The following is a 1153433-nucleotide window of genomic DNA, read 5'->3' on the forward strand; positions in this document are numbered from 1 at the left end:
ATGCCGTTTTTTTATTTAAAATTTGGCGTGGAGTTCCTCCTCAAGATTCATACCAAACACAGTGCCTGGTATTGGCGGGGATCCAAGTCGGATCCCCGCTCATTGAAGTTGGACGTGTCTTTGACTTCAAGTCACAGGGCAAAGTCAGATTCCAAAGTAGGATGAGTGTCGTGTCGCGCCAGTGTGAACCCGGCCAGAGGAAGAATTCCAGACAAAGGAATTGTTCTAATTCCAGGTGTGCTGAGGGGTACCCCTAAATCACAGCTCTCTTATCTGCAGTGGCCATAAAACCAGCAAAAGTGTAATGAAGAATAGTTATATTAAAGGAAAGAGCAGCAGTCCAGCCATGGGATACACCTCAGCAAAGGTATTAATTGTTTACACACCTAACCCATACATATTAATTCTTTTCCCACTGCCATCACTTTTCACAAATTCTAAATACTCAGAGGCAGAGAGCAATGTTAAAAATATGAAATATGAGTGAAACATTGATTAATATTTAATACCACTACCAAAATCACAGTACTTCCCTTTGATGATGCCTGCATCCATGTTCAGGTGCAGTTTTTATAATCTACACTCAGATGGTGGCTGAGAGATGTCGCCTGTGAAATTCTTGGATGTGTTCACAAATATCTGACACAGACCAGCCCCTACTGCAGCCTCTCACCTGACATCCTACACCAGCCTTTCTCAACATTTTTACCCCAGGGGAACCCTTAACATAGGTCTCAGGGAAACCCTTGTAGGATAAGTCCATCTGGGGAAAATTACCCTTACATTTGGGGTGGCCAGATTGACACCCTTGCAGTCATGCAACTGGCTCTGCCAAGTGGTGTTGGACCTAGAACTTTGTAGATAACATCAGATGGGAGGTCAGTTAGCTACAGCTCTAGGAACTCCAAGCCACCCCTGGAGGAACCTTAGGAAACTCTGGCTGAGATTGGCTGTCCTACACAGTTACAATATTGCAGTTGTATGACTGGAATAGAGTGGGCTGAGGAGATGGTTCCTCCTGTCTGCAGCTGATTGATGACATAATTCTCCAAGATTACTCATCTCAACATAGGCCTAGACACACAACTGGAGTTTAAGGGCTGCATGAAGTACTGTTTCTGTATATTGTGAGATGTCAGAAATGTATTTGTCCAAGCATGTTAAGTAACTGATATGCCCGCTTTAAAAATGGATCTGATGAATGGATTTGGTCTTCTGTTTAAATTAGCTTAAGGCTGGGTTCACACCTAAGTGAATTGGATGTGGGAATTCCCCTCATCCAATTCGCATAGCAGGAGAATGTGACCGGCTCTTTATGGAGCCGGTTCACATATCTCTGGGGAGGCTGCGGAGCGCACTGCACAGAAACGCTGTGTGCCCTTCGCCTTTCAGGACAGAGTTCCAGCAAAGATTCGTCCCTGATTTTTTCCTGAAACAGAGAACATGTTCCTGTGCGATCTACGGACGGTTTAGGTGTGAACTGAGCCTAAAGCTGCATTAAGAAAATAAAACAGGATACCATTGCTGTTATCCGTGAAGATGGGGGACTTGTGAACCCCTGAAACATGTTATTTTTTTACCTGATGACCTTTTGTTTTGAGATTAATTTATACTGAACTTATTAAAAAGTTGTGTTGTGTTTCATCATTTTCACTTTCCTTTGATTCACAGCTTTGGAATGAGCATGCAAGTACTGTAGTAAACGTCAGATCCCCTGTTCTGCAATGGGGTAGTGACTCAAGTATTGAAGCCTCTGGGTCAACATAGCAACCAAGGAGCTAGCATTTTTCAAAGTAATGTGTATATTTTCTCAGTATTTGTTTTCTTTTACATGGTTGCTGCAGACCCAACAAGCAGGAGATTTGCTCCAGGTCCAATACCATAAACATATACCTTTTAAAGGTCCCATTCAGCTGTTGACATCCTGGTGCACTGTTAATGCCTGTGTGTTAACATGCGCTGCATTAGGGCACCTCATTCAAATGATTAGACTGGCAGTGCACCAAAACGTCCAGAAAAGGTGAGGCACCATTTTTGGCAATGCAGTGCACCAAAACAAACATTAGTGCATTACGGTGTGTTTTAAAAATCACACAAACGCACTACACAACATAATGTGTGTTGTAACCAGGGACGTGCAGTCAGGGGGGGCACCTGCCATGAACATTAAAAAAATACAAACAAAAAAACGAGCTTCGAGGATCATATCTCCGCGACCTGGGGTCATAGAGACCCCAAATTTGGGGGGTATACAACCTAAGTGCTACCCCACCATAGGCTCCTACGACCTATGGTTCCAGAGATATGGGGCTCCTTGCACAGCCTGTCAGAAACTAAATACAGAGCAGCTACTTTAAATACATGCTGACACACTCTGTTTGCAGCAGACTGAGAGGCTGAGCTCACAGTGCCTCTCCTCACTTCTTGTCAGAGGCACTGAGCTCAATAAACAGCTTGGAGTCTTGGACCAATGGTAAAGTACCATTGGTCCCAGCTGTCCAATAAAAATGCTGCAGTGGAGGCACGCCTCTCACTGCAGTGTCATAGAAGGGGAATGTGTCCAAACGACAAATGCTCCCTTCCAGCCCAGCCCTCTTAAAGTGGAGTTCCAACCCAAAAAAAAATTAGTAATGCGTTTAAAAAAAATTTAAAAAAAACATTTGGAGAAATTTTTTTTTTTACTCACCTCTAAATGCCTGTTGCTAGGGGGTCCCTCGTAGTCTGCCTCCTTCAGTGCCTGGGCTCCTGACGTCACTTCCCTCAGTGCAGGAAAGGAGATCGCCTCTCTCCTCTCCCTCTTGTCAATCATCTGGGACACGTGACGTGTCCTAGATGATTGCAGGGCCAGTGACAGCGCGCGGCTCGCGCATGCGCAGTGGGTGCCCGGCTGTGGCGCCCACAGTTAGAATCCCGGCGCCGCTGAGCGGAGGGGGGGACGAGCGGGGCTTCGATCCCCCGCATGGCTGGACCCTGGGACAGGTAAGTGTCCAATTAAAAGTCAGCAGCTGCAGTATTAGCTGCTGACTTTTAATTTTTTTTTTTAAATGGGAACCCCGCTTTAAGTGCAGATTTTGAAAATATAGTAAATTACCTTAAAAACAATATATAATAATTATTTGTATATTACTTATCGTAATTAACCCCTTGCCACCCAGGCCAATTCTGACACTTTTCTCCTACATGTAAAAATCATCATGGAAAGAGGGAAAATGCCTGGAACTGCTCCAAACATACTCTATAGCACTATAGTGTCGTGGATTATCCTGGAACCCAATAATTGAACCAGTTAAAAGAAAAATTTAACAATTTATTCGAAAATAGACATTATTAAAAACAGTTGGTACAGAAGTACATACACTGTACTTCTGTACCAACGTTAGCCCGATTTTTTTGTATAATGTGAAAGATGATGTTACGCCGAGTAAATAGATACCTAACATGTCACACTTTAACCACTTACGGACCGCCTGCCGTCATTATACGGCCGCTCTTTGAAGTGGAATATCATTGTTATGGCAGAAGCTAGCTGCCATAACCCTGGTATCCACTTCTTCAACGGGCGGTCAGCTTTCACATAAAAGTGGACTCATCGGCGGATTCGCCTTGATATCACTTTTATTGGTGGAGGAAAAGGGCCCCCCCTTCCGCCGCGCTCCAGTGCCCTCCGCCACTTACTGGAGCTGCCGGCAGCGGTGGAGGCGATCGGGTCCTTTCCCCTGTTGGCATGCAGCTGACTGAGGGGAAGATGGCCCCACCCGGCTCCATAGCATTGCAGGGCGGAAGGGACGTCAAAATGTCCCTTCCGCCAATAGCTTTTAGCCCTGGTTCACGTTGGTACGATTTGACATGCGATTCGACAATATAAATAGACGGCAATTGCTGGCAATGGCACCTTTCTAATCGCAGCGCGCACCGATTTCGTGCTGCGATTTACATTGACATCTGTGCAGAAACCTGCACAGATGTCTCTGAAATTGCGGCCGAAATCAGGACTGACATACGGGAGTGAAATCGTGCGAGTTCAGCTGAACTCGCACGGCTTCATTCCCGCAGATCAGTGTGAACCTGTGCTTAAAGGAACATTTTTATTTTTTTTTTCAAACAACTTTTTTTTTTTTTTTTCTATCATTGCATTTTAGTGTAAATATAAGATATGAGGTCTTTTTGACCGCATATCTCATATTTAAGAGGTCCTGTCATGCTTTTTTTCTATTACATGGGATGATTCCATGTATTGCAACAACTGCCATTTTATTCTCTAGGGTGTTAGAAAAATATATATATATAATGTTTGGGGGTTCTAAGTAATTTTCTCGCAAAAAAAAAAATATTTTAACTTGTAAACAAGTTTGAAAAATAGGCCCGGTCCTTGTGGTTAGAATTGCCCACACTTGTGGAATGGCGCCAAACGTTAGTACTTATAAATCGCCATAGTAGACGCTTTCAATTTTTACAGGTTACATGTTTAGAGTTACAGAGGAGGTCTAGTGCTAGAATTATTGCTCTCGCTTCAACGATCGCAGCGTACGCAACCTGTGTGGATCTGGCTCTGATGCTAGCAAGTGCCTCACCAGCCACTGACCTCACCGCAAAAAATGCATGGCACTAAAATCCTCTCCCTGGAAGACAAGGTCGACGATTTGGAGAACCGTCTGCGCAGAAATAACCTGCGTCTGGTAGCCCTTAGACCCGGTCTCCTTCCTGGAAAGCTGGTTTACCCAGGAATTTGGGAAAGACTGTCTATCCCCTTGTTTTGTCCTGGAATGTGCTCATAGAGTGCCTGGCAGGCCACTTCCTGCAGGCAACCCTCCTCGCACTATGGTGATCCGTCTCCTCAATTATCGGGATAGGGACTCTATCCTGTGTGCTGCCCGCATAAAAGGGAGCAATACTGCATCCCTGTCTCTGTTTCCTGACTATTCTCCGGCGGTACGCGCCTCAAGAGCCAAGTACCAACACATCAAGCTGAAGCTGAGAGAGAAGACCATCCAATACTCCATGTTGTTTCCCGCCACATTGAGAGTCGTGCACCAGGGCCAGGTGCATTTTTTCCAAACCCCAGCAAATGCCCTTTCCTGGTTTGAGTCCCTGCACCAGCCGGGCCGCATGTCTGACCGGGCCCTGAGTTGGGCTGTTCCCCTGGAAAATGTGATCTTTTTCACCCCAGCCATTGGGCTCTTATCTGTGGCAGGTGATCTAAGTTACCTGTCTTCACAAGAGGACAAGAGGACAAGATCTTGGAATCTATGCTGCTCCATGTATGCATATTTAGTTGTCATCTGATCCTCTTTAAGTTTTGTTCGCTGACTTGCCTGTAATGGCCATGTTTCTAGTATGTATTAGCAGTTTGGGATCTAAGCCTGCCCCTGGTTTTTGGGGCACGGCAGGAGTTAAATATGTGTTACTGCCTGTTCTCATGTTGTCTCTGTGAATGTGGTGTGTAAGTGTGTGCCTGTTTTCTGTCCTGCCTTGTCCTCCTTCTGAGATTGCAGCCATGACGGGGCCTGTGATCTGTTGACTTTCAATATTTCACCATGTCTTTGGTCAAATGGATCTCCTGGAATGTCCGGGGTTTAACCGGTTCAATACCGGGCATTTTCACCCCCTACCTTCCCAGACCAATTTTTAGTTTTCAGCGCTGTTGCACTTTAAACGACAATTGCGCGGTCGTGCGATGTTGTACCCAAACAAAATTGATGCTCTTTTTTTTCCCCACAAATAGAGCTTTCTTTTGGTGGTATTTGATCACCTCTGTGGTTTTTATTTTTTGCGCTATAAACAAAAGAAGAGCGACAATTTTGAAAAAAACACAATATTTTTTACTTTTTGCTATAATAAATATCCCAATTTTTTTTAAAAAAAACAAATTTTTTTCCTCAGTTTCGGCCGATACGTATTCTTCTACATATTTTTGGTAAAAAAAATCACAATAAGCGTATATTGATTGGTTTGCGCAAAAGTTATAGCATCTATAAAATACGGGATAGATTTATGGCATTTTTAAAAAAAATGTATTTACTTATTTTTTTTACTAGTAATAGCGGCGATCGCGATTTTTTTTCGTGACTGCAACATTATGGCGGATACATCGGACACTTTTGACACATTTTTGGGACCATTCACATTTATACAGCGATCAATGCTATAAAATTGCATTGATTACTGTGTAACTGTGACAGGCAGTGAAGGGGTTAACCACTAGGGGGCGGGGAGGGGTTAAATGTGTTTCCTAGAGAATGCTTCTAACTGTAGGGGGAGGGGATGCACAAGGGGAGGAGACCGATCAGTGTTCCTCTGTTCTGGGAACACAGATCGCTCTCCTCTGAACTGACAGGACGTGGATCTGTGTAACGGGCAATCGTGGGTGCCCGGCGGACATTGCGGCCGCCAGGCACACGCACCGGGTCCCGAGCAACGCGACGGGCGCGCGCACGCGCCCCCTAGGCAGCCGGGAACCCGAGGCCATCATATAACGTCCACCCAGGATGGGAGATCCCATCTGTGGACATCATTTGACTATAGGCGGGTAGGGAAGTGATTAAATTCAAAATTTAAAAGGGCCTCTCTGTTTGAATGCCTCAAGGTTCATAAACCTCATATATTGTGCCTGCAGGAGACGTACCTCATGGGGTCAAAAGTGCTTGCTTTAAAGAAACACTGGGTTATGCACGGATATCATTCCACATTTTCTAACTATGCCAGGGGGGTGTCCATCCTCATAAGGAAGGGCCTCCCCTTCTCATGTGAGCAAGTGATTCTAGACCCTAATGGGCGGTATATTTTTCTTCGATGTATAATACACGCCACCCTGTTACTTTTGGTGGTGGTGTATGCTCCCCCCCCCCCGTCACGGCTGCACTCTTTACAGATCTGTGTTCAAAATTCTCTGATATGCCTTCACTAGCCACCCTTATTGTGGGGGATTTTAATTCTGTACTTGACCCTAACTTAGATAGATTGAAACCCGTCCAGTATGAATCTAAGCTGTTTTGTCAGTGGTGTACTTCCTTTGGATATATTGACCTCTGGCAACAACAGCACCCTTTGGTCAGGGAATACTCCTGCCAATCACGTATTGTACTCTTTCCAGGCTGGACTACGCCCTTGGGACTCCCGACCTGGCCTCATGTATCCAGACTGTTTATTACTTATCTCAGACGATTTCTGATCACTCCGCCCTGTGTATTGAAGTTCTACTCGGCCATAGGCCTTCTTTTCGGTTGTGGAGACTCAGTCCCCTCTGGGTTTCTACTCCCGAATTTGAGGAGCCGGTCCGGCAAGACATGTCCCACTATTGGGGGGACAACGCCGGATCAGCTTTCTTTGGCCCCACGTGGGATGCCTTTAAGGCGTCTCTACGGGGCTCATACATCTCTAACATTGCTAAACATAGGAGGTCCTCCCGAGCGGCTCTTCTGGCCTTGGAATCCCCTCTGGAGACAGCTAGGGCCCAATACTCTGCGCTCCCCAGCCCAGACTCTCATGGAGTCCTGGTGGGGGCGCACAGGGCCCTGGATCTTCATAGGGTGGATGCAACGCGGAATCAGCAGCGGTACTTGTCTGCTAGGCTACACGACATCGACAGGACTATACCACAGATTCAGTTCCCTGATGGCACTGTTACTTCAGACCCATTGACCATAAACCAGACGTTTAGGTCCTTCTATGAAAGCCTATACGCTGCCCCGAACCCCCCTGACGAGCTTGAGACACTAGGGTTCTTTGACTCCCTTCAGTTTCCTGTATTGGAAGATTCTCACATCTCCATATTAGACACACCTTTCACAATCGAAGAAATCACTGACGCTATCCGCTCTCTACCCTCCAATAAAACTCCTGGGTTGGACGGTTTGCCTGCTGAATGGTAAAAATACTATGCTCGTGAATTGGCACAGGAATTACAGTCTCTCTTTAATCGGGCAATGGAGGAGGGCAAATTTCCCTCCTCCATGAACGAAGCCCTCATTGTAGTACTACCCAAACCCGACAAGGACAAACTATTGTGTGGGTCATACCGTCCAATATCGCTACTAAACAGTGATGTTAAAGTGCTAGCAAAAGTTCTAGCTTTAAGACTGCAAAAGGTCATTCTCCACCTTGTCCACAGGGACCAGACTGAGTTCATGCCTGGGAAGAGTACATATGACAACATTCGTCGCCTTTATTTACATGTTCATAGGGCTGCCACTGACAAGAGGAGCGGGCTGGTGTTATCACTGGACGTGCTGAAAGTATTTGATACTGTCAGCTGGCCCTTTCTTTGGGAAACTACCTATCGTATGGGTTTCAGCACCAAATTTATTAAATGGGTCAGGTTGCTTTACACTAACTGATAAGAAAAAAAGAGAGCGCACCAGCCTAGTGCATTATCCCAAGGTAAATTTATTAATTAAAACCAAGATTAAAATCTACTCAGAAAGGTAGGAAGAAAAAATCGCACTATATACATGTAGCAATAACTCTCGGTGGAGCTGCTGGTTTAAGTGGGCTTGTTACCTTCACTCTCGACACCCCTGCTTCACCGGCACCGGGTCTAGGGTTCCGTTGAGTTTACCTTGAATTAAAGCACCAACACTTGAATACGTTTTCAATGCTTTATTGAACCAAGTAACAAAGGAAGTAGCAGGAAAGAGGCAGGAGGGAAGCTACAGGGAAGCTCAAATACCTTTCTTTAGGATTCTTGAGAACGTCCTTTAAAGTTGAATATTGTAATCGGATGCAATCCCCTTGTGGGACTCAATCTTTGCTTGCCTGGATAGGCCTCTATCACTTGCCTAGCAGCCAGTACGTAGCATGAACAAAAGTCTCTGCCACAGACTTGCTTGAAAAAATCCGTACAATCCTCTGCCACAGGATGTATTAAACTTTGCGGTGAATGTCAGACACAGTACTTGGACCTCTAAGCCAACCCGGCAGTACTATGCTGTAAAACTACTTTAGGATACGTCCTCCAACCGAGTCACCAGGCCCCTCTCCAGACCAGCACTCTGCATGATCCTTCCATGACGGGTCCTCCCCTGGGATCTTCTCGGTTGTACAGCTTCTTCACTCTGGATAGACAGCTCAGGACCATTCCTCGGCTGCTGTGGTAGGCCCCAGACATGCTTCTGGGCCCACCCACGCGCTGCAGCAGTGCGGGCCTCCGGAACGGAGGACCACGAGGTAGCACTACTACGAGGTAGTCTCTGGGACAGAGGAGCACCCATACGCTTCGACACGTTGCCTTTCCAACACTAGCCAATGGTAACAGCGACACCCACTGGCTCAGTGTGGAACCACACGCAACGTCAGCCAAGCTGGAACAGAGGCAAATCTAACTCCCCTAACGAGCAATTTACTAAATTTACCTATCAGTTGGTAGATCATAAATCTACCAGCGCTACATACTCCCCCCACTACAATAGACGTTGTTCCGAATCTCCCAACTCCTCCGCTGGCAGACATTTATTTACAGTCCCAGATACATTCCCCATCAGCTGCTTACCCGTTCCTGTCGCGGACTTTTCTGGATCTGGTTCGGGTAACCTCGGGGGTAGGCCTTGGCCACGGCCGCGGGAAGCCTTCACATATCCCACCTTCCTCTGTACAGGCACAACAGAGACAGGCATGGTGGACTCAGAATTCAAAGCAATGTCCACTGATGAGACGGCAACATCAGTGTCTCTCTCCGGAACATTCTCTGCAACAACAGGCAAAGTGACGGCCTGCCGCTCTCTCTCCGTAGTAATAGCAGCTTCTACTGTGGCGATACCTGTTGCCCAATCCATCCGCTAAGCACGGGGCGACATGGTAGGCTGCTCCACCACAAACAAGTACTCTCCACACTGCGGACATCGGCCAAATGGACGGAGATGTACGGCCAGTCCTTCACATTTATGGCAAATCATGCCAAGTCCCTCAATATCTCCTGAGGTATACAGAATAAACTTCCCCTGTGGCTTCAGATGAACACCGGTATCTGTAAGCAGGGTTCTGGTCAGCACAATATTCAACGCGGTGCTTGCAGGGAACATTCTCGGTCCCATAATTGACTGCATCGCTGATCTTCTCAGCATGATCACGAGGCCTCTCTTCTTCTCTGCCGCCAAACACATACACGCGTCCCACGCGGTATCAAGTAGGGTAGACTCCTCCCACTTGTTCTTCTGATCACGTAGCTCCCGGGCTTTTACTGGCGCCCGCCGCCTACGCATTCAGAAATAAAGTCCTGCAACTTTTAACCTCTTCTCTTCCTGAAAAAAATGGCAAAGTCCATGTCAGGAGACGCAGGTCGCCTCCGTCCGCCGGGCTTCGGGGCGCATGCGCGGTAGACTAGCGCTTCGGAGTACACCCGTTCGCGGCCCAATGGTGTGGCGCGCGCGGGTGCACGGCGGTCCCCGTGTGCGCGCTGTGGCCCGTTCAGGTGCCGGTAGCGTGTCACGCTGACGCGCTTGCCGGGGAGGCTACTTCTGACAGCTCCAGCGCCCAGTCGGGTTGCTGGTTTGTTGTCAGCTGTTTCCTGTCTCCCTGTACCGCTGAATCTCCTTGTTCCTGATAACCTGTGCTGAACCTCTGGCCTGTATTAAGGATTACTCTGCCTGCCCGATACCTTTTGACCTCTGCTTGGATTACGGACTTCCCTCTGCCTGATACCCTGGTTATGACCTCTGCTTGTACAACGGACTCTGCTCTGACTGATACCCCGGTTCTGACCTCTGCTAGTGTAACGGACTCTGCTCTGCCTGATACCCCGGTTCTGACCTCTGCTTGTGCAACGGACTCTGCTCTGCCTGATACCCCGGTTCTGACCTCTGCTTGTGTTAACGGACTCTGTTCTGCCTGACTACCCGGTTCTGACCTCTGCTTGCTTAACGGACTTCCTGTTCTTTAGTTCCCCGGTCCTGAACGGCACCCGCCGGTGTACCTCCAGTCAGCAACTAAACTTCCACCAGGCCTTCCTGGAATCCCTCAGTTACCGGAAGCCTGTGCCTCCGCGTGCCCCCTGCTCCCTGTATCATCTCCAGGGGCTTGGGTGCGCGTGGTCGTAAGGGCGAGCCGCTCTCTGCATCTTGGCCTCGGTGAGTATTAGTCATGACAGTACAAACCAGCCAGATGTCCGAGGCCGACAGAGCGCGCTCTCCCTTGGAGATCCTGTGTCAGCAGGTTTCCACTCTGGCTGACTCCATCCAGAAACTACAAGAGGGATATACTCAGATTGACAACCGCCTCCAACAGATTACAGGGCCACTTTCTCCTGCCGCCGCAGCTCCCAGTGGTGTATTTAGGTTTTGTGCTGCCCTAGGCCTGACTAAACGCATGCACCCCCCTAATTTAAATACGACCCACCCCATCCTGCCGAGGCCACACCCCTTCCTGTTTAAGACCCACCCTATCATCTGTAAACAACACCCTTCCTCTTTAGGCTCATTTGGCACCTTTCAGGGGGGAACGGGTACCTGTTTCTGACAGGTACCCTTCCCCACTTCTGGGAGACTGCGCTGTCCCCTCTGAAGTTTGCCCCCCCCTACTCCTTCCTCCACTGGGCCATTCAGAAAGTGCAACGCGCTTCGCACATGTGCAGTAGGGAACTGGTCGGTTTCCCTTACCATGAATGATAGTGGCAAAACCCGAGAGCCAATCCGAAAATCGGCTGAGGTGTCGACATCGCTGGATCCCTGGACAGGTAAGTGTTCTAATATTAAAAGTCAGCAGCTACAGTATTTTTAGCTGCTGAGTTTTAATGCTATCACGGGGGGTCTTACTGTGCCCATCAATTGCAGCCTCACTGTGCCCCATCAAACGCAGTCACTGTGCCCATCAAATGCAGCCACTGTGCCCCATCAAATGCAGCCACTGTGCCCCATCAAACGCAGCCACTGTGCCCATCAAACGCAGCCACTGTGCCATTAAACGTAGCCACTGTGCCATCAAACGCAGCCATTGTGCCCTCAAACGCAGCCACTGTGCCCCATCAAACGCAGCCACTGTGCCCCATCAAACGCAGCCACTGTGCCCCATTAAACGCAGCCACTGTGCCCATCAAACGCAGCCACTGTGCCATCAAACGTAGCCATTGTGCCATCAAACGCAGCCATTGTGCCCTCAAAAGCAGCCACTGTGCCATCAAACGCAGCCACTGTACCCATCAATTGCAGCCACTGTGCCCATCAAACGCAGCCATTGTGCCATCAAACGTAGCCATTGTGCCATCAAACACAGCCACTGTGCCATCAAACGTAGCCATTGTGCCATCAAACGCAGCCATTGTGCCCTCAAACGCAGCCACTGTGCCATCAAACGTAGCCATTGTGCCATCAAACGTAGCCATTGTGCCATCAAATGCAGCCATTGTGCCATCAAACGTAGCCATTGTGCCCATCAAATGAAGCCACCGTGCCCATCAAACGCAGCCACTGTGCCCATCAAATGAAGCCACCGTGCCCATCAAACGCAGCCATTGTGCCATCAAATGTAGCCATTGTGCCCTCAAATGCAGCCACTGTGCCCATCAAATGCAGCCACTGTGCCCATCAAATGCAGCCACTGTGCTATCAAATGCAGCCACTGTGCTATCAAATGCAGCCACTGTGCCCATCAAATGAAGCCACCGTGCCCATCAAACGCAGCCACTGTGTCCATCAAATGCAGCCACTGTGCCCATCAAATTCTGCCAGTGCCCATCAAATGCTGCCAGTGCCCATCAAATTCTGCCAGTGCCCATCAAATGCTGCCAGTGTCCATAACACTGATATACTTTATTAAAACACTGTACCTGCTGTCCTGGGGGTTTCCCTCGTGCTCCTCTCTCTCCTCCTGACGTCACAGCCCCAGGGCCGAGGAGAAGATGCAGTGCAGGGGAGGGTAGGCGGAGCTTAAGGCTCCACCTGTCACCTGTTGCTTATGGGGGGCGCGAGTGACACGCCGCCCCCCCGCATGAGATAAAGCCCCCCCACCCGTCTTGCTGATTCCCGGCTCCCGCTGCCGCCTCCCGCACACTTGCAGCCCACGGCGGCCGGCTTTCTGTAGCGGCGCCGTGGTGTATGGGCGTGCTTGTCAGAGAGTAGGGGGGCGTGAGATACACGCCCCCATCCTCTGCCAAGCACGCCCATACACAGTGGCGCCGCTACAGAAAGCCGGCCGCCGTGGGCTGCAAGTGTGCGGGAGGCGGGAGCCGGGAATCAGCAAGACGGGTGGGGGGGCTTTATCTCATGCGGGGGGGCGGCCCTTTTTGCCGCCCCCCGCAAAGTGCCGCCCTGGCAGCTCCCGCACCCAGCAGTGGAGGTCCGCTTCCCCAGGCTACCGCCAGTCCCACAGTCATCATGGCGCTTCCGGAACCCAGGGTTCCTACACCCGAACGGTTCTCAGGGGACTGTAAGAAATGTAGGGCCTTTAAAAACGCATGTTCTCTCTACTTTGCCCTCCAGCCCCGAACCTTCGCATCAGAAGTTGTCAAGGTGGGATTTGCGATCTCACTGCTGTCTGAGGAACCTCAAGCCTGGGCCCACGGCTTGATGGAACAGGGAAGTCCCGTGCTAAATACAATAGATACCTTCTTCGAAAGTATGTCCCAGCTCTATGACGACCCACAGCGTATGGCTACAGCCGAAGCCATCCTGCACCACCTGTCCCAAGGAAGGAGACCAATTGAGGACTACACTGTGGAATTCTGTAAATGGGCGGCTGACACAAACTGGAACGAGCCGGCCCTGCGCTACCAGTACCGTCAAGGCTTGTCCGAACTTCTCAAGGACGAGTTAGCCAGGATGGAAACTCCCGCTTCCTTGGAAGAATTAATTCAAGCAGCCACGAAACTGGACAGGCGCTTGCGTGAACGTCGCTCAGAGCGTTTCCAAGGCCCACACCCTGCGTGGACGCCGTCCAGACCCCTACCCGTGCAGTCACCATCTCCTACAGCAGCTGGTACTACGACACTTCCCGAGGCTGAACCTATGCAGCTTGGCCTGGTCCGAACTCCACTGACCTCAGAAGAGAGGCAACGCAGACGGCAGTCCAACTTGTGTCTCTATTGTGGGGGGGCCGGACACTTCTTGCGCAACTGCCCAATAAGGCCCAGTAAGTTCTTTCAGCCAAAATTGATGAATTGCCAAGACAACAATGCTCCAAGATCTTACGTGATGTTGTTTGTTTCTCTACAGCTACCGGAATGGGAGTCCCGCTTACCGGCCATCATTGATTCGGGTGCATGTAGTTGCTTCGTGGATGCTGCCTTGGCCCACAGCCTGCATATCCCCTTGCAAACCAAAGCTCAAGGTCTACGAATACATCTGGCTGATGGGTCTCTCCCTAGTTCAGGTCCTATCACCCAGGAGACCCAACCTATTCTAGTAACCACAGATTCCGGGCATCAAGAGTTCCTACGACTAGACCTCATTCACTCTCCCATTTTTCCAGTTATTCTAGGCCTGCCCTGGTTACAGGCTCACGATCCACAGATCAAATGGAATACTAAGGCGGTATCTTTCTCCTCTCCGTATTGTTTTCAACATTGCCTCCCCTCGGCTCCGAAAGTCTGTGCTACGATTACTGTTCCGTCAGATAAACTCCAACATGTTCCCCATGAATATCTTGAGTTCCAAGAAGTCTTCAACAAACAAATGGCTGACCGCCTACCACCTCATCGGCCTTACGACTGTCCGATCGACCTTCTGCCTGGATCGGAAGTCCAGTTTGGTCATATATTCCCTCTCTCGGAGACTGAGCTGGAGACTCTCAAACAATATATCAACGAGAACCTGAAAAAGGGTTTCATCCGTCCCTCGTCCTTACCTGCCGGAGCGGGTATATTCTTTGTTGGGAAAAAAGACGGCTCCCTTAGACCATGTGTGGATTACTGGCAGCTTAATAATATCACCATCAAGAACAGGTACCCACTGCCGCTCATTCCGGAGCTGTTCCAACGCTTCCGATCAGCCAAAGTCTTTTCCAAACTAGACCTCCGAGGTGCCTATAACCTTGTCAGAATCAGGGCCGGGGACGAATGGAAGACGGCTTTCAGGTCCAGGTTTGAACACTTCGAGTACTTGGTGATGCCATTCGGGCTCTGTAATGCTCCAGCCACTTTTCAAAACCTGGTGAATGATATATTCCGAGAATACCTGGACGATTTCTTTGTTGTCTATCTGGACGATATACTCATTTTCTCCTCCACAATTGAGCTACACAAGGGGCACGTTAAAAAGGTTCTTACCATACTGAAACAGCACAAGCTTTATTTGAAAGTGGAAAAATGTGAATTCGAAAAATCAGTTGTACAATTCTTGGGGTTCATCATATCAGCGAATGGGGTCGCAATGGATCCCCAAAAGATACAAGCTATCCAGGAGTGGCCAGCCCCATCTGATAAAAGAGGAGTCCAGCGGTTTATAGGGTTTGCCCAGGCCTACTTGGACCTCTAAGCCAACCTGGCAGTACTATGCTGTAAAACTACTTTAGGGTACGTCCTCCAACCGTGTCACCAGGCCCCTCTCCAGACCAGCACTCTGCGTGATCCTTCCATGACGGGTCCTCCCCTGGGATCTTCTCGGTTGCCCAGCTTCTTCACTCTGGATAAACAGCTCAGGACCATTCCTCGGCTGCTGTGGTAGGCCCCAGACATGCTTCTGGGCCCACCCACGTGCCACAGCGGTGCGGGCCTCCGGAACGGGGGACCACGAGGTAGCACTCTAACGCATACCTGTCGGCCAGGAGGGCCAGCAGGTGGCTGAAAACGAACCCCAAAACATGGCGTCTGTCCCATAAATACCCTCTCCCAGAATGCAACTCGGAGGACCACCTCCACCGAGTTGTCTCCGGGACAGAGGAGCACCCATACGCTTCGACACGTTGCCTTTCCAACACTAGCCAATGGTAACAGCGACACCCACCGGCTCAGTGTGGAACCACACGCAACATCAGCCAAGCTGGAACAGAGGCAAATCTAACTCCCCTAATGAGCAATTTACTAAATTTACCTATCAGTTGGTAGATCATAAATTACTACATAAAGTCACAAAGCGATTGGTCCACTGGTAGCAGTTTCCAGGTCCTAGACTCAAGCCAGGTGTAGGAGAACGGACTTTGCTCTGTACTGGAGAAGTTTTAGGTCTGGGAGAACCCAGGTGGCGGCCGTGGGATAAAGAACCTGGCTATGCCAAATGGGGAGCAAGGGCTGCCAGATAATGATGTTTGTCTTATGTAAGGAGAGATCCCTGAAGTGGCAGCCTGTCCATGATCTCTCCTTACAATTGTGAGTAGATTTTAATCTTGGTTTTAATTAATAAATTTACCTTAGGATAATGCACTAGGCTGGTGCACTCTCTTTTTTCTTATCATTTACTACTAGGATAATCCCATCCTGGAGAGCAGCAAGGCCGAAATCCATTGTCCTTTCTAAACCCTTGGGATCATCTAGCTTACACACCTGTGCGCAAGAGTATTTGCTTCTGTATTATTGGTTTACACTAACCCCAGAGCAAGGATCAATACCAATAAAGATGTTGTCAGGAAGATCCTGCCAGTAATCGGCGTCCCAGGCTCATTGGTGCGCATCCCTGTTGGCGCCAGGCGGGCTATTTAAACCTGCCTGTCACACTCAGTCCCCGCTGTCTGCTCTACAGCGTTCTGTGTGCCAAAACCTGATCTGATCTGTTTGTGACCATCCCAGCTATCTGCCTGCATCTGACCCCCAGCTTGCTTAGACCATTCTCCTGTTTGATCCCTGGTACCTTTGCTGTCTGCCTGATATCGATCACTGGCCTGTCTGACGATCCTTCTGCCTGATCCCTGATACCTGCCTACCTGCCTGCTGTTGCTCCTGGTTCCAGTCCAGCATTCCAGTTTCCAGCCTGCTACCTGCTGTTGTTCCTGGTTCCAGTCCAGCGTTCTAGTTTCCAGCCTGCTACCTGCTGTTCCTGGTTCCAGTCCAGCGTTCCAGCTTCCAGCCTGCTACCTGCTGTTGTTCCTGGTTCCAGTCCAGCGTTCCAGCTTCCAGCCTGCTACCTGCTGTTGTTCCTGGTTCCAGTCCAGCATTCCAGTTTCCAACCTGCTACCTGCTGTTGTTCCCGGTTCCAGTCCAGCTTCCCAGTCCCCAGCCTACTTACCTGCTGTTGTTCCTGGTTCCAGTCAGCGTTCCAGTCTCCAGCCTACTTGCCTGCTGCATTCCTGGTTCCAGTCCAGCACTCCAGTCTTCTGCCTGCTTACCTGCTGTTGTTCCTGGCTCCAGTCAGCATTCCAGTCTCCAGCCTTCTCTTCAGTTCCAGTTTCCTGGGTCCTAACTACTCCTGGACTTCTGGGCAGACTGTTAATCCTGCCAGGCACTCATACCACTCCTCACTCCTGTGCCCTCTGTCCCCATTCCAGAGGGCTGTGAGTGGGAGTCGTAGGGGAGGCCTCTCTTTGCACTTCGGGCTCAAACCTACCAGGTACGTGACAGATGTGTCGGAAATGTTTTCTTTGCAAAGGGTGACTAGGCAGGGCTGCCCACTTTCGCCACTTCTGTTCGCACTTGCCATTGAGCCTCTTGCTCTGGCGGTGCGTCAGACAGTGACAGTGGGGGGGCATCTGCTATGGTGAGCTGTCTGAGAGGATCTCCCTATATGCGGATGATGCTTTGATCTATTTGGACGGCTCAGAGCAGGCCTTTGTCTCTCTGATGGAGGTTGTGGAGGAGTTTGGGAGGGTCTCAGGACTGCGTGTTGGCTGGGAAAAGTCTGTTGCATTCCCTATAGGTCCCGAAAGGGACTATACCTACCTAGCCCAATCTAAATTGACCATACAGCATACATTTAAATATCTAGGAATATATATTAATAATAATCTATCGAGTTTCCAGACCCTCAATATCACCCCGATCATAACACATATGGAGACCAGGCTACGCTCCTGGGCTTCATTACCACTAAATTTATTTGGACACATGAATATTTTTAAAATGATATACTTACCCAAATTTCTCTATGTTTTCTGGGCTTCCCCAGTCTTTTTGTTTAAAAAACTTTTTAACAAAATTAACTCACTTGTCTCCTTCCTCTGGCAAGGATCGTGCCCAAGAATTGCTAGGGCCTCACTCCAGGCTGCAAAGCTGGATGGGGGGTTAGCCTGCCCTAATCTACGACACTATTTTATAGCATCACAGCTTGCCTATGTTTACGATTCGTTTCTGGAGGCCTCCTCATCCTGCTCCACCGCTCTATTGAATGCAGTGAATGGCACTGAGGCCTCACTCATTGATACATTACATAGATCCATACCTAAAAGCTGCTCCCGTGGCTCTCCGATAGAGGTTGGTTGGTTAGCCTGGCATGAGGGTAATAAGGGATCACAAAACCGGGAGGGGTGTCCCCCAAGGCTCCTATATGGCATAATCCAAATTTCCTAGAGCTCATGGGCCACCCAGACTCTAAGTGGTGGGCAAGACTGGGCATCACACAAGCCTCTCATATTTTTTAAATGATGCATTCATTTCGTTTGAAGGTCTGAAGGTGAGGTGTGGTGTGACGAACAAGTTTTATTTTAAATATCTTTTGTTACGCCATGCCATTAGGGCACAATTTTCTGGTCTGACCCTGGAGCTCACCGAATCACCTCTGGAGGCGCTAATGTCCTATCCGGACATTGAAAAACTGGTCACGACTGTATATTCTCGCCTGCAAGCTGCGGGGGTTAAACCCTTTCAGAATGCTCAACAGAAGTGGGTAAGGGAATTACCTGGGTTGTCAGAGGAGGGGTGGGGGAGGCCTCAGAGGTGTGCTTTCTTGACCTTATTGGATCAAATGACCAATATGTGCAGTTCAAATTCATACATCAGTTACACTATACTCCTTCCAGGCTGGCCCGTATGGGATATGAGTCCGCAGCTTCCTACATTAGGTGTGGCTTCACTGATATATGCATATGTTTTGGTCCTGCCCTGTTTTGTCCACCTTTTGGAGGGACTTATTCTCTTTTTTTGAAAACACCCTACATATACAGGTGCCCTGCACCCCGGAGGTTGCATTATTGGGTGTACTGAATGACTTTATACACAGGACTCATATTCGAACTCTTGTCCATATAGTACTGTTTTATGCTAGCAAGTTAATCTTGATGCAGTGGAAGACTGCAACCACTCCAAATGTCCAACTGTTGTACCGTATGATAAATAAGGCTATACCAATTTTTAAACTTATCTACAAGGGTAGGGCCTGTCCAAAAAAGTTTACTAAGATCTGGCAACCCTGGCTTGATATAGAGGATTCCTTTTGGAGAGATACTCCGCTTTCACAACAATAACCGGTTCTGGTCTCCCCTGGATGGTTTTCTGGTGTCTTTGGGAGGACCAGGGCCTTAAAGCTGGCTAGACCTCTGCATAATAAACTTGGATGCGTTGGGGAGGCGAGGCTGGACAAATTTTGCCTCTTTGTGTGAATGTGTGTTGTGTTGTGAGAGTGGCATGAATGTTGTGTGAACTGTTTTATCTCCACTGCATATAGCATTATATCTTACAGTAGCTGGGCCCTACGTGGTCCACACACATTAACCTGCCATACCTATTGAAAAAGTTAATTCCTCCGTTGAGGAATCGGGAATTATAATATCTAACAAATACTATTAGGCCCCTGTTGGGCTAATGTACATTCTTTTCTATTTTGTAAAAGAGATTTGTTTATGAATACATCTGTAATATATGTACCTGTAAACTATTTTATATCATATCAAATGCTGATGTAATTTTCAGTGAAAGGGAGCACAGGAGAGAGAGTACCAGGCAGCAGGCTGCAGAACATTAGTGAGGTATGTATTGAAGACTGTTTGCCAGGCTGCAGAGAGGCTGTGCTGAGAAGGAGGATGGTGCTGCAGTGCTGAGCCAGAGGACAACCTAGGGTCCAGACACAGGGGCATGCTTGAGAAGGGAAGGCCCAGGGAATTACAGGTTACCTCTCACCTGGCTCTCAGAGATGTGTGAGCAAAGTATATAGGGACAGTGGCCTATGTTGCTTTTGCCCTCTTTCAGCTGGTTGGGACAGTGTTTGTGAAACTGAATGCTGCCATCAAGACATCTGTGAAGCATCGATATGGTGAGAGGCCTTAGACCACAGTTATTGAACTTGTACTGTATATGCATTGAACTTGTTGCTATTACTGGAAATTTGCTACAAGAATAGATCCTTTACCTGTGGATTCAAGTACCCTTGCTTGCAGGGTGAGCCCTCCAACATGAGTTTAGGGGCTCCACTGCTGGCAGACTTGTTTTAATATTCCACTGGTCAGTTGCAAGGAAGCGATTGAACATTGTAGTTAGTCCGCATACAGACCTGTGTTATTCTATGTTTCAAGGGTATCTACCTCAGTTACGGCTATTATTGTTGTGATGAAGTGGTTCCCCTTTCACTTGTCTAATGCATTCTTGCAGGGCCATTTCACAGGCAGATAGGGGAACAACCTGTTTCCTACTATGCATGCACGAGTCACGCTGAGCCTTGAAAATGGTCCCGTAGTTTTCTGGGACCTGTGATGTGTCCCAGAAGACTACGGGGGAAGGAGGGGAGCTGACCTTCTGGCTCATTTCGCTGCGGCGATTAGAGCCGGAAGTGAAAGCGTGTACCTGTCAAAACCAGGTACCTGCCCCGCCCCAAAGGTGCCAAATGTGGCAGTGGAAGGGGGGGGTGCAAAGAAGCAGAGCTTCTCCTTATGGGTGGTGCTCTGCTTTCGCTTCAACATGTATTGTTCTTTGACACATTCATTCAGGCATAACATATAGTTATTTGTTGGAATACAGATAGAACTGTCTCTGATTACACTTCTGTGGTTCAATCCCAATCTTCAGGAACTATTTTTCTGGTATCCAAAGAAGTCAAGTATCTGCCCAGTATCTTCATATGAAGTTCAGTCGACAGCATGCCCTTCAATATGCCAAAAATGTTACTCAAGATGAAAGTAAGCCTAATGCCCCGTACACACGATCGGATTTTCCAACAACAAATGTTGGATGTGAGCTTGTTGGCTGAAAGTCCGACCGTGTGTATGCTCCATGGAACATTTGTTTTCGGACTTCCCGCCAACAAATGTTGGCTAGCAGGTTCTCAAATTTTCCGTTAACAAAACTTTGTTGTTGGAATTTCCGATCGTGTGTACACAAGTCCGACGCACAAAAGTTCACGCATGCTCGGAATCAACAGAAGGAGCCGCACTGAACTTCCTTTTTCTCGGCTCATCATACGTCTTACGTCACCACGTTCCCACGTTCGTAATTGTTGGCCAACATTTGTGTGACTGTGTGTATGCAAGACAAGTTGCAGCCAACAACCTTCAAACAAAATTCCACAGTTTTGTTGTCGGAAGGTCCGATAGTGTGTACGGGGCATAAGGCTTAAAGGATAAATTCACCTTTAAAAGAAATTAATAAATAGATGCCTATCTTTTTGCAGGTAAAAACAAATGTGCATTTATTATTTCTTTACCAGGAGCCTGCAAAGCATTGTACTTGTGATCAGCAGATCGTGGGCACAATGCAGGACTCTTGCAGACTGTCATTGTAAGCTGTCTGTTTGTACCTCGTACAGGCAGGCAGTTACACAATAACAGGAAGCTTCAATGAACTACCTAGAGTGCTCAACAGCGCCCTGTTAGTTCATTGAGAACTACAAGCTGAAATCCGCAAAGGGCAAAGGCTGTCAATACTCGTATTTCTCCCATTCACAGAACTCTGTAAATTAATGATGCGGTCATGTGGGCAGATTCCTACACGGCCACGTTTTTTTAAAATTGTGACAGCAAGTATGGGGAGAAGATCTCCCACTCACTGTCACAATGGGGGATCAGGGGGGTGCAGAGCTGCTGCTACAGAAACATGTTACACTCTGAATACAATATAACATGTTACAAAGGGTGAATTTATTCTTTAACTAAGGTACTATTCCAAAGGGAGAGGCAAAGTGTTACTAAAGGCAAAATGTTTCTTTTTAGTTTTGGAATAGAGAAAGATTAGAACACCGGGCAGTTTTTATTGCTGTCTGTGCCCCTGCTAGGGGTATTCACTTTTTGTAATAGTCTTGTTTGCCATTAACATTGAAAGTGAAAGTATAAGAAAATCCCAAATTTTGAGTTGACCATGGAACAGGAATAGAGGGGATATCTTCCAATGGAGATACTAGTTCTGGTGACCTTGGTGACACACCTGTATTCCCTCACTTTGGAGAAAATTACTTTCTGTTTTGGCTATGGGACAGAAATTGAAGGGAAATCTCCCCAGTGGGGCACAGATAGAAACAAAAACTGACAGGGGTTATAACCCTCCCTTACTTTAATAAATACAGTGTGGGCAGATGTTGATAGCTAAGCACGCTGTACCTTCTTAAATTTTCACAGGGCTCCCCTATGGGCATATACTGTATGTTCCATTTGTAGTGTATTGTTGAGCTAGAGTTTCCATTCAGCTGCCAAAGGCAAATTTGGAGATGTCTGATGCATTAGGATTGTGGGCCTATAATAATGCTCACAAAATTGCATCTTGTATATAGGGTTGTATATAGGGTTCATATGGAGGTTCTACACATCCTAAAATACTGGTGAGGGGATCCTAATAATTATTTTGAATACTCTAATGAGTGTGCTAACATCTGTGTCAAGCATTGTACTAACTTAGAACAATGACATAACAAATGGAGGAAATCAACCATGGTCTCTCATGCATCAAATACAAACAGGATCTTGTATTCATCATATAGAGATGTTTAGGCATAAAGTACGCTCTCATATTGCTTTACAGTTGTATTGGACTCAGCTCCTTTTCCCACTTGCCTAATTTTGCAGCTATAAGAACAAAGGTACCTTTTGAGCAACCTCTGGTAACAGTTTGAAATAAAGCCCTTTGTGGAGTCTATATAGGTAATATATATAGGTAAAAGGGCTAAGAGTGCCTAATCATTGTGCAGGGCTTTGGTTTCTCTAATTCCCACCCAATCTGAATTTTAAGCTGGTCCACTGAGATGTTACACTTGGTAATTACTAATTATACTTCTTTCAAAGTAGACTTCAAGTCTGAGTCAGTAGGGCTTGGGCCTGTAAGGGTGGCCATTTGTGACAGGGAGCCCCGCTGCTGATTACCTGGGTGTGTAGGAGTGTTCACCACTTCTTGGAGCTATTTGGTGTCCTGCAGATCATCTGACTCTTCCTGAGCTTCTCCTTCATCCAACACAGCCAGGGCCGGGACAAGAGGTGGGCAGCAGGAGTGGCTGCCCTGGGCGCAATGATTTATTGCAGGGATGTGGGTGCCTTGTGCCAGTTGCTTCTGCTACAAGGCTGACAGGAATAGTGACAGCAACATCACTGCTAACCCTAAGAGAAGAGAGGGGGCACGGTTTGGCATCTTTTCCCTGGGAGCTGGATGACCTTGTCCTGGCATTGAACACATCTGCCATATCTTTCCACTTTTCCAGTTGTCAGCTTTCGCATGGTCATGTGCCCAGAGTGACTACATCTTGCGTCACAGCTGTGGCCGCAGCCACAGTTTCCCCTAGTCCCTTACAAGTTAGGGTAGTAGAGCAAAAACAGACTACCATGTTCTAGGTGTTTGCTTGAAAGCATCTTGATCCAGGATAAACCCCTAGGGCAGGGGTCTCAAACTGGTGACCCTCCAGCTGTTGCAAAACTACAAGTCCCATGATGCATTGCAAGGCTGACAGTTACAAACATGACTCCCGCAGGCAGAGGCATGATGGGACTTGTAGTTTTGCAACAGTTGGAGGGCCGCCAATTTGAGACCCCTGCCCTAGGGAAAGGATCAAAAATAGGATATTGCACAAAAGCTTCACAATGTGCCTCCACCCACATGCCCTTCCTAGCCAAGAGATTTTTAACTATCCATCTCTTCAACATGCTGTGGTGACACAATTTAAATGTCTGCCTGTGACTATTAAATCTACTTCCCTAGAAAACATACTTGTGACATTTTTCCTTGTCAAAAGAAGTTTATTGAGTATACAATGTTATAAAGATACATAAAGTAAGTTTACAAGGATCTATAAAGTAAGCTCATTGTTTTACAGTAGGGTTTATATAGGTAAATATCATGAAATTTCAAATATTAAACATTGGGTTCACGTAAACCTAAATTAAAGATATATATCATTTCCTTAGTTACTTTTGTAGGTATTTAAATGATTTATACCTACTATACATATTGTTTACAAGTAGAGTGTATATAGGTCAAATAAATTCTGATAATGAGCTTTAATCGTAAGGTGGAGAAAAGGAAAGAGAAAGAAGAAAAAGGGTTGAAAGGTAGAGGTATGGTCCACAAGGTTGTCCCGCTCGTCAGTTTATTATTCTTTTTAGTTCTCTTTGAAGCCTTAGAATGGGTGTCTCTGTAAGTCATTTAATTTGTTACCATGGCAACAGGACAGAGTCATTGAAGTTTGACAGGAACTGATGTTTTATCCAAGGATGCCAAAGTTTTTCAAACTTTGGAATTTGATTTTGATCGATGGCTACCATCTTAGCATGGGACATTGTATTATTCATTCTGTGAATTGTTTCTGCTAGTACCAATGTAGGAGATTTCCATGCCTTGGCCACTGTTTGTTTTGCAGCCGTTATTAGTTGGATCATAAGTTTGAATTGAGAGAGTGTTAACCATTCCGGTTTTAGATTAAGTAAGGTTAAATATGGATCTGGTTGTATTATTTTTTTAAATATTTTAGATGCAATCACGAAGACTTCCTTCCAGAAGGTTTGGATTACTGGGCACGTCCACCACATGTGTAAATATGTGCCTATTTCTGGGCATCCTCGAAAACAAAGAGCTGAGGTATTAGGTGAATATTTTGCCACTCTAGCGGGTACAAGGTACCAGCGAGTTAGGACTTTATAATTTGTCTCCAGTGCTAAGATGTTGGGTGAAGATGACTTAGATGTGAGCCATATGTTAGACCAGTCCGTGTCTTCTAAAGTTCGTCCCAGGTCCTCCTCCCACCTCTGAACGTAAGAGGGTCTATTAAGATTTGCTACTCCATATAATTGATTATAAAGTGATGAAATTGCACCTTTAGCAAATGGATCTTTTGTACAGATTGATTCAAAAATGGATAATTGGGATAACGGTGTATCCCCCTTTAGGAATGGTGTATAGAAATTTTTGATTTGGAGATATCTAAATATCTCAGAGTTTGGTAGATCATATTTTTCTCTAAGCGATGGGAATGAAAGGAATGATTTAGATGCTATGAAATCATTTAGTGTCTGAATGCCTGATGTTGTCCAAGCTTTAAAAGAATTTGGGTAGATCCATGCCGGATAAAAGGCCGGAGAGGATTGTGTGGAGATTGTAACTGATATTTGGTTTTTAGTTTATCCCAGAGAGATAAGAAGTGTTTAGTTATGGGATTATGAATTTTAAAGCGGTCTTTAGGATCAAGCCATAATAAATTTGATATTAATAGAGGGTCATTTTCTGAAGCCTCTATAAATACCCATAATGGGATTTCCTGTTTTGCATGGTATTTGGACAGACTGGCCAAATGTGCTGCTCTGTAGTAGTTAGTAAAATTAGGGTATCCCAGGCCTCCTTTATTTTTGGGAAGATGTAGTGTGTGTATAGGTATACGTGGTTTAGAAGAGCCCCATATAAACGAAGTTGCTCTTTTTTGTACTATTCTCAAAAAATAGGAAGGAATTGGAATAGGGAGGACTCTGAATAGATAAAGCAATTTGGGTAGAATAGTCATTTTGATTGCATTAATCTTCCCTATCCAGGATAAAGGAAGTTGCGACCATTGTTTTATTAGATTTGTGATCTGTCTTAATAAAGGAGGATAATTGGTTGAGAATAAGTCAGAATGAGATGCTGTTAAATGAATTCCAAGATATGGGATTGATTTTTCTGCCCATGTGAATGGGAGTGCAGCCCTAGCCGGGATCAATTCCATGTTTGTGAGTGAAATATTAAGCACTAGGCATTTCTTAGGATTAATCATAAGGCCGGATAGGGCTGCAAATCCATCAAGAGCTGGTATTAAGTTAGGACCAGAGACCTGTGGTGATGATAGAAAAAGTAATATATCGTCTGCAAATATACATAATTTGTGTGTAATACCTCCTACTTCAATGCCAGTTATAGTTTGGTTTGTTCTGATGTATTGGGCCATGGGTTCGAGTATAAGGGCAAATAATAAGGGAGATAATGGGCAACCCTGTCGGGTACCTCTTTCGATATTTAAGGCTTCAGATTTGTATCCAGAATATTTTATATAGGCTTTGGGTTTATTATATAATGCTTTGATCCATGTTAAAAAGTGGGGTCCAAAACCCCATTTTTGTAATGAATATTGCATATATTGCCAGGATACTGTGTCAAATGCCCTCTTAATATCGAGAGATAGAAAACATAAAGGGATTTTCAGTTTTTTAGCAATATGTGCCAATAACACTGCCCTGCGTATATTATCGCCTGCCTGTCTATTTGGCATGAAGCCTACTTGATCTCTATGTATTAATTTTCCTATAATGCTATTGAGGCGTTTTGCTATTATTTTTGCTAATAATTTAATATCGAGGTTTAACAGAGAGATAGGCCGATAATTCACACAGGAAGTATCATCAGAAAGGGGTTTTGGGATCATACAAACAATTGCCATTAGTGTTTCTTGCCGAAAAGAATGTCCATCTAGAAGTTTGTTAAAAGTTTCAGTGAGAATGGGAGAGAGTATTTCTGAGAATGTTTTATAGTATAAAGCCGAGTAGCCATCTGGGCCTGGTCTTTTGTTAAGTTTTAGGTCTTTTATGGCGTTAGCAACTTCATCTATAGTTATAGGCTCATCCAAACTGCTTTTTTGTTTCTGAGATAACTCAGGTAAGGTTATTTTTGAGAAGAAGGATTCAGCCTCTGTAGGATTAAATTCATTGTTTGTCTTGTATAAAGTTGCGAGATGTGAGTGAAATTTATGGACTATTTTAACTGGATTACAAGTGTAAACATTTTTTGATAATTTCAAACGTATTGGTTTGAAAGATTTGTTAGTTGAATTTATTGCCCGAGCCAAATATGTACCTGGTTTGTTTGTATTCATGTAGAAATTGTGTTTGGAGCGTTTGAGGGATTTATCAACTGACTCAGTGAGAAATAGATCGTATTCCAATCTAGATTTTTCCAGATGAGATTTTGTACTCTGAGATGGATTATCTTGAAATGATATGTAGGCTGCATTAAAATTGAGTTCTAGTTTTTTTGCTAGATTTTTGCGTTCCCGTTTAAATAGTGCCATTTGTCTTTGTATTGTACCACGCAAGACAGGCTTATGAGCTTCCCACAGTGTTATTGGGGAGATGTCTGTTGTATTATTAATTGATATGTATTCCTTTAAAGCTTGTTCAATGGCCATCTGATGTAGTGGGTGTTTGAGCATTATGTCCGGTAAGTACCACGTTGGGTCATGCGCTTTTGGTATGGCTGAGGCTATAGTAGTGTATACTGCATTATGGTCAGACCACGGAATCGGAATTATATCTGATGCAATAATTTCTGGTATCATTCCTATTGTTAGAAAAATATGATCTATTCTGGTGAAGGTTTGATGAGGGTGCGAGAAATAAGTGAATTTCTTTTTCATTGGGTTACTTTCTCTCCATGAATCTACCAGATTGTATTTGGAAAGAAGTTGAGAAAAAGGTAATCTAGAGATTATTTTGGATGGTGTAAAAGGTGATTTATCTAGAAATGGGAGGAGGACCTGGTTCGAATCCCCACACATTATCACTGTTCCTATTTTGTGTGTATTAATCACTTGTAATATATGTGAGAGGAATGGTGTAGGTTGTTTGTTAGGAGCGTAGTAGGAAATCACCGTGATTGCTGTATCCATTATATAACCCATGAGTATCAGGTATCTACCTTCTGGGTCTTTAATTTCTGATGATAAGGTGAATGGTGTGGATCGGTGAAATGCAATTAGAGTTCCCCTTTGCTTGGTACAGGCAGAAGCCGTGTAAATTTGTTGATAAAAAGGAGAAATATATTTTGGAGTAGAATCTTTGGTGAAGTGTGTTTCTTGGAGGCATACTATGTGAGCCTTCTTGTTATGGAAAGTACAGAAGGCTTTGGTCCTTTTTTGAGGGACATTTATTCCCTGAACATTCAGGGAAAGTATATTCAGTGGTACCATGGCAATAGATCAAATAGTTTTGACTTACTTTTTGTTATGCAGAGCTGACTGCGCAGATCAACCTGTGTGGACTGAAGAGATGAATAGATAGAAAAGAAACCAGTGAATTCTGGAGTAAAGAGTAAACAAAAAACATATGAGATTAGATGATACATTGTATAAATTATTTTTTGCAAGTAATCACAATTTACCCGTGAAAGAGAATAAATATCTCTCTCAGGGGAATAAGTGCCTTCGTCACACTCCCACATAATATGGTTGGGAGAATGAGGAGGGCTAATGGGGGTACACGGATCTTCCGCTTACAGGAGAGAAGTGCTATGTCAAAAGACATCAAAATGATGTTTCATTAATTGGAGTGCAGAATATAGTTTTTGTTGAAATTATTTATTCCAGGGTGGTTGTATATGGTTAGTCTTGCCCTAGGCTAAATAATTCAGTTAGAAAGGTACTGTTAATAACTTTGGTATTGATGAAGATAGTTTGAATTATTTTGGGATTTTAACCCTTTTAGAGTAAACAATTACATATTTTATTCGTATGTAACTGTTTAGATATGTTAACTCATAAAATTGAGGTTGTATTGCTTCAGATTAGAATAAACAAAAACATAATCCTAGGAACTAGTTAGGTAATAATATATTTGTTTTAAGAATAGAAAGAAAAAGCTTCCATTACTTCTGGATTATTGAACATATTTGTCCTAAAAAGTAATAAATCTATTGTTATTACCTGATAATATATAACTGAACAAGAATTTCCTTATTTCACTTATATATTCTAAGGCTATATGAATCAGAAGTAATAAGAAATATAACTGGAATGTAACATGATCCCACACAGTGTGTGACTATCAGAATGCAGTTACATTCAGTTATAAATACAGGTTTTTTATAGAGAACCATCTCTTAGTATAATAAATGAAGAGATATCAGGAATTAGGATGTCAGTCCATTGAATCTTCTTGGTTCATGGATGATGTGGCATAACGGCCTCTTTTGTGAGAATGATGATTCCCATTTTGTTCTGAAATTTTCTGGGTGCTGCCTGAAGGTGAAGATGATGCCATTCTTCTGCGTGTGGGAGTGTTGCTGTTTGTGGGTTCTGTCAGATTTAATTTTAAAAGGGTTTGTTGTAGTTCATCTGCTGATCTGCTTCTGTAAATTGTACCTTAGTAGTTAAATCTGACCGAAAAGGGGAAGCCCCATTGATACATAATGTTGTGGCGTTGCAGTTCCATTAGTTGGGGTTTCATGGATCGTCTTTTAGTAATAGTAAGTTGGGATAGGTCAGCAAAAATTTGATAATTGTGTCCTTGAAAATTAAGTTCTTTTTTTTCTCTTGCAGCAATTAGTATTTGTTCTTTCGTTCTGTAATAATGAAATTTTGTGATTATATCACGTGGGGGTCCATCTTTCTTTTTGGCTTGAGGGCTCTGTGTACTCTGTCCAGTTCTAAACGTTCAATAGGGATATCTGGCTTTAGTTCTTGCAATAGAGCAGTAATAGTAGATTGCAGGTCTGTCACAGTTTCAGGAATTCCCCTTATGCGCAAGTTTGAACGTCTGGCTCTATTTTCGTAATCTTCGAGCTTAGTTTGAAGTATTAAATTCTCTTTTTTTAATTGTTCCAATTCTGTTATATTTTCTTGGGTTGTAATTTCAATTTCATCCATTTTTATTTCTAAGGCTGCGGTGCGGTTTCCCAGCTCTCTTATTTCTTTGGTTAGGCTTTTTGTTATTTGGTCTGAGGTTTGTTTTAAAGCCTTATGAAGCATCTTTTCAAATTGTAATAATATTACTGGGGATACTGAGGAGGCTTGTGGAGAAGTTTGTGAGAGGATTTATTCTGTATCTGACTCAAATGGAGAGTCTTGCTGTGACATTTTCTGTCTGTGAGGGCGCCCTGATGCTGTATCTTGTGAGGTGACTGGAGCTGCTTCAGCTGCAGTGAGTGCCTGTGAGCTCTTTGTGAGGTGATTTTTATTTCTGCCACGGTTTCCTCCCAGTACCATATTTCCTGCCCAAACTTTCACAGTTTGTTCCCTGGGGCAAAAAGGTTCAAATGGATACCTTTTGAGCCTGCAGGCTCCGCTTTGTCCTTCTCTTCTCTCCTCAGCGGTGTGGAGCTCTAACAATGCATGTCTGCTCCGCTAGGCTCCGCCTCCTGCCCCCGTCCTTGTGACATTTTTCAACCAACCTCCACACCCTTATTCTAACTGAGGGCTGGCAGCCTTTAAAAACTGCTCAGCAAAAGTGGTTTGGATTTATGCCATCTATAACCAAGCTCTGGAACGTTGTTGTAGATTTACTAAAACTGTTGCACACAGAATCTGGTGCAGTTGTGCATGGTAACCAATCAGCTTCCAACCTCAGCTTGTTCAATTAAGCTTTGGCAATAAAACATGGATTGGTTTCTATGCAGAAGTGCGCCTGATTTTGCACTCTCCAGCTTTAGTAAATCAACCCCATTGCACAATGTGTTCATGTCCTATGTCCCAGATGTCACTCATCTGAAGCCAATTTGTTCCACATGTATTGTCAAATATTGTTCTTGAAGATAACACCATTGCCCGCTAGTAGCAAAGGCAAAAAATTACCAAAAATAAAGATTCTACACAAAATGTAGAATCATCCACATATGGCGAAAAATGACTAAATAATAAAAAACATTATATTAAGAGGAGGTAAAGTCAATTTTCCAGTAAGACATAAAAAATATCAATCATTAATAAAAAGCATTTATGTCCCAATCTACGTTTTAGCCATAGGGAGAGTAAGTCTTTAGTTGATAGATCTATTTCATCTCTATTTCATCTCTATTCTAGAAACCAATCTTTTGAGGGCAATGCCTCTCCAATGGGGAACAAATGTATCCAAACCTAATAGAATGGTCCCCGTCTGGTCTTTTTTATGAGCAGCTACAAAGTTTCATAGTAGGTAAGGTTGAATAAAGACAATAGTCCATCCAGTTCAACCTGTGTAGGTGCACGTGTGTCAGTATGTATAATTATTTCCCATATCCCTGTATGTTGTGTTCTTTTTTTTTTTTTTTTTTATTAACATAAGTTGTATGTTGTGTTCTTTAAGATGCACATTGAAGAGTCTATTAAAAAATATCAATACTCAATACAGCCACCACCAATTGTGGAAGAAAGTTCCACATCCTTATTGCCCTGACAGTGAAAAATCCCCTGCACAGATAAAGGTTAAACCGTTTCTCCTCCAATCTCATTGTGTGGACCTGTGTCCTCATTTTTTTCCTATGCCGGGATCGCTATTGAGGTATTTGTAAATCGCTATCATATCTCCTCTTAAGCGTTGTTTCTCCAGCGAGAGTACATTTTGCGTTTGCAGTCATTCCTCATAAATGAGGTCCTCCAGTCCCCTTATTAGTTTTGTTGCCCTTCTTTGGACTCTCCCCAGTTCCAGCATATCCCTTCTGAGGACTGGTGACCAGAACTGGACAGAATACTCCAGATGTGGTCTAACCAGGGTTTTATAAAGTGGCAGGATTATCGTTCTATCTCTGGATTATATCCCTTTTTTATGCATGTTAATATTCTGCCGGCTTTGGTAGCTGCAGCTTGACATTGCATGCTATTGCTCAATCTGTCATCTACTAGGACCCCCAGGTCTTTCTCCATCCCTGATTCCCCCAGCGGTTCTCCCCCCGCTGGGGGAATCAGACATACAACCTCAACCAAAACCCAGCATTTTAAGGCACATTACAGATTGGTGTACTTAATCCACCTAACCCATGTGAGTACCCTGTACTGGGGCTTTTTTGTTTGTACAATAAAATTGTGTTAAATGGTAGCACACTATGGAGTCTGTTTCTACTGTTTATATATGAGGATACAGCATCAGTGAGCAGTTTGGATCCATACAGCTAACTTTAGAATCCCTGAGGTGATTCACATGCGTGTTTGACCAAACCGAATTGCGAAGTCACACGCTCTAAGGTGAGCGGCCACTGCCTGAGGGTGGGGAGCACCTGAGTGTGAACACCGCAACACGTTATTTTCACGTTTTTATGAAGTCACCATTATACCTTTAATAAGGACTATATACCGATTATGTTGGATTGATCTGCATTTGATTAGAATGTCACTGTTATATGCAATATAGCACTTTATGATTCACGTTTGTGGCACCATATATATAACTTTTATAAGTTTGTTTATTATTTTTATTTTGTCTGTGGAATGTGACAATTAACACAGAATTTATCATCACAGCAATCATAAAATTCTGTATGCAGTTTTGCAATATATTATCATTTTTGTCAGTTCATCACGAGTTTTTATTATTATTATTTTTCTCATTATTGCAAAGTTGGCACTTTAAAAGTATTTGTTGGAAATAATATTAGGAGATAGCGCAGCATAGTAATTTTCTATTTATATTGTCTTCACACGACTTTATGGGACGTGATTAGTGCTAGCAGCTGTCGATCATTATCACTCGTCCTTTATATTTTGTTTTCTATATATTTTTTCAGTTTTAAAACAGCTCGCAAGATACTCATAGTTTGTAACAAATAGAATATATTGAGAAAAAAATCCCCACATCTCCCTGATGATGAGATTTTGGGAAAGGAGGGGGGGGGGGGGGATTTTTAAGTGTCAAAAAATCATGGCATCTCCACATCACGCTATATATGTTATCTGCCATCACGGCATTATATTTACTTCTTTTGAAGCACTTTGATGGTGTATATATGTGGATGACCCCCCTTTCTCTACTTTGCTACTTTCTTTGTTTTTAGTGATCACTGATATGACTCAGGACACATATTCCTATGCTGGACACCTTTATGCCAGACATGTTGAATTGTTACTATAAACTCCATGATCATCTTATGAGTTATTAGACTTACCAATGTTGCAAACTGGAATCTCAGGAAGCCTCCCTACTTGGGCAAAACATGTTGATCCACACATTTCTCAGCACACATTGTTTTCACAGAACGGTCAAATTTTGTCAATATTGTCGTATTATACATCTATGATATCATATATGTTTTAAACTCTTGTATAAATAAAATGTGTGGCTTTTTACGTATATTGATATTTTTTGGCACTTAAAAATCCATTCCTAATATTGTTTAGATGTTCACCCAATCTGACATTCAGACCTGTGTTGTCCTGTGCACATATTGCAGACCACACAGGCACTGCAATAGGTACACAACATGGGTGATAGCACAGGGATAAAAGTCTTAATATCATAACTTCTAGAAGTCACAGAAGATATACAGAAAGTAATTTTATTATGTCCCACCTAGTTCACACTACAAACTGCACATTTTTTGCAAGGAAAAAACCCAACAAGATTATGAAAAAAGATTGGTCTGATAGGAGCATCAACCACAGTAGGGGCAACCATAGGCATCGCCAAGGGGTGGCTATCGAGGCTGGAGCCCCGAATCTGGAGCCCATAGCCCGAGTCTCTTGCCGCAGGGTCCGCGGTGGGCGGGCTTATTAGAGGTGGAGGAGAGAGATGAGCAGGCGGACGAGCAGAGATGACATCATCTCTCTCCACCCGCTCCACATCACCACTCTTCCGCCCTCACAGCCAGGTCACTTCAATGTGGGAGCGATGTGCGGCAGAGAGCAGAGAGATGACATCATCTCTAACTGCCCACCACACATCAGCGCTCTTCCGCCCTCACAGTGTGGGCCTCTTCAATGTCGGAGGTGCGGCTGGGAGCAGAGAGATTACATAATCTGTCACTGCCCGCCCCGCATCTCCACTCTCCTGGCCTCACTAAGTGGACCAGTGCTGCCAGCCTGCCACCAATGCAGCGACAATGCACATTTGGTGGCACTGGCTGGCATGGCAAGTGACAACCCACATCTAGTGGCAGGTGATGTGGCAAGTGACAATCTGCAAATGGTGGCAAGTGACAATCCACATCAGGTGGCAGATGACGTGGCAAGTGACAATCTGCAAATGGTGGCAAGTGATGTGGCAAGTGACAATCTGCAAATGGTGGCAGGTGACGTGACAAGTGACGTGGCAAGTGACAATCTGCAAATGGTGGCAAGTGACAATCTGCAAATGGTGGCAAGTGACGTGGCAAGTGACAATCTGCAAATGGTGGCAAGTGACAATCTGTAAATGGTGGCAAGTGACGTGGCAAGTGACAATCTGCAAATGGTGGCAGGTGACGTGGCAAGTGACAATCTGCGAATGGTGGCAAGTGACGTGGCAAGTGACAATCTGCAAATGGTGGCAGGTGAAGTGGCAAGTGACAATGTGCAAATGGTTGCAGGTGACGTGACAAGTGACATGGCAAGTGACAATCTGCAAATGGTGGCAGGTGACGTGGCAAGTGACAATCTGCAAATGGTGGCAGGTGACGTGGCAATCTGCGATGGTGGCAGGTGGTGGAAGGTGATTTGGCAAGTGACAATCCACATCTGGTGGCAGGCGGCATGGCACATGACAATCCACATCTAGTGGCAGGTGACGGTGGCAAGTTAAAAAGCTGCATCTGGTGACAGGCGACGGTGGCAAGTGACATGATGCATCTGGTGGCAGGAGATGTGGCAAGTGACATGCCCAGGGCTCACTGATTCTGCATTATGATGAGTTGAACCACTTCATTATATATTAGAATGTAACAATATTGTATCTTTTTCAGACTCTACCAATAGTCATTCTGGAGCCTTTTCTGAAATCACTACGTAGTGTTTTTATTAGATTTATCTGGGCAAAAAAGCATCCACGTCTATCCTACCAGCAGCTGGCTATGCCTAAAACCCAGGGAGGTATGGCTTTTCCAGACCCGATTCGATATTATCAGGCAGTGCACTTTGCTAGATTGGTGTAGAGATGGGGGACAGAAAGCCTGGGTAGCGATTGAACAATCTTGTACCCAGATTCCACTTCAATGTGTCCCATGGTTAAGATCACTTGGTACCCTACGACATCACCCCCTTATAGGGGGTGGCGCAACAAAGCCACCTCTTCTCTAAGACAGAATGGGAAATTACCCAGCTCTATTCAATATGGGGAAATCCGGCATTCCCCCCAGGCCATACAGACAGCTGTTTTAAACAAACTTTGAGACAAGGTAAATTCCGCCTAGGCGATTACCTTGAAGAATCCAGGCTGAAGACCAGGGCGGAAATACATTCGATGTTTAATCCGCCACTGGATCTGTGGCAGATGCAGCAACTTACCCGCTTTCTTAGCTCTCTTCTTCGAAGAGAATGGTCAGACCGTTCAAATACTTCTTTGGAAAATCTATGTTTGGTAGAAGCACCCTCTACCCAAGGGGGTATCCAAAATATACAAACTGCTAATACACTCGCCTGAGGGCTTTGTTCCAGGATTTCTCCAGAAATGGGAAAGAGATTTGGACATTATACTCTCTGAAGAGCATATATTCTTTACTTTTCTCACTACTCCTCCTCAACGGCCAGTAAGTATCAAGAGCTATGTTACAAAATCCTCACACAGTGGTACAGATCCCATCACTCTTACATAAAATCTATCTGGAAAGGATGAATACTTGCTGGCGTTGTGGAGAGGCAGAGGGTAATATGCTCCATATTTTTTGGTCCTGTCAGAAACTGGAGGAATTTTGGTCTAAAGTCCGAGATATCATAGGTCAGCTTACTGATCATGACCTGGGTTGTGATCCTGCCAGGTACCTTCTTCATCTCTCAGATCTTTCAAAGCATAAATATAGGAATTCAATGATCGTTCATCTTCTAAATGCAGCTAAGGCATGTGTTCCAGCCCTATGGAAGCAGGAATCACCTCCCTCTGTCTCGTTGTGGCTAAAAAAAATAGCCGACCTATATGCTGTGGAAAAAGGTATTGCAATTGCGCAAGGTAGAGAGGAGAAATTGAATAAAAAATGGACACGATGGTCCCTTTTCCAGAGAATATGGCTGTGCACTAGTAGAGGGGGAATAGGGGCTTTTGCGTTTTTGTGTTTTGTTTTTTTTTTTTATGTTGGTGGAGATCAGAGTCTGTACTTTTCATTAGAAATATATAAAATAAGAATGATGACTTTAAAGATTTTGCATACCTTCCTTAAAATAGAACCAAAAGTTTATATGTTTCTGTATAGATATATATATCTTTATGATGCGCATGCAATTGAATTATATTTGTTTGTATAAAATTGCTTAAAATAAAATACAGAATTAAAAAAAAAAAAAAAATGTAATAATAGAAACAATGCGCTTTTATCACCCTGACACCATATCAACCATGGTGCCATGATGATTGAAACACCAACACCAGCCTTTGCCCGCGAAAAATTGTGTACCACCGGCGTAAAAATCTGACTTGTAGCCAGTTTTATTTTAAAAGGTTGCATGAAAGTGACTGTAAACAAACAAAAGAGAAAAAAAATCTTTGCCATCCAGGCACTAACTAAACATTGCGGGTTCCTAACTCAGAGGTGCACTAATTGCACTAATACGGCTACAATCAAATCAAGTAACTCAGAGGTGATAGGCTTCTCCCAGTCACCCACAAAACAAAATGATTTCTTTCTCTCAAAGCAAACTTCACATAGGCAGCTTTCTCAAGTTCTGTCTTCCTGAGTCTCAGGCCAAGAGCAATCCTTTGCTCTAGTCCTGCTTAATTTATACCACCTGTTGGTGGACACAAGTGGACCGCAAAATCTGGTTCGGAACCAACCCTGCCAAGGTGGCTGGTAAAACCCGGACCGGATTCCACCTTAGTTCTCTGCAAATTAACGCATGCAAGGTGAAACATAGCGTCCATCAATCACCTCGCCTTTTATGATATCACATATCCCCCCTCTGCTCAAGCCCCTGTGGCTGAGCAACTGTCCCAACCAGACAATGAATATGGGAAAGGGCGTCTGCTTTATTCTGAAGTTTCCCAGCTCTATGCTCCACTGTAAACTTAAATGCTTGAAGAGCAAGGAACCACCTTGTCACACAACAACAATGGCATCGTTTTTCTCATGTCTGTTCAACTTTCTGCTCAGGTAGACCACTGGGTGCTTTTCAAAGTCTCTGATTTGGGACAGTACCACACCTAGTGAACTCCTTTGTGAACTCTGGGGTCACGAGCACAAGTTGTACACAAAGAGCTTGCTTCAACAAATGAAATGCCTTCTCTGCCTCAGGATTCCCATTAATCATGACCGACCCTTTACCCTTTGTCAGATCTGTCAGTGGGGCTGCAATGGTGGTAAAATTGGGTATAAAACACCTGTAGTATCTTGTGATCCCAAGAAATGCACCAACTTGCGTTTTATTTTCAGGTTGGGGCCACTTTTAAACCGCTTTATTTTTATTGATTTGAAGCTTGATCAGCCCTCAACCAATAACGTAGCCAAGGTATTTGGCCTCCTCCAAGCCTATGGCACATTTTCTGGGGTTGGCAGTGAGTCCTGCTTTCCTAAGGGAATCTACTACTGCTTGCACCCAGGGCAAATGAGATTCCCAATTTGGGCTGTGGATGACTACATCGTCCAAATAGGCGGCTGCATGTTGGACATGTGGTCCTAATGTCTTATCCATCATTCTCTGGAATGAGGCAGGAGCACCATGCAAACCAAAAGGCATCTGCTTATACTGGAAAGACCCCTTGGGGTAGAAAACTCTGTTTTCTCTTTTGCAGATTCTGTTAGAGGTATCTGCCAATAACCTTTAGTCAGATCTAAAGTAATTATGTACCGGGTACTTCCCAATCTATCAACAAGCTCGTCGACCCGAGGCATTGGGTATGCATCGAATTTGGACACGCTGTTCCACTTCCTGAAATCTTTACAAAACCTTATAGTTCCATCTAGTTTTGGGACCAACACTATGGGTCAACACTTGACCAGTCACTGTGGGACTTCTCTATTACATCCAACTCTAACATGTTCTTTTTTTAAATTTGCAACTGCTTCCCGCCTAGCTACGGGTATTCTATAGGGCTTTACATTTACGCAGACGCCTTGTTCCCTAATTATGTCATGCTGTATAACTGTGGTCAGTTCGGGCAGGTGAGAGAAAAAGACTCTATTTTCACTCACAAACTCTTTAAAGTCTTTCTGTTGGGCCACTGACAAGGTTTCAGTTATGGGTACTTCAGGTGTACCAGGGGACATATCCTTTTGGGGTGTTGGGACTGCCAGTAAAGTCTCTCTGTCCTTCCAAGGTTTCAAGAGATTAATGTGATATACTGTATTTGCTCTGGTTTCCTTTTTTCTGGCTGGTAAACTTTGTAGTTTACTTCCCCTACTCTTTCCATAATTTCAAAGGGACCTTGCCACTTTTCTAGGAATTTACTCTCAATCGTAGTGACTATTACCAGCACTCTTTCACCAGGGTTGAAGGTTCAGGTCTTGGCACCCCAATTATAAACCATTCTCTGGGCTTCCTGGGCTTGCTCCATATGTTCCCCTACAAGCGGCATGACAGCTGCAACTCTATCTTGCATCAGTGAGATATGCTTCCCTGGGCCATTTGATAACCTCCCATGGCTTCCAATACCACCTCTATGCCGACAGCACCCAGATCTATTTCTCCACTCCTCAACTCACCCCCTCAATCTCCTCACGGATCTCAAACTTACTGAATGACATATCGGTATGGATGTCACACCACTTTCTCAAACGCAATCCTTCTAAAACTGAGCATGTTATATTTCCTCCTTCCCGGTCCCCCCCCCCATGATTTTACCATTAAGATCAGCAGCACAACCATTGATCCCTCCACACATGCCAGGGTGCTGGGTGTAATCTTTGACTCTGACCTCTTCTTCAGCCCCCACATCTAATCACTGGCTAAATCCTGCCGCCTTAACCTCCGCAACATCTCCAGAATTCAACCCTTCCTGACTAATGACACCACAAAGCAACTTATTCACTCCTTGATTATTTCCCGCCTTGACTACTGCAACTCTCTACTTAATGGCCTACCCTTACGCAGGCTACCCCCCCCCCCCCCCCTTCAGTCTATTATGAATGCTGCTGCTAGACTAATACACCTCACTAACTGATCTGTGACTGCTGCTCCTCTCTGCCAATTCCTTCACTGGCTTCCCCTACCCCAATATAAAATTCAAAATGCTAACCACAACATACAAGGCCATCCACAACATTGCCCCCAGCTACATCACCAACCTCATCTGCAGATATCCCCCAAATCGTCCCATCTGCTCCTCCCAGGACCTCCTGCTCTCTAGATCCCTTGTTATCTCCCCCCATGCTCGCCTTTAGGACTTCTCTAGAGACTCTCCCATCCTCTGGAATTCCCTGCCCCGGTATGTCCGATCAGCCCCTAACCTGTCCACCTTTAGGAGATCCCTGAAAACTCACTTATTCAGGGAAGCCTATCCCACACCCACCTAACAACTGTCCCTGATGCACCCCCATCAATCATTCCCCGCATCTATTACCTTTTGTACCACCACCCCCTCTCTTTAAAATGTAAGCTCTACAAGCAGGGCCCTCCTGTCCCTTCTGTATTGAACTGTACTGTAATTGTGCTGCCCCCCCTCTACATTGTAAAGCACTGCGTAAACTGTTGGCGCTATATTAATCATGTATAATAATTGTAGCAATACCTCTCGGCCGAGCTGCTGGTTTAAGCAGGCTTGTTACCTTCACTCTCCTTCCCTCTGTTTCACTGGCACCGGGTCTAGGGTTCCGTTGAGTTTACCCCTGGACGATACAAGCACCAACACTTGAGTATGTTTTCAATGCTTTATTGAACAATTAACGAAGGAAGTAGCGGGAAAGAGGCAGAAGGGAAACTGCAGGGAAAGCTCAAATACCTTTCTGTAGGATTCTTGACAAATGTCCTTTAGAGTTAAATAATAATATAGAATGCGCTCCCCTCGTGGGGCACACTCTTTGCTCGCCTGGATAGGCCTCTCTCACTTGCCTAGCAGCCGGTACGTAGCACGAACAAAAGTCTCTGCCACAGACTTGCTTGGGATAAACCCGTACGATCCTCTGCTACAGGATGTATTGGTTTTGTGGTGAATGTCAGTCACAGTGCTTGAACCTTTAAGCCAAACCCGGCAACACTATGCTGTAAAGTTACTTTAGGATATGTCCTCCAACCGAGTCACCAGGCCCCTCTCCAGACCAGCGTTCCGCATGATCCTTCCATGATGGGTCCTCCCCTGGGATCTTCTCGGTTGTCCAGCTTCTTCACTCTGGATAGACAGCTCAGGACCATTCCTCGGCTGCTGTGGTAGGCCCCAGACATGCTTCTGGGCCCACCCATGCGCCGCAGCGATGCGGGCCTCCGGATTGGAGGACCACGAGGTAGCACTCTAACGCATACCTGTCGGCCAGGAGGTCCAGCAGGTGGCTGAAAAATGAACCCTAAAACATGGCGTCTGTCCCATAAATACCCTCTCCCAGAATCCAACCTCCACCGAGTTGTCTCCGGGACAAAAGAGCATCCATACGCTTTGACACGTTGCCTTTCCAACACTAGCCGATAGTAACGACACCCACCGGCCCAGTAGGGAAACACATGCAACGTCAGCCAAGCTGGAACAGAGGCAAATCTAACTTCCCCAACGAGCAATTTACTAAATTTACCTATCAGATGGTAGATCGCAAATCTACCAGTGCTACATACTCCCCCCACTACAGTAGACGTTGTCCCCAACGTCTGTCCAAAAACAATGACAGTAACTCCCAAGCCTGGGAGTAGGTATTTGAGCTTTTAGTAACTTGGATAGACAAAGAAGAAAGAAAGACAGTGGAAAGACATTATAAGACTTACATCTACAAAACATTATGTTCACGTCCGTAAACAAAACAATTCTATGACTGTACATAACTTCACTATCTATCTAGCTGAAAAGCCTCCCAGCTTGATAGGAGATCCAATAGTTCCTGAAAAGGAAAATATATTAAACATACACATATACTGTACAATATCAGGAGCAAAGCCTCATCTTTTTTTTTTTTTTTAAATGAGTTCCTTTTTACCTATATCAAAATAATCTTAAGGAGTCCATCCCTGTATAATAATTTCTTTGAAGGAAATCCGGCTAGCAAAAAGAAGTCCTTGGATTTGAAACACTGAACAGAATGTGCAGATCTTGACCACGAAGATCTCTTTATACTGACACTAACTAACTGTCTAACTTCAAAGTTCTTTTGTCCATAATCAACAATAAAACCGGTGATCTGGCAAGGTCAGTGTCTTTCCCGTTTTATCCACTGTGGTAATAAAATAGACAACGTCATCTTTTCCGGACCTGCAGATAACCACTTTGTCAGCATAGATGTGCCGACCGAAGTTCCAGTGCATAAAACATCCACTAAAACGTTCATCCATTTTAACAGAACATCCAGTCTTTCGGAAAGGCTTAGGCACAGACAAATAGTCCCAAACAGCTTCACTGTACCAAAGTTCCCGGTTAAGTTCAATCACTTGCATGTCCTGGGGAACATAAGGGAATTCCAAACCATACTCTGCAGCCACACGCTTGTTTAACATTCTCTGCAAACGTGCAAGTTTGGGCAAAGATCTGTCTTTCCCTATACCAGGAGGCACACAGGAATCCAATGATTTGCTCACCATAGACCCAGCCAGTGTCTAGTGAACTAGCAACTTTCGGTAAAGTCTCAGTAACAGTACTGTGCGGCTCCACACAGGGTGACGTCTTCCCAGAACTCAGAGCTGTCCATTCAGGGAAAGTCATAGCAGAGGCAACGTCTTCGCCTTGTGAACACAACAGTTCTTGCGACATAGTCTCAAACAAGTCATCATCACCGGAAAGATCCGACATGGATTCTATTTCCGAATCTCCCAACTCTTCTGCTGGCAGATACTTATTTACAGTCCCAGATACAATCCCCATCAGTGGCTTACCCGTTCCTGACGTGGACTTTGGTAGCTCCAGTTCAGGTAACCTCTGAGGTAGGCCTCGACCACGGCCGCTGGAAGCCTTCACATATCCCACCTTCCTCTGAACAGGCACAACAGGAGTAGGTGTAGTGAACGCAGAAATCACAGTAATGTCCCTTGATGAGACGGCAGCAGCAGTGTCTCTCTCCGGAACATTGTCAGTAACAACAGGCAAAGTGGTGGCCTGCCGTTCTCTCTCTGTAGTAGTAGCAGCTTCTACTGTGGCGATACCTGTTGCCCAATCCATCTGATAAGCACAGGGCGACGTGGTAGGTTGCTCCACCACAAACAAGTACTCTCCACATTGCGGACACCGGCCAAACGGACGAAGATGCACAGCCAGTTCTTCACATCGATGGCAGATCATGCCCAGTCCCTCAACATCTCCTGAGGTATACAAAACAAACCTCCCCTGCGGCTTCAAACGAACTCCAGTATACGTAAGCAGGGTTCCGGTCAGCACAGTATTCAACACGTTGTTTGCAGGGAACATTCTCGCTCCCATAATTGGCTGCATCGCCGGAAAAGACATAGCCACACTCTGATCTTCTCAGCACGATCACAAGGCTTCTTTTTTCCTCTGGCGCCAAACACATACACGCGTCCCACGCGGTATCAAGTAGGGTAAGCTCCTCCCACTTGTTCCTCTGATCACGTAGCTCCCGGGCTTTCACTGGCGCCCGCCGCCTACGCACTCAGAAATAAAGTCCTGCAGTTTTAACCCCTTCTCTTCCTGCAAAATTTTGACAAAGTCCAGCTCTCACCGTAAACTCCCGGTAAAACACTTCTCTGGGTTGCGAGAATTGACGGTCAACGAATCCCGGACGACGCCCCCACATGTAACAATAACTCTCAGTGGAGCTGCTGGTTTAAGCGGGCTTGTTACCTTCACTCTCCTTCCCTCTGTTTCACCGGCACCGGGTCTAGGCTTCCGTTGAGTTTACCTCCGGATGATACAAGTACCAACACTTGAGTACGTTTTCAATGCTTTATTGAACAATTAACGAAGGAAGTAGCAGGAAAGAGGCAGAAGGGAAACTGCAGGGAAAGCTCAAATACCTTTCTGTAGGATTCTTGACAAATGTCCTTTAGAGTTGAATAATACTATAGAATGCACTCCCCTCATGGGACACACTCTTTGCTTGCCTGGAGGCCTCTCTCACTTGCCTAGCAGCCAGTACGTAGCATGAACAAAAGTCTCTGCCACAGACTTGCTTGGGATAAACCCGTACGATCCTCTACCACAGGATGTATTGGTTTTGTGGTGAATGTCAGTCACAGTGCTTGAACCTTTAAGCCAAACTCGGCAACACTATGCTGCAAAGTTACTTTAGGATACGTCCTCCAACCTAGTCACCAGGCCCCTCTCCAGATCAGCGCTGCGCATGATCCTTCCATGACGGGTCCTCCCCTGGGATCTCCTCGGTTGTCCAGCTTCTTCACTCTGGATAGACAGCTCAGGACCATTCCTCGGCTGCTGTGGTAGGCCCCAGATATGCTTCTGGGCCCACCCATGCGCCACAGCGATGCGGGCCTCCGGAACGGAGGACCACGAGGTAGCAATCTAATGCATACCTGTTGGCCAGGAGGGCCAGCAGGTGGCTGTAAAACGAACCCTAACACATGGCGTCTGTCCCATAAATACCCTCTCCCAGAATCCCACTCGGAGGCCCACCTCCACCGAGTTGTCTCCGGGACAGAAGAGCATCCATACGCTTTGACACGTTGCCTTTCCAACACTAGCTGATAGTAACAACGACACCCACCAGCCCAGTATGGAAACACATGCAACGTCAGCCAAGCTGGAGCAGAGGCAAATCTAACTTCCCCAACGAGCAATTTACTAAATTTACCTATCAGATGGTAGATTGCAAATCTACCAGCGCTACATAATAATAATAGTAATATGCTCAATGACACTTCTATAGGGCGTGGTGTCTCCCTCCCATGTTTCCTTTGCGACACCCCTGATATGTCTACCATACAGTAGTTCAAAAGGGGAATACCCTGTAGATGCCTGAGGTAACTCGCGTACATGAAGTATGGCAGCAAAAAATTCAAATTTTTTCCATCTTTGTCCACCACCTTTTTTTAACATGTTTTTGAGCGTTTTGTTAAATCTCCCCACAAGACTATCAGTTTGGGGGTGGTAGACAGAGGTATGGAGATACGAGATTTTTAACAACTTACACAATTCTTTAGTGACTCTGGACATAAATGGTGTGCCTTGATCCGTTAATAACTATTTTGGAATACCCACACGACTAAATACCTTGACAAGCTCTTTGGCAATAGTCTTAGCTGAGGTATTACGCAAGGGCATAGTTGCCAACAGTCCCGATTTTCCCGGGACAATCCCGATTTTGGGACCCTCATCCCGATTGGAGGCTGTCCCGAATCGGAATTTCCATCAGGAAAATCGGGAATGTTGTTTTTTTAAATTTTTGGAGCAGCTGGAGCAGCTGGCTCCAGCAAAATGGCCGCCGGCGCCACCGCTCGATCTTCCCCCTAGTGTTCAGTGGAGAGAGGAAGGGGGCTCGATCTGTGCAGCCAATGAATCAGCTTCTTTAGCTGCACGGATTGGCTCCTCCCCTCTCCACTGAACACACGGCGCCGGTGTCTTGCCGAAAAGTTCCCCAGCTCAGCTATTTCCGCCGGCTTGTACTGCGCAAGCACTGCGCCTTGCGCAGTACAAGCCGGCGGAACACTGGCCGCTCCTGGATGTGTGGTGGGGGGCGTTATGGGAGGGGAGGGTCTGCACTGAGGGGGTTCTGCACTAATAGAGGGGGGCTGCACTGAGGGGGGTCTGCACTAATAGAGGGGGGGCTGCACTCAGGGGGGTCCGCACTAATAGAGGGGGGCTGCACTGAGGGGGGTCTGCACTAATAGAGGGGGGCTGCACTAATTGAGGGGGGTCTGCACTAATAGAGGGGGGTCTGCACTGAGGGGGGTCTGCACTAATAGAGGGGGTCTGCACTGAGGGGTGTCTGCACTAATAGAGGGGGGGCTGCACTGAGGGGGGTCTGCACTAATAGAGGGGGGGCTGCACTGAGGGGGGTCTGCACTAATAGAGGGGGGCTGCACTAATTGAGGGGGTCTGCACTAATAGAGGGGGGTCTGCAATGAGGGGGTCTGCACTGATGGAGGGGGATCTGCACTGATGGAGGGGGGTTTGCACTGAGGGGGTCTGCACTGATGGAGGGGGTCTGCACTGATGGAGGGGGGTCTGCACTGATGGAGGGGGTCTGCACTGAGGGGATCTGCACTGATGGAGGGGGTCTGCACTGAGGGGGTCTGCACTGATGGAGGGGGTCTGCACTGAGGGGGTCTGCACTGAGGGGGTCTGCACTGATGGAGGGGGTCTGCACTGATGGAGGGGGGTCTTCACTGAGGGGGTCTATACTGACTCTGCTGGGGGCACCTGATGCGAGGACAGACTCTGCTGGGGGCACCTGATGCAAGGAGGGACTCTGCCGGGGGCACCTGATACGAGGACAGACTCTGCTGGGGACACCTGATGCAAGGACGGACTCTGCTAGGGGCACCTGATGCAAGGACGGACTCTGCTAGGGGCACCTGATGCAAGGACAGACTCTGCTGGGGACACCTGATGCAAGGATGGACTCTGCTAGGGACATCTGATGCAAGGAAGGACTCTGCTGGTGGCAGGCGATGTGGCAGGTGACACGCTCAGGGATCCCACTGATTCGACATTATGGTGAGTTGAATGATTTAATTTTATATTACAATGTAATAATAGAAATAATGCACTTCAATCATCCTGACACCATAACAATCATGGTGTCGGGATGATTGAAGCGTTACCACCAGGTATTTGGAGTATCTTTATCTGCTGATTGTTAAACTTTCTAGAATACACCTATTTCTATTGTTGTGTAGGATCTGGGGCTGCTGTCCCGTCATTCCCCTCTCCCCCTTTCCCTCTCCCCCTTTCCCTCTCCCCCTTTCCCTCTCCCCCTTTCCTTCTCCCCCTTTCCCTCTCCATCCCTCATTCATCTCAAACTCTAACTACACCCTCTTGAGCCACACCCATTTAAGCCACGCCCACTATTTCACGTAAACCATGCCCATTTTTCACTGTGGTGCACTAATCATGCCACACTTGTATGCCGCACTGAGGGGGGTCTGCACTAATAGAGGGGGGTCTGCACTGAGGGGGGTCTGCACTAATAGAGGGGGGGCTGCACTGAGGGGGGTCTGCATTAATAGAGGGGGGCTGCACTGAGGGGGGTCTGCACTAATAGAGGGGGGCTGCACTAATTGAGGGGGTCTGCACTAATAGAGGGGGGTCTGCAATGAGGGGGTCTGCACTGATGGAGGGGGATCTGCACTGATGGAGGGGGGTCTGCACTGAGGGGGTCTGCACTGATGGAGGGGGTCTGCACTGATGGAGGGGGGTCTGCACTGATGGAGGGGGTCTGCACTGAAGGGATCTGCACTGATGGAGGGGGTCTGCACTGAGGGGGTCTGCACTGATGGAGGGGGTCTGCACTGAGGGGGTCTGCACTGATGGAGGGGGTCTGCACTGATGGAGGGGGGTCTTCACTGAGGGGGTCTATACTGACTCTGCTGGGGGCACCTGATGCGAGGACAGACTCTACTGGGGGCACCTGATGCAAGGAGGGACTCTGCCGGGGGCACCTGATACGAGGACAGACTCTGCTGGGGACACCTGATGCAAGGACGGACTCTGCTAGGGGCACCTGATGCAAGGACAGACTCTGCTGGGGACACCTGATGCAAGGACGGACTCTGCTAGGGACATCTGATGCAAGGAAGGACTCTGCTGGTGGCAGGCGATGTGGCAGGTGACACGCTCAGGCATCCCACTGATTCGGCATTATGGTGAGTTGAATGATTTAATTTTATATTACAATGTAATAATAGAAATAATGCGCTTCAATCATCCTGACACCATAACAATCATGGTGTCGGGATGATTGAAGCGTTACCACCAGGTATTTGGAGTATCTTTATCTGCTGATTGTTAAACTTTCTAGAATACACCTATTTCTATTGTTGTGTAGGATCTGGGGCTGCTGTCCCGTCATTCCCCTCTCCCCCTTTCCCTCTCCCCCTTTCCCTCTCCCCCTTTCCTTCTCCCCCTTTCCCTCTCCCCCTTTCCTTCTCCCCCTTTCCCTCTCCATCCCTCATTCATCTCAAACTCTAACTACACCCTCTTGAGCCACACCCATTTAAGCCACACCCACTATCTCACGTAAACCACGCCCATTTTCACTGTGGCTCACTAAGCATGCCGCACTTGTATTTTTGCTAAGCCACACCTACAAGTGAATGCCCCTCCCCCTAATTATTGTACGGCTCCGCCTACAGCCAAAAAAGCGTCCCACATATTTTTTTTGCAAATGTTGGCAACTATGCAAGGGCATGGCTTCAGGATACCATGTGGCATAAGTCCAGTATTACCAGTATGTGCTGATGGCCCTGGGAAACTTTACTACTGGTCCCACCAGATCCATGCTAATTCTTTCAAAAGGCACTCCAATTATTGGTAATGATACCAGCGGACTGTAAAAATAGGGCAATGGCGCAGAATACTAACACTCTGGGCATGACTCACAATATTCTTTGACATCTGAATGTAACCCAGGCCAAAAGAATCTCTGGGTTATTCTCTCCTTGGTTTTCTTTATACCCAGATGTCCACCCATTACATGACCATGGACTAAATCTAATACCATCTGGCGATAGGGTTTGGGAACCACTAGCTGCTCTACCTCCTCCTCCCCTTGCTTTACCACCTGAAACAGCAAGTTATTTTTAAGAGCCATGTAGGGAAAAGACACCCCTACATTAGGTTCAGCAGGTTCTCCATCCATCATTTTAATGTTTTCCCTGGCTCTATTCAGTGTTCTTAGTTGTTCCATACAAAAATCATCTTTCCTGACTTTCCTGAAGTCAGGCACCACATGTCAGAAATAATTTCTTGTTCATTATCCTCAAGCTGGGGGCAGGATTCCAGCTCCTCCTGCTCCCCAGCCATTACAGAAAAAGGATCTACCCCTTCCTTGGACACACCAACAGTTTCTCTTTCAATTTTGCACTCAAAAGGGTCTGGAGTAAGTTCTGTGTTTCATCAGCAGGGGGGTACTCTATCCTCCTGACTCTTTTTGTTTTCCCACAAACTCCAAAACTGTGGAAAATCTCTCCCCACTAGGGCTTCATGAAGCAGTGAGGGTACCACCCCCACTGAATGTGTCACCATGCCCCAAGGGGTATCAACTTCAACCACAGCGGTCTGGTAGTCACGTGTGTCACCATGTATGCAAATAACCCCAATAGTGCTAGGGTATAACTGTGCAGGATTTACACAATCACCTTTAACTAATGTCACAACGCTACCAGAATCTAGCAGAGCAATGGCTTTCCATCAACTGAAATCACACACATTTGTTTCTCCATGCGTCCCTGACATGATGCAGTACATGCAACCTGTGCAAAAAAAAGGCATGCGTTTTCTCAAATAAACATTATCACATTGCATTGGTTCATCATTTAGGGAACAGTTAGCAGCAATATGACATAACACATGGCAGCGATAACATTTTTTGTGTTCTGTACACAGTCCTCTAAACGGTCTCAGAGACCTTCCTGACCTATTTGGCCAGTCTCCAGGTCCTGAGACCATAGTCTCATTATCTGTAGCCACAGTTTTCCCCCAAGCCCTTGAACCCTGGAACAGTCTTATCGGATCCTCTGGGCAGTTTTTCACCCCTAGAAACATTGGGCTGGGGCACAGATGGGTTCAACAAGTCCTCAGCAGCCGTATATCTCTCCATCAGGTCCACTAGCTGGTTTGCAGACTTGGGGTCCCCATGGCTGACCCACTTCCTCAAAGTGGCAGGGAGCCTGTGCAAATAATGGTCCATGACCACACGCGCCATAATCATAGGGCCTGACAAAGTCTCTGGCTGCAGCCACTTCTTGGTCAGCTTTTTCTTCTGGACTTCTGTCCTATGTCACCACGGCGAGGTTCGTCATTTCCATGATCATATTGTGCCCTCCTCCTTCTCACTTTGCCTTCTGGGACCTGTGTGTGTCCCGGAAGACAACGGGACCATTCAGAAAGCCCCGCGCACTCGCACATGCGCAGTAAGAAACCGGCTGTGAAGACTGAAGGCTTCACTGCCAGTTTCCCTTACTGGCAATGCCGTTGCCTGCACCCAGAGCTGATTGACGGATCAACTTGGGGTGCCGACATCGCAGGCTCCCTGGACAGGTAAGTGTCCTTATATTAAAAGTCAGCAGCTACATTATTTGTAGCTGCTGACTTTTCATTTTTTTTTTCCCCAGGCTGGAACTCCGCTTTAAATATCTCATTCCCTTTAGCATGTTTTTTTCCTACTGATTTTTTTTTGTTTATTTCTAGATTTTTTTTTGTTTATTTCTATTTTTACAACCATTAACATTTAATTTAACTATGTACATTTTTAGTTTTTTGTTATTTTGTTCAATAATTGTTTTAGTGCCACATTAAAAATTGCGAAATTGAAAAACAAACAAACATTTATTTCATTTGTAAATAGATTTACAATGCTTTGTTCCATAATCATCATTTTAGGCCCATACATTAGTAGAATTTCATGAGAAATGTTTCATTTTAATGCCCAGGTTCACACTAGATGCAGTACAATTTGCGATTCTGCAGCAGTGCGATTTGAGACATTCATTCTGTATGGATCAGAACGCACCGCATCTGCACCAAAATCGCGCAGGACCTTTTTTTTGCCGCACCAGAATCGGATCGCAAGGGTGTTCACACCCATGTGATCCGAATCTGCAAATCGCACTGCATTTTGCCAGCCAATTTCAGGGTGATGTTAACCTAACATACACCTGCAGTGGTTTGCATGAATCGGGAAATTCCACTCACTCCAAAACATAAAACGCACTTTTGACCAATATTCCTCACATCAGCAAATATACTAAGGTGAATTTTCGTAAGAATGTTTGTACAAATGTTCATTTGAAAATCTTCTAGTGTATGGCCAGCTTAAGCAATCACTCTTAACAGTGAGATTCTAACCCAGTCATATACATTGGCATCTAGGAGCCCCCTCCACTTCTGAGTATCCATGCCTGTAGTGTGATAGCCCCTAGAGTACATGGAGCACATTAGACAATTTTTAAAACAGCATACCTTATGTGCATGAACATTATTCCTCAGTGATCAGTCCTCAGTGTATATACACATTATTTACACCACAATCCATTTACACTCTTCCTCTCCCCAGGAAAAGTTATAATTTGTATCATATGTGTCTAGCTAAAATATAGTCTGATAGGGCAGTAATGCATACCAGTGTGTTATAAATTACTAAAAGACCTAAAATGATTCAGCCTAAATTAACCCATGAACTGGCACACATTTGCTAGCTAGCATAATTATATAGGGGCGTACCAGCAGGGGGGTGGGGGTGGGGGGCTGGGTTCTGGGCTGGCTATTTATCTGTATCGGGCTGTGCCATCCTAGTCTGCCCAGGGCAGCCAGCTGTGCTTTCCCCCCCATAAGTCAGTGTGACACCCCGAGTGACAGAACACAGCAATACTGGACCGACTCCCATGGGGGCCAGGAGTCATTTACCCCCATAGGTGCCCTCTATAACTCCCATGGATGCTCTCTATGATTCCTATAGGCGATCTCTCTGACTCCCAGGGGTGCTCTGTATGATTCCTATAGGGGTGCTCTTTATGATTCCTATAGGTGATCTCCCCATAGGTGATCTCTCTGACTCCCATGGGTGATCTCTCTCACTCCCATGGGTGCTCTCTATGATTCCTCTAGGTAATCTCTCTGACTTCCATGGGTGCTCTCTATGAGTCCCATAGGTGCTCTTTATGACACCCAAAGGTGATCTCTTTGACTCCCATAGGTGATCTCTCACTGAGGTAGGGGGATTGGTGGCAGAAGGGTACAGCAGGAGTGCAGTTGTGGAGAGGGGGTACACAGTCAGGCCTGAATTTACTCCCTTTGCCGCCCCAAGGCCGGGTCCTTCAATGCCGCCCCCCCCACACACACACACACATACCACGTCCTTTATCGATGACTTCTACAATAGATCAATTAAAAACATATCTCCACACACGAGAACACTGAAAACAACTGGCTTTAATTGTACTTCAGGGTAAGCGCGCGGGGGGTAACAATTTTTCGCGGGCAATTTTTCAGGACAATGGCTGGTGTTAGTGCCTCAATCATCCCCGGCACCATGGTTGGTATGGTGTCAGGATGATTGAAGCACATTATTTCTATCATTACATTGTATAGTAAAATGAAATAGTTCAACTCACCATAATGCAGAATCATTGGGAGTCCTGAGAGTGTCACTTGCCACCATCGCTTGTCACTTGACACTATGCCTGCCACCAGATGGAGATGTCACTTGCCATGCTGCCATCACATGGGGATGTCACTTGCCACACTGCCTGGCTTCCACCAGATGGAGATGTCACTTGCCACGCTGCCTGCCACCAGATGGGGATGTCACTTGCCACGCTGCCTGCCACCAGATGGGGATGTCACTTGCCACGCTGCCACCAGATGGGGATGTCACTTGCCACGCTACCACCAGATGGAGATGTCACTTGCCACGCTGCCACCAGATGGAGATGTCACCTGCCACACTGCCTGGCTGCCACCAGATGGGGATGTCACTTGCCACGCTGCCACCAGATGGGGATGTCACTTGCCACGCTGCCACCAGATGGAGATGTCACTTGCCACGCTGCCACCAGATGGAGATGTCACTTGCCACTCTGCCTGCCACCAGATGGGGATGTCACTTGCCATGCTGCCACCAGATGGAGATGTCACTTGCCACACTGCCTGGCTGCCACCAGATGGGGATGTCACTTGCCACCCTGCCACCAGATGGGGATGTCACTTGCCACACTGCCACCAGATGGAGATGTCACTTGCCACGCTGCCACCAGATGAGGATGTCACTTGCCACGCTGCCACCAGATGGAGACGTCACTTGCCACACTGCCTGGCTGCCACCAGATGGGGATGTCACTTGCCACCCTGCCACCAGATGGGGATGTCACTTGCCACACTGCCACCAGATGGAGATGTCACTTGCCACGCTGCCACCAGATGAGGATGTCACTTGCCACGCTGCCACCAGATGGAGACGTCACTTGCCATGCTGCCACTAGATGGAGACGTCACTTGCCATGCTGCCACCAGATGGAGACGTCACTTGCCACGCTGCCACCAGATGGGGATGTCACTTGCCACACTGCTACCAGATGTTGATGTCACTTGCCACGCTGCCACCAGATGGAGACGTCACTTGCCACACTGCTACCAGATGTTGATGTCACTTGCCACGCTGCCACCAGATGTTGATGTCACTTGCCAAGCTGCCACCAGATGGAGACGTCACTTGCCACGCTGCCACCAGATGTTGATGTCACTTGCCACGCTGCCACCAGATGGGGATGTCACTTGCCATGCTGCCTGTCTGCCACCAGATGAAGGAGGGCGGAACAGCGGTGCTGGCAATGAGAGATGTCATCTCTCTCCCCCCGCCGCCGCACCGCTGACATTACTTCTTAATCTTTTTCAAAAATGGCGCCGGGCGGCGAAATCATGCTACTGCGCATGCGCCGCCCGGCCGAGCGCATACGAGTTTTCCCGAGCCCGGCCGCTTCAGAACTGCGCATGCGCAGTAGTGGGCGGCTCGCGGCCATCTTTTCTAAGGGCACCGGTGCCCTTAATCAACATTAACGAGCAGCCCGAAAGGGGGGGGCGGCCGCGAAGTCGCCGCAGGAGCGGCGCCGCCCCTGCACCACTGCCGCCCCGAGGCCTGGCCTCGGTGGCCTTATGTACACAGTAGTGACAAAGATGTATTGGGGGTGCAGAGGTACGCAGGGGGCGCAGTGGGGTGTTTTTATATTTTAAAGTTGAAAGGGGTGCCAGATATAGGATCCAGCCCGGGTGGCAAATGCTCTAGGTATGCCCCTGTAATTACATAAACAAACAATGCATGGAATCAAGTTTTAATAAGATATAATAGACATAGGGATTATGTATGATAAAGGCCCCTGCATGACTCATGGAGGCTGCCATTGCTGAACTAACCTTTTGATATAATGCTAATTCCCTGGCTGTAATGCTGAAGCTTTCTAAGTCACTGGCCTGGAACAAGTCTAAAGATATGTAATTCTGCCACTCATTTACAGTATGTTTGTTCTGGGTCTGTGATTACAATGTGCTTAAGTCCCAAACAGTCAGGCATCTAGCATTTTCTTCCAAAGGCCAGCAATGGCAGCCTCTGTTCCCACTTATGAAAGAAATGGCAGTTTGACTGACTGTGAGCGATTTAAAGATGTTTAACCAACTTCATCCTCCGGCTCAGCGGGGATCAACGGAGCAATCCCCGCTAAGCAAACAAAGTCCATACACGGACAGCCCGTGTGAAAGGGGCCAAGACAACAAAAAATGTATCCAATCAGTTTTTCACACAACTATATCCAAATATTATAAATCAATTGGTTCCTATGTGAATCCACACTTCATTGGCGGCACAGTGGTGTAGTGGATAGCACTCTCGCCTAGCAGTAAGAAGGGTCGCTGGTTCGAATCCCAACCACGACACTACCTGCCTGGAGTTTGCATGTTCTCCCTGTGCCTGCGTGGGTTTCCTCCCACACTCCAAAGACATGCTGGTAGGTTAATTTGATCCTGTCTAAATTGTCCCTAGTATGTATGAATGTGAGTTAGGGACCTTAGATTGTAAGCTCCCTGAGGGTAGGGACTGATGTGAATGTAAAATGTATATGTAAAGCGCTGCGTAAACTGACGGCGCTATATAAGTACCTGAAATAAATAAAATAAATAAAAACTACAGTTCAGACCTTGAAAATGCCTCTCTAACTCCAAATTAGTTTAATGCCATCAACCATAGTAGAGCAATATGTGACTTTGTTGGTATCATTTTACAACATGATTTTATATAAAATTCAAAGGTTTCTTTGTTTTTCATAAAATAGTGTCATACTTTAAAATACACAGATTAGTATAAATGTACTGTATTGATTTTGTAGCATAAATATATTATATATTCCCACATCTGTTTTCCTCCTATATTCAGAGATTTCTTCTCGATGCATTTCATAAAGTGGAAAATAAATATCTGACAAAAAAGTAAGGACATATGTTTAAAAAATGTCAACATTTATAATCATCTTTACAGCCTAACTGGAACTAATTAAAATGTATCCAATTGATTGTTTGAAAGATTATCCGACCAGAGTCCCATACATTTTTATATATAAATTAATTGTTGGCCCATGCTTACCTATGACTGATTTCTGTGTAATACCGACTAGATATAGTCTGCTTGTCATGCAGATCTATCTCAACATTAGATTTTTATGATGTAGAAACAAATAAGCATTTACACTTTTTTCTTTGTAAATATTCTGTGTCCTCTCAAAACGGATTTAGTACCACTTCCCTTCTTTACCTTTATTTTACAGAGTCAGTTGCTGTAGCTTCTCCCTGCTGTGGGCTACTGCATCTTACATGTCATCATTGCTTTGGGCTGCATTATTGCTTCTCTTCAGCTGGAAGACAAAGTCCAAAGACGATAATACTGTATCACTGTCAAGTTAAAGCAGTAATAAACCCCCCCGATACTGACGATGCTGCAGTTCAAAGGTACCCCTGTGCTCGTTCATCCAGAGTGGAGGCACTCTAACACAAGAGGAGTGTTATTCGCCAGATCGCCAGGTGAACACAGAGGGAAAAAAGCCTAAAAAAGAAAACAAATGCAGTCACCACATCTGATTGGTAAGCTGCAATATAATACATTTTTGGTTTTGGTATTAATATCGATTTGACCATTCCAGGAACACATTGCTAGTATTGGTAAAATGCACAACTTAGAAACATCCACACAGTGCTGTTTCTTGGCCTAGGCCGACAAGGCCCAGGCCTAGGGCGGCACTTTGAGGGGGGCGGCAAAAACCGCCCCCCCTCGACCCGTCTTTCCGAGCCTCGGCTCCCGCGGCCGCGTCCCGCACAAATACAGCGGCCGGCTTGCTATAGTGGGGCACGTGTAACTATTATGGGCAGTAAGTATATGCCGTGCTTGGCCGAGAGGGGGCGGGGGGGCGCAACCTGACTGGCGGAGGCGGAGCCTTATGCTCCGCCCACCCTCCTCCGTGCAGCGTTCTACTCTGCATCGTCTCCCAGGTCCGAGGCGGGGTCTATCGAAGAGGAGGCGGAGAATATCCTCACCTCCCTAATTATCACTGGAAGGATCGGGATGGCCCAGAATCGAGGAAGAGATCCAGAGATGGCTCATCCCACTGCAGGTAGGACAATGCTGAGCTCTCAGGATACTCCTCTGATTAGGTAAATGTATATCCATCCTCCCCCATACATAGAATGCTCTCCAAGTAGTCAGTGTTCCCCCTCCATGCAGTCATACATTAAACCCCACCCCCCTTCATGCAGTCATACATTACCACCCCCCTCCATGCAGTCATACATTACCCCCACCCCCTCCATGCAGTCATACATTACTCCCACCCCCCTCCATGCAGTCATACATTACCCCCACCCCCCTCCATGCAGTCATACATTAAACCCCACCCACCTTCCTGCAGTCATACATTAAACCCCACCCCCCTCCATGCAGTCATACATTACCCCCACCCCCCTCCATGCAGTCATACATTAAACCCCACCCACCTTCATGCAGTCATACATTAAACCCCACCCCCCTTCATGCAGTCATACATTACCACCCCCCTCCATGCAGTCATACATTACCACCCCCCTCCATGCAGTCATACATTACCACCCCCTCCATGCAGTCATACATTACCACCCCCCTCCATGCAGTCATACATTACCACCACCCCCCTCCATGCAGTCATACAGTACCACCCCCCCTCCATGCAGTCATACATTACCCCCACCCCCCTCCATGCAGTCATACATTAACACCCCCCTCCATGCAGTCATACATTACCACCCCCTCCATGCAGTCATACATTACCCCCACCCCCCTCCATGCAGTCATACACTACCCCCACCCCCCTCCATGCAGTCATACATTACCCCCACCCCCCTCCATGCAGTCATACATTACCCCCACCCCCCTCCATGCAGTCATACATTGCTCTCTGATTCCCCTCACTCCTTGTGGTCACAAATCCCCCACACAGCTCCTGACTGCAAAACTTTTGTAATGTGTGCGAAGCAGCCAATCACATATAAGTGCTTAATATGGAAATTAATATACAGATCTTGTTGCAATAAAGTGATTGGTGCTGAAAACTCAGTAAACAGTCCTCATTCAGTGAAAGTTCATGTATTGCAAAGTTTGCATTGATTATAGCATGCATGGAGCACTTTGCACATGCTGAAATCAATGCAAACTTTGTAGTACATGAACTTTCACTGAATGAGGACTGTTTACTGAGTTTGCATTCATTTCAGCATTTGCAAAGTTCTCAATGCATGCTGAAATCAATGCATACTCATTAAAGAGGAGGTCCAACCCCATGAAAAAATTAAAAGTCAGCAGCTACAAATACTGTAGTTGCTGACTTTTAATATTAGGACACTTATTGGTCCAGGGAGACTGTGATGCCGCCACCGTACATGTTAAGGGAAACCGGCAGTGAAACTACATAGTTGATTCCATACTGCACATGTGCAAAGAAAGCTGCCCTTTCTGAATGGCCTGGCGGCAGAGGAAGGAGGAGGAGGGCCGAACTTCCAAGGGATGGCACGGTCTCCTGGAAGTGGGAAAGGGTACCTGTCAAAAACAGGTACCCGGTCCCCCCCTCCCCCCTGAAAGGTGCCAAATGTGGCACCGGAGGGGGGAGGAAGCAGATAAGCAGAGCTTCCATGTTTGGGTGGAACTCCGCTTTATGATATATGCTACACTGATGGGCACTGATAGGCTGCACTGATGGCCACTGAGAAGCTGCACCATTGGGCTGGGCACCGATGAGGCAGTGCTGCACTGATGGGCACTGACAGCCACTAATGAGGCCACATTCTTAAGCTGCACTGATAAAAGGCACTGAAGGGGTATGGTTTACAGATGACAGGGCGGGTCTTAAACAGTAAGGGGTGTGGCCTTGACAGGAAGGGGTGTGTGATTTAAATTAGGGGGCGCCCGCATTTAGTCAGGCCTAGGGCAGCACAAAACCTAAATACACCACTGCATCCACATTTAACTTTTTAAAGAGTAATTACTGGAAACTAACAACAAGCATTAAAGTCTAGAAAACAATGAAGCTGTGTTGCAGTCTGAATTTCCATTCAATTTTTACATAATCCATTGCTACCATAATGCAAAGTCTTTACAAGGCTTCTGTGGAGATTTTCAACTTCTTCTGACATGATTCTGTGCAATGTCTTTCTTTGAGAACCAAGGAATACTGAGGTTTTATATTTTGTTATCAATGAAAATTGAAGATCATTCAGAACATAAGAATACTTTTAACCATAAGAACTTAGCAAGTGGGCAGCCACCTGCACAGATAGATGTCAGACTTCTCAGCAATAAGGATGAGCTCTGGCGTGTTCGCACAGCCCACGTGCAGAGCCCGCCAGGAAGTCAGTGCTGCGCTAATCAAAGGCAGTGAGACATTTCCCAATCTCTGCAGCTGTGCATCGGGACAATGTCTCACTGCCTGTGATTAGCGCAGCGCAGTGCCGACTTCCTGGCGGGCTGTGCATGTGAAGTGTGCGGACACCCCAGAGCTCATCCTTACTCAGCAAGTAGGCTGCATCTGTGAGTTCATGTTTGATTATTGTTTTCTTCCTTTATATTAATTTGTATGGATTACAACTGTTCAGATTCTCTCTGATAGGGAATACCAATGACTCAGAAATTACATTTTTGTGTGAAAAGGACACATTTTTAGGTAGAACTTTGGTTTTTACACAGTTTATATTTGGAATTGTTAAAGTTATTTTTAAGCCTGTGGAACTGCGGGTGAAAGGTGGTTTCCTTTTCAAATTTCTATAACAGAGGGGTTTTCTGCTGTTAAGGAAATGCTTCTTCTTCTTACTTGATTTCGATGTTTGTTCTTGACCTCTATTTTGGCATTAGTCCACTGTTTGCTCATTGTTGAAATGTTTCCTTTGGCAATCATCATGTTTTTTGTTTCTGTTCTGATCTTCCTAAATTAAAAAGCATAAGGTGTACTTCTTCTCAAGTCTTCTTATGAATGTAATGTTGTACACCTTAATCTGTAGAGAAGGGAATGATCTGTGATCAGCATTTCAGATTTTTTTTTCATTATATCAGATAATTATGGCATTTAGATGTGCTAAAATTTGTCACATTATTTGTGTTTATCAGGTCATGAAATATTTTGACGTTTTATTGGGTAGGCTACAAACACTGGTTTGCTTTCAAAGCTGAAAAATAAATAATATTATTATATAGTATTTATATAGCGCCAATAGTTTGTACAGCACTTTACAACATGAGGGCAGACAGTACAGTTACAAAACAATTCAATACAGGAGGAATCAGAGGGCCCTGCTCGTTAGACTTTACAATCAAGAGGGAGGGCCAAGTGATACAGGTAATAACTGTGGGGGATGATCTGATGGAGAAAATAAAAGTACAGTTGTTGGGTGAAGGCAGAATAGGCTTCTCTAAAGAGAAAAGTTTTCAGGGAGCATCTAAATGCAATCAGAGTAGGAGATAGTCGGACAGATTGGGGTAGGGAGTTCCATAGGATAGGAGAGGCTCGGGAAAAGTCCTGGAGGCGAGCATGAGAGAAGGTGACAAGGGAACTAGAGAGCAGGAGGTCTTGGGAGAAACAAAGGGAACAAGTAGGTTGGTATTTTGAGACTCGGTCAGTGATGTAGCTGGGGGCTGAGTTGTGGATGGCTTTGTAAGTTGTTGTTAGAATTTTTAATTTAATTTGTTGGGTGAGTGGAAGCCAATTAAGGGACTGGCAGAGAGGAGTAGCAGACACAGAGCGATTGGGCGATTGGAGGGGTGGATGAGCCTGGCATGAGGGGACGGGCTGATAGTAGTGCTATCAATCTTGACAGAGAAGTCAGGTTAAGAGGCATGTTGGGGGAGGAAAAATCATGAGCTCAGTTTTGGTTAGACTGAGTTTGAGGAAGTGGTGTGACATCCAATTTGTTAGAATGGGGGAGCAGGAGGTGGATAATCAGGACTTTCACTTTTAAGAGAAAGTCTGGTTTAAGCTGACTATACAAGAAGATTATCAAACAAATGTGCTGATTTTGGGCTTGATAAAACACAGTGGACCAACACCAACAGATGACATGGCTCCCCAAATCATCACTGACTGTGGAAACTTCACACTGGGCCTCATGCATTTTAGTTTCTGTGCCTCTCAACTCTTCCTCCAGACTCTGGGACCTTGATTTCCAAATGAAATGCAAATTTTTCATCAGTCGATGATGATTTGGGGAGCCATGTCACCTGCTGGTGTTGGTCCACTGTATTCTATTAAGTCCAAAGTCAGCGTAGCACTCTAGTAGGAAATTCTAGAGCACTTCATGCTTCCATCTGCTGACCAGCTTTATAGAGATGCTGATTTCATTTTCCAGCAGGACTTGGCACCTGCCCACACTGCCAAAAGTACCAAGACCTGGTTTAACTATCATGGTATCACTGTGCTTGATTGGCCAGCAAACTCATCTGACCTAAACCCCATAGAGAATCTGTGGGGTATTGTCAAGAGGAAGATGAGAGACATCAGATCCAACAATGCAGATGAGCCACTATCTAAGCAACCTGGGCTTCCATAAAACCTCAGCAGTGCCACAGGGTGATCGCCTCCATGCCATGCCTCATTGATACAGTAATTCATGCAAAAGGAGCCCTGACCAAGTATTGAGTGCATACTATAATGTACATGGACTTACATTTTTAGTAAGTCACCATTTCTGTATTAAAAATACTTTTTTTTAATTGGTCTTATGTAATATTCTAATTTTCTGAGATACAGAGATACAGAATTTGGGGTTATCACTATCTGTAAGCCATAATCCTCAAAATGAAAAGAAAGAAATGCTTGAAATATACCACTCTGTGTGTAACACATCTATATAAAATATATGAGTTTCACTCTTTGAATTGAATAACGGAAATAAATTAACTTTTTGATGATATTCTAATTTTATGAGATGCACCTGTGAATATTTATATATTTATATATATATATATATATATATATATATATATATATATATATACACGGTATGAGTATATCTCACATGTACTGTCTGCGTTTTCAGTTATATTGTAGTATACAGATAGCTGGAGAATGCCAATAGCCCGTTTCATGTTCAACTCACTATTTTCTGTGTCTGTTAATATCTGTGTGCACATTTGCCTGTGGTTATAGCTGTAGTCTTAGATTACCTACTAACCTCATTGTAGATAAGACTTGCTATGTGAACAAACTAAAATGTTGAACCTGACAATATCATGCACTATATTATGTTGTCTGAGCAACAATGACAAACATTTTCACTACTTTTGAATGAATTCGGAATCAGTAGTAGATTTTTTTTTGGACTATTACTTCAATATTCATACACATAAATGTATTACTTTATTGTAAAATAAATTATTTTTCTAATGTTTCTTATAATATATTGTTATGTGACATTTAATTGTTATTGTATGTTACTATTCATTAAAATGACATTGCAATATATACAGCATATATAATGTATATGTAGATATAATGTAACTTTTAATTTTTGAGGATATAAACATGTGAGCTGTAATTAACAACTTGTTTTTGAAGATGTATGCTCAAGGGGTTGTCATCCTTCTTCTTGATTTAATTGCTTTTGAAAATCGAATAACATGCTGGATTCTTCCATTGACATGTGGGCAAATTTCAGGGTGTCATTACAAGGTAGCTTCTAAAATGGTGGACTTCATAATCTGCTCAGGTTTAGCCCAGCCTTAGGGGAAATGTAAAATGTATTTGGTAGCCCCAGACTATTAACTTTCATTAGAAAATTACATTTAAAATATGGTTGCTATAGGCAAAACTGCCCGCTGGTATTCAAAGTTCATTTGATATTAAATTATAAACAAAAAATATTTAATCAGTACCTAAGACACACAATATAAACTTTACTATAGCACCCAACTGTCCCTTATTTTTAGGGACCTTCTTTTGAGCCCAAGCCCCTATGTCCCTCTTTCCTCCTTCATCGTCCCACTTTTTCACTGATTTATAAACTTTTATTACAAATGTACTATTTATCAAAAGCACTATATTGCAATAAACCTTTCCCCTACTCTAAAGTATTGAATTTGTTATTTTGACAAGGTGGCATAAAGGAAAAGAAGTTGTTAAATCTGTTTAACCAATAGTTTTTTGAAGAATAATTCTTTATGGTCCATGTAATTGGGAGCATATTAGGGGTGTGGCTTTTGCCTACACAATTTGTGGTACATTGTGTTCTATCTCAGATAGTTGAAAGGTATGCTTTACATAGCTGTGCATGCCCTGGATCCTGCAGAACAAACCTGCAGAGTAGACATTTGTCCTGCCAGGACTGTGTCCTACTTGCCATGAAGGATCAACCTCCTCCATCACAGCATCATTTGCACATCTGTGACAGCTTGCATATAAAAACTTATTAAAAATCCTCTCCTCTATTCAAAACTGTGTAAATCAGAACCTGGTACACCAAGGACTTTAGGACACAAGAAAAATTCAAAACAGCTTTTAACTACAGTACAATGAGCTATATAGTGTAGGATCATTAAAATGCCATGGCGGCATAACCAACCATGCAACAACCAAATCACATCTCTCAATGTTGTCCCCAGAGTTTTACTATAAAGAAAAAGGTTTAAAGGTGAATTCAATTACCATACATTTGCAACACCTGTGACTAGCTACTATTTTTGTTAACCTTTAAAGAGTTCCAGACACTCCTAAGTGTGTATCACCTTCGTGTGACAAATGGTACATGTGACAGATTCATGTACCTGTCAAAAAGATATACATGAATTTGCCACAATTATGCACTAGAATCTATATTAAATAAATCCTTCAATGCATTCTAAGGGTCAACATACATATTTCAAACTGGTTGTACAATCTGTAGACAGGTGGAGATAGGTAGGGTTCCTCTTAAGGGTTATTCCTCCTACTGGTGCTTTGTAGGAATCCCTATTTAAGGTGTATGTAGCTGGGGCTCTTGGCTTGTTCTAGCTGGAAGAGAGACAAAGAAGGTAGGTCTGCTGCAGGTCCCCCTTCAGGGAGGGGCTGGAGAAGGGATGCTGTAGAGGAAGTGGGCGAGAACCTTGGTGTGTCCCCTTGTTAACCTCACCAGATAAACTGACAACTATGGGAGCTTGTAGCCCTGGATTGAGTGAGGAAGGACAAATACCAACTGCTGAGAGCCAAAAGAGAAACTATGCCAATACTTTTTGACTGCTAGTCAGTATTTGGTATGTAACTATACCATTATATGGACTGTTCTGTTTCATTTTCTGAACAAGCAAGTAAAAAAAATGTTATTGTTACTACAAGCTTCCATGTGAATATTTTAGACAAGTGGACCGGGCATGTGAGTACTCCCAGTAAAGAGGGGGTTAACCACCTATGGGCCTGGAGGGTGGGGAAACTAGGCCTCAGGCCACCATCCATGCAAGGGATAGTATGGGTTTGGGATGAACAACCTGTGACATCCTGCAATCAGCACCTAGGGCTGATGCCTGGCTGCTTGTAGGATCAACATAAGGATGAGCCCTGACCCCACCTTACACTTAAAATTTTTAATATGATGACCTACCTAATCTATCCAATCAATTTGTATCCATTCAGACAGGCCTTTGCATTACATAGTAGTTGGCAGGTGTAAATATGATTGCTCAATCAGATTGCAATGTGTTAATGCAGCAGCTTTGCTGAACAAGATTAATCCTTCACCAATCTAAATAAGGGAATAAAAACAACAAGGGGAATACAAAAAAGTATCAGCACCACTTTTCTCGCAGTATGGCCAGAGGTCCTGCACCAGATTCAAAAAGCCCTACCATTAATTTTGGTAGCTTTATCAAAATGTGCAGCAGATTCAGGTAGTTCTTAATAGCACCACTTTTACGAAGTGGCGCTATGGCTGCACTATATGTAAAAATAAATATCTCCAATTCACAGATATGAAAAAAAACAAAAAAACGGAAGTAATTAGAACCAACTGTAAATTGGCATACAGAGACAAGGCAGAGTGCCTGTTTCTGTACACTGTGTAGCAGGTGGCCTGTTTGCCATCAATACCCCCTCCCCTACCAACATGTCACCGTTTGTTTAAAGTATAACCAACCCCCAATATGTTATATATTTAAGCTTACCAATCCTTAGATGTGTTTTTCTTTTTTAGGCTTTTTTACCTCTGTTTTCACCTAGGGATTGGCCAGCAACACACTTCCTGTTCTAGGATGGCACTCCATTGTACCTGTGGAAGAGCTATGTAGCCACCCTTGGACAGCAGAATTGTCAGCCTGGGGAGAGGGTAGTGTTAGATGGACTAGTAGATTTAGACAGATATTACATACTGTAAGTGATTAACAAATTAAAGGCTAACTCCTGCTAACACTTTTTAACAGTTACATATATTTTTTTTCTTAAGGGATAAAGGTTTTACATAAATTAATAATAGCTGACCATTGTAAGCACCCCTGTCAATGCTAAAGTAGAACTTTAGTCAGAAAATTAGGTCCTGATAGATTACTTCAATCTGGCCCCTTTTGCAGGTATAGCTATGTAAAACATTAAAAATAAGTGTCTATACTGTGTACAATCCAGTAATGCACTGTCTGCTCTGCATATACTCAGTGGATCTCTATTCTTGGTAGAGAGCAACTAGACGCCGATCTGCTGACAGCTTAAATATTTACTGTTGCTGAAGGGGGGAAGAGAAAGCAACAGGAATGACACAGACCTTGCCGAGGGAACACAGATTAGGGAGAGTAAAGAAAAGCAGGAGAGGTGACAGGACAAACTCTGTTGCCAGGAAGACACAAAAGAGTTAAACTTACAAGGTTAGTGTCTTATCTTATCTCTCTGTTATTCTCTCCTTTCTCCCTCATTGCAGCCTGTGAACTTCAGCACTGTAAAAGCTCATGCACACTGGATGTTTGGCCAACTCTCCTAGATGCCTTTCCTCCTGGCAGAAGTGTTTTGGCAGAAAAAACGCCTGTACATTTTGGCCATTGAAATAAATTAACACTCAAGTGCTAAACACGTTTATCGTTAACGCAAGTTTGGACGCGTTCCCACTCTAACTTCACCAAGACATAAAATCAAAGCTGGAAATGTACATATTTTAATTAAAGAAAATTACATATACAATAGTTTTTGAGACCAAGGAGAGGGGGAGAGTTTCCAATAGGGAAGTGGCTGTTCTGGGTTTCAACAAATTATCAGTCTCCAGCAAGAAGAAAAAGGAGCAATGCTGGAGACAGTTTACAGCACAAACTAATTTTGGTAGCATAGTTATTAATGTGGAATGTGTGTTATTTTGTTAAAAAAACATTAATTGTTATAAAACTGTGTAGCACCCTGGAGTTTAGGCAGGGTTGCTCCTCACAAATTTACTTGCCATGAATAATTATCCTGGTTGATTGCTAGAGATCTTTTGATTTCTCCCTAAGTTTGGCCTTGTTGCACTTTTCTCTTCTACCACTAGGTGGCCGGGTACTTGGTGGTACTAGATATGAAAAGTGCCCACCTGAGCCTTGGCTAAAGTTTGAAGTTGTTGCGGTGATCCACCCTGAAGAGCGACCTGTGATCTTTAGCAGATTGTTGCTCCTAAGTGAAAAAAAATCTTCTATGTCCCCGGCTGTCATGTGGACCGACTGAGGATGTCTTTGCAAAGGGACCTATATCCTGAAGTGTGGTCCTTTGCATTAAGGCCTGACTGCTTGTTGTCTGAAATGCAGTTGTGCCTCCTTGTCCCCGGAGTTGTCCCTGAGGAAGAAGGTAAACTGCTGGGAAATATAATTCACCCAGAGGGAAAACGATGGACTGTAAACTGTCTTGGACTCTAAGTGTTTAGTCAGTTAGATTAGGCCATAATAAAGGGGCCAAACCCCACCATGCCTGTGAATAATAGACTAAACCATACGTCTGGACTGTCGCTAGTATGGTCACCAGGTGGCACGAGTAGTGCTGACCTGAGTGAAGCATATTTATATTGTGTGCTAAGTGCAATTTGCTGATTAGTGGAGAGGAGGTGGCATTCTCCTTTGAGGATGGGGCTTGTTCTCCCAATATGAATAATGTAAATGTTTGTAAGGTATATTCACACTGCTATGCTGTCTTCGGTTGAGGACAATTGAAATCTGTTACTATAGGATAGGATGCATTTGCATTGCTGTTGATTCTCTCTTTCAGGTGTCTCTCTTTCAGGTGTTGCCGTGTCGGTGCATTTTCCTTGGCAAAGGAGAGACAGGTATCTAACCTGCCGTCAACACTAACCCATTTCTATATTATCACTGTATATATATTTTATATAGATAGTGAGGAATTAAGGCTGTTGCCTAGGCCTGTCTTTAAAATTGTATATAGATATTTTTGATACTTTATTGTCTTGTATGACCTATTATAACTTCTTTTATGTCTATTTTAATACCTATGTTTATTGCTTGTGGTACGCCACTTTATCCTGGTTGATTGTTAGAGATGTATTGATTTCTCCCTAAGTTTGGCTTCATTGCACTTTTCTCTTCTACCACTAGGTGGCCGGGTACTTGGTAGTACTAGATATGAGAAGGGCAACGCAAGGTCAGGTTATGGGTATATGGAGTATCTCAGCCAATTGGCAGGGTTTTTTTGAATCCCCTGGCCTGCTGGGAGGGCCTATATATTCAAGTGGAGTCAGGTGATCGGTGTTCTGTCACACCTGGACAGCTATCTTGGTGGACGTGTGTTGTATTGCCCAGGCTGCTAGGCCGGAGATTGGGCCTATCCCGGGCACGTCTGGCTGCTAGGCTGTCTGAGGGCCTATCCTAATTACCAGGGACCACAGTGAGTAACTGATGCAAGTACTGGAGCAGCATTCTCACCAACCAGGGACAGGAAAGAATCGGGAAACTTCAGTGGGTATCAAGCCAGGGACCCAGCCAGCGGAGGTGGCGCTTGCAGAGCAGCCTTGTGCGTCAAGCCAGGGACCGAGCAGGCCAGCAGGGGTGAAGCTTGAGAGGTATCTAAAGTGCCAAGCTAGGGACCCAGCAGAGAAGCAGGGGGGAAGCTTGAGGAAGATAACACCATAAAGATTGAAGGAGCTCAAGGGATTCAGTGACAGTGAATCAGCGGGTCTAGTGAGAGACCGGGAGCTCAGTGGGCTGAAGAACTACAAGGAGTGATTGTAGTGGAATAGAAAGGAACTGTTAAGCTTTGTGTTAGGAACTGTTACAAACTGTTGCCATAGGAGACAGCATTCCTGAACATGCAGATGTGGCGTCTTGCTGGATGCCTTTTCCTGCATGGCTGTCCTCCTATCGAAGTCTTGGAGTCTGCAAATTGAACTTGCAACTACTTATGGGTGTCCTGGCCCTAACCCTCTCTCCCCCAAAAGTTTGTTAAGAGAAATAAACCCTCTTTCAAACCCGCATTCAAGAAGTGTCTGGCACCCAATGACTTTAATCATCTTGCACCCACCATGCCTCACAACCCACTACACATGGAAGGATGTCAGCTATCTCTGGCCCTGGAGGTTCTCATTAGAACGAAGGAGGCCTGGGACCTTGCTACAACTGTTATAGGTAGAGTTACACTTTTAAATGGTTTCTCTTAACACTCTAACTGCACAGTTTGGTCTGCTAAAGGAAGTTGAAATATAAAAGATTTACTTTTCGATCACCAGGGAAAAATAAAGAAAAAAAGAAGCCTGAAAGAACAGAAGCCTGGTTGTTCGTTCTCTGAAGATGAGTGGAAATCTATTAATATGATAATACGCAAAGGTTCCGTGAATATGAAAGAGGAGGAGAATGAATTTAAGAAAAGAACTAGATGGCACCGTACACCAGCAGTGATGCACAGATTTTGTCCTGATGAAAGTATGTTACTTCACATTTGGTGGCACTGTCCTGCCCTGCAATCATACTGGAAAGAAGTGCACCTATCCCACCTGCAGTATCTTCATTGGTCTCAGGCTGCTCCCTTGACTTCACTCCTGCCCAATATTTATTGCCCATCTAAATAACAATACTTTAAATCATATGGTGAATGCTGCTATAATGTACATACCTGTTCACTGGAGAAAAACCCAAGTGGCTACAATAGTGGCGTGGTTTGCCCACATTAGAAAAATTGCTGAAATGAAAGAACTGTACATTACCCAAGATAGATTAACACCATACATTAAGACTTGGCCTGTTGGATACATATATACAGATCTTCATCTGAATATCCCACTTTCTGTGGAACATATTTGGGAACAAGGAATGGGCAAAACGTCACCAACTTGATTGCTTTAGTACTTAGGGTAGGGCGTTTTCTTTCTCCATAGTCCCTTGTTTCCCTCCCCTTCCCCCTTTTTTTCTTTCTTTTTCTCCCTTTCTTTTCCCTCCCCATTTTCTTCTTTTCTCTTTTTTCTTCAATTCCTTCTCTTAGCTTTTCTCTACCTTTGTATGTTCTGTTGCATCTCAATGCATGAATGAACCTCCTGTAGTATGTCCGCAGCCTCTGTCCCCCTCCTGCAGTATGTCCGCAGCCTCTGTCCCCCTCCTGCAGTATGTCCGCAGCCTCTGTCCCCCTCCTGCAGTATGTCCGCAGCCTCTGTCCCCCTCCTGCAGTATGTCCGCAGTCTTTGTCCACCTCTTGTAGTATGTCCGCAGTCTTTGTCCACCTCTTGTAGTATGTCCGCAACCTCTGTCCCCCTCCTGTAGTATGTCCGCAGCCTCTGTCCCCCTCCTGCAGTATGTCCGCAGCCTCTGTCCCCCTCCTGCAGTATGTCCGCAGCCTCTGTCCCCCTCCTGCAGTATGTCCGCAGCCTCTGTCCCCCTCCTGCAGTATGTCCGCAGCCTCTGTCCCCCTCCTGCAGTATGTCCGCAGCCTCTGTCCCCCTCCTGCAGTATGTCCGCAGTCTTTGTCCACCTCTTGTAGTATGTCCGCAGCCTCTGTCCCCCTCCTGTAGTATGTCCGCAGCCTCTGTCCCCCTCCTGTAGTATGTCCGCAGCCTCTGTCCCCCTCCTGTAGTATGTCCGCAGCCTCTGTCCCCCTCCTGTAGTATGTCCGCAGCCTCTGTCCCCCTCCTGTAGTATGTCCGCAGCCTCTGTCCCCCTCCTGTAGTATGTCCGCAGCCTCTGTCCCCCTCCTGTAGTATGTCCGCAGCCTCTGTCCCCCTCCTGTAGTATGTCCGCAGCCTCTGTCCCCCTCCTGTAGTATGTCGGCAGCCTCTGTCCCCCTCCTGTAGTATGTCCGCAGCCTCTGTCCCCCTCCTGTAGTATGTCGGCAGCCTCTGTCCCCCTCCTGCAGTATGTCCGCAGCCTCTGTCCCCCTCCTGTAGTATGTCCGCAGCCTCTGTCCCCCTCCTGTAGTATGTCGGCAGCCTCTGTCCCCCTCCTGTAGTATGTCCGCAGCCTCTGTCCCCCTCCTGTAGTATGTCGGCAGCCTCTGTCCCCCTCCTGCAGTATGTCCGCAGCCTCTGTCCCCCTCCTGTAGTATGTCCGCAGCCTCTGTCCCCCTCCTGCAGTATGTCCGCAGCCTCTGTCCCCCTCCTGTAGTATGTCCGCAGCCTCTGTCCCCCTCCTGTAGTATGTCCGCAGCCTCTGTCCCCCTCCTGCAGTATGTCCGCAGCCTCTGTCCCCCTCCTGTAGTATGTCCGCAGCCTCTGTCCCCCTCCTGCAGTATGTCCGCAGCCTCTGTCCCCCTCCTGTAGTATGTCCGCAGCCTCTGTCCCCCTCCTGCAGTATGTCCGCAGCCTCTGTCCCCCTCCTGCAGTATGTCCGCAGCCTCTGACCCCTCCTGCAGTATGTCCGCAGCCTCTGTCCCCCTCCTGCAGTATGTCCGCAGCCTCTGTCCCCCTCCTGCAGTATGTCCGCAGCCTCTATCCCCCTCCTGCAGTATGTCCGCAGCCTCTGTCCCCCTCCTGCAGTATGTCCGCAGCCTCTGTCCCCCTCCTGCAGTATGTCCGCAGTCTTTGTCCACCTCTTGTAGTATGTCCGCAACCTCTGTCCCCCTCCTGTAGTATGTCCGCAGCCTCTGTCCCCCTCCTGTAGTATGTCCGCAGCCTCTGTCCACCTCCTGTAGTATGTCCGCAGCCTCTGTCCACCTCTTGTAGTATGTCCGCAGCCTCTGTCCACCTCTTGTAGTATGTCCGCAGCCTCTGTCCACCTCCTGTAGTATGTCCGCAGCCTCTGTCCACCTCCTGTAGTATGTCCGCAGCCTCTGTCCACCTCCTGTAGTATGTCCGCAGCCTCTGTCCACCTCCTGTAGTATGTCCCCAGCCTCTGTCCACCTCCTGTAGTATGTCCACAGCCTCTGTCCACCTCCTGTAGTATGTCCGCAGCCTCTGTCCACCTCCTGTAGTATGTCCGCAGCCTCTGTCCACCTCCTGTAGTATGTCCGCAGCCTCTGTCCACCTCCTGTAGTATGTCCGCAAGCCTCTGTCCACCTCCTGTAGTATGTCCGCAGCCTCTGTCCACCTCCTGTAGTATGTCCGCAGCCTCTGTCCACCTCCTGTAGTATGTCCGCAGCCTCTGTCCACCTCCTGTAGTATGTCCGCAGCCTCTGTCCACCTCCTGTAGTATGTCTGCAGCCTCTGTCCCCCTCCTGTAGTATGTCCGCAGCCTCTGTCCTTCTCCTGTAGTATGTCCGCAGTCTCTGACCATCTCTTGTCTCTTATCATGTCTGCAGTCTTTGAGGGGATCCTAGAAAGGATTCAAGAGTGGGAGTGCTGCCAGGATGGAGGGTTACGGGAAGAGACAGACACGTGTGGACTGTGGAGAGGAGACTATAGAATAGCCACCAAGCTGGAGCCATCTGACTGAGCCCTGCTGGGTGCACCTGAGAGGAGGTCAGTGACAGTGCCGCCAGGCCAGTCTGGGGGGGGTCACTGATGTAAGGCGGGAGTGAATACAATAATGTAAGGAGGCACTGATATAAAGGTTTCCCCCCCTATATTAGTAATTCCCCCCCCTTACCTTAGTGTATTCACACTGCGGAAGGTGGTCTCTGGTCACCATCCTGCAGACTCTGATGTAAGGGAGAACTCTCTGCTGGCCGGGTTTAGTAACCTGACCTTCATGTAAATTGAGAAATATATTTTTTTGACTTTTGTTTAACTTAAACACATTGCTAATAGCACTAGCTATGTGTTTATAGTTCAAATATTAATATTTGCAATGTTTAGCACTAAAAACAGTAATTTTAGGTACTTTTTTTGCAGTGTCAGTAAAAAATGTGGATCTGCCAGTAAATTTGATGGGTTTTTCTTGCCAGTAAAAAATGGGCACTGTTTGTAAATGTTGACGTTCTGCCAGTAAATTTCACTTCGGGGGGTTGGCAACACTGGTTCACACACAGGAACTAGTTTCCTATCAGGTCCACTCTCTCCTTGTGATTGACAGCAGGTAGCAGGCTGACTCTATAGACAATAGTAGGCTTTCTATTGGCTGTGGACTCACCCACTGCCTTCTGTTAATCACAAGGGAAGTGGCTCCGATAGGGAACTAGTGTCTGTGAATACTCATCAGGTTCTTCCCACCTTGTTACAGAACTGCTCGGTGCTGCGTTGTCTGTGTGACAGCTGCAGGGTCAGGGAGGGAGCTCAGCTGCACTGATTGTACAATTTATTGTACATCTAACTATCACCTGTGTATTGCAAAGGTATGCTTGATTGGATTGTTTACGTAGGTCCTCATATTCAATATTTCTGTAAATCTAAAGGAAATTATGCCCCTAATATTTTTTTATTTGTGTTTAAAAGTAATTTCTTTTTCCTGTGTTTCTGCTTTTTTTTTTTTTTTTTTTTTAAATGTGGCGTGCAAAAACAAAACTGGAGAAACTTCTCAAAGCTGCCCTAAAATAAATAAAACTGCTGAAATCCAAAATCCACAAAAAAAACTTTTTTATATAAACACATAGCACAATAGTGTACCAATCCAAGAAAGCCACTAGATGGCAGCAATTACTATCTAATTGTTTAAAGGCAAATTTAGTACAGTTGACTGTATTAAGTAGACCTCTTATTTAAAAATATATATATGTATTAAAAAAAAAATAACTCCAATGTATCTATAAAAAAAAACAGCATAGCAATCACAAAGTAATTGCTGCAGTTCCTGTGAGATACAAATTTATGGCCCCTCCTCTTTTTAATGTGCATGAATTTGATGTAATTCATTCATAATAGGCACTTGCATATATTTCTATCCAAGGGAATATTGCTTGCCCTAATATAAATGTGCCCTAAGACATCTCAATCATTGCTTTGTTCCTCTGGTAGAAAAAAATTGCTAAATGACTACACCATTTAAAAAAAAAATCCCAGTGGCGAGAAATTGAGATTTGCAGGGTCCAGGAATCATACGCTATGCAACAGGTACAGTCCAAACCAGTGGATACCTTAATGCTGTACTCCAATCAAACATTTTTTTTTATATAGTGTGGAGGACATAGGTTTCATAGCTGAAATCTCTCTGTACATTCAATTCAAGTGACTATGATACAGATATCTTTCATACATCCTTTATATATCACTGTGGGATGCCGAAAAGGACTGGTGTCCTGGTGGATTTTTCACAGGAATATATAGAGCATTCCAGAGAGAGGAAGCAAGAGGATCAGCTGAACAGTACAATAGTACCTGAGATGTCACAAGGGCATAAGGTGAAGGGACATCCCTCTAATGGGGATATGACAATAAAAACCTGACAGAGGTTTAAACCTTTCCTCCCCACATTCAGAATACAAAACTTTTGGCTAGGGTTGTAGTTTAAGAGAACAGACAAGAAAAGGCAAACTACTTAACTTATTTAAAATGATTAATAATAACTGATCACTGGGTGCAAAGAAATAGTTTGGTTTTATTCCTTATCTCCCCATCATAATTCTTAGCTGCTTCTGACAGCTCAGTTTATGGGTTTATAGATTATAAAGTACATTTTATTACATTGATTTTATTTGTTCTCACTGTTTTAAACTACTCTGTGTTTTACAGTATCCTAGGCACTACTGCAATCAAGAATTAAACATTTAAGGCAATGCCATACACATAACATTTGAAATATATACAGTAACTTTTACTGACGGTTGTAATTGTAACCAATTATTAATATTATAATTATTATTGTTATTATTAATATTAATATTATTATTACAATTATAATTGATTTAGTGCCATCATCTTAATCCACAGACCACAATTCACACAGTTAATATACACTGCCAAGACAATATAGGAAATTATAAAAAATATAGATAACCTGTCAGTTTGGGCAAAACTAAATCCAGATTAAAAAAAGTTAATTCCTTATTTTTGTTGAGAAGAATGGGTGTAGATTGCACTGGACTGACTCTATCAGTCAGTGTTGTAGATTGGTAGAGTGTGGGCAGAGGGAAAGAAATTTTTTCCAGAGGTCCATGTCCAGTTTGGTAAAAGGTGGTGATGAGCCCTCTTATGGGCTTGGGCTGCTACCTTGGTGTATGACCTTACGGTCGGCTCCGCGTGTAATGTAGGAAATGAGAATAAAGGAGCGCCTGGTGATCAAAGAGGTAATTCAATTGTATTTTTTTTTTTTTTTAAGATTTTTACTGCGCACATAAATATTATTTATATAGTACATCAGACAGGGGTTACATCCAAACTTTAACAATAACGTTGTACATATCATTGTTCTCATTAGCTGAGCCAGTCAGGCCTCCACCCCTATCGTACACTGAAGTATCTGTGCTTTTCTTCTTTTTCTTTTTTGAAAACAAACATTAAACCAGAACATAAAAGCAGCCGGATAACTCAACTAACAAAAACCTCCCTCCCCAGGTAATGTCTGTTTTCGGTGTTGCTTTTGGTAGGATGCAAAAAAAATCAACTCTGTCCACACCAAAAAAATACTCACTATCTGCCCTCTGTCATCTTTTCAAAAAAAAGAGAGAAGTGGCCTCGAGCAATCTAATGGTCTATCACCTTTCCTCCTCCAGGCGTTTTTTCAGAGTCTACCCATCTAAACCATACCTTCCTAAATTTCTTGGGGAGGCCTCTCTAGCTTCATAGGTCATTTTATACACCAGCACATCCGCATTTATTATTTTTATCCACATCCCCAGCGTCAACAGTTTATTATGTATCCAGTGTCTGGCAATGTTTCCTCAATTAATTTGTATTTTATTTGAAGTTTTAGCACTGTCCTTCAGTTTTAGGACACTGGGTGGAACCATGTATGTAACTCCTCTATGCCACTATGACCAACTGTGCATCCAGAACCACAAGACAGTTATAAGCTAAAATTTAAGTCATTTTGCATTGACTCTGCAGTCTAATGCCCCGTACACACGGTCGGATTTTCCGATGGAAAATGTTCGATCGGAGCGTGTTGTCGGACATTCCGACCGTGTGTGGGCTCCATCGGACATTTTCCATCGGATTTTCCGACACACAAAGTTTGAGAGCAGGCTATAAAATTTTCCGACAACAAAATCCGATCGCGTCAATTCCGACCGTGTGTGGCCTGTTCCGACGCACAAAGTGCCACGCATGCTCAGAAGAAATTCCGAGACGGAACAGCTCGGTCTGGTAAACTTAGCGTTCGGAATGGATACAACACTTTCGTCACGGTGCAATGTTAAAAATGGTTTAATACAGCGCACTCTCTTCTTCTTTATAATGTGAGAAGAATGAAGTAGTTTTGCTGCTCATATTCACACAGACTTCTCACAAACTTCTTTCTTTATTATTTATCGGGATTCCCTTAATATATTTTGATTTGTCACATCTGACAAAAATATTTTTTTTTAAAATTTTTTTTTAAAGGCAGATTTTTTTTTTATTTTAGGTTTGTATTTTTTCCAAGGCTGATCTTTGTTTTATTTTATTTTTAGTTTTACTCCAGAATATTTTTGTGTGTGTTTTGTGTGTCAAGTTACCACAACACCATTATTATCTTGTATTATTTAATCTCAAGGAGATTGTTTGGTGTTGGTGTCCCTTGTTAATTTCACATTGTATTTTTGAAATGTACCTGAATCCTCACCAACAAACTGTCCTTTTTGAAGGAAAAAACACATAGGAGAGTATAATTGAAACCAAAAATCCTTTATTAAGGGCTCAGAACCAAACAAAGAGGGAGGCAACGCTGGATAAACATCAGAAATTAGCGAAGCCTGGGACCCCCAGGGCAGACGTCAATTCTTGAACATCAAAATTGGTGGCCTGAGGAGTCCATATGTAAGGGAGTGCAGTCTGGTCCAGAAGTCCCAGAGATCGGGAAAGCAGCAGATGACATCTGTGTCCCCAGGCTGTGGTACCACAAGAGGCTGCATCTTTTGCCAGACCAGACTGGATCCAGGGTCTTCACTTTCTGGTTTTCCTTCCATGCTTCCTTCCTGGCTGTGGCTCTGCTGTTGGAGATGTGGCAGGAGGAGGAGTAGGACCTGGAGGAGGAGGAGGACTAGTAGGACCTGGAGGAGGAGGAGGAGTAGTAGGACCTGGAGGAGGAGGAGGAGGTGTAGTAGGACCTGGAGGAGGAGGACCATGTGTGAGGTCACAAATGTGGGTCTCAGATGTTATTTGGGCCCTCAACCCCTTATTGAGAGCTTCCAACATTAATGACTCACACATGAGTTGTTGGCCCTCCTCCATCCGCTGCATTTTACAGGCAATGATGGCAGCAAAGTCCTCCTCCACGGTGTATGGTGCTCCCAGGGCCTCTGTAGCCTTCCAAAAGAGGCCTATGGCAGCCTCCTCTAGGGCACTCCTCTTCCTGCCACTTTCTCTTTGCAGGTGTAGGGGAGGGACCTGGGTATCAGGCAGCCTGCTCGGCCCAGCCACCTCCTGGCTGAGACTTCCCTGTGTATGAAAAAGGGACATGGTTGTAATGTTTAGCATCATCAATCACAATCATAAATTAGTACTCCAAACTAACATCTAGTTAACATCATTGATTGGACAAGCAGAAATATTTTGAAGAATGCTATACCTGGCTCAATCTGGGCTCCTCCAAATGTTGCTGCTTGGAAGGCCCAGGTTTGGCGTCAGAAGCCTCAGCTGGGGGGAAGGAAGCGTGGAAGGAAGACTGGAGAGTGCTGGCCTGGGTTTAGTCTGGCCTGCCAGAAAATGCAGCCTGTCATAGTACCACATCCTGGGGACATAGATGTCATCTGCTGCTCCGGATCTCTGCGAATCCTGGACTTTCTGGCGCTCCCTTAGATATGTGCTCCTCAGGCCACCAATTAGGATCTTCAAATATGTGATGTCTGCCGTGGGGATCACCTGCTTCACAATTTCCAACAATTGATCCAGCGCTGCCTTCCTCTTTGTTATGTTCCTATAATGTGTGTGGTTGATCTCCCACAGACACGGCAGCTCCCTGAACATGTCAATGAATATTGCCATGAAGTCAGTATCTTGAAAGATATCCATTTTCACTGCAAGACACAACACAAGACAAACCCTAATGTCAGCCAAAACTCTCCTAATCTTGTTACAAAATCGGCCTCAATCTAGAAGCAGTATATGCCCAAGTTTGTCTCTTACCTTCGTTCTTACGATCGGCGCCTCCGATGCTCCTTCCTCCGCTCACAGATCGTACGTAATACGCACGCATGTTACGCTTTATACACACTGCGCATGCGTGTAACTCCGCCCGCCCCTGACGTTCTTTCTAGTCTATTCCCCGCCCCTTTTCGTTCTGCGCAGTGGGGGAAGAGCACATGGCGAATACACAACAGGTGCGTGCTAATTACAGGAACGAGGAGGAGGAGGAGGAAAGCCCGGATCCGGACGCATCCCGATCCAGAAGGAGATTTAAGGCCTCAAATATGTCCTTTGGGGAGATGTTGGAGATGGTGGACATCCTGAAGAAGGCCGACTATGATGGGAAGTATGGGCCGAAAGGCCAAGATCATGGCGAAAGTGGTCAAAAGTCTGCACCGGCATTTTGGGGTACGACGATCGAAAGATCAGCTCAGGAAACGGTGGTCGGACCTCAAATTAAGAGAACACGAGCAGTACAGAAGGATCCGGAGAGTGCTGCAAAAAAGTAAGTAGTTGTGCTGTGTTCCTATTCTTTTTGTGTTTATTACGTTCGTGCTGCTCCATGTGCTTTTCTTACAAGTGTACATTTTAAAATGGCAACTTTCTGGTTCATGGGCACATTATTCGTTCATATCAAACATTTTTCTTTCGGCCTATAAAACACCATTTTTTTGGCCATATGCATTTTGGGCACATTTTTTACGCCCTACTTGTATGAAACTAATTTGGTTGTGTAGATGGCTTTGTTACTAGAATGAAATGCAAACTAGATTCTGTGTAAGGAGAGGACACTGAGCAGCGGTTTTCACATCTGGACACTGGAGCACTAGTGTGGGACACCAGAACACCATTTTTATTAAGGGGGGCGCACAGTTGCTCCAGTGTATACTATAGGGGTGTCTCCATCTGTGAAGCTTGTACCAAACAGGTAAAGTATTGCAGCTTGACAAAGGACACTGAAAATGCTACATTTTGGAACTCTGCCAAAATAGACAATTGTACCCCACTTCCAAGGAATGTTTCCTATTTATAGTTCTGCCATCAAATATCTGTGTGCTAAGTATATCATTTTTGTTTTACATAGGGGAGAAAAGACTCGGAGGACACCCCTCATCCGAAGAGACCATAGACCCCCCCCCCTCTTGGAAGAAGGGGAAATACCCCCAACCCAAAAAGTGCAGGAGGAAGAAGACGTGGAGGAACTAGTCACCACAACAGGTGAGTGTCTGCGACCACAGGCTCAGGTAAGAGATGGATGCCGGCATATTTTTGATACCTGTTTTTGTTTGGTTTCTCTCTTTTTAGGTGATCGTGATGTTGTGGATCCAGATCGTTTCACATCAGAAAGTGTCCAGATCCTGATCGGGGAGATCATGGGGTATAATTTACAACTGGAAGACCTCAAGAAAAACATCAATGATGTTATTCCAAAAAATCAAAACATCATTGATGTTTTGGGGCGAGTTTAAAACCCCTCCAAAACACTTTGTTTTTTTGTGTGCTACAATGTTAAAAATGTTTTAGCGATTTTTAGAAAAGCCAAATTTGGAGAATGCACACAGTGTGCCAACATGTGCTATCTGCCATCACGGGAGATCAATGGGCGCGTTTTGGGGGGTGCAACCCCTTCCTCAATAATAAAGTAGCTGAGAGGAAGGGGTTTCTCCCCCAAAACACGTCCCTTGATCCCCCCGTGATGGCAGCTAGCACATGTTAACATTGGTAAATTTGTGTGCATCTTCCAAATTTGGCTTTTCCTGGGGTGACTTCACCCCATCTGAACGCAATATCAAACACAGTTCCGAAATACTCATGTCTGATATTGCCTTCAAGTTCTACCAAATGTGAACTTTGTAAGTTCAAGATTTGTGTCTTTCTTGTTGGTTTTACACATGCCTGTTTTATCTTAAATGGACATTTATATTTTTTATAATGCCCCACCAAAAATTGTTATACAACAAACATGTTGGTTTGTTTTAAAAACCTTTTCTAAATGCACATGTGATTGTGCAGGGATTAAAAAGATTGTTAATCAAGAATGTGTGGATTATTGTCTCAACGCTACAACACTTTTGTGGTGATGTAATTGCTGTTTTCTGTGACAATGGGGGTTAGTTCCTAAGGGCAAATCCTCTTTGCACTACAAGTGCAGTTTCAGTGCAGTTTCAAGTGCACTTGTAGTGCAAAGTGTCTTTGCCTTTAGTAAATAACACCCAACAGTGCTTTGTATAAGGTTACACAATCACGCCATTTTCAGGACTCCTCACATTTCTGTCAGGGTCAGCTAAAACAAACACAAGCAGTAAATGTCAACAAAGATTTGCTTTTTTTCGTTTTATTTGCTAAAAGGCTTCACAAATTTGCTGGCATATTGATGGCCCCCCTACCCGCAAAGAACTCAAGGTATCTTAACCGGACATCACGGGCACTTAGGGAGGGCAAGCCAGGACGGCCACTTTCAAGCGCCGTCAGGGTTGTTTCATGTAGAATTCCTGCCTCAGGCCCAACTGAGCCAGCATAGTTGGCAGAATGTTGGCGTAAAAAGTTATGTAGAACACAGCACGCCAAGATTATATGATTAAGTTTATACTCCGCCATATGGATGGGTGTCAGAAATAGGAGGAACCGGCTGACCATGATTGCAAATGTGTTCTCCACCACTCTTCTGGCTCTGGCCAGCCGGTAATTAAAAACCCTCTGTTCCGGGGTGAGGGTCCTCATCAGGAATGGCCGCATAACATGGTTCCCCAGCGCAAATGCTTCATCCGCAATGATGATGAATGGGAGACCTTCCACATTCTCTTCTGGAGGTGGCAAGTCCAAGCTGCCATTCTGGAGATGCCTGTAAAACTCCGTCTGGGCGATGACTCCACCATCGGACATCCGGCCATTCTTCCCCACGTCCACATACAGGAAGTCGTAATTAGCCAACACCACCGCCAACATCACAATACTATTGAACCCCTTGTAATTATAATAGTATGACCCCGAGTTGGGTGGTGGGACGATGTGGACGTGTTTCCCATCAATTGCCCCTCCGCAGTTAGGAAAGTCCCACCGCTGGGCAAAGTGGGAGGCCACAGTCTGCCATTCCTGTGGCGTGGAAGGAAACCGTTGAGGAAAAAAAACAAAAATGAGTATTTTTGCACATAAGCATGGAAAGCAGATTAGACACAAACCTTCTTGGCCAACATCCAGATAACATTTAGTAAGGGGAATTTTACAACACCAAAGTATAAGGTACACCTATCATATCCCCCCCCCCCCCATGGGCCAATTCTAACATTATAGGGGGGGGGGAATCTTGGACAGGTAACCCTCTTCACTTCATTGAGAGATGAATGCCTAAATAATGGGTATTACTTGGAACAGCCCCTCCTTAGTTACACTATTGGCAGCCCACTGGACAGGTAAGGAGTGTCATAATACAAAGATATAAATACACACTGTACACATTTGAGCACATTTGGACATTCTGCTATTACCTATCAAGATAATAATAGGATACAAAAACTTTAAACAGTACCATTTGAAAGTATACAGGCAGGCCCTTGCACTACATGCTTTGGGGAATTCATCCATAAATCTGACCACAAAAGAGATGGGTATAGTGTGTATGGGTTTGGCAAAGTCAGCAGATAGATTATTGAGGATAGATAGAGAATTGGTATCAGCTGACTGGGGGGAGGGAGGGTTCCAAATGATTTGGGAACCCCCCCAAAAAAGCCTCTGGCACTCTGCCTGAATTCAAAGCACAAATCACATTTCTAAACATTTTAGGGGGTGTTTGGGGTAAACCACTACTATGGAGCTGATAAAATACATTGTTAAGTGACTACATGAGGTGAATATAGGCCAGGAGAACATGCTGGGGAGGTAAGTGAAGGTAAATATGTATGAAGGACAAAAAAAAAATAACATAAAAAGCCAGCATACATGAGGACAAAGGGGACATTCACAGCATATTACAATCATGGTAATTAGGGAATGAGGAAAGAAATACAATATATTAGCAAACATTCAATACAATAAAATGTGATATTAAAGGATAAATCTTACCTTCATATACTCCTTCTGCAGGACCTGGATGATGGCAGAACAGGTCTCTGGGATAATGATCCCCAGAGCCTGGGGGGAGATGCCTGTCGAGAACTTCAAGTCCTGCAGGCTTCTCCCTGTCGCCAAGTACCGCAGGGTAGCGACGAGCCTCTGCTCTGGAGTGATGGCTTGCCTCATGCAGGTATCCTGCCTGCTGATATAGGGGGTCAGCGAAGCCAACAAACAGTGAAATACGGGGTCCGTCATCCTGAGAAAGTTCCTGAAATCATCAGGATTATTTTCACGGATCTCACGGAGCAAAGGCATATGACAGAGCTGGTCACGCTGAAGCAACCAATTCTTGGTCCATGAACTCCTCCCCACCCTGTTCATGGACTAGACTTGTGTCAAGGTCAGGACCCCAACACCAAGCCCCCTCACAGCACGAACTCTACGAGGAGTATGTATACGCAACATGGCTAGAAAACGGACGGCTGCTCAGAACGAAGTAACAGAACGCACTGAAGAACAGCAAGGCCTGTGAAGAGCGACCTGAAAAACAGTAACGAACGAGCAAGAACACAATGACAAGTCACGCGTAGCTTGCTTGCACGCACTGAAGAGCAGATACAAACCCACAAGCACAAACCGAACCGCAAAAAACGATCTAAAGCCACGAGTCTGAAAAAGCGTGAATCGTCTCTCACCAAACTTTTACTTACACAAAATTAGCAAAAGGAGCCCAAAGGGTGCCGCGCTTGGTTCTGAACTGGCCTTTTCTAGTCTCGTCGTACGTGGTGTACGTGACCGTGTGGTTGGCGATCGGAAATTCCGACAACTTTGTGCGACCGTGTGTACGCAAAACAAGTTTGAGCCAACATCCGTCGGAAAAAATCCTAGGATTTTGTTGTCGGAATGTCCGATCAATGTCGGATCGTGTGTACGGGGCATTAGGCTGTATGTGTGTTCTGAACTATTGATTTTTAAATCCACAGTTGGCCACAAGGTCATAAAAGAATAAGTTTGCCTAGGTTTGTCCAATCTCCTAATATGAGATATTAGCATGGGGTCCAATAATAATGTGCCCATAGATAACTTCCCTAAAATAAGGTACAACCACACTCATACTATATAACAATATATATAAAAAAACAAAAACAAACTCCTGAGCCCAAAGCCCTGATTTATGTGGCACAGTAGCTAAGTGGTTAGCACTTCTGTCTGGCAGCACTAGGACTTGCCAGTCAGATCCCAACCATGGCACTACCTGTCTGGAGTTTGCATGTTCTCCCTGTGCCTGTGGGGGTTTACTTCCACACTCCAAGGACATGTTGGTAGGTTAATTGGCTCCTGTCTGGCCCTAGTATGATTATGTATGAATGTGAGTTAGGGACCTTAGATTGTAAGCTCCTTGAGGGCAGGGACTGATGTGAATGTACAATATATACTGTATGTAAAGCACTTCATAAATTGCTGGCGCTGTATAAATACCTGTAATAATATATAATACTCAATGCTAAGTTTTTCTCGTCGAACAATGTCCCCCTTGGCTCTTTATTGTCTTATTATCAACATATCAAGCAACTGCACAATGTATAGCATAAGTTCATTGTTTCAGCAGCTCTGTTTTTTTTTTATAATTTAAACTGACGCACTTCGCCGGAAAAAACACTTTTTCTAACAAGCTTGCTGTATTGTCTACTCCTGCAACCAGCAACATGTAACTCCCCAAGTGTGGGTCCAAAATCTGCCTATCTTGGTGAGTGTCCTTCTGTATTTAGAGCCTGTGGCCTAGTGGATGGCTAAATCCAACATGTGGTGGTGTTTTGACACACCAAGATAGCTGACTTTTGGATGCACACCCAGAGGTGTCCATATCATTGGTTGCTGAGAAAGACAATAGAGCAGCTTGTTGCATGTTATTGAAAACATGTACTCTTGCCCTTGTAAGTTGGAGGATATTAACTCTATATTTTCTGAAGAAGCGGTTTTATACAGAAATGTGTCAAAATTGAAGAATGAAATATAAGGCTCCTTTTTCAGATAAAATACAGACATACATGCATCCCTATGGGATAGTGGGTGTCAGCGGATGAACATCCGCTGACACCCGATATCATCCGTCCCCGCTATGGTTGAATTCTGCAGATGGAGGAAAATCCTATTTTTCTATCTGTCTGCAGAGCAGATCGGATGAACACGGACAGATGGTCCATGTTCATCCGATCCCCCCATGGGGGAGAGCGGAGATCTGACAGGGCGGTCCCTGCCCAGTGTGGAGGGATCCCCGCTGAGCAAGCGGATGTTCACGGAGCGGATCATCATGGATACGTCCCGTGTGAAAGGGGCCTTAAGGTGCTGAGCCAATGAAGTGATGCTGAATCTAATAAGATTGTCCATTGTTTATAGTTATGTTTGTGATGCCATTGAGCATTAAAGGGGACTTGGGCCCAGGAACCTGCTGTAAATTTTTATAAAGTGTAATATTTTTAACAATCACAGGACCACTAAATGTGTTTTTATGTTTTGCAGATGTTGTACTGCTATATTTGTTACCCATATTGAGGCCTTTAAAGCCTGTTTTGATTTATAGTGCGTTTTTACACGAGGACTAAATCTGTTTTTGATCTTTATTGGAAATTATGAAATGTAAAAATGAAAAAAATAAATAAAATACGATTGGTACAGTGTATTAAAGAAAAAAATGTAGTTATCCATTAAATAAAAGGGTAACTAAATTACACCACCTGTCAGGTTCCAAACTCAGCAGATTCACAATTAGCTGCCAAGCTGCCAAAATTCAGGCTACATGCACGCTAGTTTAAAAAAACGCTGCTCCTAGAGGGGTTTAGCATTTTGCCTGTAGAAGCAACTCATGTTATCCTATGTGTCCATGCACATTAAGTAATCTAGAGGTGTTTTTTTAAGCGTCTCTGCCTTTTGGCTAAGATCAAGTGTAGTATCTGTTCTTATCAGTGTTCTAGTGGGGGTGCTGTGTTATCATTTTGACCCAAACTGGGTTGGAATGGTGACTATGCAACCCTGCTAGATTGATGGGGGCCTGGAAGTTTAGTACTGGCAGGGATTGAAACCGGAGCTGGGAGCTGGGAGTAAATTCTTCCCGGGAAAGCTGGAAGGGCTTAGTACCTCCTGGTTTGAGCAACCTACCTTGTCTGGCCATGGGCTGGGAAGGCAGAGAGTCCAGAGTGTCTGTGCCCTCTGGTAGTGGTCACCCCAGAGGTGCTCTTAGTAACACTATGGGTGTGGGAAACCACTGTGTAAAAAAATAGCACATGGATGCAGATCCAAACACTTTTTCTGCACTGGGCCTTTAGGGTTGGGCCTTCTGGCTTAAGTCTGGGGCGATTTTTGCTTACCAGGCCTCAGAGCCCGGCCAGTGCACTATTTGGCTCGGCCACTTTATTATTTTTATTTATTTTTCTCCCACGCTTGTCACTTCTTCAATTTTGTGTGTGTTTTTTCTTAACTGGATGAAGGGTGTGAGTCCTTGGGCTTAAGCTGACGTGTAGGGGGGAGATGTGTGACCCTCAGGTTCCTTCCTCCCCTACTTCTGGGGGTCTTTCTTCAGGAGAGCTCCCTTGACCTAGTATTTGAGGATGGCTTCGGCTGTCCTAGGAGAATGGGTCTGCCAGGCCTTCTGGCTAGGCAGTCCATGTAAACCTGTGTCCCCATCAGGAGACTTGCACCCCAGGAGTCAGGGTAGAAGTCCTATTCCTTCGGGGGTGGACTAAAGCACTTTTGTGTGTGTTCACATGCACGTTTTTTGTACACTTAGGGATTTTTTAGTTATAGGTTTTTGCACCACCGTGGACAGAGAAAAAAAAAAAGAGTTTTTTTTTCTAAACTCAGTGTTTAGAGGCAGAAAAAAAACATTCTGTTTTGTGTTTTTGAGAGCGTTTTTCTGGCAGGAAAAAAACAATAAACGCTCCTAAATGCCAGTACAAAAACAGGGGGGTTTTTTCTGCCACGAGAACTGCCCTTTTTTAAGCTAGTGTTCATGGAGTGGTTGCCAACTTGCTACTGTATCTTCCAAGTGAGGGATGAAGTATCTGACTAGTATAACTCCATAGTCATGTTCTCCCTTGAGAGAGGAACAGAGGGGCAATATAGCATTTGTGCCCAGATGCATTGTTCCTTTTGGCCCTTCTGCAGAATGTGTTGCCAGCATGGCCCCCACACAAGTATGCGGTATGTCAATGAGCTCCATTGCTTGGCTATTTCTACATAAATTGTGGACCCTTTGTTGACATGGCTGATATGGAGCATCATCAGGATAATGAGAACACCCTGGAAACCCACTTGACAACAGGGGGGCAACAGCTGCCAGTTCAAGAGGGGTCCAGCAGGGCACGGAGGGGGGGGAGAGGGCAACCAGGGACTCACGGTAGCCTTGGAAATAGGAACTAACAGTGGAGACAGTGGTGATACCTTTACCCCTACCATGGTATTGGCTGACAATTCTGTTAGTATGGGCGGATCTGAGAATCTGTCACCTATGAGGAGGAGTACAGTCAATCCACAACCAGGAACATTGGATCCTTTAAACTTAGCTCAACCAAGTCCTTGTCATTCACGGACATAAGACTTTGAGTTAAGGGCAATATTGCTTCCACTCCCCACAAAACAAGATCTAGCATTATTACCAAACCGAGGACATTTGGAAGCTGTGTCACTACGTCTAGAAGGCGCTCTACGGAAAGAGATTTCAGAGGTGCGGGAACAGCTGGATATTGTGGAGACCAGGGTCTCTAACCTAGAATCCGCAGTAGACAACGTGAACATGCGTATGGATGAATGGGTATTATCGAACTCTGCACCACAGCAAAAGTTTACTTCAATTCTTCTACAGGTAGATGATTTGGAAAACCACAGCCGCAGGAATAATATCCGCTTCAGAGGTATTCCCGAAAATGTCGAAGATGCAGAATTGAGACCCACGATACAGTCTATCTGTAAAAAAATCTTGGGCAAACCTCCATTAGCTGAACTTATAATAGATAGCAGTGGCGGCCAGTGCTCAAAATTTTTGGAAGGGGCACAAACAAACTGAAAAATTCTGAAAAAAAAACATCAATTGCAGCCTCACTGTACCATTAAAGCAGCCACTGTGCCATCAAACTCAGCCACTGTGTCATCAATAGCAGCCACTGTGCCATCAAACGCAGCCACTGTGCTCATCAAACGCAGCCACTGTTCTCATCAAACGCAGCCACTGTGCCATCAAACGCAGCCACTGTGCCATCAAACGCAGCCACTGTGCCCATCAAACGCAGCCACTGTGCCCATCAAATGCAGCCACTGTGCCTACTGACACCATGATTGTCTCCTTAATAGCAGCCAGCATCTCTTTGAACAAGGGGGGAAGGGGGGCAAGTTATCAAAGATGGATACTTGCAGTGATTTGGGGGCTGGAAGAGGGTGCTGTATGTGCTAGGGGGCACTTTGGAAGGAGAGAGGATTTGTGCTGGGGAGTCTTATTTTATATTCAACCCCCCTTCTAGCACAAATCTTCTCTCCTCCCAAATTGCTCCCTAGCACATCATCCTCTTCCACCCCCCCTCCAAATCTCTGTGAGTATCTTTCTTTGACAACTTGCCCCTCTTCCCCTGCAAGTGTCATGTGGTATATTGCATTCAGACCTAACCTCATCTCAGCACGTCCTGTTGATGCTGTATCCATTCTCCTCCCCCTCCTGTCTGTGTATAGGAAGACACCCGAGCCGAGGAGGTGGCTTCAGTCTGTGTGTGTTAGTGTGAGACAGGAGGGGGGAGAAATGGGGGAGAGAGGGACAGATGCAGCTGTGCTGTGCCGAAGCTCGCCCTACTTGCGGCCGCTACATAAACCAGACCGGAAAACCTTTCCTGCTGTCTTGGGACCCCCTTACACTGGCTGTATCCATTCATAAACATGAACAAATGTCAAAGGGGAAAGTAAATAGGAAGCACAGTGACTCACGTTCAGCACATTGTCCTCTGCAGTCCCGGAGGGATGGATGGCTGTCACACACCAATCTCAGGTTTCCAAACTCAGCACGCCAATAAGCCTGATGGAAGAGGGTTGAAGGGAGCTCAGGTGCTCCAAGACAGGGTACACAGCCCAAGGAAAACACACTGGACAGCAGTGAGCCCGGAAACCAGAAGTGATTCCGCGCTGTGCCACAAAAAGCACCGCCCAGTGACCACCGTCCTCCTGTCCCCCACCAATTAAAAGATAGGAAAGGAGGACAGAGACCAGTGAGTGTAGAGTGGAGATTGTTTGGGACGCATTGCTTGCGCCCTGAACACTCCCTAAACATGGGCAAGTTGGCTTCCCAGCTTGCAATCAGCTGATTGCAAGCTGGAAAGCTTTCCATAGACTACCGTGTGGCCGGTGCCTGGTCACTCATAAAATGACCTTTTTTTTTGTGAATAGCTTGGGGGGGCGGCGCCCATGTGCCCCCTATGGACAGGCTGCCACTGATAGATAGAGTACATAGAGTCACTCCGTATAGGAGTCACCAGGGGTTGGGTCCACCAGATGTTCTTTGCCGTATCCATTTTTTCAACATAAAGGATGAGATTATGCATCGAGCATGGCAGATGGGCCAGATTGAACATGCAGGGGTATGGATAATGATCCTCTCGGATATATCAAGGAATACATGACGTATGAGAGGATGCTTGCGTCCACTCCTAGATCAGATTAAAGCCTCTGGGGCTTATATATTCTTGGGGGCACCCATTCCATCTGAGGGTCAAAAAAGACAACCAGTCCTTTCTACTTCACATTCAGGACCAGCTTCAAGACTTATTTTTATTTTTGGAGTGTGAACCAATACAAGTTCATAACTGGTTGGACCCTACTTGAGCATGCCTGAGATTGTGTTTTTTTTTTCTTTTCTCCAGGCTCTCTATTTCTCGGTTTAGTGTTTTTTTATGTCATTATGCTTGTATTGTTCTATAGTGTATATCTCAGTGGTTCATGCTGGTTTGGGCATTATATGGATGGGTTTGGAAATCTGTTAGGCCCCCAGTTTCAATTGCCATGCTTAGAGGTAATTTATTTAGCATTAATGCCCTCGGAGGAGGAAGCACTATAGTACTGGATATTTGTAGTGGTATCGGCAGCACAGCAGGCCATAGACACACCCCCAAATAGGCCTCTCCCAGTGCCTTTGGGCTAAGTTGGGAGAGTTGTGCTTTTTTTTTTTTCTCTTTTTCTTTCCCCACTCCCTGCTGCTTCCCCTCTGCATCCCCCCCCCCCCCCGACCCTATTCTAATTTCTTTAAGGGGGAACCATGGCACTGTTTCCTCTCGGGGTACAACCGACCACTCCGGTAAGGTTAACCTCCCTTAATGTAAAGGGCCTTAATGTCCCAGAAAAAAGGTCCAGATTATTGAGAGATTTGACAAAAATGCGGAGTCAGATTGTTTCCCCCCAGGAAACACACTTCCATGCCAGGAAAATTCCAAAATTGAGTAACAGAGCCTACCCAGTGGTATATCACAGTTCATCACCAATCTCTAAAGCTAAGGGAGTCAGTATTTTTCTAGCAAGGTCTGTTCCATGGTCACTAAGCACATACATCAGCGATGAGCAAGGTAGAATTTTGATTGTTAAGGGCATAATTGGAGCTACTCGAGTAACCTTGGTTAACGCATATTTTCCTAATTCGAATCAGCTGCTTTTTTTAAGGTCACTGGTTCCTCTGATTTTGGAGCATAGTGATGGTGTAGTGATTTTAGGAGGGGATTTTAATTTTGCATATGATCCACTCTTAGATGTTTCAAGGGGTGTATTTCATTTTTCATTCTCTTATTTAAAGCGATTAAAGGCAGAATTAAATATTTTTCAATTGGTAGATGTATGGCGCTTACAACACCCCAATGTCAGAGATTATACTTTTTTTTTTCCTCAGTTCATTCATCATATTCAAGAATCAATTACTTTTTCCTTCCACAAAAAAGATTTGGATAGATTTCGAGCAACTACGATTGATCCAATTTTGTTTGCCGATCATGGACCGGTTCATTTGGATATAGATCTTAACATAGTGGCTACAAGGACCCTGTCTTGGAGGCTTAACGACACATTGTTAAAGGACCCTACCACCATGACTGAGGTTCTTCAGGGCTTAGGAGAATATTTTAGCCAGAACGATCAACCTAATGCATCTCCAACAGTACTGTGGTAGGCGCATAAATGCTTTATAAGAGGAATTTTTCTTAATCATGGAGCCAGGATAACAAAAACTGAGGCGGTTGGAAACTGCAACCTTACTTTTAAGGATTAGTAAACTTGAGTCTATCCATAAAAAAACACTTGCTAAGCAGACACAGAAAGAATTACACTCTCCCTACGCCAGCAGTATAATCAAATCGCAAATTCAGAAGTGAGGGAGAAATTGAGCCAATATAAACAGTCTATCTATGACCATAGAAATAAACTGGGTGTTCTTTTAGCTAGGGTATTGAAAGGGTCACAAACTAAACCACATACCACTCAAATTACGGCCGAGTCCGGCACTAAGCTGTCAGACCCAGCGGCTATAGCCGAGGAATTTCAAAAATGTTATTGGAGGCTTTATATACTTCAAAACACTCAAACCCAGCAATGCCCCACTTGGACAGACTTGATTTCCTTTTTGACATCATCAGGTATGCCCCCACTTCTGTTGAGGTGATTGCAGGGATGGAATCCCCTATAACAAATAAAGAACTGGCCTCAGTGATAGAATCCTCTAAATCAGGGAAGGCCCCCGGCCCAGATGGGCTAAATCTTATGTACTATAGCACCCTCTACCTGAAGGTAGGTGCTAGACTAGGATTTTTCTATAGCTCAGGGTCCAAATGCAGGTAAATTTAGCCAGGCCTGTGCTTTAGGATGGGCCTGGTTGTCTTGATTTGGGACTGGGAGTGTTTGGTGTAGTTGGAGGTGTGGCCCCCTGTGCTCTGACTCAGAAGTGCCTCCCCTGCTTTCAGACAGATTGTTCTGGAAGCGAGGTTGGACCTGAGGTTTGAGTGGCAGGCAGCTCATGTGAGGAGCTCTGACCAATTACCCTTTGGTATTGGCAGGGGGCAGGCCTCCCATATAAGCTGAGGTCGCATACTGCCAGGGAGGAGTTCTGGAGAGCAGAAAAAAGACAGAATGGAGTATTGAGCTGCTGTTCCAGGCATCCCCATGTGGGGATGCGCCGTGCGCGGAGGAGGGATGGAGGAACTGCTAGGAGGGAGTCCTAGGTAAAGATCTTCATTTCTGAAGTGGTGTCAAGCTGCTGTGACCGGGGAACACAGGACTTGTACGCTGGAGAAGATCAGTCGGAAGAAGTAGCAGTAAAGCGGAGAGAGTAGATCAGCGTTCTGTGACAGGGGACACAGAACTATCCTTTTTTTGAAGAAAGTCAGTGTGAGAGAAACAGAAGAGGAGAAGCTATCATGAGTAGTGCAGAATGCTGTGGCTGGGGAACGCAGCACTGACAGTTATGAACTGGCTGCGAACAGTAGTCCGCCTATTAACATGTGTCAGGCCATCTGGAGGTGGTACCGTGTATCTCTGGTCTGGTAAGCGCATTGGTAATACCTTTCAGAAATAAAAAACACAAATCTGTTGCGCTAAATATATAAATAAATAGGGGAAAAAGCAGCTAACACAAAATTGCTGGGTACAATTGAAGAGATATAAAGAGAAGGTGCAGCGTTTAAAATATGCAAAGTTCATAATAGGAGAAAGTTCTTGAGCATAAATAAAGTGGAGCCAATCAGAGCCATCACCATCAAGGGGAAACAAAAGCTTCTATTGGAGATCCACCATGGAGGGAGCTTCAGAAGGGAATAGAAATACCATCACCACCACCCAAACAAACTGACCCTTGCCATCAGTCTATGGGTTAAACACATGTATTGTAATCAAGTAGTGAAGGCAATCTTCATAGAGTGAAAACCAGTCCTCCGTTTATACAGCACCAAAACATTTCTCTCCCTCTGGACCAGGCGAAAATACTAGGAGACCCTCTTTTCAACAGGATAAAATACCAGGTGCAATCCAGTGGGCGTATGCAATCTCGAGAGTTGTGCACATGTAGGGAGTATAGAAAGAACGTTCATTGCGCAAAATACATAACCAAGGGTGTTTATTGTAATCATGGGTAAAACAAACTCACATTCGATAGGAAATCCAACAGCAGTATGAAGCGACCAGCGCTTCTAACCATCAAGATGGCCGCCGTGTCTCTGTCCAACCACGTCCAGCGTCACCAGTCTCTGACGTCACCAAACGTTTCATTATCAACATGCGTCTTCAGGGGCATGGTTATGACGCAAACGGACATGTATTTATAGGAACGAAGGGACTGGACAGGCGGAAATTAGATGCGTTCCAAGATCCGGAAGTATGAACTTTTGAACCGGAACCAACACATCTCAAAAAGACTTTAATACTTAGAAACGAAAAAACCTTTTAATAAGAAAACAAGCAATGATAAAAATCAAATAGCGAGTTTCTTATGTATGAAAAACTAACTAGGACAAAAGTCATAATTAGAATTAGAAAAACGGGTGATCATTAGTTAAAATGTATAGACTGAGCAATGGTGGTGCAGGAGGTGGCGGCATCTTGTGGTTAGACTACAAACTACAGTCTAAAAATACAAATACAAAATTTAAAAAGTAAATAAAATGATATCATTAGGTAAAATATAATGAAGGAGAAAAAGGAGGAAAAAACTATCCACTATAATTCCCAAAATACAATACAAAAGAAACAAAAGGAACATCATTAAAATTAATAATGGAGAGAGAGAGGGGAGAAATGGAATGACAACGAGTAGGAAATCTAGCCATTACTACCTCTCTGACCATATTGCTTCCCCTCCAATGCCCTAAAAACTTGTCAATCCCCAAAAAAGTGGTGCCCTTTGGATTGCAATCATGTTTTAGAGCATAATGCTTGGACAAGCTATGCTTAGGGAACCCTCTTTTGATATTATCAACATGTTCCTTGAGCCTAATATGTAATTTGCGAATTGTACGCCCTATATATTGTAGCCCACAGGGGTCAATAATAACACTACATGTTTGATGGTACATGCAATAAAAGGTTTTATCGGGAAAGATTCTTGCGTGGAAGTGGATTGGAATCCCATGTATTGTAATAAGCAAATCTGCTTGGTCAATGCCAACGATAGGGGTATTGTCCTTACATTTGAAGCAAGTACTATTGATATACATTTTCTAGACCTTAGAATTAGAGTTTTTGAGGGCCAAATCATTACTTCTACCTTTTTCAAAGAAACAGACCGTAATGGTTATATAGACACCAAAAGTTGTCATTATAAGGCCTGGCTAGAGTCGGTACCCAGGAGCCAATTCCTGCGGTTGAGGCGTAACTGTACGAACTGTGAAGATTTCGCGTCTGAAGCCTCAATCCTCAGGAAGCGATTCCTTGATAAAGGATATGCTGTAGAAGTTTTAGACATGGCGTTTAACTTTGCAAAAGAAAAAAATAGGGATGATCTGCTGACTGTGAATACCAAAGTCCAAGATGATTCCTTTAAATTTTCTTTCATCACTGCTTATTCTAACCAATATTTTGACGTCCAGAAAATAATAAAAAGGCACTGGAAAGTATTGAAAGGTGATAGAATTTTGGGTCCAAAACTGCCTGACTTTCCCCGTATGGTGTATAGAGGAGCCCCCCATTACGGTTACAGGTAGCTCCCAATGTCATTGATCCACCCAAGCAGATTTCCTTTTTTCAAAACATGGGAGATTTTCTCCTTGCAGGAGATACCCGATCTGCAAGTTGAACACTAATAAACGTAGGAAGACAGATTCTTTCCAATCCACTTCCACGCAAGAATCTTTCCCGATAAAACCTTTTATTACATGTACCACCAAACATGTAGTGTACGTTATTATTTGCCCCTGTGGACTACAATATATAGGGCCTACAATTCACAAATTACATATTAGACTCAAGAAACATGTTGATAATATCAAAAGAGGGTTCCCTAAGCATAGCTTGTCCAAGTATTATGCTCTAAAACATGGTTGCAATCCAAAGGGCACCACTTTTTTGGGGATTGACAAGTTTTTAGGGCATTGGAGAGGAAGCAATATTTTCAGAGGGGTCTCTCAACTAGAGACTAAGGGGATTTATCAACCTAGGACCTATTTTCCATATGGAATGAACGTGGAATGGGATCTGAATGCCTTTATTAATAATGGCTAGATTTCCCACTCTTTATCATTCCATTTCTCCCCTCTCTCTCCATTATTAATTTTAATCATGTACCTTTTGTTTCTTTTGTATTGTATTTTGGGAATTATAGTGGATAGTTTTTTCCTCCTTTTTCTCGTTCATTATATTTTACCTAATGATATTGCTTTATTTACTTTTTAAATTTTGTGTTTGTATTTTTAGACTGTAGTTTGTAGTCTAACCACAAGATGCCGCCACCTCCTGCAACCACCATTGCTCAGTCTATACATTTTAACTAATGATCACCCATTTTTCTAATTCTAATTATGACTTTTGTCCTAGTTACTTTTTCATACATACAGGGCCGGATTAGCCACAAGGCCACCGAGGCCAGGCCTCGGGGCGGCAGTGGTCTAGGGGCGGCGCCGCTCCTGCAGCGACTTCGCGGCCGCCCCCCCTTTTGTGCTGCCGATTACAGTCTATTATGGGCACCAGTGCCCATAGAAAAGATGGCCATGAGCCAACCACGAAACTGCGCATGCGCCGTTCCGAAGCCGGCCGGGCTCGGGAAAGCTTGTAAGCGCTCGGCCGGGCGGCGCATGCGCAGTAGCGTGATTGCGCCACCCGGCGCCATTTTTGAAAGTAGTAGCAAGTAATGTCAGCGGTGCGGCGGCGGGGGAGAAAGATGACATCTCTCATTGCCCGCACCGCTGTTCCGCCCTCCTCCTTCTGGTGGCAGGCAGCATGGCAAGGGACATCCCAATCTGGTGGCAAGTGACATCCCCATCTGGTGGCAAGTGACATCCCCATCTGGTGGCAGGCAGCGTGGCAAGTGACATCCCCATCTGGTGGCAGTGTGACATTCCCATCTGGTGGCAGGCAGCGTGGCAAGTGACATCCCCATCTGGTGGCAGGCAGCGTGGCAAGTGACATCCCCATCTGGTGGCAGGCAGCGTGGCAAGTGACATCCCCATCTGGTGGCAGGCAGCGTGGCAAGTGACATCCCCATCTGGTGGCAGGCAGCGTGGCAAGTGACATCCCCATCTGGTGGCAGGCAGCGTAGCAAGTGACATCCCCATCTGGTGGCAGTGTGACAAGTGATAACCCCATCTGGTGGCAGGCATAGTGGCAAGTGACAAGAGATGGTGGCAAGTGACACGCTCAGGGCTCCCAATGATTCTGCATTATGGTGAGTTGAACTATTTCAGTTTATATTACAATGTAATGATAGAAATAATGTGTTTCAATCATCCTGACACCATAACAACCATGGTGCCGGGGATGATTGAAGCACTAACACCAGCCATTGCCTTGAAAATTTGCCTGCGAAAAATCCTTACCCCTCGCGCACTTACCCTGAAGTATTTTTAGTCTGTACAATTAAAGCCAGTTATTTTCAGTGTTCTCGTGTGTGGAGATATGTTTTTAATTGATCTATTGTAGAAGTCATCGATAAAGGACGTGGTGTGTGTATGTGTGTGTGTGTGTGTGGGTGGGGGGGGGCGGCATTGAAGGACCCGGCCTTGGGGCGGCAAAGGGAGTAAATCCGGGCCTGCATACATAAGAAACTCGCTATTTGATTTTTATCATTGCTTGTTTTCTTATTAAAAGTTTTTTTCGTTTCTAAGTATTAAAGTCTTTTTGAGATGTGTTGGTTCCAGTTCAAAAGTTCATACTTCCAGATCTTGGAACGCATCTAATTTCTGCCTGTCCAGTCCCTTCGTTCTTATAAATACACGTCCGTTTGCATCATAACCACGCCACTAAAGACGCATGTTGATGATGAAGCGTTGGGCGACGTCAGAGACTGGTGATGCTGGACGTGGTTGGACAGAGACACGGCGGCCATCTTGATGGTTAGAAGCGCTGGTCGCTTCATACTGCTGTTAGATTTCCTAACGAATGTGAGTTCGTTTTACCTATGATTACAATAAACACCCTTGGTTATGTATTTTGCACAATGTGCACATGTGCACAACTCTTGAGATTGTATATGCCCATTGGATTGCACCTGGTATTTTATCCTGTTGAAAAGAGGGTCTCCTAGGATTTTCGCATGGTCCAGAGGGAGAGAAATGTTTTGGTGCTGTATAAACGAAGGCCTGTTTTTCACTCAATAAAGATTGCCTTCACTACTTGATTACAATACATGTGTATAACCCATACACTGATGGTAAGGGTCAGTTTGTTTGGGTGGTGGTGATGGTATTTCTATTCCCTTCTGAAGTTCCCTCCATGGTGGATCTCGTCCAATAGAAGCTTTTGTTTCCCCTTGATGGTGATGGCTCTGATTGGCTCCACTTTATTTATGCTCAAGAACTTTCTCCTATTATGAACTTTGCATATTTTAAGCGCTGCACCTTCTCTTTATAATACCTTCCAGAAGACTGTGCGGCTGTCTGATTCATTGAGCCATCGGGGAGAGGCTGTGTAGGCCTCTTGCTCCTTGATTTGATGAGGCAATACCATTATGGTCTGCAAGGTGGAATCATTCAGAGTGATTCTTTCTTGTGATTTCCCAATGAAAGTGAAGAAATAGTATTTTTAAGTAGTTTTGCCATGAAGTATTTGTACAAGAAGAGAAGGAGTAACAGTCTGCAGAGAAGTTATCCAAAGGAAGGAGACCGGGGGTGCAAGGTGTGCATCAATTTGCAAGACCAAGGCCACTGAATAATGTCTTACAATGTGCTAAATGCTATGGGCATCTCATATCTTCCTTTATCCCACCCAAGTTGTATCCTACAATAAACGTAACAAAACTGCGCAAATGACGGTTCATTGTCTTAACTGATAGTCTGGCAGCAGGGTGATTGGTGAATTGCTATTAACCAAGTGGTGAACACACCGCTACAGTACTATAAAAATTTCCAGGATGTTCTCTCTCCTTATTTTCTATGTGCCTATAATTCCATTTCAGTTAATGGAAAGCTAACAGAGGATGCCTTGAGGGCCCACATTATTGTGATCCCCAAGCAGGATAAAGATCATACTCAATGTGGGAATTATCGGCCTATAGCACTTTTAAATAATGTTGTAAAATTATTCTCAAAAATCCTAGAAAATAGGTTACTGCCACATTTTCCTCATCTTATCCACCCAGACCAGGCAGGCTTTATTCCTCAGAGAGAGGCCAAGGATAATACTATAAGGGCGATAGATTTAATTCACATTGCGCACTCAGCGAGCCGACCCTTCCTGCTTTTATCAACAGACGCTGAAAAGGCATTCGACCGGGTGGATTGGCAATTTTTACGATCCACTCTTAGACATATTGGCCTGAGGGAACAAATGCAGTCTTGGATTCAGGCATTATACACTGGCCCTACTGCGGCCGTGTTGGTTAATGGGGCCCGATCAGAGTATTTTTCTTTGTCTAATGGGATGAGACAGGGCTGTCCCCTTTCTCCTTTAATGTTTTTGCTACCTTAGAACCCTTTCTCTGCAAAGTTAGATCAGACCCTTTGATCACTGGACTTCAGATCTCAAATATGGAGCATAAAATTGCCGCATATGCGGATGATCTCCTATTTTTTCTTACTAATCCGGAGGTTTCAATACCACGTCTACTCCAATGCATAGCTCAGTATGCGGGTCTTTCTAATTTCTCTATAAATGACACTAAATGTGAAGCTATGAGTATCCTCCTTTCTAAGGAGTGTATTGCTAACCTTCAAGGCGTCTACCGGTTCAAATGGGTTCAGTCATTTCTGAAATACCTGGGGGTTAAATTGACCCCGGATAAGGCCCTACTATATGGGACAAACTTTTGCCCATTATTATTGAAAATGCGATCACATTTTCAACTATGGCAGACCCTTGCCCTCACGTGGTTTGGGAGGTGCAATGCATTTAAGATGATACTGCTCCCTCAGATTTTATAATGCAAGCGATACCTATTAACTACCTCAAGCCTTTTTTTCTCTCATGTCGGACACTGTTAACTAAATTTCTCTGGAGCAGCAAAGTCGTTGGACTTCGCTACTCATTGTTGGTTTTGCCTAAATCATGGGTGGGTATTGGTCTGCCTGACTTGATCTCATACTACCGAGCCTTACACCTGTCTAGAGTGGTGTCATGGTGTACCCTATCGCAGACCAAACTGTGGGTGCAAGTTGAACAACATGCCTCATTGATTGCTTTGTTTGTACTCCCATGGGTTGCTAATAAATATTATCGGGGATTGAAGAGGCATCCTACAATCGGGGCTACCATCGCAGTTCTTACTAACATACTCTCATCAAAAGGCCTTTCTCCCTATCCATCCCCATTAACCCCAGTGATTCAGAATCCAGACTTTACGCCCGGGCTTGACGATAAACAGCTTCGGGGGTTGATAGAACTAGGTATATCTAGATGCATTCACTTTGTTACCCAGCAGGGCTGGATGTCTTTGCAAGATCTTTCTACTCTCTCAAAGCCTCCTCGAGCCCTTGGTCTGCTTTTCAACTGTCACATTATTTAAGGTCTATATCAGAAGCGGAATCATATGTTAGTCCCCTGACATCCTTTGAGCACCTATGTGCGGCGGGGGGAACATGTACCACACATGTTGGCTCCTCTGTATAAATTATTATAGATTATAGATTATTGAGCCTCCACAAGGTCAAATTCCTTTGTATATATGCCGCTGGGAAGAGAACTTTCAGATTTTTTTCACAAGACCGCAAATTAATAGGATTATTTAATTGGCTCACAAATCATCCATAGCTAGCCGCTTTCAAGAACAGGGATACAAGCTATTGGTCAGGTGGTATAGGGTTCCGGCCCTACTTTATAAACTTTATCTGCAAACCTCTAAGCTATGCTGGCGTTGCATTAAAGAGACAGGGACACTATTACATATTTTCTGGCTGTGACCTTTAATTACATCATTTTGGAAGGAAGTGAGGAACATGATTAAACAGCTGACATTAGTCGACCTTGGTTCGGACCCTCTGGGACACCTCTTGCATTTAAATGAGCTGCCCCTTCATCATTATAAAAAGACATTGATAGCGCAAATGCTGAATGCTGCCTGGGCATGTATTTCAGACTTGTGGAAGTCCACGATTATTCCTTCTTTGAAACATTGGTTCTCAAGGATAGAGGAAATTTGGACAATGGAATCTATGACAGCGTCTCTCTGCGGTAGAGAGGAGGAGTGTAGGGACACCTGGTGGCCATGGACGACTTTTCGTGTACATTCCAGTATGATGATTACATCTCTGTTTAGGTTGGGTGGGTCGGGTTGGAGGGGGGAGATTTTGGAGGGGGGGTAGGGTGTTGGAAGCTCTGAAGGGTTTGAGCCTGTGCTAGTTGGTTGGGGTTTTTTTTTTTTCCCCTCTTTTTTTTTGGTAGATTTTGTCCCCGGACCCCCAATGTTGGGGCCAGGAGAAAGGTTTTTTCTATCCTAAAGTAGATAAGTCAAGGTACATGTATTATAGGTTAACAATTGATATAAGTTTCACATATCAGATATATTTTGGAGGTTACTATTTGATTTGAAAATGAATTCTCATTAGGATGGTGTATTAATTCATAATCCGCATCAACCTCCTATTTTTAGTTTTTAGTTTATGAATTTAATATGTGCTATTGCTGGTTTATTTGTTATATCTGCTTAGCGATGTTGGTCTTGACTTTTTTTTTTTTTTTTTTAATTCTAAAATAGGCTTATTCCCTTTTCTGTTATTATGTATATGCTTGGTTATAATCGAAAAAATCTTTTGAATAAAGAATTATACTAAAAAAAAAAAATGTGGGGTCTCCCCAAACAAAGCATAGCAAACTATACATCTTAGGGGTCCACCAAACTTTCACTGGTTTTATTTTTCTACTACAGTTCTTTGCTCTTTTGTGATTTGATAAACTCCACTAAATGTTGGTTATAGGTTCCCATTCACACAACATACCAATAAATAATTAAAATATTAAATAAATAAATACATACAATCTTACCTTCCTAGTTGTTACTTTGTACCAGGTTTATATATACGATTCCAGAGGCAGCTTTTATTGTGCTTTAGAAAAGAAAATGCACAATAAAGAGACAGACTGAGGGACATTTTTTTTCAAACGTGCATTAAAATACAGTGTACCATCCAAGCCTTGAGATCTTGAGGTCTTTGAGGTTTTAAACCCATTGTTAGGACAAAAAGTGTGAACATCTAGTGTACAGCTGATAATGAGATCTGCCAGTGCAGTACAGACAGGGTTAAAGTATAACTAAAGGCAAAACTTTTTTTTTGGAGAGATATTAGAACCCATGTCAAATTTTTATTACTGCCTTTGTCCCTGTTGGGGAGATTCGCCTTCTCTATTTGTCCTGGTTGTACCAGAAGAGAAATAGAGGAGAAATCATTCTATGGGGACACTAGTTCTGATGATCCCTGTGACAACCAGGCATTCCCTCACTTTGGAGGATTTCCTCTCACTTCTTGTTTTGGCTATAGGACAATAAAAACTGCCAGAGGTTACAGTGTATTCCTCACTTACTTTATCCAAACTGAAAAAAATGTTGCCTTTAGTTCTACGTTAACTATGGTAAACATGGCTCCTACGTCCCCAATATAGAAGGGGGAAACTAGATATGTCTACCAAGTAAAAATGTAAGCAGCAATTTAAAAAATGTTTTGTAAAGTACGTTATGGGAAAACATAACAAATAGAAGGTTGATGTTCTCCCAGTTTGGCTGCAAAAATGATAACACACTTTAACAGGGAATAATTTAACTACAAGCTTTAAAAAGTTATAGAGTGAGGTGGCAGCATGTTAGGATACACATATAAGTACAGAATTCATTTCCTTAGCAATGTTAAGACTTTGAAGTTTATTTGCATGTACTGTGTTGTATAATAATAAGTGCCAGCCTAATGTTATATTATCTCTTATCACTGTCCAACACAGTATAACACCTTACTGCTATTTTGAAGGAACTGATTTATTGTTTCCTTATCTCTTCCATCAACATGTTTCCTATCATGTGGTGTCAGGGGATCGCCGATCCATTACTTGTCTCCCAAAACTTTCCATTTCTTGCACGGTGATCTAATGTTACAGTCTGTTCCCTTAAAAAGCAAAGGGTGTTTTTGAGGTTTTTGTTGCTACATGCAGCCCTCCTAAAGCTGAACTCCAAAAAGGTAAATACACAGATAAAATGCATTTAGAGGAGCTATTTTACCTGCAAAAGGATTTGTATTTCTGTCCATCCAGTTCTTTCATGCAGCACAGCCCTGTCTGGCAGGGCAGGAGACCTAATTTTTCTCTGTTGAAATGAAGCAAAACTTTGCAGTTACAAATACTGCCAGCATATGGTGGTGCATTTGTTTAGATAAATGGCTTTTATCCCTCTTTATTTCTTTTTAATAGACTTCTATTTATTTTCATATGTGACAGCAAACAAGAACAGGGTATCCTCAATCATCACAGAGGGGTTGATTTACTAAGAAAAATGGAAACTAATGGTCCCTCTGCATTTAGTGACGCCCAATTAAGATTTCAACTAGGCGAACATGTGAATAGAAAAGCGCGCTATTACCAGCAAACATGCTTTTGTAAATGTCAAATTGGCATATCCGCAAATTTGCAAGTGCGAATTTTCAGAACATGCTGCTGAGTACAATGCAAGCTTTCAGTAGGTGATACCATGTGTGGGATGTGAACCCATGGCCTGAGTCTTTCAAAGCAGGACTGCAGATCACAAGGCTACTGAGCTGAGCACAATCATATGTAGAAAATACATTTACTAATGTTTGATTCCTTTAATTCTATACAATAATGTTTTGCATTTGAGGCATTCCTTTTATGGAAACAACCATGCCCATGCTGATGTGGCATTGTCTAATAGGCATTTGTCTATTGCAGGGGGAAAAAGTTCTAGCGAAGAGGCAAACGCCATTAAAGTCTGTGGGACACAAACATTAAAAATCCAAAGTCCTCATTCTAAAGGCTTATATGCAAGTTGTTGTCATAAAAAGTGTATGGGGACCCGGGTACTGCCCTAGGGGACATGTATCAATGCAAAAAAAAGGTTTTAAAACAATCATTTTAGTGTTGCTTAAAGTGAAACAATAAAAATGAAATATTCCTTTAAATATCATGCCTGGTGGGGTCCCCTTAGTCTGCCGGTAAAGTGGCGCATCTGTGCAATGTCTGGAAGCTGCAGCAATAATGACATTTCTAAAGGAAAGAATGTTATTTAAACTTTCTCGCAACTGTAATATATTGCTGGCTCCCTGCAATATATATGAAAAAAAATGAAAAAAATGCCATAGGGTCACCCCCCCAGTCCATACCAGGACCTTTGGGTCTGGTATAGATTTTAAGGGGAACTCCACACCAAAATAATAAAAAAAAATTGGTGTGGGGTCCCCCCAAAATCAATACAAGACCCTTATCCTTTATGATGCCTGGCAGGTAAGGATGGGGGGGGTAACGAGCAAGTGCCCCCCCTTCCCACATGAACCGTACCAAGCCACATGCCCGGTGCTTTGGGGCAGAGGGGCTCTGCTCCCCCCACTCCAAAGCACCCTGTCCCCATGTTGATGGGGACAAGGGCCTCTTCCCAACAACCCTGGGCTGTGGTTGTCAGGGTCTGCGGGCGGGGGCTTATCGAAATCTGGAAGCCCCCTTTAACAAGGGTGCCCCAAGATCCTGGCCCACGCTATGTGGATGGGTATCGGGTACATCGTACCCCTACCTATTCACCAAAGTAGTGTCAAAATGTAAACACAACAAGAGACAGCCACCCGCAATGTACAGCCACCATCACGCCGCCTGAGGGACCCGAAAAATAGAAAAAATTAACAAAGCTCCACCTCCATGGGAGGCCCCCCCCCAGGCTGCTGTCTTTTCGCTTTGACAGCTGTTATATTGGCAAGGGCGGGGCCACCCCGTGACATAACCAAATGACCCACCCCCTTCTAATGTCACATAATGGCCATGACGGCGGAATGGGGCCGAGTCACACGGCTACTTCACTGGGTGACTGGGTGGCCCCGTCCTTACCAATATAACAGCTGTCAAAGCGAAGAAACAACTATTTTTCAGGTCCGTCGGGTGGAGTGAAGGACGGTGGATGTACATCATGGGACACTTTTTCTTCTTTTTTAATAAAATAATTGTCAAAAACTGTCTCTTGTTTTTTTACATTTTGATACTTTTTTGGTGAATGGGTAGGTTTAGGATGTACCTGATGCCCATTCACATGGGGGGCTGGTATCTGGGGGCCCCCTTGTTAAAGGGGGCTTCCAGATTCCAATACAATAACCCCCCGCCCGCAGACCCCAACAACCACAGCCCAGGGTTCTCGGGGAGAGGCCCTTGTTCCCATCAACATGGGGACAAGGTGCTTTGGTGTGGGGGGTGCACAATAGAACCACAAAAGAGGAAGAACATATAAACCTCTAGCCAGGTAGCAGCATATATGGGATTTGAACCATGGACCCCAGTACTGCTAAGCAGAAGTGCTAACCAGTTAGCCACTGTGCTGCCACATGGATGAAGGGTGCATCTCTGTGGTGTTAAACAGTCCTAAGTTCCAGGGGTGCAATAAGTTAATTAATGCAGATGTATTGTGGAAAGCCAGAGAACCATTGAACCTGTTTCTGTGATATGCCATCTGTTTTGAAAGCTGGGTATGGCTGATCACTGTCAGCATGCTGAACCGTCTCTAATTTTGCTTTTTGCTTTGTAAGAGGCTGCAATTAGTGCTGGTGGGGAAATCTTAAGGCTGATTATTGTCCTTGCAAAACATATGGCACGATTTGCAATGGTGATGGAACCCTCCTACACATAAATACTACATTTATGCAAGGACATGAGTCAGGAGTTATGCTTAACAACATAGGGAGAACTCCTCTACATGAAGTGGCATGTTTGGGATTTGAACCAACAACCCCAGCACTGCTAAGCAGAAGTGCTAACCCGTTAGCCACTGTTCTGCCATATGGATGGATACTTAAGTCCCAGGGGTGCAATAAGTTAATCAATGCAGATATACTGTGGAAGGCCAGAGAACCATTGAACAACCTGTTTCTGGCATATGCCATTTGTTTTGACGGCTGGGTATTGCTGATTACTGTCAGCATGCTGAACCATCTCTAATTTTGGGGCTTTTTGCTTGGCAACAGGCTGCAATTGGTGCTAGTGGGGAATTCTTAAGGCTGATTAATGTTCTTGCCCATGGAAAACATATGGCATGATTTGCAATGGTGGTGGAACCCTCCTACACATAAATACACAAATACGGCATTTCTTTGGACATACACTTAAAGGTGGTGGACTGACATTAGTCAGGAGTTATGCTTCTTGATTTATTCTGTGATATTTTATGGTTCTTGGTGTGTGAGTGTAGAATAGTGATGTTACCCTCTGAAATTTGGGAATTACATTTTGATTTCTGATGTTGGTACACATATCACATTTTTTGGGGGTAAAATTATGATCATGTGGATATACTAACCAACACAAAAAATTGTAACTCATTAAAAATTTGCATCAGCAAATGGTATTGTTTGTGAAGACACCTGTGGGAGTTTTGGATTAGATTTTTGTGAAAAATATATTTTATCAAAATATGAAAACATTACACATCACTAGCATTCTTTAAAAAAAATACGAAGAAGCAACATAAAACCCCAACAATGACAATTTATTTTAGAGAAATAAACAGTTCATCTCAAAATTACAATTTTTTTTTTGTGGAAGTAACAATTGTACATTTATAATCAATGGTTGAAACTTGCATTTGGCTATATAACGCACATTTTCACGTTTTGCGAATGCATGTTTATCAACTGCAAATTTGCGAATTTACTGTAGCGCTCGGAAAAAAATTAGTGGGCGTTAAATTGTGACTATTTTGCATGTCTGAGCATGCACACTTTTGCTGGTACATAGTTGTAGAAAGAAGGGGAATTTATCTCTTCTCAGACTTTCAATGATATTTCAGTTTATACATCAATTTTTTCAGCAGTTTAAACGTAGATTATCTATAAACATTATACAACATTTTTATGTACCATTTAGGCTATGATATCATGCTCTAAAAATTATTTCCATGTACAATTCCCGTGTTTCGATCACGACTACTGATTTAGGTCGTGAGACTTATAGTGAATTTGATTTTGTGACAATTTTTTCCCGAACACTATAGTGAATTCCTTTTCTGCATTATTTTGCCAGTTTTTTACCATTTGCGACTATTTGTGCATTTGCGAATTCGCGCTATAGTAAATAAACCCCAGAGTGTCTTAGGGCATCAACACAATTTGGTACACATTTGCATATATAATAAACAATTTAAAGTTGATCTAATGTTCAATACAAGTCAAAAAAGTTATCTCCTTTCCCACTTGCTCAAGAGGTAATTGGACTGAGTGCCCATGACACTTAAAATAAGCAGAGCATTCCCATCTCTATTAACATTTTACAGATAATAAATATAGGTTAAATATGGGATAGCAAACAAAAAAGTGAGGTGTTTCCCATAAATATGAACAATATTTTTGTTCAGTACCATGTTGGGATAACAGGAAGAAATAGGGGATGGAAGAAGGAGAAAAAGGAGTTAGAAAAGAAATAATGAGGAGGGGTTTGGTAAAAATGGAGTGGGGACGAAGAAGGGCATTGGGTCAGAAGCATGGTTAGATCTAGGGGGGGTGCTAGGGTGGGGTGATAGGGTGGGCTGCACCCTCCCAAAATGTAGTCATGCCCCCACTCCCCTCCTCTACACAGACAATATACCTGGTCCACTGGGCTCCCCATTCCTGTGTGGGACAAGATTGGGTGCTAGGGTGGGGTGATAGGGTGGGCTGCACCCTCCCAAAATTTAGTCATGCCCCCAGGCCCCTCCGCTACACAGACAATATACCTGGCCCACTGGGCTCCCCATTCCTGTGCGGGACAAGATTAGGCAACCTGGCGCAGTGAATTATCAAAATGCCGACTGGAGAAATGAGAACCTATAAGTTTGAGATGGGGAGCTATTTGTGCTAGGACAGGTAATTGGGTGAAGGGGGGGTGCAATGGGGCTAAGAGAGTAGGGAGGGGCAAAAGGGGGGATTTATGCTAAGAGGGATATTTGGGGGTGAGGATTTATTTTGGGAGGGAGGATGGGGGGAATTGGGTTAAGGGGGATTTCTGCTAGGAGGGGGGGTTGCTGGGAGGGAGGATTTGTGATAGGAGAGGATGGGGGGGTTATGCTAAGAGGGGGTATTTGTGCTGGGAGGGTGATTTGGAGGTGCGGATTTGTGCTAGGATAGGACATTTGAGGGCAAAGAGAATATATGCTAGGAGGGGTAATTTTTGAGCTAGAAGGGGGGAATTGGGGGGATTTGAGCTAGGAGGTGGGATTGGGGAGCAAAGATTTGCACTGAGAGAAGAGATTTCGACTTGGAGGAGGAAAATTTTTGCATTTGTGTTTTGGGAGAATTTTGTCTTGCAGAGGGAATTTATGCTTAAGGGGTGAGAGTGCTGATCAGTTTATCATTTTGCCTTGGACACTAGATGACCTTGTCCTGGCACTCCCTGCACTACACACCGGGTACTCAACAGATTTCCTCCCCACACAGCACATAGCTGAGACTGGATTCCTTCAGAGACACAGCCCCAATCTGCACAGTGTGTAGCTGGCTGATATGCCACAGTTCTGATCTGTGAAACTCCCAGATTAGAACAGCAGCCCAGCTAGCTGCAGTAGCCAGCTACAAACTGTTCAGATCGAGCCTGTGTCTGTAAGGGAATCCGATCTCAGTTACAGTATGTGCTCTGTGGGGAGGAGGTGATCTGCTCAGTGCCCAGGCTGTGTGCAGTAAAGGGATGGAAGGAGGAGCTCTGTTGAGTGCCCTGCAGTGATCTTATCCTGTTCTCTGCTGACCTCTGTCCTCTACCCTGCTAACCCCTTGTACCCTGCCCTGCTGACCCCTGTACACTGCCCCTTTTACCCCTGTCCTCTGCCTTACAACCCCTGTCTCATGCCCTGAAAACCTTTGTTCTCCACCCTGCTGACCCCAGTTCTGTGCCCTGTTGAACCCCGTCCTCTGCCGCACTGACCCCAATCCTCGCTCCCTACTGACTCTTGTACACCCCCCTGCTGAGCTCTTATCCTCAGCCCTACTAACCCCTGTACACTGCCCTAATAAACCCCTGTACACTGTCCTACAAACGAATGGTCTCTGAACACTACCCTGAAAAATGCTGACCCTATCCTCTGCCCTGCTGACCCCCTGTACACTGCCCCATTGACTCCTATACATTGCCTGGCTGACCTCGCATCCTCTGCCCCCTGACATTTTTTAATGCATCCCCACATCAGACAGACTAGATCCAGTCCTGGTCAGAAGGATAAAAGACATTGTCTAGTCTCGCAATGGGCACCAAATTATCACACTTCCACAGTGTATCAGTTGTGCAGGTTAGAGTTGAGTAGATTTATCCACTGTACCTGAGGCTAGAATTTCCAGGTATTCTGAGGTGGTTGTGAAAGCATTTCAGAAGAGAGGTTGAAGAGAGGTTGTCTATGATTTTAGTATTTTTTTATACAGGTAAACTATTACTGCAATTGAGGTTCTTCAGCTTGCTGGAATGCAGGACCTAGTAGTACCTAGGGTACTGATTAGAGAGTTTTTTGTATGTTTTTTTTTTTTTTTGGTATGGTATTTTCCCATTCCATTACATCACTTCCAAATTGTTATTATGTCATACAAGAATTTTCATAATTTTAGTAACCTCTTCATTTTCGAAATAGAGACATGCATGCATGCAAAAAAAAATAAAAAAGGACAATCATTTTGTCTGATATTCTCATTGTGTGTACCAGGCTTACATTACATCTAAGTGCAAGTAAAGCAACACTGTTTTTCCATGGTTGGCTGTTTTCTGAGACTTATTGCTGCTTGTTTTCAATCTAAAGCCCCATACACACAATAGGACTTTGTACATACTTTCCCTTCGATTTTTGTACAAAGGGCGTTGGCCAGAAGTTTGTCTTGCATACAGACGACAGGACTTTTCCAGCCAACTTTCACCAAATCACGTGGTTTTTCAGCTCTTTACCACCACCCTTTGGTCAACTTCTGTATTGTTGTCTGATATTGTGTCAACCTTGACACTTTTATTAGCGAGATTGACACCTTGCGGGGATCCGACTTGGATTCCCGCCAATGCCAGGCACTGTGTTTGGTATGAATCTTGAGGGGGACCTCCACGCCAAATTTTAAATAAAAAACCGGCATGGGTTCACCTCCAGTGGCATACCAGGCCCTTAGATCTGGGATGGATTTTAAGGGGAACCCCCTACGCCAAAAAAAACAGCGTGGGGGTCCCTTCAAAATCCTTACCAGATCCTTATCTGAGCACGCAGCCCGGCCGGTCAGGAAAGGGGGTGGGAATGAGCGAGTGCCCCCCCTCCTGAGCCGTACCAGGCAGCATGCCCTCAACATGGGGGGTGGGTGCTTTGGGGGAGGGGGCGCCCTACGGCCCTCCCACCCCAAAGCACCTTGTCCCCATGTTGATGAGGACAAGGGCCTGTTCCCGACAACCCTGGCCGTTGGTTGTCGGGGTCTGCAGGCAGAGGGCTTATCGGAATCTGGGAGCCCCCTTTAATAAGGGGGCCCCGGCCCCCCACCCTATGCGAATGAGTATGGGGTATATGGTACCCCTATACATTCACCTAGGAAAGAAGTGGCAAGAAAAAAAACACAATACACAGGTTTTTAAAGTAATTTATTAGGCAGTTCCGGGGGTCTTCTACCAACTTCGGGGGTCTTCTTGCAAATTCAGGGGTCTTTTTGCGACTCCGGGGGTCTTCTTCCGACTTCGGGGGTCTTCTTCTGACTCCGGGGGTCTCCGGCGTCTTCTCCCGGTGTCTGGCTCTTCTGCCGACTCCTCCGCTATCTTCTGCCGCTCTTTTGCTATCGGTGGCCGGACATCTGGATCGTCTTCTCCCCTCTTCTCTTCCAGAGATGTTGACACGACGCTCTCTCTGGCTGTAATGCTGTCTGTGCTCTCTGCTATGACTTATATAGGTGTTGACCCCGCCCCCCTATGACATCACTGTCCCGGGGCGCTCCCTCCCCCAAAACACCCACCCCCATGTTGAGGGCATGCGGCCTGGTACGGCTCGGGGGGGGGGCGCTCGCTCGTCCCCACCCTCCTTCCTGACCAGCCGGGCTGCATGCTCGGATAGGGGTCTGGAATTGATTTTGGGGGGGACCCCCATGCCGTTTTTTCGGCGTAGGAGGTTCCCCTTAATATCCATACCAGACCTAAGGGCCTGGTATGCCCCCAGAGGGGAATTCTCTCTCACGCTCGCCGCAATAGGAAAATGTGTTTTTCCTATTGCAGCCAGCGCGAGATGTACAGTACCCTGTCGCCGAGAACCAGTGCGATGGGTTCGCGCTGGAAACATTCTCGCGGCCGCGTACTGTAGTTTCTACAAAAGTCCGATGCTTTTGTTTACACAAGATCGGACTTTGCTCCATCGGACTTTTGTTGCCGGAAAGTTTGTCCGTTCGCACAGCCAACAAAAGTCCGATGGAAACAGAAAAAGTTTGTCCGATGGAGCGTACACACGGTCGGATGTTGCTCCAAAACAGCTCATTTGCATGTTTGTTGTCAAAAAGTCCGACCGTGTGTACGGGCCTTTAGGCTTTATGCACACTGGTTTGTTGTAAACACTGTTTCTCCTGACGGAGAAAATTTCATTAAAAATTCACCTAAGCTGCATTTTTTTCAAACCAGTTTAGGTGAGTTTAACAGCATTTGGTGTTTGGAAGTTTATTTCATTGATCAGAATTTTAATTTATTCTAGCCATTGAAATTAATAAATGCTGAAGTGCTAAATGCGCCTAGCGTTTAGGTGAATTTATGCATATTTGGGGCACATTTTGAGTTTTAAATGCCGGTAAACTCTTGTCCCGAACGCGGTTTATTTGCTTTCAGAGAAATGCCAGTAAACTTTTCTAAACGACTATGTGTATATGGACACATAGGATAACATAGAGGAGAGTTCAGGGGCTTCAGAAAAAAATGCCCAACTGTTCCTAGACATACATTTAACAGCGGCAGTGTACATGAGGCCTTAGGTTGGCATTTTGGCCCCTCACGGAGGTGGTAATTAGCAGTTTTCATTTTTTTATTGCACAAATGTAGTTTCCAATGTACTTGAAAAACTGTTTATGACTAATAGTTTATTGTAACTAGATAAAATATTTCTTGGATTGGGATTTGGATTAAGGATGGTCCCAAAACCGTTACATGTCTCACTGCTCATTCACACAGTAGGATGTATATCTGCCTGTCTGTGGCCATGCTAATAGGGGTCAGGGCAGGTACATTTATTTTTACAAACAAACATTTGCCTGTCAAACTAATAACTTTCTCTTTCTTCCAGACAGATGAGGAAACATAGCACTACAGGAAGAAGGGTTATTTATTACTATAGAAAAGTAACAAACTTTCCCTGTTATCGCCATGGTTGGTTAATCATGCTGACCACTTAATCATCAACCAGATTACATCCTGTTCTTCTCTAAAAGGCCCCAAACTGCTAGCTGCATCTGAAAGCTCCCAGAATGCACACTGCATGATTAAAAACAGGGATCATTTTTTGCATTAGCAAACTTTTCATTCTTCATTATAATCTCAATGACTGGCTAATCATGGTGAACACACAATTAGGAACCAAGTAGAATTCTTTCTGATCTCTTTTGCAGTACACAAGACTGCAATTCGCAGCATGTCTCCACAGCTGAACTTCCCTACTGGTGTGGTACTGGAATGCTCTCTTGTTATAGTAAACTTTCTGAAAAAATATTAACAGATTAAGAGAACCAGGAACTTAAAAATGGCTGACACATTTTCTTTTTCCTTTTCCTTTAGATCAGGGGTGTCCAGTCTTTTGACCTTCCTGGACCACATTAGAGGAATTGCCTTGGGCCACACATAAAATACACTAACAATAAGGATTGCTGATGAGCAGAAAAAAGACTGATGTAAATAATGTACCTAAGTAATAAAACTTCAGTTTTCTTTGTAATATTTTTTATTATTAGTAATAAAAGAGGGCAACATAAAGAGGGTAACATAAAACAAGTGTGATATTTGACAAAGTTTTTGATAAACTAGCGCATCAATATCTGGTCGGATGGATGTAGTAGCAATTCTCAATAAATTCTCAAGGTGCTCCTCAGATATTTTGGTTCTAATTTTATCCTTTGTGTGCTTCATCCTTGAAAATAGTTGCTCACAAATATAGGTGCTGTTGAAAACTGATGACATAAATAAGGTGTAATTGTGAAGAGTGGGATATTTTTCTTTGGGAAGATAACACTTATAAAAGTCTAGCAAAGGGACATTGTCATATTTTCTTCGGCCGCATGTGTTCACAAAGTGTAAACATATTTTTACGTTTAACGTTTTTAAGTAATTGTATAATTTTGTGTTGGGCCGCATTTATAGCTGTCTTGGGCTGCATGCAATATCCAATTATTTAAACCGTCTGTAGAGCTTAAAGGGTTAGTTCACTTTTGTAATAAAATATACCATGCGGTCAAGACTCCCTATAATTGTTTTTCCAATTCTTTATTTAGATAAGGCATACACTGATACAGAAACCTCAAGAATGATGTACACACAGTGGAGTACCTCCACAAACGAGACCACATAAACAAATATCACAATGTTGTAAATGAGTTTTTAAAACACTGTGCAGCTTACAAAATTGGTGCCTAGTTTAAACACCATAGTTGTAGGTCAGCTTTTCCCCCTGCAGCCTGGCTGATAAAACTATCATTTACACAATCTACCCCATCCTGCCTAGAATCTCTCTCTTTCAAGACATGTGCATGCACAGGGTGCCCCCCCCCATCACAGCAGCACTGATCTTAGCTACAGTAGCAGCACGGTAAACACTGCACATGTGCAGGTCTCAAAAGAGGGAGAGCTCACATTCATGTAATGCTTGGGGCACCCCTAACATATGGTGTGTTCAAGATCCTGGGCAGGACAAGGTGCATCACTTGCGATTATAGTTTTTTAGCTAGGCTGTGGGGAAGCCACCATTGACCTACAGGTATGGCATTTAAAAAGAACCAATTTTAAAAGCTGTGCAGTGTTTTTAAAACTACTTTGGCCCCTTGATTGCATGGTACATGTATTACAAAGGTGAACTAACCCTTTAGCAGCAAACGCCTACTGCCTGCACATCTGTGCCTTTATACTACAAAATACCCAAGAAGCCAATAATTCTAAAATTCCTTGGTGCACATTTATATAATGTTACATTAGTCTGTCTTTTGTTGTGATAAAATAAAAAACATTGAAGATATCAATTATTCCCATTGAGAGCAATCACATTTGAGTCCATAATGTTGTCTACATATACATTCACAGTAGACTAAATACCCTGCAAATTAAGCTTTTAGCCTAAAATTCTAAAGTGCATGTTTGCATTTACCTCCTGCACCCAGAGCAGAGTGGCAGTTCCACTAAATATCACAGATCACCAACATTAATAGTAAAAAAAACAAAATTATAAAAAAAATGCCATAAATATATCCCCTATTTTTTAGACGTGATAACTTTTGCACAAACCAATCAATATACGCTTATTGCGATTTTTTTTTTTACCAAAAATATGTAGCAGAATACATATTGGCCTAAACTTGTCGCTCTTTTTTTAGAGCGCAAAAAATAAAAACCACAGAGGTGATCAAATATCACCAAAAGAAAGCTCTATTTGTGGGAAAAAAAGGACATAAATTTTGTTTAGGTACAGTTTTGCACGACCGCGCAATTGTCAGTTAAAGCGACGCAGTGCCGTATCGCAAGAAATGGCCTGGTCATTAAGGGGGAACCTTCTGTTTTTTTTTAATACAGGAAATTGACTAATGTGGCTGGGTTAAAGGAGTTCTACATTAAGCTACAGAAACATTTTGTTTTTTGCAGAGCAACCAATTATTCATTTTGATATGGACATTGCATTACAAACACTGCTAATCTTTACAAAATAAAGACACAACTATTTTTGTTATAAAGCATTCTTGTTTTTTGTAGCTGACACCTTGCCATGTGTCTGAATTCTTTTAAATCCGTATCTTATTAATTTTTTTTTAGTGCCTTCATTTTCACTAATGACCCTGAAGTGTGTTAATAAGTTTGCTCATTTTATCTTGTTTTTATTTATCTTGGGTTTGGCTCTTAATTAAGAAGTGTGAATGCACAGCACTAAATTGTGATTAGTGCTAATCTGTGTTTGCTCAAAGAATTGAACCTGCTGTTACCATGTCTGAAGGAATGTCCATTCCTTGTGGAGGTGAGAATTGGTCCTATTAGGCCATGACAAGACATAGTATGGCAATCATTGGTAACATGATGTCTATGGGAGTGATGTGTGATGATGCTCAGGAGGAAAAAAATCGATCAAACCAATCCAGCTAATTTGCTGGATTGCTATTGACGCTGCCACTGATAAACCATTGTCAACTGTTTTCCCTCTCCATACACTAAAACTGTAAACTCTAAGTCAAGCTTATAATAATATATTAATGAAGCTGTTGATACTGTTGATGTATGTGGTGACACTACAGGAGTTGCCATCTTTATTCATTTGATCACTGTACACATTTTGGTTTATTATATACTTTTTGGTTAAAACTCACATCATTAATCATACACTGAGTAGCACATATGTTCACCCATTTTCATTTCTGAGTCAAGCTTGCAGACTTGTGCCCCACTCTGTCATAATTTGTGTCTTATGTAGAATAAGGTCTGCATATCCAACCACCCTCTTAAGTCTACGGCTAGTTTCTGTGCCACTTAAATACAATCTTACAATCCACATCTATTAACAATTGCGTCATCTGGCTAAGCACCCTATACAACAATAATGCCCCGTACACACGGTCGGATTTTCTGATGGAAAATGTCCGATCGGAGCGTGTTGTCGGAAATTCCGACCGTGTGTGGGCTCCATCGGACATTTTCCATCGGATTTTCCGACACACAAAGTTGGAGAGCAGGAGATAAAATTTTCCGACAACAAAATCCGTTGTCGGAAATTCCGATCGTGTGTACACAAATCCGACGGACAAAGTGCCACGCATGCTCAGAATAAATAAAGAGATGAAAGCTATTGGCCACTGCCCCGTTTATAGTCCCGACGTACGTGTTTTACGTCACCGCGTTCAGAACGATCGGATTTTCCGACAACTTTGTGTGACCGTGTGTATGCAAGACAAGTTTGAGCCAACATCCGTCGGAAAAAATCCATGGATTTTGTTGTCGGAATGTCCGAACAAAATCCGACCGTGTGTACGCCCTATAAGACTGAAGCACGCTATACCTATATAATAGGTGTAAACAAGGCCATGTTAAATATTTATGGATCCTCACATCTTTCTTCATTGTTAGGTTCTCCAGTTAAACTATCCATATAAAGTCCAATTATCAGCCAGACTGGGTGTAAAAGTGCCTAATCTGCCAATCTTTAATTAGAAAAAGCAGTATGATTCTGTTGCGCCTATTGGTGTCAGGTTTATTATTACAATGTAAATTCACAGTGATCACAGCCATTGTGAATATTTAGCGGCAACTTCCTACAAAGTCTATGGCATACTGATAAGGATAGCATTTTACTCCTGAGGCTGGGGGAGGTTATTATCCTTTATTGTTTTAATTATGACATTTATCACTTATTGTTTTAATAATGAGTGAGCCTCCTTACCCTCTTGTCTTGAATTGTATTGTAACTGTACACCTATATTTGTTTTGTAAAGGGCTACACAAACTCTTGGCACTATATAAACCCTGTATAATAATAATAATAATAATTTGAACCCCCCTTAATTTGAATTGTTTCGTTTTCTGAAAAAAGCTTTGTAAGATTTATTATTTGACCAATTTGCTTTACAACTCAGAAAAAAAAATATTTCCCTGACAGACTCCATGGCAGCCTATGTGTGGGTTAACCCCGCCTCCTCTCCATAAATTTGAGCTTACCGCTAGAAACTGCGTTCCTTTTTTGTCCTCCTCATTCGGACCTACAAACAGTGCTTTTACATTTATGGACATCCAATCGATCGAGGTTGATGCCAGGCATACCTTTAATGGTGATGAGATAGCCCAGGGCCCAGCCATGGGCGGGTGTGTGGCTCCAGGCCTCTGTGTCCGGTGGTGGGGACGGCCTCTCTATGCCCAGGCGCAGATCGGCTGGCAGGTCTGAAGACTTTCTTTTCCATGGCAGCTAGTTTTTGTTTGTTGTCTCCCCTTGTGTGCCTTCCCTCCCTTCCCCTGTCTCCTCTATGGCGTCTGGAACGCAGGTGCATTCTAGGACACGGCTCCCTCTTCCAGGTCTTGGCTCTGGCGCGCTTCTGCACATTCGCAATCCTTGGACAAAACCAAGGCTTGGTTTTGCGCATGCACGGTACGTCCCGGGTCTCGGCGGTCGCGCAGGTGAGCTAGACAGGGCAGTGATGTCAGTACGGCAGAGATATTTAAATCCCTGTAAGCTCCTGTCACATTGGGGATCACTGTGGGCACCAAGCGACAGCTCCTCCATGCACCAGGGTTCCCAGGTTAAGGTAAGCCGGCCTGGGGGTTATGGTGCAGGGTGAGGGGGGGCAGAGATGGCTCTTAAAGGGCAAGCTACATGTTATTTGCTCTCCTTCTCCCAGGACGTTCGCGTGTTCCTACAAAGCTGCGGGATCCTCACTTATTGTCCGCCAGGGTGCCATGGACAAGTCACCGCCTCCGTGCGGCCAGCCCTCACGCTCTAGGTACATGAAGTGTGGGAGGTGAGGGGATCAGGTTCACGTTGGATGGACGTATCCCCTAACGTGATATATTTTCTGCCCTTCTCCTTTTTAGCCCTTCCAGGTCAGATCATCACTTTATTGTCCAAGACAACAAGGACCTTGCCAGGCTGCAACGTCAACCTTCCTCATCTAGGTCCAGACATGACTCTCCATCTAGGAAACATCAACAGAGGAGATGTTCCCATTCCTCCTCCAGACACCACACCCAACGCCATGACAGCCACTCTGATTACAGAGTCTGCTGGGGATGTGAGACACGAGTCCCGGAGGGAAAATTACTGTGTGATCCGTGTTATGCCCGGGCGGTTGGGGAGAAAGAGACAGAAAACCAACAGATGGAGTCTCTTGTTAAGCATGTGGTGCAGAAATCCCTAAAGGAGTGGGGTAAAACCCGCACGCAGAGCCAGTCCACCACTCTATCTGGCTCCTTGGCCGACAAGGTCCAGGAGGATCCGGGCCCATTCCAGCAATGCCTTAAAATGCCTCCCCCGGCTCTTCAAACAGTTTTTGGAGGGAGATGAATTTGTTTGTGCCTTCGACACCCTGGTTTCTCCTCTAATTAAGGCGGTCAAAGAGGCCCTTAAGTGGGAAGATCCTTCTACTTCTCCGGCTAAGCAGAGGAAGTTCTTTAAACACCTGGGACAGGAATGTTCCATTTTTCCGCTCCTTTCTGAATTGAAGGATATCATTGATGAAGAGTGGAGCAAGGAAGATAAGAAGACTTCTATGTCAAGTAAAACTTCCAGATTATACCCCTTCAAGGCAGAGGAAGTGAAACATCTGGAAAATGCTCCCCTCGTAGACACCATGGGCGGATCCAGAGTCTTGTCTCGGGAGGGGCACTGCCAAAAAATCTGTTTATTTTTGTGGGCAATTTACCGGGGAAACGGCTGGTGTTGGCGCTTCAATCATTCCAGCACCATGGTTGTTACAGTGTTAGGATGATTGAAGCGCATTATTTTCTATAATTACATTGTAATATAAAATGAAATAGTTCAACTCACCATAATGCAGAATCAGTGGGAGCCCTGAGTGTGTCACTTGCCACGTCACCTGCCACAAGTTGCGGATTGTCACTTGCCACGTTGCCTGCCATACCTTGTGGATCGTCACTTGCCTGCCACCAGATGCAGATTGTCACTTGCCACGTCACCTGCCACACCTTGTGGATTATCACTTGCCTGCCACCAGATTGTCACTTGCCTGCCACCAGATGCAGATTGTCACTTGCCACGTCGCCTGCCACACCTTGCGGATTGCCACTTGCTACGTCACCTGCCACACCTTGTGAATTGTCACTTGCCACGTCACCTGCAGACAATTACATTCAAAGTGTGTGTGCTATTATTTCGGGGGGGCAGTTGCCCTGTTGCCCCCCCCCCTGGATCCGCCCCTGGTAGACACAGCACTGATGCGACTGGCTAAACACGTCACTCTTCCCTTACAGGGTGCTGTATCTTTCAAGGACAAGCTTGAGAGGAGAATAGACCAAGATCTCAAAAGAATTTACGGGTTAGCTGGAATAGCTTGCAAACCCACCTTGGCCCTCGCAGCAATGTCCAAGGCTATGGAAGCATGGACAGAGAATGTGGACTCTGTACTCAGAGGCATCTCAGAAGTACTGGCCAGGGGCTGGGCAGTTCAAGATTTGAAGCTGGCAACGGCCTTCCTGGGGGAGGCTTCAATCGGTCTGATCCGCCTCTATGCTATCCTCGGTCACGGCTAAACGGGCCTTGTGGTTGCGCTCTTGGCTTGCTGATCCAGCATCTAAGCAGGCCTGGTGTAGGATTCCCTTTAAAGGGCCCTCGTTGTTTGGTAACAGGCTGGATAGCGCTATAGCCGAGCCACGGGTGGGAAGTCGGATTTCCTACCCCAGGATAGGAGTCTGTTTGGTCAGAAGAAGCCCCAGCATAGAAGACGCAGTATTGAGCATTCAAGGGACGCACGCTCCTACAGGCCCGGCCGGGATTTCAGGAGAAATTGGAGCAGAGGTCAGACATCCTTCCAAAAATCTGCTAAGAGCCAGGCATCCAGTGGACGAGAACCAGCTAAGTCATTTTGAGATTGGGCTTGCCCAGGTGGGATCAGGTGGGGGCGCATCTGCTTCTCTTGCGGCACGTCTGGGTGGCCTCAATCTCGGATTACTGGACCGTCAAGATGATCTCAACAGGCCACACATGGTTCTTCGTCAGTACTTCTCCCCCCAGATTTATTTCCACCCTACTACCACGGTCAGAAGAAAAGAAGCAGGTGTTAATGTCCTACATGGATTCACTGATAGCACAGGGAGCCGTGGTGCCTGTTCCAAAAAACAAAGTTTCAAAGGGTATACTCCCCTCTCTTCCTTGTGCAGAAGAAAAATGGTTCATGGCGCCCTGTGATAGACCTAACTTACCTAAACAAGTTTATAATATCCGAAAGATTCAAAATGGAAACTATGGGGGTTATTTACGAAAGGCAAATCCACTTTGCACTGCAAGTGCACTTGGAAGTGCAGTTGCCCTAAATATAAGGAGTAGATCTGAAATGAGTGGAAGCTCTGCTGATTTAATCATCCAATCATGTGCAAGCTAAAATGCTAAAATTGGCTAATCTCAATCGATTTGAAAGATGCCTATTTTCATGTGCCTGTGGCAAAAGAAATCCACAAATACAAAAATGGACAACACCACAGTGGTCTCCTATGTGAAAAGGCAAGGGGGCACCTGGAGCACCATCCTGCACCAAGAAGTCAAGCCCATCATGTCCTGGGATCAGAAAAACCTGGCCAATATTTCAGCAGTTTTAGTCCCCGGAGTTCAGAACGTCCAAGCGGACTTCCTGTCTCGCACACAGTTGGACAACAACGAGTGGTCTCTTCGTGTGCAGACATTCGAATGGATTCTGTCTTTGGGAGTCAATCCCGAAGTGGACCTATTTGCATCCACCTGCAACTTTAAGATCAAGAAGTATTACACTCAGAGTGGATGCTCTGTCGGATCAGTGGAACTTCAAAAGGGCATACATCTTTCCCCCACTCCCGATCATCGTCAAGTTTCTTCAGAGACTCCAAATGGAAGCGGTCAAAGTGGTGGTGATAGCACCTTACTGGCCAAACAGGCCATGATTTCCCCTCCTGATCCAGCTCGCTTCTGGAACCCAGTGCCTCTCCCTCTCAGGCCGGACCCACTCTCTCAGGGGTAGTCCTGCACCCTTGTCCTGCGATATTGAGACTGATGGTCGGGTTCTTGAGAGAGAGAGGCTGGAATCTCTCGGGTGCGCTTCAAGGGTGATTTCCACCCTCATGAGCTTGAGAAAGGCAAGCACCAGTAAGGTTTATGGGTGAATATGGGCCAAGTTCGTAGGATTCTCATCTTCTACGGGCAGATCGTTCAGAGATCCAGGTGTTCAGGATATCCTGAGTTTCCACCAATCTGGCCTAGATCTGTCTCTATCCATCAGCTCCCTAAGGGTCCAAGTCTCAGCCTTGTCAGCCTGCTCTGGAACATCATGGGCCGTTCATCCTCTAATCCGGCAGTTCTTCCGTGGGGCAGCAAGACTCAGGCCCCAAAGAGGAACGAGATTCCCCAAATGGGATCTTCCCCTTGTTCTTGACTCACTGTCTGACTCCAATACCTTGGGGTCTGGTCCGCTTTCTGTCAAGGATCTTTCTGCAAAAGTTGCCTTCCTAGTTGCCATCACTATGGCCAAAAGGGTTTCTGAGATCGGGTCCTTGGGTCACGAAGAACCATTTCTGACTTTCTTCCTGGACCGGGTGGTCCTCATCCCTATGCTTGGCTAAAACCCAAAAGTCACTTCAGTGTTTCATGAAAACCGAGAAATTGTCTTACCTACATTTGGGGCCCAGGGGTAAACCGAATCCCATCCTCTGGATGTAGGCGAATTACTGAGGGAATACCTGCAAGTTACTTCCTCCTTTTGACGCTCCGACTACCTGTTTCTCTCGCACTCTGGCGGTAACAAAGCGAAGCGAGCTTCGACCAGAACGATTGCAGCCTGGATCATCCAGTCTATTCAGCAGGCTTATAGGGCTAAGGGCTTGGCTCCTCCAGAGGCGGCGACAGCTCACTCCACCAGGGGTATGGAGGCTTCGTGGGCAGCAGCTCAGCATGTGGCTACAGACATCATCTGCAAAGCGGCCTCATGGGCCTCCATTAATACCTTTATGTCACATTACTGTATAGAGCCTGCTTCTCTATCTTCTGTGAACTTTGGTTTAACAGTTCTGTCAGTTGATGGGTTAAATAAAAAAAAAATTATTTGATCAGCATACCCACCCGTGTGGACTGGCTAGTTATTTCCCACATGTAGGCTGCCATGGAGTCTGTCAGGAAAACTGAAAATTTATTATCAAATACTTACCATGTTGGACTCCATTGCAGACAGAGGTCCCACCCATTGGTCAAGAATTGGCTAATTACGGAATGCAGTCTATAGTGGTAAGCTCAAATTTATGGGACTGGGGTCCTATAGCATTGGAGAGGAGGCAGGGTTAAACCACACGTAGGCTGCTATGGAGTCCATCAGGAAAGGAAAATTACGGTATTTGATAATAAATTTTCATGTTTTTCTAGTTTTGTATGGGTTTGGGAAGAATAAATACACCCTTCAAGTTTTTTTATTGCTGTCTTTAGACCTTCTAAAAAAACCCTCTTGTGTGTCTCACTGATCTGGGACTAGCATGTTGATCCACATTAAAATCTCATGTATACTTGTTTCAGGTCAGCAGGGTTGATGTACTAAGGGCAAATAGGCTGTGAGGGAAGTTGCACTTTTCAAGAGAGTTTCCCCAGAGTTTAGTGACTGAAAGAAGTACAGTCAAAGCTCGTTTAGCTGTACTTCTGTGGTTCACAGGAGTGCGGTTAATTCTGTACTCCTGTGATCTGTGTTCAGCCAACAGTGGGCTGAAGCCCGCTGATGTCACAGAGCTAGTCCAGTCTGGGGAAAGATTGTGACTATATGGTCGGGAGGCACCTGATTCAGCCTCTCAGTGAGCCACCGAGAGCCTGAGCCAGCCGCTCCCATCCCCTCCACAGCTCAGCGCTCCTGTGAGCATGGGGGGGGGGGGGGCAGAGCAGAGAGACGGAGACTGACAGTCCCTAGATCTCTGCTCAAGGAGCACTGAGAACCCAGTGAATAGCCGTCTTTGATTGCTCGGTTCTCAGTCGGCAGGGGACAGATGCAGCATCAGACCAATGCTGCATTCATCTAGGTTAGTATCTTTAAAAAAAATAAAAATAAATTCCCAAACTTTTCTTTGAAGTGAAGTTTTGCTGACTTCTATCATCCAATCATGTGCAAGCAAAAATGACATTTTTTTTTCTTGCGCCGGGTTGTGTGATTGGGTATTCTTCACAAAGTGAAATGTCACCACATTCACTAAGTTCTGGGGAAAATTCACTTGCAAAGTGAATAGCCTATTTAAATTAAATCAACCCCAGTGGCTCAGAAGGGAATACTGACTCAGCATGATAGACAGTAACATGTTCAGAAGGAGATATCAGCACTGGGTTCCTAACTGCAGGTTCCTTAAAGTGGTTGTAAACCCTTACACACAACTTTTACCTACAGGTAAGCCTATAATAAGGCTTACCTGTAGGTACCGTGAATATCTCTTAAACTTACACCATTTAAGTGATATTCACTGTATCAGCATGTGCCGACATCATCGGCACATGCGCACTGAAGAAGCGGCCTGTTTGTGCCGTTTCTTCAGATGCTGTGCCGTTACCGGCTCCCACGTGCATGTGCTGTAGTGACTTCATCGCGGCTCTGGCCAATCACAGCGTCAGAGCCTGCGTACCCGGAAATTATTTCCGGGAGACATGTTGCCGGTCACAGCGGTGTGCCGGGACCACTGCGGGGGCTTCGATCTAAGGTAAGTATTTCATAATGGATGCATACTAGCTCATTATGCCTTTGTCTTGCAGGTTTTTTTTTCCTTGGGTTTACAACCACTTTAAAAGCCCAACCGCAGCCCATTTTTTTTTTTTATTGTAGTTTTCAATAGCTTTGGGAAGTGTAAATACTTCTGCTAAGATTTTAACTGTTGTGGAAAATCATCAGTTTTGGCTCTTTTATTAATCTATGTGTCCTGCAGAAAACTGCATAGTATAGAGAAGTATACTGTATACATATATACTGCTCTGTCCTTGGATATGGAAAACTGTTGACTGTCCTAAACTTATTTTACTTTTAAGAGTTTCCCTTTAATTATTTCAAAAGAAAGAACTGCATTTTTTATTGTTTTCTATATTATTTTGTTTATTCTAATTCACATATTTGAAGGTTTGAAAAAGACAGTACTGTATATATATATTTTTTGCTGCCTACTGAGTAATTCTATAATTGCATGACTAAGTTGCTATAAATAGAAGATATTCCTATAATTGTAACAATTAATTTGATATTATCTGCAAGGAATTGAAATATCACAAAAATGAAACATTTATGGAGAATGTTTTATTGTTGCATATTGTGAAGTGTGAAAGTGTGCTCCTAGAGTGCATTAGTACTTATTCTCAGGCTTAAGGCGTCATTAACACTAGCCTGTTTGTCACCAGTATGGAGTGCTAGCAAGAACAGATTAAGCTGTGCTATTTACATTAACACCTAGAGGATTGATCCTGACCTGCATTCCCATTTTATTATTTGCTTAGAGATCTGCATAGAGTGTGAATGTTTACCAAATCTGGCCGAAGCACTCTAATATACTTAATTTTTTTCATTGTGACTCTCAGCACTTTTCACACTATTACGTGACAAGTAGCAAAGTGTAAGCACAGAGACAGCAAATGCAACACTTGCAAAATGGTTTCCCATGAAAACTGACAGTTAGAAAGATGAGCAATTCACATGGCATGGTAGGACCAGTGGGAAAAATATGTACTTGGAATTAACTGAGGTTGTGAACCCATACTGACCTTATATGAATGTAAGTTCAGTTATAAGTACCATAAGATACAAAGGCAAACATTTAACGAAAGTATAGATAACATTGGTTAAGGTTTAATATTTGATATATTGCAAATGACACACAGCCAATTTTATCAGGAGCCTACAAATTTAAAATGCATAGACATTGCATCCCATTTGGCACAGCCAAGATTTAGCTATTACTAACACTAGTGTTGATTTTCAGTTCCTGTACTGGAAAATCAGCACAATGATACAATTAGAATTTTAGTCATATATTAAATGGTACCCTCCCCATTGGTAATAATTCCAGTCCTTTACTGTATCCCTACTACACCCAGGGAAGCAACACATGTGTAGTACTTTTGACATAGTAGCATCAGCCTTTAACCTTGTCTGTACTTGGTGCTTTTAAAACAGCATACAAAAAGGAAGATAACCTCTTTGATTTGTGAATCCATTTTGTTTACCTGGGTGGTTTTATAGCATTATTAGCATCAGTATGTTGTCTCTATAGTACCTCAGACATAGTATAAGATAGATTCACTTGAGCACTAAGGCCTGTACACCGTGAATTGGCTATTTGTTTATGCGGTTGGAAATGCCCAGTACAGCTCATACAAATCAATGGAGACCTATTAGATGTATGAACTCAGCCACGTCCTAATGTGACAGGTTTGCGGCTGAGCCAATTCACAATGCATGAGCCTCAGTACCCTTGTGTATGAGATCCTAAGTTAGTGGAATTAACTTTGGAAAAATAACAATTGCAAACAGGCAGACTCTTTATTGCAGAAGAAGTGTGCAATGTATCTTCTGCAATATAATACACTTGCCTGCCTGTTCACAACACCCTGTAGACTGAACACTGAGCTGTGCATGTGCAAAAGTTGAACAGGAAGACCTAGAGTTTACTAATAATTTCTTAGATCAATGCTCCATTTCCTCAGAAGTCAATGTATAGAATAGAATTATGTAGATTATTAATTATTGTTATATTTCTATAGTGCTCCATGTGGGCTCGCTTTTATCTGCTTACTGTTGGGACAGATGGTGAGGCAGCCATCCTGGGCATGCTCCATAGAATATTACATTAGGACCAATTTTAGACAGGAACCAATCAACCTACATGTCTTGGAGTGCAGAAGGAAAACCCATGGAAGCACAGGAAGAACATACAAACTCAATGGAGACAGTTTCCTGATCAGGACTTGAACTGAGGACCCCAATGCTGCAAGGCAGAAGTGCTAATCACTAAAGCCATCCACAGACAGTTCAAATCTCAGCCACTTTGGCAGGGACCGGCCGAGATTCGATCCATGTATGTGCAGGCTGAATTATCAATTTGGGTACAACCAGCCTGTCAGATTTTATGTGTGATTATTGCTAGCAGCTATTATAGCCAATAGCAGTAATTACTGTGTTCTCCTGGCAGGGATGGCTCCCCCACCCCCCTCGCTCCGCGGGAGGGAATCCCCCATCAACACGCATGGTTGCAGGAAAGAAAATCGCTCCATCTATGACAGGCTTTAATCACTGTGCTCAAAGTTTGTAGATAAAATTTGTGTCAGCATTCATATGTGTATTCTCCTTGTGTACGGATAAGGTAGCTGCCACCCCATCCAGCCATGCCTGTCCCTTACATGTAAGATTTAATGTGAGGGCCAGCTGTCAGTTGGATGGGTTGGTAGCTTTAGTATATGCACGCAACAGCAATACAACTTTATTTGGACCAATATGGGATGTGCTCCACTGCTTTCTTGTAGATACTTTAGCACTTTAGCATTGGAGGTATATTTATCCATCAGTATTTGCTGCATTTGGGTGTATTGAAGTGCAGCTTGCCATTCAAACAAATCAATAAAAAATGCAAACTGTGAATGGTACTTTAACCCTCTATTGAAACTTAAAATAGTGAGAAAAAATTGTGGCGCTCAACTAAAATCATATGTGATACATAAACTCACTCGCTAAGAATAATAAATGTGCCTCAGTTATTGTTAACTCCATATATCAAGTGAAAAAACAATATAACTTATAAACACAACAACTATTATACTACATATATCACCCTTGTGACAAGTGAAAAAAATTTATATATATTTTCTTTTTAAGTGTATCCACTTTGTGAAAAAGTCCATACAAAAAGAAAAAGAAAAAGAAAAAACGAGAGAAATCCAAAAATATATATATCAATAAGTGTAAAAATAAAGATAAAACATTTCCAATGGTGATTCAAGTAACATGCTCTTCTAATCATCCACCACACCTCTGTGCTCATGATTCCACTCCCCTCAGACACCGCACTTACCGATAAAATATGCCTCACACTCTCGTGCTTAGCGAAAACGTCTTAGACCCCACAGATAGGGTTAAACACAATCTCCAACCTCCAACCGTGTATGTAAGGGATCTCTCCACATGTAAATGATAAAAAGTGCTCCAACAGTGTAATAACGTAAAAACAATTTAATACATTCTTAGTGATCTTCCACCATTACACTCACATTAATAAAATCCAAGGCAAGCAAAATCCCATGATTAAGTCTGTGTGACGAAACATGTCGGGCGTGGCTATACGACAATTACCAATGTGTGACGCGATACGCTGTACCAGGAAACGAGGCTCAGGTCTGAGGAGAGGGTGAAACTCTGTTAACTACCGCACACCTTGGGTCCGCTGTGACCGTAACACATCGATATAGAACTGCATGGAAATTCTCTGCTGTGGAAGTTTACTGCTGTGACTTTTTTTGCTTGCCTTGGATTTTATTAATGTGAGTGTAATGGTGAAAGATCACTAAGAATGTAATAAATTGATTTTACGTTATTACACTATTGGAGCACTTTTTATCATTTACATGTGGAGAGATCCCTTACATACACGGTTGGAGGTTGGACATATGGTGTTAACAATAACTGAGGCACATTTATTATTCTTAGCGAGTGAGTTTATGTATCACATATGATTTTAGTTGAGTGCCACTATTTTTTCTCACTATTTTAAGTTTCAATAGAGCGTTAAAATACCATTCACATATTTTATTACATCAAGTGGCAGCTGTGCATATCAGGGTTAGTTTGTCCAGGAGCGCAGTGGTGGGACTTAAAGTGTGGCCGGTTTTGATCCTGGGGACCATAGGTATAGAAAAATTGCAAACTATAACAAACTTGTCAACTCACCACATGTTTGTGTGTTATGGTGGAAGCAAGCGCCTCCAACTATTAAATGGTTCTAGTAGTTTTCAGGACCATATAGCTTAAAACTGTTCAAATAAAATCTAAAAATATGAATACTTTATTTTAATATATCTACCATTTTTATTTTTGCATATGTCTATGCTACCACTTTTATTATAATTTTTCATTAATCAGTGGCCCCACTCTGAGAAATCTAGCCTGTCTGCGTAAGTAATCTCTAAACCTGTCTTATGTGTTGGAATCCTTAAAACACAGTCACATAGTTTTACTGAATCAACTGCAGGATGTTTTAAAGGGACATACCATCAGAAAAGTATCTCAAATACTTCATTATCCCAGATGTGTTCTTGGTGTGGTCAATATCAAATAATTATTTGCAGTGTTTAAGCACAAAGCCCTGTTTGAATCCATGAAGCTTATATGCAGCTGATGGTTTGCTTTTTGAGAATTTAAATAAAGGCAATGAAACAGATAACTTTTCATTGCTGGTCACTCAGCATTGGCAGCATCTAAAAATGACATAATTTCTTCTGTGTTTCAGCAACCTTACAATTTTACCTTATAGCTTCTCTCTGACATAAAAGTCTTCCACAGTGACCTCAAGGGGGTTTTCAGGTTTGGTAGATCTGTGAAGCACTTTGCCGGCAATGTCAAGTTTGAGGAATCCTCAAAGAAGTGTTAATTACAGCAGCATCAGTATATGAAGAGTCATTTAGTGGCCCATCAAAGTGTCCCTTCAAAGAGTTTTTCATAGCAAGGTTGCATTACTTAAGTCCTCTTTAGTAATTTGATACCAAGATTGACCCCCATCCTGCAGACTGTCTGCCCATTTAACATCACAGGGAATGCCAATAAGACAGTTATAAGACGCCACAGTAGTAGCATCTTATGCCAGACATATGTGCTAGAGTCACAGCCAGTTTACATTCAGATGCCATAATACAAACTGAAATTTCTGTCTAGAGAAAATACAAACGATATAATCACTAAATAAAATTTATCTAATGTAAAACATTTTTTTCTTTAGTTCTGTACATAATACAAACAAGTTATCATTATCAGTATACAGGATTTACAACAGCCTGCACAACACTTTACAATATGAAGGGAGATAATACAGTTAACCACTTCAGCTCCAGAAGGTTTTACCCCCTTCCTGACCAGAGCACTTTTTACAATTTGGCACTGCGCTGATTTAGCTGGTAATTGCGCGGTCATGCAATGATGTACCCAAACAAAAATTGCGTCCTTTTATCCCACAAATAGAGCTTTCTTTTAGTGGTATTTGATCACCTCTGCGGTTTTTATTTTTTGAGATATAAATGAAAAAATACTGAAAATTTTGAAAAAAAAAAGATATTTTCTACTTTTTGTTATTAAAAAAAAATACAATTAACTAAACTTTAGTCTTGCATTTAGGCCAAAATGTATTCAGCCACATGTCTCAGGTAAAAAAAAAATTCAATAAGCGTATATTTATTGGTTTGCGCAAAAGTTATAGCGTCTACAAACTAGGGTACATTCTCTGGAGTTTACGCAGCTTTTAGTTTATGACTGCCTCATTTCTTGAGGTGCTAAATGGCAGGGCAGTACAAGCCCCCCCCCAATGACCCCATTTTGGAAAGTAGACACCCCAAGGAATTTGCTGAGAGGCATGTTGAGCACATTTTTTTGTCAAGTGATTGAAAAATGACAAAAAAAAAAATGTACACAAAGTTGTCACTAAATGATATATTGCTCAAACATGCCATGGGCATATGTGAAATGACACCCCAAAATACATTCTGCTGCTTCTCCTGAGTATGGGGATACCTCATATGTGAGACTCTTTGGGAGCCTAGCCACGTACAGGACCCCAAAAATCAATTACCGCCTTCAGGCTTTCTAAGGGTGTAAATTTTTTATTTCACTCTTCACTACCTATCACAGTTTTGGAGGCCATGAAATGCCCAGCACAACCCCCCCCCCCCCAAATGACCCAATTTTGGAAAGTAGACACCCCAAGCTATTTGCTGAGAGGCATGTCGAGTCCATGGAATATTTTATATTTTGCCACAAGTTTCGGGAAAATGACAATAATTTTTTATTTATTTTTTGCAAAGTTGTCACTAAATGATATATTGCTCAAACATGCCATGGTCATATGTGAAATGACACCCCAAAATACATTCTGCTGCTTCTCCTGAGTACGGGGATACCACATGTGTGGGACTTTTTGGCAGTCTGGCCGTGTACAGGACCTCAAAAATCAATCACCGCCTTCAGGATTTCTAAGGGCGTAAATTCTTGATTTCACTCCTCCCCACCTATCAGTTTCCAAGTCCATGTAATGCCCAGACAGCACAAAACCCCCCAAATGACCCCATTTTGGAAAGTAGACACCCCAAGCTATTTGCTGAAAGGTCTGTTGAGTATTTTACAGAACTTGCTTTTTGTCACAAAGTTTTAAAAATGGAAAAAAGAAAAAAAAAATTTCCTTTTCTTTCTTCATTTTCAAAAACAAATGAGAGCTGCAAAATACTCACCATGCCCCTCAGAAAATACCTTGGGGTGTCTACTTTCCAAAATGGGGTCATTTGGTGGGGTTTTGTGCTATCTGGACATTTCATGGCCTCCGTAACTGGAATAGGTAATGAGAAGTGAAATCACCATTTTACACCCTTAGAAATCCTGAAGGCGGTGATTGGTTTTCGGGGTCCCGTACACGGCTAGGCTCTCAAAATGGTATGGTGCGTGCCTGGGTGTTAGCGCTACTGGCAATAATCTGATGCTGCCTGGGGCGACGCAAACCCTGACTGACGCTAAAACCTAACTGATATCACCCGCTGGGTGATCAGGGGGTTTTACCTTTATTTAGGCAATATACGGCGGGAACCTTGATGCTATAAAAAAATAACTAACTAACCAGCGTCACCCATAACACTAATACGATGATCAATAAAATGTAAGTTAAAAAAATAAAAAAGCTATGGATGTTTGAGTATGAGGCTTATACTTATATTCTACAAATTTATAATGAGGACAAGGAGGTGCAAGGTTGTGTACTTTTTCTCTGCTACTACATGTCCTCTTTAAAAAGGGTATTTTAACGTTTTACATAATAACTTTGTTCCTGAAGGTACAAGCACATAGACATCCCTAATTCCATTCACAGATCAAGTGCTTTATACAAATACTGTCTGGTCCACACATGGTCCCATACTGTATTTCAGTAGCCAGTAGCCATAGATTGCATGGTCTAAGCTTTATCTTTCATCTTTCTCTTAAGTCGGCCACAGATGGTTTTAAATCTCAGCCAGTTCAGCAGGGACCAGCCAAGATTCAGTACAACTATGGGCAGGCTGATTGTACCCAAGTCAATCCATCGATCACCTTGGGTACAACCATCATGCCGGAATTCTATCATGTGATTATTGTGTTTATTGTGTTCTCCTGGTAGGGACGGCTCCTTACACCCCCCCACCTGGAGGACACAATGGCTGCACAGGAGGGATTCCTCCATCAACACTGACTGTGTCGATGGGGGAATCAAGCAATTTTCTTCCCTGGCAGGCATATTCTAACCAGTAGACTATTTGACATTGAGCCATGCTATGCTGCGAAAAACAGTTTGGAGAATACAAGGTCCCACCCTTTCCACAAGGGCACTATACTACACCACACCATTTTGCCTATTTTTGAAGAATACATTAACAATGCACATTCTAAAAGTAATTTCTTATAATAAATAAAATGTAGATGCAAATTTTTAGCAAAAGTGTTACTATTATAAAGTAAGTATACATGTAATAATTAGAAAAGAAATGGCACTTTTTCATTTCGTGTTGAGGGTTTGTCTAAAAATTATCTAAAAAATGTTTGTATACCTTTTGAATATTTTGACTCATTTAATTTACCCTAGTCAAAATTTGTGCTCACAAAGAGAAGGAATGTGATGAAGAGAAAATCTGAAAATTTTGTCTCCATGTTCCTATGTATCTTTTTGCCCTTATGTCACTTGTCACTTTTCTGTCCCCTCTCCATTTATACACCAAAGCAATACATAAGTAAGCACTGAAACCACATAGGTCAGTACGTTGATGGTATTTTGATATTATGGGATTACCCTAAGAAATTTTTCATAAATTTGTGGGTTTGTTGAACAATGATTCAATTGAAAAATGACCCTGCCTTTAAATATTTGGAGAGCTTTAAAGATATATATACACACTATATTACCAAAAGTATTGGGACCCCTTTAACCGCACTTGAACTTTAATGGCATCCCAGTCTTTGCCCGTAGGGTTCAACATTGAGTTGGCCCACCCTTTGTAGCTATAACAGCTTCAACTCTTCTGAGACGGCTGTCCACAATGTTTAGGAGTGTGTCTATGGGAGTGTTTGACCATTCTTCCAGAAGTGCATTTGTGAGGTCAGGTACTGATGTGAACGAGAAGGGCTTGCAGTCTCCACTCTAATTCCTCCCAAAGGTGTTCTATTGGGTTGAGGTCAGGTCTCTGTGAAGGCCAGTCAAGTTCCTCCACCCCAAACTCGCTCATCCATGTCTTTATGGCCTCAACCCAATAGAACACCTTTGGGATGAATTAGAGCGGAGACTGTGAGCCAGACCTTCTCATCCAACATCAGTGCCTGACCTCACAAATGCACTTCTGGAAGGATGGTCAAACATTCCCATAGACATACTCCTAAACCTTGTGGACAGCCTACCCAGAAGAGTTGAAGCTGTTTTAGCTGCAAAGAATGGGCCAACTCCATATTGAACCCTACGGACTAAGACTGGGATGCCATTAAAGTTCATGTGTACTGTATGTAAAGGCAGGCGTCCCAATACTTTTGGTAAAATAGTGTATATTATAAATCTACCTCTACATAACATTATGACAGTCATCGCCCAGGTTCTCTTTGAATGGCATCTGAATTGGACAATTTATTAGGGGAAGACACAGCTACTCCAGAATGGAAGATTTTGAGAAAAACTATCCAATGAATACACTGAAAGTGGCTTATAATCAGGAAACATCCTCTAAAAGGGAGTTGTTGCTAAGCCATACCCCAGGCATGGAAGAAGATAAAAATAAATAGAGGTTGATGATTAGAACCTTTTACACTTGTCTACTGTGATCTATACCCTCTTTTGAAAATATCGGCTAATCTCAAGTCAGGACCTTCAACTAAATTAGGTACTTTCTGAACAGCCAAACCTAACATAAAAATGAACACATAATTTGGAATAACCAAAGAAAACCTTACAAACGTGGTTACCATCCACTGTATACAGAGATTACATAATTACAGACAGTGCAAGGCATGCCATGGTTACAGCAAAGAGATTCATCAAAGCACAATAATCCAGTACCGGTAAATAAAAACCTTTAAATAAGCGTTTAAATATCTGTTGAGAATCACTAATCTCCTCTGGCTGGTCATGAAAGTACATGGGCCGGTCACAAAACCCTGGCACTTACATTCTCTTACCCTATAGGACCACATTAAACAGAACGCGGGCCTTCTCTCACCTCACTGCCCTATCTTATCTTTTGTGCGAAATCCACTATTATACTCAGCTTATACCTCTCCAACCTCTTTCTGTAACTGGATCAGTCTAGATGGCATCATTTAGCAGGCCCTAACTGGATCCTCCCTTTTCCACCCCTATGTCAGTGTTCTCAACTACCATCATCAGAATTTTTTTTTTTACTTTCAAATTCAGCACTTATTTCTCTCCAACCCCCCCCGCCATCATCCCACTCATCTACAGTATAGACCAGCTTACCACATTTGAATATCTCTGCGAAAAAGACCCACGTGCTACTAAACAGATTTCCACTCTGTATCTCATGATGCTTTAAAAGCTCTTCCCTGTGAGTGATCCTTGTAGGAGATTGGGGACTTTCACCTGTGGTGCCTGATATGTCTCTACATGAATACCAAGCAGGATATCATTCTCCCATACAAACCCCATCACTTTTTCAACTGCAAAACCGAGGGGGTGGTATACCTTCTTATCTGTCAGTGTCAACAGTTTTATGTGGGCAAGACTAAGTTAAAATTTTGCTTACGAGCCTCTAGACATATCACATCTATGAAGAAAGCCAACCCTAACCTCCCTCTGGGAAGGCACGTTGCCAACAAGCATCATAGCATCTTCCCAGGGATTGAGTTCCTTATTCTATATAGAATCCATCCTAATCCCGGGGCGGGGATTGGAACAAGGCCCTTTTGCAGAGAGAAACTCGCTGGATTGTGGACCTTGCTGCCACCTCGCCCCCCCTGGGATTAAATGAACAACTTGGCTATAGACCATTTTTGGAGGGATTCTCCTTTGGAGGATGTGAGAAGGAGTAACTGCCTTTGCCATTTTTGTCACCTTAAACACTTGCTTTGTTTCTGTTAATTATATGCTGATTCTATCTTTGCATTTTGCTATGTTGTATGTACCTATTTGTCCCTTGACCTTTTGGGGTTTTCCTGCCGTGGTCGTGGCGGTGGGCCGTGTACATTTTCACATCTGTTGACCCTTTCTTGTCCCGCCCGGCAAAGGTGGGCCTCCCAGTATCTTTGATTCTGGTGGGGCCTTTATTTTGGCGCCCATGGGTGGTGTCCAATAGGCGGCTTGTCGGCCCTTCGGATGACACACCTGCATGGTCGCTTTCCTGCGTCGGTGGACTGTTGTTGCAAGACTCCCTTCGCAGGTTCACCTGCGGGGGGCGGCGTGCAGCATGGGTTCAGAGTCCTCTCCTAGACGCTGCTGGTATTGCCACCATTGGGGGATATATGAGATGACCTCATCTCTCCCAGTCCTACTGACTGGGCAATATTTATATATTTTTTGGTCCTTGTTTCCTAACTTGTCTTCTCCTATGAGTCCGCCCTTTAGTTCCCTCGATCGGCTGTCATGATGTCCCTCCGGGTCTGACGCTTGGTCTCCATATCCATGGGTGGGGCTTCTGGGGCTTTTTCTCTGCCTCCCTGCTGTGGGTAATGTTCGCGTAATGACGCCGCATACATAGCGGTGCCGCGTCACTACCATTCCTAGGGAGTCTGCACCTTTCCTCCTCCCCTGGGCGGTGACGTAATGATGCGACGATGCCGCACGTCGAGTGGCGCTGCGTCACACGCCGCCATCCCCCGGTGCCCTTTTAAAGCCATGCTGGATATGGGCGATCGTCACTGTTCCGGACAGCGGTGTAGTGGATGGGTGGATCATCGCAGCACTCTGATGGTACTCTATTGGAATAAGCCCCTGTTACCTTGTAAGTTTTTATCACTTGTTTCTAGCGAAACTCAGTGTATTTTAAGGATGTCACAATGAGGAATGGCTGCTGACACTTTATTGCTGCTGTCGGTTTATTACTTGCAGAGTGTTCCTATGCGATGTTAAGTAATTCAAGCATTCCACTGGGAGCGATTCCTTGATATATTGTACCGTATGCCCTGTTCCAGCCTGGACACCCTCCACCGGTCCCCTTCTCCCCTGGGTTCTTACTTTGTTGAAGTAGGACAATTTTCACTTACCTGGTTTAATCAATAGGCTTGAAGAATATATTATGGAAATTCATATTTGCTTGGCTACATATTATGTGTGTAGTTATATTACGTTTTCAGATACAATTCTGGTCTACAGCTGGAATATTATCCTTCTTGGTGACCTCTGCCTCTTTGGCGCCGGTTGGGTGGACTAGTGTGGACAAGGTGGGGCCAACCACACACCTCAGTTTCTTTTCTTGCATCCTGGGGTGATGTTTGTTTGACACGGCCGCCACTGTGGTCCTGGCAGTGAAACTTGAACTGTGATATGTCTGGGTATGTCTTTTCATTATGTGACTGCAATACCGAATGGTTCATTTGATATAGAGCAATTGTGTTATACATTTATGTAACAAACTATTGATATACTCTCTCTTAATTTTGATAGTGTGATTCCTCTCCACAAATTGCCCCTGACGAAGGGACGGCTTGTATAGTCCCGAAACGTGTAGGGCCATGTGGAAGACTTCATAAGCATCATGACCACTTCACACCGTTGTTTTTAGTGGTTCTATTGTTATACATTTTTCTAAATTATATGTCTGTATTTTTATTATTTTATATACCTTTTTTGTATCTAATAAAATTGCCTTTTTAATTACTTGGTTGCCTTTAAAGTCCCATCAACGCCGCTGGGGGTATTTTTATTCCTTGCACTTAGGGATGGTGGCAACTTCTATGATCAAAATGGATGGTCTGTCTTTCTTAGTAACTAAAAAAGACCTGTTAACAGACATGGAAACATTATGAGAACCCCAAAGTAATGAGATTTTGGGTCATTCAACAATTTGTCATTGAAACCCAGAAAAGGGGACCCAAAAAAACATTTTCTGAAGGAAGAAGTGAAATGGATTTCCATAAGGACAATAAACCCAAGAGGCTTACATGAAGGGGTTTTACATTTCCCATTAATAAAAAACGGATTGCAATATAATATCTGCTAACTGGTTATATAATTCCCTTGCTGTAAAAAGTACTCACTTTAATAATACCTTATATAGGGCTCAAAGCTAACCTAAATGAACCTTTAACCTTAAAATGGTTGTAAACCCCGCCTGGTCACTTTTACCTACAGGTAAGTCTATAATAAGGCTTACCTTTAGGTAAAATGAATGTCTCCTAAATGTGCACCGTTTAGGAGATGTTCATCCTAGATGCAGCCTGTTATGTCCCCGGCGCATGCGCTCTGAAGGTCCGGCATACCTTGCTGGAACTTCAGAGCTTCGTGCCGGAACCGAGGGTTTCCGTGTCTAGGAGTGACATCATCAGCCAATCACACAGCCGGAGCGCGCAAACCCAGAAAAAAAATGGGGGGAAGATGTCAGCACTCTCATGCATACTAGCACATTATACAATTGCCTTACAGGTGTTTTTTTTTTTTTTTTCTTCAACAGCCTTGGTTTACAACCGCTTTAAGGGCAGTTTAAAAAAAGAGCAAGAATACTTCTGGTGGTCTGTGTCCTCAAACGCCAACACTTTGCTGCTCTTTGGCAGCTGCAGATGTTTGGTTGTCCACTTTTCCTACCACACGGTGTGGTTCCTCTCTCAACCAGTGGTGGTGACAGGGTCACTTTAAATATTTACCCCCCTGAATATTTCCAACAGTGATATGTAAACCGTAAAATACGTTTTATAATTGATCCTTAGAATATAAACACAAATGTTAAGAATAATGGAGTCAGTCCCCTGTCTAGATATGGATGCTGAAATAAAAAATAGGATTTGGACAATAATGGGATCCAACTTTGAAAGAAGCACGTATTTCCTCCCTGAGAACCATACTGATCATTATCCAGATAAAATATATGAACTATTCTAGTTGTACAAAATTACCACAACAGACAACCTGCACCCACCGCAAAAATAAACACGTTCAAGAACAATCACACATTGTTGCAGTTTTATATTACAATAAATATATATATATATACGTTATATATATTTTTTACTTCCCATAAACATTAAAGTGTAACTAAAGGCAAAACTTTTTTTAGTTTTGGATAAAGTGGAAAGGGACAGTGCCCTCATTAGGTCTCACGCACACTTGTTTCTTGTAAACGCTGTGTATCCTGACAGGAGGAAATCAGCATTATAAACTCACCTAAGCTGCACTATTTCAAAACAGCTTTCATCTTTGCATCTATTAAATCTTCTGACCTTGGATAGTAAAAAATTTTTTTTCTGCCAGGAAATAACTTATACAGCCCACTTCCTGTTTCTTGTCTGGGAAAAAAGCCTTTGCTTATGACATGATCATGCACAGATCTCTCTCTCACTCTCGTGAGAGTTTGCCAGGAAGGGACGGGGGATGAGTCATAAGAGGGCCAATGAGAGCTGCAGAGCTGGAGGGGTGCCTCTGTGTGTCTGTGTAAATCCAGGAAGTGAACAGGCAGCAGCTTCAGCCGCCCACAGTTAAAATGATTGCAGCCAGACTCAGTGGAGGGAGATTTCTGCAGCATATTTGGCAAGTACAGAATCACAGTATATATAATATAAAAAAAAAATATGCAAAGTGGTTGGCGGGAAGCTTCAGAATGGCAAAGATGTTTTTATTACAAAGTATGTGAGCAGACTGCAGTTCCTCTTTAACCACTTAAGGACTGGAAGAATTTCCCCATAATGACCAGGCTATTTTTTGCGATACGGCACTGCGTTGCTTTAACTGACAGTTGCGCGGTCGTGCGACATTGTTCCCACACAAAATGTATGTCCTTTTTTCCCAAAAATAGAGCTTTCTTTTGGTGGTGTTTGAGCACATCCGCGGTTTTTATTTTTTGCTCTATAAACAAAAGAAAAGCGAAAATTTTGAAAAAAAAAACAATATTTTTTACTTTTTGCTATAATACTATTACTATTTTTTTTTAACTAGAAATGGTGGCGATCAGTGATTTTTAGCGGGACTGTGACATTGCGGCCACATTTTGACACTTTTTTGGGACCACTGACATTTATACAGCGATCAGAGCTTAAAATAGCCACTGATTACTGTATAACTATCACTGGCAGGGAAGGGGTTAACACTAGGGGGCGATCAGGGGGTTAAATGTGTGTCCTAGGGAGTGTTTCTAACTGTATGGGGATGTGACTCACTGGGGGAGGAGACAGATCGCTGTTCCTACTTAGTAGGTACACCTGTTAAACCACTGTATAGTCTTGGCCACCATGCTGCAGCTCAGTTTCAGGGTCTTGGCAATCTTCTTATAGCCTAGGTCATCTTTATGTAGAGCAACAATTCTTTTTTTCAGATCCTCAGAGAGTTCTTTGCCATGAGGTGCCATGTTGAACTTCCAGTGACCAGTATGAGAGAGTGAGAGTGATAACACCAAATTGAACACACCTGCTCCCCATTCACACCTGAGACCTTGTAACACTAACGAGTCACATGACACCGGGGAGGGAAAATGGCTAATTGGGCCCAATTTGGACATTTTCACTTAGGGGTGTACTCACTTTTGTTGCCAGCAGTTTAGACATTAATGGCTGTGTGTTTAGTTATTTTGAGGGGACAGCAAATTTACACTGTTATACAAGCTGTACACTCTCTACTTTACATTGTAGCAAAGTGTAATTTCTTCAGTGTTGTCACAAGAAAAGGTATAATAAAATATTTACAAAAATGTGAGGGGTGTACTCACTTTTGTGAGATACTGTATATCATCTATCTATCCAGTATATACATAGTGGGACGATTACATTTCCGGAATGATCTACGTAGCACTATGGTGGTGAATCACACAGCCATTTGTACTGTAGCGCGTTCTCACGTGTTCTTACGGCATTCGCCTGGGTCTCAGACCAGTTGACTCAGTCTTTATGGAGCAATAAGAAATAACACTTGTGTACGTTGCGCTGCTGGTAGAAAATGAATGACAGGAATCTGGAGCAGCGGATTTACATAAAATTTTGCATGAAAATTGGCAAAAGTGCAAGTGAAACTTTATCTCTGTTACAAAAGGCTTATGGTGAACACTCCATGAAGAAATCAAGTGTTTTGAATGGCATAGACAGGTAGATGAGCAGCGGGAAGATGTCCATGAGGACTGAATATGCGCGCATCCAAAAACTGCAAAGGACAGATGCAAATGTGGACTGAGTGCGAACCCTTGTACGCTCAGATTGAGGCTGGGTTCACATATGAGCACGCAGCGCTCACAGCAAGAGTCCGGTGGGTCCTCGTTCACCATTTCAGGTCCGATTTCAGTCCAAATGTTTTGCTGAATTCGGGCCTGAAACAAACCAAAAGACACACAGTGCAAATTGCACCGGAGCCACTCTGGAGATGTGTGAACCGACTCAATATAGAGCCGGTCACAATCCCCCTCTATTGCAAATCACTAGTGTGATTCCAGCCTGAAGATTGAGTGTGCGAAGGATGGCAGAAGGATTGGACATGAACGGGGAAACAATGTACAAGATTTGGGAAGGATTTGGGAATTACAGAAATTTGCGCAAAGATGGTGCCTCCAATCTTAAGGCTGGGTTCACACTATTACGAATTGGATGTCAGGAGATTGTGACCGGCTCTCAATGGCACCAGTTCACACATCTCCGGAGTGGCTCCGGTGTGAATTGCACAGGGGTCCTGTGTGTCTTCTGGTCCATTTCAGGTCCGAATTCAGCCAAAAATGCAGAATGAATTCGGACCTGAAACAGTGAACATGGATGCACCGGACCCCTGCTGTGAGCTGCTCCATGCGGCAGTGTGAATCCAGACTTACAGAAGATCAGTAAAATGTTGTCTTCAAATTTCATCCGATCGTTTGAAAAATGCAGAGGTGTTTATTTTTATTTTTTTAAACAGTCCATTCTGGGAATTAAATTGTCACACTATATAAACTATATACTGTGTATGTATATATATATATATATATATATATATATATATATATATATATATATATATATATATATATTTATATACACACACACACAAAGTGAGTACACCTCTCACATTTTTGTAAATATTTTATTATATCTTTTCATGTGACAACACTGAAGAAATGACACTTTGCTACAATGTAAAGTAGTGAGTGTACAGCTTGTATAACAGTGTAAATTTGTTGTCTCTTCAAAATAACTCAACACACAGCCATTAATGTCTAAACCGCTGGTAACAAAACTGAGTACACCCCTAAGTGAAAATGTCCAAATTGGGCCCAAAGTGTCAATATTTTGTGTGGCCACCATTATTTTCCAACACTGCCTTAACCCTCTTGGGCATGGAGTTCCCCGGAGCTTCACAGGTTGCCACTGGAGTCCTCTTCCACTCCTCCATGACGACATCACAGAGCTGGTGAATGTTAGAGACCTTGCGCTCCTCCACCTTCCATTTGAGGATGCCCCACAGATGCTCAATAGGGTTTAGGTCTGGAGACATGCTTGGCCCCTGGCCAGTCCATCACCTTTATCCTCAGCTTCTTTAGCAAAGCAGTGGTCATCTTAGAGGTGTGTTTGGGGTTGTTATGTTGGAATACTGCCCTGCGGCCCAGTCTCTGAAGGGGGGGATTATGCTCTGCTTCAGTGTGTCACAGTACAGTGACACAGTATGTTGGCATTCATGGTTCCCTCAATGAACTGTAGCTCCCCAGTACCAGAAGCACTCATGCATGTTTGACTGTAGGCAAGACACATTTGTCTTTGTACTCTTCACCTAGTTGCCGCCACACACGCTTGACACCATCTGAACCAAATAAGTTTATCTTGGTCTCATCGGACCACAGGACATGGTTCCAGTAATCCATGTCCTTTGTCTGTTTGTCTTCAAACTGTTTGTGGGCTTTCTTGTGCATCGTCTTTAGAAGAGGCTTCCTTCTGGGACGACAGCCATGCAGACCAACTTGATGTAGTGTGCAGCGTATGGTCTGAGCACTGACAGACTGACCCCCCACCCCTTCAACCTCTGCAGCAATGCTGGCAGCACTCATACGTCTATTTCCCAAAGACAACCTCTGGATATGACGCTGAGCATGTGCACTCAACTTCTTTGGTCGACCATGGTGAAGCCTGTTCTGAGTGGAACCTGTCCTGTTAAACCGCTGTATGGTCTTGGCCACCATGCTGCATCTCAGTTTCAGGGTCTTGGCAATCTTCTTATAGCCTAGGCCATCTTTATGTGGAGCAACAATTATTTTTTTCGAACCTCAGAGAGTTCTTTGCCATGAGGTGCCATGTTGAACTTCCAGTGACCAGTATGAGAGCGTGAGAGCCAAAACACCAAATTTAACATACCTGCTCCCCATTCACACCTGAGACCTTGTAACACTAACGAGTCACCGGGGAGGCAAAATGGCAAATTGGGCCCAATTTGGACATTTTCACTTAGGGGTGTACTCACTTTTGTTGCCAGCGGTTTAGACATTAATGGCTGTGTGTTGAGTTATTTTGAAGAGACAGCAAATTTACACTGTTATACAAGCTGTACACTCACTACTTTACATTGTAGCAAAGTGTAATTTCTTCAGTGTTGTCACATGAAAAGATATAATAAAATATTTACAAAAATGTGAGGGGTGTACTCACTTTTGTGAGATACTGTATATATTAGACATGTGCGATTAGTTACGTACGAATCGGAAATTCGTACGAATTTCCGGAAATTCGTACATTTGTACGAATCCGAAATACGAATTTTTAAGCATACGAATGCTGTACGAAATACGAAATTTCGTATACGAACGTCTGATCCAAATTCGGTTACAACAGAATCGGACAGAATGTTCGCTAACTACGAGTATTTGTTATGATGAAGTTAAAAACCCCAGGAAGTCAGCACAGCACAGGGATGGTGGGAGCCCCTCATAATGATAAATTCATCATAATTAACGAAAATTCGTAATTGTTACGAAAAATTAACGAACCTACAAGTTAAAAACACCAGGAAGTCAGCACAGCACAGGGATGGTGGGAGCCCCTCATAATGATAAATTCATCATAACGAACATTCGTAATTGTTATGGAAAATTAACGAACCTACAAGTTAAAAACCCCAGAAAGTCAGCACAGCACAGGGATGGTGGGAGCCCCTCATAATGATAAATTCATCATAACGAAAATTCGTAATTGTTACGAAAAATTAACGAACCTACAAGTTAAAAACCCCAGGAAGTCAGCACAGGGATGGTGGGAGCCCCTCATAATGATAAATTCATCATAATGAACATTTGTAATTGTTACAAAAAGTTTACGAATCTAACGAAAATTCGTATTTCGTACGAATCCGAATTGAATTTCGGACACGAATTATGAAATACGAACTAATTTTAATACAAAACGGAACGGAACGAAACAAATTTATTGACGGTGCCCATGTCTAGTATATATATATATATATATATAGTTATATAGTGTGACAATTTTATATATAAATATATACATATATATATATATATATATATATATATATATATATATATATATATGACACACACATATCCTAAATCTAATAAACATAAACACAATACTTAAATATAATATAATAACAGTTTGAAGTGCAGAGAAATAAAGTATGTAGACATAATATACAATGTCGATCCAATGTAGAAGAGATGCAATGAATTGAGATAGCAGAGAGTGCTGTAATTGTGATGTGATGAGTGTCAGATCTAGTGGAGGAGGAGGAGGAGGGGGCCAGCTCTCTCCCAGCCATCTGCCCCAGCACGTGTCCTGATCCCCCTGTGTGTACATTGACACCTGGCCATGTGTACTCTCTGGCTGCACTGACACCTCGGTGTCTCCCCCTGCTGTAGGGGGCGTGGCCTCTTAGGGAGGATAAAATGACAGGAGCTAGGACACTATACAGACACAGCATTGGAGGAGAAGGAATAGACAGGATCACAATGCAATCTCATCAGACAGGAGAGCAGAGGAGAGCCCAGCACACTTCTGATGCTGCCAGGTCTGTCATACATCCTAATGGTATACTATAAAGACTGCTGCCACTAACATAACTGAAATGCATGAACAGTTCAGCTACTTTGACTATTATTGTGTATAGAGCCATCAGTTTGATGTGTATGTATTTGTATGTGATAATGTTGTGTAGCCCATAACACCAATAGTTAGCATTCAGCTGTACTTAGATGTCATGGCACAATTAGCAAAAAATCAAACAAAAATTGCATTATTTATAATAGCTTCAGTTTTTTTTTTCTTTTTGTATTATTTTATTTAAAATCACAGGTAAGTACTGTTATGTACAATAGCTGTATGCTGTGTTCCCTTGTTAGGGTCAACATACACGTTAAGCTCACCATACACATTACAATCTGATTGTATAATGTCAGATCTACCAACACCTATGTAGTGCAAGGGTCTGCCTGATCATATATAAATAGACAAGATATTTTAGGTGGCTCTTGTTACATTTTAGTTTTAGTAGATGTAAAGCCCCTTTCACACGGGGCGGATCCGTTGGATGAACTCCTCTAGCTCAGTAGGAGATCGCTCAGTTGTTCCTCGCTGAGCAGGCAGATGACAGATCTGTCTCCACTCACTGTGCAGGGGCGGACCTGTCAGAGCCCCGCTGTTCTCTATGGGGAGATCGGATGAAAAGGACAGCCTGTCCGTTTTCATTCAGTTTTTTTCCATCCACACCGATGGACGGATGGCGAACGTATCGCCATATTTCTTTGAGTGGATCTTGTAGGATCAGATGGCAGGCAGGTGTCAGTGGACACATCCGCACGGATCCGCCTGAAAAACGGACAGGCAGATTCTAGTGGGCCGATTGTGTGAAAGGGGCCTAAAGCTAATTATAAAAGATTTTACCATCAAATTGTAACATTTTTAAATGTTAGAATATGAGTATACAGTCTTTGTACAATCAGCTTTAGATTTACTACACATATGTATTTTGAGGGGTTGCCTAATCTGTCCGATCAATTTGTATCCAATCAGGCAGGCCCTTGTACTACGCAGTTGTTGGTGGATCTAAAGGAGATCGCATAACCAGATTGTAGTGTGTGTGTGGCGAGCTTTATGTCTATGAGCTGTTATAGGAAATCGAATGTGTGATTTATAAAGGAGCTGCCCTTTCTAATCCCCTTTTGAAAATGTATGTTGCCTGGCTGTTTCTGGCCTCAGTACTTTCAAACCTGAAAATCAGACCAAAGTAAGGGTACCTATTCAGCATATTTGTTCTGAATTAGTGACTTGGAAAATACTGAAACATTTGGATCTACACCAAAGCCAGGGAAGTAGTATGTTCAGAAGGGAAAATCAGCAATGGCAACCTCTGTATTTCCCCTTAAAGCTGAACTTTACCCATAACAACATGATTAAAAAGAATGTTCTTTAGGAAGGAACATACATGCCTCCAGCACTATAAACTGCCTCCAGTACTATTCATGTTTCTTCTTGCTGGATGCTGCCATTTTGCTGAAGCCCAGAGCCCCTGAACAGCAGTAAATCATAAAGCGGAACTAAACTCATTGATTTATTAGTTTACATTTTACATTTCTGGAATACCAGGATTGTTAACTGTCACATTTGCTTGTGTCCTCAACCAAACTGTCACACTATCAAATGATTGGAGTTATACCTGATCACATGTGCAGCACTATGACAGTTACAGATCAAACAGAAGCAGCTTCCTTGTAAAAGATAGGAGGGTTTAATTCTGCATTAAGGCTGTCGGCCTTTACAAACTGGGCAGTGCATAAAAATACCTAAAAATGGGGAGCAACTGAGCATGTGCAGATCAGGGTGAGACAGTTATTAAACAGTATAGGCACTTATTTTTTTCATGCTTTACATAGCTAAACCTGCAAGTGGCCAGCCTGCAGTGATCTTGCAGGACTTCATTTTCTGACTAAAGTTCCACTTTAAGAGACCCTGTTGCCAGCCCAGTCACTTCAATGAAAAAGATTACATGTGCATTTAACATAATTTATGCATGTTATTTTCAGTGGATTCACTGTGTTCCCGCAACCGGGACTCAGTGTAAACAAGGAATTAAAGGTAAAACATGTTTTTATATATAAAAGAAAACATTATAAATACAAGTGATCACATACCCTCTTTTCTCAGCCGTATAAGGAATTTTAAGAAGTCCCTTTAACCACTTCCAGACCGCCCGCCGTCGTTATACGTCGGTACTTTGACGTTTAATACCGGGGTTATGGCAGCAGATAGCTGCCATAACCTTGGTATTTTCTTAAACGGCGGGTGGTCTGCTTTAAGCTAAAAGTGGTCTCTGCGGCGGATTCGCCGTGAGGTCACTTTTATTGGCAGTGGGAGAGATGCCCACCCCCCTTCTGCCACGCTCCGCACGATGGCTCCGGTAAGCGGCGGAGATGAACCGATCCTTTCCCCTCAGAGGCACTAAGTCGAGTGAGGGAATGATGGCCCCCACTTGACTCAATGACGTTGGATGACGGAAGCGACTTCAAACGTCACTTCCACAAAATGGCCTCAAAAGGGACATTTTTTTTTTAATTGCATTTAAGTGTAAATATGAGATCTGAGGTCTTTTTTGACCAGAGATCTCATATTTAAGAGGTCCTTTCATGCTTTTTTTCTATTACAAGGGATGTTTACATCCCTTGTAATAGGAATAAAAGTGATCCAAATTTTTTTTTTTTAAAGGGACGGTGTAGAAATAAAAAATAAAAAGTAAAATAAATAATAAGCTGTGCTCGTGCGCATAAGGGAACGCATACATAAGTTGCGATCGCATATGTGAGGTACCGCCATGATTGTTCGTGCGAGAGCAATAGTTCTAGCAAAAGACCTCCTCTGTACCTCAAAACTGGTAACCTGTAAAAATTTTTAAATGTCGCCTATGGAGATTTTTAAGTGTAAAAGTTTGTCGCCATTCCACGAGCGGGCGCAATTTTGAAGCATGACATGTTGGGTATCAATTTACTCGGCCTAACATTACCTTTCACAATATAAAGAAAAATGGGCTAACTTTACTGTTTTTTTTTTTTTTTTTCAAAAAAGTGTATTTTTTCCCAAAGAAAGTGCGTTTGTAAGACCGCTGCGCAAATATGGTGTGGCTTAAAGTATTGCAACGACCGCCATTTTATTCTCTAGGGCAGTGGTTCTCAAGCTTCTAGTGCCGTGGCCCCTTGATAAAATTTCCCAAGTTGTGGGGACCCCTAACAGTAAAATTTTTTATTTTCATAGCTTGGGTTGTCAACACCCAAGGCAAGACAAGTAATTTGCGCCACTAACCCGCAGACATTTAGCCCTCCCTGAGTCCTTTGCACTTGTACAGTATTAAAATCCCTTATGGTACATTTTAGGATGTACCACTTTCTTTTTGTTCTCCTTTCTTTCCCTTTTTATCTCTCTCTATCCTAATTTCTTGCCCCCCATCCCTCTCTTTAGCCGTCTTTCTTGTTCTTTCTCTTATTCTTTCTCTCCCTTTTTCTTTGTTCCTCTCCCTCTTTTCCTCTCTCTTTCATGTATTCTCTATTTTTATTCCTTCTCTTACTCCTTGGTGGAGGGGTGGGGGGAATGGAACATCTCAGGATTTGGTGACCCCTGGCAAATCATCATTCGACCCCTGAGGGGGTCCCGACCCCCAGGTTGAGAACCACTGCTCTAGGGTGTCTGAAAAAATATATATAATGTTTGGGGGTTCTAAGTAATTTTCTAGCAAAAGAAAATGATTTTAACTTGTAAACAACAAGTTTGAAAAATAGGCCCGGTCCTTAAGCGGTTAAGGAGTACTTAATCTGGGGTAAGTGCTTGTTGTCTTCTGTATGTGGTCACACTGAGTGCCCTTTGTGTATTTTCCAGGTGTTTGAGGATGTGGAGACCCTGGTATGAAACTCCAGTGACATCAATACCCGCACAGCAAACCTCTAACAATATACTGCAGGTAACTCCTCAAACAAATGTGGTGAACATGGTGCTCCTATGTATTATTGTATTAAAAAAGAGGTTTGTAATGGCAAAATCTCTGAGGCCTCCATACAGACCATATCATTATCGGTGCTATTATCTTTTGTTTTAGTTTATATAATTGCTTTTTTTTTGCTTCCAACACAGTTATACAGTCTTAAAGCGGAACTAGCTTCAGTGGCGTCACTAGGGTGGGTGTCACCTGGTGCGGTTAAACAGGGTGTCACACACACGCTCCCTCACCCCAGCAGACTCTCTTCTGTGTAGCTTGCCATAGTGCCCTGCCAGGGAAGCTAGTTTTAGGCCGATCTGTACGCTGTCACGGATGGGGGTGACACCAATGTGCTCAGATATTACTTGCTACTTAATGGTGTCCCCCTCTGCCAGGTGTCACCCGGGTGCGGTCCGCACCCCCAAAGCGATGCCACTGACTAAACATACCTTCGCTTCAATGGTCCCATCCCTCACTGGCCCTGGCATTCTCTGCCGTGTGCCAGTCTTCGATCATCTTCATTGGCTGGTGCAGGGTGATGCCACTCACGCACAGAGACTGGGCCAGTGGTGTAAATTAAGCTGCACATGCACAGCTCAGTTTAAATTCTCATGTCTCTTCTGCAATAGAGAGTGTGCCTGCTTTCTGTTTGTGACAGCAGAACTTTAGTTCCACTTTAAGCTGGCCATACACTGTGCAAATTTTAGAATGTTCTTGATAAAGTGGTTAAAATTAACTGTGCAGGTGTGTTAGCCCCCTCCCTGACAAAGTAACAATTTCCCATTGAAGTAAGAAAAAGTGAAATTAGCAGCAAAAGCATGAAAGAGGAAGTGCAGTCTGCTCATATACTTTGTAACAAAAACATCTTTGCCATTCTGAAGCTTCCTTCCAACCACTTTGCATATTATTTTATATATACTGCAGTGGCGGCTGATGCTCAAAATTTTTTGGGGGGGCAAACAAACTGAAAAATTCTAAAAAAAACCTCCATCGAATGCAGCCACTGTGCCCATCAATTGCCGCCACTGTACCATCAAACACAGCCACTGTGCCCATAAATTGCCGCCACTGTGTCATCAAACGCAGCCACTGTGCCCATCTAATGCAGCCTCACTGTGCCCGATCTAATGCTGCCTCACACGCAACTATATGTGCACAGGCATGTTTTTTCAAAATGTAAAATGTTATATGTTAAAAAAAAAAAAAATAATACACATGCACAAGTAAACTCATACAGCAAAGCAACCCTTACTGCTCATATTTAGCACTGCCTGTGTGTGACAGTCACTGCGTATAAAAATCTCCTTGATTACTGCTGTTTGCCCTTAAACCAAACATGGAACAAAACTAGTACAATGTGTGTAGCCAGTTTGAGCTATAATTAATCCCTTTCTCCAGAGCTCTTTATTTACATTGGTTTTTCTCACTGCTCTATCCTTCAACCACACAATCCCTTTTTATATACAGGAAACAGTGAAGCTGATCGGTCTCTGGTCCTACCTGCACACACTGTCCTCTGTATGATGTGTCAGACCGCTCCTCACTGCCCATCACACTTCAATAGGCAGCTCCTCTATCCCCCGACTAGGAGCTGTACACTCACTCTACTTCCTGGTCTGAGTCACGTGGTGTGCACAACCTCAATCCCAGCATGCTCTGCTCCTCTCCTGCCTCATCCTCACTTAAACAAAGCAGCTCCCACCTGTAGTATACTACGGGCGAAAGCTGATCAGTGCCTTGGATTGCGTCGCAAGGCGGGTTAATAGCCCGCAAATGAAGCGCCACATCTGCAATCTTGTGATTGCATTGACGTGGTGCTTCCCATAGTGCACTGTGTCCAGCGCCCAAACACAGTGCACTTAAAGAACACTTTTTTCTTTTTTTTTTTTTTTTAAGGAGACTTTAAAAAAAATATATATATTATTTTTTTTTTAGTCACTGTTGGGTGGGGGGGCGGCGCCCGCGCACCCCCTATGGACGAGCCGCCACTGATATACTGTTATTCTGTACTTGCCAAATAAGCTTCAGAAATCTCCCACCACTGAGTCTGGCTGCAACCATTTTAATTGTGGGCAGCTGAAGCTGCTGCCTGTTCACTTCCTGGATTTACACAGAGGCACACCTCCAGCTCTGCAGCTCTCATTGGCCTTCTTATGACTCATCCCCCCTCCCTTCCTGGGGAACTCTCATGAGAGAGACCTGTGCATGATGTCATAAGCCTAAGCTAACGACTAGACAAGAAACAGGAAGTGGGCTGTATAAGGTATTTACTAGAAAAAAAATGTTTTGCTATCCAAAGTTAAAACAACAAGGGCAGAGGATTTATTAGGCAGAAATATGAAAAAATGACTGAAGTTCCGCTTTAAGAACTGTCCTTGCTCCAGACATTTTCATCATCTCAGTACAACGCAATGCAACAAGGGATCCAAACTTCTTACATTACATCTCCCTTACTATGTGCAGATTTATCATTCTCACTTTTCATTGTAAGCAGTTAGCATTGTTTTTGTAATTAATAATATTACATTTACTATGTAATGGGTAACACCCTTTATTACCTTGTGATCTAAGAATTGTTATCTTATATTTTAGTCACACAGTTCAAATCAGGGAGCCATCACTGAAAAAGCGAAACTGCCAGCTTTTCAGCACCCTGTTAAGTAAGTACATGTATTTACTAGTGATAGTTGGTTCATCAAATTGGAACAACCTTATAACTGCTTTAGATGATAACACCAATACGTAACATATAAAGTATGGTCAGCTTTAAAGTGTTACTAAAGGCAAAACTATTTTTTTTCATTTTGGATAGAGTAAGGGAAAGTTAAAACCCTGTCAGGTTTTTTTTTTTATTATTTATTTATTTTTATTTATTGTTTACCATCTGTATCCCATCGGGGAGATTTCCTTTCACTTCCTGTACTACAGCCAACACTGAAAGTGAGAGGAAATCCCTCCAAATTGAGGGTATCCCAGTGTGTCACCAGGGTTGCCAGAACTCCCCATTGGAAGATTTTCCCCTCTGTAAGACCCCTTTCACACTGGGACGGTTTGCAGGCGCTATTGCGCTAAAAGTAGCGCCTGCAAACTGACCTGAAACAGCCACTGCTGTGACTCCATTCTGAAAGCCCCGAGGGCTTTCAGACTGGAGCAATGCGCTAGCAGGACGGGGAAAAAAGTCCTGCTAGCAGCATCTTTGGAGCGGAGAAGGAGCGGTGTGTATACCGCTCCTTCACCGCTCCTGCCCATTGAAATCAATGGGGCAGCGCGTCTATACCGCCGGCAAAGCGCCTCTGCAGAGTACCGCAGCTAAAACAACGGAAAATCGCCGCTAATAATAGCAGCACTTTACCGCCGATGCACCTCCTGCCTTAGTGTTTTGATGTCAACCCAAAATTTGGGATTTTCTTTTACTTTCACGTTTGATTATAATAGTAAACAAGACAAATAGGGTGAATTACAGACAGCAGTAAAAAACCTAATCTGTGTTGTAATCCCTCTCCACTCCATCCACAACTAAAAAAAAAAGTGTTTGCCTTTAGTTACACTTTAAATAATATTTAGTACTTCCTGGTAAGTGGTATGGCTAAGCACACAACTCTTTGTCCTAGCGCAGTGCAACACTTGTTGCCTGGTGAAACATTTTTAGAATCAAGCTTCATTAACTTTAATGGCATCCCAGTCTTGGTCCATAGGGTTCAATATTGAGTTGGCCCTCCCATAGACACACTCCTAAACCTTGTGGATAGCCTTCCCAGAAGAGTTGAAGCTGTTATAGCTGCAAAGGGTGGGCCAATTCAATATTGAACCCTATGGACTAAAACTGGGATGCCATTAAAGTTCATGTGCGTGTAATGGAAGGCGTCCCAATACTTTTGACAATCTAGTGTGTATGCAGATGTGGAGAGAGAGACGCATTTGTACTATTAAGAGGAGGTTTGTTTTTTGATTAGGTCTTGGAGCTGCATAGTGGAAAAAGCAGTGTGATAATATATCTGCAATCTGTTTGTTGTTGTAGTGGAGAGAGAAGGGGGTGCTGCAATCATGAGATAAACTTCCTATGATAAGTAAAGACACTTCATAGACTAGATTGGATTATGAAGAGCTTTATTGAACTGTTACGACTCTGGCAGTTTGGGAAATGCTGGCTTTTCTTTTTTTTTTGAGAGAGAAACAGATTTTGTAACACAGTATCATCATTTCGTTTCCCAACAATTGTTTAAAGCTAACCTCCAGGCACAAAAACGTTCATTTCAATATGTTTCTCAATAGCCACAAAGCACATATCCACTTGTGTGCATCAAACGCTTTTGCAAATCCAGATACTATCTTGTAAAAGTAGCAGTGACATCATCACTGTGCTGCACACCAGTGGTTCTCAACCCTGTCCTCAAGTACCCCTAACAGGCCATGTTTGCAGGTTTTCCTTTATCTTGCACATGTGCTTTAAATGAGAGTCAATGGCTTGGTATTTTGGACAGCTATTTTATCTAAGAGAAATTCCCAAAACATGACCTGTTGGGTGTACTTAAAGACTGAGGTCAAGAACCACTGCTGTACATGACCTGTTCGGAGAGGAGAGCTGTGGGAAAGACCCAGCAGGCTCTTCCCACTACAGGTTGCCTGCAACTACAGAGGGGGTGTAACGACATATTCGGCAACCCATCACAGTTTGCTACGGAAGTGACTTTCCATCGCCGCCATCTTGCTACCCCCCACACTCATCCACAGTAAGGATACACTTGAATCTTGATGTACTTTGTGTACTTCTTCCAGATCTATGCAGAAATCAAATGTGAATCTCTGTACAGGAGCTTCCTATAATAAAGACCAGTCAGAGCTGCGCTCTCTCCTTGTGCAGGGTGACTGGTCTTGTCTTTGCCCCTGTAACTACATATTCGGCGACCCATCACAGTTTGCTACGAAAGTGACGTTCCGTCGCCACCATCTTGCTACACCCCACACTCGTCCACAGTAAGGATACACTAAGAAGGGGAAAGTGGACATGTTGTTACACCCACCGGAGTTTTGCATTTTACACGTATTTATAACAGTAAAGTCAGTTTCTATAGTGAAATACAGGACTTACAACTCAGTCTGACTGCTTAGATGTTGACTTTTAAAAGCAGCAAATTTTCTGTCAGATTAGCAAACCTGTGAGATGAGCAGGGTTGCCGCTGCTTTTAAAATTCAAGATCTAAGTAGTCAGACGGAGTTGTAAGTACTGTATTTCACGATATAAGCTGACTTTTCTGTTATAAATACGTCTAAAATGCAAAACACTGGTGGGTGTAACAACATGTCCGCTTTCCCCCTTCTTAGTGTATCCTTACTGTGGACAAGTGTGGGGTGTAGCAAGATGGCAGCGACGGAACGTCACTTTCGTAGCAAACTGCGATGGGTCGCCGAATATGTCATTACAGGGGCAAAGACAAGACCAGTCACCCTGCACAAGGAGAGAGCGCAGCTCTGACTGGTCTTTATTATAGGAAGCTCCTGTACAGAGATTCACATTTGATTAATACATAGATCTGGAAGAAGTACACAAAGTGCAGCAAGATTCAAGTAGGAATACCCACCACAAATGTATTTAGACATTATTTGCTTATTCTGAAGTTAGCTTTAGGCCTCATTCACAGGGTGAAAATGTTTCAGTTGCTTTCCAAATGGAGAGGGTGAACAGGTACAAAGCAGTGACAGTCTACAGCTGTCCACTAATGTTTGGATGCAGGCACACAGCCAATCATACCCTTCTGGTTAGGGACAGATGATTGTCTCTGCGCAATTTACTTACGTTCAGGGACAAACATCTGTTGCTAACTGCAGGTAATTGGTGGCTGTGCAATTATGTTAGATGGCATTTTCATTATTTTGAACATGATGCCTACTAAAAGCTTATCTCTGATTGCATACTCTAGGATAGTGATGGCGAACCTTGGCACCCCAGAACTACATTTCCCATGATGCTCATGCACTCTGCAGTGTAGTTGAGCATCATGGGAAATGTAGTTCCAAAACATCTGGGGTGCCAAGGTTTGCCATCACTGTCCTAGGATAAGGCACATCACTTTGCATGGGATAGCACAAAGGAGCCATTAAACAATCTTAATAATACTAAGAAAAAAACAATACAATTGGTTAAATCTTTAGTGGAATATTTTATTGCCCATAGTGACTTTTAAGGGGTAACCTTAAATAAAATATTAAATGCTAAATATAGCCATCCTGGCTAAAACAAAAATATCAACCAGAAAATACAGGCACCTTGTCCATCCAGATATTATGGACGACTAAACCTCTACAAACACTGTAACAAGAGTTTAAAGTGGTTCTAAAGCCTTAGCATTATCCTATTCTATGTATTAGGGTAAAAAAAAACCCCTTCTGTGCTGCAAGATCCCCCCCAGCACTCCCCTTGTAATTACCCAAGCCCGATCCTGATCCAGCAATGTGCATGAGAGCAGCTAGTCTCTCTGCTGTCTCCCTCCTCATTGGGCAGATGATAGCAGCGGGAGCCATGTCATTCAGTTTCATTCAAATGCTGTGACAAGGGAGCAGGGCCGAGCCACCCGATCTGTGTCAATAGATGCAGACAGGGTGGCTCAGGAGCAAGCACGCATGAGTGCCCCCCATAGCAAGTGGCTTGTTATGGGGGCACTCTTCAAAGAGGAGCCAAGAAGGGGAGGGGGACCCCAAAGGAGAAGGATTGGGGCTGCTCTGTGCAAAACCATGGTCAGGTCCACAGGATATAGTGGGAGGCAGCAGATTTTTATAGGTGTTGAAAGTGTGGACTAAGAGCACCCTTCAATATAAACCAATGGCAGCCTTTTGCTATGGGATGAATCCTGCTGCAATCACCAATGGCAACCTGCAGAGCAAAGAAAGAGGGAGGAAAGTATGCCCCCTAGTGCTATCCCATGGAGTCCCGCTGAGCGCTAAGGACCCTTGCAATCTGTTGTAAGCCATGTCTCAAGGCAAACAGCAACATACAGCATACAGTAACCCATACAAACCAGCAAGGACACAAATTTCAACCAGGCTTTGTTAAAATCTGGTTGCTATGGATTACTGCACTTTGCACTAATTTGTTAATAAATGTGTTACAATATATATTTAATTGTGATGCCAATTCCATAATGTTCTTTCCCTTTTTCACCTACAGGCTATATAACATTGTTCCGTTTGTCTTACCTTTCAGGTTGTTCTGGCCCAAGTCAAAGTGTTACGATTTTCTGTACCAGGAGGCAGAGGAACTGCTGAAGAACTTCCCAGTTCAGGCTACTATCTCCTTGTATCAAGAATCAGACAGCAGCAGCGAAGATGAAGAATTAGTTGAGAATTAAACTCATTCAATGTATAATGTTGTAAGCTACAGTATATTGTAATCGGGGATGCAGTTCTCGTCCTTGCAGGCCATTATATTTCAAATCTCAGGGCAGATGTATGTCTATGCAATGTGGCGCTTTACTACAATGCACAACAATGCACATTACATGTGTCAACACTTTGTGTTGCCCTTCATTAAATTTTATGCCAATGCACTAATGCAACACATGGCAAAACACCATAGTGCATTATGGCAAAAATGTTGTGACCTGTTTGATAACTGGGATGTTTTGTGTGTCGGAAGCGCATTGATTTCAATGGACTGCCATAATGCTACACATAAGGAATGCTAATTAAAACACTCCACATGTGTTAATGGGCCCATAATGAAACCAGTACTTGAGCACAATGTAAATAGTTTTGAGAGCATATTAAAACCAAGATGATGCAGCATGTGTACAGATGATGGTGGATGTAGATTTAAAGGAGAACTCCAAGCATCAATCATAATTGAGCAGTGAACCACTATCCATAAACACTTGTAGTAGTGCTAAATCAGAAAGTCCACTCATTTTTCCCTAAATGCAAAATGTCAGGACAGAAATATGGTCAATGCCATTATGGACTTACTTTGAATGGTGCACACTTCAGGGTTGCCATATCTATCTTTACTTCATTGTCATGTGAATCACTGACCTAAAAAAGCATGTGAAAATGTTAAGACACCTGATGTGTGTATTCTTCCTCCGGGTCAGTGATGACTTGAGTAGTGAAGAAAGAATGAGCCCTTACTCTTAGTATTATAAAATGCACTGCATCTACAGTAGATTCCATTAAGTAACCATATCCACCTCTGCATGGGTTTGTATTATACGGTTGCATGATCTGTGCTATGCATTTTCTTTCCCATCTCTCTCTCTTTATGAGAGATAACGAGGGTGATTGGGAATACCGAAATTCACAAATCTGAGCAACTGGGATTTCCAGCTCTCTGGATTACTGCCACCAAGGGGATTTAAATTAGTGGGATGGTCTGTTATGTAACAGTTAGACCAACAAGAGAGACAGACGCCTGGGGCATGTAAACTCTGTTGCCTATTTCCTTTTCAAGGCCTAATTATCACTTTTGACAGTGTATGTTTTAAGCAGAGCTTGACAGCTAATGTCAAGTCAAGAGCTACAGCATATGCATACTTTTATTTCTATTTTCAAGTTACTCACTGATGGATGAATCTATAAAACAGATACTCTGACAGTTGCCATAATGCCTGGCCAAGGCCATCATTATTTGACTGCAACACTGCCCAAAAGCTGTCTCATTTTTGCATTGTTTTACTTTCCACTCATTAATTCAAGAGATTACTACTATAAAAGAAATCTGATTAAATACATCTCCATAAAATGCTTTGTAATATATATGCTTTGCTGTTCTTTACTGAAATAATAGCCTCCTATTTATTCTGTGTTATTGGAAAAATGATGGATGTTTATTTTAGTAAAAACCCTGGAAATGAGAAATATCTGATCCATGTATGTCACAAATGCTGTCATCCTGTATTACGATGGATCCATGTGTGCCAGCTATACCATCTAAGCACATATGCCTGAATTATAGACCTCCACTAATGTCTTAAAACAGACAGCGGTGGAAAAACAAACATACATTGATTGCATTATAATGTTCTATGTGGTGTTGGCATAGTCTTCTTCCACTGCAGGAACATAGTCTTTCCACTCTAGAACTATGCAGTCATGTGTAGATGCCAACACAATCTATGCAGTTGATATACAGCAAGCACTTTCTGCCTTGAATGTAAATGTATATACTTATTTATTTCATTTGTACTTTTTCTATGTTGTAAGATATTATTTATAATAAAATATTAAATGGTTACGTCTACTTGTTATCTTTAAGAAAAGTATAATAACGTAGGTAGTAAAAGAAAAGAGACAATGAAACTTGGAGAAAAACAGCTTTATACTTTCTTTATTTAATAATGTTCACCAAATGTTATCATTGATGACACACTCATCACTAACACTTCAAGAATATACTTTGATTGCCATTCAATATTAGCACTTGTGTGTATGTGTCAGTATGATTAGTGTAATGATATAACACTGATTTCTAATGAAAATACTCTTGCTTACATTGCATAGCCAGGTGCCTCTTGATGCCTGCAACCCAATTCGATTTTCCTGTAGAACAGTGGTCTCCAAACTGCGGCCTGGGGGTCGAAATGTGGCCTTTTGCCTGCCTAAATATGGCACTTGGTACTATTACTCCCAGTGACACCAACAAGGGAGCACTATTCTTCCTGCTGACACCAACAATGGGGCACTATTCCTCCCACTGCTACCAACGTTGGGGCACTATTCCTCCCACTAATACCAATGATGGGTTATTGTTTACTGCTAGGGTTACACCGATACTAGTATTGGTGCCAGTACCGAGCATTTGCATGAGTCCCTCTGGTCCCCCTCCATGCTACCCTGGTCCCCCCTGTCCCAGATCAGTCAGGATGGAGAGCGGAGGAAGGAGCCGGTAAATATGTAATTTACTGGCTCCTTCCTTTTCCAAATGAACAGAATCAGTGCTCACTGCCTCTGTCCATTCATAACTGTCACTGTGCATCATAAACTGTGTTTATGAAAAGAGAGGAGCTGCTGTCTCCTGTCCATTCATCCTCAGTGGAGTCTGCAGAGAATGGGACTGGGGAATCGTGTCCTCAGTCTCTTTCCCTGTCTCAAAGAGGAGATGTCAGGGGCCTGTTTAGACCCCTGATATCTCACCAAAGCCCCCCCTCCCCCCAACAGGGCTGATAAAAACAAAAATAAAAAAGAAAGAATTGTAATAAATATATAAAAGTTAAAATTGTAAAACAAATAAATAAATAAAAAGACACGGACACCGTTCACTCCCCCCCAAAAAAGGAAAGCATTGTAAAAAAATAATAATAAAAAAAAATTGTAAAAAATAATAGTGCTGCATATTAGTGCCACTGTCACATGATATTGAAAAAGTATCGGTAATCGGTATTGGCAAGTACTTGAAAAAAGTATCTGTCTTAAAAAAGTGGTATCGGTGCACCCCTATTTACTATCACTGAGAATTGTTATTCAAATATCAACTGGTAGTTTGGCCATAGGCTCTGGCTTGTCCTTTTTCAAATCCTACAGACATCTATTCAATAATTAGGTTGTCCCTTACATTGTTGAACCAACAATGAGGTGCAGGGTGCACTACAATAAGAAGAACCAAACTGTGGGTACCTGGAAGTTCCAGCTTAGCAGGCAGATTCATTATATTCTCTCTCTCTCTCTCTCTCTCTCTCTCTCTCTATATAATTTTTTTTTTTTTTGAAAACTATCTAATTTAATTTAATTTAATAGTTCTAGATAACTCTCGTAGTAATGCAATATTAAAGCATTTAGTACTAAAGGTCTGTAAGCTATTTTACATATATTGATATCATGGCTATTATAAAAGTGGTGCACATAAGTGCAGGACATGTGTAAGGATAAACAAATGCATACTATGGATTAATTGGGAAACATTTATCAATAAAGAATTGTGACATTATTTTAAACAAATAGGGAAATGTATCAACATCATTTAGTTTGATTTGTAATTGGTAAATACAGCTATATTAAATAAAGTATGATTCCCACCCTCCTCCTCCCAAAATGGTAATGTTCCTGTAATATCACAAAAGTAATATATGATATCATCAATTGATAGTGGATCAGGCAGGGCATGGGTAGTTGAATACATTTTAAAGATAGTATTATTGGCTATAAACATATTCATACAGGTGATAAATTATTTATCAATATATGTTTCATGAATATAATTACATTTATACATAACACGGGTACTAGGTAAATATATTGCAGCACTTCCTGAACATGGACAAACACTGGCCAAATTTTAATGCACAGTTGTGAAAAGATATAACATGAAGGGCAATGGGACAAATAGCAATGAAACCTTTTTGGGAGAAATCTTCCAAAATGGGAGACCGGCAGTAATAAGAGGTTAACAGAGGATATACTTCTTTCCACTCAATAGAAAAAAACTATTCTGTGAATCACACAGAATTTACACTGTGCAGAATTAGGATTATGGAGGGCAATGTTATAGCATAATCTTTAAATAAAGCGAAGGGATTCTTCAGGCAGAGGCAATTGTTCATAGGATTAGCTAAAGTAGTGCAAATGGCTTGATTACCCTGCCCTTTTTTCTTCCTAAATGTATTATTTATATTCCGACATACCATTGATTTCAGCCTATATAATTCTGTATGGAAATTACATTTTACTACTATAATATGATTATGTTTTCTAAGTATAAACTAAAATCTAAATGAATATACATTATCTAATAAAGCTATCTGCACTATACCTCATCCTAATTGTACATGGTTTAGGAAAGCTCCTCCATAACTTGGTAGGCCCCTCTGGCACGGCAGAAGTCTGAGTGGGCCTGGAGACCGAAAATTGAATTAATGGATTCTATTTTATGAAATATGGGCCAATCTAAAATTGTTTTTTTTTTTTCTTTATTTATGTGAAATGGGCATCAAGAAACTGACCTGAAAAAAACAAAAACATGTAACTGCATATTTTCATGGCTTAAACTCCAGTTGCACAACCTGTTGGGCAAGGCCCCAAATGGAGTTGCACAAGCACTGCTTTAGGACCATGCTATGACACCAGGGGAGGACTGGGCTGGGAGAGGGCAGGCTGGCATAGCCCCCCCCCCCCTCAGGCCAGTACTAATAAGATGCTAGATGTTGAATTGGTGGCCAATGGTGTGGAGAAGACATTGATCTGAGTGGTTTCCATATTTATTTATATTTCTGCGCACCAGAGGACTTCAGCTGCCATTTCAACTGTATTAGGCTTCTGGTGTTTCCTTGCACCTTTAAAGTAACATTAAAATGTTTCTAAAGCTTTTGGGGGGGGGGGGGGATTAAAATAACAAACATATCTATACTTACCTGCTCCGTGCAATGCTTTTGTACAGAGCAGCCCCGATCCTCCTCTTCTGGGGTCCCTCTCTGACTCTCCAAGCCCCTCCTCTTCACCAGGTGCCCCCACAGAAAGCCGCTTTCCATGGGGGCACTCATACGAGATAGCTCCTGAGCCACGCTGCTACGTCTATTGACACAGACAGCGGGACTCAGCCCTGCCCTCTGTTCCTGTGTCACAGGATTTGATTGACAGCAGCGGGAGCCACCTGCTGCTATTAATCTGTCCAATGAGGAGAGAGACAGCAGCTGGAGCCGCTGCGCTTGTGCACATTGCTGGATCGGACCGGGCTCAGGTAAAAAAACCTTAATGCATAGAATGGTGCAATAGTGGAAGAATGGTCAAACATTCCCTTATGCAGCGTACACACGAGCGAACGTTTCGACCGGACTGGTCTGACGGACCGAGTCCGGCGGACAATCCGACCGTTTGTGGGTTTCATCGGACCTTCAGCGGACTTTTCCAGTCAAAAATCTGACGGATTGTAGACTTGAAACATGCTTCAAATCTTTCCGACGGACTCGAGTCCAGTCGAAAAATCCGCTCATCTGTATGCTAGTCCGACGGACGAAAACCCACGCTAGGGCAGCTATTGGCTACTGGCTATCAACTTCCTTATTTTTGTCCGGTCGTACGTCATCACGTACGAATCCGTCAGACTTTGGTGTGATCGTATGTAGGCAAGTCCGTTCGTCCAAAAGTCCTTTGGAAGTCCGTCAAAAGTCCGACGAAAGTCCGCCGGAATGGCCGTCGGACTTTTGTTGCTGAAAAGTCCGCTCGTGGGTACGTGGCCTTAGACACATTGCTGAACCTTGTGGACAGCCTTCCCAGAAGAGTTGAAGCTGTTATAGCTGCAAAGGGTAGGCCAACTCAATATTGAACCGTACAGACTAATGCCCTGTACACACGATCGGACATTGATCGGACATTCCGACAACAAAATCCATCGGATTTTTTCCGACGGATGTTGGCTCAAACTTGTCTTGCATACACACGGTCACACAAAGTTGGTTGGAAATTCCGAACATCAAGAACGCGGTGACGTACAACACGTACGACGAGCCGAGAAAAATGAAATTCAATAGCCAGTGCGGCTCTTCTGCTTGATTCCGAGCATGCGTGGCACTTTGTGTCGGAATTGTCTACACACGATCGGAATTAACGCAAACGGATTTTGTTGTCGGAAAATTTTAGAGCCAGCTCTCAAACTTTGTGTGTCAGAAATTCCGATGGAAAAAGTCTGATGGAGCCTACACACGGTCGGAATTTCTGACAACAAGGTCCTATCACACATTTTCCATCGGAAAGTCTGATCGTGTGTACAGGGCATAAGACTGTTAAGGTAAAGGCAAGTGTCCCAATACTTTTGGTAATATAGTGTATGATGGTGGACATTATATAGCTACCTGCTCTTCTTGTAATCCTCTTAGTCACAGCACCTTACAGAGGTAAGTATTCCAGCACCAAGGTCTTTTGAAACTCTGAGATGACATGTTACCAAATGCAGCTTACAGAAACCTGTCCCTACCAGGGAAGGACCGCTTGGTTGCATTGGTCTTTGAGGCTTCTCAGACCTAACCAGCAACAGGATCTCTAAAGAAAGTACTTCCTGTAGTCATTGCTCTCTCTCTGACCAAATATAGCTGAATCTAACTCCTGAAAGAAGGCTAAGCTACACTACAGAGTGAGACCTTGGTTTGCCCAGTGATGGAGCAAAACCCTGGGAAAAGGTAAATGTTCTCTCTGCTCAAAAATGTAGCAGAAATGCTAAATTTATAAAGAAAGATTATTTATTTACAAAATGTTATAACAGAAACTTAGACTAAAATTCTTTTTTTTTTCAAATTTTTTTCAGATTTTTTCAGATTTTTCTGTTTATATATAAGAAAATACCAAACCCAGTGTTTATTAAATACCACCAAAAGAAAGCTCAATTAAAAAAAAAAAAAAAAAGAGATAAAAAATTAATTTGGGTATAGTGTTGCATGACTGCATAATTGTTATTCAAAGCGACTGAAAGTGTTTAGTATTGAAGTGGTTAAAGGAGCAGGGACACATTGGATGTCCAGCAAAAGCACAATGGCATATGCCTTGGTGTGTGCTGCCTATTGCATTAGGGTGTTCACCCCAGAGTACAAACACACATGTGTGTATATCAGCAGATCTGTGAACGGTGTCAGTAGAGCAGAGACTGGTGTCAGTAGGGCAGTGGACAGTGTCAGTAGTTTTTATTTTTATTATTTTTTATTATTTCTTTTACTATTTTTTTTTAGGAGCCCCGTTGGTGGGCTTAGGTAAAATATCAAGGGTCTAAACAGAGAGAAAGGGACTGAGGACAGAGCTTCCCCAGACTTTTTCTCTGCAGCCTCAGCTGTACTGGACAGTGAACAAATGGAAAATGCTCTTTGCTGAGTGGCTTTCTGTTCATTCACAAACATTCAGTTAAGAATGAACACAGGAGCGATTGGTACAGATCACTCACTGTGTTCATTCATTCATACATCCTGAAACATCCCCTGCAGCAGCCAGCGGAAGAGGAAAGACAGGGGACACCAGGAAGCAGGGGGAAGCTGCACCGCACAGGGTGATTAGGGTGTGCGTAGGTACACCCAGCACACACTGTGTGCATGCCTATGGGCAGATAAAAGCATCCAATGTGTCCCTATGCACAGTTCAGCCGATAAGCTGTGCAGATGAAGGCAACCACCCCAATCTATAACTAGCCTTTACAGTAAGGTGCACAGGTCAAATACAGAGGGTTTAGTTGCATGTATTTGTTGAAAAAGCAACTTGCCCCCCCCCCCTCCAAAATAAAAAAAATACAAATATGTAAAGGGGAGATGGGAGGGCTAGGATTATGTAATGTGTAATAGTGTAATAGGAGAGTGAAGGTTTGCTTTAAAGTATAATGTTAAGCATAACTGAAAAGTTGGCTACTAATTCATTTAGCCCCTAAGGAATGTCTACATCCTCTAAGTCAGTGATGGCGAACCTTGGCATGTTTTGGAACTACATTTCCCATGATGTTCAACTACACTGCAGGGTGCATGGGCATCGTGGGAAATGTAGTTCCAAAACATCTGGAGTGCCAAGGTTCGCCATCACTGCTTTAAGTTAAAAGCAGTTGTAAACCGTGGCTGTTTAAAAAAAAAAAACACCTGTAAGGCAATTGCATAATGTGCTAGTATATATTGCATTCTAGCACATTAAGAAATACCTTGGAACAAAGCCCTCCAGCACTGGGCTGTCATTGCTGAGAGGGCTGACATGTTCACCCGGTCTTCTGGGTTTGTACGCTCCGGCTATGCGATTGGCTGAAGCCGCGATGATGTTACTCCTGCCCATGCACGCGGGACCCCTCGCTTCCAGCAGGAAGCTCTGAAGGTCAGGCAAGGTATGTCAGACTTCAGAGGGCATGTGCTGGTGACGTAACTGGCTGCATCCAGAGTGAATATCTCCTAAATGGTGCACGTTTCAGAGATATTATTTTACCTACAGATAAGTCTTATTATAGGCACACAAATAGAGCTTTCTTTTGATGGTATTTAATCACTCCTGGGTTTTTTATTTTTTCCTAAAAAAAAAAAAAAAAAGACCAAAAATTTTGAAAACAAAAAAGTTTTTCTTAGTTTCTGTCAGTAAATTTTGTAATTAAGTAATTTTTCTCCTTCACTGATGGGCGCTGATGAGGCAGCACTGATGGGCACTGATGAGGTGGCACTTATGGGCACTGATTAGGTGGCACTGAAGAGGAGGCACGAATATGGCGCACTTATGGGCACTGATAGGTGGCACTGATATGTGGCACTGATGAGCACTGATAGGCGGCACTGATGGTTAGCACTGGTGGCCACTTGGCACAGATAGGCGGCACTGGTGGGCACAGATAGGCGGCATGGTGGGCACAGATAGGCGGCATGGATAGGCAGCACTGATGGACACTGATGGGTGGCATTGATGAGCAGCAGTGATGGGCATTGATGGGCAGCACTGATAGCCAGCACTGACTGGCATAATTAATGGCCACTGATTGCTGACACTTGTGGGCACTGATTGCTGGCACTCGTGGGGACAGATTGGTGGCAATTGTGGGCACTGATTGGCACTGATTGCTGGCAGTGGTAGGCACACAGTTCTGGCATTGGTGGCACCTAATTGTAATCAGGACACTGATGATCATTGCCCTGATTACATTCCTAGATGTTCCCCTGTGAGGAGATGCCGGTGATCGGCTCTCCTCTCCTCACACTCTGCAAGTGTGAGGCAAAGAGCACCGATTACTGGCATCTCCGTGTTTACATGTGACCAGCTGTGATTGGACACAGCCGATCGCATGGTTAAAGAGCCGTGGCCGTGGCTCTTTACACAGATCGGGGTCGTACCGTGTCCTAGCAGCACGGCGTGCCCACGGCCACCCAGACGTCTACCCTTTGACGTCCACCCAGAATGAGAGCTGCGCCGCTCAGCTGTCATTTGACGACCGGCGGGCGGGTGGGAAGAGGTTAAATGGTTTACCAATACTGCAATTGGAGGCGTTGTGTTTCTTTTCCTTTGATCCTCATATACACACCTACAGCCCAAGTAGGTTTTCTTTGAAAATAGAGGTCTTCTCTTGTATATGTATTATTGCATTCTCCACCTCCAGCGAACATATCTGAAAAAGGGGGGGGGGGGGGAGAGACTGTGGAATTAAATAGCTAAAAAAGACAAATAAATTGCTAAATATTTTTTTCTAAACAATAGTTTTTATTGAAATTAAGTCATTACAATAGATAAATATCAAAGATTAAACTGCAAAGGTTACGCAAAGGACAAAAATATCCAACCTTTACAACATATCTATATAATAAGCGAATGCATTTATATCCAGTCAACATGCTCAGGCTTATACAACCAGAACATTAATAGTACCTGTGTCACCCCAAATGGGATCAGACTGTAAACAGGTCTAATTAATTAGAAAACACAAATAAGTAAATACAGTCATTTATAAATGTTTAATGAAGATGAATTGTTTATTTTTTTAAGGAATGTAGTTAAAGTTTCAGATCATTTATTTCAATAGGATCTGTTCTTTTCATTTACTACCTTCACATATAGTTTAATAGTGCATTCATAGGCTAAGATCATACAGATGGCAATGGGGTAGTAAAAACAGGCAGGTGATCCTCGTTTTTACCTCCTATCTCCAAATCAACATGGCGGCCGCTCATGTCCTTTCTCATTTCTGCTGCTTCTGCCTTAATATAGCATGTGGCACTGCTCACCAAACATGCCCATTGAAGTTAATGGGTACATGCCACAATTGCAAGTCAAACACTTGCCACAAAGTTGTGGCACAGTATTTTAGTGTTACAATTAATCCCCCTTTGGATTAAAAAAAAAAAAAAAACAGGCATTCAGGAGGCAGCAGCATCACATCCAGAACACCTGCAAACTTTCAAGCAACCACCTCTGAAAAGTGATCATCTCAGGATTGCTTTTCAGGGGGGAGGCAGATTCTACAAGAAGAGTTGTATAGATTACTATATATCAGATCAAAAAGAAGAAAAAGAGAGATCAGGTATGATTTGGTTCAAAACACACAATCATACAGGTCCATGGCTGGTATGATATCTGTCTGTATACAGTGTCATACAGCATGACCTTAGGCTGACAAAAAATCCAATTGTGGCATGTTGCAGCAAAAGGAACAAAAGGGGCAGATGAAGACTGGAGCCCCCAGCACGTGTCTGACATTGGAGGTGTGCAGACTGACAGCCAGCCATGTGTACACTCAGCACACCATGTGACAGTTCTGTCACCTCTACATGTGTCACCTACTTGTGGATTCTACTGACATTCACAATGATCTATGCCAGGACTAATCTATGCCAGGACTAATCTATGCCAGGACTAATCTATGCCAGGACTGGTCTATACCAGGACTAATCTATGCCAGGACTAATCTATGCCAGGACTGATCTATGCCAGGACTAATCTATGCCAGGACTAATCTATGCCAGGACTGGTCTATACCAGGACTAATCTATGCCAGGACTGATCTAGGCCAGGACTGATCCCACCACTGGGGAACAAGGATCAGACCGATTTATAAATGCCCTATTCCATAATCTTCACATACTGCTGTGCTATCAGATATCTAAATAAAATAAAAAAAAAATGTTATATACTTGTTGTAAACAATGTATTACTGCATGCTAAAACATCTACTAGGTCCAGGACAACTTTAGATTCTCAAAGTTTTACAGTTGTACTTTACGATTTCCCCCCAGAACCCTTCTTATTTATTCCGATCAGCACTGTCTTTTAAATGTCATAAAGAAGATTTCTGATTAGTGATATAACATTAGATGTGGCTGTGTGCCCTCTTCTGGTCAAATGTGGGTATAGCAGCCTCTGAAATTATTCCCACAGTGGGGAATTTACTAAGCCTGGAGCAGACAGAATCTGGAGCAGCAGGACACAGTAACCAATCAGTTACTAGCTTCAGCTTGTTCAGTTAAAGTGGAACTTATCCACAATCTAAAAATACTAATTTTCAAGCTTTTTTTTTTTTTTTAGTGCAGACCAGGGGCAACCCGACCTGTTCATTAAGGGCGCACAGGCACCACGCCACCCCCTATATGGTTAATCTGTCCAGGAGTTCTGACGTAAAGATTTTAAACATGTTCCAAATCTAAAGTCCGTCAGATTTTCGACCGAAAAAGTCCGCTGCAGGTCCGATGAAGCCCACACGCGGTCGAATTGTCCGCCAGACTCGGTCGGTCGGACCAGTCCAGTTGAAAAGTCCGCTCGTGTGTACAGGGCATTAGCAATATTGGGTCAAACTCCTGGCTGTATGCCCACTCATGACATCCCAGCACTAGGCCTTAATATTTAAGCATAAAGGAATGTCCACACATGAAACCGAATTTCAGCACTTTACTGTAACTTCATATGCCTATGACATCTCACATCACATCAGTGGCAGCCTGTCCATTAAGGGCGCACGGGCGCCGCCGCCCCCCCATCCATGCGTCCGCCCCCCTGATCTACATAAAGGGCGCCGGACTATGGATTCCAATGGGGGGGGGGTGTTTCTTTTTTAGGCATGTGATTAGAGCCAGAGGCTCTAATTGGCTTAAAAAAGTGTGGGCTCGGGGAGCAGAGCACTGCGCTCCGAGCTTACCCAGTTGTGTGAGAATATCGAATGACCGGTAACGACCAGTCAGCAATCCTGAATAACCCTGTATGACTTACAGGGTTATTCAGGATTGCTGACCAGTTGTTACTTTGCTGAGCTCCCATTCAGGTGTGGATCTTTATTCAGCTTTCTGTATTTAATATCCGGCCTATCCATCTAGCAACATACCAGTGATCTTTATCTGACATTGCGACTCGGTGGACATATTGTATATTATATATACAGTATATATATAGAAGCTGGTTATCTGATCCATTACGTCTACACTGCCCCACTATCTCGTTTCTTTAACCCTCTGGTCTTTGGCTGCATCTGGGGTAACCCTTGCAGGGTCTGTTCAAGTTGGCCTCCCTGGCCACACTGGGTGTGGTGTCAGAGTATACTGGACCCTGGCCCACATGATGTTCTGTATGTTTTTAGTCTTTGCGACATGCACCTGTGATCTCCAATTTGGAAGATTACTCATATTGTTAAATCAGAACACCTCTGAGGAAGGAATCCCGAAATGCATTAAATGCCTGTACTTAGTTCTTTTACCACTCCTTGTTATGGCATGTCTGTATCCATCTAATTGTAATCATGGTCTGTGATATAGGTTTTTCTATATTCATGTATTAATAAAAAATTATATTTTTACTATCGCTTTTGGTTCTCCACATCAGTGTCGTTATAGACGCACCCTTTTAGGGTATTTCTCTTTTACATATTTTACCAGGGATGATGACACCTCATCCACTATAGCCATATTCCATGTCTACTAATCATGCATGCCAGGACAGTACCGCCTATCAGTGCCAATCAGCGCTGCCTATCAGTGCCAGTCATTGCTGCCAGTCATTGCTGCCTTTCAGAGCCAATAAGTGCTACTAATTAGTGCCCATCAACGCTGCCAATTAGTGCTGCCAATCAATGCAGCCTATTAGTGCCCATCAGTGCCAATTAGTGCTACCTATCAGTGCCCAACAGTGTGGCCTATCAGTGCTGCCAATCAGTGCCACCAATCAGTGCCTATCATTGCCCATCAGTTCTGCCTATCAGTGCTGCCAATTAGTGCCAATCAGTGCTAACACTCTGTGCTGCCTATCAGTGGACATCATTGATGCCTATCAGTGCCAATCAGTGCCACCTATCTGTGTCAATCGGAGGCAGCTATTAGTGCCCATCATTGATGCCAATCAGTGCCACCTATCGGTGCCAATCAGTGCCGCCAATCAATGTCCATCAGTGCTGTCTATCAGTGCCCATCAATGCTGCCTATCAGTGCTGCCTATCAGTGCCCATCAGTACTGCCTATCAGTGTCCATCAGTGCAGAGATGGGGATATTAACTCAGCAGCCAGGCACATTATCCATGAGGGGGGGGGGGGGTGCGGGCCTGGTGGGGCACAACTGAAATTCATTGATGTTTATTAATGCCACATGCCGATCTTTAGTATAATAGGTAATCACCACACTACTATTTACAATAAACTACTGGAGGTAAAATAAAAAAGTGTCAGTAAAAGGCTTGCTGCTAAGCACTGTTATGTGTTTCCACACCAGAAAAAAAAAGTGCAGCGCTAACTTACTAATCAATAACTTAACAATAATGGTGCAACCCCCTAAAGTATATAAATCTAAATAAATGTCAATATTACTACAATACCTGTCTCTGTGATATGTACTGTAGCTTCACATATAATACATATCAAACTGAAAACAAGACATAACAAATGAAACTTAGCAGGGATGGTGGAAACCCCTCAAAAGATAATTCCAATATAAACTAACTACAACTTTTTATTTGGGAGGTTTACTTCATTACAGCACTTTGGAATTTACATTTTTTAGATTGTTACACTTAATTTTATAAGTTTTAGTTGCTATTGTAATGTGAATTATTGCACTTGAAATCAATTTTCCACCGCCCTTGCTATGTCCATGTCTTTATGGACTTTGCTTTTTGCACTGGTGCGCAGTCATGTGGGAACAAGAAGGGGCCATCCCCAAACTGTTCCCACAAAGCTGAGAGTATGAAATTGTCCAAAATTCTCTCTCTTGGTGGACAGATTTAAGTGTGTTATTGTTAAGAATTACAGGCCTACAATATAAAACGACAAATTTCCATGCAAAATATTTGTACCGCTTTCAGCACCTAAAATCCGAAAAAATCATACCGCCAGGGAGGTTAAAAATGGTGCCACTGAGATACAGAGTCCTGTGTATCTCGGCGGCTCTCGGGTCCTCTCGGCAGCTCTCGGGTCCTTTCGCAGTCCTGAGCGGAGCGGAGAGTAGCCGAGTGTTTGGGTACAGCATCACACAACTGCACAATTGTCATTTAAATCGACGCAGTGCCATATCGCAAAAAAAATGATTGAAGTGCAATATTTCTATTATTACATTGTTATATAAAATAAAACAGTTCAACACACCATAAGCAGAATCATTTGGAGCCTGAGCGTGTCACTTGCCAACGTCACCTGACTATTCAGATGCGGATTGTCACTTGCCACACATTGCGGATTGTCACTTGCCACGTCACTTGTCAGTGGATGCAGGTTGTCACTTGCCACGTCACTTGTCAGCGGATGCAGGGTGTCACTTGTCAGCAGATGCAGGGTGTCACTTGCCACGTCACTTGTCAGTGGATGCAGGGTGTCACTTGCCACGTCACTTGTCAGTGGATGCAGGGTGTCACTTGCCACGTCACTTGTCAGCGGATGCAGGGTGTCACTTGTCAGCAGATGCAGGGTGTCACTTGCCACGTCACTTGTTAGTGGATGCAGGGTGTCACTTGCCACGTCACTTGTCAGTGGATGCAGGGTGTCACTTGCCACGTCACTTGTCAGCGGATGCAGGGTGTCACTTGTCAGCGGATGCAGGGTGTCACTTGCCACGACACTTGTCAGTGAATGCAGGGTGTCACTTGTCAGCCGATGCAGGGTGTCACTTGTCAGCCGATGCAGGGTGTCACTTGCCACGTCGCCTGCCACCGGGGGCCCCGTCAGGTAGGATGTACGGGGGCCCCATGATTTCTAACATTCAGGGGCACATTCAGGGGGGCGGTAAACTCCCGCCCGCTAGCAAGCCCGTTTTGCCGGCACTGCTGCTTATTTCACGGGGACTGATCTGGCTTGTGTACTCCCACTTCCTGACAACTTGTCAGCGGATGCAGGTTGTCACTTGCCACGTCACTTGTCAGCGGATGCAGGGTGTCACTTGTCAGCAGATGCAGGGTGTCACTTGCCACGTCACTTGTCAGTGGATGCAGGGTGTCACTTGTCAGCGGATGCAGGGTGTCACTTGCCACGTCACTTGTCAGCGGATGCAGGGTGTCACTTGTCAGCGGATGCAGGGTGTCACTTGTCAGCCGATGCAGGGTGTCACTTGCCACGTCGCCTGCCACCGGGGGCCCCGTCAGGTAGGATGTACGGGGGCCCCATGATTTCTAACATTCAGGGGCACATTCAGGGGGGCGGCAAACTCCCGCCCGCTAGCAAGCCCGTTTTGCCGGCACCGCTGCTTATTTCACGGGGACCGATCTGGCTTGTGTACTCCCACTTCCTGGTAGCGGTGGAACGCACAATAGGGCAGATGTGATGTAATCAGCCGGAAATGATGCAAGACATGGGAGGCAACGCGGCCATCATTTCCGGCTGATGACATCATGTCCGCCCTATCGTGCATTCCACCGCTACCAGGAAGTGGGAGTACACAAGCCTGATCGGTCCCGGTGAAATAAGCAGCGGTGCCGACAAAACGCGCTGGCTAGCGGGTGGTAGTTTGCCGCGATTCCCGGCCCAGCCCGCGGGGCCCCCTATTGGGCAGGGCCCATGGGCTTGAGCCCACTCAAGCCCTATGGTAAGTCAGGCCCTGTATATATATATATACAGGGCCTGACTTACTGTATACTGTATATAAATATATATAGATATATAGATATATACACACAAACACGTATGTGTGTTTGAGCTTTGGGGTGCACACCCTAATGCAATAGGCTGTGCACGCCTATGATTAAGATGAAAAACCTTCTGCAGCAGCCCTCCTAATACTTACCTGAGCCCCATCTTGATCCAGCGATGTTTCACAAGAGAATTGTCTGCTCGGGATTCTCCCTCCTCATTGGTTCCTGCTGCTGTAAATCATAGTTAGTGAGCCAATGAGGAGAGAGAGAGGGGGCGGCTCCATGTCTGAATGGACACAGGGAGCTGCGGTCTGGCTTGGGTGCCCCCATAGTAAGCTGCTTGCTGTGGGGGCACTCAACAGGAGGGAGGGACCAGGAGCACCAAAGAGGACCTGAGAAGAGGAGGATCAGGGCTGCTCTGTGCAAAACCACTGCACAGAGCAGGCAAGTATAACATGTTTGTTATTTTTTTTTAAAAACAAGACTTTAGTATGACTTTAATAAAGGGTGCCATGACTAAAAAAAGGTTGCAATATGGTGGCCTAAGACATATGCTCTTCTACACAGTCATGTGGAGATGCAGAAAACCAGCATTTCCTGTTCACTCCTAGACTACCACTGCACTACCCAGAAGTAATATCAGGAATGTCCTTGCGAGTCATGCCTCGTGGTACAGAAGCGAGCTGAGCAAACAGGGAATACTGGCTCCCTGCATTTCTACCACTAAGGTGTGTTGACCATATTCCCCCCTGAATTTTTTTGACTGCAGCCCCAAAGTAGACAAACTAGATCTGGCCTTGCGTGATGCTGAGTGCACATTGCAAATGTAACACATCAGTTCTTAATAAAAATTAAACATTTTAATAAATAGTAATATGCTATGAGCAGGTCTCCCTGGTATCTATGCAGTTGATAAAAGACATTTGAAAGAAAAAAAAAGGTTGAGGCACCATTTTACTGCAGTGTTGTGAACATCATCCAGCGAAGAGTGTTTGACCTTTTTAACAAGAGGTCCAGCAAATTTATTGAGTCTGTCTTTAAAATGTGAAGGATGCAGAGTTAAGTGGGAACACTAAAGAATTAACATTCTCACTAATAAAGAATACACTTGGTGAAGGTGGTGGAGATGGAATATTGATGTCGATGAGGCTAAATTTTACATTGATACTTTTTAGGAGAGAATGTGATATATTGTATACATGGTTACATGTGATTGCACATTTTGGGGAACTGTTAGCACTGTTTATTTGTGATATATTTATGTTATCTAGGTCCTATGGACTTTATATGCACATTTTTTAATTTGTTGAACACGCTGAAATAAGTGTGGTAAAGTGGAAAGTGAATTGGTTTAATTGGTAACTGGAAAAAGAAATATAGGTTTGAACAATTACTGCTTGCAATTTTGAGTTTCAAGAGGATGCTACATGTGAAAGGCATAATATCAACATGCGAAATGGACTTACTCTCAAGCCAGGCCTAGACAGGCAATAACGCATCATCACCTTGGCATTAAAGAGAGAGTCTAAAGAAAAAATCCTAAGTTTGAAACTGACAAGGCTGTCTCAGCCTCAGAGAAATCAGCAGCTCACATTAAGTTCAAATTGGTTGCTCGCTACTCTCTCCTGCCAAAATTAATAATGCTGGAGCTGCATTAATAGGAAGAAGATAAAAGGCCATTCTCAAACAACATCAATGCAAAGTAGAGGAGGGTCACCTGACTACAGCATGTCAAATGGCAAACCCACCAGTCCACAAGCCACAAATCACATTTAAGTAAAAATTTCACCAGTCTAAACCAGGTGAATATTTAGAAATTTAGGCTGGGTGAATATCTGGCAAATTGTAATTGAATCTACATTTTCTGAGGGATAAATGGGTAAATAGTATCATAAATTGGTTTTCCCATGAAAAACAGGCATCAAATTTTTTTGTTTAATTCTCACATTGGAGAATCTCATTTGATGCAAATTTATAACTGGTGAATCTTGTTGGAAAATAGGTGAAAATCACAGTGATACAGTGAATGTGGAAAATCCAAACTTTCTAAAAAAAATAGGTGAATATTGGGAAACACTCTAGACAAATTACTGATAAATTTGTAGCTGTGGGTGGCCTTCTCAATGTAAACGCGGAAGCGACGTCATGACGTCACTTCCCGTTTACTCGGCTGCCAATGGCGGCGAATTTAAAAAAATACACAGTATTCAGAATCGCCGTTTTTGGCAATCTGAATACTTTGAAGTGCAGAGGAGGGATCGGGGGTCTTTTAGACCCCCGATCCCTCCATAAAGAGTACCTGTCACCACCTATTACTGTCACAAGGGATGTTTATATTCCTTGTGACAGCAATAAAAGTAAAAAAAAAAAAAACATTTTTTAAACACAATTTATAAGTATAAAAATAAATAAAATAAATTAAAAAAAATTTTTTTTAAAGCACCCCCGTCCCCGCGAGCTCGCGTAGCGAAGAAAACGCATACGGAAGTCACGCCCGCATATGTAAACGGTGTTCAAATCACACATGTGCGGTATCGCCGCAATCGTCAGAGTGAGAGCAATAATTCTAGCCCTAGACCTTCTCTGTAACTCTAACCTGGTAACCGTAAAAAAATCTAAAGCGTCGCCTATGGAAATTCATAGCTACCATAGTTTGTCGCCATTCCACGAGTGTGTGCAATTATAAAGCATGACATGTTTGGTATCTATTTACTCGGCGTAAATAGACATCATCTTTCACATTATACAAAAAAATTGGGGTAACTTTACTGTTTGGATTTTTTAAAATTCATGGAAGTGTCCCTTTTCCAAAAATTTGCGCTTAAAACACAGATGCACAAATACCGTGTGATATAAAATATTGCAACATTCTCCATTTTATTCTCTAGATTCCTCTGCTAAAAAAATATATATAATGTTTGGTGGTTCTAAGTAATTTTCTAGCAAAAAATATGGATTTTAACTTGTAAACACCAAATTTCAAAAATAGGCTTAGTCATTAAAGGGATAATGACATCTATCTCCAGTGTATGGGTACTGCTATGGGAAGCAAAATGGCACCCCAATATGCAAACTTATTTATGGCTGACCTGGAGGACAATTTCCTGAACAGCATACAACAAAAGCCATACAGATATTATCGCTATATTGATATCTTCATGATATGGACTGAAGGTGAAGAAAATCTAAACCAATTCTTCTCATTGATCAACACTTTTCACCCATCTATTAAACTAAAAATGGATTATTCAAACACACGTCAACTTCCTGGACACTACAGTATACATCAGGTATGACAAGCTTCACACGTTGATGTACAGAAAACTGACCGATGCAGCTATCTTCACAGTTCCAGTTTTCACCCCCAACACACTAAACGGGCCATTATACACAGCCAGGCCATCAGATACCACAGAATTTGTTCAGACCCAGAAGACAGAGATAAACATCTCAGAACACTGGCAGACTCCTTCCATTAGAAAGGTTGCACTAATACAGCTACAATCACATCAAATAAGAAAGGTTACAAAGACAATCAACAACAGCATAAACACAGCCTTGAAAACACGAAGAGAAAATCTCCTCCAATACACAGAGAAAAAAACAATTAACCGAGTACCTCTAGTCACCACATACAACCCAGCACTTGAAGGGATCAAAAAGATAATCAAAGATTTACAACCCATTATAACAGAGGATGAAACTATGAAAGGAATATTCCAACAACCCCCATTATTGGCTTTCAGACAACCACCCAACCTCAGACAAAAACTAATCAGCAGGAAACTTCACTCTGATTATGAAGTCACAAATAATGGTAGCAAACCCTGCAATAAAAAACACTGCAAACTATGCAACCAGATCAACCTATCCAAAAGTATCACACACACAAATGGGACCTTCAATATCATGGGATCTTACAACTGTACCTCCAGTAATGTTGTGTACCTCATCCAATGCAAAAAGGTGCAGCAAAGGATCTTATGTTGGTGAAACAGGACAGAAGTTGCAAGCGAGGATGAATCTGCACAGACATACCATCAAAGAACATAAAGAAGACAGTTTATGCACACCTGTGGGACATCATTTCTCACAACCGGACCACACTATAGAAGACCTCAATGTTTTAGTTCTTAAAGGGAATTTCAGAACTATCCAGGAAAGGAAAACGTTTGAACTAAGAATGATACTTCTTTTTGACACAAAAAATAATGGCCTGAATTTAGATATTGGTTTCCTTACCCATTATACTAAAGTTTTATGACCCCCTCTGTGACTATCAACCCCCCCTCCATTCTATAGCTCTCCCTCTGTCTTATCTCACTAACTCTGCTGCTACCTTTATTACTATTGATTTGTATGTTTGGTTTTCTCTCTTTTTTTTCTCTCTCCTTTCCCTCAGAGATGTGTTTTTTTTTTTAACATTCTGCTTAAAAATTTGTGAATCAGTACTGCTTGGACCTTGAAGAAGGGCACACACCCCGAAAGCTTGTCCTGAAAAATTGTATGTTAGTGCAAATAAAAAAAGTATTACGGACAGTACTCAATTTTCTCTTATAAGTAACAACATTTTTTTTTTCACATTTTTTTTTTATATTTTTTGTAGAATGTTAATGTAATTTTTAATTTTAGGGTGGACCTCCGCTTTAAAGTGGAAGTAAACTCTCTGATCTTGGCCTCTGTTTTATCTGCAACTGCCATAAAGCTGCACGTGTGATCTGTTATGACACAAGCCATTGGATGGTTTGACAGTTTGGTTGAGGGCACAAGCAAATGTGACAGCTAGCATTTCCGCCATGTCTAGAATGTTAACTGTTTTTTTAAACTATCAAATTGATGGGTTTACTTCAGTTTTAATTGGAGATAAATCTCATATGACCCTGACATCCATCAGACTTGCCATCTGATGCTTTTCAAAGGACATGCCCTCTTGTTCAGAGCAAAGCCTTGCTTTGAACAAGAGGGCCTGTCCCCTTAAATTTCTATTTATTAGCTTTGCCCTCACTAAAGATTGCCCTGGAGGTCATTCAGCACAGCAGCATCTAATCATCCCCTGATGACATCTGCGGAGGCCTCAGAGGAACAAGAGCTCCCCTTAGCCACTCTTCCCTCTGCATAACGGTTGCCGAAACAGTGCCACCTATGCGGGGAGGCCAAACTGCACCTGCCTACGCACAGGTAAAGCAGGCTTGTCATGGACTTGTATTCAGCAAGGCAGCAAACACAATTTCAATGTAGGAGGGCTTTGTACAGTTCATAGCACAAAACAAACAAATCAAATTAATTTGTTGTTTTTGTAATCATTTTTTTCAGATTCGTTACAGTTTCTTACTGTTGTGATAAATTTTGATTCTTAAAGCGGAGTTCCACCCAGAAATGGAACTTCCGCTGATCCAGTTCCTTCCCTCTGGTGTCACATTTGGCACCTTTCAGAGGGGAGGGGGAGCAGATACCTGTCTAATCCAGGTATTTGTTCCCACTTCCAGCGAAAGAGCACTGCAGAATCCGTGAAGGACCCTCCTCCATCCCCCCTGCTGTCTTCTGGGAGACACACAGGTCCCAGAAGACAGCAGGGACCATTCAGAATGCGCAGCAAGACTCATGCATGCGCAGTAGGAAACAGACTGTGAAGCCGCAAGACTTCACTTCCTGATTTCCTTACAGAAGATGCCAGTGCCTCCACCCGGACCTGAGGGACTGGTCGGCTTTGGGTGAGAACTTCGCGGGTGCCCTGGACAGGTAAGTGTCCTTATTTTAAAAGTCAGTAGCTGCAGTATTTATAGCTGCTGACTTTTATTTATTTTTTTTTGCAGGCAGAACTCAGCTTTAACAAAACAAATAACACATGTCTTACCCTCATTCAGTCCTGCTGGAGAACTGAAGAAAGCTGGAGTTGGAGAAGTGTTGAAGAGGTTGGCTGTAACTAGCTAACAGCTCTGTGAGTGGACCCAGTGACCCTGAACATGTGTATCCAGTGAGCTGAAAATAGGCTAACTGCAATTAGCAGACCAAACCAAAGGAAAAAGGATAAACATTTTGTAACAAAATATTATAATGTCAAAAGAAAAGATGACAATGTAGTATATAGTGTACTAAAAATGTACAACATGGTTAAAAACTTATACTTAAACTAATAATATACAGGATTTATATATAGCAACAGTTTTCACAGCATTTTACAAAATTAAGGGAGACAGTACAATTGTCTAACTATAGTACAATGCAAGACAAGAGGATTAGGAGCAAAGAAACCGTTCTCTTATTTTATCAATGACATATCATAAATCACCATAGTGAATAAACAAATAAATCTTCATTTGAATTATAAAAAATACATAAAAATTGTGAAGTCCATGTATAGATCCTACATGTGAATAACGTCCCCAGTGAGTATAGGAAAGGTTTCTCTCCACCCGCATGCAGACACACAATGCACTCACCAGACTTAATCAAACCCTATTACAGGGAGTCAAATTACTAATATGGGAAAATCCAAGATGTTGTACATGAGGTCACAAGAATGGATCCAAACCGCTGCTGTCATCCATTTAATATTTATATGAACAAGCCTGCTTGGGTGCCCCCATTGCCAGCTGCTTGCTCTGAGCACTTGGTAGCAGGGAGGGACCAAGAGCACCGGCGAGGGACCCAAGAAGGAGGAGGATCAGGGCTGCTCTGTCTTAAACCATTGCACAGAGAAGGTGATTTTACATGTTTGCTATTTTTTTTAAAATGAAGAGAGCCTTTAATATTACTTTAACTCAGAAAAGTACCTTCTTTTGCTATCAGCCTCCTCCAAATCTGCAAATTCCAGTTTATTTGCTGCTGTGACCTGTCTCTCTGGTCGAAGGTGACTACATGTGTTCTTCATGGTCCTACTGTATATAGGAACATAGCCACCCTCTCTTGCTTGCTCCCGAGATGAACTGGGGATCATGGACAATGGGATTTGTTATGTGCACAGAGCAGTGCGCATGAATACAGCTAAAGCCTCGTACACTCGATTGGATTTTCCGATGGGAATTGTGTGAAGACAGGCTGTTAGCAGAAAATCCGACCGTTTGTATGCTCCATCGGAAAATTGTAGGATTTTCCGCGGACAAATGTTGGATGGCAGGCTTTAAAATTTTCTGTGGACAAATGTCTGTTGCGGGATTTTCCGAGCGTGTGTACACAAGTCCATAGGACAAAAGTCCAAAGTACAAACACGCATGCTCAGAAGCAAGGACGAGCCAGAATCGGTTGGTCTTGTAAACTAGCGTTCATAATGGAGAGTTCACATTCGTGACGCGGCAAATTATGAAGTGTCAAAATGCAGAGCACATTCTCTTCGTCTTTAATGGGATAATAATGAAGCTGCTTTGCTGGTGATACTGATGGAGTTATTGCAAATTAATTTTCAAAGGCTTTTTTTCTAGCGATATCAAGAATAATATTATAAGGCTTGTTATTTTATTTTTTGGTGCAAGTTAGTTTTTAAGATCAAAGATACAACTATGTTGGTGTCCCTTGTTAATTTTACATTGTATTTTTTAAAATGTAACTGCCTACTCCCAAACTATCATTTGAAGTAAAACATATAGCCAAGTATTATTCTACACATTTTTTTAATTGTGCATTAAAAAAAGAAAACAAATAAAATTAGACATGCTATCTGCCAATAGAACTTAACCAAAAAGTGCATTCTATGCATCTAAAAATATAGAAAATATACCAAATCAAATCATTTAACCAAAAAATAAAATAAAATCCTCATGCATGTGTCCTGCTTCTTAATATAGGGGGTCAACAATGCCAAGAGTTGGTGAAAGTAGGGGTCCGTCATCCAGAAATAGTTCCGAAAAACATCTTGATTATTCTCCTAGAGCTCCAGCAGCAAAGGCATATGACACAATTGGTCACGATTAATAAAGCAACCAATTTATGGTCCAAGAAATCCTCCTCCTCCTGTTCCTGGACTGGACTTGGGTCAAAGCAATAACTCCAAGGCCAATAATAACTAACACGTTATCTCCTCCGATTCCACAACATGGCTGGTTGACGAATGGCCGTTCAGAAACAAACTGAAAAGCATGAAATGAAAAGCGTGAAATTAAAAGCGTGAAATGAAAAGTGCGAATTAACACTCACCAAATTTCTACTAACACAAAATTAGCAGAAGGAGCCCAAAGGGTGGCGCTAAAGGGCTGAAAAATCACATAGTACGTCACTACGTACCGTGAACCATGAATCAGACCGAGACAGAAGTAAAGTTAAATCACACTTGTTTAATAATAATAATAATAATAATAATAATAATAATAATAATGTAAACAGAGTAAGCGTAGTCAAAACAAGCCAGAGTTCAGTAACCGGATCGGGTAGTCAGCCAAGCAAATGCCAGAGAGCCAGAGATAAACGTAGTAGTACAGCAAGCAGGATCAGGAGCCAAGAACGTTCCTCCGGACCGTACCCCTTCCAATGCACCAGGTACTGTATGCGCCCAGGGAACCTATGGGAGTCAAAAATGGATTGTACTTCATACTCCTCATGGTTCTCAACCTATATAGGGTGAGGACGTGGCACCGAGGTAGTAAAGCGATTGCAGACCAAAGGTTTCAATAAGGAGACATGAAACACATTTGAAATGAGCATACTAGGAGGAAGGTCCAAGGCGTAAGCCACTGGGTTAATCCTGCGAAGGATACAGAAGGGCCCAATAAAACGAGGTGCGAACTTCAATGAAGGAACACGAAGTTGGAGGTTGCGAAACGACAGCCAGACTCTGTCCCCAACCTGGTATGAAGGTGCAGGCAGGCGTCTGCGGGCAGCATGGAGTCTGTACCTATCGTTAGCATGTTGCAAAGCCTCCTGAACTTGTGCCCAAGTGGAACGAAGACCACGGAGATGCTCCTCTAATGCAGGAATACTCTGTGGAACAAACAAGTCAGACAACATGGAAGGTTGGAAGCCATAATTAGCCATAAACGGGTACAATCGGGAAGCAGAATTCAAGGCACTGTTGTGAGCAAACTCTGCCCACGGTAATAGGTCTGACCAGTTATGATGGTTCTGCGGCCCCATTAGACTGCGGGTAATACACAGAGGAGAAAGCAAGCTGAATTCCCAACTGTGCACAAAAGGCTCACCAGAACCGGGAGACAAACTGACTACCCCTGTCCGAGACAATCACCTTGGGTAGTCCATGTAAGCGAAAGATCTCCCGAGCAAAAATGGAAGCCAGTTCCTTAAAAGTGGGCAGCTTCTTAAGTGGAATACAATGACACAATGACACATCTTTGAGAACCGGTCAACTACCATAAGGATAACCATAAGGATAACAGCGTTGCCTTGTAACTCCACAATGAAATCCATAGACAGGTGGGTCCAGGCCTCTGTCCATTGGGTATGGGTTGTAGGAGGCCCACAGGAAGGTGTCGTGGAGTCTTATTCTGAGCACACACGGAACAGGCAGCTATGAAGGCAGTTACATCAGTCCATAGACTAGGCGACCAGAATTGTTGGGAAATGGCCCAAATGAGTTGATTCTTCCCACGGTGGCCAGCTGCCTTAGCAAAGTGGTAAATCTGGAGCACGGCAGTACGGAGACTCTCTGGGACAAAGCAGCGGTCACAAGGTTTCTCAGGAGGAGCCTGGACCTGAGTAGCAAGAATTTTGTCACCCAAAGGAGAAGTAAAACTGGTGCGAACTGTAGCCAGGATACGATCAGGAGGAATCACAAGAACCGGAACCGACTCCAACTTGGAAGTGGAAGAAAATTTTCGTGACAAGGCGTCAGCCCTTACATTCTTAGTACCGGGTAAGAATGAGACAATATAATTAAAACTCAACAAGAGCCCATCATGCTCTTCTGGGAGAGAGGCGCTTAGCCTCAGACAAGAATGTGAGACTCTTATGGTGAGTAAGAATGAGAACCGGCACAGTGGTACCTGTCTCCATTCTTTCAGGGCTAAAATGATCGCAAACAGCTCTCTGTCACCAATCTCGTAATTGCTCTCTGCTGGTGACAATTTCTTGGAAAAGTAGCTACACGGATGCATAGCGCTCTCAGAGTTAGGACGTTGAGACAGAAGGGCGCCACCTCCAGTCTCAGAAGCATCAACTTCTAGGATAAAAGGCAACGTATGATCAGCAAGTGCCAACACAGGAGCAGAAACAAAGGCAGCCTTGAGACTCTCAAAGGCCTTAATGGATTCCAGAGACCAACTCTGTGGGTTACCGTCCTTTCTGGTCATATCAGTCAGGGGCTTGACCAGAGATGAGAAGTTACGAATAAACGTCCGATAATAGTTGGCAAAGCCCAGGAAATGCTGCAGAAGACATAAACCCATGGGTCGGGGCCACTGTAGGACTGCCGAAAGTTTCTCTGGGTCCATCGAAAAACCAGCAGTGGAAAAGACATAGCCCAGGAATTTAACCTGTTCACGATGGAACTTGCACTTCTCCAGTTTACAATAGAGATTGTTTTCTATTAGTTTATGAAGCACACGACAGACATCTGTGTGGTGGCTCACCAGGGACTTGGAAAATATGAGGATATCATCGAGATAAACCACCACACATAACTGCAACAAATCTCTAATAAATTCCTAGAAAACTGCCGGGGAATTACAGAGGCCAAAAGGCATTATGAGGTACTCATAATGGCCAGTTCTGGTATTAAACGCAGTTTTCAACTCGTCGCCCTCCTTTATCCGCACAAGATTGTATGCCCCTCTTAAATCAAGCTTTGTGAAAACCGTTGCTCCCTTGTGGCGGTCAAATAACTCTGAAATCAACGGAATCGGGTAGGCATTCTTAATCGTGAAAAAATTGAGACCCCTATAATCAATACAAAGTCTCAGTTCACCGCTCTTCTTTTTCACAAAGAAGAAACCAGCACTAGCAGGAGACGAGGATTTGCGGATGAAAGCTTGAGAAAGTGCGTCTGCAACATACTCCTCCAGGACCGACAATGGGTAAACCCGGGCCATGAGGAGGTATGGCACCAGGTGGAAGGTCAATTGCAGAATCATAAGGCCGGTGTGGAGGCAAACTACCGGCTTGACCTTTGTCAAAGACATCGCTAAAATCGTGGTACTCCTCCGGCAGAGAGGAGAGTGAAGAGGTGCACAGGACCTTGGCTACCTTCTGGAAGCATGTCTCACTGCATTGTGGTGACCAGGAGAGAACCTCAACATGGAGCCAATCAAAAGAAGGGTTGTGCCTCTGTAACCAAGGATAACCAATAACCAGCAGAAACCTAGGTGAGGAAATAACTTGGAATTGGATTATCTCATGGTGAAGAGCCCCTATGGCCATGGACAACGGAAGCGTCTCATGAGTCACATGGGCAGGCTGTAGAGATCTCCCATCAAGAGCCTCAATGGCAAGTGGAGTGTCAGCTGCAGCAGAATCGGGTGCTGCGATACAAAGGCAGCATCAATGAACAGGCCTGCAGCCCCAGAGTCGATTAGAGCCTGTATCTCGATGGATGACTCAGCCCAAGAAAGGGTGACCAAAACCAGGGGCTTAACCTTCTGGATAACTGGGGACGAAACAATGCCACCTAAGGTCTGTCCATGACAGGACCTCAAGGTTCGGGCATTCCCTGGACGGGTAGGACAAGACTTCAAAAAGTGACCTGCCTGGCCACAATAAAGGCACAATCTCTCCCTCCTCCTAAAGGCTCTCTCATCCGCAGAGAGACGCGTGAAGCCCAAGTGCATGGGTTCATCTTCACTGACCGACTCGGTACCAGGAGGCATGGGAGGTGAGGGAGGCATGGGTGGGACTGCAAAGCTTGGAGGCAAACGTACAGGAGGCTTCCGCAAGCGCTCCTTAAAAGAGTGTCTTTCTCTGAGTCTGGAGTCAATGAGGATGGCAAACGTGATCAACCTCTCCAGCTGAGTGGGTATATCTCGGGCTGCTATATCATCCTTAATGGAATCCCAGTGACCATGAGAAAAAGCAGCCACGAGGGCCTCATTGTTTCAAGCAATAACAAGGAAAGGGGCGCCTCTGAATATGTATCACAAACAAATTTTATTAAAAACAACAATATCCACTCACATGAGGGCAGAGGAAGTTGCATTCAGGTCAGTTGGCTGAGCAGTGGAACTACATGTCGCAGCGGTTCTTGCAGGGGATATCAGGTCCAGAGGTGGGAAATAAGCTGGTGCAACCGGATGCAGACTATAGTAATCAGTCCAACATATATCCTGTATATTGTCCTGGCGATTTCCTGGACGTCAGGATAGGAGTTCCCAGTAAAAGGACAGAAGGCAGGTGGAGGGAGGACGCCACTGCAGGCGCTCACCGGTTTCAGTCAATACATTGACCTTTATCTTCAGCCAATTGTCAAACTCCTACCGTCCTAAATTAGAGATGGTTCACACTTGTTAGAACTACTCGCACCATACAAATGGGAACCTTCCTACCTCTGGTTATCCCTAGACGTTACGTCACTTTACACCTCCATTCCACACTCATTTGGTTTACTCGCGTTAGAATTTTTTCTCGCACAGGACCCCTTGATCAACCCTAGGCAAGCCGCATTCATCTTGGAGGCAACCAAGTTTTGCCTTACCCATAATTATTTTGATTTTAATGGTGACTTCTATTTACAAATTAAGGAAACAGCGATGGGAGCCAATTTCGCTCCATCGTACGCGAACTTGGCCATGGGATACTGGGAGAAGAACTTCATCACACATAACAATCCATACTGTGCCAACATCGTATTTTTTGGTCGCTATATTGATGACATAATCATTATTTGGGATGGCCCCATTGATCTGGTCCCCCGTTTTGTTGAACATTGCAACTCCAATCCATATAGCCTGTCCTTCACTCACGTCTATGATCATATCAACCTGACTTTTCTAGATTTAGATCTTGGTCATTCAGGCGATACGATTATCGCTAAAAACCATACTAAACCTACTTCCGGCAACTCCTACTTGCATTTCAGAAGTTGCCACTACCCCAAATGGATACGGAATATACCGAAAGGACAGTTTTGCCACTTACGATAGAATTGTACCCTAGACAGTGATTATGATACCTTGAGTATACAATTGAAAAAGAAATTTGCGGACAAAGATTATCCAGAAGACATAGTTAATGAAGCATCTAATTATTATGCCAAAGGCAAACCAGCTAAAAAAGAAACAGAGAAAACAGATCACTCCACCAGGTTCCTAACCACCTTTAATTTTCAGTACAAAAAAATGGAAAACATACTTAAAAAACATTGGACTATTCTACTACAGGATCCACTCCTCAAAAATTCCCTCCCACCTATACCAAGAATCACTTATCGAAAGGCCCCCAGTCTCAAAAATAAGATTGCCCTGAGCAAACTGCCTGTAGACATGCCTATTTCCAATTCTACCACTCTGATACCGCTGATCGGTATGTATCAGTGTAAAAAAGTTCGCTGTAAAACCTGTATGTTTGTCGAACACGGCAAAAAATCTTTCCAATCTAAGGGCAGAACCTTTACATTGGAACATTTCTACAACTGCTCATCCAACTTTGTTATATACTGCCTCACTTGCCCCTGTGGATTAATCTATGTTGGGCGAACCATCTGCCCATTGAGGCAGCGTTTCGGCCAGCACCGACGGCTCATTGAGGGTGGAAAGGACAAACATAGTGTCCCCCGGCATTTTGCCGAACACCACAACAAGTCTACTACGGGCCTATCAGTATGGGTTATAGAGCAAATCCCCAAACACATGTCAGAAGCTGAACGCTTCAAAAAGCTATGTGCCAGAGAGACATTTTGGATATATTCCCTCGATGTACTCTCTCCTGGCGGCTTAAATGAAGGGATAGAGATATCCACTGTCTTATAACCTATCCTCGTAACAATAAAAAGTAATCATGATGATTCCCACACAGCCTATCGATGAGCATATACACACACGCATGCAGCTGCTTTTAATTGATGTTGCTTGTCCACTAATAGATTCATATATTAATATAGGGGTACTATTTATTATGAATAACCCAGTTTTATATCCTCTGTTGATGTTTTTTCTTCCATACAGTTATACATGCTCATATAACCTTACCACTATTGTTTACCAGAGGTTTTATTTCTCTATTCTAATCTTGGGGGTGGTGGGCTCGTTTGCTCCTTTAGTAAGTATTGAATACTGTGTTTCCCCCCCCTCCCCCCCTTTTTCCCCCCTTCCCCTCCCCTCTTTCCCCCCCTCTTTCCCCTTTCCCCCCTCCCCTTCCCCCCCCCCTCTACCTTCCCAGTCTCCCTTATCCCTTCGCTCCTTTCCCCTATCCTTTTTTCCCTTCCCTTTCTCCCCCCCCCTCTTTCCCTTTCCCTTCCCCCATCCCCCGCCCAATCGATCTGACTGTGTGTGTATTTATGAATACACACACACACATAATTCCTGTATTGTTATACATTTTCTACTTGGCTGTGCCCACAGCCGTACCTGCCCACGCATGCGTTTGTACCCATGCGTGTGTAGATACACAACCTACATTTCTTTACAACTTTCTCTCCTTCCCCCTCTTTCATTACTATTTCCATGGTCTAGTTCCCTGAATTATTATTTATTTGCACATACTAAGGTCCACATATTGTTTATATATATTATATTTTATATCATATACAGCCTACTTGTACTAATCATTTAATGAATTCTCTAATTTTAATTTTTAATTAATTTTTAATTATCGCATTGATTTTTATTATTTACTTGGTTTTCATGCTCACTAATGTCTATTTGTATTGATTATATATTTTATATATATTTTTTCATCCATCTATCCTGTTTTACTATAATTATCCTCTCACTCTATTGGTGCTTGCTGTAATAATGGTCTGTCAATTATGTTGCTTTTAATTACGTTGCTGGAAGGTCCTGACTTTCCCTGGTGTCTAATGCTTCCCAATTTTTGTATTCCGCATGTCTCTTGGACTTCCTGGCCCCGCCCCCTGCCCGCCCCCTCCCCGGACTATTTAAATCTTGTAAGTCTTTCCCATCCCTTATGCTTGATAAAGGAATGCGGGCATTCTACCATCAATGGCAAGCTGATTTCAGAAATGCGTCGCATTATAGTGACGTCATCACCGGGTGCCACGCTCTGTTTGCTCTGCAAGCCTCACTGTGATCCTCCACACGGCCAGTCGTGTTACAGCTCAGAGGCTCTCCATACACAAGCGGTGAGCGCCTGCAGTGGCGTCCTCCCTCCACCTGCCTTCTGTCCTTTTACTGGGAACTCCTATCCTGACGTCCAGGAAATCGCCAGGACAATATACAGGATATATGTTGGACTGATTACTATAGTCTGCATCCGGTTGCACCAGCTTATTTCCCACCTCTGGACCTGATATCCCCTGCAAGAACCGCTGCGACATGTAGTTCCACTGCTCAGCCAACTGACCTGAATGCAACTTCCTCTGCCCTCATGTGAGTGGATATTGTTGTTTTTAATAAAATTTGTTTGTGATACATATTCAGAGGCGCCCCTTTCCTTGTTATTGTTTTAGCTTGCTGGATCCCACTTTTGGCTCCATTGGTGGCTGCCCTGACTGACCGTCATTTATACCTCCCATTATACATGCATGAAAATCTGCATTATACATGCATGAAAATCTGCATGCATCTTTCTCATTTTAAGTTTCTGGACTAATCGGTCTTTCTGAAGGTAATTGTGCTTTGCGCCTTTTTACTTGTTTTATCCTCATTGTTTCAAGCAACCTCTGCTGCAAAAGTACAAAATTCAATGGTGTAGTCGGCAACAGTTCTCGTACTCTGTTTGATGGACATGAGGCACTTGGCAGCAGAAGTGGAGTGTGCGGGAAAGTCAAATACCCTTTTTAAAGGAGCCCACAAAGTCAGGGTAACTCAAGACAACAGATTTTTGCGTCTCCCATAGAGGGTTAGCCCAGGCCAAGGCTCTCTCAGAAAGCAAAGATATCACAAAACCTACTTTGCTTCTGTCCGTGGGAAACGCCTGGGGCATCATCTCAAAGTAAATCTCAACCTGGTTGAGAAACCCTCTGCATTGAACTGGATCGCCCCCAAATCGCTGGGGAAGCAGAGCGGAACCAGACATACCTCTTATAGAGGTAATACTCGAGGCGGGTGCCTGCACAGAGACTGGCGCAGCAGCAGGGACGGCCTGCAACTCAGGTTGTACCGGAGCAGCCACAGTGGGAGTTTCCAGGTGAGCCGTGCGACTCAGGAGCGTTTGTAGCGCTATGGCAAACTGATCCAAGCGGTGATCTTGCTCATCCAATCTGGAAAAAATATTACCAACAAGTGTATTGACTGTATCTTCTGAATTCATGGCCTTCGCCTACTATCAGGAACCATGAATCAGACTGAGACAGAAGTATAGTTAAATCACACTTGTTTAATAATAATAATAATAAGGTAAACAGAGTAAGCGTAGTCAAAATAAGCCAGAGTTCAGTAACCGGATCGGGTAGTCAGAGAGCCAGAGATAAACGTAGTAGTACAGCAAGCATGATCAGGAGCCAGAAGAAACGTCAGCCGAGCAAGTCTTCAACAGGAACGCAGGAGAAAGTCTCTGTGATGTTGACAAAGGCAGAGATCAAATGAGCTGGACGACTTTAAGTAGGCTGGACTGACGAGCAGAACCAACAATAGCTGGGTAACTGTGGAGAGAGATGGGAGCTGGCAATTAGCCGAGAGCTGAGCGGCCAGCTCAGAGAAGGAAGGGCTGAGCCCGGTCCTGATAGTTTGTTGGCTGACAATTCCTTGCTGTTTGTATGCAAGACAAGTTCCTGGCCAACGCCCTTACAGAAAATCTGATCGTGTGTATGAGGCTTAAGTGCACTGCTCATTCCAAATAAACATACGTGAGAGGGAGAAGGAAAGGTTCAATAGCTCACTAATGATGTTACAAGGAGGCACAAAAACTAGTTTAGTTAAAATAATTTAATGAAAAATAGATTACAGGGCCCATAAGTAGATTATGTGTATGGATTAATATTGGAGAATAAGGATAAAGTTTAGTGTCAATTTTACTAATCTCAAAAATTATATTAATCACATTACATATTAATATTATTATTATACAAATTTATATAGTGCCAACTGTTTATGCTGTGCTTTACGAGATAAGGGTAGACAGTACAATTACAATACCATTTAATACAGAAAGAATAAGAAGGCCCTGCTCATTAAAGCTTGCAATCTAAGGGGGAGGGTAACGAGATACAAAAGGTAATAACTGTGGATTATGAGCTGATGGAGAAAATAAAGGTACAGTTGCTAGGCTTCTCTGAAGAGATGGGTTTTCAGGGATCATCTAGAAATGGACAGAATGGGAGATAGTCAGACACATTAATGTAGTGAGTTCCAGAGGATGGAAGAAGCTTTGGAGAAGTCCTGGAGGCGAGCATGGGAGGAGGTACCAAGGAAGTTTAGAGAGCAGGAGGTCTTGGGAGAAACAAAGTGAGTGATCAAGTTGGTATTTTGAGACACGGTTAGTGATGTAGCTGGAGGCAGAGTTGTGAATGGCTTTGTAAGTTGTTAGCATTTTGAATTTAATTTGTTGAGTGAACAGAAGCCATTGGAGGGATCAGCAGAGAGGGGTAACAGACACTGAACAGTTGGTAAGGTAGATGAGTCTGGCAGCAGCATTCATGATGGACTGAAGGGGGGATAGCCTATGTAAAGGTAATCCCATGAGGAGAGAGCTGCAGTAGTTGAGGCGAGAGATGACCTTGAAGTGAATTAGGAGCTTTGTGGTGTCATTGGTTAGGAAGAGGCGTATTTTGGAGATGTTGTCTAGGTTAAGGCGGACATTGAATGGAGTCCAGGATTACACCTAGAACCTTGGCATGCAGGTCAGGTTGATAATTGAGCCGATGATCTTGACAGAGAAGCCACCTTAGATATCTTATATTAAAGGTGAAACTCTATTTAAAGGATTTCTGTGCTTCCAAAACACATTAGCTCTCTAAAAGGAAAAAAAACTGTGTATTTCTAGGGAGCACTTACAATATTTTGTATTTACCTTAAATATATTTGTATGTAAATACTTACTCTTTTTGTAGTATATTCAAATATAGAGATTAAAAGATTAGCCACAAGAGGGAGCTGTATAGTAGACTCAGACTCATTCAACTTTCATGTACCTCTTTCATAAGAGCAATACAGGACTTGGTATTGCTGATCCCCGGCTGCAAATGCTAGTTGCCTGGCTGTGCCTTCATTCAGTACTTTTGAATCACAGACAGAGAATGAGTATACAGAAAATGAGTGTCAGAAAAAAGTCATAATTACATGGTTTTATCCTATATAATTTTCTCATAGAGTGTGTACAGTGTGTACATTCTTTCCAGAAATACATTTGTAAGTTTTACCTATAGGTAAGCCTTTAATAATAATAATAAGACACAGGTTGCAGGGCGAGCTATCCAGCTCTGATGATGGATGTGTCCCTTGGCCCCTACCGGCGGTGGATTCAGGATCTGCAGCTGCAGGGCCTCTCCCTGTGCAGCATTGCAGGTCCTCTACTATTTCTAATAATGCCTTAAACTCTGTCTTGAGGGATGCTTTTACTGTGAGTTTGGGACAGCTAGTGTGAGGGGGTCACTGGTGACATTGCATGCTGCCTCAGCCCCACAGGTAGTGGATTCAGGTCCACTGCATCCAGTGCTGTGGTAGGCCTCCCAGAGCTAGTAGCTAGTTTGTAGGCTTTGTTACAGCTCTTGGATTCGGCCCCTGTATCAGTGGCGCCTCCAGCGACCACAAATCCCACAATTTCATCCGCCAGTGCCACGATGGCTTAGTGAGCAGTGGTGTCACCCGGGGCCGCAGAGTCTACATCTACACAAGCGGACCCCAAGACTGGAGGTAAGTCCGGGGATTCAGTCCACTTGGTGGATTCCGCAAAATGTGAGGTTTATGTATGCTTTGAGGGCCCCTTGGGGGCATACCTCAAGCCAGAGTTGCGTGAAAAGATTTGGAAAGACAAGTACGTGGAATTATTTACATTACTCCCTCTGGAAAAGTTCAACCTGGATAGGTTGAAGCCTGAGGAGTCCAAGAAAGAGGATGAGGAGAAGCGGCGGTTTCGTTTGATTACGTGCACCACTGGCATTTGGTTGCAGGCCTTTGCAATCCTGACCAGTGTGATGGGGAGAAGCATCTGGAAAATGATTCGTCTATCTTCTGCTATCTGGACTCGATCAGCGAGGCTCACCGGTTTTATGGAGGAGTGGCATGGCTTCATTATGATGAACAATTTCGCCAACGTAAGGCCATTCGACCTTCGCTTTGCTGGGATCACAGACATAAGTTTGTGGATGCCTCTCCTGATTTTGGCGCGCTGGGTCCCCCTTTTTTCCGAGTGGGGCCGGAGGTCCAAGCACCCCTGGACAGACGGCCGGTAAGTGTCAGGGGTCTTGCTGGCAGTTCAATGAGGGTACGCGCTGTTTCAGTTCCGTGTGACGATACAAGCATGAGTGCTCGAGTTTTGGAGGCACACACGGCCTTTCCTGATGCTTCAAGCAGGGCAAGGGCCGTTCCAGGGATAATTCAGGTAAGAGGGATGATGCCGGTGATGGTGGAAAGGATGCGGCCTTTCCTAGGTAGGTATCTGGATTGAGTGGCTGCTCGGTTGTTGGGGGAGGGGTTTTCGGTGGGTTTTGCTATCCCATGCTCTCTTTCCTGTATTCCTTCTATGGCTGACAATTTGCGTTCCACTAGGGCTTATCCCGAGGTGGTTTCTGATAAACTGGCCAAAGAAGTAAAGTTGGGTCGCATGGCAGGGCCTTTCAGTCACCCCTTTTACTAATTTGGTGGTTTCCCCTCTGGGTTTGGTTCCCAAGAAGGAACCTGGGAAGTTCTGTCTTATTCATCACCTGTCTTTTCCCAAAGGTGGCTCGGTCAATGATGCGATCGATCCAGAGTCATGTGCGGTGTCTTACACCTCATTCGATGCAGGAGCTCTATTGGCTAAAACTTATATTGAAGCAGCTTTCCATTTATTTCCAGTGCATCCGCTGAGTTTTCATCTTCTGGGTTGCAGGTGGTTGTATTTGTTCTACGTTGACTGATAATTACCAATGGGTTGTTCTATCTCTTGTAGGTTTTTTTTTCAAAACGTTCAGCTCCTTTGTTGTATGGGAGGTATCGGGGTCAATTCGATCATCCATTATTTGGACAATTTTTTGTGTGTGGGCCCTTCCTCATCTAACTTAGGCGGCATTCTGCTGGCCACCATTCAGCTGAGCATTTCAGTATCCCATTGGCGGCGGATAAAACCGAAGGCCCAATTTCCACGATTAGTTTCTTAGGGATTGTAATAGATTCGGTGGCTATGGAATGTCGCTTGCCCGAGGACAAACTATTAGCTTTCCAGACCAAGATTGCTTTGCTGGTGGGAAAAACGGAAAGTCCAACTGCAACAGCTGCAGTCTCTCCTCAGCAAGCTCAGTTTGGCTTATTTGCATTCTGATGGGCAGGACTTTTAGTCACCGCTTGTCAGCGGCTACAGCTGGTGTTGCTTCCTAGCGGCACTTTATTACGCTAATTGGGGAGCATAGGGAGGACTTGAAGGTGTGCCATGCCTTCCTGGATGCCTTTACTGGTTGTTCCCTTTGGCAACGTAGCTTGCTCAGTAATTATGATATGGACCTCTATACTGATGCGGTGGGCTCCGTAGGCTATTGGTGAATTCCTTGGGGGGGAAGTGGAGCGTGGAGCGTTGGCTGGAGGCATGGAAGGAGGCAGGATTTTTGCGGAACCTGGTCCTGTTGGAACTTTTTCCAGTGATTGTTGCCATAGAAATTTGGGGGGATTGTTTCCGGAACACGAAAATTTGCTTGCACTACGACAATTTGGCAGTGGTACAAGTTTTGAACCGGCTGTCAGCCAATTCAATGCTGGTTGTCCGTTTATTACGGCATCTGGTGTTGCGCTGCCTACAGTTGAATGTATTTTATATACTGTGCAAATTACTGGAGCAATTAACACATTGGCCGATTCTTTGTCTCGTTTACACCTGGACAGAGTCCAAGAGTTGGCACCGGCTATGGAGCAACATGGAGTGCCTTGTCCGCGGGAGCTGTGGAGGGAGCCAAATTGCTAGGTAACTCCTTAAGTGCCGCTACATGGTTAGCATATTCCAAGGTATGGAAGGATCTTTTGGCTCGGGTTAGGCGTTGAGACGGTCAGTATGGAAAATCCAGCTGTGGGTCTCGGTCATCAACCGTAAATTGGCGGGTTTGGCGTTCCTGTTCAAAATATGGAGTGTACAGGATTTTACAAAGAATTTACTGGTTTGACAGGCCCTACAGGGCTATAGGAGGGGTTTCCGCAGTCGGTATGGTTGCTGTCTGGTTACTTTTCCCATGTTGCAGGATTTATGGGCTCAGACAGGCTCTGTGTGTCTCTGAGTATGAATCGCTTTTATTCCGGACGACTTTCGTCCTGACTTTTTTTCAGGGCTCTTTGAGATAGTGAGTTGGTCAGTCTGTCCAAAACGCCACAAGATGAGCTTTTGGCGAATGAGGTAAGTTTTTTCTGATTCCTCCATAGCTTTATTTATTCGGCGCTCCAAGACCAACCAGATGGGCTGAGGTTCGCACATTTGTCCAGTATTGGTTGTGAAGGCATTTGGGCGGGTCCACCTGCAGCATGAGGTCTCTTTTCTTATGCACCTCAATGGATCGGCCCTGTCGAAATTTCAGTTTGTATCTGTATTTCGGCATTGCCTGATAGCATTGGGTTTGGATGCTCAGAGTTAATCCTCTGACTCCTTCTGCATCAGGGAGGCTACTGAAGCTGCTCGGTGGAGGGTGGATGAGTCAATTTTGAAGCATATCGGCAGATGGGAATCCGATCGCTTTAAGATTTATGTGTGTCTTGACCTGGTTTAACATGTCCTGTATTTCCATGGTGGTGGTGGATTGACTTCTGCCATGTTTTCTTGTCATCTTTCTTTACAGGATCGGATACGTGCCTTGTGTGGATACTGGGGCACTCTTTTGTTTATTGGGGGGGCAAAGGGGGCTGAGGTTCAACCTAATGGTCGCCAGTTGGGTTTTCCAAGGGAGGTGGCCACTGTTAGGTGGATCGGTATGTTATTTTGTAGAGTCCTTCAGAAAGTACACCATTTTGCCTGGCCAGACAAGGTTCCCGACATACTAGTGCTGCATGTAGGGGGCAATGACCTGGGCGTCCAGTCCATGAGTCACCTGGATATAAAATTTAACTTCCTTAGGCTGCAAACGGCCTTCCCTAACCTGTTGGTGGTGTGGTCCAACATTATCGGCTGCTCTGCTTGTCGCTTTGCCAGGTCGACGGAGAAGTTAAATATAGCTCGGATAAAAGTTAACAAGGAGGCGAGTCGTTTTATTTCACGTAATGGGGGTTTTGTGGTACGACACTGTGAGCTGGAGGTAGATACTTGGCGCTACTTGCGGAGTGACGGGGTCCACTTGAATGCCATTGGTACCGATTTGTGGTCTTCGGGCATTCAGGATGGGGTGCAGAGAGCGTTGCGTGTGTGGAGAGGCCCACAGTTATAAGGCTTTTCTACTGTGTGTTGTGGCGGTTGGGATCTGTGGAGGCATTAACAATTTGGAGCTGTAATGTTTGTCTCCGAACCGGTGTTGCATGGCTGGGGATAGTAAAGTGAAATGGGTTTGTACCCGAGCCGGTGTTGCGCAGCTGGGGATAATTATAATGTTGATACCCAAGCTGAATGGGGTTATGGGATGCCTCCTAGGACGTACAACCTAGTTCTAGTGATACATTACGGGGACTGGTTTTTGATTGTTGATGTTTATAATGAGTGTTGAGAATTTTATATTTATGTGTTAATAAAATGGCCAAATAGGCACTTTTCTCCAGTTCAGTGTCAAGTGTCATTTGTGTATAACAAAGTTTGAGAATGTTTAGGATTGGTATGGGGAAGGTTATACGTCTGGGGTACCCTAGCCAATACATTTCAATAAATTCCAGGCAAATGTTACAATAATAGTTCACAAAGTCTAACTATACGTTTGTGGTTGAACTGTATTGTATTAGTTGAAATAATATTCTCCTTTATATCCACTTGGAGGAGCTGTTGTACCAGGGTTTTCACAGTTTCGCATTCATGTAGCTAGTAGTAAATGCTGTAAATGTTGTTTATTGCAGTCTCCTGGACAATTATGATTTAGGAATTGATTTCCAAATGCAACACAAACAAACTGTGTTGTAATAAAAACACAAGGTTGCGTGCCAACTCCCCCAACACACTTTACATAAAAGCTATATTTCCTTGTCTATTGAAAAACAACAGGACATTTTTTATTGATCTGAATTTCTTTTGTTGAAGTTTGTGTAATATATTATTTTCTCATGTCTAACTGCTAGAAAAATATTGGCAGGGAAAGATTTGCTTTATATAAAAATGTTTTAAAAAAAGTGATCTTTCAATCTTCCTGTAGCGCAAAACAAGTGGACCTTCACCCATTAAAAGAACATTTTCTCTTTTGTTTCCACCCCCCCCCCCCTTACATAATAGAAGAATATTTAATTATCTTCAGAAATGTTTAGTGCCTTTTTTTTTGTGCTGCAACCCAAAACTTTCTGTTTTTTTGCTTAAGCGCATCTGGACCGCCCACCACATATATACTAAGGCAGGGCAGCCCAGCTGTACGTGTTTTCATGCACAAAGCCTAGGGCACGCTTGCCGTCGGCGACCCGCTCCCACTGTGATTGGATACAGTGGGAGTCAGTCAACAGGTCCGGCAGCCACGATGGCTGCCTGCCACCCGTGATCATTCACAGGAGAGGCAGAACAGTGGTCTGCCTATGTAGATCTCTGTTTTCCTCCAGTGTCAGCATCCCCCCACAGTTAGAAATCACCCCCTAGGTACACACTTAACCCTTTGATCGCCCCTGATGTTAACCCCTTCCCTGCCATTGTCATTAGTACAGTGACAGTGCATTTTTTTTGCCGTTGATCACTGTATTGGTGTCACTGGTCCCCAAAAAGTGTCAGTTAGGTGTCTAATTTGTCCGCCGCAATGTCGCAGTCCTGCTAAAAATTGCTGATCGCCACCATTACTAGTAAAAACAATAAAAAAAATTAAAAGTCCATAAAAATATCTCATAATTTGCAGATACTATAACTATTGCGCAAACCAATCAATATATGCTTATTGGGATTTATTTTAACCAAAAATATGTAGCAGAATACATATTTGCCTAAATTGATGAAGGAATTTGATATTTTACATTTTTTTATTGGATGTTTTATAGCAGAAAGTAAAAAATATTGTTTTGTTTTTTTTTATTTGTCGGTCTTTTCTTGCTTATAGCGCAAAAAATAAAAACCACAGAGGTGAACAAATACCACCAAAAGAAAGCTCTATTTGTGGAAAAAAAGGGACAACAATTTTATTTGGGTACAGCGTCGCAAGACTCTGCAATTGTCAGTTAAAGCAAGGCAGTGCTGTATCGCAAAAAATGGCCTGGTCATAAAGGGGGTGCAACCTTCCAGGGCTGAAGTGGTTAAAGCAGAACTTTACCCATAACAACTTGATAAAAAATAATGTTCTGTAGGAAGGAACATACATTCAACATTAAAGAGTTTGTTAACTCGAAATTATTATTCACTGCCAGCCCCTCTATTATAGCACACTATGTAAATCTTTTATAAAAACGAGGATATTAAATACCTAATTAGGGCGAACTTCAGGCCGGTCACATGACTCGCGGCCTTATTACAGCTCAGATACATGAATACAGGAGGAGGGGCTGAGATCTCCCTCTGACGTCAGCCGGGGAGGTCACGTGGCTGATCAGCCCCTCCTGCAGAAGCCATGTCTCGGAGATGTGAAGTGGCCGCGAGTAACGTGGCCGGCCTGAAAATAGCACTGAAAATATAGTTACAATCCTCGTTTTTAGAAAAACGTACACATTGTGGTATGCCTGCCTAAAATAGAGGGCTGGCAGAGACCATTGTAAGTTTTTTATTTTTAACAATAGCGGTGGGGGGAGCGGAGACAGAGTCACAGAGCTGCCAAGCAGGGAGGAGGGGGTGAGGGGCAGAGAGGAGAGCTGAGAGCAGGGATGCGTATGACGGAGGGACGTACTCTGACCAGGGTGGTCAGGCTCAGCAGCCCTGATTATCGTGGTCAGTACAGAGAGGGGGAAAAAGAAGAATGGCTGCACATCCAAAGGGTTCAAACAACGTGCCTTTATTAAAAATCACCAGGGTACACCAAGGACACCAGCTATTTAGTCACGTAGACGCGTTTCACAAATCCAAACTGTGCTTAATGAGTGTTAATGATTAAGCACCAATTGGATGTGTGAAATGCGTCTATGTGACTAAATATCTGGTGTCCTTGGTGTACCATGGTGATTTTTAATAAAGGCATGTTGTTTGGAACCTTCAAATGTGCAGCCATTCTTTTTTTCCCAAGTATTTCACGGAGGCGGGCTGGGGCTAGCACTCCTACTTGGTTCCTTTCAGGTCATCATACTCACCTGGAACAACAGATTCCTTCTTCCTTAATACAGAGAGAGGGATACAGGAAGTGGCAGGTACAGACAGGTTTTTTACAGTTTAGAGAGGGGCAGATTACACAGCACAAGCACTGTGCTGTTTAATCTGCTTTAAGGGACCAGGATCTGAATTTTTTTTTGGGGGGGGTTAACAAACACTATAATAATTATGCTACCAAAATTAGTGTGTGCTGTAAACTGCCTGCAGCATTGTTCCTGTTTCTTCTTGCTGGAGGCCGCCATTTTGCTGAAGCCTGGAGCCCCTGAACAGCAGTAAATCATAACGTGAAACTAAACCCATCGATTTAACAGTTTAAAAATAGTTGGATTCTTGGAATGCCGGGATTGCTAACTGTCTCATTTACTTGCTTCTTCAACCAAACTGTCAAACTATCAAATGGCTAGTGTCATAACTGATCACATATGCAACACCATGGCAGCTGCAGATCAAACAGAAGCAGCTTCCTTGGTTGCAAAGGATAAGAGGGTTTAATTCTGATTTAAGGCTGTCAGCAGATTGGCCTGTAGAAACTCAGCAGTGCCTAAAAATGGAGAGCAACTGAGCATGTGCAGAGCAGGGTGAGAGGTGTGTATTACTGGGTTTTAAACAGTATAGACCAGTGTTACTCAACCTTTTTTTAGTCAAGGCACCCTGTGAAATAAAAAAATGGAACTACCACTATTTTATTCTCTAGGGTATTTGCTTTCAGAAAATATATATTATTTGAGGGTTTTGTGTAATCTTCAGACCTAAAAAATTTTTTTAAACATGTGTGCAGAAAATCTAACAGCGGCTCTGGTAGCGAAAGGTTAAAGGGGGGTAGCCTGTGTAGGGGGAATCCTGTAAATGTTGAGGAGATTAAGGGGGCAAGATTTAGCCAGTGATTGAACTTATGGGCTGAAGGAGAGGTCAGAGTCTAGGATTACACCCCGCACCCTGGCATGTCTAGAGGGACCAATGGTTGTGCTGTTGATGTCTATGGTAAAGTCATGGGGTGGTGGGGGGATATTATAAGTTTAGTTTTAAAAAAGATTGAGTTTGAGATAGTGGTGAGACATCCATACTGATGTGTCGCTCAAATTTGTGATACGTGAGGAGATCGAGGATGTGAGTTGGGGAGTGGAGAGATAGATCTGGGTGTCACTGGCGAAGAGGGCGTATTGGAAGCCATGGGAGGTTATCAACTGTCCCAGGAAGGAGGTGTAGAGAGAGAATAGAAGGGGCCCAAGGACGGAGCCTTGTAGTACCCCAACAGAAAGAGGAAGAGGAGAGGAGGAGATGGTGTTGAATGTGACACTGAAAGTGCGCTGAGATAGTTAAGAGGAGAACCAGGAAAGAGTAAAGTCGCAGAGGCCAAGGGAGTCAAGTTTATTGAGGAGAAGTGGGTGGTCAACTGTGTCAAAGGCAGTGGAAAGGTCTAAGAGTATGAGTATGGAGTAATGGCCGTTGGTTTTAGCAGTAAGTAGGTCATTAGTGAGTTTCAGTAGGGCAGTTTCAATGGAATGTTGTGGGCGAAAGCCAGACTGTAGGAGTTTAAGAAGGTTGTTGTCAATAAAGTAGCAACTAATGCGGTTGTGTACAAGGTGTTCAAAAAGGTTGGAGGCAAACAGGAGAAGGGAGATTGGTCTTAAGTTATTCACAGGTGAGGTCCAGTAAGGGTTTTTTAAGTATGGGGGTAACCAGTGCATGTTTGAATGGGGAGGGAAAGGTGCCAGAGAAGAGGGAGAGGTTAAGGATGTGTAAAAAGCTGTGTAAATTGTCAGTGCCATATACTGTATATACCTGTAATAAATAAATAGATAAACTGATAATATCGGTATACTGTATGCCCTCATGTGTAGGAGAATGACAATAAAGCTTGACTTGACTTGATACTGTAACAAGTGTAACCTTGGGATTTATAAAAAGGATAACAACATTGGATGCAAGAATAGTCGCTTGGCAAGCATTGGTATTGTAGATTATTTTCTACCATAATGTTTACAGCTTACTCATTTAGAAGGGGTCTGGGCTTCCTGTCCCGCCATTCCAGAGAATCAGAGTGCAAATCAGAGGGACTACTTGTAAAGTTGGAGCTGTAGTAGGGATTAAGAGTCACATTAGCTGATGCCTCCTCTGTAGTGCTGGCTTCTGTCCCATGCAGAGTGATACCAACTACACTCCACCTCGTATCCCAGCTAGTGGTCTCCAGAATGGTGCCAGCAGCAGGAAAGAAGAGGTCAGTGTGAAGCAATACACTGGACATAATGGTATAGGGCTGCTTTCACACTGAACCGTGACTCAACCACAGGGTTTTACCACTCCCCAGCTTTACGTGTGAACGAGCCCTAAGGGTGCCACTGCCAAATGCAACTAGGAGCTCATTCACAAGTGCAGCAGGTACTACTGCTTCTCTGAAAAGTGATCCTAGTGTATTTGACAGGTGGCGAGGAAGCGATGTGTTGCCTCCTCATCAACAGATTTAAACCCATGATTGCCACGCAATGCATGTGATTGCGATACGGTAGTACGGCAATTAAACATTTAAATCAGGTTTTAAGGGACAACACTGTGTTCGGTGATCTTCGGCTTCTCCCATGTTGTTCAGACAGATTTCCACCTCTTTAAGGTTGCCTACCCCTGCCATAGTTCAATACAGGTCATGAGTCACTCTGTTTAATTAATCTTCATAACCACTCATTGCCATCACCTGTTTATCATGACTACTGAATAACCCGATTTATATATAAATATAGCAATAAGCAATAACTATATATATATGTGCATGCCAATCCCCTAAGAGATGCTAACCATCGAGAGAATGAGCAGGGATAATAAGTACATCATCAGTCGTATTACGTTTTGAAGGCTATAACAGGCCTCCTATCCGTTCAACCATACAATAACACAGGCACAGGGTGAACATGCAAACACCAGGTAGGTAGTGCTATGGTTGTGATTTGATCTGATGTCACTAGTGCTGCCAGGTGGACGAGCTAACCACTGTAATATACAAAAATCACTTGTGGGAGAGCTATGCCCCAAAAGGCATGCAAACTTTTCCAACCAGAATAATAAAGAACAGTCTGTGAAAGATAAATTCAGAAACATTTTACATTTACATCTGCACATAAAGAAATTTACAACTGGGAAAATCACAAACTATGCAGATGGAACTGGATGTTTGCATAAAACTGAACCCAGGGGCCCCATTGGTGCAAATAAAGAGCACTTACCATTCTAGCACCAAGTTTGTACATTTAGAGAATCCATTGACAAATAAAACCTTTTTACATAACTTCATCCTCTACAAGTAGTATTGAAGGGAACCAGTTTAAACCAACCTGGGGGTAAAAAAAATTGGATTTTCCAATGTATGTACTGCATGTTTGGGTCCAAACCTCAATGTAATAAAGGTGAATTTTAATTAATCAAAAATATACTTTATATACTGTAATAATATATAGAAGTAATATGAATATGTAGTATAGTGCAATGTGTTACCTGATGTGAGAAGTACATTAGTCCACAACAGAAAGGAATGTGGAATGCTATGCAATGGGTAAAGTGTCTAATTCTTCACCTTGGCTTGTGAGTCTCCAGTCTCTCCCCCATTTGGTGGTGACAGACAGGTCATACTGGTCACATTATCACCTAAGGTGCCAGACAAGTAAGTGCTGTCACTAACATTGATATTTTGTTTTTTGTCCTACTATTTGTATGTCATAAACACTAAATAATTATGAAAAGATGTTTTAAATACTGTAGGGAGCAATGACCTTCACGGAACAAGAACAAAGTACTGATTGAGAAACTTCTTTTTGTAAGCTACCATATATGTGTTATTTTGCTTTTTACTAGGTAGGATTATTTAATGACATTGGGTTTTTTTTTTATAGTATATTCACAGCAGAGCAGCCCAAATTCTTTCATTACCTGACAAAACACTAACTAATAAAAATAATATATCACTGTTATTTAAATAAATCAGTCTCCCTTTTGTTGGCTCAGTAACAGGAGCTGCGTGTTTTTTCTCCCCGAGACTGGTACTGGGGGAGGGGGGTTGTCAGTCCACTGGGAAGGGGGAAACCCAAAAGCGCAGACAACAGTGCTGCCAGAGCGTTCACAGGGGGAAAAACAGTGGCAAAGCCTTCAATTCCTTGGGGGTGCGCTCTGACTGGAGCGGGAGCATGCTCTGAGAAGGAGCGGTGATTCAGAGGCCTGAGGACTGCCTGGTTTGGATACACCAGAGAGCCCACTGTGTGCTGAGGAGAGCCCAGGGAGCTGGGTCTCTACACTGGACATAGGAGCAGAGAGGGGTACCCCTGGGTACTACGCAACAGCCTCCTGTACTGCTAGACAGGTAGAGCTCGGTGTGGAGGGAGAGAAGCCTAATTAATTCAGGTTCTAGAAGAAACACACTATGGCGGTCCTGACCCCAGCCCTATCTCCAGCCTTCCATAACATTGTATGTGTATGGGCACACACTACTGACCTAGGGCCCACACACCTAGCCGGGTCACCACATCGTCCCTCGCCCTTCCACGGCCAGTCCTTTGGACAGATGCCATGTTACAATAAAGAAACTGTCCCTTAGGCTGATTAAAAGCTCCCCCTTCCAATTCCTTTTCCATGGGATACCATCCTCTATAAATGCATATAAAAAGAGTGTAATTCCTCTATTGTTGAATGCGGCAAAATACCTAATCCACAGATTTTGGAAACAAATAACATGTCCTACACTTTCTGACTGAAAAAGGGAGGTACTGTAGATGTCATAATGGAGGCAGAATGTTGGGTGCACATGGTTAGGAATCAGCAGGAGAAATTTTGAGATGTGTGGATGGGATGGTCATACTATTCTGCAGAGATACCAACGATTGAATATACCGGTACCTCTCCATAATATAGAGTAACCTCCCTACCTACTGTATCTTAAACCAGCTTGATGTTATGTTTTACCCCCACTTATTGCATCTTTTATTCCCCGGATGTTTTTTAGTTAGAAATGTTTCTGAGTAGTGGTAGAAGAGAGAGGCATAGAGGGTGTAAAAGAAAGATAATTTGTGGCTGTTTGGAGGAAATGGCTCTAATTTAATGATTTACACTGGGGGAACTCAGGCTGTTGTGCAGAGTGTATTTATAATTCTAGTATGTTATATTCATTATATGCTAAGTTACTCTGATGCCCCGTACACACGGTCGGATTTTGTGATAGGACCTTGTTGTCGGAAATTCTGACCGTGTGTAGGCTCCATCACACATTTTCCATCGGATTTTCCGACACACAAAATTTGAGAGCTTGCTATAAAATTTTCCGACAACAAAATCCGTTGTCGGAATTTCCGATCGTGTGTACACAAATCCGACACACAAAGTGCCACGCATGCTCAGAATAAATAAAGAGATGAAAGCTATTGGCTACTGCCCCGTTTATAGTCCCGACGTACGTGTTTTACGTCACCACGTTCAGAATGATCGGATTTTCCGACAACTTTGTGTGACTGTGTGTATGCAAGACAAGTTTGAGCCAACATCCGTCGGAAAAAATCCTAGGATTTTGTTGTCGGAATGTCCGATCAATGTCTGACCGTGTGTACGGGGCATGAGTGGTACAAACTAGGCTTCATTTATGTTTTTGTTTGTTTTTTATTGGATTCTTCACTTTATGATATGATATGGACTAATTTGTTATATTTGTTTATAATGTTTTTTGCAACAAAAATGAAAAAAGTACAGTATTTGATCAAAAAAATAAATAAATAAATGTTTCCATTTCCTTTTTATTTTTTGTATTCCTCTTTCTTTGTCCCCTTCTCTTTTCTCCTTAAAAGGCTTTTTGTGCCTTTTATACTATGCTGATAATTGTTATGAAGCATGATGTAGCATTTGCTGCACATTGTTTACTCTGTCAATGTCTATGTACCACGCTGTACGCTGTCTGGTTCTTATGTAAGACTGCAATTGTTTCCCTGATAATTTTCCTTTTGTTCTGTATGAAAATTCTAATAAAACTTGATTACCGTACATCTAAAAAAAAAAAAAAATCAGCTCAATGGGGTTACAATTAGGGATGAAGTTTGGATTTACCGATACCTTGGAATTCCGGCTTATACTGCAGGTTTGAAATTTGATGTCCTGCTGAATGTTTGTGCACAATCACCTGTGCAATTTATTAATGTGATAATATATTGCATCACTTTAGAGCAGTGGTTCTCAACTCCTGTCCTCAGGACTCACCAACAGGCCAGGTTTGCAAGATAACTGAAATACATCACAGGTGATATCATTTGCTGCTCAGTGATTGCAGTATTCTAGTCTGTATGTCCCCAAGGTAATACTTAAAATCTGCCCTGTTAGTGGGTCCTGAGGACAGGGGTTGAGAACCACTGCCTTAGAACCATGATCATGAGCCATGATATTTTAGAAGGGCCAATAGGAAGGCTTTTGGATAAACCAGCCCCCTCACTATAAAAGTGGGCTCAGGGCAGCCTTATTGTCAATAACTTTCTCCTGTAGGGAGACAATAGGGAGAGATGCCAACCTGTGTAAAATTAAGATTGCAAAAGTGCCCCATCCATGTTCACAGTTCTGGTCTCCTGTCACTAGGAAACTGTTTTTTTTATATATCCACTGGTACTGGTAAGCTGCAATACATTTAGGCTGACCATAGATTATGCAATTTTCTTTCCTTCAACCATGGGGTGAAGGAAATAAAATGGGTCAAAACTGGCTGTGCTGTTGGGGAAATCCCTCCCGCTGCGCTATTGTATTCTGACAGCAGCAGGTTTTCCCACTGTCAGAATACAATGATCACAGCTGGCAGCTGGAGACTGTAATCGATCAATATATCAACTACAGTACAACCAGCCTGCCCACAGATGGATTTAAGTTCAGCCAGTTTCTGCAGGCTTTAATTTTTGTTCTTGGTTTTCAATTAATTTAAATGTCCCAAATCAACACTGGACTTTTAAAACAAATTCATAATTGATTAATAACATAATTATATAATTATGTACAATATGTACAAGTATATTTTGAAGACTGCTGACTACATGCCTGTTACAACATGTCATGGCTACTTTATGTCAAAAAAAGACTCAAGCCGGCCATACACTGATAGTATTTTTCATTCAGCCTGACGATGGATAAATCTCCTGCTGTGGCTATTGTGTGTATACAATGCTGTGAAAAAGTATTTGCCCCCTTTCTGATTTTTAATATTTTTGCATATTTGTCACACTTAAATGACTCAGATCATCAAACAAATTTTATTATTACACAAAGATAACGCAAGTAAATAGAAAATGCAGTTTTTAAATGATGGTTTCATTTATTAAGGGAAAAAAGCTGTCCAAACCTGCCTGGCTTTATGTGAAAAAGTAACTGCCCCCTCAACCTAATAACTGGTTGTGCCACCCTTGGCAGTAACAACTGCAATCAAGCGTTTGCAATAACTGGCAATGAGTCTTTCACATTGCTGTGGAGCAATTTTGGTCCACTCTTCTTTGCAGAATTGTTTTAATTCAGCCACATTGGAGGCTTTTCCAGCATGAATGGCCTGTGTAAGGTCATGATAGAGCATCTCAATTGGATTTAAAGGGGTTGTAAAGGTAAAAGATTTTCACCTTAATGCATTGTATGCATTAAGGTGAAAAAACATCCGACAATACCGCCCCCCCCAGCCCCCCCGTTTTACTCACCTGACCCCTCGAAAGTCCCGCACTCGCTCCTGACATCCTCTTCAAAGCTCAGCCTGGCCACTGATTGGCTAGAATGGATGGATTGAAAGCAGCACAGCCATTGGCTCGTGCTGCTGTCAATCACATCCAATGACACGCCGTTCCGGGGGGCGGGGCCGAGTGATACAGTGAGCTGCTATAGCCGCCGGCTGTATCACAGGAGGGCACCCGCAAGCACTCAATACCATGCGAGGGAGCTTGCATGAAAGTGTTGAGTCCTTGCGGGGGGCAGCCGAGACAGCCGCCGAGGGACCCCAGAAAACCAGGTTTGGGGCCACTCTGTGCAAAACGAGCTGCACAGTGGAGGTAAGTATAACATGTTTGTTATTTTAAAAAAAATAGCTTTAGTGATTCTTTAAGTCCGGGCTTTGACTAGGCTAATCCAAAACCTAAATTTTGCTTTGTTTGAACCATTTGGAGGTGGAATTGCTGTTGTGTTTCGGATCAGTGTCCTGCTGCACACCCCAAGTGCACTTGAGCTTGAGGTCACGAACTGATAGCCGGATATTCTTCTTTAAGATTTTCTGGTAGAGCTCAGAATTCAAGGTTCCATCAATTATGGTAAGTCGTCCAGGTCCTGAAGCTGCAAGGCAGCCCCAGACCATCACGCTACCACCACCATGTCTGACTGATGATTTGAAATACTGTATTCGTTTTATGCCAGATGTAATGGGACGCACACCTTTCAAAAAGTTACATTTTTGTCTCATCAGTCCACAGAATATTTGCCTAAAAGTCTTGGGGATAATCAAGATGTTTTTTGGTAAATGTGAAATGAGCCTTTGTGTTCCTTTTGGTCAGCAGTGGCTTTGGCCTTGGAACTCTCCTATGGATGCCATTTTTGCCCAGTCTTTTTCTTATTGCTGAATCACTGATCTTACCTGAGGCAAGTGAGGCCTGGAGTTCTTTAGTTCTTTTTTTCTTTGTTCTGGGTTCTTTTATGACCTCCTGGATGAGTCGTTGTCATGCTCTTGGAGTAATTTTTGTAGGCTGGCCAATCCTGGGAAGGTTCACCACTGTTCCAAGTTATCTCCATTTGTGGATAATGGCTCTCCCCGTGGTTCACTGGAGTTCAAATGCCTTAAAAATGGCTTTGAAACCCTTCCTAGACCGATACATGTTTGTTTCTAATCTGTTCTTGAATTTTTTTGGATTGTGGCATGATGTGTGACTTTCTGTGATCTGTTAGTGTGCTTCACTTTGTCAGACAGCTTTTATTTATGTGATTTCTTGATTCAACATGTCTGGCAGTAATCAGGCTTGGGTGTGGCAAGTGAAATTTAACTCAGATTTCCAAAAAATTGGTGTTAATCACAGTTCATTCATGATTCAGCATGGAAGGGGGCAATTACTTTTTCACATAGGGCCAGGCAGGTTTGAACAGCTTTTTTCCCTTAATAAATGAAATAATAATTTAAAAACTACTTGGATTTACTCGGGTTACCTTTGTGTAATATTAAAATTTGTTTGATGATCTTAATCATTTAAGTGTGAGAAATATGCAAAAAAAAAAAAAAAAAAGAAAAAATTCAAGAAGAGGGCAAATACTTTTTCACAGCACTGTGTATATATATATATATACACACACACACACACACACACAGTATTTCACAAAAGTGAGTACACCCCTCACACTTTTGTAAATAGTTTATTATATCCTTTCCTGTGACAACACTGGTGAAATTACATTATTATACAATGTAAAGCAGTGAGTGCACAGCTTGTATAACAGTGTAAATTTGCTGTCCCCTCAAAATAACTCAACACACAGCCATTAATGTCTAAAACGCTGGCAACAAAAGTGAGACTAAGTGAAAATGTCCAAATTGGGCCCAATTAGCTCTTTTCCCTCCCCAGTGTCATGTGACTCATTAGGGTTACAAGGTTTCAGGTATGAATGGGGAGCAGGTGTGTTAAATTTGGTGTTATCGCTCTCACTCTCTCATACTGGTCACTGGAAGTTCAACGTGGCATCTCATGGCAAAGAACTCTCTGAGGATCTGAAAAAAAGAATTGTTGCTCTACGTAAAGATGACCTAGGCTATAAAAAGATTGCCAAGACCCTGAAACTGAGCTGCAGCATGGTGGTCAAGACCATACAACGGTTTAACAGGACAGGATCCACTCAGAACAGGCCTCACCATGGTCAACCAAACAAGTTCAGTGCACGTGCTGAGCGTCATATCCAGAGGTTGTCTTTGGGAAATAGACATATGAGTGCTGCCAGCATTGCTGCAGAGGATGAAGGGGAGGGGGTCAGCCTGTCAGTGCTCAGACCATACGTTGCACACTGCATCAAATTGGTCTGCATGGCTGTTGTCCCAGAAGGAAGCCTCTACTCTGAAGACAAGCAGACTAAGGACATGGATTACTGGAACCATGTTCTGTGGTCTGATGAGACCAAGATAAACTAATTTGGTTTAGATGGTGTCAGGCGTGTGTGGCGGCAACCAGATGAGGAGTACAAAGACAAGTTTGTCTTGCCTACAGTCAAGCATAGTGGTGGGAGTGTCATGGTCTGGGGCTGCATGAGTGCTGCCAGCACTGGGGAACTACAGTTCATTGAGGGAACCATGAATGCCAACATGTACTGTGACATACTGAAGCAGAGCATGATCCCCTCCCTTCGGAGACTGGGCCGCAGGGCAGTATTCCAACATTATAACGACCCCGAACACACCAACAAGATGACCACTGCCTTGCTAAAGAAGCTGAGGGTACAGGTGATGGACTGGTCAAGAATGTCTCCAGACCTAAACCCTATTGAGCATCTGTTGGGCATCCTCAAACGGAAGGTGGAGGAGCGCAAGGTCTCTAACATCCACCAGCTCTGTGATGTCATCATGAAGAAGTGGAAGAGGACTCCAGTGGCAACCTGTGAAGCTCTGGTGAACTCCATGCCCAAGAGTGTAAAGGCAGTGCTGGAAAATAATGGTGGCCACACAAAATATTGACACTTTGGGCCCAATTTGAACATTTTCACTTAGGGGTGTACTCACTTTTGTTGCCAGCTGCTTAGATATTAATGGCTGTGTGTTGAGTTATTTTGAGGGGACAGCAAATTTACACTGTTATACAAGCTGTACACTCACTACTTTACATTGTAGCTAAGTGTAATTTCTTCAGTGTTGTCACATGAAAAGATATAATAAAATATTTATAAAAATGTGAGGGGTATACTCACTTTTGTGAGATACTGTATATATATATATATATATATATATACACACACACACACACACACACACAGTATATACTGTATATTTATACAGGTTATTTATATTTTAGATTATATTCCAGTTTCATTCCTGTTAACTGGTAGGGGATCGGTTTGCAGGAGGTTTGGCAAACTCAGCAAAAATGCACTCAAAAATCAACAAAACTCTAACATACTGTAACTCTGAACCCCACTGAAGTCTTTGTGAGTCAAATCTTGTTTTTATTTCAAGATCAAACTGTAGGGGTGGGAAATTTCAATAGTACAACTGTTACCTACTAATTGTGGGGTATAGTGGTGGGGTAAATAACTAACAGTAAAAAATTGAAACAGGTAGTTATAAATTAACAGCCCCGTTCTCTTACATTCTCTAATTTAACGGTAAGTTCATTGAGTCCAATATATATATATATATATATATATATATATATATATATATACAGGCCAACATGTACTGAAAATGCATGCATTCAACATTTTTTGTGATTTCCTCTTGCATGTTGCACTGTCTGCAACTATGGTTTATTGATATGCAAACATTGCTTGCCTCACTATGTGTACAAAACAAACACAATAGAACTACTAATTACAAGCTCAGCCTTAATTGAACAGTGTGTACATGAGATACCAGTGAGCAATGCAGTTAGCACCTACTTGCCAATCATAAAACTGATCAGGAGCATAAATTGGGGCCTGCAACAGGAGGAGACACCCATCCTTATCAGACCTGCCCGTAATGTAAATAGCTCCAAATAATAATGTTGTAAAGGGAGGGGGCTAATGTCACTGAATAGAAAGGTCAAATGTTGCTAGGGGCAAGTGAATACCACTGAAAGAGTTTCATGGTAATCTGTCTGGCTTCACGAGGTTCAAGACTGTTCATTGACCCAGTCTGGTTTTTACACTGGTATTGTTTTTATTATCTCTCTAGAAATCTATTGTAATTGTCTTCAGTGAGTTACCTGGGAAGAAAGAAAGAAAGAAAGAAAGAAAGAAAGAAAGAAAGAAAGAAAGAAAGAAAGAAAGAAAGAAAGAAAGAAAGAAAGAAAGAAAGAAAGAAAGAAAGAAAGAAAGAAAGAAAGAAAGAAAGAAAGAAAGAAAGAAAGAAAGAAAGAAAGAAAGAAAGAAAGAAAGAAAGAAAGAAAGAACTCCTCCACTGTCAGAATACATTGATCAGTGCTGCAGCTGATTGGCTACCAGCAGTTTCATTATAGAGGAGTCGATCATTAGATAAACACCTCTTGAACAGAAATGGCCATAGATGGATTGAAATTCAGCCGGTCCCTGATGAAAGGCCAAATTTGAATCCACCTATGGCCAGCTGGAGTGATTACCACTTCTGCCTTGCGTAGAATCCCAACCAGGACACTACCTGCATGGAGTTTCCTCAATGTGCTCCTGCCCCCTTCCTTGCTCCAAAGATATGCTGGTAGGTTGACTGGCTCCTGCCTAAATTTGCCCTCCTATGTATACGTAAGCATGTGAGGTAGATTGTACACCTTTTGAGGATAGGGAATGATGTTACTGTACATAACGTAAAGTGCTGTATAGTGCCCAAGCTATATACTGTAAATGCCTGTACTAAGTAAAGGGGGAAAAAAGCTTGGGAGCGTATCTTTACTTTGGTGGCTAATGCCCATGTAACCAAACTCTCAATTATTTTGTAAGTGCAAACTATTCCTAATATGCTAGGATTTATTTTTTGGAAAAACTTAATATTTATGTTGAACCAGTGTTTGTGAAAACACTTAACTAGTTCACAAGCTGATGGCTGCGGTTGCACCCCGCTGGATAAAGAGCGGTGTAAGACCAAGGCATATCCATAAACTCAAAATAAATCACAAGCGACTTTGATTTCATCACTTCTGGTTTCAGATCCTCTATTTCCTGGCCAGTACAGCCAGGGGACACATCGAACTGAGCAGGTCTGTGCTCAGTTAGATGGTGTAAATGTCTTCAAAAAGAGCACCTGTCACCTTCCCAATACAATCATATGGGGGTTTATTAACCCCTTGTGATAGCAATCAAGTGAAAGTAATAAATAAAAAAAAAAAAAGAAAAATTATAACAAAATGTATTAAAAATATTTTTTTTCAATTGCGACAACCCCTGTTGCCCTGCACACATGCACAAACGCAAACGCAGGCTGACGGTGTGTATGTGTATATAAACCATGGTCACACCACACGTGTCATGTATCAGAGTGAAATAATTCTAGCACAAGAGCTCCTGGTAACACTAAACTGATGAGCTATAAAGGCTTTTAGGGCCTCATGCACACAGGACATTTATTTACTCTCCTAGAAGCCAGCAGCGTTTTTGCAGAATAAATGTCTAATGCTTGTAAAAATGTCTAAAACTTACAAATTTTTAGGAGCTTTTATAGGCATCAAGCTTTTGGGTGTTAATTCATTTCACTGGCCAGAATAAATGATTTATTCTGGTCATGGAAATTAAATAATGCTCAAGCACTAGCGTTTAAACCAGGGGCATATCATGAAATCAGTGGGCCCATGTGCAAGATAAAAAGTGGGCCCTAGGCAAAAAAAAGTGGCAAAATGTGGGCGTGTCTTAAATTGAGTTAAATATCGTGCGTGGCTTAAAGGGGGTGTGGATTAATAGAGTCTGAGGTGCCTTACATATGCAGAATGTGGTATTGTTAAATAGGGAATGTACAGTGCGGAATGTACGGCAGTGGGTAGTATGTGCAGGAGAAGGGTGTGGAGTGTACGGAGATGGGTAGTATGCACAGGAGATTAGTGCAGGGTGTATCGAGGTGGGTAGTATGTGTAGGAGAGGGGTGTGGAGTGTATAGAGGTGGGAAGTATATGCAGGAGAGTATTGGATGTATAATGGTAGGTATTATGTGCAGGAGAGGAGTGTGGGGTGTGGAGGTGGGTAGTATGTGCACGAGAGGAGTGCAGAGTGTATAGCGGTGAGTAGTATGTGCAGGAGAGGGGTGCAGCGTGTATGGAGGTGGGTAGTATGTGCAGGAGAGGAGTGCGGAGTGTATGGAAGTGGGTAGTATGTACAGGTGAGGAGTGTGGAGGTGGGTAGTATGCAGCAGAGGAGTGCAGAGTGTATGGCAGTAGGTAGTATGTGCAGGATAGGGGTGCAGCGTGTATGGAGGTGGGTAGTATGTGCAGGAGAGGAGTGCAGAGTGTATAGAAATGGGTAGTATGTACAGGTGAGGAGTGTGGAGGTGGGTAGTATGCAGCAGAGGAGTGCGGAGTGTATGGCAGTGGGTAATATGTGCAGGAGAGGGGTGCAGAGTGTATGGAGGTGGGTAGTATGTGCAGGAGAGGAGTGCAAAGTGTATGGTGGTGGGTAGTATGTGCAGGAGAGGGGTTCAGCATGTATGTAGGTGGGCAGTATGTAAAGGAGAGGAATGTGGAGTGTATGGAAGTGGGTAGTATGTGCACATGAGAAGTGCGAAGTGTGGAGGTGGGTAGTATGTGCAGGAGAGGGGTGCAGAGTGTATGGAGGTGGGTAGTATGTGCAGGAGAGGAGTGCAAAGTGTATGGCGGTGGGTAGTATGTGCAGGAGAGGGGTGCAGCGTATATGTAGGTGGGCAGTATGTACAGGAGAGGAATGTGGAGTGTGTGGAAGTGGGTAGTATGTGCAGGTGAGAAGTACAAAGTTTGGAGGTGGGTAGTATGTGCAGGAGAGGAGTGCGGAGTGTATGGTGGTGGGTAGTATGTGCAGGAGAGGGGTGCAGCGTGTATGGAGGTGGGTAGTTTGTGCAGGAGAGGAGTGCAGAGTGTATGGAAGTGAGTAGTATGTGCAGGTGAGAAGTATGGAGGTGGGTAGTATGTGCAGGAGAAGAGTGTGGAGTGTATGGCGGTGGGTATTATGTGCAGGAGAGGAGTGTGGAATGTATGGAAGTGGTTAGAACATGCAGGTGAGGAGTGCGGAGTGTACGGCGGTGGGTAGCATGTGCAGGATGGTGTCAGTAGGGCAGTGGATGCTGTCATTAGTTTTTTTTTTTTTAATGTATTTTTTTAATTATTTTTTTGCATTTTTCAAAATGCTTTTTGGGGACCAGTGGATGGTATCAATAGGGCAGTGGATGGTGTAAGTGGAGCAATTTTATTTTTTTAATTATTTTTTACAAATTTATTTTTGTATTATTTTTTGCACAATGATTGGGGGTGGGGGTAGTGGACAGTGTCATTAGGGAAGTGGACGGTGTCTATTATTTTTTACAATTTGTTTTGTTTTTTTTTTTTAAATCATTTTGGAAATATATTTTATATAGGTTATAGGGCAGTGGACGGTGTCAGTAGGGCAGTGGACAGTGTCAGTAGAGCAGTGGATGGTGTCAGTAGAGCAGTGGATGGTGTCAGTAGTATATATATATATATATATATATATATATATATATATATATATATATATATATATTCCAATTTAATTTGTGTTTCATTTTTTTCTCAGTGCTTTTTTTTGGGGTGGGGAAGGGGTTGGGGCAGTAGACAGTGTCGGTAGGGGGGGATGGTGTCAGTAGTTTATTTTATTTGTTTGTTTTTTTTATCACTATTTTACAATTAAATTTTATTTTATATACCCCTGACATCTCCCCTTTGAGACAGAGAAAGGGACTGAGGACACAGATTCCCCAGTCCCTTTCTCAGCATCCTCGGCATTGAAAATGAATGAACAGGAGACAGCAGCAGGACACAGTTTACTCTGCTCAGTTATCACAGGACACAGGAGTGATCGGTAGTGATCGTTCACTGTGTCCAATTCAGAAAAGGAAGGAGCCGGTAAATGACATATATACTGGCCCCTTCCTCCGCTCTCCTTCCTAACACATCCCCCACATCCGGCGGGAGAGGAGAGGAGGGAAGCTGGCTGCGGGGGGACAAGGGGGGGTGGATGAGAACACGGAGAGGGGCTGGAGGAGGAGGACACAGCGGCCAGAGGAGGAGTACATGGGGGCTGGAGGAGGACACGAAGGGCTGCCGAAGGAGGAGGACACAGGGGACAGTCCGGATGATGTGTGCAGTGAGGGAAAGTTGCTAGCACAGATCTTCCTGTATGACAGTCGCGAGAGGGAGAGGAGGAGAAACGGCTGTCAGCTGAAAAGTCACACAGGGAGATCTGTGCTTGCAACTTTTCCCCGCCACACCGATTATCCGCACTGTTACCTGGAGATCATCCATGGGTGCAGTGTGGGTCACAGTGCCCCCCCCCACACTCCCCCCCTCCTCCGCTCAGGACTCTGCTGCTCCTGGATGCAGTGGCAATGTTTTTTTTTCCTGCCTCTAAAAGCTCTTGCCACTAAACACTGCTAAAAGCCTATATGTGCATGGACCCATAGAATAACATAAAGAGACATTTTTAAGCTGGAAGAAAAAACAATTCTTGACGCTGCTAAAAGTGGCAGGAAAAACACCTTGTATACATGAGGAATAAAGCATCATCTATAGAGATTTTTTGGGTACCATAGGTTTTTGTGATATCACAGGCACATGCAATTTTAGGACTTCACGTGTTTAGTATCTATTTACTGAACACAACCTCATCTTTTATATGTTACCAAAAAAAGGCTATTATATTGTGCGTGTTTGCACTAAAATTAATTTTGTTATATTTTTTTCCCTGAAAATTTGCACTTAATAAACAGTTGCGTAACTATCACATGACATAAAAATTTGCAACTATCATCTTTTGATTCTACAGGGCCTCTGCTTTCAGAAAATATATAATGTTCTGGGGGTGTAGGGTCCACGCACAATGGCTTAAAAATCGTTGCTTCTACAGGAGTTTTGTGTTCTGCCTGTAGAAGCAGCTCAATGTTATTCTATGTGTCCATGCACATTAGGATGATTAGAGGCATATTTTAACCACTTCAGCCCTGGAAGGATTTGCCCCCTTAATGACCAGGCCATTTTTTCTGATATGGCACTGCTTTGCTTTTTACTGACAATTGCGCAGTCAAGTGACTCTGTACCCCAATAAAATTGACTTCCTCTTTTTACCCACAAATAGAGCTTTCTTTTGGTGGTATTTGATCACCTCTGTGTTTTTTTTTGTGTGCTATAAACAAAAAAAGACCAACAATTAAAAAAAAAAAAAATTTTTTTTTTTTTTTTTTTTTTTTACTTTCTACTATAATATATAGCCAATATATATACACATATATATAATTCTTCATCATTTTAGGCCAATATATATTCTTCTACATATTTTTGGTAAAAAAAAAATCGCAATAGGTGTATATTGATTGGTTTGCACAAAAGTTATCACTTTTACAAACTATGGGATAGATTTAGGTACTTTTATCTTTTTTTTATTTTTTTTACTGGTAATGGTGGTGACCTGGGTTTTTTAGTGGGACTGCGGACTGCGACATTGCGGCGGACAAATCTGATCCCAAATGACACTTTTTGGGGACCAGTGACATTATTACATTGATCAGTGCTATAAAAATGCACTGATCAATGTATAAATGACACTGGCAGGGAAGGGGTTAACACTAGGGGGCGATCAAGGGGTTAAGTGTGTTCCCTAGGTGTGTTCTAACTGTAGTGGGGCTGGGCTTACTGGAACATGACAGAGGCCAACAAAGCATCAGACTTTTGTCCGAAGGGCTTGTGCCAGGGTCTTGTCTTGCATACAAATGGTACACAATTGTCAGCAAACAAACACGAACGTACTGACATACTACGAGGAATTTCAGCTCTTGAGCGCCACCCTTTGGGCACCTTCTGCTAATGTTGTGTTTGGTGAGCATTGATTCTGAGCATGCGTGTTTGTACTTTGTACTTTTGTGTGACGGATTTGTGTACAGACAATAGGAAAATCTGACAACAGACCGTTGTCCGCCGAAAATTTACTAGCCTGCCATCCAACATTTGTTGGCGGAAAGTTGGACAACAATTGTCTGATGGAGCGTACTAATGGTCAGATTTTAGGCCAACAATCTGTCATCACACAATTCCCTGCCGAAAATCCGATCGTGTGTACGAGGCTTTATATTGAGATCTGAGAGTTTACACATCTTCTGATCTTGTTATATGATCATTACCCAGAACAGATACACATTGGTAAATAAATTAGGGACGTGGTGTTATAACATGGGGAGCTGATCAAGACTTCAAAGAGCTCTTTAAGGAGTCCATTCACACCAAATCTGAATAATCAGTAGAGATATGCAAGGCACTTGGTACTAATGTGTCCATAAGAAGAAAAAATAAATAGATTGGATGGGTTCTGGAGAGATTTGTTTTGGTTGTTGAATTATGATATTGGATACAGCTGACACTAATCCTATCTCAATAACCCAGGGCTTTCCATGTGTAATATAGCAGAGGAGTGAGCTCCCTGGACTTGTTCAGACCATGGATCAAGCAGGTCTTTGATAAGTAGGCGAGCTGTCAAATCTCTCCCTAAGCCATTTGTGAGCACATTCCATCCCCCCCATCAGATAACCATCCAGGCTTTCTGCTTATCTTGTCCAAACACCAAGGGGAGGTGAGAAAAGCAGAGACACGAGCCTGGAGCACAGCCTCCACTTTAGGTCCTTCTATAAAACTTTTCTCACCCTGCCAATGGAAAACGTGCCCAGCAGAAGCAGCAGCCAAGGCAGAGCCATCTATTGCCATATGTAGAGTCTGGCAGGAGCTCCAGTGGTGCTGTAAAACAAATAGACATCGCTCACTATCACTAAAGAGCACACATAATCTGTGATCTGTAAAAGCCATGTCATTAATTTATTCGTTGATTGATTGATTTTCTTTTTTTTTTTTTTTTTGCTACCCATATTTTTTCTTTTTGCAAACACATCAATTTAGAAAAATCGTGGAGAGCAAGGTTTATCATCATGCATTAGAGCAATTCCCTTAGAAATGGTTTATCTCCTACAGTCTATTAGGTATGGTTTTGCTCTGGAAGCCCCAAAAGTGACAGCTGTAAGCCTCTTGCCATCTTGTGCAATGTTGTTTATGCTGAGATAACTCCAGGTTTACATCCAGCTATAGATTATCATAGACAACCACATCAAAGTCCTGTAAGTGGTTGCAAATCCATTGATCACAGTCATGCTGCACTGCACACTAGAATGAAAAGTGGATACATCCACAGTGATACTTTGTATGATTGGAAACATTGTTTGGTAAATATTTAGAGAAACTGTTTTGCTACAATATGTCATTCACATACATTGCAAAGCCGATGAGTTCTTGCGATCTGTAGGGTTAGGATTCAGTATATAATGATGACTGCAGTGCATGCACATCAGTGAGCTGTCAATCACCTGTCATTGATACACATGGTTTATAGAGTAAGGTCAGTGGCTGGACAGGGAGAAGTGATGGTCATGTTGTACAGCTCATAGTCAGTCTGGGCTGCCCTGGGCATGGACCTGTGGAGGTGTCATTAACACATCCTTGTCATATCTCTCCCCAGACCATTTGGGAGCTTGCACGAGTCTACCTGCCAAGTGGTGATGGACAGCTCTCTTGCTCTAGGTTACCCAGGGGCACTTTATCGGTTAAGTAAACAATAGGGTGGGATAGGCCTGGTCTGGGATAGACTATAAAAAGGCTGCAGGGGACACAAAGGGCTTTGAGATGCCGAGAAACACTGTGACAGTAAGCTTCAGTATGGACCAGACATTGGCTAAGGACACTGAGGACCACAGCTTGTCTTCCATTCCTCTAGACTGCTACAGCTGCAAGTGTCTTAGAAGAAGAGAGAGAACTGTTCCAATTGGATGTATCCAAGCTTCAAGAAGACTAGAGGGTAGAAGGGCACTGAGGTAGGTATTATCCATAACAATATATGATCTAGAGATTGGCATTTAGGCAGCCTGCAATACCAAGAAGTCTGTTCTAAATATTGGGAGATACAAGAAAGAGCAAAGCCTGCTAAGTGCAGAAACCCATAGAAACAATTTAGGGTCATGTCCTACCGAGTAAAGCTGGCCATACACTATATAATCTGACCATACAATAATCTTTACAGCCATGAAAAAATTGTAAAATAAGGACAAACCACAATTTATTCAATCAGGCTCCATGCATGCTAGCATTTGTTTAAGCTCCTAAAATCTGTTATTAGCATTTTTGTTCTGCTCCTAGCTAAATAGTCTTATGCCGCGTACACACAAGCGGACTTTTCGACGGACTAGGTCCGACAGTCTTTCCGACGGACTGTGCAGCGTAGGTCTACCGGAGTTTCAAACGAATGGACTTGCCTACACACGATCACACCAAAGTCCGACAGATTCGTACGTGATGGCGTACGACCGGACTAAAATAAGGAAGTTGATAGCCAGTAGCCAATAGCTGCCCTAGCGTCGGTTTTTGTCCGTCGGACTAGCATACAGACAAGCGGATTTTTCGACCAGACTCGAGTCCGTCGGAAAGATTTGAAACATGTTTTATTTCTAGGTCCGTCGGACTTTTGGGGAAAAAAGTCCACTGGAGCCCACACACGATCGAATTGTCAGACGGACCAAATCTGCCGTAAAGTCCGCTCGTGTGTACGCGGCATAATCCTATATGTCCATGCATACTACTTTAGGCTATTAGCGTTTTTTGAGCTTCAGCGTCTAGAAGCAGGAAAAAAAAAAAAAAAAAAAAAAAAGGTTTTTGTAGTTTCTTGAAGCGTTCTTCCAGCTACTAATAGCATTTTTTTGAGCTTTTTTCCTATGGCTCATGCACACAGTACGTTTTTACAGCTGTTGTTACAGGCGTTTGATGTTTTTTTTTTTTAACTGCCTATAAAAGCCCCTCCATGTTAGTGTATGTGTCCATGCACACATAAACTATCAAGAGGCGTTTGGAGGCATAAACGTTTAGGGGCAGTAGAAAAAAATGACAGCCTGTGCTTCCAGGAGCAGTAAAAACAAAAATCGCCAAAAACCGTGTCTAAACGCATCAAGCCGTGTTTAGCTGCATTTGAAATTTGTATGCATTTTTACATTATAGGGAGCGTTTTTAATGACAAAAAGGCCAAAAACGATAATGCAGGAAACACGCAATAACGCTAAACGCTTGCTGTTTTTAGCACTGCTGTAGCTCTGGCGTTTTTAAAAAGTCCCGTGTGCATGAACCCTTATTGAAAACATGCTAATAAAATGCTCATACTCCTAAACGCTCTTAAACACTCCTAAACTCTCCTAAAAGGCTGCTTAAATGCTACTAAAAAAGAAGCTATTACCAGTGTTTTTTTAACTAGCGTTTTTTTCCAGCGTTTTTTTTTTTAGCTTACAAAAAACGCTGGAGTGCATGGAGCCTCAGTTTTAAATGAAGCAGGCTTTTCTACCACATAGATGATAGTAGATCTAAAGGAGGTTGTACAATCAGATTGTATAGTGTATAGCCAGCTTAAGGTTATTGTACATTTTACATCATTACATTTTTCACTAGCTTCCTGAAGCCCACAAGGGTCTCCTGTGTGTTGTAAACGTGTTTATTTATTTCAGGTACTTATACAGCGCTTTTAATTTACGCAGTGCTTCACACACACAGATTATATATATATATATATAATACATTCACATCAGTTCCTGCCCTCAAGGAGCTTCTTTATTGGTTACAGGTATTTATAAAACACAGACAATTTGTGCAGCATTTTACATACTGTAATTAATTAAGGAGCTTACAGTCTAAGCTGCTGATCTCACATTCATACATACACATACAAGGGAAATTTAGACAGGAACCAATTAATTAACAGCATGTCTTTGCAGTTTCAGTTCCTATAATAGTAATTTAAAGTCCTAGAAATCATTTTTACATTTAATGAAACATAAGAACAAGCTTTATGTTACAAGAGCTAATAAGAGGCTGCTAGCATAATTTTCTGCTTGAATGGTTTAATTAAAGTTTATAAAACATTAGTCAGAGTAAAAGAAGATAAGAGAGAAAAAAATATTCCACGTAAGCGTTACAAAAATAATTTTATAAAAGTAAAAAATTGTGGGAGATTTCTCATTACGAGTAGTGCAGATATATTATGTAACATATAAGACATAAATGGAAGCCTAATGAGTGAATGTATTTTAGCCTTCTGGAAATCATTAAGGCTAGGTTCACACTGCTGCAGTGCGAATTTAGCGCGATTTTGTTCCGATTGCGTTGCGAATTTGCATTGCGAATTCTATATGTGTTCTTGCGATTCTACTGCAAATTTTGCAGTCTATGGAGCTGAATTCGCATCGCACACGGATCAAACTCGGACAGGACCTTTTTTTCCCGCAAGTTATATTCGCAACGCATTGATGTGAACGACACTAATGTTAATCTATGTAATTTAAATGACTTGCGAATTTGAGCGATCGCAACGGCTCAAATTCGCAATAGAATTCGCAGCAGTGTGAACCTAGCCTTAAAAGGAACAAAATTAATTAATAGTGAGTTCCATGATCTGGCTATTGGAATTTTAAAGTTTTGGCTGCATAATTTAGGCGTACAGACAAGGAAGTGACTTATTTCTAAGAAATGGTTCAATATAAAGTATGTGAGGAATACGCATGGTCCCATGGAACTACAAGTCTCAGCATGCTCTTTTCTGTAGTTACTAGTGGCTGTTTACCCTTTGATCAGTCTCTTGGTTAGTCACATTGCAACATGGCTATTCATTAACATGTGTGCTATATCAGTGGTCATCAACCCTGTCCTCAGGACCCAACAGGCCAGGTTTTATGTATGACCCATGGGGAGATACAGACTAGAATACTGCAATCACTGAGCAGCAAATGATATCACCTGTGATGTATTTCAGTTATCTTGCAAACCTGGCCTGTTTAGTGGGCCCTGAGGGCAAGGTTGATGACCACTGTGCTATATGATTTACTAGACTTGCATTTCGATGAATTTTATTCTGTATTTACAGTATGTGCCAACTTGTTTGATAGGTGCTAACTTAAAAGAAACCTGTATGGATAGAAACAGTTAAACTGTCCTTGCAGATCTCATTCTGAGAAGATCAGTTGCCCGCCTTTCCTGCTCATCCTTTGGCTTCAGTACTTGCTGACCTGGAACATGTAGGTAGGCAGATCAGAATTGCTGGTTTTACATTGACTTTCTAATATGGATGTCATTTCCATGTCAGTGACGTGGAAAGTACTGAAACCAGGAACAGCAAGAAATGTATGTTCCAAAGACGCTCAGCAATGGCAGCCTCCATGTTTCATGCACTGCCATGGTATTTTTTTTTTTTTTTCCTTTGTCTACTGTAGTGTATAAAGGTACATGCAGAGGCTAGGCCAGTCATTTGCACATTAATTCCAGTATGTCACACAGTTTCTTTATGACGAAAACTTCAAATGCACATTAAAGCTTAAAGTAATACATTCGTGTAAGATGTATCTTTACTCATAACCACAGTAAATAAAAAAATCTTTGCTTTATATTTTCACAATCATTACACACTTTTTTTTTTTTTTTTTTTATTAAATTTGTTTCTAATTTTGGAATCATGGTGCTGTGTAGTCTTATAAGTTGACGTTTTACCATTATTATTTTAATTATCATTCCACATTTCACGTAAGCTCATCATTGTATATTGTTTAAATAAAAAAAAAAAAAAAAAAAAACGAAATCATTTGGAACGTCTATAGTTATAGGTTGGATTTGATGGACTTGTGTCTTTTTTTCAATCTCACCTACTATGTAACTATGTAAATGATCCACATAAGCATGATGTGTTGCTTATCACCAATGTGATTTTCCTCATTTCTGGAGTCTAATTAGTTGGCGTGTGTTATACACACATGTGCTTTTCTGACACTTATGTATATGAATGACATCTAGGGGTTGATTTACTAAAGGCAAATCCACTTTGCACTACACATGAACTTGGAAGTGCAGTTGCTGTAGATCTGAGGGGAAGATCTGAAATGAGGGGAAGCTCTGCTGATTTTATCATCCAATCATGTACAAGCTAAAATGCTGTTTTTTATTTTCCTTGCATGTCCCCCTCAGATCTACAGTGACTGCACTTGTAGTGCAAAGTGGATTGGCCTTTAGTAAATAACACCCCCCCCCCCCTGTAAACCTTTTGCATAATCAATTAGTTTCCTCTACCCCACCTTTAATAGCTCAGCACCAGTATACCAGTTTTTTGTTTTTTTTTTACTAGCAGTGAAAAACAGGTTTATATTTATCCCCCCACCCCCTTCCTCCTATATCCCCTAATCTTTAGATTCAACCCTCACCTCCCTGAATCCCAAAACTCAACTCAACCTCCCCCTTTAGCCTAACACAAGGTTAACCTTGTAACTTCCCTCAACAATTATACACAACACTTTTAGAAATTCATCTGTGAACAAAGGCTGACTCTATTAATCACTTTTATTTTTCAGATCACATTTGACATTCTGGAGACCTTGGATTCACAATAGCTCCAATAAGACCTTGGTAAGTTTTATCTCCTATGGTCTTTTAGATATCATATTATACAATGTATTCTTTTTCTTATACAGATCTTCAGTTATGAAACTTTATGTAACATTTTTCTGCGTGGGCAATTTAATGTAAACCGAGAATATATGCAATGAACAACACTCATGGTCCTTTCACATAATTTAAATAGGATTTCATTATTTTGTACAGTTCACGTGCATCCACTTTTAAAGGTACGCATTATGATTTAATAATAAAATGTCATACTCTAGTGCCAATTACAAGGATGTTTCCATCAAGCAACTGAATTCACTTTAATTCACTGAATTGAATTTTAATTTGTTGCTTCTTCATTGCTGGTGAGAGGACATGTTTTAAGTGACTTTTGAAACCACTCACCCTGCTTGAATAAAATGCATGTTGATAGCTTGCATTAAATGAAGAAATTTTTGGGTAGCCAATCTGCTCAGGCAAATTGAAATATACAAAACTGCTTTGCTTGGGACTTTTAAAACGAAGATAATAATACAATAGATTTAATAGTTGTTTTTTTATGTCTTCATGGCCTAACCTTTTAGGCTCACAACAATTATATCCTTTGTCATTCAATATCCTTTTTAAGTATCGGCCAATGAAAATGTCAAGCCTATGCAGATAAGGGATGCGTAAAATATATATTACATATGACATCTTACAAGAGATCAGAAATCATTTCAAGGTTTAGTGCACACATGTCTTTTCATTAGATATGGTACATGGTTTGGCCTTTTTCACACAAAGCTGAGGTGTCAATGGTATAAACAGCTCTCAAGTCACTGCTCTAATGCACAAAACAGCTTGTAGAGATAACATTTTCTCCTCTGAATTCTAGCCATATGTCTCCGGCCTGTGTGAAAATCCACAATCTGGACAGAAAGCTACAGAATACAACCACCCTGTGAGGTAAGCCTTGTTCCCAGCCAACGAAGACTTTAAGCTCTTATTAGTCATGGAACAGATGTTGAACCTGGTGTTTGGAGAGTAGTTGCAAAAAGTGCAATTGTTTTCATTTGTTGAGATTGTTTACAGGTAAACAATCCATGCCAATGCATAGTGCGTACAGTTTCAACCATTTAGCCTGGGTTCACACTATTGCGAACTCAGACATAGCATTGCTGTGCTGATCACATGCGATGTCTGTACAATGCAAATTCAGCCATACAGTTGTATGGCTGCATTCACATTGGATTCGCATGAAAAAGAAGCAGTAACCTTTATTTTTATTTTTTTTCCCACACTGGAATCGGATCACATGGGTGTTCACACCCATGCAATCTGATTCCTGTCCGAATTCACAGTTCGCACTGCGATCTGCGAACCCGTCTGGGGGTGTCATTAACTTTGTATTGATTTGACACCTACAGCGCAGTGTGAACTGCCTGCGAGGGAGATGTGATGTGGGAACCAGCACTGGAATTACGCTAGTTCTCGCTTTGCATTATTATTATTATACAGGGTTTATATAGCGCCAACAGTTTAGTGTAAACCCAGGCTTAAAGTATATTTCCACTTTTGCAGTCGAATTTGAGGAAACCTAGTGACATGTTCTCATTCACACAGCATACCAAAAAAAAAATTCTTACCTTTTTTAGATGTTTCTCATGAGAAGGCCTCATGGCTGACTTTATGAAACAATGTCAGAGTGAGTCTTTCCTAAGGACTGGCTGAGTCTCCTCTCATTAACTGTAAGAGGTCTTCTAATGGCCCGTACACACGAACATAAAATTGTACAAAAATGACCACTTTCCAAGTGATCACATGATAATATGATCGTTAGTACACAGCTTTCATACAAAATTATCTGCAGGGACAAACATGTAATACCAGACCGTACGATTTTTCTGAAAAATACAGAACAAATACAATACTACACATCACTTTCTACATTTTTATTCTGTCGTACGAGAATTTCAAACTTTAGTAACCTCTTCATTTTTGATATGGCGACTAGCATGCAAAAAAACGAAACATCATACATCCGACAATCTCATTGTGTGTACCAGGCTTTAGGCTTGCCATAGATTGTTAGTTTTTTTTTTTTTTTGATAACCCAGTGGGGAAAAATGTAAAAAAGATCCGTTCCCCCACCCACACAAGTGAGGTGGATAGAGGAATCCTCCCCGCCAGTGGCGGCCCATCCATTAGGGGCACCCGGGTGCCGCCCCCTTTCTCCTCGCCACCCCTATACGCATAATAGATAGATGCATGCATAGTATGCATCTATCCATGGCTGCCACGGCCACCCCCTATTCATGTGTCTCACCCCATTCAGGGCACCGGGTGCATGAATTACAATAGCCAGGTTTTTTTTTTTTTTTTTAAGCACCTGATTTGAAGCCTATTAGAGCCTCTGGCTCTAAATATGGTGGGCTTTGGTCGCAGAGGATGCATCCGGAGTCCACCAGGTGAGTCCACCCAGGTGTGTTACAACAGCGAATGAATATTCGCTGTTGAAACACTGATTCTCAATCCGGCCATTCAGAAGTGGGTGTGAGACCTGTTTTCCAATTGGCTGAAAAGAGAAGACTCTCGAGAGGCATGATGGGACTTGTAGTTTCGCAACAGCTGGAGGGCCACCAGTTTGAGACCCCTGCTGTACAGAGTCAGGTAGAGTGTCCCTGTACGCAGTGTACAAGAGCGGCATATTTGCCACTGCTACTCCCTCCCTGTCACTGGCTTTACAGTTGAAAGCCTTCTAGTAACCAGTGATGATGTGGGTGCAACCTGATAGAGAAGCTAGTTCCCCATTAGATCTGCGCTTTCTTTGTAATTGACAGCAAGCAGTGGGTGGATTTTTTTTAGCCAATAGCAGGCTGTATAACTGCCCACTGTCAAAAACAAGGGGAGTGGAACTGATGGGGAACTAGTGTCTGCCAATCTCCTTCAGGCTGCATCCCCCATCCCAATTGTGTATAGACACTTGGGCCTCAGTGCACCTCCACATGCAGTGCGTGCCCCAGATATGTGTCTACAACAGGTATATGAATCTGTGGTGTGGAAGCATGTCAAAGTAGTTTCTTAGACCCTCTTTATGAATTCCCCTGACAGTGTCCAAATTTAGCACACACATAAATAGAAGGAACGTTGCTCCTCCAACCAGCCCATGCAACATAGGAGTAAGGAGGGGTCTCAACCTACATGTCTCCACCAAACCACGCCCTCACACGTTTCCCGCTATAACTAAGCCCCAGTGAGTGAGGCAAAATGCATGAGAGGGTTTGTCAGAGACATGTAGGCTGAGGCCGCTCCTTACTTCTATGTTGCATGGGTTGGTTGGGAGAGCGGCATTCCTTCTATTTATGTGTGTGCTACTTTCTGGATAATTATATTGATATGCCCCCCCCCCTGTTCTCTGTGGATCCAGGAATGAGATTCTTCTGTAGTTTAGAGCAGTGTTTCTCGACTCCAGTCCTCAAGGCGCCCCAACAGGTCATGTTTTCAGCCTTCACCATTATTTTGCACAGGTGATGATTTGATCAGTTTCACTGCCTTAGTAATTACCATAGCTGTTTCATCTGAGGGGAATCCTGAAAACGTGACCTGTTGGGGCGCCTTGAGGACTGGAGTTGAGAAACACTAGAGCAGCTCTCCAAGTCTTCACCCAGGTCCAAATCTAGTTTACAACTGATAATGAAGCTCTACCTGTACAGTACAGACAGGGTTAATTATGTTAAACACAGCTCCCCAGACCTCTCACAAGCAGACACAAAAAAATCAGTTACCAATAGTAAGGATACTCTGTAAACATGACTACATTAAAAAAATACTTTTTTTTTTTATGATCGTATCTACATAACTTAACTAGATACTATATATGGTATTTCACCTTTACCTGACCTAGAGATATGTAAAATACCACTAAAAGAGTCAGTGCCCTGGGGGGAGACAAATCTGTCAGGAGCTTCACAATAACATGCCCCTCGATGGTGGTGTCAGTGCTGCTCACCTTTTTACAAATAGTGCAGCAGTCTTTATAGCACAAGGCTTACTACTTATTGAAGAGTTCTAGCTCTGATCAAGTAGGGGGCATGTCAAACGCCCCCTGCTTGAGACCACTGCTTCCACACAGGAAGCAAAGGTTCTTCTCTGAAACATGCCAGCCGGATATACGATGGCTGATTTCTGAAGGAAAAAAGTTGTAGGACATTGAACACATTTTGTTTTGATGACCTTGAAATGTATTAGATGGTGGTTTAAAAATCAGCTGGACTTTAAATTGACCTCAGTGCTATATTACATTTAATAAGCATAGCTTAAAAAAAAAAATATATATATATAAATGTATTCATTTCCCATTACCAAATGCTGCTTAGATTCCTTAAAAGATTTTCGCATGAAGTTGACAAAAGAACCAACACTGCCAGGAGTCCTCCTGGGTCCCCACAGTTCTCATCGGTTTTTCCTGCTGACCTCCATTCTTTGCAGGGTGCAGTAGTGATGTGGAGGTCAGTAGGAGGAGCGAGTGAGCTCTGTAAGGCTCGATTCACACCTATGCATGTTGCTTTTGAGCGTTTTTGGAGGTTTTTTTTTCATGCTTGCCGCGTTTTTGAGCCGCGTTTTTGCCGCGTTTTAGCGGCGTTTTTGCCGCGATTTGCGTTTTGCGTTTTTTTTTTTTTTTCATTTTTTTTTTACAGTCTTACAAAAAAATTACAAAAAAAAAAAAATAACGGCAAAAACGCACCAAAAACGCACCAAAAACGCATCAAAAACGCTGCAAAAAAGGTGCACTTGCGTTTTTGATGCTTGTCCATTGAAAACCATTACATGCAAAACGCTGCATTTTGCATGAGAAAAAGTCCCCGACCCTTTCCAAAAACGCGGAGATACAAAAAAGCATTGATGTGAACATGTTCCATAGGAATGTTAAAAAATTCCCGTGCATTTCTGCAAAATGCAAAATGCATCAAAAAACGCGCTAGTGTGAATGGGGCCTAATTGACCTAAAGGGGTTGATTTACTAAAATTGGAGCACTCAGAATCTGGTGCAGCTGTGTATGGTAGCCAATTAGCCTCTAACTGTAGCTTGTTCAATTAAGCTTTGGCAATCAAACCTGGAAGCTGATTGGTGTCTATGTAGAGCTGCACCAGATTTTGCACTCTCTCTAGTTTTAGTAAATCTCTCCCAAGGGATTGTTACTCCTGGACTTGTCCGTTTTTCGGCAGAATTCACAGAAAGATTTGGCAGCATGACAGCAGAAAAGGTATGCTTTGATTTGAAAAATGCAGTAGGGTTGCTTTTGTGTGCTTCCAAAAAGGACTCACGGGCAAGTACACAGCATTTGATCTTTCAAATGTAATATGAGCAATGCTTACCTGATTTGTGCTGTTCAGCTTAAAACCTGCTGTTGGTCCAACAGTGGCCAATTTAGCCAGAGGAGGGCTCAGCCCAGAGAGGTACCAGGCCCGCTGTCTGCTTTCAGTGCTGCTGAAGGAACTCACATCTACAATAAATATGGGGGTTTCACCTAATATGTGTTTTTTATTTGTACAGCTAGCTTTAATATTATTATAACTGTTTTGCAGGCTATTCTGGCCCAAGTCCAAACCACTTGACAATGTGTATTTGGAAGCTGCAGATTTATTGAGAAGGTTTCCAGTCCAAGCTACCCTATCATTTTACAATGACTCGGAATCAGACACAGACAACGAGGAGAACAACAATGAGGAAGAACATGACTCTGGATTTGAATCTGAATAACTGGATAACTGCCAATAGGACTTGACTACATAATAGCTGTGACACTTACAATGGGGCAGTTTTTGCCAGCTTGTACATGTTTTACATTTTATAATGGCAGAGAAAAAAAGCATAGTCCATAGTTACAGGATTGTAGCATGAATTAACAGAACACATACAAAATACAGCTTGAACCTTTTTACTTACAGGTGATACTTAATTTGCAGTCAGATGTTCACAGAAAAACATCTTACCCTGACAACATAATTAAGTGTACTTAATGCATATTAGATGGGAAATGAAAAATAAAGTGAATCCTTTTATAGCTGCAGATGTTAGAAAGAACTGACTTGTACAGTGTACAATACTATCATACACAAGCCTTAAGCCACACAAAGCTACATGCTGCATATGGAATAAGCTAGAAAAGCATATTCAAAGCAAAACATCCTTTCTTTTCTTTACTGATGTTCATGTTGTGGTAACCCATAACGACAAATCTGAAAAATTTTTTACAGATATGACTACAAATGGCAAAATGGGATTGGTTGCCATGGGTACCCACACTTGCCACATCGACTTTGTTTTTAATAGTAAAAAAAATGTACAGTTTATACTGTATAGTTAAAAAATACAATATCATGTATTTAGGTTATTTCATACGTGCATAGTGCTCCTGTATGACTCATAGGGCTCTTGCACATGGGTGGCTGTGCCTGTGCAAAGTAAACTCCAGTATACGCAGCCCCTGGGCTCAGGAAAGATGCCATCATTAATGTTGCATTGGCTCAGCTGCCCATGTGCAAAAGCCCCCTGTATATTATAGTAAAAGGGTTGCTTTATTTATCCATTACATACTAAGGCTGGGGTCACACTGGAACCCGCTGCAGATCGCACAGGAGCGATGTGCATCCCTGTTCCCCGTTTCAGGGACGAATCGGGGCCAAATCTATGCCTGAATTCGGCCCTGAAACGGAGCCAAACATGCACAGCATTTCTGTGCAGTGCGCTCCGCAGCCGCAACAGAGATATGTGAACCGACTCCATAGGGAGCCAGTCACATTCTCCTGCTATGCCAATTGAATGCGGGGAAACCCACATCTAATTTGCATAGGTGTGAACCCGGCCTTAATCCTTAGCAGTATACTGTGTTCATTACCTGCTTTATAACTAATACTTCTATGTCTGTAAGGAAATCTCATGCTTATAACATTTCAATATAAAATGTTATATAATTTAACTGTTTAGTAAAAAGGATGTTATCAGTCTTTTTCAATAAGGGAAAGAACCACTTGCAATATTGTATACAAGCAATCAGAATTGGTACTGCTGTTCCCTGAGTTTTGTTATCTAAAATCTGATTGTCTGCTGTGGAATGCTGCACTTCATACATTACCATTGCTCTTGACACTATTTCATAGAATAGGTCTTAAAACATGATTTCACAGTTCATATGTTAAATTCAGAAAATGTTTCAGCTTCATCAGTGATGATCAGTTTACTATGGTATAAATGAACAAATTACATTTTTAATATAAAATTGTATAATAGTCTACAAAGAGAAATATATTTATTTTATTACATTTTGCATGATATTTACTAATTAAAAATAATTAAATACATTTTTATTATTGTGTTTTTTTTAAGTGTTCTCATGGTTGCACCATTTATTATTATGGGAAAGTATTTACTGTTTATGAATTTCCCTAATTATGTTCTATTTCCCTGCTTAGAAATGTCAAAGGAGCATATGTATCAATAATTTGCTGAACGTGCTGAATATACTGGCATTAAATAGTAATACTCATTGGGGTTGATTTGCCAAAGACAAATAGGCTATTAACTTTGCAAGGAAAATTACACTATGCAAATGACTTTTCCGGGGCTTAGTGAATGTGGTAAAATTTCACTTTACAAAGAATACCCAATCATGTGAAGGAAAAAAAAAAAAAAAACTTTTTTTTTTAATTGCATAAATGAAGTCAGCAGAGCTTAACCTCATTCACTAATGTAGCACCATCTAGTGTGCTAGAAGAATAGTACAGTTTTTTTTTTTTTCAGTAGGTAAATTTTCAAGCTTGGCTGCCAGCCAAGCCTGGGGGTGTTTTGGTGATCTGGGCTGGGAGTGGCTTAGGGTAGAGCTGGGTGACTCACAGGTGGTGTCACTAGGACCTCCCACTTCTTTCCAGAATCTTCTAGTGCTTTCTAGAAAGAGGTGGAGAGGGGAGGTGAAGCCACCTGGGGTATTCTAAGAAGCCCTGACCAATCCCCAACTTGGATTGGCATGGTGCAGCTCTCCTTAAATACTCAAGGTCAGCCCAGCTGAGGAGGAATTGATCGTGTTGAAGATAGAGATGGAGTGTTAGGCTGTCAGGGCCTTTGAGGGAGCTCCACAGTTTGAGAGAGGGGGTGACCTTGGGCCTGGGCTCGGGTACAGACAGGACCCTCTAACAAACCACAGAGGTGTCCTGGCCAGAAGGCACAGGTGGAGAATGAGAAGACAGCGGAAGAACACTACCGGGCAAGTCTCCAGGAGTTCCACAGAGGCAGCCAAGAGGGCTGGTGAGTGTTCACACCGTCGAGAGAACTGGGAGACATGCCTGAGAGAACTGGGAGACATGCCTGAGAGGACTGAGATGCAGCAGTCTGGGATGGGTGCAGAGCCAGTCTAGAGGCTGGTGGTGGCTCGGGCAGTGAAAAGGGGCAGCTGCAGCCAGGAGGGCAGGCTGTGCCTGAAGAGGTGGTACTGGGAGCAGTAGCGACAGGGACAGCTAGCACTGGGAATTTCTATTTTGCTACACCACAGGGGCTTGTGGTCTGTGCCTGTAAAGGGCATCTGCTTTAAGCCTGGTTGAGCCAGTGTCAGGCCTACAGTGCTAGCTAGTCCAGGAATTGCAGCAAGTGATGTGCTGGAGGAGATTGTATATACTGTGGTGTATATAGTATTCCAAACTTTGACTGTTGATCACTTGGGCATAAGTTCCTATCCCCTATCCAAGTTAAATTCCCCTCAATAAAACATAAAAAACAAGGACTGCTTTCATGTCTCTGAACAAGTGGAGAGTGTGTGCCTGGCTGGGCATGGTGACAGATGAACCACTACATTCAGCAACTCCTATGGGAGTACTGCTACACAAAGGATTGGGGTAAGTTCCCTTGCAAAGTGCAACTTCCCTTGCAAAGCGAATAGCCTATTTACCTTTAGTAAATCAATCCATTCAATATTGAAGGATGATCAAAGTACAGTAGAATCTTTCTTAGCTGCATGCAAGCTTGGCAGTTGTGTTCCCAGAGTTCTCCACAGTGCTAAACCTGTGTGTGCGGGGTTGATTTACTAAAACTGGAGAGTACAAAATCTGGTGCAGCTGTGAATGTTAGCCAATCAGCTTTTATCTTTAGCTTGTTCAATAAAGCTTTGACAGAAAAAGCCTGGAAGCTGAGTAGTTTCTAAGCTGCACCAGATTTTACACTCTCCAGTTTTAGAAAACCAACCCCTATGGGTCAACCAATATAGAGTTTATTATTATTATACAGGATTTATATAGCACCAATAGTTTGCGCAGTGTTTTACAACAGTACATCAACAATGCCCATGCTGCATGGGAAACAGCTCTGCATACCATGAAAGCATGAGAAACTGTAGATCTGAAACCATGCCTAGTCCCAACATGCGCAAATAAAATCTGCTTAATTCTCTGCTTAACCGTAGGTTTATGGTATATGAGGTATGCATAGATAAATTGAAATCAACAGAAGAGGAACTTTAAAGGCTAAGTTCACCTTTTTTTCCTTCTTCTAAATTCCAGCTCCCCTATGTACCAGTAAAGCATTAATGTACTTATTTTGCAAAAATAAAACCGCTTTTCATTAATTCTACAGAGGTTTACCTCATGCTCTTCAAAACACACTGCTTGATTACTTCTGCCTTACTTTCTGGTCAAACTTTAGGTCATGACACAGGAAGGAGTTGACCAGCTGAGGGTAAATGAGGCAGGGTGTGTGTGTGCTAATGAGATCAGCTGGTCAACTCCTTCCTGTGTCATGACCTAAAGGCCCCTTTCACACATGCGGACCGTATGTCCGTATTTCATCCATCTGTTTTCGGATGAAATACGGACATACATGCATCCCTATGGGATAGCGGGTGTCAGCGAATGTACATCCGCTAACACCCGATGTCATCCGGCTCCGCTCTCGTCCGATTCTGCAGACGAAAGAAAATCCTATTTTTCTATCCGTCTGCAGAGCGGATCGGATGAACACGGACAGACGGTCCGTGTTCCTCCGATCCCCCATAGGGGAGAGCGGAGATCTGACAGGGCGGTCCCTGCACAGTGTGCGGGTCCCGCCCTGTCATCCGCCGGCTCAGCTGGGGAAAACGGAGCGATCCCCGCTGAGCAGCGGATGTTCACGGGTCGGATCAACACGGATCCGTCCCGTGTGAAAGGGGCCAAAGTCTGACCAGGAAGTAAGGTAGAAGTAATCAAGCAGGTAGAAGTAATAAACAGCTATGAAAAGAGTGAGGTTAGCCTCTGTGGAATTAACTGAAAGCCATTTTATCTTGGCAAAATAAGTACATTAATGCTATGTTGTTACACAGTGGAGATGGAATTTTGAAAAAAGGTGAACAAAGGGGACTGTAGCCTTTAATGCGTTTCTCACAAAGTGCTTCTTTATAAGGATCACGAACCACAAGCTTATAAATAAGCTCTTTGTGTAAAATGCTTCAAGGTTCCTCTTCTGTTGATGTCTGCTTATCTGTGCATACCTCATATACAATAAGCCTACACTCGAGAGAATGGCGTGCATTTATCATTTTGGATTTTTACTGTGTTTGTGGATTGCTACCTTCTTCTTGACAAATTTGTAAACATACCCCTTACCCAATTGCCGGTGAGTGCAGATATGTAAGGATTTAAATACACAAAAAACATAGTTACAAATAGTATATTACTCAAGATATACAGTATTCTACAAATATCCAGTAATCATTAGGAGGTACCATGCTCTCTTTTTTTTTTTTTTGTCTGTGCTAATGGCGGGGGAGGGGCAAGCACTCCTCTTTCCACGCTTCTCAACCTTATGCCTTAGAAGTTAAAACTTTTAAGAACCCATATGGATTTTTAGTTGCAGGTAGTCAATGAGAACAGGCAGTACTGGGCTATTGAAAAACCAACATGATCTGCAAACTCAATGTCATAAAAGCACCCTAGATCAAATGTTTATTTTAAAATAAATATGTATACAAGCAATAGAAAAAACATATTAATATATAATTAATATATAAGATTAGTTAATAAACCTGTAGACATTACAAATTATCAATAAGATAAAAGCCGGCAACTCGGAGTGCTCTTGCGAAAAAAAATCTTTATTGGCTACAAAAAACTGTCCTTAGGGCGTAACTCCACTTTTGTTGAGAAAAAACATCCCCCCTGGGTGATCTATGTACATTGCAAGGCTTATAAGAAACGTTGTTGCAGATTCATACCTTTTGCTATTCTGAAGAAATCCCTGTGTGTTTCTCTGTTCCTCTGTTCTGAGTAGGTCTAATGGGAGTGGTTTCAGAATTAACTGTCAGGTGTGGAGCTACTGGGCACTAATTAAGAAATCTGCTGGGCCTGCATCCCTGTAGACGTGTTCCTATTGAAAGTATCTCTCAAAAAATGACATTTTTGTTGCAAGGAATGCCTGAAATCTGACTTGTATCTTAGGCAGATGTCTGGGAATTTTGGTGAGCCAATCATACAAGCAGGAAATGATGTTTCTGGAGAATGGTCAGTACACACTCTGTGTACAGAACAACTCCAGGTAGCCACATTGTAATATATTCTCAGAAAATTACATTGGCTGCAGATTGAAAAGGAAAGGTAATTTTTAAAAACATTCAATTACAAAATGATTAGTGTTGCAATCATATGCACTATATTATTTTTTCTTTTTTTTTTTCCCATGAAAGTGGCATTACCCTTTAAACTAATATAGTTTTCTGTGAAGTTAATGCATGCCGTGTCCAGGATGATACAGCACGGAAAGTAACCATTTATTGTCTGCACAGTGGTACAACTGAACCATGTTCTGGAAAATGTCACTAAACGCCCTCAAGCTAGTGACATTTCATTCACATTGTAAAACCTTGTTCCTTTTCCTCATAATGTTACTCTGTCTGTAGACAGCTGTGCTACAACATACAGCACAGCACATAATTGAATAAACTGGTGTTCCTACAAAAAAAGATAGCAATGCTTGTTTAGTAATTGCACAGTGGCTTAAGGGATAGCAGGCCTGTGAGTTTTCTGCAGGAGGCTGTCATGGGTTCAACTCTGACCAGTTTATTTTGTAAAGAGATTCTACATTTCCTTGTGTTTGTCTGGGTTTAGCTTAGAGCACTCTCCTTTCCTTCTATAGTTCAAGCATGCTAGTAGATTAACCATCCAATAGTGACCTTGGCTCTGCGGGTTTGTTTCTTTGACTTAAACTGAATACATTGCATACAAATGGAAAGTGTTTAGGTTTGACCTCACATTATATGGTTTTGGTAAATCTAAAGGAAGAAAATTGTATAGTGTGTATTACTGTGTATGCAATCAGGCAAGCCCTTGCACTACATAGTTGAAGGTAAATCTAAAGGAAACGAAACAACTAAAGTTGTATAGTGTGTATCCAGCTTAAGTAGATACGTTTTCTACTATAGCAGAATAGTTCCATGTACTAGGTAATTTCCTACAGATTATGTTGGCTCTATGTGACTGAATAACTAAAATAATAGAAATCGCTCATTGTAAAGGTCAAAACTATAAGGCTTAAAGGGAGTCTGTCAGGACCGGAATATTGGAGATGTCGCTGATTGCTTGCATGGAAGGTGGAGATTTTTGCTGTTATCCTTGTTGTAAACCATTGATGCAAAAAAAGCATGTGAATACCTACACATACGTGCACATGCTTGTTCCTGGTCAGTGATTCTCCAACTACTGAAGTAAAAATGATGATGACAGCCATGGAGCATGCACCACCAAGTCATGTCAGCACTGGCAATTCCCATATATTCTGATGGGTTCTGTTTAATTATACGGCAAATTGCCATTTAAAATGTAGTTTGAAAATGTAATATGACTTCAGGAAAAACAACTTTGGATTGTTTACTGAACTGTGCTCTTTAAATGGCTTTATATGATAAGCCTGCTAACATTGTTTTAGTATACTGTAGCAGTTTTGCTTTAAAACATATAGGTAGCACAGAGAGAACCTGATTACTATATTTTTTTGTGAATTACCCTTGTCCTTTATTTAGACTTGTTTAAAGGACAACAGGGGACATCACACATCAGTCCCATGTCACAAGTCCCATAGGGAAGTAAAGAACATTAGTCTGCTGGTGTCAGGTCCATCTGTTGACATGTCAGTGCTTACATATACCTGCTAATGTCTTCAGCTTTCACTCCTGTACATGGGACTTGTCTGCTGTTAAGTGAGCGTGCCACAGCACAGCATTCTTCAATTCACACCTAGGTTAGGGGTGCCATGCAGGTCAACTACTTTAGCAGGGATTTTTTAAAGTGCTGTTTGCTTTTGAAGAAATCATTATTTTAAAGCAGGTGTAGAAGTAAAAACTACTGCCATGCTCTGTGATGTTTTACTGTCATCATGCTCAAATGGTCACTGGATGGTTTGAAAATAAGAAATATCACGTTTTATATGACTTGAACAGTAATATCAAAGCTCACGGAGTAGGGATGAGCTTTCTGTTCGGGTCGAACATGAGTTTGACTCGAACATTGGCTGTTTGCCCGTTCGTCGAAAACCGAACATTATGGACCGTTCATGCCGAAATCGAGCGGCATGTAATGACCCATAATGCACTGCGGGAGCGCAGTGCATTGCTGTATGATGATTGGCCAAAGCATGCACCATGACCTGCATGCTTTGGCCAATCCCAGCGCCCTCAGCTAAGAGAGCCATAATTGGCCAAAGGGTGCCTTTTGCCAATCATGGCTCAGGGGGACTAAGTCCACGCCCCACACTATATAAGGCTGCCTGCACGTTGGCCCCGTGTAGTGTGTTGTTGGCGTGGAAGGAGAGAGAGTGCCATTTAGATTGAGCAGGTAGGCAGGTTATTCAGTTAGCTGCAGTGTATATTTAATAATTTATTTAATTAATTTTAATTTATTTAATATTTAATAAATTATTTATTTAATATATACTGTATATACAGACAGTCTCGTGTGTGTGTATACATATATATCCACTGTATCCAGTTTAGCTATATCTGACTACAGTCCGTTTCTGGTGTACTGTTTCTAATATACTTCTGGCAGGCAGGTTATTCAGTTAGCTGCAGTGTCTTTAATATATATATATATATATATATATATATATATATATATATATATATATATATATATATATACAGACAGTCTTGTGTGTGTGTGTGTGTGTATATATATATATATATATATATATATATATATATATATATATATTTATCTCTATCTAGATAGATAGATAGATATATATAGATCTATCTATCTATCTATCTATCTATCTATCTATCTATCTATCTATCTATCTATCTATCTATCTATCCACTGCATACAGTTTAGCTATATCTCACTGCAGTCCGTTCCTGGTGTAATTTTTCTAATATACTTCTGGCAGGCAGGTTATTCAGTTAGCTGCAGTGTATTCTGGTGGTGTACACAATACAGTACACCCATAGTTGTTATTACACTTCTGTTGGTGTACACAGTACCGTGCACCCCTAGTGCACTTGCTTCTACTTTTCTGGTGGTGTACACAATACATACAGTGCACCTATAGTTGTTATTACACATCTGTTGGTGTACACAGTACCGTGCACCCCTAGTGCACTTGCTTCTACTTTTCTGGTGGTGTACACAGTACACGATACATACAGTGCACCCATAGTTGTTATTACACATCTGTTGGTGTACACAGTACCGTGAAACCCTAGTGCGGTTGCTACTACTTTTCTGGTGGTGTACACAGTACACAATAGATACAGTGCACCAATAGTTGTTATTAAACTTCTGTTGGTGTACACAGTATCGTGCACCCGTAGTGCAGTTTCTAGTGCTACTACTTTTCTGGTGGTGTACACAGTAAACAATAAAGTGTAGTGTGGTTTTGCTAAACAAAATTTACAGCATGTCCGGAAGGCCACCAAGGAGAGGCAGACGCTCACAGGCCACTAAAAGAGGGCAAGCAGGCTCTGTGTCTACAGTCGACAGTGCTGGTCATGGACACGGTGCATCCTCAGCATGTGGCCGTGGGGCACGCTTGTCCTTTTTTTCTGCAGCTGGCCATGTTATTGAGCCACAACATGCAGAATAGTTGGTGGAATGGATAACAAAGCCCTCCTTATACTCCTCATCCTCTGTCACCCAGGCTCAGAGTAGTTTGCCTGCCAATGCAGTTGCCAAAGCGGCCTATTCCATCGGCTCTATGTCAACAGTCACTCCTTCCCTAGCCCCACCATCATGCACCAACTATTCAACCACAGTGTCAGGTACATGCTGCAGGAGGATGCGTAGCGATTTGAAGGCTTCGATGATGGTACCCAGGTTGAGGAAGGGAGTAACATGAACCTAGAGAGAGGGGGTGCCCAAGAAGGTCAAGAAATTGGCAGTCATGTTCCCCGAGCTGCAGCATACTGCCAAGTTTTCTCCAGTGATGAGGAGGGAGGGGATGATGAGGTCATTGACTCTACTTGGGTACCTGATAGCAGAGAGGAGGAGGAGGAGGAGCAGGAAAAGGAGGCGGAGGCACAACGAGGCAGAACGAGGCAGAACGAGGCAGGATGCCCTCCAGGGGGCAGCTTAAGGGCAGCCACCCTATTGCATCACACACCGCAGAGCTAAGCAGGTGCAGGGCGCTGCTGACTCCCCACATATTTTGAAAAGTTCTTTGGTGTGGGCTTTTTTTGACACGTGTGCAGCAGATCGCACCATTGCTGTTTGCAACATAAGTCTAATGCCGCGTACACACGGTCGGACTTTCCGGCATACTTAGTCCGGCGGACCAGAGTGTGCCGGACAATCCGCCCGTGTGTAGGCGCCGGCGGACTTTTCCGGCGGACTTTTTCCCAAAAGCCCACCGGACCTAGATTTGAAGAAAGTTTTAAATCTTTCCGCCGGACTCAGTTTCGGGCGGAAAGTCCGCTCGTGTGTGTGCTGGTCCGACGGAAAGCCCGCTCGTGTGTATGCTGGTCGGACGGACCAGATACGACACGAGGGCAGGGTATTGCATCTCGCGCTCGCTGCAATAGGAAAAACACATTTTCCTATTGCGGCGAGCGAGGGGCATACCAGGCCCTTAGGTCTGGTATGGATTATAAAGGGAACCCCCTACGCCGAAAAAACGGCGTGGGGTCCCCCGTAAAATCCATACCAGACCCCGATCCGAGCACGCAGCCTGGCCGGTCAGGAAAGGGGGTGGGGACGAGCGAGAGCCCCCCCCCTCCTGAACCGTACCAGGCCGCATGCCCTCAACATGGGGGGTGGGTGCTTTGGGGGAGGGGGGCGCCCTGCGGGGCCCCCCACCCCAAAGCACTTTGTCCCCATGTTGATGAGGACAAGGGCCTCTTCCCGACAACCCTGGCCGTTGGTTGTCGGGGTCTGCGGGCGGGGGCTTATCGGAATCTGGGAGCCCCTTTAGTCCCGTCACACCTGAGTCACGTTCAAAATGAACGGACTTGTCCGTGTGTGGGCAAGTTCGTTCATTCTGAAAGTCCGCCGTAACTCCGGCGAAAGTCCGTCGGAAAGACGGGCGGACTTAGCCCGCCGGAAAGTCCGGTCGTGTGTGGGCAAGTCCGTCCGTTTTAAAGTCCGGCGCACCTGGCGGACAAAGTCTGTCGGAAAGTGTGCCGGACCAAGTAGGATAGAAAGTCCGACCGTGTGTACGCGGCATAAAGCGTATCACGCGTGGCCAAAACAGAAGCCGCTTGGACACCACATTCTTGATCAGACATATGATGACCTCCTATGCAGTCTGTTTGCAACAGCACTTAAGAGACCCACATCAAAGAACAAGGCGGACCTCTCCTTGTTCCTCATCAGCTGGGATCTCCAACCCCACTATACCTCCAGTCCTCTCAGAAACCTGCACTGAGAGGAATGAAGGTATAGAACTAGGTTTCCCAAGTACTTGCGGCCAGTTTGCTAGTGGTACATCATCATCGGATTTTAGCAGGCAAATTTCCCTACCCCAGTTGCTAAACCGTCTAAAGAAATTCGGTCCCAGCCATCCACATGCTCAGCGTCTGAATGCTAGCTTGGCCAGCTGGTAAACTCTGCCCCCTTTTGTGAATTTGTGGAATGTGTGGTACCTCAGTGGCAGTTTCCCAAATGCCATTTCTTTTCATGGAAGGCCATTCCGGCTCTCTACCAGCATGTGGAAGGCAATGTCTTGGCCTCGTTGGACAGGGTGGTCCGCAGTAAGGTGCATATTACTGCTGACTCATGGTCCAGCAGGCATGGACAGGGACGTTACCTTTCTTTCACGGCGCACTGGGTAACTGTGCTGGCAGCTGGGAAGGATGCAGGATAGGGTTCAGTATTGTTAAAGCTTGTTCCGCCACCATGCCTCCAAAATGCTAGTGGTGATTCTGCCACAGCTCTCTCCTCCACCCCCTCCTCTTCTTCTTCCTCTGCAGATTTCTCCTCTGAACAAGCAGTGCTCCGTAGGCATTCAAGGGGCTACGCAAGTACTCAGGCAAAAAGATGCCATGCGGTGGCAATGCTGCAGCCGCTGCACACGCAGCAGAGGGCCATCAATGACTACCTGTGTGAGTATGGCACCAGGACAGGGTCACGGGAGCTTGGCTTTTTTTCACCACGCCATTGGCTACTGATCAAGGATGCATGCACTGTCCTGTCACCATTTGAGGAGGCCACAAGGATGGTGAGCAGTGACAGTGCATGCATCAGTGATACTGTCCCTCTTGTCTTCCTGTTGGAGCAGACGCTTTGTGGAATAATGGACAGGGCACTTGAGGCAGAACAGCGGGAGGAAGAGGAGGACTTCTTTACCTCTCAAGGCCCCCTTTATCCAGATACTAGTATTCCTGCAGTCCCCAGAAACCCATGGAGTTGTATGTGGCTGGGAGGAGGTGGTTGAGGATCATGTGATCCTTAGTGACCCAGAGGGCTCAGGATCGAATGCCTCTGCAAAATTACACTGCATGGCCTCCCTGATCTTGCAAACCCTGCGAAAGGACCCTAGGATTCATGGTATCAAAGGGAGGGATAATTACTGGCTGGCAACCCTTCTTGATCCACGTTACAAGGGTAAGGTTGCAGAACTTATCCAGCCTTCGCAGAGGGAGCAGAGGATGAAACATCTTTGGGAGGCCTTGCAGAAATGTTTGTGCAATGCGTTTCCAGAGCCTGGGAGGTTACAATTTCCTGGTGCTGTACAACGTGTTGCTGAGGCTTCGTTCATTCACAGAAAGAGCGGTAGCGAAGGTGGCCGGCTGACCGATGCCTTCAGACAATTCTTCAGTCCTCAGCGCCCAGGTCAGATCAGTTCAAGCAACCATCACCAGCGTCTGAATTACATGGTGCAGGAATATCTAGGGGCAAGATCAGACTTGGAGACCTTTCCACCAGAACATCCACTGGGTTACTGGGTCTTGAGGATGGATCACTGGCCAGAGCTTGCACAGTATGCAATTGAGCTACTGGTCTGTCCTGCATCCAGCGTTCTTTCTGAACGCACATTCAGTGCTGCTGGAGGCTTTGTAACCGATCACAGAGTGCGCCTGTCCAGACTCTGTTGATCGGCTCACAGCTACCAAGCACCTGATGCTGATGCAACCGATTGATTTTTCTATGGATGTGGGATCCCTTGAAGTCTGCATATGCTGAGTGACTATCCTATTATGCTGAGTGACTATCCCATTCCTCCTCCATCTTCATGATGATAGCTTCTAGGAATATTTTCCGTTAGGGCATCACCACCACTGCCTAAGGCCCAATTTTTCTGCTCCTGTTTAACAAGGGCTTGTAATTACAATTTTTAATATAATATTTCACAGCAGGCCCTGTTCCAGCGCTCACCAAGAGTAACTGTGAGGGCTTACAGTGTTCTGGTACCACCAACACCTAAGGCCCAATTTTCTGCAGAATGTATAAGGCAGGCCGTATAGTATATACAGGCGGTCCCCTATGTTCAAACATCTGACTTACAAACGACTCCTACTTACGAACGACTCCTACTTACAAACGGAGGGAGACAACAGGAAGTGAGAGGAAATCTACTCATAGGAAGGGAAATTCTCTCCTGTAAGAGTTAATATGGGAAAAAGGTGTCTCCACTGATGCTTTATCACCAATCCTTATTTCCCTAATAACCCAAAATTTTCTAGCATTACATTACAGCCGCAAGCCGTTTTAAATGACTTTTATTCCTTTAGAAATGTCATTTTGGGCATGGACTGTTCTAAATACGGGAAAACTGTTGTTTCACTTTAAGCATTATTAAAATCACGGCCGTTTTTAAAACTTTTTTTTGCATTGATACATGTCCCCTGGGGCATGACCCAGGTCCCCAAACACTTTTTATGACAATAACTTGCATATTAGCCTGTAACCACTTACCAACCGCCGCATGTACATTTACGTCGGCAGAATGGCACGGCTGGGCAAATGGGCGTATAGGTACGTCCCTTTGAATTTGCCTTCGCGTGCGCGCCGCCGGTGGCGTGCGGGACCCTGTCGTGAGTAGGATTGAGGGTCCTGTGGACTCTATGTCCGTGGGGATACCCGCGATCCTCTCACAGAGAGGAAGAACGGGGAGATGCTAATGTAAACAAGCATCTCCCTGGTCTGCCTAGTGACACTGTCACTGATCATAGCTCCCTGTGATTGGGAGCTATGATCAGTGATGTGTCGCACGTAGCCACACCCCCAAACAGTTAGAATCACTCCCTAGGATACACTTAACCCCTTCCTAGCCAGCTAGTGGTTAACCCCTTCACTGCCAGTGTCAATTTTACAGTAATCAATGCAATTTTATAGCACTGATCGCTGTAAAAATGACAATGGTCCCAAAAGTGTGTCAAAATTGTCCGATGTGTCTGCCATAATGTTGCAGTCACGATAAAAATCGCATATCGCCGCCATTACTAGTAAAAAAAAATTATTAATAAAAAATGGCATAAAACTAACCCCTATTTTGTAGATGCTATAACAATTGCGCAAACCAATTAATAAACGCTTATTGCGTTTTTTTTTTTTTTTTTTACCAAAAATATGTAGAAGAACACGTATCGGCCTAAACTGAGGGAAAAAAATGTTTTTTTTTAATATCTTTTGGGGATATTTATTATAGCAAAAAGTAAAAAATAATGAGTTTTTTTCAAAATTGTCGCTCTATTTTTGTTTATAGTGCAAAAAATAAAAACCACAGAGGTGATCAAATACCACCAAAAGAAAGCTCTATTTGTGGGAAAAAAAGGACATCAACTTTGTTTGGGAGCCACGTCGCACGACCGCATAATTGTCATTTAAAGCGACGCAGTGCAGAACCGCAAAATGTGTTCTGGTCTTTGGCCAGCCAAATGGTACGGGGCTTAAGTGGTTAACCCCTTCCCGCCGAGCGTACACAGATGTGCGTACTCGGCTTTCGGGGATTATACCGGGATGATGCCCGCAGCTTCAGGCATCATCCCAGGTACTGTTTTTTAGAGCCGGCAATCGGCTATCCAGGGATAACAACCGATGTGGCTAAAAGCCGCTCGGCTGTTATACCGGAGGAGTGGGAGGGGACCTCCCCCCCTCCCGCCGCCTCCCACCACTCTTACCGGGCCTCCCGTTCCATCGGGAGGTCCGATGACCAAACTGCCACCTCTGGCGGCTAGGGACAGTCTGGAACGAAGCCGTAAGCGGCTTTGTTCTAGCCTCCTAATTTTAAACACGGAAGCGACGTCATGACGTCACTTCCCGTTTACTCAGCTGCCAATGGCGCCAGTTTTAAAAAAATGTACAGTATTTAGAATTGCCGAAAACAGCGATCTGAATACTTTGAAGTGCAAAGGAGGGATCGGGGGTCATAAAGAGTACCTGTCACCACCTATTACTGTCACAAGGGATGTTTACATTCCTTGTGAAAGCAATAAAAGTGATCAAATTTTTTTTTTTAAACACAATTTATTAATAGAAAAATAAATAAAATAAATAAGAAAAAACATTTTTTTTTAAAGCACCCCTGTCCCCGCGAGCTCACGCAGCAAAGAAAACGCATACGGAAGTCCCGCCCGCACATGTAAATGGTGTTCAAATCACACATATGAGGTATCGCCACGATCGTCAAAGCGAGAGCAATAATTCTAGCACTAGACCTCCTCTGTAACTCTAACCTGGTAACCGTAAAAAAAATTTAAATCGTCGCCTATGGAGATTTTTAGGTACCATAGTTTGTCGCCATTCCACGAGTGCGTGCAATTATAAAGCGTGACATGTTTGGTATCTATTTACTCGGCGTAACATCATCTTTCACATTATACAAAAAAATTGGGCTAACTTTACTGTTTGGTTTTTTAAAAATTCATGAAAGTGTCCCTTTTCCCAAAAAGTTGCGTTTAAAACACCGCTGCACAAATACCGTGTGATATAAATATTGCCTATTTATTCTCTAGATTCTCTGTTAAAAATATATATATATATAATGTTTGGGGGCTCTCAGTAATTTTCTAGCAAAAAATACGGATTTTAACTTGTAAACAACAAATGTCAAAAATAGGCTAAGTCATGAAAGGGTTAAAATTAGCACTCTTGATTTTTCACATTCGAGTCCCATAGACTTTAACGGCGTTCGCGTGTTCGCACAAATTTTTTGTCTGTTCGCATCTTCTGCCACGAACCGAACCGGGGGGTGTTCAGCTCATCCCTAATTATAAGAAATATTAATACTGATTTAGCAAACGCATTTGAATTGTGTATTTCGTGGGCAAATTTCGTGGGCAACACATGCTTGCTTGAAATGAACCACTTCAATACAGGGCATTTTCACCCCCTTACTGCCCAGACCAATTTTCAGCTTTCAGCGCTGTTACACTTTGAATGACAATTGCGCAGTCATGCAACACTGTACCCATAAGAAATTTTGATAATTTTTCCCCCCACAAATAGAGCTTTCTTTTGGTGGTATTTGATCACCTCTGCGGTTTTAATTTTTTGCGCTATAAACAAAAAAAGAGCAACAATTTTGAAAAAAACACAATATTTTTTAACTTTTGCTATAATAAATATCCTATTAAAAAAAAAATAAAAAAACACATTTTTTCCTCAGTTTAGGCTGATATGTATTCTTCTACATATTCTTGGTAAAAAAAAATTGCAATAAGCGTATATTGATTGGTTTGCGCAAAAGTTATAGCGTCTACAAAATAGGGGATAAATTTATGGCATTTTTATTGTTTTTTTGTTTTTTTACTAGTAATGGCGGCGATCTGCGATTTTTATCGTGACTGCGATATTGTGGCAGACACTTCGGACACTTTTGACACTATTTTGGGACCATTCACATTTATACAGCGATCAGTGCTATAAAAAATGCACTGATTACTGTGTAAATGTGACTGGCAGGGAAGGGGTTAACACTAGGGGGTGATTGAGGGGTTAATTATGTTTCCTAGGGAGTGATTCTAACTGTAGGGGGCAGGGACTCACAAGGGGAGGAGACCGATCGGTGTTCCTCTGTACTGGGAACACACCAATGGTCTCCTCTCCTCTAACCGGTTGTGGATCTGTGTGTTTACACATAAAGATCCACAGTCCTGCTGCGTTCACGGGCAATCGCCGATGCCCGGCGGACATCGCGGCCGCCTGGCACGTGCATCGGGTGCCTAGTGGCGTGGTGGGCATGTGCCCCCTAGAGGCTCAGGAAGAAAAGACGTCATATGACGGCGGCCCGTAGGGACAAAGGGTTCCTCCCGCCGTCATATGACTATACATGGTAGGGAAGTGGTTAAAGTAAAGTACTGTATACATGTTTTAGGCACAAATGCTCTAAGAATTAGACATGTGCAATCTGTTTCGTAACGAATCGAAATTCGAACAAATTTTGCATCTTGTGGACATTTGGATGCATCCGAATGTCCGAATAAAGAAATTTCAACTAATACGAAAGAAATTATAGCGGATATAACGGATGAATTCGACATGATTCGGTAATTCGTTAAAGATCTAATGAAACAAAAGGTCAATTCAAAGTAAATCTTACAGTCCAATCGGCTGATTAATTTTCTGCTGGAGGTTGGATTACTGGCAAAGTGCATTCCTGAGAGAGTGAGAAGGTGTTGTATTGTACTTGAGTAGAGGAGAAGAGATATTGTCATTGTGTGTGTTAATAGATTCAATAAACAAACAAACTTTCCAAACTACGAATCTGTCACGTACCTAATGGCGGAGCCAAGAATACAGGGAGCGGCCTCTCGTATGCCTCTGGCTCAGGAACCCCTGATAGAGGAAACAGGGACTCGAGCACAGAGGGCCACAAGTGCCTGGCAGGTGGCAGGTGTAGGGTCTGATCCGGACCTCTGACGTGGCTGAAGGAGCGCTAGCAGGTACACTGGAACAGCAGGCTGTGAGGAGGTGTTCTGTAGTTCGGCAGGAGCACTGGCACAGCAGACTGCAAGGAGATGCACTGGAACTTGGCAGGAACACTGGAACAGCTGGCTGCAAGGAGGAGCACTGTAGCTTAGCAGGAACTGTGGAACAGCAGACAGTAAGGAGGTGTTCTGTAGTTCAGCAGGAGTACTGGCAATGTCAGACAGGCAGGGTTAACACTGACGGGCAGAGCAGGTACCAGACAGAGGCAGGAGAATAGTCCGGGATGTTATTAGACAGGAACAGAGGATGGAAACCGTAATTTGCAAAGAACGGTGATTACTTCATGGCAGAATGAACAGAATTGTTGTAAGTAAATTCGGCAAGAGGTAGAAGCGGAGCCCAATCATCCTGGGAGAAAGAAGAAAAGCAGCGCAGATACTGCTCCAGCGTCTGATTTGTTCTTTCCGTCTGGCCATTTGTTTGGGGGTGATAGGCAGAGGAGAAAGAAAGGTCAATTTTCAGAGACCCACAAAGCACCCTCCAAAACTTGGAAGTAAATTGCACCCCCCGATCTGAAGTGATATTTGCAGGGATGCCATGAAGCCTCACCACTTCTTTGATGAATGTCCTCGCAGTCTCAGCAGCAGTGGGTGTGCCTCTCATTGGTAAAAAGTGAGCCATTTTGGATAATCTATCCACCACTACAAAGATTGTAGTGTAGCCTTCAGAAGGTGGCAGCTCGACAATAAAATCCATGGAGATCATCCTCCATGGCCTCTCCAGGACGGATAGTGGCTTCAACAGGCCCCAAGCCTTAGACTTGCTGCCCTTGTTCTGAATACAGGTGGCACATGCCTCCACATAGTCCTTGCAATCCTTCCGTAATTGTGGCCACCAGAATGTGCATGAAGAAGTTCAGAGGTCTTGTGCACACCGAAATGGCCGGCACACATGTGATCATGACAGGAGCTAAGGACTGCCGCTCCCATCTCCTGGGGTACGAAAATCCTGTCCTTATACCATAGAAGATCATCTCTGGCCTGTAGAGTTATATCAGGTGGAGAAGGGGCGTCCATGGAGGCTTGTTTGATTTGTGAAAGTAGATCTCCTTGGAGCAGAAGAAAGTTTCCTGAGGGCAGGATGGTGTCTGGAGATGAAGATGCTTCAGGTCGACAGAGCGTCAGGCTTGGTGTTCTTCGACCCGGGGCGATAGGATATGTGGAATGAAAATCTGGTAAAGAAAAGTGCCCACCTGGCCTGTCGTGGTCCTAACCTCTTGGCAGTCTTTAAGTATTCCAGATTCTTATGATCTGTATAAACAAGAATCGGATGAGCTGCTCTCTCTAGAAGATATCGCCATTCCTCAAGCGTGGCCTTGATTGCTAACAACTCTCGATCGCCAACATCATAGTTTCTCTCTGCTTCAGATAGTTTGCGAGAGGAAAAAGCGACTGGGTGCAGAAGAGCTCTAGGCCCCTGTCTCTGGGAAAGCACTGCCCCCAACCACTATCTCTGAGGCATCCACCTCCAAAATGTATGGTAAGATAGAATCAGGGTGCTTTAAGACTGAGGCTGAGACGAACAGATCTTTCAGCGTTGTGAAGGCCGCCTGAGCTTTGGTAGACCAATGGAATTTAAGGCCCTGCTTGGTTAACCTCGTAATGGGGGAAATAATGGTGGAAAACCCCTTAATGAACTTTCTGTAAAAATTTGCGAAACCCACAAAACGTTGAATTCCCTTCTTGTCGGTAGGAGCTGGCCAGTCCAGAATGGCAGAGACCTTCTGAGGGTCCATTTTAATGCCCTCTACGGAAATAATCAGGCCAAGGAACTGGATGCTCTCTTGTTCGAAGACACATTTTTCAGGTTTGGCATAAAGGCCGTGCAGCCGGAGTCGTGTTAAAACATTTCTGACATGTTCACGATGTTCAGCTAAGGAGGAAGAAAAAAATCAGGATGTCATCTAAGTAGATAATAACAAATAGGTCAAGATAGTCTCTGAAGATGCCATTCACAAAATTTTGGAATGTAGCAGGAGCGTTACAAAACCCGAAAGGCATGACTAAATATTCAAAATGCCCAAACCGAGTGCCGAAGGCAGTTTTCCATTCGTCTCCACTACGAATGTGGACAAGATTGTAGGCACCACGAAGATCCAGCTTGGAGAACACTACTGCAGACCCCAGTCTTTGAAAAAGTTCTGGCACTAAGGGCAAAGGATATCGGTTTTTAATCATAATCTTATTAGGTGCCCGATAATCTACACAAGGGCGTAGAGAGTGGTCTTTTTTCTCCACAAAGAAAATTCCTGCTCCTGCCGGGGATGTGGAGGGTCGGATGAACCCTTTTTCTAGGTTGTCGTCAATATAAGTCTTTAATGCTCCTAGTTCCAATTCTGATAAAGGAAAAATTCTCCCAAAAGAAATCTCTGCCCCCGGTGATGCTCTTCAGGAGTGATTGAAGGGCATAACAAGTCCAACTGCATCGGTTCCAGAGTGTCTGAGGCAGTGGTGGCCGGAGCTGGGGAGGCAGAGTGGGAAGAACTAGGCACACGGGGCAACATCCAGGCAGGACGAGAAGGGCCAGAGGATCGTTCCGTATGTCGTTCTCTCAGACGTCTGTCTATTTGGATGGACAGATCAATGAGGGCCTCTAGAGTCTCCCTAATGCCCACTCGGGCCAGTTCATCTTTTAAAGATTCCGAAAGGCCCATACAGAACTGGTATCGTAAGGCAGCATTATTCCAATTCATGTCGGAACTCCAGCGTCTAAATTCCGACATGTAGTCCTCCACAGGTCTGTGGCCTTGCTGCAAAGCGTGCAAAGCTACCTCCGCAGTAGCGGTTAGTTGTGGATCCTCATAGAGTACCGACATGGCCTGAAAGAAGGTGTTCAAGGTATCAAGTGAGGCATACTTCTTCTCCAGGAGACGATGAGCCCAGGACTGGGGTTCGCCTGACAACAGCGAAATAACCAACCCCACCTTGGTGGCTTCCAGGGAGAAAGTCCTCGGCTGAAGGGCAAAAAAGAGTTCACATGAATTACGTAATGTTCTGAATTTACTCCGGTTGCCTGAGAATCTTTCGGGCGTGGGGACCCTGGATTCTGGCGGCATCATCACCACTGAGGGCGCAGCAGAAGTCCCAGAAGCAGAAGGTGTGGACGCGGATAGGGCTTGGATATGACCTTCCAGTTGAGTATAGCCCTCTTGTAGGCTCTTTACTGCCTGACTAAGTCCAGCAAGGTGGCGGCAGAGCTCATCCATGGGAGAGGCTCCCTGCGTGGGCTCGGACATGGCTGTCCGGTACTGTCACGTACCTAATGGCGGAGCCAAGAATGCAGGGAGTGGCCTCTCGTATGCCTCTGGCTCAGGAACCCCTGATAGAGGAAACAGGGACTCAAGAGCACAGAGGACCACAAGTGCCTGGCAGGTGGCAGGTGTAGGGGCTGATCCAGACCTCTGACGTGGCTGAAGGAGAGCTAGCAGGTACACTGGAACAGCAGGCAGCGAGGAGGTGTTCTGTAGTTCGGCAGGAGCACTGACACAGCAGACTGCAAGGAGATGCACTGGAACTTGGCAGGAACACTGGAACAGCTGGCTGCAAGGAGGAGCACTGTAGCTTAGCAGGAACTGTGGAACAGCAGACAGTAAGGATGTGTTCTGTAGTTCAGCAGGAGTACTGGCAAGGTCAGACAGGCCGGGTCAACACTGGCGGGCAGAGCAGGTACCAGACAGAGGCAGGAGAATAGTCAGGATACAGATCGGGTCGGCAACAGGCAGGCAGCGAACAAACCGGAGGAAGTGGCAGGAGAGTAGTCAAGACAAGCCGGGGTCGGGGACTGGCAGCAAACAGGAGTAGTCAGGAGCAAGCCGAGTAGACAGGAATCAGGTAGGCAGGTAACAAGTAGCTTAGGGTCACAGGAAACGCTGTAAACCGGACAGCAAGAAGGCATGATGACAGACTCCTTTAAATAGGCCTCTTGGCGCCAAGTGCTGTCACTCTGCGCATCTGCGTGCACCCGTGCGCACCCGCACGTGCCCGCGCGCACCCGCGAATGGCTGCGTGCACCAGCACACAGTCCGTACGCGCCCGCTCGCACCGTCGTGCACACGCGTGCGCCCGTTCGCGCTAGCGCGCACCCGCTGACTCCACTGACAGGAATTCTGCGCACAGATCTTCCACAAGCAGCTGGATTACCAGAATGTCTTTCATGACAGAATCATTATCAAGCATCAATATACATACATAAATATCGAATTTCAACTATTACGAAAGAAATTATAGCGGATATAACAAATGAATTCGACATGATTCGAGATTCAGTAAAACAAATATCGACACTCTACAGAAATAACAAATTATCCGAAAATGAATTAACGTAACATAACGAATATAACAGAACAAAATTATGTATTTTACGAATGAAAATGAAACAAAACTAAACAAAATTTTCCATTGTGCAGAAGTCTACTAAGAATGCCTTCAGAAATATATATTTTAATTGTTTGTTTTTATCAGTTTACAAAATGCGAACAAAAGAAAAATCAATATTTGGTGTGACTACTCTTCAGCTTCTAACCAGCATCAATTCATGTACTTGCGCACTTTGTACACTTGCACAAAGTCAGGGATTTTGTAGGATTAGTCAGGTGTATGATTAACCCATTATACCAGGTAGGTGCTAATGATCATCAATTTCATACATAGGTTGAAACACAGTCATTTAGCAAAAAAACTAGAACTCAATTTTAATGCAGCCTACATATCATTTCAAGATAATCCATCTCAGAGTACAAAATCTCATCTGGAAAAATGTAGATTGGAATACGATCTATTTCTCACTGAGTCAGTTGATAAATCCCTCAAACGCTCCAAACACAATTTCTACATGAATACAAACAAACCAGGTACATATTTGGCTCGGGCATTAAATTCAACAAACAAATCTTTCAAACCAATACGTTTTGAAATTATCAAAAAATGTTTACACTTGTAATCCAGTTAAAATAGTCCATAAATTTCACTCACATCTCGCAACTTTATACAAGACAAACAATGAATTTAATCCTACAGAGGCTGAATCCTTCTTCTCAAAAATAACTTTACCTGAGTTATCTCAGAATCAAAAAAGCAGTTTGGATGAGCCTATAACTAGAGATGAAGTTGCTAACGCCATAAAAGACCTAAAACTTAACAAAAGACCAGGCCCAGACGGCTACTCGGCTTTATACTATAAAACATTCTCAGAAATACTCTCTCCCATTCTCACTGAAACTTTTAACAAACTTCTAGATGGACATTCTTTTCGGCAAGAAACACTAATGGCAATTGTTTGTATGATCCCAAAACCCTTTTCTGATGATACTTCCTGTGTGAATTATCGGCCTATCTCTCTGTTAAACCTTGATATTAAATTATTAGCAAAAATAATAGCAAAACGCCTCAATAGCATTATAGGAAAATTAATACATAGAGATCAAGTAGGCTTCATGCCAAATAGACAGGCAGGCGATAATATACGCAGGGCAGTGTTATTGGCACATATTGCTAAAAAACGGAAAATCCCTTTATGTTTTCTATCTCTCGATATTAAGAGGGCATTTGACACAGTATCCTGGCAATATATGTAATATTCATTACAAAAATGGGGTTTTGGACCCCACTTTTTAACATGGATCAAAGCATTATATAATAAACCCAAAGCCTATATAAAATATGCTGGATACAAATCTGAAGCCTTTAATATCGAAAGAGGTACCCGACAGGGTTGCCCATTATCTCCCTTATTATTTGCCCTTATACTCGAACCCATGGCCCAATACATCAGAACAAACCAAACTATAACTGGCATTGAAGTAGGAGGTATTACACACAAATTATGTATATTTGCAGACGATATATTACTTTTTCTATCATCACCACAGGTCTCTGGTCCTAACTTAATACCAGCTCTTGATGGATTTGCAGCCCTATCCGGCCTTATGATTAATCCTAAGAAATGCCTAGTGCTTAATATTTCACTCACAAACATGGAATTGATCCCGGCTAGGGCTGCACTCCCATTCACATGGGCAGAAAAATCAATCCCATATCTTGGAATTCATTTAACAGCATCTCATTCTGACTTATTCTCAACCAATTATCCTCCTGTATTAAGACAGATCACAAATCTAATAAAACAATGGTCGCAACTTCCTTTATCCTGGATAGGGAAGATTAATGCAATCAAAATGACTATTCTACCCAAATTGCTTTATCTATTCAGAGTCCTCCCTATTCCAATTCCTTCCTATTTTTTGAGAATAGTACAAAAAAGAGCAACTTCGTTTATATGGGGCTCTTCTAAACCACGTATACCTATACACACACTACATCTTCCCAAAAATAAAGGAGGCCTGGGATACCCTAATTTTACTAACTACTACAGAGCAGCACATTTGGCCAGTCTGTCCAAATACCATGCAAAACAGGAAATCCCAATATGGGTATTTATAGAGGCTTCAGAAAATGACCCTCTATTAATATCAAATTTATTATGGCTTGATCCTAAAGACCGCTTTAAAATTCATAATCCCATAACTAAACACTTCTTATCTCTCTGGGATAAACTAAAAACCAAATATCAGTTACAATCTCCACACAATCCTCTCCTCTCTTTTATCAGAAATCCGGCCTTTTCTCCGGCATGGATCTACCCAAACTCTTTTAAAGCTTGGACAACATCAGGCATTCAGACACTAAATGACTTCATAGCATCTAAATCATTCCTTTCATTCCCATCGCTTAGAGAAAAATATGATCTACCAAACTCTGAGATATTTAGATATCTCCAAATCAAAAAATTCTATACACCATTCCTAAAGGGGGATACACCATTATCCCAATTATCCATTTTTGAATCAATCTGTACAAAAGATCCATTTCCTAAAGGTACAATTTCATCAATTTATAATCAATTATATGGAGTAGCAAATCTTAATAGACCCTCTTACGTTCAGAGGTGGGAGGAGGACCTGGGACGAACTTTAGAAGACACGGACTGGTCTAACATATGGCTCACATCTAAGTCATCTTCACCCAACATCTTAGCACTGGAGACAAATTATAAAGTCCTAACTCGCTGGTACCTTGTACCCGCTAGAGTGGCAAAATATTCACCTAATACCTCAGCTCTTTGTTTTCGAGGATGCCCAGAAATAGGCACATATTTACACATATGGTGGACGTGCCCAGTAATCCAAACCTTCTGGAAGGAAGTCTTCGTGATTGCATCTAAAATATTTAAAAAAATAATACAACCAGATCCATATTTAACTTTACTTAATCTAAAACCGGAATGGTTAACACTCTCTCAATTCAAACTTATGATCCAACTAATAACGGCTGCAAAACAAACAGTGGCCAAGGCATGGAAATCTCCTACATTGGTACTAGCAGAAACAATTCACAGAATGAATAATACAATGTCCCATGCTAAGATGGTAGCCATCGATCAAAATCAAATTCCAAAATTTGAAAAACTTTGGCATCCTTGGATAAAACAACAGTTCCTGTCAAACTTCAATGACTCTGTCCTGTTGCCATGGTAACAGATTAAATGACTTACAGAGACACCCATTCTAAGGCTTCAAAGAGAACTAACAGATTAAATGACTTACAGAGACACCCATTCTAAGGCTTCAAAGAGAACTAAAAAGAATAATAAACTGACGAGCGGGACAACCTTGTGGACCATACCTCTACCTTTCAACCCTTTTTCTTCTTTCTCTTTCCTTTTCTCCACCTTACGATTAAAGCTCATTATCAGAATTTATTTGACCTATATACACTCTACTTGTAAACAATATGTATAGTAGGTATAAATCATTTAAATACCTACAAAAGTAACTAAGGAAATGATATATATATATATATATATATATATATATCTTTAATTTAGGTTTACGTGAACCCAATGTTTAATATTTGAAATTTCATGATATTTACCTATATAAAGCCTACTGTAAAACAATGAGCTTACTTTATAGATCCTTGTAAACTTACTTTATGTATCTTTATAACATTGTATACTCAAACTTCTTTTGACAAGGAAACACAGTCATTACCTTAAACAGAAACAGCTGTAAAGGAGCTGTCTGAGTACAGCCTTATGCATTAGGCCCCTTTCACACTTGTACAACTTGTCCCACGATTTGGGACTGCAAAGTAGCATGACAAGTCATTCCCCATGATTTCCAATGACAACTATTCATATTAGTATGACTTCAAGTCATTCCGACTTCAAAGTAGTCCCTGCACTATTTTGGTCCGACTTTGATGCCAGTTACACAGGGCATTCCCTGAAATTGAGGCAAAATCGCAGCCGCATCGCTCGACTTTGATGTCGCGGTATTGTGAAAGGGGCCTAAATCAAAAAAATCAGATGCAGAAAGGAGCATACTAACGGTAAGCATTTCGGATGACAGGCCGTCGAACGACAATTCCCTTCCGAAATTCCGAAATTCGCATTGTGTGTATGGGCCTTGAGAATACTCATTTACACAGGCCTCAATCTGAGAAGCCTCACTTACCCCCTCACCCCCCTTTAAGGCCAAGAAGAGGTCCTTTTGTTACTTCCAGTCTTTAAACCTCAAGACCAACTATAAGCTCAGGGCAAACACAAACTCTGGGCTCCAAAATCCCCCCCCCAAACCTGCAGAAAAGTCCTCTTAGGTATAAAGGGACAGTTCATTTTTCAAAGTGAGAGGCCATTTGAAGATCCAAGGTGTGCTGACATTATAAAATAAAAAAAGCCATTATATACTAACTCAAGCATTCACAATGGACTGCTGCAAGAAATTATTCATGCATATGAAGTGGCTGCAAAAAAGATGGCCAGGGATAAGCAACTGTCTGTCCTGAAATAGCAGTAAAAAAAGTCTGCAGAAGATTAGCAACTGTCATGGAGTTTCTTAAAAAATTGCAAACACAAGTTCCAGTGTATGATCCGTAGCTCTTGATATAAAAGATTGTTGAAAAAGGGGCAGGACCCTGAAACATGTATGCCTACCCACTGCTATCCCTTGCACAAGGTCTACACAGGACTGTACAGTGTGTGTGTGTGAGGATACACTGCAGCCGCAGCTTGAGGATCGGCTTCTCTGGTGATTTGTACCCCTGGCTTTCAGCCTCCCATCCAGATGTGTTGGTCATTGAAATCTTGGCCACCCCTGCTGTCCAGTGCTTTTTTGGCCATCATCTGCGGGCGTCCACATTCCATCTTTGCCTTGAACCTTTGCCTTGTCTCCTCGATGTGAGGTTAATTACATCCCACACTGGCTGTCAAGCGGCTTGCCTGCATGCATCCTGCTCCGGCTCACCACCACCCAGCCCGCTGTCTCCCCTGATCTGTGCTGTGCCAGGCTGTGGATTCCCCCTCATCCCCTCCAGTGTGGTCCAAGACATCCATGTAAGTTGTACATAATGATTAATAAATAAACGTTTAGAATTCATGGTCCAGCACCTTAGTCACTTGTTTGCAATGTGCTAACAATCTATTCTTTGAACTGTTAAATCTGATTGAGATGAGATAGTAAGTCCAGATCTTAAGATAAGTAGGTGCTTTTTATTCACTGCAGTGGAGATACATAACACACACCGATATTCAGCACTACCAGGCCGAACGAAGAAGGAAGTGTCTCTGACTTAAAAACATCAAGTTTAACAATATATACTTTATGAATATGCATAAGCACTAGGCGTGTTATAGGTGTGATTGTATAATTTAGTCCAATCAGCATTCATATCTTCTTAGTAGCAAGGGAACAGTTAAATGGGTGGTTACATCACATGACTCTCAAAAAAAGACATTTCAGCAATATTTGGTGGGTTCAGACTGGTTTTGATAAGGAAGTCATTTTTAGCAGCTTTCTGGGTTCTCATCAGTAGTTTGTGCTGTCACATATCTTGTAGTTTAGATTTCCAAAGAATTGAAACACAAGTGAAGGAGAAGGAAGGGAAAAAAAGATCATCTAAAAGAGAAAAAATAAAACAAGTGTATTACCAATTCTTAAAGTGATTATATATTTATATATATATATAATCTCTATTAGACCTCTAAAATTCTACTCAGAATAATAATACCAGTGCCCCTATTTATGGTTTCCTTTTTAAATCATGGCTAAATTGATAAGCTGTGAAGACTTTTAAAGTATCGCCTATGGACAATTTTGGGTACTGCAGTTTTTGTTGGTTTCAAAGGTGCGTGCAATTTTGAGACTTAACATATTCAGTATCTATGTACTTGATGCAACCCCATCTTTTATATTTTTTCAACTGAAAAATATAGTTTTGATAAACAGTAGTGCAGTTATTGTATGACAGAAAAAGTTGCAACTGCTACTATTTTATTCTACAGGTTCTCTTGGGTTTTATAACAGAGTGTGGCTTCAAGGAGGGGGCTGGGGGGTTATGTTTTATTTATTTACCCCTGTCTGTACAGTACTGGCATATATTCATTAGGAAACAGTTAAAAACTGGAGTTTAACACTGGCTGTCCTAATAAAGGGTTAATCTCAAGGCTTGGGTATTCTATTTATGTTATTGAACTTTATCTCAGTCTTTTCCCACTTGAAATTGTTCAGAATGGCTTGCTGTCTGTATAAACCTACTTCAAAGAAACAACTAGAAAGGTAGAAAAAATATGTCTGAACAAAATATGTTTAGATATTCTGTGTGAATGGGAACACATAAAAAACATATAGTTAGGGTTTACTGAATCTGACTGCAAAAATGGTACAACTCTTTAAAAAAACCTGACCTGGAGTATATTTAAAACTAAAACTTTTTGTGTTGTTGTTTTGGATAAAATCAGAAAGGGATTAAAGTCCCTATAAGTTTATTTTTTTATTTTCATCCATGTCCAGTTGATGTCTCATGTCCTTTTCTGACCCACAGACGTTAAAAGAGAAGTATGGGTTTTTCCCCATCATACTTATCTAGGTGGATTGGTCCGAAGCTGCATCTGTCCCCCGGAGTCTCTGCACTGAGAACCGAGCCAACGAACATCACCAATGGCTCGGTTCTCTTGGCTCCCCGAGTGGAGAGATGCTGCCTGCCAATCAGCAGCTCTTCTGCTCTGCTCCTCCTCGCTCACTGGAGTCCTGAGATGTGGAGGGGTGGGAAACGGCCATCTCAGCAAGCCCACTATCAGTCCAGGTAGCTGGTGGATCCAGACTTCCAGATTCGGGATGATGCGGTGACTGGACTGATCTGTGTGACATCAGCAGAGAGCATATTTCAGACCGCTCTCTGCTGAAAACGGGTCCCAGGAGTGCAAAACGGATTGCACTCCTGTGACCCATAGGAGAAGACCAGCCAAACAAGCTCAGGCTGGACTTCTCCTTTAAGGAAGAGGGAGGAGTGAGGGAAAATCTCCTCTATGACAGGAGATTTTCCTTCTATTTTCTGTTCTGGTCATCTCAAAATGTAGGATTTCCCCTCACTTTCAATCCTGGGGACAGTGGGCACCCAGACAAATAGCGTAGGGAACCTCCTCAGCAAGAAAAAAAAAAAAATTCTTCTGTGATTTAGCGGTCTTGTCCCAATTTTGATTTGCATTCTAGACCAGAAATACAGTGTATGTCTAGCCAAAACGTTTTGTTTAATTTTTGAACAGAGTAGGAAGAGGTTAAAACTTCCTGTAAGTTTTTCTTTTTTGTTCTCTGTGTACCATTGAAGAAATTGTCCTTAAAGTGGATGTAAACCGGATTCATAAAATTTGAGCTGGGCACATATAACTGCAGTGTTTTCTTATCTCTCTTCAAAGCCCTATGTCTCCTGGCTTTCTCCTGCTCTGTTCTTCTGTTATCAGCATGATAACTTCTGATAAGTTCTCCTACACTGATAAAACTATCCTGAATTGTGTGTCAGGGTTGGTGCTATAAATGGATTAGCAGAAAGCTGCTCTACTTACAGCACAGCTCTGAAAGTCTCCGCCTATCTGGAGGGGGGGGGGTGTGCCTTTCCTCCAATCAGCTGTCTCACTGGGTATATGTGAGGGTTTACATCCACTTTAACTTCCTGTTTTAGTTAGTGGAAATATCCCAAAGTGAGAGGAATTCTCATCTTAGAGAATTGTTCCCAGAGGAAGTGTTCAAGTTAGAAGACTTACCTTTACCTCTTGTTCTGGGAACAATGCTAAAATTGTGGCTATTCCCTTACTTTTATATTTCAGTGACAATGGTCACTAGCAGAAATAGAGGGATGAATCCCCCCAATAGGGACTTCAATACAAATAATAACAGAAGATCTCACTCTTCCCTCAATCAAAAAACTAAAACAAATGTTTTTTTTCCCTAGAGATACAGAATATGAATAGTAAGAGGTGTATAATCCTATCTGTTCAAAGCTAGTGAAAATATCTAAAAAACCAGCATCTTTCACATAAACCATCAATCAATATAATTACTATCACATTTGTAATAGTAATTATACTGACTGAAAGTTTATGTAAGAGGTGTGGGTGTTATAGACCAATAGTTTTATGGGCATTAGTAATTTGATGCACCTTACATTAGCAGTTTATTTAAACTGACGAGAAAAGTATGTTTCTAGATGTAGGCAAAGGTCTTGCTTAGTTAATTAAATTGAAGTTTGGAGATCTAGTGGCATGATTAAGCCCTGGTTCACATTAATCCGATTTGGCATGTGATTTGACATGTCAAATTGCAAGCCAAATTAGCGGCAATGGCAGCGTTCGAATCGGTGCGACGTCGCATTTGCGGCACCGCAACGAATCCCAAAAGTAGTTTCTGTTCTACGTTTGGTGATTTTGGGGTGCGATTTCCATTGACATCTGTGCAGAAACCCGCACAGATGTCTCTGAAATCACCCCTGAAGTCGGGACTGACATGTGGGAATGGAATCGTACGAGTTCAGCTGCACGCACACAATTTCATTCCCGCAGTCAGTGTGAACCTAGGCTGAATATATTTGAAATGCTGTAAGCCAGGAATATTTACATCTGTGAAATTACAAATTCTGTTAGAAGATAGCAGATGGTAGTTTTTCCAAAAGCAGGGCAATATCCACTATTTGAAAGCCCTGAAGTTGTTCATACCCAAAGGGAGCTGTGGGTTAGGCCATAAGTATATTAAAGTTAAATGGTTAGACTGCTGGAAAGCAGGGCTGTAAATGTAAAAGTTTAAAGTGATTGTAAAAGTTTTTTTTTTTTTTAAATAACAAAGAATAACAATAGAATTGCACAGAGCGGCCGCAAACCTCCTCTTCTCGGGTCCCCCATTGGCACTCTTGGACCCTCCTCTCTCTCCAGTGCCCCCCATGTGAAACTGCTTCCCATGGAGACACTCATGCGAGCTCATCCGAGCCCCGCTGCTGTGTCTATCGACACAGGCAGCGGAACTCGGCCCCACCCCCACTCCTTCATCACTGGCTTTGATTGACAGCACTAGGAGCCAATGGCTCCTGGTGCCCCAGCAAAGTAAGTGAGATCCAGAAGTGAGGCAAGGCAAGAGCTGCAGACGTGCATGGCGTTGGATTGAATGAGGGCTCAGGTAAGTAAAAGGGGAAGTGAGGGGGGATTCTGATGCCCAAACATTTTTTACCTTAATGCAAGGAATACAATAAGGTAAAAAAAGTTTCGGCTTTACAAACACTTTAACCAGTTCCAGACCGCCCACCGCACATATACTGCAGCAGGATAGCCCAGATACGCGAAGCAATGTACATTGTCCATGCTACCTGGGCTGGGGCACATGCCGCCGGTGACCCGTTCCCGCTGTGTCCCATCACAGCGGGCCCAGTAGCCGCAATCCAGCGGTCCAATCACCGTTCTGTCATTCTGGGGAATGACAGAACGGTAGTCTGCTGATGTAAACAAAGCAGACTGTCCTTCTATCAGACAGGAACAGAGAGATGTGTGCTTCCTGCTAATCAGGAACACAGATCTCTCTGTTCCTGCAGTGAGTCCATCCCCCACACAGTTAGTAAGCACACTGAGGGAACATTTAACCCCTGATGTTAACATTGCCCCTTATCTGCCAGTGTCATTTATACAGTGACAGTGCATTTTTTTTTAGCACTGATCACTGTATTGGTGTCACTGGTCCCCAAAAAATTTCACTTAGTGTCCAATTTGCCTGCCGCAATGTCGCAGTCCTGCTAAAAATCGATGATCGCTGCCATTACTAGTAAAAAAAAAAAAAGTCCCTAAATCTATCTCATAGATTGTAGACGCAATAACTTTTGCGCAAACCAATCAATATACTCTAATTGGGATTTTTTAACCAAAATTAAGTAGCAGAATATATATTGGCCTAAAGTGATGAAGAAATTCGATTTTTTAAAAAATTTTTTATTGGGTACGTTTTATAGCAGAAAGTAAAAAATATTGTTGGTTTTTTTTCAAAATTGTTGCTCTTTTTTGTTTATAGCACCTGAAAAGCACTTCGGAAGCGCCGCAACATGGGTGCTTTTAACCCCTTCTTCAGCCACTAGCAGGGGTTAAAGCGCCTCTAGAACAAGCGGTGCTTTACTGCTAATGGACCCGCTGCCCCAGTGTGAAAGCAGCATAACTGGGGCACAGACAGCAATCAAAACTGACAGATGTTCTAATCCATCTCCTCTCTATCCAAAACGAAAAAAAAAAAGTTTTGCCTTTAGTTATACTTTAAGGCTTATGTTTATAAAAAATATATATTGTTGCATTTATCTTTTATGAAATTCAACTTCATTGTTTCCAAAGGCACTTTCTAGGGAAATTGTCACAACTTTGGAATTTGCTCCCATCAGGGTCAGAGTTGTTAAATCAGGTTAGGGAGTCTTTAAAGTGTTTCTAAACCCAGTAATATGAAAATAGTTCATCTGCCCCTCCACAGTGTCCACAGCTTATAAATCTTCTTTTTACATATTGCCACTATATACCTTTTTGGATGATCTGTATATCACGGTCAGTGATAAACTGTACAGTTTCTCCAGTGCTGAGAGTTCAGGAAGGAGGAGATTTCCACTTCCGCCTGTATACACGCCCACATGTGTGATGCCAATATCATGTGACCTGGCTAGTTCAGCTCAACAAGGAAATACTCTCGACAGCATAAAAGACACAACTGAGCATGTGCAGGTTGGCTACCCTGCCCGTTTTAGCTGGCTTTCCCAAGATAGACCGTGCGGGAGGGAATGATCTGTGCATACAGGATAAAACAGCCTTTTTACACAATGCAGAGGATTAATACTTTAGTTCCACCATGAGTATAACAAGCATGCTATGCTGCATATACAAACAGATTTTACTGTTGTGGGTTTAGTAACACTTTAAACAAGACCGTTCAGATGAGATAGTAGATCCAAATCAAGAGAAGGGTGCAATTTTTATTACATACAGTGGAGAGACACAACACACAGATATCCAGCTCTGCTGAGCCAAATGAAGAAGGAAGTATCTCTGTCTTACAAACATTAAGTTAAACAATATATACTTATGAATATGCATAAGGTCTATGCGTGTTTTAGGCTATCATCTAGGTGTGACCAATCAGTATTCATATCTTCTTAATAGTAAGCAAACAGTTAAATGGGGGTATACTGTACATCATGTGACTGATAGAAACTAAAACTGGACACGGATGCCGCCATGACAGTTCTGGATAAAACTAGTTTGATAAAACAGTCCAATTTTGAGCCAACCTTTGGGTTCTTATCAGCAGTGTCATCACAGGCTTTCTTCAGCTTCACCTCTTAAGAAAGAAAAACACAAGGCATCTAAGAAACAAAGAAACAAACAAAGCAAGCATAGTATAAATTCTTAAAGTGATAGTCTCTCTCTATATATATCTTAACATTATTGAGCCTCTATGTAGGGAGGTCCCGGGCCCCCAGAGGCCTAATGGTGACCTCCAGAGTTAGGGACAGCCGACATCCTTCTGTGTAGAGTGGGTTACAGGGCATGGTGGGTGCAATGTAAGGTGGATTGATGGGCGACAGACACTTCTTGAATGCAAAGAGATTTATTGTCTCTTAAACAGAACTGTGGGAGAGAGGGTTGGGGCCAGGACACCCTTAAGTAGATGCAATGTTAATTGGCAGACTCTGAGACTTCTATAGGCAGACAGCCATGCAGGGAAAGGCATCCAGCTAGACACCACATCTGCATGAGTGAATATTTAAAATAAATTTCAGCACACAAGATATACACAGATCTGAATAGAAGGATTATTTTTACCTCTCCAACAGTGCCACCTATCTAAGAATTTATGAACTTTTCATCTTTAATCCTGCAATGCTGTCACTTTATTTTTAAAGGGCACTTTAAATTGAATTTTGATTGCACTATTTTATAATTCACGGTTGGCATTTGTCTGTGTATAATGTATTCATCTTTTTGATGGGTTGCACTTTATATTAATTATTTGGTTTTATAAGGATTTTCAAATTAAGATTTTTTATTCACCAGTATTTACTCACGATAATTCATTTATGGTATTCTAGCTTGTTTGCACTTTATGATTAGATTTTTTTGGTATTTTAGACACTTGCACGTTTTCACTTTAATACAGCACTATCACTTTACTGTCAAATAGTGGTAATAGACATATGTTCCAACACAGAGATCGTTGATCCTAATTACTACTATTACAGCCACCACTATATAAGAGTTTTTTGTCTTTATATTTCACATCACCATTACTAATATTGCGCGAAATTTATTTTAAATATTCATTCTATTAAGTGGTTGTGTGAGCACTTTTATTTTGCTGCAATATTTACGTTTGTTATTTTATTATTTTACACCATTCATTAATTTTTCCCACATTACCAGCGCAAAGGTAAATTTTTATAAAACATCTGCATGAGTAAGACCACTGTCTCCTATGGTAACAGTCTTGTAACAGTTTCTAACAAAGGTTGCGATGAACACCTTCACTCTTTCTACAATCTCCTATTGTACATCTTCACCCAACTGAGCTCCCAGTCTATCACTAAGATTTACTGATCCACTGCCACTAGATCCCCTGAGCTCTTCCAATTTCTCACTCAGTATCTTCCTCAAGCGTCACCCCTGCATCCCTGCTGGGTCCCTAGCTTGGCATTCAAAGATACTCCTCAAGCGTCACCCCACTGGCCTGCGTGGTCCCTGGCTTGGCACACAATAATTCTCTGCAAGCATCCCCTCCACTGGCTGGGTCCCTGGCTTGACACCTGCTGAAGTTTCCTGATTCTTCACCATCCCTGGTTGGTGTGAACACTGCTCTGGTACTTGCTTCAGCTACTCACAGTGATCCCCGGTAACAAGGTGGATGGTCCCTTAGTTGCGACAGCTTCCCCTCTACCTCTGACCACGACAGGTTCTCCAGGTGGCAGAACCATTACTTCTGGTTGGACTGCAAGCTGCAATCCCAAACCTTGCTCCTGGATAGGCCTTCAGACAGCCTAGCAGCCAGATGTCCCCAGGATAGGCCTCAGGTCTCTGGCGTAGCAGCCCGGGGCCATACGGGACACGTCCACCCAGACAGCTGTCCAGGTGGCACAGAACACCAATCACCTGACTCCACCCAAATAAATAGTTTCTCCCAGCAGGCCAAGGGACCCAAGAAAATCCCTGCCCATTGGCTAAAACACCCCATTCATTCCTAATCTGTCCTTGCAATGCCCTTGTCTTATCTAATGTCACCAGATACCCAGCCACCTAGCGACAGAAGAGAGAAGTGCAGCATTTCCAGAATTAGGACATAGTCAGTTGACTCCTAGCAATTGGCCAAGGCAACTATCACTTGGCAAATACATTTAATAGCAACCCTGCCTAAACATCAGGGTGCTGCATTTTTAATTCTACAACCAGAACTGATTGAGGTAGCTGGCCGTGATGGTAATGAAAGCCACAGAGTAGACACTGACACACTGGGATCACAAGGTCTGGAAACAGGCTGAGACCCACTGGAAGCAACTAAGAGTGCTGGGGATCACCAAGAGGCACAGGAAAATACTGGAAGTCAAGCTGCTAGCGTATGGACATACTGATCAAACGCTGAACAAAGCAGACACTAGCTCTGGCTGGCTTAAAGCCTGCGGCTGCACACAGAGGGAAATACCTGGAATAGGTGAGGGTGACAGGGATTCAGTGAATAAACTGTGAGCTCCTGGATGATTTTGTGAAATCTTGTAAGATCTCAGGGGGTAGGATTTTTTTTAGACATGATAAACCATGACAGATCTTGTACAGCACTTACCTGAGATCTGGCACTGATGTCATCAGTGGGCCAGCACAGAGAATCAAGTCAAGTCGGGCAGAGATAATGATTTTCAAAACAATGGCAATGTGGGATTCAAACCACTGGCAGTACAGGCCAGTGGGTATGCGGCAAGATATGAAAGAAAGAAGTGTGTTGCTATATGAAAGTCTACACTGTTTAAAGTGTTTTTTACCTCAGCATTTCATGTTCCTGATATGTGCCTGCTGTACCAGGTATCCTGTTGTCTTTGTATTGCTTCCTTTGTGTGAAATCCCTGGTGTTCCAGACAGTCACTCTGCTTTCCTATTTAAAACAGACCACACTAATGCCCTGTACACACGATAGGATTTTCCGATGGAAAATGTGTGATAGGACCTTGTTGTCGGAAATTCCGACCGTGTGTAGGCTCCATCACACATTTTCGGAGCTTGCTATAAAATTTTCCGACAACAAAATCCGTTGTCGGAAATTCCGATCGTGTGCACACAAATCCGACGCACAAAGTGCCACGCATGCTCAGAATAAATTAACAGACGAAAGCTATTGGCTACTGCCCCGTTTATAGTCCCGACGTACATGTTTTACGTCACCGCGTTCAGAACGATCGGATTTTCTGACAACTTTGTGTGACCGTGTGTATGCAAGACAAGTTTGAGCCAACATCCGTCAGTAAAAATCCTAGGATTTTGTTGTCGGAATGTCCGATCAATGTCTGACCGTGTGTACAGGGCATAAGCAGGAGAGCACACTGTGATCAGTCCTCTAGCTGTACTGGGAACTCAGCCTGCTCTCCTCTAATGATCAGACTTGTCCTAACACGTTTCCCCCTGCACAGCCATTCACTGGGAAGCTCAGTGTACTCTTGCTTCTCCTCCCCCCAGCTCTTATGCAGCTGAAGGCTGAGGGAAGGTGATCACTTATAAAAAGGGGAAAAAAGGTGTTTTATAATGTTTGTTTGTTTTTTTTTTTTATATCTACACACAAATGTTTTGCCTTTTGTTTCAATTTTAAACTGAATGGGTTATTTTACAAGGTGATCATTTACAATCACTTTAAATAGTATTGGTGGTTTATTAAGGGGATAGGTTCACTTTAAGTATGAGGTTATAAAAAAACAAAACAAACAACAAATAAACATCCATCCTCACCTGTTAGTCCCTGCTCTCCACTCTCTGCTCCTCCAGCGATCCCTGGAGCGCTGGGCTGGGAACAGAGTGGGTGCAGCTGGCTCTGGCTCTCAGCCACGCGCAGATTGGCAGAGCTAGGTGTCAATCAGACAGCCAGTTGGATCCTGACAATATTGTCAAGTGCCTGGAGCAACTCTGCCTCATCATCAGTTTCCCTGCATACATTTAAAAAGCGTTGGTGGTTTCTATAGGGGGAGAGCCAATTTAACCCCTTTACTACATGGTAACAAATATATGTGGCATCCAGGAAGTGGGCTTTAAACCTGGGCTCCGCATATATGTGTTCTTTTGTTTGTGCTGGGATCTTGCACACCTAACACTGAGACTGGGCTGTCGATGACAGCCCCTGGGTCTCTACTAACAATTGGGACCCAGGGGAACTGCATCACAGTCACATATACACTGCGATAGCCTTTAAATGTGGCTATCACAGTGGTTATTTAATCTGTAGCCCCACTCTGTGTTTTTCCTCTGTGAAGAGGAAAAACAACACACTTTCCCTCTAGGGAGGAGGAGAAGATCCCTTGTGTCTTTTCCTCCTCCCTAGAGGAAATGTCTGCAACAAATAAATACTGTCTGTTAGAAAAAAATAAATAAAGATGAACTAGTTCAGGGCTTGATCTAGTGCAATGAATATTAGGGCTCATTCACACCATACCTGCATGAAAACTGATGGGAATTTTGCACAGGTTTCACTTGCAGAGACATCAGTTTCACATCAGTTTACATCAGTTTTTATGCACGTTGACATCAGTTTTCATGTGCGTCAGTTATGTGCCTTGTTCACACTAATGTTGATGTCATGTCAGTTTTTTTCCCGTGCAGAAAACTGCATACACGTTGCAGAATCCTGCACAGAAAAAAATACACACATTGTGGGGTGAACAGGGCACATAGAGAACAATTGTTTTTGTTGTCCTCTTGCAGAATGCATGCAGAAAAACTGATGTCTCTGCACCAAGGAGTGAACGAGGCTCTGTACACACCTGAGCGATCCGAATCACGCGCGGAATTGCTGCGATTCTACCCGCAATTCAAAACGGTGATAAATTTGCGGAATGCTTATGTGATACCATTACTTCTTAATGGCATCCCAATCGCAGTGCCATTTTGCCACGATTGTTGCGCGATAAATAATAAGAAATTAATATAATAAAATAAGAAAAAAATTATCAGGGGATATCCATTTACTTTTCCCACCAAATGAAAGCCCACTTTGTCCTGAAAAAAAGGTATAATTCACCTGGATACACTAAGTAGTTGCAATGATATGTACAGATATATTAACACATGCCAAAGTTGCAAAATTGGGTCTGGGCATTAAGTTTTCTTTTTATGCTGGTCATTAAGGGGTTAAATATGGTGTTTTTTACAAAAAAAGTGTTTTTGGATGGATGTTTGGGATTAAACTTTATTGTATGTTTGGGGCTTTATTTTATTTTATTTATTTTTTTGTTAGGTTTTTTTTTTTTTTTTTTTACTTCACCACAACCGCTGCCCTTTGTTTGCAGAAGAGCTCTGCAGATCACTGAGGTGCTATCTAGTCCACCAAAGCACCACAGTGTACAAGGCACCACCAAAGAACCACAATTTACAATGCACCAAAGCACCACTTATTCCCCATATGCTCTTCCAATAGCTGTAAATAAAATTAGGGAATAATCCTCACATCATCAACATTGTGTCTGACTGGCCTACAGAGAGAGAGAGAGAGAGAGGTAGAAGTTACCATGCAGTTTTAAGGATGCGAGCAGGGCATTTTTTGCTATTGAACACTGTGCTACTTTAACTGGCAATTGCTTGATCATGCAACACTGTACCCAAATGACTTTTTTTTTTCACAAATAGAGCTCTATTTGATCATCACTGGGTTTTTGTTTTTTAGTATTTGAATGAAATAAGACTGACAATTTTGAAAAAAAAAAAAAAAAAAAAAGATATTTTCTTCTTTCTGTTATAAAACATATCCAAGAAAATCGAATTCATTCATAAATTTAGGCCAAATGTATTCTGCTTCATGTCTTTGATAAAAAAAAATTCCAATAAGTGTATAATAATTGGTTTGTGTGAAAGTTATAACGTCTACAAACAATGGTATATGTACTCAAATTTACGTAGCTATAGACTCTATACTAGTATTGGAGATTATCAGCAACTTATAGTGTGACTGTGATAGTGTGGCTATCTGGCTAGCTGACACTGGCTAGTAGGGACACTAACTAACTGACAATGATGTTGCTAATGACACTAATACAGTGATCAGTGATAATACTGTATACTGTACTAATGACAATAATGTGTAACAGGGGTGATCAGAAGGGCAAACAAGGGGGTAAATATGTGCCTAACAAGTGTACATGTGTTGCTTTTATTCGCAGGTTATGGCTGTCTTTTTTCCCTGAACTCAGAGTTAACTTCAGGGAGAAGAAACAGCCAGAAACAAATAGCCGATCAGCAGGTATACAGCCAAAAATATTGTCTGTAACGTGCTGACAAACTTATGCTGTGTCCAATCACAGCTCAGATCAGCAAGGGGTATGCACACGTGTACCCGAAAACCAGGCAGTAGAGCAATACCTGTCCATACATTACCGTGCCTGGCTGTGCCGCCCACTAGCAGTAAATGTACTGTTAGCGAGTGGCAAGTGGTTAGAGGATTTGTGTATTTATTATGTTACCCATTAAACTATGAAAGGGGGATTGGCGCTGTTCACCCTTCCAATAATGATGTCATATCTCACCACAAGGGAATGCCTGTGCAACAAATCTGGGTGAAAAAGTCAGTGAAAAAATTCTAAAAAATTTGCATCTAAATGTATGTGATCACATAAATATAAAATGTGCAAATCACCCCAAAAAATATATAAAGAAATAATGAAAATTACCATAAGTATGACTACAAACACCCATAGACATAAAAACTGCTCCTAATAGAAATAATAAATAAAAATACAAAATATATAAAGAGCACCCTAAAAGAAAACATTAAATTGTAAACAGTCCAAATGGTGTTATAAAAATGTGTATATATAAGATCTAAAATGTGGCTGTACAAAAAAGTGAAACAATGATAAAAAATAAAAAGATATAAAGTGATGGTTGTCCGTGCAAACAAAAAATTCCAAAGATATAATGCATATATCCAAAAATTATTAACCTATGTGTAAAAAAAATCCTTGTGCAAAAATTTGGAGTGCATCCAAGCGATTCCGGATAGGTCTGCTGTGGCTGGTGTAAACCGTTCTATATGGAACCCCCACTTGTGCCCTCATTCACCGGAGCGCCCAACCCCTGCAGGGGTAATGGGCATATAAATGTAAATCAGGTGGCCAGATCTCCAAACGATCGATGTCCCCCTTTACCGACTCCTTCCCACTTGTGTCACCGCTGTGTTCTTAATGGTATCCACTGGGAAATTTCATATGCATGGAGAAGAGAAGAGCCTCATAACGTAAATCCAAAGAGTTATCTTATTTAGCTAATCCAGCTTGCAATTAAAATGTTTATAAATAAAAACTAGCAACGTTATGCCGGCTGACTTTGGCTTGGAGTCAGCCGGCATAACGTTGCTAGTTTTTATCTATAAACATTTTAATTGTAAACTGGATTAGCTAAATAAAATAACTCTTTGGATTTACACTATGAGGCTCTTCTCTTCTCCATGCATATGAAATTTCCCGGTGGATACCGTTAAGAACACAGAGGTGACACAAGAGGGAAGGAGTTGGCAAAGGGTGACATTGATCGTTTGGAGATCTGCCCACCGGATTTACATTTACATGCCCATTACCCCTGCAGGGGTTGGGCGCTCCGGTGAGTGAGGGCACAAGTGGGGGTTCCATATAGGACGGTTTACACCAGCCACAGCAGACCTATCCGGAATCGCTTGGATGCACTCCATATTTTTGCACAAGGATTTTTTTTACACATAGGATAATAATTTTTGGATATATGCATTATACCTTTGGAATATTTTGTTTGCACGGACAAACATCACTTTATATCTTTTTATTTTTTATAATTGTTTCACTTTTTTGTACAGCCACATTTTAGATCTTATATATACACATTTTTATAACACCATTTGGACTGTTTACAATTTAATGTTTTCTTTTAGGGTGCTCTTTATATATTTTGTATTTTTATTTATTATTTCTATTAGGAGCAGTTTTTATGTCTATGGGTGTTTGTAGTCATACTTATGGTAATTTTCATTATTTCTTTATATATTTTTTGGGGTGATTTGCACATTTTATATTTATGTGATCACGTACATTTAGATGCAAATTTTTTAGAATTTTTTCACTGACTTTTTCACCCAGATTTGTTGCACAGGCATTCCCTTGTGGTGAGATATGACATCATTATTGGAAGGGTGAACAGCGCCAATCCCCCTTTCATAGTTTATAGCATTTGGACTTCACCTAGGTATTTTCCTTTCCTGGGGGGGCTGCAGTTCGTATTGGTACCTGTCCTGAGCGCGGAATATTTGTATATATGTTACCCATTAAGCCTTTCTAAAATGGCGTCTCCCCTGAGTAATCATTTTTGAAAATGTTCTTTCTTTGGTACATGTCCCCCATGCTCTTTCCTTGCCCATACCTTAACTTTTAGCTTAGAAAATATTCATTACTGAAAATGAACATTCGGCACTTATGGATTTCAAAGGGGTTCAGATTCCTGATCCAAACTTTGATAATGTTTGGTAAATATTTACCAAACCAAACCTGGATAAGTTAGGATTAAGCACTTGCCGACCAGCTGCCGCAGTCGTACTGCGGCAGAATGGCACGGCTGGGCGAAGTGACGTTATGTAATGTCGCTTCAACCCGTGGCCACTAGGGGTATGCGTGCACCCCCTGCTCGCTCACGGAGCTGATGCGAGTGCCTGGCGGTCACGATCACCGCCAGGTTCCCGCGATCGCTCGTGGCACACCGAGAACCCGGATCTGTGTGTGCAAACTCACAGTTTCCGGTTCTCTGAGGGAAGAAGAGACAGATCTGCTGTTCATACAGAATATGAACAACGATCTGTCATCTCCCCTACACAGTCCCCTCCCCCCTTCAGTTAGAACACACACTAGGGAACACAATTAACCCCTTGATCGCCCCCTAGTGTTAACCCCTTCCAGTGACATTTTTACAGTAATCAATGCATTTTTATAGCACTGATCGCTGCATAAATGGCAATGGTCCCAAAAATGTGTCAAAATTGTCCGTGTCCGCCATAATGACGCAGTCCTGATAAAAATCGCATATCGCCGCCATTACTAGTAAAAAAGAAAAATTATTAATAAAAATGCCATAAAACTATGCCCTATTTTGTAGACGCTATAACTTTTGCGCAAACCAATCAATATACGCTTATTGCAATTTTCTTTTACCAAAAATATGTAGAAGAATACATATCGGCCTAAACTGAGGAAATATGTGTTTTATTATATATTTTTGGGGGATATTTATTATAGAAAAAAGTAAAAAATATTGCATTTTTTTTCAAAATTGTCGCTCTTTTTTTGTTTATAGCGCAAAAAATAAAAACCGCAGAAGTGATCAAATACCACCAAAAGAAAGCTCTATTTGTGGGATTAAAAGAATGTCAATTTTGTTTGGGTGCAACGTGACATGACCGTGCAATTCTCAGTTAAAGCGACGCAGTGCCGAATCGCAAAAAGTGCTCTGGTCAGGAAGGGGGTAAAATCTTCCAGGGCTGAAGCAGTTACCTAGGCAGGATGTACCTTTAAATATCCCAGAATATGCAGGTGAGAAAAAGAATGATTTTCATGATGTTGTCACCTGTTGGGGAACAAACTTGTAGGCTGTAGAGGGGGGCCCAGGTGGTAGACACGGCACACATAATGGTTAAAATTGCAGGAGTTGTATAGTCAAAACCTTCCACCATACAATACATACAACAGTGGCTATACAGTGACTTAGAACTGGCAGCTACACTCACAGAAGTTATGCAGTACTTGCAGGGAACGATGCACAGAGACCGGTAGTACCTGGCGCAGAGGGCAGCTGAAAGGCAGATGCGGCAGTAGCAGAAATTTTCCCCTCTGAAGCACTGGCGACAAACCCTATCAGTGGTGGCCTGTCCATTAGGGGTGCACGGGTGCCACCCCCCCATCCATGTGTCCGGCCCCCTGATCTACATGCAGGGACGCTGGACCATAGATTCCAATGGGGGGTGTTTAAGCACGTGACTAGTGCCAGAGGCACCAATAGGCATCAAAAAAGGGTGGGTTCGGGGCGCAGAGCACTGCACTCTGAGCCCACCCAGTTGTGTGAGAATAGCAAATGAATATTCACTATTCTCACACTAATCCTTCTCCTGGCCAATAAGGAAGTGGGTCGCGAGACCCATCACCTGATTGGCTGAAAAGACAGGCAATCCTATTGGACGCCTAGTGCCTAGGGGGAGGAGAGAGGAGATGCATGGCGGAAGCTGCCATGATGAAGAAGAGGACACACAGGAGCTGCTGTCCGTCTTTTGCCGGAGCTGGTGCGCTGCCCGCCCGCAACCTATGGGGTAAGTGTTGATCACCGACCTAGAGTGGGCAGGCGGGGGGGGGGTGGGTGTTTGCCACCCCACCCCAAAAAAAAAAAACACCAGCCGCCACTGATCCCTATGCTGTCTCTCCTCCTCTGGAACCTCTTCCTATGCTAGGCACACTTTCCCTTACAAATGGGCTCCTGTACAGACTAATAAATAGTGATACTGAAATTATCTATACTATATAGTATTGCTTGGTAATACTTCTTCTTGTGCCACCTCAGTGCTCACAATGCTCTCACCTTAATACTATGACCCACATATATTGCAAGGTCATATAATGTGTTCTGTGTGACCAGCAGGGTCTCCTAGGTACTTGTAGTAGGTTCGCCAGGACCTCCTGTTCATTAGGGTGCCCACTTGCATGCTTAGACTCTCATCCAGAAAAATGGGTGTAGGCCCCATTAAGGCTGTCTGACATTCATGTGGTCATAGTAAAAACCTCCTGCGCTTAGTTGTGCTGCTATGGAGATATGACACTTTTCCGCTTGCCCAACTGGAAGGTATGGTGCCAGAGGTCTTGCTGCCCCCACAGGACTTTGGGCGTCTTTACAAATACTAGAAAAAACAGAAGCAGGGCGCACCGAACTAGTGGACTACCAAAATAACTATTTTATTTTGAAATATAAAAGGTATTATACTTACAAATGCATGACAAGTATAGGCATATAAAAGGATGCTGAGGAAACCACCTCCAGGTGGTAGTGGCATGGGAAGCCCTTGTAATGTCCAAAGGTTTACGTGTTTTGAGGATAGAGCCCTCTTCTTCAGAGCCAAAGAGTCGTTCATGTGGCCATGCCGTGTCACTCAGATAAACGTATGGAAAACCAAAAGGCACTCCTGTGGAAAGGTTGAAAAATAAAATATATCATCTTGTGAAGGGAGAGGAAGTGCAAGGGTGAAGGGTAAAGCCATGCCTACCCTGGTTGCGGCCCGCATGGGTCGTTCCCTCTGAGCTGCCCGCCATGGCTCCCGGTTGGAGATGCCTATGGATGGCTTGCGGCACCCACCTACTATACCACCAATACACATACCTGAGTACGTAAGCATGCACTAGGTGTGGGGTTCCTCTTACCCCACCCCTGCTCATGCCTTTCATTAATTCAATTTAATTTTGATATTTTACATACAACTCCTTTATTATAGATTTATCATGTGCTTTTCTCCTGACGAGTGGTTCAAAGGCCACTAAACGCGTAGAGCTACCAAATGCCGTGTTCCTATCAGATATACCCAGATCTTCAAGCTATTGTGTACTACTCTAACAGGTGCAAGAGGCTATTGGTCCTGCAGGTATCATTTTGATTATATTTTTATCCAAACATGCTTTGGTGAACCCTGGACTTTTATTGTGATTCTAATATTATTACCATGTGATTCTACTATGTGATACTAATGTTATTACCATGTTTTGCTATTACCATGTTTTGCAATTACCTTGCTTACCGTTGATACCAGCATTTTATGTAATTATAACTGTAACAATCAATAAAATTCCTATCTGTTCACCAATTTATTCCTTTGCTACCACGTGCGTCATGTAAAGTTCCAAATATCCCCCCTCCCCCTTTGCTCCCCTTCTTTGAACTCAGATAAACGTGCCAAGAGAGCAAAAACAGCCTCCAATAATGTAGTATTATTAAAACCGCACTCACATTAGTTTAAAATTACACGTCTTCTGCTTTGGTCCTCATTCCTAAAAGTATATGTAAGGCTAATCACTGATCTCATTGAATTTATTTTCAAGATGTTTAAATTTGCAGCTTTTATTAAAATATCTGGTGATCCTACCATAACTTCTCTTGTTTAGACACTTCCTGTTATAGATTCTTTCCTGTGCAGTCACTCTTTTACACGCTCTCCCACGAGTACAAGTGGTAATCCTGAAGTACATTGCACAGGCATGTTCCACTGTTGACATTATGAGGAAACTCACCCTGAAAAATTAAATGCAGCAGTTGTTGGAGTGCATGCATCTAGTTAGCGGGTTGGAAATAGCCAGTTAGATGCTGTCCCAGTTGGGAGGGCAAGAGTTAATACTTTTCCGGTTCTTTGGCTTTTGGCAGGTTTTTTTCTCTAAATCGGACCCACTGAACCTGTGTTATAAAAGAGGGACAAAGGTGCGGAACAGGGAGTCCCCTGAAAGGCTGCGAGCCCCCAAGTGGAGAGGTTCAAGGCCAGTAAGGAAAAGAGAAAGAGATTAGCATCCGAGAGAAGCAGAGGAATGTTGCTTACTTGGGGTTCGCCCCAAAGAAACCAGCTGCTGGAGTATGCCACAGTATGCCAGTGATGGACCCTGTTTCACATGGACTCTACCTTTGCAAGTATGCCGGGGCAGCACATAGCCACAGAGTTAGGGTTAGGGATTTAGGGGGAGAATAATGTCTCCGTATGTTGAATGCCTTTTACAATTTTTCAAGTAAAGTTTTGAAACCTTGTTCTCACCTGGTCTGAAGTTAATAAAGGGGTGTAATGCAAGTAACTGGCACCAGCCCAGGGCCTTGACTGCCATGAACATAAAAAAATTCGAGCTTTAAGGGTCGTAGCTCGGTGACCTGAGGGCCTAAGTCCTACCCCACCACTGGTAAATATGTGGGCCTCCTACGACCCATGGTTCCAGAGATATGGGGCTCCTTGTGCAGCCTGTTTGCAGAAGACTGAGAGGTTGAGCTCACAGTGTCCCTCACTTCTTGTCAGAGGCACTGAGCTCAGTGAACAGCTTGGAGTCTTGGACAAATGGTAAAGTACCATTGGTCCCAGCTGTCCAATAAAAATGCTGCAGTGGAGGCACTCCTCTCACTGCAGTGTCATAGAAGGGACAGGTGTGTCTAAAAGAGAAATCCTCCCTTCCAGCCCAGCCCTCCTAACTACAAGGAAAAATGTGTTTATAGGTATAAGATTTACCCACAATCCCATATTCTTCTCACACAGTTAAGAGGGAGAAGCTGATTCTGTTGAAAAGGTACTGTTATATTCAAGTTAAATCATATAGTTATATGCTGTATGTTATAATAACATAATCTTTTATTATTTATCCAGTTACTCTGAAATTACTGGTTGGAAGTTATAACTTCAAACCTCAGTAATTTGTCCGTTAAGCCATCTGCTTGAGTACAGATTTTGAAAATATAGTAAATTACCTTAAAAACAATATATAATAATTATTTGTATATTACTTACTTATGGTAATTAACCCCTTGCCACCCAGGCCAATTCTGACACTTCTCTCCTACATGTAAAAATCATAATTATTCTTTTTCTAGAGAATTACTTAGAACCCCCAAACATTATATATATATATATATATATATATATATATATATATATATATATATATTGTTTTAGCAGACACCCTAGGGAATAAAATGGTGGTTGCTGCAACTTTTTATGTCACACAGTATTTGCGCAGCAATTTTTTTAAACGCTTTTTTTTTGGAAAAAAATGTTTCATGAATAAAAAAATAAAAAAAAAAAAAAAAAAAAAAAAAAAAGGGGGGCGTGGTTTGCCTTGAGAGAAGATGGCTGCTTGACCCCTCGGCTCCCGCTCACCACAGCCTTTTCATCAGCTAATACTGGGGACTTTCGAACTTTTTCAACTACCCACTATGGGAACTTCCTCCCGCGGAAGCTCGCAGTCACGATCCCGCTCCCCGAGAGACCTTACCGGCCGCATGAACCACACTATACCGGAGATATTCCGCACCCAGAGGCCTACTACTCCTCTTCCCGCCTCAACTCCTTTTCAGGAAATGACAGGAATTCTCCTCACCCCAACCGTACCTCAAAACTCACAAACGGAGAATGACAGTACTTCTCTCCGTCAACCGAGTTTACGTGATCTCCAAGCTGTGGCAGCTGACATCAAGGATACTCTATTCTCGGCCATCTCAGACTTGCGCCACGAATTACAGGCTATCTCAGGGAGAATGCAGCGCGTCGAAGACGAGGTAGCACTACAAGGCTCAGCAACAAACGCAATTCACTATAAAGTGAACTCCCATACCATGCAACTTAGAGATCTTCAACGACATGTTGAAGATCTCGACAATCGGGGCCGCAGACATAACCTTAGAGTGAGAGGCCTACCCGAATCCGTGGACCAAGACCAACTCCTCCAAGTTGTCACAGGCCTCTTCAACCAACTCCTCGATAGGCCCCGTCACACTCTGGTGGCTATGGAACGTATACACAGAGCGCTCCGTCCCAGAGGCAGAGACGCAGACCCCCCACGAGATGTCATCTGCTTTGTAAACGACTATACGACCAAAGAAGAAATCCTCAAGAAAACACGAGAAAAATCGCAACTGGAATATGATGGGAGCCATATACACATCTATCAAGATCTTTCAGCGATTACGCTACGACACCGTAAAGACCTCCGGCCCCTACTAGAAGTTCTGCGGAACAATGGAATCCGCTACCGATGGAAGTTCCCATTCGGCCTCTCTGCCTCCCACCACGGCCGCTCTGCCTTACTGAGAGTTCCAGAAGACCTCGATGCATTCTGCCGCACCTTGGACATTCCGCTTGTGTCGGTCCCAAACTGGTATGAGGAATTCAATATTTTACCTCATACCCGTCACCCTCCAGCAGAAGAACCGATGGATGCTCACAACACCAGCTTCCGCAGACGCAGATCGCCCTCACCGACCAGACCCTATTCTTCAGGAGGGCCCCGTCACCCGCCTCCTAGCCCCATGACGGCTCCTCTGCCTCGCAGAGCTCGCCGTGATCGTTAACTTACTTCCAGGCCCTTGAAATACGCTGTCCTCACCAGACGTTCCCGCTGACAACCCCTACTCCACTTCTACCACCTTCTCCTTTCTACAGCTATCCGGACCTATATCGACTACCTCTCCTACACTCACCAACACTCTGTGGAGGAACAAATGCTCCACCTGAACGCTCTGCAGTATCGCCCGAGACCCGATCTTCCTGCCTGCAAGGATTTTTTCCCATATACGCATTGAATGCCTCAGCTGAAGCCTACAACAGAAAACAGAAAAATGACGCCTTAAACTTTCCCTCCTTGTCGCTTTCCCCCTTGACAGATCACCGGACCAGAACAACCACGGACTATGTGCTACAGACTCCGTTCCCTACTGCAACCCATTCAAGCCCCGCAGATTACATCTCCTGCTTTCTTTACAGGTACTCGTATGCACCGATGCTCTACTTCGGCACCGGGACCTACGAAATGTGCTCTACCGGACTTAACATATACGGATCCTCTGTACCATGTGAAATGTCTGATGGGTAACACGCTAATTGTTATAGTTTAATGTTAGATATTTTAAGCTTTAAGTGGTTACTACCTCCTGTTTCGGGAAGACATTGTTATGCTACACCACACACTGACACCGTATCAGAGACATATCTTATATGCAACCATTATCCCAACTTATTCTCCTTCACACTGCCTAACTCCTCAAGCCACAACCCATTCTCTGCAGCTTTGCTCTATGCTGCCACCTACTGACCTTAAGTCTAGAACGTCTATACGCCATCAAGCCTTATACCCCCATTAAACCTAATACATACACACAGACATGATCAATACTGACTATAGCATGCACATCCAACACTTACCACCACACTGAGTGCAACAAGATACAATATTTATTACTATAACTGTTATAGTCCGTTACTTACTTATGTGTTTACACATACATGACACCAGAGATTTGACCCCCCCCCTCGCTATGCTGCTAATACATAGGCTTGCCACATACACCTACAATCCTGACACTGGTACATAGTAAGCGCTGGTTCACACAGGGGCAACACGACTTACAGCGCGACTTAGCAAGGCGACTTCAGCGCGACCTCAGCGCAACTTCAGCGCGACTTCAGCGCGACTTGAGGCGACTTACAAGGCGACTTCAAGTCGCCTCCAAGACAGGCGACTTTCCAGTGGCCAATCAAACTACAATCCGCTCTGGGGGAGGGAGGGGTTTGCGTGAAAAAAACATCTTCTCTTCCTGTGAAGTCGCTTCACTATAGACCACGATCCGACTTGTAGGCGACTTCCATTGAAATCAATGGGTACAAGTCGCCTACAAGTCGCCTTGAAGTAGTACAGGGACCTTTTCTGAAGTCGGAGCGACTTCAGTAGCGTACATATAGACGGCTCTCATTCACTTACATGGACTTTCAGATGTCAAGCGACTTGGGGCGACTTGAGGTCTGACAAGTCGGATCCCAAGTCGCGGTAGTGTGAACCGGCACTAACACACACTGACAACACCTGAGATGATGATGATTTCTTGTGCAATCCCATTACCAACTTTACTCCTCTCAAACTGACGAAGTTTCTGAACTTCGGCTCTTTACTGCCACCTACTGGCTTTGAACACGTCTTCTCTACCTTCCTATACATTATGTACCTTCATTCACTTTCATATACCGAAATAAACTCAATTGACAGGACATTCATCATGCAATACAACACTTGTCACTACACTAAAATACACTGGGGGACTGCACTTACTACTGCACTCGTCAAACCCCGTCCATCCCTTACGAATCTACACACACAAACAATTTAAGGATTAAAACTGTTCTGAAATGTTGTCTTTACCTGGGTTGACTATACATGCCTATACTCACACACCACACAGGTTAAGTTATCTTTATTTTCAATTTATAAACACTCTATACAAACATAGATGTATTTAATATAGGGGATTGTCACCACATATGATATGTTACCCTGCTTACTCAGCCTTTGACTAGTCTACTATATGGACCAAATGTCTAGAAATAGATGTTTATATACTTGTGTAGCAATGTTTATTACGGTTACCCTTCTTTGGGCCTTTTCCCCCCTCACCGACACGACCCTACCCATAACCACCGTCCAAACGATCACTCCCCCCCACTCGATCTAAGGTATAACTAACCATTGATAATATTACTCGTCTAAATACCTCGCCAACATAAATTATCGACCACCCTATCGACTACGTGACCTCATTCCGCCAAGTTTCCCAACATATATACTACATACTTGTCTCCCCTGTTCCACCACATATATAAAATAAGGCTGTCGATGGGCTGGACCTCATTGGCAGACTTTCCCACCTACTGTAGACATCTCTCGATTGATAAACCAATCCCCACACAGTGGTTAAATGAATCTTATCCAGCACCTCCTATATACGAACCTACACACACCACTGACCTTATCCGGTTAGTAAATTATTGTGATCCTGGTCACTGAATTAAGTGATTAAGGTCACATTCAATACCGGTATTGTTAACCCTCCCTTATCCCTGTCCCCTGACCTGCCTTACCCACACACACATACCTCTCAACCCATCCTATTACCTCCTCCACCGCAGCAAGTACTATCCTCCTAAATACACTCACACACCTATACAATGACGAATCCGTCCAGCATCACCCATAACACCAAGCTCAAACTCATTTCACTAAACGCAAAAGGCCTCAACATGCCAGAGAAGCGCTCCAAACTACTCCTCACCATGTACCGCAATAAGGCTGATATTGTTTTCCTTCAAGAAACCCACTTTCGATCCGACTCTACGCCAAAACTACAAAATCACTGATATCCCACGGTATACCACGCTACCAACCCGTTACACAAAACAAAAGGAGTCTCAATTCTCATTGCTAAATCCTGCCCCATTCAAATCACGGACTCTTTAATAGATGAGGAAGGCAGATACCTCTTTCTCAAAGGATCCCTCCTCAATAGGAAGTTCACTTTAGCGAATATATACGCTCCCAACTGCGGTCAGGTACCTTTTTTTCGGAAAATTACGGATACACTCGCAACCTTCCAAGAAGGAACCCTCATCTTGGGAGGAGACTTCAATGTTCCACTTAACCCTATCCAAGACACATCTACCGACTCCTCCTCACTCCCGTATTCGGCCCTTAAGACAATTAAATCGTTACTCAATCAGCTATTACTACATGACTCCTGGCGCACCCTGAACCCAAACGTTAAAGACTTCACATTTTACTCCGCTCCCCACGACAGATATTCAAGGATTGATTACATCTTTCTAACACAAAAAGATTTATCTCTAATCCACCACGCTTCAATTGACCCCATGCTTATCTCCGATCATCACCCCACCTCTCTCACACTTAAAATCCCAAACACGACACCCCGCTCACAAACATGGAAACTGGACCCATCACTACTAAATGACCCTTCCATCATGGCTGAGGTCGAATCTAACCTCAAACATTTCTTTCAAGAGAATGTTTCGACGGACACGTCCCCACTTACCATCTGGGAAACACACAAATGTGTAATCAGAGGAATCTTAATCGCAGCGGCTGCTAAACGCAATCGAATACGCAGAAAACAATACTTAGACCTTATCAACAAAATCCATCGACTAGAAAATGCTCATAAACAAACCCAAGCCCTCTCCACTATGACAGAACTGATTCAAACTAGAAAAGATCTCCTTGACATATTAGACACCCAAATTCGACGCAAATATATCCTCTCCAAAAAAACGTTTTATGAATATGGCAACAAAGCCAGTAAAATGCTAGCTCGGGCCTTACAAGTGACAAAAGCTCACACAACGATTCACTCCATCACTGATCCAGCAGGAGGCAAATTTACCAAAACCCCAGACATTGCACAACAGTTTGTCCAATAATATAGTAAACTATATAACCTTCACCCATCTAACTCCTCCTCAGATAATAACAAACGAACAGAATTGATAGTCGATTTTTTGCAACAATATGGCCCCAATCCTATTTCGGCTTCCGCGGCCCAAGAGCTAGCCTCCCCCCTAACCAGAGAAGAAATAGACCTAGCTTTGAAACAACTAAAGTCAGGTAAAAGCCCCGGCCCCGATGGCTTGACAGTCGGCTACTATAAAACTTATGCAGAAATACTCACCCCCTTCTTCTTAAAAGCCTTTAACTCCTTCGCAACCCCTACGACGCCGCCTCGAGACCTTCTAACTGCCCATATAGCTGTAATCCCAAAACCAGACAAAGACCCATCCCTAGTTACCAATTACAGGCCCATCTCGCTCCTTAATGTGGACTTAAAATGGTATGCAAAGACTTTAGCGAACCGTATCCTACCACTATTGCCCCAACTTATTGATCTAGACCAGGTTGGCTTCGTTCCAGGAAGAGAGGCGAGAGATAACACTCTAAAAGCTCTTAATATCCACCATTGGCTTACGTCCAGCCGTTCTAGCGGATTTATGCTTTCCCTCGACGCGGAGAAGGCGTTTGACAGGGTGGCCTGGGACTATATGTCAGAAACCCTACGGATGATAGGTCTTCCACCAACGATGCTCAATTTCATATCAGCCCTTTACTCTAACCCTACTGCCAAGGTCCATGTAAACGGCCACCTGTCGGACGCCTTCTCCGTGTCGAATGGAACCCGTCAAGGATGCCCACTCTCCCCTTTAATTTTTATCTTATCCCTGGAACCCTTCCTGCGACGCCTGAGAGCCAATCAAGACATTAAGGGAATTACCATCAAAAGACGCACATACAAAGTAGCTGCCTTCGCGGACGACATACTCCTCTTTCTCACCGACCCCCTCACGACAATACCCAACCTCCTTAAAGACTTTAATAATTTTCATACCCTTTCTAACCTCCAAATAAACTACTCGAAATCGACAGCCATGAATATTACCCTCGCCCCTGAAATATGTCGACAATGCCAACTCAATTATCCGTTCTCGTGGAACGCTAGAGCAATCCAATAGCTAGGTATTCTCTTACCGACCTCCTTGAACAACTTATACACCCTAAACCATGCAGCAATTTTACAAAAAATACAACTAGACTTAAAAAAAATGGTCCACGGGACTTTTTTCCTGGTTCGGTAGAGCCGCAATAGTCAAAATGAATATTCTGCCCCGACTTTTATATATTTTGCAAACTATTCCCATTAAACTTCCGAAGACATTCTTCTTAACCTATCAAAAAGCCTGTACATCATTCGTATGGGCCAAACTACGCCCGAGACTAAGCTATCAGAGACTAACCGCCCCCAAACTTTTAGGGGGCATCGGTCTTCCCGATCTACGCAAGTACCAACAAGCGTGCCATCTTACAAGAATTATAGATTGGAACATACACTCTGCACATAAAGACTGGATCCACATAGAGCAATCATTCTCAGACCTCCCACTGTCTCATCTCCCCTGGATCACTAATTCCAATATCCCCCCTGGATCCAAACATCACCCATTAATTAATCCCACATTGGCTTCCTTCCACACAACCTGTAAACTCCACAAACTCTCTTCACCTAATGGCCCAATGACCCCATTACGGATGAACCCAGACTTTTTGCCAGGAATGCATCCCACTTTCTTAGCTGACCATTGGCCCCGCCCTACTATAAGAGCAGAGCATTTTTTCGATGGAAATCATTTCTTATCCCAGCCAGCGCTCGCGTCAAAAATGAACATGAATTCTTTCCCATTCTGGACATATGTCCAACTGAGACACTTTTTTAACAAACCTAAGTCCAGACCAGACTGGTCCAGACAGACCACCACATTTGAAAACCTATGCTCAAGTGGAGAACCACAAAAACACCTGATATCCCAGACATATGCACTCCTATTCACAACCCGCACACCAACGAAACACTGGACCACCAGACAATGGGAACAGGACCTCTCAATGAACCTTACTGACGCAGAATGGGAGAAAATATATACCTTGGCCCACAAAGGATCAATCAATGTGCAAGTACAGGAAAACGCCTTTAAATTACTATCAAGATGGTACAGACCACCACTGACGCTGCATCATATTGACCCGTCAATTACCCAAACATATTGGAGATGCAAAACTGAGATCGGATCGTTCTTACATGTCTGGTGGTCCTGCACAAAAATTAAACCCTTCTGGTCTGAAGTACACAAATTGATCAGCAAAATAACGACTTACACGTTAGACTTCAACCCTGCATCATTCCTGCTCCATCACTCCAAATTGCCACTGTCAACTTACCTCCGATCTCTGGCCATGCACATGGTGAACGCTGCTAAACTCTGTATCCCCCTCAAATGGCGCTCAACAAACCAACCATCCATCGCAGAATGGTTTACACGCATACAAAAAACGATGGTCATGGAAGACCTCATACATCAGGCCAAAGAAACACAACCTAAGTTAATCAAAACATGGACATGCTGGATACACTTCACTACCACTGATGAATACAAACAATATTTCACATAAAAGCAATACAACTGCTGTGACGAAGACTAAAACAACGTATACTTCCTTAACCTAGATAAACACTATCCCCCTCATTTTCCCTTCCATTGCTGATGAATCCAATGACCCCCAAACTCAAGTCGACACTCACAAAAGTTACACCATCTGCTAACAATACTCACAACAACCCACACACTAACACTCTCCCAACTCATCCCCAACAAATCCCTTTTGCAAACACCTACCTACAATCTATAATCACCCAAACCAAGCTTTAAAAACAAGATTTACCGAGTGAACCTCATAGCTAGATAATTCATACCCCTACCCCCACCCTCATCCACCCTATATCAACCAACATCCTCGATGAAACGTAAAGCTAGAGCTCTAGGACTCAATAACAAAATCTCTACTGTATAGACTCTTTAAAGCTTCGCAGAATATTTGCCTTAGCTATATGATCTAATATTACGGTTTATATATAATGACTCAACTTTCTCACCCATGAGATCAGCGGCTGCGTCCGCAAATGCATACTGTAATGTATTTAAATTACCCTTATGCGGTACTCTCCCTTTTCTGTATTATTCCATGTTACTTCTGTTTAAAAACCAATAAAAATATTTAACAAAAAAAAAAACACCAATTTTTTTGTAGAATGTGAAAGATGATGTTATGCCGAGTAAATAGATTGTGTAGATAATGGAGTAAATAGATTGTGCAGATCAGCCTTGATAAAACCCATGTGATTGGGTGAAACATGTCAGTAACAACACAACAGCAGTGACATTGTACACATCACGGATGACGCATCGCATCACGTCAGCACAAGCGCACTACACACCATGAGGACAGCGGGAGCCATCTTTATGTGAGGAATCAGGACGGCATGCCAAGACGGCTTTACAACACTATAGCACCACCAGTAGACCTATACTGTGATGCTCCCTGGACTTCCGTTTAGCAATCGAGAACTTTGGATGATTGGATCTGTGCAGTGCAAGACTCCCCTATAGACGGGCTCATACGAAGACACCTGGGACACCTGTCAGATATCAGAGACTCTTGCCTAAATGGTCGGGTGAGTGGACCATTGGTCCGCTCTACTGTTCCCAGTGATCTCTGTCATGTCCCTGGCAGCCCATCCCACCTACAGTTAGAACACACCCAGGGAACACAGTTAGCCCCTTGATCGCCCCCTAGTATTAACCCCTTCCCTGCCAGTGTAATTTTTACATTGTTCAGTGCATTTTTATGTCACTGATCAATGTAATAATGTCACTGGTCATTTGGGGTCAAATTTGTCCCCCGCAATGTCGCAGTCCCGCTAAAAATCGCTGATCATGACCATTACTAGTAAAAAAAAAAGTCCCATAAAAAAATTGAACTCATAGTTTGTAGATGCGATAACTTTTGCGCAAACCAATCAATATACGCCTATTGCAATTTTTTTTTTTTTTTTTACCAAAAATATGTAGAAGAATATATATTCGCCTAAACTGGTGAATAAATGTGTTTTTATATATATATTTTTGGATATATATTATAGCAGAAAGTAAAAAAAAAAAATGTTTTTTTTTTTCAAAATTGTTTGTTTACAGCACAAAAAATAAAAACCGCAGAGGTGATCAAATACCACCAAAAGAAAGCTCTATTTGTGTTTAAAAAGAACATCAATTTTGTTTGGGTATAGCGTAGCACGACTGCGCAATTGTCAGTTAAAGCGATGCAGTGCTGTATCGCAAAAAATGGCCTGGTCATTAAGGGGGCAAATCCTTCCGGTCCTTAAGTAGCTAGGAACGCTTATAAATAAACGAAAATGTGTATAAATTCAGGTTACAGCTTTTACACGAGTTTACAAGCGGTTACAAGAATTTGGTGTTTGAAATGCCAGTAAACTTCTGTCCTGAATGCAATTTTTTGTTTAAAAAAAAATGCCACGAAACTCAACTGCCTCTAAACTACTATAAAGTACTCAGTGTACATGTACAGATAAAATAACATAAAGGAGAGTTCAGGGGCTGTTGAATAAAAGCCCAACTGTTCCTAAATATCCATTTATCAGCTGCAGTGTACATGAGGCCTAAATGTGACCTTTAATAAATGAAGCATTGTGTCAAAGTGGAATTGCTATAGATTGTTATGGAATTATTTCTGATTGGGACTCTAAAACAAAGTTAAAGTGGATGTAAACCCGAAATTTTTTTTTTTTTTTTTTTTTTTTTTTATGATAATGTAGAGTATAAGATTTCCTATCATTTGAGCCCATTCTTGCCACACAGAGTTAATCCAACTCTGAGCAATCCCCTTTTATTGTTCAGTGAGACAATTCTTGACAAAAACTTTGTCAAATCCTCCCCCTTGCTGTGAGTGACAGGTGATTTACATATCTTGTGCATTAGCCTAAGAGACATGCAGTATTTTTAAATTCCCTCCCCCACTCCTTTCTTCAGCAGCTCTGCAAGGATTGGCTGTTCCACACCTCACCATGATTTGGCATGCTGAAGTCATGTGGTTACTTTCCTGTCTTTTCACTGGATGTTAGAGATCATAGCAGAAGTTCAGTGTAAGAAATACACAGGAGAAAATGCATATTGACAAGGGGAGTGTAGAGGTGGGCGGGGACTCTACTGACATCACGACTCCACCCACCGAGCTCCAGACAACAGACCCACCAACAGAATATGCAGTTTTTCGGGTCTCATAACAGACAGAGGGGAGACATTTGACAGGTAAAGATACATGCAGGAGCTATGAATATCCTTATAGATAACTCCTATTGCAGTAGTTTAGAAAGGATGACATTGGGTTTACATCCACTTTAATACTGCAGCTGCAGGAACAGATTCACAGAACTCAATCACTGTGTTTAAAATGTCCGTTCAGTGTCAAAATGTATTATTACATGTTATTTTATACATAGATAAGAAAAGGGTGGTATGAGATGTTATTAAAAACTAACAAATATAAATATGTTATTAAAAGCTAACAAATAGAAATATATTATTAAAAGCTAGTGAATAGAACAATTGCAAAAAAAAAAACATTGAGAAGGGAGGGGGGAATAGACAGCGTTTAGTAGGAGATGTGTCTGTGTGTTAGGTGAAGGTTACAGAACACATTTCAACAGCGAGAACAAAATAGAGTCTCTTTTGCTTAAATGAACAGTACAGTGAAAGTCCATGTCAATATATATAAAAAAGGCAAAGATAAAAAGATTTTCTTGAAGCAAGGTTAAAAATGATTACATTCTGCAACATATAACTAATACTTAAAATGTATTACAAAACCATTCTGATGGCACTGAAACTTTTTATTTAGAAAGCAACATTGTACCATTAGGTAACTAAATGTGTTATTATGTGAAGCAGGTCAATTGGAGAACAAGGTAAATGACTGATTGGCTTCTTTCATTTGAAAAGACATATTGAAAAAAAGGAGGAGAGGGTCAACATGACATTGCTATAATAAAGACTATCAGTAAAAAATATTCCATAGAACCTATTTCATTTCTACACCTTTATGCCCCGTACACACAAGCGGAAATTCCGCCAGCAAAAGTCCGATGAGAGCTTTTGGTCCGAAAATGCGACCGTGTGTATGCTCCATCGGACTTTTGCTGGCGGAATTCCAGCCAGCAAAAGATTGAGAGCATGTTCTCAATTTTTCGGTCGGAAAAAGTTCAGATTGGAAATTCCGATCGTCTGTACCAATTCCGATGCGCAAAATTCCTACGCATGCTCGGAAACAATTTGACGCATGCTCGGAAGCATTGAACTTCATTTTCGCAGCTCGTTGTAGTGTTGTACATCACTGCCTTCTTGACGGCCGAAAGTTCAGCAAACTTTTGTGTGACCGTGTGTATGCAAGCCAAGTTTCAGCGGAATTCTGTTGGAAAAAGCATCCAAGATTTTTCTGACGGAAATTCCACTCGTGTGTACGTGCCATTAGACCAAATTGGGCAAACTTGTAAGAGTCTTAAAGCAGATCTCCAGAATAACTTTTTGAGTGAAAGGATTAAAACTTCTCACTGGTTTTATTGCTGTCTTTAGCCTTACTTTCTATCCTGGTGACCCCTGTCATTGGGATAGGAGATGAAGGGAAAAACGTTACAGTTTTGGTGTCAAGTGTCAAAAGTTACAATTTCTCCTCACATTGTATCTCCAGGAGAGGAAGTGAGTGGAAAATTTCCCAACCAGGAACAGATTAAAATTAAAAAGTGAGAGAGGTTCTAACCTTCCGTCACTTGACTCAAAGCTAGAAAAATTATTGGATGGAATTCCACTTAAATTGGAAAGCTTCTAAAGTTTTAACAGCTCTTGGGCTTCCATAGGGTGAATAAGGAGGAGCTCCACTGGCATCTTTTTAAATAAACCATGAGAGAACTAAAGGGGCTGCAATTTCTGAGCAACTTTAGAAAGTGCATGGTCAACAATAGCTGTAGGTTTCCTTTAAAGCCTATCCAAATCCAAAAACAAAATTGTAATTTATTACAGATGAACATTTTTTAAATTGAATATTTTCTGAAAGCAGGGGTCCTGTAGAATAAAATAGAGGCCCTGTAGAATGGGAGGCTGCACCTTTTGGAGGCCTGTAGAAGTGATCAGTGGCTCTTAAACCACCTGAATCACCTTTACCTGAAATGTGAGTCAGCTGTAACCCCTTCATACCCCATCATACCAGGATGTTTTTTTTTTTTTTGAAAATCTTTTTATTGAGTATAAGACATACAAACAGAAAAACAACAGTAAACCCGCTACAGCATTGGGACTAGAGCCATGCAGGGGCCAGTGCCAGCCGGCAACTGGGCTGTTTCCATCATTAGTGACATACAGCTGTAGCACGTCTACAAGAAAAGAACAACAAACAACCTAGTGCTGTATTGGCTCCTGCTCAATTGAAATATCTAAGGATCAGATCATTCATTCGAGACCAAATGGACAATAATAGATATCAAATAAACCCATATCAGAGATTATAATACAAAAAAGTCACCCAAAGTATCAAAATCACATCCACCCGTAGAGTGGTATTATGTACATGCTCAATCAGTCTGCGGTGGCCGTGGAGGCCTCCGCCAGCCATTTAGCCCACACTCTACGGTATTTTTTGGGGCATCCTCTCTTTTGGTAGGTTTCCTTATAGAGTGGTAGTACTTTATTGACATGTGTTTTCCATAGCAATATTGACGGCGGAGCACGTTTTTTCCAGCAGAGACTGATCATTTTTCTGGCATAGCAAATCAGGAGTCCTATCAGAGTCCTCTCCGCTATCCTGGGGGCTAATTCTTCTACTAAGCCGAGAAGGCATATCTGCGGGGTTGGGGCTATATCTATTCCCACCACTTCTTTTATTACAGATATTACTTGTGACCAGTAGTTTTGAATTGCTGGGAAGGACCAGAAGATGTGTATAAAGTCGCCCGGATCCGATGTTTTTAAACGTACTTCAGACATTAGTTTATCTCCATAACATGGAGGATTCATAGGACTAGTAGTTTACACAAAAAAAATAGGGATGTTTATGTTTTCTTTTCAGCGACAAAGACATTTCATTTCTGGCAAGATCAACAGGTATTTTCTGTATGTGGTGCTTCTCCTGAAGGGGCCACTGGTGATGATGGGTCCTCTGATTTTGCTCTGCCACAACTCTCTAAACCACTCAGTCCCTATTGACACACTTGGTCCTATACTATAGAGGCGCTTGAATACTGCCCATAAAATGGCGAGCGCTTTTGCAGCACTTTTGAGGCATTAGCTGTGCGCTTTTTTGAAGATCACGTGACTCAAAAGAACCATTTGGAGGCGCTCTTGAAGTGCTTTTTGTGCGCTTTTGAGGCGCTTCCCATTCATTTCAATGGAGAGGGGTGCTTTTGAAGCGCTTTTTTTAACACTTCAGACATGCACCAAAGATGCTGCTTGTCTGCAGCATCTTTGGCGGTTTTTTAACTACCCCTCCAGAAAACCCGCCCCAGTGTGAAAGTATTAATTGATTTTAATGGAAATTATTTTTTGTGAGCTTTTCAGGTGCTTCTTTTAGCGTGAAAGCACCTGAAAAGCACCTCAGTGTGAAAGAGGTCTAAGGGTTAGCCGGCTACCACTCTAAGAATACACAGGAATGAGGGCACATACACAGCTTGAAAGTAAATCAATTAACTGTATTAAGGCAATTCAATGTAACACATTAAACCAGCAAACAGATCAACGCATAGACAAAAGTGCACTATAATAGCCAAATGAGCAATCAATCACTAGCTTGCACTTAAAGAAACTACAGCTGATAGAAAGTACGCAGCGCCTAGTAAGTAATACTGGCTTTCGTGGGGCCCTTCTTTAGGTGGTGCACTGTCCCTCTAAGAATGTTAGGGGATAACACAGGCTCTGGTGCTATGGAATGAGAGAAAGAGGAGAGGAGCTGGCTCTGGCCACATGTACTTGCTGAAAATGTTCTTAGGCTGAAAAATGAAAATGAATTACAGCCACCACATCTAAGGACCAGTAAACTGCAATGTATTACAATCTTGTCTTTAGGTTTTGATTGTTTTAAAATACCCTGTATGTGACTCTGACAAGTGATTTATTTTTACACTATCTAGTCCCCAATAATAAAACTTAAAATGACTGTAACTTCACAAATAAAGCTACTAGCAGATATAACATGCAGGCACCTAGATCAACATGCAGGCATTCTGATCAAGTGAATCTCTGATACTGGTAATTTTCAAGCTTGCTCTCTCCCTCCTATCTTGCACACATTGGTCAGTAAGGCAATTCATCATAGCTATGGGCTTTTAAAAATTTGGTAAAAGAGGGAGTAATGAATGATATGTAGCGCACTCCACATAGGAGTCGCTGGTGATCTCCCACCTTGCACAGCCAGGCACACCGAATTTCCACAGTTTACCAGAGTCAGAAAACAGTCCATTACTTTGTTTTTGTATTTTTATTGAGGGGATATACCTTGGATGGGAAGTAGGGGTATTATGGGATGCCCACTTGACTTTGAAAAATCTTCAGGGACAACTCCTAGTATATACAGTCCTATATGCAGCTCCTTTCCTTCCTCCAGCAGAACCACTAGTGGTGTCACTATGTCAAAAAAATCTGTAGCACTGCCCAATTACAGTCAGGGACTCGCAACCCCTATACTTGTGTGATGTAGAGTGCCACCATGGGACAGAAACCGCTGTCTCTGGAATTATCAATAAACATGACAACCAGGACCAGGTTGGCCTGGGAGCTCAGGAATTCGGCCTTAGCTAGTAGGAAATCTTTCCTTCTATTAATCTGGTAGATTCTCATGATGGAAGTCAACCTTTCTGGCTAGAAAGGAGTCCTTGACACTTTTTTGATACAGAGGACAGGGTCACCAGTGAAAGCTTGCTCAGAGTAATTCAGTAATCTCTTCCACACTGCACATTCTTGCTTACAGGGTAATCTAATTGAGATTGAGAGTCTGGCAGTTCTAAGAGAAACTGGGCAGATTCTACCTTGAATGGAACTTCACATTCTAACCCTATCAGCTGTGTACATTCCAGATGTGGGGAATTGATGAGCATATTTTCTCAATTGACAGCAGATAGACCCTCTTTCATGGAGTTCCTCCCCTCTGTCACCATCGTGATAGGGTTCAGTAATGTGGTCTATCACTATATCATGTAATTCACGTATATATATATAGTGTTTAAAAAAAAATTATAAAAAAAAAAATATATATATATATATATATATATATATATATATATATATATATATATATATATATATATAAAAGTTTTTTTACAACACTTTGTACAGCATATAAAAAAGGTGGATCAAATATTCATTTTACAGAGGACAAAGTGTGTTTAAGCAAGTGCTTATTCCCTAGTTTTTAGCAGATAATAACAATGATATACTGTACCATATGGAATATGAAAGACGCAGGATAAAAGGAAACAGTATCAAGAACATCAGTGTGAGAGAAGAACATTGTAGCTCGCTTACTTACAAGACAGGCCAGTCCTCCGCTTAATAAGTATACTAACATGTGCAAAACCTGCACTACTCTTTAGTCTGTCCTAGATTTCAGAGTACAGTGATACCTCGGTTCACAAACTTAATTTGTGAAACAATTCTGGTCGGGAACCAAATTGGTTGAGCAAATTTTCCCATGGGGTTCAATGTAAATCAGGTTAATCCGGTCTGAACTTTTTTATTTTTGTTTTTGAACCACAAAAATATGAAGCAAAGTACAGTACATTACAGTATGAAGAGAGAGAGCACACTAACCTTGCTTAAGACGACTTCTGGCATGGAGGAAGGCGGGTGGGAGGCAGTTATTGTTCGGAGGGAGAGTCCCCCTCCATAAGGACAGTGGGGAGATATCCTTCAGGGGTTTCCTCTCTTCTTTGTCTCCTAGCCGCAGGCTCAGTTTTGGTGAAAAATCTGTCCAATGTCACTTGTCTTTTCCTGCGCTGCATAACCCTCTGGAAATGAGAGACCACGTTATCGTTCATCAGATTTAACATTCTGTTCATTATGTTGGGGTGGTGCTTCTCAAATAAATCATGACACTCATTTCATTTTTCAATAATGGATTTTATGGAATCTCCGCTTAACCTCCTCCGTGTCTTCCTCTTCCTCAGTGGAATGCTCTTCAATAAGTGCCTTCTGCTGATCGCTGTGGAGTTCAGAAAGTTCTTCCATGGTCAGCTCCTCCTTATGTTCCTCAACAAGCGCCTCTATGTCTGCACCATCGATGCCCAGACCCAAACTGTTGCCCATGGACACAATCTCCTCCACTACTTCTGCATCAGACCCTTCAAAGTCACGTTCAGTGACACATTCTGGCCACAGTTACCTGCAGGCTGAGTTTATGGTTCGGTGAGTGACATCTTCCCAGGCTTTGTCAATGAAATTAATGCAGTGGAGAACATTGAAATGCTTCTTCCAGAATTCTTTCAGACTCAAGGACGTCTCTTCAGTGACATTAAAACACCTAGTGAAGAGCGCCTTTGTGTACAGCTTCTTGAAGTTGCAGATCACTTGCTTGTCCATGGGCTGCAGAGGTGTCATGTTGGGGGGGAGGAACTTTACCTTTATGAAGTCATACTCGGCGTCCATATTAACCACCAAGGCTGGAGGGTGTGCCGGGGCATTTTCCATCAGAAAAAGGCACCTGTCAGGCAGTTGGTTGTAAGAAAGATATTTTCTTACGGTGGGTGAGAACACCTCGTGCAGCCATTCCATGAACAATTGCCTTGTGACCCAAGCTTACGCATTGGCCCTCCAAAGACAGGCAGTCTGGTCTTGTTCACATTCTGTTCCCTGAATGCACGAGGGGTCTGGGAATGGTACACCAGTAGTGGCTTAATCTTCAGATCGGATCTTGCATTAGCACACAGCAAAAGGGTCAATCTGTTCTTCATGGGCTTGTGCCCCGGCAGTGCCTTCTCCTCCTGCACAATATAGGTTCTGTTCTGCATCTTTTTCCAGAAGAGCCCTGTTTGATCACAATTGAACACTTGTTGAACGATGTATCTTTCTGTCTTCATGAATTCCATAAATTCTTTCTTGTAGGCTTCTGCACTGGCCTTGTCAGAACTGGAAGCCTCACCATATCTTGTCAGACTGTGGATGCCATTTCTCTTGCAGAATTTTTCAAACCACCCTTTACTGGCTTTAAATTCTTCACATGCTGCATTTGTAGAGGGTTGTTTTTGCAGTGAATCACTGTGCAATTTCTTGGCTTTTTCACAGATCATAGCTTCACTAACGCTATCACCTGCCAGCTGTTTCTCTCAACCACACTGACAAAAGTTTTTCCACCTCTTCCAGCCCTTGCGTCCTCTGCTTGGTTAACATTGTTACTCCTTTTGCCACATCAGCTCCTTTGATGGCAGCTTTCTTCTTCAAAATAGAGGAGATTGTCGTCTTCGCCATCTTGCACTCCTAGGCCAGATCAGTCACGAGAATGCCACGCTCATGCTTTTCTACAATTTCCATCTTTAGCTCAATGGTTATTTTCTTCACAAGCTTATTCTTACAATTCATGCCTTGAACAGTCTTGTCACCTTCATTACCGCTCTGCACTTTTTTAGCACCATGCTTGCTCTGCACATTCTTGTCACCTGCATTACCGCTCTGCACATTCTTGTCACCTGTATTTCTGCTCTCCACATTCTTGTCACCTGCATTTCTGCTCTGCACATTCTTGTCACCTGCATTTCCGCTTTGCACATTCTTGTCACCTGCATTACTGCTCTACACTCTCTTTTCACCTGCATTACTGCTCTGCACTTTCTTTTCACCTTCATTACCGCTCTGCACTTTCCTCTTACCACCATGCTTGCTCTGAAGAGTCTTGTCACCTTCATTACTGCTCCACACTTTGTCACCTTCATTACCGCTCTGCACTTTATTGTCACTTTCATTACCACTCTGCACATTCTTGTCACCTGCATTACCGCTCTGCACATTCTTGTCACCTTCATTACCGATCTGTACTTTCTTCTTACCACCATGCTTGCTCTGAATTTTCTTTGGAGTCATACTGGATGTCCGATACAGTACAGTATGGGATTAAAGGCGGACAAAAAAGCTTCTCAACACTGTAAGTGTCTTTACAGTACACCTTCAGTGTCTCTTTCAGCGTCTCTATGTGACCGCAAACTCACCTACAAGAAGTCGCGACCACATGTCAAAGCAGGGAAGATGGCCGCGGCTCGTGTTTGTGAACAGAAGCTGAGTTCGCTTACCAAAGCAAATTTTTGGGAACTCTTCTGTTCGGGAACCGAGTTGTTCGTGAACAGAAGCATTCGTGAACTGAGGTATCACTGTACATGAAACAAAGTATACAGAAGCAAAAAAGATATGTGAAGAATAAAAAAGGGTATCAGCCTATCAACCCTCATGATCACAAACTACACTCAAAGAATGAGATGGATGTGTAACAATGGGCTCCAACTAAGGTGGATCTTCTTTGATGTGCCACAACTCCCATACCTTATTATGTTTATCTAAGGAGTCATGTAGATGTGCCATAGGTGTTTCCATCAGTTCAATGTCTTTAATTCTAGCATAAAGCACTAATATGGAGGTTCTCTTCTTTTCTAGTTAAGTGCAACTAGGCAACCCGCTGCTGTGAGGATATGCCTCAACAGTTTCTTGGAGGTTTTTGAGAAGGCTGGGGGAGACAAGCCTAAAAGAAATACTTTAGGAGCAAAGGGAATATTTAAGTCAAAAAGGAGTTGCAGCAAATGAGGTACCAACTTCCAATGCAGTTTAATACACAGACTATTGGGGTTCCGTGTACATTGATCGGGCGCAGGGTTTTACCCCCTGTCTGAGCTGCTCAGTTTCCTGCCAATCCGCCCTGAATCTAGTGTAGCACCCTCTACTTTAGGTAGGTGCTAGAAGTAGGATTTTTGTGAGTGCAGGTACATTTAATCAGGACTAGCTGTAAGCTAGGCCTGTTTGTTTTGATCTGTGTGGGCTGGGAGTGTCTCAGTGTAGGCTGGTGACTCACAGATAGCATCATCTTTCGTTACCTCCCTGGGCTGGCAGGGCCTGAAGAGAACTGAATGGGAACAGTAGTCCACCATAGGACAGCTAGCACTAAAAGACTTTCTTCCACTATTTGTTGCTACACTAAAGGGGCCCACGGTCCCTGCCTGCAAATGGCAGTTTCTAAGGCCTGACAGAGTCAGAGTTGGGCCTACCATGTGCTAGCAGAGCCAGGAACCAAGTATTGTACAGGAGACAGAGAAACAGTCTGCAAATAAGCGTTGTGCTGGAGGAGACTGGAGCTCTAGAAGTGTAAATAGAGGTTCCAACTGATCATATTATTGATTATGGGCATCCCATAATTCCCCTTAACCTATCCAAGTTCAAAATCCCTTAATAAAATACAAAACAAACATATAGACTGTTCATTGCCTCTAAGGTAAATGGGAGGTGATTGCCGGGCTGGGCAGAGGTGGCAGATGAGACCACAATATCTAGCAGCCCCTACGGGGATACCGCTATACTAGGTATTATTAAGCATTTGCACCTGTAGGTTAGTGTTCGAGTAACATGTCTGAAGCTGGACCTCCCTGTTCCTCTGGCGTTTGCTGCTCTTTCAGTACAATTGTATTCTGTGTGTTTGTTTGGTCTTGTTGCTGTTTGTAGTGTTTTCCCTCTTGCTGCACTCTTATATTACCTTTGTTTTTTGTCTGTGTATCCTTCATTTTCTGTTGCTGTGAGCAGCCTCCAAAGCATTGTTTCTTCATTTTGCCTCTTTCCCCTTATTCCTGCTTGCTGTGTCCATCTGTCTCTGCACTTTTGCCCAGCTTCCCCCACTCTCCTGTGTGTCACACTTGTTCCCTGTGTCCTCCCCCTAGTGTCTCTTCGTAGTTTGCTGCCGTAGCCTTTCCTTGGTAGCTTGTATCCAGTGTGTACCCTGAGTCTTTCCAGTGTGGGGGGCTGCCTAGAATGGCTCTGGTGAAGACCATTCAGCTCCTTAGAACCCGCGACACACCTCTGTTTGTGTGCAGTCCCACTGCTCCTGCATCTTCTAGGACTGGTACCCTCATATACTAGTAGAGGTAGAAAGATAGGGAGCGCCCAATATCCAATGGAATGCAAGTCGAAAGATGGATAAGTAGTCGTTTATTGAATGTAGCAACAAGTGAACAAGCCAACGCCTATCGGGAAGAAAGACTCCCCCTTCATCAGGGCTGGTGCTGTTTTTGATGGTGTATAGGGAAGGATCCCAAACAAGGGTGTCTGTGACACTAGGATCAGAATTAACTGTGTCTGCTGTGTTTGCAGTGGCAGTATAGAGCCGCAAGAGAACCCTTCCAATCTGCCCCCACCACCTCCCAAACATTGTCTCACAACCGTTTGAGTCAGTCCTGCATGATCTCCAACCCTACAAATGGACTGGTACCATGGCAAACCCGTTTAGTTGTTCCTACTGCCCCGTTAGACCTGGAGTTTTACAGTCCCCAAGTGTTCCAATCCTCAGATCGTGACACAGACATTGTCAGTATTTTGGAGATGCAGGAAAAAGAGAATCTCACTCTTTCCTGCATCTCCAAAAGCGGTCACTGACCATTGGATGTATAGAGTGGAGAAGCTTCAGTGTCAGATACCAGAAGTTAAATATTTTAATATTTTATATGAGTTTTCCTTATAAAGGGCACAGATTGAGCTTTTTGCAGACTTAAACCAAATGACCTGCCAGACTTCAAGAGTCAGTTGCTCTCCCAGAACTCTCTGCCACTTATGCCTCTAGGGGTACTTCCCCAGAGTTTGCAATTAAATTACATTCAATATTTTATAAATGTCTGGTTTTAAAGTGTTACTAAACCCACAACAGTAAAATCAGTGTGTATATGCAGAATAGCATGCTTGTTATACTCACTGTGGAACGTAAGGGGTTAATCCTCTGCATTGTGTAATCATGGGAAACATAGTCCCAAAAGATTGGTGGGGATTCTGCGGCCCCAGTGTATCCACAGACAGCAGGCAGGCTACAGTCCCCCAGCATGCATGCACTTAGGGAGGGGGGTGGGAGAGAGAACCTGGAACCCGGCAAAAAGCAGAGTGCTACAGAAGAGAAAAAGAGAAGGCTGTGCAGGGGGAGGCCAGAGAGGGAGCCACGTTGTACCCGCACCACCAGAGAGGGAGCCACGTTGTACCCGCACCACCAGAGAGGGAGCCACGCTGTAACTGCACCACCAGAGAGGGAGCCACACTGTAACCGCACCACCAGAAAGGGATCCACACTGTAACTGCACTACCAGAGAGAGAGCCACGTTGTACCCACACCACCAGAGAGGGAGAAAGACAGAGCCACTGCCAGGGAACAGACATGCTACACTACTAGAGTCCCCCCCGGGCAACCCAGAGAGGGCGAACATCCAGCCAGAGGGTTCACTGTTGCAGTTTCGCTGGGTCTGGTAAGAGGGCCTGTTGGCTATTATCCATTACTGTTCCTAGGGACTGAGCCATTAGGAAGTGCCTAACCTTCTATCCTCTAGGCCTTATTGACCACCACAACATCCATCTCTGTCCTCTTCCCCCTGGCGTCCCTCTGTCCTCTTCCCCCCGGCATCCCTTAGTCCTCTTCTCCCCGGCCTCCCTCTGTGTCCCCCTCCCCCCAGCGTCCCTCTGTCCTCTTCCCCTCGGTGTCCCTCTGTCCTTTTCCCATGGCGTCCTTCTGTCTTCCTCCCATCAAGATGACAGGGCGGGTTTTAAAAAGGAAGGGGTGGGGCCTTGACAGGAAGGGGTGGGTCATATTTAAATTAGGGGGTGCGCGAGTTTAGTCAGGCCTAGGGCAGCTAAATACACCACTGCACAAGAAAGTAGTCTAGGGGAATGTCATTATGAGTCATTGCTCGAACTTGAACAGAGGGAGAGGGTGCGGGGTTTGGGATACTCCAAATTTTGAAATTCAATAAAAGGACTCTGTCTTCTGTGCTACACTCTTCGGAGAAAGATTTTCTGCTAAACTTCAGAATACAGTTCCCTCCAAGAGACTTAGGGAAAGCCAGAGGTAGGGACCCCATAACTAATATGGCTCAGGTATCCCAATAGTACTCAGTCATCAGTATCTTACAGATACTCATGAGGCCAGGGAGCAGCTGTGCCTATTTAGCTTCCTTTAGATACCTTCTAGTGATGCTTTGAAGACTGGATCCATCAGGTGAAATCTTGGGGTGTTGCAGACAAATTTAGAAGTAGCCTCGCCCCCCCCAGCTCTGCCACAGCTGGGACCTTGAAGAACAGCAACTTGTCTCAGTATTATCTCCTCCCTTCCAGGCTTGTGGAATCCCCCTCAAGACTTGTGGAATCCCTTCAACAGGAAGACCCAGCTATTCTGGAGTTCACAATATCATCCTCACCACCTACTACCAACACCTACTGGGCCACCTTCCTAGGGATTGCGTGGAGCTAAATATTCAGGCTACCTATTTGACTCTCCCCACCTTATGTTGTGGGAAACATTTAAAAAGCAGGAGAGAGTAATCAAATCTGCAGTCTGTGAACTCCAGAATAGCCAAATGCAATTGAAGGCCAATGCACTGATTACACTGAGACCAAAAGAGAGAAAATAAATGTATCTACTACCTAGCAGCCTAGGAGAGTGCTACATATTGTTTAGAAAAACAATCAACAATTGTCAATCAAAAATTGAAAAACAAAAAGGTCCACTTCCAGGAAAAACAAGTTCAGACTTGTAATACATATGAGTACAGGTCATCTTATAAAGTCCAATGATTGTAAATCTGGATCAATTTCTAGTATGCAGGGTATTAAAAGGAAAATGAGGTAAAGTCAATTATCTGCCAGAAAAAGATATCTGAGATTTTTCCCAGATCTAAATAATATCTAGTATGGAAGCAGATATAATATCCAATGAGATAAACCCAAAATGGCCACTTCAAAGAACACTTAAAAAAATCAATTCAAGCAAGGTTGTGGACATTACCCTGACCAGTTTCCTAGTCCCGACTGCTGAAAAACATCCCCACAGCATGATGCTGCCACCACCATGTTTCACTGTGGATGGTGTTCTTTGGGTGATGTGATGTGTTGGATTTGCGCCACACATAACGTTTTCTTTGATGGCCAAAAAGTTCAATTTTAGTCTCATTAGACCAGAGCACCTTCCTCCATACATTTTGGGAGTCTCCCACATGCCTTTTTGCAAACTCAAAATGTGCCATTTTGTTTTTTGCTGAAAGTAATGGCTTTCTTCTGGCCACTCTGCCATAAAGCCAACTCTATGGCACGTACGGCTGATTGTCATCCTATGTACAGATACTCCAGTCTCTGCTGTGGAACTCTGCAGCTCCTCCAAGGTTACCTTAGGTCTCTGTGCTGCCTCTCTGATTAATGCCCTCCTTGCCTGGTCCATGAGTTTTGGTGTGCGGTCGTCTCTTGGCAGGTTTGCTGTTGTGCCAAGTTCTTTCCAATTGGTTATGATAGATTTGATGGTGCTCCTAGGGATCATCAAAGATTTGGATATTTTTTTATAACCTAACCCTGACTTGTACTTCTCATCAACATTGTCCCTTACTTGTTTGGAGAGTTCCTTGGTCTTCATGGCAGTGTTTGGTTAGTGGTGCCTCTTGCTTAGGTGTTGCAGCCTCTGGGGCCTTTCCAAAAGGTGTGTATATGTAATGACAGATCATGTGACACTTAGATTGCACACAGGTGGACATAATTTCACTAATTATGTGACTTCTGAAGGTAATTGGTTGCACCAAAGCTTTTTATGGGCTTCATAACAAAGGGGGTGAATACATAGGCACATGCCAATTATCTGTTTTTTATTTCTGAAAAATAGCTTTATGTATATATTTTTCTAATTTTACTTCACCAACTTAGACTATTGTGTTCTGATCCATCACATATAATTCAGATTAAGAAAACATTCAACTAAAGACTGTAATGTAGCAAAATAGGTAAAAAGCCAAGGGGGGGGGTGCATACTTTTGCAAAGCACTGTAAGTGATTGTCAGCGCTGCATATCAGTGCCACCTACCAGTGCCCATCAGTGCTGCCTATCAGTGCCGCATATTAGTGCCTCCTCATCAGTTCCACCTCATGAGTGCCACCTCATCAGCGCACATCAGTGAAATAGGAAAATTACTTATTTACAAAAGTTTATAACAGAATCTAAGAAAAACTTTTTTTTTTTCCAAAATGTTCTGTCTTTTTTAATTTGTTTAGAAAAAAAAAATAAAACTCAGTGGTGATTAAATACCACGAAAAGAAAACTCTACCTGTCTAAAAAAAAATGTTTGGGTACAGCATTGCATGACTGCGCAATTGTCATTCAAAGTGTGACAGCTCTGAAAGCGGAAAATTGGCCTGGACAGGAAAGGGGTGAAAATGCCTGGTATTGAAGTGGTTAAATATTTATAGACTGACAACAAACATTATCGGTAACTTGAAAATGTTTTTTTTTTGTTTTTTTTTTTTTACTTTAGTATCTCTTTCCTAAAGTAAAGAGCATTTTTATCAAGAACCAGAAACCATAGCAATCACTCAGTAGTCACTAGAAAGTAGACAGGAGGGAGGATACAACATTAGTGACCTTTGGACTGCTTTGCTAAATAAACCCCATAGTGACATTCTAAGTTCACCAAATATATGGGGAGAGTGCAGGAAACCATAGCAACCGCTCAGCAATTACTAGTAGGTAGACTGGAGGTGTATGGCAGGTCAATCACCTTTGTACTGCTTTGCTAAATCTTGCCACAGATATTAGAAGGAAATTGGACTGGACTGGCTTTTTTTGGATTGTGGCATACAGTGTAAGAATTATTTATTTACATGTGCAGGTTAAAGAAAATGATAGGGGTAGAAGACACCCCAGGGACCAATTGTCTGCAAGATGGAGAGGTAAACTACTAAATTATGCTAATTTGTACACATATGATGGTTATTGTCTAATCCTGTCAAAACTTGCCAGATTAACTAGGATTATACTAAGGTAAATATATTGCCCTTGTTGTGGCAGTGCAATGTGCCATTGCATTGAAGTATACGTAAGCCCTCACCTGGCAAAACAACCCATTCGGTTTAAAATAGAAATAAAAGTGGTTCTAAAGGTTTCTTACCTTCATGCATCTATGCATGAAGGTAAAAAACTTCTTCTATGCAGAAGCCCCCCAGCCCCCCCAACACTTACCTGAGCCCCATCGTGATCCAGCGATGTGAGACCCTCGCCTCTCCGGGGACTCTCCCTTCTCATTGGCTAAGCCATTGGCACACCCTGCTATCAATCAAGGTCAGTGAGTCAATGAAAAGAGAGAAGTGGCGGGGCGGCTCTGTGTATGAATGCAACAGAATGTCACCTGCGCACCAAGGATTTCCAGAACAGGTCCAAAGCTTTATTTTGAGATCACCTCATTACAACAGATTGCAATGTTTCAGAGCCAGGCAGGACCCCTTGATCAGGCATGTGACTGTGTGTGAATGGACACGCAGAGCAGCGGCTCAAAAGCAAGCCTGATTGGGTGCCTCTATTGCAAGCTGCTTGCTCTTCAGGCACTCAGCAGGAAGAATGGGCCAGTAGGACTGGTGGGGGATCCGAAAGAAGGAGGATCGAGGCTGCTCTGTGGAAATACCACTGCAAAGAGCAGGTAAGTGTAACATGTTTGTCAGTTAACAAAAAATATATTTGCCTTTAATATCACTTGAAAGGCAAAACATATGTATATATCATTATAAATACCTGTTTTCACTTTTTCTTATAAGTGATTTCATAATCTATGTTCTCAGCTGCATAAAGAGCTCAAAGAGCTAGGGGAAGAGAAACAGCAGTACACGGATCTTCCCAATAAATGGATGTGCACATGGGGGAGCGTGTCCGCAGTCTGATCATTGGAGGAGAGCAGGCTCAGTTTCCAACACAGCTAGAGAACTGAGCAAGCTGTGCTCTCATGCCTAGTGTGGTCAGTTTTTATGTAGGAAAGAAGAGGAACTGGTAGGAACACCGTGGATTTCACACAAAGGAAGCAATACAAAGACAACAGGATACTTCTTCATAAAGGAAAATAAATTGTTGAGTTTACATATTCTTTAGAACCAAATTATAATGAGCTAACATCCTCAAAATTTTACTTTTTTTGCAGACTGTCTCAGCCATGGAGTATTACCATGTAGTTTCTTTAAAATATGAGAGTTTTGGGTACCCAGGCTTCTACCATTCTTTTGAAAATTTCTGGAATGCAGAAAGGCAAGTATATAAAATGTATATATGCACGCATACAATTTTGGTTGGGGGTTGCTTTATCCCATAGTATATAGGTGGTTGCCTACTATTCAGAATGAAAAATTGCCCTAGCAGGGACGAGCAAGCGTTAAAGTGGTTGTAAACCCTCACATATACCCAGTGAAGTGAACAGTCTCAGATGATACACAGAGATGAAATAAATCTCCCAACATAAGTTTTACATGTATATCTGCTGTCTCTCCCTTTCTACATTCTTTGGAAAGTGCAGATCGTGTTAGAAACTTTGTTCTTGTTTCAGCAGTGAGTGTGGAATCTGGGCTAACACTGTGTCTGAGCTGATTGTTAAAAGACACACACCCCCACTCCTAGACAGAGGAAGGAAGGAAGGAACATGCAGAGCTGTACCGTGAATAGAAAAGCTCTCTGCTAATCTACCTCTAAGCTCCCTCCCCAACACAAATTTCCAGCTGCTGTTATCTCCTGTGTCTGAGAACTTCTCAGATGTGACAGCAGGGGGAGTAACAGAAAGACACGGCACTTAGTGCTTTGGAGAGAGATAAGTAAACACTACAGATATATGTGCCTAGGTCAAATTTCATTAATTTGAGTTTACAACCGCTTTAAGCTAGTAATGATGAACACATAGGGTGGCCCTAGAAAGTAGATGGCAGTCAAAGCATAGAATGCTCCCTGGCTGTTAAACATTCTTTTATTCTCTCTATCAGCAAAGAGACAGATGTACTGTCCTTACAAAGGTAGATTAGGCTCAGTGACTTGTTACAATCCTGGATGCAGGAAGCTTGATATGTAAAAAAAAAGGCCCATTGATGGTGCTAACCAAATTAACAATATTTGCATTTATATTGTCGAACAATGTGGAAGAATATAATGTTTACTAAAAACAATGATATATAACTTAACAATTCTCCTACAGAATAAATTGGTAAAACCATGTACCTGTCACTTGGTGCCATTTTTACAGTACAAGTTCCAAAATCTGTTCTAATTGTTTCATATGTCATTGGTGTTGTTACATGTATTACACTCATAGAATATATACAGTGTGTGTTTTATATTTATTTGGTGTTGCACAGTATTATATTGAATGCTCTGAAAGTATGGAAAGCATAGAAAGTATCTATCCACAATTCAACATTCTATTTTTTTGACTTTTTTATTTCTAATGACATGTTACAGGCAGATGGCAGAAAGAGGTTTTATGCTTAAAAGAACTGAAATGACAGGTTTTGTTGAAAATGTTATCAACTGTGCTATTAATGAAAGTTGGATGAACCTGACCCATAATAACAAGTTTCAAGTAGCTAAAATGTCTCAGCCGTACAAGACATTTGAGTAAAAATACAACATGTTGTTTTAAATGACTTTTTCTTCAATGTAGATATTTGGCCAGCTGAATTCATTTTTTTACAATTCCCCCTGAGGATAGAAAAGTATTGGTACAGTGCTCCCACTCACATTTACTAATGGGAAACTGAAGGAGGTAAATGTTACATTTTTTGGTTTCTGCACATCCCTATAGTTTTAATACTTAGAAAATGTGCGCTATATTTGAAATGAGTTTCTCCTTACGTTTTGCAGTTACACCTGAATGTTAAAAGATGTCCCAAAATACTATATAATATCAGTCCATACAAAATTTCATTAGCGTATACCCTGGTTTCCTTGCTATGAATATTTTATAATATTCCCGTTGGACGTAATGAAAACTTGTGCTAAGATTCTTTTAGAGTGATTGACTAGGAACAAGTTTGCAGATCAGGAGTTCAGACTTTATTCTGGATTAATTTGCTGAAAAAAAAAAAATACTATGTTACAGTCATACATTTAGCTTTTGGCAGCCTCTTCTCAACACAGGCTTACTTTAAAGCCTAAGTTTATAAAAATAAATAAATCATCAAAAGGGACCTTACATAGGATCAGTGTGATGTGTCCCTTGTGCTGCTCTCTCCTGGTTTAGTAAAAATCTTCATTCTCTGATACCCCCACCCCTATCACTGTAACCTTCCAGTGTGGTGGGGGTTAATAGAGTTGAGAGACCTCTCCTATGCACTCATCAAGAGTGCCCAACTATGCCTGCTCTTTCCACTCCTCTTCTCAAGTTATAAAAGCCATACTATCTCTTCTACGAATTAAAAACTATCTATGAATAGAGAGCAGATGGATGACTGAAAGTTTCCCGTTCTCCATTCATATTGTTTTTCATTCATAGAAGCGAATATTACATCAGCAGGGGTGGGTTGAAGGTGGAAGATTACCACTAAACCAGAAGACAATAGCACAAGGAGCACATCACACTGAAAGTAAGTAACATCCCTCCCGGTGACATCCTGGATGACAAAATGTGTTGGGTGGGGCATCAGACTGTATGTCAGGGAAGATCTGAACTGGCACCTGGCTCTACCCCTTCAGTGCTCACTGGAGCGTTGGGCTGTGAAGAGGGCAGGAGGGGCTGGCTTAGGCTCTCAGCGGATCACTGAGAGGCTGAGCCAGGTGCCAGTTCAGATCTTTCCAGAGCTTGCTGAGTGACATCAGCCAACAGCGGACCTTAGCCTGCTGTCGGCTAAAAATGGGTCACAGGAATTAACTGCACTCCTATGACCTACAGGAGACGTACAGCCAAAATAGGTTTGGCTATACTTTTCCTTTAAATATTTATTTTCCACAAAGGATTAAACACACTGTATATCAGGGGTGCCCAACTTTTTGAGGAGCGAGGGCCACTTTATCAACTTGGTAACCGGTCGCGGGCCACAATGAGCGTAAAGGGGGGGATGGTAGGTCTGTGTCCACTCTGCATATGTAGAGCAGACACGAATGCAACCCGTTCTACCCTAAGGGCCCTCCGATCTGCCCAGACAGAAGTGGACAGATCCCCTTCCGTTTTTTTTTTTTTTTTAAGGAGATTGGATTGCAGATAGGCAGGTATAAATGGACACGAGTCTGTTTACATCTGCCGCTCTATAGAGGTGAATTGAGAGTCCGTTTGAGTCCACCTGGAAAACAGACAGGCAGACCCGATCGGACCGATCATTTGAAAGGGGCCTAAGGCTGCTTTCACACTGATGCACAGCAGTTTACCTGCGCCTCAGCTGACCTCAAACTTCACTTCTTCCTCAGGATTCCTGCAGCTGGCTGGTACTTATAGCTGGTACTGCCGGTGGATACTGCTGACAGGTGCTGGTACTGCTGGCTGGTACTGCTGGCGGGTACTGCTGGCTGGTACTGGTACTGCTGGCTAGTACTGCTGGTGGGTACTGGTACTGCTGGCTGGTAATGGTACTGCTCGTGGGTACTGCTGACTGGTACTGCTGGCTGGTACTGGTACTGCTGGCGGGTACTGGTACTGCTGACTGGTACTGCTGGCAGGTACAGGTACTGCTGGCGGGTACTGGCACTGCTGGTTTATACTGCTGGCTGGTACTGATGACTGGTACGGATGGTGGGTACTGGTACTGCTGGTGGGTACTTCTGGCGGGTACTGGTACTGCTGGTTTATACTGCTGGCTGGTACTGCTGGCAGGTACTGGTACTGCTGGCGGGTACTGGCACTGCTGGTTTATACTGCTAGCTGGTACTGATGACTGGTATGGATGGTGGGCACTGTTACTGCTGGTGGGTACTTCTGGTGGGTACTGGTACTGATGACTGGTACTACCGGTACTGATATTGTTGGTACTGGTACTGCTGGTTGGTACTGGTACTGTTGGTACTGGTACTGCTGGTTGGTACTGGTACTGTTGGTACTGGTACTGCTGGTTGGTACTGGTACTGTTGGTTGGTACTGCTGGTTAGTACTGGTACTGCTGGCTGGTCCTGGTACTGATACTGTTGGCTGGTACTGATACTGGTGGCTGGTACTGGTGGCTGCTGTCCCAGATCGCAGGTTCCTGTGTCCCAACCCGCCATCCCCGAGCATAATTGTGACAGAAGCATGCAGCTGCAGTAGAGAACAGAGCCGATGCTTCTCGTCACAGGCAGAGTACATTTGGTATCACTCCGCCTGTGAAGGAGCCGGCGCTATACAGGAAGCATCGGCTCTGCTTCCTCTAGCGGCGGCTCCGTTCTTCGCACTAATTCTCGGAGATGGCGGGTCGAGAACCCGCGATCTGGGCTTGCCGACCCGCCATCTCAAAGCAAGACATGGCGGGCCACATTGGAGGGCGCCGCGGGCCACATGTATATATGAATAAAAAAAAAGTAAACTAAACTGAGCCCAGATCATTGTGGTTCTCTTTCTGCCTTGTAGTTAAAACTTAAAATTAAAGTTTGAGGTACACACATGGAGTACAATGTTCAGTTTCTCATACAGGCATTACTGTAGTGTACCAGTCAACCGACTTTCTGTTGGTGGCCTGGCAATCTAAAAACTCTTGATTGTGATGGTGGAGAGTTATTGCCAGCCACATCAGGTTCCTTCTGTCAGTGCTTGGAACCTTCCCCCAGTCACCAATCAGATTCAAACCTGACTTGAAAATTTGAATGTGACTAGTGATACAGAAGATACAGAGAGAAAATTTACAAAACAGAGGCTTTAACCACTTGCCAACCGCGCTATAGCCGAATGATGGCTGCAGCGCAGTCGAATAACCCTGGGAGGGTGTACTATGACGTCCTCCCAGAATCCCGCTCTCGCACGCACCTGGGAACATCCATGACCGCCGGGTCCAGAGTACCCGGCGCATCATGGATCACGGTAAACGGCCGCTGATAGCAGCCATTTACCATGTGATCGCTTGTAAACAAACCGGCGTCACGCCCGTCTCCCCTCGCACCATACCTGTTGGTACAGTGCGACGGGAGAGGGGAGAGATCAGTGGCAGCAGCGCTGTGGGCTGGATGCGTAGTGCCCACAGCGCTGATATGTGCCCATTCCAGCCATCCATACCCAGCCATCCATGCTCAGCATACCCATCCATACTCACTCACCCATCCATACTCAGCATACTCATCCATCCATCCATGCTCAGCCATCCATACTCAGCATACTCAGCCATCCATACTCAGCATACCCATCCATAATCAGCATACTCAGCCATTCATACTCAGCATACTCAGCCATCCATGCTCAGCATACCCATCCATCCTCATCCATCCTCAGCATACTCATCCATCCATCTTCATCCATACTCAGCATACTCATCCATCCATCCATGCTCACCCATCCATACTCATCCATCCATCCATACTCAGCATACTCATCCATCCATGCTCAGCCATCTATACTGAGCATACTCATCCACACTCAGCATACTTATCCATCCATCCATGCTCAGCCATCCATACTCAGCATACTCATCCATCCATCCATGCTCAGCCATCCATACTCAGCATACTCATCCATCCATGCTCAGCCATCCATACTCAGCATACTCATCCATCCATCCATGTTCAGCCATCCATACTCAGCATACTCATCCATCCATCCATCCTCAGCAATACTCATCCATCCATCCATGCTCAGCCATCCCATCCACCCCATCCATAATTAGCCATACCCATCCATACTCAGCCATACCCAGCCATACTCAGCCATACCCAATCGTACTCAGTTGTACTCAGCCATACTCAGCCGTACCCGGCCATCCCATCTATACCCAGCCATACCCATCCGTACTGAGCCGTACCCATCCGTACTCAGCTGTACCCGGCCATACTCAGTCGTACTCATTCATTCTCAGCCATCCCCATTCATGCTCATCCATACCACATCAGTTATCATGCATGCCACTACAGTGCCTCACAAAAGTGTAATAGGTAGTCAAATTAAATTTGAAACTTATGCCCCTAGAACACCCGACGGTGCTCCCTGCATGTTGGTCCTCTGTATATGGCCACACTATGGAAAAGTCTCACACATGTGGTATCACTGTACTTGGGAGGAGTAGGAGAATTTATTTTGGGGTGTAATTTTTGCTATGTACATGCTATGTGTTAGAAATATTGTGTAAATGGACAACGTTGTGTAAAAAAAAAAGCGTTTTTAATTTTCTTTACATATTTTCCAAAAACTTGTAGAAAAAAATGGCATGTTCAAAAGACTCATTATGCCTTATAGATTATACATTGGGTTGTTCTCTTTACAAAATGGGATCATTTTTGGGGCGTTTCCATTGTCCTGGTGCTCCAGGGCCTTCAAAAGTGTTAAGAGGTAGTCAAGAAATTATATGTATAATTTATGCTCCAAGAACGCCTGATGGCGCTCCCTGCATGTTGGGCCTCTGTATGTGGCCACAGTGTGTAAAAGTCTCACACATGTGGTATCGCCATACTCAGGAGGAGTAGTAGAATGTGTTTTGGGGTGTAATCTGTGCTATGCATATGCTGTATGTGAGAAATAACCTGCTAATATAACAATTTTGTGAAAAAAAAATCTTGATTTTGCAAAGAATCGTGGGAAAAAATTACAACTTCAAAATACTCACCATGCCTCTTACTAAATACCTTGGAATGTCTACTTTCCAAAAAGGGGTAATTTGAGGGGTATTTTTACTTTCCTGGCTTGTTAGGGTCTCAAGAATTGAAATAGGCTGTCAGTACATCAGGTGTGATCAATTTTCAGAGATTGGCACCATAGCTTGTGGACTCTATAACTTTCACAAAGACCAAATAATATACACCAATGTGGGTTATTTGTACCAAAGATATTTAGCGGTATAAATTTTGGCCAAAATATATGATATATGAAATATATGAAAGAAAAATTAGTAATTTGCAAAATTTTATAACAGAAACGAAGAAAAATGCATTTTTTTTACAGAATTTTCGGTCTTTTTTCTTTTATAGCGCAAAAAATAAAAAACCCAGTGGTGATTAAATACCACCAAAAGAAAGCTCTATTTGTGTGAAGAAAAGGACAAAAATGTCATATAGGTACAGTGTTGCATAACTGAGTAATTGTCATTCAAAATGTGAGCGCACTGAAAGCTGAAAATTGGTCTGGTTAGGAAGAGGGTTTAAGTGCCCAGTGGGTAAGTGGTTAAGAAGTACTTTCTTAGTGACCTTGTGGGGATCTATATGAGAACTGGTTGCAAGGAATTAAAAAAGGTAAAATGAGGAAACTTTCATGTTGGCTGACAGCCTTTTCAGCAGGGACCAGCTCAGATTAGATCCATCTATGGGTAGGCTGGTTGTACCCAAGTCAATGCATCAATTGACTTGTGTACAACCAGCCTGTCAGATTTTTTACATGTGATTACTGCCGGCGGCTATAGCGGCTAGCAGTAATCAATGTGTTCTGCCAACTGGGAAGACTTCCTGCTGGCAGAACACAATAGCGTTGCAGGTGATTTCACAATCTGTGGTAGAAGGAAAGAAAATTGCATAATCTATTGACTGCTTTAGGATCTGCGTCAGTTGGGTTTTAGGCTTTTGCCGATGGCATCATTTGAAAATCAGACTGAGATGCATCTGAAATAACACAGAATTCATCGACAGGCGCATATGACCCACTTAATGTATGGTTTGGCATTCCTATAGATTTCTATGGGAATGCAAATCCCAAATAAAGAAAATTAAAGCCCATCAACACAGGCCCCAGGTATCTCACTGTGTTAACTTGTGTGCATGTTATCAAGCCAAACTCACCAGGGTATGTAAACTTTTGATCAGGGTCGTTTGGGTAGTTTCTGTTGTGATTATGATTTAAAAAGAGTAAACACAGTTGACTGATAATAAATGGCTTCAGCCAAACACTAACCATTAGTGAAGGAAAAGTTTTTTTGTGTTATCATTCATATTCTCTGAAAAATGGTCAAGAAATCATAAATTCTGCCAGGGTATGTAAACTTATGAGCACAACTGTATATTGTGATTCTGTATATGCTGCAGAAATCTCCCTCCACTGAGTCTGGCTGCAACCATTTTAACTGTGGATCTTCCTGGCAAAACTCTCACGAGAGTGAGAAATCTGTGCATGATGTCATAAGCGTAGGCTTTTTATCAGACAAGAAACAGGAAGTGGGCTGTATAAGGTATTTACTGGCAGAAAAAAGTTTTATTATCCAAAGTTAAAAAAACAAGGGCAGAGGATTTAATAGATGGAAAGATGAAAAAAAATGACGGAGGTTCCACTTTAAATGTTTATTGAAATATTGCTATAAAGTACTGAGAAATGTACATCACTTATCTAGTTCCCTTATTTCCAGACTTTGTCCTTTAAATAGTATGCACTTTTTGAATATAATTAGCTCTCTGTGGATTGTTAATTTCGACAATAAAATTTGTGACAATACACAGTAATGCCATGTACACATAATCGGACATTCCGACAACAAAATCCATGTTTTTTTTCCGACGGATGTTGGCTCAAACTTGTCTTGCATACACGTGGTCACAAAAATCTTGTTGGAAATTCCGAATGTCAAGAACACGGTGACATACAACACGTACAACGAGCCGAGAAAAATGAAGTTCAATAGCCAGTGCGGCTCTTCTGCTTGATTCCGAGCATGCGTGAACTTTGTGCGTTGGAATTGTGTGCACACAATCGGAATTTACAACAACGGATTTTGTTGTCGGAAAATTTGAGATCCAGATCTCAAATTTTGTGTGATGGAAATGCAATGGAAAATGTCCGATGGAGTCTACACGGTGGGAATTTCTGACAACAAGCTCCCATCGAACATTTTCCGTCGGAAAATCCGACCGTGTGTACGGGGCATTTGTGTTTGACCATTGCATGTCTTTTTTCCTAAGGAAACCTTTGTCATATTTCACAAACAGAAGATATTGCTAGCATATGTTTTTTATTAAAATTTGGATTTTTGGTTGACTTGAGCAAAGGAATGTTTCTTTGTGGGAAAAGGCAGAGGGAACCTGTTCCAGATAGATAGATAGATAGATATCTTGTCAAAGGTATGCCAAGTCTGAGTCCATAGGGTTCAATACTGAGTTAGCCCACCCTTTACACCTACAACAGCTTCAACTCTTCTGAGAAGGCTGTCCACAAGGTTTAGGAGTGTTTGACCATTCTTCCAGATGAACATTTGTGAGGTCAGGCACTGATGTTTGACGAGAATGCCTGGCTCGCAGTCTCCGCTCTAATTCATCCTAAAGGTGTTCTATTGGGTTGATTTCAGGACTCTGTGCAGTACAGTCAAGTTCCTTCACCCCAAACTCGCTCATCCATGTCTTTATGGACTTTGCTGTGTGTTGCTTCAAAATTTATACCCCATGTAACTTTAGTGGTACTTCAAAGCATCTTCAAAGCCCCCATAGAAGTCTAAGGCAAAGCTCGCTTGAAGCCCCACTGAAGCCTTATCGAAGACCCACAAAGCCTCATCGAAGCCTCAACGAAGCCTCATCGAAGCCCCAAGCAAAAGCAGGAGTAAACAGGGCTGTAAGCTAACCATTTTATTTAGTGACAGGGGCTTTGACTGGTGTTCAGAGAGCTTTAACAAAGCCTGTCCGAAGGAAGTTTTTGAAGCAAGTGAACTAGCCTTAAGAGTGCTGCCTTCTGCATACAGTAAAACTGTAGTTTATGGACTCTGAGAACAATTTTATAATGTTACCAGGATTCTTTTGCTAAACATGAGAGAGAGAGACATTAAATTCTTTGTAATGGTAATATTAATAATGGATTTTTAATGAGAACTAAATGCTAAAATACTGAGAATTTGTAACAATATAATTATTAGTTGAGAATAAGTAGAAACAAATACCTGAGCTATAACTTACAGAAAATCTGCATATTGTCCATGCCCAAGGCAGGGGCATGCCCTGTTAGGGGCATGTATAACTTGCTGTTACCATTCTGTATTGTACTAGTTACTGACAAGTTCCCTTTAACACAAGCTGTGCCCCTCATCCCAGTAAAACTAGCACAATTGATCATAAGACAATATGATAACAGATAAAAGCATCCTGTGGATCCTGAGTTAATTATTTATCTCTGTAGCTATGACAGACATAGAATTAATGTCTCCGTCTATAAATTTCCTGATTGCTGCATACAAGACAATTAGCATACCTCTCTGTTACCTATTTTATATTCTGGTAATCTTGATGTTCAGCAGAAATTGCAGGGAGAAATTGACTAGTTTCTCCCTGAAAAGGTAAAGGTCTCTCTCATGTTTGTAATTTAAGGAACCATTAACTGAATGCGTCCTGGAAAGTGTGAGGTGTCCCAGGAGATTGCGGGCAGGGAGGGGGTTAACTTCTGCTATTCTGCTTAGGCAAGATAAGCAGAAGTGGGAGCGAATCCCTTTCCCCAGGGGCCCCAGGGCCACATAGGGCCCCATCAGGGCCGGTCAGATTTAGCTGGCAGTGCTGAGGTGGCATGGTAAACTGTACTGTCTGTAAATAGTAGCTTTAACTGTTGTTTTTTGTTATTAGTGGCATGGCGCACATGATCTGCTGCCTGCCATCTCCGACTTTAAGTTGTCATCATTGCCGGTCTGGGCAGCGGCTTCTCCATCCGGCACCCAGCTGGGAGTCTGTAGCTGGGAGCCAGTGCATTGTCACTGTGCTGTCTGTGCCTGTGCAGATCCCCTTAATTAATATCTCACCCACACAAATCCTGTAAATGAGATATTGAGAGACAGGATTTGGAGGGAACTGTGCAGTATGCTGAAGAGGCCGATGGTTTTACCCATCTGCCCCGCCCATACTACACTCCCTAATGTGCACACACACAGTACTCTGTTTTCTGTGTGTATGTGAAGGTGTGCAGGACAGGTGGCAAATTGGAGTACACACACACTACAGGCTGGAAAATTGGTGAGTGGCGTAAACACCACCTTCTCCTTGACAATTGCCAATGTCTCTCCCTCTGCTGCTCTGAGTCTCTCACTGAAAAAGACTGCCACTCCTCTAAAAAGCAATCTGCACACTGATTACTTTTCAGAGGCATTTCACAGGTGGGGAAGAGGCAGTATGTCACCAACTCGCCACCTGTTTTGCCCCCTAAATGCTGCATCAACCCCACCACAACCATGTGCATTGCATGCGGTTGTGAGGAAGTTGCAGCATGGACCCTTTTAATTGAATGGGTTGGGTTCGGCGAGCGGTAGGCCCCACCAAATGCAACTGGGGGTATAATTCTTGCTGCAGTCTGTACTGTGGCTTTACAATCCTCACCCACACATGTGAAAGACTCCTAATTAAAAAAAAATTGAAATTGGGGTAGGCTTGTAGGGGCCCTAGTGCATTGCTTTGCCCAGGGGCCCATGATGCTATTAAGATTTGCCCTGGTTTCGGGGATCGACTCCTGGCATGATCCCCACTAGCTCCTTCCTCTCTAGAAGCCCCTAAAAACTATGTCCACATACCTTTTATACTGCTTTACTAAACAGTTCTAATAATTCCACTCCCCAGATAGCAGCACAATAGCTTGTCTGGGAGAGAGAGCAGCCTCTAGGAGGCAGAGCTGCTGTACTTGTCTGGGATGGGAGTGGGAAGATTACTAGAGAGTCTGTCAGAGCTGGCTCAGCCCTTCCTTCTCTGAGCTGGATGCTCAGCTGTCGGCTAATTGTTAGCTCTCTTCTCTCTCTACAGTTAACCAGCTGTTGTGGATCTGCTCATCAGTCCCGCCTACTTAAAGACGTCCAGCTCACTTCTTTCCTGCCTTCGCCATGGTCACATCACAAGAAACCATCTCCTGTGTTCCTGTTTAAAGACTGCCTTGCTGACATCCCTTCTGGCTCCTTATCCTGCTTGCTGTTCCTTACTTGGATCCCTGACTTCTGGCCTGGCTGATTACCCGATCAGGTTACTGAACTCTGGCTTGGCTGACTACCTGATCTGGTTACTGGACTCTGGCTTTGCTTTGACTGCTTACTCTATGTACCTTTTTATTTTTATTAATAAACAAGTGTGATTTAATTGTACTTCTGTCTCAGTCTGATTCATGGTTTCTGACAGTAGGAGAAGGCCATGAATTCAGAAGATACAGTCAATCCACTTGTTGGTAATATTTTTTCCAGATTGGATGAGCAAGATAATGGCATGGATCAGTTTGCCATTGCGTTACAAACGCTCCTGAGTCGCACGGCTCACCTGGAATCCCCCACTGTGGCTGCTCCGGTACAACGTGAGTTGCAGGCCATCCCTGCTGCCACACCAGTCTCTGTGCAGGCACCAGCCCTGAGGTATGTCTGGTTCCGCCCTGCTTCCCCAGCGATTTGGGGGCGATCCAGTTCAATACAGAGGGTTTCTCAACCAAGTTGAAATATACTTTGAGATGCTGCCCCAGGCATTTCCCACGGACAGAAGCAAAGTAAGGTTCGTGATATCTTTGCTTTCTGAGAGAGCCTTGGCCTGGGCTAACCCTCTATGGGAGATGCAAAAACCTGTTGTCTTGAGTTACCCTGAGTTTGTGGCCTCCTTTAAAAGGGTATTTGATGTTCCTGCTCGCTCCGCTTCTGCTGCCAAGTACCTCAAACAGAGTACGAGAACTGTTGCCGACTACGCCATTGAGTTCCGTACTCTAGCAGCAGAGGTTGCTTGGAACAATGAGGCCCTCATGGCTGCTTTTTCTCATGGTCTCTTGGATTTCATCAAGGATGAGATAGCAGCCCGAGATATACCCACTGAGCTGGAGAGCTTGATTTAGTTTGCCATCCTCATTGACTCCAGACTCAGAGAAAGACTTTCTTTTAAGGAGCGCTTGCGGAAGCCTCCTGTATGTTTGCCTTCGAGGTTTGCAGTCCCACCCGTGCCTCCCTCACCTCCCATGCCTCCTGGTACCGAGTCAGCCAGTGAAGATGAACCCATGCACTTGGGCTTCACGCATCTCTCTGCGGATGAGAGAGCCTTTAGGAGGAGGGAGAGATTGTCCCTTTATTGTGGACAGGCAGGTCACCTTTTAAAGTCTTGTGCTACCCGTCCTGGGAACACCCGAACCTTGAGGTCCTGTCATGGACAGACCTTAGGTGGTGTTGTGTCATCCCCTGTTATCAAGAAGGATAAGCCTCTGGTTTTGGTCAACCTTTCTTGGGCTAAGTCGTCTATCGAGATACAGGCTCTAATCGACTCTGGGGCTGCAGGCCTGTTCATTGATACTGCCTTTGTATCAAAGCACTCGATTCCACTGCAGCTGTGTGACACTCCACTTGCCATTGAGGCTCTTGACGGGAGACCTCTACTGCCTGCCCATGTGACTCATGAGATGGTTCCGTTGTCCATGGCTGTAGGGGCTCTTCACCATGAGATAATCCAATTCCAAGTGATTTCCTCTCCTAAGTTTCCGCTGGTTATTGGTTATCCTTGGTTACAAAGGCATGACCCCTCTTTTGATTAGCTCCGTGCTGAGGTTCTTTCCTGGTCACCACAATACAGTGAAACATGCTTCCGGAAGGTAGCCAAGGTCCTGTGTACCTCTTCACTCTCCTCCCTGCCAGAGGAGTACTGTGATTTTAGCAATGTCTTTGACAAAGGTCAAGCCGGTAGTTTGTCTCCATATGATTGCGCAATTAACCTTCAACCTGGTGCCACTCCCCCTCGTGGGTTGGGTTTACCCTTTGTCGGTCTTAGAAGATAAAGCCATGGAGGAGTATGTTGCTGACGCACTTTCTCGAGGTTTCATCCGCAAATCCTTGTCTCCTGCTGGTGCTAGTTTCTTCTTTGTGAAGAAGAAGAGCGATGAACTGAGACCTTGCATTGATTATAGGGGTCTCAATCCAGATTAAGAATGCCTACCTGATCCCATTGATTACAGAGTTATTTGACCGCCTCAAGGGAGCAACGGTTTTCACTAAGCTTGATCTGAGAGGGGCTTACAATCTCGTAAGGATTAAGGAGGGCGACGAGTGGAAAATTGCGTTTAATACCAGAACAGGCCATTATAAGTACCTCGTAATGCCTTTTGGCCTTTGTAACGCCCCGGCAGTTCTCCAGGAATTTATTAATGATGTCCTCCGAGATTTGTTGCAGTTATGTGTGGTGGTTTATCGCGATGATATCCTCATATTTTCCAAGTCCCTGGAGAGCCACCACACAGATGTCTGTCGTGTGCTTCAGAAATTAAGATAGAACAATCTCTATTGTAAACTGGAGAAGTGTGAGTTCCATCGGGAACAGGTTAAATTCCTGGGCTTGTCATTTCCACTACTAGTTTTTCGATGGACCCAGAGAAACTTTTGGCAGTCCTACAGTGGCCTCGACCCTTGGGGTTATGTCCTCCGCAGCGTATCCTGGGTTTTGCCAACTATTACCAGAAGTTTATTCGTAACTTCTCGTCTCTGGTCAAGCCCCTGACCCATATGATCAGAAAGAACGGTAACCCACAGAGTTGGTCTCCGGAGCCCATTCAGGCCTTCGAAAGTCTCAAGGCTGCTTTTGTTTCTGCTCCTGTGTTAGCACATCCTGATCCTACGTTACCTTTTATCCTTGATGTTGATGCTTCTGAGACTGGTGTTGGCGCCCTTCTGTCTCAACGTCCTACCTTTGAGAGTGCTATGAATCCTTGTGGCTACTTTTTCAAGAAATTGTCACCTGCGCAGTGCAATTATGAGATTGGTGACAGAGCTGTTGGTGATCATTTTAGCCCTGAAAGAATGGAGACATCTCCCCAAAGGTACCACTGTGCCGATTCTCATTCTTACTGACCATAAGAATCTCACATTCATGTCTGAGGCTAAACGCCTCTCTCCTAGAAGGGCGCAATGGGCTCTTTTCTTGTCAAGTTTCAATTACATTGTCTCATTCTTACCGGGTACTAAGAATGTAAGGGCTGACGCCTTGTCACGACAATTTTCCTCCACTTCGAAGTTGGAGTCGGTTTAGGTTCCTATGATTCCTCCTGATCATATTCTGGCTACGGTTCGCACCAGTCTTACTTCTCCTTTGGGTGACAAAATTCTTGCTGCTCTGGTCGATGCTCCTCCTGAGAAACCTTGTGACCGCTGCTTTGTCCCAGAGTGTCTCCGTACTGCCGTGCTCCAGACTTATCATTCTCCCAAGGCAGCTGGCCACCCTGGGAAGAATCAACTCATTTGGGCCATTTCCCAACAATTCTGGTGGCCTAGTCTACGTGCTGATGTAACTGCCTTAGTAGCTGCCTGTTCCGTCTGTGCTCAAAGTAAGACTCCACGACACCTTCCAGTGGGCCTCCTACAACCCATAGCCAATGGAGAGAGGCCCTGGACTCACCTGTCTATGGATTTCATTGTGGAGTTGCCCAACTCCCAAGGCAACACAGTTATCCTTATGGTGGTTGACCGGTTCTCAAAGATGTGTCATTGTATTCCACTTAAAAAGTTGCCCACTTCTAAGGAACTGGCTTCCATTTTTGCTCTGGAGATCTTTTGCTTACACGGGCTACCCAAGGTGATTGTCTCGGACAGGGGTAGTCAGTTTGTGTCCCGGTTCTGGCGAGCCTTTTGTGCACAGCTGGGAATTCAGCTTGCTTTCTCCTCTGCGTATCACCCTCAGTCTAATGGGGCCACAGAACGAGCCAATCAGTCCTTGGAGCAATTCCTACGTTGCTATATTTCTGACCATCACAACAACTGATCAGACCTATTACCATAGGCAGAGTTTGCTCACAACAGTGCCTTGAATTCTGCTTCCTGATTGTCTCCTTTTATGGCGAATTATGGTTTCCAACCTTCCATGTTGCCTGACTCGTTTGTTCTGCAGAGTATTCCTGCGCTAGAGGAGCATCTCCGTGGTCTTTGTTCCACTTGGGCACAAGTCCAGGAGGCTTTGCGTCATGCTAATGATAGGTACAGACTCCATGCTGACCGCCGACGCCTGCCTGCGCCTTCCTACCAGATTGGGGCTGTCATCTCGCAACCTCCAACTTCGTGTTCCCTCACTGAAGTTCGCACCTTGGTTTATTGGGCCTTTCCGTATCCTTCGCAGGATTAACCCAGTGGCTTACGCGTTGGACATTCCTCCTAGTATGCACATCTCTAATGTGTTTCATGTCTCCTTATTGAAACTGTTGGTCTGCAACCCCTTTACCACCTCTGTGCCATGTCTTCACCCTATCCTCCATGAGGAGTATGAGGTACAATCCATTGTTGACTCCCGTAGGTTCCATGGGCGCATACAGTACCTGGTGCATTGGAAGGGGTACGGTCCGGAGGAACGCTCCTGGGTCTCATCCTCGGACGTACATGCCCCTGCCCTCCTCCGTGATTTCCATAGATGTTTTCCCCTCAAGCCCGGTGGTCCTCTGAGGGGGAGGGGTCATTGAGGAGGGGGTACTGTTAGGGCTGGTTCAGCCCTTCCTTCTCTGAGCTGACCGCTCAGCTGTTGGCTAATTGCCAGCTCTCTTCTCTCTCCACAGTTAACCAGCTGTTGTGGATCTGCTCGTTAGTCCCGCCGACTTAAAGACGTCTAGCTCACTTCTTTCCTGCCTTCGCCTTGGTCACATCACAAGAAACCATCTTCTGTGTTCCTGTTTAAAGACTGGCTTGCTGACATCCCTTCTGACTCCTTATCCTGCTTGCTGTTCCTTTACTTGGATCCCTGATTTCTGGCCTGGCTGATTACCCGATCTGGTTACTGAACTCTGGCTTGGCTGACTACCCGATCTGGTTACTGGACTCTGGCTATGCTTTGACTGCACTTACTCTATTTACCTTTTAATTTTTATTAATAAACAAGTGTGATTTAATTGTACTTCTGTCTCGGTCTGATTTATGGTTTCTGACAGAGTCTCTGAGAGAGACAAAGTTGTTAGTCAGTCTCCCTGATCATAGAGGGATGTTTCATTTGCTTCCGTTCTGTCGCCGCTGCCTGGAGACTTGGGACATGTCCTCCAGTGCTGAGCTGCGCCCTAATGACTCGCTGATCAGTCGGACAAAAACTTACAGCGAGGAGATGGACGGGAGAGTAGGGAAACCTGCTGCCAGGCGCCCTAGGCGACAGTGTACCCTAGGTGGCTCCCTAGTTTGCCTAGTGGTAGCGCTGGCCCTGAGACAGAGAGGCACTTTTTAACCTTCCAAAGGGGCATTAGCATACTTATCTCACAATTTTGGAGTACCAACAAGCAGTACAGCTGATCCAGTGTGTTACTTCCTTCCTGTGAGCATGTTCACAGTGTCAGACTGACATTACAGGACAAGGCTAGAGAGCACAGATTTGCTCAAAGCATTTAGCCAATTTCAATTCAGTCAAGTTGTGCAAAGGATTAGAACAAACTAATTTCAACAGAGCCTGTACAGTCCAAGGCTAGAGATCACTGATTTGCTTAAAGCAGTGTTTTTTAACCTTTTTTTGTTCAAGGCACCCTTTAAAATTATGCACAGTCTTAAGGTACCCCATTCTATAATGTGAAAAACCAAACTAAATAGTTTTATATAACACAGCAACATCAACACACATAGGGCACCCAAGGAGACTTCTTCTTCCAAAGCAAATACACCTTTTCACACTGGTACTGACTAGAATTCCAATGTTTCTCTTCTCTTCTCTTTCACTCAGCTAATGAGACCCTATAACTGATGGAGAGGGGCAAAGGAGGGACAAACAAGGATGTTGTACAAGTGCCCAATGTCCTACTTATCAACTGATGGCTCAATGGTTGTTAGGCAGCTGGCGGCTGGAGGTTGTAATGGTGCACAATGAAAACCTGTGGCTTTGTGTAACTAAAAGGCAGGCTTCATCAACTCACTGCTTGTATACAATTGTGGGCAATTTTTAGGCACCAATAAAAAGACCTGAAGGCTCCCCAAGATGCCTGGGCACCCTGGTTGAAAAAGGCTGGCTTAAAGCACTCAGCCGATCTCAATTCAGGCATGCCGTGCAGAGGATTACAGAAAACTAATATTATGACATATTTAAATATTTATACATGCTGTTTTTTAAAATACACCTAAAGAAAACTGAACTTTTAAAGTGGAACTGTATCTGAGCACCACAAACTGAAAACGTTATTTAAAGTGGAACTTTACTTAGAAAATTAGATCCTGCTAGATCACTTCAGGCTGGCCCCTTTTGCAGGTATTTAAAACATTAAAATAAATGCCTATATTGTATAAAATCCAGTAATACACTGTCTCACCCTGCTCTGCACATGCTCAGTTGCACTCCATTTTTAGGTATTTTTAGGCACTGCTGAGTTTGTAAAGGCCGATCTGCTGACAGCCTTAAAGTGGAATTAAGCCCTTTTATCCATTAAGGCTCATATACACTTGCTTTGGCTTCAACAAGGTTTCAACAAGGCTTCAGGCAGGCTTTGTTAAAGCTCCCTGAATGCTAGTCACTAAATAAAATGGTTAGATTACAGTCATGTTTACACCTTGCTTTTTCTTTGCTTCGGCTTCGCTTCGCTTCAAAAATTATACCCCATGTAGCTTCAGTGGTGCTTCAAAGCATCTTCAAAGACTCCATAGAAGTCTATGGCAAAGCTCGCTTGAAGCCCCACTGAAGCCCCACCAAAGCCTCATCAAAGTCACGCTGAAGCCCCACCAAAGCCTCATCGAAGCCCCACTGAAGCCTCACCGAAGCCTCACTGAAGCCCCATTGAAGCTCCAACAAAGCCCCACTGAATCTTCATCAAAGCACCAAGCAAAAGCAAGGTGTAAACAGGACTGTAAGCTAACCATTTTATTTGGTGACAGGAGCATTTACTGGCTTTCAGGGAGCCTTAACAAAGCGTGTTCAAAACCATGTTTTGGAGTAAGTGTAAACTAACCCTTAGAGCCAAGGAAGCTGCTTTTGTTTGATGTGCAACTGCCATTGTGCCATACATCTGATCAGTTATGATACCAGCCATTTGATGGTTTGACAGTTTGGTTGAGTACACAAGCAAATGTGACAGCAATCCCGGCATTCCAGGAATGTAACATTTTTTTTAAGTAATAAAATTGATGGGTTCAGTTCCACTTTATGATTAAGGGCAATTTCACACCGTCGTTTTAGCAGCACTTTTTGGCAGCTAGCGGGGCACTTTTAACCCCCGCTAGCGGCCGGAAGAGGGTTAAAAGTATTGCTTGAAATTGATTTCAATGGGCAGGGGCGCTTTAGGAGCAGTGTATACACTAAATTGTTGCAAAGATGCTGCTTGCAGAACTTTTTTTAACTTCCCGCAAAGCGCACCGTTCTAGTGTGAAAGCCTTCGGGCTTTCACACGAGTAACAGAAGAGGTGCTTTACAGGCACTATTTTTAGCACTGTAGCACCTGTAAAGCACCTCGGTGTGAAAGTGGCCTTATTGCTGGGACTCGGGGCTTCAGCAAATTGGCTCTGGCAAGAAGAAAAAGGAGCAATGCTGGAGACAATTTACAGCGCACACTAATTTTGGTAGCATAATTATTCATGTGGAATGTATGTTCCTTTGTTAAAGAACATTATTTTTTATCAAGTTATTATGGGTAAAGTCTCGCTTAATTCATTCTTTTTTTTTTTTTTTTTGCTCAGGCATGCAGGCAGGAGGGTGTGCTTAGCTGAGAAAACCCCTCCTCACCACCCCAGATAAAAGAAAAAAAAAATGCCCATGAAGACTCCAGTGTAACTTAATTTTGGCCATGTCCAGAAACTGAAAAGATGTCAAAGTTAAAAACAAGCTAGTATATTATATATACTTATGTAGCACTAACTCACGGTGGAGCTGCTGATTTAAAGCGGGCTGTTACCATCACCTTTGTTACCTCAATTTCACCAGAACCGGGTCTAGGATCCCGTTGAGTTTAATACCAGACAGTGTAGACACCAGACACTTGAGTATCTTTTCCAATGCTTTAATAAAGAGTAACTGAAGGAAGTAGCAGGAAAAAGGTAGCAGAAGAGTTGCAGGGAAGTTCAAATACCTTTTCTTGTAGAATCATGAATTGGAATCTTGTAGATGAAAACACTCTCCTTTTAGAGTTGACACTTTGCCTGCCCGGATAGGTTTCTCTCACTAACCTAGCAACCGGCATGTAGCACGAACAAAAGTCTCTGCCACAGACTTGAATGGTATAGAAACCCGTATGATCCTCTGCGATAGGATGTAATGGTTTACGATGGACAGCAAACACAGCACTAGAACCTTTAAGCCAACCCGGCAGTACTATGCGGTAGGTTAACTTTAGGATGCGTCCTCCAACGGAGTCACCAGGCCCCTCTCCAGACCAGCACTCTGCATGATCCTTCCACGACGGGTCCTCCCCTGGGATCTTCTCAGTTGTCCAGCTTCTTCCCGTAGGACAGGCAGCACAGGACCATTCCCTCGCCGCTGTGGTAGGCCCCAGACAGGCTTCTGGACCCACCCACACGCTGCAGCAACGTGGTCCTCCCGGTCAGAGGACCACGCGATAGTACTCCTAACGCATACCTGTCGGCCAGGAGGGCCAGCAGGTGGAGCGGAAAAACCCCTTAATCATGGCATCTGTCCCATAAATACCCTCTCCCAGAATGCAACTCGGGGGACCACCTCCACCGAGTTATCTCCGGGACAGAAGAGCACCCATACGCTTCAGCGCGTTGCCTTTCCAACACCGACCCATGGCGACAACGACACCCACAGGCACAGTGTGAAACTACATGCAACACAGCCAAACTGGAACAGAGGCTAAATCTGAGTTATGTATAAAACAGATAACCTACTAAATTTACCTATAATCGGTAGATGAAAATCTACCAGCGCTACACTTATTTACTTATCTATTCAGTAATGCTAGCAGCATAAGGGTTAAAAATAGTTGATTGAGAGAGTTTAGTTCTACTTTAAAGTGGTTGTAAACCCTTTACAACCCCTTAAGCTAGAGGTAAGCCTATAATAAAGCTTACCTGTAGCTACCCTGGATATCTCCTAAACCTGCACACGGTTTAAGAGATATCCCCTGTATCTGCATGTGCCGACATCGGCACATGCGCACTGAAGCAACGGCACATATGCATACTAGCTCATTATGCCTTTGTCTTGCAGGGTTTTTTTTTGTTTGTTTTGTTCGTGGGTTTACAACCACTGTAAGAAAAGGTGCAAGAAGGCCTTCTTGTTTCCACAACATCAAAAAGTAAATATTCAGATCTTACTTCCAAAATAATGGCCTGCCTGCACAGCACTGGAAAGTGTTTTGATCCAAAATTGACCTTGGCCCCTCTAATGTCCATAGAAATGAATGAAAAAAACATCTACCAGACAGTGTTTTAGGGGTTAGCTCTGTACAGTCTCAGAGATATATGTCTGCCTAAAAACAAAAAGGTAAAGAGTTTTTAATGACTTCGTAACAAGGCAAACATTTTTATTTTGTTCTATCTGTCTGGGGTGCAGGTTTAACAGTGTTGTAGCTAGCTGCACGTTTAGAAGGTATCTAGTTCCATTTAGACTATTAGGACCCATAAAAATTTTACTTTTGATTTGAACTCATGAGCAGTGTGTGCAGAATATTGTTACATTTTTTAATACTATCATGTATATCGCACCATACAATAATTGTAGATCACTGGTCATCTGATATAAATGACTATTTGTAGTAAATGTTAGTTTTAATTTTAGTGCAAATATCAGTTGATGAACTGTGAACACTTCCATCCTAAATCCAGGCCAGTCCTACTCATGTAGTATATGGATATGGTGTTTCAGGACATTCTCTGCATGTACTGTGTTGTAGGACAAAAGGAGAGTATATCAAAGCAGACCGTTGAAATCAGTGCTGTTACCATATCAAAGGATACCACTGGCAGCATCACATTATTATCCTGTCCACTGTCTGGAATTTGAAGAGTTCTGTCCAGAGAAATAATACATGTAAGATAAGAGTTCATTTATAAACGACTAGTAACCTAGACCAGAAGTCTCCAAACTTTCCAAACAAAGAGCCAGTTTTCTTAGGGGTTCCAGACTGTGGCCACCAGGAGTATAAAAAGTCCCAGCATCAGTTGGAGAGCTTCATCTTTGGTGTTGGTGAAAGGAATTATGCCCAATCATTGGTGTCTTTGGGAGGAATTGTGCCCCATCTTTGGTGTCATTGGCTGGAATTGTGCCCCATCTTTGGTGTCATTTGGAGTAATTGTGCCCTATCTTTGGTGTCATTTGGAGCAATTGTGCCCCATCTTTGGTGTCATTGGGTGGAATTGTGCCCCATCTTTGGTGTCATTGTGTGGAATTTTGCCCCATCTTTCTTTGGTGTCATTGTGAGGAATTGTGCCCCATCTTTGGTGTCGTTGGGTGGAATCGTGCCCCAACTTTGGTGTCTATGGGAGGAATTGTACCCCATCTTGGTGTCATTGGGAGGAATGGTCCCCCTATCATTGGTGTCAATGGGCCCCATTGTTGGTGTCATTGGGATAAACTGTGCCCCTTTGTTGGTGTCAGTAAATGAAATAGTGCCCCAAGGGCCGGATAAAATCAAGCAAAGGGCAGCATCCGGCCCCCGGACCGCAGTTTGGAGACCACTGATCTAGTCCATTGTTGCATGTAATGAAATATAGCAGGTAATGTAAAATGTAATTGTTTTAAATAGAAGAAACATTTGATAGTCTAGGTATTAAAACATACAATGGGTTACATTACTAACTGAATACAGACTGTTCCCTTAGCAAAGTTAATGTTTATAGAGCTTAGCAGCTGCTGGCAAACAAAATATTTTTAATAATTATTTTCTTCACACATTTACTCATAGAGTGTTAAGCCTCGTACAAACGGTACGAAAATCAGAAGGAGATTTTCGTTTGACAGGTTGTTTTCCGAAGTTCTTACCCTTAGTACGCTCCTTTCAACAATTGTTTTCCAATTTTCGGCCAACAAATGCTGGATGACAGGCTAGTAAATTTTTGTCAAACGATGGCTCCACATCAGATTTTCTGATGGTCAGTACACAAATCCATCACACAAAAGTCAAAAGTACAAACACGCATGATCGGAACCAAGGAACGAGCCGGAAGCATTTGGTCTTGTAAACTAGCGTTTGTAATGGAGAATTAACATTTGTGGCACGGCAAATTATGAAATGTTGAAATGCAGCTCACATTCTCTTCTTCTTTATTGGGATAATAATGAAACTGCTTTGCTGGTTATACTGATGGGGTTATGCCAAACGTATTTTAAAAGGCATTTGTTTTCTAGTGATATCAAGAATATTATTATTATGCTTGTTGTTTGATTTTTTGCGCAAGTTACCACAATACCATTATCCCTGAGTTTTTAAGATCAAATATATAACTATGTTGGTGTCCCTTGTTAATTTTACATTGTATTTTTTTTAATGTAACTACCTACTCCCAAACTGTCATTTGAAGTAAAACACATAGCCAAGTGTTATTCTACACAATTTTTTTACTGTGCAGAAAAAAAATAACACAAATTAAATTAGACATGCTATCTGCCATCCAAATACAAAGAACTTAACAAAAAAGTGCATTCCATGCATACAAAAATATAGAAAATATAACAAATAAAAACATTATTCCAAAAAAACTAAAGAATAGAGATTAGTAAGTGGGGAAAGGGGGGAAAATCCCCAGACCAGTGGGGTTGTTGGGGATCTTGTGGCTGGTATTGCCATTGACTGGCATGCTGCTGTGGTGGGTGGGGTGGCTGTGATGGGTGGGTTGACTGTGGAGGTGGGGCCACAAAATCTAACATGTGGGTGTTTTCAGAAATGTCGCCCCACACCCCCTTGTTGAGGAGCTACAGGATGAGTTCCTCACACCTGCCCCTTTGCTCACTGTCCATCTGCCTTAATTTATTGGCCGTCACACACCCAAATACTTCAGCCTCATCTGGGTCAGTACGGAGCACAGTAGTGGCCTTGCTGAGAAAGGAAGCTGTGGCCTCCTCCAGATTCCTGCTCTTCCAGCAGGGCGTTGGGGAGGGATCTGCGACTCCATCTGGCTACTGGCCACTGGCTCCTCCAGACCGACACTTTCCTGTGTATGAAAATCGCACATAATTAGAATCTTTTTTTTTTGGGTTTGGTCATTAAGTACACACAATTTTGATCTCCTCACTGTTGCAAATTGAATGTGGAGGAATAGAAAAGACTGTCATTCCGACCCCAGCATTTTTCATTCTTGTTCAAATCATTTTTGGTCCCTTCTGTCTATTGATATATAAAGCACTTTGTTAAGGCAGAAATATTTTCCCAATAACGTCTAGTTGACATCATTGTATTTTTGGATACAAATATGTTCAACAATGCTATACCTGGGTCAAGTTGGGCTCCTCCACATCTTCATCCTGTGCATCAGGAGGACCTGTGCGGACCTCAGGAGCTGTGGCCTCAGCAGACATTGAAGTGAGCGTAGACAGCGATGTCCTGGGTTCTGTCTGGTCAGTCAAAAAAAGGCATGCTGTGGTAATACCACAGCCTGGGGACATATAGATCATCCACTGCTGCTCCTGACCTCTCAGAGTCCATGACCATGTTCAGCTCCCTTTTAAATGTACTCCGAAGGTTGGCTATCTTTTGCTTGATGTACTTGATGTAGTCTGCCCTGAGGTACACAGGTTTGCACAACTCTACCAGTTTAATCAAAGCTGGCTTCCTCAGTACTTTATTTGAGTAGTCTCTACTCTTCACCCTTCAGAGACAGGGCAGCTCCTGGTACATGTCAATGAAATGGGGGAGAAATTCTGGCAAAGTGAACTCATCAGTCATGATGATATGATGCCTGCAAGACAGAACACAAGACAAACCATAATGTCTGGCTTAACCCATAAGCTGGTCCCAATATAGGCCTCAATCTAAGCAGTATAGGCCACTAACCCCCTATGCCCCAATTTCCAATTGTACCTTCGTTTTCTGCCTCCTTTTGTGAGTTGGCGATCGTTCATCCTCCACGTCAAGATCGTTCCTACGGCCATTCCATCTACCGTGCATTCTTGCTTTATACACACTGTGCATGCGTCAAACTCCGCATTCAGTGCGTCATGACGCTGGGGCGTGACCATCTCTCTTCTGCATTCGACAAACATTTGGGAGGGACAACATAGCGTATTCTTCGAATTGCAGCAAGCCCCACAGTGGTGGAGCTCATAGGAGGCACAAAGCAACCCCCATGAGCAAGGGTGAGATTGTGGAGTGCGCATCCTAGAGACGCACGATTATGACTGCAAGCTGCGCAATTACGAAAGACCCAACAGCCAAAAGGACAGCATTTTGGAGAAGGTCATCACCATTTTGCAGAGAGAATTTTCAGTGGACCGATCAAAAGACCAAATCCGAAAAAGATGGTCTGATCTAAAACACCGGGAACAAGACCAGATGGAGTACATACATCAGATCATAAAAAAAGTAAGCAATATTTGGATCTAAACAATATGTATATGTGTAAATTAGCTGTCTGTATATGTTCTTTCTCCAAGTAGCTCTAGTCTAGAGAATTCTATATAAGCTTTTCTAAAATCTTTGTATGACTTGGGATTCCAAAGATGAAGGTAACTATAAAGAATATATTTGAACATTCTTATTTGGTCATGTTTTTGGGCATTCATTTGTTTTTGTACTTAGTTTTTTTGTCTTTCAACAGGGAGACACAAAAAAGGATGCTCCAGCCAAGCCACCGCAAGGGACGAAGGGAGGTTACCTTCTCTCAGGTCCCAACAGGGGAGGCAACAAGGCCATCTTCCCCCCAAAAATGTAAGTGTCAACTTCAAACACACTCATTTAGCCACCGACAAAGGTGTTTCTGGGTGGGCCAAAGGCCATGGGCTTAGGGCAGTACTTAAGGGGTAAAGAACACTTTCTGGTTTCTGCCTGGCTCATCAGTGCCCATTAATGCAGCCTTGCCAGTGTAAACATGGGTAGAGGAGAGGCCCCGGGGCTCCCAGTCACAAAGAGTTATGCCTGCTAGGATGGTCATCATATATCCCATATCCCATAGGAGAAAAGAGGGGTGGGGGGGCAACTGCAGACTTTTTCAATGGTGGCACTTGTCAAGTGTTTGCCCTCTGGAAAATGCTATCACCTTCCCTTTTTTTATGCATTTTTCACAGAAAAACATCCAGAGTGCAGCATGGTGAAGTCCACTATTCAGGAGCAAACACTGATATCAGACCAAGTGCAAGGTTGGTCAACTAATGTAGCAAAATGGATACTAAAAACTGATGGGACTTGCGGTGGCTTAATGAATGGTGTATTCTTTCTTTTTAGAGGAAAGTGAGCGTGGTCTCCTGGACCCAGCACAGACATTGGCATTGTGGACGTCAAATCCCCCGATGCGAGTCACAGTGAGGGCCAAAGCAAAGCAGAAGAGGAAGAAAGTATTCAGGAGCCTCTTGTTTGCGCAAGTAAGTATTCTTGGAATCTTGCTTCAAATGTGTATACATGTCGATTGTTTAGATGTCCAAACCAAACACCCACTCCACATATTAGCAAAATATGTAGTGCCTTAACATTAGCATGGAGAAGGAAGAGGTGGAAGGAGCTGGCAGTGTTGCTAGGTACCCGAATTTGGGAGACCCAGGCACGAGGGCCAAGATTATAGAGCAGCTGCACTGTGTACATTCCTAGTAGTTTAGGTGTCTGAACGGCAAGCAGGTCGCAAGCAAAAATAGACTGGGTAGGTAAGTATTTCCTTAATTTGACTAGTAACTTGCCCATAACTCACTATGTAGGGCCTCCGCCACTTGACCATCGTTACCTTAATACTTTTTACTCTTCTTACTAGGTCATGATCTTCCACGATGTACTATTGCAGAATAAGTGCAGATATGTTGCCATGTTTGAAGGAAATGGAGCAAATCAAGGAGGCTGCCACTGCTTTACAGCGAAGAATCAAAGATTTTGGGGGCATGCTTGCCAAAATTCTAATTTCTTCTTGCCTGGTCTGAAGTTTATTGTTCCACTTGTTGGCTCCTGTTTGCCCTTACTAACTACCATGTTTTTATGACTTTAAAATGTAAAAGTTTAGGGACAGAACTCACAAACACACCTGTGCCAAATTCTATAAATCAAGAAAACATAACCTGGGTTTGCATCTTGAGGAGGAGAATTGGGAAACACTGCCCTAACTAATGTGAATCGTAATGTTTATCTGTTTTTTAGAATCTAAACCCCCAAAGTGCCCACAAATTGGGCCTTAACATTCTTATTTCCCCCATGATCCCATGCCTAAAATGTGTGTAGTTCCATACATCTATTTTTCTAAAGCCTCAAAACACACAGTGTGAACATGTGCTATCTACCATTACAGGGTATCAATGGACACGTTTTGGGGGTGCAACCCCTTCCTCATAACTAAAGTAGCTCTGAGGAAGGAGTTGTACCCCCGAAACGCATCCATTGATACCCCGTGATGGGAGTTAGCACATGCTGACATATTGTGTGTTTTGGGGCTTTATAAAAATAGATGTTTGTAACTACACATATTTTAACTACACATGGAATCATAGGGGACATTTAACTGTTAGGCCTCTACTTGTACGTGGCTTCAAATTTTGGCTTTTAGACTGGTGAGATCCCATCTGAGGAAGGCAACATCCACACAGTCGTGGGATATTAATGTCTTGGTTGCCCTTCACTTTACCAAACTCGAACTTTGTAAGTTACTGAGTTTTGGATGTGTATCTAATGGTTTAGAACATGCCTGTTTAGCCACAAAAAAGGAGTAATAATGCAAAACATACATGTTATATAACAAGATGTTGGTTTGTTTCAAAATCCTAAAATGCACATATGAATGTTTAGTAAAAAACATTTTACTCAAAGCACAATGTGTGGCTTATTATTTCATTGCTCAATATTAGTGTATTTCGTAAGTTGTTGTAGTTAGAGTGACAATGTGCTCTTAAACGTGGACAACTCCTGCAATTTTTAGGCCTCCAAAAAATTAAAGGAGTTGTAAAGGCATGAAGTTTTTGAACTTCATGCATTAGATCTATTAACAAAAACATTGTGTGTGTGTAGCAGACCCACAGCACACCATAATAGTTAGCTGAAGAAGATATCGTCACCTCATGTAGCAATTAAGGTAAATTTGCACTATTGGAGCAAGTGTCCAAAATAAAGCCCGTTTGGGAACATATTAGACATATAAGAAAACACACACAACAGTAGTTCAAATTAAATATGAGTTTTTGATCTCAAAAAAATATTAGAAATGATCAGCTACAATTTGCTACCAAGCCACTGCCCCTCTACCCACAAAATATTAAAGGTATTTCTGCCATAAATATCGGGCAATTTGTGAGGGCAATCCAGCACGGGCATTTTCAATAGCTGTCAGCACGCCCACAGACGGACGAGCTGCAGCCTCTTCAGCTGGGCCTGCCACTGCAGGGACTACGTCACTTGGCAGTGAGGCTAGGTGGCTGGTAGCATTCCTCCTTAAAAAAATTGTAGGATAAAGCAGCACAGGACCACATGGTTTACCTTGTAGAGTGCCAGTTTGATTGGAGTCAAAAACAGCCTGAAATGACTCAATAGGAGGCCAAAAGCATTTTCGACCACCCTTCTGGCACGAGAGAGGCTGTAATTGAAGATTCTCTGCTCTGGGGTGAGGTTCCTGATCATAGGAAACGGCTTCATCAGATGTTCCCCCCAGAGCAAAGGCCTCATCTGCCACGAAAACAAAATTGAGGCCCTCAACATTCTTCTCAGCAGGTGGCAAGTTTAAGGTACCATTCTGGAGCTGCTTGTAGAACTCTGTCTGCATAATCACTCCTCCGTCAGAGTTGCGGCCATTCTTCCCAACATCCAATTACAAGAACTCGTAGTTGGCAAAAACTACGGCTAGCATGACTATGCTGTGAAAGCCCTTATAGTTAAAATAATAGGAGCCAGAGTTGGCTGGTGGTACAATCCAGTCATGCTTGCCATCAATAGAACCCCCACAGTTGGGAAAATCCCACTACTGATGGAACTGGCCTGCAATGTCCTGCCATTGCTCTGGGATGGAAGGAAACTGTGGATTAAAAAAAGAAAAATAAATAACTACTTCTTGTCAGGAAGGACTTACCAGTACCCAAGATGACAGCCGAAGAAGGCGACCTGTTACCTCAGCCCCCATCAGAATGCCATTGGTGTACCTGCGTACGGCCGTGCGGGCATCAGCGCGCGCATGTGCGCATTGTCTGGAAGGGCAGGCCAGTACCAAAAATGGCAACCGAAGAAGATGGCCTGTCCCCATCAGAATACTGTTGCTGTGCCTGCGCACGCCCGTTTGTGCGTCAACGTGCGCATGTGCGCATGTGCGTGTGTGCGCGTCGGCACGCCCACGCACCCTGTGACAGCCTTTGGCACCCAACAGGCTATTTAAACTCAGCCAGTACCCAGACTCAGTGCTCTCTGCTGTACAGCATTCCCGCGTGTTCCGTTACCTTGTATTTGATACCCGTTCCTGTTACCAGACCCACCTTGCTTTTGACGTTCCTGCTTTCTGCCTGTACCTGACCCAGCTTGTTTGACTCCGCATCTGCCTGCTCCCTCTGCTACCTCGCTGCCAGCTCATCACCAATCCGGCCTGTATCCTGAATACGCTTCTGCCTTCACATCTGCTCCTGACGTGCCCACCAGTGTATGACTCGGCCTGCCTGTACCTGCCTTCTCTTCTACCTGGAGAGCCCTGCTGAACTGCCATCCCTCCTGCAGCTGCCTTGGCTCAACTATCTGTGATCCACCTGGCACTCATGCGACTCTGCACTCCTGCGCCTCCTGTCTGCTCTACCAGGGGGCCTTGAGTCAGAGGTTTAAGAGAGGCTGTCCTCTGCATATCAGGCTCTACCGTCAGGTACGTGACAGTAGCAGGCAGCCATGTCTGAGCATATGCGTGGACCCTCTCCCATGGAAGAACTTTAACAGCATCTGGCCTGCCTGACACAGGCTGTTAAGGACTTGCAAGAGGGCTATACACAGCTGGAAGGATGCTTACAGACTCTGTCTGACTCTACAGCCACCCAGGGACCGACACAAGCATCTTCCTCTTCACAAGGAACCTCTCCTGCTCCTGCAGTGGTCATGCTCCCACCCGAGCCCAGAGAACCAACCTCAGACAGATTCCTGGGTGAAAGTAGCAAGTTCAGAGCATTTCGAAACACATGCGAGCTCAATTTCGCTCTTCAGCTACGCACCATTTCTCTGGAGGCCACGAAGGTCAGCTTTGTTATCTCCTTACTGCAAGGTGAACCACAATCCTGGACTCACCGTCTCCTGGAGCAGAAGGCCGAATGCTTATCGGACTTAGCCTCAGTCTTCAGTGCCATGGCCCAGTTGTACGAAGATCCCCAACAAACGGCTTCTGCAGAGGCAGCTCTTCACTCACTTCAGGGTCGTAGAGCAGTGGAAGATTATGTTTTGGAATTCAGACGATGGGCCTTTGACACTTACTGGAACAACGCCGCTCTGCACTACCAATTCTGTATGGGCCTCTCCGACCCTCTCAAGGATGAGTTAGCTCGAGTAGGAGTGCCCTCTACTCTGGAAGCCCTGACTGACCTATCTATTCAAATTGACCGTTGTTTGAGAGAACGAAGGTTGGAGAGAATTGTGGGTCCATCTCGCCTGGTATGGATGCTCCCTCGGGTGCCCAGCTCTTTCAACTCTGCTCCCCCAGTACCTGCCATACCCGTTCCTGATGCTCCAGAACCTATGCAGCTCGGCCTACTTCGCCCTTCTCTCTCCGCTGAAGAACGACAGCGTCGTCACCAGCAGAACCTACTGTACTGTGGGGGATCAGGACATTACGTGAGGTCTTGCCCAGTTAGAACCCGTAAGTGCCTTTCAGCTACCTCTCCTTCTTCAACTCTGAATGTGCTCAACAACTCTGCTCATCTTACTCTTCCCATTTCATTACAGCTGCCAGGAGGGACAATTCAGACTTCCGCCATAATTAATTCCGGGGCCTGCAGCTCTTTCGTGGACTTGACCTTTGCTGCAAGACATAACATCCCGCTACAACCCAAAATGCAGAAGCTCTCTGTTCACCTGGCCGATGGGTCCATCATTAGTCCCATCCAGCAGTCACCCATGAAACCATTCTCCTGCTTGCCACCATTACCAAGGATCATCAGGAACTGCTACGATTGGATGCCGTCACTTCTTCTTTGTTCTCGGTCATCCTTGGCATGCCTTGGCTGAAGGCTCACAATTGACTGGGCCACAGAGGGAATTAAGTTTCTCTCTCCCTACTGTGTCCAGTACTGCTTAAAAACCCCCTGTGGCGTGCCCTCTCTGCTATGCCTTGATACAGACTCTGATACCTGTCAGTTCGTACCCACAGCTTATCATGGCTTCCTGGACATATTCAGCAAGAAAGGGCAGAGATTCTTCCTCCTCATCGGTCTTATGACTGTCCAAATGAACTCCTTCCCAGAGTCGAAGTCCCTTTCGAGAGAATCTTCCCACTATGCGAATGTGAACTTGTAGCCCTAAAAGACCACATCGATGATAATCTCAAGAAGGGGTTCATTCGCTCTTCCACATCCCCGGCCGGGGCAGGAATCTTCTTTGTAGAAAAGAAAGACCATTCATTACGGCCCTGTGTGGACTACCGTGCGCTCAATAAAGTTACGGTTAAGAACCGTTATCCTCTTCCACTAGTACCCAAACTTTTCCAGAGACTTGGCACTGTCACCGTATTCACAAAACTGGATCTTCAAGGCGCCTATAATTTGGTTCGCATTCGAGAAGGCAATGAAAGTAAGACTGCTTTCCGCACTTGATTTGGTCATTTTGAGTATCTCATAATGCCTTTTGGACTTTGCAATGCCCCCGCAACCTTCCAGCACTTCATTAATGATGTCTTCTGAGACTTCCTGGACTTGTTTGTTATTGTATAGCTTGATGACATACTAATCTTTTCTCCCTCTCTAGACAACCATCACAGACGTATCAAAAGTGTGCTAAGTCGCCTTCGACAACATGGACTCTACGCCAAACCCGAAAGGTGCGAGTTTGATCGCCAAAGCATCTAATTCCTGGGCCTGATCATATCCACAGAGGGTGTCAAGATGGATCCCCAAATGGTCACAGCTATCTTGGACTGGCCAGCTCCCAGAGACAAGAAGGGCATCCAACGCTTCATAGGTTTTGCAAATTTCTACCGAAAATTAATTCAGGGGTTCTCAGCAATCATCGCTCCCATCACACAACTTACCAAACGCAGAGAAGAACTATGACGTCGGGGATTGTGAACTTCTAGCGATCAAGGCTGCATTAGAAGAATGGAGATACCTCCTAGAGGGGGCTGCACACCCAATCCTAATCTACCAAAATCTAGAATACTTAAAAACCGCAAAGAGGTTGGGACCCCAGGTGGGCACTTTTTTTTTCTAGATTTAAGTTTCATTTGACATACAGGCCTGGATCTAAAAACATAAAACCAGATGCATTATCACGCATGTTCAGCAAGTCTCAAGAAATCTCCCCCCCCGGACACGATCCTGTCTTCTGGGAACTTCCTCCTTCTGCAAGATGACTCAGATCAAGCAAGCCTCAGTGGGGAGTTCCTCACCACCCGGGACCACCTTACTGGCAAGAGAGGGGCTACTCTGGTACAGGGATAAGATCTTTGTACCGGAGGGGCTGCGAACTTCCACCTTGGGACTGTGCCATGACCACATGGTTGCAGGGCATTTTGGCATTAGCAAGACCTCTGAACTAGTGCAGCGAACATTTTGGTGGCCTGGGGTGGAGAAAGGCTGTAGGAGGTACGTAGAGCCCTGCACTACTTGTATCCGCAATAAGAGCAGCAAGTCCAGGGATTTGGGGTTTGTTGAAACCGTTACCTGTCCCGAATAGACCTTGGAGAATGATCTTGATTGACTTTATTGTGGAACTACCCCCATCCGAGGACTACAGTACTATTTTTGTGACTGTTGACCGACTATCCAAAATAGCTCATTTCCTCCCTATGAAGGGTAGTCCCTCTTCACAAGAAACTGCACGGATCTTTATCAAGGAAGTTATAAGACTCCATGGGGTCCCGGCAAATATCGTCTTTGACAGAGGGGTCCAGTTCACCTCCAGATTCTGGAAATCTTTATGTGAATCTCTTGGAATTGAACTTTAATTTTCTTAAGCCTACCACCCGCAAACAAATGGACAAACAGAAAGGATCAATCAAACACTTGAACAATATCTACGCTGCTTCTCTTCTTTTTCACAAGATGACTGGGTGTCCCTACTTCCCCTGGCCGAGTTTTCTTACAATAATTCTGTTCATTCAGCCACAAAACAATCTCCTTTTTTTGCTTACTATGGTTTTCATCCCTCTTTCCTGTTCAACACAATTCTGGAATGTCCTGTACCCACTGTCCTTGAAACGATGGACTTATTCAACACTAACAATAAACTGTTACAGGAAACGATGGCCAAGACCCAGGCCTATAAAAAGGAGGTCTTCGACAAGAAGAATAGGAGGGAGTTGATCTTAAATCCAGGTGACCAAGTCTGCTTGGCTACAACGAGTCTGAAGTTAGCCTGTCCTTCGAGTAAACTAGGTCCCAAGTTTGTATAACCTTTCCCCCTAAAAAGGCGGATCAACAATGTTGTCTGCAAACTGGAACTAACGGACTCTTTCAGGATCTATCCTGTGTTCCATATAGCCTTACTGAAGCCTGCTATCCCTAATTCTTTTGCAGATCGAGATGTAGGTCCACCCGAACCCGTGGTTGTAGACGGCGAAGAAGAATTCGAGGTGGAGGCGATCTTGGATGCACGCCAACACGCGCAAGTGCGCACCCTGTGACAGCTACAGGGTGCACACATGTACCAGTACCCAGACTCTACAGCGTTCCCGTGGGTTCCGTTACCTTGTATTTGATACCCGTTCCTGTTACCAGATCCGGCTTGCCTCTGACGTTTCTGCTTTCTGCCTGTACCCGACTTGGCTTGTTTGACTCCGCATCTGCCTGCTCCCTCTGCTACCTCGCTGCCAGCTTATCACCGATCCAGCCTGTATCCTGACTACGCTTCTGCCTTCACATCTGCTCCTGATGTGCCCACCAGTGTATGACCCGGCCTGCCTGTACCTGCCTTCTCTTCTGCCTGGAGAGTCCTGCTAAACTGCCATACCTCCTGCAGCTGCCACGGCTCCACTATCTGCGATCCACCTGGCACTCGTGCGACTCTACATTCCTGCGCCTCCTGTCTGCTCTACCAGGGGGCCTCGAGTCAGAGGTGTAAGAGAGGCAGTCCACTGCATATCAGGCTCTACTGTCAGGTACGTGACACCTGACATCTGACTCCTCCCCCCCTCTGGTGGCCCATTAGACAAATTTTAGGGGGGTAATGGGTAGATGTTTTGGATGGGTAACCAGGTCTCCACTTCCATGAGAGCTTTTTCCATAAATAATCAGTGATACTTTGGCCAGCCCCTCCTTACTTACACTATTGGCAGCCCAGTGGACAGGTAAGAAGTGTCATAATCTAAAAAGCTGGATACACACTGTCCAAATTGGTTAAATCATAATGTCAAAATGTGCTGCAATCAATATAATAGGAGACAAAAACTTAAGAAGTTTCAATTTGTATTTAATCAGGCAGGCCCTTGTACTACATGGTTTGGGGGAATTTATACATAAATTTGAACACAAAAGAGGGATAGTGTGTATGGGTTTTTCCAAGCCAGCAGATAGAGTATTTAGATCTCTTGCACTATTGGGGGGGAGGGAGGGTTCCAAATAAGTTTAGGCCCCAAAAAATGGCCTCTTGCACTCTGCCTGAATTTGAGGACACCAATAGCATTTGTACACATTTTAGGGGTTCTTTAGGGTAAGCCAAAAAATGTAGCTGACAAAAAACATAGTCAAGTTACCAGGCTAGATGTGTATGGGCCAGGATAGCATGCTGGGGCGGTTATAGAAGGAAAATATGCATGTAGGCCAAAAAAGGAGGAGGAAAAGCTTACAGCATGCATGAGGACAAAGAGGACATTCACAGCATATTACAATATTGACAATTATGCAATCTATAAAATACATTAGCAAACATAAATACATAGAATGTGATCTTAAAGGTAAAAACTTACCCTAATATAGTCCTTCTGCAGGACTTGAATGATGACTGAGCAGGTCTCTGGAATAATGACTCCCAGAGCCTGGGGGGGGGGATCCCAGTAGTAAACTTGAGGTTCTGGAGTCTTCTCTCCGTCGCCAAGTACCGCAAGGTGGCTATGAGTCTTTGCTCTGGAGTGATGGAAAGCCTCACACATGTGTCCTGCTCCTTAATATAGGGGGTCACCAATGCCAAGAGGTAGTGAAAGCAGGGATCCGTCATCTGGAGATAATTCCGAAAGTCATCCAGATTATTCTCCTGGAGCTCCTGCAGCAATGGCATATGACATAAATGGTCATGATTAAGCAACCAATTTTTTGCCCAAGAACTCCTCCTGTTCCTGAACTGGACTTGGGTCAAAGCAATAACTCCTAGCCCAATAATCACACGTTCTCTCCTCCGATTAAGTAACATGGATGGTTGACGAATGGCCACTCAGAAACGAACTGAAAAGTGCGAATCAACACTCACCAAACTTCTACTAACACGAAATTAGCAGAAGGAGCCCAAAGGGTGGTGCTTGAGAAATGAACTTCCTCTTTATAGTCTCGTAGTACGTCACTACGTTCATGTTTGTCAAACGTCAGTTTGTGTACCGTTAGTATGCAAGACAAGATCCTGGCACACGCCCTTTTGACAAAAATCAGAAGCTCGGTCGGCCAACAATCGTACCGTGTGTACGAGGCTTTAGGACCCATTAATATCATCGCATTTCGTTAATAAACACACTTTTCCACACATTTTTTCATACATTACCTTGCACTATTATTATTATTAAAGCAGCCCATACATTGAGTGGGCTTTCAGTGCACTTCAATGCATTAAAAGAAAGAACACCTGTGCTATTTCTAGCCAATGCATTACACCTCAATACATGATGTATTTACCTGTATTATGCCTGTGGTGCACTTCAATGGAGGAACATTTTAACTTGGAATATATTCAGAATATATGATGGCACACTGCATCGGATGGCACAGTGGTGTAGTGGATGGCACTCTCACCTAGCAGTAAAAAGGGTCGCTGGTTCAAATCCCAACCATGACACTACATGCCTGGAGTTTGCATGTTCTCCCTGTGTCTGCGTGGGTTTCCTCCGGGTACTCCGTTTTCCTCCCACACTCCAAAGACATGCTGGTAGGTTAATTGGCTTCTGTCCAAGATTGGCCCTAGTATATGAATGTGAGTTGGGGACCTTGGATTGTGGGCTCCTTGAGGGTAGGGAGCGATGTGAGTGTGCGATGTATGTGTAAATTGACGGCGCTATATGGGTACTTTAAATAAATAATACAATAATAGATGAGCATCTTAATGAGACGCAGTGTACAGGGATAGGGACAATTGTAGACATGCACACTCACTCAGGTTGAACTGGATGGATGTAACTATATACTCATGTATTAACACACACTGTGATAATGTGCATTAAAATGGGGGGTACCTCAAGGCAATGATAAAAGATACCTTGTCAAAAAGTTCAGAAAGACACACATTAGAATCTGTTCACAGCCTCCATCCTATTCCTTGATGCTTGCATGAACTTCCTTTTAGGTACCACTCTCTCTAAATGTAATCACATGTGCCCTTACACATATTACTATGAACTACATGTCTCATTATTTGCCTCAACTGAAAAATACTTTGTTAAAATTAAACACAATTTAAAAAAAAAACTTTGTTAAATGTAAATCAAGATTGATTAGAGAAAAATATTTTTTTTGTTGGGGAAGTGACAGCTGCTGTCAATCATTTCCCTGGAAGGAGGAGCAAAGGCATATCTTCTGTGGCTCCCTGTTTGTATTTGTGCATGCAGTGTCCCCACATCAGCATGTAGTCCTGTTCACATAGAGCACATGTTACAATGGCTCTATAGGACCCTTCAAGAGATAGGAACCACTCTAAAACCAGAGAGTGACCAGCGATGAGAAAACTGGATAAAACTGGAGGAAAGGCAGGTTTACTGTGAGTTTCCATTATGGGTTCCCTGTTTATATTAGTGCAGACAATGTCCTCACATTGTGAACAATATTTAAATTCTCTGTTATAACGACAACCCCAAAACAGTGAAAGTAAATGGTGGCGCTAAAACTAATAACCTACTCACAAAAACTATACATACTGTATAGTGATAGTGAATCTCAAGTGAAGAGACAAATTTATATAATGTTGAAAAATATAATGTCACAATAATGACACTTAATAATGAATGAACCACTAATAGTGAGAAGCCTGCTCTAATAAATTCTTTATCACCCTGTGACAAGTGAACAAAAAAAAGGAATGATCAAAGGAATTCCTTTCAAAAATGAATACTCAAAATGTTTAAAAAACTATAAAAAAAAGTCCATAAAGATCACAAAGATCACAAAAATGTGTGTAATTTCTTCTCTGTTTCTTCTCTCTCATGATTAAGTCTACGTGACGAAACATGTCGGCGCGTGGTTGTACGGCAATCATCTATGTGTGACGTGATACGCTGTGACGTGATACGCTGCACCAGGAAGTGGGGGCTTGGGCCTGAGGAGCGGGTGAGATTGTTACAGACTACCGCACACCTTGGCTCCGCCGCGACAGCAACACAATGTTTATATACTGCATGGATTTGTCTTGCTGTGACAGTTTTTTCTGCTTGATGTGAATTTGAATAGTGTGAATGTAATAGTGGAAGAGTTTTTTGCATATCATTAAATTGTAATTACGATATCACACTATTGGAGCACCTTTTCATTATTTACGGAATGTGGAGAAATTATATACATGTGGAGAAACCCTGGATGCACACGGATGGAGTTCGGAATTTAATATTCACCCCCTTTGTGTGGGTTAAGGTGATTTCAGCCGAACACGAGAGTGTGAGGCAGAGGGAGCTGGTGAGTGCGTTTCTTAAGGGGAGTGGAGTCACTGGCACAGAGGTGTGGTGGAAGAATATAAAAGTAGGACTTTTTTTGTATATCACATCACAGAGAAGAAATTACACACATTTTTGTGATCTTTATGGACTTTTTTTTATAGTTTTATTATACATTTTGGTTGTTCACTTTTGAAAGGAATTCCTTTGATCGTTCCTTTTTTCTGTTCACTTGTCACAGGGTGATAAAGAATTTATTAGAGCACTAATAATTGTGTATAAAACCCAGCAGGCTTCTCACTATTAGTGGTTCACTCATTAAGTGTCATTATTGTGACATTACTTATCTAGTGTTTACTGCGCTACCTCCAACAATATAACACCAAGTACCACACTTTTCCTAAATGGGTCATATATGTGATATAAACAATACAAATCCGTATGTGCCCAATAATGGAAATACACAATTACATAATAATACCACTAAAAAGCTGTTACATATAGTCCATATAAAATTAATGTGCAAATGGAAACGTGAATCCCAGTGTGGGCTTTCCACTATACATGTGCCGTTTTCAGTACAGTACAGTTTTGGGTGAATCTGTTTCTTGACTGCAGCAACTAGTTTATATATGTGTCAAAAAGAAGAAACTGCGCTATATGAGACCAAATACATGGTATTATTTCACTACAGGTACTGCAATGTCCTAAATAGGAGGATTCAAATAACTGCCTCTTACCAGCTGCCCAGATCTCTTTTTTAAGGCCGTAGCTTCCAGGACGACTTCACCTTTGACGAAACGACGTAGGGAGGAGCGGCATGCTGACGCCACTAACACAACGTGCAGTCCCAGAAACTACGGCGTTCTTTCGAGAGAGCCGGCCGGCTTGGATGTTTACTAGATGCCATTCTTTTTCGTATTTTCTGTAAGTGCAATACTTTTTAACATTATTAAAGAAGTTTACAGTTTTACATTATGGTAATTTTCTCTTTTCATTGGATTAACTGCTGACTGAGAGCCATTCAGGAAAGACCAGAGAGGAGGAGAGTTGCCATGTAATCGTTTCACTGAGAGACTGTGGCTGGGTCATAAGCCTAAAAGCGGAATTGATCTCCTTAAAAAAGAGATTTGGGCAGCTGGTAAGAGGCAGTTATTTTCCAGGTGGAAGGACTTTCCTATCCTACGTCACTTTTTCCTATGGTGTTTTTCAGTTTGAAGTCACTATTACATATGAAGGAGAAACATTCCTATAATGTGACCATTGAGTGATCAGCAATAATACCAGCTCAGACATTTTTGGAGAACAACAACCTCTTTATGTACTTTCTTATGGTTTTATGATGTGATCATTTGCACAATATTTTATAGATCGATTACTGCAAAGTAAATTGATTTTTTCTAGGCATTTGAATCCTCCTATTTAGGACATTGCAGTAACTGTAGTGAAATAATACCATGTATTTGGTCTCATATAGTGCAGTTTCTTCTTTTTGACATTTTACTTATTGTGTGTATCTCACATTTCAAACTGCAGCAAGACCGCATTTGTTGTACCCTCTAGAACAGACAAGGACTTTAATCTTGCCTCTTCTAGAAGTACCATTCAGACAGCGCTGTATTTTTTATTTGATATAGTTTATATATGTTTTATAAGTTTCTTAATCATAAGTTTTTTTGCGCCGGTGTCACTTACACACTCACATTATTGTGACATTATATTTTTCAACATTATATAAATTTGATTCACTATCACTATATGTATAGTTTTTGTGAGTAGGTTATTAGTTTTAGCGCCACCATTTACTTTCACTGTTTTGGGGTTGTCGTTATAACAGAGAATTTAAATACTGTTCATATTCTTGCTCTGACTAAGTGGTTGCTTTAGGTAGTTAGATCTCGTCTTTCCAAGAGTGCAGTGCTGGTACCATAGGTGTGGGCGGGTTACCTATTTACCATCAGTTTTGAGTGTTCTCACATTAGCATGTAGTCCTATTCATGTAGAGTATGTATGTTACAATGGCTCCATAGGACTCTTCAAGAGATAAGAACCACCCTAAAACCAAAAAGTGTGACCAGCAATGAGAAGACTGAATACAACTGGAGGAAAGGTAAGGTTTAAAACATGAAGAAGAGGCACACTAAAAAATATTTACATCAGGAAGTGAAAGTGCTAACAAATTGAGGGTTTATTATCACTTTATTGTTTGTAAAAGGCATACTGAAGATGTTTGTTTGTGGGTTGCTGCTTTACACGTAATAAAGGTGTTAAATTTTGGATGGGAGGGAAGAAGTAAAATGTTCTTATGTTGTTAATCCCTGAAGAAGTCAGAAGGCAAAATCTAAGTTGGGTTTTTCAATGATAAGCCTGATATTTTAATATCTTATGAGTAGTATAAATATTTTATTGTGGGCATGTATTTTTGGTCTGCACTCCTCTGTTCCCCTATGCCAGGATTTTGACTATACTGTATATTCCATATGGTGATTATTTCTTCCATCTGGTAACTTCTGCAGTATGTTGCTCCTATGATACTTACCCGGGGCAGTTGTGGACAAGTAACTGTTTTTATTGTTTAGCTAGTTATGGAAAATTTTCTTGCTTTTTGTGTCCATGTTCAAAATCTCTCTCTAACTTCCTGTCCCAATGACATACTGTATCTTTATTCACTTATAAACTAACAAAAAAGTTTTGATTGGAATTACACTTTAAATAATATATGCCAACAGAGGAAATGTAGAACTTCAAACTAAAAGAAACAAAGTCTCATCTATTACACTTTTCATAAGGACAGATAACAGAAGTTTTACCATGGAGACCAGCAGCCTATAATTCTACTTCACTCATTCAATATGCAATTTGACATAGATGGATGGAGGGAGTTGATTTTATCCCGTATAAATGTTGATAATTGTTAGGTTAGCCCATGTTTCACTAAGTGTAGGCCATTTGAATGGACACTCTCTTAAAGGTACCTATTTAAAAGAAAGTTATAATCTTATACATATTGGACTCCAACCTGACCATGTATCATAACTTTAGTCCAAAATTAGTAAAAAAAAAAATTATGACAAAAAAACACTTACTATTTAGAGTCCCTGTATCAACAAAATCATACACATGTGGTATCATTCAAAATGAAGTCACTCCTTCTCAGAATGTCACCACTCTCAATGGTGGTGGGCACACACTTAGCATGCTTTGCACTGACTTTAAATGGCCTTATAGCAGGGCAGAGCAAACAACAAATTCTGATTTAGGAAATCAGTTCATCTTCAGAATTAATAATAATAATAATTTGTTTTTCACTGGCAACTATAGAACATTTTTGTATATGTTTCTGCAAAGTGTGCATTGCAAGGTAAGTGCAGTGGTACCATGCGGTGCCCAGCCCACCTGCTAGTAGATATGCACTGAAGTGCAGCGCAACACAATAATGTGCATCGCAGTGCACTGTGCTGCCAAAAATTGTGCGTGCACAATGTCTTGACGGCACAGTGCAATCCTGAATGATGCGCTGCACTGCAATTTGCATCTGTTGGAAGGTATGTTGGGATGCCAATCAGAATGGATGGCACTGTCTCACACCAGGGTTCTTAGCCTGATTGTGTGTAGGGTTGAGGTGATGACAGAATTTGTATCGACCAGGGTCTTACAGCAAAGTCACTGGAAGATTCCGGTCAGTGTTCATAACATCACTGATACACTGCTGAAGTTACGCGCCCAAATGCTGATAGGACAAGTGAACCCAACCAATCCAGTTTCACCCACTAATTTAGTGAGGGGAGCGGAGTTTGAGATCCCCATAGAGAAGTTCTACTTGTAGAACACTCCACTCTCACCCAAGTGGAAGGAGAGAGCCTAGACTCAGCTTCAGAGATGGTGGGAGATGTTTTTGAAAAGTAACTTTGATGTGTGGTGCGTAAAGAATGCCCAGAATTGCATTTGCCTTCAGGAAGACAAGTTGTTCAGAGAAAGGGCCCGACGGATTCCACTGAGCGACTTGGAAGACCAAAGTGAGCAACTAGCAGAGTTCAAGAGGATGGGCATCATCCAAGAGTTATGGAGCCCTTACGCCTCACCCATACTGGGGGTGCAGAAGAAGAATTGCGCCTTGAGGATGTGTATTGACTATCACACACTCAAAAAAAGTCTGTCCCTTAACAGTACACCTCCCCTTGGATAGAAGATGCCCTACAATGTCTGTTGGGGGTGAAGTGGTTTAGTGTTCTTTACCTCTAGAGCGTGTATTACTAGTTTTCCATGCATCCAGAAAACCTAGAAAAGACGGCTTTTATTTGTCTATTAGGGTTCTTTGAATTTGACAGAATGCCCAAGGCCTGTCGGAGGCTCCAGCTACCTTCAGAGCTCCTAGAGCAGGTCCTGAAAATGCTTAATGATGAGGGGTTGAAGTTGTCCCTAGAGAAATGCCAGTTATACCAAGCCTCTGTCATTTATCTTGGGCATATTGTCTAGGATGAGAAAGCTGTCACCTCCTAGCCAGGACCCACCGTGACTGAGCTCAAGTCATTCCTGGTGTTTCGTTTTTATTATCGGAGGTTCCTATAAAGCTTTGCCAAGATAGCCTGACCCCTCAATGAGCTACTGAAGAGTGAGGAAGGTGAAATGGACATACTAAAGCTCAACAAGCAAGTGAGAGGGCCTAGGACACCTCAATAATGAATCCAAGACCAGTAGAGTGACCAATGTAAGCAGGCCTTCCTGTAGTTGAAGAGAAAGGGGCCTAACTACTGTCCACATCCTGGCTTATGCAGACCCAACTAAGCAATGCAAGCTGCATGTCGATGCTAGACAGAATGGACTAGGCAGGGGGCTGTACCAGGACCAGGTGCATGATGGCCACTTGCGACCCGTTGCGGATGTGAGTAGAAGTCTTACACCCTCTGAGAAGAACTACCCTACTGACATGCTGGAATTCCTTGCCTTGAAATGGGCGGTGGTGGATAAACAGAGATTACCTGTATGGTGCAGACTGTGTGGTCAAAATATGACAATAGCCTGCTCACATACATACTCACCACAGCTAAGCTGGATGCCACCGGGCATAGGTGGTTGGTCGCCATATCGGGATTCCATTTCAGTCTGCAGTATCACCTGGGGTCGGGAACAGAGATATTGGCTGGAGAGAGCACAATAATCTGGCAAACAGGAAGTGCAGAGACATGGCTTAAATCAGGAAGTTCATGGGAGGAGCAAACAGTTCAAGGTTCAGCAGAAGTCAAGACACAATGGTTGTCCAATGGATTAGACAAGGTGCTGTCCAACATCTAAGCGAGAAGAGTCATTGCCAGACACAGCAGAGGTCCTAGGTTAAAGTCCAGGCCCCGACACCTCCTATTAAGGGTATGTAGACCACTTAAGATAGAACTTAAATATGTCATATGAGAAAGCCAAGACTACCTTGGATATCTGGAGTGCAGTGAAACAAAAGGAAATTTGACCTAAGAGTAAGCGTGTAGGACTTACCACCCAGTAATGGAGTGCTGCTAAGAAATCTAGGCAACTCCGAGAAGCATAAACTAGCTGATCTGAGGAAGTCCTAGCCTTATTGCAGCTGCCCAGATTGCCGTGACAACAGATTCAGAAAGAAGGAAGAATAGGTCCACTAAAAATTTGGCACTGTAATCACTTTTTTGCCACTAGCAGAAGCAGTTTATATGTCCCAACAATCAAGTTCACGTTGTACCCAAGCTGGCACCCAAAGATCATGCCCAGTGACCAGGTCTCAGTCTGTCACCAGACACAGATGAAATGGAAAACAGTGAGGAGGACATCTGCATAGGCTGACTGTGGCCACCTGCTCCATCAGAGACCTCCACCCCCCCCTTCCACTCAGAGATGCGGGCACTCTCAGGCCTGAGGCTCCCAAATTTATTCCACAGAGTCAACCTCAGAAAGAAAGAAGACCCTTCAACTTCCCTGAGTCTCATGGCATGTGTCACGTACCTGGTCGGGGGCCAAAGTGCTGAGAGGGCTTCACCTTCAGCTGAGTGCAGGGCACCCTTGGAGGTGGTGGCAGGGAGTGCTATGCCCAAAGAAGCAGGGGTTGCCAGCTGCGACAGGTTAAGTGATGAGATGTGTGCTGGATGGCGGCTGGACGAGCAGGATGCACTGCTGGGCAAGGGTCCCTCAGATGTTCCAGATGAGCCATGGCAGAAGGGAGAGCCAGGAGTAGGGTCAGGAACCAGGCCAGTAGTCATACACGGAATAACAGCCAGGGGTAAGGCAGCAAGCAAGGTCAGGAGTAAGCTGGGGTCATACACTGGTAATCAGGCAGCAGCAGAGTCCAGAAGAGCAAACCAGAGGTCATACATGGGTCAGCAGACAGAAGTGGAGTCAGTTGAACAAGCTGAGGGTCAAAGACAGGAATGGAGACAAGCCGGGTCGGTAACAGGAAATCCAATAATAACATCAACTCAGGAACATGTAGGGGAGCTGAAGATCATCCAGCAACCATGCTGGGCGCCGGACACATGGATTTCAATGGGTTTTTTTTGGAAGCACATAATTAGAGTCTGAGGCTCTAATTGGCTTCAAAAAAAGGGTGGGCTTGGGGTGCAGATATCATAATATTTGCTATTGTCTCCCTAAAAAGGAAGTGGGTCCTGAGAACCGATTGGCCAGGCTAATCGGGTCCCGGGACCAACTTCCTGTTCTGCTGGGAGGAGAAGCAACCCCTGTTTGGCCGGGAGGAGAAGCCCCAGCTCTTCCCTCGGCTGGAGCGAGGAGCAGCAACGCTACCCCTTGTCTTCAGAGACTCACTCCACTTTTATTAGTCTCTACAGTGGACACTCTGCTTGTTATACACCGTTTTGCATTTTTTTGCACAGGATTTTTGCACTTTTTCACAAGATAATTTACTATTGCTGTTTTTGCACATTATTTTGCCGACTTGCACAGTTCATCTAGTTTTGTATCGACTGCATACTTCTCATACCCATTCTAGTTAGATACTCATCACATCTAGTTTAGTGGTATCATCGTTTTACCTTTGCACTCTGCACTTTGTCATTATCACTTGTACTTACTATTTTATAGAAGCTTTTCTAAACTGTGGCTTTATATCTCTGTACTTTGATTATGTTGTGTGTTGACATTATCCACTCTTTTTACCTATATTTGTACTGCTACCTTTAGCAGTATATTTTCTCACTCTGTCAAGAACAGCGCGGCACCAACCCCTATCTTTATTTCATTGCTTTATGGCCTTGGTTTGACCCATATTCGGTGCCTGCAGCAGTTCAACCTTTAGCTCCTTTTTCACATGGTAGCGCAGGAATAATCACACACTTCAGTATTATCGGACACAGGTGTTCACAATACTAGCCAAGGATTGAGGATGGGAGCATTATATTACTGCTTATTAATAAGGGTAAAAATATATATAGGTAGATCTTTGTGCTGTTAATCAGTAGAGAATCTTCAAAGAAAATAAAAATAAATATAGAAAGTATTCGCACACATCAGATTGATCCAAAGCAAACAGATTTTTCCTGTAGATACCTGTTATAGCACTGGATCAGCTTACTGAATCAAGCTTATTGGATCAGCTCATAAGCAATGAGTTGGACATCCAAAAATCAAAAGCAGGCAGGGTTTTCTAAACATAGTGTCATAGAATGGAAATTGCAACCAGAGAGCTAAATGCTTAATCAACCTTGCAGTTAACTGTATGCAGAGCGATCCCCAGCGTGTGCAGCACGTCCATTCTGGTGTGAGTAGAAGAGGCTATGCTTAGGTAGGAGCTTGTACTTTTATTATGAGAAGGGGGACGCCGGTGTGTGCGCAGTGTCCCATGCTGCGCACGCTGTATCAATGGAGATACATGGTGTGGGCAGGGTTTGGCGCTAGTTTTGGCCCATGTGATGTATGACCATCATCTGTGGGCGGGTATGGAGGGCGGGCTTGGCAGCGTGCACAGTACTAGTTCTAAAAAGGAGGAGGGAGGGGTTTTCCCAACAAGCATACATTAATACTAATGAAAATGCTGAAGTGATAAACAAAAGCTGTCTCTTTATGAGCCCTATATAATCCTTTTTTTTTTTTTTTTTTTTTAGACTGTAAACTGATTTAATTGTACATCATATTTTAACATATCTGTAAAATTGATATAAATTTCCAGTACAATATGGGCACATCACTATTGTTTTTTCCTTCAACTTATTGGAACACGAAACTGAATATTTTTAGCATTACAAAGATTGGTTACAGCAGGACATGGGAGTTAATGTGTGTGCAAACCATGTACAACATACAAATAATGGATTGCTATTTTAGAAACTAACAGTATAAAACGCATATTTAATAAAAAGATTTTGCCATTTCTTTATAGCTATTATTACAGGTTTGTCTGAAAACATACCAATCCTATTGTAAATAAAGAGATGCAGTGTGTACAGAAACATTGCTATTATAATCCGCTAAAAAAAAAGCATTACATGGTGACTTAAAAAGGATTTTGGTGACAAGAATACATCTTCCACTCAAGCTTTGTTGAATTCTAGGCCTAAAGCATTCTGGGATTGAACAGCTCTTTATTCTTGTCCATGCATTATTGTCACTGCCACTCTGATCATCAGAGCACAGGGAGAGTTATTCCTGAAGATGGAGCAGAAATTTTCATTTATTACTTACCCTATCCTAGAATCTGGACAATTTCTCTCCACTTTCATGGCCCACCATATCCACCTATTTTACAAATAGGACTTATTTGTAATTATTATAGGACTTATAGGTCTTTTCAATTACCTGGGTATGATTTTCCACTCTGCCTCTAATTAAACTTGACTGTCATTTATGTCTACACTAACCTGTTCCAGGCCAACACCTGACTGGTTGCTATGAAGCATACAACTACCATTTTGTGCTCTAGTAAAGTGTATATATGTTTCAGTGACTTATAAATCATGCATTCATGCATTTGGGGCCTGGTAAATTGTTAACTGTTTTCAGATGTTGAACTAGAGTCAAAATTGTAAATATACCTTTGTGCTGATTACTCCCCATGCCCTGTCATGTCTAACATCTTACACCAGGACAAGTCACCCCAATAGGGGACACAAATTGCAAAAGAAATACTGCCACAGAGGACACTGCTGTCTGTCTCCACGGGTAGTGTTCCGGACTTGTTTTGTCTAACCCTAAAAAATAAAAAGGAAGTGAGGAGAAATCTCCCTAATTGCAGCCCTGGCAATAAAATGTAGGCAGAGCTTGTAACCCTTCTGCATTCTATTCACAAAAAAAGGAGGGAGCTGAGCTTTATTCAACATCAACTTGTGAAGTACAAAATGATAAGCAAGCCTGAGTGTTGCCATAAGGATTGTCCCAGTTAGACATTTCCCAGAAACAGAGGACTCTGTGATTTCATCCGAGAATAGGTTAGCAGCCTATGCACTACACTGTCAATGTTTTAAGGAGAGAGAACTGCACTGAAGAAAACTGGCTGTTTTATAGACACACAGAGTAAAAAAACACATTATAATTAGCTGAACAATCTAATATAAAGAGATATGCTAGTAAAACATGTTCCAATGGTGGGGATTTACCAAAACCGGTGCACACAGAAACCAGCGCAGCCATGCACAGCAACCAATCAGCCTCCAGGTTCCATTGTAAAAGCTTAATTGAAATTGACGTTAGAAGCCGATTGGTCACCACGCACAGCTGCACAAGACTCCGTGTGCACCAGCTTCAGCAAATCTCTGTGAATGTGTCCATTTAGAGGGATCTGACTATACACATCATTTTTCTACACGTCAAGACAAAAAGTGTAATGCCCCGTACACACGGTCGGATTTTCCGATGGAAAATGTCCGATCGGAGCGTGTTGTCGGAAATTCCGACCGTGTGTGGGCGCCATCGGACATTTTCCATCGGATTTTCCGACACACAAAGTTGGACAGCAGGAGATAAAATTTTCCGACAACAAAATCCGATCGCGTCAATTCCGACCGTGTGTGGCCTGTTCCGACGCACAAAGTGCCACGCATGCTCAGAAGAAATTCCGACACGGGACAGCTCGTTCTGGTAAACTTAGCGTTCGCAATGGATACAGCACTTTCGTCACGCTGCAATGTAAAAAATGGTTTAATACAGCGCACTCTCTTCTTCTTTATAATGTGACAAGAATTAAGTAGTTTTGCTGCTCATATTCACACACACTTCTCACAAACTTTTATTTGTGTTTTTTTAGTGGGATTCCCTGAATATATTGTTATTAGTTGTCACATCTGACAGTTTTATATTTTTTTTGGATTTTTTTTTGGTTTTTAAGCCTTTTTTTTTCTTTAATGTTTGTATTTTTTCCAAGGCTGATCTTTGTTCAATGTTATTTTTATTTTTACTCCAGAATATTTTTGTGTGTGTTTTGTGTGGCAAGTTACCCCAACACCATTGATATCTTTTATTATTTAATCTCCAGGAGATTTTTTGTTGTTGGTGTCCCTTGTTCATTTCACATTGTATATTAGAAATGTACCTGAATCCTCACAAACAAACCATCATTTTTGAAATAAAACACATAGGAGAGTATAATTCAAAACAAAAATCCTTTATTAAGGTATCAGAACCAAGCAAAGAGGAAGGCAACGCTGGATCAACATGAGAAATTAGTGAAGCCTGGGACCCCCACGGCAGACATCAATTCTTAAACCTCAAAATTGGTGGCCTGAGGAGTCCATATATAAGGGAGGGCAGTCTGATCCGGGATTCACAGAGACTTGGATAGCAGCAGATGACATCAGTGTCCCCAGGCTGTGGTACCACAAGAGGCTGCATCTTTTGGCCGACCAGACTGGATCCAGGGCAATCACTCTCTGGTCTTCCTTTCACACTTCCTTCCGGGCTGTGGCTGTGCAGTAGGAGATGTGGCAGGAGGAGGAGTAGGACCTGGAGGAGGAGGAGGAGTAGGACCTGGAGGAGGAGGAGGACTGGGAGGACCTGGAGGAGGACTGGGAGGACCTGGAGGAGGACTGGGAGGACCTGGAGGAGAGGGAGGAGGAGGAGGAGGACCATCCCAAAGCTGTGTGTGAGGTGTAAGTTGGCCCCTCATACCTTTCTCCAGAGCCTCTGATATGAGGGCCTGACACATGGCTTGTTGGCCCTCCTCCATCCTCTGCATTTTATAGGCAATGAATGCCGCAAGGTTCTCCTGCCTGGTGTGGGGTGCTCCCAGGACCTCTGTAGCCCTCCAAAAAAATCTGATAGCCGCCTCCTCTAGGCTACTCCTCCTGCTGCCACTTTCTGTTTTCAGGGTGGGTGGAGGGACCTGCAGATCAGCCACCTCCTGGCTGAGACTTCCCTGTGTATGAAAAAGGGACATGGTTTTAGTTTTGGCATCATCAATCACAATCATAAATTAGTACTCCCAACTAACATCTAGTTAACATCATTGATTGGACAACCAGCAATATTTAGAGGAATGCTATACCTGGCTCAATCTGGGCTCCTCCACATGTGGCCTGGAAGGCCCAGGTTGGGCATCAGAAGCCTCAGCCGGGGGGGAAGGAAGCGTGGAAGGAAGACTTGAGAGGGATGGCCTGGGTTCAGTCTGGCCTGCCAGAAAGTGCAGCCTGTCGTAGTACAACATCCTGGGGACATAGATGTCATCTGCTGCTCCAGATCTCTGTGAATCCAGGACTTTCTTGCGCTCCCTCAGATATGTGCTCCTCAGGCAACCAATTAAGATCTTTAAATAAGTGATGTCTGCCGTGGGGATCACCTGCTTCACAATTTCACACAATTGCTCCAGTGCTGCCTTCCTCTTTGCTTGGTTTTTGAAATGGGGGTGGGTAATCTCCCACAGACAGGGCAGCTCCCTTAGCATATCAATGAATAGTGACATGAAGTCAGTATCTCTCATTAAGATATCCATGTTCACTGCAAGACACAACACAAGACAAAGCCTAATGTCAGACCAAACTCTCCTAATCTTGGTACAATATAGGCCTCAATCTAGAAGCAGTATAGGCCCAAGTTTGTCTCTTACCTTCGTTCTTACGATCGGCGCGTCCAATGCTCCTTCCTCCGCTCACAGATCGTACGTAATACGCACGCGTGTTACGCTTTATACACACTGCGCATGTGTGTAACTCCGCCCGCCCCTGACGTTCTTTCTATTCTATTCCCCGCCCCTTTTCGTTCGGCGCAGTGGGGGAAGAGCATGATGGCGGAGTTACACCAGGTGCGTGATAATTCGAACAACGAGGAGGAGGAGAAAAGCCCGGATCCAGGCACGTCCCGATCCAGAAGGAGACATTTTAAGGCCACAAATATGTCGTTTGGGGAGATGTTGGAGATGGTCGACATCATGAAGAAGTCCGACTATGATGGAAAATATGGGCCTTACCCCAACCCCAACATCAGAAAGGCCAAAATCATTGGTAAAGTGGTCCGGAGTCTGGAGAGGAATTTCGGGGTACGAAGATCAAAAGATCAGCTCAGGAAGCGGTGGTCGGACCTGAAGTTGAGAGAGCCAGAGCAGTACCGAAAGATCCAGAGAGTGCTGCAAAAAAGTAAGTAGTTGTGCTGTGTTCATATTCTTTCTGTCTTTATTCCATTCGTTCTGCTCCATATGCTTTTAGTAATTGTAACGTTTAAAAGGGCAACTTTAATGTTCATGGGCCCATTATTCGTTCGTATCAAACATTTTTCTTTCGGCCTCTAGAACACCATTGTTTAGGCCATATGCATTTTCACACTTTTTTTTTGGGCCTACTTGGATGCCAAATATTTGTTTGTGTAGATGGGTTTGTTACTAGAATGAAATGCAAACTAGATTGTGTGTAAGGAGAGGACACTGAGCAGCTGTTTTCACATCTGGACACTGGAGCACTAGTGTGGGACCCCAGAACACCATTTTTATTAGGGGGGGCACACAGGTGCTCCAGTGTATACTATAGGGGGGGTTACATCTGTGAAGCTTGTACCAAACAGGTAAAGTATTGCAGCTTGACAAAGGGCAATAAAAAATATACATCTTGGAACTCGGCTAAAATAGACAATTGTACCCCACTTCCAAGCAATGTTTCCTATTTCTATAGTTCTGCCATCAAATATCTGTGTGCTAAGTATACCATTTTTGTTTTACATAGGGGAGAAAAGACTCGGAGGTCACTCCTCATCCCAGGAGACCAGAGCCCCCCCCCCTCTGGAAGAAGGGGAAATACCGCAAAACCAAGAAGAAGAGCAGGAGGAAGAAGAAGATGTGGTGGAGATTGGCACCACAACAGGTGAGTGTCTGCGACCACAGGCTCAAGTAAAAGAGATGGCTGGTGGCAGATTTTTGAGACCTGTTTTTTTTGTTCTTTATCTCTTTTTAGGTGATCGTGATGTGAGGGAGAGAGAACGTTTTACATCAGAAAGTGCCCAGATACTGATAGGGGAGATCATGGGATGTAATCTCCAATTGCAAAACATCCAGCAACAAATCACTGATGTTATTAAAAAAAATAATAACATCATTGATGTTTTGGGGCGAATTTAAACCCCACAAAATCACCTGTTTTATGTAATTTAAATTTTTACAATGTTTCGAAAAGCCAAATTTGGAGGATGCACACAGTGTGCCAACATGTGCTATCTGCCATCACGGGAGATCAATGGACGCGTTTTGGGGGTGCAACCCCTTCCTCAATTATAAAGTAGCGTTGAGGAAGGGCTTGCTCCCCCAAAACACGTCCCTTGATCCCCCCTGATGGCAGATAGCACATGTGGACATTCGTAAATTGGTGTGCATCTTCCAAATTTGGCTTTTCCAGGGGGTGAGTTCCCCCCATCTGAACGCTATATCAAACCCAGTTCCTAAATACTGATGTCTGATATAGCCTTCAGGTTTTACCTAATGTGAACTTTGTAAGTTCTAGTTTTTTGGCTTTCTTGTTGGTTTTACACAGGCCTGTTTTATCAGAAATGGATATTTTGATTTTTCATAATGCTAATGCAAACATTTTATACAACAAACATGTTGGTTTGTTTTAAAAACCTTGGGTAAATGCGCATGTGATTGTGCAGGTATAAAAAAGTGCTTTACTGCAGTTGCAAGTGCACTTGTAGTGAAAAGTGTTTTTGCATTTAGGAAGTACCAGCCAACACTGTTTTTTATAAGGTTACCCAATCACGACATTTTCTGCACTCAACACATTTCTGTCAGGGTCAGCTAAAACAAACACAAGCAGGAAATGTCCACCAAGAATAGCTTTTGGTTGTTTTTTATTTGAAAAAGGTGTCACAGATTGTCTGGCATATTGATAGCCCCCCTACCCGCAAAGAACTCCAGGTATCGTAACCGGACATCACGGGCATTCAGGGAGGGCAAGCCAGGACGGCCGCTTTCAAGTGCCGTCATTGTTGATGTATTTGGTATTCCGGCCTCAGGCCCAACTGAGCCAGCATAGTTGGCTGAATGTTTTCTTAAAAAATTATGGAGAACACAGCACGCCAGTTTAATATGGTTCAGTTTATACTCCGCCATATGGATGGGTGTCAGAAATAGTCGGAACCGGCTGGCCAGGATTCCAAATGTGTTCTCCACCACTCTTCGGGCTCTGGCCAGCCGGTAATTAAAAACCCTCTGTTCCGGGGTGAGGGTCCTCATCGGGAATGGCCGCATCAGGTGGTCCCCCAGCGCAAATGCTTCATCAGCAACGAACACAAATGGGAGACCTTCAACATTGTCCTCTGGAGGTGGCAAGTCCAAACTGCCATTCTGGAGACGCCTGTAGAACTCCGTCTGGGCGATGACTCCACCATCGGACATCCGGCCATTCTTCCCCACGTCCACATACAAGAACTCGTAGTTAGCCGACACCACCGCCAACATCACTATACTATTAAACCCCTTGTAATTATAATAGTACGACCCCGAGTTGGGTGGTGGGACGATGTGGACGTGTTTCCCATCAATTGCCCCTCCGCAGTTAGGAAAGTCCCACCGCTGGGCAAAGTGGGAGGCCACAGTCTGCCATTCCTGTGGCGTGGAAGGAAACTGTTGAGGAAAAAACAATAAACATTACTATTTTTTCACATAAACCTGGCAAGCAGATTAGACACAAACATTATGGGTCAGCCTCCAGATAGCATTTATTAAGGGGAATTTAACAACAACAAAGTATAAGGTACACCTATCATATTCCCTCTCCCCCCCTCTCATGGGCCATTTCTAACATTATAGGGGGGGGGGGGACTCTTGGACAGGTAACCCTCTTCACTTCATTGAGAGATGAATGCCTAAATACAGGGTATTACTTGGAACAGCCCCTCCTTAGTTACACTATTGGCAGACCACTGGACAGGTAAGAAGTGTCATAATACAAAGATATAAATACACACTGTACACATTTGAGCACATTTGGACATTCTGCTATTACCTATCAAGATCATAATAGGATACAAGAACTTTAAACAGTACCATTGGAAAGTATACAGGCAGGCCCTTGCACTACATGCTTTGGGGAATTCATCCATAAATCTGACCACTAAAGAGATGGGTATAGTGTGTATGGGTTTGGCAAAGTCAGCAGATAGATGATTGAGGATAGAGAATTGGGATCAGCTGACTTAGCAGTTGGGGGAGGGAGGGTTACCAAAAATTTGGGGACACCACAAAAAAAAGCCTCTGGCCCTCTGCCTGAATTTAAATCCAAAATAACATTTCCAAACATTTTAGGGGGTGTTTGGGGTAAAGCACTACTATGGAGCTGATAAAATACATTGTTAAGTGACTACATGAGGTGAATATAGGGCAGGGGACACCATGCTGGAGAGGTTATTGAAGGGCAAATATGTATGAAGGACATAAAATAATAATTACATAAAAATCCAGCATGCATGAGGACAAAGGGGGCATTCACAGCATAATACAATCATGGTAATTAGGGAATGAGGAAAGACATACAATATATTAGCAAACATTCAATACAATAAAATGTGATATAAAAGGATAAAAATCTTACCTTCATATACTCCTTCTGCAGAACCTGGATGATGGCAGAACAGGTCTCTGGGATAATGATACCCAGAGCCTGGGGGGAGATGCCTGTCGAGAACTTCAAGTCCTGCAGACTTCTCCCTGTGGCCAAATACCGCAAGGTAGCGACCAACCTCTGCTCCGGAGTGATGGCTTGCCTCATGCAGGTATCCTGCCTGCTGATATAGGGGGTCAGCGAAGCCAACAAACGGTGAAATACGGGGTCCGTCATCCTGAGAAAGTTCCTGAAATCATCAGGATTATTCTCACGGATCTCACGGAGCAAAGGCATATGACAGAACTGGTCACGCTGAAGCAACCAATTCTTGGTCCATGAACTCCTCCCCACCCTGTTCATGGACTGGACTTGTGTCAAGGTCAGGACCCCAACACCAAGGCCCCGCACAGCACGAACTCTACGAGGAGTACGCATACGAAACATGGCTAGAAAACGGTCGGCTGCTCAGAACGAAGTAACAGAACGCACTGAAGAACAGCAAGGCCTGTGAAGAGTGACCTGAAAACCAGTAACGAACGAACAAGAATACAGTGACTAAAGTCACGCGGAACTTGCTTGCACGCACTGAAGAGCAGATACAAACCCACAAGCACAAACTGAACGTCAGAAAACGATCTGAAAGCCACGAGTCTGAAAAAGCGCGAATCGTCTCTCACCAAACTTTTACTAACACGAGATTAGCAAAAGGAGCCCAAAGGGTGCTGCGCTTGGTTCTGAACCGGCCTTTTCTAGTCTCGTCGTACGTGCTTGACATCACCGCGTTCTTGGCGATCGGAAATTCCGACAACTTTGTGCGACCGTGTGTAGGCAAAACAAGTTTGAGCCAACATCCGTAGGAAAAAATCCGAGGATTTTGTTGTCGGAATGTCCGATCAATGTCCGACCGTGTGTACGGGGCATTAGACATATTTGTTTTTATTCAATGAACTAGGGCAAAAAAAATAACGGTGCTGATTTACAAAGATCAGTAATCTACTGCAGTTAATTCTAAGCCATCTCTTTACCTGACTGCAGTAACCTGAAATCTAACCGACTGTTCTGGATTACAGCACATTGTAAATCATCACTGCTTCCGGCACTGATTTACTGAAGTAACACAATTGTGGAGGACAAGGTCATGGTTCAATAGTCAGATGTCAAAATGTTTCTTTTCATATATTATAGGGTACCCAACTCAAGACATGTCCATGCTTCAGAAGAAAACGTGAAGGGGGAAAAAAGCCAAGAAAACATTCAGGATGAAGGACACGTGTTTAGTCACTGCTATTACAAAGCTTCAGTAGGATTTTCCTGTAATCTCCTGATGTGTCACCCCTGATATCTGTGTACAGTGACTTGCCATACATCCTCTTGTACTCCTGGTGGATATCCAGCAAATCTACTTCGCTACCAGATACCATGATACGAATCAGGGTTTTATCTTTTGTCCCAGCACCCTTCATTGCCTTTTAGAGTCGTTCTGCAAAGAATGCTGGTGTGTTTTTAAGGCATTTTACTACTGCAACCATTCCTCTCTCCAGATCCCCAGACATTTCACGGCAGATGCTCTTCTCCAGCTCTCGGTTGTACGCTCTCTGGTATTCATAACACACTGCATTCAGATGTGCTCTGCTGCGTGTACAAAGAATGGCGTTAAATTTGGACTCATCGGTTCCCAGACGTTTTTCTCCTGCAGCATACAGCTCCTGTACATCGCGTTGGACCAGGGACATGTCTACATTAGTGCTCTCATCTCTGTTGCCCTGACACAGGGAAACAAGTAGCTGCTCAAAGTGGCCAGAAGTATCACTCTTCAGTGCTTGCTCCAGGGTCTTCTTAAACTCTGTTTTGTATATACTGTTGATTTCATGTATCTGCTGATTTGTCCGAGATGCAAGAATTTCAATTAGACATTCCTCATCTGTACCAGCACCTTTTATTGCTTCATAAAGCTCATATGCATCATATAAAGCTGGTAGTTTCATCATAGCCAGAATTGTCTTTTCAAAGTTTCCAGAGAGCTCAGACTTCAAGTCCTTTATCAAATCCTTTCCATAGGCAGTTTTGAAGGACAAGCTGATCTGCTGCCTCTGTTTGCTTGACCGGCTTCCCAGACATTCAATGATGGCCTTCTCATCAGTTCCAAATCCTTTCATGGCCTTTCTGAGCACCTCTGAATCTCTGAGGGGATCAAAGTTTGGTGCATCGGTAATGGTACCCCTTCCAGCCTTAAGTGGGGGAATAGAAGGGCTCACTGATGGCAGAGATGGGTATTGTGGTACGGAGGGATTAACTGCTGTAGCCTGTGGATAACTTAGAGTTGGTTGCTGACCAGGGTATGTTGCTGGTGGCTGACCTGGGGCTGGTGATGGCTGTCCTGGGTATCCTGTATCAAATCCAGGCATCCCAGGCTGTGGTCCACCCCCTGGAGCAGGATACATGCCAAAGCCTGGTGCTTGAGGCTGCTGTGGTGCCCCATAGCCGCCACCAGGTGCAGGGGGATAACCGCCGCCTGGTGCAGGGGGGTAGCCGCCGCCGGGTGCAGGGGGGTAGCCGCCGCCGGGTGCAGGGGGGTAGCCGCCGCCGGGTGCAGAGGGGTAGCCGCCGCCGGGTGCAGGGGGGTAGCCGCCACCTGGAGCAGAAGGGTAGCCGCCGCCGGGTGCAGATGGGTAGCCTGCTTGTGGTGGGTTCATGCCTTCAAATCCAGTTGGTGGACCTGCCATATACTGCTGAGGGTTGTACTGCTGAGAGAAGCCCGACACATCCAGCCCAATGGGAGCAGGGTTACCGGGCACTCCCCAGGGGTTGTTTCCCGTAGGGATAGGGGGAAACCCGCCCATTGAAGGATAACCAGTATAACTCATGGCTTTAGAGATGGCGCCTCAACACCAAAAATTGAAGAGACCTTGTCACCAACGTATAAAAATGCAGATTAGTACATTGAAAAATCAAGTATTCATATGTCTACTTGTGTCCTTTGCCCTGGCTTGAACATTTTTATTATTTACTTGCAGGAATCCCCTTCAGGTCTAACAAGCCCGGAGCCACAGAACCTGTTAGACCTGAAAGGGACTCCTCCCTCGCTCTGCCGGGTGGTGCTGCCTCTGAGGTCTCATGAGCCCTATATAATCCTAAGATATTTTATACTTTTTTCTTTGCAGACATTTTTTAATAGTGTCATGATCTGTTCCAAACCAACCTGCACTTAACCACGCAAATCTCTTGGTTCTATATAGCCAAGTAGTGATCTTCACATTGCTCCACGGCATCTGTTGTGACTTCACGGCCGTACTGCATCAGTCGTCACACTCTTCGGAGGTGTACACATTATCAAGTTCATCTAATCGGTAGGTGATCTCCCAATCCTGGTCTCAACGATGCTCCTGCCTCTTGCCCTTTGTCAATGATGTACATACTGTGTTATGCCTTGTTTTTTTCCCCATTATTATTACTATTATTATTTTTCTGTTTTGCATTTTTAGAATATGCTATAGTAATTTTACCTCACCTTGAACTCCCCTGATGAAGGGACCCCACAAGTGTCCTGAAACGCGTCAGGCTGAATGTCTACAGTTACTACGCACTAACGATTTCGTTTTTGTATACTTGTTGTTTTTAACTTACTTTATTTCTGGTGATGTCTGCACCCGAATAATTTTATATTTTCTTCTACATATCAGTAAATAAATTATTATTAATATAACTTTTGTTTAGACCCCCTTTTCCTTGTTGCCTTCAAAGTCCTTAACTTTTATCTGGGGGATATTTGCTCCTTTACATATTGAATTTGGGATTGGCAACCTCCAGCCCCCTTTTTTGGTGGACCTTTATAGTTATCTATTCAATTCTACTTCCTTTTGAGTCTAAAAGAAACCAGTGGGTGTGGTTACTGAAAGCTAGTGACATCACTTCCAGGGAGGGACCCTGTTCCTGTGTAGCCAGTGGGCATATACACGATGGGAGGAGCTCATCATACGATGTGCAATGCATCCTTACTGATGACAGAACACTGGATGGGAACCTAATTCATGAGAAAATGAATAAATAGAAAGCCAGAAAGCCCCATCCACACAGGACCCGGGCGGGGGGGGGGGGGGGCAGTGCACATATACAGTATAGCTGTGCACGGGAGAGTGGAGCTGGACACGGGGGGGTTATCTGTCAGTGTAGCTGGAAGTGCTCTGGGGTCTCAGCTCACAGTCTACAATGATCATAGTACAGGCAATCACATGAAGGTTCAGTTTCCACTAGTGTGAAGTCACAGCCCATTGATTTCAATGGCACCTATCTATACGACTTTGAAAATCAGCAACTTTGAAAAGGTACCTGCACTACTTTGATGCGTCTTTGATCCAGAGAGTGTAAAGTTGTATGAAAGCTGAATTCAAAGTTGCATCAAAGTCACACTCCAAAGTCACACTCTAGGCTTAGGCTACGTTTCCACTAGTGCGACTCCAAAGCTGTGCAATTTAGAGTGCGACTTTGAGTGCAGCTTTAATCCAACTTTACACTCTGGATCAAAGTTGCATAGATGGGAACGTTTGCCGTTGAAATAAATGGGCTGTGACTTGTCATGCAACTTTGTGTCCAAAGTCGCATGACAAGTTGCACTAGTGGAAACGGAGCCTTAAACTCATTACTCACATGTAATGAGCAATAGAAATCAATCTGTATCCTTTCAAACTTTCAAAAATGTTCCTTTGTACCCCATTTCTTTCACACTTCTTCCCCAGCTCCATTCGCAGTTCACAGCAGCTGGGCGTGTGCCACACCATGCACACAGTGCCCATCACAGTGCCACACAATGCACACAGTGCCCATCACAGTGCCACACCATGCACACAGTGTCCATCACAGAGCCCACAGTGCTCATCACAGTACCATGCAGAAACAACCATGTGGTTGTACACTGTAGAAAATCTGCAGCATGTTGCATTGTAATCTATCTTACAGTTTCTAACAAACATGACATACTTCCAATTCTCTCTCTCTCTCTCTCTGACCACCTTTTCAGGAAATGAAAGACAGCTTAGCAAATCCAGATAAAGAGAGATAGCCTTGTCAGTGAAGAACAGGAAGAAGCTGATTGCCTTAGATAAAACTTTCTAAGCTAAACTATCAGCAAGCCAGAAAATGAATAATATCAAAGATAACGATATTTAACATACTATTAACCACTAGCCAACCAGCTCACGCAGATATACTGCAACAGGCTAGCTCTCCTGCGCGAATCTACGTACCTGTACGTCGGTCTGTGCAAGGAGGATATGGGGCACGGACAACCCGCAATTGTGGTGAGGAGAGGTAGAACGTGGAACTGTCTATGTAAACAAGGCGATTCCCCATTCTGCCTAGTGACATGACAGAGATCTACTGTTCTCAGTGATCGGGAACAGTGATCTCTGTCATGTTGCTGGCAGCCCATCCCCTTTACAGATAGAACACACCTAGGGAACACACTTAACCCCTTGATCGCCCCCAGTGTTAACCCCTTCCCTGCCAGTGTAAGTTTTACATCGATCAGTGCATTTTTATAGCACTGATCAATGTAATAATGTCACCGGTACCCAAAAAGTGTCATTTGGGGTCAGATTTATCCACCGCAATGTTTCAGTCCTGCTAAAAATCGCAGATCGCTGCCATTACCAGTAAAAAAAATTAAAAAATAAAATAAAAGCCCCAAAATCTATCCCATGGTTTGTAGACGCGATAACTTTTGCACAAACCAATCAGTATACGCTTATTGCAATTTTTTTACCAATAATATGTAGAATATATATCGGCCTAAACTCATGTATTAATTTGTTTATTTATATTTTTTGTTTGGATATGTATTATAACAGAAAGTAAAAAAAAAGGTGTTTTTTATTTTTAATTGTTGGTCTTTTTTTGTGTATAGCGCAAAAAGTACTAGTTACTTACCGGTAACAGTCTTTCTGGGAAATCTTCCAGGACGGCACACCTGAGAGATGAGAGGCTCCTCCCGACAGGAAACACAATCAATCAACAGCTGATTTAAGTCCACACCCTTCCCCTTGATCCTCAGTTTGTAGAGAAGTAACTCCTGAACCTGTTTCACAAGGGAAATCATTCCTCATAGGTACTCACCTTCTAGTGTTCTAAAATTATTCCTTCCTCCAACGGGTGGGAAGTAGGCCTGCCATCCTGGAAGATTTCCCAGAAAGACAGTTACCGGTAAGTAACTAGTACTTTTCTCAAGTCATCTTCCAGGACGGCACACCTGAGAGGATAATCAAGTAGCTCAGGCCTACCTTTAGGGTGGGACCACTGCAAGACCCTCTTGGCGAACCTCGGTTCTGCAGTGAGCTTTACCTTCACTCCATATGCTTGATGAAGGTATCTTAGCTGAATCATGCGGCTGATCTGCCGGTCTACTCCACCGGTGTCCCTGCCTTCTCTGCTTCGGATGCAGGATCTAGGTGGAGTGGGCTCTTAAAGATGGAATCAGAAAACATGTTAAACTTGTAGGTTATCAATGTTGCCTGTCACACATCTAACAACAATGGCCTATTCTGCCTATAGGTGCTGCTTAGAACCACTAAAAAGATTAATCGGAGAGCTGTGTTGTAAGACAAGGACACTACATTGATCAATAAGGGAGCCTGTCTTAACCCAACCCTGTCCAGGGAAATAAAACTGCCAAAAGGGGGGCCCTGACAGACAACCTTTTTTGTTCATTTTTATCTTTACGTCAGCAAAGACTGAAGGGAAACCTACTTAAGGGAAATAGATTAAAAAAAACTTAACCCCTGGGTTTAAGGCATGCCCAATCTATAGTTTTACTTATGCCTGAGAGCCTACTCAGGAGATTAACATCCGTAGCAGGAGGAGAACACTCATACTGCTACATCTAGTTTTGCTAGAAGGGCAAAATGAAGGCCATGCACCGAGCTGTAACCTATTTGGTCGGGTATACATCTTTATACTTCATCTTCAGGCCATAAAACTCCTCTGAACCGAACTTCCTAAGTTCTTATTACAGGGCGACTCGTTATCGCCTTCCTCCAGTGACCCATAACTCTACCGGGCTTCAACCCTAGGAAATGGCTCTGGCATCCCTGAAAGTAAGGGGTTGAGGCTTTCCGACATGTGACATTTGCAGCCAGAACTCCTGGCCCTTCCACGGAAGAGAAGGCTGAAATACAAAAGGTGATACATGTATTATTAATATCACAAATAAAAAGAAAAAATCATAGATTGTGGACATAGCACAATAGATTTAAACAGAAAGGACACAAACAGACAAAAATGTTGTGTATCTGAGTGTGACTAGCTAAACCAACATATCAAACATGGGAAGAGACCCAAATCTGAACCTCACAGTCTGGTTTTCTCAAGTGCGGCCAATATGTAAACATTAAGACACAAACACACCTTAAATGCTGCGCATTTCTGAAGTGCAGCTAGCTAGGTCATAACTAGTAAATACAAAAAGGACGGGAACCCCCTTTTACAATGGTGTTTTACTGATGTACAGCAAAACAAGGCCTTAAAGAGAAGACAGAAAGACCCAAACTTCTATGTTGCGTATTTATGACGAACCACCAAGTACAGTTATAAGACAATCCTTTCTGTTATGCAGTTCTGTAGTGCAGTTACATAGAACCAACACAGAAAGAACACAAGCAACCTACAGCATTGGGTTTTTCTGAAGTGCCATAAGGTAAGGCAATATAAAACAGAAAGCACCAACAAGCTTCAATGTTGAGTATTTCTGCTGTGCAGCAACATAAAAACAAAGAAACAACAGACAGCCTTTACAGCTGCGATCTTTCTGGTCTACTGCAAAATAAGGCAATAACTCCACAATGAGTATCCCTGCTGCGTAGCAAAACCTCAGCAGGAGGGACAGATAAGCTTAGGGTTCCCACACCCGTGCGACCCAACCTGCCACTTGGGACTGCAAGACGCCTGAGAAGTCATATACTATGGCTTCCAAAGGGTACCATTCGTGACTGTGCGACTCCAGGTCGCAGCGTCTCCAGCAGTCCCTGCTTACGGAACCACAGACCTCAAGATTACACAGGTCGCAGGAAAAGCAGTTTTCAGGTTGAACAAACAAGGGGTCCCCATGCTGTGGCTCCCTGGAGGAGTGCAGCCAACAACCCCCTACTGTGTATACCTAAGAAACAGCAAGGAAGGTCAATGAGAAACACCACTTACTGCTGTGCCTTTCTGATATACAGACAATAAGGCAGTAAATATAGGACATACAGGACACAAACAATGTTCAATCTTTGTGTATGTCTGATGTGTAGCATATACCAATACTGAGCAGAGATGCCATCACGCTCAATGTGTCTCCCTGCTGAGCAGCAAAAACAAAATCAGAAAAAGACAAACAACCTTCACTGTTGTGTCCTTTCTGATATGCAGCCAATAAGGCAGTAAATGTAAGACATAAAGGACAGACAACCTTCAATCTTGTATGTGTCTGATGTGCAACAACAATTTTGAATAGAGATAGCACATCCATATTCAAGTGATTTGGCATGCGACTCAACATGTCAAATCGCATGCCTAAAATCGGCAGCCATTGCCGTTAATAGCACTGTCTGAATCAGTACGGGCCACTTTGTGGTGCTGCACTGATTACCAATGGCAGTATGTGTACTACCCCAGGCACAGGTTCAATTTTGTATTTTCCAACAAAATCAGGACCATCCATCTTCACTGCTGCCTTTCTGATAAGCAACCAATAAGGCAGTAATACAGGACCCACAGACAGACCTCAGTCGTGTATATCTCTGATGTGCAACAATCTAACAATTCTGAATAGAGATAGCACATCCATCTTCAAGCGATTTGGCATGCGACTCAACATGTCAAATCGCATGCCTAAAATCGGCAGCCATTGCCGTTAATAGCACTGTCTGAATCAGCACGACGCCACTTTGTGGTGCTGTACCGATTACCAAAGACAGTATATGTACTACCCCTGGCCCAGGTTCAATTTGTACTTCTGTTATGGAGCCCGACAAATCAGGACCATCAATCTTTCCTGCTGCCTTTCTGATAAGCAACCAATAAGGCAGTAATACAGGACACAAAACCCCCACAGACAGACCTCAATCTTGTGTAGGTCTGATGTGCAGCAATATAACACTTATGAGCAGAGATGTCTTTACCAGACTCAATGATGTGCGTTTCTGCCGAGCGGCACAAAACCAGAAAGTACAGACCACCTTCCCTGTTGTATTTTTCTGATCTGTAGCCAAACAAAGCAGTACCTTTAGGACATAAAGGACACCCAACAAGCTTCAGTGCAGTGCATTTCTGATGTACAGCAATATACCCCTTATGAGCAGAGATGTCACAAATCTCAATGTGTATTTCTGCTGTGCCACCAAACACCCCAGCAAGGACAAACCTTCACTACTGAGGTCTACTGGTGAGCAGCCAAGGAGTCATGGTGTATCCCTTTATGAAATAACCAAAACAGGGGCAATTTATTTCATAGGCCTAGCCTGGGCTGTAGATACTAATCCTTCACCACCAGTGAAGGAACCAATCCTAAAATGGTTGGACACCTTACTATAGTAGCTGTTGTCCTACCTTACCTCCGTAGATTGAGCAAACGCTAGCCAGCTCATACACGGGTGGGGCTGATTAGTAACTAAAGTCTCAATGAGCCCAGCCCTAGAGACCAATTTAAGACCCCTAGAAAGGGTGGTTACCAATTTAGCCTGGAGGTAAATAGCCACCTGCAGGCCTTAAACAAGCAATCATATAGCCATCTAGCTCTCGCATATGTTTGCACAGAAAATCCTTATTCAAAGGATCTAGGAAAACGATTTATGGTAAATCGCTTTTAGATCTGTCACTGAGTGGACTGTAGCCCAAACCAACAAAAAGGTTTTTCTTACCCCCTGCATTAAAATATAACCACAATGTAAGAGTGGAGTGGGAGGTTGGAGCTTATGAAAAGTTACCCATAGCAAGCAACCCCCAAAAGGAGGATCTGTCACAAGGGAACCCCTACTGTGCCACACAGAAGCTTGGTCCCTGCCACATTGTTGAAGGTTAGGTCAGCTTTTAAGCATCTTGGAGCAACTTCAGATTCCTAGCAGCTGGGCTAATAGGGCCAGATAACCTAGTGCACCTGCTGAGCAAGGGAGCTTACTCCTGAATCCTTCAACCATTGCACCATTAATAATTTGTTCAGTGGTATACCTGGCCAGTAAGGAACTCTTTGTTCTACCAGGTCACCCCCTTTGCTATATTCACCCCTACTAATGTACCACAACCGGGTATGTAGGGAGAGGCTGGCAACCTACTATTGTGATAACCACAGTGTCTCTGCTATAAGAGGGAGCTGTGGCTGGTGGTTTTTAGCAGTAGCTTCTGGGCTGTTCTGTTATGCAGACCCCAGGCCCTGCACTGCACCACTCACTAAATATAGGTGGAAGGGGAAAAAAAATGCCTTACCTACCTCTTTCCCATCTGAGGTGGTTTAGGCACATTCGCTCCTCTGCACCACTTGTCCACCATACAGCATCATTGATGTAAGAGGGAGCTGTGGCTGGTGTTCTTAGCAAAAGCTTCTGGGCTATTTGAATCCAGACCCCAGGGGAGATGATCTCAAATGCCCAGAAACCATCTGGCTGGGATTGGGGATTTTTGACTCACCGTTGTCGTCTTCCCCCTTTTGCCACAGCCACCGGGCTTGCTTTTCCATCCTTATGGTCCACACGCAAGGAGGATAGCCGCCAAAGTGCCCCCCCCCTCCAACTGCTGTCCCTTTAGGGAGCTGCAAGGTTAGGCTGTGTCCTGCACTGTCCAGTCAGTATATACACATGGGGGGGGGGGGGGGCAATGCCATACGTTCCTCATTCCCATCTGAGGTGGTTTAGGCAGACAATTACCATAGTGAATTGGTGCCTCCTCGAAAGGAGGATGTGGGCGCCTGCTCCTGCTGACTCTCAGCCTTCCCTTCTGGGTAAGAATGCAGGTCGTTCAGGCGGTGCCCTCCCCAGCAGCCCACGCGAGCTATCAGGGGCCCAGAAGTCAGGGGATACGATCCCCCTGGAAAGAACCGACGGCCAGCACCCCCGTCTGAACGGACGCCCGGACAGGTAAGGGGGGAGACAGGATAAGGGCCCCTGAAGTTCTGGGTACACCACTGTACCCAGGGGCCTTCAGCTATCAGGGGGGCTTTCCCAGTTTTTGCTGCCCCCCCTGAAGAAAGGATAGGGGAACCCCCCGGGAAGGATAAATATATCCTGCCAGACCCAGAGGCTTCCCAGGCATTTGGTCCGGCTCCCAGGGGGAGACCACCAGCCCCAGGCTTCGGTCATTTGGAAAAAAAACAAACAGTTTCGCTGTGTAGGGAGAAACACAATCAAAAACTGAGGATCAAGGGGAAGGGTGTGGACTTAAATCAGCTGTTGATTGATTGTGTTTCCTGTCGGGAGGAGCCTCTCATCTCTCAGGTGTGCCGTCCTGGAAGATGACTTGAGAAAAATAAAAAACGCAGAGGTAATCAAATACCATCAAAAGAAAGCTCTATTTGTGGGAAAAAAAAGACGTCAATTTTGTTTGGATACAGCCTTGCACGACCGCGCCATTGTCAGTTAAAGCAACGCAGTGCTGTATCGCAAAAAATGGCCTGGTCATTAAGGGGGTAAATCCTTCCGGGGCTGAAGTGGTTAATGGAAAAATATAATTTTTGACTGGACTTCCACTTTAAGTTCTATGATTTAATTTCTTACAATTACTATAGTAACAAGTATTCAGTGTCTTGTGTAGCCTTTGCTTCAGGCTTTGGAAGTGAGTTTATATCAACCAATGAGGTAATTATTCTTTGTATTATAATTCCATTTTGCAGACTGCACTTTAACCACTGGCAATTCATATAGATAAAAAACATGATAATCTTGTCTTGCCGAATGTTCAAAAACAAGAATTCTTTCTATTTTATGAAAGGAAGCTATAAAATGCATGCAATAAAAGCAATGATGACAGCTTCTTTATTGAGGACACTAATGAAAAGGTTTGCTAAACCGTGTATGAGGTCAAAGAAATTCATTACATTACACCCATATTAAGGTTCATCTAAATGGGGAGAATGCTATGCTCTTTTCAATAGCAGAAATTATTTTTGCATTAAGTGGATTGTGACCAGCTGCATACACAATATAGCATGATTTATTTATTTATTTATTTATTTATTTCAGGTACTTATATACCTGAAATAAATCTCATCTCCAGTAGTTACAGAAAATTAGATGCACTGAATAGGAAGATAACTGGAGTTAACCAAAACGGAGAGTAATTGAAATAAACTCTAATCATTTGGTTACTTGAAAGTGAGAAACAATTGAAAACACAGATAGCAGATTGCTGTGGCTGAAAGCTGATGGAAAACTCCGAAACCGGCAATAAAATTGAAAGATGTATAACCAGCATTAGATATGGAGACACAGAAAGATGAACACAAATGGCTCACATTCCTTTTTAGCCTGCAGTGTCTTACTACAGCCTTGCAGTTCTCTTTCACTTCTCATAAATAGAGCATATCTTGGCCTTTGGCATTAAATAACTGGATGTCAATCTAGTGATTGAATGTGTAGAACACTTTCTGAATTGTAAAGAAAAAGGCATCAATGATTAAGACACACATCTCCTCTAATAATGGGCCCCATTCACAAAGCGGTATTTACCGCTTTAAGACCTGCTTAAGCATAAAATACGCTTCTAAATAGCTTCATGTGGTATTTTTTTTGAAATATGTGGTATTTCTGATGAAAACATGCAATAATTTATTGCATGCTGTTATATCCAGCGGACAGTACTTCTTTTCCGGTGCACACTTCTTTGTAGAAGGGAGCGATGGCGTAGAAGAGAAGCCAAACATCTTGGCTCTTGTAGAACAAATGGTAAACACTTTTTTCCCTTATTAACAGCCTCATTTGTCTTTACAGTTATGCAGTTTCATGCTTTGCTTGGGGCACACGGTTCTCCTTACTTTTGGAATACGCATGTAGGCACCCTTTCTATATGTTCATACCTGCTGTTGGCTTTACAGTTTTGTAGTGTTCTTTTCTGCTGGTTGCACACATGGCTCATGCTTCTTTGCACAAAAATGCCCTTTGTAAATTTTCAGCTTTTCTTGTGCATTTGTTTGGAATTGTTAAATATGCCCCCAAATGTTTGTCGTGCAGTTATTTGATATGGCCTGGAAAAGGCAAACTAGATCAGCGCAAACTACATTTAATCTTACCAATATACAGTATCTTATTTTTTTGCAGCTCCAGACATCCAACTTTGAGACAGAGTTTCCATCAACAGCGGAGGCAGATACTGTATGTACAAACTTATGTATTACATTTATTTTTTGTTCTTTTTACTGTGAACATACATTGCAACCATTCTACCATTTTAAAATGTTTTTATATTGTTATGAAAGGTGCTTAAAATCATTTATCTGCTCCTTGTAGGCATTTTATTTCCTTTTAAACAGGAACATAAGTCACCTGCTGCATCCTTAAAATATCCATGGTCAAATATAAGTATGTATCATACCTACATGTATGAATATGTTGTTACTAACATGATTCTATTGCATCCAATGGATGGCACTTTCTAAATTTAGCCAGGAGCAAGAGGGGAACAAGAAAGAATGTCCTGGAGGTAAGTCATTATAGTTTCCTACAAATCTTAAACCGTGTGACTTTAAAGTGGTTCTGAAGATAAAAGGGCTTTTCTTTTTTGCCTTAACCCTTTTATTGCCAGGCCCTGTGCTCCATTTTTACACTCGGGTGGCCAGGCCATTTTTGCAATTTTTCCATTGCTGTTTTATTTTTCCCTCACAGCTTTCAGAGTTTGTTAAAGACCCCCCCCCCCAAACAATACATTTTCTGAAAGCACATGACCAGTAGAATACAAATCAGGTGCTACAGATTTTTAGGGCACAATGATATTTGTGCAAATGTTTATCAAAACATTATTGTCCTTTAAAAATACACTAAAATCATTATTACCAGATAAAAACACAGTACATTTTACAAAATTCCCACTAAATATAAAAGTTTAACCTGTATTGAGTTAATAAATAACAAATATTTGTCATTTTTAAATTATGCCTTTTTGCAAAATTGTGAAAACTGAACATACGCAAAAATGTAAATAACCGCATTTCTCTAAAAATCTGTAGGTTTTCATTGTTCCCTTACAGCTTTCAGAGTTTGTTAAAGACCCCCCAAACCATATATTTTCTGAAAGCATAGGACCAGTAGATTAAAAAGAAGGTGTCATGAAGCTTGGAATACTGAAGTATTTCTCCTTTGATTCTATTACACAGTGGGGGGGATCTTCTGCCCTGTTTTCAGGCTAACAGCCTCCAGACGGCTCGATGGTCTGGAAGGAATGCATTGTTCGGTGTTTGACTGTTTATGAACTTTAATTACCCCCTGGGGCTTCTCTGTGTCATTACACATATCAGTCCTCCTATTCAAGCTATCAGATCAATCCCTGCTGACCCTGTTTCAAGTCCTCATTTGCATGACCAAGAGGACCTAATTGAGGACTAAAGTGTATTTACAATTGACCAATAGGAAAGTGGTTGTTGGGGGCTGGGCGTTCAAACTGCTGTGTATAAAAGTGTGTGTGTGCATCCAATAAAGGTGAGATTCCTGTTTGAACTTACATACAGCCTGCCTGGTGTTTGTTCTGAGCTATCACAACTGGATTCGAACGGCACATCGGAGCATCGGATGATCTGCAGTCTGATTCAATAGCCACAGAGGAGGGTCGGGAGAGTGGAACCGATCGAGCAGGGGCTCATTACATTGGTTGGCAGCGGTGGGATTTGCTCTCCAGTTACTGGGACACTCCAAACCACCACAGTGAATGATCAGCTATGCAGCCTGCAGGAGAGCCACGCTGAAAGACTTACTTGAGAGCCGTGGAGGGAACGGTGGGATTGTGCTTCCTTGCTGTGAACACATCCAAACCATCACCTGGATCCAAGGTCCGGATAGCAGGAGAGGTACAGATACGTTGTCATGGAAGAGGAATTCCAAAGGAGGTTGCGAGAGATGCGGATACAGCACAGAGGACCAGTATCGGTGCAGGTCCTTCTGGGATGGTATGATTCTGTCCGCCTACAACTCTGGAAGAAAGAGCTAGCCCTCGAGCAGCACCACCAGGGAAAAAGTCTCCCCTCCATCCATGTAAGGTACTGGTCGCACTATGAAGTACGAATACTGTTATTGGGGGAACAACCGAACCAGGAGTGGACAGCTGAGTTAAGCAGGCTGATCCGGGCAGACATGCGGTTGGACGAGAGCTACAGAGCCCTCCAGTGGTATGTAGCCCAAGTGTGCCCGTGGACAGCGGATGACAGCCCCACGGAAGGCTTTGACTACGATGGCCTGGGATTGTTGTACTGGAGGCTGTCCAGGAACCCTGACTTTGGGAGTGATCGGGAGTGGCGTTTGGAGGAAATAATGGATGTGGAGGTATTATGGCGGATGGAACAAGTGCTGACTGACCTTGATGTACCTGTTTCTGCATTGGATGATCTTGGATGGAGGAATGTGCCTGTCCAACAGAATGCCAGAGAATCGGCAGTGGAAAATCTGGAGATCGCTATCCCCAAAGCTGAAGTGCTGACATCAGGGCAGAGCTCTGCTAACCTCTGCCCAGCACTGATAGAATCTTCTGGGGTCCACGGACAGGAGATGGTGAACCTTTATCCCCAGACACCAGTTGCAGAGACAGGGGATTTGATAGACTTTTCTGCTGAGGAAGAACAACCTGGTGAGCCTCCAGCAGAAGAAGAGCTGTTATTAGGGCCAAACTTCACTGTGCTCTGCCCAGCACCAACAGCAGTATCTGTGGAGTCACAAGGAACTTCCCCAGCTGAAGCGCTGGCCACCAGACAGAGGTTCCAAGACCTCTGCCCCACATCTGCGGTGGTTCCGGAGGCTCAGGGTGAGAAGGAGGTGGTCACTTCCCAGCAGCAGATCAGGATACAGGGTAGAGGCGTAATTAAAACCTTCAGGGCCCCGGTGCAAGAAAGCATGATGGGCCCCCCTTCCATCCGAGCCCCGGGCTTCCAATTTTGGGAGAGTGTCCATGGACATCCTCCCAAAACCGTGCTTCCTGCATGACTCCTGGGACATGCATCCAGCGCAATCACATCTGCCCTTTACCATGTGATCAGCTGATCACATGTAAACAGACTTGCCGGTTATCCACAGCCCTTTCCTCACACGCTGTGTCTGTGTGAGGAAAGGACTGCCGTTAACTGTCAAGAATGTCAGTAAATTGTTTACACTGATAATCAGTGCCCCAATCATCAGTACCATCTATCAGTGCCCATCAGTGCTGCCTATCAGTGCCCATCACTTCCACCTACGAGTGTTACCTATCAGTGCTCATTAATGCCGCCTATTAGTGCCCATCAATTCTGCCTATCAGTACCACCTATCAGTGCTCATTAATGCCGCCTAACAGCGTCCATCCGTGCCACCTATCAGTGCTCTTCAATTCTGCCCATCAAAGCCCATCAATACTGCCTATCAGTATTCGTAAGTGCCCATCAGTACCACCTATCAATGCCACCTATCAGTGCACATTAGTGCCTCCTATCAGTGCTGCTTATCAGTGCTCATCAATGTGGCCTATCAGTGCTCATCAGTGCCTCCTATCAATGCTCATCAGTGCCTCCTATTAGTCAGTGCCCATCAGTGCCTCCTATCAGTGCCCATCAGTGCCTTCTATCAGTGCTCATCAGTGCCGTCTATCAGTGCTCATCAGTGCCTTCTATCAGTTCCCATCAGTGCCGTCTATCAGTGCTCATCAGTGCCCATCGGTGCCTTCTATTAGTGCTCATCAGTGCCGTCTATTAGTGCCTTCTATCAGTGCCCATCAGTGCCTTCTATCAGTGCTCATCAGTGCCTTCTATCAGTGCTCATCAGTGCCTTCTATCAGTGCTCATCAGTGCCATCTATCAGTGCTCATCAATGCCTCCTATCAGTGCTCATCAGTGCCTTCTATCAGTGCTCATCAGTGCCTTCTATTAGTGCTCATCAGTGCCTTCTATCAGTGCTCATCAGTGCCATCTATCAGTGCTCATCAATGCCTCCTCTCAGTGCTCATCAGTGCCTCCTATCAGTGCCCATAAATGCCTTCTATTAGTGCTCATCAGTGCCGTCTATTAGTGCTCATCAGTGCCTTCTATCAGTGCCCATCAGTGCCTTCTATCAGTGCTCATCAGTGCCTTCTATCAGTGCTCATCAGTGCCTTCTATTAGTGCTCATCAGTGCCTTCTATCAGTGCTCATCAGTGCCATCTATCAGTGCTCATCAGTGCCTTCTATCAGTGCTCATCAGTGCCGTCTATCAGTGCTCATCAGTGCTCATCAGTGCCTTCTATCAGTGCTCATCAGTGCCTTCTATCAGTGCCCATCAGTGCTCATCAGTGCCTCCTATCAGTGCCCATAAATGCCTCCTATCAGTGTCCATCAGTGCCTTCTATCAGTGTCCATCAGTGCCGTCTATCAGTGCTCATCAGTGCCTTCTATCAGTGCCCATCAGTGCTGTCTATCAGTGCTCATCAGTGCCTTCTATCAGTGCCCATCAGTGCCTTCTATCAGTGCTCATCAGTACCTTCTATCAGTGCTCATCAGTGCCTTCTATCAGTGCCCATCAGTGCCTTCTATCAGTGCTCATCAGTGCCGTCTATCAGTGCTCATCAGTGCCTTCCATAGGTGCTCATCAGTGCCTTCTATCGGTGCTCATCAGTGCCTTCCATCGGTGCTCATCAGTGCCTTCCATCGGTGCTCATCAGTGCCGTCTATCGGTGCTCATCAGTGCCGTCTATCGGTGCTCATCAGTGCCCTCCATCGGTGCTCATCAGTGCCTTCCATCGGTGCTCATCAGTGCCTTCCATCGGTGCTCATCAGTGCCGTCTATCAGTGCTCATCAGTGCCGTCTATCAGTGCTCATCAGTGCCTTCTATCAGTGTTCATCAGTGAATGCTATTAGATTCCATCAGTGCAGGACAGCACAGCTCTGAGAGGAGATCGTGTGTCATAGAACGATAGCACAACAGAGACACTGGCGGCATTAATGTTCTATTTGTCGGTCTTCTCTGGCACAGATGAGAGAGGACACACAGCTGATCTCACTGCTCCCCCTTCTCCCCTCTCCCTCTCCTGTGTGCTCCGTGGGCAGCCAAGTGTGAAGCTAAAGAGCTCACATTTCCCGCGGAGCACACAGGAGAGGGAGGGGGGGAGAAGGGGGAGCAGTGAGATCAGCTGTGTGTCCTCTCTCATCTGTGCCAGAGAGGACCGACAAATAGAACAATAATGCCACCAGTGTCTCTGTTGTGCTATTGTTCTATGACCAGGAGCGGAATGACAACTCATGGGGTCCCGGGCAATACGAGATTATGGGGCCCCCAGGCAATCAGAGATTATGGGGCCACATAGTATACACACACACACACAGTATACACATGCATGTATACACAGTATACACAGACATGTTTCTATTGGCTGTCCCTGGTCCATACTGTCTATTGGCTGTCCCTGGTCCATACTGTCCCTGCTTTAACTGAGGCTGGCAACCCTGATGGGGCCCCCTAGTGGCCCAGGGCCCTCGGGCAGTGCCCGAGTGGCTCAATGGTCAGTCCGCCCCTGTCTATGACACACGATCTCCGTTCAAAGCGTGTGTGAAGATCAACCCCGCTGGGCCCCCCCCCACAGTGGCGGAATGCCGGGCCCCGTCGCAACTGCGACTGTTGCGACCCCGGTAATTCCGCCACTGATACAGGGGGAGAAGGGAGAGGAGGTGTTTGTCGTCCCTCCCCAACAGTTGGCCAAGGTGGAGAAAGCGGTCTTTCCTCCCCAACAAAGATCCGTGCACCTGGGAAACAGTACCACAGACATATCGTCCCAACAGCCAGATGAGCGAATGGAAAAGGAGGCATCTGGCTCACCTCCCCAATGGCAGTTACACAGTTTGGGAGTGGAGGAAGCCAGCCTCCTGCCCCAACGGTTAGCCAGAGCGGAGGATGTGGAGTCCTGTCATGAAGATCCTGCCAGTAACCGGCGTCCCAGGCGCACGGGAATCCGGCCACGGGTCCCATTGCGCATGCGCGCGCGTTCACAGGTGCGGTCACGCACGGGCACGCGCGCGCGCACTCCCGCTGGTGTCAGGCGGGCTATTTAAACCTGCCTGTCACACTCCATCCCCGCTGTCTGCTCTACAGCGTTCTGTGAGTGTTACCTGATCTGATCTGTGTATCCTGTTATCTGACCCGGCTTCCTGTTTGACGATCCTGCTATCTGCCTGCATAACCCTCTTGGCTTGCCTGACCATCCCTCTGCATTACCCCTGGTACCTCTGCTGTCCGAACGTTACTGACCTCCGGCTTGTTGACCCTCCGCTGTGTTCATCAGCTTCCAGTCTGCCATTACCTGCTGTTGTTCCTGGTTCCAGTCCAGCGTTCCAGGCTATCTTCTGCAGTGTTCCAGTCCAGCGTTCCAGGCTATCTTCTGCTGTGTTCCAGCCCAGCGTTCCAGGCTATCTCCTGCTGTGTTCCAGTCCAGCTTCCAGTCTACCATTACCTGCTGTTGTTCCTGGTTCCAGTCCAGCGTTCCAGGCTATCTTCTGCTGTGTTCCAGTCCAGCTTCCAGTCTGCTATTACCTGCTGTTGTTCCTGGTTCCAGTCCAGCTGCCAGTCTGCTATTACCTGCTGTTGTTCCTGGTTCCGGTCCAGCTTCCAGTCTGCTATTACCTGCTGTTGTTCCTGGTTCCAGTCCACTTCCAGTCTGCTATTACCTGCTGTTGTTCCTGGTTCCAGTCCAGCTTCCAGTCTGCTATTACCTGCTGTTGTTCCTGGTTCTAGTCCAGCTTCCAGTCTGCTATTACCTGCTATTGTTCCTGATTCCAGTCCTGCATTCCAGTCTCTGTCCTCAGTTTACACCTCAGTCTACTGACTCCAGAGGGTGCCACCACTACTGGACTTCCAGCAACTGTTGATCCTGCCAGGCACCCATACCACTCTTCACTCCTGGCCCTCTGTCTCCATTCCAGGGGAACGGGAGTGGGAGCTGTAAGGGAGGTCTTTTCCTGCACTTCAGGCTCACAACCTACCAGGTACGTGACAGTAGCAGACAGCCATGTCTGAGCCTGAGCAGGGAACGTCTCCCATGGAGGAACTCTGTGCACACCTGGCAGGATTGACTGAAGCAGTCAAAAATCTGCAGCAAGGATACACCAGACTGGAGGAACAAGTGTTAACCCTGTCTAACCCCATTGGGGCCCAGGGAGCTTCCTCTGCTCCTGCTCCTTCAGTTGGGCCTTCCTCAACGGTGGTGATGCTTCCTCCGGAACCTAAGGTTCCCACACCTGAACGTTTCTTCGGAAATCGCCATAAGTTCAGAGCCTTCCGCAACTCCTGCGAACTATTTTTTGCTCTTCAGCCACGTACCTTTTCTCTGGAGGCTACAAAGGTGGGCTACGTAATTTCTCTACTCTCTGGTGACCCCCAAACCTGGGCCCATCGCCTCTTAGAGCGAAAGGCCATATCTCTGACCAACCTCCCCACTTTCTTTGACGCACTAGGCCAGTTATATGATGACCCCCAGCTATCTGTAACTGCAGAGGCTGCCCTACACACCCTTCAACAAGGTTGCAGAGCAGCAGAGGATTATGTGGCTGAATTCAGGAAGTGGAGTGCGGACACTAACTGGAACGATGCGGCTCTCCGTTATCAATTCCGGTTGGGACTTTCTGATCCTCTGAAGGATGAACTGGCCAGGGTGGGTACACCACAGACTTTAAATGCTTTAATTGATCTAGCTATCCAGATCGATCAACGCCTACGAGAGCGCAGGTTTGAGAAAGCTATGGGGTCTTCTCGTCCAACTTGGGTTACCCCTAGGGTTCCCCATCACCCATCATCAACACCACCTACCTCCACGCTTAACTTACCCGAGCCAATGCAATTAGGAGTCCTGCGGCCTTCACTCACCCCAGAGGAACGACAACGTCGTCGAGCAAATAACTTGTGCCTGTATTGTGGGGAACCCAGGCACTATGTCAGGAACTGTCCCCTTAAACTCCGTAAGTGTTTATCCCTATCTACTGACTATGTGACACCTCCAGTTAAAAATACCACTCGCCTTGCTCTTCCTCTTCTGCTACAGCTTTCAGGGAGGGATCTACAAATCACCGCCATTATTGACTCAGGAGCTTGCAGCTGTTTCATGGATTCTCGTTTTGCCATCCAACACCAAATACCTTTGTCACTTAAAGCCCATGGACTCTCTATCCATCTAGCTGATGGGACCGCTATCAAGTCTGGGCTTGTCACCCAAGAGACTATGCCAATACCCGTTTTCATTTCCAACGTCAATCAGGAACGCCTGGACATTATCGCTTCACCCTTGTTCCCCATAATACTCGGCATGCCATGGTTACAGGCCCATAATCCGGACATAAATTGGACCACAGGTGAGGTGACCTTTACCTCTCCTTACTGCCAACAGTTTTGCAGAACCCAGAACATCCAGGAAAACTCTACTCTGTTATGCCTAGATACAGATCCTAGTCTACTTCAATCCATTCCTTCCGCCTATCATGATTTCCTGGATGTATTTAGTAAACAGAGGGCAGAGGTGTTACCCCCTCACCAGGCCTATGACTGTCCCATTGAGTTACTTCCTGGTGCTGAAATTCCTTTTGGAAGAATATTTCCCCTGACTGAGGTGGAGCAAGGGGCATTGAAGGAATACATTGACGAAAACCTCAAAAAAGGTTTCATTCGTCCATCCACATCCCCCGCAGGTGCTGGCATCTTCTTCGTGCAGAAAAAAGATAAAACCCTCAGGCCGTGTGTGGATTACCGCGAACTAAACAAAATTACTGTGAAGAATCGGTACCCTCTCCCCTTAGTACCAGAGTTGTTTCAGAGACTGGGGACGGCTACCATATTCACCAAACTTGATCTCCGTGGGGCCTACAATTTAGTTCGTATTAGGGATGGAGACGAATGGAAGACCGCTTTTCGTACCCGTTATGGACATTTTTAGTACCTCGTGATGCCTTTCGGCCTGTGTAATGCCCCTGCTACATTTCAATACTTTATTAATGATGTGTTACGTGACTTTCTAGACCTGTTTGTCATCGTCTATTTAGACGACATATTGATTTTCTCTTGTTCCCTTGAATCCCATCGCAGGCACGTCAAAAGTGTATTGGGCCGACTTCGACAACACGGTCTATATGCAAAGGCTGAAAAATGTGAATTCGAACAGGAAAGTATTCCATTTTTAGGGTTAGTCATTTCGAGTAAGGGCATTAAGATGGACCCCCAGAAGGTCACGGCTGTTCTAGATTGGCCAGTCCCGACTGATAAGAAAGGAATCCAGCGATTCGTTGGATTCGCTAATTTTTACCGCAAATTTATTAAGGGGTTCTCAGCCATCATTGCACCCATCACACAGCTTACCAAACAGGGTACATGCTTCCATTGGTCGGCCGAGGCTCAAAAGGCTTTTGAGACTCTCAAGGGCCTTTTCACCTACGCCTCTGTACTTAAGCATCCAGATTCCTCTCTGCCATTTATTCTAGAAGTGGATGCATCTGAAATTGCTGTAGGAGCAGTGTTATCCCAAAGATAGGGAACCAAGGCCCTGCTGCATCCTGTGGCCTTCTTTTCTCGTAAATTATCCACGGCAGAGAGAAATTATGATGTAGGTGACAGAGAGTTGCTGGCAATCAAGTCAGCATTAGAGGAGTGGCGCTATCTGTTGGAGGGTGCCGCTCATCCAGTTTTAATCTTTACTGATCATAAGAACCTGGAGTATTTGAGGTCTGCAAAGAGGTTGAAACCACGTCAGGCCGGGTGGGCTCTCTTTTTCTCCAGGTTCTCCTTCCATGTCACTTACCATCCTGGCTCCAAGAATACCAAACCTGACGCCCTGTCTAGGATGTTTCACAAACCTCAAGAGATTTCCCCGCCAGACACCATTTTGTCTCCGGGGAACTTTCTTCTACTTCAGGGAGACCTGCTTTCCCAGATTAAGCAGGCCTCCGCGGAAATAGAATCTTCCATTAAGAAAGAGCTCCAGGTTAAGGATGGGTTATTGTGGCATGAAAGTAGGATCTTTGTACCTGAAACACTACGAGTTCCAGTACTAGAGCTTTGTCACGATCATGCGCTCGCTGGGCATTTCGGTGTGGCTAAGACCATTGATTTGGTTCAGCGCACCTTCTGGTGGCCTCAGCTGCGCAAAGATTGTAAAGCGTTTGTAGAGTCCTGTACCACCTGCCTTAGGAACAAAGGGCACAAAACAAAGGCATGGGGTCTACTCAAACCCTTGCCTGTCCCAGATAGACCCTGGAAAATGCTCTCTATAGATTTTATTGTAGAACTACCCCCGGCCGGGGGCTTCACTTCAATCTTTGTCATAGTGGACCGGTTGTCGAAGATGGCGCACTTTGTCCCAATGAAGGGTACCCCTTCTGCTACAGAAACAGCACAAGCATTCATTAAAGAGGTCGTCAGGCTCCATGGGGTACCAGTTAATATCGTTTCAGATCGAGGGGCACAATTTACCTCTCGATTCTGGAGGGCTTTGTGTAAAACCCTGGACATTGAACTCTCATTTTCATCGGCTTATCACCCCCAGACTAATGGGCAAACAGAAAGAACAAACCAGACCCTTGAACAATATTTGCGCTGTTTTTCTTCCTTTGCCCAAGATAATTGGATTGCTGTTTTACCATTGGCCGAATTCGCTTATAACAATTCTATTCATTCTGCTATCAAGCAAACTCCGTTTTTTGCAAATTATGGTTTCCACCCCTCATTTTTACCAAATTCTCTTCCAGAATGCACAGTACCCGCAGTCCAGGAGAAATTGGATTTCTTTACCTCTAACAACCAAGTTTTACAGGACACCATGACCAGAACCCAGGAATACAACAAAGCAACCTTCGATAAAAAGAGGCGAGGTGATCTCTTACTTGTACCTGGGGATCAGGTATGGTTGTCCACCATAAACCTCAGGATGGCCTGCCCTTCCAAGAAATTGGGTCCCAAATTTCTTGGACCATTCCCTGTTAAACGGAGAATTAATGAAGTTGCATATGAAGTTGAACTCCCGGATTCACTAAAGGTACATCCAGTTTTTCACGTGTCCTTGCTTAAACCATCTATTACCAACCCATTTCCAGGTCGAAGTACGGATCCTCCTGATCCAATCCTGGTAGATGGGGAAGAGGAATTCGAGGTGGAGGCTATCATGGACCACAGGAAAAGAGGTAGCCAAAATCAATTCTTAAGTGGAAGGGGTTTGGCCCAGAGGAGAATTCTTGGGAACCAGAGGATAATATTCATGCTGAAGACCTGTTATGAGCCTTTAAAACAGCTCATCCAGAGAAATTTTTTCAAAGGGGCATCCAGAGGCTGCCCCTTGGGGGGGGGGCAATGTCATGAAGATCCTGCCAGTAATCGGCGTCCCAGGCGCACGGGAATCCGGCCACGGGCCCCATTGCAGATGCGCGCGCGTTCACGGGTGCGGTCACGCACGGGCACGCGCGCGCACTCCCGCTGGTGTCAGGCGGGCTATTTAAACCTGCCTGTCACACTCCATCCCCGCTGTCTGCTCTACAGCGTTCTGTGAGTGTTACCTGATCTGATCTGTGTATCCTGTTATCTGACCCGGCTTCCTGTTTGACGATCCTGCTATCTGCCTGCATCAGACCCTCTTGGCTTGCCTGACCATCCCTCTGCATTACCCTTGGTACCTCTGCTGTCCGAACGTTACTGACCTCCGGCTTGTTGACCCTCCGCTGTGTTCATCAGCTTCCAGTCTGCCATTACCTGCTGTTGTTCCTGGTTCCAGTCCAGCGTTCCAGGCTATCTTCTGCAGTGTTCCAGCCCAGCGTTCCAGGCTATCTCCTGCTGTGTTCCAGTCCAGCTTCCAGTCTACCATTACCTGCTGTTGTTCCTGGTTCCAGCCCAGCGTTCCAGGCTATCTCCTGCTGTGTTCCAGTCCAGCTTCCAGTCTACCATTACCTGCTGTTGTTCCTGGTTCCAGTCCAGCGTTCCAGGCTATCTTCTGCTGTGTTCCAGTCCAGCTTCCAGTCTGCTATTACCTGCTGTTGTTCCTGGTTCCAGTCCAGCTGCCAGTCTGCTATTACCTGCTGTTGTTCCTGGTTCCAGTCCAGCTGCCAGTCTGCTATTACCTGCTGTTGTTCCTGGTTCCAGTCCAGCTGCCAGTCTGCTATTACCTGCTGTTGTTCCTGGTTCCAGTCCAGGTTCCAGTCTGCTATTACCTGCTGTTGTTCCTGGTTCCAGTCCAGCTTCCAGTCTGCTATTACCTGCTATTGTTCCTGATTCCAGTCCTGCATTCCAGTCTCTGTCCTCAGTTTACACCTCAGTCTACTGACTCCAGAGGGTGCCACCACTACTGGACTTCCAGCAACTGTTGATCCTGCCAGGCACCCATACCACTCTTCACTCCTGGCCCTCTGTCTCCATTCCAGGGGAACGGGAGTGGGAGCTGTAAGGGAGGTCTTTTCCTGCACTTCAGGCTCACAACCTACCAGGTACGTGACAAGTCCCCAGCAGAAGTGCTGGCAACAGGGCAGAGTGCTGCTGGCCTCTGCCCTCAACTAACAGGAGAGGGAGTTCCTGTGGTAGTGGATGGGACTTTGGTCTCCACTGACACAACCCCAGAAAATGGTGCAACACTGAGACAGGAGGATGTCAGCCATGCTTTGCAAGCACTGGGTGATTTTCATCTACTAAAAGTGGATGGGACTTCAGTCCCCACTTGTATACCCCAGGGATGCTGGGCTGTCGGCCCAGATCCCCAACAGCATGACGGAGTGAGCCCAGTCACCCTGTCTTCTCTCCAGCGGCTGAAAGGACTCCAGGGAGAAGGGCCAGTCCAGGCCTGTCCCCAGTGGCGGGCATGTTCTCTGAGAGAGGCAGAGGTTGGCTGGGTAAGTAATGCTCTGTATGGAACAATTTGTTTGGGGTACTGTGTGGGTACAGGCATTAGGGGACTGGAACTATGGACTAACTTCGGAGTAAATCCGTCTGGGGTCTCCTCTTTTGTTAGTCATTTACCGACAAGGGAGAAATGTGACAGACTGAGCCAGGACAGTGGCTTTTGGAGGGGACTGAATGCTAGCCTCTTGCTGACCGATCATGGGCCCTGGCATTTGGGGGAACAGTGCTCTTTGTGAGCTGTATGCTTGAGGACCCTTGAGGTGGTGTTACTTTGGATTCAGGTCCATATCCCCCCAAGAGACACAGACTCTGGGAAATTGTATTTGTCATATTACAGTGTGACCGATTCATACTGTTGGAACCTTAAGACTACTTTTCCAACATCCTCGAGTTGACCTGTTCGGGGTCCCACTGTGGCTGTTGGACTGTTTTCCAGGGGGGAGTATTGTCATGAAGCTTGGAATACTGAAGTATTTCTCCTTTGATTCTATTACACAGTGGGGGGATCTTCTGCCCTGTTTTAAGGCTAACCCCCTCCAGACGGCTCCATGGTCTGGAAGGAATGCATTGTTCTGTGTTTGACTGTTTATGTACTTTAATTACCCCCTGGGGCTTCTCTGTGTCATTACACATATTAGTCCTCCTATTCAAGCTATCGGATCAATCCCTGCTGACCCTGTTTCAAGTCCTCATTTGCATGGCCAAGAGGACCGAATTGAGGACTAAAGTGTACTTTACAATTGACCAATAGGAAAGTGGTTGTTGGGGGCGGGGCGTTCAAACTGCTGTGTATAAAAGTGTGTGTGTGTGTGTATCCAATAAAGGTGAGATTCCTGTTTGAACTTACATACAGCCTGCCTGGTGTTTGTTCTATCACAACTGGATTCGAACGGCACATAGCTGTAGTTCGATTCCCGGAGCATCAGATGATCTGCAATCTGATTCAATAGCCACAGAGGAGTGTCGGGAGAGTGGAACCGATCGAGCAGGGGCTCGTTACAGAAGGTGCTACTGATTTTTAAGGCATAGGCACAATATTTGCACAAATGTTTAACAAACAATATGTTTGCGAAAAATGTTCTAAAATCATTTTGGGAGATATAAAACACAGCAAATTTTACAAAATTCCTGCCAAATTCCCACTAATTATAAAAGCTTAACCTGTATTGAGTTTCTTTAAAAATCTGGAGGTTTTCCTTTTTCACTTATAGCTTTCAGAATTTGTAAAAGACCACCACAAACCATACATTTTCTGAAAGCACATGGCCAGTAGATTAAAAAGAAGGTGCTACTGATTTTTAAGGCACTGTGATATTTGCGCAAATGTTTATCAAAACAATATTTTCGCTAAAAATATACTAAAATCATTAATAGTGGATATATACATGGCAAAATGTACAAATTTCCTAGTAAATATAACAAATATTTGTACAACTGTAAATAAAAACAATTTACTCTAAGTCTCGATTCACACAGGGGCAACACGACTTCAGCGCGACTTTGCAAGGCGACTTCAACGCGGCTTCAACGTGACTTCAGCGCGACTTTAAGCAACTTACAACGCGACTTCAAGTCGCCTCCAGGACAGGCGACTTTGGCTGTGGCCAATCACAGAATAATCAGCTCTCTGGGAGGGAGGGGTTTGCCTGGGTAAACTAATTTCTTTTCCTGTAAAGTCGCTTCAGTATAGATGGAGATCCAACTTGGAGGCGACTTCCATTGAATTCTTTGGGTACAGGTCGCCTAGAAGTCGAATTGAAGTAGTACAGGAACCTTTTCTGAAGTCAGAACGACTTCAGTAGTGTAAATTAAGATGCTCTCATTGACTATAATGCAAATCTCAAAGTAAAGCGACTCGGGGCGACTTGAGGGCTTACAAGTCGGATCCCAAGTCGTTGTAGTGTAAACCGACCCTAAGAATCCAAGGGTTCCAATTTTTAACTTACAGCTTTAAGAATTTGAAAATACCCCTCAAACTAGACATTTTCTGAAAGCATATGACCTGTAGAAATAAAAAAAGTGCTACAGATTTTTTGGGCAATAATTGCGCAAATGTTCATCATATCACTGTTCTCACTAAAAATACGCTAAAATAATTAATAGTGCACATAAACACAACATAACTTACAAAATTCCTGCTAAATTACTACTAAAGCATTGTTCACATCTGGCATACTAAAGTGTACGTCCATGGAGGGCCATGTTTACCCGCACAGGGATGAACAGGTTCCGTGCATCCCCCTACAGGCTGTCCCAAATATGTCAATTGGGATGCAACGGCTGCACATGCTTAGCTGCTGAGCTGCTGTTCCCAATCTGACATCCAGGGCCGGCCCTACCATGGGTCCCGGTGGGACCATGAGTCCCAGGCAGCACTTTAAGAGGGGCGGCAACACGGGCGGAATTATGTCATACTTGTACTGCTGCAGGAATCCGAAGTCTGCTGGGGAGCGGAGAGGGGCGGAGCAGGGGTGAAGAAGCTCTCCGGGTCCGGAACAGCACAGGCAGGCAGGGGCAGGCTTCAATAGCAGAAGCACCTGCCAGCCACCGCCACTGCACCGCTGCTGTCTGACACTGAGTAGCCGCAGGGGTGTCGCTGGGGGGGTGCGGGCTGCACCCACCAGGGGGGGTGACACCCGTGGTTAGCGACACCGCTAACACCACCTGCTGCCCTACACTGATCGGCGCCTCTCTGGTCCTCAGCAGAGCAGACCGAAGCCGCCTCCCCCTCCTCTCTGTTTACATCCACACAGACGTCAGCCGGGGAGAAAGCTGCGGGTGGTCACGTGAGCGCTAATCGGTGCTCTAAAATTATGTATGAAACTGCATTTTTTAAAATAAATAACATGCACAGGGGCACATACTGTAATATAACAGTGGAGAGTGTAGGAAGTAAAACTATATTTTTTGCAGCAGGATGGAAGTGATCAGCTGACAGGCAGGCAGGGAGGAGAGACGGAGCAAGGAGACACAGCGGATGACAGAGGCACATAAACTGACCATGGTGTCAGGGCTCAGTAGCCATGATAAACCGTGGTCAGTTTACAGGGGGGGCAGGATCAGCCAGGTATTTTAGGTAATACAGGGGGACAAATTACACCGCACAAGCACTGTGCTGTATAACATGCTTTAACCCGTTAAGGTCCACCTATGCAGATATACTGTGGAAGGGCAGCCCTCCTGCGTAGGGAAGGGCAGCCCTCATGTACAGGTATGTGATTTCCTGCACAGGGTCTGGTACGTGCGTGCACGCCGCAGGCGACCCACTCCCACTGTGAATGGACACAGTAGGAACCAATCAGCGGGTCCAGCGGACGCAATGTCCGGGACCTACCGATCGTTCTTTGGAGAGGCAGAACGGCTTCCTATGTAAACAAAGCACACCTCCATTCTGTGAGAGGGGAAGATGGAGCTCTTGTGTTTCTGCTAAGCAGGAATATGGATCTCAGTCTTCCCCCAGTCAAAGCACCCCCCCCCCCCCCCACACACACACAGTTAGTAAGCACTCCCTAGGAGCACACTTAACTCTTTGATAGCCCCTGATGTTAACCCCTTCCCTGCCAGTGTCAGTACAGTGTATATTTTTAGCACTGATCACTGTATTAGTGTCACTGGTCCCTAAACAGTGTCAGATTTGTCCACCACAATATCGCAGTCTTGCTAAAAATCACTGATTGCTGCCAAAAAAAAAAAAATTTCCATAATTATATCCCCTATTTTGTAGACACTATAACTTTTGCTCAAACTAATCAATAGGCCCTTATTGCAATTTTTATTAACAGTATGTAGCAGAATACATATTGCCCAAAATTGATGAATAAATTAGATTTTTTTAATTGGGTATGTTTTATAGCATAAAGTAAAAAAAATATTGTTTTTTTTTTTTTTTAATTGTCACTCTTTTTTTGATATCACCAAAAAAAAGCTCTATTTGTGGGGCAAAAAAGGACACAAATTTTACTTGAATTTGTGGTTTGGATTTGAACGTAATGGTATGTCATATCATTTATGCTTATAGATAAGGTGCTGTAGCATGTAAATCTGATCTTCAGGTACATTTAATTTTAGTTTTAATTATCATGATATAAAATAATGGATGTGGCGGCCTTTTGGTGGGCATTATTTTTTTTGGGGGGGGGGGCAGCATTTCATTCTTGGATCCATTCTTGGATTCCGTGGGTGTGGGTACACGACCCTGAATGCAGACAGTGTGAGCTCAGGGACATGCATCCGCACCTACAAGGATTTAAAATTGGGAGCAATGGTTCTGTTTGTGCAGGTGCTACATCCCAAAAGACATCAATGGGACTGCTTGCACAGAGATGCATGGAACACCTGTGCATCCCTGTAAAGGTACGCTGTGTATGCCCTGTGTGAACAAGGCCTTAGGCCCCTTTTACACAAGCAGACTGATCGTGCCTGCCTGTCTGATTTTCCATCTAGCAGATCGGATCGGATGGTATCCGATGGAAATGGACAGGTGGTCTGTTTCCATCCGACCGCCCCATAGAGAACATCGAGCTGTGTCTGTGTCCACTCTGCATCAGCGGAGAGGACGTGGACCTGTCAACCGCCTGCTCAGCAGGGATCAGTAGACAGATCCCCCGCTGAGCAGGTGGATCTGCTTGACAAAGTCCACTTCATGTGAAAGGGGTCTTACCAGGGGCGTCGCCCCCCTGCAGGATGCCAAACTCATACAGGGCTCTAATTGGCTTGAAAATGGTTGGGCTCGGGGAATAGAGGATTGCACCCTGAACCCACCCACTTGTGACAATAGTGAATTAATATTCGCTATTGTCTTCCGGCTTTTCCTCCTGGTCAATCAGGATAGATCGGGTTGGCCGGGAAGAGAAGCTAAAGAAGCTGGGGTGGGGTGACTGCGGGGGGGGGGGGTCACCGTGAGTGCGGGCGGACCTGGGGCTTGCCACCCTCCAAAAAAAGTTTTGCATCAGCCGCGACTGGGACTTACTATGTTTTTGTTTTTAAAAAATGTTTTTTTACTTTTTACTTTTTTTGTGTTTTTTTTGGGGGGGGGGTCTTTGGTGAGATATTATAGGTCTAAGCAGACCCCCATGTCTTTTTTTTTTTTAAGACAGAGAAAGGAACTGAAGATAGTCCCTTTCTCCACAGCACTTTACTTGAATGAATAAGGAATCTGTATAGAGATTCCTCATTCATAAAATGACAGTCTGATACATAGTAATACTCGCGGTTTACTATGTATCAGCTGTCAGTGGACTTAGGAGCAATCGCTGCCATGTCCACTGTACTACAGGGACGGGGCTGGTAAGCACATGTTTGACAAGCCCCAACTTCACCCCCCATTCTCTGCATTAGGGTAAAAAACCTTTTAATAATAGTTTCCCTCCCCCAGCCCAACCAAATACTCACCTGAACCCAAGCTCTGTCAAGCGCTGTGCACCTCTGCAGCAACTCTTTTCCCCACTCCCAGCTCTCACGGGCTCGGCTGAGAGCAGCGAGAGCCATTGCTATCAATCAAAACCTCTGAGCAGAGAGAGGGGGTGGGGCAGAGCCAGGCTGTGTGTCTGAATAGACACAAACAGCCCATCGTGGAATCGAGCACACACGAGTGCCCCCATGGGAAGCAACTTCTAGGGGGGGAGCCAGAAGCACTGGCAGGGGGCCCGGAGAAGAGGAGGATCTGGGCTGCTCTGTGCAAACCCACTGCACAGAGCAGGTAAGTATGACAGGTTTGTTATTTAGGAGAAAAAAAAAATCAAGCTTTACAATCACTTTAAAGTGGAGTTCCACCCAAAAGTGGAACTTCCGCTTTAAGGGGAAGGAGGGGGGGGGGTGCAGGTACCCGATTTTGACATGTACCTGCTCCTACTTCCGTTCCGATTGCCTAAGGCATCCGTAAGCGGAATTTCTCCTTCCCGAAGTCTTCTGTGATATGACAGGTCCTAGAAGACTTCGGGACCAGTCACTGAGGGCAGCGCCACTCACGCATGCGCAGTGGGCACACAGCTGTGAAGTTATAAACTGTCACAACTGAGTGCCCATAGTGAAGATGCCGGCGTCACCGAGGGAGGACATGGGGAGAACACGGCAGGGGTGAGTGCATCGATGGATCATGGGACAGGTGAGTGTGTGTTTATTAAAAGTCAGCTAACTGTGTATACATACTAGAGTAGGCACACCAATATTTTCCTAAAAATCACCTACAGAGATTATTATAGAAAAATTAAAATAAAGATAAATAGTTCTGAATGATGTGAGTGTATCAGTGCATATACAGAGACTGAGTTAAAAACCTGATTTAAACTCAACCACCAAAGAACTGCATAGAATATATAAAGTTAATCACTGGACTATAATAAATTCACATTTTAGTAATCAAAAAGTATAACAAAAAATGGATATATGCAAATTGTGTAATGCATTAAAATGATACCAAACCCACATCATACACACCTAAAAACATGCATCCACCTCTCTCACCACATACTCAAAAAGCCCCTAACAAATATCATTGTATAATGATTTAGTAGACAATAATCAAATAATCCAAAGATTCAAAAAATAAAAATATCGGTGGAAAAATGGAAGTACAGAGGCAAAAAGTTCAATATTTTGTGAGGCAAAATGAAAGCAAGCCAATGGCCATTCAATGGTAATATCCTTGTGAAAGATGTTGGTAAGTATAAATACTCCGGGGGGCGTGGCCAAGAAAGGCATGTGAGAAGACGTGTGTCTCACAGTTCCTCCACAGCACAGTGAATTGATCCTCTCCCAGCAGTGATTTTAAGCTGAGAAACGGCTTTCCAGCTTGCTACCGATCGGGGCAACACTCCGGACCACCCGCCGGCCCTTTGTACCCGGGGAAAAACAAAGAAAAAAGAGGATTTCATGCAGTCGGAAATCCAAGATGGCGCCGCTGCGGCACAGGCACAGCGTACGCCGAGAGGAGCGGAGACTTCTAAGGGGGATCACAACAAAAAGCTGCAGAAGACACAGGGTAAGGAGCAACAACGGGACATGCTTTATTATGCCCAAAAACTGGGGGGCCCCCATGATCAGGAGGCTAGAGGAAGCCCTGCTCAGCACCGCATGATAGCACAGGGCTCAGCTATACAGGGCCCACAGTGCCATGAGGCAGGAGAGAAGGAGGGACATGGAGAGCAGAATCATGCAGCTATACACTCTCTTACACAGTTTACAGACACTGACGCTGAGGAAGCTGAGCAGCCAACACTGGCTGAGATTTTAAGAGCAGTGCATGTCTGCACAGCCTCTGTAAACACTCTCAAGGAGCAGTTTGGGGGATTGAGAGAAGATGTCTCCTTGCTGCGACAGGATTTGCAAAAAATCCGGGAACGTACAACCGCAGTTGAAAGCAGGGTGAGCAAGGTTGAAGATAAACTATCCCCAGTTGCTCGGGAGGCCCATGCAGCACATCAGCTCGCTAAGGATACTAACAATAGAGCAGATGACATCGAACACTGTCTGAGACGGAATAATGTCCGCATTGTTGGATTACCAGAGAAAACAGAGGGGAGAGACCCCACCACCTTTATTGAGGGATGGCTGCAAGAGATATTTGGAAAGGAGGCCTTTTCCCCGTTCTTTACTGTTGAGAGGGCTCATCGCACACCGGGTTGTCCGCCACAACTAGGCGCCCCCCCCAGACCAATCCTGGCCCGTCTCCTACACTACCGAGACAGGAAGGCGGTGCTGAGACAAGCCAGGGAGAAAGCTAATGTGCAGGTGAATGGAGTTCATGTATCCTTCTACCCGGACTTTTCTGCAGAGGTACAGCGACGCCGCGCCAAGTTCTCTGATGTGAAAAGGCGTTTAAGATCATTGCAGCTTCCCTATGCCATGCTGTACCCTGCTAAGCTGAGGGTTACTGCCAATCGTCAAAAAAAAACACTTTTTTGAATCTGCTCAGGATGCTGCTCTTTGGCTGGATCGCAATGAGCAGGCTCTACGTCACAGAGGTGGAGAGGAAGATGGAGATTAGTTTGGTCGTAGCTGCAGCAAGTCGCTATGTTGATCAATGGATATATTAGATGTGCCGGCTGGTTCTATTTGGAAGGCTCACATTATGTTCACTTTTTGCCCCCTTTTGTTACCCCCCCTTCCTTTCCTTTTTTTTTTTGTTGCCTTTTTATCTGCCAATTGTTCAGTTTTTTGGCATACAGTGCTAACGTCTGTTTTGATCCTGGCAGATAAACATTAGGACAGAAGGGGTAACATGCGCTTTGTTCTGCTGGGAGACGTAATATTACCATGTGAACTTTGAGCTATCTTGTAAAGCTGCAAGAAAAATGTGATTTTTTCACGAGAAATGTGGAAACAAAATGCTTGATCAGTTTTTGATCCATGTTGGATCATCGGGGCTTGTCCTGTTGACAGCCTGGACAAATGTTTGGTTTATATGTTTAACCCTTTACACCCACAGGCTTCGATTGAAGGACATTAGACTATGGACTTGGTACTCAGCTAATTATGACATGTTTGGTGCGCCTAAATTATGGCTTACAGTCAACATTTGGAGTGGCGGGGAAACCTGGCTGATATTAAATGGGCTCAATATCCCTATAGGGGAAGATTTCAATGTGGTATATTTAATGTATGGTTCGATTTCGCTATATTGTTTTATAGGCACCCTGCTCTTCCTGGATATCATGCTCCCTAATGGCTAGGGTCCACGTGGTGTCTTGGAACATCAGGGGGCTAGGTTCCCCGCTTAAACGCATGATGATCTCCACTTGCCTGAAAAAGTTTCACCCAGCCATATTGTGTTTCCAGGAGACACATTTGACTCCGGAAAACACAAAACTGCTTAAGGTATTCCTGGGTGGGGAAGATATATCACTCCACACACACCTCCTTTTCCAGGGGGGTGAGTGTGTTGGTACACAATGCCATAGATTTCCAGGAATTTGACACATGCATAGACTCAGAAGGGAGATATATTTTCTTGCACTGTCGCATAGGATCGCTACACTGTATTTTGGCATGTATATACATTCCTCCTCCCTTTTCGGCGGAGGTATTGCGGAAGCTGCTGACATATATGGTGAACAGGCCGGACTTGCCGTTATTGATTGTTGGAGATTTCAACTGCTGGTTGAGTCCCTCCATGGACAGGCACCCCAGTGTTAGGGGGTCTGCCTCGTTGAGGGAATCACCATTGCTTAGACTACTAAATGAGGTGGGCTGGGTGGATGTTTGGAGACACAGGAATCCTTCGGAGAAACAGTTTTCCTGTTTCTCCAAAACTCATGGGACGCTTTCCAGGATTGACCTAGCAATTTGTGATTCTGCCATGCTCCCATCCGTTTTGGAGGTGATATACAAACCACGCAGTGTGTCTGACCACTCCCATTTGGTGATTAGTTTGATAGTGGCTCCACTGTCAGGGTTGCCTAGGGCACCCTGGAAATTCAATGCCTTCTGGCTAAAGCTATTTACATCCCCGGTGGAGATGGAGAGGAGCATGCGAGAATTTCTGGCTGGGCAGGAGTTTCTGGACTCCCCTTTAATTCAATGGGAGGCGTTTAAAGTTCAACTGAGGGGTTTACTAATTACAGAAATCACTAAAGTTAAGAGAAACTCTTCAGAGCACAGAGAGGAACTTGAAAAGATGGTGCAGGATTTGGAGGAAAAATTTATTCAGGATCCCACTGACTCTGCCAGGGAGTCGTGGAAGTCGGATCAATCAGCTTATGAGCGACTTCTGTCGTCCACGGCAGAGAAGAAAATATTTTTTTCCAAGGCAGCTTTGAGGAAGGGGAAACCACGGGTCGTCTTTTAGCTAAAATAGCAAACTCACAACAACGGTCCCCAGTGATAGGGGCAATTAGAACAAAGGAGGGGAAGATAGTGAGTTCCCCTGATCTGATACTACAGGAACTGGCAGGATTTTATGAGAACCTGTATCTGCCTACTGGACAGTATACAGGGGAGGAGCTTATGGGATATCTACAGGGCATTAATTTCCTGCAGATCACCACTGAGAATAGGAAGGCCCTGGATGATCCACTTACAGTGGAGGAGTTGCAGCTGGCATTGAATACATTCCCAAACTGTAAAGCCCCCGGGTCGGATGGGCTACCTATGGAAATTTATAAGCAGTATGCTGAAGTACTCCTTCCTAAGCTCCTGACTGTGTTTAACACGGCCAGGGCTAACGGAACTCTACCCCCTTCCATTTCCACAGCCAAAATTGTTATGATATTAAAGCCTGGTAAGGACCCTGTCGACCCTGGATCATATAGACCCATTTCCCTGTTACAGAGTGATATTAAGATACTGGCGAAAGCTCTAACAATTAGACTAAATAAAGTCATTACATCGATAGTGCATCCAGACCAGGCAGGATTTATGCCAAATAAATCTACGGCAGTAAATCTCAGAAGACTTTATTTGAACATTCAGTCTCAGGCAGACAATAAGGGACAGAGGGCTTTGCTCTCATTGGATGCTATGAAGGCCTTCGATAGCATCAAATGGGAGTATTTATGGGGTATTCTTCAGAGGTTTGGATTCGGGGAGGCGTACATTTCCTGGGTCCGCTTGCTTTATTGTGGTCCCCAGGCAGCCATTAGAGTGTCGGGCAGAATGTCTCTGGCCTTCGGGCTAGGTAGGGGTACGAGACAGGGGTGCCCTTTGTCTCCCCTGCTTTTTGCGTTAGCCATTGAGCCCCTGGCCATTAAAATTAGAGACCACCCAGGTATTGATGGCTTTCGTTATGGGGACAGGCATGAGAAACTGATGCTCTATGCGGATGACACTATGATTTTGCTGGGAGATGTCGAAGACTCTCTTCGGGAAACCATGGCCACCATAACGGAATTTGGTACTTACTCGGGACTCCAGATTAACTGGACAAAATCCTCCTTAATGTTACTAGATGAAGGGGGCAAGCCACCCACTAACAACTCCATACCCCTGTCTACATCCTTTAGGTATCTGGGGGTTCAAGTGACACCGATGGTGAGAGAATACGGGAAATTGAATATATCCCCATTACTGCAGAAATTCCGAGACCGGATTAAGATATGGAACGCACTGTGTTTATCGATAGCGGGAAGGGTGAATCTGATCAAGATGATCCTTATGCCCCAGCTATTGTATTTACTTCACAATTCTCCAGTAGAGGTCCCCTTGAAAACATTCAGAATGGTAAACTCCCTCTTCCGTCTGTTAATTTGGAAGAATCGCTCTCCCAGAATCAAACTTGAGTACCTACAGCGTCCTAAAGATGAGGGGGGATTGGCCCTACCGAACCCATGGCTTTATTACTTAGCAGCCCAGCTTCAGCACCTAATAGGGATCATGGGTGGAGAGACAGATAGGTCGAGTATCGTTTGCAGTTCCTCTGAGATTGTGATGCTACATAGGGTAAAGCGAGATTCGGTGCCGTCGGCACTTGAGTCTCTAGCCTTTGGAAAACCAAATAAGGTATACCCGACCTACAATCTTATCCAGAATATCTGGAACAAAATTAGATACTTGCAGGGGGTGAGAGGATACACTGACTTTAGCCCGATATGGTCAAACGGGACTTACCCTGAAATAGCGCAGTTACAGCACGGAGCACTATGGAAGAAATATGGGGTTGTATATATTAGAGATATTTTTCAGAACGGTATTTTGCTATCTTTTGAGGCTCTGCAGGAAAGACACGGCTTGCCATCCAATATGAGGTTCTACTATATGCAACTAAAACATGCGGTGAAGGCTCAGAGCATTGCTTCCAAGTGGTCCTTTTCACCTACACCGCTATTTAACTTAGTCCTGAGAGCTACTAATACAAAAGGTTTTATCTCGCAATGCTATAATATGCTCCTGCAGGGCTTCATGAATAAACACCTCTTGAAAATGATGGAGAAGTGGGAGAGAGATGTGGGACAGATAGATGAGGACCAATGGGAGGAGATCTTACAAGCAGTGCCCACGAGTTCACGTAATGTATCGCAGAGGTTAACACAACTGTATCTTATTTTTAGAGTGTACTATACCCCACACAGACTGCACCAAATGGGTCTTAAAGACACCCCGACCTGCACTAGATGCAAAAGAGACCATGAAGATCTGATTCATCTTCTGTGGCGGTGTCCGAAGCTTCATCCCTATTGGGGTGGAGTGGTGGATACCATTAATAGGGTGTTCCAGATCTCTTTGCCTACCAACCCAAAACACTGTTTACTAAATGTGCTTGAAGTATTCGAATGGGAAGAAAGTGTTAGACTAGCAGTCACTTGGCTTCTATTGATAGCACATAAGATGATAATGGTACATTGGATATCAGAGGACCCTCCCACAGTCAAGGAGTGGATAGCGGCAGTGGGGAACATGATCAGAATGGAGAAAATGGTATACCAGCACAGGGGGTGCACCCGAAAGTTTGAGAAGATGTGGGGACCGTGGCTAGATGTACCGGGACTAGTCCCGGTGGACCTGGTGATGGAGAGATTATTGGGTATTAATGCTGACTAAATGTTTTTGAATATACTATTGATTAGACTGATGAGCCGCACTTTGAATATTGATTCTGCTATAATGTATTGAGAAATCCTAAACTATGCAATGCAACTGAGTACTGTTGAAGCCTGGACTTGTATAATTGTTTATGTTGAACAAAATAAAGTTGTTTTTGGATGTAAAAAAAAAAGTATAAATACTCCAAGGTGCCAGGTAAAGGAACAAATGGAGAGAGACATGGATCTCTGGTTGACTCATATTGTGAAACCTCCCATAATGGTAAGGGAGAGATGAAATTGCATGGTCCAAAGGAGGATGAGTGTTCACCAAAACAAAGTCAATGACTGTCTAGAGTAAATGCCTGTATGATTCCGAGATGGATTCTGTGAACATAATCTTCCTTGCACAACCCAGTGTACATTCAAATAAACCATTCCATTGGCTACCTTGGAAGAGTGTTCTCAAAGCATTTGGACAAGACCCATGGGTCACAGAGTCAATGCCTGTGCTTGTGAAAACATGCATGTAAGTTTTTACACTTATCCATCCAGTAGGTCATAGGAAAAAAGACCCATAGTTTACATGCAGGAGCATGCACTTCTTGAATGCATGTTACACCAACAGATCACCAATGGGGCAGGGAAAGAAGGTGGACGCCAGATACGCCTGACCGTTTTTTTCAGGCACAGGCCAACTGCTTCAGAGGCAAGATGGTGAGTGGCTTTGTCACCATGTGCTTAAATATTGTTTGAAAATGGCTGCCACGCCATGTTACGTTCACACGTGTGCATTGGCACACAAAAAAAGTGTGTGTTACATCAACACGCTCCGTCGCGATAACGCCCTCAAGCATGCACAAAAGCACGTGAAGTGATGGCGCTTCATTGGCCCAAATGCCGGTACTGCTTAGGCAACCGGTGGGCGAAAAATAAAATAAAGAATAGAGTGTCAGGGCTGGGCTTAGCCCTTCCTTCTCAAAGCTGGCTGCTCAGCTGTCAGCTAATTGCCAGCTCCTATCTCTCCACAGTGACTCACCTGTTGATGCTATCCTGCTCGTCAGTCCTGCCTACTAAAGCCGTCCAGTCCAGATGATCTCTGCCTTTTCCTTGGTCACATCTCTAGAGATGCTCTCCTGTGTTTCTGTTAAAGACTTGCTTGGCTGACATTCCTTCTGGCTCCAGATCCTGCTTGCTGTTCTACTACGCTCATCTCTGGCTCCCTGACGTTTTGGCTTGTCTGACTATCCATTCCGGTTCCTGAACTCTGGCTGTGTTCTGACTACGTTTACTCTGTTCACCTTTTTTATGATTATTAAACAAATGTGATTTAACTGTACTTCTGTCTCAGTCTGATTCATGGTTTCTGACATAGAGAGACATAAACACAAAAATAACAAAAATATAACATAATATAGATGTTTAGAAACTGTATCGCCATGTTTGACAAAGAGAAATTATATAAATCCATACATATGATAACATGCCTACCTAACAATACATATCCTAACAAATTTGCATCAAACATTCAAACCCATCCATTCAAAATTATATCCTACAGCAAATATGCCAGTGAGCATTCTATTGTATAACATAATATTTACAAAAAAGGGGAAAAGAGAAAAAAAAACAAACAACAAACCTATTTCAAAAAAGGTACAAAACTAAGACTATTGTTTAATCCTGGTGGTTTGGTGGCCTCCAATTCCCATATCCATTGGGTTTCATGTTGGAGGACCACCTGAGCAAAGTTGCTCCCTCTAGTGTCCCGGGGGACAAACTCAAGGACCCAACACCTCAAACATCAAGGGTCTCTTTTGTGTTCTAGGCAAACATGTCTAGCTATAGGGGCACGTAAATGATATGTGGATATATCAAATATATGATCTTGGAAACAGTTGCGGATAGTTCTAATGGTTTTTCCAATATAAAAAGAGTGACAGGAGCATAATATGACATATATAACTCCCATGGTATCACAATTGGCTCTCTGTCTGCATCTAAGGGTCCTAGCCATTGGCAATTCCAAAGTGTCACCCTCTATCATATATGGGCAGATTACACTATGTCCACATTTAGTCATACTCGCATTGGTAGAGTGACCCATTCGTTTCCATGAGATATCACTGTGCACCAGGAGGTCGTTTTGATTCATAAAATGTGAATTTATTATAGTCCAGTGAGTAATGTTATATATTTTTTGCAGTTCTTAGGTGGTGGAGTTTAAATCAGTTTTTTTAACTCAGTCTCTCCACGTATGTGCACCTTTGTAATTCCATTGTAGTTGAAGGATTCTTTCAAAACCTCTCACAGAAAAGATGGGATTGGTCAAACCAGCAAAGTTTATGGTAAACAATAAAAGGAATTTTGACATCTCAAATGTAAAGTGAAATCCTCAGCAATTTGAAAGTATATTTGTGTTTTTTTATAGTGCACCAAAGTCAATGTTGTCAGAGAAGAAACTAATCTTGGAATTAGCAGGTCACCCTCGAGCTCTGGTTCATCTGGAAGAAACAAAAGCAAGGTTAGTATCAATCTCTGAGAATGTTAAAGTCAAACAAGTAAACATGTTAGTAATGTCATGTTAGGCTCCACGTAAACTAGCTTAAAGGGGTTGTAAAGGTATACATTTTTTCACCTTAATGCATTCTATGCATTAAGGTGAAAAAACTTTTGAAAATACCGCCGCCCCCAGCCCCCCCGTTTTACTTACCTGACACCTCGAAACTCGGCCGCTCGCTCCTGACCTCCATTCAGCCGATCAGCCTGGTCGCTGATTGGCTATAGTGAATGGATTGAAAGCAGCGCAGCCATTGGCTCGCGCTGCTGTCAATCACAGCCAATGACGCGGCGCGCCGGGGGCGGGGCTTAGTGATACAGCGAGCGGCTATAGCCGCCGGCTGTATCACGGGAGCGCGCCCGAAATAACTAACCACCATGCGAGAGAGCTCGCATTAAGGTGGTTAGTTATTGCGGGGAGGAGCTGAGACAGCCGCCGAGGGACCCCAGAAGAGCAGGTTCGGGGCCACTCTGTGCAGAACGAGCTGCACAGTGAAGGTAAGTATAACATGTTTGTTATTTAAAAAAAAAATTACCTTTACAACCCCTTTAATAATTGGACAGGAGAGAAAGATTATTCTGATTGTGTGTACTGACATTAGAAAGCATGACTACATATGTCTAGATTTTCTGTCAAGTAAATGTCACTTCATCTTTTCCACTGTACATCTTATATGTCTAACTTGTTTGCTTGTTTGGTTATGTTTATTACTTCTAGACAAAAAACTGGTGGTGTCTCAACAGCTCAAATGTTGATGCCCTTCATCCACGAAGAGACTTTGACAAGACTGTCCAAAGGTTTCAATACCTTACTCAACAAGAAAGGTAAGTACATCGTGTTAGCAAACATTCAATATGTTAAAGCGGAGGTCCGCTCACAGCTGCAAAATTTAAAAGCCAGCAGCTGCACATACCGCAGCTGCTGACTTTTAATAATCGGACACTCACCTGTCCTGGAGTCCAGCGATGTCGGCACCGTAGCTGATGTTTCCATCAGCTGTCGGGTGCATGCCGCCTCCATTGCGAGTAAGGGGACCCAGCAGTGAAGCCTTATGGCAAGGGAGGCAATGTGGCAAGGGAGGGGGAAGGAGTTCAACGAGCGCAGAGTTCTACTTTTGGGTAGAACTCTGCTTTAACTATTCATGCTCAATGTATATTCGTGGCTCAACCTCTCCAGCTACCATCTGAAGTGAGGCCTTGCCAAGAAAGCCCAGGACAGCCAACAACTTGGTCATTGGTGGAATTGCATGACTACCCTATGTGTGGGGCTCCATAAAAGCTTGCAATTTCCCAAACACCACCATAATCAGCTCTTTGGACAGGTGAAATTTAGTCAGCGCTTCTGCTTCTGTAAAATAATCAAGCAAGGTGCGCTGTTTGAATGACTGTAGACACACTATAACCACTCTTCTCCTTCTCCTTGCCCCCCTTTGAATGGCTTGACATTCCAACAAATTAGCCTCAAAAACTCAATTTAGGGATGTAGGTGAGAGCAATGCTACATCCAGCTGCCAAATATCAGTGAAGACTCGCCAAATGCTCATTAGATTGTGTTTTTTAAACACTTCCATGCCCTGTCCATTGAGGTGTGGTAGCTCCTTAGCAAACTAAAGTCATCCATTCCTTAAATACCACATGCCTGGACCACTACTTATTTACCGCATGTATTTATTTCCATTTGTGAATTGATTTTAACGCCATTTTATGTGGTATTTACAGAGCTTTTTGGGATTTTGAGGTAAATACAGCATGAAGAGATAGTAAATTGACATTTTCAGCATCGCATATACTTGGGAAAAATGTGTCAGATGACCTAAATACCGCATGCAATCTGCTTTATTAAATTGAACCCAATGTTACCAATAACAATTCTTTGCCTATACAACCAATTTAACGGACCACTCAATTTTTATTGCACCTATACCTAGAAGGAACTTATCACTTTCCATGCAAAGTGACAGATTCTTCCAATAATATCCACATCCTACTACTGACACTCATCTTTGTCATACTTCCCCATCATGCCTTTTTGCCGTTGCAGCAATTAGAAATACCCAGTAATTCTGGGTATGGGGAATAGCTGATCTTTTCCCTTTCCAGACCTGAGCAGCCAAAAGTCAGACTCAAACACTGTCCCCAGACCTGCCAAGTCAAAATACAAAAATAATTAACCTAAAAGATGCGCAAAACCAACACATCTGTAGTGATCAATACAAAAAATATGTGTGTAAAAATAAAGTTAAAGCGGACCTTCAGTAATTTTTTCAACTTTCCATACATTAAATCTTCTGCCCTTGTTGTTTTAACTTTGGATAGTAAAACATTTTTTTTCTGCCAGTAAATACCTTATACAGCCCACTTCCTATTTCTTGTCTGGTAAAAAGCCTAGGCTTATGTCATCATGCACAGATCTCTCTCTCACTCTCGTGAGAGTTTGCCTGGAAGGGAGGGAGGATTAGTCAAAAGAGGGCCAATGAGAGCTGTAGAGCTGGAGGTGTGCCTGTAAATCCAGGAAGTGAACAGGCAGCAGCTTCAGCTTCCCACAGTTAAAATGGCTGCCACCAGACTTAGTGGTGGGAGATTTATGCAGCATATTTGGCAAGTACAGAATCACAGTATATATATATAATATGCAAAGTGGTTGGAGAGAAGCTTCAGAATGGCAAAGATGTTTTTATTATAAATTATGTGAGCAGACTGCAGTTCCTCTTTAAAGCGTAACTCCACTTTTCCACTTTTGTTGAGAAAAAAACTTTCCCCCTGGGTGATCTATGTACATTGCAAGGATTATAACAACCTTTGTTGCAGATTCCTACCTTTTGTTAAGAAATCCATGTGTGTTTGTCTGTGCCTCTGTGTTAAGTGGGTCTAATGGGAGTGGTGTCATAATTATCAGTCAGCTGTGGCAGCTGCAGGGCACTAATGAGGAAAGCTGCTGGGCCTGAATCCCTTTAGACATGTTCCTATTGGAAATATCTCACCAAAAACTTTGTTGCAGGGGATGCCTGAAATCTGACTTGTATCTTAGGCAGACTTCTGGGAAAATTGGTGAGCCAATCACACAAGCAGGAAATTATGTTTCTGGGGAGTAGTCAGTACACATTCTGTGTACAGAACAACTCCAGGTAGCCATATTGCTTTGCATTTATAGAAAATTACAGTGGCTGCAGATTGAAAAGGAAAAGTGATTTTTAATAACATTCAATTACAATATGACTTGTATCGCAATTCTACACGCTTTATTATTTTTTCTTTATTTGCCATTTTTTTTTTCCCCACGAAAGCGGAGTTACCCTTTCACCAATATTAAACCATAACAAACAATGCACATCAAATAAAAGGTGAAATAGCAGTCCCCTAACATATATCTCACCTATGCATAACAAAGAAGTAAAACTTTAAAGAAAAATATATAAAAGTCTAAATGCGAAACCTTGAAAATGATAAAAATCCACGTGTAAGAATCCCAAACCACCTTGTTGACAAGTGTGCCAGTTCCCCTACCAAACAGTACTGATCTCCAAATGATAAGAGTTCAACAGAGCATCCTCTCAGCATTATATAATTCTCCCACTGTTCATATTCACATTAATGGAACTCTAAGCAAAGCCTTTCCTTTGTATAATGGTACCGGGCAAAGATGTCCATTTTCCCCAATCCTATTTGCCCTATCCCTAGAATCCTTTCTTTTGAAAGTACGTCACAATCCCAATATCCAGGGTATATGGGTGGGAGACTATGAGCATAAGGCCCCTTTCACACTGGAGCGGTTTTCAGGCGGTATTGCGCTAAAAATACCACCTGAAAACCGCCCCTAAACAGCCTCCGCTGTTTGTTCAGTGTGAAAGCCCGAGGGCTTTCACACTGAAGCGGTGCGCAGGCAGGGCGGTGAAAAAAGTCCTGCAAACCGCTTTTTTGGAGCGGTGAAGGAGCGGTGTATTCACCGCTCCTGCCCATTGAAATCAATGGGACAGCGCGCTATACCGCTGTAATACCGCGGCTATAGCCGCGCTGTACGAGCGGATTTAACCCTTTTTCGGCCGCCAGCAGTGGTTAAAACCGAACCGCTAGCGGCCGAATACCGCTGCAAGAACGACGGTACAGCAGCGCTAAAAATAGCGCTGTTGTACCGCCGACGCCCCCACTGCCCCAGTGTGAAAGGGGCCTAAGTATTCCGTTTACATAGATGATATATTGTTTTATATACGATAACAGCAACCCATTACCACCTTACCCAACCTTATGTCAGCCTTTGATATTTTTGGGACAATTTATAATTTTCAGGTTATCTCTCTAAGTCTGAAATCCTCAACATCTTGTTGCCGCATACAGATGTCACCTGTTTGAAACCCTCTTTCCCTTACTACTGGCAAACTACTACTGACTTTCCCCCAATCCCACTAACTTGTTTTAAGAAAATTTTATACCCCTCCTAAACTCCATTAGGCAAGACCTGCATAAATAAAATCAGCTAGCTAACTCATGGTTGGGAAGGATCAGCGTTGTCAAAATGAACATTTTGCCCAGAGTGCTATTTTTTTTTTTTCAAATGATACCATATATATATATATATATATACCTCTGGGTCTCTTTTTTGGTGTTGACCTTATTGGTACTCAAATATGTTTGGCACCGCAAACATCCCTGTATCTCCCGTGCTGTTCTCACCAGACTAAAATCTGATTGAGGTTTAGCCCTCCCAGATTTAAAAAAATACTACCTAGCAATCAGTTTTAATAGAATATCTGCTTGGAAACATCATTATGATTCTAAGCTTTGGGTACAATTAGAATGAGACCTAAGTGGCTCAGATTTGTTCTCGCAACTTTGGATTCCTAAATGTTTTTGTCATCTTTCTGAGGGCATGTCTCCTCTGACACTGTCCTCCTTCATAAATTTGGGACTTTCTTCATAAAACCTATGGTTGGTCATATCATTTCCCTCCAATGCCTCTGACAGGCCACTCCTATTTTCCGCAGGGTGAATTGGATCCTCAATTTCGTACTTGGCTACCCCATTCACCCACTCTACTTCACTATATTACCTCTCAGTGAGGGTTGGCACCCTTGTGCTCTCTTCTCAAGTCTGCTTCTCCTTCATTTACAGTATGGATCAACGGAGATACATTCAACTGTCTCAGTTTATCAAAACCCTCCTGAAACCTCTGCATACTTTTGCTTATCTCACACCAGTGGAAAGTATATTACCTGTTATCCAGCCTCCACAGAAAACCATATCCCATTTTTACAGAGCTTTAATGACATTGGAATCCACTTCTTTTCCTAACTTTCTGCAGACCTGGGAACAAGATCTGCAACGCCCTCTATCAGACGACCGTGCTCCAACTGGCAGACACCTCATCCATCTCCTCAAAGATTGCAGAGGTTAATTACAGGATACTAACAAGTTGGCATCTTACACCTGCGCAACTTCATAACATTTTCCCGGACACATGTGAACTTTGTTGGAGAGGCTGTGGGGCTGGTACTACTCGTGCCTACATCTGGGGGCACTGCCCACTTAAGGACCCTTTTTGGTCCTTTATCCTACATTGGATTGAAGCAATACAAGGGTTTTCTATTCCTAATGACCCCTGGGTTGTATTGTTTCATTGTACAGGTGAACTAGTCGGCCGATATGGGTACTCTTTTACCCAGTGCCGGGACAAGGTCATTTGGTGCCCAGGGCGAAGATGGCAAACTGCGCCCCCCCCCCAAACACACACACACACACAATATTTTCGAGCCCGCAGCACAGCATTGGAGCTGATTATGGCAGTCAGTAATTGCTTAACCTGCTGTCCTCTAGCCTGCAGAGCCAGTATTAGGGCTAGAGGATAGCAGGTTAGGCAGTTCCTAATGGCTCAGTCCCTCGGATCAGTAAAGGATAATGGCCGACAGGCCCTCTTACCAGACCCAGGGAAACTGCCGCAGTGATCCTTCCAGATAGATGTTTGCTCACTCTGTGTTGCCCAGGGGCGACTCTGGTCAGTAGTGTAGCATGTCTGTACCCTGGTAGTGGCTCAGTGTGGCTCTCTCTGGTGGTTCTGGTTAGCAGCATGACTCTCTCTGGTGGTTCTGGTTAGCAGTGTGGCTCTGGTTAGCAGCGTGGCTCTCTGGTGGCGCTGGTTAGCAGCGTGACTCTCTCTGGTGGCGCTGGTTAGCAGCGTGGCTCTCTCTGGTGGTGCTGGTTGGCAGCGTGCCTCTCTCTGGTGGCGCTGGTTGGCAGCGTGCCTCTCTCTGGTGGTGCTGGTTGGCAGCGTGCCTCTCTCTGGTGGCGCTGGTTGGCAGCGTGGCTCTCTCTGGTGGCGCTGGTTGGCAGCGTGGCTCTCTCTGGTGGCGCTGGTTGGCAGCGTGGCTCTCTCTGGTGGCGCTGGTTGGCAGCGTGGCTCACTCTGGTTAGCAGCATGGCTCTCTGTTTGGCTTCCCTAGGTACACTCCTTTCTCTCTGTTTCTGTCTTTTGGAGCAGTTAAAGTATAGCACTCATTCCCCCAGCTTGTTTCTGGGTTCCGGGCTCTCTCTCTTTTTTTCCCCCAGCAGATTGCATGCTGGGAGCTGTAGTCTTTTCCCTGTGGAGAGCAATGGGTCGCTGTGATTGGCCCTGTGTTGTGGCCAATGGGATGGGGAAAAGAGCGGCAGGAAGCTGGGCAGCGAACCTAATGAGAGAGCTGCTATCTCTCCTCCCGTACTGCTGACAGGAGAAAGGGGGGGCGAGTGGGGGAAACATTCTGACATCCCGCAGCTCGCCTCTTCCCTGTCGCGCCGCCACAATCAGAGCTTCACTGATGGGGGGTGGAGGGAGGGGGGCTTGACAGCACCCACTAAAATTGCCAGCTTTCTTTATGGCGTCACCCAGGTGCGGTCGCCCCCACCCCCATCCCCATTGCAACGCCACGCCACGCCACTGCTCCTATCCCGCCTCCGGCCAGCCTTCCGCCCCCCCCCCCTTGTACCGGCCCTGCTTTTACCCCCCCCCATCTTTTAAACGCTGCAAAATCTCTCATTCCTTGTTATTGGAAACAGCCTACTATTCCCACAGTAAAACAATGGCTACATGTAGTTGACCACATATACCATATGGAAGATCTTACTTATGAACATCGAGACTTAGCATCTGCAGCGCATAAAATATGGGCCTGCTGGTTTGCCTTCACCTTTTCTTCTGCTTATGCTGATCTTATGACTCAACCCAATTGAATATGCTTAAATCATACCGTGTTTCCCCAAAAATAAGCCCAGGTCTTATATTAATTTTGGCAACCAAAAACACAATGTGCCGTCTTTTCTCCCCCTCTCCCTCTCTACCAGTCAGGGATCCCCAGTGTGAACATAGTAAACATGGTTGTGAAATGCTAGAATCCTCTCTATTACAGTAGTATATAATGTAAAAGGTGTGTGTTTCTGTAATCTAATTGTGTCAAATATATAATTTATGGATTTCCGCGCTTAGGTATAGGCTAGGCTGCTGCCTCCCCTAAGGGGTGCCACTAATGGAGCCCTAATAGTAATAGAACTTTTAATAAAGGGGTGAGCGGCGCTGCCCGTCACCTGAAGAGTGAACCTCCAGGGGTGAATCACACTTCTCAGGTAAAAGTGCAAGTGCTAGATTAAATCCCTTATGATTCACCCTGGAGGTTCACCCTTCAGGTGACGTGCAGCGCCACTCACCCCTTTATTAAAAATTCTATCAATTATGTCAAATACCTTCTTATAGCACCACTTGGCGCTTCCGTGACCCGCCTGAGCTGTCTTCCCCGCTCCAAGCACTGCAGAGGGAGGGGGACCCAAGATCCCCTGCTAACGGCTGAGAGAATAGGAGGAGAGCAGCGGGAGATCAGCTGAGTGCCGCTTGGCACTTCCATGGCCCACCTGAACTGTCTTCCCCGCTCCAAGCACTGCAGAGGAAGGGGGGGGCCTGAGATCCCCTGCTGACAGCTGGGAGGAGAGCAGCGGGAGATCAGCTGAGGATTCTAGCAGTTTACAATCACTTTAAACTAGGGCTTATTTTTGGGGTAGGGGTTATATTGCAGCACTCCCCGAATATCACAGTAGGTCTTATTTTCAGGGTAGGTCTTACTTTCGGTGAAACATGGTACTAGATGTTTACTGTCATTAAACCTAGGAGCAGGAGCTGTTCATACCCCCACCTTACACTGCTCCCCCATCCTTCCCCTCTGGCGCTCTCCCTTCCTCACCTCTCATTTTCTCTCTTACTCCCTCTGATTCTTTCTTCCCTCCATTTGGAGACTCTTTTACTACAAATAACTTACCCTATGTATAGCGACTGGATATTGGTTTGCACTATTGTCAGTATTGTTCTGACATCTGAAGTCACTTTATATGCTGTATATCTTGGAATTGTGCTTGTTGCATTGCAATATCTGCTGTTATGTTGTTTTAGTCTCTCTTCAATAAAAACTTACTGAACAAAAAAAGAGATCAACAACACAGAAATTATCCAATTGGGTTGCCACCACTTAGAGTACCACAGACTCCACTGCCTCCACGGTCCTTCACTGATTGTATTTTGTATTGTTTACTACAGAGATATTGTTTTTGTGCACCTTTTAGATTAGTTATTTTTGTAATCCTCTTGTGTCCAAAATATAGGTTGCTCCATTATCTTGTTTTGCATTAAGTACACAATTTTTACTGTGTTTATACTGTCATCCAATATTTTAGGGTAATCTGCTGGGAGCTTGACAAAATCTCTCAAGTTTGGGTGCCAAGCGCTGTAACACTGTTTGTGTTTCAGAATTATATATTGCAAATATACTGGCATGTGTAGGCAAAGTGATCTCCTGCCTGACAGTCACAACAAAATTACTATGCTTTGGTTTATGCCTTTCTCCTGTTTAGCCTTTGTCGCTATGTTCCTCTATCTGAAGAGACTGCAGAGAAAGCAATTGAAGAATCTGTGTTCTCAATTCCTGGCTCTGTCTCAAAGGTGATCTATCTGGGGTCTGTTTAGATAGACCCCTGATATCTAACCAAAGCCCCCCCCCCCAACAGCAGTATAAAAAAAAAAAATACAATTGTAAAAAATATATTTTTAAAAAATTGTAAAAAATAAGTTTTTGAACTTAAAAAAAAAAAAAAGAAAGACGAAATACAGCAACCTACACAACTAACTAGATATACAAATATATACAAACATGAAATGTGCAAGGCAGGGGGAAACTGGAGGAGCAGATGGGAGGAGGGAAAAGAGATTGAGTCGGAAACAACAAAGAGCAAAGCAATAGGGTACTGGATACAGGGTAAGAGCAGGATCAAGTATTAATGGCAAGCAGGAAGCAGCATAGCAAACAGAGTACAAGGTAGGAGCAGCCAAAACACTGATGCAAGGTGCCATAGCAGTGGAACGTAAAGAGTAACTCCACTTTAATGGGGGGAAATAATAGTAAATAAAGAAAAAATATAGCGTATACAATTGCGACACAAATCATTTTGTAATTGAATGTTATTAAAAATTACCTTTCCTTTTCAATCTGCAGCCACTGTAATTTTCTGAAAATGCAATGCAATATGGCTACCTGGAGGTGTGTCTACAGAACGCCCCACAGAAACATTGTTTCCCGCTTGTGTGATTGGCTTACTAATTTTACCAGAAGTCTGCACTAAGACACAAGTCAGATTTCAGGAACCCCCTGCAACAAAAATGTCATTTTTGGCGAGATACCAATAAGAAATCACATCTAAAGTGATGTAGGCCCAGCAGCTTTCCTCATTAGAGCTTTGCAGGTGCACAGCTGACTGATAATTATGAAACCACTCCCATTAGACTCACTTTCCCACATGGATACAGAGAAACACACAGGGCTTTCGTTCAGAACAATAATAGATAGGAATCTGAAACAAAAGTATGTTAAAATCCTTGCAATGTACATAGATCACCCGGTGGGGATTGTTTTTATCAACAAAAGTGGATTTAGGGCCCGTTCACACCACAGTCCAGTGCAAAACGCATGGAAAGTAGGTTTTATGGTTTCCAATGGCATAGTGCACCCCAGTGCGGTTAGTTCCAAAAAAAAAAAAAAGAAAAAAGTAGAACATGCTCCATTTTTCATGCACTGGACTGTACTGGAACGCAGTAAAATGCATCAAAAATGCACTGAAACATACTGGAATGCATCAAAACGCACTGGACCCTAGTATAGTGAAAAAAAAAAACAGAAAAAAAGAAGAAAGCACCTGGAATGCATCCAGAAAGGCATCAAAAATGCACAAAAAACATACCAGAACGCATCAAAAACGTGTAAAAAATGCGCATGCAGAAACGCATCCGTAACGGATCTGGAGTGCGTTTTTGTGGTGTGAACCAGCCCTAACTCTTTAAGTACCCTCTCAGCAGGTGAGGCCAGGTGGAGCTGATTGCTAGAACCTACTGACTGCTGGGAGACACCTGCTGGTGGACACTAAAACTGCAGTTTTCCGCCCACGGAAGCACAGTGTCACCAACAGGTGAACCAGGTCGTGACAGGTTTGTTTGTGCAGCTGGAACAGTCTGTAACTCTATAACCCTTTCATGACTAAGCCTATTTTTGAAATTTGTTGTTTACAAGTTAAAATCCGTATTTTTTGCTGTAAAATTACTTAGAGCCCCCAAACATTATATATATTTTTTAGCAGAGAATCTAGAGAATAAAATGGCGATTGTTGCAATATTTTATATCACACGGTATTTGTGCAATGGTGTTTTAAACACAGCTTTTTGGGAAAAGGGACACTTTCATGAACAAAACAAACAGTAAAGTTACCCCAATTTTTTTGCATAATGTGAAAGATGATGTTACGCTGAGTAAATGGATGCGAAACATGTCATGCTTTATAATTGGAAAAAATATATATAAAACACAAAGCGCTGTGATGCTAAATAGCTGATAATTACACATAAAACCAAGTGAGGCTGCTATCAAGAGAGTGTTTTCAGAGTCACTTAAAAAGAATAAATAATGATATTTGAAGCGCTTCACAATGTGCATGAAAATGAATATATAAGAATAAATATAAATAGTCAAATAAATCCAGCGGTGAGTAAAAATTCCTAAAAAATCCAGCAATCAAAATAGTGTAAAATTATAAAAAATTAGTGACACCAAATGTGTAAAAAAATTCACATAAAAAGTCCACATAAAAATAAATATATAGGGATGTATTCAGAAGGTTCAATTATACAGGTGTAGAATCCTGATTGGTATAGAGCTTTTGATCACTAGCAAAGCTGTTTAAAAACACTTGCTTAATTAAGGTGCTCATTGATAGTACCAATGTATTTTTTGCTTCTATTCACAACCAATGTGAGAATCATAAACAGGCAGATAAGAGAAAAAAAACAATCATTGTGCAATAGTTAGGATACCAAGGTACACAGGCAAACTTCAATCCACTCACGTGTGCCTTATAATGATAAGGCATATGCAGGTTTTACTATAGCAGTCAGCCGCCTTAGACAGGAGCAGATTCAGTGCAGTACACTGTGTGAAACTGGCCAAGGACGCTCTGTGCAGATCAGCAGTTTCACACAGTGTACTGCACTGAATCTGCTCCTGTCTAAGGCGGCTGACTGCTATAGTAAAATCTGCATATGCCTTATCATTATAAGGCACACGTGAGTGGATACCTTGGTATCCTAACTATTGCACAATGATTGGTTTTTTCTCTTATCTGCCTGTTTATGATTCTCACATTGTTTGTGAATAGAAGCAAAAAACACATTGGTACTATAAAGATCAATGAGCACCTAAATTAAGCAAGTGTTTTTAAACAGCTTTGCTAGTGATCAAAAGCTCTATACCAATCAGGATTCTACACCTGTATAATTGAACCTTCTGAATACATCCCTATATATTTATTTTTATGTGGACTTTTTATGTGATTTTTTTACACATTTGGTGTCACTAATTTTTTATAATTTTACACTATTTTTTAGGAATTTTTACTCACCGCTGGATTTATTTGACTATTTATATTTGTTCTTATATATTCATTTTCATGCACATTGTGAAGCGCTTCAAATATCATTATTTATGCTTTATAATTGCACGCACTCATGGAATGGCGACAAACTACGGTACCTAAAAATCTCCATAGGCAACGCGTGAAATTTTTTTTACGGTTACCAGGTTAGAGTTAGAGAGGAGGTATAGTGCTAGAATTATTGCTCTCGCTCTGACGATCGCGGCGATACCTCACATGTGTGATTTGAACACCGTTTACATATGCGGGTGCGACTTCGGTATGCGCTTCGGGGGCGCTTTAAAAAAAAAAATTCTTATTTATTTTATTTATTTTTATATTAATAAATTGTGTTTAAAAAAAAAATGTTTTGATCACTTTTATTGCTGTCACAAGGGATGTAAACATCCCTTGTGACAGTAATAGGTGGTGACAGGTACTCTTTATGGAGGGATCGGGGGTCTAAAAGACCCCCGATCCCTCCTTTGCACTTCAAAGTATTCAGATTGGCATTTTCAGCGATTCTGAATACTGTATATTTTTTTAAAACTGGCGTCATTGGCAGCTGAGTAAACGGGAAGTGACATCATGACGTCGCTTCCGTGTTTACTTTTAGGAGGCTGGAACGAAGCTGCACGCGGCTTCGTTCCAGACTGTCACTAGCCGCTGGAGGCAGCGGATTGGTCATCGGGCCTCCCAGTGGATCGGGAGGCCCAGTAAGAGCAGCGGGAGGCGGCGGGAGGGGGGGGGGGGTCCCCTCCCGCTCCTCCAGTATAACAGCCGAGCGGCTTTTAGCCTCATCGGTTGTTATACCAAGAAAGCCGATCGCCGGCTCTAAAAAACAGTACCAGGATGATGCCTGCAGCTGCGGGCATCATCCCGGTATAACCCCCGAAAGCCGAGTACGCACATCTGCGTATGCTTGGTGGGAAGGGGATAAGGATGCAGCAGTATAAACACAGCCACAGGTCCTAATTTAATAATTGTGCAGGTGTGGGTGAGTGGTTCCAAATACACACTGTCAGTTTTTGGAGGCCATACACCTGCACCAACACGCCTGTCAAATTAGAACCTGAAGCGGGGCTCGTACAGCTGCTGTGTCACCATAGCATAACAGGCTGCTTGCCTGCACACAGCAATATCCACATTAAAAAAAAAAAAAAGGATTCACATTGTACATACCACAGCACCCATGTGAATGAGCCCCAAGACCTCATTTACACACAGAGCTTTATTTATTAACACAATACAGTTTTGTCTTTTAGATTTAGCTGGAATTATTTAAGTTATGTTATGTTATGTTTGTGTCCGCTAATAATGATTTTAGTGTATTTTTTTGGAAAATATAATTGTTATATTTTGGGGGCAGGTCTGTCATGTAGGCTGTTTGGGGTCCCATGATTTCAAACAGTAGCCCTGCCAATAAGTGTAAATTGATTGGTTTGTGTGAAAGTTATAACGTCTACAAACTGTGGTATATATACTGGAATTCTTTTTTTTATTACTAAAAATGTGGTGATCAGCAACTTATACTGAGACTGAAACAATCTGACATTAACGGACACTGGATGGGAACTGACAAAGGCTGGCCATACATTATACAATTCTTGTACAATTTTCCTTTAGATTTACCTAAACCATATAATATGAAGGCAAACCTAAACACTTTCAACTTGTATGCAATCAGGCAGGCCCTTGCACTACATAGTTGAAGGTAAATCTAAAGGAAAAATTGTATAATGTATGGCCAGCTTAACTTACACTGACATCACTAGTGACACTAATACAGTGCCTTGAAAAAGTATTCATGCCCCTTGAAATTTTCTACATTTTGTCACTTTACAACCAAAAACGTAAATGTATTTTTTTGAAATGTAATGTGATAGACCAACATAAAGTAGTACATTATTGTGAAGTGAAACGAAAAATGATAAATGGTTTTCAAAAATATTTACAAATAAATATGTGAAAAGTGTGGCGTGCATTTGCATTCAGCCCCCCTGAGTCAATACTTTGTAGAACCACATTTCGCTGCAATTACAGCTGCAAGTCTTTTTGGGGATGTCTCTACCAGCTTTGCACATCTAGAGAGTGACATTTTTGTCCATTCTTCTTTGCAAAATAGCTCAAGCTCTGTCAGATTGGATGGAGAGCGTCTGTAAACAGCAATTTTCAAGTCTTGCCACAGATTCTCAATTGGATTTAGGCCTGTACTTTGACTGGGCCATTCTAACACATGAATATGCTTTGATCTAAACCATTTCATTCTGGCTGAATGTTTAGGGTCGTTGTCCTGCTGGAAGGTGAACCTTTGCCCCAGTCTTAAGTCTTTTGCAGACTCTAACAAGTTTTCTTTTAAGATTGCCCTGTATTTGGCTCCATCCGTCTTCCCATCAACTCTGACCAGCTTCCCTGTCCCTGCTGAAGAAAACCATCCCCACAACATGATGCTGTCACCACCATGTTTCACGGTGGGGATGGTGTGTTCGGGTAGATGTGCAGGGTTAGTTTTCCGCCACACATAGTGTTTTGTTTTTAGGCCAAAAATTTAAATTTTGGTCTCATCTGGCCAGAGCACCTTCTCCCACATGTTTGCTGTGTCCTCCACATGTCTTCTCACAAACTGCAAATGGGACTTCTTATGGCTTTCTTTCAACAATGGCTTACTTCTTGCCACTCTTCCATAAAGGCTATATTTGTGGAGTGCACGACTAATAGTTGTCCTGTGGACAGATTCTCCCACCTGAGCTGTGGATCTCTGCAGCTCCTCCATAATTACCATGGGTCTCTTGGCTGCTTTTCTGATTAATGCTCTGCTTGCCCAGGATGTCAGTTTAGGTGGACGGCCATGTCTTGGTAGGTTTGCAGTTGTGCCATACTCTTTCCATTTTCGTATAATGGATTGAACAGTGCTCTGGGAGATGTTCAAAGCTTGGGATATGTTTTTTTATATCCTAACCCTGCTTTAAACTTCTCCACAACTTTATCCCTGACCTGTCTGGTATGTTCCTTGGCCTAGAAAAAAATAGAATAGAAATGAAAGAATAGAAAAAAATTGAAAATTAACTTTAAAGGTGCCAAAACAATTAGTACAAAAAACATTTGATTTTATCATATTAAAATTGCATATAAAAACCTCAAGACAGTATCCACATGATCTTATACAATAATTATGCAGTATTTTCTCTCAACATGTTTCACCAGACTATGGCTTCTTCAGGAGATTGAAAGTTTAAACTGCATATGGAATCACTAAAGATTTTGAATCTTTTATGTTAGTGCATTACTTTTAATAAACCGACTACCATAAGGTGTTTTAACACTATTGGAGGCTCTGTCACAATTTCTATCCCCACATGTGGAGAGTGTCTTTACTAATCTGGATGGAGATTGGCGTGTATAAGCAGCTCTTCAATAACATCTAATAAGGTGATATTTGCCAGACACAAGAGTGAATGGCAACAGCATCTGGTAAGCTTTATTCTTAAGGGAGTAGAATTGGCACACATCACTTTGGTGAATCAACAAAATTTTGTTTCACTATTTTTCCAAAACTTTAAGTTGGACTGTATTACCATATTGATTTGCATATGTTGGAGCATATATTTATATATTTTTTGGATTTGCATATGTTGGAGCATATATTTATATATTTTTTGGATATGCCATATGGACACTTTTCATTATGTATGGGTGTTTTATGTTGATCATTTCACAATGTTAATATTTAGGAGATTTGTAGATTAATTTAGTGTGCTACTGTGGACTTATCTGTCTCTCTTTTTTTATATTGAAATTTGTTTCAACTCATTTGCATGCTTATTGGATATCAAGTAGCAGCACAAACAGGTGTTTCTTTCTTTGCGCACACACATACAGTATCACACAAAAGTGATTCACCCCTCACATTTTTGTAAATATTTTATTCTATCTTTTCATGTGACAACACTGAAGAAATGACACTTTGCTAAAAAAATGTAAAGTAGTGAGTGTACAGCTTGTATAACAGTGTAAATTTGCTGTCCCCTCAAAATAACTCAACACACAGCCATCAATGTCTAAACCGCTGGCAACAAAAGTGAGTACACCCCTAAGTGAAACAAACACACACATACAAAGACATGTACACACACATTACACATGTACAAACACATACACACGCATATGTATACACACACACACACACACACACACACACACACACACACACACACACATACATGCACACATTCAGACACATGTATACACACACACACATCTATGCAGCTCTTTAAAATGTTGCAGTACAGTAACTTCCTTTACAAAGCTGGGTACTGCACTGTAGAGGGAGGCAGAGAGCACAGCACACACTCCCCCTCCCTTTGCTTTCACTTTGTTGAGTGTTTTCCCAGTGCTGATGTACAGTTCAGCTGGGGATCGGGAGCTCATCTTACAGCTTTTCTCTACTAAGGATGAGCTCTGGCATGTTCGCACAGCCCACGTGCAGAGCCCGCCAGGAAGTCGGCCCTTGCGCTGCGCTAATCACAGGCAGTGAGACATTTCCCGATCTCTGCAGCCACACATCAGAAAAATGTCTCACTGCCTGTGATTAGCGCAGCGCAGTGCCGACTTCCTAGCGGGCTCTGCACGTGGAGTGTGCGAACACGCTGGAGCTCATCCTTATTCTCTACCAGCACCCCTGAGGACCTCCTCAGTTTGAGAAAGGATGCTCTAGTCAGTCTGTTACCTAGCAGAAGGCAGGAGAGAGGAGGATGGAGGAGCAGAGAGGAGCCCCGCCATCCTTGATTACCACACTGTGTGTTTCTAATAATACACACAGTGTAGGGAGGCACAACTCTAGTCCTTGGCAGTGGTCATGGCACCAGCTTAAATTGAAACATAGGCGAGGAATAAAAGCTGCATATAAAAGCTGATTAAATCAGCTGCTTAAAGGATAAGTTCACGTTTGAAATATGTTAATTGTTAAGGCCCTGTTTACACTGATGCGACAATCGCTCTGACTTTGGAGCACTTGTTGCATCAGAAGTCGGACCCCATTCTGTCATATGGAACCATTCTAATCAGTGTGACTTGCGTCCCTCCGACTTTGATATGACTTGAATGCAAGTCGCATGCAAGCCATGCTGAAGTCACACTGGGATCTGACTTTGAAGTCGCAGGCAGTGTGTACCCGGGCTAATGTCATGGCCCTTCAATACATGGTATCAAACTACTGCAGTGCACTGTGGTGCATTCATTTTTATTGGCTACCCAATGCATATAGCTAGTGCATCACATTGCTTGTGCAACTTGGTGTATCACAAAACGTAGATATGAACTTTTGTGTGGTGCAGTGCTTTGAGGCTCGGTTCACACTATCGTCCGTCGCATGCGGCTCACAGCAGGGGTCCAATGCGTCCCCTTTCACCATTTCAGGTCCGATTTCTGCACAAATTTTTGGCTGAATTCGGGCCTGAAACAGACCAAAGAAAGCACAAGGCCCCTGTGTAATTCACACTGGACCCGCAGCAGAGATATGTGAACCGGCTCCATATCTCCTGCTATGCAAACTGGATGTGGAAAACCCACATCCAATTTGCAATAGTGTGAACCCAGCCTAAAAAAAAAAAAAAAAAATGCTGCATGTGTGTTAAATCCTGTGTTGTAAAGTGTTGGTAGTGATATTTAATATAAATGGCATGTATTTTAAAATATGATGTGGTGAATGTAAGTTTGACCTTAAAGGAACTTGTTGCAAGGAAAATAAATGCTATTGCAAACCTCCCCTGATTAGCCATGGGCAAATCTGCCAAAGGTTCTGCAGATCTTGCTCAAAATTTAGCAAACTCAAACTTAAGCTGGCCATACACCTATAGATTATCTGCAGATTTTCTATGGTTAGATGGAAAAAGTGCAACAGATTTCTCCATGTTCGCTAAACTGTGTGGACTTTTTCCATCTAACCATAGAAAATCTGCAGATAATCTATAGGTGTATGGCCAGCTTTAGGGGTTAATTTACTAAACCTGGGGGTTGTAAAATATGGTGTAGCTCTGTTTAGAAACCAATCAGCTTTCAGTTTTTTTCATCAAAACTTAATTGAACAAGCTGAAGTTAGAAGCTGATTGACTACCCTGTACAGCTGCCTTAGATTTTGCATGCTCCAGTTTTAGTAATTCAACCCCTTAGTTGCAAATCTGATTCATCATGAGCCCTCATGTGACTTTTACACAACATTGAATCCGACATCCCTGTGCGACTTCATTGCAGCTTGCATACGACTTCTTTAACAGAAGTCAATGGAAGTCGGACCAAAAGTAGTGCAGAAACCTTTTTCTTGAGTCGAACCAATTAGAATGGTTCCATTGCAGTTATTGGGGCAGGACTTGTCATGTGACTTTGAACTTTCAAGTCGCATGATAAGTCATGGCAGTGTGAACCAGGGCTAAAGTCTATGTATCTAAGTATATGAGGGCAAACTTGTTGTTAAATTCTGCTCATTGTTAAAGCTAATAGGTAAAGTATTGTAAGAAAAGAAAAAAGACACAGGAAGCTGGGTACTGCTATAGGAGTCATGTATCAATACAAAAATACAGCAGGAATGGCTTTAACGGCAACCAAAAAAGCACAAAATAACCTGCTTTGGGAATACCTTGGCCTGGGTTCACACTATTGCGAACACAGACATTGCATGTGATTTGCACCGCACTTTGAATGACAATTGCGCAGTCATGCAACACTGTACCCAAACTACATTTTTATCATTTTTTTCACACAAATATAGCTTTCTTTTGGTGTTATTTAATCACCACTGGATTTTTTATATTTTGCTAGAGAAACAAAAAAAAAAAAAGACATAGTTTGTTATAAAATTTTGTAAACAGGTAATTTCCTTTATCATACATCACGGGACACAGGGCACCATAGTAATCACTATATGGGTATATAGGCACCTTCAGGTGATGGACACTGGTATACCCAAGAAGTTCACTCCCTATATAACCCCTCCTCCTACCAGGAGTACCTCAGTTTTTTTGCCAGTGTCTAAGGTGTTGGTCACGAGTGAAGATGTGCTCTGAGGAGCTCCAGGAGGGATCTGTGCTGGATTTAAACAACTTCCATAGACCGGATTCATCCAAGGTGCCACTGAGGCCAAGGTGGATGGTACCCGGGCCTTGTATACAAAGCACGAGGTTTTGCATGTAACGCCTCTCTTTGCAGGGCTGGACCCCGGGACCCAGGGCTTTGATCATGCTACATTACCTAAAGTTTTTCCTGGCGGGGTGTTAATAAAGGTCCAAGGGAGTGGTACCCCTATAAAAGGGCCCTGTCCTTGAAGGTTTGCTAACGCAGCCCGCCGTGATGGGTGAAGTTTGGATCTATCTGTTACAGCAGTATCCTGCAGCGAGGATAAGGCAAGGGAAGAAGCCTAGGAACTGTAAAAAGTTCACCTATGTTTGTTTCTTCCATGAGTAAAATGTTGTCATGCCTTAAAGTCTCCACTAGAGGAGTAAATGCACATACCTTAATACGTTGCTTCTCAGTCAGCTCAGTCCAGCTAAAAACAGCATGTGTGTGGTCTCAGCAGCCGGGGGGGGGGTTTAATCATGAACAAACAGCATGTTCTTCTCCCCCCTGGGGCAACTAATGGGGTTGGGAGGTACAACAGTGTTGGTACTCTCCTCCCCCCAGGGGGTGCGGTCAGGGCCGTTTGAAGGAATGTGGGGGCCCCAAGCAAAATGGACATGAGGTCCACCCAACCCCCCCCCCCCCCTCACGCATGCAAAGCCTACAGGAATCACAGCATAGCGATATTGTTTAAGTTCACCAACACTTTATATAATTAAAAAAGGTTTACAGTGCAAATATTGCTGTTGCATATAATGTGCATAAAATTTGAACATTTTCAACAATTGAACATTTGCAAAAAAACACCACTGTACCATTGATTCAAAAAACAAGCAATATGATGGAAATGGCATGGTAAAGAAAGAAGAAAATGGAAAGAAAGCTATGGTAATTGTTTTTATTATGGTCAGCAACCTACCATATTTTTATTACTAAATGGGTCTTGATGACTGCCTCCCCCCCTAATTCATTCCCCCCCCCTGTTCTTTTAACCCCCCTCCCTACCACGTACCATGCGGCAGGAGATTTAGTTTTCTGTTCCCGGCCGGCCAGACTGAAAGGAAGTGAGCACTCAGTGTGTGCACTTCCTGTCAGTCCGGCCGGGAACAGGAAACTGAATTTCCTGTACCGCGCGGACTGCAGGAGGAAGGAAGAGGAGCTCCTCCACACTACAGGCTGCAGCTTATAGGAAGCGGCGGCACGGCTGGGGCCCCAGGCCAGCTCGGGGCCCCAAGCAATTGCTTGTTTTGCCTGTCCTGTCGCGACGGGCCTGGGTGCGGTGGTGGCTTCCCGATATTGTATTTCCTTACAGCCTTTTTCATGCCAATAACGGAGCGGCTGAAATATCCCCCACATAAGCTTTATTCCCCACCAACCCTGTCCATACTTGTTTTTATTTTTTACAGAAGACAGAGCCTCCCCTCCTATGGGTCTGCACTGGCAGACCCGAATGCTGTCCGCACGCGGACCGCTGTTAATTTGAGACAGAGGGGAGGGGCGGGTTAGTGGCGAGGGGAAATGGCTTAAGCGCGACACTGTGTGTGGGACGTAGCGTCCACGTGGGGATATGAGCAGAGCTTGCACCTGAGACAGTTTAAATAGACACTTCTCATTAAACAGGAGATCTCTATCAGATCGATTACAACTGAAGAGATGGGAGTCTGACACACAGGACACAGGAGCGCTGGGGCATGTAAGGGATACATGCAGGCATTTCCAGTACAGGAAATACAATTTTACTCAGCACCAAGCTGAACTTTATAGCGGCATTGTATTGCTAGACTATTGCTCAGCAAATAGTGCATTTACTTAGTGCCTCTGCTTTTGTGCTTAGTACTATGACTTCCAAAAAAGACACCACAAAAAAGGTACTAAAAATCCCCCCCCCCAGGCGCTGGGAACTACAGTCGTGCCTCCACACTGTCATCCTCTCCGGAAATACCAGATATGGCAAGCCAGGGTGAGTCATTGGAACCAATTGGTGGTGTAGTTGCTTCTCACACCTCAGCCCCTGTATACGTGACTGAAGATGCATTTTCCTCTGCCCTGCAGGGCCTAGCCCTAGAAGGAAGATTAGCGGCTTTAATCGCATCCTCCATCAAAAAGGATAGGAAGCGTGCTAGATCCCCTTCCCCCATCGCAGACCCCCTACCAAGGGAACAGTGGGTACAGGATGAGGTCTTACCCTCAGGCGATCAGGAGGAAGGGCAAAATGATGACTCCACTTCGGAGGAGACAACAGTGGATGAACCTTTTTCAGTGTCGTAACCTGAGAAATTGCTGGTACAATCTCTTACGGAGATGGTTTGTTCCTCTTTCAAACCACCCCTAAATTCTGTTCCTTCTTTAGGTTCCTTAAAACCTTCACAGCCTTTTCATGCGTTTCCTGTCAATGCTTTATTAGAAAAACTTATTTATGCTGAATGGGATCACCCGCATAAGCATTTTCTCTCTCCAAAGAGATTCACAGCACTCTATCCCATGGAGGAGAATAAAAGTCTAACTTGTCCAGTAGACAATGCACAAATGCTTACGGATCCAACAGTTAAAAGGTTGGCATTCCTGTTAAAATCCTCTTTTTCCTTGGCAGGGGCCGTTACTCAGCCTGCAGTCACTGCAATAGGCATCTGTCAGTCCCTAAAGGACCGGTTTAGACAGGCCCTTAAGGAGGTCCTTGCACAACAAGCCCGGGAATTGGCCAAACTACCAAAAGCATTATGTTTTGCCATAGACGCCATGAAAAATTCTATTCACCAGGCGTCGCACCTTGCGCTTGTGCTAGTACACATGCGTAGGATCCTGTGGTTAAAAAATTGGTCAGCTGAAGCACCTTGCAAAAGGCTCCTGACTGGTTTTCCTTTTCATGGGGAGCGGCTATTTGGGGATGATTTGGACAAATACATCTAGATGATTTCTAGTGGGAAAAGTACTCTTTTGCCAATCAAAAGAAAGTATAAATGCCCTTTATTTAAGCGGACTCTTTCCCCTGCACCAGGGGCTTCCGCCTCTAGGCAGTGGTGACGGCCTCTGCTGCCAGACTCTAGATGAAAACCTCAGGGTCAGGCCCAGGCACAAAAGAAGGCCTGGGGCCGGAAACCTGCAAAGCAGAATTCTAAAGCCTCATTATGAAGGAGTGTCCCCCCTCGCCAGAGTGGGGGGTGACTTCTGCAATACTCAGAAGTCTAGCAAGAGGAAATTCAGGACAGATGGGTCATCTCCACAGTGTCTCTAGGGTATAAACTAGAATTTCCGGAGTTTCCACCGCCTCGTTTTTTGAGGTCAAACGTTCCCAAAGATCCAGGGGAAAGGCAATCTCTGTTTCGGGCACTAGACCGATTACTGGCTCAGGGGGTGATCATACAAATCCCCACAGAAGAGCAAGGTTTGGGGTTTTATACAAACCTCTTTATGGTACCAAAACTGAATGGAGATGTCAGACCCATTCTAGATCTAAAGAATCGAAATCAGTTTCTAAAGATCCGCTCCTTTCACATGGAGTCGATCAGGTCAGTGGTTTCTATCCTACAAGGAGAAGAACTTCTGGCATCTATTGACATCAGGAATGCATATCTGCATGTCCCTACATTTCCCGCTCACCAAAGGTTTCTGCGGTTCGAGGTAGAACAGCAGCATTTTCAGTTTGCCCTTTGGGCTAGCTACAGCACCCCAGGTGTTAACAAAAGTGCTAGCCCCATCTCTAGCCAGGTTAAGGACACAGGGCACAACAGTCTTGGCGTACCTAGACGATCTATTGCTAATAGACCAGTCGGTGGCTCGTTTGGAGCAAAGTGTACGCATTACAACCAGTTACCTGGAAAGTCTGGGTTGGATTCTCAACTTAGAGAAGTCTTCCTTAAAACCGCTAAAAAGGCTGGAGTATTTGGGCCTGATCATAGACACAGCCCAGAAAAAGGTGTTCTTGCCTTAGGAAAAAATCAGCTCCATAAGAGAGCTGGTGCGGATGGTCAGGTCGAAAGGAGATCCCTCCATTTGCCTTTGCATGAGGTTGTTAGGAAAGATGGTGGCTTCATTTGAAGCACTTCCATATGCCCAGTTCCATTTGAGACTGTTGCAAAACAGTATCCTGTCTGCTTGGAACAAAAGGATTCAAGCTTTAGACTTGCCAATGCGGCTGTCCCCAAGGGTGTCCCAAAGCCTCAGTTGGTGGTTACTAACCCAGAATCTGCTGAAAGTAAAATCCTTTAGACCAGTTACCTGGAAAGTGGTAATGGCAGATGCCAGCCTGTCAGGCTGGGGAGCAGTACTAGAGAAGACAACTGTCCAAGGACAGTGGTCAAGAACCGAAAGAGACTTGCCCATCAACATCCTAGAGATTCAGGCAGTGCGTCTGGCTCTGAAGGCCTGGACTTTCAGGTTATGAGATTGTCCTGTCAGGATCCAATCCGACAATGCCACAGCTGTGGCCTATATCAATCACCAAGGGGGCACCAAGAATCTTGCAGTGCAGACAGAGGTGAACCATATTCTAACTTGGGCAGAAAGGAATGTTCCGTGCCTGTCGGCAGTCTTCATTCAGGGAGTAGAGAATTTGCAGACGGACTACCTGAGTCACCAGCAGTTATTCCCAGGGGAATGGTCCCTTTACCCTGACATTTTTTGGGCTCTTTGCCAAAGATGGGGGACTCCGGGCGTAGATCTTCTGGCGTCCAGATTCAACATGAAGTTAGTCAACTTTGTGTCCAGGACAAGGGATCCACTCGCATGTGGATCAGATGCATTGGTGACCCCGTGGGATCAGTTCCCACTGATTTATGCATTCCCCCCTATTCAGTTGCTGCCACGACTTTTTTGCAGGATCAAGCTGGAAAGAAAGCTGGTAATTCTGGTAGCCCCAGCGTGGCCCAGAAGGTCCTGGTATGCAGAAATCGTAAAGATGGCAGTGGAGGATCCATGGTCCCTTCCAATATGGCCAGACATTCCATCTTACCTTACGAACGCTAAATTTAATGGCCTGGCTATTGAAACCCACATTCTTAAGAAATGTGGGCTTTCCGGGTCAGTTATCTCTACCTTGATTAATGCAAGGAAGCCAGCTTCCAGAACTATATATTATAGAGTCTGGAGGGCTTATGTTTCCTGGTGTGAATCCAAGGGTTGGCACCATCGGCGGTATATCATAAGCAGAATTCTTGCCTTTCTACAATTAGGGGTAGAGATGAAGTTGGGCTTGAGTACTATTAAGGGCCAAGTCTCAGCTTTATCGGTTTTATTTCAAAGACCGCTTGCTACACATTCTTTAGTCCAGGGTTTCATGCAAGGGGTGATGCAGATTAATCTGCCAGTTAAATCACCTTTGAGCCCTTGGGACTTGAACTCAGTTTTGTCAGTGTTACAAAAACAGACATTTGAACCGATACAGCATATTCCCTTAGTCCTTCTGACAAGGAAGTTGGTGTTCTTGGTTGCTATATCCTCAGCAAGGAGGGTTTCGGATTTGGATGCTCTTTCTTGTGTTGCGCCCTTGTCCAGGTTTTTTGCCAAAAGTGGTCTCAGGTTTCCACCTGAACCAAGATATTGTCCTGCCATCGTTTTTTCCAAAACCATGTTTCAGGGAAGAGAAGTCACTACATTGTCTTTAGTGAGAGCGGTCAAAGTCTATTTAACCACTTCAGCCCCGGAAGGTTTTACCCCCTTCCTGACCAGAGCACTTTTTACAATTCGGCACTGCGTCGCTTTAACTGCTAATTGCGCGGTCATGCAATGCTGTACCCAAACGAAATTTGCGTCCTTTTCTTCCCACAAATAGAGCTTTCTTTTGATGGTATTTGATCACCTCTGCCGTTTTTATTTTTTGCGCTATACACGGAAAAAGACCGAAAATTTTGAAAAAAAATGATATTTTCTACTTTTTGTTCTAAAAAAAATCCAATAAACTCAATTTTAGTCATACATTTAGGCCAAAATGTATTCGGCCACATGTCTTTGGTAGAAAAAATGTCAATAAGTGTATATTTATTGGTTTGCGCAAAAGTTATAGCGCCTACAAACTAGGGTACATTTTCTGGAATTTACACAGCCTTTAATTTATGACTGCCTATGTCGTTTCTTGAGGTGCTAAAATGGCAGGGCAGTACAAAACCCCCACAAATGACCCCATTTTGGAAAGTAGACACCCCAAGGAATTTGCTGAGAGGCATGTTGAGCCCATTGAATATTCATTTTTTTTGTCCCAAGTGATTGAATAATGACAAAAAAAAAAAAAAAATTACAAAAAGTTGTCACTAAATGATATATTGCTCACACAGGCCATGGGCATATGTGGAATTGCACCCCAAAATACATTTAGCTGCTTCTCCTGAGTATGGGGATACCACATGTGTGGGACTTTTTGGGAGCCTAGCCGCGTACGGGGCCCCCGAAAACCAATCACTGCCTTCAGGATTTCTAAGGGCGTACATTTTTGATTTTACTCCTCACTACCTATCACAGTTTTGAAGGCCATAAAATGCCCAGATGGCATAAACCCCCCCAAATGACCCCATTTTGGAAAGTAGACACCCCAAGCTATTTGCTTTGAGGCATGTTGAGTCCATGGAATGTTTTATATTTTGACACAAGTTGCAGGAAAGTGACAAATTTTTTTTTTTTTGCACAAAGTTGTCACTAAATGATATATTGCTCACACAGGCCATGGGCATATGTGGAATTGCACCCCAAAATACATTTAGCTGCTTCTCCTGAGTACGGGGATACCACATGTGTGGGACTTTTTGGGAGCCTAGCCGCGTACGGGGCCCCGAAAACCAATCACTGCCTTCAGGATTTCTAAGGGCGTACATTTTTGATTTTACTCCTCACTACCTATCACAGTTTCGGAGGCCATGGAATGCCCAGGTGGCACAAACCCCCCCCAAATGACCCCATTTTGGAAAGTAGACACCCCAAGCTATTTGCTGAGAGGCATGGTGAGTATTTTGCAGCTCTCATTTGTTTTTGAAAATAAAGAAAGACGAGAAAAAAAAATTGTATTTTTTCTTTTTTCAATTTTCAAAACTTTGTGACAAAAAGTGAGGTCTGCAAAATACTCACTATACCTCTCATCAAATAGCTTGGGGTGTCTACTTTCCAAAATGGGGTCATTTGGGGGGGTTTTTTGCCACCTGGGTATTCCATGGCCTCCGAAACTGTGATAGGCAGTGAAGAGTGAAATCAAAAATTTACGGCCTTAGAAAGCCTGAAGGCGGTGCTTGGTTTTCGGGGTCCCGTACGCGGCTAGGCTCCCAAAAAGTCTCAAACATGTGGTATCCCCGTACTCAGGAGAAGCAGCAGAATGTATTTTGGGGTGTAATTTCACATATTCCCATGGCATGTTTGAGCAATATATCATTTAGTGACAACTTTGCGCAAAAAAAAATAAAAAAAATAAAAAATTGTCTCTTTCCCGCAACTTGTGTCACAATATAAAATATTCCATGGACTCGACATGCCTCTCAGCAAATAGCTTGGGGTGTCTACTTTCCAAAATGGGGTCATTTGGGGGAGTTTTGAACTGTCCTGTCATTTTATGCACAACATCTAGAAGCTTATGTCACACATCACCCACTCTTCTAACCACTTGAAGACAAAGCCCTTTCTGACACTTTTTGATTACATAAAAAAATAATTTTTTTTTGCAAGAAAATTACTTTGAACCCCCAAACATTATATATTTTTTTAAAGCAAATGCCCTACAGATTAAAATGGTGGGTGTTTCATTTTTTTTTTTCACACAGTATTTGCGCAGCGATTTTTCAAACGCATTTTTTGGGGAAAAAACACACTTTTTAAATTTTAATGCACTAAAACACACTATATTGCCCAAATGTTTGATGAAATAAAAAAGATGATCTTAGGCCGAGTACATGGATACCAAACATGACATGCTTTAAAATTGCGCACAAACGTGCAGTGGCGACAAACTAAATACATTTTTAAAAGCCTTTAAAAGCCTTTACAGGTTACCACTTTAGATTTACAGAGGAGGTCTACTGCTAAAATTACTGCCCTCGATCTGACGTTCGCGGTGATACCTCACATGCATGGTGCAATTGCTGTTTACATTTGACGCCAGACTGACGCTTGCGTTCGCCTTAGCGCGAGAGCAGGGGGGACAGGGGTGCTTTTTTTTTTTTTTTTTTTCTTTATTATTATTATTATTTTTTTATCTTATTTTTAAACTGTTCCTTTCATTTTTTTTTTTTTAAATCATTTTTATTGTTATCTCAGGGAATGTAAATATCCCCTATCATAGCAATAGGTAGTGACAGGTACTCTTTTTTGCAAAAATTGGGGTCTATTAGACCCTAGATTTCTCCTCTGCCCTCAAAGCATCTGACCACACCAAGATCGGTGTGATAAAATGCTTTCCCAATTTCCCAATGGCGCTGTTTACATCCGGCGAAATCTAAGTCATAAAATGCTCGTAGCTTCCGGTTTCTTAGGCCATAGAGATGGTTGGAGCCACTCTGGTCTCTGATCAGCTCTGTGGTCAGCTGGCTGAATCAACGGCTGCATTCTCAGGTTCCCTGTCGAGACAGGAGAGCCAGAGAAAAACACGGAAGACGTTGGGGGGGGGGGGCATTCCCTCCCACTGCTTGTAAAAGCAGTCTAGAGGCTAATTAGCTGCTAGGATTGCTTTTACATGAAAGCCGCTGGCTGAAAAGAATGATACCAAGATGATACCTAAACCTGCAGGCATCATTCTGGTATAACCACTCAAAGTCGTGAATGGCGTACCTGAAGACAAAAAAATGGTTAACAATAAAGCACAGTAAATGGTAAGGTATAAAAAATTGCATATCTGAAAAGCAAACATGATAAAACATAATAACAATAAAACATTGCAGAATAGAATACAGTAAAAAAGAGCAGAACAATAGAGAGAGAATAGAGAGAGAGAGAACAATAAAACGACAACTATTTTTTTTTTATTTGATATTTTTGTATGTGTTTTTTTTTTTTTTACACTTTTTTTTGTAACTAACTTTTATAACTGTAACCGGTTCCAGGTTCGGGTCTCTCAAAATGCGATGGCATCTTGGGAGACCCTGTGAAAGTGTGCCTAGTCTGTGCAATGCTGTACCCTACGCTAATACTCAACTAGTGAATGGTAGCGTTCAAAACATTCACCAATGCAAAGACCAGGATTGTCAGGACAGGAGGGACAATAATAACGGGTGTCACGCCTATATCCGCGCTTGCTGCAGACACGACATCTTTTTTGGGGGGGTTCGTTGGGTAGGGGTACTCGGGAGGACATAAAGAAAATGCCTCTCATGCAGCCGACTGCATTTGGTTGGGGATGTGAATGGGGGAAGTACGGGCGCTGCAGAAGCGGTGGGTTCCCAATTAGGATTGGCGAATGCAGCAGGAAGGGCACTATGGGCACGACGGGCTTGTGTTTGTCTTTTTGGTGGCAGCGGGACACTACTTGTGCTTGCCACCTCACCAGCTTGAACTGCACTTATGGGACTCGCCACGTCACCAAGTGTTACTGCAGTGCTGATTTGACTACGACCGGGGTGTACTAGGCCGCTGGTGCTTGCCAGTTCACCAAAACACTACAAAAAAAACTGTTAGCGATCGCAGGGATCAGGCCTGACTCTGCGAACGCTGCAGTTATGCGTTTAGTGTTTTGTAAGTGTCAGTGATCGATCGATACTGCACTTGGGTGGGCTGGGCTGGGCCGGGCGGAGGGGCAAAACGCAGGTGCTAGCAGGTATCTGGGCTGATCCCGCTAACACTGCGTTTGTGGGAACCCTAAACTGCTGGGGACGCTAGTATAGATCTGATCGGATCAGATATTGATCCGATCAGATACTATACCACTAAGGGAGGTGTACGGTGCGTGCGTGGATGTTAGCGGTACTGGCGCTAACCTGACGCTGCCTGGGGCTGGTGCTTGCCAGTTCACCAAAACGCTACCAAAAAAACTGTTAGCGATCGCAGGGATCAGGCCTGACTCTGCGAACGCTGCAGTTATGCGTTTAGTGTTTTGTAAGTGACAGTGATCGATCGATACTGCACTTGGGTGGGCTGGGCCGGGCAGAGGGGAAAAACGCAGGTGCTAGTGGGTATCTGGGCTGATCCCGCTAACACTGCGTTTTTGGGAACCCTAAACTGCTGGGGACACTAGTATAGATCTGATCGGATCAGATATTGATCCGTACAGATACTATACCACTAAGGGCGGCGTATGCTGCGTGCGTGTTAGCGGTACTGGCGCTAATCTGACGCTGCCTGGGGCGACGCATATCACCGCTGGGCGATCAGGGGGCTAAACCTTTATTCGGTAATAAACGGCGGGTTCCCTGACACTATAAAAAATAAACGAACTAACCAGCGTCACCCGTAACGGTTATACGGTGATCAGTGGTGAAAGGGTTAACTAGGGGGCCATCAAGGGGTTAAAACATTTATTAGGTAGTATATGGGGGTCCCTGTCGCTATAAAACGCTGACGGCGAACCTAAATATTTAGGTCCCTAACTAGCGTCACCAGCGACACTAATACAGCGATCAGAAAAATGATCGCTTAGTGACACTGGTGACAGGGGGTGATCAAGGGGTTAAAACTTTATTAGGGGGGGTTAGGGGGGTATCCTAGACCTACAGGGGGGTAATACTAACTGCCCTAACACTGTAACTGTCACAAACTGACACCAATGCAGTAATCAGAAAAAAAAAAAAAAAAAAATACTGCTTGCTGTCAGTTTGTGACAGGGGGGGGGTGATTGGGGGGCGATCGGGGGGGGGGATCGGGGGTGTAAAGTATGCCTGGCATGTTCTACTGTGTGTGTGTGTGTGTTGTGCACTTACATGTCTTCTCTCCTCGGCGCTGGGACGGAAACTGCCAAAGCCGAGGAGAGATGACATCACATCCTCTGCCTGTGTGAAACTACACACAGGCAGGGGAGGATTCCGATTGGCTGGGAGCGATCGCGAGGGGGGGGGCCACGATCGGATGGTCTCCCCCTCGCCTCCCGACGCTCCCAGTCAAATGCCGACCGCCACTGGCACCGGGGGGGGGGGGGGGGTACGATCGGACCCCCCGCCCGCGGGAGGCAGATCACGTACAGGTACATGATTCTGCCTGCCCGTGCCATTCTGCCGCCGTATATGTGCGTTAGGCGGTCGGCAAGTGGTTAAAGATGACTGCTCAGATCCGGAAGACTGATGTCTTATTTATACTGCCAGAAGGTCCTAAGAAAGGGCAGGCAGCGTTGAAATCCACTGTGTCTAAGTGGATTCGGCCAGTTATAATTCAGACTTATGATTTAAGGGGTAAAATTCCACCTTTTCAAGTCAAAGCGCACTCTACCAGGGCGATTAGTGCTTCTTGGGCAGTGCGTCACCAGGCCTCCAAGGTAAGGTGACCAGATTTTTTAAATTAAATCTGGGGACATATTTTTTTTTTAACTAGTACTGGCGGCAATCAGCGACTCATAGCGGGACTGTGATATTACGGAGTACAAATCGGACACCAAGTGACACTTTGTGGGAACCAGTGACACTAATACAGTGATCAGTGCTAAAAATATGCACTGTCACTGTACTAATGACAATGGAAAGGGGATAACATCTAGGGCAATCAAAGGGTTAAATGTGTACCTAACAAGTGTTTTCTCACGGTGGGGGAGGTGCTTTTACTAAGGGAAGGCATAGGTCCCTGTACCTGCTTTGCAGGAACACAGGATCAAGGTCTTCCATACTGACAGAATGGCGAACTGCCTTGTTTACATAGGCAGACCACCGTTCTGCCTGTGTACATGATGACCACCGGTACCCAATGATCGTTGAGTCCGCCGGACCTGCTGATTGGCTCCAATACCCAGAAATGCAGGATCACGTATATACGTGATCCTGCGCAGCGCCACTGCCCTGTAGCAGTAAATCTGCTATGGGGCAGTTGGCAGTTGGCAGCTGGTTAAGATCATCAGCATTATGATAACTCACAGGTAGCAGGCACTCTATCATGGCTCTGGCTGGCTCTGTCACTGTGTATCACATAACATGGCTGCTGGGTGCTGATTTTGTTAACTTATGTCCAATAAGTGCCTGCTGCCTGTGAGCTCTGATACCATCCATTATGCCAGAGAGACAGACAAATTGCAATGTAGTCTATTCAGACACCCCCAAAGTACACCTGTGTTGAAGCCTTCAAGGCACTGGCAGCCCCACGATTGGATCCGCTTCCCCTCTGTTCCTGCTGCTGGACATTGACAGCTGAGCTCAACTGCCTCTTTCTGCCTATTGCTGCCGCCTGCCTCACAGCCTCTCAAGTCTTACTCTCTGGGCCCTGGCTACTAATGGGTGGGGAGCGGAGGAAGAACACTCTGCCGGGGGGGGGCAAGGATATAAGCAGTCAGGCAGCTGGCCGGGATTTGAGCTAAGGCAGAAGAACATGCAAGCGGAGCTGAATGGGCATGCGCCTGAAACTGAAAAAATAGTCCCTCCATTCTGACCAGCACATGATCATCAGAAAGGGGCACAAATAATGGAAAAAATAAGGAGCAACGGAGCGGGGGGGTGTAATTCAGATTTTTTTTTTTTAATTCTGTACTGACTGTCTTTGAAACTGCCCCAGCTCCTGTTAAATCCAATCCAGGGCCAAAACCAGGGACAGACTTGATCCGGGGACATCTGGTCACCCTACTCCATGGCTCAGATCTGTAAGGCTGCAACTTGGTCTTCAGTACATACATTCACCAAGTTTTATCAGGTGGATGTAAGAAGGCATGAGGATATCGCCTTTGGACGCAGTGTGCTGCAGGCAGCAGTATAGGTCCTCAAGTCTGGGGGTGACCTATGGGTTGTGTCTCCCTCCCCTCAAATAGCATTGCTATGGGACGTCCCACATAGTGATTACTATGGTGCTCTGTGTCCCGTGATATACGATAAAGAAAATAGGATTTTTATAACAGCTTACCTGTAAAATCCTTTTCTTGGAGTGCATCATGGGACACAGAGGTCCCGCCTCTCTTTTTGGGTTTTAAGTATAAGGTAAGCTGTTATAAAAATCCTATTTTTCTCTTTCACTGATGTGCTCTGATAAGGCTGCACTGATGGGTAATGATAGGCTGCACTGATAGGTGGCACTGATGAAGCTGCACTGATGAGGCAGCATTGGTGGGCACTGATGAGGCAGCACTGGTGGGCACTGATGAGGCAGCACTGATGAGGTGGCACTGATAGGTGACACTGATGGGCACTGATTAGCAGCACTGGCTGGCACAGATTGAGACCGATGTCCCTGTAACAGAAGCCAGTTACCGTCTTTCTTCTATTCTCCTCACACTGATCGTGAGGAGACAAAAAAGGTGATAACCGACTTCTGTTTACTTCCATGGTCAGCTGTCATTGGCTGACAGCTGATCACGTGTTAAAGGTCCCCTGTGATTCTCCCTTTCCCCTGTTCTGTGATTAGCCAAGTCTGAAGGACTCAACGATCGCAGAGCACGCTGGCCGTGCGCCGCATGATCTCTGGAGGACATCTGTTGACACCCTTCCGACAGTGGAAGCCCACGCTGTAGCCGTCTTTCGGCTATAGAGCGGACGGAAAGTGGTTAATTTTCAGTTTGAATAAAAAAAGTTTTTTCAGGTAGTTTTAGCAGTGACACATGATTTTTCATTAAATGGTATTACACTTGCTTTGACCAGCAGATCGAAATTGGCCTGTATTTTGCTGAGATGCAAAACTGTCCTGCCATGAAAATCTGGCCAGCAGCACGATACTTTTAATGAGGAAAAAAATTGGCTGAAATAAACTATAAAAAAAAAAAAGGAGTACAGACAGATGTTTTACAACATTTAAGAAGCCGCGGATGACAAAGCAGTGTAAAATTGACCAGCAGCAGGACACTATTAATGATCAAGGCTAGGCTTAAATTTATTAGAGACAAAGAACACAGGCTGAAGGCTTACTACAAGAATTAAAATACTGTAGAAGATACAGCAATGTAAACCTAACCAGCAGCAGGGCAGTTCTAATTAGGGTTAATAGGCCTAACCTGCGTATGCCTAACTTTTATTTTAGTTACGGATATATGGGGTGTAGTGAACGTCAGTAATTTGATTTGGTTTAGGTGCACAGGGTCCTTGCACCTGGCTTTTTTTTTTCTTTCAAATTATTCAGCGACATACTGCGAATAAAACACAGCCCCCAGAACAGATAGTCAGTAAGAAGTGAATGCTCTGCCTTGAGCAGCCCAAACATAAACAGGCCCTATTACTACAAGAAAATTAAAGAATTTACAAATGATATGAAAACCCCAAAGTACCACCCTTCCCTTAAAACAAAACCCAGCCTTTATTAAAAGGGAAGATTTGCAGCGAAAAGAAGTAGTTTAATTTAAACACCCTATAAACATAGAATAAAAAACAATATACACCCTCAAATAAATAAACAAGCTACCTTCCTCCTGAAATAAAAGGCCATTATATTAAAAGGTAAGCCTTGCATAAAAAAAAAAAAATAAAAGCATTTTATAGATGGGAAAGTAGTTAAAAATTATCGCTGACCTAAAATCACCACAAATAAAAATGAAAGACAAAAAAAGCCCACAGTAATAACAAGAAGTGTCCTACCTGATCCTAATCTCCACCTGTGCAGTTTGCCTGCTTTCTATACAACAGCTTCCAATTCACTGATACTATAGCTGCTTTCTGCCGACCCTTCTATAGTGAGGGAGGCTTACTTCCCCTTATTGTCTCTTCTGAGCCTGCATGCTAAAGTTAAAAACGCCATGCAGTGCATTATGGTTTTTGAAAAAAAAAAATCTTTCAGGTGGATAGCAATTTAAATTTTGCTTGGACTCCAAATCTCAGACCCCAAGGATTTGCCTCGAGCCTAGGGTAGTGGCAATCCCAAACATCACCCCTATTGATCACGTGACTTCCATACTTTTTAAGTCACTTACAGGGAACATTAATTCATGCATATGCTTGAAAGCAACTACTAATTATACACATTAGGGACTATGTTAGGTGCTACACAATAAAACATCATGTTTTGCTAAAAACAAGTACACATTTTATTTCATCATTAAAAATTGGACAATTGGTATTAAAATATCCCTATATAAGCTATACAAAAATAACAACCAAACACAATTTATAACTAGCTTTTAAAGTAAGGTGCACATAGAAGGGCCTTGTACAGCACAAACAAACATTTTTTTCCAGCACACCTATCAGCTAACCTGCAAAAAAAAAATCACTCTGTGTGAGAAAGCCCTTTCATGTGCACCTTCTTTAAGTTTAAGGCTGGGTTCACATCTAAGCCACATGCGGCTCATAGCAGGGGTCTGGTGCTTCTCTATTCACCGTTTCAGGTCCGATATTTTTGACTGCATTCAGACCTGAAATGGACCAAAAGATGCACAGGGCTCCTATGCAATTCGCACTGGAGCTGCTTCGGAGATGTGAGAGCAGGTCACAATCTCCTGCTATGTGAATTGGATCCCACATTCAATTCGCATAGTTGTGAACCCAGCCTAAAAGCTAGTTTAATTGGGGGGGTTAGCAACTTTTATATAACTTGCTGAAATTGGTGTGGGGACACATTGGATGCCTTCATCTGTCATTGTCCTTTGCTGAGTTTATAGTGCATCCATGAGCCCTTAAAGAGGAATAGGCTGCACCCTGGCACACCTGCACTTATATTATTACAGTATATACTTTAACATGAAGACTCCCATAGGCTAGAGTTAAGCTGGCAATACATTATTCTGTGTTTTTTTTTTTTTTAAAACACTGAACAGATTGCTCATACATTGATCCACACGTTTGAGGTCTGATTTCTATGCTATAAATTTCTCGGGGTAAAGGTTTAGATTAGTTAAAAAAAATTGATAGAACAGGATTTCACTACATAGTGCTATGCACAGCCACTAAAGGGTATATAATGAATCAAAATCTTGATGCGGGTGAGTGCTTAGGTGAGGATTCTTTTATTGTGATTAAAGGGTCTAAAAGGGGAATTTGTGGTGGTACATGACGTGGATACCTACAGGAATGGGGGCATCAGACAATTGTCTGATGATCTTACTTATTGAAAACTGAGAGGTAATCTCACTGCTGAGTTTAAAAAAGTAGTGACCACTTTGATTCACAAGGGTGTCAGTCTGGCCATTCTCTCCAAACAGGAGGGAGAAGTGCTCATTCCACAGGCACCAGTGAATTCTGTTCTTTATCATCTTCCTAAAACCCATGAGGGGTTAGATCATCTTAAAGGCAGGCCTATAGTGGTAGGCATTGGGTCCCTTAATAATGGAAAAGGGGGCACAATATGAGCCCACTTACTTGGGATTGTGGCCACCCCATTCTTTATTATTAAAAAAAAAAAAATAATTGCTATCCATTCACCTTAATAGCAATAATTAAGCGGTTACTGAAGCTTTAAATTTCGGGAACTGCAGGATTCAGGGGAACCGATGGAATGCAGAGGAGTGTGCTGGAAGCTGGGAAAGCCTATTTAAGGGGCTGCTGGGCTGGGAATTCCCCCTTTTCCTGCAAGGAACACTGGATTAAGAGCTTCCTCCCTCCCCAGTCGCGAGCACTATTATGTAGTTGGGTCACCCTGGATTTCTAGGGGGACGTTATATTGATATGTTAAAATGAGGTATTGCTGCTTGAGTTCTGAAAACTGAGCAGTTACAAAATTTTGGTTTCATTAAAGTAATGCTGTTTTATATGGTCAATAAATAAATGGTTGTTTTATTTTCATATGTTTTATGTGTCAAACCAATAAAGTGCCGCTGCCTATATTTGCCAAATTTTGCTGGGTCTTTATATTTACTTTATGTGGTTGTATCTGGACTAAGTGATGGTGTGAATGGGTGTGGTCTATAATCTCAAAGAATTAGTCTATGGGTTGACCACCAACTTCATATAATTTATTTGATCACTTGCAAAACTTTCTCTATTCAGTATGTGGGTAGGACAACTAGATGACTGCGGGATCTTCTCCATAATCATGCTTATAACATGGAGAAAATAATTCCACTAATATGGCAGGGCAGTTTTAATGATCTATATGGAGGGAATCCCTCAGGCTTACAGATAGAAGGCATAGAAAAAATTGTTGTCCTGAAAACAGGGGGAGATACCTTTAGACTAAGAGCCTCATGCACACTGCACACTGTACAATAAAATAATGTTATAAAAATGCCAGTAGCATTGCAGTGAGTTTTTCAAAGTTTAACATTTTTGCAATAGCAGTTTTTAGCAGTTTTTAGCATTTATTAGCATTTTTCCATGTTAGCGTTTTTTTTTTTTAAATGGATCAAAAGCGTTAAACACTGCTGAGCCGCGTTTTTACGCGTGTATCGGCATTTTTACAGCTGAAAAACTCTTCAGAACCCACTAGTTTTGTTTTGTTTTTTAAAGCCAAAAAAACGCCCCAGCCAAAAACTGCTGATAACAGCTTATGTGTGCATGGACACATAGGATAACATGATGGGGAATTTATTGACTGTAGCACCCTCTACCAATAGGTAGGTGCTAGTAAGGGTTATTTCTACACGGCCAGAAATGGGTGTCCTCATTCTCTACACGGTATTGAATGAGGATTCCTTGGAAGCAAATAGTCTGTGGGAGGACAGCAGAGGAGGAGAAACAGTCTGCATTAAGATGCAGTAGGAGATTTACATTTAGCCCAGGTTCACACTACAACGGGCTGCGTATCGCACAGGAGAGCTGTGTGTCCCTGTTCCCCGTTTCAGGGACGAATCAGGGCCGATTCTATGCCTGAATTCGGCCCTGAAACGGAGCCAAAGACGCACAGCGTTTTTGTGCAGTGCGCTCCGCAGCCGCCCCGGAGATATGTGAACTGGCTCCATAGGGAGCCAGTCACATTCTCCTGCTATGCAAATTAGATGCGCGGAAACGCACATTTAATTCGCATAGGTGTGAACCCGGGCTCAATGTTCATGCACATCCAATCTTCTGACTCTAACATTGTGCTTTTGTGCTTCAATTATAAATATGATGGCAATGATTAATGCTATGGGCATCCCATATTCCAATCCTTATCCAAGTTGTACCCCCCAATAAAACAGAAAAACAAAACCAGCAAAAGACTGTTCATTGTCTCTGGAAGTGATGTATGAAGTCTGGCAGTGGGGTGATTTGGCAGATTGTTACTAGCTGCAACACCATGGCTACATGACTGTAGAAAAAAAAAACATCTGAAGCCAAAAACAGCAGCTGTAAAAACATCCAGTGTGCATGAGGCCTAATGTAAGCAAGATTTTTTTTTTCTATATTCCACCTACAGACAAGGATTCCAGGAGGTTAAAATTATGAGTGGGATCTGACTCATTATGAATGAACACTTTTTTTAGAATAATTTAATTCAGAATTTCAGTATTATGGACTCTGAAAAAGCTTTAAAAAGGAGAATGTATAATCCAATGTTTAGGAATTCTGGATACGTTTTTAAATTTGTTGGTTAATATGTAATGTATGTGTAGGGGGGCAGGGTGGTGGTTGTATGTCATATCCTCCAGTTAACTCCTATGACAATGTACACCTTCTCTGTAATCTGCATTTAGGAGGGACACGCTGAGCTAATGTCCACATCCACCATTTTCTATGACTACTCCCCAGTAGCCGCGTGGGCCCTGCCGTGCACTCTGTGCGGGCTCCACATGTGCACTTTACTTAACTCTTGACGTTCTGTACCTCTATACAGGATGGGGAACCTCTGCAGTGTAATCTGCTCACGTTGCTATGGGAGACAGACTGCTGATGGAAGGAGTACCCAAAACATCCCACTCTCTGCTAGAGGCCATACTACCTATAACAGGTGCATGCTATCGACAGGCTGCTTGGTACACTTCTGTTACCCCAGGTAACCATTTGTGTTTTCATACTACTTCACTCCACACTGACGTCCTCATACCCCAATGTGTTAAGACCCACTCGGTGAACTATGTATGTGTCCGTTACTTATGATAGACATTTTTAGTAACTTCAATACTTTACTTAAGAAAGGTGCAAATCAGACATCTTACAGTCCAACAGATAAAGGCATTATTCATTCCTAAATCCCTAACTATAATTACAGGCTGAGTGATGCCCCTGCATACCTGCAAAGGTGTAGTCTGGCAGTTACAGTTCTTCAGAAGCACTCTTAAGCAAATGCAGATCCATCAGACCATATTCCAGTGCTGGTGTCTTTTGGGTGAACCTCAGGTTAAACTTCTCTATATGCTGGCAGTGGTGCATGACCTCCTGCTGCTCTGGGTCTCCTCCTCCGTCTTAATTCCCTACGGGTCCTGCAGCCGCACTAGTTTCCTTTCAGGGGAGCTCTCCCCCAATACCCCTCCTGGTGCTCTGCTAAGGAGAGAACTCTCTGTGCCAGAGCATAACCCAATTTATATCTCACAGGAATGGGCCGAACTCAGACAAGAACCTGCCAAAAAAACAAAGGAACCGGGAATGGCATTAACTCCTACCCTCCTGGCTCGGACAGCACTTAACTAACTGTTTCAACCTGCCCACATATGTAATTTCATCTTTTTATGTCCACATGACAATGTTTGTTTTTGTCTTAACAGGGTATTTGATAGGTAGAATTGTGCTACTTATGTTAAGAATTTATCTTAATATATTTGATAGTTTACATATTTTCTTTTTGGCTTTTAGAGAGAGAACTAGCCATATGTGATTGGTTTCACCTGGGCAGCGGCCTGTGTGTGTGTATCAAGTGGATGGATGTCTCAAGGGTGGCTTTAGAGGTTATGAGTAAGCGCTGAGCACAGCATGAAAGGCATCGGACGTGTCTCTCTCTCTCTTGCCCGCTGTGTGTTCACTTCTTTTATGGATTATTATACGAAATAAAGATGATTTTTTTAAGAAGATTGCATCAGTTCGGATTCTTCTCTCTTTATCTGATGCAGTTACGATCTGGACTGGCACTTTTTGTACGCTGGAAGCCAAGTTCTGTGGTGTGGGTCAACTTGGAGCAGCGTTTTTTATTTTTATTTTATTTTATTTATTTCAGGTACTTATATAGCGCCGTCAATTTACGCAGCGCTTTACATATACATTGTACATTCACATCGTTTTGTTTGTTTCACACATTCGAGTTGGATGGGGAAAGCCTCCCCGCTATGCTATTGTATTCTGAAAGCGGGGACTCTTGCACGAGCAAAATACACTGTTCATGAACACAAATTTGGAACAAATGGGAACATGCCATAGATGGATTGAAATTTAGTTCAACCAGCCGATTTTCAATCCATTGATGGTCAGCTTTAGGACTGCCTTGATGAGGCAGTGTGACTTCCACGTAACATTTGCAAATGTTGTGAAACTAAAACCTTTAACATAAAAAGTTGTAACAAACTGTACTGATAATACTGAGTCCTGTGGAGAGTAAACACTGATATAATGATTTTGCACAGTATGAAAAATAAATGTACAATGTCTATATGACCCTATTTACACAACCTTTGTATTTTCCAGATCTTTATGGCTTTTAAAGTACTGTTCTAATTTCCCTATATACACCCTTGCTTTGTACAGTTGTTGCACAATACCTTCGCTTGGAATGTATGGACATATGTTTATCAAATCCTAGCACTGCCTTCTTGGGCCAGCCCATGAGATCATATGACTGCTCTGTGAGACACAAAGGACATTGCTGGGTTTGACAATAAGGAACTGAAAAGCAGCTGTACAATGTACTAGGTTACAGCAAGCAAAGAGGTAGGGTGAAGGAGACATAGAAGGCAGTACAAGCTGATATTTAAGACAGTAGAAGTCATCGAAGAATCATGAACGTCATCCCCAGCTTCTCTTCAGAGACCTGGATCCTAATAGCCTTATTTTGGGTTCTCTTTTTAATGTGAGTATAATATATTCTGACATACACAATTAGTATGCTATAGATACAAAACGTATGATTTCGTTACATTACCCATGTACATATATGAGACTGCACACTTCCTATACAGATACAAGTATACCTAACAACGGCCTATGTATTTATTAACTTTCAGTAGACGTTGTGCAAATACATTTCTCATAATGATGTGATTTCCTAAATTAGGTAACCAGGTTCAGGAAATAAAAGAGACTTCTACACCTGTCTTGCAGGCTTCTATTGTATTTTATTAAATGAATGTAATGAAGTGAAAGAATTAAAGATGTTTTGCTATAAAACAGTATTTAAAAATGATATGGTGAAAACCTGGGCTATATCATAGACACAGGAGTTGTCTAAAAAATGCTGGATAAGTGATTGTGTTGATAATTATACACTACAGTATATCAACTTACTGACACATCTATACTTTGTTAGGCTGAAAGTAAATTATTGTGTCCTAGGTTACTTACAATATGCATTGGCTGTTATGAGCTGCATAGTTTCTGGAAGACAGAATCAAGAATAAACTACATTTTATTTCTGGATAAGGCTTCATGTACACGGGCCGTTGTTCAACCTCTCCTGAATGATTTAACTCGACAGCTAGAAACCCGCGTCTAATAATGGCCGTTTAGCCGCGTTTACTTGCCGCATTTAGCCGCATTTGCGTCTAGAAGCATTTGGAAAAAAATATATATATATTTTTTACAAAATAGCCAAAAACAAAAAACACCTGTAAACGAAACACGGCTAAAAGCAAGTTATCGCATTTAGCGTTTGAAATGCCTCTACACACAGCTTCTGAATGCATTTTTTTGGGGTTCCAAAAAAAGCCTCTAAACACAACTGCCTAGAAACGACAATAAACGACCCTGTGTACATGTACTGATAAGATAACATATAGGAGAGTTCCGGAGCAGTTGAAAAAAAATGCCCAACTACTCCTAAACGTCCGTTTACTAGCAGCAGTGTGCATAAGGCCTAAGGGTAGAGCTTATACCCCTTATATCTTCCTACATGCTTCAGTCTTGATTGCTAATTTAATTAAGGCATTTAGTAAGGTATTTGAATAGGAGGTGATTGGCAGTGCTTGTGCCAAGTGGCCAAAACATGACAGAAATGCCCCATCAGAATGGAGCAATATTGGGGAGACATATTTGGGGCAGTTCCATAAAGCATTTGAGATACTTTAAATTTCCAGCGGTGTAAAGATAGTCAGAAGCTTTGCGCTAAATTCACAAAACCTGTGCAAAATTTATATTTTTATTACCAATGTGTGCAAAAAATTCTTGCAGTTCTTACTTGCAACAATTTTACTGTCTGTCCCGATTGTTGTGACAAATTCATAAAGAATTCAGATTCTGTCAGTTTTATAGAGTGTGGGAAAAAAAAGAATTAGTGCAATAGATGTCGCAGCTTGTGACAGATTTGTGTACAGGTCCATAAAGTACAGTATATTAATCTGCCGCAGAGTTGTCTCAGAAAAATTATCTCTGCACACCATACTTAGATGGATCAAATCTCAGCAGGGACGGTCCAAGATTTGATCTATCTATGGGCAGGCTGGTTGTACCAAAGACATTCCATCAATCAACCTGGGCACAACTAGCCTGTTGAATTGTTTTCATGTGATCACTGGCAGCGGCTATAGCCATCAGCAGTAATCATTGTGTTCTGCCAACAGGGAAGACTCCCCACCAGCAGAACAAAATAGCGCTGTGGGGAGGGTTTCCCCATCAACACTGATTGTGTTGATGGGGGAATTGTGCGTGGTGGAAGGAAAGAAAATTGCATAATCTATAGGTTGCTTTACACATGCAATACATTTTACTCAACATAGGCGAGGTCTTATTTACTCCCACTTTCCTTTTTACTAATTAGGTGTATTTCTATATGTAAGCATTTCTTTATGAATTTGTCACAACAATGTGACAGACAGTAATATTTTGGCAACTGAGAACTACTTGAATATGTTGCACATGTCAGTGCTAACAATGAAAATGTTGCAGGGATTCATAAGTTGACACAAGGCGTGCAATTACATCCACACCTCCAGGAATGTGTTGCACATGTGTTATTGAATTGGCCTCTTTATGTTGGCATGCAAGAAATCCCCAGCACTAGTAATGAAGCTCTTTTACTACATCAAATAGCAAACAACCAACATGATAGTTCAAGAGCACACAGGGCCTCTATTATGTGAAAAAGACATTTCCGTTAAAAGGTATGCAGCCTAAACTAAGACTTTTATTTGAATATGGTATAGTAGTATAGTATAAACGCATATCTAAACCTAAAAGCAAAAATGTTTTGCAGCTCTTAGATGTGGTGACTACATTAGTTTTCATTTGTCAGTCTAAAACAGTTTTAGCACGTACAGAAATTACCTGTTGATCTTGCCTGAACAGCAGTGCCCTTGTCTCATTCTGTGAGCTGTAAAAGATTGCACAAACATCCTTATCCTGTAAAAAGTGTTAGGCCGGCCATACATGGTTCGAATCTCAAACCGGCCGAGATTCGAACCGGTAATGGGCAGGCTGAATGTGCCAAGTTGATAGATTCTCTTGAGATCATTGCCTGCAGCTGCTAGCAATAATTACTGTCTTCCCCTGGAGGGGACCCCCCCCCACCGGGACAAGACAATTGTCAACACTGTCTGTCGCAACACCACAGGTTGCAGGAAAGAAATTTGCACTGTGTATGGTCTCATTAAACCACCTTGTATTGGAATTAAGCAAAGGCAGATAGTTTTAGTCCAGCCGGTGTGAAATCCATAACACCTTTCAAAGATACAGTGGAGAAAAGAGTGTAGACATGCGGGGCAGGAAGTGTGTTATTTGCAGCATTACTTGGTAAAAAAAAAAGAAAGCCTTGAAAGAAGAAAATGAATGCAGCCACCACATCCAAGGATTAGTAAACTGCAAAAGATTACATCATTTTTTGGGGGTTTTATTTATGCTTCAACGTTAACTAAGCTATGCAAATCTATGCTACATTTTGATATTTCAAGAGAGTAGTACAAACTGACACTATGGATTCTAAATAATGTTTTTGTATTATTATATGTTGCATAATTTTCTATTTACTTGTAAGTTATATGTATAATTTATATTTTTTTACTATATTTCTTTTTTCTACTCAGTTATGGTGTATGGCCATATGGAATATTTAAGAAGTTAAAAGTTCCAGGTCCCTATCCAGTTCCATTTATTGGAACATTTCTTGGATATAGAAATGTAAGTATGTGATTTTATCAGAGACCCCAAATTCACAATCTTTATCTACCTGAGAGTCACATTTAGTCTTATGCTGTGTACACACGGGCGGTTTTTTTGACCGGACTGGTCCGACAGGACAAATCCGTCGGACAATCCGACCATGTGTGGGCTTCATCGGACCTGCAGTGGACTTTTTCGGGCAAAAATCAGACGGACTTTAGATTTGAAACATGTTTCAAATCTTTCCGACGGACTCAAGTCCGGTCGAAAAATCCGCTCGTCTGTTTGCTAGTCCAACGGACGAAAACCGATGCTAGGGCAGCTATTGGCTATTGGCTATCAAACTTCCTTATTTTAGTCCGGTTGTACGTCATCACGTACGAATCCATCAGACTTTGGTGTGATCGTGTGTAGGCAAGTCCGTTCATTCGGAAGTCCGTCAAAAGTCTGTTGGAAAGACTGTCGGACCTTTGATGCCGAAAAGTCAGCCCATGTGTACACGACATTAGAGTCACACTGATAGAGGGATTGAAATCATGCGAGTTCACCTGAACTCGCACAATTTCATACCCTCATGTCAGTCCGACTTCGGGAGTGATTTCAGAGACATCTGTGCGGGTTCCTGCACAGATGTTTATAGAAATCACACCTTGAAGTTGCCAAAAGTAGCACAGAAACTACTTTTGGGAATCAATTGACATGTCAAATCGCATGCCAAATCGCATCAATGTGAACCTAGGCTCACTGGTATAAAAACGTATGAAAAAATATCACTTGGCTGATGATATTTAATGATGTGCCTGTTTATGGTGCAATATTTTTTGGTGATAGACTATGCATATGGTAATAATGTATATAAAAAAACTTTGCCTGTTTTACAAAAATTATTTAGGAAAAAATTACCTGGTAATTACTATACATCCGTGCAGTGCTTCATGGATAAATTAAGGACCTTTTTAAAGTCCAACTTCATCCGAGCATTTTTTTTTTTTTTTGTTTTAGATAGAGCAAAGGAGGGTTATAACCTCTGTCTGGTTTTTATTGCCATTTGTGTCCCATTTAGGCAGATTTCTATTCTCTTTCTGTCAGAACAGGAAAAAGTAAATAAGGCCAAGAATAAAAACCTGTATGAAAAGGGGAGCAGGAGGCGGAGCCTAGCAGAGCAGACATGCATTGTTAGAGCTCCACACCGCTGAGGAGAGAAGAGAAGGACAAAGCGGAGCCTGCAGGCTCAAAAGGTATCCATTTGAACCTTTTTGCCCCAGGGAACAAACTGTGAAAGTTTGGGCAGGAAATATGGTACTGGGAGGAAACCGTGGCAGAAATAAAAATCACCTCACAAAGAGCTCACAGGCACTCACTGCAACTAAAGCAGCTCCAGTCACCTCACAAGATACAGCATCAGGGCGCCCTCACAGACAGAAAATGTCACAGCAAGACTCTCCATTTGAGTCAGATACAGAACAAATCCTCTCACAAACTTCTCCACAAGCCTCCTCAGCATCCCCAGTAATATTATTACAATTTGAAAAGATGCTTCTTAAGGCTTTAAAACAAACCTCAGACCAAATAACAAAAAGCCTAACCAAAGAAATAAGAGAGCTGGGAAACCGCACCGCAGCCTTAGAAATAAAAATGGATGAAATTGAAATTACAACCCAAGAAAATATAACAGAATTGGAACAATTAAAAAAAGAGAATTTAATACTTCAAACTAAGCTCGAAGATTACGAAAATAGAGCCAGACGTTCAAACTTGCGCATAAGGGGAATACCTGAAACTGTGACAGACCTGCAATCTACTATTACTGCTCTATTACAAGAACTAAAGCCAGATATCCCTATTGAACGTTTAGAACTGGACAGAGTACACAGAGCCCTCACAGCCAAAAAGAAAGATGGACCCCCACGTGATATAATCACAAAATGTCATTATTACAGAACGAAAGAACAAATACTAATTGCTGCAAGAGAAAAAAAGGAACTTAATTTTCAAGGACACAATTATCAAATTTTTGCTGACCTATCCCAACTTACTATTACTAAAAGACGATCCATGAAACCCCAACTAATGGAACTGCAACGCCACAACATTATGTATCAATGGGGCTTCCCCTTTTCAGTCAGATTTAACTACCAAGGTACAATTTACAGAAGCAGATCAGCAGATGAACTACAACAAACCCTTTTTAAAATTAAATCTGACAGAACCCACAAGCAGCAACTCTCCCACACGCAGAAGAATGGCGTCATCTTCACCTTCAGGCAGCACCCAGAAAATTTCAGAACAAAATGGGAATCATCATTCTCACAAAAGAGGCCGTTATGCCACATCATCCATGGACCAAGAAGATTCAATGGACTGACATCCTAATTCCTGATATCTCTTCATTTATTATACTAAGAGATGGTTCTCTATAAAAAACCTATATTTATAACTGAATGTAACTGCATTCTGATAGTCACACACTGTGTGGGATCATGTTACATTCCAGTTATATTTCTTATTACTTCTGATTCATATAGCCTTAGAATATATAAGTGAAATAAGGAAATTCTTGTTCAGTTATATATTATCAGGTAATAACAATAGATTTATTACTTTTTAGGAAAAATATGTTCAATAATCCAGAAGTAATGGAAGCTTTTTCTTTCTTTTCTTAAAACAAATATATTATTACCTAACTAGTTCCTAGAATTATGTTTTTGTTTATTCTAATCTGAAGCAGTACAACCTCAATTTTATGAGTTAACATATCTAAACAGTTACGTATGAATAAAATATGTAATTGTTTACTCTAAAAGGGTTAAAATCCCAAAATAATTCAAACTATCTTCATCAATACCAAAGTTATTAACAGTACCTTTCTAACTGAATTATTTAGCCTAGGGCAAGACTAACCATATACAACCACCCTGGAATAAATAATTTCAACAAAAACTATATTCTGCACTCCAATTAATGAAACATCATTTTGATGTCTTTTGACATAGCACTTCTCTCCTGTAAGCGGAAGATCCGTGTACCCCCATTAGCCCTCCTCATTCTCCCAACCATATTATGTGGGAGTGTGACGAAGGCACTTATTCCCCTGAAAGAGATATTTATTCTCTTTCACGGGTAAATTGTGATTACTTGCAAAAAATAATTTATTCAATGTATCATCTAATCTCATATGTTTTTTGTTTACTCTTTACTCCAGAATTCACTGGTTTCTTTTCTATCTATTCATCTCTTCAGTCCACACAGGTTGATCTGCGCAGTCAGCTCTGCATAACAAAAAGTAAGACAAAACTATTTGATCTATTGCCATGGCACCACTGAATATACTTTCCCTGAATGTTCAGGGAATAAATGTTCCTCAAAAAAGGACCAAAGCCTTCCGTACTTTCCATAACAAGAAGGCTCATATAGTATGCCTCCAAGAAACACACTTCACCAAAGATTCTACTCCAAAATATATTTCTTCTTTTTATCAACAAATTTACACGGCTTCTGCCTGTACCAAGCAAAGGGGAACTCTAATTGCATTTCACCGATCCACACCATTCACCTTATCATCAGAAATTAAAGACCCAGAAGGTAGATACCTGATACTCTTGGGTTATATAATGGATACAGCAATCACCGTGATTTCCTACTACGCTCCTAACAAACAACCTACACCATTCCTCTCACATATATTACAAGTGATTAATACACACAAAATAGGAACAGTGATAATGTGTGGGGATTCGAACCAGGTCCTCCTCCCATTTCTAGATAAATCACCTTTTACACCATCCAAAATAACCTCTAGATTACCTTTTTCTCAACTTCTTTCCAAATACAATCTGGTAGATTCATGGAGAGAAAGTAACCCAATGAAAAAGAAATTCACTTATTTCTCGCACCCTCATCAAACCTTCACCAGAATAGATCATATTTTTCTAACAATAGGAATGATACCAGAAATTATTGCATCAGATATAATTCCGATTCCGTGGTCTGACCATAATGCAGTATACACTACTATAGCCTCAGCCATAACAAAAGCGCATGACCCAACGTGGTACTTACCGGACATAATGCTCAAACTCCCACTACATCAGATGGCTATTGAACAAGCTTTAAAGGAATACATATCAATTAATAACACAACAGACATCTCCCCAATAACACTGTGGGAAGCTCATAAGCCTGTCTTGCGTGGTACAATACAAAGACAAATGGCACTATTTAAACGGGAATGCAAAAATCTAGCAAAAAAACTAGAACTCAATTTTAATGCAGCCTACATATCATTTCAAGATAATCCATCTCAGAGTACAAAATCTCATCTGGAAAAATCTACATTGGAATACGATCTATTTCTCACTGAGTCAGTTGATAAATCCCTCAAACGCTCCAAACACAATTTCTACATGAATACAAACAAACCAGGTACATATTTGGCTCGGGCATTAAATTCAACTAACAAATCTTTCAAACTAATACGTTTGAAATTATCAAAAAATGTTTACACTTGTAATCCAGTTAAAATAGTCCATAAATTTCACTCACATCTCGCAACTTTATACAAGACAAACAATGAATTTAATCCTACAGAAGCTGAATCCTTCTTCTCAAAAATAACCTTACCTGAGTTATCTCAGAATCAAAAAAGCAGTTTGGATGAGCCTATAACTATAGATGAAGTTGCTAACGCCATAAAAGACCTAAAACTTAACAAAAGACCAGGCCCAGACGGCTACTCGGCTTTATACTATAAAACATTCTCAGAAATACTCTCTCCCATTCTCACTGAAACTTTTAACAAACTTCTAGATGGACATTCTTTTCGGCAAGAAACACTAATGGCAATTGTTTGTATGATCCCAAAACCTCTTTCTGATGATACTTCCTGTGTGAATTATCGGCCTATCTCTCTGTTAAACCTCGATATTAAATTATTAGCAAAAATAATAGCAAAACGCCTCAATAGCATTATAGGAAAATTAATACATAGAGATCAAGCAGGCTTCATGCCAAATAGACAGGCAGGCGATAATATACGCAGGGCAGTGTTATTGGCACATATTGCTAAAAAACGGAAAATCCCTTTATGTTTTCTATCTCTCGATATTAAGAGGGCATTTGACACAGTATCCTGGCAATATTCATTACAAAAATGGGGTTTTGGACCCCACTTTTTAACATGGATCAAAGCATTATATAATAAACCCAAAGCCTATATAAAATATGCTGGATACAAATCTGAAGCCTTTAATATCGAAAGAGGTACCCGACAGGGTTGCCCATTATCTCCCTTATTATTTGCCCTTATACTCGAACCCATGGCCCAATACATCAGAACAAACCAAACTATAACTGGCATTGAAGTAGGAGGTATTACACACAAATTATGTATATTTGCAGACGATATATTACTTTTTCTATCATCACCACAGGTCTCTGGTCCTAACTTAATACCAGCTCTTGATGGGTTTGCAGCCCTATCCGGCCTTATGATTAATCCTAAGAAATGCCTAGTGCTTAATATTTCACTCACAAACATGGAATTGATCCCGGCTAGGGCTGCACTCCCATTCACATGGGCAGAAAAATCAATCCCATATCTTGGAATTCATTTAACAGCATCTCATTCTGACTTATTCTCAACCAATTATCCTCCAGTATTAAGACAGATCACAAATCTAATAAAAACAATGGTCGCAACTTCCTTTATCCTGGATAGGGAAGATTAATGCAATCAAAATGACTATTCTACCCAAATTGCTTTATCTATTCAGAGTCCTCCCTATTCCAATTCCTTCCTATTTTTTGAGAATAGTACAAAAAAGAGCAACTTCGTTTATATGGGGCTCTTCTAAACCACGTATACCTATACACACACTACATCTTCCCAAAAATAAAGGAGGCCTGGGATACCCTAATTTTACTAACTACTACAGAGCAGCACATTTGGCCAGTCTGTCCAAATACCATGCAAAACAGGAAATCCCATTATGGGTATTTATAGAGGCTTCAGAAAATGACCCTCTATTAATATCAAATTTATTATGGCTTGATCCTAAAGACAGCTTTAAAATTCATAATCCCATAACTAAACACTTCTTATCTCTCTGGGATAAACTAAAAACCAAATATCAGTTACAATCTCCACACAATCCTCTCCTTTCTTTTATCAGAAATCCGGCCTTTTATCCGGCATGGATCTACCCAAATTCTTTTAGAGCTTGGACAACATCAGGCATTCAGACACTAAATGACTTCATAGCATCTAAATCATTCCTTTCATTCCCATCGCTTAGAGAAAAATATGATCTACCAAACTCTGAGATATTTAGATATCTCCAAATCAAAAATTTCTATACACCATTCCTAAAGGGGGATACACCATTATCCCAATTATCCATTTTTGAATCAATCTGTACAAAAGATCCATTTGCTAAAGGTACAATTTCATCACTTTATAATCAATTATATGGAGTAGCAAATCTTAATAGACCCTCTTTTACGTTCAGAGGTGGGAGGAGGACCTGGGACGAACTTTAGAAGACACGGACTGGTCTAATATATGGCTCACATCTAAGTCATCTTCACCCAACATCTTAGCACTGGAGACAAATTATAAAGTCCTAACTCGCTGGTACCTTGTACCCGCTAGAGTGGCAAAATATTCACCTAATACCTCAACTCTTTGTTTTCGAGGATGCCCAGAAATAGGCACATATTTACACATATGGTGGACGTGCCCAGTAATCCAAACCTTCTGGAAGGAAGTCTTCGTGATTGCATCTAAAATATTTAAAAAAATAATACAACCAGATCCATATTTAACTTTACTTAATCTAAAACCGGAATGGTTAACACTCTCTCAGTTCAAACTTATGATCCAACTAATAACGGCTGCAAAACAAACAGTGGCGAAGGCATGGAAATCTCCTACATTGGTACTAGCAGAAACAATTCACAGAATGAATAATACAATGTCCCATGCTAAGATGGTAGCCATCGATCAAAATCAAATTCCAAAATTTGAAAAACTTTGGCATCCTTGGATAAAACAACAGTTCCTGTCAAATTTCAATGACTCTGTCCTGTTGCCATGGTAACAGATTAAATGACTTACAGAGACACCCATTCTAAGGCTTCAAAGAGAACTAAAAGGAATAATAAACTGACGAGCGGGACAACCTTGTGGACCATACCTCTACCTTTCAACCCTTTTTCTTCTTTCTCTTTCCTTTTCTCCACCTTACGATTAAAGCTCATTATCAGAATTTATTTGACCTATATACACTCTACTTGTAAACAATATGTATAGTAGGTATAAATCATTTAAATACCTACAAAAGTAACTAAGGAAATGATATATATCTTTAATTTAGGTTTACGTGAACCCAATGTTTAATATTTGAAATTTCATGATATTTACCTATATAAACCCTACTGTAAAACAATGAGCTTACTTTATAGATCCTTGTAAACTTACTTTATGTATCTTTATGTATCTTTATAACATTGTATACTCAATAAACTTCTTTTGACAAGGAAAAAACCTGTATGAATAGTATGCTTATATTGTATAAATCTGAACAATATGTAACAATGACATGACAGACCCAGTAAATCCTACCAGATACTTGTATTCATCAAATGATATGCAAGAAAAACACTACTCAACACATTCAAATGAATTCAAAAGTCCACAGATTGTGCAATGCACATATTGATGTCTTACAAATAATGCGTATGAACAGGTAAATGCAATGTCCATAATAATATGATCAATGTGATTCACAAGTCCGCTTCTGTACATAAAAATGCCCAACCACAGTCAGTTTGAGAAATGAAAACAACTGATGTTAATTTTATTGCACAATATATAGTAGAGAGCACCTAAATATACTGGCAAACAATTTCATTTCACCACATGACACCATCCTCAAATACCAGGCATGCATGTCAGACGTCACTATACTTCAGCAAACCAGAGTGTCGTCCAAGTGCCTGTACCTCTAAAACTCATGACCAAGAGTTCATCTTTGATGGGCCATAGTAGGAGGGAGAGAAAATGTGTCTCCAGGATCGGGCATTGCCAGAGCCTAGCAATAAAACTGACGCATTTCACAATAATGGTGTCAGAGGCACAAACAGTGGCTGTAATGAACTGTCAAAAGGGGCAGAGCGGGTAACACGTGACCAAGCCAATACTCACTTGGTATGTTCCAATAGGACTTGAAATCAAAATTCCATTGCATAATTTTCCAACCTTCTGTATATGTTCTATTGCATGATATTTATCTGTATGTGGCACAAAATTCTAAGTAAAACAACTTTTGTAAAACTACATGCTATAAAGTTTGGATAGCAGTATCAAGCATAAACTGTAGGTCTCCCTGGTTGGCCAATAGAGTCTTTCCTGATTGCCTAAAAGTTTTCACAATGTCACTGAAAAAAAGTTTGGATGTTAGGTGGCATATGATATTAATCATCTGCAAATATGGATGTTTATTTGTGTATGTTTCTGTGCTTATATGTTTTATTATTTTGCAGGGTGTGGCACAGTATGATGTGGAATGCTTTAAAAAATATGGAAAATTATGGGGGTGAGTTCAAAGCTCCAGAATATACATTTTGGTTTTCAATGATATTCAATTTCAATGATTTTGGTTTTCTAGTTGAGCTGAGCTACAGCAATATGGAGTTGAAGACATTGCTATTTATTCTTCTCTCCCTTTACTGAGATACTAATGTTCTACTGCTGGCCAGCAGGAGGCAAGCTAAAGCCCAAACAAGCCTATAGACTTCTATACAGAGTGCTCAGAATCCTGGAAGTTGTAGTTTTAGATGAGTCATATAATGGCTACACTATAATGGTTACAATATAAATTACAATAGGCACTGTGCAGTAGGAGTGGTGAAGGGATGATTTATGTTAAAACTGCCCCCAAAAGTTCTTCTTGGCACTGAGGGAGTTAAATATAGCACCTCTATCTGAATATTCATCTGGCAGCTGGAAACCCTACCAAACGGAGATTGGGAGTGAGGACACCCTGGGCAGCACGGCACTGTCCACATGACAGGACCTGCACTGCTGTCACAGGGAAACAGGAGACTGGAGCATCCACTCACCCTCTGTTTCTCATTACTGATCACCAGAGACTACCTTCTAAAACAAAAGATCACCGCAGAATTCTGTGAACTTGTATGAGGGCTAATCACCCACTGCTGATACTGTTAGAAGGAACTGAGCCACCCAGAGCAGGACACTAAGTGTACCTAATCCATACCGCACCCATACTGCACCCTCTACCGCACTTATTCCAAACCTAGACTGCACCTATATCAAGTCAATACTGCATTACAGTGAACCTTCAATGCATCTGAACCACATCTACCTTGCACCTGTGCCGAGATTATACCATACCTATACTGCATACAGGTTAACTGGGACTGTCATTAACTGCACTGATGCTCTTAAAGAGCCCAAAAAATAGCTGGCAGAAGAACATCTCAAAGGACCCCCCTCCTGTAATAATTAATCTGCACGTCCCTTTGTTCCCCTGCCCCTTCCGCTACCCTCCTCCTTTTCTTTTGGACAGTGCATACCCAGTTGGTCTAGAACTAGCATTGCCACCATAAATGCGCTCTGGCAGTAGAGTTCCAGCACTCAGATTAAACTCTACTACCGCTCATTACTGCACTTGAGTTGGCCTTGCTACGGTTTATGCTGATCTGGATGCCAAATGCCATCTAATACCTAGTCTTCGTCACTTTGTATGCTAAAGTGTATTGTTATTACAATATTCCATATTACGCTTGCCTAGTTACCAACCATATTGGGTGACAATATATTAAGTTTGCCTTTACTACATGGTTTGGTGTCTTCTTTGATATAGCACTACTACTAGGTACTAAATATTACCTTACCCGTGATTTCCTGTGATATTGTATGTTTAACCTGGTGTGTTAGATGGACTGTGGTGTATTTTTGAAAAGGTCAAGGCAAAGACAGAGGACCTATCCTAATCAGAGGCTTCTAATGGGTTTGTGCCATACCAGTATTTACTTTCAGCTTCCAAATTGTCACTAGACATGAGCAAAAGCCACAGAGGCAGTTGACTATAGAAAACCCTGGAAAACCCAAAACCTGGGACATTCCCTTAAGCAAATTTTCACCAATGGTCAAGAGTTCAGGCCCAGTTTTCAACTTCCCATGTCTCACTAATGATCAGTGATGCTGTCAAAACTAGTAACAGAACAGTGTGGAAGGGAGATCAGATGTCTTGACCACAGGAGTTAACTAAAACTTGTAAAATTAATTACCCTGTACTCTGGGGCTTCTGAGACACTCTGGGGTGCATATGTAGAACTTATAGACGCCTGCTATACGTGGCTGGTGACAGATTGCTTTCTTATTGAATATACAGACAAAAAATGTATGCAAATTTATTTTTTATCTGTAAATAATTTCTGTTGTATATTTTTTTGCAGATTGTATGATGGAAGACAGCCAGTTCTTGCAATTCTAGACCCTGTTTTAATAAAAGCCATTCTGGTAAAAGAGTGTTACACTAACTTCATAAACAGAAGGGTAAGTGTCCTTGTGGTAAATTATTCAACAATAATTTCTCTCCACCAGCAATAGTGCATCATCATGATACCTCATGGTTTCAGTCTGTGTAAAAATGGCATTACAGGCTGCACAGTTACAAAGGTGGCTTTATGCATTTACAACAGAACTACTGTATACTCACTTATATACTATACTCACTCACCAGTAATTCAATGCTCACAAGTTCCTTGTCAACGCTGACATCTTTTCGCCAGCCTCTTCTGGGTTCAGAATCTTTGGCCATCTTAATTGGCCAGGATGGGATGACGTAACCCCTGTTCATGTGCACAGGTGTTAATTAATTTTGGCAGATGCTAGAATTGTACACTAAGCGGCGTATGTATCACGTAATACAGATAAAGTATCCCAAAAGACTATGTTAAAAGTTTGGATACCATAAACAATAGTGAATTATTTACCTATTATTGAATTCATGAAAATGCCACACACAGAAATAACCACCAGCTGAATTTTCCAACAATTAGGGGGTATTTTTAAAAAGATTTGCAGAGCTATTCATCCTGTGCCACTGCATGAACACTTGTTCTGTGTGAAAGCGAGCAAAAATGTATGGTATTAGGCTATTTTCTCTCTAGGTCTAGTGTTTTTCATTCACACAGAATAGAGTAAATACAGTAAAACCTTGGTTTAAGAGTAACTTGGTTTGAGAGTGTTTTGCAAGCAAAACAACAACAAAAATTTTGACTTGATATACAAGTGATGTCTTGATATACAAGTAGCGTCATGTCACAACTGAGTATAAAAAAGAAGAGAGGCGCCTCTAAATGTAGCAATATGGCTACATTTAATGAAGGTAAAACATTTAGAAACTCACATGGTTGATGATTATGTAGCGCTGATTTTATTCAGGTCTTTACCGTTACCCCCTAAGCAGGAGTTAGAGTCTGTATAAGGCCTTACACCCACTAATGTATGCACCAGTCACTTTGTTATATTTCCAATGCTTTATTGCAAAACTTTTGAAGAAGTAGCAGTAAAGAGGTAGAAAGGGAGTTGCAGGAGAGTTCAAATACCTTTTGCAGATCACTGAGGAATTTAAGATCTTGCAGACAAACACACCTTCAGTCTAAAGATCTTTGCCCACCTGGATAGGTCTCTCTCACTGACCTAGCAGCCGGAATGGCGCACGGACGAAAAGTCTCTGCCACAGACTTTAAAAGAACAAATTGTTGTACAATTGAGTCACCAGGCTCTTCTTGAGATACCAGCCTCTTGCACGGTCCTCTCCAAGATGAGTCCTCCCCTGGATCTTTCAATTACTTGGCTTCTTCCCACAGGACAGACAGCACAGGACCACCTCTAAACCAACAGACCCCAGACGACCTCTGGGCCTACTTGTAGTAACGTAGCCTCGGGCCAGCATGGTCCCGAGACAGGAAAGAAGTTGTCACATACCTTAGGCCAGGAGGGCCACTAGGTAAAAGAGAAATAAAAATGGCGTCTGCCCTTAAGCACCCTTTCCCAGTATGCACAGCGGTGGACCACCTCCGCTTGGTTACTTCTGAGAAAGAAGAGCACTCAATACACTTCAGCCTGTTGCTCTTCCAACACTGGCCTGTGGTGACAACAACACCTACAGACAACAGTGTGGAACTACACGCAACACAGCCAATGCTGGAACAGAAGCTAATTTAGCCACAGATTAAATATGAACTATATACAGAACAGACAACCCCGTAAATTTAAATGCAAGCGCCTGATCAACAGGAGCAGGGTGCTACAATTAAAACAGGCACATCTAAGTATGTAGGCATCCAAGGGTAAAGCTGTCCACATAGACCATCCTAATCACCACCGTTGAAGTCATCCCTTCCACGCTCTGCTCCGCGAGCGGTTCAAGCCTCGCTTTTAGATCGCTCTACTGCAGGGTAGTCTTCCCGGTCATGATTGCAGAGTGACAGTGATGAGAGTCGGCAGGGATGGTCTATGTGGATAGCTTTACCCCAAATGCCTCTTTTAATCATCAACCATGTGAGTTGCTAAATGTTGTACCTTTTATTAAATGTAACCATATTGCTACACTTAGAGGCGCCTCTCTTATCTTTTATACTCTCTAGCTCCTGCTGGATTTAGCTTCTAATTCCCTTGTGGAGGCTTCCATTTGTGGATGGACATTTCATGGTTACACAACCTGGTCACATGCTATAATCTATTTATATGGGCTATAAACTGAAGGACTTATGAAAAAATGGTTCTGGGACGAATCATTTGAGTTTCCATTATTTTTTATGGGGAAATTCACTTTGATATACAAGTGCTTTGGATTACAAGCATGCTTCTGGAATTAATAATGCTCGCAATCCAAGGTTTTACTGTATATAAATCATCATCAGCTCCATCTAGTCATCATAATGCAATATTTTCCTGATTATCATCATTTATTATTATTAATACTTACTAAAATTATCTGCATCACATTTTACTCACGCTAAAAGATAGTTATGTAGTAAAATTCCAGCAGCTGTAAGGATCTTCTGGCACAACAGCTGAAACCAAACCTCCAAAGAGTGAAAGAAAAATAAGAAAAAAACTAGGGTCCCAGGGTTCTGTGCTGGGACCAATCCTATTTAATTTGTTCATAAATGATCTGGAGGATGGGATAAACAGTTCAATCTCCGTATTTGCAGACGATACTAAGCTAAGCAGGGCAATAACTTCTCCGCAGGATGTGGAAACCTTGCAAAAAGACCTGAACAAATTAATGGGGTGGGCGACTACATGGCAAATGAGGTTCAATGTAGAAAAATGTAAAATAATGCATTTGGGTGGCAAAAATATGAATGCAATCTATACACTTGGGGGAGAACCTCTGGGGGAATCTAGGATGGAAAAGGACCTGGGGGTCCTAGTAGATGATAGGCTCAGCAATGGCATGCAATGCCAAGCTGCTGCTAACAAAGCAAACAGAATATTGGCATGCATTAAAAAGGGGATCAACTCCAGAGATAAAACGATAATTCTCCCACTCTACAAGGCTCTGGTCCGGCCGCACCTGGAGAGTATGCTGTCCAGTTCTGGGCACCAGTCCTCAGGAAGGATGTACTGGAAATGGAGCGAGTACAAAGAAGGGCAACAAAGCTAATAAAGGGTCTGGAGGATCTTAGTTATGAGGAAAGGTTGCGAGCACTGAACTTATTCTCTCTGGAGAAGAGACGCTTGAGAGGGGATATGATTTCAATATACAAATACCGAACTGGTGACCCCACAATAGGGATAAAACTTTTTCGCAGAAGAGAGTTTAACAAGACTCGTGGCCACTCATTAAAATCAGAAGAAAAGAGGTTTAACCTTAAACTACATAGAGGGTTCTTTACTGTAAGAGCGGCAAGGATGTGGAATTCCCTTCCACAGGCGGTGGTCTCAGCGGGGAGCATTGATAGCTTCAAGAAACTATTAGATAAGCACCTGAATGACTGCAACATACAGGGATATATAATGTAATACATATAATCACACACATAGGTTGGACTTGATGGACTTGTGTCTTTTTTCAACCTCACCTACTATGTAACTATGTCTATGTAACTATATATACAGTATCTCACAAAAGTGATTACACCCCTCACATTTTTGTAAATATTTTATATAACTTTTCGTGTGACAACACTGAAGAAATGACACTTTGCTACAATGTAAAGTAGTGACTGTGCAGCTTGTATAACAGTGTAAATTTACTGTCCCCTCAAAATAACTCAACACGCAGCCAGTAATCCGCTGGCAAAAAAAGTGACTACATCACTAAGAGAAAATGTCCAAATTGGACCAAATTAGCCATTCTCCCTCCCCAGTGTCTTGTGACTCATTAGTCTTACAAGGTCTCGGGTGTGAATGGGGAGCAGGTGTGTTAAATTTGGTGCTATTGCTCTCACTCTCTTATACTGATCACTGGAAGTTCAACACAGCACATCATGGCAAAGAACTCTGAGGAGCTGAAAAAAAGAATTGTTGCTCTACATAAAGATGGCCTAGGCTATAAGAAGATTGCCAAGACCCTGAAACTGAGCTGCAGCATGGTGGCCAAGACCATACAGCTGTTTAAAAGGACAGGTTCCACTCAGAACAGACTTCACCATGGTCGACCAAAGAAGTTGAGTGCACATGCTCAGCGTCATATCCAGAGGTTGTCTTTGGGAATTAGATGTATGAGTGCGTCCAGCATTGCTGCAGAGGTTGAAGGGGTGGGGGGTCAGCCTATCAGTGCTCAGACCATTTGCTGCACACTGCATCAAATTGGTCTGCATGGCCAGAAGGAAGCCTCTTCTAAAGATGATGCACAAGAAAGCCCGGAAACAGTTTGCTGAGGACAAGTAGTCTAAGGACATGGATTACTGGAATCATGTCCTGTGGTCTGATGAGACCAAGATAAACTCATTTTGTTCAGATGTTGTCAAGCAGGTGAGGAGAACAAAGACAAGTGTGTCTTGCCTACAGTCAAGCATGGTGGTGGGACTGTCATGGTCTAGGGCTGCATGAGTGCTGCCGGCACTGGGGAGCTACAGTTCATTGAGGGAACCATGAATGCCAACATGTACTGTGACATACTGAAGCAGAGCATGATCCCCTCCCTTCCGAGACTGGGCCGCAGGGCAATATTCCAACATAACGACCCCAAACACACCTCCAAGATGACCACTGCCTTGTTAAAGAAGCTGAGGGTAAAGGTGATGGACTGGCCAAGCATGTCTCCAGACCTAAACCCTATTGAGCATCTGTGGGGCATCCTCAAAGGAAAGGTGGAGGAGCGCAAGGTCTCTAACATCCACCATCTCCGTAATGTTGTCATGGAGGGGTGGAAGAGGACTCCAGTGGCAACCTGTGAAGCTCTGGTGAACTCCATGCCCAAGAGGGTTAAGGCAGTGCTGGAAAACAATGGTGGCCACACAAAATATTGACGCTTTGGGCCCAATTTGGACATTTTCATTTAATTGCTGTGTGTTGAGTTATTTTGAGGGGGCAGCGAATTTATACAGTTATACAAGCTGTACACTCACTACATTATAACAAAGTGTCATTTCTTTAGTGTTGTTACATGAAAAGATATAATAAAATATTTATAAAAATGTCAGGGGTGTACTCACTTTTGTGAGATACTGTATATATCAGCAATAATTGTGTTATTATTGAACTCATTTGACCACTTCGTAAGGACAGGATGGTTAATGTCAGTGGATGAAAAATATATACAAAATATAGAAACCCAGATTTCTGGGAATTGCATTCTTTTTTTTTTTTTTTTCAAATCCTCAGTACATTATTGCCAGCAACATCATTGATAGACATGTTAACAAGAACTATACTATCACCTTTTTAGAAGGATTATGTGACCCTTAATTCTTAAGATGCAGTATACAGTTGCTGCTAATTTTCTTTCCTTCCTTCTCGTAGTATCTGACATTTAAAAAGGCACTCAGGTTGCAAAGGATTTCTGTGTAAACTATAATTCTTTTTTTCAATAAAAGTGAAGACAACAAAAATGTATTATGAAGATTTTTTTTTTTTCCCTCCCATACAGAGTTTTGGCCTTAATGGTCCCTTTGAATCAGCTCTAACAATTGCGGAGGATGACCAGTGGAAAAGGATTCGTACAGTGCTCTCACCTACATTTACCAGTGGAAAACTGAAGGAGGTAAATGTTATTACTCAGCTTCTGTGTATCTCTTGATTACTTCTTTTGTGGACTGCTATTTTAGGATTAGTGAACAAATGAGATCATTCTCTACATGATATTGCCTCTCTTTATATTTCTGCAAGAATACTTAGAAGTTGATTATTCTAAACTAAAATCTCTATTCTTTAGATGTTCAAGATAATGAAAGACTATTCTAACACACTGGTCAAGAATATACAAGTTTATGTTGCCAAAGATGAGCCATGTCTATTGAAGGAGTAAGTTTATTCAATGTAAATGAAAAAACATTAAAGTTGAACTCCCGCGAGCTATTGAGAAAAGTGTGTTGTATGGCATCACTCCACTAAAAGCACATACAGTATGCTTACAGCATACGTGCTGACAAGAGGAAAGCACAGAGTGAGCAGAGGGATGACCTCATCAGTATATTGTTGCTGCTTCATTGACCAATCAGCAGGTTGATTATGTGGTTTGACCTACTGTTTTTGACCAAACTGTACTGCTGCATTGGCAGTAAAGTATATGTATTTCAGTAATGCATGTAGTTGCTTGGAGCTCAGTTATTAACTGAAAAGCATGAAGTGCTCTAATATACACAGAAATTATGAAAGTCTCCATGGCTACAGTGTAAAAAAGTAACAAAAGCTTTGTTCATAATGTTGTTATTCCTCGGACAAATGAACTGTCCTATTTTCTGTGTCTGGAAGGAATTCTTAATGTTCTTGCTCAATGCAGGGGTCATAATCATCTAAAGTTCCTGTAAACATAGGAATAATATTTGAAAGCAGGGCTGCTTTTAGAAATCATGCGGTTAGAAATCATGTTAGAAATCAATACAGGCTACCTGACAGGGCCCCCACCCAGAAACATACACATACACATGCCATAGCAGTGATGCTATGCTTCGCAGCCATGGCAGAAATTATACCCCCATCCAATAAGACCATTCAAGTGAATAGCACTGCTCTGCAAGCATCCCGCAACCGCGTGCAAAGCACATCGTTGCAGCGTGCTAGTGTAGAGTTAAAGCAGGTGGTGCGGAAGCGATATGCCTCCTCACCGCCTGTCAAATGCTCTCTGAAGAGCGATCCAAATGCAGACTGTTCTTTAGAGAGCAAAGCATATGTGATATATCTTTTTTTTTTTTTTTTTTTTTTACATTTGTTTTATATAGTTGTATTGCCCTGTTGGAAGGACCTTGGTGAAATATCAGGAATCTAAACAGACCCCTAATGTCTCACTTTTGAGACTGAGAAAGGAATTGAGGGACAGTAGCACAGATGGATGAATAAGAAGAGCTTGGCTTCCTGTTCATGCACACACTGAAGCATAGTAAACTGTGTTTGTGATGAATGGACACAGAAGTGACTGGTACAGATCAGTCATTGTGTTAATTCAGGAAAGGAAGGGGCCAGTAAATAGAATGTTTAAGACCACCCCCCCCCCCCCTTGTGCCCCCAGCAGCTGGCTGGAGAGGACAGAAAAGAAGAGAAGGGAAGCCAGCAGCGCTGCGGGGGAGGGGGGCACAAAGGGGACCTGGAGAACACAGGGGTGGCAGTGATCATAGTGGGAGTGGGGGCTCACAGCCAGGGGGAGGGAGAGGAGAAAAAGCACTGCATGAGGACCACAAAGAACTACAGGGGGGCCACAAGAGGAGGCAATACAGCTAGCCCTCCTACCTGGCAGGTGCTCCAGCCCCCCTGTTGAACTGATTGGGCCAGGGCCCTACCTTGCCTTATTAGTGGCCCTATATGAAAGCCTGAAGCCTGCTGTCACTACAGCAGATGCAGGGGAATTACTGTATAAGCTAAGACTTTGTCTAATCGTATCACTCTAGTTGGGACTGAACCTCACATCCCCTTTCATATTAGTAAGGAATTAATTTACTAACATCTTTAGCACATCTGTCCGGGTTTTGTCTGTCAGTGTCCCCATTAGGGAGATTTACTCTTTCAATCTGTCCTGGTGACCATTATCACTGAGATTGAACGTAGAACAGGAAGACAGGGGAATCTTCCAATGGTGAAAATAGTTCTGGTAACAACCACAAATTCCCTCACTTTGGAGGGAATTCCTCTTGCATCCTGTTTTGGGAATAGACAGGAAGTGAAGGGATATCTCCCCAATGGGACACAGATGTCAAAAAAACTTATTGGGGTTATAACCCTCCCTGGCTCTATCCAAAATAAAAAACAAAAGTGTTTTGTCTTTAGTTTAAAAGAAAGCTGCCCCTGTATATTCAGGGTGTTCCAGGAACCAAGGTTTGCACATTACGTACATGATGAATTGAGCTCAAGCCAAGCAGTCAGAATGAGCCTGCATCCAACAATAAATCTCAAGAGATGCAGTAACAGCATTTAACATTTGCTTTAATATAACATTTGCATAAAACACTTGCCTTAAAAGGCTTTTAGGATTTTATTTTTTTTTTCCATAAAAAAATGGAATATGCGGGCTGACGACAATAGGCACATGTTGCATTTTTTAAAGTTTCCATAGTTACAGTCTAACTCCTCATATACCTTCATCCAAATCTATCAATCCACAGCAGTAGGCTGCCAATGAGGAGGAAGATGCTTTTTTGACGGGAAAAAAAGAGCGAGTAACATCTTGGAAATGTTTTAAAAATAAACACATTATGCACGTGTACAAATTCAGGCAATGGGAGCATGGTCAAAAGCATCCGCAAAGTAGCCCTGACGTATACTGTAAATCAGCCAGCAGTTGTGTGCTTGATCAATATTTGCTAAGCAAAACAGTGATGTTTAAATGATATATATACCAGGGATAGGCAGCCTTTGAGAGGTGGAGATCCACCTGAACAACATGAAAGAGATCAAAGATCAATGGGGTTCAGCACCATTTAATAAGAAAACAAAATAACCTGCAAGGCCTAATTAAATAGTACGGACAATTTAGAATAAATATAATAAAACAGATTTCACTGTAAAAATTCCAACTTAGCCTACCTTAAAGTAAACCCTCCATTTACCCAGTGAAATGAACTACCCCAGATGATACACAGGGATAAAATAAATCGCCATACATAATTTTTACTTGTATATCTGCTGTCTTCATCTTTATATACTGTTTAGAAAGTGTACATTGTGTTAGGAGATTTTCTCTTCCTGTTCAGTACTGCAGTGAAGCCTGGGCATACAGCCAAGACAGCTGATTGGAGGAAAGGCACACACCCCTTTTCCTCATAGGTAGAGACTTTCATCTATGTCCCTCTAATCTTTCAGGGCTCTGCTAATCTATTTATAGCATCCTCCCCAACACAAAACTCTGGCTGCTTTTATCATATGTGAGGGAGAACTTGTCAGGAGTTATCAGGCTGATAACAGGAGCGGAGCAGGAGACAGCTACAAGACTTAGTGCTTTGAAGAGAGATAACAAACACCTGCAGATATATTTGCCCAGCCTAAATTTCATAAATCGGGTTTACATCCACTTTAAAAGTGGATGGTGTCAGTCAGTAGGGCAGAGGTTGGTGTCAGTAGGGCAGTGGATGGTGTCAGTAGTTTTTATTTTTTTACAATTTCTTTAACAATTTTTTTAGAAGACCTGTTGGGGGGCTTTGTTAAAAGGGCAGCACACGAGGGTCTGGGAAGCAGAAAAAAAGAGGAACAAGGACAGGAGGGGCAGCAGGAGAGGCATTTACTGGAACCGATCCCCTGGATCTTCCTTCTGCAGCAGCTGTATGCTGGTGGGAGAGAGAGGAGGAGAAGCTGACTTTCAGCTGCTGAAGGAGGAAAATAAAGGGGATTGTTGGAAGACAGTTATTTTAAAATCTGAATTCCCATAAAGTGGCTGGGGATTCGGGCTTTAATGCCCCCCTACCCTGGCACCCTAAAGTGACTGTTTAAGCACCATGGGAGGGAAGAGGGGGGCAGAGGACATTTCTAGGGGTGAAAGAGGGGTCAGAGGTCACTGCTATGGGGGAAAGGGGGGGCAGAGGACACTACTGTGGGCGGGGGGGGAGATGTGAAGGGCAGTAGAGGACACTGCTATGGGGGGGGGGGGGGGGGGCAACTCAGTGTGCAACTGTATGTGACGTCAGATGGCGGCAGTTCCACCAGGTGTCATAGCCAGGTGGCCCTGCCCCTAACCTGTATAAGAATGGTCAAACAGTGGAGCCTGCAGTAGGCTGCCAGCCTTCATAGACGGTGGGAACGCTTTTGTTTTATTTTTCAGATGTGGCGGGAAGCGCGATTGACGATGGATTTACATCGGGGGACACTATTTTTTTATTTTTTAATAAAGGAATTGTCAAAAACTGTGTGTGTGTTTTTATTACTTATTGACACTTTCTGGTGAATGGGTAGGGGTACTATGTACCCCCTACTCTATCACATAAGGGAAGGCTGGGATCTGGGGGTCCCTTTATTAAAAGGGGGCTTCCAGATTCGATAGGCCCCCCTTCCCACAGACCCCCACAACCACCAGCCACGGTTGTGGGGATGAGGTCCTTATTCCCATCAACATGAGGACAAGATGCTTTGGGGTAGGGGGGAAGAGCACCCCCTGTCCCAAAGCACCCACCCCCCAATGTTTAGGGCATGTGGCCTGGTATGGTTCAGGAGGGGGGGGTGCTCGCCCCCCCCCCCTTTCCTGACCTACCAGGCTGCATACCCGGATAAGGGTCTGGTATGGATTTTGGGGGGACCCCACTCTATTTTTAAAAAAAATTGGCGTGGGGTTCCCCTTAAAATCCATACCAGGCCTGAAGGGACCCCATGCCATTTTTTTCTTTGTTTTTTTTCAATAGCTGGGTGATGGCAATTGCAAACGTGAGTCAATTTAAATGTGATTTGACTATTTTTTTTTTTTCTTTAGAAATGTCACTTTTGCTGCAGCATGTTCTGTATATGCTACAGATGCGCCACTTTACAGGCAGACTAAGAGGACCCCCCAGGCACTATATTTAAAGGAATTTTTCATTTTTTATTGTTGCACTTTAGGCATCATTAAAATCACTGCTCCTGAAAAAAAAAAAGTTTTGCATTGATACATTTCCCCAGGGCAATATCCAGACCCTGATACCCCTTTTATGGCCAATTGCTTACATATAATCTTTCAAAATGGACACTTTTGATTTTTCCTGTTCGGCTCCCATAGACTTCAATGGGGTTCTCCGTTCCGATTAGAACTTTTCCCCTGTTCGGGAGTTCTGCTGCAAACCAAACAGGGGGGTGTTCGGCCCATGTCTAGTAGGCTGAAAAGATTTCTAATTGGCTCTGTATAATCATGTGCAGTTTAAAGTACTTCTGAGTCACTTTCTTATTTTCCTTCTCTAGTGTTCTGGGAGCTTACAGCATGGATGTTGTCACCAGCAGTTCCTTCAGTGTACATGTTGATTCTCTGAACAAGCCTGATGACCCATTTGTTTCAAAGACCAAGCAACTTTTAAAGTTTGGATTGTTCAGCCCATTGCTGATCTTTCTAGGTAAAGTGATTTTTATTTACTATTTAAAGCCTATATTTATCCTATATATCCAGGTGGCTTGACATTTTCAGTTGACTATTCGTGTTGATGTGGAAGAACCACTGTGTAGGCAACTGATGTCTATATGAACAGTTCCTTTCTGCTTAAAAAAGCGGGCTGCCATATCCTAGGATACAGTTTGGACTGACATAACCCATTGTGAAATGCATCTGCCACATGAGCATAATCGCCACTATATTCATATATATATATATATATATATATATATATATATATATATATATTTTAATTAAATAAAAGATATGTGGCGCTATTCCATCAATCAGTAGTACCACTCGAAATATAAAATGTAATGGGCAGATCAAACCCCACCTTCTACAGTAAATGTCCGGAGAAAGTACCCAATAAATGTTACCATACACAAGTGGATAAAAAAATGGTGGAGATACAATTCTAAAGTATGGGAAAATTTAAAATCTATAAATATACTTTCAAATGCTTAATAAACAATACCGGTTTCCCCTCATTAGGTGAAAACAAAATATTTTTCAATGTGAATCTGTGAAAAAATAAAGCTGACTTCTCAAATAAGATACTCAGAACCAAGGTTCATGCAAAAGTGATGAATCAGTGCCTTACAGATAAATCAGTACCTCATAAATAATCACTGTAGATGAAATAAATAAATATATGAATATAAATGATGACTAATATGGTAAAGTGACCCTTAAACGTGAGCTTGCGTATATAAATATTAAAGTGACAAATAATGCAAAAAAATCATATGTTCAGCAAAAAATGTGCAATAATTGATAAATAGCCAGATGAAAATTTCAATCGTACCATAAAATAATAATAAATAAGTAATTAAGATAAATAAAAAATATTAATTAATTGTAATAGGGCAGCCAATCCCACCACAGAGATGCTGTCCCAAACGGTGACAATAGTGCAATGAAGTCCATATAAAGAGTGCAGTAGTGGTGGGTGTTTTCCACAGCAAAGTCTTTAAACACAGTGCAAAAACAATGTGCAGTGATTTTTTCTTTTTCTATGCACGTTTTAGTGCATCTCCCAAGTGTTTCCCCCAGCCTCTCACCTCCAGAAGCGGCCCCCAATGGGCCAAGTAGAGCGGGTGGATAGTAACTAGGAGAGGATGTGTTCCCTGCAGCGTGTCTTTAAGCATCAAATGAGTCTGTCTCTCATCCACAGCTCCCAGCGCTCTCAGCGGTCCCAGCAATTTAATCAAGAACAGAGGAGAGGTCTCATGGTGTAGTATTTAAAAACACATTTATTTGGAAAAAAACGTAGTAACTTACATTAAAATATGCAGCAAACGGTAGATGTAAGCAAAGCTTCCGGGTTCGGCCGTCCCCGAGAAGCGTCGGCACCTGACTCCTCCTACCCTGACGCGTTGCGTCACAGCACGTGCTGTGACACAACGCGTCAGGGTAGGAGGAGTCAGGTGCCGACGCTTCTCGGGGACGGCCGAACCCGGAAGCTTTGCTTACATCTACCGTTTGCTACATATTTTAATATAAGTTACTACGTTTTTTTCCAAATAAATGTGTTTTTAAATACTACACCATGAGACCTCTCCTCTGTTCTTGATTAAATTGCTGGGACCGCTGAGAGCGCTGGGAGCTGTGGATGAGAGACAGACTCATTTGATGCTTAAAGACACGCTGCAGGGAACACATCCTCTCCTAGTTACTATCCACCCGCTCTACTTGGCCCATTGGGGGCCGCTTCTGGAGGTGAGAGGCTGGGGGAAACACTTGGGAGATGCACTAAAACGTGCATAGAAAAAGAAAAAATCACTGCACATTGTTTTTGCACTGTGTTTAAAGACTTTGCTGTGGAAAACACCCACCACTACTGCACTCTTTATATGGACTTCATTGCACTATTGTCACCGTTTGGGACAGCATCTCTGTGGTGGGATTGGCTGCCCTATTACAATTAATTAATATTTTTTATTTATCTTAATTACTTATTTATTATTATTTTATGGTACGATTGAAATTTTCATCTGGCTATTTATCAATTATTGCACATTTTTTGCTGAACATATGATTTTTTTGCATTATTTGTCACTTTAATATTTATATACGCAAGCTCACGTTTAAGGGTCACTTTACCATATTAGTCATCATTTATATTCATATATTTATTTATTTCATCTACAGTGATTATTTATGAGGTACTGATTTATCTGTAAGGCACTGATTCATCACTTTTGCATGAACCTTGGTTCTGAGTATCTTATTTGAGAAGTCAGCTTTATTTTTTCACAGATTCACATTGAAAAATATTTTGTTTTCACCTAATGAGGGGAAACCGGTATTGTTTATTAAGCATTTGAAAGTATATTTATAGATTTTAAATTTTCCCATACTTTAGAATTGTATCTCCACCATTTTTTTATCCACTTGTGTATGGTAACATTTATTGGGTACTTTCTCCGGACATTTACTGTAGAAGGTGGGGTTTGATCTGCCCATTACATTTTATATTTCGAGTGGTACTACTGATTGATGGAATAGCGCCACATATCTTTTATTTAATTGAATTTTGGGGAACTGAGTGGACCTGTCTATGTTGGCGGCTCTCCATCGGGTGGTTTACCGTCAGTTTCAAGATTTTCTTGCCCACATTGTGGTTTTGCGCACTAGTTCTCATTTATCTATATATATTTTAATATATTTATGCTCATAAGTTTACATACCCTATGATTTAATGGCCATTTTTCAAACTTTTCTTTCACTCATGGTTAGTGTTTGGCTGAAGCTATTTATTATCAATCAACTATGTTTACTCTTTTTAAATCATAATGGCAACAGAAACTACCCAAATGACCCTGATCAAAAGTTTACATACCCCAGTTCTTAATACCGTGTATTGCCCCCTTTAACATCAATGACAGCTTGAAGTCTTTTGTGGTATTTGTGGATGAGGCTCTTTATCTTCTCAGATGGTAAAGCTGCCCATTTCTCTTGGCAGAAAGCCTCCAGTTCCTGTAAATTTTTGGGCTGTCTTGCATGAACTGCACGTTTGAGATCTCCTCAAAGTGGCTCAATGATGTTGAGGTCAGGAGACTGAGATGGCCACTCCAGAACCTCCACTTTAATCTGCTTGTAGCCAATGACAGGTCGACTTGGCCTTCTGTTTTGGATCATTGTCATGTTGGTGTCCAAGTACGTCCCATGCACAGCCTCCTGGCTGATGAATGCAAATGTTCCTCCAGTATTTTTTGATAACATACTGCATTCATCTAGTCATCAATTTGACCAAATTTCCTGTGCCTATGTAGCTCACACATCCCCAAAACATCAGCGATCCACCTCCGTGTTTCACAGTAGGAATGGTGTACCTTTCATCATAGGCCTTGTTGACTCCTCTCCAAATGTAGTGTTTATGGTTGTGGCCAAAAAGCTCAATTTTGGTCTCATCACTCCAGATGACTTTGTGCAGAAGGTTTGAGGCTTGTCTCTGTGCTGTTTGGCGTATTGTAAGCAGGATACTTTGTGACATTTGCCTAGTATTGGCTTTCTTCTGGTGACTCAACCATGCAGCCCATCTTTCTTCAAGTGCTTCCTTATTGTGCATCTTGAAACAGCCACACCACATGTTTTCAGAGAGTCCTGTATTTCCTTGTCAAAAGAAGTTTATTGAGTATACAATATTATAAAGATACATAAAGTAAGTTTACAAGGATCTATAAAGTAAGCTCATTGTTTTACAGTAGGGTTTATATAGGTAAATATCATGAAATTTCAAATATTAAACATTGGGTTCACGTAAACCTAAATTAAAGATATATATCATTTCCTTAGTTACTTTTGTAGGTATTTAAATGATTTATACCTACTATACATATTGTTTATAGGTAGAGTGTATATAGGTCAAATAAATTCTGATATTGAGCTTTAATCGTAAGGTGGAGAAAAGGAAAGAGAAAGAAGAAAAAGGGTAGAAAGGTAGAGGTATGGTCCACAAGGTTGTCCCGCTCGTCAGTTTATTATTCTTCTTAGTTCTCTTTGAAGCCTTAGAATGGGTGTCTCTGTAAGTCAATTAATCTGTTACCATGGCAACAGGACAGAGTCATTGAAGTTTGACAGGAACTGTTGTTTTATCCAAGGATGCCAAAGTTTTTCAAATTTTGGAATTTGATTTTGATCGATGGCTACCATCTTAGCATGGGACATTGTATTATTCATTCTGTGAATTGTTTCTGCTAGTACCAATGTAGGAGATTTCCATGCCTTGGCCACTGTTTGTTTTGCAGCCGTTATTAGTAGGATCATAAGTTTGAATTGAGAGAGTGTTAACCATTCCGGTTTTAGATTAAGTAAAGTTATATATGGATCTGGTTGTATTATTTTTTTAAATATTTTGGATGCAATCACGAAGACTTCCTTCCAGAAGGTTTGGATTACTGGGCACGTCCACCATATGTGTAAATGTGTGCCTATTTCTGGGCATCCTCAAAAACAAAGAGCTGAGGTATTAGGTGAATATTTTGCCACTCTAGCGGGTACAAGGTACCAACGAGTTAGGACTTTATAATTTGTCTCCAGTGCTAAGATGTAGGGTGAAGATGACTTAGATGTGAGCCATATGTTAGACCAGTCCGCGTCTTCTAAAGTTCGTCCCAGGTCCTCTTCCCACCTCTGAACGTAAGAGGGTCTATTAAGATTTGCTACTCCATAAAATTGATTATAAAGTGATGAGATTGTACCTTTAGCAAATGGATCTTTTGTACAGATTGATTCAAAAATGGATAATTGGGATAATGGTGTATCTCCCTTTAGGAATGGTGTATAGAAATTTTTGATTTGGAGATATCTAAATATCTCAGAGTTTGGTAGATCATATTTTTCTCTAAGCGATGGGAATGAAAGGAATGATTTAGATGCTATGAAGTCATTTAGTGTCTGAATGCCTGATGTTGTCCAAGCTTTAAAAGAATTTGGGTAGATCCATACCGGATAAAAGGCCGGATTTCTGATAAAAGAAAGGAGAGGATTGTGTGGAGATTGTAACTGATATTTGGTTTTTAGTTTATCCCAGAGAGATAAGAAGTGTTTAGTTATGGGATTATGAATTTTAAAGCGGTCTTTAGGATCAAGCCATAATAAGTTTGATATTAATAGAGGGTCATTTTCTGAAGCCTCTATAAATACCCATAATGGGATTACCTGTCTTGCATGGTATTTGGACAGACTGGCCAAATGTGCTGCTCTGTAGTAGTTAGTAAAATTAGGGTATCCCAGGCCTCCTTTATTTTTGGGAAGATGTAGTGTGTGTATAGGTATACGTGGTTTAGAAGAGCCCCATATAAACAAAGTTGCTCTTTTTTGTACTATTCTCCAAAAATAGGAAGGAATTGGAATAGGGAGGACTCTGAATAGATAAAGCAATTTGGGTAGAATAGTCATTTTGATTGCATTAATTTTCCCTATCCAGGATAAAGGAAGTTGCGACCATTGTTTTATTAGATTTGTGATCTGTCTTAATACAGGAGGATAAATGGTTGAGAATAAGTCAGAATGAGATGCTGTTAAATGAATTCCAAGATATGGGATTGATTTTTCTGCCCATGTGAATGGGAGTGCAGCCCTAGCCGGGATCAATTCCATGTTTGTGAGTGAAATATTAAGCACTAGGCATTTCTTAGGATTAATCATAAGGCCGGATAGGGCTGCAAATCCATCAAGAGCTGGTATTAAGTTAGGACCAGAGACCTGTGGTGATGATAGAAAAAGTAATATATTGTCTGCAAATATTCATAATTTGTGTGTAATACCTCCTACTTCAATGCCAGTTATAGTTTGGTTTGTTCTGATGTATTGGGCCATGGGTTCGAGTATAAGGGCAAATAATAAGGGAGATAATGGGCAACCCTGTCGGGTACCTCTTTCGATATTAAAGGCATCAGATTTGTATCCAGCATATTTTATATAGGCTTTGGGTTTATTATATAATGCTTTGATCCATGTTAAAAAGTGGGGTCCAAAACCCCATTTTTGTAATGAATATTGCATATATTGCCAGGATACGGTGTCAAATGCCCTCTTAATATCGAGAGATAGAAAACATAAAGGGATTTTCCGTTTTTTTAGCAATATGTGCCAATAACACTGCCCTGCGTATATTATCGCCTGCCTGTCTATTTGGCATGAAGCCTACTTGATCTCTATGTATTAATTTTCCTATAATGCTAATGAGGAGTTTTGCTATTATTTTTGCTAATAATTTAATATCAAGGTTTAACAGAGAGATAGGCCGATAATTCACACAGGAAGTATCATCAGAAAGGGGTTTTGGGATCATACAAACAATTGCCATTAGTGTTTCTTGCCGAAAAGAATGTCCATCTAGAAGTTTGTTAAAAGTTTCAGTGAGAATGGGAGAGAGTATTTCTGAGAATGTTTTATAGTATAAAGCCAAGTAGCCGTCTGGGCCTGGTCTTTTGTTAAGTTTTAGGTCTTTTATGGCGTTAGCAACTTCATCTATAGTTATAGGCTCATCCAAACTGCTTTTTTGATTCGGAGATAACTCAGGTAAGGTTATTTTTGAGAAGAAGGATTCAGTCTCTGTAGGATTAAATTCATTGTTTGTCTTGTATAAAGTTGCGAGATGTGAGTGAAATTTATGGACTATTTTAACTGGATTACAAGTATAAACATTTTTTGATAATTTCAATCGTATTGGTTTGAAAGATTTGTTAGTTGAATTTAATGCCCGAGCCAAATATGTACCTGGTTTGTTTGTATTCATGTAGAAATTGTGTTTGGAGCGTTTGAGGGATTTATCAACTGACTCAGTGAGAAATAGATCGTATTCCAATCTAGATTTTTCCAGATGAGATTTTGTACTCTGAGATGGATTATCTTGGAATGATATGTAGGCTGCATTAAAATTGAGTTCTAGTTGTTTTGCTAGATTTTTGCGTTCCCGTTTAAATAGTGCCATTTGTTTTTGTATTGTACCACGCAAGACAGGCTTATGAGCTTCCCACAGTGTTATTGGGGAGATGTCTGTTGTATTATTAATTGATATGTATTCCTTTAAAGCTTGTTCAATGGCCATCTGATGTAGTGGGTGTTTGAGCATTACGTCCGGTAAGTACCACGTTGGGTCATGCGCTTTTGGTATGGCTGAGGCTATAGTAGTGTATACTGCATTATGGTCAGACTACGGAATCGGAATTATATCTGATGCAATAATTTCTGGTATCATTCCTATTGTTAGAAAAATATGATCTATTCTGGTGAAGGTTTGATGAGGGTGCGAGAAATAAGTGAATTTCTTTTTCATTGGGTTACTTTCTCTCCACGAATCTACCAGATTGTATTTGGAAAGAAGTTGAGAAAAAGGTAATCTAGAGGTTATTTTGGATGGTGTAAAAGGTGATTTATCTAGAAATGGGAGGAGGACCTGGTTCGAATCCCCACACATTATTACTGTTCCTATTTTGTGTGTATTAATCACTTGTAATATATGTGAGAGGAATGGTGTAGGTTGTTTGTTAGGAGCGTAGTAGGAAATCACCGTGATTGCTGTATCCATTATATAACCCATGAGTATCAGGTATCTACCTTCTGGGTCTTTAATTTCTGATGATAAGGTGAATGGTGTGGATCGGTGAAATGCAATTAGAGTTCCCCTTTGCTTGGTACAGGCAGAAGCCGTGTAAATTTGTTGATAAAAAGGAGAAATATATTTTGGAGTAGAATCTTTGGTGAAGTGTGTTTCTTGGAGGCATACTATGTGAGCCTTCTTGTTATGGAAAGTACGGAAGGCTTTGGTCCTTTTTTGAGGGACATTTATTCCCTGAACATTCAGGGAAGGTATATTCAGTGGTGCCATGGCAACAGATCAAATAGTTTTGACTTACTTTTTGTTATGCAGAGCTGACTGCGCAGATCAACCTGTGTGGACTGAAGAGATGAAAAGATAGAAAAGAAACCAGTGAATTCTGGAGTAAAGAGTAAACAAAAAACATATGAGATTAGATGATACATTGTATAAATTATTTTTTGCAAGTAATCACAATTTACCCGTGAAAGAGAATAAATATCTCTCTCAGGGGAATAAGTGCCTTCGTCACACTCCCACATAATATGGTTGGGAGAATGAGGAGGGCTAATGGGGGTACACGGATCTTCCACTTACAGGAGAGAGGTGCTATGTCAAAAGACATCAAAATGATGTTTCATTAATTGGAGTGCAGAATATAGTTTTTGTTGAAATTATTTATTCTAGGGTGGTTGTATATGGTTAGTCTTGCCCTAGGCTAAATAATTCAGTTAGAAAGGTACTGTTAATAACTTTGGTATTGATGAAGATAGTTTGAATTATTTTGGGATTTTAACCCTTTTAGAGTAAACAATTACATATTTTATTCATATGTAACTGTTTAGATATGTTAACTCATAAAATTGAGGTTGTATTGCTTCAGATTATAATAAACAAAAACATAATTCTAGGAACTAGTTAGGTAATAATATATTTGTTTTAAGAAAAAAAAGAAAAAGTTTCCATTACTTCTGGATTATTGAACATATTTGTCCTAAAAAGTAATAAATCTATTGTTATTACCTGATAATATATAACTGAACAAGAATTTCCTTATTTCACTTATATATTCTAAGGCTATATGAATCAGAAGCAATAAGAAATATAACTGGAATGTAACATGATCCCACACAGTGTGTGACTATCAGAATGCAGTTACATTCAGTTATAAATACAGGTTTTTTATAGAGAACCATCTCTTAGTAAAATAAATGAAGAGATATCAGGAATTAGGATGTCAGTCCATTGAATCTTCTTGGTCCATGGATGATGTGGCATAATGGCCTCTTTTGTGAGAATGATGATTCCCATTTTGTTCTGGAATTTTCTGGGTGCTGCCTGAAGGTGAAGATGATGCCATTCTTCTGCGTGTGGGAGAGTTGCTGTTTGTGGGTTCTGTCAGATTTAATTTTAAAAGGGTTTGTTGTAGTTCATCTGCTGATCTGCTTCTGTAAATTGTACCTTGGTAGTTAAATCTGACTGAAAAGGGGAAGCCCCATTGATACATAATGTTGTGGCGTTGCAGTTCCATTAGTTGGGGTTTCATGGATCGTCTTTTAGTAATAGTAAGTTGGGATAGGTCAGCAAAAATTTGATAATTGTGTCCTTGAAAATTAAGTTCCTTTTTTTCTCTTGCAGCAATTAGTATTTGTTCTTTCGTTCTGTAATAATGAAATTTTGTGATTATATCACGTGGGGGTCCATCTTTCTTTTTGGCTGTGAGGGCTCTGTGTACTCTGTCCAGTTCTAAACGTTCAATAGGGATATCTGGCTTTAGTTCTTGTAATAGAGCAGTAATAGTAGATTGCAGGTCTGTCACAGTTTCAGGTATTCCCCTTATGCGCAAGTTTGAACGTCTGGCTCTATTTTCGTAATCTTCGAGCTTAGTTTGAAGTATTAAATTCTCTTCTTTTAATTTTTCCAATTCTGTTATATTTTCTTGGGTTGTAATTTCAATTTCATCCATTTTTATTTCTAAGGCTGCGGTGCGGTTTCCCAGCTCTCTTATTTCTTTGGTTAGGCTTTTTGTTATTTGGTCTGAGGTTTGTTTTAAAGCCTTATGAAGCATCTTTTCAAATTGTAATAATATTACTGGGGATGCTGAGGAGGCTTGTGGAGAAGTTTGTGAGAGGATTTGTTCTGTATCTGACTCAAATGGAGAGTCTTGCTGTGACATTTTCTGTCTGTGAGAGCGCCCTGATGCTGTATCTTGTGAGGTGACTGGAGCTGCTTCAGCTGCAGTGAGTGCCTGTGAGCTCTTTGTGAGGTGATTTTTATTTCTGCCACGGTTTCCTCCCAGTACCATATTTCCTGCCCAAACTTTCACAGTTTGTTCCCAGGGGCAAAAAGGTTCAAATGGATACCTTTTGAGCCTGCAGGCTCCACTTTGTCCTTCTCTTCTCTCCTCAGCGGTGTGGAGCTCTAACAATGAGAGAGTCCTGTATTTCACCTGAAGTTATTTTGTGGGTTTTTCTTTGCAAGCCAAACTATTTTCCTGGCAGTTGTGGCTGAAATTTTAGTTGGTCTACCTGACCGTGGTTTGGTTTCAACAGAACCCCTAATTTTCCACTTCTTGATTAGAGTTTGAACACTGCTGATTGACATTCTCAATTCCTTGGATATCTTTTTTTATCCCTTTCCTGTTTTATACAGTTCAACTATCTTTTCCCACAGATCCTTTGATAGTTCTTTTGCTTTCCCCATGACTCAGAATCCAGAAACGTCAGTACAGCACTGAATGAAAGATGCAAGGGTCTGTCAGGAGTCCAGAAACTCATTGACCTTTTATACACACACACTAATTACAAGCAAACAGATCACAAGTGAGGATGGTTACCTTTAATAGCCATTCAAACCCTTTTGTGTCAACTTGTGTGCGTATTATCAGGCCAAAATCACCAGAGTATGTAAACTTTTGATCAGGGTCATTTGGGTAGTTTCTGTTTTCAGTATGATTTAAAAAGAGTAAACACAGTTAACTGATAATAAATGGCTTCGGCCAAACACTAACCATGAGTGAAAGAAAAGTTTTTGTGTTATCATTCATATTCTCTGAAAAATGGCCAAGAAATCATAAATGTTGCCAGGGTATGTAAACTTTTGAGCACAACAGTGTATATGTATATATATATATATATATATATATATATATATATATATATATATATATATATATATATATATATATATATATATATATATATATATATATATATATATATACATACATACACACACACACACACACACACTGTATGTACAGTTAGGTCCATATATATTTAGACACAGGCACAATTTTCATACTTTTGGCCCTGTATGCCACCAGAATAAAATGTAAATGAAACAAACAATGCAAATGAATTTGAAGTACAGACTATCAGCTTTAATTCAAGGGGTTGAACATAAATATCAAGTAAAAATTTTAGGAACTGCAACCATTTTTATACACAGTCCCCCCATTTTCAGGGGCTCAAATGTAATTGGACAAATAAATATAATCATAAATAAAATGTTCATTTTTAATATTTTGTTGAGAATCCTTTACTGGCAATGACTGGCTGAAGTCTGGAACCCATGGACATTACCAAAGACTGGGTTTCCTCCTGTCTTCAGTTGTTGTTTGTTTGTGGGTCTTTCTGCCTTTAGTTTTGCATTCAACAAGTGAAATGCATGCTCAATTGGGTTGAGATCAGGTGATTGACTCGACCATTGCAGAATATTCCACTTCTTTTCCATCAAAAGCTCCTGGTTTGCAGTGTGTTTTGGATCATTGTCAATCTGTACTCCGAAGCACCGTCCAATCAACTTTGCTGCATTTGGCTGAATCTGAGCTGACAGTATATCAGTATATCTCTAAACACTGCAGAATTATAATATATATATTATATATATATATATATATATAATAATTTTTTCAGAGGGAATGTGGGGGAACGCAGTTCTGACACCTCCAGCACTGAATGTATGCAATGGCAAGGGGTGCTGTGGTGTGCTGGAGGGTCTACTGGTGCTGGCTGCTGGGGGATCTATTGTTGCTAGGAGGATCTATTGTTGCAGGGGGTTTATTGTTGCTGAGGAGATCTAGTGTTTCTGCTGGGTGATCTATTGTTGGAAGGGATCTACTGCTGAGGGAAGGATCTCTATTTGATGGGTTCTGGTGGACCTATTGATACCGGTTGCTGGGAGATCTATTGTTTCTGTGGGGTCTATTGTTGCTGGGGGGTATCTTGTTGTGGGGAATATATTGCTGCTGAGGACTATGTGGTATTGTTGTTGTGGAGGGTCTATTGTTGCTGGGGGAAATCTATTGTTTGGGTGGGGTGGGGGGTCTTTTATTGTTGGCTGCAGGGAATCTACTTTAGTGCTTACTTGTTATCATTAACAAATTCCATACAGATTTTTTTTATCACCACAAAATGATACCTGGTTCTGTATTCCCTAAAAGGGGCAATACTGGGATGTGGATAGAGAGTGGAACCAAGGAATGGTACTATATATTTATACATATACATATATATACACACACACATACACACACACACACACACACACACACACACACACACACGCACACTGTCAGACTTAGCCGTATCAGACTGACGAACCCGATATAGCAGAGGATGGGCTCCCGTATGTATCTGGTTCCCGGCCCCTGATAGAGCACACAGAAGGCACAGGAGCACAGAATGGTATGAGAGCCTGGCGGGTGGTTAGCAGGGATGAGGCCCAAAGTCCTGATGCAAGCTGGCAGGAGATGATAGGTAGGCTGTAGGTCAGCTACAGGTGCAGAGCAGGAGCAGGCAGATCCAAACACAAGCAAGGTTGGCAACAGGCAGTCAGCATGGTACAAAAGGAGCAGGCAGATACAAAGTCCAGGTCACAAGCAGGTTTGGCAGCAGGCGGTCGGCACGGTACAGAGGGGTCAGGCAGGTTCAAAGTCGGAGGCAGGCCAGGGGTCAGATGCAGGCGGATAGCAGAGCAGAGTCCAGTAAACAAGCCGGGTCACAGAGGGATCAAACAGTACACAAGAAACAGGAAGCACGGGAACAGGAAGCTGATGATCGGACAGCACCGAGCACAGCATCCCAGCAACCTAAATAGGGCAACCGGCGCCAAACACCGCGACCGCGCTGGCACGCCCAGGCGCGCACCCGCACGAGCCAGCGTGACGCGGCGCACTCCAGAGTGCCCAGCAAGTGTCCTGAACCGAGATCCTCTCTGACACACACACACTTATTTATTATTTATTTTACCTTTCACCTTTGGTGTTACATTTATCCTGAAGCCTCCCTTTCCCCAAGCCCCCCCATCACCAGTCTTATACTCAGCTGTCCCTGGTGAGATATTTCTGGCAAGTGCAGAACACTCTCTTTATTCAATGTATCATAAAAAATATATACAAAGTGCTGCACTACCAATATGTTAAAAAAAAAAATCTAGACATAATATATAACTGTGCGATGTGCAAACAAATAAAATGAATATGAATACAAAGTTTGTGAGTCCTGAGATGACTGAAATGAGAACAGTCACATGTCTCGGAAGCCTAGGCTGCCATTGTGGCTGGGTCTGCTGGTTTGAATATACTAAGCATCCATAGAAAGTGTGCAGATATCTCATTAATATCCACCTGCAGTTGCTATTGGAGACTCCTGGTTCATTGTTACAATGCTTGATTATCCCTTGCAATAAGGGCCCATCTGGAAGGTGAGCACATACCATTGTGTTTTTTTTGGTGGTGGTTTCCATGACCGTCTTTGTATTTCACCTTGAACATGGATCCTTTGGAATAATCATGGGTTTGATTTACTTTAGGTAGACTTTTCCTCACAGAATGTTCTCATTTCAATAATCACAGGACTCAAACTGTGCATTTAAATTTTTTTTTGCACATTACACAGTTATATATTAGGTTTATTTAGTTTAGTTTTTATTACTTATTGCTAGCTCAGCACTTTTTATATATATTTTTAAGCTTATTATATATACTTATGTGCTTGCATCTTGATTGTATTTTACTTCATCTATTCATCTTCATCTATCGCTAGTGAGTGCAGAACACTCTCTGTATTCAATACTATAGAGGGTTTGTATTTCACGAGCCAAAGATTGCAGACAACATGAGTGTTCAAGCCAGAAGAAGGCCAAGAATGTAGTCAAGGGGACCCTGTTTCCCACTGTTCCCCATTTCATACCTTCATCAGCTCTGGTGCTGTGCTGCTTTGTGCCTATGGAAATACCTTGTAAGTTTGCCTATCAGAAGTGACACAGACAAATCAATTATGGAGAAATTGTAAACATATGAAGGAACTTTTGATCAAATTGCTGCCAATGCATATTAAGCCAAAGGACATGCATCTGAATTGCAGTAGAACAATTACCTGGGAGGAGACGAAAGAGTCAGCATTGCAGGTTCGGACCAACCTGCAATGCTGTGCGTACATCTTCCCCACCCAACATACCTTGCCTAATAGCACACTCAACACTCTCTTCTTTTGAATTGGCTACTACTGAAGAGGTTACAAAACTTTTCTCAGATGCCCACCTAACCAATTGTCCCTTGGATCCTGTTCCCTCACAACTACTACGGTCACCCTCTTCTTCTATCCTATGCTCCCTCACTCACATCTTCAATCTCTCCCTCTCTAGTGGCACCTTCCCCTCCCCTCTAAAACATGCGCAGATCACTCCCATACTTAAAAAGCCCTCACTGGACCCTACCAACCTGAACAACTTAAGACCCATCTCATTGCTCCCATTCACCTCTAAACTTCTAGAACGCTTAGTCTACAAGTGTCTTAGCTCCTACCTCAGTGAAAATAACCATCTTGACCCCTTACAGTCTGGCTTCCGCTCGCAGCACTCCACGGAAACTGCCTTACTAAAACTCACTAACGATTTACTAACTACTAAAACCAACAGCCAGTACTCCATACTCCTACTACTTGACCTCTCTGCGGCCTTTGATACTGTTGACCACCCGCTCCTTCTCAATAAACTACATTTCCTTGGCCTCCGAGATTCTACTCTATCCTGGTTCTCTGCCTATTTATCACAGCGCTCCTTCAGTGTCACCTATAACTGTCTCCTCCTCTCTATTACCCCTCCTTAAACTAAATCTCTCTAAAACTGAGCTATTAATATCCCCCCCGCCCGTGCCCCCCTCCGTGACTTTTCCATCAAAATCAACAATGCAACCATCAGTCCCTTCCCTCACACCAGGGTATTAGGTATAATCCTAAACTCTGACTTGTCATTTCAGCCTCAAATCAAAAAGTTTGTAGAATTCACCTCTGTAACATCTCTATAATTCGGCTCTTTTTAACAAATGAAACCCCCAAGCTCCTTATTCTCTCCCTTGTTATATCTCGCCTTGAATATTGCAACTCCCTTCCCTGCCTCTCCATAGGCTATCCCCTCTTCAGTCTATCATGAATGTTGCTGCCAGACTTATACACCTTACCAACCACTCAGTGTCTGCCAACCCTCTCCTCCAATCCCTACACTGGCTCCCAATCACCCAGCAAATTAAATTCAAAATACTAACCACGACATACAAAGCCATTCACAACTCTGCCCCGAGCTACATCACCAATCTTGTCTCCAAATATCACCAAAATGGTCCTCTCTGCTCTTCTCAAGACCTCCTACTCTCAAGCTCTCTTGTCTCCTCCTCCCATGCTCATCTCCAGGATTTCTCCAAAGCCTTTCCCATCCTCTGGTACTTGATACCTCTACCTGTCCGGCTATCCCCTACTCTTGCTACCTTCAGGCGATCCCTGACAACTCATCTCTTCAGGAAAGCCTATCACGTCTCTAACTAATCTTTTACCACTTCCATCAGCTCATTCCCCACAGTTACAACCTTTTGTACCACCTGCTCCACCCTATTAGATTGTAAGCTCTTCTGAGCAGGGCCCTCTTAATCCTCTTGTATTTTATTGTATTATAACTCTATCATGTCTCTTTTATATCGCAAAGCGCTGCGTAAACTGTTGGCGCTATATAAATCCTGTATAATAATAATAATCCTGGGCAACAAGAGTGTGCTGCTAGTGGAAAGTATGGGACCCTGCCAGCATCCTCCCAAGACAGTGGCTAAAATGGTGTAGGTAAAACTTTTATATAATCATCCCAATGTCATGCGCTAGCTTCATAATAGAAGAAAAGAAGTTGAGTACCGCTATACCACTGATGTGGCCTGTGGCTCAGATTATGCTGAAATGCACTGTGCAACCCTTACCCCTAACCCTTAGGTTAATTATGAGGTGATTTGTTGTTCTTACAGGTTTTGCCAACTGCTGCTGTACTGTGATTTGATATGCAGGCCACAAGTTCATATCTACCATCAGGAATAGGGATGGTTAGGAAAACTCCCCAATTCAGTCAGATTTTCATGAACTGTTTGACTCCCTGCTTTGCGGTGTGTGGGTGCTTGGGCTTATGATGACACCTTGAAGTCACAGCACAACTTCAGGGTAGCAAACTTGATGACCCAAAATTTTAAGGACTGCTTTTGTGAATTGAACCACAGAAGGAAATCTCCAAACACAAGTTCCAGACTATCTAACCCCACAACATGTACCTAGACCATAGAATCATGAGAGGGGCAAAGTTGTGTATATTCTGGACCCACAGTGTTGCGCTAAAACTGAAAATTGTTTCTGCGTTACTACAGTTTAGCCAGTTTATGCTTGCAACAGAAAGATAGCCGCGTTTTATCTGGTGTAATGTATGACATGCTGCTTATTTTTATTTTGAACGTTGAGTCATGCTAATGCTCTGATGCTAATTGCTAGACATCTTTTTACTTTAGAAGATGAGCGGGTTAATGTTAATTTTGAGGCTATGTTATGGGTTCTATAAGGGGTTGTTGTCTATCTATATTAAGAAGTTCCCTAAGTAACCCACTTTCTCTTCTGTTTGGTGGGTTTTCCCCAGCTAAAGGAGAGAATGTGCATGTGGGAGGTTGAAGTGAAGATGATAAGACAAGGGCCTTACCATATTTCAACCTTCCTGAGGAGCTTGAATCTAATCTAATCTCAGGATACTATTGTAGCACTGCCCCCTTGGGGGTTGCTTGATAATGCATGTTCTCTTATGCCACCTTGACCCCGTGAACTCCCCAGTCCCTCTGACACTCTAGGTTAAGACATGTCATGTAAACCTTTAAATGACACACAGACACGAAGCGAATAGTTTCAACTCTCTCAGACTTTACTTCTTTGAGATGAGAGGTGAAGACTAGAATTATTTAGCCAAATCCTGGGTGGACCAAGACTAGGTTGAAATAACACTTGTAACAATAGCAATTAATAGTGACAGATGAATGCAACAATATACACAATCACCATAGGATATATAGATAAGCTGTCAATGGATGTAAGGAAAGTGTCCACTTTAAAGGAAAACCCCGGACTGACTTATAATACCTTTATCCTAATGAGAGATAGTATACTATAGTAATGTTAGTAACAACACTGTCCTAACAGCAAGGCCTTGCACTGTCTTCCCCGGCAACGTTGGAGCTCATAGAACAGAGATTCCTGGCTGCAGCAAAGGGATGATGAACAATGCAAGATAATAAATCCCAGTTGATAGCAATACTATTTGTAATCCAAGACAATGTTGCAGGTGTTCTGTGCTGAAGTGTAGTACTTGGCAAACAATGGAATCTGTATGCTAAATCCCCCTCACCAATCCTGATAGACCTCAGGGTCACCCGGTGGAACCAACAAACGATTCTTCCTCTTACAGGTGGACCGGGACAGGGACCCATCTGTGGACTCAGCGATCTGGTTACTCGATATTCAGTGCTGCTGCAGAGCGTCCTTCTGTCAGCAGCTGACGGCTGGACTCGCTGGGGCTGGAGCGGTGGACTATGGATCGCATGCTAGGCCGCAATCCTTTTACAGAGCAGCGGAGTGGTGCTCACTCACACAGTGAGATCCAGGAAGCAAGAGAGCATGGGCCTAGTCAGCAGATGGGCCTAGTCAGTCAGTGATGGAAATCCAGCACTAGGGGGACATAGAAGCAGAGCTAGAATAGTAACAGACTGTCTGCAAAGTCAGATAACCATAGTCTACTCCCGGCTACACTATGTTATCACTGGCCTTGATGATCATCCCAGGCATTTGTGTGTTCCTCCCAGATGGAGTTATAATAATAAGAATAAACGGCCCAAGACTGTCAGAAACCATGAACCAGACCGAGACAGAAGTACAGATAAATCACATTTGTTTATTAATAAAAATAAAAAGGTAAAAAGAGTAAGCGTAGTCAAAGCATAGCCAGAGTCCAGTAACCGGATCGGGTAGTCAGCCAAGCCAGAGTTCAGTAACCAGATCGGGTAATCATCCAGGCCAGAAGTCAGGGATCCAAGTAGAGGAACAGCAAACAGGATAAGTAGCCAGAAGGGATGTCAGCAAGCCAGTCTTTAAACAGGAACGCAGGAGATGGTTTCTTTGATGTGACCAAGGCGAAGGCAGGAAAGAAGTGAGCTGGACATCTTTAAGTAGGCTGACGAGCAGATCCACAACAGTTGGTTAACTGTGGAGAGAGAAGAGAGCTGGCAATTAGCCGACAGTTGAGCGGCCAGCTCAGAAAAGGAAGGGCTGAGCCAGCCCTGACAAAGCCCTAGTTCCAGTATCAAAGGGATGCTTAAAAGATGAAATTGAAGAAGTCTTTTTTTAATTAAAGAGAACCGTTACAGTATAACAGCTGAAACATTTTGTAAGAAAAACTTTGTGTGTGGACTCCTGTTACGCCACCTGCATTAGTAAAGATGGCCTTCCAGGGCTTATACAGATTAATTTTAAGGGTGTTGCCCCTTGCTACAGAGAGTTTGAGAATGCAGAGCGTGTCAGAATTAGCAAGCCAAAGAGAACTCAGGGTGTAGTGAATCGGATCTAGCTCCTTTTGCATTGGGAAACATTATTTCTACGCCATGAAGCCAAGAGAGAGATGAATGATTTGCCCACAGAAGCCACATGTGAAAAAAAGCTGAAGCCAATCAAAGCTCCCAGTTCTTAGGTGTAGCCAGAATCAACCTGCTGCAAGTGAATGGGCTGGCAACACACCAAAAATGGTGCATTCAGTATTTCTGGTAATGGAGCACAATGTAACATATTTATTTGTTTCTTTTCTATATCTGTTGTCTATCTATCATTTAAATATATATGCTGTGTGGCCCCCTTGGACATGTCAGAGGGCACACCTAAGGCTCTCTATATTTACCAGATTGACCACCACTGATATAGCTACCTCCTGTAATACATGTGAAGGGATCTGATGCCCTTTACTGTCTGTATATGTGAATACCTGTGCTCTTAATATAACATAGTTACTTATGTATTCACTTTTTGTCTCTGGGGGGCTGGGTTAAAAACCCTTGAAGAATGTGTAAATGTTGTAAAAAAAAAAAAAAAAAAAAAAAAAAAAAAAATTGTAAAAATTGTTTTGTTAAAGATTATATAAAAAAAAACCCTTGAAGGAGGTGGATAGAGAGATTGTTTTTGAGATCACATGTCCACATGAAGGAGATGCTGCTGTTTTTTTATCCAGACCAGAAGCAGAGACTATTAGGTAATTGTTATGTTTCTTTAACCGTACCTGCCTATAACTTCTTGATCTGAATCCTAGTGAAAGACAAGTCTCTGTCCTATTGTTATTATCTCACATGCACAGTGCCAGATAGCTTGGTCTGTGCTACTATATGTGTGTAGTGGTCACACCTTCCAGTATATTAGTGGGTGAACCAGTTTATTGCAATATAATTTATATACAGCTCCTGTTATTTTAGTTAACCCTGTTCCTTTTGGTCTGGGAGCTAGTTTTGGCTCAGAGCTTAAAAACCTGCATAGGCTAGAACTAGGGACTAAGAAGCAGAGTAGGTAGGTTGACCCTGAGTTCCAGCATCACACCACAGTTTTTGCTAGTGAGAAACTATGTTCCAGATCAGTTGGACAATGGCTGGAGGATCTCCCCATCACCACTGACTGTCTTTAGGTCTTCAACACCAAGACAGTTTGCTGCAATCATCTGTAGGTATCTCTATTAACTATATATACTAGGGTTTATGTGCACAATTTCAAATAGACTCCTGCTGGACCCTTTGTGGATAGTACCTGTTTTATACATTGGATGTATGCACTATTATTAACCTTTTTATTATATAAAGCTTTTATTCTTCCCATACTGGTGTGTATTTGTAGATTAATGGTAAATGTTATATGCTGGCTGTAGTAGTTCCTCTTCTCTCAATTACTTTGAAAAGATTACTGGTTAATTTTCCAGGAATGGAATCCCTCCTGCTCACAGAGGCCCTGTCCTGGTTGGAGACATTGCAAACTTTATTATTGTAGCGCTCACCCCTGGAGGGGCCTGCTGAGTATATGCCTAGGTCTGCCTTGCTAGTACTGAGGCTGCCTTCCACCAACACAGTTCTGTGCACACCAACAACACAGGTTCAGTCTTGGGTAGTAGTGGTCCAATTTCTTGATATGGGGGGGCCACAAGTGTAACCCCCCCCCCCCCTACATTATGTCAGTTTGAGAGAAATCAGACATACAACAGGATATGGTCAAAGAATATGGTCACGATACAAGAAATGGTCGAGGGAGTCAGGGTCAGAGCCTGTTACAAGAAATGGTCAGAGACTGTAGACATGTTACAAGAGATGGTCAGAGACTGCAGATGTGTTAAAAGAAATAGTCAGAAACTGCAGACATGTTACAAGAGATGGTCAAAGATTGAGGGCATCAAACAAGAGATGGTTGGAGACTGGTGACATGATACAAGAGGTGGTCAGAGACTGTGGGCATGACGCAGGAGGCTGTTAGAGCTTGTGAACATGACAGAGCAGTTGTTGGAGACTGGGAACATGCTTCAAGAGAGTCTGGAATGGAGGGATATTACACAAGGCTGTTAGAGATCATTGCTATAAAAAGGGCAATAGGGAAACACAGATTAGTGTCTGCAGGGACTTTGAGGGCCACAAAGGGTCACATACAACCCCCAGGCTGCAGGTTGGGTACCAAGGGTCTTGGGGATGTCTTTTCATGAATTTATTGCAGAACACCTGAACAGGAGGGGACTTAGGCGTTCAGGATACTCCAAAATTATATCAGCAATCAACAGGCGGACACACTTCTATCACCAATCCTTATAGCTGCACACGCACAAAAGTCCCACAGTAGGTCTTACTCACAATGTCCCAAGAGCTGACTGCCACCCAGCTTCCACATGACACTTTTCAGTGAGGGAGACAAAAGATTCTTCTCCAGACTGGAACTCCAGGACAGTGCCATCCAGAAAAGGCCTTTAGCAAATCTTCTTTAGGTCCTTAGCCCAGGAACTGCTGAGGCTGAAACCGCAAATCTTCTCGCACCTTCCTAGGCTCAGCAGCCGCAGGGGAACTGGAACCCTCCTAGCAGAGGTAAGGACAACACTCGGGAAAGGCCTCACAAATATTTATCACCTCCCTAGCCAACTGCAGGACACCACCTCCAGACATTGGCTGAGGTATGATAAATATTCATAACTGAGAGATTAACCCTCCTGCTTCTTCTAGAAACAGGCAGGGGCAACCACCCAGCTTAGGAAACCTTGACCAGACCAAAACAGATCCTTGCGCCACTGACTACAGTGAAGTCAAAAACTAAATTTAGCCTAACAGAGGCAGGGTGTTACATCGTCAAACCCACCCAGAGCCAGGTTCTGGTTCTTATTTACCTACAGGTTTAGTACACCAACCTGTTTGTGGAGGCCCATTTCTCATAACCCCCCAAAAGAGGGCGCTACCTGTAGTATATATAAAAATATTGTGAATAAAAAGCTTCACATGCTTAATTAAATGATACGTGTAATTGCTTTGTTCTAAGTTTGTTTACAGTGCTTTAAATAACATTTTGTAGCACCAATGATAACTGGCTAGATGTGTGTGAACCCTGCTCCAGGTCAGTCTCCCATCTTCACCTCCACTAACAGACAGACCAGGTGCTGGCCCCATCCATCACGGATTCCAATGAGCAAAAAAGAATTCAGGTTGGCCGCACGTTCTGTAAAATCATTTTTATTTCAGCAAGTCCATAAAAACATATCCAAAAACACAAATAGAGGGGAACAGCATCACCAGCTAACGTGTTTCACGCTCCCTTAGCGCTTAGTCATAGCTCACATACAAATGTCCACTACAGAGATATACTGTATATATACATATATGCAACAATTATTTGTGATTGGAACAATCTGTGTGAAACAATTGGTTTGCGGCTGCCAATAATTGGCAGATGACCGCCCCTGTTTAGGGATGCAAATCTAACATATATAACAGATATAAAATATCATAAGAATCATATGAAGAAATAAAGAAAAGACTGAATAGAAAATAAAAACAGAAGTCAATTTTTAGAAAAAGTTAGGAAAATTTTGAAAAAATTCTCTCAGAAACATCTCACACGATTGGCCACAAAGATTTTGAATCCCAGTTTTACGTTTGGTGACAATTTAAACCTTCAGGATCTGGGCTCTGACTCTAACATTGTCATTAGAAACTCAGACAAGGGTGGATCAGTGGTAGTGCTTGACTCCCATACATACAGAGATGAGGCTTTACGCCACTCGTCAGACAAAGATACCTATGTTAAACTCCCACCAATTCCTTCACTAAAAATTTTAAATCCCTAATGTGTAGAGCAGTTAGAGCAGGTATTTTTTCTCAAGAGGAAAGTGATACGTTTATTCCACTAGCTCCTAATATGCCAGTCTTTCATTACTTTCCCAAAGTACATAAAGGGTTAAATCCACTGGTCAGCAGACCAATTGTAGCAGGCATAGGCTCTTTAAATGAAAGGGTAAGTCAATGGGTTGATCACCAACTTCAGCCAATGGTGACCGAATTACCTGGCAATCTCAGATATACCGAACAATTGTCCGACTTGCACGGTTTTGAATGGCAGCAGGATTATACTGTATATGGATCACATGTGATGTGAACAGTTTATATTTCTCGATTCCACATGCTTTAGGTCTTCAGGCTGTCACTTTTTTCCTGCAGTGTTTAAGCAATTATTCATTGGTTCAACAAGAATTTATCCTTCAAACTCTGGATTATTTGTTAACACAAAACTTCTTCATTTTCGATGGGGATTGCTACCTCCAGAGGTGCCGGGCCTCTATGGGAGCCAAGTTCTCTCTGTCAACCTACATGTTGGTAGGAGAGGTCCTTCATCTTTGGTGTAGGCAATCCGGCATACTTTCGCTACATAGACGATCTCCTGTTTATTTGTTCCTCAAAGATTGGAAGTCTGGATGATTGGCTTGATTATCTGAACGATAATGAGTTAAATCTAAAATTCACAGATTCTAGCTCGATTTCTTCCCTGGATGTGAATTTGTCCAGTGAAGGGAATCAGATTATATCTGGACTTCATAAAAAGCCAACAGCTGAAGCCGATTCAGGACACCCTCTGCTCACCTTAAAAAGCATCCCCGTCGGCCGATATTTGAGACTCTGTAGAGTATGCAGTGATGATACCAATTTTGATAAAAAATCCAAATTGATGTGGGATTGCTTTGTGTGTAGAGGTTATTCTGAATCTGTTTTAGATTGACCACTTGCCGACCATCCGCCGCAGTTGTACTGCGGCAGAATGGCATGGCTGGGTGAAACGACATCATGTAACGCTGCTTCACCCTGTGGCCACTAGGCATTGCGTGCACGCCCCCTGCTCGTCCAAGGAGCCGATGCGAGTGCCCAGTGGTCGCGATCACCACCAGGCTCCCGCGATCGCTCGGGGCACACGGAGAACCGGGATCTGTGTGTAAACACACAGTTTCCAGTTCTATGAGGGAAGGACAGACAGATTGTCTATTCATACAGAGTATGAACAGCGATCTGTCATCTCCCTTGCACAGTTCCATCCCTCCTTCAGTTAGAACATAAACCAGGGAACACATTAACCCCTTGATTGCCCCCTAGTGGTTAACCCCTTCACTGCCAGTGACATTTTTACAGTAATTAATGCATTTTCATAGCACTGATCTCTGTAAAAATGCCAATGGTCCCAAAAATGTGTCAAAATTGTCTGACGTGTCCGCCATAATGTAGCAGTCCCGATAAAAATCGCAGATCGCCACCATTACTAGTAAAAAAAAAATTATTAAAAACGCCATAAATCTATTCCCTATTTTGTAGACGCTATAACTTTTGTGCAAACCAATCAATATACGCTTATTGCAATTTTTTTTACCAAAATATGTAGAAGAATACATACTGGCCTAAACTGAGTAAAAAAATTTGTTTTTTTATATATTTTTGGGGGATATTTTTTATAGCAAAAAGTAAAAAATATTGCATTTTTTTCAAAAATTGTCGCTCCTTTTGTTTATAACGCAAAAAATAAAAAACCGCAGAGGTGATCAAATACTGCCAAAAGAAAGCTCTATTTGTGGGAAAAAAAGGATGTCAGTTGTTTGGGTGCAACGTCGCACGACTGCGCAATTGTCAGTTAAAGCGCGCAATGCCGAATTGCAAAAAGTGCTCTGGGCAGGAAGGGGGTAAAATCTTCTGGGGCTGAAGCGGTTAAGCATTGCTAAGAAAACATCTCATGAGGAGCTGTTGAAAGATAAAAAGAAAAAGATTTCTAGATCTAATAATATCTCTGTGTTCTCCACTCTTTACAGCGCTGAGTTTAATAAAATCAAAAACATTAACGAAAAGTATCTGCCTATTTTGTATATAATTTTATACACAGGTGTTGGCTAAGGGCTTTAAGGTAGTCCCCCGCCACGTTAGGCATATATCTGTCTCTAAGTTTATTTGCCAGCAGGAAGAAAAATCTTTCACACTGGCTTCAGCTTAAAGGCACTTTTGCATGTGGCATTAGTGGTTGCCCCTGCTGTTCACACATTAAGAAGGGAGACTCTGTGCATTCTACTAATAACGACAGAAATTATGACATTACTTCCTTCATTAATTGTAACACTAGGTACTTGATATATGCAATTACGTGTATATAAAAGGCGCAGCGCTGGATATAAATAAACAGTGAAAATTATTTTGTTATGTGCAAATGAAGACTGTGCACATTAATCACTAAAATAATGTCCGTGAATATTTCTAATCAAAGTATAAATAAACATCCATAAAAACATGTGAAAAAGGCCGCTACAGATGTCTGGCTTCCACCGCTGTAAAACCCGTCACCAGAAGGATAAAAGGCTTACTGGACAGCCTTTAAAAAAAAGGCATGAATCAATCTCCACCTCGGATGCTATCCCTTCTATGGATGGATCCTGCTGTGAAGTGCTGGATGGTTGATCTCAGATCCGTCAGCCATGGAGGAGAGCCGATCCCAGCGGTGATGGATATCCAGAAAGGAAGAAAAAGATGCTCCGATAGTGTAGTAAAACTATTGGTTCCTTAACCCCTTGAGCTGCAGACTGTTTCTGTCCTTTGAATGGTGGAAATGAGTGCCAATGAATGTTCAGCAAATATGGTCAAACAATGTCCACACAGCTATCTGTCACCCAGCATCCATGGGTAGTTCCTCATTAAGGAAGACAAAAGATCTTTCTTCAGACCAGGACTCCAGGATGATGACCTCCAGCAAAAAATCCTTTTGGCAATCTTCTCCAGGCCTTTAGTCCAGCACCTCCTAAGGTCCAGCTATATGCAATTACGTGCAAACCTCTGCAAAATGCAGTATGTTGCCCGTACTACCTGCAGGTTGAGGGATCGCTTGCATGACCATCTTTATGACTTTACCAAGAAACATTCAACCAATGTAGCTAACCACTTCAATGATTGTCATTCAGGTGACCCCTCAGCTGTATCTAAACAGGGTGTAGAAAAGATCATAATTCCCAGGAGAGGTGGTGATAAGTTCAGACTTCTGTGTAAAAACTAAGGTTTCTGGATCTTCTGTCTGGGAACACTAAAAATGTAGGTCTCAACTATAAATGGGATGTGTCACATTTTTGTGAATGAATAAAGTGTATTCTATGTTTTTGCTACTGGTGACCCTGATAGACATTTTTTCAAATCTTTCCAAATTTTTTATAAAAATTGGGTTCTGATTTTATTTTGTATTCTGCTCTTTATATGATTCTTTTGATGTTTTATATCTGTTATATATGTTAGAGTTTCTGCATTTGCATCCCCATCCCTATACAGGGGCAGTCATCTGTCAATTTTTGGCAGCCACAAACCAACTGTTTCACAAAGATTGTTCAAATCGCAAGTAATTCTTGCATATATATGTATATATACAGTGCCTTGAAAACGTATTCATACCCCTTGAAATTTACCACATTTTGTCATGCTACAACCAAAAGCGTAAATGAATTTTATTGGTATTTTATGTGATAGACCAACACAAAAATGGCACATAAAATTGTGAAGTGGAAAGGAAATGATAAATGGTTTTTAACATTTTTTACAAATAAATATGTGAAACGTGCATCGTTTATTTTTTTTCAGCCCCCCTAAGTCAATACTTTGGAGAACCACCTTTCACTGCAATTACAGCTGCAAGTCTTTTTGGGGATGTCTTTACCAGCTTTGCACATCTAGAAAGTGACATTTTTGCCCATTCTTCTTTGCAAAATAGCTCAAGCTCTGTCAGATTGGATGGAGAGCATCTGTGAACAGCAACTTTTAAGTCTTGCCACAGATTCTCAGTTGGATTTAGGTCTGAACTTTGATTGGGTCATTCTAACACGTGAATATGCTTTGGTCTAAACCATTCCATTGTAGCTCTGGCTGTATGTTTAGGGTCGTTGTCCTACTGGAAGGTGAACCTCCACCCCAGTCTCAAGTCTTTTGCAGACTGTAACAAGTTTTTTCAAAGATTGCCCTGTATTTGGCTCCATCCATCTTCCCATCAACTGACCAGCTTCCCTGTCCTTGCTGAAGAAAAGCATCCCACAACATGATGCTGCCATCACCATGTTTCACAATGGGGATGGTGCGTTCAGGGTGATGTGCAGTGTTAGTAAGTAACTTAAACTTCTCCACAACTTTATCCCTGACCTGTCCGTTGTGTTCTTTGGCCTTCATTGATGCCATTTGTTCACTAAGGTTCCAAACAAACCTCTGAGAGCTTCACAGAACAGCCATATTTATACTGAGGTTAAATTACACACAGGTGGACGACTCTATTTACTAATTAGGTGACTTCTGAAGGCAATTAGTTCCATTAGATTTTAGTTAGGGGTATCAGAGTAAAGGGGGCTGAATACAAATGCATGCCACACTTTTCAGATATTTATTTGTAAAGAAATTTGAAAACCATTTATAATTTTCCTTCCACTTCAAAATTATGTGCCACTTTGTGTTGGTCTATCACATAAAATACATTTACATTTTGGTTGTAACATGACAATGTGGAAAATTTCAAGGGGTATGAATACTTTTTCAAGTCACTGTATCTCTGTAGGGGACATTTGTATGTGAGCTATGAGCTAAGGGAGCATGAACCGCGTTAGTGGTGATGTTGTTTCCATTTGTGTTTTTGGACATGCTTTTATGGACTTGCTGAAGTAAAGGCGATTTTACTAGATGTGCGGCCAACCGACATTCTGTTTTGCTCAATGATAATTGGATGTTAGAATGTATAGAAATCATTTACACTGCCTGAACTTCTACTTATAAAACATTATGAAGTATGTACATATTTCTTAAGAATATGTGAAGAGGAATCAAAGAATGTAATACCTGGATTCACTAGGTTTATCTTTGCTTTTGTAATAAATAATATAATAAATAATAATACAGTATAATAATAATAAAGTATCTCACAAAAGCGAGTATACCCCTCACATTTTTGTAAATATTTCATTTTATCTTTTCATGTGACAACACTGAAGAAATTACACTTTTAGCAATTACAACATTTGCTGTCCCTTCAAAATAACTCAACTCACAGCCATTAATGTCTAAACCACTGGCAACAAAAGTGAGTACACCCCTAAGTGAAAATGTCCAAATTGGGCCCAATTAGCCATTTTCCCTCCCCGGGTGTCATGTGACTCATTAGTGTTACAAAGTCTCAGGTATGAATGGGGAGCAGGTGTGGTAAGTTTGGGGTTATCGCTCTCACTCTCTCATATTGATCACTAGAAGTTCAACATGGCACCTCATGGCAAAGAACTCTGAGGATCTGAAAAAAAAAAGAATTGTTACTCTACATAAAGATGGCCTAGATTATAATAAGATTGCCAAGACCCTGAAACTGAGCTTCAGCATGGTGGCCAAGACCATACAGTGGTTTACAGGACAGGTTCCACTCAGAACAGGCCTTGCCATGGTCGAACAAAGAAGTTGAGTGTACATGCTCAGCGTCATATCCAGAGGTTGTCTTTGGGAAATTGACGTATGATTGCTGCCAGTATTGCTGCAGAGGTTGCTCAGACCATACGCCGCACACTGCATCAAATTGGTCTGCATGGCTGTCGTCCCAGAAGGAAGCCTCTTCTAAAGATGATGCACAAGAAAGCCCGCAAACAGTTTGCTGAAGACAAGCAGACTAAGGACATGAATTACTAGAACCATGTCCTGTGGTCTGATGAGACCAAGATAAACTTATTTGGTTCAGATGGTGTCAATCGTGTGTGGCGGCAACCAGGTGAGGAGTACAAAGACATGTGTCTTGCCTACGGTCACGCATGGTGGTGGGAGTGTCATAGCCTGGGGCTGCTTGAGTGCTGCCGGCACTGGGGAGCTACAGTTCATTGAGGGAACCATGAATGCCAACACGTACTGTGACATACGATAAGCAGAGCATGATCCCCTCCCTTCGAAGACTGGGCCGCAGGGCAGTATCCTAACATGATAACGACCCCAAACACACCTCCAAGACGACCACAGCCTTGCTAAAGAAGCTGAGGGTAAAGGTGATGGACTGGCCAAGCATATCTCCAGACCTAAACCCTATTGAGCATCTGTGGGGCATCCTCAAACGGAAGGTGGAGGAGCACAAGGTCTCCAACATTCACCAGATCTGTGATGTCATCATGGAGGAGTGGAAGAGGACTCCAGTGGCAACCTGTGAAGCTCTGGTGAACTCCATGCCCAAGAGGGTAAGGCAGTGCTGGAAAATAATTGTGGCCACACAAAATATTGACACTTTGGGCCCAATTTGGACATTTTCACTTAGGGGTGCTCTCACTTTTGTTGCCGGCGGTTTAGACATTATTGGCTGTGTGTTGAGTTATTTTGAGGGGACAGCAAATTTACACTCTTATACAAGCTGTACACTCACTACTTTACATTGTAGCAAAGTGTAATTTCTTCAGTGTTGTCACATGAAAAGATATAACAAAATATTTACAAAAATGTGAGGGGTGTACTCACTTTTGTGAGATACTGTATATATAATACTTTCAATGATGTGAATGTACAATACACATCAAGCGCTAAATAAATTGACAGTGCTATATAAGTACCTGTAATAATAATAAAAAAAAAATAAATCATCATCAAGCACTTTATACAAAAAATACACACCTGTATTATACTAAAAATATGTTGCATTAAAAAAAAAAAAAAAAAAAAAAAAAAAAAGTGATCTTGGAGTGACATTACTTTTTTGTTTTCAGTTATTTTCCCATTCCTTCGTCCTGTTTTGGAGGGGCTGAATGTCACCTTGTTTCCAAAAGAGTTTCTAACTTTCTACATGAATGCTGTTACTAGTTTCAAGGAAAAGCGTCAGAAAGGAGACCACTCAGTAAGTCCTCCCTATTAATAAATAATGTGTATACTAAGATGATCAGTGCAATAATATTGTGATAACAATATGACAATACACAAGCCATGTTTTTGAGAAGATTTTGAGTGCAATTACGGTATAGCCACAATAAAAAGAAAATAACATACATGATGTAGTCTGTCAATAACACAGCAGTATTACGTAAATGTATTACCTTTTGCTCCTGTCAGTAGAAATATAATTTTTCCTCTTCCTGTAACAGACCAAGCTGACCAGCAAAAATTGTCAGGTACAGTTACAGGGGGTCCCTGCCTCAGCTTTTACATTTTTTTCTCAGCATATTTGTTTCAGAGATTCAGAAGGTAATTGGACCAGCATGTCAGCCAGAGGGGAGGTCAGAAATGGCAGCTTATCTACTTCCCTCTTCGCAGGTTTCCCTGAAGGCCCCATTTACACCTTTGCATTTGAAAGCATGCTTGTTAGCATTCAGAGGTTTTTAATGTTTTTAATGTGTTAGTTCACATACAGTACATACAGCAGGTTGACATTCATTGACCAAAAAAAGGTCATGTCCATCAGTTTTAAAGGGTTTGGAGAGAAATGGCAACGAATGTCAATGCATAATGATGCACATCAAAAACACTCCGCAACATAAGTGCATAAGTATGAATCCAGTCTTCCAGATTTTTCTCTCTTCCGAAAGGTATATTTAGAAAACTAAATTCAGACACAGGAGCTACTCAGTATTTATATATGAATGCAGTGTTTTGCTTGATGCTTGCTTTTATGATGAGGGTGGAAGGTGGCATAAAAATACAGATCTGCCACTGTCTTAAATTTTATCAATGCGATGTATGTCATCACGTTTGTTTGTTATGTTTTAATCAACAGGGTCGTGTGGACTTCCTACAGCTTATGCTAGATTCCAAAACAGAAGACATCAGTGGTCTGGACAAAGAACAAAAAGGTAAGCTGACTTCCATCATTATGCTTTCTTTTAATTTACATTAACATTTACATGGTGCTTTAATCTCTTAAAGTGAACAGCGTGGGAGCCCTCGGTTCTGGCAAGAAGCTCTAAAGGTCTGGCAAGGTATACCGGACCTTTAGAACGCAGATGTCAGCTGCATGCAGGGTGAACATCTCCTAAACGTGCACCGTTTAGGAGATGTTAATTTTAAGACACACAGGGGGATCCTGACTAGGAGGTACTGGAGCAAGGAGAGGGCAGCAGGAGAACACTGCCGGGCAAATCTCCAGGGAGGAAGACAGCCAGGTAGGCTGGTGAGTGTTGCAGTCAGAGCACTGAGAGGCATGCCTGAAGGGACTAGGTTCAAGCAGTCTTGGATGGATGCAGAGTCAGTCTGGGAGGACTGTGGAGAAGTAGCCAGGAGGGCTAGTGAAAGGGGCAGCTTCAGCCAGGCGGGCTGGCGGTGCCTGAAGAGGTAGTACTGGGATGAGTAGCCACAGGAATAGGACAGCTAAGCACTAAGACCTCTTTTCTGCTAAACTACCAAAGGGGCCCGCGGTCCCTGCCTGCAAAGGGCACTTGCTCTGGATCTGACTGAATCTGTGTTGGATCATCTTTTCAGTGCTAGCTAGTCCTGGGAGATGTAGGTTTACAAGCAAGATTGTGCTAGAGGTAAAAGAGGAGAAATGTATATACAGTATACTTTGTGTATATAGTTGTGTCCCTAAAAGATTCTGTGTTGATCAAGTGTGCATCCCATAATAACACTATCCCCTATCCAAGTTCAACTCCCCTAATAAAATACAAAAACAAAGCTGCAAGGACTGATTCCTGACTCCAGGTGTGGAAAATTTGTGTGCCTGGCTGTGCAGGGTGGGAGGTACCCATATTCACCAGGGTCTCCTACGGGGTAGCACTACACATTTATTACTAAACATGTGTGTGTCTATTTTCCTGGTAGCAACCCACAATCAGGCAAAAAGGTAATATATATTGGTGTCCTTATGCTTGCAGTTATTTATATTCAACCAGGTGTGTGTGTCGGAGGGGCTGAGGTTGTTCTTGGAGTCAAGATTCAGTCCAGAGAATCCAAAAATTACCAAGCTGCTCCTATGGGGGTGGCGCTAAATACACTTTGCACAGTTTTTGAAGGAACTCCGCCGATCGGGTGTTCCAAATATTTTGGAGAACTAACCACATATCTTCTGCAGATTTAGGCTGCCTCAAATCCTTCTGTCTCTTCATGTAATGCCAGACAGACTCGATGTTGAAAACCGGGCTCTGTGGGAGTCATACCATCACTTACAAGACTCCTTGTTCTTTTTTACACTGAAGATAGTTCTTAATGACATTGGCTGTATTTTTGGGGTCGTTGTCCTGCTGCAGAACAAATTTGGGGCCAATCACATGCCTCCCTGATGATATGACATGATGGATTTCTCAGCATTGAAGACATCATTGACCCTAACAAAATTTTCAACTCCATTTGCAGAAATGCATTCCCAGACTTGCAAGGAACCTCCACCATGCTTCACTGTTGCCTGCAGTACTCATTGTACCACTATCCAACCCTTTGGCAAACAAACTGCTTCCTGCTACAGCCAAATATTTCAGATTTTGACTCAGCAGTCCAGAGCATCAACTGCTATTTTTCTGCACCCCATTTCCTAGGTTATAATGCATAGTGGAGTTGCTTAGCCTTGTTTCCACATTGGAGGTATGGCTTTTTGGCTGCAATCCTTCCATGAAGACCCTTCTGGCCAGACTTCTCTGGACAGTAGATGGGTGTACCTGGGTCCCATTGGTTTCCGACAGTTCTGTGCTACTGCTGGACATCTGCTGATGTTGAAGGGAAGTAATCATTATGTTTCTTTTATCTTCTTTATGTTTCCTTAGCCAACTACTGCGCCTATTGTTTTCCACGTTGCCTGTTTCTTTGTACTTCTTCAAAAGAGTTTGAACAGCACATCTTGAAACCCCGGTCTGCTTTGAAATCTTTGCCTGGGAGAGACTCTGCTGATGCAGTATAACTACCTTGTGTCTTGTTGCTGTGCTCAGTCTTACCATGATGTATGACCTTGTAACGAGCCCCTGCTCGCTCGATTCCACTCTCCCGACACTCCTCTGCGGCTATAGAATCAGATTGCAGATCGCAACATCTGATTGTTCGGTTATCCGATGCTCTGGGATTAGGACTACAGCTATGTGCCGTTCTAACCCAGTTGTGATAGCTCAGAACAAACACCAGGCAGGCTGTATGTAAGTTCAAACCGGAATCTCTTTTTTTTTAAAGAAATACAGGCTCTTTTATACAGTAAAAGAGGAGGTGTATACCCCCTGCTCATATTACTCTGAACATACACCTGTGACCAGAAACCTAACTAACATGGGCTAATTAACTAATCCCTTTAGACAGCCTAGATGACTCAGACATGACCTTTAGGCCAGACTGGACGTCTTGTAGCTCAGAAAACCCAATCAACATTATCACAAATCAACACCGAACTCTTGTTCACACAATAGCAGAATTAATTAACACAAACAATGGGGATCTAATGACTCCCATACTAGACTTATTTACAATACACATTCTACCAGGCAACAGACAGACAGGTGGCTGGAATTGACATCAGCATCTCCTAACAGTATTTGTCCCAGCATTATGAATCAGCCAGTATTTCTAATATGGCAAATCCAGGGTCCCCAGAGTCTGTGTGTCCTGAGGGACCAGGACCCAAATCCACAGTAATACCACCTCAAGGGTCCCCAGGCATACAGCTCACAAAGAGCACCATTCCTCCAAATGCCAGGGCCCACGATCGATCGGCAAGAGGCTAGCATTCAGTCCCCTCAAAGTCTCTCTCTCGGCTAGGTCTGTCACAGACCTGTTACATAGGGCACACCAGGCTGCACGTGGGGCCAAAGGCAACTGGGCTGCTCCTTGAGCCTGCACTGCTCACTCGGCCTCTCTGCGGCCGGCTGGCCACCAGCTAATTTCAGTCGGGGGCAGAAACTACAAGTCAGCTGACCTGTGATCATGAAGAGGGAGGAGCTGAAGGAGACACCGTACCAGAGTGAAAGTGAGTGCAGCTCCCAATGCACCTGGATAAGGTGCATGGGGTGGGGCAGCTGCATATAGAAGATTAAATCTCTGTAGTTTCCTCCTGCAGTCTCTTAAAGCCTGCTTCTCCTCCTCTCCCTCCCGCAGGCATTCAGAAGCTGCAGGAGGAAAATAGAGAGATTGATTCTTCTATATGCAGCAGCCCCCACCGCTCCTCCTATCCAGCTTCTCTTTCTGCTGCCCCCCCATTCTCAGCCTCCTGTGCTCTCAGGCCCCCGTGCTCTCAGGCCTCCCTATGCTCTCCAGCCCCCCCCTGTGCTCCTCCACCTCCCCGTGCTCTCCACACCCCCCTGTGCTCTCCAGCACCCCAGTGCTCTCCAGCTCCCCCGTGCTTTCCACCCCCCATGCTCTCCAAACCCCCTCTGTGCGCTCTAATCCCCTGTGCTTTCCAGCCACCCCGTTCTCTTTGCTCCCGTGTTATCCGCCCCCGTGCTCTCCACCCCCCATGCTCTCCAGCCTCCTGTGCTCTTCACCCCCCCATGCTCTCTGGCTCCCCTGTGCTCTCCGTCCCCCACTGTGCTCTCCAGCCCCTCCCCCAGTGTTGTTTCCCGCCTCCCCCCCACCTCTGTCAGGATGTCATGGGCTGTTCAGGCTAAAATGCCCGGGCCTTTTTTTTGTCCCAGTCTGGGCCTGGTAGCAGAGTTTGGCTGTTCCTCACCCAGTTTTAAGCCTCCTAAACAGCTGTTACTGTTTCAGTTAATGACTCTGTTTCAACCTACATATGAAATTGATGATCATTTGTACCTGCTTGGTATAATTGATCATTTATACATCAGACTCTAATCCTACAAAATCCCCGACTTTGTGCAAAGGTACAAAGTGTGCAGGTGTAAGAACTGATGCTGGTTTGAAGCCAAAGGGTAGTCACACCAAATATTGATTGGGAGACAAGGTTTAATGGGAGGTACACTTAATGTGGTTCTAAAGGTAGGTAATTTCCTTAATGCATTCCCTGCATTAGGGAGAAAAAATATCCCATTGGTTATAGTACGCCCTCACCTCCCTAAATACTTACCTGAGTCCTATATTGATCCAGCACTGTGCCTGAGTGCAGCATCACTGCTCTCTTACTCTCCTCACAGGACTCGTGAGAGCCATGGGCTCCTGTCAATCAAATCCTATGAGGATTTATGGGCAGTACAGTGGGGTAGTGGGTAGCACTCTCACCTAGCAGTAAAAAGGGTCGCTGGTTTGAATCCCAACCACGACACTACCTGCCTGGAGTTTGCATGTTCTCCCTGTGCCTGCTTGGGTTTCCTCCGGGTACTCCGGTTTCTTCCCACACTCCAAAGACATGCTGGAAGGTTAATTGGCTTCTTTCCAAAATTGGCCCTAGTATATAAATGTGAGTTGGGGACCTTGGATTGTGGGCTCCTTGAGGGTAGGGACTGATGTGATTGCGTGATGTATGTGTGGAGTGCTGGATAAAAACTGGGTACCTTAAATAAATAGTAATATAATAGAAGAGCATCTTAATGAGACACAATGTACAGGGATAGGGACAATTGTAGACACGCACCCACACTCACTCAGGTTGAACTGGATGGACTGGTGTATTTATTCAACCTAACTATGTAACTATGTAGGATGGAGCAGGAGGCGGGGCCAAGCCATGCTATGTGTGTCTATAGCTGCACACAGTCTGGCTCAGGAGCGAGCCTGCAAGTGTGCCCCCATAAGAAGTGGCTTCCTATGGTGGTGCACCCAAAAGTGGAGGAGCCAAGAGTGCCGACGGGGGGACCCAACAAATGGAGATTCAGGGCTGCTCTGTGCAATACTATTGCACAGACTAGGTAAGTATAACATGTTTATTATTTTAATTAAAAAAAATAAGCCTTACAATCACTTTAGTATCACTTTCCCAGATTAGACTAAAACTGGCTATAGATGGATAGTTATTTTTTATCACACAAATGAGATGGATGGAATAATTCCCCCTGCCAGGACATTGTATTGACAGAAGGACCTACCCACTGGCTTTTATGTTAAAGTGATCACAGCGGCCATAGAATTGCCCAATCACAGGGCTGACAGTGTCCGATTAGAACACATCCTAATATAAGTGCTGGTTGTTTTAACAAGTTGCTAACAGGCATTGAACCTGTTCCCACTTGTCCATTTTGAAGCCACAAATCACTTGAATTTGCTGTATGATATGCATGTCAGGTAGAAATCCCATTATTTCCTATGTGGTTGGTTCACATCTATGCACTGCCGTTTAGTGTGAAAAACCAAGGGAAACACTTTGGGTCCATTCTCACCTACGTGTGTTCATTACTAGTATAAATCTAGATTGCACGTAGCACTGAAGTATGCTGAAAGCCTGCTGAAGCCTGCTTGTTTGGCTGGTGTCATAACTGATCACATGTATAGCACCACGGCAGCTACAGATCAAAGACTAATGCCTCGTACACACGATCAGATAATCTGATAAAAATTGCTTTTGGATTGATTGCGCTATAGTCTGATCATTAGTACACAGATTTCGACAGCTGATCACAACAGTCTGTCGACAGTCTGTCCAACAATATCCAAAGGGACAAATATGAAAACTTTGCTCGGACGATAGCCCAGCAAATGACAATCGTTTAATCAGTACAGTATGCGTCCACTAAAAATCGATAGACAAGCAACGCGCATGATCGGAAATACGAGATGGAAGAGCAATACGAATGGAAATAGCCAAAAGGTGTGGCGGATACAGGGGTCACACGTATTTGACATCATTTTCGGTACGTAGCTAGGCAAACAGGAAGGTTTTCCAGAATCGCACGACAAAAATCATACATTTCGTAGAGCGCATTTTGCACTGTTGTAGTCGATATTAGTATTATGCAACGAAACGCGAACGATAAGTCGTACGATTATCTGATCATGTGTAGGAGGCATAAGATGGCCACTTTCTTGGCTGTAAAGGATAGAAAGGGTTACTTCTGTTTTAATGTGATAGACAAGACTAATTGTAAGATTTGTGTTTAACATCCCTGCACTGGAGCAGAAGGGTGTATTGAAGAGTTTAAGAAATCTGTTTAAAGCTTGCTGATGCTTTGCAAATGTTTTCTAAAACCCTGCAGTACACAATGCTCTTTTACAAGCCAAAGCCCATATGTACAAGGCTTCAAAACACATACAATAGGTAGTTACCATCTTACAAACCTATTCTGAAGCATGTAAGTTGCTGCAAAATTACAGCTCTGCTTGAAAATAAGAGGTCTTAAATCTTCTAAGGACACTCTAGAAGGATAAGAACATGTTAGGTCTGTATTGTTAATCTGTCACAGGTGTTATGCCCTGTACACATGACCGGTTTTGCCGTCGGAATAAACTCTGAAGGTTTTTACGATGGAGTTCCAATGGAATTCCGCTCAAGCTGTCTTGCAACACACGGTCACACCAAATTCCGACCGCCCAGAACGCTGTGACGTACGAAGGGACTAGAAAACGGAAGTTCAATAGCCAATAGCTTCCGTCTCGTACTTTCTTCAGAGCATGCGTCGTTTTTGGTGCGTCGGAACAGCATGCAGACGAGCGTTTTTTCCCGATAGTAATTTGTTCCGTCGGAAAAAAAATAGAACATGTTCTCTATCTATGTCCATCTGAATTTGACAGAAAAAGTCCGATGGGGCATACACACGGTCAGAATATACGATGAGAAGCTCCCATCGGACTCTTTCTGGCGGAAATTCCGCTCATGTGTACGCGGCATTACACTGACCCTAGAACCCAGAAAGCACCAAGATTTCACCAATCCAAGAAGTGTATACTAGACTTTGCTGTAGAATAAGCACGATTTAAAATATCATTACTAGAACTCATAACCCTTGAATCCATCTCTACAGCAATGACAGATTCGGAAATAATGGCCCAATCCATTGTTTTTATACTCGCTGGATATGAGACCACTAGTTTGACGCTGACCTATCTATTTCATAACCTCGCAACACACCCTGATGTACAGCTAAAACTGCAAGAGGAAGTTGACTCATATCTTCCTAACAAGGTAAGAATCTAGCTGGTGATAAGCAGCTTTAAATCTGTAATTCACGTATAACACATCACCATCTCGTGAACTTGGTGTTGAGTTATTCACTTGAAGGTCATCACAGAGGACAAGGGGGCACTCTTTACGTCTAGATGAAAAGAGAATTCTTCGTCAAATATGGAAAGGTTTCTTCAGAGTAAGAGCTGTGAAAATGAGGGGTAATTATATTTTTATAAAATTTTCATCTTTCCGCATTTTGTTTTTTGGTAACTTCCCAAGTAACCTTTGCAGCAGTAGATCGCGTATGGCTGTAATCTATTACATGCTGTTATCAGCAAGCAGTAAATCAAAATTGAAGTGAGCTAGCTGTAAACACTTAGGCCCCTTTCACACTGGGGCTGGAGGTGCGTCAGCGGTAAAGCGCCGCTATTATTAGCGGTGCTTTATCGTCGTTTTAGCGGCAATATTCGCCCGCTAGCAGGGACAGTTTTACGGATGAGAAAGGGTTAAACACCACCGCAAAGCGCCTCTGCCTGCGGTATTGCCGCGCTGCCCTATTGATTTCAGTGGGCAGGAGCGGTGTATACACCGCTCCTTCACCGCTGCGAAGATGCTGCTAGCAGGACTTTTTTTCCCGTCCTGCTAGCGCACCGCTCCAGTGTGAAAGCCTTCAGGCTTTCACACTGGAGACACAGCAGCGGCTGATTCAGGTCGGTTTGCAGGTGCTATTTTTAGCGCAATAGTGCCTGCAAACCGCCCCAGTGTGAAAGGGGTCTAAGGGGAGGTTGCATTTGTAGGCATGATATGACTGCTTGCCAGTACAGCTCTAAAAAGTATCAATCACATCAGGCAGCAATTTGCATCTAGAAGCAGGAATGGAGGAAGTGCTGCAATTGTGTCATATATCTGGCCTCCTGTAGACTGACTATTAATGCTGGAAACTGGAAATCTTGATGATGTCAGAAAGACATCATAGGCATTTCCCATGCAACCACAATGTAGAAGCATCAAAGGTACGGTCCTAAGAAGGGATTTCACAGTGTTACTGTGTTGGAATGACATTTCTGATTAAAATGTGGAATGGAAGCCTGTACTTGGAAAAAAAACTGTTATAATTGTCCATTTTAAAAAAGTGATTGGTCCAGAATATTCCCTATATAGTCACTAGCTAGCCAAAGGTATTTTATGGAGCCTGTAAGGAATAATATAGGAGCTGCTGTAGGGGTATAGAAGTCCTTTAACCACTTCAATACAGGGCACTTTCGCCCCTTCCTGCCCAGGACAATTTTCAGCTTTCAGCCCTGTCGCACTTTGAATGACAATTGCGCGGTCATGTAACACTGTACCCAAATTAAATGTATTTTTATACATTTTTATAATTTTCTTCCCACAAATAGTGGTGGTATTTGATCACCTCTGGGGTGCCTGATGGGCATTGATTGGGCACCGATTTGTGGCACTGACAGGTGACACTGATTGGTTACTGCTAGGCACTAATTGGCACTGTGGTGGGCTCTGATTGGCACTGTGGTGGGAAATGAGAGATTTTTTTGAGAGGGCACTGACTGGCAGCTGTTGGGCACTGATTGGCACATCTGATGGGGGCTGTGCTGATAATCAACAGGGAGAGCTGCTGATCGGCTCTCCCTGTCAGCGTGAACCGAGGAATGCCATTTACCGGCATTTCCTGGTTCCCACGATGATCAGCTGTGATTGGTCACAGCTGATCTAGTGGTAAGAAGCCTCTGGCAGAGGCTCCTTACCACAATCGGAGATGCGGCGTGTCAGATTGACACGCCGAAATAGCGATCGCCGTGATGCGCACCCCCGCCGGCATGTTATCCTGATGGACATCATATGGCGCTCAGTCGGGATAACAGAACCACTTCTCGGTTGTCAATCTGCTATAGGCCGGGCGGGAAGTAAATTTACTTTTGTGGGAAAAAAAAAAAATAATAAAATAATAATAATAATAATAATAATAATAATAATAATACATATACAATTGTGACTCAAGTCATATTGTAATTAAAATGTTATTAAAAAATACCTTTCCTTTTCAATCTGCAGCTCTGTAATTTTCTGTAAAATTCAATGCAATATGGCTACCTGGAGGTGTTCTGTACACAGACTGTAGCTTAAACCTGAAGAACATGCTTTGATAACAAAGCAAATGATGACATGGGTGTCTGAGTGTTTCAGATGTGCCTGTGGAGTAATAACTGCCACTGATATATCACTGTTCACTTGATTTAAACAGCAAAGTTTGGATTGTTTATTATGCAATCCAGCCTAAACTTATGTTATTTACAAACAATGGCGTCCCTGGGGGGGGGCAGAGGGGGCCCTGACCCCCCCAACATTATGCTGTGCCCCACCATGTGCGCCCCCCCCCCCCCCAAATAAAAAAAAAAATTTGTTTTTTTTTAACAAAAAGTCAATGTCTAAGAGGGAGAGAGTCCCCAGTCAGCTCCTGCGGGTGATTCCTCCCCCTCCCTCTGCTTGCTGACACTGCATAATGCGAGCGCTCACACAACCACGGCCGCCTGATCTGCTCCTTCCCCTGCATCCTCATTGGCAGGGAGAAGAGCGAGAGAAGGACTCCAGCAGGACTCTCAGTTACTGAAAAAACAGACTGATTTCTTCTGTCATTAGGACAGGAGAACCAGCCTGTAAATTTCAAGAGATGCCAGACCAGCACTGTCAATAGCAGGGGCAGGACAGCAAGAGGAGGCTGGGGAACTCCCACAGTGGCAGAACACCAGGGCCCGGAGGCAAGACAACCTTTGCAACCCTGATAGTTCTCCCACTGCTTTGGATCCTTATATTTTCTTGGTATGCTGGTGACATATATATCTTGTTTTCTGCCACCCTGGGGGACCCCAATACAGTAGGAAGGGAGCTCACTGCAGAACATGTGAAAGGGCCGTTGTGGGGTCGTAGTAAAGGGCCCCAGTATATATTTATATATCTATATCTATATATCGATATATATCGATATATATCTATATATGCATTTCATAGTTGCCCCCTACTTTTGTCCCTGTCCCCCCATGTGCCCCCCCTAAATATGAAAGCTGGAGACGCCACTGTTTACAAAGTGGGGAGGTACTCTTGAACATGGATCTGTGTGCAGTGATAGAGAGATTTGTGCTGGCTGAAGAGGGAGAGCTCAGTAGTGGGACTGTATCTTGGTTGGGCCAGGCTGTGCCTTGCCTAGAGTTCCCAAGGGTGTTACTGTATATCTCACTCTTCTGCCCCTAAGAATAATGGGATCTCTGGGGAGCCCCAGACAAAAGGAATTCAACGGTGGCATGCTGTCTGACCCAAGTCAAAAAAAAAAAAAAAAAAAGGAAGTGAAATTCCTATATCACACTGCTTTTGCTTACCTAGCTTTAAAAATGCCAAAAAAAAAAGCTGTCATCTTGATACTGGCATCATTAACTAAGAATAATTATGTAGGATGACAGCTCTGACTTTTTATACTTTGTTGTTGCCATGCCTGTTCAGCCACTCCGTAGTTATCGTAGCCAAAATCAGCATGAGGGTCTGGAGCCTGGACTTTTAAACCCAAGTTAGCTTTGGAAACATTTTTCCATTCTCACAGGTCCACTTTAAACAGCTTTCAGAGGTTTTAGAAAGATCTGATTTGCAGATAAACATAAAACGTAACTTTTAGTAGAATCAATCGCATATAGTCCACTAGACTTTTCCCCATGATTTTTTTTTCTTTGGTTATTTTTCTACTTATTCACTTTAGGTTTTTTGTCTGCCTTTGGATCAACACATCAGCAAATATAGAAAGGTTGCTGAAACTGAAAACTCATTTTACAGAACAAATATTTCACATTTCTCAGCTTGAATTGGAAGCATGTTATATTGATTTTTAATGTAAGCGTTAGCTAAATAAATCTCACCCAGTCCAGTAGAGGTTTCCTCCTAATTTTTTTCTTTGCTTATTTTTCTACTTTTTCACTTTTGTTTTTTTTTTTTTTTGTCTACCTCTGGATCAACACATCAGCAAATAAAGAAAGGTTACTGTAATGGAAAATTCATTTTACAAAACAAATTTCTCAGCTTGAATTTAAAGTATGATATATTGATTTATAATGTAAATAGCATAAATGTACTGCTGCCCATGTAATGTCACCTGTCACATGTGCTCCTGCTTAAGAGTACAAGCAGCCATGCCAACACACATTCTACAGGGATGGTTAACTGATGTCACTATCAGTAAGCCAATGCAAAGTGATGATTTGGGGCTGATGCTGGAGTGTGTGTATGTAGACAGGAAATGGCTAAAAAAGCTGGATAGGATCAGCAGCACTGAGATGCAAAAAATGAATAGGGCAGCGTGTTCATCCAAAAACCTCTGTTGAACAGATCTACCTTTGCAGCCACAATTAGCACGGATTTGATCTAGTACCCGCTAATATTAATCATTGGGAATCAATGTATGCCAGTTAACTGGCTCTAGTTGATCCCTTGCTGGTTATTTGAAAGCTTTTACACAGTCCATTTTATCATTCATCCTGAACCATTGTGTATGGGAATCAATAGGAGGGCGACCCTAGATGCTGTGGAAAAGGAATAGTCACTTTGGTGCAGTGTTGTTGTGAATCTGCTGGTCCTATTGGGACATTAGATGTATTTTCTGGTCGGTTTTGATCTAGTAAATGCCTCGCTGATCTGGTCATGCCTGAGTAGCACATGGCATGCCACTTATGAGAGGGCTCTATTTACTATAATCCCTTTGCTTGCAGTCAGTGGAAATAGGTCCTGAACAAGCAACAACGAAACGTTGACCTTGTTTGACTTGGCAGTATAGGGAATATATATTTTTATACCTGGGGTTATATAAATGAGAGCTCTTAATTCTCTTGTTTTAATGTACACTTTTATCAATTTTGGAATATTTAATAAACAATCTTTTTTTGTAAAATTATATAGTGTTCCTTCTGGTACCAGTAAAGTCTGCTCAAATGTCCAAAACAATTTTCTAACAGTTTATATTGAATGTGGTACCCCCCTTAGCTAGCTATCTCTGCAAAAAATGAATACAAAAAAGGTGAACAACAACATTTGACTGTACAAAAATAGCCATTGTTTATGATGCAGAGGGCCTTAGCAAACTAAATTACAGCATTTGGATATATAATAAAGTGTGATTTTTGTATTATTTGCTTGAGTGTACTTATTTAATGTCACCCTCTCAGGCCAGCCCCACTTATGATATTCTGATGAAAATGGAATATTTGGATATGGTGATTCAGGAAACTCTCCGAATGTACCCTCCTGGAGGAAGAGTGGAGAGGGTTTCAAAGAAAACTGTTGAAATCAATGGTGTCACCATACCACAAGGAATGGTCTGTATGATCCCAGCATATGTGTTGCATAATAACCCAGAATACTGGCCAGAGCCTGAAGAGTTTCGACCTGAAAGGTATAGTACAGAAGATACCGGCATACTGTTCATAAATTCCCATCCTTATTGGATCTTACTGACCCATTTCCCTGCTTCAAAATTAAAATTAAGATGTTTATTATCTTGAGGATAAAATCGTAATCGTTATAATAACGATTATACATCCAAGCCAAAAAGGCTACCTGAATATACACAGATCATATATGGCAAAAATACAAGTAGATGGGTGCTGGGCATTTCACTGATTTTGTGGATCTCCCTTTGGACCACACTCTACGGAGGTTACGTTTTAGTACCACATTTATGAAATATGTTAAACTTCTATACTGTGTAAATCACTGGCAAAGGTCATATTGAACAGTTAGACCTCCACCTATATACAGTATCTCACAAAAGTGAGTACACCCATCACATTTTTGTAAATATTTTATTATATCTTTTCATGTGACAACACTGAAGAAATTACACTTTGCTAAAATGTAAAGTAATGTGTACAGCTTGTAGAACAGTGTCAATTTGCTGTCCCCTCAAAATAACTCAACACACAGCCATTAATATCTAAACCGCTGACAACAAAAGTGAGTACACCCTGAAGTGAAAATGTCCAAATTGGTCCCAATTAGCCATTTTCCCTCTCCGGTGTCCTGTGACTTGTTAGTGTTACAAAGTCTCAGGTGTCAATGGGGAGCAGGTGTGCTAAATTTGATGTTATCGCTCTCACTCTTATACTGGTCACTGGAAGTTCAACATGGCACCTCATGACAAAGAACTCTCTGAGAATCTGAAAAAAAAAGAACTGTTGCTCTACAAAAAGATGGCCTAGGCTATAAGAAGATTGCCAAGACCCTGAAACTGAGTTGCAGCATAGTGGCCAAGACCATACAGCGGTTTAACTGGACAGGTTGCATTTAGAACAGGCCTTGCCATGGTTGACCATAGAAGCTGAGTGCACGTGCTCAGCGTCATATCCAGAGGTTGTCTTTGGGAAATAGACATACGATTGTTGCCAGCATTGCTGCAGAGATTGAAGGGGTGGGGGGGGGTCAGCCTGTCAGTGCTCAGACCATACATTGCACACTGCAAATTGGTCTGCTTGGCTGTCATCCCAGAAGGAAGCCTCTTCTAAAGATTTTGCACAAGAAAGCCCACAAACAGTTTGCTGAAGACAAGTAGACTAAGGACATGCTTTACTGGAACCACGTCCTGTGGTCTGATGAGACCAAGATAAACCTATTTGGTTCAGATGGTGTCAAGCATGTGTGGCGCCACAAGGTGAGGAGTACAAAGACAAATGTGTCTTGCCTACAGTCAAGCATTGTTGTGGGAGTGTCATGGTCTGGGGCTGCATGAGTGCTGCCGGCACTGGGGAGCTACAGTTCATTGAGGGAACCATGAATGCTAACATGTACTGTGACATACTGAAGCAGAGCATAATCCCCTCCCTTCGGAGACTGGGCCGCAGGGCAGTATTGCAACATGATAACAACCACAAACACACCTCCAAGATGACCACTGCCTTGCTAAAGAAGCTGAGGGTAAAGGTGATGGACTGGCCAAGCATGTCTCCAGACCTAAACCCTATTGAGCATCTGTGGGGTATCCTCAAACAGAAAGTGGAGAGCAAGGTCTCTAGCATCCACCAGTTCTGTGATGTCATCTTGGAGGAGTGGAAGAGGACTCCAGTGGCAACCTGTGACGCTCTGGTGAACTCCATGTCCAAGAGGGTTAAAGCAGTGTTGGAAAATGGTGGCCACACAAAATATTGACACTTTGGGCCCAATTTGGACATTTTCACTCAGGGGTGTATTCACTTTTGTTGCCAGCGGTTTAGACATTAATAGCTGTGTGTTGAGTTATTTTGAGGTAACAGCAAATCTACACTGTTATGCAAGCTGTACACTCACTAATTTACATTGTAGCAAAGTGTAATTTCTTCAGATTTGTCACATGAAAAGATATAATCAATTATTTACAAAATTGAGAGGTGTGTACTCACTTTTGTGAGATACTGTAGATGCAATTGCAGTTGTGTCAATTGATACTACTATTAATTGCAATTAAGCCCCTGACAGATACATTGAGGATTTCAACAATCAGGGCCTCTGCTTCAATAGCCTCTGGAAAACAATAGAATTAAATGCAACTGACAGAATTCAATACTTGAGAGATCCATAGAGGCTCTATTGACCCTTATCATTTCCTTCTGCGAACACTCCAGTTTGACCCTAAACTGGAAGATGTCAAGCTCCTGATATCAGTTCACAGTGACAACTTTTTAAATTATTATCTGATATGAACTGGCAATCAAAAAAGGTGGCTATCCGAAAACCTGCAATGTATTTTATTTACTGAAATAAGAATTTGTTGTTGCCCATATAAAGCCAATCAGATTTTTTTTTCAATTGTAGAAATATGATATGTATGCAAGTAGTTTATAACCTTATGCAAAAAAAAAAAAAAAGCTTTCTTAGAATAGATCTCAAACATAAATAGTAGTAATATAGTATAGTAAAAAATAAAGTACTTTAACATAGTAAAGTACCATTTCTCAAATACCTGATCTGATCCAACATTCCAAGCTTTACTTAAAATATAAGTCAAACACTCTGTTGGTATGGGCTATGTACCGGGGAGAGGTATATCCCTTTGTCTTGTTTTATGTACTTTTGATGTATAACTACTGTAATAGGGTTGTGTGCTTTATTCTTACAAAAGACCCCTTATACAACCTGAAAAAACACTACTACAACCCATAGTAAGTTATCATTAGGCAGTAATATTTTTTTTGCAGGTTTAGCAAGGAAAACAGAGAAAGTCATACTCCATACACTTTCATTCCCTTTGGAGATGGGCCACGAAACTGCATTGGAATGAGGTTTGCATTGCTAAGCATGAAAGTAGCAACAGCGTCCATCCTTCAGCACTTCACATGTCGACCCTGTGAAGACACGCTGGTGAGCTAAGTCTCTGCACTTTTTATAAAGATAGTATTATCCATCTCACTCTACATGTACAGTACATCTATTTGACAAAAGCGTTAATTTAGGTATTATCTTTTTTAGTTCTTAAAGTGGAATTCCAGCTAAAAGATTTTTTAGTTTTGGATAGAATTTGAGAAGTCTAGAACCCATGCCATTTATGTGATTCAATTGGGGCCGTTTCCTCCCCCATGCTTTGTAGGACCAGTTTTTTGTTGCTATCTGATCACAGTTGGGGACTCAGCAACAGGAACACCTGTTTATGAGCTTGTGGAAGGCTTATAACCTTTTTTTAGTTCTTTTACAGTTCGTGTCTCCATGTTGGAGATTCCTGCTCACGAACTAGAAATGAAAGTGAGGAAAAAATCTCCTCAACAGGGAGTCAGACAACAATAAACTGGGAAAAGGCTCTAACCTTTCTCTACTCAATCCAAAACAAGAAAAAAAAAAAAGTTTTGATTGGAGCCAGGCTTCATCATTGACAAAATCCTACATTCTGTTGAAATTTATCTATAGCCAAAATGTCTTTATTTTTGGATAGAATGGGTAAGTTTAGAACTCCGTTGGAGAGAATTCTTCACCTCCTGTCTGGTAAAAAGGATGTCCCCAGGACAGGAAGTGAGAGGGAACCTCTCTATCAGCAACACAGACAGATGTAAAAAGCTATTTTTACATATGGAAATGCTGGAACATTTGTCCGCTTTTTATTGTTTTCTGTTTCTCTGTTGCAGTTTTTCTTTACTTCATGTCTGGTAAAAGGTTGTCCCCAGAACAGAAAGTGAGGGGAATCTCTCTAACAGGGCCCTGGATAGCAGTAAAACCTGACAGGGTTTCTAACCTTTCCTTGTGTTGTCCAAAGCTAAAATAAAAAGTTTTGGGTATAAATACACTTTAATCTCGATGATGGTTGCTGATATACCTGAAAAGTAAATGTGTGAGACCCTAGATGACCTTTAACATGTGTTGTATTAGTATACTTCTTGGAGTTATAACGTATTGTAAAAGTGTTCCTTGGTGCTTTTTCTGATGGTGTCATTTATTTTTGGTATGGATGTATGTGACCATACCTAAAGTGTATCATAAGCCAATGCTCCAAAGACATGCTGGTAGAATAATTGGCCCCTGTCTAAATTGGTCCTAGTAAGCGTATGTATTAATGTGAGTTAGGGACCTTATGACTAGTACAGAAGATGAGAAAATTGGACAAATGATCGTCTGTTTTTTGAATGCTAGTTTCATATTGGACCCAAGGCGGATTACTAACGGTATGAAAATTATCGTAAGACAGAATATAACTTCCTGCATACATAGCAATGTGCCACTGTACAATTGGAAGTGATGTCATTACGTGTGTCCCTCTTCCAGCCATGCCTATAAAAATACACTTTACGAGCGGCAATGATTTTTCTTTGTCCACATGTTGATTTGTTCGTCTTAAACGTTCAGTGTGTCAAAATTGAGTTTTTTTTCCTGACGACACACTCAGTTCCACCATTCTGATAGATTCTTTATTAAAACAACAAAGTCCAAAGAGTATCATAATAACCAAATGTCATTCAGAAAACATGGTGTTTGAAGGCCCAATAATATGTATAATATAGTTTTTTCCTGTTTGTTTACATTTTTCTGTGAAAAAAAAAAAAAAACTTGTATTAATTGCCCTACATATTGTGTGCTAAAAGCTGTCCCTCTTTATTATTTTTTCAAAAAGTTGGGAGGTATGCATATGGATTCTATTTTACCTGCAAAATTGTTAGCATTTTTGTCTACTAGTCCTGAGATTTACACAACCCTGCCACATAGCACAACCAACCACATGACCTGAGATTTCTCTGCTCCCAATAAACAACATAGCTAGGTCACTCCCCTGGTCCCAGTCTATGATTGGACAGTGAGGGAGCAGCAACAGGCTTATGAGGTTGTCTATCTCCGAGTGTGTTCTTTGGTATCAAGTGTAGCATGTGAATGCAAGGGGGCTGATTGGCCCAAAGTATCTTTTTCTTTCACAGTCTTCCAGTATACTGAGATCAAGTCAAATGTATGTATTATATTAATTGCATTTAAAATATATTTGTTTTTTTTTCAATAAATACATAGCTGCTTTAATTGGTATATTTTGCATATCTTCCTTAATATTAGCTTTAAATTGGTTGTAAACCTTTGAAATGAAAGCACATTCTCATATAGTATGTACATGCCTCATTCCATAACATTTATTGTGGATCCTGTCTGCTCTCTCCTTCCTCTGCTTTCTGCATTCACTGAGTCACTTCTGAAACTTTACCTTACACAAGGCAATCCATTGTGATGCTACCCACCCCCGTCAGCTATGCGTGTTTCCCTGTGAGAATGTGCAGAGGGAGGTGTGTCCTTTCCCTCCACTCAAGTCTCAGATTATACTCAGCTCTGTGCTGTGCAGTATGTGACTTCAAATACCCTCCCCTTACCTCTTGGAAGCTGAGAAATACCACCTGTGTATTTTATACTTTAAGCAATGAATTTCTGATAGGGGCAATAGTATGAAAAAAGTGACTTACAACAGGCAGTCTGCCACCCCTTGACTGTTCTGAAGAAGGAGATACCTCACACACTAATTATTATTATTATAAGTCTACATTCACCATATGCATTTTTAAACACTGCAGTGCATGTTAGATGTGTTTTGCATGCACATTACATGTATTAACATTCATACTATGGAGGACAAATGATGCAACAAGCACTAAAATGTATACAATAAGAAAACATAGCTGAGGAGGAAGATACATCAAAATAATACATTAAGTTAGAAAATTGCAATTCATTTTACCCAAAAGCCTTTATTGTAGAATATAATTTGCTTTTCTGGCTTTGTTGGCTATGGTGCTTACAAGTTTGTTTCCTTTTTTTTTCCGTGTACAGATCCCAATGGAGTTCAGCACTCATGGTTTCATGCAGCCCAAGAAACCAATTATTTTGAAATTTGTATCTCGATCTTGAAAAAAGAACGCCCAAATAAAGAATTGGTCCTCTAGCTGTAGATTTCATATTGCTTTTCTTATGTTCTTAATAAAAACTATAAATAAAATGCAGCTAAACTGAAAAACATAGTATGTGATATATAATGTGCACAAACTTTATGAAATTACTTTTATGACACTTATTTTTCTGTCACTGCAGCTAGTTTTTCTCAAGTGTTTATCATTTCTAAGTTCTCATTTTGCAGTAGGAAGGAGTATGATAACCTGGAGCATGACTACACATTATTATGTGTAGAGAAGACCTTGCAATTTTTAGGAAAAAACAAACCCCCGTAGACAAACTATATTTCTTGCCAGCAAATGTTTGGTGAATGATGTGCATATCAAGCCGATTTCTAAATAGAGAGGTCTGCCTTCATTGTAACCACCTGGTGCAATCCAACTGTAATCAGAAAACAGCGGTGTATGCAACCCTAGATGTGAATAAAACTTTGAAAGTTTCTCAACAATAATAAAACTCCCATTACAAAGAATGCCTGGAATTTGACATTTATCTTTTATCTGACAAGCAATGAGCCAGTCGCACCAACAGTGAATAAGATTCCTATGGCATACAGAAGGCCTCCAGAATTGTCATAGTACAAGGAACAACATCTATATCTGCTAATTTAAACATATACACACACATAATATATATATATATATATATATATATATATATATATATATATATATATATATATATATATATATATATATATATATATATATATATATATATTTTAGCCAGACCAACATTTTAGGCTTTGGTATGTACCCATTTGGGTTGGGTTCACACTCATGCGAATTGGATGCAGATTTTTCCACATCCAATTTGCATGAAATTAGAGTGTACCCGACTTTCAATGGAGCGGGTTCACACACCTCTGGGGTGAGCACGGTCCGCATTGAAGAAGGGTCCTGTGCGTCTTTGGCTCCAAATCAGGTGCAAATTCAGGCAGAAATTCAGATCTGATTCGCACCTGAATTGGTGTACAGGGACACATCGGACCCCCTGCTGTGAGCCACAGCAAGTGTGAACCCAGCCTCACTCAACGCACTTTGCATACCAAACTGATTATCATAATTTTCTGTGCACATATGAGGCATTTCATAATTTGTTTTATGTATAATACTTTTTTAATATATTATAAGCAGATAAATGGATAAGATGCATAAAATGCAGTTGAAGTCCTGGTTCACACCTATGCATTTTTTAGCACGTTTTCAGTTTTGCAGAAACACAACTACAGTCCATTTAACATGGTTTTCTATGGATGTAGTTCACATCTGTGTGTTTTATGGAAAGGGCCAGGGAGTTTTTTTTCTGTTTTTTGGTTCCATAGACTTCAATGGATGAAAAGCATATACAGTAATACCTCGGATTGCAAGTAACGCGGTTAACAAACGTTTCGCAGTACGAGCTATTCTTTTTTTTAAATCCCTACTCGGTTTGTGAACGTTGTCTCGCAAGACAAGCATGATTCAAGCCTCTGCGGTGTGCAGTACTGCATTTGGCCAGAGGTGTGGGGGCGCCTGTGACATTCGGAGCCTCTGAGTGTTTCTGAGTGCATCCGAGAGGCTCCGAGCGGTTTCCGACATTGACTTCTATAGGGAAACTCGCTTTAATATACGAGTGCTTTGAATTACAAGCATTGTTCCGAAACAAATTATTCTTGTAATCGAAGGTTCCGCTGTATTGGAAAACGCAAAATGCATCTGCAATATGCAAACGGCAACCTGCATAGGTGTCAATCAGGCCTTAGGCTTGATTCACATCTATGCATGTTTTGAGAGTTTCTGCAGTGCTTTTTGCGGTGCTCCCCGCATTTTTGGACACGTGTTTTACCGCGATTTGTGACCGGTCTATGACGTCACACGGGGTGGGGCCTCCAGGTGATGTCATACAATGACCACGCCCCCATTGTTATCTAAGACATGCTTGACATCGGCGTGGACAGATCAGCTGGACGAAGCATCGCAGGAGGGTTGTCGGTGGGAGCGGGACTCAGCATCGGAGGAAGATCGGCGGTGGCAGGGGCAGGAGAACACCGGACAAAGAAGGAGAAGCTCATAAGAAGACAATGCGGGAGAGGATGGAGGCAGAGGAAGAAGTGGGGAAGAAAAAGATGATATTTTTAATAAAAGACTTGTCAAAAACTGTCTACTGTATTTTTTCACACTACACTACTTATTTTTTGGTGAATGGGTGGGGGTACCCCATACTCATTCACATAGGGGGGGGAGGCTGGGATCTTGGGGCCCCCTTGTTAAAGGGGGCTTCCAGATTCCGATAAGCCCCCCGCCCGCAGACCCCAACAACCATAGGGCAAGGATTGTCAGGAAGAGGCCATTGTCCCCATCAACATGGGGCAAGCTGCTTTGGGGTGGGGGGCGCGCAGAGCACCCCCTCAATGTTAAGGGCATGTGGCCTGGTATGGTTCAGGAGGGGGGGGGTGCTCGCTCGTCCCCTCCCTTTCCTGACCTGCCAGGCTGCATTCTTGGCTAAGGGTCTGGTATGGATTTTGGGGGGTCATCACAACAATATAAGAAAAAAAAATTTGGGTGGGGGGCCCCTCCAAATCCATACTAGGCCCAAGGCCCTGGTATGGACCCCACGCTGTTTTTTTTGACAAAGTGACAAATCTTTTTTTTACATTTAGCGGGGAAACCCGCTGACAGCTGATGACTCATCGGTTGTTAAGGACACGGCGGCTGGCTTCCCAGCCCCCTTCTTAGCAACCAATTATATACAGTGAATGTACATATAAAAAAAAAAAAAAACACAATTCCCAAAACGCAAATTGCGGCAAAATCACGTGAAAGTCACTGTAAAAACGCAGTACTTGTGTTTTGGATGCAGGTCCATTGAAGTCTATTACATGCAAAAAGTTCCTGACCCTTTCCAAAAACACAGACACAAAACTGCATTGATGTGAACATGCTTCATAGGAATCCATGTTAAAAAATGTCCCCGCATTTCTGCAAAATGCATCAAAAAACGTATTAGTGTGAATCAAGCCTAAGTGCATAACATTTTAAATAACATGATTTCATATATTTTCTACTGTTTACCCTAATGCATTGAGGCCACATATGTGTAGGTTTTCAAGCAGTGCTATGTGATTGATAAACAAGTATGTACATTGGCTGCAATTCACAAGTGATTAACTTTTTGTTTTCTACTTTAACATTATGACTTTGCTTGTCACTGGGCACGATGAATACTTGATCAGCCAAAAATGTATCAATCAGCATACAGTACAAGGCTGCACAGCACAACTGTGCAGTCCACCCCCTTAGAATAGAATAATCATACAAATTAAAAAATACTTTAACTATAAGCCCCGGTTCACACAGGGGCGGCACGACTTGCAGGTCGCCTCAACGACTTCCACGGCAACTTGCAAAATGACTTCTGTACAGAAGTCTATGCAAGTCGCCCCCCAAGTAGTACAGGAACCTTTTTATAAGTCGGAGCGACTTGCGTCGCTCCTGTTAGAACGGTTCCATTGTACAGAACGGGAGGCGACTTGTCAGGCGGCTAGGTTGCCTGACAAGTCGCCCCTGTGTGAACCGGCACTTAGGCCTCATGCACACTGGTCGTTTTTACAGCTGCTGTTTGGGCATCTAAACTCCCATGCATGTTATCCAATGTGTTTATGCACACATAGGCTTTTAGCAGAGTTTTGTGGCAGGAGAGTTTAGTGGCAGAAAAAAAAAAACAAAAAAAACAAAAAAAAACACACACTGCCACACGCATGCGTGTGTGTTTCAAGAATTTTATGGACAGTTATACGCCATAGATTTAAAAAACTCAAATAAGACGACCAGAAACAAAAGTGAGGAGAATAAAAGCTTCTTAAAGGCTCATTTACCCAAGATTGCGGAAAGTGACAAAGACATCCTAGATGCCCCCATAACAGAACAGGAACTTAAAAAAGCCCTCCAGGATACCCCAGTTGGGAAAAGCCCGGGACCAGACGGTCTAACCGTTATGTATTATAAAAAATTCCAAGAAACATTGATCCCGATCATGTGTTCATACATGAACGGGATAGGGGAAAGTTGGGAGATGAGGAAAGCAGCATTAGAAGCTAGTATCACCATCTGGAAGGAAGGGAAGGATAGCTCGTTATGTTCAAGCTATAGGCCCATCTCCCTTCTAAATGTAGACACGAAAATATTCGCGAAGATTTTAGCCGACAGGATGAAACTGATTTTTAACGGGATTATACACTCAGACCAGGTAGGGTTTGTGCCAGGGAGAGAAGGGAGAGACAACGGTATAAAGACGCTAATGGTGATTCAGAAAATAAAGGAAAGCGGAGCCCCAGGTCTACTCCTGTCGATTGATGCTGAAAAAGCTTTCGACAGGGTAGACTGGGGCTTTATGTGGGATACCCTGGAGGAAATTGGTATAGGTAACAAAATGCTCAGTTGGATTAAGGCCCTATACACACATCCCACAGCAAGAGTAAAGATTAACGGTACTCTTTCAGAGCAGTTTATAATGTATAACGGGACCAGACAGGGATGCCCACTTTCCCCATTGCTGTTTGTCTTGACTTTGGAACCCCTATTAGCGAGGATTAGGCGCAATCCCGATATTAGAGGGGTGAAAATAGGGGAAGAAGAGTATAAGGTTGCCACTTTTGCGGACGACATTTTACTCTATGTCACCCAACCAAGGTTAACTCTCCCGAATCTGTTAGAAACTATCAAGGTCTATGGAAGATTATCAAATTTTCGTGTCAACTCAACCAAGTCAGAAATTTTGGAAATAGTGGAAGAAAAAGAAGGGGAAAAGTCCTATCAACAAAATCTACCATTTAAATGGGGGATGAAAGAGCTTAACTATCTCGGAGTTAAAATCACCACGGCAATAGAATCATTACTCCAAGACAATTTTTTAACACTCCTAAACGAGATTAGGACCGACCTGAACCGAATTCCGCGCAACCAACTTTCATGGGGTGGTAGAATAAACCTTCTAAAAATGTCGATCCTCCCAAAAATCACATATAAAATAAAATGCTCCCAATAACAATCCCGCAGAGTTATCTCAATAAACTGCACACTGAGTTTCTAAAGTTTATATGGAGGGGGAAAAAACCCAGAATAAAGTATGCACAATTAGTCATCGATAAGAGGAATGGGGGGTGGGGGGCACCAGATATTAAAAAATATTACACCGCAATAGCCGTATCACGCATTTTAGATTGGGTAAAAAAATAATAAAGAAAAACAGTGGGTTAAAATCGAGAATATAATGAGTGAAGTTGAATTAGGTAAGATAGTATGGATCCCACCACAGCATAGAAAATTGAGCATGAAAGCACCAGAGATCACCAAACAGGCATTAAATATGTGGGACAAACTGCACGAAAGGGAGCACTGGGGGTACAATTCACCGTTCACTCCGCTTAAGGATACAGATTACTTTAAACCTGGGAGGGAAGACATGTTCGGAAGGTGGATATTGAAGGAGGATGTTCAACTAAAAGATATCATGAGACAGGGTGAGATGTGCACCTTCCAAGAATTGAAAGCTAAAAAAGATTTGTTTATCATAGATACGTGGAGGTACAGGCAGCTGAAACATTTCGTAGATTCACTCCCGCAGCCAATAAGGTCAATGAAAGAGTATCCAGGATCTATAAGACAAAATAGGAGAGGGAGAGAGCCCGACGTTCCTTAAGAAGTGTGAGGAAGAATTGGGTACCAGGATTACCGAAAGGGAGGCTGGGTTAATCCTGAAAAGGGTAACAAACACATCGGCCAGCCTTAAGTTTTCAGAGATGAACTTCAAAATCCTTGCAAGAACATATATCACCCCGGATAGAGCACACAGAATGCAGAGGCAGGTATCGCTGCTATGTTGGAGGGGATGTGGTGAGACAGGGACAATGGCGCATATTTGGTGGCAGTGCCCTGTGATCAAAGAATTCTGGGAGGGGATAAGGAGAATAGCCTCTGAGATCACTAGTATGGTGATCCCCGACGATCCCTGGGTGTGTTTGCACCATGGAAGTAAAATGCCTGGGGGGGGGGGGGGGGGGGGGAGTGGGGTGTGGTGTGGAGGGGTAGGGGATAAAAATGTCCAACGGGTCCGGGGATTGTGTGTCTTCAGAATTATTTTAGTAACCAATTGAAAACAATAAAATAAATAAAAAATACGCCACAATGATGTGAATATGTTAAGGGACGAGATTGAACTGTTAAGTTGAAACCGCTGCTCCCATATAATTATCTCGCTGATGTGGCAAAAAACACACTGCCAGTGCATTCTGAATCAGCAGTGTTTTGGCAGAAAAAACTCTGGCAGCTCCTAAACTCTGTTAAATGCTAGTGCCCAGCAGTTGTTTCTTTTTGTTTCTTTTTTCCTGAACGAAGGCCGCCAGCGTCCTTGACAACAAGTGAGGAGCTGGGAGGTAAGGAGCAGGCTGGCAAGCCAGCCACTGCATCCTTAATAAACAGATGAGTCATCAGCTGTAAATGTGGTTTCCACCGACAGTTGAATGTAAAAAAAAAAAAAAAAAAAAACACAACTGTCGGCATAAAAAAAAAAAAAAAAAAATTGTAAAAAACCCAGCATGCCCACCCTCAAAATCTATACTAGACCTTATGCAGCCTAGCAGGCCACATGCCCTCAACATGGGGGGGGGGGGGGGGGGGGAAGGGGCTTTGGGCCTCTTCCCCACAACCTTGGCCCAGTGCTTGTGGGGGTTCAGGGGGTGAATTATCGGAAACTGAATGCCCCCTTTGCCAAGGGCCCCCAGATCCTACTCCCGTGTTAATGAGTAGGGGGTACCCATACTTGTTCACCAAAAAAGTGTTGAAAAGTAAATAAAAATGCTTTAAAATACAGGGCCTTGAAAAAGTATTCACACCCCTTGAAATTTTCCACATTTTGTCATGTTACAACCAAAAACGTAAATATATTTTATTGGGATTTTATGTAGCACATAATTGTGAAGTGGAAGGAAAATGATAAATGGTTTTCAAACCATTACATTTGTGAAAAGTGTGGCGTGCATTTGTATTCAGCCCCCTTTACTCGGATTCTAAAATCTAGTGGAACCAATTGCCTTCAGAAGTCACCTAATTAGTAAATAGAGTCCACTTGTGTGTAATTTAATCTCAGTATAAATACAGCTGTTCTGTGCAGCCCTCAGAGGTTTGTTAGAGAGCCTTAATGAACAAACAGCATCATAAAGGTCAAAGAACACACCAGACAGGTCAGGGATGAAGTTGTGGAGAAGTTTAATGTGGGGTTATGTTATAAAAAAAATATCCCAAGCTTTGAACATCTCACGGAGCACAGTTCAATCCATCAGCCGAAAATGGAAAGAGTATGGCACAACTGCAAACCTACCAAGACATGGCCGTCCACCTAAACTGACAGGCCAGGCAAGGAGAGCATCAATCAAAGCAGCCAAGAGGCCCATGGTAACTTTGGAGGAGCTGCAGAGATCCACAGCTCAGGTGGGAGAATCTGTCTACAGGACAACTATTAGTCATGCACTCCAGTAATCTGGCCTTTATGGAAGAGTGGCAAGAAGAAAGCTATTGTTGAACGAAAGCCATAAGAAGTCCCATTTACAGTTTGGGAGAAGCCATGTGGGGGACACAGAAAACATGTGGAAGGCCCCTCAGCTAGCCCAGCTGAGTCCTCACGAACAGCAAGTACATGGCATGGCTGCTAGAAAGCAGCAAGCCCTCCAGGCTGGACTTCTCTCCAGGATAAGACAAGACTGCTCTGTGTCACATAGTATTTATACAGATCCTCAGCAGCCTTAGGGGCCATTTGCCCTGGGATTGGCTGTATAAATATTAATGCTGCTATTTGCATTGTTCCACATCTATGTTCAAGAGATGCACAGTTCTCCAAAAAACAATCAAACCTGCAGCAGCTGAAACAATGAACAGGCCTTACAATTCTTATGCAGCTGCACTAATTACAGTGAGCACAACAGAATTTACCAAACAACAGCAACTACACTGGATACAGTGAGCCACAGCTACAGTTACCTAATCCTAGCACCTATCTAGGTGGGTGCTACAAGTTTATTGGAATTTTTAATTCCTCCACAATAAAATGATCTTATGACAATGCATTAGGCCAGTGCTACCTCTCTTTTTGTGTTTGACTTATAATCCAGTGACTGATCTTCCTACACTATTTCTGGAACATTCTTTCAGAAACATTCAGCCACCAGGTTGAGAGATAAACAGCAGATTTACACACTAAATTTAGCCAGCCCACGGCAGGGGTGCCACATCAATGACATTAAGCCCCCGTTCACACCTATGCAAATTAGATGGGGCTTACACCGCATCCAATTTGCAGGACATTTTAAAATACATTCATTTGAATGTATCTGGTTCACATATGTGCGTTGCATTCGCACTGTGCATTGCACAAAAAACGTGTGCGTTTTCTGGGCATTGCGGTACGAATTACAAGCCCATTATCTTCTATGGAAACGCATCTGATTCGTAGATGCATTCCGTTCTGAACATGAATTCTCTCCTTCTCCTCACTACACCCCCCCCCCTCCCTGCTCACTGATCCGCAGAATAAACGCAGAGGAACCTCTGAACAACTGATTTTTATCTTCCCAGTGAAACCTGAGCTTCAGTTCCTTCCGCACGTGTGTGAACCCAGCCTAAAGCTTGATAAAAATATAAAGAACTGCATAGCTCCCTCCCAACTATCCCTAATTTCGAGGGACTGTCCCTGATTTGGAACAAAGTCCCTCTGTTCCTCATTTTGGTCTGATCTATATAGTTGTATATAAAATTCACTTTTTATCTTTCAAAGTGTGTTTCCTTTGTTGTGTTACTAAACCTTTCATCGAATTTCTAAATTGCTGCATTTGTAGATTTCAAAAGAGAGTATAAAGGAATAGATGTGGTAAAATAAAGTAGTGGGTTTAACCACTTGACCACTGGGCACTTAAACCCCCTTCCTAACCAGACCAATTTTCAGCTTTCGGTGCTCTCACAATTTGAATGACAATTACTCAGTCATACAACACTTTACCCATATGAAATTTTTATCCTTTTTTTCACACAAATAGAGCTTTCTTTTGGTGGTATTTAATCACCGTTGGGTTTTTTATTTTTTGCGCTATAAAAGAAAAAAGACTGAAAATTTGGTAAAAAAATGAATTTCTTTGTTTCTGTTATAAAATTTAGCAAATTAGTAATTTTTCTTCGTAAATTTTGGCCAAAATTTATACCGCTACATATCTTTGGTAAAAATAAGTACAACTTGGTGTATATTATTTGGTCTTTGTGAATGTTAGAGAGTCCAAAAGCTACGGTGCCAATATCTGAAAATTGATCACACCTGAATTACTGACGGCCTATCTCATTTCTTGAGACCCTAACATGCCAGAAAAGTACAAATACCCCTCAAATGACCCCTTTTTGGAAAGAAGACATTCCAAGGTATTTAGAAAGATGCATGGTGAGGTTTTTTGAAATTGTCATCTTTTCCCACAATTCTTTGCAAAATCAAGATTTTTTTTTTCTTTTCACAAAATTGTCATATTAGAAGGTTATTTCTCACACACAGCATATGCATACCACAAATTACACCCCAAAACACATTCTGCTATTACTCCCGAGTATGGCGATACCACATATGTGAGACTTTTACACAGCGTGGCCACATACAGAGGCCCAACATGCAGGGGAGCACCTCCAGGCGTTCTGGAGCGCCCAGGCCAATTCTGACATTTCTCTCCTACATGTAAAAATCATAATTTATTTGCTAGAAAATTACATAGAACCCCAAAACAATATATATATTTTTTTTAGCAAAGACCCTAGAGAATACAATGGCGGTTGTTGCAACTTTTTATCTCGCACGGTATTTGTGCAGCAATTTTTCGAACGCGTTTTTTTGGGGAAAGAAACAGTTTTGTGCTTTAAAAAAAAACAAAACAGTAAAGTTAGCCCAATGTTTTTGCATAATGTGAAAGATGAAGTTACGCCGAGTAAATAGATACCCAACATGTCACCCTTCAAAATTGCACACTCTCGTGGAATGGTGCCAAACGTCGCTACTTAAAAATCTCCATAGGTGACACTTTAAAATTTTTTCCTGGTTACATGTTTTGAGTTACAGAGGAGGTCTAGGGCCAAAATTATTGCTCTTGCTCTACCGATCGCAGCGATACCTCACATGTGTGGTTTGAACACCGTTTTCATATGTGGGCGGGACTTACGTATGTGTTCGCTTCTGCATGCGAGCACACGGACATGGGCGCTTTAAATTTTTTTTTTTTTTTTTTTATTGTTTATTTTACTTTATTTATTTTAGTTTGACACTTTTTCCCCCCCCAAAAATTTTTTGATCACTTTTATTTCTATTACAAGGAATGTAAACATCCTTGTAATAGGAATATGGCATGACAGGTCCTCTTTACAGTGAGATATGGGGTCAATAAGACCCCACATCTCACCTCTAGGCTGGGAAGCCTGAAATAATAATAAAAAAAAAACGATCTTGGCTTCGATCGTAGCGGTGAGTCGGTAGAAGCACCGGAGGGTGGCGGGAAGGGGGGGGCGTCCCCTCTCACCTCCCATAAGAATGATCAAGCAGTGGAACAGCAGCTATGATCATTCCTATGGTGTAGGAAATTGCTGGCTGAAAAAGCTGATATCTGAATGATGCCTGTAGCTGCACCCATCATTCAGATATACCCGCTCAAAGTCAGGGACGTCATATGACTGTGGGCGGGAACTGGTTAAAAATTGCGGAGTATTGCGGGCTATTGCAGAGTATTGCGGGGTATATTGCAGAGTATTGCGGGGTATATTGCAGAGTATTGCGGGGTATATTGCAGAGTATTGCGGGGTATATTGCAGAGTATTGCGGGGTATATTGCAGAGTAGTGCCCGCGTATATTGCAGAGTAGTGCCGGGTATAATGCAGAGTAGTGCCGGGTATTATGCAGAGTATTGCAGGGTTTTATGCAGAGTATTGCAGGGTTTTATGCAGAGTATTGCAGGGTATAGTGCAGAGTATTGCAGGGTGTTATGCAGAGTATTGCAGGGTGTTATGCAGAGTATTGCAGGGTGTTATGCAGAGTATTGCAGGGTGTTATGCAGAGTATTGCAGGGTGTTATGCAGAGTATTGCAGGGTGTTATGCAGAGTATTGCAGGGTGTTATGCAGAGTATTGCAGGGTATAGTGCAGAGTATTGCAGGGTATAGTGCAGAGTATTGCAGGGTATAGTGCAGAGTATTGCAGGGTATAGTGCAGAGTATTGCAGGGTGTTATGCAGAGTATTGCAGGGTATTATGCAGAGTATTGCGGGGTATTATGCAGAGTATTGCGGGGTATTATGCAGAGTATTGCGGGGTATTATGCAGAGTATTGCGGGGTATTATGCAGGGTGTTATGCAGAGTATTGCGGGGTATTATGCAGAGTATTGCAGGGTATTATGCAGAGTATTGCAGGGTATTATGCAGAGTATTGCAGGGTATTATGCAGAGTATTGCAGGGTGTTATGCAGAGTATTGCGGGGTATTATGCAGAGTATTGCAGGGTATTATGCAGAGTATTGCGGGGTATTATGCAGAGTATTGCAGGGTATTATGCAGAGTATTGCGGGGTATTATGCAGAGTATTGCAGGGTATTATGCAGAGTATTACGGGGTATTATGCAGAGTATTGCAGGGTGTTATGCAGAGTATTGCGGGGTATTATGCAGAGTATTGCGGGGTATTATGCAGAGTATTGCGGGGTATTATGCAGAGTATTGCAGGGTGTTATGCAGAGTATTGCAGGGTGTTATGCAGAGTATTGCAGGGTATTATGCAGAGTATTGCAGGGTATTATGCAGAGTATTGCGGGGTATTATGCAGAGTATTGCAGGGTGTTATGCAGAGTATTGCGGGGTATTATGCAGAGTATTGCAGGGTATTATGCAGAGTATTGCGGGGTATTATGCAGAGTATTGCGGGGTATTATGCAGAGTATTGCAGGGTGTTATGCAGAGTATTGCAGGGTGTTATGCAGAGTATTGCAGGGTGTTATGCAGAGTATTGTAGGGTATTATGCAGGGATGGCTGAGCATTGAGGGATGGATGGATGTGACAGCAATTGTCACTGAGCACCGCTGTGGGCACTACACATGCAGCCCACAGCGGTGCTGCCATCCGATCCCTCCCCCTCTCCCCTCGCACTGTACCGATCGGTACAGAGAAGGGAGGAAGGAACCGGCGTCATGAGATGACGCCGGTCTGTTGACATGTGATCGCTCCGTCATTTGACGGAGCGATCACATGGTAAACGGCCGCGATCAGCGGCCGTTTACCGTGATCCGTGATGCGCCGGGTCCTCCGGACCCGGCGGTCATGGAAGTTCTCGGGTGCGCGCCCCAGGGGGCGCGCGAGAGCAGTATTCTGGGAGGACGTCCATGGACGTCCACCCAGAACTAGCCGACCGCGCTGTTGCCGTCTTTCGGCTATGGCCCGGTCGGCAAGTGGTTAAAGTATAACTAAAGGCAAACATTTTTTTTTAGTTTTGGATAGAGGAGAGAGGGGTTAGAACCCCTGCCAGCTTTTATTGCTGTCTGTGCCCCAGTTAAGTAGAATCAATATAGGTTCAGCGTTTTATAGCGTCAGGGACCCCCATATACTACCTAATAAATGTTTTAACCCCTTGATTGCCCCCTAGTTAACCCTTTCACCACTGATCACCGTATAACCGTTACGGGTGACGCTGGTTAGTTTGTTTATTTTTTATAGCGTCAGGGCACCCGCCGTTTAATACCTAATAAAGGTTTAGCCCCCTGATTGCCCGGCGGTGATATGCATTGCCCCAGGCAGCGTCAGGTTAGCGCCAGTACCGCTAACATCCACGCACGCAGCATACACCTCCCATAGTGGTATAGTATCTGAACAGATCAATATCTGATCCGATCAGATCTATACTAGTGTCCCCAGCAGTTTAGGGTTCCCAAAAACGCAGGGTTAGCGGGATCAGCCCAGATACCTGCTAGCACCTGCGTTTTGCCCCTCCGCCCGGCCCGGCCCAGCCCACCCAAGTGCAGTATCGATCGATCACTGTCACTTACAAAACACTAAACACACATAACTGCAGCGTTCGCAGAGTCAGGCCTGATTCCTGCGATCGCTAACAGTTTTTTTGGTAGCGTTTTGGTGAACTGGCAAGCACCAGCGGCCTAGTACACCCTGGTCGTAGTCAAACCAGCACTGCAGTAACACTTGGTGACGTGGCAAGTCCCATAAGTGCAGTTCAAGCTGGTGAGGTGGCAAGCACAAGTAGTGTCCTGCTGCCACCAAGAAGAAGACAAACAGGCCCGTCGTGCCCATAATGCCCTTCCTGCTGCATTCGCCAATCCTAATTGGGAACCCACCACTTCTGCAGCGCCCGTACTTCCCCCATTCACATCCCCAACCAAATGCAGTCGGCTGCATGAGAGGCATTTTCTTTATGTCCTCCCGAGTACCCCTACCCAACGAACCCCCCAAAAAAGATGTCGTGTCTGCAGCAAGCGCGGATATAGGCGTGACACCCGCTATTATTGTCCCTCCTGTCCTGACAATCCTGGTCTTTGCATTGGTGAATGTTTTGAACACTACAATACACTAGTTGAGTATTAGCATAGGGTACAGCATTGCACAGACTAGGCACACTTTCACAGGGTCTCCCAAGATGCCATCGCATTTTGAGAGACCCGAACCTGGAACCGGTTACAGTTAGTTACAAAAAAAAGTGTAAAAAAAAAAAAAAATAATAATAAATATATATATATATATATATAATTAAAAAAACAGTTGTTGTTTTATTGTTCTCTCTCTGTATTCTCTGTCTATTGTTCTGCTCTTTTTACTGTATTCTATTCTGCAATGTTTTATTGTTATTATGTTTTATCATGTTTGCTTTTCAGGTATGCAATTTTTTACACTTTACCATTTACTATGTTTTATTGTTAACCATTTTTTTGTCTTCAGGTACATCATTCACGACTTTGAGTGGTTATATCAGAATGATGCCTGCAGGTTTAGGTATCATTCTTTTCAGCCAGCGGTCGGCTTTCATGTAAAAGCAATCCTAGCGGCTAATTAGCCTCTAGACTGCTTTTACAAGCAGTGGGAGGGAATGCCCCCCCACCGTCTTCCGTGTTTTCCTCTGGCTCTCCTGTCTCAACAGGGAACCTGAGAATGCAGCTGGTGATTCAGCCAGCTGACCATAGAGCTGATCAGAGACCAGAGTGGCTCCAAACATCTCTATGGCCTAAGAAAGCGGAAGCTACGAGCATTTCATGACTTAGATTTCGCCGGATGTAAACAGCGCCGTTAGGAAATTGGGAAAGCATTTTATCACACCAATCTTGGTGTGGCCAGATGCTTTGAGGGCAGAGGAGATATCTAGGGTCCAATTTTTTCAAAAAAAAAAAAAAAAGTGTACCTGTCACTACCTATTGCTATCATAGGGGATATTTACATTCCCTGAGATAATAAAAATGATTAAAAAAAAAAAAAAAAAAAAAGCACCCCTGCACCCCCCTGCTCTCGCGCTAAGGCGAACGCAAGCGTCGGTCTGGCGTCAAATGTAAACAGCAATTGCACCATGCATGTGAGGTATCACCGCGAAGGTCAGATCGAGGGCAGTAATTTTAGCAGTAGACCTCCTCTGTAAATCTAAAGTGGTAACCTGTAAAGGCTTTTAAAAATGTATTTATTTTGTTGCCACTGCACGTTTGTGCGCAATTTTAAAGCATGTCATGTTAGGTATCCATGTACTCGGCCTAAGATCATCTTTTTTATTTCATCAAACATTTGGGCAATATAGTGTGTTTTAGTGCATTAAAATTTTAAAAAAAGTGTGTTTTTTCCCCAAAAAATGCGTTTGAAAAATCGCTGCACAAATACTGTGTGGAAAAAAAAATGAAACACCCACCATTTTAAATCTGTAGGGCATTTGCTTTAAAAAAATTATATAATGTTTGGGGGTTCAAAGTAATTTTCTTGCAAAAAAAAAAATAATTTTCTCATGTAAACAAAAAGTGTCAGAAAGGGCTTTGTCTTCAAGTGGTTAGAAGAGTGGGTGATGTGTGACATAAGTTTCTAAATGTTGTGCATAAAATGCCAGGACAGTTCAAAACCCCCCCAAATGACCCCATTTTGGAAAGTAGACACCCCAAGCTATTTGCTGAGAGGCATGTCGAGTCCATGGAATATTTTATATTGTGACACAAGTTGCGGGAAAGAGACAAATCTTTTTTTTTTTTGCATAAAGTTGTCACTAAATGATATATTGCTCAAACATGCCATGGGAATATGTGAAATTACACCCCAAAATACATTCTGTTGCTTCTCCTGAGTACGGGGATACCACATGTGTGAGACTTTTTGGGAGCTTAGCCGCGTACGGGACCCCGAAAACCAAGCACCGCCTTCAGGCTTTCTAAGGGCGTAAATTTTTGATTTCACTCTTCACTGCCTATCAGTTTCGGGCCATGGAATGCCCAGGTGGCACAAACCCCCCCCCAAATGACCCTATTTTGGAAAGTAGACACCCCAAGCTATTTGCCTAGAGGTATAGTGAGTATTTTGCAGACCTCACTTTTAGTCACAAAGTTTTTTGTTTTTTTTTTTTTCCAATTTTCAAAAAAGTTTTTCTTGTCTTTCTTCATTTTCAAAAACAAATGAGAGCTGCAAAATACTCACCATGCCTCTCAGCAAATAGCTTGGGGTGTCCACTTTCCAAAATGGGGTCTTTTTGGGGGTGGGGGTTTGTGCCACCTGGGCATTCCATGGCCTCCGAAACTGTGATAGGCAGTGAAGAGTGAAATCAAAAATTTACACCCTTAGAAATCCTGAAGGCAGTGATTGGTTTTCGGGGCCCCGTACGTGGCTAGGCTCCCAAAAAGTCCCACACATGTGGTATCCCCGTACTCAGGAGAAGCAGCTGAATGTATTTTGGGGTACAATTCCACATATGACCATGGCCTGTGTGAGCAATATATCATTTAGTGACAACTTTTTGTAATTTTTTTTTTGTCATTATTCAATCACTTGGGACAAAAAAAAATAATATTCAATGGGCTCAACATGCCTCTCAGCAATTTCCTTGGGGTGTCGACTTTCAAAAATGGGGTCATTTTGGGGGGGGTTTTGTACTGCCCTGTCATTTTAGCACCTCAAGAAATGACATAGGCAGTCATGAACTAAAAGCTGTGTAAATTCCAGAAAATGTACCCTAGCTTGTAGACGCTATAACTTTTGCGCAAACCAATAAATATATGCTTATTGACATTTTTTTACCAAAGACATGTGGCCGAATACATTTTGGCCTAAATGTATGACTAAAATTGAGTTTATTGGATTTTTTTTATAACAAAAAGTAGAAAATATCATTTTTTCAAAATTTTCAGTCTTTTTCCGTTCATAGCGCAAAAAATAAAAAGACGCAGAGGTGATCAAATACCATCAAAAGAAAGCTCTATTTGTGGGAAGAAAAGGACGCAAATTTCGTTTGGGTACAGCATTGCATGACCGCGCAATTAGCAGTTAAAGCAACGCAGTGCCAAATTGTAAAAAGTGCTCTGGTCAGGAAGGGGGTAAATCCTTCCGGGGCTGAAGTGGTTAAGGGGGCGTGAGAGGGGGTGTGTCCTATGCCTACATAATTTTGGTAATAGGTTTACCTCGTTCCCATCTCAAAAAGTTGGGAGGAGAATTGCAATGCATTTTAACCTGTTGCCGCCCACGTGACACATATGTGCAGTGGCAAAAGAATGGGTTTTAATGCTAACACATGCAACACAGGGTGGCCAATGTTTCTGTGCTGAGAGTGTGCTCCCATAGTTACCAACATTGCAAAAAAAAAAAAAAAAAATTCGGGACACTTTTTTGCATGTAGGCGGAGCCAAGCTATAATTAGGGGCGTGGCATTCTTTTGCGCACCATGGTGAAAAATGGGTGTGATTTGAGCTGAATAGTGGGTGTGTCTTGGAAGGGGTGTGGTATGAGATATATGAGGGAGAGAAAGAGAGAACGAGAGAACGAGAGAAAGAGGGAAAGAGGGACAGCAGGCCCAGATCCTACACCATAATAGAAATATGTGTATTCCAGAAAGTTTAACAATCAGCAGATAAAGATACTCCAAACACCTGGTGTTAGCGCTTCAATCATCCCGGCACCAAGGTTGTTTTGGTGTCAGGATGATTGAAGTGCATTATTTATATTATTACATTGTAATACAGAATGAAATTATTCAACTCACCATAATGCACGATCAGTGGAAGCCCTGAGCGTGTCACCTGCCACTAGATGCCATCAGGTGTCCCCAGCAGAGTCCCTCCTTACATCAGGCATTCCCAGCGGAGTCCCCCCTTACATCAGGCAATTGCAGCTGACTCCTCCCTTACATCAGGCATAGCCAGCAGAGTCCCCCCTTACATCAGGCATTGCCAGCAGAGTCCCCCCTTACATCAGGCATTGCCAGCAGAGTCCCCCCTTACATCAGGCATTGCCAGCAGAGTCCCCCCTTACATCAGGCATTGCCAGCAGAGTCCCCCCTTACATCAGGCATTGCCAGCAGAGTCCCTCCTTACATCAGGCATTGCCAGCAGAGTCCTCCCTTACATCAGGCATTGCCAGCAGAGTCCCCCCTTACATCAGGCATTGCCAGCAGAGTCCCCCCTTACATCAGGCATTGCCAGCAGAGTCTCCCTTAACATCAGACATTGCCAGCAGAGTCCCCCCTTACATCAGACATTGCCATCGGAGTCCCCTCTTACATCAGGCATTGCCAGCAGAGTTCTCCCTTACACCAGGCATCCTCCAATGGAGCCCCCCTTTCCTTACATCAGGCATTCCCAGCAGTGGAGACTCTCTCCGCCGCCATTACTAAACAGAATGGGACAAAATAGCCGGGTGGTTGCCAATATCAATTGAGCTGTGGTGCCGCACACCGCCGCCCAATCCCACATCAGGTCACAGACAGACGACAGCGGGGCGGGAGGTGGGCGGTGCCACAGCTCAAATTCTATTGGGAAAATAAGAAATTCTTGGGAATGTCCCAGGAAAATCAGGACAGTTGGTAAGTATGTGCTCCCAGCACAGAGAGCAAGCTGTCAAAGACAGATTTTGGTTCCCACTAACAGCCAATCACAGTGTTCACATGATCACCGATCGTTCCCCTCCCCAGGTGTTTGGAACTTTCCCCCCTTGTCCCTTTAAAAATGAATACATTTGAATTACACAGGTTCTGTGGCTAATTAAGGTGGTAATTAAACATTTAGTACCTTATCTGCATTAAATTAGCCTTAGAACCTGTGTAATTCATATGTGTTCGGTTTTAAAAAGGATGGCAACTAGGGTTACCCACCTGTCTGGGATTCACTCGGACAGTTCGGGTTTTGAATCATGTGTCTGGGTTTAAGTCCACCAGAAACCTGGACACATTATTCAGACAGGAATTTGGCTCAGAACAGGGCATGACAGGAAGTTGAGGGGGCACTGTGTGCTGCATTACTATTCTCTTTGGAGTGCCCAAAGGTGTCCCAGGTCTGTTACAATCCTATAGTGCAGGGGTAGGCAACCTGGGGCCAGCTGTTGTGGAACTACATTTCCCATGAGGCATTGCAAGGCTAGCAGTTACAATTACTCCCAGAGGCATGATGGGATTTGTAGTTCTGCAACAGCTGGAAGGCCCAGGTTGCCTACCCCTGCTATAGTGTATACTGGAAAAAAAATTGCTGTGCTCCAGTAATGTTTGAGTTTGGCTTAAAGAAAAAGTGGCAGGAAAAGGTTAAAATCACATTACAGCACAATGCATGCTAAACTGCAAAGCAGCACGTGCATTATGCACACAATAACATACGCGCTGTCATGTGAATAGGCCCTTACAATGTATGACTGCTGTTTCACCTGGCAAACGGCTGCTAAATAAAATTCATACAAGCACAGTAACAGTAAATTCAAGAAAAATACCAGGTTGTGACTACGTAAAAAGAAAATCTAAATTTAAAATAACTAGATGTAACAAGCGTCACACTGTAACCTAGAGACCACACTTCACATCTATACATAAATAGGAAGTGAGCGCTGAAGACCAAAACGAGGCTTGAGACGCACATTACTCCGCCATCGTTCCCTTTAAATCGCCCCTGTGCCGCTGATAGTGCTAACACTGCTGGTAGTGAAGATGTCTTCTGATCAATTGCTAGCGGTATAAGGAGGCAGCCATGTTTTCGGAGAACAAAGTCAATAGACTTGAGTGGAGCTGCACTTAGGAAAATGGCTCCCTCGGTGGAGACATTAGAGAAGTAGCTGAGCTAGGCGGGGCGTGTGTCACTGGTCCGGATCTGGGACTGCAGCGCTGGGGAAGCCGGTGATTCGGAGTAGTTTATGGTTTATAGGGACTGACTAGTAGTTCTTAGGATTGACATCATGTCCCTGTAATGTCCCATGTGTGATAGTGCTGTGTATACGGACCTCTGCTCTAACCTGAGCCTTCCCTGATTGTTTTGTCATTGCATTTTATTGAGCAAGAATGCTGAACGTCCCTTCAACGTCATTCCCTGTCCCCAACTCCCAGCAAAGGGTGTCCGCAGGTGGCCGAAACAAGGTATGACTGGAAATAACTCTGTGCTCTTTATTACAGTGTATGGCTGATCTTTTTTCTGTACAGAAACACCACACAACATAAGCACAGTCGCCTGTAAATGTCATTTAAAAAAATCCCATGTTGTCACTACAAATAAGAAAGTCTAAGTATAAACATTTGATATATTTGGTACTATATCAAACAATAGCAGGCGCTTAGTTGTCATCATTTCCTATAGGCGCAATATTGCGCATTACCATTACTGTTTATAGAATAGACAGTCTGTCTTTCAGATTCTGGGCTCATGCACACAGCCATCTAGAGCCATACATTGCCTAGATCAATGGATTCTTTGCTGCGTGTATGGCTGATCATTTCTGATTAGCTGCGGTCGGGAAGCTTGTGCAAATCAACAACAGTCCATACAGAGGTACAGACACGGGGCTGTAGGCAGTCTTCATTGCACCTGTGAGCCGCTGACATTGTGCTTGTAATGTTAGGCTCCTGCAGGATTGCAGGAGCATATTCCACCCTAAGTATGCTGAAATGCTCTTCAAACTCTGGTAAAAACATAATAATAAACACACATTTTTTTTCCTGCAAAAAATATATGTATTATGCATTTTTTTTTGCCATAAAGATGTTCATCCGAAAAAATGTGATGGTGATTCAAAAAATATAAGTGAAAATAAACAACAAATTATAAGTGCAGTGTCTACACACATGAATCATCTAATTAGAATAATATATATCACCCTACATCACAGCAGTGTATAGTGGTATATAAAGGAATAAAGTCCATACATAATAAAACTCTAGCGATAACGCTGTGCAAACTGTGGCACTGATGAGATCCCGTAGTGATTGTTACATCTGGTGGGCAATCTTCCTGCATACAGATTTCATATAGAAATAGTAAGGTGGATGCGCTTACCAGAAGGGATGGACACTCTCACCGTACGGCGGGGTGTCATGAGGGCTTGTGGATCCAGTTGATCCTATGGGTGTTCACTGGAAACTCAGTGAGGCGTGCCAATGGACAGTACCGGAAATTGCATACACAGCGACTTCAGAGACAAGGTAGACTGTAGGTCATCGGATGGATGGATTCATCTCTCCCAATACGCCGGTGGCCGAAAAGGATGTAGTTCTCACCACGTCACAATGTCATCCACATAGGGAAAAAAAGGGAATCTCCACATGGTGCATGAACCGATAAAAGCAGGTTTATTTGAAATCATCAGCGGTACAGCAGACGTTTCACAAGCATCAGATAAAAAAGTTGAACAAGTGATCACAAGTTGAATAAAAATAGGATTGGAAATTAGCGTGGTAACAGAGTAACAGCAGTCAGCAACCCGACATGTTTCGGACGATTGTCCATCTACAGGGGCATATAGCTGGATATCTGAAACCACGCTGTACATATAGCCATAATAATACATCTAATAGTAGTCAGCTGTGTGACTCTTGTCTCATGGTCGCTACTCGGCCAATCAGAGACAGGCAACCGTGTCTACCATAACACAGACCATCTGTGTAAAGCACTCCCCAAGCTTCCTCTCAGCCAATCAAAGACCGGCATCAGGTACCTGTCATCTCACAGGACACATGACCACCGTGGGTCACGTGATACCTCTGACCAATCACCGATTCTCGGGCCGGATCATGTGACTTTCCCAGAAGGGATTCTGGTTAATGGAGGCTACAGGGATATAATCACCTAGTGCACTTAATGATGACGTCATCGCACGGCCACGGCTGCGCTCCAAACCTCTCTCTCAGTTCAACCAACCGAGAGAGAGGGGATAGGGCAGGAGGAGGACTAATTCCACCTGACTGTCTCCAATCTATGTCATTGCACAAGCTGAATCAGCGCTCCTCTCCTGGTTACTTCCTGTGTCACCAGAAGCACCAATGCACAGGGGACACCAATGACAATAAAAATAATACTAAAATTGCCATAAAAAATATTGAAAATATTAAAAATTGTAAGGCTGAGCACCGCAACCATTTGAATGGCTCTCTTTTACAGAAACATAGATTATATTAATTATGTAAATATGTCAACCTTACAGTACATTCATATATCAAAATAGCCCGTTGTTTCCAAATCACACCTCAACAGGAAACAACAAGTAATCCGTGGACATAATTAGCACTATTTCTAAAATGTCCCAGGTCTGTGGTTATAAAATGGAAAAGGAAAGGAAAAAATAAAAAATAAAAAACCTCGATATTAGATCTTATATACCATCTTATATACCAACCCACAAACTTCCATATTCATGAGACCCTATGGAGGACTTGTCGGACGGCCCCGGGGGTAAACACAACCCGGGATCATACGAACAAGAACTGTAAATACCACCGAAAAACCTCTGTAAGGACTTTAAGACTTATTGATAAATGCATTCACATCCCATTCAACGTTTAACCCATAAGGGGAATAGCTCTTTAACTGGAAGATCCAGAAGGTTTCCAGCTTAGACACTCCTCTCATGCGTGGGCCACCCCTCCAGTGTGGAACAAACCTGTCTATAATCTGAAATTTAGTACCTCTGGGGTCCCTATCGTGGAACTGAAGGAAATTGCGAGGTACGCTGTGGTTGGTACGCCCCAGTTTGATGGCAGTAATGTGTTCGTTAACCGTAGTACTGAATGTTCTAATTGTCCGTCCTACATATTGTTTATTACATGAACATGTAATAAGATACACTATGTAACGTGTGGCACACATCACAAAGTGTTTCAGATGGTAAATAGTTGAAGTCACTGTGGATTGGAATGTCTCAGATTTTTTTCTCAAGAGATTGTGCGCTCATACGTTGCACCTCTTGCAGGGATGGTAACCCTTCATTTCAGGAAAGAACGAAGGTTTGACAGGGGCCTCAATCACATTATGTGCAATACGGTTTCTTAGAGAGGGAGCTCCTCTAAACGTAACACTGGCTCTAGGGGGAAGGACCGGACCCAAAATGGGATCGTTTGTCAGAACATCCCAATGACGGTTCAAGATACGTTTTATACATTTATGCTGGATCGAGAATTGTGTAAAAAGTGACAATTTAAACTTGTCATCTGGAAGAAGTTTTGGCTTTTCCATGATGAGTGTCTCTCGATCAATAGACAATATTCTACTAATCTCCTGGTCAATCATAGATGGTTGGTAGCCCTTTTCAATAAAGCGTTCTTTTAAGAACTGAGCTTGTTTAGTAAAGTCAAGGGGATTAGTGCAGTTTCTGCGAATACGCAGTAGTTGACTGCGTGGGACCGAATCCAGCCATGGACCGTAATGGCAGCTATCTGTAGAGATATAGCCATTTCTGTCCGTAGGTTTGAAAAACGTGCTGGTGACGATCTGACGGTCTGCTATAGAAATCTCCAAGTCAAGAAAATGAATAGAGGTTGTGCTCAGTTCGTATGTGAGAACTATACCCCTATCATTGTTATTAAGTGTCGTCATGAAATCGTGGAGGGTTTCCTCGTCTCCTTTCCATAGGAAGAGGATGTCGTCTATATACCTGGCCCAAAGACAGACCTCTGGTCACCGTAATGGATAGACGACATCCTCCTCCCACAGAGCCATAAATAGGTTGGCGAGGCTGGGGGCAAATTTTGCCCCCATTGCCACGCCCTTCCTCTGCAAGAAAAATTGATTGTCATACCAAAAATAGTTCGATTGTGCGGCAAAACGAAGGAGGTCCATGACAAAAGATTGCTGTCTTGTTGGGATGTTCCTACTTATTGACAGGTAGTGCTTTACAGCAGCCCATCCCAGTGAGTGTGGAATGCAGGTGTACAGACTAGTAACGTCTGCCGTAACCAAGATGAGATCATCGTGGTAATCGATGGATTTGAGGCGACGAATAGTGTCACCCGTATCTTTGAGATATGACGGGACATTACGGACTAGAGGCTGGAGGAAGAAGTCTATATAGCGGCCAATCCTAGAGGTTATAGAATCTATGCCACTTATAATGGGTCTCCCTGGGGGCCTGGTTGCATTTTTGTGTATTTTCGGGAGGTAGTACATCACTGGTATCCGGGGGCCTACCGGAACCAGGAATTCCTTTTCCTTTTTGTTTAAAATACCCTGTCGAAACCCTGAATCTACTAAATCTGTTAAACGTTTTTTGACAAAAAGGATTACCATTTGGAAATGTGTCACATTTTGAGCGATGACAAAACATATACGGCCCTCACCCAAGATCCTACTAGAGTTTTCAAAAAACGTTTAACAGATTTAGTAGATTCAGGGTTTCGACAGGGTATTTTAAACAAAAAGGAAAAGGAATTCCTGGTTCCGGTAGGCCCCCGGATACCAGTGATGTACTACCTCCTGAAAATACACAAAAATGCAACCAGGCCCCCAGGGAGACCCATTATAAGTGGCATAGATTCTATAACCTCTAGGATTGGCCGCTATATAGACTTCTTCCTCCAGCCTCTAGTCCGTAACGTCCCGTCATATCTCAAAGATACGGGTGACACTATTCGTCGCCTCAAATCCATCGATTACCACGATGATCTCATCTTGGTTACGGCGGACGTTACTAGTCTGTACACCTGCATTCTACACTCACTGGGATGGGCTGCTGTAAAGCACTACCTGTCAATAAGTAGGAACATCCCAACAAGACAGCAATCTTTTGTCATGGACCTCCTTCGTTTTGCCACACAATCAAACTATTTTTGGTATGACAATCAATTTTTCTTGCAGAGGAAGGGCGTGGCAATGGGGGCAAAATTTGCCCCCAGCCTCGCCAACCTATTTATGGCTCTGTGGAAGGAGGATGTCGTCTATCCGTTACGGCGACCAGAGGTCTGTCTTTGGGCCAGGTATATAGATGACATCCTCTTCCTATGGAAAGGAGACGAGGAAACCCTCCACGATTTCATGACGACCCTTAATTACAATGATAGGGGTATAGTTCTCACATACGAACTGAGCACAACCTCTATTCATTTTCTTGACTTGGAGATTTCTATAGCAGACCGTCAGATCGTCATCAGCATGTTTTCAAACCTACGGACAGAAACGGCTATATCTCTACAGATAGCTGCCATTACGGTCCATGGCTGGATTCGGTCCCACGCAGTCATCTACTGCGTATTCGCAGAAACTGCACTAATCCCCTTGACTTTACTAAACAAGCTCAGTTCTTAAAAGAACGCTTTATTGAAAAGGGCTACCAACCATCTATGATTAACCAGGAGATTAGTAGAATATTGTCTGTTGATCGAGAGACACTCATGGAAAAACCAAAACTTCTTCTAGATGACAAGTTTAAATGGTCACTATTTACACAATTCTCGGTCCAGCATAAATGTATAAAACGTATCTTGAACCGTCATTGGGATGTTCTGACAAACGATCCCATTTTGGGCCCGGTCCTTCCCCCTAGAGCCAGTGTTACGTTTAGAGGAGCTCCCTCTCTAAGAAACCGTATTGCACATAATGTGATTGAGGCCCCTGTCAAACCTTCGTTCTTTCCTGAAACGAAGGGTTACCATCCCTGCAAGAGGTGCAACGTATGCGCGCACAATCTCTTGAGAAAAAAATCTGAGACATTCCAATCCACAGTGACTTCAACTATTTACCATCTGAAACACTTTGTGACGTGTGCCACACGTTACATAGTGTATCTTATTACATGTTCATGTAATAAACAATATGTAGGACGGACAATTAGAACATTCAGTACTACGGTTAACGAACACATTACTGCCATCAAACTGGGGCATACCAACCACAGTGTACCTCGCCATTTCCTTCAGTTCCACGATAGGGACCCCAGAGGTACTAAATTTCAGATTATAGACGGGTTTGTTCTACACTGGAGGGGTGGCCCACGCATGAGAGGAGTGTCTAAGCTGGAAACCTTCTGGATCTTCCAGTTAAAGAGCTATTCCCCTTATGGGTTAAACGTTGAATGGGATGTGAATGCATTTATCAATAAGTCTTAAAGTCCTTACAGAGGTTTTTCGGTGATATTTACAGTTCTTGTTCGTACGATCCCGGGTTGTGTTTACCCCCGGGGCCGTCCGACAAGTCCTCCATAGGGTCTCATGAATATGGAAGTTTGTGGGTTGGTATGTAAGATGGTATATAAGATCTAATATCAAGGTTTTTTTATTTTTATTTTTTATTTTTTATTTTTTCCTTTCCTTTTCCATTTTATAACCACAGACCTGGGACATTTTAGAAATAGTGATAATGAAATGTCCACGGATTACTTGTTGTTTCCTGTTGAGGTGTGATTTGGAAACAACGGGCTATTTTGATATATGAATGTACTGTAAGGTTGACATATTTACATAATTAATATAATCTATGTTTCTGTAAAAGAGAGCCATTCAAATGGTTGCGGTGCTCAGCCTTACAATTTTTAATATTTTCAATATTTTTTATGGCAATTTTAGTATTATTTTTATTGTCATTGGTGTCCCCTGTGCCTATTAGTAATCCATTTGGTGCTTCTGGTGACACAGGAAGTAACCAGGAGAGGAGCGCTGATTCAGCTTGTGCAATTACATAGATTGGAGACAGTCAGATGGAATTAGTCCTCCTCCTGCCCTATCCCCTCTCTCTCGGTTGGTTGAACTGAGAGAGAGGTTTGGAGCGCAGCCGTGGCCGTGCGATGACGTCATCATTAAGTGCACTAAATGATTATATCCCTGTAGCCTCCATTAACCAGAATCCCTTCTGGGAAAGTCACATGATCCGGCCCGAGAAGCGGTGATTGGTCGGAGGTGTCACGTGACCCACGGTGGTCATGTGTCCTGTGAGATGACAGGTACCTGATGCCGGTCTTTGGCTGAGAGGAAGCTTGGGGAGTGCTTTACACAGATGGTCTGTGTTATGGTAGACACGGTTGCCTGTCTCTGATTGGCCGAGTAGCGGCCATGAGACAAGAGTCACACAGCTGACTACTATTAGATGTATTATTATGGCTATATGTACAGCGTGGTTTCAGATATCCAGCTATATGCCCCTGTAGATGAACAATCGTCCGAAACATGTCGGGTTGCTGACTGCTGTTACTCTGTTACCACGCTAATTTCCAATCCTATTTTTATTCAACTTGTGATGACTTGTTCAACTTTTTTATCTGATGCTTGTGAAACGTCTGCTGTACCGCTGATGATTTCAAATAAACCTGCTTTTATCGGTTCATGCACCATGTGGAGACTCCCTTTTTTTCCCTATGTGGATGACATTGTGACGTGATGAGAACTACATCCTTTTCGGCCACCGGCGTATTGGGAGAGATGAATCCATCCATCCGATGACCTACAGTCTACCTTGTCTCTGAAGTCGCTGTGTATGCAATTTCCGGTACTGTCCATTGGCACGCCTCACCGAGTTTCCAATGAACACCCATAGGATCAACTGGATCCACAAGCCCTCATGACACCCCGCCGTACGGTGAGAGTGTCCATCCCTTCTGGTAAGCGCATCCACCTTACTATTTCTATATGAAATCTATATGCAGGAAGATTGCCCACCAGATGTAACAATCACTACGGGATCTCATCAGTGCCACAGTTTGCACAGCGTTATCGCTAGAGTTTTTTATGTATGGACTTTATTCCTTTATATACCACTATACACTGCTGTGATGTAGGGTGATATATATTATTCTAATTAGATGATTCATGTGTGTAGACACTGCACTTATAATTTGTTGTTTATTTTCACTTATATTTTTTGAATCACCATCACATTTTTTCGGATGAACATCCTTATTACCTATGGAAGGTGATATGTTTGATTATATGTTTGTATAGTCACTGAAAATGCATGTTTGATTATACGTTTGTTTAACCACAGAAAAACGCATGGTTAATGACACTTAGCGCTGCATTTATTTATTTATCACATTTTGTATACGGTTATCATACTGGTGATGCTGGCTGCTGATTTACACTTTTAAGAGAAAATTTTTTTTTAGTAGCGCAACAATACTTTTCTCTCTTCCATAAAGATGAACTTTAAATTGTCTTAGAATTCTAGTGGAGAGATTTATGTCTCTGCATACTGCCCTCCATATTCATATGAAATATTATTATTATTATTATTATACAGGATTTATATAGCACCAACAGTTTGCACAGCGCTTTACAATATAAAGGGAGACAATACAGCAACAATACAATACTTAAAGCCGTCCAGCTCACTTGATCTCTGCCTTCGCCTTTGTCAACATCACAGAGACTTTATCCTGCGTTCCTGTTGAAGACTTGCTCGGCTGACGTTCCTTCTGGCTCCTGATCCTGCTTGCTGTACTACTACGTTTATCTCTGGCTCTCTGACATTGGCTTGGCTGACTACCCGATCCGGTTACTGAACTCTGGCTTGTTTTGAAAACGCTTACTCTGTTTACCTTTTATTATTACCAAACAAGTGTGATTTAACTATATTTCTGTCTCGGTCTGATTCATGGTTCCTGATAGTAGGTGAAGGCCATGAATTCAGAAGATACAGTCAATCCACTTGTTGGTAATATTTTTTCCAGATTGGATGAGCAAGATCACCGCATGGATCAGTTTGCCATAGCTCTACAAACGCTCCTGAGTCGCACGGCTCACCTGGAAACTCCCACTGTGGCTGCTCCGGTACAACCTGAGTTGCACGCCGTCCCTGCTGCTGCTCTGTGCAGGCACCCGAGACTCTATAAGAGGTATGTCTCTATAAGAGGTATGTCTGCTTCCGCGCCACTTCCCCAGTGATTTGGGGGTGATCCAGTTCAATGCAGAGGGTTTTTCAACCAGGTTGAGATTTACTTTGAGATGCTGCCCCAGGCGTTTCCCACGGACAGAAGCAAAGTAGGTTTAGTGACATCTTTGCTTTCTGAGAGAGCCTTGGCCTGGGCAAACCCTCTATGGGAGACGCAAAAACCTGTTGTCTTGAGTTACCCTGAGTTTGTGGCCTCCTTTAAAAGGGTATTTGACATTCCCGCACGCTCCACTTCTGCTGCCAAGTGCCTCATGTCCATCAAACAAAGTACGAGAACTGTTGCCGACTACGCCATTGAATTCCGTACTCTGGCAGCAGAGGTTGCTTGGAACAATGAGGCCCTCGTGGCTGCTTTTTCTCATGGTCTCTTGGATTCCATCAAGCAAGAGACAGCAGCCCGAGATATACCCACTGAGCTGGAGAGGTTGATCACGTTTGCTATTCTCATTGACTCCAGACTCGGAGAAAGACTTTCTTTTAAGGAGCGCTTGCAGAAGCCTTCTGTACGTTTGCCTCCGAGCTTTGCAGTCTCACCTGTGCCTCCCTCACCTCCCGTGCCTCCCTCACCTCCCATGCCTCCTGGTAACGAGTCGGTCAGTGAAGATGAACCCATGCACTTGGACTTCAAGCATCTCTCTGCGGATGAGAGAGCCTTTAGGATAGGGTTGTCCCGATACCGATACTAGTATCGGTATCGGGACCGATACCGAGCATTTGCGCGAGTACTTGTACTCGCACAAATGCTCCCGATGCCTTAGCCGATACCTTGTACTGTGAGACGGGAACTCGGCGGGCGGTGTCAGCGGCTGAGTCAGCGGGCGGTGTCAGCGGCTGAGTCAGCGGGCGGAGTCAGCGGCAGTTTCAGCGGGCGGAGTCAGGGCGGAGTCAGGGGCGGAGTCAGCGGGCGGAGCAGAGAGCTGAGCGGAGAGCGAGTCCTCCGTGTAATCAAGCAGGCCAGGTAGTGCAGCGTGCAGGGCTCGGCGAACGGAGCAGTCACATTCAGTAATGGAAGTTCATGTGACGCTCCGTGTTGCCATTAAACTGTTGTCACTGGTCAGTGCTCACTGCTTAGAAATCCCGACGCCCATCTTGGTACACCCTGCCAGCAGCGGACATCTTGTTACACCCAGCCCATATAGTTCAGGCTGGGTGTAACAAGATGTCCGCTGCTGCTTTATTGAGGCCAAGTGCAAGGTGTACCAAGATGGGCGTCGCAGAGGCAGCATAGAAAAGAGTAAATGCTCTCATGCCCATTAGTGCCACTGCCAGCCATCAATCAGTGCTCATCAGTGCCCATCCAGCCAGTGCAACTGCCAGCCATCAGTGTGTGTGCCACTATCAGTGCTTGCCACATATCAGTGCCCATCAGTGCGTGCCACCTATCAGTGCGTATCACCTATCCGTGCTCATCAGTGCCACCTATTAGTGCTCAGTCAGCGCCATCTTTTAGTGCCAGCCATTAGTGCGTGCCACCTATTGGTGCCCATTAGTGTATGCCACATATCAGTGCCCATTAGTGTGTGCCACCTATCAGTGCGTTTCACCTATCAGTGCATGCCACCTATCAGTGCCCATCAGTCAGTGCCACCTTTCAGTGCCACTGCCCAGCTAACAGTGTGTGCCACCTATCAGTGCTCATCGGTGCTGCATATCAGTGCCACCTGTTAGTGCACTGCTCATCAGTGCCATCTATCGGTGCACCTCAGTCTGTGCCAGCCATCAGTGCGTGCCACGTATCGGTGCCCATTAGTGCGTTCTACCTATCAGTGCATGCCACCTATCAGTGCCACCTTTCAGTGCCACTGCCCAGCCAACAGTATGTCACCTATCAGTTCTGCATAATCAGTGCCACTGCCACCTATCAGTGCATGCCACCTATCAGTGCCACCTTTCAGTGCCACTGCCCAGCCAACAGTATGTCACCTATCAGTTCTGCATAATCAGTGCCACTGCCACCTATCAGTGCTCATCGGTGCTGCATAATCAGTGCCACCTATTAGTGCACTGCTCATCAGTGCCATGCCATCTATCAGTGCACCTCAGTCATTGACAGCCATCAGTGCATGCCACGTATCAGTGCCCATTAGTGCGTGCTACCTATCAGCGCACAGCCATCAGTGTGTGCCACTCATCAGTGCTCATCAGTGCTGCATAATCGGTGCCACCTATCAGTGCGTGTCACCTATCCGTGCTCATCGGTGCCACCTATTAGTGCTCAGTCAGCGCCATCTATTAGTGCCAGCCATTAGTGCGTGCCACCTATCAGTGCCCATTAGTGTGTGCCACATATCAGTGCCCATTAGTGTGTGCCACCTATCAGTGCATGCCACCTATCAGTGCCCATCAGTCAGTGTCACCTTTCAGTGCCACTGCCCAGCTAACAGTGTGTGCCACCTATCAGTGCTCATCGGTGCTGCATATCAGTGCCACCTATTAGTGCACTGCTCATCAGTGCACCTCAGTCTGTGCCAGCCATCAGTGCGTGCCACGTATCAGTGCCCATTAGTGCGTTCCACCTATCAGTGCATGCCACCTATCAGTGCCACCTTTCAGTGCCACTGCCCAGACAACAGTATGTGTCGCCTATCAGTGCTGCATAATCAGTGCCACCTATCAGTGCTGCATAATCAGTGCCACCTATTAGTGCACTGCTCATCAGTGCCATGCCATCTATCAGTGCACCTCAGTCATTGACAGCCATCAGTGCATGCCACATATCAGTGCCCATTAGTGCGTGCTACCTATCAGTGCCCAGCCATCAGTGTGTGCCACCCATCAGTGCTCATCAGTGCTGCATAATCAGTGCCACCTATCTGTGCTCATCACTCAGTGGTATCTATCAGTGCCAGACAGTCAGTGCCACCCATCAGTGCCCATCCATCAGTGCATGCCACCTATCAGTGCCCATAAGTAAGTGCCACCTATCAGTGCTGCTTAATCAGTTCCACCTATCAGTGGTCATCAGTGCTGCATATCAGTGCCAAGTAATCCTATCAGTGCCCAACAGTGCTGCATATTAGGGCTTCCCCATCAGTGCTGCCTCATCAGTGCAACCCAGACCTATCAGTGCTACATATTAGTGCCTCCTCATCAGTGCAGCCTATTAGTGCCACCTCAATGCCCCATCAGTGCAGCCTCATTAGCAGTAGCACACATCAGTGAAGGAGAAAAAGTACTTATTTACAACATTTTGTGACGGAAACAAAGAAAAGCTTCTTTTAAAAAAAAAAAAAAACAGCAGTGATTAAATAAAATAAATACCACCAAAAGAAGCTATATTTGTGTGAAAAAAATTATTTGAGTACAGTGTAGCTTGACTGCGTATTGCGCAATTGTCAAAGTGTGACAGCGCTGAATCCGCTGATAGCTGAAAATTGGCCTGGGCAGGAAGGGGGTGAGAGTGCATGATATAGAGCGAAGTAGTTAAACAATGGACACTTTGCGCTCAATTGTTTTTTGTTTTTTTTTTTTCACCCAAGGTCGAGCAAATTATCAGAGCCTTTCGGTGAACACTGCACAGAGACACCAGCAGAATGTCAGCTGTGTGGAAGTATTTTAAAATTAACGAGGACAACCCACGGATTGCAGACTGCAAACTTTGTTCTGCAAAATTATCTAGAGGTGGTACAAAAATCAGTTCTTACAATACCAGTAACCTGATAAAGCACTTGAAATTAAAACATAAAAGTGAGCATGGAGAATTTACCGCTATCGGTAGCAGCAGTAGCACTCAGCAGCCAACTCTGCAGCAAACTTTTGCCAGAAGAGAAAAGCTGTCAAGAGACAACCCCAGAGCTGTACAAATAACAGAGGCGCTCACCCAATTTATTATTCTGGATGATCAACCTCTTTCAATTGTTGAGAACATGGGTTTTCAGCGATTTCTTAATGTGTTGGAGCCGAAGTATGACATTCCCAGTCGCCATTACATAACAGACATCATCTTACCAAAGATCCACGACACGGTTAAAAAGCACATTAACATTATGTTGCAGAAGGACATAAAGGCAATTAGCTTCACCACCGACATCTGGAGCAGTAGTGTGAGTCCACTGTCTCTCATCAGCTTAACGGCGCAGTGGATAGATGGCGAATTCTGTTTGCATCAGGTCATGCTCCACGCTACAAAATTTGAAGGCTCCCACACCGGTCAAGCAATAGCAAACATACTTGAGGAAATGCTTCAGACTTGGGCGATTCCCAAAAGTTCTGTTCATGTTGTGGTCCGGGACAGTGCCAAAAACATGATAAAAGGTATGGAAGTTGCTGGACTTCCCAGTATTTCATGTGTGGCACATACACTGCAGCTAGCTGTCTCAGAGGGACTGTTATCACAGCGCAGCATTGCAGATGCTGTGGGAGTCGGGCGCAGAATAATTGGCCACTTCAAACATTCGAACCTGGCATACTCTCGGCTGCAGGACATCCAGATACAGCTTGGTCAGCCAGTAAGAAGACTCCAGCAAGACGTGCAGACTCGTTGGAACAGCACATTTTACATGCTGAAGTCTCTGATTGAGCAGAAACGGGCCCTTGGAGTGTATGTGTCTGAATATGAGCTCCCTGCCACCATTACTGCAAACCAGTGGAATCTGATGGAGAAGATGGTCAATATCTTGGCTCCCTTTGAAGAGATGACTCGCCAAGTGAGTTGTTCAGATGCATTTGCCTCTGATGTAATTCCTGCAGTAACAGTGCTACAGAAAGTTTTAGCAAAAGTGGATGAGGACCAAGGTATCAAAACAATGAAGAGCACTTTGCTTGCTGCTTTGCAGAAGCGCTTCTCTGATACTGAGCGAAACCCACTTTACTGTATCGCAACTTTACTCGATCCAAGGTAATGTTAATTTTTCTGCTATTAAATGTAATTGTTTTCTTAATTCACAGAAAGAATATGCTGCATTCATTCATTGTTGTTTATTTTTTTCTTCTAGGTATAAAGATCGTTTTTTCTGTAATTCTGACACTTCCAGGGAGGCAAAAGAAATGTTAGTACTGGAACTGCAAAACATTTTTGAAGAGACAATTGAATCTGAGCAGCATGAAGAACCAGCTTCCAAAAGGCCTCACCGTGACCAGCCAGGTACCAGTCTGGACAGTTTATTTGCAGAAATTGCTGGTGAAGGATCATCTACATCTGAGAGCAGTGCTCCAAAAGCTGCTACTATACAGCTGGAAGCTTACTTGGGAGAGATCACTGTACCTCGTTCAGAGAAACCCCTGAAGTACTGGGCAGTTCATAAAGTGAGATTTCCAACTCTGGCTAAAATGGCCCAAAAATATCTTTCTGCCCCATGCAGTAGTGTGAAAAGTGAAAGACTGTTCAGCTTAGCGTCTAATGTCCTTACTGATAGCAGAAACAGGCTTATGGCTGAACATGCAGAGATGCTTTTATTCCTCAAAAAAAATTTGCCACTAACTTTTAAGAAATAATTCTATTTGCTATATTGCCTGTAACTTTTGGTTGGTTGTGTGATTTTTTTACATTTGTTATTTTTGTTATTGTTATTAATATATTTTGATGTTGTAAAATATATTTTTTGTATTTATCGACATGTTCTGTGATAATTCTTTGAGTTTACTACTGTGTGACACAAGCAAATAAAACAGTTTTATTCTTTTGTGTCTTGAGTTACAGTTCTTCATAATTATAAAGAAGATATCATTACTTAGTCTGTGTTGTGGTTTGAAAACTGTCACATGACATTAAAAAAAAGTATCGGTAATCGGTATCGGCGAGTACTTGAAAAAAAGTATCGGTACTTGTACTCGGTCTTAAAAAAGTGGTATCGGGACAACCCTACTTTAGGAGGAGGGAGAGATTGTGTCTTTATTGTGGCCAGGCAGTTCACTTGTCCTTGTCTTGTCCTACCTGTCCAGGGAACGCCCGAACCTTGCGGTCCTGTCATGGACAGACCTTAGGTGGCGTTGTTTCATCCCCAGTTATCCAGAAGGATAAGCCCCTGGTTTCAGTCACCTTTCTTGGGCTGAGTTGTCCATCGAGATACAGGCTCTGATCGACTCTGGGGCTGCAGGCCTGTTCATTGATGCTGCCTTTGTATCGAAGCACTGGATTCCGCTGCAGCTGCGTGACACTCCACTTGCCATTGAGGCTCTTGACGGGAGACCTCTACAGCCTGCCCATGTGACTCATAAGACGTTTCCTTTGTCCATGGCCGTAAGGGCTCTTCACCATGAGATAATCCAATTCCAAGTGATTTCCTCACCTAGGTTTCTGCTGGTTATTGGTTATCCTTGGTTACAGAGGCACAACCCCTCTTTTGATTGGCTCCGTGCTGAGGTTCTCTCCTGGTCACCACAATGCAGTGAGATATGCTTCCAGAAGGTAGCCAAGGTCCTGTGCACCTCTTCACTCTCCTCCCTGCCGGAGGAGTACCGCGATTTTAGAGATGTCTTTGACAAAGGTCAAGCCGGTAGTTTGCCTCCACACTGGCCTTATGATTGTGAAATTGACCTTCAGCCTGGTGCCATACCCTCTCGTGGGCCGGGTTTACCCTTTGTCGGTCTTGGAGGATAAGGCCATGGAGGAGTATGTTGCAGACGCACTTTCTTGAGGTTTCATCCGCAAATCCTCGTCTCTTGCTGGTGCTGGTTTCTTCTTTGTGAAGAAGAGAGGTGAACTGAGACCTTGTATTGATTATAGGGGTCTCAATCGTTTCACGATTAAGAATGCCTACCCAATTCCGTTGATTACAGAGTTATTTGACCGCCTCGAGGGAGCAACGGTTTTCACAAAGCTTGATTTGAGAGGAGCATAAAATCTTGTGCGGATTAAGGAGGGCGACGCGTGGAAAACTGCGTTTAATACCAGAACAGGCCATTATGAGTACTTCGTAATGCCTTTTGGCCTTTGTAACGCCCCGGCAGTTTTCCAGGAATTTATTAATAATGTCCTCCGAGATTTGTTGCAGTTATATGTGGTGGCTTATCTTGATGATATCCTCATATTTTCCAAGTCCTTGGAGAACCACCACACAGATGTCTGTTGTGTGCTTCAGAAACTAAGAGAGAACAATCTCTATTGTAAACTGGAGAAGTGTGAGTTCCATCGTGAACAGGTTAAATTCCTGTAATGTCCACTGCTGGTTTTTCGATGGACCCAGAGAAATTTTTGGCAGTCCTACGGTGGCCCCGACCCGTGGGTTTACATCCTCTGCAGCGTTTCCTGGGCTTTGCCAACTATTATCGGAAGTTTATCCGTAACTTTTCGTCTCTGGTCAAGCCCCTGACTGATATCACCAGACAGGACGAAAGGACAGTAACCCATAGAGTTGGTCTGCGGAGTCCATTAAGGCCTATGAGAGTCTCAAGGCTGCCTTTGTTTCTGCTCCTGTGTTGGCACATCCTGATCCTACGTTGCCTTTTATCCTAGAAGTTGATGCTTCTGAGACTGGAGTTGGCGCCCTTCTGTCTTAACGTCCTAACTCTGAGAGCGCTATGCATCCGTGTGGCTACTTTTCCAAGAAATTGTCATCTGCATAGGGCAATTACGAGATTGGTGACAGAGAGCTGTTGGCGATCATTTTTAGCCCTGAAAGAGTGGAGACATCTCCTTGAAGGTACCACTGTGCTGGTTCTCATTCTTACTGACCATAAGAATCTCACATTCTTGTCTGAGGCTAAGCGCCTCTCTCCCAGAAGGGCGCGATGGGCTCTTTTCTTGTCGAGTTTTAATTATATTGTCTCATTCTTACCCGGTACTAAGAATGTAAGGGCCGATGCCTTGTCACGACAATTTTCCTCCACTTCCAAGTTGGAGTTGGTTCCGGTTCCTGTGATTCCTCCTGATCGTATTCTGGCTATGGATCGCACCAGTCTTACTTCTCCTTTGGGTGACAAAATTCTTGCTGCTCAGGTCCATGCTCCTCCTGTGAAACCTTGTGACCGCTGCTTTGTCCCAGAGTGTCTCCATACTGTCGTGCTCCAGACTTACCATTCTCCCAAGGCAGCTGGCCACCCTGGGAAGAATCAACTCGTTTGGGCCATTTCCCAACAATTCTGGTAGCCCAGTCTACTGGCTGATGTAACTGCCTTCGTAGCTGCCTGTTCCGTGTGTGCTCAGAGTAAGACTCCATGACACCTTCCAGTGGGCCTCCTACAATCCATACCCAATGGAGAGAGGCCCTGGACCCACCTGTCTATGGATTTTATTGTGGAGTTACCCAACTCCCAAGGCAACACTGTTATCCTTATGGTGGTTGACCGGTTCTCAAAGATGTGTCATTGTATTCCACTTAAGAAGTTGCCCACTTCTAAGGAACTGGCTTCCATTTTTGCTCGGGAGATCTTTCGCATACATGGGCTAACCAAGGTGATTGTTTCGGACAGGGGTAATCAGTTTGTCTACCGGTTCTGGCGAGCCTTTTGTGCACAGTTGGGAATTCAGCTTGCTTTCTACTCTGCATATCACCCGCAGTCTAATGGGGCCGCAGAACGAGCCAATCAGTCCTTGGAGCAATTCTTACGTTGCTATATTTCGACCATCAACTGGTCATACTTATTACCGTGGGCAGAGTTTGCTCACAACAGTGCCTTAAATTCTGCTTCCCGATTGTCCCCGTTTTATGGTAAATTATGGTTTCCTACCTTCCATATTGCCTGACTCGTTTGTTCCGCAGAGTATTCCTGCATTAGAGGAGCATCTCTGTGGTCTTCATTCCACTTGGACACAAGTTCAGGAGGCTTTGCAACATGCTAACGATAGGTACAGACTCCATGCTGACCGCAGACGCTTGCCTGCGCCTTCCTACCAGGTTGGGGACAGAGTCTGGCTGTCGTCTCGCAACATCCGACTTTGTGTTCCTTCTTTGAAGTTCACACCTCGGTTTATTGGGCCATTCCGTATCCTTTGCAGGATTAACCCTGTGGCTTACGCCTTGGACCTTTCTCCTAGTATGCGCATCTCAAATGTGTTTCATGTCTCCTTATTGAAACCTTTGGTTTGCAACTGCTTTACCACCTCGGTGCCACGTCCTCACGCTATACAGATTGAGAGCCATGAGGAGTATGAAGTACTTTCCATGGGTGCATACAGTACCTGGTGCATTGGAAGGGGTACGGTCTGGAGGAACGCTCTTGGGTCTCATCCTCGGACGTACATGCCCCTGTCCTCCTCAGTGATTTCCATAGACAATTTCCCCTCAAGCCCGGTGGTCCTCTGAGGGGGAGGGGTCGTTGAGGAGGGAGTATTGTCAGGGATGGGCTCAGCCCTTCCTTCTCTGGGCTGGCCACTCAGCTGTCGGCTAATTGCCAGCTCCCTTCTCTCTCCACAGTTACCAAGCTGTTGATTCTGCTCGTCAGTCCTGCCTACTTAAAGCCGTCCAGCTCACTTGATCTCTGCCTTCGCCTTTGTCAACATCACAGAGACTTTCTCCTCGTTCCTGTTGAAGACTTGCTCGGCTGACGTTCCTTCTGGCTCCTGATCCTGCTTGCTGTACTACTACGTTTCTCTGGCTCTCTCTGGCTCTCTGACATTGGCTTGGCTGACTACCCGATCCGGTTACTGAACTCTGCCTTGTTTTGACAACGCTTACTCTGTTTTACCTTTTTTATTATTATTAAAAAAGTGTGATTTAACTATACTTCTGTCTCGGTCTGATTCATGGTTCCTGATACCCTCCACCTCCCTCCCTGAAGCTTCTATCCAGCTCTCCCACCTCCCCTCCCGGTGGCTGCAGCCTCTGACAGATTGCTGTCAGCATGGAGAGTGGGGGCTGGTAAATATGTGTTTTACCAGCCCCCTTCCTTTCCTGAAAGAATACGGTCAGCGATCGCTACAGATCGCTGCTGTATTCTTTCATTACTGACATATAGTAACTATGTTTTACTATGTGTCAGTTTGTGAATGAAACTATGTAACTCTGTTTCATTTCATCAATGAATAGGAGTCTATACAGACTCCTATCCATTCATCTACAGTGCAGCTCGGGCTGCATAGAAAGGGACTGTCCTGAGTCCCGTTCTCTGTTTCAAAAAAAGAGACATTAGAGGTCTGTTTAGACTCCTGATGTCTCTCCAAACCCCCCCCCCCCCCCAAAAAAAAAAAAACCACGTTAAAAAAATATTAAAAATAAAAATGTACCTGTATACAAAAAATAGAGTAGATTTAGACATGCATCTAAATCTCCCTTGCCTCTGAAGCCTGATTCACGTTTGGATCACGTTCCAGTGGCTACTGACAGGCAGGGAGAAAGAATGCGATACCTCCTCACCGCCTGTTTTAATACAATTTTAGCAACAAATGCACCATAACCGCATGCATTGCACGAGGTTGCGGGGCATTTGTGGCACTTCCCCGTTTACTTGAATGTGTAGTGTTCGGCAGATGGCATCGCTACAAGTTGGGTCAACTTTGCCGTGGATGCAAAGCATGACAGCATCAGAACCTGTTTGGCAGGCAGCAAAAACACAGCTCAACCGCAATCCTAAACAAAGCCTAAGGCCTTGTTCACGCAGGGCATACTGCAGCAAGGCAGTGTTTGGCTGCAAAGGGATGCACAGTTGTACTGTGCATCCCTATGCAGGCAGTCCCATTGATGTCTATAGGGACACAGCGGCTGCTTGTGAATGCACCGGTATTCCATGCATTCCTGTGCAGGCATTCCCATCCTTCAATTGAGATGCAGTGGCTGCATCGACACAGCTATTGCTCCCAACTTGACATCCATGAGGTGTATGTCCCTGAACTCACACTGTCTGCGCTTGGGGCCATGCACCTAAACACACATGGATGTCAGATCTGTCTTAGCAGCTGCTGCGCCCCAATTGAAATTAATAGGACTGCCTGCACAGGTGCGTGTAAACATGTCCCACTGTGGGCGTATGCTTTAACACACCCCATTGAACGAGGCCTTAGTAGGAATTTAATTTAATTTTCTAAGTTACTGTATGTTGTGGTTTTGTGTGCAAATAAGGATTTTTGTGGGGGTTTTTTTTCTTTTTTTTGTGAAAATAGCGATTTGATAAACATTTGGGCAAATATTGTGGGGCCTACAAAAAATCAGTAACACCTTCTTTTTATTCTACTGGTCATATGCTTTCAGAAAATATATGGTTTGGGGGGGGGGGGGGTCTTTTACAAACTCTGAAAACTAGGTTTTTAGGGACATTTTTGCGCACATTTGATTTCTACAATTTCACAAAAAGGCTCAATTTAAAATTGACAAAAATGTGTTATTTATTAATTCAATACAGGTTAAGCTTTGATATTTAGTAGGAATTTATCAGAATTTTGTAAAATTTGCTGTGCTGGTATCTGCTAATAATGATTTTAGTGTATTTTTTGCGAAAATATCGTCTTGATAAACATTTGTGCAATTATCGCAAGGCCTTAAAAATTAGTAGCACCTTCTTTGTATTCTACTGGTCATGTGCTTTTAGAAAATCTATGCTTTAGGGCAGGGATATGCAATTAGCGGACCTCCAGCTGTTGCAGAACTACAAATCCCATGAGGCATAGCAAGACTCTGACAGCCACAAGCTTGACACCCAGAGGCAGATTCATGATGGGACTTGTAGTTTTGCAACAGCTGGAGGTCCGCTAATTGCAGATCCCTGCTTTAGGGGGTCTTTTACAAACACTTAAAGCCGTATGGAAGAAATAAAAAAGCAATGTAAAATTTGCAAAAATTAGTTTAAAAAAAGTGGAGCATAGGGCCTGGCAGCGATAGGGTTAATGTGTGTGTGTGTGTGTGTGTGTGTGTGTATGTATATGTATATGTGTATATATATATATATTCATTCTCTCTCTCTCTCTCTCTCTCTCTCTCTCTCTCTCTCTCTCTCTCTCTCTCTCTCTCTCACAATTCATATACAATGAATATAGTGCATGCAGATAATATACTATTAATGAATCTCGTGAATCAAAACAACATAATTACATCATAAAGTCCATTACAAATATCTGATAATCCAAACGTATAAATAAAGTGACAATGTGAAAAGTGCTGAAAAGGTTTCCACATCTTGCTGTGATGTGATCACCCTGCTTAGCTATAGTATAAGTGCTATAGTACACAAGTATATACTGCACTGATAATGAATCTTATGAATCAATGCAACATGATTAAATCATAAAGCCCATTTCAAACATAATCATAATTAAATCATGTCATGGTGATCCAAACGTCTTCACGTGTCCACACACTGTTGCTCCCCCCTATGTGAATTTGCTCACGTTAGAACGTGTGACCTCACAATTACATTCAGTCAAAACATGCATGTGAACCACCTCTGGGTTCTGTGAATGCTGTGAGAAAATGGGCTGCCCAATAGCGCTGTCTCCACATACATATGGGATATATAAAAGGCTGCATAGTGTGATAACGTTTTAAAGTTATAAGAGACAGCGCTATTGGGCAGCCCATTTTCCCACAGCATTCACAGAACCCAGAGGTGGTTCACATGCATGTTTTGACTGAACGTAATTGTGAGGTCACACGTTCTAAGGTGAGCGAGTTCACATGGGGGGCACCAGTGTGTGGACACGTGAAGACGTTTGGATCACCATGACAAGATTTAATTATGATTATGTTTGAAATGGACTTTATGATTTAATCATGTTGCATTGATTCATTAAATTCATTATCAGTGCAGTATATACTTGTTTACTATAGCACTTATACTATAGCTAAGCAGGGTGATCACATTACAGCAAGATGTGGAAACTTTACAAGAATGCCTAAATAAAATAATGGGGTGGGCAGCTACATGCCAAATGAGGTTTAATGTTGAAAAATGTAATGTAATGCATTTGGGTGCTAAAAACAGGAAAGCAAGGGGGAGAACCTCTGGGGGTCCTAGTAGATGACAGGTCCAGCAGGGGCATGCAATGCTAAGCCACTGCAAGCAAAGCCAGTAGAATATTAGCATGCATCAGAAAGGGTGTATATACTCCAGAGATAAAGCGATAATTTTGCCAAAGTGCTAATTTTAAAGGCTTATATGCAAGTTATTGTCATAAAAAGTGTTTGGGGACCTGGAACCTGCCCCAGGGGACATGTATCAATGCAAATTTTTTTTTTTAAAACGGCTGTTTTTTCGGGAGCAAGTGAAACAATAAAAATGAAATATTCCTTTTAAATATTGTGCCTGGGGGGTGTCTATAGTATGCCTGTAAAGTGGCGCATTTTTCCCGTGTTTAGAACAATACCACGACAAAATGACATTTCTAAATGAAAAATTGTCATTTAAAACTGATCATGGCTGTAATGAATTGTCGGGTCTCGGCAATATAGATAAAACTCATCGAAAAAAAGAGCATAGGACCCCCCCAGTCTATTACCAGGCCCTTTGGGTCTGGTATGAATATTAAGGGGAACCTCGAACCAAAATAAAAAAAAATTGTGTGAGGGTCCCCCTAAAATCCATACCAGACCCTTCCGGTCTGATATGGAAATTAAGGGGAACCCTGCGCCAAAATTAAAAAAAAATGGCGTAGGGGTGCCCCCCAAATCCATACCAGACCATTATCCGAGCACGCAACCTGGCAGGCCTCAGTAAAAGAGGGGGGACCCCCCTCCTGAACCCTCCCAGGCCACATGCCCTCAACATGGGGAGGGTGCTTTTGGGGTAGCCCCCCCAAAGCACCTTGTTCTCATATTGATGGGGACAAGGGCCTCATCCCCACAACCCTTGCCCGGTGGTTGTGGGGGTCTGCGGACGGGGGCTTATCGAAATCTGGAAGCCCCCTTTAACAAGGGGACCCCCAGATCCCAGCCTCCCCCCTGTGTAAATTGGTAACGGGGTACCCCTACCATTTCACAAAAAAAAATCAAAATGGTAAAAAAGACAAGAGACAGCTTGGGACAAGTCCTTTATTAAAAAAAATAAAAAAATAAAAATGTCCCACGGTGTAAGTTCACGCCGCCCGACGGATCACAAAAAAAAAAAAAGAAAGCTGCACCTGATCCGCATCCATGGGAGGCTCCCGCCGTCTGACGCGTCTTCGCTGTAACAGCTCTTATATAACTGAGGGCGGGGCCACCCGGTGACGTAACTGAGTGACCCCCTCTAACGCCACAGGGGCTTCCCTGTGGCGTTAGAGGGGGGCGGGGTCACCCGGTCTTTTGTCTTTTTTACCATTTTGACACTTCTTTGTGAAATGGTAGGGGTACATTTGTACCCCGTTACCAATTCACACAAGGGGGGAGGCCGGGATCTGGGGGTCCCCTTGTTAAAGGGGGCTTCCAGATTCCGATAAGCCCCCCTACCCGCAGACCCCCACAACCACCAGGCAAGGGTTGTGGGGACGAGGCCCTTGTCCCCATCAACATGGGGACAAGGTGCTTTGGGGGGTTACCCCAAAGCACCCTGCCATTGTTGAGAGCATGTGGCCTGGTAGGGTTCAGGAGGGGGGCCCCCCCCTCTTTTCCTGCGGCCTGCTAGGTTGCGTGCGTGGATAAGGGTCTGATATGGATTTTGGGGGGACCCCTACACCATTTTTTTCAAAATTTGGCGCAGGGTTCCCCTTAATTTCCATACCAGACCGGAAGAGCCTGGTATGGATTTTAGGGGGACCCCACCCATTTTTTTTTTTTTTTTAATTCTGATTCGGGGTTCCCCCTTAATATTCATACCAGACCCAAAGGGCCTGGTAATGGATTGGGGGGATCCCATGCTCTTTTTTTTCAATTATCTGTATCTATATTGCCGAGACCCGACAATTCATTACAGCCGCGAACAGTTTTAAATGACAGTTTTTCCTTTAGAAATCTCATTTTGCTGTGGTACTGTTCTAAACACGGGAAAAATGCGCCACTTTATAGGAATACTATAGACACCCCCCAGGCACAATATTTAACAGAATATTTTACTTTTTTTGTTTCACTTTAAGCATTAAAAGAAATCACTGCTCCCGAAAAAACGGCCGTTTTAAAAAAAAATAAAATTTGCATTGATACATGTCCCCTGGGACAGGACCCAGGTCCCCAAGCACTTTTTATGACAATAACTTGCATATAATGCCGCGTACACACGGTCGGACTTTCCGGCATACTTGGTCCGGCGGACCAGAGTGTGCCGGACAATCCGCCCGTGTGTAGGCACCGGCGGACTTTTCCGGCGGACTTTTTCCCAAAAGCCCGCCGGACCTAGATTTGAAGAAAGTTCTAAATCTTTCCGCCGGACTCAGTTTCGGGCGGAAAGTCCGCTCGTGTGTGTGCTGGTCCGACGGAAAGCCCGCTCGTGTGTAGGCTGGTCCGACGGACCAGATACAACACGAGGGCAGGGTATTGCATCTCACGCTCGCTGCAATAGGAAAAACACATTTTCCTATTGCGGCGAGCGCGGGGCATACCAGGCCCTTAGGTCTGGTATGGATTATAAAGGGGAACCCCGCTACGCCGAAAAAACGGCGTGGGGTCCCCCTAAAATCCATACCAGACCCCGATCCGAGCACGCAGCCTGGCCGGTCAGGAAAGGGGGTGGGGACGAGCGAGCGCCCCCCCCCCCTCCTGAACCGTACCAGGCCGCATGCCCTCAACATGGGGGGTGGGTGCTTTGGGGGAGGGGGGCGCCCTGCGCCCCCCCCCCCCAAAGCACCTTGTCCCCATGTTGATGAGGACAAGGGCCTCTTCCCGACAACCCTGGCCGTTGGTTGTCGGGGTCTGCGGGCGGGGGCTTATCGGAATCTGGGAGCCCCCTTTAATAAGGGGGCCCCCAGATCCCGGCCCCCCACCCTATGTAAATGAGTATGGGGTACATGGTACCCCTACCCATTTACCTAGGAAAAAAGTGTAAGTAATAAAACACACTACACAGGTTTTTAAAATATTTTATTAAACAGCTCCGGGGGGGGATCTTCCTCCGGCTTCGGGGGTCTTCTTCCGGCTTCGGGGGTCCCTCCGCTTCATCTTCTCCCGGCGTCCGGTTGGTTCTTCTCCGCTCTCCGGCCTCTTCTCCCGGTGTCGCAGGTCTTCGGCCGGCCCCTCCGCTCTCTTCATGTAGCTCTATTGCGAGCGGAGGTCCGGACTTCTGGGCTTCTTGGCTTCTTGGCTTCTCTTCTCTTCTCTTCCCCCAGATGTTGACACGACGCTCTCTCCGGCTGGACTGGTCTCTGAGGGCTGCGTTGTGACTTATATAGGCGGAGACCCCGCCCCCATATGATGTCACAGTCCCTGGGCATGCTGGGACTGTGACGTTTTAGGGGGCGTGGTCGACCACGCCCCCTAAAACGTCACAGTCCCAGCATGCCCAGGGACTGTGACATCATATGGGGGCGGGGTCTCCGCCTATATAAGTCACAACGCAGCCCTCAGAGACCAGTCCAGCCGGAGAGAGCGTCGTGTCAACATCTGGGGGAAGAGAAGAGAAGAGAAGCCAAGAAGCCAAGAAGCCCAGAAGTCCGGACCTCCGCTCGCAATAGAGCTACATGAAGAGAGCGGAGGGGCCGGCCGAAGACCTGCGACACCGGGAGAAGAGGCCGGAGAGCGGAGAAGAACCAACCGGACGCCGGGAGAAGATGAAGCGGAGGGACCCCCGAAGCCGGAAGAAGACCCCCGAAGCCGGAGGAAGATCCCCCCCCCGGAGCTGTTTAATAAAATATTTTAAAAACCTGTGTAGTGTGTTTTATTACTTACACTTTTTTCCTAGGTAAATGGGTAGGGGTACCATGTACCCCATACTCATTTACATAGGGTGGGGGGGCCGGGATCTGGGGGCCCCCTTATTAAAGGGGGCTCCCAGATTCCGATAAGCCCCCGCCCGCAGACCCCGACAACCAACGGCCAGGGTTGTCGGGAAGAGGCCCTTGTCCTCATCAACATGGGGACAAGGTGCTTTGGGGGGGGGGGGGGGGCGCAGGGCGCCCCCCTCCCCCAAAGCACCCACCCCCCATGTTGAGGGCATGCGGCCTGGTACGGTTCAGGAGGGGGGGGGCGCTCGCTCGTCCCCACCCCCTTTCCTGACCGGCCAGGCTGCGTGCTCGGATCGGGGTCTGGTATGGATTTTAGGGGGACCCCACGCCGTTTTTTCGGCGTAGCGGGGTTCCCCTTTATAATCCATACCAGACCTAAGGGCCTGGTATGCCCCGCGCTCGCCGCAATAGGAAGATTTGTTTTTCCTATTGCAGCGAGCGCGAGATGCAATACCATCCCCTCGTGTCGTATTTGGTCTGTCGGACCAGCCTACACACGAGCGGGCTTTCCGTCGGACCAGCACACACACGAGCGGACTTTCCGCCCGAAACTGAGTCCGACGGAAAGATTTCAAACATGTTTAAAATCTAGGTCCGGCGGGCTTTTGGGAAGAAGTCCGCCGGAAAAGTCCGCCGCCGCCCACACACGGGCGGATTGTCCGGCACACTCTGGTCCGCCGGACCAAGTATGCCGGAAAGTCCGACCGTGTGTACGCGGCATTAGCCTTTAAAATTAGCACTTTTGATTTTTCATGTTAGTGTCCCATAGACTTTAATGGTGTTTTCCGGCAGCTTTCAAATTTGCAGCGAACACCGCATATTGTTCGCTGTTCGGTGAACACCCAATGTTCCAGCTCATCCCTAGTAGCTGACGATGGAGAAGAGGTCCCTACTAAGTGCAGGTGTACCCATTCCCAAGTAGCTGAAGTGCTAGGAACGCATGACTTCTATGCAGCAGGGTGCCAGTAGTAGTGCTGCACTACCTTTTTGAAGGACTGGCAGGCACCAGTGGCCTAGTACATCCTGACACACCAGCACTGCAGTATCACGTGGTGACGTGGCGAGTCCCAGAGGTGCAGTACAAGCTGGTGAGGTGGCCAGCACTAGTAGCGTCTCTCAGCCACCAAGAATTTGAACACTGGCCCGTAGAGCCCATAGTGTCCTTCCAGAGGTGCTTGCAAATCCTGCTTGGCAGCCCACAGATTCAGCAGCACACATTACTCCCCCATTCAATGCACAACCTGGAATTCTGGTGGAAACAGCAAATTTAACAACTCCCCTTGATTTTTTTTTTTTTTTGAGCTGCTTTTCACGGAAGATTTGAAATCAATCGATTGTGAACCAATGCAATCTATACGCACAAGAATACATCACTGCCCACCCAAATGTAACTCTTGACAGACAATTGCGTGGAAACCTGTCACGGGTTCTGATTGTAAAATTGTTTTGCGCCTAACCCTCAACACGGGCATTACAAAAAAGAGTGAGTTGCGGTCATATTGGTTCACAGACCCGATTCACCCAATGCCCTTGTTCTCTGCTGCAGTGGCCAGGAAATGATATAAGATAATAATGTGTTTCATGCATTTTAGTGATAATACACTCTGTTGTCCTCAGGGTGACCCTGAATATGATCGGCTCTACAAAATTCAGTCCCTCATAAATTGCTTCTCATGCATTTCACTTGCCGCCTTGCATTCAAGCAATATCTCCCCAGCAAGCGTGCCAGATCTGGGGTCAAAATGTATAAGCTTTGTGAGAGGGCGACAGGCTATACATACAATTTAAGACTTGGTTCACACCTATGCGAATTGGATGCGGGTCTCCCCGCATCCAATTCACATGAGAGGAGATTGTGACCGGCTCTCTAAGGAGCCGGTTCACATATCTCCGCTGTGGCTGTTGTGCGTTTTTGGCTCCGTTTCAGGGCCGAATTCAGTCAAAAATTCGTCCCTGAAACAGAGAACAAGGATGCACTGAACCCTTGCTGCGAGCCGCATTCGTCGGAGTTGTGAACCCAGAGTTTGAGGGAAAGGACAATGAAGTAGAGTGTACCACCCCCACCCCCCCCTGTGTCTCCCTTGTTCCGGAAGGGGTACTATTTGTACGTGGATAACTTCTATACATTATACTATACATTTTTTAGACACTTATTCAATCTTGACATTGGCTGCTGTGGCACCATGCAACCTAATTGCCAGGGCTTCCCTCAAAGGCTCATTACACACCACTAGGGGTGAGGAGAGACACATGCAGCACAGAAGGCTTTTACTTTAATGCATAGAATGCATTAACCACTTGGAGCCGACTCCTCCTGGGGTTTATGATCATGTGACCACTGTGATTGGCTGTCACGTCGTCACATGATCGGAAAGCTCCCAATCGCAAGTAGCTTTCTGTTAGCTGCCGGTAACTGTCCCCAGAGTGTGCAGGGGGTGTGTTCTCAACACAGCTGTTTTTGCACTAATGCACGCAAATATGTGGCTTCTTGGCGCCTAGGCCCACCCGCCAAGAGGCCGCATACTTGCGTGTGGCCAGCACCAAGAGGTTAAGGTAAAAAGCCTTAAGGTTTTACAACCACTTTAGTGCAATATGTTTTCCGTTGCCCCAAACTCCTGTAGGCAGCAGTATAACCCGACTGACTGTTTCTGTGTCCTTCAATAGACTTCAAGAAAAAGATTTTATGGCAAGTAGAAAAATCTTATTTTTGTGGGCCAAACTTCTTTCCTGAAGAATCAAGGGAGCAGAATTGTGCTTCCAGTGTGCCCATTATTTATAGCCAACCGAATATTTTTGTAGGGCTTTTTGTATGCCTTCTTGTTCTTTAGGCTGGGTTTACACTATGTGCCGGGCACAGCAGGGGGTCCGGTGCATCCCCATTCACCATTTCAGGTCTGAATTTTTGGCTGAATTTGGGTTTTGAACGGAGCCAAAAACACACAGGACTCTCCTGCTGTGCGCTCTGCGGTCGCCCCGGAGATGTGTGAACCCACATCCAATTCACAATAGTGTGAACCCAGCCTGACTAGAAATGTTAGCCGTGAGATTGTTGCAGGTGTACAACTTTATACTGTGCAGCTTTTCTTTTGGGTCTGCAGTGCAAAGAAATTAGTTGTCCAAGTGTTCTTTTTGCTGGAAAATTGCTCATAGGGTGCTGAAAAATTTAAAGAATGTGAAACTTACGGATGGCCATTGTTCAGTAAGGCCCCTTTCACACGGGTGCTCCGTTCAGGTCCGCCTGTCAATTTTTCAGGTGGATCTGATCGGACGCTCCATGCACCTCTATGAAGCGGTGGATGTCAGCGGTGACATGTCTGCTGACATTCGCCGGTATCCGATCCCGTCTGTGAAATCCAGACGGATGGAAACCCTATATTCCATCTGTCTGGAAAATCGGATAGGATTTGATGAAAACAGACAGGCGGTCCGTTTTCATCCTATCTCCATAAAGGACAGCTGGGCTCTGACAAGTCTGTTTCCGCACAGTGAGCGGAGATGGACCTGTCATTCACCTGCTCAGCAGGGATCAGCGGATCGATCCCTGCTGAGCAAAGCGGAGTCCGTAAACGGGCAAGCCTGTGTGAAAAGGGTCTAAGAGGCTATGCACTGGAGGCTCAATTTAGCAAAAGTGCTTTTCAGGTGTAATTTAGAAAGGGGACATTTGAGCATTCACCTGTAAGTGTATCATTATACCTGCATAGCAACTCTGTGACTTCAGTTTTACAGCTTAGAAAAATGCAGTTGTTTTGTTCCTTTATTCTTTTTCATTTCGTCATTCATTACTAGCTCCTGATTTGGTGTTATACTGTACTTTTCCATTATCGGCACAGCTAGCTTCTTCTTTAACCCGTTTTATGCAATGTTTTATTGTGTAACTTTTCTTTTGTAACTTTTTGTTTAAAGCAACATAATAAATAATGCAAACAAAATGAAAGTATTTGTTTATGCTAGGAAATAATGTTCATGCTGATGTGATTTGTTGTTTGTCGTTTTTAATTCTTGGAAAAAATACTAATTGCTATGCCATGTTTATTCATGTGAAAACATTGAAAAGAGATCATGCCAACAAGCACTGCTCAATTGTTAGTGCTTGTTAGTGATCTAAATAAATAAGGGGATTAGAAGACAATGGCCCTCAAACTGTAGCCTGCTGATTGCTATAATCTGGCCAGTAATGAAAAGGCCCCACATGCAGAGCGTTCTCATTGCATGCAGGTGGGAGCCACTGAATGCAAAGTGCCAAGGTGTCAAGTGCTGGAACACAAGGTATTTCGACACCCAGCAATGTATTTTTGGCACTATCGGACTGAATGATCTATTTTTCTGAGGTAACCTGCATAAATGAAGGAATAATCCCTACGACTAAGCCCTATTGAGAGAAATGCGTTAGTGGAGCAGTCCTAGTGGAGACTGTCACCGCTATGCTTGTGGACGTGCTGCACAGTAAACACAAATATTAGTGAACCCCCCCCCCCCCCCGGGGTGCAGTGGCTTCCTTTTGCTGCATTAACTCTGACCATGCTTTTTTTTAGTATATTACAGACTTTTCATTGCCTAATCAGGAAAGGTGACTAAAAAAACAGAACTGCAGCAGTTGTAGATTCCAATCATGATTACTTTTGCCATGAATTAAGTGAAAAGGGTTTGATTTGTATACACTGGGCATACTGTATAATTGAGATCCTGTGGTTATAATTTCTGGTTAGTTTCACTTTAATAATACTTAGTTTTCAACAGTGATGCAGTTGTGAGCTTTCCTACGGATAGCCAAATAGTATAATTAGTAGTCATGGACTGTATAACTATTTTATTATTTATAAATTTAATATATTTTCAGACACCACTGAAGCCTGGAAGAAGTCTGATGGACTGGATTAGAGTCAAAAGTAGCAGCAAAGATTTAACAGGCCTCAGTGGAAGAATAATCGAGGTGACAGAAGAGGAACTTGCAAAACACAATAAAAAGGCTGATTGCTGGATATGTATTAGAGGTAAGTGGCTGCAGTGTAATTGCTTGTACAAGAAAATCTTAAAGCACATCAGTAAATGTTTCAGAGCTTTTAGCGTAATAGAGATGTTGATGGTGATAGACTCCAGTTACACTACATTATCTATGGTTTTAAAGATTACATTCAGATAAATTTGAAAAGTTGCTGTTGATCAGAAGCTTTCAGCAGCCAAAAGATTGGGAAAAAAAAAGATAGCAATAGGTAAGAGAATTTTAGAGTGGAGTATGAAAAATTACATTTAATGGAGCACTGGAAGTTACAGAACTTTATTCACTGGCTTCAACCCACCATTTCTTCGTTGTTAAAGTGTGTTGCCCTAATAATTCAGATTCTATGTGTTGGATTATTTACATGCTTTTTACTAAACTTAGCCTGTAATGTTTTAATTTGCACATAGTTGCTAAATACCTGGTGAGCATGCCAGTTCCCCTTGGTTCGTTTTTCAAACTGACCACACCAAGCATGAAAGCAGATCCATGTTTGTGTGGTCAGGTTGCGGCTGACACCCTCCCCGCTGAAATGTCAAAGTAATAGATACAAAAGCCGCACATCATGAAGCAGACCCATGTGTGTGAAGTGTGATGAATGGCAGCCTCAGCCCAGACTTCAGCCTGGCCACGCTTCCAATGTGTTTTAGCTCCACCCCTTGAAGCTTAATCATAGGTTTGAGTCCCCTCCCTGCTCACATGCCCCCTCCCGGCTTGAATGGCAGCAGTTATTTCCACTTACTTTAAATTCTTGAGCACCCTATGAGCATGACAAACCGCCCCTCTCTTTTATAGACCGCAGTCCTAATAGGATCATGTAAAAGCCAAAGGACAGAAAAGGCCAACAGAACAGCCCGTTAGTCTCACTGCACTCACCTTCAGAGTGATGTCTCACTGCACCTGATGGTCAGTAATGAGCCACAGAGTTCATCACAGACATACATTAATTGAACAATCCAAGCTAATAAGACAATGACCATGTATATAAAGGTCAATATGTACCGAAAAACTGAATAGGTTCCCATTGACAATCAAGCAATGGATAAGTTGATTGATAATAAACAATAATAAATATGATAACAAATTACTGATAGAGCAGGTAGCCCCGAAGTAGAAAACAGTCTAAAAGACTGTATAAACCGCAGAGGTGCTGCTTCCAAGCTGTGTAGGTTATCACTGCAAAACTGAAAAAAGAAAGAGAGAGAGGAGCACACACCCCCATAGTATAGTAAGTTAAAAAGGTTTTATCAAACCAATAAAATTACACTTACAAGGCAACTAGCAGGTGCTTGAGCATGAAAGGTTGTCTGGAACGCTGGACTAGGAGCAAGCAACCAGGGATCTCTGCCTTGGTCACAGGCTGGGGAGACGGTGGACCGTGATTGATTTAACACTGTCGGTACAGACGGATTGAACCGCCACTGGGGACTGGAACCAGGTAGATGTAACACTACTGACACGGAAGGAAAGTCCCACCGCTGGGGACTAAAGCCTGGAACAGAGAGCTGCCCGCCTATGCTGTTATGCACCACACTCAAACACCGGACATGTTTCAAAGCATAAATGTTTCTTTCTCAGCCAGCGTTGCGTGCTTAATTAGGAGTAAGAGGCAGACATCAAAATGTCAAATCTCTCTCTCTCTCATCATCTCAGCATAAATGCGTACACCCCTTTTGAAAAGTAAGATTTTAATCAACATCTCAATAAACACAAGAACAATTTTGACAAAACTGAGTTTTATAGAATATTTGTTTAGCTCCATTACATAAAAGTAAGGTTAATAATATAACTTAGATTACAAAATCTTCAGTTTTACTCAAATTAGTCGATGCAAAAATGAACATACCCCACAACAAAAACTATTACATGTAATATTTTGTATGACCTCCATGATTTGAAAGGACAGCACCAAGTCTTCTAGGAATGGAATGAACAAGTTGGTGACATATTGCAACATCTATCTTTTTCCATTCTTCACGAACAACCTCTTTTAAAGCCTGGATGCTGGATGGAGAGTGATGCTCAACTTGTCTCTTCAATATTCCCCATAGGTGTTCGCTTGGGTTCAGATTAGGACATACTTGGCCACTGAATCACTTTCACCCTGTTCTATTTCAGAAATGCAACATTGGCCTAGATGTGTGTTTTGGATCATTGTCATATTGGAAACGTGCACGACGACCAAGTGCGCGGAATGATGGTAGCATCTTCTCTTGCAATAGAGCAGTACATCTGTGAATTCATAATACCATCAATGAAATGCAGCTCCCTGACACCAGCAACATTCATGCTGCCCCACAGAAAGGCACTGCCACCACGTTTCACTGTAGGCACCATGCATTTTTCTTTGTACTCCTCACCTTTCGGACACCAAACAGTTTTGAGGCCATCAGTTCCAAAAACATTTATCTTGGTCTCATCACTCCAGAGTAGAGTCCCAGTAGTATTCTACTTTTTCAGCTGGGCCCTGGCAAATTCAAGGTGTTTTTTTTTTTTTTTTTTGTGCATGGGCTTTAGGAGAGGCTTCCTTCGTCAACGACACCCATGCATATCATTCTTATACAGTGTACGCTGTATTGTGTCACGGGAAACAATCATCCCGGTTTGGCTTTCTCCTTTAGCTTACTGCAGTGAACTTGCATGGTGATTTTCTTCTACCCTTTTCATTAGAGGATGCTCCTGACGAGGTGTTAACTTCTGTGGACGGCCTGGACATCTCTGGGAGATGGTTGTAGTTCCATGTTTGTTAAATTTTTGTATCGCTTTTACTACAGTATTCTGACTGATAAGTAAAGCTTTGCTAATCTTCTTGTAGACTCCATCTTGTGTAAAGAGAGTATTTTCTTTCTCAGGCCTTGTGACATATCTCTTCCATGTGGTACCATTGCTGACAGCATGAAATGAGAACGGGTTTTGTTTGTTAAGTAACTCCCTTTTTATAATCAACTGTCTGCTGGGCACCTGTTTAATGGATAATTGGACTCACCTGTAGTTGAATTCTTGTTAATTAGGATTTTGTTGTTTAAAATTTAGCTTTGCTCCTAAGACTTTCATTAGGGTGTATTCATTTTTTTCAACATGTTCTTGAATTTATTTGTTAGGAAAAATACTTTTGTGTGTGTAAAAAAAAAAAACTTGGTTGCAATCAATGGCCCACATTTGTGGGAGTATTTGGTAGTATAGTGTCCCATAGAAAATGTTGACTCTGAATTGAAAGTAAAGGTTATCTGACAAATCTGTTGGGGTGTACTCATTTATGCTGAGCACTGTGTTAGTATATGCCACAGTAGTCAAACCACAGATCCATCTAGCAGTGTAAATCAAGTGGGCGGTTTCGGACAAGCAATAGGCAAAACTTGCTAGGCTGATCAGCTCCCACTGGCAAATGAGATGCCTTCCTTCTTGATTTAAACTGCAAAATTGATCTGTGTTTTGACTCTCATGCCATTTAATGTATATCATTTTGATGTCAGTGCTTCTAAATGCCTGATGAAGCTTTCCATGAAACATGTTGAGTTTTGACTCCTCCATATTCAAGTTTATGTGAGAAGCTGAAGCAAACTATATATGATATTATGAAAACTAAAAAGAACAGTCAGCAGAGGCTTCTGTTACATGCTATGGGACATTTAGTTTGAGTGGTTTCATTAGTGTACAGTATTTTATTGTTTGATTTTTGGTGACATTTTCAAATATGTTGTGTTGCTGTTAGGTGGTACCGGGAAAGTCCCATGTATTTATTTTTTATTTTATTTTTTTGCAATATTTCCAGCAGCAGAAATCGGAAAGAGCTGCTGGCACTCGAGCTGGGAGTGGTCTTGTCAGCAGTCTGTTGCACATGGAGCGCTGGGCAGAGGGAGAAAGTTGCTCTGCTCTTATCGGTACACCGAGCTGCCCAGCTCTCCACATAGGAGAATTTGGACACTCTCACAAAAGAGGTCAGCCCTAGAGCTGGAATATTTATTGTCTCTGTGGAATGCAGGTTATGGGGTTGGTGGATGCTCCTTTCCTTGTCTGCTCTCTTGATATAGAAAGGGGAGTTAGGAACCACTAGGGCAGGGGTAGGCAACCTTAAAGGGGTGGAGATCTACCTGAGCAACATGGGGGAAGTCAAAGATCACCGGGCACAGTGTCTCCTCCTCACACCTGATTTAAACCTCTAATTGCAGCACTACTGTGTCGCAATCACGTGCATTGCATGGCAATCAAGGGTTTAAATCAGTTGGGAAAGAGGCAACATATTGCCTCCTCATTACCTGTCAAACACACTCAGATCGTTTTTCAGAGGAGCAGCAGTGCCTGCTGCACTTGTTAATGAGCCTTTAGTTGCATTTGGCAGTGGCACCATTTATGCTTGTTCACACGTACAGTTGGTGGGGGGGTGTTAAAACCCTGTGGTTGCGTCGCCCCAATCCCTACCCCCTTTAGCTGCGGAGGGTGTACACATGCCGCAGCATGATTTAAGCCCCCTGTTGCTTTTGGTGACAATTGCAAATGATTGTTGCGTTTGCTGTCAATCATGACCCATTCAAGCAAACGGGGCCACTCTGCAAGCACCCCACAACTGCACGCTTCTGCGGGGTCCAAGGGGTTAAAGCAGGCAGTGAGAAAGCAACACAACGCTGCCTCATTTAACCCCTTGTTTGCTGTACTGCACAAGTTGCAGGTTGGCCTCATTCACTTCACCATGACATGGTGTATACTGCGGCATGTGTACACCCCTGGCCACTGCAGCTAAAAGGGATGCGGTTGGGGCGGGAATGATAAAACACGTCTTAACTATGAGGTTTTACCACCTCCCCAAACTGCAAATGTAAATGAACCCTTACTGTTCTGAGCCCCCTATAAGGCTGCTTTCACACTGATGTGCTGCAGTTTACCTGCAGGTATGGTGCACTTTCAGAAGGTGCACCAAACCCACAGGAAAGCTGCTTGCCAAGTACAGCAAACCTGCAGGAAAGCTGCAGATAAACTGCACCCGTGGTGTGGGTAAACCATAGCACATCAGTGTGAAAGCAGCCCTGTACTATTATGTCCAGTGTATTGCTTCACACTGACCTGATGATCTCTTCTTTCTTAATCGAACATCACAGGACACAGTGCCATAGTAATTACTATGTGGTTATAGGCCACCTTCAGGTGATGGACACTGGCACACCCTAAACAGGAAGTTGCCTCCCTATATAACCCCTCCCACTACTGGGAGTACCTCAGTTTTTTCGCCAGTGTCTAAGGTGTTGGTTACGAGTAAAGATGTGCTGTGCTGAGCTGCACTGGAGCAATCCTTGCTGGGGCTAGCTATGCAGCCAGATCCATTCAAAGTGTCTTTTCAAGCCGAATTGAATGGTGCCCGGGCCTTGTGGCGGAAGAAACAAGGTTTAGCCCATAACGCTTCTCTTTTTAGAGCGCTGGACCCTGGGATCCAGTGCTTTGGTGTTTTCAGCCATAAAGTTTTTACTGGCGGGGTGCTTTATGGGTTCAGGAGTGTGGGTACCCGGTTCCTGAAGGTTTTGTAATGGAGCCCACTGTGAGGGGTAAAGATTGGGTCTGTTGGTTTTACCACAGAAATTCCTACGGCGAGAAAGGTAAGTGGCGGTTTCTAAGGAATTTTTAAATGTTCTTATGAAATGTCTCCTTTAAAAAAAGTAAATTGTCATGCCTAAGAGTCACCACTGGGGGCTGTATAGAGCATGTACCTTGTCATGCTTTCCTCAAAGATCACGTTGTGTCAGCAGAAGCAGCAGGCTTCTCTCCGGCAAGCAGCTCAGACCTCCAGTAAGATTGGGGGGGGATTTTTTTCCACTAAAAACCCCCCACCTGGACAAAGCTCTCCCTGGATAGGGGGAAGCCAAAACGATCGGCGATGCTGCTCTGTTTTTTTCACCGCCCCTGCACAGCGGCTTGTCACAGGTCTCCTCGTCATCCCCCTCACACACACGCCGATCCTGTCGGATCGGAGGCCGTCGCGTGGGAAAACCCTCTTTTGAAAACAGAGGGGCCGCGATATGACGGAAGGGGCGGGGCTTAGCGCAGCATTGGCGTGCAGCAACGTCCAGCGCGGGAGTATATTTAAAAGCTCCATTTTTGCTGGTTGCAGATGTTGGAGGGACACGAGCAAAAAGGGACATGTAAGAGGTTGGTGACACAGGCATTCCCTTGGCACATTTACTAAAAGCATCAGGCTGAGCGTTAATAGCAGCGGCAGTTGCTGGACTATTGCTTAAGCAGTGGATGCGATTTCTTCTGGTAGTACCTCTGCATTTGTGCATCGGGCTATAGTCAGAAGGGGGGTTGAAACACCCCCCAAAAAAGGGCTAAAAGGGTCTCCCTCAAGCTCTGGAAAGCCTACTCATCTCTGCAGTGGCATCCCCCCCTGAGAGGGGGTGGCTGGTCAGAGTGAGCATCGGGGCCATGAAATGCTTGCAACTGTTTTTAACACTGTAGCCCCTGTCTATATTACTAAAGAGGTCTTTTTCTTCAGCAATGATTGGATTGGAACCTGTCACATTTTGTCCCACATCCCAGTTTGGGCCAAAATGTGACAGGTTCCCTTCCATTACCCAGGACCCTCAAACTGAGGAACTGGGAGCGGAAGAAGATTAATTCCCTCAGGGGACCGTGGTTAGGCTGACTCCTCTTCTGAGGGGTCAGATGTGGGGGGGGGGGGGGTCAGCTTCACTATCTGTAAGATTGATGGTGCAATTTCTTACTGAATGGTCCGCTCCACATTTATGCTACCCTTAACTGAGTGTTTGGGTTCGCTAAAGCCTCCTCAAGCTGTGCTGCCTTTCCTGTCCATTCATTGCTGGAAAAGCTTTTTGTATCTGAGTGGGATCACCCAGATAAGCATTTTTTCCCTCCTAAAAAGTTTTTTCACACTATATCCTATGGAGGAAAAATTCACTACCAGCAACTGACGCTGCTCAATCCTCTGTGAATAAAAGTTTGACTTGTCCCGCAAACAATGCTCAAATGCTTAGGGATCCAACGGATGAAAAGTTGGAATTTTCTATTAAAAAAAAGCACTTTTTTCTCTGCCAGGTTGAGTGTTTCAGCCTGCGCTGACAGTAATTGGTCAATCCATGAGAGACCAATTAAACAGGTGCTCAAGGTTATCCTGTTCAGCAGACCCAGGATCTAGAAAGCTACTAGCAGCTTTATGTTTACAATAGTCGCTATTAGAGATTCTGTCCTTCAGGCCTAGCACCTTTCGCTAAGCGAGCTACTTCTCCAGTGCCATGGGCATCAGCCTCCAGGCAGTCACGATGGCCTCCGCCGTCAAGTTCAAGAGGTAATCCTCAGGGTCAACCCCAGGGACAAAAAGTCTTGGGGGAGGAAACCTACAAAATACTAAGGCCTCATTCCCACGAGGCGGATCCGCTCAGCTCTGTCCGCCAGCTCAGCAGGAGATCTCTCCATTGATCTCCGCTGAGCTGGCGGATGACCGGTCCGTCTCTGCTTACTGAGCGGGGAGGGGCCTGTCAGAGCGCCGCTGATTCCTATGGAGGGATCGGACGAAAACGGACAGCATGTCCGTTTTTCATCAGATCTCATCCGATCTGATCCACCAGGACGGATGTGAATGTATCTCCATATGTCTGATTTTAGCGAATCGGATGTCCGCAGACATGGTAACCGCTGACATCCGTCGCTCCATAGACCTGCATGGAGCATCCGTTCAGGTCCGCCAAAAAAACTGACAGGCGGACCTGAACGGTCCGTTCGTGTGAAAGGGGCCTTAAGCCGCCTTATGAGGAGGTGCCCACCCTCGCTTGAGTAGGGGGAATATTTCTGCAGTTCTCAAGGGTCTGGCAGGAAGAGCGTTGAGACAGATGGGAGACTTCCTCAATAGTTCCAGGGTACAAACTGGAGTTCCAAGAGTTCCCGTCTCCTCGTTTTTTAAGATCCAACGTTCCCAAGGATCCAGAGAAAAAGAAGTCTTTCTTTCAAGCATTGGACCATCTTTTGGCAAAGAAGTGATTATGGTGGTCCCCATGAAAGAGCAGGGGTTGGGGTTTTGTTCAAACTTTTTTCACAGTGTCAAAACCGAATCTAGATGTCAAACCCATTATGGATCTCAAAGATCTAAACCGGTTCCTGAATATCCGCTCTTTTTTCAAATGGAGTCAATCCAATCAGTTGTCTCCATCCTACATGGAGGAGAACTTCTGGCGTCAATTGACATCAAGGATGCATACCTCCATGTGCCTATTTCCCAGCTCACCAGTAATATTCACTTTTCAAGGTAGAAAATCTTCATTTTCAGTTTGTAGCTCTGCTTTTGGTCTAGCTACTGCACCTTAAGTGTTTACAAAGCTTCTGGCTCCTCCTCTAGCCAGATTAAGGGCCCAAGGTATAGCGATTATAGTTTACCTAGACGATCTGCTCTTGATAGACCAGTCTGTAGCCCGCTTAGACCAAAGTATGGTCACCATGTTCAACTACCTGGAATACCTAGGTTGGATTCTCAACCTAGAGAAATCTTCCTCAAAACCACGAAGGAGGCTAGAATACTTGAGTCTGATCGTAGATACACCCAGAAAAGGGTATTCTTGCCCCAGGCAAAGATCAGCGCCATAAAGGAAGTGATTCAGGTGGTCGAAAGCAAAGAAGAATCCTTCTATTCGGCTTTGTATGAAGTTGTTGGGAAAGATAGTGGCTTCATTCGAGCCCGTTCCTTATGCTCAGTATCGTTTGAGGCTGCTGTAAAACAGTATCCTATCGGCTTGGAACAAGAAGGTCCAAGCTTTAGATTTCCCAATGTGTCTGACTCCAAAGGTGCGCTGGAGCCTCAGTTTATGGTTAATAACCAAAAATCTGCAAAGGGGAAAATCCTTCCTACAGTTACCTGGGAAGTGGTAACAACATATGCCAACCTTTATTTAGGTTGGGGAACAGTCCTGGAACAGGCAACTGTCCAAGAGAAGTGGTCCAGATCAGAAATGACCTTGCCCATTAACATTCTAGAGATTCGGGTAGAGCACTTGGCCCTGAGGGCCTGAATGTTCAGTTTACGGAATTGTCCTGTCAGGATCCAATCCGACAATGCCACAGCAATGGCCTATATCAATCACCAAGTTGGCACAAGAAGTTGTGTGGCCCAGAGAGAGGTGACTCATATCCTATCTTGGGCAGAAAACAATGTACTTTGCCTATCAGCAGTCTTCATTCTAGGAAGGCGGACTACTTGATTCGCCAGCAGTTGTTCCCGGGAGAATGGTTCCTTCACCCCGATATCTTCCTGTCAATATGTCAAAGATGGGGGATCCCAGGTGTAGATCAGTTTGTGTCCAGCTTTAACAAAGAAATTGACAACTTTGTGTCAAGAACAAAGGGTCCGCTAGCATGTGGAACAGATGACTTGGTGTCCCCGTGGAATCAGATTTCACTGATTTATGCATTCCCTCCTATTCTGCCTGCGTCCACAACTTCTTAGCAGGATCAACCAGGGAGGGAAATTGGTGATTCTTGTGGCCCCCAGCGTGGCCCAGGAGATCTTGGTATGCAGAGATTATAAGGATGACGGTATGGGTCCCATGGACCCTACCACCACGTCCAGATCTTCTCTCGCAAGCTTCGGTATTCCATCCTACCTTACAAACGCTAAATTTAATGGGTTGGCTATTGAGACCCACATTCTGAAGAAACGTGGGCTGTCAAGTTCAGTGGTATCTACCTTGGTTAATGCAGGGAAGCCGGCCTCCAGAATCACATATTATAGAGTCTGGAAGGCATATGTCTCCTGGGATGAATCCAGGGGTTGGCACCCCAGGAAGTATGTCATAGGTAGAATCCTTGACTTTCTGCTGATGGGGTTAGAAATGAAGCTGGCCTTGAGTACTTTCAAAGGTCTTATCGACCACTTGCTTCGCATTCTTTGGTTCATGCCCCGGTTAGGTCACCCCTGAACCCTTGGGACTTGAATTCAGTTCTGTCGGCATTACAAAAACAGCCTTTTTGAGCCGATACAGCATATTCTCTTGGTCCTTTTGACAAGGAAACTAGTTTTTCTGGTAACCATATCTTCTGCAAGAACGGTATCAGAGTTGGCTGCTCTTTCTTGTAAAGAGCCATATTATTATTCACAAGGATGAGGTAGTATTGCGTCCCCATCCTGACTTTCTACTGAAGGTAGTGTCAGGTTTTTTATCTAAACCAGGATATTGTTCTACCTTCATTTTCCAGAACCCTGTTCTATGGAAGAAAAATCACTACATTCTCTTGATGTGGTGAGAGCAGTCAAGGTCTACTTAATAGATGACTGCTCAGATTTGTACGATTAAGAAAATAGGATTTTTATGACAGCTTACCTGTAAAATTATTTTCTTTGAAGTACATCACGGGACACAGAGGTCCCTCCCCTCTTTCTGGTATACACTTGTATTGCTTTGCTACAAAAACTGAGGTACTCCCGGTAGTGGGAGGGGTTATATAGGGAGGCAACTTCCTGTTTAGGGTCTGCCAGTGTCCATCACCTGAAGGTGGCCTATAACCACATAGTAATTACTATGGCTCTGTGTCCCGTGATGTACTTCAAAGAAAAGGATTTTACAGGTAAGTTGTTATAAAAATCCTATTTTCCTGCTGCTGGCACTACTTTGGGGACCGCTAGCCGGGATAAAAGGTGGAGTGCAGTTGGTATTACTACTCATGGGACAGGAGCCACAGAGGAGGCTTATGCAGCTCTTGCTCTCTACTACAGCTCCAACTTTACAAGTAGTCCCTCTGCATTACACTCTGGGATGGTGGTTCAGCAAGCCCAGACCGCGATCTACCGGTTGCTGACCCCCGCTGTAGGGGTTTTACACCAGGTTTCAGTGAACAATTTAAGGGGCACAAGGCTGCAAAAACAAAGGAAAATGACAGATCTCTGTTTGCACACAACATCCCTGCCCTTTAAAGCTTGAGTGGTACTGGTTCTTGGCTACTAGCTGATGAGCATTGCTTCAAATCTCCACCCAAGCCCTTGTTAGAGTGGAGAGAAGAAGCGAATGAACAGTCATATGGTCACTTACAGACAATATAAAAACCATATTTACAGTGCTCTTTCATGTTTTCAGCTAGAAGGCATATATTGGAAATATGTAAGTTTTTAAATTATGTGTACACTATGGTATGACTTCACAAATACTTTAAAAAGCAGGACTTTTCAATATAAAAATAAATAGTCTATTAAAAGAAAATAACAAAAGCAGTTTTTTGTGCAATACAGAGATTTCCCCTGCAGTACTTCTTTTTTTTTTTTCTGCCATTAGATGTCTTCAGTCTAAAGGCCCACATCATTTAACCGACTTCGTCTGAGCCCAGACTGACTTGGTTCCGCCAATCCTTGTGACTGAACAGTAAAGAAGAGCTCATCTCTCTGTCACTCTGCTTTCTCTTCCTATCAGCATTCTTCTTGTCAACTCATGAACTGATTGGCTCCTTGTGATGCTTCTTCCACTCGCACACCAGCTCTCCTAAACAGGAACTGCAGGAGGCTAATACCTGGTCAAATTAAAGTACTTGCATTGAAGTACAGTGCCTTGAAAAAGTATTCACCCACCCCCCCCTCCTCCTGGCATTTTTCGTGTTTTGTTGCCTCACAGCCTGGAATTAACATGGATTGTTTGAGGATTTGCATCATTTAATTAACAGAACATGCCCACAACTTTTTTTAAAGATTTTTTAAAATTATTTTGAAGCAAACAACAAATAGGACAAAATAACAGAAAAAGTCAATGTGCATAACTATTCACCCCCCTAAAGTCAATACTTTGTAGAACCACCTTTTGCGGCTATCACAGCTCCAAGTCCCTTTGGATAAGTCTCTATGAGCTTGCCACATCTTACCACTAGGATTTTTGCCCATTCCTCCTTGCAAAACTTCTCCAGCTCCTTCAAGTTGGATGGTTTGTGCGTATGAACAGCAATCTTTAAGTCTGACCACAGATTTTCGGTTGGATTGAGGTCTGGGGTTTGACTAGGTCATTCCAACACATTTGCATGTTTCCCCTTAAACCACTCAAGTGTTGCTTTAGTAGTATGTTTGGGGTCATTGTCCTGCTGGAAGGTGAACCTCCATCCTAGCCTCAAATCACACACAGAGTGGTACAGGTTTTACCCAAGCATATCCCTGTATTTAGCACCATCCATCTTTCCCTCAACTCTGACCAATTTCCAAGTCCGACTGCTGAAAAACATCCCCACAGCATGATGCTGCCATGTTTCATGTGGATGGTGTTCTTTGGGTGATGTGATGTGTTGGGTTTGTGCCAGACATATCATTTTCTTTGATGGGTAAAAAGTTCAATTTTAGTCTCATCAGACCAGAGCACCTTCCTCCATACATTTTGGGAGTCTTCCACATGCCTTTTTCGCAAACTCAAAACATGCCATTTTGTTTTTGCTGAAAGTAATGGCTTTCTTCTGGCCACTCTGCCATAAAGCCCAACTCTATGGAGTGTACGGCTTATTGTCGTCCTATGTACAGATACTCCAGTCTCTGCCGTGGAACTCTGCAGCTCCTCCAGGGTTACCTTCGGTCTCTGTGCTGCCTCACTGATTAATGCCCTCCTTGCTCGGTCCGTGAGTTTTTGTGTGCAGCCGTCTCTTGGCAGGTTTGCTGTTGTGCCATGTTCTTTCCATTTGGTTATGATAGATTTGATGGTGCTTCTAGGGATCATCAAAGATTTGGATATTTTTTTTATAGAAAATAGGAAAACGTGTGAGCGTCCACAGGGCTGCACAACCCAAAAGTTTTAACAACAAAAAATATTTATGTGGATAACTATGCTGTAAATGTAATTGGTAAACCATGTTTAACTTGGGGTTTTTATGCCACGAGTGATGTTTTATGTTGTTGTGTCGCCAACCAGAGCTTGTATTTTAAATCTATTGTATATTTGAATGTATTTATTTTTCTACCTAATAAAAGGTTTTACTTAATTATTTCTCTACAAATTCTTTGCTGCCTAAACAGACCACCGGGGGAAACTTTGCGTTTTTATATATTTTTTTTTATAACCTAACCCTGACTTGTACTTCTCATCAACATTGCCCCTTACTTGTTTAGAGAGTTCCTTGGTCTTCATGGCAGTGTTTGGTTAGTGGTGCCTCTTGGTTAGGTGTTGCAGCCTCTGGGGCCTTTCAAAAGGTGTGTATATGTAATGGCAGATCATGTGACACTTAGATTGCACACAGGTGGACATCATTTCACTAATTATGTGACTTCTGAAGATAATTAGTTGCACCAGAGCTGTTTATGGGTTTCATAACAAAGAGGGTGAATACATACGCACATGCCAATTATCAGTTTTTTATATCCCAGGAGTAAGGATGAGTTCCGGTGTGTTCGCATGCTGCACACGCCGAGCCCGCCGGGAAGTCGGTACGGCGCAGCGCTAATCACAGGCAGTGAGACATTTCCCGATCCCGAGCTGCACATCGGGAAATATCTCACTGCTTGTGATTAGAGCTGCTCTGTGCCGACTTCCTGGCAGGCTCGGCATGTGCAGCATACGAACACGCCGGAGCTCATCCTTACTCCTGGGATATATGACATCATTTTGGCCAAGGCCAGAAACCAGGAAGAATCAGAAGAAATGTAAAAAAAAAGTTTAAAACAAGTAAATATAATATACAGTACCTTCCTATCTATTTACTAAGGCTAGCATCATAATGTCTAAATAAAGTAAATGTTGAATATGAGGTTCTACGTACCCAGAAGGAAGACCAGGTGGAGATGAAAGCTCGGGCAGCGATGACAGTGTGCCATTGGAGGGCTTCGTTTGAAAGGTAAGTTTGTTATAGTGTGCTAATTTGTGGTGCATACTAGCACATTATGGCATAAACCTGTAGGGGGCCCAGATTTTTTTTATTTTTTTATTTTTGCCACCTTACTAAGTCTTTAATGTCTATGATTGGCTTACCCCCCCTCAACTAATGCATGTACCACTACTAAGGCTGCCATCCTTTTTTCCTTTGAATCTTCACAATATTGCTTACAGATGTCAGGTTCCTCCCTTTCGTGGCACTGCTCTGCAGAATATCACCCTTTCCCTGTTCTTCTGTATCCAAAAACCTATTATGCCTGTTCAGTGGTTGGCCTCACTGAATGTGGTCTAATCCCCTTCCTCCTCAAGTTGTGCACTATCCCAGATATGCAGATATTGTCCTCTCGAGATATTAAATGTTTGTCACTTGTATACCTCACCTACGTGAGGAATTTGACCTGCCTGCTAATTCTCTATTCTTTTACTACCAACTTCGCCATGCTATCAGGGCACAATTTGGCTTCCTCACTAACGCGATAGAGGTCACTCCCCTTGAAAAGCTATTACGCAGGTACCAGGTTGATTTCCCAATACTATTTTTCGCTAACTGCAGATTCTAAGGCCGGCCATAGACGGTTCGAATCTTGGCCTGTTCAGCAGGAACCAACCCGTGGTTGCAGAAGCAGGAAATAAATTTGCACTGTCTGTGGCCTGCCTAACTCCAAGTAACACATCGAAGTCTCTTTTTTTCCTAATTTATATACAGCTGTCACAGCCTGTCTGCAGAGAAACATTGGAAGGAGGAGCTTTTGGTCCTCTGCTGCTGGTAACATTTTCAGAAATACCCAGGATCCTGAGTAAAAATAAATCATGTCAATAATCTGTTTAAATAAAAAAAAAAATTATATATCTAAAAAAAAAAAAAATATATATATATATATATATATATATATATATATATATAATATTTTTTAAAATAAAATCTTTATTATTTTATGGCAATAACATGATATGGGTGGATTTCTGCCAGTCATGCCCCTTCAGCCTGTGTCTTAGAATAACAGGGAAGTGAAGCCTCCATCATTCAATATCCTTCCTCATTGTGTTTAGCTGGTTAGTGGGCATGGAGGAGGGAGGGAGTGGGCTGTCATATACCAGAGAGTATACACTAACATGTGTGACTCTGTAGTCACATGGGCTTACTCAGCCATACTCAGCTGTACCCAGCCATACTCAGCTGTACCCAGTCATACTCAGCAGTACTCAGCCATACTCAGCCGTACCCAGCCGTACCCAGCCATACCGAGCCGTACCCAGCCATACCGAGCCGTACCCAGGCATACCGAGCCGTACCCAGCCATGCTCAGCCATGCTCAGCCATGCTCAGCCATACTCGGCGACATTTAGCCGTACTCAGCCATACCGAGCTGTACCCAGCCGTGCTCAGCCATACCCAGCCTCTGTATATGGCCAGGCTGTGGAAGTCTCCCACATGTGGTATCGCCGTACTCAGGAGAAGTAGGAGAATCTATTTTGTGGTGTAATTTTTGGTATGAACATGCTATGTGTTAGAAATATTGTATAAATGGACAACTTTGTGTTAAAAAAAATGCGTTTTCATTTTCTTTACACATTTTCCAAAAATTTGTAGAAAAAAATGACATGTTCAAAAGACTCATTATGCCTCATAGATTATACGTTGGGGTGTTTACTTTCTAAAATGGGGTCATTTTTGGGGTGTTTCCATTGTCCTGGTGCTCCAGAGCCTTCAAAATTGTAAGAGGTAGTCAGGAAATTAAATGTTTAATTTATGCTCCCGAACGCCTGATGGCGCTCCCTGCATGTTGGGCCTCTGTATGTGGCCAGGCTGTGTAAAAATCTAACATATGGTATCGCCATACTTGGGAGGAATAGCAGAATGAATGTGTTTTGAGGTGTTATTTGTTGTATGCTTATGCTGTGTGTGTGAGAAATATGACAATTTTGTGGAAAAAAAAAAAAGAAAAAAAATATAGATTTTTGCAAAGAATTGTAGGAAAAAATGACAACTTCAGAAAACTCACCGTACCTTTGGAATGTCTACTTTCCAAAAAGGGGTCATTTGGGGAGTATTTTTACTTTCCTGGCATGTTAGGGTCTCAAGAAATGAGATAGGCCGTCAGTACTTCAGATGTGATCAATTTTCAGAGATTGGCACCATAGCTTGTAGACTCTTTAACTTTCACACAGACCAAATAATACCAATTTGGGTTATTTTTACCAAAGATATGTAGCAGTATAAATTTTGACCAAAATTTATGAAGAAAAATTACTAATTTGCAAACTTTTATAACAGAAACAAAGAAAAATGCATTTTTTTACAAAATGTGGGCAGAAAAGGACACAAATTTCATTTGGGTACAGTTTTGCAAGACTGAGTAATTGTCATTCAAAATATAAGAGCAAAAAAAGCTAAAAATTGGTCTGGTTAGGAAGGGGGTTTAAGTGCCCAGTGGGTAAGTGGTTAAAGCAGAGTTCCACTCATTTGCAAGTTTATTAAAAGTCAGCAGCTACAAAAAGTGTAGCTGCTGACTTTTAATAAACAGACACTTACCTGTCCCACGGTCCAGCGATGTGGTCTCCCGAAGCCTCGCTCCTCTCCCCCTCCTTTCTGCACCGCTGGCATTGCAAGTGTGTGCACCTGGTTGTGAGAGCTTGCAGCTTCACAGGGTGCACACTGCACATATGTGAGTTGTGCTCTCTTAGTGGCCAGGCAATCTTCTGGGACCTGTGACGTGACCTAGAAGATTGCAGAGAGGGAGGGGGAGAGGAGGAGGCGATGAGAACAGGAAGTGGGAGCTGGGTACCTCTCAAAACTAGGTACCCCCCCCAAAAAAAATTACATGACATATGTGGCATGTAAGGGGTGAGGAGTGCTTTAAGCAGAAGTTCCACTTTTGAGTGGACTCCGCTTTAAGTAATAAAAAGTGACAAGAATTTATGGCCTTCTTTGCATGACAGTCTTCGAAAATGACAACTTCTCAAAGTAGATGTGCTCTCACTTTCTTTCACCACTGCCACTCAGCTGTATCGTAATCTAATTTGGATGCTTTTTTAATCAGTCTCTCTGGGGCTTTCATCTGGTTTTTACATTGTTTACAAACAGAAAAAAAAAAGATTTGTAACACAAAAACAAATGGTACTTGCAAAAAATTAGAATGTTTCACCATTTTTTATACTATTTCAATACCTTTTTATAGTTGATAGTTTTGGCAAAACATAGATAAATAGAGACGTTAATTTATATAGATTGGTAAATGGATATTCTATACAGCACATAGTTTAGTTTGGGGGTTGGCAACTGGTTGATCGCAGTGCTCAGACTTGACAAGTGCCGTTGTCTCTCTCTCTGATTGGTTGAGCACTGCCAAGATTGGCTGGCAGGTGTTCACTTCCACTCGCCATAGTGCACAGGCACCAGAAAGAATCATTGTGTCTGATAATAGGGGTCAACAAAGGCTGGGCGAGGAAGACTGGGTCAGGTGCTGCTAGAAGTCAGGGTGAAAAGAAGTGCAAGTAAGGAGTTGTCCAGGGTTTCTGGGATGTTGGACTGCTTTGTGTATGTTTTATCAGTATTTTAGTGATCCCAAAATCTCTGCATTTATGTAAAGGTACCGTATTCCCTGAACCTGCCACTCTAAAAAGAAAAGGAAACGGCATTAACCCCACTGCGAAAGATAATTTGAACAATATGTGGGTATAATTTTCTTCTGAATAACAACAATATAATGGTGTCCATACAATTTATGACTGAAATGTATACAGTTTACTATACTCTACTCTGCATTCTGTTTTACTTACTCCTGACTCCTAGAATATGCATTACATACTGCTGAGCTATTGCACCCTGTGTTACACCTGATCTTTCTCTCTGCGTTACATACTACTGACCTCTGCACTCTGTGTTATACTCCTAAGCTCTGTGTTACTTACTCCACACCCATACAGCCTGCGTTACATACTTCCAACCTCCAAACTCTGCAGTACTTACTGCTACTGCAATGTCCTGACCAAAGTGTACACTCTTCATCCTGGGAAGCCGCCCGGCCAGAATCTCAGCCCAGCCAGGGGGGCTAGGATCTCAACCCATGTAGGAGGGCCAGGATGCCAGGATCTCTGCTCAGCCCGGCTGGCCAGGAGAGAGCTCAGCCCAGCTGGCCCATAGCTTAGCTCAATCAGCCAAGCCAGAACCCAGTTTAGCCAGGAAGCTAGCCACACCAGAACTTGGCCCAGGAATTTGCTCAGCCACGAAAGCCAGAATCTCAGCCCAGTTGGCTAACCAGGGCAGGATATTACTTGAGGAACCTCACTTGCTGGTTTTATATAGGACTGAACGAGAATCCTCTTTTTTTTCCAGGATCATTTAATATATAAATATATAAATATATATATATATATATTGTAGTATGGGTGTAACTTTAGTTATTGAATTACAAGAAACTTAGTAATAGTTTTAAGGTGATTACTATATATATATATATATATATTTCTATATATGTAAAATGTATGTTTCTGAGCTAACAGATGGTCATTCACAGAGGATCATTGTCTCGGAACCATTCTCTGTTTAGTCTGTTGTTAGTACCAGATTAAACCAGCTTTTCGCGCCTTATTTAGCCTTTATAAAGTCAGACAATAGAGCAGGGGAGCGAACTGCGCTGAGGACGTAAGAGGTCCCAGATCTTGAACAGGCTGTCGGCTTCCAGAACTATCTGAAAACTCAGAAGTTGAGAGGTTCCCTGGATTGAATGCTAAATTTATCCTGTATTGTAACATCTGTAATACATCTTTAATCAAAGCTAAGTAAATCTTTTTATTACATTCTTTGTTTTGTGTGTTTTAATCATTGCATTTACTGACCACATATCTAAAAGGGTAAATATATAAATGAATCTATGAATAAATGTAACACAGAATTTAACCCCTTGTTACATAATGGCGCTGTGAGCAGGATATTTAACCCTTTCAGTGCTGGTTTGAAGTGCAGTGATTAATCCTAGTAATACTGTTGTGAATTGTAATGTTTTTTGACAATTGGGAAACTGTATTATTAGTGTGCACTGTGATGGGAGGTTTGTTGCTAGCTTTGCTTTGGTGGCAGTTAGTGGCAGAAATGTTTAACTGGATAAAAGAAGCGAAGGGGGGAGACAGTCGAAAGAGCCCCATCTCGGAGTGGTCAGATTCTAGACGCTGGTCTACTCTGGCTCGTGAATTGATCAAGTATCAGGATGCATTTAAAGTGGAAGACCCCCGCCACTGTCTCCTGATTCTTGATTTGTTTCGATATTCAAAATCGAAACAGAAAGCTGCATCTATATTAGGATGGATATTTTTGCAGGCATTGAAACAAAAAGGGGGTAGATGGTCAAATGTTTCCACTCATTGTGTGCTTAGCGAGCCCCCGGCAAGCTTTTGATCTTTTGAGATATAGAACAGATGAGCTGATGACCGTGTTAGGTGGACGAGTGGCCCTTTCGCTGGTGCTCACATAATTGTTCTTTGAGGTTTGAAAACGATGAGCAGAAAACAGGTAGGAAAAGGAAAAATATGACCTGTATTGATGCTTAGATTGTGATTACTGCAGTAATATATGTGTTGAGTTTAAATGTTGAGCTCGTTTGTTGGTTGTTTAGCTAGCTATTGGTGAGGAAAAGTTGCTTGTATGGATGATATGTAAAATGCATTTGGCTACTGATGTTTAAGTGAGTTTTTGTATGTTTAACTGAAAAGATCAGTTAAACATACAGGAATGGCTGCAGCTTTCAGCCCCCCCCCCCCCCTCCCCGGACAATGGACAATAGTCCAGCATTTTGTGAAAAGAAGAGCTGCAGCTTTAGACTGTATTTGTGAGAGTCTGCCTGAATGAGACGATCCCTAAGAGAGGGGGACAGAGTTTGTTGCAGATATTCCCCCTCAAACCCCCCCCCCCCTGTAAAAAAGCTTATGCCTGTGATAAAACAGGACAGTGCTGAACATCTGAGAAATGTCAAATTATGTTGAAAAAATAATATCCTATTTAAAAATTGTTAGTTTTTAAAATCTAGGATTATTTGAAACAAAGAAAGTAAATGGCTGATTGATGTTAACACCCTTTTAAAATCCTGAATAGCAGTCATGATTATTATAATTTTATTGGTGAATGTAATAAAGTGTCATGTTCTAGGACACAACACTAATGTTTTTATTTAAGTTTTTCGTTAATACAGAAGGAACCAGATCTATTCCTAGAAGTTTCGTAGATCTGTATGGTATTGAACAAGAGGTTACAATAGAAACATCAATATGAGTTTGGTGATGAATAATGTTTGTGCACAAATGTAATGAACACCATATAATGTTCTTGTGAATTATTTCAACCATGGTTAATGACAACTTTGAATGGACGTCCTTTAATGAAAATCCACGTGGTGACAATTAATTAAGTAATATGAGCTCAATTAATAAGGGTAATAAAAGTGCACTCATGAATAACAGAAATAATGGCCATATGTTTTGTTGTTTGTGGAAAGTGTTGGTTAAATGTGTTTGTTGCTAAGTAGTTGTTACTTTCTAGGAAGGAACGGTAAAAATATCACACTAAATACCTTTTGTATTTTGTTTAGTTCCTAGACAATATTAAACAGCATCAACCCACCTGTCTGATATGGTTTGATGTCCAAGAACTAAAGATGAAGATTACAGTCAAACTAAATCATTAAGTGTTCTTGCATAGCAAGACCACTTACTGTTATCTCACATATATATTATTCTTATTATTATAGCCAAATTTACCACCCTAACTCCTCCCACAGTTTTTACACTACATAGACAAGTAATATACCGAAATGTGCGGATTGTTCCCGAATGGTGTGCTATTACTTTGTGGAACGTTTCGCCGAATGGTTCACGAAATATCGTCGTTTTTGCGGCGAAATTGGTCCCATAGGAATGAATGGGGAAACTAGAGTGGGAGATGACAAAAGCTGGAAAATCAGAACATGATTTCTAAACTGCCGCCACTCCCTCATTTTCAAGCCCACCTACACAAATCTTATATCAAAACGTTCAGCTATCCCTGCTGCCACTAAACATGTCCACGGCTAAGCCATAGTCCTGATAGTTTTCACAATATGACCATTTTTTGAAACTCACGCCGTCCATTGACATTCATTGAAACTACACTCTAGCCCCCTCCAAATTTGAAGGGCAATTTCTAAACTGCGACTGTGCCTTCATTTTTAATATTTCAGAGACATACTATACATCAAAATCTAGGTCTGGGTCTTGTGATTCTCACAATATAAAGATCTTCGCTGTAGGATGTATAGTTTTTAAAATACGGCCATTTGTTTAGAGGTCATTTCAGGAAATTTTAGCCATTAATCAGAGTGTACTGTTAGTGTTTGTTTTGTTGCCATGGTTACCAAAGCTTCTGTTATACACAGGGGGGAGGTGGCTGGAGCATCTCAGCTGATTACAGAGCCCGGGGGAGGGGACAGACACACCATGTACTGATTTATAATAGAGGAATATGATGGGGCAGTTTTGATGAAGCAGTATTTGGGAAGCATAAACAGGGCATGAGCGTTGCTAGGAAACAGTGGTTGTAAACACAAGATGCTGAGACACTCCAAATGCATGTGACTTCATCTGCTAGACTTGATAATGCTTGTAGACTCCTCCCACAGTTTTCACACTACAGAGACAAATAATATACCGAAACGAGCGGATTGTTCCCGATTGGTGTGTTATTACTTTGTGGAATGTTTTGCCGAATGGTCCACGAAATGACGTTTTTGCGGCGAAATTGGTCCCATAGGAATGAATGGCGAAATGTTCAAAACTAGAGTGGGAAGTGACAAAAGCTGACAACCCCATGATCAGCCAAAACATTATGACCACCCCATGATCAGCCAAAACATTATGACCGCCCCATGTAAAAAAAAAAAATATTGTTGAAAAAAAAAAGTAATTTTTGAAAAAAGTAAAAAAATAATTTTTGAAAAAAAAAAATCATTTTTGAAAAAAAAAAAAATATTTTTGAAAAAAAAAATATTTTTGAAAAAAAAAAAAATTATTTTTGAAAAAAAAAATATTTTTGAAAAAAAAATTACTTTTAAAAAAAAATTATTTTTGAAAAAAAATATATTTGAAAAAAAAAATATTTTTGAAAAAAAAATTATTTTTGAAAAAAAAATTACTTTAAAAAAAATAATAATTTCGAAAAAAAAATTATTTTTGAAATAAAAAAATTCATTTTTGAAAAAAAAAATTACCTTTGAAAAAAAAAATTACTTTTGAAAAAAAAAATCATTTTTGAAGAAAAAAAAAATCATTTTTGATTAAAAAAAATTCATTTTTGAAAAAAAAAATTACTTTTGAAAAAAATGTTCAGCTCTTTCAGCGAATGATGGAACTTTTTTACTACTATTTATACTTTTTAAAATATTAAGCTTTTTAACACTTTTCACAGTTACTCAAGCCACTCCACCCCACCCAGTTACTCCGCCCACTCCAGTTGTAGAGGCAAGAACACTTTCACAATTTCCCCAGAAATTGTACCTTTTCTAGTTTATGTTGTTTTTGTTGTTATTTTTATGCAATATGCAAATGTACTGAAAGTTTTCATTGGAACTGATTGTAAACCAGAGCAGCTAATACTCTCGATGCTGCATAATAGATTTATAAGGGTTTCCTCTGATTGAGTTGAATTTAAAATGATATAGAACAAATAATGTTTGAATATTGACAGCAAGATTGTTTTGATATCTGGAATGATATAATACTTGAAATGGTTTGAAGGGTGTAAGAATACCCAAACATTTACATATTGTTCTTTTCTGTGTATATGTAAGCTAAATTATGGCGGCATCTACTTCTGTATATTCTGCCATAATTATTTTGGTACCACTGTGGGAGTGTGCCTGGGGTTTTACATATAAAGTACATTTTTCTGCATGATTGACAGTTTAAATTTAAAAATATCATTTTGTTTTTCAAGGGAAAAAAAAGTACTTATGTCTACTTATAACTGTACATTTAGGTTAATATTATTGCACTGAACACAATTTTTAAGTCTATCAACATGAGGTGTTCTAGTGTTATATATATGGTCAGTTATATCTGACACTCAGTGATTCTTTGACCACCCTGTTCTATACACCTGGTTGAGTTTTCATAAAATTTTCTTGGTAAAGGAAAAAGAGTTATAAAATAGGTTCTTAGGTTTTGTTTTCCTCAATTCTCCTTGATTGCTTGGGGTGGGACTGGCATGTAGAATACAGTGACACATATGCATGGGCATATTATATGCACATATTGGGATCAGTGTAGACAAAAGAGCCAGTTAGCCTGCCAGAATGTCTTTAGAGTGTGGAAGGAGATCAAAGTGCATAGAGGAAACACACATGAAGTAGTTTAAAGTTGGGCCTATAATTTGAGACAGAGTAGTGTATAGTTCAGGTGGGGGATGAGTAATATACCTGTAATAATATTTCACCTTTAATGTAGAAAGCTGAGTTTTTCAGTGTTAAGACAGATCACTAATGATTATCGATTTGCCTGTTCAGAAATCTATAATGGGCTATATGGGCATTGTTGTTAATTAAGGAATGTTGGACTGACATATTTGGTAACACACCTGTCAGGATGTCAACTAGAAGCATATTGAAGAAAGGAGACAAACACTTTTGACAGCAGCAACGGTCTATAAAGTCTTTACCAATGATCAGCAGCTGAACTGTTGGTGCAAGTTCCACCTGTTCTGAGGGTCGAGTACCTGAACTGTTCCATCCGCTATCATGGTTAAGTACCTGAATCTGATGGTGAAGTACTTGAACTGTTTTATCTGCTCTGATTGTCATGTGCCTGAACTGTCTGTAGAAGTTCCAGCTACTATGTGGTTATGTGCCTGCACGTTTGTGACTTGTGAGCTGCAATAGTCCGAAGGATATGGACTTTGTATTCTACAGTTCTTTCAGTTCTACAGTGTTTCAAGTGTCATGCTGCAGCTGCGATCTGGTAACCGGATGTCTAAGACTCTGCTGTCCATCACCAGATATGGAGGACTTTGACAAGTATCTATGTGTTTAAACTCTTGGAAAGGGAACTTTGATGCTCATGCCTGTACTTTCAAAAGGAAGTTTGGTGTTATTCTGTTAGTCCAACATATAGTTGTTTTTATAAGCCTGGACATTTTTTATATTTTTCAGCCCTAACATAGCAGAATGAGATTTCTTGGACAGGTAAATCAGACAGAGAAAGTGGGTCAAGAGCTAGAAATTTAGATAAATAAGACGATAAATAAGACGAGGTGTGGAAGGATGTAAAACTGTTATACATTGATTTACATGTGGAAAATACCCAAGGGGTGGGATATATGGGACCATATTTAATACGAAGTCAGAAATGTTTATATTGGAGTACAAGCGAAAAGACTACCTTAACCACTTCAGCCCCGGAAGGATTTACCCCCTTCCTCACCAGAGCACTTTTTACAATTCGGCACTGCGTCGCTTTAACTGCTAATTGCGCGGTCATGCAATGCTCTACCCAAACGAAATTTGCGTCCTTTTCTTCCCACAAATAGAGCTTTCTTTTGATGGTATTTGATCACCTCTGCCGTTTTTATTTTTTGCGCTATAAACGGAAAAAGACTGAAAATTTTGAAAAAAAATGATATTTTCTACTTTTTGTTATAAAAAAAATCCAATAAACTAAATTTTAGTCATACATTTAGGCCAAAATGTATTCGGCCACATGTCTTTATTGACATTTTTTTTTTACCAAACGTATATTTATTGGTTTGCGCAAAAGTTATAGCGTCTACAAACTAGGGTACATTTTCTGGAATTTACACAGCTTTTAGTTTATGACTGCCTATGTCATTTCTTGAGGTGCTAAAATGGCAGGGCAGTACAAACCCCCCCCCCAAATGACCCCATTTTGGAAAGTAGACACCCCAAGGAAATTGCTGAGAGGCATGTTGAGCCCATTGAATATTTATTTTTTTTGTCCCAAGTGATTGAATAATGACAACAAAAAAAAAAAAATAAAAAATGTACAAAAAGTTGTCACTAAATGATATATTGCTCACATAGGCCATGGGCGTATGTGGAATTGCACCCCAAAATACATTCAGCTGCTTCTCCTGAGTACGGGGATACCACATGTGTGGCACTTTTTGGGAGCCTAGCCGCGTACGGGGCCCCGAAAACCAATCACCACCTTCAGGATTTCTAAGGGCACACATTTTTGATTTCACTCCTCACTACCTATCACAGTTTTGAAGGCCATAAAATGCCAATATGGCACAACCCCCCCCCCCAAATGACCCCATTTTGGAAAGTAGACACCCTAAGCTATTTGCTGAGAGGCATGGTGAGTATTTTGCAGCTCTCATTTGTTTTTGAAAATGAAGAAAGACCAGAAAAATTTTTTTTTTTTTTCTTTTTTCAATTTTCAAAACCTTGTGACAAAAAGTGAGGTCTGCAAAATACTCACTATACCTCTCAGCAAATAGCTTGGGGTGTCTACTTTCCAAAATTGGGTCATTTGGGGGGGGGTTTGTGCCATCTGGGCATTCCATGGCCTCCGAAACTGTGATAGGCAGTGAAGAGTGAAATCAAAAATTTACGGCCTTAGAAAGCCTGAAGGCGGTGCTTGGTTTTCGGGGTCCCGTGCGCGGCTAGGCTCCCAAAAAGTCCCACACATGTGGTATCCCCGTACTCAGGAGAAGCAACAGAATTTATTTTGGGGTGTAATTTCACAAATCCCCATGGCATGTTTGAGCAATATAACATTTAGTGACAACTTTGTGCAAAAAAAAAAAAAAAATTTGTCTCTTTCCCGCAACTTGTGTCACAATATAAAATATTCCATGGACTCGACATGACTCTCAGCAAATAGCTTGGGGTGTCTACTTTCCAAAATTTGGTCATTTGGGGGGGTTTGAACTGTCCTGGCATTTTATGCACAACATTTAGAAGCTTATGTCACACATCACCCACTCTTCTAACCACTTGAAGACAAAGCCCTTTCTGACACTTTTTGATTACATGAAAAAATTATTTTTTTTTGCAAGAAAATTACTTTGAACCCCCAAACATTATATATTATTTTAAAGCAAATGCCCTACAGATTAAAATGGTGGGTGTTTCATTTTTTTTTTTCACACAGTAATTGCGCAGCGATTTTTCAAACGCATTTTTTGTGGAAAAAACACACTTTTTTAAATTTTAATGCACTAAAACACACTATATTGCCCAAATGTTTGATGAAATAAAAAAGATGATCTTAGGCCGAGTACATGGATACCAAACATGACATGCTTTAAAATTGCGCACAAACGTGCAGTGGCAACAAAATTAATACATTTTTAAAAGCCTTTAAAAGCCTTTACAGGTTACCACTTTAGATTTACAGAGGAGGTCTACTGCTAAAATTACTGCCCTCGATCTGACGTTCGCGGTGATACCTCACATGCATAGTGCAATTGCTGTTTACATTTGACGCCAGACCGACGCTTGCGTTCGCCTTAGCGCGAGAGCAGGGTGGGACAGGGGTGCTTTTTTTTTTTTTTTTTTTTTTCTTTATTATTTTTTTGCTTTTTTATCTTATTTTTAAACTGTTCCTTTCATTTTTTTTTTTAAATCATTTTTATTGTTATCTCAGGGAATGTAAATATCCCCTATGATAGCAATAGGTAGTGACAGGTACTCTTTTTTGAAAAAATTGGGGTCTATTAGACCCTAGATCTCTCCTCTGCCCTCAAAGCATCTGACCACACCAAGATCGGTGTGATAAAATGCTCCCCCAATTTCCCAATGGCGCTGTTTACATCCGGCGAAATCTAAGTCATAAAATGCTTGTAGCTTCCGGTTTCTTAGGCCATAGAGATGTTTGGAGCCACTCTGGTCTCTGATCAGCTCTATGGTCAGCTGGCTGAATCACCGGCTGCATTCTCAGGTTCCCTGTTGAGACAGGAGAGCCAGAGAAAAAACACGGAAGACGGTGGGGGGCATTCCCTCCCACTGCTTGTAAAAGCAGTCTAGAGGCTAATTAGCCACTAGGATTGCTTTTACATGAAAGCCGACCGCTGGCTAAAAAGAATGATACCAAGATGATACCTAAACCTGCAGGCATCATTCTGGTATAACCACTCAAAGTCGTGAATGGCGTACCTGAAGACAAAAAAATGGTTAACAATAAAGCACAGTAAACGGTAAAGTATAAAAAATTGCATACCTGAAAAGCAAACATGATAAAACATAATAACAATAAAACATTGCAGAATAGAATACAGTAAAAAAAGAGCAGAACAATAGAGAGAGAATAGAGAGAGAGAGAACAATAAAATGACAACTTTTTTTTTTTATTTTTGTTTGTGTTTTTTTTTTTCACTTTTTTTTTGTAACTGTAACTTTTATAACGGTAACCGGTTCCAGGTTCGGGTCTCTCAAAATGCAATGGCATCTTGGGAGACCCTGTGAAAGTGTGCCTAGTCTGTGCAATGCTGTACCCTACGCTAATACTCAACTAGTGAATGGTAGCGTTCAAAACATTCACCAATGCAAAGACCAGGATTATCAGGACAGGAGGGACAATAATAGCGGGTGTCACGTCTATATCCGCGCTTGCTGCAGACACATCTTTTTTGGGGGGGTTCGTTGGGTAGGGGTACTCGGGAGGACATATAAATGCCTCTCATGCAGCCGACTGCATTTGGTTGGGGATGTGAATGGGGGAAGTACGGGCGCTGCAGAAGCGGTGGGTTCACAAATTAGGATTGGCGAATGCAGCAGGAAGGGCACTATGGGCACGACAGGCCTGTGTTTGTCTTTTTGGTGGCAGCGGGACACTACTTGTGCTTGCCACCTCACCAGCTTGAACTGCACTTATGGGACTCGCCACGTCACCAAGTGTTACTGCAGTGCTGGTTTGACTACGACCGGGGTGTACTAGGCCGCTGGCGCTTGCCAGTTCACCAAAACGCTACAAAAAAAAGTGACAGTGATCGATCGATACTGCACTTGGGTGGGCTGGGCTGGGCCGGGCGGAGGGGCAAAACGCAGGTGCTAGCAGGTATCTGGGCTGATCCTGCTAACACTGCGTTTGTGGGAGCCCTAAACTGCTGGGGACGCTAGTATAGATCTGATCGGATCAGATATTGATCAGATACTATACCACTAAGGGAGGCGTATGCTGCGTGTGTGGGTGTTAGCGGTACTGGCGCTAATCTGACGCTGCCTGGGGCTGGTGCTTGCCAGTTCACCAAAATGCTACCAAAAAAACTGTTAGCGATCGCAGGGATCAGGTCTGACTCTGCGAACGCTGCAGTTATGCATTTAGTGTTTTGTAAGTGACAGTGATCGATCGATACTGCACTTGGGTGGGCTGGGCTGGGCCGGGCGGAGGGGCAAAACGCAGGTGCTAGCAGGTATCTGGGCTGATCCCGCTAACACTGCGTTTTTGGGAACCCTAAACTGCTGGGGACGCTAGTATAGATCTGATCGGATCAGATATTGATGCGTTTAGATACTATACCACTAAGGGAGGTGTACGGTGCGTGCGTGGGTGTTCGCGGTACTGGCGCTAATCTGACGCTGCCTGGGGCGACGCATATCACCGCCGGGCGATCAGGGGGCTAAACCTTTATTCGGTAATAAACGGCGGGTGCCCTGACACTATATAAAATAAACAAACTAACCAGCGTCACCCGTAACAGTTATACGGTGATCAGTGGTGAAAGGGTTAACTAGGGGGCAATCAAGGGGTTAAAACATTTATTAGATAGTATATGGGGGTCCCTGTCGCTATAAAACGCTGACAGCGAACCTAAATATTTACGTTCCTAACTAGCGTCACCAGCGACACTAATACAGCGATCAGAAAAATGATCGCTTAGCGACACTGGCGACAGGGGGTGATCAAGGGGTTAAAACTTTATTAGGGGGGGTTAGGGGGGTACCCTAGACCTACAGGGGGCTAATACTAACTGTCCTACCACAGTAACTGTCACAAACTGACACTATGCAGTAATCAGGAAAAAAAAAAAAAAAACCTGCTTGGTGTCAGTTTGTGACAGGGGGGGGGTGATTGGGGGGGATCGGGGGGCGATCGGGGGTGTTTAGTGTGCCTGGCATGTTCTACTGTGTGTGTGTGTGTGTTGGTGCACTTACATGTCATCTCTCCTCGGCGCTGGAACGGAAACTGGCCAGCCGAGGAGAGATGACATCACATCCTCTGCCTCTGTGTACTATACAGAGGCAGGGGATGTTTCTCATTGGCTGGGAGCGATCGCGAGGGGGGGGGCCACGATCGGATGGTCTCCCCCTCGTCTCTCATCGCTTCCAACCAAACGCCGACCGCCGATGGCACCGGGGGGGTCCGATCGGACCCCCCGCCCGTGGGAAGGCAATCACGTACCAGGTACGTGATTTTGCCTGCCCGTGCCGCTCTGCTCACGTATATATGCGTGAGGCGGTCGGCAAGTGGTTAAGTAGAACATCTTGATATATCTATAAGTAATCCTGAGTATTATAAACTAAACTAAGAATCTTGTAAGTCAAGGGGTGGAATGTAATATGGGTGTAACTTTAGTTATTGAATTACAAGAAACTTAGTAATAGTTTTAAGGTGATTACTCTATATATATATATATATATATATATATATATATATATATGTGTAAAATGTATGTTTCTGAGCTAACAGATGGTCATTCACAGAGGATCATTGTCTCGGAACCATTCTCTGTTTAGTCTGTTGTTAGTACCAGATTAAACCAGCTTTTCGCGCCTTATTTAGCCTTTATAAAGTCAGACAATAGAGCAGGTGAGCGAACTGCGCTGAGGACGTAAGAGGTCCCAGATCTTGAACAGGCTGTCAGCTTCCAGAACTATCTGAAGCACGTTCCCTGCTGAGATGCTGGAGTTGGAAACACCTTCACCACGGGCGCTCCTCGTGGTTGTGAGCTGCTGGGACCCAAGAGATGGCTGCACATTGCATACTCAAGTACGAGAGTGGGCACTATCCCTCCTGGATGGCTACCACTACTATTCGCCGGTGAGCATTGCCGCTTTTGCCTTACTTGAACTGACAAATGACAAACAATCCAACTAGTAGTATTATTTATTCTATTATAGTACTGAAACTGAAATGATGATCTTTCTGTCTATAGCAGTCAAACAACATGTATTACTTACTTACTGCTTGGCCTTTGTTAACAACAAGCCAGCACTCTTGCCATGCAATACTAGTATTTAAAATGTCTGCACTGCAGTACATCTGACTTGTACCAAAAAGCTTTTTATAATTGAACTGATTAAATATGATTTGAAATGGAATGGATTGCAATTGCATGCTATTTTTATTTTTTTGAGCTATCCTGTAGTGTAAATTAATAAAATTCATCCACTTGTTGTCATTGAATTTGTCACTTTGTCAGTGTAGTATAAGTTATACTACACTGACATGACAGCAAGCGCATGATTTTTTTAAACATGACAGTGTGCAATAAATATATATATATTTATTAAATAATATTTAATAAATATATATTGCGTACTGTCATGTTTAAAAAATTCATGCGCTTGCTATCATGTCAGTGTAGTATAACTTATACTATGCTGACAAAGTGACAAATTCAATGACAACAAGCGGAGGAATTTTATAGTATAATACTACAGAATATCTCAAAAAAATAAAATAGCATGCAATTGCAATCCATTCCATTCAAAATTTATTTAATCAGTTCAATTATATAAAAATATTTTTGGTACAGGTCAGATGTACTGCAGTGCAGACATAACTACCTTGCATGGCAAGAGCTGCCCTGTTAAAAAAAAATAAAAATTGGTTAATCTTATTATTTTTTAAAGCTGCCTCCTGAGGTTTAGCTTTTAAATTGATTTTGTCCCCCCCCCCCCTTAGATTTCACTCCCACTATAGATCATTCTATGCTATTATTCTGCGCTACCAGCAAAGGTGGACCATGTCTGCACTGTGGAAATATTTTAAAGTTTCTGATAAAGACCCCAAATTTGCAATCTGTAGTCTTTGCTCAGGAGAAATTTCAAGAGGGGGTACACTGCCAAGACATTTTTCAACAACAGGTTTGATACACCACCTGAAAATACGTCATCCAGTGCAGCATTCAGAATACAAGAAAACAGTGCTACTTCCAAAGAGTGCCTCAGGGTAATACCATCTGTGGCCACAGTCTTTGAAAAGGTTAAAAAATTTGCAAGTGACAGTTGCAAAGCTCGTGCCATTACAGATAAAATTATGGAATTTATTGCATTAGACTACCAGCCATTCTCTGTTGTGGAGGACGTTGGATTCCATAGGCTCAAGCAACATATTGAGCCGCGTTACTACCAAGCAGATGCTACTTTGCACATACTTGTCTACCTGAATTGTTTTGCAGTGTTAGAAAACACGTTCATGAGCTCATGACTACAGACATCAAAGCAATCAGTTTTACTACTGACATTTGGAGTTCAGACGTCAGTCCAACGAGCATGCTTAGCCTGACAGCACAGTGGATAGATAACAAATTTCAATTGCAAAACACCCTACTTAACGCACGTGTGTTTGTTGGATCACATGCTGCAGCAGCAATATCTGATGCTTTAAAAACCATGCTTGACACTTGGCACACTGAGAAGTCTAAAGTGCATTTGATTGTCTGAGATAATGCACGGAACATGGCAAAGGCAATGGAGGACAGTGAACTTAAAAGCATACCGTGTATGGCGCACACACTGCAATTGGCTGTGAATGAAGGATTGCTGAGTCAGCGCACCATATCTGATATCATATCAAAAGGAAGAAAAATTGTGGGTCACTTTAAGCATTCTCCGCTTGCTTATTCCAGATTACAAGTGTGGTGGAGATTTTGAAACCCATATTTATATCTTCAAGAGAACTCTCTAATAAAAGGACTCTCTAATTAAATTACCATGCCCCATTGGCTATATATATATATATATGAGTGTGTATGTATATGTTTTTACAGGACTTTATATATTTTATGATATCAGGTTGAGCCCAGCTTAGATTTTAAAAATACTTTTTTTTTTCCTGGTTCTCAAAAGCTGTTGAATGTTTTAGGCGGGTGATAATTAAGTTACTCTTCAGACTTTGTGTCACCAGCTGGTTGGGGGTCTTTTGACATGCTAATTTTGGAACTGGTTATATTAAGATCAAAGAGGGCTAACTGTTTTAAGGCAGAAATAGGAGGCACCAGAGAGAGTCTAATGTTTAAACATGATGTTTAACTGGACTTGGAATTATAGCCAGTCAGAATTTGAGGCAACTCTGAACCAGTTAACATTTAGGAGGCTTCAGGGGTAGCCAATGAGGATTCAATGCCACTTCTGAACCAATTAGGTGATCCTGAGTTTTGATTGGTAGTAATGGGGTATTCTAAACACATAAAAACCAAAGCCTAGAGATGCTAGTTCTCTTTGGCTCACGGTCTAGATGAAACATGGTAACATAAGGGCTGTCTAGGTAATGTATCTGTATTATCTATATGTCTCTTCTCTTCTCTCTAACTTTTTTCTATCCTAGGTATTAACTTGATAGCATGTGTATGACCATTATAACAATATTTTGTATCATTGGTAACATCTTTGTTTTTAAGGTTGTATCATTTATGTTATAGTTGCTAACCTCGGATTAATACAAGTTTTCTTTGCTGTACAATAGTAATTTTAAATAAATTACATTGCTATCCTTTTCGCACAAGTATAATTTGTTCTTACTTTCATGGGTTGATTCATATAGATAAAAGGTTTTTAATCACTTACGTTATGCATCATTAAGCATATAAGTGAGGTAGGTAAACATAGCCTTAACACAAGCTTTGCAGATACAGTTTGGAATGCCACCGAAACGACTACAGTAAGATGTAGCCACTCGTTGGAACAGCACCTTCTATATGCTGCAAAGTCTTTTTGAACAAAAGCATGTTTTAGCTGCATACATTGCAGATTACAAGCTGCCGGCAACACTGAGTGCACATCAGTGGATGTTAGTTGAAAATAGTTTGTCTCTTCTATCTCCATTTGAACAGTTAACAAAAGAAATAAGCTCAGATAATGCTTCCATTGCTGAAGTTATTCCCTTGATTGCTGCACTGAAGCGTCTGCTAGGAAAAGAGATAGAAACAGACTATGGTGTAAAAACGGCTAAAACCACTCTACTGGAGGCCGTTACCAACCGGTTTCAAGACACTGAGTCCAACCTTCTGTACTGCATTGCAACAGTTCTAGATCCTCGATTTAAAGAGCATTATTTTAATGTGGCGAAAAAGCAGCGTGCATGAGAAATGATACAGGCACAAATGGAGGTGGTAGAAGAATCTGGTGAAGGAGTTTCGAGGTGTAGCACAGAGGAAAGTGAGAAGAAACGGTTGCATACAAGTGAAGAGGAACACACTCCCTCCATATCTGATATGTTTGAAGAGATTTTACATGAATGCACCCTGGTCCATAGCAGTGCCACAACAAGTGCAGCTACCCAACAGCTGGACATTTATTTAGCTGAACAGCCTATCGCCAGAAGTGACAATCCCCTTGAGTACTGGCGTATCAACAAACAACGTTTTCCCTTGCTTTCACAGATTGCACGCAGATATTTATCTGCCCCAAGCACCGGTACAGAGAGTGAGAGACTATTGAGTCTAGCATCTCATATTCTTGATGAGAAGAGAAACCATCTCTCCTGTGAGAAAGCTGAACAACTTTTGTTCTTAAAGCGAAATCTGCCACTTTTACTGAAATAGATTTATAAATCCATAGCATAGACCAATTATTCATTTACCATGTTGAACATAGTAAATTAATTGGTATTGAACTGTGCTATTTGACAATTGGAACATACAACATAGTATGACTGACTACCTAGTATGTTCTAATTGTCTAGTTGTGCCATTTGTTGGTTGTTTATTGTAGTTCTTCTACAGTTTTTTGCACTTCTTCAATTTAAGAGAGAACTCCAGCTTTTGAACTACTGTACACATACATAGTTTGTTGCTGTTGGGCCAAACTATGTCTCTCTGTAAGCTGTCAGCCCGCTGTTCATGTGCAAAACTGTATGTTTTGTATCAGTTCTGTTCTGTATCTGTGGCTGTCTACATACTACAGTACTATACACTATACCGCACTGTGTTCTGGGTATGAGCTGAGACTTCCAGAAACACAGAGAGACAGACATACAGACAGACTTGTCTACATTGCTTGCAGTGATTGGCAGAGCACCAGTGCTATAGACTAGTCTGTGTTCCAGGAAGTCTTGGCCCATACCTGGGGGCCGGTGTTCTGCCGAGAAAGTTCCGCTCGGCGGATAAGTTCCCCCCTCTACTGCGCATGCGCAGTAGGATCCGGCGGAAATAGCCAAAGCGGAACAGCTGAAAATCAGCTGTACACGGCGCCTGTAAGAGGGCCCCTCGCGGGCACGCTTCGCTCGCCACGCTTCGGGCACGGCCTCGCTTCGCTCGGCACTTTTAGATTCCCCCTCTAGGTCCACTTGGATGGTGGGGAAGGAACCAGGACCCAGGGCGCAGGCGCCGTGTACAGCTGATTGAAGTGTTTGAGCTTCGGCTATCTCCGGCGGCTGACATTAGTACGTACTGCGCAGGCGCTGCGCCTGCGCAGTACGGGGGGGGAACTTATCCGCCGAGGGATCTTTCTCGGCGAGACACCGGGACACTGTGCGGTCTACTGTATGACTATGTATGTAACTCGCAGCTACATACATATATACACTTTTATCGCACATCCAGTCGCTGACACCTTAGGGAGAGAACTTAGGAAAAAAAAAAAAATTACAAGTTGCAAATAATAATAAAATAAAAATGTTATTATGGCATTAGCATATGTTAAACTTATATTTACAGAAACTGTGAAACAGAATAACGGCCTTCTGCCATATTTCTGTTATGGTTAGTTGTTCTTTATAGTTATACATAGTTTGTTGTTGTTGGGCCAAACTATGTCCGTTATTGTCTCCCCTGCTGCATGTGCAAAACTGTATGTTCTGTATCTGTGGCTACAAACTACAGTACTATACACGCTATACCACACTGGGTTCTGGGTATGGGCGGAGACTTCCAGAAACAGACTGGTCTACATTGCTTGCTGTGATTAGCTGAGCACCGCTGCTGTAGACCAGACTGTAGACTAGTCTGTGTTCCGGGAAGTCTCCGCCCATACCCGGGGGACGGAACACAGTGCGGTCTACTGCATGACATTGGCTATGTATGCTGCATGACATACTGCATGACATTGGCTGCACCTTCACACCTCAGTAAATCCTACACCTTCAGATCTCATTTGAGTCACCATAAATGCACCCTTTTAAGGCCCGTACACACAATAAGAAAAAAAAATTCCGTACAGCGAACAATCGGTCGATTATCTGATCGTTAGTATAGTGCTTTCAACAGCCAATTCCGACTTTTCAGACGACAAAAACTGAAGGTGCATGCTATAAAATTTTTATCTTGCATGAACACAACGTCTGATTTTCGTTTATTAGTACAGTTTTTGTCCTAAAAAAAATCTTAAGAGCAAAACTATGCATGCTTGGAAACAAAAGAATACATTACAAAACAATTCAACACATTACATCACTTATGAAGTTGTTTTCTGCCGTATGAGAAGTTTTGTAAGTTGAGTACCCTCTTCACTTTTGATATGAGACTAGCATGCAACAAAAAACGGACAATTGTTCGTCTGATAATCTAATCATGTGTACCAGGATTTGCACCTCAGATCAGCCCCGATTCCTTCACCTTCATACCTCAGATCAAGCCCAGTTTCTGTACCTTTAAATCTCATATGAGCCCCAGTGCATGCACTTTCACACCCCAGATTAGGACCAATTTCTGCACCATCAGATTTCAAACGAACCTCAATGCATGAACCTTCACACCTAAGATGAGGCCCAATTTCTGTACCTTCACACTTCAGATCATCCCAATTCCTGCACCTTCACACCTCAGATCAGGCCCAGTTTCTGCACCTTCAGATCTCATATGTGCCCCAGTGCATGCACCTTCACACCTTAGATCAGGGACAATTTCTGCACCTCCACACCCTAGATTAGGCCCAATTGCTGCACCTTCAGATCTCAAATGAGCCCAATGATTGAACCTTTACATGTAAGATCAGGCCCAATTTTTGCACCTTCAGATCTCAAATGAGCCTCAATGATTGAACCTTCACACGTAAGATGAGGCCCAATTTTTGCAGCTTCAGATCTCGAATTTCGGCACTTTCACACTTTAGATCACGCCCAATTTCTACACCTTCACACCTCAGATTAGGCCCAATGCATGCACCTTCAGATCCCAGATCAGACCAATTTTTCTGCACCTTCAGATCTCATGTGAGCCCCAGTGCATGCACCGTCACACTTCAGATCAGGCCTAACTTCTTCACCTTCCCACCTCAGATCAAACCCAATTTCTGCACCTTCAGAACTTAGATCAGGCCCAATTTTTTCACCTTCAGATCTTAGATTAGACCCTATTTCTGCAGTTTCCCAATCATCCCCAATTTCTGCACCTTTGGGTCTCAAATGAGCCCCAAATTGTGCACCTTTAGACTTCAGATCAGCCCCAATGAATGCAGCTTCAGAACACAGATCAACCCCAATTCCTGTACTTTCAGATGCCAGATCAGCAGCAATCCATACAATTATGGAATTTGGGCACACAATTTTTTTAAATTTAAAGTTGAACTCAAGGAAAACCTTTATTGTAACTATTGGTAATTACTTTAGAACAGCTATTGTTAACTACTATTTTAGAATTTATATTGGAAACTACTGACTACATGTCCAGTGGGAGCAATACTGTATGTCTTCTTTTTTTGTAGCCTGCAAAATGTTTTTTTCAGAAATGCACAAGCGCAGCACAGCCCTATTAATAAGTACAAGAGGTGTGTATTGCTGCTGCTTAATTTAAAATGTATACCTAGCTAAAAGCTGGCTACTACAAAGAGGGAAGTTTTTTCTGTGGCATCCCTTCTATCTCCTTGCCCATTCACAAAAGGCCTTGTACTTTTTTTGACAGAATATGTGTTATGTGAATGAAGAAAGAGAGATCATGTTTCATCTCCATTCACAGAATGCTTTGTATTCACCCTGTACAAGGAGATAGGAGGGGGTGGGGATACCACTGCTGTAGCTGCTGCTTTTATCCCCGCAGCACCCGGAAATACAGCGCTCTCTGTAAGAGCCGGGTTAAAAAGAAACCATAATGTTCCCACTGGACATGTAGTTAGGAGCTCTATATTAATTTAGGACTTCTCACAAGATTTCACAGGAATGTGTGGGTTCCCCTGCAATTCTTGTGCATTCCCATGTGGTGTGTTTTGACAGTCCATTCATTTTAATGGGCTGCAAAATGCACCGGACCGGGCAAAAATGCACTGCACCAAAACCACATGGTACTGCAGTACATTGCAATTCAGTGCACGCAAACGCGTTGTATTTACAATCTGCTTTTGGGGTACCATTACCAATACATTGGCACCCACAGGCAGACTGCAAGGGAAGTGCATTTGAATGCAGTGCAGGAAGCGCACATGGGATGCCTCTTTCCCGCACTGCATTCTGGTGTAAACCGACCTTAGTTAATGTCTTTTAAAAGTAGTAGTTGCCAAACCATGTTCCTTCTATTGGAAACTACTACTTTAGAACAGGGTTTGGTATTTACAACTTTAGTAGTACTTTAAAATAGGGTTTGGTAACCATTACTTTGGACCTTCTGTTATTTCTAAAGTAGTAGTTCCCAATAGCTGTTCAAAGAGATAGTTGTGTCCCAAAATCATGAGGCGCTACCACCGGTCCTCTTTAATGCTGTTGCAGATGAATGGCCCTCAGGGTGTGAGCAGGCACACTTACAGGCTCAGGCTAAAAGAGTGCTGCAGTCCCATAATTACCTGTCCAAAGCCAGAGCACAACCACTGGCAGCCGGGGGTGTTGGACTCCACACTGCTTCAGGCTCAATTCGGGCTCAGAGTGAGGTTGGTGGAAGCTGAAGTGGGCGGGCAGTTACCACGGCCGGTGGGAACAATGCATGATGCTTTCCATGCAGGTGGGTGGGAGCTGAAGCAGGCAGGAGGTACTTTTTTGGCCATGACCATCTGCGCTGCCTTCTATGTAAGTGGGCAGGAGCTGGTAAGAAACATCCGCGCTGCTTTCTATGAATAAAGGCACAGCCACAGGCTGGCTTTGTTGTGAGTGATTGGGTATCCCAGGATACCCTACACATGCCATCATGAATGCAACTGCTTGCCTGCTGTGGCACACGTTCCAGGGGTTCCCGATCCCTGGTTTAACCTCATTAATCCTTACTTTTGTTTATTTTTCTATGCCTTAATATGTAACTTTTATGCCACAGTAAAAAAAAAACCTGTATTTTATTTGCTTAATGTTATTTTAATCAGGACAAATTATAACATAAAAATGTATACTTTTATCTACAATAATAGTTCACACCGATCATAGGTCTAAATAATTTTCATATAAGATTGATACACACTATATGTGTTGCCATACACTGGCTCATTGCATACCATTGGAAATCTCCTACCCTACCCTTATCTCAACTCAAAACAAGGATCAACAATATCCTCCTTATGGAAAAAATATTCCATACTCTAAATAACTCACAACACATATTCGAAAAAAAATGGAATCCTTGGTTCACTCATTCAAATAGTCTTACAAATATGGAATAACTTTTTATCTACCTCTACCTTTCTCAAATAAAATCTTATAGTGGTATTACCAGATCGCACAACCATTGTATGCAAAATTGCTATTCTATTTCTTCTGTACTGATGATTATTTATCGATGTTGAACCTTTGATAATCAACATTTTGTACTGTACCGTATTTCTACCTGTTTTATACCTAATAAAAAAGTTTGTAAACAATAATAGTAGTTTTTTTTTTTTTTTTTTTTTTTTAATTGACACTGATCAATGTGGAAAGAAAGTGTGTTTTAAAGTTATTGCAAAATCTTTATTTTTTAAATTTTTTTTAAATTTAAAATAACTGGTTTTGCACAGTGCAGCCCTGATCCTCTTCTTGTCCCCCTCCTGCTGAGTGCCCCCATAGCAAGCCGTTTGCTATGGGCGTACTTGTGTGTCCTCGCTCCTGAGCCCTGCTCTGTGTGTCCACGAGATACACAAGATGGGGATTGGCCCCGCCCACCATTCCTTCCTTACTGTCTGTGACAGATCGCTGGCTCAAGATCCGGTATGTACTAGAATGCAGTAAGGTACAAAACCTGCCCTTACAACCCCTTTAACCGTTTTGTTACGTTTTTTTTTTTTCCATTTATTGCTTTAAAAAAAAAATCATTTTTTCAAGGCAGTATCACCAAAAAAAAGCATTGTTTGTCCTAAAAAATGATATGTACTACTTTTTGTATCTGACGTAATGATATTTAAACCATGAAAGATCTTACCGTCCGTATCCTCAGAGATAAGTCTGCAGATCAAACTAAGAAATGGTATCACTGAAAGAATTTAAATGCTCATTCAAATATAAACAAATGTAATTGGGAGTCTAATGCCCCCCTTTACTAACACAAATTTTTATCTCTTCCTTTTACCCCTTCCTCTCTAGTGCGTAAACTTTTGTGGGTAATTACATATATATCTACTTATATCTATAGGCATGTGGTTTCCTATGTATTCTCAGGCTGGAGCCCTTCCCATCTCTCCACCCCCCTTCCTCCATCCCTGGGTTTTTTTATGGGTTTTTCCCTGTCTGATTTAAGGCTAATCTATGAGTGGTTACACTGAACACAATAAGCCAGCATTTACATCTGATTTCTAATTTATCGTATGCCTTTGAACTGTGTTTGATCAGTCTGAGTAACTCGGTAAGTTGCCCTGTGCTTTCTTTTATTTACTATTTGGAATCCTATGATATATTATTGTGATATATTATTGTGGTCAATTGTGACCATTGATTGTTTTTTTTTTTCTGTTGTAGTGAAACACTCCACCAAATAAGGAAAGTTTAAAAAAAATGTTCTGGCCTACAAGAGGTGTGCACCTCTGTGAGAGTGAAATGATTAAAACCGCTTTATGCATTTTTATAGTGATGAAACGGATATTTTGATTATTCCTATATGGCTATTAGAATGCACTATTACTAGAATTCAACACGTCCAAGCATTAGTATTAGCATGAGTATTAATTTTTTAATTACCAAAATGTGAATAATATTCAGTAGCCGTTATGGGACCAATGTATTTTTCTATGTATTATGTTATGAGCAGGCATCTATAGATCCTGTATTGAAATTGCAGTAAGCCGATCTGAACGATTGGAACAGAGCTGTTTTGAAACAAATTTATGACATTTTCATTCATTTGGTTCAGTAGGAGAAAAGCAAATGGAAAAGGGCCAGTAAAATCCATTTATGTAGAAAAGGTACAGAGAGACTTATTTTTATTAATTATGAAGCTCAATGTTAGAGTTTTTGTTACAACTACAGAGCCCTGGGCTCCTATGTTTTAGGCAGAGTGACAACAATTTCAGGGTCTGCCCTACCTGGACTTGGGCTTTAAAAACCGTCTGTGATATATTAGCACGTTGTTAAAATAAGATGGTTCATGCTATGTGCAATTTAAATATGATAACTCCTTATTATTTTGTTTAAAAAAATTTTATTGGAAAAAGTTTTATACAATAACATGAGATGTAACAGTTGTCACATTTCCCCTTTTTTGTCTCTTTTCTTATTTTATCTTATTTTATAATACTACAAATTTTTTATATATATATATATATATATATATATATATATATATATATATATATATATATATATATATATATATATATAAATTTGTGTATATATATATATATATATATATATATATATATAAATAAATATATACATTTTGTAGTATTATAAAATAAGATAAAATAAAATAAGAAAAGAGAAAAAAAAAAGAGGAAATGTGACCATATACAGTGCAAATTGAGTGAAAAAGAGATAAGTCACAATGCTTCAGAAAAAGGAGTTGTAATCTAATTACCATTTGAAAGTCTATAAGGTAACCAAGGATCCAATTTTAGATTGAATAAGTTCTTTATATTTAGTGTATACATTTTTTTCCCCTAATCATAATTTCATCAATTCTAGCAATTTGTGGAAAGTGAACTACAGTATAGCAGTTTTCCAGTGAAGGGCTATTGCCTAGTGTGTTGCTACACATATAGTATGTATGAGGTTTGTTAGAGATGAGGCTATATCTGGAATACCTCTAAATAATAGGCAGTTATTGTATGTTAGGTTTACTTCTTTATAAGAAATATGAATGATTCCGCGCAAAGGGAGTGAGTGCTGATAGAGAAAGAGTTAATGAAAAGAACTGCTGCCTCTACCGATTACTACCACTAGGTGGAGTACTTAGAATGACAAGAAAACAAAGTAGATGTGGCGGTGTTCTATTGTGCAACTATCCTTAATAAGCCAAAAACTACTAATGTGAACAAAATATCCAATTAAATAAATAAAATTGTGCACTGACACATGCATAAAGGTGTACCAACATATTGTACTACATGTCTTCAAATATGCGCAAATGAAAAAAGAAAGCCCAATTCCAAACTAAAACAAAAATGAAATACACATACAATATCCGTACAAGATATGCAATCCCAAGCAACAAATAAATGTGGGACTAAATTAGTGCCAATATTTCCATAAAGGTATAAAAAAACCACATTGATTGTTTTTGTGCTAGTGAAACCTAATTTAAATATATGCATATAAAATAAATAAAAGAAATAATTGATCCCAACAATAAATGTACAAAATAAAGTGCTTCTGTGCTGGTGAAACCAATTTTTGATAATTTCCACTTTTCAAAGGTGATCATAGCATGCGTGTCTTATCCGTGCTCCTATTGTGGCTGCACTCACCGGAATTCCCCCCCCCCCCCTCCTGGGGTGTGGAGCATTGACAGTATCTGCCACTGTGTAGCACTTTGGAGGCTGGATGTTCCCCCATATAATGGCAGGTTCCACTCTTGTCTCATATATCATAAAAGCATAGAGGAAAAATTCCAAATAGTGTAATATTGTTTCAACTAATTTATTGCTTCCAAAGCATAAGAAAGGTACTCACATTCAGTAAAAAACATTAAAGCATTTGTTGCTGACACAAAAAACAGCGATCGGAAGTGATGCAGGAGCGTGTGTTGACCCTGCCCTACACGTTTCCTCACTCTGACGTCATCTGATGGCCATTTTGGGTGTGGTAATGCAGACTGAAGCCTCCAGCTGTGCATCTTATTTCATTTAGCACAGCCATTTTGATATGATTTAAGCAGACTGCAACCCGTACTATGTATTATTTTCTCGCGGCCATATTTAGTAGAATCACAGACCGAAGTCTGGATGGCCTGACTATATGCTAATTGCATTCTATCACGGGATTCGTTCATTATAAAATTAATTAAAACATAATATAAATGGTTGGACTCTCTATACCACCACTAGTAAACGATCACGTTATTTAAAATACCCTACATATAAAAATACAAAATGTATTTAATTTAAAATAAAAATAAAAACATTCAAAAAAACGCTCTAAGAGGAGAGTAGAATTTAGGAAGAAAAAGATTATTGATATAGGGGGAACCCAAGATTGAAACTAATAGAATAATTTTTAAATTTTTTAAAAAATTTGAACTTGCCACAAGATAAAATAAAAATAAAGAAAAATAATAAAAATGAAAATGAAAATAAACATAAAATATAAAAATGAAAATAAAAATAAATAATAAAAATAAAATAAAATCAATAAGAAAAATGGAATTAAATACAATATAAGAGAGTTTATTACATGTAATAGTACACATGTAACCTATGTATTAGAGTGCCGCTGCCATAAACAATATGTGGGTAGGACCACCAGAGAACTATATGTAAGGATTCGGGAACATATAAATAACATTAAGAATAGTTTTAATAAACATAGCGTTCCCAGGCATTTCAGGGACCATCATAATAGGGATCCAACATGTATGACTTTCTATGGCATAGACAAAATTAAAGGCCATTGGAGAGGGGAAAATAAGAAAATCAAAATCTCCCAAAATGAAACGAAATGGATTTTCCAATTAGACACTCTCCAACCCACAGGAATGAATATTGATGTAGATCTTAATTGTTTTTTAACAAATTTCTAGAGGTATATTTCCCTACTTAGAAGAGAGGAAATTAAGTAGGGAATATAGCCAGAAAAGGCCTTGTACACCTATTCCCCCGAGACCATAACATCTATCTTGCCAGAATTTATATCTATTTTATTTTATTTTATATTTATTTTTATTATTTTTATTTATTTTTCTTTTCTTTAATTTATCTTGTGGCAAGTTCAAATTTTTAAAAATTTTTAAAAATTATTCTATTAGTTTCAATCTTGGGCTCCCTATATCAATAATCGTTTTCTTTCTAAATTCTACTCTCCTCTTATAGCGTTTTTTTGAATGTTTTTATTTTTATTTTAAATGAAATACATTTTGTATTTTTATATGTAGGGTATTTTAAATGTGGGGTATTTTAAATACAAATCATCTTACTGCGAATCGTTTAATAAATACATTAAAATGTAAATTTACATATATACATACATATACATAAATATTGTCATAGTCTGACCTATAGTGCAGCGTGATCGTTTTACTAGTGGCGGTATAGAGAGTCCAACCATTTATATTATGTTTTAATTCATTTTATAATGAACAAATCCCGTGATAGAATGCAATTGGCATATGGTCAGGCCTTCCAGACTTCGGTCTGTGATTCTACTAAATATGGCCGTAAGAAAATAATACATAGCACGGGTTGCAGTCTGCTTAAATCATATAAAAAATGGCTGCGCTAAATGAAATAAGATGCACAGCTGGAGGCTTCGGTCTGCATTACCGCACCCAAAATGGCCGTCGCTTTAAGCACATATACATTGTACAACTGCGGACTTCGGTCTGCAATACCTTACCCAAAATGGCCACCATCACTACTAATCATTTAGGTCACGATCCATTATAAAAAGGAGATGAGGCAGGTGTGTTGTACGTGCCAGATGACGTCGGTGACGAAACGCGTAGGGCGGGGTCAACACACGCAACAAATGCTTTAATGCTTTTCCCTGAATGCGAGTACCTTTCTTATGCTTTGGAAGCAATACATTAGTTGAAACAATATTACACTATTTGGAATCCTTTTTCCTCTATGCTTTTATGATATATGAGACAAGAGTGGAAACTGCCATTATATCAGGGAACATCCAGCCTCCAAAGTGCTACACAGTGGCAGATACTGTGAATGCTCCACACCCCAGGAGGGGGGGGGGAATTCCGGTGAGTGCAGCCACAATAGGAGCACGGATAAGACACGCATGCTATGATCACCTTTGAAAAGTGGAAATTATCAAAAATTTGGTTTCACCAGCACAGAAGCACTTTATTTTGTACATTTATTGTTGGAATCATTTATTTCTTTTATTTATTTTATATGCATATATTTAAATTAGGTTTAACTAGCACAAAAACAATCAATGTGGTTTTTTATACCTCCATGGAAATATTGGCACTAATTTAGTCCCACATTTATTTGTTGCTTGGGATTGCATATCTTGTATGGATATTGTATGTTTAATTTTTGTTTTAGTTTGGAATTGGGCTTTCTTTTTTCATTTGCGCATATTTGAGGACATCTAGTACAATATGTTGGTACACCTTTATGCATGTGTCAGTGCACAATTTTATTATTTAATTGGATATTTTGTTCACATTAGTAGTTTTTTGGCTTATTAAGGATAGTTGCACAATAGAACAGCGCCACATTTACTTCGTTTTCTTGTCATTCTAGGTTTACTTCTTTGCCTGCTAAAGTGTTAATTAGAGTAAAGATCTCATTCCATGTGGGAGCTAATTGTGTGCATTCCCAGAAGACATGCAAACATTTTCCAGGAAGGGAACAGCCTCTGAAACAAGATGGTGATACATTTGGGCAGGTCCACACGCACCCAAGGCTGCCATCATCTTCAGGAGGACAGATCCCCTAAATAAATCATATGACTGATGATGATCCTCGCGGGGTGGAGCTGGGTGATGTCAGTACTAGGAAAAAGTTTTTGTCTTATGCCTGAGCTGTACCAGACCAAGTTACAAGTTATTGTCTGAAGTGCACCAGCATATGCTATTCTGAACAATGCAAACTGCCTATAGAGTACAGTAAAAAACCTTCTCCAAAGAAACAGTTCGAAAGCTAATGTGGATTACACTGGATTCAAGTCTGAAGTAGCACAGTGGAAGGAAACCTTATCAGTTATAGATCATTACTTGTTTCTTGTGAGCCCAACAGGGGTTACCAAGGACCAGTGAGGATTTCCTGAAGGGAGAGTTGCACAGAGTGCAAGACGTGTTTGACCCCTAGCAGGGGTCTTGTAAGGAGGTGAACGAGCATTGCATGTGGTGGTGGGAGCACTATGCATATGGAGGTTGTTTGAAGCAAAGAAACGCTTCACCCCTCTCCGCATGTCAGCGGAAGAAATGATCACTTTATATATTAAGATTGGACTTTTGTTTGAACACTTATATTGCACACTAGTTTGGATTTGTTTTTATTTTTATTTTTGTGTGTTTGTATACCTATGCAGTGCTGTCTCATTTACACTTTATTTCCTGTTTTTCTGTGGGACCGCATAAGTGACAGCAGCAGCAATTTCAGGTTTAAATATTTCTCTGCATAATAGCACACAACTATCCTATTTTCAATTTGCCGTTTCACGTATTGTTGTAGATTTTTTACATTTACGAAGATTAGACCACATAGAGCCCTACTTGTAAACCCAGTTCAGCTTCCTATCTTAAAGTGGTTGTAGACCCTTACAGACCACTTTTTACTAGAGGTAAGCCTATAATAAGGCTTACCTGTAGCTACCCCGTATATCTCCTAAACCTGCACGGTTGAGAAGAATGGATAAGGAGGAAGAAAAGAGAAAGTAGTGAAGGTGATGAAATATGAAGGCATCAGAAAGTTACCTGGGGTAGAGTGGTTGTAGTCTGTTAGAGAGGTTGTGGGAGTTTTTGTATGTAGGTCTTCCAGGGTTCCCATACCATATTGTGCTTTTCTCTAGTGGACTGGAGAATACTGACCATTTTTTCTTGAACCATCACCCATGATATTTTTCTTTTAAATGCATTTAGGGACACTGTAGGCTGTTTCCATGCTCAGGCTATCGTGATTTTAGTGCCCAGGAAAATGAAGTGTATGAGTGTCCGGAGAGGCTTGGGACAACCTATTGGACTGCCGTTCAGTAGGGCAATCTCCGGGGTTTTTGGTACTGGTAATACCGGTCAGTTTACGCAATAAGGAAAATACCTTGTTCCATAGGCCCCGAATACGGGGACACTCCCACAATATGTGATATAGGGATCCAGTCAGCCCACAACCCCTAAAACATAGTGGGGAAGAGCCTGGAAAAATCCTAGCCACATGTAGGGGTACGTTATACCAACGCGTGAGTATTTTGGTGTTTGCCTCAGTAAGAGTGACATTGGTTATGCCCTTAAAGGCTTTCTGGAATTTGGAGAACCACGTGTTTGCATTCCAAGAGACCTTAAGATCTTGTTCCCACCCCATTGCATATGATGGTTTCTCGGTATTCTCCGTAAGTGAAGTGTAAATCTTAGATATTCCCCCCCTCTGAAACATGACTCCAGAGCACCATTGTTTGTATGCTATTATATGCAGAGGTTCAGGTTTTGAGGACCATAAAGATAAGATAAAGTGTCGGGTTTGATGTGGATGAAATCTTTCAGAGGATGGCATATCCAGGTTCCTACTGCAATAGCCCGCCGTAAGTGGGCCCATGTGGCAGAGGAAGTGACCAATACGGAATAATCCCTTGTTTGTCCATCACTGAAACGCCCTGATATCTTGGCCTGGGGGAAAGCTGGGGTTGTGGAAAATGTGCGCTAAGGGGTGAAGCTCAGATATTAGATTGGGAGATTTGTATAAGATGTCACATGAAGTGCGATAAGGCCGGAGCCATTATAGGGGGTCTGTGTTTATGGGGGTGCCAAGCTAGGTAGTCGAAAGTGTGTAATGGAATAGCTTGCCTCTCCTTGTCTACCCAATTTGGCCTATTACCCTGTGAGTATATGATCGAGAACTGGGATAATTGGGCTACTTGGTAGTACCTCCATATATCCGGCAGACCCAGCCCCCCTTGTGTGCGTCTTCTAAGGAGCACACTTTTGGGGCAACGATAACCCTTATTACCCCATATGAATCGTATTATCTGGGATTGAAATTTTTGCAAAGGCCTTAGGATCGGGATTGGTAGGGATCGGATAAAGTATAGGCTCCTAGGAAATAGGGTCATTTTTACTGCATTTATTTTGCCTAACCAGGACAGATTACCCCTTCCCCAACATGCTAGATCCTCCTTCAGCTTTCTGTACAAGGGGGGGGGGTAATTGGCATTATATTGCAGGTCCATACTATCTGTCAGTTTGATGCCCACATATGGGATTGAGGAAGGTTCCCAGGTAAATGTGAAGTGGTTTTTGAGATCCTCTACCGTAAATGTTGGGGTAGTGACATTCAGAGCTACTGATTTGGCCATGTTGACTCAATCCTGAAACCTTGCTAAATTCCTGAAGGAGTTTGAAAAGATGGGGGGAGGTAAGGAAGAGCAGCAGATCATCGGCAACCAAGGCGCATTTGTGTACATGGGGACGGCATTTAACCCCATGAATATCTGGGTGGTTTCTTATGGCTGTGGCTAGGGTCTCAATTGCTATGGCAAAGATGATGAGAGAAAGGGGGCATCCCTGTCTTGTGCCTCTATGTATCGAGAAAGGGATGGAATAGTGGCCCTGAAGTTTAACTTGGGCGCTCGGGTTGGTGTATAAATTCCTTAGTAATTGTATGAAGTTAGGACCCAACCCCCTTCTGCATAGCACTTCAAATAGATAAGGCCACTCTACGGTGTCAAACACTTTTTGAAGATCCCGTAATAGTAGGAATCCTTTCTGAGAGGGCCCCCCATCCCATTTTGATTTCAGCAGGGAGATGACGTCTACCGCTCTGCCGATCTGATTGGGACCTTGCCTCCCCAGGATGAAGCCTACCTGGTCCTTGTGAATGTAGCCCCAATAAAATCCGAAAGTATATTGGCCATGATTTTGGTTAATATTTTGACATCATTATTGATCAATGAAATGGGTCTATAGTTGCTCACTTCAGAGCTGTCTTTATCTGGCTTGGGGATGACGGACACGTAAGCCAGGTTGGTGGAGCTGTTCAGGGAAGAACTACCCCGCAGGGCGTTGTAGAAATGCGTCATCTGGGGAGATATCGTTGTTGCAAAGGTTTTGTAGTTACAGGTGGAAAATCCATCTGGGCCTGGGCCCTCTTGAGGTTTTTAATTACTCCTAAAACTTCTGTTTCAGTAATTGGTTCATCGAGCTGCTTGCTATGTTCCTGTTTCAATGTAGGGAGAGGGATTTCGTCTAGAAAGTCGGTGAGGATATGCGGCCTGGGTGACACCTTTGATTTGTATAAGCCTGCATAAAAATCTTGGAACGCTGTAAGCGTGCCTGTGGCATTGTGTACTTTGGGGTAGGAGAATGTTCTGGGTTTGGGTGTCAGTTTTCAAGCCAGACCAGGCCCTATCTTATCTTTGTGAAGATAAAAACATGCATTGGACCATCGAAGGCTTTTTTCTGCTTGGGTGGTTAGCGCTAAGTTCAGGGCGACTCTGCTGGTTTCCAACAGGGCTCTCAAATCAGTTGTGGGGTTTGTGTTTTGGAGAGTTTCTGAAATTCCTGTTTTAGTCTGTCTAGGTCAGCTCGTCTTTCCCTTTTGAATTTGGTGGAGATTTGGATTATATTGCCCCGTAGTACCGCTTTATGTGCGGCCCAGAGTGTTACAGAGGAGACGTCACCATTGTCGTTAACCCTAAAGTACTCTTTAATTTCTTTGTCCAGAATGATGGATTGGACCGGATCGCTCAGCAGTGATTCATTTAATCGCCAACGAAAAGTACCATCCGATTTCAAACGGAGTTCAAGGAATACTGCTGAGTGGTCAGACAATGGTGAGTCCCTGATGAATGCTCTAGTGGCCTGGGGAATAGAGGAGGCAGCTTCAAAAATGTGGTCAATCCTTGCAAAGGTTTGGTGGGGTGCTGAGTAGTGGGTGTAATACTTCATCGTGGGGTTAAGTTCTCTCCAAATGTCCAATGTGTAGGGTTTTGGCTATCTTTAAGCTCTGTTAGGGGGTCGGAGCAGTCTGGAGCGACCGTTTCTTGACATATCTAGCATTTGGTCTAAAGCTACGTTCGAATCACCCCCCATGACTATTGTACCTACTAAGTGTGGGGATAGGGTTTCTAGAGTGGAGGTAAAAAAACCTGGCCTGATTTTGATTTGGTGTATAATAGGAGATGAACGTGTATAGGGTCCCATTCACGGAGCTGGATAGTAGGATATACAGTTATACATCGACACAATTCTAATCTTTTTGGCTCTATACACCACCATAATGGATTTGAAATGAAACGAACAAGATGTGCTTTAACTGCAGACTTTCAGCTTTAATTTGAGGGTATTTACATCCAAATCAGATGAACGGTGTAAGAATTACAACAGTTTGTATATGTGCCTCCCACTTTTTAAGGGACCAAAAGTAATGGGACAGATTAACAATCATCCATCAAACTTTCACTTTTTAATGGTTGCAAATCCTTTGCAGTCAATTACAGCCTGAAGTCTGGAACGCATAGACATCACCAGACACTGGGTTTCATCTCTGGTGATGCTCTGCCAGGCCTCTACTGCAACTGTTTTCAGTTCCTGTTTGTTCTTGGGGCATTTTCCCTTCAGTTTTGTCTTCAAGTGAAATGCACGCTCAATCAGATTCAGGTCAGGTGATTGACTTGGCCATTGCATAACATTTCACTCCTCCTTGGTAGAGAAGGCGACAGCTTTAGACAGGAAGATACCCACCCCTTTAGTTTTGTCTTCGGCGTTCGCCAGAAAAAATTGCGGGAATCTAGTGTGGACAAACAAGGATTTATAAGACCGGGGGAAGTGAGTCTCCTGGAGTAGAAGTACCTCCGTCTGCTGGGAGGATGCATTTTGGAAATGTTTCCAATGCTTCAGAGGGGAGTTCAGGCCCTGTACATTAGGGGAAGCTATTCGAATGGATGGAACCTTCCCATCATGTGGTGTCATGGATCAGAGGGGGGGTAAAAGCATCACTGAGTGGAGACCTACCTTCCACCATGCAATTTCAGTCGGGAACCACTGTAGATCGCGTAAGGAGACTACCACTCTTCTGGAACACCAATTCATGGATCTTCTCTGATGCCTGGGAAAGTAAAAATAAGAGTAAGTGGGGAGGGGGATAGGAAAGAAAAGTGAGAGAAAGAAAATGAAGGTAAAGTGCCGTGGATGGAAGAGAAGACTGTCAAGAGGGGGGTGCGGGTATGGACCCCTCCGTCTGGACAGGGTTCTCCGGCGTTGAATAGTGAGAGGGGAGAGATCCACGAAAATTTGGACAGGATGAGCCTGAATGCATAGTTGCTCTGCTTTTCTGGCCAGGCACATGATCTCTTCCTTGACCCCATAGAAGTGTGGTTTGACCACCACATCTCTGGGCAGTCCATCCGATCAAGGGGGTTGAAGCGCTCTTTGAGCCCTATTCAGCTCCAAATGATGATCCTGGATGTTTGGGATAATTTCTTTGATAAAGGATTTGACTGCTTGGTGGGTATCCTTTTACTGCTTTCAGGAGTCCTCTAATGCGAAAATTATAACGCCTGGAGCGGGTCTCCAGGTCGTCAATTTTAGAGATGGCAGTGTCAAGTTGATCCTGCAAATCCTGGATGCGGGCCGTATTCTGGTTTGCTCTGGATATTGTTTGTTCCACTTTTTGTTCTGTGGCCTCTATACTAGAGCCTAGGTTCTGCAGGTCTGCTTGTATGGTGGAGGTAAATTGGGAAGCCGTTTGTGCCAGGCCCCTGGACAGCATCTTAGAGAAGGCATCAATCAGTGTTGTAATGTCCAGAAGACCTGCGGGTGACAGGGGGCTGAGCATGGCAGACATGGCAGGGCTATTTTCAGGAAGACCTGGGGTGGCTATGAGTTCATCCAGGATCCTTTCTAATAATGACTCTGTGGACGCTGGGGATAGAATGTTGGGGAATAGATTACTCCCTGTTATTGGCTCGCGACCCTGCAGAGGATCTGCCAATGCTCCTTACACTGTGGCTGCGTCCATCTCCCATCCCCTCTCCTCCTCCATATGTAATGGGCACCATTTTAGAAATCTCCTCAGCTGACAGGCCAAATCCGGGGTGACGGGAGACGTCCCTCTTCACCGTTTCTGAAGACCTGGAATTGTTCCCGGGCTGTTCCAGTGTCCGGGTCCTGTGTTGGGTAAGCCACGGGAGAGGTGCGGGTGCTCTGGCTAGCGATCGCTGTGTGGCCGGGGAAACCGGAGGGGGACGGAGTTCTGAGTCTAAGCATCCATCTCGGATGCCCTGCGCTTGCGCACTCCCTCTTGTATTAAATTAAAGTAAATATGATAATATATTGGTGATGTACTTTATATAATTGAGTAGCAGGTCATTTATGTATTTTATTTGTTACAGGGCTTGTATATAATGTCACTCCTTACATGGAATATCATCCAGGAGGTGAAGACGAGTTAATGAAGGCAGCAGGAGCAGATGGTACACAACTTTTTGATGAGGTACACAGATAACATATGTCTTTTACATTTAAATTGTATGTTATTGTTTTGATGTCAGTATTTGCATTGTTACCGTTCACAATTCAAAGTGACTATTTTTGTCAAAAAGAAAGAAAGCTGCCAGCAAGTATAAAATAACATAACCGCAGCAACTTTCATTCCCCTCCGCTAGAGCAGGATATTCAGAATAGAAAAAGCTCCAGCACTTGCTGGTAATGACCAAGCTTCCCCCACTCCTTTATTTCATACATATTCTTTTTGATAATAAGGCAGCCTGTTATTGTGATTGTCATAATGATGTTTACTGTATTTACTCATTTGTACTGAAAGTTCCCTTTCTTACAGATTTGATACAGCGTATGATATGAGATGTTTATGTTTAATAGGTTCATCGTTGGGTCAACTATGAATCCATGCTGAAAGAGTGCCTAATTGGGAGGATGGCTGTCAAACACGCTTCATTGTTGAAAGGTAATGATAGAATAGGTCACTCTTGAAAATATAAAGTCCCATATAGTGTAGTATTTTAAGATAAATGTTAGGCTTTATTCAGCTTTAACACATCATACAGGGTACTCACACAGTAGACAGTGAACAGTACAATGCATCCGGACGAGCGGCGAACTCGTACATTGCTAACAGTGGGCGGTGCCTGTCCCATAGGGACAGGCACCACCCACTGTTAGCAGTGTACGAGTTATGGGACAGGCACCGCCCACTGTTAGCAGTGTATGAGTTCGCCGCTCGTCCGGATGCATTGTACCGTTGACTGTCTACTGTGTGAGTACCCTGTATGATGTGTTAAAGCTGAATAAAGCCTAACATTTATCTTAAAATACTACACTATATGGGACTTTATCTCTTCATTTTACCATGATGTTTCCTACGGATCTGAGGTCTGATTAATTGGCAGCACATCACCTAGGACCCCCCTGCATAGGAGACACCAATAGCGTTTGCTGTTCTATGCTGTAACCTCAGTATAGTGAGGTAAGAGGCCATTGCCCACCACTTAAGGATTGCTGCATGGATATTAACCTGGTTTACACTTCACAGTCACCACTCTTCTGAAGTTATGCTACTGAAATCCATTTGTTATCTGCATGTCATGATTGTGTGACACCACTAAAGAGACATTGAAGTTGACTTTTGCTGCACTAAGGCACTTTTATCTGAACTGTATTATTGGAATTTTGAGCACCCCTGTTAATAGCTGGACACTTATTGCATGATGCACCATTTTTAAGATCACTTTGGCTATCCATTGTTACATTGTATGATTTGTCAATTTCTCTAAATAATTTTTTTTTGTTTTTATGGCATTGAGGTTTCTAGTCACATACTTAAGATACTTAGCACGGTTGATTATACTGTATTTATTTCTGGATATATATGCACAGCACTTTATATTGGTTTTAAATGTCTTAGAGGCAATCACTCGTTTTTTGGAGATTATATATATTTTTTTTGATACTATTACTTGATTACTGGATTGTATATTTTCAACACAATTTCACTGCTCAGTCATATTGTGTTACACATTGCAATACATATTTTTTGGGCTAGGTCCCAATTTTGTATTTAAAAATTTTTTTTTTTTTTTTTTTCTCATTTGGATTGTTTGCTTTGGCACTTACCACTTGCTTATTCACCTAGTGCTACATTTGCCATCAAGGGCTGAACCATCACCCCTTACTGTAGTGTAGGCAGGAGCTCATACCCAGCACACCCAGCTACTTTATTTGACCTCAGGATTAGCGCAGCACCAACCCCCACCATCTCTAATTGTCATGAATCTGCTACCTTTTGGAGGCAGGATCATCTCCCTCTTTCTAATGTTCTCACAGGCTGCCCCTCAAGTGACTCTAAATACCCGAGCTTACACCACTCCATCTAAAGTAGTAGTGATCAACTGGAAACTGAGGAAGTGTAATCCCCAATACCTCCAGAGGTTCTCACAATATCAGCGCATTTTCAGGCCTCAGCACAGCATATCGCAATGCACACTGAGGAAGTTGGAGTACAATAACAACAGCATTGGTGTCAAAGGACACAATAACCCCCCCCCCACTTTGATGTCAGTGGATGCAATAATAACCCCAACTTTGAAGTCAGTGGACTCAATAATAACCCCCAACAATGATGTCAGTGAACATGGAGGAGGTGGAATCCATATGGGTAGAGTTCCAAAGGGATTAATTTGAGGGGAAAATAATACTGGGAGTATGCTATAGGCCCCCTAACCTGAGGAAGGAGGGGGAGACTGATCTCTTATAACAATTTGGATTAGCAGCAAGGATGGGAAATGTTATTTTAATTATCCAGACATAGGCTGGGCAGAGGGCACCACGCATTCGTTTAAGGTTTGCCAGTTCCTACATGTCTTGCAGGACAATTTCATGGGTCAGATGGTAGACGCACCAACTAGAAACAAATTGTTACTAGATCTACCGATTACCAACAATACAGACCTGATCACGGATGTGTAAATACGGGGCAATTTAGGAAACCGCAATCACAGGTCATTGGCTTCAGTATAAATCACACAAATTGGAAACTTAAGAGGAATACAAAGACTCTGAATTTCAAAAGAGCCAACTTCCCTAAACTATGAACCTTGCTAGAAGATATAAATTGGGATAAAATCTTAGGAACACGGAGGAGAGATGTTTTTTTTTAAGAGCATATTAAATAAGGGCATTAACCAGTGCAGCCCATTGGGAAATAAGTTTAAAAAAAGCGAACAAAAGTCCTGGATGGCTTAACTCCAACGTAAAATGCATATAAAAGCAAAGGAGAAGGCCTTCAAAAAAATACAAGGCTGAGATATCATCATCAGCATTCAGACTTTACAAAGAATGCAACAAGAAATGTAAGGGTGCAATTAGGACGGCTAAGATAGTACACGAATGACACGGAGCAGAGCAAAAATAATCCCAAGAAATTCTTTAAGTATATAAACAGTAAAAAAGGGAGGACAAACCATATTGGCCCCATAAAGAATGAGGAAGGACATCTGATTACAAAGGATGGGGAGATGGTGAAGGTATTGAATTTATTCTTCTCAGTCTTCACGAGGGAATCGGGGGGGCTTCAGTAACCAAAACTGCAGTGTTTATCCTCGTGACATATCACAGGAAGCACCTCCATGGTTAACAGAGGACATAATTAAAATTAGACTTGGGAAACTTAACATTAATAAATCACCGGGATCAGATGGCTTGCATCCAAGGGTACTTTGGGAACTCAGTCAAGTAATTGCCAGACCATTGTTCCTAATTTTTACTGCCAGTCTACTGACTGGAATGGTACCAGCTGATTGGAGAAATGCTAATGTAGCATCAATATTTAAAAAGGGCCCAAAATACACCCCTGGGAATTACAGACTGGTTAGCCTAACGTCAATAGCATGCAATCTCTTGGAGGGGATGATAAGGGACTATATACAAGATTTTAGTAATGAAAACGGTATTATTAGCATTCATTAGCGTGGATTCATGAAGAATCGTTCTTGCCAAACCAATCTGTTAACCTTCTACGAGGAGGTGAGTTGCCATCTAGATAAAGGAAGGCCCGTAGACGTGGTCTATCTGGATTTTGCAAAAGCATTTGGCACAGTTCCCCATAAACGTTTACTATACAAAATAAGTTCCGTTGGCATGGGCCATAGGGTGCGCACATGGATTGAAAACTGGGTACAAGGACGAGCGCAGAGGGTGGTAATAAATGGGGAGTACTCAGAATGGTCAAGGTTGGGTAGTGGGGTTCCACAGGGTTCTGTGCTGGGACCAATCCTATTTAATTAGTTCATAAACGGCCTGGAAGATGGGGTAAACAGTTCAATCTCAGTATTTGCGGACGATTCTAAGCTAAGCAGGGCAATAACTTCTCTGCAGGATGTAGAAACCTTGCAAAAAGATCTGAACAAATTAATGGGGTGGGCAACTACATGGCAATGAGGTTTAATGTAGAAAAATGTAAGATGATGCTTTTGGGTGGCAAAAATATGAATTCAATCTACTCACTAGCGAGTGAACCTCTGGGGGAATCTAGGTTGGAAAAGGACCTGGGGGTCCTAGTAGATAATAGGATCAGCAATGGCATGCAATGCCAAGCTGCTGCTAACAAAGCAAACAGAATATTGGCATGCGTTAAAAAGGGGATTAACTCCAGAGACAAAGCAATAATTTTCCCATTCTAAAAGACTCTGGTCCGGCCACACCTGGAGTATGCTGCCCAGTTCTGGGCACCAGTCCTCAGGTAGGCTGTACTGGAAATGGAGCAAGTATAAAGAAGGGCAACAAAGCTAATAAAGGGTCTGGAGGATATTAGTTATGAAGAAAGGTTGCGAGCACTGAACTTATTCGTTCTGGACAAGAGACGCTTGAGAGGGGATATGATTTCAATTTACAGATACCATATTGGTGATCCCACAATAGAGATAAAACTTTTTTGCGGAATGGAGTTTAACAAGACACGTGGCCACTCATTAAAATTAGAAGAAAAGAGGTTTAACATTAAACTACAGAGAGGGTTCTCTACAGTAAGAGTAGCAAGGATATGGAATTCCCTTCCACAGGCGGTGGTCTCAGTGCGGGGCATTGATAATTTCAAAAAACTATTAGATAAGCACCTGAATGACTGCAACATACAGGGATATACAAGGTAATACTGACATATAATCACACACATAGGTTGGACTTGTGTCTTTTATTTCAACCTCACCTACTATGTAACTATGTAACAAGCATGGTCAGATATATTGCACTCAGCCTCAGTCAGCTTGCAACAACCCATTCCTTCTGGTAGACACCCACTTTCTCAAGTATCCGTCAGGAACCATGAATCAGACTGAGATAGAAGTGCAGTAAAAATCACGCTATTTAATAAAATGGTAAAATGGTGTAAACAGAGCAAACGTAATCAAAACATATCTAGAGTTCGGTAACCAGGATGGGTAGCCAGAACAAGCCAGAGAAACAGGAGTCCAGAGATCAGTGAAGTCGGGTGCATCAAACAGGATCAGGAACCAGAAGGGAAATCAGCCAAACAAGTCTTTCACAGGAAAACACAGCAGAGAGAGTCCAGATATGTTGACCAAGGAAAGGGCACAGAAGATCTGATCTACAGTGGGGACGGAAAGTATTCAGACCCCCTTAAATTTTTCACTCTTTGTTATATTGCAGCCATTTGCTAAAATCATTTAAGTTCATTTTTTTTCCTCATTAATGTACACAAAGCACCCCATATTGACAGAAAAACACAGAATTGTTGACATTTTTGCAGATTTATTAAAAAAGAAAAACTGAAATATCACATGGTCCTAAGTATTCAGACCCTTTGCTATGACACTCATATATTTAACTCAGGTGCTATCCATTTCTTCTGATCATCCTTGAGATGATTCTACTCCTTCATTTGAGTCCATCTGTGTTTGATTATACTGATTGAACTTGATTAGGAAAGCCACACACCTCTCTACATAAGATCTTACAGCTCACAGTGCATGTCAGAGTAAATGAGAATCATGAGGTCAAAGGAACTGCCTGAAGAGCTCAGAGACAGAATTGTGGCAAGGCACAGATCTGGCCAAGGTTACAAAAACATTTCTGCACTTGAGGTTCCTAAGAGCACAGTGGCCTCCATAATCCTTAAATGGAAGACGTTTGGGACAACCAGAACCCTTCCTAGAGCTGGCCTTCTGGTCAAACTGAGCTATCGGGGAGAGGAGCCTTGGTGAGAGAGGTAAAGAAGAACCCAAAGATCACTGTGGCTGAGCTCCAGAGATGCAGTCGGGAGATGGGAGAAAGTTGTAGAAAGTCAATCATCACTGCAGCCCTCCACCAGTCGGGGCTTTATGGCAGAGTGGCCCGGCGGAAGCCTCTCCTCAGTGCAAGACACATGAAAGCCCGCATGGAGTTTGCTAAAAAACACCTGAAGGACTCCAAGATGGTGAGAAATAAGATTCTCTGGTCTGATGAGACCAATATAGAACTTTTTGGCCTTAATTCTAAGCGGTATGTGTGGAGAAAACCAGGCACTGCTCATCACCTGTCCAATACAGTCCCAACAGTGAAGCAGGGTGGTGGCAGCATCATGCTGTGGGGGTGTTTTTCAGCTGCAGGGACAGGACGACTGGTTGCAATCAAGGGAAAGATGAATGCGGCCAAGTACAGGGATATCCTGGACGCAAACCTTCTCCGGGGTGCTCAGGATCTCAGACTGGGCTGAAGGTTTACCTTCCAACAAGACAATGACCCTAAGCACACAGCTAAAATAACGAAGGAATGGCTTCACAACAACTCAGTGACTGTTCTTGAATGGCCCAGCCAGAGCCCTGACTTAAACCCAATTGAGCATCTCTGGAGAGACCTAAAAATGGCTGTCCACCAACGTTTACCATCCAACCTGACCGAACTGGAGAGGATCTGCAAGGAGGAATGTTAGAGGATCCCCAAATCCAGGTGTGAAAAACTTGTTGCATCTTTCCCAAAAAGACTCATGGCTGTATTAGATCAAAAGGGTGCTTCTACTAAATACTGAGCAAAGGGTCTGAATACTTAGGACCATGTGATATTTCAGTTTTTCTTTTTAATAAATCTGCAAAAATGTCAACAATTCTGTGTTTTTCTGTCAAAATGGGGTGCTGTGTGTACATTAATGAGGAAAAAAATGAACTTAAGTGTTTTTAGCAAATGGCTGCAATATAACAAAGAGTGAAAAATTTATGGGGGTCTGAATACTTTTCGTCCCCACTGTATGCAGTTTAAATAGCTAGCAGAGCTAGCTGACGAGCAGGAAATGAAGACCAGGTGAGTGACTGTGAATTGAAGAGTGCTGACAATTAACCAACAGCTGAGCACAGAGGTCTGAAAAGGAAGGGCTGAGCCCAGCACTGACAGTACCCCCTCCTTAACGACTCCTCCCCCTCGGAGGACCACCAGGTTTGAGGGAAGAATGTCTATGGAAAACACGAAAGATGACCGGAGCATGTACATCCAAGGTTGAAACCCAAGAGCGTTCCTCCGGACCATACCCTTTCCAATGAACCAGGTACTGTATGCTCCCACGGAACCTATGGGAATCAATGATAGATGGTATCTCATACTCCTCATGGCTCTCAATCTGAACAGGGTGAGGACGTGGTACCGATGTGGTGAAGAGGTTGCATACCAAAGTTTTTAATAAGGAGACATGAAATACATTTGAAATACACATATTAGAAGGAAGGTCTAAAGCGTAAGCCACTGGGTTGATCCCACAGAGAATTTGGAAAGGCCCAATAAACCATGGTGCCAGTTTTAATAAGGCAACACGGAGTCGGAGGTTGCAGGATGACCCTGTCCCCAACTTGGTAGGAAGGTGCAGGTAGGCGTCTGCGGTCAGCATGGAGTCTGTACCTATCATGGGCACGTTTCAAGGACTCTTGGACCTGTACCCAAGTGGAACGAAGACCACAGAGATGCTCCTCCAATGCAGGAATGCTCTGAGGAACAAATGAGTCAGGCAACATGGATGGTTGGAAACCATAATTCGCCATGAATGGAGACAATCTGGAAGTGGTATTGACAGCAATATTGTGAGCAAACTCTGCCCAAGGTAAGAGGTCTGACCAGTTGTTATGGTGTTCAGAAATGTAGCAATGTAAAAACTGCTCCAAGGACTTGTTGGCTCGTTCTGCGGCCCCATTGGACTGCAGTTGATACGCAGAGAAGGAAAGCTGAATTTCCAGCTGTGAACAAAAGGCTCGCCAAAACCTGGACACAAACTGGCTACCCCTGTCCGAGATCATAACCTTGGGTAGCCCATGTAAGCGAAAGATCTCCCGAGCAAAGATGGAAGCCAGTTCTTTGAATGTGGGCAACTTCTTAAGAGGAATACAATGTGACATTTTCGAGAACCTGTCAACCAACGTAAGGATAACTCTGTTGCCCTGAGAGCTGGGTAACTCCAAAGTGAAATCCATAGACTGGTGGGTCCAAGACCTCTCTCCAATGGGCATTGGTTGTAGGAGGCCCACTGGAAAGTGTCATGGTGTCTTTCTCTGAGCACACACGGAACAAGCAGCTACAAAGGTGGCTACATCAGCATGTAGACTAGGCCACCAGAATTGTTGGGAAATAGCCCAAATAAGTTGATTCTTCCCCCCGGTGGCCAGCAGCCTCTGGAGAATGGTAAGTCTGGAGCTCAGCGGCAAGAATTATGTCACCCAAAGGTGAAGTGAGACTGGTACGAACTGTAGCCAGAATACGATCGGGAGGAATCACAGGAACAGGAACCGACTCCATCTTGGAAGGGGAGGAAAACTATTGCGACAATGCATCAGCCCTTACCTTGTTCGTACTGGGTAAAAATGAAACTTTGTAATTAAAGCTTGACAAGAAAAGAGCTCATCAAGCCCTTCTGGGAGAGAGGCGTTTAGCCTCAGACAAGAATGTGAGATTCTTATGGTCCGTAAGAATGAGAACCTGGCACAGTGGTACCTTCGAGGAGATGCCTCTATTCTTTAAGGGCTAAAATGATTGCTAACAACTCTGTCCCCAATCTTATAATTGCATTCCGCAGGAGACAATTTCTTGGAAAAGTAGCCGTAAGGATGCATAGCGCTCTCAGAGGTAGGACGTTGAGACAGCAGGACATCAACTCCAGTCCCAGAAGCATCAACCTCAAGGATGAAAGGTACCATAGGATCAGGATGTACCAACACGGGCAGAAAAAAAGGCAGCCTTGAGACTCTCAAAGGCATTAATGGAATCCGGACACCAATTCTGTGGGTTAACGTCCTTTCTGGTCATATCAGTCAGGGGTTTGACCAGAGACAAGAAGTTATGAATAAACTTCTGATAATAATTGGCAAAGCCAAGAAAACATTGCAATGGAAGTAAACCCATGGTTGGGGCCACTCTAGATATCCCAAAAGTTTCTCTGGGTCCATCGAAATGACATAACCCAGGAATTTAACCTGTTCATGATGAAACTCGCACTTCTCCAATTTACAATACAGGTTATTATCTCTCAGCCTCTAAAGCACACAACAGACATCTGTGTGGTGGCTCTCTAGGGAATTGGAAAATATGAGGATATCGTTGACATAAACCACCATACGTAGCTGCAACCAATCTCAGAGGACATCGTTGATAAATTTCTGGAAAACTGCCAGAGCGTTGCAAAGACCAAACGGCATTACAAGGTATTCATATTGGCCAGTTCTGGTATTAAATGCAATTTTCTATTCGTCGCCCTCCTTGATCCTCACGAGATTATATACCCCTCGCAAATCAAGCTTCGTGAAAAAAACGTTGCTCCCTTGAGTCGGTCAAATAACTCTGTAATCAATGGAATCGGATAAGCATTCTTAATCGTAAAGCGATTGGGACCCCTATAATCAATACAAGGTCTCAGCTCACCACTCTTCTTTTTCACAAAGAAGAAACCAGCACCAGCAGGAGACGAGGACTTATGGATGAATCCTTGAGACAGTGCGTCGGCAACAAACTCCTCCATGGCTTTGTCCTCCGACAGACAAAGGGTAAACCCGGCCACTCAGGGGTATGGCACCAGGTTGAAGGTCAATTGCGCAATCATTTGACCGGTGTGGAGGCAAACTACCGGCTTGACCTTTTGTCAAAGACTTCGCTAAATTTGCGATACTCCTCCAGCAGGGAGGAGAGTGAAGAGATGCACGAGACCTTAGCCACTTTCTGAAAACATGTCTTCCTGCACAAAGCCAATCAAAAGAGTGGTTGTGCCTCTGTAACCAAGGATAACCAATAACCAATGGAAAATGAGGTGAGGATATTACTTGGAATGGGATTATCTCATGGTGAAAAGCCCCATGACCATGGTCAATGGAGCAGTCTCATGAGTCACATAGGTAGGCTGTAGCAGTCTCCCATCAATTGCCTCAATGGCAAGTGGAGTGGCACGAAGCTGCAGCGGAATTGAGTCCTTAGACACAAAGGCAACATCAATGAACAGGCCTGCAGCCCCAGAGTCGATTAGAGACTGTATCTCGATGGACGGCTCAGACCAAGAAGGGGTCACTGGCAGAGGTGGGGGACTCGAGTCACATGACTTGACTCGAGTCAGACTCGAGTCACCTGTTTGAGGACTTGCGACTTGCTTTACAAAATTAAATAAATGACTCGACTTGACTTTGACTTGTCACTAATGACTTGCGACTTGACTTTGACTTGGGCTATTTGACTTGCAATGACTTGCAATGACTTGGCACCACCAGTTCTGTGTCTTGGCCCAGGCAAAAAACGCCGCACCCCCCCCCCCCCCCCACAATAGAAAGCTCCCCCCGAGTCCCGGCTTCGGGGTAGATCAGTATTTTGACTTAATTTGTGACTTGACCAAAATAAATGACTTGACTTGACTTGCTTGGCAGGGACTCGACTTGACTTGCTTGCTTTTCGCCACAGTAACTTGGGACTTGCTTATGACTTGAAGGTTAAGACTTGAGACTTGCTTATGACTTGCACATGTGTGACTTACTCCCATCACTGGTCACTGGAACCAGGGGCTTATCCTTCTGGATAACTGGGGATGAAACAATGCCACGTAAGGTCTGTCCCCTACAGGACCTTAGGTGCTAGCATTCTCCCGGAAGGGTAGGACAAGGTCTTAAGGAAGGTCTTTTTTTCGGAGTCTGGAGTCAATGAGAACGGCAAACGTGATCAACCTCTCCAGCTCAGTGGGTTTGTCTCGGGCTCTATCTCATCTTTGGTATACGAGAGACCATGAGAAAAAGCAGCCACAAGGGCCTCATTGTTCCAAGCAACCTCTGCTGCCAGAGTAAGGAATTCAATGGCGTAATCGGCAACAGTTCTTGTACTCTATTTGATGGACATGAGGCTCTTGGCAGCAGAAGTGGAGCATGCGGGAACGTCAAATACCCTTTTAAAGGAAGCCACAAACTCAGGGTAACTCGGGACGACAGGGTTTTGCTTCTCCCATAGAGGGTTTGCCCAGGCCAAGGCTCTCTCAGAAAGCAAAGAAATCACGAAGCCTACTTTGCTTCTATCCATGGGAAACACCTTTGGCAGCATCTCAAAGTATATCCCAACCTGGTTGAGAAACCCTCTGCATTGAACTGGATCACCCCGCCCTTATAGAGGTAATATTCGAGGTGGATGCCTGCACAGAGACTGGCGCATCAGCAGGGATGGCCTGCAACACAGGTTGCACGGGAACAGCCTCAGTGGGTGGATCCAGGTGAGCAGTGCGACTAAAGCAATGGCAAACTGATCCATACGGTGATCCTGCTCATCCAATCTGGAAAAAACATTACCAACAAGTGGATTGCCTGCATCTTCTGAATTCATGGCCTTTGCCTACTGACAGGAACCATGAATCAGATTGAGACAGAAGTGCAGTAAAAATCACACTATTTAATAAAATGGTAAAAACAGAGCACACATCAAAACATAGCCAGAGTTCGGTAACCAGGGCGGGTAGTCAGAACAAGCTAGAGAAACAGGAGTCCAGAGATCAGTGAAGCCGAGTGCAGCAAACGAGATCAGGAACCAGAAGGGAAGTCAGCCAAGCAAAATTCTTTCACAGGAAAACACGGCAGAGAGAGTCCAGATATGTTGACCAAGGCGAAGGCACAAAAGATCTGATCCATGCAGTTTAAATAGTTAGCAGAGCTAGCTGACGAGCAGGAAATGAAGACTAGGTGTGTCATTGTGAAACCGAAGAGAAGGAAGGCCTGAGCCCAGCCCTGACAGTATCTCCCTCTCCATCATCCCCATCAACCACAGTTACAGCCCAGTATACCATGCTACCAACTATGTGTCAGTACCCAGTTTCCACTTACTGCACCTACCCTGCCTTTAACCCATTGAAGATTACCTCTTCTCCACTGCCTTCGACAATCCTCCTTAGCAACTGCTCCCTCTTTTTCACCATCCCTCAGCTCTTCTCTTCTATCAGCTGCACCCCCTACTTACAGCCCTGCATTCAGTTAAAGAACTTTCGTGGCTAAACCCAAAAAGAATTAGAAGTTTGCTCCAGTCTGCCTCCACGTGAGCCGATCTGCTCCAGTCTGCCTCCACGCGAGCCGATCTGCTCCAGTCTGCCTCCACGCGAGCCGATCTGCTCCAGTCTGCCTCCACGCGAGCCGATCTGCTCCAGTCTGCCTCCACGCGAGCCGATCTGCTCCAGTCTGCCTCCATGCGAGCCGATCTGCTCCAGTCTGCCTCCACGCGAGGCAATCTGCTCCAGTCTGCCTCCATGCAAGCCAATGGGGTTAGGCCTGCTTCTGACAGCTCTGAACATGCTGCCCAGCCTGCTGATCTGGAGCGGTGTCCAGCCTGATGGTCCTTTGCCTGCTACCCAGCCTGATGTGCCTCTGCCCGCTGTCCAGCCTGATGTGCCTCTGCCGGCTGTCCAGCCTACTTTCCAGCCCGCCTCTGATGATCTTTTGACCAATGACCAGCTTTATTTTAATGATCCTCCACTTACCGCCCAGCCGGGTTATACTGACTTTGTACCTACTGCTCAGCTAGCTTTTATTGACTCTATGCCTACTGCCCAGCTGGATTGTCTTGCAGAGGGTAGGATTCCATCTGCCATTGGGTCTGACACTTCTGAGCCTTTGTGTACCTGGTATGGGTTACCTGTTTTGCCTAAGATTCTTTTTCCAGTTGCCTCGGTTGGGTCTCTTTTACAGTATGTTGCTCCGATGGCGTCAAAGCCTGGTGGTCTGGACATACCCTTCACAATTGGTAGCTACATTTGCCTTCACGACCTTGTAGTGGTGAGCTCCAGGGGAGTTGCAGAGTACCATTTGTGCCTTGTCACGCCCCGGATGTGATTGCCACAACTCCAGGTGCATTAGGGAACCCGTTTCGGGTAACCAGTGCCTTGGGGAAACCTAGACGACCGTTGATGTGTGGAACAAGTTCTGGAGACCAGGCAGGCTACACGATTGTAACCAGACATTCCGGTGTCAGAGTTCCAGTGTTCTCCCTAACTTTGTGAATGACCCATGGTACCCCAGCATTGGGATGTCTACTGTCTTGAGGGATCAGATGTCCTCTAAGAATCTGGCCAACAGGCTACCTAGCCAGTTGCCTAACCCCAGCGGTGGGGTACTTAGCCAGTCACCAGTCCCAGGCGGTGGGACTACCTAGCTTATTGTTAGATCCCTGCAGCAGGGCATCTTATTTGAAACCTGGCACTCCCTTTGGCTTACAAGACATTTTTTTTCCCCAGAATTATGCAGCAACTAAGTATCTGTTATAGACTCTTTCTGACGATTTCAGTGTACTGTCAGGAAAGGATTCAGTTGCTGGTGGCACTGTGGCTCCCAGATCTATAGGCTGCAGTTCCAGTTTCCACCAACAGGTGTCTCTCAGCAGTCAGAAGCTGACATCATCTACTGCAATGCTGATTGCAGGAAGTATATTTAAACCTTATGCATGCTGTTCCTCACTGCTTTGGTATTGTCTCCATGTGCCCCTGACTTGTGTTCCAGTGTTCCTGAATTCTGCATCTTGTTTCCTGTTCCTGTAGCCTGATCCCAACCCTGCAGCCTGATCTCTTCCTACCTGCTTACTCCGTGTCCTGGTACCCTGGACCTGTCCTGTATTGTTCCCAGCTCCCTCTGCTTGATCTCCCTTGTTTGACCCTGGCTCTGTTACGATTATGATCTGTTTATCCCATTTTCTGTATATATTTGATTTAGGCAGTCGTTTATTGTGTGTTCACTGTTTGGTTTGTTGGTTTGTGTTACACTGTTTGCTATAGTGGAGGTGTGTTTACTTTGTGTTATTCACTTATCTTTTAATAAATTATATTATTTTACACTTTACCTGTGCTTGGTAATTCTCTGTAACAGTCCACACATTTCTGGTCAAACCGATCCCTGACACCCTGCAAAGTCCCATTATTGAAAAAACAACGTGTTGAAGAGGTTACAATTTGCCATAGAGCACATTGACTGCCCTAAAGAGAAATGACGCAACATTTTGTGGTCTGATGAAAGCAAGATTGTTCTTTGTTCTTTTTGGGTTTAGTGGCTGCAGACAGTTTGTCAGTTGACCCCCAAACACTGAATTCAAGCTACGGTACACTGTGAAGACAGTGAAGCATGGTGGTGCAAGCATCATGATATAGGGATATTTCTCATATTATGGTGTTGAACCTATTTATCGCATACCAGGGATCATGGATCAGTTTCAATACATCAGATACCTTGAAGAGGTCATGTTGCCTTATGCCGAAGGGGAAATACCCTTTTAACCTTTTCGCTGCCAAGACCCGCGCTCCACTTTTAAATTTAGCTGGTCGGAACATTTTTGCAATTTTTCCATTGCTTTTTTTATTTTTCCCATACAGCTTGTAAAAGTATGTAAAAGACTCCCCAAACCGGACTTTGTCCGGCGGACGGGATTTCGTCAGACAATTCGATCGTGTGTGGGCTCCAGCGGACTTTGTTTTCTCAAAAGTTGGACGGGCTTAGATTTGAAACATGTTTCAAATCTATCCGACGGACTCGAGTCCGGTCAAAAAGTCCGCTCGTCTGTATGCTAGTTCGACGGACAAAAAGCCACGCTAGGGCAGCTATTGGCTACTGGCTATGAACTTCCTTGTTTTAGTCCGGTCGTACGTCATCACGTACGAATTCGACGGACTTTGGTGGATTGTGTGTAGGCAAATCCGTTCATTCAGAAAGTCCATCGTAAAGTCCGGCGAAAAGTCCGCCGGGCAAAGTCTGTCGTAAAGTCCGACCGTGTGTACGCGGCATTAGAATAAAAATAAGGTGTTGCTGATTTTTAGGGCACAATGATATTTGGGCAAATGTTTATCAAAATAAATTATTGGTAGATAAAAACAGCACCTTTTACAAAATTCCTATGAAATATAAAGGCTAACCTGTAATGAGTTAATAAATAACAAATATTTGTGAATTTTGCCTTTTTGCAAATTGATGAAAATCAAACATACACAAAAATATAAATATCCAATTTCTCTAAAAATATATAAACATATATATGACCTGTAGAATAAAATGAAGGTGCTACTGATTTTAAGGCCCTGCAATTTTTGCGCAGATTTTTATGAAAACAATATACTATATTTATTGGCGTATAACACACACTTTTTCACCCTGAAAATCGGGTGCAAATAGCATGTGCGTGTTATACGCTGATACTTAAATTTTAGCTGCCTCGGAGAGGACAGGGAGGGGGTGGGACGAGCGCCGTCAGATTACATACAGTGAGAATTTCCTGTTTACTTGACGGCCTCTGTAAGAGAAAGTCCCGTCGCCTGGGCCGCCATTGGACCACTGTTCTGTCTATCATGGGAGATTCTCACTGTATATAATCTGTATATAATTGATGGCACTTGTGAGGCTGCAGACAGGCATTGATCAGGCTGCCTTAATGGCAATGGTGAGGCTACAGATGGGCACCGATAAATACGGTATTCACAAAAAAATAGTCTAAAATCATTATTAGCAGATATAAACACAGCAAATTCTGCAAAATTCTTAGTAAATATAAAAGCTTAACCTGTATTGAGTTAATAAATAACAAATATTTGTAAATATTAATTTGCGCCTTTTTGAGAAATGGTGAAAATCGGATATAAGCTAAATTTTCTCTAAAAAATCTGGAGGTTTTGTCGTTCACTTACAGCTTTTAGAGTTTGTAAAAGACCCCTCAAACCATATATTTTTTGAACGGACATGGCCAGTAGAATAAAAAGAGGGTGCTACTAATTTTTAAGGCGCCGCGATATTTGCACAAATGTTTATCAAATTCATCTTTTCAATTAAAAATACACTAAAATCATTATTAGTAGATTCATACATGGTAAAATGTACAAAATTCCGGCTAAATTCCTACTACATATAAAACTTAAAACTGTTTTGAGTTAATGAATGACAAATATTTTTACAATTTAAATTTGCGCCCTCTTTTTGTGAAATGGTGAAAACTGAAGGTGCGCAAAACAGTGAATAAAAACAATTTGCTCCAAAAAGCTGGATGTTACCATTTTTCCTTACAGCTTTCAGAATTTGTAATAGACCCCTCAAACCATAGATTTTCTGAAAGCACATGACCAATAGAATAAAAAAAAAATTGCTACTTTTTTTAGGTCCCGCAATAGTTGTGCAAATGTACATCAAACTGCAATTTTATTAAAAATACACTAAAATCATTATTGGTGGCTACATACATGGCAACATTTACCAAATTCCTGCTAAATTCCTACTAAATAAAAAAGCTGAAACTTTATTGAGTTAATAAATAACAAATATTTTTTAAATATTAATGTGTGCTTTTTTTTTGTGAAAACGGAAGGTACGCCAAACTGTAAATACACTTTACTCTAAAAATCCAGAGGTTACGATGTTTCAGCTTTCAGAATTTGAAAAGACCCCAAAACCATACATACATCAATTCGCTATTTTCACTAAAAATACACTAAAATCATTATTAGTGCACACAAGCACACAAGCACAACATAACTTACAAAATTCCTGCTAAATTGCTGCTAAAGCATCATTCACATGTGGCATACTTAAGTGTATGCCCTTGGAGGGCTATGTTTACCTGCATAGCGATGCACAGAACATGTGTATCCCCATGCAGGCAATTCCATTTATGTCAATTGGGATGCAATGACTGCACGGGCATAGCCACTGCTCCCAATCTGACATCCGTGTGGGTGCACGACCCCGAACGCAGACAGTGTGAGCTCAGGGACATGCACCCAGCCCAACATGTAAAATTGGGAGCATCGGCTCTGTTTGCGCAGTTGCTACAACCGAAATGACATTTGTGGGACTGCCTGCACAGGGATGCACGGATCACCTGAGCATCCCTATACAGGTAAACACAGCCTTCCAGGGGTGTACGCTGTGTATGCCCTGTGTGAATAAGGCCTTAGGTTCCTTTTACATGAGCAGACCGACCGGGGTCCGCCTGTCCATTTTTCAGGTGGACCCGATCGGACCACCCATTCTCTATTGAGAGGCTGATCTAAATGGACATGTGTCCATTTATACCTGCCTTCATCTGATCCGGTCCACCAAAAACAGACAATTGGATTTGTTCCCCATCCATCTAGCAGATCAGATCGGATGAGAATCGGATGGAAACGGACAGGCGGCAGTAGGGTAAGGAGGGATGCCGCTCGGAGCAGGGATGGTCGGTAAGGCAGGGCCGTCGGGGGGGCAAGCGGAGTGGAGGGGGGGCATAGTTTGATCCCCTCTAAGCACCTGCAGCACCTGAAGCCAGCGGGAGGGGATCAGATTTGCTTGGGGGGAGGAAATCAGTGCTGGTGTTTAAATAAAAGGGAGTGGTGGGAGGTGGAGAGGCTGGCGACAGGGAATCGGTACCATGGAGGGTGAAGGGGGGGGGGGGTCACATTTGAGGTTAATAACTCTGATCAGCGGATTATAATCCGCTCTCTGTTTCCAGTAGCAGAGGAGAAGGTGCTCGTAGGAAGACAGCAGCTCCTAATGTATGCAGCAAATGCTGCTACTGTGTGCTATAATCCCAGTCACCAGACTGTTTGTTTTAACAAAGCTGGCCCTAATGAGGTATTTCAAGTGACAGGAAACCTGGAGTTTTTCTTGGCTCAGTGTAACATAATGATATACAGTATTGCATCTATAGTTATGATCGTATGCAATAAAAATATCCTAGTTATTAATCCAAAAAAATCTTGGTCTGAATTAACATAGCTTTTGAACTAAACATTCATGCAAGCTTGGGAGACGTTTGCTGTGCAGCAACATTTTAAGAGCCAGTTCACATAATATTTTGATTGTGTCTGCTTTGTATTCGTCATAATAGGGCATATTTAATAGTTGTAGCTTGAAAGCCACATAGAATAATAACCAAACAAGTAGTGCTTTCAATATTAATAAGGTTTGATGTTTTCAAGAGGCTTTTTAAAGAATCTAAGTGGGTGCACAATTTATGGTAATGACATGCGGATAAATGCATGGTTGAAGAAGGAAATATAAAATTAGGCAAATGTTCTGTTATTTTTAAATAAACAATGTTTTACATGGGTTACAGATCTGTACCAAAGAGTGAATGTTGATAGCATTTGCATTATTCAAATTTAGGCAGTTTTAGTGACCATTGTATACTTGTAAACATTACAGTTTTTGGTTTAGTTTCCAACATCAGTGTTTCTCATCAATAACAGTATTTAGCTTCAATGTGTGACCTTTTTTTTGTTGTTTTTTTGTTTTTGAAAAAAATAACAAACATGTCATACTTACCTGTTCTGTGCAGTGGTTTTTCACAGAGCAACACCGATTCTCTTTTTCTCTGGGTCCCCAGATGGTGCTCCTGGCTCCTCCTCCTTGACCAGTGCCCCTAGTAGGGTGTTTGCTATGGGGAGCACTGGTGTGTGTTCGCTCCCAAGCCCTACTCTATGCATCCATAAGACACATATAACCATGGATCAGCCCCGCCCCTCCAACTCTTTCCTCATTGGCTCACTGGCAGTGATTGATCCCACTGCTTTCCAAGCAAATGAGGAGAGGGAGTCCTGGGACAGCCAAGGCTCCTGTGCACATCGCTGGATTGAGATGGGGCTCAGGTAAGTATTGGGGGGGGGGGGGGGCTGCTGCACACACCTTCAGCCACTTTTAATGTATAGAATCAGAAAACTGCTTGGTGACGTTGTTGCCTGCCTATACAGTGGGGCAAAAAAGTATTTAGACAACCACCAATTGTGCAAGTTCTCCCACTTAAAAAGATGAGAGAGGCCTGTAATTGTCATCATAGGTATACCTCAACTATGAGAGACAAAATGTGAAAACAAATCCAGACAATCACATTGTCTGATTTTTTTAAATAATTTATTTGCAAATTATGGTGGAAAATAAGTATTTGGTCACCTACAAACAAGCAAGATTTCTGGCTCTCACAGACCTGTATCTTCTTCTTTAAGAGGCTCCTCTGTCCTCCACTCATTACCTGTATTAATGGCACCTGTTTGAACTTGTTATCAGTGTAAAAGACACCTGTGCACAACCTCAAACAGTCACACTCCAAACTCCACTATGGTGAAGAACAAAGAGCTGTCGAAGGACACCAGAAGCAAAATTGTAGACCTGCACCAGGCTGGGAAGACTGAATCTGCAATAAGCAAGCAGCTTGGTGTGAATAAATCAACTGTGGGAGCAATAATTAGAAAATGGAAGGCATACAAGACCACTGATAATCTCCCTCGATCTGGGGCTTCACGCAAGATCTCACCCCATAGGGTCAAAATGATGACAAGAACGGTGAGCAAAAATCCCAGAACCACACGGGGGAACCTAGTGAATGACCTGCAGAGAGCTGGGACCAACGTAACAAAGGCTACCATCAGTAACACACTACGCCGCCAGGGACTCAGATCCTGCAGTGCCAGACGTGTCCCCCTGCTTAAGCCAGTACATGTCCGGGTCCGTCTGAGGTTTGCTAGAGAGCATTTGGATGATCCAGAATAGGATTGGGAGAATGTCATATGGTCAGATGAAACCAAAGTAGAACTGTTTGTTAGAAACACAACTTGTGTTTGGAGGAGAGAGAATGCTGAGTTGCAACCAAAGAACACCATACCTACTGTGAAGAATGGGGGTGACAACATCATGCTTTGGGGTCGTTTCTCTGCAAAGGGAGCTGGATGACTGATCCGTGTACATGAAAGAATGAATGGGGCTATGTATCGTTAGATTTTGAGTGCAAACCTCCTCCCATCAGCAAGGGCATTGAAGATAAAATGTGGCTGGGTCTTTAAGCATGACAATGATCCCAAACACACCGCCCGGGCAACGAAGGAGTGGCTTCGTAAGAAGCATTTCAAGGTCCTGGAGTGGCCTAGCCAGTCTCCAGATCTCAACCCCATAGAAAACCTTTGGAGGGAGTTGAAAGTCTGTGTTGCCCAGCAACAGCCCCAAAACATCACTGCTCTAGAGGAGATCTGCATGGAGGAATGGGCCAACATACCAGAAACAGTGTGTGACAACCTTGTGAAGACTTACAGAAAACGTTTGACCTGTCATTGCCAACAAAGGATATATAAAAAAGTATTGAGATGAACTTTTGATATTGACAAAATACTTATTTTCCACCATAATTTGCAAATAAATTCTTTCAAAGATTTGTTTCCACATTTTATCTCTCATAGTTGAGGTACAGTTGCAATAAAAAGTATGTAAACCCTTTTGGAATGATATGGATTTCTGCACAAATTGGTCATAAAATGTGATCTGATCTTCATCTAAGTCACAACAATAGACAATCACAGTCAGCTTAAACTAATAACACACAAAGAATTAAATGTTACCATGTTTTTATTGAACACACCATGTATACATGTACAGTGCAGGTGGAAAAAGTATGTGAACCCTTGGATTTAATAACTGGTTGAACCTCCTTTGGCAGCAATAACTTCAACCAAATGTTTCCTGTAGTTGCAGATCAGTCGTGCGCAACGGTCAAGAGTAATTCTTGACCATTCCTCTTTAAAGAACTGTTTCAGTTGAGCAATATTCTTGGGGTGTCTGGTGTGAATCGCTTTCTTGAGGTCATGCCACAGCATCTCAATCGGGTTGCGGTCAGGACTCTGACTGGGCCACTCCAGAAGGCGTATTTTCTTCTGTTTAAGCCATTCTGTTGTTGATTTACTACTGTGCTTTGGGTCGTTGTCTTCTGTTAAGCTTCAGCTGGTGGACAGATGGCCTTAAGTTCTCCTGCAAAATGTCTTGATAAACTTGGGAATTAATTTTTCCTTCGATGATAGCAATCCGTCTAGGCCCTGACGCAGCAAAGCAGCCCCAAACCATGATGCCCCCACTACCATACTTCACAGTTGGGATGAGGTTTTGATGTTGATGTGCTGTGCCTCTTTTTCTGCACACATAGTGTTGTGTGTTTCTTCCAAACAACTCAACTGTGGTTTCATCTGTCCACAGAATATTTTGCCAGTACTGCTGTGGAACATCCAGGTGCTCTTGTGCAAACTGTAAACGTGCAGCAATGTTTTTTTTGGACAGCAGTGGCTTCCTCTGTGGTATCCTCCCATGAAATCCATTCTTGTTTAGTGTTTTACGTATCATAGATTTGCTAACAGGGATGTTGGCGTATGCCAGAGACTTTTGTAAGTGTTTAGCTGACACTCTAGGATTCTTCTTCACCTCATTGAGCAGTCTGCGCTGTGCTCTTGCAGTAATCTTTACAGGACGCCAAACTCCTAGGTAGAGTAGCAGCAGTGCTGAACTTTCTCCATTTATAGACAATTTGTCTTACCGTGGACTGATGAACAGCAAGGCTTTTTGGAGATACTTTTATAACCCTTTCCAGCTTTATGCAAGTCAACAATTCTTAATTGTAGGTCTTCTGAGAGCTTTTTTGTGCGAGGCATCATTCACATCAGGCAATGCTTCTTGTGAAAAGCAAACCCAGAACTGGTGTGTGTTTTTTATAGGGCAGGGCAGCTGTAACCAGCACCTCCAATCTCATCTCATTGATTGGACTCCAGTTGGCTGACACCTCACTCCAATTAGCTCTTGGAGATCTCATTAGTCTAGGGGTTCACATACTTTTTCCACATGCACTGTAAATGTTTACATGGTGCGTTGAATAAAAACATGGTAACATTTAATTCATTGTGTGTTATTAGTTTAAGCAGACTGTGATTGTCTATTGTGACTTAGATGAAGATCAGATCACATTTTATGACCAATTTGTGCAGAAATCCATATCATTCCAAAAGGGTTCACATGCTTTTTATTGCAACTGTATACCTATGATGGCAATTACAGCCCTTTCTCATCTTTTTAAGATGGAGAACTTGCACAATTGGTGGCTGACTAAATACTTTTTTGCCCCACTGTACTTCTTCCCTACTCATATCTATGCCACAAATCTCAGATTATGTGAGATGCTGTAAATGGAAGTAGCAATTTTTTAAAACTAAACCTGTTGGGTAGATTAGTCTGTTTAAAAAAAACAATCCTTAAAACTTGCAGGCATCTAATGATACTTGCAAGGACATCTGATAATCTGATTTTTGCATGCCCTCCTGGATCTGTGGGCATGCTACACAGAAGTAATTGATTTCTGAACAAGCTGTATTCTGCCATTCAGCTGGCCAATAAGAGAGCCTCAGTGACCAGTAGTTCTCATGGTGGGTTGTGAAGTCAGGCAAAAAATTGACAAGTTTTGTGTTTTGTACATCTAAAATCTAAGGCATCCCCTCTGGCTCACAGAAATCAGAGGATTAGTCTATTCACAATACATTGTAGTTGGATGGATGCAGCACAGATTGTGACCAAAGCTTACCTGCAGGGCAATGTAATTCCTGGGAGTCAGTGTATTATCTTACCAGTCACAGCTGAAAAGTGGTGACCATGTTCTCCTAATACAAATATCTTCCTGTTTACTGCATTGTATCACAGATGACATCCGTCGGTAGCAAGCAGTTCCATACTACTTTCCACTTTTCCACTGCAGGTGGGGGAAGAACAAACTGTTTTTTTTTGTTTGAAGAGAGCCAGTCCAACTGTTTTTTTTTCTCTAGTTTTAATAGAACTCTGTCAGGTTTTTAAAGGGTTAGTTCACCTTTTTAGAAAAAAGGAAAAGGCAACGGGAACCAGGGTGGGGTTGGGAAGGGTGTAGGTAGGGTGTTGGCTCACTTTTTCTTTTTTTTTTTCTGAAAATGTAAACTTAAACTTTTAAAAACTTTTAAAGCTTTTTTTTTTTTTTTTTTGGGGGGGGGGGGGGGGGGGGGGACAGGGTTCACTTACACTAAACTGATAGAAGGAAAATCTCAGTGTCACTGGCATGGTAGGGAATAGCTTCCAGTGGGCACACATGTTTCAGTGACCACTAAGGGGATTTCCTCTCACTTTGGATGGGCAGGTTTCCAATGACTTCCTGCTATGTCTCTGGGACAGGACGTAATGGGGAGACCTCCCCAATGTGCACACTTACAGCAGTAGGAGCATGACAGAGATTTTTCTCTTTCATTCTGTCCAAAACTAGAAAAAGTTTCTACTGGAGTTCTGCTTCAATTATATTGATGCCTTTTTGTATTTTCACAAGCTTTCCTCAGCTTACATATTTTTGACACTGCATACTGTTGTCTGTGGTTTATTGTTATTCATGGTCCCATTGTGGTGATTTCTCTTCTCTTCCTCTCCCTGTTTCTTTCCCTTTGTTTTAATTTAATTTAATTTTTATTTTATTTTTTTATCTTACTAATACAGCTGTTTTTGTTGATGTTGACTCACTGTACATATTGCTATTTGACTGCACAATTTCTGTACAATCAACATTAGATCTACCAAAACTATGTAAAATGAAGACCTACCTAAGCTATCCAATTTGGTAGGCCCGTGCACTACATAAATGTTGTTAGATCTGAAGGACGTTGTACAAATGGGTTACAACGGGCGTGGTAAACTTTTTCTGTCAGCAATGTTATCTCTGGTACAGCAAAAAGAGGGAAATATAACAGTGAATCTAACCCTTCTATACCCCGTCTGAAACTGAAAAAATGTTTTGACTGGTACTCCTCTTTGGTCATGTACAGTATAACACTTTAATCAGAAGTTTCACAACCGTCTCTATATTATTACTATGTTTTTAGAAGGTCATTGTTTTCTTTGTTAGAGTCTCAAATACCATTATTTTTCTTTTACAGCCTTAACTACATCAGACAACACAGTAGCACAAGAAGTAAATGGTCAGTTTGCCAATTGTTTACGTATGAATGTGTTGCTTGTTGATATTGTATTGTTCCCTCCTTGTTCATGGTGGTTGACAGGCAATTTATGCGTAAGTTCCTATTGGCTTCTTAGTTGGGTCTTGTAGAAATGTACCCATGGAGCAGCCACAAACACAGTAAAATGTTCCTCATGTTATTAGGGCTACATAGTACATTTTTCGAAGAATAAGACTTTATTTTTCACAGGATACACTGAGAGCACATGCACAGGTGAAACGTGAGCATTAATTAGTACATATAGGCCACATATGAGGACATAAATCAGAGGGCAGGTCTGCAAGATTTGTAACATGGTAACTGTATCACCTCCACATAACCAGCAATGGTCAGGGTATGTTGGCAGCATTTTGTGCAATCTAGTAGGACACCTATACCACCTGGACAAAATTTTATAGTTCCTCTTCTGGACATGAGTTGAGAGGCTTGATTTGAATGTGAAATAGAATGACTTTTCCCAATCCAAGGCAGCAAGTGAGCTGCCCAAGCTCTCTTCCAGTCTCTAATGAAAAATGGATAGTGAGGAAGCATGTGCTGAAGGAGTATACCATAGATTGTGGATTTTGTGCAAGGGCGAGCGGTTTGCTAAGACAGAGAGACTCAAAACCCAAGTTTGTAAGGTGTTTCTAAAAATGCTTGGGTTCCAAGCAATAGAGCCACCTACCTGGGTATGGGGATTATGGTGTGGTCATGTCACTCAGTGGTGAGAAGCCCTGAGGCTTCTAGTGCCTGTCTAGGGATACATAAAACAGTAAACCCATTTTAACTCCTTTAAATGTTTGCATGTAACAACAAATACATTGAGGTCCCTCCATAGAAATACCCCTACCCTGTCATTGCAATAATAAAATGCTGTACAGGGCACAAGCCTTTGAAAACCTAGCAAATTGACATGCCACTGCTTTTGTAATGTATCTTAAAGCCCAATTCCGAATCATAGTTTATTTATACTTCTCTTTAGTTAATCAACGGACACAGCGCTCCATTAATTCTAACTATAGGTTTATATCGCCTTCTGCAGGAGAAGGACTAGGCAGAACAAAAAAGCTTGGCTACGTCCATGGGCCGACCTCAGCTGGTATATAGCCCCCTCTCTGCTATAGGCATTCAGTTTGTTTCTCTCTAGTCAGGAGTAAAGACCTAGGCTCCCTGCTGGGATCTTTTGGTCCTAGCAATTTTTACTTTTTTTCTCCTTCCATGCATCTTTTTGATTTTTTTTTTTCCTGGAAGATCTACAATCAACTGCCGGGCTGGGCGGTGGGCTGGACAATCTAGATCCAGTGCCCCCCCCCCCAGTCCAGCCAGCGTGCGCTTGCAGACCGAAGCTACTTGCTAGGTCAGCTGCGATATAGCCTCCACGGACGGAGGTTGGCCCACAAGTTGATCATCTCGAAGGGTCGCATATGACCAGGCTTTGGTCTGAGTCGCAGCATCCCCCTGGCAGACAGCCCTCCACTTTGGTGGCGAGAGGATTCCCCCTCCCCTCCTTTGTGTGGGGTGGGGTGGACACGGGTACCCTCCAGGGATAGTTGGACATGCCTGCAGGTTCCCTTCTTCCATGCTAATTCCTCTGTTAAGTTGGGCTTTTTCCCCCCATCTCTGTGAATATTCCCTGGGGGGGGGGTTGTGGTGGTGAATGCACTGCCTTAGCAAGTGTGGGGTGCAGTACCTGGGGTCTGGTGGGAGTCCCAGTGCAGAGGGCACAGCGGAGACTCCTGTGTGGCTTCCCAGACAGTCTGCCAGCATTTAGCAGTGTTCGGCAGCCATTCTCCCTTGGTTTGGTCTTCGGCCGTTGGCCATGTTTGTGTGGTCCGTGATGTCACGGCAGCCATTTTCTCTTGATTTTGTATGGTCTACGGCTGACGGTCATTTTCCCTTGGTTCGATGAGATGCTGGAGATGGCGGGAGCCACGCGGCGTTGCCTGGGCTCCAGGCCCTCCTCTTCCTTCTCCCGGATATAGGGACTGCTTAGCACACATGGTGAGCTGCTGGGTCTGAACATGCGGTGCTCCTCTGGCTGATAGTGGTGAGTCCTTGGGGGTCTCTCTCTCTCTCTCTCTCTCTCTCTCTCTCTCTCTCTGCTAGTAAGTGATCTGAGTTTGGGGGGGTGTCCATAGCGGAGCCAAAAATTTTTTGTTGCTGTGGGTTCTCCTTTATCCTGTGGAGCCTTAGGGTCATATCTCCCCCCACTGAACCCCTCGGGGTGCCATGGCTCTTTAGAACTCCAGCTTCCCATACATGCGTTAATGGCGGTCCTACAGTCCTTGGTATCCCGGGTGGAAGTGGTGTGTAGGCAAAGGCCTAGCAGGAAGTGCTCTCCGCCTTCTCCTGGTCAGTTTGTCTCATCTGATTCTGTGTCTGGTCTCGCCATGGACGTGGCCCGTCCAGTGGGACTTGATATCATGCTCCCCGATCTGTCTAATCGGGAAAATGACTCTTCCGCGGTCGCAGCAGCAAATGAGAAAACGCTGGTGGCCTAATGTGATGTGGCTAATGTGGCCATGGACGGGGCTGTGCCTTTTGATACACACAACGCCTCATACAGCTAAGGTGTTTCCTTGTCTTTCCTATTTTGACAGATTTGTCTATAAGGAATGGGGGAAAACAAAGCAACCCTTTGTGGTCCCCAAATGTTTTGTAGTACATTACCCTTTTGAGGAATCACATTTTAAACGTGGACCAGCCCACCGGTGATGGAACCTCCTGTTTCCAGGTTGAATAAAGCATCCATGATCCCAGTAGAGGTCTTTTCATCCTTTAAAGACCCGGCCGATAGGAAAGTGGAGTCATTGGCACGCAGTATGTTTACTATGGCAGGTTGGGCATTGCGACCGGTCCTGGCCTTGGCCCTGGTGTTTCAGACGCTAACTGAATGGGCCAAACTTTTACGCCAGAGTCTGGGGAACGAGTAGGTGCTTATGTTGATCTGGCGGACCAGTTGGTCCAGGGGCTGCAGATCCTTTTGGGGGTATCAAAGAAGGGGTGCAGAGTTTGTCCGTCACCTTGTGTGGATATAATTCCTGCAAAAGTTCGGATGAAGTCTGAACTCAAAATACCCCCTATCCCCGTCCAGGAAATTGAATCACCTGGGTCTGACTCTGGACTTAATGTTGACCAGGACGGTCCTTCTGGTCAAACTTCAGGAACCACAGACCGTGATTCGCCGGCTGCTGTCACACAAACAGTCTTCTCTCCCGACTTGCAAACAGAATCTGGGCCTGGTGGTGTCCATCTTCAAGGCAGTTCCGTTTGTACAAGGCCGTACGTGGCTCCTTCAGCAGGTTCAGTTCAACAGGAAGATACCGAGGATCGGAGCGAGGTCACGGATTCCTCTGGTAGACGCCGCAGCTGTCCTAGTGCCAAGGTGGGGCCAATACCTTCCTTTTCTCAAGCTGCTTCTGCTGTTCCTGCGAAGGATCGAGGGCGAACGTCTTCCAGTCATTCTGGTGGCCCTAAATGTCCCTTGGGGCTACCTCAGAGACGACTAGTTGCCCTAAGGGCTGAGCTTCCATCCTGCTTTATAGTCGCTGGTTTTGATGGCTCGGCTTTTGAAAGCCAGGTGTTGAGGGATAGAGGTTTGTCTGGATCAGTGATCCCTACTATGTTGAAGGCGAAGAAGTCAACTTCTAGCAAGATATACCATCATACGTAGAAAGCATACATTTCTTGGTGTGAGTCGATTGGTGCTCATCTTCGCTCCTTTTCTGTGGCTCGGATCTTGGCCTTTCTTCAATGGGGTGTGGAGCAAAGGTGTCTGCCTTAGCAATCTTCTTTCAGCGACCCCTAGCCACGCACTCTTTAGTTTGTATTTTCATTCAGGGAGTTCGACATGTGGCTCCGCCTATATGGTCTCTTTTGCCACCGTGGGGTTTAAACTTGGTGCTCTTGGTTCTCCAGAAAATATTTGGGAGATTCCCTTGCCTACGTTGTCCCAGAAGGTGGCATTCTTGGTGGCTGTTACATCGGCCCGTAAGGTGATGGAGTTGGCGGCATTATCCTGTCATACTCCCTATTTGGTGGTCCACAGAGATAAAGTGGTCCTTCGTCGGGAAGGGTTAAAGTGTCGTGTCACACATAGTCCATCCTCCTCACAGTTAGAATCATTCCCTAGGACACGCTTAACCTCTACAGTGCCCCCTAGTGGTTAACCTCTTCACTGCCAGTCACATTTACACAGTAATCAATGCATTTTTAATCGGACTGATCGCTGTATAAATGTGAATGGTCCCAAAATAGCGCCAAAAGTGTCCGATCTGGCCGCCATAATGTTGCAGTCTTGATAAAAATCACTGATCGCCGCCATTACTAGTAAAAAAAAAATATTAATTAAAATGTCATATTTTGTAGACGATATAACTTTTACGCAAACCAATCAATAAACGCTTATTGCAATTTTTTAAAAATATGTAGAAGAATACGTATCAGGTTCAACTGAGGAAAAAAAAATTGTTTTTTTATAGATTTTTTGGGGATATTTATTATAGCAAAAAGTAAAAAAAAATCTGTTTTTTAAAAATTGTCGCTATTTTTTTTGTGTATAGCGCAAAAAATAAAAACAGCAGAGGTAATCAAATACCACCAAAAGAAAGCTCTATTTGTGGGGAAAAAAAAGGACGTCAATTTTGTTTGGGAGCCACGTTGCACGACTGTGCAATTGTCAGTTAGCGACTCAGTGCCGAATCAATACAAAAGGCATAGGTATGTCAAATGAGCTCAGAGCCTAAATAATTATGTACATGTAGACACAGAACACTATTCTGGAACAACTGTATCTTGGGAATCTAGCGAGGGGTAGCAGACCTTTTCGAACTTCAGTTTAAATATCTTAGAATATCAACAACATATCTTATCTTACAACAGAGAAGAAGGTCCAGCACTGTGAGCAAAGCATGGCTATTGTAGTTTAGAGTACTAGCAGTGTATACAGTATATTCCTTAAAAAAAAAGTACTTCTGCACACCACTTGATTCCCTGAATTCAGTTATGTTATGCCCTTTTAATCAACTATTCAAAGCACATGTCATACTGATTATTGGAGACACGCTATTTGAATTGTGGAAGTGTTAAACCAGGGGTCTCAAACTCAAATTGCCTGAGGGCCACATGACAAGTTTTCATATCCCATGGGGGGCCGCATGCAAACTTTTAAAACTTCAAAAGCAATGAACTATACCAGCAATAATATACTATACTATACCCAGCACTGGTGTCAGCAAACGCATTATACCCAGTACTGGTGTCCGTAAGCGCATTATTAACCCAGCATTGGTGTCAGCAAACGCATTATTAACTACCCAGCATTACCCCTCCCACACTGCACAAATAGCCACACACTGCACAAATAGCCCCACACTCCATAAAATACCCCCCACACTCCATAAAATACCCCCCACACTCCATAAAATACCCCCACACTACACAATTACCCCCCACACTGCACAATCACCCTCCACACTGCATAAAATACCCCCCACACTGCACAAATTTCTACCCCAGTCACCCCACTAAGGACTTTGCCTCAGTGTGATGGCTCACTCACCTCTCCTGGCAGTCAGGATCATCTGCCTCCCAAATCCTCTCCTCCTGGCTTCCATACAGGCCTAGTGACAGGGGACCCAGAGAACACAATCTCCCGCCCTGAGGTGGCAGCAGGACCCTGGTTTGGAGCTCTGGTCGATCGTCAATGCCTAGGTGGGCGGATCGATGAGCGGATCCTTCCTCCGCTCCATTCTCAGCTCTGTTCTCTCTCTGGGCTGCAGCAGCGTGCAGCGGAGAGGACAGAAGAGATGGAGAGGTAAAGCCGATGGCCGATATATGATGACGATTTTTGTGGCCGATATTTTAGGCCGATTTGAAAAAAAAAAAACCTCACCCACTCCACTCCTCCCTGCTTGCTCCTGTCACTCTACCAAACACTTGATGTCCTCAGTACAGATGGCACTGGTTGGCTTAGGCAGGTGGCACTGGCAGGTGGCACTGTCTGTCACTGGCAGGTGGCACTGGCAGGTGGCACGTTGCACTGTTTGGAGGGTGCACTGATTGGCACTGACAGATGGCACTGGCAGGTGGCACTGATTGGCAATGGCACTGGCAGGTGGCACTTATTGGCAGTGGCACTGGTTGGCACTGGAAGGTGGCACTGGCAGGCATTGGCAAGTGGCACTGGTTTGAAACTGGCAGGTGGCACTGGTTTGGAACTGGCAGGTGGCACTATTGGCACTGACAGGTGGCACTGATTGGCGTGGCACTGGCAGGTGGCACTGATTGGCGTGGCACTGGCAGGTGGCACTGATTGGCGTGGCACTGGCAGGTGGTGGCAGGTGGCACTGGCAAGCACTGGTTGGCACTGGCAGGTGGCACTGATTGGCGTGGCACTTGCAGGTGGCGGAAGGTGGCACTGGCAGGTGGCTTTGATTGGCAGGGGCACTGGTTGGCGGTGGCACTGGCAGGCACTGGTTGGTGGTGGCACTGATTGGCGGTGGCAGGTGGCACTGGCAGGTGGTACTGGTTGGAGGTGGCAGGTGGCAATGGCAGACTGGTTGGCACTGGCAGGTGGCACTGATTGGCAGTGGCACTGGCAGCTGGCACTGACAGATGGCACTGACAGATGGCACTGATTGGCACAGGCAGGTGCCACTGGCAGGTTTCACACTGAGCGGAGTGTAACAGTGTGTGAAACTGACAAGGAGCTGTCCACACTCAGCGCTTGATGCTTGTGTGAAGCTGACACGTAGCACAGAGGAGAGAGACAGAGGGATCTGTCAGAATTGAGGTTGATGTCGGGGTGGGCGGGACCCGGCCGAGGTGGGCGGGGCCAGCAGCTGTCAAACACCAGCCAATGATTGGGCTGCTTAAGAAAAGGGGCGGGCCACATACACGTAGCTGCCCGCCCAGATCCCATTGGCTGGTGTTTGATATTGGCCGGGTCCCGCCCACCCCCGACATCAACCTCAAATCTGACAGATCCCTCTGTCTCTCTCCTCCTGTTACGTGTCAGTTTCACACAAGCATCAAGCGCTGAGTGTGGAGAAGGAAGGAAGAGCAGCGGCCAGTGCTATATATCGACCTAATGGCCAAATATCGGTCGACCTCTAGTCCTTTATCAGCCCTGCCTGCGGGCCATTTTTAACCGGTCCGCGGGCCGCAAATGGCCCGCGGGCCGGTACTTTGAGACCCCTGTGTTAAACGGTAATCCATCTTAAAGTGGAGATTTGCAAATGTGGCTGGGTTTGAAGGTCCCAGGACATAGAGTAACTCTTTTAAAGAAACAAACATAAGCCTATTTGCCTTCTACCAAGCCGCTTACACACTTGTTTTTGAAAACCACTTCATTGGATTGTTTAAAGCATTTGTTACCCCAACATTTCATATTCCTGATATGTGCTTGCTGCACCATATACTTGTATGAGAAAGTATCCTGGCTGTTTTCTTTTTATTGCTTCCTTTGTGTGAAATCCCTGGCGTTCCTGCCAGTACCCCTGCTTTCCTATTTCAAACTGACCACACTAGGCATATAAGCATTCCCAGCGTGGTCAGTTCTCTAGCTTTGCTGGGAACTCGGCCTGCTTTCCTCCAATGATTGACTTGTCCTGATACGCCCCCCCCCTTGCACAGCCATTCACTGGGATGTTCAGTGTGCTGCTGCTTCTCTTCCCCCTAACTCCCATGCAGCTGAGATTAGAGGGAAGGTGATGACTTATAAAAAAGGTATTTTATGTTTTTGTTTTGTTTTTTCATATATCTATACACAAATGTTTTGTCTTTCATTTCTATTTTAAACTGAATGGGTTGTTTCACGAGGTGATCATTTACAATCACTTTAATCTTGATATTGCTTTGCTATGGACAATATTCTAAAAGCTTTTATTTTTGATGTTCAAAATTGTTTAGGTGCAGTGTCTCATTTGCAGCATGAAGATAAACTCTTTCATCCCAGGTTAGTCTGTTTTTCTGTGTGGGATAAAATAGTCAATGATGTTGTGCATGTTTCTTTGAAAATATGTAATGCATATCTAAACCCAAAAAACAACCCAGAAAGAACAAATACATATATCATTCAGCTACAGAGAAAACAGTAAAACTGTTCCCTATAATATAGGGAGACATTTATTAAATAGGTACGCTATGGGGGAGATTTACTAAAACCGGTGCCCACAGAATCTGGTGCCACACACGCTTGACACTATCTGAACCAAATCTGTTTATCTTGGTCTCATCAGACCACAGGACATGGTTCCAGTAATCCATGTCCTTAGTCTGCTTGTCTTCAGCAAACTGCGGGCTTTCTTGTGTATCATCTTTAAAAGAGGCTTCCTTCTGGGATGACAGCCATGCAGACCAATTTGATGCAGTGTGCGGCAGTAATGCTGGCAGTGCTCATACGTCTATTTCCAAAAGACAACCTCTGGATATGACGCTGAGCACGTGCACTCAACTTCTTTGGTCGACCATGGCGAGGCCTGTTCTGAGTGGAACCTGTCCTGTTAAACTGCTGTATGTTCTTGACCACAGTGCTGCAGCTCAGTTTCAGGGTCTTGGCAATCTTCTTATAGCCTAGGCCATCTTTATGTAGAACAATTCTTTTTTTCAGATCATCAGAGAGTTTTTTGCCATGAGGTGCCATGTTGAACTTCCAATGACCAGTATGAGAGAGTGAGAGCGATAACGCCAAATTTAACACACCTGCTCCCCATTCACACCTGAGACCTTGTAATACTTATGAATCACATGGCACCAGGGAGGAAAAATGTCTAATCGGGCCCAATGTGGACATTTTCACTTAGGGGTGTACTCACTTTTGTTGCCAGCAGTTAAGACATTAATGGCTGTGTGATGAGTTATTTTGAGGGGTCAGCAAATTTACACTGTTATACAAGCTGTACACTCACTGCTTTACATTGTAGCAAAGTGTAATTTCTTCAGTGTTGTCACATGAAAAGGTAGAATAAAATTTGTACAAAAATGTGAGGGGTGTACTAATTTTTGTGAGATACTGTACATATATTGTACAATGACATGGTTATGTTGTAAAGGAACAGTTACAAGTGTATTAGGTTCACGGCCCATGTTACATTCGATTATTTTCAAGACGTTTTATAATATTAAAAGGTTACAATATGCACTTTATATGAAAGTTATCCTCCTTCCAGCGATGACATGACCAATCAAAATCATTCTACATTCATAAAATGGGTGATATAGGAACAATTATGGAACTGGAATGGCAGCACAGATATGGACGTCATACAAAATTCACAGTACATATGAGCCAGGTGTGATATGGGAATGATTGTGTGTTCACCTGGTTTAATGCCAAAGGAAGTAGGAGTTTCCACAACTTGCACAATTTTTAGTAAGCGGGATGCAAGAAATGTCTCTACTCTGCCTCATCACCTTTAGGTGAACCTGCTTCTTCTCATACCCATACAGAGAGAACCCACTCTTTATTTAATCTCACCTAGGAATGGAGTGGACCACAGAGCATCAATTTAGGGGAGTTACTGAGGGTAAATATGACCCTGCTCAGAAGAAGGCCAGAATGCAAAGGTTGTAGAGTTTTGTGTATAATGGTTCAGCAGTAGCATGATTTACCTTGGCTCCCAGCTGGGCATCAGGCCTGAAATATTAAATGTGCTCTTCTGGTAGGGGCAGACACAGACGGACACGCGGACGGATTGATTGGTGTGGGTGCACTATGCATGCAGAGAGGAGGTCATGAGCCTTCGATACGATGAAGCTTCTGTCAGACTGGCTGCCATACACAAGGGCCGAATGTTGGCCGGTTTGTATTGAACCGGCCGATGCCGTTCGTCATTCAGACCGTGTGTACTAGAATTCTCTTTTCAGACCCACTCCTAAGCAGTTCTATAATGCTCATTGAAGACCCTACATGATCATGCTTACATCATAAGGCCCTATCTTTTAACAGCTTCTGAGCCACATTCAAATAAATACTATGTGGTGGTCAACCACCCCTTAAGTATGAAAAAATGCAGGCAGAACTCTTGAGCTGTAGTCTTGAATATTTTAAAGAAATACTATTAACAATTCTTGAGGAGTCATGCTTACATGATGTGTATATCGCTCTATACAGGCACGCAAATTAGTTGGTCAAAGGTAGCTAAAAACTTCATATATTTCGGATATAAATGCCTATTGTATGCTTATGCATTTTTAGATGCTGGATGATTAATTATTCTAACATTAACCCATACAGAAATATCCAGTTTAGGGTGGTATATAGATAGGAATGTTGATAGTATCCTATGAGGGGAAGACTATTAGAATAATTAAAGAATATGTCAACCCAACATTTCATATTCCTGATATGTGCTTGCTGTACCATGTACTTGTATGAAAAAGTATTCTGTTCTTTGTATTGCTTCCTTTGTGTGAAATACCTGTTGTTCCTGCCAGTCCCTCTGCTTTCCTATTACTGACCACACTAGGCAGGAGAGCACAGCCTGGTGAGTTTTCTAGTTGTGCTGGAACTCAGCCTGCTCTCCTCCACACTTTCCACACTGCCATTCGCTGGGAAGACCAATGTGCTGCTATTTCTCTGCGTCAGTTAGGGTCTGCGTTGTCCCAGGCAGCGTCAGGTTAGTGCTAACACCCACACACACACCATACACTTCCCTTAGTATTATAGTGTCTGAACGTATCGATATCTTTGATCTGATCAGAACTATATTAGCGTCCCCAATAGTTTAGGGTTCCCAAAAACGCAGCGTTAGCGGGATCAGCCCAGATACCTGCTAGCACCTGTGTTTAGCCCATCCGCCCAGCCCAGCCCACCCAAGTGCAGTATCAGTTGATCACTGTCACTTACAAAACACTAAACGCATATACATATAAACGCTAAACTCTGTCGTCCTCGGGGTTACCCTGAATACGATCGGCTCTACAAAATTCAGCCCCTCGTAAACCACTTCAACCAGCAGTTTGCAGCCTTGTTTACTCTCCATCAAGTTGTCTGCGTTGATGAATACCTGATTAAGTTTTCTTGCCGCTTGTCATTGAAACAGTATCTTCCCAGCAAGCGTGCCAGATATGGGGTCAAGATGTATAAGCTCTGTGACAGGGCCACAGGCTATACATGTAGTTTTATGGTTTACGAGGGAAGAGGTAGTTACGTAGAGCCGGAGAACTGCCCAGACTACATAGGGAGCGCTGGAGATTGTTTGGGACTTGGTGTCACCCTTTTTCGGAAAGGGGTACCACTTGTATGTGGACAATTACACAAGCGTGACACTTTTTAGTCACTTGTTTTATCATGGAATTAGCGCATGTGGCACCGTGCGATCTAATCACCGGGGCTTACCCCAGCAGCTTGTAGATTCCTGTCTTAGGCTGGGGGAGAGAACCTGCTTGAGATGTACTGTAATAATTTGCTCGCTGTGAAGTGGAGGGATAATAAGAATGTTTTCGTTCTGTCCTCCCGTCACGCAGACACAACGGTCCAAATTCAGACGGCGACTGGTGTTGTGGAGAAACCCCTCTGTGTCCACGAATATAACCTTAATATGGGAGGGGTGGACCTCAACGACCAGTTGTTGGAGCCGTACCTAATTGCTCATAAGACCAGACGCTGCTATAAAAAAGTGTCTGTATATTTATTCCAATTGGCTCTGCTGAATGCTTATATGCTATACAAAGCTTCAGGACAAACTGGATCCTTCCTTAAATTCCAAGAAGAGATCATTGCAGCCCTTCTGTTTCCAGACGGTGCTGTGGACCAACTTCCCAATCCAAATGCAGTGAGTCGGCTGCATGAGAGGCATTTTCCGTATGTCCTCCCAGGTACCCTTACCCAAAGAAATCCCCAAAGAAGATGTTGTGTCTGTAGAAAGCACGAATATAGGCTTGACACCCACTTTAATTGTTCCTCCTGTCCTGACCCACCTGGTCTTTGCATTGGTGAATGTTTTGAACGCTACCACACACTAGTGGAGTATTATCGTAGGGTACAGCATTGTACAGTCCTAGGGCACACTTAGGACTCGAAAGATGCGATGGCCATCATATTTTGAAAGACTCTAATCTGGAATGTTTACAGTTTACAGTTTATATATAGTACAAAAAAAAATTAAAAAGCCAAAAATAGGTGTGGTTTTATTTTTCTGCTCTATTGTTTGCTCTCTTTTATTCGCTCTCTATTGTCCGCTCTATTGTTCTCTCTATTGTTTTTTTTTAAATCGGAAAAGAATTTTATTTTGCTTTTCATAGTGCAAGATATATGTCATACAAGTTATTGTAAAAAAAAAAGCTTGTGGTACAATCAACAACAGTAAATGTGTTCACGACATCACACAATGATGTATATAAGAAAAATAGAAAATAAACTGAGTAAGAAGGAACCAACTCATAGCAAAGAAAAAAAAAAAAAAAAAATTTACAAATATTAATGGTCAGAACGGTCACTACATATCCCCAGTGCTCTGAGGACATGTAGTACCCAAACGGTCGTCTCGACCCACCAAAGTCATCAATATCACTTAGGGTTGTGCATTACATAAGGTTTTCCCGGCCTTATACATTTGGACTCCTATCCTTGTAGGAGTCTGTCTAATTAGTCGGTGTGGTGCCAACCTTGGGACATCCAGCCAAGCCTGCCGCATTGCACAAAATTTGCGTGGTGCGTTTCTGTGCTGATATGTTAGTTTTTCTCTATCAGTAATTTTGTTAACTTGTTCAACCCATTGTTGTCCTGTCGGAACCCTGGGGGTTATCCAAAACTGTGCAATCAATTTACGTGCAACATACAGCAGAGGAGGGACTGCTGTATAAGCTGATGGGGTTAGTGTCTCATCCAGGGCACCCAGTAGACATACTGTAGGGTTACGTGGAATAGTAATAGTATAAATCTGACCTATTACATTTAGGACTTCTTTCCAATAGCGGAAGAGTTTGGGGCATTTCCAGAACATAAGTATGAGGTCACCATGATCCCTCACACATTTGGGTCAGAGTGGTGTATCACTTGCTCCCCATTTATGGAGCCGCACAGGTGTCCTATATGCTCGGTGCAGCAGATATAGGTGAGACAGTTTTTGAGAAGCGGATACGGAGACCGGGGGGCGGAGGCGAGGCAAAGATTCCACGTCTCCCCATCCATGGCCCCCACATCCTCCTCCCATTAGCTAGATGGTAGACTAGAGCAGGGGTCTCCAAAGCTGATGACTCTGATGGGGACACAAATGTGTGGTGGGGGGCTGATAACTCTAATGGGGACACAAATATCTGGGGGGTCTGATGGCTCTGATGGGGAAACACATGCGGGGGGCTGGTGGCTCTTATGGGGACACTAGCATGTGAGGAGGGGGGCTGATGGGGACACAAATATGCAGGCGGGGGTGGGCTGTGATGGGGACACAAATGTGCAGGGAGACTCGGATGAATGATGGGGACACAAAAATGTGGGGGGGGGTATAATGGGGACACCAATTTGTGGGGATACCCTGATGAGTGATGGGGACACAGATGTATGGGGAGACTGATGGGGACACAGATGTATGGGGAGACTGATGGGGACACAGATGAATGGGGAGACTGATGGGGACACAGATGTAAAGCCTTATGCACGCTGGAAGTTTAGCCCTGCTGCATGATACTCCAGCGTTTAGGTGCCAGCAAAGAATACAGGAGCACCATCCAGTCCTTCTGTCATCAGTAAGTCAGATTCTGTTTTATTCTTCTACTGTGGATTTATTTATAAATTTTTCCGGCCCGCAAATATGTGTAAAATATAGAATGTGGCCCTCGAAGTAAAAAGTTTGGAGACCCCTGGACTAGAGGAATCCTGTAATGCATTTAGGATAATGTTCTAACATCTAGAGACCATACCCTTTTATACATCCTCCATTAGGATTCCCTGTATTAGTGTGTGGCCGGTCAATCTAAGTGGTAATCTCCTTGATTGCACCTGTAAGGCATGTCGCAGCTGCAGGTATTTGTAGAAGTTGGTGCGTGGTATGTCAAATTCTGCTTGTAATTCCAAAAAGGACTTGAGGTTAAGCCCATTTTACATTTGTGAGATGCATCATATCCATGCTCTTTCCCAATTCCCAAACCCCCTAAGTTTAAGTAGTTCTTTGTAATGCAGGTTTCGCCATAAGGGTGTGTGTATCAGGAAACCTCATATACCCAGCAGCTTCTTAATGTAGGGCCATAATGTCTTTAATAGGAGTATACTGGGGGCCCCAGGGTCTAAGTGCAGGTAACCCGCCTCTAAATAGGTTAGTGCAGTTGTGTTTTCGTCTGATGTGGTCAGAAGCTGGCGGATTGGATCCGATAAGTCCATTATTCCCCATCCCCCCAGCTGTTGTAATTGGGAAGCTAGGTAATAGGCTCTCGAATGTGGGACCGCCAGTCCCCCTTTGTCCTTGTTGTATTGTAGTATCGATAAGCTGATCCTGGCTGTCTTTTTCCGCCAGATCAATTCCCTGAAATTAGTCAATTCTGTTAAACCAACATCTGGAAATCCAAACCGGGGAGTTATTAAATATGTACAGTAGCTGGGGTGCCCATACCATTTTTATAAGATTACCTCCCCCCACCACAGATAAAGGTAGTTTACACCAAGCATTGCATTTGTCGCGGAATTTGGTGAGTATGGGGGTAAGATAGAGAGGTAGATATTGAGATATATCTGGGGAATCCTGGATGCCCAAATAGCGAAAGGAGGATACCACCTGTATCATTGCTGCACAGTCAGGTAAGGGGGCTGTTAAGGGGTCTATTGGCATTAGTACAGATTTATTCCAATTAATGGAGAAGCCTGACAGTGCTCCAAAGGCCTTTATAAGAGTCATGACTGCGTTCAGTGATTCCTGCATATCACCCAGATATAGTAGTGTGTAATCGGCGTACAGTGACACCACATCTGTGCCTGTGCCATGTTTGAATCCCACTATATTGTCGCCCCTCCGTATTCTCAATGCCAGAGGTTCCAGGGCCAGGGCAAACAGCAGGGGTGACAATGGGCACCCCTGTCTGGTGCCCCGAAACAGTGGGAAATTCTCAGACAGTTCCCCATTAACCCTGATCCTAGCCGATGGTTGGGCATATAGCAGCTGAACCCATTTGATGACATTAGCCCCTAGGCCTACATGATCCAACACTTTCCACAGGTAAGGCCACTCGACACTGTTGAAGGCCTTAGCTGCATTCAACGAGAAAATAGCTCAGTTTCCAGTGTTGTCTACAGGGAGCTGCAGGTTCAGGAAAAGTCTTCGAATATTTTGGGCCATGGATCTAGTGGGAATGAATCCTGACTGATCTCTATGCACTAACTTGTGTATCACCTGGGCTGATCTGGTTGCTAGTACTCAAGCCAGTAGTTTGACTGGCTTGAGTACGTAAAGTTTGACATGAGCAAGGTAATGGTTCTGTATGAGTCAGGTAGTGTAGCATCTTTGCTTGGTTTTAGAAGTACAATAATGCTTGCCTCATTCATGGAATTGGATAATACGCCTCCCTTTAGTGCCTCATTATAAACCTGTAACAGCGTGGGCAATATCACTCTCTATTGTAACTGTAATGTTTTATATTTACTATGTTTTATTGTATTTGCTTTGCAGGTATGGTATGTCTTACTGTTATACTGTAATGTTACTTTGTTTTATTGTTAACCATCATTTTCTTAGCAGGTATGCCATTCAGCTGCAGCATGGGTTTATTTATTCTGACAACAACAGCGTTTGCTCCCATGATACGCAAAGCCGTGACTCCAACGCTGTAGGAGGTGGTTTCCACCACCACAGTTAAAAAAAAGTGCATTAGCATGGGATACATTTAAGGCATTCTTGAGAGGTGTGCTTGTCTATAAGGTAAATGGGGTCAAGTCAAAAACTAGTGCCCTACAGGAGCAGGCTGCCCGGCTGGTCAGTCGCTTAGAAGCAGAATTTGTAGCGGATCCATCAGAGGTAGCTAGAGATGCTTGGCTAGCTGCACGGAAGCAATGGATAGGATCACTGAATCTGCAGCAGACCGGAAACGGTTCTTTAATAGGATGGCTTTCTACGAAGAGGGGGAACAGACGGAACAACTACTGGCAAATATTGTAAGGGCCTCCCAGACCTCCCCATCTATTGGCGCATTACGCCAGGATGGGGGGAGACTGGTGAACACCCCTGATCTTATAATGCAAACGCTGGTGTGGTTTTACTCAGATCTGTATAGATCCCAGGTGGACCACACAGCGGCCGATCTGCAGGAATATTTGCAAGGTATAGGGTTACCCAGTTTAACAGACGCACAGAAATTGCTCTTAGATGCCCCTGTCAGGATTGAGGAACTGCAGGAGGTGATTAGTCTGTTCCCCAACTATAAGGCCCCAGGGGACGATGGTCTTCCCATAGAACTCTTCAAACAATTTGGAAATAGTATCCTGCCGCAATTATTTAACCACTTCAGCCCCGGAAGGATTTACCCCCTTCCTGACCAGAGCACTTTTTACAATTTGGCACTGCGTGTATATTTATTGGTTTGCGCAAAAGTTATAGCGCCTACAAACTAGGGTACATTTTCTGGAATTTACACAGCCTTTAATTTATGACTGCCTATGTCCTTTCTTGAGGTGCTAAAATGGCAGGGCAGTTCAAAACCCCCCCAAATTACCCCATTTTGGAAAGTAGACACCCCAAGGAAATTGCTGAGAGGCATGTTGAGCCCATTGAATATTAATTTTTTTTGTCCCAAGTGATTGAATAATGACAAAAAAACAAAAAAAAACCAAATAGTTGTCACTAAATGATATATGGCTCACACAGGCCATGGGCATATGTGGAATTGCACCCAAAATACATTCAGCTGCTTCTCCTGAGTATGGGGATACCAAATGTGTGGGACTTTTTGGGAGCCTAGCCGCGTACGGGGCCCCGAAAACCAATCACCGCCTTCAGGATTTCTAAGGGCGTACATTTTTGATTTCACTCCTTACTACCTATCACAGTTTTGAAGGCCATAAAATGCCAAGATAGCACAAAACCCCCCCAAATGACCCCATTTTGGAAAGTAGACACCCCAAGCTATTTGCTGAGGGGCATGTTGAGTCCATGGAATATTTTATATTTTGACACAAGTTGTGGGAAAGTGACAATTTTTTTTTTTTTTTGCACATATCATTTAGTGACAACTTTGTGCAAAAAAAAAACATCTACTTTCCAAAATGGGGTCATTTGGGGGGTTTTTGAACTGTCCTGGCATTTTATGCACAACATTTAGAAGCTTATATCACACATCACCCACTCTTCTAACCACTTGAAGACAAAGCCCTTTCTGACACTTTTTGTTTACATGAAAAACACAGTATTTGCGCAGCGATTTTTCAAACGCATTTTTTTTGGAAAAAACACACTTTTTTAAATTTTAATGCACTAAAACACACTATATTACCCAAATGTTTGACGAAATAAAAAAGATGATCTTAGGCCGAGTACATGGATGCCAAACATGACATGCTTTAAAATTGCGCACAAACGTGCAGTGGCGACAAACTAAATACATTCTTAAAAGCCTTTACAGGTTACGACTTTAGATTTACAGAGGAGGTCTACTGCTAAAATTACTGCCCTCGATCTGACCTTCGTGGTGATACCTCACATGCATGGTGCAATTGCTGTTTACATTTGACGCCAGACGCTTGCGTTCGCCTTTGCGCGAGAGCAGGGGGGTACAGGGGTGCTTTTTTTTTCTTATTGTTTTGCGTTTTTACCTTATTTTTAAACTGTTATATATATATATATCCCCTATATTAGCAATAGGTAGTGACAGGTACTCTTTTTTGAAAAAATTGGGGTCTATTAGACCCTAGATCTCTCCCCTGCCCTCAAAGCATCTGACCACACCAAGATTGGTGTGATAAAATGCCTTCCCAATTTCCCAATGGCGCTGTTTACATCCGGTGAAATCGAAGTCATTAAATCATCGTAGTTTCTGGTTTCTTAGGCCATAGAGATGTTTAGAGCCACTCTGGTCTCTGATCAGCTCTATGGTCAGCTGGCTGAATCACCGGCTGCATTCTCAGGTTCCCTGTTGGGACAGGAGAGCCAGAGAAAAACATGGAAGACGGTGGGGGGGCATTCCCTCCCACTGCTTGTAAAAGCAGTGTAGAGGCTAATTAGCTGCTAGGATTGCTTTTACATGAAAGCCGACCGCTGGCTGAAAAGAATGATACCAAGATGATACCTAAACCTGCAGGCATCATTCTGATATAACCACTCAAAGTCCAGCAACATACCAGTACGTTGCTGGTCCTTGTTGGGCATATATTGTAATCTTTTTTTTTTTCATGCAGCCTGTGTGCTGAACGAAAAAAAAAAAAATTTGATCGGTGGGTATGCCCACCATTAGAATACCTCCCTTCATCCACCCACTTCTAATGATGGGCATACATGCACCATTTATATATGCCGAAGCATGGGGGCATCCTCCCGCAAAAGGTAGGAGCAAATCGCTCCTCTGTCCCTGCTGCCCCCATGCTTTGGCATATATCACCTGTAACTTTTGTAACTGTAACCAGTTCCAGGTTCGGGTCTCTCAAAATGTGATGGCATCTTGGGAGACCCTGTGAAAGTGTGCCTTGTCTGTGCACTGCTGTACCCTGTGGTAATACTCAACTAGTGTATGGTAGCGTTCAAAACATTCACCAATGCAAAGACCAGGATTGTCAGGACAGGAGGGACAATAATAGCAGGTGTCACGCCTATATCCGCGCTTGCTGCAGACACAACATCTTTTTTGGGGGGGTTCGTTGGGTAGGGGTACTCGGGAGGACATAAAGAAAATGCCTCTCATGCAGCCGACTGCATTTGGTTGGGGATGTGAATGGGGGAAGTGCGGGTGCTGCAGAAGTGGTGGGTTCCCAATTAGGATTGGCGAATGCAGTAGTAGGGCATTATGGGCACGACGGGCCTGTGTTTGTCTTCTTCTTGGTGGCAGCGGGACACTACTTGTGCTTGACACCTCACCAGCTTGAACTGCACTTATGGGACTCGCCACATCACCACGTGTTACTGCAGTGCTGGTTTGACTACGACTGGGGTGTACTAGGCCGCTGATGCTTGCCAGTTCACCAAAACGCTACCAAAAAAACTGTTGGCGATCGCAGGGATCAGGCATGACTCTGCGAACGCTGCAGTTATGCGTTTAGTGTTTTGTAGGTGACAGTGATCGATCGATACTGCACTTGGGTGGGCTGGGCTTGGCTGGGCAGAGGGGCAAAACGCAGGTGCTAGCAGGTATCTGGGCTGATCCCCCTAACACTGCGTTTTTGGGAACTTTAAACTGCTGGGGACGCTAGTATAGATCTGATCGAATCAGATATTGATCCATTCAGATACTATACCACTAAGGGAGGTGTATGGTGCGTGCGTGGGTGTTAGCGGTACTGGCACTAACCTGACGCTGCCTGGGGCTGGTGCTTGCCAGTTCACCAAAACGCTACCAAAAAAACTATTAGCGATCGCAGGGATCAGGCCTGACTCTGCGAACGCTGCAGTTGTGCGTTTAGTGTTTTGTAAGTGACAGTGATCGATCGATACTGCACTTGGGTGGGCTGGGCCGGGCCAGGCGGAGGGGCAAAACGCAGATGCTAGCATGTATCTGGGCTGATCCCGCTAACACTGCGTTTTTGGGAACCCTAAACTGCTGGGGACACTAGTATAGATCTGATCGGATCAGATATTGATCCGTTCAGATACTATATCACTAAGGGAGGTGTATGCTGCGTGCATGGGTGTTAGCGCTACCGGCGCTAACCTGACGCTACCTGGGGTGACGTAGACCCTATCTGACCCTAAAACTTAACTTATATCACCGCCGGGTGATCAGGGGGCTAAACCTTTATTCGGTAATAAACGGCAGGTGCCCTGACACTATAAAAAATAAACGAACTAACCAGCATCACCCGTAACAGTTATACAGTGATCACTGGTGAAAGGGTTAAATAGGGGGCAATCAAGGGGTTAAAACATTTATTAGGTAGTATATGGGGGTCCCTGTCGCTATAAAACACTGACGGCGAACCTATATATTTACCTCCCTAACTAGCGTCACCAGTGACACTAATACTGCGATCAGAAAAACGATCGCTTAGTGACACTGGCGACGGGGGGGATCAAGGGGTTAAAACTTTATATGGGGGGGTTAGGGGGGTACCCTAGACCTAAAGGGGGCTAACACTAACTGCCCTACCACACTAACTGTCACAAACTGACACCAATGCAGTAATCAGAAAAAAAAAAAAACTGCTTGGTGTCAGTGTGATGGGGAGGGGGGGTGATTAGGGGGCGATCGGGGGGTGTTGGGGGGTGTAATGTATGCCTGGCGTGTTCTACTGTGTGTGTGAGTTTTACACTCACTAGGATGTCTTCTCTCCTCGGCGCCGGAACGGAAAATACCGAGCCGAGGAGCGATGACATCACTTCCTCTGCCTCTGTTTACTATACAGAGGCAGAGGAAGAGTCTCATTGGCTGGGAGCGATCACGAGGGGGGGGGGGCCACGAATGGATGGCCTCCCCCTCACGCCTGATCGCTCCCGAAGAGAAGCCGACCGACTCGGGCACTGGGGGGAGGGTCCGATCGGGCCCCCCCGCCCGCGGGAGGCAGATCACGTACAGGTATGTGATTCTGCCTGCCCGTGCCATTCTGCCAACGTATATCGTCGTGAGGCGGACGGCAACTGGTTAAGGTATTTAATGCCGCCAGGGAAAACCAATGCTTACCAGAGTCTATGACTAGGGCTAATATTGTACTTATTCTCAAGCCTGGCAAGGACCCTTTAGATCCGGGGTCTTACAGACCTATATCCTTATTACAAAGCGATATTAAAATACTGGCCAAGGTCCTCGCAATCCGACTTAATGGAGTTATCTCTGACATCATCCATTCGGACCAGTCAGATTTTATACCCCAAAAATCTACTGCTATTAACATTAGAAGGCTTTTCCTTAATCTACAGACGAAATCAGACGGTGAGGGTGGCAGGGCACTGCTGTCACTGGATGCCCATAAAGCATTTGATAGCATAGAGGGGCAGTACCTTTTGGGCTGTCATGGGCAAATTTGGCTTTGGCGAAGGATTCTTTTCATGGGTTTGATTACTTTACTGTTCACCACAGGCAGTGATATGGGAGGCAGGGCATGTCTCCTTGCCATTTCAACTACACAGAGTTACCCAGCAGGGATGCCCACTATTCCCCCTCCTGTTCGCCATTGCCATTTGAGCCCATGGCAGCCCAAATTAGGGCTAGCCAGAAGATTAGGGGCTTCCAATACAAAGAAATCCATGAGATACTTATGCTATACGCAGACGACACCATGCTGTTTCTCGGGGACACAAATGAATCGCTTAAGGAAGCTATGTCTTTGATCAGGCGCTTCGAGAAATACTCGGGGCTTGTGATCAACTGGTCCAAGTCAAGTCTTCTCTCATGCTGCTGGACACAAATTAGGCCCAGACGGCGAGATGCCCACGGTCGGGAAGTGGGGGGTGGGGGGGTGGGGGGGTGCTGGTTACACCCAGCCTTAAATATCTGGGTGTGCTGGTCACACCTGAACCCAGGGATTTTGTTTCCCTGAACTTGTCCTCTCTCATTAATAGGATTCGAGATAGAGCCAAGATCTTGTCCTGCCTAAAAATGTCCCTTGTAGGACGGGTAATCCCTATTAAGATGGTGTTCATGCCACAACTCTTGTATATGCTTCGCAACACCCCTATGGTGATCCCCCTTAAGGTGTTTTGCATAATCAATACTATTTTTAGGGCCTTTATCTGGCTTAACAAACCCCTACGTATTAAACTTGAACAACTACAGAAGTCCAAGGAGAGGGGAGGCCTTGCGCTCCCTAACCCTTGGATTTACTACCTGGCTGCACAGCTACAGCACATTGCCCGCACCATGGTGGATGGGTGGAGACACGGGGGGAGTGTGTAGACTTTGACCCCATTAGAGCTCTTATGTGTCACGCTACTGGCACTACGGAGGTTGCTACAGGATTGGAGGCCCTGGCGTATGCTAAATACAACAAGAGATTCCCAACGTACGTGCTCATGCAAAAAATTTGGAATACAATTAGCCATTTGTAGGAGGTAGAAGGGATTTACTAGCTACAGCCCGATATGGTCCAATAGGCATTATGAAGAATTGCATAAGTTGGGGTGTCGCGGTTGGTGGAGGAACCATGGGGTCACACTCCTGAAGCATATTTTTGCAGATGGAAAGTTGTGGCCCTTTTCTGCATTGAGGGAGCAGTTCAGCCTCCCCAACTCGACGCTTTTTCATTATCTGCAGCTGCAACACGCAGTACGGGCGCAACCTGTTGGGGCTCCGTGGGTTCTTTCGCCGACACCTGTGTTCCACTATATGGCAGAGGTGACTTTGTTCAGGGGCTTCATATCTAGATGCTATGCCATGATCCTCCACACCCATCTGGAAGGTTTTCCCCAGGGGGCGGCGAGCAGGTGGGAACGTGATGTGGGCACCTTTGAGGAAGAGCAGTGGGAAGAGGCGCTACAGGCAGTACAGCTGTGCTCCCTCAGTGTAGCCCAGAGACTGTCTCAGTTGTATATTGTCCTCAGAGTTCATTATACACCAGCCAGACTATTTAAAATGGGAATGAGGACAGACCCGCATTGCCCTAGATGTGTAAGAGACCACGGTGACCTCATACATCTGCTGTGGCGCTGCCCCAAACTGCATCGGTTCTGGAAGGGGGTTGTGTCCATGATTAACAATGCGTTTCAGGTCGTAGTACCATTGGACCCAAAGCCTTGTCTGTTGGGGATTATGGATGACATCCCCACAGGAGATGACAAGAAGCAGGCTATTGCTAGAGCCTTGTTTCAGGCCCGTAAACTGATCCTTAGGCACTGGAAGGCGGCTGACCCTCCTGCGCTGAAGGAATGGTTGACACAGATGGGAGACACGCTCCGGCTGGAAAAGTACATATATCAACATGCCCAAATATATTTGATAAACTATGGTCGCCCTGGCTAGATACCCCCGGCATTTCGCAGGTTGTCCTAGTATTGGATAGGCTATTATTATAACTGTTGAGTAATCTGGAGGTGAGAGTAGGCATTGGGAGGAGTTGAGCTTGTTGAGCATTGGGAGGAGTTGAGGATGTTGAGCTTCTTGAGGTGTGGGAGGCAGACCTTATGTGTTGTGACAAGGTAATGGCGACGTTTGGGATAAAAGGTGTCCTGTATCCAACCCTAATAAATACTGAATGTCAGGTGCACGATTTATACTATAATACCTTTTATGCCATGATTCCATGTAGAATGCTAATGTATTCTGTAATGAATGTAAGGATCTTTGCTGGTCTCTATATGTAAACTGTACGTATTCTCTTTGTCTTGTTATAATAAAAACTTTATTTGAGAAAAAAAAAAAAGTGCATATATGCCGAAGCATGGGGGCATGGGTGGAGGAGCGATTTGCTCCTAACATTAGGGGCGGATTGCCCCCATGCTTCGGCATATATTTTTTAGGCACAGATTGCGTTTAAAAAAATCAAGTTGTTTTATTGAGTTGATGTTTTATCGTTACCATTGTTTGCTTTTCAGGTACGCCATTCAGCTGCAGCACTGATTTATTTATCTTGACAGCAACAGCGTTTGCTCTCACTTTACGAAAATATGATTTCACCACCACAGTTAAAAAAAAATGGTGCATGTATGTCCATCATTATAAGTGGGTGGATAAAGGGCGGGGTTCTAATGGTGGGCATACCCACTGATCAATCTCTTTTTTTTTCGTTCAGCCCACAGGCTGCATGAAAAAAAGAACATTACAATATATGCCCAACAAGGACCAGCAATGTACTGGTATGTTGCTGGACTTTGAGTGTTTATACCAGAATGATGCCTGCAGGTTTAGGTATCATCTTGGTATCATTCTTTTCAGCCAGTGGTCAGCTTTCATGTAAAAGCAATCCTAGCGGCTAATTGGCCTATAGACTGCTTTTACAAGCAGTGGGAGGATACATCCCCCTCCCCCCCCACCGTCTTCCATGGTTTTCTCAGGCTCTCCTGTCCCAACAGGGAACCCGAGAATGCAGCTGGTGGTTCCGCCAGCTGACCATAGAGCTGATCGGAGACCAGAATGGCTCCAATCATCTCTATGGCCTAAGGGAACGGGAAGCTACGAGCATTTCATGACTTAGGTTTCACCAGGATATAAACAGCGCCATTGGGAAAGTATTTTCTCACACAGATCTTGGTGTGGTCAGATACCCCAATTTTTTACAAAAAGAGTACCTGTCACTACCTATTGCTATAATAGGTGATATTTACATTCCCTGAGATAACAATAAAATTAGAAAAAAATAAAAAATGAAAAGAACAATTTAAAATTAAAAAAAAAAGCAAAATAATAAAACACGCGCAAAGGCGAACGCAAGCGTCGGTCAGGTGTCATATGTAAACAGCAATTGCACCATGCATGTGAGGTATCACCGCGAAGGTCAGATTAAAGACAGTAATTTTAGCGGCGACCTCCTCTGTAAATCTAAAGTGGTAATCTGTAAAGGATTTTAAAGGCTTTTAAAAATGTATGTAGTTTGTTGCCGCTGCACGTTGGTGCGCAATTTTTAAGTATGTCAAGTTTGGTATCCATGTACTCGGCATAAGATCATCTTTTTTTATTTCATCAACCATTTTGGCAATATAGTGTGTTTTAGTGCATTAAAATTAAAAAAGTGTTTTTTTTTTCCCAAAAAATTGTGTTTGAAAAATCGCTGCGCAAATACTGTGTGGAAAAAAAAATGCAACACCCACCATTTTAATCTGCACAGCCTTTGCTTTAAAAAAAATATATATAATGTTTGGGGGTTCAAAAGTAATTTTCTAGCAAAAAAAATAAATATTTTTTCATGTAAACAAAAAGTGTCAGAAAGGGCTTTGTCTTCAAGTGGTTAGAAGGATGGGTGATGTGTAACATAAGCTTCTAATGTTGTGCATAAAATGCTAGGACAGTTCAAACCCCCCCCCCACCCCCCACCCCCCAACTGACCCCTTTTTGGAAAGTAGACACTCCAAGCTATTTGCTGGTAGGCATATTGAGTCCATGGAATATTTTATATTTTGCCACAAGTTTCAGGAAAATTATAAACTTTTTTTTTGCACAAAGTTGTCACTAAATGATATATTGCTCAAACATGCTATGGGCATATGTGGAATTACAACCCAAAATACACTCTGCTGCTTCTCCTGAGTACGAGGATACCACATGTGTGAGTCTTTTTTATGGAGCCCAGCCGCGTACAGGACCCCAAAAACCAAGCACCGCCTTCAGGCTTTCTAAGGGCATAAAATGGTGATTTCACTTCCTCACTACCGATCACAGTTTCGAAGGCCATGAAATGTCAAGATAGCACAAACTCCCCCCCCCCCCCCCCCCCCAAATGACCCCATTTTGGAAAGTAGACACACCAAGGTATTAAGAGGCATGGTGATTATTTTGCAGCTCCCATTTGTTTTTGAAAATGAAGAAAGAAAGAATGTATTTATTTTTTCTTCAATTTTCAAAACTTTGTGACAAAAAGCGAGATCTGCAATATACTCAACATGCCTCTCAGCAAATAGCTTGGGGTATCTACATTCCAAAATGGGGTAATTTGGGGGGGTTTGTGCTATCTGGGCATTTCATGGCCTCAGAAACTGTGATAGGCAGTGAGGAGTGAAATCAAAAATGTACGCCCTTAGAAAGCCTGAAGGCGGTGATTGGTTTTCGGGGTCCTGTACGTGGTTAGACTGCCAAAAAGTCCCACACGTGGTAATTCCACATATACCCATGCCATGTTTGAACAATATATCATTTAATGACACCTTTTAAAAAAAAAAAAAAATTTAATTTTCCCGAAACAAGTGGCAAAATATAAAATATTCCGTGGACTCAACATGCCTCTCAGCAAATAGCTTGAAGTGTCTTCTTTCCAAAATGGGGTCATTTGGGGGGGCGTGGGGGGTTGTGCTGTTTTTCATGGCCTCCAAAACTGTGATAGGTAGTGAGGAGGTAAAATCACCATTTCTTATCGTACATCACGGACACAGAGCCATAGTACTTACTATGTGAGTTTAATAGGCCACCTTCAGGTGCTGGACACTGGCACGCCCTAAATTAAAAAGTGCCCTCCCTATATAACCCCTCCCACTGGTGGGATTACCTCAGTTTTTTCGCCAGTGTCTAAGGTGTTGAACACGAGTGAAGATGTGCTGTGCTGAGCTCCACTGGAGCAATCCTTGCTGGGGCTAGCCATGCTGACCGGATCCATTCAAAGTTTCTCTTTTGGCCGAATTGAATGGTACCCGTGCCTTGTATCCGAAGAAACAAGGTTTTGCCTGTGAATGCTTCTCTTTTAGAGAGCTGGACCCTGGGATCCAGTACTTTTTGGTAATGAGGCCATAAAGTTTTACTGGCAGGGTGCTGTTGCAGGCCCAGTATAGTGGGTTTCCTCTAGGATCCCCAGCTCCTGAAGGTTTATCGGAATCCACCGTGAACAGTGAAGATTGGATCTGTTGGTTTACCACAGAAAACCCTGTGGCGGGAAACGTAAGTGAGTTTTCTAAGAAATGTTCTCAATTTTCTTATGAATGTCTTTGAAATTGGAAATGTTGTCATGCCTATGTAGTCACCACTGGGGGCTGTATTGAGCACTTACATGACTCATGCTTCTCAGAAAGCCACGATGGAAGCAGAAAGTTCAGCCTCCTCCGCACGGCAGTGGGTCCTCTCCCCACCAGACGCCCCATGTGCAGTCTGTTTTTTCCCCCTCTTCTCGGGGGGAAAAAGTGCCATTAAAAAAAAAAAAAACGGCGTGAATGGACGCCGCTTGGCGGCTTTCAGCTCCCCGCTCGCCATGCCTGCCTCTGCCTGGGATCCTCCATAAGGTCAGCAGTGTAGTAGGAAAAGCGTGTTTTGAAAAAAAACTAGATGGGCCGTGGAGGGGGGGGGGGGCTTAGCAATGCGTAGGCATCCTCCAACGTCCAGCGCGGGAAGGGAGGCTTTTTAAAAAGTCACCATTGTGTCTGTTCGTGCTGCTGGAGGGACACAGGAGCAGAATTGGTTTTTAAAAAAGGCTTGGTGACACAGGCATTGCCTTTGACACATTTACAGCATCAGTCTGAGCATTAATAGCAGCAATTAAGCTGGACTATTGTTCATGCAGTTGATGCACTCCTTCTGGTAGTACCTCTGCTTTGTGCATCGGGCTATGAGCGGAAGGGGGGGTAAAAAACACCTCAAAAGGGGGCTCTAGGAAGACTACTACAGTCACACAGCAGCCTAGAAACATCTCAAAAAAGATGTCATCATCCCCTGAGATGATCTATCGTTGATCAGAGTGAGCCATCAGGAGGGGCAAGTGTTGTAGCTGCTCTTGACACTGCAGCCCCTATGTATATTACCCAGGAGGTTTTTTCTAAAACCATTTCATGCTTGGAGTAATAAATTGATGTTTTATTTGCATTCCAGACTGGGGCTAAGCATAGCAGATCCCCGTCCATTGCTCAGGACCCTCATTCTGAGGAGCAAGGAGCAAGAGAAGATGATTTGCCTTCTAAGGACCAGGAAGAGGCTAACGTCTCTGTGTCTGAGGAACCTGATACAGAAATATCAGGTCCGCAGGAAAGATTGTTGGTACAATCTCTCACTGGGTTGGTCTGCTCTACTTTTTCACTGCCAGCAGCGAAGTCAGTTGATGAGCCCACGTCTGGTTTGGGTTCACTAAAGCCTCCCCAATTTGATCATTCTTTTCCTATCCACTCGTGGCTAAGGAAGCTTATGTATTCTGAATGGGAGCATCCAGATAAACAATTTTTCCCTCCAAAAAAGTTTTCTATGCTTTATCCTATGGAGGAAGACTTTTATAAAAAAAAATGGGGAATTCCAGCAAATAAACGCTGTTGTATCCTCTGTGCATAAAAACCTGACTTGTCCAGTTGACAATGCTCAGATGTTAAAGAATCCAACAGATAAGAAGTTGGAATTCCTTTTTAAGAACTATATTTCACTCGCAGGTTCAGTCGTTCAACCTGCGCTGGCAGCGATCGGAGTATCTCAGTCCTTAATGGACCAGTTTACAGATGTGCTCAAAGTTATTCCTGATCAGCAGCCCCAGGATTTGGCCGGTATATCAGAAGCATTTTGTTTCACAGTAGACGCTATGAGAGATTCTATTCTCCAGGCCTCACGGCTTATGCTAGGGCTGGTACATGTGCGTACAATCCTATGGTTGAAAAATTGGTCAGCCGAAGTGCCATGCAAAAAGCTCTTGGCCAGTTTCAGTGAACAGTGAGTAAAGCCTCAATTAACTCATTGGTGAAAGCCAGATATCAGTACCATCATCCCGGTTAGACTTGAATGGATATAGGGGTGAAGGCGCGAAGGCAGTTGCTGCCACTTGCCTGTCCGCGCATGCACACCTAAAGGTTGGGGGTTGGGACTATCTCGGCACTTGTTAGTAACTCACAGTTGAGAGGAAATATATAAAAAGTATAAATTTTAATAATTACCATACAAATTTACAAAGTAATATGTACATACAATGCTAAAACAAATTGTATACACCACACTGAACACAATAACTGATGGGTGAACCCGTAGAGTTTCTTGTAGAGGGGGGTATATAAGATTGTTTCCTCAACCGGTTTCACGGTTAAAACCGCTTCTTCAGGAGGGATAGGTCTATAAAACAATTAATAGACTTTAATTTTAAATAAACATAGAGAAAATACAGCAAAAAATGTAATAATCAGCATAATACAAAAATAGTAACAAAATTGAAGACTGGCTCACCCGGGAGGGGAGGGAGAAGAAAGGAAAAAAAAGGGGGGAAAAAAGGGAGGGGTGCCAAAGAATCCCCCAGGACATCCAATGGTCTAAAGCATACAACCTTAGATCAGAGAAACAGCAAAGTGAACACTCACCAGGTCATTAACTACTCAGTAATAAATTTATGGGCTGCCTGTATCAAGATGTCATATGTAGCATTGGTAGAAGATTCAAGGGTGGTCCCGAAAGCAAGGAGTAAACAATCAATCAGGTTTGAGATTGTAGCAAGGCTGGACCAGGTATGATCAGTGGCCACCTAGCCTGTAATATGAAAAAGTACAGATAGGATCAAGCCTCTGGAGGTCATCAGCCAGGAGGGGTGGATAAGGGAAAGGGACAAGAAGGCACATGGAGGGGAACATAGCGAGGAAATATGACACGTCCCTGTAGCACTGACAGGGACATGAGAGCACCAGAAGAAGGAAGGCACATAAGGTAGTTGAAACAGGCACATCCCTGCAAGACTCGCAGGGACGTGCTATCACAAAAAAGAGAAAGAAGTGCAGGGGGTGATAAAGCTCATCCCTGCACCACTCACAGACAAACTGACACACGGGAGGAGAGAGTACAAGAAGAGGCAGTAGTAACAGAAATAAGTAAATTCCACACCCATCAGGCATACCGACCTTCAGACAGGATGGTCCAGTGAAGCAGCCCAGCATAGAAGCATCCATTCAGGCTCAGAAAGCGGTCCCGATGGGGGCCGCTATAAGAGCTCCCCAACCCGGAAGTCAGAACATGGCGCCGCAGGCAGCGTCTGACGTAACCGGGTCTGTTTAACCGCACTGCGCGGGTGCATGGGAGCCGTGCTACTGCGCAAGCGCGCTCTGATGTCAAAAGGATCAGTCAGATCCAAGACTAAACAGTGCAAGCAGGATAACCTGCCAGGGTAAACACATGTCCGCCGGGGGGAGAGAAGGCAAGGGATACCGCAACATACCAGAACCGCTGGTGAACGATTGTTCGGGGACGATCTGGATAAGTATAGCCAAAGAATTTCTAATGGGAAAAGTTCCCTTTTACCAGTTAAGAAAAAGTTTAAACATTTTACTTTTAAACATACTTCTTCAGTGCCAGGGGCAGCTGCCTCCAGGCTGTCTCGACGGCCTCCACCGTCAGATTCTAGAGGTAAACCTCTCGGTCAGTCCCAGGGCCAAAAGAGGTTCTGGGGGAGGAAGCCCACAAAACAAAATACTAAAGGCTCCTTGTGAGGGGACGCCCCGGCTCGCTCGGATGGGGGGAAAGCTTCTGCAGTTTTCAAGAGTCTGGCAGGAACATTGTCAAGACAGATGGGTGGCTTCCTCAATTTCTTTAGGTTACTAGAGTTCCGAGAGTTCCCATGTCCTCGTTTTCTCAGATCAAACGCTCCCAAAGATCCAATGAAAAATAAGTCTCTCTTTCTAGCTCTGGATCATCTCTTATCTCAAGGGGCGATATCGGAGGTCCCTTTGGAAGAGATTTTATTCAAACCTGTTCATAATTCCAAAACTAAACGGGGATGTCAGACCCATTTTAGGTCTCAAACATCTAAACTGGTTTTTAACCACTTGACCACTGGGCACTTAAACCCCCTTCCTAACCAGACCAATTTTCAGCTTTTGGTGCTCTCACATTTTGAATGACAATTACTCAGTCATGCAACACTGTATCTATATGAAATTTTTGTCCTTTTTTTCACACAAATGGAGCTTTCTTTTGGTGGTATTTAATCACCGCTGGGTTCTTTATTTTTTGCGCCGTAAAAGAAAAAAGACCGAAAAATCTGTAAAAAAATACATTTTTCTTCATTTCTGTTATAATATTTTGCAAATTAGTAATTTTTCTTCATATAATTTGTCCAAAATTTATACCGCTACATATCTTTGGTAAAATTAACCCAAATCGGTGGATATTATTTGTTCTTTGTGAAAGTTATAGAGTCCAAAAGCTATGGTGCGAATATCTGAAAATTGATCACACCTGAAGTACTGACGGCCTATCTCATTTCTTGAGACCCTAACATGCCAGAAAAGTACAAATACCCCCCAAATGACCCCTTTTTGGAAAGAAGACATTCCAAGGTATTTAGAAAGATGCATGGTGAGTTTTTTGAAGTTGTCATTTTTTCCCACAATTCTTTGCAAAATCAAGGTTTTTTTTTTACTTTTTTTTTTTCCCACAAAATTGTCATATTAGCAGGTTATTTCTCACACACCGCATATGCATAGCACAAATTACACCCCAAAACACATTTTGCTATTACTCCCGATTACGGCGATACCACATGTGTGAGACTTTTACACAGCGTGGCCACATACAGAGGCCCAACATGCAGGGGAGCACCTTCAGGCGTTCTGGAGCACCCAGGCCAATTCTGACATTTCTCTCCTACATGTAAAAATCATCATTTATTAGCTAGAAAATTACATAGAACCCCAAAACATTATATATGTTTTTTTAGCAAAGACCCTAGAGAATACAATGGTGGTCGTTGCAACTTTTTATCTCGCACGGTATTTGCGCAGCAATTTTTTAAACGCGTTTTTTTTTGGAAAGAAAACAGTTTTGTGCTTTACAAAAACCAAAACAGTAAAGTTAGCCTAATGTGAAAGATGAAGTTACGCCGAGTAAATAGATACCCAACATGTCACCTTTCAAAATTGCACGCGCTTGTGGAATGGCGCCAAACTTTGCTACTCAAAAATCCCCATAGGCGACGCTTTAAAATTTTTTACTGGTTACATGTTTTGAGTTGCAGAGGAGGTCTAGGGCCAAAATTATTGCTCTCGCTCTACCGATCGCAGCGATACCTCACATGTGTGGTTTGAACACCGTTTTCATATGTGCGCGGGACTTACGTATGCGTTCGCTTCTGCATGCGAGCACACAGGGACAGGGGCGCTTTAAAAATTTTTTTTTTTTTTTTATTGTTCATTTTACTTTATTTATTTTAGTTTGATGCTTTTTTCCAAAAAAAAAAAAAATTTTCACCACTTTTATTCCTATTACAAGGAATATAAACATCCTTGTAATAGGAATATGGCATGACAGGTCCTCTTTACAGTGAGACATGGGGTCAATAAGACCCCACATCTCACCTCTAGGCTGGGAAGCCTGAAATAAAAATAAAAAAAAAACGATCCTGGCTTCGATCGTAGCGGTGAGTCGGTAGAAGCGTGGGAGGGGGGGGACATCCCCTCTCGCCTCCCGTAAGAATGATCAAGCAGTGGAACAGCCGCTATGATCATTCCTATGGTGTAGGGAATCGCCGGCTGAAAAAGCTGATATCTGAATGATGCCTGTAGCTGCACCCATCATTCAGATATCCCCGCACAAAGTCAAGGACATTGTATGACGGCCGGCGGGCGGGAAGTGGTTAAAACGCTTTTTTTTTTTTTAACACAAAGTTGTCCATTTATACAATATTTCTACCACATAACATGTACATACCAAAAATGACACCCCAAAATAGATTCTCCTGCTCCTCCTGAGTACGGCGATACCACATGTGTGAGACTTCCACAGCCTGGCCACATACAGAGGGCGAGTACAGCTGAGCATGGCTCGGTATGGCGGGGGCATGGCAGAGTATGGCGGGGGCATGGCAGAGTATGGCGGGGGCATGGCAGAGTATGGCGGGGGCATAGCAGAGTATTGCACAGCATTGGAGAGTATTGTGGGGGTATTGCAGAGTATTGCACAGCATTGCAGAGTATTGTGGGGGTATTGCAGAGTATTGCACAGCATTGCAGAGTATTGCACAGCATTGCAGAGTATTGTGGGGGCATTGCAGAGTATTGTGGGGGCATTGCAGAGTATTGTGAGGGCATTGCAGAGTATTGCACAGCATTGCACAGTATTGCACAGCATTGCACAGCATTGCACAGTATTGTGGGGGTATTGCAGAGTATTGCACAGCATTGCAGAGTATTGTGGGGGTATTGCAGAGTATTGCACAGCATTGCAGAGTATTGTGGGGGTATTGCAGAGTATTGCACAGCATTGCAGAGTATTGTGGGGGTATTGCAGAGTATTGCACAGCATTGCAGAGTAGTGAGGGATGGCTGAGCATGGATGGATGGATGGCTGGATGTCTCTGTGCAGCGCTGTGGGCACTACATATCCAGCCCACAGCGCTGCAGACATCCATCCATCCCCCTCCCCGCTCACTGTGTACCGATCGGTACACAGGAGGGGAGGAGAGGAACCGGCGTCATCAGATGACGCCGGTCTGTTTACATGTGATCGCGCCGTCATTTGACGGCGCGATCACATGGTAAACGGCCGCGATCAGCGGCCATTTACCGGGATCCGTGATGCGCCGGGTCCTCTGGACCCGGCGGTCACGGATGTGTTCGGGTGCGAGCCCCAGGGGGCGCGCAAGAGGGGAATTCCGGGAGGACGTCATATGACGTCCTCCCAGAGTTATCCAACCGCCCTGCAGCCGTCATTCGGCTATGGGCCGGTTGGTAAGTGGTTAAACATCCATTCCTTTCGCAAGGAATCAATCCGATCTGTAGTCTCCTTCCTACAAGGGGGAGAACTTCTGTCGTCAATCGACTTATCTCCATGTGCTGATTTATCCCGCTCATCAGAAATTTCTACGCTTCGAGGTAGAAAATCGTCACTTTCAGTTTGTAGCTCTACCTTTTGGACTGGCTACTGCACCTCGAGTGTTTACAAAGATCCTGACTCCACTTTTAGCCAGGTTCCATAAAGGAACTGATCCAGGTGGTCAAAGCAAAGAAGAATCCTTCTATTCGTCTTTGCATGAAATTGTTGGGAAAGATGGTGGCTTCTTTCGAGGCCGTTCCTTATGCGCAGTTTCATTCGAGATGGCTACAAAACAGTATCCTGTCTACTTGGAACAAGAAGGTTCATGCTCTGGACTTTCCAATGCATTTATCTCCCAGTGTCCTTTCTACCAGTCACCTGGAAGGTGTTAACAACAGATGCCAGCCTTTTAGGCTGGGGAGCAGTCCTGGAAGAAGCATCTGTCCAGGGGAAATGGTCAATCTCAGAGCGGACCTTGCCCTTCAATATTTTAGAAACTTGGGCAGTACGCCTGGCCCTAGAGGCCTGGACGCTCAGACTACGGAATTATTCTGTCAGGATTCAATCTGACAATGCCACAGCAGTGGCCTACATCTATCGCCAAGGGGGCACGAGAAGTCGTGCGGTCCAGAGAGAGGTGAATCATATTCTTTCTTGGGCAGAAAGCAACAATCCTTGCCTATCAGCAGTTTTCATTCCAGGGATAGAGAATTGGCAGGCGGACTATTTGAGTTGCCAATTGTTTCCGGAAGAATGGTCCCTTCATCCCGACATCTTTCTGTCAATATGTCAAAAATGGGGAGTTCCGGACATGGATCAGTTTGCGTCCAGGTTTAACAACAAGATCGACAACTTTGTGTCAAGGACAAGGGATCTGATGGCATGCGGAAAAGATGCCTTGGTCTTTCCTTGGGATCAGTTCTCACTAAACTATGCGTTCCCTCCTGTTCTGCTGCTTCCATGGCTTCTTTGCAGGATCAAGCAAGAGGGGAAGGAGGTGATTCTTGTGGCCCAGGAGATCTTGGTTTGCCGAGATCATAAAAATGGCAGTAGGGGACCCTACCTTTGTGGCCAGACCTTCTCTCGCAAGGTCTGGTATTCCATCCTACCTTACAAACGCTAAATTTAATGGTTTGGCTATTGAGACCCACATTCTAAAGGACCGTGGGCTGTCAACTTCAGTAGTTTCTACTCTGGTTAATGCTAAGAAGCTGGCCTCCAGAATCATATACTATAGAGTCTGGAAGGCATATGTCTCCTGGTGCGAATCCAAGGGTTGGCACCCCAGAAAATATGTCATAGGTAGGATCCTTTAATTCTTACAAATGGGATTAGAGATGAAGCTGGCCTTGTGTACTATCAAAGGCCAGATGTCGGCCTTATTGGTGTTTTTTCAACGACCACTTGCTTCACATTCTCTGGTTCGTAACTTTATGCAGGGGGTTACACGGATTAATCCCCCAGTTAGATCCCCCTTGAACCCTTGGGACTTAAATCTAGTCCTATCATCTTTACAAATGCAGCCTTTTGAGCCTATTTGAGATATTCCCTTGGTCCTTTTGACAAGGAAAATAGTTTTCTTGGTTGCGATATCTTCTGCTAGAAGAGTATCAGAGTTGGCTGCTCTTTCTTGTAAAGAGCCATATTTGGTTCTGCATAAGGATAAGGTTGTATTACGACCTCATCCTAAATTCCTATCGAAAGTAGTGTCGGGTTTTCATTTAAACCAAGATATTGTTCTGCCTTCTTTTTTTCCAGAGCCTTGTTCTGTGAAGGAAAAATCACTACATTCTCTTGATGTGGTGAGGGCAGTCAAGGTCTATTTGAAAGTGACTGCTCAGATTCGTAAAACAGATGTTTTGTTTGTGTTGCCAGACGGTCCTAAAAGAGGACAGGCAGCGTCAAAATCTACTACCTCTAAATGGATTTGTCAAGTGATTGTTCAAGCTTATGGTTTAAAGAGGAAAATTCTGCCTTTTCATATTAAAGCGCACTCCACCAGGGCTGTTAGTGCTTCTTGGGCAGTGCATCACCAAGCCTCCTTGGCTCAGATCTGTAAGGCCACAACTTGGTCTTCAGTCCACACATTTACCAAATTCTATCAAGTAGATGTGAGAGGTCATGAGGATAGCGCCCTTGGGCGCAGTGTACTGCAGGCTGCAGTATGAGTTCTCTGGTCTCTTGGTGCCCTACTTTTGTTGTCTCCCTCCCTAGTAAGTACTATGGCTCTATGTTCCGTGATGTACAATAAGAAAATAGGATTTTTAAAACAGCTTACCTGTAAAATCCTTTTCTTTGAGGTACATCACGGGACACAGAAGTCCCTCCCTCCTTTGGTATACGCGTTTATTGCTTTGCTACAAAACTGAGGTACTCCCACCAGTGGGAGGGGTTATATAGGGAGGGCACTTTTTAATTTAGGGCGTGCCTGAAGGTGGCCTATTAAACCCACATAAGTACTATGGCTCTGTGTCCCGTGATGAATCTCAAAGAAAAGGATTTTACGCCCTTAGATATCCCGAAGGCGTTGCTTGGTTTTCGGGGTCCTGTACGTGGCTAGGCTCCCAAAAAGTTTTACACATGTGGTATCCCCATACTCAGGAGAAGCAGTAGAATATATTTTGGGGTGTAATTCCACATATAGCCATGGCATGTGTGGGCAATATATCATTTAGTGACAACTTTGTGTATTTTTTATTTATTTTTTGTAATTTTTCAATCACTTGTGACAAAAAAATTAAATATATAATGGACTTAACAATTTTCTTGAGGTGTCTACCTTTCAGATTGGGGTCATTTGGGGGGGGGGGTTCTACTGCCCTGCCATTTTAGCACCTCAAGAAATGAGATAGCCAGTCATAAACTAAAAGCTGCGTAAATTTTAGAAAATGTACCCTAGTTTGTAGACGCTATAACTTTTGCGCAAACCAATAAATATACGCTTTATTGACATATTTTCTACCAAAGACATGTGGCTGAATACGTTTTGGCCTAAATGTATGACTAAAATTGAGTTTATTGGATTTTTTTAATAACAAAAAGTAGAAAATATCTCTTTTTTTTTTCCAAATTTTCGGTCTTTTTCCGTTTATATTGAAAAAATAAAAATCGCAGAGGCAATCAAATACCATCAAAAGAAAGCTCTATTTGTGGGAAAAAAAAGGATGTAAATTTCATTTGGTTACAGCATTGCATGAATGTGCTATAGTAGGGCTTACCTGTAGGTACTGTAAATGCCTCCTAAACTTGCACCGTTTAGGAGATATTTACTGTATATGCTGCCGCCGATGTCATGGGCACATGCGCACTGAAGGAACGGCTCGCTCGTGCCTTGACCTCTTTAAAGATCTAATAGAGGCTAAGATGGCTGCTCCCTTAGCTGAAAATGATAGGAGGGCTTAGTTCTGCTTTTAACTTAATGATAATAGTCTAGATAATGATAAATGGCCTTTGCAAAAAATTCAGTTGTTAGAGAAGTATCTAATGTTTGTAGGAGAACTTTTAAAAATGAGCAATTCCAAAGGGAAAGAAAAACACTCAAAAGAAAAAACTTACAGAAAAAAAAGAAATGATTCAGCTTTCCAAATATTTCCCTCTTGGGTTTTGTTAAAAATGGTTTCAATGACTGAATTGTCTGTGCATGTCTGAGCATGCATGGTAGAATTTTTCAATACCCACATATTTTCTTGCATGAGCAAAGCACAAACGCACAGTTTTTAATATATGTTGTCTCTTCCCTTTTCTGTATGTGGATGATAGCACTGTAATTATTTTAATTTAAAAAAATCTATTCTAAGTACCTTTTTCCTAATCGATATCCAGCTGCCACATGACCCAGACCATTTCCAGCCTGTCTGCAGGAAACTATAAGCAGAAGGAGCTCTAATCCTCTCCTGCTGGTCACATGTTAAAAATAAAAAAAAACAGGAATACAGAGTAAAAATAAATAATATCAATAACATGGTTTAAATTGTCATACTAATTTATATTTGAAATCAAATATTTATTATTTTTTGGCAATAACATGGTGTTGGTGGATTTTTACCAATCACAGGCTGTGTCAAGCCCCCTCCAGCCTGTGTCTTAGAATAAGAGGGAGGTGACGCTTCTATCAATCTACTTGTCCATTCCATTGTGTATGGCTGGTTAGTGAGCATGGAGGAGGAGGGTGGGAGAGAGTGAGCTGTCATTTACCACTGTTTATCCGCCCATATGTGTGACTCTATAATCACATGGGCTGCTCAAATAAGATAGGAAGGAAATGCTCACCATAGAAACTCACTGAAAACTGAGAATGTGCAGAGTTGCCACTACAGCTGCAAAATCCCTAGCTGAATTGGAAACTTGGACAGAAGGTAAAGATAGAGAACAACAGGATCGACCAGGTTTTTGCAGAATACAGAAAACAAATCTCATAGAGACTGAGTGAGTATGAACAGCGTGTAATACACCATTTATTGAGAGTTCTTTGTGATGTGGCTTTAGTGACACTTTAACATAGGTAACATTTTTTTTTTCCATTTTGTATAGAGTAAGGGAGGTTTATAGCCCTTGTCAGTTTTTTTTTTTTTGCCATGTGTCCCATTGGGGAGATTTCCCTTCACTTCCTGTCCCATAGCTAAAACCGAAAGTGAGAGGAAATCAAGTCAAAGAAAACTAACCAACATAATACCAGACACTTTCACACCTTTGCTACCCAGGCTATTGCTAAGTTTTCAGTGCTGCCACATTTTGAAGGAGAATTACTAAGTCATTCAGCACTGTACCCAAATTATATTTTTATAATTTTTGAGACAGAGCTTTCTTTTTGTGGTATTACTTAATCACTTCAGCTCTTGAAGATTTACCCACCCCCCCTTCATGACCAGGCAATTTTTTGCGATACGGCACTGGGTTACTTTAACTGACAATTGCACGGTTCTGTGATTCTGTACCCAAATACAATTGATGTCCTTTTTTCCCCACAAATAGAGCTTTCTTTTGGAGGTATTTGATCACCTCTGCGTTTTTTATTTTTTGTGCTATAAACAAAAAAAGACTGACAATTTTGAAAATAATAACTATTTTTTACTTTCTGCAATACAATACAATAAAAAAATTAAAAAAAACAAATTTCTTCATCAATTTAGGCCAATATGTATTCTGCTACATATTTTTGGCTAAAAAAAATCCCCAATAAATGTATAATTGGTTTGCACAAAAATTATAGTATCTACAAACTATGGAATAGATTTATGGAATTTAAATTTTTTTTACTAGTAATGGCAGTGACAAATCTGACACTAAGTGACACTTTTTGGGGATCAGCGACACCAAAACAGTGATCAGTGCTAAAAAAAAAATACTGTCATTGTACTAATGACACTGGCAGGGAAGGGGTTAACATCTGGGGCGATCAAAGGGTTAAATGTGCTCCTAGGTAGTGCTTTCTAACTGTGAGAAGACAGAGATCTGTGTTTCTGCTTACCAAAAACACAGAATCTCTGTCTCCCCTACTAGCAGAATGGTGATCTTCCTTGTTTATATAGGCAGATCGCAGTTCTGCCTCTCTCGTGAACGATCGGCGGGTCCCAGCAGACACCGCGGGAGTGGCTCACCCGGGAAGTGCAAAATCACATAATTGCATGTGATTTTGCACAGGGAAAGCCGTCTTGACACTCTATATATACAGCATATGGTCGGCAAGCGGTTAATCACCACTGGGTTTTTTTCTTTTTTGCTCTATAAACTAAAAATGTTGGAAAAAAACCTAATATTTCTGTTTCTGTTATACAATTTTGCAAAAAAAAAAAAAATTATCTTTCTTCATACATTTAGGCCAAAATGTATTCTGCTACATTTCTTTGTTAAGAAAAACCCATATGAGTGTATATTATTTAGTCTATGTGAAAGTAAGAGACTCTACAAACTATGGTATATGTATTTAAAAATTGATCAGTTCTCATGTTACTGACTGCCTATATCATTTCTTGCCCTAAAATGCCAGGACAGCACAAATAACCCCAAATAACCCCTCTTTGGAAAGTAGCTCAATGTATAAGAGGCATGGTTACTTTTTTGAAGTTGTAAGTTTTTTTCACAATTTTTGGAAAATTAAGAAACTAAGTAAACTTTGTTTTTTTTCACAAAGTTGTCATTTTATGCCACACGTTTTTGGAAAATGCAGGAAAGAAAATGAATATGTATTTTTTTTTTTTTTTTACACAAAGTTGTCAAGTAATAAGATAGTTCCAACACCAACATTATAGGTATTCTAATGCCTCGTATACACGGTCAGATTTTCAGACAGAAAATGTTCGATGGGAGCTTGTTGTCGGAAATTCAGACCGTGTGCAGGCTCCATCGGACATTTTCCATCGGAATTTCCGTCACACAGAATTTGAGATCTGGATCTCAAATTTTACAACAAAATCCGTTGTCGTAAATTTAGATAGTGTGTACACAATTCGATGCACAAAGTTCCACGCATGCTTGGCATCAAGCAGAAGAGCTGCACTGGCTATTGAACTTAATTTTTCTCGGCTCGTTGTACGTACGTGTTTTTACGTCACCGCGTTCTCGACATTCGGAATTTCTGACAAGATTTGTGTGACCGTATGTATGCAAGACAAGTTTGAGCCAACATCCATCGGAAAAAATCCATGGATTTTGTTGTCAGAATGTCTGATCGTGTGTACGGGGCATTTAGGATTACACCCCAAAACACATTCTGCTACTGAGTATAGGGAATACCACAGGTGAGACTTTTTTACAGCCTAGCAACACAGTGGGACACAAAATCTAAGGAGCACCTTCAGGCTTTCTAAGGGCCTTAAGTCTAGGTTCACACCTATGTGCCTGCGTTTGATGCGTTTTTCTGGCACGTTTTTCAGCAAATTATCATTTTTAAACCAGCGTTTTTTTATGCGTTTCGCGTGCAGTTTTCATGCATTTTGCATTTTACCTTTTTTTCTCTCTTTAAACGCACTGTAAAACACACTGTATAAAGCTGATTGCTAAGGAGGGGGCCGGGAAGCTGGCTGACGAGTCCCTAACAACCGATGAGTCATCCAGCTGTCAGCAGGGTTCCCATTGAAAGCTGAATTAAAAAAAAATTGCTGGCAAAAAATTTTTCAAAGAAAATGGCGTGGGGTCCTCCCCCCCGTCCAGACCAGGCCCTTCAGGTCTAGTATGGATGCGGAGGGGACCCACCCCACGCCAAAATAAAAAAAATGGCGTGGGGTTCCCCCCAACATCCATACCAGACCCTTAGACCCCGAGCAAGTGCCCTCCCCCTCCTGAACCATACCAGGCAGCATGCTCTCAACATGGGGGGATGGGTGCTTTGGGGCACCCCCACACCAATGCAACTTGTCCCCATGTTGATGAGGACAAGGACCTCTTCCCGATAACCCTAGGCGGTGGTTGTCGGGGACTGCGGGCAGGGGGCTTATCAGAATCTGGAAGCCCCCTTCGATCAAGGGGATCCCTCAGATCCCAGCCCACCACCCTATGTGAATGGGTATCGGGTACATCTTACCCCTACCCATTCACCAAAAAGCAGAGAAGTAAAAAAAAAAAAGAGCCAGTTTTTGACAATTCCTTTATTAGTAAAATAGCTCGGAGCCGCCGTATCTCCCGGTGTCATCTCTCCCGGTGCCCTCATCTTCTTCCGCCACCATTTTCTCGCCAATCTGCTATCTCCCGGTGTCATCGTCTTCTTCCTCCTCACCGCCTTCTTCCTTCTCTCGTAGCCGTCTTCTTCTTCCTCTTCCTTGCCGCTCCCGGGTACCTCCTAAAAAAAAATTTAAAAAAAGAAGGTCTTGTCATGAAGCTGTCTTTCTCCGTTATGTTTCCCAATGTCCTGTGCCTCTTATAGAGGCATGGGGCATGGCCATCCAATCATGTCGCCCAGAAAGTCCGCCCCTTGTGACATGTGACGTCACAAGGGGCCGGCTCTCTGGGCGGTGTCATTGGATGGCCACGCCCCATTCCTGTATAAGAGGTACCGAACATCAGAGAAAGACAGCTTCACGACAAGACCAGCTTTTTAAAAAAAATTTTATAGGGTACCTGGGAGCGGCAAGGAAGAGGAAGAAGACGACGGCTACATGAGGAGGAAGAAGGCGGTGAGGAGGAAGAAGAAGACGATGACACTGGGAGATGGCAGATTGGGGAGTAAACAGTGGCGGAAGAAGACGAGGGCACCAGGAGAGAGGACACCGGAGAGAGGGCGGCTCTGAGCTGTTTTACTTATAAAGGAATTGTCAAAAACTGTTTTTTTTTTTTTTTCTACTTTTTTGGTGAATGGGTAGGGGTACGATGTACCCGATACCCATTCACATAGGGTGGGGGGCTGGGTTCTGGGGGTCCCCTTGTTAAAGGGGGCTTCCAGATTCTGATAAGCCCCCTGCCCACAGACCCCAACAACCACCGACTAGGGTTGCTGGGAAGAGGCCCTTGTCCTCATCAACATGGGGGCAAGGTGCTTTGGGGCAGGGGGGGCGCAGAGCCCCCCCTGCCCCAAAGCACCCATCCCACCCATGTTGAGGGCATACGGTCTGGTATGGTTCTGCTGGGCGGCATGCTCGGATAAGGGTCTAGTATGGATTTGGGGGGGGGGGCACACCTTTTTTTAAAATTTTGACAATTAAAAAAATTTTTTTTTACACTCAGCTTTCAGCGGGGAACCAGCTCGCAGCTGATGACTCATCGGTTGCTAAGGACGCTGTGGCCGGCTTCCCAGCCCCCTACTTAGCAACCAGCTATATACAGTGGTAAAATAAGAAACGCAAAACACATCAAAAATGCACCACTTGCATTTCTGGTGCAGCTCCATTGAAGTCTATTAGCAGCAAATCGTGGGGAAAAAAGTCCCTGACCCTTTCCAAAAACGCATAGTGAACTAGTACCATAGGAAACCATGATAAATTGACTGTAGTGCGTTGCAAACTGCAAAACGCACTAAAAAACGCATAGATAAATCAAGCATCTAATTTCCTGACTACCGGTCACATTTTTGAAGGCCCTGGAGCACCAGGTTAGTGGAAACGCCCATAAAATTACCGTGTTTTGGAAAGCAAACACCCAAGGTATTTTCTAAGAGGCATGGTTAGTCTTTTTGAAGACTTCATTTTTGCCACAAGTTTTTGGAAAATGTGGAATGAAAATGAAATATATATTTTTTTACACACAGTTGTCAATTTAATAATATATTTCTCACATACAGTATAGGCATACTTATTTTAGGGGTATTTATACTGTCTTGGCATTTTAAGCCTCAGGAAATTAGATGGGCAGTCAGTACATTAGGATTGATCAATTTTCAAATATGTATACCAGGGGTATTGAATTAGAATTCATGAAGGTCCGATCAGAAAAATGTTCTGCCAGCAGAGGTCCGAATTGCAAGTTTATGCGATGACTCAGGTCCTTCACATCACAGCCCCTTTTCTTATATCACAATTCCCTTCTTGTCACAGCCCAGTCCCCTGCCCCCTTCATGTTACAGCCCACAGTAGTGTCCTCTACCCTCCTTTACATTATCCCCTTCCCACAGCAGTGTTCTCTGTCCCCCCTTCCCATCACAGCCCCCCTGGCTCTACCCCCTTCACATCACAGCCCCCCAGAGCTGTCTCCTCATTCACATTGCAGCCCTTGAAGCTCTGCCACCCCCCATTCACATTACGCCCCTGCAGCTCTGCCCCCCATACACATACCTTCCCCTCACAGCTCTGTCCTCATAATTTACATTGCAGCTCTGCCCCCCCCCCTATTTCACATTACCGTCCCCCCACAGCTCTGTCCTCATAATTTACATTGCAACTCTGCCCCCCATTCACATTACTGCCCCCGCCCCCAATTTTACATTGCAGCTTCTGCAGCTCTGCCCCCCATTCACATTAAAGCCCCTGCAGCTCTGCCCCCATTCACATTACCATTCCTGAAGCTCTGCCTCCCCATTCCCATTACTGCTCCCCTAGCTCTGTCCCCCCAATTTACATTGCAGCCCCTGAAGCTCTGCCCCCCTGTTCACATTAACACCCCCCAGCTCTGTCCCCCCCCCCAATTTCACATTGCAGCCCCTGCAGCTCTGCCCCCCCCATTCACATTACTGTCCTCCCAATTTACATTGCAGCTCTGCCCCCCATTCACATTAAAGCCCCTGCAGCTCTGCCCCTCAATTTACGTTAATGCCCCCACCAGCTCTGTCCCCCTATTTACTTTGCAGCCTCTGCAGCTCCACCCCCCCATTCACATTACCACCCCCCCAGCTTTGTCCCCCTAATTTACTTTGCAGCCCCTGCAGCTCTGTCCACCCCCCCCCCCCCATATTCACATTACAGCCCCTGCAGCTCTGCCCCACCTTCACATTACAGCCCCTCCATTCACACTGCAGCCCTTGCAGCTCTGTTCCCTCCCCCATTCACATTACAGCCCCTGCAGCTCTGTCCCTTCACTCTCCTTTCTTTTGCCCAGAGCAGAGAGCGAGAGTAACCACAGCTCTGGATGGAGGGTAGCTGCTGGAGTTATCTTTTCAAGTTAACCACCAGGTAATTGGTTGCTGGGATTGCCCTGCATCCTAACAACCAATCACCAGCTGGTTAACTTCAAAAGTTAACTCCGGCAGCTTCTGCACCTGCCATCCATCCTATACAGCTGTGCCTCCCAGTGATCTAGCCTGCCTCTCCGCTATGCTGTGATACTCTCAGTGACAGTAGCTGAGCCAAAAAAAAGCTCCTAAATAGCGGGACCGTGGCGGGCTGCATGGGACAGTGACGTGGGCCAGACCTGGACTGCAGGGCACCATTTAGGGATGCCTGATGTATACCATAGTTTGTAGACTTTATATCTTCCACACAGACTAAATAATATACATTTGTTTGGGTTATTTTTACCAAAGAAATGTAGCAGAGTACATTTTGGCCTACAGTTATGAAGAAAGATTATTTATTTGCAAAAGTTTATAACAAAAACTTGGAAAAACTATTTTTTCAAAATATTTGGTGTTCTTTCTTTTACATAGCCAAAAAAAACGCAGTGGTGATTGAATACCACAAAAAGAAACAATTTTATTGGATGTATTTATTTATTTTTATTTTTTTTTACAAATGCCCATTTCTGACTAGTTTCCTTTTTAAGGTGGTGGTGTGGGGTGGGCTGGTGGGCCAGTTCTGGGATTGATGTAGTTAAAGGAAATCTATGACAGCATACACTTTGATTTTATAACATCAACATCGTAATGACAATATAAATAATAGTTATTGTTGACAATCCAATACAAGCTTACTTGAAAAATCTCCTTTCATGTTGTGAGTGCACAGGGTATAGTGAATACGTGCCACAAAATTCAAGAAGTTAAATGTGTGGGGATCTTCACAAAGTAAGCTTATAGATCTCAAGATCATTCCGATTAACAGGAATACGCTAAAATAATTGAAATACAATGTGGAAATGAATATATAATTTACAATTTGACCATAGATGCACTTTAGGCATTGTTTTTGATTTGGTTTCAGATGAGAAAATCCATCAGTATCATAGGCTTCTAGGATAATAATTGTTTCTGTTTTCTTCTTCTATGATCTGCCCATTATTCTTTGCTCTTAGTAAATGTTGTTTAAATTAGTAATACTGGTTTTTACTTGCCATGGTTGTTACATAATTGTTGCACTCAGTATACTTAGACAAAATCAAAGTAATTTTCTGGTTTAATAAAAAAGAAAAGCAGTTGTCTTTTGTAGTCTAGTTTAGTAAATGGAGGTGAAAGTGCACTAACACAGGGCTTGTATGCTCTCTTTCCTCCATAGTACCAGCTATTAGTGTAATTTAATGGATTGGAAAACCTCACTAACCGCAGAGAGCATTAGTGAACAACATGTAGTGTATTTCAAATAATCACGACACGACCGGTCACATGATCGGCCTGGGAGCCGCCATGAGATACAGTAAAGGAGGATTTTTTTTTAAATAAAACACAGAGACAGGGGGGCACTCTATTAAGTAACAAAATGGATAGTATTAAAATATATTGGATATTCTTGCAGCAGGAGGGGGATGGGGCAGCACTGTCACTAGATGACATGCAGATAGGGGAGGGGGGAGGGGAGGAGAATAGTTGAGACAGACACAGGAGAGCAGGCTGCGGATGGTGGAGGCACGTAAACGGACCACCCTGTCAGGGCTCAGCAGCTATGATTATCGTGGTCTGTTTGAATAGGGGAGGGGAGAAACTGGCGGGATCAGCCAGGTTTTTTAGGTGTTACAGGGGTCCAAATTACACAGCACAAGCACTGTACTGTATAAAATGCTTTACAGGAGCAGGATATATATATATATATATATATATATATATATATATATATATATATATATATATATATAAATTATTTATTTTTTTGGGGGGGGGTTAACAAACACTTTGATGCGGCTCAATTAAAGTTAAGTGGCAATGTGTGGGGATGAGCTGATGTTCGAGTGGAATGTAAGTTCGAGTCGAACATTGGGTGTTCGCCCCTTCGCCAAATTTAGAACATTATGGGGCGTTCGCAGGAAATTTGAGCGCCCGCAGAATGCCCCATAATGAACTGTGGAATTGTCAATGCACTGCGAGATCGCAGTGCATTGATGGCTGCTGATTGGCCAAAGCATGCACCTGACCAATCACAGTGCGTTCTGCTGTGAGAGCCATGATTGGCCAAAGGCAGGGTGCCTTTGGCCAATCATGGCTCAGGTGTTTAAGTCCATGCCCCACACTATGTAAGGCTGCTTACACAGTGGCCGTACATAGTGTAATGAATGAGAGCAGAAAAATTACATTTCTAAAGGAAAAAGTGTAATTTAAAACTGCTCACGGTTGTAATGTATTGTCGGATCCCGGCAATATACATAAAAATCATTAAGCGGATCCCTGGGCCAAAATTTAAAAAAAACGACGTGGGGGTCCTCCCTAAAATCCATACCAGGCCCTTCAGGTCTGGCATGGATATTAACCACTTCAATACCAGGCACTTACACCCCCTTCCTGCCCAAGCCAATTTTTTTGGCTTTCAGCGCTGTCGCCCTTTGAATGACAATTGCACGGTCATGCTACACTGTACACAAACACATTTTTTTATCATTTTGTTCCCACAAATAGAGCTTTCTTTTGGTGGTATTTGATCACTGCTGGGGTTTTTATTTCTTGCGCAACAAATATAAAAAGACCGAAAATTTTGAAAAAAAAAACTTTTTTCTTTGTTTCTGTTAGAAAATTTTGTAAATAAGTAAGTTTTCTACTTCAATGACGGGCACTGATGAGGCTGCACTGATGAGGCGGCACTGATAGGTGGCACTGATGGGCACTGAAAGGCTGCACTGATAGGTACTTATGGGTGGCACTGATAGGTAGCACGGATAGGCATTGATGGGTACTGATGGGTGGCACTGCTGGGCATCACTGATCTGGCAGGCATTCATAATGGGCACTGACTGGCACCATTTGCGGGCACTGATTGACATATGTTGATGGGGACAAGGGCCTCTTCCCCCACAAACCTTGCCTGGTGGTTGTGGGGGTCTGCGGGCGGGGGGCTTATCGGAATCTGGAAGCCCCCTTTAATAAGGGGGCCCCCAGATCCTGCCCCCCCATGTGAATGGGTATCGGGTACATTGTACCCCTACTCATTCAACAAAAAAATTGTCAAAAAAGTAAAAATGACAGGAGATATAGGCCCTTGCCTATATAACAGCTGTCAAAGCAAAAAGACGCCTCCCATGGAGGCAGAGTTTTTCCGTTTTTGTTTTTTTCTCTGGAACATCGGACGCTGTGATTAAAGATGAATGGACATCCCGGGACACTTTTTATTTTTTAATAAAGGACTTGTCCAAAACTGTCTCCTGTCATTTTTGCTTTTTTGACACTTTTTTGGCAAATGAATAGGGGTACAATGTACCCGATACCCATTCACATAGGAGGGGCTGGGATCTGGGGGCCCCCTTGTTAAAAAGGGCTTCCAGATTCCAATAAGCCCCCCCGCCTGCAGACCCCACAGCACCCCCCCATGTTGAAGGCATCTGGCCTGGTAAAGGAGGCCCTCAGGAGGGGGGGGGCAATCTCTTGTCCCCCCTTTTCCTGCGGCCTGCCAGGTTGCATGCTCGGATAAGGGTCTGTTATGGATTTTGGGGGAGACCCCCACGCCATTTTTTTTTTTTTTTTTAATTGGAGCGGGGTTCCCCCTCAAAATCCATACCAGACCTGAAGGGCCTGGTATAGATTTCGGGGGGGACCCCCACGCTATTTTTTTATCATTTTGGTGCGGGTTTCCCCTTAACCACTTTCGGACTGGCTCACAACCATATATGTCGGCACTTGAAATGGCTCAGGCCACTGGAAAACCTCACGACTGTGTGAAAACTGCTCCCACAAAGCTAATATGAAGTGGAAGTGTGAAGTGGATGGATGCTAGAGTGTTTTCTTCCTGCTGGTAAATTTGCTTTCTTGGAGGAGAGTTTACCCTATGCCAAACAAGCAGCTGAAATTTCACCATTCAATGGTCTATGCTGGTGGCATGTTTTTATAATACTCTTCCTCACACATGAGAGATGGAAGATTATGTGCCCACTAACAAGACGTGGACCACAAAGCAAAGAGGAATATCGTTGTTATGGCAGTAGCAAGCTGCCATAACCCCGGTATCCTCTTCTTCAGTGAGCGGTCCGGTTTCAGATAAAAGTGGTCTCTGTGGCGGATTCGCCACAAGATCACTTTTATCGAGGGCGGGAGAGGGCCCCCCCTCCTCCCGCTACTTTCCAGTACCCTCCGACGCTTACTGCAGCGGCGGAGGCAATCACGTCCTCTCCCCTGCTTGGCATAGATCTGAGTGAGGGGAAGATGGCCCCCCACCCGTCTCCATACCATTGCAGGGCGGAAGCAACGTCAAAATGTCACTTCAGCCCATAGCTTTTAAAGGAACATTTTTTTCAAACTGCATTTTTTTTATTGCATTTTAGTGTAAATATGAGGTCTGAGGTCTTTTTGACCCCAGATCTCAAATTTAAGAGGTCCTGTCATGCTTTTTCTTTATATTACAAGGGATGTTTACATTCCTTGTAATAGGCATAAAAGTGACCCGATTTTTTTTCTTTTAAAAGGACAGTGTCAAAATTAAAAAAAAGCAAAATAAATAAGGACATTTTTTTTTTTAATTGCCCCATCCCGCCGAGCTCGCATGCAGAAGCAAACGCATACGTGAGTAGCACCCACATATGAAAATGGTGTTCAAACCACACGTGAGGTATTGCCGCGATCAGTAGAGCAAGAGCAATAATTCTAGCCCTAGACCCTCCTCTGTAACTCAAAACTAGTAACTTGTAGAAATGTTTAAATGTCGCCTATGCAGATTTTTAAGGGTAAAAGTTTGTCGCCATTCCACCAGTGGGCGCAATTTTGAAGCGTGACATGATGGGTATCAATTTACTCGCTGTAACATTATCTTTCACAATTTAAAAAAAAAAATTGAGCTAACTTTACTGTTTTCTTATTTTTTTAATTCAAAAAAGTGTATTTTTTTTTTCAAAAAAAGTGCACTTGTGAGGTGCGCAAATACGGTGTGACCGAAAGTATTGCAACAACTTCCATTTTATTCTCTAGGGTGTTAGAAAAAAATATATATAATGTTTGGGGTTCCAAGTAATTTTCTAGCAAAAAAAATTATTTTAACTTGTAAACAACAAATCTCAAAAAGAGGCTTGATCCTTAAGTGGTTAATATCCATACCAGACCTGTTTTTTTTTTTTTCAATGATTTTTATGTATATTGCCGGGATCCGACAATACATTACAGCCGAGAGCGGTTTTAAATGACATTTTTACCTTTAGAAATGTAATTTTGCTGTGGTATTGTTATAAACATGGGAAAGCTGCACTACTTTACAGGCAGACTAAGGAGACCCCCCAGGCACGATTTTTAAAGGGATATTCCATTTTTATTGTTTCACTTTAAGCATTATTAAAATCACTGCTCCTGAAAAAACGCCCATTTTTAAAACTTTTTTTTTAGCATTGATACATGTCCCCAAACACTGTGTGATGTAAATAATTTACTGCATGCAGTTGCTCATCTACTAGAACTTACATCAATGAGGACCTACAACCATAAAGAAATAAAACTTAATTGCTTTAGACCCCTTTCACACTGAGGCTGTTTACAGGCATTTTAGCGCTAGAAATAGCCTCTAAATAGCGTCTGAAAACTGCCTACCATTCATTCCAGTGTGTCTTTTCACACTGGGGCGGTGCGCTTGCCGAACGTTAGGAAAAGTCCTGCAAGCAGCATCTTTTGGGGCGGTTTTGGAGCACTGTATAAAGTGCTCCCAAAACGCCCCTGCCCATTGAAATGAATGGGCAGCGCATTCAAGGCACCTGAAAAGCGCTTTGGAAGCACCGCAACAAGGGCATTCTTAACCTGTTCTTTGGTGTTAAAAGCGCCCTGCTAGTGGCCGAAAAGGGCAGCTTAAACAGCGCTAAAGGTGCTGCTAAAACGTGCGGCGCTTTAGCGCTAACACGCCTGCGGCGCCCCAGTGTGAAAGGGGTCTATGAGTTCTGAGAACTCAGTCTTTTAAAGTTTTCCTAAGTAAATTACAAATCCACTCAAAGCTGAAAATGGTAGCTATTTATTAGTAAATGTATACTAATGGAGCTTGTTAATTATGATTTTTTTTTTTAAAAGATAGTGTATAGCTGAAGTCAAGCCAAAAGAAACATCATGCTATAAACAGACACAGTGACTGTGTATTTCTCCTGAATAACACATGATTATTAACCACCTCAAGTCCGGCACTGTCACATTTTAATGACAATTACTCAAGCATGCAACACTGTAACCAAATTAAAAATTCAATTGTTAGGCTTTTTTGAGACAGAGCTTTGTTTTGGTGATATTTAATCACCGCTGGGTATTTTATTTTTTGCTATATACCGGTAATCAAAAAAGACCGAAAATGTTGAAAAAAAAGGTTTCTTTAGATTTTCTTGTAAAATTTAGCAAATAAAAAAATCTTTTATTTTTATATTTTTAGGCCAAAATTCTGCTACGTTTCTTTGGTAAAAATAACCCAAATTAGTGTACAGGAATTGGTCTGTGTGAAAGTTATAGTCTAAAAGCTATGCTATATATATTTGAAAAGTGATTATTCCTGATGTACTAACAGCTTATCTCATTTCTTGAGGCCTTAAAATGCCAAGACAATGCAAATACCCCCAAATGAGCCTTTTTTGGAAAGTTGAGAATCCAAGGTATTTCGTCAGGCATGGTGAATTATTTTAAGTTGTGATTAGTGGTCTCAATTATTTGGAAAAACAAAAATGTGCATACTTATAATTACACCCCAAAACACATTCTGCTCCCCCTCCTGAGTATGGGGATACCATATATGAGACTTTTTCACAGTATAGAGTAGTCCAAAATCCAAGGAGCAGGTGTTCTAAAGGCGCATAAATTACACATCTAATTTCCATACTACCTATCATTTTTTTCGAGGTCCTGGAACACCAGGACAATAGACACTGTAACTGGTGTGTCGGTGATTAGGGACGATGGGCTCCATTCACAAAGCTTGATTTTGCTGCATCCGAGTATGCTGTAAGATATCACACAGCATTTTTCAAAAAGTTTGCTAGTGAAAAGAACTCACCGCTCCAGGTGTAACTGATATGCCCACTATAACACACACCTGAGTGCTAGCCCCGGCTCGCCTCCATGATAAATCATCAAAATAAGAAACAGCTGCACCTCACGTGGGCTCCAAGTAAAGTTTATTGGAATATGAAGATATCCAAAATGACACCAGAGGACACCAGCAATTGTCAAGGTCGACATGTTTCACCCAACAGAAATGTGCTTAATCATTACAAAGACATGCCTAACTGATACATGTTATATAGATCAATCCCCTTTACAGGTGCTAGGGGAACGTCAATCAGAGGCAGATGACAACCTTGATCAATGATTAAATCAAAACATACAAGTATAAACACATAAAAACAAATATTCACCAAGTGAAACATTTAGAAGAAGAGACTCAATAGAAGAAAAGAAACACATCATAAAAAGTGAACACATGCAAGATGATAAATATCACATGCTTTCAACGAAAAAAGACATTGGGTAAACGCTGACAAACCAGAAATATGAGTTCATGATATATAACTACATATACACACTAAATGTTGCATGTGGAAACATATTGTACCATGTCACAACTCTGTATATGTATAAAGACGCCCCCCATGCCATAAATATCACATCTGCAGGTGGGCAGTAAAAGTTGGGGAAAATATACTAAACTCCCATCAACCCTATAGGGTGGTAAATATACCAGTTACCTATGTCCACCCTGGACATGTATGAAACCATATGTTTAAAAAAATCTCACATCTGCAGATGGGTGGTAAAAGTTGGGGAAAATATACTAAAATCCCATCAACATGTGAGAACATATTTAACCCACATCCATAAGTGGGCAATAAAAAAATGAGAAAACTATACTAGAGTCCCATCAACCCTATAGGGTGGTAAATATATCAGTTACCTGTACCCACCCTGGGCATGTATAAAGCCACATATGGCCAAAAAATGTCATATCCACAGATGTTCGTCCACAGATGTTCGTTGAAGTCCCATCAACCCTATAAAATGGTGAAAGTACCAGTTTCCCATACCCACCCATCACATGCAGGACAGGGATGTAGGACCAAAATAAGGGAGTGTGGTTGAAGAAATACTAATCCAGGGGACAAAGTGTTGGCAGTGGATATAAAAACGGAAAAATCAAAGCAGAGAAGGGGAGCAAAAAAGAACAGCCAGTCAGAGCTCTTTAGATGACGGAGGGACTCACGACTCACCTCCCTCTCAAGTTTGTTTGCAGTTGTTAGTATGCACTATGAACAAATGGGAAGCAATCAAACGGCTAAACAGCCGCTATGATGGCTTTTACTTTACAGAGGATCGCTGGCTGAAAAAAAAAGATATGTGAATGATGCCTGCAGCTGCAGACATCATTCAGATATCTCCACTCAAAGTCCAGGACGTCATATGACATCCTTGGGCAGGAAGTGGGTAAAATGATAAACCCTTACAGCGTTATCATCTGGTTGAGGTCTGGATAAGACGTAGATTGTAATGTTAAATGTCTGATGTAAGGACAGCTGCAGAATGTTCAGTAACAGATGAGACAATTTTTTTGTGAGGTTTGCATGAGAGATCACCACTCATCTGTGGGTATTCCTTCTAAAGACCTGGCCCTACCAATTACTGAAAAAGGAGATGCTGACAGTACTGATAATATTGACAACGAGGGGATGTGTAATACATTGCTCATCAATACTGTTAATCGTGAACAGGGTAATACGTTGTTGGTCTCTGGTAAGTTGGTTGCTGGAGTTAACCACAAAAGTGATGGTAAACCTGACAGACAGTTTGTGATGGCTGAGGCTAATAGATTTAATAAGAGGGGTGATTGCTTAAAGCTGAACTCCGACTTTCTTTTCACTAGAACTGAATGGAATCATCAGTACCAGCATAGATCATATCTCTGCACCATGTTGTCTGCAGATCCTCTGATATTGTGGGTTTAGTTGAGGCTTTGTACCATGTGGCACTCTGTATAGTCTGGATGTTGTAGACTGAGGGTCTTCCAGCCACTTGATGCTCAATCTCTAGCCTAGAACACTCCCCTCTGTAGTCTTTCAGACTCTGCAAATGATGTAACTTCCTTCATGATGGTGGGTGGGATGGCATACATCCTAATTAGCATTCAATTCCGCCCAGTCACACATACAGGAACAGTCCAAACCTCCCAAGTCCCTCACAGATCCGAGTATTATTCCAAAGGAAACGCCTTCATCCACAGCCTGTTCTGATAATTGTGCTGCTGCTGGACAGGTTTGAACGAATCACAATTAGAAGTCAATCCTGCTCAGTTAACCACTTGCCGACCGCTGAACGCCGATATACATCCTCAATTTGAGGACGGATATTGTTGTTATGGCAGCAGCTAGCTGCCATAACCCCAGTATCCTCGTGTTCGGCCAGCAGTCGGCAATGGCGGAGTCAATCCGGTCCTCTCACTGGCTGTGCATGGAGATGAGTGAGGGGAAGATGGCCCCCACCCGTCTCCATGAATGACACTGCAGGGCGGAAACGACGTCAAAACATCACTTCTGCACATATCTCTTAAAGGGCCATTTTTTAAAAATAATTTTTTGACAATTTTTTTTTTTATTGCATTTTAGTGTAAATATGAGATCTGAGGTCTTTTTGACTCCAGATCTCATATTTAAGAGATCCTGTCATGCTTTTTTTTCTATTACAAGGGATGTTTACATTCCTTGTAATAGGAATAAAAGTGACACAATTTTTTTTTTTTAAAAACCGTGTAAAAAAATAAAATAAAAGGTAAAATAAGAAAAAAAAAAATTTTTTAAACACCCCCTGTCCCGCCGAGCTCGCGTTCAGAAGCGAACGCATACACGAGTAGCGCCCACATATGAAAACAGTGTTCAAACCACACATGTGCGGTATCGTCGCAATTGGTAGAGCGAGAGCAATAATTCTAGCCCTAGACCTTCTCTGTAACTCAAAACATGCAACCTGTAGAATTTTTTAAATGTTGCCTATGGAGATCTATAAGGGTAAAAGTTTGTTGCCATTCCACGAGCGGGCGCAATTTTGAAGCGTGACATGTTGGGTATCAATTTACTCGGCGTAACATTACTTTCACAATCTAAAAAAAAATTATTTTTTAATTCAAAAAAGTGTATTTTTTCAAAAAAAGTGCAATTGTAAGACCGCTGTGCAAATACAGTGTGACAGAAAGTATTGCAATGACCTCGATTTTATTCTTTAGGGTGTTAGAACCCCCAAACATTATACATTTTTTTTCTAAGTAATTTTCTAGCAAAAAAACTGTTTTTAACTTGTAAACACATCTAAAAAAAAAGGCCTGGTCCTTAAGTGGTTAAGTATGCCAACCAGTGTGAACAGGGAGAGTCCCACCCCTCAGATCCCGCCCTCCCAGAGCCCTGATCTCTCTGTGATCTGATTCATTTACATATGATGGAAACGCCTTCATAACCTCCCATAACCCTTCCTCTGTAGTTTGCAGTAAGCCAGTATTCTTTGGCATGCTGCAAGACAGAAATGACACATTTAGGCCCCATGCACACGAGACGCAGGTGCAAACTCTGCTGAAAGCATGTTGAAACCGGCGTTTAAAAACGTCTGTTTTGCCACGTTTAGCGGCGTTTTACCGCGTTTGCGTCTAGAAGCGTTTAGTTAAGATAACATCAAGACCCTCCCCAAGCTCAAAAAACTATATTATTTTAGACCCCTTTCACACCAAGGCGTTTTTGCAGTGTTATAGCGCTAAAAATAACGCTATTAAAATGCTCATAAAACGCTCCCTATGCATCTCAATGGACCCTTTCACACTGAGGCGTTGCACTGGCAGTGAGAAAAGTCCTGCAAGCAGCATCTTTGGAGCAGCTTTTGGGCGTTGAAAAAAGCGCTTCAAAAACGCCCCTCTCTATTGAAATGAATTGAAAATGCTATAAAAACGCCTGAATATCGCCTATAATCCGCCCTGAGCTGTAGAAAAGTCACATGATCTCACAAAAAAGGTAAACATGCAAGCAGAAAAGAGAGCATCTACAACAACAGAACTGAAATTGTGGGAAGGTCAGAATGATTAAACAGACCATCAAAGTGCCAAAAAAAACAAAATTAAAGTGCCAAAAAAAGAATCAATCCCAGAAAAATGAAGATTTGAAGTAAAACAAGACACTGCTTGTTACTTTACAAGACACTGCTTGTTTTGCATGATCTCACAAAGGATAAACATGAAAGCAGAAAGATAGCATCAATAACACAATGCTTCAATAACTCTTGAAAAACGCTGTTAAAACGCCTGCAGCGGTGCGTTAATTTTACCGCTAGCGCCCCTAAAACGCGGTAAAAATGCGGTAATAATGCTAAGGCATTTTTGAAGCGCCTTGGTGTGAAAGGGGTCTAACTCTTTCAGCCATTTTGGGAGACCAGAGTGAGTAGCAGCAGTGTACTTGCATTTGGCATGTCACTTGCCACGTCACCTGCCACAAGTTGCGGATTGTCATTTGCCACGTCACCTGCCACAAGTTGTGGATTGTCCACTTGCCACGTCATCTGCCACAAGTTGTGGATTGTCCACTTGCCATGTCACCTGCCACATCACTTTCCACAGGTTGTGGATTGTCCACTTGCCACGTCACCTGCCACAAGTTGTGGATTGTCCACTTGCCACGTCACCTGCCATGTCACTTGCCAGGTCTCCTGCCACAAGTTGGATTGTCATTTGCCACGTCACCTGCCACACGTTGTGTATTGTCCACTTGCCACGTCACCTGCCACAAGTTGTGGATTATCCACTTGCCACGTCACCTGCCACAAGTTGTGGATTGTCCACTTGCCACACCATCTGCCACAAGTTGTGGATTGTCCACTAGTCACCTGCCATGTTACTTGCCACGTCATCTGCCACAAGTTGTGGATTGTCCACTTGCCACGTTACCTGCCACAAGTTGTGGATTGTCCACTTGCCACATCACCTGCCACAAGTTGGATTGTCATTTGCCACGTCACCTGCCACAAGTTGTGTATTATCCACTTGCCACGTCACCTGCCACAAGTTGTAGATTGTCCACTTGCCATGTAACCTGCCACGCCACTTGCCACGTCACCTGCCACAAGTTGGATTGTCATTTGCCATGTCACCTGCCACAAGTTGTGTATTGTCCACTTGCCACATCACCTGCCACAAGTTTTGATTGTCCACTTGCCCCGTCACCTGCCACAAGTTGCTTGTTCAAATCTAACAACATATGGGTCAAATTCCAATTATACTTCGGATAACAGCAATGCTAGTGGTGTATTGGATTGGATCAAGGGCTCATTAGGGTATATAAATGGTCTATGAATCATTGCAAGCAATTACAATTGTTTAAAATATTTTTTAATGGTTTTTCATTATTTGCCATCATTTTTGAGATTTTTAATGTAAAAAAAAAGGGCACCTTTAAAAACGCTTATAAACGCAAACGCAACTGAATGCGGTACCGGCGTATAGCTGCGTTTGGCGTCTGAAACGTGGAAAACTTTTGCGTCTGAACCCATTTTTTTGCTTCTGGAAAAATTAGGTTAAACGCAACTGCCTAAAAATGGCAAAAAACGAGACTGTGTACATGGACACATAGGATAACAATGAATGAGTTCAGGGGCAGTTGAAAAAAGTGTCTAACTGCCTGAACGCGCGTTTAACAGCGTCTCGTGTGCATGGGGCCTTACACCCGCTTTGCAGACTGAAGAGTGATCTGCAGTCGGACCCACCCACATCAACTCCCAGAACTGCTACAAGTGACTTCCATAGCCTGCCCTGAAACGACAGAGGCTGAAAGTATGATGGGACATGTAGTGTCTTGACTGGTAAAGGAAGGAAACAAGAAGTCACAGAACTTTGAAACTCAGCCAGGAGAAAGAGTGACATCAGACACACAAACCTGCTTTTTACAGCTAAATAAGGTATAAGATACAGATACAATGACACTGGGGTTGTGATTCATTTACATGCACAATGCGTCTGTTGTTTTGGGGGGGAGAAGCTGGAGTTCTGCTTTAACAGACACAGTGGGGATGAACATTGCAGTGGAAGCAGGCCTCCTATGAATTTAGGGGGGTGGTTTTGGAAAAGTTGAGAGTGAACATAGTGACACAGAGTGTAGTGTGAGTAGACCCCCTACAGCTTCAGGACGGTAGTTTTGGGAGAGGTGTCCTGAATCCCAGGGCACACCAGGAAAGTGAGAGTGTGGGCAGGAACCCAAAGCAAAAGAAAGTTAGAAGGGTTGTTAAAGTGATAAGTGGGTCCGCAATAATGCTTAAGAAGAGGCGCTTGTGGCAGCCGCACCCAGAAAAAGATTTGGGATTGTCGCAGTAAAGCCCACAGCAGAGTGACAGTGGGGGATAGAGAGAATCACCATCTGAGGTATAGAGTATATGCCCGTTAAAAAGAAATTGGTGTTTGGCAGCAGTGTGTCCATTGAAATAATGGCTGACACAGAGGGGCAACAGAGATGGGTATGTGCTTATGTGTTCCAACCCCTGGGTTGAAACAGGGAAGGGGAATATGTGACAGTGCTGCACCCCGTCACAGTGTCAATAGGGTTAATGTCACCTATGGTCCTTACTTATACAGGCAGCACAGTGGTGTAGTGGATAGCACTTTCACCTAGCAGTTAGAAGGGTTGCTGGTTCGAATCCCATCCACAACACTACCCGCCTGGAGTTTGCATGTTCTCCCTGTGCCTGCGTGGGTTTCCTCCCACACTCCAAAAACATGCTGGTAGGTTAATTGAATCCTGTCTAAAATTGTCCCTAGTATATGAATGTGAGTTAGGGACCTTAGATTGTAAGCTCCTTGAAGGTAGGTGCTGATGTGAATGTACAATGCATATGTAAAGTGCTGCGTAAATTGACGGCGCTATATAAGTACCTGAAATAAATAAAATAAATAAATAAAATATACAGGGTGCCACAGCAAAAGGACAATATCTGCCCGTACATTCTAATAGCAATGTGTTCTGCCCTAACTCCTATATACAGACAGAAGAGAGAGAGCACAGCCTGCACCTCCTCCCAGCTCTGTCCTGAGACAGGAATGCTATCCAATCAGGACTGTCTAGGGTTTGATTACTGCCCCTACCCACAATTTTTGCTTCCGGGACAAGAGAAGTGTGGGGAGGAGATAGGGGGCGGGTAATCTAACCCTGTAAAGTCCAATCTGACTGCGTTCTGTCTTAACTCCAGTATACAGAGAGGGGGAAAGAGCCGTGAGTAGGTGCGGGCTGTGCTCTCTCCCTCCTTTCTGTATACAGGAGTTAAAACAGAACACAGATTTGATTGTACAGGGTTTGAGTACCCTCCCCCACGCATCATGCCGGTACCTTTTGTTTTGCATGTTTCACATGCATGGATAAGACCATTGAAAATACGATGCGTGAGAACATGAAAAATTGCACGCACACTTGGATGCCCCTCCTGGTGTGAACCAGTGTTAATTTTGTTGACCTTTTCCTCATAATTTTCGTCAGTGACATGTTTCCAGTGACTAAAACTAAACGAAAACTACCCCATGTTTTTATCAATTGAGGAAAACTTTGACGAAAATCAATTCCCATTTTTGTCAACAAATGAAAACAGAAGGAAAATGTGAGGGAGGGACGTTTACCCACGTGAACTTCAGGTTTCCTCAGAGCTCAGCCTGTAAAAGCCCATGAGTGTTTCTCCTCCCAGCAAGCAAAGGTGGCGACCGTAGCATGCTTAGTGGTGTGACATGCTTAGCAGTGTAGAGCATTACAGGCCTCCACAGATGACCATCCAGAGCACTGTGTACATTACAGGTCCCTTCAGACCACCGGCCAGAGCACTCTGCAGCATTACAGGCCTCCTCAGACCACCTTCCAGAGCACTGTGCAGCATTTAGAGGTCTCCCGACCATCCACAACACTGTGTGCATTACAGGTCTCCACTTCTCAGGCATCCAGAGCACTGTGCAGTATTTACAGGCCTCCTTAGACCACCGTCCAGAGCACTGTGCATTACAGGTCTCCTCAGACCATCCAGAGCACTGTGCAACATTACAGGCCTCCTCAGACCACCATCCAGAGTGCAATGTGTGCATCACAGGGCTCCTCAGACCGTCCAGAGCACTGTGCAGCATTTACAGGCCTCCTCAGACCACTTTCCAGAGCACTGTGCATAATTTACAGGCCTCCTCAGACCACCGTCCAGAGCACTGTGTACATTACAGGCCTCTTCAGACTGTCCAGAGCACTGTGTGCCTTACAGGTCTCCGCATTGTACTGTGCAGCATTTTAGGCCTCTCCAGACCACCGTCCAGAGCACTGTGCATTGCAGGCCTCCTCAGACCACCATTCAGAGCACTGTGCATTATAAGCCTCCTCAGACCATCCAGAGCCCTCCTCACTGTGCATTACAGGCCTCCCCAGGCTGTCCAAAGCATTGTGTGCATTACAGGCCTTCTTAAACTGTCCAGAGCACTCACTGCACATTACAGGCCTTCCACGTGCCCTTTAATTCAACCCTACAGATACAGAAAACCTGCAATGATGGGCCAAGTCAAGCAAACTGTTTGCAGTACCTAAAAATACAAAATTAACTCTAAGGAACAACAGGCCACGGAGGAGGTCATAGCAAAATGGATTGTGCGCACCAGATTACCAGTCAGACTGATCTGCTGCTCTATGCTGTTCGGGGAGATCCTCTGTGGCATTTTGAAAGAAACCAAAAGACTGCTTTGATTTGGACGGTGCTTCTTCCACTTCCTGTGATTCTTCAATATTCTCCTCTTCCACATCATCGTCAGACAGATCCTCATCTTGTGTGTGGGGCAATGAGAATTTTCTTACAGCACGGGCATACTCTGCCATTTTAAGCTGTTCCTGAATATTGTCAGCCACATCAGCAAGGGTTTCACAGACAGTAGGGTTGACAAAACAAGCAGCTGCTGCAAGTAGCAAGAACATTTCATCATTTGAATCTAAAAATGAAGCAAAATGCTGATTCACATTCCCTTTCATCTTCTGTGCAATTGTGGCAAGGTCTTGGTAGCTAGTGTTCTGTTTAAAGTCCTCAAGGTGGCTGAGTAGATCAAAGAGGGCAGGGGCATGGCCATGGTGTCACTCTGGAGGGTTTTAGTATGTTCCACAAAAGGTAGGAGTAGGTCATGCAATGATGTGAGTGTTTGCCATTCACTAGGGAGCCAGCTGTCCCATCCCATGTTATTGCGATCTGGCAGACCGACTCTTTCAATTTGAGGAGTCTTGCGATCATGTTGAATGTACTTGACCACTGACTGGAGTGCGTGGCAGTCATTTAAAAGAGTAAGGCCAACCTGCTCCAATATCTTCTGTGTTGCAATGAAAGACTTGCGGAAGAGGTTCACTATTGATTTTGCTTTATTAAGGATTCTCTTAACACTTTCCTCCTTCTACACCATGTGGACTTCAAGTTGTAAGGTATGCAGTATGCACCACAAACGGGGTTCGGTCCATGTCGATCTGTTGGTTCCTAACAAGAGGAACATAGTCAAATAAGCATAAATAGAAAAGGTTACCGTTTCCATTCTATTTTAACCCTCAGCATCTTGTGGGAATACTTTACAGGAGAATACAAATAAAGTGGGAAAAACAAAGAGACATCAGTAGAGTAGAGCAGACAGCCCCAATATCAATCATCTTATATCCATATGATAATTGACTGTCATGTAAAAGAATAATAACAAATAAAAATAGCTATCCGGAGATCATCAATTTCGGACTCAGAGTCACTTTCTGTCATGGGGGACACTTCCTTACTAGAACTGAGTGGTTCTTCTGCAGTACTGCTGCTGTGGTTTGTTTAGATACTGCCGCCATACTTCTCCTATTGTCTGTTATCACTGTAAGGATGTTCCTCTTTGGTATGTCCTACTCTTACAAACATTTGTCCATACATGATTTAATTAACTGTGCAGTGTGTGGGAGGGCTACCTGTTCAAGGGCCAACAGTATGTGTTCAGGTTTATTTTGTTCAACACAAAAGAAGCATGAACCTATAGCAAGGGTTGAAGCTGTGAGTCCTTTTTTTTTTTTTTTTTTTCTTCTCACAAATCGGTGCAAATAGATACTCTCCGGGCAGCAGCCAGTCTCTTTTTGAATTTTTGATTTTCATCTTCATAAAGCACTGACCCCCAAAGGAGCTGCTGATATTTTTGATTTGGGCCTGTACTCTGCCTTGCCACCCCCAATGACTTGACTCAGCCCCTTGACACAACTGTGGTGCAGTGTTAGTATGGCGCTAATGATAGGGATAACCTCACAATGTACAATATGATAACAATATACCTTTGTTATTACCTGGGTATCCAATGTTCCACCTGTTGAAAAAGGAACAACACTCCACACAAGTTGTACTTAACCAAGAAACGTAAATTTTACTGGAATTAATATGAAAGTAGTATTACAATACTGGTACTGTCACACCAACTTAGCGTAACAGCCCAGTGAATATATACAATAAGTTGTACACATAAAATGGTATTAAATGATCTCAGGAAGTGCGTCTCCAAGTGGGACTAATGCCAGAATGGGAAATACCTTTATTCTGGGCACCTTCCCACTTCCAGTGCGCGCTTGTAACTACAAGAAGACAGTGTTATATAGCACAAGAACAATCCCTAGGGAGCTCCCCCTGCTTTAGAGTGTGAACTCTCTACTAATCACAACTAGAATGCAAGGCCTTGCAATGGAATAGGAAGTCCTCTCTCTGTCTTCTGCTAGCAATTATGAATTATAATTTGTAATCCAGCGGTTAAATACACCAAGATTAAATAAAGTAGACGATGAAGGTATATTCTTGTAGTGTAGTAACTCGTAACTGTCTCTGAAGCGATTAACTTTGTGTAACACAGTGCTAATGTTGCGGTGGAGGGTAGGCTTGAGGCCTATTTAAACTCAGTCTCTAGTTCCGTCTATTCTCCTGTGTGGGACTACAGGTCCCAGCACACTGTGTTACAGAATAAGGTGTGTAATAGTGCTTTAGGAAAGCTTTGGGCAACAGCCCTCTCACCCGACCAGGTCTGTGTAGCAGGACAGCTCCCTCCGGTGTACTGGGTCTTGCTTCTCTCCGGCCAGTGCCGTCACACCGCTCTGCAAGATAGACCAGAACTCTGATGTCTCCGACTGTCAGCCTGGATCCTACTCAGTTCTGTCCCAGTGTCTCACCAGCCTGCTGGTGCAAAGCAAAGTCGCTGGTCGTGTTGCTCCTGGTAGGTGTATGCCGCGTTCTGTGGAACACCTCCGCACAGGTCCTCACAGGCAGGCCATGCGTCCAAAGAGAGCCCTAAGATGGCCACGCAAAGCCTTTTTACAGCCTACCCAGCATGCAATTTCATACTGAGTCCTGCTGGGTAAATCACACAGCATGCTGGGTAGGTAGGTAGTTGTGGAAAGTAAATAAAAGTCACTTTCTGTCATATGCTCTGATGTTCTTCAAAGAGTAAAAATAAAGTAAAGTCCATTCACCAATTCGGCCACTAGATGGTGCCACATATTAAAATATAATACTGTTCATAGGTTAACATTGTACTACATTAACAGGTAAATATGCTGCCGCTACATTCATAATGTTTGTCAATCAGATTGTTTATTTTTTTTAGTTTTCTTTGGAACAGTTGGCTTCCTATCTACTGTCTCTATTATGCTAACAAAGTCCTCATCTTCAATGTTCATAATGAAGAGCTTTTGCAACAAGTAGTCATCACTAAAGATACCAGAATTTTTGGCTGGCAAAGAGTGACACATTTTATCACCGGTTAAAACCTTTTGCATTAGACCTGTTGGCTATGCCAGCTTCTCAAGCCTTTGCAGAGAGGGTATTCAGTGTCATAGGTGACCTCTCTAGAGGCCGGTGGAATAGAGCAAGGGTCATGTTGGCACATGCGGTGGAGTTCATGGACCAAGAATTGGTTGCTTCAGCGTGACCAGTTATGTCACATGCCTTTGCTCCGTGAGATCTGTGAGAATAATCCTGATGATTTCAGGAACTTTCTCCGGGTGACGGACCCCGTATTTCACTGTTTGTTGGCTTTGCTAACCTCTTATATTGGCAGGCAGGATACCTGCATGAGGCAAGCCATCACTCCGGAGCAGAGGCTTGTCGCCACCCTGCGATACTTGGCGACGGGGAGAAGCCTGCAGGACCTCAAGTTTTCGTCAGGCATCTCCCCCCAGGCTCTGGGGATTATTATCCCAGAGACCTGTTCTACCATCATTCAGGTCCTGCAGAAGGAGTATATTAAGGTAAGATTTATCCTTTAACATCACATTTTATTGTATTTAATGTTTGATAATATATTGTATTTCTTTCCTCATTCCCAAATTACCATGATTGTAATATGCTGTGAATGTCCCCTTTGTCCTCATGCATGCTGGATTTTTATGTAATTTTCCCCTCTTTCGTCTTTCAGGACAGCACACTTGAGAGACCTCGGCTCCTCCCCTCTTAGGAAACACCGCCTCCACCAGACTTAAGTCGCCCCTTCCCTTTAGCCCGTCAGTTTTGGTGTTTCCTCCAGAAGGGAGACATCGCTAGGAACCTGGGCCATATCAGCTGGTGAGGCTGAGGCCGGTACGATCGTTAGTAAGGAGAGACAGATCTCTCATTCACAGCAGTTCGGATGAGGAGTCTGGTTACCTGCTGTGGCATTGCGCTCCCTGTCCTCCCTTGGGGAATGCGAAGGCCTGGGAGTTCGTTTTTTCCGCTGCCTTGGGAAGGCGATATGAAGGTGTCCAGATTCCCCTCATCTTGAGAGTCAGCATGGAGCAAACGCTGAGTCGGATGACGGGAGACGCCATTTCCGACGGGAAGGGCACTTCCGTTCGACCGCGGTTTCCGGTTCCGGCCGCAGGACAGATAAACGAACGGCGCAAGGGCTGGTGCAGGCTCCATTAAAGCTGAAGTGTCAGACAGAGGAGCATTTTGAGGCAGACCACTCCACTGGCCAGAGGGATGTCAGAGACGGATGGTTCCCGTTCTGTGCCAGGTGACGCCAGCACCAGCCACACTAAGATAAGTGGAACCCTGGGGTGGTGTTCCCTTACCTTATTCCCACTTAGCTCCACGGGATAAACCCCCCTCTTAGTGGTCGGAGGGGAGGAGAGGCACGTCTGGGACCCTGGTGGTGGTTGGTCCTGGGGGGGTGCACTCCTGGTGTTGGCCACTTGGTTCTTTGTTTTTAAAGACTGTTGCTGAAGCCGACGCTTGTTTTGTCATTCAAGGACAAACCTGCAGAAAAAACCAAGCCCTTACATGTGTCCAAAAGAAAGTGCCCATCATGTAGAAGTACTTTGGGAGAGTCCTGGGGGAAGGTTTTGTGCAAGAAATGCATTGAAGACTTAGTTAAGGAACACTCTATGGAACAGAGCTCTGACCTGACAGCTTCTGTTAAAGAGCTTTCCAGCACTTTTCAATCTTTCAAAACATTGTTTGAAAATTTTCAGCCTATACAGCCCCCAGCAGGTCCTTTGCCAGCACAGCAAGATGTCGCACCTGGTCCTTCAGGTCCCTCAGTCAGTGAGGAGTTACCGGGGGTTTCCAGAGAGGCTTTAGAGGATGAATCGGAGGGTGCATCCTCACATTCCTCAAGCGAATCAGATGGAGAGAAGGTGGATGGCGAGTCCTCCAGAACCTCCCTAAATAAGCTCTCCTTGGAGGAGGTGGAGGAGCTCCTGGGAGCAATCCACACCACCCTAGGTATCCAGAAGGAGAGAAAAACTCTGTCTCTAAATGACCGAATGTACGTGGGTCTTGGAGAGCAGAAGAAAAGGGTCTTTCCGGTGCATGAGGTCCTAGTAGATACCATTAAAAGGGAATGGCGGGACCCAGAAAGGAAACCTTTCTTTTCCAGAGCATTAAAGCGCAGATTCCCTTTTTCAGAGGATGAAGCTGCTGTATGGAACAAGTCACCTAAACTGTATGCAGCCTTCTCTCAGGTATCCAGAAAAACAGACTTGGCGTTTGAAGATATGGGGGTGTTGACAGATCCCATTGACAAACGGATGGATTCTCTACTTAGAAAATCCTGGGATTCCTCTTTAGGCAACCTTAAGCCGGCCATGGCCGTCACAGTGGTGGCACGTGACATGGAGCACTAGCTAACACATATAAAAGCTCATATTGAAGCCGGAACCGCTAAGGAGACGATTCTCTCCTCCTTCCCAATGCTCTTGAAGGGAATTGCATACATTGCTGACGCCTCGGCGGAGTCAGTCCGCATGTCTGCTAGATCTTCTGCCTTGGCCAACTCAGCCAGGAGAGCCCTTTGGTTAAAGACCTGGCAGGGGGACAACGCTTCAAAAATAAAACTTTGCGGGGTCCCTTTCACTGGGGACTTGCTGTTCGGTCTGGATCCGGAGGCGGTTCTTGATCGAACAGCCGATAAAAAGAAGGCCTTCCCCTTGAAGAAAAAGTTGGGGGAACAGCCTAGAAAGAAGACTCACTCGCAAAGGAAGTTTAATTTTCCTCAGAAAAGAGTCTGGACCAACAAAGGCAGAGGGCGCGGGGGGGGGGCGATTTTTCGCCCTCCTGAACAGCCCCGAAAGCCCCAATGACAGGCTAACCCCACTGGGAGGAAGACCGGGGGCCTTCACAGTGGGAGTCAGTTACCTCCAATCGGTTTATTCTGGGGATCATAAGGAGCGGTTACAGACTAGAATTCCCAAGTCCCCGCCCACACAGGCGGCTAGTTACGGACTTGCCAAAGTGTGCGGAGAAGGCAGCGGCACTAATAGCCTCACTGGAGGATCTAGAGCGGCAGGATGTGATATCACGTGTCCCATCCGGAGAAATAGGCAGGGGTTGCTACTCCCACATGTTTGTGGTTCGGAAGCCTTCAGGGAAATTCAGGCTCATCCTGAACTTAAAGCCCCTGAACCTATCAATCTCCTACAAGAAGTTTCGGATGGATTCAATTTTCTCTGTAAAAACACTACTCCCTCCGAATTGCTACATGGCGTCCATAGATCTAAGAGACGCCTATCTGCACATTCCGATTGCAGAAGACAGTCAGAAGTTCCTCAGGCTGGCGGTAAGGTCCGGGGAGGAAGTAGTGCATCTTCAGTTCCAGGCCCTCCCCTTTGGGCTCTCCTCTTCGCCCCGGATATTCACCAAAGTTTTGGCGGAAGTTCTGGCGTTTATGCGCCTTCTGGGAATTTCGGTAGTCGCATACCTGGACGACCTGCTCCTTTTTGCTCCCTCCCCAGAGCAGCTGGTCCAGGATCTGCAAGTAGCGAGAGGTATACTGGAACATCTGGGATGGCTCTTAAACTTGTCCAGCCTGGTTCCATCCCAGAGGATTACATTCCTAGGTTACATCTTGGACTCAATCCAATGGAGAGTTTCTTCCCGAAGAGAAAATTGCCAAGATAGACAGAGCCTTGGCAGTTCTGCAGGACAATCACCAAATCACCATAAGAAGGGCCATGTCAGCCTTGGGATTGCTGACAGCTGCCCTCCCAGCAGTAAGGTGGGCAGGAGTGCACTTCCGCCCTTTACAGTGGTTCATTCTGAGAGTTTGGGACCACATTCAGAAGTCCTTGGACTCAGCAGTCTTCATTCCTGTACGAGTGAAGAGGTCCCTGTGGTGGTGGAGAAAGGCAGCAAACCTATCGCAGGGTCTGGAGTGGGTTCTGCCTGTGTCCGAAATTGTGACAACGGATGCAAGTGACACCGGGTGGGGCGCACACCTGGGGACGAGTCTGGCACAAGGTTCCTGGGGGGTCGAGGACGTAGTACAGTCCTCGAACTGGAGAGAACTAAGGGCCATTTTTCTGGCTCTCAGAGCCTTCCAACAGGATCTCCGGGGACATCATGTACAGATCCGTTCAGACAATTCCTCAGCGGTTGCGTATGTGAACCGACAGGGGGGCACCAGGAGCAGCTCCCTTTGGGGTCTGGCGGAGATAATTTTCAGTTAGGCTGAGGTCACGGTACTCTCACTATCGGCGGTTCACCTGAAAGGGGAGTTAAACCAGAGAGCAGATTTCCTCAGCCGGAGGAAGTTGAAGGAAGGCGATTGGGTCCTCAATCAGATCATTTACAAGATGATTATCGAAAAGTGGGGGGATCCTATGTGTGGACCTTTTCGCTTCAGGGGAGAACATGAAGGCCCCTCTATTTTTCTCCCTTAACCGCTGGGACGGGGCGATAGGGGTGGATGCTCTGTCTCAGAGCTGGCATTTTACCAAATGCTATGCCTTTCCCCCTCCGGTTCTGTTGCCTGCGGTCTTGAGAAAATTCCAGTTAGAGGACATGACCCTGATCCTGATAGCTCCACACTGGCCCAGGAGGCCATGGTTCTCGGTCCTAAGGAAACTGGCGGCAGAACCACCCTGGATTCTACCAGTCAGGGAGGATCTGCTCTATCAAGGCCCAGTCTGCTGCCCTCAGGTGGAGAGGTGGAATCTGGCTGCCTGGCTACTGAAGAGGACTTGCTGAGAAGTAAGGGGTTTTCCAAAGGACTGATAACTCTTCTGAATTCTAGAAAAGAGGAGACGCGCAGAATCTATTTGAAGGTCTGGAAGAAATTCAGTTCCTGGTGCGCAGAGAGCTCCTTTAATGTTCGCAGTCCAGTAGCAGTGCTAGAGTTCCTACAGAGTGGGGCAGATAAGGGATTGGCACTTAGTACCCTTAAGAGTCAGGTGTCGGCTTTAAGTGTATTCCTTGAACAACAGCTAGCAGTGAATCCCTGGATATCCAGGTTCTTTAGAGCTTTAAGAAGGCAGAGACCAGTCAGCTCTCGCCCTTTTCCAGTATGAGACTTATCCTTATTACTACAGGCCCTTACAGAGGGTCCTTTTGAACCTATTGAGTCTTGTACGGTGAAGTTTTTAACCCTCAAGACGGTTTTCTTAGTAGCCATCACTACTGCAAGGAGGGTTAGTGAGCTACAAGCCCTCTCTAGGAGGGCACCTTTCTTTCAAGTTTTTCCGGATAGGATTATTTTAAAACCGATCCGGCCTTTTTTCCAAAGGTGGTTTCGGAATTTCATAGAAGCCAGGAAATTTGTTTACCCACTTTTTGTTCAAAAACAAAAAGGGAACAGGAGCAAGTCTTCCACAAGTTAGATGTCAGAAGATGTGCATTAAGGTACCTGGAGGTTACGGAGCAGTTTAAGAGATCTGACTCCTTTTTTGTTTCTTTTTCAGGGGCAAGGATGGGTTCCAAAGCCTCTAGACACACTATAGCCAGATGGCTAAGAGTGGCTATTGGTCAGGCCTATATAGCAAAGGGGGTGGAAGTCCCGGAAGGTATTAGGGCTCATTCCACTAGGGCTATGGCTACGTCACAGGCAGAGAGGGCTGGTGCTACACCCGATCAGATCTGCAGAGCAGCAACGTGGTCAAGTTTTAAGACTTTCGTTAAGCACTACAGACTGAACCTATTGTCTGCCCAGAACCAGGCTTTTGGGCGAAAGGTTCTGCAGGCAGTAGTCCCACCCTAGGGTAAGTGCTCGCTTATCCTCTCAAGTGTGCTGTCCTGAAAGACGAAAGAGGGAAAATCGAAGTTACTTACCGGTAACGTTTTTTCCAGTAGTCTTTCAGGACAGCACCGGTACACACCCAGATATGGTCTTGCCACTAGGACGTGAGAGCATCAGGATTATAAATGTTGTTATGATGTATTCTTATGTCTCCCTAGACTGTCTGGAGGTTCTCGTGCAAAAACTGATGGGCTAAAGGGAAGGGGCGACTTAAAAGTCTGGTGGAGGCGGTGTTTCCTAAGAGGGGAGGAGCCAAGGTCTCAAGTGTGCTATCCTGAAAGACTCCTGGAAAAAACGTTACCGGTAAGTAACTTCGATTTTTTTTTTCTCCTTCATACATATTTGCCTTCACTTACCTCCCCAGCATGGTCTCCTGGCCCTATATTCACCTTATGTAGTCACTTAACAATGTATTTTATCAGTCCCATAGTAGTGCTTTACCCTAAAAACCCCCTAAAATGTTTTAAAATGTGATTTGTGCTTTAAATTCAGGCAGAGTGCCAGAGGCTTTTTTTGGGGGGTCCCCAAATCATTTGGAACCCTCCCTCCCCCCAACTGCTAAGTCAGCTGATACCAATTCTCTATCTATCCTCAATCATCTATCTGCTGACTTTGCCAAACCCATACACTCTATACCCATCTCTTTAGTGGTCAGATTTATGGATGAATTCCCCAAAGCATGTAGTGCAAGGGCCTGCCTGTATACTTTCAAATGGTACTGTTTAAAGTTTTTGTATACTATTATCTGGATAGGTAATAGTAGAATTTCCAAATGTGCTCAAATGTGTACAATGTGTATTTATATCTTTGTATTATGACACTTCTTAACTGTCCAGTGGGCTGCCAATAGTGTAACTAAGGAGGGTCTGGCCAAAGTAATACCCATTATTTAGGCATTCATCTCTCAATGAAGTGGAGAGGGTTACCTGTCCAAGAGCTCCCCCCCCTAAATTGTTAATGCCCCATGAGAGGGGGGGCGGAGGGGGAATCTGATAGGTATACCTTAGACTTTGGTCTTTAAAAACTCCTTCAAATAAATGTTATCTTGATGTTGGCCAAGAATGTTTGTGTCTAATCTGCTTTCCCTGTTTATGTGCAAAATTACTAATTTTGTTGTTGTTTGACTCCACAGTTTCCTTCCACGCCACAGGAATGGCAGACTGTGGCCTCCCACTTTGCCCAGCGGTGGGACTTTCCTAACTGCGGAGGGGCAATTGATGGGAAACACGTCCACATCGTCTCACCACCCAACTCGGGGTCATACTATTATAATTATAAGGGGTTCAGTAGTATTGTGATGTTGGCGGTGGTGTCGGCTACTTACGAGTTCCTGTATGTGGACGTGGGGAAGAATGGCCGGATATCCAATGGTGGAGTCATCGCCCAGATGGAGTTCTACAGAATGGCAGCTTGGACTTGCCACCTCCAGAAGACAATGTGGAAGGACCCCCATTCGTCTTCGTTGCGGATGAAGCACTTGCGCTGGGGGACCATCTTATGCGGCCATTCCCGATGAGGACCCTCACCCCGGACCAGAGGGTTTTTAATTACCAGCTGGCCAGAGCCATAAGAGTGGTGGAGAACACGTTTAGAATCATGGCCAGCCGGTTCCGCCTATATCTTATACCCATACACATGGCGGAGTACAAATTGAATCATAATATCCTGGCGTGCTGTGTTGTACACAACTTTTTACGGCAACATTCTGCCAACTATGCTGGCTCAGTTGGGCCTGAGGCCGGAATTCATAATGAACCAACCCTGACGGCACTTGAAATTGGCCGTCCTGGCTTGCCCCCCCTGAGTGCCCGTGATGTCCGGCTAAGATACCTTGAATACTTTGCGGGTAAGGGGGCCATCAATATGCCAGAAAATGTCTGAAACCTTTTTCAAATAAAAAAAAATAACTACTCAAATCTTTGGTGACATTTACTGCTTGTGTTTCTTTTAGCTAACCCTGACAGAAATGTGGTGAGTCCTGAAAATGGCGTGATTGTGTAACCTTACAAAGCACTGTTGGGTGTTATTTACTAAAGGCAAAGACACTTTGCACTACAAGTGCAGTTGAAACTGCACTTGTAGTGCAAAGTGGATTTGCCCTTAGGAACTAACACCCATTGTCACAGAAAACACCAATTAGAGCACCACAAAAGTGTTGTAGCGTTGAGACAATAATCCACACATTCTTGATTAACAATCTTTTTAATACCAGTACAATCACATGTGCATTTAGAAAAGGTTTTTAAAACAAACCAACATGCTTTTTTTATAACAATTTTTGGGGTCACATTAGAAAAAGTAGAGATGTCCATTTAAGATAAAACAGGCATGTTTAAAACCAACAAGAAAGACACAAATCTTGAACTTACAAAGTTCACATTTGGTAGAACTTGAAGGCAATATCAGACATGAGTATTTACAAACTGTGTTTGATATTGCGTTCAGATGGGGTGAAGTCACCCCAGGAAAAGCCAAATTTTGAAGATGCACACAAATTGCCGAATGTCAACATGTGCTAGCTGCCATCATGGGGGATCAAGGGACGTGTTTTGGGGGTGCAACCCCTTCCTCACAGCTACTTTATTATTGAGGAAGGGGTTGCACCCCCAAAACGCGTCCATTGATCTCCGGTGATGGCAGATAGTACATGTTGACACACTGTGTGCATCTTTTCGCAAATATGTCAAAAAGTGGTAAAAATTTTTAGCACACAAAAAACCCAAGGGATTTGAAGGGGTTTTAAACTCTCCATAAAACATCAACGATGTTCTTAATTTTTTGTTGAACATCATTGATGTTTTTAAGGATGTTTTCCAAGTCCCTATTATACCCATGATCTCCCCGATCAGGATCTGTGCACTTTCCGAGCTGAAATGCCCTGGATCCACAACATCACGATCATCTAAAAAAGATAGAAACAAAAACACACCATGTATTATAAATCTGCCGCCATCCATCTCTTACCTGAGCCTGTGGTCGCAGACACTCACCTGTTGTGCCAATTTCCACCACGTTTTCCTCCTCCTGCTCTGCTTGGCTTGGGTGGATTTCCCTTTCTTCCAGAGGTGGGGGTCTGTGGTCTCCTCGGATGAGGGGTGTCCTCCGAGTCTTTTCTCCCCTATGTAAAAATAAATAGGTATACTTAGCACACAGATATTTGATGGCAGAAATAGGAATATGAAACATTGCTTGGAAGTGGGGTACAAGTTCCAAGTTGTAGAATTTTTATTATCCTTTGTCGAGCTTCAATACTTTACCTGTTCTGTACAAGCTTCACAGATGGAGACACCCATATAGTATACACTGGAGCACCTGTGTGGAACCCCCTAATAAAAAGGGTGTTCTTGTGTCCCACATTAGTGCTCCAGAGTCCAGATGTGAAAACTGCTGAGTGTCCTCTCCTTACACAGAATCTAGTTAGCATTTCATTCTAGTTACAAACCCATCTACACAACCAAATTATTTTCAGGCAAGTAGGCCCTAAAAAATGTGGTCAAATGCATATGGCCAAAACAATGGTGTTTTCTAGACCAAACGAACAATGTTTTCTACGAACAAATAATGTGCCCATGAACATGAAAGTTGCCTTTTTAAACTGGATAACAGTTAATAAAAGCACATGGAGCAGCACGAACGTAATAAACATAAAGAATAGGAGCACAGCACAACTACATACTTTTTTGCAGCACTCTCCGGATCTTTCTGTACTGCTCGTGCTCTCTTAATTTGAGGTCCGACCACCGCTTCCTGAGCTGATCTTTCGTACCCCGAAATTCCGGTGCAGACTCTTGACCACTTTCGCCATGATCTTGGCCTTTCGGACATTGGGGTTGGGGTAAGGTCCATACTTCCCGTCATAGTCGGCCTTCTTCAGGATGTCGACCATCTCCAACATCTCCCCAAAGGACATATTTGAGGCCTTAAATTGTCTCCTTCTGGATCGTGACATTTCTGGCTCCGGGCTTTCCTCCTCCTCGTTGCTGTAATTAGCACACACCTGCTGTGTCTCCGCCATGTGCTCTTCCCCCACTGCGCCGAACGAGAAGGGGCGGGGAATAGAATAGAAAGAATGTCAGGGGTGGGCGGAGTTTCACGCATGCGCAGTGTGTATAAAGCGTAACACGCGTGCGTAGTACGTACGATCTGTGAGCGGAGGAAGGAGTATCGGAGGCGCCGATCGTGATAACGAAGGTAAGATCTAAACTTGGGCCTATATTGCTTCTAGATTGAGGCCTATATTGTAACAAGATTAGGAGAGTTTTGCCTGACATTAGGGTTTGTCTTGTGATGTGTCTTGCAGATAAAATGGATGGCTTCAATGACCACAACTTCCTCCCCCTGTTCATAGACAAATACAGGGAGCTGCCCTGTCTGTGGCAGGTGAAACATCCTCATTATAATCATAAACAAAAGAGTCAGGCAGCGCTGGAAAAACTGCTGGAGTTGGTGACGCCAGTGGTCCCCACAGCAACCATCCCTTATCTAAAAGCCAAAATTGGTGACGCCAGTGGTGCACTTATCTTAGGGAACGCAAGAAGGTCACGGATTCCCAGAGATCAGAAGCTGCAGCAGATAACATTTATGTCCCCAGGCTGTGGTACTATGAGAGACTGCGATTTCTGTCAGACCAGACTGGAGTCAGGGAATCCCTCTCAACTCTCCCTTCCACTCTTCCTTCCACCCCAGCTGAGGCTTCCAATGTCCAGCCTGGGACTTCCAGCCAGGAAGAAGTTGAGGAGCCCAGCTTGAGCCAGGTATAGCATTCTTCGACAGATTTCTGATCAATAAATAAATTATGTTAACTAGATGTTATTATTGATCACTAATTGCTAATTTAATAAAGTGTTTTACATATCAATAGACAGTAGTGGGCAAAAATAATTGGGACAAGAATGAAAAATGCTGGGCTCAGAATGATAGTCTTTTATATTTGTTAACTTGCAATTTGCAACAGTCATGAGATGAAAATTGTGTGTGATTGCTGAAGAAAAACTAAAACTATGTCCCTTTTTCATACACAGGAAGACCTCAGCCAGGACGAGGCTCTGGAATGTGGCACACAGGAGGAGGCTGTGGAATGTGGCAGCCAGGAGGAGGTGGGGGTTAGTGGCAGCCAGGAGGAGGCGGGGCTAAGTGGCAGCCAGGAGAAGCCTGGTACCAATCACAGGTCCATCCCCAGGTCCAACCCCTCCGCCTTCCAAACAAAAGACCCAGGAAGGGTAGTCACATGCAGGATTCCGCACTCAGGCTCCTTCTGAGTCCCTCAGAGCCACCCCCACTCCTGAAGAGGCCTTTGCCTGCATGGCTGCCACAAAACTGCAGGGCATGCAGGAGGGCCAATGCCAGCTGTGTGAGGACCTTCTTTATAAAGTCTTAACTAAGGGGGTCTTAACTCCTCCTGCCACAACTCCACCACCACAGCCACAGCGTGGAAGGAAGCGTGGAAGGAAGACCAGAGAGTGATGACCCTTGGTTCAGTCTGGTCTGACAGAAGATGCAGTCTCTTGTATGACCACAGCCTGGGGACATACATGTCATCTGCTGCTTTCAGGATCTCTGGGACTTCTGGACCAGACTGCACTCCCTTATATATGGACTCCTCAGGCCACCAATTTTGCAGTAAAATAATTGATGTGTGCCCTGGGGGCCAAAGGCTTCACCAATTTCTGCTGTTTCTCCAGCGTTGCCTCCCTCTTTGTTTGGTTATGAGCCCTTAATAAAGGATTTTTGGTTTCAATTAGACTCGCCTATGTGTGTTTTCCTTCAAAAAGGACAGTTTGTTTGTGAGGATTCAGGTACATTTCAAAATACAAAATGTGAAATTAACAAGAGACACCAAGAAATCTCCTAGAGATTAAATAATACAAGATAATAATGGTGTTGTGGTAACTTGACACACAAAACACACTCAAAAATATTCTGGATGTTAAATAACTAAAAAAAAAAAAAAAAAAAAAAAAAGGATCAGCCTTGAAAAAAATACAAACCTAAAAAAAATCACATCAGGCTTGAAAAAAACAAAAAAAAAACACAAAAAAAATGATATAGATTTTTGTCAGATGTGACAAATCATAATATATTGAGGGAATCACGATAAATAATAAAGAAATAAGTTTGTGAGAAGTCTGTGTGAATATCAGCAGCAAAACTACTTCGTTCTTCCTGCATTATAAAGAAGAAGAGGGTGCGCTGTATTAAACAATTTTAAACATTGCAGCATGACGAAAGTGCTCTATCCATTCCGAGCGCTAATTTTACCAGACCGAGCTGTTCCGTCTCGGAATTTCTTCTGAGCATGCGTGGCACTTTGTGCGTCGGAATTGTACACACGGTCGGAATTGACGTGATCGGATTTTGTTGTCGGAAAATTTTATAGCCCGCTCTCAAGCTTTGTGTGTCGGAAAATCCGATGGAAAAAGTCCGATGGAGCCCACACACGGTTGGAATTTCCGACAACACACTCTGATCGCACATTTTCCGTCGGAAAATCTGACCGTGTTTACGGGGCATTAGAGTGCATTGGGGTTATTCAGTTGCTGCACCTTCTACTGTGGTGTCCTTATTTGAGCTGCAGCAACTGATTAACCCCAATGTACTCTTACAGTTGGTGCGCATTTGTTTTTTTTGTCTTGTATTTTTTTCTTTGGGGTATATGTATACCATGTCAAAAGTATGTATTTTTAATTACTATGTTACACTAATGATGACCTTTTTAGATGGAGTTCAAAGTGCCCCGAGGAAGCAAATCAAGTCTGCAAAACACGTTGGAAATGATCACCAGAAATTTCCATCGATCAACTTCTACTATTTATTTACAACCATGTCTGGCTCTGTCCCCTAGATGTTCTTTTTTTCTTTGTTTTTGCTCCATAGATGCATATTGTTGCTATGAATACCGTCAACACCCGTGAATAGTATTTACTGCTGTTGACAGCACTTCCTAAGCCTATACGCAGGGCCGGATTTATAATTAGGCAGAGTAAGCACGTGCCTAAGCGCCCTCCATAGAGGGGTGCTGTGCAGGTGCCTTCTCTCTCTGCCTATTTGCTGAGGTGTTTGGTGCATTGACAGGACACCACACACCTCAGCGTAGGCCTTGTATAGGGCAGCCTTACGTCGGGGTCCTCCCCCTAGGGGAGTCTTAGTGTGATATTTACCTCTATTGTCAATGCTGAGAGAGAGAGGAGTTAAAAGTGGTGATTGTTATAATCCACACACTACTGACATTATAGACTGTGTACTTTTTCTTTGCACGGATGGGCACTTATAGGCGGCACTGATGGGCACTCATAGGTGGCATTGATGGGCACTCGTAGGTGACATTGATGGTTACTTATGGGTGGCACTGATAGTTGGCACAGATGGGCACGGATGGGCACTGATAGATGGGCACTGATGGGCACGGATGGGCACTGACAGGTGGCATGAATGGACACTGATGGGTGGCACTGATGGCATTGCTTATTTGCAGTGATGCCCCTAAGGGTTGCATTGCTGGGCATCACTGCAACATAATTGTGCCCATTTGTGGGCACTGATTGGCACAGATTTGGCACACTGGGCACATGTGGATGGCCATGGGGTACATACATGGCCATCCACATGTTGCCCCTTCCCTGGTGGTCCTAGTGGCGATCCCTGGTGGTCCAGTGTGGTGATCTGCGGGGGGGCTGTGCTGATAAACAATCAGCGCAGACCCCCCCTGCCAGGAGAGCCGCCGATCGGCTCTCCTCTACTTGCGTCTGTCAGATGCGAGTGAGGAAGAGCCGATCAACGGCTCTTCCTATTGACAGCGTGATCAGTCGTGATTGGACACGGCTGATCACGTGGTAAAGAGCCTCTGCCGGAGGCTTTTTACCAAGATCAGTGTAGCGGTGTGTCAGACTGACACACCGCTCCACCGATCGCCGCGATGCGCGCCCCCGGGGGCGCGCTGCGGCATGTTATCCTGCTGGACGTCATATGACGTCCAGTCAGGATAACAGAACCACTTCCCGGACGTCAATCCGCTATAGGGCGGGCGGGAAGTGGTTAAACCTTAATTCCATAAATAATAACAAGATATTAGATTTTTTTACACCAGGAGTATATACCGTAACTTTGGAAATTCTAGAGAAATGCTTAAATAATACATTACAGTTTAACTAAACCCACTCGATTTTTGTCAAACTAAAATATTTTAGTCGATTAAAATGTACTGGAGATTTTAATCCACTAAAATGTAAGATTTTAGTTGACTAAATATTACTAAAACTAAAACCATTCAGATGACTAAAATGGTATTTTAGTCAAAAGACTATGACTAAAACTAAATACAAATTTTGCACCACATTTAACACTGGCGTGAACGAGCCCCCAGACTGGTGTGCCCCACGATTGTGCCCAATTCTAAAGGGTGCCTTGACTGAGAAAAGGTTGAGAAACACTGTTCTAGACAATAGCTACCTAAATCTGTAACATTAATTGTTTGGCGATGGCCACAGCTCCAAGGGGATCTATTAATATATTCCAGTTTAAAATTATGAAATCACAGTGTCCTACATTTCCATAACATCAAATATGACCAGGTATCCAAACCTCTGATGTGTTTTTTTTTTTTTTATCCATATCCTATCCATAGAAAAATGTACTTTTAAATAATATGTATTTCCCAAAAGCATATTAACATTATATTAAAAATCAATTACTACTGACCATCAAAGTAGCAGGCTTGCAGGTGGCTAGTATTTGATTTAATTTACATGTACCTAGCAAGATCTTTTTTTCCTTGTGTATTTGGGATGTTGGTACAAACTGTTATTAAACAGGGGAGTTTCAAATACTTTGCTACTTTAAAAAAAATAGATCTAAAATTAAGCATTTTAACAGCATGAAAAATACATTTTCACCTGGGTAAATCTCTTTCAGCACAGTAAACCATTTGTCAATAATTCTCCTGAGCATTTTCTTTGTCATGTGATTTCTTTTTTTGTATTTTTTTGTTAATGCAGATATGAATGGTTCCAGACAGATTCTAACATTATCGTAGACATATACACCAAGCAAAAGGTAAGATTAAAGAAAAGGGTTAGTGAAGTGTTTTTTTTTGAGTGATTTGACTACATTTGGCAAGGATATATGTGTAATATGTTTTCAATGCTTTCATATTGTTCAGTCACATATGTGTCACGGACTCTTATGAACAAATGTAAGCTTTCTGAGCTGGAAAATGAATAAATGATAAAGGGAGCAATAACAACATGTATGTCATTTTGAGTGTAAAATAAATTCAACTTCAGTCAAACACTGTATTTCGAATTTGGAAAACTTGTCACACTTTTTTATGCAGTGCATATATTAGTTTTGAAATAGTAATATACTGCACTTTCTGCATACATACAGGAAGTAGACATATGCTCTACAAGGTTTGACCTTCTAGGTTAGGGAATTGTTAAAAAGAGGGTAACTAAAGTCAGGTATTCCAAGAGAGTTATGTCAAAGATCGAAGATATGAAGAAGAAAAAGCATTAAAGTTCATACGTTTAAAAAAGGCTAAAAACAATTACCTCTATCAGCCCATAGTGAGTTAGTTTAGGAATGGGATAAATTCAGCAGAGTAGCCCCTTATCTAGTAGTTGGCATTCTAATAAGATCATTGCAAGGGCATGCAGTACAGTCCTCAAAGAAATGTCTAGTTGAACCTAATGTAACATCAAAGGATACAAAGGCATCTCTTAGACCTGGTTAGTTCAGAATTTATTGGACAGCCATTTAACAAAGGTTCTATTCATAAGAAGTTGCCTAGGAAACTACTGCCCCCCCCCCACCATTTATGCCCAACTTGCCACTGATAAGCTGTCATGATGTGCAACTGGAATGATTGTCTTTGGACAGATGGGGCAAATGCTGTTTTTTTTTTTTTTTAATTTAATTTTTTTTTTTTTTTTTTTAGTAAACAATGGTATGTATGGCGAAAACACACTATTACACACCAACACCCAATCCAAGCTGTGATTTTCCAAACCTACAGCAAACTGTAATGCCCTGTACACACGGTCGGACATTGATCCGACATTCCAACAACAAAATCCATGGATTTTTTCCGACGGATGTTGGCTCAAACTTGTCTTGCATACACACTGTCAAAGTTGTCGGAAAATCTGAACGTTCTGAACACAGTGACGTAAAACAGATACGTTGGGATTATAAACGGGGCAGTAGCCAATAGCTTTCGTTTCTTAATTTATTCTGAGCATGCGTGGCACTTTGTGCGTCGGATTTGTGTACACACGATCGGAATTTCCGACAACGGATTTTGTTGTCAGAAATTTTTATAGCAAGCTCTCAAACTTTGTGTGTCGGAAATTCCGATGGAAAATGTGTGATGGAGCCTACACACGGTCGGAATTTCCGACAACAAGGTCCTATCACACATTTTCCATCGGAAAATCCTATCGTGTTTACAGGGCATAAGAGCATCGGTTTGTGATATAAATCTTTAAGGAGATCCTGTCATCAGACCACTTTACTTCTACCTCGGCAGAGGGAGCAGAGGTGCTGGTCCAGCACAGAGAGTACATATAAACTCTCAGAAGAGGAGAGGGCTATGATGTGAAAGTTGGGAAGAGCAAGTTCAAAGGCACATTGCAGGTGAATAATTTATAGAAAAGAAAACCACTGCAAGCAAGTATGTAAAATACTTGATTTTTCTTTGTTTTTACCTGCACTTATTTACCTTGGTGACAAGTCTTCTACAACCAGGAGTGTGTGCAAATCTAACAAGCCAACTGTCAGCAGTAGGGAAAAATAATTATATGATCCCCTGCAGATTTTTTAAGTTTGCCCACTTACAAAGAAATGAAGGGTCTATCATTTTTATCATAGGTGTATTTTAAATGATAGAGACAGAATATCAACCAAAAATCCAGAAAAAACACATGATTTAAATGTTATAAATTGAGTTGCAGTTCAGTGAGTAAGGTAAGTATTTGATCCCCAAGCAAAAAATGACTTGGTACTTGGTGGAGAAACCCTTGTTGGCAAGCACAGAGGTAAGACGTGATTGATTACCAGGTTTGCACACATCTCTGGAGGGATTTTGGTCCACTCTTCTTTATAGATCTTCTCTAAATCTTTAAGGTTTCTTGGCTGTCGCTTGGCAACTTGAAGTTTCAGCTCCCTCCATACATTTTCTATAGGATTAAGGTCTGCAAACTGGCTAGGCCACGCCATGACCTTAATGTGCTTCTTGAGACACTCCTTTGTTGCCTTGGCAGTATGTTTTGGGTCATTGTCATGCTGGAAGATCCATTCACGACCCATCTTTGGTGTTCTGGCTGAGAAGGTTCTCACCCAAGATTTTACAATGCATGGCCCCGTCCATTGGCTTCTCAATGTGGCAAAGTCGGCCTGTACCTTTAGCAGAGAAACAGCCCCAAAGTATAATGTTTCCACCTCTGTGCTTGACTCTAGGGATGATGTTCTTAGGGTCACAGTCAGCATTTTCTTTATCCAAACGAGTCGAGTTAATGCCAAAGAGCTCAATTTTGATCTCATCTGACTACAGCACTTTCTCCCAATCCTTCTTGAATCATTTAAATGTTCTTTGGAAAACTTCAGCTGGGCCTGTACATGTGCCTTCTTGAGAAGGGTGACCTTGCGGGCGCTGCAGGATTTTAATCCATGGCGGCGTATTGTGTTACCAGTGGTTTGTTTGGTGACTGGTCCCAACTGCCTTGAGATCATTCACAAGCTCTTCCTGTGTAGTTTTGGGCTGATCCCTTACTTTTCTTATGATCATCCTTGGCCCATGAGTAGAAATCTTGCATGGAGCTCCAGACCAAGGGCGATTGATGGTTATTTTGTATTTCTTACATTTGTGAATAATCGCGCCAACAGTTGTCTCTTTCTCACCAAGCTTCTCGCTGATGGTCTCGTAGCCCATTCCAGCCTTGTGCACGTCTACAATCTTGTCCTTGATGTCCTTTGACAGCTCTTTGACCTTGCTCGTGTTGTTGAGGTTTAAATGGAAGAAAGAGATTCCGTGGACAGGTGTCTTTTATACACATAAAGAGTTGTTGTTAGGAGCACCTTCTTAAATTGACAGGACTAATCTGTGTTCACATACTGTAGCCAGTCTGTTGGAGCCAGAATTATTGTTGGTTTGTAGGGGATCAAATACTTATTTTACTCACTGAACTGCAACTCAATATATAACATTTGTACTGTGTGTTTTTTTTTTCTGGATTTTTGGCTGATATTCTCTCCAGACCTTAATCCTATAGAAAATGTATGTAGGGAGCTGAAACTTTAAGTTGCCATGTGACAGCCAAGAAACTTTAAGGATTTAGAGAAGATCTGTAAAGAAGAGTGGACCAAAATCCCTCCTGAGATGTGTGCAAACCTGGTAATAAACTACAAGAAATGTCTTACCTGGCCAACAAGGGTTTCTCCACCAAGTACTAAGTCATGTTTTGCTTGGGGATTAAATACTTATTTTACTTAATGAACTGCAACATTTGTATCATGTGTGTTTTCTGGATTTTGGTTGATATTCTATCTCTATGATTTAAAATAACCTATAATAAAAATTATAGACCCTTCATTTCTTTGTAAGTGGGCAAATTTACAAAATCTGCAGGGGATCAAATAATTATTTTGGCCACTGTACATGTCACTGCGTACACTGGAGTGAGATATAATATAATCATTCTAGGCCCGTTATTCACAATTACCATATTTATCGGCGTATAACACGCACTTTTTTCCCCTTAAAATCAGGGGAAAATCGTGGGTGCGCGTTATACGCCGATCCCCTGCGATCCGGAGCTGACAGATTTTCAAAATCATCGACCGCGATTTGAAAATGGCGCCGCCGGCGCCGAAATACACAGTGCCGGTCCTCGGCTTTTCTCGGCCACTTTCGTCTTCACTCGAGCGCCGCCCGAACCTAGCCGAGCGTACTTGGCTAGGTTCGGATAGCTCCGCTCAGGACTACGAGTGGAGCCGAAAGTGAACGAAAGCCGCCGAGGACTGGCTCTGTGTATTTCGGCGCCGGCGGCACCATTTTCAAATCGCGGTCGGCAATTTTGAAAGACAGGGTGGCAGGGGTCCGGGATCACAGGATGCAAGTCTGCACTGGGGAAGGCTGCACTGGGGAAGGCTGCACTGACATGGCTGCACTGACATGACTGCACTGGGGAAGGCTGCACTGACATGGCTGCACTGGGGCAAGGCTGCAATGATGGGCATTTAAATGTAAGTTTTTTTCCTTCAACTTCCCTCCTAAAAGTTTTTTTTCCTTAAAATTCCCTCCTAAATTGGGGTGCATGTTATACGCCGGCGCGTGTTATACGCCGATAAATACGGTATCTCAAAACTGATGATTGATAGGGGCTTTTAAAGCATCACCTCTGGAAAATATAGGGTATTGAAACTTGTTGACATTTCACAAACGCATGCAGTTTTAACCTCTTGCCAACCAGCCGTAGCTTCGCCTTTTGGCCATTAGGGGCGTGCGCACCCGTGGCGTGTACACGGAGCTGATGTGAGTGCCCGGTGGGCGCCCGCGATCGCTCCTGACAGAGCGAGAACCAGGATCTGTGTGTGTAAACACACAGATCCCGTTTCTTTCAGGAGAGAGGATATAGATTGTGTGTTCATACGATGTATGAACACCGATCTCTCTCTCTCCTCATAAACAGTCCCATCCCCCCACAGTTAGAAACACACATAGGGAACACAGTTAACCCCTTGATCGCCCCCTAGTGTTAACCCCTTCCCTGCCAGTCACATTTATACATTAAACAGTGCATTTTTATAACACTGATTGCTGTGTAATTGTCAATGGTTTCAAAAATAGTCAAAAGTGTCCAATGTGTGCTCCATAATGTCCTAGTCCCGATAAAAATTGCAAATCGCCGCCATTACTAGTAAAAAAAAAAAAAAATAATAAAAATGCCATAAATCCCCTATTTGTAGACGCTATAACTTTTGCGCAAACCAATCAATATACGCTAATTGTGATTTTTTTTTTTTTTTTTTTACCAAAAATAGGCAGAAGAATACTTTTTCGATAAAAAATATGGGATATTTATTATAGCAAAAAGTAAAATTTTAAATATTGTGTTTTTTTTCAAATTGTCGCTCTTCTTTTGTTTATAGCACAAAAAATAAAAACCACAGAGGCGATCAAATACCACCAAAAGAAAGCTCTATTTGTGGGGAAAAAAAGACGTCAATTTTGTTTGGGTACAGCATCTCATGACTGCACAATTGTCAGTTAAAGCAACGCAGCACCAAATTGCAAAAAATGGCCCGGTCATTGAGCAGCCAAATCTTCCGGGGCTAAAGTGGTTAAGGTGTGATCTATTTACTCAGCTCAACCTCATCTTTTATATTTTACCAAAAAATTGGACAATTTATTGCATTTCTGTTCCCTAAAATTAACTTTATAAAATAGTGTATTTTTACTGAAATTATGCTTTTCCTAAACGGTTGTACTAATATCATGTGTCATAAAAAACTACCAAAATTTTATAGAGACGCACTGAAATTTTGGCAGCCAATACATAGGTGCTGATAATGGCGCAGAAAACGCACACGATTCTGTAGCGATCTTACTGTGCTTATGGCGTGTTTTTCAAAGGTCATATGACTCAAAAACTTAACACAGGTGCGCTATTGATGCGTTCTTGCTGCATTTTCAACACTTTTCAACAGGGAGGTGCGTTTTTGTTGTGGTTGACCAAATTGACCAAAAATGCAGCAAGCAAGATTTGTTTTTTTAATAAAACCTCATCTGGAATATGCAGTTTAAATTTGGGTACCAGTTCTCAAAAAAGAGATCGGAGAACTGGAGAATGTGCAGAGAAGGGCAACCAAACTGATAAGAGGTATTGAGGGGCTCAGCTATGGGGTAAGATTAGTGGAAACTGAATTTATTCTCTCTTGAGAAGAGGAGATTAAGGGGGAATATAATCAACATGTACAAATACATAAGGGGTCCATATAGTGAACAAAGGGGCACTCATTGCGTCTATGGGAAAAAAGATTTCATCCCCAAATACGGGAAGGTTTCTTCAAAATATGAGCTGTGAAAATGTGAAATAGACTCCCTCCAGAGTTGGTTCTTGTCAGCTCAGTAGATTGCTTTAAAAAGGCCTGAATTCTTTCCTAAATGTACAGTGCATCCGGAAAGTATTCACGGCGCTTCACCTTTTCCACGTTTCGTTATGTTACAGTTTTATTCCAAAATAGATTTAATTCATTATTTTCCTCACAATTCTGCAAATGGTACACCATAATGACAACGTAAAAGAAGTATTAAAAAATAAAAAAACGGGAAAAAAAAACACATATACATAAGTATTCACAGCCTTTGCTCAATACTTTGTTGAAGGAAAAAGAGGGGGGAAGGTTGGGACTTTGAATAAGGTGCGCATGATGCAGCCCAATCACACTCACAGAGGTGCAAACATATGTATGTTTATTAAGGACCAATGATCAACATGGCATAAAAACGCATTGCATACATTAAACATAAAAAATTGCATATAGACAATAAATCTGTGTATATACAACCATGGGACATGGGTAGGTACAATTATGCATCTTAACCCCCAAGCAAGATAAAAGTCATGTGAAGTAAAAAAACATCTGAAAATTGGTCAATGTGTGTTTGATGCATCAAAGGTAGGCCTGACGCTGCGTTTCATGGACTTCAATCCACTCTTCAGGAGCCAGATGCATCTAAATTCTATAAAATATTTATGAAAAGCAATATAGTTTCAGGGTCTAACAAGATCAGCAGAAAAGGGGGAAATTTGGGCATAATGGGCCATGCCAAAAGGGGTTACTCACATGATAGCCAAAACTGGAACCATGCGACAAAACAAAGCCAGGGGTGAGCCATGGAGCCTGGCCCGGGAGCTGAGAGGGGGACCTCAACGAGGAACACCGGACTGCACACACCAACACCCTGCAGTGGAGGGGACTTCTATAATGTAGGAAATATATAAAATGTATCTATGATGATACAAGTAACAAAAAACGAGATGATATAAGCTGCAGATATCACCAAGGTGATTGAAAAAAGCACCTGGAAGATTACCTTGAAAAATGCATGTGATGTTTGAAGCCACATAGATGGGAGAGGATCAGGGTTGCATAGGTTGTATCAGTACCATCTCTGAATACCATGAAGCAGGGAGTGAGATGCAGCCCCAGCATTGAACGTCAGCTCCCCCTCAGCGTCACGCAGGCACGACACAATGGAGCAAAACCTTGGCGAACGTCAGAGAAGCTCACCACATGTCAGCCCAGCTGATATACCGGACGTCTGTGTGTGCGACGCCCAACCAAGGAGGTCACATGCACAGTGCCGGGGGCGTGGCGCCAATGCAAGGTGGAAAGATCCGCCCAGCCACTCACCCCCAACCCTGTGGAGGGGAGATAGGAGGGCGGACACCAGCATGTATTGCAGCTACCGGGAGACAGGACATCTGCCCACCCACCGACAATGAGTCATACAGACCCAGTCTGGCCACAGAGGGGTGTAAAAAAATATATAAAGTAGTAAAAGATCAAAGTATGTGAACTGTCAGTGCAAAGAACGTTCCATATCAAGCATGCTGAATTATGGCCGGACCCGGTAGGAATCCGCCATAAGAGAGCGATGGGCTACAATCATGAGCACCTCCATCCCTAATCAATGCAAGCAATGGAGGGGGGAATATACTTTGTTGAAGCACCTTTGCCACCAATTACAGCCTCTAGTCTTTTTTTAGTATGATGCTACAAGCTTGGCATACCTATTTTTGGGCAGTTTCTCCCATTCTTCTTTGCAGGACCTCTCAAGCTCCATCGGGTTGGATGGGGAGCGTCAGTGCACAGCCATTTTCAGATCTCTCCAGAGATTTTCAGTCAGGTTCAAGTCTGTACTCAAGGACATTCACAGAGTAGTCCCGTAGCCACTCCTTTGTTATTTTGACTGTGTGCTTAGGATCATTGTCCTGTTGGAAGATGACCTTTCACCCCAGTCTGAGGTCCAGGGCTCTCTAGAGCAGGTTTTCATCAAGGAGATTTCTGTACATTGCTGCATTCATCTTTCCCTTGATCCTGACTAGTGTTCCTGTTCCTGAAAAACATCCCCACAATATGATGCTGCCACCACCATGCTTCACTCTAAGGATGATATTGGCTAGGTGATGAGCGGTGCCTGGTTTCCTCCAAACATGACACTTGCCATTCAGGCCAAAGAGTTCAATCGTTGTTTCATCAGACCAGAAAATTTTGTTTCTCATGGTCTGAGAGCGCTTCAGGTGCCTTTTGGCAAACTCCAGGGGGGCTGTCATGTGCCTTTTAAAGAGAAGTGGATTCCGTCTGGCCACGCTATCATACAGGCCTAATTGGTGGAGTGCTGCAGAGAGGGTTGTTCTTCTGGAAGGTTCTCCTCTCTCCACAGAGAAATGCTAGAGCTCTGTCAGAGTGACCATCGGGTTCTTTGTCACCTACCCGACTAAGGCCCTTCTCCCTCGATCGCACAGTTAGGCCAGGCAGCCCACTCTAGGAAGAGTCCTGGTGGTTCCAAACCTCTTCCATTTACGGATGATGGAGGCCACTGTGCTAATTGAGACATTTTAATGCTTCAGAAATGTATCTGTGCCTCAACACAATCCTGTCTCGGAGGTCTACAGGCAATTCCTTGGACTTCATGGCTTGATTTGTGCTCTGACATGCACTGGTAATTGTGGGACCTTATATAGACAGGTGTGTGCCTTTCCAAATTGTGTCCAATCAGCTGAGTTTACCACAGGTGGACTCCAATCAAGTTGTAGAAACATCTCAAGGATGATTAGTGGAAACAGGATACACCTGAGCTCAATTTTGAGTGTCATGGAAAAGGCTGTTGTCAGGTCACCTGAGGCCAGGTGACAGATGCACACCATAGGGATCAGGAATGCACCACAAAGGTAGTGGACCCTACGGTTGACTACCGTAGTCTAATGCCCCGTACACACGGTCGGATTTTCCGACGGAAAATGTGTGATAGGACCTTGTTGTCGGAAATTCCGACCGTGTGTAGGCTCCATCACACATTTTCCATCGGATTTTCCGACACACAAAGTTTGAGAGCAGGATATAAAATTTTCTGACAACAAAATCCGTTGTCGGAAATTCCAATCGTGTGTACAGAAATCCGACGGACAAAGTGCCACGCATGCTCAGAATAAATAAAGAGATGAAAGCTATTGGCCACTGCCCCGTTTATAGTCCCGACGTACGTGTTTTACGTCACCGCGTTCAGAATGATCGGATTTTCCGACAACTTTGTGTGACCGTGTGTATGCAAGTTTAAGCCAACATCCGTCGGAAAAAATCCTAGGATTTTGTTGTCGGAATGTCCGAACAAAGTCCGACCGTGTGTACGGGGCATAAGAGCCAGCAGGTGTTCACCAGAGCCTCTAGTGGTGAGGATGGACTGGGCTGCAACTGGCTCCAGGTCGCGACCCCCAGGGTCTCCCAGCTCATGCCCACAGTAGGCTACAGGAGGATAGAGATAGTAAGGGAATAAGCCAAAGGTCGGGGTGACTAGCAGACAAGGATAAACATAGAACATGCCAAAGGTCAGGGTCACAAGCAGACAGGGATAGTCGAGAACAAGCCAAGATTGGTAACTGAAATCACAGAAGAAGACACAGCAAGATGCACACGGAAGCTAAACACACAAAGTTGATCAGCAGGTTTGGCTTGCAGTGCACAGGTTAATATAGAGTTCTCTGATAGGGGCTGGGGTGAAACCATGCTAGAGGAGAGATATTATAAAAGCAGTCAGGTGAGAGTCGCTGGTCTCTAGAGGTGAACACATGGAGGAAAGGTAAGCTGACAAACACTACTGCATAACCATGACAGTACCCCCCTCCCTTACGAGGCCTCCCCATTCCCCGCCTGGGATAAGGTTTTGAGGGGAACTTCAGATGAAACTTCCTCAACAGACGAGGTGCAAAGACCTCAGAAGCTGTGATCCAAGACCTCTCTTCAGGACCAAACCCTTTCCAATGCACGAGGTACTGAGGAATGCCTCTACAGAGTTGGGAAACCAAGGCAGGGGAAAACTTATACTCCTGATTATCCTCAGAGACCGGCGCCGTGGTAGGGAGAGGACGAGAGAACTTATTGAGGACTAAAGGCTTCAGAAGGGCAACATGGAAGAAGTTAGCGATTTTGAGGCTTTTGGGAATCTGTAGTTTGAAACAAACCAGATTCAGTTTAGAAGTTATAGTATACGGACCAATGAATCTTGGGGCAAATTCGAGATAAGGAACCCGGAGTCTGATGTTCCTGATGGAAAGCCAGACTTTGTCTCCTGGCTGTAGAGAAAGTGGCTTATACCTGCGACAGTCAGCAAAACTCTTGAATTTGTTGGCAGCTTTCTGGAGGGAATCATGAACGTCAACCCACATGGAATTGAATGATTCCTGAACGGTAGCCAAAGCTGGGATGTCGGAAGAACAGGTCATAGGAGGAGGGAGCTGAGGATGTCTTCCATAAACAGTGACAAAGGGTGTTTTCTGAGAACTGACGTTGACGTGATTATTGTGGGAGAACTCTGCCCACGGAGTATTGATGCCCAATCATAGTGATGAGCCGAGACCAAGGTACGGAGAAAGACCTCCAACTCCTGATAACCCTCTCAGTCTGGCCATTGGATTGGGGATGATAAGAAGAGGTAAAATCCAAGGTAATGTTGAGGGGTTTGCAAAAGGCTCTCCAAAAGCAAGAAGTAAACTGAACACCCCTATCCGAAACGACATGGGAAGGGACACCATGGAGGTGGAAAATCTCTCGTACAAAAATGGAAACCAAGGCAGGGGCAAAAGGGAGACCAGGAAGACGAACAAAATGAGCCATCTTGGAGAACCGATCGATTACCACCCAAATGACCGTATTATTCTCCTGCAGTGGAAGATTGGTGATAAAAGCCATGGCAATGTGTCAGGTCACCTAGAGGCTGGGTGACAGATGCACAGCGTTGGGTTCAGGAGTGCACCACAAGGCAGTGGACCCTACGGATGACTGCTGCGGATGGGAGTCCGGGTGGTAAGGAAGGCAGGGCCGCTGGGACACCAACACAGATCCCACCAGGGTTAGAGCGTAGGATTCCCTGGGGCGCGGAGTCTAAGAGCCAGCAGGTGTTCACTAGAGCCTCTAGAGGTGAGGATGGACTGGGCTGCAACTGGCTCATGGTCGCGACCCCCAGGGTCCCCCAGCTCACACCCACAGTAGGCAACAGGAGGATAGGGATAGTAAAGGAATAAGCCAAGGTCAGGGCCCCAAGCAGACAAGGACAACAGAGTTCACGCCAAGGTTCAGGGTCACAGGCAAACAGGTATAGTCAGGGACACGCCAGAGGTCAGGGTCACGAGCAGACAGGAATAGTAGAGAACATGCCAAGGTCGGTAACTGAAACAAACGTAGAGCACACGGCAGGCAGGAACAGGAAGCCAAACACACAAAGGTTGATCAGCAGGGCTGGCCTGCAGTTCAGAGGTTAATATAGAGTTCTCTGATAGGAGCTGGGGTGGAAGCCGTGCTAGAGGAGAGTTAATAAAAACAGGCGAGAGTCAGCTGGTCTTTAGAGATGAACACATGGAAACAGGTAAGCAGATAGACAACACTATTGCATAACCATGACAGTACCCCCCCTCTTACAAGGCCTCCCCCTTCCCCGCTTGGATCCAGGTTTAGAGGGGAACTTCAAATGAAACTTCCTCAACAGACGAGGTGCAAAGACCTCAGAAGCCTTGACCCACGACCTCTCCTCAGGACCAAACCCCTTCCAATGCACGAGGTACTGGAGAATGCCTCTACAGAGTCGGGAATCCAAAATTTGGCTAACCTCGTACTCCTGATCCTCCTCAGAGACCAGCACTGTGGTAGAAAGAGGACGAGAGAACTTATTGAGGACTAAAGGCTTCAGAAGGGCAACATGGAAGGAGTTAGAGATTTTGAGGCTTTTGGGAATCTGGAGCTTGAAACAAACTGGATTCAGTTTGGAAGTTATGGTGTACGGACCAATGAATCTTGGGGCAAATTTGAGAGAAGGAACCCGGAGTTTGATGTTCCTGGTGGAGAGCCAGACTTTGTCTCCTGGCTGAAGAGAAGGCAGCTTACGCCTGCGACGGTCAGCAAAATTCTTGAATTTGTTGGCAGCTTTCTGGAGGGAATCATGAACGTCAGCCCACATGGAATTGAATGATTCCTGAACAGTAGCCAAGGCTGGAATGTCGGAAGAACAGGTCATAGGAAGAGGGAGTTGAAGATGTTTTCCATAAACAGTGATAAAGGGTGTTTTCTGAGAACTGACATTGACATGATTATTGTGGGAGAACTCTGCCCACGGGAGTAGTGATGCCCAATCATCGTGATGAGCCGAGACCAAGGTACGCAGAAAGACCTCCAACTCCTGATTAACCCTCTCAGTCTGGCCATTGGATTGGGGATGGTAAGAAGAGGTAAAAGCCAAGGTAATGTTGAGGGATTTACAAAAGGCTCTCCAAAAACGGGACGTAAACTGAACACCCCTGTCCGAAACGACATGGGAAGGAACACCATGAAGGCGGAAAATCTCCCGTACAAAAATGGGAACTAAGGCAGAGGCAGAAGGGAGACCAGGAAGAGAAACAAAATGAGCCATCTTGGAGAACCGATCGATTACCACCCAAATGGCTGTATTATTCTCCGATAGTGGAAGATCGGTGATAAAATCCATGGCGATATGGGATCAGGGCTCCTTAGGAATGGGCAAGGGCATGAGAAGACCAGCAGGGGCTTGTGTGGAAGATTTAGACTGAGCACAGACATGACAAGCCTTAACATAATCTTTAACATCCGAGCGGAGGTTAGGCCACCAGTAGAGACGACTGATGAGCAGGAAGGATCGGAGGAACCCAGCATGACCTGCCACCTTGGAATCATGTCCCCAACAAAAGATCTTAGCTCTTAGCTCCGTGGGAACAAAGGTCTTGCCAGGAGGAATTTTTGATTCCAGATTGGTAGAATGGGCAACAATGCATGAGGTTGGAATGATCGGCTCAGGATCAGGGGTGGACTCCTCGTCCAAAGTGTCAAATGACCTAGAATGCGCATCAGCCCGACCGTTGCAGGAACCAGGTTTGTACGTAATCGTGAATTTAAAACGATGAAAGAAAAGACTCCACCTGGCCTGTCTGGGGTTCAGACGTTTAGCATTCTGTAGGTATTGTAGATTCTTGTGATCAGTAAAGATCGTAATGGAGTGAGGGGAACCCTCCAAGAGATGACGCCACTCTTCCAACGCCAATTTAATTGCGAGAAGTTCCTGATCACCAATGCCATAATTTCTCTCTGCCTGAGAAAATTTTTTGGAGAAGAACGCACATGGTTGACGTCTCTTCTCAAAGAACTGAAGAAGCACAGCTCCCACCCCCATCGAAGAAGCGTTTACTTCAATAAAAAATGGGTCCTCAGGATTTGGTCTCCTCAAGAGAGGTCCAGAAACAAAGGCCTGTTTCAGATCGTGAAACGCAGAGACAGCCTCGGGAGGCCAGTCTTTGGCATTCGCACCCTTCTTGGTTAAAGCGATAATAGGCGCGGCAATGGAAGAGTAATTCCTTATGAACTGCCTATAATAATTTGTGAAGCCAAGAAAGCGCTGTGTGGCCTTAAGGCTAGCAGGAAGGGGCCAGTTGGCAATGGCCGAGACCTTTCCGGGATCCATGCGAAGACCCAAACTAGAAACAAAACATCCCAGAAACAGGACCTCAGGACATTCAAAGGAACACTTCTCCAGCTTGGCATAGAGATTATTCTCTCTAAGGCGCTGAAGTACGGTGTGGACATGGTTCCTGTGAGCAAGCAGATTTTCAAAATAGATGAGAATGTCATCCAGATAGATGACAACAAACTGGTATAGTAGATCTCTGAAGATTTCATTGACAAAGTTCTGGAACACAGCTGGAGCATTACACAAACTAAAAGGCATAACCAGGTATTCGTAATGCCCGTCCCTAGTGTTAAACGCAGTCTTCCATTCGTCACCTTCCCGTATTGTAATGAGCTTGTATGCACCTCTGAGATCCAACTTGGTGAAAATGGAAGCCCCATTCAACCTGTCAAATAGCTCAGATATTAGAGGTAAGGGGTATCAGTTTTTGATAGTCACTGCATTTAACCCTCAATAGTCGATGCAGGGTCTGAGGGTACCATCCTTTTTTTTTTTTTTTTCCAACTTTTTTATTAAGTTTTAACAAAGTACAAATATAGTTAATAAGCATTGTCATACAGCTATATATATTTTTGTAAGGTTCATTATACAGGAAAGTATGACAGAATAAAACTTATAAATTCGAGATGGGATTCAACAGTGAGATATCTGTGTGGGTTTAATGGATAAAGCTCCGAGTGCCTTCTGTCAGCCCCGAACACCCCAAATGGGTTCAAACTGTGTCCGGAGGAGAGAGACGGCACCCTCTATTTTTGCCTATTATCCAGCCTCATCCTTCTATGATATATAAGAGTAATGATTATAGTAATCACGGCTGGTCTGAGCTTAATTAGAATTTTGCATAGTAAAAGAAGTGACCGAAAGTTTACTTATGAAAAATATGTGTTTATTTAAGTTAGATATCTTGAGAATGATGTGGGATGAGGTAAGTGAGTAGAGAGTGGGGGAAAAAAAGAAAGAAAAAATAAAGAGGGGAAAAGGGGAAGATTGGAAGGGCCTAGATAAGTTAAGGGGGGGGAGGAGGGGAGGGCGGTGTGTTCGAGGTCTTCTCCGGCTTCCATCTTCATTTATGTTAGTGTATTTTGAGGACATGTTCGGGAGTTGTAGATTTCGAAAGAACCAATATGATGGATAATAAAAGACTATTTTGATAAAAGACTTAGTAAATTAAATCTAAGGCATAATGTTTCCGGTGTGTGAGCAATATTTATTATGTCGATGGGTTGTTGAGTTTACTATATTCAGATGATGATTGGTAGTGGAGCCAACAACTCCATTTTTTGGTGAATTTAGAAGGATTTTCTTGAGCAATATGAATTAGTTCTTCCATTTCTGATATTTTCCGGATTTTAGCAAACCATTCTCTTAATGTGGGTATATGTGGAGAGTTCCAGTATAAGGGGATGCATTGTTTCGCTGCATTTATCATGTGCATTGCAAGTGATTTGTGGTATGTTTTATGTGATAAAAGGGAGAGATGAAGCAGGAATTGGGCTGGGGAAAATTCCAGATCATAAGATGTGACTTGTGAAGTGATTCTATGTATCTCCCTCCAGTACGTTTGTAATATAGGGGCAAGACCACCAAATGTGCAGTAGGGTTCCCTCATTTGCATGACATCTCCAGCAATTTGCAGATGTCTCAGGGTAAATTTTGTGTAGCAGGGTGGGAGTACGGTACCACCGTGAGAAAATTTTGAAACCATTTTCTTGTGTAGTAATGTTTCTTGACCATTCATGTATGTTGAGGAATGATTGTTCCCATTGAATTGCTGAGGGTGAGATAGAGAGGTCTTTTTCCCATTTTTGACAAGCTATATTCTGGTTAGTCTGTATGTTTGTGAAAAGGAGATTGTGAGTTATAGAGATTAGGTGGGATTGGGCGCTTACTTGATTACACAGTATTTCAAAAGGGGTAAGTGGTCTCGAACAAGCAGATTGTTTGTCTTTTGATTGTAGGTAATGGGCAAGTAGAGTGTATGTCCAGGGAGAAATAGGCGATTTTCCTGTTTGGTCAGAGATTTGGGAGGCAGTAAGGATTTTCCCTTGCTGAAAGAATTGGTGTGCCTTTATGTTATCTTGTGGGAAGTTGTCGGAGAGGAAGCGATTATGCATTCCTGGAGGAAAGTCTGGATTGAGTTTCACAGGAGTTAGTGGGCTTGGCACAGAGGATATATTCACTTGGGCGTAAACTTTATGAAAGCACTTAAGAGTGGGTCCTATTAAAGGATGGGAAGATAGTGTCACGGGGATATGCTGTGTATTCATCCATGGCAGGGAGGCTAGAGATAGTGTTGTGAGGGATGCTTCCAAGGCAACCCAGTCTTTGTGACGTGAGTGAATGTTCCAATCTACTATTCTAGTAAGATGAGTTTAATAAAAAAAGGGAATGAAACTGCGCTGTAGACCAAATAAACAATAAATCGTTGAAAAGCTGCAATCCTGACAATAAACATCAATTGTGGGAAAACATAAAAAATAAAAAGAATTGCGCTAATACATGTGCAAGGTAACATAAACAAGTGTAGTAATAAGTGCAAAAGTGGAAAAATTAAATGTGAATAACAGTTAATACAAATCCACCATAATGTCCCAATGAAGTAAGAGCTCAATATAGTATGTAGAGAGCTCCAATTCGCCCAAAAAGTGCAAAAACCAAAAGTCCAAGTGATAATGCGATTAGTGACATCAGAGGAGGGTCCACCACCCGGGATAGAAGGGGTTGCTCCTTACCAAATGGCCATGACTCCCCACTACAGAGAGTCACAGCAAGCAGATAAGATCGTAACACAGAGGTTAGAGACTTCTATCAGCATCCACCAGGGGTCGCCTCACCGCCAGTCACTCCAGCAAAGCCAAGGGCAAAGGTACACCATAGAATGAAAAAGGGGGCCAGCCAATGAGCAGCAAAGATTAGGTGCTGCTCATTGGCTGGCCCCCTTTTTCATTCTATGGTGTACCTTTGCCATTGGCTTTGCTGGAGTGACTGGCGGTGAGGCGACCCCTGGTGGATGCTGATAGAAGTCTCTAACCTCTGTGTTACGATCTTATCTGCTTGCTGTGACTCTCTGTAGTGGGGAGTCATGGCCATTTGGTAAGGAGCAACCCCTTCTATCCCGGGTGGTGGACCCTCCTCTGATGTCACTAATCGCATTATCACTTGGACTTTTGGTTTTTGCACTTTTTGGGCGAATTGGAGCTCTCTACATACTATATTGAGCTCTTACTTCATTGGGACATTATGGTGGATTTGTATTAACTGTTATTCACATTTAATTTTTCCACTTTTGCACTTATTACTACACTTGTTTATGTTACCTTGCACATGTATTAGCGCAATTCTTTTTATTTTTTATAGTAAGATGAGTTGCATTGTAGTAGTTGAGAATATTCGGTAGACCTATGCCTCCTAGGTGTTTTGGTTTGGTGAGTTGTTTAAAGCTAATTCTGGGTTTACGTGGCCTCCATAGGAATCTGGAGCATGCTGATTGATATGTTTTGAAGAACGTTTGGGGAATTAAGATGGGGATTGTTTGAAGGATGTATAGCAATCTTTGTAAGGCATTCATCTTTAGTATCGCGGCTCTACCGAACCATGAGAAGGATGGGTTTAATCCAAAGTTTGAAGTCTGAAATCAACTTGTTCAAAATGGGTGTATAATTTTTTGTATAAAGATCCTTAAGTTTAGAGGGAAGTTGTATTCCTAAGTAGGTAATCGAATCCTGTCTCCAGTGAAAGGAAACATTTTTTTTGCATTGGTCTACTATCTGGTGCGATAGGGAGATGTTAAGTGCGAATGATTTTGCAAAATTTATTTTAAGGTTGGATATTAATTGAAATTGTTTATATTCTGAGAGTAGGACAGGTAAGGTAATCAGAGGTTGTGACAGGAACAGTAATATATCATCTGCAAAGGCAGCATACTTGTATTCCTTATTGGGTGTGTTTATACCATGGATATCTGGATTGAGTTTTAACTTTCGGAGGAAGGGTTCAAGGGTGAGAACAAAAAGAATAGGGGACAGGGGGCAGCCTTATCTCGTCCCGTTACGTATGTGGAAGGCATTCGACAGAGTGTTATTGACCCTCACTTTAGCTGTAGGGTTCGTGTACAGGGACAGAATCAAACCAGAGAAGTAAGGTCCAATACCTATGGCTTGTAAGACTGCTGCCATGTAGTCCCATGCCACTCTGTCGAATGCCTTCTCGGCATCTAGTGATAGAAAAAATCCTTTTTGATTGGTATGAGTGATTATGTGATGTAGGTTAATTGCTTTGATTGTGTTGTCTCTAGCTTCTCTACCTATGACAAAACCTGCTTGATCTGTGGACACAAGAGAGGGGAGGAGGGGAGTTAGTCTATTTGCCAATATTTTGGAGAATATTTTGATGTCTACATTCAGTAGCGAAATAGGTCTATAATTTCCTGTATGTGTGGGGTCCTTACCTTCTTTGGGGATGACCGAGATATGGGCTTCTAGCTTTTCTTTTGTAAGTGGATTAGTAGGAGATAGTGTATTAAATGCGTTAAGGAAGGGGCTTTTAAGTATATCTGCAAATGTCTTGTAGTAGACTGCTGAGATGCCATCTGGGCCTGGACTCTTGCCAGGTTTCAGTTGTTTGATTGCTTGTTCCCATTCTTCTGGGGTGATTGGGGATTCTAGAGATGTAGAGATTTCGTCCGAAATTTTATCTGGGGAGAATTGTTCTAAAAAAGCTTTAATTTCGTCATGTCTTTTGGACGGGTGAGTAGGCAGAGAGTTTGTAGTGTTTAGGGAGTATAACGAAGTGTAATAGCTCTCAAACTCTTTCGCTATTTCATGATTTTTTGTGATTGCTGAACCTATGGGCGAACATAGTCGATGTACAGTGTTATTGGCTCTTTTTGTGCGGAGGGCCTGAGCGAGAAGGCGGCTACATTTGTTTCCGAACTCATAAAAAAGTTCCTGAGACAGTGCAAATTTCTTCTTAAGTTTATGTCCTAGCTCTTCCTGTTTTTTTGTGCGCGTTTCTATTAAGTCTAGATGTGTTCTCTGGGCTAGGTCTTTTTTGTGAGAGGCTTCTAGTAGTTTAAGTTTGGAAAAAAGGTCGGACAGTACCCTTTTCCTTTCTTTTTTTATTGCCACTGCAATGGAAATCAGTTTACCTCGTATTACACATTTATGAGCGTCCCACTGTGTCAATTTGGTGGTGTCTGGGGTGTTGTTTTCTTTAAAGTAGTTGGTTAGGCATGTGCGAATTTCTGTTTCATTTATTTTGTCTGTTAGAATAGATGGATCTAATCTCCAAATGGGAGTATAGGTGGTCTTTTCTGGGAAAACAAGAGTGAGCGAAATGGGATGGTGGTCGGATAATGTCATTGATTCAATAGATGCAGCCTTTAGTGTTGGTAGGTCTTGTTGTGTGAGAAAGAAATAATCTATACGGGAGTACTTGTTATGGGGGATCGAAAAAAAGGTATAATCTTTTTCTTTAGGGTGTAGGGTACGCCAGGTGTCGTGAAGTAGTAGCTCTTGGAGGCACCGTCTAATTTGTTTGATCGCTCTGTAAGGCATGTGGGATGTGCCTGAGGAGGTGTCTATTAGAGGGTCGAGTGGAACATTAAAGTCTCCCCCTAATATCAGAATACCTACTTGGAAAGTAGAAAGGAGGTGGGTAATTTTGCGGAAGAACAGAACCTGGGCCGAATTAGGGCTATAAATATTCGCAAGCGTGATTGGTGTGTTCCTGAAGGTGCCCTTGAGAAAAATGTATCTGCTCTGTTCGTCAATTAGAGAATCTGTAATTTTGATTGGCACATTTTTGGACAGAAGTATGGAAACCCCTTTGGATTTCGAAATTGGAGAGGTGGCGTGAAAACTGTGGGGAAAGGAGTGATTAGAGAATTTTGGAGTTGCGTTAGTGCGGAAGTGGGTCTCCTGAAGGTATATTACGTCTGCCTTCATTGTCCTCATGGCCGTCAGTACTTGGGAGCGTTTCTCCGGAGTGTTAAGACCTTTTGCATTAAGGGACAGTAGTTTCAATGATATATCGGACGTTTTAGGCTTCAAGGACGTCATAGTGATGATAGCAGAGGAGCTAGGAAGTGTTGGGAGAACTTCTGGGAATGGGAAGCCGGAGAGGACCCACACAAAAAAAAAAAAGGGGGAACGAGAGGGTGTGTAGGGGGGTATGTAACCGGATGTGGAGGTGTACGTACACGTCCACTCAAAATATTAGAGGTGAGAACCGGTAAGTGTCAACGGTCACGACAGAGACCGCTGTATGGAGAAGTGGTAGGAGTAGTTCAACTAGTGGAACAAGGTGAACGTCTCCACGAGGTCAGTAAAAACGTAAGTTTAGTGCATCCTGTTGATGATCAGAGGGCCATCAAAGACGAGAAAAAAAAAATTCTTTCTCCTCCCTTCTGGTCCTCCGATTTGGTAGCAGATTATTGGTTTGTAATTGATTGGACATGAGGAAGAGTCCGAGGAAATTGCACAGGGGAAGATCTGTCTGGATTTTGTTTTAGTACAGTATGTATATTTGAAAGGTAGTATATGTAAATGTAAACCTAGACCTAATTGGTCATACACAGAGTACAGGCTAATTAGTCAGCTAACTGTGTAGTTAACACTTTAATACTTTAAGAAAGCCATCCTGGTTAATACACAACTCTTTAACTAGTAACTGTAAAGTGTATTTTAATATAGCAACTGGGTAAAACATGGAACCGTTACCATTATAAACATTGCAACTGTGGTGATACTAGGGTAGATAAAGCTGCAGAGAGGGACCCTTGGGTCATTGTTTGTATTGTCCGAGGGGGGCACGTAAATCTCTAGGCCCATTAGTTGAGGCAGTTTCCCCAAATATTGATTACACATGTGTGTATTATACCAAAGCTCTACTATAGGGAAGGTATGGTGTGAGAAATTGTCATTGCCTACTGTGGAGAGGCAGTCTTATGTAGATTTGAAATTTGAAATAAAGTGGAACCTTTACCTTTGCGTGGCCCTCTGGGGTTTCACCCTATTTGGACATCAGTGTAACAATTAGGTATTACAGGTGAAGTATTACCAACTATAATAGAAAAAAAGGAGTAAAACCAGCAGTAGTTAATGAAACTATAACAACCTTATATCTCTATCGTAATTTCAGCCTATAATGGGGAGGGAGGGGAAGGTGAGAGATGAGAGGGTGGGAGTGGGAAAAAGTGATTTGGGTAAGGGAAGAGGGAGGAAGAGGGGGAGAGGAGAGCATAAGGGTTGTAGCGATGCACGTGTACAGCTGGTTATAAGCGACAAAAAGAAGTTTAGCGTCTGTCTTCTGGTATCTGGTCCTCCAATCAACTTATCTGTATCAGTCTGGTATAAAGCTTGAAGGCCTGACTCCTTGCTGTACTTTGCTTGGGAAGAACGATTGTTTGTGTAATTTTGTATATTAAGTGTAATTGAAGAAATTTCGAACCACTGGTAATCACTTTCTGGTAGTGATATCAGTTTCCTAGTGTTCAGGGTATGACAACATTATGTCTGAACCAGAAAAATAGGGGGGTTATCCAATAGGCGGCAATACCATAAGGTCCAGCAGTTATTGGATGATCCCTTTGGTGGCCTGAATATAATGAAGTCAAGGAAAAGATTATTAATGCTGTGGAAGTTCTAGTTAGTGGTATACTGGTCGTTGTTTCCTCATGGGGGATATATGAGCGCAATGTTCCGTCATTTGGATGTTAAGAAAGAGGAAAATATACATGTTGCTTGTGTAAGAGCAGTAAGTTTCAGGTTAGTGAAGGGTATACTTGGTGTCATGCTTATGTTGTACTGCAGGTTTGGGCTCTAGTTATCTCCCTGATTAGGTAAGACGTGCCCTACGGTGGGCTGGTGAAGCGGTTGGGCTGCCATTACGGGGCGTTTCTCAGGATCTCGCATTTGTGCGCGAAGGAAAGTGGTGTGGACGGCGGCGACCCAAAGTGAAATTGCCTGCTTCATCTATTCCTTCCATGGATAAGGCTCTGTTGAGGGGAGGTAGGCGAAAGTCGCTGTACCAATCTGGAACATCTACAAATGGTATGTCCAGTTTGCTGAAGAAATGTTCTAGATCTTCTGGTACTCTGAGGTTTGCAGTGCGACCTTGATGAGTCGCAGATAAACAGAATGGGAACTTCCAGCGATAAAGAATGATCTGGCTCTTAATGCTTCCAGCAAAGGCTTTAGTTCCCTTCTGCGTTGGAGTGTGATATTAGAGAGATCTTGGTAGATTTTAATTTCTGTGCCCCGAAAGAGTATTTGGTTGCGACCTCTGGCTTTTCGAAGAATTTCTTCTTTCAGGGGAAACTCAGAGAGACAGCAGACTGTGTCTCTGGGGGGTCTGTGTCTCTGCCTCTCGGACGCAATGCTCTGTGGATGCGTTCGAATGAAATCAGGGTACCAGGGGGTTTTTCCTAGGAGATTGTTAAAAATGTCGGATACCATCCTTTTTAGCAAAGAAAAAGAACCCTGCTCCTGCAGGCGACGAGGATTTCCGGATGAAACCTCTCTCCAAATTATCGGTGACATACTCAGACATGGCCTGGGTCTCTGGAATGGACAGAGGGTAGGTACGACCCCTGGGTAGAGTTGCTCCAGGGACAAGGTCAATGGCACAGTCAAAAGATCTGTGGGGAGGAAGCACCTCAGCAGACTTCTTACAGAACACATCCCGGTAATCGCTGTATGCCGAGGGAAGATCAGACGATACGGATGTGGTAGCAATGGGAAGTCTCTCCTTGGGGACCACCTTGAGAAGACAGGACGAGAAACACGAAGGGCCCCAAGCCAGGATCTGCCCAGAGACCCAGTCCACATGTGGAGAGTGGAGCTGTAGCCAAGGAAGGCCTAATACAATGGGGGTAGAGGCCTTGGGTAGAATGAGGAAGGAAATCCACTCCTGGTGAAGTATCCCTACCAACATCCTAATAGGTAGCGTCTGGAAACTGATAGGACCCCCTGGGAGCACAGTGCCATCAATTGCCAAGACTACCAGTGGTGTAGCGAGCGGAGAAAGGGTAAGCTTCATAGAAGAAGCAGTTCTCCAATCCATAAAATTGCCGGCAGCCCCGGAGTCCAGATATGCTAGGACCAATTGAGGAGAAGGGCCTACATGGAGGAACACCGGAAGAAGAAGACGAGAAGGTGATGTTTCTGGGTCCAATACTCCACCTTCTAAATGTATTAGACCCGAGCGTTTCCCGGACGAAGCGAGCAGGAGTCACGAAAATGACCCTTGCCCCCACAATAAAGACACAAGCCCAGAGTTCTGTGTCTAGCACGTTCTTCGGGGTTTAGTCTGGTCCGACCCAGCTGCATAGGTTCCTCAGTAGGGGTGCGCATCTTCACTGGCCTCACGATTCGATTCGATTACGATTATCAAGTCGATTCGATTCGATTCCGCGATGCATCACGATGCATCACGATTACAGCGCAAGTCCGCAGGTGCTCATGGTTTTCATAAAAAAAAATTAAAGTAGTCAGGAGAACTCCATTTTTTTTATTCTATCTGTTCTTAAGAAAAAAAGAGACAGCAGAGGAGCTCCAGGCTCTCTTCCAAAATACTAAAGGAGATGGTCAGAGCCTGCGGACATGCTACAGGAGATGATCAGAGACTGCAGACATGCTACAGGAGATGATCAGAGACTGCAGACAGACATGCTACAGGAGATGATCAGAGACTGCAGACAGACATGCTACAGGAGATGATCAGAGACTGCAGACAGACATGCTACAGGAGATGATCAGAGACTGCAGACAGACATGCTACAGGAGATGATCAGAGACTGCAGACAGACATGCTACAGGAGATGATCAGAGACTGCAGACAGACATGCTACAGGAGATGATCAGAGACTGCGGACATGCTACAGGAGATGATCAGAGACTGCGGACATGCTACAGGAGATGATCAGACACTGCGGACATGCTACAGGAGATGATCAGAGACTGCGGACATGCTACAGGAGATGAACAGAGACTGTGGACATGCTACAGGAGATGATCAGAGACTGCGGACATGCTACAGGAGATGGTCACAGACTGCGGACATGCTACAGGAGATGGTCACAGACTGCGGACATGCTACAGGAGATGGTCACAGACTGCGGACATGCTACAGGAGATGGTCACAGACTGCGGACATGCTACAGGAGATGGTCACAGACTGCGGACATGCTACAGGAGATGGTCACAGACTGCGGACATGCTACAGGAGATGGTCACAGACTGCGGACATGCTACAGGAGATGGTCACAGACTGCGGACATGCTACAGGAGATGGTCACAGACTGCGGACATGGCACAGGAGATGGTCAGACACTGGGGACATGGCACAGGAGATGGTCAGACACTGGGGACATGGCACAGGAGATGGTCAGACACTGGGACATGGCACAGGAGATGGTCACAGACTGCGGACATGGCACAGGAGATGGTCACAGACTGCGGACATGGCACAGGAGATGGTCACAGACTGCGGACATGACACAGGAGATGGTCACAGACTGCGGACATGGCACAGGAGATGGTCAGACACTGGGGACATGGCACAGGAGATGGTCAGACACTGCGGACATGGCACAGGAGATGGTCACAGACTGCGGACATGGCACAGGAGATGGTCAGACACTGGGACATGGCACAGGAGATGGTCAGACACTGGGGACATGGCACAGGAGATGGTCAGACACTGGGGACATGGCACAGGAGATGGTCAGACACTGTGGACATGGCACAGGAGATGGTCACAGACTGCGGACATGGCACAGGAGATGGTCAGACACTGCGGACATGGCACAGGAGATGGTCACAGACTGCGGACATGGCACAGGAGATGGTCAGACACTGGGGACATGGCACAGGAGATGGTCAGACACTGCGGACATGGCACAGGAGATGGTCAGACACTGGGGACATGGCACAGGAGATGGTCAGACACTGGGGACATGGCACAGGAGATGGTCAGACACTGGGGACATGGCACAGGAGATGGTCAGACACTGGGGACATGGCACAGGAGATGGTCAGACACTGGGACATGGCACAGGAGATGGTCACAGACTGTGGACAATAATGCAGAGTTGTGGTGTGATGGTCGCATGCATCGATGCCGTATCGGGGACACCCGAATCGCGATGCATCGATGCTGCGATTAATTTCAGCAGCCCTATTCCTCAGCAGGCAGAGGATGCTCCACAGGGCGACAGGAGAAGAGTTCTGGCTGACTAGGACCTAGGGGGTGCTGGCGTCTTTTTTTCTAGGAACCTCTCCTGGAAACGAATGTCAATCTGATTGCACAAGGAAATTACATCGTCCAGACCGGCGGGGATGGCTCTTCCTGCTAATTTGTCCTTCACTCGGTCAGAGAGGCCATGTAAAAAGGTTGCGACCAGGGCCTCATTGTTCCAGCTCAATTCAGCTGTGAGGATACGGAACTGAAGCGCATATTGTCCCACTGAACAAGATTCTTGGTGAAGGCATAAAAGGGCACTAGCCGCTGAAGAAACCCGAGCTGGCTCCTCGAAGGTATTACGAAAGAGCTTCAAGAAGTCGGGCAGGCTGGAAACCACCGGGTCATTCTTCACCCACAGGGGGGCAGCCCAAGCTAAAGCTTCACCAGAGAGGAGGGAAATGATATAAGCTACCTTAGCCCGATCAGACAGAAAGTTTTGAGGCTGGAGCTCAAAATGAATGGTGCATTGGCTGAGGAAGCCCCTGCAGGCCTTGGAGTCCCCTGAGAAAAGGGACGGAGCTGGCAGTAAATATGAATGTGTGGCTGCGACTGGTGCGATAGGTGCAGCTGCTAATTGTACTTGAGGCTGCAGGTTCAGGTTTCCCAAGGAGGCCTGGAGCTGCTCGAAGCGGGAAGCCAGATCCTTAAGGAATAGCATCACCTGAGTCTGATTAGATTCCTGGGTCTCGAGTCTGCGACATATGCCCTGCAATGGATCGGCTGCAGGAAGCGGCACGTCAGCCGGGTCCATGGCTGATCAAACTGTCAGGTCACCTAGAGGCTGGGTGTCAGATGCACACCGTTGGGATCAGGAGTGCACCACAAGGCAGTGGACCCTACGGCTGACTGCTGCGGATGGGAGTCCGGGTGGTAAGGAAGGCAGGGCCGCTGGGACACCAACACAGATCCCACCAGGGTTAGAGCATAGGATTCCCTGGGGTGCGGATTCTAAGAGCCAGCAGGTGTTCACCAGAGCCTCTAGAGGTGAGGATGGACTGGGCTGCAACTGGCTCCAGGTCGCGACCCCCAGGGTCCCCCAGCTCACACCCACAGTAGGCAACAGGAGGATAGGGATAGTAAAGGAATAAGCCAAGGTCAGGGCCACAAGCAGACAAGGACAACAGAGTTCACGCCAAGGTTCAGGGTCACAGGCAAACAGGGATAGTCGGGGACACGCCAGAGGTCAGGGTCACGAGCAGACAGGAATAGTAGAGAACACGCCAAGGTCGGTAACTGAAACAAACGTAGAGCACACAGCAGGCAGGAACAGGAAGCCAAACACACAAAGGTTGATCAGCAGGGCTGGCCTGCAGTGCAGAAGTTAATATAGAGTTCTCTGATAGGAGCTGGGGTGGAGCCGTGCTAGAGGAGAGTTAATAAAAGCAGTCAGGTGAGAGTCAGCTGGTCTTTAGAGATGAACACATGGAAACAGGTAAGCAGATAGACAACACTATTGCATAACCATGACACAATGTGAGATCAGGATTTAGACTGAGCACAGACATGACAAGCCTTAACGTAATCCTTAACATCCGAATGGAGATTAGGCCACCAGTAGTGACGACCTATGAGCAGGAATGATCGAAGGGACCCAGCATGACCTGCCACCTTGGAATCATGTCCCCAACGAAGGATCTTAGCTCAGTGGGAACAAAGGTCTTGCCAGGAGGAATTTTTGATTCCAGGGTGGTAGAATGGGCAACAATGCATGAGGTTGGAATGATCGGCTCAGGATCAGGGGTAGACTCCTCGTCCAAAGTGTCAAATGACCTAGAGAGCGCATCAGCCCGACAGTTGCAGGAACTAGGTTTGTACGTAATCGTGAATTTAAAACGGGAAAAGAAGAGACCCCATCTGGCCTGTCTGGGATTCAGACGTTTAGCATTCTGTAGGTATTGTAGATTCTTGTGATCAGTAAAGATTGTTATGGAGTGAGGGGAACCCTCCAAGAGATGACGCCACTCCAATGCCAATTTAATTGCGAGAGGTTCCCGATCACCAATGGCATAATTTCTCTCTGCCTGAGAAAATTTTTGGAAAAGAACGCACATGGTTGACGTCCCTTCTCAAAGGATTGAAGCAGCACAGCTCCCACCCCCATCGAAGAAGCATCCACTTCAATAAAAAATGTGTCCCCAGGATTTGGTCTCCTCGAGAGGTCCAGAAACAAAGGCCTGTTTCAGGTCGTGAAACGCAGAGACAGCCTCGGGAGGCCAGTCTTTGGCATTCACACCCTTCTTGGTCAAAGCGATAATAGGCGCGGCAATGGAAGAGTAATTCTTTATGAACTGCCTACAATATGTGAAGCCAAGAAAGCACTGTGTGGCCTTAAGGCTAGCAGGAAGGGGCCAGTTGGTAATGGCTGAGACCTTTCCGGGATCCATACGAAGACCCAAACTTGAGACAAAACATCCCAGAAACAGGACCTCAGAACATTCAAAGGAACATTTCTCCAGCTTGGCATAGAGATTATTCTCTATAAGGCGCTGAAGTACAGTGCGGACATGATTTCTGTGAACAAGCAGATTTTCTGAGAATGTCATCCAGATAGATGACAACAAACTTGTACAGCAGATCCCTGAAGATTTAATTGACAAAGTTCTGAAACACAGCTGGAGCATTACACAAACCAAAAGGCATAACCAGGTATTCGTAATGCCTGTCTCTAGTGTTAAACGCATTCTTCCATTCGTCACCTTCCCGTATTCGAATGAGATTGTATGCACCTCTGAGATCCAACTTGGTGAAAATGGAAGCACCCTTCAACCTGTCGACTAGCTCAGATATTAGGGGTAAGGGGTATCGGTTTTTGATAGTCACTGCGTTTAAGCCTCGATAGTCGATGCAGGGTCTGAGGGTACCATCCTTTTTGCCAATGAAAAAGAACCCTGCTCCTGCAGGCGATGAGGATTTCCGGTGAAACCTCTCTCCAGATTTTCAGCGACATACTCAGACATGGCCTGGGTCTTTGGAATGGACAGAGGATAGGTACAACCCCTGGGCAGGGTTGCACCAGGGACAAGGTCAATAGCACAGTCAAAAAACCTGTCGGGAGGAAGCACCTCAGCAAACTTCTTACAGAACACATCTCGGTAAACGCTGTATGCAGCGGGAAGATCAGAAGATACGGAGGTGGTAGCAATCTCCTTGGGGGCCACCTTGAGAAGACAGAACGAGAAACACGAGGGGCCCCAAGCCAGGATCTGCCCAGAGACCCAGTCCACATGTAGAGAGTGGAGCTGTAGCCAAGGAAGGCCCAATACAATGGGGCTAGAGGCCTTGGGTAGAATGAGGAAGGAAATCCACTCCTGGTAGAGTATCCCTACCGACATCCTAATCGGTAGCGTCTGGAAGTGGATAGGACCCCCTGGGAGCACAGTACCATCAATTGCCAAAACTACCAGTGGTGTAGTGAGGGGAGAAAGGGTAAGCTTCATAGAAGAAGCAGTTCTCCAGTCCATAAAATTGCCGACAGCCCCGGATTCCAGAAATGCTAGGATCGATTGGGGAGAAGTGCCTACATGAAGGAAGACCAGAAGAAGATGACGAGAAGGTGATGTTTCTGTGTCCAATGCTCCACCTTCCCAATGTATTAGACATGAGCGTTTTCCGGACGAAGCGATCAGGAGTCACAAAAATGACCCTTGCCCCCCACAATAAAGACACAAGCCCAGAGTTCTGCGCCTAGCACGTTCTTCGGGGGTTAGTCTGGTCCAGCCCAGCTGCATAGGTTCCTCAGCAGGCAGAAGATGCTCCACAGGATGAAGGGGGAAGAGCTCAGACTAGCTAGGACCCAGGGAGTGCTTGTGTCTTCTTTATAGGGACCTCTCCTGAAAACTAATGTTGATCTGATTGCACAAGGAAATTACATCGTTCAGACCGGCGGGGATGGCTCTTCCTGCTAATTCGTCAGCCTTTCTGACCGAGTGAAAATGTAGAAAGGTTGCGACCAGGGCCTCATTGTTCCAGCTCAATTCAGCTGTGAGAATACGGAACTGAAGAGCATATTGTCCGACTGAACAAGATTCTTGACAAAGACATAAAAGGGCACTAGCCGCTGAAGAAACCCGAGCTGGCTCCTCAAAGATGTTACAAAAGAGCTTCAAGAAGTCGGACAGGCTGGAAACCACCAGATCATTCTTCTCCCACAAGGGAGCAGCCCAGGCTAAAGCTTCTCCGGAGAGGAGGGAAATGATATAGGCTACCTTAGCCCGATCAAACAGAAAGTTTTGAGGCTGGAGCTCGAAATGAATAGTGCATTGGCAGAGTAACCCCCTGCAGACCTTGGCGTCCCTAGAGAAACGGGGCGGAGCTGGCAGTTGTAATGAATGCATGGCTGCGACTGGTGCGATAGGTGCAGCTGCTGATTGTACTTGAGGTTGCTGGTTCGGGGTTCCCAAGGAGTCCTGAAGCTGCTCGAAACGGGAAGCCAGATCCTGAAGGAATCGCATCACCGGAGTCTGATTAGATTCCTGGGTCTTAAGTCTGCGGACTATCCCTGCAGTGGATCAACTGAAGGAAGGAAGCACTTTGTCAGCTGGGTCCATGGCTGATCAAACTGTCAGGAGTGCACCGCAAAGGTATGAGGACCCTGGGATCAGGAGTGCACCGCAAAGGTAGTGGACCCCACGGCTGACTGCTGCAGATGGGAGTCTGTGTGGTAAAGGAAGGCAGGCCCGCTGGAACACCAAGACGGATTCCACAGGGGCTAGAGCGTAAGATTCCCCAGGGCGCGGAGTCTAAGAACCAGCAGGTGTTCACCAGAGCCTCTAGTGGTGAGGATGGTCGCGACCCCAAGGGTCTCCCAGCTCACGCCCACAGTAGGCTACAGGAGGATAGGGATAGTAAGGGAATACGCCAAAGGTTGGGGCGACTACCAGACAAGGATAAACATAGAACATGCCAAAGGTCAGGGTAACAAGCAGACAGGGATAGTCGAGAACAAGCCAAGATCGGTAACTGGAATCAGACATAGAAGACACAACAAGATGCACAAACAGACGCTAAACACACAAAGTTGATCAGCAGGGTTGGCTTGCAGTGCACAGGTTAATATAGAGTTCTCTGATAGGGGCTGGGGTGGAGCCATGCTAGAGGAGAGATAATAAAAGCAGTCAGGTGAAAGTCCCTGGTCTCTAGAGGTGAAAACATGGAGGAAATGTAAGCTGACAGACAAACACTACTGCATAACCATGAAAGCTTTGAATACTTATGTACATGTGATTTTTTTAATTAAATAAATTTGTAAAGATTTTAAACAAACTTCTTTCACGTTGTCATTATGGGGTATTGTGTGTAAAATTTTGAGGAAAATAATAAATGTAATCAATTTTGGAAGAAGGCTGTAACATAACAAAATGAGGAAATGCTGTGAATACTTTCTGGATGCACTGCATATAATATAACTGGGTACTTACATTTATAGGTAAAGTTGATCCAGGGAAAATCCAACTGCCTTTTGGGGGATCGGGAAGGAATTTTTTCCACTCCTGTAGCAAATTGGATGATGCTTTGCTGCGGTTTTTCACCTTCCTCTGGATCAACTGTGGGTATAGAACTGTGTATATAGGATTGTATGATTTTTTTTTTTTCATATATATATATTGGTTGAACGTGTTGGACTTTTGTGTCTTTTTTTCAACCTGACTAACTGTGTAACTCCACAACGGAAGCACAATGGACTAGTGTGAAGACATATTTAAAGGGATGCATTTTTTTTTAGCTTTTCTTGTGCTAAAGGTGCTGATAATGGCTGACAATAAATTCATATTCATTTAAATTCATGATATTAATTTTAAAAAATCCCATTCGGTCCACCTCTGATATTTTATTTTCTAGGGTGTCTGCTTTCAGAAAATATAATGTTTTTTGGGGTTTCATATACATTTTCAGGTCTAAAATCATTTTTTTTTTAACGTTCAAAAATACAAAAATGTCTGTAGACTCCAAAGGGTTAAAGAACACAAACCTGATCTAAAACAAGTTAAACCACTGGGAGGTGGTGATTAGTAGATACAAAAAGTGTTTTAAAAGTATTGCCGATTAATGACTGCTGAAGTACCACTAGTTACCAAGATTAACTTTTTGTATTAGTGAAGATATGGAAATATAAAATGCAGTGCCTGGCTCTAGGAAAATACAGATGTCTTTATTATTATTATAAGTTAGATGAAGAATTGTATTTTAGAAGCATGCTCTAATTCAGAAAATTCCTTAAGGGGATTACAAAATGTTCAGGTAAACTGTTATTTGTATTGCTCACTAATGTGTATTTTTTGCTTGTTTGTGACCTCATTTTTTTTGTGCAAACCACTGCAGTGCAGTGGTGTGAAGTGACCTAGTAGTAAACAGGGTATAGGCTGGAGACCGCACTGTACTGATTTGATCAATCACTAGTGGTTGAGAGGCAGGTCCGTGGGGGATGAAAAGGGGATCACTTACAGTGGGTTGAACTCAATTGTGGGTGGTGACGATGAACTCCCCTTGGGGGCCTGGGCTACTAACTTTTTGGTACAACCATGTGGTAATTTCAGCAAGAAGTACTTGGGTAAGGAGGGAGGAGTTCCGGTGTCAGGAATAATTGAACTTTCAGTGTAGGGTTCAAAGAACGTTTATTGAAAGTGTAAACATCAAGCCAAACATATAAATTGAGCCAATGTACTTCGGTGGATTTGCCTCCTTTTTCAGGGCTGTTAGTGCGTACTTTTGGATTGTGGTGGGCTGCGTCTTATGGAGCGAATATTGACTAGCCCCGCCCCCCTGCCGTCGCCGTGTTGGTACAGGCAGAAGAGAGGCAGGAGTGCAGAGGACAGAAATTCCAAGCCCTGCGCCAGCTCCGGGTGATCTCCCGCTGGGCCTGTCACTCAGACAGAAGACAGAGCAGCTCAATCGGCCGAATGGAGTAGGGCCACTCGGGCTGCTCTGTCTTTTGTCAGGCGCTTGTGATGACGTCAGGTCAGGCTGCATCTATTGGACTGGTGAGGCTGCACCTATGGGACTGTTGAGCTCCCCCGGCAGTGTCATCTCCATTTGATGAGTAGCCGGAAACCGAAAGTGACGCAATGACGAATATTGATTCGCTAAAATCAAAAGTGGGAGGTTTCGGGGTATAGTGCTCTGCACCCCAAGGACAACCTGAAACAAGTCAATCAGAGCCTCAGCCTCAAATCACATGCTTTTCAAAAATAGAAGGACCTAATATAAACCCATTAGTCCAGTGCCCCACACAGTGTGAAGGACTGGTTTAAATGGTAAGTCTGCTTCTGTGTGCTATACTACCAGCTAACCGAGATGGTGAAGTCCCTTTTCTGGTCTGCAGTTATTACCTTTCAGCAATTTCCAAAGTCTGCCCATGTGGATGTTTTCTTGGCTCTCCATCTCCAACTTGTACCCCACAATATTTTGGACTGGCCACCACTGTGTAAGAGATCAATATATCAGCAACCCTCTTTGCTTTGGAAATCAAAGTAAAACTACCATTAGTTTATATCTAGAGATCTAAATAACTCTGCTTTTATTTTTATCATAATTCTTTTACAAGTTTTGAAAATGTTAGTTAAATTTGAACTGAATCTAATTGCAATGTGGAAATATTTGGGGAAAAATTACCCCCCCCCCCCACTTGGCAAATGATTACACATTTAAAGTAGTTCTAAGGGCAGAACATTTTTCACTAATGCATTGCCTGCATTAAGGTAAAAAATGTCCCAGGGGTAGTATTTCCCCCTCACCCCCCTCATACTTACCTGAGCCCTCTCTCGATCCAGAATTGTGCCTGACTACAGCAGCACTGGTCTCTCTCTCTCTCTCTCTCTCTCTCTCTCTCTCTCTCTCTTGGGGTCTCTCTCTCTCTCTATCTCTCTTGGTCTCTCTCTCTCGCTCTCTCTCTCTCTCTCTCCCTCCCCCACAGGACACAGAGGCAGCAGGCGCATCCATTGGTTCCTGTTGCTGTCAGTCAAATCCTGCGAGAAGGGAGCAGGAAGGTGGGGCCAAGCTGTGCATGTCTATGGACCCGCACAGCCCAGCTCGGGACTGAGCCTGTAGGTGAGCCCCCCTATCAAGCAGCTTGTTTGCTAGGGGTCTCTCACATATAAGAGGAAGAGCCTAGAGTGCCCGTGTGGGACCCCAAAAGAGGAGGTTTGGGGCTGCTGTGTGTAATATGTTTGCTCAGAGCAGGAAATATAAAATGTTTGTTATTTTAGAAGAAAAAAGCAAGAATTTATGAATGCTTTAATAACAGTGTTTAGTTTCAATGTTTGCAGTTAAAGGTGCTATATTTAAACTTTGAAGAAGCAGTTACTTTTCCACACCAGGGATTGTACATTTCACGAGGTTAGCTGTTTAAGATGTATTAGTGTCATTTTGTAATTATTTTGTTTGTTTTTTCTCACTCCAAATAGAATATGACATTGAATCTTGTCACTGTTGACTATGAAGAGAACATCTTCAGAGTGGAAATAACTGTCAGGGATTATTCCTATCTTCTTTTAATTGGTATGTTTTTGCTTACTCAACTAATGTGTGTTAATTTTTTCAAGCAAATAAAAAAGGATCCTTAGAGGGAACACAAAAAGGGAAAAAAATAACTTTCCACGAATTGCAGGGACTTAAAAAAGTCTCATTTCTTTTTTTATTACAGCAATTTGTCCCCCAAGAAACAAAGTACATGCAGTACTTTTCCCATCTTCCTACTTGCTGTGGAAGGTTAGCTACGTGATTAGACAGGATGCCCCTTGCTTAACCCCTCAGCTGTCAGACAACACAAATAGCAAGGAGATGGCTGCATTAAAGTGATATTAAAAGCTATACATATATATTTTTTTTTTGTTAAATAACAAACATGTTATACTTGCCTGCTCTGTGCAGTGGTTTTGGAAAGAGCAGGCCGGATATTTCTCCTCTCGGGTCCCCCTCCGGCTCTCCCAGCCCCTCCCTCTTGCCGAATATCCCCACAGCAAGCAGCTTGCTATAGGAACACCTGAGCAGGCTCGCTCCCATGCCACTGCTCTATCTGTCCATTCAGACACAGAGCTGTGGCTCGGCCCTGACCCCTCTTCCTCGTCATTGGCTCACTGACTTTAATTGACCGCAGCAGGAGCCAATGGCACCTACTGCTGTCTCGGCAAATGAGGAGGGATAGAACCAAAGCTCTTGTGCACATCGCTGGATCGAGGTGGGGCTCAGGTAAGTATGGGGGGGGGGGGGCTATGGGAAGCTGCTGTACACAGAAGATTTTTTACCTTAATGCATAGAATGCATTAAGGTAAAAAACCTTCTACCTGTAGAACCACTTTAATAGCGGTCGCTTATCTGCGCTACCAAGAGGAATGTGTGTCATTCAGCCTGTCAGAGATTGCTGCTTATTGTATTTGTGCCAGCACTCTGCAGGATATAGCTCAATGGACCAATGGGATGTCAATAAATGTCATGTGTTTAAAAGCAGAACAATGCCAAAATGTAGGCAAACATCAAGACACGTGTGAATATAAAAGCTGTACTATCATCTGTAGTGGACAATAGGCAAGGACGTGTGAAATATTTAAATGCTATTTGTTTTAGTCATAATGATTCCAAACTGTCTGCATACAGCAAGGCACACAGTATGAATTAAAACATGTAATAATAAGCATATGAAAAAAAAAACACAACCAAAATTAAATCATATCAGTGTCTTTAATGCACTTTAAAGCGGAGGTCCGCCCACCGCTGCAAAAATTAAAAGCCAGTAGCTGTACATACTGCAACTGCTGACTTTTAATAATCGGACACTTACCTGTCCTGGAGTTCAACGATGTTGGCACCGCAGCTGATGTTTCCATCAGCATTGCGAGTAAGGGAACTGGCAGTGTAGCCTTACGGCTTCACGCCGGGAACCCTACTGCGCATGAGCGAGGCTCCGCTCCTCTCTCCTACTGGCCCGATGGCTGGGGAATAGGAGGGAAGTGGAGGGAGCCCCAGCGATGATGCAAATACCCATGGCTGAGGCTCCCGGAAGTGGAGACAGAATACCTGTGAAAGACGGGTATCCTGTCCTCCCCCCCCCCCCCCAAAGGTACCAAATGTGGCACTGAGGGGGGAAGGAGTATGACGAGCGGAAGTTCCACCTTTGGGTGGATCTCCACTTTAAACAGACACAATGTCATTTAACTTTGGTAAAGGAGTAGCAAAAATAGCTCCAGGGTTACAAAAGGGTAAACACAAGAATTTATTAAAACGCTTGTTTTTTTTTTTCTTTTGGCTCCATCATAATATTTTTTTTAGTTTTTTTTACAGCCTCATATTACAATACAGAATAGGGATATCAAGACAATTCCCCTGTAAACATAATTGTATTTAACATCTTGCATTACAAACAAAGAAGAGGAAAAAACAAGAATATTCAGTCATTTTTCTGTGTTCTACATCAATATGTTGAAGATGGGAAGCATAAGACCATTCTTTTTTAAACCATTTTTATTATGTTCCTTACACGATTTGAACATTCCCTGTGCAAAACATAATGCCGTTCCTGCCATCAATTAGAGCTGAAAGAAAAAACATTATATTGTTCAACATTATTTTGTTTTTCGTCTTCAGTAATGTTAGTTAAACATGATTGTTTTTCCAGTCTTCAACATAAGAAATAGAAGAGAGAAACAACCTGAATAATCTGCAGGTTAACATTATTGTGGCAGCTGTCATAAAAATTGCAGGAAAGTGCAAAAAGCATAGAATCTTAATGAAAAAAACATTATAAAAATTTTTTTAAACAGTTTCTTCATTTTGGCCAAGACTTCAATGGAATTTTCCGAACATTGACAAATTGAGGTAGTGCAACCCATAATTGTCTGTAGGTCTGCACAGCAGCACTTTATCAAATCAGCTGACATACATGCCACTGTTGAATGTAAAATGTGTGCTGTGAAAGGGATATGCAGAAATTAATAGCTTAGATCAATTCATACATATAAAAAAAAAAAAAATTACCTTTTTTCCTAATAAAGGTGTCATACTTACCTGCTCTGTGCAGCGATTTTGCACAGAGCAACCCCGAACCCCCTGTTCATGAGGCCCTTGCAGGCCCTCCTGGAACACTCACTCCTGCCCGTTACCACCACAGCAAGCAGCTCAAGAGCACAGAATACTCTGAAAAACAGAGGCCCTAAAGAAACTGTCTGAATTTATGTAAAGTGGTTTGACCCAATCCTTCTCTGGAATATGTCAGAAAAAAATTGCCAACCTACGAACTGTGTTTAAAAGAGAATTGAACAAAATACGGGAATCACAAAAATCTGGTGTTGGAACTGTTGACATTTATGTACCGCGACTATAGTACTTTGGGAGCCTATGGTTCTTAACAGAACAGGTTAATGAAAGAGCATCACTATGCACTCTACCATCAACCTCTGAAGCCTCACAAGCTTCTGATGATTCCCTGTGCCTTGAACAGGATCTTGAAAGCACACATGAGGAAATATTTTCACAGGACAGCTGTGACACTGCTCAACACTGCTAATGATGACTTGGTTCCCACAACTCCATTGCCACCGGTGCCCCGAGGCAAGAAGAGGAGAAGTTTGGATCATGCCACCTCTGTTTCTTTCAACTGCTGCATCGCAAAGGAAGCCAGATGAGGCTGATGCATTTGGAATAGTGCTGTCCAATAAACTGAAGAAGATGCCAGTTGAGCAATGACCAATTGCAGAAATGTTGCTACTGGAAGTTGCACATAGAGGTGTCAATGGACAGCTGATACGAATAACCTATTTAACAGAACCACAAGTTTCACCATCAGGAACACCGTCTATGCATCCCTCTGTGCCCCAGCCATTACACTACCAGGGCACACATTGGCAGTATCCTCCAGCAGAAAGGGCATATTCACAATGGTCAGTTGATTTCATCTATACCCAATTATAGATCTTTGTTATTTTATTGCCCTTGCTGTCAGATTTTTCCATTTGGCAAAGGTTATGGTTTGATGAGCACAATTTCATGTTCAATTTGTTGCACTTTTGTTTTGCACTTTTTCCTATTGTTAAAAAAAGGACATTTGTGATAAAGATTGATGCATAATACATGTATATTATATATGTAATATATTTTTTGAATGTTTTCATAAGTTGTTTTAGCACAGTTGAATAAAGATTTTTTTAATGCACACATACACTTGTGCTTCTGTTATCATGTCTCCATGTTTTTTTAAAACTAGAATATTTTTGAGCCCCCCCCCCCCATTAATTTAAGGTCATGGCCATTTGGAACTCTGTCAAAGGACAACCTTTAGGTTTCTGTGACACAAGTGTGATTTAATGATTTTACACACTTTTGCAGCCATTGACATAAAATTTGATGCCAAGGTATGCTCAGATATTGGTCTGGAGGATTTTAATTACACAAATAATGGCCTGATGCTGTTTATACTTAAATGAGAAAGTAAGTTTGATGGCTTTGGCTAATCAAATAATACTTTGAGTCCTGTGAAAGATGTAGGTCAATAGCTTGCTGCTCCTTATACAGCTAAGCTTTTTTTTTTTTTTTTTTTTTTTTTTAACTGTCAAATATATAAAATTGTATTATAATATTTTACCATGGGATGCATGAAAGAAATGTATTTACAATAAAAATATTGGATTTCATTAATATCAGTTATTTCATGTTCTTTATTACAATATGTTGTCGCTGAGGTTCTGCATTCTGTTCACCATACACTGATGTTCATTATGCAGTAAAAAATAAAACATTTTAAACGATAAATGTTTACATTTTTATTGTGGTTCCGGGTCCTTAGTTTTTTTCCGTTATGTGCAGTACACTTTCAATAAATTTTTTCGTTCGATTACTATACTATTTGTGTGACTATCGTTCGTCCTGCACAGAAACTACAAACATTTTGTAGTTGTGTTCCTTCTGACAAAATTCGTATGATTGCCTGTAATTGGATGTTGGAAGCCGTGTACTAATGATGAGATTATCGTACAATCTTACCAAATGCGTTTTCTAAATATGATTTTCTGATCATGTGTATGGGGCTTAACTACTTGCCAACCACCCGCCGCAGATGTACTGCGGCAAGGTGGCTCGGGTATGCAAATCGCTGTACCGGTATGGCGATTCGTGCACTAGCATTCGTGGGTGCGCGAGTTCCAATTGACCAGCGGGGAAGCCAATTAACAGGTCCAGCGGACTGTATGTCCGCTGGCCGCCAGCGATCGTTCCCCGCAGAGACAGAACGGGGATCTGCCAAAGTAAGCAAGGCAGATCTCCTGTCTGTCAGGAGATGAAACTGAGATCTGTCTTCTTGCTAAGCAGGAAGACTGATCTGTGTGTTTCCCCAGTCACATTCCCCCATACAGTTGGTAATCACAAACAAGTAACCCCTTGATCGCCCCTGATGTTAACTCCTTCCCTGCCAGTGTCATTAGTACAATGTCTGTGCATATTTTTTAGCACTGATCACAATAATAATGTCACTGGTTCCCCAAAAAGTGTAAAAAATGTCAGGTGTCTGATCTGTCCGCTACAATGTTGCAGTCCCGCTAATACTTGTAAAAAAAAAAATAATAAAAATGCCATAAATCTATCCCCTATTTTGTAGACAGTATAACTTTTGCGCAAATCAATTAATATACGCTTATTGGTGTATTTTTTTACCCAAAAATATGTAGAAGAATACATATTGGCCTAAACTGATGATTACATTTGTTTTTTTTTATATATATATTTTTTTGGATATGTATTATAAGACAAAGTTGGCGGTCTTTTTTTGTTTATAGCACAAAAAAATAAAAAATAAAAACTGCAGAGGTTATCAAATACCACCAAAAGAAAGCTCTATTTGTGGGGAAAAAGCAACGTTGATTTTGTTCGGGTACAACGTCGCACGACTGCGCAATTGTCAGTTAAAGTAATGCAGTGCTGTCTCACAAAAAATGGCCTGGTTATTAAGGGGGTAAATCCTTCTGGGGCTGAAGTGGTTAAAGCGTAACTCCACTGATCTCCGTACATTGCAAGGATTTTAACAAACTTTGTTGCAAATTCCTACCTTTTGTTCTGAAGAAATCACTGTATGTTTGTCTGTGTCCATGTGGGAAAGTGAATTTAATAGGAGTGGTTTCATAATTCTCAACCAGCTGCTGCACCTGCAGGGCACTAATGAAGAAAGCTGCTGGGCCTGCATCCCTTTGGATGTGATCTCCTATTGGTAGTACCTCACCAAAAATTACATTTTATTGCAGGGAATGCCTGAAATCTGACTTATATCTTAGTGCAGACTTCTGGGAAAATCAGTGAGCCAATCACACAAGCAGGAAATTATGTTTCTGGGGGCGTTTTGTGCACATTCTGTGTATAGAACACCTCCAAGTAGCAATTTTGCATTGCATATTACCGAAAATTACAGCGTGGCAGATTGAAAAGGAAAGGTAATTTTTAATAACATTCAATCGCAATATGACTTGTGTCGCAATTGTATAAGCTATATTATTTTTTCTTTATTTGCTATTTTTTTCCCTTTAAGCTAGGGGAAATTTTTCTTGCAAAGTTGATAGCCTATTTGCCTTTAGCAAATTAACTCTTTTGTCTCTATTGATCAGATTCACCTTTCTATTTGTCCTTGTCACCTAGATATAAAGTAATGATAAGTAAGTAAGTAAGGATGAGAAGTGCAGAGATACCCCCCAAATGTGCACAAACTGCAAAAAAAAAAAAGACCCTGACAGGAGCTTGAAATTGTCTACTACTTTATCTTAAACAATGCATTTGGGCTTATGATATACTTTTAGTCCTGTTTACATTAACTTTATGGCACCAATAAATTAGATGTAAAAACATATGCTGGTTAGTGTATTGTTTAGGGATCATTTTTATGCCTTGTTATTAAAGTGATTGTGATTTTTTTTTTTCAATAACAAACATGTTATACTTGCCTGCTCTGTGCAATGGAATTGCAAAGATTGGCCCAGAACCTTCTCTTCTTGGGTCCCCGCTGATACTCTTGGCTCCTCCTCCCTTTCCAAGTTCCCCATAGCAAGCCACTTGCTATGGCGCACTCGTTCAGGCTTGATCCCAAGCCGAACTGCCTACGCCCATAGACACAGACAGCGAGACTGAGTCCCACCCCTGTGCCCTTGTCACAGGATTTGACTGAAAGCAGCAACTGACCTCAGCAATGTCAGAAAAGCCTGTGAGAGCAGGGAAAGCCGCTACAGATGGGCTGTCAGGGCTGGGCTCAGTCCTTCCTTCTCTGAGCTGGCCGCTCAGCTGTCGGCTAATTGCCAGCTCCCATCTCTCTCCACAGTTACCCAGCTGTTGTTGATTCTGCACGTCAGTCCTGCCTACTTAAAGTCATCCAGCTCACTTGATCTCTGCCTTCGCTTTTGTCAGCATCACAGAGACTTTCTCCTGTGTTCCTGTTGAAGACTTGCTCAGCTGACGTTCCTTCTGGCTCCTGAACCTGCTTGCTGTACTACTATGTTTATCTCTGGCTTTCTGACAATTGCTTGGCTGACTATCCAATCCGGTTACTGAACTCTGGCTTGTTTTGACTACGCTTACTCTGTTTACCTTATTATTATTATTAAACAAGTGTGATTTAACTATACTTCTGTCTCTGTCTGATTCATGGTTCCTGATATGTGCACAGCGCTAGATCGAGTAAGGAATCGGGTATAGGAGTGAGGGGCTATACTGCTACCTAAACATTTTTTTACCTTAATTCAGGGAATGCATATAGGTAAGTGCTTAGACTTTAGAACCACTTTAAGAAAATGCTAATACTGGCCTAATACTAGTTGTTTATGTGAGCCATATTACACTTGCAGTTGATTAAAGAACAGCTGGTGAAAAGGTAATTAAGCTCTGTTTTTATAAAATCCCCAGCCAATCTTTAATAGGAGTTTTGTAAGCCCGTTGACGTACATACATTGATGAATATTGAGCAATATTCACTAGAGCTGTGCATTTTATTTTGAATTGCTAATCTGATACACTTTGTATGGCTGTTCTTCTGCATTAAGTGTTTACCAGTACAGATCCCAATTCTATGCATATTTTTATAGTAGCATTTACTAGCTTTTTCAGAAGACAAAATTAGATCAGTATGTACTCCTCCTTTGTTCTGTCAAAGCAGAATGGTCTGCTTATATTGTTTGCAAATCTTTAATAGTAACACACATAATTGCCTTCATTGCATTCTGTCCTATGATCCCATGGGTGTGCTGAAGGGGAAAATTTCAGTTCAGATTGGCTGATACTTGCCTTCAGCAAGGTTCATGCACCTAGGGATTTGGTCACTTGACTGGCTTCTGTGTGATCCATAAGAAGATGTAACAAATCTTCATATTATTTTTCTCATTCAGTTGGGGAATGAGTGATGTAGCACAGATTTCCCAAGTAACTTACAGTAACATGTTCCACAACATAAGGATCCTTCATTTGCAGCTGTAATTTTGGCATCAAAAATTGATTTAGTTTTAGTCATAGTCTTTTGACTAAAATGCAGTTTTAGTTGTATTTTGGTCATCTGAATTGTTTTAGTCGTATGTGGAAGAGTACGGGAAAAGTTCCCAGAAAGTCAGTATAAAGTGACCCCAGGCAGTATGCTTACAAAAAGTATTACATTTATTGGACTCAAGAAATCATTAACAAAAACAAATAGATTTTAGCAAACCTCCACCTAACACTGCAATAACAACGTTGTTATTATTTAAACATTAAGCACAAACAAGCAGTGTTAATTTCGTCAACGAAAACTTTTTTGTCAAAATTTTCATCAGCGGCATTCTTGCAGCGGCGAAAATGAAACAAAAAGTACAGCACATTTTCGTCCACTAATGATAACTATGACGAAAATCAATTCCATTTACCATTTCCATTACCCTTGCGAACTAACGTCCAGTTTCCTTGGAGCTCTGCCTGTTTCCGCTCCAAGCAAGCAAGCGACTGTGCAGCCAGCATTATAGGCCTCCAGGTCCTCAGAAGACCGTCCAGGGCAGCACTGTGCATTACAGGCCTGCTGAGTCCTTCCGATGAGAGTCCAATTCCCGTGTCCGAACTCACGCGTCACCACCGTCCAGAGCAGAGAGCACCCACTATCAGTGTGACTGTGTACATTACAGTTATAGGCCTGAGACCTCCCCTCAGACCACCATCCGTCAGGGCAGTGAGCACTGTGTATGCATTACAGGCCTCCCCTGACAACTGACATCTAGGACACTGTGCCTTACAGGCCATCCCTCAGACCTGTCTGAGACCACCGTCCAGGGCACTGTGCAGCATTACAGGCCTCCTCAGACCACCGTCCAGAGCACTGTGCAGCATTACAGGCCTGCTCAGAGAACTGTCCAGAGCACTGTGCAGCATTACAGGCCACCTCAGAGCACCGTCCAGAGCACTCTGCAGCATTACAGGCCTCCTCAGAGCACCGTCCAGAGCACTCTGCAGCATTACAGGCTTCCTCAGACCTCATCCAGAGCACTGTGCAACATTACATTTTACAAAAATGTGCGTTTAAAAAAATGCTATGGAAATATTGTGTGACAAAAAAATTGGAAAACCCACCATTTTAGTCTCTAGGGTCTCTGCTTAAAAAAAATGATGATTTTTACATGTAGGAGAAAACTGTCAGAATTGGCCAGGTAGGAAAGTAGTTAAAAAAAACCTGAATAACATTGTCCCCAAACTAGAACTCTGGGACACTCAACTCCAACTTTAGACCATTTAGAAAATGTGTAATTTATCACTACTTTCTGGACCTGTTCATGTAACAAGTGTCCTATCCTCATACATACAGTTTCATCAACTTTAACAGACCTTATTTTATAGATTAAATGTTTGAAGTATGAAATGCTTTAGCAAAATCTAGATAAACTACATTCACTGTATTTTCACCATCCAATTTCTCACTCACTTCCTCATAAAATGATAACAGGTGGGTCTGACAAGAATGGTCTTTCATAAATCCATGCTAGTTGTAGCTTAGTACCATTTCAGTCAGTAATGTATCTTAGAAATAGTGGCTTAGCTTTAATTGAGATAAGTTCCCTGAGGGCTCACGGGTGTAAGCCATGTGGACCTGCTGATCTGTTCACATTAAGTTTCTCTAGTCTTTTTTGTACCCGGGTTTCTGTCTTCTACAGAGGTGCCTTCAATAAAATGTCATAAGCATTACTGTTAAGACTATCAAACCTGTCTTTTTCATCTGCAAAAACTGAAGAGAAAAAATATTTAATACATCTGCCTTTTCCCTGTCCATTTTTACCAACCCCTCATGTTCATCTATTATGGGGTCTATTTTTTCTTCCATAATCTTTTTACTATTGATTGTATTTAAAAACAATTTTGTATTTGTTTTACTTGCTGTAGATTTGTATTTCTTTTTTTGATTGCTCCCTTGCATTTTTTGGGGTTTTTTTTTTTTTGGGGGGGGGGGGTATGTTTGTTACTCAGTGACTTTGTTTATTTCATCCTTAAAACACTCCCACTTGCCTAGTTTGTTCTTGAAAATATATAGTCCCATTGAGTGTCATTCACTAAGAGTCACACTTTGAATTTAGCATTTTGAAATTTACAGTTTTTGTCATACCAGCATTCCTCTCTTTCCTATTACATATGGCAAATGTGATTACACCGTATCTGTCCCTGAGAAAGTCGTTTATACAAAACTCCTATGTGTAGGGGTGGGCTCCTAGTGCAATTACAACTGGATACAAAAGTGCTTTCAGACTCTCCAGTAATCTTGTGGGTCAATTGTGATGGTAAGCGGCTCTTCAGGGATTAAGCACTGGGTGTTTTTAATTTCCACTTTATCAGCACAGCGGTGGCAGGACATTTTTTATTGGAATTTGGGGTATTTAATCATGGAAATATAGAAGTTTTATGGACTATACTTTATTTACAGTGGATGTTTTGTAAAAAAACATCCATCTAGTATGATATTCATGCACTGGTTTAAGTAGGTGCTTCTTTGTTATTGATTTGACATTGCATGTACTGTACATTACAGTATTTGAGGTAGGTGCTGATTCATTATTCTTTTTGATTATTTTTAATAATTGGGTTTTGTGTTTTTTATGTTTATTATTTTGTATTTATTTGACCATAATCACTATTAACTAAGCTGTCTAAGTTGCATGTCTGTAACAAGCTCTGTGTTGAATTGATCCAACAGAGCATTTTTCTTCATTGAGGCTTCGTCAGGAAGTGGGGGGGACCAGTTAAAGAGGCAGAGAACAAATCATGATCTCATCTTTAAAGGTTGCAGGACACTTGGACACAGAACACATGTTTAATGAAGGGGCAGAGGGTGAATTTAGGGAGACTTGGGAAGGGGCTGCATGAAATGGGGCTTAAAGATCAGAGAAATATAGTAGGCTTGGGTTATGGAGAGAGAGAGACAGGAGATCATAAAATTATGAGACACTAACCGAGGAGAAATGGTGGGCTTTCTAATGATAAGTACATGACAAAGTGTCAGCTGCACTGGATCTTGGATGATTAGCAAGATGATAGAGACCAGAGAGTAGCTTGTGAGATTAGATTATAGTGAAGATGAGTGGAGTGAGAGATGCAGAAACTGATTACAGCATGGAGGCTCAACCTGTGGCCCTTCAGCTGTTGCAGAACTACAAGTCCCTTGAGGCATTGCAAGGCTGACCATTAAAAGCATGACTCCCAAAGGCAGAGGCACGATGGGTCTTGTAGTTCCGCAACAGTTTGAGGGCCACAGGTTGAGCACCTTTGGATTACAGATATGTAAGGGGGAAAGGGGTCAGTGGGAACAGGTAGTGACAAGGAGAGAGCAGAGAGAGGTGGGAGTCTATTATGAGCATAGGAGGGAAGAGCGTACTAGGCAAAAAGTATAGTGTGGGTGCAAAGTGTCATGTATGAAGTGCTGTTTGTCCCTCCTGTGGGCAAGATCAACATTTCATTCACTTTCTTAACTTATGTGAAATGGAGGTGGAACACTCTACACCAATCGGAGGATATGACATTAGTAGGAAGATGTAGGGCTTAGTATTACTGCACTCCAGCACATTCATTAAATGTTGGGTATGAAAAATATAGGAGAGAGAGAATGAGGCAGGCACAAAAGAGAGAGACACTGTTGAAATATAGGAGAAGGTGCAAAGTGGTCACATTACAGGAGTGCAGTGACCGTAAGGTTAGAGAGAAGGGGCAATGAAGTTTAGATTGAAGAAGGGGTACAAAACAAGTGAAATATTTTGAGGATGAGAGTTTGGAAAAATCATCCAGAAAAGTGTAGCCACGGAGTAGGGGAGAAGAAACACTTTTAAAGGGTACCAGGTGAAAAGGGGCCACAGTGGAGAAGATGACAGCCTTAAGTGGAATATAAGCCTGGTACACACTATTTATTTTTTTTCGTTCAACCCAGCAGGGCTGAACAAAAATAAACTGACAGCTAAGCGATGTTAATACATACAGCGATCTCCCCTGCTTTGCTATTGTGTTTTGACAGGTGCGACGCACCCCCCACGAGAATACTACGGTCAGCACTCTTAGCCATTGGCAGACCTTTTTCAGTCATGCCCCATCAGCCAGCTTCTGTCCAACCGGCTGCAGTACACACGGGCCGAATGTCGGCTAGTTGATAATGAACCGGCCAATGCTGCCCGACATTCGGCCCGTGTGTACTAGGCTTTAAGCTGGCCAGATACTGACAGATTTTTTGTATTTTGTTCATCCTGTAGGAATGAGAGAACTGAAATGGGCTCCTCCATCCACACTGTGCAGCACACAGACAGACAAATTGCTCCTGTTGGACTACTGTATTTTGACAGCTGACAGATGTCATATATGATTAACGTGTGTATGTGTCCCCATTTGGGAGGTATTCCCATTTGGGAAAGCATTTCAATGGACACAGAGACAACAGCAGAAACACTTTTTCATAAGAGTGGGGATGACCCTGCGACAGTGTTTTTGTTGCTGAATGTGGAACCGGATTATTTTACTTGATAACCTGCAAGACAATAAAAAATAACTGCTGCATTTACTAAAACTAAGTGATTTTTCATCTCTCGCTGTAAGAGAATTAAAAAAATTTAGCCAAATTAATTTGTATAAAATTTCATCTTATTGGTAAAAATAAGTATTGTGGAAGTTCATATAATAATGATTTGCTATAAATATTTTTTATGAACTCCTACTTTAATATTCCTGTGTATTGTTTATGCCAGTAGCTTTCATGCATGTAAACCATTATTTGTCTTTTTTTTTCTAGAATTGGAGAACACAATACAAGGTTTTCAAGGTAAGAATAAAAAATGTTTAGCCATAAAATTGAAAGGGTCATGTGTTCTTATAATTAAAAGTTTAATTTTTTGTGTGTTTTGAAGGAGTTCATTATTGTTTTCTTGCTTTGTGTGTGAACTTAATATGGGCATATACTGTACATACACTGTAATTCCTCTTAAAATACTCTTTCCTTTGTTGTTATTGCTAGAAAAATATACAATGTGGTGAAAGGTGTTGCTGAATGTTATATGCAAAAAAAACAGACATTAGTATGGACTAATACCAAATAAAAGTGTGTATAAGGGCGCTCTGAGTAACAAGCAGATATCAGTCTATGTAGAAATAGAAGATGGCCTTCATGTACTTCCAGCAGCACTTGAAGAGAGAAGCAAACTCTGGAAGTAAAAGGAAACGAAAGAAAGGCGCCTCTAAGTGCTGAAGTAAAACTTTATATTTCCCAAAATCGTCCTATCGCATGTTGATGATATCACTTCTGGTTTGCTGTCCACGCTGGTTGTTGGTCCCTTCCCGTTGACGCCACTTCCTGGATTCAGCTTCCATGCTGTCTCAGACAGCCTAGCTGTCTTCCCAGTATCTAGCCGAGTTGTGGCTTTCATCTACCGGCCACATCAGAATATATGCTACCATAGAATTACACTTCCGGATATCCCTGAATGCCAGACCACCTGCTATATTACTAATATGATGTGCTCCTACCCATCCACCCTTTTGTAAGTGTTTTTAACCCTTTTGGGAAATATAAAGTTTTACTTCTGCACTTAGAGGCACCTTTTTTCTTTTCAAATAAGGACTGATATACTGCTTTAAAAAAAATGACCTTGGATCCCTATATGTCTGGAACAGACATATGGGTAAAATTAATTTTTCACACTTACATGGTCCTTCAATAGGGCTACTTTCACACTGAGGTGTTTTACAGGTGTTTTTGTGCTAAAAATAAGGCCTGAAAAGCACCTGTAAACTGCCTCTTCTGCAGCCCCGGTGTGAACGCCCGAGTGCTTTCACACGGGGGCAGTGCGCTTGCAGGACGGGAAAAAAAGTCCTGCAAGCAGCACCTCTGGGGCGGTGGGGGAGCGGTGTATACACCGCTCCTAAACTGCCCCTGCCATTGAAATCAACAGGCACCGATCCCAACGCTTTTCGGGCTCTTTTAACCCTTTCCTCAGCCGCTAGCGGGGGTTAACAGCGCCACTATTACATTGGTAAGGCGCCGCTAAAATTAGCAGTGCTTTACCGCTAACGCCCCCCCCCCCGCCGCCCCAGTGTGAAAGCAGCCTAATGGTGGTCTGAAAGCAGCTTCATCTAAAGCTGTTCCTTCAAGTGCCACTTTTTTCTCCAAAAATAATCCATACATATCCATGACCTAAAGTAGAATTGCAGCCTAACACCAACTAGTCTTAAAAAAGTTCCCTTCCCTGTCCAGCTTCCTATGCTGCCTAACCCATGTAATAAAGATGCTTGTACCTATTTTTAATCTGCTTCGGTCCAGTTGCATGAGCCGCTGTGTTAGTCAGTGGTGGCTGCAGGGCGAGAAAGGAGTGTTTGGCAACGGCTGGGAATTCCGGGAGCCATAACGTCACTCATAGACTTCTATGTCACAGCTGATGTCGGTAGCAGGAGGGGGTAAGGAGCATTTTTAGGACTAGTAAGTGTTGGGCTGGAAATCTCCTTTAATGGCCCTGTAATCTAATTTTCATTAATTTGTTTCTTACTGTGTTTTCTGTTTCCTTGTAACATCATCCACAAGCTCCGTAACCTCTCCTTTTCCCTCTCACTTGAATTTGTTTGGAACGAGCAGTCAGTTGCAGTTATGTGTACTGCTGTATGCACAATACAATTCTCAGATCCTCGTCAACCCCGTGAGTGAGCTAGAGTGTGGCTGCATTCCTACATACAGTGGGACCATTGAGAACAAACGTAGCCACCCTCTAACAGGAGGTTGGATCACTGCTACAAAAAAGAGGAAACTGGCAGCAGTAGAAGGTCCTTTTTTTAAAAAAAATGTAAAGTGGTACTAAACACTGCTTAATTTACATTCACTCTTCTCGTTCTGTATGTGGATGATGGCAGTGTAATTACTTTAATGAAAAAACCATCCAAGTACCTTTTTTCTAATCAGTATACAGTTGTCACATGACCAAGCTCTTTCCCAGCCTGTCTACAGCAAAACCGTGGCATGAGGAGCTTCTTGTCCTCTTCTGCTGGTCACATGTTCAAATAAAATGAAATAAAAAAACAGCCTTTGGCATACAAAGTAAAAATAGTTAATATCAATAAACTGTTTTAAATTGCCATACTAATATATATTTGAAATCAAATCTTTAATATTTTTTTGGCAATGACATGGTATGGCTGGATTTCTGCCAGTCACGGGCTGTGCCACTCCCCTCAAGCCTGTGTCTTAGAATAATGGGGAGATGAAGCCTCTATCTATCAAGATGTAATATCCTGCCCCCCATTGTATTTAGCTGGTTAGTGGGCATGGAGGAGGAGGAGGGAGGGAGTGGCCTGTCATTTACCACTGTGTATACGCCCACATGTGTGACTCTAAAGTCATATGGGCTGCTCCGATGTGATAGGGAGGAAATGGTAGAAAACACACTGAAAGCTGAGCATGTGCACTAGCTGCCAACACTGTTCTAAAAAATCCCCAACTGCAGTGGGGATATGAACAGGAGGGGGAGAGCGAGAACAGCAGGATCAACCAAATTTTTGAAGAATACAGAAAGTTAATCCCATAGTGACTGAGGGCGTATGAACAGCATGTAATACACCATTTTTAATAGTTTTTTCAGGCAGGAATAATGATTTCCTCAGGGTGGTAAACTGGGCAGTTGCTCACAGTTCTCTGATGGTGTCACAGTCTTGCCCTTTGCTGTGGTTGCAAATCTATGTTACTCCTCTGAATACATTTTCTGAGATACTGAATTTTGGGTTTTCACTAGCTATAAGTCATAAACCTCAAAATTAAAAGAAAGAAATGCTTGAAATATATCACTCTGTGTATAATTAATCTACGAGTTTCACTTTTTGAATTGAATTACTGAAATAAATTAACTTTTTGATATCCTAATTTTTTGAGATGCACCTGTACATGGAGTTAGACTAAACATACACATTTTTAAATCACTTAAAATTAATGTATGGTCAATATCATATTGTTCTTATGCTAAATGTAATTAAATATCATTTGTCACTATACCATATTCCAGAAGTGAGCATAGGACAGAAAGGAAGGCACTAGTGATAATATATCCATAACATCTAATCCCGGAGTTAATGTGTTACCAAATCAAAAACTAAGCCTGAGAAATCATATGGAGAAATTTATATTCCCTGAGGTTTAGCACTTCACTATACTTACACATACAGTATCTCACATAAGTGAGTACACCCTTCTCATTTTTGGAAATATTTCATTAACCACTTGCTGACCGCCGCACGACTATATACGTCGGCAGAATGGCACGGGCAGGCAAAAGGACTTACAGGTACGTCCTTGCCTGCCCGCGGGTGGGGGGTCCGATCGGACCCCCCCCCCGGTGCCAGCGGCGGTCGGATCGAGGTCAGGGTCGATCGAAGGTGAGGGGGAGGCCACTCATTCGTGGCTCCCCCCTCGCGATCGCTCCTGGCCAATGATGTGCTTCCTCGGCTTCTGTGAATGTAAACAGAAGCCGAGGAAGTGATGTCATCTCTCCTCGAGACGGTCTTTTCGTCCGGCGCCGAGGAGAGAAGACATCCAAGTAAGTGCACCAACACTACAAATACAGTAGAACACGCAGGCACACTTGTCACCCCCCTGTCACCCCCCAGTCACCCCCCGATCACCCCCCTGTACCCCCACACATACTGACACCAATAGCAGGTTTTTTTTTTTTCTGATTATTGCATTGGTGTCAGTTTGTGTCAGTTAGAAGTGTTAGGGCAGTTAGGTTAGTCCCCTTTAGGTCTAGGGTACCCCCCTTAGGTCCAGGGTACCCCCCTAACCCCCCCTAATAAAGTTTTAACCCCGTGATCACCCCCCGTCGCCAGTGTCACTAAGCGATCGTTTTTCTGATCGCTGTATTAGTGACACAGGTGACGCTAGTTAGGGAGGTAAGTATATAGGTTCGCTGTCAGTGTTTTATAGCGACAGGGACCCCCATATACTACCTTCTAAAGGTTTTAACCCCTTGATTGCCCCCTAGTTAACCCTTTCACCAGTGATCACCATATAATTGTTACGGGTGACGCTGGTTAGTTGGTTTGTTTTTTGTAGTTTATTACAGTTTATTACAGTTTATTATAGTTTTAGGGCACCCGCCGTTTATTACCTTATAAAGGTTTAACCCCCTAATTGCCCGGCGGTGATATAAGTTAAGTTTTTAGGGTCAGATAAGGTCTGCGTCGCCCCAGGCAGCGTCAGGTTAGCGCCAGTACCGCTAACACCCACGCACGCAGCATACACCTCCCTTAGTGCTATAGTATCTGAGCGGATCGATATCTGATCCGATCAGATCTATACTCCCCAGCAGTTTAGGGTCCCCCAAAAAAACGCAGTGTTAGCGGGATCAGCCCAGATACCTGCTAGCACCTGCGTTTTGCTCCTCGGCCCAGCCCAGCCCACCCCACCCAAGTGCAGTATCGATCGATAACTGTCACAAAACACTAAGCACACATAACTGCAGCGTTCGCAGAGTCAGGCCTGATCCCTGCGATCGCTAACAGTTTTTTGGTAGCGTTTTGAATCAGTCGCTGACAGTCAGGAGCTTTTTTGCCTGTGAGTCTCACTAGTGTACCCCTAAATTTAGAGGCCAAAATGGCAAATCGAAGGTACACTAGTGAAGAGGCCTACACGTTTCTGAGCATGACATATAGTGAAGAGGAAGTCACTCATCTGTCAAGTTCAGGCTCAGAATACGAACCTGTAGAGGACAGCGGCTCCATGACAGATAGCTCTGACGACGGAGTTGTGGTCCCTGCTAGGGTCAGGCGTACCAGACCCCGAACTTCTTCTTCTGTCCTTGAAGTGCAAGAACCACAGGTCCCTCGTATGGAGCAGAGCAGTACTAGTGCCGCTACTCCTTCTGGTGAACTGGCAAGCACCAGCGGCCTAGTACACCCTGGTCGTACATCCAGCACTGCAGTATCACGTGGTGACGTGGCGAGTCCCATAAGTGCAGTTCAAGCTGGTGAGGTGGCAAGCACAAGTAGGGTCCCGCTGCCACCAAGAAGACAAAGACAGGCCCGTCGTGCCCATAGTGCCCTTCCTGCTGCATTGGCCAATCCGAATTGGGTACCCACCACTTCTGCAGCACCCGTATTGCCCCCATTCACTGGCCAACCCGGAATTCAGGTGGAAACAGTTGATTTTACGCCACTGGATTTTTATTCACTGTTTTTCACCGAAGATCTCTATAGATCTATTGTGGACCAAAGCAATTTGTACGCTGGTCAACACATCGCCACTATTCCCCAGTCCTCCCTTGCCAGAGATTGGAGACCAATTACGGTCTCCGAATTTAAGGTCTTTCTGGGCCTTTCCCTCCTCATGGGCATAACCAAAAAGAGTGAGTTGCGGTCATATTGGTCCACTGACCCAATTCACCATATGCCCGTGTTCTCTGCCTCCATGGCCAGGGCACGATACGAGCAGATTTTGCGGTTCATGCACTTCAACGACAATGAACTCTGTCGTCCTCGTGGAGACCCTGGATACGATCGGCTCTACAAAATTCGGCCCCTCGTAAACCACTTCAACCAACGTTTTGCAGACTTGTTTACCCCCCATCAAGTTGTCTGCGTTGATGAGTCCCTGATTAAATTTTCTGGCCGCTTGTCATTCAAACAGTACCTTCCCAGCAAGCGTGCCAGATACGGGATCAAGATGTATAAGCTCTGTGACAGGGCCACAGGCTATACATGTAGATTTATGGTTTACGAGGGCAAAGATAGTCACGTAGAGCCGATCAACTGCCCTGACTACATAGGAAGCGCTGGCAAGATAGTGTGGGACTTGGTGTCACCCTTATTCGGAAAGGGGTACCACTTGTACGTGGACAATTATTACACGAGCATGCCACTTTTTAGTCACCTTTTTGATCATCAAATTGGAGCATGTGGCACCGTGCGACCTAATCGCCGGGGCTTTCCTCAGCGGCTTGTAGATTCCCGTCTTAGGCTGGGGGAGAGAGCCTGCTTGCAGTGTAATAACTTGCTCGCTATGAAGTGGAGGGACAATAAGAATGTTTTCGTTCTTACCTCCCTTCATGCAGACACGACGACCCAAATTACTACGGCGACTGGTGTTGTGGAGAAACCCCTCTGTGTCCACGAATATAACCAAAATATGGGAGGGGTGGACCTCAACGACCAGTTGTTGGCGCCGTACCTAATTGCCCGTAAGGCCAGACGCTGGTACAAAAAAGTGTCTGTATACTTATTTCAATTGGCTTTGCTGAATGCTCATGTGCTATACAGAGCTTCAGGACGGACTGGATCCTTCCTTAAATTCCAGGAAGAGATCGTCAGAGCCCTTCTGTTTCCAGACGGTGCTCCACCTCACCTTCCCCAACCAAATGCAGTAGGCCGGCTGCATGAGAGGCATTTTCCTTATGCCATCCCGAGTACCCCTACCCAACGAGCCCCCCAAAGAAAATGTCGTGTCTGCAGCAAGCGCGGATTTAGGCGTGACACCCGGTATTATTGTCCCTCCTGTCCTGGCAATCCTGGTCTTTGCATTGGTGAATGTTTTGAACGCTACCATACACTAGTTGAGTTTTAGCGTAGGGTACAGCACTGCACAGACTAGGACACACTTTCACAGGGTCTCCCAAGATGCCATCGCATTTTGAGAGACCCAAACCTGGAACCGTTACAGTTTTAAAAGTTACAGTTATAAAAAAAAAAATGTAAAAAAAAATACACAAAAAAAATATAAATTAAAAAAACCAAAAATAGTTGTCGTTTTTATTGTTCTCTCTCTCTCTATTTTCTCTTTATTGTTCTTCTCTTTTTTACTGTATTCTATTCTGCAATGTTTTATTGTTATGTTTTATCATGTTTGCTTTTCAGGTATGTAATTTTTTTATAGTTTAATGTGTTTTAACCATTTTTTTGTTTTCAGGTACGCCATTCAGCTGCAGCGCGGATTTATTTATCTTGACAGCAACAGCGTTTGCTCCCACGATACATAAAGCCGTGACTCCAGCGCTGTCGGAGGTGATTTCACCACCACAGTTACATACTTCAGCATATATGCCGAAGCGTGGGGGCAGCAGTGGGTGGAGGAGCGATTTGCTCCTGCCTTTTGTGGGAGGATGCCCCCATGCTTCGGCATATATATATTTTAGGTAGGCACAGGTTGCGTTAAATGTTTTATTTTTTACTATGTTTTTTTTTTTTGTATTTGCTTTGCAGGTATGGTAAGTATTACTGTTATACTGTAATGTTACTTTGTTTTTTGTTAACCATCATTTGCTTAGCAGGTACGCCATTCAGTTGCAGCGCGGATTTATTTATCTTGACAGCAACAGCGTTTGCTCCCACGATACATAAAGCCGTGACTCCAGCGCTGTCGGAGGTGATTTCACCACCACAGTTACATACTTCAGCATATATGCCGAAGCGTGGGGGCAGCAGTGGGTGGAGGAGCGATTTGCTCCTGCCTTTTGCGGGAGGATGCCCCCATGCTTCGGCATATATAAAATGGTGCATGTATGCCCATCATTAGAAGTGGGTGGATGAAGGGAGGTATTCTAATGGTGGGCATACCCACCGATCAAGATCTTTTTTTCGTTCAGCCCACAGGCTGCATGAAAAAAAAGTTTACAATGTATGCCCAACAAGGACCAGCAATGTACTGGTATGTTGCTGGACTTTGAGTGGTTATACCAGAATGATGCCTGCAGGTTTAGGTATCATCTTGGTATCATTCTTTTCAGCCAGCGGTCGGCTTTCATGTAAAAGCAATCCTAGCGGCTAATTAGCCTCTAGACTGCTTTTACAAGCAGTGGGAGGGAATGCCCCCCCCACCGTCTTCCATGTTTTTCTCTGGCTCTCCTGTCCCAACAGGGAACCTGAGAATGCAGCCGGTGATTCAGCCAGCTGACCATAGAGCTGATCAGAGACCAGAATGGCTCCAAACATCTCTATGGCCTAAGAAACCGGAAGCTACGAGCATTTCATGACTTAGATTTCGCCGGATGTAAACAGCGCCATTGGGAAATTGGGAAAGCATTTTATCACACCGATCTTGGTGTGGTCAGATGCTTTGAGGGCAGAGGAGAGATCTAGGGTCTAATAGACCCCAATTTTTTCAAAAAAGAGTACCTGTCACTACCTATTGCTATCATAGGGGATATTTACATTCCCTGAGATAACAATAAAAATGATTAAAAAAAAAAAATGAAAGGAACAGTTTAAAAATAAGATAAAAAAGCAAAAAAATAATAAGGAAAAAAAAAAAAAAAAAAAAAAGCACCCCTGTCCCCCCCTGCTCTCGCACAAAGGCGAACGCAAGCGTCGGTCTGGCGTCAAATGTAAACAGCAATTGCACCATGCATGTGAGGTATCACCGCGAAGGTCAGATCGAGGGCAGTAATTTTAGCAGTAGACCTCCTCTGTAAATCTAAAGTGGTAACCTGTAAAGGCTTTTAAAGACTTTTAAAAATGTATTTAGTTTGTCGCCACTGCACGTTTGTGCGCAATTTTAAAGCATGTCATGTTTGGTATCCATGTACTCGGCCTAAGATCATCTTTTTTATTTCATCAAACATTTGGGCAATATAGTGTGTTTTAGTGCATTAAAATGTTAAAAAGTGTGTTTTTTCCCCAAAAAATGCGTTTGAAAAATCGCTGCGCAAATACTGTGTGAAAAAAAAAAATGAAACACCCACCATTTTAATCTGTAGGGCATTTGCTTTAAAAAAATATATAATGTTTGGGGGTTCAAAGTAATTTTCTTGCAAAAAAAAATAATTTTTTCATGTAAACAAAAAGTGTCAGAAAGGGCTTTGTCTTCAAGTGGTTAGAAGAGTGGGTGATGTGTGACATAAGCTTCTAAATGTTGTGCATAAAATGCCAGGACAGTTCAAAACCCCCCCAAATGACCCCATTTTGGAAAGTAGACACCCCAAGCTATTTGCTGAGAGGCATGTCGAGTCCATGGAATATTTTATATTGTGACACAAGTTGCGGGAAAAAGACAAATTTTTTTTTTTTTTTTTTGCACAAAGTTGTCACTAAATGATATATTGCTCAAACATGCCATGGGAATATGTGAAATTACACCCCAAAATACATTCTGTTGCTTCTCCTGAATACGGGGATACCCCATGTGTGAGACTTTTTGGGAGCCTAGCCGCGTACGGGACCCCGAAAACCAAGCACCGCCTTCAGGCTTTCTAAGGGCGTAAATTTTTGATTTCACTCTTCACTGCCTATCACAGTTTCGGAGGCCATGGAATGCCCAGATGGCATAAACCCCCCCCAAATGACCCCATTTTGGAAAATAGACACCCAAAGCTATTTGCTGAGAGGTATAGTGAGTATTTTGCAGACCTCACTTTTTGTCACAAACTTTTGAAAATTGAAAAAAGAAAAAAAAAATACGTTTTTCTTGTCTTTCTTCATTTTCAAAAACAAATGAGAGCTGCAAAATACTCGCCATGCCTCTCAGCAAATAGCTTGGGGTGTCTACTTTCCAAAATGGGGTCATTTTGGGGGGTTTTGTGCTATCTTGGCATTTTATGGCCTTCGAAACTGTGATGGGTAGTGAGGAGTGAAATCAAAAATTAACGCCCTTAGAAATCCTGAAGGCGGTGATTGGATTTCGGGGCCCCGTATGAAGCTAGGCTCCCAAAAAGTGCCACTCATGTGGTATCCCCATACTCAGGAGAAGCAGCAGAATGTATTTTGGGGTGTAATTCCACATATGCCCATGGCCTGTGTGAGCAATATATCATTTAGTGACAACTTTGTGCAAAAAAAAAAAATTGTCACTTTCCCGCAACTTGTGTCAAAATATAAAATATTCCATGGACTCAACATGCCTCTCAGCAAATAGCTTGGGGTGTCTACTTTCCAAAATGGGGTCATTTGGGGGGGGTTTGTGCCATCTTGGCATTTTATGGCCTTCAAAACTGTGATAGGTAGTGAGGAGTGAAATCAAAAATTTATGCCCTTAGAAATCCTGAAGGCGGTGCTTGGTTTTCGGGGCCCCGTACGCGGCTAGGCTCCCAAAAAGTCCCACACATGTGGTATCCCCATACTCAGGAGAAGCAGCTAAATGTATTTTGGGGTGCAATTCCATATATGCCCATGGCCTGTGTGAGCAATATATCATTTAGTGACAACTTTGTGCAAAAAAAAAAAAATTTGTCACATTCCCACAACTTGTGTCAAAAAATAAACTATTCCATGGACTCAACATGCCTCTCAGCAAATAGCTTGGGGTGTCTACTTTCCAAAATGGGGTCATTTGGGGGGGTTTTGTGCCATCTTGGCATTTTATGGCCTTCAAAACTGTGATAGGTAGTGAGGAGTGAAATCAAAAATTTATGCCCTTTGAAATCCTGAAGGCGGTGCTTGGTTTTCGGGGCCCCGTACGCGGCTAGGCTCCCAAAAAGTCCCACACATGTGGTATCCCCATACTCAGGAGAAGCAGCTGAATGTATTTTGGGGTGCAATTCCACATATGCCCATGGCTTGTGTGAGCAATATATCATTTAGTGACAACTTTTTGTAATTTTTTTTTTTTTTTATTTTTTTTATTTTTTTTTGTCATTATTCAATCACTTGGGACAAAAAAAATAAATATTCAATGAGTTCAACATGCCTCTTAGCAATTTCCTTGGGGTGTCTACTTTCCAAAATGGGGTCATTTGGGGGGGTTTTGTACTGCCCTGCCATTTTAGCACCTCATGAAATGACATAGGCAGTCATAAACTAAAAGCTGTGTAAATTCCAGAAAATGTACCCTAGTTTGTACACGCTATAACTTTTGCGCAAACCAATAAATATACGCTTATTGACATTTTTTTTACCAAAGACATGTGGCCGAATACATTTTGGCCTAAATGTATGACTAAAATTGAGTTTATTGGATTTTTTTTTATAACAAAAAGTAGAAAATATCATTTTTTTTCAAAATTTTCGGTCTTTTTCCGTATATAGCGCAAAAAATAAAAACAGCAGAGGTGATCAAATACCATCAAAAGAAAGCTCTATTTGTGGGAAGAAAAGGACGCAAATTTCGTTTGGTTACAGCATTGCATGACCGCGCAATTAGCAGTTAAAGCGACGCAGTGCCAAATTGTAAAAAGTGCTCTGGTCAGGAAGGGGGTAAATCCTTCCGGGGCTGAAGTGGTTAATGACAACACTGAAGAAATGACACTTTGCTACAATGTAAAGAAGTGAATGTACAGCTTGTATAACAGAGTAAATTTGTTGTCCCCTCAAAATAACTCAACACACAGCCATTAATGTCTAAACCTCTGGCATGATTTGCTACTACAGTGATCAGTGATACAGCTGTACACGAAGTACTTTACATTTTAGCAAAGTGTCATTTCTTCAGTGTTGTCACATGAAAAGATATCATGAAATATTTACAAAAACGTATCACTGGATGAATGCACGCAATTGCAATAGTTTTCTATGTGGCATGTTTACAATACACACTGAATTTCTGTGTTCTGGACATGTGCTCTAAAATGCAACATGTTTGCATTTTTTCACACATACATTGATGTAAACATGCATAAACAGAAAATATGCCTTTAAATTCACAGAAATTTAGGCAGAAAAATGTTCGTTAAAAAAAAGTAGGCAAATTGTTATAAAAACGTACAGTACAGTATATACTTACCTATATTGAGCTCGCTCCAGTCCAGTCACATGATCCTGTGTCAGCCAGCGGTGGCTGCAGGGAAATGGAGACAGCGCCCAGCAATGGCTATGAAAGCTAGGAATAATGACATCACCCGTGGGCTCCCAGGGTGCAGCAGTTGTTGGTGGTCCCTTCTCTTCCCTGCAGTTGCGGTGGCTGACACAGGGGAGCTGGATCACATGACCAGACCAAAGCGGGCTGAAAATAGGTAAGTATATACATCTATTTTTTACACAGGTTAGGTAGTGTAGGTGCTAAGAGGGGGAGGGAACATTTTTAACATTAAGTAGGCTTTCCACTTTAACCCCTTCATGCCGTGTATATGCAGCCTCACTTTCCTTTTTTTTTTTTTTTTTGACGTGGGGGGGACGGAAAGCATTCAGACCCCCTTAAATTTTTCACTCTTTGTTATATTGCAATCATTTGCTAAAATCATATAAGTTCATTTTTTTCCTCATTAATGTACATACAGCACCCCATATTGACAGAAAAACACAGAATTGTTGACACTTTTTCAGATTTATTAAAAAAGAAAAACTGAAATATTACATGGTCCTAAGTATTCAGACCCTTTGCTTTGACACTCATATATTTAACTCAGGTGCTGTCCATTTCCTCTGATCATCCTTGAGATGGTTCTACACCTTCATTTGAGTCCAGCTGTGTTTGATTATACTGATTGGACTTGTTTAGGAAAGCCACACACCTGTCTATATATAAGACCTGACAGCTAACAGTGCATGAAAGAGCAAATGAGAATCATGAGGTCAAAGGAACTGCCTGAAGAGCTCAGAGACAGAATTGTGGCAAGGCACGCATCTGGCCAAGGTTACAAAAACATTTCTGCTGCACTTAAGGTTCCTAAGAGCACAGTGGGCTCCATAATCCTTAAATGGAAGACGTTTGGGACGACCAGAACCCTTCCTAGAGCTGGCCGTCCGGCCAAACTGAGCTATCGGGGGAGAAGAGCCTTGGTGAGGGAGGTAAAGAAGAACCCAAAGATCACTATGGCTGAGCACCAGAGATGCAATCGGAAAATGGGAGAAAGTTGTAGAAAGTCAACCATCACTGCAGCCCTCCACCAGTCGGGGCTTTATGTCAGAGTGGCCCGACGGAAGCCTCTCCTTAGTGCAAGACACATGAAAGCCTGCATGGAGTTTGCTAAAAAAACACCTGAAGGACTCCAAGATGGTGAGAAATAAGATTCTCTGGTCTGATGAGACCAAGATAGAACTTTTTGGCCTTAATTCTAAGCGGTATGTGTGGAGAAAACTAGGCACTGCTCATCACCTGTCCAATACAGTCCCAACAGTGAAGCATGGTGGTGGCAGCATCATGCTGTGGGTGTGTTTTTCAGCTGCAGGGACAGGACACAGGTTGCAATCGAGGGAAAGATGAATGCGGCCAAGCACGGGGATATCCTGGACGAAAGCCTTCTCCAGAGTGCTCAGGACCTCAGACTGGGCTGAAGGTTTACCTTCCAACAAGACAATGACCCTAAACACACAGCTAAAATAACGAAGGAGTGGCTTCACAACAACTCCGTGACTGTTCTTGAATGGCCCAGCCAGAGCCCTGACTTAAACCCAATTGAGCATCTCTGGAGAGACCTAAAAATGGCTGTCCACCAACGTTTACCATCCAACCTGACAGAACTGGAGAGGATCTGCAAGGAGGAATGGCAGAGGATGCCCAAATCCAGGTGTGAAAAACTTGTTACATCTTTCCCATAAAGACTCATGGCTGTATTAGATCAAAAGGGTGCTTCTACCAAATACTGAGCAAAGGGTCTGAATACTTAGGACCATGTGATATTTCAGTTTTTCTTTTTTAATAAATCTGCAAAAATGTCAACAATTCTGTGTTTTTCTGTCAATATGGGGTGCTTTGTGTACATTAATGAGGAAAAAAATGAACTTAAATGATTTTAACAAATGGCTGCAATATAACAAAGAGTGAAAAATTTAAGGGGGTCTGAATACTTTCCGTCCCCACTGTATATGTGTTTCTCCCTTCGTGCGGGAGCGTGCCGCATGGCACACTCCCAGCACAGAGACCAGAGTCTCACCAAGAGCCCCAGGCCCCGTACCAACCATCAGGACCCAAGTCTCCTTATTCCGGGTCACCTGATCGCTGTATAGCCTCTGATTTGCTACTACAGTGATCAGTGATACAGCTGTACACTCACTACTTTACATTGTAGCAAAGTGGCATTTCTTCAGTGTTGTCACATGAAAAGATATAATCAAATATTTACAAAAATGTGAGGGGTGTACTCACTTTTGTGAGATACTGTATATATCCACACTCACTGTGTTTCTGCTGACTTTGACTCTTTCTCCACATAATAAAATTCTGCATCATGCAGACAAATGTATTGGATCAAAATCATCAGCGCTCGATCAGATGTTGCCATGTGCTGGACCACTGGATATGCCAACCATCCCTGCACTGTAGCAGTATACTGAGAAAGAGGCAGCAAACTCTGCATCAGTCTTGTATAACTGCAAGCCAAAGAAAGTGCAGCAGCTGAAACAGTTAACAATATGTTTATGCACTCAAATATAAAGAAAGAAGCAGCTGAAGTGACATGAGTTATTGTTAAATGACTGCAGCAATTATGGAGATTTCTCTATACTTAGACTTTTTGTATCCACCTTCATTATTAATCAGCTAACCTTTCAGCCTGTGCAACTTGGCATCCAGCTTTATCACACTGACAGATGCCCAGCTTCAATACAGTCACAGAACTTCCTTGATTTGCCAGTTTTTAATTAAATTCCATGAATCTATCTCCAGTCAACCACACAGGAAACTGGCTGTCAGAACACATCTCTCTGGTGCATTTCCACCCACTAAGGCAGGGGTGTCAAACTCAATTACATCACGGGTCGTATCAGCATTATGGTTTCCCTCAAAGGGCTGATGGTATCTATAAACGTATCTGCTCTTCATCATATTAATTGATTGCCTCTACATTTGATTATACCTGGTTTTGGTAATACCTTAAGGCTTAAAATTATTGTAAAGGTTCGTTTTTATTTATTTTTTTTTTAAATAACAAACATGTCATACTTACCTGCTCTGTGCAAGGGTTTTGTACAGAGCGGTCCCGATCCTCCTTTTCTGGGGTCCCGCAGAGGCCCCCCAAGCTCCTCCTCTTCGGCGAGTGCCCCCAAGGAGACCTGATTTCCATGGGGGCACGCTCCCGAATCTTGCTGATGTGTCCATTGACACAGACTGCAGGCCTCGGCCCCGCCCCTGGCTCATGTTTCACTGTATTTGATTGACAGCAGTGGGAGCCAATGGCACCTGCTGCTATCTATCTATCCAATGAGGACCCAAAACAGCGGCTGGAACTGCTGGGCTCGTGCTCGTCGCTGGAATGATTGTGTTCAGGTAAGAAAAAGGGGGACTCTGGGGGGCAACTGCAGCACAGAAGGTTTTTCACCTTAATGCACAGAAGCATTAAGGTGAAAAACCATAAGACCTTCACAACTCCTTTAACCGCTTCAGCCCTGGAAGATTTTACCCCCTTCCGGACCAGAGCACTTTTTGCGATTCCGCACTGCTTCGCTTTAACTGACAATTGCGCTGTCGTGCGACATTGTACCCAAATTTATGTCCTTTTTTTCCCACAAATAGAACTTTCTTTTGGTGGTATTTTTTCACCTCTGCGGTTTTTATTTTTTGCGCTATAAACAAAAAAAAGCGACAATTTTGAAAAAAACACAATATTTTTTACTTTTTGCTGTAATAAATATCCCCCAAAGTATATAAAAAAATGTTTTTTCCTCAATTTAGGCCGATATGTATTCTTCTACATATTTTTGGTAAAAAAAAAACGCAATAAGCGTACATTGATTGGTTTGCGCAAAAGTTATAGCGTCTACAAAATAGGAGATAGTTTTATGGCATTTTTATTATCTTTTTTTTTTTTTTTTACTAGTAATGGCGGTGATCTGCGATTTTTATCGGGACTGCAACATTATGGCGGACACGTCAGACAGTTTTTATACATTCTTGGGACCATTGGCATTTTTACAGCGATCAGTGCTATAAAAATGCATTGATTACTGTAAAAATGTCACTGGCAGTGAAGGGGTTAACCACTAGGGGTGATCAAGGGGTTAATGTGTTCCCTATTGTGTGTTCTAACTGAAGAGGGGAGGGGACTGTGTAGGGGAGATGACCATATGGTAAAAATGCACACATACCCAAATATATATATGCGCACACACACACTATATTACCAAAAGTATTGGGACGCCTGCTTTCACACGCACATGAACTTAATGGCGTCTTAGTCCGTAGCGTTCAATATTATGTTGGCCCAGCCTTTGCAGCTATAACAGCTCGAACGCTTCTGGGAAGGCTGTCCACAAGGTTTAGGAGTGTGTCTATGGGAATGTTTGGCCATTCTTCCAGAAGCGCATTTATGAGGTCAGGCACTGATGAGGATGAGAAGGTCTTTTTTTGCAGTTCCCGCTCTAATTCATCCCAAAGGTGTTATATCAGGTTGAGGTCAGGACTCTGTGCAGGCCAGTCAAGTTCCTCTATTGCAAACTTGCTTATCCATGTCTTTATGAACATTGCTTTGTGCACTGGCATGCAGTCATGTTGGAACAAGAAGGGGCCATCCCCAAACTGTTCCCACAAAGTTGGGAGCATGAAATTGTCCAAAATTTCTTGGTATGCTTCCTTCACTAGAACTAAGGGGACAAGCCTAACTCCTAAAAAAACCCACATTGTAATCCCCCCTCCACCAAATGGTTTGGACCAGTAAACAAAGCATGGTCCATAAAAACATGAATGAGTGTGTTTGAGGTGGAGGAACTTGACTGGTCGGCACAGAGTCCTGACCTCAACACGATAGAACACCTTTGGGATGAATTCGAGAGGAGACTGCGAGCCAGGCCTTCTCGTTCAAATCAATGCCTGACCTCACAAATGCGCTTCTGGAAGAATGGTCAAACATTCCCATAGACACACTCCTAAACCTTGTGGGCAGCCTTCCCAAAAGAGTTGAAGCTGTTATAGCTGCAAAGGGTGGGCCAACTGCGTAATGAACCCTATGGACTAAGACTATGGACTAAGACTGGGATGCCATTAAAGTTCATGTGCGTGTAAAGGCAGGCGTCCCAATACTTTTTTGGTATCAAGTGTAGATCCTTTCGGCACAAAGCTCAGGTGTTAGACTAATATACATCAATTCATATTGAATATAGTGCCCCCTGAACCTTATTCATCCCCTTGATGTATTTTAATCGTGTGTTTTTCCCTTCTTTCCTCAAATCTGTACATATTAAGCTCCTGAAGCTTCTCCTGATATATAGAATCCCTCAGGCCTTTCAACATTTTTGTTGCCGTCTTTTGACCCGTACTGTTTTTATCAAAATCTTTTTGTAAGTGAGGTCTCCAGAACTAAACACAGTATTCTAAATGAGGTCTAACTAAACATCTATAAAGGGGAATAATTACCTCCTTCCTCCTGCTGGTGACCCCTCTAGTGTTAACTCAAGATCTATATAAGGGAATCTGGAATTCCTTCCCCTTGCTGGTGAGCACTCTAGTTGTATATCCTAGAATTCTATTTGCTTTTCCTACTACCTGGCTACACTATTTGTTCATTTTTCATTGATCTGAAGTAAGTACTCCAAAATCGTTTTTTTCCTCTGTACTGCTGACCAACACTGTACCCCCAATATTGTATTCTACCAAGGGATTCTTGTTCCCCAGGTGCATCGTTTTTCATTTAGAAACTTTGAACTGCAGTTTACACTGTTTTGATACATTTTCCAGCAATGCCAAATCATGTTCCATTTTACCGACACTTTCAGGGATATCAATCCTATTGCACCCCATTGTGCTTCAGCAGAAAGACATACCTTACTCACCAACCCTTTAGCTATATCACTTACAAATAGATAAAATAGAATAGGACTAGTACAGAGCCCTGTGGTACACCACTAGTGACTGGTCTCTTCTCTGCTCTGTACCACACTCTGGTATCTATCCTTAAGCCAACTGCAAATTCACTGAACCACCCAAGGGTAGCTTGTACAAGTTTTTTTATTAGATCATTATGTGGAACTGTATCAGGCACTTTGCTGAAATAAAGATAGACTATGTCTACAGCACCACCCTGGTCCTAATTAGTCAAAAAATTTGGCCGGATTAGTCTGACATTGGGGTTGATTTACTAAAGGCAACTCGACTTTGCACTTTGCAGTTGCTCCAGAGCTTAGTAAATGAGGTAAAGCTTAACTCTGTGAAGAATACCCAATCATGTGCAAGGAAAATCAAAAGAAACAGCATTTTTGCTTGCGCATGATTGTATGATGGAAGTCAGCAAAGCTTCTGCTCATTTACAACTAAGCTCTGGAGCAACTGCTCTTGCAGAGTGCAACTGCACTTTACAAAGTGCACAGTATATTTGCCTTTAGTAAATCAACCTCCACATCTGCCCTCGGTAAAGCAATGCTGCTTTGGGTCCAGCAAGATGTGTGTTTCTAAGTGATCAATGATCCTTCTTTTTAGGAGTGATTCCATTAACTTGACCACAACAAGTTTCGGAAGTTTCCCTTTAGTGGTTAGAACTATCATCCTACACATACTGTTTGCAGCTCAAATCTCCATAGCTAAAGAATGGAACTCTGCAAATATACCTACACTGGAGACAGTAATTACTAGAGTAAATATGCAGTGCCATCTCAAAAAATTGATAGCCTACAAAGAACATAAGGCACATATACAGTGGAGAAAATAATTGATAGCCTACAAAGAACATAAGGCACATATACAGTGGAGAAAATAATTATTTGATCCCCTGCAGATTGTGTAAGTTTGCCCACTTACAAAGAAATGAAAGGTCTATAATATTTTATCATAAGTGTATTTTTTTAAATTTTTTTGAGGAAACTTTTATTGAGTTTTACATATTATTTTACAATAACATCATGAGTATTATCTGATGCAAATGCCAAATAGCACAAAATAATAACATGGGAAATTACATAATGGGATGAAGGGGATAGGATGGGATGGGGGAAAGGAGGGGGAGGGTAAAGGGAGAAGGGCCATTAAACCTGAGGTTAAGCATTTCCATACCAGGAGCTAGGAGTTAGCCCAGATGAAACACAGATGTGCACGAAAAGAATACAAGGCATAATCTAGTATCATGGGATACTAGTGTAATACAGCAAACAACACTATAACCTAATTGTCTTTTCATTGGTGGCAAATAAGCTAGTACCTCTAGTTTTGTGGGAGATTGGGGGAGCACAATGCAGGAGTGATGGCTAGAGCACTGTCAGAGTCTGGGAGGACTTTAGCAATGTAAAGGTCCCACTTGTTATGGAAGCGCAGGGTTGCATCCAGCTTGTCTTTACAAAACAATCGCAACAGATCTTTTTTCACATCTGCAAACTTCGGAGGGGATATGGAAGTCCATTGTTTGAGTGTGGCTCTTCTCGCCACCATAAAGCAGGTCTCAAGCCAGGCTTTGTTGCGTGATACAATTGACCAGTTTGCATTCAAGTGGCCTGGGCATAAGCCATCTAAGAAGCCAAAAAGTAAGACGAGAAGGTCTTTGCAAGGTTGGTAGCCTGTGTTCGTGGCAGCAAAGTTCTCCACTTGGTCCCAGAAACAGGAAATCTGTTGGCAGGGCCACAGTCTGTGGAACAATGAGGGTTTGTTTCATTTACATCAAGGGCACTGCTGTTGCCCTGTTTTTTGAGAGGATGATAGAAAAGGGATGTAGGCATGATGCATAATTTTAAATTGCTGCTCTCGCCAGAATTCGTTGGTGATGAAAGCACAGGTGGTGTTATAGCCAGCAAGGATATGATCCTCAGTCTCTGGTGAGCTGAGTTCCTTAGCCCAGGAGGCAGTTGAGCAGAGGTGCAGTGGCTTGGTAAGACGAGAGTTCAGGTGTTTGTAGATATCTGAGAGCTTTAGGCGGTTGTGGTGCAAAAGATTGTCTAAAAGTGAGATATGAAATCTACGTTCCCTGGAAGGGCAAACATTGACTATAAAGTTAACTGCTTGCTGAGCGTACAAATGGTGGTGCGCAGGCTGGTGATATTAACTCATGAGTTGTGGGAAAGGCAAGGCTTTACAAGAGGAGGGGTCAGAAAAGTGGACAAAGTGTGTCAGACCTTGGGTAGCCCAGAAGGCATGAGCTGCATGTTGCTGCGCCTGTGGAAACCTAGGATGCCTGTGGATAGGAAGGTGGCGGGAGGAGAAAGAAGAAAGCACCAATTTTTTTCTAGCATCCCTCCAGGCCACCAACGTATCTCGTATAAGCAGATTGTGCTTCACATTCGGGGGGAGGCGTGCAGCAAGGCGGATAGGCCAAACGTTTCTACTATTTGGGATTCAAGCTTCAATCTAACCCCACTTTTAAAAGGCAAGCTAAATTATAAATGTAATCCTGTGGGTATAATTGAGAAAAAGGCGCCACTACTCAAAATACCGCCACTGCGCCTCTGGATAGATACAGAGTATGTGGAAGCTGCCACTTAAAAGGATAAAATATAAAAGCTGAATTTTAACTACTAGTCAATCTAGGATAATGACACAAAGTCAAAATAGCGTCGCTAAAGGAGTATTAAATCCCCTAAAGTGACATGTGACTCACAATTTACAAATGAGAATATAACTGACATGTGCTAAATTATAATAAATGCTAAAGCACTAAATTGACAAATAGCACTAAACACCCTGTGACAAGTGAAGTGATATGATGTAGCTAGTGAAGCTACAAAAAAAAAAAAAATTTTTTTTCCAAAATATAAAAAATAAAGTCCATAAGATATTGAAGAGGATCTATAGTCGATGTGAAGATTTCTTAATCCATTCACCACACCAATGTGTCAGTGATTCCACTCCCCTAAAGAAAAGCACTCACCGAATTCCAATGCCTACATTCTCATGTTAGGCTAAAGTGCATTTAAACCACATGGATAGGGTTTTAGAGCAAGCATCCGAACTCCAGCCGTGTGTCTCATATAATCTCCACATGTGAATAAAAAAGTGTACCAATAGTGTAATACCGTAAACAAAGCTTTAACCACTTGCCGACCGCCTAACGCAGATATACGTCGGCAGAATGGCACGGGCAGGCAGAATCACGTACCCGTTCCGTGATCTGCCTCCCGCGGGCGGGGGGTCCGATCGGACCCCCCCCCGGTGCCAGCGGCGGTCGGCATTTCACTGGGAGCGTTGGGAGGCGAGGGGGAGACCATCCGATCGTGGCCCCCCCCTCGCGATCGCTCCCAGCCAATCGGAATCCTCCCCTGCCTGTGTGTAGTTTCACACAGGCAGAGGATGTGATGTCATCTCTCCTCGGCTCGGCAGTTTCCGTTCCAGCGCCGAGGAGAGAAGACATGTAAGTGCACCAAACACAAACACACTCAGTAGAACATGCCAGGCACATAAAACACCCCCGACCCCCCCCCCCCCCCCCCGATCCCCCCCAATCACCCCCCCCCCCCCCCCCCCGTCACAAACTGACACCAAGCAGTATTTTTTTTTTTTTTTTTTTCTGATTACTGATTGGTGTCAGTTTGTGACAGTTACAGTGTTAGGGCAGTGAGTGGTAGCCCCCTTTAGGTCTAGGGTACCCCCCTAACCCCCCCTAATAAAGTTTTAACCCCTTGATCACCCCCTGTCACCAGTGTCACTAAGCGATCATTTTTCTGATCGCTGTATTAGTGTCGCTGGTGACGCTAGTTAGGGAGGTAAATATTTAGGTTTGCCGTCAGCGTTTTATAGCGTCAGGGACCCCCATATACTATCTAATAAATGTTTTAACCCCTTGATTGCCCCCTAGTTAACCCTTTCACCACTGATCACCGTATAACCGTTACGGGTGACGCTGGTTAGTTCGTTTATTTTTTATAGTGTCAGGGCACCCGCCGTTTATTACCGAATAAAGGTTTAGCCCCCTGATCGCCCGGCGGTGATATGCGTCGCCCCAGGCAGCGTCAGATTAGCGCCAGTACCGCTAACACCCACGCACGCAGCATACGCCTCCCTTAGTGGTATAGTATCTGTACGGATCAATATCTGATCCGATCAGATCTATACTAGCGTCCCCAGCAGTTTAGGGTTCCCAAAAACGCAGTGTTAGCAGGATCAGCCCAGATACCTGCTAGCACCTGCGTTTTGCCCCTCCGCCCAGCCCACCCAAGTGCAGTATCGATCGATCACTGTCACTTACAAAACACTAAACGCATAACTGCAGCGTTCGCAGAGTCAGGCCTGATCCCTGCGATCGCTAACAGTTTTTTTGGTAGCGTTTTGGTGAACTGGCAAGCACCAGCCCCAGGCAGCGTCAGGTTAGCGCCAGTACCGCTAACACCCACGCACGCACTGTACACCTCCCTTAGTGGTATAGTATCTGAACGCATCAATATCTGATCCGATCAGATCTATACTAGCGTCCCCAGCAGTTTAGGGTTCCCACAAACGCAGTGTTAGCGGGATCAGCCCAGATACCTGCTAGCACCTGCGTTTTGCCCCTCTGCCCAGCCCACCCAAGTGCAGTATCGATCGATCACTGTCACTTACAAAACACTAAACACATAACTGCAGCGTTCGCAGAGTCAGGCCTGATCCCTGCGATCGCTAACAGTTTTTTTTGTAGCGTTTTGGTGAACTGGCAAGCACCAGCGGCCTAGTACACCCCGGTCGTAGTCAAACCAGCACTGCAGTAACACTTGGTGACGTGGCGAGTCCCATAAATGCAGTTCAAGCTGGTGAGGTGGCAAGCACAAGTAGTGTCCCGCTGCCACCAAAAAGACAAACACAGGCCCGTCGTGCCCATAATGCCCTTCCTGCTGCATTCGCCAATCCTAATTGGGAACCCACCACTTCTGCAGCACCCGTACTTCCCCCATTCACATCCCCAACCAAATGCAGTTGGCTGCATGAGAGGCATTTTCTTTATGTCCTCCCGAGTACCCCTACCCAACGAACCCCCCCAAAAAAGATGTTGTGTCTGCAGCAAGCGCGAATATAGGCGTGACACCCGCTATTATTGTCCCTCCTGTCCTGACAATCCTGGTCTTTGCATTGGTGAATGTTTTGAACGCTACCATTCACTAGTTGAGTATTAGCGTAGGGTACAGCATTGCACAGACTAGGCACCATTTCACAGGGTCTCCCAAGATGCCATCGCATTTTGAGAGACCCGAACCTGGAACCGGTTACAGTTATAAAAGTTAGTTACAAAAAAAGTGTAAAAAAAAAAAAAACACAAACAAAAATATAAAATAAAAAAAAATAGTTGTCGTTTTATTGTTCTCTCTCTCTCTATTCTCTCTATTGTTCTGCTCTTTTTTACTGTATTCTATTCTTCAATGTTTTATTGTAATTATGTTTTATCATGTTTGCTTTTCAGGTATGCAATTTTTTATACTTTACCGTTTACTGTGCTTTATTGTTAACCATTTTTTTGTCTTCAGGTACGCCATTCACGACTTTGAGTGGTTATACCAGAATGATGCCTGCAGGTTTAGGTATCATCTTGGTATCATTCTTTTCAGCCAGCGGTCGGCTTTCATGTAAAAGCAATCCTAGCAGCTAATTAGCCTCTAGACTGCTTTTACAAGCAGTGGGAGGGAATGCCCCCCCCCCAACGTCTTCCGTGTTTTTCTCTGGCTCCCGTGTCTCAACAGGGAACCTGAAAATGCAGCCGGTGATTCAGCCAGCTGACCATAGAGCTGATCAGAGACCAGAGTGGCTCCAAACATCTCTATGGCCTAAGAAACCGGAAGCTACGAGCATTTTATGACTTAGATTTCACCGGATGTAAACAGTGCCATTGGGAAATTGGGAAAGCATTTTATCACACCGATCTTGGTGTGGTCAGATGCTTTGAGGGCAGAGGAGAAATCTAGGGTCTAATAGACCCCAATTTTTTCAAAAAAGAGTACCTGTCACTACCTATTGCTATGATAGGGGATATTTACATTCCCTGGGATAACAATAAAAATGATTTAAAAAAAAAAAAAATGAAAGGAACAGTTTAAAAATAAGATAAAAAAAATAATAATAATAAAGAAAAAAAAAAAAAAAGCACCCTTGTCCCCCCTGCTATCGCGCTAAGGCGAACGCAAGCGTCGGTCTGGCGTCAAATGTAAACAGCAATTGCACCATGCATGTGAGGTATCACCGCGAATGTCAGATCAAGGGCAGTAATTTTAGCAGTAGACCTCCTCTGTAAATCTAAAGTGGTAACCTGTAAAGGCTTTTAAAGGCTTTTAAAAATGTATTTAGTTTGTCGCCACTGCACATTTGTGCGCAATTTTAAAGCATGTCATGTTTGGTATCCATGTACTCGGCCTAAGATCATCTTTTTTATTTCATCAAACATTTGGGCAATATAGTGTGTTTTAGTGCATTAAAATTTAAAAAAGTGTGTTTTTTCCCCAAAAAATGCATTTGAAAAGTCGCTGCGCAAATACTGTGTGAAAAAAAAAATGAAACACCCACCATTTTAATCTGTAGGGCATTTGCTTTAAAAAAATATATAATGTTTGGGGGTTCAAAGTAATTTTCTTGCAAAAAAAAAATTATTTTTTTATGTAATCAAAAAGTGTCAGAAAGGGCTTTGTCTTCAAGTGGTTAGAAGAGTGGGTGATGTGTGACATAAGCTTCTAAATGTTGTGCATAAAATGCCAAGACAGTTCAAAAACCCCCAAATGACCCCATTTTGGAAAGTAGACACCCCAAGCTATTTGCTGAGAGGCATGTCGAGTCCATGGAATATTTTATATTGTGACACAAGTTGCGGGAAAGAGACAATTTTTTATTTTTTTTATTTTTTTTTGCGCAAAGTTGTCACTAAATGATATATTGCTCAAACATGCCATGGGAATATGTGAAATTACACCCCAAAATACATTCTGCTGCTTCACCTGAGTACGGGGATACCACATGTGTGAGACTTTTTGGGAGCCTAGCTGCGTACGGGACCCCGAAAACCAAGCACCGCCTTCAGGCTTTCTAAGGCTGTAAATTTTTGATTTCACTCTTCACTGCCTATCACAGTTTCGGAGGCCATGGAATGCCCAGGTGGCAAAACCCTCCCCCAAATGACCCCATTTTGGAAAGTAGACACCCCAAGCTATTTGATGAGAGGTATAGTGAGTATTTTGCAGACCTCACTTTTTGTCACAAAGTTTTGAAAATTGAAAAAAGAAAAAAAAAAATTTTTTTTCTCGTCTTTCTTTATTTTCAAAAACAAATGAGAGCTGCAAAATACTCACCATGCCTCTCAGCAAATAGCTTGGGGTGTCTACTTTCCAAAATGGGGTCATTTGGGGGGGGTTTGTGCCACCAGGGTATTCCATGGCCTCCGAAACTGTGATAGGCAGTGAAGAGAGAAATCAAAAATTTACACCCTTAGAAATCCTGAAGGCGGTGAGTGGTTTTCGGGGCCCCGTACGCGGCTAGGCTCCCAAAAAGTCCCACACATGTGGTATCCCCGTACTCAGGAGAAGTAGCTAAATGTATTTTGGGGTGCAATTCCACATATGCCCATGGCCTGTGTGAGCAATATATCATTTAGTGACAACTTTGTGCAAAAAAAAAAAAAAAATTTGTCACTTTCCCGCAACTTGTGTCAAAATATAAAACATTCCATGGACTCAACATGCCTCAAAGCAAATAGCTTGGGGTGTCTACTTTCCAAAATGGGGTAATTTGGGGGGGTTTTATGCCATCTGGGCATTTTATGGCCTTCAAAACTGTGATAGGTAGTGAGGAGTAAAATCAAAAATGTACGCCCTTAGAAATCCTGAAGGCAGTGATTGGTTTTCGGGGCCCCGTACGCGGCTAGGCTCCCAAAAAGTCCCACACATGTGGTATCCCCATACTCAGGAGAAGCAGTTAAATGTATTTTGGGGTGCAATTCCACATATGCCCATGACCTGTGTGAGCAATATATCATTTAGTGACAACTTTTTGTAATTTTTTTTTTTTTTGTCATTATTCAATCACTTGGGACAAAAAAAATGAATATTCAATGGGCTCAATATGCCTCTCAGCAATTTCCTTGGGGTGTCTACTTTCCAAAATGGGGTCATTTGTGGGGGTTTTGTACTGCCCTGCCATTTTAGCACCTCAAGAAATGACATAGGCAGTCATAAATTAAAGGCTGTGTAAATTCCAGAAAATGTACCCTAGTTTGTAGGCGCTATAACTTTTGCGCAAACCAATAAATATACACTTATTGACATTTTTTTTACCAAAGACATGTGGCCGAATACATTTTGGCCTAAATGTATGACTAAAATTGAGTTTATTGGATTTTTTTTAGAACAAAAAGTAGAAAATATCATTTTTTTTCAAAATTTTCGGTCTTTTTCCATGTATAGCGCAAAAAATAAAAACGGCAGAGGTGATCAAATACCATCAAAAGAAAGCTCTGTTTGTGGGAAGAAAAGGACGCAAATTTCGTTTGGGTACATCATTGCATGACCGCGCAATTAGCAGTTAAAGCGACGCAGTGCCGAATTGTAAAAAGTGCTCTGGTCAGGAAGGGGGTAAAACCTTCCGGGGCTGAAGTGGTTAATGAAAACACTAAACAGCTTTCAAGATTTAAACTCACATGGTACAAGTTAAAAGACAGCAAAAGTGACTAAGGTAAGCCTTTCAAAGCCTCCAGAGCAGCGGATAAAACTGCCACGGCAGACCCAAGGTGTGCAGGCATAAGGTTGAATCTCACCCCTCCCTTGGTCCTGGATCTAAACCTGCTCGTCAACTTGCTGGTGTCACTAGCTACATCATATCACTTCACTTGTCACAGGGTGTTTAGTGCTATTTGTCAATTTAGTGCTTTAGCATTTATTATATTTTAGCACATGTCAGTTATATTCTCATTTGTAAATTGTGAGCCACATGTCACTTTAGGAGATTTAATACTCCTTGCGCACAAACATTTAGCGCCACTATTTTGACTTTGTGTCATTATCCCAGATTGACCAGTAGTTAAAATTCAGCTTTTATAAGCTAAATTATACACCCTGGTATTTGGCAGATTTACCCCTCCCCCCCTTCGTGTTTAGGTAGGAATCATTTCTGGAGTGATATGAGGGGATGTGGACCATGCCATATAAAGACCGTAAGGGCTTTGTGGAGTTTTTGGAGTTGTTTGTGTCTTCATAACTTTGGTATGGTTTGGAGGGGATAAAGAAGTTTAGGGAAACTAACCATTTTGAAAAGGTGACACCGCCCAAAGAATGTGAGGGGATGTTCAGCCCAGGTTTCCAGTTTACCTGTTCTCCTATCAACTTCGAAATGACTGCGGTGTAGTAAAGGTGGTATAGGGAGGAAGAGAGTTTACCTATTTTGATCCCTAAGTAGGTAATATGTGACTTGGCTATAAGGAAAACCTATGTGGTCATCCATGGAGTTGAGAAGCATGATGAAGTGGTAGGATTTCACTCCTGGAGAAGTTTATCCTTAACCCTATACAGACCCGAAAGCGAGAAAAAATTTCTTGGATGTGGAGCATATTTGACTTAGGGTCAGAGGTAAAAATGAAGATATCATCAGTGAATAATGCTGTGTGCAGTTCATGATTGCCCACCGTGACCTCATGTAGACGGGCATGAAACAAGAGATATCGGGACAGGGGTTCTAAGACTAGGTTAAAAAGGAGGGGGACAGGGGGCACCCTTAACTAGTGCCTTTGTGTAACTGGATTTTGGTAGAGATGCGACCCGCAGCAATCACAAACGCTGATGGGGCCGAGTAGATAGTAGAGCTTAAATGAAGAAAGGGGCCAGAGAATCTGAAACTCTGAAGGACCAACTGCAACCATTGAAAGCTAACATTGTAAAATGCTTTCTCTGCATTAAGCGTGATAATAGCTACATCGCTGGAGGTGTTGGTCCTTGCGTGTTCCAAAACTGCGAGTACTTTGCAGATATTAGCTGTGACGGAGCACCCTTTTATGAAGCCCATCTGTGCTGGGTGAATCAGAGTTGGCAATATTAAAGCTAGCCTATTGGCAATAATTTTGGAAAGTATTTTGAAGTCGATGTTTAGTAGCGAGATCAGGTGGTATGATCCCGGTTCTCTGGGGTCTTTCCCTTTTTTTCTGGATTAACTTGATATGAGCCTGATAGCCCCAAGGGGAGGTATTGTCCTCCCTCTAGGATTGATTGATATACAGAAACTAGCAACAGGGAGACAGCACCAGAGGCCAATTTGTAGAGTTCTGACGTATACCTGTCGGGGCCCGGAGCCTTGCCATTGGCCAAAGTCGCAATGGCTGATAGAACCTCAACGAGGGTGACTGGAGCATTCAGTTGGTTTAAGAGTACCTGATCTACCTTTGGGAGAGTGACTTGCCCCAAAAAGTATTTTGCAACAGTGTCTTCTATGGGGTCATGGGGTCGTGGCCGTATAGATTAGCGTAGAAGCACTCAAGATGACGTTAATGTCCTTGGGGACTGAAGTGAGTTTCCCCTGGGTATCTTTCAAGGCTTGCATGTGGGTAGGGTTATAGGGTCGCTTGCACAGAGGTTCCAACAATTTTTCTTCCTTTTTTCAAAATTTGTGATATTGGAGATCTGACAATGATTTTTGAATCCTTTCCTGAGCATCAGCCCATAGGTCTAAGCGGGCTTTAGCCTCCCTCCAAACCCTTCTGTGGTCGGGGGAGTTATGTTGTGCTAGCTGTATTTGCGCCGAGCGAAGAGCTGCGCTCCCGTCACTGAATTGTTTGGTTATGTTCTTTTTGTAGCCTACGGATAACACAAGGATCCTACCACGTAACACTGCTTTTCCTGCCTCCCAGAAGAGATTAGGATTGTCTCTGTGGCCAGAATTGGTGGCTACGTAGTCCGACCAAGTGTTTTTTACAATTTTGGGAAGGTCCTGATTGTTGGCTAAGTATGTCGGGAAGCGCCACGTTCTGACTAAGTTCTGTGGGGTGAAGTCTGTTAGATCAAACAAGACTGGGGCATGGTCAGAGATTGCTGTCGTGGATGCGGGGATCAGTGGTGTGTTGTAAAAGTGTGGAATTCCAAAGTAAATAGTCAATTCTTGATGAAGTGTGGTGTGGGGGGGAGAAGAATGAATGGTCATTAACATCAGAGTGGGCTAACCTCCAAATATCAACCAGTTGTAGGCTGTCCACAAAGTGCGACAGCGGAGTGTCTACTGTGGAGGAAAGAGAACCCTGAGGGGTTCCGTCTCGGGACTTATCCTCCAAGGGATGCATTACTGAATTAATACCGCCCCTGATTAGGAGGGGTTGATGGAGGAAGGGGGCTAAATGGGAGGAAAGCTGCTGAAAATTGTTTAGAGGGGGAGTTTGGAGCATAAATATTAGTGTAAGTCAATTCCCATGATGAAAGCTTCAGTCTAGCTGTCACTATACGGTATTCCCCTTGATTGCTGCCGAGCCATGAACTTTCCCTACCCACAGTTTACTCATACAAGGGAAACAGGGGAAGTCTGCCTCAGCTAAGTGTGTTTCCTGCAATAGTGCTATGTCCGTTTTAAGGCGTTTTAGGTGTCGCAGTATCGCCATGGGGGGAACGAAGCCCCTTAATATTCCAAGAAATAATTCTAATGTTCGTTTAACATTGTAGGGAGGTGTTGGATGCAGAGTGGGATAGATACAATTTAGTTGAAAAGGACGGTGTCGCTGAGGTGCAAGCTAGTGTTCTAGCATATACGAAGTAATGTTTACCTCTTAAGAGATAGGGTTTAGAAAAACAACTATCCCAACAGGGGTAAAGGGAGTGTAACACAAAATAACATAAACATACCAAACAGAGTTTTGACTTCTCCTTCTTTCATATGTGTATCACCACTGAGGGTACAGCGTTACCGAAGAAGAGCGTGGTGTTTGCCTGCCTAAATGATGTAAACCTGATGCAATATTATTTAGCAAATTATTGTGAGCAGACAGTTGGGAGCAGGCTAGGCAAGTAGGCGATCCCACAAAATACTATATAACCAAACACAATGAGGAGAGGGGGCATAACTTGCGGCATGGGGTGTATGATATGGATTCGTTAATAATGGGTAGTCCATCTATAGCTCAGCGGTGCCTGTTCCGACTTGGCTCATCCGCGTAGCAGGGTCTCTTCGAGGGGTCCTTCCTCGGGCTGCGTTGATCCCTATGGCCAAGTTGGCAAGGTGAGATTGCGTGAGAACGTGGTTCTACTGGCAGATACGGGTAGTTCTGTAGGTAGTGGGTGCCTTCATCCGGATGTGAAAAAGATTTTGGCTCACCAGACGGATCTGTGAAGCGAAGTATTGCAGGATAGGCCAGTGTAAATTTCACCCCCTTCTGAAAGAGCCGCACTAATAGGTTGAAAAGCTTTTCTTCGCTGTGACACCACTTGAATGTGAGTGGGAGTAGTTCGCGAACATGAAGAGTTTATGCCCATCCACTTGGAGAGCTTTGGAGTTGCGGAAGGACCGCAGGAGGGCCACTCTGTCCGAGTAGTTGAAATATCAGACTATAACAGGCTGAGGGGAGCGTCTATCATTCAAGGGTGATCCCAGGCGATGAGCCCTTTCTACCAGGCATGGAGACGTGAGCCCTAGGGCAACCAGGATGCGCAAAGAACAAATTTTGTGTAGAACGCCAGAAGTGAAAGACTCTGGGAAGCCTATTATCCTCAAATTGTTTTGGTGGAAGCGATTTTCAAGGTCGTCCTAATTTTCAAGAATGTATTGCTGAGTTTTTGCATCTTGCTGAATTCTCGCCTGGGAAGTCGGTACCTCATCATCAATGTCAGATTATGGATGTTCAAGTTTTGACAGACTTTTAGCGTGATCCCCAAGTTCCTTTCTCAGTTGAGAAATGCCTGCTGCCATTGCTCTATCTACTGCAGCCATGATAGGGGAGAGCAGAGCAGCCACAGCCTAAGCATTCTTATTGTATTGTTCCTCAGGGAGTGAAAGACCTGTGGCTGCATGTGGAGGGGGTCTCGCCTCTGCACCGCTTGATTCCATGCTGTCACTGTCCGCCATATTAATTGCGAGCATAGCTGGGTCTGAGCGGGAGGCAGCCCGGATGGTGGAGTCACCGTGGACTAGATATTGGTCCATCTGCTGGTACTGGAGGTGGTAGAGGGAGAGTGGTGAGGCAAGGAAGCGCCTGCATGGCTGCAGGGAACGGCTTTGTATGCCGATCGTTCCAGAGCCGATAAGACTCACTCCTAACACACGAGGCGCCGGAACCAAAAGTGATGGGTGTATTTTTAATGCCAGAGACAGAATATGAACCAAAAATCCAGAAAAAACACATGATACAAATGTTATAAATTGAGTTGCAGTTCAGTGAGTAAAATAAGTATTTGATCCCCTACTAACTAATAATTCTTATCTCTTATAGACTGGCTACAGTATGTTCTCATGTGGTACACAGATTAGTCCTGTCAGTGTAAGAAGGTGCGCCTAACAACAAGTCATTATGTGTATAAAAGACACCTGTTCACAGAATCTTTCTTCTATTCAAACCCGCCATCATGGACAAGACTAAAGAGCTGTCAAAGGACACCAGGGACAAGATTGTAGACCTGCACAAGGCTGGAATGGGCTACAAGACTATCAGCAAGAAGCTTAGTGAGAAGGAGACAACCGTTGGAGCGATTATTCGCAAATGGAAGAAATACAAAATAACCATCAATAACCCTTAGTCTGGAGCGCCATGCAAGATTTCACCTTATGGGGTAAAGATGATCATGAGAAAAGTGAGGGATCAGCCCAGAACTACATGGGAGGAGCTTGTGAATGATCTCAAGGCAGTTGGGACCACAGTCACCAAACAAATCATTGCTAACACAATACACTGCCATTGATTGAAGTCCTGCAATGCCCGCAAGGTCCCCCTCCTCAAGAAGGCACATGTACAGGCTCATTTGAAGTTTGCCAATGAACATCTAAATAATTCAGAGAAGGCTTGGGAGAAAGTGCTGTAGTCATATGAGACCAAAATTGAGCTATTTGGCATTAACTCGACTTGCCGTGTTTGGAGGAAGAAAAATGCTGACTATATGACCCTAAGAACACCATCACTACAGTCAAGCATGGAGGTGGAAACATTATGCTTTGGTGCTGTTTTTCTGCTAAAGGTGCAGTCCGACTTTGCCGCATTGAGGGGCCAATAGATAGGGCCATGTATTGTAAAAACTTGGCTGAGAACCTTCTTCCAGCATAACAATGACCCAAAACATACCGCCAAGGCAACAAAGGAGTAGCACGAGAAGAAGCACATTAAGGTCATGGAGTGGCCTAGCCTGTCTCCAGACCTTAATCCTATAGAAAATCTATGGAGGGAGCTGATACTTCGAGTTGCCAAGTGACAGCCAAGAAATCTTAAGGATTTATAGAAGATCTGTAAAGAAGAGTAGACCCAAATCCCTCCTGAGATGTTTACAAACCTGGTAACCAGCTACAAGAAACTTCTTACTGCTGTGCCTGCCAACAAGGGTTTCGCCACCAAGTACTAAGTCATGTTTTGGGAAACAAATACTTATTTTACTCACTGAACAGCAACTCAATTTATAACATTTGTATCGTGTTTTTTCTGGATTTTTTGGTTGATATTCTGTCTTTATCATTTTAAAATAAAACTATGATAAAAATTACAGACTCTTCATTTCTTTGTAAGTGGGCCGACTTACAAAATATGCAGGAGATCAAGTAGGGGGATCAAATATTTATTTTCCCCACTGTATATCATAAAAAGTGGGACTCATGTAGAAACTATCCTAAGGCCTCGCCGCATGTATAGTTCAAGCCCTGTATTACTGTATTTCTGTCACATATTTCTAGATGGAGAGGGGATGCAATATATGCAATTTCATATATAGGGCAGGAGCCTGATCAGTTTGAACCCATTCAGGGTGACAGGCTCTCCTCCCTAATAGGGGGTCCTATATAACTACTCTATCGACAATTTAACCACTTGCCGACCACTGTACGTTGATATACGTCAGCACAATGGCAGCAGTGGGAAAATGGCCGTACTTGTACGTCCCCTATAAGAGCTGGGGATAGCCCTTTAAGAGCCCGGTATAGCAGGCGCGCACACCCTGGAGGCACCCGCCGTGTACAGCGTTGACCGTGGCCGCGGGACCGGCTGTCCTGGCGATTGTGTCACGGAGCCTCAGAACAGGGAAGTGGCTTGTGGTTCTGGCTTGTGTCATGACAGAGATCACCGCTCCCTGTCATGTGACTTGAAGCCCATCCCCCCCACAGTTAGAATCACTCCCTAGGACACACTTAACCCCTTCATCGCCCCCTAGTGGTTAACCCCTTCACTGCCAGTGTCATTTACAGAGTAATCAGTGCAATTTTTTAGCACTGATCGCTGTATAAATGACAGTGGTCCCAAAATAGTGTCAAAATTGTCAGATGTATCCACCATAATGTCACAGTCCCTATAAAAATCGCAGATCGCCGTCACTTATAAAAAAAAAAAAATTTAAATAAAAATGGCATAAAACTATGCCCTAGTTTGTAGACGCTACAACTTTTGCGCAAACCAATCAATATACGCTTATTGCGATTTTTTTTTTTTTTTTTTACCAAAAATATGTAGAAGAATACATATCAGCCTAAACTGAGGAAAAAAATCGTTTTATTATACATTTTTGGGGGATATTTATTATAGCAAAAAGTAAAAAAATTATGCGTTTTTTTCAAAATTGTCGCTTGTTTTTAGTGAAAAAATAAAAACCGCAGAAGTGATCAAATACCACCAAAAGAAAGCTCTATTTGTGGGAAAAAAAGGAAATCAACTTTGTTTGGGTGCAACGTCGCACAACCTCGCAATTGGCAAATCGCAAAAAGTGCTCTGGTCAGAAAGGGGGTAAAATCTTCTGGGGCTGAAGCGGTTAATGTGTTTTCTTTTCTTAATTTTCCTAGTATTAGACATGAACTTGAAATGCTTATAGTGTGCATTTGCCTAATTGTATGTAAACCAAGTCTTTGTTCTGTATGAGACTGTTTTTTTCCATTTCACAATAAAAATTGTTAAAAAAAAAAAAAACTTGACCGCAGCAGATGTTAAACTCACTGGCCTGTAATTGCCAGCTGCTACCTTGTTACCCGTGTATAGGTGCAATATTAGTTGTCCACCAGACATTGGGAACCTCTCCTGTTACAAGAGATTGACAGATCTTATTAATCAATGGTCCAACAACTTTACCTCGAAGTTCTCTAAGACGGTAGCATAGGGGTGAATACCTTTAGGACCCATTGCCTTTAACCGAGCCAGTTCCTATGCTACCTCTGTCTCCAGAAATCTGAAAATGAACCGTCATCACCAAAACTAATATGATGCTCCACCTTGTTATTGTTAGTACAATTTATTTCTGACAAGACTGAATAAAAGTAGTTGTTTAAATGGTTTGCTACACCCAGGTCTACCTCAAGATAAGTGTTGTGTTTAGTTTTCATTTCAGTGATCTCATTATATTGTTTCCTTTTATCACTGAAGTACCTAAAAAAAGGCGCTGTCTCCTTTCTTAATAGATTTTCTCCTCTTTCTGTGCTTTGGCAGCACTGATAATGTGTTAGGTCTATTCCTTGTGTTGAGTATCTCTTATTAAGCTGACGGGGAGTGTAGTTTTATCTCAAAGATGTCATGAGGTAAACATGGAAGCTGCCATAACTGATCCCTCTTTCCACAATGCAAGTTGCTTGGTTGTCTTGCTGGCTCTATAATATTAACTTTTTAGGTCACCCATTTATAGGGATAGCAGCAACAGTACTATATTGTCCATTGTAAATAGTTTATTTTCCTGTAGATTGATGAACACACACCTTTAGAAACTATTTAGTGGCGTTTTCCAGCATTGTGAATCTTTACAGTTCTTGCAACATTCATTGAAATGTGTTTGAAGCTTGATCTATATATGTACTTTTTAGTGTATATGAAAGGGCACCTTTATAGCTTTCTAGATGTCATTATTCTAGGGGTTCACTTATATTTTTGTCAGTTACTGTATTTGTTTAGTTGTGACAGGACAGTGCAGTGGTGTGTGTGTGTGTTTGTGTTTTATGTTTTATTTAAGGACTCTTGCCCACGGGCGACTGGATAAATGCTGGCTGCTTTCCCCTGCTGGGGTATCCTAGGTTCAGAGTACAGCCTCCCATTGAACATAAATTACTTTGCACTGCTGAACATGGGTATATGTTGGTGCTATAGTAAACACATGTATAAAGTACAGGCATATCCAAAAAATGTAAAACATTCTATTTTTTTTGGATATGCCCCTACGTTACATTTGTGTTTAAGATAGCACTGCATTATACCCAAGTGCACCAGCCCACATTCATGTCTATGGGAGGCTGTACCCTGCAACTGGGCTTCCCTGTCAGGCGGAAAAGGCACTGGCATTTACATTGAACAGGCTCCACTACCCATGTGCAAGTGTGCGACTATAACTGTTTTTTTTTCCATCAACCCCATGCAAGCATGCAGAACAGCCAAAGCCACAAAATGAATTGTTAAGTTCTACTTGACATAAAGATGAGCAGTCTTTATTTTCAAAGGAAAATGTACCATGCACTAGTTTTCCCTCTTCTGTATATGACTATAACTCACCCTTTATAGCAGTAACCATTTTTGATAATAGTAATGTGCTTTATATATAGTTCATGCTTCAGGGAAGACTGGAAAAGTAGAATTGGTTCTGCAGAAGAAGGATTGCACTGTCTGGAAGAGCTTGGGGAAGTCATTAGAGGGAAACAACTCCTTTGTTAAATGCTCTCAAAGAGGTCAGTATGGAGCAGAATTGACAATGCTATATGTGAAGGGATTAACCTCAGGTTGGTTTCTAAATGACTGCTGGGTTCTCTTCTCTATGAAGTATTTTGCTGCCAATTTTGAGCACATCGATTTTATAAAAAATCTTCCAGTTTCAGTGTCTGATCAATATTAATTTCAAATGTAACCTTTAAACTACGAAATGCTTGCACGTTGGTATTAATGGTGTATATAATAAAATGATCTACAGTAAGGAGAACCTTGACCCTTTTATAAAGTCAATAAATGCAGCTACATCTTTTTCTGTTGAAGGTTTGTTTGCATGGGGAATAAAGAATTTCCTCAAGTGTTAAATAATGTTATACGATATATAATATTATGTTATTATATAATGTGTTATATATTAATATGGCCAGAAACCAAATATAGATCATAGAATTCTTCAGTCAAATTAATATGGTTAAGGCTGTTTACTATTTTAAGCATATTTAAACCCAAAAACAAAAATTGTAAATGTTGCAGCTTATTAGTCCTCAGATAATTTGACTGCATTAGTTTGTTTTGTTTTTTTTGTTTTTTTTTTTATACCTGGTAAGCCTGTGAATACCACAATTCCTGCCCTTGGCAGACTCACTCCACTGTATCTCTGGAGGGAGACCTGTCACCAAGGCTGCATATTGAACACAAATGCCTTTGTTTCTCTCTATTGCATGGGGGTGAAGAAATCTGCAGTTTGCAGAAGGAAGTTAAGTTTTTTTGTGCTTTCAGTCCAGCTCACAGAAAATGACTAAAGCTGGCCATACATTATACAATTTTCTTATTCAGTTTCTATTAGATTTACATTCAACTATGTAGTGCAAGGGCCCGCCTGATTGCATACACATTGAAAGTGTTTAGGTTTGACTTTATATGATATGGTTTTAGTAAATCTAAAGGAAAAATGTACAAGGGAATTGATTAATGTATGGCCAGCCTTACATTGCATTTCTAGACCAACAGGTGTTTTCTGTGCTTGCTGCCAAAGTTCTTGGCCTGAAAATAAAAGTAATGCAGCCCCCGCATCTTAGGCTGCCATATATTAATTCATTAATTTTTTGTACTTTAATTTATATACCCTTTAAGAATGTAACATGTTTCAGCATTTGAAGCCTCTCCTCCGCCACCATCCCACCCACTCTCCCCGCACCTGTTTTCACAATTTGAAAACCGCGCGGCCCTGTGGGGCTCTGCCCATGAATGCCTACAGGTATCCTCAGCCATTGCAGCTGACAGCTTGTAGTTCTGAATGAACTACGAGGACACTGGGGCGCTCTCTCTTCCTGCTCTCAGGTAGCTGCTTGCTCATATGAGGTAAGGTCTACAGGAAAGTCTACAGGAGCCTAAGATTGCACCCGCGAATCGCAGGTGCAATCAGCGGACCATGGGTGCAATAATCTGCAGGCTCCTTAGAAAAAAAAATAATATGCATATTTTTTACCTCCAATAAAATGTGCATTTATTGTTTTTTTCAAAAGGTGAACTTATCCTTTAAATTTACATTATAGACACCATGTTGGCATAGGGCTTAACTACAGAAAATAGCTGACAGCTATAAAACTATACATAACTTAAAGCTATTTATAGCGACACTCTGATTCATCTGTGTGTGTGTCACAGATACACTTTAAATTGGGAATATTGCTTGTCTTCTGTTGTCATTATAATTTCTGAACCTAATTATTAACACATAAATGTCTTTTAACTTTGACTTACTCTAGTGAATTATTTATATATTTGACGACATGTTTTTCATTAGCTTTACAACTATGTGGCATTCATGCATTTTTCAAATTTATTTCCTCTAGGCCATTATTATAGGAAATGCAGACTATCTTCAAAAATGGACGTCAGTCATAATACCAGACTATTTTGCTTTGCTCTTGCTCAGGACTGTCATGTTGGCATTCCTGTGGGATACCATATTTATCTCAATTTAACTATTTCAGGTAATGTAAAGTGCATTGTATGTCTGTACAAAATACCACATATATGGGGAGTACATCCTAAATTGACGGTAACATTCAAATAATTCAAAAGGATGTTTGCATTAAAGCTGATCTCCAAGAAACTTAAAAATCATCTTGCAATGGGTCTGCGTCCACACCGTACAGGTTAACTGCTTAGCTATGTGTAGGGGACTTGGTAAACTACTTTTACTTACCCGATCTTCCAAGACCATTCAAGGTAAAGCTGACAGGAACACTTGTGTGAATCCCAGCATCCGAACAGCTGGGAGGATGTACCGCCTGGCGTGGAGATGAATAAGCCATATGGTGTCTTGGGAACTCATCATGTGCAAGCCCTCCGATGACATCACCTTGGGGGTGACATCACCAGTTGGGACGTGTTTTGAAGAATCCTCTTCTTCATCAGCTAACCTGCAGGGCTACCTGCTCGAAACTTAAGCCTCATTGCCGAAAGCAGGGGGCACATCAAGAGCTGTTTTGGTACCGGGCGCTGGGGGACCAAAGAAATGAAAACAAAAATGTTAAAAAAAAATACCAATAGAAATAAATAAAAAATAAATAGCAATCAATTCATATGGCTCCCAAAAAGGTGTACCCCCCAGGAACAAAGCAGTTTGTATAAGTCAATGTACACACGGAGTAGTGAAGGAGCACAGGGGCATGTTTACAAACACATGATAAAGGAAACCGTATTAAAAAAAGTAAACTATATATATTGAACCGTTCCAAAACAAAAATAAAGGGAAAGAAAAGAAAACTACAATAAAAGCGGTATTCAAACAATAAATAGAAAAAAAAGGAAATAATTGTTACATAGTTACAGAGTAGGTTGTGGTCATTCAGGTGCTTATCTAATCGTTTTTTGAAACTATCTAGGGCTGAAACAACTAATCGATTAATCAACAACTAATCGATTATGAAATTAATCAATTACTATTTTCGTAACCGATTAATCGGCCAGTAACATAATGGGGTTAAGAAAAACTAAAATGAGCCCTTTATAGTACAAAAAGAGCAAATAATCGCTACTGTAAATATTACTTTCACAGTTCTACAGTAAAAAAATGAACCCCGTACAGTAGTGATTATCTGCTTTTTTTTGTACTATAAAGGGCTAATTTTTTTTTTTTTTTTTTTTAACCCCATTATGTTACTAAACGTCTTAGACCTGGTTGCACTACAGTTCATTTACATGGTTTCCTATGGGACACATTCACATCTATGTTTTTTTAGCCACTGCGTATTTAGAAAGGGTCAGGGACTTTTTTAACGCAAAACTGTGCTTTTTTGGTTCAATATACTTAATTGGAGAAGCTGCAGAAAAGCATGTAATGCGTTTTTGCAGAAATTTGTGTTTTTTAATCTGCCCGACAACAGGTTACACAAATTGGATGCACAAAGTGCCACGCATGCTCAGAATAAAGAGATGAAAGCTATTGGCTACTGCCCCGTTTAGAGTCCCGACATACGTGTTTTACGTCATCGCGTTCAGAACGATCGGATTTTCCGACAACTTTGTGTGACCGTGTGTATGCAAGACAAGTTTGAGCCAACATCCGTCGGAAAAAATCCTAGGATTTTGTTGTCGGAATGTCCGATCAATGTCCGACCATGTGTACGGGGCATAATTCTAATTCTGTCCTCTGTTAGCATGAGGGTGCTTCCTGTGACATGTCATGAGGATAAGCACTGTAGTTTTGGTTACTAAAGCCCCACGATTCCCTCAGGAAAACTGAGGAGAAGAATAAATTCAATACCTTCGCCATCTCCCCATCCTTTGTAACCAGATATCTTTCCTGATTTTTTATGGGGCCAATATGGTCTGTCCTCCCTTTTTTACTGTTTACATACTTAAAGAATTCCTTTCGTGTTCTGTCTTAGCCACCCTAATTGCACCCTTACATTTCTTGTTGCATTCTTTATAAAGTCTGAATGCTGATGATGATCCCACAACCTTGTATTTTTTGAAGGCCTTCTCCTTTGCTTTTAAATGCATTTTTACATTGGAGTTAAGCCATCCAGGACTTTTGTTCGCGCTTTTAAATTTATTACCCAATGGGATGCAGCTGGCTAATGCCCTTAATTTAAGCTTTGTTCCTAAGATTTTATCCCAATTTATGCCTTCTAGCAAGGTTCGTAGTTTAGGGAAGTTGGCTAAAATTGGAAATTGGATACAGAGAAATATAAAATAAATAAAACACCAGTGAAAAAACATCCTTCAAAGTATGAAATCAAAAGATTATACTATGTAATTATATAGTTATATATTCAGTGTCCAAAAGCCAAAAAGGACAAACCAACACATTTAAGAGGTATGTTCATGTTCACCAATAAGAAAATGGCAAAGAATCAAAATATATATAAATGTTTAAATGCAAACTTGGTTATATGGAAGAGTAAAATAAAGATATTAAAACAAACAACGAAAGTATAATGAATTCTCTGGCCCATAGGTTTAAGGATGGTGGGGGTCATAAATATATAAAAATGCAGAAAAGAAAAGTAATAAAATAAAATTCACAGTACAGGGGCCCTGGATGTTTGTATGACAGTGGGGCCCTGTTTTATGCTGGTAGCCACGAGGGGACTGAAAGGCTCCTCAAGAGATGAGCCTCAATGAAGCCAATATAGACACATTAGACAATGTAAAAACCCTAGTAAGATTAGTGGCCATGACAAAAAACAAAAACAGGGCTATTCCACCAACTGAATGAAACCGACAGTAACAAAAATCCAGTCTCCTGGCAAGGAAAGAGTTGAAGGATTAGAAACTAGCCTAAAGGATGGTTGAAATATCTAGTTCCTCATTTAAACCCCCCAGGGACAGTACATTGAGCTTAAAAATCCCAAATAGCTTTTTGAAAATCTCATCTTCTGGGAGATGTTGAGGAGTTGACTCAGTAGCAAAATCATTATAATTCCTGGGGTCCTTGTCATGGTACCAACTGAAGAGTCTGGAAACACTATATTTTGGGGGACTACTTACAATATTTCTTCTATGTTCCCCGAAACATGCCCTCGGAGTCTTGACTGTCCTATGTACAGGTAATACAGCAGATAACAAAAGAAGATCAGGTCAGGGACTCATTGCTGGTAAAGGTTTGAGCTGAAGTGTCCTCAAAGAGTGATTGGCTGAGTGTGATGAAAGAACAGGTGAAGCAATCAAGTTCCCAGCATTCAAAGATACCCTTAAGTGATAAAAAATGTGGGTTTACTATTACTGGTGACCAGTTTGGAAAAGCTACGTTTACTCTGCAATTATATTTATGTTCTTGGCCTTCCTGTAGCCTATTTTGGGTCAGTCGGAAATATTTGTGGCCAGAAGAGGGTCACATTGACGGCTACTCCAATATCTCTCCAGTATCATAAGAACTGAACGGAACTTAGTGTTAAACCTTGTGGAGAAGAGTGGACCTTAGGAAGCCACCAAGTCACTTTTTACTGGCAAGTATAGTTGGTGGATTGAAATACTGTTCACAGTATTTCTCAAAGGCCTTGTTGATGGATTCTATGCTATACCCTTTATGGGAAGACCTGGCCTAAAGAACAATAATCCTCCAACTCAACAGAATTGGCTATATGGTATATTTCATGTCCAGGCCGGATGATGACAACTTTTTTTTTATCTTTTGAACATGCAAATTACCGGCCGTGGGTTTGAAATGTGTACAAATTTTCCCTGAGTTGTCCTAAAATAGATCAACATCCAGGAAGGTGAACATTTCTTTGTTGATGACAAATGTGAAGGAAATACCATAAGAATTGGAATTGCAGTTAGTGATGAAATCATGAATAAGGGCTCCAGATCGTGATAACATCTTCAATATAACGCCTGTATAGGACTATATGTAGTGAGAAAGGGTTGTTGTTGGCCCAGATACAAAGGTCTTCTCAATAACCCAGGTAAATGTTAGCGCATCTGGGGGCAAAGCTTGCTACAGTCTCACTGCAAGGGAGGGTTTTGGGACTTTCTGGAGTTGGGCTCTAAATTATTTAATACAGATTTGTGTGCATAGCACTAGCTTAAAGTGATTGTAAAGTCTTTTTTTTTTTTTTTTTTGTTATAAATAGCAAACATGTTATACTTACCTGCCCTTTGCAATGGTTTTGCACAGAGTAGCCCAGATCCTTCTCTTCTCGGGTCCCTCTTTGGTGCTCATGGCCCCTCCCTCCTGATGAGTGCCCCCCGCAGCAAGCAGCCTCCTTTCTCTCCTCATTGGCTGACTGACTTTGATTGACAGCAGCGGGAGCCAGTTGCGCTGCACTGCTGTCTCAGCCAATGAGGAGGGGAGTCCTGGGCAGCCGAGACACTCCTGCAACATCGCTGGATCTAGAGGGACCTCAGGTAAGTATTAGAGGGGCTTAGGGGGCTGCTGCACACAGAAGTCTTGCATAGATTACATTAAGATAAAAAACCTTCTGCCTTTACAATCACTTTAACTAATAAAACACTGGCAATTTTAACCACTTGACCACTGTGCACTTAAACCCCCTTCTTAACCAGACAAATTTTCAGCTTTTTGTGCTCTCACACTTTGAATGACAATTACTCAGTCATGCAACACTGTACCCATTTGAAATGTTTGTCCTTTTTTCACACAAATAGAGCTTTCTTTTGGTGGTATTTAATCACCGCTGGGTTTTTTCTTTTTTGCGCTATAAATCAAAAAAGACTGAAAATTCGGTAAAAAAAAAAATCTTTGTTTCTGTTAAAATTTATTGGCGAGTATTGGCAGAGTACTGGCAGAGTATGGGCACTGAGCAGCGCTGTGGGCTGGATCTGTAGTGCCCACAGCGCTGCAAACAATCTCTCCCTCTCTCCTCTCATACTGTACCGATCGGTACAGAAAGGGGAGGGAGGAACCAGTTTGTTTACAAGTGATGCTCAGTCATCTGACGGAGCGATCACGTTGTAAACGGCCGCTATCAGAGGCCATTTACTGTGATCCGTGATGCGCTGGGTTCCCCGGACCCATAGGTCATGGATGTTCCCGGGTGCGCGCCATTCTGTGAGGACGTCCCATGGACATCCACCCCGAATAAGCCGTCCGCGCTGTAGCCATCTTTCAGCTATGGCCCGGTCAGCATGTGGTTAATATGCTTTAGCAGAAATTAAAACTTGGTAAAGTAGGTGTGTTAAGACATTTTTTTTTTTTTTTTTTTTTTTTTGCCAGTAGATATTTTTTTTCCTTAAATATTCTTTATTAGCATTTCTTAAAATTTACATACCTTCCAACAGACATGTAATGACAACACCAGATTCATATAAACAAAATTCTCTGGGGAGAGGACAACATACCCCACATCCGTATATACCATACTACCATACCAACAGGCCTGCTCTATCCCCGAAATTAACAATAAGTGCCCATTATTTAATCAATATCTATTTTAACCTACCCCTTCTTCCTAACCCCCCCCCCCCCTCCTACCCCATCCAGGATCCCTCATTCTTTCAGTTTTTCCTTGCAACCAATGTTTATCAACCAGGGGTTCCACATCTTTTCAAATTTTTAAGTTAAGACATTTTATATAGTAGATATGCAGTTCTGTGAAAAATCTGACTGTCTGCATCCACAATACTCACTATAGAGTAAGGCAATGTCTCCTTCCCCAAAAGTATTTAAATAACAGGATTAGCAATATCATTTTCATGTGTTTTACTGTATGTTTCTACTTACCACCAGCTAAGGAAAACCTAAATCCTAGGAGTTCCTCTTTTGTCCCATATCTCCTGCATGTTTCTCCGTCAAAATACAGTTTTGGTATTTCCTATAACATTGGTGCCAAGCAGTCTTGCCAGTCAAGCACTCAGAAGTTTGGTATGCAGACCTAGTGGTAGTGCTCTGTGTTATAGTAGATGGTGCCTCTTCGCTAAGAATAGTGTCTTGAGGCAAAATATACAGTATATTTACACCCAGTGCAGTGATTATCAGCATTACATGTACCAGTGTCCTGATAGCAGTCTGTGCATTGACAGTACCCGGACTGCAGCCGGTACATGTGACTGGGCCCTGATCACTGTCAGTACAGTAACAGTGCCCTATACCCCAGAATTACATGTGCCAGTGCTTTAATCGTCAGCATTACATGTACCAATGCCTTGATCACCGGCTGCACATGTACAAGTTTAGGGATCACCAGCATTACATGTACCAGTTCCCTGATCACCAGCAGCACATGTACCAATACCCTGATTGCCAGACGCACATGTGTCAGTGCCCTGATTGCTAGCAAAATATCTGCCAGTGCCCTGATCAGCAACAGAACATGCATCAGTGCCTTGATCACCAGCATTACATTTACCAGTGTTCTGATCACCAGCAGAAAGTGTATCAGTTCCGTGATCTCCAGCAGCACATGTACCCATCCCGTGATCATCTAGCACATGGACCAGTGCGCTAAACACAGGCATCACATGTACCAGTTCCTTAATCACCAGCAGCACATGCACCAGTGCCCTGATTATCATTAGCATTACATGTACCAGTGCCCTGATTGACAACAGCACATACACCAGTGCTATGATTGATAGTAGCACATATACCAGTGTCATGATCACCAGCACTATAAGTACCAGTTCCCTGATTGCCAGAAGCACATGTGTCTTTACCCTGATTGCTAGAAGAGATGTTACAGTGCCATGATTGCCAGCAGCAAATGTACCAGTGCCCTGGTTGCCAGTAGCGCATGTACCACTGCCATGATCACCAGCATTACATATACCAGTGCTCTGATCACCAGTGGCACATTGACTAGTGCTATGATTGTCAGCAGCAAATGTAACAGTGCCCTGATTGCCAGCAGCACATATACCAAAAATAAGAACAATCCGCGCAAAACAAATATATAAGGATAAATGCAAGCTGAACACTAAGGATAATCACCAAGCCCATACATCAAACTAAAAACAAATTAAGTGCAGCGCAAATGATATTGTTGAAAAAGTCCATAAGTTAAAAAAACAGAAATCCCCTGTGGTAAGATAATCCCTCTTGGTGGAACAGCGATCCTATCCACTCACACACATGTAGAATGCTTACCAGATGGGATGGACTTCTTAAATTACAGGAGGTCATACGAGCATAGACTCCATATAAATTAGATGGACACAACACGGATACTCTTGAATGCGGCAATATGACAGGTGGACTTTTTGTTGCTGTTCTGAACAAAACCCTGTCGTTATGTCCTGATTCCTGGCAGGCAATGAACCAAACCTAGCCCTGCCAAGAATCAGGACATAACATATTCAAGAGGTATCTGCCGGGAATTATTGAGGACAACCAGAGTATCCGTGTTGTGTCCATCTAATTTATATGGAGTCTATGCTCGTATGACCTCCTGTAATTTAGGAGTTCCATCCCATCTGGTAAGCATTCTACGTGTGTGTGAGTGGATAGAATCGCTGTTCCACCAAGAGGGATTATCTTACCACAGGGGATTTCTGTTTTTTTAACTTATGGACTTTTTCAACAATATCATTTGCGCTGCACTTAATTTGTTTTTAGTTTGCCAGCAGCACATGTCAGTGGCCTTATCACCAGCAGCACATATTCCAGTGTCACCAGGCTTCAATGTTATCTAGAACCAGTGACCTGATTGTCAGCCAGCACCTATACCAATTGGCCAGCTTCAGTTTCCTGATCTCCAGTCAGCTCCATTACCAGTGGCATTAAATACCGGTGTTAGCCAGCACCAGTGTCCAGATTGCCAGCCACAGCAGTACTAGTGTCATTAGGTTCCATTGTTAACGAAAAACAGTGTCCTGATTGCCAGTCAGCACCAGTAATAGTGAAATCTAGTACAAGCATCGGCCATTACCAGGGTCCTTATCACTGCCAGCCAACATCAGTGCCAGTGTCAGCCAGAACCTGTGTCTGCATCACCAGTCCGCACTAGTGCCAGTTGAATTAGTTGCATAATTAATGCCCATTGAAAGCCTCAAAGTGCTCCTTTGATTTTGGGCCACTCTATCCAGCTACACTGAAAAAATCTTACACATGTGGTATCTCCATACTCAGGAGGAGTAGCAGAATGTGTTTTGGGGTGAAATTCTAAGTATGCATATGCTGTGAGTGAGACATATTTGATTAATTGACAACTCTGTATAAAAAAAAATAATAATAATTCTCTTTTTCTTTCTTTATTTTACAAAAACTTGTGGCAAAAAATTGACAACTTCAAAAGGCAAAACAGGCCACCTAAAATACACTGGGATGTCTGCTTTTGAAAATGTGGTCATTTTGTGGGTTTTTCAATTGTCGTCGCACATTAGGGCCTTTGAAATTGTAATGGGCAGTTAGGAAAATAGATGCATAAATTAGGACCCTTGAAAGCCTAAAGGTGCTTGAAGGAGCCTGGTTTTGGGCTAGGCTGTGAATGTTTCACATGTGGTATCCCCACAGATACCACTGGCAAAATGAGTTTTGAGGCATAATTGTAAGTATGCCCGTGTTGTGCATGAGAAATACCTTATTAAAATGACAACCTTATCAATGACAAATGAAATATAATTCACATTTTTTTTCCCTTTCATTTTAGGTCCCCAGAATTGCTATAGGCAGAGCTTAAGGGTTGATAAATGTAAAATATATAAACATATATATATATATATATGAGATTGCCAGTAGCGCACGGCTTATGTTTATGAAGAGAGACTATTTAAAATATTTGTAATGTTTTATAGCAAAAAGTAAGGAAAGCAAGTGTTTTATGTTTCTAAATTTTCAGTCTGAGTAATTGTCAGTCAAAGTTTCATAGTGCTAAAAACTAAAATGTGCCTGGTTAGGAAGCTGGTTTCAAATGATTCAAATGAAAACATTAAAAAAAAATCAATTTTTTTTTTTTTTTATATAACCTAAAGTACAGTGTAAAAAATGACAGACTGTGGCGTAACATATAGCACTGTGCCCAGGATAAGTCAGTTCGTAATTTGTCATGTCCAGCCGAAGTATTGATTGCAGCTATCCAAACTGTATTATATATGCCATGTGGAGTGATTTGGAGTAAAGTACAGAGCAGCATACAGAGTTTGCTACTCTGGAGTATGTAACATAACACCAGATTGGAAAGGTCAGGAGTTTGTAACATAATGTACATACATAGCTTGACAGTCTTAAGTGTACTAAATAGTGTAATGTAGTGCACATAGGGTTGTGGTTGGGAATATGTAATGCACAACTTACAAAGTAGACTGGTCTGAAGTATGTATTGTATGGCACAATGCATAAGTGGAGCAGTCAGATATATGTGACGTACATTACAGTGTGATGCTATACAGAGTTTTGTGGTCCAGAGTGTATAATGTGTATTAATCTTGGCAGGATGGAGTATGTAACATACAGCAAAGATATACTGGGAACATTTTTACAAATATTTAATGGAGGGGTAGTACCAGTATGAGCTGAAATTGAGCACATTGCCTCCCTCCTAATAGTGATTCTTACACGGTCATTCTTACATGGTCATTATAACAGGTAGCATTTGCTTGGGATTGTGCAGACAGAGGCATGGTGGGTTTCAAAAGAACTGTTGCTTGCTCAGTCAGATATGTCTCGAAATCGTCACTATTTGGTGCATCCAGTGCTATGTCGAAAATAGCCAAAACCATTGGTGAACATAGGTGCTGGGAATAATAGGGACTGAAACATTGCCAATACTGCTAAATAGTGGCTTTTACTTTAAATCTAGTGCACACAGTTTTTTTTCCTTCACTATGTAACTTTTCTGCTTAATTTTATCCAGCTTCTGTACCAACGTTTCCTATTTTCCCAACTTCCGCTAAATTAATATGTATCCAGGGTGATGAATACCCTATACGTGATCTCAAACCTCTCTTGATAGGATACAGAGGAATAAACTATAGCTGCACACAAATCTCATGGAAAATAATACTTTTTCTAACAGCCGGAATCGCACACTCTACGTCAAAGTACATGCACTTCAGTGGCTCAATTTATATTCTAAAAGATTTACCCAAGGGCCCTTAACATGCTTTTTACTATTCTTGTTTCTGAATAATAGAACTATTTTATGAATGCAGAGCTCATTAAACTTGGATAAATCACAAATGTTGCAGTGTCTGACATTTATCTTGCCTGAAATGCCTGGTAATACTACTTTTAGTAATGTAATCCATAAAGTGGAATCTAAATTAACAATCTTTTTATACTGGAGAATTTCATGCCTGGCATGATTCTAAAAGAGAGCTATAAAGGAAAGGGTAGGGTTCTAACAGATAAGTGGACCATGCATTTTTTATGGCATTCTGCTATAAGTAAAATCATTTTTAGCACTGTTTATTGTAGTTTAACAGTACAATTCTGTTATCTAGTCTTAGGTCTAACTGTAGCACTCGATGGTATGATCTAGTAAATAACTAATATTGGACTTATATTACAATTTAGAAGGTACATACATTGTATATCCAGGTTTTAGAGCAGCATATGCTCCCATCCAGGCAACACCTTTTTTCGGGAAAGCCTTGCATATTTCAGTAGGACATTGCTAAACAGCATGCTGCATCTATGACAACAGCATGGCTTTGGAGTAGAAGAGTCCAGGTGCTTAACCAGTTACCAACCGGCCCATAGCCGAATGACGGCTGCAGGGCGGTTTGATAACTCTGGGTGGACGTACTATGACGTCCTCCCAGAATTCCCCTCTCGCGCGCCCCCTGGGGCGCACACCCGAACACATCCGTGACCGCCGGGTCCCCATCACGGATCCCGGTAAATGGCCGCTGATCGCGGCCGTTTACCATGTGTTCGAGCCGTCAAATGACGGCGCGATCACATGTAAACAGACCGGCGTCATCTGATGACGCCGGTTCCTCTCCTCCCCTCCTGTGTACCGATCGGTACACAGTGAGCGGGGAGGGGGATGGATGGATGTCTGCAGCGCTGTGGGCTGGATGTGTAGTGCCCACAGCGCTGCACAGAGACATCCATCCATCCATGCTCAGCCATCCCTCACTACTAATGCTGTGCAATACTCTGCAATACCCCCACAATACTCTGCAATACCCCCACAATACTCTGCAATGCTGTGCAATACTCTGCAATACCCCCACAATACTCTGCAATGCTGTGAAATACTCTGCAATACCCCCACAATACTCTGCAATACCCCACAATACTCTGCAATACCCCCACAATACTCTGCAATGCTGTGCAATACTCTGCAATGCCCCCACAATACTCTGCAATGCTGTGCAATACTCTGCAATACCCCCACAATACTCTGCAATGCTGTGCAATACTCTGCAATGCCCCCACAATACTCTGCAATGCCCCCACAATACTCTGCAATGCTGTGCAATACTCTGCAATGCTGTGCAATACTCTGCAATGCCCCCACAATACTCTGCAATGCTGTGCAATACTCTGCAATGCTGTGCAATACTCTGCAATGCCCCCACAATACTCTGCAATGCTGTGCAATACTCTGCAATACCCCCACAATACTCTGCAATGCTGTGCAATACTCTGCAATGCCCCCACAATACTCTGCAATGCCCCCACAATACTCTGCAATGCTGTGCAATACTCTGCAATACCCCCACAATACTCTGCAATGCTGTGCAATACTCTGCAATGCCCCCACAATACTCTGCAATGCCCCCACAATACTCTGCAATGCTGTGCAATACTCTGCAATGCCCCCACAATACTCTGCAATGCTGTGCAATACTCTGCAATGCTGTGCAATGCTCTGCAATGCTGTGCAATACTCTGCAATGCTGTGCAATACTCTGCAATGCTGTGCAATACTCTGCAATACCCCCACAATACTCTGCAATGCCCCCACAATACTCTGCAATGCTGTGCAATACTCTGCAATGCCCCCACAATACTCTGCAATGCTGTGCAATACTCTGCAATGCTGTGCAATACTCTGCAATGCCCCCACAATACTCTGCAATGCTGTGCAATACTCTGCAATGCCCCCGCCATACTCTGCCATGCCCCCGCCATACTCTGCCATGCCCCCGCCATACTCTGCCATGCCCCCGCCATACCCCGCCATACTCCGCAATACCCCGCCATACTCCGCAATACCCCGCCATACTCCGCCATACTCCGCCATACTCCGCCATACCCCGCCATACTCCGCCATACCCCGCCATACTCCGCCATACTCCGCCATACTCCGCAATACCCCGCCATGCTGAGCCATGCTCAGCTGTACTCGCCCTCTGTATGTGGCCAGGCTGTGGAAGTCTCACACATGTGGTATCGCCGTACTCAGGAGGAGCAGGAGAATCTATTTTGGGGTGTCATTTTTGGCATGTACATGTTATGTGGTAGAAATATTGTATAAATGGACAACTTTGTGTTAAAAAAAAAAAAAAAGCGTTTTAACCACTTCCCGCCCGCCGGCCGTCATACAACGTCCTTGACTTTGTGCGGAGATATCTGAATGATGGTTGCCGCTACAGGCATCATTCAGATATCAGCTTTTTCAGCCGGCGATTCCCTACACCATGAGAATGATCATAGCAGCTGTTCCACTGCTTGATCGTTCTTACGGGAGGCGAGAGGGGACGTCCCCCCTTCCCGCCGCCTTGCGGTGCTTCTACCGACTCACCACTACGATCGAAGCCAGGATCTTTTTTTTTTAATTTCAGGCTTCCCAGCCTAGAGGTGAGATGTGGGGTCTTATTGACCCCATATCTCACTGTAAAGAGGACCTGTCATGCCATATTCCTATTACAAGGATGTTTATATTCCTTGTAATAGGAATAAAAGTGGTCAAAATTTTTTTTTTTTGGAAAAAAGCATCAAACTAAAATAAATAAAGTAAAATGAACAATAAAAAAAAAAAAAAAATTTTTAAAGCGCCCCTGTCCCTGTGTGCTCGCATGCAGAAGCGAACGCATATGTAAGTCCCGCCCACATATGAAAACGGTGTTCAAACCACACATGTGAGGTATCGCTGCGATCGGTAGAGCGAGAGCAATAATTTTGGCCCTAGACCTCCTCTGTAACTCAAAACATGTAACCAGTAAAAAATTTTAAAGCGTCGCCTATGGGGATTTTTGAGTAGCAAAGTTTGGCGCCATTCCACAAGCGCGTGCAATTTTGAAGGGTGACATGTTGGGTATCTATTTACTCGGCGTAACTTCATCTTTCACATTATGCAAAAACATTGGGCTAACTTTACTGTTTTGGTTTTTGTAAAGCACAAAACAGTTTTTTTTCCAAAAAAAAAATTGCTGCGCAAATACCGTGCGAGATAAAAAGTTGCAACGACCGCCATTGTATTCTCTAGGGTCTTTGCTAAAAAAACATATATAATGTTTTGGGGTTCTAAGTAATTTTCTAGCTAATAAATGATGATTATTACATGTAGGAGAGAAATGTCAGAATTGGCCTGGGTGCTCCAGAACGCCTGAAGGTGCTCCCCTGCATGTTGGGCCTCTATGTGGCCACGCTGTGTAAAAGTCTCACACATGTGGTATCACCATACTCGGGAGTAATAGCAGAATGTGTTTTGTGGTGTAATTTGTGGTATGCATATGCGGTCTGTGAGAAATACCCTGCTAATATGACAATTTTGTGGAAAAAAAAAAAAAGTAAAAAAAAAACCTTGATTTTGCAAAGAATTGTGGGAAAAAATGACAACTTCAAAAAACTCACCATGCATCTTTCTAAATACCTTGGAATGTCTTCTTTCCAAAAAGGGGTCATTTGGGGGGTATTTGTACTTTTCTGGCATGTTAGGGTCTCAAGAAATGAGATAGGCCGTCAGTACTTCAGGTGTGATAAATTTTCAGATATTCGCACCATAGCTTTTGGACTTTATAACTTTCAAAAAGACCAAATAATATCCACCGATTTGGGTTATTTTTACCAAAGATATGTAGCGGTATAAATTTTGGCCAAAATATATGAAGAAAAATTACTAATTTGCAAAATATTATAACAGAAATGAAGAAAAATGTATTTTTTTACAGATTTTTCGGTCTTTTTTCTTTTACGGCGCAAAAAATAAAGAACCCAGCAGTGATTAAATACCACCAAAAGAAAGCTCTATTTGTGTGAAAAAAAGGACAAAAATTTCATAAAGATACAGTGTTGCATGACTGAGTAATTGTCATTCAAAATGTGAGAGCACCAAAAGCTGAAAATTGGTCTGGTTAGGAAGGGGGTTTAAGTGCCCAGTTGTCAAGTGGTTAACTAGCGTGTCTGCGGTCCAAACTTTTCACCAATTAAAAAGATTTAGCACATCTTAAAATGAAAAAGAAGACCTAGGACTGTTGAGCAGTTAGAATCCTATATCAGACAACTATGTGTCAACATTCCTCTCCCAAAACTCCAGCAACTGGTCTCCTTAGTTCCCAGATGTTTTGTTAAAAGAAGACAGGATACTATACTATTGTAAACCTGTCTTTATTGATACACGTTGCTGCCATAAAATCCAAAATTACCTTATTTTTTTCTTAAAAATGGTACATTTTCTCAGTTTAAACGTTTCATATGTTTTCTATATTCTATTGTGAATAAAATATGGTATGGGTTTATGAGATTTGCAAATCCTCGCATTCTGTTCTTATGTAGATTTTACATAACATGTAAACATGTGTAACATGTAAATGTCCTAACTTTTTTGGAATTGGGGTTGTAGTAGGTACATTTTTATTTGGCATAGAAATAAAGATTGTGAGAAATATTCATAATAGGGTAACTATATTCAGGTGCGCTACTAATGTCACAAACAAACGGACTGAGGGAACTCCCTCAACCTGGATGTGTATGTGAATTATATCTTAGAGCAACAATAGGAAATAACAAAAAAATTGTAACAACACAAATGTTGGGTATTGCACCTTCCAGTGAGGTAATACGTGAATGATTACAATGTAGCAAAAAAGTCCACTGAAGGAATAGATAGTTGAAGGAAGACAAAAAGTCCTGCAACATAAATATATGTGTATGCTTCCTGGGTAAATTAATACTTTCTCTGTGAACCAGACACTTGTGATAGAATGAGAAAAGGTGGCCGCTTACCAGATCCGTGGGACCCCTATCACGGGGGTCTTATGGGCTCATAGAGTATCCAGGAACAGCTGATAAGATTCTCTTAGTCATCCATCCACCCGAGATCCTCCACTGGCATCAACGTAGCAGTGTAAAGAAATCCCATACACTGGAGCAGCTGATCAGATGGAACAGCTGATTGGATCACACAGACTCACTCCTTCACAGGCGCTGTTTAGTTCTATGCAGCCGGACTGTCTTCAATGGTGACTTTTGCTGTATGTGAATTAAAAAAACAGGAGAAACTCCATAGTGTAATAGGTAAAAACTTCTTTAATAAAACAAAGACATGGCCGGCATCCAAAATGTTAGCAGAAAATCAAAAAATACGGAAAGTTTTAGCGACACTGCTGCATTCAGGCTAGTCAGCTGCTATGTGGTGACATCAGGTTTCTTGGCTCCTCCTACGCTGCATTTCTCCGTAAGAGGCATCGACTGGGAAAGGAGGCTGAAACCAGACATCACACACCACACCTTTTTAAGTATCTCAGCAGGCAGGATGACACCGGAAAGAAGATTGGGATAATTACCCAATCAGTCCACAGTGTGATCAAATCCATTAAGGGTCTGTAAGTGTTAATATGCTGTGCCAGATATATATAATGAAAGCAGTCACACTACCACAATAACACTTGCCGGAAAAAAACTGAGTAATCAAAAAGTTATATATAAAAACATATTAAAATGTATACATAGAAGTTAAAAGAACTTGGTATTACTCCAAATCTTGTAAATTTCATAAAATAACAGCAACCTCAATTATTGTGTTATGTAAGATCATAACTACACAAAATGACATTTGGAACCAAAACAGATATATATATATATATATATATATATATATATATATATATATATATATAGTAATAATAAATGGATGCCACCAGTTAATACACATAATGGAATAGATTTGATATTAATCAAAGCATTTATGCTGGGACATCGCATGTCATTCATTCATCTCCTCCTGAAAGGAGGAGGGGAATCTCGTTGCAGACAAGGTGAGACATCCGATATCAGACAAACCAAAGAGAGTAGATATCATTAAACGTGTGTACTAACTTTATAGAGCCTCAAACGGGATACATGTGAATGTATAAAAAGGAAAGATTTGTTTGTAGACAAGGTAAGACATCCGATATCGGACACACCGGAGAGAGTAAGTATCATTAACTTTGTTACACTAACTTTATGAAGCCTCAAAGGAATGCATGTGCATGCATGAAAGGGGATTTTTTTTTTTTTTATTCAACAGAGGAAAAAACTCCTCTGTTAAATAAACAGAGGAATCTATCTAGCAGAGGAGCAAGCTATTGGACGGAGGAAAAGGGAAGGGGCTAATAGACTAAAGGGGAACTCTTCATCCTAATAATATGTCTTAATTACAGAGATGGGAGGGATGGTTTTAGCTGTTGTCTATATAGTAATTTATATCCTATTTTATGTTCAGGCCCCAAGAGCTATAAGACATCCTGACAGTATGTTTTATTTACAGAGATAGAGGGATGGCTTTAACTGTTATCTATATAGCAATTTATATCCCATTCTATGTTCAGGCCCCAAGGGCTATAAGATTGCATATCGAATATCCAGCGGGTTTTGCGACGTGAAATATGGCGTTTTAAATTACTACCCCTCCAATGGGGAGTGAATTTTTCAATGGCCATAACTTTCAATACTGATGTATCACGATTATGAAACTGTCGGAAATGCCACGAGACGCTATGTCCAATGAAACCCCTCCGTATGTTCGACAAATGCTCGTCAATACGAATTTTGAGCGCCCGGGTGGTCCTACCAATGTATTGAAACCCGCATGGACAACTAAGAAGGTATATTACCCCTACCGTCCCACATGTAATAAAATCTTTTACAGAGTAAATCCTAGAAGTAACAAAGGAAGAGAAGGTGGACCTTCTGACGGTTTGGGATGACCTACATACCGCACATTTTTTACAAGGAAAAAAACCTTTTAAGTTGCCAAACATCTGTACCTTAAGGGGTGGATCAATGACACTAGGTGCCAAAAGATCTTTCAGGTTTTGGTTCCTTCTGTATAAAACATTTGGCCGATCTGGAAGTACAGTTCCTAACACTTTGTCGCACTTCAGAGTCTGCCAGTGCTTACGAATGATTTTGTTCACCCACCAAATATTCATAATAATATAATATACCTAAAGCTGAGAGTTAAGCTTCTTATATTTTGCCTTCCTTGGTTCTTCCCTCCATCCTCATCAACACACTAGTGACATTATTAAATAAACCCCCCTTGTTTTCATTAAATGCCTAAAGCCAGCCATAGATGGAATGATTTTCTATTCTGCACCCACAGGTTGCAGGAAAGAAAATAAGTTCATTGTGTTGATGGGGGAATTCCTCCCACCGAGCGATTGTGTTCTCCCAGTAGGGAGACATGGAGAGCTGTCCCACCTGGGAGAACACACAGTGATTATTGCTAGCAGCTTTAGCCGCTGACAATAATTGCATGAAAAATCTGACATGCTGGTTGTACCCAAGTTGATCAATCAGCCTGCCCATACATGGTTCCAATCTCGAGCGGTCCCTACTGGACCAGCCCAGATTCTAATTGTCTATGGCCGACTTTACTTTAGACCGTGTGATGTCATCGCTGGGCCCTGTGATTTTCTATGCAAAGCGGGCAGATCATGGCTGGTATGAGGGGCTGGCACAGTGCTGTACATAGTTTCCTGAAAACATTACAGCACCCTACTTCAGTTTTCCTCTCAGCCTAAGTCCTGATGCAAGCAGTGGGCAGGCACTTAGGAGGAATCATGCAAATATCAAAATGCCTTGATGGGTAGATGTCAGTCTGGAGGAATGGGTGTTCCCAGGAAGGCTGTATTTGAATTCAGACTGCTCTGGGTTATGGTGACACGTGATGCTGAATCTTCATGATAAAAAGAACTGAAATCCAGAGAATTAAAGGGGTGGACCAGGGACCGTCAGGCTGGCGAGGAAAGGCTTGATGATGCTTGATTTCTTCCAGCCAGGAAATGAGGCAAGCTGTATCTGACCTTTCTGCAGCTTATAATACATATTGTGAGAGGCTCACAGTGTGCAGTGAAAGCAGAGTACAGGAGAGGCGCCTGAACAACTGTGCAAGATTGAAGGGAAGGTTGAAGTCAGATTGAAGACCCGCAGAGGCCCAGGCTCCTCTTTGTTTTAGTAGAACCTATGCACATTTTAGATACTATTCCCCTGATCAGCTGGATACATTTTTCTTGCTGAGCTCTTAGAATTTTTCTCCAAAATAGGCAAGTGCTGGACATGTCCTTCAGCTGCCTCCTTTCCTTACTCTGTCACAATATACATACTGTACATACTCCAGCAATTTCAGTGTCAATGTCTCTGGAAAGAATTTTGACATCTCTGGCTGACTTTTGTCATGGCAGGGTTGCTTTATTGCATTTGCATAAACTAAATGCATAAGTGAATTCTGAATCACCTACTTACATTGTGTTAAACAAATATATCCCTTTGTTTTAGGTGTGGAAGTGGTAAAACCTTATACGCCAGTTTCCCAGACGTTAGTGTCAGATCCACAACAAACATCTGGCAATATTGAAAAGTACATCTATATAATCATCAAAATCTACCCAAATGGAAGCTTTACACCTCTGCTTGACAACTTGGAAATAGGTAAGAGTAACATGCTTTATCAGGGCTTTATATTATTATTATAGGTGCAGGAACTTACCTTCCCTGGCGAACTTCCCGCCCCTACTTTCTTCGGGGGAGAGAAGTAAAGCAGCGCCAAATAATGGAAATAGTTAAGGCTTAGAACTGCGTATCGCACAAGATGCATTTTTCAGGAATGTCTAACACAAAGTACGGGATTCAGGAGTGTATAACACATAGGGCTCAGGAGTGTGTATAGTGCAGTTGTGAGAAGTGCATATCACACAGGGTGCAGAAAAAAAAATCAGATGGAACTTACATTCAATGCGAAAAGTCCCTTGTGCTCAGGAATATGCAACCTATAGCCCTGTGTCCAGAGTGCAGTGGTCAGGAATATGTAACACAGAGACCAGCACACAGAGTGCAGTGGTAAAGCACATGTAATATGCAGTCCAGCATACAGAATGCAGGGCTCAGGAGTATGTAACCCAAAACCCATTGTACAGAGTACAGCATTCAGGAGACCATCCAGAAGCCTTTAACCCTTTCGCTGCCATGCACTGTGCTTTTAAACTTAGCTGGCCAGGCCATTTTTGCAATTTTTGCATTGCTTTTTTATTTTTCCCCTACAGCTTTCAGAGTTTGTTAAAGACTCCCCCCCTCAACCATATATTCACTGAAAGTACATGACCAATAGAATACAAATAAGGTGCTACTGATTTTTAGGGCACAATCATATTTGCGCAAATGTTTATCAAAACAATATTTTCGCAAAAAATACACTAAAATCATTATTAGCAGATAAAAACACAGCACATTTTACAAAGTTCCTACTAAATATAAAAGCTAACCTGTATTAGGTTAATAAATAACCACTATTTGTAAATTTTAGATTGCGCCTTTTTGCGAAATGGTGAAAATCGAACATACACAAAAATTTTAAAAAACTCAGAATGGTCAGGGGTGGGTAGTGGGGTCACTCAGGGTTCTGTGCTGGGACCAATCCTATTTAATTTGTTCATAAACGACCTCGAGGATGGGATAAACAGTTCAATCTCTGTATTTGCGGATGATACTGAGCTACGCAGGGCAATAACTTCTCCGCAGGATGTGGAGACCTTGCAAAAAGATCTGAACAAATTAATGGGGTGGGTGACTACATGGCAAATGAGGTTCAATGTAGAAAAATGTAAAATAATGCATTTGACTGGCAAAAATATGAATGCAATCTATACACTGGGGGGAGAACCTCTGGGGGAATCTAGGATGGAAAAGGACCTGGGGGTCCTAGTAGATGATAGGTTTAGCAATGGCATGCAATGCCAAGCTGCTGCTAACAAAGCAAACAGAATATTGGCATGCATTAAAAAGGGAATCAACTCCACAGATAAAACGATAATTCTCCCGCTCTACAAGACTCTGGTCCGGCCGCACCTAGAGTATACTGTCCAGTTCTGGGCACCAGTCCTCAGGAAGAATGTACTTGAAATAAAGCGAGTATAAAGAAGGGCAACAAAGCTAATAAAGGGTCTGGAGGATATTAGTTATGAGGAAAGCACTGAACTTATTCTCCCTGGAGAAGAGATGCTTGAGAGGGGGGCATTCATAGTGTGAAGAAACTATTAGGTAAGCACCTGAACGACCGCAACATACAAGGATATACAATGTAATACTGACATATAATCGCACACATAGGTTAGACTTGAAGGACTCGTGTCTTTTTTCAACCTCACCTACTATGTAACTATGTAACTATCCAAATTTCTCAAAAAAATTGGAGATTTTCATTTTTCCCTCACAGCTTTCAGAGTTTGTTAAAGACCCCCAAACCATATATTTTCTGAAAGCACATGACCTGTAGAATAAAAAGAAGGTGCTACTGATTTTAACACCATGCAATATTTGCGCAAATGTTTATCAAAACAATATATTTGCTAAAAATTTTCTAAAATCATTCTTAGCAGTTATAAACACAGCAAATTTTACAAAATTCCTGCCAAATTCCTACTAAATATAAAAACTTAACCTGTATTGAGTCAAAAACTAAAAAAAATTTGTAACTTTTAAATTACGCCTTTTTGCAAAATGGTGAAAATTTAACGTACGCAAAAATGTAAATAACCACATTTCTCTACAAATCTGAAGATTTTCATTGTTCCCTTACAGCTTTCAGAGTTTGTTAAAGACCCCCCAAACCATATATTTCCTGAAAGCATAAGACCAGTAGAATAAAAGGAGTAAATAAAAAAGGTGCTACTGATTTTTTAAGGCCCCGCGATATTTGCGCAAATGTTTACCAAAGCAATACTTTCTCTAAAAATACACTAAAATCATTATTAGTAGATACAAACACAGCAAATTTTACAACATTTCTTCTAAATTCCTACTAGATACAAAAATTTGACATGTATTGAGTTAATAAATAACAAATATTTGTAAATTTTAAATTTTAACTTTTTGCGAAATGGTGAAAACTGAACGTACACAAAACTATAAATTTCATTTTTCACTTTCAGCTTTTAGAATTTTTAAAAGACCCCCCAAACTATACATTTTCTAAAAGCATAAGACAAGTAGAATAAATGGAAGGTCTTACTGATTTTTAAGGCCCTGCGATATTTGTGCACATGTTTACCAAAACAATATTTTTACTAAAAATGCACTAATATCATTATTAGCAGATATAAACACAGCAAATTTTACAAAATTCCTGCAAAGTTCCTTCTAAATATAAAAGCTAAATCTGTATTGAGTTATTAAATAACAAATAATTGTACATTTTAAATTGCACCTTTTTGTGAAATGGTGAAAACTGAAGATACACAAAACTGTAAATAAAAACAATTTACTCTAAAAATCCGGAGGTTACGATTTTTTACTTACAACTTTCAGAATTTGAAAAGACCCCTCAAACAATACATTTTCTGAAAGCACATGACCTGTAGAATAAAAAAGTGCTACAGATTTTTTGGACTCTGCAATAATTACACAAATGTTGGTTGTATCGCTATTTTCACTAAAAATACACGAAAATCATTAATAGTGCACATAAACACAACATAGCTTACAAAATTCCTGCTAAATTACTACTAAAGCATCGTTTACATACTAAAGTGTACACCTATGGAGGTCCATGTTTATCCACACAGGGATGCACAGGTGTTCCGTGCATCCCCATACAGGCAGTCCATTGTCAATTGGGATGTGACAGCTGCACAGACATAGCTGCTGTTCCCAATCTGACATCCCTGTGGGTGTGATCCATGACCCCGAACGCAGACAGTGTGAGCTCAGGGACATGCACGCGGACCTACATGGATATCATATTGGGAGCAACGGCTCTGTTTGTGCAGTTGCTACATCCCAAATTACATCAATGGGACTTTCTGCAGAGGGATGCATGGAACACCTGCATCCCTGTAAAGGTAAATACAGCCTTGCAGGGATGTACGGTGTGTATGCCCTGTGTGAACAAGACCTTAGGCCCCTTTCTCACGAGCAGACTGATCGGGTCTGCCTGTCCGTGTACTGGAACACACATGTCCTTATTTAAGGTTAAGAAAAAAGAGGGGAAAAAATGCACTGGACTACATCAAAAACGCATCAAAAATGCGCATGCAGAAAAGCATCTGGAATGCATTTGGACTGCATTTCTATGGTGTGCACTGGCCCTCAGTCTTTTTGGGTATGAGTCTGTCAGCATGGCAAACTTGACTTGCCAATATGTGCCCACTCTTCCTTGCAAAAACACTTCAAACCTGTCAGATTGCAAGGGCATCTCCTGTGCACAGCCCTCTTCAGATCACCCCACAGATTTTCAATCAGATTCAGGTCTGGGCTCTGGCCGGGCCATTCCAAAACTTTAATCTTCTTATGGTGAATCCATTCCTTTGTTGATTTGGATGTATGCTTTTGGTCGTTGTCATGCTGAAAGATGAAGTTCCTCTTCGTGATCAGCTTTCTAGCAGAAGCCTGAAGATTTTGTGCCAATATTGACTGGTATTTGGAAATGCTCATAATTTCCTCTACCTTGACTAAGGCCCCTGTTCCAGCTGAAGAAAAACAGCTCCAAAGCATGATGCTGCCACCACCATGCTTCACTCTGGGTATGGTGTTCTTTTGGTGATGTACAGTGTTGTTTTGCGCCAAACGTTTGCCCCTCTACCCCATAGGCCAGACATATGAAGAATATGGTAGATTGTTTTCACACGTACCACACAGTCAGTATTTGCCAGATATTCCTGCAACTCTTTTAATGTTGCTGTAGGCCTCTTGGCATCCTCCCTGACCAGTTTTCTTCTCGTCTTTTCATCAATTATGGAGGGATGCCCTGTTCTTGGTAATGTCACAGTTGTGCCATATTTTCTCCACTTGATGATGACGTCTTCACTGTGTTCCATGGTATATCTAATGCCTTGAAAAATCTTTTGTACCCTTCTCCTGACTGATACCTTTAAACAATGAGAGCCCTCTGATGCTTTGGAAGCTCTCTGCTAGTTCCTTTCCAATAAAGATTGCAACTGGTTCCAGTGAGTACTATAGGTGGTCACTACCACTTCTCTCTCTGGGGCCCTATTACCTGGTTGATTCTCCCTGTGCTGTTCCTTGTTTTTATTTAGGATATTCTCATATGTTTTGCTAGTACTCGTGTCTTACTTTTCTTCAAAATAGAGTCAGAGTAACCCCGAGCCCTTAACCTACTTCTAAGTTCCTTGCTTTCCTGGTAAAAGTCCTGCACATTGGAACAATTCCTATTGACCAATAGGAATGCCCTTATTAAAGAGCCACGGGTGATTGCTGGTGGCGTGGAGGAGCGTGTTCCCCGCAGTAGGCTTGCAGAAATTCTGTATTTCCACTATATTTCCTACCTTGCAAAAGCTGCAACCATTAGCAAGTGACCTCAACACTCTAACACAAGTAATAATAATAAAAATGGTGCGCTAAATCAAAAAGCTATGCAGCAAAAATAGACAAATATGCATGAATGCCTATCCCTAATTTAAAAAAAAACACAAAACAAAAATTGCAGTAATATGCGATAATATGCACTGATTAAAGAAGCTAAACAGCAAAAATAAACATAATTGTAAATGGACAGTATATAAGACATACATATGATATTATAGATAGTCATATACTAAAACAGCGCTATGTTGAACATAAAACAGAAGTGTGGCCAACTACACACATAAAAAGTCCATTAGACTAGTGCAATATCACGCCCTCTGTCGAAGTCAGGATATGACGAAACGCGTCAGGGCGTGGCTTACACGACGCAGGAAGTGACGCTTGCGCTCCATCGAGGTCGGACCCGGAACGAGGAAGTCATCACCGCTTTGTTTATTGCGGAGACCGGTTCCAAACGGCCACGGTGCGGTGCATGGTGATATTAATTTAATCTGCTATGTTTTTATTATAATCTGGTACGTTGCTAGCATTGGGGAAGTGTTTATGTTATGGGTGCTTTTCATTAATAAAACGGAATTACGCTATATATGCCTTATCTCGTTTTTTGAATGGTTTGGAGCCCCTGCATCTCCCTATTGCCCAGAGAAGTGCTGTATTGAGGTGGTCCAGAATATCTCTTAATTGGATGCTTTGATTTTTTAAAGCTCTGGTGAGTTTGACCCCCGAAGGGGAGTGTGTTCACATATGGTGGAGTTGGAATGATCGGTGGAAGGTGCACGCTGTGACATGCTCTAGGATCTACTTGAACACTCTCTGAATCACAACTGATATTGCACTAGTCTAATGGACTTTTTATGTGTGTAGTTGGCCACACTTCTGTTTTAGGTTCAACATAGCGCTGTTTTAGTATATGACTATCTATAATATCATATGTATGTCTTATATACTGTCCATTTACATCTATTTGCTTTTTTAAACAGCTGCTTTTCTTTTTCTCCTTACCCTTGGTTTTTATATTTTTATTTCAGAGGGTCTGGTAGATAGCCTTTGTATGTCCTTTTATCTACTGAAGGATCTGGATGAATGTGGTTAGAGGTTCTGTGGCGCTGAGTGGTGTACTATAGGCCGAATTTTACACTGTTCTGTTATAGCAAAAATAAACAAATATGCATAAATGACTTACCCTAATTTAAAAAAAAAGGAAAAATACAGTAATATGCGATAATATGTGAAATGGAGATAAAGTGCTTGCATCAAAAGCAGATATTAATCTGATTTTACATAAAAAATAATAAAATCAGTCACCAATAATAAAGTAATTGTGCATCAAAAAGCGATGAGATGTGAAGATCACATGCTCAAAAAACAGTTCTTGAAAGTTGTGAACACCATCCAGGTATCTACCAGGAGTGTGCCCTAGCAGCTCACCTTAACCACTTACAGACCGTAAGATTTTCCCCCTTAATGACCAGGCCATTTTTTGCGATACGGCACTGCATCTCTTTAACTGACAATTGCCGGTCGTGCGACACTGTACCCAAACAAAATTGACGTTCTTTTTTTCCCACAATTAGAGCTTTCTTTTGGTGGTATTTGATCACCTCTGCGGTTTTTATTTTTTGCGCTATAGACAACAAAAGAGTGACAATTTTGAAATAAAAAACAATTTGTTAACTTTTTGCTATAATAAATATCCAAAAGAAGTGTAAAAAAAAAAAAAATCTTCATCAGTTTAGGCCGATATATATTCTTCTACACCTACGGCAACTTGTGGGAACGTGCCAACCTGCTGCCGTATAACGGCGGCTGGTTGGCAAGTGGTTAAACAAAGACCACAACAGGTCTAGTGGCGCTTTGGTATACATATCCTTATCAGCAGTTCATGTTCCACTCTCCTCTCCTGCATCGAAATCCACAGCTGGTCTGGCAAGGCTTTAATATATGGATCCTTTAAGAGCAGCCACATTCCACACTCCTCTCCTTATAGCAAAAACAAAGGGATAAATATCCACTATGCTGTATTGGATCTCCTCCTCTCCTCCATTCATAGGCCATACAAGACAAAAAAGAGCTTCATAGTATAGTAATTTCACAAAAGAAATTGTTTTATTAAAACATAATACCTTACATCTAGGTTAAAATCAAGCAGTATCAATAAAATCCCTACTTCCTGGTCTCAGCCGTGACCGAAAATGATGTTACCGACTCCTCCAAAGCTGCAATTTTTGTTTTGTGTTTTTTTTTTAAATTAGGGATAGGCATTCGTGCATATTTGTCTATTTTTGCTGTATAGCTTCTTGAATTAGCGCACCATTTTTATTATTATTTTTATTTTAAGATAATTCCAAAAATTCCACCAAAAATTAGTTGTGTTGACAAGACAAGGGGAGCCCAAGTTCGAGCCACTGGGCTACCGCATAGATGAAGCTACACACCCTGTCAATGTGAAACACGTCGACGTCACTTTCATTCGGACGTCACGCCACGGCGTCATCCCCCATGGAGGCTTGCGGGCCCGCACGCTAAGGAGCTGAATACGGTCGGCAGGCGAAGGTGACCACAACGGAGGACTATTGGATGCGAACCTGTGGTTTCACATCAGTCAGCCAGCACAGTGCACTTTCCAGTAACAGCACGCCAACGCCACAAAGATCAGGTTAGAGTAGAACAGAGTGTATGACCTGTATGGCCTCCGGAGTATCTGATGGTGTCTACCCATGACCCGGAAGTGGTAATGTACTTTGGTGTCCCCACTTTCTGTTTACCATCTATATTACAATCTACACTACCTGCTGCTGTTGTTGATTACTGATGGAAATATCACTCATGATCACTGATGGAATATTGTCTTCTTACCAGTATACACGATAACGTTATATGCATCAATAGACTTGGCCAACGTCAATATTGATAATACTGGACTGATTTTTCCAACTCATTCAGCACTGCTATAGACCATACATGGGACCACTTCCCCAGTACAATCCACAGGTTTTTCTAGTGCTCCAACCCCTTATCCCCTTCCTGCCTCTTCTCTTCCACATGTGGCTCGAGCCCCACGAGGGGGATTGATGTCAGCTCTAACAGCCACATACAGCAATTAGCTGGAGAATCCCACTGATGGTTGGCTGTGCAGACATCAATTTCCCTGGCGTCCGCACGCTGTTGTTTGTACAGTTTTGTTATATGTTGTTTTGTCCCCCAGCCTATGGTTGCATTGACTGACCTACATAGGCCAGTCGGCAACTTGCAATTAGGGCATTTTAGCGTTAAGGCTAATGCCCCGTACACACGGTCGGACATTGATCGGACATTCCGACAACAAAATCCTAGGATTTTTTCCGACGGATGTTGGCTCAAAATTGTCTTGCATACACACGGTCACACAAAGTTGTTGGAAAATCCGATCATTCTGAACGCGGTGACTTAAAACACGCACGTCGGGACTATAAACGGGGCAGTAGCCAATAGCTTTCATCTCTTTATTTATTCTGAGCATGCGTGGCACTTTGTGCGTCGGATTTGTGTACACATGATCGGAAATTCCGACAACGGATTTTGTTGTCGGAAAATTTTATAGCCTGCTCTCAAACTTTGTGTGTTGGAAAATCCGATGGAAAATGTGTGATGGAGCCTACACACAGTCGGAATTTCCAACAACAAGGTCCTATCATACATTTTCCGTCGGAAAATCCGACCACGTGTAGGGGGCATAACTCTTTTATCAATGTGTTTTGAATTTTGTACCACTCCAATAAATTATTGACTGATTAATTAATTCCACATGTTTTGCTCTTCAGTAAGCCCCATTCTTTTCTTGGTTTCCCCCCCCCCCCCCCCGTTTGGGACATTTAGTCTTGTTACAGTTTTTCTAGGGGCTGAAGAACATCCACTTATTTATTGGTACACAATTCATACACACAACAATCAAGCCTCTTTTCTCTAGGAATTTTTAACGCATGTATTCCCGCCTCAAACGGGATGGACGTGTAAAGAGGCTCTACGTCCACACCAACCAAAACACAGTTTTCAGGGAACATATATCCAACAATTTCCAAAGTAAGCCTCCTGTATCCAAGACAAATGAGGGGAGTTCTGTTACCAAATTCTTAATCCATTTTCCTCATATTTACCTACACGCTCATGTGGACTTCCTACCTCCAAAAACTATAGGTCTTCTGGGTGGTTTATGGGTGTTTGTGGTTTATGGGGAAAGGGGAGGGAGGATTTGTGGATGCTACAGACACTAATGTGTAATGTTTTTATATTTTCTATATGAATATTAAAATTACAGTAGTCACGTGAAGGTGTCTCTTCCAATGTTTTGGTCTATTTAATGTTCATGTTACATATTTGAGAACGCCGTTATTTTTTCACTTGTAGTTCCTCTTAAAGACACTTTTTTTTTTCTCTTTTGACAGTGGTCAAGGACATGCTACGAAAGCCTAACTTTTCTTAACAAGAAATGCTAAGAAAAGTTATGAGTATAAGTTTATGAATAAAAAAGAATAATAATAATAAGAAGAATAAGAATAATAATTTTACTTTGTAGGTATTTAGCTGAAATGGTTGAGTGCTGGAAGGTTTAAATAATTAACCACAAGTATTTTTATTATATGCAATTTATGCTTGTTCAAATGGCCACTTCACCACTGAAAGTTGGGCAAAGATGGGTAGAATTTCAGCTAAAAATTCTTAGAAAAAGAATCTTCTAAGAAAGTTTGCTAATTTTTCTAATTAGTGGATCAAATCGACATTCATTTGCGACCAAAGTGACGACAAATTTTGGAGCAGGATAAAAAGTTTTTCTTGGATTAACAAATTTTTAACAATTTTTTTTTTAACAGTGCTTGTGGTATTTGTTCGGTAAAATCCATTCATTCCAAAAGCAAATGATAAAAGCAAACAAAAACGACTTTCAAATGTTCTGAGAATTTTCATTTGTAATTCTATCCATTCATGGCCAGCTTAAAGTTTAAAAAAAAATGGTGCCAGGGAAAAAAAAAGCTTGATCCAGCTTTTTTTTGCATTGAAAACACAGTTAAGATAAAGTGGAGTCGACATGGACAAAACTCTGCATGATGGCAACAAATTCAAAAGATTGTGATTTTCTTTTCTAAACTTTTCTAAACCCAAACACTTAGATACCTTGCAACTTTTTGAGATGAGAACAAAGCACTTTTTTTACCAATATTCCTTTATATTGGCTTTTGAAATTTACGCACGCAGGACTTTTGAATTTGGATGAAGGGTTAAGCACTGTGAAACACTTTTTGAAAGATAAATAGTGCATTTTATCTACAACTATATAGATCAGACCAAAATGAGGGAAAAATGAGGAGGAAAGAGGGACAGATGGACTTTCTTCAAAATCAGGGACAGTCCCTCAAAATCAGGGACAGTTGGGAGCTATGCACGTAAACCAAATACAATGGGGATGGAAAGTATTCAGACCCTCTTAATTTTTTCACTCTTTGTTATATTGCAGCAATTTGCTAAAATCATTTAAGTTCATTTTTTTTCCTCATTAATGTACACACAGCACCCCATATTGACAGAAAAACAGAATTGTTGAAATTTTTGCAGATTTATTAAAAAAAAAAATGAAATATCACATGGTCCTAAGTATTTAGACCCTTTGCTGTGACACTCATATATTTAACTCAGGTGCTGTCCATTTCTTCTGATCATCCTTGAGATGGTTCTACACCTTCATTTGAGTCTAGCTGTGTTTGATTATACTGATTGGACTTGATTAAGAAAGCCACACAGCTCACAGTGCATGTCAGAGCAAATGAGAATCATGAGGTCAAAGGAACTGCCTGAAGGGCTCAGAGACAGAATTGTGGCAAGGCACATATTTGGCCAAGGTTACAAAAAATTTCTGCTGCACTTAAGGTTCCTAAGAGCACAGTGGCCTCCATAACCCTTAAATGGAAGACGTTTGGGATGACCAGAACCCTTCCTAGAGCTGGCTGTCCGGCCAAACTGAGCTATCAGGGGAAGAAGAGCCTTGGTGAGAAAGGTAAAGAAGAACCCAAAGATCACTGTGGCTGAGCTCCAGAGATGCAGTTGGGAGATGGGAGAAAGTTGTAGAAAGTCAACCATCACTGCAGCCCTCCAACAGTCGGGGCTCTATGGCAGAGTGGCCCGACGGAAGCCTCTCCTCAGTGCAAGACACATGAAAGCCTGCATGGAGTTTGCTAAAAAACACCTGAAGGACTCCAAGATGGTGAGAAATAAGATTCTTTGGTTTGATGAGACCAAGATTGAACTTTTTGCCTTAATTCTAAGCAGGATGTGTGGAGAAAACCAGGCACTGCTCATTACCTGTCCAATACAGTCCCAACAGTGAAGCATGGTGGTGGCAGCATCATGCTGTGGGGGTGTTTTTCAGCTGCAGGGACAGGACGACTGGTTGCAATCGAGGGAAAGATGAATGCAGCCAAGTACAGGGATATCCTGGACGAAAACCTTCTCCAGAGTGCCCAGGACCTCAGACTGGGCCGAAGGTTTACCTTCCAACAAGACAATGACCCTAAGCACACAGCTAAAATAACGAAGGAGTGGCTTCACAACAACTCCGTGACTGTTCTTGAATGGCCCAGCCAGAGCCCTGACTTAAACCCAATTGAGCATCTCTGGAGTCCACCAACGTTTACCATCCAACCTGACAGAACTGGAGAGGATCTGCAAGGAGGATTGGCAGAGGATCCCCAAATCCAGGTGTGAAAAACTTGTTGCATCTTTCCCATAAAGACTCATGGCTATATTAGATCAAAAGGGTGCTTCTACTAAATATTGAGCAAAGGGTCTGAATACTTAGGACAATGTGATATTTCACTTTTTCTTTTTTAATAAATCTGCAAAAATGTCAACAATTCTGTGTTTTTCTGTCAATATGGGGTGCTGTGTGTACATTGATGAGGAAAAAAATGAACTTAAATGATTTTAGAGTGAAAAATTTAAGGGGGTCTGAATGCTTTCCGTCCCCACTGTATGTTTAAGATGTTTCTACAGAGTTGATATGTTTAGTACTCTTTTGTATAGGTCGCTTTCCGTCCCCACTGTATGTTTAAGATGTTTCTACAGAGTTGATATGTTTAGTACTCTTTTGTATAGGTCGAATGTTTACAGCATATATCCATATATCCACAGGCCATTCATTTTTCAGGGTAACGTTTTCATTTTTCAAGCATAACTATGTAACCCTTACATAGTTACATAGGTTGAAAACTAAACTCTATCTAGTTCAACCAATAAAGAAAAAACTAATTAAATAAATAAATCAAAACCCGCATAAATATAACTTTAAACCTGTAATTGATCCAGAGGAAGGCAAACAATAACCTTGTAATTTTATTTAGACAGGGCAAAATCTTTTCTGATCCCTTAAGGCTATTCCCTGGATCAACAATCTATGGTGTTATTACTTATAAATAATAATAGCCAGTTATTTTCTGTGCACTTAGAAATACATCCAGCATTTTTTAAGCAGTCTACAGAGCTGTCTAGAAATACCTCCCAAAGAAGTCTTTTCCACATTTGCACAGCTCTTGCTGTGAACAAGCCTTCTCGTTTTCAGAAGTTGAACCTATTTTCCTCCAGACGCAATGCATCCCCCCTTGTCTTTTGAAAATACCCTAAAGTTAAACACCTTTGCACCAAGTTTAATATATGGACAATTTATGTATTTATACAAGGTGGTCAAAGCCTCTTAAATGCCTCTTCTCAATGAAGTTGAGTTACTCAGTTTAGTTGTGGCATGATTGCCCATTCCTGCAAGGTTCTGAGTTCAGCTACAAGCCATAGTAACTGCAATAAAACTGTGAGGTTCAGCTGCAACTGCAGCATGCACATAATCTGCAGGAAGTTTATACGAGTAAATAGGATGTGCACAGAGTAGTGGAAAAACATGATCAAAGTAAGGGGAAAACTCTAACTGCAATCCAGTTTTGTTTACAATACTCTAAAAATGTGTATTCTTTTGTAGGGGTTTTTGCTTTAATATTTAGAAAGAGATTTTGCTTGCTTACTGGAGTTTGTGATGCAAATGTCATTCAGAGCATTAGATGTATTTGTGGGGAACTTTTAAAATTTTTGGTTTATTTAGTGGCTCTTTTGTTTTTTTTACATAAACGGTCTGAACAGGGTCAGCAGAGACCAAAACCATTCAAAACCGTAAACTAATTTTTACTTTGCACAAGACACATGTAATATTATTTTCAGTTACAGAAGGTAAATTTTTAAAGAAGCCCAGAACTATACATTATTGAATATCTGAATGTCCTTTTTATTGGCGCAGGTGACAACATCTTAATGAGCAACCCACGAGGATGTTTTAAGACTTCCCAAGTTGATGAAGTTGAGGATATTTTTCTTCTGGTAGCTGGCACTGGTTTCACACCAACTGTAAAATTACTGAATCATGTTTTAAATAGCTCCAACACACTCAGGTATTTTTTTTTCAATCTCACAAGGTATACATTTTATACATACAGTATATACAAGCATTTTTAATAGATTTTTGCAGTTTAAGGTTTTAGTTTAACAAATCTATGGTGTATTTGGGATGCTTTTGGGCTATATAAATGTACATAAATAACCTTGCATATGCTGCTAATATGCACAAATCCCTAACATTTCAGTTTAGAAGAGTAGTGAGACAAATTTTTTTTCACATTTTTACCAGGGACCTCTTGATATATGCAGTTTTTTTTTTACATCTGACATCTGGAACCAACAATCGCTGCTTGGATTATGCATTCTGTTTGAAAAAAAAATTAAATAAATCATACATGAAAGGAAAGCAGGAGAAGCCAAAACCATATGTATACTCTGTGCTGCCGGCCAGCGGTCTTGAGCCACCTGTTCAATTACCTAATTGACGTTCTAGCCTTATTAGTATCACACTAACAAGTTTAGGTACCAGAGAGGTGGATGGAGACAGTTCATCCACTCTGTGTTAGTACATCTATGGGGGGAGGGGGGAGAGAATTGTAAGCACACAGTATACCAGTCCACCAACAAAATCACACAAATGTTTGAAGACAGAAAAAAATGAGGACCCAACTGGACTGTTCACTAATAGGCAGGGCAGCAGTTTGATGCCTTGATTATACAAGCAAAGAGTTACTGACAGAGGTCAGAGTGATATGTAGGCAGCTGTGTATTGCCATTAGCAGACCTGTAAATCTAGGCCAGGGGTCTCCAAACTTTTTAAACAATGGGCCAGTTTACTGTCATTCAGACTTCAGGGGGTCGGAGTGGCCAGTGGGAGTATAAAATGCCCCAGTGTCAGTGGGAGTAAACAAATTACATACTGCCTGTAGTCAGTAAAAGGAAGAATAGTGCCCCATCATTGGTATTAGTGGGGGGAAATGGTGCCTTATCTTTGGTGTCAGTGTAAGAAAAAATATCCCATTGTTGGCGAGAGGAATGGTTGCCCCACTGTTGGTGTCAGTGGAAGGAATGGTGCCTCCTTGTAGGTGTCTAGTTTCTAGTCTAGTCTAGTCTTTTCTTGTCTAGTTTCAATTACATTGTCTCATTCTTAGCCAGTACTAGGGTAAGGGTTGACGCTTTGTCACGACAATTTCCCTCCACTTCCAAGATGGAGTCACTTCCGGTTCCTGTGATTCCTCCTAATCGTATTCTGGCTACAATTCGCACCAGTCTCACTTCTCCTTTGGGTGACAAAATTCTTGCTGCTCAGGTCCATACTCCTCCTGAGAAACCTTGTGACCGCTGCTTTGTCCCAGAGAGTCTCCATACTGCCGTGCTTCAGACTTACCATTCTCCCAAGGCTGCTGACCACCCTGGGAAAAATCAACTCTTTTGGGCCATTTCCCAATTCTGGTGGTGTCATGAACAGGTGTGACCAGAACCGTGTGATCTGTGACTGTAAGGTACCTGGTAGTTGAGCCTGACTGGTGGAAGGAGACCTCTCTTAAGCGCTGGTTCAGGAGCCACTGGAAGTGGGAACAGTGGTCTCTTGAGCACAGTGGGTAGGAGGGCCTGATGCGGTTCCAGCAGAAGCAGATGATGATCTGGAAGAATGCCCCTCAGGGATGGCTGAGCTGCGGATGCAGATAGGCAGATGTAGGCCGGTAGGCAGGCAGGTAGCTGAGAAGGCAGCGGCAGGATGCTTGACAAGCAGGCTGGGAGCAGCGTCACAGGACACAGGCAAAAGCAAAGTCAGACAGTCCGTTCAGCAGGAGATCAGGCAGGTATGAACAAAGGGATGATCCAGGAATAGTCAGGCAGGCAGGAGTTCGGCAACAGGTAATCAGATAAACAAGGTCAGACAAGCCGGGTCGGATTGGAGACTGGAGAATGGTCAGACGTAGCCGGGTCACTAGCAAATACAAATCAGGCGGAGAACAGGAACTCAGGTACAGAGCTGCAGACAAACAGCACCTGACAGAAGCACCTGTCACCCTTTTAAAGGGCCCTTGGTGCCAAAACAGCGCTAGCGCGAACGGGCGCGCGCACGGGCACACTCGCGAACGCGCGTACGGGCACACGCGGGATCGCTCCGGCGCCCCCTGGTGGGGAATTAAGCAGAATTGTCCTGGAAGAGCTTCTTGTGCACCTGCGTGCACGCATATTTGCCCGACGGCCACTGATATGCCCCTGACATTGCCCCCTCCCAACGGGCAGCCTCCGGATGCCCAGAATACCCTTCTTTTCAGGATGAGCAGAGAAGTAAGCATGGATCAAACGTCTGGCATGAATATTACAGTCAGGTTCCCACAAATTATTTTCAGGACCATACCCCTTCCATTTAATCAAAAACTGTACTTGCCCAGATCTCTTTCTGCAATCAAGGATGGCCTCCACTTCATATTCCTCGTTGCCGTCCACCAGAACCGGTTCAGGGACCCTGGTGCCCCTGTCAGGAAAAGGATCATCTACAGCAGGTTTCAAGAGTGACACGTGAAACACAGGGTGGATCTTGAGTGAATCAGGTAAACACAATTCATAGGACACCTCATTAATCTTTCTTTTCACAGGGAAAGGCCCAATGAATTTAGGAGCAAGCTTCTTAGTAGGACAGGTTAATCTAATATTATCAGTAGACAGCCATACCTTGTCATCAAGCTGAAGGTTTAGGTCTCCTCTTCTTTTCTGATCAAAAAACCTTTTGTTGTCCGCTTGTGCCTTGGATATCGCTTCCCGTAAGATTTGGTTATTATGACTAAGGAACTGCACTGTGTCCTGGACCGCTGGAACTGGGGATTCTGAAAGAAAATCTGGTAAAAAAGATGCATGAAAACCATAGTTGGAAAAGAAAGGGGATTGACCGGTAGCAGAGTGGCTGGCATTGTTATAAGCGAATTCCGCTAGGGGCAGCAGAGATACCCAATCATCCTGCACAAAAGATGTAAAACACCTTATGTACTGCTCCAGTGTCTGATTTGTCCTTTCAGTTTGCCCATTTGTTTGGGGATGGTATGCTGAGGACAGGGCTAGTTCAATTTTCAGGATCTCACAAAGCGCTCTCCAAAAATGTGATGTAAACTGCACCCCCCTATCGGACACTATATTTGCAGGGATTCCATGTAGCCTGACAATCTCCTTAATGAACACACGGGCCGTCTCCACAGCAGAGGGTGTTCCCTTTAGGGGCACAAAGTGGGCCATTTTGGACAGCCGGTCGACAACCACAAGGATCGCCGAACATCCTTCAGAGCAAGGCAGTTCTACTATAAAGTCCATTGCTATCATCCTCCAGGGCCTATCTGGTATAGGCAATGGTCTCAGTAATCCCCAAGCTCTGTTCCTGGGAGTCTTATTCTGGATGCAGACAGAACATGAGTTGACATATTTCTTGCAGAATTCCTTTAGGTTAGGCCACCAAAAGGTGCGTTGCACCAGCTCAAGGGTCTTACGTACCCCAAAATGTCCTGCAAGTGGGTGGTCATGCAGAAGTGTCAGCACCTTGACTCGGGCGCTCTCCGGTACGAAAATTTGACTTCCTCTCCACAAAAGTCCATCACGAGGTGTTAAAGAGGATCCTTGAAGACTTGAAGGTTCTGGAGATGCTTCTCTGATCATGGACAGAAGATCTGTTTGAAGAAGAAGGAAGCTATTTGCCGGCAAGATAGTGTCAGGTACAGAAAAGTCTTTAGGGTTATCAAACATGCGCGACAGCGCGTCCGGTTTTACGTTTTTGGATCCGGGCCGGTAGGTAATGTGGAAACAGAACCGTGTGAAAAATAGAGCCCAACGGGCCTGTCTGGGTTTTAACCTCTTGGCAGATCTTAGATACTCAAGATTCTTGTGGTCTGTATAAATCAGTACTGGATGAACTGCGCCTTCTAGCAAGTACCTCCATTCCTCCAAAGCTGTCTTGATAGCGAGTAGCTCTCGATCCCCCACATCATAGTTCCGCTCAGCCGGTGAAAGTTTCCTAGAAAAGAATCCTACGGGGTGCATCAGGTCCTTGTTGCCTTGTCGTTGGGAAATAACAGCACCCACGGCTACTTCGGATGCATCAACCTCCAGGATAAAAGGTAAGGATGGATCCGGATGGCTAAGGATCGGAGCTGATGTAAAACGTTTCTTTAATTCTTCAAAGGCCCTCTGGGCTTCTGGGTTCCAATGGAAGCGAGAGTTCTGCTTGGTTAGCTGTGTGATGGGGGAGATGATAGCAGAAAACCCCCTAATGAACTTCCTATAAAAGTTCGCGAACCCAATGAGTCCATGGGTGCTGACCACTCTAACACAGCAGATACCTTCTGAGGATCCATTTTGATGCCAGTTGGGGAGATCACTAACCCCAGGAACTGAATCTCCTTCTGTTCGAATTCGCACTTCTCCGCCTTAGCATATAGTCTGTGCAAACGGAGTCGGGTCAAGACTTTACGGACATGTTCCCTATGTTGCTCAAGTGAACTGGAGAAGATTAGAATGTCATCCAGATAGACAATTAAAAAGATGTCCAGGAAATCTCTAAACACATCATTGACCAGATGCTGGAACGTGGCGGGAGCATTGCATAGACCAAAGGGCATGACGAAATATTCATAGTGTCCGAAACGGGTCCTGAAAGCCGTTTTCCACTCGTCCCCGGCCCGAATGCGGACCAGATTGTAGGCCCCTCTCAGATCCAGCTTGGTAAAGATAGTAGCAGACCTCAGCTTCTGGAACAGTTCAGGTATCAGTGGCAGCGGGTAACGGTTTTTGACTGTAATGTTGTTTAACTCCCGATAGTCCACACAGGGGCGAAGAGACTGATCCTTCTTAGAAACAAAAAATATTCCGGCACCAGCTGGTGAAGTGGAAGGTCGGATGAAGCTTTTTTCGAGGTTTTCATTTATGTAAACCTTAAGTGCCTCTTGCTCCTTTTCGGACAGCGGAAAAATGCGTCCAAAAGGAATCTCAGCCCCAGGAAACAGCTCAATTGGGCAATCATAGGGACGATGGGGAGGCAGGGTGTCTGCCCCCTTCTTGCTGAACACATCCGCAAATTCCCGATAGACTTCTGGTACATCTTGGAGCAGGTCTGGATCAATGTCCATACAAAGTAAGGTAGCAGCAGGTTTAGAGGATTCTGGTAGACAATGTCTTTGGCAATAGGGTGACTGGAACTTGATCTCGCCCATGACCCAGTTAACAAGAGGGTTGTGGGCCTGGAGCCAGGGCATGCCCAAAATGATTGGAAATAGTGGAGATGAAATAACATCCAGGGTTAGGATCTCTTGATGCTGGGATGAGCAGGTGGCAGACAGAGGAAGGGTTTCTTGAGAGACCTGTCCAGATCTTATGTGGGACCCATCGGCCAAGAAAACTGAGAGTCTGTGTGTCTTGTTCTTTAAAGGCAGATTCTGTTGGGTGGCAAAAGCAGAGTCCACAAAGCAGCTACATGCCCCAGAATCAACAATGGCGTTGACCTGGATTGTTCTTCCCTGGAGCTGTAATGAGAGAGGGAGGACAAGTTGAGTTGTATTGGCGGTTAAAGCGGATAAACTGGTCGGAGTAGAAGAAAAGCACTTACGAGTCTTTACTGGACAGTTGTTCACATAGTGGCCCGTCCCACCACAGTAGAGACAGAGGTTTAACTGGCGCCTGCGCGCCCGTTCCTCTGGGGTCAGGGTAGCACGCATAAGTCCCAGTTGCATAGGTTCGGGAGCCTCGGTTGTTTGGGTGACTGGGCTCGGGTAAGCAGAAGGTAGGTATCGGGAGGCAGGAACCGGAGCTATTGCAGTCATCCACATAGGGCGTGTTTGTTGGGAAGAGCGTTCAGACCGGCGCTCACGAAGGCGTCGGTCAATCTGGATGGTAATGGCGATGAGTTCCTCAAGGGTTTCAGGCATCCCTACCCGAGCAAGCTCATCCTTCAGACCTTCAGATAGCTCCATGCGGAACTGGTGACGTAAGGCTGCGTTGTTCCATTGAGTGTCCGCGCTCCAGCGTCGAAAGTCTGTTACATAGTCCTCGGCCGGCCTACGGCCTTGCTGGAGCGCGAACAAAGCTGCCTCAGCGGTAGCAGTCCGTTGAGGGTCCTCATAAAGCTGGGCCATGGCTTCAAAGAAGGCAGGCAAGGACTGGACCTGTGTAGCGTTGGTTTCAAGCAGGCGGTGGGCCCAAGGTCTGGGGTTCCCCCTGAAGAAGGGATATAACAAATCCCACCTTGGTAACCTCCAAGGAAAAAGTCCGTGGCTGTAGAGCAAAATAGAGTTGGCAAGCGCTGCGGAAGGCCAAAAATGTTGTTCGATCACCAGAAAACTTTTCGGGGGTAGGCACTCTTGGCTCAGGTGGGAGCATAACCACAGCGGGCGGTGCAGCAGCCTGTACTGGAGCGGCTGCAGAAGTAGGGGCCACACTACTGGGTCCACTGAGGTTCAATACTTGACCCTCCAGTCTGTTGTAACTGTCTTGTAAGGTCTGCACTGCCTGGGTAAGTGCTGCTAGGTGCGTACAGATCTCCTTGATGGGAGAGGTCTCTCCTGCAGGCTCAGTCATGGCTGTTTGTACTGTAAGGTACCTGGTAGTTGAGCCTGACTGGTGGAAGGAGACCTCTCTTAAGCGCTGGTTCAGGAGCCACTGGAAGTGGGAACAGTGGTCTCTTGAGCACAGTGGGTAGGAGGGCCTGATGCGGTTCCAGCAGAAGCAGATGATGATCTGGAAGGATGCCCCTCAGGGATGGCTGAGCTGCGGATGCAGATAGGCAGATGTAGGCCGGTAGGCAGGCAGGTAGCTGAGAAGGCAGCGGCAGGATGCTTGACAAGCAGGCTGGGAGCAGCGTCACAGGACACAGGCAAAAGCAAAGTCAGACAGTCCGTTCAGCAGGAGATCAGGCAGGTATGAACAAAGGGATGATCCAGGAATAGTCAGGCAGGCAGGAGTTCGGCAACAGGTAATCAGATAAACAAGGTCAGACAAGCCAGGTCGGATTGGAGACTGGAGAATGGTCAGACGTAGCCGGGTCACTAGCAAATACAAATCAGGCGGAGAACAGGAACTCAGGTACAGAGCTGCAGACAAACAGCACCTGACAGAAGCACCTGTCACCCTTTTAAAGGGCCCTTGGTGCCAAAACAGCGCTAGCGCGAACGGGCGCGCGCGCGCACTCACGAACGTGCGAACGGGCACACACGGGAGCGCTCCGGCGCCCCCTGGTGGGGAATTAAGCAGAATTGTCCTGGAAGAGCTTCTTGTGGCACCTGCGTGCACGCATATTTGCCCGACGGCCACTGATATGCCCCTGACAGTGACAGAGGACACCAAAACGTATATAAGTGAAAATATAATAAGTTATTAAAGTAAGTGAATAATATAGTACAACCACCTCCAATATGACACAGTGCAATAACCAACCAACAGACAGAGACCCACAAATAACAACAGACAGATAAGTACAATAAATTACAAATACCAGGATCATAAACAATAGCCAGGCCAGGGTCATACACAGCAGATCAGCAGATGAACGGGATGTTCTGGAGACATAAACATAAGCCAGGCCAAGGTCATACACAGGAAGATCAGCAGATGGGGTCAGGAACACAGAACAGGGAGAGGATGGATGGACCAGACTGCAGGCAGGGATGCAAGGTAACAGGTGGGACAGGATAGGGATCGGGACAGGGAGACAGGATCAGATACACGGGTCACAGGTTCAGGGCACAGGAACAGGTTCAGAATCGGGATCAGGATGAGATCACAAGCTAGCAGGTCAGGGCACAAGGAAGAAACCAAGGCAAACGTGATTGCTTGCCAGGTATTTATAGGCCTGTGATTGGCCTCAAGTGACACCTGATTGTAGGAGGTACTGTCTGCTCCATACTGCCAGGATCCATCCGCTGGTGGACGCCAGTACTGCGGCCCAAAGATGATATAACATCAGCAGGGAAAAGCTCTCCTGACAGTTCCAAACTGCCAGGAGACACCTGCTGGTGGACCTCAGTACTGCATGCCAAATGACATATTACCAGCGGATGGAACTTTTCCTGACAGGTGGCCTAGTCTACGTGCTGATGTAACAGCCTTCATAGCTGCCTGTTCCGTGTGTGCTCAGAGTAAGACTTCACGACACCTTCCAGTGGGCCTCCTACAACCCATACCCAATGGAGAGAGGCCCTGGACCCACCTGTCTATGGATTTCATTGTGGAGTTACCCAACTCCCAGGGCAACACAGTTATCCTTATGGTGGTTGACCGGTTTCTCGAAAATGTCCCATTGTATTCCACTTAAGAAGTGACCCACTTCTAAGGAACTGGCTTCCATTTTTGCTTGGGAGATCTTTTGCTTACATAGGCTACCCAAGGTGATTGTCTCGGACAGGGGTAGCCAGTTTGTGCCCCGGTTCTGGCGAGCCTTTTGTGCACAGTTGGGAATTTAGCTTGCTTTCTCCTCTGCGTATCACCCGCAGTCTAATGGGGCCGCAGAACGAGCCAATCAGTCCTTGGAGCAATTCCTACGTTGCTATATTTCTGACCATCATAACAACTGGTCAGACCTCTTCCCGTGGGCGGAGTTTGCTCACAATGGTGCCTTGAATTATGCTTCCCAGTTGTCCCCGTTTATGGCGAACTATGGTTTCCAACCTACCATGTTGCCTGACTCATTTGTTCCACAGAATATTCCTGCGTTAGAGGAGCATCTCCGTGGTCTTTGTTCCACTTGGGCACAAGTCTAGGAGGCTTTGCGACATGCTAATGATAGGTACAGACTCCATGCTGACCGCAGACGCCTGCCTGTGCCTTCCTACCAGGTTGGGGACAGGGTCTGGCTGTCATCTTGCAACTTCCGACTCCGTGTTCCTTCTCTGAAGTTCGCACCTCGGTTTATTGGGCCTTTCCGTATTCTTTGCAGGATTAACCCAGTGGCTTGCGTATTAGACTTTCCTTCTAATATGCGTATTTCAAATGTATGTCTCCTTATTAAAACCTTTGGTCTGCAACCGCTTTACCACCTCGGTGCCTCGTTCTCACCCTGTACAGATTGAGAACCATGAGGAGTATGAAGTACAGTGCATTGTTGACTCCCGTAGGTTCCGTGGGTGCCTATATTACCTGGTGCATTGGAAAGGGTACGGTCCGGAGGAACGTTCTTGGGTCTCATCCTCAGACGTACATACCCCTGTCCTCCTCTGTGATTTCCATAGATGTTTTCCCCTCAAGCCTGGTTGTCCTCCGAGGGGGAGGGGGTCATTGAGGAGGGGGTACTGTCAGGACTGGGCTCAGCCCTTCCTTATCAAAGCTGGCCTCTAAGCTGTCTGCTAATTGCCAGCTCCTATCTCTCCACAGGGACTCACCTATTGACTCACCTATTGATGATATCCTGTTCATCAGTCCTTCTTACTTAAGCCTTCCAGTCCAGATGATCTCTGCCTTCACCCTGGTCACATGTCTAGAGACGCTCTCCTGTGTTCCTGGTAAAGACTTGCTTGGCTGACATTCCTTCTGGCTCTAGATCCTGCTTGCTGTTCTACTACGCTCATCTCTGGCTCCCTGATGTTTTGGCTTGTCTGACTATTCGTTCCGGTTCCTGAACTCTGGCTATGTTTTTACTACGTTTACTCTATTTACCTTTTTTTATTATTATGAAACTAGTGTGATTTAACTGTCTGTCTGATTCATGGTTTCTGACAACACCCTAATCACCCTGTGCTGCATAAATTTCCCTTGCTGCTTGGCTGCAGAGAAAGAAACTGGTGAATCTCTGTCCTCAGTCCCTTTCTCTGTCTCAAAAGTGAGATATCAGGGGTCTGTTTAGACCCCTGATATATCACCAAAGCCCCCAATGGGGCTCCTAAAAAATTGTAAAATTAAAAATAATAAATTATTGTAAAAAAAAAAAAAAAATTGCAAAAAAGTAGTAAAGAAAAAAAAGAATAAAAATAAACTATAAACACCAGCCTCTACCCTACTAACACGTCCACTACTCTACTAACGCCAACCTCTGCCCTACTGACACCACCCTCTGCCCTACTGACACCGTCCACTGCTCTATTGACACCAGCATCTGCCCTACTGGCACAGTCCACTGCTCTACTGAAGAAATTATACTTTGCTGCAACGTAAAGTAGTGAGTGTACAGCTTGTATAACAGTGTAAATTTGCTGTCCCCTCAAAATAACTCAACATGTCTAAACCGCTGACAATAAAAGTGAGTACACCCCTAAGTGAAAATGTCCAAATTGTCAATATTTTGAGTGGCCACCATTATTTTCCATCACTGCCTTAACCCTCTTGGGCTTGGAGTTCATCAGAGCTTCACAAGTTGCCACTGGAGTCCTCTTCCACTCCTCCATCAGACCACAGGACATGGTTCCAGTAATCCATGTCCTTAGTCTGCTTGTCTTTAGCAAACTGTTTGTGGGCTTTCTTGTGCATCATCTTTAGAAGAGGCTTCCTTCTGGGACGACAGCCATGCAGACTAATTTAATGCAGTGTGCAGTGTTCTGAATGGGACCTGTCCTGTTAAACCGCTATATGGTCTTGGCCACCTTCGGCTTAGTTTCAGGGTCTTGGCAATCTTCTTATAGCCCAGGCCATCTTTATGTAGAGCAACAATTCTTTTTCTTTTTTAGATCCTCAGAGAGTTCTTTGCCATGAGGTGCCATGTTAAACTTCCAGTGACCAGTATGAGAGAGCGAGAGCGATAACACCAAATTTATCACACCTGCTCCCCATAAACACATGAGACCTTGTAACATTAATGAGTCACATGACACCGGAGAGGGAAAATGGCTAATTGAGCCCAATTTGGACATTTTCACTTTGGGGTGTGCTCACTTTTGTTTCCAGCAGTTTAGATATTAATGGCTGTGTGTTGAGTTATTTTGAGGTGACAGCAAATTTACACTGTTATACAAGCTGTACACTCACTACTTTACATTGTAGCACTGGCTTCCACTCACCCAAAGAATAAAATTCAAAGTACTAACAGTCATTTACAAAGCCATCCATAACTCTGCCCCCAGCTACATCATTAACCTAGTCCCAAAATACCAACCAAGCCGCTCTCTTTGGTCATCCCAAGACCTCTTGCTCTCTAGCTCCCTTGTCAACTCCTCCCATGCTCGCTTCCAGGATTTCTCCAGAGCTTCTCCCATCCTTTGGAACTCCCTACCCCAATCTGTCTGACTGTCCCCTAATCTATCCATCGTTAGGCAATCCCTGAAAACCCTTCTCTTCAAAGGAGCCTATCCTGCTTCTAACACTGTTTTACTTCCTCCATCAGCTCATCCCACCACAGCTATTACCTTTTGTATCAATTGACCCTTCCTTTTTAGATTGTAAGCTCTAACGAGCAAGGCCCTCTGATTCCTCTTGTACCAAATTGTAATGTAACTTTAATGTCTGCCCTCATGTTGTAAAGCGCTGTGCAAACTGTTGGCGCTATATAAAACCTGTATAATAATAATTGTAGCAAAGTGTCATTTCTTCAGTGTTGTTACATGAAAAGCTATAATAAAATATTTTCAAAAATGTGAGGGGTGTACTCACTTTTTTTAGATACTGTGTGTGTGTGTGTGTGCGTGTGTGTGTGTGTGTGTGTATATATACAGTATCTCAAAAAAGTGAGTACACCCCTCACATTTTTGTAAATATTTTATTATATCTTTTCATGTGACAACACTGAAGAAATTACACTTTGCTACAATGTAAAGTAGTGAGTGTACAGCTTGTATAACAGTGTAAATTTGTTGTCCCCTCAAGATAACTCAACACACAGTCATTAATGTCTAAACCGCTGGGAACAAAAGTGAGTACACCCCTAAATTGTCTCACGTCAGCGCTTGTTTAAATATGTGACCATCTTGACTAGGAATGAGTCTATACCCCCTGAAGATCTATGGGTCTCATTGAGGAGGTTTGGTGAAACATTGTGTCCCCTAAAAAAGATTGTGGATAATAGAGGAATCTGAACGGATGGGTGGTCAGTGTCAATGAGGTTGAGTGTGCGTGGGAATGTGGTCCAGCATTTGCCCTCCTCTGCCTTTATTGGTAGAGATAGGATTACCGTCTTTACCCTGGTCAACCTAAGCTGTGCCATAAATGTGGAGTCAAGGGACATTTCTTCTTCTAAATGTCCAGAACAGAAGTGTTCTTTGTGTCAGGAACTGGGGCATCTGGCGAGGGACTGTAACATCATTAAATGTAACCTATGTGATAAGGTTGGTCACCCTTATAGCCGGTGCCCTGAGGCTTTGCACAATAAGCCAGTTAGTGGAGGAAGTTTTCCGTCTGGATGGAGAAGTGTCTGGGTTGGCGGAGGTTGTACCAGGGGATCCTAGTGTCTCTGTCCCATCAGAATCTGTGTCTGTGATGCCGGCTGTGGTATCAGTGTCCCCCCAGTCTTTGGTTCCCCAGTCAGTGTCAGAAAGTGTGGTTGTCAAGTCTGTGTCTGCACCTATTGTTTCTCCTAGTGTTGTGAAGGCAGCGGAGGGTGCTGGACCAGAGTGTATGGTGGTGCCAACCCCTCCTCGGCATAGCAGAAGTGCGGCTGGAGTGAGGGATGGATTGGATGATGGTGGAGGGGGAGGTGGGAAGGGCATGAGAGTGGCTGGTGCAGAATGCAAGGTGAATGATGTGGAAGTCGGTGTGTATGATTTGGAAGTTGGGGTGAATGATGTGGGGGAGGGGGTAAGGTTTGGGGTTTGTAGTTGTCATTAAAATATGTTTCCCAAAGTGTCAATATTTTGTGTGGCCACCATTATTTTCCAGCACTGCCTTAACCCTCTTGGGCATGGAGTTCACCAGAGCTTCACAGGTTGCCACTGGAGTCCTCTTCCACTCCTTCATGATGATATCACTGAGCTAGTGGATATTAGTGACCTTGTGCTCCTTCACCTTACGTTTGAGGATGCCCCACAAATGCTCAATAGGGTTTAGGTCTGGAGACATGCTTGGCCAGTCTATCACCTTTACCCCCAGCTTCTTTAGCAAGGCAGTGGTCATCTTGGAGGTGTGTTTGGGGTCCTTATAATGTTGGATTACTGCCCTGCGGCCCAGTCACCAAAGGGAGAGGATCATGCTCTGCTTCAGTATGTCACAGTACATGCTGCCATTCATGGTTCCCTCAATCAACTGTAGCTCCCCAGTGCCAGCAGCACTCATGCAGCCCCAGACCGTGACATCCCACCACCATGCTTGACTGTAGACAAGCCACACTTGTCTTTGTGCTCCTCACCTGGTTGCCGCCACACACGCTTGACACCATCTGAACCAAATAAGCTTATCTTGGTCTCATCAGACCACAGGACATGGTTCCAGTAATGTCCTTAGTCTGCTTGTTTTCAGCAGGCTTCCTTCTGGGACGACAGCCATGCAGACCAATTTGATGCAGTGTGTGGTGTATGGTCTGAGCACTGACAGGCTGAACCCCCAACCCCTTCAACCTCTGCAGCAATGCTGGCAGCACTCATACGTCTATTTCCCAAAGACAACCTCTGGATATGACGCTGAGCATGTGCACTCAACTTCTTTGGTCAACCATGGTGAGGCCTGTTCTTAGTGAAACCTGTCCTGTTAAACCGCTGTATGGGCTTGGCCACTGTGCTGCAGCTCAGTTTCAGGGTCTTGCCAATCTTCTTATAGCCTAGGTCATCTTTATGTTGAGCAACAATTCTTTTTTTCCGAGCCTCAGAGAGTTCTTTGCCATGAGGTGCCATGTTGAACTTCCAGTGACCAGTATGAGAGCGTGAGAGCGATAACACCAAATTTAACACATCTGCTCCCCATTCACACCTAAGACCTTGTAACACTAACGAGTCACATGAAACCGGGGAGGGAAAATGGCTAATTGGGCCCAGTTTGGACATTTTCACTTAGGGGTGTACTCACTTTTGTTGCCAGTGGTTTAGACATTAATGGCTGTGTGTTGAGTTATTTTGAGGGGACAGCAAATTTACAATGTTATACAAGCTGTACATTCACTACTTGACATTGTAGCAAAGTGTCATTTCTTCAGTGTTGTCACATGAAAAGATATAATAAAATATTTACAAAAATGTGAGGGGTGTACTCACTTTAGTGAGATACTGTATATATCTACACACACACAGTATCTAAAAAAAGTGAGTACACCCCTCACATTTTTGAAAATATTTTATTATAGCTTTTCATGTGACAACACTGTTGTGAGACTCTGTTTATATATATATATATATCTATATCTATCTATATAGATAAATAGATATATATATATCTATATATCTATATATAGATAGATATCTATATATATAGATATCTATCTATATATCTATATATATATAGATATAGATCTATATCTGTCTATATCTATATATACATATACATTGTGTTTGAGCTTTGGGTGCACACACACCCTAATGCAATAGGCTGCGCACACCTATGATCTTTGTGATGAAAGGCATGGATCTGTCATCTGCACCTCTCTCCTGTACTAGCATATCGAAATGCACAGAGTATCGTTGCTGTGATCCAACAAGTGATCTGGTCATATTAAAGTACCTTCATGCAGCCCTAGCTTTGTCCTGAAGAACCCTGTGACACCTAAAAACTGTGGCACAATAATATGAAAATCCTATGCATATCTTATTATCAACAGGAAAGTCGGCACCTTGCTCCAAACACCTTCCTTACACACCCAGGTGTCAAATTCTAGTTGAAGTCTAGATTTACATATTATAGTAACACCCACTTTAGGGTCACTGGGAGGCTTTCGAAAATTATTGAACTCCATGCAGGTTGTTGAAGGTGCCTGCTCTGCTATTACATGTGACTGACATTATATTAAAGCTCAATTGAAGTCTTACATCTTATAGTCCTGATTCCCCTGCCACCTGTATGATTTACCAGTTTGTGTCAGTAATGCTGGCTTAGCTGAGTAACTGCCAGATGTATTGCAGAGAAAGGAAGGAGGTGTCAGACCTGAGAGCTGATTACTGAAAGCACCCAAGTTACCTATAACCCTGGTACATTTTGAACTGCACAGTCATACTTAGACCCCATACACAACTGGTGCAACAGAAATAAGGGGATACACTAATAAATTGGAGGTGATTAGTACACTAATGCAGGGGTCAGCAACCTGTAGATCGTGATCTACCAGTAGATTGCGGCCAGGTGACTGGTAGATTGTGTTCTGGTTTTGCCTACCTGCCATCCCAGAGCATCAAACAGAGTGCAATGCAGAGGGACTACTTGTAAAGTTGGAGCTATAGTAGGGAGCAAGAGCCGCATAAGCCAATGCCTCCTCTGCCTCCTCTGTAGTGCTGCTTTCTGTCCCATGCGGAGTGATACCAACTGCACTCCAACTCTTATCCGGGGGGGGGGGGGGTACAAATCTATGACTCAACCATAGGGTTTTACCATCCCCCAACTTTACGTGTGAACGAGCCCTAAGAGTGCCCCTATGGAATGCAACTAAGGACTCATTCACAAGTGCATCAGGCATGGATTCCCGTCTGAAAAGTGATTCCAGTGTGTTTGACAGGCGGTGAGGGGGTCAATATGTTGCCTCCTCACCACCTGATTTAATGTCACAATTTCTTTATTGTATCCGCACTACCTGATTTAAACCCATGATTGCCTTGCAATGCACATTAAATCAAGTGTGAGAAGGCGACACTGTGCCTGGTGATCTTTGACTTCTCCCATTTTGTTCAGGTAGATCTCCACCTCTTTAAGGTTGCCTACCTCTGCACTAGTGTATCTGCCTATTCTGACAATAGTCTATCTGACTGTGTATGTGTTTCCAATACTTCATCTAGACTTTAATGTTTATACCAGTGCAGGGACACTTTAAAGATTGAAATGTCCCAAAGCAAAAGGTGTATGTATAGCTTCTTGCTATTTTGTTTGCTATAAGCTTTAATATTCTTTACTGCTCTAGACATGGTAAAAGTGACATTACCTATCTTAAAGGGGTTGTAAACCTTTGTGGTTTTTCACCTCAATGCATCCTATGCATTGAGGTGAAAAACCTCTTGCAGTGCAGCGGCCCCCCAGTGACCCCGTTTTACTTACCTGAACACTCTTTTTCTCGCGCCGGGCACGAGCACACCAACTCTAGACGGTGTCTCGTGTCCTGATTGGCTAGATTGATAGCAGCGCAGCCACTGGCTCCCACTGCTGTAAATCAAATCCAATTACACGGACGCCTGGAGGTGGGGCCGAGTCCAGCATTCGTGTCTATGGACGCAAATGCTGGACTCGGGAGCACGCCTGCAAGGTAACCCCCTCGGGGATGCGATTCTCCGAGGGGGTTATCTGATGTGGGGAGGAGCCACGAGAGCCGCCCGGGGGACCCCAGAAGAGCAGGTTCGGGGCCGCTCTGTGCAAAACGCGCTGCACATTGGAGGTAAGTATGATATGTTTGTATAATGTGGCAATCCGCGCTACCCCAATAAGTGCAAAAAGAAAGGTGAAATACAATAAATACAAATACATATATCGTAATCCTGTTTATTGATTCAAACCCGTTGCACACAGACAGACTAAAAACCCCCCTTCAATAAAATACGTACATCAAATAAAACGAATAGTGAGCAATCAATCAAACAGGCAGGTAATGTCAGTATGTGCACTTCACCCAAAAATCGTCAGCGCCGCTACACAGGAAAGGCACGATACTTCCTGGTTGTGTAGATGACTCAGGTGGCTCCACCTGAGTCATCTACACAACCAGGAAGTATCGTGCCTTTCCTGTGTAGCGGCGCTGACGATTTTTGGGTGAAGTGCACATACTGACATTACCTGCCTGTTTGATTGATTGCTCACTATTCGTTTTATTTGATGTACGTATTTTATTGAAGGGGGGTTTTTAGTCTGTCTGTGTGCAACGGGTTTGAATCAATAAACAGGATTACGCTATGTGCACCTTTCTTTCTGTTTTTTTGATTCATTATGAGCCCTGCAAACCTGTGACCCTATCTAGAGTGATGATGGCAACCCACTATCTCTAAAGAGTGTTGACTCTGAAGGCTTTATTACTCCCCTTATCTGGTGAGTTTAACCCCCTAGGGGGAGAGTGTGTGTCACCTGGGTGGATCTTACAGTGATCGGTGGAGGATTGAGGTTTATTCAAGATCACCTGTTGATTATCTGAATCGCACCCTGAACTTTTCATCACTTCCCTTTATAAGGGTTTTCTTTTAGAGGACTTTTTTCTGATTTAAGACTGTCCATATATGTGTTGTTGGCCACAAGTTTTTATTGCTCAACACTAGCGCTGTCTAGTGGGATAACTTAGTCCATATGTCGATTATTTTATAACTTAGTCCATATGTTGATTATTTTATAACACTGTGTGTATATATATATGTGTTTTCTTTGATTTGAGACAGCTGCTGCCCATGAGATTGTCTCTCTGCCTAGACAGACACAGGGGAGTTCGATCTGTTTTATGTTTAAATGTTATTTGCCTATTGGTGTGTATTTATGAATATGCATTTTTGAATATTGATTTATTCCTTTTTTAATATTAATATATCTATATCTTGGGTCTGTTTGGGAATCTGGCGCTGAGCGGTGTTTGCAGGCCTGGTGAAACACTTTTATATACAAATACATATATATGTAATGGTGCTGCAATGTAAAGGAAAAACGGAATACTCAGTTTTATCATTGGAATAAGATAGGTAATAGATGCGCAACCCACAAGAAAAAAACTAATGTGTACATAGGACACACAAGGGAAAAGGAATAAGTGCACCCTAATGCTCTAATTGAGACAAGTGAATAAATGGAATATTGTGAATGTCCGGATGAGTCTTAAATAGCCTCTATCCGCATACACATATTAGCATAAAAATGTGCTAAAACAAATAAGTGCTGAAACAAATATGGGAACTACAGTGTTAGCAAAAAGACAAAAAAAGGTCCATAGTGCATTTGGTACAGTTCATATGGAAAGGGATTATTCCGATAAGGAGCCCCAATGTATCCTTTTCAGCATATGGTCCCACCAGATGGTTAGGGATTGAAAGAAAGGGGAGGCCAGGTGGCCGCTTACCGGAACTGTAGGACCCCTATTACAGAGGTCTAATAGGCACAAACAGAAGTGAGCGGTCAGTCACAGGCGTGAAATTCAAAGGTCCATCCAGATCCTCTCATCCACCTGTATGCCAGACTTCAATAAATTCCACAGGACCCACGTTCCGTAAATGGAAAAGGAGGGCTTCCAAGGGATAAATCAAGGGAACAAAAAGGAGGGCTTCATGGTGCTGTATATTTTAAAAGTATTGGTTTATTGTAGCACTGCATACAAACATAGGTAAAGAGCAGGCACTTCAGCGCAAAAAGAAAAAACAGCCGCGGCTCACGCCAGCCGGCTGATGCGCGGTGACGTCAAATCCTCTAGCTCCACCCGACGCTGCGTTTCACTGTATTGAGCATCGACAGGGAGAGGAGGCTAGGATGAGACGTCACTCAGCTAGACGCATATATACCTAGGCAGGAGCATGACACCAGAAATGGATTAGGAAGATAAAACCCCAATCGGTCTCCAGTGTATGTAGCAGAAAAACAAATGACATCAAAGCCATCAAAGGGGAAAATGTTCCCGTAAATATCTAGCACCATGGGAATGGGTACCATAACCCATCCCCATATAAACACTGAAAAATAAGTGAACATTAGGAGGAAAAAGTATATCAGCACTAATCTGGGAGAGCAAGTAGAGTCAGGGAGAGGAAATATATATATACCAGCATCAACAACCTCCTTAGCTGTTTGTGCCTATTAGACCTCTGTAATAGGGGTCCTACAGTTCAGGTAAGCGGCCACCTGGCCTCCCCTTTCTTTCATTCCCTGACCATCTGGTGGGACCATATGCTGAAAAGGATACATTGGGGCTCTTCATCGGAATAATCCCTTTCCATATGAACTGTAACAAATGCATTATGGACCTTTTTTTGTGTTTTTGCTAACACTGTAGTTCCCCTATTTGTTTCAGCACGTTTTTGTCTATGCTAATATGTGTATGCGGATAGAGGCTATTTAAAACTCATCCGGACATTCACAATATTCCATTTATTCACTTGTCACAATTAGAGCATTAGGCTGCACTTATTCTTTTTCCCTTGTGTGTCCTATGTACACATTAGTTTTTTTCTTGTGGGTTGTGCATCTATTACCTAAGTATGATATGTTTGTCATTTAAAAAAAAACGAACCCTTACAATCACTTTAAGTTATTCAATTCTGCTTAAAGGGAATCTGTAATTAGAGGTTTATGCAGGCTACAATTTATGAACTCTTTTTTTGGGAATGTCCGTTCCTTGTCTGTCCTGTTGATGCTTTGGCTCCAATGCAGTCTACATACAGAGCAAGTATAGAAATCAGGAGGTTTGCTGATTTTCTGTCACTAATTTAAAGCATGCTTGTTCTGGGTTTTTGATTTAGGGCAGTTAAAGCTGAACTCCAGCTTTTTTTCACTAGAACTGAATAGAATGATGAATCCCAGCATAGATCATACCACTTTACCATGTTGCTCAGTTGTCTGCAGATCCCCTAAAATTCTGGCTTTAGTTTTTGCTTTGTATCATGTGACACTCTGTATATCCTGCTGACAGACTCTGTCCCTTCCGCATCCACTTCCTGCAGCAGGTAGAGCCTAAAACACTCCCCTTTGTAGTCTTTCAGACTGCAAATGATGTAACTTCCTTCACAGCTGTGATGGTGGGTGAGATTAACCACTTGCCGACCGCTGCACGCGGCACAATGGCAGCGGTGGGCAACTGTGTGTACCTGTACGTCCCCTTTAATTGGCGGGGCTAGTGAGCGTGCCCGCAGGACCCGCAGACTCAATGTCCGTCGGTCTCCCGGCGATTGTATCACAGAGCCGCAGACCAGAGAGATGCCTATGTAAACAAGGCATTTCGCCGTTCTGCCTTGTGACATGACAGAGATCACTGCTCCCTGTCATTGGGAGCAGTGATCGCTGTCGTGTGAGTGGAAGCCAACCCCCCCCCACAGTTAGAATCACTCCCTAGGACACACTTAAACCCTTGATCGTCCCCTAGTGTTTAACTCCTTCCCTGCCAGTGTCATTTACACAATAATCAGTGCATTTTTTTATAGCACTAATCGCTGTATAAATGACAATGGTCCCAAAATAGTGTCAGAAGTGTCCGATGTGTCCGCCATAATGTCGCAGTCACGATAAAAAAATCGCAGATCGCCGCCATTACTAAAAAAAAAAATAATAATAAAAATGCCATAAAACTATCCCCTATTTTGTAGATGCTATAACTTTTGCGCAAATCAATCAATAAACGCTTATTGCGATTTTATTTTTTTATTTTTTTTTTAACAAAAATATGTAGGAGAATACATATCGGCCTAAACTGAGGAAAAAAATGTTTTTTTATATATTTTTGGGGGATATTTATTATAGCAAAAAGTAAAAAATATTGCTTTTTTTTCAAAATTGTCGCTCTTTTTTTGTTTATAGAGCAAAAAATAAAAACCGCAGAGGTGATCAAATACCACCAAAAGAAAGCTCTATTTATGGGAAAAATAGGACGTCAATTTTGTTTGGGTGCAACGTCGCACGACCGCGCAATTGTCAGTTAAAGCGACGCAAAAAGTGCTGTGGTCAGGAAGGGGGTAAAATCTTCCAGGGCTGTAGTGGTTAAATACATTCTAGTTAGCATTCAATAATGCCCAGTCACACCTACAGGAAGAGTTCAAACCTCCCAAGTCCCGCCTCACAGTTTTTTTCCTGGAATCATATAAAGATGCACGGTGGAATGGAATAATTTAATTAAAGTGCAAGTACTGGAAATGGTCACAGTTGAATAAGGACTTTTTGCATATTTTTACAGCACTTTTCATTTTTTGATATGTATATGTATTAAGTTTTCACTGATAGAACACTGGTAATATTAATTGGATTTTTTCACAGCATTTTTGTGGAATCTTTTTGGTGCACCTTTTTTATCCGATTTTTTTTTTTTTCCGATTTATTTTTTGCATTTTTTTGTGTGTTTTTTGGAATTGCACAATAGTGATTATCACATTATTTTATCTTTGAATGTATATGCACTAAGTTCATCACTGATATAACACTGGTATTAACAAATTTTCAGCAGCATTTTTGTGGAATTTTTTGTGTGTGTTTTTTTTTTTTTTTTATGCAACTTTTTTTGGTGCGTTTTTTTGTTTCTGGTATTGCACAATAGTGATTATTACAGTGCGTGTAATCTTTATTATCTAGCACATGTTCATTTTAGGATGTATGTAGTTTAATTAGCGCCTACTTTACATTTTTTGCTTGCTCTGTAGGCTAGCTGTGCTGCTGCTGGGCAGGATTGAATGGATCACAATTAGAATTCAATCAGTTAAATATGCCAACCAGCACGCATTAATTTACATATGAAGGAAACGCCTTCATAATAACCTCCCATAGCCCTTGCTTTGTAGTCTTGCAGTAAGCCATTATTCTTTGGCATGCTGCAAGATAGGAACGACACAGGAGGAGGTATGACACATTTATACCTTTCTCTACCCACATGAAGGTCCAGAAACACCCCCAGTAACACTAGGACCCACCCACATCAACTCCCAGAACTGCTACAAGTGACTGCCATAGCCTGTCCTGAAGCTACAGAGGCTCAAAGGATAATGGGACATACAGCCAGTTCCATAAATATTGGGACATCAACACAATTCTAATCTTTTTGGCTCTATACACCACCACAATGGATTTGAAATGAAACAAACAAGATGTGCTTTAACTGCAGACTTTCATCTTTAATTTGAGGGTATTTACATCTAAATCAGGTGAACGGTGTAGGAATTACAACAGTTTGTATATGTGCCTCCCACTTTTTAAGGGACCAAAAGTAATGGGACAATTGGCTGCTCAGCTGTTCCATGGCCAGGTGTGTGTTATTCTCTCATTATCCCGTTTACAAGGAGCAGATAAAAGGTCCAGAGTTCATTTCAAGTGTGCTATTCACATTTGAAATCTGTTGCTGTCAACTCTCAATATGAGATCCAAAGAGCTGTCACTATCAGTGAAGCAAGCCATCTCAAATTAAAGATGAAAGTTTGCAGTTAAAGCACATCTTGTTCATTTCATTTCAAATCCATTGTGGTGGTGAATATAGCCAAAAAGATTAGAATTGTGTCGATGTCCCAATATTTATGGACCTGACTGTATAGTATCAGGACTGAAAAAGGAAGGAAACAGGAAGTCAGAGAACTTTGAAATTCAGCCAGGAAGAGGAGTGACATCACAGACACAGAAACCTGCTGTATACTGCTAAAGGGGAAGGTTACACACAAATTGACAGTTTGGCTGGTATTCATTTACAGTCACAATGCATCAGAGCCATTTCATATAACTATAAAGCAGTAATTACATGAAGTAATAGGTTAGACAGCATGTTCCATAATATCAAGATTTACAATCCTTGGGCTATGAAGATAGAAGTGTGAGTGACATTTCTTTCTGGTTAGTGTGTTTGTGCAGCCCTCAGTTCAATATTAAATTTTTTACTTGCTATATTCTGCTTTTTTGTGTCTTGGGTACCACTTACTTCAAATTACTATAATCCTACCTGATGTTATGTGAATGCAGTGCCCATTTGTAATCATCAAGTATGCTGAGAGCTGCAACTTGTGTTAAAGAAATAAATCAAATATGCATTTGCTTAAAGTCAACCTTTTTCTCTACAAAGCAAAGCATCAGGTTTGCTTTCTTGCTAGCACTTAGCTTCTTCTACTTATTTTTCTTGTTTTGCTACTGCCCTTCCTTTTGTATTTTTGTGGTCCCTACATCCTAACATAATATACACTGGATATAAAATGTCCACACACCCCTGTTAAAATGTCAGGTTTCTGTGATGTAAAAAAATGAGACAAAGAAATAATTTCAGAACTTTTTCCACTTTTAATGTGACCTATAAACTGTACAACTCAATTGAAAAACAAACTGAAATCTTTTAGGTGGGGAAGTAAAAATAAGAACCTAAAATAATGTTGTTACATAAGTGTGCACACCCTTAAACTAATACTTTGTTGAAGCACCTTTTGATTTTATTACACCACTCAGTCTTTTTGGGTATGAGTCTATAGGCATGGCACATCTTGACAATATTTGCCCACTCTTATTTGCAAAAACACTCCAAATCTGTCAGATTGTGAGGGCATCTCCTGTGCAAAGCCCTCTTCAGATTACCCCACAGATTTTCGGATTCAGGTCCTACACTTCAGTTTTCTCTACATTAATTTTAAAGTTTTATATTTCCCTATACCTTTTCAACTCTGCGAAGATAATTGGGAGCATCTGTAATGGGTTGGATACATATAACATAATGTCATCCGCGAAAGCGGATACCTTGTGATCTTTTCCATCTATCACTAAGCCCTCATTTTCCACGTTTGCCCGAATGGTTGCTAACAGGGGTTCTAATGATAATACAAAAAGTTAAGGGGACAGTGGGCAGCCCTGCCGTGTCCCGTTGAAAAGTGCAAAGGGCTCTGATAGAGTCCCGTTTACTCGTAATTGAGGTGTTGGGTTAGAATATAATGCCTCTACCCACTTATACATGCACGGGCCTAAGCCAACATAACGCAATGTCGAAAGCATATACTCCCAATGCAGTCTATCGAAAGCCTTTTCGGCATCAACTGATAGAAAAAGTACTGGTTTCTTTCATTTTTTGGCTCCATTCATTAAAAGTATAGTTCTGATTAGATTGTCCCTCACTTCCCTCCCTGGGATAAAGCCTGCTTGATCATTCTGTAACAAAGAAGGCATGGAAGGCTTCAGCCTCTTAGCCAATATCCTTGCATAAATTTTAATATCTTCTTTAATTAAAGAGATTGGCCTAAAGCTGGAGCACACTGTTGGATCTTTCCCCTCTTTTACCAAAAGTGATATGTAAGCCTCTAATGCCTCCTTACGCATCTCCAAGTTACCTCCAATAGAGTTCATATATGTCTGGAAATATTGGGTTAGGATTTCTATGAACTTTTTAAAATATAAAGAAGTAAATCCATCTGGGCCTGGGCTTTAACACATCCCTGTTCTTTTAATTGCCTGTTGTTTTTCTTCTATGGTAACTTCCCTATCTAATTTGCTAGCATCCTCCTCTGGTATAACTGGAAGTTTTGCCTTTTGTAGATATTGTTCTTTTATTTCGTCTAAACTGGGTGTCGTCGAAATTCTGGACATTGTTTACTTTATTTAATACTTAATATTCCTGAAATATTTTAATTATATCACTCGTAGAGTACTTAAACTCCTCTTTCTTATCCTTAATTTTTGTTATATAATTTACATTGCTTATGGGTTTAATTGTCCCTGCCAATAGTTTCTCCGGTCTATTTCCCGCTTCATAATATCTTTTAGCTGTTATATTAAAGGTCAGTTTAGTTTCCTGCTCCATTAGATCCTTAAAAGCCTCTCTTTTTTCTATCAGTTTAGCCAGTACTAGGACCGCCATAGATCCTTTATGTAGCTGTTCCAGGTCCTGAATTTCCCTGTAGCTCCATCTGCTATTACCTGCCTCTCATAAATACTTTAGGTTTCCCAGAGGGTGGTTGGGGCAATATTTTCTATGTCATTTTCCTTAAAAAACTATTTCAGATCACTTTCTAAGTCTGGTACTACTTTAGGGTTGTATAACAGGGACTCACCCAGACTCCAAGACTTCTGCCTGGTCGGTAAGTCCTTTAAATCCAGGACAACTATAACCAGGGCATGATCTGAGCGCGTTATCGGTTTTATTTCTGATTTTAACAATCCCTCTAAAAGCTGATGGTCCAGAAAAACCTAATCAATTCTCGAGTATGATGAGTGTGCTAAAAAATATTATGTAAAATCTCTACCCCTAGGGTGTAGAATTCTCCATGCCTCTACTAACTGTTGTTTGTGTAATTTCTGTGTAATTGACCTAAGGTAGGCATGTCTAAAGTCCGGCCCGCATTCCAGTTTCATATAGCCCCCCTGGTAATTTTGGATATATATATCTCTTTTGTGGCCCCCCAGGGCCATAAAAGATATTTAACGTATTTATTGGCGCTGCCTCGGAAGGGACAGGGAGGGGGCTGGACGTGTGGCGTCAGATTAAATACAGGAGAATCTCCTGTTTACTCAGCGCTGTCTATAATAGGAAGTCCTGTCTCTTGGGCTGGCATTGGATGACTGTTCTGTCTATGATAGGAGGTGGGATTTTGTATTAAAGAGGCTGCTGAGTAAAAAGGAGATTCTCATGTATGTAATCTGTCCGCGCTCGTCCCGCCCCCCTCCCTGTTCCCTCCGAGGCTGCAAATGGGCATGGATCAGGCTGCACTGATGGAAATGGTAAGGCTGTATTCATGGTAATGGTAAGGCTGCATTAATGGCAATATTAAAACTGCATTCATGGCAATAGTAAGGCTGCATTCATGGCAGTGGTGAGGCTGCATTCATGGCAATGGTGAGGCTGCATTCATGGCAATGATGAGCTTGCATTCATGGCACTTGTGAGGCTGCATTTTTGGCACTTGTGAGGCTGCATTCATGGCAATGGTGAGGCTGCATTGATTGCAGTGGTAAGGCCGCATTGTTTGCAATGGTGAGGCCGCATTCATGACAATGGTGAGGCTGCATTCATGGCAATGGTAAGGCTGCAGATGGGCACTGATTAGACTCCATTGATGGGCACCGACCCTTATTTTGCTTCACAGTTCTTTATTTAAAATTCAAGTTTTTTTCCTGAAACTTCCCTCTTAAAGCGAAGGTGCTTGTTATTCTCTGATAAATACGGGATATCCAAATAACACGCCCAAGCTCATCCTTAGTACTGAGCGGCGCTCGGTGATTCGTTGTGGGCCACAAATGATATTTATATATCCATATAATACGCCCGAGCTTATGTCTTCAACACACACAGCCACAAAGGCAAGAGAATTCTTGTTGGGCAGTGTATTAGTGCTTGGACGAACACACTTAGACTGAATTTTAATGGTTCAAAGAATGTCAGGCAAAATGGTCAGCCCTCACGCATGTTCACTTCATCAAATCTGGCCCTCTTTGAAAAAGTTTGGACACCCCTGCCCTAAGTTTTCTACCCTCTGACCATAAAGAGAGAGGCTGGGTAGCTAAGGCTGGGTCAAAAACAAAATTGAGATCACCCGCTATTATTTATTTCCCCTCCCTAAAGGCTTCTCATTTATTCATAACCTTCTTCAAAAAAACGTGGGGTGGGCAATATACATTCACCAATGTGCAGCTGATATTAAATTAAGAACCTTTAATAAACAAAAATTGTCCTTCGGGATCCGATTCTATTGCTTTCAGCATAAATGATGTATTTCTGTCAAACCCTATCGCTATTCCTTTAGATCTCTTATTAGGAGAAAATCAGTGGAACCATTTTGGGAAGATTTTCGAGCCCAGATTAATTTTTCATGACCATTTCAGATGAGTTTCTTGTAAGAATACTATGGGGTTGATTTACTAAAACTGGAGAGTGCAAAATCTGGTGCAGCTGTGCATGGTGGCCAATCAGCTTCTAACTTCAGCTTGTTCAATTAGGCTTTGACAATGAAACCTGGAAGCTGATTGGTTTCTGTGAAGAGCTGCACCAGATTTTGCACTCTCCAGTTTTAGTAAATTAAACCCTATGTTGGCAGAGAATGCTCCTAATTCCCGGAAAATCCGATGTCTCTTATTCAGGCTATTTAAACCTCTGACATTATAGGTATTTATATTCAAAGGGGCCATAATCTAAAAAAAGGGGCCATATGCATAAAAGTAGACAAAGGGTTCTGTCCCAACTCCAGGAATACTACACTTTTTTTTTTAAAGATATATTTATTGCAGTTTTTTTAACTTACAAACATACAAAGACAAAACAAAAAGGACCTAATAAGGTCCAACATAAAGAACCAAGATACAGAATGCTCTTGTGTCAGGAGAGAATAATAATTGGTTAATACATCCATTAGGTATTATACTAGAAAGCAAGTTAGATCATTCACAGTGTCAAACTCCATAAACAGGCATTTCGACCATAGTCAGTCGAAGTGTAAAAGAGTGTAGTTATGGTACAGGGCAAGCTGCCCCAGGCTTACTCTGATTACGGCAGTATAGGGGATAGGGTCAGGGGGCTAGCCAGCCATCTGCCCCAGATTTTATTAAATGCTTTTGGTCGTTTGCATATGTCAAAAGTGAGTTTATAAAGCGGAAGAACTTCATTAACCAGTTTTAACCACAGTCCCCTGGTTGGGGTTGCCGCTCCCCTCCAGGTCAGTAAAATGGATTTCTTGGCATAGTAATATAGGATACGAAGTAGTTGTTTGACCCGGGAAGGGACAGGCAAATCACCAAAGACACCCAGAGGGCAGTTCTTGGGGTGGACTATGTTGGGAAGTCCCAACGCTGAGGAGAGAAAAGAGCCTATGTTCCGCCAGAAGTCCTGTATTATGGGGCAAGTCCAAAAACAGTGAAGGAAGTCTGCCATTTGACCACATCCCCGAAAGCACTCAGCAGAGGATAATATGCCCATTTTGTGCATTTTAGCCGGTGTGAGGTGCGATTGGTGAAAAATCTTCATTTGAATCACTCTATCCCTAGAGGATATAACAGAAGCCTTAAAAGTATCACTGAATTCTGACCAGTCATCTTCCATGATGGTGATATCTAAGGATTCCCACTTCCGTTGTGCTAGTTTAAATCTAGGGTTAGAGTCTGTCACCAGAGCTGCATAGTAGGTATAAATAAGTTTCGTCTGGTCTGGGGATCTTAGGATTTTTTCCAGGTCAGGAGTTTTAAGCGGATTGTCCAGGGAACCGAACTGTGCTCGCACAGCATGCCTAAGTTGGTAGTAAAAGAACAAATAAGTACACGGTAAGTTAAAATCTAATCTCATCTGTGAGAAGGATTTAAATCCTTGAGGGGTGTATATGTGACATAGATATTTAATGCCCTTGGAAATCCATCTTTGAGGGTCAGGTAAGAAGTTTAGTTCCAGAAGCGACGGGTAAACTAGCGTATCATCTGCATAGAGTGAAATTCGTTCCTCTGTGTCATTGATGGGTAGACCGCGGATTATTGAGGAGTTACGGATCCGGACAGCCAGAGGCTCCATAGCCAACGAGGGGCGATAAAGGGCAGCCTTGTCTGGTATCCCTAGTGATCCGGAAGGTCTCAGTAATCTGTGAATTAATATGAATGCGGGCGAGCGGCATAGCATTGAGGAGCCGTATCCAGGTTATCAGCCTAGGGCCAAGACCATACAGCTGTAAGACCCGAAACAGATACGTCCATTCCACACTGTCAAAGGCCTTACAGGTGTCTAGGGATACAACAACTCGGGTGGGTGGACAGTCAGGCGAATACATCAGGTCATCAGGTTGTGGAAAAGTCTACGGATGTTCATCCTGGTCGATCGGTCTGGTATGAAGCCGCCTTGGTTGCTCCCTACCAACTCAGCAATCACCTTATTTAGACGGTTGGCCAGGACTTTAGCCAAAATTTTTACATCCACATTAATAAGAGATATCGGTCGATAGGAGTCACATTTTAGTGGATCCTTTCGAGGTATTAAAACAATGAGTGCTTCTCTCATTGAGGGGGGAAGCACACTTTCCTTCAGGGCCTCATTTTATGTTTTAAGTAAAATAGGACTAAGGAGGTATTGAAATTGTGTTGATACTTTCGGGAGTATCCGGAAAGCTCCGGGGCCTCTTAGCACGTCCGCGGCAGATGCAACTGTCACTTTTGGTTTCGGATCTCCAGGCTATTTCCGGGCTATTTTGGACTGCTTCGGGCGGATTGCTCCAGCTTTCCGACTGCTCTGCTCCTCTCCACCCTCTGGGACTGCTGGTCACCTCACCCCAACTGCTCCTCCTGGACCTCTGCTGCTCCTCCAACTCTCCTCAGACGCCGTGCATCATAGACACAGATGCAGTACACGTGAGTGCAGCCAAATACCGGAACTATAGCTTCATACAGGAGTTTTAAAGCTCCTGGTGTACTCGCTCAGGGGAACACATGGAACTTACAGCTACTCGCTGCTACTCAGTGTTGTTGCTCCTCCCTCCCTGTGTGTAGACTAAAAAATTATTTTGAGCAATTTGTTGCAAGAATGTAGCAATCTTTGAAAGTATGTTACAGTGGATATAAAAAGTGTATAGACTTTTTATATCCACTGTAACATACTTTCAAAAATTGCTAGATTCTTGCAACACATTGCTTGTTTCTTGAACTATAGTTCAAGAAAGATTGATGTTTCTTGAACTATAGTGAGTCTTGTTAACAGGACAAATGTCCAAGGGTAGACAGGAGAAACAAATAAAACAAGAAATAATTTCATTTTCCAAATGTTTTTTTTTTTTTTGCAAAATCTTTTTATTAAGTTTTATATTGTCATACAAAAAGTACCCACACAGGGGCCAAACATTGCTCACGCAGGGGCATATCCTCTGATGTGGCTATAGACCGCACCAGGGCACATCGTTCAACATAAAAAAATGTACTTAACTATACCCCAGTGGGGGGGAGGTTTAATTCAGGAAAATCCATGCTCTGCATTGAACTGACAGGATATTTAAATGAGAGATATTGGGTCAATTTGCTAACATATTATAACCATAATGTCAATTTAGGAATTGGTTACTGTATCAGTTGCCGTGGTATTATCATCTAACCAACAGGTCCATACCTTTTCAAATTTTTGGGGACAACCCCTGCCCGAGTAGGTGGCTTTATAGAGGGGCAGACTGGCATTCACTAGGCTCTTCCAAAATCTAACAGAGGGGGGAGATGACTGTTTCCAGGTCATCGTGATGGCTTTACGTGCATAGTATAGTAACAGAGATATCAGTATTTTCCTAGCTCTGAGTATTGGCATTTGGTCCACTAGTCCCAGTAGACAATGTTTAGGATCATACGGGATACTAATCTTAGTGATCCTAGTGATCACTTGGAGTACTTCTTTCCAATAATGTACAATTGCTGGGCAAGCCCAGAAAATGTGAAAGAAGTCCCCCAGCTGGTAGGAGCAGCGCCAGCACGCCAGAGAATACGCCAGTGACATCTGGTGCAGCCTGTGGGGCGTGTAATGAACTCTGTGTACGATTTTGTATTGGACCAGTTTGTCCCTGGCTGAGACCAGAGGGGAGAATGGAAAATCCCAAATCTCCCTCCAGTCATCTTCATCCATCTCCGGTATGTCCCCCACCCATTTTCTACGGAGGGAGGACAGCTCGGGAACGGCAGCGACAAGCAGGGACCCATAGATCTGAGACATGGGTTTCTCGAGATCCTTCACCTGAAGGGTGGATTCGAGTTCTGAATATTCCAATACAATCGGTTGGACTAAGAACTGACACCTATAAGCTGAAGGACCTGGAGGACCTGGCCCCCTCATCCACCGTAAAGAGCTGAGACTTGTGCCAATTCACTTTCAGTCCCGTGAAGGCGCAGAAGGCATCCATGACCCCAAGTGCACCCCTCAGAGAGTCACCAGCGTCATTTAAAAAAAGGAGTAAATCATCAGCGTAAAGAGACACTCTCTCCTCCAGCCAAACCACCCTAAGCCCACGGACCTCGGCCGAGCTCCTGAGGGCCTCAGCTATTGGTTCCATAGCCAGAGGAAACAGAGCCAGGGAGAGAGGGCATACCTGTCTGGTGCCTCTCTGCAGGGAGGAACGGAGGAGACAGGGAGCCGTTCATTTTGATGCATGCCAGAGGACCGGTGTACAATGTACGAATCCAGTCAATAAATTTCAGGGGGAAACCCATTCTTCTCAACACCTCCCACAGATACACCCACTCCACCGTGTCAAATGCCTTTTCCATATCAAGTGTGGCAATGGTCCTAGTGCCCTGATTAGTATGGGGGGCGTGAATATTAGAAAAAAGTCTGCGTATGTTAATATCTGTGGATCTACCCGGCATGAAGCCCGTTTGGTCAGAGTCAATCAGGGATTTTATTACCTTGTTAAGTCTAGCAGCCAGTAATTTGGTTAGTATTTTTAGGTCACAGTTTAGGAGTGCTATCGGACTGTAGGAGGCGCATAACTTAGGGTCTTTATTAGGCTTTGGAATGAGAACAATATGGGCTTCCCTCATAGTGGATGGTAAGGAGCCCTGTTGGAGGCAGGCCTGAAACATCTGAGCTAGCTTGGGGGCGAGCTGTTCTATGTGAGCTCTATAATATTCTATGGACAGTCCATCCGGCCCGGGGGTCTTCCCTGCTGGGAAAGACCTGATGGCCACCGTGACCTCTTCAGATGTAATCTGAGAAACAAGAAATTGTCTCTCTGCATCAGAGAGCCATCCCAGTGCTAGCTTGTCTTACATGGAGAGCATTGGTGCAGTATCTAAGTCATCAGGAAGTGAGGAAACATATAGAGAGGTATAAAACTGAGTGAATGCCGATAGGATATCTTCCTAGGAGGTGACTAATACACCCTCTGCCGTGAGGATTTCAAGTATAACTGCTAAGGGCCTTTCTTGCTGTGCTAGCATCGTCAGGAGTTTGCTGTTTTTATCCCCATGCTCGAAATATGCCTGTCTGCTATTTTGTATACCAACTCTGGTGATGTCTGAGACATGGAGATGTAGTTCTCGTCTAAGCGATGAAAGGTGCTCGAAGTTAGGGACCGTAGCCAAGGCCGAATAATGAGTCAAGGCCTCCTCAACTTTATGTTGTAGGTCAGAGACCCTGTCCCCAAGTTCTGCCCTAACCGCCACCACAGCAGAGATATATCGACCCCTGCTGTGAGCTTTGGAAGCATCCCACACCATCTCCAAGGAGGCTGACCCCACATTATCCACCCAGTAGTCCTGCAAAGAGGGAGAAACCTTGTCATGGACTGCTTCATTGTTAATCCAATGGGGTTGTACCCTCCATAGGGCTTTGTTCTTTGACCTGGTGGTCCTAATGGTCAGTTGAAGGGGGTGATGATCAGATAGGCCAGAGGGAAGGTAACTAGCCTCCTGGATATTAGCCAGGAGGGCATCATTGGCAAAGCCAAATCTATTCGGGAGGATATTTTTAAATGTGGATGAGAAGCAGGAGTAAATTCTATCCTGGGGTGAAGCCACCTCCACGCTTCCTGGAACTCAGTTGTCTGAGCCCACGTACTCAGGTCAGAGTTAAAAGCAGATTGTGGGGAGGGCCTATCTATTTCCCGAGACAGCGTGGCATTAAAATCTCCCATGATGAGAACGGATGGCGGGCAATGCAGAGCCAGCGTTTCATATAATGTGTACAGAATGTGCACCTGGCTCGGGGGAGGCAAATAGACATTCACAATGACACACTTCTTGTTGTAAACGCTCAGCACCACCATAACGAATTTCCTCTGGGGATCCAAATGAACCTCATGGACCACACATGGAATTCTTTTGCTGATCAATATAGAGTACGAGGAGTAGGTCGCATGAAGGGCTCTTTGTACCCATGGCTTTTTCAGAGCGAACACCTTACTGCCAATTAAATGCTTCTCCTGCAACAGCACTATATGAGGGTTATGCAGTTTTAAACATTGAAATAGTAATGAACGTTTGTATTCGGAGTTAAGCCCCCTGACGTTCCAGGACAGGATGGTCATCGACTCCGCATCTGAGGGGGTTATCATGGAACATCAGGGTGAAATAAATGCAGGATAATCTTGTCAGGTAAGTGTAGGTAAATAGACCCAAATTTGGCACTTATATTCAATAACACCAGAGCAGCATAGTACATATTCATTTCTTTAGAGTAGTGAAACCCCGCCCCCCAAAACATATAACACCCTACCCAAACATCGTATAAACCAGGTTCAAAAACCAAAACTGTATACCAGAGACCCATACAAACAGATGTAGTGTTTTTACCCTTAACTGGAAACACCATAGAATCTTTGGGTCACTGGGACCCCTAGAAGTTGGGCCACGGGGCCGGAGGTGGATATAATCTCTCCCAATGCAGTCCGGTTCGACTCAGGGAGAATGATCCTTCATATAGAAAGGGAAACAGGGGTAAGCAAGGACACTTCTGTTCAAAGGTGGGGTGATTCAGTGTCTGTCATTGGAGCTCCTCAGGCAGGAGTGATCGGCAGGCAATCCAGTAACAGAAGATATAAACGTTCAACATGGATAAAATGGAGCGTGTTAGGGGGAAAGGGGACTGAGGTCAGAGAGTAGCTAGTGCTGGGATTCATCAGGAGTTAGTCCTTTTAAAAAGGAGAGGGACACTTAGCCACTCCCTGCTGACTGCGATCGGTCGTCGCTCCCCACAATCATGTGTGATTAGCGGATGTCCAGCCACTCCACTGCAGCCTCTGGAGTGTCAAAGAAACGAGTGTTATCGCCATCAGTAATCCATAGCCTGCTGGGATACAACAGGCCAAATCGAATCCCTTTTTCTCTGAGCCGGCGTCTCACATCAGTAAAGGTGGAGTGTAGCAGGGAGAGCAGGTCTGGGAATAGAAAGTGGGTAATGCTGGGAGTCACCAGGAGACAGTCTTGTTGAAGGGGAAGGTGATACTTAGCTATTCCCTGCTAGGTGTATTCGACCATGGTTCCTCGGTCGTATGTAGTTAGTAGGTGTCCAACCACGCCGCCGCAGCCTCGGGGGTGTCAAAGAAACAAGTGTTATCCTCATCAGTGATCCGGAGCCTGCTGGGATACAAAAGGCCAAAGTGTATTCCCTTTTCCCTGGGTTGGCGAAGTGTATTCCCTTTTCCCGGAGTCGGCTTCTCACATCAGTAAAGGACTTGCAGCACTGCTGTACTTCCTGAGAGAAATCCGGGAAAAAAGCCGTCTGGTATTTTCTTATTTAATTTCAGGCATGGCGCGTGCCGCCGCCAGGATACGATCCCTATCGCGGTCGTTTAACAGCCGCAGCAGGAAGGGGCACGGAGGGGCTCCAGGTCTCGGAGGGAGCGGTGGGACCCTGTGGGCTCTCTCCACTATGAAGGTGGGCAGCACGTCACCCAGGTTGAAAAGAGTGGACAGTAGCTGTTCAGTAATCTCAGCGGATCAAGGGCCCTCAGCTCACTCAGGAAGTCCAAGTATGCGGATGCTGTTCCGCCCGAGGCAGTTCTCAGTATCTATTGCACGCTCCTGGAGTGCTTTCACTTGGAGCTGCAGGGCCCTCATCTCCCTGGAGTCCGACCAGACCGTATCCTCCACTGTGGAGACCCTGTCCTCCACCTCCGCGATGCGGGACCTGAATTTATCCATATCCTGGCAGATGAGGCCTACATCCACCGTCAGGAAGTCTATCTTCGCTGTCGGTTTCCTTTCAGGATGTAATGGCTGCCAGGATCTCCGCTCCCGTGGGGCCCACCGCCACCCCCGACTCCACGGCCGTCTGCGCACCGGCCGCCATCCCAGCTGTGGACCGTCGCGCAGACGAGGCAGCCGCCGGCGGGGGGGTACGAGGAGCCTTTGGACCCGACTTGGAGTAACGAGTCCTAGGGTGGCCCATCCGAGGTTCACCCTGAGATTGAGGCGGGTCTTGGGGAGCCTGTGGGCAAAGAACTTGGGTCGGGGGAGCAGGATGGAGGCTGGGACAGTACTGATGTGCTGGCATAGGGCCAAGTTCCTCTGTTGGTGGTCAGCAGGCAGGCGCTGGGTCTCAGGGAGCAGGATGGAAGGTGCGGTAGTGATGAGCTACCTGCACAGTGTCAAAGCCCTCAGCGGGACACAGCTCTTGTGAGGATGAAGGCACAGGGAGGACAGTGCTGTATTTCTGGGGCACAGATGATGGCACAGGGATGGCAGTGCTGTATTGCTGGGGAACAGATGACGGCTCAGGGATGGCAGTGCTATATTGCTGGGGCACAGATGATGGCACAGGTATAGCAGTGTTGTAGTGCTGGGGCACAGATGATGACAAAGGGATGGCAGTGCTGTATTGCTGGGGCACAGAGAAGTCAATGCTGTATTGCTGGGGCACAGATGATGGCACAGGGGAGACAGTACAGTATTGCTGGGGCATGGTACCTGAGCGTGGAGGATGTGTCTGTCGTAGTAGGCCGTAAGATGGCGGCGGATCTCTGAGGTATAATGTTGGCCATGGCCCGATGGAGACACAATCGGCCACAATTTCCGCTGGGGCTGGTGAGGATGATGTCCGGTGATTGTTAGGGAGAGTTTGGAGGCACTCCAGGTTGTATTGTGTGCAGGATGGCGACGGATTGGATCAGCAGGCCGCGGGCGCCCGGAATCAGCCTGTATGGATTCTCAGGTGGCCGTTCAGGCCCCCCACACAGTCCAGCTATCTCCCAGGGACAACCTCCAGCTATGTGTGCTAATCAGCCGCATCTCACCCCGCGGATCGCGGCACTCTAGCCCGGGGATGGCGGAGGCTCCGTAGGCCTCAAGATGGCGGCAGATCTCTGAGGTATAATGTCAGCCACGGCCCAATGGAGAAACAGTTGGCCACAATTTCCGCTGGGGCTGGTGAGGATGATGTCCGGTAACTGTTAGGGAGCGTTTGGAGGCTCTCCAGGTTGTATTTCATGCAGGATCGCGACGGATTGGATCAGGATCGGCGGAGCTCCAGAGCAACACGTCTTTCTCCCACTACATCCGGACACAACCCCCCTCATTTTCCAAATTTTAGGGTTTAGTGTTGCCCCCATATGTCACGACATAAATAGATGAGATAGATAAATTAAGGTTTAATATCTTTTAAGAAATACATTTGTTTCGGAAATACATTTTTAAATAATTTAATTTGTCTATCTTCAAAACAACAGAATTATTCAAAGAGAACGGTTAATTATCACGAACAAGAACCATTGTGCTCATCACCTTGATGTCAATTACATGTCGAGTTTAAACAACATAATTCTCACACAGCATGACATTAGCCAAGTACTGAAGTGTCTTAAGAAACCATAAAAAATCCTAATGATAGCTGTTGTAAATAAAACATGACCTTGGATAACTTTTGAATTATTAAATTAAAGTAAGTTTTCATAATACAATTTACTCTCATTAAAGGACATTAGTGAGCTATAACTATATATGTTCATTTATCTTCAAACCGCAAAGCCAGGTATTGTTTCACATTATAATCTTCAGATGTAAGGTGCCTAAAGCTGGCCATAGAGTGCGATTTTCTTTCTTGCAAGAAAATTGTTCGATTCCCCCACCATACAGTCAGTGTTATTGGAGGAATCCCTCCTGCGGAGCCATTGTGTACTCCCGGAGTGGGGTAGAGGTCACAGGAAGCCGCCCCCGCCAAGAGAACACAGTGTTTATTGCTAGGGGGTGTAACAGCTGTTGGCAGTAATCGCATGTAAAATCCAACAAGCTGTTTGTACCCAAGTTGATCGATCAACTTGGGTACCACCAGCCTTGCCCATACATGATTCGAATGTCGGCTGGTTCCTGCTGAAGTGACCGAGATTTGAATCTTCTATGGTGCTTTACTTGTACCAAAGCAGACTTCTTTTCCTTGAAAGCTCCATGTATATAGCTTGGAGCAAAGCTAGAACAAAACAAAGTGCACTGTGGACACCCTTTCATCAATAAAAGAAGATCAGTTGTACTTGCAACATTGAAATTTGATCAAAGCATGTGCACCCAAAGTACCCCTCGCAGTGCTAGACCCCAACACTCTGCAGAGCCCTCTGCCTTTCACTGTGTCCCACAGGCCCTAGCACACCTCCAAGCCCCTATTTTTGCTCACACTGACACCATTAGGACAGTTTTTTCTTCCACTGATGCTAGAGCAAGGGTACATTTTCCTCTTACTGACTACTGGCACTAGAGCATTTTTTGCTACACAGTTCCCTGAGACTGGGCATTGTTTACCCCCTAATGACCATTGAATTCAGGGCATTTTTCCTCCTGCTGACATCGGCACAGTTTTTTCATCTATTAACCACTGACAGAAATTATTTTCTTTCCTACTGACCTTTGATTTTCTTCTTATCTCTCAGAACATTCTTAAAAAATATGAACCGGTTCTCTACACCATGCTGCCCATAGTTTGGACCAAAACACACAGGCTGCTGTTTTCTGTGTTGCATAGAGCAGATTGCTGCTCTACGTATATTATATTTTGTATGTTTCAAGGCCAGTAAGGTCGGATTCACATCTATGCATTTTTAGTGCTTTTTGCAGATTTGCACTACAGAACGTGTTCCATAGGAAACCATGTTAAATGGACTGTAGTGCAAATCTGCAAAATGCAAAAAGCACTAAAAATGCATAGGTGTGAATCCAGCCTAACAGAAGCAACTGTTCTGTATAGGAGGCAATCCTAGCAGCAGGGTGGTGTTGTGTTATTATGGTACTGATTGTGGCTCAGTGGATTTGTTTCTGCTTATGTTAGTGTGGAACTGACTGTCTCTGTGGACCTTTCTGCATTTGTCAGTACAGTAATAATTCTTTCTCTGTGGACATGTTTCTAAATCTTTCACTTCAGTACTTACAGTGGCAAAAAAAAGTATGTGAACCCTATGGGATTAACTGTTTTTCTATAGTGATTTGCCATAAACTACAGTGCCTTGAAAAAGTATTCGTAACCCTTGAAATTTTCCACATTTTGTCATGTTACAACCAAAAACATAAATGTATTTTATTTGGGATTTTATGTGACAGACCAACACAAAATGGCACATAATTGGGAAGTGGAAGGAAAATTAATAAATAGTTTTCAAATATTTTTACAAATAAATATCTGAAAAGTGTGGCGTGCATTTGTATTCCCTTTACTCTGATACCCCTAACTAAAATCTAGCGGAACCAGTTGCCTTCAAAAGTCACCTAATTAGTTAATAGAGTTCACCTGTGTATAATTTAATCTCAGTATAAATACAGCTGTTCTGTGAATCCCTCAGAGGTTTGTTAGAGCACCTTAGTGGACAAACAGCATCATGAAAGCCAGGGAACACACCAGACAGGTCAGGTTGTGGAGAAGTTTAAAGCAGGGTTAGGTTATAAAAAAATATTCCAAGCTTTGAACATCTCACGGAGCACTGTTCAATCCATCATCCGAAAATGGAACGAGTATGGCACAGCTGCAAATCTACCAAGACATGACTGTGCACCTAAACTGACAGGCCGGGCAAGGTGAGCTCTAATCAGAGAAGCAGCCAAGAGGCCCATGGTAACTCTGGAGGAGCTGCAGAGATCCACAGATCAGGTGTGAGAATCTCTCCACATGATGACTATTAGTCGTGCACTCCACAAATCTGACCTTTATGGAAGAGTGGCAAGAAGAAAGCCATTAAAAGTCCCGTTTGCAGTTTGTAAGAAGCCATGTAGGGGACACAGCAAACATGTGGAAGAAGATGCTCTGGTTAGATGAGACCAAAATTGAACTTTTTGGCCTAAAAGCAAAATGTGTGGCAGAAAACTAACACAGCACCTCACCCTGAACACACCATCCCAACCATGACACTTGGTGGCAGCATCATGTTGTGGGGATGTTTTTCTTCAGCAGGGACAGGGAAGCTGGTCAGAGTTGATGGGAATATGAATGGAGACAAATACAGGGCAATCTTAGAAAAAAACCTGTTAGTCTACAAAAGACTTGAGACTGGGGTGGAGGTTCACCTTCCAGCAGGACAACCACCCTAAACATATAGCCAGAGTTACAATGGAATGGTTTAGATCAAAGCATATTCATGTTTTATGGAACAATAATGTGTGGCGCTATAGAAAATTATGAAAATCTACATTGGTGGATATAGAGTCACAATGGTAAGGATGATACACAAAGTGACAAAGGTGTGTGAAAAAACCTATATAAGATGTGTAACCACAAAAAATAAAAATTCATATATCCAAGAATTATAAACCAGGTTAGTGACCACAAAAAGTGTGAGTGAGTCCCACTAAATGTGACATCAAAATAAGAGTGCAAAAAATATGTAAAAAGGAGAAGGTAAAAAATATATAATCAACCAGAACACAGTGAGTGGTCTAGAGAATCACATTAGCATGGTAATGCAAACATAGATGAAAAGACAATGTTACATGTCTATCATATCAAACTAATATAATGCGAAAAAGATAAAAACTAGGAAATGCTTGACATGTGGGTATAATGTTGTGAGTTTGAAAGTCCATATGTAAAGTGGAGATTCATGAGGATGCAGATGTATCGTTGATGCTCCAAAATTTCATAAATGCTTCTCACAGCGAAGTCAGAGGCATACCAACATGCAAAACCAGGTCTTCTCCAAACATAAATTCAAGCAAAGAAAAATGCAATGCCCTTACCAGAGATGGTGGACTCACAGGCCTTTGGAGGTGAGTCAGATAAGCTTGTACCATCAAACGGTAAGGTTAGAGTCTGGTTTCCTATCCAGGGACAGGCTTGAATCTTCCACCGAGTTCCAATCAATCAGAGGAAATCCTCATAATGTGGAAAGGAAAGAAAGAAAGGCCTCCATATGGTGTAAATCCGATAAGCATGGAAAATGTATTGATATAAAAATATTTCCAACATGTAATAAAAAAATGGGCGGTAAAAATTTGGTTCAATTGAACTAAAACAGCCCAGTAAAAGGTAGCTAGGGTAGCAAAATGAATCTGACGCGTTTCATCCTCTAAGACTTCTGCTGGGGTATGGCGGTACCCCAGCAGAAGTCTTAGAGGACGAAACGCGTTGGGTTCATTTTGCTACCCTAGCTACCTTTTTACTGCGCTGTTTTAGTTCAACTGAACCAAATTTTTTATTACATGTTGGAAATATTTTTATATCAATAAATTTCCCATGCTTATTGGATTTACACCATGTGGAGGCTTTTCTTTCTTTGTTTCTTTCCTTGCCACATTATGAGGATTGCCGCTGATTGATTGGAACTCAGTGGAAGATTCAAGCCTGTCCCTGGATAGGAAACCAGACTAGCAGGAAGTTCGGGTTTATTTCATCTCCTCCAGGGACGAACGAGTTGTGAGGCTTTCCTTTCCCACCAAGCATATTTCCTTGATTGGAACCGGATCTAGCCTTTACCGTTTGACGGTACAAGCTTATCTGACTCACCGCCAAAGGCCTGTGAGTCCACCATCCCTGGTAAGGACATTGCATTTTTCTTTGCTTGAATTTATGTTTGGAGAAGACCTGGTTTTGCATGTTGGTATGCCTCTGACTTCGCTGTGAGAAGCATTTATGAAATTTTGAAGCATCAACAGCGATACATCTGCATCCTCATGAATCTCCACTTTACATATGGACTTTCAATCTCACAACATTATACCCACATGTCAAGCATTTCCTAGTGTTTATCTTTTTCGCATTATATTAGTTTGATATGATAGACATGTAACATTGTCTTTTCATCTATGTTTGCATTACCATGCTAATGTGATTCTCGAGACCACTCACTGTGTTCTGGTTGATTGTATATTTTTTACCTTCTCCTTTTTACATATTTTTTGCACTCTTATTTTGATGTCACATTTAGTGGGACTCACTCACACTTTTTGTGGTCACTAACCTGGTTTATAATTCTCGGATATATGAATTTTTATTTTTTGTGGTTACACATCTTATATATATTTTCAGTATTTTCTATAGTGCCACACATTATTGTTCCATTTATATTTCACAATTAGTCTGATTGTTGTGTTGGCTGCTTTTTTATTTAGAGCTGGCACGGGAGTTTTCTCATCTATTTATATTCATGTTTTAGAATGGCCCATTCAAAGTCCAGACCTAAATCCAGTTGAGAATCTCTGGCAAGACTTGAAAATTGCTGTTCACAGACGCTCTCCATACAATCTGACAGAGCTTGAGCTATTTTGCAAAGAAGAATGAGCAAATATGTCACTCTCTAGATGTACAAAGCTGGTAGAGACATACCCAAAAAGACTTGCAGCTGTAATTGCAGCGAAGGGTGGTTCTACAAAGTATTGATTTAGGGGGGCTGAATACACATACATGCCACACTTTTTAGATATTTATTTTTAAAAAGTTTGAGAACCATTTATCATTTTCCTTGTACTGCACAATTATGTGCCACTTTGTGTTGGTCTATCACATAAAAATCCCAATAAAGTACATTTACATTTTTGGTTGTAACATGACAAAATGTGGAAAATGTCAAGGGGTGTGAATACTTTTTCAAGGCACTGTATGATCTGATCCTCATCTAAGTCACATTAGGCAAACACAATGTGCTTAAGCTGATAAAACAAACAATTCTAATTTCTTCTGTCTTTATTGAACAACACACCCATTAGACATTAACAGTGTTGGAGGAAAAAGTAAGTGAACCTAACTAATTACTACAATGAAAGCTAATTGGAGTCAGTAGTTTGCACACCTGGAGTCCTATTATTGAAATGAGTTTGAAGGTGTGGTTTACTGCTACTTTGAAAAAAAGATACTTAAACATTTTGAAATTGCAGTTCATAGGCAACAGATGATGTGAACCATGCCTCTCAAAAAAGAGCTCTCTGAAGATTTTCAATCAAGAGTAGTTGATCTGCACAAGGCTGGAAAGGGATGCAAACTAATCTGTTTAGGTATCCATCAGTAAACAATAAAAATAAAGTGTGGCGCAAAAGGTGATGTTATTAAAGGAATAACAGTGATATCTAAAAGAGGGAAGGTACAAGGCCCTGAAGTGTGTACCAAAATGAACTAGTGATGATTATATAGAGTGTGTAAAGAGATAGTGAGGTCTCTTCATAAAACACCATAAACACAAATAAGCAAAAATACAAATAAAAAATTGGATGGACAAATGTGTAAACACATACAAACAGTGAAAGACGTATCTGTGTCCAATGTATCAGTTTCGGATGGGATGGTCCATTCAAAAAAATCTCAAATATCAATCACAATAGGTAAATAAAAGAAAATTGCAACCATGTGATGTGCAATAACCCAGAGTTGACCTGTTCCTCAGAAAGAGACCAGAGTATCAAACCATGGGTCTATTAGAATAATGAGTATGTGCTAATACTTAAAGTCCATCACTATGCAATGGGGTGATCTTAGATAACTCCGTGACAGCCTGGGTGCAAACGGTCCTCATATATAATAAATGGCAACTGTTGGAAGTGTCCTTGCATATAGATGGATTCTTCTTATGGTATGGTTGTATTAACCCAAAAATAAATATAGATTGCCCTTACCAGACCAGCTGGACTCACAGGCCCTTGGCGGTGAGTCAAACGAGCTTGCACCGTCAAGCAGTGTAGTACAGCGAACCGTATGGTGATCTTGGGCAGGGTCTCATCAGATGTCACCGGATGGCGTGTCCCTGGAAAGGCTAGACTGGAATCAGATGTCATCAGTTTTCAGCCTCGGTCATCGGTTGGAAAGATAACTTCCTCAGCGACCATCCATATGAGTAAGCAAATAAAAGAAAAAACTTCCACATAGTGTAAATCCTTTTTTCTAAAACGTTATAACGTTTATTGGTATCAAGGGAGGTATTTTCCAAAAAATACAAATATGGGCAGTAAAAACTCGGCTCAAAAAGCACAAAGATATTAAAAGTTTAGCGCAGTAGGTGATGGTGGGGGTAAAAACACAAGATTCTGATGCGTTTTGTCCTCAAAGACTTCTGCTGGGGTATGAATTTACCCCCCATCCACTGCGCTATATATACTACAAATGGTAATCAAATACAATAGCTAATTAGCGGTGATGTACAGGGTGACTTCCGGGTTTGACGGCGTCACCGATGACCCGCGGTCATGTGATGTTCTGAAAGCCAATCCTATCCCACCTGGCTGGTCAAGAGCCAACCCTCGCTTCTGTCCTCCAATCAACATTGATGTGTCCTTCCTACTATCACAATGATCACATAACGATCACATGATCTGTTCCATGTGGAGTGACGCAAGGCTGCTCAAAGCTTGCGTATCACGGGAGATAGGAAGTAGGGGCTTGCCAAGCCGAGACCTGAAACGCAAACATCGCGGCGGTCGGGGATGGAGGAGTTATTTTAAGTCTGAATCTGTGTGGCCCGGTCAAAATAACGGAAGTCGGATCGCCAAATAATTACATACTAATTTAAAATGGCATGTAACAGAGACGATTCACAATTAATATACCCACAAGGATGGTATACACAGATGGATATTCTATGTGACATTCATATATGTATTGGTTACTATGCAGAGCTACACCAAATTTTGTGTGCACTAGTTTTGGTAAATCTCCCCCACAGTGTGCATAGGGCAGTGTACATGACTGCAGCTACAGTAACATGCACGGCTCATTCTAAACAAATGGAATGGGGAAAAGAGAAGTTCAGGAGATCACTGAGGACATAACATGGAGGCAGAAAAACACAGTAAGAAACAATTTCATGAAAAATAAATTAGAGGGCCATTCGGTAGTGCTTCTGTAGGGATTGTTTTTGGAAAATAACGATATCATTTAGTGTCACTTTAATGCTGATCTTAAGGCAAGTATCTAAATGTACAGTAAAAAAAAAAAAAGTGTGTACCTGCCAGATTATTTATTATTATTATTATACAGGATTTATATAGCGCCAACAGTTTACGCAGCGCTTTACAACATTAGGGCAGACAGTACAAGTACAATACAAGTCAATACAGGAGGAATCAGAGGGCCCTGCTCATTAGAGCTTACAATCTAGGAGGGAGGGTCAAGTTATACAAAAGGGTAATAGCTGTGGGGGATGAGCTAATGGAGAAAATAGCGCAGTTGTTAGATGGGGGCAGGATAGGCTTCTCTGAAGAGGAAAGTTTTCAGGGATCACCTAAAGGTGGATAAATTTGGAGACAGTGTGACAGATTGGAGAAGGGAATTCCAGAGGATAGGCGAGACTCGGGAGAAGTCCTGGAGGCAGATATGGGAGGTGGTGATGAGGGAGCTAGAGAGCAGGAGGTCTTGGGAGGAACGGAGACGGCGATTAGGTTGGTATTTTGAGACTAGGTTAGTGATGTAGCTGGGGGCAGAGTTGTGGATGGCTTTGTAACTTATTGTTAGTATTTTGAATTTAATTTGTTGGGTGAGTGGCAGCCAATGGAGGGATTGGCAGAGAGGAGTAGCAGACACTGAGCGGTTTGTAAGGTGGATGAGTCTGGCAGCAGCATTCATGATGGACTGAAGGGGGGATAGTCTATTTAAAGGTAAGCCAATGAGAAAGGAGTTGCAGTAGTCGAGGCGAGAGATAACCAGGGAGTGAATCGGGAGCTTTGTGGTTTCATTGGTTAGAAAGGGACGTAGTTTATAGATGTTGCGGAGGTTGAGGCAGCAAGCTTTGGAAAGTGATTGGATGTGGGGCCGAAAGGAGAGTTCAGAATCCAGGATAACACCTAGTACCCTGACATGTGGGGACGGGTGGATGGTTATGCCGTTGCTCTTGACAGACAAGTCAGGGGAAGAGGCACGTGGGGGAGGAAATATTATAAGCTCGGCTTTGGACAAGTTGAGTTTGAGGAAGTGGTGTGACATCCATACAGATATGTCGTTAGTTAGTGATGCGTGAGGAGACTAATCGGGTGAGTTGAGGGGTGGAGAGATAGATTTGTGTGTCATCAGCGTAGAAATGATATTGAAAGCCGTGAGAGGCTATCAGCTGACCCAGGGAAGATGTGTAGATTGAAAATAAGAGAGGTCCAAGAACAGAACCTTGGGGGACCCCAACGGAGAAGGGAAGAGGAGTATTTATTTTTTTCCTGCAGCCAGTTGTGGTTGCATCCATTAGACAAACTATCCAGGTCTGGAACCTCATCACTACAGCAGTACCGTACACACACTAAGCTTTTTTGATTGGGCAGTGAAGGAGAAGCATCACACTGCCAGTGCAAGTTGGCATTTTCTGGTGGCAGCCCAAGTGTTTCTGTCAGCACAGGTTTCCATTAGAGAACATACATAGTAAATACAACATTTTATAACCTGTTTGATGTTGATCCTTATTGCCTAAATAAAAGGATGAAAATTAATCTTTCACATTATTTCTCAAGGCTTTGACATACTCCATTACTTTTACTATATTGATCAAAATAAATGCACCTAATTGTAATCAAACTGAAGGGCATAACCAACAGTGCTTGTGGTTTTTAACTTTGTGATTTTTTACCAGCAGAAAAGTAAAACTGATATTCTTCAATAAAACAGAAGATGATATTCTGTGGAGAGAACAGTTAGAGAAGTTGTCTTCAACTGACAGAAGGTAGGCAATGTCTTCTTTTGTTTCCAGACCAGAAGAAGGGCACAGGTGCCATATTGCCACTCACAGACCCATCTTAAATGTTGTGGGACAAGTGGATTGCTACCTCTAATATTTCTTCATATGTAGGTCCAATAACACCGTTCTATGACAATCCTTCTTTTCCCATTGGCATACATAGATCAACAATTGGTCCCTGGAGCAAAGCTTCTCATCCCCAATCGGCATCAGTATTTTCTTTTGGCCATTCTCCATCTGGTCCTTTTAAAAATAATACTATTTCTAATTTACCAGGACTACGGTCCTGGTTTTTGAATCAACAACTCACCAGTCTCTCCCAAACAGATGCAGGTTGCTTTCTCAGCCTTACCCTGTTTGAAAAACGATTGTTATGGGACCCCCCCCCCCCCCCCCCCACAGAGAAATACATTTATTTTCTTTCATAAACGTTCTGTTTCAAGTACAGCTCAGGAAAAAAAATTCAAAATTCTCACTCATTAGTATAGATGCCCATATACCCTTCATTGTGTCAATCCAATCCGTCCGAAGATACATTATCTTACCAAAAGTATTGGGACACCAGCCTTTACACACATATGAACTTTAATGACATCCCAGTCTTAGCCCGTAGGGTTCAATATGGAGTTGGCGCACCCTTTGCAGCTATAACAACTTCAACTCTTCTGGAAAGGCTGTACACAGGGTTTTGGAGTGTGCCTATGGGAATGTTTGACCATTTTTCCAGGAGTGCATTTGTGAGGTCAGGCACTGATGTTGGACGAGAAGGCCTGACTCACAGTCTCCGCTCTAATTCACCCCAAGGGTGTTCTATCGGGTTGAGGTCAGGACTCTGTGCAAGCCAGTCAAGTTCCTTCACCCCACCCCAGACTCGCTTATCTGTGTCTTTATGGACCTTGCTTTATGTACTGATCCAAATCATTTGGTGGGGGGGGATTATGGTGTGTGGGGTTGTTTTTCAGGGGTTGGGCTTTGCCCGTTAGTTCCAGTGAAGGGAACTCTTAAGGCGTCAGTATACCAAGACAATTTCATGCTCCCAACTTTGTGGGAACAGTTTAGGGATGACCCCTTTCTGTTCCAACATGAGTCCTGACCTCAACCTGATAAAACACCTTTGGGATGAATTGGAGTGGAGACTGAGAGCCAGGCCTTCTCGTCCACATCAGTGCCTGACCTCACAAAGGCATATTTCTAGGTAAATATATTTTGAAAGGAGCTATTGACATTACATTTTTACCATGTGTCGGTAACAACCCATGCAATCCATACATACAAAGAAACGTTCGTTTTGTTTTTTTTTTGTTTTTTTTTTTTTAATAATAAACTTGCCATACTTACCTGCTCTGTGCAAGGTTTTTTCACAGATTAGCTCTGATCCTCCTCTTCTGGGGTGCCCCGGGGGCCCTCCTGGCTCCTCCTCTTCATCGTGTGCGCTCACAAGTCCCGCTGCTGCATTCATTCACACAGACAGCAGGGCCCGGCGTCGCCCCCGGCTCCCATGTCACTGGATTTTATTAACCCAATGGCTCCCGCTGCCATCAATCTATCCAATGAGGACCCCGAGACAGTGGCTGGAGCCTCTGGGCTCGTGCTTGTCGCTGGAACGATCAGGTTTAGGTAAGGATAAAGGGGGGGTCTGGGGTGTAGCTGAAGCAGAGAAGGTTTTTCACCTTAATGCATAGAATGCATTAAGGTGAAAAACCATGAGACGTTACAACCCCTTTAAGTTATGTTTAACAAAATGGAATGACACAGGGAAAAAGTATTGAACACATAAAGAAAGGTAGATGCAAAAAGGCATGGAAAGCCAAGACACCAGCTGAAATCTATCAGTAATTAAAAAGCAATCCTGCCACTTGTCAGTGCAAATTATTAGCAGCTGGTTCAGTCTCAACTAATGGCCTATAAAAAGGTGTCTCATTACCAAGGTGTCACACAAGAAACATCTCATGATGGGTAAAAGCAAAGAGAGCTCTCAAGACCTTTGCCACCTTATTGTTGCAAAACATACTGATGGCATTGGTTACAGAAGGATTTCTAAACTTCTGAATGTATCAGTGAGCACTGTTGGGGCCATAATCCAGAAGTGTAAAGAACATCATATTACCATAAACTGGCCACGACCAGGTGCTGCTCACAAGATTTCTGACAGAGGAGTAAAAGAATCATCAGAAGAGTCACCCAAGAGCCAAGGACCACTTGTGTAGAGCTTCAGAAAGACCTGGAATTAGCAGGTACAATTGTTTCAAAGAAAACCAATAAGTAATGCACTCAACCACCATGGCCTGTATGCATGCTCAGCAAGCAAGTCTTCATTGCTGAAGAAAAATCATGCTGAAGCTTGTTTGAAGTTTGCTGCACAACATTTAGACAAGCCTGTGAAATAGTGGGAGAGTATAGTCTGGTCAGATGAGACCAACATTGAACTCTTTGGATGCCATAGTATACACCATGTTTTGGAGATCAAATGGCACTACACATCACTCCAAAAACACCATACCAACTGTGAAATTTGGAGGTGGGAACATCATGGTGTCGGGCTGTTTTTCAGTATACGTCACTGGCAAACTTCATGTCATTGAAGGAAGGAAGGATGAATGGAAAAAAGACATTCTTGATGAAAATTCTGCTGCCATCGGCCAGAATGATGAAGATGAAAGGAGGGTGGACATTTCAGCAAGACAATGATCCCAAACACAAAGCCAAGGAAACTCTCAATTGGTTTCAAAGAAAAAAAAAAGCTGCTACAATGGTACAGCCAATCACCTGATTTGAATCCAATAGAAAATCTATGGAAAGAACTAAAGATCAGAGTTCATAGAAGAGGCCCACGAAAACTTCAAGATTTGAAGACTGTGTGGATGACTGGCCAAAATCACACCTGAGCAATGCGTTCGACTAGTTTCTCTATACAGGAGGCGTCTTAAAGATGTCATTACCAACAAAGGATTTTGTACGAAGTATTAAATACTTTTCAGTTAGCGTGTGTTATTCCATTTTATTACATACTTAATTTTTAAACTTATTTGTTTTGATTTATTTGTATGTATGGGTTGTTACCGACATGTGGTGAAAATTTCATGTCAATAGCACCTTTAGAAATATATTTACCTAGAAAAATGGTGACATGTTCAATACTTATTTTACCCGCTGTATATATATATGTGTGTGTGTGTGTGTGTGTACTATTGATCTATATTTGCTTTTGGTACTATAGATGGAAGATTCAATCATGGCAAAAGGTCTTAGATATGTTTTATTATAAATTTTGTTTGGGAAAGGCAATACAATCAAATTGAAACAAAAATTTTCTTGCAGCTCCAACCAAAAACAAATGGCTCAGAATCCCCCAAATAATTACTTTTCTTTAGTAGAAGAGTCTCTCAGAATCCCTGTTGCTCCTGCCTCATCTACACGTCTGACTATTAGCCATGGCAAAAGGGTATGTTCTCTGTGACACAGGCTATGATTGGCTGTTTTGACAATGGTAGTCAATCAGATCCTTTGCCTCACACAGATCCAGTCCTTCACTGCTCAGTTTGGTCCTGTCTTTATTGCTCTCCCCCTTCCTCCACTTTCCCCAATACATCTACTGATAGAACAGAGCCTTGAGGGCACTCTGCACATGCTCAGTTTGGTGTGTATTGCCGGAGAGATTTTTTTTTGGGAGGGTGCGTTTGATCAGCACTGTCCAGACAAGAGGGTCAGGGGTCCTGCAGTCTCATAGGACAGTCAGAGAAGAATGAAAACTCCTCCAGCAAGCTTTAACCAAACACTTATAGAATTCATGGGACTGCTATATACTGCTGATGGAAAAAGGTTATTTAGCAGTTTATAGTTACTAAAACAATTGCATTTCCAAGTTCTGTGTACTGTGGGAGACCAGATATAGTGAATGCAGGGCCCTGGGTTTAGTAACACTTTAGCGGTTTTAGCCCAATGGGCAACTGAAATAAGCTAGCTGACAACACTGATATTAATTATGAGGCAGTAGCTTAGAATTGTCAGCCTACAACAGGAAGTGTTGTTACTGGCAGAATCGCCAACTAACAAAGTCTGCATTAGATTCACAAAAAATCATTTGCTGAAAGCGGAGTTCCACTCAGTTTTGTGTTTATTAAAAGTCAGCAGCTACAGAAAGTGTAGCTGCTACTTTTAATAAACACGCACTCACCTGTCCCACAATCCAGCGATGCAGCCACCCGAACCCTCAGTTCTCTCCAGCACTGGCATTACAAGTGTGGGCACCCGACTGTGACAGCTTGCGACTTCACAGCTGGGTGCGCACTGCGCATGTGCGAGTCACGCTGCACCTTGTCAGTGGCCGAGTAATGTTCTGGGACTTGTGACATGTCCCAGACGATTGCAGGGAGGGAGGGGGAGAGGAGAATATCCGCTCGATTTGCCTAGGCGGCCCGAGCAGAAGTGGGAGCTGGGTACCTGTCAAAAAATAGGTACCCGCTCCCCCCAAAAAAGTTACATGCCAAATGTGGCATGTCAAGGGGTTAGGAGTCCTTAACCACTTGCCGACCAGCTGACGCAAATATACTGCAGCAGGTTGGCTCTCCTGCACGAACCGATGTACCTGTACGTCGATCCGTGCAATGAGGATAGCGTGTGCCGCGGGAGCGTGCCCCTGGGACCCACGGCCTTGATGCCCCCCAGCGACCCTGCGATCATGGTGAGGAGAGGCAGAACGGGGAACTGTCTATGTAAACAAGGCAATTCCCCGTTTTGCCAGATGACATGACAGAGATCTAGTGTTCCCAGTGATCAGGAACAGCTGTCTCTGTCATGTTCCAGTAAGCCCACCCCCCCTACAGTTAGAACACACCTAGGGAACACATTTAACCCCTTGATCACCCCCTAGTGTTAACCCTTCCCTCCCAGTGTCATTTTTACATTGATCAGTGCATTTTTATAGCACTGATCAATGTAATAATGTCACTGGTCTTTAAAAAGTGTCTTTTGGGGTCAGATTTGTCCGCCGCAATGTTGCAGTCCTGCTAAAAATTGGAGATAGCTGCCATTACCAGTAAAAACAATAAAAAAATAAAAGTCCCTAAATTTATTCCGTAGTTTGTAGACGCTATAACTTTTACGCAAACCAATCAGTATATGCCTATTTATCAAAAATATGTAAAAGAATATATATCGGCCTAAACTGAAGAATACATTTTTTTTTCCTTTTTTTTTTTTTTTTTTTGGATATGTATTATAGCAGAAAGTAAAAAAAAATTGTTGTTTTTTTTTAAATTGTTGGTATTTTTTGTTTATAGCGTAAAAATTAAAAACCGCAGAGGTGATCAAATACCACCAAAAGGAAGCTCTATTTGTCGGTAAAAAAATACATAATTTTTATTTAGGAACAGTTTCGCACGACCGCGCAATTGTCAGTTAAAACAACGCAGTGCCATATCGCAAAAAATGGCCTGGTCATTAAGGGGGCAAATCCTTCTGGGGTTAAAGAGGAAATTCCACTTTTGGGTGGAATTCCACTTTAAAGAAACTGTATACAGTGAAGCATGATGCCAAACATACTGAAAATAGATTTTTTTTTTTTCACATACTCTAATGCCGCGTACACATGGGCGGACTATTCGACCGGACTGGTCCGACGGACTTATGAACAAATGGACTTGCCTAAACACGATCGTACCAAAGTCCGACGGATTCGTACGTAATGACGTACGACTGGACTAAAATAAGGAAGTTGATAGCCAGTAGCCAATAGCTGCCCTAGCGTGGGTTTTCGTTCGTTGGACTAGCATACAGACGAGTGGATTTTTTAACCAGACTCGAGTCCGTCGGAAAGATTTGAAGCATGTTTCGACCGCGCAATTGTCAGTTAAAACAACGCAGTGCCATATCGCAAAAAATGGCCTGGTCATTAAGGGGGCAAATCCTTCTGGGGTTAAAGAGGAAATTCCACTTTTGGGTGGAATTCCACTTTAAAGAAACTGTATACAGTGAAGCATGATGCCAAACATACTGAAAATAGATTTTTTTTTTTTCACATACTCTAATGCCGCGTACACATGGGCGGACTATTCGACCGGACTGGTCCGACGGACTTATGAACAAATGGACTTGCCTAAACACGATCGTACCAAAGTCCGACGGATTCGTACGTAATGACGTACGACTGGACTAAAATAAGGAAGTTGATAGCCAGTAGCCAATAGCTGCCCTAGCGTGGGTTTTCGTTCGTTGGACTAGCATACAGACGAGTGGATTTTTTAACCAGACTCGAGTCCGTCGGAAAGATTTGAAGCATGTTTCAAATCTAGATTCCATCGGATTTTAGACTAGAAAAGTCTGCTGAAGGTCCGATGAAGTCCACACACGATCGGATTGCCCTCCAGACTCGGTCCGTCGGACCAGTCCGGTCGAAAATTCCGCTCGTGTGTACAGGGCATAATTGAAAGTTGTGGTTTCAGGAATAGTATGTTAAGTCATTCTCTTTGTGTGCATGATGAAACCTGTTTTGTTCACTTTGGTCTTTTTCACAGGTTTGAAATACAGTTTGTGCTCTCAGAACCAAGTGATTCATGGACTGGCTGTAAAGGGCAAATATCAACTTCACTACTTTCAGAGTCTATTCAAAGAAGTAAAGAAGATTCCACAATTCTTATTTGCATTTGTGGTCCAAATGGATTTGTTGAACAAGCAGATAGGTAAGCTTGGGGATAGTTTTTTGTAATTGAACAATTTTGCTTCTTGGATAAGTTGCTACCTGGTCAAATATAATATTAATGATACAGTTGCTGAATATTGTATGTTACACAGGGCTCTGTCCTTCCTCTCATCCACCTACATGTATGTAAGCTTGTTTAAGGCTGATTTCAGACTGATGCAGCATGGTGTGACCGCACTGCATGGAGTTGTTTTGCATTTTTACAAATGATACTGTATAGATGAATTGTATCGAGTTTATCACTACCAATAAAATTTTGTACTCTCTTTTGAATCAAGCGGTTTAGACATTCTGCTGCAAGAGTAGCTACTTTTTTGAATCCCAGTAGCAATACTTGGTTTCTTTCTTTATATGGCAGCACAGTTTACCTGCAAGTTTGGTGCTGGTTAGCTGTGCTCTCCCATAGAGTTTTATTAGATCCTACAGTTTTGGAGCGCTTTCTGAAAGTGCACCAAAGGTGCAGCATGCAGGAGTTTTGGTGCGCTTTCAGAAAGAGCACCAAAACTGCAGGATCTTAAGAAACTCCATGGGACAGCTCAGCTAACCCACACCAAACCCGCAGGTATACTGCGCTGCTCCCACAGTGCGGTCAAACCGCAACGCATATGTCTGAAAGCAGCCTTACATTGCTTATATCAATCTATGAAATGAAGTAACCAAACAATTCATCTTTTACTGATATGACTACATAAACTGATTGGCCGTTGTAGCTTATTGTTATTGCAATTTGCACTGCATCACTACTCTTTCTGGTGCTTTACAGGTCTGAAGATATTACGTTTTTCTCTTTAAATATAAATTGTAAAATGCCCAGCTCCACTTCCAAGCCCTCTTATGTACTAATAAATGTGCTTGCATAGTTTTAATGCGCTTGCTGTTTTTTTTTTTTTAATCTATCACCTCCACTGTGTCCCCTTTTTGCTCTGCATATTATAAAATAAATTAAAATATCAATTAAGAGAAAGTGAAACGTGCTCTTCACAAAAGGACCTTCACACAGACCCTGCCACTGGCATCCCAGAGAGACCCAGAAACAATTGTGGGTCTTTCAGCCTTTTGCCATTGAAGGCTCCGTTCACACCTTCCTGCAGGAATGCGCAAACACCTGTTGCATGTTGATGTGCTGCAGTGCCATTGATTCTTAAGGGTACGCCAACACATTTGCATAATGAATGGTAATATACTACTTAATGTACACACTTTCAAAAATAAGTACGTGCATCTTTTTGGTGAATTTTAGTACACTAGGAAGCCCATTCAAATGAATTGGGCTGCCCTAATGCAGCTCACATTAAAGGTGAAGTAGGGTCAAAGAACTTGTGGCCATACTCTTCATGTGGGTCACTTGGTACTGTACTCCTGTGACCCAGATTCAGCCAACAGTGGACTGATGTCACAGAGCCAGTCCAGGCTCTGCAGGGATCCTGACAATAATGTTGGGATCTGCCCAGATGCCTGACTGGCAGCTGGCTCAGTCCTCCAGTGGCAGGCTGTGAGTCTGAGCCAGCCGCTTCCACTCCCTCCACAGTCCAGCGCTCCAGTGAGTGCTGAAGGGGCACAGCAGAGAGCCAGCGACTGACAGTCTCTGCTCTTTGAAGACCTAGAACTGAGCAATCAGTGATCATGTGATCGCTTAGCTCTCGGTCTTGGAGCAAGTGGGAGACAGCTGCAGCCATCTAGGATAGTATGCATGTTTTTTTTTTTTTTTTTTTTTCATATCCTGCACTTCTCTTTTAACACGAGAAGTAATGCATATTACTTACAAGCTTTGTGTTAATGCACAGCGAGATTTTGAACTTGGCCTTTTTTTTTTTCATATGTGAAATATCAGTTTTTGCCACTGACCGTTTAAGATAACTTGATGAACCAGGGAGGTTGCCGATTTGCTGATATGCTATATTTTAAATCATTGTATTCTTTGTAAAAAATGTGCCTTTATTTCAAACAGATATCACATTTAAGTATTTTTTCATTTGTGCTTGTTTTGTGAAGATTGAATGTCATAATTAAGGTAGATTCAGCTGTTTGCATGGACGACTTACAGATTTTCCTATTTACATTGTTGCAGGTCTTTGGAAGATCTTGGTTTTTCCAAGAAGGACATTTTTGTTTTCAGAGAATAAGCATTCATACAGTAGTGACTGGTGACTCACTCAAAACCTATGCATTCAATCACTATGCATACCAATATTCGCTGGCTGAAGAACATATAACTATCTATCCCTATCTGTGTACATAAGTTCAGCTCTCAAAATAATGGTTCTGCTCTCTTTTAATAAATTAACAAGAATATGTTGAATAGTTTGGCAATGTATTTGATGTATGCGTGCTGATAGCTGTCTCATAGGGTTTTTTTTTTTTTTTTTTACCTGTCATTCGTTATTACAATACTATATATAATCTGTAGCACACCGTTCCAAGTTTCTGCCATCAGCAGAACGCAGCAACAAATATGCAAATGAATTTTATCAGCTCATAAAGTCAAGGTTTCATAATGCGAAGACTCTTCTCTTATAAATTCATTGTTATGTCATATACTGTCAAACTGTTGTAGGATTGTGTCTAAGGCTACTTGTAGACATCACACAACACTTAAATATTAAATCAACTTAACTGCTTCAGCCCCGGAAGAATGTATCCCTTTCCTGACCAGAGCACTTTTTGCGATTCGGCACTGCGTCGCTTTAACTGACAATTGCGCAGTCATGTGACGTGCCTCCCAAACAAAATTGACGTCCTTTTTTTCCCACAAATAGAGCTTTCTTTTGGTGGTATTTGATCACCTCTGCGGTTTTTACTTTTTGCGCTATAAACAAAAAATAGCGACAATTTTGAAAAAAACGCATTATTTTTTACTTTTTGCTATAATAAATATCCCCAAAAAATAATTTAAAAAAACTTTTTTTTTTCCTCAGTTTAGGCCGATACGCATTCTTCTACATATTTTTGGTAAAAAAAAATTGCAATAAGCGATTATTGATTGGTTTGCTCAAAAGTTATAGTGTTTACAAAATAGGGGATAGTTTTATGGCATTTTTATTAATAATTTATTTTTTACTAGTAATGGCAGCGATCAGCGATTTTTATTGTGACTGCGACATTATGGCGGACACATCGGACATTTTTGACACATTTTTGGGACCATTGTCATTCATACAGCAATCAGTGCTATAAAAATGCACTGATTCCTGTGTAAATGACACTGGCAGTGAAGGGGTTAACCACTAGGGGGCGGGGAGGGGTTAAGTCAGTACTAGGGAGTGTTTTCTAACTGTAGGGGGGATGGGCTAGCTGTGACACATCACTGATCTCTGCTCCTGATGACAGGGAGCAGAGATCAGTGAGCCTGTCACTAGGCCGAATAGGTATATGCTTGTTTACATCAGCATCTCCCTGTTTGTCCTCCCCACGGCGATCGTGTCCATGGGACCCGCGACCCGACTCAAGGAGCTCCCGGCCGGCGCGCATGCAATGGCACAGCGGGGAATTCAAATGGGACTTACAGGTACGCCCATTTTCCCAGCCATGCCATTCTGCCGACGTACATTGGGGTCCACCGGTCGGGAAGTGGTTAAAGTTAAAATTGTGGCTGATTTCTCAGTCCTTCAGAACTTGACAGGAAATATTGTTACATAAACGCTGACTGTCTCTATAGCAAGAGCTAAAGTGATTGTAAAGAATCGTGTAGAGATTGTGTGTCAGCGCTAGGTTGGTCAATGTATGGCAGTGTGCAATATGTGTAGATATACAGACACAAAACAATAAGTATAGGTAAATGCAGCACTCTAAATAATGAAATAATTTCATATATCTCAAATAAGCGTTGAATTAAAGTGAATATTGCCAATCGATACTATAGACAAAACTGGCGTGACATGGTATTACACCGCATAGATGGTGCCCAAAAAATAATTCTTTAAAGCATAAACAAATAGTAAAGTTCATATGAAAACGACGATAATCGACTATGTGGGAACCTCCACCTTGGTGTTTATGCCTCCACCAAACATAGAGAGTGTGAACTCAACAGAACCAATTGCTGTCTAACATATAGTGCAGGAAAACTCGTTCTTTACTCTCTGATCCTTCTTCACAACGGGTGCATGCAGCATTCGCTGGATATAAAGGTTCGTCCAGTATTGTACATGGACATCAATTGGAAAACTCACTTGCATCCACCTTAACAGTGAATCACCAATGCCAAAGAGAGAAAGGCTTATAGTGTAGTATTTATTTTCAACAAAAGCTGCTAAAGTTAAAAAGCTATGACATATACTGCTGAGTCACACCACCATCTGATGCCGCCAGATTACAAGAAGAATGGGGGCTGGACCTAAAGCATATCACAGTGATAACATCCGCATATGTATGTTAAGAAAAAAGCTGTTAGTAGCTAACTTACATCCGGTGCCACCACCCTGAAAACAGAATGGCGGCTGAACCTCAGGCGTGTAAGATAAAGCTTGATCATACATCTGTCTTTATCTTACATACCTAAGGTCAAGCCACCATTCTGTTTTCAGGGTGGTGGCACCGTATGTAAGTTAGCTATAACAGCTTTTATTTTGAACATACATATGTGGATGTTATTACTGTGATATGCTTGAGGTCCAGCCACCATTCTTCTTGTAAAATCGCGCACTCTTGTGTAATGTCGACAAACTATGGTACTTAAAAATCTCCATAGGCGACGCTTTAAATGCCTTTACAGGTTACCTGTTTAGAGTTACAGAGGAGGTGTAGTGCTAGAATTATTGCTATGGCGACTCCAGATCTACATTAAGGCTAAGCTGGCACCACCAAGGCTGCAAAACGGTTATGAGGCTTTAGTTCCGCTTTAAGAGTGATGCCTTAAATTATAACTTGCTTTCAGAAAAAGTAGAATTATGCTTTTTACCTACCCCCCCCCCCCCCCCCCCAAAATCTAGGTTTAACCATCCTTCCTCACCCGACATTTATTACATTACTTGTAGCTAGTAGCTAAAGAGTGTTCCCTATTTGCTCCGGACTGCTTTCAATATGAGTTAGAGTAAAATGAGATTTTTTTTCTACATTGATAATGGGTATGCTGCTTTGTGTAACTTTGCAACTATCAAGGGTTTAGGCGACCCTTGTAGCAAGGCAGACTGACTTGCAATAGTGCCTGTGATCATTTAAGGAAAAGTAGGAGAAATCCTATGGGTGGCCATGAGAATGATGGGCAAGGACATATGTGATCTTCCTCAAACAACTTGCTCCAGTACTGGGATTACCATAATCACTATTTGACAGTGACAGCAGATTACTTTTGGTTCTGCTTGCTACAAGATTTTGCATAGTTTTTTGGGCAGCACAGTGGTTAGCACTTTTGCCTTGAGTCACTGCAATCCCAGTCAGTCTGGACACTCTCTGCATGGAGTTTGCATGTTCCTGTGCTTGCATGGGCTTTCTCAGGGTAGTCCAGTTTCTTCTCAATCTCCAAACACAAGCTGTAGGTTATTTGGCCCTAGTATGTGTGTGTGTATGTATATTAGAAAGTAACCTTAGATTGTACACTCCTTGAGGACTAATGTGAATGTACAATATGTAAATTGCTGCATACATTGTCAGTGCTATAAAAATGCTTTTAATAAACAAAACGAATATATAAAAGTCCAGCAGTTTCTCTGTTTGGGGAAAAAAAGCACATTCAAAAACTTTCTGTTTTGAATTTTTGAATTTGCCCATCACATTAGTTCATGCTAGAATTTTGAACTCATTCAGCATCATTATAAAGCTGTGTTTTGCCAGCAGGTTTTAGGGAGGGTAATATTTTTACTTGCATTAGTATAAATGATTATAGCTAAACATTTTTGTTTAATTTACTGTATTTTGTTGCTATGACTTCCAGCTGTGGAAACTCTAGAACTAGAAAAAAAATTGATAAGCTTTATAAACTTAATGAACTTGTACTGATTTATTATGAAGCTGTGTTTGTTTGCCTATGGGTGTAGAGGGAGGGGATTTTTTTTTTTTTTTGCATTAGTATATATTATCATATATCATAATAGTGTAAATGTTTATAGCTGAATTTGCTGAATGCAATAAACTTTTGTATATTTCATTGATGAGTGAATTTGAATTTGTTGAATCTATCTATCTATCTATCTATCTATCTATCTATCTATCTATCTATCTATCTATCTATCTATCTATCTATCTATCTATCTATCTATCTATCTATCTATCTATCTATCTATCTGTTTGTCTGTCTGTCTGGCTATCTAGCTATCTATCTAGCTATCTAGCTATCTATCCATGCACATAACTGCAAATTTATGATGTAAGAAACAGAGTTCAGGAAGTTGTGTGTCCAGAATGGCCCAGCAATATTGACGTGTACCTCCCAGCTCACACACTGTATTAATAGTGCACCCACTCTGACTATCCAGCACCAGGTCTAGCATTGTGTCAGGCCCATATATTGGCAGCTCCGGACCTCTTGTCTGTCGTGGGATGTCCCCTAAGTTTCTTCTGGACTGTTCTGGCGGTGGTCTTTTCATTCTCTGGGGTATCAATTGTGCTTACTGTGTTTTGAAGATGGAAGCTATCACAGGATGATGTGGGTTTAGCAGTGAGAGTTAATCAGTTATGCCAATTTCACAGCCCAACAATAAAAATCTTTTTCTTCGTGCCTTGCTTTTTAGACCGGTTCTTTCGGTTATTTGGGGCACTGATTCAGAAAATTGAATTGGCTGGACTGCAACAGTTCTAGTTTCTTAGAAATGGTTGAATTTATATTTTTCCTTAGTCCATTTTTGAAAAGATCTTGCTGATCAACTTGTTCTTCTGTTACCTAGTTTGTGTTTTTGCTTACAAGTTAGCAGATATAGTTAGAATCATAGATGTGCGCAGCCTGTTGCATTACCCCAAAGCAAAACACACATATGAGTGCCGCGTTCTGGTGTATGCTGCATATAAAGTACAGAGTTTAGATGTGTGCTGTGAGAGTGCAGAGAGCAGGTGTGTGCTACCTATAGAGTGCAGAGTTCAGGTGTGTGTGCTGCGCATAGAGAGCAGAGTTCCTATAGAGTGCAGAGTTCAGATGTGTGCTGCCTATAGAGTGCAGAGTTCAGGTGTGCGCTGCACATAGAGAGCAGGGTTCCTATAGAGTGCAGAGTTCAGGTGTGTGCTGCACATAGAGAGCAGGGTTCCTATAGAGTGCAGAGTTCAGGTGTGCGCTGCACATAGAGAGCAGGGTTCCTATAGAGTGCAGAGTTCAGGTGTGCGCTGCACATAGAGATCAGGGTTCCTATAGAGTGCAGAGTTCAGATGTGCGCTGCCTATAGAGTGCAGAGTTCAGGTGTGTGCTGCTCATAGAGAGCAGAGTTTCTATAGAGTGCAGAGTTCAGGTGTGTGCTGCCTATAGAGTGCAGGGTTCAGGTGTGTGCTGCGCATAGAGAGCAGAGTTCAGGTAAGAGAGGGAGGAGGGGGGAGACAGATGGGGAGGGGGGGGCAGGTGGGGGAGAAGGGGGGGAAGATGGGGAAAGACAGATAGGGAGAAGGAGGGGGGAGACAGATGGGGGTAAGGGGAGCGATGGGGGAGACAGATTGGGGAGAAGGGGGGGCAGATTGGGGAGAAGGGGGGGACAGGATGGGACAGAAGGGGGGGACAGATGGGACAGAAGGGGGGGACAGATGGGGGATTAGTGGGGGAGACATATGGAGAAGGGGGGACAGATAGCGGAGGAGGGGGGGACAGATGGGGGAGTAGGGGGGACAGATGGGGGATTAGTGGGGGAGACATGTGGAGAAGGGGGGACAGATGGGGAGAAGGGGGGGACAGATGGGGGAGGAGGGGGGACAGATGGGGAATTAGTGGGGGAGACATGTGGAGAAGGGGGGACAGATAGGGGAGGGGGGGAGACAGATGGGACAGAAGCGGGGAACAGATGGTGGAAAAGGGGAGGACAGATGGGGGATTAGTGGGGGAGACATGTGGAGAAGGGGGAACAGATGGGGGGAGGAGGGAGACAGATGGGGGAGGGGGGAGACAGATAGGGGAGGAGGGAGACAGATGGGGGAGGGGGGAGACAGATGGGGAGAAGGGGGCGATGTGGAGAGTTCAGTGAAATACTCACTCATCATAGGCTGGTCGCTGCAGGCCCAGGTATCATTCATGCAGCCACGATCTAGCTGAAGCTGCTGTAGTTCCAATCTCCCACCCACACATCCCTTTCTCAGGCACACAACACTGGCTGCACACAGGGGATTGCAATGTGGGTGGGGCAGACAAAGAGATAGGAGCAGAAGGAGGCGGAGCAGATTGAACCCTCTCTTCTCCTACGTTCATGGAGCGGAGGGGTGGCGGCAGGGGGAGTGTGTTGGCTGAAAGCTGGGCATTGTGAGTGATAGCTGCTGTAGTTCTAGCTTCTGCTGATATCAACAATGTGAAACCCTGCATGGATCCATGAGAGAGGGGGATTTCCTGGGGGTGCAACTGAAATCTGGGGGTGCCTAACCCACCCCAGCACCCCCCTAGATCTGGCCATGTTGCATAGGAGAGTTCAGGCTGCAGGGAGGACACAGGCTTCACAAGGTGCTGCTGCCTTGCTAGCGTTGCTGTGCACAACCCAAGCCCAGTCTTCTGCTATCGCTGGCATGGGACAGGGAACATGAAGGGTTCAGTGCAGGCAGCCGCCGGGAGAGGAGCGCTGTCATTTGTTGATACAGAAACCTCGCTTCTGTGTGTTCAGTGGACAGGAGAACGCGGCAAGTGCAGGGCAGTACCTGAGGTAGTTCCGGCTGAAAAAAAAAGCCCGACGCCACCACACAGAGTGATATGCGTGCATATCGATTAGTGTGTGCCTGGGCACACCCGCCACCCCCCGTGGGCACGCCTATGGTTAGAGTGTTTATGTACATCCAGCTGTAATTTTACATTGGAAACATTGGATTCTAAAGCGTAAATTTCATTTTTGCAGATCGAGCACCATAAAGATTATGGCTACTTTACAACGATTTTGCCTGATTCACCCTGATGTATTTTGCCATATTTATATCCTGATTTTTGGCAGGCGACCAAAACAAAGAGTGGTATATGGCATTTGTGTTGTATTTCAAAAGCTAGAGCTGATAGGGAAAAATTGGTACTTTTTTTTTTAGAATCAGCAGATCAAATATACCCAGGAAAAGGTCTAACATTTAAGGCACCAAACTGTGTGTTGGCGTGTGTACAGTTTATGCTATAGAAGAGGACAGGCTTCCCATAGGCATCAGTGAAAAAAGGACAGGGTCAGTGTGTGACTTTGAGGTACAGCTGCAAACGTAACCACTTAAGGACCGAGCCTCTTTTTTAGATTTGTTGTTTACAAGTTAAAAACAGTTTGTTTTTTTTTGCTAGAAAATTACTTAGAACCCCCAAACATTATACATTTTTTTTCTAACACCCTAGAGAATAAAAATCTCCATAGGCGACGTTTAAAAAAATTCTACAGGTTGCATGTTTTGAGTTATAGAGGAGGTCTAGGGCTAAAATTATTGCTCTCAGTCTACCGATCGTGGCGATACTTCACATGTGTGGTTTGAACACCGTTTTCATATGCGGGCACTACTCACATATGCGTTCGCTTCTGCACACAAGCTCGGCGGGACGAGCGCGTTTAAAAAAAAAAATATTTTTTTCTTATTTGTTTTACCTTTTATTTTTTATTCTTACACTGTTGACAGGACCTCTTAAATATGAGATCTGGGGTCAAAAAGACCTCAGATCTCATATTTACACTAAAATGCAATAAAAAAAAAAAAAAAAAAATTAAATTAAAAAAAAAACGTCCCTTTAAGAGCTATGGGCGGAAGTGACGTTTTGACGTTGCTTCCGTCTTGCAATTGTATGGAGACAGGTGGGTGCCATCTTATCCTCACTCGTCTCCATACCCAGCAAGTAAGAGCATCCAATCGCCTCCGCCGCTACCGGTAAGCGGCGGAGGGCACCAGAGCGTGGCGGGAGGGGGCGATAAAAGTGATCTCGTGGCGAATTTGCTGCAGAGACCACTATTATCGGAAAGCAGACCGCCTGCGTGAAGAAGAGGATACTGGGATTATGGCAGCTAGCTGCTGCCATAACAACGATATTCCACTTCAAAGTCAGGACGTATATTGGCATGCGGCGGTCCAGAAGTGGTTAATGGGTTACAAACTCATTACAAACTGCCTGTATACAGCATCATAGGTCCCAAAAGATTGCCCGACCATCAAGGAGGCACAGCGTGTACTCGGCTGTGAAGCTGTAAGCTGTAACAGCCGGGTGCCCACAGTTGTAATGCCGGCGCCAGGAGATGAGACTTAGAGAATTAAGGGTTTTGTGGCCACATCGCTGGATCCTGGGACAGGTGAGTGTATGTTTATTAAAAGTCAGCAGCTACACTTTTTGTAGATGCTGACTTTTAATAAATACAAAAAAGACTGGAATTCTGCTTTAAATTAACCACTTCAGCCCCGGAAGATTTGGCTGCTCAATGAGTAGAGCACTTTTTACAATTTGGCACTGTGCTGCTTTAACTGGTAATTGCGCGGTCATGCAATGCTGTACCCAAAAAAATTTGCTTCCTTTTTTTCCCACAAATAGAGCTTTCTTTTGATGGTATTTGATTGCCTCTGCGATTTTTATTTTTTGCGATCTAAATAGAAAAAGACCCAAAATTTGGAAAAAAAAATGATATTTTCTACTTTTTGTTATAAAAAAAAAAATCCAATAAACTCCAATTTTAGTCATACATTTAGGCCAAAATGTATTCAGCCACATGTCTTTGGTAAAAAAAAAAAATGTCAATAAGCGTATATTTATTTGCGCAAAAGTTATAGCGTCTACAAATACAAACTAGGGTACATTTTCTGGAATTTATGCAGCTTTTAGTTTGACTTTAGCACCTCATTTCTTGAGGTGTTAAAATGGCAGGGCAGTACAAACCTCCCCAAATGACCCCATTTTGGAAAGTAGACACCCCAAGGAAATTGCTGTGAGGCATGTTGAGCCCATTGAATATTTTATTTTTTTGTCACAAGTGATTGAAAAATGACAAAAAAAAAAATTACACTAAGTTGTCACTAAATGATATATTGCTCAAACATGCCATGGGCATTTGTGAATTTACACCCCACAATACATTCTGCTGCTTCTCCTGAATACAGGGATACCACATGTGTGAGACTTTTTGGGAGCCTAGCTGTGTACAGGACTCCTCACTACCTATCACAGTTTCGAAGGCCATAAAATATCAAGATAGCACAACCCCCCCCCCATGACCCCATTTTGGAAAGAAGACACTCCAAGCTATTTGATGAGAGGCATGTTGAGTCCATGGAATATTTTATATTTTGGCACAGGTTTCGGGAAAATTATTTATTTTTTTTACACAAAGTTGACACTAAATTATATATTGTTCAAACATAGCATGGCTATATGTGGAATTACACCCCAAAATTATTACATTATGCTGCTTCTCCTGGGTATGGGGATACCACATGTGTGGGACTTTTTGGGAGCCTAGTCGTGTACAGGACCCCGAAAACCAATCACTGCCTTCAGGCTTTCTAAGGGCGTTCGGAGGCCATGAAATGCCCAGATAGCACAACCCCCCCCGCAAATAACCCCATTTTGGAAAGTAGACACCCAGTAGACCATCAGCTATTTGCTGAGAGGCATGTTTAGCATTTTGCAAATCTAGCTTTTTGTCACAAAGTTTTGAAAAGCAAATGAGACCTGCAAAATACTCACCATGCCTCTTAGCAAATACCTTGGGGTGTCTACTTTCCAAAATGGGGTCATTTGGGGGGGTTTTGTGCTATGTGGACATTTCCCGGCCTCCGTAACTGTGATAGGCAGTGAGGAGTAAAATCACCATTTTACGCCTTTAGTAAGCCTGAAGGCGGTGCTTGGTTTTTGGGGTCCTGTACGTGGCTAGGCTCCAAAAAAGTCTCACACATATGGTATCCCCATACTCAGGAGAAGCAGCAGAGTGTATTTTGGGGTGTAATTCCACATATAACCATGCCATGTTTGAACAATATATCATTTAGTGACAACTTTGTGTAAAAAATAAATTGTAATTTTCCCGAAAACTTGTGGCAAATTATAAAATATTCCATGGACACAACATGCCTCTCAACAAATGGCTTGAAGTGTCCTACTTTCCAAAATGGTGTCATTTGGGGGGGGGGGGGGTTGTGCTATCTTGGCATTTCATGGCCTCCGAAACAGTGAGGAGTGAAATCACCATTTTACACCCTTAGAAAGCCTGAAGGCAGTGCTTGGTTTTTGGGGTCCTGTACACGGCTAGGCTCCCAAAAAATCTCACACGTGTGGTATCCCCATACTCGGGAGAAGCAGAAGAATGTATTTTGGGGTGTCATTTCACATATGCTTATGGCATGTTTGAGCAATATATCATTTAGTGGCAACTAAAAAAAAAAATTGTAATTTTCCCGCAACTTGTGGTAAAATATAAAATATTCCATGGACTCAACATGCCTATCAGCAAATAGCTTAGGGTGTCTACTTTCCAAAAATGGGTCATTTGGGGGGTTTTGAACTGTCCTGGCATTTTATGCACAACATTAAAAGCTTATGTCACACATCACCCATTCTTCTAACCACTTGAAAACAAAGCCCTTTCTGACACTTTTTGTTTACATGCAAAAAATATTGTTTTTTTGCTAGAAAATTACTTTGAACCCCCAAACATTATATTTCTTTTAAAGCAAAGGCCCCACAGATTAAAATGGTGGGTGTTGTAATTTTTTTTTCACACTGTATTCGTACAGTGATTTTTCAAACGCAATTTTTTGGGAAAAAAAAACTCTTTTTTCATTTGTTTATTTTAATGCACTAAAACACACTATATTGCCCAAATGTTTGATGAACTAAAAAAGATGATCTTATGCCGAGTATATGGATACCAAACCCAAAATGCTTTAAAATTGCACACAAACATGCAGCGGCAACAAACTACATACATTTTTAAAATCCTTTACAGTTTACCACTTTAGATTTACAGAGGAGGTCTACTGCTAAACTTACTGCCCTCGATCTGGCCTTTGCGGTGATACCTCACATGCAGGATTTCTTTTACATGAAAGCCGACCGCTGGCTGAAAAGAATGATACCAAGATGATACCTAAACCTTCAGGCATCATTCTGGTATAACCACTCAAAGTCCAGCAACATACCAGTAAGTTGCTGGTCCTTGTTGGGCATATATTGTAATTTTCTTTTTTTCATGCAGCCTGTGGGCTGCACGAAAAAAAGAAATTGATCGGTGGCTATGCCCACCATTAGAATACTGCCCTTCGGGCACGATGCTTCATATTTGGTGGGCGTACCCCCGCATACGGAGCTACTGGAACAAATTTCTACACCTTCTACGAAAGGTCAATGGGATTGATGTCCCACAAGATCCCACATACATCTTACTAAACCGCAGAGTGCACAACACGCCTAAGTCCACATTTTTTTTTATGTGTTTGGGAGCCAAGATCACATTAGCGAAAGCCTGGAAAACTCCCACAGTGTCCATTATGGCCGCCAAACGAAAAATTTTATTGATCATGTCACAGGAACAAACAGTGGCGAAACTGCAGGACATGGTACAGCAATTTGAAGGGATCTGGGAACCATGGGCCACATATATCTGGATCCCACTTTAACCGGGCCACCTACTGATGTGAAGGACGGTCCAGCGAGACCACACTCCTTTACCCTACACCCCACCCCCTTCTCTCCCCTCCCCACTCATTTCTTTCTTTCTATTCTGTCACTTCTTTGTTTTCCACTCTCTATCATCAGATACTGGATTTTCAGGATGTAAACCATTCCGTTGGCTCCACACAGATCGTCCTCAGATGTATGGTAAATAACCCAGCACAGAGGACAGCCAATCATGTTTGGTCATCCACTCAAGAAAAAGGTTCTGTTTGCTCCATCCCGGGGGATGCGATGCCTGGGGAGCTTCCTGGCGGGAGTGTCCTCCGGGGGGAGCAGATGGGTGATAGGCGGGTGTTCCTACCGGGAGCGGTCCTGGAGCTATCTCACTCCACAGTGTGTACCCATTGGGGTGGGGTGATAATCTTGGGGACTTGCTTAGGGAGGCATCCCTGTCAAAATTCCTCTCAAGCTGACCATTATCTGCAGTAGAACACTTGAGTGACCTGTCAATCTTAGCAGCAGACGCAGGGGGACAGACTGCCTCGCCCCCCCCCTTCTGGTGACTCATAGACACCCGAAGGAGCCCACTTTACTTTGCTTAACACGTACTGGCATTATAATGTCTGTTTTTGGGAACCATTATACCCTGAGATTTACTGTTCTCCCTAGTTTGGATTTTATTATCTCTAGATTTTTTCTCCCTTTCTTGCTAGTTATAGCTTCTCAGTTACAAAATGGGAGGGTTCCTAATTAGAAATACAGTATTATATCTGTAGATTTACCAGTGCCTTAATGTTATATTACCCCTGTAAGAGATGATTCATTATTTGAATGTATTTTCCTCTTTTGGCTGTCTTGGTCAACAAGGAGTCTTTTTATGTCTGGAATGTCATTGTTACTACTGCATTGCAAAAACTTCAATAAAAATATTGAACGAGAATACCGCCCTTCATCCACTCACTTCTAATGATTGGCATACATGCACCATCTGTTTTTTTTAACTGTGGTGGTGAAATCACCTCCTACAGCGATGGAGTCACTGATTTACGTATCTTGGGAGCAAACGCTGTTGCTGTCAGAATGAATAAATTAGTGCTGCAGCTGAATGCGTACCTGAAAAGCAAACAATGGTAACAATAACACTTTAACTCAATAAAACAACTTGATTTTTAACACAATCTGTGCCTAAAAAATATATGCCGAAGCACTGTCGGCAATCCATCCTTAATGTTAGGAGCAAATCGCTCCTCCACCCCTGCCCCCATGCTTTGGCATAATGCTCTTTTTTTTAACTGTGGTAGTGAAATCACCTCATACAGCGCTGGAGTCACGACTCTTTTGGCTGTCTTGGTCAACGAGGAGTCTTTTTATGTCTGGAATGTCATTGTTACTACTGCTTTGCAATAACTTCAATAAAAATATTGAACGAGAATTCCACCCTTCATCCAATCACTTCTAATGATTGGCATACATGCACCATTTGTTTTTTTAACTGTGGTGATGAAATCACCTCCTACAGCGCTGGAGTCACGACTCTTTTGGCTGTCTTGGTCAACGAGGAGTCTTTTTAGGTCTGGAATGTCATTGTTACTACTGCTTTGCAAAAACTTCAATAAAAATATTGAACAAGAATACCGCCCTTCATCCAATCACTTCTAATGATTGGCATACATGCACCATTTGTTTTTTTAACTGTGGTGGTGAAATCACCTCCTACAGCGTCGCTGGAGTCGCTGATTAACGTATCGTGGGAGCAAACGCTGTTGCTGTCAGAATAAATAAACCCGTGCTGAAGCTGAATGGCATACCTGCTAAGAAAATGATGGTTAACAATAAAACAAAGTAACATTACCGTATAACAGTAATACATACCATACCTGCAAAGCAAATTCAGTAAAACAGTAAAAATAAAACATTACCGTTCTAAAATACAGTAACAATAGAGAGAGAACAATAGATATAGAACAAGAGAGTAAGAAAAATGAGTGTGGCCTCTATAGTGGGCTACTAAAAGTAGGACAAGAGAGAGCAAACAATATAGCAAACATAAGAGAGAGAAAAATATAGAGAGAAGAAAAATAAAACCACAACTATTTTTGGCTTTTTTATTTTTTGTGGGTTTATTTTGCACTTTTATAAAAAGAACTGTAAACCGTAAACGTTCCAGATTAGGGTCTCTCAAAATGTGATGGCCATCTCCTCTTTCGAGACCCTGTATAAGTGTGCCCTAGCACTGTGTAGTGCTGTACCCTACGCTAATACTCAACTAATCTGTGGTAGTGTTTGAAACAGTCACCGATGCAAAGACCAGGTTGGTCAGGACAGGAGGACAGTAAAAGCGGGTGTCACGCCTAAATCTGTGTTTTCTGCAGACACGACATCTTCTTTGTGGATTTCTTGGGGTAGGGGTACCAGGGAGGACATACGGAAAATTCCTCTCATGCAGCCGGCTCACTGCATTTGCGTTGGGAAGGTGGGCCACAGCACTGTCTAGAAACAGAAGGGCTGTGATGATCTCTTCCTGGAATTTAAGGAAGGATCCAGTTCATTCTGAGGCTGCTTTGTATAACAGATAAGCATTCAGCAGATCCAATTGGAATAAGTATACAGAGACATTTGTACCAGCGTCTGACCTTATGGGCAATTAGGTACGGTGCCAACAACTGGTCATTGTGGTCCACCCCTCCCATGTTAAAGTTGCATGGACAGAGAGGGGTTTCTCCACAACACCAGTCGATGTAGGAATTTGGTCGTATCTGCGTGAAGGGAGAACAGTATGTAAACTTTCCGTGTATCCCTCCACTTCACTGCTAACAAATTATTACATTTCAAGCAGGCTCTCTCCCCCCGTCTAAGTTTGGATTCTACAAGCCGTGGGGGGAAGCCCCAGTGATTAGATCACACAGTGCCACATGCACCAATTCCACAATCAAAAAGGTGACTCAAAAGTGGCACGCTTGTGTAATAATTGTCCACGTACAAGTGGTACCCCTTTCCAAATAAGGGTGACACCAAGTCCCACACAATCTTACCAGCATTCCCTATGTAGTCTGGGCAGTTCTTGGCTCCACGTGACTATCTCTTCCCTCGTAAACCATAAAACAATATTTTTGCCCTGTCACACAGCTCTTGACCCCGTATCTGGCACGCTTGATGGGAAGATATTGTTTGATAGACAAGCGGCCAAAAAACGTAATCAGCGACTCATCAACGCAGACAACTTGATCGGGACTAAACATGGCTGCAAACTGTTGGTTGAAGTGGTTTACGAGGGGCCGAATTTTGGGGAGCCGATTGTATTCGGGGTCACCCCGAGGACAACAGAGTTCATTGTCATTGAAATGCATGAACCGAAAGATCTGCTCGTATCGTGTTCTGGTCATGGAGGCAGAGAACACGGGCATATGGTGAATTGGGTCAGTGGACCAATATGACCACAACTCACTTTTTTTAACTATGCCTATGAGGAGGGATAGGCCCAGGAAGGTCTTACATTCGGAGACCGTAATAGGTCTCCAATCTCTGGCAAGGGCCAACTGGGGATTAGCGGTGATGAATTGACCAGCATACAAATTGCTTTGGTCCACAACAAATCTATAGAGATTTTCTGTGAAAAACAGCGAATAAAAATCAAGTGATGTAAAATCAACTGTTTCCACCTGAATCCCGGGTTGGCCAGTGAATGGGGGAAGTACGGGTACTGCAGAAGTGGTGGGCTCCCAATTTGGATTGGCAAATGCAGCAGGAAGGGCACTATGGGCTCGACAGGCCTATGTTTGTCTTCTTGGTGACTGCGGGACTCGTGCTAACCACCTCGCCAGCTTAAACTGCACTTATGGGACTCACCACGTCACCAAGTGTTACTGCAGTGCTGGATGTACGACCAGGATGTACTAGGCCACTGGTGCTTGCCAGTTCACCAGAAGGATTAGCGGCACTAATACTGGCTCTCTGCTCCATGCGAGAGCCCTGCGGTTCTTGCACCTCAACAACAGCAGAAGAACGGGGTCGGGTAAGCCTGACCTTGGCAGGGACCACTACTCCGTCGTCAGAGCTATCTGTCAGGGTGCCACTGCTGTCTATTGGTTCATATTCTGAGCCAGAATCGGACAGATGGGTGACTTCCTCTTCACTCTCATCTGTCAGGCTCAGAAACGTGTACGCCTCTTCACTAGTGTACCTTTGATTGGACATTTTGGCCTATAAATTTACTGGTACAACTAGTGCGACTCAGGAAAAAACCTGACTATTAGCGACTGCTTCAAACCCTACCAACAAAAACTGTTAGCATTCGCTGGGATCAGGCCTAACTCTGCACATGCTGTAGTTATGTGTTTAGTGTTTTGTACGTGACAGCGATCGATTGATACTGCACTTGGGTGGGCTAAACGGAGGCGCTAAACGGAGGCGCTAGCAGGTATCTGGGCTGATCCCGCTAACACTGCGTTTTTGGGAACTCTAAACTATTGGGGGCGCTAATATAGTTCTGCTCAGATCAAATATATCGATCCATTCAGAAACTATACTACTAAGGGAGGTGTATGGTGCGTGCGTGGGTGTTAGTGCTACTGGCACTAATCTGACGCTGCCTGGGGCAACACAAACCCTAACTGATGCTAAAACCTGGGTGATCAGAGGGTTAAACCTTTTATTAGGTAATATATGGCGGGTGCCCTGACGCTATAAAAAGATAACTAACCAGCGTTACCCGTGACACTAATGCGGTGATCACAGGTGATGGGGTAATCAAGGGGTTAAACCTTTTATTAGGGGGGTCCCTAGACCTATCTGGGCCTACTACTAAGTACCCTAACAGTGATTATTGTCACAAATGACACCAGTACAGTGATCAAAGAAAAATATGAATACTGCACTGGGTGACACTGTGACGGGAAGTGAAGGGGTTACCTGGGGGGGGCGATCAGGAGTGACAAGTGTAACTATGTGTACTGGGCCAGTGTAGTGTTGGTGCAACTTACTCTGAGATGTCTTCTCTCCTCTCTATGGAATGCATAGCGGAGATGACATCACTTCTCCTGCCTTTGTTTACACTTACGCAGGCAGGGAAAAGATTTCATTTGCCAGAACTGATCACCAGTTCCGGGCCAGAAATCAGGCTCTGAAGAAGAAGGGACACCTTCGAAACGCGTCAGCCAGCAGCGGTTCGTACGTCCTCTCTCTAGGACCCGAAAAATGCTATCCATGAACCAACTGCCACATGATTGCTATAAGCGTGACTGTCTTTCTACCTTTGTGAGTAGTTTTTTTAATCATGTCTTTTAATAAACATACTAAAGGATAATGCACTAGGCTGGTGCGCCCTCTTTCTTTCTTTTTGTTTGACTACTAGGATATCCCCATCCTGGAGGGCAGCAAGGCCGAAATCCATTGTCCATTCTGAATTTTTGAGTCTAACACACCTGGGCACAAGAGTATTTGCTTTTGTTGTATTGTACAGAAAACATTGGCCTGGGCCTGGAGACTGATCGGTTCTAAAGCGAATCCGGTCGTCGTGGCAGCCTAGGGGGCGCATGCCCGACATACGGTAACGTCGCTTTGCCCAGCCGAGCCAACTTGCCGCACTACAACTGCGGCAGCTGGTCCGGAACTAGTTAAACATGCCATTCCATTGTTTAATTGTGTAGAAAAATAATCACAAACATGCCTCAAAACTATTTTCATTTAACGTTCCAACCTTCCAACACATAAAAAAAGAAAGAAAACTGTGTAGCCAATTGTAACTGTTTTTACAGAGCATTAGTCCGCTGGTGACTAAAAAGCGAGCACTGACCAAATTTAATTGTGAGGTGAGGCATAGAGGTGAGAGCACACCCAGAAGTGGAACAGGAGTGGGGTGTCATCACTTTCTGTAGTAGTAGAGCACTTTTAAGGATTGCACAGTAGGAGTGGTGATCGCATATACAATGATTTAAAGTGGACTATTTTTTCTTTTTTTTTTTTCATTTTTATTTTCTTTTTGTTTGAAGATATACCATGTAACAAGGATTGTATGGTTTCATATATGCTCACTTGTCACTTTATTTTATGAATACCGACTTTGGGATTGGTGTACGTTTATGAATGATAAGAAGTTGATAATATTTTATATTTTTATTTTCATTTCCTTATCATTTTGCACATACAGATTTATTTTGTAAGCACTGGTATAGTGTGCACTTGATGATTTAAGTGCATTATAGAGTGATACACAGTAATTGTTTAGAAGTTTTTAGGTTGGTTTAGAAGCGCAGCACATTGATTGAATAGTATATTTCAGTGCGCTGGTGCACGTTTACCGCAGTATATTGTGTGTTACTGCCATGCCTGGCACATGTGCTCAATTTGGTGGTGCAGCGTTTCTTAAGCAGGTACCCAGAGTTGGAAGATTTGCTAAAGCAGGCCAGAAGAGTCTGTAGCCATTTCAGGCTCTCACACATAGCCAGTGCTTGGTTGGCTGAAATTCATCGGCAATTCCACATGCCCGTAAACCCCCTGTGACATGCCCACAAGGTGGAATTCGACTTTGGCAATGCTGCAGCGGCTGCACATACAGCAGAGGGCCGTCATATAAAAATTTAAAATAAAGTGCATGTGCAAATGAATCAATGTGCAATATTTGATAATGTGCACCAATATACAAATTAGGCTGGGTTCACACAGTTTCAAATTGGATGCGGGTTTTCCTGTATCCAATTCGCATGACAGGGTACTGTGACCGACTCTCAATGGAGCCGATTCACACATCTCCGGAGCAGCTGCGGAGTGCACTGGAAAAGGGTCCTGTGTGTCTTTGGCTCCATTTCAGGTGTGAATTCAGACAAATATTCGGGCATGATTCGCACCTGAAGCAGTGAATAGGAATGCACCAGACCCCCTGCTGTGTGCCACGGCTGCAGCTAGCGTGAACCTAGCCTCAATCATTAAAGTCCATCATAGATCGTATCTGTTCAAGAAAAGGCTGTATGGATTACACAGTGATAATGTGCTCAGTGCTTATGGAAAAAAATCCCACTTCAAAGTTTTCCAGTGCTCAAATGTGCTCCTTACATTGAAAGAGTGGCCTCTTACCAGATGACGTGGATCTCAAATTACAGAGATTGAACGAGCACACGCTCCATCTCCATAGTAGGCTGTTTAAATAATAAGGTACTCCTGTTGTGGCAGTATCAATGGTGGATTGGACACAACCGCCCCTTGGATTCAATGAGCCGCTTGACAATGCAGGGGCTGCCCCTGGCTTTTGCTGGAAAGAGCTGCAGCTCCTTTGTTTTCTATGGAGTGTGTCCTGCCCACTTTGTGCAGAGGCTGCAGTGGAGGGAGCAGGCAGAGGACAGGGAAGCTGAGGATTAGGATGGTACTGGGGACAGAGGAAGGCGCAGCATGCTCTGCACTTGCTGGAGAGACATGAGCTGTCTTCCTTCTGCTCTATGGGAAGTGCAGAGCATGCTGCTCCTTCCTCTGTCCCCAGCACCATCCTAATCCTCATATTATTGTTCCGGTTCGAAAGCAGTTCTACTAAGGAGAGACTACTCTCAATTTGACCTTTTTTTGTGGAAAATTTTGCTTCGATCTGCACTGTTGATCAATGTATTCTGACAGTGGAGGAGTCCCTGCTGTCAGAAAAAAAATAGCACAGTGGGGAGGATTCCCTCATCCACCTTGAATGTGTGGATGGGAGAACCAGATTTTTTTTTCTTTTTTGATCGGCCAGCTGGCTGATCAAAAGAAAACAAGAATCCAACTATGGCCAGCTTTACACCTACCTGTGACTTTGACCTACTTGCACACAAAATAAAAAACTACAACTATAGCAAGGTCTGTTTTAAATGGTTTGACATAGCGTGCTAATTAGAAGGAATGGTTTCTAAAATCCTTGTAATTTGCTCTAAAATGACAAAGAATGGAAGACAAGGTGACTAAGGAGGGAGCAGACAATAGTTTAATAGCTAGTGTATTATGCCACCTGCTCTCTAAAAGCCTGGCATCAGTAGTGTACAAAAAAAAATTGACAGTGCCACAAATGGGTTCTGACAATAAACAATTTGCATATTTTTGCCAGCTTGAGTGCATAACATTTGTGAAACGAAATCTTTTAATAGGATTAAAAATGATACAGCATACATATGTTACAACATATAGCATACAAACTGTTGGCGCTATATAAATCCTGTATAATAACAATAATAACATGCTGTTGATTTCAGAAAATCTTCAACTAGAACACATACACATATAAATCTGTATATAGAGTGAGAGCATAAAAGCAAGAAACGGAATGTTTCTGGGTGCATTTGGGGCCATGCACCTAAACCCACACAGATGTCACATTGGGATTAGCCTCCGTCTCTGTGCAGCCGCTGCGTACCATTTAACTGCAATGGGACTGCCTGCACAGGGATGGACGGAACACCTGTGCATCCCCAGGTGGGTAGACATGACGTACGAATTCATTTGTCCCATGAGAACAAGACTTAAAAGCAGTATTTAGATGCATTTGCATTCATTTAGCCATCTTTATGGTACATTCACACCTGCAAATGCACCCAGCACAGAATACATACGGGAACCTAAGGGGGGGTCCCACTGATTAGCTGCAAGATGCCGACCTATTGAAAGTGATGGAAGGTTGCCAGCTCCTGCAGCTAATCATGGCCACTCAAATGTAATTGCTCATGCAGCAATCGCATGCGAGTGCTCATACCTGGACGCTGGCAGCTTCCCTTTGCTGTCAATGAGGCTGCCTCTCGCAGCTAATCTCAATGAACCCCCGCGGGGGTGTTGCATGTAAACAGTGTCAGGTGGGTTCGCAGGTGTGAATGCACACTTAGCTTTTCTAATCAGATGATGCCCCAGGTAAGTGACGCACCCGACCATCCACATGATGTAAAAGAAAACATGGTTCATCAGACCATGCCACCTTCTTCCATTGCTCTGTTCTCCAGTTCTGATGCTCACATTGCCATTGTAGGCACTTTTGGGTGTGGACAGGAGTCAGCATGGGCACCTTGACTGGTCTATGGCTACGCAGCCCCATACACAACAAATTGCAATGCCCATTGTTCTGCTTTCAGCACATGAATTTCAGGGACATGTTCACTTTCTGCCTAATACACTATATTACCAAAAGTATTGGGACACCTGCCTTTACACGCACATGAACTTTAATGGCATCCCAGTCTTAGTCGGTAGGGTTTAATATTGAGTTGTCCACAAAGTTTAGGAGTGTGCCTATGGGAATGTTTGACCATTCTTCCAGAATCGCATTTGTGAGGTCAGGCACTGATGTGGACATGAAGGCCTGGCTCACAGTCTCCACTCTAATTCATCCCAAGGTGTTCGGGTTGAGGTCAGGCCAGTCAAATTCCTCCAAACCAAACTCGCTCATCCATTCTGGAAAGATGGTCAAACGTACGTAGACACACTCTTAAACCTTGTGGACAGCCTTCCCAGAAGAGTTGAAGCTGTTATATCTGCACAGGGTGGGAAAACTCAATATTGAACCTTATGAACTAAGACTGGGATGCCATTAAAGTTCATGTATGTGTAAAGGCAAGTGTCCCAATACTTTTGGTGAAATAATGTATATTCCACCCATTGTAACAAAATAAACAATGTAATTCACATTACCCCTCAGTGATCATAAAGTTATGGCTGATCTAACATGGCTGATTTAATCTAACAAGGAGAGTCGGAGGCTTGCACAATGGTCACAGCAGACTCAGGAACACAAGCAGCAATAAAAAGTCATCATGGGATAAGAAAGACAAGTGGTTGCATTCTCCAACATGTTATGGAATAACTTTTCTATTACTTTTTTTTTAATTTGTTAGTAAAAAGCATCTGTCACATATAAAAAGAGTGTTTACAATATTAACGAGCAGGTTGAAGCAATGTTCTTATAAAGTGTTTAAACTTATGCTAAGACATGGATACCTTTTAATCAAATCTTCAAACACTATAGCATAGACATGCATAAAGAGCTGTGATTTTTGGAAACTTCTATGGGTCTGAACACTGCAGATACATTTTTTAAGTCCCTTCTTCGGGAGGGCAGATAACGCGCTTCACACGTAATGTGCTTACTCATAATGAGTATGCACGTTCCATGTAAAATGCATTAACTGCCTTCTGTCGTGTGGTATGGAGCTGTGATGTTTGTATGTTTTATGCTTTGAAGACTTCAATAAATATTGTCTTATCCACCTCACCGTTGGAATGTTTTCAGCTTCCGTGTTTACTGCTGGATTTCCACGATCACGGATTGGGCCAGCACTTGTTGATATATGGAAGGGTGGTTTGCCCATGTACTCATCTGGACCAGTGATCACTTTTAAAGGAAAACAGAGCCTGGCTGGATAATGTTAGAGGAGGGTTGGAAGGAGATAGATTTTGATTGTAATGCAGTGTACACACAGTCGGACTTTTTTATCGGACTGGTCCGATGGACTGAGTGTCAGTGTTTAATGGGCACAGTGGCAGTGTTTGGCACAGTGGCTGCAATTGATGACACAGTGGCAGCATTTGAGGGCACAGTGGCAGCATTTGATAGCATAGTGGCAGAATTTGATTGGCACAGTGGCTGCAATTGATGATTTTTTTTTCAAAATTTTTTTTGCGCCCCCCAAAAAAATTTTGAGCACCAGCCACCACTGGGTTTAATACCACAAAAAACAGGCTTCTTTGATTAGTGTACTTCAGCATTTCTAACACTTTTTTTTTCTTGCTGATGGGTGGATTTTTTCAGGTTTGTTTTTAAAGTTGAACATAAATAGATTAGATATAAGGAAGTTGAAGTTGGCACATCTAAAAGTTCCATAACTTTTTTTTGTCTGGTTTCTTCCTTGCATTAACTTTCTCTTGCTTTCTGACTGTTGGATTGAAGACTTATTGCATAGAAGAATTATGTTCAATGTGCTGCTAAGATGCAAGCTGCTGTATCACGCGACAAATGAAAAACATAACATATCATGCTGTTTGTAAATGTTGAGACTTTGGGCAAAATATGTAGGCGAGTCTAATATGTTTGATTTATGTGGGTTAAGCGCTACCACAGAGTACAAACCTTATATGTTCGTTGAGCACAATTAGATGATTAAACTGGAGCACTATGGTTGCCATGGTCGGCCATTCTAGAAATGTACTGTGCATGGTGACAAGAGAATAGCAGTCTTTAATAAATATTAATGCTTAATTAATTCTTGTAATACACATTCAGAAATAGAAGCAGTAAAAATATCTGTGAGTTGGCATAAAACAGCAGTAAATATCAATGGTGAATATACTTTACCATTTAACCACTTAACCAAGCCTCTTTTTGACACTTGTTATTTACAAGTTAAAATCCATTTTTTTTTTTGCTAGAAATTTACTTAGAACCCCCAAATATTATATATTTTTTTCAGACACCCTAGAGAATAAAATGGCGGTCGTTGCAATACTTTGTCACACCGTATTTGCGCAGTGGTCTTACAAGCGCAATTTTTTTGGAAAAAAATACACTTTTTTGACTTAAAAAATAAGACAACAGTAAAGTTAGACCTTTACTGTTAATAACTGTATCATAAACTAGAACATATATGATATATATGAAATATATATATACAGTTGCAATAAAAAGTATGTGAACCCTTTTGGAATGATATGGATTTCTGCACAAATTAGTCATAAAATGTGATCTGTGTTGGCAAATGTAGATTGTCTAGGGATATTTTTAGACCCTCGATAAGTCTGCATAAGGTGTACCTTACAATCCCCACAGGCCTGTGAGATTAGTCCATTGAGACAATGATAAAAAACTGCAAAAGTCTCGCCGAGCAAATCTAATCTTTATTCTTTGGTGTGAATATTTAAAGGGGGCTTTCAGAAACTACTACCCCCATTACCGTGTCATACAAATTATCCAATCAAATACAGAAACATTTTATGACAAAAGTGAAACTAATTATTTTGAAGAAATCACGTGCTTTACAAGAAACGAAACACAAAAGATAACAGGGATGTGAGAAACGAAACTAGATTACATTACATTCCTAGTAATATGTGAAATAGAGTACAGGGAAAAACACAAAATGGAAACTAAATTATAAAATGGATGTGGTTAAGCTAAATATCCCTTCAATCCCCTCTTAGATCATATAAGATGATCCCTACATTCTATCTAGTGTTCTAGTACTTCTTTGGGATTGTGGCATAGATTGCCTGATGATTCTTCATGTATGTCATGAAGGATAGAACCTTATCATCAGGAGATTGAATGCGTGCAATTATGCAAATACAACACTTAAAGCAGAGGTAAAGAATCAGAGCAAGGATAAATACCATAACAATGACAAGGACAATGTCTTTTAACCATGAAAATATACCTCCAAGCCTAAATCCTGCATTGTCAAATGGACTCCATGTTTTAGCAATGTCCCTAGCTTCCTGCTGGAGCTGGCCTACTTCTTTTTGGTGTTGTGCAATAATATCATAGTAATCAGGCACCTTAGCACTTGTGTTAGAGATCCAAGTACAGCATTCATAGTCCTCAGTTATTTCACATAAACCTGTGAGAGCTGCACTCATGCTTTCTATAGCTAACTCATGTAGTTCTAGCTGTTTTCTAATTGCTCTAGTTTCTATGTTTAACATAGCAATGTCATCTGAATTCCTCTCCATTATCTCATCCAATATACTTGAATAATTGTTCAACCTTTTCATCATGTCTATACCCCATCCTGTCCAAGAAAGAAACCATGCCCAGGCAATATCATGTTTATAGAACAATTCCCTTTTGTTGCGGTGTTTGAGGGGGTATCTGGGGTGTATACTGGCCTCTAGGTTGGCACAGGGAGATGTTAAATATTGACCTACTACAAATGGAGGGGTTAGTCTGTGTCTCATTCCCTAAATTAAAACACCAATCAGGGGAATGACTTTTACCTGCTATTGGAAAGGTAACAGTGTTTTTTATGTACAGAGTGGATATGTTAGTTAAGAAGACAGGAGGAGTCCCGTTGAGGAAGGAGGAGATATTTAAAGGTACAGCCAAAAGGGAATTCGGGCAGTACTAGGATGTAATTTGCTACATATCCAACATTCTTCATACCCTGATTTTTTGAGCATAAGCATACTTAAATTTTAGCAAAAGCATCTTATCAGTAAAACTATCTCCAATCTCTCTCTTTGTTCTAGCTTGTGTCATTGTAATGTTCTCTTGTGTGTTTGTGTTCCCACAGATACTTTTAATTGCACCCAAATCTTCAGGGTGGTAGATACAGTTAGTGATGATCCAGGTGGGCAGGAAAACTATCAGAGAGATCAGGATCAGGAGGCAAAATGCCTTGCCAGAAGTCTGTGGTGAAATAAGCGAGGTCATCTTTTCTGGCCGGACCTGCTTTTCCAGGAACTCCTCCTTCATCTGCTTGGACTTCTGCTTGAGGGCCTCCTTTATCCAAGGTCTCCTTCCTGCTCCTGAGGCTTTGGCAACCTTTTTTACACGGCTGGCATGGATCCAAGACTGGCAGTTTTCCACTAGGATGGCTGTTCTGGTCACTGTAACCACTGTGGTAGGAGGTCCAAAGGGATACTCTTGCTTCTTATTTCTGTTCAGCTGTTGGACCACCACAGTGTCTCCCACCTTGAAGGGGTGAGGAGCTTCCTGTGAAGAAAAAGGAGAGGTGCGAGCAACATTTCTTTCGACTGTATCCAATGTTTCAACCAGTTTTCTTACATATTCTTCCTGTATTAAGTCTAAATCTCCTTTTTCTACCATTAAAGGTGCTCTGGCCCATGGGGTGGGGAAAGGTCTACCCAGCAAAACTTCAACAGGCGAATACCCTGTTGTTTTGAAAGGGGTCATTCTTATTTCTGCCAGGACTGCTGGAAGGACCTTTTTCCAGTTGGCAAAGGTTCCTCCTGTGGCCTTTCTTATCTTGTCTTTTATTGTTCTGTTCATTCTTTCTACTATCCCTGAGCTTTGAGGGTGGTAGGGAATGTGGAACTTCCATTCTATCTTGAGAGTTTTTACCAAGTCCTGGCAGACCCTGGCCATGAAAACTGGACCATTGTCTGAGTTTATTTGAAGTGGTCATCCCCATCGAGGAATGATTTCCTGAGTGAGGATCCTCACTACTGTCTGTGCATCTTCTTTTGTGGTCACAAAAAATTCGACCCATCTTGAGAATATAAAAATCTCTACTCAGAAGATCAGCCGGGACCTGTATACCTGCGTGGCCTATTCTGTGGTACTGTGAGATGAAGAGTGATGCACTTGCCGCTGGTATATATGGTTTCCCCTCTTTGCAGAGAAGTCCAGTTTTTGGATCTTTCTGCACACCCTTTTTATCCCAGTTCCCTAACTCATAATTTGATGCATAATCCTGGAGATCTGCAAGTGACTGTTCAAGTGGGATAGGTCAGGTATCAGCATAGCCATTTGGATGTCTGTTGTCTGTGAGATGGCAGCTTGTTTAGCAGCAAGGTCAGCCAGAGCATTTCCCCTGGCTATCTCTGTCTATTGGCCTGTATGTGCTCTGCAATGTACTATAGCCAGTGTTTTAGGTAGCTGGATAGCTTTTAGCAGTAACGTTACCAAAGAAGAATGTGAAATGTTCTTTCCATCTCCTGCCACGCCTACTTCATATCACACCGAAGTTGTGTACCACGCCGTACCCATACTTCGAGTCAGTGTAAATGTTTACATCCTGACCTTCAAAGAGCTGGCATGCTCTAGTGAGTGCAATTCAGTAGCCTGTGCTGATTGATATGGGATAGGCCCAGCCTCAAGTATAACATCTGAAAGCTGCACAACTGCATACCTTGCATGGTATGTGTGATCATTTGGCCTAGAGCAAGAACCATCCACAAAAACGTTCTGTGTGTCTGATAGTGCTGTGGAAGATAAATCAGACCTGGGTGATGTGTCTTGGTGAATGAGGTTAATGCAGTCATGTTGTGGCATGACCTCATCCTGTTCTCCTTTTAACCACTTGCCGACCGCCTAACGTAGATATACGTCGGCAGAATGGCACGGGCAGGCAGAGTCACGTACCTGTACGTGATCTGCCTCCCGCGGGCGGGGGGTCCGATCGGACCCCCCCCCCGGTGCCAGTGGCGGTCGGCATTTGACTGGGAGCATTGGGAGGCGAGGGGGAGACCATCCGATCGTGGCCCCCCCCCTCGCGATCGCTCCCAGCCAATCGGAATCCTCCCCTGCCTGTGTGTAGTTTCACACAGGCAGAGGATGTGATGTCATCTCTCCTCGGCTTGGCAGTTTCCGTTCCAGCGCCGAGGAGAGAAGACATGTAAGTGCACAACACTACACACAACACAGTAGAACATGCCAGGCATACTTTACACCCCCGATCCCCCCCCGATCGCCCCCCGATCCCCCCCAATCACCCCCCCCTGTCACAAACTGACACCAAGCAGTATTTTTTTTTTTTTTTCTGATTACTGCATGGTGTCAGTTTGTGACAGTTACAGTGTTAGGGCAGTGAGTGGTAGCCCCCTTTAGGTCTAGGGTACCCCCCTAACCCCCCCTAATAAAGTTTTAACCCCTTGATCACCCCCTGTCACCAGTGTCACTAAGCGATCATTTTTCTGATCGCTGTATTAGTGTCGCTGGTGACGCTAGTTAGGGAGGTAAATATTTAGGTTCGCCGTCAGCGTTTTATAGCGTCAGGAACCCCCATATACTATCTAATAAATGTTTTAACCCCTTGATTGCCCCCTAGTTAACCCTTTCACCACTGATCACCGTATAAGTGTTACGGGTGACGCTGGTTAGTTCGTTTATTTTTTATAGTGTCAGGGCACCCGCCGTTTATTACCGAATAAAGGTTTAGCCCCCTGATCGCCCGGCGGTGATATGCGTCGCCCCAGGCAGCGTCAGATTAGCGCCAGTACCGCTAACACCCACGCACGCAGCATACACCTCCCTTAGTGGTATAGTATCTGTACGGATCAATATCTGATCCGATCAGATCTATACTAGCGTCCCCAGCAGTTTAGGGTTCCCAAAAACGCAGTGTTAGCGGGATCAGCCCAGATACCCGCTAGCACCTGCGTTTTTCCCCTCCGCCCGGCCCAGCCCAGCCCACCCAAGTGCAGTATCGATCGATCACTGTCACTTACAAAACACTAAACAAATAACTGCAGCGTTCGCAGAGTCAGGCCTGATCCCTGCGATCGCTAACAGTTTTCTTGGTAGCCTTTTGGTGAACTGGCAAGCACCAGCCCCAGGCAGCGTCAGGTTAGCGCCAGTACCGCTAACACCCAAGCACGCACCGTACACCTCCCTTAGTGGTATAGTATCTGAACGGATCAATATCTGATCCGATCAGATCTATACTAGCGTCCCCAGCAGTTTAGGGTTCCCAAACACGCAGTGTTAGCGGGATCAGCCCAGATACCTGCTAGCACCTGCGTTTTGCCCCTCCGCCCGGCCCAGTCCAGCCCACCCAAGTGCAGTATCGATCGATCACTGTCACTTACAAAACACTAAACAAATAACTGCAGCGTTCGCAGAGTCAGGCCTGATCCCTGCGATCGCTAACAGTTTTCTTGGTAGCGTTTTGGTGAACTGGCAAGCACCAGCCCCAGGCAGCGTCAGGTTAGCGCCAGTACCGCTAACACCCACGCACCGTACACCTCCCTTAGTGGTATAGTATCTGAACGGATCAATATCTGATCCGATCAGATCTATACTAGCGTCCCCAGCAGTTTAGGGTTCCCACAAACGCAGTGTTAGCGGGATCAGCCCAGATACCTGCTAGCACCTGCGTTTTGCCCCTCCACCCGACCCAGCCCAGCCCACCCAAGTGCAGTATCGATCGATCACTGTCACTTACAAAACACTAAACAAATAACTGCAGCGTTCGCAGAGTCAGGCCTGATCCCTGCGATCGCTAACAGTTTTCTTGGTAGCGTTTTGGTGAACTGGCAAGCACCAGCCCCAGGCAGCGTCAGGTTAGCGCCAGTACCGCTAACACCCAAGCACGCACCATACACCTCCCTTAGTGGTATAGTATCTGAACGGATCAATATCTGATCCGATCAGATCTATACTAGCGTCCCCAGCAGTTTAGGGTTCCCAAACACGCAGTGTTAGCGGGATCAGCCCAGATACCTGCTAGCACCTGTGTTTTGCCCCTCCGCCCGGCCCAGTCCAGCCCACCCAAGTGCAGTATCGATCGATCACTGTCACTTACAAAACACTAAACAAATAACTGCAGCGTTCGCAGAGTCAGGCCTGATCCCTGCGATCGCTAACAGTTTTCTTGGTAGCGTTTTGGTGAACTGGCAAGCACCAGCCCCAGGCAGCGTCAGGTTAGCGCCAGTACCGCTAACACCCACGCACCGTACACCTCCCTTAGTGGTATAGTATCTGAACGGATCAATATCTGATCCGATCAGATCTATACTAGCGTCCCCAGCAGTTTAGGGTTCCCACAAACGCAGTGTTAGCGGGATCAGCCCAGATACCTGCTAGCACCTGCGTTTTGCCCCTCCACCCGACCCAGCCCAGCCCACCCAAGTGCAGTATCGATCGATCACTGACACTTACAAAACACTAAACGCATAACTGCAGCGTTCGCAGAGTCAGGCCTGATCCCTGCGATCGCTAACAGTTTTTTTGTAGCGTTTTGGTGAACTGGCAAGCACCAGCGGCCTAGTACACCCCGGTCGTAGTCAAACCCGCACTGCAGTAACACTTGGTGACGTGGCGAGTCCCATAAGTGCAGTTCAAGCTGGTGAGGTGGCAAGCACAAGTAGTGTCCCGCTGCCACCAAAAAGACAAACACAGGCCCGTCGTGCCCATAATGCCCTTCCTGCTGCATTCGCCAATCCTAATTGGGAACCCACCACTTCTGCAGCGCCCGTACTTCCCCCATTCACATCCCCAACCAAATGCAGTCGGCTGCATGAGAGGCATTTTTATGTCCTCCCGAGTACCCCTACCCAACGAACCCCCCCAAAAAAGATGTCGTGTCTGCAGCAAGCGCGGATATAGGCGTGACACCCGCTATTATTGTCTCTCCTGTCCTGACAATCCAGGTCTTTGCATTGGTGAATGTTTTGAACGCTACCATTCACTAGTTGAGTATTAGCGTAGGGTACAGCATTGCACAGACTAGGCACACTTTCACAGGGTCTCCCAAGATGCCATCGCATTTTGAGAGACCTGAACCTGGAACCGGTTACAGTTATAAAAGTTAGTTACAAAAAAAAGTGTAAAAAAAAAAAAACACAAACGAAAATATAAAATAAAAAATAATAGTTGTCGTTTTATTGTTCTTTCTCTCTCTATTCTCTCTCTATTGTTCTGCTCTTTTTTACTGTATTCTATTCTGCAATGTTTTATTGTTATTATGTTTTATCATGTTTGCTTTTCAGGTATGCAATTTTTTATACTTTACCGTTTACTGTGCTTTATTGTTAACCATTTTTTTGTCTTCAGGTACGCCATTCACGACTTTGAGTGGTTATACCAGAATGATGCCTGCAGGTTTAGGTATCATCTTGGTATCATTCTTTTCAGCCAGCGGTCGGCTTTCATGTAAAAGCAATCCTAGCGGCTAATTAGCCTCTAGACTGCTTTTACAAGCAGTGGGAGGGAATGCCCCCCCCCAACGTCTTCCGTGTTTTTCTCTGGCTCTCCTGTCTCAACAGGGAACCTGAGAATGCAGCCGGTGATTCAGCCAGCTGACCATAGAGCTGATCAGAGACCAGAGTGGCTCCAATAATCTCTATGGCCTAAGAAACCGGAAGCTACGAGCATTTTATGACTTAGATTTCGCCGGATGTAAACAGCGCCATTGGGAAATTGGGAAAGCATTTTATCACACCGATCTTGGTGTGGTCAGATGCTTTGAGGGCAGAGGAGAAATCTAGGGTCTAATAGACCCCAATTTTTTCAAAAAAGAGTACCTGTCACTACCTATTGCTATGATAGGGGATATTTACATTCCCTAATATAATAAAAATGATTTAAAAAAAAAAAAAAAATGAAAGGAACAGTTTTAAAATAAGATAAAAAAAATAATAATAATAAAGAAAAAAAAAAAAAAAAAAAAGCACCCTTGTCCCCCCTGCTCTCGCGCTAAGGCGAACGCAAGCGTCGGTCTGGCGTCAAATGTAAACAGCAATTGCACCATGCATGTGAGGTATCACTGCGAACGTCAGATCGAGGGCAGTAATTTTAGCAGTAGACCTCCTCTGTAAATCTAAAGTGGTAACCTGTAAAGGCTTTTAAAGGCTTTTAAAAATGTATTCAGTTTGTCGCCACTGCACGTTTGTGCGCAATTTTAAAGCATGTCATGTTTGGTATCCATGTACTCGGCCTAAGATCATCTTTTTTATTTCATCAAACATTTGGGCAATATAGTGTGTTTTAGTGCATTAAAATTTAAAAAAGTGTGGTTTTTTCCCCAAAAAATGCGTTTGAAAAATCGCTGCGCAAATACTGTGTGAAAAAAAAAATGAAACACCCACCATTTTAATCTGTAGGGCATTTGCTTTAAAAATATATAATGTTTGGGGGTTCAAAGTAATTTTCTTGCAAAAAAAAAATTATTTTTTTATGTAATCAAAAAGTGTCAGAAAGGGCTTTGTCTTCAAGTGGTTAGAAGAGTGGGTGATGTGTGACATAAGCTTCTAAATGTTGTGCATAAAATGCCAGGACAGTTAAAAACCCCCCCAAATGACCCCATTTTGGAAAGTAGACACCCCAAGCTATTTGCTGAGAGGCATGTCGAGTCCATGGAATATTTTATATTGTGACACAAGTTGCGGGAAAGAGACAATTTTTTATTTTTTTTATTTTTTTTTGCGCAAAGTTGTCACTAAATGATATATTGCTCAAACATGCCATGGGAATATGTGAAATTACACCCAAAAATGCATTCTGTTGCTTCTCCTGAGTACGGGGATACCACATGTGTGAGACTTTTTGGGAGCCTAGCCGCGTACGGGACCCCAAAAACCAAGCACCGCCTTCAGGCTTTCTAAGGCCGTAAATTTTTGATTTCACTCTTCACTGCCTATCACAGTTTCGGAGGCCATGGAATGCCCAGGTGGCAAAAAACCCCCCCAAATGACCTCATTTTGGAAAGTAGACACCCCAAGCTATTTGATGAGAGGTGTAGTGAGTATTTTGCAGACCTCACATTTTGTCACAAAGTTTTAAAAATTGAAAAAAGAAAAAAAAAATGTTTTTTCTCGTCTTTCTTTATTTTCAAAAACAAATGAGAGCTGCAAAATACTCACCATGCCTCTCAGCAAATAGCTTGGGGTGTCTACTTTCCAAAATGGGGTCATTTGGGGGGGGTTTGTGCCACCTGGGCATTCCATGGCCTCCGAAACTGTGATAGGCAGTGAAGAGTGAAATCAAAAATTTACACCCTTAGAAATCCTGAAGGCAGTGATTGGTTTTCGGGGCCCCGTACGCGGCTAGGCTCCCAAAAAGTCCCACACATGTGGTATCCCCGTACTCAGGAGAAGTAGCTAAATGTATTTTGGGGTGCAATTCCACATATGCCCATGGCCTGTGTGAGCAATATATCATTTAGTGACAACTTTGTGCAAAAAAAAAAAAAAAATTTGTCACTTTCCCGCAACTTGTGTCAAAATATAAAACATTCCATGGACTCAACATGCCTCAAAGCAAATAGCTTGGGGTGTCTACTTTCCAAAATGGGGTCATTTGGGGGGGTTTTATGCCATCTGGGCATTTTATGGCCTTCAAAACTGTGATAGGTAGTGAGGAGTAAAATCAAAAATGTACGCCCTTAGAAATCCTGAAGGCAGTGATTGGTTTTCGGGGCCCCGTACGCGGCTAGGCTCCCAAAAAGTCCCACACATGTGGTATCCCCATACTCAGGAGAAGCAGCTAAATGTATTTTGGGGTGCAATTCCACATATGCCCATGGCCTGTGTGAGCAATATATCATTTAGTGACAACTTTTTGTAATTTTTTTTTTTTTTTGTCATTATTCAATCACTTGGGACAAAAAAAATGAATATTCAATGGGCTCAACATGCCTCTCAGCAATTTCCTTGGGGTGTCTACTTTCCAAAATGGGGTCATTTGTGGGGGTTTTGTACTGCCCTGCCATTTTAGCACCTCAAGAAACGACATAGGCAGTCATAAATTAAAGGCTGTGTAAATTCCAGAAAATGTACCCTAGTTTGTAGGCGCTATAACTTTTGCGCAAACCAATAAATATACACTTATTGACATTTTTTTTACCAAAGACATGTGGCCGAATACATTTTGGCCTAAATGTATGACTAAAATTGAGTTTAATGGATTTTTTTTAGAACAAAAAGTAGAAAATATCATTTTTTTTCAAAATTTTCGGTCTTTTTCCGTGTATAGCGCAAAAAATAAAAACGGCAGAGGTGATCAAATACCATCAAAAGAAAGCTCTATTTGTGGGAAGAAAAGGACACAAATTTCGTTTGGGTACAGCATTGCATGACCGCGCAATTAGCAGTTAAAGCGACGCAGTGCCGAATTGTAAAAAGTGCTCTGGTCAGGAAGGGGGTAAAACCTTCCGGGGCTGAAGTGGTTAATCCTAAAAGGGCGTTTAAAATTGGTGCTGGGCCTGCAGTGGGAGAAGCATATTTGATGTGCAATTTTGGATTGGACAGCAAAATCACCTCATATCCGCTCAACCTCTGAGCAGACATGTGGTGTGTATGTACATTTTTCAACAGGATTGACACATTGTGGGTGGTGTGAAGTGTGGTGTCGTGTCCCAGAGTGAAAGAAGTGGCCATCTCAACCACCATTACACAGAATGCTAGGGGTCTGAGACATGTGGGCATGCCTTGAACTTGCACCGGGACCATCTTTGAGAGAAAAAAAACTGCAGGGCGCAGTCTCCCACCATGTTCCTGGGCCAGTACTCCCGCCATGGTTCTGCAATTTTCCCTGGCAAACAAGTTATACATTTTGCCATATTTCAGGGAGGCCGAGGCTCGGGCTGGTAACCATTGCACATTTCAACATGGCAAAAACATTTAACATTTCATCAGACCATTTTACAGTATCAGACATTTCAGAGAGGGTTGCTTGTATATTGTCATAGAAAGAACAGTCAGGTATTCATTGGCGGCAGCAACCAATCATTCCAAGAAAGGTAAGCATGTCTTTCTTGGAAAGTAGGCGGAGAAAACCCACAAGAGCGACAGCTCTTTTTTTTTTTTGACTGACTTTCCTAACTCCTGGAGACAGCACAAACCCTAGGTACTCAACCTCCTGTTTACACCATTGTAACTTTTTCTTAGACACTTTGTGACCACATACATGTAACCATTTCAATAAGGATAGGCTATCAGCTCAGCAGTCCTCCTCTGAAGAACTACAAATCAAAAGATCATTAACATACTGCAACAGAACCATGAGGGGCAGTCCAAGGCCTGAGGGTGGCTTGGAGTACTATAGAATAGACCACAGGTGAGTCTATATAACTCTGCGGCATTCTACACCAGATAAACTGATGACTGTGTTGGTCAATCGACACAGTAAAAACAAAGAGTGGCCGTGTCTCCTCGTCTACAGGGACGGAGAAAAAGATAATTCTTTAACCACTTGCTTACTGGGCACTTAAACCCCCCTCCTGCCCAGACCAATTTTGAGCTTTCAGCGCTGTTGCACTTTGAATGACAATTGCGCGGTCATACAACACTGTACCCAAATGAAATTTTTATCATTTTTTTCCCACAAATAGAGCTTTCTTTTGGTGGTATTTAATCACAGCTGGGATTTTTATTTTTTGCTAAACAAACAAAAAAAGATGGAAATTTTTGAAAAAAAAAAAAAATCATGTTTAATAGTTTGTTATAAAATTTTGCAAACAGGTAATTTTTCTCCTTCATTGATATGCGCTGATGAGGCGGCACTGGTGGGCACTGATAGGCTGCAGTGATGGGCACGGATAGGCACAGATAAGGCGGCACTGATAGGCACAGTTAAGGCGGCACTGATAGGCACAGTTAAGGCGGCACTGATAGGCACAGTTAAGGCGGCACTGATGGGGACAGATAAGGCGGTACTGATGGGGACAGATAAGGCGGTACTGATGGGGACAGATAAGGCGGTACTGATGGGGACAGATAAGGCGGTACTGATGGGCACAGATAAGGCGGCACTGATGGCCACGGATGGGCGGCACGGATGGGTGGCACGGATGGGTGGCACGGATGGGTGGCACGGATAGGTGGCACGGATGGGCACTGATAGGTACCACTGATGGGGGGCACTGATGGGTGGCACTGATGGGGGCACTGATGGGTGGCACTGATGGGGGCACTGATGGGTGGCACTGATTGGCACTTATGGGCACTGGTAGGTGACACTGATGGGCACTGATAGTTTGCACTGATGTGGGTGCTGATGGGTGGCACTGATGTGGGTGCTGATGGGTGTTACTGATGGGTGGCACTGATGGGTGGCACTGTGGGCACTGATGGGTGGCACTGTGGGCACTGATGGGTGGCACTGTGGGCACTGATGGGTGGCGCTGATTGATGGCACTGTGGGCACTGATGGGTGACTCTGGTGGGCACTTGTAGGCAGCACTGCTGCCTATTGCTTTGTGTTGTAAGAGCGCCGTGATCGGGACTGATGTCCCGATCACGGCCACCGGTGATCAGGTTTTTTTTTTCCTCCTCACGCTGTCAGCGCGAGGAGGAAAAATAGCCGATTACCGGCTCTGTTTACATCACATGATCAGCTGTCATTGGCTGACAGCTGATCATGTGGTAAGGGGTCGGGACCAACCCCTTACTCTGATCTGTGATCAGGCGAGTCTCATAGACTCGCTGATCACCGAGCGCGCCGCGCGCGCCCTGCAGGGGGCGCGCAGGCCGCTCGTGCACGGGACGACGTCAATAGACGCCGTCCCGGCAATTTAGATCCGCGCTGTTGCCGTCATTTGGCAATGGCCCGGATCTGAAGCGGTTAAATCAATCACAGCAAAATACTCTGCATCGTATGGTATGGCGGTAAGTATTGATGGCACATCAGGCACTATTGGGGCAATCGGTACCACTAGGCTATTGATGGCCCTTAGGTCTTGTACAAACCTATAGTCACCATTTGCTTTCTTTACAAGGTTAATGGGAGTATTGTAGGGCGAGACAATTTCCCTTAAGATTCCTTTCTTTAAGAAATCCTCTTTTTCTTTGTATGTAACTCCCTCTCTATCCTTGCCCCCTCCCTCTTTGTATAAAAGTTTCCCCTTTTGATTTCCTGAGAAATCATTTTGATAATGTGTCTGCACTGGTGTTTGTTTAGGAATGTCAAAATATCCTGCAGCATCCTTCTCTGTCAGCTTCTTATATTTGCTGTCTTACTGTAAGTGCATGTTTAAGGCCAAGGTTGCTGAGATACGTCTGTATTAAGAGACTGTGCATGTTATAATGAACAAATCCTGCCTCTTGTGTCCAAACGTCTATAAATCTTTTTTCCAGAATTCTAACACAGATTCTGCTAACTTTTGCTTGCAAGCTGTTAAAAAAAAAAAATTTGTTGCTGTGTGTCTTTATGTGATGAGGTCCTTATCTGGTTCTGGAATGTAAGGGGAAGGAGGCGGGGCACACAGTACAAGCATAGAGAAGGTTGATTTAACCCTTAAATTTACCATCCTATGACTCTGCTAAACCCATCGTGGACAATGTTTGGGCTAGGATGCTATAGTGAGCCTCGGTCCAGCCGGGGGTTCTCCACAGCATGCATTTTTATTTTCATCTTTATTTTTCTTTCTAAACATTCTAAATTCTTGTAGATACTAAGTCTCTGTATGTTATTACTTTTCCTATGTTTATAACCAAACAATTTTTATTTACATTTCAAATTTTTGGCAGAGTGCCAACAGGTTCAAACAGTGCCTTCAATTGCGGTAGCACTAATGCCGCAAACAATTTCCCACTATCTATTACAGTCAGTGAGATATTAGCACTTAACCCCGTTGGCAAAAAGCCAAATGTCCAAATTTTGCACCTGACTTCACCTTCACAAAAAATGTCAGTAGCAAAAAGAATTATTCAAATAGCATGTTTTAATTAAAAGTTAGCCTCACCAATTTATGTATTACCTTAATAAAGTGTTATTAACGCTCTACCCATATTTTAATTGGTAAAAACGTCCCTAATGTCACAATACATCAAAGACCTGGGACAGACTTGATAAGTCTCCCCTGCTCTTCGAGTAAGTGACATTACTCCCTTCACTGTCAACCCTTCTTAAAACACAAATTTGTTATGTAAATTAAACCTTCATACAATCAGGACACTTTTGAGACATTTGTTAGTACATAAGAAGAAATTAACCTGGATACTCACCGATCCAGGGTTCCTTATAAACTCTAAAATTCTTATTCAACTCTATGCAGATAAATCAGCAGAAACTAAACACCAATAAACCTTAAAACAATAATTCCGGTATAAGACTTAGTTCTGTCAGACCACCCAATATTTTAGTTCTCTTTTTAGTTCTTTCTCTAAAATGACACTGAACGTCTGATTACTGCAAGGAAAAGAAAATATTTTTACTCACTGAAACAATGCCAGAATCATTCTGCCGATTACAATACGATACAGGTTATATCCTAAACTTTAGAGTCAAAGCATTCATATATAAATCATTAAAAAATAAACAGTGCAGTGGAAAAGGTGTCATCTTACCTTACGACACCCGACAAATTCCACACAGACAAACATTACACAGATTACAAATCATCTTATGACAGCTAGCTACGCAACAGAAAGATAAAGCAAAGAGATCAGGTTTTGTCCGGGACACCTTATCAGACTTTTTCCTATAATTACAGTACTGTATACCTTTCCCGAATGTTTTTTTTTCTACTGTTTACCCAAAACAGTCCGCTGCAGTCTTATTCAATGGACTTCTCCTTAAAGTCCTTAAAACCCACCCAGGGTTTTTTATTGCTTCTCAGAGCAATTTCATGCCCACCCAGGGCTTATCTTACTGTTTCTCAGAACAGTTTCTTGAAGCCCACCCAGGGCTTATCTATCGAGGTCTAAAAAACGAATTACAGGTCCCTTAAAAGGAATCGATCTCTAAATAAATCACGGCAAGAGAAAAATAAATATAAATCAAGATCACCGGACGTATTATGATCAATTCCGGACGAGCCGCCAAAACTGTTGGCAAATGTAGATTGTCTAGGGATATTTTTAGACCCTCAATAAGTCTGCATAAGGTGTACCTTACAATCCCCACAGGCCTGTGAGATTAGCCCATTGAGACAATGATAAAAAACTGCAAAAGTCTCGCCGAGCAAATCTAATCTTTATTCTTTGGTGTGAATATTTAAAGGGGGCTTTCAGAAACTACCACCCCTTTACCATGTCATACAAATTATCCAATCAAATACAGAAACATTTTATGACAAAGGTGAATCTAATTATTTTTAAGAAATCACGTGCTTTACAAGAAACGAAACACAAAAGATAACAGGGATGTGAGAAACGAAACTAGATTACATTACACTCCTAGTAATATGTGAAATAGAGTACAGGGAAAAACACAAAATGGAAACTAAATTATAAAATGGATAAAATAAGCTATCCCTTCAATCTGATCTTCATCTAAGTCACAACAATAGACAATCACAGTCTGCTTAAACTAATAACACACAAAGAATTAAATGTTACCATGTTTTTATTGAACACACCATGTAAACATTCACAGTGCAGGTGGAACAAGTATGCAAACCCTTGGATTTAATAACTGGTTGAACCTCCTTTGGCAGCAATAACTTCAACCAAACGTTTCCTGTAATTGCAGATCAGACGTGCACAACAGTCAGGAGTAATTCTTGACCATTCCTCTTTACAGAACTGTTTCAGTTCAGCAATATTCTTGGGATGTCTGGTGTGAATCGCTTTCTTGAGGTCATGCCACAGCATCTCAATCGGGTTGAGGTCAGGACTCTGACTGGGCCACTCCAGAAGGCGTATTTTCTTCTGTTTAAGCCATTCTGTTGTTGATTTACTTCTATGCTTTGGGTCGTTGTCCTGATACAACACCCATCTTCTGTTGAGCTTCAGCTGGTGGACAGATGGCCTTAAGTTCTCCTGCAAAATGTCTTGATAAACTTGGGAATTCATTTTTCCTGCGATGATAACAATCTGTCCAGGCCCTGACGCAGCAAAGCAGCCCCAAACCATGATGCCCCCACCACCATACTTCACAGTTGGGATAAGGTCTTGATGTCGGTGTGCTGTGCCTCTTTTTCTCCACACATAGTGTTGTGTGTTTCTTCCAAACAACTCAACTTTGGTTTCATCTGTTCACAGAATATTTTGTCAGTACAGCTGTGGAACATCCAGGTGCTCTTGTGCAAACTGTAAACGTGCGGCAATGTTTTTTTTTGGACAGCAGTGGCTTCCTCTGTGGTATCCTCCCATGAAATCCATTCTTGTTTAGTGTTTTACGTATCGTAGATTCACTAACAGGGATGTTAGCATATGCCAGAGACCTTTGTAAGTCTTTAGCTGACACTCTAGGATTCTTCTTCACCTCATTGAGCAGTCTGTGCTGTGCTCTTGCAGTTATCTTTACAGGACGCCCACTCCTAGGGAGAGTAGCAGCAGTGCTGAACTTCCTCCATTTATAAACAATTTGTCTTACCATGGACTGATGAACAGCAAGGCTTTTGGAGATACTTTTATAACCCTTTCCAGCTTTATGCAAGTCAACAATTCTTAATTGTAGGTCTTCTGAGAGCTCTTTTGTGCGAGGCATCATTCACATCAGGGAATGCTTCTTGTGAAAGCAAACCCAGAACTGGTGTGTGTTTTTTATGGGGCAGGGCAGCTGAAACCAACACCTCCAATCTCATCTCATTGATTGGACTCCAGTTCGCTGACACCTCACTCCAATTAGATCTTGGCGATCTCATTAGTCTAAGGGTTCACATACTTTTCCATCTGCACTGTGAATGTTTACATGGTGTGTTCAATAAAAACATGGTAACATTTAATTCTTTGTGTGTTTATTAGTTTAAGCAGACTGTGATCGTCTATTGTTGTGACTTAGATGAAGATCAGATCACATTTTATGACCAATTTGTGCAGAAATCCATATCATTCCAAAAGGGTTCACGTACTTTTTATTGCAACTGTGTATAATATATATATATATATATATATATATATATATATATATATATATATATACAGTATGTAAAAATAATCCATGCAAAAAACATCCAATAAACCAATCTGCTCAATGCTTTGATTGGGGACCCCTGACGAAGTTGGGCTGGCAACATAATGCGTAGGGTGAAGATTTGAGATATCACAATGCACATGGCAGAAATTGCTATTGGACAGCATCTACATGCACACCCTGAGACACAAGAATACTTAAAACTGCAAATGAGGTTTAACTACTTCAGCTCCGGGAGGTTTACCCCCATTCATGACCAGGCCATTTTTTGCGATACGGCTCTGCGTTACTTTAACTGACAGTTGCGCGGTCGTGCAAAGTTGTACCAAAATAAAATTGCTGTAATTTCTTTCCCACAAATGGAGCTTCCTTTTGATGGTTTTTGATCACCTCTGCAGTTTTAATTTTTTGCGCTATAGACAAAAAAACCACAGACAATTAATATTATATATATATATATTTTTTTACTTTCTGCTATAAAACACACCCAATAAAAATAAAGTTAAGATCTAATTTCTCCATCAATATAGACCAATATGTATTCTGCTACATATTTTTGGTTAAAACAAAATCCCAATAAGCGTATATTGATTGGTTTGCGCAGAAGTTATTGCGTCTGCAAACTATGGGATGTTTTTATGGAATTTTTATTTATTTAATTTTTTTACTAGTAATGGCTGTGATCAGTGTCTTATAGCGGGACTGCAACATTGCAGCGGATGAATCAGACACTAAGTGACACTTTTTGGGGTCCAGTGACACCAATGCAGTGATCAGCGCTAAAAAATATGCATTGTCACTGTACTGACACTGGCAGTGAAGGGGTTAACATCAGGGGCGATCAAAGGGTTAAATGTATCCCTAGGGATTGCTTTCTAACGGAGTGGGGGGTGCTTATACTGTAGGAAGACAGAGATCTGTGTTCCTGCTTAGCGGAAACACAGGATCTCTGTCTTACCTTGTCACAGAACGGCGATCTGCCTTGTTTACATAGGCAGACCGCCGTTCTGCCTCTGTCGGGAATGATTGGCGGGTTAAAAATGTAAGTATTTTATTATAGAGCATTTTAAATAAACATCTGATACAGTGAGCACTATGAGTTTTCTGCTTGTTTTGAGTGGATGCACTAGCTTGGAAGGACGACTGCCTGAGGGAAAGATCGATCAGTACTCTCCTGGAAAGAAGTTAATAATTTTTTTCAATTTTTTTTTAATTGTTTTTATTGAAATTTTCATATTACAACATGTTGTGCAGGTAGTATAAAAAATATAAAAGTATAAAAACATACATTTAGCAATATACGACAACGTAGGTAGGTATGTATTCTCCAAATGCACAGATAGGTAAGTAAATAACAAACTTAGAGTTGTCTATAAAACCAGTAAATTGAGCAAGTTACATTTACTCTTAAGGTAGGAGACCAATGGTTAAGAGGAACTCTGTATCAGAAGCTGACAATCACAGACTATCAATAGCTGAGTGTGTTTTAGAGATTACATATGAGAGGTAAAATGAAAATAACCTTTTGTTTTTTTTGTGACATTAAACATGGGGTGGGATATAAACAAGGTAAAAGGAAGATGGATTTTGGTCTGACCATTGCAGAAGCGACTAGAAGTAGGAGAGGATAAGTGAAAATATCATCAAGAAATGTAGGTTAGTTTGAACCAGTTTTTCCAGATTTTCCAGTGGTTATCAAATTGTTTGCTGGTGCCACATCTGTTTGCCAATAATGATTCATATACATAATGGGTTTGGGTGATCTTAAGTACTTCTGAGGCGTTCAGAGCTATATTGGATTTCCAATGTTTCGCAAATGAGTGTTCTTAGTGTGCTGGCAACCAGAAGAATATGTGTAGTACCACACGTAAGTCGGGGGGGGGGAAGTGTTCAATTCCTATGTTTAGTACCGCCAACTTTGGGGGTGTCAAAATTCCCTGTAATGTCTGAGAGCGAAATATGCTATTCCAAAAGCTAGTTAAGTGTTTGCAGGTCCAGAACATATGGAGGAGGTTGCCTACTGCGCTGCAATTCCTCCAGCATAGTGGGGAGATGGCTTGGGAGAATTTAGATGTTCTATAGGGTGTAAGGTACCATCGAAGGGCTATTTTTTGCGATAGTTCCCAATGGCTAATACATTTAGAGGCTTTGTAGATAGACTTAAGTGCGTATTGCCATTGCGAAGTCGTGATAGTTGTGTCAAGATCAGAATCCCACTTTAGATAAGGGAGAGACTTAGAAAAGTTCAGTTTTTGTTGGAAGAAATTATAGAGGAGGGATATGCCCTTGATAGGTATGAGGGTTTTTAGTGTAGAATCGCCATATCTGTTCTGTGAGGTATACGTGGTGTGTTTTGATAGCTTTTAGGAAATGGGAAACTTGGTTGTATTCGTAGCAATCAACAAAAATTACATTGAATTGTGTTTGTAATGTGGAAAACAGTTTAATAGTGTTGTCATGGTATACATCAGCAATCAGATTTATGCCTTTGTTATGCCAATCAGAGGTTGTGAGATTTGGAATGACATGGGCGAGGGTATTGAGAGGTATGGGGATGTCTATTTTGCTAGGGGTTGGAATTGGCAGTTTGCGAAGGTCTCTCCAGGCTAGCAAGGAGGCTTGTATGGAAGGAGGACATTTTTGTATAGAAAGTGGCTGCCAGGCACCAAGGAACAAAAGGGATGGTAAGTCTTTGGTCGGGCTTAGGGCCTGTTCGATGCTGCTCCACAGGATCTCAGGGGTGGGGTTGAGCCAGTTCTTGAGCTGGTTGAGGATAGAGGCTCTAAAATAGTCTCGGATATCTACCAACCCCATGCCTCCTGCCAGTCTGTGTTTGACCAAGAGAGCTTTTGAGCAGCATGGACGCTTAGAATTCCAGTTAAATTGTGTGAGTAGGGAATTTAGAGATCTAAGATGGTTATTTGGCAGTGGGACAGGAAGTGTGCGGAAAATATATAATATCTGAGCTAGTAAAAGCATTTTGAATGAGCTAAGCGGCCAGACCAGGACAATTCTATTTTGGCTAATCTTTTAATTTCTTTAGTTAATCTGTCTATTAAGGGTATGTAGTTAGCATCTGCTAATTTCTGGACATCTGCTGTAATTTGTAGGCCTAGATATGATATATTAGACTTGCTCCATGTGTAGGGGAATTCCATTTGTAGCTGAGACCTGAGAGGGGGTAGTATGTCTAATTTTAGGATGACTGATTTTGTGAAGTTCACTTTATAGATCTGGATGAATGCATTTAGGATCGCATGGGCATGAGGTAGAGACGTTTTTGGTGAGGTTAGGAACAGAATAATATTATCTGCAAACAGGTTGATGTGGGATTTATTTTGAATAGAGCAGGGCTTTTTTTCTGCCGGAACTCGGCGGAACGCCGTTTCGGCACCTATGACAGGCAGCCCTCTCTGCTCTGACCTGTCATAACACACACACTAGCGCTGCGCACACAGGACTGCTGCCTTCTAGATCTTTGGGTCCCAGGACAGCAACATACAGCTGCCTGCGTTGATTCAGGAGGCAGCTTCTATCCCCGCCTCTTCTCACATTGTAGCACGGAGCAGAGGAGCTCTGAAACTCCGCCCCAGCTACAGTTCTGACAGCTCCTTGATTGTCTAAAAAAAAAGCCCGTGCATAACACATGGACTGGAGCACTGATTGGCAGTGGAAGAGGTGAGGGAGTTCTAAATGAAAAACGGGGGTGGGGAGAGCCCCCCCAGAGACTGAGCTCACAGAGAGAGGATAACTGTGAAAGAAGGGGGGGTGGGGGCATGGCCTGGCAAGCTTTGGAGTAGGACGTGGGTAGAGCAGCCTCCCTGCACTAACACTCCTGAAAGAGATCCTGCGCTGAACCCAGAGGAAGGAAAGCTTCCACAATTATTCCCCTGCATACCAGGGTTACAGAGAACATGTCCCCGCCAAAGAGGGCAACTGGAACGATCGACAAACTGGCACAATACCGCCACCAGGACAAGGATCTGCAGTCTGAAGATGGCGCCAACACGTGCTCAGACTCTGACCCCCATGCGTCTGATACGGCCAAAGTTCTGGATGCCATAGCGGCGCTACAGGGCACTTTAACAGCCAAAATTGACGAGGTGAAAATTGACATCTCCCTGCTGAGACAAGATCTCTTGAAGGTGAAGGATAGAGTCACGGAGACGGAGAATCGGATAGGAACTGCGGAAGATATCCTGCATCCACTGAGGAATGCTGCAGAGGACATGCAACGACAGATCTAGCAGTTACACTCACACCAAGACGACTTGGAAAATCGTCTACGGAGATGCAACCTTCAGTTTATAGGTCTCCCGGAGAAAGAGGAAGGTACTGACCCGGCAACATATTTGGAAAATCTCCTTATCAAAAGTTTCGGAAGGGAGGCGTTCTCCGTGATGTTTGCGGTGAAGAGGGCTCACCGCATCCCAGCGAGACCCCCGCCACCTGGAGCGCCTCCTCGTTCCTTTATTGCAAAATTCTTGAATTTCCGTGACAGGGATAAAGTTCTGCGCCTAACCAGGGAAAAAGGAAACATCCAGTTGGGAAATAGTCAGATCGCGGTGTTCCTGGATTTTTCTAATGAAGTGCAGAGGAAAAGATCACAATTTCAAGAAATAAAACGCCGCCTGAGAGCACAGCACCTCAAGTATGCAATGCTATTCCCAGCTAGATTGCGGGTGGAAGAGGACGACCGTGCACAGTTCTTTGAGGACCCTGCTGCGGCCGCGGCGTGGCTGGATCAGAGGGGTCGACCAGCATAGATAGTTGAGCTTCCAATACCCGTGAGTATACTTTTCTTTTGTTTGGAGTGCAGTCATTTATTTCTCTACAAGACATCAGAGGAAATGATTCCCCCATAGCGCAAAGTTGTTTGTTATAACCTCCTACTATTGAGAAGGTTGCACTGGGGTGAACTATTAACTGGTTACATGCCCTAGTGATGTCTTGTAGGCTGGACATTGGTTAATTGCTCCCCTACTTCCGGAACGTGGACACCGTTACAAAGCATGCTTATTATGCACAGGTTAGCAGGTATGCTACGTGCCGCATACTTAGCCTGTTTTCTGCAACCTGGCAGAGCATTACGCACATCTAGCGATAATACACGGAATGTGGAGTATCTCACACAGCAGCATACAGTTTCGGAACCTGGATGCATCCTGACACAGCTATATGCGAGAACTGCAGGGAGCTCACATGGAGGGAGCTTTGTGATTGCACCTCCCTCTCACACACCCTACCTCACAATTGACAGTGAACTGTTTGCCCCCTAATTAATGGTAATTCAACATGTGTCAGAATCAGTATATATTACAAGACTTGTGCCTCCAGCTAGTTTGATTTGCTGGACGATAAATTCCATGTTGAAAGTTCGGGATCACATGCTCACACCAAGTTGGGGAGGTGTGCTGCTGGGTGGGAAGGGTTATGTTCAATGTTATGGGCAAAGTTATGGGAAATATAGTATAATTTTTTATTTCGTGTGCACAGGAATACAAATCACATAAAAAAACGGGGAGAAATACAATATGCAGTAACAGAATTGTAGCATTTGTACGGTGTTTATTAACCTGGTCTTACCCTGTTGGTTCGACCGCGTAGAAATGATTCCAGAAGACACATGACTACTGTTAAATTTTTAATATGGAATGTGAGGGGCTTGCGGGACAAAGTTAAACGAACCGCTGCCCTTGCATTCCTTAAATCACAAAAAGCTGGCATTATAGCATTGGTAGAAACCCACATTACAGGTCATTTACAAGCAGCTTTAAAAAGGCTGTGGGTAGGCTGGCTATATCATAGCACGCACACAAATCAGTCCAGGGGCGTTTTGATAATTATTGCCAAAAACGTCCCCTTCGAGTTGGTAGAGTTGGAGTCGGACCAACAGGGAAGGTTTCTGTTTATTAATGCTCTGATAGGAGGTAGTCTGCTTTTGGTGCTGGCAGTTATGTTCCTCCCCCATTCACATCTGAGGTAGTCATGAAGGGACTGGCATATATGGCCAGGTACCCAGCGTTCCTGGCAGTGTGGATGGGGGATTTCAACATGACCATGAACCCGGCACTAGATAGACCAATACTGGATGGTGCCCCCAGTGTATTATCACAACACACTAGACTAAGCCGTATACTTACGAAGTTTGCCCTGACAGATGTCTGGAGGTGGCACAACCCGTGTACAAGAGCATATACATGTCATTCTGCTAGTCACTATACAATGTCACGAATTGACTTTGTGTTTGTGTCAAATACCATGCTACCCAAAGTTACAGGTTCAGGAATCACCCCTAGAGCCTTATCGGATCACTCTCCATGCTGGATAACGGTCTGTTTATTGAACTCAGCCCCCCTGCTGTATGGAGACTTAATCCATTTTGGCTTATGGTTATACCAGACCTGGAAGGGATTACTAAAGAACTGCAATATATATTAAATGATACGTGCATTCCAGACACAGCTGGCATGGAGTGGGATACATTCAAAAACCAGGCCCGCAGGTTACTGTCGTCTAAAATAAATAGATTTAAACAGTCAGCTAAACTCATACTACAGTTAACAACTGACAAATTGCAGGAGCTTGAAGCTGCATACACTTCAGATCCCAACTATGAAAACCTCCAAAAAGTAAAACTGCAAAATAGATTAGTCACCCAGTTACATATAGAGAAAGCCAGACAACAAGTGTTCTTTTGAAAGAAGGGGGGGGTGATTGTGCAGTGAGGAGGGGGGTGGAAATTTGTCCACAGAGGAGAACTGGGAAGGGAGCTTTGTACAGAGGTAAGAGCTGCAGAGGGCAGAAGGCAGGTTGTGTAAAATGAGAGCTGTGGAGGGTGGAGGTGGTTGTGTAGTGGTGAGAGCTGTAGGGGAAGCTGGGGGTGCAGAGGTGAAACATGAGAGGTGGCAAAGATGGGAGCTATGGATTGGGGTGAGCTTTAGATGGGGGTGCAGAAGGGGAGCCGAGATAATATGGATGGAGGTGCAGAGGTGAGTTGTGGACTGGGGGTATAATCTGTAGTTAGAGGGGTGCAGACGTGAGACGTGTGATGGGGGGCCCAAAGGTGAGTTGTAAATAGGGGTGCAGAGTGGAGCTGTGGACAGGGAAAGAAGAGGTGAGCTGTGGATGAGGGTTGCAGAGGTTAGGTGTGTATGGGGGACACAGAGGTAAGTAAAGAGATAAGCAGAAGTGAGAATTTGATGGTTACTTTTGGGGGGATACTTGAGGGGAAAGACCAGGGGAATTTGCCAGGTGAACAGTAAGACCCCTTTCACACTGGGGCTGTCAGAGAACCATTACAAACGCTCGTTTCCGTGCGCCAGCCAGACGTGCGGCACGAACGTTTGAACCCCGGACCAGGCACGCACGTTAGTACTCTCATACGAACAAGTGCACGTCGGTGTGGGCACGTCCGTACGCCAACGAATCACAGCACAGGGCGCCCTATTTAAAGGATCAGCATACTAGTATCAGTGCTGGATTGTCTCAGCTAGTTCCTGTATCCTTGATTGCTGTTTGATTGAACCTTGATCCTGAAACCTTGGCCTTCCTGACTACTCTTTTGGATTATCCCTGCAACTCTGCTTATTTCTACTTCCTGTACCGAACCTGGCTTGAACTTCTGACCACGGCTCTGTCTTCCGATCTTGTACCTCCCTGCCAGCCCATTGCCAACCTCCTCTAGCCCCTGACTACGAACCTGCCTATCGATTCTGTACCTTCCTGCCAGCACGTTGCCGACTCCTGCTTGTTCCCGACCTTGCAAGTTCTCTTGTTGAACTTTCCTGAACTAATCCAGAATCAACATCTCACCAGCACCTCTAAGGCTCCGGTGTTCCTGATCCTGCCAACAGGCACCTGCACCCTTCCGTTGCCCTAGCAGCCCTGTCTCCACCTCCAGGGGTGTTAGGACCGGAACCGTGCAAGAGGCCACCCTCGTCATTTCAGACTCCACAGTAAGGTACGTGACAGGGGCGGTATGGGCGTTAGTGGTAAAGCGCTAAAACTAACAGGGCTTTACCGCTGTTATAGCGGCACTTTGGCGCCATTAGCGGGGAGCTTTTAACCCCCAGAAGGGGTTAAAAAGGGGTTAAAAGCGCCCGCTTAGCGCTGCTGTCAAAACGCTTTTAAGGCGCTTTGAAAGCGGTGCCCATTCATTTCAATGGCAGTGGCAGTGGTGGAGCAGTGTATGCACCGCTCCCGCACCACCCCAAAGATGCTACATGGTGATGAGTAGAGAGCTAGGATGGCAAAAAGGATGGATCCTGTGAAGCCAAATTTTTGGAGGGTGTGGGTCATATAGCCCCAGTGTATCCTGTCGAATGTCTTCTCCGCATCCAAAGAAAGGAGCAGAGAAGGCAACCGACAGGCCCTGGCATATTGTATAAGGTTGATGACTCTCCTAGTCACATCAGATGCTTGTCTTCCTGGGGTAAACCCATTTGATCAGGTTTTATGAGTAGGTAGTATGGGTAAGAGTCTATGGACCAAAATTTTATCATATAACTTGACATTGGTATTGAGTATTTATATGGGTATAAAATTTGAAGGGGTGGTAGGATCTTTATCAGGTTTAGGAATAGTAACCACATAGGCCTTAAGCATCTCAGGGGGAAATGAGGCGGAGGACATTGCATCAGTATAGACTGTCTGTAGAGTTGGGGATAAAATATTTTGGAAAATTTTGTAATAGTTAATGTAATGTAATAGTTGTTTTTACAGTAGTGTTTTTATCGCTTTTAAGATCTCAGGCTCCATAATGGGGGCATTAAGAGACATCTGTGAGAAAGAAGGGAGATTGATACTCGCAAGGAAAGATTGTATGCGTTCTTCTGTGGGTTGGGGGGTACTGGGATCTTTTTCAAGATTGTACAAAGTGGAGTAATACTCGGCGAACGAGTTGCTATCTCCTTTGGATTGACTAGTTTTATTTTATCCACAGGGTGAAGTAAGTGTGGAAATTTAGTTCTATTCCTGTGTGTTTTGAGTCTTTGAGCAAGCAATTTGCCTGCTCGATTGCCTGAGGAATAGTGTGATAATTTGAGGGAATTAATATGTTTGTCATATTGCTCAATGAGCAGGAGCCTGAGATCAGAGCAAAGAAGAGAGAGGTTGTTTGCTGTGCTGTCATCAGCAGTTTGTTTGTTTAGGGATTCTAGAGTCGTAATTTCAGCCAGGAGCCTGTCTAATTTTTGCGTCCTCCGCCTTTTCTCCCGCAAACAAAGTTGTATAATAATCCCCCTAATGAAAGCTTTATGTGCACACCATAACGTAGCTGAATTAGATGCAGATTGTGTGAAAGAAGTTGGTTGTTTAAAGTGGTTGTAAACCTCAGACATAAAATATGAACAGAGCATATCCTTCTATAGTGTGCACTTGTCTCAATTAAGAACACATAAGTGTAATTTCTGTCTGCTGCTTTGTTCCTCTCCTATCAGCATGAATCACTTCTGACAAGTTTTCATGAAAAAAAGGTGACAGGGGAGGTGTCTCTAGCTGATTGACAGACTCAGCTATGTGTGAAGGGGGGTGTGTTCCATCCCTCCAATCAGCTCTTACAGCTCGCCTCACTGAGCTCTGCAGATGGTAACTACAGCTTTCTGGCCCTTTTTTCTGCCAGCTTAGACAAGCGTTATTTCATCTTTGTGTATCACCTGAGGCCAGTCACTTCACTGGGTATATGTAAAGGTTTACAACCACTTTAATCACTTTGAGAGAAAGCAATATCTGGACCTATATAACATCAAGTGAGAGCACAACTGGTGTTTGATTTACAAAGGGATTCGAGCAAGGTGGAGAAAATTGGTGGAAGGAAAACTACTGTACAGTTTAGGGAGAGGTGATATACAGGAGTGATTGCATGGAAGAAAACATATATATACTGTACTGTATATGTACTGTTTATACAGTATATGATACACCATTGAGCAGATTGGCTCACATGGACTGTGGACACTATTTTTTACAATAGGTAATTTTTATATCTTCTAAACTAATAAACTCCTCCAACATGTCAGTGATCATGCTGTTAACACCTCTGCCCCCATCCGCTGTTACTTAGCAACTTGATATTTCCTTTCAGTGGATTGACTGCCTAGGTACATGCATGACTCTTACCCTTGAACTCCCAGAATGAAAATGTCATCTCTCTGTATGAGTAATGGCCAGCTGTCTATGTTTTAAACATGTTTTTTATGTTTTTGCTAGGGAAGGGGGACACATGAACCTATCACTTTGGCACCTCTGTGCCAGCTATCCCTTACAGGGGCCCAACCTTGTCCGGTTGTTCTTTTCTTTTCCCTAAAGAGGAGCTCTACCCAATGCCTCCATTGATGTTCCTCTCTATGCCCCACTGACACTCTGCTGTGGACTTTTTCCTGTGTTTGTCTAGGCAGTGTCTGCAGGGGGCACACACAAAGGCGAGCAGCCATCATCCATGGGAACCTCACAAGACACTGCAGTCCATATTTCCATCGCACAGGTTCCTGGAATAAGCTCTAAAGGTATTGGGTGCTGTAGCAACAGCCAGCAGGCTACTGGAACAAATGCAAAATGTAAAAATTCACCAGCACACCAAGGATCATCAATTTCATCCATACGGTTTATATTCAAAGAATGATCACATCACAAGACGGTGTAGTGCAACATTTCGGAGACACGCAGGACCCCTTTGTCAGGCATGTGATGAGGCATATCTACATACCTCACATGATACTGCCACCCCTGTTGTCACACTCTGCAGGCAGCGGTCCTAACATCAGACATTTACCATAGTAACTTATTTTTAGATTGGCAACTCCAATCTCTTTAACCATTTCAGTGTCTTCTGGTACTTCAATACCTCTTTTTCAGCTGCGGACAGGGTTTCAGCTATTCTCTCATCCATTCTTGGCCCTTGTAACTCAGGGGGTCTGTCTACTGCAATATGGGTGCCTTTGACTACATGCTGATTAGCAGCACCTTAAACTTCAATAGCAGAAATGCTTGCCATCTTATTGCAGAGAAGTATCCAATATATTCAACTTCTCTAACAGTTCTCAGAAGTGCCTTCCACACACCAAATCATCAGGAAGCAACCAGGCATAGAAATGGGAAACAATTTTCAACATTACTGATAAACATTGCATCAAACAATTCCAATGTAAGGCATCTTTCTCCTGTACAGCCTGTAATACCCTGCTCCAATTAGCGGTAGTCTGCGGTACCAGCTCTTCTGGCCGATACTGATGGTATATGCTGGCTGTACATTCCAGAGTTCAATTTTTTTCCTGTAACATCTCAGTCATAAAGAGGACCCCCGGATTCGCAATCAAGATCTTCCAGTTACCAAGGATATAGAGAGTTTGGTTACATGTCTTAAAGGACCCTCCTCTCAGCTTGAGGCAGCCGACACAACCACCTAGTGCTCTCCTAGAGTGTTGCCAGGTTTGTGAATCACTATCAACCTCTGTGGTTCAGTACCAATGAGCTACATCAGATCTTTACCAGAGACACTGACAGTTTGATACTCCACATCAATAACTCTTTTATGGGTCATGGTCCTGGACAAAATCTCTGCTGTGTGCTTGCCCTTATTTGGTCCTTCCATCTTGGGAGGGATACTCTCTGCAGCAGCTAGTGCACCCTTGACTACAGGCTGTTCTCTAGACCCTCTTTCTGGCACAGCAGAGATAGTGTCCACCCCATGGTTAAATACAGAAGTCTTGCTTATTATTGCTAACAGGTTTTTTTTCCCAACTGTCCCAGTCTATTTTATCAGAGGTACTACACAGTGCCGCTTTACCTGCCCAAGGAAACACAGGATGTGAGACAGCCATTGAAAAAGTCAAACCCGAGGAAGCGCATCAGAAAGTGATGATCACAGCCGATCACATATAAACGCGGAAGTGCCTTTTTTCTGCTCTCTTTGCTTCACACACTGTCAGTATCAGCAAGGAGAGTCAATCAGCGGCATCTCCTCCCAGCAGAGTGTGTAGAGGTAATCAGGGCACCGATCATCAGTGCCCTGATTATCAATGTAGCCCCAGCAAAGATTGCCACCAATCAGTGCCCAGCAGTGATGCCAGTCAGTGCATCCTATCAGTGCCCCCTATCCGTGCCACCTATCAGCCCACCAGTGCTGCCTATCAGTGCAGCATATTAGTTCCGCCTTATCAGTGCCCATCTGTGCAGCCTCATCAGTGCACATCAGTAAAGGAGAAGAATTAGTTATTTACAAAATTTACTGACAGAAACCGCAATCACTCCTGACAGAGCCAGAATAGAGATGTGTGTGTGTGTGTAAACACACACATCCCCGTTCTGGCCAGGGAGAGGAGACAGTTTGTGTGTTCCTAGTATATAGGAACAACGATCGGTTTCCTCCTCCAATGACTGCCATCCCCCCTACAGTCAGAACACACTAAGTGAACACATTTAACCTCTTCATCACCCCCTAATGTTAACCCTTTCCTTGCCAATGACATTTATACAGTAATCAGTGCCAATTTTTAGTTCTGATCGCTGTATAAATGTCAATGGTTCCAGAAAAGTGTCAAAAGTGTCTGATCTGTCTGCTGCAATGTCGCAGTCCTGATAAAAATAGCAGATCGCCGCCATTACTAGTAAAAAAAAAAAAGATAAAAATGGCATAAATCTATCCCCTATTTTGTAGATGCTATAACTTTTGCGCAAACCAATCACTATACGCTTATTGCGATTTTTTTTTTTTTTAACCAACAATATGTAGAAGACTATATATCGGCCTAAACTGAGGAAGAAATTTTTTTTTTTTAATTTTGAGATATTTATTATAGCAAAAAGTAAAAAATATTGTGTTTTTTTTTTTTTTTTTTTTTTAAATTGTCTGTCTTTTTTTGTTTATAGTGCAAACAATAAAACCCGCAGAGGTGATCAAATACCACCAAAAGAAAGCTCTATTTGTGGGGAAAATAGGACACAAATTTTGTTTGGTTTGGTATTTAACCTTGAAATACTACATAAACATTTCAGTTTTAGAACTGATGCAGAGAACGGCTTGTCTTTCAGGAAATTTGACTTTTTACTAAAGCTGGAGCAGCTCTGCATAGAAACCAATCAGCTTCCAGGCTTTTTTTTTTGTCAAAGCTCAATTAAACAAGCTGAAGTTAGAAGCTGATTGGCTACCATGCACAGCTGCCCAAAATTTTACACTCTCTAGATTTATTAAATCAACCCCACGGTTTGTATTTATTGAAAAGCTTTATTGCAGGGGTGTCAAACCTTTTGACCTTCCTGGGCAACATTGGAAGAAGAGGAATTGTCTTGAGCCACACATAAAATACACAAACAATAAGGATAGCTGATGAGCAGAAAATATCGGGCAGTTCACAAGTTAATGATCACTGATCTAGATGATGCACCTATCTGAATAATAAAACCTCATCTTTTTTTTTAAAATTTGTTTATTATAAAAGTAAAAAAGGGCAACACAAAACAAGTGCGATATTTGACACTGTTTTTGATAAACGAATGCATCAATATCTGGTTGGATGGATAAAGTAGCAATTCTTAATGAATTTTCAAGGTGCTCATCAGATATTTTTGTTCTAGTTGTGTCCTTTGTGTGCTTCATCTTTGAAAATAATTGCTCACAAAGATACAGTGGGGACGGAAAGTATTCAGACCCCCTTACATTTTTCACTCTGTTATATTGCAGCCATTTGCTAAAAATCATTTAAGTTCCTTTTTTTCCTCATTAATGTACACACAGCACCCCATATTGACAGAAAAACACAGAATTGTTGACATTTTTGCAGATTTATTAAAAAAGAAAAACTGAAATATCACATGGTATTCAGACCCTTTGCTGTGACACTCATATATTTAACTCAGGTGCTGTCCATTTCTTCTGATCATCCCTGAGATGGTTCTACACCTTCAGTTGAGTCCAGCTGTGTTTGATTATACTGATTGGACTTGATTAGGAAAGCCACACACCTGTCTATATAAAACCTTACAGCTCACAGTGCATGTCAGAGCAAATGAGAATCATGAGGTCAAAGGAACTGCCTGAAAAGCTCAGAGACAGAATTGTGGCAAGGCACAGATCTGGCCAAGGTTACAAAAAATTTCTGCTGCACTTAAGGTTCCTAAGACCACAGTGGCCTCCATAATCCTTAAATGGAAGACGTTTAGGACGACCATAACCCTTCCTAGAGCTGGCCATCCGGCCAAACTGAGCTATCAGGGGAGAAGAGCCTTGGTGAGAGAGGTAAAAAAGAACCCAAAGATCACTGTGGCTGAGCTCCAGAGATGCAGTCGGGAGATGGGAGAAAGTTGTAGAAAGTCAACCATCACTGCAGCCCTCCACCAGTCGGGGCTTTATTACAGAGTGGCCCGACGGAAGCCTCTCCTCAGTGCAAGACACATGAAAGCCTGCATGGAGTTTGCTAAAAAACACCTGAAGGACTCCAAGATGGTGAGAAATAAGATCCTCTGGTCTGATGAGACCAAAATAGAACTTTTTCGAAGGAGTGGCTTCACAACAACTCCGTGACTGTTCTTGAATGGCCCAGCCAGAGCCCTGACTTAAACCCAATTGAGCATCTCTGGAGAGACCTAAAAATGGCTGTCCACGAACGTTTACCATCCAACCTGACAGAACTGGAGAGGATCTGCAAGGAGGAATGGCAGAGGATCCCCAAATCCAGGTGTGAAAAACTTGTTGCATCTTTCCCAAAAAGACTCATGGCTGTATTAGATCAAAAGGGTGCTTCTACTAAATACTGAGCAAGGGGTCTGAATACTTAGGACCATGTGGATATTTCAGTTTTTCTTTTTTAATAAATCTGCAAAAAGTCAACAATTCTGTGTTTTTCTGTCAATATGGGGTGCTTTGTGTAAATAATTGAGAAAAAAATTAACTTAAATGATTTTAGCAAATGGCTGCAATATAACAAAAAGTGAAAAATTTAAGGGTGTCTGAATACTTTCCGTCCCCACTGTATGTGCTGTCAAAAACTGATGACATGAGTAAGGTGTGATTGGGGGATATTTTTCTTTGGGAAGATAACATTTCTAAAAGTCCAGTAAGGAGACACTAGACACGGTCAAATTTTTGTTTAGCCACATGTGTTCGCTAAGTGTAAATGCATTTTTACAAAAAATCACAAAAATCTGCACTTTTATGTAAGCGTATGATTTTGTGTTGGGCCACATTCATAGCTGTCTTGTGGCGCAGGTTGGACACCCCTGCTTTTCTGGAAAGCATCATTGGGCTTTTTTATGTGACCATCCATGTTTATATTTAGTTTCATGCTTGGATTTAAATTATATTTAGTCAAAAGTTTTCTTATTATCACTTTTTATTTTATTCTTTGGTTAATACTGCTGCAGAAGTGGTTTTACTTTATCTTTCTGTACATTGATTGTGCGTTTATTGAAAAATAAAACGTATTGCTATTTATTGAAACAGTGATAGTGTGCGTGTCAAACTAGGCCAAAAGTCCTGATATTTCTACAGATTGCTTCTTTTTTTTTTTTATTTTTTTTTTTAGAATCTAAAGAAACAAAAAAAACACAAGAAAGACCCATTCATTCTTCTTGCTATTAAAAAGCTAGTACAGTACATCAGGAAAAAAATCTCAAAAGCAGAACAAGAAACCTTGGAAGGTATTCAGAATGGCTAACCTGAAAAACCTTTAAAGCAGCACACAGATATAAGTGGCAATATAACAAGTGTTTGGCGCAAAGATTAAAAGCGATAATCCACATAAATGACAATATTAGGCATATAAATGATGAACTGGAACAAGGGGTAAAAAAAGATAATAATAGTCCATGATGGTGTGCATAAAGTCGATGATGAGGTATAAAGCCCACATTCACGGCAGCCTTCCAGTGGGAGTGGAAACCATATTCCCAAAAAGCACTGTAAGAAACAAAGAAACGAGGTGCCTCTTGGTGCAGACTTAAAAACAATTTTAATAAAAAGAGCAGCAACAGGGATTGCAATCACATTTTTGTTGAGTTAAAAAGGCATATGAGAGTCCCAGATGTAACTGGAGGGATCCGTGAGGTCGATCATTCCTGCCATGGATGTGTAATCAGACTGGTCTTTCAGATGCACTGTGTCCACCGGCCGGCAACGATGGAGGAGTACCAGAATGAGGCTTGAAGGGCAAACAGCAATCCAGGCGAGGGGCGATGACGTCACACACTTGCAACACGTTTCCTTAGTCAGCAAGCCCTGAATGGCATGACGGCTGCACTCCTTTGTCAAGCTAGTTACTATGGGATTAGTGAAGAGAAGGAAGTGAGGGGAGTGGTCATGGGAAGAATCTGTATGGAGTAGGGGGGAGTGGTCATGAGAGGAAGCTGTATGGAGTAGTGTCAGCAATGAAGGACGTGTGAGCAGAACCGGAAGGGGGACAAAGTGAAAGTACGGAAAAAAGCAGAGGGGACATGATTGAGATGGAGACATAAATGAATGTGTAATACTGGAGATGAGAATGTAATTAAGATTAAGAGGTGAACTGTAAATATAGACGGACTATAAATAGAGGCATGAATTACTGAAGGGAAATTAACAATATATGGCATGACAAATTAAAAATAAAAATAAGAATTAAAAATGTAAGAATTAAAAATGTAGAATGTGAAGTAAAACAAACCCGATCTGTGTCATGGTATGTAGTATAGTCTGGAGAAAGACTATAGTGACTGTAGTGACTATCCCTCTAAAATGATGTAAAATATTGGATATGAGAGAACAGTCTTTTGAAAAGGGGGGGAAGAAAGAAAGGGGAGGGGGGAAGGGAAACAAAAAATGGGGGGGGGGGGTGAGAAGAAATGATGAGGGGAAAGGAAAGAAAAAAGAGAAAAGACATGTGTAGGGATGAGCCGAACACCCCCCTGTTCAGTTCGCACCAGAATATGTGAACAGGCAAAAAATTTGTTCGAACACGCAAACACCGTTAAAGTCTAAGGGACACGAACATGAATAATCAAAAGTGCTAATTTTAAAGGCTTATATGCAAGTTATTGTCATAAAAAGTGTTTGGAGACCTGGGTCCTGCCCCAGGAGACATGGATCAATGCAAAAAAAAGCAACCAAAAAAAAAAAAAAAAATGACGTGGGGGGTCCCCCTAGATTCCATACCAGGCCCTTCAGGTCTGGTATGGATATTAAGGGGAACCCTGGCCAAAATTTTTTTAAAAATGGCGTGGGGTCCCCCTCAAAATCTATAGCAGACCCTTCAGGTCTGGTATGGATTTTAAGGGGAACCCTGCGCCAAAATTAAAAAAATAACGGCGTGGGGTCCCCCCAAAAATCCATGCCAGACCCTTATCCGAGCACGCAACCTGGCAGGCCGCAGGAAAAGAGGGGGGGCGAGAGAGCGCCCCCCCTCCTGAACCGTACCAGGCCACATGCCCTCAACATTGGGAGGGTGCTTTGGGGTAGCCCCCCAAAACACCTTGTCCCCATGTTGATGAGGACAAGGGCCTCATCCCCACAACCCTGGCCGGTGGTTGTGGGGGTCTGCGGGCGGGGGGCTTATCGGAATCTGGAAGCCCCCTTTAACAAGGGGACCCCCAGATCCCGGCCCTCCCCCCTGTGTGAAATGGTAAGGGGTACCCCTACCATTTCACTAAAAAACTGTCAAAAATGTTAAAAATGACAAGAGACAGTTTTTGACAATTCCTTTATTTTTTAGTGAAATGGTAGGGGTACCCCTTACCATTTCACACAGGGGGGAGGGCCGGGATCTGGGGGTCCCCTTGTTAAAGGGGGCTTCCAGATTCCGATAAGCCCCCCCGCCCGCAGACCCCCACAACCACCGGCCAGGGTTGTGGGGATTAGGCCCTTGTCCTCATCAACATGGGAACAAGGTGTTTTGGGGGGGCTACCCCAAAGCACCCTCCCAATGTTGAGGGCATGTGGCCTGGTACGGTTCAGGAGGGGATGCGCTCTCTCGTCCCCCCCCTCTTTTCCTGCGGCCTACCAGGTTGCGTGCTCGGATAAGGGTCTGGTATGGATTTTTGGGGGGACCCAACGCCTTTTTTTATTTTGTTGCAGGGTTCCCCTTAAAATCCATACCAGACCTGAAGGGTCTGGTATAGATTATGAGGGGGCCCCCCTTTTTTTTTCTTTCATTTTGGCTGGGGTTCCCCCTAATATCCATACCAGACCTGAAGGGCCGGCAATGCATTAATAGCCGCAAGTAGTTTTAAATGACTTTTTTTCCTTTGAAATGTCATTTTGCTGTCAGACTGTTCTAAACACGAGAAACATGCGCCCCTTTACAGGCATACTATAGACACCCCCCCAGGTACGAAATTTAAAGGGATATTACACTTTTATTGTTTCACTTTAAGCATTATTAAAATCACTGCTCCTGAAAAAACTGCAGTTTTTAAAACTTTTTTTTTGCATTGATCCATGTCCCCTGGAGCAGGACCCAGGTCCCCAAACACTTTTTATGACAATACCATGAATATAAGCCTTTAAAATTAGCACTTTTGATTTCTCCCATAGACTTTTAAAGGGTGTTCTGCGGTATTCGAATTTGCCGCGAACACCCCAAATTGTTCGCTGTTCGGCGAACTTACGAACAGCCGATGTTCGAGTCGAACATGAGTTCGACTCGAACTCGAAGCTTATCCCTAGACATGTGTACACACTCCATGTGCAAACTGATATAACATAATAAACTGATGATATGATCATGGAAAAAACACACACATAAGCATGTATATGCGCGGGCATCACAGGATGGCAGATGTTTCAATGCACTCATTGATCCCTCCAAGTGAGAGGACGTCCAGGCGATAGATCCAAGGTCTCCCTTGCGCACAATTTCTTGAACCTTTCGGCAGGCAGGAGAGACCTAGGGATTTGTTCTATAACCCAAACAAATAACCCCAGAGTGGAACCCTTGTGAGCTGTGGCAAAATGTCTGGGCACACTGTGGGGTCTGTACCACCCTCAATGTACCTCCTATGCTCCCCAAAATGCTGTCTGAGGGGCCGAATGGTGCGGCCAATGTATATGAGGCCACAGGGGCAGGTCAGACCATATACCACATGATCCGATGAACAATTGAAAAAATCTTTCAGAAAATAAGTGTGGCCTTTGGTGGAGAAAGATTTTTGGCTGCGCTGTACAAAATGGCACGTTTTGTAAAGTTTCTTGCGGCATTGGTACATCCCTACCAGAGGAATGAGCGGAGTGATGGGCGGGAAGGTAGGGGTGGTTTTCAATATGCTAGGAGCAATTTTATTTTTCAGGTTTGGAGCCCTGCGGTAAGTGACACGTGGGTGTGTGGGGAGGATAGATTTGAGGTGAGGGTCCTGCTGGAGAATTTCCCAATGTTTCAGCAGGATCCTCTCCATCTTTTTATGTTGAGAATGAAAAGTCGTGATGAATCGAATGGGACAGTCTTTAGAGGGAGGATTAGGGCGTGAGGGTTTCTCATGGAGATATAGTTCATAAGCTTTTTCCACTATATCTGTGTTGTAATATGTTCACCGATTTAACATATCAAGGGGACAGCTGAAGACCCTTTGATGTGTTAATCTTATGCAAGTCTACCTAGAGGTATGGCCTGTTAACCTAATTGAACATTTCAAAGGGTACATTGTTTAAAGGACCATAGAAGAAGTATTTATTGATGGTAATTAGATTTGAGGGGGTGACAATAAGATCAAAGAATATTTTGTGTTGACCTAGCAGAAACTCCCTCCTAGTGTACTAGTATTTCAGAGAGGACATTCAAGCTGGCATTCAGTCAGTCTTGTCTGTGTATGACTATGAAGGCGCAAATCTAGAGAAAATGGGACTCTGAATTATATTTACTCTGTCGGATTTTTTGTCATCTGTGGACTTTGGACTTTGTTCTGTGTTGGAAGTCAATAAAGTGCATCTCTCTGGAAGAATTGGGTTGCTGTGGAAGAGTACTTACATCATCATTATAATAACTACTAATTAATTACCCACTCTATACATCTTATCACTACAATCTGCAGGGTATTCCTTCTCAGAAAATTTGTTTTTGAGGTGTATACTGGATTCGATATAGTCGACATCCCTAGTGCAATTCTGTCTGAGTTGGCAAAATTGACCTTTGGGAATGTTTTTGATCCATGGTGGGTAATGACAGCTTTTGTAATGGAGATATGAGTTGCCACTGGTGGGCTTAGTGTAGTTTTTGGCATATATGACATGGTCTTCATGTTGAAGTTCCAGATCCAGAAAGGCTAAGGAGATCTGATCACTTTCATGTGTAAAAGATAATCCATAGGTGTTTTTATTGCAATGTGCAATGAACGGATGGATGAGATCTGAAGGACCATCCCAAATGATGATAATGTCATCAATATATCAGCCAAAAAAAATGATGTTGGCGGAAAAAGGATTATTTTGGTAAATGTACTGATTTTCCCAGAACCCCATGGCTAGGTTCGCGTACAAGGGGGCAAAATTGGCCCCCATCGCCGTGCCTTGTAGCTGTAAATAGAAGTCTCCATTGAATGTGAAATAGTTAGGCGTTAAGCAGAACTCGGTGGCTTCTATTATGAAGGTGGCCTGGCAGGGGTTAATGAGTGGCTCTGTGGAAAGGAAATGTTCGAGAGCCATAATGCCAAAATTGTGGGAGAAGATGTGTCCCATCCCGGATATAGGACTGGAGTTGAAGGACAATCGGTTGTAGATAACGATCTACATATTGGCTGAAACCTGAGTTAATACTGTCCATAGAGGCCACAATTGGCCTACCGGGGTTTTTTTTTATGTATTTTGGGTAAATGATCAAAGTACAGGATGGAATAAAAGGGTTTGTGAAAAAAGGAACTCTCAATTTTAGAAATGACATTGTCAGATAGAGCAGTCGAGATCAAAAGGTCTGCTTTTATGACAAAGTCATTAGTGGGGTCTTTTGGAAGTTTTGTGTAGGTGGCCTGGTCAGACAGCAGTCGTTCTGCCTCCGCGATATAATCTACTTTATTTTGAAGGATGATGCCACCTCCTTTGTCCGCAGGCTTGATTATGAGTTCCTCTGCATTGGTAAATTGCTGGAGGGCTCTGATTTCCAGTGGTGTAAGGTTATGGGGTTTGGAAGTGGACGTGGTGTTGCAGAGTTTGGTCATATCCGAGAAGACCACTCTGTAAAAACTTTCTATGTAGGGACCTTTAGACTGTGTGGGAAAAAATATGGATTTAAGCCAGAATGAATGATGGGTGGGGATGTAATTAGATGTTGTGAGAGATCATCTTCAGTATGGGGTATGTCGAGGTCATCACAGTCGTAGATTTCAGAAACATTATCTGATTCATCCAACATTGACACAGGTGAAGTGGTGGCAGTGGGTAGGATGAGAGTCTGCTGTTTTTCTCTATCCTTTTGGATGCTGAAATGCCTCTTGAGGGTCAGATTTCCAATGTAACCATTCAGATCTTTGAAGAGCAGAAAGGGATTGGGTCTATTGGTAGGAGCAAAATTTAAACCACGACTAAGGAGTGCTATGTGCAGGGGACAAAGTGTGATTGGACAGATTGAAGATTTTTATTGTTTTTTTGAGTTCTGTATGTGATAATGATCGTCTAGTTTGTCCCCCTCTGCGGCCTCTTCTGTGAGTTTTCTTTTTCGTGATATGGTGACCGGAGGAGGACTAGGCACTAAAAAAGTTGCCGGAATATAGTGAAATGTGGAAGTATGAGCAGCAGAAGTGTGTAGTTCCGTTGTTATAGGGACTGGAGTGGGTGGATCAGTATGGTTATTGGTAGGACCTGTAGATGAAGGTTCAGGGTCAAGAGAAGGTATGACTTTGTGAGGAGCGGGTGGATATAAAGGATCTGAGATGATCCTGGGGGGATGGGCCGGTGTGGTTGAGTTGGATGGGGACGTGGATGTGGGGTTGAGCCTATTATAGATATGAGTTAGGGAAGTGATTAGTTCTCTACTTTTGTTTTGATACTTATTTGAATGTTGGCTATTGTGTCTCGAATTATAGGAGTGATGAGTGGCAGAAGGGAATGGGCGGTGGACAGGAAGAGGGGGATGGGTCTTGTGTGGTCTGGGAGAAATGTTACGCCCTTGAGGTTTTTTGAGTTGTATACTCTTGAGAGGTAAGGGGCGAGGGACAAGGGGAAGAGATGGCAAACTCATGAAAGGTAAAGGATAATTGACAGAAGAGGGAAGTGTAGGGGGTGCTGGCTGATATGGAAGATGAGTGGATGGTATGTCAGCAGGATAGGACCGGGTTTTCTTGTTCCATGTGAAAATTCTGTCAAGGTTGTAATCATCTAGGTCTCTTTTAAATTTTCCCATTTTCATACTAACAAGAGTATCCTCATCCTTTTTGGTATTGTTTTGGAGTATTTGGAACCATGTGTGTGGAATAGTAGTGGCTGAGCTTTTTATGTCATTGATAATGGAATGTATTTGGTTGTGTAATTTGTCAAACCTGTGTTTTCTGTGGGTGTGAGCAGAACCCTTCCGGTTCTGCTCACACGTCCTTCATTGCTGACACTACTCCATACAGATTCCTCTCATGACCACTCCCCCCCTACCCCATACAGCTTCTTCCCATGACCACTCCCCTCACTTCCTCTCATATATTCTCTTCACTAATCCCATAGTAACTAGCTTGACAAAGGAGTGCAGCCGTCATGTCATTCACAGCTTGCTGACTCAGGAAACGTGTTGCATGTGTGTGACATCATCACCCCCTCGCCTGGATTGCTGTTTGCCCTCCAAGCCTCAATCGGGTACTCCTCCATCGTTGCCGGCTGGTGGACACAGTGCATCTGAAAGACCTGTCTGATTACACATCCATGGCAGGGATGATCGACCTCACGGACCCCTCCAGTTACATCTGGGACTCTCATATGCCTTTTTAACTCAACAAAAATGTGAGTGCAATCCCCGTTGCTGCTCTTTTCATTAAAATTGTTTTTAAGTCTGCACCCAGAGGCGCCTCCTTTCTTTGTTTCTTATAGAAATAAGTGGCACCCTAGTTTAGTTCCAAGAACTTGAATCAAAGGTTACTTGAGGAGGAATAGCAAACAAAAGAGTCTAATCGGTTGCATTGTTGTAGGAAAGATAGGTAGTAAAATATTGGAAAAAGAACAAGCTTATTTACATGAGCATACCCTTGGACAAATGAAGCAAACAATCCCTTAACTTTAATACCAGACTTCAATGATCGATATATTGATACTTTTAGTGCATAGAAACCCTTCAGATTGATAAGAGCTGGAAAATAGAGTCCTTTGACAAATAATTTCATGGTATTTCAGCATTCACTTGCATGTCTTCTGTCCTGGGCTTGTCAGCAAAGTATTCTGCTGATGTGAATTTCTTTCCTTGGATTAGAACTGTAACAACCTGACAGGTTCCTAGCCACATGCCGACCAGCCGCCGCAGTTGTACTGCGGCAGAATGGCACGGCTGGGCGAAACGACGTTATGTAACATCGATTCGCCCTGTGGCCACTAGGGGGCCACTAGGGGACACAGTTTCCGGTTCTCTGAGGGGAGAAGTGACAGATCGTCTGTTCATACAGAGTATGAACAGCGATCTGTTAGCTTGACTGCACAGCCCCCATCCCCCTTCAGTTAGAACACAAACTAGGACAAACATTAACCCCTTTACTGCCCCCTAGTGTTAACCCCTTCACTGCCAGTGACATTTTTACAGTAATCAATGCATTTTTAATCGCACTGATCGCTGTATTGATGCCAATGGTCCCAAAAATGTGTCAAAATTGTCCGACATGTCCGCCATAATGTAGCAGTCGTGATAAAAAACGCTGATCACCGCCATTACTAGTAAAAAAAAATTATTAATAAAAATGCCATAAAACTATCCCCTATTTTGTGGACGCTATAACTTTTGCGTAAACCAATCAATATACGCTTATTGTGATTTTTTTTTACCAAAACATGTAGAAGAATACGTATTGGCGTAAATATATTTTTGGGGATATTTATTATAGCAAAAAGTAAAAAATAATGCGTTTTTTTTCAAAATTGTCGCTCTTTTTTTGTTTATAGCGCAAGAAAAAAAACGCAGAGGTGATCAAATACCACCAAAAGAAAGCTCTATTTGTGGGGGAAAAAAGGACGTCGATTTTGTTTGGGAGCCACGTCGCACAACCGCGCAATTGTCAGGTAAAGCAATGCAGTGCCGATTCCCAAAAAGTGCTCTGGTCTTTGGCCAGCCAAATGGTCCGGGGCTGAAGTGGCTAGAGGAGAGAAAGAAGTAAATGGTATCATTGATTGGTAAATATATAATCATATTTGAACAATAGTTCCTTGACATTTGTCTAGGTACATTACAGATGATTAGTGTTGATCACTGCATCACCCACTATTCTGTAAACAAATTATCAGCCAGACATACCTGAAGGGAAATTTTGTGATTACATTGGCACCAAATGTGACAAAAGTCTACTTACCAACCTACTATCCTTAAAGCATATGTAAACTCTCGACTTGTAAAAAAAACACATTGAGTTTAACCGCTTGCAGACCGCCCACCGTAGATATATTGCGGCAGGGTGGCCGCTCTGCACTGGATCATGTACCTAGTACGTGATCCGCGCACCAGGGTAGAGAGCGCTCTCTACCCCGGCTGTGCTGCTATTGGCTGCAGCACCAACCAATCAGCGGCTGCCAGCCATAACATCAGTTAGGATGAACATCAGCAGAGACCTTTTTTTTACAGAATGGAAATGGAAAAAGACCATCTGCCTGCAGTTGCACTTTAAATACAATAACAGCACCCTAATATCATTCCTTTCAATTTGAAAAGGGGGCTTTGTTTAGGTAGTTTTAGCTATGATGCCTTTTTTAATATTTTTTATTAGTCAGTAATATGCCTGAAGTGACTGGTAGAAGTAGAGGCTACAACAGATCTAAAAGCTATAGACCACATTTGCTCTAACTCTTTAAAAATTGCCTGTGAAAAAAATAATTTCAGCCAGCAACAATTAGAAAATATGCCCAGTGAAAAAAAAAATGCAGCCTGTTATCACTATAGTGAAAGTGAACGGAATCAAGCTGTAAAGGGACATCTAAACTTTTAGAACAACCGTCTGAGCTCCTACTTCAATGAAAACAACCTTCTTGACCCCTTACAGTCTGGCTTTCTCTCGCAGCACTCCACAGAAGCTGCCCTACTAAAACTCACTAATGATTTACTAACTGCTAAAACCAATGGCCATTACTCCGTACTCTTACTACTGGACCTCTCTGCGGCCTTCGATACTGTTGACCACCCGCTCCTTCTTAATAAACTCTGTTTCCTTGGCCTCCAAGATTCTGCTCCATCCTGGTTCACCTGCTATCTATCACAGCGCTCCTTCAGTGTTACCTACAACTCTGTCTCCTCCTCTGCATTTCCTCTTTCTGTGGGGGTCCCCCAAGGGTCTGTTCTTGGACCCCTTCTCTTCTCTATCTACACCTCTTCCCTTGGTCACTCGATAACCTCCCATGGCTTCCAATACCATCTCTATACCGACAACACCCTCCATGACTTTTCCATCAAGGTTGATTTTGCAACCATCAATCCCTCCCCTCATGCCAGGGTACTAGGTGTAATCCTAGACTCTGACCTGTCTTTTCATCCCCAAATCCAATCATTGTCAAAAGCTTGTAGACTTCACCTCTGTAACATCTCTAAAATGTTCCCCTTTTTTAACAAGTGAAACCACCAAGCTACTCATTCACTCCCTCGTTATCTCTTGCCTTGACTATTGCAACTCCCTTCTCATAGGCCTACCTCTGCATATGCTATCCCTTCTTCAGTCTTCATGAATGCTGCTGCCAGACTCATCTACATTACCAACCACTCAGTGTCTGCTACCCCTCTCTGTTAATCCATACACTCGCTTCCAATTACCCAGCAAATTAATTTCAAAATACTAACAACAACATACAAAGCCATTCACAACTCTACCCTGAGCTACATCACCAATCTTGTCTCCAAATATCACCCAAACTGTCCTCTCCACTCAAGACTTCCTGCTCTCAAGCTCCCTTGTCTTCTCCTCCCATGCTCATCTCCAGGACTTCTTCAGAGCCGCTCCCATCCTCTGCACTCTCTACCTCAATCTGTCTGGCTATCTCCTACTCTGGCTGCCTTTAGGCGATCCCTAAAAACTCATCTTTTCAGGGAAGCCCATTACACCTCCAACTAATCTTTTATCACTTTCATCAGCTCATTCCCTACAGTTACAACCTTCTCTGCCACTTGCCCCACCTTATTAGATTGTAAGCTCTTATGAGCAGAGCCTTCTTATATTTTTCTTGTATTTTATTGTATTTTAACGGTACTGTCTCCCTTTTATATTGTAAAGCGCTGTGTAACCTGTTGGCGCTATATAACAGCATTACACAGCATTTTTCTACCTACATGAGATTCAGTAAAGTTGCATTCACACCCGCCACTGCCGCTGCTCAGAGGAGAGGAGGACACAGTCCGCTGCATAGTAAGGGGGCGGGGGGTGCATCAGTGCCACGCCACCCGGGGGGGGTAGTGCTGGTTGTTTTCCGCCCCCACAGAAGAATAGCCCACCAGCCACCGCTGATCTGCTGTCTCCAGCTTGCTATATTCTTTAGAAAGTGCAGAGATTATTTCTTCATGTTCAGCAGTGGGTATGAAGTCTTGGCATACACTGTGTGACAGCAGATTGGAGGAAAGGCACGCACCCCCTCCCCCCCCCCCCCGCCCCCTCCACAGACTAAGGAAGGAAGGAATGTGCAGAGCTGCGCTGTGATTAGACCAGCTCTCTGTTATCTATTTATAGCACCCACCCCGACACAAATTTCAGTCTGGTTTTAGCTCAGTTGTCTGAGAACTTGTCAGAAGTTATCATGCTGATAACAGAAGAATGGAGCAGGAGAAAGACACAGGACTTAGGGCTTTCGAGAGAGATAAGAAAATGCTACAGATATATGTGCTTAGGTCAAATTTCATGAATCAGGTTTACATCCACTTTAAACAAAAAAGCAAGCATTTATCATATTGACGCTTAACGACATGTGTTGGTAAAACCGTACATATCATTACAACTACTTTGTGCATCCAGGTGGATTATACCTTTTTTTTTTTTTTTTTTTTTTAGAAGAAGAAGAAGAAATTTGCTGGGTGTCCAGTGTTCTCCTGTCCATTTTAAGGGGGCTAGGGCGGCCTCCTGGCTCACCTGTCTCACACCTATCCATTCAATGCATGTGCTTCCACTGTGGAGACACTTATAAATTTTGTAGTGTTAGGACTGCAAGTAATACAGGGTGCCTTGACGAGGCCTTGCAGCTTTCACATGCGTTTGCAAATGTGTGCTAACTAAACCCCTGCTTTTAACATACGGTTAGACAGGTAAATTTGGTTGGTCAGCAGACTGGTTGGTGAGTTGAGCTATGGAATTGTCTTTTTCTTGTATGTATATGCCCTCCATGTGCTCCTTACTGTGAAGGCCAGTTATGGGTGTGGGCGGTGGCCATTATTTTGTTACTGTTAGTATATGTGGGTCGGGGACACTGGACACCTTTGCTGCCATTGTGCTCTTGCTGGGTGTCCAGTGTTCTCCTGTCCCTTTTAAGGGGGCTAGGGCGGGCTCCTGGCTCACCTGTCTCACACCTATCCATTCAATGCATGTGCTTCCACTGTGGAGACACTTATAAATTTTGTAGTGTTAGGACTGCAAGTAATACAGGGTGCCTTGACGAGGCCTTGCAGCTTTCACATGCGTTTGCAAATTTGTGCTAACTAAACCCCTGCTTTTAACATACGGTTAGACAGGTAAATTTGGTTGGTCAACAGACTGGTTGGTGAGTTGAGCTATGGAATTGTCTTTTTCTTGTATGTATATGCCCTCCATGTGCTCCTTACTGTGAAGGCCAGTTATGGGTGTGGGCGGTGGCCATTATTTTGTTACTGTTAGTATATGTGGGTCGGGGACACTGGACACCTTTGCTGCCATTGTGCTCTTGCTGGGTGTCCAGTGTTCTCCAGTCCCTTTTAAGGGGGCTAGGGCGGCCTCCTGGCTCACCTGTCTCACACCTATCCATTCAATGCATGTGCTTCCACTGTGGAGACACTTATAAATTTTGTAGTGTTAGGACTGCAAGTAATACAGGGTGCCTTGACGAGGCCTTGCAGCTTTCACATGCGTTTGCAAATGTGTGCTAACTAAACCCCTGCTTTTAACATACGGTTAGACAGGTAAATTTGGTTGGTCAGCAGACTGGTTGGTGAGTTGAGCTATGGAATTATCTTTTTCTTGTATGTATATGCCCTCCATGTGCTCCTTACTGTGAAGGCCAGTTATGGGTGTGGGCGGTGGCCATTATTTTGTTATTGAAGAAGAAGAAATTGGCCTTTAATTTGGTGATAAATGGTAATGGATATCTCCTAATTTTCTTTTTATTATCAAAGGAAAACTGGCACAAAATAGTAAAAAGAAATCATTTTTTTAAATTTAGCTGTATATGTCTTGCTACTACCATAACCTACCACCAAAGTACAACCCAAAATAAATTCTCCTGCTCCTGACCATCACAGTGATACCAAATATGTGTATGTTAGTTGTATGTACATATAGTACAGCCCAGAAACAAGGCTAATACACTGTGCACTACAAGTGCACTTGGAAGTGCAATCGCTGTTTATCTGAGGGGGGCATGCAAGGAAAATAAAAAACAGCATTTTTGCTTGCACATGATTGGATGATAAAATAAGCAGAGCTTCCCCTCATTTCAGATCTTCCCCTCAAATCTACAGCGACTGCACTTCCAAGTGCACTTGTAGTGCAGAATGGATTTGCCTTTAGTAAATCAACCACACTGACCCTGATACTAATTTAAAAAAAAAATCCTGTTCAAAAAATATTGACCCTGACATTGACCTTTGACCCCGACCTTTACCTAAACACTAACCCCGGCATTGACATAGATTAAACCTAGATTAAATCTAGGTATTTTTAAATTTATATATATATATATATATATACAGTGGGGCAAAAAAGTATTTAGTCAGCCACCAATTGTGCAAGTTCTCCCACTTAGAAAGATGAGAGAGGCCTGTAATTGTCATCCATAGGTATACCTCAACTATGAGAGACAAAATGTGGACACAAATCCTGACAATCACATTGTCTGATTTTGAAAGAATTTATTTGCAAATTATGGTAGAATATAAGTATTTTGTCAATACCAAAAGTCCATCTCAATACTTTGTTATATATCCTTTGTTGGCAATGACAGAGGTCAAATGTTTTCTGTAATGCCCTGTACACACGATTGGACATTGATCAGACATTCCGACAACAAAATCCATGGATTTTTTCCGACGGATGTTGGCTCAAACTTGTCTTGCATACACACGGTCACACAAAGTTGTCGGAAAATCCGATCGTTCTGAACACGGTGACGTAAAACACGTACGTCGGGACTATATACGGGGCAGTAGCCAATAGCTTTCGTCTCTTAATTTATTCTGAGCATGCGTGGCACTTTGTGCATCGGATTTGTTCACACATGATCGGAATTGAACCAATCGGATTTTGTTGTCGGAAAATTTTATAGCCTGCCCTCAAATTTTGTGTGTCGGAAAGAAATTTCGACGGAAAAAGTCCGATGGAGCCCACACACGATCGGAATTTCCGACAGCACAATACGATCTTACTTTTTCCGTCGGAAAATCTGACCATGTGTACAGGGCATTAGTCTTTACAAGGTTGTCACACACTGTTGCTGGTATGTTGGCCCATTCCTCCATGCAGATCTCCTCTAGAGCAGTGATGTTTTGGGGCTGTTGCTGGGCAACATTGACTTTCAACCCCCTCCAAAGGTTTTCTATGGGGTTGAGATCTGGAGACTGGCTAGGCCACTCCAGGACCTTGAAATGCTTCTTCTGAAGCCACTCCTTCGTTGCCCGGGAGGTGTGTTTGGAACCATTGTCATGCTGAAAGACCCAGCCACGTTTCATCTTCAATGCCCTTGCTGATGGGAGGTGGTTTGCACTCAAAATCTCACGATACATGGCACCATTCATTGTTTCATGTACACGGATCAGTCCTCCTATTCCCTTTGCAGAGAAACAGCCCTAAAGCATGATGTTGCCACCCCCATGCTTCACAGTAGGTATGGTGTTCTTTGGTTGCAACTCAGCATTCTCTCTCCTCCAAACACGATGAGTTCTATTTCTACCAAACAGTTCTACTTTGGTTTCATCTGACCATATGACATTCTCCCAATCCTCTTCTGGATCATCCAAATGCTCTCTAGCAAACCTCAAACAGGCCCGGACATGTACTGCCTTAAACAGGGGGACGTGTCTGGCACTGCAGGATCTGAGTCCCTGGCGGCGTAGTGTGTTACTGATGGTAGCCTTTGTTACATTGGTCCCAGCTCTCTGCAGGTCATTCACTAGGTCCCCCCGTGTGGGTCTGGGATTTTTACTCACCGTTCTTGTGATCATTTTGACCCCACGGGGTGAGATCTTGCGTGGAGCCCCAGATTGAGGGAGATTATCAGTGGTCTTGTATGTCTTCCATTTTCTAATTATTGCTCCCACAGTTGATTTCTTCACACCAAGCTGCTTGCCTATTGCAGATTCAGTCTTCCCAGCCTGGTGCAGGTCTACAATTTTGTTTCTGTGTCCTTCGACAGCTCTTTGGTCTTCACCATAGTGGAGTTTGGAGTGTGACTGTTTGAGGTTGTGGACAGGTGTCTTTTATACTGATAACAAGTTCAAACAGGTGCCATTAATACAGGTAAGGAGTGGAGGACAGAGGAGCCTCTTAAAGAAGAAGATACAGGTCTGTGAGAGCCAGAATTCTTGCTTGTTTGTAGGTGACCAAATACTTATGTTCCACCATAATTTGCAAATAAATTCTTTCAAAAATCAGACAATGTGATTGTCTGGATTTGTTTCCACATTTTGTCTCTTATAGTTGAGGTATACCTATGATGACAATTACAGGCCTCTCTCATTTTTTTAAGTGCGAGAACTTGCACAATTGCTGGCTAGGGATGAGCCGAACACCCCCCGGTTCGGTTCGCACCAGAACCTGCGAACGGACCGAAAGTTCGCACGAACGTTAGAACCCCATTGACGTCTATGGGACTCGAACGTTCGAAATCAAAAGTGCTCATTTTAAAGGCTAATTTGCATGGTATTGTCCTAAAAAGGGTTTGGGGACCCGGGTCCTACCCCAGGGGACATGTATCAATGCAAAAAAAACTTTTAAAAACGGCCGTTTTTTCGGGAGCAGTGATTTTAATGATGCTTAAAGTAAAAAAAAAAAAGTGAAATATTCCTTTAAATATCGTACCTGAGGGGTGTCTATAGTATGCCTGTAAAGTGACGCGTGTTTCCCGTGTTTAGAACAGTCCCTGCACCAAATGTCATTTTTAAAGGAAAAAATCTCATTTAAAACTGCTTGCGGGTTTAATGTAATGTCGGGTCCTGGCAATATGGATGAAAATCAGTGAGACAAACGGCATGGGTACCCCCCAGTCCATTACCAGGCCCTTTGGGTCTTGTATGGATATTAAGGGGAACCCCGCACCCAAATTAAAATAAGGAAAGGTGTGGGGCCACCAGGCCCTATATACTCTGAACAGCAGTATACAGGCTGTAGGTTTGTTGTTAAGTAGAATCTCTTTGTAACTTTGATAGGGTACATTTTTAACGTATTTAGCTCCAGCCAAAAAATCTTTTTTAAGCTTTTTGGAAAACATAGGGAAGGGTTATCACCCCTGTGACATTTGTTTTGCTGTCTTTCCTCCTCTTCAGAAAATTTCACCTCACTTTTTGTCCCAATGGATTGGAAAGCATCAGTGGAAAGGAGAAATGTTTTTCCCATATTAACTCTTACAGGAGAGAATTTCCCTTCCTAGGGGTAGATTTATTCTCACTTCCTGTTGTCTCCTTCCGTTTGCAAGTAGGAGTCGTTTGTAAGTTAGTTGTTTGAAAGTAGGGTCCTGCCCTATATACTCAGCAGAAATTTGGGCCTTAGGTGTTGCTGTGGCCACAACACTGTAAGCCCTGACAGGGCTCTGCTGTGAAATATTAGATCAAGAATTGTAATTACATGCCCCTGTTGAACAGGAGCTGAAAAATTAGGCCTTAGGCACTGGTGCTGGTGCCACAACACTGCAACCCCTCACAGACACTCTAGTTGGAATGCAGGAACGAGCCCTGCTGCAAAGTATTGCATCAAAAATTGTAATTACACGCCCCTGTTAAACAAGGGCTGAAAAATTGGGCCTTAGGCACTGGTGCTGGTGCCACAACACTGCAACCCCTCACAGACACTCTAGTTGGAATGCAGGAACGAGCCCTGCTGCAAAGTATTACATGAAAAATCGTAATTACACGCCCCTGTTAAACAGGGGCTGAAAAATTGTGCCTTAGGCACTGGTGGTGGCACCCAGAACCAAAAATGTTCTTACAAGCTATCAGCGTGATGATTGAGGAGGAAGAGGATAATTACTCAGGGATAGTCACTCAGCATCAGCATAGGCAGTCTTTGAAGGGATCTGAGATTTCAAAAAAAATTATTCGGTTACATCAGCATCAGGTGCTTGGTAGCTGGTGGTGATCCAAGACTCATTCATTTTTATGAAGGTCAGTCGATCGACTAAGTCAGTGGACAGACGCACCCTGTGATCGGTTACCACGCCTCCAGCAGCACTGAATGTGCGTTCCGAAAGAACGCTGGATGCCGGACAGGCCAGTAGCTCAATTGCATACTGTGCAAGCTCTGGCCAGTGATCCATCCTCAAGACCCAGTAACCCAGAGGATTTTCGGTGGGAAAGGTGTCCAAGTCTGGTATTCCTGCACCATGTAAAACAGACGCTGGCGATGGTTGCTGGAACCGATCATACCTTGGGGCTGCGGACCAAAAAATTGTCTGAATGCATCGGTCAGACGGCCACCTTCTCCACCGCTCCTTCTTTGACTGACCGAAGCCTCAGCAACACGTTGTCCAGAAACAGGAGTTTGTAACCTCCCAGTCTCTGGGAACGCGTTGCACAGACCTTTCTGCAAGGCCTCCCGAAGATGTTTCATCCTCTGCTCCCTCTGCGATGGCAAGATAAGGTCCGCAACCTTACCCTTGTAACGTGGATCAAGGAGGGTTGCCAGCCAGTATTGGTCCTTCTCCTTGATACCACGAATACGAGGATCCTTACGCAGGCTTTGCAGGATCAGGGAGGCCATGCAGCGTAGGTTTGCTGAGGCATTCGGTCCGGAGTCCTCTGGGTCACTAAGGACGACATGGTCCGCAGCCACCTCCTCCCAGCCACGTACAAGTCCATGTGTTTCTTGGGACTGATCCCTTAAAGACTGCTGCTGATGCTGAGTGCCAGGCTCCACCTTCATACTGACACAATCTTCCTCCTCCTCCTCCTCCTCTTCCTCCTCGTCCTCTTCCTGTGTGATCGGCGGGCACGCAGGAACACTGTCTGGATAAAGGGGGCCTTGAGAGCTAAGGAAGTCCTCCTCTTCCTGCCTCTGTTCTGCCTCAAGTGCCCTGTCCATTATTCCACGCAGCGTGTGCTCCAACAGGTGGACAAGGGGGACAGTGTCACTGATGCATGCACTGTCACTGCTCACCATCCTCGTGGCCTCCTCAAATGGTGACAGGACAGTGCATGCATCCCTGATCATGGCCCACTGGCGTGGGGAAAAAAAACCAAGCTCCCCTGACCCTGTCCTGGTGCCATAGTCGCACAGGTACTCATTGATGGCCCTCTGCTGCGTGTGCAGCCGCTGCAGCATGGCCAACGTTGAGTTCCACCTGGTAGGCATGTCACAGATTAGGCGGTTCTTGGGCAGGTTAAACTCCTTTTGGAGGTCCGTCAGCTGAGCACTGGCATTATATGACCGGCGGAAATGCACACAGACTTTCCTGGCCTGCCTCAGGACATCCTGTAAGCCCGGGTACCTGCCCAAGAACCGCTGCACCACCAAGTTAAGGACGTGAGCCAAACAGGGCACATGGGTCATTTGTCCCTGTCGGAGGGCAGAGAGGAGGTTGGTGCCATTGTCGCAAACCACCATTCCTGCCTTAAGTTGGCGTGGCGTCAACCACCTCTGAACCTGCCCCTGCAGAGCTGACAGAACCTCTGCCCCAGTGTGGCTCCTGTCCCCCAAGCACACCAGCTCAAGCACCGCATGGCATCTTTTGGCCAGCGTACTTGCGTAGCCCCTTGAACGACTACGGAGCACCGCTGGTTCCGAGGAAGAGGCCATGGAGGAAGAAGAAGAGGAGGGGGTGGAGGAGAGAGGTGTGTCACAATCATTAGCATTTTGGAGGCGTGGTGGCGGAACAACCTCCAACACTACTGCACCTTGTCCTGCATCCTTCCCAGCTGCCAGCAGAGTCACCCAATGCGCCGTGAAACTTAGGTAACATCCCTGTCCATGCCTGCTGGACCATGAGTCAGCGGTAATATGCACCTTACCGCTGACCGCCCTGTCCAGCGAGGCATGGACATTGCCTTCCACATGCTGGTAGAGAGCCGGAATCGCCTTCCGTTAGAAAAAGTGGCGTTTGGGTACCTGCCACTGAGGAACCGCACATTCCACAAACTCACGGAAGGGGGCAGAGTCTACCAACTGAAAAGGCAGCAGTTGAAGTGCTAGCAATTTTGCCAAGCTAGCATTCAACCGTTGGGCATGTGGATGGCTGGGAGCAAACTTCTTTCGGCGGTGCAGCAGCTGGGGCAGGGAAATTTGCCTGGTACAATCTGACGTCGGTGTACCAAAATCAGATTGCCCACAAGTACGTGGCTGTGACACACCTAATTCTACACCTTCATTCCTCTCAGTGCAGGTCTCAGAGAGGACTGAAGGTCTAGTGGGGTTGGAAATCTCAGCTGATGAGGAGCAAGCAGAGGTTCTCTTTGTTCTTTGGTGTGGGTCTTTTAGATACGCTTGCCAACGAACTGCATGGCAGGTCAACATATGTCTGGTCAAGCATGTGGTACCCAAGCGGGAGATGTTTTGGCCACGCGAGATACGCTTGAGACATATGTTGCAAATAGCAGCGGTGCGATCTGATGCACTCGTCTCAAAAAAGGCCCACACCAAAGAACTTTTTGAATAACGTGCAGAGACTGCAGCGCCCTGCACATGTGGAGCTTTGGGGTGTGATGCAGTCAATGTGCTGCCCTTAGGCTGGCCCCTGGAGGGCATCCTGCCTCGTTGGTGATGTGCCGCCTCCTCCTCCTCTCTCCTATCAGGCACCCACGTTGAGTCAGTGACCTCATCATCCCCTCCCTCCTCATCACTGGAGCAAACCTGGCAGTATGCTGCAGCAGGGGGAGCATGACTGCCAGATTGCTGTCCTTCTTGGGCACCCCCTCTGTCCGTGCTCGTGTTACTGCCTTCATCGAGCTCAGTATCATCATCAGAGCCTTCCAAACGCTGGGCATCCTCCTGGAGCATGTACCCAACACTGTGGTCAAACAGTTCGAGGGACTCCTCAGGAGGACATGGTGGGGCTAGGGAAGGAGTCATGATGACATTGAGCCGAGGGAAGAGGCCGCTGCTTTGCCAGACAAAGTACCCTGGGCATGGGTGAGAGAGGATGAGGAGGATGAGGACGGCTTGGTCATCCACTCGACCAAGTCTTCCGCATGTTGCGGCTCAACATGGCCAGCTGCCGAAAAAAAGGCCAAGCGTGTCCCATGGCCACGTGCTGATGAGGATGCACCGTCTCCACGACCAGCACTAGACACAGAGCCTGCTTGCCCTCTCTTATTGGCTTGTGACTGTCTGCCTCTCCTTCTTGGCCTTCCAGACATACTAATGGCCTGTAGCTGCACTAAGCTGGGATATATATAAATATATATATATATATATATATATATATATATATATATATATATGTACTGATACTGCAGCTAGCAAAATCAACTGCCTGCCTGTAGTATGAGAACACCACCAACCTTCTACAGGTAGCTTTAGCTGAACACTGTGAGGTGGACGCACCCCACTAACTTGTAGGTTTAGCAGAACACTGTGAGCAGGACTCACTGCACTAACTGTAAATAGTCTAGCTGCCTGACTGTGGTACTAATAGGATCAAAAGAACACCAGCAATTTTCTTCAGGTAGCTGTATTTACTGTAACAAGACAAGCCTGCCTGTCAGTAAGAAGATAACAGAAACAGATCTAGCTGAACACTGTGAGCAGGACGCACCCCACTAGCTTGTAGGTTTAGCTGAACACTGTGAGGTGGACGCACCCCACTAACTTGTAGGTTTAGCTGAACACTGTGAGCAGGACGCACCCCACTAACTTGTAGGTTTAGCAGAACACTGTGAGCAGGACGCACTGCACTAACTGTAAATAGTTTAGCTGTCTGACTGTGGTACTAATAGGATCAAAAGAACATCAGTAATTTTCTTTAAAATACTGTAACAAGACAAGCCTGCCTGTCAGTAAGAAGATAACAGGAACGGATCTAGCTGAACACTGTGAGCAGGACGCACCCCACTAGCTTGTAGGTTTAGCTGAACACTGTGAGGTGGACGCACCCCACTAACTTGTAGGTTTAGCTGAACACTGTGAGCAGGACGCACCCCACTAACTTGTAGGTTTAGCAGAACACTGTGAGCAGGACGCACTGCACTAACTGTAAATAGTCTAGCTGCCTGACTGTGGTACTAATAGGATCAAAAGAACACCAGCAATTTTCTTCAGGTAGCTGTATTTACTGTAACAAGACAAGCCTGCCTGTCAGTAAGAAGATAACAGAAACGGATCTAGCTGAACACTGTGAGCAGGACGCACCCCACTAGTTTGTAGGTTTAGCTGAACACTGTGAGGTGGACGCACCCCACTAACTTGTAGGTTTAGCTGAACACTGTGAGCAGGACGCACCCCACTAACTTGTAGGTTTAGCAGAACACTGTGAGCAGGACGCACTGCACTAACTGTAAATAGTCTAGCTGCCTGACTGTGGTACTAATAGGATCAAAAGAACACCAGCAATTTTCTTCAGGTAGCTGTATTTACTGTAACAAGACAAGCCTGCCTGTCAGTAAGAAGATAACAGAAACGGATCTAGCTGAACACTGTGAGCAGGACGCACCCCACTAGCTTGTAGGTTTAGCTGAACACTGTGAGGTGGACGCACCCCACTAACTTGTAGGTTTAGCTGAACACTGTGAGCAGGACGCACCCCACTTACTTGTAGGTTTAGCAGAACACTGTGGGCAGGACGCACTGCACTAACTGTAAATAGTCTAGCTGCCTGACTGTGGTACTAATAGGATCAAAAGAACACCAGTAATTTTCTTTAAAATACTGTAACAAGACAAGCCTGCCTGTCAGTAAGAAGATAACAGGAACGGATCTAGCTGAACACTGTGAGCAGGACGCACTGCACTAAATGTAAATAGTCTAGCTGCCTGACTGTGGTACTAATAGGATCAAAAGAACACCAGTAATTTTCTTCAAAATACTGTAACAAGACAAGCCTGCCTGTCAGTAGGAATATAACAGGAACGGATCTAGCTGAACACTGTGAGCAGGACGCACTGCACTAAATGTAAATAGTCTAGAAGATAACAGGAACGGATCTAGCTAAACTGAATACAGTGTATATATATATATATATGCAACACCTGGGATGCATATATATACACAATACACTTTAAGTGCAGCTAACTGACTGACTGTCCTACCTAATCTAGCTAACTCAAATGAAATGACACTGTCTCTCTCTCTCTCTAAGCACACCGGAACACACTGCACAGGGCCGCCGTGCAGGCGGCCTTATATAGTGTGGGGCGTGTACTAAATCCCCTGAGCCATAATTGGCCAAAGCCTCCTTGGCTTTGGCCAATTATGGCTCTCTGTTAAGGCGGCGCTGTGATTGGCCAAGCATACGGGTCATAGTGCATGCTTGGCCAATCATCAGCAAGCAATGCACTGCGATGCCGCAGTGAATTATGGGCCATGACGCGCCACACGAATTTGGCGCGAACGGCCCATATCGTTCGCAATTCGGCGAACGATCGAACAGCCGATGTTCGAGTCGAACATGGGTTCGACTCGAACACGAAGCTCATCCCTATTGCTGGCTGACTCAATACTTTTTTGCCCCACTGTGTATATATATATATATATATATATATATATATATATATATATATATATATATATATATATAAGACACGGGGGCAGGCTTCAGAGTGACTAATCACTGTGATAGCCAATCCAAGGCTATTACAGCCATCGGGTGACCTGGAATCGGATGTTCAGGATCCCAGCACAAAGGAAGGTACGCAAATATGTGGCTCCAAGGGAGAAATCCCAGTGCGGTGGGGTCTGCATATTTGTGTATGTCAGCGCCAAGGGGTTAATCTTTTTCACCTGGAGATCCAGCCAGTAAGTCTGTTGTTTTTCAAAAGAACAAGCTCACATGCACAGGTGGCAGTTACAGGGATGAGACAAACCATTTGCCACTGACGGGTGCTTACAATGCTCATCTTTTATTTATTTATGTAAAACCTTTATTACAAAAGGAAAAAAACTGTAACTGCTTATAAAATATTAGCCGGAGTGTGGCTTCAATTTGTTAATGTATCTAAATCTGCTAATACATCAAACACTCCCCACCCCCCCAAACTGACAACTGGGCAGCACAGTGGCTAAGTCATTACCACTTCCACCTAGCAGCACTTGGGTTGTCAGTTTTAATCCCAACCATGGCACTACCTGCCTGGAGTTTGCATGTTCTCCCTATGCCTTTGTGGGTTTCCAATACAACAAAACAAACACTCTTGCGCATAAATGTTTAAGCCCGACAGTTCAAAGTACAGGATGGACGGTAGTTTTCAGCCTTGCTGCCCTCAAGGATAGGGATATCCTAGCGATCAAACAAAAAACAAAAGAGAGAGGGCGCACCGGCCTTGTGCATTATCCTTAAACAAGTTTATTTAAAAGAACACGTAAAAACTACTACTCACAAGGGTAGATGTAAATCACGCTTTAAATGGTAGTGGCGATGTATCCACTAGTGGCAGTCTCCAGATCCTATGGAGAAGACGTGCAGACCACTGCTTGTTGACACGTTTCGAAGGTAGCACCTTCTTCAGAGCCTTGGCACTACCTGCCTGGAGTTTGCATGTTCTCCCTGTGCCTTTGTGGGTTTCCCCCGGTACTCCGGTTTCCTCCCACACTAGTAGGGTAAGTGGCTCCTGTCTAAATTAGCCCTAGTATGTATATGTATGAATGTGAGTTAGGGACCTTAGATTGTAAGCTTCTTGAGGGCAGGGACTGATGTGACTGTACAATAAAGACTCTCTGGCCACTTTATGAGTTACACCTTGCTAGTACCAGGTTGGACCCCCTTTTGCTTTCAGAACTGCCTTAATTTTTTGTGGCATAGATTCAACAAGATGTTGGAAACATTCCTCAGAGATGTTGGTCCATATTGACATGATAGCATCACACAGTTGCTGCAGATTTGTCAGCTGCACATCCATGATGCAAATCACGTCCCAAAGGTGCTCTATTGGATTGAGATCTGGTGAGTGTGGAGGCCATTGGATTACAGTGAACTCATTGTCATGTTCAAGAAATCAGTGGTGAGATGATTTGAGCTTTGTGACATGGTGCATTATCCTGCTGGAAGTAGCCATCAGAAGTTGGGTACATTGTAATCATAAAGGGATGGACATGATCAGTAACAATACTCAGGTAGGCCGTGGCATTTAAACGATGCTCAATCGGTACTAAGGGGCCTAAAGTGTACCAAGGAAATATCCCCCACACCAATACACCACCACCACGAGCCTGAACCATTGAGACAAGACAGGATGGAGCCATGCTTTCATGTTGTTTACGCTAAATTCTGACCCAACCATCTGAATGTCGCTGAAATCGAGACTCATCAGACCAGGCAACGTTTTTCCAATATTGTCCAATTCCATCTGTTGTGCATTGAGAGATGGTATTCTGCATACCTTGGTTGTAATGAGTGTTTATTTGAGTTACTGTTGCCTTTCTATCATCTCAAACTAGTCTACCCATTCTCCTCTGACCTCTGACAACAACAAGGCATTTTAATCCACACAACTGCAGCTCACTGGATATTTTCTCTTTTTCTGACCATTCTCTGTAAACCCTAGAGATGGTTGTGCATAAAAATCCCAGTAGATCAGCAGTTTTTGAAATATTTAGACCTGCCTGTCTGGGCTGCCTAAATCTATTTGTTTTATTTTGTCAGTCTAGTCTTGTTTTTCTGTCCTGCCCTCCTTCACCTTCATCTTATCTTGCAGCAATCTTCTAGATATTTATACCTGTGATTTTGTGTAAGGGATCGCTGGAGCATGCAGTCACTTACCTTGTGGTTACTCTGCCTGTCCGCCTTCTGTTTCCATTGATTTATATTAATTTGCTTTGCCTTTCTCAAGGTCATCAATTAGTTGAGAATGATTTATTTATCACCTTTCAACAGAAGAATAGTAAGAGGAGTTTCTGTTTTTTTATTATAATATGCTAACAAACTAAAACTAAAATGTAGCCTTTTTATTTTAAAAAATATATTTTTAATAGCAACCTCAGGCCCTTATCGTTAAACCTTCTGGAGAGCGCTTCAACTGCACCATTACTTGCAGTCTTTGCCAAATCCTCAAGGTTTCAGTCGCAACCTAACAGCTTTTGAAGAGTACTGTTCCAATGAAGGAACCTTACCCCAGGTTCTCTCCAAAACCTACAATTTACTGATTACCCCTTCCGAACAGCCAGAGTTATCTTGTCTGAAACTTATGGAAACAGACCTACACTTTCACAATCCGACCGCGCCAAAACATTATTACGTTTTACCTAAAACCGATCTGCACAAAGATTCAGGAAACAAATTTCTAAATTTTGATAAAGTGGTAATGTACTCCTTACTGTGATGGAGATATTGAATTCCATATTTATATCAATGAGATCCAAGCGAACCATTGCAAGGACTCCAATTAAACTGCCGTGCCCCATAGGATGTATGTATATATGTGTGTAGGTATGCGGGCATGTGTATATGTATATATATGGATGTATATATACGTATGTATATATGTGTAGATATATATATATATATATATATATATATATATATATATATATGTATATATATATATGTTTTGGTATATGTTTTAATATCATGATAGGACACAGCTAATGTAGTTCTTCCAGTACACTGGTGAGAACCAGGGAAGGTCCCCAGGTGTTAATTAAATCCACTCACCGGGGGGCCATTAACATGCTAATGTCGGGACTGTTTGGGCTGGGAGATTAAAGGAGATTGTTCATTAATTCATAGACTGAGAGGCACCAAAAGTTTTACTGTTCCAGCAATGCTAGCATTATATTTAACTTGACTTGAAATTACAGCCAATCAGAATTTGAGGCAACTGTATATCAATGAGCTAGTAGGCTTCAAATGTAGCCAACCAGACTTTGAGGCAACTCTGAACCAATGAATGTGTGGCATCAGTTGATTGGTGGAGAATGTATATAAAAGAGGGAAAGAGCCAGTTTTTGGGTCTCTGTGTCCAGCCCCGGACCATCGAGGGGACATGCTGTCCGCGTAATATATACTTGTATCTCTCTTTCTGTTTCTTTCTAATTTTTTTTGTATCCTAGAAGTTGTCTTATGATATTGTATATCCTGTGTATGTCCATTGTAACCATTTCTGAGTTCGGCCTAGATTATCTTTGCAGCCTAAAGCAACACTGTACTTGTGACATCACTTGAGATATATGATAAATTCTAATTATTCTAACTTTCTTTTCTGTGTAAATAAATGTAATGGCTTATCTTTTTGCCCTGTTATCGTTCATTTTCATTCTTATATAGACAAAGGTTTAATCACTTATATTTGTATCGTTAATTGTTTAAGTGAGGTATAAACATTTCCAAAACATACAGTGGGGACGGAAAGTATTCAGACCCCCTTGAATTTTTCACTCTTTGTTATATTACAGCCATTTGCTAAAATCATTTAAGTTTTTTTCCTCATTAATGTACACAAAGCACCCCATATTGACAGAAAAACACAGAATTGTTGACATTTTTGCAGATTTATTAAAAAAGAAAACTGAAATATCACATGGTCCTAAGTATTCAGACCCTTTGCTCAGTATTTAGTAGAAGCACCCTTTCTAATACAACCATGAGTCTTTTTGGGAAAGATGCAACAAGCTTTTCACACCTGGATTTGGGGATCCTCTGCCATTCGTCCTTGTAGATCCTCTGCAGTTCTGTCAGGTTGGATGGTAAACGTTGGTGGACAGCCATTTTTAGGTCTCTCCAGAGATACTCAATTGGGTTTAAGTCAGGGCTCTGGCTGGGCCTATCAAGAACAGTCACAGAGTTGTTGTGAAGCCACTCCTTCGTTTTTTCAGCTGTGTGCTTAGGGTCATTGTCTTGTTGGAAGGTAAACCTACGGCCCAGTCTGAGGTCCTGAGCACTCTGGAGAAGGTTTTCGTCCAGGATATCCTTGTACTTGGCCGCATTCATCTTTCCCTCAATTGCAACCAGTCGCCCTGTCCCTGCAGCTGAAAAACACCCCCACAGCATGATGCTGCCACCACCATGCTTCACCGTTGGGACTGTATTGGACAGGTGATGAGCAGTGCCTGGTTTTCTCCACACATACCGCTTAGAATTAAGGCCAAAAAGTTCTATCTTGGTCTCATCACACCAGAGAATCTTATTTCTCACCATCTTGGAGTCCTTCAGGTGTTTTTTAGCAAACTCCATGCGGGCTTTCATGTGTCTTGCACTGAGGAGAGGCTTCCGTCGGGCCACTCTGCCATAAAGCCCCGACTGGTGGAGGGCTGCAGTGATGGTTGACTCTCTACAACTTTCTCCCATGTCCCGACTGCATCTCTGGAGCTCAGCCACAGTGATCTTTGGGTTCTTCTTTACCTCTCTCACCAAGGCTCTTCTCCCCCAATAGCTCAATTTGGCCGGATGGCCAGCTCTAGGAAGGGTTCTGGTCGTCCCAAACGTCTTCCATTTAAGGATTATGGAGGCCACTGTGCTCTTAGGAACCTTAAGTGTAGAAGAATTTTTTTGTAACCTTGGCCTGTGCATTGCCACAATTCTGTCTCTGAGCTCTTCAGGCAGTTCCTTTGACCTCATGATTCTCATTTTCTCTGACATGCACTGTGAGCTGTAAGGTCTTATATAGACAGGTGTGTGGCTTTCCTAATCAAGTCCAATCAGTATAATCAAACACAGCTGGACTCAAATGAAGGTGTAGAACCATCTCAAGGATGATCAGAAGAAATGGACAGCACCTGAGTTAAATATATGAGTGTTACAGCAAAGGGTCTGAATACTTAGGACCATGTGAAATTTCAGTTTTTCTTTTTTAATAAATCTGCAAAAATGTCAACAATTCTGTGTTTTTCTGTCAATATGGGGTGCTGTGTGTACATTAATGAGGAAAAAAAATGAACTTAAATGATTTTAGCAAATGGCTACAATATAACAAAGAGTGAAAATTTTAAGGGGGTCTGAATACTTTCCGTCCCCACTGTATGGTGCCCTGTGTGAGGAAGCTTCAGGTTTGAGTGATTTGTGGTTTTGCGGGTGGAGGACAAGTCTAAAGAAAAAACGGTAAGCCTTGTTTGTATGTCTGTCCCCTATATGAACACCCAAACTAGCAAGCTTCTTTGAACATTGTTTATATATATATATATATATATATATATATATATAACCTTTTGTCTGTACTAATACTTTGATGAGACTGATATGAACAGTATAAGTGAAATAAAATTGTACTGAGAGTGTATGAGAAGACATCCTGCTCCGTTGGGCCAAAACTGCAGGAGGGTGTCAGCGTGAATGATAAGGGGCTCTGATTGGACGCTTGAAGGCAGTGGAAAGAATTAGGATCTGGGCCTTACTGCCAACAAGCGCTTCTGGTTGACCCTTGCATGAGTCTGCATGGGTCAAGACGCTTCCCAATCTTTGAGACTGAATTGCACCTGTGGGCCTAGGACACACTGAATGATCTTTGATGTATGTATCTATCTTTCTGTGTAAACTACTAACTGGGGATCGTAAGCTTTGTAATTAGATCTGTAATGTTGTAACTCCTACAAATCATATTGCAATTAGGTGTGCATGAGTTAACTGCCTCCTGTACTACAAGCACGCATAGGGTCCTGATTATCTAAGTTTGTGCTAATCATTAGTAATAGCCTTTCGTTAAGCATTTCTTTTAGAGTACTTTAGAAAAGTCCACAGGGGGGATTAAACTATTATTTAGTTTGGGAAATCTCCAGGCTAATTTTTTGAAGGACTATAGCCAGGACAGGGAAAATATTGTTCTGGCAAGTAGTGAAAAAAAAGCAGCAACATTGACAGGGGCGGGACCTGTCACCCCAATTCTTGGCCAGAGAGTAGCTACCTCTGAAGTAAAGGCAACCTGTAAAAAGGTTGGGGAATCAGTTCAAGGTCCGGAGTCCGTAAAGGATGGGTAATTGAATTGCTTCAAAGAGGGGGTCTGAATGGTGTAAACCCTATCAAATGACCCCAAGGGAAGAGATGATAGATAAATATGGACCTTGGGTTGTAAAATATATTCAAGATTGGGATTGCTGGACTGGGAAAAAGTATTCTAAAAGAGGTACTTTTAAGCCAAAAGCTTGGGAAGATTTGTACCGTGCTCACCACAGAAAGATGACACGGCCATATGAAAAAGATACTTTATTTATATGGATGCTGGAGTCCGCAAATAAAACAGAGGAAATGAATGTTATTACTATGGGATTTAAGGAGAAATCATTCCAAACAATGCTTGAACGTAGGGACAAGCGAAAACCATCACAACCCCCAACAAGTGGTGACAGTGATTTTCAGGGAGACAAGGAGCAGTTGTCAGGACTTGGGCCTTATGCAGTTGCCCAGTCCTTGTCAGCTGAGTGCTCATGGGCTGACATGAATTGTGACCTTTCAGTGATGGACAAAAAGGGAGAGCCACAACACAAGTCTGATACCTCAGTAAAATGTGGATTACAGGGGAATTGGGAGCTACAGAAAGAAGAAGGCAGAGTAGCAGGACATGGAGACGAAATGACCATGCTGGCATTAAGGGAGGAAGGTCTCCAGGCAGAAGGGACACTTTCTGTCCCGCTGACGGCAGAGGATGTGAAATTAAATTTCACTGAAAGAAGCTGTAGTAAGCGCACGGGAAAACCGCTGTAATCTTTGCGGCCAGGTGGTTAGTGAAACAGTAGGAACATTTGAAAGTGCAAAACACATCCCTAAAAGAAGTGCAAGAAATAACCAAAGGTAACATCAGTACTTTAGAAGCTTCTATGTCAAATTCTGAGGCTATCCACCAGCAATTAGTACTAGAAAACAAAAGATTACAGGAGGACGTTCATCAGTTGGGAAAAAGACTGAAGGATGCAGAAGGTGGAGTGAAACCATTATCTGTTAGCTGCCAGGAGCCGTTGGCTCAGTTTTCAGATAGAGAAGATAACAGGGTAACTGATTTGGGTAGGTCTGAATTCAGAGGAACGTCCTCCACACCTAAGGTATGTACCAAGAATAAATCCCTGGAATGTAAGAGCTCTTTAAAAATTGCCCTATATTTTGTAAGCCGCAGGTAAAAACTGCTAATCCAGAAAAGGCCATCCCATATTCTCAGTCGTCTAAAACAAAGCCTTTTGTTAAGAGATGGTGTACCACTTTAACTAAGATAAAATGTCACTTATGTGGTTTATTTGGCCACATCGCGAGATTCTGTCTATCCAGTTCCAATCAAAAAGTCGGTAAACATAATCCATATAGGACCACAAGACATGATTTGGAGTGTACTCTGCACGCTTCGCCACATGGCCTAGGTGTAGGAAGTATGGACCACCTGGGTCAGGGGTCCCATTCCAAACTCCTAAGAAGGCGTCTATACATGCTGAGAAGGGGCTAACAAAATGGGATGGATCTCTGAAAGAATTTCAACCTTACCAAACAGATGTTATGGGTTTAAGAAGAAGTGCAGGTTATTATAGAAAACATGCTGATTTGTCTTGAGGTCAGCTTTGACCTAGCTAATTGTTCGAGTGTGTGTGTGGAATATGGAATATATGTTGTATTGTCTAACTTTGAGGTCTGTTGTCTCAGCTGCTGTGACAGCCCACCCAAATGACCCCCCTTCTTTCTCACCAGGTCAGCGAAAGTGTAAAACGAACTGTATTGACATGCAAATGACCTGAGCCAAGATAATTATATGTACTAGTGAATTGAAAGATACATTTACTAAAATGGGTTTGTTTTCCAGGAAAACAGTACTGGAGAGGTTCTTTGTGGTGAGGTATTATGATCTGTTGATAAATGGTACTGATAAAAGGTTTTTTTCCACCATGGTGAATACATTTTTTGGGGGAATTATTGGTATACCATAAAACAAAAATCCATGTGGTTAATATGTATTAAGTAATACATATTAATGATAAGTTGAGCTCAACAATTTTTTTGGTATTAAAACAAAAAAAAAAGTGCACTGTTTATGTAATGTAATGTAATGTATATTTGGGTGTCATATGCTAATGTCTTGTTACAAGTATATAACCATTGATTCGTTGTTTCTAGGCGAAAAATTGAATGTTTATTACTAAATTTTATTGGTGTTTTATCCCTCAGATTCGATAATTGGGTTTCATGGCTTTCAGAACAAAGAATATCACAGCCTCCATAGACAATTTTTCATTTTTCCTGGTTTCAGCACCATTATCTAGTTGATGCTTCTATTTGTCAGCACCTTTGGTTGTGTTTTTGACTACCTAAGTGTGTGTTGTATGTTCTGATCCAATTCTAGAAAATCAGTGGCTATGCTGACTTTTGTGTATATTTGTTTAAGACTGCTTAACCCCCCCCTGCGGTTATTGTAATTAGTTACACACCCAGCCAGTGCTTTCTTTTCAAGAGTGGCTCGTTGTCTTAGGCTAAGGTATGTTAATGTCCCTAGCAATCTGTGTGTCCCCAAGTGTATTTGAAACCTGCTTACTGCCCAGTGACACTGGTTTTAAGTGGCTATGTGTTACCAATTGTCTAATGTGTCTGTGGCGTATCTGTCACTAATATCTGTGTGTTTCAAAACAGAGCGGTCGGCTCATGTACCCGCTACTGTTCAGTGATCCCGGCGCCTCAGTGCTGCAAGGTATTTTCCTTTGTGTTTGGTTGCAGCAGTTCCTCGAGCTGGATACACATTATGCAATTTTTGTTTTCCAATTTCCTTTAGATTTACCTGCAGAGTTTTGGGTAAGTCTGGAGAGTTGTGCAAGAAGATTGTATGGGGAGTTCCCAGCTCTTGGCTGTTCCAAGGGCCCTCACTTCCGATATAAAGTTGAAAGACATGTATTGACGTAACGGAAGTAATATGGTGCAGGTACCCAGGGGACGGGCACTTATACATAATAAGGTGTTGGTTCGCCAGACTAGAGGGGGCCAGGTGCCCTTGGCATGGATATAGCAGGAACACCGGATTGTACTCCGATCACCCCTGAAGAAAGGTTTTATAGCAAACCTGGCATCCCCTTACACAAACTGAAACTTCCGTTGGGATTCGGGGAGGAGTTAAAAGTTGGGTAGTTTGGGTCACAGAATTTAGATAGTGCTAACAGTCTGTGCAGGGCGTGAATAGAAGGGCCCTGCTCAAGGGGTTTATGATCTAAGAAGAGGGGGGTGGCACAAAAATAATAGCGGCTGGGAATATGGAGCTGGCTAAGGTAACATTTTAGGTAGGCTTCCCGGAATAAAAGTTTTTTAGGGATCACCTAGGTGTGAAAGGAGCCTTAGGGCCACAGCTTTAGTAAACTGCACCCTGTTGCTGTCCTGATGTGGGTAATTATTAAGAGACCGATGTAGAGAAGTTGCGTATTTAAGAGAGGACCCTAGAACTGTATTTTTCTTGTTTTTTGTAGTTCTAGGGATAAGCCTCTTCAATTTTTAGTAATAAAATGCAGTCAGGTTTACCTAAATTCTAAAAGTTTTAATAATTTCTTATTTTTTTTTTTATTTTTTTATGTTCTCCCTTTTGGTGTTAATATCTGTGTACCTGACCTGCAAAAATACTGCAAATTACTACTATGGGAGAGGAGGTTTTTTTTTAAAAAAAGGAACTACATTTGTTTTTGTGTTTTTTTTATTATTTTTTTCAACCAATGTATTCGTTTTTTTGATACAGATTCAAGGCTCTTTAACATTCTTGGTTGGAGCAGCGTTCAATCTGTAGTTTTTTCGTTTTTTGTTCTTTTTTCATTATTATTCCCACTATTTTTCCTGTTCATTTTCATTACTCACCTCTCTTCCGTTCCTTTTTCTTCTTTAATATTATGCTATCTAAGTTTTCCTTTGGTTTCTATCATCTATCTTCTCAAGATAATGTAACTAAGACATCAGTCATATAATTTTTGTTTAAAAAAGACTTTGCCTGCCCACAAATACCATATTTTAACTAAAGTATCCCTGGACATCCAGTTTTTATGTCTTAATGTAATTCTACCTCCCCTAGTCTACCTACTGCTTTAATCTGAGCCCCGTAAGCAGGTGTGGTAAACCCAGGGACCTGGCAATAACAGGCAGTGTTGACTATCCCTACCATCAAGTGCCATGGATGATACTGGCTGTTGCTCAGACTCTGCCCCTGTGGGGATCCCACTCTACTCGTCCACATTACACCCCTTATAAGTATTTAGTCTTAATGGCCAACACTCTGCTCCTGTCCTGCATTCCTCCAATATCTGTACATGGACATTCTTCTTTTTTTTGTATTCATGCACGACTGTCTGGAGGCCTGCCCGACCACCACCTGAAGAAGCAACGACAACCAAGTTATTTCTTGAGACAAATGTGTCACGAATAAGACTTTCCTGAAATTTCCTTCACCATGCTGAAAAGTGCTGTCTCGCGGTCCGACCCAATCGGTGCAACCCTTACACGGTCTTACCAAGTTACAGTACTAGATATGCCAGAATCCCGCCATCAATGTTGGAGTTCCGCTCTTCCAAGGCAGAGGGGGAAGGCAGAAACATTGCAGTACAGACACTCATGGTTTAGATGTGAAGTCTCAAAGGCACCAGGATTTCTTTGCTGTCTTAAGCCTACCTTGAGGAGTTCCGGCGTGTTCAAGAAAGGAAGAGGCTGCAGTGGTGGTGGGGAAGGGTCGGGGCTTCTGGGCTCTTGTGGGTGGGTGCAAGATCATTGAAGGAGGACATAAGTTCAACAATGAACTTCAGGGGGGAATGTGATGGAGATATTGAATTCCATATTTATATCAATGAGATCCAAGCAAACCATTGCAAGGACTCCAATTAAACTGCCGTGCCCCATAGGATGTATGTATATATATGTGTAGGTATGCGGGCATGTGTATATGTATATATATGGATGTATATATGTGTATATATATATATATATATATATATATATATTTTATATATATGTATGTATATATGTGTATCTATGTGTAGGTATATATATATATATATATAGGTATATGTTTTAATATCATGATAGGACACAGCTAATGTAGTTCTTCCAGTACACTGGTGGGAACCAGGGAAGGTCCCCAGGTGTTGAATCCACTCACCAGGGGGCCATTAACATGCTAATGTCGGGACTGTTTGGGCTGGGAGATCAAAGGAGATTGTTCATTAATTCATAGACTGAGAGGCACCGAAAGTTTTACTGTTCCAGCAATGCTAGCATGATATTTAACTTGACTTGAAATTACAGCCAATCAGAATTTGAGGCAACTGTAAACCAATGAGCTAGTAGGCTTCAAATGTAGCCAACCAGACTTTGAGGCAACTCTGAACCAATGAATGTGTGGCATCAGTTGATTGGTGAAGAATGTATATAAAAGAGGGAAAGAGCCAGTTTTTTGGTCTTTGTGTCCAGCCCCAGACCATCGAGGGGACATGCTGTCCGCGTAATGTATACTTGTATCTCTCTTTCTGTTTCTTTCTAATTTTTTTGTATCCTAGAAGTTGTCTTATGATATTGTATATCCTGTGTATGTCAATTGTAACCATTTCTGAGTTCGGCCTAGATTATCTTTGCAGCCTAAAGCAACACTGTACTTGTGACATCACTTGAGATATATGATAAATTCTAATTATTCTAACTTTCTTTTCTGTGTAAATAAATGTAATGGTTTATCTTTTTGCCCTGTTATCGTTCGTTTTTATTCTTATATAGACAAAGGTTTAATGACTTATATTTGTATTGTTAATTGTTTAAGTGAGGTATAAACATTTCCAAAACATTACTTACTACATAAATTCTACCCCACAACTATGGATCAATGTTGGAGATGTCAGGAGGGAAGGGGAACGTTGCTCCATATATTTTGGTCCTGCCCCAAACTCCATCACTTCTGGACGGCAGTCTGGAGGATTACTCAGGAGTTCACCGATCACAAGATTCCTGATGATCCAGCTTTTTTCTTATTACATGTTTTGAAAATTCCAGAGAACAGTTATAAAATATCAACTGTACATAGCCTGTTGAATGCCGCCAAAGCCTGTATCCCCTTGAACTGGAAAAATCGGCTACCCCACACGGAATATACTCAAAAAGCTGGAGATTATGGAATATGTTTGACCTCTCTGATGAAGGGAAAGCACTTTTTGGTCCTTAATTCGTCTGATAAGATGACTCTTCCTGAAATCCTGTTCCCGGTGGAACCTTTGCACCACCTTAGATCTTTACCTGCTTTTCCCCCTTGCCCCCCCTTTTATTTTTCCTTTCCCCTTCTTCTCTCCCTTCTCTTTCTAGCTTCTCTACGTTCTCTTTTACTCTAGTTCTACTACTAAATAAAAATAACTGGGAGTAGGTGGCTCCATACCTTTCTTAATAAAGCTTACCTACTAATCTTTAATTTGAGTTTTAAACAAGAACCAAAGGATGAAACCTTAAAGCATATACAAACATCAAAACAAACATTAACACAAGGGCGGGAATCCGACTGTATTAGAAGACTTCTGGAAATAGAGTTACCGACTCAGTCCATCACACTGGTTACATCTGTTGACTGCTGCTCTGAGCCACCTACTGGACAGAGGGATCATCTTCCATACTGATCTGAAATACAGGCATAGACGTCTCATGGATTTGTGTTTACACCACAAGCCTTGTTGACTCATTGAGCGTATGCCATTTGAGTTCCTTCACTCCCGTAAGCCTTCACACAACCGGTGGTGGTTGTATTGTTGTTTTCTTCACCCAACATTGACATCAGAAGGAACACGTTTTCTTTCCTTCGATCTAGTGCATTTTTTTTATCACTAATCCTTTATCCTTTATGGACCTTTTAACTCATGATACAATAATTTCCATAAAGACATTATATGGACTTATACAGTGCCTTGCAAAAGTATTCACACCCCCCCCCTTGGCTTTTTACCTATTTTTTTACAGTACAGCCTTTAGTTCAATGTTTTTTTTTTAATCTGAATTATATGTGGTGGATCAGAACACAATAGTCTAAGTAGGTGAAAACAAATTAGAAAAATATATACATAAAACTATTTTTCAGAAATAAAAAAATGATAATTGGCATGTGCGTATGTATTCACCCCCTTTGTTATGAAGCCCATAAAAAGCTCTGGTGCAACCAATTACCTTCAGAAGTCACATAATTAGTGAAATGATGTCCACCTGTGTGCAATCTAAGTGTCACATGATCTGTCATTACATATACACACCTTTTTGAAAGGCCCCAGAGGCTGCAACACCTAAGCAAGAGGCACCACTAACCAAACACTGTCATGAAGACCAAGGAACTGTCCAAACAAGTAAGGGACAATGTTGTTAAGAAGTACAAGTCAGGGTTAGGTTATAAAAAAATATCCAAATCTTTGATGATCCCTAGGAGCACCATCAAATCTATCATAACCAAATGGAAAGAACATGGCACAACAGCAAACCTGCCAAGGGACTGTCGCACACCAAAACTCATGGACCAGGCAAGGAGGGCATTAATCAGAGAGGCAGCACAGAGACCTAAGGTAACCCTGGAGGAGCTGCAGAGTTCCACAGCAGAGACTGGAGTATCTGTACATAAGACAACAACAAGCTGTACGCTCCATAGAGTTGGGCTTTATGGCAGAGTGGCCAGAAGACAGCCATTACTTTCAGCAAAAAACAAAATGGCACGTTTTGAGTTTGCGAAAAGGTATGTGGGAGACTTCCAAAATGAATGGAGGAAGGTGCTCTGGTCTGATGAGACTAAAATTTAACTTTTTGGCCATCAAAGAAAACGATATATCTGGCGCAAACCCAACACAACACATCGCCCAAAGAACATAATTCCCACAGTGAAACATGGCGGTGGCAGCATCATGCTGTGGGAAGGTTTTTTAGCAGGGAAACTAGTCAGAGTTGAGGGAAAGATGGATGGTGTTAAATACAGTGATATTCTTGAGCAAAACCTGTACCACTCTGAGTGTGATTTGAGGCTAGGATGGAGGTTCATCTTCCAGCAGGACAATGACCCCAAACACACTGCTAAAGCAACACTTGAGTGGTTTAAGGGTAAACATGTAAATGTGTTGGAATGGCCCAGTCAAAGCCCACACCTCAATCCAATAGAAAAGTTGGTCAAACTTAAAGATTGCTGTTCACAAGCGCAAACCAATTGACTTGAAGGAGCTGGAGCAGTTTTGTAAGGAGGAATGGGCGAAACATCCCAGTGGTAAAATGTGACAAGCTCATAGAGACTTATCCAAAGCGACTTGGACCTGTGATAGCCGCAAAAGGTGGCTCTACAAAGTATTGACTTTAGGGGGGTGAATAGTTATGCACATTGACTTTTTCTGTTATTTTGTCCTATTTGTTGTTTGCTTCACAAAAAAAAAAAAAAAGTTGTGGGCATGTTCTGTAAATTAAATGATGCAAATCCTTAAACAATCCATGTTAATTCCAGGTTGTGAGGCAACAAAACACGAAAAATGCCAAGGGAGGGTGAATACTTTTGCAAGGCACTGTATAGTATTTAAGTTTTGTGGTCATTCACATCATCTTACACTGTTTATTTGCCACATCAATTTTATTATTATTTTGATTTGAATTTTTTGGTTATTCACATCATTATATATTGTCCTTTATTTATACACATGATTTTGTAGCAGTACAAAATCCTTAAGTGCTGCACATATTTTTATTTTCAGTTTTGATTTGCATTTGTTTAGTGCTGTGCTTACTGCTACCTGATAGATTATTGAGTGTTAGCGCGATATACATAATCCTTCTATTCCTAAACTTTAAGCAAAAGGGAAATGCTTTGCAATGATTCCTTGACATGTATGTTTATCCTTATTAGCAGTTAGTCCAAAAGCATGAGATTTCAATGGTCCTAGTTTGAAACCCACACTTGGTCTGACATATTCATTATTGTTGCTGCTATTAAGATGTTAACAATGAACATCAACTAGGTCTATTGTCTACTATCCATATAACCAGGTAAATCAAAAAGGGACTGTCAGCTGAAAAAAGCATTCTATCTGCCATTCCTACTTCAGCTAAACTAGAATTTGTGCCCTTGGTGCAAAAATAAATATCAATAGTGCTAATCATTAATCAATAATCAGGACCCCTGCACTCACAATATTTCACATAGCAATATCTATCATAAAAAGAAAAAGAAAAAATGTTGAGCTGCCCTAAATGTGTTCATGTCCTCATATAGATTATATTAATAAACAATGCTTCATAAAGTGCACAAGTGCTTAAACAAATGCTAAATACAAACAGTAAATCTACAAAAAGATGCATTCATCTAGTTAATATCAGTGAAGATGAAATTCATAAAGTCCGTGCTATCAAGCATAAACCAAAAAGTGCAAAATCCAAAAGGAAGGGAATAATTAAAAGTCACACATATAATTATTTGAAAGTGGTGCTCAACACGTGCACATTCTTATTTCTTTGTGCTGCAGGTGATCACCAATCAGTGCTCCACTCCAGGATGAGAAAAGAGAGCTTCTTACCAGATAATAAGACTGTTTAAGGGTCTAATCTTGCTTTAGTGAGCTCACCCCTTTAAAACCGCTTATAGAATATTGGTTTGGAAATGATCTCCGGGTCTCTCCACCAAATATTACTCATACAGGAGGGGATGGTATAAAGCAGGGGTCCCCAACCACCGGGCTGTGGCCTCTCTGCAGCCAGGCTGCGAGTGCGGTGGGCCGGCAGGCAGCATGAGGAAGCCGGTGGGCGGGAGGGCAACATAACAGAGCCGGCGAGCCTGCAACATGACAGATCCAGCAGGTGGGAGAGCAACATGACAGAGCCAGCTAACCGGTGAGCATGCAGCATGACAGAGTCAGCATGAGAGAGACGGCGGGCGGGCGAGAGAGCAGAGAGATGACATTATAACTCACCGCCCGTCCTGCATCACCGCTGTTCCACCCTCGCTGTGCAGCTGCGGGCAGCAGAGAGGATCACATCATCTCTCACTGCCCGCCCTCCCTCTGGGACCCAGTCAATGCACATGTGCTACATCTGCTGGCAGGTGATGTGAAAGGTGACAAGCTGCATCTGGTGGCAGGTGACGTAGCAAGTGACAAGCTGCATCTGGTGGCACGTGACGTGGCAAGTGCTAAATGTGGCTGGATCAGATAATGACTTATATCGGACTAATATGGGAATTTTAAGGCTGCTGGAAAACAGCCTTGTGTAATAATATCCAGGCCATAACAAGCACATCTAAACATTGCAATCTTCTCACAGATACCATTCACGGTGATGAAAATTATTTACAAGCTCCTTCCCCTATACAAAAATGAAATACCCAATTGAGTGCATTGATACAAAATTGAATTCTGTTGTGGTAGAGTAGCCTCCACAATGCAGCAAATGTGAAAATAGTCAGATTTCTCCTTTTTCTTGATGAACATTTGATGAGTTGCATTTTCATTAAGTATGACAAATATCAGAGCATTGTTTTTGTTATCATTATATTTAGAAGCAAATGATTAACAACAATAATCAATGATAATCTGTAGAATGCAGATCTTGACATTGCTGCAAAAGCTGCTGTTGCCAGAAGCCAGCTCTACGAGAAGCAGTCGGTTTGTGAAAAATATACTGTTAAAGGTAAAAAAAAGCAATAATCAACAAATCATCTGCCTGTGAATTGAAACAAAAATCACTTTTATTGATGGGAATATCAGACCACCCTGAGATTTTCTTTATTTCTTGGGAATGTATAGTAGGTGTTGTACTCTCTAATCAAAGCGTAACCCTGTTGCTAGAAATCTTTTTTTTTTTTAAACTCCATGGCTATTTTTAGCAAATTATAGGGTGAACTTCATAGGGGTTTTTAATAACATTTGTTGTAAAAAGAATATGATTAAGATGTATGTATACTTACAACACAGCAGATACAGTGTCTCACAAAAGTGAGTACACCCCTCACATTTTTATAAACATTTTATTATATCTTTTCATGTGACAACAATGAAAAAATGATACTTTGTTACAATGTAATGTAGTAAGTGTACAGCTTGTATAACAGTGTAAATTTGCTGTCCCATCAAAATAACTCAACACACAGCTATTAATGTCTAAACCGCTGGCAACAAGTACAAGTGAGTACACCCCTAACTTTACATTGTAGCAAAGTGTCATTTCTTCAGTTTTGTTACATGAAAAGATATAATAAAATATTTACAAAAATGTGAGGGGTGTACTCACTTTTGTGACATACTGTATATTGCTTTTGCCATATTTTTCACAAGTCTACTGTTGTCCCTATGTTTAATGTCTGCAATATAACAATTTTCTGGGCTATTTAATAGAAAGAGCATGCTGTTTTTTTTTTTTTTACTGAGAGTTTCTGATTTCAATATAACAAGGATAATCATATTAGGTGTGTGTCACGGGAGAGTCTGCCTAGCACTAAGCTTAGCAAAAAGTAATTCTAAATTCTCTCTCTCTCATCACCTCCTCCCATGCTCACCTCCATGACTTCTTCAAAGCCTCTTCCATCTTCTCGAACCCCTTACCCCAACCTGCTCAACCCCCCTCCTCTCTACATACCTATAGGTGATCCCTAAAACCTCATCTCCTCAGAAAGGCCTATCCTGTCTCTAATAAACTAGGGTTTACTTTCTCCATCAGCCCCCCCCCCCCCCACACTCACAGTTATTATCTTTTGTGTCACTTGAGTCTTCCTTTGGATTGTAAGCTCTAACGAGTAAGGCCCTCTGATTCCCCTTGTATTGAATCATATTGTAACTGTACCTTAAGCTCTTGCCGACCGTCTGCCGTCAAATGATGGCGGCAGAATGGCTCCCCTGCGCGAATCACCGTAGCTGTACGGCGGCCACTTTAAGGCGTATAGGGAGCGCGCGAACGTCACCACGTCACTGAGGACTGCGATCGTTCCTGACAGAGCTAGAACAGAGATGTGTGTGTAAACACAAACATCCCTGTTCTGGCCAGGGAGAGGAGACAGATTGTGTGTTCCTAGTATATAGGAACAACGATTTGTCTCCTCCTCCAATGAGTCCAATCCCTCTACAGTTACAACACACTGAGGGAACACATTTAACCCCTTGATCGCCCTCTAGTGTTAACCCCTTCCCTGCCAATGACATTTATCCACTAATCCGTCGCTATTTTTAGCTCTGATCGCTACATAAATGTCAATGATCCCAAAAATGTGTCCGAGCTGTCCGCCGCAATGTCGCAGTCCCGATAGAAATCGCAGATCGCCACCATTACTAGTAAAAAATTATTTTTAAAAAATTATAAAAATGCAATAAATCTATCCCCTATTTTGTTGACACTAAAACTTTTGCGCAAACCAATCACTATACGCTTGTCACAATTTTTTTTTTTACCAAAAATATGTAGAAGAATATATATCGGCCTAAACTGAGGAAGAAATGTGTTTCTTTTTTAAATTTTGGGGTGTTTATTATAACAAAAAGTAAAAAATATTGTGTTTTTTTTTAATAGTCCGTCTTTTTTTGTTTAAAGCGCAAAAAATAAAAACCGCAGAGGTGATCAAATAACACCAAAAGAAAGCTCTATTTGTGGGGGAAATAAGGACATAAATTTTGTTTGAGTACAGCGTTACATGACCGCGCAATTGTCAGTTAAAGTGACGCAGTGCTGTATCACAAAAAATCGCCCAGTCAGGAAGGAAATTCTTCTGGGGCTGAAGTGGTTAATTTTGTAAGGTGCTGTGCAAACTGTTAGCACTACATAAATCCTGTATAATAATATATTTAACTACATAAGCATTTCAGCTTTAGAACTGATGCAGAGAACAGCTTGTCTTTCAGGAAATATGACTTTTATTGTGCTGAATTGGGCTTGTAGAAGCACTGATTCATGTTCCCTGTGTTTTTAACCTATATAACAATGAAATGCATTGGGATTGATTTACTAAAGCTGGAGAGTGCAAAATCTGGTGCAGCGCTGCCCCAAATGTTACACTCTCTAGGTTTATTAAATCAACCCCATGGTTTGTTTTTATTTAGGATACATTCTACCTATTGAAAAGCTTTATTGCAGGGGTGTCAAACCTTTTAACCTTCCTGGGCAACATTGGAAGAAGAGGAATTGTCTTGGGCCACACATAAAATACACAAACAATAAGGATAGCTGATGAGCAGAAAATATCAGGCAGTTCACAAGTTAATGATCGCTGATCTAGATGATGTACCTATCTCAATAATAAAACCTCATCTTTTTTTTTTTGTAATTTGTTTATTATAAAAGTAAATAAGGGCAACATAAAACGAGTACGATATTTGACACTGTTTTTGATAAACGAATGCATCAATATTTGGCTGGATGGATATAGTAGCAATTCTTAATGAATTTTCAAGGTGCTCATCAGATATTTTGGTTCTAATTGTGTCCTTCGTGTGCTTCATCCTTGAAAATAGTTGCTCACAAATATAGGTGCTGTTGAAAACTGATGACATAAGTAAGGCGTGATTGTGAAGAGTAGAACATTTTACTTTGGGAAGATAACATTTCTAAAAATCCAGTAAGGAGACACTAGACACGGTCAAATTTTTATTCAGCCACATGTGTTCGCTAAGTGCAGTGGCATCACTAGGGTTGGTGTCACCTGGTGCGGTAATACATGGTGTCACCCCCCACCCCCCGGCACTAAGCAGGCTAGTGGGTCGGTGTGGTTCTCCCCCCTTAACCTACCACAATAGATGGAGCTGGGATGTGATTGGGGGGATGGATGGACCCGGAATTGGATCGGGGGGATGGATGGAGCAGGGATGGGATCAGGGGGGTGGATGACATGGGGATGGGGTCAGGGGGGATGGATGGAGCAGGTATGGGATCAGGAGGGGTGTATGGAGCCAGGATGGGATTGAGGAGATGGATGGAGCCGGGATGGGATCAGGATCAGGAGGGATGGCTGGAGCGGGTATGGGATCAGGGGCTGGGTGGAGCTGGGAAGGGTTGGGGGGAATGAATAGAGCCAGGATGTGATCGGGGGAATGGATAGAGCGGGGATGGGATCGGGGAATAGATGGAGCCGGGATGGGATTGGGGATGGGATCAGGGGGGATGGATGGAGCAGGTATGGGATCAGGGGGATGGATGAAGCCGGAATGGGATCGGGGGGATGGATGGAGACAGGATGGGATCGGGGGGGTGGATGAAGCCAGGTTGGGATCAGGGGGGATGGATGGAGCTGGAATGGGATCGGGGGATGGATGGAGCCGGGATGGGATCAGGGGTGATGGATGAGCGGGTATGGGATCGGGGGATGGATGGAGCTGGGATGGGATCAGGATCACGGGGAAGGATGCGCGGGTGTGGGATCAGGGGGATGGATGGAGCCAGAATGGGATCGGGGGTATGAATGGAGCCAGGATTGGATCCGTATCAGAGGGAATGGATTTGCGGGTATGGGATCGGTGGGTGGGTAGGTGGGTGGGTGGAGCTGGATGGGATCAGGGGGTGGGTGGAGCCAGAATGGGATTGGGGGGGTGGATGGATCCGAGATGGGATCTTTGATTTGTGGGGGTGAAAGGATATGTGCTAGGGGGTGCTTTGGGAGGGGAGAGGAATTGTGCTGGGGGAGGGGGGTCAAACTTCAAATCTGCCCTCTCCTACTTCTAGTACAAGTCCTCTCCAGCACCCCCTAGCACCTGTTCTCTAATCCCCCTAAAATCACTCCTGGCATCATAATTGTTACCTGCCAATGCCCCCAACCATTATGTCACCCTCCTCTGCAACACTCCTGTTGCATACCTCAGGGCAGGTGCTGTAGCGTGGATGGTGTCCCTCCACATCCTCAGGTCTTCCTCCCTGCCTGTGTACACATCAGAGCCATCTCAGCCAAGGAGGAAGCTGCAGTGAGTGCGGCCGTGACTGTGTCGTGTGGGGGTGTGTGTGGGGACTGTCAGATCCCGGGCACCCAGTCTATCTCTGCCTCACTCCCCCCTCCCCCACTCTCCCCGCAGATTGCATAGAGGAGCAGAGGAGAGGAGATCCTGGAAGGGAAGGAGGGAGCCGTGGCGCCCCTCTCAGTGCGGTGCTGGTGCCAGTCTGAGCCAGGTGTCACCCTCTGCACCTCCATAGCAACGCCACTTGGAAAAAATTCCAAAAATCTGCACTTTTAACCTCCCTGGCGGTATGATTATTTCGGATTTTAGGTGCTGAAAGCGGTACCATTATTTTTGCATGGAAATGTGGCGTTTTATATTGTAGGCCTGTAATTCTTAGGAATAACTCACTGAAATCTGTCCAAACAAGAGTCTAGTAGACATCCTGGGTATGATAAAGTATGAAACATAAAATCATAAATTATAATATAATAAATAACTATAAATAATAACAGATAATAATATAATAGTAATAATACTTTTTATTCAATACATTTTAGTAAATAATATAAATCAAAAACACTGACATTTTTTTGGCCAAACGAGTGCAATATTAGTAGTCATATTGCTTTAGTAAACATCTCGGGTATGGAAAATTTTAAAACAGTTTACAGCACAAAGTCCGACGTCACAGTCAGCACAGGAGAACCGGGTTTATTTTCTGATTTTCCTTCCTGTTTCGTCACGTTTAGAGCAGCAAACCACACACATCCTTGTGGGTGCTGCCTTCTTTTCCATTGGTGGAATGTGGTCCATAAAGTGTCGACCTGTCAGGCGTTCCGGGTTCACAACGCCAGCAGCACGACGTCCAGATCTATTTACAGTGGTTGGTGTTTGGTGCTTGAGAAATATAAGTTCGGCAACTTTCTAAACGAAGTCTGCATGAATCACAGGCCTGTCACTCTTTTTTTTTTAGAAGAATGAAAGCATTCCACAGGCACTGTTCAAGAAGATGCCTGAAGATTTTTTTAAAATTTTTTTTTGTTGCTTTCTCATAGCAGGATAAAAAGTCATGGCCTGGTCAGCTCTGTCAACACCTCCCATGGTGTTGTTGTAGTCCATTACGACTTGAGGTTTCATTACGTCTTTTCTTTTTTTTTTTTCAAATATATATTTTATTAGTTTTCAATAGAAAAGAGAGGGGCAGAGCCCACAACATACCACAGTGGTATATAACAAAAGGGGGTCGCAGCCTCCCGACATTGCATTATAGTAGTACATGTAATACATCAAGGCATGTAGCATTATCATATCTTTAAATATATATATGGGTATCTTTGTTTCTCTGAGTTAGAGTCCCAGTATGATATGAGAGTATAAATACCCTAGTCAGGAGGCAGCCACCAGAGAAGACAAAAAAGAGATAGGCGAGAAAGTAATAGATGGGGGGGGGGGGAGAAGTAAGAAGAAGAAACAGGAGGGGGGGGGGTAAGAAAAAGGGGGGGTATTAGGCGTTCAGATACGTGAATCCCTGTGTACGATGATTACTGTAGGTTGTTGATCAGTATGAAATGGTAAGGTTTTAGTTCCATATCTTCCATTTTATTTATGTCTTCTACTTTTCTCAACCACATTGCTGTGGTTGGTGGGGATTGCTGTTTCCACAACATGGGAATACAGGATTTGGCTGCATTTGTTAAGTGTCTCAGTAGAGATTTCCTATAGGTTTTAATTGGTACGGAAGAAATGTGGAGTAGAAAAAAGGCCATTACGTCTTTTCCACCTTTTGTATGTACCATGAGAGTAGAGGTGTTGTGAATGGTACTCATTAGGCACACATATTTTTTATCGCGCCATCTTAGTGCCATCATTTTGCCAGGCAACTATTTCTCCTGCCTTGAGCTTTTTATTGCCAAAGGTTGGCGGCATGTCACGCCGGTTAGCTCTAACAGTCCCGTATGCATCCGTCTTGTGTTGTAGAAGGAACTCTTATAGGGCGTACACACGGTCGGACTTTGTTCGGACATTCCGACAACAAAATCCTAGGATTTTTTCCGACGGATGTTGGCTCAAACTTGTTTTGCCTACACACGGTCGCACAAAGTTGTCGGAATTTCCGATCGCCAACCACGCGGTCACGTACACCACGTACGACGAGACTAGAAAAGGCCGGTTCAGAACCAAGCGCGGTACCCTTTGGGCTCCTTTTGCTAATCTCGTGTTAGTAAAAGTTTGGTGAGAGACGATTCGCGCTTTTTCAGACTCGTGGCTTTCAGATCATTTTCTGCCCTTCAGTTTGTGCTTGTGGGTTTGTATCTGCTCTTCAGTGCGTGCAGTCAGTTCGTATCTGAGTTTTCTGTGTGATCTTGCCTGCTCGTTGCTGTTTTTTCAGGTCGCTCTTCACAGGACTTGCTGTTCTTCAGTGCGTTCTGTTACTTCGTTCTGAGCAGCCGACCGTTTTCTAGCCATGTTTCGTATGCGTACTCCTCGTAGAGTTCGTGCTGTGCGGGGGCTTGGTGTTGGGGTCCTGACCTTGACACAAGTCCAGTCCATGAACAGGGTGGGGAGGAGTTCATGGACCAAGAATTGGTTGCTTCAGCGTGACCAGTTCTCTCATATGCCTTTGCTCCGTGAGATCCGTGAGAATAATCCTGATGATTTCAGGAACTTTCTCTGGATGACGGACCCCGTGTTTCACCGTTTGTTGGCTTCGCTGACCCCCTATATGAGCAGGCAGGATACCTGCATGAGGCAAGCCATCACTCCGGAGCAGAGGTTGGTCGCTACCTTGCGGTATTTGGCCACAGGGAGAAGTCTGCAGGACTTGAAGTTCTCGACAGGCATCTCCCCCCAGGCTCTGGGTATCATCATCCCAGAGACCTGTTCTGCCATCATACAGGTCCTGCAGAAGGAGTATATGAAGGTAAGATTTTTATCCTTTAATATCACATTTTATTGTATTGAATGTTTGATAATATATTGTATTTCTTTCCTCATTCCCTAATTACCATGATTGTAATATGCTGTGAATGTCCCCTTTGTCCTCATGCATGCTGGATTTTTATGTAATTATTATTTTAGGTCCTTCATACATATTTGCCCTTCAATAACCTCCCCAGCATGGTGTCTCCTGCCCTATATTCACCTCATGTAGTCACTTAACAATGTATTTTATCAGCTCCATAGTAGTGCTTTACCCCAAACACCCCCTAAAATGTTTGGAAATGTTATTTTTGATTTAAATTCAGGCAGAGTGCCAGAGGCTTTTTTTGTGGTGTCCCCAAATAATTTTTAGTAACCCTCCCTCCCCCAACTGCTAAGTCAGCTGATCCCAATTCTCTATCAATCCTCAATCATCTATCTGCTGACTTTGCCAAACCCATACACACTATACCCATCTCTTTACTGGTCAGATGTATGGATGAATTCCACAAAGCATGTAGTGCAAGGGCCTGCCTGTATACTTCCCAATGGTAATGTTTAAAGTTTTTGTATCCTATTATTATCTTGATAGGTAATAGCAGAATGTCCAAATGTCCTCAAATGTGTACAATGTGTATTTATATCTTTGTATTCTGACACTTCTTACCTGTCCAGTGGTCTGCCAATAGTGTAACTAAGGAGGGGCTGTTCCAAGTAATACCCATTATTTAGGCATTCATCTCTCAATGAAGTGAAGAAGGTTACCTGTCCAAGATTTCCACACACCCCATAATGTTAGAAATGGCCCATGAGAGGGGGGGGGGGGATATGATAGGTGTACCTTATACTTTGGCCTTGTTAAATTCCCCTTAATAAATGCTATCTGGAGGTTGCCCCATAATGTTTGTGTCTAATCTGCTTGCCATGTTTCAGAGTAAAAATAGTAATGTTTATTGTTTTTTCCTCAACAGTTTCCTTCCACGCCACAGGAATGGCAGACTGTGGCCTCCCACTTTGCCGAGCGGTGGGACTTTCATAACTGCGGAGGGGCAATTGATGGGAAACACGTCCATATCGTCCCACCACCCAACTCGGGGTCGTACTATTATAATTACAAGGGGTTTAATAGTATAGTGATGTTGGCGGTGGTGTCGGCTAATTACGACTTCTTGTATGTGGACGTGGGGAAGAATGGCCGGATGTCCGATGGTGGAGTCATCGCCCAGACGGAGTTCTACAGGCATCTCCAGAATGGCAGCTTGGACTTGCCAGCTCCAGAGGACAATGTGGAAGGACTCCCATTTGTGTTCGTTGCTGATGAAGCATTTGCGCTGGGGGACCACCTGATGTGGCCATTCCCGATGAGGACCCTCACCCCGGAACAGAGGGTTTTTAATTACCGGCTGGCCAGAGCCCGAAGAGTGGTGGAGAACACATTTGGAATCCTGGCCAGCCGGTTCCGCCTATTTCTGACACCTATCCATATGGCGGAGTATAAACTGAACCATATAATACTTGCGTGCTGTGTTCTCCATAATTTTTTACGGAAACATTCGGCCAACTATGCTGGCTCAGTTGGGCCTGTGGCCGGAATCCTACATCAAACCACACTGACGGCGCTTGAAAGTGGCCGTCCTGGCTTGCCCTCCCTGAGTGCCCGTGATGTCCGGTTACGCTACCTGGAGTTCTTTGCGGGTAGGGGGGCTATCAATATGCCAGACAATATGTGAAGCCTTTTTCAAATTAAAAAAAAAAAAAGAAAATCTTTGTGGACATCTACTGCTTGTGTTTGTTTTAGCTGACCCTGACCCTGACAGAAATGTTTTGAGTTGAGAAAATGTCGTGATTCGGTAACCTTATACAAAGCACTGTTGGCTGTTATTTCCTAAATGCAAAAACACATTTCTCTACAAGTGCACTTGCAACTGCACTGAAACTGCACTTGTAGTGCAAAGAGGATTTTCCCTTAAGAAATAACCCCCACTTTTGCATCAAACAGCTATTACATCACCCCAAAAGTGTTGTAGTGTTGAGACAATAATCCACACATTCTTGAGTAAGCCACTTTTTAATACCTGCACAATCACATGTGCATTTACCAAAGGTTTTTAAAACAAACCAACATGTTTGTTGTATAACAATTTTTGCAGTAGCATTAGCAAAATTCGAAATGTCCATTTCAGATAAAACAGGCCTGTGTAAAACCAACAAGAAAGCCAAAAAACTTGAACTTACAAAGTTCACATTAGGTAAAACCTGAAGGCTATATCAGACATCAGTATTTAGGAACTGGGTTTGATATAGCGTTCAGATGGGGGGAAATCACCCCTGGAAAAGCCAAATTTGGAAGATGCACACAAATTTCCCAATGTCAACATGTGCTATCTGCCATCAGGGGGGATCAAGGGACGTGTTTTGGGGGAGCAAGCCCTTCCTCAACGCGACTTTATAATTGAGCAAGGGGTTGCACCCCCAAAACGCGTCCATTAATCTCCCGTGATGGCAGATAGCACATGTTGGCACACTGTGTGCATCCTCCAAATTTGGCTTTTCAAAACATTGCCAAAAAATATAAAAGATTGGACCACAATACAAAAAGTGATTTTGTGGGGTTTAAATTCGCCCCAAAACATCAATGATGTTATTATTTTTTTAATAACATCATGGATTTTTTGCTGGATGTTTTGCAGTTCGGCATTACACCCCATGATCTCCCCGATCAGGATCTGGGCACTTTCAGAAGTAAAGCGTTTGGGATCCACAACCTCACGATCACCTAAAAAGAGATAAATTAATAAAAAAAAGGTCTCAAAAATCTGCCAGCATCCATCTCTTACCTGAGCCTGTGGTCGCAGACACTCACCTGTTGTGGTGCCAATCTCCACCACATCTTCTTCTTCCTCCTGCTCAGCTTCGTTTGGGGGTATTTCCCCTTCTTCCATAGGTGGGGGGTCTCTGGTCTCCTTGGATGAGAGGTGTCCTCCGAGTCTTTTCTCCCCTATGTAAAACAAAAATGGTATAATTAGCACACAGATATTTGATGGCAGAACTAGAAATAGTATATGGAAAAATGCAGCGCATGTACAAGTAAATATATGTGTTTATTATGGTGAAACAGTGCTAAAATAATTAGCCAGAGGTGAGTTTAAACAAAAACGTCCATAAATGGATGTGAATGTCCAACTGCACAGGAGGTGTGGGTACTCCAAGGGGTGGTGGTAATCTGATGGTTGTCAGAAGTCACCTTGCATCTTAAAACGACTTCCCAGCAGGATGAGCCAATCAGAAGAAATGCAAAAAAGACTCTTACCAAATCCCGTGGATTCCCGTGTCAGCGACAGGGAATAGCATGCGCAGTTAGTCACCAATGACATGGAATGGAAGGTCTAGAATCGCCAATCCTTTGGGTTGTGGTCTGTATAGATCTCCGAAGGCAACCGGATGGGTCCTCACACCGAACAGTCAAAGCGTGGATCGGGAGTTTCCAAAAGGACACCAAAGGGACGGTTGGAGGTACTGGGCCTCATGCAGTAAATGTGAAAACAAAAAGGATATGCCTCCACATGGTGCAGATAAAAAAGGGTGTTTTTATTGAGAAAACAACCATAAACAAATAAAACCGTGATCACGATGCATAAAAACAAATGGGCAACAAGGAGAGTGGTATATGAACCCAGTGGTTCATATACCATTGATGCCATGGTCGCTCTGCAGTTTCCAGACAGAAAGTACAGTAAAACTGCAGGCAGGGGCACTGGACAAAGCACTGGGGGGCAATCTGAGGTCAATTTTATTTTATTTTATTTAGTAATGTAATCCAATAGGATTACAATGTGTCAGTGTGTTTGTGTTTTATACTTTTTGAATTTGCCGCCGGTTCCACCCCCTGCGTCGCTACGCTCGCAGGGAACGGAAGCCAGGGCACAAAGTGCATCGGGCGGAAGATCCGGCCGCCGAACACAGCAGGAGAACATCACGGGATCCCGGAGACAAGGTGAGTCACGTCTTCCAGGATCCAGTGATGCGATCCCGAGTCTGGCTCGGAGTTACCGCTTCTGGTACTAAAATCTCACCCCCAGCCAGACTCGGGAATACCGCCAGGGTGGTTAAGTAAGCGTATGATTTTGTGTTGGGCCACATTCATAGCTGTCTTGTGGCGCAGGTTGGACACCCCTGCTTTTCTGGAAAGCATCATTGGGCTTTTTTTGTGACCATCCATGTTTATATTTAAATTCATGCTTGGATTTAAATTATAGTTAATCAAAAGTTTTCTTGTTACACTTTTTATTTTATTCTTTGGTTAATATTGCTGCAGAAATGGTTTTACTTTATCTTTCTGTACATTGGTTGAGCTCATTGAAAAATAAAACATATTGCTATTTATTGAAACGGTAATAGTGTACATGTCAAACTAGGCCAAAATTCCTGATATTTCTACAGATTGCTTCTTTTTTTTTAGAATCTAAAGAAACAAAAAAAACACAAGAAAGACCCATTCATTCTTCTTGCTATTAAAAAGCTAGTACAGTACATCAGGAAAAAATCTCAAAAGCAGAACAAGAAACCTTGGAAGGTATTCAGAATGGCTAATCTGAAAAACCCTTAAAGCAGCACACAGAGATAAGTGGCACCCTAGTTTAGTTCCAAGAACTTGAATCAAAGGTTACTTGATGAGGAATAGCAAACAAAAGTGTCTAATCGGTTTCATTGTTGTAGGAAAGATAGGCAGTAAAATATTGGAAAAAGAACAAGCTTATTTACGTCAGCAAACCCTTGGGCAAATAAAGCAAACAATCCCTTAACTTTAATACCAGACTTCAATGATCAATGTATTGATACTTTTAGTACATGGAAACCCTTCAGATTGACAAGAGCTATAGAAAATACAGAATCCTTCGACAAATAATTTCATGGTATTTTAGCATTCACTTGCATGTTTTCTGTCCTGGGCTTGTCAGCAAAGTAGTCTGCTGATGTGAATTTCTTTCCTTGGACTAGAACTTTAACAACCTGACAGGTCCCTAGATGAGAGAAAGAAGTAAGTAAATGGTATCATTGATTGGTAAATATATAATCATATTTGAACAATACTTCCTTGACATTTGTCTAGGTAAATTACAGATGATTAGTGTTGATCACTGCATCACCCACTATTCTGTAAACAAATTATCAGCCAGACATACCTGAAGGGAAATTTTGTGATTACATTGGCACCAAATGTACCAAAAGCCTACTTACCAACCTACTATCCTTAAAGCATATGTAAACCCTCTCCTTGTGAAAAAAAAACATTCAGGTTAACCGCTTGCGGACCGCCCACCGTAGATAATATATTGTGGGGGCAGGGCGGCCGCACTGTGCTGGATTATGTACTTAGTACGTGATCCACGCATCAGGGTAGAGAACGCTCTCTACCCCAGCTGTGCTGCAATTGGCTGCAGCACCAACCAATCAGCGGCTGGGCTGCCAGACGTAACATCAGTTAGGATAAACATCAGTAGAGACCTTTTTTTTACAGAACAGAAATGGAAAAAGACTATCTGCCTGCAGTTGCACTTTAACCACTTAAGCGCTGGACCATTTGGCTGCCCAAAGACCAGAGCACTTTTTGCGATTCGGCACTGCGTCACTGACAACGTGGCTCCCAAACAAAATTGACGTCATTTTATCCCTACAAATAGAGCTTTCTTTTGGTGGTATTTGATCACCTCTGCGGTTTTTATTTTTTGCGCTATAAACAAAAAATAGCGACAATTTTGAAATAAACGCATTATTTTTTACTTTTTGCTATAATAAATATCCCCAAAAATATATAAAAAAAAAAATTATTCCTCAGTTTAGGCCGATACGTATTCTTCTACATATTTTTGGTAAAAAAAATCGCAATAAGCGTTTATTGATTGGTTTAGCAAAAGTTATAGTGTCTACAAAATAGGGGATAGTTTTATGGCATTTTTATTAATATTTTTTTTTTTTTACTAGTAATGGCAGTGATCAGCGATTTTTATCGTGACTGCAACATTATAGCGGACAGATCGGACACTTTTGGCTCGGTTTTGGGACCATTCACATTTATACAGCGATCAGTGCAATTAAAAATACATCGATTACTGTGTAAATGTTACTGGCAGTGAAGGGGTTAACCACTAGGGGGCAGTGAAGGGGTTAAGTGTGTCCTAGGGAGTGATTCTAACTGTGGGGGGCACGGCTATGTGTGACATGACACTGATCACCGCTCCCGATTACAGGGAGCTGTGATCAGTGTCCTGTCACTAGGCAGAATGGGGAAATGCTTGTTTACATCAGTATTTCCCCGTTCTTCCTCTCCGTAAGATGATCGCGGGTATCTTCGCAGACATCGGTTCCGTGGGACCCGCAATCACACTCGCGGAGGTTGCAGTGGGCGCACGCCTGCAAACCGCTTCTTAAAGGGCAACGTACAGGTACGTTAACCTGCCTGTACGTGCCCTTCTACCAACGTATATCGGCGTGAGCCAGTGGGCAAGCGGTTAAATACAATAACAGCACCCTAATCTGATTTCTTTCAACTTGAAAAGGGGGCTTTTTTAAGTAGTTTCAGCTATGATGCCTTTTTTTTTTTTTCAGTCAGTAATATGCCTGAAGTGACTGGCAGAAGTAAAGGCTACAACAGATCTAAAAGCATTTAGACCACATTTGCTCTTACTCTTTAACCTGCTCAGATCCGGGCCATTGCCAAATGACGGCAACAGCGCGGATCTGAAAAACCGGGACGACGTCCATTGACGTTGTCCCCTTTCCTCATTCCCAGCGCGCTCTCGTGAGCGCGCCTCGGGGAAAATCTGTGTTGGCCGTGTCCCTTGGACACAGCCAATCACAGATCGCTGTAAACGGCCAATCACAGCGGCTGTTTACAGCGCGATCGCCGCCTCCAATGAGAGATGATCTAAAAGGTAAACAATTGAGATCATCTCTCATTGCCGGCTCTCTCTCTCCTCACACAGAGACAGCGTGTGAGGAGAGAGAGATTCTGTGAGTAGTAAAACAGCAAAGTGTGCCCAAAAAGTGCCCAACAGTGCCCACAGTGACACCAATATAGTGCCATCTGTGCCCACCTGTGCACATCAGTGCCCACTTGTGCCATCAGTGCACCATCAGTGCCCATCTGTGCCTATCTGTGCCCGTCTGTGCCCATCAGTGCCCATCAGTGCCCGTCTGTGCCCATCAGTGCCCGTCTGTGCAGTGCGCATCTGTGCAATCAGTGCGCATCTGTGCAATCAGTGCGCATCTGTGCCAACTCATCAGTGCCCGTCTGTGCCATCTCCTCAGTGCCCATCTGTGCCATCTCCTCAGTGCCCATCTGTGCCACCTCATCAGTGCCCATCTGTACCAATCAGTGCCCATCTGTCGCTTCAGTGCACATCTGTGCTGCCTTATCAGTGCCCATCTGTGCTGCCTTATCAGTGCCCATCTGTGCTGCTTCATCAGTGCCCATCTGTGCCGCTTCATCAGTGCCCATCTGTGCCACCTCACCTGTGCCACATCAGTGCATATCTGTGCCCACCTGTGCCGCCTCATTAGTGTAAATCTGTGCACATCTGTGCTGCTTCCTCAGTGCTCATCTGCTGCCTCAGTGCCCATTTGTGCCGCCTCATCAGTGCCCATCAGTGCCCATCTGTGCCGCCTCATCAGTGCCTATCTGTGCGATCAGTGCCCACCTGTGCCGCCTCATCAGGGCACATCTGTGCTATCAATTAGTGCCACCTCATCAGTGCAGGCTTAGCACACAGCTGTGCAATCTCATAAACCACCAGCAGCCATGTCCAAAAAAAGCTTTTCCGCCGAGGAGGCATACCAAATTCTTTCTACGGCCGACGAGAGCAACGCGGAGCTCTCTTTTTCAGATTCCCTCTCCAATTCGGATTCTGACGTAAATTACGAGCCAGTCCTCAGTAGTGAAACACTTACAGACTTGGAGGAAGAAACTCGGCCCGTCAAACGAAGGCGTTCTAGTGAGGAGGCAGTGGCATCCGCCAGCACCGCAGTGGCATCCGCCAGCACCGCAGTGGCATCCGCCAGCATCACAGTGGCATCCACTAGCACTGCAGTGCCATCCACTAGCACCGCAGTGCCTCGGCAAGAAAGGCCAAGTACCAGTGGGGTGTCACCCCAGCCCCAAAGGGTTAGGTCCCATGCCAGCCTTCCCTTTGCACTTCAGAACCCCTTGTGGCTTCCTCCCAATTCAGGAGAAGCTAGCGTTCCCCCTTTCACGGCCCAGCCAGGAGTCCAGGTGGATACAGGGAATTTCACCCCAATTAATTTTGTTTATTTAATTTTTACGGAGGACATGTTGGCGTCAATTGTGGCCCAGTCCAACCTGTATGCACAGCAATTTATTTTGCAAAATCCCACATCATATTATGCCCGTCCCTATGAGTGGAGAGACCTGACAGTGGAGGAGTTCAAGGTTTTTTTGGGCCTCACATTGAATATGGGGCTCACTCAAAAAAACGAATTCCGTTCCTATTGGTCAACCCACCCCCTCCACCACATGCCGCTCTTCTCCGCGGTAATGCCCAGAACCAGGTATCTGATGATAATGAGGTTCCTACATTTCAGCGACAATACCCAGTGCCCTCCCCGAACTGATCCAGATTTTGACAGGCTTTACAAAATTCGCCCAATATTAAATTATTTTTCCGAAGTATTCCCCCAGCTGTTCACCCCGGACCAACAAATATGTGTAGATGAGTCCCTTGTGAAATTTAGCGGCAGGCTTAAAATTAAGCAATATATCCCCAGCAAAAGGGCCCGCTATGGGGTGAAGGTGTACAAACTATGTGACCGAGCCACAGGGTACACATATTCCTTCAGGGTGTACGAAGGGAAGGACACCCAGCTGCAGCCTCCTAATTGCCCGGACTACTTGGGAACCAGCGGGAAAGTTGTTTGGGACCTCATATACCCCCTACTCGACAAAGGATACCACCTGTATGTAGATAACTTCTACACTTCTCTGCCCCTGTTCCACAACCTTCATCGGAAGAAGACGCCAGCATGTGGCACCGTGAAAAAAAATCGGAAGGGCTTTCCTCAAAGTCTTGTTAATAAGAAGTTGAGAAAAGGAGAAACGGCATGTCTGCGTAACAAAGAGATTCTGGCAGTGAAGTGGAGGGACAGAAGGGATGTGTATATGTTGTCTTCCATCCACAACAACACCTATGTGGAAATCCCCAGAAGGAATGGCCCCATCCAGAAACCCACATGCATCCATCAATACAATTTGTTTATGGGGGGAGTCGACTTTAACGATCAAATGTTGGAACCATATCTTGCCTCAAGAAGGACATACCACTGGTACAAAAAAGTAGCGATTTATTTTTTTCAATTGGCCATATACAACTCCTATATCATTTACTGCAAATCCACCCAAAACCCCCAACGCTTCCTTGGCTACCTGGAGGAAATTTACACTGCCCTTATATTCCCGAACGGCCCACCAGTAAACATCCGATCAGATGTTGTTAGTCGACTCTCCGAGCGCCACTTTCCAGATAAACTCCCTCCCAGACCAACAGGCCAAAGACGCCAAAAAAGATGTAAGGTGTGTACCAGAGCAGGAGTCAGAAGAGACACATCTTATTATTGTGCAGAATGTCCTTCCGAACCAGGCCTCTGTATAGGTGAATGCTTCCGCCGTTACCATACTTCACTAAATTATTAGTGAAGTATGGTAACCGTAATCCTCAGTTCCTGCCTTCACACCCCTTATGCCACTGCCTGCTCTGTAACTGACCCTGGCTTGTTATTTGACCACGCTTCTGCCTGCCGATTTTGTACATACCGCTGCCTCATCTGGAACTGACCCTGGACTGTTTTTTCGACCATGCTTCTGCCTAACGATTCTGTACATACCTCTGCCTGATATGGAACTGACCCTGGACTGTTATTCGACCATGCTTCTGCCTAACGATTCTGTACATACCTTTGCCTGATCTGGAACTGACCTTGGACTGTTTGACCATGCCTCTTGCCTGCCTCTTGGACTGATCTTGTACCCTGCAACTGGACTAGTGGGATTCAACACAGGGGTCTCACATATGTGAGGGGCTCCAGAATAGTTTTTCTGGATGAAGAAAACAATTTTCTTTGTTTTCTCATTCCTAGATTAGGGTCTGGAGACTCGGAGGCTTCAAAAAGATTTGGGTGGGAGAAGCCTCTACCCCTGTCCCCATTCTGTCCTGAACGAGGCCCTACTTCTGCCTGCTGCCTGTAAGAGTTACTGCTGTCATTCCTCTGTTTGTCGCACTGACCACAGCACGTGGACCTTGTTCCTGCCTACTACCAAGACCAATATTTTGGCACTGCTGACAATCTCTGCCTGCACTGACCCTGCACTGCACTGACCTATGGACAGTATCCCTGCCTGCTGCCTGTACTGACTATGGACAGTATTTCTGCCTGCTGCCTGCTGCCTGAAAAATTGTGTTCGCTGTTGCTGCCCAAGTCCCTGCCTGCTGCCTGGACCAGTGCTATCCTCCTGGGGACAACTATACTACTAAAACCACAGGTAATCTTTTGTTTCTCTTTGCTCAGCATAATGTATTTTGGGGTGTAATTCTTGGTATATGCATGCTATGTGTCCCTGGAACACCTGATGGTGTTCCTTGCATGTTGGATCTCTGTATGTGGCCAGGCTGTGTAAAGGTCTCACACATGTGGTATTGCCATACTCAGAAGGAGTGCCACAGTGTATTTTGGGGTGTCATTTTTGCTATGTAAATGCTATGTGTTGGAAATATCCTATAAACGGACAACTTTGTGTAAAAAAAAAACTTCTGGAAAAAAATGAACCATTCAAAAGACTCATTATGCCTCATAGATTATATGTTGGGGTGTTAGCTTTCCAAAATGGGGTCATTTTGTGGGCGTTTCCATTGTCCTGGTGCTCCAGGGCCTTCAAAAGTGTAATAGGTGGGTGAGAAATGAGATGTGTAATTTATGCTCCTAGAACACCTGAAGGTGCTACTTCAATGTTAGGCCTCTGTATGTGGTCAGGCTGTGTAAAAGTCTCACACATGTGGTATCGTTTTACTCAGGAGGAGTAGCAGAATGTATTTCGGGGTGTTATTTTTGCTATGTAAATGCTATGTGTTGGAAATATCTTATAAACGGACAACTTTGTGTAAAAAAAAATGCGTTTTCATTTTTTTCCACATTTTCCAAAAACTTCTGGAAAAAAATGAACCGTTCAAAAGACTCATTATGCCTCATAGATTATACGTTGGGGTGTTAGCTTTCCAAAATGGGGTCATTTTGTGGGCGTTTACATTGTCCTGGTGCTCCAGGACCTTCAAAAGTGTAATAGGTGGGTGAGAATCGAGATGTGTAATTTATGCTCCTAGAACACCTGAAGGTGCTACTTCAATGTTAGGCCTCTGTATGTGGTCAGGCTGTGTAAAAGTCTCACACATGTGGTATCGTTTTACTCAGGAGGATTAGCAGAATGTATTTCGGGGTGTTATTTTTGCTATGTAAATGCTATGTGTTGGAAATATCCTATAAACGGACAACTTTGTGTAAAAAAAAAACTTCTGGAAAAAAATGAACCATTCAAAAGACTCATTATGCCTCATAGATTATATGTTGGGGTGTTAGCTTTCCAAAATGGGGTCATTTTGTGGGCGTTTCCATTGTCCTGGTGCTCCAGGGCCTTCAAAAGTGTAATAGGTGGGTGAGAAATGAGATGTGTAATTTATGCTCCTAGAACACCTGAAGGTGCTACTTCAATGTTAGGCCTCTGTATGTGGTCAGGCTGTGTAAAAGTCTCACACATGTGGTATCGTTTTACTCAGGAGGAGTAGCAGAATGTATTTCGGGGTGTTATTTTTGCTATGTAAATGCTATGTGTTGGAAATATCTTATAAACGGACAACTTTGTGTAAAAAAAAATGCGTTTTCATTTTTTTCCACATTTTCCAAAAACTTCTGGAAAAAAATGAACCGTTCAAAAGACTCATTATGCCTCATAGATTATACGTTGGGGTGTTAGCTTTCCAAAATGGGGTCATTTTGTGGGCGTTTACATTGTCCTGGTGCTCCAGGACCTTCAAAAGTGTAATAGGTGGGTGAGAATCGAGATGTGTAATTTATGCTCCTAGAACACCTGAAGGTGCTACTTCAATGTTAGGCCTCTGTATGTGGTCATGCTGTGTAAAAGTCTCACACATGTGGTATCGTTTTACTCAGGAGGAGTAGCAGAATGTATTTCGGGGTGTTATTTTTGCTATGTAAATGCTATGTGTTGGAAATATCTTATAAACGGACAACTTTGTGTAAAAAAAAATGCGTTTTCATATTTTTCCACATTTTCCAAAAACTTCTGGAAAAAAATGAACCGTTCAAAAGGCTCATTATGCCTCATAGATTATACGTTGGGGTGTTAGCTTTCCAAAATGGGGTCATTTTGTGGGCGTTTCCATTGTCCTGGTGCTCTAGGGCCTTCAAAATGTAATAGGTAGTCAACAAGTTAGATGGGTAATTTATGCTCCTTGAACACCTGATGATGCTCCCTGCATGTTGGGCCTCTGTATGTGGCCAGTTAGTGAAAAAGCCCCACACATGTGGTATTGTAATACTCAGGAGGAGTAGCCGAATGTATTTTGTGGTGTCATTTGTGGTATGCACATTCCATGTGAGAGAAATAAGCTATTACAATGACAATTTTCTGAAAAGAAATATAAAAAATAAAAAAAAACCTTAATTTGCAAAGAATTGTGGGAAAAAATGACAACTTCAAATAACTCACCATGCCTCTTACTAAATACCCTGGAATGTCTACTTTCCAAAAAGGGGTCATTTGGGGGGCATTTGTACTTTCCTGGCTTGTTATGGTCTCAAGAAAGGAGATGGGCCTCAGTACATCAGGTGTGATCAGATGTGATCATTTTTTTATGATTTGTACCATAGCTTGTAGACTCTATAAATTTCACACAGACCACATAATATCCACTAATTTGGGTTATTTTTACCAAAGATATGTAGCAGTATAAATTGTGGCCAACATTTATGAATAAAAATTGCTAATTTGCAAAATTTTATCACAGAAACGAAGAAAAAAGCATTTTTTTTCAAAATTTTCGGTCTTTTTTCATTTATAGCGCAAAAATTAAAAAACCCAGAGGTGATCAAATACCACCAAATGAAAGCTCTATTTGTATGAAAAAAAAGGACAAAAAAATTGTTTGGGTACAGTGTTGCATGACTGAGTAATTGTCATTCAAAGTGTGAGAGCACTGAAAGCTGAAAATTGGTCTGGGCAGGAGGGGGGTTTAAGTGCCCAGTAAGCAAGTAGTTAAAAATTGCCTGTGAAAAAATAATTTCAGCTAGCAACAATTAGAAAATATGCCCAATGAAAAAAACATATGCAGCCCATTATCACTATAGTGAAAGTGAATAGGATCAAGCTGTAAAGGGGCATCTAAACTTTTAGAATAACCGTCTGAGCTCCTACTTCATTGAAAACAATTTTCTTGACCCCTTATAGTCTGGCTTTCGCTCGCAGGGGGTCCCCCAAGGGTCTGTTCTTGGACCCCTTCTCTTCTCTATCTACACCTCTTCCCTTGGTCACTTGATAGCCTCCCATGGCTTCCTATACCATCTCTATGCCGACGACACCCTCCATGACTTTTCCATCAAGGTCAATATTGCAACTATCAATCCTTCCCCTCTTATGCCAGGGTACTATGTGTAATCCTAGACTCTGACCTGTCCTTTCAGCCCCAAATCCAATCATTGTCAAAAGCTTGTCGACTTCACCTCTGTAACATCTCTAAAATTGGCCCCTTTTTAACAAGTGAAACCACCAAACTACTCATTTACTCCCTTTTTATCTCTCACCTTGACTATTGCAACTCCCTTCTCATAGGCCTACCTCTCCATAGGCTATCCCTTCTTCAGTCTATCATGAATGCTGCTGTCGACTCATCTACCTTACCAACCACTCGGGGTTGGCTACCCCTCTCTGCCAATCTATACACTCGCTTACAATTACCCAGCGAATTAATTTCAAAATACTAACAACAACATACAAAGCCATTCACAACTCTGCCCTGAGCTACATCACCAAACTTGTCTCCAAATATGACCCAAACTGTCCTCTCCACTCAAGACTTCCTGCTCTCAAGCTCCCTTGTCTCCTCCTCCCATGCTTGTTTCCAGGACTTTTTCAGAGCCTCTCCCATTCTCTGTAACTCTCTACCTCAATCTGTCTGGCTATCTCCTACTCTGGATGCCTTTAGGCGATCCCTGAAAACGTATCTTTTCAGGGAAGCCTATTACACCTCCAACTAATCTTTTATCACTTTCATCAGCTCATACCCCAGTTACAACCTTCTGTACCACTTGCCCCACCTTATTAGATTGTAAGCTCTTATGAGCAGGGCCCTCTTAATTCTCTTGTATTTTATTGTATTTTAACTGTACTGTCTCCCTTTTATATTGTAAAGCACTGTGTAACCTGTTGGCATTACACAGCATTTTCCTACCTTCATGAGATTCAGTAAGGCTGCATTCACACGCGCCGCTGCTCTGGGAAACAGGAGAAGAGGAGGACACGGTCCGCAGCATATTGAGGTATGGGGGGGTGCATCAGTGCTGCACCGCCCGGGGGGGTAGTGCTGGTTGTTTGCCGCCCCCACAGAAGAATAGCCCACCAGCTGCCACTAATCTGCTGTCTCCAGCTTGCTATATTCTTTAGAAAGTGCAGAGATTTTTTCTTCCTGTTCAGCAGTGGGTGTGAAGTCTTGGCATACACTGTGTGACAGATGATTGGAGGAAAGGCACACCCCCCCTCCACATAGGCAGAGGAAGGAAGGAATGTGCAGAGCTGTGCTGTGAATAGACCAGCTCTCTGCTATTGATAGCACCCACCCGACACAAATTGCAGTCTGGCTTTAGTTCGGTTGTCGGAGAACTTGTCAGAAGTTATTATGCTGATAACAGGAGAACGGAGCAAGAGAAAGACACTGGACTTAGAGCTTTTGAGAGAGATAAGAAAATGCTACAGATATATGTGCTTAGGTCAAATTTCATGAATCAGGTTTACATCCACTTTAAACCAAAAAGCAAACACTTATTATATTGAAGCTTAACGATTCTTAGATGCGGTGATTGCACTAGTATTATTTTTTAAGCTTTCTTTAACCCCTTCGTTCCTATGGGTAAAACAAATCTTAATACCTAATCCCAATTTTGCAACTCTGACATGTGTTAGTAAAACCGTACTTATCATCACAACTACTTTGTGCATCCAGGTAGATGATACCTTTTTTTTTTTTTAGGAGAAATTGGGCTTTAATTTGGTGATAAATGGTGATAGATTCCTGATGATCCAGCTTTTTTCTTAAAATGTTTTCATTAAATGTTTAGAAAATTCCAGAGAACAGCTATAAAAAATCAATTGTACGTCGCCTGTTGAATTCCGCCAAAGCCTGTATCCCCTTGAACTGGAAAAATCCGCTACCCCCCACTATCGGTTGTTGGCTCTATAGAGTGCAGGAGATCAACAAGATGGAAGACTTGATACTTACGGCACAACATAAACACAGATTCTCAAAAAGCTGGAGATTATGGAATATGTTTGTCCTCTCTGATGGGAAGGGAAGGGAAAGCACTTTTTGGTACTTAATTCATGTTAATGACTCTTCCTGAAATCCTGTTCCTGGCTAAACCTTGGCACCACCTTAGATCTTTACCCACTTTTGCCCCTTGCCCTCCCTTTTTATTTTTCCTTTCCCCTTTTTCTCTAGCTCCTCTTTCTAGCTTCTCTACTTTCTCTTTCACTCTAGTTCTACTACTAAATAAAAATAACTGGGGGTAGGTGGCACCTTTGTTAATAAAGCTTACCTACTAATCTTTAAGTTGAGTTTTAAACAAGAATCAAAGGATGAAACCTTAAAGCATATACAAACATAAAAACAAACATTACCACAAGAGCGGAAATCCGACTGTATTAGAAGACTCCTGGAAATAGAGTTACCGACTCAGTCCATTAGGTTGGTTACATCTGTTGACTGCTGCTCTGAGCCACCTACTGGACAGAGGGATCATCTTCCATTCTGATCTGAAATACAGGTGTAGAGGTCTCATGGATTGATGTTTACACCACAAGTCTTGTTGACTCATTGAGCATATGCCCATTTGAGTCCCTTCACTCCCGTAAGCCTTCACGCAACCGGTGGTGGTTGTATTGTTATTTACTTAACCCAACATTGACGTCAGGAGGAACACATTTTCTTTCCTTTGATCTAGTGCATTTCTTTTATCACTATTCCTATACAGACTTTTTAACTCATGATACAATAATTTCCATAAAGACATTATATGGACTTATATAGTGTTTAAGTTTTGTGGTCATTCACATCATCTCACACTGTTTTTTTGCTGCATCAGTTCTATTATTATTTTAATTTTATGGTTATTCACATCATTATATGTTGTCCTTTATTTATACACACAATTTTGTAGCAGTGCAAGATCCTTAAGCACTGCACATATTTTTATTTTCAGTTTTGATTTGCATTTGTTTAGTGCTGTGCTGGCTGCTACCTGATAGATTATTGAGTGTTAGCGCGATATACATAATCCTTCTATTCCTAATCTTTAAGCAAAAGGGAAATGCTTTGCGATGATACCTTGACATGTATGTTTATCCCTTTTCAACATTGAATTCTGTAGTTGGATGTTCTGTATGCCTTATCTGTTTATGGTGTGACTCATATACTAATAATGTGATGTCTTGGATCTGCCTTTTCATGGTTTTCAATAAATAAAATATTTGCAAAAAAAAAAAATATATATATATATATATATATATATATATATATATATATATATATATATATATGTTTATGGTTGGAGCCCTATGTCCGATATGGACATAGATAACATTTATAGTTAATATAAGACTTACCATCGAAATAGACCTGGAAGTGTGGACTTACCATATGAAATGGACCTGAAAGGGTGCCTTAGTCTAATGGCCGGTATACCAAAATAAGGGGGCATACCCTGGTTTAAGAAATGATTATTCTGTAAAGAGAAATGAATAGTTGAGAAATGCTGTGAAATGGGGATGGGAGGGTGGGTATCGCGCACAGGAAACCGACAAGCACCACAGGTGAGCGGGCTGCTTAAATACCCCCCGGGCTCCTCCCATAAATTCAGGCCACCATACTGGCCTTCCTACTTATGGTTGGAGCCCTATGTCCGATATGGACATAGATAACATTTATAGTTAATATAAGACTTACCATCGAAATAGACCTGGAAGTGTGGACTTACCATATGAAATGGACCTGAAACTGTGCCTTGGTCTAATGGCCGGTATGCCAAAATAAGGGGGCAAAAACATTCAGGTAGGGGTATAATATTTTATTGGTTTTCAGTTATTCATTGAGCCAATTTGGAAAACGCCTGTGCCATCTCTACTTGAGGATTGGGGATATACCGGGCGAAGCAGGCTGATTTCCACCTGCCTAGTCTTTTGATGACATGGTCTGGGACCCCATGGCGGGATGCTGCGGAGGCTGCTCCGATACGAAAGGAGTGTCCGGAATACTGACTGGGGTTAAGGTGAAGATTGCGGAGAAGTATCCTAATGTGTTTCACAAACTGACAGGCACTTAAGGGTTTAACTGGGAATGGTAGAAGGGGACTGGTGTCTGGTTGTTCAGGTAGGAGTGACAGGAGACGGTTAAGTACGGTGACTGGACACCAGCTGTTATTGGTTTTGTAGAGGTGAATGTCCACTCCAGAGGCTGTTTGCTGGGTTTTAGAAACCTCGAGGTGAAGGATGAAATGGTCTTGGTAGCGAAGCAAGTGCCGTCTGCATAGTACTTGATCTGTGGGGTTGTTACAGGTGAACTCGCCAGGTCGCAAGAACCCGTAGTAAGCCAAATATATGGCTGCTTGTAGGACCGTGCTGGGGAACAGACCGAATGGAGAAGTAGCCAGAATAGTCGACATATCCCTGAAGATGGGCCCCGTAATGGGTAAGCGCTTGATACTGATCACTGGTTGTTGTTTCTGAATGCCCCTTAGGATGGCTCGTATAGCGTGCGATGAGAACAGTGAAGATTTTGTGGGGTCTTCAAGAGTCAAGAAATGTTGTATGCCGGCTAGGTATAGCCGAATGGTATTGTAAGATAAGGCCAGCTGAGTGTGGCAGTATGAAGTGAAGGCCAGTACCTGTTTGACATCTATTGATCCTTTACAGCAGGATGTGAGGAATTTATTGAACGCCCTCCAAGCTGTCTGGTAGGCTTTGAGTGTGTTGTGAGAGAGTGAGTGATTGATGAGCTGCGTTGCTCCTTGTAAATGTTGAGCTAGTCCAGGGTCAGCTGTGACCAGACAGGGATAGGGGTCGACACTGGATCGGCTCCGGGAACCTGTTTGAAAAAGGAGGTGTAGTTAAAACGTGACAGTGCGTCAGCAGCTAAATTGTATCTGCCTGGAATAAATGCACAGGGTATGTTAAACTGAAGCTGTAACGACAGTTGTACCAACCTGCGCAGGAAGGACATGACTGCTAGGGACTTGGACCTGCCTTTGTTGATGATGTCTGCCGTGGACTGATTGTCGGTGGTGAAGACCACGGTCTGCCCTGTCCAATGGTGACCCCAGAGTTGTACAGCTGCCACTATGGGATAGAGTTCGAAGAGGGAAGATGTTCGGATAAAGCCGGGTATCAACATTATCTGTTGAGGCCAGGGTCCTGAAAACCATTGGTGGCCAAAAATTGCAGCGAAACCTGTGGAAGCTGCAGCGTCTGTCACCACCTGGGGTGAATGGGCCGAAACCATGGGTATAAATAGGGATATGCCGTTCCAGGCGGACATGAATTCCTCCCACATAGATAGGTCCGCTATAGCTGCAGAGTCTAGATTTAGGATCTGATCGGGGTCTTGTGTTTCTGACAGGAATCTCAGCAGACGTGACACAAAGGTGCGGCCTTGTGGAATAATTCGCATGGCGAAATTAAGCATTCCCAGGAGAGATTGCAACTGCTTTTTGGTACACCCCTTGGTGTGGGTGAATTTGTGAAGAACCGCCCTAATGCGCGTTAGTTTGTCGAGGGGAGACTGGCTTGCATAGTGCGGGAGTCTAAGTTGACCCCGAGAAAGGTGATGTTGTGTGCTGGGCCGTCGACTTTGTGCTCGGCGATGGGAACATTGAGATTTCCGAATACCACTCTGAGTTTGTCGAGGTCTCCTGGGGGCTTGCTGGGAGGTTCTATTAGTAGGAAGTCGTCTAGGTAATGGATGACTTCTTGGCACTGAGCCTTGTGTAACAGTATCCAAGCGAGGGACTGAGCGAATGTGTCGAAGAGCCAAGGACTACTCTTTGAACCAAATGTCAGTTTTGTGGCAAAATAATATGCCTCCTTCCACTTGATGCCATGCCAGCACCAAAGGGATGGGTGGATAGGCAGGAGCTTGAAGGCATCTGAGATGTCGGCTTTGGAAAGCCAGGCACCTGTACCTGCTTTGATGACTGCTTGTATTGCCATGTCCACGGAGGAATATTTTAGGGAGAATTCTTCGGAGGGGATCAGGGAATTGAGACTGGGAATGTGGGAAGAATGAGGCGCAGACAGGTCGTACACCAAACGTAATTTATTTGTGAATTTGCCCTTGACAAGCCCAATAGGGCTGACTCTCCAAGTGCTGAAAGGGGACTGAGTGAAGGGGCCTATAACGTACTCTCGGTCTACTTCTGCTTGTAAGAGCCGATCTATGGCTTGTTCGTCAATGGCTGCTGAACGAAGATTCCCACATTCGTAAGTACTGTGGGGTAGTGAAATGAGGCCGGTGTGAAAGCCTACTGTGAACCCCTGGATAAGGTAGGTGGCCAGGGAGGGAGTGGGATGTGAGGTGAGGTAGAGTCCTAGCCATATGACATTGATCCGGCTTAGTCATGCCCTCTTCTGTTGTTTGACTTCGCACAAGTTTCTTGGGTGCGCTCTTTGGCATAAGGTGCAGATGTGGAGTAGGCGGCACTGACTGAAGTTGCAGGACCCGTAATTGTAATTATTGCAGATGGCTGCCCCTCCCACGGTTCGGACTGGGCGTCCGAATTTGTCCACCTGAGGCGTTTGTTCAGGGACCGACTGACCCTGAAGTGCACCGGAGGTAGAGGGAAATTCGAAGGGACGTCTGACTGACGCATTGGCGCATCAGGTGGCAGTGTGGGTGGAGGACTGGCAAATCGCACACAGGGGTGAGCGTAAGCTGGCAAAATGGCGGCAGAACAGCTCTGTGTCCATGAGACTCCAATTTGTTGTCGTTTGGAACTGTGTGAGTCTGGCTGCCGCCTTTGCGGAAAAGGAACGGTGGTAGTCGTAAAAAGAAAATCCTCCATACTTGTATCCCAGGTCTACTACCGTATGGAGGTACAAGTCCAGCTCTTCCCTTCTGCTGGGGGCGGCTGAGCATAGGACGTCTCTCATCATGCCAAAGGCCAAGGTGAACTCTGGGACAGATAACTTCCGGTTCAGTCTGGGGTCTTTGGCTTTAAGGACCACCGATATGTCACCCCAGTTGTAGGCCTTATTTTCTGCCAGATCGTGCACGGAAATAAGGAGAGAGGCCAGGTTGATGTCCCTGCCGTCCAAAATGTCCTTCCTGATGCTGGTTGGAACCAAATTGGAGGGGTAGACAATGGGGCTCCAGCCTGTGGTACCTGCAGGAAGGGGTGTTAAGGTTTGGGTTGCGGTTGGGTCGGGGGTAGCCGCGGCCGGTCGAGCCTCCAGGAGTGCCACCCTGGTTTGTACGTCTGTGACCGAGGTAGACAAGGAAGACACCATCGTGTGCAGTTGTGAGATGGCTGAAGATATCGACTGGAGGGATGCCTGTTGGGTACTGGGTGCTGGTGGGGGGAAGAGGAGCTTGAACAACTCGCCTTTCCTCGCTGTGGCGGGGAAGGGCACGCCTCTGCGTCTTAGCTCTACCGTCAGTTTGGGGATGGTCCATCCCCTGAGGGACTGCACGCTGCCGCTCTCTGAGACCGGGGAAGGTGACAGAGGGGCCGTGAAGTCTTCGCTGCCGGCCTGAGACATGGTTGATCTGGTGAGGATATCCTGTCTTTGAGTTCGTATTTTTTGGTTGACTGTAACCTATTGAGGGTGACATGAATTTCAAGTTTTGGTTTGATTTCCTGAGTCACACTTACCCAACTTATTTTCTCCCATTTTTTTTTTTTTTTTTTTTACCTGGGGGGATATCGTCCAACCTGGAGCAGGGTGGACCTACTGAACTTTGACTGACCTGGAGGAAAATGAAAGGTGATAATTCGTGAAGGTTTTGCTGACTAACTTGAAGCAATGACTTGTATGGTGCTTGCAATCTTGTGACAATGAAATGATTTGAAATGTTTGCATTGATTATAAAATGAGTGAACTTTCTTGTCGAGATAAGAGGTCCGGCTCGGTCGTGCCGTGACTGAGCCGACAGTGAACCGGGCTCTGGAGCATGTACTGAAATGAGGCAACTGAAAAACATTGGTGCACACCGAGACGAATCGGTGCATGTTTGATGCATCTGGATTCGAATCAGAGCGCAGTATGAAACGAAATGAGAGAAATGTTTTACCTTAACCGAGGCTCGAATTGGTTGTGCCGCATTTTGCGACTGGCAATGAACCGAGCTCTGGTATAGGTATGGATACGGCCGAAACAACTGAGGCATTCCGTGATGAATCGGTGCATCTCGGATGCGACTGGTTTCGAAACGGTGATGTCCTGTGGGAGTGAAATGGTAGCGATTCCCATTACAGAGATGCGGATCGGTCGCCCGATATCTGCGACTAGCTACGATCCAGACTCTGGAGCATGTTTCAGAAATGAGGCCGAGCCCTGGGGCACGCCGTAACGAATCGGTGCATGGAAGATGCGACTGGATTCAAAGCGGAGCGCGGTAAGTGCAGGTGTAACATTTTGTTGCCATGACAGAGGCGCAAATCGGTCGTGCCGCTATAGTGACTGACTGCGAATCGGACTCTGGAGCATGTACTGAAATGTGGCAAATACCTGGGGCACGCCGAGACGAATCGGTGCATTTCCATGCGACTGAATTCGTATCGGAGCGTGGTCCGTGGCAAATGAAATGATAACCATGACAGAGGTACGAATCGATGAGTCGAAAGCGACTGAAAATGACGTGACTCTGGAGCATGTACTGAAATGAGGCCGTAACTACTGGGGCACACCGGAGCGAATCGGTGCATCTTTAGGTGCGACTGGATTCGAATCGGAGCGCGGTATGTGACTGAAATGAGAAATGATTCGAAATGGTTTGAAATGTTAGAAATGTATTTAGAAATGTTCAGAAATGAGAAATGATTGGTATCGAACTGACGTGATTCGATAAGATTTGCGAACCGCTATGGCTGTCTACTGACACATGTTTAACAACTTAGACATGCCTGAAATGAAGCGACGCCTGCGTCGCGGTGGTTTCTCAGATAACACGAAATGGTAACATAACGATAATACGAGTGATATACATTGCGGTTACGTTCGTGAAATTTGCGAGTGATTTGTAAGTTTGCTATCACGGTTTAGTGACATGATATCTATAATGCGTGGAAACAAAAGTCTGACGGGACCCTACCTGCGACAGCCAAGCCAGACGCGTAGTACGAAACTACGAATCGGTAAACACGGGCTTCGAAACTCTCGAGCACGGAAATTGCGAATGCGGGAACTTTGCACGATAAGAACTTGCGGACGCTGGTATTCGAATAGTCGGCCTAGTGACGTATATCGCGCACAGGAAACCGACAAGCACCACGGGTGAGCAGGCTGCTTAAATACACCCCGGGCTCCTCCCATAAATTCAGGCCACCATACTGGCCTTCCTACATATATATATATATTTATGGTTGGAGCCCTATGTCCGATATGGACGTAGATAATCATTTATAGTTAACATAAGACTTACCATCGGAAATAGACCTGGAAGTGTGGACTTACCATATGAAATGGACCTGAAAGTGTGCTTTGGTCTAATGGCCAGTATGCCAAAATAAGGGGGCATACCCTAGTTTAAGAAATGATTATTCTATAAAGAGAAATGAATAGTTGAGAAATGCTCTGAAATGGGGATGGGAGGGTGGGTATCGTGCACAGGAAACCGACAAGCACCACAGGTGAGCGGGCTGCTTAAATACCCCCCCCCGGGCTCCTCCCATAAATTCAGGCCACCATACTGGCCTTCCTACTTATGGTTGGAGCCCTATGTCCGATATGGACGTAGATAATCATTTATAGTTAACAAAAGACTTACCATCGGAAATAGACCTGGAAGTGTGGACTTACCATATGAAATGGACCTGAAAGTGTGCCTTGGTCTAATGGCCGGTATGCCAAAATAAGGGGGCAAAAACATTCAGGTAGGGGTATAATATTTTATTGGTTTTCAGTTATTCATTGAGCCAATTTGGAAAATGCCTGTGCCATCTCTACTTGGTGAATGGGGATATACCGGGCGAAGCAGGCTGACTTCCACCTGCCTAGTCTTTTAATGACGTGGTCTGGGACCCCGTGGCGGGATGCTGCGGAGGCTGCACCGATGTGAAAGGAGTGTCCGGAGTACTGACTAGGGTTAAGGAGAAGATTGCGGAGAAGTATCCTTATGTGTTTCACAAACTGACAGGCACTTAAGGGTTTAACTGGGAATGCTAGAAGAGGACTGGTGTCCGACTGTTCAGGCAGGAGTGATAGAAGACGGTTGAGTACTGTGACTGGACACCAGCTGTTATTGGTTTTGTAAAGGTGAATGTCCACTCCAGAGCCTGTTTGCTGGGTTTTAGAAACCTCGAGGTGAAGGACGAAATGGTCTTGGTAGCGAATCAAGTGCCGTCTGCGTAGTACTTGGTCTGCGGGGTTGTTACAGGTGAACTCGCCAGGTCGCAAGAACCCGTAGTAGGCCAAATTTATGGCTGCTTGTAGGACCGTACTGGGGAGAAGACCGAATGGAGAAGTAGCCAGAATGGTCGACATATCCCTGAAGATGGGCCCCGTAATGGGTAAGCGTTTGGTGCTGATCACTGATTGGTGTTTCTGAATACCACATAGGATGGCTCGTATAGCGTGTGATGAGAACAGTGAAGACTTTGCGGGGTCTTGAAGAATCAAGAAATGTTGTATGCCGGCTAGGTATAGCCGAATGGTATTATAAGATAAGGCCAGCTGAGTGTGGCAGTATGAAATGAAGGCCAGTACCTGTTTGACATCTGTTGGTCCTTTGCAACAGGATGTCAAGAATTTATTGAATGCCTTCCAAGCTGTCTGGTAGGCTTTGAGTGTGTTATGGGAGAGTGAGTGATTGATGAGCTGCGTTGCTCCTTGTAAATGTTGAACTAGTCCAGGGTCAGCTGTGACCAGACAGGGATAGGGGCCGACACTGGATCGGCTCCGGGAACCTGTTTGAAAAAGGAGGTGTAATTTAAACGTGACAGTGCATCAGCAGCTAAATTGTATTTGCCTGGAATAAATGAACAGTGGATGTTAAACTGATGTTGTAAAGACAGTTGTACCAATCTGCGCAGGAAGGACATGACTGCTAGGGACTTGGACCTGCCTTTGTTGACAATGTCTGCTGTGGCCTGATTGTCGGTGGTGAAGACCACGGTTTGCCCTGTCCAATGGTGACCCCAGAGATGTGCGGCTGCCACTATAGGATAGAGCTCGAAGAGGGAAGATGTTTGGGTAAAGCCAGGTATCAACAGTATCTGTTGAGGCCAGGGTCCCGAAAACCCGAAAATTGCCGAGAAGCCTGTAGAAGCTGCAGCGTCTGTCACCACCTGGGGTGAAAGGGCCGAAACCATGGGTATAAATAGGGATATGCCATTCCAGGCGGACAGGAATTCCTCCCACATAGATAGGTCCGCTATTGCTGCGGAGTCTAGATTTAGGATCTGATCGGGGTCTTGTGTTTCTGACAGGAATCTCAGCAGACGTGACACGAAGGTGCGGCCTTGTGGAATAATTTGCATGGCGAAATTAAGCATTCCCAGTAGAGATTGCAACTGCTTTTTGGTACACCCCCTAGTGTGGGTGAATTTGTGAAGGACCGCCCTAATGCGGGTTAGTTTGTCGAGGGGGAGACTGCCCTGCATGGTGCAGGTGTCTAAATTGACCCCGAGAAAGGTGATGTTGTGTGCCGGGCCGTCGACTTTGTGCTCGGCGATGGGAACATTGAGATTTCCGAATAGAACTCTGAGTTTGTCGAGGTCTCCTGGGGGCCTGCTGGGTGGTTCTATTAGTAGGAAGTCGTCTAGGTAATGGATGACTTCTTGGCACTGAGCCTTGTGTAAGAGTATCCAAGCGAGGGACTGAGCGAATGTGTCGAAGAGCCAAGGGCTACTCTTCGAACCCGAACGTGAGTTTTGTGGCAAAGTAGTATGCCTCCTTCCACTTGATGCCATGCCAGCACCAAAGGGATGGGTGGATAGGTAGGAGCTTGAAGGCATCCGAGATGTCGGCTTTGGAGAGCCAGGCGCCTGTACCTGCTTTGATGATTGCTTGGATTGCCATGTCCACGGAGGAATATTTTAGGGAGAATTCTAGTGACAACGAAATGATTTGAAATGTTTGCCTTGATTATGAAATGAGTGAAATTTCTTGCCATGACAGAGGTCCGGCTCGGTTGTGCCGTGACTGCGACCGACCGCGAACTGGGCTCTGGAGCATGTACTGAAATGAGGCAACCAAAAAACATTGGTGCACACTGGGACAAATTGGTGCATGTTTGATGCATCTGGATTTGAATCGTAGCGCAGTATGAAACCACGAAATGACAGAAATGTTTTTTACCTTGACTGAGGCTTGAATTGGTTGTGCCGCATTTGCGACTGGCAACGAACCGAGCTCTGGTATAGGTATGGATACGGCCGAAACAACTGGGGCATTCCGTGACGAATCGGTGCATCTCGGATGCGACTGGTTTCGAAACAGTGATGCAATATGTGGGAGTGAAATGAATTCCCATGACAGAGATGCGGATCGGTCGCCCGATGTCTGCGACTAGCTACGATCCAAACTCTGGAGCATGTTCAGAAATGAGGCCGAGCCCTGGGGCACGCCGTAACGAATCGGTGCATCGAAGATGCGACTGGATTCGAACTGGAGGGCGGTAAGTGCAGGTGTAACAGTTTGTTGCCATGACAGAGGCGCGAATCGATCATGCCGCTGTTGCGGCTGACTGCGAATCGAACTCTGGAGCATGTACTGAAATGTGGCCAATACCTGGGGCACGCCGAGACGAATCGGTGCATTTCCATGCGACTGAATTCGTATCGGAACGTGATACGTGGCAGTGAAATGATAACCATGACAGAGGTACGAATCGGTGAGTCGTGACGAGCGACTGACAATGAACGTGACTCTGGAGCATGTACTGAAATGAGGCCGTAACTACTGGGGCACACCGGAGCGAATCAGTGCATCTCTAGATGCGACTGGATTCGAATCGGAGAGCGGTACGTGACTGAAATGAATGAAATGATTCGAAATGGTTTGAAATGTTAGAAATGTTTAGAAATGTTCTGAAATGAGAAATGACTTGGTATCGAACTGACGTCGATAAGAAATTGCGAATTGCGAATCACAACGGTTGTCTACTGACGCATGGTAACAATTTAGACATGCCTGAAATGAAGCGACGTCTACGTCGCAGTGGTTTTTCAAATAACGAGAAATGGTAGCATAACGATGGTGCGAGTGGTATGCATTGCGGTTACGTTGTGAAATTTGCAAGTGATTCGTAAGTTTGATATCACGGTTTAGTGACATTATATCTAACAATGCGTGAAAGCAAAAGTCCGACGGGACCCTACCTGTGACAGCCGAGCAGACGCGTACGAACTACGAATCGGTAACATGGACTTCGAAACTCTCGAGCACGGAAATTGCGAATGCGGGAACTTGCGAGACAAGAACTTGCGGACGCTGGTATTCGAATTGTCGGCCTAGTGACGTATATCGCGCACAGGAAACCGACAAACACCACAGGTGAGCGAGCTGCTTAAATACCCCCCGGGCTGCTCCCATAAATTCAGGCCACCATACTGGCCTTCCTACATATTAGCAGTTAGTCCAAAAGCATGAGATTTCACTGGTCCTAGTTTGAAACCCAGACTTGGTCTGACATATTCATTATTGCTGCTGTTCTTAAGATGTTAACAATGAAGATTAGTTAGGTCTATTGTCTACTATCCATATAGCCAGTAAAACAGTAAATCTACAAAAAGATGCATTCATCCAGGTAATATCAGTGAAGATGAAATTGATAAAGTCCGTGCTATCAAGCATAAACAAAAAAGTGCAAAATCCAAAAGGAAGGGAATAATTAAAAGTCCCACATATAATTATTTGAAAGTGGTGCTCAACACGGGCACATTCTTATTTCTTAGTGCTGCAGGTGATCACCAATCAGTGCTCTACTCCGAGATGAGAAAAGAGAGCTTCTTACCAGATAATAAGACTGTTTAAGGGTCTAATCTTGCTTTAGTGAGCTCACCCCTTTAAAACCGCTTATAGAATATTGGTTTGGAAATGATCTCCGGGTCTCTCCACCAAATATTACTAATACAGGAGGGGATGGTATAAAGCAGGGGTCCCCAACCACCGGGCTGTGGCCTCTCTGCAGCCAGGCTGCGAGTGCGGTGGGCCGGCAGGCAACATGAGGAAGCCGGTGGGTGGGAGGGCAACATGACAGAGCCGGCGAGCCTGCAACATGACAGATCCAGCAGGTGGGAGAGCAACATGACAGAGCCAGCTAACCGGTGAGCATGCAACATGACAGAGTCAGCATGAGAGAGACGGCGGGCAGGCGAGAGAGCAGAGAGATTATTACTCATTATAACTCACCGTCCATCCTGCATCACCGCTGTTCCACCCTTGCTGTGCAGCTGCGGGCAGCAGAGAGGATTACATCACCTCTTACTGCCCGCCCTCTCTCTGGGACCCAGTCAATGCACGTGTGCTGCATCTGGTGGCAGGTGATGTGACAGGTGACAAGCTGCATCTGGTGGCAGGTGACGTGGCAAGTGACAAGCTTCATCTGGTGGCAGGTGAAATGGCAAGTGACAAGCTGCATATGGTGTCAGGTGACGTGGCAAGTGACAAGCTGTATCTGGTAGTAGGCGACGGTGGCAAGTGACACACTCGGGGCTCCCACTGATCCTGAATTATGGAGAGTTGAACTATTTAATTTTATACTACAATGTAACAATATAAATAATGTGCTTCAATCATCCTGACACCATATCATACCATAGTGTCGTGATGATTGAAGCGCCAACATCAGCCGTTGGCCCGACAAATTGCCAGTGAAAACCCGCATCACACCGCCAGGCCTTGGAATATTTTTCTTCCATGCAGCCGGTCCCCGGTGCCCAATAGGTTGGGGTCCGCTGGTATAAAGAGAAGAAGAGCTCATTGTGCAATGTCCTCCATTACCAACAGTTTATTAAAAGACTACTTACAAGTCTGAAGAACAAACAGGCATTCATTACAGATACTTGTCCAGTGCCCCGCCGGGCATGCTGACGTCACCGCTATTTCCTCCACCCAACAGACGGACGGATGAATGTATCTTTTTATATGCAGTATCTCACAAAAGTGTGTCAAGTGTGTGTGGCGGCAACCAGGTGAGGAGTACAAAGACAAGTGTGTCTTGCCTACAGTCTAGGTGCATAAATGTCTCAGTCCTGCTCTTTCTAATGGCCCGTACACATGAACAGAAAATCATATGAATTTGAAGAGATCGTATAATAATCTGATCATTAGTACACAGCTTTTGAGAGCCGATCACGTCAGTTCATCTGATATTATCCAATGGGACAAGCATGAAAAATTTTCTCCTACGATACCAGATCGTACGATTTTCGTTGAATCAGTACATTTGTCGTTTGAAAATACATTACGAATACACTACAACACATTACATTGCTTACAAATTTTTATTCTGTCATGTAAGAATTTTCGTAACTTTAGTAAACTCTTCATTTTCGATGTGAGAGTAGCATGCAAAAAAAAAACAAAAACAGACGATCATTTGTCTGATAATCTCATCGTGTGTACTAGGCATAAGACATTGTAAAGATTTTTCTTCACTCAACAGCTGTTGGCAGATTGTCTTTACTATGATGGTCTTTTCATGGCTGTTTACTGGACATCACAAAATGCTTGCTCAATTCAAACTTCTTAAAACCCACTGAATATGGGAGTTTCTAGGACCTACAGAGGTTGCCAAGAGTAGAAAAAGCCCATGTCAACATGTACTGTAGAATGTGACATCTAGGAGCAGAAGAGGTTTGCAGAAAGATGTTGTGCCAAAATTTTTCACTAGTATAGAAAAGTCCCCGTATTCCTCTTCCATAAAAACAAAAGATATGACACCACAGGATAGTAGCAAGTACATGGGGTAGACGCATTTCACACAGTTACATTGTGCGTATTCATTAACCTGACACGTTCCACTGACCTTCCTTAACTAGGACCTCCCCCTGTGCGAAGCACAGGTGTGGATGATGACAGCGAAACTATTTATATGTCTCAGCTTGTATGTTTAAAAACAATGGAATCACATCAATAGACCAAAAGTGACAACATGTCAGGGTAATGGAACATGTCAGGGTAATGAATACGTACAATATAAGGGCCCTTTCACACTGGAGCGGTTTGCAGGTGCTATAGCGCCTGCAAACCGACCCGAAAGTGCCGCTGCTGTCTCTTCAGTGTGAAAGCCCTCGGGGCTTTCACACTGGAGCGGTGCGCTAGCAGGATGGGAAAAAAAGTCCTGCTAGCAGCATCTTCGGAGCAGTGAAGGAGCGGAGTGTATACCGCTCCTTCACCGTTCCTGCCCATTGAAATCAATGGGACAGCGCGGCTATACCGCCGGCAAAGCGCCTCTGCAGAGGCGCTTTGCGGTGGTTTTTAACCCTTTCTCGGCCACCAGCGGGGGGTAAAACCACCCTGCTAGAGGCCGAATACCAACGGTAAAGCACCGCTTACAATATCGGCGCTTTACCGCCGACGCCGCCACCGCCGCAGTGTGAAAGGGCCCTAACTGTGTGAAACGCATCTACTCGATGTACTTGCTACCATCCTGTGGTGTCATATCTTTTGTTTTTATGGAAGAGGAATAAAGGGATTTTTGTTACTCCAGTGTGCAGCCACCTATTTCTTCCTAAAGGAATGCAGACCATGCCAATTTACCTCATTAGACCCCTGCAGGTGCAGCAACTTGATCATTATGAAACCACTCATATCAGATGCACTTTCCACACGGACACAGACAAACACACAGAGATTTCTTCAGAATAACAAAAGGTAGGAATCTGCAACAAAGTTTGTTAAAATCCTTGTAATGTACATAGATCGCCCAGAGGGGAATGTTTTTTTTTCTCTCTTTAAGGATAAGATGCAAATTCTCTCAAAAATTTCTATCAAAAATTGCGGGTGAATTAATCGGAGCAAATTTCAGCCCAGTAAATGAGGGGGCCTGTGGGGGGATGATTATCAGAATCTGGAAGCATCCTTTAAGTAAGGGGCCCATCAATCAATCAAGGGGCCCAATAAATTACGCTGCCCAGCAATGTAAATCCAAGTCAATCACAATAAAGAATGCCTGCCAACCCACCCAAAAAAAACTGCAGGAAATCATCGTGAATAACATTTCCTCAGATCGTAGTTGAATGTAAACAAAGGGCGGGGGATCCCGGTTGTCGCCATTTACAGAGTCTAGTATGGATTTTGGTGGAACACTATACTTTTTTTTTTATTTGCACCATAAAATCCAATGATGCTTTGAAAAAACTGGGTGGAATTCCCTCTAAAGCCCCATACACACTATCAGATTTTCTGAAGATTTTTGTCTTCAGATTTACCAAAACCATATAACATGAGGTCAAACCTTAAGAGTTTCAATTTGTATGCAATCAGGCAGGCCCTTGCACTACATGGTTTTGGTAAATCTGAAGACAAAAATCAGCAGAAAATCTGATAGTGTGTATGGGGCTTTAGAATACATACCAGACCCTTATCCTTTATTTTAGGAAGCATTCCATACAAAAAACAGCATGGAGCACACAAACCTATCCCCACTCCACCTCTCAAAGGGTATGGTATAGATTTTAAGGGAGTATTCTACACCAAAAAAAACAAAAAAAGCATGAGGCCCCCTGAGCTCCATGCCAGACCCGTATTCAAGCATGCAGCCTGACTGGTAGAATAGGGGAATGGGTGCCACATGTACTTAACATGGGGAGGGTACCTTGCTAGAGAGAAAACAGAAAAAAAGGAGGGCGCACCGACCTAGTGCATTACCGATATAAAAGTTTTATTAAAAGTATATAAAAGCAATGGTACTACTCACAAACGAGCGTAAAAATAAGGCTTTTCTTAACAGTCAAAACTGCATCCCTTGGCACCTGCAGACAGGACCTGATGTAGAAGATGGCACCCCAAACAGCTCAACAGCTGATGCGTTTTAGGGGTGTACCCTTTTCTTCAGAGCCTAGGCGGTCTGTCAGGTCCTGTCTGCAGGTGCCAAGGGATGCACTAGGTCGGTGCACCCTCCGTTTTTTCTGTTTTCTATTTAGTTGTACAAATACCCATTGTTCTGAGGAGAGCTACAAGATTATAGACTTTGCTTTATATCAAGAATGGATCACACCATCCGTGTCTAGCAAAACACTGGAGCGCAGGAGATTATTGTTTGGAGGGTACCTTTCTAGTCACCTTGTCCCGATGTTGATGAGAAAAAGGTCCCAGTGTTGATGAAGACTTATTTACCCTTACTAATTCATTATGTACCCCTTACTCATTCACATCTCAGGGGCTGGATATTCACAGAACCCCCCACACATTCACCAGGTCAGGGTTGTGCGGATAAGGTGCTTTGCCAAGGTAGGGTCCTCTCTGGCAAGGAACGCCTCCTACTCACTGCTCCCCTTTCCTGGCCAGCTAGAGTGTATTCTTATATATAAGGGTCTGGATTTAGCTGGGAACCCAATGTTTTCTTTTGCATGGGGTACCACATTAAAATTTTTGTCACAACCAATGATCGAACTGCTGCAAGCATCCTAGCAACCAATGAAATCATTGGTTGCTAGGACACAGGGGCCTGGCCCACACAGCATCCTCAGTTACTAGGATGCAGGCAGCACAGTGGGTAGTGCTTATTTAGTGGAGATAGTAACACAAATTCTCGACTAAAGTGAACTCCATCCCTAACCTTTACCCCTAATCGTCACCTGTAATTTAAATTTTATACACCCATGTGAATTTTATGAGCCATATCTCAATATGTTCTTTATCTTTACCAGTGTTTTACTTTTGGGCATTATTTAACGTATGTGTGTTTCACCCATATAACTGTGTCTTTAGCCCCCTTTCTCCTGAGTTCCTTCTCCTTTGTTTAACTGTTGAAGATTGTTATCTTTCTAAGGATATGTATTAAACTTGCATTTCATAGTAATTTCTATCTATGGTTTCTGGGATATACAGTGTATGTATTTTAATATACATGATCTCTTTTCAAGGCAGAGGGATCTGGAGCTTGATTGGGGAGCCAAATAAGAGCAGAGTTGTTGCTTAGTGGCTGCATAATGGTGAGGAGAGGGGTTTTGTGACTCCATAAAATGACTGATAAAGATGTGGGGCTTGGTAACTGCATGGAGGACTCAATAAGAAGTGGGGGTATAGTGGCTGCATGCAGGGCTCAATAAGAAGTGAGGTATGATGGCTGCATGGTGGGCTCAATATGAAGTGGGGTCTAGTGGCTGCATGGAGGGCTCAATAAGAAGTGGGGTCTAGTGGCAGCATGGAGGGCTCAATAAGAAGTAGGATCTAGTGCCTGCATGGAGGGCTCAATAAGAAGTGAGGTATGATGGCTGCATGGAGGGCTCAATAAGAAGTGGGGTCTAGTGGCTGCATGAAGGCCTCAATAAGAAGTGGGATCTAGTGGCTGCATGAAGGCCTCAATAAGAAGTGGGATCTAGTGGCTGTATGAAGGCATCAATAAGAAGTGGGATCTAATGGCTCCATGAAGGCATCAATAAGAAGTGGGATCTAATGGCTGCATGAAGGCCTCAATAAGAAGTGGGATCTAGTGGCTGCATGGAGGGCTCAATAAGAAGTGGGGTCTAGAGGCTGCATGGAGGGCTCAATAGGAAGTGGGGTCTAGTGGATGCATGGAGGGCTCAAAAAGAAGTGGGATCTACTAGTGACTGTATGGAGGGCTCAATAAGAAGTGGGATCTAGTGCCTGCATGGAGGGCTCAATAAGAAGGGGGGTCTTGTAACTGCAAAAGGGACATAGATATGGAGGCCTCAGCTTATTTTAACAATTAAAACAGCACAATTGCTGTTAATTTGCTGTAAAAGGTAGGCTTAGGATGGACCCTACATCATGTAAAGAACCTGGGCTCACCCATGATTCCTCATAAAAGACATTAAACGGTCTGGAGTGGCTGGTTCCTGGGTGGCCGACCCCCAGGTGCGGTCCCCAAATATGCCACTATGGATTAACCCTTCTCTACCTCAATTCTACTAAATCCCAGATCCGGTCATATGGGCGTCCCAGGGTATCCGATATTTACATCACATTTGCGAAAATGGTGCATTACTGACATTTGACCAACTTAAATCCAGATTTGACTTACCCAATGTTTATTTCTTACGGTTTCTGCAGCTCCGTCACGCCTACAGAGCACAGTTAGTTCGGGGGCTCTCCCCTGACCCTTTACCAATCAAACATGGAATCGCTTCACCGTCAGGAGACATTCACTAAACCATTATCCACAATTTACAGGGCTCTGCAACCTACTGTGCATCATGGCTTGGAGACGCTACTTGACTTCTGGGCGTTGGAGCTGCTGGAATTGGATGGGGAGGACTGGGACGATATCTGGGACTCTCCCTTTGGACACCTGGCCTCTTCCAGAGATCCAGTTCAAAATACTACATAAGTATTACTATACTCCCTACAGGCTACACAAAATATACCCGGACTGCACGTCGCAGTGTTGGCACTGTCGGGCTGATTCTGCAGGTTTCCTACACATGATTTGGTCTTGCTCTAGTATACAAAATTACTGGTCACTAATTACAACTTTCATCCCTAACTGACCACAGTTCCTATACCTCAAAATCTGGAGATCTGCCTGCTTGGCCTAGTGGATGCTCTGGCCCCTTCCAGGGCAGTTCGTACACTACTAGGATTGCTTCTCTTCTATGCCAGGAAACTTGTCATACTTAAGTGGAGAGCTCCCACATCTGCCCTTACCCTGAATGCATGGAAATCTCTAGTCAACCTTGCAGTGCCATGTCCTTACATTCAGCTGTCACTTCAACAGGTGTGGGACCTGACTTCACCATCAACTGGACTTGGTGTTTCAAATTGGTGACTTAGTGCATCACCAGCTGTACCTGTTTTTGCCAGATATCAGAGCTACCAAGTTCCTGCTCACGATGTATACACCTTGGCACTTTTGCCTTTTCCTTTCCCCTGCAGTCCCTGTCTTAACCTCCAGGGGAACTGTGCCACCCTTCTTATATCAGGCTCTGCATACAGGTAATGCGACAAACAATCTACATACTACACTTTTCTGGGCAATTGTTAATATATACAACATTTTCTAAATATAACCATGATGCTTAATATTAATAGTTTGCTCTGACATGATGATCTATACATTCTCTCTTGTAAATGTATTTTCCATTATCATTTAACAACTTTTTCTAAGAATATAATAGGAACAATAAGAATTATTAATATCAATACCAAGAATTAAGTGTAAAATTAAATGATTATTATTATTAAATTAAAATTAAGCTACTTGTCAAAGGGGGTGTTATGGCACACTTGACTTCAGTTTTATTATCCTGGTGTGTTATCTTTCCATTTTAACCACTTCAGCCCCGGAAGGATTTGCCCCCTTCCAGACCAGGCTATTTTTTGCAATAAGGCACTGCGTCGCTTTAAATGAAAATTGCGCGGTCGTGCAAAACTGTACCCAAACAAAATGTATTTTCTTTTTTCCCCACAAATAGAGCTTTCATTTGGTGGTATTTGATCACCTCTGTGGTTTTTATTTTTTGCACTATAAACAAAAAAGTGTGACAATTTTGAAAAAAACACAATAGGGGTTATTTACGAAAGGCAAATCCACCTTGCATTACAGGTGCACTTGGAAGTGCAGTTGCTCTAAATCTAAGGGGTAAATCTGAAATGAGGGGAAGCTCTGCTGATTTTATCATCCAATCATGTGCAAGCTAAAATGCTGTTTTTTATTTTCCTTGCATGTCCCCCTCGGATCTACAGCGACTTTACTTCCAAGTGCACTTTCAGTGCAAAGTGGATTTTCCTTTAGTAAATAACCCCCAATATTTGGTACTTTTTGCTATAACAAATATCTCGCCAAAAAAAAAAAAAAAACTAATTTCTTCATCAGTTTAGGCTGATATGTATTTTTCTACATATTTTTGGGAAAAAATCGCAATAAGCGTATATTGATTGGTTTGCGGAAAAGTTATAGCGTCTACAAAATAGGGGATAGATTTATGGCATTTTTATTATTATTTTTTTTTATACTAGTAATGGCGATGATCTGCGATATTTATCGGGACTGCGACATTGCGGCGGACAGATCGGACACTTTTGACACTTTTTTGGGACCATTAGCATTTATACAGCAATCCGAGCTAAAAATAGCCACTGATTATTGTATAAATCTTGGGAGGAGCCTGCGACGGTGACGTCATCACGTTTTTTTCGGGTGGGCTAACGTACGAACATAGGAAGTGAAGGTTTGCAGACGGAGACACCGGGACCACGATTTATGATATATCTCACCGCTCCTTACTTACTACAACATTGTAAGTGTGTTTTTATTCTCAATAAACCTATTCTTTTTGTACATACTACACTATGGATTTCTTTTGTTTTATATTTCCGAGAATCATCCGATGGTAGTTGCTGCACTGCGCTTTGGGTTGTAGGGAGACCGATTTCCCTGTGCTGGGTGAGACTGCCGTAATAGCAGTCATCGCCATCCGGTAAGCTTATTTTATTACTCACCTTGGGTGTGAAGAGACACAGAAGATAACCCTTCGTTTTCCAGCACTTTCATGGATGATTGCTTTCCTTTGTTTACTTTATGGACTTTTACTTTCTGGGATTATCTTATCCCCTGCTATAATTTAATTTTAAAGTGTAATTTTTCATTACCATTCACCAATTGATTATTCACAAGTACATGGTTCATATATATGTGGCTTATGGCTTATGTATACCATTTATTACATATTGTTATTTTTATGAGACTATGGGGGTTATTTACGAAAGACAAATCCACTTTGCACTACAAGTGCACTGCAAGTGCACTTGAAAATTCACTTGGAAGTGCAGTCGCTGTAGATCCGAGGGGGACATGCAAGGACAATAAAAAAACAGCATTTTAGCTTGCACGTGATTGGATGATAAAATCATCAGAGCTTCCCCCCATTTCAGATCTTCCTCTCAGGATTACAGCGACTACACTTCCCAGTGCACTTTCAAGTGAACTTGCAGTGCACTTGTAGTGCAAAGTGGATTTGCCTTTTGTAAATAACCCCCTATGCCTTATGCCGCGTACACACGAGCGGACTTTACGGCAGACTTGGTCTGGCGTACTGGATTTCGTCGGACAATTCGATCGTGTGTGGGCTCCAGCGGACTTTGCTCAAAAGTTGGACGGACTTAGATTTGAAACATGTTTTAAATCTATCCGACGGACTCTTTTTTCTAGCGGACAAACCGATCGTCTGTGTGCTAGTCCGACGAACTCAAACTGACGCATGCTCTGAAGCAATTAGAAGACGGAAGCGCTCGGTCTGGTAAAACTAGCCTTCGTATTGAAGCTAGCACATTCCTCTTCTGTGATCTTTTAATACAGCGCTTTTTTTTTTTATTTATAATGCGAGAGGAATGAAGTTGTTTTTCTGCTTTATATTCACACAGAGTTCTCACAAACTACTTTCTTCATGATTTATCCTCATGCCATGACTAAAATGATATATTTAAAAATCCAGATCTCCATAAATAAAGTATTAAATTAGATTTTGGACTCATATTTTTTTTTTGGATTGATTTCCACACTATCTATTTTACAAAGTGTGCTAAATTATACAAACTTTTTTTTTTAATTTTATTTTTGTAGTTTCAAGTTACCACAATAACCTTAATATTTTGTGTTGTTTTAATTAACCTTAATGAGGTTGGTGTCCCTTGTTAATTAGACATAGGGGGGTTTATTTTCCAAAGGCAAATTCATTTTTCACTACAAGTGCAAATTGTACTTGGAATTGCACAGAAAGAGCATTTTGAAGTGCCTTCGCTGTGGATCCGAGGGGCACATGCAAGGAACCACAAAAACAAAAAAAACTTTTTCTTGCACATGATTGTATGATAAAATCAGCAGAGCTTCCCCATCATTTCAGCTCTTCCCCTCAGATTTACAGCGACTGCACTTCCAACAAGTGCACTTGCTGTGCAATTACTAAAGTGCACTTTTCATTAGTATTTAGCACTTGATTTTAGAAATGATTTAGCCTTTTGGCAAAAACACACATAGGGGTTGATTTACTAAAGGGAAAAAGACTGTGCACTTTGCAAAGTGCAGTTGCCCTCTGCAAGAGCAGTTGCTCCAGAGCTTAGGAAATGAGCAGAAGCTCTGCTGACTTCCATCATCCAATCATGTGCAAGCAAAAATGCTGTTTTTTGAATTTTCCTTGCACAGGATTGGGTACTCTTTGCAAAGTCAAGCCTTACCTCATTTCCTAAGCTCTGGAGCAATTGCACTTGCAGAGGGCAACTGCCCTTTGCAAAGTGCACAGTCTATTTGCTTTTATTAAATCAACCCCATAGTCTTTTTGACCTGTACCTGCCTACTCCCAAACAAAATGTCGTTTTGGAATCAAAACACATATAGTCAATAATGTAAGGTAACAAAAAAATCGATTTATTTTGGTTAACCAAAAATTAGGAAGGCAACACTGGAGACACTTTTAGAATCTGTAAAGCCTTTCGTCCCCCAGGACACACATCAAGTTTTAGGACAAGAAAATTGATATCTTGCGACTAGGGAGCACAGGGAGCACAGTCAGACCAGACAGAAACCAGGCAATCACTTTCGAGTCTTCGTGGAGCCTTCCCTGCACGCTTCTCTGCAGCTTTCCTCGGAGGCTGGGCCTCTGGTGGTGTACTTGAGGCAGGAGGAGGAGAAGGAGGAGGAGGAGAAGGAGGAGGAGGAGGAGGAGGAGGAGGAGTGGCTTCATCTGCCAGATACGTTGTAGCAGTAAGCTCCCCTCTCAAGCCCTTCTGATAGGCCTGAAAAATCAAACCCTCATAGAGGAGGCGTTGCCCCTTTTCCAATTCCAGCAATCTGGTGGCCATATATGTCCCATACGCCTCCTCTGCATTGGGTGGTGTACTCAGGATTTGGCTTGCTTCACGTATGAGGGCTAGGGATTCCTCCTCCGTTTGGGTCATTCTCCTGGGCCTTTTGGTGAGAATGTGGAGGGGAGGCACCTGACACTCCGTGCGGCTTCTACTCGGCCCAGCCACAGCCTGCTCCTCTCTCCTACTGGGCAAGGCCTCCTCCTCTCTCCCACTGGGCAAGGCCTCCTCCTCTCTCCCACTGGTCAAGGCCTCCTCCTGGCTGAGGTCATCCTGTGTCAAAAAAAGGGACATAGTTGTAATTTTGGGTTACGCAATCACACACAATTTTCAGCTCATGACTTGCAAATATAATTCTCAACAAATAGTAAAGGCTATCTATTTGACACCACCATTATTACAGCTGATCAACAATATCTGAAGTACATAGGCATGCGCACAGGGTGTGCCAGGTGTGCCTGGGCACACCCTAATCGCCTTGTGTGGTGCATATTCCCCCCTGTTTAGACCACTGATATTTCATCCCCCAAAAAAATGTTATAAAAGAAAATTATTTTTTGAAAAATAAACTAAACAAAATGACACTGTCCACTGCCCTACTGACACCATCAGTACATATACACATGCATATGTATTTGAGCTTTGGGGTGCACACCCTAATGCAAGAGGCTGCGCACACCTATGCAGAAGTATATTTTTGGCCACTACTGTCTAGTGATATGTCTACATATTAATATTTGTGATGAAGTCATTTTTTATGAAGCACTTAAAAATTTGACACGTTAACATCATTACTAACATTTACACAATCACAAATTCCACAAAAAAGGATACCTGGCTGAAGCTGGGCGCATCCACTTCATCAGGGATGAAAAGGCCCAGTTCTTCCTGGGACTCCTCAGCTGGGGTGGAGGTGGATGGAAGGCTGGAGGAAAGAGTGGGGGGAAGGCTGGAGGAAAGGGTGGGGGGAAGGGTTGAAAGTGATTGCCTGGCTTCTGTCTGGTCATCCAGGAATCGCATTTTGTGGTAGTACCACAACTTGGGTACATAAACTTGGTCGGCTGCTGCTCCAGATCTGAGCGACTCCTGGATTTTATTGTGTTCCCGCTTATACATGTTTCGCAAGATACCAATTTTCTTGTCCACAAACTTGAGGTCTGCCTGGGGGACTCGAGTCTTCACAAATTCTAAAAGTGTGCCCAGTGTTGCCTTCCTTACAGCTCGATTGAAATATAGTGGGTGTTTGACCTCCCACAGGTTTTTGTTTTCCTGATATAAGTCGATAAATCTCGACAAAAAATCTGCCTCTTTAAAGGGATTCATTGTTGCTGAAAGACAAGACACAAGATCAAAACTGTAATGTCAGTCAGAACTCCCAGGATTATTTTGTGAAGAATCTAGGGGACACATATACACACACCCCCATGCTTAATCTTACCTTCGTTTCTGACGCTCGCTACTTCCGCACGGACATACGTAGGCCATCGTAATAGCTTTATATACACTGCGCATGTGTCATGCTCCGCCTGCGTCGCCCGCCCCTGATGTTCTTTAGTATGATTTGTCCCCGCCCCTTCACGCTTCGTTGCGCACTGGGAGTAGATAGAGAAAGATGGCGGAGAGAATCAGTGGAAGTAGCGCGGAGGAAAGCCCGGAGCCACAACCATCCACATCCCGGAGGAGATATAAGGCCACCAACATGGCTTTTGAAGAGATGGTGGAGATGGTGTCCATATTGAGAAGGGAGGACTACGATGGCAAAAAAGGACCGTACACACGCCCGAATATGCGGAAAGACAAAATAGTGTCCTTAGTTGTCACCGCTCTAGAAGCTAAATTTGGCACAAAACGGTCTAAAGAACAATTGAGGAAGCGGTGGTCTGACATCAAAAGTCGGGAGCCAGAACAATATTGGCGAATAAAGAAGCTGCTTAAAAAAGGTAAGTACTTGTGTTTTCCTATTGAGATACTTAACTTGCATGCTCATCCATATTTTTTTCGTTTATACAGCATTGTTCGTAAACACCGTTCTTTGTAAAAGACATATGATACTAAAGAAAATGACGGGTTTTTTTCGCCAAATACGATGGTACAGGGTTGGACATATACATTTATGTCTTGATAATTTTTCGTATTCCAATAATTTGTTGATGTGGTGTAGATGTGTTGGGAAATATAATGCTTCTTCAAAAATGATTCAGTGTAATGTAAGGACAGGACACAGCAGCTGGTTCCACATCTGGACTCACGAGCACTAGTGTACTATGTGACCATAAAGAAATTTTAGAGGGGTAATACACATAGGAGATCATTGAGGTGTCTGCATCTGTGAAACTTGCATGAAAATGTGTATTGTTTATAATTGTTGTTCATAGGTAATGTTCATCCTGTCTTCTAAATTTTTGAGGACAAAAAAAGGCAATTGTCCATAACTCATAACCAACGTTTCAGATTATTTTTAAAAATATAAAATATCACTGTGTTTTAACTATACCTTTTGTTAAATTATCATAAGGGAGAAAAGACTCAGACAACAGTCCAAGGATCCCAGGACCCCCCCAAGTCACCAGCCTGAGGCTGAAGATAGCCCAAGCCCAAGACCACGCCCACCCTACGAGCTGGAGGAAGGAGAGGTGGAGGAAGTGTGCAACCTTTCAACCCCACCAAGTGAGTGACTGACACCCCAGCGTAAGGTAATGTATTTAGGCGTGCATATTTTAACCCTTGTTTTTTTCACACATTTTAGGTGAGCTTCTGCTTGTGGAAGGCCAAGCTGCAGAGCCATTCAGCACAGACAGTGCCCAAAGACTGATTGGCCAGATAATGCTGTGGAATGGCCAAATTGATAAAATGCGTGACCAAATTCACAGCATGCAACTTCGCCTGGACTCCATGCAACAGGAAATGAAGAACATGATTGATGTTTTGGGCAGAATATAATAACGTTTTGCCTAAAAACATCAATCATGTTCTTCATTTCCTTGTGAAGTTTCTTTCTTCTTGAAATTTTTGTTTCAAGTGTTTTCGTTACCAAGAAATTTTTATGATGCACACAGTGTGTCATCATGTGCTATCTTCCATCATGGGATATCAATGTACTCCTCAAAATTATTTAGTGGTGAGATGAACAAAGGGATTGCACACACAAAACACGTACATTGCTCCCCCATGATGGGAGATAGCACATGTTGACTTGACCCTTTTGTAATGCTCAATTTTGAGCATCTTAAAAATTATCAATTTACAAGGGTGACATCACCAGCACCGTTCTTAAAATGTTGAACTTTGTAAGTTCTTTGATTTTTTTGTATGTTTTTCAAAACACTGTTGTGAATTTTAAGATTTTAAACAAGGTGTATTTTTGTTTAAATATGCCTTTAATAACGTTTTATAAAAAATAAAAAAAAAAAAAAAAAAATAACCAAAAAAAACAAACAAAAAAATAACCAAAAAAAATACAAAAAAACCCCAAAAAATAAATAAAAAAAAACAAAAAACAAAAAATGTTTCCAAAAATGCACCTTTCAATGTGCACACAGTAAAATGTTTTTACTACTACAATGTGTGTGGCTGATTATTTCTCAATAATATGTTTAGCAAATTTTTGTGTGGTTACAGTGACAAAGGGCCTTATTAACTAAAGGTAAATGCACTTGCCACTACTACAAGTGCACTAGGAGACAGACCAAACTAAATGCAAACAAGAAGAAAAACAAGATATTTTTTCAAAAAAAATTTTTTTTTATTATTTTGTAAAATTAAACCTCTTCTTGAATAGCAATGGCCCCCCGACCATTAAAATAATTCACATATGGGGGCGTGGCTTAGCAATGGCCGAGTAGAGACGTACTATTGTAGAGCTCCCGGCCCGACCCGATTCACAGAGGCTGCAAACGGTGCCAAGATCTCGGTGGGCAAGGCATGAACACCCCTAGCCGATACAGGGGGGAACCCGCCACCGGACCTCTCAGCCCAGCATACAGCAATACTTCAGAGACTCCCCACGACAATCTCCAGGCGCCATTGTAGCCGGAGCACGTGAGTTACACACCTCAATGCAAGGGAACTCGCCGGCTCAGTCACCGACTCAAGACCCGTTCACGGGAACGCCGACAGCCTTCCGACCAACAATGGCAGAGCAAACCCAAAGCCAAGGCAGCCTAGACGCCAACCTACGAACCATGCTGAGAGCTCTCCCCACGAGAGCGGACATTGAGGCCCTCCCCACACGTGCGGATATAGAAGCCCTCATAGTGCGAATAGAGGAGGCTCACAGCAGAGACCTACAAGAAATACGGACAGAGCTAAGCTCCATTACAGAACGTGTTTCCTATGGTGAAACAGCGGTGACAGCATTGGAGACCCGAATACAAGCAGTAGAACGATCGCAGGCAGCCCAGGACTTGACCAACCAGGAGACGCAGCTCCACCTCGAAGAAATGGAGGACCGCAGTCGACGCAACAACCTGAGGTTGCGGGGAATCCCTGAGGCGACAGGCGCTGAGGACCTTGTGGCAACGGTAACGGCAATATTCCGAAATGTTTTGGGAGCCCAACCACCCACGCTGGAATTAGACCGAGTGCACCGCACCCTGGGCCCTAAATCAGCAGATCCAGCCAGACCGCGCGATGTCCTCTGCCGACTCCACAGATACTTACAAAAAGAAGACATACTGAGGAAGGCCTGGGATAAAGGAGAAATTGACTTTGACGGCGCAAGGATCCAGATCCTCCCAGACCTTTCAAGGGCTACGCTGCAGCGCAGGGCAATGTTGAAACCGATACTGGAAGCTGCGAGAAGACGGGGATATACTTACCGTTGGGGATATCCACTAGCAGTAATCTTTCGATCCACGCAGACCTCCTTCACTCTGAGAACACCAGCGGATCTCCCGGAACTATTCAACTTCTTGGAAACAGAACCATTCCAGGTACCAAACTGGCTACAGAGACTACCGAAACCGACGGGCCGCTCGGGACCATTCGCCGGCAGAATGCCCCAAACCGCACGCCAGCAGAGGAACCGAGGCCGATCCCGTAATATAACTAGAGACGGAGCACGTGAGTCCTGAAGATTATTCTGACTTTCCACTTTCAGTTAAGGCAGACAGCACTTTTGTTTTGTTTTATTATTTTATTATCACCCATTACGTCAAACAGACCAGTAATCCCCCCGTCATACAGCCCCGGGACATATGATGGTCGAGGTGTCCCCCCCCCCCTTCCCCTCCCCCGCCCTGGAGCCTGAAGCCCGGAACTGTGGACGCGGGGCAGACGGGGACATTCCCCGGGGGCAGTCCGGAGGTCCGGTTACCCGCGGTTCACTCCTCTCTCCTCTGTTGCCGCGTCCGGGACCCCCGATTAGTCACCACGCAGGAGACACTCCACTTGCACTGAGACCTGCCCAGCATAACCCCACTCCCCCCCCGAGGACTGCAGATAGACCTCAGCACACACGGAGGAACATCAGAAGTCCACAGATCAATACAGGGGGCCACTAAGGGAAATCCTCTCACACCTATACCCGTTGGTGTGGGATATCAGGATGCCGGAAAGACACTTACCGACCCCAGGAGAGAACAAGGAAAGAAGTCACCCCTCCCGGAACCAGAATCTCTCTAAATATTACTGGAAGGATCGAGATCCCTATGTGTACTCTAATACTATACACACTGGACGCACTACCCCACTCCTCGGAACCAGAACTAGACCCATGACTCCAAGGCGTAACCAGAGACCTCAGACACCATAATGACACGCCGATAAGGGTCACGTGAGTAACCAGGATGGGAAGACTACAAACCAGATGCAGTAAAATGGAACCCTGTCTATCTATAGACATAGGAAGAACATACTTGGGGAGATCAGGGACCGGTAAAGTAGAAACAGAAGCGACACAAGGGGGAAGAAAACTGAAACTTCAGGAAACCACTAAGGGGAAAGGGAGGAGAGGACTCATGATGCCATTCGAGACGGGGGAGATGGTGGTGGAGAGACGCATGCACCTTTGCTCTCGGGTCTGTGGACCGCGGGGGGGCTCGGGGGGGGGGGGGGACGGGACGGGGAATGGGAGAGGGGGAACCTTCGGGGAATCCGGGGGGGAAACGGAAGATGGGTGCAATATACTGTTAATATTTGTTTGCATAGTCAGCCTTGCCTAATACGTTAGGTTGAAGAAACAGTTATGCTCTGTTATAGTTTAGAATGCTGTTGCACAATGTGTTATGCTAATTAAGACTTTTTCTTAGGTCCATGCACTCCATATAATTAGTTTATACCCCCTATTACCTATCAAGCTGTAACCCACACACAGATCCATAAATATGGCTGAAGTGGTCGGGAAGGGACCGGGAGTTCCTTGGTAACCCTTGCTGAACACATCCCCACCTAGGAAAACGCTCATACACCCAGAGAACTGGGGAGCGCACTAGCAATTACTTTTTGCTAAAATTTAGAATTACAAACAAACGGAAGTGTCAAGAGGGAAACACTCCCTAGATAGACAATCAGTTTACATTCAGAAGTCCGGTCGCTTTTAGAGACTGGCACTTCTCTAGGAACATCCTTTTTGACTTTTGTTTTACTCCTTCTCTTTTCTTTTTACCCTCCCCTCTACCACTCTCCCCCCCCCCCCTCCACCTCCCCCCCTCCTCTTATCTCCTTCACCTACTCACACCTTTAACCTTACTTCCATCTGACACACCCTAACCCCCCCCCCCCGAGCATGGACGAGATCAAGATAGTCTCTTTAAACGCAAAAGGTCTCAATGTACCTGAAAAAAGGAGGATGCTGCTTAATGATATGAGACGCCTGAGGGCAGATATAGTACTGCTGCAGGAAACCCACTTTCGCCAAAACACATTCCCAATCTTGAAAAACAGATACTACCCAACAGTATATCACTCCACCAACCCGGAAGCCAAATCCAGGGGGGTCTCCATCCTGATCTCAGCTCAAATACCATGGTCTTTAACAGCTGTCAAACCTGACCCCCTGGGCAGATATCTATACCTTAAGGGCCGAATTGGAGACATAGAGGTGACCATCGCAAACCTATACGCCCCGAACACTCAGCAAGACGCCTTTATTAAAAAACATCTAAACATCTTACAGAAATTCACTAAGGGGCAGTTGATCGTGGGGGGAGACCTCAATACTCCACTACACCCTGAGGTAGACACTTCGACAGGCACCTCCTCTACCACTCGCGGCAATCGTAGGGCCATCCAATCAACACTCCATTCATCACAGCTGATTGACATCTGGCGACTATTCCACCCCGGGGAGCGGGACTACACCTTCTTCTCCCGACCACACAATGTATACACACGTATAGACTACTTCTTGCTTCCCCACGCCCAGTTGCACGCGGTGAGAGACATTACCCTGGGTTCCATCACATGGTCGGACCACGCACCAATAACCCTGACATATTCCCTTACAAACTTCTACAGAGACCAAAGGAAAGCATGGAGACTTAACGAGAGTTTGCTGCATAATCCTGAGGTGCTCACGGATGTGACAAGGGAAATTACCAACTACTTTCAGACTAATCACAACACGAATTGTGAAGTGGGACTGGTGTGGGAAGCCCACAAGGCAGTAACAAGAGGTATACTAATTAAACATGGGGCGAGACTTAAAAAACAAAGAATGGAACAACTAACCTCACTACTGAACAAACTGCGAGATCTAGAAACCAGACACAAACAAACCCCGACCAACAACATAGGTAACGAACTTGACATACTACGCATGCAAGTAACAGACCTACTGAATTTCAGAGCTAAGGCAACACTCCAGATCACGCGAAAAAAGGTTTATGAGTCGGGTAACAAATGCGGGAAATTACTGGCGCAATCTCTACACTCTCAGAAAATAGCCTCATATATACCCTCTATCCACTCCGCGACTAACCAAAAGGTAACTCTACCCCAGCATATAACACAAGAATTCCAATCCTTTTACGAAACACTATACAACCTACAAGAAACAATGCCAACACCTGCACAGATATCCGACTATCTCAATAAGTCCGGGATGCCCACATTGCCAAATGAAACACGCGAGCTATTGGACGAACCTATCACATTAACTGAGCTACAAATGGCAATTAAAAACACTAAATCAGGAAAGGCCCCTGGTCCGGACGGACTCACGTTGCAATATTACAAGACATTTCTACCACCACTAGGAGACCACTTCGTCACACTGCTTAACACACTACTTAGAGGAGGGAAACTGCACAACAACACACTACAAGCCCAAATATCAGTAATCCCGAAAGAGGGGAAGGACCCGAGTTACTGCGGAAGCTACCGCCCCATTTCATTATTAAACACAGATCTAAAATTATTTACTAAAATCTTAGCCACAAGAATCCAAGCCCATATCCCCCAGCTGATACACTTAGACCAGGTGGGTTTTGTGCCAAACAGGGAGGCAAGAGATAACACCACCAAAGTCCTCAACCTGCTCTACACAGCCACTCGCACCAAAACTCCTAGCGTATTCATAGGAACGGACGCGGAAAAAGCATTCGATCGCGTCAACTGGGCCTTTATGTTCGCAACACTACAGCATGTGGGACTGGGACCCAATATGATTAGATGGATTGCAGCAGCATACGAAACACCGTCAGCTAGAGTTAAGGCCAATGGGGTTTTATCAAAACCATTCTCAATTACAAATGGGACTAGGCAGGGGTGTCCATTGTCACCTCTCCTTTTTGCCCTTTCTTTAGAACCCTTTTTGTGCCACATACGATTAAATCCTAATATCACAGGTGTTGCAGTAAAACAAACCCAATACAAGGTATCGGCGTACGCGGATGACCTCATGTTTTCACTCACCAATCCAGTGATATCCCTCCCGAACTTACTTAAGGAATTTAAAACATATGGTGCACTATCTAATCTAAAAATTAATTTCAATAAGTCAGAGGCGATGGGGGTGGAAGTCCCGCACTCCCAACTCGTACACCTACAAGCTAACTTTAAATTAAAATGGACGGAGACGGCTCTGAAATATTTGGGTACACTCATTCCCTGTACATTTACACAACTGTACGAACTGAACTTCCCACCATTACTCCGGACAGTGCGATCCCTGCTCAACCAATGGCGATCCGGGTTGCATTCATGGATAGGCCGATGTAACATTCTCAAAATGACAATACTTCCGAAGTTCCTCTACCTGATGCAGGCTCTACCTATCCATATCCCTTCATCATACTTCAAACAAATACAAACCACTTTCACGGAATTTGTATGGGCTAAAAAAAGACCCCGACTCCCATACAAACTACTAATATTACCTAAACAACACGGCGGACTTGCAATACCGGACATTAGGACATATAACCAAGCAACGCACTTAGGGAGACTAATAGACTGGTGCCGACACCAAGAGACCAAAATGTGGACACAACTAGAACACCACCAAAGCGCAGTCCCCCTAAATAGGGCCCTATGGTGCTACCAAACCCTACCGACAGAGATGAAACACCACCCATTGATTGGCAACACGATCAAGGTTTGTGCTGGGCTGCTCTCCAGGGCGTCGCTGATCTCACCTAACACACCTCTATACCCGATACTGGGGAACCCCAGCTTCTCACCGGGCTTGGAGGACATTATCTTCCGGAGACTGAGAGACGCGGGGGTCCACCAAGCGGCTCACTTCAGTACAGGAGGACGCTGGTACACTATAGCTGAACTCTCAGACCCTAGAAAGCGATTTGGCTTAGACTTCTGGAGAGCCTGACAGTTAGGACACTTCCTACATTCCCTAAAACCGCCTAACACAGATGACAAACCCCTCACAGCGTTGGAGGAAATATGTGACAACACTGGACCCATAACACACACACTCTCAATGGCATATAATCTGTTAAACACGCCAAAGGCAGAATTCATTCCACCGGGCCTAACCAAATGGGAAACAGAACTGAATTGCCAGTTCAATACATCCCAACGCCAATACATCCTAAAGTTCACACACAAATCCTCCATCTGTAGCAAAATCCAGGAGACCAATTACAAGATTCTCTCACGATGATACAGAACCCCAACACTACTCCACAAATTCTCCCCGACAACCACAGATACTTGCTGGCGCTGTAAAGCGGACAAGGGGACCCTACTACATATTTTCTGGTCATGCCCAGGGCTGTCACACTACTGGCAAGAAATCAGGCGCATAACTCAAAAATTTACTGAGCGTGTGGTCCCGGGGGACCCCGCGTTCTTCCTACTACAGGCAACTAATATCCCTGAGAAAATCTACAAAAAATCACTGATAAGACACCTTCTAGACGCAGCCAAGACATGCATACCTCTTCAGTGGAGATCCACGCAGCCACCCTCCATAAAACTGTGGCTACAGAAAATTGAGGAAATAAAACAAATGGAAGACCTGATTTTTACAGCACAGAACAGACAGGAAGCCTTCACTAACACATGGCAACAATGGAATATTTTTATCTATTCAGATGAGGGCCAGGCACTCCTGGGAGCCAATGTAACTACATGAGAAAAACTCTTTCGGGAATACGGGCTCCCACTAGAAATAAACATAGCTAACTCAAACCAAAATACTATGAGACAGTCACCGCGACACTCCATGCTCGGGGGGACTCATCGCCCCAATTGACCACACACATCTTCCCAACCCCCCCTCACCCCTCCCGCCCCCCCCCTCCCCCCCCCTTTCATTACCATAACCTATTTCTACTCTCTTTCTTTTTTCCCTGAATATAAATAAAAGAAAATAAAGGGACCGGACGCACGTACCCTCTCAACACACACAGATATTGATGGAGGCAGAGGACAACATAGTTCCTAGATACAAACCACCCTGTTATTGAGCTGTAAGGTGATTTCAGGAGACGAAGTTAAGAGTGGTGAAACAACTGTCAAACGTTGATATATAATTAATGTGGTTTTGAACTTTGACCTGAATGTTATTATGTATATTGTGAGGCCGTGTGGCCCTGTTCCGATCATAAATAAAAAAAAAAAAAAAAAAAAAAAATAATTCACATATCACTCACGGACTTGACGTGCGGTTTGGGGGGCCAAGCCAATAAGGCCAATTTCCAGGCCTGTCAGTGTTGGATCTTGTACAAGTCCGGCCTCAGGCCCAACAGAGGTTAGATATGTAGCAGAATGTCTACGTAAAAAGTTATGTAGTATGCAGCAAGCAAGTATGATGTGATTAATTTTATAGTCCGCCAGATTTATGGCTGAAAGGAACAAACGGAACCGGCTGGCCAGAATCCCAAAGGCATTCTCCACAACTCTTCTTGCTCTGGCAACCCGGGAATTAAATACCCTCCTCCCAGGGGTGAGTGTTCTTTGGGGGAATGGCCTCATCAAGTGTTCACCGAGAGCAAACGCTTCATCAGCGATAAAAACTGAGTGGAGTCCACCCACATTCTGGTCATCAGGTGGCAATCCCAGGTCACCAGTCTGGAGACGCTGGCACAGCTCGGTCTGTGCAAACACTCCTCCGTCAGACATCCAGCCGTTCTTCCCCACATCCACAAACAGAAAGTCCAAATGTGCCGAGACCACCACCATCAAAACTACACTATGGAACCCCTTGTAGTTATAGAAATAAGACCCCGAATGCGGTGGTAGCACAATGCGGACATGCTTCCCGTCAATCGCCCCGACACAGTTGGGAAAGTCCCAACGGTCAGCGAACTAGGAGGCCACAGTCTGCCATTCCTGTGTACTGAAGGGGAAACTGTGGAGTGAAAAAAAAAATTAATATAAGGAATTTAAAACATAACTTGGATATCAGATTACACAAAAACATTAGTGAACAACAGCAGTCAAACATTATTAATATGTGTGTTTGTTATTTAAATTAGAAAAAACATAAGGCCCACTTATAAGATTAATCACCCCCTCTGATGGCCCATTGATCAATTTTAATGTGGGGGGAGGGGTTCTAATTAGGTTAAGAAACACACCTGACAGTTTCCAACATTTGAGAGGTGGGGGAGGGGTTCTAATTAGGGTCAAAAACACACCTGACATTTTCAAACATTTGAGGGGTGGGGGAGGGGTTCTAATTAGGCTAAGAAACACACCTGACAGTTTCCAAAATTTGAGGGGTGGGGGAGGGGTTCTAATTAGGTTAAGAAACACACCTGACAGTTTCCAACATTTGAGAGGTGGGGGAGGGGTTCTAATTAGGGTCAAAAACACACCTGACATTTTCAAACATTTGAGGGTGGGGGAGGGGTTCTAATTAGGTTAAGAAACACACCTGACAGTTTCCAAAATTTGAGGGGTGGGGGAGGGGTTCTAATTAGGTTAAGAAACACACCTGACAGTTTCCAACATTTGAGGGGTGGGGGAGGGGTTCTAATTAGGGTCAAAAACACACCTGACATTAGCAAACATTTGAGGGGTGGGGGAGGGATTCTAATTAGGTTAAGAAACACACCTGACAGTTTCCAAAATTTGAGGGGTGGGGGAGGGGTTCTAATTAGGTTAAGAAACACACCTGACAGTTTCCAACATTTGAGGGGTGGGGGAGGATCAAACAGTACAATGGAGCTGACAATATACATTGTTCAAGGGACTATAGGCTAGAGATATAAATGGACCTAGGATTGCATGGTGGGGAGGTTATTGAATGTAAATATGCATGTAGGGCAATAAATGATTAAGGTCCAAAAACAGGCATGCATGAAGATAAAGGGGACATTCACAGCATATTGCAAGCATGGTAATTAGGTAAGGAGGACATTTAGACAATACATTAGCAAACATTTAATACATATCATGTAATGTTAAAGGATAAAACTTACCTTCATATAGTCCTTCTGCAGGACCTGAATGATGGCAGAACAGGTCTCTGGGATTATTATCCCCAGAGCCTGGGGGGAGATGCCTGTCGAGAACTTCAAGTCCTGAAGACTTCTCCCAGTCGCCAAGTAACGTAAAGTGGCAACTAGCCTCTGCTCCGCACTGATGGCTTGCCTCATGCATGTATCCTGCCTGCTGATATAGGGGGTCAGCATAGCCAGCAGACGCTCAAAAACGGGGTCCGTCGTCCGGAGATAATTATTCTCACGGAGCTCACAGAGCAAAGGCATATGCGAGAATTGGTCACGCTGGCGCAACCAATTCTTCATCCATGAACTCCTCCTCGCCCTGTTCATGGACTGGACTCGGGTCAAAGTATTAACCCCAACACCAAGTCCCCACGCAGCACGAACTCGAGAACGAGTACGTCCACGCGACATGGCTTCAAAACAGTTGGCTGGTCAAACAAACAAACTTATAACAAACGCACTGAAGAACAGCAAGGCCTATGAAGAACGACCTGAAAATCAGGAATGAGCGGACCAGAACGGCCTGCAAGGCAGGTTACGAACTGACCAACACGCACTGAAAAGCAGATACAAACCTCACAAGCACAAACTGAACTGCAGAAAATTATCGAAATAAGCTGAAGTGTGAAAAGCGCGAATCGTCTCTAACCAAACTTCTACTAACACGAGATAAACACGAGATTGGCAGAAGGAGCCCAAAGGGTGCCGTAGTGGGGCTTGAACTTCCTTTTTATAGTCCCGTCATACGTGCTGTACGTCACCACGTTCCAAACCAGCGGACTTTTGCAGTGATCGTGTGTGTCCAAGTCCGTTCCTTTTTAAGTCTGGCGCAAGGAGTCGATAAAGTCCGGCGTAAGGTCCGCCGAGCAAGGTCTGCCGTAAAGTCTGCTCGTGTGTACGCGGTGTTAGTCTTCTTTAGTCACCTTTCACCACAGTTAATTTTATTTTAGCACTGCATCTTTTGTGTTTGCATTTGTTATTTTGATGTTTGATATGTATGTGGCTCATTGTTTATATTTATATCATTAATCACACATTGGTTATTTTATGAGACTACACCTTAGTCTTTTTTAGTCACTCTCCTTTCACCACAGTCACTTTTAATTTTATTTTAGCGCTGCATCTTTTTTGTTTGCATACTGTATAAATGTCACTTTCAGGGAAGGGGTTAACACTAGGGGGTGATCAAGGGGTTAACTGTGTTCCCTATGTGTGTTTCTAACTGTGTGGCTGACTAGAGGAGGAGCCAGAGTGTTGTTCCTACTTAGTAGGAACACACAATCTGTCTCCTCTCCCCTGACAGAACAGGGATTTGTGTGTTTACACACACAGATCCCGGTTCTCTCTCTGTCACGAGTGATCGTGGGTGCCCGGCGGTCATCGAGCCCGCCAGGCACGCGCATTGGCTCTGGGGACATGCCTGTACCGGTGATGACCCACCCTTACCGGTACCTACTGTATATGACACCACAGCACACCTGTGAATGGGTTTTATTGGACTGCAAAGCCCAATAAGAAGAAAAGGGGTTAAAGAGAAACAGAGTAAACACAATGTGACTTTATTTTTTTATTTTTTTTTTATTCTTTATTTTTCAATACGTATTCAGTTAAAGAGAGATACACAAGTCTACATCTGAATATTGTACATTATTGTCAGATTCCAAATAGTTTCAAATAGCAAGGGTAAAATAGTAGAAGGAAATTTATCTGGAGTGATCTTTGGTAATCCCAGTATTGATCACAAAGGAAGGTAGAGTAAAATTAAAGACTGCAATTCTAAATTAGCCTGGGTTAGCCTGGGTCATCTTGATATACTATGTTAAGAAAGTAATATAAAGTCCAAAAATAAGGCACCAAAAGCTGCTGCAAATTGTTTTCAGCTTCTTCTGTGTCGCAGAGGAGGTGCTACATTGTATACATTTTTGACTTCTCCTTTATGTTCTGGCATACTCCTGGCATCCCATATTGCATAAGGTGGTGAAGTGATTCTGCTTTTGAATGCCCCTCCTTGTACAGTAGGTTTTTAGGGATAATGTGCCAGTTTTGACAGATATTTATAGAACTATGATTGATAGGTGAAGTGGCTTTTAAGGGATTAGGGGCCCTGTGTGGGCCTTAGTGTGTGTCAGGTCTTGTTTTTTAAAGTGATTTTGATGGAAATAAATGACAAGTATATGAATGCACTGTTAAATGGTATGTGTTGAAAGTGCTTTTAAGGACCGAAAACAAAAATGTAGAAAATAGCTAAGAAAAGATTATGGCCACTTTTAAGGCAAATAGAGAAGATATTCTAAAAGAAAAAAATGAGCATGGGGGGATAAGAGTGGCAGACTATTAAAGCCATACAGGGAAGACATGGCCCTTTTATTAGGGCTTCAAAGTAACATGTAAGAAAAACACCATATGCTTTAGAAATGCTTTTAAGCTGTATATGGTGTTACGGAACAGTATAATTTTCATGGACTGTGCCAGCAACACCATATTCTGCCATCACATATTTTGGATGTGCAAACCATTTTTTAACTTGTACATTTGTCTTGGCTTTATTACAACAGCAGCAATCTGATTCCTTTAAACATGAAATAAAGGGCATTTTAAATCGGAACTTTAGTCAAAAAATGAAGTTTTGCTAGATAACTTCAGGCTGGCCCCTTTTGTAGGTATAGCTATGTAAAACATTAAAAATAAGTGTCTATACTGTTTAAAACCCAGTAATACACTGTCTCACCCTGCTCTGCACATGCTCAGTTGCTCTCACATTTTAGGCATTTTTAGGCACTGCTAAATCTGTAGAGGCCGATCTGCTGACAGCCTTCAAACATAATTAAACCCTCCTATCCTTTACAGCCAAGGAAGCTGCTTCTGTTTGATCTGCAACTGCCATGGTGCTGTATATGTGATCAGTTATGATATCAGCCATTTATTGGTTTGACAGTTTGGTTATGGGCACAAGGAAATGTGACAGTTAGCAATACCAGCATTCCGGGAATGTAATGTTTTTTTATGAAACCATTAAATCAATGGGTTTAGTTTCGCATTATGATTTACTGCTGTTCAGGGGCTCTGGGATTCAGCACAAGGGCAGCCTTCAGCAAGAAGAAACAGGAACAATGCTGATGACACAGCACACACTAACTTTGGAAGAATAATTAATATTGTATTGTGGAATATATGTTCCTTGCTAAAGAACATAATTTTTTATCAAGTTGTTATGGGTAAAGTTCCGCTTTAAGTAGTTTAAGTAGTTTTGGCTGCAACACCTGATTTTTATATCCAGTGATAATAGAATTGATGGAAGTAGCAGCCACAGCAGATCTAAAAGTTATAATAAAGTTTAATCTTTAAATTAAAAATAAATAAATATATATATATATATATATATATATATATATATATATATATATATATATATATATATATATATATACATATTTATATTAATAATAATATAATAGTGAAAGCCCTCAATTTTATACAAATGTCATACCAAACCCAAATTTTAAGGGGGAACCCTCAGACAAGAAACAAGGAGAAAAAGCATTGTCCCCCAGAATTCTATACCAGACCTTTATTTGAGCATGCAGCCTTGCAGGCCAGGAAAGCTGAGGGATGAGTGCGTGGCCCACCTCCTGAACTATACCAGGCCACATGTCCTTAACACTGGGGGTACCCAGTTGTTGTAGGGGTCTGTGGGAAAGGGATTTGTGATAATTTGGAAGCTCCCTTTAACAATAAGGGTTCCTTAATACCACCCACCCCCCATATGAGTGATTATTGGTACACTGCATACCCCTACTCTATTAATTCAGAAAAAAGTGAAACGTAAATAAAAACATTTACATACATTTTTGACAAGTTCTTTATTTATGTCCCATGCTGTAAATCAGTTGTCAATATTGTTGTCTAGTAAAGCAGATTCATGTCAATCACAATGCCCTCCAAAACAACAAAAAAAATCCCACCGACAGACAGATGGACACATCTGATCCTGTCACTTACTAATGCTGAATGACATCTCCTAGGCTAATATGACCACAGCTGTGTTTGGTCAATGTCTTTGCCAAAATATGGACATGTGTCCATATTTGTTCAACAATGTCATGCTAACCCTACTACTTTGTTTACATGGCTGGGGTTTCCCAGATGTGGCCAAGTGATGCTGCTGCTTCCTCAGCAATGGTAATTCTACCACTACTGCACATGATGTTCAGCAACCACTGAATGAGTAAAAAGTCTGACCAAACTTTGACGTTAACGGTCCCTCAGACTGTTTGGGGGCCAGGCTGTAGTTTGAAAAAAATATTAACGAATTCCTATGCACACTGCACATATCTTATTTGTAATGCATAAAAACATGAAAAAAACAATACAATATTTAAAATAAAGAACAATTTTAATCAACATAAACTTATTAGTATTTCACAGAATCCCTTCATCACAGACCCACTCCTCCCCATCACAGACTCCCCTCATCACAGACCCCCTCACAGACTCTTCTCTATCACAGAGTCCCCCATCACAGACTCCTCTCCATCACAGACTCCTCTCCATCACAGACCCCTCTCCATCACAGAGCCCACCATCGCAGATCCCCCCATCACAGACTCCTCTCCATCACAGACCTCTCTCCATCACAGAGCCCACCATCGCAGATCCCCCCATCACAGACACCTCTCCATCACAAATCCCCCCATCACAGACTCCTCTCCATCACAAAGCCCCCCATCACAGATTCCTCTCCATCACAGAGACCCCCATCACAGAGCCCTCTCCTTCACAGACTCTCCCATCACAGACTCCTCTCCATCACAGACTCCCCCAATCACAGAGCCCTCCATCACAGACTCCCCCCATCACAGACTCCCCTCCATCACAAAGCCCCCATCACAAATCCCCCCATCACAGATTCCTGTGCCATCTCTAAAAATGGACCGTGCAGGATTTGTGTTGTAACCAGACATTCCAGGGTGTCCAGAAGGATTTACACTATCCCTTTTTAATAGCGAACATACAGTCAGGTCCATAAATATTGGGACATCGACACAATTCTAATCTTTTTGGCTATACCTTTCTCTACCCACATGAAGGTCCAGAAACACCCCCAGTAACACTAGGACCCACCCACATCAACTCCCAGAACTGCTACAAGTGACTGCCATAACCCGTCCTGAAGCTACAGAGACTCAAAGGCTAATGGGACATACAGCCAGGTCCATAAATATTGGGACATCAACACAATTCTAATCTTTTTGGCTCTATACACCACCACAATGGATTTGAAATGAAACAAACAAGATGTGCTTTAACTGCAGACTTTCAGCTTTAATTTGAGGGTATTTACATCCAAATCAGGTGAACGGTGTAGGAATTACAACAGTTTGTATATGTGCTTCCCACTTTTTAAGGGACCAAAAGTAATGAGACAGATTTACAATCATCCATCAAACTTTCACTTTTTAATACTTGGTTGCAAATCCTTTGCAGTCAATTACAGCCTGAAGTCTGGAATGCATAGACATCACCAGACGCTGGGTTTCATCCCTGGTAATGCTCTGCCAGGCCTCTACTGCAACTGTCTTCAGTTCCTGCTTGTTCTTGGGGCATTTTCCCTTCAGTTTTGTCTTCAGCAAGTCAAATGCATGCTCAATCAGATTCAGGTCAGGTGATTGACTTAGCCATTGCATAACATTCCACTTCTTTCCCTTAAAAAACTCTTTGGTTGCTTTCGCAGTATGCTTCGGGTCATTGTCCATCTGCACTTTGAAGCGCCGTCCATTGGGTTCTGAAGCATTTTGCTGAATATGAGCAGATAATATTGCCCAAAACACTTCAGAATTCATCCTGCTGCTTTTGTCAGCAGTCACATCATCAATAAATACAAGAGAACCAGTTCCATTGGCAGCCATACATGCCCACGCCATGACACTCCTACCACCATGCTTTGCTGATGAGGTGGTATGCTTTGGATCATGAGCAGTTCCTTTCCTTCTCCATACTCTCTTCCCATCACTCTAGTACAAGTTGATCTTGGTCTCAGCTGTCCATAGGATGTTGTTCCAGAACTGTGAAGGTTTTTTTAGATGTTGTTTGGCAAACTCTAATCTGGCTTTCCTGTTTTTGAGGCTCACCAATGGTTTACATCTTCTGGTGAACCCTCTATATTCACTCTGGTGAAGTCTTCTCTTGATTGTTGACTTTGACACACATACACCTACCTCCTGGAGAGTGTTCTTGATCTGGCCAACTGTTGTGAAGGGTGTTTTCTTCACCAGGGAAAGAATTCTTCGGTCATCCACCACAGCTGTTTTCCATGGTCCTCCGGGTCTTTTGGTGTCGCTGAGCTCACCTGTGCGTTCTTTCTTTTTAACGATGTTCCAAACAGTTGATTTGGCCACACCTAATGTTGTTGCTATCTCTCTGATGGGTTTGTTTTGTTTTTTCAGCCTAATGATGGCTTGCTTCACTGATATTTACAGCTCTTTGGATCTCATATTGAGAGTTGACAGCAACAGATTCCAAATGCAAATAGCACACTTCAAATGAACTCTGGACCTTTTATCTGCTCCTTGTAAATGGGATAATGAGGGAATAACAAACACTTGGCCATGGAACAGCTGAGCAGCCAATTGTCCCATTACTTTTGGTCCCTTAAAAAGTGGGAGGTACATATACAAACTGTTGTAATTCCTACACCGTTCACCTGATTTGGATGTAAATACCCTCAAATTAAAGCTGAAAGTCTGCAGTTCAAACAAGCACATCTTGTTTGTTTCATTTCAAATCCATTGTGGTGGTGTATAGAGCCAAAAAGATTAGAATTGTGTCGATGTCCCAATATTTATGGACCTGACTGTACGTTCAAATTGAGTTTGCATATTTAGATCAATGATAAAGGATGCAAAATGTGAGGGGGTCTTTCTGCCTCCAGGCTACCAAAATAATTTTTCCGGCAGCTATTAGACAATTGATTAGAAAGGGGTCATAATTTAACAGTGGCAGAGCTAATGTGTAGTCTATTTGTTTAATTTCCAAACCCGATCCTCCTTCAAAATCCATTTAAAGTGGTATTAAAAATTATTAGTAGTACTTATAGTTTTATTTTTTTTACATGGTGATCAAGCAAGTAAGTTAGTTATTCTTTAACTTCCTTTAACAGATCAAGCTGATCAGACAAAGTGGCAGTAAGCAGTGGCGTTGCTAGGGGGGTGCAGTGGGTGCGGATCACACATTGGTGACACCCACCAGAGGGGTAACACCAGGGGCGGACTTAGCCGGGCTGCTCTGATGCCTCCTGAAAGCATGCACTGCTTCTCCTGCAGACATGCAGGGCCGGCAGAAAACCAGTGGCTCCATCTACCTGCTCCTCTCCTCCCCCTCCGTCCTCTGCGGTTGCGGGTGACAGCCAGCTTTGGAGCTGCAGCTGTCCTGGAAGGAAGGGATTCCTACACTGCTCCCTCCACCTCCAGCATGCTTGAGCATGACACATTCCTTCTTCCGCCCTTCTCTCCCTGCCTATGTGCTCCGTCTGTGAAGCCAACAGCCACATTGAAAGAGTAGCTGCTGAATGAGTCAGTGAGCCCCCAGGACGATCCAAGTCAATGAGCACTGACCAGACCTTATCACCCCTCTCTCTCCCCCTACCGCTCTCTCTGTCCCCCCCTCTCTCCCCCTACCCCCTCTCTCTCTCTGTCCCCCCCTCTGTCCCCCTACCCCCCTCTCTCTCTGTCCCCCGCTCTCTCCCCCTACCCCCCTCTCTCTTTGCCCCCCTCTCTCCCCCTACTCCCTCTCTCTCTCTGTCCCCCCTCTCTTTCCCCCTACCCCCTCTCTCTCTCTGTCCCCCCTCTCTTTCCCCCTACCCCCTCTCTCTCTCTGTCCCCCCTCTCTCTCCCCCTACCCCCTCTCTCTCTCTGTCCCCCTCTCTCTCCCCCTACCCCCTCTCTCTCTCTCTGTCCCCGCTCTCTCTCCCCCTACCCCCCTCTCTCTCTGTCCCCCCTCTCTCTCCCCCTTCCTCTTCTCTCCCCCTACCCCCTCTCTTTCTCTCTGTCCTCCCCTCTCTCTTCCCCTACTCACTCTCTTTCTCTGTCCCCCCTCTCTCTCCCCCTTCCCACTCTCTCCCCCTACTCACTCTCTTTCTCTGTCCCCCCTCTCTCCCCCTACCCCTCTCTCTCTCTCTGTCCTCCCCTCTCTCTCCCCCTACCGCTCTCTCTCTCTGTCCCCCCTCTCTCCCCCTACCCCCTCTTTCTCTCTGCCCCCCTCTCTCTCCCCCTACCCCCTCTCTCTCTCTCTCTCTCCCCCCTCTCTCTCCCCCTACCCCCTCTCTCTCCCTGTCCCCATCTCTCCCTCTCTGTCCCCCTTCTCTCCCCCTACTCCCTCTCTCTCTCTCTCTCTCTCTCTGTCCTCCCCTCTCTCTCCCCCTACCCCCTCTCTCTCTCTGCCTCCCGCTCTCTCCCTCCCTGCCCCCTCTCTCTCCCCCTGCCTCCTTTCTCCCTGCCCCATCTCTCTCCCCTACTCCTCTCTCTCTCTCTCTCTCCCTCCCTCTCTCTCTCCCTGCCCCCTCTCTCTCCCCATACCCCCTCTCTCTCTCTCTCTCTCTCTCTCTGTCTCCCCTCTCTCTCTCCCTGCCCCCTCTCTCTCCCCTGCCCACCTCTCTCTCCCCCTGGCCCCCTCTCTCTCCCTGTCCCCTCTATCTGTCCTCTCTCTCTCTGTCCCCCCCTCTCTCTCTGTCCCCCCCTCTCTATCTCCCTGCCCATCTCATTTTCCCTCCCTGCCCCCTCTCTCTCTCTATCTGCCCCCCTCTCTATCTGTCCTCTCCCCCCCTCTCTCTTTCCCTGCCCCCTCTCACTCTTTCTTTCTCCCCCTTTTCTCTCTCCCCAAGGTTGCAAAATTATTGGGGGGGAGTGACACCATGTTTTACCACATCAGATGACACCAACCCTAGTGACACCACTGGCAGAGGGTTAAGACAACCTATTTAACATTGATGGGTAGCTTACAATGGTCTGCTTCTGTTCAGTTATGTAAAACCTTTATCCCAAAAGGAAAAAGCTGTTGTTGTAACTATTTATAAAGTGTTAGCTGGAGTGTAGCCGACCATAACACCTTTCCTGAGACTGACAATGCTGCTGTTCAAAGGTGACTGTTTTACTCCTTCATCCAGAATGCAGACATTCTCTGGAGTGACTGATATTAAATATTTGCTCTCTTTTTTTTGTCTGATATTCCCTCAAATTTTCATGCTTTCACTAACTTTTTAATTGCTTTACTATTTAACTTTGTGCGTCTCCCTTTAAAACCTTATATGTCCCACAATTGGATAAAATCCTTTCCTTTTGTTTTCATAATCCACCTTGTTTGATAGGATAAACCCCCCTTATCTGTTGGTCAGATTACTAGATCCTTCTTATTCTTTAGATACTTGATCCCTTTTTCATAATGTCATATTTTCTTTTCCCTGATATGTCTAATTTCCTGATGTCATTATCCAATGTGGTTTTCAAACAACATGCAAATACTAACTGAATCCCAATGGTGGTTTTAAAACTGACCTAGTCCCAAGGGTATAGCTAAAATGTTTCTTTACATTCAGTTTCCTAGTACACTTATGTAAATCTATGCAAATTTCAAGTTGATTCTTGTTTTTTGGGGCTAATTTCAATCCTTATCTAAAACTCTGGTTTGTTACTTAAAGTGGTTGTAAACCGTGGCTGGTTTAAAAAAAACAAACAAACAAAAAAAAACACATGAGTAAGGCAATTGTATAATGTGCTAGTATGCATAGCATACTAGTACAATATGAAATACTTACCTTAGAACAAAGCCCTCCTGTGGTGCGCTGTCACTGCTGAGAGGGCTGACATCTTCCCCTGGACTTTCTTCCAGGTTTGCACGCTCCGGCTGTGTGATTGGCCGGAGCCGTGATGACGTCACTCAGTTCCGGCAAGAAACTTTGAAGTTTCGGCAAGGTATGCCAGACCTTCAGATCACATACGGCAGTGATGTCACCAGTTGCATCCGGGGGGTGAATATCTTCTAAACGGTGCACGTTTAGGAGATATTCATTTTACCTACAGGTAAGCCTTACCTGTAGGTAAAAAACACATAGCAAGCTTAACTACCGCTTTAAAGTGGTATTAAACCCCAAAGCAAACGTTTTTTTTTATTGCAGCTTACCGGTTCTTACATGTGATGGCTACATCAGTTTTTTATTATTCGTTTTTTTTTTCTTTATTTTCACCAGGTGATCTGCCCAATAAGTTTGTTGTTCTTCAACAGAACAAGCTGTTCTGCAGATGTATCAGTTACAGAGTTGAGATAAACCAAAACCATTTAACAAAGACACGGGTGCTTAAAATGATCAGCTTTTGTTTATTTATGTAAAATCTTGATCATAAAAGTTAAAAAACTGCTTGAGTTTGGCTTCAATTTGTAAGTGTATCTAAATCTGTTAGTACATCTAACACTCCCCACCCCCCAGACTGACAATGCTGCTGTCAAAAGGTGCCTCCTGTTCTCCTTCATGCAGAGTGGGGGCACTCTAATATGGAAGGTGTGTTACTGGCCAGATCACCAGGTGAAAACAAAGGGAAAAAGAATCTAAAAAAGAAAACAAATGCAGCCACCACATCAAATGAATGGTAAGCTGCAATATATTAAATTTTTGGGTTTAATGCCACTTTAACAGAACAAGGTAAAGATAAACTTTAACACCAAAATGAAAAATCACCTTTCCAAAAATTTTCACTTTTTTACTTTTTTATTTTTACCGCCACATCCTCTCATTATGTCTATTCTCTCCCTCTCTGTGCTGGTCATATCTGTTTTGCGCTCAAAACCTGTTTGTTTGATGTTTGATGTATATTGTTTATCCTTTTTTTTTGGTCTTCCCATCCCTGCTTGTTGTTAACCTGTGTTAATTCCCCCTCCTCTCTGAAAATTGATATATGGTTTCTTCCTTTCCTTTTCCTTCCTTTCCTTTCCGCCAAAAAATTAATAATAAAAATGCCGTAAATCTATCCCCTATTTTGTAGATGCTATAACTTTTGCACAATCAATATACACTTATTGCGATTTTTTTTTTAACCGCTTGGCATCCGCGCTATAGCCGAATGACGGCTACAGCGCGGACCTGAATTCCCGGGAGGCCGTCATATGACGGCCTCCCCTGTGCACGTGCCCTGCGCGCCCTGCAGGGCGCACGTGGAGCGCGCTGCGATCACCGAGTCACTGAGACTCGGGTGATCACCGATCTGTGTAAGGGGCCGGTCCCGGCCCCTTACCATGTGATCAGCTGTCAGCCAATGACAGCTGATCACATGATCAAAACAAAAGCTCTGTGGTCGGTTTTTTTTTCTCCTCGCGCTGACAGTGCGAGGAGAAAAAAAAGCCGATCACCGGCTCAGCAGCAAGGGACATCGGTCCCGAAGAGGAGGAGGCAATAATGCCTCAATTGTGCCACAATTGTGCCAACAGTACCCACTGACAGTGCAACCTGACATTGCCACATCACAGTGCCCACAGTGCCCACCAGTGCCACGTATCAATGCCCATAAGTGCCACCTATCAATGCCTACAAGTGCCACCTATCAATGCCCACCATTGCCACCTAACAATGCCCACCAGTGGTGCCAATCAGTGCCACCTAGCAGTGTACAAGATCAGTGCCCATTATTGCCACCAATCAGTGCCCATCACTGCCACCCATCAGTGCCCATCACTGCCACCTATCAGTGCCCATTGGTGCCGCCTCATCAGCGTACATCAATGAAGGAGAAAAATGACCCTTTTAAAACATTTTATAACAAAATATAAAAAAAAATAATTTTTTTTTTTTTAAATTTGGTCTTTTTAAATTTTTTTAACAAAAAATAAAAACCGCAGAGGTGATCAAATGCCACCAAAAGAAAGCTCTATTTGTAGGAAAAAAATGATAAAAATTTCATTTGGGTACAGTGTTGCATGACCGCGCAATTGTCATTCAAAGTGCGTCAGCGCTGAAAGCTGAAAATTGGTCTGGATAGGAGGGGGGTTTAAGTGCCCGGTAAGCAAGTGGTTAACAAAAATATGTAGAAGAATACATATCGGCCTAAACTGAGGAAGAAATTAGTTTTTTATATATTTGTTTAGGGTATTTATTATAGCAAAAAGTAAAAAAAAAATGTTTTTTTTTCAAAGTTGTCGCTCTTTTTTTGTTTATAGCGCAAAAAATAAAAACCGCAGAGGTGATCAACTACCAACACGACCGCGCAATTGTCAGTTAAAGTGACACAATGCTGTATCGCAAAACGTGCTCTGGTCAGGAAGGGGGTAAATTCTTTCAGGACTGAGGTGGGTAAACCGATAACCCAAATCCTATAATGAGGAAAATCTTTTCCTAGTGGAATAGAACCTAGATGGTTCTATTTCTAGAACCCCAAAACCTGGATAACTAATTCCTACAGGCTGTCTTTCTGCCTGTTTCTTATGGATTCCAGAATGGCTCATTCACCTTTCCCGATCTCCTTATGTCCAGGGTTGTTACACTTTCTGCATATTATGTAAAGATTCCGTCATTTGGTCGTTCCAACTTACTTGATTCATCTTTTTAGGTGGTAACTAGGGATGGGCCGAACACCCCCCAGTTCGGTTCGCATCCAGAACATGCGAACGGACCGAAATTTCGGGCAAACATTCGAACATCGTTAAAGTCTATGGGACTCGAACGTGAGAAATCAAAAGTGTGAATTTTAAAGGCTCACATGCAAGTTCATGGACTTGATATTTTGAAGTCAATTAAAAAGGCAGACTAGGCAACCGGGACATATGTTGAAATATAACTTATATGATGAAATTATGAGGCAAGAATGAGTGAGTGGTGGTCCGGATAGTTAGTCCGTAACCAAGCCTCACTCTCATTATCTGTATCCTCTGGATAGGAGCGCAGCGACGCCGCTGCGTTCCAACACTGTAACGAGCCTCCTCTAAGCGCGATGACGTCACGCGTAAGGCTGGGCAGCGGCAACAGTGCGCTCCAAGCCGTCACCCAAGCCTCACTCCCGTATAGCGCGATGACGTCATGCGCATAACGCGGCAACGACAATGCGCTCCGGGAAAACGACCACGCCTCGTCATCAATTACTAGACGTCCACCCCGCAGAAAGCAGAGCTCAGCCCTATAACGCAGGGCGGAAGTGGTAAACAAGTGTCAGCAGGGATGGAAGTCAAATTGTATGAAATTTAAATGTGCTACAAGTGCACATAAAAAGCTTAGTAGTATGAAAAATTAAGTATACTATCAATGCCCGAAGGGGCCTATGATAGAGGATAAAGACATTATTCAATAGTCTACATTATATAGATTCAGATTATTGACCTCCCAGACACTTCCAGTAGGGGGCATAAAATACATTAACATGCCCGACTATTATGTTTATAAGCACATACAATGTATACAAAAAGAATCGGCCTAGAAAATTAAAAACCATATAACGTATGGCAATGTATATATATAGAAAAAAATGTAGCTAAAAAAAGGGAGACCTTCATTATCGAGCTACCATGAATAGTAAATGTAAAAAAAAAAAAAAAGAAAAAAAATCTAAAGTAAATGTGAATTACAATTTATGCCTGGTTAATAAACGAATTGATGTCCCAATCGACATTAATACCCTGCGGAAAATGTGACCCCAATTCGTATATCCAGTATGTCTCCAAACGGGAGACACCCCTAAGAGTAGACCCCCCCCGCCATGGGGCCCTATATTTATCTATGATGAGAAACTGTGTGCCAGCAGGATTTCTATCGTGACATTCCCTATAATGTCTAGGGACAGTATGTTTCGTGCTACCCGCCTTAATAAGGTTAATGTGTTCCGAGACTCGTACAGTAAAGGATCTAATAGTACGGCCCACATATTGCTTGCCACAAGGGCAAGTCAGCAAGTACACAATCCCGGTAGTAGCACAGGTGCAAAATTGTTTAATTGCATACGTGCGGCCAGTCACGGTAGAGTTAAACTCGTGACTCGCCGCACGTATGCAATTAAACAATTTTGCACCTGTGCTACTACCGGGATTGTGTACTTGCTGACTTGCCCTTGTGGCAAGCAATATGTGGGCCGTACTATTAGATCCTTTACTGTACGAGTCTCGGAACACATTAACCTTATTAAGGCGGGTAGCACGAAACATACTGTCCCTAGACATTATAGGGAATGTCACGATAGAAATCCTGCTGGCACACAGTTTCTCATCATAGATAAATATAGGGCCCCATGGCGGGGGGGGTCTACTCTTAGGGGTGTCTCCCGTTTGGAGACATACTGGATATACGAATTGGGGTCACATTTTCCGCAGGGTATTAATGTCGATTGGGACATCAATTCGTTTATTAACCAGGCATAAATTGTAATTCACATTTACTTTAGATTTTTTTTCTTTTTTTTTTTTTTTACATTTACTATTCATGGTAGCTCGATAATGAAGGTCTCCCTTTTTTTAGCTACATTTTTTTCTATATATATACATTGCCATACGTTATATGGTTTTTAATTTTCTAGGCCGATTCTTTTTGTATACATTGTATGTGCTTATAAACATAATAGTCGGGCATGTTAATGTATTTTATGCCCCCTACTGGAAGTGTCTGGGAGGTCAATAATCTGAATCTATATAATGTAGACTATTGAATAATGTCTTTATCCTCTATCATAGGCCCCTTCGGGCATTGATAGTATACTTAATTTTTCATACTACTAAGCTTTTTATGTGCACTTGTAGCACATTTAAATTTCATACAATTTGACTTCCATCCCTGCTGACACTTGTTTACCACTTCCGCCCTGCGTTATAGGGCTGAGCTCTGCTTTCTGCGGGGTGGACGTCTAGTAATTGATGACGAGGCGTGGTCGTTTTCCCGGAGCGCATTGTCGTTGCCGCGTTATGCGCATGACGTCATCGCGCTATACGGGAGTGAGGCTTGGGTGACGGCTTGGAGCGCACTGTTGCCGCTGCCCAGCCTTACGCGTGACGTCATCGCGCTTAGAGGAGGCTCGTTACAGTGTTGGAACGCAGCGGCGTCGCTGCGCTCCTATCCAGAGGATACAGATAATGAGAGTGAGGCTTGGTTACGGACTAACTATCCGGACCACCACTCACTCATTCTTGCCTCATAATTTCATCATATAAGTTATATTTCAACATATGTCCCGGTTGCCTAGTCTGCCTTTTTAATTGACTTCAAAATATCAAGTCCATAATCTATGCCCCTCAAAACCGGAAATAAGGTCATATGGTTCACTTCCGGTTCAGGACACTTCCATTGGGGGTCATCACTTATTTGTTTGTCTATATATAGAGCGGTGGGGTGAGGGGGTTCACACCCCAGAAGACGACTACTTAGTCGAAACATGTCGGGTTGATCCCTCACAGCTACCGCTACACGATTGATACGCTAATTTTATCTGCAAAAAATGTGAGTCTGTTTTTTATTGTCATTTTTTAAATAAATCCAAGTTTTACGTTATTACACTATGTGAGTGTTTTTATTCCTCACATGTAATACGAATCTTTCGCATGGTCTACGGTGGTATATCTATCAATGTGGAAGTCGTGTTGACTGATTCTTCCTCCCCATGGTTTGTGTGACGATAACTTCTGACCGGATAATACGTCTAGACCTGTTGGTCACTAAGCCTTTTTGACCTGTATGGCATACGCCTTTTCAGGTCATACCTTCCGGTAAGCCTCCATAACTTCTGGTGATGGTCCTGGCACTGTTTCCAAACTTCCGTGCACCTCGGGTCCTCTATAGTCTACGTACCTACCAGGCTACTGGATTGAAAGTTTTTCTACACATATGAGAAAACACCTGCCTAATATTGTTCATGCACTGCTGTCACGTTTTTTTTGGTATTTTGGACTTTACATTAGATAACTGTTCATGCACTGTTATCACATATTTCCCTTATTGCTTTAGATTATATTTAATATTTGCATTGAACACATATATTTACTTATTATCTCTGTTCATTAGTCACTGTCATTTGTGCTCACGTGTTAATTCTGTTTCACATTTTTATTGTGTGATATTACCCAATGCTTAGTTTCATATATTGCTACTATTAGCGCCACACTTTATATTTTTTCGTTGGTATTTCTGCCCTTGAGTCTACGGGTGTGTTGGCTGCTCCCCCAGTTTGTTTTTAGCGCAGCGCTGTACCACATTTACAAATATTTCACATGCAAGTTATTGTCCTAAAAAGGGTTTGGGGACCCGGGTGCTGCCCCAGGGGACATTTATCAACGGAAAAAAAAGTTCTAAAACCGGACTTTTTTTGGGAGCAGTGATTTTAATGATGCTTAAAGTGAAAAAATAAAAGTGAAATATTCTTTTAAATATTGTACCTGGGGGGTGTCTATAGTGATAGGGAAATCCCAGAACTTAGGGGTTTCCAATAACATTTTGACTGCTGAACCACATTCAAAAAGATGTATTTAATATTCAAGCCTATAGTTTTAGCTATAGGCAGGGAGAACAATACAGTAAGTACATGGTGACATTCAATATGATTGTTCTGAAATGGCTGAGAGCCTAACTAGATTTTATATATATTCTACCGGGGGTGGCACCTTGAATGAGACTCTTTTGAAGTACCTTTCAACTCTTTGGTGATATTCATTGATATGCAGATGGTCATTTAACATATACACGTTACTTTGTAAAAAGTAGAAAGGGCTTTAAGGCATGAAGCCTTAGGACTTTAAAGGTGTCAATATTCATAAAATTAAATCCAGATTGAAGTTTGAATAAAAGAGAAAATTTTATTACAATTATTTAAAAAAGCCTATAAAAGGCCAAATACAATACAAAAGTTTCAAAAAAGTTTATAAAATACAGCAACAATTTATGATGCAGATACCACTTATTTTCTCAACATGTTTTGCTCTGCGGAGCTTCTTCAGGAGACTGTGTGGTACCGTTAATAAAACTGAAATATTACATAGAAAGAAAAAGACACTAGATAAATATAATGTGAGGTAATAAATAAATAAACAGATATCCATCATAAGGAAAAATCTAATGTAAATTCTACGCCATATTATAGATATTAAAAGGTATTACATCTATATGATATGTGTCAGTTATAAACATTGATTTAATATTCAATTTGTAAGCTAAGCTGTAGCAAAAGTTTTGAAACCTTACCTAAGCAGAATTATGTATCGAAAAATTACACTTAGAGCTGAAAAACACCAGATGAATGAAAAGGTTAATCCATGGAGTAGCCCTCTCTCATAATAATCCTGCCTCGCACAAAAAAACGGCTGCCTGACTGAAAAGGCAAGCCAAATGATTGACGACCATCTCAGACCTTTTGTGGAAGATCTAGCGTCATATCTACAGGACACTAGGGATCTCTTGAGAGCCTTGTATGGTCTGGCCCTACCTGAGGGGGCTTGGTTGGTGTCCCTGGACGTGGAGGCCCTCTATAACTCCATCCCCCATACCAAGGGTGTTGGAGTTGTAGAGGGCTTTATTTCTCTTAGTAGTGAGTCACCTTCGGCCTATAATCAATTAATTCTTGACCTTCTGCGTTTTATTTTGCATAATAATGTCTTTATTTTTGAACGCTCCCACTACCTCCAGATACAGGGTGTAGCCATGGGAACCAAATGTGCTCCTTCCTATGCAAACCTGTATCTGGGGGGGTGGGAGAGAGACTTGTCTTTTGACGACAATATGCAATATTTTTTTGAACGGATACCAATTTGGAGACAATATATAGACGATATTTTTTTCGTCTGGACGGGGAATCACGCTGAACTACTTCTCTTTTTTGAAAGCTTAAAGGTTAATCAGTGTAACCTCAATTTCACTATGGAAGCGAGCCAAGAAAGGCTAACTTTCCTAGACATTCAAATTTTTGTTAATGACGACAGAACATTAGGTACTACGCTATATCGTAAACCGTCAGCGGGTAACTCCCTTCTCCATGCCACCAGCTCTCACCCTCCATCATTGAAAATTAACATCCCTTATGGGCAATATCTTCGCCTCATAAGAAATTGCAGCACTAATAATCATTTTGAAAAGGAAGCCAAGGCCTTACAATACCGCCTCAAGACTCGTGGATATAGCAATAAAAGCCTGAAGAAGGCTTATGTCAGGGCCAAAAAACACAATAGAGCGGACCTCATTCATGGTCCTTCAACTCATTCATCTTCGTCTGAACTAAGATTGATCACAAGGTTCTCAGGACAACATAAACAAATACGAGAATTAATGCAGAGACACTGGTACCTCTTAATGGGGGATCCACGTGTCTCTAAACATTTATAAAATTATCCCGAAATAACCTTGCGACGATCACGGTCCATACAGGACAAAATCGTACACAGTCATTACGATCCATCTCCCATTATCACCAGCACCAGTAGAGGTACAAGGCCTTGTCATAAATGTGGCTTCTGTAGGTATATTCATGCAACACGCACAATTGTTCTTCCCAATGGCCGTGTATATTCCCCCAAATTTTCAGTTAGATGTCAATCAGTCGGTATTGTTTATTTAATGACCTGTGGTTGTAACGCTTTCTATGTGGGAAAAACAAAACGTCCATTCTTTCACCGAATAAGAGACCATGTCTCTCTTGTGTGTAAAAAAAAAGGATGGAGACACCCATCAGTCGCCACATGGGGCTTTTTCACCAATTTGATGACACCATGATGCACTTTGTAGCTTTAGAACATGTCCCCCCAGGCGAAAGGGGAGGAGACTATGATCAAATCTTGTTGCAGCAAGAGGCCAAATGGATCTCAAATTTAGAGGCTCTCAAAGACCCGGGCTTGAACGATGCCCTGAGTTATAAGCCTTTCCTTTAATTTTTTTTTTTTTTCATCCTTACCTTAATTTATATGTATCCATACTATTGTTCACTTGAAGGAAATACAGCTATTAATATTCATTTAAATATTTTTGTATTGAGTTTTGATTTACGTTGACATGTGTATGATTTATAAACATTATTATGTTATTTTTCCCTTCTATATTCCATATGTAGCTCTCTCTTTATCCTGGCTCGCTCCTTTTCTTACTTGCATGGACGCCCAGTCATCTGATTGATGGGGATTCTAATCAATGATCCCCTCCTCAGATGCCATTGGTGTCTCCCTGCGTTTTGCTGCATTTTCCAACACATTTGTTCAGCCCAATAATGATATCTCCAGAACTGTAGCCATGGCTGATTCATTTATCGGTCCGGCTTACTCTTCCTGGAGGTGCCTTAGCCCTCCTTCTACTATGTGAGGGCAAAGCAATTTCCAATATGGCGATCAGTGACTGCACGCTTTGGCAGTTCCTGACGCCTGCCGCATTGATGCGGGCGCATGCGCAGTAGCACCTTCTATACATCCGCGGAGCGGCGATGATGTCAGACGCCGCCACTTCAGAGCCTAATACTTAAATGGGGATGTTTTTTCCCCGCTCCCCGTCATTTCTCTGCTGAACACCACAGTGTGAGGTGGGAAGGTCCTTTCCTCTCCTGGCCATCTAATCCCTGACAATACTTTTGGAAGGTAGGTGTCTTTTTGCTTGGCAATTACCGGACTCCTTGCTACCATCTTTCCCCTTTCTTTGTTATTACCTGCTAAACTAATTTAATACAAATACATTTGCTTACCTTTATGGTCTAGGGCTCGATCTGGGTGTAGGCTGATGTGGATTCCTCCCTCTCCAGATCTCCCCCATTTCCTTTTGAAGCTTATGTACTCCATACATCCCACAACGGTGCTCCTGTTCAATCTAACACCCAGGATGTCTTTAGCAGTCAGCATTGATTCTACCACTTAAACCATATTGAGAAGAAAAACCAGGTATTCAAAAATATACTAACTTTCCTATTGAGAAAATCTAGTTTTCTATTACTATCCCTATGAATCCTATTTTTTCAATTATTTTGTCTCATTTCTTTTTTCAGTTCAGACACTACCTATTTTGACCATATAAGTATTACCTCTGCAAGTGTTTTTTATGCGAGGCAGGATTATTATGAGAGAGGGCTACTCCATGGATTAACCTTTTCATTCATCTGGTGTTTTTCAGCTCTAAGTGTAATTTTTCGATACATATTTCTGCTTAGGTAAGGTTTCAAAACTTTTGCTACAGCTTAGCTTACAAACTGAATAATAAATTAATGTGTATAACTGACACATATCATATAGATGTAATACCTTTTAATAGCTATAATACGGCGTAGAATTTACATTAGATTTTTCCTTATGATGGATATCTGTTTATTTATTACCTCACATTATATTTATCTATTGTCTTTTTCTTTCTAAGTAATATTTCAGTTTTATTAACGGTACCACACAGTCTCCTGAAGAAGCTCCGCAGAGCGAAATATGTTGAGAAAATAAGTGGTATCTGCATCATGAATTGTTGCTGTATTTTATAAACTTTTTTGAAACTTTTGTATTGTATTTGGCCTTTTATAGGCTTTTTTTAAATAATTGTAATAAAATTTTCTCTTTTATTCAAATTTCAATCTGGATTAAATTTTCTGAATATTGACACATTTAAAGTCCCAAGGCTTCATGCCTTAAAGCCCTTTCTTCTTCATTAATTAATACACGGGATGTGGTGTCTTAATTGTTGGTTCTTGTTGTTTCCACATTTCATTACATATTTGTAAAAAGTACCTCTGCTTAATCAGAATACATGTTTTGATAATCATAACTAAATGTTTGATAAATAAATAGTTATTCCATTTACCCTATCAATAGTATGCCTGTAAAGTGGCGCATGTTACCCATGCTTAGAACAGTCCCTGCACAAAATGACATTTTTAAATGACATTTCTAAAGGAATATAAGTCATTTTAAACTGCTTGAGGCTTTAATGTAATATGGATGAAAATCAGTGAGACAAACTGCATGGGTACCCCACCCCCCAGCCCATTACCAGGCCCTTTGGGTCTTGTATGGATATTAAGGGGAACCCCGCACCCAAATTAAAAAAAGAAAAGGCGTTTGGCCCCCAGGCCCTATATACTCTGAACAGCAGTATACAGGTGGTCCAAACAAGACAGGGACTGTAGGTACGTCCTTATGTAGAATCTGTTTGTAATTTGGAACAGGTACATTTTGTAAGTGTAGCTCCAGCCAAAAATCTATTTTAAAGCTTTTTGGAAAACATAGGGAAGGGTTATCACCCTTGTAACATTTGTTTTGCTGTCTGCCCCTGTTCAGAAGATTTCACCTCACTTTCTGTCCCAATGACAATTGGATTTTGAAAATTTGGGGTATTTAAGGGAAACAGGGATTGGTGATAAATCAGTGGAGGAGACACCTTTTTCCCATATTAACTCTTACAGGAGAGAATTTCCCTTCCTATAAGTAGATTTCCCCTCACTCCCTGTTGTCTCCCCTCGTTTGTAAGTAGAAGTCGTTTGTAAGTCGGATTTTTGAAAATAGGGGACTGCCTGTATATACAATACGGCCTGCCCTATACACTCTGCGAAAAATTGGGCCTTAGGTGTTGGTGGTACCAGAACACTGTAAGCCCTCACTATTACTCTTGATGAGTGCTAGAACGGGCCCTGCTGTGAAATATTGTATCAAAAATTGTAATTGCATGCCCCTGTTGAACAGGGGCAGAAAAATTGGCCCTTAAGCGGTGGTGGTGGTGGCACAACACTGTAAAGCCTCACAGATACTTTTGTTGAGCACAGGAACAGGCTCTGCTGTGAAATATTAGATCAAAAATTGTAATTACATGCCCCTGTTAAACAGGGGCATAAAAATTGGGCCTTAGGCAGTGGTGGTGGTGCCACAACACTGCAACCCCTCACAGATACTCTTGTTGAGCGCAGGAATGAGCCCTGCTGCTAAATATTTGATCAAAAATTGTAATTACATGCCCCTGTTAAATAGGGGCAGAAAAATTGGGCCTAAGGCAGTGGTGGTGGTGCCACAACACTGCAACCCCCTCACAGATATACTCTTGTTGAGCACAGGAACGAGTCCTGCTGCAAAATATTACAGCAAAAATTGTAATTACACGCCCCTGTTAAACAGGGGCATAAAAATTGGGCCTTAGGCAGTGGTGGTGGTGCCACAACACTGCAACCCCTCACAGATACTCTTGTTGAGTGCAGGAATGAGCCCTGCTGCTAAATATTTGATCAAAAATTGTAATTACATGCCCCTGTTAAATAGGGGCAGAAAAATTGGGCCTAAGGCAGTGGTGGTGGTGCCACAACACTGCAACCCCTCACAGATATACTCTTGTTGAGCGCAGGAACGAGCCCTGCTGCAAAATATTACAGCAACAATTGTAATTACACGCCCCTGTTAAACAGGGGCAGAAAAATTGGGCCTTAGCCACTGGTGGTGGTGCCCAGAACCAAAAATGTTCTTAGAAGTTATCAGTGTAGCTGCAGCCAAAAAATTATTATTATTATTATTATTCAGGATTTATATAGCGCCAACAGTTTACGCAGCGCTTTACAATATAAAAGGGAGACAATACAGTTATAATACAATACAATACAATAGGATTAAGAGGGCCCTGCTCAGAAGAGCTTACAATCTAATAGGGTGGGGCAGGTGGTACAAAAGGTTGTAACTGTGGGGAATGAGCTGGTGGAAGTGGTAGGAGATTAGTTGGAGACGTGATAGGCTTTCCTGAAGAGATGAGTTTTCAGGGATTGCCTGAAGGTAGCAAGAGTAGGGGATAGCCGGATAGATGGAGGTAGCGAGTTCCAGAGGATGGGAGAGGCTCTGGAGAAATCCTGGAGACGAGCATGGGAGGAGGAGATGAGAGAGCTTGAAAGCAGGAGGTCTTGAGAAGAGCGGAGAGGTCGATTTGGGTGATATTTGGAGACAAGATTAGTGATGTAGCTTGGGGCAGAGTTGTGAATGGCTTTGTATGTTGTGGTTAGAATTTTGAATTTAATTCGCTGGGTGATTGGGAGCCAGTGTAGGGATTGGAGTAGAGGGTTGGCAGACACTGAGCGGTTGGTAAGGTGGATAAGTCTGGCAGCAGCATTCATGATAGACTGAAGAGGGGATAGCCTATGGAGCGGTAGGCCAATGAGAAGAGAGTTGCAATAGTCAAGGCGAGAGATAACAAGGGAGTGAATGAGGAGCTTGGTGGTTTCATTTGTTAAAAAAGGGCGAATTTTAGAGATGTTACGGAGGTGAATTCTACAAACCTTTGACAGCGATTGGATTTGAGGCTGAAATGACAAGTCAGAGTCTAGGATTACACCTAGTACCCTGGCGTGAGGGGAGGGACTGATGGTTGCATTGTTGATTTTGATGGAAAAGTCATGGAGGGGTGCACGGGCGGGGGGGAATATTAATAGCTCAGTTTTAGAGAGATTTAGTTTAAGGAAGTGGTGCGACATCCATGCTGATATGTCAGTTAGTAAGTTAGTAATGCGAGAGGAGACTGAAGGAGTGAGGTGAGGAGTAGACAGATAGATTTGGGTGTCATCAGCGTATAAGTGGTATTGGAAGCCGTGGGCAGTTATTAAGTGACCAAGGGAGGAGGTGTAGATAGAGAAGAGAAGGGGTCCAAGAACCGAGCCTTGGGGGACCCCCACAGAAAGGGGCAATGGAGAGGAGGAGACAGAGTTGTAGGTGACACTGAAGGAGCGCTGTGATAAATAGCCAGAGAACCAGGATAGAGCAGAATCTCGGAGGCCAAGGGAATGTAGTTTATTGAGAAGGAGCGGGTGGTCAACAGTATCAAAGGCCGCAGAGAGGTCAAGTAGTAGGAGTATGGAGTACTGGCTGTTGGTTTTAGCAGTTAGTAAATCGTTAGTGAGTTTTAGTAAGGTAGTTTCCGTGGAGTGCTGCGAGCGAAAGCCAGACTGTAAGGGGTCAAGAAGGTTATTTTCATTGAGATAGGAGCTAAGACGGTTGTAGACTAAGCGTTCTAGAAGTTTAGAGGTGAATGGGAGTAATGAGATGGGTCTTAAGTTGTTCAGGTCGGTAGGGTCCAGTGAGGGCTTTTTAAGAATGGGAGTGATCTGTGCATGTTTTAGAGGGGAGGGGAAAATGCCACTAGAAAGGGAGAGATTGAAGATGTGGGTGAGGGAGCATAGGATAGAAGAAGAGGGTGACCGTAGTAGTTGTGAGGGAACAGGATCCAAGGGACAATTGGTTAGGTGGGCATCCGAGAAAATTTTTGTAACCTCTTCCGTAGTAGCCAATTCAAAAGAGGAGAGTGTTGAATGTGCTGCTGGGCAAGGTATGATGGGTGGGGAAGACGTACGCACAGTGGAGATGTCCTCACGAATTGCATCGATCTTGTCTTTGAAGTGATTAGCAATCTCTTGGGCAGTGAGTGAGTTAGTGGGTAGAGGGGGTGGTGGACGAAGCAGAGAGTTAAAGGTTGAGAAGAGCCGACGGGGACTGGATGACAAGGAATTAATAAGAGAGACAAAGTAGGCATGTTTGGCAGCATGGAGGCATGAATTGTATTTTAGAAGGGCAGATTTATATAGGGTGAAGTCTTGCAGGCATTTGGTTTTACGCCACAGTCGTTCAAGAGCATGGCAATGTCTCTTGAGATTTCTAGTGTTGTCAGTTTGCCAGGGTTGTAACGGTCGGGGCCTAATTCTGCGTGTGGTTAGAGGAGCAAGTGCATCTAGTGATGATGAGAGTGAACTGTTGTAGACAGAAGTGGCCAGGTCAGGACAGGACAGGGGAGAGATTATGTCATATAGATGGTCAGTAGCAGAATAGAGAAGAGAAGGGTTAAAGTGGCGAAGGTTTCTACAAGTAATTGTTTGCTGTTTGGAGGGATGGGTGGTTGGAGGCAAGGATACAGTGAAAATAATGAGGTTGTGATCAGATAGAGGAAAGGGGGTGTTGGTGAGGTTGCCAGGGTTGCAGAGATGGGAGAATACAAGGTCAAGGGTATTACCATTGGAGTGAGTGGAAATATGTGTCCATTGGGTTAGATCAAAAGATGAGGTTAAGTTGAGAAGTTTAGCTGTAGTTGGGCTGTTAACATTGACAGGAATGTTAAAGTCACCAAGAATAATGGTGGGTATTTCAGAGGAGAGAAAGTAGGGTAGCCAGGCAGCAAAGTCATCAATGAAGCGCGATACCGGTCCTGGAGGCCTATAAATTGCTGCAATCCTCAGAGAAATGGGAAAAAACAGACGAATACAGTGCATCTCGAAAGAAGAGAGGGATAGAGAGGGAGGGACAGTAAGGACTTGGAAGGTGCTTTGTGGGGACAGAAGGAAGCCAACTCCACCTCCTTTCTGTCTGTTGGGTCTGGAGGAGTGAGTCCAATGGAGAAAAAATGTATTTTAAAGCTTTTTGGAAAACATAGGGAAGGGTTATCACCCTTGTAACATTTGTTTTGCTGTCTGTGCCCCTGTTCAGAAGATTTCACCTCACTTTCTGTCCCAATGACAACTGGATTTTGAAAATTTGGGGGTTTTAAGGGAAACAAGGATTGATGATAAATCAGTGGAGGAGACACTTTTTTCCCATATTAACTCTTACAGGAGAGAATTTCCCTTCCTAGGGGTAGATTTCCTCTCACTTCCTGTTGTCTCCCTACATTTGTAAGTAGGAGTCGTTTGTAAGTCGGATTTTTTAAAATAGGGGACCGCTTGTATATACTATATGGCCTGCCCTATACACTCGGCGAAAAATTGGGCCTTAGGTGTTGGTGGTACCAGAACACTGTAAGCCCTCACAGTTACTCTTGGTGTGCGCTGGAACGGGCCCTGCTGTGAAATATTATATCAAAAATTGTAATTGCATGCCCCTGTTAAACAGGGGCAGAAAAACTGGGCGTTAAGTGGTGGTGGTGGTGGCACAACACCGTAAAGCCTCACAGATACTTTTGAGCGCAGGAACAGGCCCTGCTGTGAAATATTAGATCAAAAATTGTAATTACACGCCCCTGTTAAACAGGGGCATAAAAATTGGGCCTTAGGCAGTGGTGGTGGTGCCACAACACTGCAACCCCTCACAGATACTCTTGTTGAGCGCAGGAATGAGCCCTGCTGCTAAATATTTGATCAAAAATTGTAATTACATGCCCCTGTTAAATAGGGGCAGAAAAATTGGGCCTAAGGCATTGGTGGTGGTGCCACAACACTGCAACCCCTCACAGATACTCTTGTTGAGTGCAGGAACGAGCCCTGCTGTTAAATATTTGATCAAAAACTGTAATCACATGCCCCTGTTAAACAGGGGCAGAAAAATTGGGCCTTAGGTAGTGGTGGTGGTGCCACAACACTGCAACCCCTCACAGATATACTCTTGTTGAGTGCAGGAACGAGCCCTGCTGCAAAATATTACAGCAACAATTGTAATTACACTCCCCTGTTAAACAGGGTCAGAAAAATTGGGCCTTAGCCACTGGTGGTGGTGCCCAGAACCAAAAATGTTCTTAGAAGCTATCAGTGTAGCTGCAGCCAAAAAATCTATTTTAAAGCTTTTTGGAAAACATAGGGAAGGATTATTACCTTTGTAACATTTGTTTTGCTGTCTGTGCCCCTGTTCAGAAGATTTCACCTCACTTTCTGTCCCATTGACAACTGGATTTTGAAAATTTGGGGTTTTTATGGGAAACAAGGATTGATGATAAATCAGTGGAGTAGACACTTTTTTCCCATATTAACTCTTACAGGAGAGAATTTCCCTTCCTAGGGGTAGATTTCCTCTCACTTCCTGTTGTCTCCCTCCATTTGTAAGTAGGAGTCGTTTGTAAGTCGGATTTTTTCAAATAGGGGACCGCTTGTATATACTATATGGCCTGCCCTATACACTCGGCGAAAAATTGGGCCTTAGGTGTTGGTGGTACCAGAACACTGTAAGCCCTCACAGTTACTCTTGGTGGGCGCTGGAACGGGCCCTGCTGTGAAATATTATATCAAAAATTGTAATTGCATGTCCCTGTTAAACAGGGGCAGAAAAATTGGGCCTTAGGCAGTGGTGGTGGTGCCACAACACTGCAACCCCTCACAGATACTCTTGTTGAGCGCAAGAATGAGCCCTGCTGCTAAATATTTGATCAAAAATTGTAATTACATGCCCCTGTTAAACAGGGGCAGAAAAATTGGGCCTTAGGCAGTGGTGGTGGTGCCACAACACTGCAACCCCTCACAGATACTCTTGTTGAGTGCAGGAACGAACCCTGCTGCAAAATATTACAGCAAAAATTGTAATTACATGCCCCTGTTAAACAGGGTCAGAAAAATTGGGCCTTAGCCACTGGTGGTGGTGCCCAGAACCAAAAATTTTCTTAGAAGCTATCAACATGAACATTGAGGAGGAATAGGATAGTCACTCGGCATAACAGGATAGTCACTCAGCATCAGCATAGGCAGTCTTGAAGGGATCTCAGATTCTTAAAAAAATTAATTGGTTACATCAGCATCAGGTGCTTGGTAGCTGGTGATCCAAGACTGATTCATTTTTATGAAGGTGAGCCCATCACCCGAGTCGGTGGGCAGGCACACTCTGTGATCGGTTACAAAGTCTCCAGCAGCACTGAATGTGCGTTCTGAAAGAACGCTGGATGCAGGACAGGCCAGTAGCTCAATTGCATACTGTGCAAGCTCTGGCCAGTGATCCATTCTCAAGACCCAGTAACTCAGCGAATTTTCGGTTGGAAAGGTCTCCAAGTCTGATCTTGCCCCTAGGTATTCCTGCACCATGTACAACAGACGCTGGCGATGGTTGCTGTAACCAATCAGACCTTGGGGCTGAGGACTAAAAAACTGTCTAAACACATCGGTCAGACGGCCACCTTCTCCACCGCTCCTTCTGTGACTGACCGAAGCCTCAGCAACACGTTGTCCAGGAGTACCAGGAAATTGGAACCTCCCAGGCTCTGGAAACGCATTGCACAAACCTTTCTGCAAGACCTTCCGAAGATGTTCCATCCTCTGCTCCCTCTGCGACGGCCCGATAAGTTCCGCCACCTTACACTTGTAACGTGGATCAAGAAGGGTTGCCAACCAGTACTGATCCCTCTCCTTGATACGCCGAATCCGAGGGTCCTTTCGCAGGCTTTGCAGGATCAGGGAGGCCATGCAGCGTAGGTTTGCTGAGGCATTCGGTCCAGAGTCCTCTGGGTCACTAAGGACGACCTGATCCGCAACCACCTCCTGCCAGCCACGTACAAGTCCATGGATTTCTGGGGACTGCAAACGATCCCTTGAATACTGCTTCTGATGCTGAGTGCCAAGCTCCATCTCCATGCTGACACAATCCACCTCCTCCTCTTCCTGTGTGATAGGCGGACCTGCAGGAATACTGTCTGGATAAAGGGGGCCTTGAGAGGTAAGGAAGTCCTCCTCTTCCTCCCTCTGTTCTTCCTCAAGTGCCCTGTCCATTATTCCAACAGGTAGACAAGAGGGACAGTATCACCGATGCATGCACTGTCACTGCTCACCATCCTTGTGGCCTCCTCAAATGGTGACAGGACAGTACATGCATCCTTGATCATGAGCCACTGGCGTGGCGAAAAAAAGCCAAGCTCCCCTGACCCTGTCCTGGTGCCATACTCGCACAGGTAGTCATTGATGGCCCTCTGCTGCCTGTGCAGCCACTGCAGCATTGCCAACGTTGAGTTCCACCTGGTGGGCATGTCACAGATGAGGCGGTTCTTGGGCAGGTTGCATTCCTTTTGGAGGGCAGCCAGCCGAGCATGGCATTATATGACCGACGGAAATGCCCACAGACATTCCTGGCCTGCCTCAGGAGATCCTGTAAGCCTGGGTACCTGCACAAGAATTGCTGCACCACCAAATTAATGACGTGAGCCAAACAGGGAACATGGTCGAAGTGTCTCTGTTGGAGGGTGGAGAGGAGGTTGGTGCTATTGTCGCAAACCTCCATTCCTGGCTGAAGTTGGCATGGCGTCAACCACCTCTGAGCCTGCCCCTGCAGAGCGGACAGAATCTCTGCCCCAGTGTGGCTCCTGTCCCCTAAGCAGACCAACTCGAGCACCGCATGGCATCTTTTTGCCTGAGTGCTTGTGTAGCCCCTATATTTTGGAGGCGTGGTTGCAGAACAAGCTCCAACAATACTGCACCCTGTCCTGCATCCTTCCCAGCTGCCAGCAGGGTTAACCAGTGCGCCATGAAAGAAAGGTAACATCCCTGTCCATGTCTGCTGGACCATGAGTCAGTGGTAATATGCACCTTACCGCTGACCGTCCTGTCCAACGAGGCCAAGACATTACATTTCACATGTCGGTAGAGAGCCGGAATGGCCTTCCAAGAAAAAAATTGGCGCTTAGGAACATGCCACTGAGGTACCGCACATTCCACAAATTCTCAAAACGGGGCAGAGTCTACCAGCTGAAAAGGCAGCAGTTGAAGTGCTAGCAATTTAGCCAAACTAGCATTCACTGCTGAGCATGTGGAAGGCTGGGACCAAATTTCTTTCGCCGGTTTAGCAACTGGGGTAGGGAAATTTGCCTGCTACAATTGGATGTTGGTGTATCACTATTGCCCGGAAATGCTTGGGACACCTAATTCTACAGGTCTCTGAGAGGACTGAAGTTATAGTAGGGTTGGAGATCTCAGCTGATGAGGAGCAAGGAGAGGTCTGCCTTGTTCTTTGGGGTAGGTCTTTTGAGTACTGTTGCCAACGGACTTCATAGGAGCTCGACAAATGTCTGGTCAAGCATGTGGTGCCCAAGCGGCTGCTGTTTTGGCCACGCTTGATACGCTTCAGACATATGTTGCAAACATATGTCTCAAAAAAGATGTCTCAAAAAAGGCCCACACCAAAGAACTTTTGGAAAAACGTTAGGAGTCAGCAGCGCCCTGCACATGCGGAGCTTTGTGGTGTGATGCAGTCGGTTGCCTGCCCTTAAGCTGGCCCCTGGAGGGCATGCCGCCTCGTTGGAGATGTGCCTCCTCCTCTCTTCTATCTGGCACCCATGTAGAGTCAGTGACCTCATCATCCCCTCCCTCCTCGTCACTGGAGTAAACCTGGCAGTATGCTGCAGCTGGGGGAACATGACTGCCAGTTTCTTGTCCTTCTTGGGCACCCCCTCTCTCTGGGCTCACATTACTGCCTTCATCCTAAACCCGGGTACCATCATCAGAGCCTTCAAAACGCTGTGCATCCTCCTGCAGCATGTACCCTACACTGTGATCGAACAGTTCGGGGGACTCCTCAGGGCATGATGGTGGGGCTAGGGAAGGAGTGACTGATGACATTGAGATGATGGAAGAGGTCGCTTTGGCAGCTGCATTGGCAGACAAAATACCCAGGGCCTGGGTGACAGAGGATGAGGAGGATGAGGACGGCTTGGTCATCCATTCTACCAACTCTTCTGCATGTTATGGCTCAATGCAGCCAGCTGCTGAAAAAAAGGACAAGCGTGCTCCACGGCCACGTGCTAAGGATGAACAGTGTCCATGACCAGCACTGTTGGCTGTAGACACAGAGTCTGCTTGCCCTCCTTTGGTGGCCTGTGAGCGTCTGCCTCTCCTTGGTGGCCTTCCAGACATACTGTACAATTAGATTAGCAAAACAACGCCTGAAGTTTACTAAAAACAGTACACCAAGAATGGCCTACAGTCAGGTATAGGCTTGGCTAGACTATATATATATATATATATTAATATATTAAATGAACTGCAGCTCACTGAGTCACCTGCCTGAAAGTATCTTTGAACACGAACTCCAGGAATGGCCAACAGTCAGGTATAGGCTTGGCTGGACTACAATGCAGTGGATATATATTTTATGAACTGCAGCTCACTGAGTCACCTGCCTGCCTGCCTGAAAGTGTCTTTAAACATGCACTCCAAGAATGGCCTACAGTCAGGTATAGTCTTGGCTAGACTATATATATATATAGCCTATATATATATATATATATATATATATATATATATTAAATGCACTGCAGCTAGCTGAATCAACTGCCTGCCTGAAGTATATTAGAAACAGTACACTAGGAATGGTCTGCAGTGAGATGAAACTAAACTGTATACAGTGTGTATGTATGTATATATATATATATATATATATATATATATATATATATATATATATATATATACTAAATACACTGCAGCTAACTGTATCGCTTGTCTGCCTGAAGTATATTAGCAACAGTACAGCAGGAACGGTCTGCAGTGAGATCGAGCTAAACTGTATGCAGTGGATATATATATATATATATATATATATATATATATATATATACTAGACTGACTGTATATATGTATGAATTACACTGCAACTAACTGAATCAACTGCCTGCCTAAAGTATATTAGAAACAGTACAGCAGAAACGGTCTGCTGTGAGATCTAGCTAAACTGTATGCAGTGGTTATATATATATATATATATACTAGACTGACTGTATATATATATATATGAAATACACTGCACCTAACTGAACCAACTGCCTGCCTAAAGTATATTAGAAACAGTACAGCAGAAACGGTCTGCTGTGAGATCTAGCTAAACTGTATGCAGTGGTTTTATATATATATATATATATATATATATATATATAGTAGACTGACTGTATATATATATATATATATATATATATATATATATATATATATATATATGAAATACACTGCAGCTAACTGAATTGCCTGCCTGCTCAAACTAAATGAAATGACACTATCTCTGCCTCTCTCTTAACAACACCACCAACACACGGCCGATGTGCAGGTGGCCTTATATAGTGTGGGACATGGACTTAACCCCCTGAGCCATAATTGGCCAAACACACCCTGCCTTTGGCCAATTATGGCTCTCTTCGCTGACGGCGCTGTGATTGGCCAAAGCATGCGGGTCATAGTGCATGCTTGGCCAATCATCAGCCAGCAATGCACTGCGAAGATGCAGTGCATTATGGGCCATGACTCACCGCACGAATTTGGTGTGAACGGCCCATAATGTTCGATCTTCATCGAATGATTGAACAGCCGATGTTCGAGTCAAACTCATGTTCGACTCGAACAGACAGCCCATCCCTAGTGGCAACCTTGGAAGATGCTTGTGTTACCTAATGTACAGCAAGGCACATATTTATCCACAGGTATTGATGAGGAGATTAAGAACATTTACAGTATATCTGCCCCAAATGTATTATAGGTTACTGTGTGAGAAATTGTAGTGCTAAAAGATATTGCAGCGAAGGTTTAAATCCAGCATTGTCTTTTATTTATTTGTAGAAAATTATGGAGATATAACCTTACCTAGAAGAGTATTCTCTAGATGCTCATTTTTGGAATATTTCCAGAAACTTGTCCAGACACTCCCAAAGTGTCAGAATAAATGGTAATGAGACATTTATGGTTACTTTTCTAGAATATATTTAGATCTTTGAATATGAATAAAAGGTTGTCTAGATAAATACATAACTATCTCCACCTTTTTAAGACCTAGTATACAGTGGGGATGGAAAGTATTCAGATTCCCTTAAATTTTTCACTCTTTGTCATATTGCAGCCATTTGCTAAAATCATTTAACTTAATTTTTTCCCTCAGTAATGTACACACAGCACCCCATATTGAGAGAAAAACACAGAATTGTTTTTTTTTTCAGATTTATTAAAAAAGAAAAACTGAAATATCACATGGTACTAAGTATTCAGACCCTTGGCTCAGTTTTTAGTAGAAGGACCCGTTTGATCTAATACAGCCATGAGTCTTTTTGGGAAAGATGCAACAAGTTTTTTACACCTAGATTTGGGGATCCTCTGCCATTCCTCTTTGCAGATCCTCTCCAGTTCTGTCAGGTTGGATGGTAAACGTTGGTGGACAGCCATTTTTAGGTCTCTCCAGAGATGCTCAATTGGGTTTAAGTCAGGGCTCTGGCTGGGCCATTCAAGAACAGTCACGGAGTTGTTGTGAAGCCACTCCTTTGTTATTTTAGCTGTGTGCTTAGGGTCATTGTCTTGTTGGAAGGTAAACCTTCGGCCCAGTCCGAGGTCCTGAGCACTCTGGAGAAGGTTTTCCTCCAGGATATCCCTGGAGTTGGCCGCATTCATTTTTCCCTCAATTGCAACCAGTTGTCCTGTCCCTGCAGCTGAAAAACACCCCCACAGCATGATGCTAGCACCACCATGCTTCACTGTTGGGACTGTATTGGACAGGTGATGAACAGTGCCTGGTTTTCTCCACACATACCGCTTAGAATTAAGGCCAAAAAGTCTCATCAGACTAGAGAATCTTATTTCTCACTATCTTGGAGTGCTTCAGGTGTTTTTTAGCAAACTCCATGTGGGCTTTCATGTGTCTTGCACTGAGGAGAGGCTTCCGTCAGGACATTCTGCAATAAAGCTCCGACTCGTGGAGGGCTGCAGTGATGGTTGACTTTCTACAACTTTCTTCCATCTCCTGACTGCATCTCTGGAGCTCAGCCACAGTGATCTTTGGGTTCTTCTTTACCTCCCTCACCAAGGCTCTTCTCCCCCGATAGCTCAATTTGGCCAGACGGCCAGCTCTAGGAAGGGTTCTGGTCGTCCCAAACGTCTTCCATTTAAGGATTTTGGAGGCCACTGTGCTCTTAGGAACCTTAAGTGCAGCAGAATTTTTTTTGTAACCTTGGCTAGATCTGTGCCTTTCACAATTCTGCCTCTGAGCTCTTCAGGCAGTTCCTTTGACCTCATGATTCTCATTTGCTCTGACATGCACTGTGAGCTGTAAGGTCTTATATAGACAGGTGTGTGGCTTTCCTAATCAAGTCCAATCAGTATATTCAAACATAGCTGGACTTAAATGAAGGTGTAGAACCATCTCAAGGATGATTAGAAGAAATGGACAGCACCTGGGTTAAATATATGAGTGTCACAGCAAAGGGTCTGAATACTTAGGACCATGTGATATTTCAGTTTTTCTTTTTTAATAAATCTGCAAAAATGTCAACAATTCTGTGTTTTTCTGTCAATATGGGGTGCTGTGTGTACATTAATGAGGAAAAAAAATGAACTTAAATGATTTTAGCAAATGGCTGCAATATAAAAAGAGTGAAAAATGTAAGGGGGTCTGAATACTTTCTGTCCCCACTGTACCTCCCAATAATCACATTCTAGTATCCTGTACTTTTGTTGATATTGCAAGCAGCCCACCCCTGTGTTTGTGGGATGCCTGGTTGGTTGATGCTCTAATGTGTTCTCAGGAGTCAATGCTATCTCGTAAGAAAAATGTATATATCATTTCTTTATAATTGTGTTTTATTTTCTTTGTCCGTGTTTGCAAAACGCCTCAAGATTTTGTTCCTGTCATGGCTGTAACCTTGTAAGAATACAATCACCTAACCTCTTGAAACTTATACTAATGGAAATATTTGAGAGAAGTAGTGATATGAGAGACTAGAAGACTAGAAGGAGAACGTTAATCGGTGAATCACCCAATGTAATGAGTGTTCTGTGTGTGCATATATATATATATATATATATAGATATATACTGTATATACATACACAGTTGTGCTCATAAGTTTACATACCCTGGAAACAGGGGAGTTGCTAGGTCTACAAAAGATCTGGGGCTAGAGCCCATAGCAGCGTAGTAAGGAAAGTCATACACTTGGGCGGGCATACATATGTATATACAGTAATATACATGTGTGTGTGTATATATCCCCAGAGAGCACCCCCACTTACATCAGGGTCCCCAGAGAGCCCCCCTTACATCAGGGTACCCAGAGAGCCCCTCTTATATCACGGTCTCCAGAAAGCCCCCCCCTTACATCAGGGTCCCCAGAGAGCCCCCACTTACATCAGGGTCCCCAGAGAGCCTCCCCCGTGCATCAGAGTCCCCAGAGAGCCTCCCCTCCCCTTGGGGACCCCTGCTGAGCCTCGGGGCTATGAGCCCCAGATTTGGGGCTATAGCCCCAAAAGCCACCCCCTAGCGACGCCACTGCCTGGCAGAATTTATGATTTCTTGGCCATTTTTCGGAGAATATGAATAATAACACAATTTTTTTCACTTATGGTTAGTGTTTGGCTATCAATCAACTGTTAACATGTTTTTAAATCATAATGGCAACAGAAACTACCCAAATGACCCTGATCAAAAGTTAACATACCACAGTTCTTAATACCGTAAAATTGCCCCCTTTAACATCAATGACAGCTTGAAGTCTTTTGTGGTATTTGTGGATGAAGCTCTTTATCTTCTCAGATTGTAAAGCTGCCCATTCCTCTTGGCAAAAAGCCTCCAGTTCCTGTAAATTCTTGGGCTGTCCTGCATGAACTGCACGTTTGAGATCTCCCCAGAGTGGCTCAATGATATTGAGGTAAGGAGACTGAGATGGCCACTCCAAAACCTTCACTTTATTTTGCTGTAGCCAATGACAGGTGACTTGGCCTTGTGTTTTGGACCATTGTCCTGTTGGAACGTACAAGTACGTCCCATGCACAGCTTCCTGGCTGATGAATGCAAACGTTCCTCCAGTATTTTTTGATAACATACTGCATTCATCTTGCCAACAATTTTGACCAAATTTCCTGTGCCTTTGTAGCTCACACATCCCCAAAACATCAGCGATCCACCTCCGCACCTTTCATCATAGGTCTTGTTGACTCCTCTCCAAATGTATTGTTTATGGTTGTGGCCAAAAAGCTAAATTTTGGTCACATCACTCCAAATGACTTTATGCCAGAAGGTTTGAGGCTTGTCCCTGTGCTGTTTGTCGTATTGTAAGCGGAATATTTTGTGGCATTTACGTAGTAATGGCTTTCTTCTGGTGACTTGACCATGCAGCCCTTTTTTCTTAAAGTGCCTACTTATTGTGCATCTTGAAACAGCCACACCACATGTTTTCAGAGAGTCCTGTATTTCACCTGAAGTTATTTGTGGATTTTTCTTTGCATCCCAAACAATTTTCCTGGCAGTTGTGGCTGAAATTTTAGTTGGTCTACCTGACCGTGGTTTGGTTTCAACAGAATCCCTCATTTAACACTTCTTGATTAGAGTTTGAATACCGCTGATTGCATTTCAAATCCTTGGATACCTTGTTATATCCCTTCCTGTTTTATACAGTTCAACTACCTTTTTCCGTAGATCCTTTGACAATTCTTTTGCTTTCCCCATGACTCAGAATCCAGAAACGTCAGTGCAGCACTGGATGAAAGATGCAAGGGTCTGTCAGGAGTCCAGAAACTCACTGACCTTTTATACACACACAATAATTACAAGCAAACAGATCACAGGTGAGGATAGTTACCTTTAATACCTTTAATAGCCATTCAAACCCCTTTGTGTCAACTTGTGTGCATGTTTTCAGGCCAAAATCACCAGGGTATGTCAACTTTTAATCAGGGTCTTTTGGGTAGCTTCTGTTGTAATTATGATATAAAAAGAGTAAACACAGTTGATTGATGATAAATGGCTTCAGCCAAACACTAACCATTAGTGAAAAAAATGTTTTTGTGTTATCATTCATATTCTTTGAAAAATGGCCAAGAAATTATAAATTCTGCCAGGGTATGTAAACGTATGAGCACAACTGTATATACCCTTTTTATACTCAGCAATTTGTTCCATGCACCACATTATGCTCATCAATTCCCAGTTTGCACCCCATTACAGTTAGCAATCCCCATCATGCACCTATTACAATTAGCACTCCACACCATGCATCCTGTTAAACTCAGCACACTGCACACCAAGTAAACTAAGGAAACTGCAAAGTGCATCCCAAATAAACTCAACACATTGTAGCCTGAATCTAGTTACTCTCAATTCTGCACCATGGACCCCATTATATTCCTCACTCAGCAGTGAACATTTTATTATCCTCAGCACTATAAAGCCCTGTGAGACTAAGCACACTGCAGCATGCACCCTAAATACCCTCAGAGCAGTGTAACATGCACCCAGTTACACTTATCAATCGGAACCATGCACCCCACTACATTCAGCACTGTGCAGCATGACCCCTGTACACTTTGCATCATATTACATCCAGCACACCACAGATTGCATCGACATGTCAGCTTAGCCATGGGTTAGCAAGTTGTAACTTGTTAGAAGACAGATTTGCAGCTTCTTACCATCAACCTACATTTCTTCTGACCTTTGCTCAGTCTGACTCCCACTAATGCTAATTTATACATCCAGGGCAGCCATCAGAAATTTTTAGGCCCCTTACACAGCTTTAGGCCTGCCCCACCCCCAAGCCTGACCACCAACATTCCCCAGGGCTTGCCCACGGCCATCCTGCCAAATCCGCACACTGGCCACCCCACCCATACGCACTCAGCCCCCCTCAATCCTGTATATATGTCAGCCTTCCTCACACCTGTACATATGCTAGCCCCCCACACACCTGTATATATGCCAGCCACCCAAACACACCTGTATATATGTCAGCCCCCCTCACACCTGTATATATGTCAGCCCCCACACACCTGTATATATGTTAGCCCCCCACCACACACACCTGTATATGTCGACCCCCTCACACCTGTATATATGTCAGCCTCCCTCACACCTGTATATGTGTCAGCCCCCCTCACACCTGTATATATGTCAGCCCCCCCACACCTGTATATATGTCAGCCTTCCACACCTGTATATATGATATATGTCAGCCCCCCCACACCTGTATATATGTCAGGCCCCCGACACACACCTGTATATATGTCAGCCAAGACCCCCCACACACCTGTATATATGCTAGCCCCCCCACACACACACCTGTATATATGTCAGTCCCCCCTCCACACACCTGTATATATGCTAGCCCCCCCACACACACACCTGTATATATGTCAGTCCCCCCCCACACACCTGTATATATGTCAGCCCCCGCACACACCTGTATAAATGCCAGCCCCACCCACACACACACCTGTATACAGTGGCCTCCGGTGCTCAAAATTTTTCGTGGGGAGCGCAAACAAACTGAAAAATTCTGAGAAAAAAAACATGAATTGCAGCCTCACTGTGCCCATCAAACGCAGCCACTGTGCCATCAAATGCAGCCACTGTACCCCATCTAATGTAGCCACTGTGCCCCATCAAATGTAGCCCCTGTGCCCCATAAAATGCAGCCACTGTGCCCCATCAAATGCAGCCAATGTGCCCAATCAAATGCAGCCAATGTACCCCATCAAACGCAGCCACTGTGCCATCAAACGCAGCCACTGTGCCCATCAAACGCTGCCACTGTGCCCATCAAATGCTTCCACTGTGCCCAAATGCCACCACTGTGTCCATTTAAAAGTTAACACTGTGTCCCCCCTGCCTGCTCGCTGTCTGCTGGGTGGAGCAGCGAGTGACAGCGGCGATCTGTGTCCTCCATGCATCTACTCTCCTCCTCCTGATAGGCGTACAATCACAGTGCCTGTCGTTTTAGCCAGTCAGGTGATGGGTAACAGACCCGCGCTTCCTGATTGGCAGGGAGGAGGTTTAGTGTTAGAAAAGCAAATATTCATTCGCTGTTCTGACACACCTTGGTAAACTGTGAGTGCAATGCTCTGCGCTCATAGTTCACCTTTTTTGAAGCCTATAAGAGCCTATGGCTCTAATCAGGTGCTTCAAAAATACACGTACGCTGCTGTAATTTAGGCACCCAAAAAGGGGCTGGACGCTTAAATAGGGAGTGGCTACAGCGGCCATGGATAGATTCATGTAATGCATGAATCTATCCATGATACATAGAGGTGGGTGGCTGGAGAGAGGGGGGCGGTACCCAAGCGCCCATTAATATATGCCAGCCAAGCCCCCCACACACCCCTGTGTATATATATATATGTCAGCCCCACACACAGGGGCATAGATAAGGGGGGGGTCAGCATCCTGGCAAAATGCACAGACAGTGTCCCTGCTGTTTAGCTTCAGCATCAGCACAGTAGAAGCAATCAGAGTTTCGGAGTGCAGCAGCCAGCCCCCCTTCTATTGTGCCCCACCCTCTCAGTTTAATAAGGGGCCCCCCTGAAAAGCATGAAATTACTGCGAGGTCTCAGATGCCGGCAATTGACAGTGCATGGTTGAGGGAACTCCTAGACGACTCCTCAAGGTATCATATGACACAACTGAATGGAGACTGGGGATGCAGAAGTTTTCCTACTTCTGTGCCGTGCTGAATCTGAGGTCTGGTAAGTGGGGAGGCATCAATTTTCTGTTTTGGAAAGGAGGAAGTGAGAATTTCAGACTGGGGGAGCTTCTTTTGGTGGAGGGTTGAAGAAAGGGGGTGGGTTTGCTTTTGGAGAACGGGGGGGGGGGGTTCTTGTAGAGAACAGGGAGTGGTTAAGGGCAGGGATTTGCTTCTGGGAGGAAGTTTGATTGGATGAAGGGAGATTTTCTTCATAATTAGGAATCTTTGCTGGGGGAAAGGGTGTTGACTGTGGGAGATATTTTTGCTTTGGGGGGATCGGTTTAGAGACAGGGGGGTTTAATTTTTGGGGGGATATTTAAGGGAGGGAGATATTTTACAGTGGGAATCTTTGCTTGGGGAGGGAGGGTTCTTAGGAGGGAGAGGAGCGTTTTTTGTCCTTTGAAAATAGATGTTTTTTTTTTTAATTACACTTACCGAGGTGGATGGAGCATGGATCCAATGTTGCATCTGTCCCCAGCTGCTTCTAAGACAAACAACAGAGCGATCAAAGACCGCTGATCACTCAGTTCTCAGTCTTCAGTGAGCAAAGAGTGATGACTGTCAGTCCCTGGCTCTGCCCCCAAGCTCACTGGAAGGCCAGGCTGTGGGGGGGGCAGGAGCAGTTGGCTAGCTGCTGGTCCAGGCATCTGGGTGAATCCTGACTTTAAAGTTACGATCTTTCCACAGCCTGGACCTGCTAAGCGATGTCAGCTGACAGCAGGCTAGAGCTGGCTGTTGGCTAAAAATGGGTCACAAAAGTGCAGAACGAACTGCACTCCCCTCCAGAAGAAGTACAACCAAGCGGTATGCTGTCCCTTCAGAGCGCATGCACCGGTAACATCACGGCTGCTTTCCATATCAATATCTCCTAAACACCACAAGTTTAGGAGATATTCACTGTACCTACAGGTAAGCGTTATTATAGGCTTACTTGTAGGTACAAGTTCAAAAGCTGGGTTTACTACAGTTTAAGACTGAATAAAAGCCAACCATATTGACCAGGTGCAAAAGGCACCATCCTGTGGTAGGCAGTGAACAATATTTTTTTTATAATCTCTTAAAACATTTCGTAACATTTCTCAGGACACAGTTCTTTAAGGTTTAAATAAATCACTAAATTTACTGCCTACCACAATATGTTGCCCCTTGCACCTGCTCAACTTTCAACTTAAGGTTAGCTCAAAACCAGTCTTGGGTCTCATTCATACATCCTACATGACCATGGTACAGCAATTATACTCAAATACCCGCACCTGGGATCTCAGATGTTCCAATCTCTGCTCAGCCTGTACACCTGAGTGATGGGCTGAAAAGAGCCAAGGCTGTCTGCTGCTTTAAACATGTATCCACATGTATCGGCACATCCAGTGGTTACCTGCAGATACATTTTTGCCCTTGGATAAAATCTCTACAGCCAGGGTCAGAAATTTGTCCCTAACAGCAGGTAACCACTGTGACCCACGGTTTGTTAGTGTGTCGCTCAGGCTCAATCGATGTGGGGAGTAATGTAGATGATACCAAATGTGCTGCAGGAGTGCCTTAAGGGATGGAGCTCATCCCAGCTCATGTAGTCACTAAAGGGAAGAGAGAGAAAAAAATCCCTGGTGCGGCACATCCACAAAGTCCTATGGTAATGTAGCAGTGATGGGAGAGACCTTAGCCTGGGTTCCCGCCAGGCCACACCCCAACGTGTTTTTCTTTGTCCCCCGGAGCTTAAACATGGGGACCACTGGATGTACAGATATATGTTAACAGCAGTGGCTCTTTTCAGCCCATCACTCAGGTGAACAGGCTGAGCAGCTGACAAAAATTGGAACATCTGGGATCCTGGCTGTAGGTATTCATGGTATATTTGCCATTCCATGACCATTTAGAACATATGAATAAGATCTAAAGCCTGGTTCACACGGTACGTTTTTTTAGTTCAACCCAGTGGGCTGAAGGAAAAAAAACTAGGGATATTAGGAGGAGCTCGCTGTACTAATGAGTACACTACCACACCACAACTGCATGCATTGCGTTCTATTCAGTTGAATGGGGATAATTTTTGCTGCGCTGCTTTGCAACGCCTCATGGCCCCACTCTGCTGTCATGTGTTTTTACCGTACCTCCCCCAACATTAAAGTGTAAATGATGCCTTTAAGTTTGAAAGACCAGAACCCCCCCCCCAGGAAAAAAAATTATCTACCGCCCTGCCCACACATACACAAATCTGTAAACACACAAGGCTCTGCCCCCCCCTGTACACAAACAGCCCCCTCCCTTTCCTTCACAGCCCATACTTGTAAAGAATTTCTTCCTACCTGGTCCCAGCTCGTTTTCACAAAGCTGGCACAGAAAAGCCCAGTACACGAGGGGTGCACATGCACATAGTAGCCAGAGGTGGCAGTAAAGAGCTCAATGTCTGAGCTCGATGCCACAGAGAGCACACGCTGTGAGATTGTTTCTGTAATGCACAGCACAGCTTCCCTTCACCCGTCCTGCCTTCTTGTGGCCTGGGCGGGCCCCTCGGGCCCCGGGGCCCCTTACAGTTGTAACGGCTGTACCCCCCTGATGGCGGCCCTGTATACAGCTACTGTATATGTAATATGGATTATACTGTATTATTTTTTTCTTCAACTATTGTTGCATCATGGCTGTAGGCTGAATTTACCTATGACTAGGTTTAAAAGATGTACAAAGGCCAGAAAAATCATTGGGATTGTTCTGGAATGTTAACACGGATGCATTTCTGAGGACACCTTAAGTAAAATAAAAAAAAAATACAATGCTTCCACTGGATCTTAAAATTGTTTTCTTAACCACTTCAGCCCCGGAAGGATTTACCCCCTTCCTGACCAGAGCACTTTTTACAATTTGGCACTGCGTCGCTTTAACTGCTAATTGCGCGGTCATGCAATGCTGTACCCAAACGAAATTTGCATCCTTTTCTTCCCACAAATAGAGCTTTCTTTTGATGGTATTTGATCACCTCTGCGGTTTTTATTTTTTGCGCTATAAATAGAAAAAGACCGAAAATTTTGAAAAAAATTATATTTTCTACTTTTTGTTATTAAAAAAATCCAATAAACTCAATTTTAGTCATACATTTAGGCCAAAATGTATTCGGCCACATGTCTTTGGTAAAAAAAATGTCAATAAGCGTATATTTATTGGTTTGCACAAAAGTTATAGCATCTACAAACTAGGGTACATTTTCTGGAATTTACACAGCTTTTAGTTTATGACTGCCTCTCTTATTTCTTTAGGTGCTAAAATGGCAGGGCAGTACAAACCCCCCCCCCCCAAATGACCCCATTTTTGAAAGTAGACATCCCAAGGAAATTGCTGAGAGGCATGTTGAGCCCATTGAATATTAATTTTTTTTATTAAAAAAAAAAAATTACAAAAAGTTGTCACTAAATGATATATTGCTCACACAGACCATGGGCATATGTGGAATTGCACCCCAAAATCCATTTAGCTGCTTCTCTGAGTATAGGGATACCACATGTGTGGGACTTTTTGGGAGTCTAGCCGCGTACAGGGCCCCGAAAACCAATCACCGCCTTCAGGATTTCTAAGGGCGTAAATTTTTGATTTCACTCCTCACTACCTATCACAGTTTTGAAGGCCTTAAAATGCCCAGATGGCACAACCCCCCCCATGACCCCATTTTGGAAAGTAGACACCCCAAGCTATTTGCTGAGAGGCATGTTGAGTCCATGGGATATTTTATATTTTGACACAAGTTGCGGGAAAATTACAAATTTTTTTTATTTTTTTGCACAAAGTTGTCACTAAATTATATATTGCTCAAACATGCCATGGGCATATGTGGAATTACACCACAAAATACATTCTGCTGCTTCTCCTGAGTACGGGGATACCACATGTGTGGGACTTTTTTGGGAGCCTAGCTGCATACAGGGCCCCGAAAACCAATCACCGCCTTCAGGATTTCTAAGGGCGTAAATTTTTGATTCACTCCTCACTACCTATCACAGTTTTGAAGGCCATAAAATGCCCAGATAGCACAACCCCCCCCCCCCCCAAATGACCCCATTTTGGAAAGTAGACACCCCAAGCTATTTGCTAAGAGGCATGGTGAGTATTTTGCAGCTCTCATTTGTTTTTGAAAATGAAGAAAGACAAGAAAAAAAATTTTTTTTTCTTTTTTCAATTTTCAAAACTTTGTGACAAAAAGTGAGGTCTGCAAAATACTCACTATACCTCTCAGCAAATAGCTTGGGGTGTCTACTTTCCAAAATAGGGTCATTTGGGGGGGGGGGTTGTGCCACCTGGGCATTCCATGGCCTCCGAAACTGTGATAGGCAGTGAAGAGTGAAATCAAAAATTTACGCCCTTAGAAAGCCTGAAGGCGGTGCTTGGTTTTCGGGGTCCCGTACGCGGCTAGGCTCCCAAAAAGTCTCACACATGTGGTATCCCCATACTCAGAAGCAACAGAATGTATTTTGGGGTGTAATTTCACATATTCCCATGGCATGTTTGAGCAATATATCATTTAGTGACAACTTTGTGCAAAAAAAAAAAAAAAAAAAAAAGGTCTTTTTCCCGCAACTTGTGTCACAATATAAAATTCCATGGACTCGACATGCCTCTCAGCATATAGCTTGGGGTGTCTACTTTCCAAAATGGGGTCATTTGGGGGGGGTTTGAACTGTCCTGGCATTTTATGCACAACATTTAGAAGCTTATGTCACACATCACACACTCTTCTAACCACTTGAAGACAAAGCCCTTTCTGACACTTTTTGTTTACATGAAAAATTTTTTTTTTTGCAAGAAAATTACTTTGAACCCCCAAACATTATATATTTTTTAAAGCAAATGCCCTACAGATTAAAATGGTGGGTGTTTCATTTTTTTTTCACACAGTATTTGCGCAGCGATTTTTCAAACGCATTTTTTTGGGAAAAAACACACTTTTTAAAATTTTAATGCACTAAAACACACTATATTGCCCAAATAGGCTATATGGGTAGAGATCAGTGTTTATAAACGTTTTTTATATATGTACCATCATCCCTGAAGTAGTAAACCAAAAAATATGTAGAAAATGGGATTTTAAAGGTACCCCTGATATAGGAAAAGACATTATCTACTGAAAATATATCAAATATTTATTAAAGCAGTTTTACAAAAAAAAAAATACACAATAAAATGTGAGAACAGTTTTACATTCACAGTTAAAGGTATACATCCTCAACCTAATATTGACAATGAAAAAAACTGTGGTCACCAAGAGTTAAAAGCATAACCACGTCCACATAATTTCAACATGTTTCGCCCAGAAGGCTTCATCAGGAAAATGGACGAGGCTTTTCAATTATTCAACAACAATATTCACGATAAAAACAACCTTGGATGTTCAAAAGAGAAAGAGAAAAAAAGTAAATACACAGAAAAAAAATACATAAAACATTCACATTTATGTAACTTGAAAGCTCTTTAGCTTGTGCAACCATAACTCCACCAAAGCCACCCTCCAGAAACAAAAACAAAAACAGGAACAAAAACCATCCCACCCCCCCCATCCCACTCCCCCCCCCCAAAAAAAAACAAAAACAAAAAAAAACAAAAAAAAAAAAACCACCCAACAACCCCCATCACACAGGCTCACACCCAACCCTCCCTTAATACTCCCACCCAACACAACCACCACGTCAACTCCATACCTCTGTAATAGAGTTCTGGGGAAGTCTCAGGATATAAGGCGTCAACTGAGAGAAGAGGGGAGGAGGGGTGCCCCCAGAAGTGGGAGCTCATGAGGACTGAATGGCACAATATCAATTGTAAAAAAGCTCCTGTGTAGGTGAAGACAAAGCTGCTCCACAGTTTCTGAAAAAGTATATAAAAAAAAAATAAAAAAAATGCATGTAGCTATATTAAACTTCAATGCGACGAGGAACATATGTACGCTGCAGTTTTAAATCTTCAAGAGGACCTGCTCACCTTGAAAAGATATCACATCGTTATGTAAGAAGCTACGTCACATTTCTATTGGCGCTGCTGAAGGGGCACCCTAAAGTAGTGGGCCACAAAAAATAGTCACTTCCTATGAAAAAAAAATAGATTTGTTTAAAAGGAAATAGAGCACCAAAAAGTGGTGCTTTAGTTTACAATTCGACATATCACAGAGTGTTGAACCGATTAACGGTCAATGTTTAGTTTTACCTGGTGCCGGCGTCCATGTTTAGCATGAGCTCCCTGACTGCTAGCAAGCATCTGAATGTGTGGGGTTTAAATATCCCTCCCCATGGCCCCAGAATGCTGTGCGTGTCATCACACTGCACTGGAGCCAAGCGGACGCAAAGACCTACGAGCCCTTCAGGATTTGATGGATTTGTGGGAGGAGAGCAATCCCGAGGAGGCGGGTTGGATATTCAACCCACCTGGATCAGAGACCTCCCAACCTGTAAATCAGGGGGCTGGTCCATCCAACAACCCCCTTTACCCCTATAATCCTTTTTCCATATCTTCTGTTGGAATAACCTTTGAGACACCAAAGACATGTAAACCCAAATCCAAGTCCTTCCCTGTCCTACAGGGAAATTCTAACTTGTGGGCCTTTGTGATCCAGGTCACTAAAGAGATTGAAGCTACCAACTGGCTAACTGGCCCTCCGGGCAATTTATCTAAACACTTAAAAAAGGCATTACAGAACTTGAGGTCTAATAAAAATATCGTAATAAAACCATCCGACAAAGGTGGCAACCTCATTCTGATGGATACAAAACAATATGAGCAAATGTGTTTTGATATTATACGTAATACTGACTGGTACAGACCAGTACCCAAATCTCACGTTAATTATTACATGAAACTTTATAAGGACATTCTGGCTAAGGCGCACTACAGGGGGGTCATTGACTCTAACACACTAAAATTCTTGGACTCTACCAATCCGGTGACTCCAACATTCTACGCACTGCCTAAAGTGCACAAAAACCTACAGAATCCCCCGGGCCGACCGATTATTTCGGGGTGCGGATCCCTGACAGAAAAGGCCAGCCAACTAGTGGACGAGTATTTATACCCCCACGTAAAGGGACTTTTTTCCTTTGTTAAGGATACCATTGGGTTATTGAAAACATTGGATGGATTACAGCTACCTCAGGGATGTTGGCTAGTTGCGATCGATATAGAGGCCTTGTACAACTCCATACCCCATACCAGAGGTGTGGAGGTTGTGCGAGAATTCTTGAATGAACGAGATCTTGACTCATGGAAGTATAACGAATTTGTGATTGAAATTCTTAATTTTATACTTACACACAATATTTTTGTGTTTAAGGGTTCCCACTACCTCCAGGTACAGGGCGTGGCAATGGGGGCAAAATGTGCCCCCTCCTACGCAAACCTGTACCTGGGGGGGTGGGAACGAGACCTTTTCTTTGATTAATCCAAAGCAGAGTTTATAGGTAAGATTGTATCATGGCATTGATACATAGATGATGTTTTTATGGAGTGGGCAGGATCAAAAGAACAACTACTAGAGTTCCTGGTGGGTCTACAGGTGAACACATACAATCTTAAGTTTACTTACACGTTCGGCCAGTCAAAAATTACTTTCTTAGATGTAGAGATCTTTATAAATGAAACAGGAATGCTCTGTTCCACACTATAACCGTCAGCAGGCAACAGCTTACTGCATGCCAGCAGTTCACACCCTGAAAAACTAATCAAAAGCATCCCTTTCAGTCAATTCTTGCGTCTGAAACGCAATTGCACATTGGATACATTGGATACAGACTTCCAAAAGGAGGCAAACCTGCTACGCGATCGCCTCCTAGCTAGAGGATATAGTAAAACATGTCTGAAAAAAGCATTCAACAGGGTAAAAAACGAGAATAGACAACTGTTGCTATACAAACCCAGACGAGATAAAGTATCAACATCAACAAGAGTGATTACCAAATATAATAGACAACATGCAAAGGTGCGACATATCTATAAAAAGTTCTGGTACCTATTGGCAGCTGATCAAAAAATTTCCAAATTCGTTAGACCCTATCCAGAGATCACCTTCAAACGCTCTCGCTCCTTGAGGGATAGTCTAGTGAGTAGCCACTATCGCAATCAGACTGTACTCAAGTCTAAATCACCAGGCACCTACCCTTGTGGCAGATGCAACTATTGTCCCTTCATTTTAGAAGGGAACAATGTTACCCTTCCCAACAATAACATCTGGACCCCCAAACATAGAACAAACTGTCAATCGGTTGGTTCAGTATACCTAATGAAATGTCATTGCGGGGCATTTTACGTGGGAAAAACTAAGCGCCCACTTTTTTGTAGAATCAGGGACCATGTGTCCCTTATCTCCAAACATAGGATGGAAACACCTATTAGCCGCCATGTGGGGCTATACCACAATTTCGATTTAAAAGTTATCGGCTTTTTCAGCCTTGAACACATACCAGAACATGAACGAGGAGGTGATATAGATAATAAACTTCTCCAATTGGAGACGAGATGGATCTATTGTTTACAGGCTACTCGGTCCCCCGGCCTCAATGAGGGGATTAGCTATAAGCCTTTTCTATAAATATCCCCCCTTTTGTGATCTAGTCACTTCTGTCTCCTTGGGAGCATGTGCCCCATTGAGTGTCTTCCCTTCCCTTGTTTTGTTAACATTTACTGCGTTTGAATATCATGGGATCACTAAACGTTTACTATTCCTCTCGCGACTAATTCTGGATTAGTTGTCTAGGCCAGAATTGCCTCTATTAGAAACAATACATCTTTTAGAAAAGGGATACTAACATATATTGAGTCAGCTGCAATGATATGCATATTGATACAGCTTTTCATATGTGGATGTAAATTAGTGGTACAATGTTGTAGACAAATCATTGTAATGTGCAATCATGACCACACCCAAACCTTGGGGAACCCCTCTTTCCCTTTTTTTTTTTACCCCTCCCCAGGCTCTATTTTCCCTCGTTTTTACCCCCCCTAGTTCAGTGCCATTTGATCCCCGTATGGACGCCCAAGGGTGTATACTAGGTTGGACACACATCCCCCCTGGGCTTTTCTTTCCTGGGGGTTGCCAACCCGGTATGCGCCCGCCTTGTGGTCTCCTTATAGTCCTTGGCATACCGGTGTAACCGTATCCCACAGCCATCTTTCCAACTGTCCAAGTTTTTTTTCTTGGCTCAGCACTGTCTCCAAAGGGAGTCTTAGTGCTGTTTTGGGCACACAGGAAGTAGTTTTACTTCATGTCTGTCATTTCCGGTTCCGGGTCATTAGTCCTTGGACCAGGAACCTCCCCTTTGCGTCCGCTTGGCTCCAGTGCAGTGTGATGACACGCACAGCATTCTGGGGCCATGGGGAGGGATATTTAAACCCCACACATTCAGATGCTTGCTAGCAGTCAGGGAGCTCATGCTAAACATGGACGCCGGCACCAGGTAAAACTAAACATTGACCGTTAATCGGTTCAACACTCTGTGATATGTCGAATTGTAAACTAAAGCACCACTTTTTGGTGCTCTATTTCCTTTTAAACAAATCTATTTTTTTTTTCATAGGAAGTGACTATTTTTTGTGGCCCACTACTTTAGGGTGCCCCTTCAGCAGCGCCAATAGAAATGTAACGTAGCTTCTTACATAACGATGTGATATCTTTTCAAGGTGAGCAGGTGCTCTTGAAGATTTAAAACTGCAGCGTACATATGTTCCTCGTCGCATTGAAGTTTAATATAGCTACATGCATTTTTTTTTTTTTTTTTTTTTTTATATACTTTTTCAGAAACTGTGGAGCAGCTTTGTCTTCACCTACACAGGAGCTTTTTTACAATTGATATTGTGCCATTCAGTCCTCATGAGCTCCCAATACAAATACTCTTCGGGGGGGTTGGTGAGTGGTGTCCACTGTCTAGTTTGTCTTGTGGTCTACCTCTCTCTTCACCCGCAATATGTGTGAAATTTTATTATCTATGATATCTGTTACAGATACCGTAATCATCCTTTTTGCTTTTGATGATTTTCATCCATGAGAATATACATCCCTCCCTACGGGTGATCAGGCATCCATCTGGACTACACAGGGGGGAGTCACTTCTGGGGGCACCCCTCCTCCCCTCTTCTCTCAGTTGACGCCTCATATCCTGCGACTTCCCCAGAACTCTATTACAGAGGTATGGAGTTGACGTGGTGGTTGTGTTGGGTGGGAGTATTAAGGGAGGGTTGGGTGTGAGCCTGTGTGATGGGGGTTGTTGGGTGGTTTTTTGTTTTTGTTTTTTTTTTGGGGGGGGAGTGGGATGGGGGGGTGGGATGGTTTTTGTTCCTGTTTTTGTTTCTGGAGGGTGGCTTTGGTGGAGTTATGGTTGCACAAGCTAAAGAGCTTTCAAGTTACATAAATGTGAATGTTTTATGTATTTTTTTTTCTGTGTATTTACTTTTTTTCTCTTTCTCTTTTGAACATCCAAGGTTGTTTTTATCGTGAATATTGTTGTTGAATAATTGAAAAGCCTCGTCCATTTTCCTGATGAAGCCTTCTGGGCGAAACATGTTGAAATTATGTGGACGTGGTTATGCTTTTAACTCTTGGTGACCACAGTTTTTTTTATTGTCAATATTAGGTTGAGGATGTATACCTTTAACTGTGAATGTAAAACTGTTCTCACATTTTATTGTGTATTTTTTTTTTTGTAAAACTGCTTTAATAAATATTTGATATATTTTCAGTAGATAATGTCTTTTCCTATATCAGGGGTACCTTTAAAATCCCATTTTCTACATATTTTTTTTTTTTATATTGCCCAAATGTTTGAAATAAAAAAGATGATCTTAGGCTGAGTACATGGATACCAAATATGACATGCTTTAAAATTGCGCACAAATGTGCAGTGGTGACAAACTAAATACATTTTTAAAAGCCTTTACAGGTTACCACTTTAGATTTACAGAGGAGATCTACTGCTAAAATTACTGCCATTGATCTGACCTTCGCAGTGATACCTCACATACATGGTGCAATTGCTGTTTACATTTGACGCCAGACCGACGCTTGCATTCGCCTTTGCGGCGAAAGCAGGGGGGGGACAGGGGTGCTTTATTATTTTTTTGCTTTTTTATCTTATTTTTAAACTGTTCCTTTTCATTTTTTTTTTTTTTTTTTAATCATCTTTATTGTTATCTCAGGGAATGTAAATATCCCCTATGATAGCAATAGGTAGTGACAGGTACTCTTTTTTGAAAAAATTGGGGACTATTAGACCCTTGATATCTCCTCTGCCCTCAAAGCATCTGATCACACCAAGATCGGTGTGATAAAATGCTTTCCCAATTTCCCAATGGCGCTGTTTACATCCGGCGAAATCTAAGTCATGAAATGCTCGTAGCTTCCGGTTTCTTAGGCCATAGAGATGTTTGGAGCCACTCTGGTCTCTGATCAGCTCTATGGTCAGCTGGCTGAATCACCGGCTGCATTCTCAGGTTCCCTGTTGGGACAGGAGAGCCAGAGAAAAACATGGAAGACGGTGGGGGGCATTCCCTCCCACTGCTTGTAAAAGCAGTCTAGAGGCTAATTAGCCGCTAGGATTGCTTTTACATGAAAGCCGACCACTGGTTAAAAAGAATGATACCAAGATGATACCTAAACCTGCAGGTATCATTCTGGTATAACCACTCAAAGTCCAGCAACATACCAGTACGTTGCTGGTCCTTGTTGGACATATATTGTAATATTTTTTTTCACGCAGCCTATGGGCTGAACGAAAAAAGAGATTGATCGGTGGGCATGCCCACCATTAGAATACCTCCCTTCATCCACCCACTTCTAATAATGGGCATACATGCACCATTTATATATGCCGAAGCATGGGGGCATCCTCCCGCAAAAGGTAGGAGCAAATCGCTCCTCCACCCACTGCTGCCCCTATGCTTCGGCATATATCACCTCCGCTGGAGTCACGGCTTTATACATCGTGGGAGCAAACGCTGTTGCTGTCAAGATGAATAAATCCACGCTGCAGCTGAATGGCGTACCTGAAGACAAAAAAATGGTTAACAATAAAACATAGTAAACAGTAAAGTATAAAAAAATTGCATACCTGAAAAGCAAACATGATAAAACATAATAACAATAAAACATTGCAGAATAGAATACAGTAAAAAAGAGCAGAACAATAGAGAGAGAATATTTTATATATATATATATATATATATATATATATATATATATAATATATATATTTTGTGTTTTTTTTTTTTTTTTTGTAACTTTTATAACTGTAACCGGTTCAAGGTTCGGGTCTCTCAAAATGCGATGGCATCTTGGGAGACCCTGTGAAAGTGTGGCTAGTCTGTGCAATGCTGTACCCTATGCTAATACTCAACTAGTGTATGGTAGCTTTCAAAACATTCACCAATGCAAAGACCAGGATTGTCAGGACAGGAGGGACAATAATAGCGGGTGTCACGCCTATATCCGCGCTTGCTGCAGACACAACATCTTTTTTGGGGGGTTCGTTGGGTAGGGGTACTCGGGAGGACATAAAGATAATGCCTCTCATGCAGCTGACTGCATTTGGTTGGGGATGTGAATGGGGGAAGTACGGGTGCTGCAGAAGTGGTGGGTTCCCAATTAGGATTGGCGAATGCAGCAGGAAGGGCATTATGGGCACGACGGGCCTGTGTTTGTCTTCTTCTTGGTGGCAGCGGGACACTACTTGTGCTTGCCACCTCACCAGCTTGAACTGCACTTATGGGACTTGCCATGTCACCAAGTGTTACTGCAGTGCTGGTTTGACTACGACCAGGGTGTACTAGGCCACTGGTGCTTGCCAGTTCACCAAAACGCTACCAAAAAAACTGTTAGCGATCGCAAGGATCAGGCCTGACTCTGCAAACGCTGCAGTTATGTTTAGTGTTTTGTAAGTGACAGTGATCGATCGATACTGCACTTGGGTGGGCTGGGCTGGGCTGGGCAGAGGGGCAAAACGCAGGTGCTAGCAGGTATCTGGGCTGATCCCGCTAACACTGTGTTTTTGGGAACCCTAAACTGCTGGGGACGCTAGTATAGATCTGATCGGATCAGATATTGATCCGTTCAGATACTATACCACTAAGGGAGGTGTATGCTACGTGCATGGGTTTTAGCGGTACTGGCGCTAACCTGACGCTGCCTGGGGTGACGCAGACCCTATCTGACCCTAAAACCCAAGTTATATCACCGCCGGGTGATCAGGGGGCTAAACCTTTATTAGGTAATAAACGGTGGGTGCCCTGACACTATAAAAAATAAACGAACTAACCAGCGTCACCCGTAACAGTTATACGGTGATCACTTGTGAAAGGGTTAACTAGGGGGCAATCAGGGGGTTAAAACCTTTTTCTCCAAGCGTCTTCCAGGACAGCCCATGAGACCTTGGGCTCCTCCTACCAGGACAGGAAACACGTCACCCCCACCAGATAAAAGGGCGGTCCTCCAGGCCCATGTCAGTTATTTGTGTTTCCTCCGGACGGGGGGTAACATGTTCATGGAACCTGCTCCCATAGGCCTTATAAGCAGGGGCTTTGTATGGCCTTTTTCTGGGGCATATCACTTACCTCTTCCTCTGCCAGAAGCAGCACACCGCTGGGGAGGTTGGCTGTGTTGCTGTTCTCTGTCCTCAGTGCCTGGAGAGGGCCAGGACCGGTGTGAGGTCGTGCCCCTAGCGCAGTGCATTGCACTCTAGCTCAGCTGAGCTTCGGTTGTCCTTCCCTGCCGACAGCGTGGCTGATCTGAGCAAGGAACGGAGGAAGCCGCAGCGTTCGAGGGGGCGGAGCTATTGCGCTCCAAGCTGGCCCACAGGAAGTGCCTGGGGAGGGTTACTTCCGGGGCATATGACATCATCATCGGGCGCCGGAGACGAGGTTCCAGTCTTCATAAATGGCGCGAACAGAGAACGCTGGCTGCTGGTGTTTCTTGGTGTTAAGCAGCCAGGCTGTGGATGACCAAGAGGGGCAGAATGGATCCTCCTGCAGTACCTGCACAGGCAGCAGATGCAGTTCCCAACACCAGCACCTCACAGGTAAGCCTGGGGTGTTCTGTCACCACCTTACTATCCCTGTGAGTGTTCCCTCCCCCTCCCCCCTCTGTAGTAGTGGGTGTAAGGGGACACATTTCCTCCCTCCTGCACGTGGTGTTACGGAGTGATTGTCTGGCTTTAATTACATTGTGGGGCATTTATTTTGTCTTGCAGACCAAGACTCAGGACAAGGCCCAAGCGCAGCCACTTAAAAGGAAATGTGCGGTTTGCGCAAACAAATTGAGCTCCTCATGGAGCAAAGCAGTTTGTCGCACCTGTATAGAAGGCCTAGTAAAGGATGACCCGGTTGCCTCTTGCCAGAAGATGCTTACTTCTGTTAGGGATGAGCTTGCGTCCACCTTCAGTTCCTTTAGAATGCTTATTGACAAGCTCCAGACTCCAGCAGAGAGTCCGTCTTCACTGAAGGCGTCAGTAAGCACTCCGCAGCAGGCAGAGAGTGAAGACTCTGAGGCTGAGGTCAGATCTACCCGTTCTTCTCTGGAAGAATCAGGGTCAGATACAGAGCCCAGAGATAGTGAATCCACTCGAGGCTCAAGATTTAAGTTATCTGTGGAGGATGTAGATGACTTATTAAAGGCTATCTATACTACCCTTGAATTAAAAGAGGAAGAGGTTCAGTTATCCAAACATGATCTTATGTATAAAGGATTACATAAGAGAAAATCAAGAGTGTTTCCAGTTCATAGTTCTTTGGTTGATACTATTAAACTGGAATGGGATAATCCTGAGAGAAAACCATTCTTCTCCAGTAACCTAAAAAGGAGGTTTCCTTTTGATGAGGACACTGCGCAGCCATGGAATAAGAATCCCAAGTTAGACGCACCTCTTTCAAAGGTTTCAAAAAACTCGGACCTGGCGTTTGATGATATGGGTACGCTTAAGGATCCGATGGACAAGAGGGGGGATATCCTTCTCCACAGAGCCTGGGACTCAGCAGTTGGAAACCTGAAACCAGCTTTGGCTTCCACTTGTGTGGCCAGAAATCTTTTAAAGTCTTTTCCTCTCCTATTTCAGGCAGTGGGTTTTTTGGCAGATTCTTCCGCTGAGTCGGTAAGAATGTCAGCCAGGACTTCGGCTCTAGTGAACTCGGCCAGGAGAAGCCTTTGGCTTAAGACCTGGTCAGGGGACTCGGCCTCCAAGTTGCGCCTTTGTGGCCTTCCTTTAACTGGCGATCATTTATTTGGCCCAGGTCTACAGGAGGCACTGGAACGCACGGCTGATAAGAAAAAGGCGTTTCCAGAGAAAAAGAGAGTTCAGACAGCCAGAAAATTTTTTTCATGGCCAAAACAGGCAACAGAGTCCTAGAGAAAAGGACAGCAGGCCGAAAAAGCATTGGACTGGGCACAAAGGCAGAGGCAAAGGGGGAGTGCTATTTAACCCTCCTCAACAGCCCGCCAAGCCGCAGTGACTTGTGTTCCCCGGTGGGAGGGAGATTGAGGGCCTTCATCCCACAGTGGGCAGCAGTCACTCTGAGCCCCTTCGTCCTGGACCTAGTGACCAACGGGTACAGGCTGGAGTTTGTTCACCAACCACCAGAACGTTTGTTGGTCACATTTCCTCCACAAGATCGGGAGAAAGCAAGGGCTCTGGGTCTCCAGATCGGAGACTTATTAGATCAAAAAGTCCTGGTTCCTGTTCCTCGATCGGAGCGGGGCAAGGGATTCTATTCCCATGTATTTGTGGTCAGAAAGCCAGCAGGAAAGTTTCGACTTATCCTGAATCTCCGGACCTTAAACAAGTCCATCAGATACAAGCATTTCCGTATGGAGACGGTTTTTACAATCAAAAACCTACTATACCCAAACTGCTTTATGGCCACGTTGGACTTAAGGGATGCTTATCTTCACATCCCTATCCATCCAGCCTTCCAAAAGTTTTTGAGATTGGCAGTGAAGACGGGTATGGGGACCCGACATTTTCAATTTCAGGCCCTCCCCTTCGGTCTTTCCTCAGCCCCACGCATCTTTACGAAGGTGTTGGGGGAAGTGCTGGCTCCTCTAAGATTAAAGGCAATAACGGTTATCCCTTACTTAGACGACCTCCTGATAGTGGCAAAATCATACCAAAGGCTGTTGGAAGATCTCCAGGCTGTACAGGACTTCTTACAGTCCCTAGGCTGGCTAATAAACAAAGAAAAATCGTCCTTGTAACTTATCTGGGTTACGATTTTTGCGCCGTGAACCAAAAAGTTTTTCTTCCTCAGGAGAAGATTACCAAAGTGTTCCAGACTATGTCTACATTGCAGACCAACCAGTCGGTCTCTCTGAGACAGGTGTCGAGGGCAGTGGGTCTTATGACCTCATGTTTTCCCGCAGTACCATGGGCGAGACTCCGTCAGCGTCCGTTACAAAGGTTTCTTTTAAGAAACTGGGACGGGGACGTAAGGTCCCTGGAGTCAAGGATCTGACTTCCCGACAGGATAAAAAGAAGCCTGTGGTGGTGGAGAGCTGGTCAGCACCTAGCAGGAGGTCTCCCATGGTCCTTTCCCATTTCCCGAAGAATTACCACGGATGCGAGTTCCTGGGGATGGGGGGCCCACCTCAGCAATGCAGTAGCACAAGGAGAGTGGTCCCCAGAGGAGGCAAGGGCCTCATCCAATCAAAGAGAGCTGCTTGCAGTCCAGAGAGCCCTCCAGTCTTTTCAGATGGAGATCAGGGGTCACAACCTCCAAATCCTGTCAGACAATATAGCGACAGTCGCGTATATCAACAAGCAGGGAGGCACGAGAAGCCAGAGGCTTCAGTCCATTGCCCAGGAGATCCTTTCATGGGCAGAGGGGAATCTAGCCTCCATTTCTGCTGTACACCTGAAGGGGAAAAACAATTGCCTGGCAGATTATCTCAGCCGTCACAGGATAGACCGAGACAACTGGTCCCTTCATCCCGAAGTCTTTGCAGACCTCACCAAGAGATGGGGTTATCCGGTAGCGGATTTGTTCGCAAACCGAAACAACCGCAAGACGGAGATATTCTTTTCCATGAACCCGGCAGACCAAGCCTTGGGGATCGATGCTCTGGCGAACCCGTGGCCTCCAGGCCTATGTTATGCCTTTCCGCCAATCAGGCTGATTCCAGAAGTCCTCCGGAAGTTTCGGCTGGAAGAGACAGATCTGATTATAATTTCCCCGTTTTGGCCCAAGAGGCCATGGTTTTCCCTGCTACAGTCTCTGGTTTCAGAGCCTCCGTGGAGTCTTCCGAAAAGGGAAGACCTATTATTGCAGGGTCCAGTATCACACCCTCAGGTGGTTTCCTTAAACTTGATGGCCTGGTATCTGAAGAAAAGATACTGAGCGCCCAAGGGTTCTCTGACAAAGTAGTCAGGACTCTAGTTAATTGCAGGAAGCCAGTTACTAGAGCCATATATTCCAAAGTTTGGAAAAGGTTTAACTCATGGTTATCTGAAAATGATAGATTAACTCATGATATTCCGTCTATTTTGGAATTTTTCCAAGAGGGTGTCGACAAAGGTCTTTCTGTTAGTACCCTAAAGGTACAGGCGGCAGCTATTAGTGTGTTCCTCCAGTTTTCTCTCCTGAAAAATCCCACTATAGCCAGATTTTTCAAATCTATCTCTAGGGCCAGACCAGTAGTAGTGAGAAGTTGTCCAACGTGGGATCTGTCCCTAGTACTTCAAACTCTGGTAGAATTTCCGTTTGAACCTCTGGAAAGTATGTCAGTTAAATTACTTACATTAAAAACTGTGTTCCTTATAGCTGTTACCTCAGCTCGTAGGGTAAGTAAGTTGCAGGCCCTATCAGTTAGGGAGCCCTTCCTCACGATTTTTGAGGATCCAGGTTTTTTGCCCAAGGTGGCAAGTACATTCCACCGATCTCAAAACATTGTATTGCCAACCTTTTGTAGTTCGCCACAGGGCGACTTAGAAAGAAAATTTTGTTTTCTAGATGTAAGAAGGATTCTCTTGGTCTATCTTGAGGTCACTAAGACCTTTAGGAAAACTGATGCCTTGTTTGTCCTCTTTTCTGGAGTTCACAAGGGGAATAGTGCATCTAAAGCCACATTGGCTAGATGGATAAAGCAAGCCATCTTGGAAGCTTACAAAATTAGGGAGGTCCCTACACCTTTTGTTACTGCGCACTCAACTAGAGCCTTGTCTACATCTTGGGCTGAGAGGGCTGGTGCCTCACCGGAACAAATTTGCAGGGCTGCCACTTGGTCCAGTTACTCGACCTTCATTAAACATTATCGCCTGGATCTCCTATCAGCTCAGGAGCAGGCGTTTGGTCGTAAGGTCCTTCAGGCAGTTGTCCCTCCCTAGACTGGTAAGTTCTGGCTCATCGTCTCATGGGCTGTCCTGGAAGACGCTTGGAGAAAAGCTGAGTTAGACTTACCGGTAACTCCTTTTCTGAGAGTCTTCCAGGACAGCCGGATTCCCACCCGGTATTGTCTGAAGTTATGTGTATTATGCATATGTTTTGCAGGGTCCTACGGTTCTTGAGAATACTGACATGGGCCTGGAGGACCGCCCTTTTATCTGGTGGGGGTGACGTGTTTCCTGTCCTGGTAGGAGGAGCCCAAGGTCTCATGGGCTGTCCTGGAAGACTCTCAGAAAAGGAGTTACCGGTAAGTCTAACTCAGCTTAATAGGTAGTATATGGGTGTCCCTGACGCTATAAAACGCTGATGGCGAACCTATATATTTACCTCCCTAACTAGCGTCACCAGTGACACTAATACAGCGATCAGAAAAACGATCGCTTAGTGACACTGGCGACAGGGGGTGATCATGGGGTTAAAACTTTATTAGGGGGGTATCCTAGACCTAAAGGGGGCTAACACGAACTGCCCTACCACTTCTAACTGTCACAAACTGACACCAATGCAGTAATCAGAAAAAAAAAACTGCTTGGTGTCACTGTGACAGAGGGGGGGGGGTGATTAGGGGGTGATCAGGGGGTGATCGGGGGGTGATGGGGAGTGCAAAGTGTGCCTGGTGTGTTTTACTGTAAGTGTGTGTTTTGTGCACTTACTCAGATGTCTTCTCTCCTCGGCACCGGAACGGAAAATACCGAGCCGAAGAGCGATGACATCACTTCCTCTGCCGCTGTTTACATTACAGCAGCAGAGGAAGATTCTCATTGGCTGGGAGCAATCGCGAGGGGGTGGCCACAAATGGATGGCCTCCCCCTCACCTCTGATCGCTCAGGGATAGATGCTGACCACCTCGGGCACCGAGGGGGGTCCGATCGGACCCCCCGCCCGTGGGAGAAAAGTAACGTACCCATACCTTGCTTTGCCTGCCTGTGCCATTCTGCCACAGTATATCTGCGTGAGGCGGTCGGCAAGTGGTTAATTACATAAAGCTCAAAATAATTGGTAAAAAGAAAAATGCAGAACATACATTTATATTTTTCCGTTAACTTTTCCCAAAGCTCTTTAAAATGTTTGTGAAGTGTGCATATTGTGACTTCAAATTACCTAATTTTTTGAGAAAGTAATTTTAATCTTACCGGTAATTAGTTTTCATATGTAAATGTCATAGAGATTTGCATTTTTTGTGTTTGCTGCATAGCCTAGAGCTAAGGAAGAGAAGGTAGGGTCAGAACTGAAGTATCTCTAAGACATAAATGAGTAATTACAGCGCTTATTACTTACAAAATAATCATAACATATGTTGAATAGCCCTTGCCTGAACGTTAACTACTTAAGGACCAAGCCTCTTTTTGAGATTTATTGTTTACAAGTTAAAAACAGTTTTTTTTTTTTGCTAGAAAATGACTTAGAACCCCCAAACATTATGTTTTTTTTATCTAACACCCTAGAGAATAAAATGGCGGTCGTTGCAATACTTTCTGTCACACCGTATTTGCGCAGCGGTCTTGCAAGCGCACTTTTTTTGGTAAAAATAAATTTTTTTAAATAAAAAAAATAAGATGACAGTAAAGTTAGTCCAATTTTTTTTATATTGTGAAAGATAATGTTACGCTGAGTAAATTGATGCCCAACATGTCACGCTTCAAAATTGCGTCCACTCGTTGAATGATGAAAAACTTTTACCCTTAAAAATCTCCATAGGCGACGTTTAAAAAATTCTACAGGTTGCATGTTTTGAGTTACAGAGGCGGTCTAGGGTTAGAATTATTGCTCTCACTCTACCAATCGCAGCAATACCTCACATGTGTGGTTTGAACACTGTTTTCATATGCGGGCGCTACTCACATATGCGCTCGCTTCTGCACGTGAGCTCGGTGGGACGGGGCACGGTTAAACTTTTTTTTTTTTTTATTTTACCTTTTATTTGTTATTTTTACACTGTTCTTTAAAAATAAATAAAGTGTGTCACTTTTATTCCTATTAAAAGGAATGTAAACATCCCTTGTAATGGAAAAAAAGCATGACAGGACCTTCTTAAATATGAGATCTGGGGTCAAAAAGACCTCAGATCTCATATTTATACGAAAATGCAATAACAAAAAAAATAACAAACATTTTTGTCATTTAAAAAATGGCCCTTTAAGAACTACGGGCAGAAGTGACTTTTTGACGTTGCTTCCGCCCTGCAATAATATGGAGACGGGTGGGGGCCACCTTCCCCTCACTCGTCTCCATGTCACACAAGGGACAGCATTTGATCGCCTCCACCGCTGCCAACGGCTCCAGTAAGCTGCGGAGGGGGGGACAGCTAGCTGTTGCCATAAAAAACGATATTCCTCTTCAAAGTTAGGACGTATATTGACGTTACCTGTTTATCTGCAGCTATTTCTTCTCTACATCCATTTAAATTGCAGAATGTATACAGATTTTCAGCGCTTCCAAAAGAAGTGGGGATCTGAGGACACATGCTGCACAGTGCGGAGAGGAAAGCTGAGTGTAATCTGAGACCTGAGTGGAGGGAAGGGACACACCCTGTTCTACAAAATCTCATAGGGAAACATGCACAGTTGAGATTGTCAATTACAAGCTTTGTGCTGGAGATTCCTTGGAGATCCCTTCCTCAGCCTGTCAGAGATGACTCATGGAGATAGCAGAGGAAAAATATATTTAATTGGAATTCCGCACTTAGGTGTGTGCTGAGCTGCTGCCTCCCCAAAGAAAACTCCACAAGTGAAGTCAAGTGATTAAGTTAAATAAAAAGAGGAAAGTGGCGCTGCCTTCCAGCTAACATAAAAAAATCCCTGTCTAACTATTGATATAGTGATAAGTGCAGGTGGCAATGGCATACAGTATGTGTGTATCCCAAAACTCCTATGCCAAGCTTACAAGTGGTAGTAAACTTGAGAATAATGTGAAAATAAAAATAAAAAATATATAGAGGCTATGTAAAAACCTCCTATGCGTGAATAAATACTGCCTCTAGTGTATAGTGTCCATAAACAGAAATAAATAGATACATACTATGTATGTATATATATATATATAAACCCATCAAATGTTAACAAGCATAAATCAGTGCAAACGTGTGTATCAATAATGAATTAATCAACACATATAAAAGAATCCAAATCTACAACAGGCTCTTAAAGAGCTATTAACAAATAATGTCCATAATGAAAATTCCCAAAGTGACTTGTGCAGGATACCAAAGTGACACTTTATCACAACTTTTGTGCCAAATAGTGAAGTGAATTTTTCATGCTCCCCTATTGATTATGCACTCACCAGATCTCTGTACCCCTGCAGGGGTGAAAAGCATGTAATCAGGTCTGCCTCTGGTCCTGATGTCCCAGTGGCCAATATGACTGCCTCCTCCGTGGCGTCTGTTAAATAATAGGGTATCCACATGCAATTGAGTGTAAAAAACGGGCACTCATAGTGTAAATCGTTCTCCATCACGTTCTCCTCGTTCCCAGTGGACACATTCCTGATGTCTTGGGTAGGGTTGCCGCCTCTTCAAGCCAAACCCAAAGACTTTAGCAGCACACAGCAAATATTTTTTTGTAGCATACACTATACATATATTTTGTGATTACTCTATTTATTGGCGTATAACACGCACTTTTTCACCCTGAAAATCGGGTGCAAATGGCGTGTGCGTGTTATACGCCAATACATCAATTTTAGCTACATCAGAGGGGGCAGGGGGGGGGGGGGCGGGGCGAGCGCTGTCAGATTACATACAGTGAGAATCTCCTGTTTACTTGGCAGCCTCTGTAATAGAAAGTCCCGTCTCCTGGGCCGCCATTGGACCACTGTTCTGTCTATCATAGGAGATTCTCAATGTATGTAATCTGTCGGCGCTCGTGCTGCGCCCCTCCCTGTCCCCTCTAGGCTGAAGATGGGCATCGATCAGGCTGCACTGATGGCAATGGTGAGGCTGCTGCATTGAGGCAATTGTAAGGCTGCTGCATTGATGGCAATGGTGAGGCTGCTGCATTGATGGCAATGGTGAGGCTGCTGCATTAATGGTACTTGTGAGGCTGCATTGATGGCACTTGTGAGGCTGCAGATGGGCATTGATCAGGCTGCATTGGTGTCAATGGTGAGGCTACAGATGGGCACTGACCCTTATTTTGCTTCAAAGTTCCTTATTTAAAATTTAATTTTTGTTCCTGGAACTTCTCTCTTAAAATGAATGTGTGTTTTGTATACCTGTGCATGTTATACACTGATAAATAACAATTATAATTGTATATATTTAATCATAAGAGTCCCACCTTACATCAGAGTCCACAGAGTTCTGCTATACATCTGAACTTGCAGAGTTCATTTACACTGTAGGGGGGACTGTGCAGACTCTGATATAAGGGAGAACTCTGGGGACTTTGATTTAAGGAAGAACAGTGAGAACTCTCATGTAAGGGGGAACACTGCAGACTCTGATATAAGGGGAACCCTGATAACTGGAGCCCCCACTTACATCATTGTTCCCAGCATTCCACTTTAATCAGGCTTCCCAGAGCCTCTGTTACTTCAGAGTCTGCAGAATTTCCACTTGCACTGTAAGGACCCTTTTACATGTGCAAACCGATTGGAACACCCATTGTTCTGTATGGGGAGGCGGATGTAAACAGATATGTGCCCATTTACACCAGTCGACATCTAATCAAATGAAAATAGACAGATGGAAATCCATTCCCTATCGGTCTAGCAGATTGGATGACAGTCAGACTGACCCATAGAGAACAGTGGACTGTGTCCATGTCTGCTTTGCATAAGTGGCGCAGACACGGAGCTGTCATCCACCTGCTAAGCAGGGCTCAGTAGAGAGATCCCCCACTGAGCAGGAGAATCTCCTTGGCAGAGACTGCCCATGTGAAAGGGCCCTAAGGGGGAGCTCTGTGAATTGTAATGTAAAGGGGAACTCTGATGTAAGGGGTGCTCTGGGAATCCTGATGTAAGGGGGTCTCTGTTGACCAAAGCCCCAACTTACATCAGAGTCCCCCTTTACATTACAGTCTACAGAGCTCTTACTTAAATTAGTGAGCTCTGTAGACTGGCGAGATAAGAGAAGAAGAGTGGGAAACTTCACTCGCCATGGAGGAAGGCTTGGGCCCTGGAGTTCTGCCACTGTGGCCTGCAAGCAAGGCCTACTAGCCTGTGCTATACATAGGCTGACACAGCATGCTGGGGCTTGTAGTGTACCACACCAGGGAAACCCCAGTGGGCTGCTGAGTTGTTAGAGGGGCTTTAGAGGTGACAACACTCTCTCTTCAGTCCCCTCAATGACTGACTCACCTGTGTGCTACTTTATTTTCAATCAATGAGATGTTTAATTAGGAAGGAACACTGTCCTGGAGAGCTGTGGATCCCCTGTGGAGAGTTGCAGCATCCATGATACATGTTGGCCTTTTCCTCCACTATCTACCTGCAAGCTGTTGGACTTTCCCTGTTCGAGGCACGAAGCTGCCAGGGATTGGAATATGGGCGGAGCCGCAGGCACACACAGGAGGAGGGGGGCGGGAGGAGGAGGAGATGCTTCTCCCTTTATCTCTTTCCTCTCCTGTCCGTTCCAGGAGGGAGGGTGGGCTGTCAGTGCAGGGTCTGGGCAGTGTTAGAGTGTGAGTAATAGACACTCTTTGCTCATAGCTGCAGCCAACAACCCTGGGCACCCCCTCAGTGGTGGAACTCCAGGGTCCGGTTGCAAGTGCGACTGCTGTGACCCTGGTAGTTCCGCCACTGTGCTCAAACAATAAGGAATCCTTTCCACGATCTAAGATTAAACCTCTTCTCAAATAGTGGCTGCATGTCCTCTGCAGGGACCTTAGAGTACAAGTTTATCACAGTTATTGGCATCACCTTTGAGATATTTGTGCATTGTAATCATATCCCCTCTTAAGTGACTTTTCTCCAATGTAATTGATCCTCATATCTGAGCTCCTCCAGCCCCCTTATTAGCTTTATTGCCCTTCTTTGAACAGTAGTTTGCTAGTATCACGTACCTGGTAGCAGAGCCTGATATGATGAGGAAGGCCTCTCACACCTCTGACTCCAGGCCTCTGATAGTGTAAACAGTAGGTGCAGTAGTACAGAGTGACACGAATGCCTGTAAGTTTGGCTAGCAGCAAGGCAGGTGTCAACGTTGGGTAGGCGAAATTGTCAGAAGGCTGCAGTAAGCGGGCGAGCTGGTAGGCAGCAGACTGAGGCAGGCTGGTACTGGCAACAGCGGGCAGCTGAAATGTAATAATGATTAAGCACTTACAACAGTGTGAAACTTGTCTACTGGGCAATCTGCTCTTGTGGTGTCACTCTTGGATGTCCCAATAAAGGATTTTGGATCACAATCATGGTTTGCAGCCTATTCTTTTTCTTGTATGTTGATTGCAGAGGCGAGCCGAGGTGGGCACCCACAAGTTACATTAGGCTTCCTTATCTCACCTGGAGCGGCAAGCCTTCTCCGTTTGAGGGTGTCATGGTCCCTACCGTGCCCTGCAGACGGCCAGGCATGGTCACGCCCCAAGTGGCTCAAGGAGCGAACTCATGATTGCCTGTTTAGTGCTCCTGTTGCTTTGCCTCTGAGCCACCCCTCAGTTCCTAATTCTGCCTGCTTTCCAGCCAAGCCTAGTTCTGTAGGAAGTACTGAGGGCTTTTCTCTGGATCTTTCCTTGCAATCAGTACCTGTCACTTCTGGATCAGCTGAGGCAGGTTACCTAATCGGCTGGGTATAAAACACTGCCTCATTCTGAGGGCTTGGTCAGTTCATTGTCTCGTGTTTCCTGTTTTGCCAAAGGTTCCAGTATTCCTGTCTTCCAGTATTCCTGTGTTCCAGTGTTCCTGTATTTCTGTGTTCCTGTGTTCTAGTTACAGCGTTCCAAGACTGACTCCGGCTTCTGACCCTGGCTCTGCTTATCCTTTATTCTGACTTTTGGAATCCCTGACTACGGCTTTACCTTGACTATCCTTTGGCAAATTCCTGTCAAGCCACCGTGCAAAGATTCACAGCCCAGGTAGCTTCTTACCTTGTTACCGTGGGCTGTGTGTATTTGCAAGGGTGAGCATACATCTCTGCACTTTGGACTCCAACCAAGGTAAGCCCTTACATAATGAACTGACCAACATGGAGTCCGCAGAGATGTACAAGATGCTCACCTCCCTTGCTGTGCAAGTCTGCAGCCTGGGCCAGACCGTTTTGGAGCTGCAGCATGTAGTTCAGTTTTAAAGGCACAGTACATCCAACCCCGGAACCAGCATGACCTGAGCCGTTTGTGGTGATGCCAGAGAGGTTTGATGGTAACTGTGCATCATTCTTGGGCTTTAAGATGGATTGTGAGCTGTTGTTTGCTCTTAAGCCTAGGACCTATGCCATCGACTATATAAAGGTTTGCGCTACCATCAACCTGCTCACTGGGCAAATCAAAACTTGGGCTCATCAGCTATTACAGGAAAGGAGTCCAGTCTTGGACAGTTGGGAAGCTTTCATGTTAGCTCTGGACTCTCACATTACAGTTTCAAAGAAAACCAGTGTTCCCAAGTCTGCTCCTAGTTCATGTGGCCTACGGGTACCCAAGGACAGGAATACCCTGTACAGAGATGACCCCAAACCTTTCCAGTATGTGCCAAGCTATGAAGTTCTAAACCCACCAAGTCTAGACACTCCTGAGGTTATACACACACCTACCCTGGAAGATGTGGAACCTATGGAGATCGGGGCCATTCAGTCCAAGTTGTCTAAGGGTGAAAAAGAGCGGAGGAGAAGCTGTGGTCTTTGTTTCTACTGTGGAGAAAGAGGGCACTTTATCTCTCTCTGCCCAACTTGCCCACCTCGGCCAAAGGTTCTTCAAGTGGTTTCTATTAGGATCCATCCTGCTACCCTTGAATCTCGGCCTGTTACCCAGCTTGAAGGTCCTGTGCTCCAGTTTGACGTTTCTGTGCTTGTTTCTCCAATTGAAGTTCCTGTGCTTGTGTCCCCGCTTGAAGTTCCTGTGCCTGTGTCCCCGCTTGAAGTCCCGGTGCCTGTGTCCCCTGCTTGAAGTTCCGGTGCCTGTGTCCCCTGCTTGAAGTTCCGGTGCCTGTGTCCCGCTTGAAGTTTCAGTGCCGGTGTCCGTGCTTGAAGTTCTGGTGCTGGTGTCCCCGCTTGAAGTTCTTCCACCTGACTGTACGTATGCCTCGAATGGCACCATGGTCCGTAAGCAGGATCTAGAGATTTTTGAAAAAGCTTTGCAAGCAACGAAAGCCTCTCCGGCAAGAACTTCTGAAACTAAAAAGCCCAAAAGGAATAAGGAAAAGTTTTCTAACTCTTCTGTTGATACATATGTTATGGATGTTTTTGACAAACTACCTGTTCACGCCCAGAGGGCATTCCTAAGGGGGGGGGGAACTGTAACGGTCCCTACCGTGCATTGCAGACGGCCAGGCGTGGTCACGCCCCAAGTGGCTCAAGGAAGTATTGAACTCATGACTGCCTGTTTAGTGCTCCTGTTGCTTTGCCTCTGAGCCACCCCTCAGTTCTTAATTCTGCCTGCTTTCTAGCCAAGCCTAGTTCTGTAGGAAGTACTGAGGGCTTTTCTCTGAATCTTTCCTTGCAATCAGTACCTGTCACTCCTGGATCAGCTGAGGCAGGTTACCTAATCAGCTGGGTATAAAACACTGCCTCATTCTGAGGGCTTGGTCAGTTCATTGTCTCGTGTTTCCTGTTTTGCCAAAGGTTCCAGTATTCCTGTGTTCCAGTGTTCCTGTATTCCTGTATTCCTGTGTTTCTATGTTCTAGTTACAGTGTTCCAAGACTGACTCCGGCTTCTGACCCTGGCTCTGCTTATCGTTTATTCTGACTTCTGGAATCCCTAACTACGGCTTTACCTCGACTATCCTTTGGCAAATTCCTGTCAAGCCCCCGTGCACAGATTCACAGCCCAGGTAGCTTCTTACCTTGTTACCGTGGGCTGTGTGTATTTGCAAGGGTGAGCATACATCTCTGCACTTTGCACTCCAACCAAGGTAAGCCCTTACAGAGGGCAGCTGAGATGGTTGCTGGTAGCAGACTGTAGGTCAGCCGAAACAGCAGGGTGGTAGGTACTGGTAACAGCAAGCAGAGTAGCAGAGTTAGGCAGGCTGGGTCATACACAGACAGGATGGATCAGGTACAGGGCACAAGCAGGAGCATGGTCAGGAAACCAGCCAGGTCTGTATCAGAGAAGCAGGAGCCAATGGAGCAGATAGAAGTGGAGGACAGGGGACAAGCTGAGGTCAGTCCAGGTGAAGTTCAGAGTGTAGTTAAGACAAGCCAGGTCAGCAAATGGAATTAGGATACAGAAACCAAGGATACACAGGAGGCTCAAGACAAAGCAGCACTGATCCTGAGCACTGGCCCAGCTTAAATAGGCAGTTTGGCACCAACATCTGTCACAACTGCACGTGCGTGCCGGTGCACATGAGTATGCGCACTTGCACAGGTGTGCGCATTTGCATTAGCAAGTGCCCAATTTCTGCAAGCACAAAAGGGAACATGTACTAGCCTGTGCACAGAAATTCTTCCAGAGGAGCCATCTAGTTAATTGCATGCCCTTCCTTACAGCTAGCTCTGTTAGCTGTGGTTTGGCATTGCATGCTACTCCTGAGTCTGATCTGCAAACACCCCCAGGTCCTCTTCTATCACAGATTCTCCCAGGGAAGCCTCCTCTAATGTGTAATTTGCATGTGTATATTACTTTACTTTCCCAATATTGAATCTCCTCTGTCATGTAGCTGCCCAACCCAATTTTGTCAAGGTGTTCCTTTTTAAGTCATTTGATTTAACTAAAAGTAACTTTTTTTAATAAGTATTCTGTGTGTTAGCTTTGTCAATTGAGCTTACATAATCTAATATGTTTCCTGCGATCTACAATCTCTGTTGGTCCAGATATCCATTAGGAACAGTGTAGGTGAGCTCCTTAACATCAGCATGCATGTTGAGCTACTTATATTTGTATAGATACACAATGCTTTTACCATTTATGTGGGAGACAGTGCTAATCAAGCACTATTCAGACACTGACTCAATTAGATTATTATAAATGTACTATCAACGTACTTCCATCTTTTTGTTTTTGTGAGTATTGCAGTCAATAGGTTTGCTATGTTCAGCGTGTGTCCAAATAAAGTTATTTTGCTACACAAATGAGAGCCTCGTTTAATGAGCAGATTTCCCATTCCTTCCTGTTCTGTTTGACACCTGTTTGATAGACAAAATGTTAGAAGATTTTGTTGGAAAGAACAGCATGTTATGTAAAGTTGTTAATAAACTGTCAATACTGTATGCATTATACCTATCTATGCAGCAAGTGACACTGTATTATTATAGTGTATAGTTCATTTTTTCTATGATATAACAGGATGTATTGTTTTTTTTCAGTGCATGTACTTGTATATTCCTGCTTCCTGTTCATGTTTCTTGATGCTGTAAGACATGTAATATATTTCTCCATGAAAGTAAAGCCGTATTACTGCATCCAAGAAGCTTCCAGCGCTTATTGCAATACTCTGCACAGTAGGTTATGGGTCCCAGGCACCCAGGCATTGGAGAGAATATCCCAGAGCACCCAACATCACCCAGAGGCACTGGAAAGAATACTCGGCGGATACTCAGTGAGTACAGCAAGTCATTGAATACTGTATACAAGCTACTGAAACATGGCAAGTGGTTAAGATGTGAAATTTGCTATTGCAAAGCTGAACAATGCCAATTACCAGCTATGGAAGTTTAAACTACAAATGTTTCTTAGCAAGGATGACTTGTGGCAAATGCTGAATACAGACAGACCCACAAACTGAGAGACGGAGGACTGGGATAGAAAGGATAGAGAAGTAAAAGCGTCTATAAGCTTGCTAGTGGAAGATGACCAGCTTATCCACATAAGAACAGAGAAAACGGCCAAAGGTATGTGGACTTCATTACAAAAACTGCATGAGTGTTCAAGTCTAAACAGCAAACTGTTTTGTAAGAAAGTTGTACAAGGTGAGTGTTAGGTACCTGATAGTTGAACCCGACTGGTAGGAGAAGACCCCTCTTACAAGGCTGGTTCAGGAGCCACTGGAGTGGGAACAGTGGTCTCGTGAGCACAGTGGGTAGGAGTGCCTGGTGAAAGTTTTGCAGAGGCTGGCACGGAGACTGAGTAGAGATCCCTCAGGGATGGCTGAGCTGTGGATGCTGGCAGGCAGAAGAAGATCAGCAGACTGGCAGGTAGGAGGTAATAGAGCAGCAACACCTGGAGCTGGATGAGAAGGCTGGAATGCAGCAACACAAGGCACAGGCAAAAGCAGAGTCAGAGAGTCCGGTTTGGCAGGGAATCAGGCAGGCGATGCAAATGGGTAACAGCAGAGTAGTCAGGCAAGCAGGAGTTCAGCAACAGGTCACAAGAAGAAAGCAGAGTCAGGCAGGCCGGGTCGGATTGAAGATAGCAGAAGAGTCAGGCGTAGCCGGGTCGGTAACAGTAACAATAATCAGCAGGCAGATACGGGAACACAGGTATGGAGCTGAACAGCACCGCATGAGTGCAGCTGTCACACTTTTAAAGGCACCTTGGCGCCAAACACATGGGCGTGCGTGCACTCGGGAGTGCGCCGGTGCACACCAGTGGGAGAGCTCTGTTGTATGCTTCTGGACAAACCCCGCGTGCGCATACGCGCACGCATATTCCCTCTAACGGCACTGACACGTCCCTGACATTGCCCCCTCCCTACGGGCAGCCTCCGGATGCCCAGGTAACTTTTCTTTTCAGGGTGAGCAGAAAAATAAGCACGGATTAAGCGTTTAGCATGGATATTACTGTCAGGTTCCCATGAATTGTTTTCTGGACCATGCCCTTTCCATTTTATTAAAAATTGTACTTGCCCCAGACTTTTCCTGCAATCGAGGATGGCTTCCACCTTATACTCCTCACTTCCATCCACCAGGACAGGTTCGGGGACCCTGGTACCCCTATCAGGGAAAGGATCAGGCATGGCAGGCTTCAACAGTGACACGTGAAACGCTAGGTGAATTTTAAGGGAATCAGGCAGACATAGTTCATAAGATACTTCATTGATTTTCCTTTTAATCGAAAAAGGACCAATAAACTTAGGTGCAAATTTCTTGGAAGGACAAGTCAACTTAATGTTATTTGTGGACAGCCATACCTTATCGCCAAGCTGAAGGTTCAGATCCCCTCTTCTCTTCTGATCAAAGGTCCTCTTACTGTCTGCTTGTGCCTTGGATACCGCCTCCTGTAATACCCGGTTATTGTGGCTGAGAAACTGCTATGTGTCCTGGACCGCTGGAACTGAGGATTCTGGAAGAAAATCAGGTAAAAAGGATAAATGAAAACCATAATTGGCAAAGAAGGGGGACTGACCAGTGGCAGAGTGGCTGGCATTATTATATGCAAATTCCGCTAGGGGCAGCAGGGACACCCAATCATCTTGTACAAAAGATGTAAAACATCTGATGTATTGCTCTAGAGTCTGATTTGTCCTTTCAGCTTGCCCGTTAGTCTGGGGGTGATATGCTGAGGACAGAGCCAGTTCGATTTTCAGGATTTTACACAGGGCTTTCCAGAAACGTGAGGTGAACTGCACCCCCCTGTCAAATACTATATTCGCAGGGACTCTGTGCAACCTGACGATCTCCTTAATGAACACACAGCCGTTTCCACAGCAAAAGGTGTTCCCTTCAAAGGTACAAAATGAGCCATTTTAGACAGGCGGTCGACGACCACAAAGATCGCTGAACACCCTTCTGAGCATGGTAGTTCGACTATGAAGTCCATTGCTATCATCCTCCAGGGTCTGTCAGGTACTGGTAGAGGTCTTAGCAGTCCCCAGGCTCGGTTCCTTGTGGTCTTATTCTGGATGCAGACAGGGCAAGAACTGACATACTTCCTGCAGAACTGCTTCAAATTAGGCCATCAGAATGTGCGTTGCACGAGTTCCAGAGTTTTACGGACCCCAAAATGTCCTGCAAGTGGATGGTCGTGAAGTAGGGTTAGCACCTTGACTCAAACGTTCTCCGGAACAAAGATTTGGCTTCCTCTCCACAATAACCCGTCTCGAGGCGTTAAGGTGACCCCCTGGAGGTTTGAAGAATCTGGGGATGTTTCCCTGATCAGGGATAGAAGATCCGTCTGAAGAAGTAAAAAGCTGTTTGCAGGCAGGATGGTATCGGGTACAGATAAGTCCTTAGGGTTGTCGAACATGCGTGACAAAGCGTCTGGTTTGGTATTTTTTGTTCCTGGTTGGTATGTAATATGGAAACAAAAACGTGTAAAGAATAAGGCCCAGCGGGCTTGTCGAGGTTTCAATCGTTTGGCAGATCTCAAATATTCTAAATTTTTGTGATCGGTATATATTAATACCGGATGGACAGCGCCTTCTATTAGATACCTCCACTCCTCCAACGCTGTTTTGATAGAGAGTAGCTCCCGATCACCTACTTTGTAATTCCGTTCAGCCGGAGAGAGTTTTCGAGAGAAAAAATCCCCCGGGATGCATTAGGTCTTTGTTGCCCTGCCGCTGAGAGATGACTGCTCCCACTGCCACTTCGGAAGCATCAACTTCCAGGATAAAAGGTAAGGATGGATCAGGATGACTGAGAATTGGAGCTGAAGTGAAGCGCCTTTTAAGTTTTTCAAAGGCGTCCTGGGCCTCCGGGCTCCAGTGAAAGCGACAGTTCTGTTTGGTTAATTGCGTAATGGGTGAGATGATGGCGGAAAACCCCTTGATGAATTTCCTGTAAAAATTTGCAAAACCTATGAAGCGTTGCACTCCTTTCTTATCTAGGGGAACTGGCCAGTCTAGTACGGCAGATACCTTCTGAGGATCCATTTTGATACCGCTTGGGGAGATCACTAATTCCAAAAACTGAATGTCCTTCTGTTCAAATTCGCATTTCTCTGCTTTTGCATATAATCCGTGCAGACGAAGGCGGCCCAAGACTCTGCGAACATGTTCCCGGTGTTGATTGAGTGACCCAGAGAAAATCAAAATATCGTCTAGATAGACGATTACAAAGATGTCTAGAAAGTCTCTGAATACATCATTGATAAAATGCTGAAATGTGGCAGGGGCGTTACATAAGCCAAAGGGCATGACTAAGTACTCGTAATGCCCAAAACAAGTCCGGAAAGCCGTCTTCCATTCATCCCCGGCCCGAATGCAGACCAGGTTGTAGGCTCCTCTTAAATCCAGCTTGGTAAAGATGACAGCAGATCTCAGCTTTTAAAACCAGTTCAGGTATCAAGGGCAACGGGTAGCGGTTCTTAACCGTGACTTTGTTTAGCTTCCAATAGTCCACACATGGACGAAGAGTCTGATCTTTTTTGGAGACAAAAAATATTCCGGCACCAGCTGGGGAGGTAGAGGGGCAAATAAATCCTTTTTCCAGATTTTCGTTAATATACAATTTTAGTGCTTCTTGTTCTTTCTCAGATAAGGGAAAGATGCGCCCGAACGGAATTTCGGCCCCAGGAAGAAGCTCAATTGGGCAATCGTAAGGCCGATGGGGTGGCAAGGAGTCTGCTCCCTTTTTGCTAAACACATCAGCAAACTCTCGATAGGGCTCCGGTATTGTTTGAAGTAAGTCCTGATCCATGTCCATACATAGTAAGGTGGGTGGAGATCTGGAAAGCTTATGTAGACAATGTTCTTGACAATAGGATGACAAAAACTTCACCTCACCGGTAGCCCAATTGACGTGAGGGTTATGGGCCTGGAGCCAGGGCATGCCCAGAATAATCGGAAATAGCGGGGAAAAGATAAAGTCCAAGATTAGAATTTCTTTATGCTGAGAAGAACTGGTGACAGGTAGAGGAAGGGTTTCCTGAGAGACTTGCCCAGATTTAATGTGGGACCCATCAACCAAGAAAACTGAAAGTTTGTGCGTTTTGTCCTGAAGGGGAATATCTTGTTGGGTAGCAAAGACAGAGTCTATAAAGCAACTGCATGCCCCGGAGTCAATGATGGCTTTGACTTGAATTGTCCTTTCCTGGAGCTGTAACGAGAGAGGGAGAGCAAGTTGGGTTGCATTAGCGGTCAAAGCAGATAAACTGGCAGGAACAGAAAGTGGACACTTACAGGTCTTAGCCGGGCAGCTGTGCACCTAGTGGCCTGCTCCACCACAGTAGAGGCAGAGATTCAGCTGGCGTCGGCGTGCTCGTTCTTCTGGAGACAAGGTAGATCGCATCAGCCCTAACTGCATGAGTTCAGGAGCATCAGATGTTGAAGTGACCGGGTTTAAGCAGGTTGGAGGTGAGTAACGGGAAGCAGAAGTTGGAACTCTTGTGGTCATCTATACTGAGCGGGTCTGCTGGGAAGAACGTTCAGACCGACATTCACGGAGGCGACGATCAATCTGAATCGTCAGTGCGATATGCTCCTCAAGGGTATCAGGCATACCAACCCGAGCAAGCTCATCCTTCAGGCCCTCGGACAGGCCCATGCGGAATTGGTGGCGTAAGGCTATATTGTTCCATTGAGTGTCCGCGCTCCAGTGTCTGAAGTCCGTGACATAGTCCTCGGCTGGTCTGCGGCCTTGCTGGAGCACGAACAAAGCTGACTCAGCTGTAGCAGTCCGCTGAGGATCTTCATAAAGCTGAGCAATAGCCTCGAAGAAGGAGAGCAAGGACTGGACCTGTACAGAGTCTGTTTCAAGTAGGCGGTGAGCCCAGGTCTGAGGTTCCCCTTGTAAGAGAGATATCACAAACCCCACCTTAGTGGCTCCAGAGAAAAGGTCTGGGGTTGCAGGGCACAGTAAAGCTGACAAGCGCTGCGAAAAGCCCGGAACTTGGTTCGGTCCCCAGAAAATCTTTCAGGAATGGGATAGTCTGCGTTGGAGCGGCCGTTGAGGCGGAGGCCATATTACCAGGACCCGTCAGGTTCAGAACTTGTCCCTCTAATCTGGTTTAACTATCCTGCAGAGTCTTCACGGCCTAAGTGAGGGCCGCAAGATGCGTGCAAATCTCCTTTATAGGGGAGGTCTCTCCTGCAGGCTCAGTCATGGCTGTTCATACTGTTAGGTACCTGATAGTTGAGCCCGACTGGTAGGAGAAGACCCCTCTTACAACGTTGGTTCAGGAGCCACTGGAGTTGGAACAGTGGTCTCATGAGCACAGTGGGTAGGAGTGCCTGGTGAAGGTTTTGCAGAGGTCGGCACGGAGGCTGAGTAGAGATCCCTCAGGGATGGCTGAGCTGTGGATGCTGGCAGGCAGAAGAAGATCAGCAGACTGGCAGGTAGGAGGTAATGGAGCAGCAACACCTGGAGCTGGATGAGAAGGCCGGAATGCAGCAACATAAGGCACAGGCAAAAGCAGAGTCAGACAGTCCGGTTTGGCAGCAAATCAGGCAGGCGATGCAAATGGGTAACAGCAGAGTAGTCAGGCAAGCAGGAGTTCAGCAACAGGTCACAAGAAGATAGCAGAGTCAGGCAGGCCGGGTCAGATTGGAGATAGCAGAAGAGTCAGGCGTAGCCGGGTCGGTAACAGTAACAATAATCAGCAGGCAGATATGGGAACACAGGTACAGAGCTGCAGACGAACAGCACAGACGAGTGCAGCTGTCACACTTTTAAAGGCATCTTGGTTTTCACTGTAAAAGGACTGGTCACTTAAAAAAGGACTGTTCTATCCGGAAAGCCGAGAAGCAAAAGCTAAAGCTATCCACAAAAGAAAGAGTCAAAGCAGCCACAAAGGAAACTGAAGACACATCATGGAATGACACAGAGCGGCAAGCCACACGGCTGGTGCATAGACGCCTGTGCGATAAGCCACATGACTAGCGATTAGACTTTCTTCACAAATATTGATTACATTGCAAAAGACAAAGTTTTCCTAGAAAACAGGAAAAGCATCACTGCAGAAGGTAAAGGCCAGGGCTTCCTGAACTGCATTACACCACAAGGAGACAAGCAGAGTATCCTTGTAAAGAAAGTGCTGTGTGTTCCAGAACTAGAAGGCAGCCTTCTATCAGTGAAAAGTCTTGCAAACAATGGTCACACAGTTAAGTTCCAGGGTGATGAATGCACAATTCACAATAATAAGCAATTCCTCGCAAAAGGAAAACTGGATTATCACCTATATAGGCTCATCACCACAGACCAGCAAGCCAGTCTCTAATGACCTACAAAGCAAATGTATTCCCTTATGGCACAGGCAGCTGGGACACAGAAGTCCAGAAGCGTGACTGAAACGCAGTAAAAAGAGTGATGCAGTACCTCATAGGAACAATTCAGATGAAATTACGGTTACCAGTAACATCAGATCCAAAACTGGTCGGATATGTGGATGCTGATTGGGCTGGGGACTGCACAGATCGCAAATCCACAAGCAGATTCATCTTCCAGTATGGGGAAGCAACCATTAGTTGGTCTAGTCGAAAGCAAATAACTGTCACTCTTTCTTCAACTGAAGCAGAGTACATTGCAGCAGCAGCATAGTCTAGCCTCTAGAGATGTTTTAAATCTCATTCAGTTTCAGAAAGAAAGATATCAGATAACCTTTTTGTTTAATTAGTTGGACATTTATTGTAAAGAATAAAAATCTGAGGAAGGCATCTATTTATTGAAGAATAATCTTAAATCACGGTTCCAGGATTTCATATAAAAAGTTCTGCAGGTTCTATTTACTGACCCTGAACAAAAAACGTAATAGTATTTGAATCATATGCTTTGTGTGAACAGTTCACATTCTTTACTTCTTTTGATTTTTATGAATAGGTGATAGAAGACCAAGGAAAACATTAATAATAAAAGCAATTTTGAAAACTTATTTAGAGGTTAATATATAAGGATGAACAGATGACAATGGAAGGCAGTCAGACAATGGAAGGCAGTCAGACATATAGGAACCATCTGACCTCTGGCAGAAAAAGTTTTGAGACTCCCCCATAGGCATATCCACGTAAAAAAAAATCACTTTAACTCATTTCACTTTCACTTTTTTAATCCCTCCTTTCCCTGCTGGTCAACCTCAGTCAATAGACAAAGACAATAGACAAAAACAGTTTGATCTGCGCTATAGGGTTTACTAGGGAGCTGTGACATGAGAATACGGAGCAATAAACAGTCTCTGAGCACAGGTAATGTTGGATAGAATAAAGGCACGGTGTTCTTCACTTTTAAAGAGACCCTATCACCAGAACACGCACTTTGATTTGGATATACATATATTAGTGCTTCATTTGTAACTGACATTGCCCTTTCTGGGCAATAAAATTAATACCTAAATGCAGAAATACAGAGAGGGAAAAATTAGATGACTTTGACACCTTTGGGCTTTTTGGATTCTTGTTTTTCTGGCTGGCCTTTGCTGCTCTTCCCCTGGTTGCAATGTCAAATGTAATTGACAGTGCTGAGGATGTTTGCAGGTGAACCACCCCCTGATCACAGCCTCAGCATGTAAACAAAAGTGCTGAGACTGTGATCAGAAGTTGCCCTCCTAGCTGTGGGTGCATATTAGTTCAAACCAGAAACAGCCTTACTTTATCGAGCACTGGAATGTTCAGCATAGAAACCCAACCATCCCAAGCCAAGATATAACACCCACACAATCTTGAGTGTTACTGTATATCTTGGCTTGGGTTAGTTAAGTTTCCTTACCATCCAATTTCCTAAACATAATCTCCTAAAGACAATTCTATGCACTGTGTATTCATTTTGTGCTTTTCTCTGATTATCCTTGGGTATACCTTATTTACCTTGGTCTTCTATATTCAGGGAGATTTTACACGTGAGACAAAATCCAGTAATTGAAAAAGTATTTTGACAATTACGCTCTAAACAAGGTAGAGAAAAAAAAAACATTTTTGTAGAAAGAATTACTTATCCATTTCCTTGCTGATTCTGAAATATCCACTCTGTCAGTTAGAAATGTTACAATGTTACTCATTGTTATAGGACAATGCCTACAGAAGTCTGTGGTAGTCTTCTTCAAGCATTAAGGTAGGTTGCTTTTTTCTGAGGTACAAAACGTTTATAGTTTAGTTGGATGATGTTACCTTTGCATATGGCAGGCTCTACGCAGAGTAATTTTTCCATATAGCAGTCTATGTCCATGTGGTTGGCTCTATCCAGTGTAGTCACTGCACACATCAGTCTTTCTCCATGTGGCAGGCTCTATCCAGTGTACTGTAGTCTCTTCACAAAGTTGTCTTTCTTCATATGGCAGTTTTACTCCAGTGTAGAGTCTGCACAAAGCAGTTTTTCTCCATATGACAGGATCTATCCAGTGTAGTTTCTCAAGATAGCAGTATTTCTTCATATGGCAGGCTCTATTCAGAGTAGTCTCCCCACATAGCAGTCTTTCTCCATATGGTAGCCTTAATCAAGTGTAGTCTCTCAACATAGCAGTCTTTCTCCGTATGGTAGGTTCTATCCAGTGTAGAATTTCCACATAGCAGTCTTTCTTTGGTGGTAGGCTCTAACCATTGTAGTCTCTCCACATAGCAGTCTTTCCCCATATTGCAGATTCTCTCCAATCTAGTCTCTCCACATAGCAGTTTTTCATCACATGGCAAGTTTTCTTCAGTTTAATTTCTCATATAGCAGTCTTTCTCCATATAAGTGGCTCTTTACAATGTAGTCTCTAAAAATAGCAGTCGTTCTCCATATGGCAGGCTATATCCAGTGTAATCTTACCTCATAGTAGCCCCTCTTTATGGCAGGCTCTATCCAGTGTAGTCTCTCTAGTCTCCACATAGCATTTTTCACCACATAGGAAGTTCTCTTCAGTCTAATCTCTCCAACTAGCAGTCGTTCTCCATATGACAGGCTTTCTCCAGTGTAATCCCTCCACATACCAGTCTTTTTCCACATGGCAGGCTCTATCTAGTGTAGTCTCTACAGAGCAGTCTTTTACAGATGGCAGACGTTCAACGAGGCAGACTGTCGACATAGCAGTCATTCTATACATGGCAGGCTCTGTACAGCATAGTCTCTTCACACAGCAGTCTTTTCCCACATTGCAGGGCCTCTATAGAGTTACCATACTCCACATGACATCCTCCATCCAGGCCAGTCTTTGCACATGGTAGTCCCTCTCAAGCCCATACTTTCAACAAAGAAGGGGAACTTGCGGCTCCAAAGAAAAACAGAACAAGTTACCCATGGAAAGCATGGGACAAGTAACGCAAGGACAGGTAGATAAGGAGACAACTTGCAATGCCACTAATGTTGTTAATCTATCGGACAGTCCACTTACCCCCTTCTGAGGTTTTTCTGCTTTCCAAAGGACCTTCTTTTGCCCCTGCTTTTCACCTTGATGTTTTTCTACTACTTTAGACATTAACAGGCTTGTCCGCAATATTTTGTTAAAAAAACACTTTTCCACTACCATTGATACACCTGTGCCTGACCCTTTTGAGGTTCATGACTGCATTGACTCTCTGGACAATTTTGATTTTCAAAATCTCAAGGCCAAATCTATACTAGAGAACCTGCAGTCTGAATACTCAGGGGGCATGTACAGTATATCCAAAGATACTACCTATACTGGTGATAAACTTTTTTATCCTGTACATTCCAGAGGGAACACAGCAGACATCTTTCAACAGGTTGTGGAGAAGGATCTCCTGTCTTTGAAAGAAATGATTGACAGTACTGCATCTCGAACGTTTAACAACATCAGTACGTCCGAAAGACAGGCTCTTGTAGATCTTAAAAATCACAAAGATATTGTTATTCGAGAGGCTGATAAGGGGGGTGCTATAGTGGTACTTAAAGCGGAGTCCCACTTAAAAAAAAAAAAGAAAAGTCAGCAGCTACAAATACTGCAGCTGCTGACTTTTAATAATTGGACACTTACCTGTCCCAGGGTCTAGCGATGGGGGGCATCGAAGTCCTGCTCATCTCCCCCTCCACTCGGCAGCGCCAGCATTGTAACTGTGGGCGCCCGGATGTGGCTTCACAGCCGGGCACCCACTGCGCATGAGCGAGCCGAGCCGCGCCGTGACTGGCCACGCAATAATTTGGTACCTGTGATGTGTCCCAGATGATTGCCTAGAGGGAGGGGAGAGAGGTGATCTCCATTCTGGCGCCGAGGGAAGTGACATCAGGAGCCCAGGTGCTGACGGAGATAGATTTAGAGGGACCACATAGCAACAGGCATACAAAGGTAAGTAAAAAAAAATTTTTTCTCCAAATGTTTTTTTTTATTTTTTCATGCACATTAATGACTTTTTTTTTTTTTGGGTGGAACTCCACTTTAATGATAGTGATTACATAATTGAAGCCTTGCGGCAACTTAATGATTCTTCCACGTACCGCCTCTAAGATCTGATCCCACTCCAGTTTTCAAGAGTAAACTCAAACACTTTTTGGACACAGGTGTGGAAATGGGAGTGCTAACAAAAAAGGTCGCGGAGCACCTTTTAGTTGAACATCCAGTTGTCCTTGTGTTCCATCACCTCCCCAAGATACATAAACCTGAGAGACCTGTAAAAGGTTGTCCAATAGTAGCAGGCATTGGTTCACTCCTTGAGAGATTAGGTGAATGAGTAGACCAGTATCTGCAACCTTTAGTGACAAGACTGCACGGCTGTATAAAAGACACAGCATCAGTCCTAAAACATATAAATGAAGTACAATGGGCAGAGCATTTTTTGTGCGTTGCTTTAGATGGTAAATCTCTATTCGTGCATACCACATTATCTTGCTCTAGACGCACTACAATTTCACTTGTCAAAATATAGTTTCTATGATCCCCAGCTCAAAGAATTCATCTTCATGGCTGTCACTTTTCTATTACAACACAATTATTTTCTCTTTCACGATTCCTTCTATGTACAATGCTGTGGAGCCTCCATGGGAGCTAAATTTTCTCCATCATTAGCTAATTTGTACATGGGTTGGTGGGAAGAATTTTTCTTTTTTCACATCTCAATCTTTATGCACCCTACATCTATTGGTATGGGCCTTACATAGACTACCTGATTTTAATCTGGGAGCATACTGATTCCTCTTTAACTTCTTTTGTTTCATACCTCAACAACAACAGCCTTAATCTTGAATTCTCTTATGTGAGCAATAAGACCACGATTGACTTTCTAGATATCACACTCAGGGGTGACAATAGCAGTGGCCTTATAAATACTGGAACCATCCACAAACCCAACAAATAACAAATAGAAATCCCCTTACTCTTTAAAACATACAAAACATATAAATCAAAAGTATAAGGACAAAGGTTCCCTTACCTCTGTCACCACTTTTTCCAGAGAGTTCAATCAGATAAAACAGATTGTTAACAAACATCTTCCCATCTTCTATGGTGACAAGAACCTAATAGATGTGCTTTCCAAAGGGTGCAATTTTTCTTGTCGTCGTGCCCCAACTTTAGGTAACTCTTTGTCGCCCAGTCTACATGAAGCCACCACTATTCCCAAAATGTGGCTCAGTGGTAATGGCTCGTATAGTTGTGGTTTGAATACTTGTAGGTATTGTAACAAACATAACAAGAATCATAAGTCTATCACCTCGTACCATAACAATAAGGTATTCCCTATTAAGGACTTTATAAATTGTAGTACTCAATATGTAGTCTACGTGATAGAATGTGATGTTTGTAAATTACAATATGTAGGATGCACCACCAGGCCCCTTCGCACAAGGATTGCAGAACATTATAACAGAGCAGCATATAGTAATAAGAGAAGGTTGTCCAATATAGCAAAACACTCAAAATTTATACGTGAAGGTAACATGGATTCCTTCTCTTTCTCTGCAGTTCAAAAAAACAGAATGTCGGTACCTGGAGGAGACAAGCACAGAAGACTATTAGAAGAGGAAGTTAAGTGGATTTTCCTGTTGGCGACACGCACCCCCACAGGCATGAACCACAGATGGGATGTGGATCTATTTCTCAAATGACATCATCCTATCCCATTTTTGGTTTTATTGTTCACCTGCTTCAGATTTTGCCCTTTTCTTTTAGTAGGTTCCTTCTGTGCTTGTCTTCTGCATTCTAATTTTTGCTCCTGACTAATCATTTGTGAATCCCCCCTTTTTTTTCTTTTTTTTTTTTTGAGCCTGCCATAAAAGAGAGAGAGAGAGAGAGAGAGAGAAAGAGAGATGTAGATATATAGTAGATATATATAATTTTTTTTTATCCTGCCATAAGTTTTTGATCTTGCCACAAATAAATATATATTTTGTTCCTGCCATAGATTTGATCCTGCCATACTGCATATATATATATATATAAATGTATATCATTTTGTATTTTTTTTGATCCTACCATAAATCTTGACTTAACATTTTGCTTGAATATTAGTCTACACTTTCACTTTCTTCTAAGGAATACATTTTTCCCTTTGAATAATAAGGTCCTAACATCTCATGTAGCATTTTTACACACTTCTCTTTAGGCTCAACAATTTTTATATTGTCTTACTTTCCTCTCCCCCTTCTCTTGCTGGCTGAAAACAGTCACCAACCACTAGAATGATTGCTGGTACCAATTAAACATGCTAATTTTCTGTGACAAAACCTGATACCTGATAGGTCAATTATGTAGAGGTGGAGCTTGTATATGTATATGTGTATGTGAGTGTGTATATATATATATATATATATATATATATATATATATAATATATATATATATATAAAATCTTGTCATATCTGTTTCAAACTAGCTACGACCAAGGCTATTGCCGAAATGCGTCAGCATTATCGTTTTATTGTCACTCTGATATACCAATAAACGACACTTCAAGGATTACAGTCTTGCCATCTCTTCTTACTATTCATACTTTCAACAAAGCAGACTCTCTCAATTGCAGTTTCTCCACAAGACAATATACAAGCAAATGTCATCTTCCACACTCTGTGTTTGTAAGTAAATCATCAAGTTCAAAACACATAAAGAGACTGGCCATTGGCCATCAAACTGGGAAATGTTGAACTGGAGTTTGCAGAATGCCCTGACAAAGTAAACTTGAGAGTTACAATGCTTCATTGGTTAACCAAGGGCTGTGAGTCAAATCTACATGCAGACATTTATCAGTTGCCAAGCCAACTGTCTATAGATGAGTACTATATTGCCACATATTTTATAAAATATAACATTGTACTCATCTTCATCTGATCCATTTTGCTGTCGTTGAGAAGTATAATAAACATATATACGGTAATTTAAAGCCTGACTCCAGAAAAAGAATGCAAATTTAAATACATTATGCATCAATTATTTTATTACTTAATATTAACTGCAAACATCTATTACTAAGCCATCCTGCAGTGTAATGGATTAAAATCACAGTTTCCTCTATGAGCAAAGCAAATTGCCTGCCCTGGAGACCAGGTGTTTTTCCCCCACTTGTTATGTTATTGGCCACTGGTCCATTCACCACCCCTATGAGTTCTACTGCCTATGGAGCCTATAAATGAGGGCCTGGTCACTGGGCATGTTGCCTCCGCAAATATGAAAATGCCTACATAGTGCAGGCAGTGACATGGACACCGAAATAAATACCCCAGGATGTAAAGAGAAGAAGGAAAAAGGATTGCCATATGACTGTGGCTTTAAGTAAGTAATGTGGACATTTAGCTATTGGTGGTTTGTAGGGATGAGCTTCGTGTTCGAGTCGAACCCATGTTCGACTCGAACATCGGCTGTTCGATCGTTCGCCGAATTGCGAACGTTATGGGCCGTTCGCGCTAAATTCGTGTGGCGCGTCACGGCCCATAATTCACTGCGGCATCGCAGTGCATTGCTGGCTGATGATTGGCCAAGCATGCACTCTGACCCGCATGCTTGGCCAATCACAGCGCCGTCAGTAGAGAGAGCTGTAATTGGCCAAAGCCAGGGTGGCTTTGGCCAATTATGGCTCAGGGGATTTAGTACACACCCCACACTATATAAGGCCGCCTGCACGGCGGCCCTGTGTAGTGTGTGTTCCGGTGTGCTGAGAGATAGAGAGAGAGAGAGACAGTGTCATTTGATTTGAGTTAGATAGATTAGGCAGAACAGTCAGTCAGTTAGCTGCACTTACAGTGTATTGTGTATATATATGCATCCCAGGTGTTGCATATATATATATACACTGTATTCAGTTTAGCTAGATCCGTTCCTGTTATCTTCTATCTAGACTATTTACATTTAATGCAGTGCGTCCTGCTCACAGTGTTCAGCTAGATCCGTTCCTGTTATCTTCTAGACTATTTACATTTAGTGCAGTGCGTCCTGCTCACAGTGTTCAGCTAGATCCGTTCCTGCAATTTACATTTAGTGCAGTGCGTCCTGCTCACAGTGTTCAGCTAGATCCGTTCCTGCTATTTACATTTAGTGCAGTGCGTCCTGCTCACAGTGTTCAGCTAGATCCGTTCCTGCTATTTACATTTAGTGCAGTGCGTCCTGCTCACAGTGTTCAGCTAGATCCGTTCCTGCTATTTACATTTAGTGCAGTGCGTCCTGCTCACAGTGTTCAGCTAGATCCGTTCCTGCTATTTACATTTAGTGCAGTGCGTCCTGCTCACAGTGTTCAGCTAGATCCGTTCCTGCTATTTACATTTAGTGCAGTGCGTCCTGCTCACAGTGTTCAGCTAGATCCGTTCCTGCTATTTACATTTAGTGCAGTGCGTCCTGCTCACAGTGTTCAGCTAGAGCCGTTCCTGCTATTTACATTTAGTGCAGTGCGTCCTGCTCACAGTGTTCAGCTAGATCCGTTCCTGTTATCTTCTAGACTATTTACATTTAGTGCAGTGCGTCCTGCTCACAGTGTTCAGCTAGATCCGTTCCTGCTATTTACATTTAGTGCAGTGCGTCCTGCTCACAGTGTTCAGCTAGATCCGTTCCTGTTATCTTCTAGACTATTTACATTTAGTGCAGTGCGTCCTGCTCACAGTGTTCAGCTAGATCCGTTCCTGTTATCTTCTAGACTATTTACATTTAGTGCAGTGCGTCCTGCTCACAGTGTTCAGCTAGATCCGTTCCTGTTAAATTCCTACTGACAGGCAGGCTTGTCTGGTTACAGTATATAAAGCTACCTGAAGAAAATTACAGGTGTTCTATTTGATCCTATTAGTACCACGGTCAGGCAGCTAGACTATTTACATTTAGTACAGTGCGTCCTGCTCACAGTGTTCAGCTAGATCCGTTCCTGTTATCTTCCTACTGACAGGCAGGCTTGTCTGGTTACAGTATATAAAGCTACCTGAAGAAAATTACAGGTGTTCTATTTGATCCTATTAGTACCACGGTCAGGCAGCTAGACTATTTACATTTAGTACAGTGCGTCCTGCTCACAGTGTACAGCTAGATCCGTTCCTGTTATCTTCCTACTGACAGGCAGGCTTGTCTGGTTACAGTATATAAAGCTACCTGAAGAAAATTACAGGTGTTCTATTTGATCCTATTAGTACCACGGTCAGGCAGCTAGACTATTTACATTTAGTACAGTGCGTCCTGCTCACAGTGTTCAGCTAGATCCGTTCCTGTTATCTTCCTACTGACAGGCAGGCTTGTCTGGTTACAGTATATAAAGCTACCTGAAGAAAATTACAGGTGTTCTATTTGATCCTATTAGTACCACGGTCAGGCAGCTAGACTATTTACATTTAGTACAGTGCGTCCTGCTCACAGTGTACAGCTAGATCCGTTCCTGTTATCTTCCTACTGACAGGCAGGCTTGTCTGGTTACAGTATATAAAGCTACCTGAAGAAAATTACAGGTGTTCTATTTGATCCTATTAGTACCACGGTCAGGCAGCTAGACTATTTACATTTAGTACAGTGCGTCCTGCTCACAGTGTTCAGCTAGATCCGTTCCTGTTATCTTCCTACTGACAGGCAGGCTTGTCTGGTTACAGTATATAAAGCTACTTGAAGAAAATTACAGGTGTTCTATCCCAGCTTAGTGCAGCTACAGGCCATTAGTATGTCTGGAAGGCCAAGAAGGAGAGGCAGACAGTCACAAGCCAATAAGAGAGGGCAAGCAGGCTCTGTGTCTAGTGCTGGTCGTGGAGACGGTGCATCCTCATCAGCACGTGGCCATGGGACATGCTTGGCCTTTTTTTTGGCAGCTGGCCGTGTTGAGCCGCAACATGCGGAAGACTTGGTCGAGTGGATGACCAAGCCGTCCTCATCCTCCTCATCCTCTCTCACCCATGCCCAGGGTGCTTTGTCTGGCAAAGCAGCGGCCTCTTCCCTCAGCTCAATGTCATCAGTGACTCCTTCCCTAGCTCCACCATGTCCTCATGAGGATTCCCTCGAACTGTTTGACCACAGTGTTGGGTACATGCTCCAGGAGGATGCCCAGCGTTTGGAAGGCTCTGATGACGATACTGAGCTCGATGAAGGCAGTAACATGAGCGCGGACAGAGGGGGTGCCCAAGAAGGACAGCAATCTGGCAGTCATGCTCCCCCTGCTGCAGCATACTGCCAGGTTTGCTCCAGTGATGAGGAGGGAGGGGATGATGAGGTCACTGACTCAACGTGGGTGCCTGATAGGAGAGAGGAGGAGGAGGAGGAGGAGGAGGAGGAGGCGGCAGCACATCACCAACGAGGCAGGATGCCCTCCAGGGGCCAGCCTAAGGGCAGCACATTGACTGCATCACACCCCAAAGCTCCACATGTGCAGGGCGCTGCAGTCTCTGCGCGTTATTCAAAAAGTTCTTTGGTGTGGGCCTTTTTTGAGACGAGTGCATCAGATCGCACCGCTGCTATTTGCAACATATGTCTCAAGCGTATCTCGCGTGGCCAAAACATCTCCCGCTTGGGTACCACATGCTTGACCAGACATATGTTGACCTGCCATGCAGTTCGTTGGCAAGCGTATCTAAAAGACCCACACCAAAGAACAAAGAGGATCTCTCCTTGCTCCTCATCAGCTGAGATTTCCAACCCCACTAGACCTTCAGTCCTCTCTGAGACCTGCAGTGAGAGGAATGAAGGTGTAGAATTAGGTGTGTCACAGCCAAGTACTTGTGGGCAATCTGCTTTTGGTACACCGACGTCAGATTGTACCAGGCAAATTTCCCTGCCCCAGCTGCTGCACCGCCGAAAGAAGTTTGCTCCCAGCCATCCACATGCCCAGCGGTTGAATGCTAGCTTGGCAAAATTGCTAGCACTTCAACTGCTGCCTTTTCAGTTGGTAGACTCTGCCCCCTTCCGTGAGTTTGTGGAATGTGCGGTTCCTCAGTGGCAGGTACCCAAACGCCACTTTTTCTCACGGAAGGCGATTCCGGCTCTCTACCGGCATGTGGAAGGCAATGTCCATGCCTCGCTGGACAGGGCGGTCAGCGGTAAGGTGCATATTACCGCTGACTCATGGACCAGCAGGCATGGACAGGGACGTTACCTAAGTTTCACGGCGCATTGGGTGACTCTGCTGGCAGCTGGGAAGGATGCAGGACAAGGTGCAGTAGTGTTGGAGGTTGTTCCGCCACCACGCCTCCAAAATGCTGATTGTGACACACCTCTCTCCTCCACCCCCTCCTCTTCTTCTTCCTCCATGGCCTCTTCCTCGGAACCAGCGGTGCTCCGTAGGCGTTCAAGGGGCTACGCAAGTACGCAGGCCAAAAGATGCCATGCGGTGCTTGAGCTGGTGTGCTTGGGGGACAGGAGCCACACTGGGGCAGAGGTTCTGTCAGCTCTGCAGGGGCAGGTTCAGAGGTGGTTGACGCCACGCCAACTTAAGGCAGGAATGGTGGTTTGCGACAATGGCACCAACCTCCTCTCTGCCCTCCGACAGGGACAAATGACCCATGTGCCCTGTTTGGCTCACGTCCTTAACTTGGTGGTGCAGCGGTTCTTGGGCAGGTACCCGGGCTTACAGGATGTCCTGAGGCAGGCCAGGAAAGTCTGTGTGCATTTCCGCCGGTCATATAATGCCAGTGCTCGGCTGACGGACCTCCAAAAGGAGTTTAACCTGCCCAAGAACCGCCTAATCTGTGACATGCCCACCAGGTGGAACTCAACGTTGGCCATGCTGCAGCGGCTGCACACGCAGCAGAGGGCCATCAATGAGTACCTGTGCGACTATGGCACCAGGACAGGGTCAGGGGAGCTTGGTTTTTTTTCCCCACGCCAGTGGGCCATGATCAGGGATGCATGCACTGTCCTGTCACCATTCAAGGAGGCCACGAGGATGGTGAGCAGTGACAGTGCATGCATCAGTGACACTGTCCCCCTTGTCCACCTGTTGGAGCACACGCTGCGTGGAATAATGGACAGGGCACTTGAGGCAGAACAGAGGCAGGAAGAGGAGGACTTCCTTAGCTCTCAAGGCCCCCTTTATCCAGACAGTGTTCCTGCGTGCCCGCCGATCACACAGGAAGAGGACGAGGAGGAAGAGGAGGAGGAGGAAGATTGTGTCAGTATGGAGGTGGAGCCTGGCACTCAGCATCAGCAGCAGTCTTTAAGGGATCAGTCCCAAGAAACACATGGACTTGTACGTGGCTGGGAGGAGGTGGCTGCGGACCATGTCGTTCTTAGTGACCCAGAGGACTCCGGACCGAATGCCTCAGCAAACCTACGCTGCATGGCCTCCCTGATCCTGCAAAGCCTGCGTAAGGATCCTCGTATTCGTGGTATCAAGGAGAAGGACCAATACTGGCTGGCAACCCTCCTTGATCCACGTTACAAGGGTAAGGTTGCGGACCTTATCTTGCCATCGCAGAGGGAGCAGAGGATGAAACATCTTCGGGAGGCCTTGCAGAAAGGTCTGTGCAACGCGTTCCCAGAGACTGGGAGGTTACAAACTCCTGTTTCTGGACAACGTGTTGCTGAGGCTTCGGTCAGTCAAAGAAGGAGCGGTGGAGAAGGTGGCCGTCTGACCGATGCGTTCAGACAATTTTTTGGTCCGCAGCCCCAAGGTATGATCGGTTCCAGCAACCATCGCCAGCGTCTGTTTTACATGGTGCAGGAATACCTAGGGGCAAGATCAGACTTGGACACCTTTCCCACCGAAAATCCTCTGGGTTACTGGGTCTTGAGGATGGATCACTGGCCAGAGCTTGCACAGTATGCAATTGAGCTACTGGCCTGTCCTGCATCCAGCGTTCTTTCGGAACGCACATTCAGTGCTGCTGGAGGCGTGGTAACCGATCACAGGGTGCGTCTGTCCACCGACTCGGTCGATCGGCTGACCTTCATAAAAATGAATGAGTCTTGGATCACCACCAGCTACCAAGCACCTGATGCTGATGTAACCGAATAATTTTTTTTGAAATCTCAGATCCCTTCAAAGACTGCCTATGCTGATGCTGAGTGACTATCCCTGAGTAATTATCCTCTTCCTCCTCAATCATCACGCTGATAGCTTGTAAGAACATTTTTGGTTCTGGGCGCCACCACCAGTGCCTAAGGCACAATTTTTCAGCCCCTGTTTAACAGGGGCGTGTAATTACAATTTTTGAAGCAATAATTTGCAGCAGGGCTCGTTCCTGCATTCCAACTAGAGTGTCTGTGAGGGGTTGCAGTGTTGTGGCACCAGCACCAGTGCCTAGGGCCCAATTTTTCTGCCCCTGTCTAACAGGGGCGTGTAATTACAATTTTTGATGCAATACTTTGCAGCAGGGCTCGTTCCTGCGTTCCAACTAGAGTGTCTGTGAGGGGTTGCAGTGTTGTGGCACCAGCACCAGTGCCTAAGGCCCAATTTTTCTGCCCCTGTCTAACAGGGGCGTGTAATTACAATTTTTGATGCAATACTTTGCAGCAGGGCTCGTTCCTGCGTTCCAACTAGAGTGTCTGTGAGGGGTTGCAGTGTTGTGGCACCAGCACCAGTGCCTAAGGCCCAATTTTTCTGCCCCTGTCTAACAGGGGCGTGTAATTACAATTTTTGAAGCAATAATTTGCAGCAGGGCTCGTTCCTGCGTTCCAACTAGAGTATCTGTGAGGGGTTGCAGTGTTGTGGCACCAGTGCCTAAGGCCTAATTTTTCAGCTCCTGTTCAACAGGGGCATGTAATTACAATTCTTGATCTAATATTTCACAGCAGGGCCCTGTGAGGGCTTACAGTGTTGTGGCCACAGCAACACCTAAGGCCCAAATTTCTGCTGAGTATATAGGGCAGGACCCTACTTTCAAACATCTAACTTACAAACGACTCCTACTTGCAAACGGAAGGAGACAACAGGAAGTGAGATGAAATCTACCCCTAGGAAGGGAAATTCTCTCCTGTAAGAGTTAATATGGGAAAACAATTTCTCCTTTCCACTGATGCTTTCCAATCCTTGTTCCACAAAAAAAACCCAAATTTTCAAAAAACATTTTTCATTGGGACAAAAAAGTGAGGTGAAATCTTCTGAAGAGGAGGAAAGACAGCAAAACAAATGTCACAGGGGTGATAACCCTTCCCTATGTTTTCCAAAAAGCTTAGAAAAGATTTTTTGGCTGGAGCTAAACACGTTAAAAATGTTCAAAATTACAAACAGATTCTACTTAACAACAAACCTACAGTCCCTGTCTTGTTTGCACCGCCTGTATACTGCTGTTCAGAGTATATAGGGCCTGGTGGCCCCACACCTTTCCTTATTTTAATTTGGGTGCGGGGTTCCCCTTAATATCCATACAAGACCCAAAGGGCCTGGTAATGGACTGGGGGGGTACCCATGCCGTTTGTCTCACTGATTTTCATCCATATTGCCATGACCCGACATGACATTAAACCCGCAAGCAGTTTTAAATGAGATTTTTTCCTTTAAAAATGACATTTGGTGCAGGGACTGTTCTAAACATGGGAAACACGCGTCACTTTACAGGCATACTATAGACACCCCCCAGGTACGATATTTAAAGGAATATTTCACTTTTTTTTTTTTACTTTAAGCATCATTAAAATCACTGCTCCCGAAAAAACGTTTTTAAAAGTTTTTTTTGCATTGATACATGTCCCCTGGGGTAGGACCCGGGTCCCCAAACCCTTTTTAGGACAATACCATGCAAATTAGCCTTTAAAATGAGCACTTTTGATTTCGAACGTTCGAGTCCCATAGACGTCAATGGGGTTCTAACGTTCGTGCGAACTTTCGGTCCGTTCGCGGGTTCTGGTGCGAACCGAACCGGGGGTTGTTCGGCTCATCCCTAGTGGTTTGTCAATGTACTGGAGTTGGACTTTTAAACACCTCAACTGTACAGTATGTTAGGTGCAAAAGAGCTGCTATGTTCCAAATGCTTTTACTGCTGCTGTCTTTTCCCCATCATCACTGTAGATGCTAGAGATTTCTTGGCCAGAAGATAATACAGCACTATAGGCAACAAGAGCAAGAAGTGATGATAAAAACATTAAATAAAGGTGATGACAATTTGGGTTTTTTGACTAGGAACCAGATTAATGACAGAGGATGAAGATAAGAGGTTTCCCATCGTATCATTTCATGTGTCTCATGAGCATTATGTTCCCAAATGCATGCCTGTATACAGAGGTTAGTCTTATATATGTTACACAGTGAGATGGATATGTTGTCTGGTGATATGAAAAAATACTGCCATACTAGATATCTATTCAAGCACAATGACATTACAGGTCTCTGGACCCCTGAGTTGAGCACCCCACAAGTAAGAATTGAGAGCAACATTACTGGTGTGAGTCCTGCTCACTGTAGAAAAAGCTATGTCCACAGATTATGACATGAGTCACAGGCACGCAAATAAGTATTGTCAGGCAAAGTAGCAGAATTTGTAGCGTCATTGGCTCACATTTAAAGTGGACCTTGCACCAAAAATGCAAGGTCTACTTGTTTTTTTCATGGCCTCTCCATGCCAAAAACTGCAGCTCAATAACATAGCCAGGGGGAGAAAAAAATGGTTAATTTATTTACCTTGCTCAGGCCTTCATCCACAGCATCTAGGTGAGAATGATGTCAACATCTTTTCCAGGAAGATAACAGATAGCATTAAGTACCTAAATCTCATGAGAAGCCCATGCTAAGCTGTGCTGGAGCCTCTTCTCATGAAATTTCAGGTACTTAGCAATGCCTGGGATCTCACTTTCATGAATAGTGATGTTAGCCCCAGCAATATGGAAGCTGAGCTAAGTATGTTTTTTTAACCGTTTTTTCTACACAGGCTTTTTAAAACATTTTTCCAGAACATTTTGTCAAGGCGGGGTGACAATAAAAAAAAAAAAAAAGACTTTGCTTGCTTGGGCAAGTTCCACTTTAATTTTTCCTCAAACGCAAAATGGGTCACAAGAACAACCCTGCCACCACCAAAGAAAGCTGTTTTAATGTTGATACTCTCCTCCTCATCACAAAGAATGTTCTCTAAGTTTCCATATGTAGTCGGGTGCCGGTGACTATGGGTTCCTGCTCATTTTCCTGCCACCACTGCACACAGGGACAGAGCGCAGCAGCAGTGGGCAGTAGGTGTGTGTGTGTGTGTGTTTGAAAGCTCTCTAGTAGTGTTAGGTCTCTTTCACACGGACTGTAAGTTCAGGTCCACCTGTCAGTTTTTTAGGCGGACCTGAACGGATGCTCCATAGACCTCTATGGAGCGTCGGATGTCAGCGGTGACCCGCTCTGATCCAAAAAAGTGTGACGGAGGAAAAACCTACTTTTCCATCCGTCTGTGGATCGGATCGGGTGACGACGGACTCTACAGTCCGTCGTCATCCGACCCCCCATAGGGGAGAGCGGCACTCTGACAGGTCCAATTTGATATTCCAGTCGCACACGTTCCCGGACAAACGGCAATAGAGCATTAACGGGTGCTGTAACGATTACCAGTTGGGTTCTGGAAGCATCAAACAGAAGTACATCTTCGCCAGCACACCATGGATCAGCAAACAAGATTGTCCAAAAAAGGTTTTTAATTGAAAACGGTCACATTACAAGGGAGGTGCAACGTTTCGGGGCCGCGCAGGACCCCTTCGTCAGGCAAGTGATGGGGTGCACAGTAAAATACAACATATATACAGTGGTCACCAATAATGAGAACAACAAGTGCAGAGTGAGAGAAATAGTCCCCTCCCCCTCCCACTGACGTCAATCTGACGTCAGAATCCCGCCAGAATCATTGAAAATCATAGTTTGTCCCATAAGTGATGGTTGGACCGTACCCCCCCTTGTTATTGGCTTTTGATTTACCCCGTTCACATACGCCCAATGATGGTCAAGCTTGGGTTGGGTTATGTGCCCTCCTCCCCATCACCTGCCTGCCTCGACTCAATCTGGTGGGGAGGACCCTGACGCCTCCCTCTCTCCACCCTTGTTTATGACTACCCTCTCCTTCTTTTACACACTTATTGGAACTCCCTGAGCTTTCCCATTTGCTTTTGCACCCTGCCAGACTTAATTGTGTTGCTCCGGGACTTTCCGAACGCATGGGCATACTCCAAGTTGTGCAGCACCTGACTCTTATTGCCGCTCACCACCCGAATTACCTCCTCAAGACCTCCACTCTGGACTTCCATGTCGTCTTACCATCAAACGCTCCATCGCACCTGAAACCCCATGGTTTTGTTTTATTCGAATTACTGGGTTCTTCCCTGTCCCCTTAAGCAGATGGTCTTGTAGATGCTTGATACCTGGGAGCCCACCGTGCTCCTTCCCCCCCCTACTTCCCTTCCACCATCCCCGTTCCCCTTTTCCCCCTCCCTCCCTTCACTCCCCTCCTTCCCCCTACTTTTTCCCCTCACCCCCCCTTTTCCCTTCTCTCTTTCCCTTCCCCTTCCTTTTCCCTCCCCCCCCCCCTTTTTTTTTTTTTTTTTCTCCTCCCTTCCCTCCTTTTCCCCCTCCCCCCCTTTCCCTCCCTCCCCTCTTCCCCTCTCCCCCCCTCCCTCTCCTCTCCCCCTCTCTTTCCCTCCCCCTGTCACTTGGGGTCCTGACCCCCCCTCCCTGCCTCCTGCATGCTCTTGCCTGAGCTATAACTGGCAATGTTTCTGCCCTTTATCTCATCGGGGGTCTCCGGGGGCCCGTTCCCTGCCAGCGATGGCAGGGGGACTTCTAGATGGACCCCATAATAGAGCCCCCTGGCCGGATGCCTGACTGCATGAGGTACTTCACAAATGTTATTTACAAGTTATGGTTAATACGGTTTCCAGACAGTTCTGAATTACTTGTTTATTAAGTGCATAATCCCTGTGACTCATTTCCAGGTGGATAATTAATGACCAGCCTCTAATACTAGTTTAGTTGGGCTCTCTGGGAGCCCGCCTCCTGGTGACGATTGGACAAGGGGGCGGGCTTCGGGAGACCCCCGATAGACTTTAGGCCCGTTATCCCGGGCTGGATGATTGAGGCCTGGTCCTATTATATGACCCGAATCACAGAAGTTGCCTATTTCATTTTTGCTCTTTATTGAAATGTAACAAGTTTATGTTTAAAGTTCGACTGGTAATCCTTTATTGTAGCTTATTCTCGGATTGACAAAAATTTTCTTTTGGTTTACTCAACCGGTGATTCCCCCCTCTCTTCCCGGTACCCCGTTCTTCTTGCTAAACTTTGAGCCATCCAGACCTAAAATGGCCATGTGTCCGGCGGTCGAGCCCCCCCCGCCTTTCACGCCTTGCCGAAGACGTGGTCCACGCCCACCGTGGCGTACTTAGTACGTTCGTACTGTTTTCGTGTTCTTTTTGTGTTTTTTTTTTCTTTCCCTTGTCCTGTCTCTTGTCTTGCATGTTTCCTTGTCTTTCTCTTTTCTTCTTCCCTCAGGCTGGAAACCCACAAAAGTTGTTGACCAGGATCCCTACCGACCTTAATTGCAGCTGCTGGACAGCATCACGTGAGCTAACCCTCATCTCCTCACTATGACCCAACCCCCGCTGAAGTTTTATTCCCATAATATCCATGGATTTAATTCACCAGTAAAACGTTCCAAGGTATTTCATCACCTAAAATCTAGTTGTGTAGACGTAGTGTGCTTGCAAGAGACCAGGTTTTCCTCCTCTTCTGCCCCAAAATATGTTTCCTCTCACTTTCCTACATTTTTTCAGGCTTCCGCCCCCGAAAAGCAGAGGGGGGTTCTCATAGCCTTTAGACGCAATCTCCTATTTTCATGCTCCAAAGAAATAGCGGATCCAACCGGTAGATACCTGCTACTCCAGGGCACATTAAATGGCCAGAATGTAACCCTAGTTGGATACTATGCCCCCAACCGCTTCCAACATAAATTTTTCTCCCACCTTCTCAAGGTCATATCCCAACACAGCTCCTGGACCCTCATTTTGATGGATGACACAAACGTAGCTCTGGACTCCTCGGTGGACAGGAAATACTCATCTGGATCCTCCCCCTCCCATGATTGGGTCGTGGAGGAACAGATGAGATCTCTTCTACAATCCCATGGCCTGGTGGATGCCTGGCGGGAGCTCCATCCCCGCGACCGCGACTTCACCTACTACTCTAGTCTGCACGATAGCTTTTGTAGGATCGACCACGTTTTCGTTCCTCTACGCCACATCTCTAATATCCACAAAATTACGATCCCCCCTTCCGTGTGGTCAGATCATGATCCCATTGTTTTCTCATTTACCCTCTCAGGTCTGACGCGCCCTACTTTTCAATGGCGATTGAATGACTCACTCCTTACAACACAAGATGCCCTTCTTGAGATCCAAACACGACTCCAAACCTTCTTTAAGGAAAATGTAGGCTCCGTGTCCTCGCCCATCTCTCTTTGGGAGGCCCATAAGGCTACCATGAGAGGCCACTGCATACAACTGGCATCCTCCCGCAAACGCCACAAAGAAAAGCGGACCCGGGAACTTACAGTTCTTTTGGCCTCCGCGGATGCGGAGTGGAAATCCCACCCCTCACTAGCAAACAGGAAAGCTAGGGACACCCTAGCAGCCGAATTAGACTTGTTGGCCTCCGACCAAGCCGAAAAGGCCCTGAGGTGGACTAAACATAAATTTTATTCCTGCGCAAATAAACTGGGCGCAATGCTGGCTAAAAAACTCAACGCTACATCTCGCAGCCATAAGCCAATCCGCCTTCGTGCTGCCAACGGAGACCTCACTTCGGATCCGAGCAAAGTCACTGCGGCCCTGGCAGACTTCCTAGCCTCGCTTTATAGCAAACCTTCCCCCTTCCCTCTCAATCTCGCGGACGACTTCTTCCATGATCTTCATCTACCGCCTCTCTCCTCAGCAGCCTGTGCAACTCTTAACGCTGACATTACTGAACTGGAGGTGGCTCAGGCCATCAAGGGTATTCGTGTTTCAAAGGCCCCGGGCCCAGATGGCTTCACCGGACTATACTATCGCAAACTCTCTCCCCTCTTGCTCCCCCACCTGACGGCCTACTTCAACAGCATGAAACAAGGTGCGCTGCCCTCCTCGGACTCTTTACGAGCTCATATCTCCATGATTCCTAAGACCACGGAGGAAGCTCACGAACCCCAGGCGTTTAGCCCAATTTCCCTATTAAATGAGGATGTGAAACTTTTGGTGAAAATCCTGTGCTTTCGCATTAACAAATATCTGCGCTCCTTGGTTCACAGAGACCAGGTGGGCTTCGTACCTGGCCGTCAGGCGGGGGACAATGTCCGGAAGGTTGTCCACTTAATCACCCTACTACAACAACGCAAAATCCCAGGCTTTCTTCTCTCTCTTGACATATATAAAGCTTTCGATACCCTCTCATGGGACTATCTAAGCTACGTGCTACAACGTTGGGGCTTTGGCGACTCGATTCTGTCATGGTTGTCGGCCCTTTATTCAACCCCCTCTGCCTCCGTTCGTTATGCTGGTTGCCTCTCACCCTCTTTCCCTATCTCCAGGGGAACGAGGCAGGGCTGCCCTCTATCCCCAGTCCTCTTTGTGCTTGCCCTCGAGCCGCTAGCTATTGCCCTTAGGGCAGACCCTAATATCACGGGCATCCCTTATGCAGGTGACAACTATAAATTGAATATGTTCGCTGATGATGCCCTCTTGACCCTCACCAATCCCATCACCACCCTACCAAATCTCCAGGCCCTTCTAACACGCTTTTCAACCATCTCCGGCCTCCGTATTAACCCACACAAAACTACCGCCCTGAATGTAACTCTCCCAGACCCCCTAATCTTACACCTCCAATCTTCCTTTCCTTACCGCTGGGCAAGCTCTTACCTAGACTATCTGGGCGTCAAGCTGACCCCCTCTTACGCTTCCCTTTTCTCCGCCAACTACTACCCACTCTTACGTACAATTACTACTCTCATGTCATCTTGGCGGTTCCCCTCCTTATCCTGGATCGGACGTATCCATGCGGTCAAGATGACCATCCTTCCGAAGATTCTTTATTTTTTCCGAACCCTTCCTGTCCAGGTCCCTGCCTTCTACCTGAGGCTGCTTCAGAACAGACTTCTCGCCTTTATCTGGGCACATAAACGCCCCAGGGTTTCCCGCTCTACGCTCTATGCTCATAGGTTACGGGGTGGGCTGGGCGTTCCGGACGTTGCAAAGTATTACCAAGCAGCCCAAATCTCCCAACTCTCCATGCTCCATGCCACTTCTGATATCCCCTTATGGGTTCTCCTGGAGGTACCCAATTGCGCGCCTGTCCCCATCTCCGCACTATTGTGGCTACCCCCTAAAATGCGACCACCTTCTGCCAGCCCCCTTATGATACACAGTCTGAAATTATGGGACTCGATACGATACTCGGGCAAGCTTATGTCCCCATTTTTACCGCTGCTTCCCCTCTTGAATAACCCTATGTTTCCACCTGGCCTAGAACAACCCCACATCTTCTCATGGTGGCCCACCCATGGGTTTTCCCTGGTTCGCCACTTTCTTCATACCCGTGCCTTCCCCACGTGGTCCTCGTTTCGAGAGACCCATGAAGCTCCACCTGCCGAACTCTTCCGTTATATCCAACTATGACATTGGATAACTTCCCTTCGACGCCTGGGCTCCTTTCCGTACCAAGTGACTGCCTTTGAGCACTCCTGCCAACATTGCCCAGGTGCTCATGGCACCATTTCCATGATATACTCCTTACTAACTGCCGGCAACAATTCCACTACCCTTTCCTATACGCTAAAATGGGAACGTGACCTATCCCCCATAGATCCCGCAGATTGGAGTAAGGCCTGGTCCAGCATAGCAAAATGCTCCTTTAACGCTGCCACGTTGGAGGCGGCCTATAAGGTCCTCCTGCGCTGGTATTGGGTTCCAGCCCGTATCGCCAAATCAAACCCATCATACAACGACAGATGCTTTAGGGGTTGCGGTCAACGAGGAGATGAACTGCACACGTGGTGGTCCTGCCCCGTCTTATAGGCTTCTGGTCAAGGGTCTTTGGTCTACTTTCCTCCCTATTTCATGCTCCCTTCCGCAAAGACCCCAAATCTGCAAGAAGGAGGGAAAAAAACAAAAGGGGGGGGAAGAAAAAGGGGACAAAAAAAGGGGAAAAAAGGGGGGGAGAAAAGAGGGGAAAAAAAAACAAAATAAAATCAAATAGATAAAATAAAGTAAACGAAGCACAGGGTGCAAGGGAATATAAGACAAGTTACAGTGTATAGGGCAGGGAAAAATAGTTAAAATAAAAGAACAGAAAAGAAAAGGAGAAAGGGAAGAAAAAAGGAAAGAGGGAAAAGAAGGAAAAAAAGGAATTAAAGGAAAAAAGAAAAAAGAGGAACAGGGGAAAAAAAAGGAAAAAAAGGGGATATGAGGGAGAAAAAAGGAAAAAAGAAGAAAATAAGGGGGAAAAAAAGAAAAAAAGGGGAGAAAAAAAGGAAAAAAAGGGGAAAAAAGGGAAAAAAAAGGAAACAAAAGGAAAAAAAGGAGAAAAAGGAAAAAAGGAAAAAAAAGGAAAAATAAGGGAAAAAAAGGGAAAAAAGGAAAAAAGGAAAAAAAGGAAAAAAGAAGGAGAAAAAAGAAAGAAAAGGGAAATAAACAGAAAAAAGGGGGAAAAAAAGGGAAAGGAAAAACAAGGGAATAAAACCGAAAAAAAAACGGAAAAGAAACGAAAAAAATGAAAAAAGAAAAGGAAAAAAGCAAAAAAAGGGGGGGTGGGGAGGAAGGGGTAAGGGGGGAAGGAAAAACCGGGGCAAAAGGGGAAAAAAAGGGGTGAAGAGAAGGTGAAAGAAAAGAGGGGGGGGGAGGAGGAGAGGAAAAGGAAAGAAGGAATCTGGGGATATCAAATGTGATTGCCAGCAGGAGCCCGAGGGCTAGATAATACCCAATAAATGTAATTGGGAATTCGGTAAAGGACTCATTGTCATAAATACAATAATACAAAAATGGTTAGAGTGCCCGCTGGATGATTACCACTGATAAATGCCAGATGTTTAAAAGAACGGAAAAAGCAGTAAAAGATCCCCAAAGGGGAGAGTAGTACCAGGTATATAAACATACAAGGTATATAAACATCCGATGAGTAATTGCTAGAATGATATTAAGATGATCAAAATTCCACGTTTTACATCATAATGATAACCATATCCTGGGTGGAAAAGAAAACATACATGTGAAACAATCATCTTTCATCAATGAAGCATGTGAACGACAGGTTAGTATTGAGTCCCCCAGGGTGTACCGTGCCCAAGGTATAAATCCAGTAGGCCTCGCGGCGGAGAAGTAACAGATCTCGGTCCCCTCCTCTATGGGGAGGTTTGATGTGCTCAATCACCATCCCATGGAGCTCATGTGTTTGGTGTTTAGCTGTTACAAAGTGTATTGCCACCGGTTTGTTGGGATCAGCCTGTTCACCCTTTTTGGTCTTGGCCAGGGCGACCCTGATGTCGCTTCTGTGTTTCTGGAATCTTTTCTTAAACGGGCCAACGGTCTTACCCACATATGAGAATGTGCAGGGGCATTTCAGCACATATACGCAAAAATCGGTATTGCAGTTATAGTATTCACGTATCGGGTAACGTTTACCCATACGTGGGTGTGTGAAATGTGTGCCACAGATGAGTGAGTTGCACACATTGCAGTTGTAACATCTGTAGCAACCTGTTTTCAGCGATATTTTGGGTAATGTTTTGATGTACTTATGTCTGGGATCAGCTTGTATAAGATGGTCACGCAGCGTTCTACCCCGTTTATATGCTATCATGGGCCTGGCCTTTGAAGTGGGTCCCAGGGATCTATCAGATAATAGAATATTACGGTTGTGTTCAATGGCGCCAAGAGAGGGACAGAAACTCTGTGCATCGGCTCCTGCCTACTGGGAGTTTGGTCTGTGAAATCTAGGATCCTGTGACTGTGGGTCATGGATGTCCTATACAGCACGGCATTTGGTTACCATAGCCACAAATGGACCACTACCATGAGGAAGTTGGAGTGCTTACTGCCACCTGCTACCACCGCTGTTTGCTGGAGGTCTTGTCATGTACCTGGGTGTATTCGAACCGTGATGTTCCTGGTCCCACAGCTGCAGTCTTACTTGTTGTGCCACAGAAGAGCTCTGGAGTTATGGCTATGTTCTCTCAGTTTGATGCATTACCTTGGACTCACTAGCCCCACCTGCTGCCAGCTGTGGACAATCTACAATCAAAGCAGCCCATAAATAGCAGCACTTCCTATCTTTCTGTGCCCGTTTGTGTGGACTAGCTCTCTGGGTGTTGTGACCAGGGCCGTCTTTAATATGGTTTGGACCCTGGGCAAACATTTCAATTTTGCTCTTCGCCCCAACATCTCAAGAAACAGACACACACATAGAATTATCTTAAAAAACAAAAACTTTAATAATTTAAACATAAAAGAACCGGTCCACAAACAAGTTCTTAGCTAGATCTGTAACAGTACGTACTCGCCAACTGTAGTAGCACTTATATGTTAATATCTTAATAACGTTCAGTAATAAAGTGCAAATCAACATTATGTTTTGTGTGTAAAACAAATAGCCATGTTGTCTAGTAACACAAACATAAATATTCATAAATAATAGAACAATTAACAACAACACATAGCAATTAAACAAACAGTATTAAAACTTACAACCCATAGAATCCAAAATCAAAAATTCAAAACAAAGTGCGTATGCTCCACTCCAATTTAGAGAATAGGTAATCAGGTAGCAGAGTTACATAATATACTACACTAAATCTGGAAGCTATGTGCTTCTGTGCTAAATGGGTGATAAAACCACCCTTTCATCAGCTTTAGGTCCACAAAAAACACAAAACAAACCACTAAAAAAAAACAAAACAGGATTTTCCATATAGCTGCCTTATGGAAAATCCTGGTATATTAACATTCCTATTAGGCAACAGCTGCTAGTATAACAGACTATTGTCAACCACTAATATAAAAGTGCATATAACTTTTTACATAAAAAGTAAAGAAATACTTTAATCCAATTTATACCACCAGTCTACGTGTTTTTTGAGCAGCAAATGTCTTTGTAATGTTGGTGAAGTCAATACTGTAAAATATATCTGATTCAGCAGACATTATAGACAGTTTGGTGAGGCGACTTTGGCTCATGGTTGTGCGTTGTAGATTTTTGATCCATTTCATTTTTGAAAAAGATCGTTCACCTGAACAGTTGGTGATCATTAAAGTGAGATACATTTTTAAAGCAATTTTCGTGTTGGGAAAGGTACCTTTTACATCCTTCTCAAAAATGGTATTGTACATAAATTGCTCTATGCTGCAGTCATCTGGTTTTTTATCAGGAAACAAAGAAATGAATGACTGAAACTGAATTAGCTCGTCACCAAAGGTTGTGCCCAGATCATGCTTGTAGAAAGCGGACAACTTTTCTGCTGCAATTTTAATGGAATCAAAGTCCATCACTGGAAAGTTTATAAAGAATCCAAATAAATCACACACTTCACTGTAAGCTCCTAGTCGATGCTCCAGACACACTAAAAGTTTGTCAACACACGGGAGAAAGGCCTTAACATAAAAGGTCTACTTGGGTGTTAAGTGTGCTTCTTCACTGTGTCCACAGTCAAGTGGCTGCTGACGGACATTCCGCCGTTGAAGTCGCTGATGTTCCACAGTATATTCTTCAGTATCATTGAGACGCTTGCCAGTTTCTTCAAATGCATCAAATTTAGTACGTTGCTCATTCATAAAATCTTTTAATGATTTCAAAATGCCAATTGCTGAATTTAGGTTGAGTTGAACGGACTGCAAAGTTTTGCTGCTGCTGTTAAAGCGCTGTAAAACAGTGTTCCAGAATTCTGCAAAAATCTCGGTCTCGAGTTTGCTCATCTGATCTAACAGTCCTTTTGCCATATTACTGCACTCTGACCTTTCTTCACAGCCAGCTGAAATTTTCAACAAAATGTCCATTATATTTTCATAACCATGGACTAGTGCCTGACAAGCATCAGCACGACATGACCAACGTGTGTCAATTAGCTTTTTCGGCATGGACACAGAGAGGTCATTCTCATCAAGTTTGTCTTTAAGCTTCTTGTAGCGCTTGGTTGAGCCAGTAAGGAATGCATACAGAGCTTGTATGAAATCAAAAAACTTGACAGCCTCACTACACGAATTTACAGAATCCTTTCCAACAAGGTTTAGTGAGTGTCCAAAACAAGGTATATACTTTGCTAATTTATTCAGGGTAACAATTTTTGCTTGCATACCCTTGTAGTGACCAGACATGTTGCTTGCATTGTCATAACTCTGTCTACGGCATTCTTGTATGGAAAGTCCAACATTATTAAGGAATTTTGGAAGCGCATTCGCCATCTCTTCTCCTTTATGCCCCTTTGAGGGTAAGAAGGTTAGAAAACGCTCCACAGGTTGATTTCCTTATAAGTATCATAAAATCACTGTGAGCTGATCAGTATGGGAATAATCTTCAGTTGAATCTACAGATACAGAGTAGTACTTTGCCATTTTAACCCGGTTGATGACATGTTCTAAAATCTTTTCCCCCGTAATCTGTATAAGTTCTTCACAGACATTTGCTGATAGATAACTTGTAAATCCTTTGCCTTTGTTTGCCTTGGTTTGGATGTGTTGTGCTAGGAAAGCATCGTACTCTGACAGTAATTCCAAAATTCCAGGATAGTTGCCATTGTGTTTGAATCCAATAACTTGGTCTTCTCCTCTAAAAGCCAATCCTCTTTCAGCAAGAAAAATTATGACACTAAGCAACCAATTTACTAGGTTTTGATCACAGCCTGTCAGCTCTTGTTGCATTTTATGGTCAATCCGACCCTCCAGTTTAGAATATTTGGCTTTATTAATCACAGCACGAATATGGTTTTGAGACTCTTAATGTGATTAAATTCGTTCACTGGCATGTTTCCAGTCAGGGAAGCCATCATTGGAAAATGCATTTCGTGATGCACCAAACAATTTGCAGTCAAAACAGTAGATTCTGCCGGTGTTTTTTGAGTAGCAAAGCCACTTTCTTTCAACCTTGTCTCCATTGGGACAGTTACGCATAAACATGTCAATAGTACAGCATTGTCCGTCTTTAAATGACATTGCAAACCCTTAATTTCTCAGTTATTCCAGAGGTTTTCTCACTGACACATTTCCATTTTTTGACCAGTACTCCCGCATCTCAATAGTAGATATGCTTGGCCATAAACCAATGTCAGTCATGAAACCTGACTGTTCCACAAATTCAAGCACTATATCAAATGCTTCAACAGTAGGCACCACAGTATGGAGGCTAGGCAGCAAACCAGTATTTTGGTGTTAGTGGATCAGAAGACACTACTACATCAGATTCAGAGACAAAGTCGGAGGTACTTTGAGCAGGAATCACTTCCTGAGAAGATGTACCAGCAGGTTCCTCAGAAGATCCACTTCTAGGTATAAGAAAACCAGTAATTCTTGGTATTCTGCATAGTTTTTCCTCCAACTACTGCTTCTTCTTTCGCTTCTGTGCACCACTCAGAGATTTTGACATATTGAGGGCTTATAGGCTCTTCAAAAAATAGATGTGACTGACACCTGCCTTATAAAAATAAATTATGCTCTGTGCAGTCTCTTATTACCTTATAATAAATGCTTATATGTTGTAGCATTCAGTAGTAAAATGCCCAGACCTCTCCTTTTCCCCCTCATGTTAGTTGCAGTCATGTACACTGCTCTATACACAATACCCATCCAATAGTCCATCTTAGGAGTGAGCAAAAGAGGGTGGCTACATTCCTTCATATAGTACAGTAGGACCATGAAGAAGGAACTCATACATCCTCTAACAGAAAGTCTGATCACAGCACCCACAAAAGGGATATTTGGAGGAAGCTGAGAGAAAGAGAATGATTTTTTTTTGGCTAAGAATATAATATATACCAGGGGTGTTGAATTAAAATTTATGGAGGTCCAGTTGGTAAAAAATTAATCCGTCAGAGGTCTGAATATCATGTTTGCACTATAACACATCTCAGCAGTGTTTACATCACATTCGCAGACCCCCTTCACAGCAGTCCCACGGTGTCCTCAGTTCCTTTTCATGTCACAGCACCCCATTACATTGCAGCCTCTTCACATCACAGTGCCCCATTACATTGCAGCCTCTTCACATCACAGCACCCCATTACATTGCAGCCTCGTCACATCACAGCACCCCATTACATTGCAGCCTCTTCACATCACAGCGCCCCATTACATTGTAGCTTCTTCACATCACAGCACACCATTACATTGTAGCCTCCTCATATCACAGCGTCCCATTACATTTCAAGGTACAGTACATCAGGGCACAGCACATCAGGGCACAGCACATCAGGGTATAGCACATCAGGACACAGCACATGGCACATCAGGGTACAGGACAAAGCACATCAGGGCACATCAGGGCACAGTACATTAGGGTACAAGACATCAGGGCACAGCTCACAGTACCTCAGGGCACACAACATCAGGGCACAGGACATCAGGGCACATAGTACATCACGGCATGGGGCACATCAGGGCACGGGGCACATCAGGGCATGGGGCACATCAGGGCACGGGGCACATCAGGGCACATGGCACATCAGGGTATGGGGCACATAGCACATCAGGGCACATCAGTGTACATTGGGGCACATCAGGGTACATTGGGGCACATCAGGCGCATCAAAGCACATGGGGCACATCAGGGTACATTGGGGGTACGTATCAAAAATTACCGCGCTACTCACTGTAGTAAAAACTCGGTTATAAAACTAGAAAAGCTGCAGTCTTAATGTGAGGCGTGCACATACTAGACAAAAATAATCAAGAAAGACCGCGCTAAAAACAATAGCATGTGATGTAACCAATCAAAACATGATTACGTGTATGAAAATAATATACATCAAAATATGAAAAAATATTAGAATATGAATCACCAAAAATCTATTGAAAGTGAATATAGAAAAAGTGACTGAAAAATAAAAGTCCCAAATAAGGTTAAAAAAGTGACTGAAACGTCACAAAAACACACAGTCCTTGGGGCCAAGGCAGATGCAATCAGTGATCATAGACGTATAACACACAGTCCTTGGGGCCAAGGCAGATGCAATCAGTGATCATAAACGTATAACACACAGTCCTTGGGGCCAAGGCAGATGCAATCAGTGATCATAAACGTAAAACACCCAGTGAGAAATCCTCCACCTATTAAGATGTGCGCTTACCAGAGGTAAGCTGTAAATCAGCTTAATAGTGAACCTCCACTCCGGGGAAATCAGCTCCTCAGGTCTCCACACAAGGAAGGGGGTGGACAGGATCTTTCAATGAAATGGACTCAATCCGCATAACAGGAGGACCCAAAAGGACAAAACAAATTCTCCATAGTGTAAAACTGTATATCATTTATTGAGGTAAAAAGATAGTCACACTTACATGTAAAATCGCGATATAAAGGCACATAGGATATACAACAGCCGGCCGGCTTGCATGCACCCGTTCAAACGAAAATGATGACGTCAGCGCGTCAGCCTTCCGACGTACGTTTCGTCCTATTGGACGTTGTCATGGGAACGGGCGACGCACTGACTCATCGCTATATATAGACCAGGAACAAAAACCAAACCTCGCTTTGAAGCTCAGATGGCGTCACGGCACCGTCCTACACGGAAGCAGAAAGTGTGTAACCTATAGTCTTTAAAATATACAGACGGCACTTCCGCCAATACATTAGGACCCTTCCAGTGCTGGCAAAACTAAAATGGTGAAACGGTCACACTGAATGAAATCAAAACCAAAGTAGATTTTGTTATTAGGATATTACATAATATATGTATAAAGGGATGAAAATTAAAAACATACAAAACGGAAACATGTGTAAAAACTCTCCTCCGTTTAAAAGAGGGACAAATGGAGATTACACTAAAGGATGATCAGACCACAATACAGATATAACTGTAATTGATGGAAAACTAGGATACCACTCTAAAGGTGGTTGAGGATGTTGAAATACCGACCTCCACTAGAGATTCAAAGCGAGTAAACAGAATGTAGTATGTATAATGTTAAAATCCTACATAGTGTTAACAACTTCAATATATGATGGAAAATCACAATATTTTCCATCATATATTGAAGTTGTTAACACTATGTAGGATTTTAACATTATACATACTACATTCTGTTTACTCGCTTTGAATCTCTAGTGGAGGTCGGTATTTCAACATCCTCAACCACCTTTAGAGTGGTATCCTAGTTTTCCATCAATTACAGTTATATCTGTATTGTGGTCTGATCATCCTTTAGTGTAATCTCCATTTGTCCCTCTTTTAAACGGAGGAGAGTTTTTACACATGTTTCCGTTTTGTATGTTTTTAATTTTCATCCCTTTATACATATATTATGTAATATCCTAATAACAAAATCTACTTTGGTTTTGATTTCATTCAGTGTGACCGTTTCATCATTTTAGTTTTGCCAGCACTGGAAGGGTCCTAATGTATTGGCGGAAGTGCCGTCTGCCTATTTTAAAGACTATAGGTTACACACTTTCTGCTTCCGTGTAGGACGGTGCCGTGACGCCATCTGAGCTTCAAAGCAAGGTTTGGTTTTTGTTCCTGGTCTATATATAGCGATGAGTCAGTGCGTCGCCCGTTCCCATGACGACGTCCAATAGGACGAAACGTACGTCGGAAGGCTGACGCGCTGACGTCATCGTTTTCGTTTGAACGGGTGCATGCAAGCCGGCCGGCTGTTGTATATCCTATGTGCCTTTATATCGCGATTTTACATGTAAGTGTGACTATCTTTTTACCTCAATAAATGATATACAGTTTTACACTATGGAGAATTTGTTTTGTCCTTTTGGGTCCTCCTGTTATGCAGATTGAGTCCATTTCATTGAAAGATCCTGTCCACCCCCTTCCTTGTGTGGAGACCTGAGGAGCTGATTTCCCCGGAGTGGAGGTTCACTATTAAGCTGATTTACAGCTTACCTCTGGTAAGCGCACATCTTAATAGGTGGAGGATTTCTCACTGGGTGTTTTACGTTTATGATCACTGATTGCATCTGCCTTGGCCCCAAGGACTGTGTGTTATACGTTTATGATCACTGATTGCATCTGCCTTGGCCCCAAGGACTGTGTGTTATACGTCTATGATCACTGATTGCATCTGCCTTGGCCCCAAGGACTGTGTGTTTTTGTGACGTTTCAGTCACTTTTTTAACCTTATTTGGGACTTTTATTTTTCAGTCACTTTTTCTATATTCACTTTCAATAGATTTTTGGTGATTCATATTCTAATATTTTTTCATATTTTGATGTATATTATTTTCATACACGTAATCATGTTTTGATTGGTTACATCACATGCTATTGTTTTTAGCGCGGTCTTTCTTGATTATTTTTACATTGGGGGTACATCAGGCACATCAAAGCACATGGGGCACATTCGGGTACATCAGGCACATCAAAGCACATGGGGCACATTAGGGCACACACCACATTTACTAGTCAAATGCAGAGTAACGCAGGAAGCATCTGTAATAAGCTCTCTCTAATGTCACGCAGCGCTGCTCCCCGGCGGCCCTTCCTCTCTTCTCGTCCATCCCAGATGATGTCACAAGCAAATGGGGATGGACGAGAAGAGAGGAGGGGCCGTCGGGGAGCAGCGTGACATTAAAGAGAACTTATTACAGATGCTTCCTGCGCTACTCTGCATGCTGGCTAAATCTCGATCTACCCGTAAGGCGCCAGCTGCCGGTGATTGGCGGGTAGATCGCCGCGGACCTCCGGGGGAATTCACTGTAGAACAACTGGGAAACCCCAGTTGAGAAATGATGCAATAGGCAAATTGGGCGGCCGCTGAAACCGGCCCACTGAGCCATCGGCCATCGGAAACTCCTGGTAGTTTTTTTTTTTTTCTCTTTGTGGGAAGTCCTCCAGGTTCACCTCGACACTACCAAAATGTGTGTGGGGGTGTTCACCCTATGTATTGTATCTGTGCCACTAAGCATGTATCCAATTACATCATTCTAGAGATTAATTCCTCTTCATATTACCATGACACCACTTGATCACATAACCTTATCTTCTTTTAACTGCAGGGGCTTCAACACGCCTGAGAAGCGTAGCCAGATTCTGTATCATTTCCACAAGGCCAGAACGAAAATTTTACTCCTACAGGAAACCCACTTTAGGGGCGCGGATATTCCGACCCTCAACAACCGCTATTATCATCAATGGTATCATAGCACAAACCCACACACAAAGTCTAAGGGAGTATCAATAGCCTTTCACAAATCATTCCATCCTGAAGTATTAGATTCCCTCGCTGACCCCCTAGGCCACTATTTATTCCTTAAACTAAAATCTAACGCTTCTATTTTTACAGTGGCGAATGTATATGGACCGAACCAAGACCAGGGGAGCTTTTTATCTATGGTTTTGAACAAATTACTTTCTTTTGGAGGTCCCTGTTTCATTCTGGGGGGGTGACCTCAACGTAGCCCTCTCTCCAGCCGTGGACACTTCCTCGGGTAAGTTCTCCCTATCTCACACCGCACTCACAAACATCAAATCACTGTTACATTCCGCACAATTGGTTGATGTTTGGCATATACAGCACCCATTTGAGAGAGACTACAGCTGTTATTCCGTGGCCCATAATTTATACAGCCGTATTGACTACTTCCTATCCTTACTTGACATCCCACTTAAGGCTTCCCTAGGCAACATACTATGGTCTGACCATGCCCCCACACACCTTAGCATAGCCCACCCCCGACAGAACACACTTGCTGAAGGACACCGCGTGTGTCACATCGGTTGAACAAGCGATTAGGGACTTTATTCAAGATCACAAGTCTGACGACACTGACCCTCTTATTAAGTGGGAGGCTTTAAAATGTGTACTCCGCTGAACTTTAATACAACACGGCTCCCGCTTAAAGAAGGCTAGGTCTGCTGACATCACTAGGCTATTGTCCACAATTAACACACTCGAATCAACACACAAACGTAACCCAGACCCAGCGACATACGTTGACCTCTCGAATGAGCGTAGGAAACTTCTTTTAGACGCCAACTCCCTCATAGCTAGGGATCGAGGACGCAACCGACACTACTTGCTGGCCAATAAATGCGGACAACACCTAGCGAGGGTCCTACACCCCCGACCTCCACGTCAATTACATCTCAGAAACGGCCCTACCACAGATAGCTCCTGAGCAGGCTTCCGACATTGATAATCCCCTAACGGTAGCAGAATTCCTCACAGTTATTAAAGGTCTGAAAAATGGCAAATGCCCTGAACCTGACGGGTTTTCTCCTAGGTTCTATAAATCATTCGCCCAGTCCGTCGCTCCGTTAATGACCATTGCGTTTAACTCAATAGACGAAACCCACCTACCCTCCAGTAATCTCCTGTCAGCTAACATATCGGTCATTCCCAAGCCTGGGAAAGACCCCTCCCAGTGCAGTAGCTATCGACCAATTTCTCTCCTTAACCTCGATGTAAAAATTTATGCTAAGGTCTTGGCGAACCGGCTTTCACCCCTGTCGCCCTCGATCATCCATAAAGACCAGGTGGGATTTGTCCCGGGCCGAGAGGTGATGGAACATTTAGCCCAAGCCATTAGACTCAACACATCTATAGTGGGAATCCAGACACCATCCACTGACCACAAACTCTCACTTTATGCAGATGACCTCCTGGTTTACGTCCAACAACCGCACACTTCCTTCCCCTCCCTCATGCAGGAATTGCATAGGTTTGGGTTACATAGTAACTTCAAGTTGAACGTGTCTAAAACTGAGGCTCTTAATATATCCCTGCCATACACGACCCTCATCCAAGTACAAGCTAACTTCCCCTTCCATTGGAACCCTAGGAGTATTTTGTATCTGGGGATAATGATTCCTGCCAATTTATCGGACCTTTACACCCTTAACTATCCCCCCTTACTAGCCCGGCTCCGGAAGGAACTTGACACCTGGAATGCCACCCCACTGCCCTGCTTTCGCCGTATTAATACGCTGAAAATGGACACCCTCCCTAAACTACTTTATTTGTTTCAAACTGTACCTATCTCTGTCCCCAAACGTTTCTTTATCTCTTTACGATCAATGTCCATACGTTTTCTATGGCACCACGGCATGTCTCGTATTCGTCATACCTTGCTCACATACCCCAAAGCCCAGGGTGGAGTTGGCCTTCCTGACTTTGAGTTATACCTCAAGGCGGCTCTACTATCTAGAGTGCTCGAATGATTTCCTTGTCCCTTCTCCAAAGCATCCACCATGGTGGAACAAGATTTATCCACCTTTGACCTTCGAGCCCTCCTATGGGGCTGTGGGCAACATTTACACTTACTCTCTAACACCTCCGCATTGACAATCGCCGCCCTGCATCTGTGGTACAAAAAAGGAATGGTCTTGTTGTTGTCCTTGGATCCCTCTCCCCTCACATCTTTATTTTATCACCCTACACTGCCTCAAGGCATGGGTTCTAACTTGATAGGCCCTTACTCTCGATCCACGTGGCCAACAGTGAACACATTTGTAGATCCCACCCCAGGAGCCCCGGCAGTTCCTAATCCACAGAGTAACTGGCTCACAGCCCTCCGCATCTCCTCCTTCTGTTCTGACCTCTTTACATCCTCTCAAACTCATAGGACCCTAACGGGATACGAACAGCTGTGCTCTCTCTCTGAAACACCCAGACATTTACTATCTACCATGTACTCATTACAACACACACTGATACACGATCAATCCCCCTCTTACACAAGGAAGTGGTCCGCGGATCTGGGAAGAGAACTCCACTTAGTGGACTGGCAAAAATCATACTACTTTACGCACAAATCCTCAATATCCTGTTATACACAGGAGAAAAATTTTAAACTTCTCTCTCGGTGGTACAGGGACCCTCAATCTCTCAACAAAATTTTTCCATCCGTTCCTCTCTCATGCTGGAGATGTGGCTCGGCAGACGGAAGCTACCTCCATATTTGGTGGGACTGTCAGTCCATTCAGCCTCTCTGGTCACAGGTTTTTGCTACATACAGTAATCTATGCAACCGACCCTCACCGGAGATAGCGCTACTGTCTATGCTTCCTGGCTCCATAGCCTCCCAGAAACACTCTCTACTGCGATTCTTTCTGTCGGCCGCTAGACAGCTGATCCCCTTATTTTGGAAAACTACAACTACCCCCCCCCCCACTGACCTTATGGGTCTCAGCGGTTAATGACATCATGCGCATGGAAGAGATGCTGGCCCTTGATAATGACACGTTTGACATATTCAAAACCCTTTGGCTTATTTGGTTAGAATATTCTTCCTCAGACTCCCTTAAAACGTTATTGATGCCCCTGAGTCCACCCAACCGGCTGCCATGACTGCATAAAGCAGGTTTGGTGTGACAAGGTCTGCTCAGTCCCCCTAGGTTCCCCTTTTACCCTTATCTTCTGCTTCCCTCCCCCTCCCCCCCGTCCTCTTACTCTTTTCTTACCCTCTTTCCCCATTCTGGTCTTTTCCCTTTTACTTATCCCACAGTCAGATGTAATGACCCACAATGGTATGGAATCTCATGACTCCAGGTATAATGTGTCACCATCTCTTTTAGAAGACGGCGGTGTAAAAGTGTATATAATGGATACGTTTCCACTGATAACAGGAAACTGAGACTTGTACTGTTTTACTCCATGATAAGGACATCTGAAAGATATTTGTATTGTTTTATCGTAATCTGTTAAAAACAATAAAAACATATTTGACTCTAAAAATGCAGTGGCCTTGAAATCCATTCTGCTTTTGCACCATGCGACTTACCTGCAGTTCCTGCACACACAAACGAACTGCGTTTTTAAAAGCATGTCCTAAACATCTAAAAATGCAGCATGTTTGCCAGTGCAGGAACTTCAGGCAAGTCACATGGTGTAAAAGCAGAATGGACAGACAGTGCTGTATTTCATTGCTTGAAGGGGGTAGGTGTGTGCAGCCTATTAAATGATGCATGCACCTTTTTTTTGCAGGAAACGCAGGCATGGCAGCCCATTCAAATGAATGGACATTGTGCCTGCGCAAATGTGGACTACCAAAACACACACATGTGAACCAGCCAGGCCCAAAATAAGCCCATCAAGCAGTTAAGACCCCTTTCATACTGAGGCGCTTTGCAGGCCCTATAGCGCTAAAAATAGCGCCTGCAAAGCGCCCTGAAACAGCAGCTCCATTCACTCCAGTGTGAAAGCCCTGGAGTGGTGCAGTGGCAGGGCGTGAGAAAAAGTCCTTCCAGCAGCATCTTTAGAGCGCATTAGGAGCGGTGAACTCCTCGCTCCTAAAGCGCCCTGCCCATTGAAATCAATGGGCAGCGCCGCCGAACTGCCAGGAAAGCGCTGCTTTAGTGTGCCACTAACATAACAGTCTCAGACTGTCTGCCTGTTTAGGGTTTTTCAGCGCGATTTGTGGGCAGCACATGGGCTTAACAGGCAGCTCTGCTTTGGGCCCCAAACAGTGACAGGGCCCTGGGTAGCTGCCCCGTTTGCCCTGTGCTAAAGATGGCCCTGGTTGTGACTGCTTTGTGACTCTGAATACCGTATATGAACTTCTGCCTGAATTCCGGACTACTCTCTAGCCTGCTGACCACTCTCTGGATTTCGATTGTGTACCGCTTTGCCTGATCTGTGTGCAACCTGATCTGCCTGACTAAGTTTTCACCTGAATCCTCAGCTCACAAGCTCCACTTCGGACACTACTTATCACAGGTACCTTACATTACAAACGGGCCATTGATTGGAGCTCATGAACAGCATCTTTCTTCCCTGGACGCCAAGTTAGATGAAATTTGTACTATGCTTAAATCTTGCTTGCCTGGTACCTCTGCAGCAGTCCAGACTCCTGTTCCAATCCAACCTACCTCTTCTATACCAAACTTCCCCTGCATGAAAACTTGGTGGTGATACTGAGGACTGCAGAGGATTTTTAAATGTTTGCCGTTTGCATTTCTGCAACAACCCTGGGACTTTTAACACTCCGTCTGCCAAAGTGACTTTTGTAATTTCCTTGTTAAAGGGGAAGGCCCTGGCCTGCGTCTCTCCTTACCTGGAACGCAATGATCCTGTGCTGCAAGACGCTGACAAATTTATGGCTTCTCTCTAGACTGTATTTGGCAAGCCAGATAGAGCTTCTGCTGCTGAGTACTCACTTTTGGACATACAACAAGGTATGACGTCTGTGGCAAAATATGCTATTGAGTTCCGCACCCTGGCTGCTGAGACTAATTGGGACTCAAGGACATTACGTGCAGCCTTCTGAAAAGGTCTTACAGGTTGCATCAAGGATGAATTCGTCTATAGGGATTCCCCAGAAGACCTTGAGAAATTCATAGAGCTGTGTGTTCGTCTGGATGTCCAGTATCATGAAAGGTACCAAGAGAGACTGAGAACTTGCAAGTTTCCTAGGCCAGTTTACCGTTTGGTCCCTAACTTCAAAGCACCACCTAATCCAGAACCTGAAATCTCAGTTAAACCCCAGGCACCTGTGGAACCCATGGAAGTAAGCCGTCTCTACCTAACTGAGTCGGAGAAACTAAGGAGGCGTGCATTGGGCCTATGCCTGTACTGTGGACTTAAAGGACATTTGTTATCTGTTTGCCCTTCCCGTCCAGTAAAAGGCAGGGTCTAACCAGTGTTGGAGGAGCTGGGTTAGACCTTACAGGTTAGACCAAGGTTACCATTCCTGCAATTATCCATTTACCCTCTAAACTTTTCTCCTGTGAGGCTTTTGTGGATTCTGGAGATGCTAGCATATTCTTGGACTACACTTTTGCTAAAGAAAATAACATCCCATTTGTTCCAAAGTCTAGACCCCTGAACATCACCACCCTGAATGGATAACCCTTGGGAGATGGCATTGTAAAATTTGAGACTACGACAATCACCCTTCAAGTAGGCGTACTCCACAAAGAGGAAGTTTTCTTGTCTCTTATTGATTCTCCACTTCTGCCCGTTATCCTTGGTTACCCTTGGTTACAACAACATAACCCTTCTTTTGATTGGGAAAATAGAGAACTAAACTCTTGGGGGTCGTTCTGTCATCTAAACTGTTTGTCTCAACCCAAAAGACTTTCTGGTTGTCTGTTGGCTTCCGTGGCCATCCCACCTACCTTGCCTCGTGAATACCATGAGTTTGCAGACGTATTTTGCAAGCAAAAGGCAGAGGTTTTACCTCCACATCGTTCTTTTGACTGCGCAATTAATTTGATTCCTGGAGCACCTCTTCCCAAAGGAAGGACCTATCCCCTGTCTTTGCCTGAACAAAAATCCATGGAGGAATATGTAAAAGACAACTTGGAAAGAGGTTTTATCCGACCCTCTTCTTCTCCAGTAGGGGCAAGATTTTTCTTTGTTGAAAAAAAAGATGGGGGTCTTTGAGCATGCATAGACTATAGAGGGTTAAATCAAATCACTGTAACAGAAAACCCTTTGCCTCTCATTCTTGAACTGTTTCATGTACTTAAGGGAGCCATTATCTTCTCTAAGCTGGACCCAGGAGGGGCTTATAATCTGATTCGAATTAAAGATGGGGACGAGTGGAAGACAGCATTCAACACTCGTAATGGACATTTTGAATGTCTGGTTATGCCATTTGGGTTGTATAACTCCCCTGCTGTCTTCCAACCTTTCATGAATGACATTTTTCATGATTTCAGCAACAGTTTTGTGATCTACTTGGACGACATTTTAATCTTTTACAAGACTCATCTAGAGCACATCTCACATGTAAAGCAGGTATTACATCTTTACACAAAGATTGAGAAATGCAGCTTCCATCAAAGCCGTATTCCTTTCCTTGGATACATTATAAGTGCTGTCGGTTTCCAAATGGACCCTCAAAAACTTTCCGCTATCTTGCAAGGGCCCCAACCGACCACTTTAAGAGGGCTCCAAAGCTTTCTAGGGTTCGCAAATTACTACAGATGCTTCATCAAAGGTTTTGCCTCTATTGTGCCCCCCTTACTGCTATGACTACAAATTACAAGGTGTGGCCCTCAGAAGCGGAATCGGCTTTCCAGCAATTAAAAGACATGTTCAGCAAGGCTCCAATTCTTCAGCATCAAAATCCCGATCTCCAGTGTATAGTTGAGGTTGATACCTCTGAGGTAGGAGCAGGTGCCGTGCTGTCCCAGAGACAGCCTAAGTACGGTAGAATCCATCCAGTAGCGTTTTTTTTCAAGAAAGTTTTCTTCAGCGGAGATGAATTACGATGTTGGGAATCAAGAACTACTGGCTATCAAATTGGCATTGTCTGAATGGCGACATCTTCTGGAAGGGGCTCCCAAGCCTTTTTCTATCCTTACTGACCATAAAAACCTGCTGTATCTTCAGACTGCAAGACATTTGAACTCACGTAAGGCTTGATGGGCTCTGTTTATATCCTGTTTTAATTCTGTTCTTATGTTCCTGGGCATAAAAACAAGAAAGCTGATGCTCTTTCCAGATAGTTCGCTACCTCTGAAGAAGATCAAACTACCGAGCAGTATATAATCCTACCTCACAAAATTGTATCACAGATCTCTATGGCCCTATCCTAACAGTTACAAGAAACCCAGAATCGTGTTCCCCAAGGCTTGAAGATACCACCAGGTCACCTGTTCGTAGCCTCTAGCCTCAGAAAACCTGTATTCCTCTGGGCACATGATGGTGTGTTATCCGGTCATCCTGGTGTCACCGTCACTCTTTAGACCTTGCAGCGTCATGTCTGGTGGCCGCATACGAAAAGGGATGTTACTGACTATATGGCTGCCTGTTCAACTTGTGCTGCTAATAAAGTACCCCACACATTGCCTACTGGACTGTTACAACCACTTCCGGCATCTCGCCAGCCTTGGACCCATTTGACTACGGACTTCATTACAGACTTACCCAAGTCCGAGGGCATGACTGCTATATGGGTCATAGTGGATCACTTTTCCAAAATGTCTCATTTTGTGCTGCTCCCAGGATTACCTACAGCGGAAGCACTGTCTACCCTCTTCCTTTCCCATATTGTGAGGTATCATGGCATACCTACCAATGTTGTCTCAGACCACGGATCCCAGTTTGTTTCCCGATTCTGGAGCGCGTTCTGCAAGAAACTGGGAGTAATGCTCTCACACTCTACCTCACAGCACCCTCAAACAGATGGTCAAACCGAACGCATGAACCAGACCCTGGAAACCTATCTTTATGCATTATGTCAATGCCTTACACTCCAACTGGTCTGAGTATTTGCCTTTGGCTGAGTTCGCCATAAATTCCCGTTGGCACAGTGCTCTTCATACCACACCATTCTACGCAGCCCTAGGCTATCACCCTCAGACTTTTCCCCTACTTCAGCCTTCTTCTGGTGTACCAGCAGCAGATCAGTGGGTGAAAAATATTCTGCTACATTAGAAAAGGATTCGCTTATTACTAAGGAAGTCAGAAGGCAATTATGCGCTTTTCTCCAACAAACGAAGACGCCATATACCGCCATATGTGGTGGGGGACAGAGTTTGGCTATCAACCAAATACGTGAGACTGAAATAACCTTCTACCAAATTGGGCCCTTGATTCATCGGTCCTTACAGAATTACTGCTCGAGTCGGGCCAGTCTCCTATCGGTTGAAATTGCCCTCCTTTCTCCGGATACACCTTGTATTCCACGTTTCCCTCCTCAAAAAGGCAATTTTTAATCACTACTCCAGAACGCAACAGCTACCTCCTCCTGTTCTTGTTGATGGACAAAATGAGTTTGAAGTCTCAAAGATTCTTGATTCCAGAAGACAGGGTCATGGCCTGCGGTATCTGGTTCATTGGAAGAGATATCCCGGCACAGACCGTTCCTGGGTCCCAGCCAAAGATTTGCATGATCCTGCTCTTATTTGAGATTTCCATGCCTCCTTTCCCACTAAGCCCCGATAGCCCCCCGGAGAGGTCCACTGGGGAGGGGGCCCTGTCATGTACCTGGGTGTATTCAAACCAGGATGTTCCTGGTCCCACAGCTGCAGTCTTACTTGTTGTGCCACAGAAGAGCTCCGGAGTTATGGCTATGTGATCTCAGTTTGATGCATTACCTTGGACTCACTCGCCCCACCTGCTGCCAGCTGTGGACAGTCTGCAGCCCATAAATAGCAGCACTTCCCATCTCTCAGTGCCTGTTTGTGTGGACTAGCTCCCTGGGTGTTGTGACTGCTTTGTGACTCTGAATACCGTATATGAACTTCTGCCTAAATTCCTGACTACTCTCTAGCCTGCTAATTTTGTACTTGACCGCCAGATCGTGTATGACCTTTCCTGCCTGACCACTCTCTGGATTTCGATCATGTATCGCTTTGCCTGATCTGTTGCCAACTTGATCTGCCTGACTAAGCTTTTGCCTGAATCCTCAGCACACAAGCTCCACTTCAGACACTACCTATCACAGGTACCTTACAGGTCTCGAGGAGAATCCAAGAGGGCCCTCTTTTGTCAAGAGTATCCACAACTGCACTCTGGGATTGGTGAGAGGGCTACTGGCCCAGTAGTATTATTGCTGCGAGAGACCGTGTTACTGATTGAAGGACACCAACTACACTTGCCTCATTTAAAGTCCCACATTCCTTTTTTACGTACACTTCTTGTGTGTTTCATCACCCCTAGCCTTAACCAAGATCCTTAGCAGACCTACATTGCACCCATACTAGTTCTATACCATGGTTTTACTGAACTGTCACTATTGACCCGCATTTACTTTCCATCTACTCTAGAGACTACTTCACTTCTAGAGTATGCATCAACTGTCTGCAGTTTTGTAGGAGTGTTGTGAAGTGCACCAACTCCTCTTAAAGGACTCCAACGATAGGTAGCAGACGAAAACATCTTAAGGACTGCCCCTGCCATATAACGTGTCCATTAACTCAGTCCCACCACAGTTCATCTATTTCTCTTTTATTAAGCTTTACCAGTGCTTATTAATGCCTTAGGCCTAGCATAGCCGCAACTAGTGCGCATTGACAGTATTGTTTTTAGCATTTGGTACAAAAGTATTATTACTGATCATTGTTGCACTGTGGCTGGTGTTATAATTTATGTTGATCTGAATAGCAGGTGTCATCTCACATTTGGGTTAATTTCTTTGTGATAATTATCTTGCATACCAAAATGTATTCCTACTGTCACTATTATTTTGATCTCTTTATCTTTGCATACTTGTTACCGACAAAAAATAAGTTTCTTTTCTTTCTCTAAATGCTGAGGACAAGTGTTTTGAAACTGCATTGCTGCTGGGTCGTCAATATTGTTATTAGTGAACTCTCCCAATATTGTGGGTTTGTATACTCAGCCAGGTGTGTCAGAAGAGTTGATATCTTTGAGAAGGTCAAGTTAAAGCGGAGTTCCACCCACATACACTTGAACATAGAACGTGATCTAACAGAGGGGATTGTATGTACTTTACAAATTGGTTCTACAACCACTTTAAGCTTAGTTTAAACCAATATACTGTATTGAGAATAATGTGAATATAATAAAAAAAAGTACAAAAAAACACACGGCATAAAATCCTTGCAAAAGGGGGGGGGGAGAAATTGGGATATTAAATGAGGCAATGAGTGGGTAAGGTTATATGCCTCCATCTCTAATATATATATTAAAAGAAGGGGATTGGTTGGGACTTTGTATGAAGCACAACTAAGAAGAATAGGTATGCAGAAACATGTTTATTGATTCCTAATGGATATACATACAATCCATGTTAAAAATATGTAGCATTATTAACAGTAGATAGCACCTTGACAATTAATGTAAACAATTTCAACATGATACACAATATATAGTAATAAATGCATTAATATATGGTCCATAGTTCTAATTCATGGTAAACATAGATTATCTTGGAAATAATAGTAAAATTAATGAGAAGAAATACATAATACTGAAGAATCTCAAACACATTATTGCAATGTTGTAGCATATGACTTGAGCTATATGGGTTTCTTGGCTGTTACCACTCATCAGGAGCAAATACGAAATAGATGTATCTAAGAGATAAATAAATGCAAAATGATCTGGGAGTCGGCACAGAGGGCGAAAGAAGGAAGAGGGGGGACAAAAAATATTCCCAAACACTCTTACCTAAGGGTAAACTAAGTATTCAAGAGATAGTGTTGACAGCTGAAGGCACTATGGGAACAACATCCCCGGGAGCTGTGGCAGTAATATCCATGGCCACATGGTGGCACAAACAGCGGCACATAGAACGTCAATAGAAGTGTAGTCCCCAATTGGCAATTGTAATATTGGTAATTACTGTATGAAAGATCCAAAAAACTTCTGTGGAAAGAACAATGTGTATATGTAGAACTGCACAATTGGCAGAATGGAGAACTACAGCCTAAGGGGCATGTAATAATGTAAGAAAGTCAGGTGGAAAGTGAAAGTACTAAGTGATAAGAACCGCATACCTAACCAGAGCTGGTATAGACGTAAGGGAGTACCAAAAAGAACCCTGTGAATAAACAATAGACAACTAAATAATACCTTTGACTTGAAATTGAAAGCATAATGACAGGTGTGCATGGGGTCTCAAGGTAAATTAAATAAGTGCTCCACCCGCATGTGGTATAGTGCACTGGCGCCGCCTCCCCCCAGATCATGTAGCGTGGCGTTGGCAGTATCCCGCGGCTGACTGTTGCTACAAAAACCACATGCCAGTGGAGCACTTATTTCATTTACCTTGAGACCCCATGCACACCTGTCATTATGCTTTCCTTTTCAAGTCAAAGGTATTATTTAGTTGTCTATTGTTTATTCACTGGGTTCTTTTTGGTACTATTTCATATTTTCTCCTGATGAGTGGTAACAGCCACAAAACGTGTAGAGCTCCAGTTATTTACTACACCATTGCAATCATGTGTTTGAGATTCTTCAGTATTATGTATTTCTTATCATTAATTTTACTATGCTTTCCAAGATAATCTATGTTTACCATGAATTAGAACTATGGACCATATACTAATGCATTTATTACTATATATGGTATATCATGTTGAAATGTTTTACATTAATTGTCAAGGTGCTATCTATTCCTAATAATTGCTACATATTTTTACCATGGATTTTATGTATATCCATTAGGAATCAATAAACATATTTCTGCATACCTATTTTTCTTAGTTGTGCTTCATACAAAGTCCCAACCAATCCCCTTCTTTTTAATACAGCATAAAATCCAACACCATAGGAATCTTTCCACCGAAGACTCCTACGCCTTTGAAGTCTTGACGCCACCACACGTGTGTAAACGAATATTGCTTTCTGGGTTCAGCCGATCACTGTCTATGTGTGTACTGGTGGTTTTTAGTTTAATAAATATTCAGAGAGGATTTTACACTATGGAAGTATGGTCCTCTTGTTTTATCATCTCTGAGCCTTTACCCGTTGGAGCAAACTAGAGCGAGGTGCGACGGGGAGTTCCGAAGAGAGAGAAAGCTGGTTGTATACACATAAGTTTTGTCTGACTCTCTCTTAACCGAGGAGTCACATGCTTTCTGGTAAGCACATACAGTAAGTGTGTTATCTGTGAAAAAGGGTGTTTCTTTTCAACTATCTTCACATTGCCATCGAGACACCTAATTGGAAATATTCCTATGGTGTTGGACTTTATACTGTGATTTTTTTGGACTTTTTTTTTGTTATATTCCCATTATTGTCAAAACAGTATGGTAATTTATACCAAGCTTAACTTGAGGATTTTGTATAATGTTGTTTAATGTATGATGCACTAAATTTTCATCCTGGCATATCTTAATTTTATTTTGGTACTTGTGTGTTTTTTTATCCTGCACATTTGCAGCTTACGTGTCATTTCAGTGTTTTTGCCTTTTTTTGTTATTATTAAAGTGAAACTGTCGCTTTGCCCAACCTGGTAAAATCGCAGTTTAACTCATAATTCTATCTATGTGAATCTGATCATGGATATTCAGGATTCACTGAAAATTTGACTGCAAAAAAAAATAAATAAATCCAATGAACATGTATCTCTACTCATTCAATGCTAATTAACACACAATACCAAAGAAAAGAGTAAAAAAATAATCAAACAAAAATGAATAAATTTAATACATGTGCAAACACATAAAGCATGTGCAAATAAGTGTTATCATAACAGTTCAAAATAAAGTGCTTAAGTGAATGCTTGAGTGCACAATTCAAAAGTTCCAGTGGCAATACTGTTTAAACTTACAGTGCAGCGTAATCCACATCCCCACATTATAAGAATTGAACACCAGAACACCATAATCCCCAAAATTAGAGTGGTCATAACATGTATGAGGAAAAGGCAAGCCTATGAATTCATGGAGGTAGCAGGTAAGTGAAAAGGAATACCTGCAACAGTGTAAATCATTAAAAATATATGGTTAACACCAATACTAGGAAAAAGACAATTATAATAGCATTAAAAAAGATATTCCACCCATTTTCTCATATACAGTCTAACGTCATACTTGGAAAATGTGAGTTTAATTCTATACAGGATTACAATTACTTAATACTTACAAAGTTCTTATGTAGCCAAACAAAATAATGTTTTCAGAAAATATTAATTCAAAAGACAGAAAAAATATCCATATTGTTCTTGTACACACATAACAGTAAAACTCTTCTAAATTCTCTATTTGTAATGGAAAAATCAGCCGTTATTAAATAATACATTACCCAAATATTTAATATTCCTGATATGTGCCTGCTGTACCATGTACTGTAAAAAGTGAAATACATGATGTTCCTGCTCTCCTATAAAAACAGCCCTAACTATCCCATCACTGTACATCTGAAATGGTTTCTTGGAGAGTGTTAGTATCATATCTTTTCTCCAGAAATCTAGGATTTCAGCCTGGGCATTAAAGGTATCTGCCTGAAAATAGTCAGGTCTCAAATGAAAAAATTGGCTTTTTGGGACAGATTGTTGCCAAGATGGTAAATTAATCTGAAATTAAGCCATTTCTATCAGTGGCCTTAAAAAAGTGATGGCGTGGGGGCAGGAGGCGGAGCCTAGCAGAGCAGACATGCATTGTTAGAGCTCCACACCGCTGAGGAGAGAAGAGAAGGACAAAGCGAAGCCTGCAGGCTCAAAAGGTATCCATTTGAACCTTTTTGCCCCAGGGAACAAACTGTGAAAGTTTGGGCAGGAAATATGGTACTGGGAGGAAACCGTGGCAGAAATAAAAATCACCTCACAAAGAGCTCACAGGCACTCACTGCAGCTGAAGCAGCTCCAGTCACCTCACAAGATACAGCATCAGGGCGCTCTCACAGACAGAAAATGTCACAGCAAGACTCTCCATTTGAGTCAGATACAGAACAAATCCTCTCACAAACTTCTCCACAAGCCTCCTCAGTATCCCCAGTAATATTATTACAATTTGAAAAGATGCTTCATAAGGCTTTAAAACAAACCTCAGACCAAATAACAAAAAGCCCAACCAAAGAAATAAGAGAGCTGGGAAACCGCACCGCAGCCTTAGAAATAAAAATGGATGAAATTGAAATTACAACCCAAGAAAATATAACAGAATTGGAACAATTAAAAAAAGAGAATTTAATACTTCAAACTAAGCTCGAAGATTACGAAAATAGAGCCAGACATTCAAACTTGCACATAAGGGGAATACCTGAAACTGTGACAGACCTGCAATCCACTATTACTGCTCTATTACAAGAACTAAAGCCAGATATCCCTATTGAACGTTTAGAACTGGACAGAGTACACAGAGCCCTCACAGCCAAAAAGAAAGATGGACCCCCACGTGATATAATCACAAAATGTCATTATTACAGAACGAAAGAACAAATACTAATTGCTGCAAGAGAAAAAAAGGAACTTAATTTTCAAGGACACAATTATCAAATTTTTGCTGACCTATCCCAACTTACTATTACTAAAAGACGATCCATGAAACCCCAACTAATGGAACTGCAACGCCACAACATTATGTATCAATGGGGCTTCCCCTTTTCAGTCAGATTTAACTACCAAGGTACAATTTACAGAAGCAGATCAGCAGATGAACTACAACAAACCCTTTTAAAATTAAATCTGCCAGAACCCACAAGCAGCAACACTCCCACACGCAGAAGAATGGCGTCATCTTCACCTTCAGGCAGCACCCAGAAAATTTCAGAACAAAATGGGAATCATCATTCTCACAAAAGAGGCCGTTATGCCACATCATCCATGGACCAAGAAGATTCAATGGACTGACATCCTAATTCCTGATATCTCTTCATTTATTATACTAAGAGATGGTTCTCTATAAAAAACCTGTATTTATAACTGAATGTAACTGCATTCTGATAGTCACACACTGTGTGGGATCATGTTACATTCCAGTTATATTTCTTATTACTTCTGATTCATATAGCCTTAGAATATATAAGTGAAATAAGGAAATTCTTGTTCAGTTATATATTATCAGGTAATAACAATAGATTTATTAAAATCTAAATAATAGATTTTTAATCTATAGATTTTAGGACAAATATGTTCAATAATCCAGAAGTAATGGAAGCTTTTTCTTTCTTTTCTTAAAACAAATATATTATTACCTAACTAGTTCCTAGAACTATGTTTTTGTTTATTCTAATCTGAAGCAATACAACCTCAATTTTATGAGTTAACATATCTAAACAGTTACATATGAATAAAATATGTAATTGTTTACTCTAAAAGGGTTAAAATCCCCAAATAATTCAAACTATCTTCATCAATACCAAAGTTATTAACAGTACCTTTCTAACTGAATTATTTAGCCTAGGGCAAGACTAACCATATACAACCACCCTGGAATAAATAATTTCAACAAAAACTATATTCTGCACTCCAATTAATGAAACATCATTTTGATGTCTTTTGACATAGCACTTCTCTCCTGTAAGCGGAAGATCCGTGTACCCCCATTAGCCCTCCTCATTCTCCCAACCATATTATGTGGGAGTGTGACGAAGGCACTTATTCCCCTGAGAGAGATATTTATTCTCTTTCACGGGTAAATTGTGATTACTTGCAAAAAATAATTTATACAATGTATCATCTAATCTCATATGTTTTTTGTTTACTCTTTACTCCAGAATTCACTGGTTTCTTTTCTATCTATTCATCTCTTCAGTCCACACAGGTTGATCTGCGCAGTCAGCTCTGCATAACAAAAAGTAAGTCAAAACTATTTGATCTATTGCCATGGCACCACTGAATATACTTTCCCTGAATGTTCAGGGAATAAATGTCCCTCAAAAAAGGACCAAAGCCTTCCGTACTTTCCATAACAAGAAGGCTCACAAAGTATGCCTCCAAGAAACACACTTCACCAAAGATTCTACTCCAAAATATATTTCTCCAAATTTACACGGCTTCTGCCTGTACCAAGCAAAGGGGAACTCTAATTGCATTTCACCGATCCACACCATTCACCTTATCATCAGAAATTAAAGACCCAGAAGGTAGATACCTGATACTCATGGGTTATATAATGGATACAGCAATCACGGTGATTTCCTACTACGCTCCTAACAAACAACCTACACCATTCCTCTCACATATATTACAAGTGATTAATACACACAAAATAGGAACAGTGATAATGTGTGGGGATTCAAACCAGGTCCTCCTCCCATTTCTAGATAAATCACCTTTTACACCATCCAAAATAACCTCTAGATTACCTTTTTCTCAACTTCTTTCCAAATACAATCTGGTAGATTCATGGAGAGAAAGTAACCCAATGAAAAAGAAATTCACTTATTTCTCGCACCCTCATCAAACCTTCACCAGAATAGATCATATTTTTCTAACAATAGGAATGATACCAGAAATTATTGCATCAGATATAATTCCGATTCCGTGGTCTGACCATAATGCA

The 1153433-nt window shown here is 43.4% G+C and overlaps 5 protein-coding genes and 1 pseudogene across 7 annotated transcripts; 5 read left to right on the top strand and 1 right to left on the bottom strand.

Moving 5' to 3' along the window:
- The first annotated feature begins 82685 nt into the window (after positions 1–82685).
- LOC141141916 (U2 spliceosomal RNA) lies at positions 82686–82807 on the top strand (annotated as a pseudogene).
- A 56364-nt stretch (positions 82808–139171) lies between these two features.
- RIPPLY2 (ripply transcriptional repressor 2) lies at positions 139172–151836 on the top strand. The gene is made up of 4 exons (XM_073629118.1): positions 139172–139293; positions 143145–143226; positions 145834–145901; positions 150440–151836. Exons 1-4 carry the CDS (start codon positions 139172–139174, stop codon positions 150582–150584), a joined length of 417 nt encoding a protein of 138 aa, XP_073485219.1. The 3' UTR covers positions 150585–151836.
- A 27459-nt stretch (positions 151837–179295) lies between these two features.
- LOC141141246 (uncharacterized) lies at positions 179296–223803 on the top strand. The gene is made up of 5 exons (XM_073628926.1): positions 179296–179551; positions 181911–182091; positions 216426–216480; positions 217337–217407; positions 222028–223803. Exons 1-5 carry the CDS (start codon positions 179296–179298, stop codon positions 222200–222202), a joined length of 738 nt encoding a protein of 245 aa, XP_073485027.1. The 3' UTR covers positions 222203–223803.
- Positions 223804–350227: 126424 nt separating this feature from the next.
- Positions 350228–352183, bottom strand: LOC141140082 (annexin A11-like). The gene is given in 2 exon segments (XM_073626883.1): positions 350228–351811; positions 351932–352183. Coding segments are annotated over 2 exon segments (1470 nt in total). The 5' UTR covers positions 352164–352183; the 3' UTR covers positions 350228–350573.
- A 77788-nt stretch (positions 352184–429971) lies between these two features.
- On the top strand, positions 429972–504436 carry LOC141140083 (cytochrome P450 3A9-like). The gene is made up of 13 exons (XM_073626885.1): positions 429972–430232; positions 433396–433489; positions 442013–442065; positions 443954–444053; positions 449608–449721; positions 449893–449981; positions 455025–455173; positions 484358–484485; positions 485359–485434; positions 492398–492558; positions 497757–497983; positions 500757–500919; positions 503845–504436. The coding sequence occupies exons 1-13, from the start codon at positions 430162–430164 to the stop codon at positions 503920–503922; spliced, it is 1503 nt and encodes a 500-aa protein (XP_073482986.1). The 5' UTR covers positions 429972–430161; the 3' UTR covers positions 503923–504436.
- An 18826-nt stretch (positions 504437–523262) lies between these two features.
- Positions 523263–876789, top strand: CYB5R4 (cytochrome b5 reductase 4). Of its 3 annotated transcripts, XM_073626888.1 has the most exons (16): positions 523263–523567; positions 553781–553934; positions 605434–605534; positions 605921–606005; positions 629214–629255; positions 637185–637230; positions 706798–706855; positions 740195–740288; positions 753016–753045; positions 788566–788688; positions 790522–790662; positions 809235–809387; positions 822580–822730; positions 867692–867778; positions 874306–874470; positions 876559–876789. In XM_073626888.1, the coding sequence occupies exons 1-16, from the start codon at positions 523493–523495 to the stop codon at positions 876611–876613; spliced, it is 1560 nt and encodes a 519-aa protein (XP_073482989.1). In that variant the 5' UTR covers positions 523263–523492; the 3' UTR covers positions 876614–876789. The 3 variants fall into 3 exon arrangements, with proteins under 3 accessions (XP_073482989.1, XP_073482987.1, XP_073482988.1); XM_073626886.1 differs by lacking the exons at positions 629214–629255; positions 637185–637230; positions 706798–706855; positions 740195–740288 and having other exon boundaries at positions 867689–867778; XM_073626887.1 differs by lacking the exons at positions 629214–629255; positions 637185–637230; positions 706798–706855; positions 740195–740288.
- The last annotated feature ends 276644 nt before the right edge of the window (positions 876790–1153433 follow it).

This window comes from Aquarana catesbeiana, linkage group LG04 (assembly GCF_042186555.1).
Source record: "Aquarana catesbeiana isolate 2022-GZ linkage group LG04, ASM4218655v1, whole genome shotgun sequence".
NCBI lineage: Eukaryota > Metazoa > Chordata > Amphibia > Anura > Ranidae > Aquarana > Aquarana catesbeiana.

Coding starts and splice junctions, on each gene's coding strand:
- LOC141140083 (XM_073626885.1), top strand. CDS start 430,162: ATGAACGTCATCCCCAGCTTCTCTTCAGAGACCTGGATCCTAATAGCC. Junction 444,054..449,607: donor CTAACTTCATAAACAGAAGG/GTAAGTGTCCTT, acceptor CCTCCCATACAG/AGTTTTGGCCTTAATGGTCC. Junction 449,722..449,892: donor CCAGTGGAAAACTGAAGGAG/GTAAATGTTATT, acceptor TCTATTCTTTAG/ATGTTCAAGATAATGAAAGA.
- CYB5R4 (XM_073626888.1), top strand. CDS start 523,493: ATGCTGAACGTCCCTTCAACGTCATTCCCTGTCCCCAACTCCCAGCAA. Junction 605,535..605,920: donor GTACACAACTTTTTGATGAG/GTACACAGATAA, acceptor TATGTTTAATAG/GTTCATCGTTGGGTCAACTA. Junction 822,731..867,691: donor AATAGCTCCAACACACTCAG/GTATTTTTTTTT, acceptor TTTTACCAGCAG/AAAAGTAAAACTGATATTCT.
- LOC141141246 (XM_073628926.1), top strand. CDS start 179,296: ATGGGAGCCAATTTCGCTCCATCGTACGCGAACTTGGCCATGGGATAC. Junction 179,552..181,910: donor TTTTCTAGATTTAGATCTTG/GTCATTCAGGCG, acceptor AACTCCTATCCT/GACGTCCAGGAAATCGCCAG. Junction 216,481..217,336: donor ATAGCTCCAATAAGACCTTG/GTAAGTTTTATC, acceptor TCTGAATTCTAG/CCATATGTCTCCGGCCTGTG.
- RIPPLY2 (XM_073629118.1), top strand. CDS start 139,172: ATGACAGGAGCTAGGACACTATACAGACACAGCATTGGAGGAGAAGGA. Junction 139,294..143,144: donor CACACTTCTGATGCTGCCAG/GTCTGTCATACA, acceptor TGTATTTTCCAG/GTGTTTGAGGATGTGGAGAC. Junction 145,902..150,439: donor GCTTTTCAGCACCCTGTTAA/GTAAGTACATGT, acceptor CTTACCTTTCAG/GTTGTTCTGGCCCAAGTCAA.